The 1,144,456-nt window shown below is 36.5% G+C and overlaps 65 protein-coding genes and 4 long non-coding RNA genes across 139 annotated transcripts; 31 read left to right on the forward strand and 38 right to left on the reverse strand.

Moving 5' to 3' along the window:
• Positions 1-1,154: 1,154 nt before the first annotated feature.
• On the forward strand, positions 1,155-23,806 carry LOC123881180 (MLX-interacting protein). Of its 3 annotated transcripts, none has more exons than XM_045929816.1 (17): positions 1,155-1,603; positions 4,483-4,589; positions 6,144-6,217; positions 6,330-6,455; positions 7,057-7,207; positions 7,332-7,427; positions 7,519-7,692; positions 7,763-8,050; positions 8,625-8,989; positions 9,797-9,994; positions 10,328-10,517; positions 11,424-11,548; positions 12,794-12,988; positions 13,543-13,670; positions 13,986-14,109; positions 20,077-20,206; positions 20,646-23,806. In XM_045929816.1, exons 1-17 carry the CDS (start codon positions 1,311-1,313, stop codon positions 20,765-20,767), a joined length of 2,886 nt encoding a protein of 961 aa, XP_045785772.1. In that variant the 5' UTR covers positions 1,155-1,310; the 3' UTR covers positions 20,768-23,806. The 3 variants fall into 3 exon arrangements, with proteins under 3 accessions (XP_045785772.1, XP_045785773.1, XP_045785774.1); XM_045929817.1 differs by having other exon boundaries at positions 9,800-9,994; XM_045929818.1 differs by lacking the exon at positions 1,155-1,603 and adding an exon at positions 4,046-4,433 and having other exon boundaries at positions 4,521-4,589.
• A 549-nt stretch (positions 23,807-24,355) lies between these two features.
• On the reverse strand, positions 24,356-43,023 carry LOC123881179 (ATP-binding cassette sub-family C member 9-like). Of its 3 annotated transcripts, none has more exons than XM_045929813.1 (26): positions 42,800-43,023; positions 40,482-40,641; positions 39,802-40,177; positions 37,974-38,198; positions 37,548-37,877; positions 37,274-37,474; positions 36,893-37,193; positions 36,324-36,505; positions 35,921-36,230; positions 35,728-35,833; positions 34,668-34,819; positions 34,016-34,260; positions 33,398-33,613; positions 32,807-32,955; positions 32,259-32,378; positions 31,884-31,954; positions 31,055-31,179; positions 30,208-30,363; positions 29,761-29,982; positions 29,004-29,161; positions 27,962-28,157; positions 27,406-27,625; positions 26,746-26,870; positions 26,197-26,488; positions 25,683-25,885; positions 24,356-25,307 (listed from the first exon to the last, which is right to left on the reverse strand). In XM_045929813.1, exons 1-26 carry the CDS (start codon positions 42,969-42,971, stop codon positions 25,158-25,160), a joined length of 5,163 nt encoding a protein of 1,720 aa, XP_045785769.1. In that variant the 5' UTR covers positions 42,972-43,023; the 3' UTR covers positions 24,356-25,157. The 3 variants fall into 3 exon arrangements, with proteins under 3 accessions (XP_045785769.1, XP_045785770.1, XP_045785771.1); XM_045929814.1 differs by having other exon boundaries at positions 40,482-40,639; positions 42,487-42,900; XM_045929815.1 differs by lacking the exon at positions 42,800-43,023 and adding an exon at positions 42,203-42,411.
• Positions 43,024-44,134: 1,111 nt separating this feature from the next.
• LOC123880929 (cGMP-dependent protein kinase 1-like) lies at positions 44,135-52,392 on the reverse strand. Of its 2 annotated transcripts, XM_045929338.1 has the most exons (11): positions 52,253-52,392; positions 49,982-50,343; positions 49,150-49,433; positions 48,688-48,857; positions 48,117-48,355; positions 47,555-47,655; positions 46,946-47,162; positions 46,196-46,427; positions 45,940-46,038; positions 45,438-45,694; positions 44,135-44,495 (listed from the first exon to the last, which is right to left on the reverse strand). In XM_045929338.1, exons 1-11 carry the CDS (start codon positions 52,355-52,357, stop codon positions 44,336-44,338), a joined length of 2,226 nt encoding a protein of 741 aa, XP_045785294.1. In that variant the 5' UTR covers positions 52,358-52,392; the 3' UTR covers positions 44,135-44,335. The 2 variants fall into 2 exon arrangements, with proteins under 2 accessions (XP_045785294.1, XP_045785295.1); XM_045929339.1 differs by lacking the exons at positions 44,135-44,495; positions 45,438-45,694 and adding an exon at positions 45,711-45,830.
• Positions 52,393-52,983: 591 nt separating this feature from the next.
• On the reverse strand, positions 52,984-111,962 carry LOC123880930 (RNA binding protein fox-1 homolog 3). 10 transcript variants are annotated; one of them, XR_006799376.1, is made up of 15 exons: positions 111,641-111,962; positions 93,230-93,274; positions 73,921-74,175; positions 73,232-73,483; positions 72,590-72,643; positions 69,183-69,275; positions 67,394-67,448; positions 66,130-66,150; positions 64,798-64,942; positions 61,989-62,049; positions 61,377-61,397; positions 58,390-58,447; positions 58,275-58,331; positions 57,866-57,929; positions 52,984-57,774 (listed from the first exon to the last, which is right to left on the reverse strand). XR_006799376.1 is itself a non-coding variant. In XM_045929340.1 (14 exons), exons 1-14 carry the CDS (start codon positions 111,650-111,652, stop codon positions 57,730-57,732), a joined length of 1,296 nt encoding a protein of 431 aa, XP_045785296.1. In that variant the 5' UTR covers positions 111,653-111,962; the 3' UTR covers positions 52,984-57,729. The 10 variants fall into 10 exon arrangements, 7 of the variants coding, with proteins under 7 accessions (XP_045785296.1, XP_045785299.1, XP_045785301.1 ...); XR_006799378.1 differs by lacking the exon at positions 61,377-61,397; XR_006799377.1 differs by lacking the exon at positions 61,377-61,397 and having other exon boundaries at positions 58,390-58,465.
• A 39,003-nt stretch (positions 111,963-150,965) lies between these two features.
• On the reverse strand, positions 150,966-183,084 carry LOC123880928 (integrin beta-PS). Its single transcript, XM_045929336.1, has 17 exons — positions 182,860-183,084; positions 165,800-166,126; positions 165,124-165,297; positions 164,013-164,241; positions 163,296-163,380; positions 162,890-163,060; positions 162,257-162,364; positions 161,796-161,948; positions 161,111-161,233; positions 159,974-160,141; positions 159,466-159,702; positions 159,033-159,207; positions 158,789-158,895; positions 153,170-153,314; positions 152,439-152,572; positions 151,974-152,126; positions 150,966-151,361 (listed from the first exon to the last, which is right to left on the reverse strand). The coding sequence occupies exons 2-17, from the start codon at positions 166,089-166,091 to the stop codon at positions 151,296-151,298; spliced, it is 2,520 nt and encodes an 839-aa protein (XP_045785292.1). The 5' UTR covers positions 166,092-166,126; positions 182,860-183,084; the 3' UTR covers positions 150,966-151,295.
• Positions 183,085-184,248: 1,164 nt separating this feature from the next.
• Positions 184,249-193,940, reverse strand: LOC123880931 (integrin beta-PS-like). 2 transcript variants are annotated; one of them, XM_045929349.1, is made up of 9 exons: positions 193,810-193,940; positions 193,459-193,554; positions 191,487-191,833; positions 190,756-190,947; positions 188,650-188,753; positions 186,627-186,749; positions 185,534-185,707; positions 184,813-185,049; positions 184,249-184,571 (listed from the first exon to the last, which is right to left on the reverse strand). In XM_045929349.1, the coding sequence occupies exons 3-9, from the start codon at positions 191,776-191,778 to the stop codon at positions 184,428-184,430; spliced, it is 1,266 nt and encodes a 421-aa protein (XP_045785305.1). In that variant the 5' UTR covers positions 191,779-191,833; positions 193,459-193,554; positions 193,810-193,940; the 3' UTR covers positions 184,249-184,427. The 2 variants fall into 2 exon arrangements, 1 of the variants encoding a protein (XP_045785305.1); XR_006799379.1 differs by lacking the exons at positions 184,249-184,571; positions 184,813-185,049; positions 185,534-185,707; ... (2 more) ...; positions 190,756-190,947; positions 191,487-191,833 and adding an exon at positions 192,675-193,211 and having other exon boundaries at positions 193,810-193,900.
• A 1,486-nt stretch (positions 193,941-195,426) lies between these two features.
• On the forward strand, positions 195,427-218,165 carry LOC123881164 (kinesin heavy chain). 2 transcript variants are annotated; one of them, XM_045929786.1, is made up of 19 exons: positions 195,427-195,779; positions 196,402-196,573; positions 196,877-197,032; positions 197,350-197,493; positions 197,884-198,008; positions 198,089-198,342; positions 199,126-199,234; positions 199,330-199,464; positions 201,087-201,259; positions 203,285-203,474; positions 204,430-204,720; positions 205,107-205,268; positions 207,451-207,617; positions 208,084-208,185; positions 212,085-212,202; positions 212,800-213,027; positions 213,387-213,501; positions 214,176-214,289; positions 215,454-218,165. In XM_045929786.1, the coding sequence occupies exons 1-19, from the start codon at positions 195,633-195,635 to the stop codon at positions 215,462-215,464; spliced, it is 2,913 nt and encodes a 970-aa protein (XP_045785742.1). In that variant the 5' UTR covers positions 195,427-195,632; the 3' UTR covers positions 215,465-218,165. The 2 variants fall into 2 exon arrangements, with proteins under 2 accessions (XP_045785742.1, XP_045785743.1); XM_045929787.1 differs by having other exon boundaries at positions 195,429-195,779; positions 196,889-197,032.
• A 1,688-nt stretch (positions 218,166-219,853) lies between these two features.
• LOC123881165 (sorting nexin-29-like) lies at positions 219,854-229,544 on the reverse strand. Of its 2 annotated transcripts, XR_006799425.1 has the most exons (12): positions 229,389-229,544; positions 229,117-229,283; positions 228,079-228,206; positions 227,561-227,702; positions 226,943-227,046; positions 226,123-226,855; positions 224,857-224,980; positions 224,417-224,590; positions 224,193-224,333; positions 223,481-223,608; positions 221,404-223,123; positions 219,854-221,367 (listed from the first exon to the last, which is right to left on the reverse strand). XR_006799425.1 is itself a non-coding variant. In XM_045929788.1 (11 exons), the coding sequence occupies exons 1-11, from the start codon at positions 229,389-229,391 to the stop codon at positions 223,033-223,035; spliced, it is 1,935 nt and encodes a 644-aa protein (XP_045785744.1). In that variant the 5' UTR covers positions 229,392-229,544; the 3' UTR covers positions 219,854-223,032. The 2 variants fall into 2 exon arrangements, 1 of the variants encoding a protein (XP_045785744.1); XM_045929788.1 differs by having other exon boundaries at positions 219,854-223,123.
• A 260-nt stretch (positions 229,545-229,804) lies between these two features.
• LOC123880850 (cyclin-dependent kinase 11A) lies at positions 229,805-253,646 on the forward strand. Of its 2 annotated transcripts, XM_045929198.1 has the most exons (12): positions 229,805-230,117; positions 230,269-230,421; positions 230,573-231,279; positions 231,738-231,962; positions 232,677-232,893; positions 234,058-234,229; positions 234,883-235,065; positions 249,227-249,371; positions 249,899-250,020; positions 250,551-250,775; positions 251,322-251,540; positions 251,750-253,646. In XM_045929198.1, exons 1-12 carry the CDS (start codon positions 230,041-230,043, stop codon positions 251,954-251,956), a joined length of 2,652 nt encoding a protein of 883 aa, XP_045785154.1. In that variant the 5' UTR covers positions 229,805-230,040; the 3' UTR covers positions 251,957-253,646. The 2 variants fall into 2 exon arrangements, with proteins under 2 accessions (XP_045785154.1, XP_045785155.1); XM_045929199.1 differs by lacking the exon at positions 229,805-230,117 and having other exon boundaries at positions 230,334-230,421; positions 230,521-231,279.
• LOC123880862 (argininosuccinate lyase) lies at positions 252,458-259,243 on the reverse strand. The gene is made up of 8 exons (XM_045929216.1): positions 258,351-259,243; positions 257,679-257,876; positions 256,877-257,101; positions 256,351-256,451; positions 255,792-255,985; positions 255,270-255,613; positions 254,861-255,048; positions 252,458-254,316 (listed from the first exon to the last, which is right to left on the reverse strand). The coding sequence occupies exons 1-8, from the start codon at positions 258,354-258,356 to the stop codon at positions 254,148-254,150; spliced, it is 1,425 nt and encodes a 474-aa protein (XP_045785172.1). The 5' UTR covers positions 258,357-259,243; the 3' UTR covers positions 252,458-254,147.
• A 1,534-nt stretch (positions 259,244-260,777) lies between these two features.
• Positions 260,778-263,753, forward strand: LOC123880870 (tRNA methyltransferase 10 homolog A). Its single transcript, XM_045929235.1, has 4 exons — positions 260,778-261,624; positions 261,751-261,897; positions 262,153-262,258; positions 262,993-263,753. Exons 1-4 carry the CDS (start codon positions 261,112-261,114, stop codon positions 263,142-263,144), a joined length of 918 nt encoding a protein of 305 aa, XP_045785191.1. The 5' UTR covers positions 260,778-261,111; the 3' UTR covers positions 263,145-263,753.
• LOC123880867 (probable serine hydrolase) lies at positions 263,491-266,713 on the reverse strand. The gene is made up of 3 exons (XM_045929224.1): positions 266,046-266,713; positions 265,473-265,683; positions 263,491-264,900 (listed from the first exon to the last, which is right to left on the reverse strand). Exons 1-3 carry the CDS (start codon positions 266,148-266,150, stop codon positions 264,218-264,220), a joined length of 999 nt encoding a protein of 332 aa, XP_045785180.1. The 5' UTR covers positions 266,151-266,713; the 3' UTR covers positions 263,491-264,217.
• LOC123880888 lies at positions 264,704-270,454 on the forward strand. Its single transcript, XR_006799360.1, has 3 exons — positions 264,704-264,715; positions 269,357-269,360; positions 270,373-270,454. It is a non-coding gene; the product is annotated as an uncharacterized LOC123880888 (long non-coding RNA).
• LOC123880842 (probable chitinase 10) lies at positions 267,121-295,943 on the reverse strand. Its single transcript, XM_045929184.1, has 52 exons — positions 295,849-295,943; positions 295,701-295,765; positions 289,486-289,628; positions 288,429-288,531; positions 288,202-288,281; positions 287,842-287,891; positions 287,420-287,617; positions 286,861-287,061; positions 286,515-286,623; positions 286,215-286,395; positions 285,639-285,824; positions 285,420-285,539; positions 284,668-284,791; positions 284,101-284,278; positions 283,918-284,017; positions 283,749-283,830; positions 283,465-283,653; positions 283,113-283,375; positions 282,805-283,026; positions 282,354-282,555; positions 282,166-282,272; positions 281,573-281,792; positions 280,765-280,983; positions 280,178-280,342; positions 279,498-279,647; positions 278,789-278,965; positions 278,459-278,542; positions 277,791-277,979; positions 277,227-277,471; positions 276,626-276,848; positions 276,227-276,342; positions 275,823-276,000; positions 275,564-275,740; positions 275,236-275,447; positions 274,872-275,150; positions 274,600-274,797; positions 274,317-274,516; positions 273,949-274,239; positions 273,725-273,858; positions 273,442-273,653; positions 273,227-273,362; positions 272,999-273,141; positions 272,689-272,874; positions 272,325-272,616; positions 272,042-272,130; positions 271,808-271,957; positions 271,273-271,406; positions 270,027-270,160; positions 269,719-269,930; positions 269,037-269,312; positions 268,499-268,681; positions 267,121-268,197 (listed from the first exon to the last, which is right to left on the reverse strand). Exons 2-52 carry the CDS (start codon positions 295,722-295,724, stop codon positions 267,913-267,915), a joined length of 8,751 nt encoding a protein of 2,916 aa, XP_045785140.1. The 5' UTR covers positions 295,725-295,765; positions 295,849-295,943; the 3' UTR covers positions 267,121-267,912.
• A 3,777-nt stretch (positions 295,944-299,720) lies between these two features.
• Positions 299,721-311,609, forward strand: LOC123880863 (allantoinase-like). Its single transcript, XM_045929218.1, has 10 exons — positions 299,721-300,067; positions 304,209-304,360; positions 304,493-304,607; positions 304,975-305,121; positions 307,067-307,127; positions 307,395-307,488; positions 308,678-308,891; positions 309,498-309,627; positions 310,119-310,324; positions 311,160-311,609. The coding sequence occupies exons 1-10, from the start codon at positions 299,912-299,914 to the stop codon at positions 311,289-311,291; spliced, it is 1,407 nt and encodes a 468-aa protein (XP_045785174.1). The 5' UTR covers positions 299,721-299,911; the 3' UTR covers positions 311,292-311,609.
• Positions 311,610-314,560: 2,951 nt separating this feature from the next.
• Positions 314,561-321,659, forward strand: LOC123880858 (allantoinase-like). The gene is made up of 11 exons (XM_045929210.1): positions 314,561-314,716; positions 314,841-315,031; positions 316,318-316,469; positions 316,741-316,855; positions 317,301-317,447; positions 317,534-317,600; positions 318,684-318,777; positions 319,263-319,476; positions 319,891-320,020; positions 320,289-320,494; positions 321,386-321,659. Exons 1-11 carry the CDS (start codon positions 314,680-314,682, stop codon positions 321,527-321,529), a joined length of 1,497 nt encoding a protein of 498 aa, XP_045785166.1. The 5' UTR covers positions 314,561-314,679; the 3' UTR covers positions 321,530-321,659.
• A 647-nt stretch (positions 321,660-322,306) lies between these two features.
• On the forward strand, positions 322,307-336,725 carry LOC123880847 (nuclear pore complex protein Nup154). The gene is made up of 24 exons (XM_045929194.1): positions 322,307-322,512; positions 322,620-322,776; positions 323,225-323,458; positions 323,745-323,926; positions 324,210-324,481; positions 325,112-325,243; positions 325,535-325,659; positions 325,974-326,168; positions 326,396-326,538; positions 327,019-327,187; positions 327,568-327,923; positions 328,418-328,556; positions 328,802-328,916; positions 329,788-329,944; positions 330,329-330,415; positions 330,817-331,004; positions 331,756-331,879; positions 332,157-332,250; positions 332,813-332,993; positions 333,447-333,678; positions 334,105-334,339; positions 334,781-334,901; positions 335,486-335,666; positions 336,128-336,725. Exons 1-24 carry the CDS (start codon positions 322,378-322,380, stop codon positions 336,197-336,199), a joined length of 4,026 nt encoding a protein of 1,341 aa, XP_045785150.1. The 5' UTR covers positions 322,307-322,377; the 3' UTR covers positions 336,200-336,725.
• Positions 336,726-337,091: 366 nt separating this feature from the next.
• LOC123880849 (synaptogenesis protein syg-2-like) lies at positions 337,092-355,167 on the reverse strand. Of its 2 annotated transcripts, none has more exons than XM_045929197.1 (15): positions 354,600-355,167; positions 350,454-350,571; positions 346,569-346,759; positions 344,606-344,743; positions 344,072-344,275; positions 343,724-343,905; positions 343,097-343,247; positions 342,783-342,919; positions 342,078-342,237; positions 341,257-341,475; positions 340,849-341,030; positions 340,256-340,445; positions 339,659-339,841; positions 338,242-338,549; positions 337,092-337,962 (listed from the first exon to the last, which is right to left on the reverse strand). In XM_045929197.1, the coding sequence occupies exons 1-15, from the start codon at positions 354,670-354,672 to the stop codon at positions 337,597-337,599; spliced, it is 2,802 nt and encodes a 933-aa protein (XP_045785153.1). In that variant the 5' UTR covers positions 354,673-355,167; the 3' UTR covers positions 337,092-337,596. The 2 variants fall into 2 exon arrangements, with proteins under 2 accessions (XP_045785153.1, XP_045785152.1); XM_045929196.1 differs by having other exon boundaries at positions 346,569-346,762.
• A 745-nt stretch (positions 355,168-355,912) lies between these two features.
• LOC123880877 lies at positions 355,913-358,343 on the reverse strand. The gene is made up of 4 exons (XM_045929251.1): positions 358,132-358,343; positions 357,902-358,042; positions 357,071-357,308; positions 355,913-356,152 (listed from the first exon to the last, which is right to left on the reverse strand). The coding sequence occupies exons 1-4, from the start codon at positions 358,257-358,259 to the stop codon at positions 356,033-356,035; spliced, it is 627 nt and encodes a 208-aa protein (XP_045785207.1). The 5' UTR covers positions 358,260-358,343; the 3' UTR covers positions 355,913-356,032.
• A 1,888-nt stretch (positions 358,344-360,231) lies between these two features.
• On the reverse strand, positions 360,232-380,225 carry LOC123880851 (carboxypeptidase A2-like). Of its 2 annotated transcripts, none has more exons than XM_045929200.1 (9): positions 379,346-380,225; positions 375,463-375,657; positions 375,101-375,360; positions 374,183-374,392; positions 373,281-373,470; positions 372,746-372,896; positions 370,886-371,075; positions 361,850-361,996; positions 360,232-360,708 (listed from the first exon to the last, which is right to left on the reverse strand). In XM_045929200.1, the coding sequence occupies exons 1-9, from the start codon at positions 380,034-380,036 to the stop codon at positions 360,490-360,492; spliced, it is 2,253 nt and encodes a 750-aa protein (XP_045785156.1). In that variant the 5' UTR covers positions 380,037-380,225; the 3' UTR covers positions 360,232-360,489. The 2 variants fall into 2 exon arrangements, with proteins under 2 accessions (XP_045785156.1, XP_045785157.1); XM_045929201.1 differs by having other exon boundaries at positions 360,233-360,708; positions 379,358-380,225.
• LOC123880872 lies at positions 363,045-365,960 on the forward strand. Its single transcript, XM_045929242.1, has one exon. It carries the CDS (start codon positions 363,989-363,991, stop codon positions 364,844-364,846), a length of 858 nt encoding a protein of 285 aa, XP_045785198.1. The 5' UTR covers positions 363,045-363,988; the 3' UTR covers positions 364,847-365,960.
• Positions 380,226-386,837: 6,612 nt separating the features above from the next.
• Positions 386,838-410,719, forward strand: LOC123880844 (CAD protein). 2 transcript variants are annotated; one of them, XM_045929188.1, is made up of 23 exons: positions 386,838-387,029; positions 388,396-388,584; positions 391,815-391,972; positions 392,803-392,953; positions 393,482-393,545; positions 393,640-393,734; positions 394,063-394,240; positions 394,782-395,003; positions 395,702-395,820; positions 395,891-396,166; positions 396,241-396,375; positions 396,633-396,851; positions 397,062-397,180; positions 399,596-399,720; positions 401,023-401,164; positions 401,454-401,727; positions 401,902-402,218; positions 402,401-405,542; positions 406,332-406,436; positions 406,847-407,095; positions 407,507-409,255; positions 409,359-409,742; positions 410,418-410,719. In XM_045929188.1, exons 2-23 carry the CDS (start codon positions 388,420-388,422, stop codon positions 410,622-410,624), a joined length of 8,595 nt encoding a protein of 2,864 aa, XP_045785144.1. In that variant the 5' UTR covers positions 386,838-387,029; positions 388,396-388,419; the 3' UTR covers positions 410,625-410,719. The 2 variants fall into 2 exon arrangements, with proteins under 2 accessions (XP_045785144.1, XP_045785143.1); XM_045929187.1 differs by lacking the exons at positions 386,838-387,029; positions 388,396-388,584; positions 391,815-391,972; ... (8 more) ...; positions 396,633-396,851; positions 397,062-397,180 and adding an exon at positions 398,634-398,765 and having other exon boundaries at positions 399,595-399,720.
• A 150-nt stretch (positions 410,720-410,869) lies between these two features.
• LOC123880848 lies at positions 410,870-416,597 on the reverse strand. Its single transcript, XM_045929195.1, has 4 exons — positions 415,840-416,597; positions 413,958-414,247; positions 412,010-413,847; positions 410,870-411,432 (listed from the first exon to the last, which is right to left on the reverse strand). The coding sequence occupies exons 1-4, from the start codon at positions 416,163-416,165 to the stop codon at positions 410,959-410,961; spliced, it is 2,928 nt and encodes a 975-aa protein (XP_045785151.1). The 5' UTR covers positions 416,166-416,597; the 3' UTR covers positions 410,870-410,958.
• A 2,979-nt stretch (positions 416,598-419,576) lies between these two features.
• On the reverse strand, positions 419,577-427,036 carry LOC123880885. 3 transcript variants are annotated; one of them, XM_045929261.1, is made up of 4 exons: positions 426,946-427,036; positions 422,162-422,263; positions 421,139-421,292; positions 419,577-420,412 (listed from the first exon to the last, which is right to left on the reverse strand). In XM_045929261.1, exons 2-4 carry the CDS (start codon positions 422,202-422,204, stop codon positions 420,256-420,258), a joined length of 354 nt encoding a protein of 117 aa, XP_045785217.1. In that variant the 5' UTR covers positions 422,205-422,263; positions 426,946-427,036; the 3' UTR covers positions 419,577-420,255. The 3 variants fall into 3 exon arrangements, with proteins under 3 accessions (XP_045785217.1, XP_045785215.1, XP_045785218.1); XM_045929259.1 differs by lacking the exon at positions 426,946-427,036 and adding an exon at positions 426,649-426,924; XM_045929262.1 differs by lacking the exon at positions 426,946-427,036 and adding an exon at positions 426,649-426,920 and having other exon boundaries at positions 422,165-422,263.
• Positions 427,037-431,062: 4,026 nt separating this feature from the next.
• LOC123880878 (protein singles bar) lies at positions 431,063-441,324 on the reverse strand. The gene is made up of 4 exons (XM_045929252.1): positions 440,461-441,324; positions 438,501-438,683; positions 433,411-433,551; positions 431,063-431,275 (listed from the first exon to the last, which is right to left on the reverse strand). Exons 1-4 carry the CDS (start codon positions 440,602-440,604, stop codon positions 431,198-431,200), a joined length of 546 nt encoding a protein of 181 aa, XP_045785208.1. The 5' UTR covers positions 440,605-441,324; the 3' UTR covers positions 431,063-431,197.
• A 4,604-nt stretch (positions 441,325-445,928) lies between these two features.
• LOC123880881 lies at positions 445,929-453,585 on the reverse strand. Its single transcript, XM_045929256.1, has 5 exons — positions 453,442-453,585; positions 451,063-451,184; positions 447,630-447,818; positions 447,030-447,152; positions 445,929-446,074 (listed from the first exon to the last, which is right to left on the reverse strand). The coding sequence occupies exons 2-5, from the start codon at positions 451,174-451,176 to the stop codon at positions 446,000-446,002; spliced, it is 501 nt and encodes a 166-aa protein (XP_045785212.1). The 5' UTR covers positions 451,177-451,184; positions 453,442-453,585; the 3' UTR covers positions 445,929-445,999.
• Positions 446,082-462,502, forward strand: LOC123880889. The gene is made up of 3 exons (XR_006799361.1): positions 446,082-446,317; positions 448,388-448,391; positions 462,452-462,502. It is a non-coding gene; the product is annotated as an uncharacterized LOC123880889 (long non-coding RNA).
• LOC123880880 (CKLF-like MARVEL transmembrane domain-containing protein 4) lies at positions 455,003-492,705 on the reverse strand. The gene is made up of 4 exons (XM_045929255.1): positions 492,313-492,705; positions 458,594-458,752; positions 457,982-458,083; positions 455,003-457,383 (listed from the first exon to the last, which is right to left on the reverse strand). The coding sequence occupies exons 1-4, from the start codon at positions 492,466-492,468 to the stop codon at positions 457,288-457,290; spliced, it is 513 nt and encodes a 170-aa protein (XP_045785211.1). The 5' UTR covers positions 492,469-492,705; the 3' UTR covers positions 455,003-457,287.
• A 2,619-nt stretch (positions 492,706-495,324) lies between these two features.
• Positions 495,325-498,183, reverse strand: LOC123880884 (40S ribosomal protein S15Aa). The gene is made up of 3 exons (XM_045929258.1): positions 498,068-498,183; positions 497,571-497,868; positions 495,325-495,444 (listed from the first exon to the last, which is right to left on the reverse strand). Exons 2-3 carry the CDS (start codon positions 497,864-497,866, stop codon positions 495,351-495,353), a joined length of 390 nt encoding a protein of 129 aa, XP_045785214.1. The 5' UTR covers positions 497,867-497,868; positions 498,068-498,183; the 3' UTR covers positions 495,325-495,350.
• Positions 498,184-500,731: 2,548 nt separating this feature from the next.
• LOC123880846 (protein sidekick) lies at positions 500,732-598,995 on the forward strand. Of its 4 annotated transcripts, XM_045929189.1 has the most exons (30): positions 500,732-501,323; positions 569,611-569,706; positions 569,958-570,134; positions 570,449-570,674; positions 570,752-571,452; positions 571,540-571,635; positions 573,886-574,005; positions 575,042-575,197; positions 575,900-576,026; positions 576,995-577,290; positions 577,705-577,890; positions 578,801-578,824; positions 579,972-580,384; positions 580,639-580,861; positions 581,717-581,913; positions 582,790-582,999; positions 583,619-583,873; positions 584,104-584,332; positions 584,833-585,153; positions 585,595-585,775; positions 586,044-586,259; positions 587,057-587,253; positions 587,416-587,612; positions 588,109-588,348; positions 588,968-589,105; positions 589,317-589,524; positions 590,011-590,289; positions 591,624-591,944; positions 592,751-593,043; positions 594,983-598,995. In XM_045929189.1, exons 1-30 carry the CDS (start codon positions 501,245-501,247, stop codon positions 595,223-595,225), a joined length of 6,645 nt encoding a protein of 2,214 aa, XP_045785145.1. In that variant the 5' UTR covers positions 500,732-501,244; the 3' UTR covers positions 595,226-598,995. The 4 variants fall into 4 exon arrangements, with proteins under 4 accessions (XP_045785145.1, XP_045785146.1, XP_045785147.1 ...); XM_045929190.1 differs by lacking the exon at positions 578,801-578,824; XM_045929191.1 differs by lacking the exon at positions 571,540-571,635.
• A 1,490-nt stretch (positions 598,996-600,485) lies between these two features.
• LOC123880843 (nucleosome-remodeling factor subunit NURF301) lies at positions 600,486-618,038 on the reverse strand. Of its 2 annotated transcripts, none has more exons than XM_045929186.1 (18): positions 616,443-618,038; positions 615,779-616,061; positions 615,222-615,688; positions 614,653-614,874; positions 614,384-614,556; positions 614,118-614,315; positions 613,783-614,023; positions 611,848-613,640; positions 611,460-611,691; positions 609,480-610,552; positions 609,252-609,366; positions 608,803-608,969; positions 604,292-604,499; positions 603,455-603,924; positions 602,882-603,096; positions 602,425-602,592; positions 601,717-601,997; positions 600,486-601,115 (listed from the first exon to the last, which is right to left on the reverse strand). In XM_045929186.1, the coding sequence occupies exons 1-18, from the start codon at positions 617,461-617,463 to the stop codon at positions 600,910-600,912; spliced, it is 7,533 nt and encodes a 2,510-aa protein (XP_045785142.1). In that variant the 5' UTR covers positions 617,464-618,038; the 3' UTR covers positions 600,486-600,909. The 2 variants fall into 2 exon arrangements, with proteins under 2 accessions (XP_045785142.1, XP_045785141.1); XM_045929185.1 differs by having other exon boundaries at positions 614,653-614,880.
• A 7,820-nt stretch (positions 618,039-625,858) lies between these two features.
• On the forward strand, positions 625,859-628,001 carry LOC123880871. 5 transcript variants are annotated; one of them, XM_045929240.1, is made up of 4 exons: positions 625,859-626,021; positions 626,620-626,766; positions 627,239-627,461; positions 627,620-627,993. In XM_045929240.1, the coding sequence occupies exons 2-4, from the start codon at positions 626,623-626,625 to the stop codon at positions 627,964-627,966; spliced, it is 714 nt and encodes a 237-aa protein (XP_045785196.1). In that variant the 5' UTR covers positions 625,859-626,021; positions 626,620-626,622; the 3' UTR covers positions 627,967-627,993. The 5 variants fall into 5 exon arrangements, with proteins under 5 accessions (XP_045785196.1, XP_045785193.1, XP_045785195.1 ...); XM_045929237.1 differs by having other exon boundaries at positions 625,862-626,183; positions 627,620-628,001; XM_045929239.1 differs by having other exon boundaries at positions 625,862-626,153.
• Positions 628,002-629,360: 1,359 nt separating this feature from the next.
• LOC123880869 (UV excision repair protein RAD23 homolog A) lies at positions 629,361-630,714 on the forward strand. The gene has a single exon (XM_045929234.1). It carries the CDS (start codon positions 629,474-629,476, stop codon positions 630,443-630,445), a length of 972 nt encoding a protein of 323 aa, XP_045785190.1. The 5' UTR covers positions 629,361-629,473; the 3' UTR covers positions 630,446-630,714.
• Positions 630,715-634,217: 3,503 nt separating this feature from the next.
• Positions 634,218-643,984, reverse strand: LOC123880873 (cyclic AMP response element-binding protein B). 4 transcript variants are annotated; one of them, XM_045929244.1, is made up of 7 exons: positions 643,776-643,984; positions 643,292-643,453; positions 642,948-643,097; positions 642,140-642,302; positions 641,302-641,367; positions 636,399-636,518; positions 634,218-636,290 (listed from the first exon to the last, which is right to left on the reverse strand). In XM_045929244.1, exons 2-7 carry the CDS (start codon positions 643,436-643,438, stop codon positions 636,100-636,102), a joined length of 837 nt encoding a protein of 278 aa, XP_045785200.1. In that variant the 5' UTR covers positions 643,439-643,453; positions 643,776-643,984; the 3' UTR covers positions 634,218-636,099. The 4 variants fall into 4 exon arrangements, with proteins under 4 accessions (XP_045785200.1, XP_045785199.1, XP_045785202.1 ...); XM_045929243.1 differs by having other exon boundaries at positions 634,218-636,302; XM_045929246.1 differs by lacking the exon at positions 641,302-641,367 and having other exon boundaries at positions 643,776-643,976.
• Positions 643,985-644,979: 995 nt separating this feature from the next.
• LOC123880855 (actin-binding protein IPP) lies at positions 644,980-654,372 on the forward strand. 2 transcript variants are annotated; one of them, XM_045929206.1, is made up of 10 exons: positions 644,980-645,338; positions 646,179-646,323; positions 647,195-647,333; positions 647,543-647,708; positions 647,947-648,126; positions 650,498-650,661; positions 651,205-651,340; positions 651,565-651,775; positions 652,014-652,234; positions 652,344-654,372. In XM_045929206.1, exons 1-10 carry the CDS (start codon positions 645,180-645,182, stop codon positions 652,578-652,580), a joined length of 1,758 nt encoding a protein of 585 aa, XP_045785162.1. In that variant the 5' UTR covers positions 644,980-645,179; the 3' UTR covers positions 652,581-654,372. The 2 variants fall into 2 exon arrangements, with proteins under 2 accessions (XP_045785162.1, XP_045785163.1); XM_045929207.1 differs by having other exon boundaries at positions 644,980-645,335; positions 646,176-646,323.
• A 360-nt stretch (positions 654,373-654,732) lies between these two features.
• Positions 654,733-659,776, reverse strand: LOC123880865 (lanC-like protein 2). Of its 2 annotated transcripts, none has more exons than XM_045929220.1 (8): positions 659,507-659,776; positions 659,225-659,407; positions 658,925-659,082; positions 658,002-658,146; positions 657,372-657,512; positions 656,094-656,279; positions 655,394-655,540; positions 654,733-655,027 (listed from the first exon to the last, which is right to left on the reverse strand). In XM_045929220.1, the coding sequence occupies exons 1-8, from the start codon at positions 659,603-659,605 to the stop codon at positions 654,845-654,847; spliced, it is 1,242 nt and encodes a 413-aa protein (XP_045785176.1). In that variant the 5' UTR covers positions 659,606-659,776; the 3' UTR covers positions 654,733-654,844. The 2 variants fall into 2 exon arrangements, with proteins under 2 accessions (XP_045785176.1, XP_045785177.1); XM_045929221.1 differs by having other exon boundaries at positions 658,925-659,084; positions 659,211-659,407; positions 659,507-659,775.
• Positions 659,777-663,658: 3,882 nt separating this feature from the next.
• On the forward strand, positions 663,659-671,833 carry LOC123880866. Of its 2 annotated transcripts, none has more exons than XM_045929223.1 (6): positions 663,659-663,967; positions 664,056-664,290; positions 664,373-664,532; positions 664,655-664,765; positions 665,385-665,543; positions 671,224-671,833. In XM_045929223.1, the coding sequence occupies exons 1-6, from the start codon at positions 663,783-663,785 to the stop codon at positions 671,424-671,426; spliced, it is 1,053 nt and encodes a 350-aa protein (XP_045785179.1). In that variant the 5' UTR covers positions 663,659-663,782; the 3' UTR covers positions 671,427-671,833. The 2 variants fall into 2 exon arrangements, with proteins under 2 accessions (XP_045785179.1, XP_045785178.1); XM_045929222.1 differs by having other exon boundaries at positions 663,660-663,967; positions 671,221-671,833.
• Positions 671,448-674,712, reverse strand: LOC123880875 (lys-63-specific deubiquitinase BRCC36-like). The gene is made up of 6 exons (XM_045929248.1): positions 674,485-674,712; positions 673,753-673,963; positions 673,043-673,140; positions 672,707-672,817; positions 671,976-672,122; positions 671,448-671,657 (listed from the first exon to the last, which is right to left on the reverse strand). Exons 1-6 carry the CDS (start codon positions 674,584-674,586, stop codon positions 671,532-671,534), a joined length of 795 nt encoding a protein of 264 aa, XP_045785204.1. The 5' UTR covers positions 674,587-674,712; the 3' UTR covers positions 671,448-671,531.
• Positions 674,713-676,072: 1,360 nt separating this feature from the next.
• Positions 676,073-696,396, forward strand: LOC123880861 (4-aminobutyrate aminotransferase, mitochondrial). 3 transcript variants are annotated; one of them, XR_006799359.1, is made up of 10 exons: positions 676,228-676,543; positions 678,139-678,251; positions 678,679-678,846; positions 679,698-679,976; positions 680,472-680,632; positions 682,430-682,580; positions 683,373-683,530; positions 683,891-684,159; positions 684,501-684,974; positions 696,385-696,396. XR_006799359.1 is itself a non-coding variant. In XM_045929215.1 (9 exons), the coding sequence occupies exons 1-9, from the start codon at positions 676,141-676,143 to the stop codon at positions 684,617-684,619; spliced, it is 1,449 nt and encodes a 482-aa protein (XP_045785171.1). In that variant the 5' UTR covers positions 676,073-676,140; the 3' UTR covers positions 684,620-685,189. The 3 variants fall into 3 exon arrangements, 2 of the variants coding, with proteins under 2 accessions (XP_045785171.1, XP_045785170.1); XM_045929215.1 differs by lacking the exons at positions 676,228-676,543; positions 696,385-696,396 and adding an exon at positions 676,073-676,171 and having other exon boundaries at positions 684,501-685,189; XM_045929214.1 differs by lacking the exon at positions 696,385-696,396 and having other exon boundaries at positions 684,501-685,189.
• Positions 696,397-696,546: 150 nt separating this feature from the next.
• On the forward strand, positions 696,547-707,259 carry LOC123880868 (dnaJ homolog subfamily B member 6). 7 transcript variants are annotated; one of them, XM_045929231.1, is made up of 7 exons: positions 696,547-697,112; positions 699,213-699,306; positions 700,196-700,305; positions 701,815-701,952; positions 703,499-703,681; positions 704,642-704,891; positions 705,444-707,259. In XM_045929231.1, the coding sequence occupies exons 2-7, from the start codon at positions 699,242-699,244 to the stop codon at positions 705,541-705,543; spliced, it is 846 nt and encodes a 281-aa protein (XP_045785187.1). In that variant the 5' UTR covers positions 696,547-697,112; positions 699,213-699,241; the 3' UTR covers positions 705,544-707,259. The 7 variants fall into 7 exon arrangements, with proteins under 7 accessions (XP_045785187.1, XP_045785185.1, XP_045785183.1 ...); XM_045929229.1 differs by lacking the exon at positions 696,547-697,112 and adding an exon at positions 697,193-697,259 and having other exon boundaries at positions 701,815-701,916; XM_045929227.1 differs by lacking the exon at positions 696,547-697,112 and adding an exon at positions 697,194-697,259.
• Positions 707,260-708,559: 1,300 nt separating this feature from the next.
• Positions 708,560-713,095, forward strand: LOC123880887. Its single transcript, XM_045929264.1, has 5 exons — positions 708,560-708,789; positions 708,867-709,002; positions 710,095-710,180; positions 710,503-710,659; positions 712,817-713,095. The coding sequence occupies exons 1-5, from the start codon at positions 708,715-708,717 to the stop codon at positions 713,068-713,070; spliced, it is 708 nt and encodes a 235-aa protein (XP_045785220.1). The 5' UTR covers positions 708,560-708,714; the 3' UTR covers positions 713,071-713,095.
• Positions 713,096-714,002: 907 nt separating this feature from the next.
• Positions 714,003-715,134, reverse strand: LOC123880886. Its single transcript, XM_045929263.1, has 2 exons — positions 714,858-715,134; positions 714,003-714,227 (listed from the first exon to the last, which is right to left on the reverse strand). Exons 1-2 carry the CDS (start codon positions 715,047-715,049, stop codon positions 714,087-714,089), a joined length of 333 nt encoding a protein of 110 aa, XP_045785219.1. The 5' UTR covers positions 715,050-715,134; the 3' UTR covers positions 714,003-714,086.
• A 99-nt stretch (positions 715,135-715,233) lies between these two features.
• LOC123880890 lies at positions 715,234-715,402 on the forward strand. The gene is made up of 2 exons (XR_006799362.1): positions 715,234-715,278; positions 715,346-715,402. It is a non-coding gene; the product is annotated as an uncharacterized LOC123880890 (long non-coding RNA).
• A 985-nt stretch (positions 715,403-716,387) lies between these two features.
• LOC123880859 (hyccin) lies at positions 716,388-725,680 on the reverse strand. Of its 3 annotated transcripts, none has more exons than XM_045929213.1 (8): positions 725,624-725,680; positions 722,997-723,208; positions 722,186-722,351; positions 721,994-722,088; positions 721,577-721,794; positions 720,869-721,113; positions 720,071-720,187; positions 716,388-718,443 (listed from the first exon to the last, which is right to left on the reverse strand). In XM_045929213.1, exons 2-8 carry the CDS (start codon positions 723,192-723,194, stop codon positions 717,989-717,991), a joined length of 1,494 nt encoding a protein of 497 aa, XP_045785169.1. In that variant the 5' UTR covers positions 723,195-723,208; positions 725,624-725,680; the 3' UTR covers positions 716,388-717,988. The 3 variants fall into 3 exon arrangements, with proteins under 3 accessions (XP_045785169.1, XP_045785168.1, XP_045785167.1); XM_045929212.1 differs by lacking the exon at positions 725,624-725,680 and adding an exon at positions 723,570-723,774; XM_045929211.1 differs by lacking the exon at positions 725,624-725,680 and adding an exon at positions 723,517-723,774.
• A 744-nt stretch (positions 725,681-726,424) lies between these two features.
• Positions 726,425-731,436, forward strand: LOC123880864 (Golgi reassembly-stacking protein 2). The gene is made up of 5 exons (XM_045929219.1): positions 726,425-726,596; positions 726,672-726,956; positions 727,304-727,615; positions 728,221-728,509; positions 729,176-731,436. Exons 1-5 carry the CDS (start codon positions 726,534-726,536, stop codon positions 729,559-729,561), a joined length of 1,335 nt encoding a protein of 444 aa, XP_045785175.1. The 5' UTR covers positions 726,425-726,533; the 3' UTR covers positions 729,562-731,436.
• A 1,071-nt stretch (positions 731,437-732,507) lies between these two features.
• On the reverse strand, positions 732,508-751,575 carry LOC123880854 (sodium-coupled monocarboxylate transporter 1). Of its 2 annotated transcripts, none has more exons than XM_045929204.1 (14): positions 751,450-751,575; positions 750,665-750,992; positions 747,854-748,143; positions 747,509-747,674; positions 746,710-746,821; positions 742,484-742,551; positions 741,357-741,511; positions 737,973-738,216; positions 737,369-737,484; positions 736,072-736,171; positions 734,776-734,946; positions 733,909-734,060; positions 733,402-733,600; positions 732,508-733,010 (listed from the first exon to the last, which is right to left on the reverse strand). In XM_045929204.1, exons 2-14 carry the CDS (start codon positions 750,740-750,742, stop codon positions 732,732-732,734), a joined length of 2,130 nt encoding a protein of 709 aa, XP_045785160.1. In that variant the 5' UTR covers positions 750,743-750,992; positions 751,450-751,575; the 3' UTR covers positions 732,508-732,731. The 2 variants fall into 2 exon arrangements, with proteins under 2 accessions (XP_045785160.1, XP_045785159.1); XM_045929203.1 differs by lacking the exon at positions 751,450-751,575 and adding an exon at positions 751,075-751,224.
• LOC123880879 (proline-rich extensin-like protein EPR1) lies at positions 737,375-756,667 on the forward strand. 2 transcript variants are annotated; one of them, XM_045929254.1, is made up of 3 exons: positions 737,375-737,505; positions 755,298-755,726; positions 756,037-756,667. In XM_045929254.1, the coding sequence occupies exons 1-3, from the start codon at positions 737,494-737,496 to the stop codon at positions 756,124-756,126; spliced, it is 531 nt and encodes a 176-aa protein (XP_045785210.1). In that variant the 5' UTR covers positions 737,375-737,493; the 3' UTR covers positions 756,127-756,667. The 2 variants fall into 2 exon arrangements, with proteins under 2 accessions (XP_045785210.1, XP_045785209.1); XM_045929253.1 differs by lacking the exon at positions 737,375-737,505 and adding an exon at positions 753,872-754,077.
• Positions 756,668-761,033: 4,366 nt separating this feature from the next.
• On the forward strand, positions 761,034-766,844 carry LOC123880874. Its single transcript, XM_045929247.1, has 5 exons — positions 761,034-761,245; positions 762,327-762,554; positions 763,624-763,756; positions 764,025-764,185; positions 765,407-766,844. Exons 1-5 carry the CDS (start codon positions 761,144-761,146, stop codon positions 765,626-765,628), a joined length of 846 nt encoding a protein of 281 aa, XP_045785203.1. The 5' UTR covers positions 761,034-761,143; the 3' UTR covers positions 765,629-766,844.
• On the reverse strand, positions 766,782-767,447 carry LOC123880883 (NADH dehydrogenase [ubiquinone] 1 beta subcomplex subunit 11, mitochondrial). The gene has a single exon (XM_045929257.1). It carries the CDS (start codon positions 767,292-767,294, stop codon positions 766,854-766,856), a length of 441 nt encoding a protein of 146 aa, XP_045785213.1. The 5' UTR covers positions 767,295-767,447; the 3' UTR covers positions 766,782-766,853.
• A 2,539-nt stretch (positions 767,448-769,986) lies between these two features.
• LOC123880876 (vesicle transport protein SEC20) lies at positions 769,987-773,198 on the reverse strand. 2 transcript variants are annotated; one of them, XM_045929250.1, is made up of 5 exons: positions 772,806-773,198; positions 772,502-772,674; positions 771,995-772,152; positions 770,867-770,970; positions 769,987-770,254 (listed from the first exon to the last, which is right to left on the reverse strand). In XM_045929250.1, the coding sequence occupies exons 1-5, from the start codon at positions 772,920-772,922 to the stop codon at positions 770,090-770,092; spliced, it is 717 nt and encodes a 238-aa protein (XP_045785206.1). In that variant the 5' UTR covers positions 772,923-773,198; the 3' UTR covers positions 769,987-770,089. The 2 variants fall into 2 exon arrangements, with proteins under 2 accessions (XP_045785206.1, XP_045785205.1); XM_045929249.1 differs by having other exon boundaries at positions 772,788-773,196.
• A 1,185-nt stretch (positions 773,199-774,383) lies between these two features.
• LOC123880857 (RNA-splicing ligase RtcB homolog) lies at positions 774,384-777,663 on the forward strand. Its single transcript, XM_045929209.1, has 5 exons — positions 774,384-774,820; positions 775,297-775,427; positions 775,527-776,231; positions 776,676-776,840; positions 777,365-777,663. Exons 1-5 carry the CDS (start codon positions 774,529-774,531, stop codon positions 777,590-777,592), a joined length of 1,521 nt encoding a protein of 506 aa, XP_045785165.1. The 5' UTR covers positions 774,384-774,528; the 3' UTR covers positions 777,593-777,663.
• A 524-nt stretch (positions 777,664-778,187) lies between these two features.
• LOC123880856 (glycerol kinase-like) lies at positions 778,188-786,412 on the reverse strand. The gene is made up of 12 exons (XM_045929208.1): positions 786,219-786,412; positions 785,646-785,774; positions 785,057-785,186; positions 784,591-784,808; positions 782,618-782,830; positions 782,434-782,536; positions 782,029-782,136; positions 781,064-781,226; positions 780,269-780,470; positions 779,565-779,694; positions 779,091-779,183; positions 778,188-778,402 (listed from the first exon to the last, which is right to left on the reverse strand). The coding sequence occupies exons 1-12, from the start codon at positions 786,288-786,290 to the stop codon at positions 778,305-778,307; spliced, it is 1,659 nt and encodes a 552-aa protein (XP_045785164.1). The 5' UTR covers positions 786,291-786,412; the 3' UTR covers positions 778,188-778,304.
• A 3,237-nt stretch (positions 786,413-789,649) lies between these two features.
• LOC123880853 (sodium- and chloride-dependent GABA transporter ine-like) lies at positions 789,650-816,879 on the reverse strand. The gene is made up of 9 exons (XM_045929202.1): positions 816,338-816,879; positions 810,153-810,346; positions 800,713-800,847; positions 799,700-799,919; positions 799,068-799,564; positions 798,605-798,717; positions 792,544-792,823; positions 791,917-792,149; positions 789,650-791,036 (listed from the first exon to the last, which is right to left on the reverse strand). The coding sequence occupies exons 1-9, from the start codon at positions 816,739-816,741 to the stop codon at positions 790,926-790,928; spliced, it is 2,187 nt and encodes a 728-aa protein (XP_045785158.1). The 5' UTR covers positions 816,742-816,879; the 3' UTR covers positions 789,650-790,925.
• A 1,892-nt stretch (positions 816,880-818,771) lies between these two features.
• On the reverse strand, positions 818,772-933,730 carry LOC123880900. Of its 9 annotated transcripts, XM_045929284.1 has the most exons (137): positions 933,447-933,730; positions 920,100-920,161; positions 916,560-916,761; positions 916,094-916,198; positions 915,548-915,664; positions 914,750-914,881; positions 914,056-914,171; positions 913,596-913,845; positions 912,819-913,084; positions 912,010-912,739; positions 911,399-911,689; positions 910,517-911,059; positions 910,009-910,218; positions 909,216-909,509; positions 906,140-909,127; positions 905,388-906,053; positions 904,503-905,213; positions 903,955-904,146; positions 903,663-903,845; positions 903,370-903,501; positions 902,561-903,281; positions 901,924-902,099; positions 900,925-901,836; positions 900,698-900,835; positions 899,292-900,065; positions 898,412-898,555; positions 898,100-898,174; positions 897,356-897,433; positions 890,326-895,863; positions 889,884-890,099; positions 889,120-889,302; positions 888,838-889,038; positions 887,994-888,284; positions 886,543-887,694; positions 885,859-886,194; positions 884,199-885,458; positions 883,758-884,066; positions 882,970-883,284; positions 882,539-882,856; positions 882,141-882,452; positions 881,745-882,056; positions 881,320-881,631; positions 880,612-880,926; positions 880,222-880,536; positions 879,809-880,135; positions 879,415-879,723; positions 878,898-879,218; positions 878,259-878,573; positions 877,545-877,868; positions 876,949-877,263; positions 876,356-876,688; positions 875,962-876,261; positions 875,542-875,865; positions 874,475-875,413; positions 873,409-874,344; positions 872,912-873,223; positions 872,519-872,827; positions 872,126-872,440; positions 871,007-871,327; positions 870,616-870,927; positions 870,202-870,531; positions 869,781-870,089; positions 869,308-869,610; positions 868,592-869,224; positions 866,863-867,174; positions 866,438-866,773; positions 865,675-866,280; positions 864,885-865,511; positions 864,264-864,572; positions 863,842-864,168; positions 863,456-863,755; positions 863,066-863,371; positions 861,991-862,632; positions 861,590-861,904; positions 861,042-861,368; positions 860,661-860,954; positions 859,946-860,251; positions 859,210-859,842; positions 858,611-858,931; positions 857,945-858,268; positions 857,532-857,834; positions 857,143-857,451; positions 856,293-856,919; positions 855,794-856,105; positions 855,089-855,418; positions 854,701-854,997; positions 854,243-854,548; positions 853,503-854,141; positions 852,790-853,416; positions 852,398-852,706; positions 851,333-852,262; positions 850,902-851,216; positions 850,436-850,771; positions 849,733-850,032; positions 849,169-849,474; positions 847,934-848,563; positions 847,531-847,842; positions 847,108-847,440; positions 846,722-847,021; positions 846,336-846,638; positions 845,926-846,243; positions 845,189-845,509; positions 844,796-845,098; positions 844,382-844,714; positions 843,911-844,210; positions 843,522-843,827; positions 842,770-843,411; positions 841,904-842,533; positions 841,458-841,763; positions 840,257-840,553; positions 839,108-839,758; positions 838,711-839,019; positions 838,298-838,618; positions 837,889-838,194; positions 837,488-837,799; positions 837,087-837,401; positions 836,679-837,005; positions 835,963-836,586; positions 835,134-835,442; positions 834,720-835,022; positions 834,321-834,629; positions 833,728-834,042; positions 833,258-833,557; positions 832,683-833,162; positions 831,907-832,263; positions 831,587-831,790; positions 830,907-831,089; positions 830,020-830,208; positions 829,065-829,829; positions 825,602-825,799; positions 825,329-825,520; positions 822,809-824,911; positions 822,287-822,675; positions 821,258-821,440; positions 820,347-820,617; positions 819,604-819,848; positions 818,772-819,501 (listed from the first exon to the last, which is right to left on the reverse strand). In XM_045929284.1, exons 2-137 carry the CDS (start codon positions 920,154-920,156, stop codon positions 819,109-819,111), a joined length of 59,793 nt encoding a protein of 19,930 aa, XP_045785240.1. In that variant the 5' UTR covers positions 920,157-920,161; positions 933,447-933,730; the 3' UTR covers positions 818,772-819,108. The 9 variants fall into 9 exon arrangements, with proteins under 9 accessions (XP_045785240.1, XP_045785239.1, XP_045785238.1 ...); XM_045929283.1 differs by having other exon boundaries at positions 836,679-837,002; positions 910,517-911,689; XM_045929282.1 differs by having other exon boundaries at positions 910,517-911,689.
• Positions 933,731-970,259: 36,529 nt separating this feature from the next.
• LOC123881174 (transmembrane protein 11-B, mitochondrial) lies at positions 970,260-972,099 on the forward strand. Its single transcript, XM_045929803.1, has 3 exons — positions 970,260-970,402; positions 970,571-970,791; positions 971,449-972,099. Exons 1-3 carry the CDS (start codon positions 970,380-970,382, stop codon positions 971,727-971,729), a joined length of 525 nt encoding a protein of 174 aa, XP_045785759.1. The 5' UTR covers positions 970,260-970,379; the 3' UTR covers positions 971,730-972,099.
• A 91-nt stretch (positions 972,100-972,190) lies between these two features.
• Positions 972,191-976,847, reverse strand: LOC123881173 (dehydrogenase/reductase SDR family protein 7-like). Its single transcript, XM_045929802.1, has 5 exons — positions 976,605-976,847; positions 975,960-976,103; positions 974,828-975,044; positions 973,237-973,482; positions 972,191-972,463 (listed from the first exon to the last, which is right to left on the reverse strand). The coding sequence occupies exons 1-5, from the start codon at positions 976,755-976,757 to the stop codon at positions 972,273-972,275; spliced, it is 951 nt and encodes a 316-aa protein (XP_045785758.1). The 5' UTR covers positions 976,758-976,847; the 3' UTR covers positions 972,191-972,272.
• Positions 976,848-980,216: 3,369 nt separating this feature from the next.
• LOC123881172 (nipped-B protein) lies at positions 980,217-997,160 on the forward strand. 2 transcript variants are annotated; one of them, XM_045929800.1, is made up of 27 exons: positions 980,217-980,314; positions 980,671-980,786; positions 982,296-982,464; positions 982,621-983,231; positions 983,310-983,521; positions 983,641-983,872; positions 984,669-984,830; positions 985,517-985,704; positions 986,020-986,257; positions 986,515-986,759; positions 987,061-987,303; positions 987,466-987,684; positions 988,209-988,391; positions 988,673-989,425; positions 989,701-990,021; positions 990,098-990,236; positions 990,320-990,444; positions 990,949-991,183; positions 991,604-991,758; positions 992,078-992,342; positions 992,492-992,682; positions 993,005-993,198; positions 993,878-994,001; positions 994,084-994,230; positions 994,692-994,885; positions 995,634-995,808; positions 996,186-997,160. In XM_045929800.1, the coding sequence occupies exons 2-27, from the start codon at positions 980,720-980,722 to the stop codon at positions 996,348-996,350; spliced, it is 5,952 nt and encodes a 1,983-aa protein (XP_045785756.1). In that variant the 5' UTR covers positions 980,217-980,314; positions 980,671-980,719; the 3' UTR covers positions 996,351-997,160. The 2 variants fall into 2 exon arrangements, with proteins under 2 accessions (XP_045785756.1, XP_045785755.1); XM_045929799.1 differs by lacking the exons at positions 995,634-995,808; positions 996,186-997,160 and adding an exon at positions 994,911-995,064 and having other exon boundaries at positions 994,692-994,769.
• Positions 996,872-1,000,643, reverse strand: LOC123881175. 3 transcript variants are annotated; one of them, XM_045929804.1, is made up of 3 exons: positions 1,000,498-1,000,643; positions 998,646-998,838; positions 996,872-997,540 (listed from the first exon to the last, which is right to left on the reverse strand). In XM_045929804.1, the coding sequence occupies exons 1-3, from the start codon at positions 1,000,626-1,000,628 to the stop codon at positions 997,373-997,375; spliced, it is 492 nt and encodes a 163-aa protein (XP_045785760.1). In that variant the 5' UTR covers positions 1,000,629-1,000,643; the 3' UTR covers positions 996,872-997,372. The 3 variants fall into 3 exon arrangements, with proteins under 3 accessions (XP_045785760.1, XP_045785762.1, XP_045785761.1); XM_045929806.1 differs by lacking the exon at positions 1,000,498-1,000,643 and adding an exon at positions 1,000,331-1,000,491; XM_045929805.1 differs by lacking the exon at positions 1,000,498-1,000,643 and adding an exon at positions 1,000,320-1,000,491.
• Positions 1,000,644-1,001,780: 1,137 nt separating this feature from the next.
• LOC123879049 (cylicin-1-like) lies at positions 1,001,781-1,004,864 on the reverse strand. Its single transcript, XM_045926563.1, has 3 exons — positions 1,004,789-1,004,864; positions 1,004,360-1,004,473; positions 1,001,781-1,003,990 (listed from the first exon to the last, which is right to left on the reverse strand). Exons 1-3 carry the CDS (start codon positions 1,004,862-1,004,864, stop codon positions 1,002,114-1,002,116), a joined length of 2,067 nt encoding a protein of 688 aa, XP_045782519.1. The 3' UTR covers positions 1,001,781-1,002,113.
• Positions 1,004,865-1,006,294: 1,430 nt separating this feature from the next.
• LOC123879661 (VPS35 endosomal protein-sorting factor-like) lies at positions 1,006,295-1,019,189 on the reverse strand. Of its 2 annotated transcripts, none has more exons than XM_045927514.1 (18): positions 1,018,914-1,019,189; positions 1,018,437-1,018,524; positions 1,017,682-1,017,786; positions 1,016,691-1,016,832; positions 1,016,436-1,016,590; positions 1,015,965-1,016,137; positions 1,015,034-1,015,373; positions 1,014,292-1,014,467; positions 1,013,834-1,013,937; positions 1,013,183-1,013,364; positions 1,012,538-1,012,684; positions 1,011,905-1,012,074; positions 1,011,308-1,011,470; positions 1,010,522-1,010,693; positions 1,009,504-1,009,643; positions 1,007,672-1,007,840; positions 1,006,913-1,007,178; positions 1,006,295-1,006,541 (listed from the first exon to the last, which is right to left on the reverse strand). In XM_045927514.1, exons 1-18 carry the CDS (start codon positions 1,018,931-1,018,933, stop codon positions 1,006,464-1,006,466), a joined length of 2,790 nt encoding a protein of 929 aa, XP_045783470.1. In that variant the 5' UTR covers positions 1,018,934-1,019,189; the 3' UTR covers positions 1,006,295-1,006,463. The 2 variants fall into 2 exon arrangements, with proteins under 2 accessions (XP_045783470.1, XP_045783459.1); XM_045927503.1 differs by having other exon boundaries at positions 1,016,436-1,016,605.
• A 691-nt stretch (positions 1,019,190-1,019,880) lies between these two features.
• On the forward strand, positions 1,019,881-1,024,146 carry LOC123879719 (mpv17-like protein 2). The gene is made up of 4 exons (XM_045927623.1): positions 1,019,881-1,020,340; positions 1,020,434-1,020,576; positions 1,020,827-1,020,958; positions 1,021,661-1,024,146. The coding sequence occupies exons 1-4, from the start codon at positions 1,020,208-1,020,210 to the stop codon at positions 1,021,844-1,021,846; spliced, it is 594 nt and encodes a 197-aa protein (XP_045783579.1). The 5' UTR covers positions 1,019,881-1,020,207; the 3' UTR covers positions 1,021,847-1,024,146.
• Positions 1,024,147-1,025,290: 1,144 nt separating this feature from the next.
• Positions 1,025,291-1,047,145, forward strand: LOC123880924 (tectonin beta-propeller repeat-containing protein). Of its 3 annotated transcripts, none has more exons than XR_006799374.1 (7): positions 1,025,291-1,028,354; positions 1,028,731-1,028,927; positions 1,029,333-1,029,542; positions 1,030,122-1,030,208; positions 1,030,865-1,031,186; positions 1,031,852-1,033,357; positions 1,047,135-1,047,145. XR_006799374.1 is itself a non-coding variant. In XM_045929332.1 (6 exons), the coding sequence occupies exons 1-6, from the start codon at positions 1,025,549-1,025,551 to the stop codon at positions 1,032,022-1,032,024; spliced, it is 3,795 nt and encodes a 1,264-aa protein (XP_045785288.1). In that variant the 5' UTR covers positions 1,025,291-1,025,548; the 3' UTR covers positions 1,032,025-1,033,436. The 3 variants fall into 3 exon arrangements, 1 of the variants encoding a protein (XP_045785288.1); XR_006799373.1 differs by lacking the exon at positions 1,047,135-1,047,145 and adding an exon at positions 1,038,846-1,038,857; XM_045929332.1 differs by lacking the exon at positions 1,047,135-1,047,145 and having other exon boundaries at positions 1,031,852-1,033,436.
• On the reverse strand, positions 1,033,431-1,048,096 carry LOC123880922 (splicing factor 3B subunit 1). Its single transcript, XM_045929329.1, has 21 exons — positions 1,047,910-1,048,096; positions 1,047,155-1,047,423; positions 1,046,549-1,046,675; positions 1,045,772-1,045,851; positions 1,045,453-1,045,650; positions 1,044,867-1,045,059; positions 1,043,679-1,043,929; positions 1,043,099-1,043,288; positions 1,041,637-1,041,920; positions 1,041,017-1,041,220; positions 1,040,275-1,040,473; positions 1,039,606-1,039,764; positions 1,038,921-1,039,213; positions 1,038,673-1,038,831; positions 1,037,798-1,037,986; positions 1,036,987-1,037,169; positions 1,036,460-1,036,638; positions 1,035,820-1,036,065; positions 1,035,172-1,035,384; positions 1,034,687-1,034,903; positions 1,033,431-1,034,317 (listed from the first exon to the last, which is right to left on the reverse strand). Exons 1-21 carry the CDS (start codon positions 1,047,935-1,047,937, stop codon positions 1,034,159-1,034,161), a joined length of 4,020 nt encoding a protein of 1,339 aa, XP_045785285.1. The 5' UTR covers positions 1,047,938-1,048,096; the 3' UTR covers positions 1,033,431-1,034,158.
• A 1,029-nt stretch (positions 1,048,097-1,049,125) lies between these two features.
• Positions 1,049,126-1,065,428, forward strand: LOC123880923 (vigilin). The gene is made up of 17 exons (XM_045929330.1): positions 1,049,126-1,049,213; positions 1,049,289-1,049,355; positions 1,052,020-1,052,284; positions 1,053,973-1,054,188; positions 1,054,442-1,054,648; positions 1,054,985-1,055,200; positions 1,055,550-1,055,733; positions 1,056,928-1,057,058; positions 1,057,344-1,057,527; positions 1,057,685-1,058,641; positions 1,058,914-1,059,200; positions 1,059,643-1,059,888; positions 1,060,127-1,060,264; positions 1,060,676-1,060,770; positions 1,060,871-1,061,084; positions 1,061,666-1,061,878; positions 1,062,733-1,065,428. The coding sequence occupies exons 3-17, from the start codon at positions 1,052,066-1,052,068 to the stop codon at positions 1,063,021-1,063,023; spliced, it is 3,798 nt and encodes a 1,265-aa protein (XP_045785286.1). The 5' UTR covers positions 1,049,126-1,049,213; positions 1,049,289-1,049,355; positions 1,052,020-1,052,065; the 3' UTR covers positions 1,063,024-1,065,428.
• A 962-nt stretch (positions 1,065,429-1,066,390) lies between these two features.
• On the forward strand, positions 1,066,391-1,068,963 carry LOC123880926 (phosphatidylinositol N-acetylglucosaminyltransferase subunit P). Of its 2 annotated transcripts, XM_045929334.1 has the most exons (3): positions 1,066,391-1,066,547; positions 1,066,628-1,066,756; positions 1,068,307-1,068,963. In XM_045929334.1, the coding sequence occupies exon 3, from the start codon at positions 1,068,423-1,068,425 to the stop codon at positions 1,068,909-1,068,911; it is 489 nt and encodes a 162-aa protein (XP_045785290.1). In that variant the 5' UTR covers positions 1,066,391-1,066,547; positions 1,066,628-1,066,756; positions 1,068,307-1,068,422; the 3' UTR covers positions 1,068,912-1,068,963. The 2 variants fall into 2 exon arrangements, with proteins under 2 accessions (XP_045785290.1, XP_045785291.1); XM_045929335.1 differs by having other exon boundaries at positions 1,066,392-1,066,756.
• Positions 1,068,964-1,070,809: 1,846 nt separating this feature from the next.
• On the forward strand, positions 1,070,810-1,079,325 carry LOC123880927. The gene is made up of 2 exons (XR_006799375.1): positions 1,070,810-1,070,853; positions 1,079,291-1,079,325. It is a non-coding gene; the product is annotated as an uncharacterized LOC123880927 (long non-coding RNA).
• LOC123880925 (serine/threonine-protein phosphatase 2B catalytic subunit 2-like) lies at positions 1,071,543-1,074,664 on the reverse strand. The gene has a single exon (XM_045929333.1). It carries the CDS (start codon positions 1,074,319-1,074,321, stop codon positions 1,072,834-1,072,836), a length of 1,488 nt encoding a protein of 495 aa, XP_045785289.1. The 5' UTR covers positions 1,074,322-1,074,664; the 3' UTR covers positions 1,071,543-1,072,833.
• A 1,384-nt stretch (positions 1,079,326-1,080,709) lies between the features above and the next one.
• LOC123880422 (protein RER1) lies at positions 1,080,710-1,085,087 on the reverse strand. The gene is made up of 5 exons (XM_045928552.1): positions 1,084,810-1,085,087; positions 1,083,299-1,083,403; positions 1,082,462-1,082,558; positions 1,081,757-1,081,980; positions 1,080,710-1,080,895 (listed from the first exon to the last, which is right to left on the reverse strand). The coding sequence occupies exons 1-5, from the start codon at positions 1,084,888-1,084,890 to the stop codon at positions 1,080,812-1,080,814; spliced, it is 591 nt and encodes a 196-aa protein (XP_045784508.1). The 5' UTR covers positions 1,084,891-1,085,087; the 3' UTR covers positions 1,080,710-1,080,811.
• A 2,020-nt stretch (positions 1,085,088-1,087,107) lies between these two features.
• LOC123878758 (TOX high mobility group box family member 3-like) lies at positions 1,087,108-1,116,334 on the reverse strand. 6 transcript variants are annotated; one of them, XM_045926070.1, is made up of 14 exons: positions 1,116,188-1,116,334; positions 1,103,777-1,103,824; positions 1,102,435-1,102,563; positions 1,099,688-1,099,797; positions 1,099,212-1,099,428; positions 1,097,865-1,097,942; positions 1,097,582-1,097,715; positions 1,097,190-1,097,325; positions 1,096,791-1,096,871; positions 1,094,206-1,094,478; positions 1,093,299-1,093,520; positions 1,092,233-1,092,466; positions 1,090,902-1,091,020; positions 1,087,108-1,088,758 (listed from the first exon to the last, which is right to left on the reverse strand). In XM_045926070.1, exons 1-14 carry the CDS (start codon positions 1,116,251-1,116,253, stop codon positions 1,088,689-1,088,691), a joined length of 1,917 nt encoding a protein of 638 aa, XP_045782026.1. In that variant the 5' UTR covers positions 1,116,254-1,116,334; the 3' UTR covers positions 1,087,108-1,088,688. The 6 variants fall into 6 exon arrangements, with proteins under 6 accessions (XP_045782026.1, XP_045782018.1, XP_045782043.1 ...); XM_045926062.1 differs by having other exon boundaries at positions 1,103,750-1,103,824; XM_045926087.1 differs by lacking the exon at positions 1,116,188-1,116,334 and adding an exon at positions 1,112,616-1,112,958.
• Between the last annotated feature and the right edge of the window lie 28,122 nt (positions 1,116,335-1,144,456).

A 1,144,456-nucleotide genomic window follows, 5' to 3' on the forward strand; every position in this document is an offset into this window, starting at 1 on the left:
TTATAATACTTTTTAAACTAAATGATATTTTAATGACATTATAAAATAAAGATAACGGTATGAAAATTACTGCGAAAACAAAAGAAAGTAATCTTGTTGTTTGAAATTAAATAAACAATGAATAAGAACTTTGTGAGCTACATCATAATTCGTACCATAGAAAATATTTTTTTATGCTTGCAATCCATTAGACAGTGACACAATCCAATTTATAGACCTCTCGCTCGGCTCGTTTTTCCGCTTAGCATAATTGTATTAGAAATTGGACTTTATGCTAATGCAACAGAGTTTATTTTTGCAGGGAATTAAATCTGAAGTGCACAATCATGTTTAGGTAGCACATCTCTGATAATAGCTTTATAGATGATTTTTATTTCTTGTCTATGATTTGCACCAAGTCAAAGACAGTGTGACCAGTTAATTGTGACCAGTGAACAGTTAAGGGGCAAGCGACGGGTCTGCCTGCGAAATTCAAATTTTATTTGGTTTTTCGCAATTTGTAAACTAATACGACAAAGTAGGCTTAAAATTAGCTCTAGTATCGACTAATTTGTGAGTTACAATCGATACTAGAGCAAATTTTTTAAACTGGACCCTTTCAAGTAAAGATTTTTATATAAATAGGTGGGGATGATACTGTTATTGTCGCAAATGGAATTACATAAGCCTACTTTGTCGCATCAGTTTACAATTTGTAAAAACCAAATAAAGAATTTTGCGGGCAGACCCAGGATGTACCTATATATTTGCCAGGATGTGGAACGCCCTTCCGGCATCAGTTTTTTTTAATAATTCTTTACTCCTTAGATGTCTTTATCTAAACTGAACCATTGAAAGAACTTATTCGAATGATTTTCCCATTCCTATTATTTTCCCTTGGTCCACTTTTTAATCAGTGATGGTTTACAATTTTTTTTTCATTTGAGTAAATTTTAATACTTCATTTTTCAATTTTATTTTAGACACTTATTTTATTTTAAAATTAATTATTGCAGGTGATTGATTTTTTACAATCTTTGTGCAAATTAGATTTCCCATGTCTGAGATTTCCATTGAACAATCGCGCGCGAAGGTCACGTTTCTAAAGTTACCCGTGATCCTCCGTGATCACTGTAGGTATTTTACTTCTAGGTGCTTAATTTTATATAGTTTGGTAACACTACTTACAAAATATGTCAAAGAGATGGAAAAAAACAATGTGAGTGATAATGTGAAAATATGGAGTGTAAAAGTTGAAATACTGAAGAAAAATATAATTGAATGCATATTAGATAGAGATAGTGTATTTTTCGATCTTTGAAAATTAAATAATGACTCATGTCGAAAAACGTCAGACTCGCCCAGGTAAAGAGTCCATCCACTCAGGGCACTTTATGGTCTCACATTTTGAGGCTGAAGAACAGGATGAATATGATGACCTTGCTGTGCCTATCCCTGAAGAGGAGCAAAATGTTCAGAAGGAATCTGCAATTGCGACTTATATTTTGCCCGTGCCTACCGAGATATTTCAACGGTCTGATAAAGAAGACAGCAAACAACATCAACAACTTTCTATTGAAATCTCGCTTACTAAACTATTCAAATGTATGACTTTGGCGTATCGGTAAGTTCGAATTTAATGTTCTGTATTGCTACATATTTAATACTTAATTAATTTAATCTTAATTTCCAATTTCAAGTCTTGAATTATATGAATATACAACTTGTGTGATAAATAGAGCAATAATAAAAGAATAATCTGTTTCTATGTAACTTTTCAACAAGTAGCTTTTTATACATCACATAAAGTAATAGATTAATCTGACAGTTTTTTAAATCAAAAGCAATAGATTTTCTCAATCAACTTCTAACTTTAATTAAAAATAATAAGTATATCTTGTGGGTATGAGGAACATATTTTCTACGTGGTTTGGACACAAAGATAACAGGAGAGGTCATGAAAGCCTGTGCAAAAGACACAGGTCACATAATGTGATAACTTAGTCAGTAATATTTAGTTATAAACATATTTGTATATAAATTATTTTCATTATCACTGATTCCCCCACTTTATAGCTCTAGTTTCATTAGCAATAATGTTGACTTAATTAAATCTTTTATATCAAAATATTTATTTATAATATTACTTCAGTAATTATTTATTGATGACAATTTACTTATCATCTTTTGTTGACCCTGGTTTGAAACTGTTATAATCTGTAATCTGACTTCAAACAAGTTATTTAGTTCGAATTCTGTGTTATTTTGTAAAAGTATATTTGTCATTTTTTTTAATGTTAAGTTCATCAATGATTAAGTTTTATGACACTCATGAAGGCAAAAGTGATGTCCTTACACATGTTAATTTAAATCTTTTGTAGCAATACTCAAGAGACAGATTTTTTTGCTATAGAGAGTTTTCTATGGATAGAATAAAAAAAATTAGTTTCACTAGTCAATAATTTTTGAATATTCTTTTCAATATGTACATGAATTTTCTTTTACTAGTCATACAATTTCAAACACTGATAATAATAGGGTACCCAGTCAGTTTGGTATAAGACCAAACTTTCTTAAAGACAATGTAATCCAAGATTACCTTATGGCAACATGTGGTAAGCAATTAACAATTAAAAAACTGGGCAACTGGCCGGATTTGCACACAAAAGGTGCTTGTTGTATGGCTGTACAAGAATTTTACATCATACTAAAAAATTCAAAGTTTTCAGATTTTTTAAAATTTTGATTACTTTGATGGGTCTTGACAGACAGATAGATGATGAAGTAAGCCAATAAGGGTTCCTTTTTTCTCTAGAGATATGAAACCCTAAAAACTGAGGCATCTATTTCTTAGCTGCATCATTAAGTTTTTTTAAGCCGATAACAGATTAATATTATTCATATTAATACTAAATATTTGTTCTATACATCATATCTAAATAGCTATTAACATATTTATTCATAATAAAGTATGGCTGTTGTTATAAAGATAGTATCAACGTAAGAGCTTTAAGGTAAACCAACAAAATGAAACGAATGTGTACATTATAGGAAGTTTTTTATTATATTGAATGATATAATAAAAAGTTTTAATCTGTCTTGGAGATCCATAACATTTTTATTGTGGTAATTATAATCTTATTTATACTCAAATTATCTAAGCAATTGTATCATATTGCTGTAATAGATAGTATCTTCATATTGTAAGAAAAGTTGAGATAATTACCCTTTGAGCATGTACTTATAGCATAATAATATGTAATTAAATAGCTATATAGTATTACCGTAATACTTTTGCAAATCGGTAAGTTAAAAACCATCATGAAGTTCATTTTAATAGAGAAGCTGCTGAACAGAACTGTACTAGTCATCAAAATGAAATTTTACATGATGGTGAAAAAACTGAGACAACTTTTGCATTTTCAAGATATTTATTATTTAACTAATCCAGTTTTAACCCCCGACCCAAAAATAGGGGTGTTATAAGTTTGATATGTGTATCTGTGTATCTGTATGTGGCATCGTAGCTCCTAAAGTAATGAACCGATTTTAATTTAGTTTTTTTTTGTTTGAAAGGTGGCTTGATCGAGAGTGTTCTTAGCTATCATCCAAGAAAATCGGTTCAGATGTTTGAAAGTTATCAGCTCTTTTCTAGTTACTGTATGTAACCTTCACTTGTCGGGGGTGTAATAAATTTTTTATTTACACTTGTTCAAACAATTTTTTAGACTATTTTTACGCCCTTTGGGTCTGTTCAGAAAAAAAAATAACAGGGATTACTGGATCTGTGGTGAAAAGCAATGGTGCAGTCTAAGATGGAAGCGGGCGTCAGCATACTACCTAATGAAACAGTTTCATTAAAGCTATGATCAGTTTCTGTATGGCATAATAAAATTGCTTGGTGGTACAGTTTTGTGTTGCATATTTCTAGCCATGACTGAAGTCATCCCCCAGACAAGACTGAGATGTGTAGTCCACAGTTCTGTTCGGCAGTTCCTCAATCATAATAGTACCTATAGTCAATACTATTATAAATATATTCTTGATTAATTTAACATATAAGTAAAACTGGTTTATTCTGTTCTTATGTAAACCACATACATATACCCGTCTGAATATTTAGAGCGGTAGGAATTGAAGATAAGATAGAGTCAGACTTCTTTCTTATCAAATTGTTATTTATAATGTGCTTAATATCACCTATTGATAGCAACATAGATAACCAGTGTACTACTTGCTTGTTCAAACACATTGTCTCCCACAGTACAGTCTCGACTCTCCAGCTGTACTTTTACACAAAAAAAAATTTTTTTTTCTATATTTTATAATGGATAAATTAAATCAATTCAAAGCAAAAATGTTTCTTACAAGTTCAAGAACTTTTATAGTCAATTTAATTACAAAAGTGCTTTTAGCAAATATTAATTTGTGACAGTGAAATTTGAAAAAGTATGGTAAGTGTGCTAATTTACTATAACCTGTATTGTATTTTTTATTTATCAGACAAAAACTAACATCTCCAAAATGGAATCGTTTCAAAGGTATAAAACTCAGGTGGAAGGACAAAATAAGATTGAACAACGTCATATGGAGATGCTGGCACATGCAATGTGAGTTGAATTTTTTTAATCAATACAATCTCAATACATTTCTGTAATATACTGCTAATATTTTGATATATTATGTCTTAATAAGACATACCTATATATTTTAATGATTATTCTATCTTGTATATAAAATGAAGTATGTTGTAATGTACCGGTTCTATGATGTCACATGATTCATAAAAGATTTATTTGATTTAATGCACTGAATGCTCAGATTGTTTACACTAATGATATTGTTGGTACATTGCAATGGTAAATATGCATATAATTATGCTGAGCGCATATTTATCAGTATCCTATCTAGACATTGTGAATTGTTTTTATTTTATTATACAGGTGATTAATTTTGTTTTATTTCTAACATAGGGCCAGCATATACAGTTAGTATGCAGAAAAGTTTCGTCTTCTTGAGTACAACTCACTTTATACATAAAGTAAAAATCAATATACTCATATTAAAACAAAGAGTAAGCGCGGCGCGCTTGGTTGAGCCTAAGTTCGCCACGCGCCGTGGCCGTAATGCCGAAGTAATAAAGAATAAAGCTTAGTTGAATTGTAATCAAGAGATGTGCCGCGCATCTCCTCTGCCACTGCGTTGTGCTTGCACCTTTTATAAAAGGTGCAAGCGCAACCTTAAAAAACCTTAAGCCTTTATCCTTTTAGCAAGAGGGGGCAAGCTTAGCTGATTTTACCTTAAGATAAAGCCTTATACGGCTAACGGAAAATTTTGCATATATGTATTTAATACTAGATGACGCCCGCGACTTCAGGTTTTTTAAAATCCCATAGGAGTTTTTTGATCGGACAGAAAAACACACTTATATTATAATATTTATAATATTACCTAGTACGGATTATATTTAGTAGTAAGCATGTTTTAAAAATCCTAAAAATTTTCAATATAAAAATGTTTTTGGTTTTATATTAATATAAAACCAAAAACATTTTTTTATTGAAAATTTTTGTTAAAAACAGGTTTTTAATGTGAATTAACATTAAAAACCTGTTTCTTAAAACAGTGCTACAATATTGGGATTTGGTATTTTGTGGAGCCACAGTTATGGGGTCATCCAACTATTTTGATAAAGCCTGATAGTGAGTCTACATTACACAACCGATTAGGAGTTGCGATGAAACCCAATATTGATAACATGACTTATTGATTTTACTTATTGATAATAAGCAGAATTTGATGAATTTGTAGAACATGGTTTTTACTAAAGTTAAAAATTATTGGGACACTTACAATAATGCCAATACTTTTGAGAAACAACTGAAAATGAATATCTCATTTATAATAATTCTAAGTTCAGTACTTATTTATTTTTATTTTTAACATGGTTTGAATCCTCTAAAAAAAAGTAAATATTTGGATTTTGCAAACTAGATGATGTTATACAATAGTAATCCAAATAAAATGCTGTATTACGATAAGATTATTCAAAAAGGATGGTATTAATTAAAGCAGATACTTTAGAAAATATTCCTCTTTTTTACTTTATTTACAAATGTCCCACAGTATGTATATATGAAGTTATGTTTTATTATATTTTTCAGTCATAAAGAAACAAAATACATTAGTGTGCCAATTTGCATCCCCGTTGGATGTGGATACGCACGTCAAACCAGAGGTATGTTCATCAATGAACTGTCATTTAAATGTACATAATATGTATATTATGACCTATCCATATTTTGTTTTGGATAAAACACACAGGCAGTATAGCTATACTCATTTTTCAGACAACAATATTAGAAGGAAAATATTGGAAACGAAGAGCTGAAGCAGTAATAGCAGAATATAAAAAATGGCGCATGTTTCACATTATGAGGCTCCTAGGCAAGGGGGACACCTCCGTCCAAGACTCGGTAAGATTTAGTTCATGTATTTTTGGACTTTATACACTTTTATGGAAGTATTCAAATAGGTCCGGGCAATGACATACATACAATTGCGGTTCGCACTGATTCTAGTCCCGTTTCCCGCCCGGATTTCGCCTCGGTTAGATCGAAGCTTAAAGCCCGGCGCCCACTGGTATAGCACGGCAGGGGATCCTTCAGCACCCCTACATGTAAACGCACTGACGGTTACTGTGCCGACTGCCAAGCCTTAGGTGCGTCGCGATTCATGTCCTTAGGCATGGCGAGGCGTCCGTCCAAACTAATGATGAAGGTGGCGGGCGCCGCGGTCTTGTTCAGCATCATAAAGCGTCCCGGGGGATACCGAGGCGTTCCGAAGGCTGCCAAGACGGCATATCTAAGCTTTCTACAGTTTTTGTACCTACTACGATTACTATCATTGCAGCTTAAATGGCATAAAATTATGGTCTATTATTATTCATTACTTTAAAAAAACCCTTGCCGTGCCATGTCGCTAGTGGGCGCTGGGCCTAATAATAAAATTAGTCTATACTCGAGGCTTTACTTTTGATTGTATCGACGAATATGAAAGCTATAGAACAATTTTCAGATGTCGGACATGGACACGCTGGAGTCCCAGTGCAGCGACTTCGCGGGCACCATGCTCACGGACGAGGACTACCTCAACTTCATGAGTGACACGCTCTTCTCCACCATCACGAGCCACCAACCGTTCGCTTTCCCCGATTGCAGGGAGATCGGTATTGCTATTTACCAGTTACCTACTCCACTATCCACAAACTACTTGATCATATAAAACACTGAAAACTGCTCTTATCTTCTAATGTTGCTTCTTGACTTATACGAAGTTCCTTTTAATTTTAGCAAGAGGTGCAAGCTTAGCTGATTTTATTCAACCAAGCTTAGGTCCTCTGCAGCCAAATCTTGATGATTTTATGGACACATTGGAACCACTCCAAGGTAATTGAAATGAATATAATTTGTACCACATGTTTTAAAATAATTTATAGTGGACTATAGTAAATTACGCAGGGTTTTTTGTTTCGTTCAGATCTTCTATTGACTCCTCGCTTGCCGCCCGTGCCCGAAGAGACGACGATTCCTTCAGAAGATACTTTGTACAGGAGTGCAATGTCAGTAGATTCTTATAACACACAGAACTATATTGCTGGCAATCAAAATACTACAACAGTCACAATGCCTACCAGTCAGATGACTATTCATGGTATTTGCGCTAATTTAATTAAAATAAAGGTTATCAATGAGGGCATGAGTTCATATAAGGTGTCTTTCAGGTACTAGTAATAACACTCAAATAATGACGATGGCCGAGCAGTCTAAAAATGAGCAACTGCGGATGTACGACAGTAATCGTCTGTTCACTCAGACGGAGCTGTCCAATAATATGCTGGGCACGCAGGAGTTGTTGCCGTCGTACCCGCAAAATGCCTACGAGCAACAAACGGCGCAGGCCGAGCAGCTTCACGGCGCCGTGTACGCGGGCAAGGCGCCGCGCATGCAGTACGTCAACACGCAAAATAAAATAATCACTCCACAGGAAACATATTCTAAGTATAGCACCGGTTGGTATTTTTTTTCCTGTTAACGCACAGTTTAAAGTACTAGACAGGTTGCGCTATTTGGCATGTAGATACCTATTATGATGTAGAACACGGTAGAGAAAGGATTTTTAAAAATTCCATTCCCAATAAGGGGGTAAAATAGGGGTTGGAAAGTGTAGTCCACGCGGACTAAGACGCGGGCATAAGCCAGCATCCTAATTATATAAATGCGAGAGTTTCTAAGTTTATTACTCCCGCACGTCACGATAATTGAACCGATTGGCTGATTTTTGAATGGAGATGACTTTTACCCTGACGCCTGCTTACTATACACATAGGTTACTTTTATCCCAGAAAATCTCAGACGTTCCTTGGGATTTTTAAAAAGCCTGTATCCACGCTAATTCTTGGGCATCATCTAGTACCTACTATATAAATACACAAGTGTGTCCGCCAATTACTTTTTAAGGCTCTAATGATGAATCTTGACCACCTAGATATGGGTAAAATATCTCTTATTTCCATAAAACTTTTGAAGACAAACCCTAGTGTTTTGTAAACAACTGCTCTTATTAACATCGGTGGTTTTCCTCAGCGCTTCCCCCCTCGCAGACCGCGCCTGAAACGGTTTCCCTGCTGCAACAGCCTCTACAGAATTCAAAGTATGCAGTGGTGATCCAAGGACGGAGTGGGTACAGTCGGGAGAAACCTCGATCTCGACTGAGCCATTACTCGAATCAGTTGCCGGGCAACCATTATCAGAATTACTCGCAGCCCATACAGAGTCCCGGCCATGTGTCGCAGCAGAGCTTCGACGGGCGATCGGTGGTGCGTCAGTCGTCGCCCCAACTGCAGTACTTGCAGACAAGCCCTGTCGAGTATAAAGCGAAGTCCTCACCGACCACCGTGCGCTCGTTCAAACTGCCCTCGCCACCGCTGGTCCCTGTCACATCGCAACAGGTATAACGATCAAGATGATAAGTTTTCATTTGAGTAAAGGCCGAATATAGATAGTAAAGCAAAAAATTTAGCACCCTTCAGAGGTCAGATTATATTATACAGGGTGTAAGGGACGTACTAACGAAAAATGAAAACCAGTGATTCAGTACATGATTCTGAGTTTGTCAGCGTTGGAATTTTGCATGGGTCATTTCGTTATTTTACGACATATTTTTTTTTTGCATTCCTTTAACTAATTATAACATTTTATTTATTTACATAATCAAATATAAACATTTTACACCTTAGTAGATGAAAACTGAGACTGGTAGGTATTTGCAATTTGCAGCCCAAATAACCTGTAGACCTATTTGTATGTAATTACCTATGTAATCCATCCCAACTTGTTTTACAATAAAATTAATAAAATTACGTTACACAAAACAGCAATGTAAATCTAAACTTCTATAAGCGCGCGATCAACTTTTATCAAAAGTTCAAGGAGCGCCATGTCAACTACCTACAATTCGCTTTGGCGGACGATAGCGGGTGTTGATTGCGGAACGTTGTCGTCGTATTGCTTGCTATACATTGCGTGCTCAAAAATTACAACATTACATCGGTAACCGATCATTTATTTGTGATTTCATTAATAGGATGCAACCTATTCACGAAATCTTCGATGACCTTTACAAGACTATTTCTATTAGAATATAGGGTGTCCAAATAAAACCAGTTTTTTTATCACGTAAAAACTTGATGTGTCTGCTCGCTTTAATGTACGTAGATCGTGGCCCTAACTTGCTAATCTTTTTGAACGTCGGGTAGCAGGTGCAGGTGTCGGTGGGGGTTGTAAACGTAGCGAGCGGCGTGGGCGGCGTGAGCGCGGGTAGCGCGGCCGTGCGTAAGCTGGAGCAGTACCGCTCGCACAGCTTGCCGCTGGGCGCGCAGCTCGGCGCGGACTGGGCCGTGAGCGCGCCCACGCCCACGCACGCGCACGACGCGCCCAGTACGCACTCCGCGCGGGTAAGCGTGTTAACTTAGATAATATTGACCTTAATATTATTAAAAGCTTATTTACTCTAATTTTGAATAGAACTCTGTTACTCAATTAACTCATCAGTTATTTTCTTAGTTATTTTTAAATGCCAAGATCATCTGATGAGATATAGCTTATTTATGGATTTTACTGTTTTTACGCTCTAATGTATATCACAAAACGTTGTAAACACGTGCGCACTGCGTATTGAAAACACACTCTCTGTGCTATTATTAAAATGTACGCCTTAACTGTAATATTCCTCATGGCACACTTGTAACACGAATAACTATTATGAAAAAATGATTGGATTGATACAGGCGCGTGAGACGAATCCTGGGACGTTACGCATTCGGTCGCGGTCGACGTCAGGCGGCGCGGGAGCCGAGGGCGGCTCGGCGGGCGGCGCGGCGAGTGTGCGCCGCCCGCCGCCACTCACCAGCGTGGCGTCCGAGCCCACGCTGCCGCAGGCGAGCGTTATGCTCGCGCAGCTGCTGTCTGCGCAACATTGTTAGTCTCTTCTTTATTTCTTACCTTTATTATCGTTTTCATGTACCTAACAAGCCCTACTTCTTCCTGACCTTATCCCACGCTACGTGAGGTCGGCACAACATGTCTTCTTCTTCCACTCTCTTTTGTTATCCGTCAACGTATCAGCCATCTCTTTTATACGCATATCCTCTTTCACACAATCCATGCACCTTTTCTTTGGTCATCTTCTCCTCTTTTTTTTAATGTAACAAGCCCTATTTTTTTACTCTGATACAAGTTATCCCTTGACTGCTATCTCACTGACGGTAAGTGCTCATGCAGTCTAAAATGAAAGCGGGCTAACTTGGAAGGGATATTAATTATTATGGCCTATAATAATTAATTCGTATGGAAGTTCCAGTGCAACTTATGTGCTTTTTGAGATTAAAGTGATATTGAAATGGGCAGAAAGTGCAGCAAGCTCCGAAAAAACGCTCTGAAAAAAACGTATGTATCGGATCGGATAATGTGGAAAAGCTGTTCTGATGTAATCATTTGTCAAAGCCGCATTATAATCAATTCACAATTAGCATACATTAATACACAATGCATCATAATTGGTTGCAAGTTGATAACATATTAAAGTTGACTTATTATGACGGTACAATTCTTTCCTCATTTTTGGATTTCATAGTAAAACTAGGAATCCTTATAGTTTTGTCCAGTCTGTCTGTGTGTCACAGCCATTTTAACAATAAACTAGAGTTGAAATTCAGCACAGTTATAGCTAGTACCATCACATAATAAAGCTATTTGAAAATTTTGATAATGTTGACATTATCAATTTTTTAATCTTCGTTTCTTAGACCTCATTTACATGAAATTTTATTGTTCTGAGTTTTGATTTTCTTAATCTCCCGATAAAATAATCTGTTTGTATTCCAGCTCAGAGTTTGTACAAGTTGAACAGCAGCTTAGAGGAAGGCGTGGGTGTGAGCGATCCCACGAAGTCCCCGATCCTGAAGGGACAGCCGTCACCCATCGGTAGTGACATCATATCGCCACATCACGTGAGAATTTTTACTACATACTTTATCTTTTCGTTTATTTATTTACAGTAATACCACTTTGATGAGTTAAGCCCGATGTACCTGCGCAGAAAGTTTATTTTTAATGTTGCGAAAATATCTCAGACAATCATAGCGCGCGTCTATCCACTATTGGTTGCCTAAATTATTTTAGTCTATTTTACTCTTTTACTTAAACCAGTCAATTGTTTTGATATTTGTGTACAGCGAAATAAGCAGCTTTTGTTTAGAAATAAATAAAAGTTTTATTGGCTAGTGTATTAAACTAATACCTACTTCTCTTTTTATTGATAAGCATGAAATTGTTTTATCTTGGCGCGCCTCCCTCGCCGCGCCCCTGTCTGGCTAATGAAAGGCCACACAGATTTGACGTCGACTCAACTCGACTCGACTCACAGCAAAGCATGGCAATGTGAGAAAAGTTGTAGAAGAATTTCAAGCATATTGAAAAATTAATAATTAATCTTCATATTAAGCTCATCTATAGAGGTTATAATAGGCATGCGTCCGAGTATAAGCGCGTGTTATCATTTATTTGCTAAATTCTTATCCTAATCACATGGCGCGATATTGACAATTTGTCACATTATTTTCCTTGTCTATCACGCTCCCGACTTGTGCAATTTTTTGTCGCCGATGCCAGACTCCGTCCCCGTGGGCGTTATCTCTGATAATGCCGATGTTAACGATGAAAACGCCTGTTGCTATCTGTATGTCGGTGGGTTTTTGCTATTTACTTGAACAGATTGATAAGATCCCATACATACACGAGAAATGTCACATTAAATTATGAAATGTTTTTTGTTTGGAAGTTGAGTGTTTCCACAGGTCGCTATCGATTACTAAATGTTACTTAAAATAAATTCATAGATCATGAATTTTATGTGTTTTACTTATAAATTGGCAGTATCTATTATAGCAAATTTTTTAGATTGCTGGATTCGAACGCGCGTTTTTTTTTGCCACCTCAATATTTACACTCCAAGCGTCTGTAGTGGCATCTAGTAAGAGATTGTGCAAAGCATTTCGACAGGAGCTTTGAGCTCACACAATTTTATTTAACATGTACATACATACGCAAGTATTTTTATACTTTTTAAGGAGTGTCTAGATATTTCTTTGCAGCATACTCTAGACACTTTAATTAAATATTCCACACCTCAACACTAACCCCGCTGCAAAGGTCAGTTCGACTTAAGCCACAATGTAGAGTATTTGGGTCGGCAGTCGCGCGCGCAGTCGCTGTCGCCGCCGGGCTCGCCGGGTTCGGAGCGCGCGGGCTCGCCGCGGGACGGGCGCGAGGGACGCGAGGCGCGGCGCACGCACCTGCACGCGGAGCAGAAGCGCCGCTACAACATCAAGAACGGCTTCGACACGCTGCAGGCGCTCATCCCGCACCTCAACACTAACCCCGCTGCCAAGGTTACTTTTGATCCCTACTAACTAATCTGCGTGTTCAGTATAACAATATGATATTGAAGAATTCTCGGTATGTATGATATCTACGCGAATGATCGCATGGCGTGCCGCGTCCATGACGCAGCGCAGGCTGGTGAGTAGCACCAACAGTCAACACCCTTCTCAGCACATCGGCTAGTAGGCTGAACAGTTCTCTCTGGAGGTGCTGGGAAGGTGCACTATTCAGATTGATTAGTCAGGGGGTTTTTCTATTGATTTATAACAACAAGTTATAATAACCAATTTAAAAATGGCTGCCATGCAAATTTAAATTTAAAAAGTAGATACTTCTATTATATCTTGTACGATGGCACGGAACCCTTTGTGGGCAAGTCCAGTTCGCACTTGACCGATTTTTTTTCTATATAACTATATAGGCATGCGCTTCACTGCAATCACAACTTAATCGTAGGAAATGATGCACTAAATATGAGCGTAATGCGTATCATATAATCAAAACAGATGTTTCTTTAGTTTAGTGAATCTCTTGAAGGTGTTTGAGATTTTTTTTTCTCCAGATAAGTAAAGCTGCCATGTTACAAAAAGGAGCGGAATACATAAAGCAGTTGAAAGCGGAAAGGAATCAAATCAAAGAAGAAATGGAGAGCCTGCGGCAACAGATTGAATGCTTAAATAATTCCATATCGTAAGTAACTTTATAACTTCTTTACCTACTATTGGACTCGGCGATTTGAGTGTCTGCAAGATTTGTAATAAGTGCATGAAAAGCGGCCCGAAAAATAAAAGCAATGACCTTATTTCAAATTTTTAGACTTATTGCCTAGGTGTTAAGTTATATTTTAGAATAAATAGTTTTGTTTTCAATAAAAAAATTGAACTCTATATAATTCACAAAGAGAAAGGAGCCACCATATTTGCTCTATGTATCAGTTGTCCTGTTTAAAGTACGGTTTACCCTTCAATTAAGGACTTAAATATTTAGCTATAATGTTGTACTCAGCAACTGCCACTCGCTGCTGCCGGCGACGGGCGCGCCGGTATCGCGCGGGCGCGCGGGCCGCCTGCGCGAGATGTTCGCTGCGCACGTGGCCTCGCGCACCGCGCTCAACTGGAAGTATTGGCTCGTATCCTTTGACACATTTTATACGATTGAAATGTCGTTTCATGTGGTTTTTGAAGGCGTTTTAAAAGCATTGACATAATTTTCACGCAACACGACTATACATGCTGGGTGTAACCAGACCGCTAGCAAAAACGAAGACAGGTGATAAGTACCTCTTCCCCCCGGACCTTCAGAAGTAGTGGACGTGTCTCGTTTATTTTATTTTGCTCCAAATAAAGTGAAATTTTAAATAAAATTCAAAAATACAGTGAAATTGTACTAGGAGTGCATAAAACAAGGAGGAATCGTTAACGCATAATACTGGAGAATGGCGGACCACAAGTAAGTCGCCATTATTAGTGCTGCACAATACCAGCTCGTGCGCAAGTTGGCTGGCCCCGCCTTGTCATTTTTCGCCACACCCACTACAGATAGTGACTGACTCTGCCGGTGTATGTATACTACCCTAGTACATTTAAAATGACTACCACATTGGATCGATCGTTTTCGGACTCAGATATTCACGTAACGGGTACCCAATCGGTAATTACACCACCCAACTTCACATCTATGCGGAACAAAAGGAAAAGAGACGAAGATATTGCACAGGAGTTTAACAATTTTAAGGAGGAAGTGAGAAAAATGATCTCAACTCTAATGTCAAGTCAAGAGAATGAATTTAAGAAAAATGCAACTACCCTCAAAGAAATTCAACGAACAAATATCAACATCGAAAATTCGTTGGCATTTCTTTCTGCGCAGAACGAAGAGTTTAAGAAAAAAATAGAAAGCTTAGAAGGACAAATAAAAGAGGACAAAAAGTATATTACGATTTTGGAGAGTAAAATTGAAGAAGTGCAGAGAGATAGCCGTAAAACGAATTTAGAGCTGAAAAACGTACCTAAGAAAAATAATGAAAGTAAAGGGGACTTAATAGACATGGTAATGTGCCTATCCAACAACATTGACTGTAAAATCAATAAATCCGATATTAGAGACATATATAGAATTCGTTCAAAAAAAGAGGGTGTCCAAAATACACCAATTATTGTGGAAACGTCCTCTACCATATTAAAAACCGAGATTCTCAAAATGAGTAAGTCTTTCAATATCAAACACAAATCAAAACTATGTGCCAAGCATTTGGGGTTCCGTACTTCGGAAGACACCCCCATCTTCATTTCCGAGCAGCTTACGTCTAAAGCGGCCCGGCTATACTTTTTGGCGCGCGACCTTGTTAAGACGAAGGCTTATAAATTCTGTTGGACGGCCTACGGCAAAGTATATCTAAGAAAGGATGAGGGATCGCCTATAATACTAATTACGAATGAACCTCAAATCCACAGACTTCAGCAAGAAAAATGACTATATTCAGTCTTTAATAATTTTAGGTTGTCATTGTATATTGATTACGGCTTTTTATATAATTGTACTCGTTTTTTACAGCTTAGTTTACCTTCAGGTGGTGCATTTTACTTTTTCTTTAAACACACCATTGATATAGAATTAGTAGATATCATATTATCACTGATACACATCCAAACACATACACACGCTTGTGACGCAATATACACACTACACACACATTCAACCTCATTGCTTAATGTGATCACTCGTAAAATATACAAATTAGGGATTATAATAATTATTATTCGCTGCACTATGTCAATAACTAAATTTTATTGGGTAATTATCGTTATATCCTCAAGAATCAACTTAATCTACCGCCTTGTATTAAAAATCAGATTCCGCTATGAATTTTAATCCTCTTGTAACTTTGAACGAAATAGACCAGTCTATAGCTTCATTCTCACAACAATGTGATATTGGGGACCTCAACAAAATAAAAACTATTAACAAAAACGACTTAAAATTAGTTTCACAGAATATACGCAGTATTTACTCGAACCTAGATGATCTTCAAATTTCACTAGCTGAATTAAAGTTTCACATAGATATTTTAGTTCTGACGGAATGTCGACTAACGCCGCTAAAAACGGTTCCGTCCCTAACCGATTATAACTCATTCACTACTTCCTACCACCTTAATCAAAACGATGGTGTTGTTATCTTTGCTAGAAATACTCTTTTGGCTAGTACTAAGGAGGTAAAATTAGAGCATGCGTCGTGTTTGCAATTAGAAATTAACGATTATATTATTCTAGGAATTTACCGGTCACCATCAAATACTAATGCTATTAAGTTCATTAATTCACTTAGTGCTCACCTTGATACTATCAAATCACATAAAAATATTATAATTACGGGAGACATAAATATTAATCTCATACCTAAGCACAATGAGTCGAACAATGAATGTAGTAATAGGTTTAATTACCTAAACATGCTCTCTGTTTATGGTCTACTCCCAGGTCATTCACATCCAACTCGAGGTGGTAACTGCCTTGATCATTTTATATTAAAACTGGAAAAAGGGAATGTCTCTCCTTTCATAGCAGTTCTCAACACGTCGATTACTGATCACTGCATGATATTCCTATGCATATCTAAATTATATAGTAAACATAAATGTTCAAAGACAAAGCTTCTCGTAGACTATGACAAAGCTATAAAAATCCTTATGGAACAAAATTTAGAGACATTGCTTTACTCTGAAGATCCTAAATTAGTGGTTGAGGAACTCATAGGTAAATTAACTGAGTCACTGAAAGAGAGCTCGACCGTGATGTACCTCCCTAAAAATAAACGTACTATCAAACCTTGGATGACATCCGGTATCTTACGCTGTATAAGAAATAGGAATAATATGCAGAAAAAGTTAAGGGCCGATCCTGATAATGAAATTTTAAAAATTACCTTTAAACGGTATCGTACCTACTGCAATAACCTGATTAAAAAGTTAAAACGAAATTATGATAGACAGCAATTAGCTCTTTCTGTGATGAATAGCAAGGTACTTTGGAGCAAAATTAAATCTATAGCCAACTTAAACAAAACTAAAAACCAAAGTTTGACCCTATTAAATTTAAAACTCTCTCCAGACAACTCCGTTAATTATGTAAGCAACTACTTTGCCAGTGTGGGAAGGGTACTTGCTGAGGATATTATATTAAACGCCACCCAAACAGTAGACCCCTTAAAATTTGTTGATAGACAATTATCTTCAATAGTTCTTCTGGACACTGATCTACATGAAACTGTGAACATTATTATGAATCTTAAATCGAACAGTGCACCAGGATTGGACAATATTCCAACTAAGTTTCTTAAACTGGCCATACATATAATTGCACCAATAATTTGTCACTTAGCTAATCTCTGTTTCAAGTTAGGTGTATTTCCTTCAATTTTGAAACAGTCCATCGTTACACCAGTATTTAAAAGTGGAGATAGTAAGGATATTAATAATTACAGGCCAATTTCTGTTTTACCATCCATTGCGAAAGTCTTAGAAAAATTAATAAATTCAAGATTAATTAATTATTTGAATAAATTTAATATTCTCTCTAATTCCCAATATGGATTTAGACAAGGAAAATCCACAGAGGATGCAGTAATAGCGCTAACATCACTTATTTCAGAACACTTAGACAAAGGTAAAAAATGTTTAACCGTTTTCCTGGACATAAAAAAAGCATTTGATACTGTTTCTGTGCCTCTGCTTATACGGAAACTTGAAAAAATTGGCATTAGAGATAAAGCACTGTTATTACTCAAAGATTATCTGCATGATAGAACTCAGCGGGTCAAAATCGGGGATTATGTTAGCGATGACTCTAATTTGACATTTGGCGTCCCTCAAGGTAGTGTATTAGGACCAACTCTGTTTCTAATATACATAAATGACTTGTGTAATTTAAAACTTGACGGTGGCCATGTGTTCTCTTATGCAGATGATACTGCTATAGTGTTCTCAAGTACGTCATGGAACTCTGTTAGAAAGATGGTTGAATCAGGCCTTTCAAAAATCTCTCAATGGCTACAGTCTAACCTTTTAACGTTAAATACTGAAAAATCTAATTATATATGTTTTACAATCAATTCAAAAACTCAGCCTAGCAATGATTTCCAAGTTAAGATTCATAAATGTAATAATCTAAGTTCTGTAAACTGTAACTGTCCTGTCCTTAGTAAAGTAAGCACAATCAAATATCTTGGCATAATGTTAGATTGGCGACTCTCGTGGCATCCGCATGTCGAATTTGTAAATGGCAGAATCAGGAAACTTATCTGGATTTTTAAAACTCTGAGGCATGTGACGACGAAAAAATTGTTAACGCAGATTTATGTAACATTGGGTCAATCCATCTTGGGATACTGCATCCCAGTATGGGGTGCAGCTTCAAAAATAAAGTTTCTTGAAGTGGAACGAGGTCAAAGGTCCTTACTGAAAGTAATGTTTTTCAAACCATATAGATTTCCAACTTTAGACCTGTATAGACAAAGTGAATTGCTAACGGTTCGAAAATTGTATATATTATTCTCATTATTGAAAGTGCATAAAAATGTACCTTTTGACACTGACAAACTTAAAAAGACGAGAAGGAACAAGGTTTTATATTCAATTCCAAGTAAAACAAAATTTGCGTCACAGCAATTTAATAGGAAATCGAGTCATCTTTACAACATAGTTAATAATAAATTAAATATTTATCCATTACCATTTCATAATTGCAAAAAAGTTCTTGTTGAGTGGTTGCTTAAATTAAATTATCATGAAACCGAAGATCTGATGCAACAAGTGCATACTTAACAAAAAGTGCACGTACTTTCATGTCCAAAATTTAAATTCACATTTATTTATTTTTAAAGCACTGAGCTTTAAATCCCAAGCACTGTCACGTACCTACACACATCCATGCACACGGTCACACCCACACAAACACCCACCCAAACACACACACGCACGCACGCACACACACACACACACACACACACACACACACGCGCACACACACACACACACACACACACACACACACACACACACACACACACACACATCTTGTATTTAGCAGTAGATTTACTATTTAATTTTATATAACTGTAACTCTAAAATTACCTATTATTGCTTATTTTTTACTCTCATTTGTTTAATAATTAATTTGCTTATTACTTTTAGAAACTACTTATTTATTTCCATTGTAACAGAATATGCTATGGAAGAGCGGGGCCGCCCGCCACAAGTACTAGTTTAATACTAGTCACTTACTGGGACGGTCCCAATTTCTATGTTATATGTAAACTTGTTTTATACCGAAATAAATATTTTTGTATTTTTTGTTTTGTAAGTACTATGATTACTGATAAGATACCATAGTAAAACTACAAATTAAAAAAAACCTGCATTTCTTAAAAGTTCACAATATATTGCAAATTAAACATCTGACTGACGCTAGAGGTCAACGAACGTTCCGTTAATAGGTCACTCAAAGTCAATGCCGCGTCGTAGGTGGGGCATTGACCCGAGTTTTGCACGCTATACCACGCTATACAATGCGGGTTTGAAAAATACTAAATCACTAAAACTACAAATGGTTATTGGCATTGGATTGTGTTAATGTAGTATAATAATAACGCTTATTTTATGCTAGCGTTCTGGTTACATCCTGTATATAAATTATAACGAAAATTCAAAAATCTTGGACGCATATATTAACCGCATTACCACATAGCTGAATTTGTGTGCGTCCAACAAATGTATGCCGGGCGTCTACGTCGCGTTGAAAGTTGCGGTGGTCTTCCAACGAGTCAACTGTGGGTGTGACTCGATGGGGAAAAAAAATCGATAGATTCCCAACGAGTCGCACTGTTACAACGATTGGGTGTGACTTATTATAGGAACCCACCGTCTTAGGGAGAGTACACAGATACGCTTGTCAGATCTAGGTTGTATTGGGACTTTATTACCGTTTACCACACTGTTAGCTTGACGTATCACCTAATGACGTGACTTGTTTTTTGATTGAGAATAATATTAGGTAGCTGTCGCATATTTCACGGTGTAGTCCTTGACTCATTGCATCAGTTCAGCGTGGTGAGCGCAGCGCTGGTGGAGTCGTTCAGCGCGTGCGTGTCGTGCAGCAGCGCGGCAGACCTCGTGCGCACCACGCTGCTGTGGGCCGAGCAGCACTGCTCGCTCGTCGAGATGCGCCCAGGTATGTAGTTTTACAGGTCACTCTGCGTCATGATTTTTTATGACGGCATGAAATGAGATAATCCATACTAATATTATAAATGCGAAAGTGTGTCTGTCTGTCTGCTAGCTTTTCACGGCTCAGTTTAACCGATTTTGATGGGAAGAGAATTAGCTTACATCATACATGCAGGACATAGGCTACTATTAATCCTGGAAAATCGAAGAGTTCCAATGGGATTCTTAAAGGCCCATCCGTTTAAACGATTTATATGAAACTTAGTACAGAGGTAGCTTGCGTCCCGGAAATTGACACAGGCAACTTTTTATACCGGAAGAGCAGAGTTCCTACGGGATTTTTAAAAACCTAAATCCACGCGGAGGAAGTCGCGGATATCATCGAGTAATATAATGAGTAATAAGAGTAGATTAATATTAAGAATAACATCGTTCCTTTCCAGCGGTTTTAAATTCACTAAGGGTACTTTGCACCACGACGGACATACTCACGAGTCCGGAGCGGCTCGCAGACGAGGCGCGCGCCGCGGCCGCGTCCGCCGGGGTCAAGCGTGAGCCTACGTAACGCTGTCTGCCACCGCCCATCGCCTTACATCATACCACCCCATAACCAAGTGATACCACCCCGATACTTCACACATTATCTTGATTCCCCTCAAGAATCATTTCTAATAATAGTGCATTACTGTCCAGGCCGGAAATAGAGCAATTAACTGCTGAGTAATATTGAAAAGACGAGGCGAAGCCGAGAAGCGAGCTGAAGGGATTTTAAACTAAACGAGGCCGTAAATTGCAATTTCGGCCGATACTTGTATCGTACTTTTCTCTCATTTGCGAGGAAACAATAAGTAAATGAATTTAAGAAAAAAGCTACTTCGCAGTTGACTTTTTTTAATGAGGAGGCAATTTCCGAGCAAGTGTGAGAAAAATAAATTGCATCCACCGCGGTTCGAATTTCATTACATTTTTATTTTTATCGATCATGAAAACGGAATCAGAGTGTTACTTAAGCCTTATGCATACAACAGTTTATTGAACCGTACAAAACACTTTGTTCTTACCTTGTTTGAATATACTCGAGCATTGTCTCGACTATCTTGTAAAGCGTGTGTACTTTAATCTCCTTTATCTTGAATGTTTACAAGGTCGCATGTTTCCGTTTTCTATGTGTCCTGACGGTTCGTACTTTGTGTACCATTCAAAACAAATATGCCACTTTAAATGGGTTTTCTGTTTATCTAGTTATAATATATTTTATGGCTTAAAACAGTAAAGAGTTCTAGGGAGTAAAGTAAGAAAAATAATTGCAAGGTGCAAATTTTTCTAGATGTATAAAATACACTAAACGCCGTAACAAAAGTAAAGAAAAAGGTGTCAAAGCATTCGTATTGTGAATATTGTGTTGATTATAATAAAAAGAAATCTTAAGCTGTGTATTCACTAAGAAACAAATTGTTTTTTATGAACACTGGTTAAGAAATAAAACAAATTAATATGGTTCTGAAACAGCTGAAACTGTGGCGGCAATCACTATGGGTAATTTACTATGCTCACTTCAGTTTCGCAACCGATGCTTATGGGTATAGATTTTACCTTGACGGTTGTGTTGTTAAAAATATGTTTTTTTTTTTTAAAGATTATTAGCCATGCTAATCATGACTAATATTCCCCTTTCTCCTCCAACTAAGCGCAAAGCTGTGTTAGGAGTAGGTACGACAATAGTGCAACGGGTGGGTTTTGAACCGCCAACCTTTCGGAATACAGCCCGCTCCTCAATCGTTGAGTTATTGAGGCTAGCTCTGAAGTCATAAGATGGCGAAAACATTTTCCTTTATAATTTTCATTCCATATTTTGTTTTATTTTATTCCATACTTTATTCGCAAGTTGTTTGTCAGTGAATGCATGGCTGTAGCTGCCTGCCCGTTGTGGAGTGGAGCGGAGACCACGTGCTTCGGCCAATTGAGAGATGCCGTGCCAAAATTATCACGTCATCCCTCATCCCTTAATAATCTGATTCGTCTTGTCACATTGTTTAAATTGATCAGAATATTTAGAATTAACAGATATTTATCAGAATTAATAAAATTTCTTTATTAAAGTGAGTTTGATAAAATGGATATTTAACTCATTCGATATCTTTTGGCTGAATAAAAGATATTTATTCATAATAAAAGATATTATTCATTCAGATTTCAATCACCTTCCGATACTAAAAACGAATACTTCGGTGTTCAGATCGTGATTTAGATGTTGCGATAGCAATCACGCTCTTATTAGAATTTATATTACCGTTGGTTTGTTTTTTGATTTAATCTCTCTATAATCCTCTACTCGTCGTGACCTGTGTTCCCGCGCAAGTTTTTAGACCTCAATTGTTCGATAAAAATTGGAATATATTGTTTATTTCAAGTTTCAACTCAATCTGCTGACCTCATCCCCGCTCCGCTTTAATGGACAGGCAGTCTTAAAATCGAATATCGGGGTTAAGGGATATAGTTTTATATGATACAGTAAAAATTAAATGAATATTTTCAAGTGCCCTCTGATAAGGTATATTTACTTTGTACCTAAATCAAGTAATACTCAAGTTAAAGAGGCGTTATCACAGTGGCGGTGTAACAGGATTCAGTCCTAACGTAATGTGCAATTTATTGGTGTTCACAACTTTATCTTCTTAGTCAAGTTACGCACAAATCTTTTGATTATGATTTCGACGGGTTTTGGTGGAGCTTAAATATTCCATAGTCCAATTTTAACGTTCTAATGCTATACCACATTTCATTTGTAAATATGACAAGCTCAATTTTATGAACGAATTAACGAATCTTTATTTTGCAATTTTTGGAAATAGTTATGATGTAATATTATAGTAATGTGATTGTAAAAATGTAAATCTAATGAATAAACGTATATCAGTGGCTTAGTATAGTGCCTTTTATACAACTCTTGGTACTAGTTAATATACAACTTGTAATGTTTCTATTCTACCAAAGATTATAATGTTCAACCCGAATCATCACTTGCTAGAGACTTAACGTTCCATGTGATATTGTAGACCTGTTGTACGTACTCGTCAGCTGCGAGCCGTCCCGTTTTTGCACGTGAATACCAATGTAGTCAATAAGCAAAAAGAGAATTTATTTTATCGATTGTCGAAGTCGAGATTTATTTTAGTGTCTTAGCACACGGCAAGATTTTTACGTGAAGTCGAAGCGCGTCAGAGGCAACTACATCTTAGTTCTGTTCTGTTTAACAGTGCAGACACTCGCGATGGAATTCACAGCGCTGTTTAGGTGCGTTCGTAAAACGCGTGATAACCTCGCCGTGTGCAAAGGCCCTTAGAGTTACTGTAAGTATATTTACGAAAGTAAGGTACTTTAAGTAAATATTTTTATATTGTTTGTGTCGTGACGCAAATATTTTTATATAAACTGTATAAATCGGTGCCAACGTAAATCTTGTTGTAATTTGTTATGTAGTGATATAATTTTATGATGAATCGTTGAGTCTGGTAGCGTCGTCAGCACGCGCGCCCGCAAGCGAGCTTTAATGAGTTATTTGCAAATTGTTGTTCTATTGGAAATACAGTTTGGAATGAATTTTATTCAATGTATTGTTTTATTTATATTTTTAAATACATGTCCAATTCCACATTATATCATTGATATTTAAATATAAACCGGCTACACTCAGTAACGTCCATAAGGTTTATTAAAGAAGATCTTATTTACTATCCCGATGGATTCAAGTCGAAACTCTCGAAGATGTAAATCATAACATTTTGCGTTGAAATACTTGCTCGTATAGCCGTTTAATATTCAAATAGGTACAAAATATGAATATATTGTTTCATTAATATTACATACACACATGATCACCAACATACATGTTGGGGATTGTTTGTAAATTATTACGTTACAAAACAAAATGTATATGGCTTAATTTCAGTCTTTATATTAAAGCGATACATTTGTAAATAGTGATCGTTATACTTATTACGTAGCTGTATAAAATAAATAAGTACATACGATTTGATTAACAATTATTATTGAACGAGGAACAAAATATGACCATGTCAGCTAGTGACTCGAAATAATTGAGGACTTATTATTCGGTGCAGTTAAATTATAACAAAATATTCAAATTCTTTTCTAAACTATCATCAAAATTATGCAACTACGAATTTTTGCTAATTAAGCATTATGCTTCGGAAAACCTCGGACAGTTGGATTTCGGTATGATCACAGATACAGTTGTTTTACAAAAACTCAAAAGTTCCCATCGACAATTTTACACAGGCTCAAACACCACAAACGATATCTAGGTTTATGAGATTCATACTATAATCCAGCTTTCCGTTTTCCGAAATCGATAATTATATTAAGAGAAGATTACTAATACGAGGTAAAATGTAAATGTTACAATATTTATTACAATTAATACCTAAAACATTTATTGCCTAAAACATGACTACTTTTTCACAGTAGTCGATGCTCGTCATTAGTTATTCTAAGTGCTAATTAAGAGGAAACAGACTGCGACCGTTATCATCATATTCGAAGATCATCTCAGAGCGGTCATAGGGTACTTGGAAATGTGTGACCATCTACCCCCAGACGTGGTTTGTATATTATCTTAGGGTTTTCTTATCGAAGTCTCTCGGACTAGTCGTGTCTTTATGACTGATGTATGTCTGTCCATCCGAGATAGATGGACACAAACCGAGTCTATACCGCAGGGTGGATTAATGGCAAAGCATGTCAGTCAAGACCTTCAAGCAGTCTGTGTATGACCCCTCTTAGTCACATTTGACGCGGTTCTATTATATTCAAGAATTGAATGTGTGCAAAGGTATTAATTAATGGGAATAAATTCAAAGGTATTAACTTAATCGTCAATTAAAATGCTGAAATGTTGCGTCAGATCTAAGCCAAGAGGTATATTCGAGACTTGGTCAAGTGTGTCTTTGCGAGGCAGCAGCGACGAGGCGCGAGAGCAGCGACGCGGGCGCGGCGAGCAGCGCGTCCGCGCGGCCGCGCTCCGCCACGCGCCCGTCTTCCAGCACCACTAGACTGTCGTAGTCGCGGACCGACGACACTCGATGCTGTAAACAAATCAATAGTTTTTTAAATACCAAACTTACTCACTTGGTTACGTATCTGTGTACGTGTACGATAACCGTGGCGCGTCTGTCAACGGCTTTCGCGTTGTCTTATAAGAGGGAGAGAGACACGCAATAAAAATTTGTCGGCTTAATTTATGAACGTTATGAATTGAGCAGATAAGACTTGGATTTTGGGTATGAACTTAGTTTAATGTAGGTTTTGTTTTCTATTCAAGGAATGTTCTGGATTAAACGTAGGTACAAGTTCGCAAACTAACCCAACTTCTATGGATAAAACTATAAACTTTTCAAGCTGAAAAAACGGAAAAGTACTCTGGAACTCGAAGGGTAACTTTTGTAAGAAATGTCCCTTACCGCAACGGTGATGATGGTAGTGTTGGGCGCCACCGCAGCGATGGCGTGCAGCAGCGCTCGCTCTTGAGACGCATCGAGCGCGGCGCCCGGCTCGTCCAGCAGCAGCGCGGCCGCCGTGCGCGCGTGCAGCGCCGCCCGCGCCGCGCACACGCGCGCGCCCCTACTGCCCGACCAGCACCCGCGCCAACTGCCCAGGCTGCACTCTGTTCGCACACGAAATCGTCAAAATAGTATAGATTTTTAATATTATGAATGCGACACTATATCTTTTCAAAAGTGTAAACCTAAGTGGATGTAGATTGCGGGCATCATCTAGTAGGTACCAGTGATATACCTACCTACGTATTTGTCTAGTAGGTACAATACTACATATTACCTAAATGGACCATGGCGCCCAATCTCTACTTACATAGGGACAGGAGGATCTACATTTACCTACTCCGGGTTAGTACCTACCTACTGAGAATTTCGAGAACGAGTCTCGTCATTGTAAATCTATGGCCTTAGCCCTTACCTAAGCCCGCCGACTGAGCAGTCACATAGTCGAACAAGCCAACAGCCCTTAAACTTTGCCATATTTCCTCATCCGTGTGCACAGCAAGAGGGTCTAGATTCTCCCGCAGTGTTCCAGAGAACATGACCGCTTCTTGTGGCAAAACCACCACTCGATGCCTCAGCGCACGCAACGGCACACGCGTCACGTCCTGGTCGTCGATCAGCAGGCGACCGCTGTGGATGGTTGTTGCTCCGACGCAGGATAACACCAATGAAGACTTGCCACTCCCGCTTCTACCACAAATGGCGACCTGAGACAAAATATTAAAAAAAGTAAATAATAAGTAGGTAGTTGGATGTACATAACCACCTAGCCAAATGCGGATTGACGGACGTCATACATCTCAGCACACTATGAAGAATTCTCGGGCATGCAAATTTCTTCACGATGTTTTCCTTAGAAGCGTACCCGGAATCGAACCCCAGACCTCCCCGAATCATTAGGCCGGTCGGTCTTACCGGTTTTTACTTAGGTAGGAATTGCTTATTTAAGAGTTAGTAGCCTTACCTTTTGTCCAGGTTTGACTGTGAACGTGATATTCTTGAGCACTGTAGGTAATCCTGGTTGATGCTGTATGCTTACGTCTTGAAACTCAATTTTTCCGTTTCGTTGCCATCCTGAAGGAATTGGACCTGGAAAGTTTACTTCATTAAATAAGCCTCATAACTAACTAAATAAGTTTTGCAATGAAATCTCTATTTCGGAGTGGTGTGAGATGTAGTTTTATAAACGTGAGGTTTATTTCTTGGGTGGGTAAGTGGTTCAGTGGAAGGCTTTGGTCGCGGTCAATTACCATTAAATCGTTAATAGAATTGCTGGAGCAAGCAGCGACTCTATTCCACGCTCTTTTATCATTCAGATAAAATAGATTCTTCGATTGTGTAAAGGCTACAGAATTTTGTTTTATAGTACCTACTTACTTAAACTTTCCAGTATAGTCATACATACTGGCAAGCGACCGCATAGGTAGGTATACTTATTAGGCGTATGACCTGATGGGTATTTTAGATTAGGTATACTTTACCACATACCATTTTCCACCTTTGTTACCATCTAAGACTGTAGGTGTAGATCCACAGTTCGCTTAGGTATTTATTGTAGGTAGAAAGATCACGCCGTTATCTATCACTGCTGTAATAACTAATGATAAAACTACTCGTGACTTACAGTCATCTCTATAGTCCTCCTGCGGTATGCTGGTGTCGGCGAGCACACGCTGCACGGCCGCCAGCCGCAGGTCGAGGTCTGCGCGGCACTTGGCGAGGTGCGCGAGGTACACGGGCAGCAGCAGCGCGTACGTGCCCGCCAGCCCCGCACCCGCGCCGCCGCTGCCGCTGTACAACGCCACCGCTAGAGACACGAACACGCTCGCAGCTCCCACCAAATCCTGTGCAAGAATTTTATGTTAAGGCCGGCTCACAGAGAGGGAAAAAGTAATAATGAGCTATTGCGATAGTAACAGAGGCGTTTAATAAATTTCAAGCCGCAGCACTGAGCGAGCTCAATTTCAGCTGCTAATGGTATAAGTTGTAAAGTCTTATTGTAGCAATTCTACTAGGTAATTCTAAAAGGCACTTCTAAGGTAACTTTATAAAATTTCAGCTTTTATGAAACTTTTCAACATTATTCAATACTCCATAGCCGCTCTCGGACCAACAGCGCTGGATGTTTGCCGCTATATCTCGCAATTTAAACATAATGAACTTCACATCATCATGCGTACCAACGTCAACCCCAACCACCGGTTGGAGGAATTCAGTAGCAACAGAGCATTGTGGTTACGATCCAGACGACGGAAGAAAACCGCGCGCATCCGTGCCTGAAGTCGCCCCGCCCGGACTGTGCCCGCGCCCGCTAGCGTCTGCACCGCCAGGGAAACTGCCCGCGCTGCACTTTCAGCCTCGATATGTTGAAACTCCCTGTAACATATCGACATATGTTAGATAGGTATATTTATTAATGTCTGCCGTTTCAGAGTCACCCATACTTAGGCGTGTACAGATTTTTCGACAAGGTCAAGGCATATTTTGGTAGGCAAATGATACATACTGCTTTATCCACGGTTTATTAAAAATCTGTAGGTAGTTCGCAGTTTTACAAAATATCTCAGCACTCACCAAATTGTAGCGATGCAGTGTCTGATAGATTTCTAAAACGCACTAGCCATTTAGAAAATGTGATTTCCCTGAGATGTCTTCAAACATTTTAAGGTAAAGTAAACCATATTTACGGAAGTAGGTATTTAGTAGGACACAATTTATTGAAATTGATACTCAGGGTCAACCACATGTTGTAGATTGCGGTCACTAGGTACGCTCGCGCTAATATGAATTATTGAGTATTAAATGAATGCTTCACTACCCATAATAATTATTATAAATGCGGAAGTGTGTTTATTTATTGGCTTGTCCTTCAATCTCGTCGCAACGAGAAACGGATCGATGTGATTTTTTGCATAGCTATTGGCAGTTCTAGGCCTGGAACTTGAATTCCAGGAATGGTGAATGACAAAAGCTACTTTTTATACCGGAAAATCAAATTCAATTCAATTTCCCATTCATTAGAGCTCATTCATAAAATACTTAGCTCACGTCGGTTTTAAGAGGTCGGGCGGTCTGAAACCAGAGAGCACTTTAGAAATTAGGATCCCCATATATTGGACTAATGTAATACTTCCAGCACAAGCTCACCTAATTCACAGTTGGAACTAAGAAGGTAAAGGGAAATATCAACATGCACATTTTAAAGGGATTTATTGAGTTCACCTCGCATTATGTAAGTAGACAGACTGCAGAACAAGAAACACTATCACGGCGGGTACGATAGCGAGTAGAGTCCACGGTGAAGCGACCGCGTTCACCAGCATCGTCGCCCCGCAGAGTAAGGCAAGTTGTGCCCATCTGCTCATTGCCATTGGTAATTTCTGCAAGGAACATAATTTAGATTATTAGTAATCAAAATGTAATAGACTGCGAGTATATTATATTAGTAGGTACAATAGTGTCCTCGCGACTGAATTTCGGCTGTGACGATAAAACTCTATGGAGATTTAGACCTCCGAGCTATTATAGTGACAAGTGTGTGTGTAGGTACCTAAAAAAAGAGACGAGGGAATGTCTGGTGCATTCTGATAGTACGTTGGAATGGTAAGCCGACATGACCGGAAAGAGATGAAGCGACGACTTTAAGTGGTCTCCGAGGCAACCTGGAAATTGAACCCAGGAGCTCTTCATCCACAGTCGAACATGGTCTAATGGAACACTAAATCAACGAGGTAGTTGAGATTTTGACTTTAGTAATAGGTACCAAATAGGTATCAAAATATGTCTAAAAATCTTTTAAAAGTCAGACTGCTTATCTTCCTTTGAAATTTGGCATCTTCCTTGGCATCTTAAGGAATAACCGTGGCCAATTTGCGAAATTATATTTTTTTTAATTAGCACTGTTACAGCATAGGCCCCTGTGTATTGGAAGATTCGCATAGTGCCTGCTTCCTGGATACTTTGCTAGCTACAAAATCACCTTGTCTACGACGAGTGTATCGGAGGAAAACCGGTGTAGAGTGTCTCCGGCTGGTCGCGCAAGGTGGTGCTGCAGCGGAGCGTGGAGAGTGGCGTGCAACAAGCGCTCGTGCAGTGCGCGCCGCGAGGCCGCGCCCGCGCACGCGCTCGCCACTTGCGTGCACGCAGCCAAGCACGCGCCGCACAAACACCACAGCGCGTACACTTGTATCATGTCCCACATCTATAAAAGGAGGTACCTAATAACATTCGCATTTTGCACCTGCCTCAATAGCAAAACGACTTCCATTTTTTTTCATTCATTACTTATGCGCACTAAAACTCATCCTACCTTTCAGTTTTCAGTACCAGTTTTACCAGTAAGTATTTTCTATTCTAACTTATTAATTTCTAGTTTTATTTGATTTGACTGAACGCGCATCGGATGTGTCGGTGGTCTTTTCGTTACCCGTTGGTCAGAAAGCGTAGTCCGTGAGTTCTGCTCAGCCAGCAGCGAGAGCCAGTAGTCTGCTGCGAGCGCTATGCCTTGCGTCGCCGTCGCCGCCACCCAGAACACCGCACTCCACCAACTCCCGGCGCGGGCGTATTCCCACCATATCGTACTCTACAAATGATACTTTTTTTTTTGGGGAAAAAAATTCCTTACCCTAGTATGAGATTTTTAAATAGACGACATGATTCTTTAGACCAATTCTTACAATTCCTCTATTTCTAATAGTTTAAATGTTGGCATCGCTGACTGCCCCAAAATAACATCCTGTTTGATATTATGAGGACTGGCACGGCCGTAAAAAGTCAAACATGTCCGACTATAAGCCGGCCGCTCGCTGCCCGCTTGACAAGTGGCAAGTGGCAACCCTACTGCGTATAGCGTACTAACACCCCCGACAAGTGAAGGTTACAGTAATTAGAAAAGAGCTGATAACTTTCAAACGGCTGAACCGATTTTCTGAAACCACCTTTTAAACAAAAAAAACTTAAATCGGTTCATTAGTTTCGGACCTACGTTGCCACAGACAGATACACAGATACACACGTCAAACTTATAACACCCCTCTTTTTGGATCGGGGGTTAAAAAACGTAAAAAAACCATTACTTCTATTTCATAAATAATATAAGCGCGTATCTCATATGAATTAATATGTGTTTATTAAACTTAACTAAATACATAGGCTTTCGCAACGTTTTCTAAGGAAAAGCCCAAAACTTGTTCATTAACAGGTTTTAAATCAAGTCGAGACATTAGAACGTGCAAGTAGATACTGAGCTGACTATAATTAAAGTGGTATGTTACCTCGTTAAGAACTGGTTGTTCTTCTCTCGCGGCCGGGATGTCAGAAATGGGCACGGCGACCGCTTCTACGCCGTTTGAAGTTATTGAGGTGAATGTCGCATCGGGCGAAACTTCATCCACTTTACCTAAACAGATCAATAGGTACACATATCACTCCAGAAGATTAGGACGTTCTTTTGTAAATGCTTTTAGCATAATTACCCCATCGGTAGCGGTTAATAACTTACCACTACATCAGACAGAAACATAAGTTAAACCGAAACTAACTTATACCGAAATTTCGTTTTCTTAGCCTTGTGCGGAAGATCTGGGAAGTTGGGAATTAATGAAACCCCTACCATTATGTGATTAATGCTTGGGTTAATGGAAAGGAGTCACAATCGAAGAATACGACGCACAGAGAGCATAATACTAATAGTATCACGGTTTAATTATTAAGTAGTTCACGGTAAGAAGGTCCTATGCGCACTGCATAGCGCATTTCTACGCATTTTTGCGCGAATCGACTTGTTTACCTCTTAAGTCGGCCACGGAACAATAGAGTGGAATTGTACCTACTTAAATTTTTTTGCTGTGACAATCGTTTAAAAAATTAATGTAATCTGGTTGCAGTGGTTGTAGAGAAATCTCTAACCTAATTATTATTTTTCACAAGCAATATTTTTAGATTAATTATTTGATTTAAAAACTGAATGAGATAACTTCCATTTTTACTTAGGTATTTTCTGAAAAGATGTGGCTTTGATCATCGTTCTAGGATAACCCAACTGAGAATCGTACCTATTTTATGGGAATTACCTACTGATAGGTAAGTACAGTATGTTTTTACCATTACTTTGATCTTCTGCTGATGAATCAGAGTGAGTACTTAAGAATCGTCGCAAACTCCTCGGTGTCCACCTGAAACAATAAAAAATCCATACTTACCTAATACTTAATATTGTAAATACAAAAACGGGTTTGTCTGTCTGTCCGTTTTCACGCCCCATAGTTTAACCGATTTTCACGGGTAGGTATAGAGATAGCTTGCATTCGGCTAACGGCATTGGACAACCATATCACGGAAAATCAGTTTTCACAGGATTTATAAAAACACTCTGAATTATTGGCGGATGTAGAAAGTGAGTGATTGACAGAATATAATATGTACAGGAGAAAATAGGATTATAAATTAACGAATATAAGTACAGAGAAAAATACCCACCTGGTTAAAGTTCTATAATAAGGTCGCAGGCGGTTATTGTCTTGTCTCAACGGGCTATCCTCGCGATGTTGTTGATTAGGTTCAACAGCGCTTACGGCGCGCCTAATTTCGTGACGCCACCTATTTACAAAAAAAAATATCAAAATTGATTCATATATTTTGGCGGAGTAATCGCGTAACAAACACAAAAAATAATTTAAAAAAAAAGCGTCAAATTTTGAAGTTAGTTAAAAAAATAAACCTAGGTTTTATTTTTCATTACACGGAAAACTGCTACAATTTGTTTCTTGTTGTAAATAAATTTGAGTAGTAACAGTACAGTAGTCATTTATCGATATATTTTAGAGAACAAACTCAAATGATTAAACTCGAATGATGATGAAAATCCGCTATTATCCGAATACAAATATATAGGTGTAGATTAATTATTTATTATTAATTTCGGGAGTTACCTACCTAATTTAAATATTTGTATGGGTAGGATATGTATCTCCGCCAAATGTTATATTTTTACGATGCCATGTACTCAGTACTTAGATAACACTTACTTGAAACGGGGCAAAGTAGGAGGTGGTGAGGAAAATTGTCTTCCAAGCGAAGAGCGCACGCGACTCGGTGGCCGGCGCCAGGTGCCGCCCACACACGTCGGTACCTCGGCCAGCAGGTGAGCTCCAGTCACTTCACTGATGTCTAGTTGCTGGGATAAAACAATATAAGGTTATACCCATCATTAGCCATGACTCATGACGTCACAGGTACAATGCGGTCAAAGTGCAGGTACAATTCGAAAGGCATATCATTTTCTTACAAACTTATCTAACGTATTTTTTCACAATCCTCGGAGTATTTAGAATTAAGTATAATTCTATACTTCTACTAATATTCTTACGAGTACGTAATAATATTATGGATTTCAAAATGATTGATTTGGAACCTCTTTCAACACAGATATTGTATTTTTTGGCCAACTATGGAAGGATACGATTTTAGCTTAGACCGAGAACGCGTAGTACCTATTTAAAAAAGGTATCCATACCCAGGCAAAACAAGATCAGCGTGATTGTTTGCCAACTTGCTTGTTATTTCCATCTATCTTGAATAAATAAAACATTTCAGATAGGAACAAGTTGGGATCGCACCAAGGCATCATCAGACATATTCTGGAATTGCACGCGGCTCACAGCACGCAGCAGTTGCGAGCGCTCGCGCCCGGCGCCCCCCGGCGGGCCTGCGCCCCCGCGCGCCGCCGCCACTCGAGCTTCCTCAGCCAGCTGCGCCCACTGGGCCAGCGCGCCTTCACTGGTACTGTTCACACGCCCCACGCCGCTGACGCGACCGTCTTCCATCACTATTACCTGATAACACAACGAACAAAATGCATTTATTAGCTTCCAGTATTTTAGCAGCATGGAACCAGGATACACGAGATGATCTGAGTTCGTGTTTGTACGGGCTAATCTAAGATATTACTACCTACATACTGTACGGATTTTCATGACTTTCACTATGGAAAGACGGATTATTATATTATATCCGAAGAAGGAAACGAATATTTTGCGAAAATAAGCTACCGGTATGATGATCATGAATTACTTATAAATTAAGGAAAAAATCTCTAATCTAAGATTAGGAATTGGGGACCAAACCGTAATCTTAGATAAGGTATTGGTCTGCAATCACATCGCCACGCAACCTCTCAGATTCCGTGGCGTAGCGTTGTAAAAGGGTAAAATACACTCTAGTTAAAAAATTCGTACCGTATCGGCGTAGTGCAGCAATTCTAATCTATTGGTCGCTACCAAAACGGTGCGACCACTTCGAGCGGTGGGAAGTAGCGCCCTCGCGACCAAGTGTCGAGCAAGCACGGCATCTAGCGCGCCGAACGGCTCGTCCAGCACTATCAGCTTTGCCCTCGAATACAGCGCCCGAGCGACACAGACGCGCACCCTCTGACCGCCCGACAGCGGCGTCCCGTAGCTTCCTAGTTGCGTGTTATCGCCTTCTACAAAGTAAAATATTGGTATACACAGTTTGCAGTTTAACCATTAACACGGTTAAGGTAGGGTACCGTAGTCATGCTAGTTGCTAAAAACTTTGACTGTCATTATTTCGTGTATGGCAGTTGTTTCTAAAACCTGAAATCTCATATACCTACTGATTTTAAACTATGTAGGTGCCTCTTCAACGAGGTGTCTCTAAGGGTTTTTTTTCCCGCCTGTCGTTTTTCAGGTTCAGGATAACTGTATGAACTTCTTTTTTTAATGCCTCTCCGTAACAGATAATCATTTACTGTGCTAAAACATCTTAACGTAGAGTCGGACAGTTACATAGGGACTGGGTGAATTTATGAGGGTTTCTTTTTACTATGGAACCCTAAAAATGGATCCCAAGATCCATTGGCAACCTTACCCGGTAAAAGCTGCAGGTCTGGTCGCAAAGCCGTTGCGCGGAGTACTCGTGTGTATCTACTGCTACACCACGGGCTGTCCATCAGAATGTTTTCTTTTATTGTACCCTCTAGAAGCCAGGGCGGTTGACCAGCGTACCACATCGAGCAATTCCTGCATATTTTAATGAATGTAGAGACGGTAACCTAAATGTAATGTAACGGTAAATTTACTACTTAACCATTGAAAATTGTATGTAGGTAGCTCGAATTTTCAAAAAAACTTAGGTCTGTACCCACTTGTGTGCTTATAAGCAGATATCTATTATGAATTCAAAGTTAATTAAAAAGATACTACTACCGCTTATATCTACGGGAGCACCATTTCGTATAAATCTTAGTTATTAGAGTCGATTGAATAAAGAAAATAATAAGAATATTGGATTAACATATAAAATAAATGCCGCAGTAGAAACTTCGTTGCATATCTACTTTCTGTAAGAAATATGTAGTGAAAGTAAGTAGGTACCTACACATGATATTGATATGTATCGAGATCTTAGTGAAGTACTCGTAGGTATTATGTAACAAACATAAAAAAGTAAAAAGCAGACGTTGACCGCGGAATCTTGAAGTATAATATAGGATATAGTACTATAAAGTAGTTAGATTATACAGGGTGTTTGGTAATTAGTATATAAAGACGACACGTATCCATGCTACGTTATAATCTGATAAATACAATGCTGAAGTATAATGACGAAATAAAATTATAAAATTTTCATACAACATTTATAAAAAAACTTATGTCAAAGTTTTCATGACCTTACCGTGCCCTAACTTACTGAGATCGTTGGCCATCTCTAGATAGGCCAAGGCCAACGATCTCAGTGAGTTAGGGCACGTTAGAACCATGAAAGCTTGGACTTACTTTAAAAAAAAATTAAAATTTTGTAAGGAAATTTTTATAATTTTATTTCGTCATTTTACTTCAGCATTGTATTTATCAGATCAAAGTAGCATGGGTACGTGAAGTCATTATAATATACTAATTACCAAACACCCTGTATATCTTATAGTTACCTATTTACCGACGCGTCTCCACGCTCATGATGCATTTCGCCAAGAACTGCAGATAAAAAAGATGATTTTCCGGAACCAGAAGATCCGACCACCATTATTAATTTTCCTGAAGTAATTTAATTTAATTTATTAATAAGTGACGGTATATATTTTCTACTTTGCATGAAATTATGAGTTTAGCTATTAACTTTACCTGATGAAATGTCTAAATCATCAATTTCTAACCACGCATTTTCTTTTAGTCTCCAAGAAAATGCTGTGTTTCTAAATCTAATCAAATACTCTTGCTCTTGATCTCCATTGAATTTGCTTTCATCAGTAATGTGTTCATCACCATTAAGCTCGTCCTTTTCAGAAAGTGGATTTTCTTCCGCCATTGTATCAATAAAAGCATCATCGCATTCATCTAAAACATTCTTCGAGCATGTGACCTCGTTTACAACATCTCGCACATTATAAGACTCTGGAAGTTCCAAGAAATCTTTTATCCTTTTATTGCTGACCTGGAGAATATTTTCTTTCATTTACTGGTAGAGTCACGTCAAAAAATAAACATGCATAGAAATTGGATGTACACAATTAAGAAAGAGCCTTACCATAGCTTGTATGATCATCAGCACAGTCACCGGTAGGATCAACATTGGTATCGTTAACTGGTTAAAGAGGGCCAGTCCAGCGAACACGTTTACAACAGTCAAATTTTTGCCGTGGTCAAGAAAGTAATGTGTCGTGAAAGTTATAACAGTAACTAATATTGCCGATAAATGTGTTGTGAATGCTGAAATAATTATACATATTTAATGAGGTCGACAAGCAGTGATAGCCTAGCCGTTAAGATATTGGCCTTCAGTTCGGGAGGTCGGAGTTTTTTCTTTTTTTTTTTTCAACTTTTCCAAGTTATGTGCGTTTTAAGCATTTAAATATCATTTGTTATAACGGTGAAGGAAGACATCGCGAGGAAGCCTGCATAATTGAGAGTTCTCTATAATTTTCTCAAATAAGTGTGAAGTCTCTCAGTCTTGACCAGCGCGGTGGACTGTAGTCAAACCCTTCTCATACTGTGAGGAGACTCGTTCTCAGTAATGAGCTGGCGAAGGGGTGATGATAATGATAAAATGTAACTTTAAAATACTATGTGGTTGTATTTGCAATTAAAAGTACGTACTCAGTAAACTCCAGTAGGCAGAGTCTTTATTGAGAAGTTTTAATTCTACTTCTCGAAGTTGTAATATCTTCTCATTGAACAAGTCTTCCCACACGTACAGTTTTATAACATTCATTCCTTGTAAAATTTCGGATAATTTAGAAACCCTGTGGTCGGTACATTTCGACGTATCTTTGGAGTTGTCTGAAATTTTCTTTCCAATGTAGAATTGTAAGGGAGTTATAAACAAGAAGCTGGCGGCTGTGCCTATCACTGCGCTTGTACCCAATTTTGTGTAAAGCAAATACAAAATAAGAATTACCTGAAAGAGAACATAAAGAAATAATTAGGTATGTCAACATGATATAGAGACCTACTAAAAATATGAAAATATTTCCTTACCTTTAACGGTATTGCCCACGTGTAATGACAAATCCATACACACGACATAATGTTATACGTATCCTGTGATATCAAATTGATAAGGAGCCCGGACTGTGTGTTAGCTTCTTCGTCAGGGTTATGAAGCAGTGGCGACTTCTCATCTACATTTGCATCTGATGACCAAGATGCCAACCGCATACATTTATCATAGATCATGCTCTGAAATCAAATTTGAGGTTTGAAATTTTGATTTTGATATCAGTTGAACGAATAGGTAGATATAGATACTTACTTGTAATGCCATTTTAAGTCTGGTACCTTCCACTGTTATTAAATGAGTGGAATTTTGCGACAAAATTGCTTGAAAAATAAGTGCCAAAGTAACGATAAGCAGCATAACATATCCATTCGAGAGGAATTCTTCCAGACTAATTTCAGCATTGGTGTCGAATGCTGAATTTTGGTCTTGTATAAATTTTATAATAACGGCCAATCCTACCGCTGGTATAATGGAAATGAAATCCCCAAAAAGTTTTAAAAGTCCTCCTATGTAGAAGTTTGGCCATAACATATGAACGTAGCAGTGCCATATACTTGCGGCCGTTTCTTTATTTTTTGTCATCTAAAAGGCAATATAAAGTTAGTATGCTTGAAAGCCCCGAAACATGAAACATGAAATACCTATATTAGGTATAAAGCAAAAAATATTTTATCAAACCTTTTGTTTGTAGTATAATTTCTTTAGTTTTTCATAATATATTTTCGATCTCTCATTTTCGGGTATATCTCCCAAATCGTTATTAGGTGTAACATATCCTTTGTATAGTAAACAGTTCAACCAGAAGAAAGTTATCTTTGAAAAAAAGTGTGTTTCGTTGTAAGCGTAATAAGTATTTTTAGTTTCAGTCGTACTTTTTTGTCGAGATTGTAATCGTTTTGTAACCTGAAAAAGCAATAATTAAGCTTCACATTTATTTAATATACTAAGTAGATTATTTTGTACCTTTATGAACAAAATAAAAATGACAAAAACTCCTAGGGGTGAACTACGTTACACTAATGCCTACGCCCGCGGCTTCGCTCCCGTGAGTGAGGGAGAACTTGCATTTGTATAAGTATACTACTTATTTAGATTTTAGAACCTACTTTAAGTTAGTTATCTACCTAATTTAATTATTGTTTAAAAATATTTCAAAACTTATCGACTTATCGTGTTATTGCTGTAGTCTGGGAAGTGGAAGAAGAAAGGCGCCAGACAAACGTCTCGCCACTTAAGTAGGTATCTACCACACACACATAACGCGCGCCATCCGCACGGCGCGACAGCAGCGATCCCAACGCGAGAATTTTGCCGTTTACAATAATAGCGTCTGCATTTTAGGAACGCTCGCTAGTTTGTAAAATACCGAAGGTCAAATTGTTGACTTGTTTGAGACAACAATTTTCGTGAAATTGTAGATTGGACCCAGAACGAAGTCTGGTCACCTCAACTCTACGAAGTTTACATATTCTACCACTAGAGTGTAAATCGAAAAGGCTCCTGTTAAGCGCACTTAGAAAACTTGATACCCTTGGACTCTGAAACTCTAATTTGCTCCGAATTTTACAAAAATGCGTAGGCACTTTTGGGCCCTCCGCTATCGGTTCCGTGTAAATCTAATTTGGCGCACCATTTTGTAAAAGTCGTTTGAATCATCATTGAGTTTTATGACATACCTACCTACGAAAAAGACGAAGCATTTTAAAGTTCTTCGATGTTTTTCATCTACCGAGCGTTTGTAAAATGCCGCCAGCATTTGTAAACGGTGAAATATACACTACTAACTACTAAGTGCATGCTCGCGACAAATATTTCTGTTATAAATAATTGTACGGTGCGTATGCATTTCCGCCACGACCACGCGCGCGGCCGTCGCGTATGATTCAGTCTTTATAGCCGGCGTCGCGAGCGTCTGGGACTACTCGTCCTGCGTGAGCTAACACAAAGATCGCGTCACTAACATTTAAGGAGATTGACCTGTATAGACTATAGAGTGTATACATAGTAAGTTTTATTTACGTAGAATTTAAGGCAGTTTCAAAATTTTAACTGTAGTAATGGTACAAGTAGTTAGGTATATGGTAGGTAGTAAATAATTTTAGTGCCACCATTTCCGCTCCGTAGTACCTACCTACTAGTACTGCAGTAGTCATATACTCTGTAACTGGATACCTATATCTAGTTACTTACCTTACATTTTGCATACTAAACCTAAGTAGTACGTCGATGGAATCACAATAGTTTTACAAAACGTGAATAGGTGTAAGTAAAAGTGTGTACCTGTTACTTACCTACCTGTTATCGCGTTATCTGAGTACCTTAGGAAATCGTAACTTAGTACATATATACGTAAATAAGCATTAAATAAGTAGTTCCAGTCACCAGGTTCAATAGGTTAGCTAAATACGAAATTTTACTTAAATTAGCATACTTATGAATTTACGTTGTTCATGTGCATTTTAACATAAACTAACCCGATTTAACAATATAATTATTATGTACTTACTTCGTCATAAAAACAAAGGCAGTCGACTCCAGAGATGATCAAACAGAGAATCATTGCCACGCCCTGAACGTATACTTCGATAACGTTCAGCGTACCTCCAGGAAGTAAGTTGTTGTATAACACAGCTCCCGAACTAGCTGCTGATAGTAGCCAATATATAGCTAGGTAAAGGACGGGAGCTGATGAGCGTCTTGTCCACAGTGAGACGTGAAGGGCAGCAGATGCTAGCCAGGATAGAGGAGGCATGAGTGCAGCGACGAGTCTCACGGTATCCGCAGCGCGAACCGATGCAGCGGCCGCTCCGCAGCACCATGTCACTCCCAAGACAAGACTCGCGATGCCTCTGACGTTCTGACCTCGCCATCGGATGCCGTACCTAATAGACATGGTTAAAAAAATTACCAGTCTGATGATCCTGAACAAAATATACCTCTATGCAGCCGCAAAATATTATTTAGGTACTAAAGGATGCCTGTGACTTCGTCCGCGTGGATTTCAAATCCCGTGAAAACTCTTTGATTTTCCGGGAAAAGTTCGCATGTGTAACAAACAATAATCAGGATGCAAGCTATCTCGTTACCAAGTAAGTAGATTATGCTCGCAATTTTGTCCGTGAAGGTTTCTGCGATTTGTTTATCTTCTAAGCAAACTAAGGAAAAGTAAAGCATAGCTTTACCCACCAGTGCGCTCGTGAGGAGGAGCAGCTGCAGACGAGCGCGGCGGCAATGGCAGCGCAGTACAGGTTCAGGGAGTGCAAGGCGGCGGAGAGCGCGTGCGGTGCGCACGCGACGTCTCCGCGCGCGCACATTGCCTCCATCGCTGTCTTCGAAAATCGGGCCTCTTAAAACCGATTTAACAAATTATTTCACATTGTGCTTATATTGAATACCATTTGAGGCTGTGAGAGCCCGTGTGATCCTAACTGGATTTTTAAGATTTTCCTGTTAAAATTCCTATAGGTGAATGGTAAAGTCTAGCGCAGATACTGGATTAGGTAATTTCATCATTCTTTCCATAGTGTACAATATTATTATGTTGTACCTACTTAACTACTATATTGTATTTCATTGAACAGGAAATAAATTGATTAATTGCCATGTTAATTCATCAATAAATTATTCAATTTATCAAAAACATTAGGAGGAAAATTTCTTTATTGAGTCATGCTAAAACATCGGTCCGGGTTATTCCTATCATCTGGAATCTGGAGTCATCTTAAGATATTTTCGTTCATTTAATGTGTACCTAATATTAATAGTCATAAGATCTAAAATTCATTATACCTAATCTAATTATTTACTTATTTCAATTTTTAGGGTTCCGTACCTCAGAAAGAAAACGGAACCCGGAAAGGAAGAAGGAAAGGAAAGGAGACAAAGAATCACGTCGTTTGTTATTTTGATCGTCGTTGATCAAATTTTTGATATAAAGTAAATGTTTATTTCATAATTTCATTCAAGTGTAGGTAAACTAATAAAATTATAAAAAGTTTTTGTTAATGATGTAAATAAAAAGATATGGAAAACCTCAATAGCAAATAATGAATGAAAGGTAGGTATACACATCACTTTCGAAGAAGGTTAAGAATGATCTGATAAGGTGCAGATATGCTGCCATGTGTGGAATGTATCAAACATTTATGTGTATCAAGGTAACATCCACACAACATCCTCTCGATTGAACCATACGTTACTGTACCGGCGTTGCTTCATAACACAGGTAGCTCCCGTAATAACTAGGTACATTACTTAGTATGTGCCTATGTAGGTACCTACCTACCTTGATGATGTAGATATCATAAAATAGCTACCTACGCGTACCATAAATTCTATCGTTCAAAAATTTTTAGTGCGTTGTTTTAGGGTTCCGTACCACAAATGGAAAAAAGGAACCTTAGAGGGTCAGTTTGTTGTCTGTCTGTCCGCCTGCTGGTCTGTCAAGAAAACTTATAGGGTACCTACTTCCCGTTGACCTAGAATCATGAAATTTGGCAGATAGGTAGGTCTTATAACACAAGTAAAGGAAAATATCCAAAAAAATAATTTATTTTATCACATTAACTTGCAGTGTTCAACATAAAAGTGTTATACCTTATATGATGGTACGGAACGCTTCATGTGCGAGTCCGCCTCGCACTTGACCGGTTTTTTTATGTTTGTAGATACTAGATACTGTTTAGGTAATTTTTTTTTGGTATTTTCCAGATTTCATCACTCATAACGGCCATTCTACATACCTAATAATAATAATTGTCTTAAGGTGGGTTCCGTATTAATTTTACAAAGAAGTTAAGTAAGCACCTAGGTAAGTGTCATTTTATTGGATCAAAGTTACCTGCCTATCCAGTTATTGACTTGATTAGCATTTATTAACCACTAGCGATTCAATCTCTGTTTATTACCGTTACTGTTCCATGAATTTTCATTTGCTCTGCCTATGTGTAACTATAATTTTAAGATATCCAGATTTCAGACATGATTATGGGAACAAAACAAGATCCTACCCACAAACGCGGCTTCCGTAACACAAGTGACATCAACCGTAAAACTTTGTTTGTAAAACACACCTAGGTAACCTACCTACCTAACCACGGACTAGGTTTCATATACAGTTAGGGTTCCTATAGTGCTTTAAATAATTCAATTAATAAGTAGATAACTGAATTGTAAATACATAGAAAATCACCTTTTTATCAGTTGTCGCGGTCACAATAAAAGCAAAACATCCAAATGTTATTTATTCACTTATTAATTCAAAAGTTTGTAGGCATTTCACGTTTTAAGACCGCACGTCACTGTATATATTTAAATAATTTCGACTATTGTCCATTGTCTTCCGGTTATGTCTGATATAAGAATGGTATGAGGATCTTATATATTGATGTTATTATTCGTGTGATAAATTGACCGTGTCGGAAAAATCGTTCTGGCGGGACAAGTACGCGGGCGACGCGAGCCTTCGTCACACACTCGTGAAGAACTGAATATGTGTTATGTACCAATGCGACAGGCGACTGGCGAATGGCGATCGGAGTACAAATCGAATCGAGTTGGAACCTTGTGATTCGCGGCTGTCACATGCACGCCAGTGCAGTGGCGGCTCTCGACAGAATACTGGCAATGGACAGTGAACTGCGCAGTGTTCTGCAATTTGCAGTCACCACAGACCATGCGCCATTACCACAATTACACGGGCATTGTTACTCGCTCCTTTTTTGGGTCCCGTAGAAGGGTATCAAGGGGACGGAGGCGCAAGGTTAGTAAGCCTCAGCTGTCTGTCCATCCGCCTATCCGCGGGCTGTATGCATCTCGTGAACCGTAGTATAGAGTTGAAATTTTCACAGAATGTGTATTTCTATTGCCACTATAACAACAAATAATAAAAATTTCAACATGGCCATTAAGAAAATTTAAATAAATAGAGTGTTATTTTTTGTACGATGGTACGGAACCCTTCGTGTGCGAGTCCAATTCGCACTTGTCGTATTTTTGTTTCTAGTTTGATGCAATGCGTTTCTGGTTCACCGGCACAGAAGCGCAGCGGTCGAGGTCAACCTACTACCTACATTTCAGCTTATCGTGTTGAACATGCCCTGCTTTCTTATTAGCTGAGTCAAAACATTGTTTTACATTTAATCAGCTACTTAGATAGATGCATTTTCTTTATTTTTTTATTCAGATACAAGTTACAAATAGGTAGTTACAAGGCATTTGCCGGTTAGATACAAAAAAATCCGGAACCTTTTCTCTGATGTGCTTTTAGCTCTTATTTTTGTGAGGGTTAATCAACCATAATAATATTATGAATATTCGTTTAAATGCAGAATTATTTGAATGAGTTTCCAGAAATAATTTTAAGCTTTTTATGGAACACTATGCCATAATTTGTCTTCTATAACTCACATGATCACATTCATGGTTAGTTAAACTGTTTGAGCGTTCATTACACTACTTTCCAAAACAAAACCGATTAACAGCCGAAATTAATAATCAATCCTTCTATAATCTGTCGATAAGTTAATTAGCAGCGTTGTTCCTACTTGACCAAAATTGTATGGGGCAATAAATATTGTACATCGACTTTTATAAAGGGATGTCGGCTTTGTACTTGGAGCGTTGTCTCTGTCATTCATACCTATATGACGTTTTGTCGGTCTCAACGACGGAGACAACGTTCTACGAAACCGCTAGCTCTTTCTAAAGGTGGATGTACAATATTTCCAACCGGGTACTGTAACAACTTTGCTAAGTAATTTAACGAACTTTTCAAAATTCTCAATCTTCGCTAGGAATTCGTTTTTATTTTAGTATAAAGTGACAAAAAAATAGCCATATTAGAAATTCAATAATTTTATTGTCCTTTCTTCTACAAGTTTTTAATATCACGGTAGGTATTGCTTTAAAATACATAGAAATAAATGAATAGAATTAAGTGTGATGATTAGGTTTCTTAAAAAGGTTTAAAACGTGTCAGTATTAAATAATAATACTATAAATATAGGTATGATAGTAATGTGGGAGTACTAATAATATCTCTAAAAATTAATATCCCATCCAGAGGTCTCGTCAGGAGGTAATTTATCCTTCGGATATTTCTCGAAGTTGGATAGGTCGAGATCGCTTGCGACGGGTTGTATCAAAGGCGCCTTCATCTTGCCCTCCCGAAGACCTTCCCAGTCGAAGCCGAGGAACCATCTGTGTAAAAAAAAGACAAGGTAAATAAATTTTAAAGATACCAAACATTGACACTAACATTCATGTGAGTATTCGCTAAGGCAGACGGAATTAGTCGAGATGATGCTAAAATAAATGATAGAATGATGCTGGCTTCATTGTGTCATATCATCAGAATACATGATATTCTGGTAGAGTCATAACGCAAAAAAACTTGCGAGATATTGTACCTATTTCAACGCAGTTCATTTTCTCTTGCTAGCTCATTTTTTGCGCAATGGTATCGGCGAAGGTAATTATATGACTTTTATAAACTATAAGAATTTAGTTTTGTTGTACGGTGTACCATTCAAACACCGATCAACTAATGAAAACAGATGCGTGTATCTCTGTTGTATACCATGCTAAAGAAGAGAAACTTATTTATATGGTTTATATTCATGCACGCTCATTACGCGGCGGATATGTTTATGGCAAGAGCTTCCTTTTTTATGATAGCCAGTTATCGATGTTCAAAGACTTCGATCCAATAGCAAAGAATTTCACAATAGCATCTTGAAAAATTTGATTTTGATCTTTTTTTTTCACTCAATATAGGTTGGTTAATAATAACAAAGAATTTCAAAATCGAGTCGGTCCACTTTTTATAACTATCGAATATTATTTTTTTCTTATTTATACATACCTAGGTACTTACATGAACTTAGAAAAAAAATGTAGACGTAAAAGACAATCCTACTTAATATTATAAATGCGAATGGATGTATGTATGTCTGTTACTCTTTTACGCAAAAACTACTTGCATGGATTTGACTGAAATTCGGAATGGAGATAGATTAGGTATAGCCTGAATTAACACATAGGCTGCTTTTTATTCCGGAAAATCAATGAGTTCCCACGGGATTTTCGATAAATTTATATCCACGGGAACGAAGTCGCGGGCACCAGCTAGTATGTACATACTTATGATTCTTAATGTCCACAATTCCATTCTTCAGATATCCAAGCCGCTCTGCAGGCACGGTTCGGCAAAGCTTGCGGATGAGGAGCTGCGCAGACTTGGGCACGCGGGGGTGGAAGGTCACAGGCTCGATGCCGCGCAAGATGAGCGTGTACGTCTTCATGTGGTCTCCGCCGGCCGCGCGGAACGGGGGCTTGCCGACCAACAGCTCGTGGATGAACACGCCCAGCGCCCAGCAGTCTACTGCACGGTCGTGGCCCTGATGGAAATACAATTTTACTACAGAACTTTCAACGTATGTACCAAGAGCCTGTAAGCGATTTGGCGGTCGTGCTTGATAAAAGTGGAAAAGTTAACATGCCCAGCGGCCAGCAGTGTACTGCACGGTCGTGGCCCTGATATTATTACAATTTTATTAAATAACTTCCAATCTATGGATCACGAGCCCGTAGGGCTTTTAGGGTATTAATAATATCCAATATTTTATATCATTTTTATATTAACCTTGTTAAGCACAATTTCAGGCGCGACGTATTCAGGCGTACCCGCAAATGTCCAAGTTTTGCTATTCGTTGAAAGCCGTTTCGCAAAACCAAAATCAACCTGAAATAAACACAGATTATGATTTATACGAGTTTAGATATCAAAATATTCGAAAGAATAAATTTTCGCAAGCATTTTCAATAAATATCAATAAAGTTCTCTACGAGGTTCGTTTTCTAACATGTCACATGTTACTAAATAAAGACCATAAACCTACCAATTTGATATATCCTTGTTTATCCAGCATCAAATTCTCCGGCTTCAAGTCCCTGTATATGATATCCTTAGAGTGCAAATACTGAAACGCCTCCACGACGCAAGCAGACATAAAGCGCGCAACGTTTTCTGGAAAGTATCGCTGTTTCTGCAGAATAGTCCATACGTCTCCACCCAACACCGGCTCCATCAAGAAGTAGATGTATTTGTTGTCTTTGAAGGTACGATATAGCCTGTGAAGAATAAGATGATATGGTTCAATGGAATGGAGATCATCTACCTAGGTACTATAATATTGCGGATGAGCAGGTAGGGTCGTAGAGAGTGAATGACAGTAAGAGATTAAAAATAAACTAGTAAACTTTTTATTTTAAATCTCACATTTTATAAAAATGGACTATATTAGAAGTATATTCTAACAATTTATCGTTTTTGATTTTTACAAGAACATAAATGTATCTATATTGGCACCCTGTCTTGCAACTCCACTAATTGGACTCTATCCGGTTCCCCTACCCTATTTAATTATTTTAATCTGAAGGAGTTCAGGTGTTAGTGGGTCTACCATCCTTGCTGCCATTGGAACGCCACTCGAGCAGCGCTTCCTCTAAGTAAGGTAGGAGTAGGTACGACAATAATACGAATCGTCACGGCAGGAGTAACTAGTCCGACTAGTACCGTAGCGCGTAGTTCGTAAACCTTCAGATTTTAGACCGCTACGAAACCGTTGATTTTATACGAACGTACCTACCTGCAAATAAATCTGCTATTGCAAGCCATCATAATGTTTTTCTCGTTGAAAGCATGCTCTTGTTGCTGCTGCTGAACCATGTCAATTTTCTTGAGACATTTGAGAGCGAACGTCAGTGAAGGATCTCGTTTGTAATGTACAAGTTCGACTCGCCCGAATCCACCCACACCCATAGTGCCCACGATCTCTAGGTCCTTTAGCTCCACGAACTCAAACTCTATCACAAAATAATAGATACAAAGGTTTTGTATATACCTACATGATATAAGGTTGTAGGTATAAATAAGATCTTCTGCGGTTTCAGATTGTTTTAAACTATTCGGATATTTTTTTGATTTTGAATAGATACATAGGATTTTAAATTTTAGCTATATAATACATAGGTTATATCGGTGCAATAACTTCAAGTAATAACTTACAGTTCAAGTTATATTTAGATACCTATACATTAAAAGTCCCTCAGTCTTCAAAACTGCTAACAAACTTTCATTAGATATACCATTGGTACTTTATATTTCATGCTGAATGTCTACGGGAATATTTTATCGAGTGCTGAAGAAGTGCACTCTGATAAAATATTATACCTATTACAAATAAGTAAACCCTTACCACTTTTAACCACTGATGCTTTTTTCTGTTGTGATGGTCTTGAGTCAGAGTGCCTCACATTTTTAAGTTCTTCTAAGTTACCTAGCAGCTCAGTGAAATGACTGTAAAGAAACAATAAAGATTTGTTTTACGTGACGTAGAAATCGTCCATAGATTTACGTTTTTGTTTCTGTACCTACCTACCTACTAAGACTAAAATTTTGCGTTCTACGCTTGCATTCCTGTTTTCTATTGAATTCTGTGTTAATTTCAAAAGTAAAATTTTACTGACCAGGTGCGCCATTAAGTTGGGTTAAAAATGTTCTAATGGGATTCGGTATAAACATTAACCCCCATCCCCCGAAATCAATTTCTTTCATTTTAATTTCGCATATTAGAGGCAAACCAACACATCATGGGGTTTTCAGTAAGTAGTAAGTACTGAAAATATGATCGACGTCATCAGTGTTCCCTCGTCAAGCCGAATAATTAATTGGCTGATATTGCATTCGTCTTTTCGAGGTGCATGTAGCTCTTGCGGCGTTGTGGCTGTTATCTGCGATAAGCTTGTAGATATGCATACCTGCGTTCTAGAGTGAGACATTCTACACCTTTATGCAAGGCGGTAACTGTCGCTAGCCTGCGATCCTCGTGCAGCAGCGCCTGTTCGCCGAAGTAGTCTCCTCGGCCGAGAGACCCCACGCGACGCTCGCTTCCATCCTCCTCGCGTTTTGTCACCACCACTTCACCCCCACGGATTATATAGAATTTGTCCCCTCGGTCTCCTTGTCGAACCACCGCTGTTCCCTCCAAAAAGAACTCCTGGTAATGTTAAAATTTTATTAAATTTTAGTTTTAATTTCATTAACCAGATTAGAAACCAATATTTTAACATTGGACCACTCTAAGTCCACAGATATGTATGACTAACTAATGCTTGAGTGCACATTGGCTATCTAGCATGAAATTGAAATGCTCAAAATATGCTTCCGTTCGGACGCCCGCCCTGACCAGCTCCCACCGTCTTGATGGAAGCCTAAAACTCAGACGCTGAGCTGCTGAAAAAGAAGCGATCTTTCAGGCCGCGCGATTCTAGAGGCTTAGGGTCATTGTACGTCCTGCTTTACATATGTAGGTATGTTAAGAATACAAACCCTTTTTAAAAAGTCGGCAATCTTTGTTAATTCTATTGGATGAATGCCTTGGAGAAGGGGTACAGATGACAGGAATCGGACGTTGTCCTCCTGTTCCTGGCGCCCACTGCGCACCATAATTCTTTGAAATATACGTCGTTCCAGTGTCCATACTTTTGCCTCTGTTAAACCTACAAATTAATAATAAAAACTATGTGTATATTTTATTTATAGATAAGTGTTTAGGTAAAAGATAAGCTATTCAATAAAACATTGCTTCTCAAGGTAAATGTGACAATTTGCATGTTCCTGGTATTATAGGTCTATGCATTGGTCTATGGGTCATGCATAATTTATCTACCTGCTTATGATTTGGTAGGTACCTACGAGAAGTTACCTACTTACCTACCTACTAATTTGTTTATTAAAATTGTCTAATAGAGAAGAGGTAGGTACCTATACAAAACTTTAAGAAAAACTTACACCTTATGGAAGCAAATCTTTTCGCTTTATACAAAATTGCGAGTTCGCCAAATGCTTCTCCAGATCCGAAATTTTTGACAACTTGGCCTCCTTTTAGTACTTGAAATTGTCCGTGTGCAGAGACAAATAAGTGGCTTCCACTCTCTCCCTCGCGGATCAAGAGACTACCCGCAGGGAACTCTTGTGGACTCATGGCCTCTACCACTGCGAAAAGACGTTGCTCGTCCATTATGTTAGTCAAGAACTCATTAGCCATGATAGCTTTTTTTATTAGTTCTGCCGACCTGTAAAAATAAATCCTTATAGGCACCTAAGTAGGTACGTTGTTGTAAACCGAAATAAAGGCTATTTACCTATCTGCTCAAGTATATACTTTTCTAAAAAAAGAAAGCGCAAGAACTACTTTTTGTTAGGACTCAATCTCTCCTAATGTAGGTATAGCGAAGAAGCTCGCTCTAACCATGGCAGTCCTAATCGGTTTTAACTTGCGTCGTACCGGAACGCTAGTAGATAACCGTGTAAAAGATATATTTTTGACACGGTTACGGTTGCCCAAAAAAGGAGTGTAATGTTTTCAGGGTTTGTGTACATAATTATGTAAGTTGTTGTTCCACCATAACCCTATAATTTTTTTTTAAATATTCTAATTGGCATGGCAGAGCAATCGTTTTTTTTAATTACTACTTGAAGCCTTCCACACATTCTTCGCTAATTAAGTTTGAATTCAATTATTTAACCCAGTCGGGAATCGAATACACTAGACGATAGCGTAGACCAATGTACCTACCTACTAAGTATATAAATAAGGAGGTATGGACGTTTTTAAACTTACTTTTCATCTTTTACAAATTTTTCATACTGTAAGTCGCCACTAAATCGTCCAATTTCAGGAGGAGCATGTGGAGCAATAATGCCTCGCTTCCTTTGATTTCGCTTATCAGGATCAGTTTGGACCAAATCTGAAATGGTTTTCCGACCAGTACTGCTTTTCCGGTCGTTTAAATATCCTTCGCCTTCGGAGTCTCTGTAACTATGCCGTGATTTTTCACTTTGTATGCTCATGTAACTAGATTTTTTGCTAGATTCTCCTGGGTCAACTGATAATGTGATACTTTTTTTTTTGACTATCGTGACAATTCCATTTGTAATAGTGCCGTCAATCCTGGGTCCATCGGGAATAGTTTCTGGTAATTTCTGTAATATTTATTAGGTGTGAGCAATTTGTCTAAAATAAAATTTGTTGGTAACTAGGTGCTCTAACATTTCTTGATATTCCTATAGGGTTAGCGAAGAAAAAATTGTTTATTATTTACCTTTGTAACCGTAAATTACCTATTAAGTATTTCTTGTAAATAGTCTTATCAGTGCAAGGCTTAATCATTCTTACCATCTTCTTGGCAATTTCATTTTATCATAAAGTAATTTATCAGAATTAAATGATTTGATTTTTACCGATATACAAGCACCTTGTAAAGTTATTTACCCTAACTACTTAGATATTTTAAATATGTATCTAAGTATGTACCTATTTTTTTTAATATGTGTTTAAGTTACAAAGTGCCTAGGTAGGTACCTACCGAACTATTATCTGGGTTAAGCCCTGATGTCCTAAAGTCTAAACGGACGGGCTTAGGACGGGTACAGTAGCTACTACTTAAGTACCTATTGTCCCATTCCGAACGTGTTGGAGCTGTTGTAGCTACCTCCTTGACTTTATTTCATGTATTATCATCATGATCACCATCAAAAACTGATAAGACGTCCAATGCTGGACATAGGTCTCTTGTAAGGACTTCCACACGCCACGGTCTTGCGTCGCTGGACCAGCGGCTCCTTGCGACTCGCCTGATGTCGTCCGTCCACCTAGTGGGAGGTCTTCCAATGCTTTCCGGTGCGAGGTCGCCATTCCAGCACCTTGGGACCCCAACGTCTATCGGTTTTTCGAATTATGTGCCCTGACCATTTCTGATTTGATCACGTAGAGTAACTCGAAGCATAGTTCCCTCCATCGCTCGCTGAGTGATTCTGAGCATTCTTTTGAGGCACGTAATCCTATCCTCCATCAAAGCTTGTTTTGGACGATCATACACTTCCTTCTAGTTTGTTTCGCTGTTGTTGTGTTCCTTTCACAATGTGGCTAATCCAACCCCCTATTTACGGCGCGCGGTTGGTCGGTGATTTCTAGCAGCGCAAGCGTTCATGATTTACTTGAGTGCCTGGTTACGTAGTAGGTACCTACCTAATCTATCTATGTACATTGTACAATGTACATATATTACTTATAAGGTGGTAAGTAGATACCTACAGTTAAAAAAGTGCTACAGATCGTGTTGCAAAAGATGAATATGAGTTGAGCCCACGGTGTGGTTGAGCGGAGTGGCCCGGCCTGACCGACTGGTACTCCATATTCACCTACGACCTTTCTTACCCACTACTGTGCAGCGTTAACTTTTGTTACGCGGGAACTGTGCTTTGTAAGATGCAACTTTTCAAGGGCACTGTAGCTTGTAAAATGTAGGTACCTACCTACCTACTTATGTGACATTGTACCATGCAATGCAACTAGAACTCAGCTTAGCTTATTACCTACTAACATAGACCTAGCCGGCTAAGCATTCATTAGTTCTGGGTATTGTACTACCAAAACGATAAGGGTGAGCCCGCACTACGAATTTTCACCGCTCGATTTGATCCGCAAAATTCTGAGACATACGTACGTACCTACTTACATATGGAAATCGTATGGAGCCCTGCACGCAGTCGTGAAAAAAAATATGTAGCACGAACGGCTTCACACCTACAATTTCCATGTCACAGAATTCTATACGAAAAAATTTTGCAGCGCAGGTAGGGTTCAGCTTTTTCCCTTTCGAAAAAACTATCACTCTCAAGTGATTATTATGGCCAGTAGATTAGGAAGGTAGGTATACCCTAATGAGATTTGAGAATCACACCATGACGCATGACGACGTTGCGATTTCGATTGTCTTTTATTTTTATTACAGAAATATTCTCAGAATTGAGTCATTTCCTGCGTAGGTTTATTCAACAAATAATAATCAAGTTGTGATAATAATAATGCAAATGCAAGAATGATACTTACAGTAATAGTTCCTCTTCTTTCGTCGGTGTTACCTCGATCTTGTGAGCGGGTAGTAAGATTGAACCCTCCTTTCGACGACCATCTGAAGGGCCGACACAACACCATATTGATAGCTTAAAGCAGTCCTAATTTGTACATTACAATAATTATAACCATGAAGAAGCTTGACGCGACGCGAAGCAATCGCGTTATTCAGAAGACTGTTTCAAGCTGCGCACGCGCAGCCCTTATCGCTTCACTAGATAATCTTGCCATGCTGATTGTTTTAATTATTCCGTACTAAAGACGATTGTTTATTATCAAAGAACCTTGCAATCTTATCAGTGTAAATATTATCTTTCCACCAAATCAAAACTATTCACATTATAAAGCAATCATTATTTACCGATACTTCAAACCGTGTCGAATTCACTTACCTATAACATTTTATCGAATCTGACGATTTAGCTACGATCATTTCAGCCTATGTTTTCTAAGGGCCATAGCAAACACGATGCTGTTAGCATCAGCGATAGGCATCAATGCTGCATAGCATTTTGTCGGCCTGGATCGTGATATTGAAAATCGTTAGTTTTGGCGACTTTTTCGATGCCGCATCGCGTTTTACGGCTGTCTTCAATTGATCGCTGTATTTAAAATATGCAATAAAATATAAATCCTAATGTTCTTTTAACTACTTATGCAATAACTTGAATCACAAAAGGTTGCATATTCCTAAATGAAAACACAAATCAATTCATACTATAATTTATTAATAACGTAAATGAGTACACAATGCCAAAGGCTTTAAATGATTTACTTCATTCAACATTTTCCATTTAAAAAAAAATATATATATTTACAATAGTACAGATAAAATCAGCTCTGTATTATCTGATTAAATTTTCATACGAAAAAAAGAAGAAAAAAATCATTTCATTATTTACTTTATCACAAATCTCAAGAGAAAAGTCGCTGTGCACTCGGCTCGAAACATCTGACAATAACACGAAAAGAAAAAATTCGCCCAGCGGCGTTTGGGCTTCCGCGCTATATTAATGTGCATTGATTCTATAAAATGTGCCAAACGGAAGACATCCATTAGGTATAACAAACGTTATAGGTATTTAGGTTTAATAAAAAATTTTAAAACATTAAGTTTTAACATTATACGTACAACATACAGATACGGAAATTGAGCACGGTAATTAGTGTCTAAATACTGGTCTATGCAGGGTCGCGTGACGCTCGCGTTGCGACAGGCAGATCTGCGCACGACAGCCAGCGGACCAACCGCCCACAACAAACGATGGAAACGCTAACTCGAGTTAGCTCGCGGAGCTCCGGTTGATTCTACTCACTATCTTGATCGGACGTACCTATCTCGCCCTTGGTTATGTTTCGGTAACATAATGCCACATCATCAGCTCGAATAAACGAAGCACAAGTCATAAGTGCTTTCGTTAGGAATGCGCTACGTAAATCAATTAAATTTAGATTCGTAGACGTGCCCGTATAATTTACAGTATCGTACATCATGAGTTCGGCGGCACGGCTACGATCCCAACTATAAAGTTACCTGGACACGCGTTAACATTGACCCTGCTAATCTGAGTAAACTACGCTAACTGAAGTGTCGATGAGTGCAATTGACGAACAAGTGATACTTATTATCTCGCTACGTTAACAATATAACCCCTAAGGTCCAAATAAGTCGCACAACATGCGGCAGCGTCGCCGATAACACTATTTACAGCGTGGCGGTCGCGCGCGCGGCTCGACGGCAGCCACGCGCGTTTGTGCACAGCGGTATAGAATGAACGGTTCCGAATTGATTTAACATCTCATAAAAAACGAGAAACAATTGTTGATACAAAATACACAATATTATCCTTAATTTAACGATTATTATATTTATAATACATTGATTTTGATGAATTCTTTTCAAAACCTTATTGTAGCACACTAACCATTTTGTCAGATATGTCATTTAAATTCAGATTTTTCTCCGAGTAACAACAATTTGGCTTAGATTATGAAACACCTAAAATATTAATAATTCATTTCGTATATTCTGATTTATATTTTATATTCCAAGAAAATCACGTAAAAAATGAAACAATAACAAATGTAAAAATCAGCATTGATCTAGAGAGAAGGTAAAATCAAGTAGACGAGGCGATTTTAGGCTGGACAGGGACAGCCAGAGAGCTCGCTTATCTTAAATCTAATCTCGTCCTGCCTCGAGTTTGTTTCAGTGCTTGTCTAAAATGCGCTGCGTCTACTTGGCACAATATAGCAAAATAATAATTGATTACAAAAATGTTTGTGACATTGTCGATTTCAGCAAAATCATCAAAAAATCATCATAAAGAATCATCATAAAGAATCATCATAAAGAATCACATGTACTTCAGTTTATGTACTTAAAAAGAAACTTGCATTACAAAAAGCCTACAAAATCAATAATAAACTAGGAAAACTAATTATCCTAAAATGATACATTCACGCATGAGTATTTTAGCAATAAAGCACAAGTTTTGTTCGAAGCTGCAACATGACTATAGTTACGTATCCTAATAATAAAATTTAACCTAAAATAAAAAGCCAGTGGCACTACTAGGTGAGGGAAATACCAGATCGGCGATCAGAAAATATGACACAAAATAAAACCTTACGAGTTCTAAATCAGATATACGAATGTATCTCGTAACTATCAAGCACCTTTAAACCTATATTGATTGTGCGCAAAAAGACTAGAAATCCTAAAAATTGAAACATATGTTATGTCGCCCGCCCGGTGAATGTATAATTTCAAATATCTTTTGTAAATCAGAGTAACAAGCGAGCCAAACGTTTGCCTATATTTATACAAGTTAAAGCTATTGTAGACGGCACCGCGCTGTCTTACGAATTAACAACGAAGATAATAATATTAACACGGGCAACATGCGGTTATATTGATATGTCATGATGACGGTAAACCACGATACATGAAAATGTACGGGAAAAGAAAACCCTTGAAGACGGATCAGACGAAACAACGAAGGAGCTTGTTTCCTCCGGAACGGCAAAAACATCAAACAACACCATAAGCTGAAGTTGTTTCAGATCTTCTGTAACATATTTGAACACCAAAATATGTATATTCAGGCACCAACTATCTCTATATAACGAAATTAAAATTAAAACGAGCGTAATTACTAATTTGTTTTTGACCAAATTATATCAATAAACTACTCGCAGATTTTTTAAGTTTTTCCTAACTGAAAGACTATTAAATCTAATGAGAAGAAATAAATGACATGCAAAGCGCCGCGAACGTATGAATCGATGGGTTTTGTGCTTTGGTATAAACGTTGAGCGAATTCATAGATGTTACAATATTTTACAATCCTAATGCAAAAGTTAGATCTAAACATTACGATGTCTAAAGGGTTGGACCCGTACACATATTTGTTCCATAAAATGAAGGTATCATAGATAGACAGCAGTGTTAATTAGATACAGTAATTATAGTAGTATTAAAACATAATTACAAGGAGAAATCTCAGTGATATGTAAGAACTCCATGGAGTACTTTTCACTTAAACACTACATCTAAAGCGATATAACTATTTTTTCAATAAAATTACATTATAGAACTAACGACGATAAACAAGTCGATCCACTCTAAAGGACTCCAAAGTAAAATATCCTAAGGAGTCCAATCTATTATAGAAAGTGAACAGTGTGGATAGTATGAAATTTTAAATCTCACCAAAACATTGATAGAATTCGAACGTCAATAAACGTCAAATAACGACATAGTAAAATGAAATTCGAGAGTTTAACAATTTCGACCATCAAAAGGAGTACAATTGTACCTACTTTGAGTAAATGATTGTGACTTTGACTTTAAAATGGAATGGTCAGAATGGATGAATTTAATTAAAGTTAAAATTTAGTACCACCGATTTGAATATCACCAGGTTTCCGTTCTGAGTGCTAGCTGTAAATGTACCTATGGACGAACTTGAGCTAATTATAAAACAAAGCAATTAAGACCCATTTTACTTTGGCGCTAAAGTGTTTCGAATTTCGATGTTCGAATTCCATCAACGTTGGTGAAATGTCAAATCTCATACTAAGGCTACTTGACAGTGTTCAATTCATTGCGTTATGAAAACGGCCATCAATGGTAGAGCTTATTACTCGGACTTTGTCGTTCGCTGGTTTAATGCAATCTTTGCTATCTTCGCGATTGAAATTTGATTCATTTCAGTTTTGATTATTTCTTTCTCAAATTTTCTCAACCTGAATGAATGCGAGGATCGCAGTTTCAATCAACATATCTTACCTACCTTGGGGCTTGATATAGATAATAATTCGATAGCAAAAAATATCAAAATTTTATGTTGCTTTTGCAATCTACGAAAAAATGCGGCAGAAACATCTTGGAACTTTAAGCTTGCGACATTTTTACATGACTGCGTTTTATAAAAATGTCTTTTTAAAATAATCGTTTATTACTGTAGTTTGTAACGTTTGCGTAACATACCTCGTTATGCAACGTAATAGTGCCGAGTAATATTCAATTTAGATTTATGACTACGTGTAAATAACAACCAAATAAATGGCACCAATATCTGTTCGCACCACATTGTAAACGTTATTAAAATATACTACAAAACAGCTACCTATGTACTGAAATTAGATACGAGAATGAGTATTCCATACTAGAATACAAACAACTTTAACTTTAATTTTAGGGTTATACGTATACAATACAGATAAAATAAAAACAGTATCAAAAATAATATTTCACGATGAAAGAAATTTAGATGAAAACAGTTTTACTACACGCTCGATTAATTTCACGTAGTCGTGAAATGGGTCGCGGCATACATCTCTTTAGTAACAGTTCATTAAAAATTGAATTGCAGCGCACTACACACTTGGAAAGCCTATTCATAATGATCAGCAAAATTGAAAGTATGTAGTAAAATGTGTTCGAAATCAATATTTACAATTCACTATGATATGCAAGTGCAAAGCTCACTAAATATCGTTACATGAAAATATTCTATTGTCAATCGTATGAATGTAACAACTACGCTATAATACCGTACATTAATAATATGCAGGTATTAATTTTCACTCACGTGTATTAGTAAAATAGTAACTCTTACAAATATCTAAAAGAACGAATGCGCTTTCCGTTAGCTGCTCGCACTTGTATATATGCATCTCTCACAATTTACATTACCGTTCAACTTAATAAACTATTTCTGTTAGAAATTGTAATGACTTTGGTATTCATAAGTTCCGGGCCCGGGGGCTCGTCGCCGGCCTATCGACTGCTATCCAAGCTCACTTAAACAGTAATCGGCTAGCACTATTATTGATACCTATAATTATTTTTGTACGTTTACAAAGAGAGTTCATTGTCATGTTACGTAAAAATGACGAAGGTAGTTACATATTCGAGTAATAAAATTCTACTTTGTTCCACTGGCTTAGTACGGTGCGAACCTGTTGTATCCGCTTCTGTAGACGGCAGTCTGCAACAACGGACATGATAATGTAATTCTTCTCTATCAATCTAACGGAGATGTCCTACTGATAAATGAACACGTATACAAATATTCTTACCCCGTATCCCGTCACCGGACCTATTCCGTGGCCTAGATACGGATCTGCATACTCCCTGCCGTACCTAAAATAAGAAAATGATATTATCATCTGAAACATGAAGAACAGACGAACAAACTAGCAAACAGAGAGTTGTCGTCTCTCTGTTTGTTAGTTCCTTTCATGATTCTAGGTCAACGGGAAGTACCCTATAGGTTTTCTTGACAGACTCGACAGACAGACGGACAGGTGGACAGACGGACGGACGGACAGACAGACAGACAGACAACAAAGTAATCCTATAAGGGTTCCGTTTTTACTTTTGTGGTACGGAAGGAACCCTTAAAACGAAAATTTCTTGCGGCCAGAAAAACAGACCCTCCAAGAATGCGAGTTAATAAAAACGTGATAATTGTAAAACAGAACTCACGTGGCGGCTAAAGGCGTGAGAGCGGTGGGCGCGGGCTGCGCGCTGACGGCGGCGGCGGCGGCGCGCGCGGCGGCGCCGTAGTTGGCGGCCGCGGCCGCCGCCGCCGCGTGCTGCGCCGTGGTCAGCGGCGACTTGAGCAGCGGGGCAGCCGCCGCCGCCGCTGCGGCCGCCGCCTGCAACCACGCCGATTCCTAATACGACCTCTAATGTATCATTTGCTTGTGCGTATATTTATTTTTGCTCGGTGCACGTTGGCTACTATCACCTGAGGGTCTCACCACTCCAGCAGCCATAGCATCTAAAGCCGGGTCGTGATTGATTGTTTAAATGGTAAATGTCTTCTGCTAATAGACACCTACAAGGAAAACAATGTCCTATGGAACCTCAAGGTCTGTATAAATATTACCAAAAATATCCTCGTTACTTATACCTGGCCTAAAAAAGAAGCTCAAGCTTCTCTAAGGCAGCTATGAAAAGCTCAAATGCATCCGTTCTGATGCTCTAGTGTCTGGATGAATGTCTAGGCTGCTAAAATCAGGCGCTTGAGCTGCTGGAAAGAAGCAATAGCTCAGGCGATAGTAGCCAATGGGCTCGTCTAAATATTTAGTTGTGATTAATTTGTACTTCATGTAAATACGAAGGCCAGTCAATAGAACCGCCCACCAGAGTATTGATATTTTAATCTACACCAAAATATTATAAAACCATTTAAGGCCTGTTTCACAACCGCCCGATGCAACCGCCACATAAACTTTATCTAATGGATAAAGACATTTGTCAGATTCCCAATACACTTTACAATTCTCAATACAAAAACTGTCATAACGTCTTCGTTAAAGTTTATTAGGAGGCGGTGTAACAGGCCTTTAATCTCGTAATGTCTGCTTGAACAAGTGTAAATTAAAAATTTATAACACCCCCGACAAGTGAAGGTTACAGTAACTAGAAAAGACCTGATAACTTTCAAACGGCTGAACCGATTTTCTTGGACTATTCCGCGCCTACGATCCAAAGTACCTATCTGAGTTTTCCAAAACATCATTTTCAAATAAATAATTATGTATCAACGCAACGTCCACCTTGACAGCTTGACATTTGTCAATTGACATAATATTATGAACCTAACGGCCATCTAACCTTCTTTTCTGCAAGAAAACTAGAAAAGAGCTGATAACTTTTAAACGGCTGAACCAATTTTTTTGGATTATAGCTAAGAACACTCTCGATCAAGCCACCTTTCAAACAAAAAAAAAGTAAATTAAAATCGGTTCATTCGTTTAGGCGCTACGATGCCACAGACAGATACACAGACACACAGATACACACGTCAAACTTATAACACCCCTCTTTTTGGGTCGGGGGTTAAAAATAAACTTAACCAAGGTAGTGGGTAGTGGACACTATTTTTATTGATATAGAAAAAGTCTATACGACTATTTTTAATATGGAAAAGAATTATGATTAAAAAATAAAATGGTTTCGAGGAAGGTGACGAGACTCAGAACCATGCACTTCATTGTACCTACATGAACTAAAGAATCACATTTTGTCTGGTTTTAAGGAGTTTTCAAAGTGTATATTTTAGTGGAAATAATTTGAATTAATTTACAAAATCAATCATACAATACACTGGATCATTTGTGGCCTACAGTATGTATTCATTATGTACACAACAGCGATAAAAATAAACAATGAACTGGCCAAGACCGACGACACAGTTCACGACGAAAATCCAATCAGCAGAATTGGACAGATCTATGTAATGAAATCTATGGAATGTTCTTCGGCTCGAGGAACTTATGTTATAGAACTTAAAGGAAGTCTATATCACCTTAGATTGTATCTGAATTTTTTTTGTAGATATAGTTTGACTGATTCAGTGAAAATAATAATAAATTAGCTTTCGATTCGATTTGGAAAGGTCCAGCAGTGGACGCATACGGGCTGATGGAAAGGAATGGAATGGAAAAATTCGATTCGATTATTTATCTATATGTGTATGCACTGTGACATACAACATATCTTTTGATAAGGAATTTTAGCAATTTGTAAAATTTAACGATATTTACAATAAATATCTAATATAGTCGTATTTATGAATAATATGTTAGTAGGTATAAAAATAACGTAGGCACTAAAACTACAATATTTGAACAGTGAGCCCACAAAGGCAAACATTCATTAAAAGTTTAATATCTACAATTAATTGAAATACCTATCGACATGTAGGTACAGCTATTTTAGTATTATGAGTTTAATACAATATTGTGTTAAATTAAATTGATATAGTTTTGACTATGTTATCTAAGGATACGTTTTGGATGATACCTTACCGCGTTTAACTTTTTTAACGACGAACAGTCGATTTATCGAAAGTTATCGGTAAAGCAAAAACCGCTCAAAAAAATCGGTTATAAATAAACCAAAGTAAGACAAAAAAAAATATCACCGAATTTTATATACATTACCATGCAACGTTCTTGTAACACAAACCTACGCGTTAAATTATACATTTTTCTGCAACAAATTATACGTTTAAAAAAATATGAATCGTTAATTTTGATGCAGAAAAGTTATATTAGGTGCAGTAGTCGATGGGCATGCAATACACAATCGAAAATGAATAATGGCTGACACAAACTACGATGAAGTACTTGAGTAGTTCCAATTCACAATTACACCTACTCACTACTAAATACTTGGTGATTGTTAGTTTGTTTATAGAAAGACAAGAAATGTTCAGTGTTGTGGGCTCAATGTTCTACTTGGAGCATGATGTCGATTAGCGTCTCGTAAACTCACAGCTTGCGCATACGCCTAGAACTAAATCACCCACCACAATACTAACAGACAAGGATCAACTGAACAGAAAAGCACCATCGCGTTCATCTGTTATCACAACACATTGTGCACCCTGCGTTACGTGGACGAATCAACGGGACCATACTATAATAATAAAACGGCAACCAAAATCCCAGCACTCACTCCACAATGATTAAAAATGTATCAAACTTTACTAGCATGGTGGAATATGAATTAGAAAGCGATAGGTATGAATAATTTGGTCGCATATCGAGCGCGAGCTCTATCGCGCGACGTTACCTCGGCTGCGGGCTTCGCCGCCTGCAACAACACACGCACGGTCACCAGGCTTGGTATGAGATTTTATATCTCACTAACGTTTGCGTTGATAGAATCCATGCGTCGAAACTCTTCAGCGTTAAAGTAAAATAGAACTTGGCTTGGACACACTGACCGTGTCTTGATATTAACTATTTTGTTTCAAAGCTGTACAGTAGCCGTCAAGAAATATTGTACAGTAGCCGGCAAAAAAACGTTAAGACCCACAAAACGTCACATAGGAATGAGTAACAGAGACAACGCTCTACGAAATCGTATCTCTTTCTAAAGGTCAATGTACATGTTCATCTATCTACAACAAACGTTTCAAGTGGCAAACCTTGCAAAGTTAAAATCGGTGGTACTGAATTTTCGACCTTTAAACATATTTTTACTCTGATATTGTTTTATTTCGACCCTCGATTTCTATCAACGTTGGTGGGATTTTAAATCTCATACATACCACACTGGGCTCAGCGGAACACGGAACCGCTGTTCGCATCACATCTTAACAAATAATTCATTATTTTGTACTTAAACCTTTTGTATTTATTAGTACATAAGTCTTTTTAATGATATGTCAACGTCAATTACCTGGAGTCTGTAGTTGGAGTCAGCTGTAGCAGCTGCAGCTAAGAACGGGTCGTAATATACGCTGCGAATCAAAAAATAACTATGAGTAATACACTATACTAAGGATCTCCCTATACTAATGATCGCAATTCTAGACCTAGTAGTACAAAATAGAAATGTACTAAAAATAGGAACGATATAAGTACTTTAATCCTTTATATACTTTTACATTCAGAGCAGCATTGAATTTTTGGGGAAATTCAAATAATATATTGTGGTTAATCCTGTTGTATCGAATCTTTAAACGAAGTTAAAATGTCAGGTCTTAATATGAAACTATCCCTTTCATAATGGTCCCTGCGGAAAAAGATAGCACTACATACCTGTCATTTTAGTTTAGAGATTGTGTACAACAGAATTAGCAACGTTGCAGCTATTGCACACAATCTCTAAACTAAATTAACAGATTCAAAATCTAGTGCTATTTCTTTCCGTAGCGAGTATTATGAAAGGGATAACAATAAACTTAGGTCCATCATTTCATTTTAGTACCTATAGGTAGAGACTGTGTGCAATAGAATTAGCCACATTAAGTATATAGTGATTAATTTGCAGGGATTTCTTTAAGCCAAAACTTTCTTATCAACTGATTAACTGATTAAAATTCAGAAAACTGCTTATCAACTTATATTTAATTTTCCGTCTTTCACAAGAAACTAGGATTAATTACTGTTACACATTGATACTGATATATCAAACTACGTGACTAATGCAAATAGTGTAAGCTAATGTGCAAAATTTAGTAATAAGGAATTAATTAGTCTTGTATTTAAAAAAAAACTTTACAATAGAAAACTTCAGTATAACTACGACAAAGAAGTAAATTGAAGAGTCACATGCGTCGAAATATTCAAGACAATTTTATTATAAGAAGAAAATTTCTAATAGAGTAAGTTTCATTAACAAGATATGAAAATTCTATCGATAGTTAATTTTAGCAAGTAGGATTCCTTTAAGTAAAATTATCAAAATGTTATTCCTACATAAGCTGTACATCAATATCTACAGGAAGAAGAAAAATAACATTGGACTATTTACTGATTACAAGAAAGGTTACGCATTTTTCGCATATCTATCTAAAATATTCTGATTAAAGCGAATTAAAAAATTGAATATTATTTTATGAAATCAAGGAGAATAAAGGTGAAAAATGCATATCCTAGCATATTAATAACAATGTGGCAAATTCTGACGCACACAATCACTAAACTAAACAGGTCTTGACAGGTCTAAATGTAATTCTAATGCTATCCTTTTTGCATTAAGCATATGAAAAGGATAGGAATTGGCCCTTCATTTTAATTTAGTTTAGAGACTGTGTACAACAGAATTAGCCACAATAATAATTAATTAAAAATAACAATTAAAAATATGTTTAGTACTTATAAAAGTTAAAGGTTAGGTTCGTACCAATCTTATTAGTGGATAAGGACTTGGTCGCTTAATTACGGGATCGCAGGATAGGAAATATACCAAAGGATAAACTTCGCCTCCTGTTTAGATTAACCGAAATATGTATTTATCAAGTATATCAAGAAAGAGATATTTTCACAAAAAAATGTATGACACAAACGACTTAATAACCAACAATATTACACAATAACAATACTATTACAAAACAATAATGTCCTGTAGTAGCACATTTTTAGGATTCCGTACCTCAAAAGTAAATAAGGAGCCCGTATAGGATCACTTTGTTGTCTGTCTGTCCATCTGTCATGTCTGTCAAGAAATCCTATAGGGTACTTCCCGGTCACCTAGAATCATGAAATTAAGCAGGTAGGTAGGCCTTATATCACAGCAAAGGAAAACATTCACATTAACTTGCAGAGTTCTACATAAGTGTTAGGGTACATATATTTTGTACCATGGCACGGAACCCTTTTTGTAGTTGTTCTACTCGTGATAAGCATTGCTGAAGTTTTTTTGAGATTTTCATTTGACTAAAAATCTGCTTATAAAGTGCCAAAGATAGATCAAAATGTGACAGTTTTGGTTCATCATGATCAACCCATCGACGGCACACTACTGAGCACAGATCTCGTCTCAGAACGGCCCAGACCGGATTGGCTGACGTCGCATACCTTTGAGATCATTATGGCGAACTCTCAAGGATTCAGGTTTCCTCACGATGTTTGCATTTCACCATTAGAGCAAGTGATATTTAATTGCTTAAACAATGAAGTCAAAGTTATGGATAATCTATTCAAAATATACCCCATCGATTGACTGGATAAATTTCATAATAAGTTAACATACAGGAGGCATCAGAAATTCTAATGGAAGGATTTCAAGGATGATAAAGACAAAAAATACAGAAGCAATACTATGTACAAATTACATTTGCGATAAGTTTGCTTTTATACTCATATGTCCAGTAAAACATGTGCACTGTGCAGCCACCAAAAAATTCGTAATGCTATTAATTTTATTTGTTTTAATTCAAAGATTGTTACATCTTATTTTGTGATGCTTTGCAAATCCGTAATGGTTTACTTTTACGGAATTAAAAATTTAATCTTACATTTGAAGAATGGTCAGTTAGTGACGGCGGTTACACACGCTTGAATGAGGTGAAATATAATGGTAATTTAGAAGTTATCAACTGCATAAACACATAACATGGCAGTACTCCAATCGCATTATTAATATTTTTAGAAAGCCGCAAAATGTTGTGTTTATATAGTTGGTTATTTGCGTGTGAGGAGGCGGTGCGGCGGTGCGGGGGTGTGTGGTAGTGCGGCGCGGTGCGGTGCGTGTGAGTACTCACGGTGCGTATGCGTGCAACTGCGAGGCGAATGCGGCGGCGCGGGGCATCACGGCGGAGTGGAGGGGGTGGGGGTGCGCGGGCGCGGCGGGCGGGCGCGGTGAGCGGCCGCGCAGCACGGCCGCGCCGCGGAGCGCCGCCGCGGGGGCTACATGCAACACACAACGAGCTACTGGCATGCGGGTGCGGGGACGGGGTACCTGCGTCGCTGCGCAGCGCGCGGCGCCAGGACGAGCGGCGGCGCGGGCGTGGCGGCGGGCGCCGCGCCCAGCCACGGCCACGTCACGCCGGACACCCGCAGCCCTGCGCACACATCGCGCCTCTACATACCTACTCTCAGTTCGCTCTGACCGCTAGGCGCTTACCGTTCCTTTTACTGTTCAGCGTCCATCGTTCAGCAAGCCGTAAGAGCGAGATGCGCCGTACACCAGCGCCGAGGGGCCCACGATGCTATCGACCGCTTACGTACGAATGCGATACGGACACCGATCGCGAATACGATCGATACGTATTATTCTAGTAAGAATTTTAGTCAACTGTCTACAACTGTACCAAAACATGTTTTAAGTTACTGCATCTCCAATAAAAATTGAAATTCGTCAACTGTGGTAGTATTAATATTTATTATACATTTTACTGAGAAAGTATTGTGTAAATATGTATACCCGTCGATGTATCTGGACACTCATATTAACTCGCCTCGCGATCGGCTCCTGCGCATTTGTGACGTGACATTGCTCGATTTTCAATTAGTCATATCAGTAGAACGCATTCGGTCAACTTCGGTCAGTATAAAGAGCGACGTTTTGAAAATCCAATAAATAAATACCGGTTTAGAAGACCCGCTGATGCGCTTCACGCTTAATTAATTATATGCAAATCCAAAATGCGAATAAGTTATTGCCCAGTCATTAATCACAAATAAACAATAAATCTAATGTTACTATTTACTATGCACTAGAATGCAATTCAAAATAACTAATATAATCGAATATTCATTATTCACATCGAGTGTACCGGAGAGACAAGGCCATGCCACATTACAGCACGACTCGAATTACATCGCGGAAGTAAATGCTCACCACCGTGCGATCGATTAAACACATACCTACTCTCTGCTCTAAAGAAGCATGGCCGTTAGGGTAGATTTTTACAGATGCCTTGAAATAATTCGTGACATACAACATCTCATCGAGCAATATAGATCTAATTAACGATAGTCCCACCACATAAGTAAGAAAAGATCATGCTCGAATGGTTGTTATTATAATAATGTAAACGCGTAAGCTTCAGTCGACAGGTGATGGATCAGTCGAGAAAGGGAAAGGGTCTCACCTTCGGGCCACTGGACACACACTGAAACAAAACAATGGGAGACACATTACAATACTGCACTTCGGAATGTTATAAGGCTAAACAATGATAACGATCCTAGAAGACATTCCCCACTACGAAATGGAAAAATTGATAGTGCAAGACTGAAATCGCATTCATTCCAACAGAGTCGAAGAAATAGGAAACTTTTATAATAAAGTGAAAACTAAAAAGCTGACTAGTTTAGGTGTTATCCGGAGACAGGTGTTGGTCAGGCTACGGTGTTGCCGGAGACAGGCCGTTTGATTACACGAAAAAACATTTTCATGGAATTAGCGTCGCATTACGAGGGTTCGAAATAACAAAAAAACAATCCCAAAAGTAAGGATGTCGATTAATAATAATAATTATTATTGCTTAGCCGTTAACTGTAATATTATCAAAGAACAGTTAATATTTATTGACCTACGTAAAGCAAAACAAATAAGATCTCAGACAGCGAATTACATATTTCTTTAAAGTTTATGGACAAAGGTGAAAAGCTTTTCGTTATCCATAGGTACTAATCTTATAAATGCGAAACGATTTTGACGTATTGCATACAGATAGTCTGTATTGCATGAACATAGGCTACTTTTATCCCGGAAAATCAAACAGTTTCCACGGGATTTTTAAGGGCCCATCCCTTTCACCGATTTCAATGAAAGATACTATAGATTGTATACCGGAAACGAATATAGGAATTTTAACCCGAAAATAGAAGTTCCCGTTGGATTCTTAAATAGGTTTTTAAGAATCCAACGGACAAAGTTTAGTTATTTTATAAACCGTTTAGAGTATATTTTTTTACGTTTAAATTATACGTATAATAATTTCGAACCCTACCTATGATCAATAAACATTGCATATGCAAACTGTGCATGGGGCTGTCTCCGGCGGCCGACGAGGTCTCCTTCTCTAAGCATTCACCTAAGAACTAGCATTCCAACGTATCTAGCAACATGTAACACGTGGAAACATTAACATGGACAACACCGATGTGTATAAGCCAGGACCCTCACCCAGAGTGGGAACTGATCCGTTTCTAGCCAGAATATCTGGATGGGTTAAAAGAGAAAATCCTAAGATGCATTATATTATAAACACATACAATTTAATATTGTAACTAACTGTTCTGGGAAAAGTGGTGAATATTCTCACTATATGGACAGGTTGAGTGCAGTTTTATTTTTGATTTCCATAATCAAGGAATGCTTTATTATTATTTTTGAAAAATTTTGCTTACCGTTCGGAACTGCAGGCGGTTTTTTTGTCTGCACTCTCGCTGTAGCATTATTAACCTGAATCAGGAAGTAAGAAGTATATTAAAAAATGTAATTAAAATTAAATTTAAGAATCAGAAGCGATAAAAAATATTCTTTTTAATGAGACCTTCAAAAAATAATATACTTTAAATGTTACATCTTCAATGATCTTTAGTTACTGAGTACAATTAATTTTTTTATTTTTATAAACCTTACAAGAATATATATTTACTAACTATATAGAAATGCCAACATGGGGAATCGAACCCATTGAGAAATGACAATTAAGATAAAAAACTATTATTTTTAATTGAAATGATAAAAATATTGAAATGAGTAATAGAAAATGTCAATCAGTTATGCTTGAAAACCATATCTATGTTGAAAACTTATAAATATTATATAATAATAATAAAAATTAACTTCACCTGTTCACGCTTACGTCAAACGGAAATTGTTGTTTGCACCCTTTTTCAATACGAGTATCAAATTTCCAATGCATAAAATACTCATACGAAACATTGATTGTGAAAAGAAATGCTAATAAAACTATTATGTATTTAATAAATTATTTATCAAAAATGTATATAGTATTTCAGTAACGTGAAGCCTCCTGTAGTAAACACTGATCTTATCGTCATTACTCATTATAGAAAAATAATCACCAATGGCTACAAATTGTGAAATGGTTGGAATAGTTTTTTATTCCACTATAAGTTCAGTACAGCTCTGGACTGGAATTTGTATGTGGTGATAAGTGGTGCAGTTTAAGATGGAAGCGGACTAACTTGGAAGGGGTATGGCAGTTAACCCATACCCTTTATCGATTAATATACGACATCGTATCGGAACGCTAAATCGTTTGGCGCCACGGCTACCCGTAGGGTAATAACTGTCCAAAGTTGAAGCCTCCCACCAGACCCAACAAAAATTTTGAAATTATAAATTCTTAAATTGCCCCTGCTGATATAATCGAACCTGGAACCTCCCACTTATAAGACCACAGCGCCCGCTCCAGGGAGGGCGGCGAAAGGGAGGGTAGTTGAACATTCATGCCGAGAATTATTTAAATCTCTATTTCTCAGCATGATAGTACTAGGTACTCTTAGTTCTTCTAGAGAGCATAATTTTTTCTCTCCATTCATTTTGGGAACATAATTTGTGGGTTGTTAACATTGTTTCTGCATTTTATGCATTGTAAGTTTGAAATCGGATCGGATTGTTCTTTGAAATGAACACTGACTTGATTTCCGTTTGCAATAATTAAAGCTACGCGCAACGAGACGCACAGCAACGCTTCGCCTTGTATCCCCTTAGGCGTGTTTCATTCATTCACGATCAATACATTATTTTAAAGTTGATCTAATCAAGGTATTTACTAATCAAAGCACCTAACGGATTTGGACAAGCCCAGCGTTGCCGCGCGACCTCCCTCGATGTGCGCGAGCCTTAATAGAGAATAGTGTGCATGGTGTCTTACCTTAGCGACATCGGATGATAGGGACCGTTCTACATTCTCTGTGAGACTCTCTCATTCGATCGGCATATTAAATGACCGTCTAGAGAGTAAAGGGATAAAATAAATAAGGTTTGTATGTGGATTAGATGTTACAAGACGGGGGCATACTTAGTGCTAAATGCGGCCGGGCGCGGCCGGCATGGCATGGCAGTAACTACAGAGCAGACGAGCGCAGGTTGCGGTGGCGTGGGCGTAGGAGCGGGATGTTAAAGTTACAGTGCTACAGATGGTATTCATTGAGTCATGCACACCTCTATCTTTCTGCCCTCAACCACGGTGCCGTGAAGACGCTCTCGTGCTCGCTCCGCATCACCACTATTTGCGAATGTTACAAAACCGAATCCCTGCATGCAAGACAGACAAAACATGCATTAAAAACAGCGTCGCTCAAAAAACAACGTGCAACAAAAATTAACATTTATGCATTGCATATTTTTTATTGAATATTCTAGTGAAATAATCGATAGGATATTATTATTTTTCGATTTCGTTGATAGTTTGAGCGTAATCTAGCTGAATGGGTACACAGAAGCGTTTGTATTACAGTAAATTATACATAATGTCGCTTGACCTAGCAGTTCGATCTATTGGAAAGAGTTTGTATCACAGTGTAAAATATGAACAAATATCGTAAGGATTATTATAAAATCTAATATGAGAGTCACTACTTTTTTTTAATACTAGAGTTCTCATTGTAGAGTGTTAGCTGCAATTTGATCTAAAAAGTCATCGCTCATGCAGGGAAACTAAATGTATCTAAGTCAGCTAATTAGGACATAATTTGACACCTCATACTTTAACGTTCATTCGCCGAATGGACTGGTCTTTTATTTGCACGGCTCAAATAATTTTGGTATCACCCACAATTCCCTATTTTTTATTTTTATCATATTTTGTGCAATATCTGTACAGTGCTATAAACACAGCAGTTGAATAATAAAATTAAAAGCGATAATAAAGTTTGCCATAATTTATACAAGTGGTATTGGTAATTTTTAAAATTACCTCCATAAAACTTAAATTTTTTAAATTTATATAAACATAATAATATATATAAAAGTCATCTAAAACTTTAAAATTATTCGTGCTGAGGGTATGATAAACTACTATCAATACACGGTGATAACCCATAGATACAAAAAGCAGCTAGCACAGCACACAATACAGTGGAAGAGACGAGTCGTGAAGGTGGCAAACATGTTGCTGATTGTACGAAACGCTTACACTTATAAAAGCATGACAGCTCTATTATTTTTTTGATAAATTTAAACATTCTGAGTGCATTTATTTAATATAAACAATGATCGGGACGTAGAAATAGAAAGAAAGTGAAAAAAACAGGAAGACGAAGAATAAAGGAAAGTTGAAAAAGTAGAAAGTAGACAGGGGTCTTGCCGGGGCCGGGGTGGGGTTTCAGTCCGCGACGACGACGACACAGAACTCGATCCGATAGGCGAAGAAGACGCTAATGACATTCAAGACAAGCGAAACTAATTGATGCACCATTGTTGTTACTTCTATGAAGTATAACTTGCGTTATCAGTTGATTAATACGGTATAGGGTCAGCAAAGTTTACATGCCCAAAACTAATGAATCTGTTCCCTGGTTAGGAAGCGTATGACTTGAAAAGTAATATTACAATAAAACTGGCAGAAAAAATTACCAATCTAAACATCTGGATTATCTCAGAAAATCTCACCGACCAAGCTGCACTAACGTATGAGTTATGAAATTAAAATATCAACAATTTCTTAAACTAACTCATTGCAAGAAACACGTTTAAAAATACTTTACAGTAGATAGTAACAGGAAATCATAACAATGAATAGAGCGCGTGCCGTGTGGTCGGTTTTGACAAAATTAGTGATGAATAATAGAGCTGTCCTAATTTAAGTATGATTTAGAAAATCAGCTGTTATAGTGACGATGCATCATTCTCTAATACTGCATATCCCAATGTGAGGCATTGAAGAAAAAATAACTTGGAGCTATTATATCAAAAGAGAAAAATACGTTTTAGACATGAGCGAGCATGGACTACTGTAGGGGCGGTCACCAAACTGACACAAGGAAAGCAGTAAACACGAAAAAGCGGTCAATCCAATCAATTATTGTAAAAATCATTTTGAAAAGTATTTCTTGCTATGCCTTACTCGTACAGGGTTTACATTATGTGAGTTGTTTTTTGAGAATCATATAAATGTGAATAATTGTAAATGATGCCGTTAAGACATTTATACCTGTGACTTGCTTTTTAAACAATTATAAATCAACAATTTTGTATATTTAGGATTAGGAATAAAAAATACTTAGGTACTTGTATGCTATAAAAAGCATGTCACGAGTATATAGTAGTACGTTGTTTTTTTAATTGCAATAGTTTTATAGAAATTATTACGAAATGATAATATACAATGCAATTAGAAATACTGCACCAAACATTAAAATCAAGAATATGCTAAGAGAAAGAGTTTTGTTTTAATCACGAATATTATTAAAACTAAGCCCATTTACCTTTTTTTGTTAAACTAGAATAAGTTGATTAAATTGAAAATAAATAGAAAAGTTTAGATTTTTCAAAACTCGGTTGTTACTTTGGTTTGGGCAGCTGATATAAGTACTAAGATTAACTATGGATACTCCCTAGCTATTGCTGCTATTTTAAATATTTAAGAAGACTGCCAACCCAATTGGAGGATAAGCTAAGAAATTGCTGCTGGCAATAGCTATGAAGTGCTAATATATATTATGTGTACATTGTAGGAATGTCAATACCGTTTTATCTTTCATTATATCGACGCGTAGATTTAGGGATAATTTTTTAAAAGGTGTATTAAATGTTTCATACTTAAAATATTTTGCGAGCAAAATTTCACGTGAAATACAAAATCAAGAGTAAGGTATCTTCAAACTATATTTTGACATTCCTGCTTGTACTGCTACAAGAAGCAATAAAAAATCGGCCAAGTGCGAGTCAGACTCGCCCACCAAGAGTTCCGTAGCTTGGAAAGAAACATAAAAATAATTATTAGGTTAAATTAAATCTACCGTCTCAAAAACAAATCCATTTTATTTGGGATCGCAAAACTAAGTTTGTTTGTAAAAGTTTATTGTATAAGTTTTTAGATAAGAGGCTGCGGATGGACAGTATCTTTTTGACATTTCAATAAATAAAATCTTAGAAGCTTTGTTAAAGAGCTTAAAATAAATAAAATCAAATGCCTTAAGTGCAAATACCTTAAGTTAATACGATACACCATTTGATTTAGTAACCCCACTCATTTCAGCCTCTTTTGCTATTATAATTATTATAAACCAATAAACCAAATTTAACTCTATAGCATTAATACTATAATTACAGAAATAAGTAGGTATGACAGAAATACGGACGGACTTGACCGCATTATAAGGACTTTTTTTTACCATTTTGCCACGGAACTCTTAAAATGAGCAAAAATAAATTGACGCAAATCAGTAAAAGAATTTAGTTTAAAAAAATACTATAATCTAGATGAACTGAACCATTTACTTTATTGCTCCTTTACATCATTATAAAAAATACAATAATTTTAATCTTCAAAATAGCCAAGGTGAAATCATCAAGTGATTTCAAGTTGGCTACTTAAAATAGAGTTTGCGATTGGGAACCACTCTTACCTTCGAGCCGCGTTCATTGAAGATAATTTCTACATCAAGTATTGTGCCATATTGCTGAAATGTAAAACAATGTCTGTTAATACTCTTAAGGCTGAAACCAGAGAACTGGCGACTGTAACGCGACGCGACGACAACGGTCTAACACGGCTCCGCAAGGAACTCTATGAAACCGTTCACACTTTACACTACAAGTCACGTGATCAAGCCGCGCTCCTGCATCTGTCTACTTTTTGCAAATCCCTATATTGCAAATCTTACAAGCACATTTAAGCCACATTTCCATTTATGCAAGTGACTTGCACGTACGTTGCAGGTTGCACGTAAGTAAGTTTTGAACTTGTAAGTAAAACTCACTATTTTTGTCACTTTTATGCGAGTGTTATGCATGTGATAAGAAAACTGGCGTTTTAGAGCATAACCTTGCTTGCAAGTAAAATCTTGCATGGGGGATGCAAACTCTGGCAAAGATGTTTCTAATTCACGTAACTTGCACGCAAATGTGACACGAGGAACGGAAACAAGGCTGAAGTGATATGTCCTTCCTGCCGCGCAGTTGCCATCGCGCCGCGTTGCCATCGCGGGGTGTTTCAGACTTTATAGCAACAAAGAACCGTGCTGTGATTTATAGAAGTGGGTACGTACCCCAAACATGTTTCTAAGATCAGGATCTCTGAATCTGAATGGTATATTGGAGACGTGGAGCCGCTTCGGTTGCGAGGCCTGCGAGACGGGCACGAGCGTCTTGTCGGGCGGCGCGGGCGGCGCGGCGCCGGCGGCGACGGCCGCGCTTACGGCCGCGGCCGCCGCGTGCGCCGCCGCCGCCTGCTGCGCCACCGCCGCGGCCGCTGCCACGCTCACTGGTGTGCTCTCGTCGTTGGACTCCCCTTCGCTTTGCTGTCGAATGGAGAAGACAGGTGGTTTACATAAATTGATGATGCTATTTAACTAAATCCAAACTATATCATGTCCGCGACTTTGTCCACGTAAGTTTCAGTTCTTTAAAATCCCATGTGCCCATGGGATTTTAATGTGCCTCTTTGACTTTCCCGGCTAAAAATTATCCTGTTTTCGTCTCCGGGATGCAAGTTATCTCTGTACCAAATCACGATTTCATCCACGTTGATTTTGGGGTTCTTTAAGAATCCCGTGGAAACTGTTTGAATTATTGGGACAAAAAAGTCTGTCTGTCTGGTTACAAGCCATTTCTGTAGGCACCAAATTTTGTCAAAATCATGGATTAGAGGCATGCACTAAATTTTGGTTTCGTGCTACATCTAATTTCGGTGTCGAAATAATGCTATCACGTTCCGTATAAAAATACGAAAACTTACTGAGGTATTATTTTGATTTTCTATTGAGTTCTGTGTGTGTGGCTGTGACGGCGGCTGCGGTGAGAAGTTGTTCGGCGGCGGGAGGGGCGCCTGCGGGGGCGGGCCCTCGCTCTTGACGAGCGGGGGCTGCGGCGGCGCGGCAGGCCCGTTGTCCGCCTTCACGTTGAGCTCGCCGTTGGCCGCGAACTGCGCCGCGGCCGCCGCAGCCGCCGCCGCCGCAGGGAACGGGGCCGCCATCCCCGTGCCCACCATGTGCTGGAAAATTATAAAATAATACGTTATTATATTTTATTCAAGATAAGCTTCTTTACGACAGTCGGGGCTTGTAACAAGTAGTTATGAGGTCTCAGTTCGAGCGCGCTTGCCTAGAAAATGCCTATTCATTCTTATGTCATAGTATGTGGCAAGAAACACGTAGAAGTCGATTAGGGTTATAATTAAACTGCCACCATCATCTTAACTCATCGACAGCCCACTATTGAGCACGGGTCTTTTCTCAGAATGAGAAGTGTTCAGGCACCACCACCACGCTAGTCAAGTGCGAATTGGCAGATTTCACACACCTTTGAGAAGTTATGGAGAACTCTCAGACATGTAGGTTTGCTCACTTTGTTTTTCACCGTTAAAGGAAGTGTTATTTGTTTGCTCAAATTAGTGCATAAAATGCAAATAACTTCAAAAAGTTAGAGGTGCGTGTCCAGGATCGAACTTTCGACATCCTAAACCGACTTCTTGAAAAGTGACAGGCTATCACTTTTTTTAACTGCCATGCCCCTTCTACATTAGTTATTTAATTATTTATTTATTACTCAAAACTAAGCAATTTATGCTTTATGAAGGGCCTAAATTATCGGCATACTCGTACCAAGTTATCAACCTAATATGTATTACATTTTAAGAGCGGTCAGATGGGTCAAATGGTCCTCTAGTCTTATAGACCAGCTCTAACAAGCGTTAAAGTCAACAAGTTATTTATAATAAAAGTTTAGTATGATTAAAGTTACAGTTATAGTGCAAATTTTAAAACCCAAGCCACAGGGGCAAATAAACTTGATACATAGTGTATAGGTATTGTACTCGTTTATAAAAATTCTTCGCAATAGTAAATAAGTTAGTATGTACGCTCACTCCATTTCATTTCGTATCCTCTATGGATACCATATTAAATTGCACACGACCTTCATCCACAGACCATAACACGTATATTTCAGCTAACAACGTTAGGTACCTACCTACTACTATAAAAACCTTTACACAATTACTGTTACCTAAATCTATTCTTTATATTTTACCTATATAAATATTTCTATTATTTATCGCATTTTTGTTTTGTTGTTATATTTGTCTAGTTTGGTAAAGTAATGGTACGTAATGCTAAACATTGCGGCTTGCAGACATGGGTCCTAACTCCTAACTAACCCACTTTGATGGTGAGTTATGAGTTTAGACACCTACGAAGGCCGTTTACTTTCTCTCCGTGTCATAGAGAATTGATCAAATCGTTGGTACTTGGCGGTACCGGCTATTTCCACTACTATTACTATTAATACTAGAAGACAGTTAGTATCGTAACCACAAACTAAAAGTTTTATAAACTGATTTTTTCAGCCATCCTAGTAAGATACATAATATAGGTTGAGCTTTTGTAAAAACAAAAGATATGTCACTTAGCTGAACTACTCAAAAATATGCAAGCCCGGAACGATGACAAAATGGAACACAGTAGGCCTCCCATCCATTAACTGACTCAGGTCAACGTTGCTATTACAACCTCGCTTAAGAAAGGATTTTCATAAATTCCACACGAGTTACCGCTAGTTTACTAGCTGACCCGAGGTAAATATTAGCTATCATAAATACCTAATATTACTGTAAACATAAATTATGAATTTTTTATTTTCATACCTAGGCATAGGTTCGGTGCGCGATTCTAATTTGCACTTGGCCGGTTTTTTAACATGCATTAGAAAATCATCCGTGTGACCAATTACTGCTAATTTCATGCATCTGTGATTGTCTTTAATTAATAATAATATTGTGTGTCCATACAAATATTATAAATGCAGAAACTTTTTTCAAGGGCCATCTGTTTAATCGATTTTCATGAAAGTTACAGATATATAGTTTGCATTCCAGATATTTTTTATCCCGGACAGTCAGAGTTTCCTCGGGATAAAAAATCCCAAAAAAAATTCAATATAAAAGGAAAAGGTAATTTGACTGGCTGATCTATCAACGCACAGTGCACAGCTCAAACTACTGGATGAATTGGGCTGAAATTTGGCATGGAGCTATAATGACCTAACATCCGCTAAGAAAAGATTTTCGAAAATTCAACCCTTAGGGGTAAAAAGGGGGAAAATTTGTGTAGTCCACACAAACGAAGTCGCGGGCATAAGCTAGTATCATAAGATAATACGTGTAGATAGAAGCAAATGGCGCGCAGAAGCGTTGCGGAAACGAGAAAATTAGGAAGTGGTTATTGGTCACAATTGCGTTGAGCGTTCCTGACCGCGCCTGGCTCAGCCAAGCCACGACCTATAAAGCTTTGCAAACTCGTTGTTTTAAAACTAATCTAAGCTCAAACTCAGTTTAGACTGTTAAGGAGTAGAATGACCGTGGGCCGTGGTGCTAGTGGGAGAACTTTTGTACAAAAATAGAACATTACATACATAGCTATTGAATTTCAAAAACTAATTGGACAGAGTCAGTTTAAAGCTTGTGGTATCTTCTCGTCGAGAGTTTAGAGTTTTTGTTTTTTATTCGTGTTAAGAAATTTAACTTTGTGAAGTAGATTAGTAACACCTTAAAAATCCCTTAATTAATTGAACACCAAACAGATAAATTATGGCCTTTACTTGATAAATACTTCATTAAAGCTCATTTCTTGATATTTGCGTACAAACTTTGTAGAGACAGGTATGAACTTGTATTAGGTATACAAGTTCATAGCTGTCTCTACAAAGTTTGTACGCTTGCTTAAACTATAAACCTAATAACCTATAAAGTTCTTGGCGTCAAAGTAACTGCTACAGGATTTTTAATGAACCTACTTGTAGGTACCTACTATTCATAATTACCTTCGATTTCGAAAGCTTTTGTAACGAATTTACCATCAAAGCATTCCTTCAGCATTAAAGACAATTAATTATACCCAAAGAATAGGTAGGTACCTACGTATCAAAAGCGATCTTTTACGGTACACATTAGTGAATGTAAAAAATGCGTAGCAATGGAACATTAAGAATGTATAAGAAATTTTGACAATAGCAAGCAATATCCCAAACATAAAATGTATACATTTTCCATGAATAGCGAATTTTTAGTCTTATTGTGTTTCATTTACAATGGGTCGGCCGGGTGAAAAAGCGTCATTCTAAAGGTGGGTCCGCTTAGGGCAACGCAGTCAATAGTGGAGGGTGGGAGGGGGTAACGTTGAAGATATTAAATAATGGTCGCAGCGAGTCATCTACGTTGCACCCGCGGCCTTTCTTTACAAACCCCGACCCCCTGCTAAAAAATGTAATAGCTAAGCAGGCTTCGAACTTCCCATTTGGGCTTCAAATTAAATATTCAATACTTTCTAACAGGATAGATATACTTACATCATGAGCAAGATACGTCCTAGGTCACAATTTATAATTGATAATAATATTAGGTATAGCATTCAACGAATTTTATAAACTAAGTAGGAAGATACATATAAATATTAATAAAACATCTCATTCGAAAAAAAAACATTTAAATTTTTAATCTGTCCATCCTGCCAAATCTATACAATATAATAAAATTGTAGAAAAGTGGTGTCCGTACAATGAAAATATATAAAAAAAAGTAGCAGGGGTTGTTATTATATCGATGCCGAACCCGAAATTGTAATTAATTTTTTTTTGTCTGTTTGTGTGTGTGTTTGTGCACCCTAATATCAGAAACGGCTAATTCGATTTAGATACGGTTTTCACTTATATATTGTAGTAAGCTTCACTTAACATTTAGTGTTTATTTCATGTCAATCGGTTCATAAATAAAAAAGTTATGTCAATTTAAAGAATCACGGCGAACATTTTTGACAGTACCTCGCGCCTGAGCGTCCGTGGCTATATAAAGCGCGCTGAGAGCTATTCCACGCGAACGAAGTCGCGGGCACAGCTAGTTCTATAATAAATTATGATACATCTTCATATTAGTCTATTAGCAAATATAAATATAAAGTATACACTTAAAAAACATCAAGAGATCTAAGTCTGGAACGATCTTAAAATTTGTAATAAATATCCCGGGTATCTGCCAAGACATGCTGTGTTATTAAATTCGCAAAACTTAATAAACTGGTATGTAGAGTCTTAAATCCTTCAATATAAGAAGAATATAACCTGGCGCGCCGAGGGATAAATTTAGAAGAATTTCATGAACACAAGCTACAAATACACACACTTTACCTATATATTATACATGCCATATAAATAAAATAAAATATAGACATTGGAAATAAGATATGAATACATATTATAAATATGTCCATATGGACATTGGTACATTGGAGGAGGCAGGCTAACTGGAGAGGCTAGACTCTTAGAGAGTCCGCTCTTCAACGGGAACGAAGGGCTCTCTGTTTTTGAATTCTAAATGTTTACCAAGATACTTTATTCTATACTTACAAGTAATTAATGAGTCGTTACTTTATTTCCTTATTTTGTATTCGTAGATGACTTTATTGCATGCAACACGACGCGCGAGTGGCGCGAGTCTTGTTTAATTAATATACAAGAACAAATTCGTAATATCTATCACAGAGACGTTCTGTACCTAACGGCATTATAAAGTACTCATACATCCATTCTTAATATTACAAATTCGAAAGTGTCTGTCTGTCTGCAAGCTTTTCACGGTCTACCTGTTTAACTGTTACATACATAGGCATAACATAGGTTATTTTTTGTCGTCGCTTTGAAAAAACCTAAACCCATAAGTCGCGCGCATCATCTATTTGGTACAGAAATAGCTTGCATAAAAAGTATAAGATTTCTGGGATATTCAAAGGGGGTCTATAAAAAATTAAATCCACGCGGATGAAGTCGTAGGAAACATATAGTTAATAATAACAGGAGATGCTAATAAAATTGTAGAACATTAAAATTATAGTGGTCACTCAACTCCGTGGTATACGAGTAATAATAAGTATGCCAGTTATAAACAAGATGGTTCTGGATGTGGAGAAACGAAGATCACATGCGGCGCACCATCCAATACCGGCGGGTCATATCCGGCAAGCAGGGGCGGTCACGTAAACAAACAAACTTTTTATAGAGCGGCTCTGCGATTCGTAGAGCGTTCAACCATGCTGCTCTTGGCTTCTAAAAACAGATGTTTATTACGAGTAGTAACACTGTTTAAGGTACGGGGTTAAGGGGAACAGTTTATATCAATTCTTTGATAATATGTTGCCACTGTTGCTTCACTTGGAAAATATCTTTCGTCAAATCGTCAGTGAAGTTCTAACAGTGAAAAAGACTACTTAACAGGAGAGTAATAAAACTGAAACTGAGTATAAAATATTTTTAGCAACTCTTGATGTATTAATTGACGAAATAAAAGACGTTAATATTATTCTTATTGGTCGAATAAAAGCGGGTGAATATCTTCATCGAATGGCAACCCGCAAAAAATGACTTACGCACTGTTAGAACTTCACTGACGAAATGTAAGTGAGGTAGGTACCTAGATTGAGTATTTAATCTGTACGGTTGAAGTAAATAATAAAAATAATTAATTCATTACATAAATACAGTTGGTTGGTTTAATTATAATTAAGTTTACATAGATAACTAGTAAATAAATAATAGATAATACGATAGATAGTGTCAAAAGGTTGAAGTCTGTGTTGACCCCAGTCTTATCAAAGTCTAAAGACAAAGATATTTATTACATTCGCGGCAATAAGAATAATAACAGTGAATTAAACTATGTAAACAGTTTTAACTTCATTACTCGATGTTTTAAGTTATAATTAATACTCGTATGCAGCCATGAAAAGTCTAATACAAGTAAGTATCTACTTAAATAATCTTGATTTGAATATTTAACAACTAGTATTTGATATCAACTACTAACTTGAATTTTACTAAATATTATCAATTTAGTTTACTTTATTTACTTAATATTAGTATTGTACATACTATGTAACTTAACTAAGTAGGTCGGTATAACATGTATTGATATATGCGGTCTCGGATCATCATTATTTCAACCCACTGCCGGCCTACTACTGAGTACGATTCTCCTCATAGAATGGGGTTAAGGTTTAAGCCATAGTCCACTATGCTGATTAAATGCGGATTAGCAGATGCCGCAGATGCGGTCTAACGAATTTCCCAAATAGTCATAAATATTTAATTTTAATACATGTATAATATTTAATCTTATGTACCTATCTGGTTTTCTATACTTAGTCGGATATTTTGACCTTAAAAAGAAGCGTGGGTAGAACTTTCGTAGATGATAGGAATGTACGGCTGGTGTATGTCATCGCGCTTACAATTACATAATTATATCACGAACAATTAGACGTAATTGATCTTAACTGGACAAAGTGTGTAAAACGTTTTTGTAGAAGCCCGTTGGTTGGTACATTGTTGGTGTTATTTCAAACTTTAGCTTACACTATAGATACCCTAAGGCACCTACACGTTCTTAAAGTACGATGCCTATGGCTGAGATTCATAGAGCGCACTTTGACTTTGCTCAAACTTAAAACACTGTTAAAACGAGACAGCGTTATACTGCTGGCATAAATCTGTCTCGTTTTAACTGAAACTTAAATCTAAGCAAAGTCAAAGTGAGTTCTATACTTAGATTTCAACCTACATGTCAAGACGTTCGCATGCTTAGAACAAGTGTAAATTAAAAATTTATAACACCCCCGACGATCCAAAGTATCTGAGTTTTCCAAAACATCATTTTCAAATAAATAATTATGTATTTAGGCAACGTCCATCTTGACAGCTTGACATTTGTCTATTGACATAATATTATGAACCTAACGGTTATCTAACCTTCTTTTCTACAAGAAAACTAGAAAAGAGCTGCTAACTCTTAAACGGCTGAACCAATTTTTTTAGATTATAGCTAAGAACACTCTCGATCAAGCCACCTTTCGAACAAAAAAAACTAAATTAAAATCGGTTCATTCGTTTAGGCGCTACGATGCCACAGACAGATACACAGATACACAGATACACAGACACACAGATACACAGATACACACGTCAAACTTATAACACCCCTCTTTTTGGGTCGGGGGTTAATAAAAAGCACACGACCACGACCACCCCCCTGCACCATTTAAAACATGGTTGACTTGTAAAATAGCACCACGAGTATAAAATAAACAAGAAATAAACTTAAAATCATCGTCACATGTTATCAAAATATGTAGGTAGGTATGCAGAGTATCTATTTTAAATTTTAATTGACAAAACATCTAAAGGATGACGATGGCGAGACCTATTTAAATTTTGTTTTGTCGGGATGATACTGCTTTGATATTTTTCACACATGTAAGGTTGCCGTCGGATCCGTTTCGCTTGCTTGATCTAAATATTTGCTTCATAATAATTAAACTCATTTAGTATCTCAGTCAAACCTTTTTATGTTACCACAAATTCAGGGTTTCCGGAATTTTTCCTTTACTTGTGCTATAAGAACTACCTCTGTCAGTTTTCATGATTCTAGGTCAACGAGAAGTACCCTATCGGTTTTCTTGACAAACGACGGACAGACAGACAGACAAAGTGATCCTGTAAGGGTTTCTTTTTCCTTTTGAGGCACGGAGCGTAAAAAACAGCAAAAAACACACTAGTGTAGATAAACATACAAGTTTATTTCATTGTAAGTGCATTTTTGATTAGTATCTTTTGTACGTTTAAATATAAATGATTCAAGTGAAAAATAAAATACAATAAACTGCGTCCAATATGTAAAAAAAGGCGCAAATTGGGCAATTAATAGCCAAAGAGTATGTAATCACTACGTTGTAATAATAACCTTTCCTTTGCCACCAAAATCTTGAGAGAAGTATGGCGTAAGAAATGTTTATCTTTAATACGTACCTACCTACTCTTGTTCATTTAAGTATCTGTTCTCATGAACGAATTAAAAACGTCGTGTGATATACGGGCTTTATTATAGGCAAACTATAGGAAACGTTTGTAAACCCTCGCCTACGGCTGGGGGCTTACAAAGGTAGAGTCGTTTGCAAGAATCTGCTTACCGTTCATCCATGTATTATCACAATGTGCCTACTTATCATTTCAGGCTACGGTTTCATGAAATTAAAAATATTGAGACCTAGGTGACTTCAACTTGTTCAAATACTATTAAGTGTTTTTTTAGCTTTAGTCAACGTATAGTATAGTGGAAAGTTTTTTGACCAATAAAAAAATTAAACTATAATAATACCTACATGGTTTAACTGTAAACTTAGTTTCATAAAAATATTTATATTAGATTTACGTAACTACGTTATTATAACAGCGAAAAGAAAGTAGGTAGTAAAAGTAGGAATATAAGCCAGGTTTCATTAGACACTTAATAGCTATAAAACGCATCGAAAACAATACTTGGTAATGAGAAAAGTTTACGGCTACAGTGAGCTCTTAAAAGAAACTGCTTTCTCAAATATTGCCTGAGAAAATATTGGAAAATATAACAATTAAGTACTATCATAATATTTATGAGCATATTCTTGTAAACAATCATAGTTTTATTAACGCTAGCTTTTGTCTGGACTTGATCCGCGTGATAAATAATTTTTAGCCTACAGGGATAATGTAGCTTACCTATCAGTAACAGAATTTTTAGAATCAAATTAGTGTCGGTAATTATCCCCTACATCCAAACTCACAAACACTATAATAGTGTAGATAGTGCAGATCGGTACATTAATTAGGTATTCAAAGGTATAAAAAAATCACAAGGATATCAACTCAAAGACATAATATTACATAGGTACATTCAAATGTTCGACGTCAAATATATAACTCCACATATACACTCCACATATACACATATACACTAATAAATCCACATGTAGCTAAGTATTTATTAAGTACTAGCCACGAAATGATAACTTTAATTTCACATCACGTACACTACTCGTAACATCGATGCAGGCAGCAAGCGACGATATATCTACCTATTGGGCATTAATGTGGCTACTAATGGGCTGGCAACTAATGACTAATGGCAAAGAGTTTGTTTAATTTCATTTAAATAATTAGATAGTTGCTTACCGCGACTCTAAAACACCACTATTTAAAATAACTAGAATTTATTTTGGGCAAATATTTAAAAATTCCATGATACTTATTATAATTAAGTAGTGATTCAAAATGGTATTTGATATTTTGATCACTGTCATCTGATTAAATGAGGATTTTTTTCAAATTCAGGTTATTTTAAGTATTTCAGAGGACCCCTTTTTATTTGCGGATAAATAAATCTTGTGACGCAAATAAATTCGAATTGTGTCAGCGTCACGTATTCACACGTGGTAAATGTGCCAAGGAATGTATCGTAGCGCCTTGTCCTTTTTTACTTGTTGGTAGGGTTGCTAGACATTTTGGTTTACGCCACGTACTCGTATTAGGGCCCCGTACCTCAAAAGAGAAAAGATAAAAGCACTTTGTTGTCGGTCAGTCTGTTTGTTAATATCCTTCTTCCATGAATGCGAGATTTAACAGGTAGAAATTAAATATCAAATATTTAATTTTATTCTTACTTAGATCTACGGTCCTTTGAAGCTGTAAAAATCAAGCTTTAAGTCAAAGCAATAAAAAGTAGCAATTTTACCGCACTCGCAAATAATAAAAATCATAACCTTTCGGGTACTTCGTGTTGACATACAACCATGAAATGCAAGAAGCAAGGACTCACAGCTCAAGTAAAGGAAAATCTCAGAAAATCATTGATTTGTAATTAACCACAAAGAAATTGCAATTACAGACGTACATTTTTTGCAGTTGGAGATAATTTAAGCAACAAAATAATTAGACCGTAGGTATCCTTAATCTTCGGTGCCTTGTCCTTTTTCTTGTTCGTTTTTTTTTTATTTTGGATTCTCACACATATGTACAATATCTGGTGGGACTGTGTGGCAGACTAGATAGGAAGCAACATTGCGTTGTCACACCCACAAATGATACGAACTTTCTTTGCGAATGAACGCGAAGGCGAGTGGCGCAGCTATAATAAACCTATTTGCAATTAAAAATTAATCAACGATAACCAAACTTTTCAAATTGGTAGTTTGCTCGTAAGTCTGACAACCCTAATTGCAAGCCCGTCTTACATTCGTATTCGTAAGCCCTCAACAGAACGAGTGCGAAACAATGCTTAGATATGCATTTTTTATTTGTGCACTATGATTACGAAAACTCTTGTTGATATGTAAATGAAACAGTTAATGATGATAACAAACATGAAAGTGTTTCGCAGTCGCGAAATTGCTCTTTTCGTTTCATAAAATTGCTCGGAAAAGAGCGGCTGAAAGACGCTTGTGACGGATTTAGTATTCATATTCGCAGTCATATAATATGTCGCGCCTTGATTCCTCATAATTTCAGTAAAGCGAGAGTTTTTGTCAGTTTAGTTACATTTTGTCAGGCACGATGGGGATTCGTTTTCAGTGGAATATCTTGTAGCGAATATTATGTTAAGAATTAATATTCAACATTTCGCAGCAGCGTACGTGACTAGGGAGTATTTACAGAGCTTAGCAAAGCGCGCGGGCTCAGCCTCCACTACCCTTGTACGCGGGTGTCCGTTGTTTGGCCGGAGTAGGTATTTCAAATTGAATATCATTATGCCGACAAAGATTCGCCAAAGTAATGTTTGCCAAAGTAACATTTTCCCTAATTTGATTTCGCCGAATGATCATTAATAAGCCAGAATGTCAAACGTCAAAAAAATGTCCACAAATTGTGTTTTAGTTGATCACTTATTTAGCAATTTATATATTATATGGTCAGAAACAATTGCATGAATTTTTATTTCTTCGACAGCCCAAATTCTATATTTAGGTTCAAATATTACGGAAGAAGTAGAAAAATAAAATAAGTAGTAGGAAAAACAAAGAGGTAGTCAGCACAAGTTACAATATAAAAATTAGGGAATTTAAATAAGACATTGCTACCTGCCAAATTTCATGATTTGAAATTCTTTAATTTAGGTCTACGGGAAGTACCCTATAGGTTTGATTTCCTTGACGGGGACTTGTGTCTGCCAGACAGACAGACAGACACAACGAAGTGTTCGTATAAGGGTTGAATATTTCCTTTTAAGGTTCGAAACCTTAAAAATCGTGAAAGATTTCAGATCTAATAATGATAGGGTTAACATAATATGTATTTCGGTCTACCAACGGAGAAACTTCCTACACGGTTAGGCACTATTGTAAAGCATAATACATGGATGATTTACAGTGCTTTTGCTTAACTTTTTTATAGTATATAACATTAGTTGTGAACTTATATACTGAGTTACGTAACAGCTGAAAGTTGCAAGTTTGAAGAGAGTAGTACTTATATAATGTTAAGTTTAGTTCTCGCGAGCAAATCATTTGGGTCGTTTGAAAACTTTGAAATAAAAACTATTGCAGGGACCGCGCCGGATTCTTTGCTCACTAGTTAATCAGATGCTTGCTTCGCTCCTATAGTCATATAAAACCTAATAAAACCATTACCAATACTAGATGCGCTGATTGGAACAATAAAAAACAATCATCTACCTCGGCACTCGGTTCAGTAGAAATTGGTACGGACTAGAAACATAAATCATGATTTTGTAACAAAACAATTATTTATTATACCTACAAATGGTACCACGCATGATGGTAGGCATTTTGTCCCCTTTTACACATTAGGTTTTCGCATAAATGTATTATTAATGTGAGACCGACGTTGGAAACCATTTTCAAAGTTCCATAATATGCGGGTCTGCAGAGGCGTAATTGTGAGCACAATTGATAAATTAGTCCCTAGCACGTTAGCTGCCTGCATTGAATACCATATCCCTATTAACGTGAGGAATGTTGACACAATTGGACGTACAGTCCGCGCTCAACTAATCCAATGACGGGATGCTGATATTATGAAGCGAGTTCCTAATTGCAATTTTGGCGCGTGTGAAATACTGACCACCGTTAAGTATTCGGTCATTCCATTTCCCACAACGCGAACGCCAAAACACATTTTCTTGCTCTATATTATAGTATTTTACTGACAAGCGATTTGGTACAAGCTTCGTGTAGTCTGTACGTAAGTTGAGGGATAGAATCCTATTCTATAATAAAATGATATCCTAGAGATGTGAATTATATCAATACCAAGCGCTGTGCTGTGGTAATGTACTTAATTACTAATTAATTATTGTGCATCTACAAAGTTAAAATGTTACACTTTTCATTAGTCTACGTCAAGACTGAAGTACCTACCTACTTACTTTTAAGAGGGCTCTCTCCGTCACTCGTTTCATACAATCGTAGTTCCAATTTTATTTGAATATTAAGCAACCAAAGTCCATGAAATTTTGCAGACATATTCTAGAAACTAATATCTACGTCTGTGGTTTTCCAGATTTCTGTTAAAATATTCGGTTTCAAAGTTACGCGGTCTTAAAAATTTTCATACAAATCTTTGAGCCCCTGTAATTTTAAAACTACATATTTTTAGAAAAATCTAAAACACCACAGACACAGATATTAGTTTCTAGAATATGTCTGCAAAATTTCATGGACTTTGGTTGCTTAATATTCAAATGAAATTGGAACTACGATTGTATGAAACGAATGACGGAGAGAGCCCTGTTAACCGAAATTTAAATAACACGATAAAATTCTTAGATCGTTTCGTTTTCATATTGTTTGCATGAAGATAATACCTTGAAGTTAAGCTCTGTGAGCAATATAATGCAGCAAATGGGTATGTTAATGTCTCCATATTCGGAGTTATGTGCGTTTTAAGAAACTTATCGCTTGCTTTAGCGGTAAAGAAAAATATCGGAAAGAAACCTGCTTGCCTGAGAGTTTTTCATAATATTCTTAAAGGTGTGTGAAGTCTGCCAATACGCACTTGGCCAGCGTGGTGGACTAAGTCCTAAACCCTTCTCATTCTGAGAGGAGACCAGTACGCAGTAATGGACCGGCAGCGCGGCGATGGGTTCAGATTTGAGATGACGACCATTATATAGTCAAAACAATACTTTGTTACTAGTAATAAAACTTAGTCACAAGAATGTTTCAGACACACGTTGAACCAACTAGCCATCAACTAGTGCATGAAATAGCAGCTGTCACGCACATGTGTATTAAGAAACCCGATAATCATTTAATTATTTATTTATATTAAGTAATTAAAGTTGTGAATGAATAATAACTATCATTAGAGCGCTTTAGCGAATTAATAAAATAAAAGCCACGTCGCTGCACCACAGGCGCTCCGCTCGAGCGGGCCAATCTCTTTGAAACTGCTCTAGGGGTGCGTTACCTACTCTATTTTATGGATCGTCAGTCCCGTTAATTAAGTTTTTTATTACGTCGTCGTCGCCTACTCAGTCGCTACCTTTTTCTTAAATACAGAAAATATGAAAAACGAGACACCCGCGACTTCTATAGGGTTTTTGAAAATCCCGTGGGAAGTTTTTGGTCTTCCCGAATTTAAAAAGTCTATGCCCGTTCCAAGAGGCAAGCTTTCTTTGTACCAAACTTTTTCAAAATCGGTTAAGCAGATGGGCGATGAAAAGGTTAGACAGACAGACACACTTTCGTATTTATAAACTATTAGTAGTATAGAATATGGATACTTATACAGATGTAGCATATTATATAATACAACGAACATTATATTTCGGATTGTTCTTAAATCTGTATTATAATAAAAAGATAACATGTGTGAAAAGCCGCCTTTGCACCCTAGCACAATACTTATTGTTTTCATTTTGTTTAAAAAAATACGTCCTGATTTCGTTGCAATAAAGCTTTCTACGCTATTAATTAATTTTATTATAAAACGAATACTGAACTAAATACGATTAGGGAATAAAATATGACGTAAAATACGATAAACTACCTACCTCTCAATACTTACGTCTATACATTAATTAATTAAAATCTTCGTTGATCTAATTCTAACTTGAGAATCTCTGATTGGTTTCTGCGATATAATATGATTACATTACAATATACCTATAAATTCAAATAGGCTCTAGTCTCGCGGAACCACCAGATTCGAAAACTTTCTGGTCTGACTTCGAAGAAAACTTTCTGGTTGTATTTAGTGATTTGACAATCTTTGTACGACATCTAACTATTATTATTGATGTTTTAAGAATCTTTAAGTTAGGTACCTCTATCCAATAGCAATGAAACTTGCAGAAGTTAGTTCTGACAAGTCATTTGCAATTAAATACTCACAGCAAGTCAACTTCTGCAAGTTTTGTAAAGCTCACAGAAATTGACATTGATATATGACAATAATAGCCGACTTCTGCAAGTTTTTTTACTAGTGAACACTTTGCATAGTTAACATTAATTAGAATAGGCTGTCTGTCATCAGATTTCCAATGCATCACATAACAGTAATTAGAAGAAGACAATTTCTCTAACTGGTATGTAGTGTATCTCACGCAAATCACGGCGAAGTCACGGAATGCATGGACCATTAACCGACAATTTGCATTTCCCTATATCTCCTATAAATTGTAGCTATCAATCCATGTGAAACATCGCATAGAACTTAGGAATGATTTTATCGCATGTATTATTTATAATATCACGATGTTATTATATAAGCAATATACCAGCTAAACGGTATTTGCGAAATCACAATTAGTACTTTCATAGTGCCAGTAGGCCGTACTTACTAAGCGGATTCGAAGAAATAATATTCTCACATAGAACAGGTCTGTGTTGTCTAAACGCAAAGATAACCAACTCGATGTTGGCTTTCTCTTATTGCAAAAGTAGTTTTCAATCAGTTCAAGGCATACCTACTCCTCGGCCAAAACGTATAATTGTGTCAACGACTTATATTTGAAACAACCTTGCTGTATTCTAATTTATGTATTTACCGAGATTCCGATGAAACGCAATAATGCGGCCAATAGATGTAGTTTATAATCCTGGTCGACAGGCGCCGAACGCGTCCCTGGGCCCATCACCTACGGGTAATATCGATCTTATTTGAGCTTGATTAACTCGGACGTTGTCGACGTACTAATAATATCCCAACTCTGGCACTGATCCAGGAGAGGCCTTAATGGCACTTCGATACACGACAGGTTTTAAAGTTTACACATTTAATGTGTTCAGATTTTATATCATATCTCATCAGATTGATACATATATTGTAGCTAATTACCTTACCTAGAAAACAGACATACAAGTAACCTTTTAATACTGGCAACGCTATCTTAAATAATATGTAGGGGTACTAAATTATATTATTGTGGCAAAAAAAAAAAATCATCGATTACTTTAATCAAGGGAAAAAATATTATTTAAAAAGCTATGCATTTTGATAATGCTTTCAGAGTATTTAATAAATCCCAGATTTTTTAACAAGATAAGTAAGCAACTCTACAGCGATGATTTTACTTTAGAAACCCAGATCTCCCAATACATATCTAGATTCTAGAGATTCTTTACTTTTCATTGCCAATTTTTGTTTGGTGAATCAAAGCTAAGTGAAGGTTTAAAAGCATATTCCATTAGAGCATATTCTATAGGTCAGACTAAATCTTAACTCACTAAGTAATCAATATCATATAACGTGTTTTTAGGGTTCCGTACCTCAAGAGGAAAAACGGAACCCTTATAGGATCACTTTGTTGTCTGTCTGTCTGTCTGTCTGTCTGTCTGTCTGTCTGTCTGTCTGTCTGTCTGTCTGTCTGTCTGTCCGTCCGTCCGTCACTCAAGACAAACAAGTGGACCGATTTTAATGATTCTTGCACCAATAGACTCTGAATCTTTAATCTTCCGAGTGCTATTTCCAGTATTAAAGTAGGTTCTGACACACTGATAATAAAAAGAAAACTACTCAAAAAAAAAGTAAAACAGCCCATAAAATACTGTACCATGTTCTACAACAGCCAAATATAAAATAGTATTGTTTTTGTTTGAATTACTTTGGGGAATAATTGGACTATTCGCTTTGGAGAATGTCGAATAATAAATCGTTAACCGATTATTCACGATAACTATTCACGGCATCTCGAAATTATGCATTGTTTAAGCATTATTTATGGTCAATAACTGGAGAATCAAGCTACGCTCGGAGCTAAAAGTGTGCTTCCCAGACCCCCAAGCAATCGATTTCCCTCTATCCCGTGAAAATCGATAGAACCTACATCTATAGGCATATAGCCACTCTTATATGTGAGTACAAATAACGAAGTGGTTTGTTGAATGATTTTTTTCCACTTTGTCTCTATTCAAACTATGGAGTCGACTCCTATAGTTTAATAAAGAGCAATACAATCATGATTATGATAACGAGGGAGAATTATCGGCAAACTTGCATTTTAATAATTGTTTGATACAAGGTCTTATGTGAAATTAAACTGCCAAAGCCGCAAGCAACAATGAGTATTTACCCGACTGTACCAGAACAAGGATGATGTTTTTAATGAGGGGTATAATATTAGAGGTACCTAAAAGTTGTTTGGCGTCTTCTGTACCTACTCTGTAGTTATACTGTAGCACCTACAAACAGGTTGGTAGGTTTCAGTTTTGACAAAGAGATTGACGATAAAGAGCCAGTGTGGGCCAGACCTTCGTTATTTTATAAAAGCTGAAAGTTTCTCTGCGTATTGTCCCCAAACCAGGAAGGAACGATCAGGCACTATGAAGTTTGGATCATGATGGCATTGTGAGATATCAGGTAAAACAGGTGTAAAAAAAAGTGTAAAACTATATTTTCTTCGGAATAGTATTAGATACCCCCTGCTAGACACCCTTAAAGTTTACCATTTACAAGGTATAACAATATGTGCTTCTGTTTTGTTGTTATTGCGGCAGTAAAAATGCACCCTCTGTGAAAATTTCAACTCTACCAATTACAGGTCATGTGATACAGCCCGCTGACCACTGACAGACAGTCAGACGGACGCTCAGCAGCAGGAGGCTTAGCAATAAGGTCCCGTTGGCCCCCTTCGGGTAAACAACTCAAAAAAATTAGATAGACTCGATTCCTCGAATATCATCTCGGTCTAATTCGGTGCTAAAGTGTCGCAGGCGGAGATATGGTTGACAATCTTCAGTTTTTATTACCTATATTGTAATAAATATTACATATATTGTATATGTATTTGTATATCCTCGGCTAAGATACTTTTAGCACTGAATTTTAATTGTTTAGCAATTTTCTTAGTATTTTTTTTTAAGTTTTAAAATTCTGTTTTCGAAGGAATGCAAGAATACTTTACAAAATTAACATTTTTACACCGTGATGGCAAATGTCGATTTACGAAGAGGTTACATTTATATTCCACTGCCAACGGCCAACAAAAACACTAAACACGTGTGTTGACTCTCAACGAAACTGCTTGTCTTTCAGTCTTTTGAAAGCGATGATATGATATTCATAGTTTGCAAATGGTTTGCAACCATTGTAACTGTTATTACCACTATGAGCTCAAAGTACAAAGTACTCGTAATATGTGCGTAATCACAGCAGATTCGGTTTACGCTCTCAGTACGTAGGTAGGTACTACCTACGCTTCAAAAGTTTCAGTTGGTTGTGAATCCCAGGAGACGTACTGTGATGGTCCCGATTATAACACTAGCAACACGAAGTTTAAATTATGTTTATTTCAAACGAAGTCTATCAGCTATAATGATTTTTTTAAATATAGGATATTGTTATTGTCATTAGCCCTCTAAACATCGTCATCATCACGATCACCAGCCCACATCAGACTGGATGGGTTTCCTCCCAGAATGAGAAGGGTTTAGGTCATAGCCCGCCCCATTGGCCCTAATTCCAACGGCCAATCCTGTATAAGTATAATTTTATATTTATTTAAAACAATCACTCACACACTACATCAATTATTTGAACTGTAATCCTATGTAGATAGTTAAAGGCAATACGTACGATAATAATAATTATATTCCAAGTTTGGTTGTAAGAATAGCCTATTTATATGCAGCGCTAAATCAGAAAACATGACAACAGCAGATTCTACATTATACGACACTGGGCTTATATACTTCAGGGTTCAAATTAGCTTATGGGCATGATATGAGCAAGGTTGATTTGTATTCAAAACAGGTGCGCGTTTGAAGGTATCAGCACCACGCTCGTCATACAGAAAAGCGTGCCTCCGCACGACAGGATACATTAAAAATGTAAACTCAGGAATCCGATAGACTATATTATCATGATGCATGATTTTTTTTTGTTTGTAGATATTACTTAACAGAATTTCAAATACATAGTTTGAGAAGTAGGTATCATATTATATTATTATTATTTTTATTGAGATGTGAAAACGCGAGAACGAGTCGCGCGCTTGTACCGTACACTTAGGGCGTTTGTGCACTCATTCGTATTCGGTTTGTTTTCGTGATACGTGAAAATACGATTCAAAATGGTGGTAAATTGTGGACGCGTGTGCACTCATTCGATTCGTGATTTGATGGATACGTCCAAAATACGAACCGTATTTTAACGAATCACGAAAACGAATCGAGTACGAACGACTGCACAAACACATAGATTTATAATTGAAAGTTAAATAAGTAGTTAGTTATTTAGACAAATTGTGTGACACACGTGAGGTACATTCAGATAGTGCTGCATGTTATTTTATTATCACATTGTGCCTAAATTTAGAGTGATTTGTTAGAAGGCAAACTAAATGTTAATGAAAAAAATGGCCATGCGAATGTATTATTTAAGGTCTTTCCACTGATTTCAAAATGTTGCTTCCTAGTACTTAAAGTAAAGATAAGTAAGAAATACGGTGGTTAGTTTGCAGTCATGTGCATAGTTGCATTAGATTTGAAACCTGACCACTCCATAATTACTTACGCGTATTATTATAGAGGAAACTCAAAATGTTAGCTGGATGGAAAGGGCAAACGAAACAGTATTACAGTAACCTATATTGAAGGGCATACATAAATGCAAATGGTATGACTTGATTGTAGGTACTTACATAACGTTACAATACACATAAACTTGAACGTATACATACACAATGGCTATACACGTATCGCATTCACATGCTAATAGAATAAATTTGTAAATACCAGTAGGGTAGGTGTTCCTGTATCGATGACATTGCCGTTACTCACCTGCAATAAATAAAATTTCCGTAAGTAACGCCACACTACATTTACAACCAATTTATCTAAGCGGAACTGCAGACGACCGCTTTTTGTCTTAGATCAATTTAAACGGACAACGAATCAAATCAAATCATTTGTCAATTGCAAGTACCTATGTAAGAATGGAGTGCTCAGTAGTGAGCCGGTTATGTGCACAACAACACGCTGTGAGGTGTTTTTTCACTCTATGAGCGTTCTCCGTCTTTGAGCATAACATAATATACTTACCTATATAAATATATGTACTTAGTATACATATTATATATGTATTATGTTAAAATTATATCTTAAAATAGAAAGAAGAGGAGAGCCTCTCAATTACAAAAAAAAAATGTAAGCGAATTTTTCTCGAAGCTCGGATATTTTTCCGACAGATTAATGAATTCCATTCATCGTCTCAAAAGGCATATTGCATATTAATTATTTTATCTTAATTAAAATTTTGTATATTTCATAAGCTTACAAGATTTAATAGGTACTTATGTACCTACCTTCGCGTTGCTTGTAAGTACTGTATTGCTGTACGTATGTAGTGTAGTTAGTGCACCTAAACCTATGCGGATTAATGCTCGTTTAGTTGATACGTATTTAATTAATCAAATTCTCGAACATCTGGTATATATCACCACTAATATTATAAATGTGAAAGTGTGTTTGTTTGTTGGTTTGTCCTTCAATCACGTCGCAACGGAGCAACGGATTGATGGGATTTTTTGCATGGGTAGATATAGAACTTAAGATCCAGCGGAGAGTGGCATAGGTTACTTTTTATCCCGGAAAATCAAGAAGTTCTCACGGGATTTTCAAATAATAGAGTGCAGTTAAATAGGTACTAGCTGATCTGCCCCGGCTTCGTTTGAGAGGAATTTTTGAAAATCGGTGAGGAAGTGGAATTTCCAAAAATCCCGAAACACATCTTCATTTTGGCCCGGAAACTCAAATACCAATAATGTCATACATGCAACTTAAAAAAAACCGGTCTTTCACAAAAACTTTTATCCCGTATTTTAACCCCCTTAGGGATAAAATTTCCAAAAATCTGTGGGGGACTAAAAGGGCTGATGTAAGTAAAATGGAATGAGCCGCCTGCGCGCGGCAGAGTCGGGCAGTTGGTTGGCGCCTACCAACTCGGTTGGTCATGTACATAGTTTATAAGTAGATAAGCTCTGTTGTTGCTATGTAAATTAAATACATGATCTACGGTGAAGTCTGAGTTTAATTGAATCAGTAATAAGTGACCCAACAAATCCTTTCTTAAATCATAAATGGAATTTACTGTGTAAATTATTAGTTTCTAACAGCGCGTTGATATTTATAGATAAGTCAGTCAGTCAGAACAAGTCTTTTTATATTATGTATAGATAGATATGTATTTAAAATGCATATGAGTTAACAATGCACTTCACCGTACCAATGTTGCATTTGGGTAATCGTTGCGGTTCGACGGGGCAACGCGTCGGTCGCGAGCTGAAACCGGCTCTGGCAGCTGCCCAAATATTTTTCGTTTGCCCGTTCGAGACCGGGATAATTCGCCCTATTCACCTGTACGCTTAGTATGAGATTTTATCTCAGCAAAGTTGCTAGTACTCGAGCGTCGAAACACTTCACAGCGTTATAGTAAACTAGACCTTAACACAAACATGTTTTAAAGCTCAAGTAGAAATGTTGCGAAATTAAAATCAGTGGTATGGAATTTTTGACTTGAAACCAAGCATCTTTAGGTCCATTATAGTTTGACGTTATTGTGGTTCGACTCTCGGACTCTATCAACTTGCTGAGAAGTAAAATCTCATACTAAGCATACTGAATCGGAATACATTTATTTACATTGCACCATAGTTAGATAAAAGCAATAATAGCCTCTGAGGCCACTGAAATCGGTCGAATTGTTGGTCTTATAACGGCTTACAGTTTTCATTTATCAGACATAAATAATTAATAATATTATTATAGGACCGTGAGGTATATAGAGTTCCGTGATCCGTCGAATTAAATTATTATTGTTGTTCTTATAACAGCTTGCAAATTTTTACTATCAGACATAACTAGTAATTACAAAATTACTAGCGACCCGCCCCGGCTTTGTCCTGCACAAATCTTCAGAGGAACTATTGATTCCATTGTACATTGTTTTTATGTAAGTTTAACTATTCACGCAGTGCACGCCACGGATCAGATGAGACGATTTTTCCCCCGACTTAATTCACAGATCAAGAGTATCTTATATTATAAAATAGGTATATAAATACGACAAGTACTATATTTCATTAAATATTTATTTTATTCCAATGCGGACTGCCATCCATTGCCTCAAATAGGTATGAGATAACCTTTAGGGTCGGACATTACTACTATATTATTTCGAAATAGCATCTGATGCGGCAATAACCGTGATAACCGTTTCGAACTAGCTCATTCTAGAGATAATAATATTAAGTTAACAATAAAAAAATATGTTTCCATAAAAGTACCGTTATCAAACATAAAGTACCTTGACACATCTAGGCTCTAATTTCTTGATCATCTAAAGTTTTTTCCAGTTTTACACCATAAGCTACTTACCGATAGTAAACAAGAAATGAAGGTAAGGTTAAGACCCAAGATCGAAACCAGTTTTAAATGATGAACACTTTAAGATAAAATAAGTAAAGTAAGCAACTATTTAGTGTCCGTAAATGTGAACGTGAAACTTATTATTCTTTAATCTCTTTTGTAAGACGTTATATTTTTATCAACTAAAACTACATCTTCTAAGTGATCGGCTCGTACCTAATGTCTTTTCAATACCACGCAATGATTTTTAATTCTCTTTATTTTATTTTAGGATAGACAAAGACATTTAACCGTAGGTGACCCTCAAGTGCAAAATATAGGTGTGCTGGTAGATATCCAAAATTCGGTTCAAAATCTTTATGGTAATGGTGCTACTTCCAAATATATTAACGAAACATTATAAATCTTGATTCGCAGCCGGATATTAATACAGGTACCAGATGCATAAACCTCTTGAAAGATGAAGTACCGCACTACATAAACATTACTGTTCTAGTTTAATGCAAAGAGCAAAGAGATTTAATTCTTTCCGTCTTTATAACAGCGCCAAAATTAGCATCAGTATAATAAATGTACATTTTTATAAATGTACAAAACATTGTTTTTGTCAAAGAGTTTGCTTTGTGTGCAGTATTCATGATAATAGCTGAGTCTGCACTAAGTACATAATCGCAAGCATTTTCAATCTTTGTAATCAAAAGGATAAAGGGAATACGTACGAGTATTGTCGCATGGTGTAAGTAGGCCTACTTAATAAAAATAAATCATGAAATTAATAAATAGAAGCACGTGATACATAATAGTGGCTTAACTGGCTTTACCTCTCTACCGTGACTCTTCTCTTAAAAGTTTTTGTTTTTCATTTTACTGCTCTTTGACTTGACGGAAAAGAAGAATGAATTTAAGGATTTTTAAAGTAAAATATTAAAGATTTTATTAAACAACAAATATGATACAATAACCATCATTTCCTATGATGCTATTGTAGTATTGATGATTAGTAGGTCAGAATATGAAGCAATTCGCCTTCAATACGCTGAATAACTTGTATTGAGTATGAGTTTAAAAATTTCTGGGGTAGGTAAATACTCATGCCAACAACATTGACAGACGCTTGCGCACGATAAACCTGCCAACAGGTATTTACCAACTTGTTCGCCTTCAGGCACCACCTTTAATAACTACTACGAGGTACCGAATTATTGCGGATATAAATCAGCAATTATTATAATTGACTAGCATACTACCGCCGACCAACAGAATATTTGAGATTGCAGTAAGGTACCTACATTCCAATTGATAAAAGAGCACATGCAATAAAAAAACATGAATTCATTAAGTAAGTAGGTAGTAAATTAAAACGGATATCATTTGATTTAATCTTGTAATAAAAATAAATCATGAAATGTTATTATTTAAGTACTTAAATATTTAGAGGGAATTAAAATTAAAATATAGTTTAGTTAACCTGTGTTATATCAATATTAGGTTTATCATATTAGTTTAGTAGGGGCATTCCGCATTAGGGATTACAAAACATAAAATTACAAAATATCAGCAAGACGTACGTAAGATGGTTCGTGACGACGTAAGTCGTAGAGATAATAAGTAGGTACCTAAGTATGTACCTACTTAGTTTAAGAGTTTAGTTTTAGGATTTGTTTGTATAATTATATGTAGATTGTAAACCTACGAGAGCCACATAGTTGCACTAGACTAGTGACTCAGCTCTTGAAAAGAGGTTTTTTACTTTTATTTTCAATACCAAAACGAGTGTTATACTCGCAGCTATTATGAAATACATATTATTTAAATGTTTACGACAATTATATATACATAACAATAATTACAAACAAACATGAATTCACAGATAACACAAACAGAGAATAGTTTTTGATTTATGGTGCAAAATATCGGAAAATACATCCAAGTGCGGAACCCTTGGTGCGCGAGTGTGACTCGCACTTAGCCGGTTTTTTTTTTGCCGATCCAGGTCCTAACAAAGTTCATCTTGTAATCAGTGAATAGCGTGACCGCTATCATTGTAAACAACGCACAATGCTTTTATATTCAACGAACAAAGATTATAGCCAGGAAGACTGATCATAAAAACAAACCAATAAATAATTAGTGCTATCTTATTGTAATTACATAAACGTGTCTGAGACTAACTATTCTTGAACTTCTATAGAATTCATTGTTCTTTTCTTACCTGACGCGACGAGTACGAACCTTATATAGTTTTTACAATGTATGTCGGATTTATCAGGAGTTAAATAAAACATTACAATAATAATTAATGATCACAACTTTGCTTTAAATTATTCACGTTGAAAAAAGTTATGCAACTACTAAAAATAGGTTCATAAAAAATGGAAATTGTTGGTATAATCAGCTTTTATAAATAATTATGCCCATTATAATTAACTTTTTTCAGTTAAAGCAGCGTTAAAGTATAATTATTTATTATTTGCCCATAACAATGCTCAGCGTCTCTTTTGGAAAACTGAAGGTTGGCTCGACATTAAAAGATATACCTACTAATTAATAAAATAAAAGCGGCAAAATAATGCTAATTGTGTTTGCCTGATTAAAATGTACTAGAGGTTTGATCTTGGAGTGATGTAAAATTTTGAGTCAGCATGAAAAATATGAAAACTTGAATGCTAAACCTTCTTCCTATTTTGCCAAACGAAATACAGTCTTACATAAAATCATTACTTAATTTTTACTTAGAATGAAGCGGCTGGTGACTGGTGGTGAATTTTTAATAGCTTTCGAGTAAAGAAAAATATTGCCACAGGTATTTTCAATAGATAATAATCTATAGATTCTATAGATAAGATTGAGTTTTATAATTTTATATGTAGGTATCATTTGTGTAATAATTTTCCGATCGGAAAATGTACAAACACTCTTACTTTACTTGCTTATTAAAGAGATAACTGGCACCTATTGCAAAACATCCTTATTTTACCGGTTTAAAGGTAGAAAATAAACTTCATTTTCACGAAGTTATTCGATATTTGATACCTACTAGCTACTACCTGTCTACCCACTGAACTTTAAAGTTTTAACGATTTGCGTCACAGTCTCTGTAAAAACTTTCAACCAACTTTCAACAGTGTGGTTTGTCATCCCCTTGATGACGGTCTATAATTTTTTTTTCTGTATGGTACTTACGTATAATTTTCAAAATACCTACTGCTCATTAACAGGGCTCTCTCCGTCACTTACTCCATACAATCGTAGTTCCAATTTCATTAGAATATTAAGCAACCAAAGTCCATAAAATTTTGCAGACATATGCTAGAAACTAATATCTGTGCCTGTGATGTTTTAGATTTTTCTAAAAATATGTAGTTTTAAAATTACAAAGGCTCAAAGATTTGTATATGAATTTTTAAGACCGCGTAACTTTGAAACCGAATATTTCAACAGAAATCTGGAAAACCACAAGCATGGATATTAGTTTCTAGAATATGTCTGCAATATTTCATGGACTTTGGTTGCTTAATATTCAAATGAAATTGGAACTACGTTTGTGTGGAACGAGTGACGGAGACACCCCTCTTAAATGTTTTCCCTCTGTGAAAACTCTGACATCTCGATTCCCCTTATTGGCGCAAATAACTCTTAGCGAGTTCATGTAACCTTTAATACGCCCGTCAATCTTAGCTACTAGTACTAATATTAAAAGAGGTGAAAGTTAGCTTGTGAGTTGGTATGTAAGTAATCTCCGGAACTAATGATCCGATTCTGAAAATTTGTTAACTAATAGATAGTTATATTATACTCGACTTATATATTCTGTGCTCGAGTGCTTTATAGCTGTTATGACGTGAATGAAGTCGCGGGCAAACAAATACGCGAAACAAAAGCTTGTAAGTTTCCCCAAATAGGTAAGAAAGTATCCTAAATTACAGTTGCTTCGACTCGATAAAGTAAATCGATATTAATTTTATTCCAAAACACCACTATATAGATTAGGAATGCAAATGATACATAATGGTACTCGTGTCGCAGTCCGTCGTGATACGGCGGCGTTTAGTTCGGAATCTGCGACTGCTCTTGGATCGATGCCAATGTGTCCAAAGATTTTGGGAAGATAAATGGTGACATATACCATAAAACCCCACTCAACGTAACTAATATCAACGCGAACTATAGAATCCTTTTGTTAACTACTTAAATAATGAAGTAGGTGAAAATATATCTACCGATTTCAAAAAGTCAAGCCATCGCTCGACAGTTTCATTCATTATTGTTATACAGGTATATTGTGGAAGACTTGAAAAGTACCTTAGTAATCCTTGTAATGATCAAGTACTTTACAAAAAAAAATTAAAAAAAATGAATGTAGGTATACATTCATTTTTTTTACATTCTTAAACCTGTTAATAAGTAGGATTGTTTATCTTTAAAAAATTATTTACTATTTTCACCGTTGAAAGCTACTTTCACCGTGGTAGGTAGGTTTTATTAGCAATTTGCAACGGCACCAAACCGCAAGCCAAAATACTCAAGGAAGGAAGTAAACAGAACAAGTGGTTGATAAAACCGCATAAAGTATTAAATCGCCGCAAAAAATTTCAAGCGGTTGTCTCCTATTTATGAAGAAACCGTAGGTCGAGGCGCACAGCAGTGTACCAGGCCAAGTTCTGGTCGTTCGGTCGGTCGGTTCGTTTACACGAAACATTTCATGCTGTTTTTACACTCCTCATAAGCTTAGTCCGCGAATCTTGAAATAAACGTTAAGCTTGTGATTGGATGACGCCTGCAACGTCGACGTACATGGATTAGGTTGAAAGATTCCGTGGGAAAAGATTTTCCGGGGTAAAAAGTAGCCTTTGTCACTCCAGATTTTTAACTATATCACGTCAATTCGTCGCTTTGTTGCGGCGTTATTTAAGGACAAACAAACAAAACACTGCATAATATGGTCCATTTATTCACTTATCAAAATAATGAAGCATTTCCATACATAGAAAGTTGACATTTGGTAGGATGATGGCTAAAGAAAATTATCGGAAAATACTCAAAAGCTGCACAACTAGACTTCCGCCCACAAAAGTTACATAAAGAATTGTATGTGTCGAAAATATCGTCCTAAAGCTGTACGGTTCCATTTATTCGGTTTAGTCAAGATGTTACAAGTAGTTATAATTATTAATAGCAAAAGGTAGGAACATTGTGATATTTCTGGAGCATTATAAATTCATAACAAAGATAGTATACTATTTCAATTTTCAACGTCTTAACATGATGGAATCACCGCCGCTGATGAGTTGTTTACTAGCATGTCCGCATAGATCCGCTTTAAAACGTAATCCTACCTAATGGTTTGTCCATCAAACGGGAGCTCAGAGAACAAAATGAACATCGCAGAACTGACTCGCAAAATTTTACACAAAGAAAGTAGGTGGTTCGCTCATTTCACCGGGTGCCATTATGTAATGTCACGAACATCTAGGTTTGTTCAGTGGAAGGTGTTCCCGAACGAGATATTTTGCCATTATGTTATGAGCTGTAAGTAAATTCAAATTTTATGATAATATTATGCGTGCTCAGTCCCAGTTTTCCAATGAGTTTTCGCATGAATTTTAGCTTCATCCATTAAAAAGAAAAATAACATTTTCACCATTAATGAATTGCTATTTCCGCAACCTCCGTATCTTTGTTTTGTCATTATTATCATTTGTTTGATTATCATAAATCTTTTTAAAATATTAAAGCAGATGAAGCTGAATGAAGGGATTGAGGAACGAGTCTTCTGCCGTAGCCCTTTATAAAAACTTTATCACCTCTATCATTATTATCATCATCATCACCTACCCTATCTGTAAACTTTTCTGTAGTAAGTACTTATATACTACTTTCTTTTTACGTAGCTGTTAAAATATAAAATACTTAAATATCCACTTTATAACAGCTTATATTTTATCATGAAAGTACCTAAGCTATTGCGCCGAAAAAAGTGTTAAATGAGTCGGAACCAACACAATCAGCTTCTGGAAATTGTTTCGAGATAAATTTAATAAAAAGGGTCTGAAGCACTGAAGAATTTTACTGAACATAAAACATTTTCAGCGATAACGTGAACTTTTGTAAGTGAAACATTTATCTTAAATCGTATTCTTCGAGTTTAATTTTCACGAGTGACGAAGACTGTTGAAAGGAGAGTGGTGCTTTTGAGATATACCAATTTTCTTCTTTACTACGTTTTGCCGGTTTGCCTACGGCAACGTTTTACTACGTTTTGCCGGTTTGCGGGTTTTGGCTACGGTTTGCTTTTACCGGTGTAACTAAGTTTTACGGGGCGATAAACAGACTATTTGTCAAAGAGTGAAGTTAGCGCACTATTAGATGTTTTAACAATAAATCGTAGTCCAACCTCAAAAGACTGAAATGTTAGCCAAACCAGTAATGCCATAACGTAAAATCTCTTTGTAGTTCTCAAAATTCAACAACTCATGTTGAAGAATTTATGGCCCTGTTCCATTATACGATACACTCAGACTTCTAGAATTTTCTAATTCAAATACTATAAAAATATATATATATGACGAAAATCAAGTAATACACGTCACAAATATGCATATCGTAAACCCATAATTTGAAAAATTGTGATTTTCATTTTCAGCGTAATGTAAATACTGATATATAGGTAGACCGAAAAAAAATACTGTTTTGGGTTATTAGGATATTCGAGGAAAATTTTCAAAATATGTTTACTTACTTAAATATTTATGTAGGTACAGTAAGTAATTACAAGTATTTAAGCTTGCTTTACGAAACTGGTTGTACATTGTTGGTATAATATTTATATGTAGGCCGTAAATTAGGAAATGTTTAAAATAAAGAAAAAGAAAACTGCTTCTGGTCAAGATTTAAGCTATACGATTCATCACGGAAATGCAGCTACGTAGCCTAGACCATTTTTGGGACCGTCCCACGGAGACGTGCAGTATTTTTAATACTAACTAAAAAAAATTTTAGTAAGTAATAAATTTACCCACTGAAATGGACATACATACAAGTATACGCTGTAGTAGAAAAAGGTGTGTCATACAAATTTAATTATTTTCAATCTACGAATAACTATATCTAACCCTAGAAGCAATGCAAATGGGTTGGATAAAGATAGCATTTTATTGATAAAACAGATGAAAGATATTATATTACCTCGTCGATTAATGTTAGGCAATAGAGAGATTCTAAATAGCGGATAAGTAATTTCCTCGTTTCACCTTCAAAGTTTGTAATGAGAGAAATAAGTAAGTCGTTAATAGTCGTAACAAGAGCGGCAGTGTTACCAGCGTTAAATTAATTTATAACTTTCTCGAAGCTAACAATACAGTCGCCATTAAAACAGGTTGGGCCCGCCTATAAGGGGGTAGCCAGAGTAAAGGCGTTTGTGATGATCCTGATCATACCTACTGTCTACATTCTTGGTCCTTGCATCACGACTACCGATTTTGAGCAGATCATTTTGAAGTAAATAAGAGTGTCTCATGGAATTCTGCGTAAAATGCAGCCTACTTAATAAACAATCAAAGAAGGATCGTACAAATCGTACGTAGGTACAATGTATCAATGTAATCAATCAGTCCGCATTTTGTATCTGCCTGCTTTTTGTGTACAAAGGTACAACTGCAACAGTAGATAAGACTTTTATGATGATACTGATCATGCTACCTATATACCTTGGTTATCGCCATGTGACTACCGATTTTGACAAGATCATTTTGAAGTAAATGAGAGTGTCTGATAAAATTCAGTGTAAAATGTATCAATCTACTCAATCAACAATTATAGAAGATCGTACAAATCATACGAATAGTATGTCTTCTTCTTTTTCTTCGTCGTAACACTCTTGGCAGAGCGGTCGTGGTCATCGCGAAGCGACGTCTTTAAGGAAAAAAGGTACTCGTACAACTGAAACAGTAGGTAACTAAATCTTGTAACTGCTTCATATTACTGATTATGTTAAAGTCATTCCCGCAGAAGGATACAATGTGGAGCGGAAAGCCGAAGTTAATGATTTTCCGCACAGATCATTAAAAAGCGAGTGTCGGTTAGAAAGTGCATATAATAGTGGAGTATTAGAGCTTAACGTTCGTTCAACAGTGTAATTGAAGAATCTTACAACGTCACAATCACGCACGGTTTTAATATACCGAGCAATTAGACTATTAAATTGATGACTGAATTTATTCCGACTGTTTCAAATACAATGTAAGTATCGTACCTACTGTAAATTACGCATAAAGTATTATCAAAATTAATATTCACAGGTATCAGTTTATCACCATACTAGAGCACTATGTAACTCTCTGGTAATGTGAGAGTATTCATATAACTAGACAGAAAGAAAACTATTTTTAATGCCTAGCGATCCTCCAAAACACTGACGAAGTTACGGCCATTTTGTAGTATAAAATAAACACGCGCCGTGTAATTGGTCTCTGTGAGGAGAGCCAGACGTTGGCGCTGATGCCCCTTCGTAGTAACGATGTAGTTTTATTGAAAGAGCCAAACAGAATAAAATCACTACGAAAGTGCCGACGAGATAATCCTACTACTGTTGTGCTCCTAACTATTCATGGAAAATTTTAGTGGACGACCTTACCCTTTAGCAAAATACATATTTTAGAATTTACCTAGGTCCGAATATAATGAGTCAAGCCAATGAAAAGTTCCTGACTCGGCTAAATATTGTGCATACGAAAGTGACCACAACGCTGTTGTTCTGTCAGAGTCCATGCAGATTGTTAACACTATACCTAAATTATAATAACTGTAAACATTAACAAACACCAGGTAGGTATTACTTGTTGGTAAGGCTATTTTGAATATTAATAAATAATTAATTATTTAAGTTACGTAACTATATTTTAATAAATTACGAAAGATTATTTTAATTTATCATATTTTATTCTGCGTCTTCAAATACATGAAGAGTCCTCATTTATCATTCGGAGGTTTCATCGCAGAATCTCCTCAAAACCATTTCCTCACATAGCTACCTACCTGGTCAATACTTATTTTAGACCTTACAGTTCCCTACAAAATTTGGAGTTTCCAATCTTTAAGGTTTTTAGGGTTCCGTACCTCAAAAGGAAAAACGGAACCCTTATCAGGACCCTTATAGGATCACTTTGTTCTCCGTCTGTCGTGTCTGTCAAGATAACCTATAGGGTACTTCCCGTTGACCTAGGTCCTAGAATCACATCTAGAATCATGAAATTTGGCAGGTAGGTAGGTCTTATAGCACAAGTAAAGTGCCGGCCACACAGGCCGCGTATGCGTCGCGTAAGCGTAGACGTAGCGCGTACCATTGCGTTGTAATGCATGGAACTGTATGAGACATGGCATACCGCTCGCGTAGCGTGAACGTTCGCGTAGACGTAATAATGCGTGCAGTTATGTCTATGGATTCACGCGCGTCACTACGCGCGTGTCACGTGTACGTGCATGGTGTGAATCGACTTTTAAGAAATAAATCCGAAAACCATGAATTTGTGGTTACATCATTAAAAAAAAAATATATGTTTCAATTTTCAAAGTAAGATGACTATACCAAGTGGGGTAGGTATGATATGAAAGGGCTTTCTTTACTTGTATATTCTAAACCAGATTTTTACACATTTTTATGCATAATAGTTTTTGATTAAACGTGCAAAATGGCGGAAAAATTACCGAGTACGGAACCCTCGGTGCACGAGTCTGACTCGCACTTGCCCGGTTTTTTTTAATAAAACGTGCAAGCGATATTATTGATTTTACATCGGCTCTCGGCCATTATCCGCATCGCGAGTAGGTTAGCTAGGAGGTAGGTACTAGTTTCCTATCTAGTATCCACTACAAATAAAGGAAAAGGGAGCACCGCAAGAGTCAGACTACCTACACAGCGAGATAATGTAACCTGTAATACCTTTTAGCAATCTATGTACATAAAACATTTTACTCCCTTGAATTGCTTTTAGTTAATGCTTTATGATTGAGAACCGGGCTTGAAAACTCGTAATGCATGTTCATTTTTTTCCTATCTCTTTGATCTTGTCAACAACAATTCGTTTATAAATAAGTACCGGTTAACCATACAGTTTGAATTGACGATGGCATAAAACTAGTTTTGTTTGATTTTATCATAGTTCTAGGAGCATCCTAAATATGTATTAGGATTTCTTGGAAGTCCAATGAACAATGGCTATCGGCTACCTGCGTACAAAATTCAACAGTGCCAGGTGCCAGGTAGACGGTTTAACTAAAGTAATCGTGTCCGTGAACCCAAAATGCGGACAAAGGGTGGCATGTGAACAATTTGTTGTTACTACAGACCACAGCGTGTTCACCTTGGAGCCCTGAACGAGTTCCTCTTCCTATAAATAATCTTCCTTTCTTCTCATAATTAATAATTACTCTTTTTGAGGGTTCCGTACCTACCCAAAAAGGAAAAAAGGAACCCTTATAGGATCACTTTGTTGTCTGTCTGTCTGACCCGCGTCCGTCCGTCTGTCGTGTCTAAGAAAACCTATAGGGTAGTTACTTCCCGTTGACCTGGAATCATAAAAGACAGGTAGCAAGTAAAGGAAAAAATCAGAAAACTGTGAATTTGTGGTTACATAGAAAAAAAATGTGTTGATGAACAAATATAATTGGTGTTTTTAATTTTAAAAGTAAGATAGAGATAGCTATACAAAGTGGGGTATCATAATAATTATGAAAGGGCTTTGCCTGTAAATTCTAAAACAGATTTTTCATTCATTATTATGCATAGATAATAGTTTTTGATTTATCGTGCAAAATGTCGGAAAAACTACCCGAGTACGGAACCCTCGGTGTACGATTCTGAGTCGCACTTGGCCGGTTTTTTAATTTCCAAAATATATTCCCATAATTTCGAAAGTTTTGCACAAAAATTAGAGTTCCCACAGGATTTTTAAAATCCTACGACGAAATCGCAGGCATCATCTGCTTGGTACAGACACAGGGGCACATAAGTTTTCCTTTTAGGCAGCATTCTAAATACATGTAGGTACATTGTACATATTTTATTTATGGGATCAAATAGTAATTACTAAAATAAACTTTCACACCCTATACCTACCTCATAGTTAGGTACCTCATAAAATATTGACAGTAAGTGAACATAAGATTTCATTGGCCAGCCAGCGCTCCACAAAAGTAGGAAAGTTCATAGAAAAGGTATTAGGTAGGTTAGGTACCTACCTACCGACTTAGTTACCAGGTATTGGTTGTTCCTCTCAAAGGAAAAATGTTTTACTTTCGCTTTGATCTTTGTTTTTGCGTCAGTTAAAAGAAGCTGGGTAGGTAAATAATAAATATGTATATTCTCCTCTAATAAAATCTTTCTCTACTTTGTATAAAATAGGTAGATACTAACTATTATACTAAGTAAAGGTTTGTCTATCAAGTATTTTATCTAAACACATTTTTTATGGCTTGTGTGGTCAATAATAGATGTCGAAGAATCTATTGATATGGTAATCGATAACAAGTCATACCTATATTATCTGATAATAATTTAACAAAATCTCTTTTTATAGTGCCATGAAAATATTAAAATGCATGTAGGTAGGTATAGAATTTGTAATTTGATAACCAATTATTATTTATTAAGGATAAAAGGCTTTTTCACTTATAAATACTAGCCGATGCCTGCGACTTCATCCGCCTGGACTTATATTTTCGATAATCCCTTGGGAACTCTTTGATTTTCCAGGATAAAAGTTGTCTATGTCTCTCCAGGTCTTCAATTATATCCATGTAAAAAAATCTGGTCAATCCGTTGCTCCTTTGTTATACACCAACAAACAAACACACTTTCGCATTCATCATATAATATGGATATTGGACAGTGATTTTATTTTTATTATACTATTTATAGTAATTTATAAGCTTACATAAAATTTATAGTAAAATCTGCACAATATGTGATTAAGTAGGTAACTATTACGTAGAGCCAAATACCAATCAGTATATACATATAATATATTTAATTCGCCAATATTGGTAAGTAATTTTACCTTCAAAACACACGCCTTACGGGCAGGGCAGGCATAGTTCTATGATTTACTAGGAGTTAGGACTAGGCAAAAAAAAAAAAACATCATTCGTGAGTCGTGAGTGACGTAATAGGGTAGAGTATCGATATGAACAAATAAATAAATAACTTCGTACACGCTGTCCGAATAGCTTTATCTTTTTAGGACTGACCTAAAAGTAAACCAGTTCCATTTAATAAATAAAACAAAATTATTCCGCATAGAGATTTTTTCATAATATTTAGTTTTATTATGATTCCCCTCTGGCAACCAGCTAGCGACTTACAATACAAGGTAGGTAGGTAGATAGGCCGCTTTATGGCGACCAAGGCTATTGAGTATTTTTTTTATTTTACGCTATTATTATTTATCTAGTAATATAGATTTTTTAGATCCTCAAATCGATACAGTAACTGTATGTAGTTATAGTATGACAGGTCGTTGTTGGCGGTGCTCTTCAACCGATAGGCGGATAGGTAGGTACCTGCTGGACATACCTACCTACCCAGGACCTACTCGAACCTATCTAGTCTCTTGCATGGATTTCCATAGAACACTGTATACTATATGGTATTTTTTGATTTAGGGGGCTCTGTATTGTATGATAGGTAGGTATTTATTTTAACATTGGTTAGTAACTAGGTAGGTACTAAGTATGTAGTTACCAATAACTTAACTAGGTAACTTCCTACTTCCTTTATACCTAGTTAATAAAAGTTAAGACACCACTGCCTTTTTCTAAATTTTGAGAGGCATAAAAGTAGGGTGACAATTTAAACATAAAATTCACGGGAAGTTTCATAGACCTTGTTTCATTATCAACATAAGTACAAACCACTCAACGTAGGTATACACATATTATTAATATGTCACACGTAAAATCACGCCCCAGTAATTCTTTCAATACAAGAGGACGGCTGGGCACCCGAGGGCGACTAGGTACATATTTCGACCACCCAGTTAGCCACCTAGGCCATCTAACTACAATCAGCAATACATTATTGCCAATAAAGAGCTGTCCCTATTGTAATTTATCATTGTAAGTATGTATTAATGTAATGTAAGCTATACGATATTTTAACGTGCCCACGTATGTAAGTAGTAGCATCTACTACCTACCTATTACATTGGATTTGAAGAATTGGAGGGAAATTCTTAGAAATTAATACCAGTGCCACCTATTGAGTTAAATCTTTATCACCTTTATTATTTATGAAGTACAAAAAACACGAGGAACGTTGGTATGAATTGTCGTCAATCCTTTTATGCAATTAGTTACATTGCATATTATATGGATTCATAGTTGAGAAAACGATTATAATGTCAATACGAAGACCATTTGACACGCAGTGGGGAAAAATAACTGTCATTTTGTATGGCAATGCACATCGTTTCCAGCGTACTACTATATTACGCCTATTTTACTGGTGGTATATACTTAAATGTATATATTTAACCGACTTTAAAAAAAGGAGGAGGTTCTCAATTCGTCGGAATCTTTTTTCGTCCAGTAAACTAAAGAACTTGCTTTATTGGTTTTCTTATCTACTAAACATCCACCGATACGATCCTCTGTATTTCTTATCATCGTCCATGTGATGTACAATTTATATATAGGTAAACAAGCTTATGCCCGCGACTTCGTCCGCGTGGACTACACAAATTTTAAGCCCCTGTTTTATCCCTTTAGGGACAGAATTTTCAAAAATCCTTTTTTAGCGGATGTCTACGTCATAATATCTATCTAAATGCCAAATTTCAGCTTGATCCGCCCAGTAGTTTGAGGTATGCGTTAATAGGTCAGTCAGTCAGTTAGCTTTTCCCTTTATATTTGTATATAGAAGATATTAGCTGTTAAAGCTGAGTACTGGAGACGGGATAGCTAGAGGGTGGTTTATCCGGCCAATGATTTGCGAGCGAAGCGAGTCGATGCACGCATTTGCGCTTAATCACGCCATTTAACGCTTCGAATCGCTTCAACTTTGTCCATAGAATAAAACGGTCATGAACCTCGATCTTTTATGTAAATATTGCACATCAATCAACGACCTCCACATTAGATTTGTCTGGGTGGAGGCTAGGAACGTAGGTACGTTTCTATTAAAACTACTATTTTTCTATTATCATAATATTATGTAGATATACTACATACTATACTATTAATCCTTAAATACACTGTTAAATTGTCATTATTAATAATTAACGGGCCAAATTCCGAAATAATACGTTAAACATAAAAACATATTTTTTAAATAAGATTAGGTTTGTATGATCGAAATTTATATTATGTAGGTAAAGGTATAATTAAGTAGGACTAACTTACCTTAACTTAATTACTTACTCAAGCTAAAAAATACCTACCTACCTTCTTTTATATATTATGCTGATCCGTTAGCGTATTAATTAAGTAACCAGGTACGGAAGACGGTACGTTACATATTTAAATGTTATCCAAAAAAGTACTTACCTACCTACAAACCTATTGTTTGATTCGCATTTTTGCGCAATTGATATCTACCTACCTACCTTACGTGAGAGGTATTTACAATGAATAAAAACCACACGGAAGAAGCCGCGAACTAATGTCAGAGTATCTCGATAGGTAGGCACTAACCACGTTGATTTATTTAATAGTGCAAAAAGCTAGTCTACCTACTTACTTAAAATCTTTTATAGTAAGATTTGTAGAACGTCCCGGTTTTAAGTGATAAATTATGGTAGACCTACGCTTGGGGGATATTTTCGTACTGTTCCGTTTGCTGTTTGCTTTGCGAGGGGAGACGAAGATAAAAATACAATCGCAAGTAAAATCGAGATATTTTCAATCTTACGAATCATCAAACATGATATTTATCGCGAATTTATCTTAGATACAAATAGGAAAATGTAATGAATAACAATAATAATCTTATCCACTATTATTATTAAATAGTATTATTATTACAGTAACTTATTAGTGCTTATTACCAATCCCTCCCGATTATGTTGGTTAGTGCGTCTCTTTCGATCTCGCTTACATCCTCTCACAGGGAAAAGAATAGCAATAATGGATTCATTCACGGTTCAATGTCACAACAATGAATCGTCTGGAGTAGTTGCTAGTTGGCCAGCTGCCGATCGCAAATTAAAGCTGCTTATAGTTATTACTTACTATAATCTTTCCAAGTTAATGCAAGGTTAATGCACCCTATTGTAAACAACTACCTAGCAGACCAATTTTTTACAACATTGTAAGTAGGAGGTAGGCCGTACCTGTTAGTCGTTTAAGATTAATAAATAAGAATTAAATTACATTATTTAGAACAAATAAAGGACCAAACTTTCAAATGTGATTCAGCAGAGGTGTTCCTATTTATAGTTACTCACACTGTACAGTGCGTATTTAGCGAGTAGCGTAGCGGCTTGGTTTGGTAGTGACAGTGAACAACTTCACTCCATACAACAATCCATTGTTCTGTTAAAATTTGGGCAACTTTATGGTCTAATAGTGTTGACAATAACATAATATACCTACGTGTTATCGTTATTTTTCGTTGAGAGTAAGATATCTCGTAATGATTAATGCCATGCGCGTAGAATTTTATAGTACCTACCTATTTATCTGGGCTTTCTAACGTAACAATCACGAAGTTATCACAGTTATAAAGGGAAATCTGTTTAATTAGCACATAACACTCCATGGATATTATAGATAGATCAAAATACTTACAGGATAGTACATCCCCTGCGGCGGCAAAAAAAAGGCCCCTGAACCCCACAGCTTGCCGTTTATATTTACTTTGTTTTGCACAAGAATACACTCAACAAACGCCACTTAATTGGGCGTTGATTCCACACCACAACTTTTATAAACTCGAGGTAATCATGAGTATTTAATGTACTTAACAGAGAATAAAATGAAACAAAATTGTAAATTTTAGGTTATGTAGATATCTAGCGCGGAGGAACGCGCTATAGCACCGAAAGCGGTTAACGTCGATGTGCAACAACGGACGGGCACGCGTGGCGACTCAACGAACCCATACGATCCGCAATCTGTAGGAAAGAGACGGAGCGAAATTCCGAATGGAGTCGAATTCTTGATCCGAATATGCCATCTCTTTCTGTCATTTGTAACATAACAATACAAGTTATTGGCTATGGCTATGCCCGTTTATTTATTACCTATTAAAAATCAAAACGTTGCGTTGATATTATTAGCAGTCAGCACAAGTATTTTATGTGACATTAATTAGGCAACTTGCTATACTGTTCTGTACTGTACTGTTCTAATAACTTTTCATTGTCTTCATACATATTTAATAAAATATACTAGAGGTACCTACTTAATTCAATTCTTTTTTTACCAAAGACTGTTAGAGTTAGGTATAATATTAAATTAGGTCTGGTTAAAAAATCAATCATACTTAGTTTTAATAATTATATTGTATTTAATAATTATTTTTTTATTTATGTCGGTATTCAATATGTATCATTATGTTTATGTTAGCGTAATTACTGACTAATTACGAGTAGGTACCTACCTACCTATAGCAATAATTTTTTTTGTGCAGGGAATGAGCGAGAAGCGAAAGGCATAAACAGAGATGATTAAGAGGCTGAGCTCTGCTATAGACGTGTCTCTGTCTCTCTGTCGTTTTGCCGAGAGGGGCTGAGATCAATGAATCGCTCCCGGGCCCCCCGGTACGCGGCGTCATCCCCGTCATCCCAACTCGTGTGCTGCGCGCTCGGCGCTCCCTCATTTCGGATGTTTCAGACCAACATATTATTATTCCCGCTCACAAAAAATATTTCGTCTTAAATAAAATACTATAACGGCTTGGAATATCTAAATAATAATCTAAACAATATTACTTTGTAGTTTATTCTTCTCAACTTGTTGAAACCCTGAAATTGTCCACATGAAAAAATCCAGGGTTTAGGTAGAACAAATAAAATCCTGAGTGGCTAGGTAGTTTGATAGGAATAATTTTGGGTTTGAGATAAACTTTTTGCTACCTACTTAGGTACCTATAATACTACCTACCTAGGTAGGTAATGTATTATGCGTAGATAACAATGCTTACTGACAAACACTTAGTACGAAGGCAATTAAATAATGATTAATAATTCATATCTGTGTGGGCTCTTACTCATTTTCTAAACCATTAGTAGGTAATGCGCTAACAAAGCGTAAACAAATTAATTCAGTTTATTTATTCAACTACCTAAGGATGCAGAACCGTAGGGCCATTTTTAAAATGACCTGAAATGTGTTTTACTATTAATTATATTATTAATTGCTTTTTAACCCCCGACCCAAAAAGAGGGGTGTTATAAGTTTGACGTGTGTATCTGTGTATCTGTGTGTCTGTGTATCTGTGTATCTGTCTGTGGCATCGTAGCGCCTAAACGAATGAACCGATTTTAATTTACTTTTTTTTGTTTGAAAGGTGGATTGATCGAGAGTGTTCTTAGCTATAATCCAAAAAAATTGGTTCAGCCGTTTAAGAGTTATCAGCTCTTTTCTAGTTTTCTTGTAGAAAAGAAGGTTAGATAACCGTTAGGTTCTTAATATTAAGTCAATTGACAAATGTCAAGCTGTCAAGATGGACGTTGCCTAGATATACATTATTATTTATTTGAAAATGATGTTTCGGAAAATGTTTGGAAAACTCCAAGTTTTTGAAAGTTATCAGCTCTTTTCTAGTTACTGTAACCTTCACTGGTCGGGGGTGTTGAAAATTTTTAATTTACACTTGTGAATAAATGAAAAATATGCATAATGAGCAACGACAGAATTCTGAGGCGCTATAGCTAAGTGAGGCACCCGTTCCCTTTTTTTATATTTTAGGATTCCGTACCCGAAAGGCAAAAACGGGACCCTATTATTAAGACTCCGCTGTCCGTCCGTCCGCGTCCGTCCGTCTGTCTCTCAGCGGGCTGTATCTCGTGAACCGTAGTTGTCACAGAATATGTATTTCTATTACCGCTATAACAACAAATAATACGGAACCCTACATGTGCAAGTCTGACTCGCACTCGATCGATTTTTTTTTCGTAGAATGGATCCCCGAAGTATTCCGTAAAGGCAGTAAGTAATATAAAATATAAGCACGAGTGAAGTGAGCCCGTATTTTTCTCTAGTAAACGCACTTGCTTTTTCATGCTAGCAAAATTCTAATCCCAAGTGTAAAAATCCCTTTCGTAACATTCAATTCAGTTATCTCAGTTTTGCAGTAATAACAGTTATTTCTGTAAGTTCTGTTTATTCCCTTTCAATTTTCAGTTATGCTTTGAATTTGAACCTTTTTCATTTGATGCTACCACAATTTGGTTCATTGCCGACTAGATTTCATTTCACACCGTAAGGGTCAACACGTGCTGAGTGAGCGCCATCTAGTTACGGTTTTCTTGAAATGTAACCTCAGAATAAGTTTTAATAGTACGCCCTCTACCGAGTACCGAACACGATGAGTACACCACGATTATATACAAGGAACTAAAAGCTTCGAATCGCTATCCGCTGAAACAGACCAATCCTGTATGGTGCAACATGCACTATGTCATGTGCACCGCCCGCTCTCTCACTGCTAAACATGCAAGAAAAGCTAGCCACTAAGCAAGCAATACGTACCACCACCGCGCAATACTCTTTTGGTTCCTTGTACCTACGAGTATATCATGGACTTCCGCAAAGTAACGCCTGCTTCTGTACAATTTTTAACGTCATAACTCACGAGGATAGTTTACAGTAAATCGTAAAATACTGAAATTTACAGTGAGTACCTACCTACCACAATTTTATTGTTTGTATATAAAATCCGAACTTAATAATCTATATTATATACTGTATCTGTGTATCAAATTTCGTAAAAAAAAAAATGAAACGGATGATCCTTTAAAAAATCACCACGATTTAGGAATGCAATCCTTGCAGCATCAGGGTTGAGGAGTTGGGCCCTCGAGGTCAACGACAAAGTCTTTACACGATATATAGATTTCTAAATTCTATCAGCTTTGGTGGTCAGGTCTACGTGGTGTATCCTATGAAAGGGTTTTACCTGTACCTCTATTTTAAAACTATTTATTTTTACGCATAATAGTTTTTAATTTATTGTGCAAAATATCGGAAAAAATACCCCAGTACGGAATCCTCGGTGCTCGAGTCTGACTCGCACTTGGCCGGTTTTTATTGTTATTATTTTTAGAGAAGTTACGACAATACTTACAGGTGGATTTTGAACTTAGATCCTACCTACGACTTTATATCTACGACGTTTCGGAACATGTATGATCCTAATCACATTACTTCATTTCACAACTTGTAAAATACTTCATTCAATTTCAATTATTATTCTTACTTACAACTTAGATTATAATATTTAGGTTATTAATTTAATTTGTAAGTACGACTTACCCAGATGCATCGATTAATATAGTCCCATTCTTTATTCCACTCCAACAATAGTAGATATTTCACGGACATAATCTATATACATACTTAGAAACATTTCACATTTATTTCATTGTTTTATTTTTTATTTTAACGATTTCATAAAATAATCGAAATTAATATTTTTAATTAGGGTAATTTATAAATGCTTACATAATTGATAAGCCCTTTGAAAAAATTAAGTTCTAGGTTTTTTCGAATGTACCTACACTATAATATTAAAAAAGCAACAATTCAAAAAGTTTTTAATGTAAATATTGATTTTATACACACCTAATAGGTTTCATAAAAATTTGTAGTTACACATATAATATCCATATCCATACTAATATTATAAATGCGAAAGTGTGTTTGTCTGTCTGTCTGTCTGCTACGTTTTCACGGCCCAACCGCTGAACCGATTTTAATGTTTGGTACAGACTTGGAATACATTCCGGGGAAGGACATAGGCTACTTTTTATCCCGGAAAATCAGAGTTCCCATGGCATCTAAAAAAATCGAAATCCACGCGGGCGAAGCCGCGGGCATCCTCTAGTCATAAATATATCTATATTTATACTAGAACTAAACCGAATTGGATTGATTCCTCTTAACTGGATAATTTTGTAAGTAAGCACATGTATATTTTGGAAATTTAAAAAAAAAAGGCCAAGTGCGAGTCCGAGGGTTCCGTACCTACTCGGGTATTTTTTCTGACATTTTGCAAGATAAATCCATAATGTTATTCATAACAATAAATAAAAATCTGTTTTAGGCTATACACTATACAGGTAAAGTCCTTTCACATGATATCCCACTAGGTAGGTATCTAAGATACCTTACTTTAAAATTTGAAAATAATAATTATTTGTTCATGAACACATTTTGTTTTTTTTATGTAAGTAATCACAAATTCACGGATTTCGGATTTTTTTCCTTTACTTGTACTATAAGATTTACCTTCCTGCCATATTTCATAATTCTAGGTCAACGGGAAGTACCCTGTAGGTTTGCTTGACAGACCATGGTACGGAACCCTTCGTGTGCGAGTCCAACTCGCACTTGGATGATTTTTTCACCTGTTTCGGTTTCGCGAGATTTTATTATCAATCAATCGTATACCAAATACACCCTTGCAATAAATAATATATTTATTAGTTTAGTTTAGTTTTATTTGGTCCTCTTCTTATACGAATACATTGTGGTGTACAGCCAAATAATAAATATCTACCTAACATAATAATAATTATGGCATGCAATATTATATTAATACAAAAGACCGGTAGGTACGGAGTACGGACTACGGGTGCTACGGGCCCATTACCAGCGAACGTTTTTTACTTTTCGCATTTTCAGAATCTATGGTACCTACTTTTTATTTTATTCTAAACTCGAGACATTTGCTCGTATTTTTTAACCGCTACTCAATTTTGGTAATTAATCTAACTAAAAAAAATCTTGCATATAAATAAAAAGTATTACCTACTCTATTTTAATAGTATTTTTTTTTTTCTCTTTCGTTTGGCTTTACACAGATTAGCCAATGTCAAGTTTGTAGTTATTTACAAGTTAGGGAAAATATAATATAAGTATTAATGGACTTCGTCTGTGAGGGCGCTCAGCGACACGCGCGGCGCCCCTAGAGCGCTCCCAGTCAGTTCCACCACCAAAAAACCAGCCAAGTGCGAGTCAGACTCGCGCACTGAGGGTTCCGTACTCGGCTATTTTTCCCAACATTTTGCACGATAAATCGAAAACTGTTATGCACAAAAATAAGTAAAAATCTGTTTTAGAATATACAGGCAAAGCCCTTTCATATTTTCAAATTGAAACACATTTTAATTTTTTTTAAATGATGTAACCACAAAATCACGGTTTTCAGATTTATTCCTGTATTTGTGCTATAAGACCTACCTACCTTACAAATTTCATGATTCTAGGACAACGGGAAGTACCCTATAGGTTTCTTGACAGACAGAAAGACAGACAGACAGACAGACAATAAAGTGATCCTATAAGGGGAACCCTAAAAACACCAGTGAAACACAAAAAGCGGCCCTTTTTGTTCAACGAAAAAGAACTGTCGTGCAGTTCAACCGAATAGTGATAGGTATGCGTGTGAAGTCAGGGAAAAATGTTATTGTTTTATCTATGTGTTTATTATTTATTTATTTGTATGCGTTAACGCAAGCACTTTTATCAATACAGGCATTTATTTATTTAAATTTATTTTCATATAGGTATTATATATCTGCTTTATTTAGTAAAACTGTCGATCTTGAAAAACCCACTGAACAGAGGATTTGGTTCCTTTCTACTTATTTGCTGATGACATGTTTTTTCAATAGATTTAATGAAACTAGTAGATAGGTTAGATATACATATAAGTAAGTTATTAAACTATGAAATACCTACATTTAATATTCAATATTTTTACGTATTAAGTACTTTAAGCGATTTTTGTTCGGGAGGGCAAGAGTCAATTAACTGCTTTTGGCGGCTGCGACAGGCTTAAAAGTGAATTTTGCTTTGCACCGCCACAAAATGCGCTTTGAATTACGATGTAAAATTAATCACAAATGAATGATGCTGTACTGGAATTGTGCCAATTTTGTATTTACTGGAAGAGTTTGATAAATCCTGAATATCTGAAATTTATTATTAGCACGAACTTGGTCCGTCTAGACATGTTCAAGGTACGATGACTCGTCGTAATACAAGTGTAAATTAAAAAGGAGATCATTCTAGCTCCATACATTTTTGGGCCTTTTCTGAAAGTGCCGGCCAACGAAAAAAAATGGCACGGATCGTTAGAACTAGCCATTTGGAGTAATAGTTAATATGGCAGAAAAGTTGTAGGATTGCTCTGAACCAAGTTATACAAGGTCGAATATTCGTCATTTTCATACATTTTATTGATTTCTAAAAGTGCTGGGAAACATAAAATAATGTTAGATATTGCTAGAACTAATGATTTGAACCAATTGTCATTATGACCCGAAGGCTGTGGGGCCATTATATGTCGTGTTATACAAGTTATACAAAAAATTAATATACTTTGTATAATTAATTGCAACCGATTTTATGATTTTGTTACTGTTCTGATTGTTTTATACGAATTTGAATAGACGTACAATTATTTTGACTCCCACAAAGTGCTGGATCAGCTGCAATGTGGACAAAATTCGTTTATACATACCTGGATTGTATGCGGCCTTGTAATACTAGGTGATCTCATCCAGTCATCTCCCAAACTTCGGCCACTGGGAATTGGGATATCTCCGGCGAGCTCTGTGATGAATGCACCATTTGGTTATACACTGTTCACCATAGTAACTACGGGCTTGCTTCAGTCGATAGCTGCCCAAAGCAACCTGCCTCAATTCTTCTGTGAATCTAGGAAAGTTATTGAACGGAGGATGTTGGCTTCCATAGCCTGGAAATGCGCTCTTCTTCTATTATAATTACATATTGTTTGTGATATCAAGTTCTGCTGAACTGTTTTGCTCACTGGCCGTTCATGAATTACGTCAATAAAATCACGTGCATGCACTTTGTTGTCTATCAGAACATGATAGCCGTTCAGCAATGCTGACAAAATCCTGAAATAATCGATCATGTTACTTAATGTCCGGTTACAAATCCTGAATAACCCTAAGTAAACAAAATTCTCTTCCAAAGCGGTCGTTAATCATTTACATTATCCAGCAGCAAATGGTAAAAAGTCTAGATTTATTGGCTTCGTCAGTAGTTAGCTGGGTTTTTACTGATGTTTTGTTACTGGCATTTGTGCCACATAACCGCACACCTCAAGAAAGAAAGATTACCTCAATATTGTTTATGGTATCTCTAAAACCATGGACTAAGATAAAAATCCAGTAAAAATCTTCTATATCATTTAAGGTATCATTTAAAATCTAGGCATTGTAAGTTGCTGCAGCGTGTAGATTATTGTTCCATCACAACAAATATAAAGGCTTTTAGTGGTTTCGGAACTTGTGGTCAGGGTATGATTTTCACTGAAAAAAGTAATTAGTGCTTTTCTGAAGATATATGTACATGCCTGCATCTGTCTATACATGCCCTTTATAGATAGCCTTTCTTTCTTGAGGCATGCGGTTATGTGACACAAATGCTTGAAACAAAACATTTAAGTGAAACCCAGCTAATTACTGACCAAACCAATAAATCTAAGCTTGTTACCATTTGCCGCTGGATGGTGGAAGTGATGAACAATTGCTTTGAAAGAGATTTTCGTTTGCTCAGGATTGATCAGAGTGACCGGGCATTAAGTAACGTGATCGATTATTTCAGGATCGCGGTAACATCGCTAAACAGCTATCATGTTCTGAACGTGTACTACAGACGTGATTTCCTTGACAAAATCCATGAACTGGTCAATGCGCAAAACAGTTTAGCAGAACTTGTTATCACACACAATAATTATAATAGAAGAAGAGCTCATTTCCAGGCTATGGAAGCCGACATCCTCCATTCAATGACTTTCCTAGATTCACAGAAGAATCGACGCAGGTTGCTTTGGGCAGCTATCGACTGAAGCAAGCCCGTAGTTACTATGGTGAACAGTACGTATAACCAAATGGTGCATTCATCACAGAGCTCGCCGGAGATATCCCAGTGGCAGAAGTTTGGGAGTTGGCTGGATGAGATCACCTAGTATTACAAGGCCGCATAGAATCCAGGTATGTATAAACGAATTTTGTCCACATTGCAGCTGATCCAGCACTTCGTGGGAGTCAAAATAATTGTACGTGTATTCAAATTCGTATGAAACAATCAGAACAGTAACAAAATCATAAAATCGGTTACAATTAATTATACAAAGTATATTAATTTTTTGTATAACTTGTATAACACGACATATAATGGCCCCACAGCCTTCGGGTCATAATGACAATTGGTTCAAATCATTAGTTCTAGCAATATCTAACATTATTTTCTGTTTCCCAGCACTTTTAGAAATCAATAAAATGTATGAAAATGACGAATCTTCGACCTTGTATAACTTGGTTCAGAGCAATCCTACAACTTTTCTGCCATATTAACTATTACTCCAAATGGCTAGTTCTAACGATCCGTACCATTTTTTTTCGTTGGCCGGCACTTTCAGAAAAGGCCCAAAAATAATGATCTCCTTTATAACACCCCCGACGATCCAAAGTATTTGAGTTTTCCAAAACATCATTTTCAATTAAATAATTATGTATTTAGGCAACGTCCATCTTGACAGCTTGACATTTGTCTATTGACATAATATTATGAACCTAACGGTTATCTAACCTTCTTTTCTACAAGAAAACTAGAAAAGAGCTGCTAACTCTTAAACGGCTGAACCAATTTTTTTAGATTATAGCTAAGAACACTCTTGATCAAGCCACCTTTCAAACAAAAAAAACTAAATTAAAATCGGTTCATTCGTTTAGGCGCTACGATGCCACAGACAGATACACAGATACACAGACACACAGATACACACGTCAAACTTATAACACCCCTCTTTTTGGGTCGGGGGTTAAAAAGAGATGATGTTAAATGTAGTTGTTGCTAACCCGGCAATAGCCTTAAGCAAGGGGAGTTAAAATTCTTGAAACTAAGCGATTTTTTTAAGTGTTATGTACCTACGTTCTTGAATTTAGAAAAAAATAATAAAGCTAAATTTCATACCTATTTTATCGATTACCTATCATGAGACAGAATTATATGAGTATGGGCATTGCCCGAATAAATAAATCACAGGGAAAACTGTAGAGGGAAAACCAACTTCGCTTCCTTCGCTTATGCCCAAACCTATTTGTTTTCAGTAGCCACTTGGAACTAAGAAATATCCTAGTAAAACGTAAGGCCGTACGTAGAAAACCCCCCAAAATTATTACAGCAGATAAAATAATTCTTAGTGGAAGGGGTCACCCATCACGCTCCTCCATCCACAGTACTGGGGAAAACGATGCAAAAGGACAGAAAGATGACTATAATAGCTATCTAAATTAAACAAAAAAAAACCGGCCAAGTGCGAGTCATACTCGCGAACTGAAGGTTACGTACTCATAAATAAAAATCTGTTTTAGAATGTACAAGTAAAGCCTTTTCATATGATACCCCACTTGGTATAGTTATCTTACTTTGAAAATTGAAACACATTTAATTTTTTTTTTAATAATGTAAACACAAATTCGCGGTTTTCAGATTTATTCCTGTACTTGTGCTATAAGCATGCTATAAGACCTACTTACCTGCCTTTCATGATTCTAGGTCAACGGGAAGTACCCTATAGGTTTTTTTGACAGACACAACGGACGGACGGACGGACAGACAGACAGACAAACAGACAGACAACAAAGTGATCCTATAAGGGTTCCGTTTTTCCTTTTGAAATACGGAACCCTAGAAAACAATATTGGTCAAAAAATGACATGTCTCAAAAAACGTATGTTACTTATAAAAAGAAAAAAAATATATAATAGGTATATACCTATTATATTATTTTTTTCTTTTTCCCTAATGTAAGGAAAACGTAAAACGGAGTAAGTAGGTGGTTATAAAAAAGGAAAAGTTTTCTACGTGTTGAACGACAGCACGCCCTGTTTGTCACCATGTCGGAGGCTGTATTCGTTTGACGAATATTTTTGTCACTTGAGGTGACTTGAGTGCTAAAAATTACGAGTTGATGTTTATGAACTAGGTACGTTAAATGCAATAAACATTATGTAGACGTAAACAGTACATATTATGATTTATGATGCTATAAAATAAAATCAAAACTAAACTCACTTACCTACTCTTGTAAAGTTTTGTATGAGTAACATTATGGTAATTTTATGAAGTAGGAAAATTATTTCGAATTTTTTGGGTTTTTTTGGACAACTTTTAGTGGAACTTATCAGAATATCATAATTTTATTATTATTAATAGATAGGTAGATGTAAGTAGACAGAATAAAGAATCAGCAATACCTTCATGTAGGTACACAAGAGGTGACAAATTACAAAATAGTAAATTTTATGATATTGTACAAAAACCGGCCAAGTGCGAGTCAGACTCGCGCACCGACGTGGGTTCCGTACTCGGGAATTTATTCCGACATTTTGCAGGATAAATCAAAAACTATTATGCACAAAAATAAATAGAAATCTGTTTTAGAATGATGATGCCTTTCATATGATACCCCACTTGGTATAGTTATCTTACGGATTCGGATTTATTCCTTTACTATGAGACCTTCCTACCTGCCAAATTTCATGATTCTAGGTAAACGGGAGTCGGGAAGTACCCTATAGGTTTTCTTGACAGACACGACGGACGGACAGACAGACAGACAGACAACAAAGTAATCCTATAAGGGTTCCGTTTTTCTTTTTGAGGTACGGAACCCTAAAAAATAATCGGCCTTTCAGCAAAAAACACTTATCCGGAAAATCCTATTACCGTGGCTCGAATTTAAGTGTGGCGGCCATGCAATGGCGCTACAAAAATTAATTGCTACTGCGAGCCTCATCCAACTTGAAATGACCAGCTGATTGTGTACGAGCGTGATCGGGTTTCCGAATGTTCAATTATTGTCATGTATATCTATATGTTACACTTTTGTGCTCGTTCTACCTTTAATTATTACCTACAAGTGTAAAAACCCCTTTATTTAGTCCACACCGCGAATAAAACAAAATTTTAATAAAAAAAAAATGTTCCAAGCTGGAAAATTGTCGAGAAATACTGTGGTAGTAACTGGTTACTAACGTCCTACCTAATCATGATAAACCATAATTGAATAAACCATAGCTAATTTAGAAATAACGAATTCCCAAAAAAATCCAGTAAGGATCGAAACATACTATTTAAAATACCTACGTCGCTACGCCAGAAGGAATTTAAATCTAAGTAATTCAATAATGATGTGATAGGGCCTAACGTATTCTATTTTTACTTCTAAAGATAAAGAAATAATTCAGCCCATTTCGTTTTCCTTTCAAAGTGGTCAATCGAGAGTGCACTAATGGTAGGCGGAAACCTACCACCTGCCAGGTGAATTGTTAAGATGGGCGATAAGCGAATAATATTTATAATGACGTCGAATAAGTACCTAACCTAATAGTTTGTAGTCCATTGCCCTAAGTGCAAATAAAGGACGTCTGCCTGTTAAGGAGACACTCACACACACATTAAATTAATGGACAACGTCCATAATAAAAGATAGCTTAAAGATGAACGCTCATAATAATGTCACGTTAGCCAGTTCGAAAAATTACAAGCATCAATAGTGAATCCTTTACAAGTAGAATCTTCAGCGAAAGCTACAATGGAATACAAGTGGAATGGAGTACAGGCTCGGTAATTTTTTTGATAACAACGCTACAAATAAAGCTGTTGTGAGTTTTTGTTTTCATTAATTAAGTATAAAAGACTTAGCAATTGAAATTTTGAAAAGAGTATCTTACTATAGTTTTTTTCGGTAGGAAGGACATTTTGAACCAGTCGTAGATTCACTTGAGGATTCAAAAGCATTTTTTTAAAAGTTTATTTGAATAAAAAATCTTTTAATTTCTATTCATATTTTCACTTCTTAGGATTCAAACATATTGCTGTTATAACTTTAGTTTCAGTTTTGTATGTAAACTTATCTTTAAATTGATCAATGATGTTACCTATATAAGTACATATATGTATAGTAGGTACTATTTCAAAAAATATGTTCTGTGCCTAGATATTGTTATCTAAATTAATGTTAAGACACGGGGAAACGATTAGGTATAACATCGCGTGATAGAACTAAGCTTTGCGGGTGTAACGACACTATGTTAGTGAACGGTCTTTACCTACACTTTTGATGAGAAAATTGTTAAGTTTTCAAAGTTAATTTAACAAGCAAGAGCTTTCAGAAAAATATTTTGCTGTATGTACATACAGGAAGAAAGGAGGATGTTTTCATCGTCCTTTTCTTTAAGACTATATAATAGAAGCGTCACGAGTCGCGACGCGGCATGGACATCAACCATTCTGTTTGTCTAAGTACTGCCTTATTATAGCCACCCACTCGTGTTCACGTTTTGTGCGTAACTCTAACCTTGTTTGCAGAAGGTAATAGTCTTCTTCTGTCTTCATATTTGGTAAATAATCTTTTCTTTGCTAAAGCAACCTCTGATGGACGACGCGTACAAGGTGAAGTAGAGTCGAGTCTTTTTTACTTCGATATAATTTCGGCGAACTTGCCTTCGCCGTTACATGCCAAAATGAATAAAGCTTAGATTTTTTAAATTGTTACTAATTTGATTTTTTTTATTTATCTTTAATGCAGTGGTACAATTTGAACTAAATATCTAAGAATTCATTTTTTATAGTATATTAAACTAAATATTAAACATACGTGCAAGATGCAAGACTTATTATTAAGAATGGAATAGATATATTTTTTATTCAATTAAAGTTTTGAATTTGAAGTAGGTACTATTAAATATCAAGTAGTATTTTATAGCATCTACTTATATATGTATAGCTGTGCTGATGTGTCTGTAAAATACTATATGTCGGTCGCTCGAATGTTGAACTCAGAGGTGCAATTGCGTTACAAAAAGTAATTGCTACGGGCTACGGCGTAGCGTTTCTCGTGAAATAACAAACCAATATTTGGTCGCAATAATTGGACTTCAATTATTTATTTTGGTGTACCTACTTGGTTCACCTGTTTGAGTAATTTTACAGGTAAATACAGGTTTTTAGAACGTTACATTCTGTGTCCAGCTAATCTATTGGTAGGTAATAATAAAGTGTCCAATCGGAGGACAAACAAACCTCTTCAATATTTTTAGTTTTTATGAGAGGCTAGAGGCGTATCCAGTATTTATTTCATGATAGAACAATTAACTATATCTCAAACTTAATATTGCATAAATTGAATAAATCTGGACGTTCTTATAATAATGACGCTATCAAAAGCAAGATAGGTAAAATAAACAATTAACTACCTAATCTTTTTATTTTTAGAGGCAAAAGCTATGTTTTGACTTTTCTAACTTTACAAAAAAGCTGCCGAGTTTGCTGTCAAGTACCTAAGTTGTGTTCAATTTGAACTGGTTTGATTTTAAACAAACTGTAGGCCTTAGGCTTAGGTATAAAGTTTTAACAAACTAGACTTTAAACATTTAGCTGCTAAACTACTTTAAAATAGTTTCGAAAATATCTGGGCCTTTTTTTCTGGAACTTGACCTAGCTCTTAAAAGGCCTTGAACTGTCGTATAATGTAATTTTACTAGTTAATTTCGTCATTTTTGCACCTAGAATACCTGTTGACGACCCTGTGCAGTGTGCAGTTCCTGGCGCAGTTAAATAGGATTTCTAAATTGATTTTGATCTGATTCGTTCTGTTTGAAAACTTCAGCCGTAGTTACCTAGTCCTTTCTACTAGCAAAGATATTCTTACAAACGATTGACTATGTACATATTAAAGTACCAATAGGAACTCGGTTAAACGGATAGACATGTTATGGACAAATATTTAATCCCGACATATTAAGGTTATCATAAAAACAACGCAAGTCTCGAAATTCTATGTTTATTAAAGTTCTCTTAGGTACAATTCTCACTTAAAATTGAGTGCTTGAATCGCTCACTTTTATCGCGGAAAGGTCTTTCGGCGTGGTAGTTTTGTTACTAGGCAGACCGGCAGGCAAAAACCAGCTCCGAGGCTGAAGCAGCATTTCTACTGGTTACCAGAAAAATGGACGTACACAGTTAATTTGCATTTATTATATAACCTACTAGAGTATGGACATTGTGTACAGTCTTCATGAAAGTTTTTGTAACATTGGGTCAAGGTAGTATTTTGCTGAAATTGTTGAATGATTTGCGAAAGTCCAAGCTAAACGTAGCAGTTATAAGCACGCGAACTGTAATTGTTTGCTTTCAGAACGCTTCATTATTTCTATAGAAGTAAAGTATTTAGTTCTCGTATACAATAAAAATACGATTCCGTTTTTACGGTTCCGTATTCGAGGAGTGCCAAGAGAGTCCCTTTTACTAAGCCTCCGCTTTTGTTTCTCAGTGGACTGTAATCTCTTGAACCGTAATAGGTAGAAAGTAGAAATTTTCACAAAATATGTATATCTATTGCCGCTATAACAATAAATAGTAAAAATATCAAAGTGTAAATTACATTACAAAACGTAGAAAAAATGAAAAAAGATATACGCACAACCACATAAATAGTTGTACCTATTCATGCGATTTCAATTACTTACTTTTAGAGAAACATACGGCCGTTTTGTAAGTTGCGACCTAACTTTCCTAGAGATTGAAGTACCTAGGTTCAGGTGCAACGAAGCGAGTCTAGTGTTGTTGCTTGTTCTGGTACTACCTTGTACTTATTCCAGACAATACACGTATACCTAAACTCGGTTCTCGAAGCTATGAACTAACATTTGACATTATTTTCTAATATTATTAACAATTGTGTACCTAGTATGTAATTTCATTTATCTTTTTTATTTTAAGTAAGGTTATTTTAACTCTTTTTAGTAGTTATAGAATATATTTTTCGGTACGATTTTATCGATCACGAAACGAATAGATCTCATATTAAAATGGGTTAGAACTTATTCTGTTTTATTTACCTATTCAAAAACATAAAAATTTACCAAACAATATTAAAATGATTTCCTAAAATTGAAACGATGTTTAAAATTCTTGAATATATTTAATTTTATTTGTTGGTGCGCTCTTGTAAAGAATAGGTCCAGCAGTGAACGCGTATCGATTAATGAATTAGATTGGATTTTTTTAGGATATAAGTATAAATAATTAACTAGAATATTATTGTGTCGTTATTAATAATTAAAATCATAAGTTCGCTTTAAACATTATTATTTGAATTTGAATTTTTATCTAAAAACGCTGAAGTAGCGTTTATTTATTTATTGCCTGACGCATAAAAGTCGTTCTCGGTGAAGAGTAAGACAGAAGATATAAAGCCATCGACAGTAGAAGAGATAGCAATGTCAAAATAATATGACCCAATATTTTAAGCCTTCACTTTGGGGCGCAAATACTAACATACTTAATTTTTACATTTGTAACATAGTGGAAGATTAAAAATCGATTACTATGATAATAAATATTTAGAGTCAAATGATCTCAAAACTTCAGAAGTTTGTTTAATGACCAAGTCGACTTCATATTTTATAGCGTTCATTTTCCAATTGCAGGCGTGATAGAAGATAAAAACTTTTTTATATTACTTAATCGATATACATATAAGTTCAACGCTTTTCTTGCCACCCTGTTGTTAGATAAGCCCGCTCTACACTCGCATACCAGTAGCACTTTAATACTTACCACAAATCATGTCTCTACTGTCTTACTAGTATTTATTAAATGAACGAACGAACTTTTACATTTTTCATCATTATTGATCATTGATCATAATATACGTAAGTATCTGAAATGAAGTTTGAAAACTAGGACACATTATTAGTAAACATTTGCAGAGCGCTTTTTTTCTACTCTCATGCGTTTTTATCTTCTTTCTAACTTTACTAAGCATGAATTATACACGCTATGTAATTTTTATAAACGAAATAATATGTCTTATTTTACCATGTTTTTTTCCCGTCACTCTTCAGTTTTCTGTTGGTTTATTTTTTGTTGTTTCTGTCATTTTATTTTTATTATTTCTGTTATTTTATTTTTGCAAACATATTTTTAAAATAGGTAGTGAAAAAATAAATGAATGAGAGCATGACTATGGTATAATGTGCCAATATCAAGACACACGGTCGTGTGTCGAAGCCAAGTTAGTTTTACTCTATTATAAGTACCCGGACAGTTCTTAGGATTGGATGGATTTACCTAAGTATTTCATTACGAGCTGGTTGTAGTCTGTACTCCGTACAAGGCTGTACTTATTTGATGCCTGAATGAATTTGGTTTAACGAAACGCAATTTGCCTATCGTCAATCTTAACGATTCTAGTCTAGTTTCCGCCTCGCGTTAGTCAGTCCTTGATCACCTTGATCGTCGAAAATGGAGCTTGAATTATTTCTTTGTCTTGACGTAACGTAAATAAATAAAATACAAATAGAACTACCTTTTTTCAATTCAAAAATTATGTAATATTCTCTGCGCTCAAAATATATATTGCGCTCATTATGTAAAAAAAAAAAGATACTGCAATTAAAACACATGGGTAACATTATTGTAGAGCGCTATCTCTTCTAATCTCGAGCGTTTTGTATCTTCTGTCTTACTTATTTATTATTATAATTAGCGAGCGCGGATTTTATGCGTCATGTAGTATGAACTATGATTATAACTGTCTATGTTATTATGTATAATGTCTGATAATATTATATAATCGTGCCTTATGTAGGTACCTAAATTCAGAAAAGCATTCATGCTTTGTTTTATACCTAGTATTGTTTTAAATCATTAAGAGGAATTGCTACGCCGTAGTGCCTTGCTTTAGGGCGCTACGACGCACACTGAGTGCGCTACACGTTGATGTTTGTATCGTAACTTTATTTTATACGATTTTTCGCATAAATCGATATTTACCTGTAATTTGTTAATATGCTTGGGATTGTTAGTGTTGAAGTGGCCCGCATATATACCTACCTATATCCGAGGATCTAAAATTGCAATTATTTTATGGAAAAATATTATGTGGTCACCGATGAATATCAAAATAAATTCACCTGAAGATCGATTAAATATTTAAGTTATAAGTATCTTTATCTTCTTGTTATTTGCAGAAATTGATTACTCCAATCAATAATTTTAGCGCTGTGTAGCCTCTGCATAAAACTTGATATCTATTGTGGTGTTTTGTTTGACAGTTTTGTTCCTAATCGCTGTTCTCCGGCCGAAATTAATATAATGATAATAATCAATCTATCTGTAAACTGTCGATAAGTAACTCATCGAAAGATTACGGATATGATTGATTACTTATTATTTATTAATTTTGGCCGCTATTCGTTTAATTTAATGGATAAAAGTATAAATATGTAGTATGTCTTTACATACATTCCTGCTAGGTTTACTGTCGACAAAATCCATGCGTTACTTACGTTCTTGACACATTCATGGCGTCCCAAGAGCTGTCGTTGAAAAATGTGAATTCGACAGCAGCGACCTAAAAACATCCACAGTGTGCACCGCTTCTACCCTAACAAGATCGAATGCGAGTTATATTTTATGTACGGTGCCAATCAAAGCGGCCAATCTGCGGAGCTTAGGTAAAAATAAGTGATGCGAATGTTTCTACGGTAAACGGTTTTCCTTGTAGGTACGAATTCTCTTGAATTACTTACATCAATGACAGTAGGTGTATATTAAATTGTAAACTGGTAACATTTCCTACCGCAAAGTTTTGACGATTTCATTTTATACTATTACGTACTCCGTAGTGTCACAGTGCAAGACAGTTAATCTAGAATGGAACAAAAATTTGACAAAGATACACTAGCGAGGCTTCACCTATACTGACATTGACACTATTTAGTTGAAGGAAAAAGTTATTTCCTTCAGTTAAAGTTGTTGAAATTGAGATTACCGGTTGTAACGTTTAAAAAACATATAACTAGCTCTAGAATTTATTAAAAACTAGCCGATGCCCGCGACTTCGCCCGCGTGGATTTAGGTTTTCCGGGATAAAAAGTAGCCTATGTGCTAATCCAGGATATTATCTATCTCCATTCCAAATTTCAACCAAATCCGTCCAGTGGTTTTTGCGTGAAGGAGTAACAAACATACACACACACACACACACACACACACACACACACACACATACAAACTTTCGCCTTTATAATATTAGTGTGATTTGTATGCCTTTTTTTAACAACTATTTGGGCTTGTTGCGTTGTTCATTAAAGACGTGTACTTAGCTAAGGGGTCTTTCAAATATAATCTTCGTAGATGATCAAGCAGACGGACGTTTAATATGTTAAAACAGTAAAGAGGTGAACAAAAGAGATAGGTCACGTCTGACCTGAATTTTATCTGAAGCTAGTATGATACTCTCAAAATTGTTGTGCAAACTTTACCCTGTTAATTTTTTTTTATCGATAAAAAGCTACCTAAGCTACGGTTTCACTTGATAATTCTGTACTTATACCTATTCTAAATCCTTCGAATAAATGCACCCAATAATCGACTCTAGGACTAGGTCCGTGGCGTCGTAGATTGCTTATTAGGAAGGAATGCACGTAAATAAAATACCCCTGATAAAGTTATTTTTAATCCCCGACCCAAAAAGAGGGGTGTTATAAGTTTGACGTGTATCTGTGTATCTGTCTGCTGTCATCGTAGCTCCTAAACGAATGAACCGATTTCCATTTAGTTTTTTTTTTGTTTGAAAAGTGGCTTGATCGAGAGTGTTCTTAGCTATAATCGAAGAAAATCGATTCAGCCGTTTGAAAGTTATCAGTTCTTTTTAACCCCCGACCCAAAAAGAGGGGTGTTATAAGTTTGACGTGTGTATCTGTGTATCTGTGTGTCTGTGTATCTGTGTATCTGTCTGTGGCATCGTAGCGCCTAAACGAATGAACCGATTTTAATTTACTTTTTTTTGTTTGAAAGGTGGCTTGATCGAGAGTGTTCTTAGCTATAATCCAAAAAAATTGGTTCAGCCGTTTAAAAGTTATTAGCTATTTTCTAGTTTTCTTGTAGAAAAGAAGGTTAGATAACCCTTAGGTTCATAATATTCAAGTGTCAATTGACAAATGTCAAGCTGTCAAGATGGACGTTGCCTAGATATACATAATTATTTATTTGAAAATGATTGTCGGGGGTGTTGAAAATTTTTAATTTACACTTGTCTAGTTTTGTCCTAGAGGTTTTTGTGTCGGGGTTTTTTTTAATTTTGAGTTTGAGGTTAAAATGATTGCTTTTGACATTTCTGCTGATTTACAACGAATTTCAAAGTTCAGAGAAATTACGATAGCAAGGAATGTAACTAATAAAAATGTAATAGGTATTAAGTATGTTTTTTAAGAATTTTGTAAATTTTTATGTTATTTTCTTTTAATATTTTGAATAGTTAATTAAAGCTAGGTAAGTACAGAATAAATAGCAGTAGGTTACTTTCTCATACTCGTACCTTTCAAAGTTCGGCTCTATCTTTTTATTTTAATTTGGACGATGAAACGGTCCGTTTTTTACGTTCAATCTAAATTCCTATTTTGTTTCGGTACTTACGATAAAGTATAAAAATAATGTTTTGTTCGAAATGAATAGGAATCCGTCATTCAAAAGACAGTTCGCATCTTCTTATTTCTAACCCCCGACCCAAAAACGGGGGTGTTATAAGTTTGACGTGTGTATCTGTGTATCTGTCTGTGGCATCGTAGCTCCTAAACTAATGAACCGATTTCAATTTAGTTTTTTTGTTTGAAAGGTGGCTTGATCGAGAGTGTTCTTAGCTATAATCCAAGAAAATCGGTTCAGCCGTTTGAAAGTTATCAGCTCTTTTCTAGTTACTGTAACCTTCGCTTGTCGGGGGTGTTATAAATTTTTAATTTACACTTGTTAAATTTTAAAACATATTATTTCCTCCAATTATATCAGAAATCAGGTAACATACCTAGCGATACTAATGATTGAAATCCTTTATACCATCAAACAATAGCACCGAAAAGCAAATCGATATTAGGTATAGGTACATTCATTATTAATGCTTGCCTAAATTAAATTGCAACCGAAAATTAAACTATGTGACTATTAACCATTATTATAACGACCTAGAATCCTAAATTAATAAACTTCCACCCTTAGTTGATTTTGATTAGGTATAGTTTTGAAATAGCATTCAAGTTATAATATGATGTATGACTGACTAATTGGCATGGAACAGTTATTCCGAACAAAACTCGTATCCTATGAAGTACATAGTTTTGATTGAAGACTGGTCTTTCCGAACACTTTTGTGCGGAAAGGCCAGTCTTTGTGTAGTACTTACATAGATTTTATTTGTGTTGCCATAAAAGCGACGACTCGACGATTCTGGCTATTTAAACTTTGATAGATCATTGTAAAATAAAAGTGCATAATATACATAGATGAAGCACAATAGGTACATAAATAATTCATGCAATATACAAGTGTAAATTAAAAATTTATAACACCCTCGACAAGTGAAAGTTACAGTAACTAAAAAGCTGATAACTTTCAAACGGCTGAACCGACTTTCTTGGATAAGAACACTCTCGATCAAGCTCCTTACAAACAAAAAAAAAAACTAAATTAAAATCGGTTCATTCGTTTAGGCGCTACGATGCCACAGACAGATACACAGATACACACGTCAAACTTATAACACCCCTCTTTTTGGGTCGGGGGTTAAAAATACTCAAGAGAAATTGTACTTAGTATATGCGATATTCGTCATAAGCATAGCAGAGATTGAACAGAACTCAACAACAATCCATTGAAGTGCAGGCAATATTAAATTCCAGGAACACGTACATCTCCGTTTGAGTTTGTAACCACGTACATCTCCGTTTGAGTTTGTAACGTAGCTGAAACTCTATAATATAAATCTTTGAAATATTTGTAACTTATTTCAATTGTAAAACCTTACCTCGAAGTTTGCAATAATATAGATTTGAAGCTCCAATATTTTTTGAAGTGACTTCATTGATTTTTATGTTGCAGGATAATCTTACAGGTTAATACTATAAATATACTTAAATAAATAATTATTGGCGTCACTCAGAAAAGCAGGTATTATTTAATTATTTTTATCGAATTATTGGAATGTCCTCTCCAAAACCAACACAAAAAAAACACAAGTTTAATGTGCAAGGTTATCCGAGAGTTTTAATCTAAACAAACTAATGCCAAAATAAATAATTTAATTAGAGCGTGATTGCTATCACAACATCTAATTATCCAGTTCACAACCCAAATACCGAAAATATGCGATATCGCTCCGAATCTCAGAAGGAGACTGAACTAAAACCTTCAAAACACCCGTATTTATGCAAGTTCAATCTTGTTGGCCTCCTAGCAACAGATTGTATGACATCGAATGAGCGAAATATCGATTTTATCAAACTACCTGCATTAGATAAATTAATAATTTTATATTATTTTTGACAACTCAAATCAATTTTTAAAAATAACCTTACAGTTCGGCCGTCCTGAATTTAACACGTCCTCATGTTTCTAATTAATCTTGTCATGTCAGTCGCGGGCTTCCTTGCCCTAAGTCAAATCCAAATCATGGGCTATCCTGCCCTCCGTCAAATCATTAAAACCTACCCTTGAACTGCCGAACTCTCAGTATTAATATCCAGTCAACAATAAATCCAAACGACTAACTTCTCATTCGATGTATACAAAATCTGAACCACTTATTGCAAATTACCTTCCACTACACAAAAGACTAAATTCTTTAAAAAAAAAACTTAAAATTTTAATCACCAAATCAAACTCAATAAAAATTTTAATCAAATGTGGGTTGTTTACAAAAAGATACCAAAGCAAAATTAAGGCAACGTGAGACACATCCCGCTTCTGAATTATTGGCGTCACTCAGAAAAGCAGGTATTATTTAATTATTTTTATCGAATTATTGGAATGTCCTCTCCAAAACCAACACAAAAAAAACACAAGTTTAATGTGCAAGGTTATCCGAGAGTTTTAATCTAAACAAACTAATGCCAAAATAAATAATTTAATTAGAGCGTGATTGCTATCACAACATCTAATTATCCAGTTCACAACCCAAATACCGAAAATATGCGATATCGCTCCGAATCTCAGAAGGAGACTGAACTAAAACCTTCAAAACACCCGTATTTATGCAAGTTCAATCTTGTTGGCCTCCTAGCAACAGATTGTATGACATCGAATGAGCGAAATATCGATTTTATCAAACTACCTGCATTAGATAAATTAATAATTTTATATTATTTTTGACAACTCAAATCAATTTTTAAAAATAACCTTACATAAATATCATAGCAAAATTAAATAACACAAATTAAATAATAATATTAGCAGGCTGGAATAATAAAGTAGTGAATTTTTTAATATTCTAACTAAGTATACAATAATAATAGATATAAATAAAAATATTGTTGGCAACAACTCGTTCTCACGTTCGGTGTTGCTTGGTGTTGGTGGTTATGCTGTGGTCGTGACGTCAGAGCCCCCTCCATCGAGACGAAAAAGATGGCGCTAGGGCGAGGACGTGGCGTGCAACGACAAGCTTCAGTTGCTGTTTGCGTTCCAACCGATTCACATTGCATTATACGGGTTGATTTTACTATCTGAGACTTTAATTGTTTACATCAGAAGTGTGTAGTAACTTACGCTTTGAGGAAAAATCGGTCGAAACGCAAACGTACTTTTCTACCTAGAGGTCTTCAAGTGCCAGGACACCGTCGGCCGCGATGGAAACGTAATAAGGTATCTCGTAAAGATACCGAAACTGTGAGTACTTTGAATAATTATTAAAGATTAAGTGAATATGGTTTAAATTACTAAATCGTATTCTCAAACTTTTGTATAGTCAGGTGAGATAATTCGTTACTAAACTAAGTTGAAGGTATCAGCTAAAAGTCTGACACGATTTAATATTGCGTACAGTCTATAAGTGATCCTCGTGGGAATAGTGATCGGTAAACGCAATTGTCTTTTAGTTCCAAATTCAAAGGAATATGTTTTAAAATGGTTAATTTTTAGTTTGTTCGAATTTTATTTTGGAACTAAATGTTAAATTCACGTTTATCTCAACTTTTTTTTTCGAACAAAATATTATTTAAATTATAGTGGGTCAATTATTATAGTAGAATCAGTAATATACGTCCTTAGAAGATAATAATTTAAAAACGTGTGACTATTGAGCTTGTTATTTACATAGAAGTTTTTTATAATAAAAATATTAAACATGTGGGTAGTATACGTGACGAACAAGTTAAAATGTTATCGAAGAATGTCTTAGGTTAGTCAAACTTCACAAGCGAAATGTTAGCTCAGATATAAATCATGATAACCAATCCCGAACTCGTATACTGAAATGAAATGAAATTTATTTATTTGCTGAATATCAGTTGTTGAGTTAAAAATTATAACTAAGCAGCGACCTTCATATTCTACTTCATAAGCATGCAAATATTTAATACTCATCAGGAATAATCCGTACAAATAATCCTGATGAGACCAAAAAGTGAATTAATTTCTATGGTAACATGTCTCTTAATTAAATGTCAATATTAATATTATAATAATAAGTTATTATATTAATTGTAAGTAAATGTTACATAATAAAAAAAGTGTATAAAAAGTGTATATTTTTGATACATGTCACGAGGCGTTTAGAGATACCGGAAGTAGTTGTCCGCGCATATCAAAATCGTCAGTAAAGGGATTTCAGTTTAAAAACATTTATTTATCAATAAAGAGCATAACAGTCCTTTTAAATATCAGGAATTACAGCTATTTACATTTACAATGGTAGGTACTTACGCACATGATATCAAGTATCCATTTTAGTACTTCATATTATCTACATTGAATAATTGTGTGGGTAAGTAATAACATCCATACGTTTACAATACTAGTTTTTAGGGAAGTTTTCGTAATTGTTCTTCTTTTAAAGCATAATTGGGAGTGTATATATCCTGTTATTATTTTCCTGATAGGAATACAAGTTTGAAGCGCGTACGAGTGACTTATATTTAGAATTTTCGTATCTTTATAGAGGTAATTCTTTATTCTTTCTTTATTTGCATTCATGTCTTACATCATAAATAAAAAAATATCATAATATTACAACATGAAACCCCGTTGGGGCGTTGCAAAGTAAAACATATGTAAATAATCAAAGGTAATATTACAATTCTTATGAAATATGAAATATGAATAGCAAAAATTATGAATTAATTATATGGTCATTAAATAAAAATAAAATAAAAAGGTCACATATAAATAAAGACTATGGGAGTTTTCAAATTATGTCCTATTATAATTAATCAGACTTTAAAAAAAAAAGTACTTACAAATAAAAAGTGGTTAACAAAGTTATTACAATCTTTTTATATCGTATTATCGTATAATTGAGGTATATTCATTCAATAGTTCATGCACACTGTAGTAACATTTTTGGATTAGCCATTTTTTAGTTTTGTTTAAATATTGTTTCTTTTGTTTCATCTATTATTATTGCTATACAGGTTATTTAAATCAGTAAATATTTAAAAAAAGAGCCTTTGTTGCAGTTTTAAATAAGTACTGTACAGGTTTACCTTAGTGCTACCTAAGTAAATAATTAATTAGATAGATAATAACTTTAAATTATTACAGTAAAGATTATTTACATATGAAGTTTTAGTTTTATTTTTTTATATTCTGCGTGATCATCGACATAAGCATCCCCTTTTCGATATAATATTCAATATACAATAGAATAGAATAGAATAGACTAGACTAGAATAGAATATGATATAATATAAAAGAATAGAATATAATATAATAATTCAAGTAAACTTTTACAAATGCTTTTGAATCGTCAAAATAATTTACCATGCATTACAATATGATGTTTGACTAGAGCGTTATAATATTAGGGCGTACTTTTGGCATACAAGATGAATAATTTTACGTAAGGTTTCTATTTAAAGATAAAGCTGATTTTTTTTGTTGATACAAGGGTTTTTAGCAAAATTACAAAAAGGTAATAAAAAAAAAATGTGTTAACATTCCTTTTGATTCAATTGCGTTAAGCGAATTTATTTTTAGGTTATAGGTATGTACCTATTGGGTACTAGGGAGTAATAACTTGCTTGGACGGAATGTAACAGAGTGATCCGATTTGGTTTATCCCCGAGAAAAGTAATGTAATAGTAGTAGACTCGTATACACATTGACCTCTGAAAGCATTTTAGCTATTTTTTGTACATCCAAACAGAGAACCGTTTTGTATACATGTACAAGTCAATTAGATTGAACTAGAACGAAGGTAAAAGGATTGTACATTATATTTTAATAAAATAGACACAGACAGACTAGTAACGATGAAAGTAATATTTCTCTTCAGAGTTAGAACTAGTGCCTGTAGTTAGTCTGTTCAATTCAAAAGTTTTGTTGCATTTGTTGGGTACCTGCTTCAAAAACAAATAATAATTACGGATTGTGGTGTGTATAATATGATAATGAAGCTTTATTTAGTTTGTAAAGTTATAGTATATCATTAATAATGCAAATTAGAATAATATTAAAAAAAAATAACTATGATTTATGTTGGTAGTTAATACCTAATATTACAAATTTGGGTAAGAAATATTCTTGTCCGGATAGCTAAGTGGGTATTATTAACTTGAGAAATTTTCATTAAAAAGATTACAAGAAGAGGGTAGACAAATGCAACATTTTTATGCTCTCAGCTGCAATTCTGTGCTATAATCAGGACGGGCCGAAAATAATAAAGAGTGACAGTAAGAGTATATTGTGCGAATAGAAATATTAAATAGCATACAGTGGCAGTAGATGAATTCCCTGCGCGAATGGACAGATGAATGAGTTAAAAAGAAAGTCTTGGTTTTGGCAGTGGCATGCATCGGTGTCGCTCATAATCCATGACTCTCTGTTTATCATTTTTAATTAGCCTAATAATTATTTGAGATAGCGTAATTTAATATTTGCATATATGGAATATGAAATACCAATTATTATTATTGTTTGATACTAGAGTAATTCATGAATTAAAATAGTTTGTGGGTTATAAGATTATATTTGGTGACCAACCCTTGTAATTAATAATGCAGTGAACTAGTGAAATCATTAATATAACTGCAGTTAAGATATTGATTAGTTTAAAAAGTGATAGTTTTAGTATGATAATAATTATTTAAAGTTAACTTTGATAGCACCAGCTTTACAATCAAATGATCCGTTTATAATAATAAAGCATTGATAGTTAAAATAAAATGGATGAGATCAAATATGATTCTTATGAGATCAAATCACTTGTATTATGGTGAACTAGGCACCGGTGATCCCTTGCGTGGATGCGCGGTAGATAAAGATAGTGTGGTGATTGCATACGTGGATGAATAGTGTCGGAGCACTGTGTGGGTGCACGATGCTATGGCATTGAGTATGTGTTCAGAATTTAGTAAAGAATTTTGAGATTTAGTAAAGAGGTATGATCTGATTTTAATCGTGAGTGCTAATGCATTGCTTCTTTAAAGAATATTCATGGAGTATTAAAAACCGTGTTGGCAAGGCTACCCTGTGTATTATGTTGAGTAATCTATTTAAAATTAAGTATGTATAGCAACATAATTGATACAGCGAGCCGTGATAAAATTTTGGAAGATTAATTAGTTGGAATATTGTACCATGAATATAAAATATCACATTGGAATACGATGCTTAAACTTGAAGGCGAACTTGGTACGCTTAAGTGAGTGAAATGCTCTTTAAGTGCAAGTGGTCTTCAAGCGATCTTCTACGATGCTTGACCTTGATGGCGAACTTGGTACGCTTAAGTGAGTGAAATGCTCTTTAAGTGCAAGTGGTCTTCAAGTGGTCTTTTATAATGCTTGGAACTTGAAGGTGAACTTGGTACGCTTAAGTGAGCGAAATGCTCTTTAAGTGCAAGTGGTCTTCTAGTGGTCTTCTATAATGTTTGGAACTTGAAGGTGAACTTGGTACACTTAAGTGAGCGAAATGTTCTTTAAGTGCAAGTGGTCTTCAAGTGGTCTTCACCAACTTGGTACGCTTAAGTGAGCGAAATATTCTTTAAGTGCAAGTGGTCTTGACCAACTTGCTGCATTTAAGTGAGCGAAACGCTCTTTAAGTGCAGTTGGTTTTCAACTACGACAAATCTGGTCCCCTAAGTGTGGCAAAGTCCCTTTAGATGCGGTTGTTTTGTTCTTTAAATTGAAAGCTGTTGTTGTGATGAGTGATAACGAATGGACAATATTCCCGGATCTTACGAGTACATAGTGGAGGTCTCTTGTTAAGTTGCGAGCTGTCGTATGATTGTTAAGTGATAAGTGACAATGAATGGGCAATATTCCTTAGGAAGTTAGGAAGGATCCTTACAAGTAGGTAATGTGAATCAGGTGTTAACGGTTGTTTATTTTGCAGTAATTTTATCCCGACTCGTGGGGTGCCCGGGGCGGGCACCATGCAGCATGGCCGTGTTGGCAACAACTCGTTCTCACGTTCGGTGTTGCTTGGTGTTGGTGGTTATGCTGTGGTCGTGACGTCAGAGCCCCCTCCATCGAGACGAAAAAGATGGCGCTAGGGCGAGGACGTGGCGTGCAACGACAAGCTTCAGTTGCTGTTTGCGTTCCAACCGATTCACATTGCATTATACGGGTTGATTTTACTATCTGAGACTTTAATTGTTTACAATATTTAATTGTATCTCGATACCGCACGGGGAAGGCACGGGCAAGAGATAGCAATAGTTAAGGTAAGTATTTTGCGCAATATATAAACGTACTCTTACATTTTTAGGGAATCGTCCCAGGTCACACCCACTGACCAATCACAATTAAAGTGCGTCCTTTTCACTTCTATACAAGAGATAGCGCTCTATGTTAGTACGTCATAGAAGTTGATGCTAATAATATGTATATTGTTTACAGTTACCCGAGCATTGAAATTAGTTAAAAGGCCGTTTAAAATGAAATACAAGCAGGTTGCAGCGGAAGGCATAAATCTGTTTTTACAATAACTGTGTAGAACGCCCTTCCGCTGCGGCCTGGGCCGGTGAAAATGCCACAATCCACAATCGCCACAAGGTCAACTGAAAGCGATCTATGCACTTTATCACCATTGCGTTGTGCACGGTACTTTGCATTTTTGTAGAATGCAATTTGCTTTCTTTTTACATTTTAAACGGTTGTGTTTTTCACAACAAAACGGTGTTAGATTTAGTAAGGGCTATATTTATTCTGTGCTGATACATTTTTGGGTTTGGTATATAAATATAAAGTAGATCACCACAATTTTTTAAGGTAAGTAGTTACTTAAGTTATCACCATCATCTGATGATAATGATCACTTATTCTGAGAAGAAACCCGTGCTCAATTTCTCAGTTCAGTGCTACGGGTCTCCTCTCAGAATGAGAAGGGTTTAGCCATAGACCACCACGTTGGCCAAGTGCAGATTGGCAGACTTCACATACCTTTGAGAACAGTATGGAGAACTATCAGACATGCATGTTTTCTCACGATGTTAATTTCCTTCACCGTTGAAGCAAGTGATATTTAAAGGCTAAAAACACATACTACTCCAAAAAGTTAGAGATGCGTGCCCGGGATCGAACCCCCGCCTTCCAAATAGGAGGTTTTAATTTTTGTTACTTAACAATAATATTGTCACAAGTAGATATGGGTATCTCTGAATAGTAAATACTAGCCGATTCAGCCCGGCTTCGCTTAGGTAGTTAAAGTAGTTTGGGAATTCCGAAGACAACAGCGACGACGTCACGAGATAAAGCTAGTTTGAGGTATAACTACTCTTTGAATTCAAAATACAGAGCATATGGTCTAGTGGACCATAACTTTAAAACATATGAACCTGAGATGATATAATTCTGTAAGCAATACCTATCAATCGAAGAGGCTAAATTAAGTAGATGAAATATTTACTCATATTTTGAGAAAATTGAGAACGAGTATACATACGGTACAAACTTCCATTAAAAAAATTGTTTTATTTCATGTCTAATATTTCAGAAGGTTTGAACCACCATAACCTCCCTTAAACTACGGATCGTCTGTTTTGGTATAGTCTATTTAATCTGTCTTCAGGATGTAGGTACGTACCCTATAAATTTTTTGTCTATCAAAATCGGTTCATTGGTTGTACCTTGGAAAAATTACAGACAGACACACTTTTTCATTTGTAATATTAGTAATAACATGGATTAATTTCCATCATTGTCTAGTATGTAATATAAATGCGTAACAAAATTACTGCAGAAAAACGCTAATGTAAATAAAACATGAAAACAAATATGTAGTTGAAATCATACGAAGCGCGAGATAGAGGGCGTAGCGACACGGCCAAGTGGTTTTCATCTTTCAAGATCTCCGAGCTCGCAAATCGCAATTGTATATTTATACGATATGATATAATAATAACAACATTAAATCCGTGCCTCAAATTTTCCAAGAAAATGGTTCAATACTTATACTTATGAACATTGATTATATATTTACAGCAATGAATATAAAAAGCGTTGTTCCTCCTATAGCTTCCTGTTGTCCTTGAATAAAGAATAAATATTCTGATTATAATTTACATAGGTATTATTTGAAAACCTTTTCATTTGCTATCATTACAAGTTACAAACAAGCAGTTCCAATTTCAGGTAAGCCAATTAAACTAAATAATGGGCTATTAAATAATAATTGATTAAGTAACACTGTTGATTAAGTAAAATAAAATGAGAATAGATGATGCCTGCGATTTCGAACCTTTATTCAAAATCGGAAGGGATGGGCCGTGAAAACTAGCAGACAGATAAACAAACAGACATACTTTTTTTTGTTTCAGTATAACTTTTGTCCCGTTTGTTGTGGAGACCCTGGGGCCATGGAGTATTAGTGCTAAAAAAAATTTACGAGACATTTCACCGCATTTAACATAGCCTCATCGGGTGACAGAAGGGCTGACTCATTTTTTGCGCAACGGATCAGCCTGGCTGTCCAGCGTGGGAATGCAGCCAGTATTCTTGGCACCATTCCACGCGGGCATGATTGGTATAGTAATTAGATAAAGCTAGCTTTAAGTTTTATTGTAATATTTTCTATTACTTATTATGGAAATGTCGATTTCCATATTTTTATATCGCGTCTTAATTTTCGTAACGCCATCCATAGTGTGCCAACATACTCGTATACCTTGACTATTTCATGTCTTTAAGGTCGGTTCATGCGATAAGGTGGTTTAATCATAACTTCATGAGTCATCAGATAGAAATCACGACTTTATATGATCGCTATATTACAATGAAGCTCTTTAGTTCTTACGCGAACTTACCTACTCTACATTCCAAACAGGAATTGAAAGCCTAGATATGCTATTAGGTTTAGGTTCTAATTTAGCCTCTATCCTGTTCGCGGTAAGTGTTACACTGGATGCTTCGGTGTACTTGTCTATGCATGTAACAGGACACCATACGTGAGTCGCTTTCCGAGAAGTAAGTAAACGATGTTGTGATCCCCATTCGTACGTGGAATGAGCAATATCGTTGAATAAATACGTATGCAGATATGCACCTGTAAAATATTATGAAATATTTTTAGGGTTTCGTACCTCGAAAGGAAAAAAGGAACCCTTATAGGATTACTTCGTTGTCTGTCTGTCTGTCGTGTCTATCAATACCCACCAAGGGAGTTAAAAACTGTAGGGTACTTCTCGTTGACCTAGAATCATAAAAGGCAGGCATCATAAGCACCTACCAAACCAAACCTACCTACCAAATATCGTGAATTTGTGGTTGCATCACAAAAACATTGTGATAATGTAGATGTATCGTGCATGTGGGCAGGCGCAATGGAAAGTACTTCATCTAGGCTTCATCCTAACTATTTACTATGATAACCCACCTAAATCAAGAACAGAAGAAGCAGGCTCAGGTAATTTTATTTATTTTTTATTTATAAAAATAGCAAGCAAAGGAGCAGGCGGGTCCCCTGATGTGAAGTGATTACAGCCGCCCATAAACATTTGCAGCACCAGAGGAACCGCCGATGTGTTGCCGGCCTTTCAGGAATTTGTTGGTCCACCCCTTTAATTACCCTGTATTGTAATCCAGTGGAAACACCGTCCCGATGGGAGTTGATTCCACAGTTTGCATGTAATTTTGAAAAAACTATAACCTTTTTAAACGAGATGATATTATAAAATGTGTGCCTACTGCCTACGGTCTACCTATGAAACGAATTATGTAGACAAAATACATACATGTATATACTATGCATATGAGATACAAAATCCAATTAAAATTATGGACTGCAGTCCCTAGTTCCCGGTACAAAGGATATAACAGGATATAACATTCAATTCTAGGTAATGCGTTTGACAAATACGGTAGGCATTGCTACGTGAGTCGACACGTTGACAATCGACGTGAATCACGAATGCAATCCTGTTACGGTAGAACCATTGATGTCGAAACCACCCGGTAGAACAATACAATGCATCTGTCGCTTAGCACGGAATATGCCTCTACCAATATCGGTAATATGATCTTTATTATGCAAAGATTTACCGACGTGAAGGACAAAAGAATATGCTAATCCTAATCCATACCAATATTATAAATAAGAAAGTGTGTCTATATAACCAATTTGAATAAAATTTAGTACCTACAGCAATACATCCCGGAGATCCATCATAGGCTGAATTTTGTTCTGGAAAATCAAAGAGTTCCCGCGGGATTTCCAAAAACCTATATCCACGTGAACGAACTCGCGGGCATCGTCTAACTTTAATATAAATAGCTAATTAGCTAGGCACCTACTATAACCTATTCCATACCCACAAAGCCGTATTCACCGGCAAGCAATAAGTAGATGGAATAGTAGAGGCACAGTAGAGGCGGGTAGAGACCGATTAGAGGTGCAGGTTTACGTTTAATTACCGACTGCCCCGTTTCAGGTTAGCGCACTTCCATTTTAGCTAGGCTATATCATTACTCGCTATCAGGTGATATCGATATCAGTTGCCTCAAAATAAAATAAAACGTATAGATAATTTGAGATGCGATATTTCCACTAATCTACGATCAAGAGTTATAAACAAATTCCATGAAAACCGACAGCGTAGTTTTATTTGGTGAGTAGTTCTTTTGATGCATTCCGCAGATATTCATACTAATATTATAAAGGCGAAAGTTGTGTGTATGTGTGTGTGTGTGTGTGTGTGTATGTTTGTTACTCCTTCACGCAAAAACCACTGGACGGATTTGGCTGAGATTCGGAATGGTGATATAATAATATCCTGGATTAGCACATAGGCTACTTTTTATCCCGGAAAATCAAAGAGTTCCCACAAGATTTCGAAAAACCTAAATCCACGCGGACGAAGTCGCGGGCGTCAGCTAGTTATGTACGTATGTATCTATCTAGTGTATGGAAACATCAGTGGCAGATGATTCTGCTATTATGTAAAAAAAACAAATAGATAAATGTCAAAAGAGTTCTCCGCCCCTCCCTATATGTAGGTATGTTTGGAATTTGTTACCAAGACCAAAGCATGTGCGGTTTATTTGCAGTTTGAAAATCCAACGATGCGACAGCTGAAAAGTAAAAGTAAACAACTTTTTACACTACAATGGGTATATAGGTACTTTTTTGTTTGATGAGTTAAACATGTAAGGGGTACATTTCTATAGCAGGTTCATGTTCCAATCCTTAGACTGGATTGGAACACAAACCTGTCTTGTGTGTCTTCGCACATCACACAGTCAATGAACTTAATAATTCTGAACACTCTCTAGACTAGAAAATATTGATATGCTCCATGTGGAAAAGGTGGAACAGTTTTCGATTAGTCACATCTAAAAAGTCGTAGTGAATTATATTGAAAATACTAAATAATAATAAAATATAAATGTATTTTATGTACCTATGTGCTTATAAGTAACGCTAAATAGGTAGTTAGGTACGTAAATTAAAAATTCGCGCTCTACTACAACACAAGTTAGTCACAACTTTATGAAGACTTTCCGACTAAGTACATACCTAGTTTGAAAAGTGAGACAAGTTTAAAAGCTTAATGTAACCAGTGATTAAAAAGCGTTCCTGCAACCGGTCCAATGAATGAATATCTACATAAAGAGTTTTGAAAGAAAACTGTGTCTTACCTTAAGGAAATGTAGTGGTAGGTACGTAAGGGTTATCGTGGGCCGCGAGCATGTGTCGTGGGCAGGCAGGAGCAGGCTGGGCGGGCGGGCGTGCGCCGCGGCGGGCTCCCGAGGCGGCACTAGGGCAGCGTGCCGCCCTCGCCCCCGCTCGCATTCCTAGCTGTGATTAATCGCCGACCCACCTGCGGAGCCTTTGTATGCCGCTAATGTGTTCTTTCTATAAACAATCTTGAATATTATTAGTGAGAAACCGAAATAAATAACACATAACTAATGCTTATTTTCGTAAGTGATACAGTCTGTATCATTTCAAGAAGATTTCAAACATTCATACGCCGTGTTTTGACTTTGATAGACGTGATATCATATGTTAGAACTTTTATGTAACTTGTACAACTTTTAGTATTTTTACCCCCGATCCAAAAATAGGGGTTATAAGTTTGACGTGTGTATCTGTGTATCTGTCTGTGGCATCGTAGCTCATAAACGAATGAACCGATTTTAATTTAGTTTGTTTTTGTTTGAAAGGTGGCTTGATCGAGAGTGTTCTTAGCTATAATCGAAGAAAATCGGTTCTGCCGTTTGAAAGTTATCAGCTCTTTTCCAGTTTTATTATAGAGGTTTTTGTGTCGGGAGTTTTTTTAAATTTTGAGTTATCCTGGTAGTGTTATTAGAGATACCTATGTTTTCGAGTATATCTAATTGAATTGATACAAAAGTATCGTAATTTTCAATGAATATTCATTTTAAACTAATAACCTAAGTGTGAAGTTGAGTAAGTAGATCGCGGCTACCTACTCAATAAGTTTATCTTATTGTTGGTTGTCTTTTACTATGGATTCCTACCTTCTAATCTTTGTAATCAATTCAATATTAAACCAGAGTTACTTTATGAAAGATTAGCCGATGCCCGTGACTTTGTTCGCGTGGATTAAGGTTTTAAAAATCCCGTGGGAAACATTTTGGTTTTACGGCATTAAAAGTAGCTAATGTCCACTCCCTAGGCCTTTAACTATACCCATTAAAATCACGTCAATTCGTTGCTACGTTGCGACGTGATTGAAGGACAAACCAAGAAACAAACACACTTTCGCATAATTATGATAGGTATACGTGTAGTGATATCCACTGACAAAAAATCTCTTACCTCCTAACGAACAGAGACCAGAAAACGCCTTAATAAAAGAAAACATGTCTAATACAATTTATTTCTATCTAAATCCATTAAGTACAATTTACAAGTTTTTTATTTAAAGAAGAAAAGCATGTAATCGTTCCCTGACGTATCGTAGAGCGTCTACAGTCTACACACGGTTTTAGAAGAGAGCCACCCCTCTACTCTGTAGAAAATTCGGTCTTGTTGGTCTAATCTTTCATGTATAGTATCTACCAGCTTATATATTACCTCAGAATACCAGTTTTACCCCCGCAGGTATAATGACCCCAGGTTAGAAACCGTGAGTCTACACACTAGGAATTCTACCCATAATAGAAAGTTAATTTATTTGATCAAATCTTTCTTCAAACGAACCTGTCAATCGTTCGAAGTGAAGATGATGATGTACCTATTGTGAATTTTCCTACGCGTACGGCCACGTGCATTTTCTACATACGAAAATTTAATACTTACTTAATATTAATTGATATTTCAGTCCAATTTTTGTCTAGCTATAAAGTCACATATACCTAATGTGCTTAGTGGATTTAAACTCGGATAACTGTAGGCAATTTCGGTAAAAATATTTAGGAACTTTATTATCATGATGATCAAGCGGTCCGCGTCGCCGGCTCACTCCTGATCTCGGGTTTCCTCTTAGAATTAACATGTGGCCATACTCTACCCCGTTGGACGAGTGCGGTGTTGGCACACTTTACACACCTTTTGAGAACATTATGGAGAACTCTCAGGCATGGCGGTTTCCTCACGATGTTTCCTTCACCGTTAAACCAATGACATTTAATTGCTTAAAACGCTCGCATCATACTCCAAAAAGTTAGACGAGTACCCTGATGGAAGGGGTGACCCTCACATAAAGAAGGCCGCTACGTCTAAGTAACTACTAGCCTATCACCGCTTCAGGTAGGCACCTTAGTAGGTGGTAGGTAGTATCGTAGAATGATATTTTTTCAGTTTTGTATATCTATTCAGTAAATTAGCTGACTCGCAGTGTCTTCGCACCGGTAGACTATGTTCCATCAACTAGTTTCAAAGTAATAACAAATACGCAAACAAATTCGGTTTGAGACTTTGGAGTTTGTTTTATAATAATAAATATAGAGTTAAAAGGACCTATTAAGTATTCTGTGATAGAGCTATGGCCCGTACTTTAATTTATTCAAAAGATAACATCCTAAAGCCACCGTTAGAACCCGAAAACGACGAAGGGTTGCCAAACGGAAACTATCCACCACCACTACAGCATAAACAATTATTTCACTCAACAAGATTAAGTTGAAAACTAAAACCCGACTGCGATCGTCTTAATAAACGCTGAAATATTATAGTGAAATTGTTTTTCTGTAACTTGGTGTATTTTAATGTTGTAGTACATTTTATATTCATGAACTCAGAATTTTCTCCTCTTTCATTTGACACCCCACTCGATACAATAGCAAAAAAAAAAAATTTTGGAGACCCCCACTTTTTTCATGTAACAGCCGTTAGGTCAATTTTTTTCGTATAAAATGTAGCCTATATCACCCGGACCTATACGACGAATCGATTGACATCTCATTGATCAAAATCGGCCCAGTAGTTTAGGCGCTACGGTGGAACACACAGAATCTGGATACAAACATACACACACACATACATACATAGACTGCTAAAATCATAACCCTTCCTTTTGACTTTGTCGCAGTCGGGTTAATAATAGGTAGGTAAGGTTCCCATATTATAAATGGGAAAGCGTATTTGTTTATTGGTTTGTCCTTCAATCACGCTGCAACGGATCTACGTGATTTATAGCATGACACCTGGAGAGTGGCCGCAGACTCGGTACTTTTTCACCCGGCAAATCAAAGTATTGGCATGGAATAAAAAAATATTTAAAGCCGGTCAAGTGCGAATCAACTCGCACACAAAGGGTTCCGTACCATCGTACAAGGTATACCTACGAGTAACACTTTTATGTAGAACACTGCAAGTTAATGACGGACTGCACCATCTATATGTGAATAAAATATAATTTTTTCGTGAACATATTTTAATTTTTTTCCGCTGTAACCACAAATTCACGCTTTTCGAATTTCCCCTTAACTTGTGCTATAAGACCTACCTAACTGCCAAATTTCATGATTCTAGGTCAAAGGGAAGTACCCTATAGGTTTTCTTGACGTATGAATATGATGTAGTCATTTTGATCATATATGTATTAAAGAAATAAATAGTTCTAACTGATTGGAAACGCATAACGATAGAATGGGTAGTGCGGGCACGCCGCGAACAGAAACGAGACTGTAGCGACTGGTTGAAAAGGGAACCGCGCGGCTGGCTGCAGCACACCAGACAGGTAGCGAAAGATGCACGCCCCTGCGTACGGTCTGCCCATTGCAGACGCCTGCGCAACGTTTCACTAGAAGATGCGAAGCGCGGAGCCTCGTTCTAACGCTAGCTCCTCCAGACGCTAATCTTTCAGTGTGGACCTTCATTCAAATAAACCTTTACAAGTTCATTCGTTTGTACTGTGATTTAACATGTTTCTGTATAAGGTAAGTTGCAGTGTGAGGTAGGAAGTATTTATAAAATAAAAAGCTGTGATAATTATTTAAAAATTAATTTTATTAGCTATTAATAAAAGGCCACAACTGTTTTATAGAAACTAAAGGTATATATACAAATAGCAATCATATTTCAATATCACATAAATTAATATTAAAAATAAGGATAAAATTTATTTTAAGCACATGACTGTCCATCGATATTTGTAGGTAAATCATTAAAAAAAAAAACAAAATAGTCTATAAATAATATGATTCTTATAAAATTAAATTTGTTACTTAATACGCGAGATTATTATTGAAATAAATAACACTCCTTATATTTATCGATTAGTAATGGCACTAATTTTATAATATTAATAATATAAAAGGCACTAGACCTTAATTAAGCGGCAGTATCCATTTAATCATTATCATATTAATACATTTAAATACAATAATCCTTTATTCATGAAAAATGTAAATAAAATTATATTATAAAATTACCAAAACTATTGTTACGTTTCAAGATTAATTAAGAACCACAAAACATAGGTCATAAGTCTGTATTTTGTAACAATTACACCCAAAATCTGAAACCCAGGACCTCGTCATCCGCAGTCAAACACACTCATCACGAGACCAACGAGGCAATTGTGGGTGTGTGTTAAAATTTTATGCGTCACTGTAAATACTGTCAACGTGAACTTACTAATTTTACGGTTAAGTCCGCGATATTATATAATATTTCATAATTATTTGAAGATAAATAACGTTAACTACAGTTCAAATGAAACAAGGTTTAACAGACAAAATGTTGCGAAGTCTATTCAGCATTTTATTTAAATAATATATATGGAATATTTAAAAGAGTCTGCTATTAGGTCTTATAAAAACTTGGGGGCTATTCTCCGGGACGAGCCCAATGGGCGTCGCGCAAGGAACACCGATGTGTTCCTAAGAGATCTCGGAGCTTCCCAAAATGCACTGGAGGATGGCCACCGAAATCGTTTTAGTAGGCAAAATTCCTACATTACCAGTCTTTCCTAGTACGTCGGGTATCTTAAGATTTCCCCCTCCGTTAACAAAAAAAATATATTATAAAACTTGTTTCATTCGATATAGCGATCTAAACGAACACATAAGTACATTCGACAAACACACATACACACACACACGTAAGTACAAAAAGCGTACTATAAACAGATATAAAAAAATCCGAGATTTAAACCGTCCTCAATGACTTTTATGCTCAGAACTTGTATAAAATAATAGTCCCGAAGTCAAAACTTACTTCTTTTGAAGGCACATTAATATCAAGGCTCAATGTAAGGCCAAGGCACAATGGCGCAAAGACGAAGGGCCGCAACGCCTCTATTCTGTTATTTTTTCAAGTATGCAATTAACTGTTTAATTCCAATATGCGCCTCGTATATAGTATAGTATCTCCCTGTGGAGATAGGTCCACAGTTTGTATCGAATTTGGTGGCACGTCGAGACTATCGCCTCAATACTTTCTTTCGCCCGTAGAGATGGCGCTTTTGATTAAGGGCGAAAATCGTACTTTTGAAATGACAGTTGACACATAGAGTAAATATGGCGAATTCTTTTTTAAAACTTAAGCAATATGTACATACTTTGTGACGAACGCATTCGGAGGGGAATTTGTTTCATGCAATTCTATACATTACAGTAGATTTAGGATGGTTGAACCACTGAAGCGCAGAGGAAACGAAGGTTTCAACAGACCAATCACATTTACAAAAGATGATGTAATAAAATTTTGATGTAATTTATCAATAATTGATTGGTACACTGAACACGTTTCCGCTCCGCTTCGCTTCAGTTAACAAGCATCGTTAAAATTAAGTTTACAATAATTTAAAGGCTCGTTGCTGCTCTTCACCTCTGCGGTAATGTACCTTGAGCCTAAATCGGCGTCTAAAGTTCCTACATGAGAACATTTATATAAAATACAAGGCCTATTTTATATTGAAATGCATTTTATAACATTTACCGGAGTAATGAAAGAGCTGGCGTAATTAATAAACACAAAACAATTTTGATCAGAAATGTAATTACATTTCTGATCAAAATTGTTTTGTGTTTATTAATCCTACGATTTTGGCTCACTGAATACAAATCTGAACTCATTTAGAAGTAAAATGGTCTAAAACTAAACTGAATTCGAGTCCAAGGTTCATGATTTTGTTAGAAACGGTACAATAGTAAAGCAACAGCTTTCATTCAGTTTTTATTACAACTCCTGTAAAATTTTATTTCATGCAATTACACCGTTTTTTCGCCAGCTCTTTTATTTCTTTTCTATACTCTTATTTTACTTTAGTAGCATCTTCTTACATTATTCTGTAACCATCTACTGCCACAAGCATTTTCACAGATCTCTATTTTCCAGCGTATGTGGGGTTTTTGAAGGTAGATGTTGCTTGCTTGTAAATTGGGTTCTCGCCCTGAAAAGAAAACAATAATCTTTTAGTCCCGATTTTGTCGTCCCATACAATGAAATGATCCTTACATGAAACTGAGTAAATCAGCATTAAAAATAAATTTGGTCAATTTCATCGATCATCGACAACTCATGCTTGACCAAAAAATTTACTATGCTAAAATTGTGTTTACAAAAAAAGACCTAAAGGATCCTAAGACAGTTTTGATTTTTCCCATACTGTCCCAGTTAAAAAAAAAACACTGTATAGAATATAAGATGGCGTGTCTTCGTCCGCGTGTCGTAGTTCCAACTTCCAAACATCCAAATCAATTTTCATATTTATAGTATTTAGGATTTTGGGATTTCTTGTATGTTGTACGTCAGGTGGGCATAACAAACGAAAAAAGTTCGTAAAAATGTGAAGTAACATTTTTGATAGTATCTGTAGTGAAACTAAGGCTATATATATTCTATAGGATCTATAGAACGCACTTTGACTTTGCTCAGACTTAGACACTGTTAAAACGAGACAGTGTTATACCGCTGGCATAAATCTGTCTCGTTTTAAATGAAACTTAAATCTAAGCAAAGTTAAAGTGCGCTCTATATATTTCAACCTAAGATATATTCTCACCGTGTCCCACTTGGCCATCATGCGCTCTTTCTCGAAGCGCGCGAACTCGCGGCGGTCGTGGATGGTGGTGACCATCTTCCACAGCATGAGCAGCGCCAGCCCCACCAGCACGATGGCGGCGATCACGCCCAACACGATGCCCAGGATGAACACCTACGACCCAACAACAATAATATTACGCTATTCATTTTTGATTACCATAAAAAAAATCTTATTTATCAATCCTAGTTGTAAACAAGCGGCGATAGCTAGCCCTACGTTAACACATTCCAGATGTATCAAGACTTAAATATTAAACAAGATCCGCGATCTGTGTTTCCTACCAATTACAATCCGGGTATCTTTAAAACAAGAGTGAATATGCATCTTCTAGGTAAACACGTCCCATCTCAGGCCACTTTCCATCAGATGTGATTGTGGTCAAGCGCTTACCTATAATGAATAAAAACACTATTTATAAAATACCTTTCGCGGACACTCGTGTTCCTTTTGCGCTCTGATGTGTAAATGCTGGCTCTCGTTATAAGAGTACACATACACGTACAGGCAGTCCTCTTCGTCGTAGAAGCTGCACAAGTGTTCGTTCGACGTTTCGTTTGCTGTCAACAAATTCATTGGTCAGAGAGTGAAAGCGGAACATTACAATCCCGGGGAAGGACATAGGCTACTCTAAGTCCCGGAAAATCAAGGCCTTTCCAAGGGATTTATAAAAACTACTTGTTTAAACCATTTCGACGAAATTGGTACAGAGATAGATTGCACCACAGGGATGCACTCCCCGTGTGCATCCCTTTTGCAATGAATATTTATTAATCAAAAAACTTTCACGGAGTCTTGACCCATAAACCTAGGAGAGCCCGTATCTTAGGGGCCAGTACCCCAAAACGGCATATTTAATTTTACGGGAGCTCTCAAAATTAGTATAATATTGGATATCAAATTGTAATCCAAAAGGAATTGCTGCCTGCAAAAAGCATAAAATCACATCAAAGGTTGCCTGTAAGAGATTGCTATAGCAATAAGGCCGCCTTTGCAGTATCTAATATAGTTTCTTCTAATGTTTTCTGAATATATGTTTGTGTGTGCAATAAAGTTTTTCAAATTAAAAAAAAACCTAAATGATCCATTCTGCGGGTAGCAGTACACGAAGGTCGTTGTAAATCATCCACTGCGCAGGTTTAAGTTAGTCTGCTTACCTTCGATTTTGCCTTCAACAACTTCAGGGTACAAGGCGCAATCGCCACACTCGCGATCGGGCGCATCTGCGTTGTACTTGGGCCCACGCTTGTGCACCTCACATAGAACGCAAAGTTTGAAATCCTCGCACTTTCCTGGGCACGTCTAAAATATAAAACGCAATAATTAAAGTAACAGACAAAAATGTCTACTGCGTTAAACCGCTCACCTCCGACTTGCTTTATACATTTCTATACAAAGCAGTTAGGGAGTATCACGCGTCGCGGTCGCACTTCGTGGTGTTGTAGCTCAAACTTCAAAGTCTACATTTAAGGTTATTTAATAATTATTATTATTATAAGTATTATAACTGCTTTGCAGTTTGGCGAGATATAGTTTTAAGGAAGTTTTGTGCATTGTAGTTGTAGAGGCACTAGTAAATAGGCATTTTCGAGCTACGCCGTGTGAGCCGTAGTGAGTTTGGTTAGTTGCCTCTAGCCCGTTGTATTGTGTGGTAGTCTACAAGAATTGTAACTTTAAATAGTGAATTATAATATATATATTTTTTAGTGTTCATTTCTTTTGTTTTTATTACTACCCTGGTAGAGAACACGGCGCTACTATATATCCAGCAACATCAGTCGTACATTAAATATATGTACATTAAATATCTGTACAAATATACCTGTACATTGGTGACTCGGACTTTGAACTACCAGGGTAACGCGTGTTAATTTTACTAAAATAAAGTAACGTAACGTAAGCTAGGGCAACTCAAGTTAACACGTGTAAGGAAGTGAAAAACTAAAAAACTTTAAAAATGGCGCAACCTACGACAGTAGTGAAGGATGAAGACACGTATCTAGCGTCGATATCTATCACGTCGAAGATCCCGGAGTTTTGGACCGACCAACCTAGGGTCTGGTTTATCCAGCTGGAAGCAATACTGGCACCACAAAAACAAGGAGACGCATCCAGGTATAATATAGTGGTATCCAAGCTGGGTAAGGATGTCATACAACAAGTGACGGACATCCTCATCAATCCTCCGGAAGAGCGTAAGTACGAGGTACTTAAAGAAAGGTTGCTGAACATATATGAAGAGTCGGAGAACCGCCAGATACAGAAGCTCATCGGGGAGATGGAACTGGGTGATCAGAAACCCAGCCACCTCCTCCGGAAAATGCAGGATCTGGCCAGGGGTAAAATTAGTAATGATACCCTAAGCGTTTTATGGCAGAATCTGCTACCAGCAGCAGCACGAGGCGTTCTGGCTGCAACAGAAGCCAAAGATCTAGACAGACTAGCCGTGATTGCTGACAAAGTAATGGAAACTATGAAGTCCCAACCGATAGCAGAAGTGGCAGTTAAGGAGGCGGTACCCGGAACTTCGTCGATGGCAGCTGAAATAGCCAGGATCCATGCGAGGTTGGACCAGCTGGACAGGTCCAGAGACAGTTGGCGAGGCAGGCGAGGTCGCGGAAGGTTCCGTGGTCGTTCGCGTTCCCGAGGACGAGAGAACAGCAGGTCCAGACGTACCCCGGATAGCCCGGACTGGCTCTGCGTGCATCATTTTAAATATAGGCAGAGAGCTAATCGCTGTGAACAGCCGTGCACCTGGAATAAGCAGCAGGAAAACTAGTGGAGATGCAGGTGGAACCGGTGGGTACCTGCGTCGAATTAGGGAACCACCGTTTATGTATTACGGATAAAGACAATGGCATACGTTATTTAATAGACACAGGTGCGAACATTTCAGTGTTGCCTAAAAGTTATAAATCAGTGTGTGATAGTACAGTAAATAATAAATACAAACTTTATGCCGCGAATGGTAGTGAAATACAAACTTTCGGAACAAAGACTCTAGTGTTAAATTTAAGATTGCGTCGTGCGTTTAAGTGGACTTTTGTAATAGCCGACGTTAAACAACCCATTTTAGGAGCGGATTTTTTAGCTAAGTATAATTTGTTAGTAGACTTAAGAAACAGACGATTGTTAGATCAGGAGACTAACATGTATGTAATTTCCACTATAGTAAACTCGGAGCATTCATCTATTTTTACTATAGCCGAGTCGCATCCATGTTATTCTCTTCTAAGTAGGTTTCCGGAATTGACAATGCCAGCGACGTTCAAAGAACCACCACGTCACAGCGTAAGACACCACATCGAGACTTCAGGTCCTCCGGTGCATGCGCGCCCAAGGCCACTGCCGCCGGACCGATTTAAAAAGGTAAGAGAAGAATTTCGCCTTATGCAGGAAATGGGTATTTGCCGCCCGTCAAAGAGTGCGTGGGCGAGTCCTCTACACGTTGTACCTAAAAAAGATGGTAATATAAGGCCGTGTGGAGACTATAGAGCGCTGAATGCAATTACGAAGCCTGATAGATACCCAATTCCTCACATAAAGGATTTTACGTTTATTTTAGCCGATAAGAAAGTATTTAGCAGGATTGATATTAACCGAGCGTATCATTTTATTCCGATAGCAGAGGATGACGTGGAGAAAACAGCAATCATTACACCTTTTGGTTTATTTGAATGGCCATGTATGTCTTTCGGTTTAAGAAACGCAGCACAGACGTTTCAACGTTTCATGAATAATTATGTCTTACAGGATTTAGAGGCAAATTTCCAGCAAAATAACCCAGATTGCGCGAATTATAAAGCAGAATTTGTTTTTTCATATTTAGATGATTTAATAATAGCTAGCGAAAATAGTTCGCTTCACGAAAAACATTTAGAGACCGTTTTTGAAAGACTACAACAAGTTGGGTTAACTATTAATTTAGCAAAGTGTGCGTTTTCACAAGATAAAGTTGAGTTTTTGGGTCATGAGGTGTCAGCCAGTGGCTTAAGGCCGTTGCCAAACAAGGTCCAAGCCATTGTAGACTTTCCCAGACCGAAAACGGTAGAGGAACTTCGTAGATTTCTAGGCATGGTAAATTTCTATAGAAGTCATTTGCGTCAGGCAGCCGAATATCAAGCTGAATTAAATAAGTATCTTCACGGAGCAAAGAAACGTGACAAAAGTAGTATAGTGTGGACAGAAAGTGCTGTTCAAGCTTTCGAACAATGCAAGTTGAATTTACAGAACGCTGCTTTGTTAGCGTATCCGATAACAGGTCAAGTGCTTGCTATAATGGCAGACGCGTCAAATAGTTGTGTTGGAGGCACATTGCAACAAAGAGTAAATAACGAATGGGTTCCGTTAGGTTATTTTTCAAAAAAATTGACTGACACGCAACAAAAGTACAGTACCTACGACAGGGAGTTACTTTCGCTTTATTTGTCAGTGCAATATTTTAGGAACATGTTCGAAGGTAGAGATCTCGTTTTGTATACAGATCATAAGCCGTTAACGTTTGCGTTTAAAAAGCTAAGTAGTAGTAAAGAAACGCCGCGAAGGACCCGTCAGTTATTATTTATTAGTGAGTTCACGACGGATATACGCTATACAAAAGGCGAAGAGAACGCGCCCGCGGACGCGTTATCGCGCGTTGAAACAATTTCGTGCCCGTCTGTACTTGACTTCACAGAAGTGGCTATTGCGCAAGCGAACGACAAAGAGCTCACAGAATTGCTAGGAACAAAAAACGGTAATACGAGACTAATAAAAATTGACTTGCCGAGTGTAAATAAGCCGATTGTTTGTAACTTGCGAGGCGATAAGGCTAGGCCTTACTTACCAAAACAGTTTAGGCGTATCGCATACGAAGCAATACATAACATCAGCCATCCTGGCATTAGAACAACAAGGAAAATGGTAACTAATAATTATTTTTGGCCTGGGATGAATAAAGATATAGGTATTTGGGCTAGGTCGTGCATAGAGTGTCAAAAAGCAAAGGTTCACAGACACACTATGTCACCTTTAGGGCAATTTGCAAAAGTAGATAGAATGTGTCATTTACACATTGACATTACAGGTCCATTTACTATTTCAGAGGAAGGCTACAGGTATTGTCTTACAATGATCGATAGAGAAACAGGTTGGCCGGAAGCATTTCCAATTAAAGATATTTGTGCGAAGACAGTAGCCAAACTCGTGTATGAAGGATGGATTACTAGACATGGGTGTTTTATTAATTTGAGCTCAGATCAAGGAAAGCAATTTGAAAGCAGTCTCTTTAAACAGTTAATGAAATATTTAGGGGTTCATAAGTTTAGGACGACACCGTACCATCCACAAAGTAATGGCATGATCGAACGATGGCATCGTAGTTTTAAGGCCGCCTTAATGGCGAGATTAAAGGACAATAGATCATGGGTTGAAGAAATGCACACCATTATGATGGGACTACGTGCAGCACCACGCAGTGACACAGGGGTAAGTGCCGCGGAATTAACCTTTGGGCGAACTCTGAGGCTCCCTGGAGAATTTTTCGAACCATCGGATAGTAAGATAACGGACGGTGAGGAGTACCTAAAGCAGTTGAAACAGGTAATTAGTAATTTAAGACCGAAACCCGAGACACACAAAGACTCTCGGACTATTTTTGTGCACCCTGCCTTAAAAGACTGTAAAAAAGTTTTTGTTAGAAACGATGTAATGCGTAAGTGTCTACAACCACCATATGACGGTCCCTATGACGTCATAAAGCGGTTGGAAAAAGCATACTTAGTACAGTTACCCAATAGACAGGCCCTTATTTCTATTGACAGGTTGAAACCGGCTTTTGTCCTGGATATCGAAAATCCACGACAAACGTCGGGTGAAACGTCATGTAAGAAAAAATGTAGATTTAGTGACGATGACGTTTTGCCGACTCATACAATCCGTACTACTCGGAGTGGGAGAGTCAGCAAAACGCCCGTTAGGTATCAGTAGAATAATTCGAGTAGTAACTAGCAATCAAGCAAATGAGTATTATGAAATAAGTATTGTAAAATGGCCCCGATCCGCATATTATATTATTTTTTATTAGAAAACATAACTAAACCTTATTATTTGGAGTGTTAGAGTGGTTGACGATTGTTATAGTTTATTGGATAGTGTGTAAATGTAAAATGTAATGTAACCAACATTCGAAGTTTTGAGTGCAACGTAGGCTGGATGGCGCGGGCATAGCAACAATTGTAAGTGGACTTGCCACAGCGACCCCGTCGCCACCCGCTCAAGTTGTAGTGACTCATCTCAAGTATGATGTGTTAAGAGATGTACCATGCATCGAATCAAAGGAACACTTTAACTGGGTGACGTGTTTAAATTATGATTTGTTGGGTAAGCGGATCGGAAACATTGCTAGGGTTGTCGAAAAATAAAGAACGAATATTGTGAAATAAAATTAAGGTTGCGGGTATTTGTTTAATTTTTATTAAGATAAAAATTTGGGGTGGTGTGATGTAGAGGCACTAGTAAATAGGCATTTTCGAGCTACGCCGTGTGAGCCGTAGTGAGTTTGGTTAGTTGCCTCTAGCCCGTTGTATTGTGTGGTAGTCTACAAGAATTGTAACTTTAAATAGTGAATTATAATATATATATTTTTTAGTGTTCATTTCTTTTGTTTTTATTACTACCCTGGTAGAGAACACGGCGCTACTATATATCCAGCAACATCAGTCGTACATTAAATATATGTACATTAAATATCTGTACAAATATACCTGTACAGTAGTAAATAAAAATAAAGTTCTTACAGGACATTTGTCGCAGTACTTCCCAGAGTAGTGTCGATCATCGTCAACGTTACACACACACTCTCCGCACACACACTTGCCGTTCCCGCCGCAGACTTTGCCGTTTTCTGAAAATAAAAACAAAATTTAAAAAACCACGCAAATCCACCAAACTCTGAGAAATCGGTGTACATGTCAAAAATATTGATGACATAATGTATATTTATGCGTATTACTTCGGCGTAATATCACGTGCTATACATACCGGGGGATATACAAGGCTTCTGGTCCTTCAGACAGCGGCAGGCGGGCCCGGTGTACTGGGGCTTGCAGCTGCACTTGCCACAAACACACTCGCCGTGGTCCGGCCCCGAGCAGAGCTGGCCCTTGTTCATATCGCACGTGAAATTGTCGCACTCGCAGAACGGACCAGATATCACCTGTTACATAAATAATTTATCTCAAAAACGGATGCGTGTATCATACAAGAAGGAAAAATAAGTCCACCATCTTGAATTTGACTGAAAATGGATGTCGTTTTTGGAACAGCTCGAAAAACCTTGAACATGATACATATATTGATTCCTGGGTTCGGCTCGATATTATTATTAAATAGTCGGAAACTAAACTATGATGGCCCCCCATTTAGCATTAATAGGGCTCCGATTTCATCGAAGCAACCGGGCTAGCGCTGTCACCTTGAGGGTGTCCTCCATCTTGTTGCACTCGCAGACGCCGCAGATGCAGGTGCCGCGGTTGGAGCACAGCGGGCCGGACGTGGCGTTGGTGGGCCGACAGCCGCGCTCCTGCTCCAGCGACACGCCGCCGTGCGCGGAACACTCGCAGCTCTTGCCGAAGCGACCAGGCTTGCACACGCACACTCCGCACGCTGAGATGCCTTGACCACTGCACACTTCGAGACGGTCGTCGTACGCCTACAAATTGTAAAATACTCAATAATTACCCATGGCTACCAAGTTTAAAGAAGATTATAAGATGTTTAAATATAGAATAGTGAGCGTAGCGAGTGATTCAAAGACACGAGATGCGCCCTACTAGTTATTTGCACACGTCCTTAAAATATTATTGAATTGTTTTTCAAGTGCCTTAAATAATATAGTAAAAAAAAAATTGACTGCCACTTTTTTGGATATAACATTTTTTTATTGTTGGCTTTATGGTAAAAATAGAATTTGTAATACTTACATGATGTCCAGGGTGCTCGCAAGGGCAGTCGCACAGCATTTCAACTTCTACATTGAGGCTCTCAGACACACCGACAGGATAGATGGTGAAACTTTGCTTCCATTTGCTCGGATCTTTAGGGCACTCTTTCAAAGTGATCTCAGCAGTGAATTCAACCACATCACTGACCTATAATGTTCAATTGAGTTACAATTACACTTCAAAAAAATCGTTACTAATATTAAAAATGCGAGAGTATGTTTGTTGCTTGGTGACGGCAGATCAGAATACGGTTATCAGCACCCCTCCTTACGGGGCGACTAAGGGAATATAAGAGAGAACGGGCAGTAGCGTCCTCTACGCTACTACTGCCATCTACTGTGATCACCAAACCATCTGCCCAGCGTGATGATTATAGGCAAACCCTCCCATTGGGAGAGACCTTTAGTCCAGCAGTGGGCTGTTATAGACTATTGATGAGTGATGAGTTTGTTTGCCCTTTATTACGTCGCAACGCAGCATCGGGTTGACATGATTTTTTGCAAAGATAGTTAAAGACATGAGGAATGACATAACTTTTTAACCCAGAAAAACTTAACTCTTTATTCTTGGGAGAGGGCATGCAAATTTTCACGCTTTTATACTCAATCACTAAGAAACAGATGAATGGATTCGCGTGATTTCTCGCATATTTGACTTTTATCCCGGAAAAACAAAAAGTACCCATGTAATTTTTCTCAAAAACCTAAATCCACGTGAAGTCACATGCATCACCTACTATAACTTAACATTGATTCCTTAAACTGAATTCACAAGACTTTAACTAAAGCTATCGGTTGGATAATGTTCCCTGCGGAAAAAGAAAGCATGATAGTAGGGATGCGTCATTTCCTTACAAAGCGATGTGTCATTACCAGCGATTGTGCAATTGTAACCTTGAATGGAGATGATATATCGCGACTGATGGTCACTTTCAAGTTTCAACTAAATGCATGTGTACTTTTGTTAATATTCCCCTTTACACTTCAACTAACAAGAAGTACGACAATAGTACAATGAGTGAAGAGAATCAACGAACTTTCTTATCAAATTTCAATCCCTTTCTTGAACGTTGAGCTATTGGGGCTTCTAAGTAAAATTACGTTTAACCTAACCTACCTTAAGTCCATCACATTTGTTTGTCTGCACAACATTGTCCTTGCTGCCTAGACAGGATGAGTAGTACGATATTTGCAGCGCATCACTCGACGTATCTTTCATCTCCACTGTTGACGTGATTTTCTATAACAATACACATACATTACAAAAGGGCTCACAGAAATGTACAAAAACACGTATAAAAAATTAAGACTGGGAATCTGTTACAAACCATATTTCTAAAGAACTATTAACATGGTACATTTTGACATAAATAAAATATTGCCCAAGACACCGGCAATATTACCTCTCTGAACTGCCAAGCTTAGCCGTTTGGTTAAATAAGCGCTATCTGGCAGAGTCAATTTTGTGTCACAGGGCAGTATAATTTTTTGGTGTCCATGGACCATAATCAGTGACAAACGCAAGCACTGCAAAAACGTAGTCTAATAACTGTGCAAGGATGGAGAGGCCAAGATATCCTAATAATATTATAAATGTGAAAGTGTGGATGTTTGGATGTTTGTTACTCAATCACGCAAAAACTACTGGACGGATTTGGAATGAAGATAGATTATACCCTGGATTAACACATAGGCTACTTTTTATCCCGGAAAATCAAAGAGTTCCCGCGGGATTTTGAAAAACGTAAACCACGCGAACAAAGTCGCGGGCATCAGCTAGTTAAAATATATGAATGTCTAACATTATACTGCTCGCGCACGAGGTCCACCACGTTGTCGGAGTCGTCGCTGAGGATGCCGCTGCTGGAGCCCTCGATGTGCCTGCTGAGCTGCTCGTACACACTGATCTGCTCCGAGGTCACCGCGAATATCACGTTGATTGCGTGCTCTTTTACCTATAACATTACTTATTTAAGGTCATAGCTCAATTAATCAGTAAAGTCTACAATCATTTTCAAATAAAAATATTCACACATGACGAAATATTACATAACCTCCAAAAATAATTTTACGACGAAAAATTTACGGCACTATTTTATTTATCAATAGCGATATTGTGACTGATTCTGTTTTAGACATAATGTCTTTACTAAACTGGTCTACATACATTGTTATTACCTTCATACCACTCCCTGCGGAAAAGGATGCCATTAGATTTTAACCAATTAATTTAGTTTAGAGATTGTCTACAATAGATACATACCTTAAGATTAATCTGGGAAATGCTGGGGTAATCCTGAGTTGTTGAATAAGTGTATGAGTTGTCCTCCATATGGCATTCCCCGTCATTCGGCTGTACAATGCCTCCAAGCTACAAGTATAAATTAGTCGTATTTATAAGGATGACCTTATTATGTTGTTTTCAACAATGGACTGTAAAACAATATCTACGCATGACTTTAGAAGCTCCTTAGTTATTAAAAATTAGTTACAAAAATGAACACTTCTCGCAATAAGTTATTAAAACAGTCAAAGTCACATATAATGGAGAGCTACGTCTAAGTGCGGAAAAGAAACCCAGGTCAAGTGCAAGTCTTACTCGCACAGAGTTAAATATCATGGATACAAGAAATAACACTTTTCAACTTTTTTTTAATTTTCATGGCGGCCATTTTAATTTTTTTCCTATTTTTTGTTATAGCGGCAACAGAAATACACATTCTGTGAAAATTACAACTCTCTGCCTATAACAGTTCACGAGATACAGCCCACTGACACATGGACGGACGAACGGACAGCGGAGGCTTAGAAATAGGGTCTCATTCGCACCCTTTGGAAATGGAACCCTTAAAAAGTCACTTGAAGTTCTAAAAATGAAATTTCATAGTTTTCTTACCTTTCCGTCACCAGCATAGTGGAATCCCGCGTCGGTAGAAAATACAAGTAGTTTCCTGGCGTGCTCGCGCCAACCGATCTCGTTCTTGCAAACCACGGCTTGCATGATGGCATCGAAACCGCCTTCGGGTGCGTCCAAGTTACCCGACACCTCTGCGTGTGCTACTGCTTTCTAAAGATTGAACATATTTTTTTATAAGCTTTATACATACAATCGTTTTTGAGATCTCGTGTTTAATCAGTGACCTTTTGCTTTTATGTTTATAGAAGATATATAGGTGTTTGTTTTCCAAATATTAAAAAATTAACAATGAAACCATGATATGTGAAAAATTGGACACCTAAAACGCATATGAAATTGAATTCTAGAAAAACGATTGATTAATTACAATAATTAAATTTCTTACATCGAAAAAGTCAGTATCGTTGCTTAGCGACATCTGATTCTTGTAGCCATATGGCGCTGCGCACCCGTCGCATGGTGAAATCAAGCTAAAATAACAAAAATTAATTAATTGTATTCGACATTTTCCTGTTTACTAATGAAGAGTATCATGATACGAGGTATCCAAAGTAATATAATAATAACTTATTTACTAGAAACTAAATGTTGCCCATGATTTCATCTGCGTGGATTTAAGTTTTTTTAAAGAGAATTTATCGACTTTCCAGGACAAATAGCACCCTAAGTCCATCCCCGGGATGCAATCCAGCCTGTACCAAATTTTGTCAAAATTGGATCATGAAATTTGGCAGATAGGTAGCTCATATAGCACAAGTTAAGGGAAAAATTCGAAACCCGTGAAATTGTGGTTACATCGCAAAAATAATGTGTTCACAAAAAAATATTATACTAAATCGCATATAAATGGCGCAGTCCATCATTAACTTGCAGTGTTTTACATAAAAGTGTTAGGTATATATTTTAAGATGGTACGGAACAATTCATGTGCGATTCTAACTCGCACTTGACCAGTTTTTAATTTGAAAAATAAAATTATTATGGCACTATAGATTTAGTGCGCGTGAAACAAGTAGACTAATCCGAGCTTGAGGCGTATGCCAGTTTTGTTGTTTGCAACTTCAGATTTGACGGCTTGTATTGCGATTATAAGCTTACTTACTTTTTAGGCACAGTAGAAACATATGGCATGACGAGTTTGTCCACGAACGAACCAAAACCAATTCTAAAGTTAGAAGTGATGTTTCTCATTGTGCTTGAGAGCAGACTGCCAAGCGTACTGAGCTTCTCCTTGTCATTTTTCATCGATCTACTGAGGTCCATAAGGTAGTAGAGATCTACTGGATAGTCTTGCGCTTGCGCGTATGAGAACGACATCTTTTGCATCTGATCTGTAAAAAATAACAAAAAAAAATCAATATGTAATTTATTGGCCATAGCATACATACTTATTTGTAACATAAAACAGAATGCCCTGTTTGCAGGACTATAAGAAAAAATGTGATCCATATAACTATTAGTTACTAGGTGATGCTCGCGATTTCTTCGCATGGATTTAATTTTTTTTAATTCCTTGGGTACCCACTCATTGTTTTTCCGGAATAAAAGTAGCCTTTGACGAAAAAAAAAATTTTTTGGACGAAAGATACAGAGATAGCTTGCATCCCAAGGAAAGTCATAGGTTACTTTTTGTCCCAGAAAATTAAGTATTCTTACTAAACTTAAATCCAGGTAGACGCAGTTGCGGGCATCATCTACTTGGTATAGAGATAGCTTGAATCCTGGAGACAGAGTTGGACTACTTCTTATCTCAGAAAATCAAAGAGTTCCCAAAGGATTTCTAAAATTATAATTCGACGCGGACGAAGGTTCGGCCATTATCTAGTACTATAATAAAACAACCTTATTTATTTGGTACCCTAACAAGAGATACACTTTTTATTTGAAAATTATGCAAGGAAAACGACGATATATTTTATTACGAGGTCTGTCTGTCAAACCGTTTCTTGTCTTTTCACGTCTAAGCCGCAATAAAGGTTTTTGTTTGACATTACATTATTTAGCACGCATTCTGGAGATAGCATTGTCTGCTTTTTACCGCAATTAAAAAATCTCGGACCACAGGTCATTAGAAACGAGCAGATTTTGACAACTGACGAAAGTTTATTTGAACAAGAATATTTTAATCAGTGATTTTGATATGGAATCATAAACATAAAAACTGATGATGCCATTAAGACACCTGTGTGAATCATTGAACAATCAACACTTACTCATGCGCAACTGTAACTTCACTCTCTGCGGTTTGATTTGTACGAGGTTCTCGCCTCCTGCGGCTCCGTATGCTCCGCCTTTGACACCGCTACTGCTGCTACTGCTACTACTGCTGCTACTCATCGACTCTTCATAGTAGGAAGATTCCATTCCAATACCCATTCGACCCTTTGCTGCAATTTGAATGATAAATCACTTAATAAAGTAAAGATATTCGCGGCGTATGGTGGACTTTTTTGTTTCTGCGCATAGGTAGATAGTGTAGACATAGCGCCATACTCCTTGACCGAAGGATGCGTATTAACTTCGCCCAAGATGCGCTCACAAAAGCCGTGCTGCCGCGTAAAGCTAAACCTGACGCGCTACGTTGACGAGTCGGATTCAATTGTTAACTAGAAATTTCCCGCCTAAAATTGGGGTCCAACTGTAATACTAATGGGTCAATTTTGATTGAAATTATTAAGCTGGGCTATATGCTTTGAAACTGAAAAAGATTCGATTTCATAGGAAGTCTTATTTTAGCGCATGCAGAAACAAATAAATGTCTTATTTATAACATAACAATTTCACAGTAGTATATATAAGTGGTGACTCTCTTCTTCTCAGGACTCTACTCATATAAAGCCGTCGCGTCGTCAAACGCAAATTTTGTATTTACTGAAACGTGAAATTTACCTCTGGTTAATTCCCGATTGTACATAGGATCGATGGACTGCTGGTTGTCTGGATTGAATATGTAAGCTTCATCGCAGCCTGCGGTGCCGCCTTCCATCGAGGGGTTGAAACAGCGGGGTCCGTTGAAGTCATGGGCGAAGCACCATGCACATGACGGCGTTCGCGCACAGTCGCTACAAGTCGTCTTGCTCGAGCACGGGTTCTGGGCTAGCAACTGCTCGGCGCGTTGACCCAAACTAACAGCCAATAAGCTCATCCACACGCAAAACAGGAGGCTCGTTCGTCCGAACATTTTTTTTGTTTCTTTTCGATTTTAGATCAATTTATCTGTAACAAATTATACGGGATTTAGGAAGTTTAATAGTCAGAAACCTGGCTTAGCAATCTAATTACGTAGTAGAGTCACCTTATTGATAGTTTAAGGGCCAGCCAGTTTACGAGTAGAATTTAATGTTCGAATTCTTTTAACACCTACAGCTGATTGAATTGTGTGATTGCGTAAGAACAGGTATTTTATCACACTGTGACATTTTGCAGCTACGTAAGAATATTATTATCATTTGTAAAATTGATTATAATTCTTTGACCAGTCTTTCTTCTCATTAGCATCCTAATTCATTCATAATATACCTATGCCTTGAACGGAGCGTTCTCCTATATTTATCTAAAACGATACCGCATTTACAAAAAAGGGAGTGTTTTATGAACGTAAGAGCATCCAACTGGCCTCATCATTTGTGGTGCATTTTATGAATGAAAATCACGTCATATGGTCATTATTACTCATTAGAGTCCAAGAGAGTAAAAACTCTTAGGTTGCACCTGTAGGCGGGAGTTGGCGGCGCGCGCCCACGCTGAGCTATCGAGGTCGTGGTACAGACGCGGTATACAAACGTTACCTACTATCATTTTAAACAGACTGAATTTTACACACGAGTTGTGGTGGCTTCTGTCTAACTAAACGGGTCTGCCCGCGAAATTATACTAATTTTTAAACTGGACTCTTTTAAGTAAAGATTTTTATATAAACCTGTGGAGATGATACTGCCATTGGCGCTATTAGAATGCTACAAGCCTTCTTTGTCGTATTAGTTTACAAATTGCGAAAACCAAATTAAATTTGAATTTCGCGGTTAGATTTCTATATTACGCTCAAAGGAAGATGCATCGTATTGACGTAGAAAATAGGAATTTTTCTTTTCTTCTTTTTTGAATCTACTTCTTAATGTAAGATGTAGACTACAAGGATTTGTTTCTTCTAAAGCTTTATCGCGTTCCGTACCTAAAAAGGAAAAAAGGAATCCTCATAGGTTCACTACGTCTGACTGTCTTTTGTGTGTGCCAAAAAAAATCTATTATAGATGGCGCTGCCCGTCATTAACTTGCAGTGTTGCAATATCTTCTTTTTTTCCTTGTGTTAAAATATCTACGATAGTACGGAACCTCTTGTATTCGAGACCGACTTGCTCTTGACCGGTTTTTTTTATGTCAGTGGGTTTTCCGGTTTAGCCTTTTTTTTGATATCTGATCAAAAAAAAGGCATGGTAATACCACGTCCAGACAAACAACTTCAGATTGTTTACTCAAGTATTGTTTAGTGTTTATTACAACTTACAACTGGAATCATTTCTGAAATCTGTCTAGGAAATTAATGAAAGTATCTTGTTACCTTTATTTTGTTAGTATGGGCTTGGCCTGAATGATTCACCATCTTAACCAATAATGATTGAAGTGATTACGTCCGTTGTTCCGTGGTTCAAGATTCGATTTTAATTAACAAAAACAAATGTAAACAGAAATGTTGTATACCTACCTACTAACTGCTCTCAAAACTTGCAGCAAGACATCCACACTATAATACTAATATTACAGACACTGTTACAACTCTGTACTAACAACAGTGATTTTTAGCACATAGGTATGTCATGTTCGCATCATTGTCACATAAACCGAAGACTGGTAACATTTAATTGAATGTTTTCCTTCACCACATTACCGAATTTGGAGACGATTTTTGTGGCCTAACTGGTACTGTACAGCACGAAACACTATCACATACGTAGACACATAAACAAACACCACAAATGTCTCACTGATAAGCGGTCGAGTTGCAATACAACAGTTTGTTTTCCCGTTTTAATGGTACTCGAGTAGGCTATCCGTATTCTTTTTCGTATTTTTTGTGTCGAGTGCTCAGCGAGTCGCGCGACCTGCCCGCAGCGGATACACGCGTGACTAATTGTACAGAAAATAACTTCGTCAGCGGTGATACAACGGCGCCCGTCACCGCTCGTTCTTGGAACCAATACGTGCCAAATCGGAGTCAATATTACTATGAATTAACTCCATAGTGTACCATAACAACGGTTTCCCCAATCTAATGCATATCACCAAACAGATCGTAATTAAAAGACTGCCCTCCCAAAATAGATCTAAAAAGTTAAAAAAAACACACTTGAAAATGGTGCCATACAACTGCCATCATGACCTTTTAAAAATTATAGCCAGTATCAGTCGAGATGATGTAAGGATTCTAACTATACCCCATATATCAAGATTTGATTTTGAATAAAGAACATAGATACACCTTGAAAACATTACACTCCTTTTTTCTGATAGCCGTGTAAGAAGAACCTAAATTTCGTGGTCCTTGTACACGTTCCTGATTTGGAGTAATATCGAAATATTATGGCTAATGATTTGTTCAGGTTTTGACCAGGGGGGTGAAACTTCCATACATCTGTTGAATTAATATCTCTGTACCAAACATCAATACCTCACCAATATCAATATATCATAATATTAACTATGGATTATATTTAAAATTTGCATAAATCATAGAAATAAGTAACAGAGACGTAGCACAAAACCGGTGCTATTGTAGGTCATTGAAATTACGTCATGTCCATAATGAATGATTCAACTCGCAATCAGCGTTATGTTCCTCCATACTGCACATATTCACTTTTCAGTATATTAATGACGTTCTTATGGTCGTTTCTGCATCGTTCAGAAATCCTAGTATGTACCCTGACATTAGCTTTAATTTAATGTACGAGCTACGAGATGACTGCATGTTGTTACGAAGTGATGCGCTATTTATAGCAAAGGATATGCCTATCTACCTATTTTGCGACATTCCACCCCTAAAGTGTGAAGTACCTAGTAAATTGACCCCTAAAGTTTGTAGGTATGAAATTTTAATAAATTAACTCTCTTACAACAGTCACTTACTTATTAATTCGAAAAGGATAGTTTTCTGAATAACTACTATATTTTAAAACCTCATAATGATTTTGAAATACACTCTCAATGAGGTCTCGTTGGTGTGTTCAAACATTTAATAAAAATTATCAAATTGCACTCGCTTTCTATGTTTAGAGACGGTATCTATCTACCTACGTACCTATAACGTATCCCGAAAGATTTTTTCAATATATTATGGATTTTACGTATTGCACATCTATCATGATCAGATGAACTATATGTAACAGAAAATAAGACCTTTACTACGAAACCCTAAAAATCGAGGTTAAATAATTTATTTTGAAATTGATACAGTTATGCAACAGTTAAACGGCAATGGAATCATTAAGTTAACGCTGTAATATTACTATCACCATAAAATTAAATCAACTAACTATTGACATTCAAAAAGTGAAAAAATATTTAACTATACTTATTTTTATGCCATTCGTCACCTTATCTTAGTAGGTATTCAGGTTTACTGTTGATAAGGAAGATTATAGAGTAGGAAGGTAAAAAGCGCAGGTAAGAAGTAAATGCGTCCGATTATAACAGAACTTTGTCCTTTATCCGTGCAACCCGAGTCCAGTTGCCATATATACCGGCGATAACGGTGGAGGGTGCACGAAGGGTCGACGACCGCTCCCTTCTGCTTTAAAGGCGCGGCGCCATTGCATTATGGGCACATGCACATCCTTATATATTAAACATAGCATTAAACTTCAAACTTTCAGCGCGTGACACCAACCAAATGGTCTAGCTTCGCGATGTTTTATAGGTAACTAGATAATGCTTGCGACTTCGTCCGCGTTGATTTAGGTTTTGAAAAACCCGTACGAACTGTTTGATATTCCGGGATACATAGTAACCTATGTTTTAAAAATACCGTAGGAACTCTTTGATATTCCGGGATAAAAAGCCTATGTCCTTCCCCAGGATGTAAGCTAACTCTGTATTTTTCATCAAAATCGGTTAAAATCGGGTAAACACATAATTCTTCATTCTTAAGGCTATCGTTGTCAACGATCCCCCGTCGATTTCCTACGTATGATATTATTGTTCTTATCTCTATCTGCCCTGGTTCGTGCATTCTCGGTTCCTAGATCGGTACATTTGTGATAACCAAATTTCAAATTGCTGTGATTGGCTGAATTTACCATGTTCTTGCTGCGACAGTGAGTTTGAGCCACTAGCGGAACAATGTTAGCCGGTCAGAAATGATTGCAATTAGTCAACCTGTTTGACGTCCGTGTTCTGTTTTTGATTATAAAAAAGAAAAAATTGTTGTTGCAATCATCAATTTTAGCAAATAGTGAAAGAGAGTCGGCCAATCAGAGGTCACAACTACCGTCACACTTTCTGTCACACTATGGCAGTAGGCATACCGAGTAATGAAAACAATTTTTCATTCTGTCTAGGTCGAAGTAGGGTTGCCACCTGGCTCTTTTTGATTTACAGGCTACCACCATCAAAAATACGGGGTTTAGATTTGAAGAAATTTGAAAATTTGAAGTATTTGAAGAAATAGGCGGTGGGTCTCTCTGAAATGCATGGAAAGCCTATTTAGATATTTCAGTTTATTTGTAAGTTTTGTATTTTTTCTCTGTATGTTGCCGTGTCTTGATTGGTGAACTGTGTTTGCAATGTGGTTTTAAATAGACGCGTTTTACCTACCAATAAAACGCTTATTAATTTACTTACCTTACTCGATGCTTAAACAATATGAGATAGACGTCATTTGTCCCGCCTTAACGCATCTATCTCGCTCTATCATATAGCGCTGTCCCTCTCTTTCACCACCACCGCCTAGCAGTGCGAAGCGTGGCCCAAAGTGGCCGCGTTATTTTATTCATTGCGTTGAAAATCACCAGGCAGAATTCAAAGTTAAGCATCGAGTAAGGTAAGTAAATTAATAAGCGTTTTATTGGTAGGTAAAACGCGTCTATTAATTTGACTGTACCTTACTCGATGCTTAAACAATATGAGACGTGTTTGTTATCGCCTGGTGGTGGTGGTGATCTGCGCCATACAAAGATTTAACATCTTTGACGCCAATGTGACATATATATAAGACAACTGATATGTTGAGCAAATAATGCCATTTTCTTGCTAAGAAAAGAGAAAAGAAAAATTACGGGGTGTAAATCCTCATTAACAAACTATTCACATGATTGCGAATTAAGAATGAGTTTGCAAGTCGACATACAAAATAACAGAAAAGATATACGCGTGTATGTATTACATCAGGCAAACCATTATAAGCTAGGCAATAAATTTAGCAATTAAAATTATATGCGTGCCTGTATGTGTAATACTCAGTCAATAGGTAAGGCTGACCTCACAAACACTTGTAAATACATTCTTTGCATGTAAAGTCTACCTATTAATTAGACAGCATCAATATTAGGATAGTGATTAGTCATGAAAACAATTGCCATTGCAAGAGTGATTAAATATTTTAGACTCACTCTATGAGTCAATAACATAATATATACCACCAAAAACAATATAACTGGGTCAAAATACAGCTATTTCAACAACATTAGACAATTGACCCAATCGTTTCGAAAACATACTGAAATTATTACCGTCCTGCATGAAATCCTCGGACATCTGATATCTTAGATATCTATTAAGAACAATTTAATCACAATGAACAATCCTGGGTAAAAATAAGTAACTTAGTACATGCACAAAACATGCCATGGAGCGAATTTAAAATGGAAAGGTTCCTTTGTTTAAAATAACTATTTTCACTATGACCAGGAAAAATCTTCCCAGAACAGTCTAGTTTCTTTAGTTCCATGTCCTTTTCTTGGCTCATAGCTTTGCTATTTAGAAAAGTTCGTACAGTTCTCACCAGAACAGAAGAAAATTTTAATTTGAAACTCATAAATAAACAATTCATCATTGTTTAGGTATTTTCTTCATACTCTTTGTTTTATCATTCTACAAGAATTGGGATGATGCCACTGTCAAAAATAAATTATAGCAAATTAAGCTTTTGGTTCCTTGCATATCATGGACTTCCGCAAAATAACGCTTGCTTCTATAATACATGATAAAAAGTCGCTGATTTGACTAGCAGCCATCCTTCCTATTATTAGAATTAGAAGTTTATTTTAAACTAAGCATGAAAAAGCTATAAAGGAACACTCTACAACCTGCGTTGGGCGGCTGTAGCTAGGACACTTTGAACCAGACCAGGACTTGTAATGACTTATTGTTAGCCGAAATGTTGACTTCATTAATTAATGATGAAGGGATTAATGAGTTAATGCCCAGCTATGGTGATAAAACGTAGTTATTACAAACTGTCTTCTGGCACAATGCTTAGACATTCCAAGATCTATCTTGGCGCGCTCAATATTACCATGTTTTAAAGATTTTAACTTTGAAGCAAAAAAGGAACAAAAACCTTTTGGAGACGTCTCTCAACAAGCTTAAAGTTTCATAAAACGAAACTTACTGGAAATCCTATCACCATGTAAAGGATTATTTAAATGATAAGAAAGCTTAGGAATGCGTTTCTTAACAACTCCGATAGCTTGTAAAGCACTCACCCAAAATTTGACAATCGAAAAGTGACAAAGACAAGGTAGGTAAGTACTACTTTGAATAATTCTGTGACTTTGACATTTTATGACAAGAATGTTTAACTACGCTGACTTGAAGACAGTCAGCAATGCTCGTACAATTCACAAAAGATATGAAAAGAAATCGACCAAGCTCAATCATAAAAGTGGATATTTCACTGGTGAAAACAAAGAATATTCTCACAGTTTCAAATTATTGAAAGTTTTATGGTAATGTTACCCAAAAAGCCCCTATCGAGGATCAGGACATAGTTAGGGGCACGGTAAGCTGATTCGGTACGAAAATCCATTCCTTGCACAATAGTATCCGAACAAACTGTACAATAAAACTGTCTTAACCTGTTAATTTGACATCTTGGATTGGACTGAAATCGCTCCCGCGTCGGACATACCTTGCTCCTGGAACTTTTACGATCCAGACCTACACATGACTATTAAATCCAGCAACATCATAGAAGATGTCGTAGATTTTAGGATTACAGCCCACTTATAACATATACAAGGTAAGGTATTGTGTAAATGCTTCTTGTAGCATCCTTGCACACAGATCTAATTCACTCAGAATTAATAACCATGTTACAATTACGAATAACTATGAAATTAAATCACAACCCCTAAACAGATCTTAAGTTCTGATACATCAGGCTGGATCAAAGTTATTATTCGAAATATAGAAATTCGATAGATTTGAAATGAATTTTTGTCCGCTGAATTAGTTTCTGAACCAACAATTTTGAAAAATAAATGGGTTGTTTTATTTTAAAAGTATAACCATGCATCTTCTGCCACGAGCAGAGCATATGAAAATTTTTGTCATGTGACTTTGAACTGGAAAACGATTTTAACAGTTAACATTAAATTTTCCATGTAGGAAAGCTGTCTTGTTTAAGATTATAAATTTGCTACACCGGGCACGGCTAGGTGCGAATAAATCTAGCATTTCATTCTAAAGTCTTTCTCCGCCATACGAGTATGCGGTTAGCAAATGCTAATTCAGAGGAATGCCAAGTCTAGAAACATAGTCGGCATGACCGTTGTTTTGTTGCAAAACTGAAAATGTATTTAGACTATGATCCAGGATTGAAACGTACAAAATACTAAATAACTATTAAATGTCCCAACTTTGAAAGCATGTTTCTGAGAAGGAGCAATCTTAGCTTTAGGGGACATGACATGAAGCTACATGTCAATTATCAGTGTCAAATTCATTAAAACACTTTCTGACCAACAGAGTCGGTCACATATGGAATAAATTGCCCAAGGATGTAGTTATGACAAGCTCTGTTAACCAGTTCAAGAAAACATTAAACAAACATTCGGAAAACTCGAAGCACCTCTGATATAGACGAATCAGCGAAAGCTGCTTAGTCTATTATAAATAATAATAAATAATGATAATAGTAATCTGGTAGCCACGATGCCAGTTCCCAGAGAGGAGCAGATTGCGTCCTCTTCTGTCATAAGTCCATGCCAGACGAAAAAGCTGACCATGTACACAAAAGTATCACCTCATTTCCAAGGTGGAAATGAGGTGATACTTTTAAATAAACTCTAACATCCTGTTGACTTTTCCATCAAATGCATTGCTCTTAGCATACACGCATTTACATCAAAAATATATTGATTGATTGAAACTTACAATAACCGGAAATTTCTCCTGGAATGCATCGGTTTGGTCCAAGGCTCGACAAGAGAAGTCTGCCCATCAAGCACGAAAACGCGATGTCCATGCAACGTTGTTTGTGAGAGAATAAGCTGCAAAAGGCATGTAGATGGAAGAAAGGAGATTCTGATACCATCATCTCAAATCCTTCGCTTCATGCAGACCAATAATATGAGGGAAGGTGCAAAAACCTGCTATTCTTCAGAAAATACAGTCTTGAGAGCCGAAATAGTGGGTCACGTGGACGCAAGCCGCCACTGTTGGCGCAAACATACACTCGCACTCGCGTACTGCAGCGGGTGTCACTCACGTACGAAGTTCGCACGCTCATGTCAGTCACTGAACAAATCTACCTGATCAGTTGATCACTTGGCAAGCTCATATAAACCACAACGATATGACAAGTATAGATTCATTAGATTAGTTGTAAATAGTAAAAATATTATTATATAATTCAAACTATTTAACCCTTCTCATTTAGTGAAGACAGCCGTGCTCTGTAGTGAGCTGGTGGTGCGTTTATCATGATAATGAATTTAGGTTAACTTATCCATTGAATTAGCGTGTAATGATAGAATTAAGTTTTCTAAATAAAATTAATAAATTGCTTTGTTGGCTTTCCTTTCATGTTATTTATAGGCACCTTTACTTGGTCAGAAGTATGGCTCCTTTAGCTTGAGAGATGTGAATAACACAATGTTATAAACTTAATACTTGCTGCAATTAGCCAGCAGCAAGAGAGCGATAGCCAATTCAAGATGATTGCATTGCTCACTGTACACACTGTAGATGTCAATTTATGGCAATAGGACTGCGATGTTCGGATGACTCCCATTAAAAATATCGGGAGCTTGTAAAAAGCGGTATGCGGTACGCTTTATGAGATATAAGAATATATTTATATTTCTATGTGTAATTTCGGAGCTTTTACTCTTCCCAATTTGTTTGTTACGTGACGCAAGTGGCCTCTGAAATTTATATCAATATATTTGCATTCGGTATCGCTTAGAACCCATACCTTCGTTAATAAGGTCATACAAAAGACCATAAAATTATTTACGTCGTGACTGAAACGAGAGCAGCTGTGCTCCTAGCAACGACTACCCTGCAAGGGCAAGTAGGCATGAACCATTACAAACATATGCACGAGGTGTGCTAACCAGCCCGCGTAGTTCAACTGTGCCTACGAGGCGTAGCTAGATTTTTAATCGGCCAAAACATTAGGTCATAAGCCTGTACCTGTAAAATTGAGTTGACCAAGAAGAACCAAAGGAGGTTTCGAAGCAAAAACAGGTATAACGGAGCGTAAACCTTAGCATAAATATCGGTGGCGCCCAAGAGCGACTGATTGATATTCCACTGAGACCATAACAATGTCATGCACACTCCCGCGAGGAGTTGCTTACTTGACTTTTACACTGCGCCTGCGAGGCGTAGTTAGCTTATTAAATGGCCCATGCACTCCCACGAGGAGGCATTTAATTTCTAAGCTGCACCTGCGAGGTGGATCTAGGTTTTTTAAATGGCCTATGCACTCCCTTGAGGAGGCATTTAATTTCTAAGCTGCACCTGCGAGGTGGATCTAGGTTTTTAAAATGGCCTATGCACTCCCGCGAGGAGGCATTTAATTTCTAAGCTGCACCTGCGAGGTGGATCTAGGTTTTTTAAATGGCCTATGCACTCCTGCGAGGAGGCATTTAATTTCTAAGCTGCACCTGCGAGGTGGATCTAGGTTTTTCAAATGGCCCATGCACTCCCGCGAGGAGGCATTTAATTTTTAAGCTGCGCCTGCGAGGCGGAGTAAGATTCTTAAATGACCAAAAACACTGCCATGTATACTCCCACGAAGAGCCATTCTGTTTTCCAATAATTTTTAAGCTGCGCCTGCGAGGCGGAGCTAGATTCTTAAATGGCCAAAAACACTGCCATGTATTCTCCCACGAAGAGCCACTCTGTTTTCCAAAAATACGCCTGCGTGGCGAAGGTAGATTTATAAAAGGCCTTTTAACATTTCTTTGAGCCTTACACTTTCGCTTCTCTTAGGTAACTCTAATACCGTTGTTCTGAATATAACCATGAATAGAATTCAAATTCAAAATGTTTTTATTCAATTAGACTTATGCCAGTTCTTTTGAATCGTAAAAGGCATCTACCACGGATTCAGTTCATGAAAGCCGGTCAAATTATCAACATATCGTGAGAGATAATATATTTATCGTGGTAGGTGGGTAGGCACGAAAGTTTTACATCATTTAATAAGCTATAAAATTTGTTCACTTTCAATAGGCTCGATTAATCTGAAAACTGGTACCTGAACCTTTTCCTTTCAATGTAATCAATTATGTACTTTTAATCTGCAAGAATCTAAAAGTAAATGAAAACGGAAGCACCGGTACTACCGGATACCTTTTATATTAAATCATAAATAGCATTAGTTTTTTTTTTTTTTTTTTTTTTTTTTTTTTTAACCAATAAATATTTCAACATTTCTTTCCATAGAAATGATAGCATTTAAAAATACGAATGACGTGAATGTACACGACGTTGCGCGTTGCGCTGCACATTGTTCTTACCTACCCACAAGATTAAATACTATGTACCTACATTACCAATTTGGTATTATGCTGGTTTCTATAGTTTTATTTTTATTGTATAGCTATAATTAATTAACTCAGTGCCAGGTAAAACCAACTGTGGTTTTTATGGCGCTGAATGTAACAAAAATTGCAAATGTTTCAAAAACTACCTACCTTATGAAGTAGTTTTCCGTTCACAATGAATTGTTGGAAATTATATAGGATTCATTGACGGTAGCTTAATAAAATCGATATTTGACTCATGCGATGTCAAACTATCTGTTGAGTCATGTATTTAAATTAACAAACTACCTCTAAGATGACATTTTCATAAATAGCCAATGAATTTAGCTATGCAGTAAAATTTTGCTTAAGAAATAAAAGTATTTCTATACTCAAACATTTACAAGAATTAAATAAATTGAAAAACTCACGTGATCTGGTTTACAACCTCTATGAAATATTGTTAAGTAATTATACTCTTGCATGAGTATTATAATACTTTATCCAATGCAGGTAATTTTTTCTCCAGAGTGCTGCATTTTAGCAAGCACAACCGTTCTCGGCGGGAAACAAAACGCCAATGAATAAAATAACGCGGCCACTTTGGGCCACGCTTCGCACTGCTAGGCGGTGGTGGTGAAAGAGAGGGACAGCGCTATATGATAGAGCGAGATAGATGCGTTAAGGCGGGACAAATGACGTCTATCTCATATTGTTTAAGCATCGAGTAAGGTACAGTCAAATTAATAAAAGATTTATTTATTTAAATAGCTTTTAAAAACTCTTAGTGTTGTAAAGCAAAATGTTATACATTTCATGCATACAATATTTTCATTTCAACTTAAAATTACATTTAATTTGTAATTCCACCTTCACAGTATCAATACTATGGCCGTAGCCAGGAATCGATTGCGGGAGAGGTTTTATTAGGGCCGGAACTGAATCCTGTCATGAGGAAAAAAACATTCGCTCAACTTTATGGGCTAATTACCTGGTTAGTGGAATTTCGCCTTTCAATTTGACAGTGAGATAAAATACAACAATAAAAAAGCGCGAGCGCAGTGAGCGTAAGTGTTTTTGGTTCAATACAGAAAAAATTAAAGTGAAAGGGAAACGAGTGTAGCCATAGCAAGATTTTATTTTTAAAGCTTCCTATCCATACTAATATTACGAATACGACAGTATATCTATTTGCCTATCTATTTGTTACCCTTTCATGGCCCATCTTCTTTACCAAAATTTTGGTACTTACTATTCAGAGGTAACTTGCATCCCAGACATTTTTTTTAGGCGGCTTTTTAGCCCGGAAAATCCCCCACGGAATTTTTAAAAATCTAAATTCATGCAAACGAAATTGCGGGCTTTACACCAAGTAATAGAAATTCAAAGCGCGAGTGAACTGAGCGCGAAATGTTTGATATATTTCCAAAAAAAAATTGGTAAGCAAATGCAAGAAATAGTGTAAGTATTATTTTAGGCTTAGGTTTTTGACGGCTTCCCAGGCGCAGTCGCCATTTCAAAATTTCTGGTCTGGTGGGAGGCTTCGGTCATGGCTAGTTATATGGTTAGTATGGCCCTAACGGCCAAGAAATTAGTAACCAGTAAAATACGGGGCCTCTGGCAACCCTATTCGGAAAACACTGTCACATTCAAGTTAATGTCAAATATTTTGTTTTCAATTACAGAAAGCTGCATCAATCATTATTACAATATTTTCTTTGTTGTGATTGGCTGAATTTTTGAGTTTCAGCCAATAAACAGACTGTTTGCCAATTAAACGTCATAACAATATAAATGCCAGAAAGTTTAACCAAATAAAACAAACTTAATGAGAACCTAGTGAGAATGCAAACGGCACACAATTTATAATACATATTATGTTAGTCGTATATAATAGATATTATAGTAGTCGTTCACTTTGGTAATAGTCAGATTGTCATCAGTAAAATTGATATTGGTTGATGTATCGTAAATTATTGTTTCGGTGACAAATATTTTTATTATCTATTTATCTTTGAACAGAATAGAATAGAATGAAATGGAATGGAATACAATGATAAATTTTTATTCCTGTAAATTTTTAGCTAAACTTCAAAGTGTTTTTGGATGGTCAGAAAAATTTACCACTGGTTCGGAATGCCGTTCCTACGTTTTCTAGGGTTTCGTACCTCAAAATGAAAAACGGAACTCTTATAGGATCACTTTGTTGTCTATCTCTCTGTCTGTCGTGTGTGTCAATAAAACCTCTAGGGTACTTCCCGTTGACTCAAAACCATGAAATTTGGCAGGTAACCTAACTGCGTAATTTTGGGTAGTTTTTTTAATCGATAAAGAAAGTTTGCGACATTGTTCAATAAAATATTTGGATTCCAACTCCTCAATCCTAATGTTGCAGGGGACCTGACTACTAAAGCTAATGGGATTTAAAAAGTGTCGATTATTAATTGATATTGAAGGTATCTATACCAAGTAAACACTTTGTCGTTGACCTCAACCCTGATGCTGTAAGAAATTGCATTCCTAAATCCTGGTGATCCCTCGGGATTTGAAAAGGATCATCCGTTTAAATATTCTTACGTGATACAGAAACAAGTTGCATCCCGGGGACGGGCTATTACGGAGAGGCAACTTTTGTTCTGGGAAATGAAAGGATCGGGTTTTTAAAAACCTAAATCCACGCGAGTGAAGCTGCGGGCATTAGCTAGTTGTAAATATATTTAGAAGCTACTATAAGATAATAGATAAGGTACTTATTTCCTTATATTTTTATTGTATGGCAGCGCGCGGTTTTAAATTATAAATTGCACGTCCTGTCCTTTTCTGTAATACATTTTTTTCTCAATATCTACCGCTTTATCTCATAGCAAGAGTCCGTAAGACATAATACAGTGAAAATAGGTAAAATATACAATTTTTGCAGTTTCCACGTCAGTACCTGTTGAATTTTTCTAACAGTGTAAGCAGCAGAGCTGAGTTTACCATCAAGTGTTGATATGTGGGTGTTCCATAGAAGCTTTGCATCTAACATTATACCGAGAAACACGGGGTTTTCCTTTATTTTCAACATATGATTATTTATCAATGAATTTATGTCATTTAAGGTCCTGGTATTGGGCAGTGTGAATTCAACACACTTAGATTTCTTTGCATTTGGAAGTAAATTGTTAGCAATAAATCAGAGAGTGACCTGTGATATGGCATTACATATAGTATACATTGTCAAAAATTATAATATTAAAGCTGTGCGTATTGCGTGAGGAATAGGTTGCAAGAGAGTTGCAACTTGCAGGGTTTGATGCATGCGCTATTGCCAGCAAACATGAGACATATTTTTATCTACAGGCAACGTCTGAGTAGGTAACGCATACGTCTAACGCAAGTTGAAATGTACCAGTGTATTTAGTTAGACCTATCGACAAGTTTGGAGTTGGGTGCAGTCTAAATGTGGCCCGTGTGTTTAGACTGTCAGTTTCTGTCAGTTTCACGTGTCATCCCCCGCACTTCACCACCCCGCTTGCACAAATCGAGACAGCACGAAATTTTCAAGATTTCTGGGTGTAATTTCTGGTTTTCGTAGTTCCCACATAATTATAACAATATAAAATATATAACGATAATTTTTTTACTACATAATATTCATTAAATTTTCTAGGTCTGTGGTTTTTCCAAATTTCATTAAATTGCTTCGTTGTCTAGAAAAACGAGCACAAAGTTGGGCCTTTTTTTAAAGAAAAATACAAATCTTTGAGCCCCTGTAATTTTAAAACTACATATTTTTAGAAAAATCTAAAACACCACAGACACAGATATTAGTTTCTAGAATATGTCTGCAAAATTTCATGGACTTTGGTTGCTTAATATTCAAATGAAATGGGAACTACGATTGTATGGAGTAAGTGACGGAGAGAGCTCTGTTAACTGACAGCCTAAATTTTCATCGAAATAACTTGAAAACCGGTCAAGTGCGAGTCGGCCCCGCACACGAAGGGTTCCGTATCATTGTACAAGAAACAGTAGCACTTGATTTTTTTAATTTTCATGGCAGCCATTTTGAACTTTTTAGTATCTGTTGACATACATTCTATGAATATTTTAACTCTCTACCTATTACGGTTCACGAGATACAGCTCGCTGACAGACTGATAGACGGACGGATGGACGAATGCACGCGGAGGCTTAGTACTAGGGTCATGTTTGCCACCTTACGGGTACGACAACCTAAAAATGACGGACGACACTCTCTCTCTTCTTCTCTTCTTCTCTCTGGGCCGGTTTCCGCACTTAAACGTTTCCGTCTGTTGTGCGTGTGTTGCCCCTCCCCGCCGAAGTCTAAAAATGGCGGACAATTTCTACAAACTATCATCCTCCATAATTTCAACACATAACTAAACAAACAACTGTCTTTGTGATATTGTTATATACCAATTAGTGCTCAGAACCTGTCTGGCTTTTCTTCATTGCCACAACACGTTAGGGTTGTATAGCATGATAGCCACAACACAAATTCTTTCTGTGATTGCCACATGTCGTGTTTTCAATGAGTTTTGAGGTATGTTTTCGCTCATAAGCATAACATTTACAACAGAAAGTTCAGATCAAATTGTGACAAGTACCAATGGGGATTTACAGGCAAAACTGATCTCAGAGGGTGCCACAAGAGGTCCGGTAAATGTCAAATTAAAATTGTTTGTTTTGTTTGCTAGCTTTGCTAAGAATTGTTGATATTGATACATTATAAAATTGTATCATGCATTATTTGAAGATGTAGAAGCTGGAAGCTCATACAATTAAAATTATGGTGTTTGACAGCTCAGTATAGCAGGTTCCATAGATGATAATTACCTCTATGGCCGTAGTAAGTACAATAAAACTATTACTAGGCATCGTACTAATTTCTAGGTAATTACATAGAAATTTGTTACAAAAATTTAATTCTATGCACTGGATTGCCCATTCCAAACAAGAATATTTATGTGAGTTACAACTTTTGCTTATAACTTCATTGCCAGTGTTCACTGAAATGAAAAAATATACCTGGTATGGTCAGTGGGGTGCTTCAAGCACCCCACTGACCATACCAGGAATTAAAATTGTGTTAATTGGTCTTCTTGTTGACACTATGTTGACAGATCTTATCCCTAACATTTCGTTCAGAGTACACTAACATGATGCCCACTGCTATTATCAGCGAGATGGCGAAATTCAAGTTGCTTCAAAATCAGTTGGTTGGCAATAGCAAGGCCAGCATACTTATATATTAGTAGAGGTCAATGCCAGTGTTATATTATTAAGTGTGACATCTCCAAAGAACACAATTTCTGCTCAGAATAATCATTTTAAAGATTTTATTTCCATATTAACAATAACACTGGTTACACCATTAGTCACTTTTTGCAACTACATAAATGTAAGTGGACCTTGGTGTCTGTGAAGTTTGAATGTACATAAGAATATTTCATTTTTGGATTGATGATACCTACCTCAGTGATGCAGTGTACTTAAACATCTTATTTGTTTAGAAAACCATATATAAATCTCATTAAGTCTTTAAACAATTAATATACAAATATGTTATTCCATACATTTAGCCAAATGGCACAAAATTTCAAACAAAGTCCAAGAGCAATTACTTATAGTTGATTACAAAAATATAAATACTCTCTACAAAGATTTGAAAGTTAAAAGCTATACCTTTAATAGCTGAACGTTTATCGACAAGTCTGAGAAGTCCCGGGCGTGGTGGCTTTAATGAAATTACGAAATCAAAATGTAATAGGTACTTAAAATATTATTGATAGGTAGGTAGGTACTAGGTACCAACTATGTGTACACAAAATCTTATGTGACTCGAAAATGATTCATCTACATCATTAGGGCTGGGTTCAAGTCTGAACCTTGGAACTTTTCGATCCATACAAGGCAATTGAAATAAAATTATGCAGATTTAGCCTTTAGGTATGTTTTTTATTTACTTACCTAGTAAACTGTACACATAAGTACATGCCAGTCTAACAGTCCAACATCTCTATAGTAATGATACCGTAGTGAAGTTTTTTATAATAATACACTGTTTTCATATGTTCAAAACACCTGCATTACATTATTTTAGCTCACTAAATTATCTGTGCTAATTTTAAAGAATACACCACATAAACTGAGCCTCCGTTATTCCAAGTTATTTTTATTTTATCCTCTGACAGTGACATTTGTTATTTTTCATCTTATGTTGGCATTATTTGATTGAGTGGATTCCACAGAGTACTTTTTACATGGATGATTCCATAGAGTAAACTATTCATTCATAAAGCTATTATTCATTGCTCAGACTTGAAAGAAACGAAGACTTCGTCTGTAGTGGCGTTCGCTGGCGCGCGTGTTGTGACTTTTTGGAGTGTTTTTTTTGTTAAAAGTGACTGGAAAGCGCTCTAAGGAGGTGCCGTGCGTATGTCGGCGAGCGCCAGCACAGACTGGGTCCATACTTGTATAGTTTAGCTAACTTGTTACAAATAACTACAAACTTGACATTGGCTAATCATTGTAAAAGCCAGACGAGAGTGAAAAAAAAAAAAAAGAAACGAAAGAAAGGTAGACTTGCCATCTAACTATGATTTTTTTCGTGTATATGCATTATGCATCTAACAAGTTCACCTTTTGCCTGAGATTTACAAAGATTATGTTGGTAATCACTACATGTGGTATGATGTACCTATGGTGATTCCTTTATTTTTCGCTCTATTCCAAAATCTAAAATACACACAGTGGCGACGGGTAACTTTAAAATATGTTTATACTGTTACTGATTGCTGAACCTTGTGCCCAGATACTTAGATGAATTAAACACCCAGATTTCAATTCTACAATTTCGAGAGCAAGACTCCTTACGATTACTGGGTGGAGTGGAACATGGCTTAAGACAATATAATTTTCGTCTTGATAGACTTGGGAATATGCGCTTATGTTCATTTTTAGGCCAACATTAGTGTTGTGAAACTCTGCTGAGGTCATTGAGTATCTGGTTATAGGTCTCTTTATAGGTACTCATTATCGTTTGTCGATCGGGCATCTCTCTTGCAACCCCAACTTTCCACCAAATCGAAGGCTTAGTATCTACGTATGATGCAAAGTGAGTGGGTGTGAGTTAAATACTCTTCAATCATCACTCAATAATTTGCCACAGAGTGTGGTTGTGTGCTGCAGTGTTAGTAGAAATGAATAAGATAAGGTACGTCTATATTATTTGTGATAGGTAACTACCCATTTTCAGTCGGATAGATCGGTAGATATACAAAAAAATATAAATATTGTACCTACCCACAAATCAAAGGTGAAATCCGCAAACTACATCTAACTAAGTAAAATAATAAATAAATTTAAAAAAACCTTTATTTAAATCGATACAGTCAATTTTGCAGGCGAGCCTGGTGAACTCAGGTGAAACTCGGGCTGACAACTGCACTTGCCACAAACACACTCGCCATTGTCCAGCCCCGATATCACGTGTTATTCTTATTAGGGGATAAATTATAAGGCTTCTGGTTCTTCCTCTAGTTACAGGCGGGTCCGGTGAACCCGGGTCGGCAGCTGCACTTGCCACAAACACACTCGCCGTGGTCCGGCCCCGAGCAGAGCCGGCCCTTATTCATATCGCACGAGAAGTTGTCGCACTCGCAGAACTGACCCGATATCACCTGTATAAAGTGTAAACAATAGGTACTTGTATCTAAAAAAGTAATATTTGCTCCAATAAAATAACCAAAATAAAAATTCAAAAATAAATACGTAAGTTTTTTTATGGTTCCGCCATAAATTATCTACTAAGTATGTGCCGCGCTTTGTTAGCTAAACATTCGATGGCTAAGATCTATGATAGAGCATACTATAACTTTGCTCAGACTTTACAACAGAGCGCATTTCAGAGACAGGGCCCACCTGAAGTCGATCCTCCATTATATTGCACGCGCAAGCGCCACAGACGCAAGTGCCGCGGTCGGAGCACAGCGGGCCGGAAGTGGCGTTGGTCGGCCGGCAGCCGCTCTCAGGTTCCAATGGTACTTCGCCGTCCGTGTAGCACTCGCAATAATTGCCGAAGTAACCGGGCTTGCAAACACACACGCCACACTCTGAGATTCCGTGACCGTTGCAAACTTCGGGACGGCCATCGTACGCCTATAACAGGAAGAAAATTAAATTACCTACCCATCGCCGGCCCACTACTGAGAACCAAGTGCGGATTGGCACTTCAGAACAATGAAAATTTTCAGATATATAAGTTTCCTCACGATGTTTCTTTCACCATAAGCGGTGATAAGCGATAATCTAGTCTATAACTACTACTACTAGCTAGTAGCCACGTACCTACTTGACTAGAAATTACCTACACAGGAAAAAATATTGTACTTAAGAGGAAGTGCATACCTGCCAGCAACTTTTGTAACAAGTCATTGAAGAGAGATAAAATTGCTGCATTGTTATTTGTTACACCAATATACACATAGTTAAAGGGGTTTCATTTTCATTCTGAACATTTCACGAAGAAAGCCTAGGCAAGTATCACATTTCTCTATGGAATCGGTAGGTTGCCTGTGCGAAACCAGACAGGTCAACTCACAGAATACTATAACCCTATCGGGCGTCAATACAACATACTTACATGATGTCCAGGATGCTCGCAAGGGCAGTCACACCGCATTTCAACTTCTACATTGATGCTGTCAAACGCCCCGCTGGGGACGGGGTAAATGGCAAAACTTTGCTTCCATTTTCTTGGATCTTTGGGACACTCTTTCAAAGTGATCGCAGCGGTGAATTCAACCACATCATTTACCTACAAATAGGAAGGTATATAACTTACTATTTACCCATAGCTTAATATTAGCTAGGTATTAATATTAGGTAGGTAGCTTAATATACCTATTGGCATGCTTTGCAATGCGACTCTCGGGTAGGTTCTATGTTAGAAACCTTCATTCGGGTGATCGACGCGGTGAAAGCACAGACATACTGACAAATATAGCTTTTTATATACGTAAATGCTTTGAAATGTGACTCACACGAAAGAGAGTAGGTACGATCTGGTAGTTAGGTGAGTACCTGCTACGCCAGAAACCTTCACGCAACTGTCATTTCACTCCCTGATCAGTTGGGCGATTCAAGAACACTCTATTCGGTAAGTTATGGTCCGATAAAATGTATTTTTCAATGAAAAGTAGGTAACTAGGTACATCTTATCGAAAGATAACTTACCGAATCGAGTGTTCCTGAATCGTACGGCAGACCTAAGGCTTAATGCTTTTAAACACTAGCTGATGCCCGCAACTACGTCTGCGTGGATTCAGGTCGTTACAAATCACGGAAAAACTCGTTGATTTTACTACTGCAATAAATAATAATTATTTCATTAATACTTAGATAAACCTACATTCGTGTTTTAATACCCCTTCTTATTATACAACAGATGCATATATAATATTATAACTATTAACTATTAAGTACTGAGGATGCCCGCGACTTCACCCGCGTGGATTTCGAAGTTTTTAAATCCTATAGGAACTCTTTGATTTTCCGGGATAAAAAGTAGTCTATGTCCTTTTCCGAGATGTACCCCAAGTCTGTACCAAATTTCATCAGAATCAGTTCAGTGGTTGGGCCGTGAAAACGTAGGAGACAGACAGACAGACACACTTTCGCATTTATAATATTAGTTAAGTATAACATGGGTAGTGATTATTTTAATTTAAGCCTACCTTAAGTCCATCACATTTGTTTGTCTGCACAACAGTGTCCTTGCTGCCTAGACACGATGAGTAGTACGATATTTGCAGCGCATCACTCGACGTATCTTTCATCTCCACTGACGTGATTATTTTCTATATCAAAAAAGTTACGAAATTTTATTGAAAAATCTATAACATATTATTTGGGTGCTAGGCGCTTGCAAAATAATAATCTATTAGAATAATAATATATACCAAACATGTACCTATAATTATAGCCAGATACACGTGATTATTCGTGGGCCCGTGGCTCCCAAGATGATGACGCTAAGTCATATATAATACTGATCATTAATAATTGATTTTTTTTTTTTTTACGATCAAAACGATGATTAAATTTTTATTCAGAAAGTAATAATACAGATTTTCACAAATGTTAAAAATACTTAAATATAAAAATTATAAAACAAATATATCATCCAAATCACTGTAACGAGGCAGGGTGCCCAGAACGCTGGCTGCGTTACCTCGTTGAATGGCTAGACTAATATGCTGACCAAGGTAACTGCCAGATTTCCGGTCACCCGTGGACTCCACAAGACGGGATGACAGGTCCTTAAAAAAGGATCTGGCATCCTCGCCCCACGAACCCATGGTCTCCACTCCAAAAGGCACAAATATGAAATTATTTTCTATATTTTCATATTTGCGCCTCTTGGCCCTTTCTGCCTTAGTGGCTGCCGTTCCGGCCGCCACCTGTATGTCACCTGTATGTGAGACAGCGCCAGTGTATCAACACACGTGGCATGCCATACAAGCGACCTTCCTTGTTTCCACGGAACCAGAGTCATACCGTCTGGTCTCTTGCCATCGCTACGTGCCAAACCATTTGGTTCTAATACTGCAGGCACTTTAGCTGTGATAAGAGACCTACGTATGACTCCGTTCAGGGAAGCATGACGGGAGAAACGACCGGCACTTTTGGCACATGCAAGGCCATGGTTATAATTATTGAATTACATATTAATTTCTGGAACAGGGCATTATATTTTTTTATATGTCGATGGTACCATTCATCTATGGTCCGATGAGTATGGACCTTGTATGGACCCAGCAGAATCAAAATCAACATCAAAATATTTTGCTCCGCCCGCGAAATTCAAATTTAATTTGGTTTTTCGCAATTTGTAAACTAATACGACAAAGTATACTCATGGTATTCTCATTCCGACAATGGCAGTATCATCTTCACAGGTTTACATAAAAATCTTTACTTAAAAGATGAGTTTGACGAGTCGATACTATAGCTAATTTCTTAAACGTTCAAGTAATTTTTTTTATATAAACACGTGGAGATGATACTGCCATAGGCGCAATTAGAATGCCATAAGCCTACTTTGTTTTGTTTTCGTTGCTTGTAATTATTTACAAATTGCGAATAACCAAATAAAATTTAATTTCGCGGGCAGACCCGTCGTAGGACCTACTTGTAATTTCTTGTAAACTTTTGCTGCAGGCCAAATCCACGCTTTTTTATAATTTACAAAAATCTTCAATTGTATTGCTTTTTTCAGGAGCATAATTTCAATAGATTTTATAAACTTGTCTCAAATGCATTGTGCAACAAGTGTACCTAAATTTAAAATTTATAACACCCCCGACAACTGAAGGTTACAGTAACTTCCAAACAGCTGAACCGATTTTCGTGGATTATAGCTAAGAACACTCTCGATCAAGCCACCTTTCAAACAAAAACAAACTTAATTAAAATTGGTTCATTAGTTTAGGAGCTACGATGCCACAGACAGATACACAGATACACACATCAAACTTCACCCCTCTTTTTAGGTCGGGGGTTTAAAAATATAAGTAGTTTAGTCGAAGTCATCAAAATATGAATGTCTGACATTGTACTGCTCGCGCACGAGGTCCACCACGTTGTCGGAGTCGTCGCTGAGGATGCCGCTGCTGGAGCCCCCGATGGCCTGCTGAGCTGCTCGTACACGCTGATCTGTTCTAGAACAGTGGTCCAGTGCGTTACCTGGTGACTCACATTGTACTGCTCGCGTATGATGTTTAACATGTTGTCCAAGTCGTCGCCAACTGGCAATAAGTTTTGGGCTTGCGCATATGAGAACGACATTTTTAGCATCTGCTCTGTAAAAAAAAATTGCGAATGGGATCTATAATTTCCTAATTAATTTAGTTAATTAATAGTTATGTCTAATTTATATAAATTAATAATAATATGGGCTGAAATTTAGCATTATACCCTGGATTAACACATAGGCTGCTTTTTATCCCGGAAATTTAAAGAGTTCCCACGGGATTTTAGAAAACCTAAATCCACGCGGTCTAAGTCGTGGGCATCAGCTAGTCTTCTATACATATAATAAAATTGTAGAAAAGTGGTGTCTGTACAATGGAAATACATAAAATAAAAGTAGCAGGGGTTGTTATTATATCGATGCCGAACCCGAAATTGTAATTTTTTTTGTCTGTTTGTCTGTGTGTTTGTGCACGCTAATATCAGAAACGGCTTATTCGATTTAGATACGGTTTTCACTAATATATTTAAATGCATTCCCCAGCGTCAACAAAAAAAAAAAAATATATATTGTAGTAAGCTTCACTTAACATTTAGTGTTTATTTCATGTCAATCAGTTCATAAATAAAAAAGTTATGTCAATTTAAAGAATCACGGCGAACATTTTTAACGTACAGAGTACGTACTGTAACTACACGCCTCGCGCCTGAGCGTCCGTGGCTATATAAAGCGCGCTGAGAGCTATTCCACGCGAATGAAGTCGCGGGCACAGCTATCTCCAATAAATGTCTTCTGGAAGCTTATTATAAAAACGTAGGTACACAGTTACCAATAAATGATTTACTAATAAATAGTTACCAATAAATAGCTAACTTTACTTAGCTTGAGAATGAGAAGAGTCCACCAGGCTGGCCAAGTGCAGATTGGCAGACTTCAAACACCTTTGAGAACATTATGAAGAATCAGGCATGCAGGTTTCCTCACGATATTTCCCCTTCATCGTTTTAAAGCGGGTGATATATTTATACCTATTAATTAATTGCCCAAAACGCAAACTCCGAAAGTTAGAGGTGCCGTGCTCGGGATCGAATCCCCGACCTCCAGAATAGGGGGCGGACATCTTAACTACTAGGCTATCAGGCGCTATCACGGCATATAATATTATAGGTAGCACTGTAGCATAGGTAGTGTACACCGACGGATCCAAAACAAAAACTGGCACAGGAGCAGGGGCCTACTGCCAAGAACTAAACATGAGAATAAGTCACGCACTCGGTAAGGACAACTCTGTCTTCCAAGCAGAGTGTGTAGGCATTACAACTGCAGCCATAGCAATGGCAAACCGACAGGTAACAAATTTTAAGATAAACATTAACTCGGATAGCCAAGCTGTTCTCAAAGCTTTGGCTAGATTTTCGACAACCTCTGAACTCATACAAGACTGCCACAAGGCTCTGGAAACACTCGCCATGTCGAATGACATCACCCTACGGTGGGTCAAAGGACATGATGGGGACCAGGGAAACGAGGCAGCGGACGCTTTAGCACGCAGGGCTACGACGCTGAAGGTGACAGGGCCAGAGCCTATGGTACCCATACCCTTCAGTGAGTATAAAACTTGGTTACACGAACTAACACTTAAAGAGCATTCTCATCTATGGGCAAACGCAACTGACTGCAGGCAAGCCAAAGAGGCTTTCCCTAACATAGATATACGACAAACTAACAAACTACTCCGCCTGGACAAAGGTAAACTTAGGAAGGTGGTGGGACTCATAACAGGGCATAGCCCACTAAACAAACACCTTTTCGTTATAGGTGTTACCGACAGTCCTCTGTGCAGGGCCTGCATGGAGGTCGATGAAACACCGACGCACGTGCTCCTGGAGTGTGCAAGCGTGGCAGAACATCGAGAACGCCATCTGGGATCCCCAACCTCACTTCGTGAAGCCCTCGGCAACCTGGGCGGTCTACTTGGCTTCTGGAGCGAGCTTGGATGGCTGGAGTGAAGACTTCGGCGGGGAGGGGCAACGCACGCACAACAGACGGAAACGTTTAAGTGCGGAAACCAGCCCAGAGAGAAGAAGAAGAAGAAGATAGGTAGCACTCACTCATTCGCAACTGTAACGTCACTCTCTGCGGTCTGATTTGTAAGACGTTCTCGCCTTCTGCGGCTCCGTACGCTCCGCCTTTGACACCGCTACTGCTGTTACTGCTACTACTGCTGCTACTGCTACTATTGCTGCTACTCATCGACTCTTCGTAGTAGGAAGATTCCATTCCAGTACCCATTTGACCCTTTGCTGCAATTTTAACAATCAATCTTTTAACTATGTACTCAATAGATATAACAATTTGTATTGGATTTCAGTTTTTGCCGCGATTCCTTGCTAATTTAGTTGGCTTAGGTACTGCAATAACTCATTAGGTACCTAGTAGGTACTTCATTGCAAAAACCATCTACAATCTATGAACTCAGTTCTGAATAGGAAAAGCCGTCTTGACGATATAGATACACACCTCCTAAGAATTTGGAAGTAGGTATTGTATCGTCCGTACAAAAAGAGAATTCACTCTCCATTTTAACTCTGTGTCAACTGTCATGTCAAAAGTAAGGTTCACCCTATGGGTTCACCCATGGTTCACCTTTAAAATAAGGACTAAAATCGTACTTTTGACATGACAGTGAAAATGGCGAGTGAGATCTCATTTTGAACGCATAATACTACTAGTACTTACCTGCATTTACCCTATGAACTAAGTATGACGATAAGTACTATGTAAGATTTGCTACTAAACCTAGTAGATACAACTATATAACAGTAGATAAGATATTATTTACCTCTCGTTAATTCTCGGTTGTACATAGGATCGATTGACTGCTGGTTGTCTGGATTGAATACGTAAGATTCATCGCAGCCTGCGGTGCCGCCTTCGATCGAGGGGTTGAAACATCGGGGTCCGTTATAGTCCTGGGCGAAGCACCATGCACATGACGGCGTTTGCATACAATCGCTACAAATCTTCTTACTCGTACATGGGTTTTCAGCTAACACCTGCTCGGCTACTTCGCTCAAGCTAACAGCCAATAAGCTCATCCACACGTATAGCAGTAGACTCCTTCGTACTAACATTTTTACTTATGTAGGTATTTCTTTTTGTTTTTAAGATAAGTAAATACCTAGTTATCTGTAACAAGTAAACAAAATTAAGGATAAACTTGCCTATTAGTAGTTTTAGTAGTTCACTATCTGTTATTAAATCTATCACCTTTTAGATGATAGTTAAGTTTAAGAGAGCCAATAGACACCGCCTCCAGATTGGAATTTAATGTCTACATTTACCTACCTTTCCTCCAAAATTATTTTTACAAAGCTACAATACTTGGCTTAAAAGATTGAGAGATGACTGCATGTTGGTACGAAAATGATTCGTTACTTATAACAAAAGGTTATCATTGTTTATAATCAAGACAATAATTATAACTATGTTACTAGGTAATGCCCGTGACTTCACCCGCGTGGATTTAGGTTTATTAAAATCCCATGGCAACTCTTTGATTTAACGGACAAAAGTTGCCTTATCAATTTCCGGGATGCAAGCTACCATTGGACTAAAGTTCATACAAATCGGTAAAACGGATGGGCCTTTAAAAACCTCTCTCTTTGGTTTTCCGGGATAAAAAGCCTATGTCCTTCCCCGGGATGAAAGGTGACTCTGTACCAAATTTCATCAAAATCGTTTAAACTTTTGGGCCCTGAAAAACTAGCATACGGACAGATGCACGGACAGGTTATTTAGAAGAGTTCCTGTTTTCTTTTTGAGGTACGGAACCCTAAAAACGTTTATTTTGGAAGTTGTGCCATATATTATCGAGGCGCTTCCTCGCTTCCTCCAAGTTTGAGCATTAACGCCAGAAAAAATGCCTCAAGCAGTAGAAGGGCTGAAATAAACTGTGTGTGAGTGAGGACTACCACACTCACTCACACTGTTTGGGGATGACGGGTTTGGGATAAATAAGAACAAAAAATTAATTTATTCAGGTTTATATTATTAAATTATTTCTCCATGCCTAAAAATATAAAACTATGAAACAAACAGTTTACTTAGCATAGTATTACTATCATAATCATTGCTATTTTTTTTAAATAAGATACTTTAAAGTAGGACATTGCTTCACAATGCCCCCCTGAGCTATGATCGTGGGAGTAGGTAATTAGTAGAGAAGAGATTACTTATTTTCGGTTAGTTCCCGATTGACTGCTGGTTGAGTATTTGGGTTGATTAAGATGAAAGCTTGATCGCAGCCTGCGGTGCCGCCTTCCGTGGAGGGGTTGAAACATCGGGCTCCCTTGAAGTCATGGGCGAAGCACCACGCACATGGCGGCGTTCGCGCACAATCGCTATAAGTAGTCTTACTCGAGCATGGGGCTTGTGCTAGCACCTGCTCGGCGCGTTGACCCAAGCTAACAGCCATTAAGTTGTGCATTAAGCTCATCCATACGCATAATAGAAGGGTCATTCGTACTAACATTTTTATTTGTTTCTCTTAGTTTTAGATAAATATCTGTAACAAAGTAACTAAACTTACAAACTTACAAAGGGGAAGCTTAGTATGGTCAGAATCTGGCCTATAACCTACAGATGACTGTAAATTTTAAATGCGAGCCATTGTGCGCTTACTTTAGAGTTCAAACTGGAATTTAATGTTCGAATATTATGAGAAAACAAAAGCATTATTAATATCTACATATTGGCTAGCCTAGGTATGAAAATTCAAATCCATGATAAACTTACAACATAGGTATTATTACCTAGGTCCTAGGTATGTCACTCTGCTGTTTGTCTGCCGCACACCCGGCCAGTCCGTTTATCACGGATCTCACTCGAAGACGGAATTAGTTGCAGACCTGAAATTTTGATATTTAAATATTAATTTATTAAATATGTAGGTACCTACCTAGATCTTTTTTTAACTAGATAGGTACTTATCTAGTTAAGAAAAGATTATTGTAGGTACATAATAGATAAATGTGCGGAACCCTGCATATAGAGCGCAGCCCACTCCCACTTGGGCGGTTTATATCTCTTTCTGGAAATTATCTTATCTTTAAAGTTGAAAGTTCCTTAACCGAAATAATGTACTAAATTAATGGTAAATTTACCTTACTTCCAAAAATTATTTTGACACGCTACAAATCTTCGGGATATAATTGAGAGATGACCCCAGAGATGACTGCATGTTGTTAAGAAATTACGCGTTATTTATAACAAAAGGTTATCATTGTTTATCAAGAGTCAAAATAAACACAAATAGACGAAGAGCCAGCGCGTGCCACACCTTTTTTATTAAATAAAAGCTGAAAGTTTCTTTGCGTTTTGTCCCCAACACGGAGAGGAACGATCAGCGACTATAAAGTTTGGATGGTGGCTTTGGGAGATTACAGGTAATAAAGATGCAGAAAATCTTGGCAACCACCTGCCAGACGCCGACGTCTGGCAGGGGACTGCCAGTGCCACGACACTAAGTGTCTGGCAATGCTTGACGTGATGCCTATATTATTCCGAAGAAAATATTTAAAAAATTAGAGTTTATATTGACGTAAGATTTTTGTACACTTTATTACCTGTTATCTCCCAAAGCCACCATGATCCAAACTTCATAGTAGCTGATGGTTCCTTGCTGTGTTGGAAACAATACGAAGAGAAACTTTCAGCTCTTATAAAATAACGGAAATCTGGCACGTGCTGGCTCTCTCTCTAAAATAATAATAATAATCATACCTAAGCTACGTACTACCTACTTAAAGATGTTTTTCGGCACTACTCGTTAATTAATTATGTATACCTAAGTGTCGGTTCTAGCCCAGCCATGTACCGCCCGGCAATCAATACCTACCGCGATCAAAATTGAATACTACCTTCTTAGTTACTTAGTTACCTATATTTTCACCAGTGTCAATCAGAAATTAAATGAATGCTTACGCCTTCCATGGACCCGCGGGGTAGACGAGTAAAATTAGTACTTACTTATTTTTTAGGAAGAAAGTGCCTGTTAAAAAAAAATTGCACCTATAGTGCGCGACAGATCGAGAAGACAATCGGGGTGGGACGCACCGCACAGCCGCACATCCCCAGCGCTAATCCCAAGCTAATCCGGCGCGGGGTAGCGCAGGTGACGTGCAGGTGTGCGGGGCGTCCCCTTGCCTCATAGCCCGATCGCCATCTCGACCTATCGCGTACTGTAGGTACCTACTCTGTTCAATCATCTTTAAAAAAAATGTCGCAAGCCTATCTATGTAACGCAAGGAAAATATTTTACTTCGCATTTGCTTCTATGAGAGCCCCCCTGAAATAAAGATTTTTATAATTTTTAGGGTCCCGTTACTCTGTCCGTCTGTCGTCTGAAAACCTTATATAACTATGTGCTATGTTACATGGCTCTGGCAGACGGACGGACGGACGGACAAGTGCAAATTCACTCAAGTAGACCCAGAGACCCATCGATTTGATAGACCTCGGTTCGCTCGGTCATATACTACTACGGAGTGTAGTGTGTACTATATTTTTAAATAAACTAGAAGTCTGTTATAAAAGGCAATAATTATACAAAAAAATAAAATTATACAATAAAAAAATTGTAAGTGTTGAATGCACAAACCAGTAATTTGAATGCACGATGAATTTTAAAAAGTAAAATATGATGAGTGAATGCATGCAAATGCAAAACAATTTTGTGGAAGTTGGTAATAGATCGATTTTCGCTCCAATGTTGGCAGCAAGTTGATTTTTCAGCCAATAAAAACACAATTTCAGGTCTCTCTTCTATAAAAGAATATGGCCGACATTTTGATACCGCTGTCATGAAGATTTCCCAGTGACAAATTCTTAACTTTGTAGTTCTTCATGCACGGTTTTATGTTCCATTAGAGTTTTATTTTTTTAATTACGTAGACGGTGTTTAGTGTAAGCTACAGTTTTTACAAAAATGGCAGCTGATCGCGAAATAGCTGCTGAAGACAGCATAAGAGTCGTATGCCGATTTCGACCACTCAATGATTCTGAAGAAAGAGCTGGTTCTAAATTCATCGTGAAATTTCCTTCAGGACCGGACGATAATTGCATTTCCATAGGGGTAAGTGCAAATGTATGATTATACCCGCGTTTTATTCTTCTATCATCGCCCCAATTTAGACCATGATGACTAATACATTACGACTGGTGTTCACCTGCTACGAAATGGCCTTTCTTTTCTATTCCGCTTGGTTGATTATGATTACGATCATGTACATTTTAAGAATCTTTGTGTGTATTACTAAAATCGGGCATCCAATTTTGCTTAGTCGAAAATCAATACAAATACTTTCTCGACCTTGACCTGAGAATTCCTAGGATATATTTTGTATATTTTTGTTTACTTATTTTAAAAATAATAATGCACTTAAACCCATGAATGTTCGGTTTCTATTAAAACAAGAAAACACCTACCTTTTTAAAATATCTATTTTTAGAAATGTTTTTATTTTAAATTGGACACAAACTAATTTATTAAAAGCCTGTGTAAAATTCTACACCAAAAACTTTTAATAAATTAATTTATTAATTATTAAAAGTTCTACTACTACTACTCTTCATACATGCAGATACTCTAGCATTATTTATGAGAATTTAATTTTTCTGTACATAGTGCTATGATATTAAATTGATCTTTTTGAAAATAAAATTGTTGTGTATTTATGAGTGTAATTTTTTTTAAGGGTAAAGTATATTTGTTTGACAAAGTCTTCAAACCCAATGCAACCCAAGAAAAGGTTTATAATGAAGCAGCCAAAAGTATTGTATCAGATGTACTGGCTGGTTACAACGGAACCATATTTGCATACGGTCAGACCAGTTCAGGAAAAACACATACAATGGAAGGTGTCATAGGTGTGTATTTCAATAAATTTCTATATTATAAAAGTCAATTTTAATTATAATCCTGTAAATGAATAAATGTTTAAATGTAATATATTACTAGCTTCTGGATAAAGTAGCTTTCTAATTATAAAAGAATTATTTAAATTGATTCAGTAGTTTCAAAGTTCATCAATTTCAAACAAACAAGCAAATCTTCCCTCATCTTTATAATATTAGTTTAGACTATTTTTGTCATTTATCATTCTATAATTAACACAATTTTGCACAATCCTACTTAAATATAATAAACTGTTATTTGATATTTATATTTAGATAAAATTACAGGGGATCCTGGGAAACAGGGCATTATCCCACGAATAGTCAATGACATATTCAACCACATATATGCAATGGAAGAGAACCTTGAATTTCACATTAAAGTGTCATATTTTGAAATCTATATGGACAAAATCCGGGATCTGTTAGATGGTAAAAATGTTTTGTATATTGTATCTCTATTTAAGATTTTTTAGTGCTTTACTAAACAGCTCAAATAATGTATAGTAAAAGATGTTGACATTAATCATATTAAATAATTAATCAAGGAAATTTTAATCAAATTAATCGTCATCAATTGGAAGTGTTTTATATATACACTATTGACCCACCTCAGCTTCACAAGGTAGACGAACTATGCCACTATACATTGTTTTTGAGTAAATTTCACAATTTAGACAGAGCACACAGAAGTTCTTAGATGGGAGGATTTTTCAGACTTAATAGAACATCAAATAATATTTTTTTAGTTTCAAAAGTGAACCTCAGTGTTCATGAAGACAAAAACAGAGTCCCATTTGTAAAAGGTGCTACTGAAAGATTTGTGTCAAGTCCAGAGGAAGTGTTTGAAGTTATAGAGGAAGGAAAATCAAATAGGCATATTGCAGTAACAAGTGAGTATATTGCAATTCTAATTTTACCTAAATTGTTATTATTGAGAATATTATATCTAATAGCAAGTAGGAATTTTGTGTTTCAAATTTTATTGAGAAGTGTGGCAATAAAGTCAATTGTTGAATTTATAAGATAATTGATGTAATGATGATAACTATGCAAGATCAAAAGTAAAGCTACAAGTCTGAGAAGAATTTCACAATATCACTCAAAACTTATAAGAACTCTCAAAGCTGTTAAAGCAACTCATTCTCAAAATCTTCTATCATTCAACTAATCCTTCACATTGTGATAGAATATTTTAGTAACTTTAAATATACTTGAGTTTATCATATTATCATTTTGAGTTTATCATTATTATATTTTATCTAAATATAATATTTTTTCAGACATGAACGAACATTCATCTAGATCTCATTCAGTCTTCCTGATAAACGTTAAACAAGAAAATTTAGAAAATCAGAAGAAATTGTCTGGAAAATTGTATCTTGTGGACTTGGCTGGATCTGAAAAGGTGCAACTAGATAAGACACTTCAATGGTTACACAATTAAATCTGGCAAGTCTTTTATTTTATGTTTTGAATTTTTTTTAGGTTTCTAAAACTGGTGCTGAAGGTACTGTGCTTGATGAAGCCAAAAATATTAACAAGTCACTATCTGCCTTGGGTAACGTGATCTCTGCGTTAGCAGATGGCAACAAGTCCCACATCCCTTACAGAGATTCGAAACTGACACGTATCCTTCAAGAATCACTCGGAGGTAACGCCAGGACGACTATTGTCATTTGTTGTTCGCCAGCCTCATTTAACGAGAGTGAAACGAAAAGTACACTCGACTTTGGTAAAAGGTAATTGTTTTCAATTTTTATTTGTCAGCTTCACAATTAATTATTTATATTCCATTTGAGGACTAGTATGCTCCCTTATTGATCAACTTTATAATTTATGGTCAGCTTATTTGTTAATATTCATCTCTTTCATCTTAACAGTCATCTTTTTTGTCTTTTGATTTATTAGTCAGCTTTTGATTTAAACTTATAATTTATTGTATGCTCATTGGTCAACTTCATAGTTTATAGACAGCTTGTTGGTCAATTTCATGAATTATACATATTTCAATTTCATGGCTCATTGATCATAATCATGACTTATTTGGTCAACTTTATAATATTTTATGGTCAACACATTAGTCAATATTATGATTTACAGTCATTTCATTGGTCAACTTTGTGACATTATAGTCAGCTCATTGATCATAATCTATGATTTATTGTAAGTGCACTGGTCAACTTTATAATATATAATAGTCATATTATAGGCAATTAGAGAGCGGAGCTGGCATAATTCTTTTTTTTATGCTGCCTGTATATTATCAGAAATTTATCTGTTAGAAAATTTCTAGTGCATTCACTCTATAAGACTGATATAACACTTCATATCAATAACTAACGACTAATCTGGCAAAATTCTGGCTATGTCTAGTACAAAATGTATGAGCAGATAACCTTCTTTAGAATTTTTTCAAACAGATAATTTCTCATAATATGCAGCTGAATCTGCTGAGCTTAAAATGAATTGAACTGTATGGTTATTTTTGGGACAATTTCAATAACTTATGTGATACATCACAGGGCGAAAACAGTCAAGAATGTTGTATGTGTTAATGAAGAGCTCACAGCAGAGGAATGGAAACGTCGTTACGAAAGGGAAAAAGAGAAGGTGGCTAGGTTAAAAGGAAAGGTAAGGTATCTTGAAACAAGACAAAAATTGTTCTTAAACTTTATTAAAAAAACAATTATTTATTTTAAAAATGTTTTTTTTTAATATATAAAAAGGTTGAAAAACTTGAAGCAGAGGTTAATCGCTGGCGGTCTGGTGAGACAGTTCGCCCGGAGGAACAAGTTAACCTGGTTGAGATTGAAGCGGTCACTCCAATTACATCGTTTATTGAAGAGAAACCTCCGGTTGCGGTGAGTGCCAAAATATTCATATTCCACTAGATATTCTACAAATTGCCATTTAATTTTTGCAAGCTGTGTTAAAAACACACGTAAGGGCCATAGCAGACACAACAGCGATCAGCAATTTAGTTGGCTTTTCCACCAATGTTGAACTCAGTTCCAATTTGAGCTTATTGAATATTATGCTCTTACCTTCCCTGTTCTCTACTACAATATTTGTTATCTTGTCTTGTTTACTATAGCGTTTCCGTTCATTAAAATAGAGTCATCTTAATCACACATGAGTCAAGCATTCGAACCGTAGGTGGTGGCTAATACCTATTACTGGACGAAACCATAATACAAGCTATGACTTACTACACTTGTTCAGAATAATTTCGTTAGTCATAATATGTGGTTTTTAATAATTGTAAAGATGTAGCTAAAGGTGTCAACCATATGCTTAAAAGGCATAAAATAATTATTAAACAAAAAAGAATAATTCACATTTCCTAAAAAGTAGCTGTCCGACCGCTGACGATTAGCGAGAAACGATTGAGCTAAAAAGTACAAATGAGACCAGCAAAGAGAAGCAAGTGTGTAGTTGGGATAGCTTTGTTGCTATGAGGTGGGCTATGACGAGCGCGTGTGCGGGTGCAACGGGCGAATAATTGCTCGACATTCATTATTGAATCCCTGCGCAAACTGCGCGAGTGTTTTGACCGCCAAGAGAACATAGCTGAGAGAGTATTTCTTTGATAGTTTGTCGCCGCAGTTTGCATAGTCAGCGATCAATTATTATATCAATATATTTTATTGACATGGGACATACATCGGTTGTGCGTTTCTTAAACGAAAAAATAGTCGATGGCTAGTCGCTTCCTCGTGGGGGGTGGGACTGTTGCCTAATATTGCATTTGATTTTTATTAAAATTCTCAATACTTTTATAAACATCATCATCACACACCACCTGCAGTCTAATTTTCCTTATAGTTTCCAATCTTTAAGGTTGCCTGGTAGAGATCGCTAGTTAGCGATAGCCTGCCTTTTGTATCTTCCCTCTGTCTGTGTTTTTTATTCTTTAATGTAATCCTTCTTGTGGTTGTGCAAATAAAGTGTATTTATTATTATTATCATCCCTTATAGTTATTTACCCTATGCTAAAAAGAAATTAAATTAGATCAAGTAGATTGATGTTATTTTGAAATTAACAAGCTTCCATCGGTAAAATGACCAAAATTGACTGACATTTAACATTTCAGAAAAACCTGTAGACAGGTGCCCTTTTCAATAAACCACAAAGTGTATAGAATTAGCGTTGGGTCGATTAACGATTATGTACGAGCACAACCTATATTTTACCTTGTTACCTATATTTTTCTATGGCATGGTGTATTTTGGAATAAGATTCCCTTATTCAAAGGATACTGATAAGTCGACATAAACATTTTTACAATGTTTCCAGTATTTGTATCGAGAATTTCTAGGAACAAGATTTTGCATATAGGTGTTTTCTATAACAAATTTCAAAAGGGTTGCTGTTAAAATTAAAAAAATTAAAGTGTTATTTGTTGAGAATTTCAGATATAGCTGACAGCTAGCTACTTGTAAAGAAAGGACGATTATAAAGTTTCTCTTTTGTTATAATCAGCCCATACCAGTGGCTGTATCGAGTGCAGTGGAGGACGCGGCTTTGCAGGCCAAGCTGGAAGCTCTCTACCAACAACTGGACGACAAGGACGAGGAGATCAACCAGCACTCGCAGTTGGTGGAGAAGCTCAAGGAGCAAATGATGGAGCAAGAGGAACTCATCGCGTGTACGAGGTATGACCATTTTTAAAGGAATTTTAAGGAGCAAGAGGCTGCAAAAGATGAATTTTTGCATTTTTCTGTGCTGCTACCAACCTTTGCTGATGTCATTAGTATTCGTTTGATCTACCCGATGTGACCAAATCATTAGTGAAACACGCGATGGATGTGCCTCTTGCGGACTGCGGTTGAATAGGAATAGATTTTTTTAATTCAAATAAACTTTCTCAGTATTTTTGAATCGTCAAGTGATTTTTTTATTCAAATAAACTTTGCAATGCATTGTCCAGCGTATCTACCACTGATTCGGAATGTTAAGGCTGCACTTCCTGCTAGTATTCTCTATAGATAGTCTCTCATTATGTCTGTATGTTAGTATTATAGTCTCTCAATATGCGATCACCTTTTAGACCATGTTAGACGTCTGATATTGACTCTTTCCCCTCCAACTAAGCTTGAGTGGGAGTAATAGCGGCTGTTGCCCAACTACCCGACTAGCAATTAATATAGAAACTGAAAGAGCAATAGGTAGTACAATGGCATTGCATGTACAAAGTATGCCCTTGCCTCGCTATAAATCAATCTGATTCCAATACAATAATCCAATTTACGATTGAAGATATTATAAAGTATTTTTTATATAGGGAGTATATGTATAAGTATGTTTGTTTTAAGTTAGTTGGAAAGTAAAATTGCACCTTCAAAATATGTTAATCATTATTAAGATGGCAATCAGCACAGTTTTCTTTTGTGGGATATTAAGGCTGGATACATATTATTATAATCTGACGCCACTGCAGTTGTTGAGTTAAATCTAATTATGAACTTTCTGTGACCAGAAACGGACTTCGAAATTCGAATACGTACGGATACGTTCGAATTTAAATTTCGAATACATGACGTAATGTCAGGCAAAGTATGATTGTATCCTTAACTGGTTCATGTATAAACGTTATCTGTGGTAATTAAACAAAGAACTACATCCTCATTAAAACTATGAATCGAACGGAATGTTTCGATCGATTACGTTACCAAAATCGAAATCTAGTTCATGAGTACACACTCGTATATCCTACATGCTTCTGTGAATTACATGCTCTAAAACCGTCAAACAAAATGAATCCGAAATAATCACGTAACGTTTTTCGACAGTGATTAAGCTCTTACGCAATTATTTTGATGTAAAGATCTCTACGAAATATTGATCCAGTAATCTTTATGAAGTCTTAAATTTTGAAATTGAAATTATTATTAATATTAAAATTTTCTTCACAAATAAACCATACAAAAATTACAATTTAGAAAAACTTAACGATCAATTTATATGTCTTTATAACGTCAATGCTAAATATCTGGAAATGTTCGTGATCTGGGGGACTAGCTGGTAGGTACGGTACACACATCTAATTAGTTAGAATTAGAATGGAATATATAATGAGATTGAATGTAAAATCTTTGTATCATGATTATCGAAGTTCAATTATCTCGTACAACTACATTATTATATGACCTAGAGATTATATTATTACAGAATACTTAACAGTACCTAACAGGTACAGAAGACTAATTCCACAAAGGCGTTTAAATTAATATTGACTTTGTTAGGTAGTAATAAAGTACAATTCAGCTCATACAGCACTGCAACCTAAAGTGTAACCTCTATCGCATTTTCTCATCGATCCCTCTCTCCCTCCATTCGTTTTTCTCCCTTTCTTTTCCCGTCTCCCCCTCTCCTTTTCTCTCCTCCGCCTCTCTCCTCTCCCGTAGCTTGAGCTTCTTTTGACATTATTACTACTAGAGAAGCTAGACTCTCAGATGATAGTAAACAAAGTTCAGTATGCCATACATATCAAAAGATGAACTAGTAATTTCAATTGTGGGCTCGTTTTCTTGTAAAGGAGGTTCGTACTTGTTTTCTTTTGGCCTGTTGTTGGCAGACAATCCACAATGGTTACAAAGAATAGACAAGAAAAGCTTACGTTTTTGCTCTGGGGGATTAAAAAATAACCCAATGTAAAAAATAAAAATCTTATTCCTTAGACGCGACTACGAAGCCCTGCAAGGCGACATGAATCGTATCCAGCAAGAGAACGAAGCCGCTAAGGAGGAAGTCAAAGAGGTCCTGCAAGCGCTGGAAGAGCTCGCCGTTAACTACGACCAGAAGTCGCAGGAGGTTGATAGCAAGAGTCGGGAATGCGACCAGCTTTCTGAGGAGTTGCAGACAAAGCAGGTAACATATTTTATTGAAGAAATAGAAAGATTTTTTTGTGTGTTTTGGATCGTCAAAAGGATCTACCACCTGGTGTGCAATACCTCTCATACCGAGAACCACCAAGAAACCTGGCGGTTGCTCTTTTTAATATTAAATTAAGGATAATATTATGCCATATGGTGTGATTAATTGCAGTCCAACACAATGCTGGAGCCAGTCAAATCCTAGCTTTTTATGGTTCCATATCCGGAGGGGGTGGGACCCTGTTACTATGCCTCCGCTGTCCATCCATATGTCTGTCTGGCAGTGTCTGTGTGGCACGAGATGTATCTCGTGAGCCGTAATAGGTATTGAGTTTCACAGAATGTGTAATTCTGTTTTCCGCTATAACAATAAATAAAAAGAATTTCAAAACGGGGCCACCATGACAATTTAAAAAAAAAGTGTTATTTCCTGTACCATGGTACGGAACTCTTCGTGTGCGACTCCGACTCACACTTGACCGACTTTTCTATATTCTTAGTAGGTAATTTTATGATAATGTTATCAATATACTGGTTTTTTACCTATATTTGTTTTGATACCAAAAGCCATTCATTCAGAAATATTTGAGACATTGTGGCCTCGCTAAAGAAGTTAAGGAGCAAAATTTGTTCCTATGTAACTTTGTGTAGTACCTACATTGAATCGCTCCAATATAAATTGGCTTCATACAAACTTAAATGGCAAATTGGCAGACTTCACGCACCAGAACATTATGGAGAACTCTCAGGCATATAGGTTTCCTCACGATGTTTTCCTTCACCCTTAAAGCAAGGGATATTTAACTACTTAAAACGCACACAACTCCGAAAAGTTAGAGCGTGCCCGGGATCGAACCCTCAACCTCCGATTAGGAGGCGGGCGTCCTAATCACTAGGCTATCACAGCTTTATAGTCACATAGTTAAACACAATGTTACTTTGCGAAACAGAGCGCTTTGACGACCGCAACGGCCGAGCTGCAACAGCTTCGGGACCTGTCCGCTCACCAGCGCAAACGTATCGCCGAACTGCTGACCAACCTGCTTCGAGACCTGGCCGAGATCGGCGCGGCGGTGGGCGGCTCCGAACTGGACTTCAAGCTGAACGTGGACACTGTGGGCAAACTCGAGGAGGAGTTCACTGTCGCGCGCCTGCACATTAGCAAGATGAAGAGCGAGGTCAAGAACATCGTGCAGCGCTGCCACTCGCTGGAGTCCGCTAACATTGATGCCAACCAGAAGGTTAGTAGCTCATTAATTAGTCTTTAACTCCTTACTAACTACTGTGCGATCTGGCCAGATTGACCTGTGGGTTCTAACTAGGCTTCAAGCTGAACTTGGATAATAGGCTAACTCATTAACCAAGAATTAGGTCAAGAATTTGTAACATTGACACCAACCTAAGCTACCTAACCTAAGCTACCTAACCTAAGTTACTTGCTCATTACCCAATCCTCCATCAGCCAGTATGCGTCCTCTGTTGGATATAGGCTTCTTTCCAACATCTAACCCCATCAGTTAAAGCTGTGTGTTAATAGATCAGTCACTCGGGACACGTCTTTACATGTGTATAGATTTGTGAATTTGGTTTGGAAGTTATTGTGTCCACAAAATGTTTTGTATGACAGATCGAGGAATACGAGCGGACGCTTGGCGAATGCAGACTTCTGATCTCGCAACACGAGGCGCGCTGCGCGTCGCTGGCTGAGTCCATGCGCGAGGCGGAGAACAAGAAGCGCCAGCTCGAGGAGGCGGCCGACGCGCTGCGCGAGGAGTGTGCACGCTTACAGGTATGTCAATACATATTGCTCTAGCCATGCTGTACTGTTAAAGGCTGTAAGTCGTTTAGCGTCTTAATGATCATATTCGCGTGGCACGGCTATGCACATGCGTTGGGTGTATATGGCGTGTTATAAATAAGGTCATAAGTGCGAAAGGGTTTTGATGCAATAATTTCGCGGAATTGCTACTCGAATTCTGAAGCCGACCGTGCCATTTGGCGTCTTATTTCATGCAACAAGTTGAGTGTAAGCAATCGCTGGGTGAGTGCTGGCTTCTAATTTCGTAGCATAGCAGAGATAGTCTATGCTGACAGAGTGAACTAGAGAGAGGGAACTCTCTGTTCGATCCTGAGTAGGACGATATGTCAAATATTACACTATGACACGTGAAGTCGAAATGACGTCGTTTTATAGCCTACCCAGCTTTACATATAAGTAACATGTGACTGCCAGTGACGTCGAAACCTCGACGTTTTTTACAAGTTCCCTGTCGTGAACTGTGGTTCAGATTGGGTTAAAATTGTCCAGGTTAAAAAAAGGATTTTATCAAAATTACAATTATACCGTTTTATTCGCCAGGTGCTTATTTTAACTAGGCAGCCTGCTGGAAAATAGTGAGGAAAGGTGACTTTTATGAGAGAAGTAACATTTTTATCCACTATCTGCGCATATCGGCATAAAGGCCAATTTGTGCTGTTAAATGTTATCTTTAAAGTATTCAAACATGTACTCGTATTTAAAGTGTTTTGATATGTCGCATTTGTTGATCGTTTTTAACATGAATTGTATTTATTATTAACTTCGATTAATATATCTTTATATAGATACAGTTCATAATAAGTAACTAGTCATGGAGACAATCATAAAAGATAATTTTATCTATGGCGATAATGCGATGACTTGGAAAAGATCATACTTCCGATTTTATATAGAAAACATGCATTGGAAAATGTGGCACACATTTTTATTTATACTGTGTACAATATGCGTTTCTCATGACGAAAGGGGTAATTTAAGGTCATGTTAGAAAAAATCCTCAAAAGTGGCTATGGCATCACTACCAATATTATAAATACAAAAGTGGTTTGTTTGTTCTTCAATCAAGCCGCAAAGGAGTAACGGGTCCACGTGATTTTTTGCATGGACATAGTTAAAGTCCTGGAGAGTGAATAAGCTACTTTTTAACTCGGTAAATAAAAGACTTGTCCCGTGGGATTTTCAAAACCTAAATCCACGCGGACGTAGTCATGGTTTCTACATAAATACTTTAAATTTCTGTGGGCGAAATGCTTTTTTACATAGAATTCTTTTAATAAATATTCAAATATTATAATAACAAAACGCTTTGCGTGATTAAATAATATAAATCACCGATGTGAGTTCATTAACACATTTCAAGAGTTTCACGAATGATAAATGAATGTCGTGTTAACTTAGAAAGATTACATACTTTTTAATTCGTTAATTGGTCTTATTTACTAAAACATTTGTGTACATATTGTATCTAATTCACTGAATGAAAAATCACTACACATATTATAAATGAGAAAGTGCGTTTGTTCTTCAATCACGCCGCAATGGAGCAACGGATTGACCAGATTTTTTACATGAATATAGTTGAAAATCTGGAGAGTGACCGGCTACGTTTTATTCCGGAAAATCAAGAGTTCCACGGATTTTTGAAATTCTAAATCCACGCGGACTAAGTCGCGGGCATCAGCTAGTTATTGATAAACCAAACTGAAGATGAACAGAACTGAAATTGATTTTAAAACCTCAAGAAAACCTAGAGGGTACTTATCGTTGACCTAGAATCATGCAATTTGGCAGGTAGGTAGGTCCTATAGCACAAGTAAAGGAATAAATCTGAAAACCATTAATTTGTGGTTACATCATTGAAAAAAAAATTAAAATGCATTTAAATTTTTAATTTAAAAGTAAGATAACTATACCAAGTGGGGTATCGTATGAGAGGGCTTTACCTGTTCATTCTTAAACAGATTTTTATTTATTTTTATGCACAGTAGTTTTTGATTTATCGTGCAAAATGTCGAAAAAAATACCTCAGTGCGTGAGTCCGACTAGCGCTTGGCTGTTTTTTTTATATAGCAACTTCCTTTCGTTTGACTCAGTTTGGATATAATATGGGAGATTTAACATTTAAATAACGTTAACATTTCTGTGTACGCAGGCAGCAGAGCGCGTGCAGTTGGCAGCGGCCGAGCAGCGCGCGGACACGCAGGTACGAGCAGCGCTGGAGGCGCAGTTGGAGCAACTGCGCGCGTCGCACGCCACGCAGTTGGCGGCACTGCGCGACGAGCTTGCGGCCATGCAGCGGCAGCACCAGGAGCTCAAGGAGTTAGTAACATATTATGTACTTACATACATAAGGGAGGGTTCACATTTTTTCGATCGTAGTTTGGACGCAAGACATGTGATACGGCCTGTGAACAACATTAGTGCGCGAGAATCACTGTGGTGTTATCGGTAGGTCGCTATGGGCCGTAAAAGGCTAGCAGACAGACAGACAGGCGATACTTTCGCAATCATAATGATATACGCATGGATTACGAGGCTAATAATACAATTTATTGATGTGTTTTATGACAAAGTAGCGTGGAAAACTGGCTGAGCTTTCAGTCGCTTACAAGATGATTTAGTGAATTGTTATGTAATAAGTAACATTTTATGATTTGAAAAGAGCAACTGTTGAGTTTCTTACCAGCTCTTGGCAGTAGAAATTCCATTCCGAACCAGTAGTATTCTCTAGTTGTGGTACATGGAATAAATTAGATTTTATTTATTGTGTGTTGTTTGTCCGCAGTACGTACCAGGAGCTGACGCTGGCGCGACAACAGCTACAGGACGACTACGAGAAGCTGAAGCGCGAGGAGGCCGACAAGTCCGCCAAACTCAAGGAGCTCATGTTAGTGTCGCGCCCCGGCCTCGACAAGGCCGCCAAGGAAGCGGCCAACCAGCAAGTGCTGTTCAGGGATTACATTATATCCCCCAAAAGAGAGAAATTAGGATACAGATTCGCGACGGGCCTCGAAAAGGCTTCTAACGAGGAGAAGTCGCTCTCGGCAATCCCCAAGTCCCCCTCCCCCCGCCACACCTGCAACATCCACCCCCTCCAGTTACATCTACTTATTTCTGTCACCATGATCCTCCTCACTCATCGCTATCCACAGATTGTCGTTTTGGTTTGAGCTTGTCGGCCTGTTTTCTGTGATATCTTTGTGGATCTCCTGCCCACGCACTTGTTTGACGTTTATTTGTAGTGCCTTTCAAAGATAAGTTTTAATGTGGTATAGGCATTACTATTAAAACAACATTCATAGAGTAAAGTATAAACAACTGACCTGCACATTCAGTGATTTATCGAACTATTTGTTGGTAAGATAAGAAGTGAGGTGCGTGGGCTGCGATGTTTAGACCGCGGTGCTTTTGCTTCGTCAGTAGATCATTGGTTTTCCGCGCTGTATCAAAGTACAAATACCTATGCAAAGACATATTATCTTCTCTACAGACTATCTGACGCAACTCATAAGCTGAGATCTATGGACTGTACTTTGACTTTGCTCAGACTTTAAACTTAAAATGCGACGGACTTAACGTAAACCTCGTTTAGTCTTAAATCTGAGCAAAGTCGAAGCACGCTCTATAGATTTCAGACTTGGCTAAGACCTACTTACGTACTTTGACTTGGCTTAGACTTAAGACAGAGTTGAAACGAGACCAATTTTTGCAGAGATATGTCTGTCTCGTTTTAACTCTGTCATAAGTCTTAGCAAAGTCTATTGTACGCTCTGTAGATCTCAGGCTTAGTTTCGTAAACGAAAGTAAACAAAAATTTAAGTCCTATTCCTCAAGCAATAATTTTTTTTAAAATACAAGATCATTATTACTTATAAGCATACTGATCAAAGTATTTTCTATACCAAATTAAAAACTTGACTGTGCGGGAGATCCATGATTTAGTTCCAATCCATTAACGCTTTTCGATTTTACTGCATCTGTCGAGTACGAACTAGTTATACGTGGCAATAATACAAAGTAGTTTTAAAGATAATTCCTACTTGGTGGGTGCATGTAAAAACCTAATAACATCCTAGTGAAATGTTAATTGTTTTCGGATTGATATTTTATATTTTTTACGCGTTTTGAATGCTTCGCTTCGAAGTAATTCGGGGACTCTAGTCAACATATACACAAAGCGATGAGAGTCATTAATATTATTAGGAAATGTCTCGACAGCTACGACTGGATGTTTGATTTAAAAAAAAAATATATTCGACCACAAGTGAAATTATTAGTTTTTAAAATTTGTTCCTTAATGAAAACTGGCAAGGTTCACTTTATTAATGAATGTTTAAATGGGCTACGCTGCAAGACTCGCTCCGTCGCCCCTTCATTAAGCTCACCTTCTCGACCTTCGTTTCGCTACGGAGGTAGCCGCCTCCCCCTTTTGCTCCACTCGGCCTCCTAGGCTCGCTTCATTCAGGAGCTTCTTCGCGAGATCCTGGCTTCGCGCTTCACACAAAACACTCTATTGCTTAGAGTTGGAGTGATTAGATTTTGTTCTGGGCTACTTAAGAGATATTCCGGCTACCAAAAGTATTCTTGACACAGATTTTGTTCTGGGCTACTTAAGAGATATTCCGGCTACCGAAAGTATTCTTGACACTTCCATAAAAAAATTAACCTGAACCCTTTACGTTATGGAACAAGTTTTAAAAACATTTGACTGTACTTTTTTTAATATCGAACAACTGTAGCCGTCTAGACACTTCCATGCTTCTTCACGTAGTGAGACTAACCTCGAGCATGTTTATTGTTGTCTTGTCATATTAAAAGCATGATGTTATTTAAAATCTTAGGGAATATAATCTAGTCTACTTTATTTAGGTGTATTATCAGTATATTAATTAGGAAATTTTTTAGGTAAATGTAGTATCGTCTTACGATTGGGTACATGATCAAATGACTAATTGCTTTCATTTCTTGAATTTAATACAGAATTTTGATTCCTTCGAAATGAAAATTTTGAAATCAACGGAACTCATTTCTAAAAAGTAAATGATGACGTCAGAACCGTTTCGCCGTAATGAGTTTTAGTGTGGTATTTAGAGCAACATCAATGATTTTTTAAATAATACGAGTGGTGATAATCATGGCCATGTACTCTAATGTTGTTGTAAAATCAGTACCTGTTACTAGAAATATATTTCTTAAATAATGGTAAAGTCAGTAATATAGGTAGCTATTATGGACATCACTCACTGCCTTATTAAGTTACAAACGACTACTTAACGTTTATTTTTATATTTGAAGTTGTTATGATAACTAATTTTAATAAGCTCAAGTAGTTTGTTGTGTTGAAACTTGAAGTCATAATCACAGTCGTTCATTTTAAACTAGAGCACAAAATTTAAAATTAGAGGAATAAATAGTAATAAATATCTCTAAAAAAAAAGGGGATGTAATGTAGGAAACGTAGGAACATTGTAAATAGATTTGATTGTTTGTATAGAGAGTTGCCGCGGAAATATTTTTCTTAAATATTTTTGTATAATGTGTCGACCATGAGTTGTGAACTCGCTTACATTCGACGTGTCTAACCAACCATCATTAATTAGAGATGATTTTATTTACCTAAATCAATATCTTATTTTATAAATTAACGAGCAAATTGACTAATGACATAAAACCATGAAATAATGTGTGGTTTGCATAATAAAAAGCTCAGTGATAGTGGAACCAATGCATTTGTAAAGGGAACAGTTTTATGCGACATCATTCCAATGTTGGCATTTATTTTTTGACAAATATCACTAAATTATAAGGATTCATTCATAAAAGTAGCGCATGGTCATCCTTTTTTTTTCATTTCCGAGACATACATCACGCTATTCTTTTTTCATTGCATTTATTATTTCCCTAGTGTCCATGTCACTTCCTTAGTCTATACACTCTTAATGCCGAAGAGTGATTGTCACCTCAACCGGAGGTTGGGAGTCGTGCAAATAGATTTCTCTCAAGTATTATATTTAAATATTCATAACAATAAATCTATTTGGCACAAACTTTGGACTACCTGATTTCATGGGTGTTCACAATTAAACTAGAAACTGTCTTATTTTTTCTTCTGTTTCTAGTTTAAACCAACCCATGGTAGGAAGACCATATGATTATTTATGTTGTGATACAATAATGTTTACAAATAATTATTATTTATTCGTTGTAAGTACAAGTAGGTAAATGTAGTGCAAGGTCTTGTAATGGCTCGCTTTTTTTTTTTTTTTGAGTTGTCATTTTATTCCGCACGTATCCCATTCATATTCATTCTGCCGGGGGTTGGCATTCTTTATAAATATGGCCTTTGAAAGCGACGTAATATGGATGGGAGTGTGCCGGAAGATAGGTCACAAGCATTTTCAGGTAATTCCTAATACATACCGATTGGCCATTTAATTGTAATTTAAGTACTTATTTTTACATTTAAAGCAGTGTCTAGTAGCCTCTATAAAGTCAACATTCATCCTTACTTTGTGCTTTTTATGATTATTTGAAACTTGCTCAGATTTAGACTGGTTGTACTGCAGATCAACCTAGCCCGTCTAGGTATGAGCTAATCCTTATCGCCTTTCCATGTTTAATTAAAAGGTGGATCTCACAAACCACTCGAGAGTTGGCCACATTATGTTCTTATGATGCGCGTTGTGTGCAGGTGTAGATTCGCCTATAGCTCTTGCGTTTGCAAAATTTACTTTGTATAGTCAATTTTTGTTTTGATAATTTAAATTCCTTTTCATTCTCATGCAGCCAAAGTGTGGAGAGACGCGAGCAAGCCCGCGCCGACCTCAAAGGGCTGGAAGACACTGTGGCTAAAGAGTTGCAGACACTGCACAATCTGCGGAAGTTGTTCGTACAAGACCTGCAGGTTAGTTTGATACTTGACTATCCTTCAACATCACATTTCATTTCAGTCTGAAATAATTCACTAAACAGTTAACATCATTTCTTTGTGCAATGAAGTAACCTAACATCTGAGTAAAAGTTTTGTAAGGTTAAAAGGTTTTTCTGATTTTGATCTCCCTATTTTACATTATTCGTCGAAACTACATACGGTACAGGATATATGAATCATATCGATAAACCTTTGATTGTAACTTAAGGCTTGTTTTCATTAGTCGATAACCTGGTGGCATGCGACATATATCACGACATGCGAGAACACGCCGTGGGCGCTGATGAGAAATACAATTCATTAGAAAAACACTCCCGCTCTCCAATGCGTTCTCTGTAACAAAGAAATCCTACAATCCGAGCGAGCTTCATATGGCATTGGGTTCAGAAACTCGCTTCTTGAACGCGTTTTCTATCGACCAAAGAAAATAGGCATTTTGGTCTAAAGTGCAAGGAATACCGCCGTATTGAAATTATGGTGACGTTGCAATACGTTACCATGGTTTCCATATAGCGGGCTGTATGAAGATTCTAACTTGATATACACTGAGCTTACTTGGTTGTATTGTAGGCGAGGATAAAGAAATCTACAAATTCGGAGGACGGCGCCGAAGAGGAGGGCGGGTCCCTCGCGCAGAAGCAGAAGATCTCGTTCCTGGAGAACAACCTGGAGCAGCTGACGAAGGTGCACAAGCAGCTGGTGCGCGACAACGCCGACCTGCGCTGCGAGCTGCCCAAGCTCGAGAAGCGCCTGCGCGCCACCATGGAGCGCGTCAAGGCGCTCGAGACTGCGCTCAAGGTACGCCCACGAACTACAGTCCGGCAGAACTGCTTCGGCAGTTATTGCTTCACGTTAAGATTATAAATATAAGAATTAGGAACAACAGAGACTCGTGCTATCTCGCTCATAAATCGCGCGTACAAAACATGGTGCGTAGGAAACTACCTATAGCGGGCGGACAGGTGCTATGACTGGCTGATATATTTTCGCGCCATTCAAAATTAAGATTCCTGCTCAGGTGTAGTACGCGACAGTTCGAGATGGCCATCGGGGTGGGGACGCCCTGCACACCCGCGCTGACCCACACTAATCAATGGCGTGCTACACCATCCCTTCAACCAACAATTGTGTTACTAAGAATAAATTTACGTTCACAGGAGGCTAAGGAGGGAGCGATGCGCGATCGCAAGAGGTACCAGTTCGAGGTCGACAGAATCAAGGAGGCGGTGCGCGCGAAGAATCTTGCCCGAAGAGGCGTACAGGCACAAATCGGTAATATTACTTTAAATCAATTTAATATTCGAGTCATTCTGATTTTGCTTCTAATATTTTAAAACCTCTCTGCGACCTATACCTCATTGCTGAGGGTTGTATGTGACCCTTTCCATAAATTACAATGGTAAACGTTTCCTTGGGATAACAACGCGGTGCTTACCCATACACAACTCGACTATTATATATTATATATATAACGAGATTTTCACTAAGTTTTCCAGTTTTAAGTATCAGTGATAATAACCAGGGCTGACAGCTTAACATGCTCCCTAAGGCATGAATGACAAAGGTTTTCCTTCACTGTTAAATAAATGATATTGCTTATAAAATATGTATGGATAATATATAATAACATCTTATTACATAGCTTCTCTCTTTTCATTCTTCTCATTTCTATAGCTTATCTATTACATCATGTTTAGTACTCTGGACCCCCCCAAAAAAGAGACAGAAGTCTTAACCACTAAGCCATCGCCACTTCATTTTTCATTATTTAAAGCGGAATTTACATTACGAATTGCTAATTAAATAAATGCTATGAAACTAATTTCCTGCCACTAAATTCGTAATTTAAATTCGGCTTTATCTAAATACTTTTAAATATGACTAGGCAACATCCCTATCACCCCAATGTAACGTACATCGTTACATATCGAAATGACTGTTTTCAGCAAAACCCATCCGCGCGGGCGGCGGGCACCTAGTGGGCGCAGGCGGCGCGGGCGTGGTGCGGCCCGCACCTGCGCAGGACATCAAGCGGAAATCCATCATCGTCGGCGCACGCGGTATGTAACATTGTACTACTTGCTTGTGATACCTTCTCGACAGCCGAAGTCTGTTGGGGTAGGAGCCTCGAGGCCCAGACTCTCTGTTCCGGAGTGTTCTCTCAAGTAGCTTTGGATATTTGAAATATTTTTTTCAACAGTTTTCACAATAATCTGAGGCCGCTGCTATTAAGCATCAGCTTTGAGACAGTGGAGTCTTGGCATTTGGTGTGAAATAGGGGGGTTGATGGGAAGTCATATCCGGTATGGAGTATTGTATCAGATGGGTGGGATGTCATACCCGATGGGTGGGTGTCATATCCAATGGGTGGGGTGTCATATCCGATGGGTGGGGTATTAAATCCAATTGGTGGGTGTCATATTCGGTGGTTGATGGTGGTAGGGTGATGTGTCGGTCACTACTGATGCCTAGGTTTGTAGGCGCCATTGATGCGAGGCATAGAAGCCCACGGTCAAGGGCACCGATCCACTACTTGGAATTCACCTAGTACAAGCACTAGATGTCGCTACATTAGTTCCCAATCTCGTTAACAGAGTTTTTTTTCTCTACGACGCCACTATTACATCTACAAGTTCCGGATACAACGTTTTCACCAGCTGTGTTCCTGGGTACAGCAGTACTGTACACTGGAGTACAATACACATAAAATGATATTTTCTTTAATTACATGTATTTATTATATCTATACTAATAAATAAAATTGGAGTGTCTGTCTGTAATTTCGAAATAACCACCCCATATTAAGCTCATATGGTTATTTGAACGATACTAACACTGAATCACACGTTTTTAAAATTTTTGTCTGTCTGTCTGTCTGTCTGTCTGTCTGTTTGAAAAGGCTAATCTTTGGAACGGCTGAACCGATTTTGACGGGATTTTCACAGACAAGTAGAGGATTGACCTGGGTGTAACATAGGCTACTTTTTTAACCGACTTTCAAAAAGGGAGTTGTGTTTTTCTACCTATGTACACCGAAATCTCCGAGATTTCTGAACCGATTTGCGTCATTTCTTTTTTAATCGATAGAGGAACTTTGCGACATTGTTTCATAAAAAATTTGGAGTCCAACTCCTCAATCCTGATGCTGCAGGGGATCTGACCAATCCACGCGGGCGAAGCTGCGGGCATCAGCTAGTATTAATATAAAATGTTTTTTTTTTCAGATGAAAGTTGAAGAGATAGCCGTTACGTCATAGAGAATCTAAATGAAACTTCATAGATGTACCTAGAATAAGGCGGCAAAAATCATTCTCGGAAAATATATCCATATTATAATTCTACTTCTGTGTTTATCGAAAGCCTAATATAAGCTACAACAGAATAATAAAAAGTATCGTAGTTCTCTAGGCTTAACGTTTCGAGCTGTCTAATCTTAGCGTCATTAAGTGCACATGTATTTAAAAGATTATAGCTTCTAGCATTCGTCAGTCTGTGTCTATACTGATTCGCTATAATAAAAGAAAAACACTGAAAAAATGACGTAATTTTATAATGTATAGGCACAGTTTTACAGTTATGTACAGGTTAGGCAATTATGAAAAGTATTATTTTCTCTGTTCTTCGACCAGAAGCTGAATCTTTGGTGTCGCTTATCATATTAGATCAAATGAAATATTTTTATGAAATGACAAGTATTAAATTTAGTTTAAATTAAAGTGCTTTCTTGCATTTTGCGTTAAGATGGATATTTCTGATAGTTGTGTCTAACGGGAAGAAATGGCGTGACGTTAGAAGTGAAAGATACATAAAGTCGTCAGTACAAAAAATCACCGAGCCAGTTACCAAAACATTTGCGAAGAGACCGAGAAACGCCATTTCTTCTCTGTCGGATACCTGACCTTTACTAGATGCTATTCATCAGTATGTTAAGAATCGTTGTGAGTTATTTGCAAACTTGCATATGCTGCCGCACAAATTAAGAAAAAATAAAATAAAAAATGAAATAAAAATATCACTTTAACCCCATGGTTGTTGCATTGCAAGTGTGGTGGCAAATGCATACCAGAGTGCATCTTCAATGTTTAGTAATGTAAGCTTCTTTTAATATATATTTTTATATATTGTGATAAGAGTTGTTATGCCGACATGCGAGCATTTAATAAGTTAACGAAACAATAACTTTGATGTGAAGTAAGGTGTCATGTATGTTTACCCGGCCTAGCACCAAAGTTTGACAGCTACAAGTGATGATTGCAACCAGTTCCGATTGGCTGATAATGTACTGTACAGCTAATCCCTGTTATACACAATCTCTAAGCTTAACTAAAATGGCAGGTCTAAATATGTTGCTCTCCCTTTCATAATGCTCCTGACAGAAAAGGATAACCTTATATTTAGACTTGAAATTTTAATGAGATTGTATGCAATACAATTAGCTACATCATTGGCTAAAATGCAAAGTTGTAAGCAAGACTACCATAGATTCAGCCAATCATGACGATAGCGATTATCGCCATGTGGTAATCACAACCTCTGTGCTAGACTAGAAAATGTTTAAGAATTTCTCGGAATGTGTTTAAATAAATATTTTAACTTCTGCAACCTGGGTCAGCATTGGTCTTCCGAGCGTGTGTGCCTGGGCGACTTGCTGCAATTAGCAAGTTCACAGCTTCTAGGCACTGATTGCGCCAGATAGATTCGCGAAATTTTAGTGGGTGATTTTTATATTCGGAGTAGAATATGAAAATCTCTTTCAACTAAAAACAATAACTCTGGTTAAAATATAATAATATCTACCAATGCAAAAATTTACAATTTTTTTATAAATATAATATTTTATGATTTCAATCTACTCAGCGTCGCGTTGTTACATTAATCGTAGATTCATTCGTATCACCGTTATTTTAGACCTTCGTTAGTAATGCTCTATGTACACCTTAGCTTTTGAGCTGTGCTGTGATGTTTTATTTAGTGACCGAATTGCGCTTGCACAGTGGTAATTATAGTCACGTATTTATTAAATAAAGATTTATGTGAAGCTTTTGTCTAGTAGTACACATCCACTGCGTACGCACTGTTCAATTTTACCGAATGATGACAGATCCCTTGTGCTTATGAATTTTTATAATTTATACAATAAGTCTGATCAAGATGCACTCGATTTGGTTACAGTTCTCTATTTACTTTTAAGATGCATTAGCTTCTTAGTAGATCTGTAACTTATGTAAGTACTTATGGAATATTCACGTTAGACCGCAGTCCGGTGCGGACGCGTCCTCTGAGGAGTGATGGAACTCGACCGCGCGCTTCAGGAAACCAAAGATAAATCACAACGTTCACGTTTATTATCGAGAGATTATGATGATTGCCTACTGAAATTGTTACTATAAGCCCCGAATTACTCGACGGTTCCAGAGCTCCTTGATGTGTTGCAATACGTTATATCATATAGGTGTAAAGTGTAGTAAATTATTTCATACTTAATTTAGATACTCGATTTTAATATTTTTATTTATTGTGTTACTAAATTATCAACTTTTTTGTTCACTTCTGAAGTGGTATTTACGCTTTTTCTCTGTTTACAAATTTTTATATCATGATCAAATTATACATATTTTTCATTCGAAATTGGGAGTCTACAAAAATGCATTCCACGTGGAAGGCAGTTTTTTTGTATTTTGTATGAGTTACTTCCTCGTTATATTGTGTAGATAAAATGAGGCTATCCTCGGTTTCACTCGCCTGTTGCATAGATAGCTCAAAGTGGAGGTGGGACGCTCTCGGGCGGACCAGACCGACAGGCTTGCCTTTGCACCAAGTGATTTAGTTTGTATTGACATCTTTTGTATGATGTATTTAATATATGGAAAATTCTCAAAACGAGTGTTTTCTTGATTTTTATTTATTATAAAAATAAAATTATGAATTTAATTTGCTACAGCGTCTTTTAATATTTCTTCCTCTAGAAGCCTTGGCCTTATTATATTGATAGCAAGTTAAACATAAGGAACCTCACACTATACGTGGCCACGACCACGGCCAGTGGCCGAACCGTCTATGTAAAATATAACCGGTAACCCATTACGCATCGCGCTCCTAGCCGCAACGACTTGGTTGCAGCCAAATGCACGATGCATAGTAGATACGCCCACTGGCCGCGGTCATGTGCGAGGTCTCTTAGATACTCATTTTTCACTAAAAACAATTGAACCGATTTTGAGGCAATTTTTTAATGTCTAGAAGTAATATCTGTCTCGAGGCAGGACGTTATTTTGGAAGCAATCAGTAAGGCGACAATTAAACAACTAGAGACAGAGGAACTTGGTCTAAGGGAGTAAAAGCAGAGTCTCATGCCTAATTTCACCAAATAATAATTAATCATAATTTGTATTCTCTCCTTTTTGTCATCTGCCAAGAAGAGACTGCATTACAATAAGCGGGCATTAAATGCTTGGTCAAATTAGGCCTAAGGGCAAAACGGCCGAGATCTACGAAACATCAAAATTTTATTATTCTAGTAAGTATGACTTCTCTACATTATAAATACTATGTAGTCATAATAATGGCATTTTTGGGTCGCTCGCGCTGTAGCGGCCCGATATAGGTCAGTGGGTCGTACTTTGGAGATCGCTAGCCTCGTTTTTAGGGTTCCGTATCTCAAAAAGATTAGGCAGCAACCAGATGGGCAGACCAGCTTCGGGACCCCAACACACAATTGCAAGGCTAGCCTCCGATAGAAACCGATGGAAGCAATTGATCCGCACGAGGTTTTAAGAACACCAGGACCACGATCTTCAGAAAATAATTGAAGGGACGATTAGAGACTTCAAAAAGAAAAAAGGAACCTTTGATCCTGTCACTTTGTTGCCTGGTTATCTGTCAAAAAAAAAACCTATAGTGTACTTCTCGTTGACCTAGAGTCACTTTTGGCTGGTAGGTAGGCCTTATAGCACAAGTAAAGGGAAAAAATCGAAAACGGTGAATTTGTGGTTATATCACAAAAAAAAATGTGTTCACGATAAATTTGATTCACTAAATCGCATATAGATGGCGTAGACCATTATTAACTAGCACAGTTTTACGTAAAGGTTTTGGCTGTGTCTTGTACGATAGCACGGAACCCTTCATGTGCGAGTCCGACTCGCACTTGGCCGGTTTTTTAAAGAAAATAACTACTTTGATGGTTTTTTGAAAAACCTCATGCCACCTACGTCAGGAATCGCACCAGTGTCTCATAAGTCCTCTATGGTCTGGTCGCTGGACCCACCAAAATATATACTAGGATTAATAAGTTGATTCCCTCCGAGGCCGGATCATAGAAAAATGTGTGACGTCACCATAATTTAAATATGGCGATTGAAGATGAGTTTTTTAAATTGGTTGGAATACACTGAATTGAAACATTTATATATTTGGTAAACTTTTATTTGGAAATAAAATTGTTTTATATCAGTTACGTAAGGTACACTTTTTAAATAATAGGTATAAACTATACCTACATAAACCTTTGTGTTGTACACAATCAATTCTATACAATAGGTACATTATTTGACAAACTAAAGCTACGGATAAGGCTAAAGTTACAATAATGTGATATGAAAAGATACTGCTTAATGCTCATGTACTCAATTCACAACGATTTTCATTTCATAATGTTGTTAAAAAAATAGTCTTACTAAGAAAATTACTATATTATAAATATTAATAGAAATATAGGTTCTTATTTTTGTCCTGTTAATTTGTAAATAATTTATTTCTCAAGCAAATTCCAGGATCCATCACATAATACAAGATCTACCACATAGTCTTTAATTAAATTGAAATAACCAGCTACTGAACCTACATTACTAACATTTTTTTATATTCATCATACCTGCTCTTACAGAGTAAACGTAGGTATCTTCATTTTAATATACCTAGTTTTAGTTTTATTATTTAATTATTTTTTTATATTACAACTTGCATACATATATTATTTAATGTTTTAATAAAATAACAAGCGATTGAGTTTATTTAGATTGTCAAGGGGTTTGCTCGTAACCCACAGAGATTTTGAAAATTACTAACCATGTCCAATAATGTTCAGAATGAACATTTGATTAGGCTTTAGTCTCGTGAATCGCGTATGACTTATGGTAGATTAAAATTGCAAATTACGCTATTGTTTTCAAACTCCAGCTTAATTCAGCTAAAAATGTATTACGTAACAGTCTCTATAGAGCTATAAGATTTGCATCAGAGTACTTGCTAAATTCATACATGTATTTTATTACATAAGTAGGTCTGCATTTGATTTTTGAATTGAGTAACTAGTTAAAATTTGTATAGTAGGTAGGTACTAAAATTAGTACTTACCTACTATTATTAGTAGTATTAAAGCAATAGTAATAAAGAAATCGTCCAGAAGGCTGAGTAACAAGACATTCGGAAAGCAACCAAACCCACCTAGAATTTTACTGGAATTCATAGTCAAGATAGGGGCTTCTTTAGGGAACCATTCAGACGACATATGTTGTATTCTAACTTTATGTATGTAATGCATTAATTTTCAATATGACACATGCCATCTGAATGGTCTCCCAACGAAGCCCATATCTTGACTATGAATTCCACTGTTAACGACACTAGTGGAATGCTATCGGAGCATAATCTCTCATTAATTAATTTAAAAGTGCAGTTTAATTTAATATTGCAGTAAAGGTAAACAACGAATATTTACCAAATGAACTTAATAACTCGTTTCTTAATGTGTTCATGTTCTTATCTATCACACCATTATTTAGGGCCAAAGCAGACTAAATGCTTTAGTTGCTTCTTTTAAAAGTTTGATGCCGCGTTTGAACACTCCACTCTACAAATATACAGTTGTAGTGATCAAGTCGATTATAGGAAGCTCGATGCCGCGTCCGATCCACGCGCTATTTCAATCCAGCGATCGAACGCAGCAAGTCCTTACAACGCGACGCAAAATCATGCTGCTGGATGCATGGATAGATGCATGCATGGATGCTGTGCAGTAAAGTGAAATCCTCAGGATGTATTACATCTCGCGCGCCATATTCTTCTAGCCTACTACTATTTCTAGTAGCTACTAATATTTTTTCACCATCAATCAGCAACTCCATCTTTATTTAACATCTACTAGAATTTAGAAATACTTACTAAAAAATTAACCAAAATGGTAACTAAATTACATAAGTTTAATAATATGTAAGTATACTTACATAACGCATATCAATACAATACAATTCATCTTTACTACATATAGGACTTCCACAAGAAAGTAATAAATACAAACTTTATATACTTACGACTAATGATATCACAGGTTATTATTAAAATGAACGATTATAATATTCTTAATTCGAGAATGGAATTTACTATTTCGCTGTCACCGGTATAAGTTCTACAATCTAAAATATATTACTAAATACTTATCTATTTTTTACCGTTAATCTTTGAAATTTAGCCGGGTGTGCCCAAGCTCTACGAAATCACTGGCAGTGGCGTGCACTCCATAAAAAATATAGTATAGAACTGTACCTTATGGTCATTGACTTTTAAGTTTGAAGAATTTTCAGTTATTACTTCTCGTGTTATTAGACATTATTCCCTTTGGACTACTTTGATTTAGATTATGCACTTCACACATCTTATAATTCTTATGGTCCATAGTCCATACTACTTAATAAGTTAATTTTAAGTTTTGGATATGCTATACAATAGACTTCAACTAAATACGTGAGTAAAGCGCTGGTATATCCAAAACTTAAATATGAGAATAACTCACGATAGTTTGAACATTAAGTTAATTTTACATAATAATATTGTTTTTTTAAAGTATAAGTAATTAAAATACATATCGGCAATATGAATGCTTAGAGCTGCTAGGTTTTTATTGCAAAGGTATTAATATATCAAAATGGTCTCTAAACGTAAGCCTAAAGTTAATCGCTTAGCACTACCTATGCCGTTAGCTGCACATGTAACTGTACTGAAAATGCTAATAAAATCGTATCAAATATCAATACTCTCGTACGAGCCAAATATGTACGGACACTAGTTTTGACCTCACACCCGCATTTCTTTGACGCAGGCGACGCAATCGACGCTTGTTTTAACTTCCACAATATGACCTATTTCATATTCATTACAATCTGAACAATTAATAAATAAATAAATAAAACTCTCAAATGTAGCCTCCCCTGGTAGCCTATAACCTTAAAACATATCTTACCCTGATCTAAAGTGATCGCTATGTAATACGGAAAAACGTATCAAACTCAGAAGTATTTAAGAAAATGGTAACACACACGCATCTTACAATAAACACGTAACTGTACAGTACGCGTTCCCTTCTGGCGTGGTTAAAAATACACGCGAGCGCCATTTGCTGGTGTAACCAACTTAAAATATGTGCTAGTTGAGTAAACTTTCCTAAGAATATAAGAAGAGCATAGCAGGTCTTAACATTACAGCCACTGAAATGAAGTTATACAAGTACGCTGGAAGACGTGCCTTACAAAAAATGGCATTTAGTTATTTTCTTCACCAATACGAAGCGCCCGATCGAGTGTACCAAGAATTAAATTTAACAATATAATTCTCGTCAAATAGTCGTCATGTTAGCACAATGTTAAGAGATGTCTCATCGGTCTCATCACTAGGTAGTATTTAGTTTCGAGTACGCTCACATGACGCTCACTAGCGTTATTATTAAAACGCTGCTATTAGCGCCAAAATGCCGAACATCAAGTTGCTTCAAAAACACAGGTCCAGTGTGTAAATTAAGGAGGTCATTGATTACAGCGCATTAAACGTTGACACAGAATCGTTGGAGTGCTGACGAGTTAAAGTATGATTTGCGCCGTTCTCTTTGGTGGTAGATGATGTTCTGAAACAAACGATTTCTTATGATTTAAAAATCCTGCAAGTGTGAGTCAGACTCACCCACTAAGGGTTTTACGCTCCAACAGCTGTATTAAACTGCAAGTTAATGACGGACAGCGCCAACTATGATGTGATTTTTTACCTTTACTTGTGCTTGTGTTTTCATTGCTACCTGCCAAATTTCATGATCCTGTCTATCCAGGTCAACGGGAAGTAACACTATAGGTTTTCAATTTTGATTCGCTTTTCTTGACAGACTTGACAGACTCGACAGATAGACAACGAAGTGATCCTTTAAGGGTTTTTTTTTTCTCTTGAGGTACGGAACCCTAAAAATGCTGTATTATCAAGGATTCATTACCCGAAGAACGGCAGCAGCGTGACGAGCTGCGCGCGCGAGGTGCAGTTGCGCAGCTCGGGCAGCACCAGTAGTACATGCCGCAGGTAGGCCTGCAGCGCGGCGCGTCGCTGCTCCACCAGTCGCGCGTCCTGTCGGAACCAACCATATCCATATTCCGTACTGATATTATATGCATAAGTGTGTCTATCGAGATTTGCGTGTACAGGTGAATGTCATGGAGAGAGTATGTTCCCAATACCACCATCACAGAGAGAGACTAGTTTGACGCCTTTGATCTCGTGGTAAACGAGGATCACAACTACTCTTCGACATAGGGTTCTAACTCATAGCCTAGTTCATAGTCATAGTCGCTCCTACGTCCCGCAATTACCGTACGATCGCTGTATGTAATATCATATCCTTACTCCGTGCCACTATGTAGCAGAGAATGGGAATGTCCCCTGGGCCCTGAGTAATTCAAATGTGTGCAAAGGAGAAAGCTCGAATATCTGGGCCATATTATGCGCAACAATTCAAAATATTACCTGCCTACACATACAAGGCAGAAGTATATACAATAGAGTAACACAAATTGATCTGCATAATCGGATGTTTATGCCAGTGTCTGTGTAGTCTATACACATACGAATATGTGAGTAGTTAAGCTAAAAGCGATGGACAGACATGTATCACATCTTTTTATAAATGCTTTCTTTATACGTATTTCACTCACCCGTTTTCGCAGTGTTTTCTTTGGTGGAAACTTATAATTTGCAATGTCTGGGTGACATTTTTTTAACTGTGTGTGTAATTCATAGAATTTGGCGTATCTGTGATACACATTCCATTCTTCTTGGCCTATTTTCAGAAATATCTGTAATATAAAACGATAGGTCAATAGGATGTGTCAGTTTAAAAGGGCTGATTTAAATTAAAAATATTAATTTCAATTAATACCTGATAAACATGATAGGAATGTGTTTTTTTGCCGACTAAGAAAGCGCTAGGTATGTAGGCTTTTACATTAGATTCTGGCATTTCTACAATTTCTAAGCCCGAACTTTCTAAGTCTTGCAAGCGTTTTTGCAAGTGATGATTGAATTCCATAAGTTCAGCATGCATCTCTGCCACCTAAGGTTACAAATAGAAAACAAATACAGAATTAGTAGCAATTGGTGCTTTTCGTATGCATAATATAGGTAGACTGCATTTTGGATTCGTTTTCGTATCCAACAAAAAAATGTCGTTTTCGACAGCGCCCATCATGAATGAGATAGCGCTATTTTTAGATCTTCATCTTTATTAGTTAGATAGAAAATAGAATAGAATAGAAAAACCAAATTAGAACCAGTATTGCCAATAATAGTAAAAAAGTATGCCAAGTGTAAAAATATTACCTGCACTAACTTTCTTTCATACTGATTAATTTCATCCTCATGACCATGACTGCCTTTTAATGCAATGCCCATTTCTACAGCTGACATATAATTTCTTAGTTGATCTTTTAACCTGTCATTTTCTCTGAAAATAGTTATAAATTATATCAAAATCCCAGAATAATGTTTGGCATAATTCAATCCAATTTCTTTATTAATAAATAATTAACAACTAAATGATGCCAACGGTTTCGTACGCATATGGTTGGTTTTTATTAAATCCCACCAATACAAAGTTGCCTATATGTTAAATTAGTCACATACATTTACATTCCAAATTTCAGCCAAATAGGTTGTCACTGTGGTGTGAACTGTGAAGGAGTAACAATTATTTATAACTAGCCAATGCCCGCGACTTCGCCCGCGTGGATTTAGGTTTTATGAAATCCCGTGGGAACTCTTTGATTTTCCAGGATAAAAAGTAGCCTATGCGCTAATCCAGGATATTATCTATCTCCATTCCAAACTTCAGCCAAATCCGTCACGTAGATTTTGCGTGAAGGAGTAACATACATTCACACACACACACACACACACACACACACACACACACACACACACACACACACACCCAGACACAGACACACACAGACACACACACACACACACACACAAACTATCGCCTTTATAATATTATATTAAGTGTGATATTATGTAAGCAATCTTTCATATTATTCATACTGATGTTATACAAGTGTAAATTAAAAATTTTCAACACCCCCGACAAATCATTTTCAAATAAATAATTATGTATATCTAGGCAACGTCCATCTTTACAGCTTGACATTTGTCAATTGACACTTGAATATTATGAACCTAAGGGTTATCTAACCTTCTTTTCTACAAGAAAACTAGAAAATAGCTGATAACTTTTAAACGGCTGAACCAATTTTTTTGGATTATAGCTAAGAACACTCTCGATCAAGCCACCTTTCAAACAAAAAAAACTAAATTAAAATCGGTTCATTCGTTTAGGCGCTACGATGCCACAGACAGATACACAGATACACAAATACACACGTCAAACTTATAACACCCCTCTTTTTGGGTCGGGGGTTAAAAATATGTGAAAGTGTGTCTGTTTGCATTATTGAGCGACTTTTACGAGATTACACACAGAGTTAGCTTGCATTTATTTTTATCCAAGATTTAAACTAAGACCACGCGGACGTAATGGCTGGCATTCTAGTAATCTCTATTTACTTATCAAGTTTGATAATTACTTACTTGCTTAAATCTAATACAACTTTTTCTAATTTTTGTATTTTCTCTTTACTTGTATGTTCAAATTGATTATACATTAACTGTAGATTCATGAAATCTTTCTCCCTGTTTTCCAAAACGGAATTGAGACTCTTCTCGTCATGTTCGTCTTCCGTGAAACACAGCTCTAAGCAGGACGTGCTTCCGTCGATGCTGCCGGCCACCTCTTCACTGTCACTCTCGGATATCTTTATACAATTTACACTCAGATCTGACAAGTCATCTTTAACAATATTATTCTTATCGATACTGCTCTGTGAACTTGAAAATATTTCTTTGGCACTTTCCGACAATTTGGAAAGTATTTGCAAAGGGCTTTCGATGGATTTAACGCTGTCAGGAAAGAAGTGCCTTATTCCACTTTTACAATCAGAACTTGTCGGTTCGCTGACAGAAACAGATTTTGTTGCTACTTTCGCATCTGGAGAGTTAAGACAAGTTGCAGGTGCACTATTACAAGAATATTCACTAGAACTTTCTATGGGTTCGATTGATTTTCGTGGTTTGATTGCTTTCTTTTTCTCATCTTTGTCAAAAGATATAACTTGTCTGAGGGGCTTTCTTTTAGAATTAGTGGAAGTTTTGACTGGTGTTGGCAGTGGTATAACAAGCTCTGCTTTGTTTACATGGTTTGACTGTTGTGACTCGTTCAATTCTGCTCTGTCAATTGATAATGCAAACAAAACCGATGATAAGGCTACAAAATAAAATATTATGTAAATTAATAAACAAAGCATTAATTTTATAGTAAACTGAAATGTAGTGAATCGTTATGTAAAATTACCTGCTGCCAAACCGGGAAGCAGACTGGACTCTAGACTTCTGAGAAACGCTCCTTCGTCATAATATTCTACAAGTAATCCATGGGATATCCAACTTTGCAAATATCTGATGTTTGAAAAAAACAATATTAACTGCACAAAAGGTAGAACTTAAATGACTACAAATATAGTAAGTATGACTGGCTAAACCAACTTGTTTGTTAGAGTAAGTCAAACTAGTTTCAAACCTATCCAGGTTCGCGGTCCTTATTCAATGGCCCTCTGCACTTATAGCAGACTCCAAACAAAAAGTGAGTTTAGCTGATCATACAATTATATAATTACTAGCTGATGCCAGCGACTTCGTCCGCGTGGATTTACATTTTTCAAAATCCCGCAGGAACTCTTTGATTTTCCGGCTAAAAAGTACCCTATGTGTTAATCTAGGGTATATCTATCTCCATTCCAAATTTCATCCAAATCCGTCCGGTAGTTTTTGCGTGATTGAGTAACAAACATCCAAACATTCACACTCACATTTATAATATTATTAGGATTGGGATTATTACGATAATATTAGTATAAGGAATATCAGTCACAATAGTTTAAATGTTAAAATTAGTAACTAAAAGCGGGTATACCTTTCTAGTGACCTTTCATTTAGTGAGGCACGAAGGAAAGCTCTGAAGTATCCTAATGGTGTGTTGATATGGGTGAGGATTTTAAACCTCTCCTTTTCATGTTTGGTCAGGTGAAGACAACTGTAACTCCATAATGAATTACCTAAAATATATTAACAATAGTTACTAATCAAAGAAGCAATCCACATTGTGTGTGTATTTGCTTATAACTTTTGAACTTCTTAAGTGAGTTCAATGCAGTTTTAACTATCATCTATATTTCATGAGGAAGGGTTATAAAAGCTGGAACATTTTAACATTTCTTCTATAGATCAGGTAAGCCTATCTGTGTGAAGATGGGGCATGTCAACTACAACAGTAATTCCTATCTAATGAGGAATGACATTAGGCTTATTTCATGGTTGAAAAACTAAATGTTGTAAATATTGGGTACAGGTAAGGTGATTATAAGCATGAAAATAAAATGATTTATGAATTAAATACTTCTACCACATGATCAACTATAAGAAAGTACTTACCAATATTTACTATATTAAATGTGAAGCTAAGCCCAGCCGACACAAAGTTTTGTAAAGTTGAATTCGAGAGATTTGTCTTTAGTCCATGACTTAGGACTTTTTCCCATTTTTCACATAAATTTACAATCCTACAAATTAATAGGGAGAAAATAATTACTATAAAAAAGGAGCAATTAGGTACAAAATATCTAAGGAGTTCAAAGTTCATCAAGTAAAAAATATTTGTTTGGGATTCTTTTGTGCCAATATCTGCCACAGCGGAGATGGGTGGAGATATGTACAGCAAACTAATCAGACAATTTGTTTGATCATGTCACTTTTTTATGCATCATCATCTTCATCATCATCAACCGATATATGTACATTGCTGGAAATAGGTCTTGTGTAGGGACTTCCACAATCCACACACCAGTCTTGCGACTGCTATGAGCTAGAGATGTGCCATAACACACAGACAGAATGTCAGATAGATAGACAGACAGCAGAGTGACATTGATAGGGCTCCATTTTTACCCTTTGGGTATGGAACCCTATAAAATCGATTTATTGGCTATTGGAATTATTCGTACTAATATTATTGTGAAAGGCCATGTTTGTTTGTCTGTTACCTTTTTTTACAGTCTCTGTTTAACAGATTAGACAAAATTTGGTACGGGGTACACTTTTCATCTTGGAATAATAAGAATTTTCACAAGATTTAAAAAATCTTAAATCCATCCATCTATACTAATTACTAATATTATAAGAACGTTAAGTTTGTAAGTCTGTTTTTAGGAAGTAATATCTGGAACTATTGAACTAATTTTGAAAATTCTTTCACCAGTAGAAAGCTACATTATTCCTGAGTGACAAGGGCTATATTTTTTTTAAATTAGAAATCTCTGTGAAATTGTAATAAGCTACCCGTGCGAAGCCGGGGCGGGTCGCTAGTTGGGTATAATTAAATACCAACTTCAATAGGCATTGTCTTAAACTTTTGACAGTTAATATAATATGGGTTTTGGCTTTCATCATTAAGCTTACGATAAAGAATAATACCTGATATCATCTTCTGTAGCTAATTCAGATTTGCCACCAAAACGATTCTGGCAATTCTCAACACAAATTTGAAGTTCACGAAGTGCGATTTTACCGTTTTCTACTTGCTTCTTGACATCATCCTTGTTATCTATTGCGTTAGTTATAGAATTCAGTAGTTTATTATTCTGAAAAGAATTAAACATGAATATCAAGGTACCTACCTAAATAATTTAATTATGTTTTCTCGGTAAGTTTCGATTTGATCCATTAAATACAAAAGGAAAACCTACCATTATTCATCGGTAGTTCGTCTTTTATCTATAGTCAAAAATATTATAAATGAAAATAGATTGAATTAGAAACAAAATAGTATGTAGATATTTTAAGTATTTATTAAAAATTACTAAAATAAAATGTGTTTACTTGTCTTCAATCATCAATGATTTTTTGACATGACTTTTTGACACTTGACAGGTGTTTTCAAAGATAATATAAAAGGCCATAGAGATATAAATTCCTGGTCTGTGTAAAAAGACGGTAAAGGCCTTCTACACGATCGGAACAACTACCAACGGATGTCACCTTGGTTGAGTAGATGTTAAAATTACTAATATAAATATATCGAGCTGAACCTTAAATTACACTTTACCAACCGTAGTATTTCCGATTTCGATTGACTCTATGGATTGTGTGGTCTATAGTCAACTGTTTCCGGTTTGACTTGACAAAATAACAAAATGGCGTGTCAGCTTGTTCACAAAGTGTAGTATATTGAATAGATTTTTGTCTTACAAACTTTTGAAATAATTAGTGCGTGTTGTGTTTTTTTATTTAGTTTATACTCTTATGCATAAATTTCTATTATTTCAACTTTTAAACCATAAGTGTGTTCTTTTTGATACCGAACAGTGATTGGTGAAATTGTATAATTTTTACAATACCATGAGTAATTACGAAGATGATCAAAGTGAAGATGGTGAATTAGCTCGTAGTCCTGTTCAAGACGAAATGGATTTCAGGTAAATAATGTAGATAAATAAACCTAATTTCATTGATCAAGTAGAGATATTCCTTTATCGTTTACTCCTAACAGGCAGGTTATATTGATCCAGCTAGTGCGCATTGTTCGTACGTGATGTAGTAATTTTTTCGTGTTCTCGTCTGATTTAGCTTATCCGATGAAGATCGAGACAACGCGGATTCACTAGTTATCAAACCACCGCAAGCTGTAATTCGTTCTCATCGTGACAAAAGAGGTCACAAGCGAGCTGTGAAAGAAAGATATAAGGAAACTACTCGAAAGGAAAAGAAACACCTTTACAGGTCAGTTTGCTAACATTGATATTAATGCCCTTAGACTGTGTTGAAATAATGTGTTGCTATAAATATTATGGTTTATTAATATTAATTATGTTATTTAAGGTCTGAGTCATTGCTCTGGGGATGTACAAAAAAATTATTATTTTTTTAACAGGGAACGTGATAAGTCGGATAAATCGAAACGTGAGATTAGTAAAAATTTAGAACGTGAGGAAATGTCAAAAGATTATTATAGAGACAAACAATACTACCGAGAAAAAGAAGCGTATAGGGAAAAGGATGTCCGGGAGAAAGAAATGTATAGAGAGAGGGAAGTTAGGGATAAGGATGTATATAGAGAAAAAGATGTTTACAGAGAGAAGGATCCTTATAGGGAAAGAGAACACTACAGGGAACGAGAAATGTACAGAGATAATACTGCCTATAGAGAAAGCGGAAGACCTAAAGAAATTTATAGAGAAAAGGAAGTTTACAAAGAAAAAGATGTTCAAAGAGAACGTGAAATGTATGTAAGTCGTGATCGGCAGTATAAATATTCTGAACCTGAGAGAAAACGCATAGAAAATGATAGAATAGAAACTAGATTAAGATTATTGGCTGAAGAGGGTAGACCTAATCAGACTAATGAAAAAGAAAATAGGGATAAAACTTCTGGTGATAAGGAACTAGAAGATCTAAGAAGTAGGTTACTAAGTAAAAGGATATCTAAAGAGTTGCAAAGTCAGGAATCAAAAAAACCTACTGATTATGAAAATAAGGACACTAAGAAATCTGCACAAAATGAAAGGGAAAGAAATTCAGAACGGCATTCAACACTTGACAAACATCAACAAGAACGAAGGAAGAGACTATTAGAAGCAGGTGAGGTGTACAACTTAATTTACCTATAATGTATCTGGAACTATCACACCCCGGCTTCTCATGGGGGCAATTTACTGTCCCAAAAACATCTTCCCTGTCCTGACAATTACAAACTCAACAAAAAAATCAGGCTAATCAGTACAGCTGTTCTTAAGTGATGATCTTTCATACATAATATGGCACTTGATATTTAATTTTTATTTGTATAGATATGTGAACTTTAATTATATTGATTTCGAAAGATTGAAATACTTTTGATTTTATGGATTATAGGTTATATTGTACAATATTTTGCTTAAATATTTTTATACAGAAATATTGCTGCAAAATGTTTATCATTTTTATTGATTTGTGGACAAGGATTGTAGAGTTATAAGGAAGATTGTAGACTTATGATATTTTCATTTCATGCAGTTTAACATTTAGTTATATTTTATGATATAAAATTTCTTTATTAGAACGAGAAATGGTCAAAAGGAAACATGAATCCCGAGTAGAGCTTGAAGCTAGGCGAGAGGAGCGTCGGCGTCGTGGCAGGAAGCGATCTGTTTCTCCTCAGGAGGTGTCTACGAAAAAGAATAAAACACAGCACTCACCTAACTATGGTGAATCAGTTGTCACTGTGTCTGATGCGAGTGATGTAGAAATGAAGAGCGACTCTCCACACTCAGAACCTGAGGAAGGTTAGTCTTTCTATATCTATTATTATGTTTAATATGTAAAATTCATACTATCAGCTAAACTGGTGTCAAAACAAAAGCCAAGGGCTCTGGTGTCAAACTTAGGCTGTAAGATATACATAACTTAGAATTTCTTCAATACTGTGCAGGTTTTCTTATTTTCTCATGTTCTCAAGTTATTCCAAGAAAAAATTAAATTCTTTAAGGCTTTTTGTAAATCAGTTTGGGCAGTGAAATAAGCTCATAAGGCAACAAATAAAATGTGTTAAACATCATTTTGAAGAATTTTGAATATCTTGGACATAATACTTACAAAATTCCTATGCCTGTAATTGAAACATAAAACTAGTGTTAGGAGTAGGTACATGTATATTTATTAACACCAAAAACAGTAGGGTATAAGGTGAGATTTGAATCTACAACACTATGCCTGCCAACTCTTAGCCTTAACTTTGAAGAATGTGAGGAAGGTTCTGAAAGCCCACTGCATTATCATGCCAAGAAAAACCCCTATCATGTGTGATTGATGGGAAGATCTCATAATCCTCAACAATGAGGCAAATACGACGCAGAATGAGAACCTATAGTTATATTTTTCCTAGTCAATGGATTAATGAGGTCACCCTCTAATTTTATCATAAATCATTATTGTGATAAACATAACATAACTGTTTACATATGTAACATAACATAACATTAACATAACTGTTTGTATAGGTGAACATTCCAACACTGAGTCAGAGGAAGAGAGTACAGAGTCAGAGTCCGAATCGGATAGGGATTCTAAGTCAGAAGATGAGAACAGGGAAGAGATACTAGAGAAGGAAGAAGAAAAAGAGATTGTCCCTGAAAAGGTTAAGTCCAGGTCAAACTCAAAATCACCAGCTTCACCTAAATCAGATCATGGCAGCCCGTCATCTCATGAATCAGAGAGGTAACAAATTAAATCCCTACTAATATAATAAGTAAGCGGTAATAGCCTAGTCGTTTAGACGCCAGCCTCTTATTTGGTGGTCTGAGGTTTGATCCCAGGCACCACTTCTAACTTTTCCGAGTTATGTGCATTTTAATAGATTAAATATCACTCGCTTTAGCAATGAAGAAAAATGATGTGAAGAAATCTGCATGTCTGAGAGTTTCCATAATGTTCTAAAAGATGTGTGAAGTCTGCCAATTTATACTTGGTGGTCTATGGCCAAACCCTTCACACTTTGAGAGGGAGACTTGTGCTCAGTAGTGAGCCGGCAATAGGATGAAGAATATAATAAATGCCAAGGAGTGTCTATGATACCTTTTAACAGCTTAACCCCATGCCTCCTAGAAGATAGGACTTATCCAGAAAAAGTAGCACTTCCTGCAGGATTTAAAAAACCAGTCAATAGAGACTTATTTGCAGGGAAAAGCTAGTTATTAATTATGTGATTTATTTGCAAGATAACCATAACTTTAATACATTGATGATAATTAAGATGTATTAAAGTACTGTTGTTTATGTATTATTTCTTAAGTTCTCACATTATTTATTTAAAATATGTCTTGTCACAAAATCCATACTATTATAATATGCGTCTATCTATCTGTCCGTCTGCTTAACCGATTTTGACGATATTTGGTATGGAAATGGATTGCATCTTGGGGAAGGACATAAGCATTTTTATCCTGGAAAATCAAAATTCCCATTAGATTTTTAAAAACATTGCGGGCATCATCTATTTGGTGCAGATATGGTTTGCATCATGGAGATGGATATAGGTGACTTATTATCTCGGCGATCAAAGAGTTCACACAGGATTTTTGAAAAACCGAAAGTGACGTGTGAATAATAAAGAAAAAATGGTTGTTATTCTATAGCATCCAGTAAACAAAATGATAATATGCAATGTTATTGAAAACGGAAGTTATCGTTCTGTGTATTCTTCCAAGGATTTTCCTTTTAAGATCTTAATTACTTGGATACAGTGAATAATTTACTTTTTTGCAACTTGTAAGTTGCAAAAAGATCTATACAAGATATATTTATATGAGAGTCCACAAAAATCTACCCAAAAAATATAATGATAAGTGTTTTGTGGAGTAAATGTTGTACTAATGATTAAAGGTCGCATTCAAGATCCAAAAGTAGAAGTCGTTCACATTCGTTTTCACCACCACCACCTGGTGAAAATGGCAAAGTTAGTACAGAAGAAGAAAAGCCTCAGCAAGATGATGAGGAAATCAGGTTGAGAGAAGAGGCTATCAATGCTTTACCACCATACTTTCCAGCTCTACAGGTAAATTATATGGTTTGCATTCTATAGCAGTTTTATTACTAGTATGATTTGTGTAATAAAAAAAGGTTATCAACAGCAATTACCGACAGTATTGTGCAATAAATGTAATTTGAACATCAGACTTTTGTGTAAGTCTAAATAATATTTTGCTTTTGCAACATTATTACATATTATTATAAGTGTTTCCTACCCATTACAATCTGGTTATCTTTAAAACAAGAGTGATTAGACATTTCTAGGTAAACGCGTCTCATCTCAGGCGACATCATCACTTACCACTAGGTGTAATTGTGGTCAAGCGCTGGCCTAATTAATAAAGAATTAGAAAAAGAAATCAAATTCCCCCATTGCGCTAACTTTGTTGGGGCTAATCTCAGAAACTACTGTAGAGATTTCCATACAGTTTTCACCAATAAAAGGATTATCTAAGAAAGCAATTTATAAACATTTTGCGAAAATAAGTTACTTTCAAATTGGAAGTCCTATCTGAGAGCTACCGTGGCGTGTGCTGCGTAAATAGTTAAAACACAAAAATAATGTATAGGTTCCTCTCAAGCTACTCGTGCGAGGCCGGTCGCTAGTTGATCATAGTAAAGTCTTCACAAAAACACAAATGTTTCTTCTAAGGAATGCTAACCAAAATTATTTTATAGGGATGTCGATCTGTTGAGGAGTTTCAATGTCTCAACAGAATAGAGGAAGGCACATACGGAGTTGTTTACAGAGCTCGTGACAAAACAACAGAAGAGATTGTTGCTCTGAAAAGACTTAAAATGGAAAAGGAAAAGGAAGGATTTCCCATTACCTCGCTGAGGGAGATCAATACATTGCTTAAGGTAGGATCACAATCTGTTTTTTATTCATGTAAGCTCACTCGAGCCATCGTAATGCATCAGTGCTCACTTTTTGAAGGTACACTTTTTGCCACTATAATGTAAGCCGCTTTTATGAGCCGCGAGCTGCGAGGCACTCGATGGCTCTTGTGCGAAATTCACAATATTAATACGTTGTATTTTATTCCTACAGGCCCGGCACCTCTTACCTGAAGAGGGTTGTGCTAGAGGTGTGACCCATTGCAAGGGTTAACAACTTCGATACACGGGCGGGCCTAAGTATCTTATAAGGAATTTATTCCAGGGGGAAATAGTCACACTGTTCTTCTTCAACAATCTAAAATGATTATTAAAACGTAATTTTTTTTGCTTAATATACATATTATGAATATCGTAAGTTCTGAAATGGCAACAATGATAAACCACCAAACATTAGGAAGACCTACTCCAGTCATCGTGAATAAAGGTAAATCAGTGGTACTTAAGTCTTAGATAGAAAATTATCGAAAACAGTACAAAAAAATATTATTCTTTCAAGTTACTTTGGAAAGCATGTTTTGAATATCTGAAGATTTTTTTTATTTCAATTGAGACAGAGACAGAGAAAGAAAGATAAACTTTTTACTAAGATGTACTTATTATTAAAGCTGAGAAAAAATAACATGCGTTCAAACTAACTTACATTTTTTTTTAAAGTATACTCTTAAGCTGTTTCAACCTGTTCCAGTTAAAACCCATAACCTATTAAAAATTAGTTTTTACTAATAATTATTTTAACAAGTTTAAAGAGAAAAACTAGTACCAGCCCTTTAAATCTTCCCCTGTCAAACATTTGATGAAAATATAAATCATCTAAGGTTGTAATTTTAAGAGTGGTAATCAGGTTTCTTTTTTTAAGGTTCTGTACCTCAAAAGGAATCCTTATAGGGTCACTTCATTGTTGTCTGTCTGTCTGTCACATCTGTCAATTCGGGGAATCAACGCCTATAGGGTACTTCCCAGTGACCTAGAATCAGGAAAGGGAGGTAGCAATGTCTTGTAGCACAAGTAAAGCAAAAAATCCGAAAACTGTGAATTTGTGGTTACATAACAAAAAAAAAAAGGTCTAATCCCAACCAACTAATTAGTTTACTAAATCACATTTTTCTGGTTTGAGATTTCTTGTACGATTGTGCGGAACCCTTTGTGTGTGAATTCATCTCGCACTTGACCGATTTTTTACTTTATCCTGTGAGCTTAAACTGTACAAAACAATAATTGTTGGGTTTTAACTGATTTGCTGTATAAGACATTTGCACAGGGAATTTAAACTGTCTCAACTTTGGAAAAACTTCAAGAAAGCTGGATTTTGATATGATCCTAGATTATCGACGTTGATATTTTGTGTAGTATATCAATATCTATGTTCATACCAATATCCATCTTTTCCGAATTTTCCTAGAGTTGCATTATTAAAGTTGTCATTGAATTCTTCTAAAGTTAAATTTTCAATTCCATTTAATCGATAAACGAGTAGGTCAATTGAAATATTTATAATGAAATTAATTTCGTTTCAGGAATGTATACCTGCTAAAATTTATAATCATCTTCAAAGATTTCATAGTTTATTTCATAAGTAATTTGAGGTAAAACAATAAGTGGTAAACTTGTTGTCAAAAAATCTTGTACAAATTATGTCTAACAGCTTTTAAACCTATCTGCTTGCCAGGGAAGGATATAATTATTAGGTATTTTCGACTTAAGTGATTTTCAGTTCGGCGAGGGTTTCAGTGGCGACTGGTTCCTATATTCGTGAACATGTATCTGATCGACGACGCTGCATATCAGAAAGAGATTACCGCTGCATTGTTTCAACGTGTTTTCATAGCCGATACTCCAAGATAAATTTGCAGCAGGAATCAGGTGAAAGATTTCAATAGAAATAGAAGACACCCATCTGCTCCAAATTATTTTTTATTATTTAAGCCTGGTTTGACTTTGCTCGCGACTGTATCTTGGCACACATTGGCACAATGAATCGAACGTCTTTTTCTGCTGTGTAGTGTGGTCGACCAGCAGACTTATTCCGCATCTCCATAGCTATGATTTAGTTGTAAACATGTAACTGTAACTCCTAGTTTTTAGGGTTCCGTACGTCCGAATTAAAAATGGAACCCTTATAGGATCAGAAATTCAGACACATCATATGAATTTCTGTGACCTAAGCACGGACGCGTAACGTAAATACGTGAAAAGTGTTTATTACTGTGTATAAAGTTTATTAGTGTGTGCTTCCTTAAAGCAAACTATTAAGGTTCTATTAAATGACCACTAGCATACTAGATACTTAAATTTAAAAAATGATCTGTTCAGTTAGCATTATGGAACCAATATTAAAAACTAAAAACTTTTTTTAATCAAACGACTATTTGTGGCTAGGTAATTAAAAAAACCACTTATTTAATATCTAAAAGTAATAATGCGATGTTTCCCTCACGTAATGTTGCATTGCATCGTAGACTAATACATAATATTACCCATTACCAAATGCCCATCGTAGACATATTAGTGGAGTTTACCTGACGAGAGGCGACACTATCTCGTGTAGATGGACTCTGTTATGTTGCTCACGAATATCGAGAGATGTCGAAGAGCCGAGCCTTGCTGTCTTGCTGTCTGCAGCGGATTAGTTAGATGGGTCTGCGTGAAATACGATCGCACATTATGTATATGTATGCCGTAGGAAAATGCTATAAACAGGGAATTGGCCATATCCCTCAGAAATATGGTGAACCCCCGGGAGATGTTAAAACGACGACTCAATTAGACAATTTCAAATCGTAAAATATTTAGCATAGTTTAGTGACTAGTGAAATACCTGATAACATTAAGATAATAATACCCAATCGTACCTAAATGCCCGACCCCTGTGGCTAGGCACATGGATTTTTATGTTCTAATCCCAAAAGTCGGTCTGTCTGTCTGTTCGTTACATTTCATAAACTATGCTCAGTATTTTACGATATCTCTAGATTTGTTAATCGAAATCTCCTGGAGTTTCACCATATCCCTGAGGGATATGGCCAAATCTTAGTTTATGCCATTTCGTTGCGACATAGTATACAAGCAGTATTGATGTGCTGCGGTTTATGGAACTATATAGTACACACATCGGCTCAATTAGCGGAACAGAAAAAAGTAAGATAAAAAAATAATATCGTATAATAACTCAAGAAATAAATCTGGTTTGTCCACATAGTTTAGATATGCCTTTACTGAGCCAGCACTGTGAGACCGAGCATTATCAGATTACAAGAATAAAATCGTCAGCAATAAAGGGATTAAATAGCAAAACGTGTTCTAAAATGTCCCTGATATAATAATAATAACGTTTATTTCAGACCGTTATACATATTCCATATTTATGTGTTAGTAACATTATTTACTTAATCCTATATTAGTAGCTAAACCTAAATCTAAATCGATCTAAATCTAATAGATATACCGATCTGCAGTCATGTTTCCTCCATCGACTATCACTAAATCGGTATGATCTCTCAAACATCCCACACAATTGATCCGCCGCCCTATGCCACTGTATTATCAAAATTAGACTGAATTTAAAAATAAGTAACCTTAGTCATGTTGAACTTAGTAGTTTTAAAAAATAGTATAAGTAAAAATAGAGCTACTATGGCACAAACTACTTTGTACTTTCAAAAAACTTCGATAAAAAATGACGACCTCAAACCAGCTGTTATATTTGGCGGCCAATTTAAATACGTGTATGAGAGTAACGTTCACGTTAATTACGTTCGAAAAAAGGTGTGTAGCCCTAGTGTAACTTTTAAAGTTAACATAGGTAATTCTGTCATTTAATATGGATGAAAATGTTTTCTGTTGTTTTCACGTCCATACTAGAACAGCGATAATATACCTACACACCTCAAGTCGCACCTAAACAAATTTCACATCAAAAAAATTAAATTGTACATAGTTACAGAAACCGTTCACCTTCGGTGTTACAAGGCATGTCAGGTTCTACTGAGGCCGCCGCTATGAAAAAGTATATTATCACCTACCGTCAGGTAAGCTCCACGATATGAGGATTTTTCTACCAACCTTATCATCGCAAGTTGAACGGCGCAGAACCAATCTAAGAGACATTAAAATAGCGTGACTTGGGCAGGATTCTGGCACGAGCTTAGTTTGACAGAGACATTCAGTAATATTAGTTATTATTTTAGCCTACCTCTAATTTTTTTTTTTTTTTTTTTAATTATTATTATTATTTTTTATTTTATTTTTGTAATTTTTTAATATATTTTTTCCTTTCTTTTTTGTCTTTTTATATTTTTTCTCAATATTATGTATATGCAGGTAAATATATATATTTTTTTTCTTCAAATTAGTAAGTATAAATATACTTTTTTTTTTTTTTTTTTCTTCTTCAGAGGTCATCCCAAATGCGGGCAAAGGCCTCCCCCCTTTTCTTCCAGTAATCTCTGTTCGCTACCAGGCGCGTCCAGAGCACTCCAAGGCCGTCGAACTCCTCCAGCTCTGCGCGCCACCGCGTGCGGGGCCTGCCACGGCGCCGCGCTATGTAGCGTGGACACCAGACTGTGCTCTCCCGCGTCCACCTGTTGTCAGATTGTCGCATTACGTGACCAGCCCATTTCCATTTCAGTTTTCTCGCTTGTCTGATAACATCGATCAACTTAGTTCGGTTCCTTAGGCATTCGTTTCTTAATTTATCTACCAGCCTCACTCCGAGAATACTCCTTTCCATTTTCCTTTGTGCTATCTTTACTTTCTTGATCTCTTCTTTATTTAGTGCCCAGGTTTGTGCTCCATAACTCAAAATTGGCAGTATACATGTGTTAAATACTTTCGATTTAGTGGACAGTGATATTTTTTTGTTTTTAAAAATGTATTTTAAGCTCCAGTACCTTTTCCACGCATTCGAAATTCTTTTATTTAGTTCGTCGCCTTGGGTAGAGCTCTTGAACGATATCGTTTTTCCTAAATACGTAAAACTATCTACTGTTTCTAGGATATCATTCTCCAGACTTATAGAGGTCGAGCAACCTGTGTTGGACATGATCTTAGTTTTACTTTTATTCATTTTTAAACCGACTTTACCACAGTGTGTATTTAGTTCGTCTAACATTGCTTGTAGGTCTTCTTCGTTGGTGCTAAATAACGCTATGTCGTCTGCGAATCTTATATTGCTCATATATCTGCCATTAATCCTTATACCTTTTTGATGCCATTTTAGCTTTCGGAAGATGTTTTCCAGAACGCAGTTGAAAAATTTTGGCGATAAGCAGTCACCTTGCTTTATTCCTCTCTCTATTTTCAGTGATTGTCCTAACTGATCAAGTTGTATCCTTGCTGTGCTACGTTCATACATTTTTTTCAGTAGCCTTATATATTTATGCGGTATACCATCTCCCTCTAAGGCTTGCCATAGGTAACAGTGCTCTATTGAGTCGAAGGCTTTGGTAAAGTCAATGAAGGCGATGTAGAGCGGTTGTTTATACTCCTGGACCTTTTCTACCAGCTGTTGCATTGTATGTAGATGATCGTTCGTACTATAGCCCTTACGGAATCCCGCCTGCTCCACCGGTTGTTGTGAATCTAAGATTGGTGTTAAGCGTGACAGTAGTACTTTTGCGAAGATCTTGTAAATGTTGCTGGTCAGAGTTATGGGGCGATAGTTGTTGACGTCGTTAATACTTCCTTTTTTAAATAATAGTGTAATTGTAGAGTTCAGCCATTCATCAGGGACAGTTTCTTGCTCAAGGATATCATTAAAAAGATTCGTTAACACCGTACTCAGCTGATTAATGCCAATTTTTAACAGTTCACATGGTAATCCTTCAGGACCTCCTGACTTATGATTTTTTAAAGTGCTTATAGCTTTCTCTACCTCTCTTGTGAGGAAAGGAGGAATTTGGTCAGCGTCTCCAATTGATGGCATCAGGGCCGTTCTCTGGTCTTGTGACATTCGGCTTCTATAGAGTTCAGAGTAGAAGACAGTGGCTTCCCTTACTATGTCCTTTCGGGCCCGTAGAGCCTTATTGTTAGATTTGGTTCTTTGTTCCAGGAAGGGGATCCACTTTTTTCCCAAACTAAGATGCCTTTCTAGACGGGCTATTGAAATGTTGGTTTTCGTAAATATTTCTATATTACTATTCTCTTCTCTTCTCATATCTCTTCTGATAAGTTTTTTAACTGTTTTATTTAATAAGCGGAGCCGCTCATTTTCTATATCGGACCTGTTTGTAACTGAATTAAGTAGAGCCCTTTCATTTATTTTAAGGATAGTTTCTGGTGAAAAATTTGATGTTTTAGTGACAGAGTGAGTTAGGTGTTTTTTTGCTGATTCTTTTATGTAGTTTAAAATTTTAGTGTATTTTCCTTGAATGGTTAGGTTACTCTGAAATACATTTTCCTCTGACGCTTGCAGCTCTGCCTGGTATAGTTGGTTTTTGATTTTATTATTATACATATTAATTGATTTTTCATTGTTACAGAAGTCCCTTCTTGCTCTATTATTTATTTTCATTTTGCATCGAACTATCCGGTGATCGGTATAGAAATTGAATTTGTTTATTATCCCTACATCATGATATCTGGAAACTTGTCTAGCAATTACAAAGTCTATTTCTGATTTGGTGATAGAGTCTGGCGATAACCAGGTCCATTTTCGGTTAGCTCTTTTCTTAAAAAATGTATTTAGAATTTTCAGGTTATGTTCTATGCAAAAATCTATTAATCGTTGGCCATTCATATTTCTCTTATCAGTGGAGTATTGACCTATAACTGAGTGCTCGAATTCTTTCCTCTTCCCAATTCTCGCATTAAAGTCGCCTATGATCATCAAGTTAGCTTTATTTAAATCAAGTTCTTTCGCAATAGTCCCTAGTTTATCATAGAAGTTGTTACACTCTTCACTAGAAGCTTGTTCCGTAGGAGCATATACCTGGATTAATTCAAGGTTCTCCTTACTTGAAATTTTGAATGTTAGAGTTGCTATTCTCTCTGAGATTCCTCTAAACTGAACAATATTCTTTTTCCATCTTTTGTGAACACAGAAACCAACACCATAAAGTCCTTTCGTTTCACCAAAGTGGTAGAGTATATATTCTCCATATTCAGTGATATCTTCGCCAAATCTTCTAGTCTCACATAGTCCAATGATGTCCCAGTTTATTTCGGCTAGGGCCTGGTTTAGCTCAAGTAGTCTTTCTGTACTTTGTAGAGTTCTCGTATTAAGGGTTAAGATGTTTAAATAATTTCCTTTTATGTGTTTGTTACATATACTCTGAAGTTCGGGGGGGTGGTAGTCACTGACTCCCTCGGTGACCAGCCGTCGTGGGAGGTTACAGCGGTTACTTAGATAGTTTAGTGTGTTTTTGCTTGTTTGTGCGTTAGTAGAGTCGTGGGTCGTGTGTGAGGGTTTCGTTGATTGCTATTCATTCAGGTCATCTGAAACAATCGAGGGTGTTTGAGAGATATCCTCTCTTCTTTGAACGAAGTTCGTTAGACAGCTCTGTCCTCCTAATGTTATTTTATTTTTTTTGGCTATCCTGTGCTTAGTTATTGATTCAGAGCTTGTAGATGGATTTCCGTCTGGCTGGGGTGGCGAACTTTCAAGCTCTCTCTTTTTAGACTTTTGATTTTTCCTAAAGTCCTCTATTTTTTTGCTGCTGCTGCCGCCCTCTTTTATTATTATTTTATCGTATTTTAGATATGCCATCTTCCCTTCGCTCCTCTCCTTCTGCACCTGCTCTTGCAAAGATTTTCTTACTTCTAAAACATGGGGCGGAAAATCCTCTTTTATGTAGATGTTGGTATTTTTAAGCTTGCTTTTATTTTTAAGAATAGCTATTTTCTTTCCATATGTTGTAAACGTGATATTAATCGGTCTTGTTTTACCTTCCGTTGGTTTTCCCATTCGTCTGACCATTTCTAGGTCATTCTTATCATACTTTAATCCCATATTGTTGATAGTAGTTAAAACTTTTCCTTCCAAGGCTTCATATGAGTTTTCCCCCTCTTCTATCCCAAAAAATATCACATTTCTTGCTCTTATCTGTTTTTCCATTAGTGCAATCCTCTTCTCATGATTTTCATTTGTCTGTTTAATTAATAGTAGTAGTCAGTAATATTAGTAGCATCTTCAAAATAAATAGTTTTAATACATGGGGCACTGGTTCTATCAAAATAGGTTGGAATTAAAATGCGGTATTTTTAACCCCCGACCCAAAAAGAGGGGTGTTATAAGTTTGACGAGTGTATCTGTGTATCTGTCTGTGGCATCGTAGCTCCTAAACGAATGAACTGATTTTAATTTAGTTTTTTTTATTTGAAAGGTGGCTTGATCGAGAGTGTTTTAAGCTATAATCGAAGAAAATCGGTTCAGCCGTTTGAAAGTTATCAGCTTTTTTCTAGTTTTTTATAGAGGTTTTTATGTCGGGGGTTTTTAAATTTTGAGTTATTGCATAGTTGCATTGTGGCATAGTTGCCATGCAATAAAAACGGGACCCTGTTAATGGCACTCTGCTGTCTGTCTGACCGTCTGCTTGTCTGCCCGTGTGTCACAGGTCTCTAGCTCGTAGACTAAATGAGTTACACACCTGAATTATTTGGTGTAAAGCGTTGACCCAAAACCAAATATTGAATTAGAAATTTAATTAAATTCTTTTTCAGGGGGGTTCCCATACAAGAAGGAGTTAAAAAAAATAGTTTTCTGATCTTAGTATCTGGGGTAACATTGTTTAGGGTTCATTGAGTAGAGTACGAATATATTTTATATATTTATTTTATCTTGAAAAACAGGAAATAGAGGGGCCATCAAAATTGTCAGCTTTAGACCATTTTTGTGTCGGGGGCTATCTCAAAAAATAAACTAGTTAGGAATATGAAATTTCGGTGTATTATGTACCGTATATCGTATTTAAACAACCAATACTGAAAACAACGATTAATACAAGTGTAAATTAAAAATTTTCAACACCCCCGACAAGTGAAGGTTATAGTAACTAGAAAAGAGCTGATAACTTTTAAACGAGCTGAACCAATTTTTTTGGATTATTGCTAAGAACACTCTCGATCAAGCCACCTTTCAAACAAAAAAAAGTATATTAAAATCGGTTCATTCGTTTAGGCGCTACGATGCCACAGACAGATACACAGATACACACGTCAAACTTATAACACCCCTCTTTTTGGGTCGGGGGTTAAAAATAGGTAAGTTGTGACCAAAACAAACGAACATTTTTTGGGACTGTCTTTCACGGTTTATTGAGTGGAATAGGTCTTTATCTATGCCCTAATACAGTAAATATAATAAAATTATATTTATTTGGAAGTTATGACCCTGAAACATGTCTATTTTAAACCTATTATGGCAATTACGTGCGTAAATAAACCGCGCAAGAAACTACAAAATTACAAAGCTGGCCTTATGGCAAACTTTACTTGACTTAAGAAAAATTTCAAATGTGTTTAGTTTGCTAAAAAATATGGATTTTACACAAAAATAACATAATTAATACCAAACGTAGATTCGCGTTATTCACACATCACATATCACGCATCTCGCTCTTGAGTATGTCGTTTCATGGCAATAGTATGCTCTCACGCTCGGCTTGAAGGCACGGAAATCACTCTATTTGCTCACTCTATCTGACAATTTCACCATGGTAGAGTATCTTACTAATATTATAAAGAAAGTTGTTTGTTATTCCTTCACACCACAATGAATAATGATTAAACCGATTTGGCTGAAATTTTAAACGGGAGATAGCTTATACTTACCCTGAATTAACACATAGGCTACAATGTATCCTGAATTATATATTTATTTATATTAATATGGTTAGATTATTATTAATACTTAATTGTGTGATGTATAATTAGTATTTTAATTGGTCATATTATGCTAGTTCTTAAATGTGTAAAACCAAGTGGTTCCTAATAAATATAAGTTATTAAAATTCAAATGGTACCTTTTGCCAAATCAGAACTCACGATATTCATACTTTGAACTCTGCGCTCAAAAAAATTTAATAGGAAATGTCGGATGTTATAAGAAGTATGAACAAGGAATGTCTTTTTAACTTCTATAAATGTATATAAAGTTCATATTATATACATTTATATATCTGATGCCATGCATGCATGTTGTTTTATGAAATTGGCATTCTTATTAAGTTCTTAACTTTGTTTTATTTCCGACTAATGTAATTTTTAAGTCTTGCTTAGTGCTATAATATGACGATAATGTTAAGCTAGTAAAGATTTTTATTTTAAATATTTCAAAATGTCAAGAAATCATTTATTATTATATTCTAAGTAATCTCTGTTTTGTTGAGCCTTATATATTTAGAATTTTATTGTTCTGTTAAAATTTTATTATTGTCTTGTATCGTTATTGTTTATTGTATATGTTAGACTATTTTTGAATATATTTGAAGTAATGTTTTACTACCTAATGGTTGATAACACGAAAGCTTGTGTATTTGACAAAAACCTTGTATTTCATATTATGATATTTATAAGCTGATACACAAGCTACGAAATAATGTTGTATCCAATCGTTGATTGTTATGTACAATACCCGGCACGAAATATTGCACATCGAACTTTAGAAAGAGATGACGGTTTCGTAGAGCGTTGTCTTTGTCGTTGAGACCGACGAAACGTCACATAGGTATGAGTGACAAAGACGACGGTCTACGAAGCAGAAATCTCTTTATAAAGTTCGATGAGGAATATTTCCTGCCGGATGCTGTAGGTACTCTTACTATATCACGTTTGTTTACAAATTAAAAAATCTAGAGAATCATTAAAATTTTAACTTTTACATATGTATTAGCAAAATGAAAAAGTAATTTCAGGGCGACGGATAACTTATCATATCATGTTCTCAATCCCCATATTTATTATGAGTACCCTGACAGTAAGCTGCTCCAGCAGGCGTAGTAACACTCATTGAAAAAGCAACTGCTGAGTTTATTGCTCTCTTCTCGAACTGCTAAAAAAGTACTTATTAGATTGTAAAGCTATTTCATACCGAACCAAATTTCCGTCACACAGACAAGGTTTTTGGGGTTTCGTATCTCCAGAGATAATAAGATATAGAAAGAATAAGAATAATATGCCCTTATTACATCATTTAGTTGTCTGTCTGTCAAGGGAATAAAAACCTACTCGTATATAGTACATTTTTAAATCCCGGAGATCAAAATAACGTTTCGTGTGTTGCCTGTTTTTTACGGCTCTTTGATAGTGATGTGGTGCAATCGATACTTACCGATAAAATTAACCGATATCGATAATGAGATGAGACAACAAAATGTGTTGAAAATAATTCAGATTCAAATGAAATAATGGCTGATTGCAGTTGTACATACATACTATTGAATAATTCCTTAGGTGAACTATTTTTTGTATTTCTTGTTACTTACTTTATTCTTTAAGTCTTTCAAATAATATGTGTTCAGTGCTACTTTTTTTATCTCTTAATTGCATATTTCGTAGGTTTATTTTACTTACTGTGCACGAAATATTATTTTATTAACGATTTTTATCTGAACCGGAACCATGAGGACAACACTATTTTTGTTAAGCTGGTATCATTATTTTTAAGTTTGACATTTCTAATTGTCATTTTGGTCTCTGGGATAAAAAAATTGATTATAGGACCTCTAGCTAGCTAGAAGCTTGCTGCTCAGAGACGTACATAAGCTACTTTTTATCTCCAATATCTCTTTTAAACAAGAGTTCCTGCGAATTTTGAATAAAATAAACTAACGCGGATGAAGCCGCGGCATTATGTAGTGTGATATATCAAAATAAATGTTTATATTCATACATTTTACAATCTACCTATTTTACCAGTTCGATAATCAACTAACCGCCTTTTTAACGCGCCTGTGACGAATGACGCGTACTTTCGCTACTTTTCATTAACAATTGCTAAAACTAGGTATTTACTCATGGTCGGTAAGGTCTCACTTCCAAAATGCAACTCTGCATAAAATTCAAAAAGTATTTATGAGCGTAACAGCCCGTTCCCACTTGTCGGCTGTCGGATCGGATATTCCAGTGACAGAACATTTTGACACAAAATCGGTTTCAGACAAGTGTGAATAGCTGTCATATAAAATGTTTTGCCACTGGAACATCCAATTAAAATTCGGGCCCGACAGACGACAAATGGGAACCGGCTGTTATGGGTTTTGATTAATTCAGTCTAACATGTACAATACAATACACTTAATTAGATTGCTGTTATTAGTTTATCAAAAATTTATAGCTTCACTTTATCGTTCATATTTTAGAAACTATTTAATGAAATCATTTGTTACTATAATTCTAATAGGTCAGTTTTGAGCGTACCCAATAATTACAATATTATGTACATTTTCTAAATATTATGTATTCATTATATTTTATCATAGTGACAGTGGCATAATTATTATGCGTTGTTTCTATTAGAAGGGTCCTTGACTCATGATTAATAAATAATTTTTGTAGTAAAAATAAATTGTTCAGGAGTGTAATTCACAACAGTAATATTAACATTAAACAATAATTTAAAACAAAATAACAAGCAAAATCCTACTAATGAAGTTTTAAATGAATTTGAGGTATGATTTCATATCTCAAAATAAATAAATTAAATGAATAATCTTAAATTAATAAAAAAATTCCCTCTCGCTTTGCAACTAAGCGAAAGAGCGGGAGGACCATTAACTAATTATTATCAGTCACATTCATTATGGGGAAGGGTTTTTGATTTAAAATGATCTTGGTATAATCTCCTAGTAAGCAAATATAAATATATAATGCATACATATATACATAATATGTATATCATTCTTATTTTTTAATATTAACTTTGTTATAATTTGTTTTTTTTTACATTGGACAGTAATGGCAACTAGCAGTTTGATAATAAGTATAACCCAATTAAATCGATGATCAAGTAAAGTAAAAATAAGAAATTACTTAAAAATTCTCGATACAAGCGCTTGTAGAATTCCTATTTATAAAAAAATCAGTTAAAGGCTGTTAAATCTGGTATAATGCGTAAAAAATGAGATTCACTCGCCATTTTAACTTTGTGCCAACTGTGTCAAAAGTACGATTTTAGTCCTTATTTTAAAGGTGACATGACAGTTGACATGAGTTTAAATGGAGAGTGAGTTCTCGTTTTGGACTACATGGGGAGATATACCCTATTGTATTTTGATCATCAATATAAATGGATAAAGATAATAATTTAAACATGTGGGCTAAACAAGTTAATACTTCAATTTTGGCTTAATTTCAATGGCAGATTTAAGACATACGTACAAATTCACTCAAATTGGTATTTTTGGTGTTTCTTGCATACACCATTACAGGAATGTGCAATTTATTATGTAGTCAAATTGTTATTGCTTTTCATATTTTTTTAATATTCATAATTTGTTATAATTGATAATAGTCTATTTATGTTGTCACTAACTATAAATAAATGTTATTATTGATGTTTACTTTTGTATATTATCATTGTTCGTATCTTTTGATATATTGAAGTAACTTGTGAGGGACTCATATTGACTCCACATTCAATGATTACATTAATGTTGAGAGGCTAGCTGCACCCAGTCCCCGGTTTAAATTAACTGTCAACATTATGGTAACCTGATAGCTAAGTGTTTTGAAGACAATCTAGTTCAATGGTGTCTATATTCTTTTAGAACTGTAAGAATTTTGTATGTTCGCATTTTGTGCTGAAATCTACTTATATACATGTACGCTGAACCTGCTATTGCCTACCCGTTTTTGAAGCAACTTGAGTTTCGTCATTTTGGCGCTGATAGCAATAGTGAGCGTGAAGTGAGCATATTTGGAACTAAATGTTTAACATTTGTCGACATAGTGAATACCATTTGGCGGAGCATTTAATTCCCGGGATGCTCGGTGGGGCGCTACGTATCAGCACAAAAATAACTGTCATTTTATATGGCACATATCTTCCAGCGTACTTGTATATGTACATATCAGTGCGAATCACAGCCATATTGAGAAAAATTCGTCGTTGGATATCTGCTGATCGGTTTCACGAATGGTCAATTCCTCGTAGTACTAACGGGTCGCACATTCTATTTGCTTGTTGCAGGGACAACATCCGAACATAGTAACGGTGCGAGAGATCGTTGTCGGATCCAACATGGACAAGATATTCATTGTCATGGATTACGTCGAGCACGACCTCAAGAGTCTTATGGAAACTATGAGAGGAAAGAAACAAGTATTTCTACCAGGTACGTTCAAAAAATTATATTATTAGGACGCGGACGTTTTTCCAGACCATTGCAGTACACTGATATTACATAGTAGTTCGAGCGTCATATTATATTACGATATTTGAATGTTTACCTACTCATGCCAACAACATTATACCACCCAAAACACATTTTGTACACTACTTTTTATATTATTATTACGCTGTCGATTCCGGATTTCCGTTTTCAGTTTTTGTAGTGACATAATATTGTTATTGCCTGAATGAAACAAGTATAAATTTTCTGATGACGCAACGCAATGGGGTGCGTTGTCCTCACGTCACAAACTACTGCCTTGCCGTTGTTATAATCGTATAAAAATGGACGACGGACGTGTTTTACACGACACGATTTACAGTAACGATACGCAACGCTCGAACTCGTGTCGTATGTTCGTGACTAAATCACGTGAAGCAGTGGTCCTTTTAAAAATGCCCTTAAGTGAAGAAGTGCCCGAAGTTAGGAAATGTAGTCTGTTTTGACTTATAGCTAAATTATATTTTCAGGCGAGGTAAAATGTTTGATGACACAATTGCTGAAAGCTGTGCATCATTTGCACGACAACTGGATATTACACAGAGATCTCAAGACGAGTAATCTATTGCTATCCCACAAAGGAATTTTAAAGGTATTTGCTGAGATATCTATTAATAATAATAAAATGATTTATAAGCTTTTTCAGTACAATGCATAAGAAAATAAAATAAGTACAATGCATAAAAGGTTTCTTGAAAATCCTGTGATTTTCCGAAGTAAAAAGTAGCCTTTACATAAGTAGATCTTCAGGTAATTAGCTGTATCCATGCAAAAATTACGTCGTTTCGTTGCGGTGTGATTGAAAGACGAACCAACCAACAAACACACACTTTCGCTTTTATAATATGGGTAGTGAATAGTGATTGCTTTAATCTGTGTTGCGTTAAGTCTGGAGTCGACGTGACGCGCGCCAAATTGAGACGGAACGCATTGATTAGTATGATAAACAGTTCGATTCGGCGTACTGCGGTGCGTCTAATCGACACAGTTCTCAGTAAACATTATATAGGTGGCGAATTATTGCGATTCGGCTCGGTGAGCGTAGTGGACGACAGTCAGTACTTAGAAACTATGGAAGTTTTTACTTTTTAGTATGTGATATAAGAGTTTTCTTAATTATAGGTGGGAGATTTCGGTTTAGCTAGGGAGTACGGATCTCCGCTCCGTCAGTACACCCCGATAGTGGTGACGTTGTGGTACCGCGCCCCGGAACTGCTGCTGTGCTGCAAGGAATACTCAACGCCCATTGATATGTGGAGCGTTGGCTGCATTTTCGCTGAGTTCATCACTATGAACCCACTCTTTCCCGGAAAGTCTGAAGTTGATCAGCTGAATAGAATTTTCAAGGTAATTGAGCTATTTTGTTTTTTCCTAAAATATTGAATTCATAGTTGTATAACCTTCATCCTTCACAACCCATTTCATTCAGACTTCATTCTTATTTAATACTAGCTTTTTTGTTCGCGATTTCGTCCGCGATACATATGTAATTAATAGCCTATCTGGATAGTCAAATGGATAAGTGGATTTAATGGTGAAAGAATTATTAAAAAGTTTCAGAATGTATACACATGTTATTCTTTGATATCTATTAGTTTATTAAGTACATTAATTAAGTATTATATTATCAGCGTGCCGCCGTTCTTATTAGAATCGAACTTGGCGAGACACGCTATCGCGTGTCTTGATTTGTTGTTTAGTTATTTGTCGATGACTATTAGTATGTCACTAGCAGTTCGATCTCTTTAACTTCTAATCCTTAGGTTGCTTGGCAGAAATCGCTATTAAGCGATAAGGCTGCCTTTTGTCGCCTACTTCTTTCTTTTCTTTGTAGTCGTCGTAAATTCGTCTCTTTCGCGTTCACACACGGATACACGTAATTTTTTATTCCAGGACTTGGGTACTCCATCAGAGCTTCTATGGCCCGGCTACAAGGAGTTGCCAGCCGTACAAAAGATGACGTTTGCCGAACACCCCACCGGCGGAATGCGACAGCGCATCGGTTCCGACCTGCTGTCTGAAGCAGGCCACTCGCTGTTGCAAGGATTCCTCACCTACAACCCTGCCAGGCGGTTGACAGCTGAAGTTGCTCTAGAACATCCATATTTCAAGGTATGTGTCAACACCAGAAAATTTGCGTAAAATTCGTTACAATTGTTGTTTTTTCTTTGAAATAAATCAATAAGGCAGCATTTCTGTAATTTATTTCAGTAATCTCTCTCAAGTTGTATACAAAAAAAAATGAAAAATATCTAAGAAATTATTTAAAAGCTGTTATTCTCAACAAAGTTCTCTTGTTAATGGCTGGCCTCGCTTAACAGGAGCAACCGGTGGCCATCGAGCCCGCGATGTTCCCGACGTGGCCCGCCAAGTCGGAGGGCGGGCGCCGCACCACGCACAGCCCCAAGCCGCCGGCGGGCGGCGCAGCCTATGCTCAGTACGCGCGCGGAGACTCTGACGAGGCGCTCGGCTTCCACGTGCAGAGCCGCTCGCTCAACGTGGCTCCGGGATTCTCGCTTAAGTTTTAGCCCACCCTAAATACCGACGCTTATAGTACTAGCTACGAATAGTGTATAGTGCGCGCAAAATATAGTTCAGTCTAAAGTTGCAACATAGCGGATTGGGCATGTCATAGATACGAGCCCGTTTGAGATCTGTTTTTGCTCAATGTGCCGTCATACGCCTCGTATTCAGATTGGACTAATTGTTTTACGTGCACTGTACTGTATGACAACAATAAACAACTATTTAAAAATTCAAGAAATGTGTTGAATATCTATCGAAATGCGAGTTTTTACAGTCATTTGCGAGGTAAATCATCAAGCTTTTATGACTTATAACCGTCGTCTCGCTTTTACTGTCAAGATTGTACCAATTGTTTCAATTTTTAGCACTTGTAAATATTTCGAATTGCTAAACAGTGGAATATGATAGAAGTGATCAACCTCGATTCAAGTAGAAATGTAACGCCTCTTGAAAACTAATATACCTTCCTACATATTATAAAAAATATTTTTTTAATATTAGAATTTTAAATAATGTAAATAATATTATCGTTGAATGACTTTCTCTAGCAATGAAGTAAAAGAGCAAATCAAAATGTAAATTATTCTGACTTATGTGATTGCCAAGAACACGGTTATTTTTATAATACATATTGGGTATATTTCATTGAAATGTTCAAAACATCACGTTTTTGCCTTTGTTCATGTACCTATAAAAATACATATAAACTTAGGTCTGTTAGTAATATTTTTACCTGATTTTACACTAATTACTACTTGCAGCAAAAGTAGCTTTCAGATATTGGTCTGTTGTAAGTAGCGTATTTCTCGTCGTAGTAGTTCGTCTAACGCCGAGATGTAAAAAATATGTATTGTAAACAATTAATTTTTGCAATCCCATAAAATGTACCTATACATTTTGTATGTAAAATTAGTAGGATGTGAGAAGTGGCACTTAATTATCACTTATTTATGATATTAAGGCCATATTATATTATAAATATGTAAACATTAAATCATCAATAATAATTAAAATCATATTACATTCGATGTTAACACATCAAACTTAACATGATTTTATTATATACTTTGACAATAAGGCAACAAGCAAATTGTTTCCTCGTCAACTATATTCTTCGTTTCTTGTTTCGAGTTTTCCTTTACATTGAGATTTAAAAAAAATATAGCATCTTTTCTTAAAATAGACATTGTTTATCTTATTAATTGGCTATAGAACTTTAAAAATAGAAAAGTATAATATAAAAAAAAATCATCTATAGTATAGTACATTTTATTTTGAAAGTATGTATATTGTATACTAAATGTGGCTGATCAGCTAAGGTTATTTATCTTAAATAAAATAATGTACTTATAAGTTAGGAATTATAAAATAATATAATATATCCTTAATAAGTACTAAAAAAATTTAAATATAAAATAACAATATACATTGCAGACTGAAAACAGATAAATTTTTCATTTTCTATCTATGATAAAATCGCAAATAAATTGGTATTCAATGGTAAGTTTATTTGGAATACTTTACTACCTGAACATTTTGAAAAATTGTGTGTAACATTTTCAATAATTACTAAACTATTTTGTAATTAGTTACTATAGTAAAATTGTAAATATATCTTTAATGCGATAGTATATACTTCAAAAGGGTAAATTTAGTTATAAATAATATGGTACAATATATGTTTTGAAAAAGTTTGAGTGTTTTATTTTAAATGCATTTCACCTATCCCATAATACACAAAATTAATGTCATTATCATATAGTTGTTTTTGGCACTTGCGTACAATGAGTGGCGCAGGAGTCGTTCAAACAAATTACAAAAAATCAGTGCCTAAAGCCTCATTTACACGAGACCTTTTTTAACGTCCCTTAAAAAAGCGTCAAATAGAACAAAATGTATTCCCAAGTATATGTTCACACGTCAACGGTTTTTATGTGTGAACAGATACTTGGACGCTTTTTTAACGGACGTTAAAAAAGCTCTCGTGTAAATGCGGCCTAAAATCTTTCACACAGCTATGAATGTCAAAACGTGATTTCATACCATGTTTTCGTTGCTTTGATATCATGTTTTTTTTAATGAAGTCATACTTTTCTCGGGCACAGAAAAAAAATCCGAAAACTTTAGGTGTGAGTAGATCTTATGGAGGAAATTATGCCAAAACAAGTAGTTTATATAATAGCAAAATTTATTTTATTGCATCTTGTCACAAGTATCCTTGTAGTTTAGCAGCCAGTTTTGAAGTTGTTGTATCTGCGACAGCACAGCTTCCCTCGCTGTGCCGCCTTCGCTCGTGTATTGCTCAACACTTGCCTCCCACGAGAAGATCTTTCGCAGTTCTTCTTCTGAACCAAATTCAGGGCTAGAAAACGTTGCGCATGATTACATTCTAGCTTGATAATAATGTGACGATCATCGAAAAAGAGCAACCTTGTTTTCTTTGTGCTTCGAACTACGAAGGCAGGTACCCATTTATGTTTTGCAGCGGTATCGTACCTATACAGTAGGTATATTATACAATACAAACGGAATCTAGAGTATAGTATAAAGCAAAAACTTTCAAAAATTAACCAGGGATCGAACCCAAAACCACTTTGCAAGCGATGCTGTATCAGACAAAATACCTATATACGTAATATATCTACGTACGTACGTATTATACCTACCTACTATAAAGGTATATGATAAATGATAATGTACCTATCTTTGTTAAATAATTTAATTTGAGCATTGAAAAGCAGAGATAGCCGCCGGCGTCTTATTCGGGACGTTGATCGCGGACACGCACCTCTAACTTTTCGGAGTTAGCTGCGTTTTAGCTAATTATCACGTACTTTAACGATGAAGGAAAACAACTTGCATGAAAACAACGTGTGTGGTAGGTTACGGTCAAACCCTTCGCTCACCATATTTCGACATACTCTCGATGCGGCAAGTGTCTTATGTCTACGCCCAGTGCTGCAGCGCGGCGGAGCACAGAGCCGACCAGATGGTGCGCGCGGCGGAACGGCACCGCGCGCCGCACCAGCGCGTGCGCCAGGTCGGTGGCCAGCATGCCAGGCTCCAACAAACTTTCCGCCTTTTTGCCATTCACCTGATTGCACAGAATATATAAAATAAACTAGATGATGCCCCTGACTACGTTCGCGTGGATTAGAGTTTCTCAAAAGCCCGTGGGAACTCCTTGATTTGCAAGTTATCTCTGTGCCAAATATATGGCACCCCACGACGACGTCTTCAACGTGGATTTAGATTTTTTAAATTCCGCGGGTACCCGCGGGTTAATATTGGCTGCCGGGGCAGAATAACGCTTACCTTCATGGTAGACACTGTCCCAGACGTTACTTTTAAACAATCAAGCAGTCGATCATACGATCTAAAAAGTATCTCCTTATCGGACTGCAAGTCCTTGTTATAAGTGCTTGGCAAGCCTTTTAGAATGCAGCAGAACGAAAACGAATCGCCTAGTAAGAGACCAGCGGCACCACGCACAAGCTCCAAGCCATCTGGATTTCTTTTCTGAGGCATGAGACTTGAACCTGTAGAGAACTGATCTGAGTGCTCTACGATGCCAAACTCCTGTGAGCTATATATTATCAGATCTTCAGCCAGTCTACTGAGATGAATGCCGCATAGCGATGCCCAATTTAGAAATTCAACTAGAACAAAATTGAAAAATTAATCTTCGTCAAGTTGATAATTCAGTAGGTAAATTGATCGATTTCTCCAATCTTACCATATTTTGATAAGGGTTACATTTTTAGCTTATAAGGTTACGTCATCGGTCAGTTTATACAGATAGAATATTATTGGGGTTTGTCTAGTAAATAAAGTTACCAATATGATCTCGAGATCCAACAGCAAACATTGAGTTTGGCGTAACTTGTTTAAAGCCCATACTTTCAGCCAATTTCTTTCGATCAATAGGCAAAGCGCAACCGGCAATTGCGCCACTGCCGAGTGGACAAGATGAAAGTCGATTGATTTGTTCTTCTAATCTGCAAACGTCATCTCGAAACATCCAAGCGTAACTGAAAATACATAAAGTTTATAGAGAGAGATCCAGCGAGGGAGAGACCTTCGTTATTTCATAAAAGCTAAAAGTTTCTCTGCGCATTGTTATTAAACTTTAAGGGTGTCTGGCAGAGGGTTGCCACGGTCTAAGTGATCACAGTCTACACTTTATACCTACTTTGTCATTTTTTAAATGTTAGGTATCTCCCAAAGGCCCAAAGCCACCATGATTCAAACTTCTTAATCGCTGATCGTTATTTCCTGTGTTGGGAACAATACGCAGAGAAACTTTCAGTTTTTGTAAAATAACGAAAGTCTGGTTTTACTCCATTATAAATTAATATTAAAGTGTTTTAATCTTTAGAGTTGGTTTGTGCCATACCTCATTAAAAAGTGACTCCATCGAATTGGCTGAGCACGTTGTAAGTGAGTATACCCCGGTGCTATGATGTTTATCTCTTCTTGCGCTCGTTTCAACAGAACCTTTAAACAAAATGACAAATGGAATAACCAGATAAAAAGATTCTTCTATCAGCTGTACAATTCATTTTACGAATCTCTAGTTTTATTTCTGTCATCTATTTCCTGATTCCCGAATAAAATAAATCAGTAAGTAGGTCTTTGTTACATAGGTATGTGTAAGTATTAGGATCATATAAGTTTTCTATTTTTTAAGTAGGTAGGTACCTACTCGTATGTCAGAATTCTGATGAGGAGGCCTATGGCAAGCACCGCTAAATGTATTATAATAAAATAATTATTAAGTACGGTTTTTATAAAACTATTCCGGGCTTAGGCATCCAGGTACCTAGTTGTTTCATCGTTTACCATCAGGTGAGATCGCATCTAATGTCAAATAATATTGTCGTCTAAACTGAAGGAATGCGGAATTCATTTAAAATTCTTACAGATATGAGATGAATAACTTCGCTCCGCACTCTTTCTAGCGAGCTCATCATCCAGAGTTTGGTGTTGGTGGCGGATTGGTCGTTGCGGCTGCGTGCGGTGTGCAAGCGCAGCGCCGCCTCGCCGGCATGCTCGCGCAGCCTCCTCTCCACCACGGAATGAATATCCTCTTCAGGGTCCCTTAAACGCCCATTGATCGACAGCTCTTGCTCTATTTCTTGTTCGACCTTGGTAAATATAATTAAATTATGTTTAATGGGAAGATACAGATGACGCAGATGGGAAGATTTAGAATACAGGTGTTGTAGTAACTACACGTCCCATCGAACGCCGCTTTTTAGGGTTCCTACCCGAAGGGTGCCAATGGGAGCCTGTTACTAAGCCCTTGTTGTCCATCCGTCCGTCTGTATATCTGTCAGCGGACTAACCGTAATAGGTTACGGTTCATGTGATAAAACGAACATGAAAAGGGCTCTACCTAAATAGAGAGTTGAAATTTTCACAGTGTATATTTCTATTGCCGCTAAACAAAATAAAAATGGCTACCACGTTAAAAAAAAAAAAAAAAATAAGTTTATAATCTTGTCCGATGATACGGAACTTCGTGTGCGATTCCGACTCGCACTTGATCAGTTATTTCTTAATTTATTATTACAATAGTGGCGCATGAAGATTACGCGGCTCGGACACGTCCACATAAGAAAAATGTGTCGGGACTCGGGGACATGTTACCACCACTCGTCACTGCTAGGCCTAAGATGACCTTCACTTCATTAGCCTAGAGACTGGTCAAAAATGACTTACTATATCGAGCCCTTGTTGAATTGATTTATTATCATCTTCTGAAAGATGCCCACTTCGATATAATTCTGCGGCCCAGGCCTTACTGCCTCTGATGTCTTCGCGAAAAAGCCTCACGTCGACGCTCAGCGAATCATTTAAACGTCGCAACACCGCCGAAGGCTCTTCTTCAAAGCAACCTCCCCATAGCTGGTATCTTTCCTAAGCCATAAAGTAACGGTATTTATTCTGTAAACCTAACTAAATGTACATCCATACATACATAAAAATGGCTGAACCGATTTTGACGGAACTTTCGACAGCAGGTAGGGAATGGTTGAACGAGTGAATAGATGAGCACTAAATGTGTAGGTTTATCATTCACTAGCTGTCCGCCTAGTTATTTACTTTAGATTATTAGCTTTTAATTTTTTTTCCTTAACGCAACCTATTATGGTTCAATTTTTAATGGAAGTGTAAAGTATGCTTTTGGTAATCGGAGTACCTAATAATAATTGTTTTCACAGTTTTAAATTTTTACTTCTATCGGCTTTCGCTGCCGCCCTTCGCTGCCTGCCACCCTGGGGCCATGGCCCCTTTTATCCCTAGGGTAAATGCACCCTTGGGCACTAGGACGAAGGTGGGTAGTGTCATTTAGTAGGTACCTACTAATGAATGGGAACAGTAAGTACTTACATCCATATGACATAAACGAATATAATATTTAGGTAGAGTATGTAACTATTACAACTTATTTTCTTTGTGCCAACAAGGGGCCAATTAAATATTTTAATCACCAAGAATTCACTGAAACACTTTTGTTTAACTGTTTTTGCTTTACATATATGTGATTATTACTTCAATTCTGTAGGTAGGTATATACTTAAAATACTACGCAAGTGCTTGCTTCTACGTGTTTGTATTGATAACAGCCGGGCGGCTGGCCCAGGGGTGTGCGAGTTGTGGAACCGCAATCGGCGCCATCATAAGGGGGGCGCACCCGACTCAAAAATGCGCCTCCAGTGGTCTCTATTTTAAAATATACTGTGCTCGCTTCGCTTACACTTTTTTTAAATTATATACCTACTTAGTTGTTAATTGTGACTACAGCATTATATTTTCATTCTTTACAAGTAAATAGCGGGAGGTATCTAGATTTAATTTCGGGGAAACGCCAAAACGGATCAAAATGGGCAATATCTGAAAAAAATCGGGCTCGTTTCGCTCGTGCTTTTTGATAGTAATAATAATGTAGGTTACAACTCGCTTTCGTTATTAAATAACACTATTTTTTTCTTGTCTGTATAAATATCAAAACTTCACTCTTTATCAATAAGCCAGCAGGTAGGTAGGTATAGTTATATAGCTAGACTTGATTTCCACATTCCAACTCGTAGATAGGATAAATAACTGATTTCTCGCTCGCATTCAATTTTACGAAATTTTTATTCAACGTTGTTGGTTTCGTAAAAAACAATACGAGGAAAAAAGCAAATCGAGGGCCTGGGTGGAGTGAATGAGGGTGCCAAAATGCCTCGCACCGCGCCGCCGGCAAAACATTTGGGCCGGCCCTAAAATATGATAGGGATACGTGAGTGAGATGGTTCTCTTGTTGACCTTTCTTATCATTTTTATGAGTTGCACAAGGTCGAAGAAATAAAAATTACTATTAAAGTACCTACCTATCTACAGACACGACAAATAGGTAGGTAGGTAGGTTTAATTACTGTGTTGTGTTTTCACATAACTTCGCGACATATTCTGATAAATTAATACAGCATAAATATGTCTGCATCATATAGCTGTATTTCATCATCATCAGCCTGTGGACATCCACTGTTGGACATAGGCCTTCCCTAAAGAGCGCCACCACACCCGGTCCTCAGCCTTCCTCATCCAGCCACTTCCCGCCAGCCGCTTTATATCGTCGATCCATCGTGCTGGAGGCTGGATATAACTATATGTAGCTCTAGGTAAGTACCTATAGTATTTGAGCAGGTAAACTTGATAAGTTGCAAGTCCGTGGCCTATCAATGGATTTTATGATTCTTTTTCGATGTACAAATAGGAACGGCTTTCCTAATTTCTCGTTCAGATAAAATTAGATAAGACTTATGTACTCAATTTTCAACATTAACTTTTTCAAGATACTTATTCCCTAAACTTAGGAAAATCAGAATTTATTTGCTTGCAGCCTTTGTGCTACAACTGCGCCCCACTCAAGTGCCAAGAGAACTTTGTATTGAGTATGTGCTGTTGCCGCTACTCTGTGCTGTTGCTAAGTAAAAAACCGGCCAAGTGCGAGTTAGACTCTGATTCGCACTTGGCCGATTTTTTTTCCTATTTTTGTGTGAAATTCTTAATGCGGTTCACAGAATACATCTAGTTACTTGCCAAGTTTTAACAGTACAGTTCTTAAAGTTTCGGAAAAAAGTGGCTGTGACATACGGACAGAAAGACGGACAGACATAAGGGTTCCGATTTTTGCCATTTGGCTACGAAACCCTAAAAAGTAGGTACCTTGGATGGTACCTATAGTCCGACAAGGCTATTTTGGCACTTGAATGACATTGACGGGAGTAGTTGTAGAACAAAGGCTGCCAGCAAATAAAATCTTCTCAAGTTTAGGGGGGAATGTGTTGAAAATCGAGTACGTTTTTAGTTCTTATTTTAACTGAAAGAGAAATTGGGAAAGCCATCTCTGTTTCCAAATCGAAAAAGAATAATAGAAACCATTAATAGGCCATGGATTAGCAACCTATCATGTTTATCTGCTCAAATACTACATTCACGTATTGCTAAATAAAGCTATAAGATGCAGACATATTTATGCTTCAACTATAATCAGGATATATCGTGATGTTATGTACATAGAATGGCTTGAATTATTAAAAAAACATAGTGCGTTTCAGATTTTTTTACTTAGCAACACCACGTACATGGCGGCGTTAGTTCCAATTTTAGCAACGCGCCAAAAGCACAGTATCCTACTCTATGGTAATCACTATCATAGAGTAAATTAATCTATGATCACTATGGTATTAATATTCTGTGCTATGGTCACTTGTACGTCACTTGAATGACATCAAGTGACATGTGACGTTAGACGTATTTACCTGTAGTCTTTGGTATAATTACCTATATGGGTTGTTGGTTTTCATATGGTTTTCATGAAAAACGAGAAACCGGGTGAAAAGTTATTTTAATTCATATTACTAACTGAAAAAAAAAAGGTACTAAAGCCTTATAGTAATACTTGGAAACTTGTCTATAAAATCTTGTAGTATACAATTAAATATTTAAGTATTTAACAGGACCGAATAATCATTAATATTGTGATCACCTGTGGTGATCTCAACACATCGATGCCTCAATGTGGTGTGGTGTGGCTGTAATTTTGTTTTTAAATTCTAAACACAACAGTGCCAATGGACTATACTAAGGTACGTTCATAACAATGGAGAACTTAAATAACGCATCGATAGAGGAGAAGATTAATGATAGTAATTATCTTAATTTTCATTATACGCTATTCGACATAAAGATTGACCCCGGCTTAAAGGACGACGATGGAAATGAGTTGCCACGACCTTTCACGAAAAGTCAGATGCGAAAATGGTTGAAGAAAGTACGTTGGACAAATAGCAAAGCTGAGAAAAGAGCAAAAGAAAAGGAACGTGCAAAAGAGAGGAAGAGGGAGGCTCGTATAGCCAACATTGATCTAGGCCCGAACAGAAAGGCTTTAAAGAAAATGAAATTGGAGAAACCAAAACGAAATATAGGAATTATAATTGATCTCAGTTTTGAGAATTTGATGATAGAAAAAGACAGGTATAAAGTCATAAAGCAAATTTTAAGATGTTATTCTGTTAATAGGCGTTCAGAATCACCCCTCCAATTTTATGTTACTAGTTTTGGAGAAAAATCTAAAATAGATATGTCTAGACATAATGGTTATGAAAATTGGGATGTAAGTTAATGGCTGATAAATGTAATTTTATTGTTTATCACCCCATATGTAGATCTTTCATATAAATTAAATTAGATATATTAATACTTAAGTTATAATTAAATCAAGTATATTTGTTTATTTCAGATAGTCTTTCAAGAAACATCCTATCTAGAAACTTTTCCTAAGGAAAAACTGTTTTATTTATCAAGTGAATCTGATAATGTAATAGAATCTTTTGAAGAAGACACATACTACATAATTGGAGGATTGGTTGATCATAACCAGCATAAGGTAAAAAACACTGAATTTATTCTTAGTTAACTTAGTGATTACTAATTAATCTTTTCCTCTTTTCCAACTTTTAAAAGCTAATCTAACTAAATTAGCATGTGTTGGGATGTGAAAGGATCTGGGAACCCATTATGTTATCATCCCAAGAAAAACTACCATTCTGTTATAAATGGAACCTCACAACCCTCAGCAATGAAGAATATGACTCAAAGTGAGATATTAACTTGCAAATTACATTTATATTCTATCATTCAGGGTCTCTGTCATAAGATAGCAGTGGAACAAGGAATTCGACACGGCCAGCTTCCTTTGGGCAAATATGTCAACATGAAAACTAGAAAAGTTTTAACTATTGACCATGGTAAGTAAAGAAATTAGGATTCATAATAAATTCACATAGTAAAACAATTTATATTTCTTTAATTTGTTATGTCATTTGAAAAATATTATACTATATATATTTTAGGAGATAACAAATAAATTATAAATGATCTATACTTATATTAAAGTAAAACTGTAATTGAACTATTTTTGTACTTAATGTATTTTAAAACTATTTATATACTATTTATTTTAAAAAATTTATTAGAGGAACTAATTATTGATATAGAATCCAAAACAGTGTTTTTTAATTTATATCAGTCTATCTTTGTATGCATCCTGCTGAAACTACTGAAAGGATTGGAATGCAACTTTAGATACTTATAGCTAATACTGTGGGTTTGAATTTTAAGACAGTTTTTGTCCAGTAAAACAATAAATGATAAGGAAATAAAAAAATGTCTATACGACTTCATAATTTCATTAAAACTAAATTGTTTTTGACAATTCTTTTTTCTTTACAAAAATATTCTTCCACCTTTACAGTTAATATACTTGGTTTTAGTTAGTTAGTAGAATGGTAGATAGTTTATGGTGGTATATCTTCACCTCACTGATTGATTTAACCAAAATAATATATTATCCTGTATAATATTTACAAAATATACAGGGTTTGTTAAATACTAAGGCTTACTGAATAATTTCTTCATAAGTCTTTCACTGAATTGTAAACTATTTAATCATTTTGATAATAATGAACATAATCTCTTACAGTGTTCGAGATTGTCCTGAGGGTTTGTGAGGGAATGTCTTGGCAAGATGCCCTCATAAAAGTTCTACCATTGCGGAAAGGAGCACACATTTGTCATTCTGCAAGTAATAATTCCTCAAATGTTGATAGTTCATGTGACAGTGATACCCATTAATGTTACTGGTTTTGTTATACAAATCAATAAGTATTTGTTCCAAATGTGTATAAATATAATATTTATTTATAAACTTATAGATATTCATTTGTATTAAATACAAATAGAATAAAGCTCATTTCTCACTATGGGATATAAATTATATTATCTGGTCAAAATAGGCATTCTAGGTTACAATAATTCACATAGAGCTAAAAATTGGCACAAATGTTGGGAACACCAATATAAATGAATTCTGGAAGTCCCTATCAATCCCACATTTGCAAAAAAAAATATTCAAGGTTACACAGTTAGCTCACAAAAATGGAATAAGTGTAAACAATTTTTATAGATAATTTCATGATCCGGTAAACCTTACCGTTTAGCTGGAAAATGCAAAAATCCCCTTTTTTGTGAACTTTGTCCTTGAATAATTTTTATTTGCAAGGGTAGGGAATTTTCAGAACTCATTTATATGGTGTTCCCAACATTCGTACCAATTTTTAGGTCTATGCAACTTATAACCTTGAATGTCTATTTTGCCAGATTATAATACAATTTATGTATTAGTAGTGAGAAATGAGCTTTAGAAATATTTATTTTATAAGAAATAAAATTAATTGAATTTAACAAAACTGTATTCTAATTTTAGATAAAGTAGTCAGTCAATTTTATTTGAATTAGCTAGTACTACCTTAAACAGATTATTTAGCTGGTTTTGTGCTTCCTTTATATTTTAAAACATGGCATAACTTTTAAGATAAACATTTTAAATCCTGCTTTTGCATAAATATGGAAATTGTAATTTGCCACAAAAATCGTTAGCGTAAAGAAATTTAATCACATCTATCTCAAATACGATCAATCAATTAATACATAAGTACTTATAAGCTCAATACTTTGATATTGCTTTGCATGTACCAAAGATTGTAAAGTTTATATTGTTTAACAGCCAATTATCTAATTCTACTTATTATTTCATTATCAACCCAATCTTCGCGCCGGCAACTACCTTAGCACAGGATCACTCAGAATGAGAAGGGCTTAAGCCATAGTCCACCACGTTGGTCCTGTGTAGATGCTAATTATTTACATTACTTTAAAAAACTATGTTTCTTTAAAAAATGTAATATTATAGGTTCTATTAATTCAGGATTATTTAAATGCAAATGGTGAGTGGAGGGTATAAAGTGACACTCAAAATCGCTATTATTCTGCGCAAGAGTTTCGCGCATCTCAACAGAGTGTTCATCAGAAGCGTATGGTGAATCTATTCCTTTAAAATAAAGCGTTGGGCATTTTATCCGTTTCACCATAGTTTCTACAAGTTTCTTGTCTTCGGCACTGAATAATATATGCTTTAAGCGCGGATCTCTCGAAAAATAGTATTTGTTTGGTTCCCTTGAAGATTCTTTGGCTCCCCGATTTAATAAATACGGCACGCTTTCTTTAGCTACAGATTTAGTTGTACCTAAATGCCATATTTTAATAATTTCTTCCATTGTGTAACACGGCGGTTCACCTTTAAGATCTTGTAGAGCTTGTAGTTTTCTTAACATTTTCGAATAATGTGCTACAACTTGATTTAAATCGTAATCGTCATAAATGAGGCTATCGACTGCGATGTAGAAATCTATATCATCTGGGAAAACACTTGCAAAGCGCATGCCAGCAATTGACCCCATCGAGTGACACAATAGTGACACCTTATCCCATTTGAAATAATCCTTCAAATAAAGGATTAATCGCGGTAAGTCCCAGGGATAATACTGCATACCTGAAAAGAACAATCACTTTCTGTAATACAATATGTTTTAGTCCAATAGTAGTAACAAAGTTTAAATAAAGACAAATGATGCCCGCTACTGCGTCCGCGTCGATTTAGGTTTTTAAAAATCCTGTGGAAACTTATTTTCCGGGATAAAGATATAGTTATGTGCGTGTCCGAGATGTAAGCGATTTCTACCAAGTTTCATCAAAATCGGCTATACAGATGGACCTTTGAGAACCCTGTAGGAACTCTTCGGTTTTCCGGGATAAAAAGTAGTATATGTCCGTCCCTGGGATGCAAACTATCTCTACACCAAGATTCGTCAAAATCGGATGATCCGTAAAAAACTATAGCAGACAGATACTTTCGCATTTTTGTAATATGGATTGTATCTGTGAATCACAACCAACCAACCAACAGTTTCTTTTAACCTCAAACAATAATTTGATACATTTATTAACCAAATTAAGACCAAAAAAGGTTAACATGATAGGTAGGTACCTACTGGCACAAGTCGATTAAACTTCCATAACTGATCCCGTACGTGTATTTTTTTTAATTTAAAGAGGGAATCATACCTTCTGGTATCCAAGAGGAAAAGCCATGGCCGGGAAAGTCGAGAGCTAGTATCGGCCTTTTATCGCACAGCATCGGCGCGTAGGGGTCCCAGGTCCCTGCGTTGTCCTGCCAACCGTGCAGCGCCAGTATGGGCCGCTCGTGCTCGCTCCCCCATAACTTGGCAGCCAAGTGACCCCATTTCACAGGTATTCGTATTTCCTTGACAGGTGGCTGAAATCAAACAGGAATAACAAATTATGAATTATAGATAGGTAGGTTTATATAATTATGATGAGGAAAGATTTGTTTGTTTGTAATTAATAAACTCTGAAATATTGATAGATAGATTTAGATTAGATGATATTAGTATGGATTATATCTAGTCACACGATTACGTAATCCATAGATATATGAATACATATATTATTGCGTATACTTATATTATTGCATATACCTTTATTGCGGCTCGTATTTAAAAACAGTAAAATAAAAATAAAATCGATACTTAGTAGCTGTATGTTCTGCTATAACAAATAAAATAGGTATATGCATGCACTCTGTTTTTAATCTGTAAGAAATTGTGATAAACTTACCCCAGTGTGCAGTTTTTTTTTCTGAGTATATTCCAATATAGGTCTTATTTTGGTGTTGTTATGGTTTAACTTTAAAATGATTGGAGACAGCAATCTCTTTGCCATAATGTTGCGTCACTAGAGTTTAGGGATACCATTTATAACTGTAGGATATAAATATAACCGAGGTCGATTGTACGCAATCGCAAGGGTACGCTGCGATCAATGTTAATGTCACAATTCACAGCTGACTGACAAAACTGTCTGTAAGACCTGCCTACCTATGTTGCTAGTATTCTCACAAGACAAAATACATTTTTAGAACAAATCCACTAACTTTTCTCTGTATTTTTAATGCACTTTATGGACAGTCTATAAATATTATTATATTCATTTATCTATTCCGCGCACATTTTCACAGTTAACCTAAATAACCTGGCTCAGTGAGGCACGCTATGCGAGTAATTCCCACAAGGCCGTGCGCCGCTTATGTTTACCGATATAACATTACACTGCTAACTAGACTTTGGACTTGAACGTTTTTGCAAATCATCTTTACTCGTTATATTTAATACATATTTTCCCGAAATAGTAAAATCTTATTCTATTCTATAAGATAAAGGATATTTTATAACTGTTCTGTATAGCGAAGTGATGCCGATAGGTGTAGGAAACAAATAGCAATATTAATTGCCTGAGACAACACCCCCAAGTGTAATTTGACCGATAAGTACCATATTAGGTGTTTATTGGCTATTAATTACCTACTATTTAGTATTTACTAGCTATATATTTCTAGCAACATTGATCCAGGTAATTAAATAGGTTGCTTAAAATACCTAGGTACCTACCTCTTTGTTGTCAGCGTCTCAAACGGCATACTTACGAGGAGATATTTATTATGTTAAGGTTAAATTAAATTAAAAACGCCTGAGTTTTGTACAATTTCTTTTTAATGTCTTTGTTTATGTTGCAGCTTTGCGAATTTATGATTTTGCGATTGCATGGATTATTTTTTTTTACAATTAAGTACATGCAAATTAATTTTCCGTAAATTGAAATATATCACATTTATATCAATTAATGTCGGTACTTTAAAGATTTATTTAAATTTCACACAAAGTTTTATTATCCTTAGTAGGGAGCAAAGTAAAATTAATTAAGTATAAAAAATATTATCACTGTGTACAAGGGATAGTTTACTTATGTACCTACTTACTAATAAAAATAAAAATATACAATTGAGTAAACCAGTAGGTAGGTACGTAGGTCCTTAAATTACCTCTTAGTAATTATCAGAAAATTAAAATAATATTTGAGGACCTATCTATCTTAAAACTAAATAAGGAATGTTTTCCACATCAGATCATACTCGTACATGGGGTAACCGCAGAATATTTTTTGCTAGTAGTATTACATTGGAAAGACCCTGTAACTCATTCTACACTTTAATCTCTCGGTAACAGCCTGGTAATACTTACAGATCCCCAAATTGAGTATCAAAATAAACTAATCTACTATCTACTTACGCTAAAATTACTATTCCTAATATTTTCTACCTCCCTACTTGTATTTATAATATGAGCAAAGCTCGAGGTAGCAAACAGGTAGTAAGATCACAAAATCAGGTTTTTTCTTTTGTTTATCTATTCGTCTCTATTACAAGTATAGCTGTTTTAATTAATAATAATAAAACGTTTTACATCTAAATTATAATTTACAATGTGTGTGATCGCCTCGAATTGAAACCTGGCTTTCTATGAGTCCGGAAAGGCAGACTTGGACAAATATTATTGAAAACTGTCTTGGGATTTTACGTTACCTAGTTCGTACGTTACGTAAGTAGTGACGTAGGAAAATGTGTATTTATTAGATAGACAGTAGATAACTATATTGCACAGTCAAAGTCCTGAATATTTATATTTGGTTCGAGAAATCCTCTTCTGAGGGCATCAAGGAGGGGCCAAGGTCGGCAGGAGCATCTTCCGCGCCAGTCGTCTAAGTCGAGGGCCCACAAGCCGACTCCTCGCATACCCGAGCGGGACATCACCGCTGATACACTGAAGATGTCGTAAGGCCGCAAATACGACACCCATTGAGATCCATGCACTGCATAAGTACCCTCCATACTTGGTACCACATTCCAATCATCTGATTTCGCCTCTCTGCAAATCTGTGGTAATAATTTTATAAGTTTAGCAAAAATCGGTCATTCATAATTTTAGTTATCAGTTGTACACTAAAATAATAATCCATACTATGATATCCTTGTCCTTACTAACATTATAAATGTGAAAGTGTGTCTTTCAGTGTATTACCTTTTCAAGACACATCCACTTTTGACGAGATACGGAAATAATTTGAATGAAATTACAAAATCAAAAAGTTTCCACGAGATTTTTAAAAAACCTAGATCGTTTGAAGTCCCGGACATCATCTAATTTGTATACAATGGTTCAATTGGTCTGGCTTACCTCATAATAAGCTAAAAATCCAGGGATTCGTGTAAACGCGCCTGCTTTGCCTGGACCAACTATAGGTGCTCCAACACCAGTATTGAGATTACTTCTCAGAGTGTAAGAGCGGCCGTACGCAGGCAGACCCATCACGAGCTGACGAGCTGGTACTACGCTCGACCAAAAACCGATGATCGCTTGCTGTAAAACAAAGACAGTAGCTTATGAACAAAATTGTTCAAGTAAGTACAATGAACAATAATTTCCAATAATTTAGTTTAAAAAAAATGTAAAGATGAGCCACTATAGTCTTCGTCTACTCTTGTTTGGTGGTTTTTCGAAGTGCTGGATCAGCAATTCACTTTGCTTGTGTCAAGTAGCTAGAAGAAGGCACAAAAGCAAGAGAAGAACAATACACAGAAAAAATCTGAATATTATATTGTTCTTTAAATAGAAGGCTTATCGATGCTTTAGTCAATGTAGCTTCTGTTGTAAGTACGAGTAGTTTCAAGCAATAAAAAAAATTACAGGTATAGGAGGTGAACAAAATCGTTACCAAATTATCCGTTTTGTATGGTCCATTGTTTGTTAGCGGCAGAAGATAGGCAGTTTTTCTTGAATCAGAAGATTCATAATAATCGTTAGCTGCTATGATCATCCAGTCCAGCGTCGCAGTAAGTATTGGCGGGTCGTAGGCCAATGCTGCAACTTCTGGATTTGGAGCTACTACCGCTGATAACTCGTAATTATGACGACGTAATACCCTCGCCAGTTCAGTTATTAATATACTGAAATTATCTTTGTCGGATGAATCCTTGTATGTGCATGGTGCCTGTAAAAAGAAATTAATTCAAATTTTGTCGGTAAAGCGTGTAGCGTAGTGGTTTAAGACGTCGCGTCGGTCTGCTATTTTCAGGGCATTGAGGTTTGATTCCGGTAACGCAGGAGTTATGTGCGTTTTAAGCAATTAAATATTACTAATTAAATATTACTAATGTATATGAAACAATGTGACGAAACCTGTATGCCCGGGGGTTCTCCGTTATGTTCTCAAAAGTGTATAAAGTCTGCCAATCCGCACTTAGCCAGCGTGGTGGACTACTGGCCAAACTTCTCATTCTAAGTGGAGACTCGTGCTCTATAATAAGCTGGCGATGGGTTGATGATGATGATGATGATAATCTTTTTCGTTAAAAACACAAAGAAATATAAATAAAAATCGTAATGAAAATGCTGACCTCTTTGCATACGGGATATTGCCATGCTATCTGTACTCCGTCAAATTTCCACTTTTGTAAAAATTTCATGACAGATTTCACAAACGTTTTTCTCCTTTCAGGATCAGCTACAACTTGGCTCCATTTAGAATCTAATGAGTTTTCAATTCCACCTATTCCTATAATAACTTTGGCGCCCTTCAATTTGTAATCTGTTATTCTTCCATAGAAATCTGTAAACAGAGAGTTTAAGGAATAATGAAAATCATTATAGGTACATAGTATGTAATATTGTGACTAATAAGGGGTAGGCATAGCTGAAGCTTTACCATTGCTAATGTCCAGCTCTGGATTACCAGGAACTACTGTACTACTAGCGCTGTCCAGATGTGCCCATGCGTAAATAATGTGTGAGCAATGAGACGAGTCCATTTGCTCTGGTCCAAAACTGCCATTGTCTTTCCTGAAATAGTTAAAAATTCATACTACTGTTGTTAACTTTTCCAAAGCTGAGTAGCTTTTTTGTTTGAAATATAGACAGTGTGGCTAATTCTGTTGTACACCATCTCTTAATTAAACTAAATGGACAGGTCTAAATCCAATGTCATCCTTTTCCGCAAGGAGCATTATGAAAGTCAATAAATATCTGAATTCTTCAATTCTAAATAATCCTAGAAACATATAAAATGTTTCTACTTATGTCCGTTACAGACTTTGAAACAATACAACCGATGTATCTATCCCAAACCAGTTTTATTAGAAACTAGCTGACGCCCGCGACTTCGTCCGCGTGGATTTAGGTATTTCGAAATCCCGTGGGAACTCTTTGATTTTCCGGGATAAAAAGTAGCCTATGTGCTCACCCAGGATATTATCTATCTCCATTCCGAAATTCAGCCAAATCCGTCCAGTGGTTGTTGCGTGAAGAAGTAACAAACATACACACACACACACACACATACAAACTTTCGCCTTTATAATATTAGTGTGATATCACAATGCAAAGATAATGATTTTAGACCACTAGAACAATGCATCAGGTATTTTAATTCGGTTTTATTGAACAAGGACGTAGAGTTAGAAGTTGCAAAATATTTAGAAGTTTGAGACTATTCTGTTGGATATTGCTAAGGTAGAATAAATAAATTCAAGAAGATGCAGCATATAAATGATACATGTAGGTACAGTGATCATCAAGGTTTCGATCTTATTCGAGTTTAATTCACTCGTCGTTGTAAAACAATTTCATCTAGGTAGGTAATCATACAACAGCTTATCAAAGCTTATCTGCTCATATTTACAAATGATAGGTACGCTCTGTTGATAACTTACAATATGAGTATTTTTATCTACATAAAAAAACACAGATTTACTTTAGTGCCCATCTTACCAACCTTAGTTTCCAATTTCAAAATGTTACATTTCATCATCACGATTATCTTATAACCATATCAAATGGATGGATGTTTTTTGAGTTCGGTTTGATTCTCTTAAGAGTCCTATATAACATGATTATCAAGTTATTTAAAACTTAGGTACATATCTACTTCAGAATATACATATTCTGAATCTTACCTGTAATACGCCCAATTAGTAAAGTAGCACGCAATAATAGGCTTGTGTTCTGTTTCAATTTCGTTTTTCTCGTCCGTTATTCTTAGACTCGCCTTGCCCTTGCATCTAGATTTACTTGGAAAATCGCAGTGATTCTGCAATAATGAAAGAAATATTCTATAACGTGATAGTTAATTTATCTTGTTGACTCCGTTGTAAGATTAATTTTTAAACACCGGTGTCCCAAATTGTGGAGGCACCATAAATTATCTGGTGGATCAAAAATTATAATCAAAAATTTTAATGTAGGCCTAACTGGTATCGCTTAGGCTACGTTAGTGGCTCAACCGGTTCGAAATGCCAAGAGCCGGGAAGAAACTCAGCAGTTGCCCTTTTCAAATCATAAAAAGTTACAATAATATGTAACAATACAACTACACCGTCATATGGGCAACTGAAAACTCAGCCGGATACTTCCACGCAACTTTGTACTAATGAGTTCATCAATTGTATAATAGCCTCGACTTATCTGCAAATCGAACTCGTATAAAATTACCTGGCTCCAAACAAGCGGGGACGGGCATGTCAGCTCAATGTACTGTCCATTAATACACAAGTAATACTTGGCACAATCAGATTCATCCTCTTTAAACGTAACCCCAGAGCACGATCTCCCGTCTAATGAAGATCCATCAACAGGGATATTCTAGAAGAATATAATTTCCAAAGTTAAATTTTGCAATATTTTTTATGTGTTCCAAATAAGTGGCAGGAGGTAATAGGTACTTACGTCGTTATTACTGTCGACGTCAAAAAGAGCTGGTATATCTTCATCAGTCTCAGTAGTTGTGATCGCAACTGTGTCCGGCGGACTTTGAACTGCGGGAAAATTAAATCTGTATAAAACTTTATGGGGTACAATAGTTTAAGCATTATCATAATTTTCAGTTAAATTAAGCTTCTTTTGTTTGAAGTCGTTACGCTTATTTGCTTTAAGATATTGAGCTTTTTAGATTTCTATTAGATCAGTAGGTATATTTACATTTTTCTAATTCTAAGTTACAAATACTTACTTTCTTCCAAAGAACATAGCGGTGGTGCCTCCTGTCCTCTTAATACATGGTTAATAGTGGCTAGTAACGGAGATTTTCCGCAGCCACAATTCTGGCCATTGAAATCATCCAAATCGAGAGTCCATGCCATGACACCGCCAAGTTCCATCGCACGAACGTATTCAGCCTTGTGACGTACAATGAAGTCATCGTCAAACGAGACCCATTGATCGTTCAGAGTTGCGTATGGTCCCATTCGACCCCCTGGGTCGCGAACTACTCGCCATCCTTGAACTTTAATGCGTTCACAAATCTGAAGGTAGACACAACATTAGTAACTTAGAAAAAAAATGAGATTTTTTTTACGCGATATCAATTTTCATACCTCATAAAATGACAAGAATCCACGAGCTCTCGTCTCTTCTCCAGCTTCGCCGCCGGCGTAACTTGGTGCTCCTAAACCGTTGCCTGAATTTTCTTCCAAAGAGAAGGACTGTCCGTAGAATGGCACACCCAATATTAACTTGTGACGTGGAGTACCTTTACTCAGCCAGTAATTAACGGTGAAGTTCTGAAATATAATTAATAATCTGAATGAGTATTTATTAGCCTACAAGTGTAGTTAACAAATTGAATAAAATTATTAAAAAATATTTATAATTTATTCGCATTTGTTTGGATTAAAGAGGTTTTACCGCGTTAAGTGTTTTGTCGTCGTCTGTATCAGCGGCATACATAGGTGCTAAATGGCCTGTCTTCTTTTCCCATTGTCCGTGGTAATCATACGTCATCAAAGATATCCAATCTAGATTCCTAGCGAGGACTGGAATTTCATACGCTAAAAAACAATAAATTAATTAGTAGCTATCATATAAACTGAATCTATAAATACTAATTTTGTAATGACTTGAATAGTAAAGTACCTAAGTCTATGATACGTTTGCTTCCCGACACGGCAGCAGACAGAAGAAGGCCGCGAGGAACAAATGCGCTTCGTAGTTCTTTGACCAGTGCAGCAAAGCCTTGCTTGTCCGAGCTTGGCCCTTTTTCACATTCAGCCTTAAAACAGTTTACATATTAAAAGATGGTAATTCTTATTTGATTTTGTTCTTGCAGATGTCATAAACGTTTTACTCACTTGCCAGCATTTAGGGAATTGCCAATCGAGGTTTAATCCATCGAAGCCATACTGTCGGAGGAAGTCAGTCACATGCACAATGAACTTTCTTCTCGCGCCGGGATTGTTGACAAGTCGGGAATATTTACCGCCTGCGGAATCATTCCAGCCTCCCAAGCCGAGGAGTACTTTAACCCCATTGCTCTTCAGGGCTACCACTTTTTCGTAAAATTCTAAAAAACAATTCTTGTGTAGATAATTCTAGAAAAACGAACATAATTCGCAAAAATAACAAAAAACTTACTATTTTCGACATCAAGCCAGTTGTCGTGTGGTTTGATGACCAACCTAGAACTATCCAGTGCAGCAAAAGCGTATACGATGTGGGTACAGAGAGAGGGGTCAATGTCACTCGGAGTGTATTTGCCGGCGCTTGATCTGAAAAATGATAAAAAAAGATTTAATAATGAGCTCGGAAATAAAATAAAAAGTGAAAATCGTTACTCGCATGCCAAGTTTTGTACAAACCTGTACCAAGCCCAGTTCGTGTAGTAGCAAACAACTTTATATTCTTCATCTTCCTTTTCATCGTTCACAATAGCTGTGGTAGTTGGCTTCTTAGTAGTAGTGGGACGAGCAGCTGTGGCTGTTTGAGCCGGTTCGTAGTGTGCAGGCTTCACTTCAATGTCTTCAAGATCTTCGTCTATATTATTCTGTGGTTCAGGCAAAGGTTTCGGAGATTCAAGTTCTGAATCTATATTTGCATCTAATAAAGTATTTTTTATAGTGTTAAGGAGCGGATATTTTCCTTGATTGCACCTGAAAATTTTCAAATTATAATTTTTTTTCAATCCAATTACTTGACACGTGTTTACATAGGCAAATCGAAAATTTACCTGTTTTTGAAATCGTCAAGATCTATAGCCCAAACCATGCCTCCAGCAAGACCCAGGGATTTGATGAAATTCGCTTTCTTTTTAATTATGTCCACATCGTCAAATGAAACCCATTGATTTCCTTTGTAAGCAAAAGGACCCATGCGTTGATTCGGGTCTTTAATGACTGTCCATTTGCGATCATTGATTCGTTCACAAATCTAGGAAAAAATTGAAATATATATTTTATGTACATCAGCTATGTATGTAATACGGTCTATGTTGAAATTTCAATAACCTGTACCTCGTAATAGGACAAGAAACCATTGGCTCGTGTGTATTCACCAGCGTCACCTCCTGCTATAGCTGGCATATTCAAACCACTCGAAATACGATTGTTCCATGGAATACGAGTAGTGAAAGACTGTCCATAAAGTGGTATGCCCATAACTAACTTCGACGCAGGAGCGCCCTTCTCCATCCAGTAGTGCATAGTGTAATTCTAAAAGAAAAAGTAGACATAATATACTGTCGGTTTAGAAGAAATTACAAAAGAATATTGTGAATCACACTTACAGCATTAAAGTATGTATAATCATCTTCAGGGTGATAATAAAGTGGAGCAACGTGACCAGTCTTCTTGTCCCATTGGCCGTGATAATCATAAGTCATGACAGCAATCCAATCTAAATACTTCGCTAGCACTGGAACATCATAACCAGCGTCGATAACCATTTTACTGGGCGATACAGCAGAAGATAACAATAATCCTTTAGGCTTAAATGCGGCTGAAAGTTCTCGTACTAGGTTTGCAAAGCCTTCTTTGTCTGAGTCGGGACCCGCAGAACAATCTACCTACAATAACAAGCAACAGTTATTAATTTGAAATATCATATATAAATAAATAAAAAGGTTGAAAATTTATACTCTCATAGTTTACCTGCCAACATTTAGGATATTCCCAATCTAAATCTAGTCCATCGAAATTATAATTCTCTATGAACTGAAGAGTGTGCGCAACAAATTTAGCACGCGCTTGAGGATCATTGACTAAAATAGAGTATTTGTCTCCAACTGAGTCTTTCCATCCACCTATGGCGAGAGACACTTTTGTGCCATACTTTTTGTACTCTACAACCTTGTCGTAGAAATCTATAACAATATAAAAATTAATTATGGCAAGAAAAAAATGCAGTATAAAAATTAATTATGACAAGAAAAGAAAAAAAAAACAATTATGAAAAAATATATATCCAAAGTGTACATACGGTTTTCAATATCTGCCCAAGGATCGTGTGCTTGTATAAGACCATCTTTACCCAATACTGCGAAGCCATAAACAATGTGAGTACACAGTGAGGGATCCATATCCTCTGGAGTGAATTTACCCAGACCAGGTCGATACCAGGACCAATTTGTGTAGTAACATACTAGCTTGTATGGCGCTAAAAAGGAAAAAAATATCATTTATAAAAAAATCACTATCGTTTCTATAACTTTGATTTAAGTACAAATAATTTGACGTACTGTTTAGAAGTTCTGGCTTAGTACCAGGTTCCACTAAATCTGTGATTGGCTTAGACGGTGCGGGAAGAGCCTCGGTGTCTTCTGGTTCCATTTCTGCTGGTGGCAATGTCGTAGTTGTAGTAGTAACTTTTTGGACTTTGCATTGAGCGTTGGCGGGCCAGTCGCAAATTTGTTTTTCCTATCAGAAAGAAAAAAATCCATGTTTCAGTTCATCTAAATTATTTTCAGTAATACTTTCAATTTTATGTAATTGCTGATTCTGTCCAGTTGGTTGGTAGGTAATTAGGTCCAATGATAATTATTGTACCATAGATTTGTTACGTTCATACTATTGCACGCTATTTAAGTCATTCTCGCATTGTTTAGATTATACTAAATTAGTCCCTAGATATTAAAAATGTTACCTGGTTCCAATGTAAACCAGCACTGCATGCAAACTCTTCAAATTTCCCGAATAGACAGTGCAGGTAGCTAGTACAGTCATTTGGATCGTTGGCATACTGTCCGCTCTCACAGAATGCTGAAAATGATAAAATATAATTTTATACATTTATTTTAATATGCCTCTATAATTTACGGTCACTATGATTCTTCCACTGGTTCGGATATTCCGAATCTAGCCTATTCTTTCGAAAAGAGTTCGCGGAACTAATTTTTAAAAGCGAAACATCTATTTTTATAATTTGACAATCATTTTCTTCATATCTTCTTTAGATGGATGTAGTCTGTGGAGCTAATTTTTATGGATTGCATGCATCATGTTATTTCCATATCCCACTATATAGGATGATAATAAAACTTACTTGGTTGCTCATCATTGAGAATAGCACTTGGTTTAATGTCTGAAGTGGGAGAGGTGACTTGTCTCCTGTCGGTACAGGAGCTGGCCCTGGGGAAGTCACACTGCGAATGTTGCTGGTTCCACACGAGGCCCGGCGCGCAGCTCTGAGCGATGAGCGCGCCGTTGACGCAGACGTAGAATTTCTCGCAGCGAGGATGTGCATGGTATGTGCCGGTGGAGCAGCGCTGGTAACAACAATATACCCATATCATAAATACAAGTGTGTGTTTGTTTGTTAGTTTGTCCTCCAATTACACCGCAACGGAGCAACGTATCTCCGCAATTTTTGCATGGATATAGTTAAAGATGGAGAGTGATATAGGTATTTTAGCCAGGAAACGAGAGAGTATTTTGGCAACACACAATTAAGACTCTCTGCGGTGCCAAAATACTGTGAGGTGTGGTACAAAATACAAGGACAAACCAACGAATAAACATATTTTTGCATTAATAATATTGGGTATGGGTAGTGATATGCACAACAGACGGAAACGTTTTTAAGTGCGGAAACCAGTCCGGAGAGAAGAAAGATGGATAGTGATCTGAAGGTTATTGAAACTAACCGTTGGTGGGTGATATTGACTGGATTGCGTGGTGGGACTCTTGGTTGTCGTGCGAGCTGTGGAATAGGTGAAAGGTCTCCTTGTAGTCGTCCGAGCTGTTGAGTAGGTGAAAGGTTTCCTAGTTGTGGTCCTTGCTGTTGAGTAGGTGGTAGGTCTCTTCGTTGTAGTCCGAGCTGTTGTTGGTCTCTTTGTTGACGAAAACAGATTCTGGAATGGCCTTTTCGTAGTTTGTTGTGGACGTCTCACTGAAATGTAATTAGTGCAAGATTATACCAATAGTTTTCAATGCAAGATAGGCTTCCACTTAACAAATGGATGGATTGCATGAAAGAGGATATGCGTATAAAAGGGGTAGATGATACATTGATGGGTGACAGAAGAGAGTGGAAGAGGAAGACATGTTGTGCCGACCCCACGTAGCATGGGATAAGGTCTGGAAGAAGAGGATAGGCTTCCGCTTAACCATAATTATTATTTAGGCGTAAATGGGAAAGAATAGTTAGTTGCAAACGTCATTTAAGTATGTGTCGTAATGGGACTCATGTGACAAAATAAAACTCTTACCTTCACACATGGCGAATTGGACCCAGTCGCAGCGATTAGACCGCTTGTCCCAGTGTAGTCCTGGTGGACATAATTGCTTGCTCCAATGTCCACTTACACAGAGCAAGTAAGAGTCGCAAGTTGAAGCCGGAGCATGGACGTCGTTACCGCCGCACGCGTCACCTTCCGCTGGTCCATCACTTGCCACTGCTGGAAAATTTATTATTAACGATAAAATGTCGAGTAGGTATCTATCTATCGCGACAATACATTTTATCTTTGGTGGATATTGAAGCTTTAGCGATGAGGGGTTTATTTATCATAAATACTCAGTAGCAGCTCATAGTGAGGAACTTAGTTGTGTTACATCAAATATATAAATTGAGTTATAGCTCTGTGCCTCTGAGAGCGCGTTAAGCCGTCAGAGTCCTGCGCCTGATCTCTCTCCGTACGTGTTGAATTGCCGCGGCTGTCCCAACCGACTTGAGAGCAAGGGAATATAGAGTGTACCCATGTTTGCATGCACCTTATACCTAATATCTCCTGCGCAGTTGACTAGTCTCCGTTGAGATTGGCCGAAATTCAGTCGGGAAGAATACCATCACATTATTAAAGGGATAGAAAATGAGCTATAGTCAGTTTAGTTACATGAATAAATGCATCTATTCGTCAAATAGATTTCAACATACTTGTTGTAGTGGGAGGCTTCGTAGGTCTTGCCGGTGGTCGGGGTGGTTTGGTGGCAGCAGTAGTTGTAGGTTTCGGTACTGTACCTAAAAACAAGAAATTCATTAATAGTTTCATAGGTACTAATACATACAATGTATGTCATGTAAATTATATAAAATCATTGATGTAAGATGAATATACCATCGATACACATACCTACATCATAATGTATCTAAGGTTATTATTTAGAAATCAATGCAGTTTGAAATCAGAATCATATCAATCGACATTGCTAGACAACCAATCGACAAAAGATCGATTTAATTAAATATTAGGTGTAAAACTCGTACTTTCACACTTCGCATATCGAGGCCAATCGCAGTGCTTCTCCGCAGCGCTCCAGTGCAAGCCAGGAGCACAACGTTGTAAACGCCACAATGATCCATCACAGTGTAGATAGGAGTTGCAGTCGCCCGCCACTTCGTGGTAGTCTTGACCATTGCATGATTGACCCTCAGAAATATCACCTGGGAATTTTAAATGGTCAGTTTCTATTTTGATCGATATGCTTAGCTTTAGTTTGTTTGATGATTTGTAGCTTGGGTTTTACGACAATTTACTAAAATCAATAGTTATCCTTACATAGCGTCGCACTTATCAATGTGATAGAAGTAATCACATATATTCTACACTTCACTTACACTATTTGGTATTATATCCTTGCTCATTATCACAATTATCTTACTATCAGCAGTTACAAGATCATTTACCAGTTCATTTTCAAACTAAATAAATAAGTTATCTTTATTTGCAAAAAGAATGTTTACAAAATTTTGACCACTAGCTCTCAAAGAAGTAAGATCTGTGTCCTGGAAGCTCGTAATAGTAGAACCAAGAAAAGACATTATTATTTAGATATTAATATCATTTCGGAATAGTTCATATCGAAAATCATGTGTTTGCTCGTTTGCGTTTCGAAAATTACTGCTTCGCGGTATTTTAACCTAATATTAACTAATTTACGGTGTTTTCTACGGACTATAATATCTGATAATCTACCTTGGTTAGAAGCCGTGGTAGTTGGTCTAGAAGTAGTTGTAGTTGTAGATGTAGTTGTTGTTGGCCTAGTAGTAGTGGGTCTAGGTGGTGGTCGTGACGTCATAGGTGCCAATGTAGTGGTCGTTGTACTTGATGCACTACTCGAAGATACTAAAACAATAATATATAACAATAATACTAGACACATATCAAATTAATTCACTCACCAGTCGCTTAGTGTGAAAACTTGTGGCCGAGATCATACTAGGAAGAAGTATGAAATTACGTATAAAATTAACCCTATTACCCCATACAAAAGCTAGTGCTAAGTGTACTTATAAACGAAAGTAATTTTAGTAACACTAGCTAGCTGTGAGTTAAGTTAACATGAGTATCAAAGGTGGATCAAGAGTCAAGATCAAAGTCACTACTCTGTACCACATAAAATATTATAGGAAATGTAATCCTTCTATCAGCATTTAGATTTATTTTGTCATTCATCAAAACGGTGTAATTGCGAGAAATTAAATTTTACAGGAGGACTAACTAATAAAATGAATGGAAACGGTTGACTGCACCTTTCTACCTTTAATTTTACCATTTTGATCAAAGTCGCGAACTTTGGATTCAGCACTGTTTTAGGCGGTTTTGCTTAAAAACGAGTTAAGATTTAAATTTAGTTAACGAAATAGACAGCTTACCCGTGCATTTAGCAAAGCTGGGCCAGTCGCACCGGTTGGCCTTAGCCGACCAATGCAGACCGGGAGCACAACGATGCTTCCTCCAATGACCGACCTCGCACTGAAGGTAGCTCTCGCAGTCGCCTGGTGCTGATGCATACTCGCCGGCTTCGCAAGCATCTCCTTCTACATAAAAACGGAAGGACAGCAATTTAAACAGGGTAATTTATTTTGGTACATTCATCGAGTAAGTATTTTAGTTAATTTTCTAGCATAATAGTAATTGTTAACGTAAGGTTTTAGCTGGTAAGAGTCCGAAGATATCGAATCAATGGATGTTTCATTTTTGTAAATAAATGGGTAGGTATATGGCGAGAATAAAGCTGATTGCTTTCGTGATAACCTCTGCGGATGAATAGGCGTTTGCAGCACAAAGAAACCTTTTATATATTGAGGAAAAATTCGTTTTGAGCAGAGACTACGTTTGAGCAGTTAGGAGTAGATTACCTATTATATGCAAAATTATCTGAATTCACGTTAAATGGAGGAATACTAGACGTCTAGGAAGCACGGACATAAGTTTCCCCTCTTACGGAAAAAACCCTTACCGTCATCTATTTGTGGTAGCTCTGTTGTGGTTGTACTTGTAGTAGTTCTTCGAGTTGTCGTGGTAGGTCGTTTGGAAGTCGTAGTCATTGGAGTAGTTGTGGGTTGGGACCACCAAGTCTGGGACGTGCTTTGAGTTGTAGTTCCAGGATTCCAGCCCGGCCAAGTCGTTGATGTATGCTGTTCATGATGTACGTGATCTACTGCTCCGACTATTGATCCTTGAATAATAAATTTAATAATTTAGAAAAAAAAACATGAAAAAATAATATAACACACCGATGAGGTACTTAAGTTTTAAAACCTACTTTGTAACCTACCTACATTAAATACGAAAGAAACTTTCGACCAATCAGATTATTGAGAGATAGACTGATAATTGATTAATTTATAAGTAATGTATGTTATCAAGATTTAAGCTATTGTCAGATAAAATTATCACGTCATCTAAGACGTCTCCGCTCCGCTCCGCTTTGGTAGAACTACCCCTAATGTTGCTTTGCTGCTGATTTATTACTTCAGATGCAGATTCAGATTCAGATTCAATTGAAAGTCTAAATGGAACAAAGAACTCAAAAAAATTACTTATATAATCAGTCAAGTACTATTATTTTTATTTTTACGAGGTTTACTGACTGTGAACTTGTTTGAATCGTAACTGATGAGGATAGAACTGTTGTAAAGACGGATCTGAGAGATGATAGAAGGCTGTGTACAGTGTAGACAAGTGAATGTCCAGTGAGAACACGTGGTCAGTACTTTGCTGGACGCAGCAGACCGGGAAATTTGAGGAAGATACGTTGTATTTACCGTCAGATTCAGCAGGAGTGGTTGTGGGAGGAGCTGGTGTTATCGGCTCGGGTGGTCGCTCGCATGGGGAGGTTGGCGGTGGAGGTACGGAGCGGCCGAGCGCTCGACCCGCTGCCCGCAACAGAGGCCAGGGCTCATTGCAGCACCGATTGTTGAAGTCGTCCAGGTCGATCGCCCACCCTGCCACACCACCTAACCCTTGCCGTAGTGCCCATTCAACCTTGAAAGTGTATTTTGAATTAATGAGTGACCCTGTAAGTTGCTACTCCACACGTGAAAGCGCAGAATTGGACATCCCCCACTAGGTAGATAGACACACGAGTCGCAAAAAGGTGCTGGATGTAGGCGAAGCAAGATCGTGGCGTGTGGAAGTCCCTATAAGAAACTTATGTCCAGCTGTGGACTTTCACGTCTAACGACGACGAATATTTCTCGCCGCATGTATTTTCAAGATTAATTAGTAGATTCACAATTTTTTTGTCAACTTCTTATTATAACTCGTCTTTAAAAAAGAAGTATCTTTAATTATGCATATCTACTGAGGATTTTGATCGGACTAGGGAATTTTAAAGAAAATTTATTTTAACACCTACCTTTTCTGTTATAGATTTTGGGTCATCATATCCAACCCACTGATTATCTGAATACGCGTAAGGTCCAGCTTGGGCTTGACGGCCTGTCTTCCACCTTAGGTTTTTAACTGAAATAATAAGCGATTATTGGGTGAGTGCTCTTGATAAGGATAATTTACTATGGCGTCATATGAGTAGTATTTTAATACCTCTGTAACAAATTTCGTAGTAAGCTAACATTCCTGGTTGCTTGGTGAACTCGCCGGATTCACCGGGACCTGCGGCCGGAGACCCGGGACCGCTGGGTCCTTCCATATCGGCTAGTCGGTACGACTGACCATAGAACGCTAATCCAAGTAGCAACTTCTTAGGATCAGCACCTCCTCCTATTAAAGCCTTAACCGCATGTTCCTGTAAATTTTTTAACGATATGATAATATTTAAACAAAAGAAAAGAAACACTAAAGAAATATCTGAATAGAAAGAATATGATAGAAGCTTAATATGCAGGAAATATTTTATATTTGTTATAAAATGAACATAATAATTATGATTTATTTCTAGTTGCTTTTTGAAAGTTTTAGTTAGGTAAGTACATAATAATTCTGGTTTAGATGAAACTAATGGAACTTAGGTGTTTTATTAAAAAAATTGACTCACGACAGAGTAATAAGCCAATGCATCCCGCTTAAGAGGCGTAATTGGCGTATGATGAGCAGTAGTATTTTCCCACCCGCCATGGTAGTCGTATGTCATAGCAGTCATGAAATCAGCTGCACTGGATATAGCTGGTAAATCGTAGGCTGATTCGATGACTTCCTTATACCCCGAAAGTGCGACTCCTAATTCCATATTTACAGAATGTAATTTCTTTGATAATTCCTAAAAAAAAATAGGCCTTTAAAAAACCTTATCTTTAAAAATAAAAACTCCAAAAACCTAGATAACTTAAATAAAAAATGACGTACTTGTATGAATTTAGCAAAGTTCGGTTTATCAGATTTTGCACCCTTTTTGCAATTGCTCTGCCAACACACAGGGTAGTGCCAATCCAATTGCAGACCTTTGAAATTGTGCATGCTCAGGAAGCCAACTATTTTGTCTATAAACTTCGCACGTGAAGCGGGAGATGAAACCAAACGTGAGTATTTATCGCCTGCTGAGTCAGTCCATCCTCCAAGACCAAGTAATACTTTGACATCACTAAGGGACGTTACCCGCTCGTAAAGATCTGAAAACGAAGGAAAAAATAATTATGTTTTGATAATATTTTTTTGCAACTAAGTATGTTCGCAGAAATGTTTAGTAGAAGGTACTTACTGTTGGTAATATCAGCCCAAGGGTCAAATTCTTTGGCAATTAGATCGTTATAACCCAGAGAGGCATATGAATATACAACATGAGTGCAAAGTCTAGTGTCAATCTGTTCCGGAACAAACTTGCCATCGCCTCTTCTATAGAACGCCCAACTGGTCATATAGCACAGCACACGTTTATCATTGCTTTTATCTGTAATTTTATTCAAATCGAAATATATAAAAAGAAAAGTAAATTATTCACTGAACCGAGGTTCTTTCTAAAACAAGATTAGAATTTGAACTTACTTATTTTATTTTCAGCTTGATAGGCAGTAATTAATCTATCAGTCTCTTTATATTCAGAATCTTTGTGTACTATGCTGCTCCACTGTAAAAGATTGGTACGTTTTTATCAGAAATCTCACCGTTATTATTTTTATTTGCTCACAAATTCACTTCGAAATTATTTACTTACTTCGAAGTCCGATTCGTAAGCTTGAGCTAAGAAACGAGCAGCATCCTCGACAGTTATTCTAAGACTTTGTCCTGGAATACATTTCCCAACATCTTGGTGCCTGAAAAGATATTATTTATCAAACTGAAAAAATTTGTACTGCATAAAACAGAATGAAAATCGTGCTCGAATGGATTTTCTTACCCACAAAATCCTGTAGAAGGATCGTAAAGTCTTTCATCTTCACAAATCATTCTAAAACTAATGCCTCCCGTACAGAAGTGGAAGTGAGCGCACGATTCTTCATCAGAAGCTAAGTATGGTGTATTTGATTCACAAGATCCAATCTTTAGTGATGACTGATCAGTGAGAGTTGCTTCACCTGTAGCATAAAAAGTTATTAAAAGATTTTTAGGAGAATTACAGCCAGGAGAAAGAGTAAATGCATATTTAATATTATAACTCTATCTCTCCGTCTATCTATCCACTAGCCATACGTTTAACCGATTTTCATGTTTGTTACAGAGTTAGCTTACATCTTGGGGATGGGCATAGGGTACTTTTTAGCCTAGAAGATCAGAGTTTCCATGGAATTCTTGAAGGCCCATCTGTTAAACCGATTTTTATGTAATTTGCTACAGCTTACATCCCGGAAGCTGACATAGGCTACTTTTTAAAATCAAATATTTCCCAAATGATTTTTGAAAAACCTAAATCACGCAGACGTAGTTGCGGGCATCATCTGGTATTATAATAATGTCAGTATTTTACCATTTAGACTCGTGGATATCGCACTTAAAATAGGGAAAGGCGATCCACATAAGCCTCGGAAGTCATCCATATCGATAGCCCATGCTGCCGCACCCGCTAAACTGTTGCTTTTAATAAATTTCATCTAAAACAAAAAAATAAGATTAAAATAGATTTAATAGCTTGGTTAATGGTAACATTTTATAGATAGATCATAGAAGTTCCGTCAACATTTTTATGGAAATCTGACAAACAACAGATGCATCTAAATATTTGTTTCGCGAACGTATAGACTACATTTTTTCCATTGAGTTTGACAGGTTAATTTCAAATGAGAACCAAACTACGTTTGTATGGGAAAACGCTGGGAAGCACGCTAGGGTTACTATTCTCTTAAGAGGGCTCTCTCCGTCACTCGTTTCATACAATCGTAGTTCCAATTTCATTTGAATATTAAGCAACCAAAGTCCATGAAATTTTGCAGACATATTCTAGAAACCAATATCTATGTCTGTGGTTTTCCAGATTTCTGTTAAAATATTTGGTTTCAAAGTTACGCGGTCTTAAAAATTTACATACAAATCTTTGAGCTCCTGTAATTTTAAAACTACATATTTTTAGAAAAATCTAAAACACCTCAGACACAGATATTAGTTTCTAGAATATGTCTGAAAAATTTCATGGACTTTGGTTGCTTCATATTCAAATGAAATTGGAACTACGATTGTATGAAACGAGTGGAAACGAGTGACGGGGAGAGCCCTGTTAAATACCTTTTCCAATACAGTGGCCGGAGTGTCATAACTTATCCACTGGTTGTCAAAGACGGCATAAGCATTACCGTGTGCATCAATTGAACTGGCTCCCTTCCCTTCACGTTCAATCATACATATCTGAAAATTAAAAAAAAAAAAAGTTAAAGCCACACAAATTAATAATAATGATCTATCTTTTGATCGATCTCATATGAATCTATTGAATAAAATAGTCACCTCAAAGTAGGCTAACATTCCTTTCGTTTGTGTATACTGTCCCTCATCTCCCCAGCCGTCGACGGCAGCACCAGGGGAAGGTAAAGTTGAAGCCGATAACGTATAACTTCGTCCGAATAAAGGAATACCCAGAACCAGCTTGTCAGCAGCCATTCCATTACGTAGAACGTACTTCACCATGAACTCCTGTAATTATTATAGATATATACAAAACCGGCCAAGTGCGAGTCGGATTTGCAAAAGAATAACTATGTACGCACTATGCACCTGCTTTACATTTTTTAATTTGTATGGCGGCCATTATGAAATTTTTATCATTTGTTGCCATATACAAATATGCACTCTGTAAAAATTTTAACCACTCTACCTAGTACGGTCCACGAGATACAGACAGATGGATAGCGGAGGCTTAGTAATAGGATCACGTTGGCATCTTTGGGTAAGGAACCCTAAAAAACAATTCCCGACGATATCGATACCGGAAATTTCAATTGTCGTAAAGGAGATTTTTCCAAAAATGAGTTTGTACATACTATTATTTTCGTAAACTATCTAACAAAAAGAATTTTTTCTTACAACGTTATCAAATCGCTGATCGCGCGCAGGCGCTCCCGGGTCCCGATGCAAAGCACTGTGCTGAAGTGCTTTGGAAGGAGAATCTTCGCGTTTCACTTGATTCATGTCCCAAGCTTGAAGGATCGTGTAGTCTGTTGCTCCACTGACGGCACTCAGATCGTAGCCATCTTCTATTTGGTACCTAAACCATATTGTTTATCAAAAATTTGTGATGAGACAGTGAATTTGACTTGAAATGTTTCTTTCCAATAGTCTACTTTCAGAATTATCTATCTAACTCAGCCTTCACAATTTACATACCTGAAAGGTGGCAATACGGTAGATAGTAGAAATCCGTAGGATGAAAATTTTTCACGGAGTTCGTAAAGTAAGGTAGTTAAAAGTTCTTTTTCTCTTTCATCTCTGTCACCTGCGATAAATACAATAATTAATCTTTTAATTGCATGTTTTTTATTAATATTAGCTAAAATAGGTATTGCATTTTCTGGCAATAATATGTCTTCAGTTGTATCTGTTGCATCCCATTATATAACTTCGATTGTAATTAAAGATAGGTCTGTGTCGGACAAAAATCCCATAGTTATTGGTAGTAAAGATACTTAATAAAAAAAATTGCATAGTTTTGTAACAAGAGTATGAGGTGTACCTGCGTATACCCAATGAAGGTCAAGTCCATCGAAGTCGTGATCTTGCAGAAATTGGACGGCGCTATCGATAAACGAGTTCCGTCTGTATGGCTCTTGCACCATTTCACTAAACAAACGCTCAGTGCCTGCACCGCCTACACTCAGGATCACCCGAAGGCCTTGGATACGTCGTTTGAGCCCCGTAGCGATGCGATATCCACCTGAATTAGTTCGTAATTAGTCAATTTGCTGTCAAAATATCGGATAGCGGAATTGGTAATGATATCCTCAAGTAAAAAAACTGTTTCAAAATAAGCTTTCATTTATCTAAGCCATGTATCCAAATCCAACGAGCCCAAACATGGGTATGATGGGTACTTGGAGAGTTTTTATGGCCTGGCCACCTCTCGGCTCCATCGTGAGACGGTTGCCATCATCTAGGGCTAGAGTACCTAATTCTCAAGACAAATCTAACAAGCCTGGAGTTAAGAAGTTCCTTTGGCCACTTCACGCCTCCATCATGAGACCACTCCTATCGAACTACTCCTAACTTGTATCGGAATTAAAAAAATACATTACCTTTGACTACATCATAGTCTTCATTAGCTGGTATGACTGCGAAATTGTGGGGATCAAGTACGGCGAAAGCGTAGTGCAAATGTGTGCAAGACTTCGGTACCAGGCCGGCGGTAAACGCCAATGGTGGTGCGCGGTACGCCGCCCAAGACTCGACGTAGCATACCACCAGCCGTCGCGCGTACGGGTCATTCACCAGGGCTGCCAAAAGTACGAATTTTCAACCGACTCCAGCAAACCTTACAATTTCGTTTATCAATCCCACCAAATACAAAAAAAAATGTGTTCCTTCTTATTTATCATTATTCAAAGAGCAAGGCATTAGCAACCTATTTAATCTTTACTTTCCTATGTATAAAATATATTTACTAATAGTTTAAAACTGTTTTAGTGTTTAAAAGAACAAGAATTTGGTATAAACATACTTTGGAGATTCGCATTTCCCTGTTGCAGTTTCTCATCCGTCCTCGAGTCACTAAAAATAAACACAAGTGTAAATTAATTTATAACACCCCCAACAAGTGAAGGTTAACTAGAAAAGAGCTGATAACTTTCAAACGGCAGATGGATTATAGCTAATAATACTCTCGATCAAGCCACCTTTCAAACAAAAAAAAAACTTAATTAAAATCGGTTCATTAGTTTAGCAGCTACGAATTACGAAGCCACAGACATATACACAGATACACACATCAAACTCATAACACCCCTCTTTTTGGCAACTTAGCTGTGCTTTGATTCCTCCTACAAAACGTCTTGTCCAGACTTTTTAAATAGGTACTTACTTGTTATAGTGACTCGCTGCACCGTAGTATTTTTTAAATTCTTCAATGCTTTCATCATCCGTGGACGTCGTTTCTGCATCCTGGAATTTATAATTATGACATAGGTATATCTAACTAGGTAAATTTTCTTAGTGTAAGTGCGTGATACGAATCTTACTTCTTACAAATAGGTGTTTTAGTTTAGCTTGTTCTTTTATTACAAACAATATAAATACAAAGAAGAATACCTTCAAAAGTTTAGAAATAGATTCGCGATCTAAAACGGGGATCGGTCTCATTTCCACGGCATCCCTCAAGGGCAACCTCCCGCCTCCTTCTTCATAACCAGATCTGTGAAATTGAGATAAATTAGTATTTTGTTATTGAAGTTAAAACTTCTTTAGGCGTGTTGGGCGATTTGGTACTTGGAGTGCCGGTATTAATTTACAATAATATGAAATTGGAATTTTTGCTACTACAATTAATTTGAAGATCCAAAGACATTGTTATTTCATAGTTTTAAGTTTTCAGTTCTGTCGGCACTAATTTTTCAATGTTTTTTCTCCACTCTACACAAGAATGTTCACAAACAAGGATATTATGCTGCTTAAGTACCTTGTACTATTTCATACTCATATTGAAAGTTTAATTAAAATGCAAACAGATTAAATTTATTTGCCCATAAACACTGGCGTTTACATGGAATTTATATGGCACAATTCACAAAAGCTTCCAAATGATTAATAAACAGAAAAGATATCGTCTTTGTAAAGGATATAGTCCTATAGAACGTATGTCCAATTATGGCAGGCAGGTACGAAAAAAACTTGAATGTACCGATAAGTTATCGGTAGGTTCTTCGATTCTTTCTTATAAGATTTAATACATTTACTATATTACTAAATGATGCATGCGATTTCGTTCGCGTAGATTTAAGTTTTTGAAAATTTCGTGAGACCTCATTGGTTTTCTGGGATAAAGGTATCCTATGTCTGTCTTCAGAGTAGAAGTTATCTTTGTAAAAAATAGATAGTGTCCATTATTTCATATAGCTCTACGTGGATTTAGGTTTTTTAGAATTCCGTGGGATCTCTTTGATTTTTCGGTTAAAAAAATAACCTATTTCCGTCCTTGTGATGCAAATTATTTCTGTACCCAATTTCGTGAAAATGTGTTAAATGTATGGGTCGTGAAAAGCTAGCACTCAGACAGAAAGACACACTTTCGCATTTATAATTGGATTATAGACGAACTTTTCAATAAATTATAATAGATTTAAAACGTAATAATATGTTTAAAATTTACCTTAGTGGTATACTCTCCACCGAAGCTCGTATAGGAGGTGCAATGGGACCATGGTCTGGAACTGTTTCAACCGCACTCCGGGCAAAAGGACTCTCGTCGGGATAACGCGGTGATGCAGCTGAGGTTGTCCATAACGCCAGAAACTATAAAAAATTGGACCATAAAACATTGTGATAAAATGTCAGAATACCTTTGTGTTATTCCATAATATACAGCGATATGATCCTATGTCAATAATCAATATACAAAGGATTTAGTTTGTCATTAATTTATTATCTACTTTATTTTTATTTCTTGAACATTTACCCATGTTACATTTTACGTATTACTTCTAACTTATTTTTTCTGCTTTTTGCTAATTAAAATATTATTTTACATGTTTCACCCGATTTCACCTACCTATTGTGTTTTTTTTTCTTTTACTAGATACATTCACTCTACGCACTGTTAAATCACCCCCATCCTCAATACCAAAGGTTAACTGGAAGAGAATACCTTTTCGCCTGTGTAGATTCTATTTTTGTTGTGTGCAAGCAAACAAACGTTAAAAAGAGGAGTTTTAGCAGAAATAGTAAAAAATATAGGTATAAGGTACGAGAAGTACCTATTTAATATTGATAACAACGTTTAGGTTGATATACCTACCTAGCAGGCTTTGCCTAAATAATCAATTTATCGAACAAAGGCTTGGCGGTTGATGACCCTATAAAAAGCTCTGCTCTGTATTCAGCTATTAACAATACCAATAGGAATGGAATACATGAGGACATTTAATATAATCTAAAGACTTTATAAAAGTCCCGTTGTATATGCAAAGTATATAAAGACGGATTCATTCGTGCGCTAATCTTTTTAGGGTTCCGTACCTCAAAAAGAAAAGAGGAACCCTTATAGGATCACTTCGTTGCCTGTTTGTCACTCAAGACCCTTTTTCTTAGGTTAACGCATGGAGTTATTAAGTTTAAATTAATATGAAATACTCAAATATACAATCCTTTGGAGTTGTGAAAAAATCAAACTTCTAAGGCAACTCGATCAAATGATAGGGCCGTTTATTCCGCACATTTACACTCCCAGGGGAATCAAAATCTATAGGGTACCTACTTCCCTTTGACCTAGAATCATGAAATTTGGTAAGAAGCAATGTCATATGGCACAAGTAAAGGGAAAAATGCGAAAACCATAAATTTTGTAGTTATATCGCATTAAAATTCGCGATTACAAACTTATATTTGCAATTGGAGATAATTTAAGCGACATAATAATTACACATCCAAGGTACGGAACCCTTGGTGTATGAGTCCGGCTCGCACTTGGTTGTTTTTTTTTTGCTACAATCCTACTTAATTGATTGACGAGTCAGATTTTAGTCATTTTAGCGATGTTTTCGTACAGGTCTATTGTGAGTAAGAGCGTGGGCTGCGTCTTCGGTCACTGAACTAACAATTAAGTAAATATAAAACTATCTTTGCGTCATTTACATAACACGATAGAGTAAAGACCAAGACCAACACTTAAGTCTGGTTCACAAAAGTTTATTATTTATTCTCAAATTTCGAAGCACATGTCATTGACCATTCAAATCTATCAAAACAAAATTAAAACCATGCAGAAAACAGAAGGTAGATATAATTGTCACCCTTGTACCTACCTATGTGATTTTATTTCCATTAATCCATCCATACTAATATTATATACGAAAGTGTGACTGTCTGTCTGCTAGCTTTTCATGGCCCATCTACGAGTATATAACCGATTTTGATGAAATTCAATACAAAGATAGCTTTCGTCTCGGGGGAAGAACTTTTTATCCCGGAAAAACAAAGATGGAAATCCCACACGATTTATAAAAACTTGAATCCACATGGATGAATTCAAGGACATCATCTACTATTTGATACAGAAACAAGGGAGATTGTATCTCGGGGATGGCTCTATATAGGCTTCGTTTATCCCGGAAAATCAAACAGAGATTTTTGAAAACCTAAAACCATGCGCAGGCCATCTAGTTTAGGCCACATTAGGTCTGTCCAATTTCTTTCAATGTTTGAAGTCTTTACAGTTCATGATCGTCTTGGGGGCAGACTGAGATTCGAAATGTCTGAATTCCACAGGTTTGACTATAAATTGCCGCACTTTTCTCCGGCAGTAGATGCAAGGTAGATGCACATTAACAAGGTCAAGCTTTAAAAAAGAGACGAAATAAAAATGTCATATAAAAAAAAAATCTTTACAAGTATAGTGTGTAATGTATTTCATATACTAAACGGGACATAAAATATGTAATATTTATGTACTCAACGGAACATAAAATAGTTCAAAGCCTTCGGCGCCGCGCCGTTCCGATTAAAGCAATAAATTCGATTAATGTGGTACAAAAAATCTAATTTCGGTTTTTCACCCAACTTCGGGTCGTGATCCAATAAATAACTGGTAAACGAGCTAGTAGGTACGTTGACACGTCTCGTTCGGAAAACACGATTTGCATACAAGCACCATTGGCAGGTAGTCAAAGTCGTTTTGGGGTCATCGTCATCAGAACACGACCAGACCATGGTACCTATTTTTGGGTGACATCTTCCAAAGATTAGGACAAAAGATGTAATTTTATTCTTTTAAAAATCCCTTGGCAATTTATGAAATGGTTTTATATTGTAAATTTATGCAAATTAATTTAAAAATGCAATATGCGTATAAAATATTTTAAAATAAATATGACACTCTACCTCTAGCACCATGCTAAAGATAAGTGGAATGTGTTCATGACAAAGACATTTAATATAATATTATTATACAATACGTTCATTTGACTAACTTTACTTATCTCTCTCATCGATATTTTAGCAAGCTCTATACGATCATTATCATCATCGCTGGTTCACTACTGGGGATGGCTTTTCTCAGAAGAGTTTGATCATAATGTATCATGCTGGTGAAGTGCGGGTTGAAAGACTTCACACACCTTTGAAAACAGTATGGAAAACTCTCAGGCAAGCAGGTTTCCTGACGATGTTTTCCTTCACAGTTAAAAAAAGTGATAGTTACTGTAATTGCTTAGAACGAACATAACTCCAAAAAAGAAGAGTCCCGGCATCGAATGCAGATCCGCTTTTTAAAAGCACTAGGTATAATGTCTAGCTAATTATCCTATCATAATGTTCCATTAGTTGCTTATAAGTTCAAAGGGTGAAGCAGTTTGATCTACCACTCTTCCATACAATACCACTATAATAAAACTGTACCATCAATCCATCACCTAAACGCACACTGAATTAGGATTGTTCGTTACTAAACAATGCACGATAGAAGAATAGTTTTACCTCTAACTCTCTAAGCTTCATAACATTGAAAAAAAAATTGCAAATCAAAGCACGATTCGATCACATCTAGAGAATAAAATATAAGGTAATATCAGGGTTATTTACATTATATTATCTACTTACTACATTGCAACCACGAGATCATCTTAAAACCATTGTCATGCTTACTTATTAATACTTTGTAAGGACAAACAAAACAAACATTAAAAAATCCTTGTCCCAAGTGTCCTTGTTAAGTGCGTGAATTGAATACTCCGATATCATCAGAAAGCAACTTTACGCAAATCAAATAGCACTGGTAGTGAAGAGGGCTGGCTAATTTAATTTATTTTAGAGTTACTTGTGTGTACTACTGCGATAGGCAGTAGCCAGTTTTCCTCAATATTGAACTCCCTACTTACTATAAAAATGCGATACCTACTCTGTATATTTTCGTTGACTTGGCGCATTTGCCTATGCGTTTTTCTGTTTTAGAGGTATAATAGTAGGCAATGCAATACAATTGTCTTCTTTTTGTATCTTTAATAATAATTTATGAGTAGTAAAGGCGTTTCTAAAAATCAACAGTAGTTCCATGTCTCGATAAATCTACTTCCTAAAATTATATTTAAAATTTCTATGCATATGCAATTTAAATATATGATATGGCTATGTTCATATCGCTATAAAGTGTCTACGTTGGTAAGTCTTAAAATACTATTGTACAAAAATGGGAATGAGAATCCTATAATAACATTAATCTGTTTTGAATTATATTTATTATTCTTTATGTCCAATGATTCTCATATTACGATAATAAATAATACAAACACAATTTCGACCCACTCAATAAAATGTATTTGATATTTAAATAATAAAGAGCTTAAACTTTGGACTTTAAATTCGTATTGATTTATTATCCTGTACAAATAATATAATTATGATACCTACATGTCCTACTGGCCGACAAATGTTACGGTCGTACGAGCCAATATGCACCCATTTATGACGCGCATATAAAGTGAGCCATTATAACGTTCAAGAAGAGAAATTTTATAAATTTTTAATTATGGTGTTATAAAAATTGCACAAAATACGCAATTCTACAACGTATTAAAATAATCATTAAATGGGAACAGGTACTTACTGTGTTAAAAAAATTGACCGCATAATATAATAATTAATTGCTAACTCTATTAATATGACAATTTTAAACTCAAAAACCACAAAAACTCGTGGTGTAAACAGACGCTAAATTCGATTATTCTAAACAACAGCGCAAGAGTAAAGTCAGTAACTTAAACCGCGCTTAAAGTTTTTGTGGTAAAACCAATAATACTCATTTCATATTATTGGAATATTCGTACCTTGAATCGTCAAAGATATTTTGTTTGTAAATTTACAGTTCTTCGATGTCTGTAGCAGAAAAATAATAATGTGTTGACATTATTATAAAAATTCATTTATTATTGTTAATTCAAATCAATTTGTGAGAGCTATGATAAAAATTCATGTTACCGTCATTTCTTTAGACTGATTAATAATATTATAATTAATCAGGCATTTTACAACCTATCTAAGTATAATTAAGAAAAAACATAAGAGCATAAAAAAAGTATTATCATTATAGATTAGCTTTTTAAAAATGCTCTACCATTAGCCAGAAAAAATAGAAACGATTTCCGCATTCATTTGTAGATTTTGTTGACATTTTCAAAAACAGTTTGTAGACTGATTTAGGTGTAAATAACGAGATAGATTTTTCCTATCTTCTTTTTTTATTCAATCTTGTTTTATAGATCTTAATTTTACGAGCCAAATGCATTTTAATACATTATATGCAGAATCAGGCAGATAAAAGCGACAAGTTTTTTTACGACGATTTTATAAAATATCGCGTGGAGTCTGATTTACTATTTAGGTATAAGGTGGGTACTGACATTTAAAACTGACTGACATTTCGGCAATTAAACATAGACACGTAGGTACTAATTACGACAGTAACAAAGATTGAAGATTTTTAAAAGTAGGTTTATGTTGCTATGTACGACACAAAAACACGGATGTTAGGATATAACTTACATTCAATTTACAGAACACATGCGTATATCTATATACTTACATGAGAGTGTCTTTTTAGCTTTTACTAACTGAAAATTTTATAACTAAATAAGTGAGTTAATATAATGTAGTAAGTTATTTCCTATTTATAAAATAAAGTCTAATCTAATATGCCTAAATATGTATGCTACATAAAAATAAAATTAAGTCTCTATATCATGGTGTCTTTAAATTGATATCTACGCTTAATAATTTTTTGTTAATGTTTATATACAGGGCATACGAGATCCATTTTATTATAATAGTTATAGCTATTATAGCTTTATAGCTTACCATATTATATAATGTAGGCTTATATAGAGCCAAAGATTATACAGCAGTAATAAGTGTAAAATTCGATAATGTCAATAATTTTCGAGTATTATAAGTATTGCGGAATAAATTATAACAGACCGACCATTAATATCATTGTAGAATTAAGTGGTCATAGAAATTATTTGATTAAAATAAAAAATAAAGGTTTTCGTTTTTCTGTAAAGAATGCGGGGGACTTAAAAGACTTCAACGCGAGTGCAGCTGCGATCAATACGCGTATGTAAAAATTATTTTAAAATTTTAATAGATCCATTATTAATTTATTATTTTGAACATTTGATTTGAAAGCATTTTATAAAGATTAATTGATATATGTTTAAATGGATATCAAAATCCTGAAAATGGTACTTATTTTACTGAGTATACTATTTACCATAATTTCACCCTATTTTATAAATTAGTATTTTATATTACTGATGCAAGGTTAAATAATTGGGATTGAATTATACGGGAAAAAAACTTATTTTTCTAAGCACTTACCCAAAATATTAATTGGCACCCCATTACGGGGAAGCAATTTTTCAACAATGTTTCCTAATCGATATCTGAAAAATTTAAAAGGTTTTAATTTTTTTTAATTTAATTGTGTTTAAATTATGCGTAAAATTAATTATGCGTGATCACTTACATCTAAAGTATTTGTGGTGAAATGATAACCGCATTCGGGATGGTGAACTTGTAAATTTTCGTTTGGGTGATGCTTGCCCAGCGGCCGATTCTTCGTCGTGAGCAGAGTCCGACTGAGCGGGAAGCGGACGAGTTGCCTAGTGTTAATACCTCGGTGTCATCGAGCTTCGCATCTCGCATCTACGCGTATGTGTATTATGTATCAATGGAATTTTGGGACAGGTCCACCCCACACACACTTGTAAAAATTATTTCTACGTAGGCTATATGTAGATTCGTAGCTTGAGGTAGTTAAGGAATACGTAGTATCTCCGAGATCGTTTTCCCATAACTTAGACACGAGATAAAATTCAGAAATAATAAATCTTATATGATAAAACTGTAACAGAACGATTTCTTCAACCAGGTAGATACTTACATGAAATACATTATAAAAATTTCAATGGGAGGAAGTTATTTATAAATAATTATCAACATAGAGTCAGAAACAGTGTTTTATTTTTTTAATTTTTCTAAGTTTGTTCAGGCATCACGCTGAAACTACTTACTGTTCAAACGGATTTGAATATTTAGTGTATTAAGTATACATATTAATTCTCTCATTAGGATTTGGGATATTTTCATCCCGAAAAGAATAGAGTTTATTCTGAGTAGAGAATGAAAATTGTCGCCAATGTTACCTACTCTATGAATCCGTCAAATCTGAAAACAGAACTGTCGAAATCAGTCCAGTTTTCAGATTTCACAGGAAAGGTTTTACCATCAGGTTACGTTTGGAAGGAAGACGTAACCTTTGATTTCATTGAGCTCACCCCCTGGCAGAGCTCTGTCGCTTGCTCAACCCTCGCGGTGAAGCTATAGTGGCTAATAAAGGTAAAAGTTTGAGGGAATTCAACCTGTGTCTAGGGAAGTTTTCAGGAGTCAGTTTATATATAGGATAACATTTTCGTTATATAGGGAAACGATTGATTTTTCTGTTAGGTAGCCAGGAACGCAAGAAGATGCACCTATGAAGTAGGCACTGGAATTAAACTTAGCGTAATTTCAAAATAAATAGATACCTAGGTAGTATGTTTCGTTTAACAATTTTCATTTGCACTTTGGATAGCATGCAGGAAAAGCAAGCGAAGGATTATTTTACAACTGTTTAGACAATTTTTTTATTAATTCAAACTAGTTTTTATTATAAACAAAATTTATTATTGTACGTGATCAATATGTGTTCATATTTGTAAATTAAGTTTTTATTATAACAAATTGATATGCCAATTCGATTCATTCTAAGTCAAAACTTAATAGCCATCTTTTATGTTTGCACTTGTTTTGTCCTTATAGTTTTAAATGGAATTAATTCGTTGCACAAAACTGAATGTTATTAATTCGTGATTTTAGTCACAGCAATAAAACATTTTTGGTACCTACCTAACTACTACCTACTATAAAATTAAAATGTCATTTTTTGTTCGCAATTCTCATAGAAAATCTAATTATGTATTTTGATCCTTTCTCTATCCACGGACTCTTAATTATTACTTAAATCACTTATGTATAATGTATATCTACTTACATTTAATACAATAAATAATTAATGATTTTATTTATCACACTACTAAATTATTTTATTAATACATTAAAAAAAAAATGCTCATTAAGCTAAATAAAGCAGACAGATACGCCTATATTTCTATATATACTAGCGATCAACTGATGCTTTAAAGCAACTTCTTTTTGGTTAATGTGGCCCAGTCGCATACAAAGCACAGAAATGCATCATATTATTTATGTACAAGTACGCTGGAAGAAGTGCGCTTAATACAAAATGACATTTATTTTTTCTGCTGATTTTCTTTTTTCCACCGAGCGTACCAGGAATGAAAATTGGCACTTTGTCTTTCATCCTTGATTATAGAAGAGAGCTTTTTAATGATCTTCGTGTTGACACTATGTTGATAGATGCCTCATCATTAACATTTTAGTTTCTGGTACAGTCATATGACTCTCATTGCTGTCTACTGCTGCTGTTTATCATCACCAAGATGGCGATAATTAAGTTGGTTTAAAAACAGGTCCGTAATCACAGGTCCAGCGTATTTGTTCAACTTAGAGGTCAGTGATACATGCGCAGACGCAAAGCCCCACAATTACTATGCAGGTAGCGTTTCTTCCTTTCTTCCCGCCAATGTCACCGCATTGTTTGTTACCATACAGTGAGGTGTCGCCAACTAACAGTAAACTGACTAAGTGGACCCTGAAATATTGGCATTGCCCTTGTTTCGCACACAAAAATGACCTGAACTGGCGACGACCTAGCCTTCTTAAGGAAGTTATTGTTCTGACCTAAGCATATGTATGTTTCAGGGTCTATGACCCATAGCTAGACTACCTATTAGCATTCCAATATGAAGTGTTTGCTAACTTTATGGCCACTTTTGTAAGTAAAATGCGAGATTAAAACTCAGTGGCATAGCTACTACCTACCTCGTATATTGACGATGTTCTGCTTCAGGTAACTTCTTTGCACATTTCCGGTAGGTATGAGTCGACTTATTTTTACTCGTTTATGTTACTTTTTTGTTTTTAAAGGGGCGCTAATTTAATCAGATTTTTACGTTAAGATGCAATGAGTACGTAGGTACTTAATAATATATACCTGGCAAGTCATGACATAAATGAAAATAAATCATTTTTAGAAAAATATCCATTTTCATTTATGGATTGTGAATTATTGTGATTGTCAATTTGATTTGTAGTATTGACGGTGTGGACAAATTGCAGGGCGTACCTACAAACTAACAGTAGGTATAGGTGACTGCATGGCACGTACTTGACAAGAAAGATAGAGTCACATAAAGTTGAAGAGGTGAGGCACATAGCTTGGATAAGCGATTTTCATTGAAGATGATGCTGGAATAATGGCCTGCAGTAAACACGGCTCATTGCAATTTAAAAACGGCCTTGCTCCATAATTAACCCCCTGGAACCGTGGAAATCTCTACATGAGATCTTTACCAAGTAAGGGGCTGCTTGCGTTTTACAACCGAAATCGTTTTCTCATGCAGATACCGTCTACCGAAATGAGGCTAAAAGACATTTATGAAGCCCAGCCCAAAGACATGTAACTATACCAATGTTACATTTTTGTCTATAACAAACAAGCACATTTTGTTTTTTTCTATATTTCTTCCAACGTGAATATGCCGCGCCCACTATATTTGAATAGTTTTTTAAGTGGCTGACATTGCTAGATTATTTATCTGCCCTTTTCAAAATGTTAGCAGGAACCGGTGTAGTTAGTATTTACTAGAGCTAGGTATTCCGAGTTTGAGCGAGTATTGTGCATGTTTACAGTATGTATAACCTGAACGGGAGCTTCCCGCGTGTTTGAGTCAAGTTCAAGGTGAATCATTGGCATTTATTAGGCGATTCGTCAACAGAGGCATCGTGTTAAAAAACTGTGCATACAAGTGGGCCGATTTAATTATATTCAGAAATAAAACAATGAACGGGTCAATGTGCTTTTATTATAAAGATTAATGTTTCTAATTTCATCGATAATAACGTTTCTAGCTTTATTTAATGACATTAGGTTTTGAACAGGCTACTCATTTAAAATTATAGGTAGGTGTCTCGCTTGTAAATAAATCTATTCTTTGTTATTAATTCTTTGCCGGCTGTCTCCCACACGATACATGCCAATGAAATTGTAAATATAGGTAAATGGTTTATCTCAACGTAATTTGTATTTTATTTACAAATACCTACCTACAAAACTGCCCATCCTTAATAATAATATATTGAGTCTTGGGGAAGAGGAAATCGCTGAAAATCGACGTAGTTTTTGCCTTAAGTTAACTAAGTACACAAGTAGATTCATTAAAGTATTGTCAATTTACTTAAGTGCCCACACCGCTATTATCCCGTTATCAATTTGTTTACCAATAAAAATGAACGAAAGCAGTTAAAACGAGATAAATGTTTCAGTATATAACGTTATCACCCGATTCTCGTAGTTGACCAGCGTGTTTCAATTCGTGTAGTTGTGTTTGTGAGTGATTCAGTTAACGATGACGGGCGAGTGCCAATTGTTTTTAAGCAAGCGACTAGTTACTGAAACTAGAATCTTCGATGGAGGAGTTTTGGTCGACGACCGGGGAATTATTGTGGACATCCTAGACCGAAATGAAGCCGAAAAGCTGATAGCAAGCAAGAGTAAACTTAAAGTAAGCTGTAGCACAACCTACGCTGTTTTGCTTATAACACGTATTCACATATTCATATAGATAAGTATGTGTTATTATAGTTGTCTCTTTCCGCCGGCAATTCAGTTGGAACAACCTTGATAGGTCAGTAAGGGCGTCTGCCTGGAGTTTTTTTTGCAGGTGTGCTTGAGATATTTATTCGCGTATACTGACTTACGCAAAATAAAACTACTAAGTAACTAATTATGAATATTTTGTACAGGTAGGTTAATAAATTGTAAGATTTATAAAACAACAATTAATTATTTAACTAAGTAGGTACTATTAGGTAGCTCAATACTTTTCTAATTTTACTTTAGTTTCTAAAGTTATAAATTAATGCTTAGATTGTTTTTCACACAATCACAGAACAGAGATTATTTTACTCTCCGTTCGTTCGTGGTTCGTTCTAGCATTCGTTAATAGTTTCACTGACTATCTAATAATGAAACCTATTAAACTGCAACCGGTTTATGGTGTTCCGTTTGGTTGAATTTTAGGTTGACTTAGAATAACAACTAGGTTGAATTAAACTTTAGGTAATTATTTGTTGAATTTTATCTGGTTTCATTTGACCTCCAAGATCAATTTGCTCTAGCATATGCTTAAAAATCTTTGACTAAAAGGTTAGGCCCCTCGCCAAGTTCCTGCCAATCGAAATGAATCCCCTTCAGTAGGACAGTAAGTGGTTAAATAATTAATAGTGACAGAATAATGATGGCCCGTCCCGTCTACATTTTACAAATAATAAGTACCTAAGTAGGCACCTTATTACTTATTTCAGTAGGTAGGTTTATAGGTAATTTTGCATTTGAAAAGAAAATTGTTTATATGACAACCTACATTTACGGATCTTAAGAATGCCATTTACCTGCATTGTTTTCATTGGGTTAGAGCTTAAAATTGTATCATTTACGCCAGCATTATTATGCCTTTATTTTTGCAGGCGATTCGTCTTTGTTATCTTTAACTAATGCAAAAATTGGAACTGGTTCTTGAGGATTGTGTTTGGAGTAATTTTTATCAAGAGGTAAAATTTACATTAGGTGCGCTGACAGTTTTTTTAATTAAGTAAATAGGTATACTTAGTTAGTTTTGATAAAAGCTTGGTATATGATCCCTGTGGGTATTTCAATCCCAAAAAACAATTAAGTTCCTTCGAGATAAGAAATGAAAATTTTTGTCGTTGTTACTTTATAACTTCATCAAAAATGATCGATTTTGGCCATACTTTTTCTTTACAAAGTGTATATTAGGTCAATTAGGAGGTAGGCCCCATGTAAATTCGGTGCAGATCTGATGCATTGTTTCGGAGATGAAGGACGGAACTCCTAACGGGTATCAGCAAATCAATAGCGAATGAGAAGGGATTGGCCATAGTCCACCATGCGGGCCAAGTGTGGATTGGCAGACTTCACAGTTCACACACCGTTGAGAACATTATGGAGAACTCTCAGGCATGTATGTTTCCTCACGATGTTTTCCTTCACCGTTAAAACAAGTGATCTCAACATAACTCGGAAAAGTAAGAAGTGCGTGCCCGGACTCGAACCCTGGACCTACTGCACAGGAGTCTGACGTCTTAACCTATCTATCGCTATCATTTCATTATATGAATAATAAAAAAAAACGGTAAAAAGTTTTATTACTTAAACCATTCACTTTATAATTCAAAAATGTTTAGATACTATGTATTGTAATAATGTAATAAATAAACATTCACATATTTTGTGTATGGCATAGGCAAGCCCCACCCGTGCGAAGTTGGGGCGGATAGACAAGGCAGAAATAAAATCCGCTACTTTGAAAGATTATTCACAACTTTATGGTAATAAAATTTAAAATATGCTACGGTTTTATGTATCTTTTATCGTGTTGGACATTTTAGAAAATGTTTTTCTGCATCTTAGTATGCTAAATGACCCGCTCTGTCAAATAGGATATTTTTTTGTTTCTTTTATTCTAGCTTATTATAAATGTTACTAGGATATACACGTATCTACTATACGTAACGTAGGTTGAAATTCATCTAGTAAAATAATTTTTCTCAAAAGTAAGAACTTGCGTTCAAACAAATATTTTTTGTTTGCATCTACACAAACTAGGTAATAGCTATGTAAATCTATCTCAAACAGACTGGGACACTTTTGCAATTTATAAATTACTAGCTTAGCCCACGACTTCGTCTGCAAGAACTTAACAAATTTCATACCCCTATTTTACTCTCTTAGGGATCGAATTTGTAAAAATCCTTCTTAGCGGATGTCTACGCCATAACAGCTACTACATGCCTTTCACCGCGATCCGTCCAGTAGTTTAAAGTTGTGTGTTGATAAATCAGTCAGTCAGGCAGTAAGTCGCTTTTTCCTTTTATATATATTTAGACTTACCGCGACTTCGTCCGACTGGACTAAGCAAATTTCAAACCCCTATTTTATAACCCTTAGGTGTTGAATTTTCAAAAATCCTTTCTTAGCTCAGTCAATCGGTCAGTCAGTCAGTCGTCAGTCAGTCAGCTTTTCTTATTTAGATTTATGAAGATTAATTAAACAAAAGTTGACCTGGCCTAGCTTCACACGAGGAGCCTACCTTTTCCAAAGATAAATACCTAGGTATAATATATTGTGAATGTGTTGTAATAGGACCAAAATCAGCGATAACCGTGCGCAGACAGATATAGACAAAAATTGCAAAAAAAAAATGTTTTGGGGTCTATATCGGTAATAAACTTTCAAAATATACATATAAATTAATGTACAGAAATCATCTAGTTTCCGTTTTATTATGAGTATTGAGTATAGATTTGTATCTCAGGACTAATTAGCTACTTACTACTACTACTTGGGTGGTCCTGAAAAAGATGAAACTTTAGGACCATTTTAGGCACTTTGTTTGACATTGGTACCTCAGACTGTGGCTATGGGCTAGATTAGATATCATCATACATACTTACCTTGAACTTATCCTTCACTAATTCAATTTTTTATTGCTTCCTATTGAAAATAAAAACTAAATTAGAGAGGTAAGTACCTATATTGCAACTTTATAAATGTCGCTCGCTTTTAATGCATCTAAGAACGTCGATCAGTATGAAAAACTTCTACCCATTTGAGTGGGTAATAAATATGTATAGTGTCATAAAAACACTTTGTTATGTTATAATATATATTGCTATATTTTTTGTCAATCTGTTGATATTTATTTCTACAGTTTTGTTATCGAATTATTTATTTACGTTGAATGGTCGAGATTCATGCGAAACAGCCTGCACGAAATTAACAGGATGAAGAAAATACATTTAACGAAGTTTTAGGTATCTTTACAATACTTACCATAAAACTTGGTGTCAGGATTCTACTCGTAAGATTCATTTTGCAGATTAGGTAGGTATTAGGCAGGTACATTGAAAACTTTTTAATTATGTCACAGAACAAAATTGAGTACAAGCTGATTCCCACTTCTGTGAATTTGAATTTTACAAGTACCTAAATAGAAGTGCAGAAAAATCGAAACGCACCTTGGTTTAAGAATTAAAGAGATTTTTAAGTTTTTTTTTTCATATTAATTTATTAAGTTTTTTTCTAGCGATATGAGTATCAACAGGATTTGTAACAAGTGCTTCAAAAGCGGCCTGAAAAATAAAAACAAAAATAAAAGTTTGACCTTATTTCAAATTAGTATTTACAATCGTTATTAAACTTTTTTAACCCCCGACCCAAAAAGAGGGGTGTTATAAGTTTGACGTGTGTATCTGTGTATCTGTGTATCTGTTTGTGGCATCGTAGCGCCTAAACGAATGAACCGATTTTAATTTAGTTTTTTATGTTTGAAAGGTGGCTTGATCGAGAGTGTTCTTAGCTACTATCATCCAAGAAAATCGGTTCAGCCGTTTGAAAGTTATCAGCTTTTTACTAGTTACTGTAACCTTCACTTGTCGGGGGTGTTATAAATTTTTAATTTACACTTGTGTTCAAGTATTATAAACTGTTGTGATAGATGTGAGGACTCTGTAGGTATATAATAATATGTGTGCAAACCTGGCCATTTGAGCAACGACAGTTTGCTCGAGATTTTTCATCTAACCTACTCATTCTATATCCTATATCAATGGGTTTTTCCATAGGTGACAGATGGTGGAGAGTGGGCCTTAATAGCAGGGGTTGTCGATTCTCATGTGCACGTAAACGAGCCAGGCCGCACCGCCTGGGAGGGGTTCCGCACCGCCACCAATGCAGCTGCTGCTGGAGGCATCACTACCATCATCGACATGCCTTTGTAAATACATAACTTTTAAAATCTAATTAGGTATACATATAAATAAATGAGAAAACGACTGACTCATCACGAAATCTCTATTAACTACAATATTTTTAATTTAGTTAGGTAACGGACTATTTTTACTTCTAGGAACTCAATCCCGCCAACAACGACATTGGAAAATCTTAAAACTAAAGTAAATTCAGCTACTGGACATGTTTACGTCGATGTTGGATTTTGGGGTGGAGTAATAGTTGGAAACCAGGTAGGCAGTACTTTATGAAATTGCATGAAATTAGGTAATTAGTAGGTAATACTAACACATTTGCTTTAATTGCTTTAATGAGAATTAAAGCAAAAAAGAAATGAATAGAATTCAATTTTCTGTGTAAGAGTTTGTTCTGTTGATTTTATTTAGGTACCTAATTATTTTATTATCAACTTTAAGAGAAGTTCCGATTACTTTGCGACATTTTTGACCATCCCGCAATGTGCTTAGAGCCTTATGCTATGACGAGCGGTAAGCAGAAAAAATAATCGTATAGGTTCCTACTTTCCTACCTATTCTGCCTATAATTACGAAAATACCATTTCCTTCGGGCGCTGAAATAATTTATATTTTTCGATTTCAGGATTCTCTGCGAGAATTGGTCAAGGCTGGAGTGGTGGGATTCAAATGCTTCCTTTGTCCTAGCGGCGTCGATGAATTTCCTAATGTAGAAGCTGAAGATTTAGAGCTAGCCTTTAACGCACTTGAGGGTACTGGATCGGTTTTGGCAGTAAGCAAATTTATGAAAAACAATTATAATGGAAAGCCGAGCTATTTTTAGAAATTTCAGCAAGTACTTAGATATAGGTGCATTTTCAGGTATTCGTGCGCGAAGGGTGCCAATGCGCGATCCTGTTACTAAGCCTTAGCTGTCCATGTGTTTGTCTACCACCGGGATATACTTACTCGTATCTTATGAACCGTAATAGGTAGAGAGTTGAAATTTTCACGGTGTCATGGTAATTTCTATTGGCGCTTTAAAAACGAATAGTAAAAAAACCAAGATGGCGAATTTCAAAATGCATTTGCGCCTCGTTCATCCGATTCATCTTAATCTTTGTTCAGTTGTTGTCGACACTTGCGTGAAGGTTTCTGACCAAGCACTATCAACGTGCGTACAAGAAAGATGTAAAAAAAGTTACTTAAATATTTTTGTAGCTGTATCATTTTTTGATTACACTTGGCTTGGCCCGTGAATTCGTGTCCGCATGACATTATTAATTATAGCCTATAGCACTCGGGGATAATGCAGCTTGATAGTATCAGTGAAATAATTTTCAGAATCGAGTTGTAGAGTAACGAATCATTAGTTGCGGAGATTACCTCCCACATACAAACTCACTAGTAGGAGGTAAGTATTATACTTAGTATGTAGGTATAGATCGGATAGAATTATGCAAAACAATCCCGACAGCCAAAGTTTATATTTTGATTTTGAACACGGTTTTTAGGGTTCCGTACCTCAAAAGAAAAACGGAACCCTTATAGGATCACTTTGTTGCCTATTTGTCCGTCTGTCTGTCTGTCTGTCCGTCCGTCCGTCCGTCGTGTCTGTCAAGAAAACCTATAGGGTACTTCCCGTTGACCTAGAATCATGATTTGGCAGGTAGGTAGGTCTTATAGCACAAGTACAGGAATAAATCTGAAAACCGCGAATTTGTGGTTACATCATTTAAAAAAATTAAAATGTGTTTCAATTTTCAAAGTAAGATAACTATACCAAGTGGGGTATCATATGAAAGGGCTTTACGTATACATTATAAAAAAGATTTTTATTTATTTTTATGTATGATAGTTTTTGATTTATCGTGCAAAATGTTGGAAAAAATACCCGAGTATGGAACCCTCAGTGCACGAGTCTGACTCGCTCGGTTTTTTTACGTAGATGATCAGTGCCTCAAATCGATTCTAAATCAGATAGGTAACAAGATTATTTTGTATCAATTTTTCAAGTTGAATTATTACAAATTTATTCATGTACAGCTTTATGAATTCAGACATCAATAAATTGATTTCCTATCGTTTCTAGATCTTAATTCGGTGCCGTTTATTTTTGTCAAATAGAGACTGTACAATATACAGTAATAATTAATAAAGTCACCTTTATTAATTACTAGCTGATGCCCGCGACTTCGTTCGCGTGGATGTAGGTTTTTTAAAATTCCCGTGGGAACTCTTTGATTTTCCGGGATAAAAAGTAGCCTATGTGCTAATCCAGGCTATAATCTATCTCCATTCTAAATTTCAGCCCAATCCGTCCAGTAGTTTTTGCGTGAAGGAGTAACAAACATACACACACACACACACACACACACACACACACACACACACACACACACACACACACACACACACACACACACACACACACACACACACACACACACACACACCCACACACACACACACACACACACACACACACACACACACACACACACACACATACAAACTTTCTCCTTTATAATATTAGTGTGATGTGACGTGATGTGATTAGTATCGTGTTATAATATATCGTGCTACATCAGCATTGGTTTACGGTAACACGGTTTTTAGGAGCGTGCTTATTGAAGCTTACCTTACCTATACCTTAAATGCGTGTTCTGATCTGACACTCACTAAACAAGTTTTAGAACAAACCTTATGCCTAAATCATATTATTTCATTTCTTACAGTTTCACGCTGAACTTGATGACGATAATAATTCTTGTGGTGGAAAAAATATTAGCGAACAAGGTTAGTACCCAAGCTGGTGGACCTACTTATTAGATTCGAAATAAATAAACCTACAACCTACCTACTATCATTATGTAAAAATATTTTCTATTCTTGCGGGAATGCAATAGATCTCTTCTAAATCGCCAGAAATCCATTCCACTAAAACTGGTTTAAGTTACAAATTATTTATTACGAATGGGTTCAATGACTCCGCTCGCAGTCATAAATGTGTCATTCCTCTTAAGTGATAAATCTGATATGATAAAATATATACTTCATTTTTAGATCCTGAGGAATATAAGACGTATCTCGAGTCTCGGCCGCCTAGAATGGAACTAAATGCAATAACGCTTATTACCAGCTTTCTAGATAAAACAGAGTAAGTATGTTAATAATTCGTCATCATTATCTACCCATAGTGTGTGCTCACTACTGAACACGGGTCTCCTGTTAGAATGAGAAGAATTTGCCGTTTGGCCCAACGTGGTGGACTATTCCACCACGTTGGCTAAGTGATTGGTAGACTTCACTCACCTTTGAGAACATTATTGACTAGGCACTGTTTCCTCACGATGTTTTCCTTCGCTGTTAAGACGTGATATTTACAATAAATGCTAAAAACGCACTTACTAAATAACTCTAAACTAATAAAAAACTAATAAAAAAGTTAGAAGTGTGTGCCCGGGATTGAATTCCTGACCTCCCAAATGGGAGGCCAAGTTAACCACTAGGCTATCACTGATTCTTCTTCACGTATTTTATTTCAAGGAAGTGAAAAAAAGGAAGTGATGACTTGTACATACTCTTGTGGAAGATTTTTTTATTTAATAACATTTTAGTATAACATAATATGTATCAATATCCTACACATTCCTATACATTTCTTCTTAGCTCCATTTTTGTTTGCTGCTTAGATGTGCACATTAGGCGCTCGGTGAAGCGCCTGACTTGTATGTGCTGCAATAACACATCAAAACCACAGTTTAAAGAAAAACATAGACCTAGTCCGACGCCATTGGTCTCGTGGTAAATTGCGACCACGACGACACTTCAACATAGGACCCGGAGGACCTAGGAGGATAACTACGTAGGCCAGTTAAGGCCACCCCTTTGTTCCAGGACTTACCACACGATTGTTTTGTCTAGACGGCTTCGTCGAACCTCGTCTTTGGTCTCGTGGTAAATGACGACCACAACGACCCTTCAACATTACACAGGGTCTTAACTACATAGACCTGTCCGGGTCGCTCCTTCATCCCACAGTTTCCACACGATTGCTCTACCTATACCTACGGCTTCATCGAACCTCTGTATGTTCTACCTACCAAACATGATTCTAGATCAACGGGAAGTACGAGTAGGTACTTACCCTATACTTAGCTTTCTTGACAGACAGACATAACGAAGTGATCCTAAAAGGGCTCCTTTTATTCTTTTGAGATACGGAACCCTAAAAATAACAATAATAGATAGGTATATTTAGTATAAGTACCTAGTAAGTACATAATAGTAATATTTAGAAGTAAGCATTTAAGTAGTGGGGTACATAATTAAACATTATTTTTCAGTGTGCGTGTTCACGTAGTTCACGTGTCTTCGGCAACTGTAGTTCCACTGTTGGAGAAAGCTCGCACCTTACGCCTCGCTAAGGGTCACCCGGCATGGCGGGGTGGAGTCACCGCGGAGACCTGTCACCATTACCTCACACTAAGTGCTAGCGATGTTCCCAGAGGGCACAGCGAGTACAAGTGTGCCCCTCCGATACGGGATGCTGATAATAAGGTTATCTACGCTTATTAACTGAACAAGTAGGAGCTCCTTGGAGCCCTCGACGTGACTAGGTACCTACTATTAAAAAAGTTCGAGGCATTCCATGATATAAACGCACTACGCGAGCATATATATTAATCGCTATATGCACACGAACCAAGGAAGTAGCAACCCGTACCGTAATTCGTTGTAGGGACCCAGTTGTATCTACTTTTTGAGGTTTGTAGGTAGATTTTTAAAACTCCATTACTAGTTATCCCTTGACTGCAATCTCACCTGGTGGTAAGTGATGCGATGCAGTCTAATATGGAAGCGGGCTAACTTATAGAAGGTGTATATAGCAGTTAACCTCTTATCAGTTTCTACACAACATCGTACCAGACCGCTAAATCGCTTGGCGGCACAGCTTTTCTGGTTGGGTGGTAACAAGCCACGGCCGTAGCCTCCCACTGGGCCAGACCACCAATGACAATTTAGAAATAATAAATTTCCAAATCGCTGCTTTAATCGTATTTGGAACCTTCCATTTATAAAATCCGCGCGTTCAACTCTGCGCCAGGGAGATCATCGAAGATAATATCTATGCCTTTTGAATTCGTATTTTTTTTTTTGTTACAGGAGAAGTTATGGAAATATTTGCTAGATGATAAATTGGATTTGGTTGTATCGGATCATTCACCTTGTACGCCTGATCTTAAATGCAGTAACACCTTAGAAGCTTGGGGCGGCATTTCGTCGGTGCAATTCGGTATGACCCAATATTCTACCCAATGTTTCAATGTCACAAATTTCCCGTCGGAACTTTTTGATTTTCCGGGATATAAACTAACTCTGTACCAAACGTCAAATTTGGTTAAACTGTTGGGCCGTGAAAAGGTAGCAGACAGACAGACAGACACACGGACGGACGGACGGACTGACGGATTGACGGACGGACGGAGGGACGGACGGACAGACAGACACACTTTCGCATTTATAATATTAAGTATGGAAGTATGGATGTTTATACCTAACTACTTTCACCTTTATGCCAGTCATCATCATCATCAACAACTGAGAGAGGTCCACTGTTTGACATAGGTCTCTTGTAGGGACTTCCACACGCCACAGTCTGGCGCCGAATACCTCAATCTCTGAAATTCCTCATTACTTGAAAGCTAAAGTCTTATCCAAGTTTTTCTTTATGTATTGTAGATACTTAATGAAGAAGACTGCTAATTATTCACTTTACATTTTCAGGTCTTTCATTATTTTGGACACAAGCATCGAACAGAGGTTTGGACTTGAGATCAATAAGCAAATACTTGAGCGCTGGGCCCGCTAACTTGTGCGGCTTGCAAGACCGTAAAGGAGCTCTAAAGCCAGGTCTAGACGCAGACCTCGTGTATTTCGACCCTGATGAATCTTTTATTGTTTCACCTGATATTATTCGACATAAGAACAAGGTAGATAATTAAGGGTTCTAATATTCTTACTATATGTATACTCACATATGTATGTATATGTATATAGAGCACATATACTCTTACTAAGTAGAGATAACGATAACATTTCCCAGTTTTAAATGAATTATAGGAGAAAGAGACCAAATTATAATATAGAATGCTTGACATGGAATCCATATTTGGGCACCATCCAGAATTGTACCTTAGGTAGGTACCTATTTTTTATTCGGGTACAATCCCCTAAAATTCTCCCTTTCTTCGTAAAAATATTAACTTGCATTATGCACCTACCTACTTCTTATCGACAAAAACAAGTAGGTCCCAAAGGTTGCCATCGTCATTCAACTTGGCAATGCTTCGAGTCTGACGGGCATCTTTGGCCCAGGAACAACCAAGGGTGGCCCTTTTAAGTTGTTACGGATTACTTTTTTTTTATTTGATGGCTCTTTCCCCCTAGTTTATATTCTTTGAGAATTATGATAGGTGATCTATACTAATATTATAAATACGAAAGTGTCTTTCTCTCTGCTAGCTTTTCACGGCCCATCCGGACGAGGTAGGGTACAGAGATAGCTGCTTGCATCCCGGACGGATAAATAGCCCTACTTTTTGTCCAGCGAAATCAAACCAAGTGGATCATCTATTTGGTGATCATAATATACAGAGATAGCTTGCATCCCGGAGATAGATACCCATAGACTACTTTTTATCCCGGAAAATCCCAAAGAGTTTCCACAGGATACTTGAAAACCTAAATTCACGCTGACGAAGTCCTAATCGTGGGCGTTATCTATTTTTTTTAAGTAAAAACTTATGAAAATGTTTTCCATTTCAGCTGACGCCTTATATCGGAAAAGAATTGAAGGGTGTTGTGAAGAAAACTTATGTACGTGGCCAGTTAGTGTTTGGTGATGGAGACATTGTCGGTGAACCAAAGGGAAAATTATTAATAAGGGACTTTAATTAGATAGGTTCGTCATTGTTTTAGCCTGTTAGCACTGTCCACCGCTGGACTAACGAGTGCTAACACACCCGGTTTTGAGTCTTCCTCATGCAGCACTTGCCGCCAGCCTGTATAATATATTATGTCCTCTTTCCATCTTGCTTGAAGGCGCTCCACATACTTATCGTAGACACGGTCACCACTCTAAGAGTAGAACTTCAGCTTTGATTAGTGTACCTAAGTATAATGAAAACAAATACCTACTTATTATATTTATTGTAATAAATTCTATTAAGTATTACCTATCACAAAATAAATGATATGAATACGAGTTGTTTCTTTTTTTCTTTTTGAATTCCAGTTCCTGGTAGGTTAGTTATATATTCCGAATTTTAATTCAGATAGTTTCTTATGGTTAGGACCCATTGTTTCTGATTCTTATTCGTGCATTAGTTATAATCCAGCTCCACTCTTAGCTTATTAGTTAGAATGCTCTTTATGAGTAAATTAAAAGAACGAGTGTTCCAAACTCGCTTAGGTCTGAAATGAAGCCTAAAACAATCTCAACCGGGTAGGCACCTGCATATTCTTTATTATCACTATCAAAATATAATGTAACAACGTTTTTCAAAAATAAGTGTTTCAGTCCATAAAATGATAAAATTATCGTATGAGTAAGTAGTTATCCCATAATACTTATGTACCTATCTATTAGCTATACCTAGTCAAATCACATGGGATGCAATCAAACTTTTATCTGAAAGATTGTGATTTCTATCTAAACTAGATAGGTGATGTTTACATAGGTACCTACCTACCTTAGAGCATTACGATTCTTAACTTTTGTGGTTTTCCATATTTACTCAATGTTAGGTAAGTATATTGGGTAAATATGGAAATACCCTACAGTATAGTGCTTACCTATCTACTTACTATAAATTATTTATTTTTATTAATCTGAGAATGACGCAACAGGAAGTACACTAATTGGGTACTTATTAGGTACCTATATTTCAAAAGATTCAACAATTTCTGTTTGTGTAATTGAATCAAGATAGGCAATTTTCCTAATTGATTACTTTCATACTTGCACTGGAACACATTTGAATAAATTATATTTAATTGAGTGTTCAAGAAAATGCAATTTAGGTATGTGTCCCTACTACCATATTTTGTTTCCTTTCATTACTTTTAAAGCAGGTAGGTAAACATAGGGTACAAGTCTGTTATCGTCCCCGGTTACAATTGGGTCAGTTGGTAGTTACAAGCTTGCCTGGTTATATTATTTGGTACCTACCTGATAGTTTGACACCGAAGATTAAACCTAAGATAACCTTACATGCCTTAGTCCTTATCAAAACTGGACCAATGTAATTTATTGCACACTAGATGATGCCCGCAGCTTCGCCCGCGTGGATTGCTCAGATCCCCTGCAGCATTAGGATTGAGGAGTTGGAATCCAATTTTTTAATGGAACAATGTCCCAAAGTTCCTCTATCGATTAAAAAAAAACTACGCAAATCGATATAGAAATCTCGGAGATATCAAGTGCATAGGTGGAAAAACACAACTTCTCCATTTTTTAAAGTCGTTTAAAAAAGTAGCCTATGTTACTCCTTGGTTAATCCTCTACTAGTCTGTGCCGTCCCTAAAGTATTAATTTACAAATTGCGAAAAACCAAATTTAATTTGAATTTCGCGGGCAGACCCGTCTCATGCACCTTAAAAACTTCGCATTTCATAATATATATATTATATATAATATTTTAAGTATTATAATTTAAGTATTATATATAAAAATTATATATAATACTTAAATTCGAGTTGACAGATTTGTCTGATCTCAGCGCATAAAAGGTAGATAGGTCATCAGGCCATAACTATACGCTAACTAACTATACTAAATATAATGACTACCAATAAACCTGCTAACCTAATTTGGTAAAATGTACCTAGTATTATCTCTGAATAGATAATAATATTATTTATCATTTATCTTATTTATCTATTCAGTGGGTACTATGCATAATATGATGTTGTGACAAAATCAATAATGGATCTCTTACGTATGGCTAGTAGGTATGGCTACTGCAGGCTATACTTACAATGCGTTTTTTAACTGGGACAACCCACCAACCACCCATGGCCCCACCAGGCACCAACCTTGCGGTTATATGGGCTAAAACGCGGGAGGGCGCCCGTTCGGTACTTGTCTTTCACGGGGCGCCTTCTGGACTCCCTACAAATTATTTTCCTTTCACTTCCTTGTCCCCATCAAGTCACTCTCCCCTTTCTGGGACAGACGTCACAGATACGAGAGATTCTTGTTGCCGATCGTGGTGTCTCCTGTTACCCACTTCCTCTCCAGTATTTGCGTATCTGTCTTCAGTATCGCTATCGCTATCGCTCCCCTCCTCAATGCTCGTAGATTCCTCTTCGTCACTTCCTTCTCCCTCGTTTTCCTCCCCTCCGCGTCCTCCTCTCCGTCTTCGCTGCCGCACTTCCGAGCGGCTCCTCCGTTTGTGCCACGCGTGCGCGAACTCCCGCAGTCCTCGGAAGTTCACCTCCGAAGAGACCAGGTCCCGGTAGTACACCGGACCCACCTCCGCATACACCATCCCATCCAACATCTTGCTTCGGAGATCCTCATACAAACTGCAATCCCACAGGACGTGGTGCGCATCCTCGTCACTCTCGCCACATTCGCACAAACTACTCGCACACAGTCGAAACCCATGTAGGCGCCACCGGAGGCATCCGTGGCCCGTGAGAATCTTTAACTGGGACAGCATGAGGAAATCCGAAACTATAGGAGATACAGGGAAACTATCTGCGATGCGATGCAGTTTGATTTGTAAGTAGTTATATCCATGCCAAATTACAGCTTTTTAGCACTTAGGTACTAATAGTCTCCGGACTAAGAAGCGGATTGACGGGTACGGCGACATTATACCTTGTTTACTACGGAACCCTAAAAAGACGTCTATTACTTATTTATTTTAGTCATACCTATGTCGCCCAGTTCGCTGGTAAATATTATTTGAGTACCTACCTAATAAAAAAAATTGTTTAAGTATTAAACAGATCACCAAGTTCATCAGTATCAAGTTCGCGATAGGTCGGCACTCGCACAGCCCCCGCGCTAACCCGGTGCGGGATAGCGCGGGTGACGTGCTGGTGTGCGAAGCGTCCCTCCGCCCAATACTTCAATTGCCATCTCGACCTGTCGCGAACGATAGGTATACGTTACCGTGATTTACAAGATCTGCTTTACATGCTTTACACCTATTGTACCTACTCATTTAAATGCATTTAAATAGGCGGAAACATCACTCGTTGCGAGGCTGAGAGCCTTCAGTGAGATAAACAACGCGGTTAGGGACCAACGTCGACGTGAAAATCAGCGACAAATATGTCGTTATTTTATTTATTCATATTTATACTATTAGGTAGATTGTTTTTGTTTAAATATGAGTAATTATAAAGAATATTTTTGTGATTATTACACAAAATATTTTTTATAATTAGGACTGTGCTATTAATTATTATTAATAGCACTTATTTTTAATACAGAGACGGAAATTTCGTGTAGAGGGCTCCAGACAGAAAGGAGAGCAAGACAGTTATTTCTCAGTCGTAATGTGGTGACAGAATCATTAGAGTTCGACGGAGGTGTGCTAGTGGATGAAAATGGAAAAATTGCAGGAGTTTACACACGAGAGTCCATTAATAAGCTCCTATCCGCCGATGATGGTTCACTTGAGGTAAATATCTAGACCTTTCCAAACTTTTCACTATAATTTTGCAAAAAAAATATTTACTTAGGTACTTAAATAAACAATCAATTGCAATAAGTTATAATATTGTAAACTAAGCGAGCACGATTTTTGCCTACAAACTTTTAACTACCAAAATATTACTGTACATTCGAAAACGAAGACGAAAATATAATAAAATCATGGACCTTTGACTCCGTAATGGCATTTGTTTAAAAAAACTGCACTGTCTAAACGCTTCAAAATAGTTTCAGTTGACTATAGGAGGAAGAGAATAAATTATGTATATAGTTCCAACCTGGAACTTACAAGCTTATAGTATTTAAGTACCTAGGTAGGTAGGTACTTAGTGGTTCCAACTTTTCAAGGTTTCGTCTTTGTAATATTGGGCAGTGGTCCAATCTCAATGAGATCTCGTGCTCGATGGCTTAGTTCAATGGCTGTACCTACACTCTACAGTACAGCCCCCTATTAAGCTTATGCCTTATTTTAATCCAATTAGATACCTGCTTGTTACTACTTAGGCATCTACCGTAATTAAAAAATTCTTCAAAAATAATACTTTTATATGTTAATTAAATACATACCTACCTTATAGGAAGGTATAAAAACATTAAAATATTTGGGTATTGCTCGAGAAACAAATGAATGTTCAACCTAATTTTTTTGTTCGAAAGTAGTGGTTTAAAAAATTTAAACTGGTCTCGTGACGATCCACAAGACCAGTTTAAATCGCGACGGCAAATTGTTTATTCATTCTTAATTTTTTGGTCCCCATTATGCAATTTTATAAACAAATCCATAATACCTACTATAAAACCTGTTTTTATGTTGTGAAGAACGGTTTTAAATGTTTCGCCAAATCTATTATGCTGTGTTCACGCAATGTAGGCAGGTACACAGATTCCTGACCAGATTTTCCGATTTCCGAGGACTTTCACTATTTTGCATCCGAAGACTGAGCGCACACTTCCCACTGGCTATTATTGCCTTGGTCATAGCTAGCCTAGCTCCTCAACTCTCAAGCCATGGCGGCTAAAGGAGTTCAAGCTTCTCTGTTGCAGCCATGACATCTTCAAATGTTAAAGAAACGCCCGAGCAGCATTCAGTCGTCACGAAACTTAATTGGCTAGTGTTAATACTTAATAGGTACTGAAGACCGGTCAAATGCGAGTCGATCTCGCACGCGAAGGGTTATGGGTATGAATGACATCGCGGCCGCTGGCCACCCCGCAGGATGCACCTGCTCCTGGCTGATTTTTCCCTTATTTTAGGTGATAGACGGTGGCGACTGGGCACTAATGGCAGGTGGAGTAGACTCGCACGTACATGTTAACGAACCTGGTCGAACAACGTGGGAAGGGTATGTGACGGCCACCAGGGCGGCGGCTGCAGGAGGTTTCACCACAATCGTTGACATGCCTTTGTAAGTAGTTACAAGATTATTTTCATAAAGGACGTTCAAATTTCAATACATTCGTAGTATTCACGTGTATATTTTAAGATTTACACTAATAGAAAGCACACTACATAATACAAGGTAGGTACAGTAAAGGTTTTTTTTTAAATTATTTTAAGGTACGCCCACAGTATGTTCACAAAACACTAAAAAATTAATTATAATTAGATTTTAATTATAACACAAATTAATTAATAGGTAAGTAGTCAAAAAAAATAACACTATTAAATGTTTCTAGGAACTCAATTCCCCCGACAACAACGATTGAAAATCTTAAAATTAAAACTTCTGCAGCAAAAGAAGAGGCTTACGTAGATGTTGCATTCTGGGGAGGCGTCGTTCCTGGTAATGAGGTATGTTTCCTTTATATTTTACAATACCCCAAAGTCGTTCACCCGTTCAATCCGTCCGGTTTGGGTCAACGTTGCTTAACCAGTGCAATCGACTAACTCAACCTGTGACACAACAAGGCTTCTAAAACTAATCACTACCCGTGAAAACTAATCCTACTTTAAATCTCTCTCTCTACTAGCTTTTCAAGCCCTTCCACCATAGACTATATATAAATAAATGCCTTCCGCTAAACTTTGACATAACTGCTTTTTGCCCGAAAAGTCAGTTTCTACGAGATTTTTGAAAAACTTGAACTTGTGTGCTTGCGCGGTGGAAGCGTGGGTCGCGCCATCTAGTTTGTTGTAAATAATAATATAATTATGTATAATATAGAATGGTATGGTATGGTAGATATAGGAAATATATAGGTAAGGTATATAAACTTTATTTCATTTTTAATTTTAGGTGGAATTACAAAACCTGGTCAATGCTGGAGTGGTTGGTTTCAAAGGATTCTTAATAGACAGCGGAGTCTCTGAATTTCCTAACGTCGACACAAATGACTTAGATAAAATCTTCTCTACATTGAATGGAACAGACACTGTATTAGCTGTAAGATTTGACCTTGCTTTTTATAAATTATTCAGTCTAGAAGAAGCTAACGCGGCAAAAGTAAAGTTGTTATTTCGATTTTCTAGTTCCATGCCGAATATCCAATTACTAAAAACAATAATGGAAGCCAATGTGAAGGATGTGATTCTACTGGTCAGTATTACTCTTTGTTGCTTGTTTAGTTTTACTGATGTCTAAAACAGACGTATAGCGTATCTAATGGGCATATTGTTCTACAAATACAACTATCTATTTAACCTGAGATTTATTTTGAAGATAGGTAATTATTTTAAAATAAGTTGAGACAGTGACAAATTATTCACATCATCATCATCACCATGATCAACCCATCGCCGGCTCATTACAAAGCATGGGTTGACGGGTGTCCCCTCAGAGTGAGAAGGGTTTTGGCCATTGTCTGGCTTGGCCATACCACGCCGGCCAAGTGCGGATTGGCAGACAATCACATACCTACATACCTACTTAAAAATGATATTTTTTATTGACTGTAAATAACTAGTGGTTCGATCGGTGAAAAATTAAATAACTACCTAGGTAGTTTATTATAAGTTAGGTAAGTAGGTATTGTTTAAAATAATCTAGTGAAGGTCATGCCTCATTATCCACAAGCATGGGTTAGGTGTACAAAAGTAAGAAACTTTGTTTTTGATGATGACAGGTAGGTACCTACATACGTCTTAATATTTTACGCTTCATTATGTCCATATAATATGTATTTAATATACTATATTTATGTACTATCTATATGTACATTTTATTGAAAAATGTATCTAATTTTTCAGAAGCTATATAATAAAGCGTTAATACCCGAAATGACACGTAAACGAGTTTAACGACGCGACGTAAAGGTATAAACCTACAATACAATGTGTTGTGATTGTTTCAGACTTTGTTAGATACTGCAGTAGGTATTAGAGTTGGTAGACTGAAACGTTTTACAGTTGAGTTTACTTAGCTGACCTACCCCGGCTTCGCTCGGGTGAAAGGAAAAAAAATTGAGGGTCTATGAGAAAACCTTTACATGAAAAATCTCAGGGTTCTAGTTACCTACCTAGTTCTGAGTTTAAGCTTTTATAAAGTGCAGATTGATTGGTTACAAGTACTAATGAGTTTGTTTTGTTAGCAAGCCATTTGTATGATTACAGATTAGGTATGTACCTTATCATATAAACAGTTAATTAATTCGTAACTGATTATGCCCTATATATTTTACAGATCCACATTTGTACAGCACCTACCTAGCATCACGGCCTCCAGAAATGGAGTTGGAAGCTGTGTCATTACTAGCCAAATATATTCCTAAATATGAGTAAGATTTACTTTCTAATATTATTTTTTATAATTTCTTTCCTTTTGCCCCCACACGTCTTCCCCTTCTTCGAAATACTAATTGCTCTTTCCGTACTCTTTCCGTCCGCAATTTTAGATCCTCAAAGTCGATACCACGATGCAAAATAATATGGCGCCATCTAGTTTACAATTTCATGAATTAATAATACGACTGTTACAATATTTTTTTTTTACTAGCACCAAATATAAGAAACTATTGTGTTTATGGTATCGTTGACGACCGCCCGCGGCTTTTCTTTGCCGTGGGAATTTCCAAAAATCTTGCTTTATTCCTTGTCTACATTATAAAGGGAACCTCTTCGCAAAATTTCAGCTTTCTAGGTCAGGGCTGAGCGTTGATTTACGTCTTTGTATTTGCGCGCCCGTTGAATATCTGATTTGAAAACATGATTTATAATTACCAATATATTAATTACTCAATTAAATTTATTTCCTCAATTATAGTGTGCACGTACACGTAGTTCACGTGTCAGCAGCAGGTGTTGTACCGATATTGGAACAAGCTAGAGAACAAAGGATACTGTCAGGATCCACACGTTGGCGTGGTGGAGTCACAGCAGAAACTTGCCATCACTATCTTACTTTAAGCTCGGAACAAATCCCGCCTGGTCACTCCGAGTACAAATGCTCACCACCTATTAGAAATATTACAAACAAGGTAGGAAACACATGTAAATATACCTACATATTTTTCGCCTCAAAATAGACGGTTAAGTAGGTTTTTCTGGACAACTTCCACCGCGTCAAAATCCTTTCTTTTAGAGTGGCGGCAGAGAATACTCATAGTTTTCTGGGGTCTATGATAAAGCTTAGAGGACCAACATCCAAAAGCTCAAGTTTTTGGAATAGACTTCAAGTGGTTTGACCTATACATTGATAAAATATATGTCAGTCAGTCAGTTTCTGAGACCTGTGCTGAGAGCTGTGTGTGCTTCGCAGTTATAGTGAGTTAGTTACGCGGCAGATTACCGACTTAATTTTTTTTCTTTATTTATAGGTATACTTAAGTACACAATTTTCAAAATCTGTTCATAATAAGCTAATCTGATTCCTACTTCGATGGTTCATACAGATAAAGCTGTGGGAGTACATCAGAGATCGAAGGCTTGATTTAATAGCGTCAGACCATTCACCTTCCGTTGCTGATAAGAAAACGCCTGACTTTATGTCGGCCTGGGGTGGAATATCTTCTGTTCAGTTTGGTAATTTTTTATAATAAATTTATAATCAATATTAGGTAGCACAGAATTCGCACTGGGCCAGCGTGGCAGACTACGACCTAAAGCCGTCTGATTCTGAGAGGAAACATGTGGTCAGTAGTGGACCAGGGATGGGGTTGATCATGATGATGATGACGAAGTATATAATATCAACTTGCATTTTTATTGTATTCAACTCGTATAAATTAAGTAAGTAGTTACTTACCTACACTTACCTATACTTACGTATTTACTTTTATTTTTGATTCAGGTCTATCGTTGTTTTGGACAGAAGCAAAGGCTCGTGGGTATAGCTTGAGCGCAGTCAGCCACTTCCTATCTTCGGGGCCCGCACGTCTTGTTGGCTTAGGAAACCAGAAAGGATCATTGAAGCCGGGCCTCGATGCTGACCTTGTGTTCTTCGATCCGAACGCTTCGTTCATCGTCACGCCTGACATCATTGTGTACAAAAACAAGGTTACTTTTTGATTTTTATTTCAATTTATGTCATTTTAAGATTTCATGTTAAAACAAGGAATCTATAGGTAGGTATAGTTACGTCGAGAGCATGTGTATTTATGTGTCACAGTCATTATTGCAAGAGTATATTGATTGTAGAAGCGCCCATACATACTTAGCTATAGAAATCTGTTACCGCTACATAGAAGCATAAATAGTAAAAATTTCAAAATGGCTTCCATGAAAATAAAATAAAACAAAAAGAAGTGTTATTTCTTGTACGATTGTATGGAACCCTTCATGTGCGAGTCTGACTCGTACTTGACCTGTTTTTATTACAAAGTCTCTGAATCTTCAATACCTTCTTAAGGTAAGACCGCACTGGGCGGAACTGCGCTGCAGCGAAGCGACACGACACTATTTGGTGAAGTTCGGTATACCGCACTAGAACTGCAGGGGCGCTACAGTTTTGTCCGTTAGTTGGCCGGCAACCACTAAAGGCGATGGATGATATTGAGGACGTGATCATAGTGTCACTACTTTGCGAGGAAGAAGAAAGGCTAATGCAATCAAGAAAGTAAATCATAGAGCTCTGGATAACTAGTTACTAACTAATAAAATTAACTTTTCTTCGTTCATTTTACAAAACAAATTGCACGTCCGAGACGTTATGACTTGTATGAAATATGAGGTAAAGTGTCGCGGACGCGCTACTTACTGTAGCGCACCTAGCGGCAACGGAACTGCACGTCGCGACATCGTGCGTCAGTTTTGCTTAGTTGCCGCGTAGTGCGATGTCTAGTACATTTAATTCGAAACAATATTTTGAAGTGCAGTATCGCGTCGCTCCGCTGCCGTGCAGTTCCGCCCAGTGCGGTCTTACCTTTACGTGTTCGTTATCTCTTTCAGTTATGCCCATACATGTACCGTGTGTTAAATGGCAAGGTGATGCAGACGTACTTGAGAGGTCAGCTCATATACACAGATGGAGAAGTATTCGAGAATCCACGGGGCCAACTTTTAGTAAATGAGGATGGGCTGCGTAAATTATAAGTAATTTATGTTTAAATATAATTTTTGTTTGTAATGTGCATTAATTTAAGCTATCTAAATCCGCCATTATGTTAACTAGGTAGAAACCTAATAGGTAGTATTTAATTTATCCAATAAATTTAAAAGTTACTCTTGTCTTTTTATTATAGTTAATAAAATATGCGCGAACGTGCAAATTGAGTAGGTAATAATGGGTAGGTATACCTAAGTATTTGCTTCAAGTATGATAGAGTGCTTTATCCACAGGGCAATTCAGAACACATCGATTCGGAAAGTTATCATAAGTACGTTTCTATGTTGAATACTTCTTATCGTACGATAATTTACCGAATCGAAGTGTTCTGAATCGCCATGCAGGTCGACTAGTAGCCCGGAAACTCTTTCGACCTCGTAAGAGAGTAGTATATTCCTTGCTTTCGACGGCGACCGTTAGAATCTGTGATTTTTATAAAAGTTATGGTTGCCGTACATGTATGCGTATCCGTATCCGTATCCGTATATGGTTGCGTGCATGTAGCCTCAACACAACTGCAACATCTATACAAATCACAGATTCTAACGGTCGCCGTCGACTAAGTTGGCGGGCAAGTCAACCGTGCGTAATGGAATGACGTTAGCACAAAATATTAGTGTCACGACATTAATTTCGTGTAAACGTCTAATTTCACAATGCAATATGCATGCGTTACGAACGTATATTTTAAGAGAGCCTGGCTAGAATCCAGAGCCTAAAACCCGTTAAAAAAAAGTTTTGACTTTGACATATTGATTGAAAAAAATAACCTCTCAAGATTACCGTTTTTAAATTCATTTTCATATTTTAATGAATAAAATAATGGTCTAAATAGATGCCAAGTGTTTGTGATACAATAAGGCCTAGGCAACCTGACGCTCCCAAAATGCAACTCGAGTCTCTAGAACTCGCTGGGTGCACCCTTGACCGCTATATAAACGCCGACAATTCCCGCCCTTCGTTTCTTGAGGTTTGCTGTTTATGTATTTAAAAACATTCAAATTCTCCGCTATATATAAACTTAGAAAGACTGATGACGAAAATGTTTGTAAACTTTTGGATGGGAATTGTTTTTAGATAACAGGTATAGCAGCTCAAGGCACTCCAACATGCAGTGGTCTAAACGCAGGGGATTACAGAAACTTGGCTGCTCTACTGAACCACCCAAATTTATCTCAAATGAAAATTATAAACAAAGTTCCGTTACCACCTGAAATCATGGAGCATTTTGCACGTATCCTTTATAGTAATTTAAAAAAAAAAATAGTTTCTATACCTAAGCTTCCTTACCTCATTTTTATTTATAACTAGAATCTAGAGACTTCAACAGCATAAGTTTCAGTTTCGCAAATATCCCTCAGTAACTGAATTTCTGGGATAAAAAGTGCTCTATATTTGTCTCCGGGATGCAAGCTATATTATGTGAAACAAATAGATGATGATGACTTTGATGCAAGTTAGGTTATTTATAAATCCTGTGGGAACTCTGATTGTATGGGACAAAAAGTAAATTATGTCCTTCACCGGGATGCAAAGTACAAAATTTTGTAAAAATTGGATAAATGGATAGGCTGTATGAATTTAAAAAGTTAGCAGACAGACAGACTTTCACATTTATAATATTAGTATGGATTTAAATGAATAAGTCATAAGAAGTATGTTTCTTTAACCCATTATCTCAGATATGCAATGCCATTGTTTAATGGGAGCTTTTCCAGAAATAAGTCGTGTGTGGCTTGCCATAGATAGCAACATTTATGTCTGGGCCTTTGAACATGGTAGTGATGTTGCCTACTATGATGGTTTAAGTGAAACCATAGTCAGTGTGGGCCTGATCAAGCCCAAGTCAGGGGTTTTCCAGAATTTTGTAAAATATTTGCTAGTACTGACTACAACTGTTGAAATTGTAGTTCTAGGTAAGTTCTTGTATCTTGTTTTGATGGCTTATTAATTTTTGCCCATAGCTTTTGTTACCTTAGTTTGGCTTTCAAAACATTTAAAAGTCTTTATTTTCCAAGGATAACATGCTTGGATTACTCCTTGTGTAATCTTATTTGACACTGAGTATTGTCATAATCTGGTCAGCTATTTTAAAGATTAGCCTAGACAAACAAACAGAAGGAGCTTAAATAGAAAACACTGTGAGAAGTTATATATTTCAATGTGTCATAATGCTAAATTATAATTTGTATAATTTTTTAGGTGTCACATTTTCAAGTAATAAACAAGATGGCAGTGCTGAGTTCGAAGAAATCCATTTAGTGCCAGAGCCAGTATTTGTTTTACCCACAGATGGTGTTTCAATGTTGTGTGTGAAGGCAACTTCTAAAGGCAGAATATTTATGGGTGGTAAAGATGGCTGTCTTTATGAAATAACATATCAGGTAATTAAAAAATATTTTGAATAGTTGATATTAGGTATCAAACCAACAGCTGACAGTATTTTCTCCATAGAGCTCCTTTGTAGCCATCATGCTTAGCTCATATTAACTCTAGTAAAAAAGGGTTAAAGGAACTAAACTATTAAAATTATAAAATACTTGGGTTTAACTTAGGATTATTTTTAGGCAGCCTTGCACATCCCTGGTTCTTGGGTAAAAGGAAGTAGGAATCTGTTGTGTATGTTTCATGGATTGCCTATATAATTATTTTATTTTCTATTTTCAGGCCCAACTAGGATGGTTTGGTAAACATTGTAAGAAAGTAAACCACTCAACTAGTGCATTATCGTTCCTAGTGCCTTCTTTTCTTAATGCTGCTTTGTATGATGAAGATTCCATAGTTAAAATAGAAGTAGATAATACTCGCCATATTTTGTACACATTAAGTGAAAAGGGATGTATAGAGGTGTTTGACTTGGGTAGTGATGGTGAAAGTTTAACAAGAGTGGTGAGGTTAAGTCAAGGAAAAATTGTCTCCTCAGCAGTGGACATTGTAAAGTAAGCACCTAATATTTATGTAACTTGTATTTATGTAACCACCATGTGTATTATTCATAGATAAATAAACTGATCAAGTGTGTCTCACAACCTGTGTTAGGTTCTGTAGCCACGCTTGTTGCAAAAAAATTGCATTATTTCTTAAATGGTAGTTTTTCAAAAACTGTCTTAGAAGTCTAATAATGGTTTTAAAATAAAAGGACATGTTTGAAACTTGTTGGGAAGACACACTAGATGAAGAAGATCTTTATCTATACATTTGAGGGCATACACTAACTAAAATTCCAAGTCATTCTGTTCTGTTGTTAACATAATAAATTGCATCGCAAGCAAAAAAGGTATTTTTGGTGTGTATCATCATCAGCATCATCATTATCAACCGATAGATGTCTATTACTGGTCTCTTGTAGGGACTTCCACACGCCACGGTCTTACACCGCCTGAATACAGCGGCTTCGTCTCAGATGTTGTCAGTCCTCCTAGTGGGGGCTTCCAATGCTGCGCTTTTTGCCATTCCAGCGCCTTGGGACCCCAACGTCTATCAGTCTTTTCAGCATTGCCATCCGCTGAGCGATGTTGATTACTTTGGTGCATATGTTTTCTTGAAATATGTTTTGTTTTTGTTTGTAGAACATTAGAAGCAAGTAATTTCAAGCCTGTCATTGCAATATCGGCCGTGGAGGAAACAGAATCGTACCATCTAAACTTAGTGGCTGTCACACAAACTGGTGCAAGATTGTATTTTAGTGTTGGAAGCGGAGAGTAAGAACATGCTTTTAGAAAATATAACTATTATGCCGATTAAGGAAAAAAATTATGAAGTAGAATAGACAATAATAATAATCATACGAACTTTTAGATTACTAAAAAACTTTGGGACGTCTTTGTAGGAGCTCTAACTTACTGTTACCTGCAAATTGAATTTTTTAATTAAATTTTGTAGTTGTTTGCTTATATATCAATGTCATCTATTTCCCATATTCCCCCTATATGATTTCTTGGACAGGATCACATGTGAGTTAAGGTTTTCAGGTCAGTTTTTAAATTTTTCAGTGCAAATCAAAGCGGGCAAAGGCCTCAGTACCTGACGTTACTGCACGTTAGGCTGCCGCCAGGTTTTACGCCTAACGCTTCCGTGTTAAAACCAAAACAAGTTCACAGTGCTGTTTATGACAATGGTAAGTCCACAGTATCATGTTACCAAACTGAAAACAACACTAAGTATTTTTACAACATTTACTCTGGATACCGCGCGATACTAAAACCGAAGCCACATCTAATTCTAGCTTACAACCTAAAATATAGTACCACCAGGTACGAAATGCTGTGGGAAGACCTAAGCTTTCAGGAATCAGGGCTGAGTGCCTTTGAAGGTGTTCTCAAACTAGTAGAACGCTGCGCTATTATTTTTCCTAGGGCTGTCGATTAGACCTAACGCTGGCACATAGTATGACATTCTTTTCAGAAAATGTAATGTTTGTTTGTTTCACAGGTACACTTGTGATGGTGTGTTCGTCCGGTGGCGGTAGTGAGGCGGAGTCTCTGTGGTGTCTGTCGCGAGTTTTGCCCGGCGCGGGCTTCAGCGAGGCGCACACAGTGCTGGCGCTAGACGGGCCCGCATGGGCGCTTACTGCCCTACCGCCCACGCACCCTGCACATCTGTCCCCAGCTTTACTTGCTAAACGAGGTATGTCCATAGGTACGATTGTGATCATGTATTCGTCGGGTAGAGGCAGTGAAGCGGATTCTCTGTGGTGTGTGTATGTGTGTGCGTGTGCATGTGTGTGAGTGCGCACGTGCACCTTGCATTATCTATCGACGCATACTTTTAACTCCATAGTACATTGTTAGCGTGGCTCTGAAACCCCGGTCAAGAAAATCACTGCAAAAGCATGACTTAGTGTTTGTCGGCAGAGGTGTGGGCGTCGTCGCGCTGGGCAGTGGTGAGCGCCTGGGGCGCAGCGCTGCTGGCGGCGGGCGCGGCGCCCGACCTGCTGCGGGCGCTGCTTCGCGACTGCCACGGCCCTGACGCTCAACCTGTTAAGGACTTGTTCCAGGTACATTGATTATTGCCGCCACCTTTGGGATTGGTCTCCCAAGTACCAACTTGATACATTAGACTCGATAAGGCATTAGACGATGATAGGATCAAAGACTACAACTCGATTAAGGCGAGACCAACACATGGCCAAGATACGACCACAACAAGACCAAAACACGACGACGACAAGACCAAGACAGAGACACAAGCTATTTCTGCACATTTCGCCAAAAATGGTTCAACAGATTGGCAGTAGAAAACTAGCAAACAGACAGACAGATACACAAACGGACAGCTATTAGCATTTATAATGTATAGAAGTACCTATGGATGTACTAATTTTTTAATATTATACAAATGGCTTTATACAAATACTGTAAGATACTGGCCTTTAGAAAATATTTTTGTCCTTTGATGAAAACAAATTCTTGTTACAAAGTATAATAACAGTCGTCACTTTAATAAAAATTATGAAATTGTCCTTTGCTATTGCTAGCTCCACGGAGTCGATCAAGCGTGCGCATGCGCCCTATACTTGGCATGCGAGGACACGAGTGGGGACATGTCTATTAGCGAGTGGGCGGCGCGAGCTTTCCTGTTATACGGCAACCAGGTCACACCCTCACCGATGTTCCAGCAGACTTCGCAAATGGCTTCGTCTGTAGGTAAATACGTTTTTTTACATTCTATGTACATATAGCTACAGACCTTTTAAAAAGCCGTTTGAAAGGAATTAAATACACTCATGTTAGCTAAAACACCTTTGACACTATTATTTTGGTGCCTGATACAGTTGCTTGCAGATATTGTTCCTGCGGGATGATTCACTAACCCAGTGTTCAATGATAAATGATCGCCACCGAGCTCATTTGACATTTATTTTTAATCCATTGAAGGTTTTCTATGACAAATCATTTTTTTGCCACTCAATGAAGCAGCAATGTAGAACCAACCAGTGTCAATGAGCTCGGTGGCTATTATTCATCGTTGGACACTTAGTTAGCGAATCACCATGCAGAATTCACACTTTTAAACACAATTTTAGGTTCACCAAAATTCTTGCCGCGTCAAGTATCAACGCCGATGTCGGTGCGGCCACAAGATCAACTAAGGCAAGGGCAAATGAACCAATCCTACCAGTCTCACATCAACCAGACCATGGGCATGCAGAACCAGACATTCATGCCGCAAACACTGCAGCAGAACATGATGAGCCCCACCCCATTCAACCAGTCTTCCTACATGGGCAATGTTACACAACAGACAAGGGATAATTTCCCCTTACAAGCCGAGTACAGCGCCAAGCACAACGGTCTGTACATTTACGTTGGAAGAATTTTATGCCCGATTTGGAACTTGAAGTGCGTCACAAAATCTATGACGCCGGATAATAAAGAGTTTGTAAGTGGGTTTGGATTTAACTTTTTAGACTTTCACTTGGTATATTATTTTAATTCTTAGGCCCGGCGCCCACTAGCGGCACGGCACGGCAAGGGATTTTTCTAGTAATAAATAAGTTGTTCTTTTCAATAATAATGTTAGTAGGTACAAAAACAATGCCCGCGATAAGCTAAGGCACACTTGATATCCCTCAAGATAGCACCCGCGACCCGCGCACTTCATATTTAGGTTGATCTCGGGCCTCGGCATGTCTAAGGATGTCATAGCGTGGTTTAGGACCACGCTGCGACGTCAGTGAGCACTTACATGTAGGGTTCGGTATGTGCCGAAAGATCGTCTGTCGTGCTGTACCGCGAATGGATGCTAATTTACCACGTGTAATAAACTAAGCTGCCATACTTAGTTGACATGTAGCGATTGAATCATAATACAATTTTTTTTCTCAATCCATGGGCCGAATACAATTCACATTACATATTGAAATGCTTCCGTAGATGTCAAGCAAAGTGACGGGCGAAGATTGCGCATACATCGTAATGAAACTGCAAAGGGTAGCCGCGTTCGTACAGCGACTCATGGCCCCCCCGCATTCCGAGGAACAAGCTTCTTTACATGCTTTAAAACTATTTATCAGTAAGTTTCTAATGGGCATAAGCTAGTCTAGTTTATTTATAATATTAGTATGGATATAGATTTTCAATGAATAATATACATTTGATGGTTATTTATTTAAAACTTTCATGTACATGAAAGCAATTAATTTCATTTGCTTAGATTCTTCTCTGTATTATACAGAGAAGCAAAATATTCTAAGCAAATAAAGCTCAATTTGCGTATAGACTGTTTCAAATGTGTTCACCTATTCCTTACAATTGCAGCAATGGCAATAGAGATGCTGAGTCTTTGGAAAGTTCTTTGCGAGCATCAATTTCACGTGATAGCTGCAAGCCTTCCGCTTGAACAGCAAAGTGCATTGCAAGCGGCAAGTTTCAGGTAACTCTACAGTTTTCCTGATGTTTTTAACCCCCTACCCAAAAAGAGGGGTGTTATAAGTTTGACGTGTGTATCTGTGTGTCTGTGTATCTGTGTATCTGTCTGTGGCATCGTAGCGCCTAAACGAATGAACCGATTTTAATTTAGTTTTTTTTGTTTGAAAGGTGACTTGATCGAGAGTGTTCTTAGCTATAATCTAAAAAAATTGGTTCAGCCGTTTAAGAGTTATCAGCTCTTTTCTAGTTTTCTTGTAGAAAAGTAGGTTAGATAACCGTTAGGTTCATAATATTATGTCAATAGACAAATGTCAAGCTGTCAAGATGGATGTTGCCTAAATACATAATTATTTATTTGAAAATGATGTTTTGGAAAACTCAAATACTTTGGATCGTCGGGGGTGTTATAAATTTTTAATTTACACTTGTCATACAAGAAATTATGCCCCAATGCTCATATAAGAGACACCTCTCATGATTACACCCAGTTGACAATGACAGAAGGTTGGGTCAAGATGTGGTGTTTTAGAATAAAAAGTTTCAGTATCATCATGATCAACCCATCGCCGGCCCGCTGCTGAGAACATATTGTATCTTCTCAGAATCAGAAAGGCTTAGGCCACTGTCTACCACGCTGGCCAATTTTTTTGAGCCATTGCAAATGGCCAAATGCAGAGTGGCGGGCTTCACACACCTTTGAGAACACTATGGATAACTCGTACGCATTCAGGTTTCCTCAAGATGTTTTTCGTTCACTGTCGTGAACGGAGTCGTAAGTGGTCCAAGTTGTCCTAAATTAAATAAATTAATTCATTTCATTTCATATGGTAGACATAAAATGACCAATTTATTTTAACATGTGTATGTTATTTCAGAGAGTTGTTAGTTGGAGGACAAGAAGTTGCATCACTTCTCCTTGGGTCGCTTGTTGCTGGTTATTTGAGAGACAATGCCTCCATTGATGGAATATCACAAAAGCTAAGACAACTCTGTCCAACATTGTATAGGCAAGAAGATGCCACATGCTCTAAAGTTAGTCCTGATTAAATTAATAATAATTATGAAATAATCTACTATATCTAACTTCTACACTCAGGATTGGCCATTTCAAGCAAATTACAGCAATATGCTGAAGAGATATCCATTTTGAGATTCTTTTGCGTCACAGATATGTGGCAGGTTCTTTATTTTACAACTTGTTGAATTTGTAGTACTATGCATTTTAATTGGGAAGAGCACCGCCATTTTGTCTTGTACCGCCAGGTTGAAGGCATATTTCAATATAATTATTGTGTGTGATCTCTGTTTGTTGCTAATAAATTTGGTAGTCTCTCTTACTTCAAAAAAAAATATTTATCTATTTATTTAATAGAACTAAATATTGAATTGAAATACATTACATCACTTTTGTTTTAGGCAAACGAGTTATTGATTTTCGCAAAACAACAGAAAAATCCCGCAGAGCGTGAAGAGATGCTTCAACAAGCCTTGAAGCTTTGTAAGGTAACCTTCACTGCGTTATTTATGAATTTAATCAACAATTTTTATTGTTGTTTTTCCTTACCTTGAAGAAAAGGAAAACAAGTGGCAAAGGTGCACTATATGCGGCCCATACGACCTTGTTACCGCAAACCGTCCGGGTACGATCCTGGGAACGCACCTCTAAATTTTCGGAGTTATGTGCGTTTGAAACAATTACATATCACTTGTTTAACGGCGAAGGAAGACATCGCGAAGCAACCTGCATGCCTGAAAGTTCTCAATAGTGTGTGAAGTCTGCCAATCTGCACTTGGGCCGCGTGGTAGACCAAAGCCTTATTCTGAGAAGAGACCCGCGCCCAGTAACGCGCCGGCGATGGGTTGACGATGAACATGATGTTTGTAGTTTATGTAAACTTTTGTAGGATGTAGCACCAAATGTGAATCTCCCGCTGGTATGTTCCAAACTTGTATCAGCGGGCTTCTACACTGGCGTAGTGGAGCTCTGCGTTGCCTGTGCCAGTAAGCTGGACCCGCAGGATAAGGCCGTGTACTACTACAAGAACGATCAGCCCCCGCAGGACAGGGAGGGACACTTGATGTACTTAAGAAGGTACACAAGTTTTTAAATTATTATCTACTAGCTGATGCCTGCGATTTCGTCCGCGTGGATTTAGGTTTTTCAAAAATCCCCTGGTAACTCTTTGATTTTCCGGCATAAAAAGTAGCTAAGGGCCGTGAAAAGCTAGCAGTCAGACAGGCAGACACACTTTCGCATTTATAATATTGTTATGGATGATTGTTTCGACAATCATCAACGGACAATTTAATGATTTAAAGGAATTTTCTTCACTTGGACTGTGAGATCTTCCTTTCTTGCCAAATTTCATGATTCTAAATCAACATGAAGTGCCTTAACAGGTTTTGATTATTATTGGAATGAGTTGCGACGTTGTTGATCTTCATTTTATACTTTACTCGCATCATTTGTAAGTGCTCTTAGGTTGGAATCTATAGATAGCAATTTGGCTTTGCTCAGTTACGAGACAGATTTACGCCAGCGGTATAGCGCTATCTCGTTTTAACAATGACTTAAGTCTGAGCAAAGTCAAAGTGCGCTCTAAAGCCTTAGTCTAGTTCTTAAAGGAATCGTCCGTACCTTTCCGTACCACCAATCACGTACGTACGCATGCAAAGTGAGCGCGAGCTAGTTCAATTAATTATTATAGAACCCTCAGAAAATGGCAGGCAAATTATGCCCTGTATTGTATTGATTATATAGAAGCTTTTTCTTCTGAAAAATACCATCTCTGTAAACAAACATGTTTCTGAATTTGAGCTAAACAAGAATATCTGGTTTGTAGAAGGGAAATCTACCGCGAAGTGTGCGTGGCGTTAGATCGTCTGTACGAGCGCAGCAACGACGCAAACACCTCAACGCAGTCTGACGCGCACCTTACACTGTCGCCGGCTGACGCTAACTATCAGGTACTTAAAGATTATATTTATTACGATAGTCACTTTTAGAAGTAATGTGCACTATACTCTATCCGCGGAAAAAAGTTAGCATAGTGTTCTCTCTGTTAAGTAATCACATAGAAATGATAGAGACAAAAATCTCAGAGGACGTTAACCATTTTGAATCACCATCCAATCACAAACATGTTTTCAAAAAACATTCGAAAATGTTTTCAAAGATCATTCGAAATTCAATAAGGAAAGATAGTAAAAATATAGATACTATATACAAATAATATTGTTTCAGGGCAGAAAATTAGTTTGGGATTGTTTATGTCGAGATGATGAGCTGCTACACGTTGCAGTTTATGAGTGGCTCGTTTCCAAAAACTTAGGCTCAGGTAAAAACAATATACCTACATTTATTTTGGTCTTAACACTTTATTTTTCACCCAAAAAATCGTAAACGAACTGTAACTTTTAAGATACGTTTCCTTCCTGATACGAACCGCTAAGGTGTAGAATGATCTTAGGGCGTTCCTGCCACCTATAACCTAAATATCTTCAAAACGAGTGAATAGGCATCTTCTAGGCAAGCGTGCTCCAACCTTAAACATCATCTTTCTTTTTTAAGCATGATTGATGTCAAGTAAGCCTATCAAGCAATTTAAAAAAAATGTCCGACCGTATGTTTATATTCTATATGTTTTTTCAGTAGGTAAGTGCTAAAAATAAGAATGACTATCGATATGCAACACTGAATAATTGCGGCAACTGCTGTTGACATCATCCATAATGGCATTTTTGGACTGAAATGTTCAAATACCATTCACCTTTTTAGAACTTCAAAATCAGCCGCACAATGTGCAGCATATTGCATTATCTTATGTGTATATCAAACAGATTTTCAGACGGTCTGTTTTTTTCGGATTATAGCGAATTAAGCTTCTTTGTACTGTATAGAATTACTGTCGTTGAGCGGTGCTCCTCCGGCGTCGCTGCGCACGTACCTGTCGACGGCGGCGCGCCAAGCCTCCGCTCCGGCTTCCCTGCACTTACTGGACCTGTTGTGGAAGGTTCTGGAAAAGGCAGGAGACCCCTTGGCTGCTGCTCATGTGCTCGAAGGATTAGCTACCAAACCTGGGTAAGTTATTTTATTAGTAAACCAAGATTTTATAAAACTAAAGGCAAAGGATGTTCATATTTGAAAACATTCAGAAGATCTACTGCAGCTCGGACTTGGACGAAAGGTTCCGTTATTCCTACCATTGTACAAGATATAACATAATGTACAAGTGTACTTCTTAATTTATTTAATTTGATTTAATCTCTGTGCTGGTACATGTCTGCTATAATGTATGATGATTGTAGATACTAGCTAACGCCCGCGACTTTTAGGTTTTTCAAAATCCTGTAGGAACTTTTTGATTTTCCGGGATGAAAAAGTAGCCTAAGTGTTAATCCAGGGTATAATCTCTTTCCATTCCTCAGCCTAATCCGTTCAGTTGTTTTTGCGTGAAAGATTTTCAAACATACACACAAACTTTCGCCTTTATAATATTAGTGTGATGAATAGAGTTTTATTGGTGTGTGTCAGCACGGGCGCTACGCTGGCGCAGCGCATGGCGTGGGTGTCGGCGGGCGTGGTGTGCGTGCGCGGCGCGGGCGCGCGTGCGGCGGGCGGCGCCGAGCTACTGCGGCGGCTGGAGGAGGCGGCCGAGGTGGCGCGCGTGCAGGCCGCCGTGCGCGCCGCGCTGCGGGCCGCGCCGCGCCCTCCGCCGCCACACCTGCTGCAGCGCCTCGACGACGAGCTGCTCGAGATCACACAGGTATAACTTTTGGCACACAGTGAACGGCACACGAATGGAGCGGAACGGCGACATTCAATATAGAAGACGACACACAGTAGACGCTCGGCTAGTGGCCGCCATACAACAAGACGCGGCGAGCGTGGCGTGGGTGCGACAGAACATGTTGTACTAGTACAGTAAGGTTTTTTAACAGTCAAATAGAGAGCTGGACAGGAGCACGTTACGCCCGACGGGACACCAGCCTTATATTTAATTATAAACAAATGGTCAAGGAAACAGTGGAAAAGCTCATTGATATTGTTCCAGGCCATGTTTTTGGCCAAAAAAGCGAACAAACGTTTGACTAAATAAAAAAAATACATGTTCATGGTAGTCCTATGTTATTTTGAGTTGTATACATAAAAAGCGAGGTCCCACCTCTAAAATAATTCGTTACTTGAACAGTTGTATGAAGAATACGCAGACCGCTACAATCTATGGGAGTGTAAGCTCGCAATAGTGCAGTGCTCAGGGCACAACGACGCGCTGCTGGTGGAGAACATCTGGAGCAACATCCTCGCCGAGGCGGAGGCGGCCGCGCGCGCGCTGCCCACGCCCGACGAAAGGCTGGGCTCTGTTCTCAGCAAGTTGACCACTTTGGGGCGGGAATATGTTAACACTGGGCACTGCTTCCCGTTGTGTAAGTTCATTTATTAGCTTAGTAACTGATTCCCGCGTGGATTTAGATTTTTAAAAACCCCCAGGGAACTCTTCGATTTTCCCGGACAAAAGGTAACCTATATTTTCCCCCGGGATCCAAGCCCTCTCCTTCTCTTCGTCAAAATCGGTTAAACGAACGGTTACCTTTTGTTTCTCATGTCTATCGTATTTTATCCACACAGAAAAACAACGGAAAACAGTCACTTGTAATAATTTATTTCAGTATTCGTACAAGTCCGTAGATGACTGAATGCAGCAGCAGTAAGCGACGCACGTATCGCCGCGACAGTACTGATTTATATGCATTTCTATGAATTTTTTCATAGAAACTAGAAGTATCGCGTCGATGCTACTGCTGAAGCTGCAGATGCCTGCGGTCGGCTTCGGACTTGTACCTTAACAAAGTTTTATTTGCTTTCAGATTTTATCGTCCGGCAATTAGAAATAATGAGTTGTAAGCTACAAGCCGAAAAAAGCATGGTGTTTAGAACTATATTAAATATTGGGGTATCATTGGAGCAAGTCTTGGATATTTATATAAAGTGAGTAAACATTTAACTATTTTCTGTAGGCTTACTTAGTTTGTGCCACAAAATAGATCGATAAATCACCCACTGTGCAAGTTCAAGATCAGAGTTCTTTTCATCTGATGTCAACTATACCAAGGCTTGAAACTGAAAAGTAACTTGACTTGCAGTTTCTTCACTTGAGTTACAACATACATTCTAGACCTTATATTATGTACTAAATGATGCCCACGACTTCGTCCGCGTGTATTCCAGTTTTTTAAAAATCCCATGGGAACTCTTTGATTCTCTGGGATAAAAAGTTCCTTTTGTAAATTTTCCGAATGCAAGCTACCTCTGTACCAAATTTCATATAAATTCCTCAAACGGATGAGTCATTACGAATCCCGTAACAACTCTGATTTTCCGGGATTAAAAGTGGTCTATGCCCTTCCCCAGGATATAAGCTAACTCTATGCCTATGAAAATCGGTTCAACTGTTGAGCCGTGACAAGCTAGTAGACAGACAGACAGACAGATTAGTATGGATAGTATATAGTATAGGTAGTATAGTGGTAGATGCACAAAAAAAGGTTAGAAACCAATGTTTTTCTTGATAGATTGGTGAGCGTGAACGAGCGCGTGTGGCTCGGATGCGGGGACGAGTCCCACGTGTGCGCCGCCGCGGCGCTACTCCTGGACGCGGCGCGCACCGAGCTCGCGCCGCTGCCGCCCACGCCGCGCCGCCGCGCGCTCACGCGCTGCAAGGACCTGCACGAGGCCACGCTCTCCGCGTTGCAGGTGAGCCTCATCTTCCCTAACGACCGCCCGTACCTTTTTATATTTTATTTACATAGTTACACAAGTTAGCCCTTAACTGAAATCTCATCTAGTGGTAAGTGATGATACAGTCTAAGGAGAGCGAGCTAACCTGGAAGGGATATGGCAGTTTTCATTGAACCCATACTCCTGAGAACAGGAAAGTACCATACTGAAAACAGGCTGAGAACAAGTTCGTCCATACATCTACAGATAGCGCTCCAAGCGCAAACCTTGTGAAATTGAAATCAGTGGCACTGAAATTTTAACTTTGAATGAAGGACCTTTAGATCTATGACTCAGACGTTACTATGTTTCGGCACTCGAATTCTATCAACGTTGGTTAGATGTTAAATCTCGTACTACTCAGCACATTTACTATACGTCCTAACGTAAAGTCATGAATAGACTTCAATAATAACTTCCAAAATTATTTTTTTCAGAGTCGACCAAACACCCAACAACTTATTGACAAGTTGACAGTGGCGCAAGCGCATCTAGACCGTTTAGATTAATTTTATCTACGTAAAATTTTCGGTTTCGGACAATAATGGTGCTAATTATTATAAATAGTTTGCAAATCTCTCAACTACAATGAAACATTTAAAACAAAATGACTGAACTTTTAAGTCAGAGCAAAGTCAATGTAGTGTCCTTGTCTCAATGTTTCATGAGGAAAAGAATAGCACTACTTTTTAATTAGACCTTTGAATAATAAATTTTAGTTTAGAGGATGTGTATGTTGCGTTGCGGATTATTAGCACCATTATATCAGTTCATATTATAACATCCAATAGTACAATCATTTCTGTATTCTTTTCCATATCACTGTGGCTGTTGTTAAAATGGTTGCCACTTATATGGATTGTTTTTTTTATTTCCGAAGTGATAATCATTTTCTTAATAGGGATGTTGCCATGTCAAAAATAAATTATTTTTTAGTCAAGTTGAATGGGTCTTCCAAAATACGTATAGTGCGACAGGTCGAGATGGCAAACGGGGGCGGGAGGCGGGAGGGACGCCCCGCACAACCGCATTAGGTTAGCGCTGGGGCTGTGCGGGTGTGCGGGGCGTCACCACCCCGATTGCCATTTCGATCTGTCGCGTATTATAGAATCCACGCTCTTTTATTAGTTCTAAGTTTAATTAAACATTTTAATTATCAATTAAACTAAAAAAAGGCTCGTCAAATATTTATGACGTCACATTTTACTATTTCACACAAGCTTTAAGCCCGTGTTTTGACGTTTGATAGCGGTACTGATTTGATTAGTTGGCAACATCTCTATTTAAAACTGAAAAATGTAATAATTTTAATAAAATTGTATTGATAACCTCGTTAGTTAAAATCAATATATTAACGAAGTTTAAACTTTTCAATACAATGTTTAATTTTATCTATTTTGAAATCAGGTTTTTTAAATAAAAGCAATGTTGACATCAGTGAATTATTTATTAAATCTATTCCAGTACAATTACAAAAGTTCATTTCTTTTCAATTACCTAAATAACTTAAAACGATTTGTAAAATTACTATGTAATATTACATACACATGTGGCAGTGACTGATTAATTAATCGTTATTCCCTCAATTTAAGTGCTATATACATTCACAAAAATGATGTATTAGATACTTAAGTCCTAATAATTATGTGCATGTGATAAAAATAAATAATATGAAGCGATTCTGCTAGTCAGAATCAGTTGTGATTTCTATTTTTGTAAATAAAATATCATCGTGCCTACGATGCTTTTTATTTAAATCCATGCGTTTTTTACAGAGTATAAAACTACAAACTCTTACAATACAAAAATATTAAATATACGTATATTTACTTTGCAAGGATCCACATATTTGCAAGTCCTTCGAAAAATAAACAAGTTATTACACTAAATATTATCTAGTATTGCACTAAGGGGAATCATCAAAAGGATTTGTGTTTACCTGATGATCATCGTCCGGATAAGTATACACGCTGTGCTGTGTTCCACTAATACTCGGGAGTCCCACCGTATTCATTGGGGAAATAATAACGTTGTTGTACTTTGTCGGTTCTTTGTTAGTGGAATTATTGTGCCTTATAACCTGTGTGTAAGCAGGTGCTGATTTTGTCGGCATATCCCTGATCCTGCTTGCAGCTCGATAGGTGCCGAATTCGTCTGGCGGTGGCGGCAAAGAAAACCCATCAGAATTTTGTGTGATTTCCGATGTTTCGTCGCTTATTTCTTTGGCTGCTTTGTGACGCATTTTTCTAGGCATTGTATAAAATGTGTTCATCTGAAAAAGCAAAGGTTGTATTTTATATGGTTGTACACAACTGTGATTTAAAACGTTTAAAAATGTTGATTGTCTGTTTGGTGTAAACAAGCAACTATGTCTTGGTGTTGTTCTTAGACTTAAGTTTCAACTTAACGGTATAACGCTATCTAGTTTTAATAGTGATTTAATTCTGAGCAAAGTCAAAGTACGCTCTGTAGATTTCAACCACAGTCATTGACCAAGTGGGAATATGATGATTTTTTGTGGTGTCTGTTTTCTTAAGAGATATTTCCTTACCGGTTTCGGTACATTGTAGCTAGTTTCAGGCGGCAGATGCATAACCAAATGGTCACAAAGCATATCCATATCTCTCTTCCTGCTGATGTTCTGTAAGGAGTGCACGCGACAGCTGGCGCTGTGTCGCGACAGATCGTTGCACTTCGGCGCGTCGTGTTCGTGCAAGTAGCGCGCGGAATGGAACGAGCTAGTTCTTCTTACGTCGAAGTTCTTGGGTGGGTACTTCGTCATTGCTCGTCTGAAGGATTCTGTTCGTCTCACGTTGAATTCGCTACCATCGTCGCTATCGTGAAAGGTTTCACATGTATCTATAAAAAAAAAGTAAAATTAATGGCAACATGAAAGAAATGGTTATATACAATCATGGATCAAAAAACGACACAGCATTTTATACCCGAGGAGGGAACAAAGTAGAATTTGAATATTGGTCCACTTCAACCGTTTGGTAATGGAATGAAACTAATGCTTTATGAAGGACAATAAATAAGTGTACGTAAGTTAACAAGTAATAAGAAAATATTAAAATAACAAATAGCTCCTTTATTAAGGCCGGCCGTATATTATCAAAAATATCTCTCAGAAAAATCTAACGCGCGCCGAAAGGTTGCTTACTATCCTATGGATATGTGATTACCACTTCAGCCTGGATCTGGAAGAAGTGCCATGTCATACGAGATCGGTTAGTTACAAAATTTAATACTTTAATGTTCACGATTGGGCATTCGGTCCATGGTGGGCGGCAGTCCAATCGTGAGCACTAAAGTATTGTAAAAAAAGCTACTTTCTTACAAACTAGATGGCGCTGCTTTACGTTACATCAAGTAGCTAGACAGGTGTGTACAGAAGTGTATATTAAATTGAAAATTAAAAAGATATTTATAGAATTCGATGACAAATCGATTGGAGAAAATTTTAAAAATGAAACGGATGGGTTCCAATACAGCCACAAAGTTTGACATTTCAAGGATAATGTTTCCCATAATTTTAAGTTGGGCTGTTACTGTCCATAAATTGCAAGGGACCACAGTGGAAAAAGCTGTCGTATATTTAGGCAAAAGGCCAGCCTTACGTAGCCTTAAGTCCAGTAAAAAGCTTGCAGGGTGTAGGCTATTAGTGAACTGAGCCAAAAAAAGCTCTTTAATAATCCATATGACAGTAATATGTGATTTTGGCGAATTGATGGAATGGTCTAGGACCGCCACCGATCACCCACTTGTCGATGGCACGCATCCCCAGTATAAGTACCTACATACAGCGGTTTCGTAGAGCGTTGTCTCTGTCGTTGAGACCGACAAAACGTCACATGGAGCGACAGAGAACGCTCTACGAAGCCGAAATCTCTTTCTAAAGGTCGATTTACAATATTTCCTGCTGGCTATTGTACGCTCATCGCTCGTCGCCAATTCCGCATACTCACCGTCAGTATTAAAAGCGCAGAGGGGCGGGTCCTGCAGCGCGCGCGGGATGTCGGTGCGCGAGCCGCGCTCGTGCGCGCACAGCACCAGCCCGCACGCCGCCAGCGCCAGCAGCGCCACGCCGCCGCACAGTGACAGCGCCAGCGTGGTTATGTTCGTCACTGCGCTTATCGTCTCTGCTCCACCTTCCAAACGAACCACCAAAAAGTTATAAATATAGGTGCTCCCGGCTGTACTCTCGTGGTTAGTCGACGTAAGTTCGAGTTTAGAACTCATCCGGGTTCTTTTTTTTTATTTAGTCTCAACCGCGACACGTTACGAACTGAGTCCCAGGACCCCGGATAGGTTCGAAACTAGTCAGGCTTATGTCGACTAACCACGCGAGTACAGCCGCAAGCATTTATATTTATAATGGAAATCACTCACGACAGTTTCAACGCTAAAATAACCCAGAAGTTCATATGACGTTGATACAATGGGGATGTTACCAACTTATCAAATCAGCAACTCTATCAATATCTGTATTTCCTACCAATTACCTACAACCCGGGTATTGCCTAGAATAGGTAGTGGATAAAAAATAAATCTTGATGTCTTACCCGCATTTTCATCAATAATATCGTCTCTTTCGATTTCGACACTTTCGCTGTCACCTTTCTCGTTGAATGCAATAATAACGAATTTATAGTTCGCTTGCTTGGGTTCCTGAATCATGAACTTCGGCTCCTGATTTATAATGGACACGAGTTGTTCATCCGAGTCCAACGAATACACTGTGAATTTGAATTTCTGAAAACAAAATCATAATAGTTATTTATGCTACAAGAGCAGCATGAAGGAAATTACAGTCGAGGCGCAAATTTTAACACTCGAGTCGAAGACCCCTTCTTCGGCTCGGGTGTTAAAATTTGCGTTGTTAAGATAGCACATCTGCCTACTCAGTGATTATTAGACAGAGGGTCTTCCAGATAACGTTAAATCCACGTTCTTTGCTAGTTTAAAATGAAATAACCATTTTAAATTACCGAATAAACTAAAAAACGCGTCAAATCATTGTGACGTCATATGACAGTATTATAAGAAATTTTGATATAAGCTCGCATACTAAGCGTTAAGCGTAAGTTTGATAAAAAGATACTGATTTGACTAGTTAAACGCCGTATTTTGAAGTAAGCCATCGATATGTTCTCACCTGTTGCATTCCTCCGTCGTGTCCCTCTTCGCATGTAACCGTTATTTCCTTCAACACATTCTTGATTGCCTCGCAGTTGGTCGGCGTACGCGGAGCTGTTTCGTCTGTGACCATAAACGTGCACCTCTTCGGCTGAAGCTCGTTGTTTATTACACCGTTCAACCCCCAGCAGTATATTAGAGCTGTTTATGAAAAAAAATTACTATGTAAAATTTTTTGTATTGAAAGTTCTGAAATGTTTTGAAAGAGACCAAAGCCAGCCCCGAAATTATACTTCAATACAAGAGACAAATATACGATTCTAAAAGAAACTGATTCTAATTAACTTTTAGATCCAAGGTCTAATGTGTCAGGTTATAGGACTTACAGGTACAACTATTATTTTCGAAACTAATTCCAAGAGCTTACTGGTAGTTCCATTTGGCCTTTCGTATGAGAGGAAGGAGTCCTTTGTTTCTAGTGTGACAGAGTGGTTGCTTCGCAGCTTGCTGCCATTGACTTCGCTGATCAGTAACCATTGGTACACTGTGGGTTCAGGATTGGCTTTCACTTTGCAGGTTAGGTTCAGGCATTCGTTGTCTCCGACACCATATTCCACTACGGTTTCGTCTTCACAAAACGGGGGGTCTGAAATTGAAAAAATCTATTCATTGATCATACTAATAATTTATTAATGCCGAAGTGTATCTGTCTGTCTGTTACATTTTCAGTCCATATACGTAGGATACTTTTTATCACTGACGATCAGAGTTCCCACAGGATTCGTTTCTTTGTTTTTTTTTTTTTTATTAAAGATAGGTACAATAACACTTAAATCTAACACTACAATAACAATAACAATAGTTTAATTAATATAAAAATCAGGCCGTGTAAAATCGTGCCTAGAATACTGGCTGCATTTCCGCGCTGAACGGTCAGGCTCATCTTTGCACAAAAAATTAAAGCCAGGCTGGTCCATTGCGCGAAAGATGGGCCAACGCTTTTGTCACCAGAAAAGGCGGTGAAATGTCTCGTAATATTATTTTGTTTTGATAAGAGAGGCGTTATCCAAAATATTATAATATGTTATCCTTGTTGTGGATAATGCCAATGTCAATAATGAACAAGTATCGGCCAATCAGTGGTGATTGCGGTGAAACTAAGCCGAGAGTATCAGCTGGAAAACTGTCCAAAAAGAATTTTTAGCTGAGGAAAATTAGATGATAGAAAAGTAGATATAAAATTCTTACACGTGACATCAATGATGATAGGCTCGCTGTAGGTGGAGCCCACGTCGTTGGTGGCGGCGCACACATACTCGCCCGCGTCACTTTCGCTCACCGAAGTCAAGCTCAGCGTGGGCTGGATCGCTGCCTCGGTGTGTTGAGTGTTTTCGGCCATTACGTCGTCCTGTAAGTCGTGAGTTTGCTATACGTAGATCTCTTAGCGAGCTTTTTATCCAAACTAATATAATAAATGCGAGTGCGTCGTTCGTTCTGTTACTTATTAGCGCTACGAAATAGCGGTAGTTTTCGCGATTGAAATTCGCGTGTTCTTTATTTTTTCTGCATGTTTCTGTGTTTTCTATTATGTACTATGTTTGCATTATGGTCCCGAATAAAAGGATATTGTATATTTATTTCTCAGGGCCATCCTTTCAACCGATTAAAGCGAAATTTGGCACTTGAAGCAGGAGCCCTGGAGCAGGCATAGGCTACTCGGAAATCGAAGAGTATCCACGAGATTTTATAAAACAGTCCATGTGGCCGAGGTAACGGGCACCATCTACGTGTCATATAGATAGCTTCCACCCTTATGTGGATATAGGCTACTTTTTATCCCGGAAAATCTACGAGTTCAAAACCTAAATCCTCGCGGTCATCATCTGGGAAGGTACAGTTAGGGCCAATTTGGGCAATATATGTGTATATTTGGATAGGCAGGTCCAACATTACCTCATGGAACCAAATGAGCTGACTAATGGACGGATTCGCCTGGTAACTGCAGTTCATTGATACGTTGGAACCTTTGACGACTGCCAATGTGTAGTTGTCCAATGCTTCTTCCACGACGATTTGCAAAACTGGAGGATCTGAAAATGATATAAGTAGGCACAATGAATGTTGTCCAAAATTATATTTTCTGGGAAGATTCTATCTGTTGGTCCCATGGAACACGAACAGCGGAGGCTTATTAATGGGGTCCAGTTGGCATCCCTCGGGCAACGGGACCCTAAAAAGATTATTTGTGTAAAGGTGCAAAATCTTACATAGAACAGTAAGCGGCAGAGCGGCGGCGCAGACGAACTCCTCGGTGTCGCGCTTGTAGGCGGGCGCGCAGCACGTCACCAGCGACTCGTCGTGCTCGTGCGTGATGCTGAGCTGGATCTCGCTCACCACCAGCCGTTGAGACGATTCTATCTGTTGGTCACAGAACTCTAAATAAGGTCATCATCATCAATCCATCGCCGGCTCACTACCGAGCACGGGTCTACTCTCACAATGAAAAGGATTTGGCCATTGTTAAATAAGAATAGGGGTTACTTTGCATATTAAGTCAATGGGCTGCGAGGAGCTTATTAATAACATTGTAAGGTACAGCTCATATTAACCCCCCACTGCTAACCATGCAGGAAAAGCAAGCAAGACGCACCGCCACCACGCAACACGTTTAGACCGTAATCTTTCTTGCCGGGTGCTATACAGAAATGGTCCGAAAAAAATATCGAAAGCAACCTAAATTGAACCTCTGATTTTTTTGAAGCCTGAGACGAGTCCACAATGTTGTTTGTGAAGTCCGCCAATGCGCACTTGGTGAACTAGGCCTGTCTCATTCCGATAGGAGATCCGTGGTTAGTGGTGATAGGGAGCGGTGGGTTGAGAGATGATATTATTACCGTGGTGTTCTGCTCCAAGTTGACCAGCTGCGCGTCGTTCAGCCTCCACACGACCGGAGGCAGTGGCCTTGCGCCGAGCACCCGGCACTGCAGCGCGAGAGGCTCGTCGGCCCTCACGCGCCCCACCGACACCGAGTCGGCTCTACTGCCCGACACCCGCACCGACACCAGCTGCGGTGGTACTGTTTCAAACATTGTTGGGTAATTTATAATTTGGATTTAATTATAAGTTGTAATTTACCTCTAAAAGAAAAAAAAGGAATCCTTATAGGATCACTTCATTATGTCTGTTTCTCTGTCCGTCTGTCGTGTCTGTCAATAAAACCTATATAAAAACAAAATACTCACAGTACATGTCAATAGTGACGTCAATGGAGAGGGGCGGCGTGTTTTCGTTGTTCTTCGCGAAGCAAGTGAACACCCGGCCGTGGTCCTCGCGCAGCAGCGGGCCGTAGCGGAGGTCGCTGCGCACGCGCTGCTCGGACAGCGGTGTCGTCGCGTTTTTAAGTAACCGCTGGCCCGTCCACCAGGACAACGTCGGTTTAGGTTTGCCTAAGTTGAAAAAAAATTATAATTATGATAGTTTTCTTCTCTGTATGCGTCGTATTATTTTACTTAAGTATTTAGATGTTTAATTAAAGTTATGTTCACATTAACGAATTCGTACGATGATCCGGCAGAAGAATGATCTGTATTGCAGTGATCATCGCCCTTCTCATACAACATACTATTTTTCATTGGAAACAATGTAGTTAGAGTAATAATAATATAGTTATAAGTACAAATACTAAAAATAATGATAACTATCTTTGTACAAATTAAATTTATCAAATCTAAAAGTTTAGATAAACAATATTATGAGCAAATGTTCCTGTTCCTTACCTTCGAAAGCCACGCAGAAAAGGTAAATAGTATCACCGACGTAAAACGGTCCAACGTTCCTACTCGCGTTGGACCCCATGCTCGCCGTAGTGACGCGCGTGCCGTTTTCATATATCACCCAAAGTTTTTGTGGTGGTTCTACAAACAATATTAAAACATGTCACCATTTTGGGCACCTAAAATATGTAGGTAGGTACCTAAAACACTATGTTTACGTTGGTTGTATAAACGCCGCTGTTCATGATTAGAACTAACAGCCATGTTCAAAAACATTACTATGAGGTCTCATAGTTCGCTTGAACGCATACGGTACAGAATTTCGACATAATGAACGCATATACTTATACGATAAAGTAGCTCGCTAATAGGTGCATTAAAGCTATGCATAGTGCGATAAATATATGTATACGTAGGTATGTATGTATGCGTGGCTATGTAGGTATACGTTTGCCGATTTTTTTCTTCTATCAAATATTCTCCATAACATATAATAATAAAATCTTCATGAAACGAAGATATTTATCTATATCAGGAGATAAAGATTTTGAAACGTTTTTTATGCGATATCACCTTGACGATAATACAAAGATACAAATAGGTACCTACCTACAGGACACTGGAAATCAATTTGCATAGTCTCTTATAGTCTCTTAGGTAGCTACGATGAATCTATACAATGTAAGGGTTAAACATGCTAACTTTTACCAGTAGATAGCTCCGAGCCGAGGAAACTCCAAAAAATTGTTTTGTGGAGGAACCCTTCCACGGAACCAAAGCTAACTTAGAGAAGATAATATAATTAAATTACAAGATGATTCCCGTGGGCTACGACTTTCTCCTGTGAGAAGTCCTGTGAGAACTCTTTGATTTTCCGTGATAAAAAGTAGCCGATGTCCTTTCCCGGGATGCAAGCTATCTCTGTATCTGCACAAAATTGGTTATCCCACAGTTCCCACGGGATTCTCAAAGACCCATCCGTTAAACCGATTTATATGAGGTAGGTACAGAGTTAGCTCACATCCCGGGGACGAACATAGGTTACATTTATCCCGGAAAAAGAAGAAGTTCCCACGGGATTTTTAAAACTCTCTTTCCACGCAGACGAAGCTGCGGGCATCATCTAGTTTATAATATGAGTACCTAACTAGATATGGATTTGCCAAACTGATCCCCCTGAGGATCAAACCCTGACCAACAACATGCGCCAAGGGGGTGGTCAAACTTGCATTAAAAGATTTCCAGATCCTTAAAATATAATGTAAATGACGTAATATTTACATCACATAATTGTTCGTAAATTGAGTGAATTGTTCCGGCGCTGTCAGCTTCCTCATTAAGCCGCGGGCCAATTATTCGGAGCGCGCTATTTCACTAGAAAGGTAAACATTTACCATTCAACTTTCCACCGGAGCGCGGCAGTTTGCTGTAAACTATACCTAAAGATAACAAAATGTCAATATTTCTCTTTGTAGTTGTATTTTTGGTCTGGTGGGGGGCTTCGGCCGTGCTATTAAGCGTACAGGTACGATGCCGGCCGTGTAGGGGCCTTATGGGTTTAATGAAACTGCCATACCCCTTCCAAGGTATATTATACATAGAATATCATACAATTAAATATATGGAACGCTTTGTTTTTATATGGAACGGCTATTCCGAACAAATACTTATCGACTTATACCGACAAAAGCAAAAATCAGTTGCAACCCACCAAATCTATGATTAGGTTTGGTGTAAATCTAGTGTACAAAGAAGTCGTTGAATTGAACCATAATTGAAGTTTATTTTTTTCAAGCAAATATGTATACGCTTGTGTGTACAGTGTAGGTAACTATAAATAGTATGCCCTGCCCGTAGCGGCGCGGCGTTTACGCACCTTTGGGTAAAATTACACCTCGAGCATTAAAAAAATGGCGGCCCATTGCCAGTATTAATTTGAAAGCTAGTTACCTAAGTCGATACTTGCCTATAACTGTCAAATGTACGAAGGTCTTGCGTGTGGGGCTCGCAGCGAAATCCGCGTGGCACCGATACACCCCAGCATCCGCAGCACGAACTTTCAGGATCTGCAGCTTATCCAGGCCCTCGCTCTCCGAGGCGACGAGGCGGTACCGCTCGCCCGACGACATCACGCTGCCTGCGCCGCGAAGGTCGCGACTGCTGGTGCAAGCATGAATTACGGAACTCACAGTAAATGAAATTAATTTGAAGGAACCCTAGATTATACCCTCGACTTCATACTCGTGGATTTAGCTTTTTAAACCGTGGGAAGTCTTCGATTTTCCGGGATAAACAAACCTTTAACAGCTGTGTTCAGGATAAACCTAAGCAATATAAATTTTTCATATTTATGTAACAATATAATTAGCAAATTAGTTGGTGTCGTCTTCTTCACTTCGTCCACGTGAATTAAGGTTTTTCAAAACTCCGCGCCGTGAGAATTCTAAGATTTTACGGGACCAAAAGTAGCCTATGTCCTATAAGATATACCTACTCATCTCTGTAGTCTGTAGTTGTCTACTAAGTTTGTGCGCACAATACAAAAATCAAATTAGTAAGTGATAAAAGCAGACTAAGTTTATGGAAGTATTGATTTTTATCCACCCTAGGTGCAGATTCAATACATAAAATTTTAATAATAGGAATGTATAGGTAGCTGGTCCTTAGTTAGATATCATTTTCATAGCTTTGTGAATGCAAAATTCAGGATAAAAGCACTACACTTCGGGATAATAGGCGTGTTAGTCCTCTGTGACTGTGACCCGTTTCTGCGGACTTTTCATTGAGATAAGACACGTTTGTCATCAACAACAGAGGACTTTGCATTGACTTAATACCACGCATTTACATTCAAAATTGGTTAATTGTGAGAATTGATCTATTACTATAAATGCAATTCGTATCTATTATAAATGTGTAGGTAGGTGGATCTGTTTGTTACCTTTTCAACGGTCCACCCGTTAAACCGATTTTGATAAAATTTACTACAGAGATTATACAACTTGCATCCCGAAGACGGACATAGGCGACTTTTTATCCTGGTAAAAAAATACCACGGGATTTTTAGAAGCTTAAATACGTGCGGACGAAATCGTACGCAAGATCTAGTTGTGTGAACTGTGTATCAGAAGATCTAATGATGACTTAGTATGATAATAATATATATTTTACACATATTTTACACCTACCTATCTAATAATAATATAACCTACAAGTATAATAAGCATTAGTAGGTTTGTAGGTAGGGTCCGCCATATGTTTAAGGTCACAAATCATTTTTCAATTAGTTACGATTGGCAAGTAAATAAACGGCGATGTTACGAACTCGGTATGCCCATTCCAACTAGATATAGGCCTAGGTTAGCTGTAGGTTCATTTAGCTATTAATATTAAACAAAACAATAGAACTTTATTTCTAACCCCTGACCCAAAAAAGAGGGGTGTTATAAGTTTGACGTGTGTATCTGTCTGTGGCATCGTAGCTCCTAAACGAATGAACCGATTTTAATTTAGTTTTTTTTTGTTTGAATGGTGGCTTGATCGAGAGTGTATAATCGAAGAAAATCGGTTCAGCCGTTTGAAAGGTATCAGCTCTTTTCTAGTTTTCTTATAGAGGTTTTTGTGAAGGGGGTTTTTAAATTTTGAGTTATTGTGTATCAATTACAAACATTACAATTATCATGTACCTAGTTTAATAAAACATATCTATGCATATTAAGGATACCTACTTAGTAGATAAGTAGAGATGTGCTAGGATATGAAATGAATTTATTTCAGGTAGCACAGCATGTGCTACATCGACCTTCGTCCAAGATGTGCCATTTATAATATATCACGACTCTACCACCCGGTTCGAAAAGCAGATTTTACTAAGAGCCCGCAAGAAACTCAGCAGATGCTCTTTTTTCTGGTGGTGAGCGATCCAATCCGCTCAACACACCAAAGGCTGGCAGCTTCGGTGTGTAGTGCTTTAGATTTGGACGAGGCAAGATAATATTTGTAACTAGAGGACTTCGCCCCCGTGGATTTTGGTTTTTTAAAATCCTGCAGGAACTCTTTGATTTTCCGGCATAAAAAGTAGCCTATGTCCTTCCCCGGGATGTATCCCATGTCTGTACCCATTAAAATCGGTTCAGCGGTTGAGCCGTGAAAACGTAGCAGACAGACAGACACACTTTCGTATTTATAATATTAGTATAATTTGAATTGTACCTACCTATCTACTCAATAGGCCTGGTCGTAATTTTGGAATACTATAGGTTCATGGTACAATATAAATGTTCGCATACATTACAGCCAAAGGTCATTAATAACTTTGTTTATCCCGAAGTGTATCACCTACGGACGTTGCCTTAGTCATACCTACCTACTTAACTATGGATTCACAGATGCAGCTACAAAATTATCCAATATTACATAAAATACCCTTAAGGTAAAGGATGTACCCTTCCACGAGTTAAGGTATCAATAAGTACCTACCTACTAAGTACTAGGTACAAACTTACAAAGTACAGTCCAGTATATAATAAGTACAGGTAGTACCTATGTACTTAGGTATATTATTATTAGGAAATAAAACACTGATTGAAGGTTAATTACATTTAACTAAAGAGAATTCGGATCTGCACTCTGCAGAATAAAAGATCGACTCAACCGGATCTTCATCGTTAAAGAAAGGATGCTGCCTATTTTACTACCTAGTTATTGAGCCGAGAAAGTAAGGTACGAACTACGGAGGTCTTGATAAGTACAGTTTCTAAATTTCTAAGTTACGTAATGATTATTCTTCCAAAAACCCTATTTGTTTTTACCCGCTTAGCATTACTATGATATAACAGCGAAATTATAAATCAAATAGCTTTTTTTCGCGACTTCATCTAGCGTATAGCACTCAAGGACAATGTAGCTATTTAGGTACTTAACAGTGAAAGAATTTTCATAATCGTATCAATTCAAACTTACAAACTTTCCTTCTTTATAATATTAGTAGGTAGGTATAGACTCCGACCAGTTACTAGACTATACAATTGAAATAACTTTATTTTATGTAGAACAACTTGATAATAATTTATTGGGTAAAGCTAGGCTATGTCAGGACTCTACCACCAGTTTGGAAAGCAGGCAGATTCTACCAAGAAGAGCCGGCAAGAAACTAGTACTATAATGATTACTTAAAGAGAGTTGTAGAGAGGCCAATTACTCACACAATGAGCGACGGAAACTGCACGACAGAACGTCACACTAAACGCGCGCGCGTATACGTAAGTTTATTACAATACTAGCTGATCCACCCCGGCTTCGCTCGAGGGTTTTTTTAATCGGTGCGGCGATGTAATTTCCAAAAATCCTGAAACACCTTTCTCTTTATTTTTGACCGAATGTCTAAATGCCAACTTTCATGGGCATGAAAAATGACGGACTTTTTATAGCCTTGATTTTAGCCTTCTGTGTTGTGTTTGTTTCTGTGTTTTAGGGGTGAAAAAATCGTTTCTTAGCGAGTGCCTACGTTATATATTGTTATATATATTATTGTTTAAGGAATATATTGTCAAAATTTCAAGCTGTTAACCCTGGCGGTGTAGGCTGTGCGTTGATAGATCAGTTAGTCAGGACAAGACTTTTTACTATTAAGGACAAGTGTTTTTATTATCAAAGACAATTCATTTTACTTTCAAGGACAAGTTTTTTTATATCAAGGACAAGTCTTTTTATAGTTATTTAACAGCGCGCTAAGCTACTACACGAGCGCCTTCTACCAGTGATAGTACACATCTAGAATGCCACGTTGGATACGTTTCTGTCACGCCTCGTGTTGTTGCAACCTTAACTAAAAGTATAATAAAATAATCACCTATAAAAAGCCGTTGTCGAGCCGTTCCTGTACCAGGCCAAGATGTTCAGCCTGTCATCTTCTTTCTCCGCCGTGACGTTGCATGGTAACTCCACACTGTGTCCTAAAACCGCTTCAACTAAACGTCCGTAAAAAAACAAATTGAAAAATTATAACACTGGGCAGATACTGATTCTAGATCTAGATAAATACTTCGGTTAAGTATCTATAATTAATTACTTACCAATTATTTGGTCCTCTTATCTTCAATTTACCTACCTAACGAAGGATTAAAAATATCTAGCACCTATGACCCCTTTATAAGCTATGGAGCATGACTCTGCCACAGGTTAATGTTAGCTCTAATTTCTAGCTCTTAGGTAGGTATGCTATTACATTTTGACTTTCTAGGAATAATAGACTATCATATACCTACAGGTCACTAACTATAACCTCACTATATTCAAGGAAACGTAAACGTTAAGGTACCTACGACAGATTTGCAGATGAACATAAAATAGAAAGGTCGTGGTTACTATAGAATGGCTAGTGACATAAATGTGGTAGCTATTGTTAGATTTGTATTTTCATTCTGCGCAACAAAGGATAAGTGAAACCATCCCAAGTAACACAAAAGTTCTGCATATCAACTGAATCACTGTCCACGTTGGAAACTTTAGCTCCAAAACATGCTATATACAAGCTGAATAATAGCCGAATAATAGCATTCTCAGAAGATATAACTCTGATTTGGGCACAAATTATGCAGCAACTAGCTGATTAACTGCATTATATAAGCATTTAATAAGCATTAACAAAGGTAACATTCGGCCCAAGAGCTGAACATTGGCTGATAAAGAGAGTGTGTGTTGCCTATTATACAGCTCAAACAACTAATTAAGCACCCTGTTTACGCTTTTATGCAGTTAAAAGAGCACGGGCGGCGAAATTGTGAATAAATATTACTCCAAATATTCTTTAACATCACACTATCTCGTTTTATTTGTGCGCAAATCATCATACAATGTGACATTTCTATAATGGAAGTAAAAAGTTAATTCATTTTCGGTAAGTAGAACTTGTATTTCTTATTAGTGCTGGTTTGATGGGGAAAGCAAGTTTATTGTCAAATATCATATACTTTTAGACCAAAATTTTCACGCGCCCTCGTAATATAACTGTTTCCTTGGAAATCTTAATAAAAAATGGATTGTAATAATATAAAAATGCCAGCAATTTCTTTGAATTTGACGATAAGCTTTTTATGTATAACTTATTAAAAATCTTTTTCAAATCCGATAGATATTTTCATAGACAAAATAAGAATAAATAGTAAATAAATAATAAATATTGTAATTTAGAACATAGAAAATGGTGGGCAAGCAATGTGAACCGTAATAATGCCAAATAAATGCTTTAAGGGCTATAATAAGGTGCTAGGGATATATTAATCAGCAAAAGGCTGATACGAGTAGTTCTTGTGTCTAATAAGTCAGCCATAGATTGATGTACAGCTGAATAGTTGGTAACATTACGCAAATGCTCTACCGAATGAACAGCTGTATAATCTGTCAAGGGTTAGCTATTAGGGGTCCGTGATGAACGTTTTTACATGAGCGAATAAGTCAGTACTTATTAATTTATTTCTTTCTTTCTTTCGTTCTTTTATCTTTAGTTTATAATACTTATTATGACTTTATTTCTCAGGGTAATTCACAAGTGAACTTATTCGACATTTGCACTTTAAGTGCAAATGTATCCTGCTCTCAGCAAGAGCAACAAGCAACAGAGCACCTGGCACAAGTGATCAGCTCGAAAACCATGAAGACTCTGATGGATAATCAAGCTTTAATTTTAAATAAATACCATCTTTAAGCAATTTTTCCATTTCAATAATAAAATTTTCCAAATAAGCGTCTAATCTTTTCATTTTGCTCATTTCGAAATAAATGCCAAGGACAAAAGGTCTGAAAAAAGGATTCTTAAAAACGTTGCAAAGTATAGGCCAAAACTCGTTTTTAGAACTCTTAAAGAAAGAAGATAAACCGTATTTCACTAGTTCTTATTCTTTTTTCCACATTTTCTACAACAACCCTATAATTTACTAGGGTTCCGCACCTCAAAAGGAAAAACGGAACCCTTATAGGATCACTTTGTTGTCTGTCTCTTTGTCCATCTGTCTGTCTGTCTGTCTGTCGTGCCTATCAAGAAACCCTATAGGATACTTTCCGTTGACCTAGAATCATGTTTGGCAGGTAGGAAGGTCTTATAGCACAAGTAAAGGAATTAATCCGAAAACTGAATTTTTGCTTACATCATAAAAAAATTAAAATGTGTTCAAAACAAATATGTAATTACTTACCTAGTAGGTATTTTAAATTTTCAAAGTAAGATAACTTTACCAAGTGGGGTATCATATAAAAGGAGTTTACCTGTACATTCTGAAACAGATTAATATTTATTTTTATGCATAATAGTTTTTGATTTACCGTGCAAAATGTAGGAAAATATACCCGAGTACAGAACCCAAAGCGCGAGTCTGACTCGCACTTGTCCGGTTTTTATAACGCTGACAATATAAATGATATAGGTACAAGTACGGCGAGGCGCTGAAAAAGATTTTTTCAGGATCTTAAATAACTCCATTAGCAGAACAAATGACTACGGGTGTACAATTATTCAGCCCAAGTAAGGACAAAGGGTTACAAGTGAATAGCTTTTACCTGTTTGCTGTAATTTAACACCATATACGTCCACCCAAAGGGATCATGTGGGCTAGATAAGTGCAGATATAAGAGTGCGTATAACAGCTGATTAAAACTGTGAAAGTTCAACTATATGCAGCATGAAGCGTTAATAGAATTCACAGAGTAACTGATAGCTTTATAATAATTCACATATGCTCAGTTAAAATGCAAACATTTGAAAGATACACTTGTGACCTTTTATTCAGAAAATAGCTTAGTTTGAGTCCATAAAAATACTTTATTGTAGCTGACAGTACTGAAACTTGCTAAAAGCTGAATAACATGACCTGCGCACCTGATAGTAACGCTCGCAACATTACAGCGGTGTCTTCGTGGTACTTAGTAAAGTCAATGTACAGGAGAAAGCCTAAAAATAGGCTTTTACAGTAACGGTGGACTCTAATAAGTCTTCATAAACGCTTAAAGTACCGATGTGGACCTCATGTGACATCTTTTAATGCAGTTTTGTGTTACTTGGGATGCATGCAAAGCCGCAAGCAAAAGCGAGTTTACAAGTCAGTATTGCGTCGAAAGACATTGAATTTTGCGGTTCAATAAATACTAGGTACATCGATCACAATAATATTATAATTACTAGCCCAGATAGATGCAGATTATATTTCACTGAATAGAATTAATTACTTATCTTAATCAAAACCTAGATACGTAGGTATATAATTTTAGTTTCGTAAACTATTAAGTACTAGCTGATGCCCGCAGCTTCGCCCGCGTGGATTGGTCAGATCCCCTGCAGCATCAGTATTGAGGAGTTGGACTCCAATTTTTTTATGAAACAATGTCGCGAAGTTCCTCTATCGATTAAAAAAGAAATGACGCAAATCGGTTTAGAAATCTCGGAGATTTCGGTGTACATAGGCAGAAAAACACAACTCCCTTTTTGAAAGTCGGTCAAAAAAGTAGCCTGTGTTACTCCCTGGTCAATTCTCTACTTGTCTGTGAAAACCCCGTCAAAATCGGTCCAGCCGTTCCGAAGATTAGCCTTTTCAAACAGACAGACAGACAGACAGACAGACAGACAGACAAAAATTTTAAAAACGTGTGATTCAGTGTTGGTATCGTTCAAATAACCATATGAGCTTAATATGAGGTAGTTATTTCGAAATTACAGACAGACACTCCAATTTTATTTATTAGTATAGATTATTTGCGGCAGTTAACTGATTACCAACGGGCCTACCTTCATCTACATAACTACCTATTCTATCATACTTTATCTAAAAAAAACAGGACAGGCATCGGTAATTTAGTAATTTTCTTTAGGTTTGTAGGACCTATAGGACCTCTATTCAAAATGTGTTTTTCTTAGGATATCTAAATAGTACGAAGGTAAGTACCTAAGTCTTAAGTATATAGGTACCTACTTAAAATAAATAATGATATATTAAGCACGATTACTTACCTGTTAAAATATCTTGTGCACTAAAACTTTTAAGTAACACAGCCGCAACCGTCAACAAAAGTAAACAATACATTTTCACACGAGGGTAAAACTAAAATTAACGTATCCTTATAACTTAGTTTGCGACGCGCAAAATTGCACATAATATTATTAGGAGTCGAAATTGTCGCGATTCGGCGCGAGCATTGCTCGAGTGGGCGAGCAGCGGACACGCGGTTCAATTGGCGCGTTTGCTTGCAATAAACGGTGTCGTCGGTCCAGGGAGCGCAGGACTCCTACCGGCGAGCGCCTCCGGGCCGCTTCCGGAGCGCCCGGCCTCGTGACGTCACGCCCGCCCGCCGCGCCGCCGCCGCTCAAACACTGCCCGCCTGCTTCATCATTTACCTGCACACTTTTTAATAGGTGAGGTTGAAAAAATTGGGTTAACCCAGCTGGATTTACTTATTGCCCGTGCTTATTTAGCGATCCCTCGTTTCCGAATTCACTTATTCATCTGTTGACATATCCTGGTCCCAATCTTTTTAGTGTGTCCTATTTGACGAGAATTGGTGTACCATACCTAAGTAGCGTAATATTATGCCGGATTCAATATAAAATGTTAAATGATAAATGATAAGCCAAAACTGTTAGATCTGAATCAAAATGAACACGAGGCCGCGCGCGTATGCGTGTACGATTGATACAAAACTGATAGAGCACGTTATAATGTAGCGCACTGCTACTCCAACGCGCGTTTTGCAGTGTGAATATATTATATAAATTCATACAGTCCCTTTGTATTACAACTTCTAGGAACATTATGCGTTGGCGTCGTTTCGTGCTGTATAGTTGACGAATGTTGAAGCACACAGAAAGACTTTAATTTCTATGCCGTCATTAGGAAATATTCATACTAAAATATTCATCCATCCCCTGGCAAGGCTTAGTTCAAGCTCATACAGTAGGTATGCTGAATATGAAAGCCAGATAATTGGAATGGCCGTTTCTGCTGCACTTCATTAAAATACTTGTCGGGATCTCTCAATTTGTGAATCTTCTAAATTTTAATAGTGCATTATATATTTTTTACTTATACACTATTGTAACTTAATAGAAAAGTGGACTAACACTACATTTAAGCGCGAAGGAAAACATCGCGAGGAAAACTCTATACCTGAGATTTCTCTATAATGTTCTCAAAAGTGTGAAGTTTGTCAATCCGCACTTGGCCAGTGGGGTAGGCTATGGTCTAAAAAACCCTTCTCATTCTGTGAGGAGGAGCCGTGCTCAGCAGTAGTCTGGTGATGGGGTGATGATGATGATTCATATTTAGGTACTGACGAAATATAGGCCTTTGATGAAGTATTTTTTATTTGAAACTATTATTAATGGAGGTAGGCAACACTGCGTGGCTTAATTTGAATAACATACTTACTTAATAATAATTAAAAAACTTATTGCAACTGTTTTAATGATCGGACAAAATAAATTGCTAACACAGCTATCACTGCACTGCCCATAGTCCCAACTAAAAGTTTTTTAGTAGTCTTGTTTTGTGTCTCTTTTGATATGGCCTACAAAGGACAAAATATTTCGGGTTAAGTTTGTTGGAACTGTACATTGAATAATATAGGTAGGTTATAGGTAGGTACATTGGTAACAAATTATAGGTATCCGAAAAATAATGCTTCCGTTTGGAGAGCTATCGCTTTTTTCCTGACTTAATATGTACAAAATCTCCTAGAGGCTATGTGGTGAGCGGTGTGCTGGTAAATGGGAAGTCCCAGGTTCAATTCTCAGCAGGGGCAATTCCTGAATTTATAATTTCTACATAAATGTTCTTTGGTCTGCTGGGTCCACCTTTTCTGAAAAGCTGTGCCGCCAAGCCGTGCAATAATTGATAAGGGGTATGAGTTTAATAAAATCTGTCATATCCCTTCCAAGTTAGCCTGCTACTATCGTAGACTGCATCATCATTCATCACTTACCACCAGGTGAGATTGAAGTCAAAACTCATAAAAATTATCAGAATATGATTAATATTATTGTGTACCTCTCCAGTCCATGAAATTAATTGAGCTTCTAATCTAGTCTGCCAGTCTAATAATTAATTTGTGTGCTTTAAAATTATTGCTGTATCAGTAAAAATGGGTGACATTGTCATGATTTTAGAAAAGTGACAGATCTGGATTTTGTGAAACTTAACAATATAGCCATTTTAAATTATTTCTGTAATTTTTTTTTATATAAAAAATCTAGCATTGAAAATTTACAACTTACATCTGATAAAAAGATCTTGTTTTAAGATAGTTAGATTGATGTCTTCATGTTATAATATCTAAATATGGCAAAAAGAGTTTTTTTTTTGCAAAACTGACACTGTTCTACAATTATGACAACATCATCTCCTGATATTAATTAGGATAGCAGGTAGGTACCATTTCTATTACCTCATTTAGAATTCTGTGGTGGGCTTCCATGAAAAAACTCACCTTAAATTGAGTGTGCAACTCAATCTCCATTGAGTTCAATACATTTGTCATATGACTCAGTGTGGTAATGGCAATGTGTGATGCATATTTATCCTTGTATATCAAACAATCAGGAGATCGTTTCTTTTTTAACGCCAATGTATTAGTCACCATACTTAGGTAGATCCTGTACATATGCTGGGTGCTCTCTTCCAAAACCTCTATTATTTCAATGAGATTTAAATTAGGGCTTATTGTTCTGCAACGAGTTGTCACATTTATTTATATTTTAACCCTAGTCCTATATTAATATCTATCTGTCAGATACCTTTTCACTGCCCATCTTTAATTTAATATTGATGTAATTCTTATTTGGTAGATACCTACAGAGAAAGCCTGCATTGTGGAGATGGACTTTTTACTATGGATTTTATTAAAGAGTTACTTTTTATACTGGAAAATCATAGAATCCCCACAAAAAAACCTAAATCAATGTGGGCAAAATTTTTGATTTTATTTATTTATTTATTTAAACAACTTTATTGCACAAAAATGCAAAGACAATAATAAATGATACACTTATACAAATACAAAGGGCGACCTTATCACTAGAGTGATCTCTCCCAGGTAACCCGTATGTTTGAACATACAGAACTATAAGATTTATCTATTTAGTACAGAGATAACTTACATCTTAAGAGACAAATATAGGCTAGTCTAAATATATTTAAACTCGGAAAATCAAAGAGTGCCCATATAATTTTTAAAAACCTATATCTACGCAAACGAAGACACAGGGATCAAAATAGGTATTTTTATGCCATCATAAACTAAGACTAAGCTATTACTTACGTATGGTCAGTTTCCTCGTAAATCGGTAGATTTTTCACTTCCTCTAACAGCTTTAATCTAATATGTGGATCATCGACACCTAATTTTACCAAATCTTCATCCGTCAGTTCAATTAGTGTGCATTGCCCAATATTATGCTTTCTGGAGATAAAAAGCTATTTATTACTACGGCTCATGTAATTATTAAACTTTTATTATGTAAATCAAATAATTCCAGACTGTTTTCTAACCTAAATATATCGAGGTATTTTTCGGCGCCTAGACCTATTAGCACTGCGCTCATAGTAACATCAAAGCCATTGGGGTCGATAAGGTTTTTGGTAGGTAATTTGGAAACTAAATCTATTTCACCGTCCATAATTTATAGTTATTTTGAATATTTTCTAATTTCTCAGTAACGAAATAAAGAAAAATGCTAGTTTTTGTATTTTGTAAACAAACTAGTGTTTCCATTTACGATTTTGATTTTACCCTAGTTTCTGTACGAATTTGCCCTAAATTAAAATTCCGCTCGCATCCATACGTGATCTCAATGTAACCAACAGCTAGAGATGGTAGAGGGGAATCGCACATAAAACTGAAGGTTCAGCCAACTTAGCAACTTAAATGAAATAGTTCAATGATAAAATTAGTAAAAAGTCTCCGTTTTCTTCAGTCCACACTGGATGCTGCCGCATACGTAACTTATGCAGTCAGAGGATCTTTGTTTTCCACGTCCACGTAACTAAATCGCGTAGCTAGAGTACTCGGAACGGGGATGTATAGGAGATCCCTGATAAATAATTTAATTTGTAATTCAATAATATTAGGTTTTGGGTCATTTTTATTTATTTATTTTTATTTTTCATGTATCAAAATTGTAATTACAAAGTTATAATAAATTAAGTTACATTGGAAATGCTTATCTCTAAACAGAGATTTCTACCAGCTTCCCTTTCATCACAATTTTCAATTTTCTTCACCAAATTTCAAAAAAAAATTAGGATATATCACCTCTACTTATGTACCTATTTAGTCGATGTATGCCCGACTAATTAGTTACAGACCTAAAAATTTTTAGATCTGTAACTGGTTTCATCTACGAGCTAGTGACCTGTGACACACGAACAGCTGAGTGACATTAATAGGACTCCGTTTTAACATTTTGCCCACGGAACCCAAAAAATGCCCGAAGCCGTACCTAATATCAGTCTTTTCACCCTAAAATAGGGCGAAATCGCTAAAAGTGGAAACACTAAAATAAACCAACCAATTATAGACTAAGGAAAAAATTACTGTCAACTGATTATCAATGTCAAAATGATAACTAAATAACTGTCATCATAACAAAGATCTTTTGGCACTTGAATGACATTGACAGGAGGGCGTAGTTGTAGAACAAAATATTTCTATGCTGCAAATAAAATCTCCTCGATTTTAAAAAACATGTCGAAAATTTCAATATTGAAAACGCAAATTTTATCTTATTTTAACTGAATGAGAAATAGGGTAAGCCGTTCCTGTTCCCACGGCGAGAAAGAATAATAAAAATCATTGATAAGCCATGGACTTGCAACCTATCATGTTTACTTGTTCAAATACTACTATAATATAATATTTTGATAAGAATGCAGACACATTAATGCTACGCATCGATGATGCTACCTAATCATATCGTGTACCTAATTATATCGTGATCATATGGTGATCATCATTGACGAATAAAGATTCGATTTTGTCACACTGCACTGAGTAGAAACGGCTAACGGTACCTTGATACAGTAGATACGGGTAACTTTGATATACCATAGCTGGAAATTTTTCCCAAGGAAGGTATAGGTACTAAATAAAAATCGAAATCGATGGAATGCCATTGTAAAAGCTTGGTATGTTTTGTGGAATAAAGTATTCCCAGAGGTTCCTAAATAATGTACACTATAAAAAAAGGTAAATACGTAGCTGTATTTTTTTAATCGGTGCTACCGTAGGTACAATAATTTTGGGTAACATTGTAAATGAAACATTTAAAGTATAATCATGGATTTTCCTGTAAGTCGATATTCATCCGTGAGCCATCTGAATTTGATACGTAGTAGTAATTATACTATCCTTATAATAATAATCAATACCACTCACATCCCACTCACCCATGGGGCCCATGGGTGGGGAGGTGAGTGGCAGATTCCATGGCCCATGGCTATTTTAATGGACATGGCATGGGCTCAAATGCCAATAAACAGCACGGATTAAAGATTATGATAGCCATTAAGGGTTGATTTAAAACCACTTTCAAATTTACAAATATTTATTTTTAAGTTTATTAAAATTAACCTTCTTCCACTTGTATACCAATACATATTCAAATAAATGCAAATCCAGATATTAATAAATATAGGAGTTTTAATAAAATACACCTACCGATTATTGAATATCTGAATATTCATTAAATTCTATTAGGAACGTCTAAGCTAAACTATATTTACACATTAGAATTTAATTATCGTATTAATTGCTATAAGTATTCACTAAAATACAACCAAAATACAATCTTAAATACCTACATTTTCACAACGTACCTACCTACGTGGATTAAAATCGAAAATACAGTTTTATTTGAACCCGGGTGATAAATTATCTACAATAGCTCTAACAGCCTGCCAGGTTTCGCGCGCTGTGGACACTATTTGCGACCCTGGCAAAAGAAAGCCATAGGGTCCAAAAGAGTCCCGCAGATCGACGTGATAGGAGAACTTGATGCCAGCGCGCGCTTTTGCCCAATCATGAGACATTCCTGAGGCTGGTTGTCTGATTTCTGCTGCCGTTCCTACCTGTAAATAAACGAAGTAAGAAGTTAATTATTATAATTATGTACATAAAGATAAAGGTATAAAATACCTATTTATTACCTCGGTAGCTTGCAGTGTAGAAAACATAATAATATAATACTGCGCATTGCCATTGCATAAAATTAGATCTCGGCCGGGCTAGGGTCTAGTCACTGAGACCGGTCCCAGACAAAAGGGATTTGTTTTTGAGACGGTAACCAACGTAGCTAAGTATTTATGCTAGTAAGCTAAGTATATTTTAAGCTACGGATAAGGAACCCTCAGTGGGCAAGTCTAACTCGCACTAAGCTCGGTTTTTACATGCGAAATGCGCGCTAACTAAATAGACTATCAGTTACCGTGTTTTAGTACGCCTTTTTGACCGAGCGATTGTGGTACGCGAAGCTATAAATGGAACTGGGTAGGTTGGTACAAAGTCGACGTCTAGAAAACTGGCCTACAAAAACCGACCAAGTGTGAGTCGAACTCGCGCGCCGTGGGTTCCGCACCTACCTTGGAAAGATACGTGTAATTCTTTTGTTACTTATATAATTAAGTATCTCCAACAGCAAATTAAACTACCTACCTAAGTTTGTAATTTTATTTGATAATTTAAGAAGGTTCCAAATCCACCTTTAACTACAAATTAATGACAATTTAAGGACCCTGAATTAATATAAGTTAATATAAGGGGTTTTCTGGGGGGGAAAATATTGATGAACGATTTTTGGATTTTTTCTTTTCGTTGTGCTGTGAGACCTTGCTTCATGATTCTATAATTTATTCTTCATCGGGAAGTAGGTACCTAACCAAAGATTTTGATTTGTTTTCGAGTGTTAGATAAAATAAGTACTTAGGCGGCATAAATTACTGTATTTTTGATTGTTTTGGCTAGAAGCTCCAATGGACTGGAGACCTAAGTATTTTATACTTAGGTACGTCTTGAGACCTCCGAAGACACGGTCCTGAGAAAAGGATCTTGACGACAGACGCACTGACAACAAAGTGATCCTATAAGGGTTCCTTTTTTTTCTTTTGAAGTATCTACCTACCTTCAGAACCCTAAAAATGACATGTATCTAGGTATCTACCTATCAAGGTATAAATCGACCGAAAAAAAGTACGTGTTGGGTGAAAGCTTTACCTGGTAATTAGTTCCGTACAAGTCTGCCAGAGCGGCCGTGGCCAGCTTGCCCATCTCCAGCAACACGCCGTCATCGGCAAAGGACGCGAGCGAGTGAGAACTCGGCAAGAGCCACGCTTGCGAGTACGCATGCATGGTTAAATAAACCTGTAATTAAAAATAAGTACCCATCTAACTACGAATGTAGGGTATATAAAACCAAAGGGAAAGTAGTTATTCAGTACGATGCGATAGTATATTTTAATTAAAAATTACGCACCTGTATATCTACAGATTCTAGGATTTGATTATTTTATTATAACAATGAAAATATTTTACTATCACAAGTAGACAAAGATATGTATAAAAATTAAAAACTAACCTCGACCCAACCCATTTTATTTTTAATCCACGTTAAGTTACAGTAGGTAACATTCTAGGTAGGTACTTTATAGTCTAAAAACGCGAAAAAAAAGTAAGTAGAAAATTTCAGTCATAAGTACTTAAATGTCAAAAAGATTCGTGCACCTATTAGAACTCCCGAGACGGTCAAGCACGTAGATTTGTTTTGCTTGATCAAACTGATTGATGTGAGTTTCAAGCAAACGGCACTTCTCTCATACTTCTACACTGGCCGAACGTCGCGTCAAGCAAAAATATAAAATCGCGCATCAATCACGCGTCCAACACGTAAATAATATGCACTCAAACTGCAAGCATCAAACAAACTTTGTAAACGGTCAAAATGCTTGACTCTAGCAAAAATCTACGTGCTTGACGTGAAGCCGCAATGACCGTCTCGGGAGATCTTTGAATTTAGAGTATTCGGAATAAAAATGTATCTATCTACGCCGCTTTACGCTTAGTTGAAAGGGAAAGGGCATTCATCATGGTAACATGGTTTATGTTCTTAAAAATACCCTAAGTAGATTGTAATAGGTACCCTAAATAGTAATATAAGAGGTAAGTACAAGTACCTTTTTACACTACTAAGTACAGCGGTTTTAACATGCTTCAAATAACTGATTACCTACTATATAATATTCAAAAGTACCCAAATACTTGTCGAAAGCTTAGTAGAAAATCTTCGAAAGTAACAATGTGGGCAAATACCGTATTCTGTCACAATTTCCCGTACAATGTGCGGTCTACCTACCTCGGTTTCGAGCGAGTGATAAATTGCCTCGCCAGTGCTCTTCATAGATACATGTGTGGCGACTGCAACAATTTCTGAACGCAGCCGTCACTCACAACAACTGACGTTTCACACATCTGACACACACTGTCACACGGAGATACTTTTTTACCGCTCTTGGCATGTTGACTCATGCGAGATACATTTTCGGTCTAACTTTAGTAATTAGTAAAGCTAAATATAATTATTACTACATAAAACAGCAGTGTTATTATTGGACCTCGATGGGGGTCCACCGCCAAATTGGTGACCCGACGCGAAATGGACTACACTGCCGAAGGCCCTATTCATTGTACTCGTTGGCCTTTTTGCCCCGACGATGTCGCTGATGACTGATCGTGCCCCCGGGATTGCCCCGGCTCTTGCCCGCACAGCTACGCGGTCTGTGGAGTCGCTACTGATGAGTGGACCGGCGAGAGATGTCGCCCTCCGCTGCCAGTAACAACTAGTGACGAATGCTTCGCTACCTGCCTGGATACTTGCCTGGATAACAGCCGGCCATCTACTCTGCCTCGCTGCCGCAAATTCAGTGCATAAATAGTGTTGTGCTTTGTCTTGTGATCCCTGTTCCCATGTATATAACAAACTAACAAACCTTTGTTCTAGTGCTTAAGGTAATACCTAACATTTTATATTTTGTGTCTCTTACTATAAATACTAGGTTAAAAACTGTCTTGTGTACAAGACAACCTACTTACCTAGGTAACCTACTTACCTATAATGTACATAACTACTTACCTACTAGAAAATGTGTTTATTGTATATACTTACCTTAATAACTTTAATACTTACTATGAATATTAATTGTGCTTGTATATATTTCAATAACATTAATCTTTTTCATTTTTAGTACTAGATTTGTAGGCTAGGTGCTAGATTTATGTGTTTGTTGTAAAACCATACGGCTTGAACGCTTTTCTGTGTTTGTTTGTCTGTACCTATATATTCGGGGTTGTCATTTAACCATGGCCGACAAGGACATGGAGGAGAAGTTGAAAAAGCTTTCTGAAGAGAATGCTGCGCTGCAGGCCCGCCTCGGTGAGAAGTCTCAAGTATGTAAGGTGACGGCCAAGATTCCTCCTTTCTGGGCGCACAAACCAATCATATGGTTTGCAACAGTGGAGGCTCAGTTCGAGATAGCTGGTATTATCACCGATAGCACTAAATACAGCTACGTTTTAGGCCATTTAGATCAAAAGTATTCACAAGAGGTAGAGGACATAATAACAAACCCTCCCCCTATTGGTCAGAGGTATACCAGACTTAAAGATGAACTCATAAGACGGTTATCCATGTCGGAGGAGGAAAGAGTCCGGCAGCTAATCTCGGATGAGGAGCTTGGTGACCGAAAGCCATCTCAGTTTCTGAGACACCTACGCTCCTTAGCGGGATCAGCCTTGTCGGACGAAAACATCCTTCGCCAACTATGGATGAGGCGTCTCCCACAGCAAGTGCAGGTAGTAACTGCCTCACAGTTGGAACTACCCTTGGATAAGCTTGCGGAATTGGCAGACAGAGTGGTCGAGGTTACTAACCCGAAACAGGTGTCAGCTTGTGCTACCGCACAATCCGCACCATCTACCTCCACCTTAAACACCCTGATGGAAAAGGTGGAGGAGTTAACAAAACAAGTGGCAGCTTTGTCCTCCCATAGCCACTCACGTAGCCGCTCCCACAGTCGGGCCAAGCCGTTCACTAGACCGACCACCACTAGAGATGGTACACCAGTCCGACCTTGCTGGTACCACAAAAGGTTCGCATCTAAGGCAACGAAATGCACGAAGCCATGCAATTGGTCGGAAAACACCAACAACAGTCAGTAGAGGCGGCTACTGACTGTTCAACTGCCACCTCTAGCCGTCGACTATTTGTAACAGACAAGTCTTCCAATATCCGTTACCTTATTGACACTGGATCGGATTTGTGTTGTTACCCTCGACGCCTCATTAAAAGTATTTTGCATCCCGCTGATTATAACCTGAGCGCTGCAAACGGAAGTACCATAAAAACATACGGTACTATTCAGTTAGATTTAAACTTAGGATTAAGACGTTCCTTTAAATGGAATTTTATTATTGCAGATGTTGGCATACCAATAATTGGTTCTGATTTCTTGTGTCATTATAACTTGTTACCGGACTGTCGCAACAAACGTATCATAGATGGGAACACAAAACTGACTGTTTGTGCCGTTCTAGCACAAACAGAAGAAAACAGTATTAAAGCTGTGTCTTCTAGCAACACACCTTTCTCTGAGGTACTTGCTGAGTTCCCTGATATTACACGACCCCCTGGCTTACCCAGGTTTGTAAAGCACAACACAGTGCACTATATTAAAACAACAGAAGGTAATCCGGTATCTTGTCGACCGCGCCGTTTGGCACCCCAAAAACTCATTGCTGCCAAGCAGGAATTTGAGAGTATGGTGCAGTGCGGCACGGCTCGGCCTTCAAAAAGTTCATGGGCATCTCCTTTACATTTAACTACAAAAAAGGACAAAACTTGGCGTCCATGCGGCGATTATCGCGCCCTGAACGCCAGGACTGTCCCAGATAGGTACCCCATTAGGCATATCAACGATTTTACCAACAGCCTTGCTGGTTCTACTGTTTTTAGTACCCTGGACCTTGTCAAAGCTTATCACCAAATACCTGTCCATAAGGAAGACATTGCGAAGACAGCCATCGTTACCCCGTTTGGCCTCTTCGAATTTCCTTTTATGACTTTTGGTCTGCGAAATGCTGGACAAACTTTCCAGCGGTTCATCGATGAGGTCACACGGGGTCTCGATTTTTGTTTCCCATACATTGATGATGTTCTTGTTTTCTCCCCAGATGTGGAGACCCACAAAGAGCACCTCCGGGCTCTTTTTAAACGGTTCCAAGAGTATGGAGTAGTAATTAACCCATCCAAATGCATTCTTGGAGCAACAGAGGTTCTTTTTCTTGGATATATCATCAATGTTCAAGGCACCCGTCCCCCTCAGGACCGTGTTCAAAATTTACTTGATTTTCCACCACCTGAGACAGTGCAGGCTATGAGGAGGTTCCTTGGCATGCTAAACTTTTATCGCAGGTTTATTCCCCATGCTGCACAGTTTCAGGCACCATTAATCGACGCTCTTGTTTCAACCAACAGCAAAGGTTCTAAACCATTTCCATGGACACCTGAGCTGCTCAAAAAGTTTGAAGAGTGTAAGAAAAATCTGTGTGATGCAACGCTGCTTCAGCACCCCATAAGTGGTGCAGCTTTAGGCCTCTTTACTGATGCATCTAGTATGCACATCGGTTCCTGCTTACAACAGCTACTTGATGGAGAATGGGTTCCTCTCGCATTCTTTAGCAAGAAACTCACTCCAAAACAGTCAGACTGGCCAGCCTACTACAGGGAACTTTTGGCGGTGTACGAAAGTGTACAACATTTCCGTCATATCCTTGAGGTTCAGCACTGCACAATCTACACTGATCATAAGCCGTTGTTGTACGCTTTCGTACAACGTCGCGAAAAACTACCTCCCGCTCAACTTAATCAACTATCTTTTATTAGTCAATTTAGTACTGATATTAAATACATAAAAGGAGAAGATAACGTAGTGGCTGACGCTCTGTCACGAATTGACGCCCTCGGCCTTGAGCAAGAGTATGAAGCTCTTGCCAAAGCCCAGGACGATGACCAAGAGCTGCACAAACTCATGCTTTCTAATTCATCCAGCCTTAATTTGACAAAAGTCAAAATTCCTGGCACTGAGATAACCTTGGTTTGCGACGATTCAACCGGCAAATTTCGACCCTATGTACCTCCTAATTCTCGACGTATGATTTTTTCCAAACTGCACAATTTAAGCCATCCAAGCGCAAGAGCGACTATACGCCTTGTGTCTGATCGGTACGTGTGGCCATCAATCAAAAAAGATTGTCGAGAGTGGTCTCGCACTTGTGACGCTTGTCAGCGTAGCAAAGTGTCCAGACACAATTCCGCTCCACTCGGCAATTTCAGTACACCGACTGGTAGGTTCCTGCATGTCCACATGGACATAATTGGACCACTGCCTGTCTCGGAAGAATACCGATACTGCCTGACGGCAATCGACCGAGTAACCCGGTGGCCAGAAGTGTGGCCCATGCGCACGACCACCGCGGAGGAAGTTTCATCCACTTTCACCCGTGAATGGATATCCCGTTTTGGCGTGCCTTCGGTTATAACAACGGATCGGGGAACTCAATTTGAGTCCGATTTATTCCGCCGATTAATGCACAGTTTTGCCACAAAACGGATCCGCACTACGGCTTACCATCCTGCCGCTAATGGAATGATAGAACGCGTTCACCGGCAGCTAAAAGCCTCATTAATGTGCCACGGAGATTCATGGACGAAAGCTCTCCCTTTGGTTCTTTTAGGAATGCGTTCAGCTTTTAAACCAGATGTTAACTCTACTGCTGCAGAGCTAGTATATGGAGAAACACTCCGTCTCCCTGGAGAAATCGTGGTCGCTGCTCCAGACCAACCCAGGTCTCAGGATGTTGCCGATTTCGTATCGCAATTGCGACAGCACATGTCTAACATCCGGCCAGTGCCAGCATCGCGGCATTCGCAACGGAATGTCTTCCTGTTCAAGAATCTCGAAGTGTCATCACACGTTCTTTTGAGAGATGACGCTGTACGGCGCCCCTTACAGCCTCCCTATACCGGGCCATACAAGGTGCTGCAAAGATCATCGGATAAAAAAACAATCACTATTGACTTCAAAGGGAAACCTGTCGTAGTGACTATTGACAGAGTGAAGCCATACTTCCACGAAGAAGTACCACAGGAAGACCTCTCTACACCGGCACCTTCAGTAAACTACAGGACCCGTTCAGGACGTATGGTGCATTTTAAAAAACCATTTGACATGTAAAATTTTTATTTTTATTTTTTGTCGTGTGCCTATTTTTCTCCGTAGGGGGGTGGTGTGGCGACTGCAACAATTTCTGAACGCAGCCGTCACTCACAACAACTGACGTTTCACACATCTGACACACACTGTCACACGGAGATACTTTTTTACCGCTCTTGGCATGTTGACTCATGCGAGATACATTTTCGGTCTAACTTTAGTAATTAGTAAAGCTAAATATAATTATTACTACATAAAACAGCAGTGTTATTATTGGACCTCGATGTGGGTCCACCGCCAAACATGAATCTTGCTATTTTCTCTAGGTAGGTAGGGAGGCATATAGGTGTTAGGTTTACGAATTTTTGACTGAAGGCTCCTACATAAGTCACTAAACACAATATAGCATAAGTACGCACATCAGTGTTAATTACTAAGTAGGTATAGGTAGGTACATAATTTACAGAGTTAGTTGGTTCTATTTACATTAATTAAGCTTTAAAGAGTGCATATAGGCGTGTTACGCGATGTGTATTATACCTACACGGCGTCAAACTACGCTGCGTTAAGACTGGAGTACCTAGGCATGCCGCTGTGCCTAGGGCATACCTAATACGTTTTTCGCACTAAACTATTTTAATAGTAACTATCTAGGTAATAAAGAATCTACCTACCGTAAAGAGTAGTTGAACTAGACATTAATTGACCAATAACCAATTACCTACGTAAACTGCAAGCTGTGACTGCAAGTAAGTAATCGCGTGAACGTCAGCGCGACATCAACATAAAGACATTATTAATAAAATGTCGTCGTCGTTTATTATATTACTAGCTGTTGCCCGCAGCTTCGCCCGCGTGGATTGGTCAGATCCCCTGCAGCATCAGGATTGAGGAGTTGGACTCCAATTTTTTTGCGAAACAATGTCACAAAGTTCCTCTATCGATTAAAAAAAAAATTACGCAAATCGGTTCAGAAATCTCGGAGATATCGGTGTACATAGGAAGAAAAACACAACTCCCTTTTTGAAAGTCGGTTAAAAAGTAGCCTATGCTACTCCCTGATCAATCCTCTACTTGTCTGTGAAAACCCCGTCAAAATCGGTCCAGCCGTTCCAAAGATTAGCCTTTTCAAACAGACAAACAGACAGACAGACAGACAGACAGACAGACAAAAATTTTTAAAACGTGTGATTCAGTTAAGGTATCGTTCAAATAACCCTATGAGCTTAATATGAGGTAGTTATTTCGAAATTACAGACAGACACTCCAATTTTATTTATTAGTATAGAAGATGCCTACCTACTGCGATGAAAGAGCGGTGATAGCCGATGTGCTTAAAACTTCGGCCTCCAATTCGAATCGTCCGTGGTTCGATCCCGGGCACGCACCTCTTAATTTTTTGGAGTTAGGTGCGTTTTAAGCAGTTAAATATCCCTAATATTGTGAGGAGACCTGCATGCGTTAGAGTTAGGTGTGCATAGTCTGCTAATCCATACTTAGTCAGTATGGTGGATTATGGCTTCTCATTCTGAGAGGAGACCCGTGTTGTTGCTCAGTGGTGGGCCATTGATAGCTTGAATGGATGATGATTAGACAGTAGGTAATCAAAAAAAGCAGGTACGATACTAGAATTAGTTTAGGGAAACCCCAAAAACTCTTCTTCACATGTCATTAAAAAGCTATGTTGAAAATATTAAATAGTTAGATATATGCATTAAAAACTCATCTTTAAATCTGAAGTGAAAGATAACCATGTGAAAGCGTGTATAATTATTATTACTATTTTATAGCTCAACCCACTTATAAGGGTCGGGACGCACGGGCGGGCGGTTACATGACCGGTGGCTAAATAGCCGCCTCGATTTATCATACTTTAAATGTTGCATTTGGGCAAACATACTCGTATAGGCTGTTTGAATCGAGACACCTTTTTGACCGCACGCCGCACCCGCGGTCAAAAAACTGCTTGTGCGTTTCAACCCTAAGATAGTAAAATGAAGATACCTAATCATCATGACTGACTGAACACGCAATCTCATCTCGGGCCGAGAGTAGAAGTACTATTATACATATTAAACTTATTTTGTGGTGTAGGTTGCCTAAAGCTGCTACTTTTCTAGGTTCTAAAAGGTTCTTTTTTATTACCTACGTTGAATTAAGATACCTACATACAATCTATCTAAAGCTATGACGCACGTACTGTGAAAGCGCAATGACATGGTGTTTCTAACGCTAACCGCTAAAAATATTTTTGTTCACGGAATGTACCTATCAAAACTATTAGTAAAAGTAGGCGCGTTTATTACATCGTGAAGCATCAGCTAATGTATTAGTACTTAAGTGCAAATTAAAAATAAAGCCTGCCAAATTATCTAACTAAACACTTAAAAACTCATTACCTATCTACCTAATTAGCTAAATGGCTTTATTGTGCATATCATCTATATAACATACCTACTTATAATTATAAAAAGATTTTAACAGGCAAATCGGTAGGTACCAAGGTAGGTACCTCATGAACGTAATCAAAAGATACTTTGTAATTTCTAAGAGTCCATGAGTTCGAAGTCTTCGACATCGTTTATTAACTTTCTGCTCAGAAGATAGGTTTGAGTAGTATGGTGCACAAAATATGTGTGCGCAAGTCGCAAACACAGACCTGTATTCTTTATTTCTTTATTCTCGAAGTCGGATGGGACGGCAATCCGAAACGATCGGAGAGAGATCAGACGCAAGACCGACTGCTTTACGTGCTCTTCGAGGCACGGAGGTGAAGCGGTACCAACTTTCTAACTCCAGGCTGGGTAGAGGTACCTACTGAGAATTTCTTGACAGAAGCCCCCATACCCTACCTATATTTAGCCCAACCCGGGAATCGAACATCAGAAGTTCCGTACTTCGTCACCCGCAGTCGAACGTAGGTAGGTAGGTATGACCGTTAAGACCAATGTATGTTAAAAAGGTTAGGTAGATATAGCATAGGTACCTTTATTTGTCCCCTATGTTCCACCAAGAATTCGGAGACTGCTCGTGTCTCCGGCTCGCTGAAGGGATGAGGGCCGGCATAGTTGTCTGCACAAGGGTCGGTCGAGGAGTCCTTTTCGCCCCAGTGGTAATCCCAGTTGCGGTCCGCGTCCACTCCCACGCATTCCGTTCGGCCCCAGTTCCAGGGAAACCTTCGGAAAGTAGCATTTTGTGTTGGCATAGAGTATGAACATAATTTTATTTACACTTGCAGATCCATAGAAAGCGCAATTTCCAAACTAATGACGAAATTTTGCAAGTTCATGCAATAGGTAGGTACTTAGGTGTTTTTGTAAAATATGGAATTATTTTTTATAATCTTATGCACGCACGCAGCGTTTTGCACACAGTTTTTTATTTTGATTTCTGAACGGGCGCAATAACTTTGTAGTTAGCTTTTGTGACCTGTGGAATTTTGTACACAAACCAAAAACGGACAACGCAATCATTGCTTTCACAGGAAACTAGATAGCAGTAGGTATCTTAGTTAAATACGATGATAAGCCGAAAGCTTCGTCCGGTTTGAGCTCTTTACGCTTATAATCTTTTCTTTCACACTACTCTACATACTGTAACCTACATTTAAGTTTTTTAAACTGACTCGTCTTCTTTACATCCATATTTTGAGTATTAAAGTTGAGATCAACTATTCTGAATCATTACCAAAATATAAGTAGACAATTAATAATATGTTACAGACTACAGTGACTGGAAGGAATACCTAACTACTTCGACAAAAAAATTATATCTTCAGAAAAAGGGATATGGTATAAGAACGCTGCAGTGTGAGCCTGCAGTGCTACATAGAGAAGCTGCTATACCTACTCGAATGAAAAAAAAAATATATACATATAGGTACCTACTACCTAGTGTTTCGCACAGTCTTAGATCAGGGCATGTTTCAACCAACAAATTCGCTTTTCTTCTGGGAAAAACACCATATCCAAATTCTTATTGTGACCACAGACGGGTGCATCATTATTTTGTTAGTGAAATGCGTCCGATTTTAAACAGGTGAGAGTAGAGACCGTTCGATTGAATGATGATTGAATTTAAACAGATTACAAGTAGATATCTTACACATGTTTAAGCCAACCCAAACTCAGACGGAGCTTGCAATTTGTTCAGGTAGGCTGAGTAGGTAGGTAATTGTACGTATAAGGAACGGTACATACAGCAATGTATACAAATAAATACAAAATAAAATAAAAAATCGTGTTCTATAACTAGGTAGGTAGGTACCTACCTGCTATTTCGTCAGAGTGGAATTGGGTTCTGAAAATACTGAGGGAACTCTTTGAATTTCCGGCATAAAAGTATTCTATATCCGTCTCCAGGATATAAAATAACTCTGTACAAAATTTCCTCAAAATCGGTTCAGTAGTTCCATGAAGAAGAACGAAAGTGCAAAACATTGAGTAGGTATTGGGTACCTATTGATTTTTTGTAGGTATTTAAGAACATCATTTTTAACCGATTTCTTATAGTACAAAGATGATGAAATGAAATAATAAGAAATTAAATATAATATTTTATAAAATAAATATAAGTAGTATGTTGTTTAGAATGCAATGGCAGACGTGGATAAATGATTACAAAATGATTACACGTTGGAAAACTTACGAGTGCCTAGATAGATACTATGTTACTAACATTCACTGAGAAAACGATTGCATCATCTAATTAACTTGCATTCACAAGAATCTTACAATGTGACCTAGCAGGGTATACCTAGCACGTCATATTTTAGACGCGTGACTGTGCTACTTAGCAGCAGCATAGCGCTCAATTCACTTTAACAACAGTTTCACTGCTTACTAACCAGCCGACGTAGTAATCATCCGAGTGGTCGGGGCTCCGTGAACGGGTTTTCCTCCAGAGCCGGTCGTGAGTGTGCGAATGCTCGTAACCGTCCGGGTTTAACACCGGCATTATGTAGAAATCGGCGATATTGAGTATTTCTCGATCAGCTCCTATAAAAATACAAAATTGAGAGATGGATACAACAGCTAGGTATCTATTAGGTAACTGCCTATCTACTATTATTTGGAGGAAATTCATGAATGATGGATTAGGATGAAAGCAGCAACTGGTAAGGTGGTAGAGTAACCAACCGCGGTCAGAGCCTCTCACCCGACAAGACACTTTAAAAACTAAATAAATTCCCAAATTACCTCTGCTGGGAATCGAACACGGAACCCCCCGTTTATACGAGTAAAACCACACCGTTCAGCACTGCGCCTAGAATTTTCCGATCATACTTATACGCTTATTTCTAACACAAACCCAATTTATAGTTTAACAACGCCTCAAATACCAGGATAATAACTACTTCTACTAAAGTGAGAATGACATACCTAAGCCTTTTTCCCCTTCGACTAAATTGTGTAATATCCATGTAGTGACAGCAGGAGCTATCCACTCTTGAGCGTGTGCTCCGCCGTCCAACCAGACGGCTGGCTTCAAGTGGGATCGTAACTTCCATTTTTTCTTTTGTCCTTTGCTGATGGAACTTCTCGATTGAGTTTCATTTGATGGTACTGAGATCTATTTGATAAGAACACATCATTTAATTCTTTGCGTTCCTCTCGCCGTTTCTCGTTGAAAATTATGAAGGTTCTAAACATTGATAAAAGTATTTATCGTTTGGACGGCGTAAATTTTTGTAAATATAAATTTTTATTGATAAATTTTGATGTAAATATATATTATATATTTACATCAAAATAATATATATAATATATATATTATTTTTATATTATTAATTTATATATATATATATATATAAATATATATATATATATATATATATATATATATATATATATATATATATAATTAATATATAATTTTTATATATATTAATATTATATATTATATATATTATATATTAATATATACATTTTTTTTTACGTAGAGGAAACATTATATTACGCGATAAAAAAGTAAATAGCTTATATTCCTTGATAAAAGTTACCCATGCAGTCCAAATTCTAAAATTACGACGGTTCATTATTATTGTAAGTATATACTTTACTTATTTATAATTATACAATATATTATATTCATCTAATTTTTACGAATGATTTTTTTAGGCAAGTTTAACGGATAAAAAGCTTGCCCTCAAGAAAACAAAATGTTTCCGCAAAAGTTTTCTTAATCGACCTAAATCTACGCAGAAGTTGTCACGGGTAAAAATACCGGGTGAAGGAAAACTTGCTAAGACGAAAATAATAATGACTTTTTTTCTATTTCATACCTTGACTGCCACTAACGGAAGTCCTTCCGAAGTACGACCCAGAGGCAGAAGTTCAACGATATCAGCATATGAGTGCTGCAGGTATTCTAGATACCGCAATATGTCGGCATATCGATGATAGCGCCTCCATGTCAATGGATGACCATGCAGTTGTTCCAGTTCTATTCTCTGCTTCTTTGATAATTTAGGATTCTCATATGCAATAGCTTTCTGAAAGAAAGAACTTGATTTGCAAAAAAAAGTATTCGTCATCACCAACCCATCGCCGGCTTAGATACTACCATACTACTGAGTAGGGGTCTCCTATCAGAATGAGAAGGGTATAGCCATAGTCCGCCACGCTGGCCAAGTGCAGATTGGCAGTCTCCACGCACCTTTAAGAACATTATGGAGAACTGTCCTAACTACATTGCATTTTTCTCACAATTTTTTCCTTCACCAAGTTAACACAAGTGATACTTAATTGCTTTAAACTCACATAACTCCTAAAAGTTAGAGGTCGAACCCCAGACCTTCTGACTAGGATGCTGATGTGCACTAAGCTACAATTTAAACGAAAATTTCTTGTTTTATGTAAATGGTCTTCGGAAACGTGGTCCAGCCTCCAACAATTTGGATATAGTTGTATTTAACAGTTTTCCAGGTTTATCTCGATAAGAAAACCTTGGAACCTACTTGGATAACATGGTTTATCTGAAACGACTAATAATGAAAATGAGAAAAATGAAATGTTTTACATTCTGAATTTATCTACCTAAATAGATAGTTACCTACGTATATTATGTCTAAGTTTCTGTGGGCTGTGGGAATTCCGAGATAACACCAATCAATTTGAAAGATGCTAGTCTGCTGGGTACAGTATTACTATAATAACACTATATGAAAAAAAAACCGAAAATAATTAGTCATAAAAAATACCTGCAAATCCCAAATAACGACATCAAAGTCAATTTTATTAGATTTTAAATGATCTTTGACATCCATCAGTAAATCTGGTGGAACGAGAAGGTCTGTAGAACTGTTTAGAGATGGAGCTGTCCACCACATCAAGCCGGACCCTTCAGCATCTTCCTGCAGATCCAATAACGAATGCACTTTCCATTGCAAATCTGGATACGCTCGTATGAGTTGATAACCTTTATAGTTTTTCTTAAGTGACTTCTTTGCTGATTTTTTTACTATAAAACAAGGTAGTTAGGTAACAAGTAGATATATTTCAATTTCTAGCTATTAACATTTTATAATGTTACAAAAAAAACTATGTTTTTGTTTTTACTTACTCGTTTCGCTTGCCGTGTTTGTATCAGCAATTTCCTCAGAGTCGAGAAATGATTGGAACCAATTCTCTGTAGAAGTAGTAGGAGGGACAGGAGTGGTAGTTTTCGTTCGTAATTGGTCCCTTTCTTCAAACCATCCGCCGCTGAACCATGCACTTTTCGATCCAACTAACCAATGATACAGCCTGGAGAATATGCCTAAAACGAATAGGTAATGTCAACTATGAGTGTGAAAATCCCGTGGAAACTCTTTACTTTCCGGGATAAAAAGTCATCTAAGTATGTCCGTTTTCAGAATGCTGCTGTCTTATACCAAGTAAGTAGGTACCATTAAGATGCCCGCAACATCATCCATGTGCATTTTTTACCCGACTACGGCAAAACCGAAAGGAAGGGTTATGATTTTTTAAAGTTACGTTTTTTAAACTCTTTGTTTTTCGAGATCGAAGTTAGACTTTATCCTTTTCCTATGTTTAAGATGTACACGTTTTCGCATTTGTAATATTAGTATACTTATTATATGAATATAGATTATGAATTGTCAAACTCGGACCAGAAACGGAGGAAATATTTTACGGGTTTTTCAAGTTCAAGCTGAACCATTTTTCTACTTTTAGTTTTTTCTTATGAAATTAACAAAAGAATTCAATTCTAGGTGTCAATGAAAAGTGCATCAATAGATGTGTATAATTTATAAGTATTAAGTATATATGAGGCTTCTCTGTACCGTACAATGAATAAACTGGCAAACTAATAATGTTAAAGATTCTCTTGCACGGTGTATTGCATTTTGAGCAAATTTATGACTGAGCTTTGTACGTATCTAATTAAAAGGATGTCTATAGAATTACACAGGTATAAAAAGGTGAAACTTTATATGCCAGTAGAACAAGTTACTTTAAACGAGAGCCGGTTGAGGAACGCCGAGAGACATCTTGCGTAAACTACGATCATTTTCCTGTAGGGGAGTGGTTTTAAAGAAGTAGCATTACTTACAATAATAATTATATCTATAACTTATATTTATTGTGGTCGCTATGATTCAAAGCATACGTATGGATATAATCACGCTAATCATTATCCATATTATAAACGCGAAAGTTTGTATGTGTGTGTGCACGTGTGTGTATGTTTGTTACTCTTTCATGCAAAAACTAACTGGACGGATGTGGCTGGGATTGGAGATAGATTATACCCTTTTGTCGTGAGGAAAGTCCCTCATGGATACCACTGGCCACGGGGGAGCACAGTGGTTATGTCGGGCTTCTACCAACTAAAAACCTCACGAAGTTCCATCTCTGACGACGGAGCACAAGGGACCTCGTTACTCCATCAGCGGATGTCCGCCGTAGCAGACCCACCGCTAAGACACTACGTGCCCCCTAACATCGTTAGAGGGATGCCGGAACCACAGCACGCCAACCAACCCGAGGACCACGCTGTGAACGGCGAACTGCCCCGTGTCCATCATCTACAGGTCCTCCCGAGGGCTAGGGTTCGCGGGGAGGGCAATTCCCTCTCCACGTTCCCTATTCTCAACATCTCCCTCGCCCATCACTAAACTGGACAGGCGATAAACCTGTGGGGCAGCCAGTGATTGGATGTGTGATGAAACACTCACTCACTACCAACCACCCAACACAGCCACACCCCCCCGCTCGTAGGGCTATGCCCCATGGGTGCGTCTACTGCGCCCTCTGCTCGGGACACTCAGAGGGACGCGGACAACACCCCCTCCCTGCCAGGTCAATTAGCCAAGGCCAACAATATCTCATGAAGAGAAATTGTTAAGTCATGTTACACTGTCGCAGTCATGGTACACCGGCCCATGCGCTCACATAGGCTACTATTAATCCGAGAAATCAAAGTAATCCCATGGAATTTTGAAAAACCGAAATCGACGTGGACGAAGTCGCGGGGGTCAGCTAGTTTATTATAACAACATAGACGGTCATAGGCTACCTACATATTATCCCGGAAAAAGAAAGAGTTCTTTGGTATTTCTAAAAACCTAAATCCAGACGAACGAGGTCGCAGGCATCATATATAGTTTCGGAGAAACTTATAAGATACCTGTCCTGTACCGTTTATTGCTCTATGAAGTACGTAGGTAGGTAATAAATACCACAACGATCTGTGACTAAAGATATAGATACTTAACGTGTCTATAACTGCAGCTTAGCGTTGTTATAAAATATCTTCTGAGAAACTTTTCTACTTGTAGGTACTAATTACTCTTATTCCATCTCTCAAACCTGCAAGTTTTTCTCCAGGAAAGTTATTGAGATGTCCATAATCCATGTACTGCGAGGTATATCTACTCTGTTAATGTATATGCGAATATTGTAAATGCGAAAGTAGGTATTTATGTCTACTGCTACATTTCAGGGCCCATCCTTTTAACCTTTTGTCTACAAACAAATTGAGCCCTAGTTGTTCCAAATAAAGATTTATTTACTAAACCGATTTTGTTGAAAGTATAAACGCAGCTTGCATCCAGGGGACGGACTTAAGCTATTTTTTACTCCGGAAAATGAAACGGTTTCCACGGGATTTTTTAAAAACCTAAATCCACGCAGTCGTAATCGCGGTCATCTAGGTCTATTGTCTATGGTCTGTATAGAAAGTGGTTATTAGGTAGTTAGTTATCTAGCTAATTATAAAGAGCTAGGTAGGTGAGCTAATCATAAAGAGGATAACAAAATTTATTACAGTCATGGCTAAAACAAAAAGACACACGAGTTTAGCACGCGCATTATGGGATTCTGTATCCATCCATCCAACCATCCATCTTGCCTATAATAAAAGTGATAAAGCTGTAACTGAACGATACCTGTACCTACAATTTTTTTTTAATTGTAGATATAGAACTCAAAACAGATTTTTTTTGTGTCTATCTGTCTGTCTGCCTGTCTGCAACGCTTCACGCTGAAACTACGGAACGGATTTGAACACAACTTGGCAATACCTATAGCTAAGAGGTACTCCGAGTTAACATATAGATAAGGTTCATCCCGAAAATAAATAGGTTTTGTTTTCCGGGACACGAGATCAAATTTTTTGTTGATGAAATGCACAAACAATAGCTTTGATAGTTATAACACTATTTTCCTTTCTTAGCCTGTGTTTTAGCGGGGATAACTTTGTTCAATAATGTTTTTCTTTTTTGAAAGTAGGTAAAGTTGCAAATCGTGGCTAGTGACTATTATTATTTAAGTAAGTGTTATATTATGTTTGCTTTATTATGTATCGTGCTTCACAAAGGTATCTTTAAAAGATAACTGGCTACATGACTCTCATTAAACTAATTAGCAATAGGTAGATACGTAAATAGCTGACTTAATCTAAAATTCATATCTAAAAAATACTCTCACTGCACACAATATTTTACTAAATAATACTGGAACATAGCGTCGCTGCGCATGAAAATTCCGCTATGTGGAAAATCACAAGTTTTCAGGAGACTCTTTTCAACTTTTTTTTTGAAAAAAGTAAAATGCTTTAATCAAAATCACATACTTAGCTAAAAAGATTATCTCTTGAAGTAGCACACATGCTAAAGACCGGGGTTTCTACATGTACACACACATTGGTAACCAAACAAAATGATATCTAAAATGAAAATTCTAAAAACATACATAGCAGATTTTGCATGCGCAGCGAAGATATGTATCGATCGATACATACCTAGGCACTATTTAAATGTACCTATGATATGAGTGGTATTTATTTTAAATTGCTGTTAATTAATTGTGTTGTATCAAAATAAACATTTTGGTACTCACACACTCTTTTTAATAAATAAACAGTAAATAAGGAATGAGCTTTTTTAATACTACTTTCAGGTGAAAAAAATAATCGTGTTTTTGATATAAATTAAACCTACCTACAAACCAACCTGATTTCTCCTGCTTTTTCGATGCTTTCTTTATTTTGTTATTTTGAAAAAAATTTGGTATCCATCCTGGTTTTTTTTGTGAGCATGCCACTTTTTGTTTTGGCACTTTTGTTTTCGATGTGGAACGAACGCTTCGTGTCGTCGAGCGGCGCCGCGTGGTGGTCGTGCGCTGCCGCCTTGTCGTTGTCCGTGGTCGTGGGGATGTGGGCGGGCGTCGAGTGGTCGATGGCCGGGACTTCACCGGCTTCTTCGTGCTAAACCTCGAAACCTGACTCACACCATTCACCCACGATTGCTGTTCATCAACCTTAATGTACATTCCTTGTGGCATTAGCGTATGAGAGCTGGTAAATGTCTCAATAATCGGCGGTATTTTTGTCACATAAAAGTTCGTATGACTCGAAATATTAATAGTGGTTCTAATAACCTTATCATCACTTTTAGTAGTTTTCTTAGTAACATTTAATTTTGGAACTTTACGTCGGAGAAACACTTTGTCATGAGGTTTTGCTGCGACGGGTCGCGGCGGAGGCGTATTTTCATAGGACTCCACATATTCGTCCCAGAGCGTGAACGGGTCTGAGGACTCGGAGTCGGAAATATCGGTAGAGTGTGAAGGCGGGCGGAGTGCGACCGCCGCGCAAGCCAACAGCGCCAGCAGCGCCAGGCGACGCGCCATGTGGTGAGCGTGTTCGCATGGCGAGGTGCGCGCGCACTGTACCGGCGGACGGACTTGCCTCCGCCAGCGCAACCACCTTCCCTGCCACTGCCATAATGCGACGATCTCGCTTTCAACGCACGCACCCACTACGCCACTAGGTCAGCTCAGCCAGGCGAAATACAACTCTCCATCTAACAATAGGGATTCGAATAGGTATAGCTTCATTATCTTTTAGCGCTGGTACCTTTTGTGTATTCCATAGGTATATAAACATTATATATTTTGGAAGTTTTGATCGGAGGAAGCTTTACCTTAAGGAGGCTTTTATCCAAAACAGTATCATCATCATAATACTCATCATCGTCATCATTATCAATCGATAGATTCCGAATGAATTCAGCGGCGCCTTGCGACTCGTTTGATGTCGTCTGTCCACTTAGTGGAGAGTCTTCAAACGCTGCGCCTTCCGGAGCGAGGTTGCCATTCTAGCAGCTTGGGATCCTGATTCTATTATCAGTTTTTCGAGTTATTAGGTACTATATTGACACTTCAGCTTCGCAACCTGTTGAGCTATGCCGGTTACTCTGTCTCTCCTCATTCCTGATTAATTGATAACGAAGAGAAACTCCCATCATAGCTCTGTTCATCGCCCGCTCCATCATGATACAGAATCGGTCATTTCAAAATCCGCATAGGAGGAGTCTCTCCGTCACTCGCTTCACACAAACGTATAGAAAAAGAATAGGGTTCCTTTGAAATAGTGCAGATGAAAATGGCTATGGAGTAGCAAATTGATGCAGCAATTTCGACAACTCTTTTTAGAAAAGTTACCTAACTATAATAATATTTAAAAAAGGCCGTTTAAGATGAAGGGTTCCGGCAGTTACTTGATGCTTTCACGCACTTTTTGAAACAGAAAATAGGTTACAAAAGTATTTGTTGTACATGGGTTAACTTGTGTGACTAACACCTTTGTGAAAAGATGCTTATAGGTTTTTAGTTGTAATCACGCTATGGCGATTTTATTCATCGATATGGCGTTCATTAAAACATTATGAAAGTAAAAATAATTTTCCACGCGTTAACATAAAGCCCACTGGCCCATGGTTTTCGAGATGAGTTTTGCTTAACTTTCCCGTAGATTTCCAAAACGATTTTTACTCTTGTTGTTTCCCACGATGTCCACACGCTTTTTCTAAAGACCTAAGACATGTTCCTTAGAAGTAAACTTTATTTAATTATAATTATTATTAGAATTACAGATTTTCTCTGTTTTGTAACCTATTTGTAACGGAAACCACTTCAACTTTTTTGTTTTAGAACATCAAATCGTTGCTTGAGTGTTTTGGCTGTTTTTTGGCGGTGTCGACATTTTGATGTAACTAATAAGAGTTTACTAGAGAATCGAGAGACGTGACCGGAGAAACTCTTCAAGAAATAAAAAGTACCTAACTACACGGTATGCATCAAAAATCTCAAACTTCTGGAAATAGAAACTTTTTCTCTCTCCTGTGTTGCTAATTTCGACATGGTGTAAGAACTGCGTCGAAATATAAACATCGGTTCTTCGATTTACCAGCAGTGAAAAGTTTTAGCAACAAACGAATAGACAAACTTTCTTATTTAGTACGGATACGGATCGTAGCCTAGGTTTGTTGTTATTGTGTAGAGAAAATCAAAGCAATATAAATAAACAAATCGTAGTAAATAGGTACCTAGGTAACTTTGATGCGTGAAATGTGGGACACATTAAACGGTTGGTTAGATTTCTTCGACCAAGTTCATTCTGGATATTGATAGTTGATACGCTACAATAATATCTCGACACATTTTACGTATCACTGACTAATATTATGATAGTTTTTAAATATTTATGGTTTTGGATTCTCCACTTTATAATGATTTATTTTGAACTACATATTCTTTCACTATGGGCTATAATGCTTTTCCTCGACTCTACGTTCTCGTCCGCATTTTACGTCTACGTTGAATGTAAGGAATAAAATTGTGAGTAAAACAAGTAGATATAGTCCAATCTGTAGTTGCAATATGGTGATTTCAGCAGATGATCACTGATCAGGCAGGATGATTACCTAATTCTGTAATACCTACCACAGGGAAATTATGCCCACGCTTCTTTTGAAATAGGTAATTCATAGAAATCTTATAATTTCCAATGCCAAGACAGATTACTATTGAAAAGTTGCGTGACTGGTCAGCAGTAGGTACTAGGTACTTCTACTTCTATATCAGTACGTAGGCGTCTACTGTATTTTACTTCTCCATAAAATTAATGATTTCGCTTTATTATATACAGTTGTTAGATACCTAGGTAGGTAAGCGTAAACAAGTGCCTACCTACGACATAGGAGAGTTCAGTTTGATTTCCTCATGTTCCTATCTATTAATTTTAACCAGCCAATTACTTCAATTATGTAGGTAATGACATTTAAGTAGGTAGGTATAGTTTGTAATATACATATTTCAAATTAAACGAACCTCCATCAAGACACACTATTGGTTCACCGCTAGGTAGCAGTGACGAACGGGTTTATATAAAAGTTTTACCAATAGCCATCCAATAGCAGAGTAAACTACTTTCGGATTGGATCCTCAATTGATATCTGTCAAATATTAGGCTATACACGGTGTTTGGTAATTAATATAATATAATGACCACACGTACCCATGCTACTTTGATCTGATAAATGCATGCTGAAGTAAAATGACGAAATAAAATTATAAAAATTTCCATACATTTTTTTTTTATGTCCAAGTTTTCATGGCCCTAACGTGCCCTAACTCACTGAGATCGTTGGCCTTGGCCTATCTAAAGATGGCCAACGATTTCAGTGAGCTAGCACGTTAAGGTCATGAAAACTTTGACATAATTATTTTTTTAATTTTGTATGGAAATTTTTATAATTTTATTTCGTCATTATACTTAACAGCATTGTATTTATCCGATCATAGTAGCATGGGTACGTGTCGTCTTTATATGCTAATTACCAAACACCCTGTATAGCCTAATATTTGACAGATATCGATTGAGGATCCAATCCGAGAGTAGTTTACTCTGCTATTGGATGGCTATTGGTGAAAAACTTTTAGACTAAAACCCGTTCGTCACTGCTACCTAGCGGCGGTGCTTTTGCTTTAGATTGGTAGGTAGTTATAGCTATTAGCTACCTATACTATGCAAAAAAAAATCAACCAAGTGTGAGTTGTACTCGCGTAATGAGGATTCCGTACCTTGGTAGGATACGAGTACGTAATTATTTTGCTGTCTAAATTTTATCGGAACTACAGTTCCGATAAAATTTAAGTTTGTAATTACAAAGTTTTATTAATTAGTCATTTACATTTTTCAGTCAGACTTCATGAAGCTATTTGGATCAGTTATTTCTTCGAATAGTTAATGAAATATTTATTTAAATTACTTGCCAAATATTTATTGTAAGTGAGTATAATATTACTTATTAATTAGTTTTCATTTTATTTTTAAATATGTTGCAAAAATAAATACAATTACCTACATAAATAAAAAACCTGTGAATAACTATTTATTCATGTTCACAAATTCAACATAGGATTTTCCTGAGGATCGTACAGATTTGCCTTTTTGAAGCTATAATAATATGATATCCAAGGTACCTACCAAGGTACATTTCTCATTCCATGATGTTAATGCTTTGTTAAGTAAGTATTAACACTAGTAAGTATTAACATACACAACTTAATCTCAATAACCTACATATACAAGACACGTGGACAAGACACGTTAATTTTTACTGCAATGGCCTAATGTTAAAATAATTATGTTTAATTTTTAATAAGAACAATTATTTTGACTGCTTTCTAGTTTTGGTCTGATAATCACTTGAGTCAAGAGTCACAATACGTGTTTTTTAATATTAAACTAGTATGTACCTACCTAATCAGCAAAAATCTTAATAAAATCTTTAAAAAATCTATGCGAGCAGAAATCTTAACGCTTGCTTAACACGTTCCCTGCAGATTATGATGTCAAATGCCTCAAGTAATAACATCACGCTGTATGTAGTTATTATAGAGAGAGAGCCAGCGAGTGCCAGACCTTCGTTATTTTATAAAAGATGCAAGTTTCTCTGCGTATTATCCCCAACACACTGAGGAACGATCAGTAAATATGAAGTTTGGATCATGGTGGCTTTGGGAGATAACAGGTAAAAAATGACAAAAAAAATCTTACGTCAGAGTATAAAGTCTAATTTTTTTATATTTTCTTCGGAATAGTACCTATTAGAAATTACTTTAAGCATTGCCAGACACTTAGTGTCGTGGCAATACCTCCCTGCCAGAGGCCCTTTTAAAGTTTAAAAGGTCCATTAGGTACTTACTATGCGCTCATTAAGTACTTTATAGGGGCATCATTGAGCACTAGGTAAATACAGTGCAACCGTTTAGAGAAGAAATTAAATATTTTGGAACTAAAATGTTTTTTATAGAGCAACCCTAAAATCAATAATAATGTCAAACATCGATTGCTGTCAAAGATTAAAAAAATGTTTTGTTTTCCAAAACACAGTAGGTATACACGTCTAGTCGTGTATCTATTTTATCTAAAACTGTCCTAGTTATTTATATTAACGCGGAGTAATTAATAGCTGTACGCCAAGCTGGTTTGTATCCGTTCAGTAATTTCAGCGTAAAGCGTGCGACAGACAAAAACTTGAATCATACCAAATTAAGTTTTTCTTCATAAGTAAGTAGGTACTTATTAAGTGCAAATAGCGAAGTGGAATACATATTTGCGAATGCGAATTACCTTTTGGTATCCAAATGTTGACCTTTGGTACCTACAGAGATAGTTTGTGTCCCGGAAACGGACAAATATGCTAGGTAGGTAGGTACCTACTTTTTATTCAAAAACAAAGAGTTTCCACGGGATTTTTGAAAATCCAAATCCATTCGGCCATACAGTTTTGCAGACAGGCGAGCATTTCCTACCTAATCGATTGGTTTTAGTTACTGATGTGATAAATTTATTAGTATTATTACATCAGTAAAATACGCATACATAAGTGAAATAAACTGAAAATGTTTTAAAGTGGACATAAAAGTAATTTTACTCGTTTCCCAACGTAGGATAGTCTATAATAAATGTATAATATTTTAATTTTCATGGCATTTATTTATGCTTAATTATTAAAAAATATTCGTGAACTATGATAAGTATATTTTATTTTATGTTTGATATTAATATTTTAAAGTGCCAGTAACACTGTGTTGCTAACTAGTTGTTTTATGGGCTTAACGTAGAAACTAAACAACTACTGACTACTGTACCGTTAGATTGGCATAAATTTTAATAAAGTTTGCTTCATTATAAGTCACTTTCTTGGTTTAGAGCGTGCAAACGTCTTAATAACTTGTATTAAAGATTTTACTTCAGTCATAATTGCGAACCTAGAAAGGTTTCTAGCTTCATTTCCTTGCAATTATTTATTTCCTACAAATATCCTCTATTAGTACCCTAAAAGTTTATTTTATACAGACTAGAAGACTAATTTTGATGCAGATTTTAGAGATTTCAGACATCTCCAGAAACAGAATATGCCTACTTAGTACTTAGTAGGATAAAAGATATATACTCGTAAGTGCGTGAAACTTTTATGGCTGACAACCTGAGAAGCATATTCCTGAGAATATGGAAGATGATTGGTCTTAGTAGGTATGTAAATAAGCGGAATAAAATAGACTTTCAGTAAATTATATATTTATTTGTGGTGAAATGATATATGTAATTACAAATTCCATCATTAAACTCCAAGTCTTCCTCAAAAAACCCCTCAATCTAATAAAATATCTTGTTCACGAAATGCCATATAAAGTGGTTCGTGATCTTAGGAATGAAGGTTTAGGTTCAAGATATATACTGACTCGTAAGTTCCGGGCTGTGCATTTCATTTTACGTTAAGATCAATATTCGTATTTGCATTTGCCAATATCGGAGATCACATTTGCTAATGCGAATGTGATCTCCGATATTGAAAATCTAACATTCATTACATCACTAGTACCACCTAGTAGGTCTACCAAACCCTGTCTTCACAGTTATGATAATTTGACCCTGTTGTGGTAGGATTACCTAATTAAGGAGAGAAGCCGGAGTTCACATAGTGTCGTATTGTTAGAACATTAAAATCATGTGTGAAGTTCTATGAGAATCAGTTCAGTAAAAGTTATTGAAAAATACGTCGCAAGATTTGAATCAAGTATAACTTACATGCAATAGACAGGTATTGGTACCTTTGAAGCGTCAGTAATTGGGTAGGTTTATTGAATGCCTTCAGGCATATTATTAATTGTCACTTAACCTTTGCACCTTGAATGTAATTAAGTAGGTACGTACTGTCAGGTAGGTACAATACAGCACGGGTAATAAATTTAAAGAGATTCTTTGAAGCAATCAAATTTCACAATATAGGTACAGCTGCCGACTTCAAATACTATTATTGTAAGTAGGTACCTACTTACCTTAAGTAAAAAGTTCTGATATTTTTGAGTAGGTAAATTGGTTTGAAAGTACCTACCTAAGTACTTAATTTAAAAATTACTTAATGGAAATGTACTTTAGTAGGTAATTCAGCAAAGTGTATAACCTTTCGAATCCTGTAGAATTAAACGTAATTATTTACTTTAAATATTTTATAATTCATAATCAGTTAACATACGATAATTAGTAGGTAATGACTAATGAGGAACCATTAAAATTAAATCCGTAACATATATGCATAATGTGGTAATGCGGGGCGAAACACTACACATGCCTGTTTCGCCACAGGGCCAGTCATCGAGTTTCCGAGGGAGTGGCAGAGCGAGCGGTCGTGTTGCTTGTCTACGTAGTGCATACTGCTTCGTCCGCTCTAATAACCTAGCTACTTCGCACTCGCCCGTGATTGTCAAGTCGGGGCCAAGAGAGTTCACTGGCACTCGAAGACTCTAGCCGGGGTCATTGCCGCACGACCGGTAAGGTACCGTCCGTTCTACTCATTCCAAGACGTTGATATCGGCACTTGATTTTTATTCGAGCTTAGCGGTTAGCGTATTTATTTACGCGGAAAAATACTTACCTTAGAATCGTTATATGTTTTATATCCTCGTGAGTCGTGGTGCCCTCATTACACGTAAATAGAGCGTTATCTTTATTCTTTTCTTGGCACATTTTTTTAAAGGAAGTTAATAATAATAGAGAAAGAAAAAGAAAGGATTCGTACCTACTTAATTACATTTCAATGAATATCAGGAAAGGAAGGCATTTTTTATTTAATTTCCTCCCTACCTTGTACTTCAATTTGTGTGAATCCTCTCAATCGTCTGCCTAAACTTAATTACAAGGTACCTACCTAATTAAATTATGTATCATCAATCATCATAATCTTCATAATCCAACACATCGGCGCCAACCCGCTGTTGATCACCTCTCCTCTTAGTATGAAAAGTGTTTAGACTTTTGACCATAGTCCACGCTAACCAAATGTGGATTGGGAGACTTCACACCTTTGAGATCTTTATGTAGAACTTCCAGACCTATGCAAGTTTCCTAGCGATGTTTTCCTTCACCGTTAAAGCATTGGTACATACTTTCCCATCTTTAACAGTGAAGGAAAACATAATTTACCGTTAAATATTTAATTGCATAAAACTTCCTTATGAATGTTTGTCTGTAAGTGTAACATCGTAAGTTCAATATAATATTCATATAAGTAGGTACGGTTCATAGACGACTTATTTTTAGATGTTCTGAAATTTGTAACCTAGACCCATTTTGTGCGGTTATAGTTCTTAACAAAGTTCAAACGGTTGCCAATAGTTGCGATCTCACGTATGAGCGTGCTTCTCACACATAATAATTTCGATCTTGACCTAAAAAACATACTTACCTACCTACTTGAATAATTCGATTTGAAATCTTGGCTGAAAGACGTATCATCTAACTAAAGTACAGTAAATAACTTACCAAGATTGCAAATCGGTTTGAATTTTGCGTTGTGTAGATAGGTAGACCTCAGGTTATGTAGTATTTTTACTATTTTTTACCTACTAAAACTCGCTCGGTGGCCACTGGCCACCCTCAGCGTATATTGGGTTTTGGGAGGTTCCAAGATCTCTTACAAACACATCGGTGCCACCCTTGCCCATTTCCCATCGGACTCCTCCCGGTGGAAATAACCCCCTGTCTAGTGTCTACATACAACTCGCTGTGAGGAATGGCAGCTTGTGCCACAGGCTCTTATTACCATACTTACCTCTATTCTATCCAATTTACTCCCTCGTATTTATTATGATTATCTTTTTTAGTTAGCACATCCTAGGTTTTCTTTATTTATTTCAGCCAAGTCAACAATAAGGCCATAAGATGCTAATATCATGGAGCAGATTAATTTTTATACAAGTCTGTATGACCTATACAAGCCGGTTGGTTCTAGCACAGACTCACGATGCCCCGGATTCAGAGCCTGTAGTAATCCAACTTACGGAAACCACAAACCATGGAAGTCAACTTTCAGAAAAAGATCCGGAGGTAATTATGGAGGTAAGTAAGCAGAAACATAATAACAGTAATTGTTAAGTTGCTGCTTACGCCCGCTCTTCACTCACGTGCCAATCGCGGCGTGAAAACCGTAAACTTCACGGGCTTTCGAGTTTAGCGCCGAACCGCGCGCAATGTTAAGGGACTGTACCTACACAAAATTGCGATGCGACGCGATGCGAATTCGCAACGCAGAAAGTTGCGACAAGAATTGCTGCGATGCGATTTAACCAAGGTAACCATTCCTTCGAATTTGATGCGAATCAATTCGCAAGTTCTTGCGACGCAACGTACGAGCTGGCAGGTTTTTGCGATGCGACGTCGCATCGCAGTTTTGTGTACAAGCCCTAAAGTAGTTAGTTAGGTATACCCCGTGAACTACGCGAAACATCAAACATCCACCATCTACACAATTATTTCCAGCGTTTACGGACTTACCCTTAGCACCGCAATTCGCTCGCGAATGAAGAGCGGGCTTTAGCAAAAAGTGCAGTGTACATGTTAATTGTTATATGTACTTATGTATGTACTTATATACTTTACTACATCACAAAAAACATGTTAGGTATATTTGACTCGTATAATCTCTATTTACTTAAAATAAAATAGTTTCTGTCTGTGATTCCGAAACCACGGCCTTTTATTTACAGCTCTTACTTAAATTAAGTTATAGAAAACAATTTCTATAAGTTTTTTGGTCTGATGTCTGACTGAGTACAGATAAACAGGTAGGTTGTAGATTATGCAAGGATTGATCTGCTCGTAGATACCTAAGCTTCGGGGAAAACAAACATTTCCATTGCATTTTTCAAAAACCAGCCTAACACGCGCGTTCGGACTTGCCGATGAAGGTTCCATACCTTGGAAGGATATTTTTGATTAATTTTGTTGCTCCAATGATCTCCAACTCAAATATAAATTGGCAATCGCTAATGTAATATAAGTACTTAACTATTTTATGGTTTTCGGAGTTTTCCCTTTACTTGTACCTACTATTGAATTGATTCATGCATAATGATCTAAATAGTTGAAATTAGTATTAATTTCAATTTGCAACAACACCTCCACGCGTTCTTGAGAAATAGGATCTTGACAGATAGACAACGAAGTGATCCTTATAAGAATTCCTCTTTTGCCTTGGAAGTACCGATCTCTAAAAACGCAGATATAGTCGGGTGTAAAAACTAGTATAGTAACATACGAATAGGTAGATATGACGAGTACTCATTACTCGTTCCTACCGTCTTTGTGCGGATCGCTCCTTCCTTGCAAGATCGTTGAGTCAATTAGCTGGGTCAATTTAGGAAAAGACCCTTATAATTAGCTTTCAGCTCTGAACGCTAAGTGTCTCTCTCCCTTGCTTTCCTATTTAATAGAGACTGCTTACCTTTGCGGCCCTATCTTAAAATACTTGTTTCTAAAAATCATTCATGAAATTGTACCAATTCGGTACGTTTCCAAAAGTAGGGTAAATACCCACTTATAGGTAGGTACGAAGTCAAAGTCAAACTCAAAATCATTTATTCAAAATAGGTAGTAGGTATTTATTGTACACCTTGATATTCGGAATTGTTAGATTTGTAAGATGATTTAGTGGTGATAAATTAATTACATAAACTTAAAACTAAAGCTACGAGGGTTCCAAAAGCGCCCAAGTCTGAGAAGAGATCACAGCAAACAGCCGGATAACACGTACTAACATTTTTTGTGAAGCGAATGTGTAATCGCACCTTCATCCGCTGTTCTACCTCAAAGAGTTTGAAAGGCACTGGCAGCAATTAACAGGGCTCTCTCCGTCACTCGTTTCATACAATCGTAGTTCCAATTTCATTTGAATATTAAGCAACCAAAGTTAATGAAATTTTGCAGACATATTCTAGAAACTAATATCTGTGTCTGTGGTGTTTTAGATTTTTCTAAAAATATTACAGGGGCTCAAAGATTTGTATGAAAATTTTTAAGACCGCGTAACTTTGAAACCGAATATTTTAACAGAAATCTGGAAAACCACAGACATAGATATTAGTTTCTAGAATATGTCTGCAAAATTTCATGGACTTTGGTTGCTTAATATTCAAATGAAATCGGAACTACGATTGTATGAAACGAGTGACGGAGAGAGACCTCTTAAGTGAACCAGTCACTTCTAGTGAGGCAGTCTAAAGCGCTTCGGACGCGATATTCAGGAAGATGTACCTAAGTTCGAATCCTGCCAGTTCCGCAATTTTTCATATCATGTACCGAATTAAAAATTGTTTAGGATTAAGTAGGTACATTATAATAATTTTAGTAATCTCAGGGTTACACTGTACATTTTAATGCGCCACATGGCCACGGCGACGTCAGAGATACCAACTTTCCGTACGCTAGAATTTAGATAAAACAAACAATCACGTTTAAAATACTACGTAGATACTAGGTAACTAATTAATACATCATTTACATAATTTTATACCTCTACCAAAATAATGCTATGCAATCCTGCCATAGATACACAGATTTGCAACACTCCAATTTAAGCTCAACGACAAACCTGTCCTACTGTTAAAATGTCCTGATACTAAACAAAGGCACAGAAAGATCTCTCACAAAGACCTCTTCTCTTCATTATAACCGGTATTTCTTGAATCGTCTTATCACACACACCAGCTCGTATAAATATTCATACGAAATATGTGTAGACAGTAGGGGTTGTCAGCAAGGTCATTGTGTATTTAAGAATTTATAGTTAGATCCAGGACTGATTTAAAATAGGCAATTATTTTATCATATTAACAAAGAAATAAATCGCGCTTAATAAAGATGCCACCCAGTAAGTAGTAGATGATGGTGCAATCTACGTCCTACGCTGCATGATGGGCAGAATCAAGCCCCATAGTCCTAATAACCATTACTGCCGCCTGAAAATTGGATATGTTAAAAATTGTTTTAGCAATAAGGCCGCCCTTGCACTCTTTGTATGGTTTGTATTGTTTTCCTGTAATGTGTGTGTGCAATAAAGACTTCTAAAGAACCATCTAACTTCAGAACGCTTCTGCATTCCTTCGATAAGTTCAGGAGAGAAAAATAAAAATGCATTTTTTTACACGACGATTGCATCTTATGTGACGTCCGGATTAAAAGCAATAATTTAGCAAACTACTTAATTCTCTTACTAGTTTTTCGTTTATTTCTTAGTCTTTTCTCTCATTTTCTAACACATCGCTCTCGTCTCTTTGCAGAACTGCCGAAACATTAGCATAGTAGGCAATGACTTCATGCTGAATGGTGAACCTCTATGGACAAGGTCAGGTTCCCTTCATTATTTCAGACTACCTTCCGAATATTGGAGGGATCGTTTGAGGAAATTAAGAGCAGCTGGACTAAATGCTGTATCTACGTGAGTATTAAAATATTATTATTATATTAATATTGTTAAGAACAATATTCCATTTGTTTTTTTATGCATGCTCTATTTACTTTAAAATGTTTTTACATTTATGAATGCTTTAAAAATTGTAGGTAATCATAGGTATATTTTAACCTAGTAAACGCAAGTAAACTTTTCAATAAAAAATAAAATAACAATAAAAATTAGGTTAGTTTACAGTTCGCTCTACTGTAAATGGTATATCATTTAGTGACTAGATATGTGTGTCAGTGCTAATAAGTGTAATTTATGATATTAGACTTACCTACCTATCACATACGACGTATCTACTAATGTCGCGAGATGTAAACAAAATTTTTCTACCTTCTACTGGATATCTAAAATTATTTTCTTGAGGTGCAGATAACAGAATCCTAAAATAGAATCACTTAATTAAAAAAAAATCTAAAATTACTTTACATTTTTCTATTAATGTATTAAGTATTACAATTGCAAAAATGCCTAGGTACTTAGGGTCATAGTACACAATATGATGCTTTTAGTATAGGTGATCAGATCAGCGATTCTCCCCCGTAGCTGGTGGTATCCATGTCGGATTTTTCTCACGAGAAAAAAAGGGGTTCAATCGCTGTATTGAAATCGCGCGTGTTAGCAATTATTTAGATACTGTTTCGCGTTTTGACGATTTGCTGTGTTCAAATTAATCAGTGTATTGAAATCGTGCATTTTTCGTCTGTACGCAGCTTCGGCTAGCGAGCAGCTAGCGAGCGAAAAGCAACTAAAACGTTGATCGCTGATGCTTAGCATCATGTCTGCTATGCCCCCTATTTAAATTTTAGATACGTTGAATGGAGCAGTCATGAACCCGAAGAAGGGCGGTATCAGTTTGAGGGGGACAATGATATAGCTAGCTTTATAAAGATAGCTGCTGAAGAAGACTTATACGTGCTTTTGCGACCAGGACCGTATATATGTGCTGAAAGGGATTTGGTAAAATTATATTTTTCAACAACATGTACGATCATTATCAGTTACATCACTTACAACTTACAAGTTTCATAAGTCATAACTACAAAGAAAATTGAAAAAACTAGAATTCAGGAATGTCATTTCGGTTACTCTGGTTCTCCTACGGATCTCCTCATTTTTTTCGCAATCCTGCTATTTGCAAGACCGTAGCCGGTGGAAGTCCCTGCAAGAGAACCAGTCACCAGCTGTGGAGTGTGGACGTCTATCGGTTGACAATAATGAGGATGATGATGTTAAAGGGCATTAATAAATAACAATGAATAAAAAATAGTTTATTTACTCATAAAATAATATATAAAATATGATAGTAATTAATTAGGTACACCTACCAACTGCTATTATTGTTATTACCATGAAGTGCTTATTTGGTACCGATGGACTAAATCATAGATACGAGTAGGTGCGTGTTCAAGAACCCAAATACAGATTGGAATTAGGTATTATAACATCTTATAGCTAGATTCCTACTACCTATTTATTTGATTTCAGGGAGGTTTACCATATTGGTTATTAAGCAAATATCCAAACATACGATTGCGGTCAACAGATAGCGGTACGTAAATTTTTCAAAGGTACCTAACTACTTTATTTTAAGTTTTAATTAATACAATATTCAAAAAACCTGACTCAATTTTGCTTTGTTTTAGACTTCATGAAAGAAACAAATAAATGGATGGCAAAACTCTTTGAACATGTGGAGCCTTTGTTGTATGGGAACGGTGGCCCCATTATTTTAGTCCAGGTATATGATATTCCAGGTAGTAAGGGATTTAAAACATCCGTCTTTAGCGGCAACCGCTAGCCTCTAAAATCTTCTCTAGAATTATAATACGTCACTAAAAAAATATTACTAAAGCTAAATGACTGGATTTTTTAAAATTTCCTTCTAAAAAGAAAGATTTAGCGTCTTTTAGCGATTATTATTATCCATTTTATATTCCGAAAACGTAATAGGTTTTCTAACACAGTCAAGTCCTAGCTTTGGTGAACTCAGACAAATTACGATCTTGAATTTTTTCGTCGTGCCAGGAGCGTCATCTTATTCTGATAAATCAAATGCAGATTTTCAGGTAGAAAATGAATATGGTAGTTACGGTGCATCTAAGCCGTACATGGAAGCAGTTCGTGATATATTACAACAACAAGTGCAAACAAACGCTTTGCTGTACACCACTGATGGCCCATACCGGTCATACTTCTACGACGGATCAGTGCCTGGAACACTTACTACTATTGACTTCGGCCCTTGTATGTATATTTAAATTATTATGTTTATTCATCGCTAACAAAATATACGAAATAACGATAATATGATTATATATTTATGAAACTTCCACAGTTGAACATAGACCTTTGACAAAGAGTGTCACCACACCCGGTCCTCAACTTTACTCGTCTAACCACTTCTCGCCATGTTCTTTATATGGTCGGCCCATTTTGCTGGGCACTTCGTACTAAGCTTACTTGTTCGTGGTCTCCACTCTAAAACTTTCTGGCTCCAGCAGTCATTGCTCCTACGGCAAGCATGACCGGTCCACTGCGATCATGATTCGAGCAATATCAGTCAACTTGCTTCTCCTGCGGATCTCTTCATTTTGCATCTTATCCTTCAGAGAAACTTATATTTGTGGACGGGATGAACACTCTGATTAAGGACTTTCATCTTCAGTTGTTAAGGTATTGAGAATGAGAAGACCTGACTTAATTTTGCCACATGCTGCCTAACCAGCCGTATTCTTCTATTCTGACGTAACAATAAATTATTATTTATCAGCTGTTTCTCTTACAGCTAACAATGTAACACATATGTTCAAAGAACTTCGTGCATTTATGCCTGTTGGGCCATTAATGAATTCTGAGTACTATCCCGGATGGTTGACACATTGGAGTGAAAATTTACAACAAGTATCTACAGAACGAGTTGTATATACACTGCGCGATATGCTGGACAACAACATTAATTTTAACTTTTATATGTTCTTTGGAGGCACTAATTTCGAATTGACGTCTGGTATGTTTAATGTAAATAATATAGGTATTTTTAATGTGATGTACCGCCTGCTGCAGATAGTTATGATTCGTAAAATAGCTGGAAAAAGAGGGGTGGGAAGAAGGAAGAAGTCATGGCTACGTAACATAAGGGAGTAAACTGGGGTTAAAACAGTCTGAGAAAAGTCTGAGAACTATTCCGTCTAGCCATGGACAAGAAGTTTAAACAATTACCGACTACTGACCTTCAGTAATGGAGAGGCACATAAAGAAGAAGAGAAATTTGATGTACCTACAGCTTTTACTGCCTTAACTTATTAGTTATGGCAATAAAAAGTGTGTCCTATATTGCATACATTTTCAGAACTCACTCGCCATTGTAGCTGTATGTGTCAACTGTCGGTTTACCCTTGACATGACAGTTGACATATGGAGCAAAAATGGCCAGGAAGTTCTCAAAATGCATGCATTATAGGCCGTGAATACACCTGTAAGTTTTACTCACGTAAGTAGCTCACATGATTAATTTCGACAAAAATATTTAAACATCCTTGTAAGTAAATTTATTGTCAATTACCTAATTACGTAAACTACTTACGTGATCGTGAGTAAAACTTACAGGTGTAAACATCTGTTGTAATCGTCGCCATCTATGTATTTAAATAAATAAATAAACAATTTCACATAAAACAAATGAAAAAGGCCAATTTAATATTTCAGGTGCAAATTATGGATCTTTTTATCAACCAGATATCACATCCTATGACTACGACGCTCCTTTATCGGAGGCGGGTGATCCGACACCAAAATACAATGCCATTCGCGATACACTAGCTGAAGTAAGAATTATCTGAAATACATCCTACATTTTGTTGCAACTACCTATATTGATACGATACGCTTTTACAGTATGATTTAGTACCTACAAATATACCAGCGCCTAAACCATCTAATAAGGGAGCATACGGACAAATATCAGTTAGCCTAAAAGTAAGCCTTCTATCTGACAAAGGCCGTTTGGCGTTAGGAGTTAAATACAAAGATGTCGTTGGTCCAAATCTACCAACTTTTGAGGCATTGAAACAACGTGGAGGGCTTATACTATATGAAACAACACTCAATGAAACAGATGGCCTTTTAGAAATAAAAGGTCCCCGTGATTGGATTTTTGTCTTTATTGATAACGTAAGTAATTCTGTTTCTAAAGACTATATGTTCTAATATTTAATAAAATTATTCAACAAATCATTAATTTACAGCAACTACAAGGTGTTATTAATAGAATGCAGAAGTTGTACACACTTAGCATAAAAGCTAAACCAGGATCTATATTGTCGTTGCTGGTAGAGAATCAGGGACGAATTAATTTTGGAAAGAGACTCCACGATTTCAAAGTATGTATTTATGATGTTACAAAATTCTCATTTTTAGGGTTTTTAAATATTTATTCAAATTATTATAATCACAATATTCACAAATACTATCAACACTTAAATATAAAAATTACAGAACAAAAATGTCATCCAAATCACTGTAACGAGGCAGGGTGCCCAGAACGCTGGCTGCGTTACCTCGTTGAATGGCCAGACTAATATGCTGACCAATATTTTTTAAATTACTTAAATGTTTTAATTTTTAAATTGTGTTTTAGGGAATATTAAGCCCAGTTTCTCTTAATGGCAATGATTTGGACGGGACATGGTCTATTACTGGATATCCTTTAGACATCAAAAAGAATGACTTCTCCGCACTAAACTGTGACCATGAAGTAATAAATAGCGCTACCCCTGCTTTGTATGAGGGACAACTAGTTCTACCAGATGGAGAAGAACCTCAAGATACGTTTATTGATCCCACAGGCTGGGGGAAGGTAAACATTTTATTATGTTACTTACGATAGGTATTATAAAAATATATTTTTGGATATGAAACTATTTAATTCCATCCTCAGGTGTTTATATTTCAATGATTGGCTGCGAAACTCAATATAGTTCATTAAAAAATCGAGTTTAAAATTGAAATAAAAGTCATAATTTTTGAAAATGAAGTTTATCGTGTTTGAATTTTTTTTTTGTTTAAGGGCTACATTTATGTAAATGGATACAATCTTGGCCGATATTGGCCATCTGTGGGACCACAAGTGACGCTTTATGTACCAGGTGTTTGGCTAAAACCAGCTCCTGCTCAAAACTCAATTCAAATACTAGAATTATATAAAACTGCAGATCATCGTACATTAACGTTCCTCGATTATCCAATATTAAATAGAACTGGTAGCTTACAACAATATATATTTTTGTCTTAAAATATTATAACTACCTAGTCAAGTTACGTACCTATACAAATTTTAGTGAATAAAAACAACGATGGACAACGAATATAATATAGAATTTTTTTAGAAGTGGCATTTTTGAAAACACTTTTTGATTTCTACTTAGTATTGTTTTATTAAAAAAAAAAAAATTCAGTAAGAATAAAAGTGAGTTGGACATAGTTGCTGGGTTTTTATTTATAAGAAACTCCCTATACAAAATTGAAATAGAAAGCAGGGGAAAGATTAATATAAACTTTGATGCTTATATTTTAAAGTTAAAGTTAAACTTAAGTATCAAGACTCAAACCTCGTCAATAAAACTCGATTCTTTCTGAGATTTATATCTTTTCTATCAATTATTTATTCTATGTTTTTTGTTACATTTGTAAGAAACAAGTATTTAAATAATGAAGCAGAAACACGACTGCCTTGATGTTTAGTGCTGATATTGAATTTTTTCCAAAAAAAAAATATATAGCTATCACTTGGGAATACTCGGGATGATGTGATTATGAGACGGGTCTGCCCGCGATATTCAAATTTAATTTGATTTTTTTTTATAAAGCTGTACCTACATATATAATTTTATACTTACATATAACCTTTTAATAAAGAAATTAGTTAAAATAATGAGTTTGACAGGACTTACTCACAAATTAGTCGATACTATAGCTAATTTCTTAAACTGGACCCTTTCAAGTGAAGATTTTTATATAAACCTGTGAGGACGATACTGCCATTGGCGCAATTAGAATGCCATAAGCCTACTTTGTCGTATTAGTTTATAAATTGCGAAAAACCAAATTAATTTTGAATTTCGCGGGCAGACCCGTTTCATGCACCTTAAGAATTTTAACGATACCGCATCCCAACGTCCAAATCTGTTCAGGCATTTAAAATCTACGTTGGAATTAAGAAATTTACATAATATTATATGAGTCGGTATAACTATACACATGAATCCTGAAAACAATATAAGTACACTTTTTTATGCACTCATGTAAAAACATGAAGTAGGTATGAAGATAAAAAATTAATATTTATTTTAAATCGAGTAGAGTAGAAGTAGTTAACTAGTAGAAGCACCCTTAAGTTGAATAAAATCTTGAAACTAAAATTAGACCTACAGTAGGCGATTTACAGTAACAAAGGAACTTACCTACAACACCTACCTACCTAATTTCGCAGTATAAACGCCGCCAACAGCATGGTTTGCAATGTATTCACAGTTCACACACATGAATCCTATTTGAGTGAGAACAAAATACGAGTTCATGTAGATGGGAATGAGAGAGAAAATAAACTGGTTGGTAATATCTCATGTCGTGTGATAAGGTGCAATGGTTTGAGTCAGTGGAAGCAGGCGCCTAGCGGCTCTGCCTGTCTGTCGTAGCGAGGTTCGCGACAGCGACGGACCGTTTGTTTCACGTGCGACTCACCACGTGGCCGGCTAATTGTACCTAAAATTTTGTAAGTACCATACTAAGTACCATTTTTATAAGCAAAACAGCATAAAAAATATAAGTTTCACGTTGAGTTCATCGATTTTCCACTTAGATAACAACTTGTTGGTGTCAAATGCGTAGGAACCTTGTACAAAACCAAAGTTTATCAAATCAAGTAAGTAGGTATGTATATTCTATGTATGCAGGCCTCTACGTGTTTCATTTGGACACTTGGCAAATCCTGAAATGCTATCCTTTAACACTGATTTTTCGTAAATATTTATTATAACATCTTAATTCACTTACTTACCTACTAAGGTCAAGTATAATATCTTTGAACTTTTTTAACTTTACCCTTGATCCTGAAATCTAATGTTATGTTAAAATGATGCAGTACTTAACGTTTAGTTAGATCTCGCTGTATTCAATACTCTCCTACTTGTGTCGAAGAACATAATAGGTCAAGTTATTGAACTGAATTCAGACCTTGACCTTGAATCGAACCCGCGACATCTGACCTCTAGTAGTTTGAATGACCCACTCCCGAGCCTGTCAAGAACCTCAAAATTTTGTAACATGGACATAATTTAATATGCGAGTCTATTCCGATATTTCATTTTATAGTTATTGGCTGCAGTGTTTATTTTGGCGCGAGTATTTGTAAAGAATCTTCAAAAAATTACGGTCAACCAATAGATAACCATAACAAATAGATAATAACTAAAGTTTCGTTTGGCTTCTGTTTGTAATGAGTTGCTATTGCTGTAATAAACAAATAGCTATTTTTATCTACCTATCTATTTATATATTATGATATTTTACTTTAGAAAAAACTTTGTCTTATTTTACCTTAGCAAAAATGGATGACAACGAAGACTTGACCTGTGCAATCGGGCCCCCGTGTACTCTAGTGCTTGCAGATGGCACCGTCTTTCAAGGCAACAGTTTTGGAGCGCAAGTGCCCGTCGAAGGGGAAGTCGGTACGTATTGTGAACTACTACAGGAGCACTTCAAAAATGCAGTTACCTCGACTCCCACTTTCCTGCACCGTACCTCCTAAAGTAGCGTTACTCGTAGCATGCAATGCTGCTGGTGAATTCAAGTTTTAAACATTGATTAAGTTTTTTTAATTTAGTAGATTAAGTTTTATGATATACTTACCTAATAAGTATAAGAAGTATAATAGGTATAAGAAGGTCCCGTTATCGGAGTCTCGTATACCAGAGTATGTTAGTTTGTGTAGGTTTGTGGGTTTGTTGTACTTTTGAATTTGCTTAAAATATTCTAAAATTAAGGTTTGGATTAAATTGTAAGAAATCATAAATGTTCGGTAATAAGGAACCGGCTCTTAAACCATACATAAATCATCTGAAATCCTTTTACACCAATATAATTAATTCATTATAGCTATTGCATCGATGTATTTACCTATTATTATATAATAACACGGAGGTATAAATTATTTTACTAACTAATAACTAAATATATACAAAATATCATTAAGTAATCATTGTAATGTATAAAATATTTTTTGTCAACTGTATTAGTTTTCCTGTCTGTGACGTCAATTTTTAATGGTCGCGGACTGCATTCTTGAAGTGATCGTATAGTAAGTAATTTTTTCAGGATTGCGAATTTCCGTTAAAGTTCGTTCCGGTATTTTGAGGATTAGCTCGCACAAACATACAAATTATTAAAAAGCCGGCCAACTGCGAGTCAGACTCGCGCACCGAGGGTTCCGTACTTGGATATTGTTTCCGTCATTTTGCACGATAAATCAAAAACTATTGAGCATAGAAATAAATAAAAATCTGTTTTAGAATGTACAAGTAAAGCCCTTTCATGTGATACCCCACTTGGTATAGTTAGAAAATACTAATTGTTGGTTCATGAACACATTTTAATATTATTTTATATGGTGTAGCCACAAATTCACGGTATTCGGATTTTTTCATTTACTTGTAACTATAAGATCTACCTACCTGCCTAATTTCATGATTCTAGGTCAACGAGAAGTACCCTACAGGTTTTCTTGACAGACACGACAGACGGACAGATAGACAGACAGACAACAAAGTGATCTTATAAGGGATTTTTCCTTTTGAGGTACGGAACCCTAAAAAAAACACCTGTTGGCAGTCCCCACTAAATGTCAATCTTTTGAACCGACGCGACGTGGAACTCGAACCTGGAACTTAATTACCCGCAGGCCGTAGCCAAATAAGCACACCGAGGCAGTCCTTATTAATATTTTAACCAGTAGGATTTATTTATTTTTACAGTATTCCAAACGGGCATGGTAGGTTACCCAGAGTCATTGACCGACCCTTCCTACCATGCACAGCTGCTGGTTCTGACGTATCCTCTCATCGGCAACTACGGCGTGCCTGACGAAAACGACTTCGATGAACATGGTATACCGAGGTAATTTTTGAAGTAAAATCACGGAATTGATTAATTTAAAATGTGGATTAAATTTTCTATTTTAGAAACTTTATTCGTCCAAGGTAAAAAAAATACCGCAGCAGCAGTCTTTATAAATAAGTACACGGTTAATTCTTTTGTCCCACGTGTTTTATCAAAATTATGTTACTTTTAGAGATAATGTCACGAAATGTATTAAAATATTTTACAATACGTTTGCTTACTTCACCGCTATTAAAAGTAGGTTTAAAATTGACTTCTGAATTTGCAGCTTTTGCTAATTTTGCAGATGGTTTGAATCAAAGCGTATTTGGGCAGCTGGATTGATAGTAGGCCAAGTGAGCACACATGCTAGTCACTGGCGTGCGCGTCTTTCTTTGGGCAAGTGGTTGACCGCTCATGGGGTTCCTGGTCTCTGCAACATCGACACTCGGGCTCTAACGTACCGACTTCGAGAAGGTGTCACTTTGGGCAGAATAATACAAGGAACTCCTCCATTCGGAATCCTGCCACAAATACAGGATCCAAACTTAAGGAACTTAGTCGCTGAAGTTTCAATTAAGGTAGCTGCTGAATTTTAAATGAGTATAATTGTATGGTGATGTAACAGTTCTAACAATGATTTTTATGTCCTAAGGGCATAATCTAAAAACAATATTTAAATCCATTATCCATATAATTAATTATTATTAAACCAATATTTGAATTTCATAACTTATTCCTACAATTTTTTTTAGGAAACAAAAACATTTAATCCCGAAGGCGAAATTACAATAATGGCAATAGATTGTGGTTTGAAATACAATCAGATAAGATGTTTAATAAAAAGGAACGCCAAAGTTATATTAGTACCGTGGAATTATAAGTTCGACCCAAACTCTTATGACGGTTTGTTCATTAGCAATGGGCCTGGTGATCCAGAGGTTTGCAAAACAGTTGTGGAGAATTTAAGAGAAGTAGTAGAAAATAGTGCCATAATAAAACCTGTTTTCGGAATATGTCTCGGTCACCAACTTCTTGCGACAGCTGCAGGCTGTAAGACATACAAAACACGGTAAATCTACATTATTTTTTTGTGAGAGAAAACCTGCATAATATTTTCATCCTATTTTTCTGATATACGAAAAGGTATATTTATGACACCAAAGTACGTATTTGATACTTCCCTTCTTCTTTCTTCAAACATTCCAGGGATTTCTTGAAACCATTTTAATACTTCGTTCATTTCATTTTCAGTTACGGGAATCGTGGTCATAATTTGCCCTGTACACATAATGGCACAGGAAGATGTTTTATGACATCGCAGAATCATGGATTCGCTGTAGATGCTAATACATTGCCTGAGGATTGGGAGATTTTATTTACCAATGAAAACGATAAAACAAATGAAGGCATAATTCATAAATCACTTCCCTATTTCAGTGTACAGTTTCATCCAGAACACACAGCAGGCCCCACAGATCTTGAATTGCTTTTTGACGTGTTTATTGAAACCGTAAAATCATATAAGAAAAATAAACAGCCTGCTATTGGTAAAATAATTTGCGAGAAACTCAAGTACACTCCGACTTTACATGAAAAGCCCAAAAAAGTGTTGATCCTTGGTTCAGGTGGTCTATCTATTGGCCAAGCAGGAGAATTTGACTATTCTGGCTCTCAAGGAGTAAAAGCAATGCACGAAGAAAAAATTCAAACTGTTCTTATCAATCCAAACATCGCAACAGTACAAACGTCAAAAGGCTTGGCTGACAAAGTTTATTTTCTACCAATCACTCCTGCATACGTGGAACAAGTAATTAAAGCAGAGCGGCCCACAGGAATACTACTAACTTTTGGAGGACAAACGGCCTTAAATTGTGGAGTTGAATTAGAAAAGTCAAAAGTGTTTGAGAAATATAATGTTGCTGTTTTAGGCACCCCGGTGCAGTCTATAGTAGACACTGAAGATAGAAAACTATTTGCAGAAAAAATAAATGCTATTGGTGAAAAAGTAGCACCGAGTGCTGCTGTTTCTTCAGTTGAAGACGCCTTAATAGCTGCGAAACAAATTGGGTATCCAGTAATGGCACGTTCAGCATTTTCCCTTGGTGGACTTGGATCAGGGTTTGCTAATAATGAAGAAGAGCTTAAAGCACTTGCACATCAGGCACTATCACAATCTGAACAACTTATTATAGATAAGTCGTTAAAAGGGTGGAAAGAAGTTGAGTACGAGGTTGTAAGAGATGCCTATGATAATTGTATAACCGTATGTAACATGGAAAATGTAGATCCATTAGGTATCCATACAGGAGAATCAATTGTAGTGGCACCCAGTCAGACACTATCTAACAGAGAGTATTACTTATTACGAAATACCGCGATAAAAGTCATCAGACATTTTGGAATTGTAGGTGAATGTAACATACAATACGCCCTAAATCCGTATTCGGAGGAGTTCTATATAATAGAAGTGAATGCCAGATTATCCAGAAGTTCTGCATTAGCCAGCAAAGCTACCGGATATCCACTAGCTTATGTTGCTGCAAAATTAGCTCTCGGAATACCTTTACCAACAATTAAAAATTCTGTTACTGGTGTGACTACAGCATGCTTTGAGCCTAGTTTGGATTACTGTGTTGTTAAAATACCTAGGTGGGACTTGGCAAAATTCAACCGAGTAAGTACAAAAATTGGAAGTTCTATGAAAAGTGTAGGAGAAGTAATGGCTATTGGCAGAAACTTTGAAGAAGCATTCCAAAAAGCTTTAAGAATGGTGGATGAAAATGTCAATGGTTTTGATCCATACATAAAAAAAGTAAACGAAAATGAACTTAAAGAACCAACCGATAAACGAATGTTTGTCTTGGCAGCTGCTCTTAAAAATAATTATAGCGTCGAGAAACTATACGAACTGACTAAAATTGATCGTTGGTTTCTTGAAAAATTTAAAAATATTATAGAATATTATGAAACACTTGAATCCATTAGTTCTGGATCAATTTCACATAATATCTTAAAAGCTGCAAAACAGATTGGATTCTCAGATAAACAAATTGCTGCTGCTATAAAAAGCACAGAATTAGTCGTAAGGAAATTGCGAGAAGAATATAAAATTACCCCATTTGTCAAACAAATCGACACAGTAGCTGCAGAATGGCCAGCTTCAACAAACTATCTTTATCTTACATATAATGGCAGTACGCATGATATAGATTTTCCAGGTAATTTTACTATGGTTCTTGGATCAGGCGTATACAGAATTGGTAGTTCCGTGGAATTCGATTGGTGTGCTGTAGGATGTCTTAGAGAGTTAAAAAATCAAGAAAAAAAGACCATAATGGTTAATTACAATCCTGAAACGGTTAGTACAGATTATGATATGAGTGACAGACTATACTTTGAGGAAATTTCTTTTGAAGTTGTTATGGATATTTACAAATTAGAAAAACCTGATGGTGTCATATTGTGTATGGGAGGCCAGTTACCTAATAATATTGCTATGGATTTGCATAGGCAGCAAGCTACTATCCTTGGCACATCTCCTGACATGATAGATAATGCAGAAAACAGATTTAAATTTTCAAGAATGTTGGACCGAAAAGGAATTTTGCAACCAAGATGGAAAGAACTTACAGATCTTGAATCTGCTATTAATTTTTGTGAAGAAGTTGGATATCCATGTTTGGTCCGACCCTCATATGTGTTAAGTGGAGCCGCCATGAATGTTGCATTTTCAAACCAAGAATTAGAAACCTATTTAAAATCAGCAAGTCAAGTAAATAAAGAACATCCTGTTGTAATTTCAAAATATATACTAGATGCTAAAGAAATAGACGTCGATGTCGTTGCAGCTGATGGAGTTATACTATGTATGGCTGTCTCGGAACACGTAGAAAATGCAGGTGTTCACTCTGGTGATGCTACGTTGGTAACTCCACCACAAGACATTAATAATGAAACTCTGGATAAAATAAAAGAAATAGCAAGAGTAATAGCAGAGACGCTTGACGTTACTGGTCCATTTAATATGCAGCTTATTGCGAAGAACAATGAACTTAAAGTTATAGAATGTAATGTGAGGGTTTCCAGATCATTTCCATTTGTCTCTAAAACTTTGGACCACGATTTTGTTGCCATGGCAACCAAGGTTATTTTAGGTATTCCCGTTGAGCCTATCAACGTTATGGGCGGATGTGGTAAAGTTGGAGTTAAGGTGCCGCAGTTTTCGTTCTCACGGTTGTCTGGTGCCGATGTGACGCTTGGAGTTGAAATGGCGTCAACAGGCGAAGTTGCCTGTTTTGGAGAAAATCGTTATGAGGCTTACCTTAAATCTTTGATGAGTACTGGATTTAGGATTCCTAAGAAAGCTATTTTATTATCTGTAGGGACGTTTAAGGTACGCATAACCGAAGAATGATTTTTATTAAGTTTATATAATTAACTTTACAAGTGGCAGCGTGTGCCTTAATCCCACTTAATTAAAGCTTAAGTAGTCTATTCTTAAACCATTAAAAGATGATCTACTTATATCACAGATAAGGGAAGATATTTTTGAAGGATGCTTAATTGCATGTCGAGGTGCGTTTGTGTTAGTAGTTATAATAGCGCATATCAGTTGATTGCGCTAGATGGCAACTAGATCGGTGAGATTCACTTTGGAGTTTCACATTTGGGAGGAGGAGGGAAAAGGGAGCGAGAGAGGTTGTAGGGGGGAACCGGATTGGGAGTCTATTTTCGCAGTCCGCCTCCCTCTCCCAACCCCTTACCAAGTGGGGAGTATTCATGGATATAGAATACGAAAATGTTAAGACCTTCATTTATTAACCGACTAAAAAGAGAGGGCTTTTCAATTCCAATATTGTATGTAGGTACATAATAATATGTACCTGCGTCGGAGATTTCCTCGCCCCGATTTGTCCGATTTGAATGCTGTTTTTTTATAAATAGATCTTTTTAATAATTCATAAACTCACGCCGTGCAATATAAGGCTATTCCACTGAAGCTGAGCGGAGTGGAGAAGTGTTCAACAGATCAATCTGGTTTTTATTAGATAACATGATAATTTTATCACGTAATCTCTCAATAATTTAATTGGGCCTTGCTTCGCTCCACTTCAATGGAAATGCATCCTAATGAACTATTTAATTATTTTTTTAATTTAGTTGTATTTTTCTGTAATTTTAGCACAAAATGGAACTATTACCGAGTGTACGCATACTGCATAAACTGGGATATAAGCTTTACGCTAGTATGGGCACAGGAGATTTTTATACAGAACATGGTGTTGAGGTATGTACTTTGAAACAATAATATGTTCTTAACGCAATATTATTTTATTTATCATCATTATTGATCATCAACTCATCACCGGCCCACTACTGAGCACGGGTCTCCTCTCAGAATGAGAAAGATATATGCCATAGTCCGCCATGCTGGACAAGTACGGATTGGCAGACTTCACACTTTTGAGAACAGTATGTAGAATTCTTAGGCATGCAGGTTTCCTGATGGTGCTTTTCTTCACCAATTAAGCAAGTTATATTTAATTCCATAAAAAAGCACATAACTCCAAAAGTAAAAGTGTGTGGCCGGAGTCGAATCGCTGATCCCCCGAAAGGTGCCCTACACGTTATATCTTAACCACTAGACACCGCTTGTCATTTTTTTTAAATCTTAACAGTTGCTTATAATTATTACAGGTCGAGGGTGTACAATGGAAATTCGATCACATCGGAGATCTTGACGATGCAAGATCAGATGGAGAACTCATGCATTTAGCGGATTTCATAGCTCGACGAGAACTTGACCTAGTGATCAATTTGCCAATGCGAGGCGGAGCTCGTCGAGTTTCTTCTTTTAGCTCGCATGGATATCGAACTCGTCGGCTTGCTGTAGATTATGCTGTGCCATTGGTCACTGATGTCAAATGTGCCAAGCTTCTTGTACAGGTATTCATTTTGTTTATAGCTGACTATAGTGGCGTAATTTCATTAATGTGTTGATAATAATTATATTTAGTACTAGGTAGATAATATTTTTGAAATCCCTTCAAAACTCTTACGATTTTTTTTTTGGTAAAAAGTATCCTTGTGTCCTTTACTGGCATGCAAGCTGTCTCTGTACCAAATATGTAGATAATACCCACTTTTCAGTAAGGATTTAGGTTTTTTTTAAAAACTCGGGGAACTCTTTGATTAAAAGTAGCTTATGTCCTTTCTCCGGCATGCAAGTTATCTATGTACCTCAAAATCGTTTAAATGGGTGAATTGCTTGCAGACGAACAGACACACAGACACACTTTCGCATTAAAATTATTAACTATGGATTGATTATTATTTATTTGATCTGAACATTTTCAGGCATTGTCACGATGTGGTGGTGCTCCGCCAATGAAAACACATACTGATTGTATGACTTCCCGTAATATAATAAAACTGCCTGGCTTTATAGACGTTCATGTGCATGTTCGCGAGCCTGGAGCTACTTATAAAGAGGATTTCGCCTCTTGTACCGCCGCTGCTCTCGCTGGCGGTGTAACCATGATATGTGCTATGCCGAATACAAATCCTCCTGTGGTCGATCGGGCTTCATACGATTATGTTTCAACATTAGCTCGAGTAAGTGCTCGTTGTGACTACGCACTATTCGTAGGTGCTTCCACTACTAACTGCGAAACAGCTGCTGAACTAGCACCACACGCAGCAGCACTAAAAATGTACCTAAATGAAACTTTTACTACTCTAAAACTTGATGATATGACTGTGTGGCAAAGGCATCTTCAAAACTGGCCTAAGAAAATACCCATTTGTGCACACGCAGAGCGTGAAAAGACTGGAGCAATAATTCTTATGGCATCTTTGATCGATAGACCCATCCACATTTGCCACGTCGCTAGAAAAGAGGAAATTTTGATCATAAGGGCAGCTAAAGAGAGAGGTTTAAAAGTGACATGTGAGGTTTGTCCACAACATTTATTTTTAAGTACAGATGACATAGAAAAAATTGGCAAAGGACGAGCAGAAGTTCGTCCTGTTCTTTGTAGTCCTGAAGATCAAGCTGAATTGTGGAAAAATATGGATATAATAGATATTTTTGCTACCGATCACGCACCACACTCTGTAGAAGAAAAGGATTCAGAAAAACCTCCACCGGGTTATCCAGGTTTAGAAACAGTTTTACCACTTCTTTTGAACGCAGTACATCAAGGACGCCTTACTATGGATGACTTGATTAACAAATTTCACAAAAATCCACGCAAAATATTTAACTTGCCCGAACAATGGAATACGTACGTAGAAGTGGATATGGATTATGAATGGGTAATACCTCAAGCATTAGAATTCTCAAAGTCAAAATGGACTCCGTTTGCTGGTATGCGAGTTTGTGGTGCCATTCACCGAGTAACCTTACGTGGAGAAATAGCATATGTGGAAGGCCAAGTTTTAGTACCACCTGGCTTTGGTCAAAATGTTCGCGATTGGCCAGCCCCAAGAAAACAACCATTCACGGGGATTGAAAAGACTGAAAAAGAAACAAGCCGACCTAGTTCTTCTTTAGATATATACGGTTCTCTAGATCTGAGTAGATTGAGTGACTCGGATATAGAAAAAGTTGAACCAATGAAGGACGAAAATAAGCTGAACGTGCACTTTAATGAGGTGCCTGGTTTGAGGAGTGTATCACCTTTACCTCCTCAAACGACTACAAGGCAAAGGTGTGACAGTTCCTCTTATCCTCAAACAGTAATATCCCAACGCCAAAGGAGTGATTTATTTGGGAAAAGTATTTTGACAGTCGATACTTTTGGAAAAGAAACTTTAAATGATATTTTCAATCTAGCACAGTTTATGAAAACGAGCGTAAATAAAGGACGAGTTTTAGATGATATATTACGAGGCAAGGTTATGGCGTCAATATTTTATGAAGTGAGTACACGAACAAGCTGTAGTTTCGCAGCTGCTATGCAAAGGCTAGGCGGATCGGTAATACATACAGACGCCACTAGTTCGTCCGCTAAAAAGGGAGAAACACTTGAAGATAGTGTTACAATAATGGCTAGCTACGCAGACGTTGTTGTGTTGCGACATCCAGAACCCGGTGCTGTTACTGTAAGTATTAATATATTGAGGTTTAAAAATTGAAATGTTTAGTTATCATGACAATACTTACTTGGTGATTTAAACATATTATAAAATAATTTTAATATTTTAGCTTGCGTCACGTCATTGCCGAAAGCCTATTATTAATGCAGGAGATGGAGTAGGCGAACATCCTACGCAAGCACTGTTAGATGTTTTCACAATTAGGGAAGAAATTGGTACAGTCAATGGTCTTACCATAACTATGGTTGGAGACCTAAAAAATGGCCGAACAGTCCATTCATTAGCTCGGCTGCTGACGTTATACCAAGTGCAATTGCAGTATGTTAGTCCTCCGGGGCTTGGAATGCCCAAGCATATCATGGAGTACGTAGCTTACAAAGGTATCCCTCAAAAAGTTTTTGAACGTTTAGAAGACGTATTGGGGGATACGCATGTTCTTTACATGACAAGAATACAACGCGAAAGATTCGTTAGTCAAGAAGAATACGAAAAGGTAAAATTTTACATAGATTCTCAGTATAAATTATATTTATTTATTGATTAAAAGACAAATAGGTACGCATTTATAATATGGAATACATATTTTATTCAGAATCAATAATATTTTTTCATACAAATATAACATTTTATTTAATAGAAACACAATATGCATTCATAATGACACAGTATTCATCAATTATTATTCGTGGGTACCTACCTATTGTTTCTCTTACAATATTATTACAATATTATTGTTCAGTTGTCTCTCATTAGCAACAGCAAGTAACGTGACTACATCGACGTAACGTCATTAAAAATATCTACAGACTTAAATTATCTACAACAAACATCTATAATTGAAATAATTCTTATATCTAGTAATTAATCTAGGGATTTGAATACTGAACGTAAAATAGGTATAAAAAAGACTGGCTCGCCTTGGTTTCGCTCGGGTAGATTTTCCGAAAACTTTTATAAAAAAAAACTTATATGCTTTTCAAGTTTCTAGACTCAGAACGGGTTTTAGCTGTACCTTTGTTGATATGTCATTAGGTACATTATTATGTATTAATACATTTTAAAATAATTAAAATCAATTTTTTATTATTTTACGCTTGTCTCAACTTGTCATGATAAAATATCAAAAACTAATTTTCAATAATAACTACAATATGTTTAACTATTTTAGACGCGTGGTTTGTTAGTGGTCACTCCACAATTAATGACAAGGGCTCGACGTCGTATGATAGTCATGCATCCGCTTCCACGTGTTGATGAAATATCACCGGAATTTGATTCAGATCCACGGGCTGCTTACTTCAGACAAGCAGAATATGGTATGTACGTACGGATGGCATTACTTGCCATGGTGAGCGGAGTAAATCCGCTGACTTGATTATAAAATAACAGTCGATTCTTACAATAACAATCAATTGTATATTATGTGTTAAATTACATACTTACTTAATTGTTAAATAATAAAGTATTTTTTATAAACCGTGGCGTTTGATTGACTGTATATTTTTATTATAAATATTACTTACTACTTGACGGTTAAAAAGAGATTCCAAATTATCAAAATATTTCTCCGAAAACGTTTGTTTATAATAAGGCAATAACAAGCATAGATAACTTATTTAAAATATGAGTATCAACGTTAAACCCAGTAGGTAGTATGTCGAAAGAAAATACTGAACATATTCTGTCTGCAAAATAGGAAAATGAATTATTTATAACTTCGACTCCTCTGGACCATTAATATCCAGGTATTTCTTCATTTCTTGATTAAAATTATTTTCAAGATGTATATCGGCGAAATGAAACCTACCACCTTCAGAAGGAGAGTCTTGATTTATGATATGTTCACACTTTGGCCGGTGTTTCCGATTCAAGTTGGGCGGTAAGTTACGTTCGGTGTGAGCTTTTTCTCTCGGGGGTAGTCTATAGCCTCCCAAATTCACGAGTTTACGTTGACAATCGCTTAATTTATCACGAATGACATCTAAATACTCTTTTGCTGTTCCGTCTCCAGCGGGCTCTTCTCGCAAAAGGTAGCACAATCTTCTGGCTTGCTCCAGATAAATGACTGCTTGATTGAGAGCATCAAACTTTTCACTTGAACGTGCCATCGCTATGAAATGCGGTATGAAGAACTCTAGCACCAAACGCCGACGCTCTACTTCCATTTTTGCAGGTAATATAATCTGTAAAATGCAAAAGTAAACTTCATCACGGTTAATTATTTATTAGGGTTATTCAAGGGTCAGACCAACAAATTCCTGAAAGGCTGGCAACGCTATGCAGTTCCTATAGTACTTGCAAATGTTTATGGGCGACGCGGATGGTAACCGCTTAAGGGGCATGAGACGGGTCTGCCCGCGAAATTCAAATTTAATTTGGTTTTTCGCAATTTGTAAACTAATACGACAACGTAGGGTTATGGCATTTTAATTGCGCCAATGGTAGTATCATCCTCACAGGTTTATAACTAACTATAACTCACAAATTAGTCGATACTAGAGCTAATTTCTTAAACTGGACCCTTTTAAGTAAAGATTTTTATATAAACCTGTGAGGATGATACTGCCATTGTCGCAATTAAAATGCCATAAGCCTACGTTGTCGTATTAGTTTACAAATTGCGAAAAACCAAATTAAATTTGAATTTTGGGGGCAGACCCGTCACATCCACAGTATACCTTGTATGACGGTACGGAACCCTTCTTGTGCGAGTTCGACTCGCAGTTGACCGTTTTTTTATTAATAGTAATAGGTACTTACACTTTTATTAATTTCTCTTTCTCTTTTTTCAGTTTTTTTTTGTTTCTTGGTAGCTGTATTAGCCCGTCTTCTGTCTTTAATTTGTTTCAATTTTTCCTTTTTCCACTGATATTCTTTATCATAAGCTTTATCTTTATCATCATCATCATCACTATCAGAACTTTCATTATAATTGGACATAACAACAGGTATTTGTGGATTTAGTATTCGCCACGGATTCTTGCAAGTTAAAATGTCATAGAGTCTTTGGCAATTAAATTTTGGATAGAAATCTTTCTTTGTATACTTCAGTTTGTTAAGAGCATGTAATAAATGCATAACAGGTGTCTCCAGAATGTCAGCCAATTTTCTCTGTTGCTGTAATAGCAGGGGCTTAGGGATGTATTTGAATTCATTGCAATTTTCGATAAAATAATTTGGAAACCGTGACATTCCGAAAGGTTTGTAGAAACTTTTCAAAAAAGAGCGTAGAGACTCCCCAAGGCGATCTTCTGGCCAACTGGCATAATTATTTTCACATTGCCAGAACAAATGATTTTTTATGTGACTAGCATCAATTCCAATTTTTGAAGTTTCATTTTCCATAAAAGTTTTGTGTAAAGCTAAAGCAAATAAGTAACATCGCATATGAGAGTGAGCCAAGCAACTTTCTAAATAGCGTTCTGCTGCTGGAAACATAACCTTCCATTGTAACTTTTGATCCGGGTTGACCCCTCTTTTTGGCCTAAATCCTATCGGTACTAGTAAACAACCAAAACCAATCGCTTTGCTCACCATATATTGTGTGGGCCATTGATAACAGAAGTTGGTCCTCGGGTTTTTTACTATTTTTCTCTCTCGTATAATCCATTGATTGGCAGCATTTGGCCAAGCGGCTATTAGAGCAGGAAAAACTTCATAACTAACAGTCGAGCCACTCCTTGTTGCGTTACAATAAATACTAGCCCCCTGTGTTAGTGAATTTTTCACGGTATCTTGAGAAAATCCTAAACCAGTACCTAAATGTAGTATAAAGTTATCTACAAAATCATTCATAAAAGTTATAGAACTCAGATAATGATGAGTTTCGTATAGGTCTCTATTCAGCGATACTTTTGAACCCGCATCGTCGTTCTCTTCATCACTCCAGTCAACTGATCTAACGTTAACTGTTAACCAACTTTCATCTGGTAGGACTCCAGAAGTAGTCGCATAGTTTGTCTGTAAACTAAGTTCTACTTTCTTCGGTGTCGTCAAATTTGTTATAGTTGCATAACCATAATCAGACTCTGTTTCACTTGACTCCGTTTGACGACTGCTTGCATTTGATCGGTATCCCGAGGTCTCTGTATCTTCAGCTGCAATGTTATCTAAGGATATGTTACTTGTTTGCAAGATTGTGTGAGTACTGTCCAACTGAGACTTATTCATTGTTTCACTAGTGCGCCTCGTATTCTTTAAAATCGATTTTCTGGGTTTTATATCATGACCCACATTTTCTTTACTATCTAAATTAAATAAAACTTCTGTTCCTTGACATTTAATGCTGGCTAAAATTTCATTATTTGGAAATATATTATCATCGTTACTTTTCTTATTTATGTCGTCTAATGAAGCATTATCAAATTTTTCGAGATCTATATACCGGGAATTCTTTTTGTGTAGATTAGGTAGTTTTATTTTTATTTTTTGTATCACTTCTTCCTTGTCTGAGTATGGTGGATCATCCGAGGCATGTGATTCTTTTTCAGAATCAGTGTATACGCTATCGTCACAGCTAAATGTTGGTATAATCTTAGTTGGATTTTCTTTAGGAAGCGTGCTTTCTAAAATTTCTAGCTTCTTTAGTTTAATATATCCTAAAAATAGAAACACTATCTGTTAATAACTTAATCTATTAACCAGTCAAGCATTTAGAATTTAAGAAATATTCATTAAATAGAATTTATTCGGTAATAAAAATAGTTACCTGATTGCTTGCTATCTTCTATTCGAAGTTTGTAAAATGGTGCATCAAGTACTGCGCAATAATCAGAAGTATCACCAGGCTCACTTGCTTCTACGTTATCGTATATTATAAATAGTCGAGGAGCTACGATTGGTTCCGACTGATCAGAACGTCTTTGGTAAGTTATATGATCTTGCACACATTCTTGAATTTTATCCGCAAAGAAGACATGCTTATGATGTTGTACCATTGCTTCGTCCATTTGGTGCTGACGTTCGCTGATGGGATTGTTATTAATTTGTTGCACCTCCCTAGAAAATAATCTTTATTATAGAACCAGTAAGTTGCTATGAAATCTTTTAAAATATACAATTTTATTTTCTACACCAATGACATGTTTATTCGGTACCAAAACCAAATATCAATTTAAGCCTTATAGGATCACTTTCCGTCTGTCCGTCTGTCGTGTCTGTCGAGAAAACCTATAGGGTACCTACTTCCCGTTGACACAGATTCATGTGTGGCAGGTAACTAGGTAGGTCTTATAGCCCAAGTAAAGAAAAAATCCAAAAACCGTGAATTTGCGGTTAAATCACAAAAAAGAAGTAAAAATGTGTTCCCGAAAAAATTAATTTACAGTAAATTAATTTTTTTATGTGAATTAATTAAAAATTGATTCACATTAACTTGCAGTGTTCTAAGTGCATAAAAGTGTTAGACCCTACGTATATTCGTACGATGGTACGGAACTGTTCGTGTGCGAGTCTGACTCGTACTTGACCGGTTTTTATTTTCGTACCTAACAATTTATTTGAAGTTTATATCAAGCCTAAGTGCGCTAAGTAAATGACAAATCAGGAAATCAACTTTTTGGTAAACTTTAATAATAATTCAAAAATACGTTTAAAAAATCACATAATATACAGTACATTAGAGAAACTAATTAAAACATTTAAATCAATTCAGAATCTTTTAAAAATTGAGTGAATAAAAACATCAAATCCATCACCTATAGGTACCCAATCTTTGAAATAGTGTTCATATTACAAATGGTACATTATGTTCAAACTAATTGACCATATATAATGCAACATTATTTGCAATTTATTGTGATGTCATCAAATCTAGAATTATACGTACGTGCAAAATAAATTTTCTTGGTTTATTATCATAAAGAAATCACCGCTAACGAAGCTAGATAACAATATCAGTGTTCTTGAAATTTTATCAATACTTAATGCCTTTATTTCAATATCATATCCGCTAATTATTCTAATTATCTCTTAATTTAATTGTCAAATGTTTTCTTTTCAAAGCCCTGGACTTAGTAATATTGCGTATCTTGACCTTTTCCGACAAAGGATTACATGTGTTTTTCTTTTTTGTAAATGAATTATAAAGACTACTAGCTAGTGGAAAATTAATATAAACTGGTAAATACTTCACACAGAGATGAATGTATAAAAATCTAGTTGCACGTAAAATATATGGAAAAAATTATTTAACAATCTTGGATGGATACAATTCATAATATGGCAAATAAATTCCTCCAAAATCCAAAGATTTCTAAAATCTGGTTTTTGTTTTGCTGTACGTTTAATTATTTTAAGTTAGTACTTAGCACATTCCGATACTGTACTTAATTATTCTAGAATAACTCTGAACTGAACCTCTAGTAGTATCAATAAAAATGCACTAGATTCTAGAGACTAGAATGTCAATTAAAATATCTATTATTTTTCCTCTAATAAATATACATATACTCATACCTATTTACATTCATTGCTTTATTGATTTATCTATAAACATACAATATAAATTATTTGTTGTCAGAAACCCTAATCTATGTGCGTCAGTTTCTAAAATTGTTTTTAAAATTTAGTTAGGTAATTAGATAACGTACCTTTCATAGTTTTCAAAGAATTGCACGGACATAAGGATGTTGTTCAGTAAGAATGCATCACTGTCAGTAGCAAGTTGAGTTCGCATGGTATCCAAGGCGGCTTCGTCGTAGGAGCGCACTTGGGTAGGCGCAGGGTTTGGCACCGGTGCAAGGGCAGGCTGTGATAACATCGCCGATGGAGATAAGGGTGGATCCTTCACTGGAGCCCTTTTTTGGAGATTAGCATTCTTTTTTTTCTTTTCCTCTCTTTTCTGCTCTTTCCATTTTTCTCGTTCAAAAAACTTGTCAGGTTCTTTCTGAATTTTCTTTGATTTAGAATTGCCCATCGCGAAAGATTTAGATTTCAAATGAATATGCTTTAACTATTGAAACGAAATTACCACTGGATCCATGTTGAAATACATTTCTTATTAAAAAAACACCGCGATATCACTTGGGTACCGATTCCTTGAAGTTTAAAACAGTACTGATTAAAATATGTTCACAAAATCAATTCATAATTATTAATCTTATCACTGGTCGATGATTAATTTATTGATCGTCATCGGCACAATAGATTACCGTTGCATTATTTTTTAAATAAAAGGAGACCCCTTTACTAGAACTATTATTATGATTACCTAGACAACTTTAGGTTTGAGGAATGCGCTACTGACTGGTTCCAGTTCGGCCTACTCTTTACTCATTTTCACGCTATATGAAAATGTATGCAACGAAATCATAGCCGAAACGACATGGTTCAGCTAGGCAAGCATCAGGGTTTATTTTTTATAAGTCTGTAGAATCTTTGTACGAAGCAATCATTATTAAAATTCATAAAAAACCGACTTCAATTATATATATTATGTTTGTAGTTATTGAAGTCGGTTTTTTAAAAATTTAATTAGCAATTTTTAGTGGTCATGTTTATTGGTAAATATGCTATGCCTGGTTAAAATCCTACTGTTTACTCAACTATACCTACCTATTACACTGATCGTGAGTAATTTACTCTTGTTTCTCCACCTTCGAAGATATTCATCAGATCTTCACAAAATTGAAATGGGGGCCACCTCTAAAGATTGTAATTCTATTTTTATTTTAAATATTAAAATGCAACTACTACAGCCTTGAATTTTTATTACATAGGTTCCTATCGTATTACGAGTAGATAAGGGTCAAGGTATGATGTTTTTTATGACTTTTTCTAATATCAATAGTTTACATGATAAAAATGTATGTAATCTTTAAAATGAAGATAAAATTATTGTAATGTTAATACTTAAGAGTGCCTTAACCTATTGAAACTATTGATAGGTAACGTTCAGTTATAAACGATACCCATCGAAAAGTCAGCAGACCTGTGGGCCTGAACGTGCCCTGAACTTCAGTATAATTCATAAAAATATAAATAGATAGGAGCCTACTGTATTCAGTTAAGTACATTGATACATACTTCCAGTTACAATGATATTTATAAGTAGGTAAAGTTAAACATAAAATTAACTAAAGAAACAAAAGTGAATAGGTAGGTAAATAAATATCCAATTAATAAGATGTTGCAACAAAATGTAAACAATGCAACGATAACAAAATAAGAAGCAAACAAATCTTTGTCAATTATTTTTGTGTAGATGAGTTTCGGTTCTTTGGCAATTCTTCAGCCACACAAAAAATAATTGACTATTTCGTCGGTTAGCTAACAATACCGCTCAAAGTCAAAAGGTGGTTCCAACATTTGAGTGCCATTAAATGTAGCTTTTACTCGCGCTTCGATCTAGCTACCAGATTCAAGTAGGTATTTTGACTAATTAGCAGCCATTATTAAAAAAATTGACAGCATTTGACACAGCGTTTAGGCAACTTAATTGTAAAATACCGCACAAATCATCATTCTGATTTCGTTTTTCCCGGTTTAGAAGCTGTAACATTATAAGCTTACCAAAAAATAAAAACAGTTAAGTATCATCCAAAGCGACTACGAAGTGGGAACGTCAGTCGCGCGGCGGTCGCCTCCCACGATATTTCAGAGCCATGCCTACGCGATCAAGACGTACCTACCCTGCACGCGTAGATTTGCAGCGTGAACGTTCCTGCATCCCACGTTCTTGACGCGCAGGTTTGACCGTAACTTTATTCGTCTCTTCTCAAAAATTGTATTGTTTGCCAATCTAAATCTATACTTACTAATATTAAAAGAGGTAATGTTTGTAAGTTTGTTTGTAGAAAGTAATTTCTGGAACTACTAAACCGATTTTGAAAATTCTTTCACCAGTTGAAAGCTCCTATTCCTATAGCCGTATTATTATTTTAGAACCGGTGATAGATTGATAATGATGATATACATAGGTACATAACGCAACTACTCAACGCAAGCAGATTCACTTAGGTACCTACATCAGAAAGTTGTCCTTTATCCCGTGAAGCCTTCACCAGCAATACCTAACCGTGATCGTTACCTTTTTTGGGTTCCTACCCAGAGGGTGCCAACTGTCAACGGCATCCTATTTACTAAGCCTATGCTGTCCGTCCGTCAGTTTGTCAGTCAGCGGGCTGTATCTCGTGAAACGTAATAGGTAGAGAGTTGAAAATTTCACAGAATATGTAAATCTATTGCCGCTATAACAATAAATAAGAAATAGTTTAAATGGCCACCATTCATTTTTTTTTTTGGTTTTATTTCTTGTACAAAGATAAGGAACCCATCGTGTGCATACAGACAGACTTGAATTCCGTTTTTAGGGTTCCGTAGTTTTAATGACTTCCAGGTCTGTAATGCTTATACTTATAAATTATAATGGTACGAAAATACCTACTCAGTTTCCCTTTCCCTTAGTAGTTTTCCCTTTTCTAACCCAATTTTTGTATTTTTAACCCCCGACCCAAAAAGAGGGGTGTTATAAGTTTGACGTGTGTATCTGGGTATCTGTGTATCTGTCTGTGGCACCGTAGCGCCTAATCTAATGAACCGATTTTAATTTAGTTTTTTTTTTTGTTTGAAAGGTGGCTTGATCGAGAGTGTTCTTAGCTATAACCCAAGAAAATCGGTTCAGCCGTTTGAAAGTTACCAGCTCTTTTCTAGTTACTGTAACCTTCACTTGTCGGGGGTGTTATAAATTTTTAATTTACACTTGTTAAACTTTGAGGAGGAGATCTTTAAAAGCAATCGACACAATATTATTATCATTTTTTTATTACGCATTCTTAAATGTAGATTAATTACAAATTGACTAATTGTATACTTAATAAAAACAATAAATTGTAACTTTCAACAATAATTTATAAGGTCCCACATTCTTACTACTCAATAAATATTTTCTGTAGTCCAAACAACTTTTTGGTACTTGCAAGAGTAAGTATATACTTACACCTTTATTATATTACTGTTATGTTATTACATAATATATTATTTCTATATATTAGATATATAATATCTAATACTAGCGTTTGTGGAACTACCTACTCTGTCGTGTCAATTTAAAAATAATAAAAATTCTTTTCAGAAACTGATTTCCAAAAGTCATTAGAATGCAAAAAAATAATTTTTAATTCTACATAACAATTATGTTGAAGTCGGGCGAGAGTCACGCTTTGATTTCTAGTTTATTATTTTACCTACTCGTACCACACTGTACCTTCCACATGAGTAGGTGCTGTACTATTATGCATTCTGAGACTCGACTGACTTCAACTTAAGTGTAGAAAAAGAAAAAGAAAAAGGTATAAAATTAGTTATTTTTTACTTTATTTGGAAGACGGTTTTTGAAAACTTTAAAGTTAATTCAGTCAGACGACACCATAGTGTAGGTAGGTACCTACACAAAAACCCGATTATTATTACTACTCCAGGGACGACTGGTTTATATTCATATGAAGATGTGGGACATCGATGATGTGAGAGGCGGCCTTGGTGGGGTCCTTAGGTTCGTGTGGTTGTAGAGAAGCTAGATTCATGTGTGAGATACGTGAGAGTTCATATTATAAAGGCCTAAATATACAAATTAATGTTTGTCTGTCTGTACGTCTGTTCGTTGTCAATGTGTTCGGCTTCACTCGACCAGAATTTCTGGAAATGGAGCAGATTTACAACAAACGCACACACGTAACACATCGCACTGTCTGGGTAACTCATATTCTTTACATAATAAAATTATTAGGTATAGGCACCTATTAGGGTACCCGTAGATAGGTATGTTTAAGAATAGATAACACTCGTATTAATGTTGTAAAATAAAATGAGGTTTATAGATAGGTACTTTTGTATAACGTTTCAGCTGGTGAAACAAAATGTTTAAATTGTCGTTGTAAAACAATTCACTTCGGTCGATGCCTTGTTATGACTTACAAGACAAAAGATCTATAGGTACCTACCTACGCACAGTGCATCATTGACATAGCAAAAATGTTAATAATTCAATGAAGTCAATATAAAACTTTTTATGGCAAATGTCTTAGAGATTCGGCCGGAGCTGCACTGACGCTTGGTTCCTCCATATTGTTCGCTATGCTAACCACATCGAGATCGGCATTAGTGTTCTTTTTTCTATGGTTTTTCAACTTTTTCACTTCACCTATCTTCTTGTCCATCAGCCGCCTGAAAGCAAAGTGTCATGTAAGTACCTACACAGTGTAATAACACGGTCTTTAACTGCGCTTCAAATTATCGCCCATTAACGACGAGCAGATGAAACGCCGTAAGTGGGATCTATCCTGGGGAAGTGCAACAAAATCTACTTTTTAAGTAAAAGCCGAATGAGAGCAGCGATCAATCTAAAAAATTCTCTTAAAAAGCTTTTTATTTACCCAGCTACTCTCCTTTACAAGGAAACCGAAGTGCTTAATTCCGTCATGTTACCTATTTGCATTAAAGGTCGCTTAACGCTTGGTACAAGCAAATCCTACAATCTGCGGACATAGATGCAGTGTCCAAGCGAAGACTACCTAGTTAAATTCGACTTCCCAGGGCATTTATTTTTGCAAAGGTTTACAATCAATCGTGCAATCTCAAGAACTGCAGAAATTACTAAATCTTCGTGTCATTAAAGAAAAACTTACTTTTTTATTATTGGATTTCCCAGTTTCGATTCCCACGATATTCCCAGTATTAAGAATTGAATCAGGTCTTGTCAGGTTTACCCCGTTAAGTTAGTACCGCAAAGCGCTTTAGAGTTACGGTACACAATAATGTACCTCGTTGAATCGCACTGGGATGAGGAAGGTAACTACACTTACGAGTAACAAAAATGCCGTGCTACTTGCATATTTAACTGCACCGTCACTTTAAGTATGGTGGTCAGATGAAATGGTAGAAAATACTTACTGCTGGCGCCAATCGATGAGTACTCCTAAAACGAAGACCACGATAATGGCGATGAGGATTACAACTGTCACACCCAGAATTGTAGCCACGGTGAGAGCCGGGACCTCTTCTGCGATCACGGATACGCTCGGGTCGGCGGTTGACTCCACCATATCTACAAATACAACATAATTACGTTAAACTGCAAATTTTTCTAACGTACTGCACTTGTGTATACATACCTATACTGGTTTTTATAGTTTTATTACACTTTAAAAATATTATATTATATTAAAATTAACACAGTGCCCAGTAAAACTGACTGTGGTTTTGTGGCACTGCATGTAGCAGAAATAATTTCATGTACTTTGTTTAACTTAATTAATTAAAGTTAAATGAGAAGTGGCGAATGCTCGTGAGGCGTGTAACATCTACCCCCCAAAACGTCACTTCATGATGACCACGACCGCTCTGCCAAGAGTGTAACGACAAAGAAAAAGAAATGCTTGCTGTGAACGTGTACATAATTGGAAATATACTCGATTAAATGGCGGTTTCTTGGCTTTATTGGCTTTATTCTTCAGATATGGCTGATGCTACCATACTTAAGAGTAATTATTGGCACCTAAATGTTTTACGAAGGTACTTTTTTAATTTTGGTTAAAATTTTTAGTTGGTCTGTTAAAGTCAAAACCAGAAGCGCCTCCGTTTCAAGATTTAACTAGCCAATCTTTGGTCCAGGAAGGGTAGTCAAAGACCAAACCTTTACACTTGGCTAACGAATTTACACGGGCCCGGCGTCGGACTGCGCCTAAGAGAACTGGACTATGAGAATCGGGAAAGGGGGGCGAGCTTTCACGAATTTTCCGGGGACAAGGAATAAAAACTGCGTTCCATTTTAAGTAGTTACTTTTAATCAATAAAGTTTATTTATTTTCTTGTTGAAACCTTTACTCGTGGCAAAAGCCTTACCCATGACCGGATCAAATTACCTAGTATGTATTATTAGGAGTATCGTGAAAAATAAGAGTGAATTTAAGTAAGTACCTTCTTTGAACCGTGCGTTATTGTCTTCGAATGTGTCCATGTTTTGAGCTTATTTTCACAGAAGAGCCGAAAATTGAGTGTTATGATCCCATAAAGTATCTGAAACAAACGTAAAATAATACTTAGGTATCTTTATGGTGCATTGGGGTAATTTCGACAGGAATTTCTATGAGATAATCTAATGTCTTTGTTTCGGTTAATCATATAATCAACTTTTCTAATTCATGTTAGCTTTTGTTACTAAAAGCTGGAAGCACAGTCGAAGAACCCAAAGTCGTCGGAAAATTCTAATGATTTATGATTTACCTCTCTTTACATACTGAAAGATATTAAAAAAAAACTATCTACATTATACCGGTAATGTAGATAGTTTTTTTTTTTAATTTTTAGAGTGAATTATTGTAATTCGATACATTCATTCTAATTATACTTATTAGGAGTTCAAGCCCAGTCAACTAGAGGGTAAAAACCACTCGTACCCTACCTAGGTAAAGTAATCAAACGTTGATACGGTTGATACTTTTGGTAGGTAGGCACTTATATGATTTGAAATTATACTTATTTAATTTCGGATCTCGAAAAAATTTATTTTTGATTTTAGAAAATTGCCCCTTAGTAGGTATTTTTTCAATTTAGAAAAATGAAAAATATCTAATCTGATCTATCATAAAATATTAAGTGTTTTGATATCATTTTTGATAATCAACTCTTGAGATTCAATCGATTAAGTAGGTATATTTTATTATTGCAATTTTATTCATTTATACTCAAACGAATTCGAAACGAATTCGTTTGAGTATAAATGTCTCTTCTTAAACCTACAAAATATGTATATTTCATAGTTCATACTAACTATATAAACTTGAAACTAAACAGCAAATCGTACCTATACGCGATCAAAATAACAATAGGAAAGTCCTAACAGCTGTCACTTGAGAAGTACGGTTTCCTCGGAAAATACAAAGAAACAAAAGCTTTTTTTTACTTTACTTGAGTTTTATATCCTTTACTTAAGTTTTATTATTACAAAATCTAATGAAAAAATATATTATTAAATTTTTATTATACTGTCAGCTAAGAAGTTACAGTCACAATATACGGCGTAAAGATATTCCTATTCTTAGTTTGATGATTGTTCATATTCTCTCTCATTATACCTAATTATTGTTTTTATATAAAAAATTGTTGCTAGTCTAGAAAAAAATCAAATCTCCAATCAATCTTACCTACTTAATATGCGCATATAAAAATAAAATAAAAATTATTCTGAGAAATTGGGTGAAATGTTGTCGCAATGCAATTAAGATTTTCCGATAAAACTGATTCGATAGCTAAAGATTAATTATTATCGACATGAAGGCTACTATATAGACAATTAATTATTATTTTTAAATGGTAGCGACCACTTATCGGTTGATTTTTAAAGATTAGACTATGGTATTTCACTTCAGTGATGGTTAGGTGTTGTAGCATAGTATTTTATCAATTATTGGGCCGGCTAAGTATTGTTTATCGGAGTCGGTAACTATTGAGTGTACCTACTATTGTACTAGTGTTCGAAGTTTCGAACACTTCGGTCCTGATAGAAATAAGTTTATTGGGCATATCCTTTCAATGTTTATGTTTTAGCTTTTAAGTTTTCTGGTACTAAATAAATAATGATTTTCGTTTTATGATTAGTTATTGATTTGATTTAAAGTTATCTATTAGATATTAAGATTATCATCAGTGATAATATTTCTGCTATCGATCAATATCAATAATTTTAATTTCTTGTTTAATGTACCTATCTAACTATCGTCCACTTTACAGTGTACAATGACTTGTACGGCATATGTCAAAGAACTCTATAATATGGCCAACGTACCTATAGTTCATTCGATAAAAATGAGATAGTAAAATAATTACCCTTACATAAATACTTAGGATGTACCTACCTACCTACTCGCCGTTGATGTCAATGCTCATGAGTTCATGACATACATAGTCGCTATCGCAGAGACTCTGAGAGACCATAATACAATGTTCGAAATGACCTTAGCAGATTTTCTCAACAGGTGAGCCTTAAAATTAACATGAATAAGACGAAAATCGTGTCTAATGCTCATGTTCCGACCCACCCAGTAATTGTTGAGAGCTCTGGGACACACATCTAGCTTGGTAGGTCTAATTTCGAGTTTATCTGTTTAGTTTGGTTTCTAAATCCAATTCGGCTGAGCAGTATCCGAAGAACTTCGAGATGTCTTCTTGTCTTTAATTCCTCAGTGCATGAGGACCAAAGTTTTCGTGACCAAAGTGACTGTTGTCACTTGTCAGTGATTACATTTATGGATCCAGAACATGGTCGCCATAAGAAATGGGTGTCATAAGAAAGCTCAGATTTACTCATCGGGTAAAGGAGAGAGCTATGGTTGGAGTTTACCTAGCTAATCAAACCATTGAAGAATGATAAGATTCTTAAGAGAGTTTGGCTCCCACAGTAACCGACATACGAGTTGCCCAACAGTGGCAATGAGCAGAACATATAGTTTGAATAATCGATAGTTGTTGGGGTCTTACGGTGCTGGAATGGCGATCTTGCACCGGAAAGCACAGCGTTGGCTGATTGATCCCTTACTAGACAGATAGACCACATCAAACGAGTCGCAGGGAGCCACTAGATTCAGGCGGGCGAGGCGAGACCCAGGGTGTGGAAATCCCTATGAGGGACCACCGAGTACCGACCGACAGTGACAAAGACCGATAGAAGTCAAGCGCAGTGAACATCTGATGATGTTATTATGTTATGTTATGCTATGTGCATATTATGTTATTTCTGGCTAATGTAGTTTTAATATATATGATGATAAAAGAATTATTATAAGCGGTTTGGTAGTTTCAGAGTTTATCGATTACAAATAAACAAATCCGTCTTAAGCACCCTATACTTAGTATATAATTTATAATATTGAGTGACTAGGCACCTTCAGCATAGGTTGGTTGCTATTTATGTGTAGCCACATAACTATTAGTACGTCTACAAAATAAACGTTGATGATAAACGTGACATAGGTATATTGAATAATATACCTACTACCTACCTATCTACAAAACGTGCTGAAATTGTAACATTTTTACACGAAACAGATGTCCTAGTCCCTACTGCCTGCTTACCTACTGTAAACACACGAGGCAAAAAACTACTACAAGAATTAAAAGAGCGATATGAGCGACTTCATCATCATTATCAACCGATACAAGTCTAGTGCTTACATAGAGTAGTTTCAGATTTAGTAGGTATGCTGTGCTGCATAGGCCCTACTGGCCGCTACAGCGTCACTGAGAAGGTCTTCGTCTGGAGGTGAGCCCTAAGGCTTTAAAAAATAATTGGAGAGGTCGGGGGGCAACGGCAGGATGACGTTGGGATGGTGGTCACTTAAAGGGACTTCCACACTCCCGCCACGGTCTTACGCCATGCCACAGCTGTTCCCTGCGCCTGTCCACCTAGTCCTAATGGGGAATTTCCAACGCTCAGCTCTCTAGTGAGCGTAGAAATAAAAAATATCTACTTTTAATTCAGTGTTTATAGGAAACAAATATACTCGTAGGTATCTACCTACCTAAATGTTTTTGGTGGGTAGGATTAGGTTGTTATCAATTGTAAAGTCTAATAAGGATTAAAGACGATACGAGTTAAGAGTTACATTGAGGTGTAAGTAGGTCAAGTACGAAACAGCTCGAGTTTTGAAAGCCGCAATGGACGCTTGCACATTAACAATCTAAATGTAAACACTAGGTACCTGGCTCTACTGGTAATTAGATAAGGAAATCTGCACTGGAGTCCAGTGACTAGAAAGAGAATTTATCTAATTTTGTGATATTATAATTTTTTGATAAAATAACAGGTAAATACTTATATCTTATTCGCATCATGATAACATCATTGGACCTCGAATATTTTAAACCGAGTAATTTTCTGCAACCTTTCCTACAGCATTTTAGTAGGTAGGTTAGGTATATATAATATTATATCTTCCTACCTATCCCACCTACCAGGTAGATTTATCAATTGTAAGTATACGTTTTCAACTTTTGAAGTTTCCGTACCCGAAGGGTGCCAATGGAACCCTATTACTAATTCTCCGCTGTCCGTCCGTCCGTCCGTCCGTCTGTCTGTCATCGGGCTGTATCTCGTGAACTGTCATAGTAGAGAATTGAAATTTTCACCGAATGTATATTCTATTGGCGCTATAACAACAAATAATAAGAATTACAAAATAACCATCATGAAATTTTTTTAAAAAGTGTTATTTCCTGTACGTAGGATGGTATGGAACCCTTCGTGTGCGAGTCCGACTCGCACTTGACCGGTTATTTAATAGGTAGGTACCTACCTTATTCACAACAAGACGCACGATTTTCAGATATTGTTATTATCAACAGAAAACTGATTTGTTACGTAGTTACGTCAAATTGGTACAATCCGTACATTTCCACGAACTTACATTCAAACACGACGAAGACGGTACTCGTTCTAGAGGCTGGTCCTCCGTCCTTTCACTCAAAAAACTAGTATAAGAAACGAGATTTACTAGGCACTAAGTACTTTGGCATCAATTTGATATACCAATCTAACAAATCACAATTTTTATTTAAAGGCTCGTCGATTTTGAAAAAGAGCCTTCCGGCGCCAGTTGTAGGCGCATGCGCTGTGCACCAAAGCGCGGCTCTCACTGTTATGACGGCAACCAGCGAGATCTCAGACCACCTCACAATGAGGCACAATGGGCACAAAACCTTACCGTTGAACCAACAAATTGTCACCAAGTGACACACAACATCTAATTTGAATAACTACTTTATATTTTCTGTCGGATATTACCTACTAACACTACGGAAAGAATGTTTAACGGTTAATTCAAATTCAAATGCGCAATGAGGCCCCATGACTCATTTTGGAATGCACCAACTACCATACCATCGGATATACCTACAGACCTATCAACGTTAAAACGCCCCCTTGACGCGCTAATTGATAAGCCAGATTTTCCCAATATTTCTTTTATTTACCACAATCAAACACAATTAAACAACAATTTAATTCATAGAACTTGCTAAATATTTACCTACTAGGGTACACCTATCCCAAACTACGTCACTTGCAATCGCTTAATATTGTTAAGCAAAAGTGAACGTAAAATGAAGTGTTAGGTAATACTTACCTAGTTATTCGTTAATGTACGAGTAAAGTAGGTAACAATTAATCATAGAATCACTTTCTTACACACGAATAAAAAATGAACTTAGTAGACTGACTAAATAATAACTAAACCTCTTAATAATTTGCTTTAAAAAGTATTTTAAAGCCAACTTGTAGCAGCTCTTGGTCGGTATAATAAAACTAGGTCTAGAGGTTTAAATTGCTTGACTAACAAAATAATAATATATATATTAAAAAGAGTGTCAAAGGAAACAATAGCTATATATGAACATTAATCTTAATATAGTTAACTAATAATTTTATTAGACATTTATCTTTTGTTGGTATCATAAAGCATTAAATAAGATACCTATGTGGGTATTATACTTATTTAAATTCCAACGCCAAGCAAGAATACTGATAAGGCGATCGAAATAAATCGGTGCTTAAAACTTTTCCTTAATCCCCTGTAGGACATTCTAAAGATAAGAAAACGTAAATCATAAATCACTCGGCGAAAAATTAAACATTTGGAAGCACTTGATCATTCTTCATTTCAGCCTTCTTGATTCCAGTCACAGATTAAAAATATACTTACTTAGTATATCTCCAATTCCAAGCAGCTTCAATCATAGGAGCGAGGCAGCTGTTGAATTTCCAGACAGCTTGAAGTTGAAGGTCGAACATGCGGTTTTCGATTTTGAAACAGTTTTCAGAATATAAGCGCGACGCCTGGGTCAGGCCTCAATTTCGGCAAAGCAAAGCTAAAGAAGAGAGTAAGAAGAAAAGAAGAGGAAAGCGAAAAGTGAGAATTGCTACCGCTCAGAGTATGCATTCGGTTCGAATCACCACACGCTCAGTTGCAGGAAAGAGACGACTCTTGTGCTAGTTTTTCTGGGAGTGAATCTGCCGTGCATCAGGCAACTTCAATGGACATGAACGCAATAGTTAATGGCTTTCATGATAAAAGCACGCAAGAAGAACAAACCGTCAGGAAGAATGATTTCCCGCGCTACAAGAAATGCTTCCATAAGGATAGTCTGACAAAACGCGGAAAGTGCCTCCTAATATCTACATCAATACCATATTACACAGTAATTTTTATTTATCATACCGCCTGTGATACTAAGTTATACAATCAGAAAGTAAGTACATAATCGCCATTTATAGCAGTAGAAAAATATTCTGAGTTACGAGTAGGTACATTGTGTGTTGTAAGTGGAATAGCTGTTATATTAGACTCAGGGATAATGTAGTTATCTTTCAGTGAATTTTAGAAATCGGATAATAGTTCCGGTTACCCCTTGCATCCAACAAACTACCAAACTCTTTACCTCGTAATATAGTACCTATAGCGAAAATTGCTCGCTTATTAGAGGATTATCAAAATCTCATGAGTAGTTTGATAATTATAAGGAAAACGTTCAATAAACAACCAAAGTCTACGAAGACTGCCAGCACAAATGTTATCTCTCCTCGATTGCACGATCCCTAGCATGATGTCCTACTTTCGCGGCGGAAGCTGCGATCGGTGTTGAAAGTCACCTTGTTGTTAATCTAGTTGGTACACACAATCTTTATTACTGAATCCCAACAGAAATTGTAGGCCAGGTTTGTAAGGTTTTACTTTATGTTAAATGTACGATTGTCGATACCAACGGCTACTGTACCTAGTACGTATTTCTGATAAGATAACAACTTGCTCAATCCAAAGGACAATACCCTCCTGTAAAGGAATTGATTAAAAAATGAGTCAGTTAATAGGTATATCAGTTTTTTAGAAATTGACTCAGATATAGCTATTTGAACTGAATACCTAATTACTACGGCAAATGGCCTCTACTTGCTGTAAAAATAATACTTTAACTGAATAAAAAGTGAAGCTACAAAGCATATTTGTACAATCTTGAAAGGCACGAAGAGAGGTCTTGTGGCACTGGCACACCGCATAAGTAAAGGGAAAATCATTAACTTTAAAACCTGTGTGGAAATATTATATTATTATGCGATAAACATACCTAGCTCGCATTGACAGTAATAATATACCTAATATAATTTTCGCATTTAAGTTCTGAGTGTTTCAAAACCTAGTGCACATATTAGAGCTCTGATATAAAATTGTAGTGGTACTTCAGTTCAAACGGTCAGGCTCTATTGGACAATTTTTTACAATGCAAAATTTCATACTGTAAAAAATACTATAACGCCAACATACATTCAAAATCGACTACTTAATTACGTATGATAATGATATTTGGCATATATTATAGGTACGAGTTTTAAATGCGCCGTTTCGCTTTTTCAATTGATAATGATTATATTTATAGCGCATCATACCTAAGTATACATATTATCATATGTTAAATACTTTTTTGAAGCGGTGGTGTAACTCGAACTTGGGCCTTTTTTTGAGTTTATTCAGGTAATTTCTTACTTATGAGTTTATTTAAGGTGACGCCCGCCACATCATTCACATGGATCTAGTTTTTCTCATTCCGAGGAAACTCCTTGGTTTTTTTTTTTTGAGTTAAAAGTAGTCTATGTTCAACTCCGAGATGCAAGTTAACTCCGACAACTCGGTTAAATAATTGGGCCGTGAAAAGTTGACAGACGGACGGATGGACGGACAAACAGACAGACACACTTTCGCATTTAAAATATTAATGTGGATTGAGACTAGAAGGATATGCTATCGTGAAGAATTTATATGGAATCGTAATGCGCGACGCGAATGGCGTTGCCTCGTGCCAGGTACGAATTAATTACGCACCAACTCCAGCGCTACCAAACCAAATTAGAACTAAAAACCTAAGAAATGTAAAAATAACACTAATTTTATACATAGGTAAACGCATCGGGTAAACGCTCTCATAAAATAATTTAAAAAAAACCTCCAGTTTAAGACAGATTACGAAGAAAAGTACCTAAGTAGAAAGTAAAGTGAAATAGTAAAGTAGTATAGATAGATAGAACACTTTATTGCACACAAAAACACATGTAAAGGATCACAAGTCACAACACAGAAAGAAGAAAACAGAAAGAACAATTGTGTGCAAAGGCGGCCTTATTGCTTGGAACAATCTCTACCAGGCAACCTAAGTAGGTATGTATCTAAGCTGAAACGCGCCTGAATTCTTTGAAACGGGTATTTTTGGATATCAGTGTGCTCTTGTCTCCTAATATCCTTCGAAGGGGGGCAGTGAATTAAAGGTAGGCACATTTTTACAATAGACTTAAAATACCTAATTAATGTCATCTTTACAATTTGGTATGGGTGTAATATTAATTTCATATCTAAGTAGTTATACAAAAGTAGAATTATTAATGTGCGTCCATATCTAGCTGCTTGCTAGCGATATGGTAATGGTTATTTAATTTTGTAATTAAGTGTAGACGTACATGATTGTACAATTAGGTAACAATTTTTTAGATAACAGCTGTAACCAAAAGCGACGAAGTCATAATACATAATTTCTAATTAAAACATGTGTTTATATTATTTATTTTGAATTTGTTAGGATATAGCCTAAAAACTTTCCATTCTGAGAGGAGATCCATGCCCAAAAATGGGCCAGTTAAGGGTTGATGATGATGAATGAGTTAAATCTTAATCATAATAGTATTTTGAATAGATACTTAGGCAGGTAATATATAATATAATTATCATTATAAATAAATAAATAACACACACTTAAATTTTATATTTGGCAATTTTTATTAGTTAGGAATGACTTAATTACTTATAAAAATATTAAAGTTACTTAATTTAACTGACATAATATAGTAGGTATAGTAATTAATTAGTTATTTGGTTTATAAATAAAATAATATTATATAAATAAATTAATTATCTCTCATCGTAGTCCTTTATGATATTTATACGATAAATAGGCGTCCACACCATGTAGAATGCCGACGATCACGCCGATATACTGAAAAAAACAAAAACAATATTTATATCATTATGTCGAACGAGATACATAGTATTATATTATGTACTTCTAATAAAACCATTTAATTAACCCTACCAATTCTGACATATTTATATTTAACCCGTCCCACTGTCAATGGCCACACAGACTTACTTACCTACTCTCCTTTATGTTAGTGAGATATATCTACCTACTATGCAATCTACCCTCCTTCATTCGCAGAACCTCCAAACATATTATATACCTACATCGATGTTATATATTTTATTATTGACATGACAGACAGAACACATGCTCTGGACCAGGTATAGTGGAGTAAACGAAGCATTTTCGTCGGAACTCCTCAGAAACAGCTCTGATTTTGATGATTTTTTTTTTAAATTCTTGTTTTTTATACATTATTTAAAATCAGAAACGTTTTGAAGCGGGGAAATAATTTTTTTATCCATATGTGCGATATTTATACACGAAGTCCAGAAAAACGCTACCTTCTCTTTGAGAAGTTGTAGAGGAGGTCAAATGCTACAAATGACCCCTAAACACTTATGGGCAAAAACCGCCCGTTTTTGAGTTATTGATCGTTTTCAGAAAAATACGTATTTGTTTCTTTTAAAATTCATTAAAAAAAAAGTAAGGCATATTGCCGACTTTTTATTTAATTTCTAAGTACTAGACATCTCAATTAATAATTGTAAATACTAAAATAAAAATAATCTTTTTAGGTTCCCCGGTTAGGGATCCAAGACTGTACCAGTTTCATAATTTCTATTGGGTTACTTTGCCAAAAATGCTATTTTTTTTAAAGTTACAGAAATTTTTGGCCTCAAAATTATTTGCAAAGCTTCTACACATTTTCAGCTATCTAATGATGTACAAAACTTTAAAATAAGTTGAAAATTAGCTAAAAAAACGATAAAATAATAGCACAAGGGAGAAATTTCTTAACGCTTAAATTTTAAACAAATCGTTCCTATCGATCAATTGAGCTATCCCGTGGCCGATTTTATGATCAAACTTGACCAGATCACATATTCACAGTAAACTGTTACCTCTTTCTAAGTAGAGACTACCTCTAAACAAAGAAAAAACTATTTGTTTAAAATTTAAGTGTTAAGAAATTTCTTCCTTGTGCTATTATTTGATCGTTTTTTTTAGCTAATTTTCAACTTATTTTAAAGTTTTGTACATCATTAGATAGCTGAGAATATGTAGAAGCTTTGCAAATAATTTGCAGGCCAAAAATTTTTGTAACTTTAAAAAAAAATAGCATTTTTGGCAAAGTAACCCAACAGAAATTATGAAACTGGTACAGTCTTGGATCCCTAACCGGAGAACCTACAAAGATTATTTTTATTTTAGTATTCACAATTATTAATTGAGATATCTAATACTTAAAAATTAAATAAAAAGTCGGCAATATGCCTTACTTTTTTTTTAATGAATTTTAAAAGAAACAAATACGTATTTTTCTGAAAACGATCAATAACTCAAAAACGGGCGGTTTTTGCCCATAAGTGTTTGGGGGTCATTTGTAGAATTTAACCTCCTCTACAACTTCTCAAAGAGAAGGTAGCATTTTTCTGGACTTTGTGTATAAATATCGCACATATGGATAAAAAAATACTAAAAATTATTTCCCCGCTTCAAAACGTTTCTGATTTTAAATAATGTATAAAAAACAAGAATTTAAAAAAAAAAACATCAAAATCGGAGCTGTTTCTGAGGACTTCCTAAGATTGGCTATTTTACGGCTTTATTTACTCCACTAGTAATGATTTATCTAGTTGTACCGGATTATAGCAAAATAAACTTGCTTAGGTATGTTACTTTTTTGGTACCAATCTAGATGCGATGATGGCTCCATTGAACGTCTAGTAGTTCAAGATAGAGTAGAGAGCACCAGAGCACGTGGTAGATCGCCCAAGTGATGGATAGACCAAGTGAGAGCTGCGATGGACGTCCACCTAAATAAATGCACTAGGAAGGCAGCCATAAGACCGGAATGTAGACGCATTATTCACAGCACTGCAGTGATGACCACGAACGCTCTGTCTAGAATGTATGTATTGACAAAGGAGACGATCTAACGCCTCTATGTATATGATGATGAGAGATGATCATTGATCAATACTTACATATACTGCAGTCATCGCGGGATAGGCAGCATACATATTGACGAGAGCATACCGTGGATACAGATAGATGTTCACAGCAACGCCCATGTAAGACGATGCCGACAAATACATAAAGCAGGCAACAGCGTTGAATACCGTCTCCTGTAAACAATATAATTATTTTATTATCCATTAGTAGGTTAGTAGATACTCTACCTATATAAAATTCTTCTCCGATATTTACAACATTTTACTAAAGTAAAAATTACGATACATACGAGAATCGATTTGTTAAATCTCTGAGTTCTGCCGTGGTAATCGAGATGGCAATTTTGATGACGAGATTAGTAGGTACAGTACCTACACAGTAAAACGACCCTTATAGTTTTTTGAGAGGTATTACAAAAAATATTCACGACCATTCGATAAATGTAAGTAAATATTAAAAATATAAAATATTGAAATACTACAATAACACTTAAAGCTAGCTAGCCTTATCTAATTGCAATTACTATACAAATCATGCCCGGGTTTAGTGGTGCCAAGAATACTGGCTGCATTTCCGCGCTAGCCAGCCAGGCTGATCCGTTGCGCGAAAAAATAAGCCAGCCCTTCTTGAAAAATTGAAAAATCCAACTTTATGCCCGAGAGGGCATCAAGTCGGATCAAGGCAGGCTGTGGTAATCGAAAGATTACCACAGCGAAAAATAAGTTTGGTTCGGGTTAATGATTCAGAAAATAGAAATAAATCAATGTATGAAATTAATTAATTGATTAATTTCACGAAATTATCTGACAATTTCTATATTAGTCTAAATTGTCACAAGTAAGTATCTATTACTTGAAATATGCAAAATAATTGAAGAAAATGGAAATACGTGATATCATAATATTGTATTGTTAATAACGTGATTCGATAGAGCATGGATAGAGTCCTATAGATACTGCTAAAGTACCACTTGAAGATTTCTAAGATTACCTTGCGCTGACGTTATTAAGGTTATCATTATGCACACTTTAGATCCTTAGATAACAGAAATTTGTCCATTAAATTTAACTTAGTGGATTAATTTACTACCTAATTGTTTTATTATTTTCCAATTAAATTATAGATACCTACGCTATATTTTGTTTTCAAAGAAACATACCTAAATACCTACATATCCGTTATATTATTACTTTTGCACCAGAGCGAGGTAAAGAGTATTTAAACACCAATATTATTACTCACACTCAGCATGAAACATTTTAAGAGTAGGTATTTCATTTGATTTAGGGATGATTCACATTAGACCATTCCGGGCATAAGCCGATGATCACGTCCGACTTCTGTATTTTGAAGCAGCGCGTACGAAGCAGACACAAAGTAGATATGTATTTTATGGCACAGCTGATGATTGACGGTTTGAAATTTTATAATAAGAAGCAGAAGGACACAGCTCGATTTTGTCACGGTCTAATATGAATCATTGCTCAAAGCCTTTCTTTTATTTATAATCTTTTTCCATCAAACGATCATCGTGACGACAAATAACATCTGTAAAATACTGATACTGAGTTTTAACATGATTTTATGTCGTTATCAGAGAGTTTTGTACAATTCTAAGCAATTTTCTTTCTATCAACGATATAATTTACTAACGTGTTATGTATAAATAAGTAGAGACACATTTTTCTATGTTATAGTTTGATAAAGAATGTAAACTTAGTACATAGGTATGTCTTGTAAAACAGTTGTAAACAATTGTAAAATAAACAGTTTTTCTTTCTTTTCTTTCTTTCTTGTAACTTTTTTAAATAATTAAGTAGAGATAGGTACCTATTCAACCAAAATGAATTTCCTAGCAAATACCGTAGTTACATGAACAACTCGTAAGTTCTACTCTCCTAAGAACCATGAAGTATCTATAATATATATATTATATCGACACCTCCCACGTAAGTTGTTGTATCCCCAAAACTACAACTTTTCAGTAGAGCGTTTTAAAGATATAAATTGAAATTAAAGCTCCATTTTTCAATATATTTTTGTGAAATTCGGTATTTAGTTATAGTTTACAGTACTTTAACATATTCTGAAAGATAATTTATAGAAATACTTCACATTTCTGAGATTTTGTTCATACAACATTTTACGGCGTGTTTCATCTTTGTAAAATGTTGTATAAGATACTTACAACAAATTACGCTGGAAAAAACGGGTTGAGTGTCATCGTATGTGTTAAATACAACAGTGTACGTCGTTTAAAATTTAAAAAAAATGTAGTATGTGTAGTCCGAATCATCATTTCCAACCAATGGATGTCCACTACTGGACATAGGTCTCTTGTAGGGACTTCTATATGCCACGGTCTTGCACCACCTGAATCCAGTGGCTCCTTGTGACTCGTTTGATGTCGTCTGTGCACCTAGTGGGAGTCTGTCAACGCTGCGCCTACAGTGCGAGGTTCCAGCACCTTGGGACCTCAACGTCTACGGGTCCTTTGAATTATGTGCCCCGGCCATTTACACTTCAGCTTCGCAACCCATTTATGCCCGTTACTCTGATTTTCCTACCGATATCCACATTCCAGATTCGATCACGTAGAGAAACTTCAAATATAGCTCTCTAATTGCCCGCTTAGTGACTCTGAACTTTCTTATGAATTCCATTATAATATGTAACCATATTATCTCGGATCCATAATATGTCATCACTGGTAACACGCACTGTTCGAAGACTAATTTAGTTTCCATACGCTGCCCTGTTTCTTGAAATTGCACTTACCTACCTGGTCCAGGTACTTGTTCTAGGCTCACACTTTTCTATAATTTCGAGTGCAGAGCCCTCAACGATTACTGGGTGGGCCGAGACATAGGAATTAGACATAATTTTCGTCTTACTCATGTTCATTTTCAGGCCCATCTGTTGTGAAACTTTGCAAAGGTCATTGAGCTGTAAATGTAGAAACTCTGGGAAACCTAATAAAGTTTCCCAGAGTTTCTGCGATAGTGACTATGTCATCGACAAATCGAAGGTGAATTTCTTTTGATGTTAATGTCAAGTTCATTCCAATCCAAGCTTAAAGATAAGGACGTGTTCCAAACATGTTGGAAGACATGGTGTTTTCGTACAGGATTCTATTTCAGCATTTGTATGAACAGGCAGTTGTTTCAGCATCTCAATAGCGACCTTAATACAGCCCCAGTTTCCATCAAATCAAAAACTTTCTCATAGTTTACAAACGCTTAGCAAAGAGGCAGATTATTATAATAGCCTTCATTTATATTATGCATAACATGTCGCAGCTTATGAATGTGACCTATAGTGCTTAAGCTTTTTCAGAATCAAGCTTGTTAGGGATGCTGAAAGTCATCGAACTTATTATTGTGACGATTCATAATGACTTACGATAACAACAGCTTATAGACATGGCTTAGCAGCGAGATGAGTCTATGACTCTTCTTGAGTAATGTTTGTAACTTTATAATTTCGTTATGCAATGAACTAGATTATTTTAAATATAAGATTCACTAACCTTTTGTGCCCACATTGCAATAAATAAACCATAACTTATTATTTATTACGGCGTTATCGGGATTGAAAATCCCGTCATGGTGATTGGAAAATCGCTGAAAGACCTTAAGTACTGGTTTGCCACCCACTTTCAGGAATTCTACTGTGATTCTGATATCACCGAGCGAATTTTTATCCTTGAGTTGTTTGAGAGCCATACTTATCTCGTATAAACTGGCATCTGGGATATCTTGGGTATAGTGTCCCGTCAATTTAGCTCTGGGATCTTTAGCCAAATCTTCAACAAGTCTTTGTATTGTGGTGTCTAACTGTCCATAGAACTTCTCCACTTATTTCAAGAGCTCAAGTTTAGCTAAAATGAGGTGTTGTCAGTTTTTTGTCGTATCAGCAGGCCCTGTTTAGTAGACAGATCTTTCGTGAATACTTTTGAGTTCCTGTTCCGCTCTATGGTATCTTTAAAACGAAATTAAAGATCCATTAGTCACGTGTTTGTACAATAGAGATCTGCCAGTAGATAGGTGCATCTGCTGAAGACTACAGTATCATTTCTGGCCTTTTTCTGGCCATGAGCTTTAAAATCATAAAAAAATATTTGTTATTTTTGGACGATAGGCCGTAAAGAAATTGGACTTCACCACCTGGCAGGTTCTACCAACCTATTTATTGGAAAGGTAGGCTCTGAAATAATATATTGTAGTAGTGATTTTTTTGTTAATTATATGGTAACCTAGTGGTATGATGAGCCGATTAGTTATTTCATTTACTATCATAGGTTTACATCGCCATCAAACTAAATTTTAACATAGTTTTATTGTATACAATGTCGTATGTAAGAAAAAAAACAATGTCATAGCAACGTAAAATATAGCATGTAATCATACAACAAAATTTTGAGAAATAAATGCCGAAGTAAAATGTTGTATGTATCACTTAACACAAAATTTATTATAATTCTGCAACGTAAACGGTTGTATGTCATCATACATAACTGTTTTTGGGTGTCCTCAACGACGTAAATTGTTGTATGTAATCTATACAATAGTTTAGCTTGGCATCACTATTAAATTACTAAAATACGATAATAAAATAAAAAATGCAAACACAACCGTGACATATCAGTGTCTTGAGTTACAAACATTTCATTTGAAGTCCGGCGTGATCTGTTGTATCTGTTACATACGAGGCGCAAACGTGCGACTTCACCCCACATAAAACGTTGTAAAGGTCGATATGATATTTTACGTCGTCCTCGTTTGAAAAATACAACATTATACGCCTCATAAGTACTTTAAAAAACAACATTTTTAGAATTTTTTTTAATTGAACATATAAAATAGATGAAAATAGACATTGTTATGTAAAAAACGCAAAATGGCAATTTTGTGGCTTACAACAACTTACGTGGGAGGTGTCGATATATCTATATAATAATAGTCTACACCTAAAATCAGACCAGCGATTTTGAAGGAATCGATATACATTGGGTTTTGAACTATAGAAAGAGATTATTTTTAAAAGTTCATTTAGTAAATGAATTTTGACTAATAACTTAGTAAGTAGGTAGGTATTTCAATATTATTCTATCCGAACTTACAAAAATCGACTGACGTATTAAATGTTGTGAGTTCGATGACAGCACATAGCATGTGATGAGGAGTGCTGTGGTGAGAAGGCAGGCAGAAGCGGTGGTGAGGAAGCCGTGGAACGCGGAGCCCATGCTGCTAGCTTCCGAAAGCCCATACTTCACTAACAAGCTTTGACACAGACCGCCTAGCATCTGAAAAAAAAATCGTGTTCTTTACCTATCACACTAATATTATAAAGGCGAAAGTTTGTGTGTATGTGTGTGTGTGTGTGTGTGTGTGTGTGTGTGTGTGTGTGTGTGTGTGTGTGTGTGTGTGTGTGTGTGTGTGTGGCTGAAATTCAGAATGGAGATAGATAATACCCTGGATTAGCTAGCACATAGGCTACTTGTTATCCCGGAAAATCAAAGAGTTCCCACGGGATTTCGGAAAACCTAAATCCACGCGGACGAAGTCGCGGGCGTCAGCTAGTAGTAGTAATAAAAACTTTGTATGTACTTACTTACATCTAAAAGTAGCTCGACCCTCACCGATATTTTATTTAGTTAAGTATTCGAAATTCGAGTAAGTTCTACAAAACTCGTTCAATTTAAATGATTAGTGGAATGGAAGTTATAAATCCTTGGACTGGAATCTAAGTATATAACTAGTTTCGGAGTAACTGTAGTTTTGGCTAATTATGGACGAGTCCCCAGTGGGAATATATGTTATTCCATTAGTCACAAGACTCACAAATGTTGCTCAGTCTTAGAATAAATTTTGAACATTCTTATCGTATTTTGATTATCTATCTTTCGAATACCTACTTATTTGTTTTAAATCTTGCATTGTAACGTATTTTTTTAGTGTCAATTATTTATTTCTCCCTACCGATTCTTGTCGAAATCAGCACACGAATTTCGTGCCCGTAACAATAGGTACTAATCTTGCTTTACCTGCTCTCTCTCGAGGACATATGGATCTACTGTTTATCCTAATCCTAATTAATTAATATTATAAATGTGAAAGTGTGGATGTTTGGATGTTTGTTACTCAATCATGCAAAAACTACCGGACGGATTTTGCTGTTTGGAATGGAGATAGATTAACCTGGATTAACACATAGGCTACTTTTTACCCTGGAAAATCAGAGTTCCCGCGGGATTTCGAAAAACGTAAATCCACGCGGACGAAGTCGCGGGCATCAGCTGGTAAAATAATAAATTGATGTGCTATGTACCAACTGTATACAACTAATATAGGTAGACTAAGTCAAGTAGGTACCTATCTATAGGTAGTTAGGGTCTTCTTTGGAACTCTGAGATCGAACTATATCCTAAGTTCTAATGCTGCTGAAATAAAGTTCCCTATGATAATCAAACATTTAATTATTTATTGACTTTATGTTAATTTACTTGAGGTGAAACTTGAAATGGTATGTAACTATGTAGGTTCCTTAGTCCCTGAGGCTTGCTGATAATAGATTTATTGTTATGATTAGTACCAGCTCTTATCTAATTATTCATGCACATACCATTGTTAGTGAATAGATCACTCAAAAGATATCTTTTACTTTGTAAATAGGTACACAGTATCGAGTACCTATACCTGCTTATTTACCTTCCTATATTATGTTTAGTGTTTATCTACCTGTGATTAGTGAACTCATATTTCATGAAATATTCATCAAGACTTCACCAAGAATTAAATTATACTCGCAATGACTGTACAGATACTATATTTGAGCAAATAATGTACTTATTTACTATCGAAACATACGGCGAGCCGACGAGAGATCGACAATGGAGGGAATAGAGAAGACGGTCATTTCTAACATTTAGTAGGTAGGTAATTCATTCGTATGTAGATAAAGGAACAGTGGAAAGAATACTTAAACATAACATTTAATGTTATTGCACTCAGCAACTCTTTAGATGATAACAATGAACTGTTCTGTTCAGAATTTTCTAAATATACTTAGTAGGTACTTACGGCTTGAGCTAGTTTTATAACGCCGTGCTGTGAAGTCAAATACCCGAAGTTGATGCACTCGCAACATCTGCAGCAGCAGCACTTGATTCCTTTACCACCACCGCCCCCCGGAGCCACTCGCACTATAGTAGGTCCTCGAGTCATTGTTTACAAACAAAAATATTTTCGAAACTGAATTTCCGTTCGTGTGTTTGAATGAGACCGCGTCCATACACAAAATGAAATATTTGAAGTTTTTACCGAAACCGACGGGAAATTCAGGAGAGTTGAAACATTTCACCATTCATACATTAGTATTAGTCACGCAATATATTTAGGTGTTTGCGTCTGCGCATCCCGTAAAAAGTTCACTGAACCCACCCCTTAACCCAATTGTTAAACAATCTAATCACGCAAACTTTCATCTAAACTAGTGAACGTATCCAATAGATAGTTATTTTCTAAACTTTATCAGTATTTGCAATTCGTATCTTTGCATGAATTAATGAAAATCTTTATCGCACATCAAAAAATAAGTAACTATATAGTATTAACACAAAAATAGCAAGCATAGGCAGCCTTATTGCTGTGATATTTGTATCTATTGAATAAAAAAGGTTTATCCTTTCACGAAATAAAGAAACACGTCAGGCACGTCAGAACAATACCAGGATGAGATCCTAATTTGAGTCTGTCCGCGTCGCGCCTGCGGGCACGTGGTAAAAATAGTTCCCGCACGAGTGCGATGCGGAGGGTGACCTTCTATTTTAGGGTTAATATTTACCTACAGCTTGGTGACCTTTATATAGCACACAACCCATAGGCATAGTTAAGCTCGTTTTCATTAGGTAGGTAGGAACTAAAAATGCGAGGCGAGTGATATAAATTCAAACATCTATTTAGGGTTCCGCATCAAAATGGTAAAAAAGAACCCCTATGGTACGGTGGTACGAGTAAGTGCTCAAACATTCGCGCTTCCTGAACACGCTAATCGAAATGAGCTTGACAGTAGGTACTTAGACGCCTTGTTAGACGCCCTGCGCCACACCTGCGTGGCGCAGGGCATGAAACAGAGCGTTGATTTGGACACTTACTCGTTTATATACTTGTTCCTAAATTTTATAGTCGGGTTTGGAAAACGCATTCCACGGAGAATAGTCGGCAAGGAACTATCATCAACTTATCATTTATTAGTATTAGCTAAGACTTTTTTTAATCATTCGGGCATTTTATGCGAAACGAATGAATCATTGAGGATAATATGGAGGTTTGAATAAATTTCTACTATCTAATAATAATTGGCTGCACTGAAAAATAATTGAAACTACCTATGTATCAGAAAGTACCTATCTACTATTTAATTTGACCTCAACGGACGAACGGACCCACGGACAGCGGAGGTTGGCGTCCTTCAGATACGGAACCCTAAAATATCAAAATGGCCGCCATGAAAACTAAAAAAATTAAAGTATCACCGTCTTGTACGATGGTACGGAACCCATCGTGTGTGAGTCCGACTCATATTTTTTGCATATTATGCATCGGTACGTAATAGAAGTTGGTCTCTCTGTGCGTCATATTTTTCAATGAGAGTTCCCATTAATCAAATAATGGTAGGAGGGTTCTTGGGATTATAATGCGGTGGATTCCCAGCTCTTCCGCATAGACAACACTAAGGACCGTGCTAAGGATGCTTAGGTTTTTAGGGGGTCAACGTTGATTAAAAATCGCAATCGATTGATATGCGTTGTCAAAACTAGGCAACAGTGCCCCGCCAATTAGAATAGAATAGAGTGGAGTGGGATGGAGTGGAGTGGAGTAGAATAGAATAGAATAGAATATATTTTTATTCAAGTAAACTTTTACCAATGCTTTTGAATCGTCAAAATAATTTACCACTTAAATTACCAATTAAATTGGTATGTGCAATTTATGATATAAATATACTTACTTATCTTAATAAATTTTATTGAGATATCTAGGTCTTCAATGAAACAACAAATCTCATTAGAATTTTACTAAGCAAATATTACTAAATATAAAAAATAAATTATCAGAAAGTATCAACTTGCATTGTCTATCGACAGATGTTATAAATATTATATTAAGTATAAAAATCTTATTTTATATTTATTATAGTTTCTACAACAATACAACATTAAATAGGTGGGTACCTACTGCCTATATTACACTTTAGCCATACACCTAAATATTATAATAGGTAACCAACGTCTTATACTATCTAGGTATACCACTTACATGTGACCTAGATAAAAGCTTTATAGTAATATGGCAAAGGTAACGCTATGTTTAAATTCTTCAATTTAAAACAAAATATTGATAGGTATTTTTAATACAAAACATTTTAGTAAATAAAAATTCCTCACATTCACGACAAAAATCACGATCCTACGAGTGAGTAGACGTACATTCTTATTTTTTTTTTTATATAGACATGTCAATCACGTATAAATTATAATTAAAGGCTCAACATATTACATTCATATTATATTCGTCATAATAGTACTTAATTACGCATTTCATATTAACACTATCTGGGATTAGTCAACAAGTAAACAAGTAGGTACTTCCTATTCTTAGAAAGCTTTAGGTACTTAATAGAATACTACCTACCCACTTCTGTGACATGTACATAACCATTTCCACTAATGCATGATGAGCGTAATGAAAACATAAAAATTAAATACTTAGTATTATAGGTGTATGTATGTAGGTAGGTGTAACGCAAAGGTAACGTTATTTAGATCTTCATCTATGTACGTAAGTAGGTTGTCGTTACCACCAATATTTTAGGTATAGTAAACTACTGAACACTCAGAGAATGAAGTTAAGATATAGTAAGATACCTATCACACTATAATATTATAAAGGCGAAAGTATGTGTATATGTGTGTGTGTGTGTGTCTGTGTGTGTATGTTTGATACTCTTTCACGCAAAAACTACTAGACGGATTTGGCTGAAGTTTGGAATGGAGATAGACAATATCCTGGATTAGCACATAGGCTACTTTTTATCCCGGAAAATCAAAGAGTTCCCACGGGATTTCGAAAAACCTGAATCCACGCGGGCGTAGTCGCGGGCATCGGCTAGTTTAAAATATGTTAAAGTTAATCTTATACCGTTACAACCTATACGCAACGGTATATATGATCAGCGGAAAAGTTTGATAGATACGTAGAACCGCATTTAATGATATTATGACGTCTTACCGATTGCACATTTTTGAGAGATACACTGTAAATATGTATTTTGATATCGCTATAATTTAGGTATCATGCATTTTCGGTATCAATGGATGAGGGTACCTATAATATTTGGTTTCATTTGAATAACGCTACAGCTACAGTTTTGTCTCGATTCTCGACTGCGATCTAAGAAGGTTGATAGTTAACACCTATACTTACATGAATGAAACTACTTATCAGATATTTAGTTCATATCGTGTATTTTCGTTACCGAAATAAGATTGCGATCAAATAACGGCGTGAATGAAAGGATTGAGAATGGTTAATTTAACTGGTAAAATACCCTTAATTTTCTATCACTTTCAGTCTCTGATCGGTACAACTACCCAGCACCAAAAGTCACTCGCTGTTCAACGTTGCGCCCAACTATTGGTCATGATTGAATGAACTTTTTAGAAACGTTCGAGCATTTATGTATGACGGTAAGTTACAACTTACAACAACAGTGAAATAAATGGAGCGGAATAATTAAGTCGTAATAGTCCCAGTCGCAACGAAATCGATAAAATGCAAATATTTAAAATAGGCACGTAATTAATTAGCTTAGTACATAAAAGATACCTAATTAGTTTATGTAATAAAATCGATAGATTGCTAGTACGGCAAGTGAAATATCCAATGTTGCATAAAATAGAAAAGCTTACAAAAATAAGCTACATCCAAAGTTGTCCATTTTATTTCTATTCTAGTACAATATAAACTCGTTAATATAGAAAAATATCGAATTTTTATATTGAATTCATATCGTCGTCTTAGAGTGAAAACCTCGGGAATGCATTTTTGCTCAAATTTATTTTATTGCGTTTCTAGGAAGAAAACCTCGCAACGCACATCGATCTGACTAATTTGTTCATTCGATACTCGTAACGCCATCTATGACATTAAATGAGAAACTCGTAAATACTCGCTTCTAATTTTACAGCACGCAGTTTTTTCTTCCTCCTGAAAAGTTACTTCTTTTACACTTACGAGGTTTTCACTCTAAGCCGTCGGTCGATATGAGTAAAAGAGAACGGGTCCAAGAATAAAATTTTTATACGAATTCAATATTCGTATAGGTATCTACCAAATAAGTATAGATATAGATTAATCTCGTAAAAAAACAATTGTTCCAAAAAATATCATAGATATACCTACTGTAGGTAGGTAGGTAAGTATGTAAAAACGCATCGATTAAAATCTTCTTTCTATTTAGGGTTCCATGCCAAAATCGTACCGGAAATAGAACTTAGAGATTAGCTATGTTTATAATGAAAAAACACTTTTTAATTTTCATGACGCCCATTTTGATATTTTTTATTATTTGTTGTTATAGCGGCAATAGAAATGCACATTCTGTGAAAATTTCAACCCTCTACCTATTACGATTCAGGAGATTCAGCCCGCTGACAGACAGACGAACGGCCACGGACTGTGGGACAGCGGAGGCTTAGCAATAGGGTCCCGTTGGCACCCTTCGGGCATGGACCCCTAAAATGAATCTCTTATTCTACGGTACGGAGCAACTAAGTTCGTCCTTCCGTCTGTCACAATGTTCATTTCAGTAACTACTGACTTGTTTTCTATTATATAATATACTTATAATACATGCCCCTGAAACAATTATTGCAAATGAAACAATTCAAAAAATATTATCTATTTAAGTATTATTTGTTAGAGAAGGGGTCGAGATTTAAAAATCGAGTTACTAAATCAAGTGGTTTATTATAAAATTTATAATAAGTATGAAAGGGCTTCATTTAGAGATTCTCAAATACCTAGATTTTTTAACTTTTTTTAAGTCCCCTATATTGATATTGACTTATGATAAAAATATTACGTCCATCCCCGACGTTCGCAATGCGAGAAATCTAAAATGTGTAAAATATGTAGGAAATTTATTTAAAATTTTACCAATTCGAGTTAGTTATTTTGGAACTTTACAGAAAAAATTAAAGGAAGTCTACTACCAGTTCCTATCATATTTTTAGAAATCAGCACTAAACTTTTACAAACAAACTGTAGTAGTCGCAAAAAGGACGCGTTTTTGAGACGGAAAAACTACTATTTTAATCAAATAATTATTTTTGTATATATTTCTTTGCAGGCTACGGAACGCTTGCTGGGCGAGTCTAACTCTCACTTGGCCGGTTTTTCCCCCAGCTGATGGCAAATAAAATCAAATACTTTACTACAATTCTTATAAACTAAGGTATCATGTAGAAAAAATTTAAAATGCAATCTGACAAAAAACAAGTTTGTACAATTTAAAAAAATTAAAATGCTTCTCCTGTATTTATTAAAACGTAGAAGTTCAAATGCCTCGATAGGAACGATTCGCCAAGAAGGTACTTATCAAGTACAGAACCGCCATCACCAAACCCATTACCTGAAATGTGAAAAATTCAAAATAGCAAAACTCAAAAGGGTCTATCTAGATTTACATAATATATCAATCGACTAAGCATTTTCTCAATGTAATTTTGGAGCGTTTTTCTGGGTTTTATCAACAATAAATAGTTTTTTTTCTGGATTTTACCTACTCAATAAAAAATATTTACTGAAATGATTCTCCATTCTAAGTTTAACAGGTCTCTCTCCGTCACTTACTCCGTGCTTACTCCACACAATCGTAGCCCTATTCTCATTTGAATATCAAGCAATCAAAGTCCAAGAAACGCAGACATATTCTAGAAACAAATATCTGTGCCTGTGGTACGTATAATATGTATAATAATAATTAATATAAGATAGTTCCTATCTAATAATAGCTGGCTGTGAACCAACCAACCGAACAAAAACACCAAAGCGGCGAGATTGGAACCCACATCCACATCTCTCTAGCTACGGTCGTGTTGGTGCCTGATTCCACATACCTAGCCTGATAGCTACAGTTAACTAATTGGTAGGTAATTTGTACTAAAGGGTAAAACGGAGCTCTATTAATGTATGTCTGCTGTCCGTCTGTCTGTCCGCATGTCTTGGTTATTTAGCTCGTAGACGAAATTAGTTACAAACCTGATATTTTGGTATTGTACTCGAATTTGGCTGACCCAAATCCAAATATTGAATTAGAGGGAGGAATTTTCAGGAGGGCTCTCCTACATGAAAAAGGATCCAGAAAAAGATTTCTTACCCTAGCATGTGGGGTATCATTTTCTAGAGCTCATTGAGTAGAGTACGAATATTTACGAATTTATATACGAGTTTTTTAGCTTAAAAAGTAAGCTAATGGGGGCCGTCATAGTTATCAGTTTTGGACCAATTTAGTGACGGGGTCAATCTTAAAAACTAAAGTAGTATGATAAAAGTTATAAGATTAAATCTTAGAAGAATATTCTTACCGCTGCAGCTAAATAAGGCTCAAAGTCTCTTCGATAACTACTCTTTTGATGATTTACTTCTATCATTAGTGTAAGTCCTGCTGCTAGGTACATTACAAAGGCTATCCCGTGGTAAACGACCTCCTGAAAATACAAAAAAAAAAAAAAAATCGTAAGGTAAATAAAAGTAAGTTACAATGCGAATATTATCCGTCTAGCTAGATCAAGCATTAGTATAGCTTTCGCTTCTTTTTATTTGATGACAACCCTTTCCCTGAACAATAGTGGTAAGCGGCAATACAAGATGGTAGCAGCACAGCGGGCTCTCTTACCTACCTAACCATAGGCCTCTTATAATAGTCTTATAAGAGAATTCTAATAATAATAATGATCGATACTGTTGGATCAAACGGAGGATTAGAAGAAGGCAGTAAATAGGTAGTTCTTGTGAGGAGTCGTTGTGAGGAGGTTCCTCTGGAGCCTTGACCACCAAAAGCTTATCTACTCTGCTTCTAGTGAAACCAATTTAATCGTATATATCGCTGTTATTTTATTTTTGTAAACCTTTTTTATTTAAAATATGATTTGAATGATAAAAAAGAGAAAAAAATCGATACTCACATACATCGTTCTTGATATCATAGTAGCCGTTGATAGCGATATCAAACACGAAAGCAACAGGCAAAATGTGCCAATCAGGAACGCTACCGCCACTAGGAGGTAGAACAGTTCAGGTTTCTGGCCATTGTACCGCGTGTAGCCTGGCTCCAAGTAGTAGCCCACGACGCCCACACATGCTGCACCCAGCAACTGAAACGAAAGTACATAACATGTAAACAAAGTGACTAATAGCAATATAACTTGCAGAACTCACTCTGCAACAAATTGCGGAAGTTACTTTACAATGGAACTGAAATAAAGATTGACTTGCTGCGTGTTAAACAAAGACTTGCCAGAGCTAAGTATCTACCTACTTTTTGCAAGGTTTTTGCTAGTGGACATGACATTGATTAATAAAGCTCCGACTAGACGCTCCGTCTTGCCTGAGAGCTTAGGTACCTGCACACGCCAGTTTCTGCGTGTGGACGGCAAAACGGTATCCTGTGCAGTTCCGACAGCTGCTAAAGATTGGACTGCGCAGATCGGTTTTTCCTGTGCAGTTTTAACTGCGCAGACAAGACGGAGCGTGTAGCCGGAGCATTAGAACACGTGATATCACACGTGTAGAATTTTTGTTTTCCTGTAGCAAACGAAGCATTTTCCCCCGAAATTATCTGCCGTCTATGCAACCAGAGAAGGCATACCTATTGCCTCTTTTATTTTTGTTCCACGTGCTCTATCTTTAACTTTAAAAAATAGTGGGCGTTGCAGGTTTATAGGCAGGTTTAGGTTTTTTCGGTATAAAAATAAGAAATAATTATCATCTTCTTAAAAACTCTAATTTTACTATACAAACTTAATGTCTGATGAAAATATGTTCCTAATATTTTCCCTAGTCTTGAGCACGCCCACCTGAAAATCTTTTTTATGTAAAATCTCTGAGAACTAATTTATAATTTAACGAACAATAAAAGAATACCTACTCACTTATTAATTAAACAGTAAACTGAATGAGATTTATCACCAATGGTTCTTTGCTACGCAGTTTCAGTACCGCATTATCTATATGTAAGCTAGGTGCCTACCTACTCACTGTTCAGTGTTCAGACTTCAGTGCAACGCAGCAGCGTTACGAATGCGTAATAATTTACGATACGTAAGACGAAAATAGAGCAAATGTAGAGATCGAATTTGGATATTTGAGTGGAATATTCTTTTGAAAGTAGGTACCTATCATGATGATGGAACTCAGGCAGTAGGCACCTATCGATGTTTCATTTAATAAGTAGGTATTTTAGTAATTTCCTCGCAAAGAAACGGAAAGACTTAGGGGAAATAAAACTATTTAGGCATTTTAGGCAAATGTAAATACATAAGTATTATGTTCCAATGGTACTGTTATCACATAAAATATTTGTATCAGTGGTGGATTAACCCTGTAGCGCACGACCGACCCCTCCGATTCTAAGGGCCCTTAGAAATCTTAGAAAATCCCTTTTTAGTCAAATCTCAAATCAACAGGTAGGTATTTAGGTAAGTATCGTCCAGTTACATTTAGGTACTTGTACAGTCAAAGGCCGTAAGTCGTTCATATTCGCACGCGACGGTTATGCACTTCGGTTAGGTGTATGTGGCGTGTTTATAGAAAAAGTCATAAGTGCGACAGGTTTTTGATGCAATGGTTTTGCCGAATTGCTACTCGAATTCTGAGGCCGACCGTACATAAGATTTATCACAGAGTTACATTTATGGGGGCCCCCAGATTAAGTGGCGTCTTGGGCCTCAGAAAATCATGATCCGTCACTGTTAATATCCATAAATTGGCATATCTGTATGATAAAATTAATAAGTAGATTAGATACGGAGCGAAAATAAATTTGAATAATCCACTCGAAATATTTTAATTTACTTAATACAGATTAACATTAAATCAATGCCTTGCCGCTATTCTTTCCCGATTGTACCGTGATTCGTGTGTTTGTCTTTGTTCACAGTTTCACTCTTGGCCGCAAAAACTATGATGGTGACGCGAGCGCGGCGGTGACATCATTCTGTCATCACATTCAAGTACTTTAAAGTATAATCGCAAGGAATTATATATACCTACTCATTATATGTAGGTAAAGGACGTACGAGAATATACCTATTTTAATTAAACATTGTAGACTGTGTAAACTGTACCTACCTACTCAGAGTGAATTAAGTGTAGTGTACCCTGCTACTGATATCGATATGTATCAATTTATCTGCCATTCATCCTGACTCACTAAAGATGATAAACAGTCAGTAAACCACCATTATACCTAGGTACGTCTTAGTCATCATTTATCTATCATCCATTATCGTAATTTTGCTAAGAGGTTAAGCGATCACTGCAGAATATCACTTTAGAAAAGAGATGTATGTGTATTGTATAGTTAGAGATATCTATTTTGTCTAAGCGTTTTAGATGTCGCGTCGTAGACAATTTATTTAATAGATCGACTATGTATCGATTCTGACCACCCCTCAAAATGTTGCACGTGGACAAAAAGTAGCCCTGGCGGCCAGGTTCATCAGATCTACTGAGGTACAGCGTCATCTATCCTTTACACACGCTTCACCAAGAAGCGACGAGGTCGGTCGTACTCAGCCATTGAGAAGTAGACAAGACTGCTCTGCAAAAGACTGGATGTCCACTCTCTTTTGTAGAAAGTTTTTTAACACTCGAGAAAAGACAATTTTGTTTAAAGCGCTCGACTCTTTCCAAGTATTGTCCCTTGAGTTCATGAGTTCCTCCAAGCAGCGATTTTCTGCTTCAGGTCGTCGGTATGCTCTGTTAACTATAGGGCCATGTCAGACTGATCTAGCCTAATCCCAAGCCAGTTGAAGGCAATTCTAACCGAACGCACAAACCTTGACTTACAATGTTACGTGTCCTGCTGTGTGTGTGGCTGTGTTGCTGAGTACCAATGAGAGCTGTGGCTGGGCAGGGGTGATATCACGGAGTAAGGAAATACTCTGAGTGATAAGTACAGAGTAGATACAATTTTATTCTTCCAGGCCGGTTCCGCGCTGCTGCTGCGCTACAGCGTTTATCGGACCGATTCATAGTGGGCCGGACTCATATCGAAATCATAATTAAACACAGTCAAGTGTGAGTTGGACTCGCACAGGAAGGGCTACTCACCATCATACAAGAAATAACACTGTTTAACTTTTTTTGTGATGTTTAACCACAAATTCACGGTTTTCAGATTTTCGCCTTTACTTGTGCTAAAAGATAGTGGGAGCTGCCACATGATTCTAGGTCTACGGGGAGTAGCCTATGAGTTTCGATTCCCTTGACGAGTCTTGACAGAAACGACAGGCAGACAGACAACGAAGTGACATTATATTATAAGGATTTCTTTTTTCTCTGGTGATGATAAATCCTAAAAAATGTTTAGCTTTAGTAATAATAAAGTATGATTACCAGTTGCGCGAGTTTCAATAGCCCTGGGAAGGTGCCCAGATAACCGGTGTTAACGAACAATGTGCTGCCAGATGTCGTAGTGGTTGTCCTCGTGATTGTGACCGAGTGCGACATGACTGCAGCTGGAATGATAATATATTGTCTCATGAGGAGCTAGCGAATAAAATGATGTAATTACACTTCTGAGCAAAATACTTATGTTTTTACATCCAGACGTTTGTTACTATGACCACTGAATCAAAATCTGAACTTATTTCCAATGGAAAAAAGGTTTATATTTTCATCATTTCGCACCATTGATGTTAGAAGAGCCACCGCATCTTTACAATTATAGAAAACTAATTCAAAGCATTTCGAATTTGAGTGATAAAATTACTTTGGATAACCATATTCATCGATCGACTCATAATACAATAGAGACCCTTTGTAGCGCGTAGAAAGAGGACAAAATTTGTCTCTTTCTATGCTAATACGAGTCGATGGAAAAGGTCGTCCAAAGTCATATTATCACTCAAACTCGAAATCCTCCTATAATTCTAAAGGTGCGATTTGTAAAACCTTTTTTGATTAGGAGGTTCACGTGAATTTCATCTCTATGACGTCTCCTAAGTCAAGATCCTCGTCACACAGTTTCAAGGTCTGCCCACATCAATCGTGAAAAAGAACCAGTGGAAAGGGAAATGGTGTATCATCACCGAAAACGGCTTGCTAGGTCGACGTGTTGGCGACCGCAAGGTTTGTGTGCCGAGGTCGCCTGCACGGCTGCTGCCGCGAATAAATAAACTGCACATTTAATGGAAACACTTACTTCATTTCCCAAAATACAACAAAGAGCACAATGTTTCATAGGAATCGAAAAATATAAAAGTTCTTTGATGTACGCAGAAAAGTAGACAATAATAATATTTATCCTTATGCCTTAACTTAAAGCAATATAGTAAAATTGTATTTAATTTAAAAGATAAGGCTCTTGAATAATCTCTATTTTAATTTAGGGCAAATATGGCAACTTCGTGCTTAAAATAAACTATATAAAAAACTAGAAAATTGAAAAATAAACAGCTTTATGTAACGCTTTACTTCATAATAATTTCAAATGTTTGTGTAAAAAAATCCTTTTGCCAAATATAGGCGTAATTCCAAACTTGTTTCCGTCATCTGTGAAAACAGCACCCGCCAACGAGTTAGCGCTTCGATGAAGCTGAGTAGATAGAATAGGTTAGGTAGGTACCAACATACCGACCTAATTCACGGGTTTGAGGATAAAAACGTTCCATAAAATTGCGACATCGGAACAGGGAAAACGGCTATTTTGAGCTCGTTCACTTTATTACGTATTTTACGATACACCATGATGCAAACCTTTATAATTGCGATTACCAAAATAATAATTCATCATTATTATCAGCCCATCGCCGACTTAATAGTCAATACCGAGTGAGAAGGGCTTAGTCACAGAGTTTAGCATAGGCATAGTAGAATTCTTCACGATGTATTCGTTCACCGTTATAGCAAGTGATATTTTAAATGCTTAAAACGCACATAAGTAACGCATAAAAAATTAAGGGTTAAAACCCCCGACCTCTGGAATAGAAGTGGAGGCCGACGTCTGAAGTCTGAACCACTAGGTTATCATTGCTTTTTTAACCCCCGACCCAAAAAGAGGGGTGTTATAAGTTTGACGTGTGTATCTGTTTATCTGTGTATCTGCCTGTGGCATCGTAGCTCCTAAAGTGATGAACCGATTTTAATTTAATTTTTTTTGTTTGAAAGGTGGCTTGATCGAGAGTGTTCTTAGCTATAATCCAAGAAAATCGGTTCAGCCGTTTGAAAGTTATCAGCTCTTTTCTAGTTACTGTAACCTTCACTTGTCAGGGGTGTTATAAATTTTTAATTTACACTTGTTAACACGATAGCCTACCTACTTATATGCGTAAATCAAATTATTATTTTCTACTCCCGTGACGTAAATATAAATAAAGTGATATCTAACATGCTAGCATAATTGAATATGCAAGCATTAATTAAGCCGTATTCATTCGAAATCAAAAACCTATAGGCAGGCTAACCAACGACTATGTTCCTAGATCGCAATAACTAAAAATTTATATATAGAGTGATATAGGCATTGAAATAAAAACATAATTAACCTTAAATAGGAATAATTTCCACTGCTCTTAATTGCTCAATACATTTTTTTAAGAAAATCTCAACAATAATCGTATATACATAATAATATGTATTTCAAAACACCGTGACTCAGAGGCGTGTTTCAAATATAACTGTGAGTAATAAACTAATAAATAATCAGTAGGTATGTATACATATTACGCTGTCAATTTAGTGTAAAGGAGATATAAAGTGCTAAAACAAACTCACGATTTCTTATCTGCTACCAGCTGGTTGAAACGATTATAAATAAAAAGTAGGAACAGCACACTAACACGACTGGACGGTTACTCGCGACTTTACTCTGTGGAGCGGCTGCACCCACGTCTCAGCCCGAGGACCTGAGTCACTGGCGCATGCGAACGATTAACGTCAGACGTTTATAGGAATAACATCGAAGTGCAAGCTCTCTGAATTACTTTATATAAGTATTTAGGTGCACATCCTTCAGTTTTATTTGTTTTCCCCGAATTCCTATGAACCGAAAACAATACCTATTACCGTACCGAGTTGTAAATAAATATAATTAATCTAAAAACCGTTGCTAGTCATTGTTGGCGTCCTACTTGGGAGGTCTGAGATTCGATTCCGACCTTTTTGTTTTGGACCGTGTTTGTTTAATGCTGATTTATAAAAAACTGTGCTTAGTTTAAGAGGTATTTTTCAATAAAATTAATACCTAAATAAATAAAAAACCGGCCAAATGCGAATCAGATTCGCACACCGAGGGTTCCGTACTCGGGCATTTATTTCGACATTTCGCACGATAAATCAAAAATTGTTATGCATAAAAATCTGTTTTAGAATGTACCTACCTACAGGTAAAGCCCTTACATAATTATAATAATAGCCTAGTTACTTGGTATAGTTATCTTACTTTGAAAATTGAAAATACTAATTATTTGTTCATGAATACATTTTAATTATTTTTTGTGGTATAATACACAAATTCACGATTTTCGAATTTTTTCCTTTACTTGTGCTGTGAGACCTACCTACCTGTCAAATTTCATGATCTTGGTCATCGGGAAGTATCCTATAGGTTTTCGTGTCAGACACGACTGACGGACATGCAGACAGGACAGACAGACAACAAAGTGATCCTATAAGGGTTCCATTTTTGCATTTGAGGTACGGAACCTTAAAAAATAAAGTCGTCATCGAAAATTGAGCAAACAACGATGGTCTAAAAGTTGCAAACTTCGATGGTAAGTTGACGAAAATCAACATCGAGGAAAAGATTTTCGATGTCAACGTAACGAAGGCCGACGTCGAAGCAACAAAAGTCGATATAGAGAATAGAGGTAACGAAGGTCAACTTCAACGTAGCGAACGATGTCGAGGCAACGAAAATGGATAGTGGGAAAAGCATTTTCGATCTCGCCGTCAAAACACGAATTTCGATGTCAAAAACACGAAGATTTACTTTGAGGTAACGAAAGTTAACTTCAAGATACGGTATCGAGGTAACGAAGGTAGATGTCGAAAACACGATGGTTGACATCGAGATAACGATGTTCGGTGTCGAGGCAACGAAAGTCAATATCGACGACGCGAAAGTCAGCGTCGAAGTAATGTAAGTCGATGTTGAGGTACCTACCTATCTTAATTTTTGTAGTTTGGCTGTAAGAAATCGATATTAGGTAGTTTTTTCTTTTTTAGATAGGTTTTTACTTTTTGTGTGTATTAATTATTGGTCAAATATAATATACTTTAACTTCATTTCACATTTCAATATTGGGTTTGTACTTTTGAAGGAAATAAAGACAAATAAATGTTAACACGTGTTTATTAAACCTTTACATATTAGTTAAATTAAACTATTGTGTATAATATTATAATTTATAAATTATAACCTTTTACTCTCTGACATAAGGTACTTAGTACGAAATTCACTTACATACTCGTATTTCATAATTTAACAACAACTGCACAACTTTTATAGTTACTTAACTTTATAAAAAAGTCGTAAAGAATATAAAAATTACACAAAGTAGGTACCTACTTACGGTAAAAATCTTGTATGCACCTTTCTAATTAATGAAAAATCTTGACATATTAAACTTTCAATTTTCTTTTCAAAATAACATCGATATTTTTAAATAAACCACCTAACAACCGTTATAGTTGCCATTTTTAACAAACTTGTTTGGTCTTTAGACCATACTGTCATAATGGTTGATTTACTGATTGTTGTTGAATTGTCAACTTCTTGCAGTTACTTACGGTGTCCCTGTAGGTACTTACGGTGTTGTACTTATAATCGTTACATAATTTTTTTCGTGGCCTATTGCTGTTCAAAGATCAACACCTTAAGATGTCCGTGTATGGGCCACACTTTTGCCGAGATCTATAAAGCGTTCTTTGTCTTTGCTCAGTCTTTTGTTTGGTGCCTTGAGCTATGCTTGGCACTGTAACGTTATATCGTTATATCATTGGTACCTATAGTTTTAACTGAAACTTAAGTCTGAGCAAAGTCAAAGTACCGTTTATAACTAGATCGCAGCCTATTTATACATAATTCATAGTAATACCTACTGGGCCCCAATCTCTGTGATTGTCCAATTCTTTACGAAACTTTACTTTTACTTTTAAGAAAAATCATATCGATAACATTACTTATGAATTTTATTTGCTTTACTCATATCATACTTAACTGCCAATTTGCAGTGCACAAAGATGTGACTTAATTATATTTTTGTAGTTGGTAGTGCAAAGTATAAGGTGGATAGCTGTGGAATTTGCAGATGGCAGGTACCATCATAAATTAATGTTAATGATGTTATGCATCCAACAACAAAAACAGATACAAACGTAGTTTGATTCTCGTTTAACTTAATTAAATTTTAGACACGTTCTAGAAACAATATCTATGCCCGTTATCCACAGATTCCCATAAAAATGTGTAGATTTAAAATTACACAAGTTCAAAAATTTGTATGTGTACCTATCTGTATTTTATAGCCCGTGTCATCTAGAAGCTTTAGAAAATGTCCTTTACTTACAAAACTTGAGTTATCTTGTTAACGTGTTATGTCTGAGTTATCGATAGGTATCTTAGATACATAATATCATGGTGCGTAAAATTTATATTTCACATAGAGAAATGTTAAGTTTTAGATACAAAATGAAATTATTTAAACTAGACGAACAAAAATAATATAGAAAAGTTTGAAATTATACAGAGTTTTACAATTAGACTAGCTTTATTAACAAAAAATATGCAATAACTACCTACTTACAGGTATGATCCATCGTGCACTCACAATGGTTGACACAAATACCTAGGTACATAAAATTAGCAATAAACACCGAATGTCGTAATTAACTTAATAATACCTACAGTGAAAATTGAGATATTATCTTAATGTAATTATAATACATGCAAATGATACATCAGACCACAAACACATCCCATTTTCACTTAATGAATATAAATCTCAGTCACCTAATATTTGTTAAGTATATGGACAGTGGACACGTATAAATTTAATTCCATAATGGCTTACATCATGTCTCCTTCAAAATAATAATATAACAGCTATACGCATCATAACAGCTTATACTTGCTTTTGGAACTGCAGGTATGACTTACTACTTAATAACTCAATTCTTATACCGTCTAGGTAAAATAATACAAGCATTGTCCCTTTAAATAGTAGTATATAAAAAATACATATACAAATATAAAATACAAGCAAGAAAATCAATGCACATACCTACATAATTTAATGGAGGTAGAAACGATACATAGGAAATAATTTGACCCAAATAATGATAGAAAAAAAATACAGTGCCCATTCAATTTATGGCCGTTAAATTTTTACTTATCACCTATACAATACAATATAAAATAATATTAAACTTTGAAATATATTAGATTGTCTCTAAACGTAGGTTTAGGATAAAATTAATTTTGACAATATTCGTCGAAAATAAAATTATTTATTATAATTTGCATTCAACGACTGTACAAAAGATAAAGTTTTCGTGTAATAAAATTAAAAACAACAATTATTTATTGTTCTGACGATGAGCCAGTGCAGCCCAATTCTTTCACGCCGTGCCCGCCGGACTGCTGCTGGTCCTGTGCTCCTGGTACAGGAAGTAGGAGCTGGCTGCGTACGCCAGCGTGTTGAATATACCGAAAACCTGAAGCGAAAAAAGTTCATTATGTAGTTAAAAATATAGCCAAGCATAAGTTAAATCTATGACAGTAAATTAAAATTGCCTCGCTCAATTCTTTAAAATATTATAATTATTCATAATATATCTAAGAAGTGTGCACTGTGCACGGTTAGATGTATACTAATTGTGAAACTTATAACTAGGTATTATACTAATTGATGCGCACGCAGGTGAGACAATTTAGTTTTTTTTAATCCCATGGGAACTCTTTGATTTTTCAACATAAAATGTCTTTGTCCGTATCCCGGATGGTCGTTGATAATGTGTTAGTCAATCAGTTTCTCCTTTCCTACACGTAATTAACGAGTTTTATAGGTAACAGGGCACTGGCCATTATATTTTGAAGCATGCCAAAGGTGTCATTTTATCCAAAGATGCGTAAACACCTAGTGTCCCACCTATCTATGTAGTCCATATGTATTCCGTGCCATTACGCGCACGTGTGTCACACATAAGCGTTCTCAAGTTGTCTTGACTTTTTAAATTACGAATGTATGAATTTTATGTGGAGTTTTAAATTATCTTTGATACAAGCTTTGATATTGATAAACTTTATACTTACAGCAGCGGCGACATTGCGGCCATAGTTGCCATAAAGGGTTGTGAACATCACAATGAATGCGATGAAGTAGAACAGCGTCTCTATACTCGTGCTGATGAGTTCCTGTAAAAATTTAAAACAAAATTGAAAATAACGAATTGTTGTCCATTATCACAAACTGTTCAATTTGGTGTCCCATGACTGAAATGTGACTGATATATAATATACTAGGGTAGGTACTTGTAGAGAATGCGAGAGACCGAACTTGACTATAAATATTACTTATTATCTTAAGGTAAATTGTTCTAAAAATATATGCAAAGTTTAAAGCATGTTTATGACACTCGCAATGTGAAGTTTCCCGGATCACCGAATGGTTCCTACCTAGGTGTTGCTCAGGGCTTATTTCTAGGCTCTTTTAGGTTTTTGGTATAAATTACACTTATGTATCATCATCATCATGATCAACCCATTACCAGCCCATTATTGAACACGGGTCTAGTAAATATAAATAAAATAAATATTTTACTAAAAGGTCTAAATTTTGTAACCTGTCATTTAAGTTTTTTTTTGTAGCAATAAAGTATGTTATTACATAAATAATATTATAAATAATTTCAAAGTATAACTTACAGAGAGTACCCAGTTAATAGGTATCTTGAGCGCTTCTCTGATGCTGAGGAAATAGACGAAACTCCACATGAGAGTCGTAATGAATGACGTGACTGCAACAAAGACAAACCACGCGGATGCCCATGGTGTTCCTAACGCCATGCATAAAATGCCTAGAACCTGAAACGAAAGAGAAAATTTTATGATAAAAGATAAAATAATAAAACATTAAATACGCTTGTTGGTTATTAATTAGGTACACATAATTTATAAGTAGTTCCACTTAGTTCTTAAGTAAATGCAAATGCAACTACTGTTATTTAATTGAGCTACCACTCGATTTAAATATGGTAAACCACTGATGTACCTACGGGAAAGCTCAAATGAGTTTATGATTATCTACACCAAAATTTTGGAAATACATTTTTTTGAATAAATAAAACAAAATTAAAATTCAACCATTTCATTTTATTTGGTGACTTATTTAGAAACCGGGAAAGTGCATAGATTAAAAGTAGGTTGGTATGTTTACGTGACGTCATCAAATATTAGAGATGGCGGAATCCTATTTTCGCCCTTGTTTCTTCTGATCAGAACATTCAGGAATCACGATTTTGTTAGGTGCCTACCTAAAAGAACTCGAAATATTTAAAATTTGGTTTGCCAGATATAGCTCTTACGGCTTACCTAATAATTGAAATGCAAACCAAAACTACTACGTATGTTAAGTATAGGTGTGTAATGTTTGCTGTGTTACATACGCCTATGTATCACGTACACGTACGGTGTACCACCTTTTAAATTTATTGAAGTTAATATGGGTGATTTCTCTATAATTTAACTTCATGTGATATTGAAATAGACATATTTCGTCTAAAGTCTAGACAAAAAGGCACAAGTCTAGACCAATATTGATTATTCAGTTCCACGCACTTACCCTACTAGGTAGGTAAGTTGTTACTATAACTTCATGAACAGAGCGTGCTTTTTATTTCTTAGGTATCTAAGTTTATACCCGTTTACTATATTTTATTACATCAGTAGTCACAATCCACAGTCGAACCACTGCTAAACATGGGTCTCCTCTCGTCTACCCCGGCTAATTGCAGATTGTCAACGGGTTTGATTGCAGTGAAAAAAAAATAGTCCTCTTTTAAATCACGTGACAAAACTTTTGCGGGATAAAAAGTTGCCTATGTCAATTTCCGGGATGCAAGCTACGTCTGTACCAAATCCATACTAATATTATAAATGCGAGAAAGTGTGTCTGTCTGTCTGTCTGTCTGTCTGCTACGTTTTCACGGCCCAACCGCTGAACCGATTTTGATGAAATTTGGTACAGACATGGACTACATCCCGGGGAAGGACATAGGCTACTTTTTATCCCGGAAAATCAAAGAGTTCCTGCGGGATTTAAAAAACCGAAATCCAGGCGAGCGAAGCCGCGGGCATCCTCTAGTTTCATATGAATCGGTTAAGCGGATGAGCCTTTAAGAATCTTGTAGGAACTCTTTGATTTTTCGGGATAAAAAGTAGCCTATGTCCTTCCTTGGAATGTAAGGTAACTCTGTACCAAATTTCATCAAAATCGATTAAGCTTTTGGGTTGTGAAAAGCTAGCAGACAGACAATCAGACAGACAGACACACTTTCGCATTTATAATATTAGCGTGGAAGTGTGGATAGGTGGTAGGTAGGTACAAGCATGTTCATAAAATAAGGATGACTTCATTGTTTATCAAAGCAGCCAAAACAATTTATACAGACCCCTACAATTAAACTTATTGCTTATCACTTGAAACCTTGCTTGATTAGAGGATATGTGCAGACACAAAATGCACTTTTCAATGTAAATAAACTTTTAAAAATTAAGATGTAGTAGGTAAAGCAATATTTCAAGTAGGTACAAGTATTTGTACCCCAATTTGGACTTATATTTTTTTGTGGCTGACATAGGTCACCCACAAAAAAATATTAGGATAAATATTAGGATAGCCTAATATTGTCGAGATCGTCCTCGCCACAGAAAGAACTTGATGCTTAGATCGTCGTCAAGATGGATAATGTTATCTTTCGGTACGTTACTGAGTACCTACTAACTTACATATTCACAGTATTCTCTGGTAAATCACACTAATATTATAAAGGAGAAAGTTATTATAGCTAAGAACATTCTCGATCAAGCCACCTTTCAAGCAAAAAAAACTAAATTAAAATCAGTTCATTCGTTTAGGAGCTACGATGCCACAGACAGATACACAGATACAATTTGTCACTTACAACCAGTTATTGCAGTGCATTTTCTATAACTTAATAGGTCTTTAACAGAAATAACTAGCGGTAATATCTTGGTACCACTAGGGCAACGGTGTCCATCGAAGCCTTCTCTCCTCCTCCCCCGCCTCTGCACACACTGAACCGGTTTCATATCGCTTGCGCCCGCGCCGATACTGAGCTAGGCACGTATAGTTGTCGCAATACTACCAGTACCGAACAGGTGTTCTTTCAAAAAGAATCCTACAACTCTTCATGACAACAATATTTTAAGATACCCATCAGATCTTTAAGGATTTTTGTATGAAAAGAATATCTAGCTATGAAAAATAATAGCCTAGGTAAGAAATTCTGATATTCTTACCTTTGTGATGGTTGTGTTTAGGAGAGTGCGCGACATACTCGTACCTACCTACCTATCCACAGTAGAAGTTGTGTGGGAGATGGTCAAGCTCTATACCCCTATTCCTTCCTGTTTGAAAAAGGAATTACCCTACCTAGCTGTATGTTATGGCACGGGTAGGTACAAAACAAGACCGGTTGTTAAAAATAATTCCACGTGATATTTGCGACGGTAATACAAAATGGGGACAAAAATCGATGTCACGTGTGACGTGCCGTCTGTTGGTGAAAGTGGCGTAGGTACCAACCTACGCCGTCATGAATACGTATGGGACGCGTTGCCATACGATTTCTATCAATGGGATGGAAAACCTACGTTTTAACACGTTAAAGCATCGCTCTAAATAACAGAACGTGGCCGGATTTCCGATTCCAACTCCATGTAGCATATTGATAAGGTTCACGGATTCAACTGTGAAGATTGAAAGAAAGACGGAAAACACATTTATTTACAAAAAACTAGATGATGCTCGCGACTTCGTCCGCATAAATTTTGTTTTAATTAAAAATATCGTGGAAACTCTTTTTTTCCGGAATACAAAGTAGTACCTAGTACCTACCGTATACCTGTCTCCGAGATGCAAGCTATCACTGTATCTAATACAAATAGATGGTGCCTGCGACTTCTTCGGCGTGCTTTAAGTTTTTTTAATCCCGTGGGAACTCTGTTTTTTTTTCAGGACAAAAGGTAGCCTAAGTATGTCCTTTCCCTGGGTTGTTGTCAAAGGTAGTTTTGTCCTGCGACATTGTGGAAACCCTTTAATTTTCCTTCTACAGCAGCTCTTATGTGCACCTAGTGTTAAACATTTATGGAAAAATTGATATTGGTTGTGTAGTTGAGGCATCAAGGGGTTCAAAAGTTTAAAAATTACTTCACTGTTTGTTACTTAAAAACAGTAAGTAATCTCTAAACCCATATTTTGTTTCACTCCCTGGCGAGTGGTGCTGTTTTGGATATTCAAGCACCCATCGAAGACATAAAAGCATTTCGCGATTTGGTACACATCCGTGTTCCTATTGGCTAGATAAGTAGATTCCTACTATTAGGCTAATTGTGCTGATAAAACGTACCAAAATGTAACTTTTTTATTCATATTTATTAAGCAAGTATGAGTATTTATACGCCCATGGTAAGTACATATTTGAATTGATATTAACAGGGCTCTCTCCGTCACTCGCTTCCACTCGCTTCATACAATCGTAGTTCCAATTTCATTTGAATATTAAGCAACCAAAGTCCATGAAATTTTGCAGACATATTCTAGAAACTAATATCTATGTCTGTGGTTTTCCAGATTTCTGTTAAAATATTCGGTTTCAAAGTTACGCGGTCTTAAAAATTTACATACAATTCTTTGAGCCCCTGTAATTTTAAAACTACATATTTTTAGAAAAATCTAAAACACCACAGACACAGATATTAGTTTCTAGAATATGTCTGCAAAATTTCATGGACTTTGGTTGCTTAATATTCAAATGAAATTGGAACTACGATTGTGTGAAGCGAGTGGAAGCGAGTGACGGAGAGAGCCCTCTTAAACACCATCACAATTTCATAATTCAATTTGACACAATAGGTAGGTTACATTATACAATACAACTAACAAAATAAAGTTTACCCTTGACCCACATTGATTTATGTAGGTATCACACTACGATCGATAAAATTGTCGAAGTAACAAAGTGTTTTGTCGCTACTGATATTATTACGGTTCAAGTCTTCAAGGTAGTTTGATCACTGATCAGCTAGGTAAAATCCACGTTTTGTTGTTAGCAGATACGTTCTAAAGGCTAGAACTACGCTAAGGTTAGTAGTAACTCGTAGTAAGTACATACTAAAGAGACGTTAAAAGCACGCAAGTCGCAACCTTCGCTTGACTATTTAAAGAAATATCGACCGATCACAGGTCGATATTTCTTTGAATAAGAGTAACATTACATTATTTACAGTTCTCTACCGTGCCGACTCTTATTATTCTAAAAAGCTCAGCCATATTGTGACATCCTAAAACTTGTTACTTCGCGCCGTGCCCGTGAACTTAGCAGAGCATATGCCAGCAGATCAAAAATAAAAAGGAGTTCTCTTCGCATGCAGAAGAGTTCTATAGTTCCTGATACTTTTTAAAGATAGTTCTGGCGTTTTTGCTAAAAAAATCGCAGTTGAAATAATGCTCTGCTAACTTCCGGTAGCAGATCATTTTCGAGCAAAGCGAAAAAAAAAGAGTTCTCTGTACGCACGTATCTCAGTTCTATAGTTCCTCATACTTTATAATGATAGTTCTGGCATATAAACCTAAAAAAAGTCAAATGAAAAAATCAATAAATTTTCAAATTTAGTCATCATAAGTAATTTAAAAAAATTCTAGCAGCTAGAACTCAAATCTCAGAACCTAGAACTCTACGATTTCTTATAGCTCATTAACTAAGCTATAAAATAAAGCTATTAATTAGCCCAGAACTCACAAAGAAGTCCCAGCAGAGCATAGAAGAATAGTTATAAACAATAAATTTTCAAACTTCACACCAAAAGTTGTTAAAAAATTTCCAGCTGCTAGAACTCTCATCTCAGGGGCTAGAACTCCTCGATTTATTATAGATTATTAACATAGCTATAAAATAAAGCTATAAACTAGCCCAGAACTCTCAAAAACGTGCCAGCAGAGCATACCAGAAGAGTCATGATACACAAATTTTCAAACTTATTATCATAAGCCATGAAAAAAAATCCAGCTGATAGAACTCTGATCTCAGAGGCTAGAACTCCTCGATTTCATTAATATTATTGATAAAGCTATAAAAGAAAGCCATTAACTTGCCCAGAACTCTCAAAAAAGTGCCAGCAGAGCATACAAGAAGAGTCATAAACGATAAATTTTCAAACTTAAAAATCACAAGTTACTAAAAAATTTCCAGCTGCTAGAACTCTCATCTCAGGGGCTAGAACTCCTCGATTTCTTAAAGATTATTAACATACCTATTGAACAAAGCCATTAACTAGACAAGAACTCTCAAAAAAGTGCCAGCAGAGCATACAAGAAGAGTCATGATGCACTAATTTTCAAACTTATTATCATACGCCATGAAAAAAATTCCAGCTGCTAGAACTCTGATGTCAGAGGCTAGAACTCCTCGATTTCTTAAATGTTATTGACAAAGCTATAAAACGAAGCTATCAACTAAACCAGAACTCTCAAAAAAGTGCCAGCAGAGCATACAAGAAGAGTCATAAACGATAAATTTTCAAACTTAAAAATCACAAGTTACTAAAAAATTTCCAGCTGCTAGAACTCTGATGTCAGAGGCTAGAACTCCTCGATTTCTTAAATATTATTGACAAAGCTATAAAACAAAGCCATTAACTAGACCAGAACTCTCAAAAAAGTGCCAGCAGAGCATACAAGAAGAGTCATAAACGATAAATTTTCAAACTTAAAAATCACAAGTTACTAAAAAATTTCCAGCTGCTAGAACTCTCATCTCAGGGGCTAGAACTCCTCGATTTCTTAAAGATTATTAACATACCTATTGAACAAAGCCATTAACTAGACAAGAACTCTCAAAAAAGTGCCAGCAGAGCATACAAGAAGAGTCATGATGCACTAATTTTCAAACTTATTATCATACGCCATGAAAAAAATTCCAGCTGCTAGAACTCTGATGTCAGAGGCTAGAACTCCTCGATTTCTTAAATGTTATTGACAAAGCTATAAAACGAAGCCATCAACTAAACCAGAACTCTCAAAAAAGTGCCAGCAGAGCATACAAGAAAAGTCATAAACGATAAATTTTCAAACTTAAAAATCACAAGTTACTAAAAAATTTCCAGCTGCTAGAACTCTCATCTCAGGGGCTAAAACTCCTCGATTTATTATAGATTATTAACATACCTATTGAACAAAGCCATTAACTAGACCAGAACTCTCAAAAAAGTGCCAGCAGAGCATACAAGAACTGTCATAAACGATAAATTTTCAAACTTAAAAATCACAAGTTACTAAAAAATTTCCAGCTGCTAGAACTCTCATCTCAGGGGCTAGAACTCCTCGATTTCTTAAAGATTATTAACATACCTATTGAACAAAGCCATTAACTAGACAAGAACTCTCAAAAAAGTGCCAGCAGAGCATACAAGAAGAGTCATGATGCACTAATTTTCAAACTTATTATCATACGCCATGAAAAAAATTCCAGCTGCTAGAACTCTGATGTCAGAGGCTAGAACTCCTCGATTTCTTAAATATTATTGACAAAGCTATAAAACGAAGCCATCAACTAAACCAGAACTCTCAAAAAAGTGCCAGCAGAGCATACAAGAAGAGTCATAAACGATAAATTTTCAAACTTAAAAATCACAAGTTACTAAAAAAATTCCAGCTGCTAGAACTCTCATCTCAGGGGCTAGAACTCCTCGATTTCTTTAAGATTATTAACATACCTATAAAACAAAGCCATTAACTAGACCAGAACTCTCAAAAAAGTGCCAGCAGAGCATACAAGAACTGTCATAAACGATAAATTTTCAAACTTAAAAATCACAAGTTACTAAAAAATTTCCAGCTGCTAGAACTCTCATCTCAGGGGCTAGAACTCCTCGATTTCTTAAAGATTATTAACATACCTATTGAACACAGCCATTAACTAGACCAGAACTCTCAAAAAAGTGCCAGCAGAGCATACAAGAAGAGTCATAAACGATAAATTTTCAAACTTAAAAATCACAAGTTACTAAAAAATTTCCAGCTGCTAGAACTCTCATCTCAGGGGCTAGAACTCCTCGATTTCTTAAAGATTATTAACATACCTATTGAACAAAGCCATTAACTAGACAAGAACTCTCAAAAAAGTGCCAGCAGAGCATACAAGAAGAGTCATGATGCACTAATTTTCAAACTTATTATCATACGCCATGAAAAAAATTCCAGCTGCTAGAACTCTGATGTCAGAGGCTAGAACTCCTCGATTTCTTAAATGTTATTGACAAAGCTATAAAACGAAGCCATCAACTTAACCAGAACTCTCAAAAAAGTGCCAGCAGAGCATACAAGAACTGTCATAAACGATAAATTTTCAAACTTAAAAATCACAAGTTACTAAAAAAATTCCAGCTGCTAGAACTCTCATCTCAGGGGCTAGAACTCCTCGATTTCTTAAAGATTATTAACATACCTATTGAACAAAGCCATTAACTAAACCAGAACTCTCAAAAAAGTGCCAGCAGAGCATACAAGAAGAGTCATAAACGATAAATTTTCAAACTTAAAAATCACAAGTTACTAAAAAAATTCCAGCTGCTAGAACTCTCATCTCAGGGGCTAGAACTCCTCGATTTCTTTAAGATTATTAACATACCTATCAAACAAAGCCATTAACTTGTGATTTTCAAGTTTGAAAATTTATCCATTATGACTCTTCTTGTATGCTCTGCTGGCACTTTTTTGAGAGTTCTGGTCTAGTTAATGGCTTTGTTCAATAGGTATGTTAATAATCTTAAAGAAATCGAGGAGTTCTAGCCCCTGAGATGAGAGTTCTAGCAGCTGGAATTTTTTTAGTAACTTGTGATTTTTAAGTTTGAAAATTTATCGTTTATGACAGTTCTTGTATGCTCTGCTGGCACTTTTTTGAGAGTTCTGGTCTAGTTAATGGCTTTATTCAATAGGTATGTTAATAATCTTAAAGAAATCGAGGAGTTCTAGCCCCTGAGATGAGAGTTCTAGCAGCTGGAAATTTTTTAGTAACTTGTGATTTTTAAGTTTGAAAATTTATCGTTTATGACTCTTCTTGTATGCTCTGCTGGCACTTTTTTGAGAGTTCTGGTTTAGTTGATGGCTTCGTTTTATAGCTTTGTCAATAATATTTAAGAAATTGAGGAGTTCTAGCCTCTGAGATCAGAGTTCTAGCAGCTGGAATTTTTTTCATGGCGTATGATAATAAGTTTGAAAATTAGTGCATCATGACTCTTCTTGTATGCTCTGCTGGCACTTTTTTGAGAGTTCTGGTCTAGTTAATGTCTTTGTTTCATAGCTATGTTAATAATCTTTAAGAAATCGAGGAGTTCTAGCCCCTGAGATGAGAGTTCTAGCAGCTGGAATTTTTTTAGTAACTTGTGATTTTTAAGTTTGAAAATTTATCGTTTATGACAGTTCTTGTATGCTCTGCTGGCACTTTTTTGAGAGTTCTGGTCTAGTTATTGGCTTTGTTCAATAGGTATGTTAATAATCTTAAAGAAATCGAGGAGTTTTAGCCCCTGAGATGAGAGTTCTAGCAGCTGAAATTTTTTTAGTAACTTGTGATTTTTAAGTTTGAAAATTTATCGTTTATGACAGTTCTTGTATGCTCTGCTGGCACTTTTTTGAGAGTTCTGGTCTAGTTAATGGCTTTGTTCAATAGGTATGTTAATAATCTTAAAGAAATCGAGGAGTTCTAGCCCCTGAGATGAGAGTTCTAGCAGCTGGAATTTTTTTAGTAACTTGTGATTTTTAAGTTTGAAAATTTATCGTTTATGACTCTTCTTGTATGCTCTGCTGGCACTTTTTTGAGAATTCTGGGCAAGTTAATGGCTTTGTTTTATAGCTTTGTCAATAATATTTAAGAAATCGAAGAGTTCTAGCCTCTGAGATCAGAGTTCTAGTAGCTAGATTTTTTTTTATGGCGTATGATAATAAGTTTGAAAATTAGTGTATCATGACTTTTCTTGTATGCTCTGCTGGCACTTTTTTGAGAGTTCTGGTCTAGTTAATGTCTTTGTTTCATAGCTATGTTAATAATCTTTAAGAAATCGAGGAGTTCTAGCCCCTGAGATGAGAGTTCTAGCAGCTGGAATTTTTTTAGTAACTTGTGATTTTTAAGTTTGAAAATTTATCGTTTATGACAGTTCTTGTATGCTCTGCTGGCACTTTTTTGAGAGTTCTGGTCTAGTTAATGGCTTTGTTCAATAGGTATGTTAATAATCTTAAAGAAATCGAGGAGTTCTAGCCCCTGAGATGAGAGTTCTAGCAGCTGGAATTTTTTTAGTAACTTGTGATTTTTAAGTTTGAAAATTTATCGTTTATGACAGTTCTTGTATGCTCTGCTGGCACTTTTTTGAGAGTTCTGGTTTAGTTGATGGCTTCGTTTTATAGCTTTGTCAATAACATTTAAGAAATCGAGGAGTTCTAGCCTCTGACATCAGAGTTCTAGCAGCTGGAATTTTTTTCATGGCGTATGATAATAAGTTTGAAAATTAGTGCATCATGACTCTTCTTGTATGCTCTGCTGGCACTTTTTTGAGAGTTCTGGTTTAGTTGATGGCTTCGTTTTATAGCTTTGTCAATAACATTTAAGAAATCGAGGAGTTCTAGCCTCTGACATCAGAGTTCTAGCAGCTGGAATTTTTTTCATGGCGTATGATAATAAGTTTGAAAATTAGTGCATCATGACTCTTCTTGTATGCTCTGCTGGCACTTTTTTGAGAGTTCTGGTCTAGTTAATGGCTGTGTTCAATAGGTATGTTAATAATCTTTAAGAAATCGAGGAGTTCTAGCCCCTGAGATGAGAGTTCTAGCAGCTGGAAATTTTTTAGTAACTTGTGATTTTTAAGTTTGAAAATTTATCGTTTATGACAGTTCTTGTATGCTCTGCTGGCACTTTTTTGAGAGTTCTGGTCTAGTTAATGGCTTTGTTCAATAGGTATGTTAATAATCTTAAAGAAATCGAGGAGTTCTAGCCCCTGAGATGAGAGTTCTAGCAGCTGGAAATTTTTTAGTAACTTGTGATTTTTAAGTTTGAAAATTTATCGTTTATGACTCTTCTTGTATGCTCTGCTGGCACTTTTTTGAGAGTTCTGGTTTAGTTGATGGCTTCGTTTTATAATTTTGTCAATAATATTTGAAAAATCGAGGAGTTCTAGCCTCTGACATCAGAGTTCTAGCAGCTGGAATTTTTTTCATGGCGTATGATAATAAGTTTGAAAATTAGTGCATCATGACTCTTCTTGTATGCTCTGCTGGCACTTTTTTGAGAGTTCTGGTCTAGTTAATGGCTTTGTTTTATAGGTATGTTAATAATCTTAAAGAAATCGAGGAGTTCTAGCCCCTGAGATGAGAGTTCTAGCAGCTGGAAATTTTTTAGTAACTTGTGATTTTTAAGTTTGAAAATTTATCGTTTATGACAGTTCTTGTATGCTCTGCTGGCACTTTTTTGAGAGTTCTGGTCTAGATAATGGCTTTGTTCAATAGGTATGTTAATAATCTTAAAGAAATCGAGGAGTTCTAGCCCCTGAGATGAGAGTTCTAGCAGCTGGAAATTTTTTAGTAACTTGTGATTTTTAAGTTTGAAAATTTATCGTTTATGACTCTTCTTGTATGCTCTGCTGGCACTTTTTTGAGAGTTCTGGTTTAGTTGATGGCTTCGTTTTATAATTTTGTCAATAATATTTGAAAAATCGAGGAGTTCTAGCCTCTGACATCAGAGTTCTAGCAGCTGGAATTTTTTTCATGGCGTATGATAATAAGTTTGAAAATTAGTGCATCATGACTCTTCTTGTATGCTCTGCTGGCACTTTTTTGAGAGTTCTGGTCTAGTTAATGGCTTTGTTTTATAGGTATGTTAATAATCTTAAAGAAATCGAGGAGTTCTAGCCCCTGAGATGAGAGTTCTAGCAGCTGGAATTTTTTTAGTAACTTGTGATTTTTAAGTTTGAAAATTTATCGTTTATGACAGTTCTTGTATGCTCTGCTGGCACTTTTTTGAGAGTTCTGGTCTAGTTAATGGCTTTGTTCAATAGGTATGTTAATAATCTTTAAGAAATCGAGGAGTTCTAGCCCCTGAGATGAGAGTTCTAGCAGCTGGAATTTTTTTAGTAACTTGTGATTTTTAAGTTTGAAAATTTATCGTTTATGACAGTTCTTGTATGCTCTGCTGGCACTTTTTTGAGAGTTCTGGTTAAGTTGATGGCTTCGTTTTATAGCTTTGTCAATAACATTTAAGAAATCGAGGAGTTCTAGCCTCTGACATCAGAGTTCTAGCAGCTGGAATTTTTTTCATGGCGTATGATAATAAGTTTGAAAATTAGTGCATCATGACTCTTCTTGTATGCTCTGCTGGCACTTTTTTGAGAGTTCTGGTCTAGTTAATGGCTGTGTTCAATAGGTATGTTAATAATCTTTAAGAAATCGAGGAGTTCTAGCCCCTGAGATGAGAGTTCTAGCAGCTGGAAATTTTTTAGTAACTTGTGATTTTTAAGTTTGAAAATTTATCGTTTATGACAGTTCTTGTATGCTCTGCTGGCACTTTTTTGAGAGTTCTGGTCTAGTTAATGGCTTTGTTTTATAGGTATGTTAATAATCTTAAAGAAATCGAGGAGTTCTAGCCCCGGAGATGAGAGTTCTAGCAGCTGGAATTTTTTTAGTAACTTGTGATTTTTAAGTTTGAAAATTTATCGTTTATGACAGTTCTTGTATGCTCTGCTGGCACTTTTTTGAGAGTTCTGGTCTAGTTAATGGCTTTGTTCAATAGGTATTTTAATAATCTTTAAGAAATCGAGGAGTTCTAGCCCCTGAGATGAGAGTTCTAGCAGCTGGAATTTTTTTAGTAACTTGTGATTTTTAAGTTTGAAAATTTATCGTTTATGACAGTTCTTGTATGCTCTGCTGGCACTTTTTTGAGAGTTCTGGTTAAGTTGATGGCTTCGTTTTATAGCTTTGTCAATAACATTTAAGAAATCGAGGAGTTCTAGCCTCTGACATCAGAGTTCTAGCAGCTGGAATTTTTTTCATGGCGTATGATAATAAGTTTGAAAATTAGTGCATCATGACTCTTCTTGTATGCTCTGCTGGCACTTTTTTGAGAGTTCTTGTCTAGTTAATGGCTTTGTTCAATAGGTATGTTAATAATCTTTAAGAAATCGAGGAGTTCTAGCCCCTGAGATGAGAGTTCTAGCAGCTGGAAATTTTTTAGTAACTTGTGATTTTTAAGTTTGAAAATTTATCGTTTATGACTCTTCTTGTATGCTCTGCTGGCACTTTTTTGAGAGTTCTGGTTTAATTAATGGCTTCGTTTTATAGCTTTGTCAATAATATTTAAGAAATCGAGGAGTTCTAGCCTCTGACATCAGAGTTCTAGCAGCTGGAATTTTTTTCATGGCGTATGATAATAAGTTTGAAAATTAGTGCATCATGACTCTTCTTGTATGCTCTGCTGGCACTTTTTTGAGAGTTCTGGTCTAGTTAATGGCTTTGTTCAATAGGTATGTTAATAATCTTTAAGAAATCGAGGAGTTCTAGCCCCTGAGATGAGAGTTCTAGCAGCTGGAAATTTTTTAGTAACTTGTGATTTTTAAGTTTGAAAATTTATCGTTTATGACAGTTCTTGTATGCTCTGCTGGCACTTTTTTGAGAGTTCTGGTCTAGTTAATGGCTTTGTTCAATAGGTATGGTAATAATCTTAAAGAAATCGAGGAGTTCTAGCCCCTGAGATGAGAGTTCTAGCAGCTGGAAATTTTTTAGTAACTTGTGATTTTTAAGTTTGAAAATTTATCGTTTATGACTCTTCTTGTATGCTCTGCTGGCACTTTTTTGAGAGTTCTGGTTTAGTTGATGGCTTCGTTTTATAATTTTGTCAATAATATTTGAAAAATCGAGGAGTTCTAGCCTCTGACATCAGAGTTCTAGCAGCTGGAATTTTTTTCATGGCGTATGATAATAAGTTTGAAAATTAGTGCATCATGACTCTTCTTGTATGCTCTGCTGGCACTTTTTTGAGAGTTCTTGTCTAGTTAATGGCTTTGTTCAATAGGTATGTTAATAATCTTTAAGAAATCGAGGAGTTCTAGCCCCTGAGATGAGAGTTCTAGTAGCTGGAATTTTTTTAGTAACTTGTGATTTTTAAGTTTGAAAATTTATCGTTTATGACAGTTCTTGTATGCTCTGCTGGCACTTTTTTGAAAGTTCTGGTCTAGTTAATGGCTTTGTTTTATAGGTATGTTAATAATCTTAAAGAAATCGAGGAGTTCTAGCCCCTGAGATGAGAGTTCTAGCAGCTGGAATTTTTTTAGTAACTTGTGATTTTTAAGTTTGAAAATTTATCGTTTATGACAGTTCTTGTATGCTCTGCTGGCACTTTTTTGAGAGTTCTGGTCTAGTTAATGGCTTTGTTTTATAGGTATGTTAATAATCTTAAAGAAATCGAGGAGTTCTAGCCCCTGAGATGAGAGTTCTAGCAGCTGGAATTTTTTTAGTAACTTGTGATTTTTAAGTTTGAAAATTTATCGTTTATGACAGTTCTTGTATGCTCTGCTGGCACTTTTTTGAGAGTTCTGGTCTAGTTAATGGCTTTGTTCAATAGGTATGTTAATAATCTTAAAGAAATCGAGGAGTTTTAGCCCCTGAGATGAGAGTTCTAGCAGCTGGAAATTTTTTAGTAACTTGTGATTTTTAAGTTTGAAAATTTATCGTTTATGACTCTTCTTGTATGCTCTGCTGGCACTTTTTTGAGAGTTCTGGTCTAGTTGATGGCTTCGTTTTATAGCTTTGTCAATAATATTTAAGAAATTGAGGAGTTCTAGCCTCTGACATCAGAGTTCTAGCAGCTGGAATTTTTTTCATCGCGTATGATAATAAGTTCGAAAATTAGTGCATCATGACTCTTCTTGTATGCTCTGCTGGCACTTTTTTGAGAGTTCTGGTCTAGTTAATGGCTTTGTTTTATAGGTATGTTAATAATCTTAAAGAAATCGAGGAGTTCTAGCCCCTGAGATGAGAGTTCTAGCAGCTGGAATTTTTTTAGTAACTTGTGATTTTTAAGTTTGAAAATTTATCGTTTATGACAGTTCTTGTATGCTCTGCTGGCACTTTTTTGAGAGTTCTGGTCTAGTTAATGGCTTTGTTCAATAAGTATGTTAATAATCTTAAAGAAATCGAGGAGTTCTAGCCCCTGAGATGAGAGTTCTAGCAGCTGGAAATTTTTTAGTAACTTGTGATTTTTAAGTTTGAAAATTTATCGTTTATGACTCTTCTTGTATGCTCTGCTGGCACTTTTTTGAGAGTTCTGGTTTAGATGATGGCTTCGTTTTATAGCTTTGTCAATAACATTTAAGAAATCGAGGAGTTCTAGCCTCTGACATCAGAGTTCTAGCAGCTGGAATTTTTTTCATGGCGTATGATAATAAGTTTGAAAATTAGTGCATCATGACTCTTCTTGTATGCTCTGCTGGCACTTTTTTGAGAGTTCTTGTCTAGTTAATGGCTTTGTTCAATAGGTATGTTAATAATCTTTAAGAAATCGAGGAGTTCTAGCCCCTGAGATGAAAGTTCTAGCAGCTGGAAATTTTTTAGTAACTTGTGATTTTTAAGTTTGAAAATTTATCGTTCATGACTCTTCTTGTATGCTCTGCTGGCACTTTTTTGAGAGTTCTGGTCTAGTTAATGGCTTTGTTCAATAGGTATGTTAATAATCTTAAAGAAATCGAGGAGTTCTAGCCCCTGATATGAGAGTTCTAGCAGCTGGAATTTTTTTAGTAACTTGTGATTTTCAAGTTTGAAAATTTATCGTTTATGACTCTTCTTGTATGCTCTGCTGGCACTTTTTTGAGAGTTCTGGTTTAGTTGATGGCTTCGTTTTATAGCTTTGTCAATAATATTTAAGAAATCGAGGAGTTCTTGCCTCTGAGATCAGAGTTCTAGCAGCTGGAATTTTTTTCATGGCGTATGATAATAAGTTTGAAAATTAGTGCATCATGACTCTTCTTGTATGCTCTGCTGGCACTTTTTTGAGAGTTCTGGTCTAGTTAATGGCTTTGTTTTATAGGTATGTTAATAATCTTAAAGAAATCGAGGAGTTCTAGCCCCTGAGATGAGAGTTCTAGCAGCTGGAATTTTTTTAGTAACTTGTGATTTTTAAGTTTGAAAATTTATCGTTTATGACAGTTCTTGTATGCTCTGCTGGCACTTTTTTGAGAGTTCTGGTCTAGTTAATGGCTTTGTTTTATAGGTATGTTAATAATCTTAAAGAAATCGAGGAGTTCTAGCCCCTGAGATGAGAGTTCTAGCAGCTGGAATTTTTTTAGTAACTTGTGATTTTTAAGTTTGAAAATTTATCGTTTATGACAGTTCTTGTATGCTCTGCTGGCACTTTTTTGAAAGTTCTGGTCTAGTTAATGGCTTTGTTCAATAGGTATGTTAATAATCTTAAAGAAATCGAGGAGTTCTAGCCCCTGATATGAGAGTTCTAGCAGCTGGAAATTTTTTAGTAACTTGTGATTTTCAAGTTTGAAAATTTATCGTTTATGACTCTTCTTGTATGCTCTGCTGGCACTTTTTTGAGAGTTCTGGTTTAGTTGATGGCTTCGTTTTATAGCTTTGTCAATAATATTTAAGAAATCGAGGAGTTCTAGCCTCTGACATCAGAGTTCTAGCAGCTGGAATTTTTTTCATGGCGTATGATAATAAGTTTGAAAATTAGTGCATCATGACTCTTCTTGTATGCTCTGCTGGCACTTTTTTGAGAGTTCTTGTCTAGTTAATGGCTTTGTTCAATAGGTATGTTAATAATCTTTAAGAAATCGAGGAGTTCTAGCCCCTGAGATGAGAGTTCTAGCAGCTGGAAATTTTTTAGTAACTTGTGATTTTTAAGTTTGAAAATTTATCGTTTATGACAGTTCTTGTATGCTCTGCTGGCACTTTTTTGAGAGTTCTGGTCTAGTTAATGGCTTTGTTCAATAGGTATGTTAATAATCTTAAAGAAATCGAGGAGTTCTAGCCCCTGAGATGAGAGTTCTAGCAGCTGGAAATTTTTTAGTAACTTGTGATTTTTAAGTTTGAAAATTTATCGTTTATGACTCTTCTTGTATGCTCTGCTGGCACTTTTTTGAGAGTTCTGGTTTAGTTGATGGCTTCGTTTTATAGCTTTGTCAATAACATTTAAGAAATCGAGGAGTTCTAGCCTCTGACATCAGAGTTCTAGCAGCTGGAATTTTTTTCATGGCGTATGATAATAAGTTTGAAAATTAGTGCATCATGACTCTTCTTGTATGCTCTGCTGGCACTTTTTTGAGAGTTCTTGTCTAGTTAATGGCTTTGTTCAATAGGTATGTTAATAATCTTTAAGAAATCGAGGAGTTCTAGCCCCTGAGATGAGAGTTCTAGCAGCTGGAAATTTTTTAGTAACTTGTGATTTTTAAGTTTGAAAATTTATCGTTTATGACTCTTCTTGTATGCTCTGCTGGCACTTTTTTGAGAGTTCTGGGCAAGTTAATGGCTTTCTTTTATAGCTTTATCAATAATATTAATGAAATCGAGGAGTTCTAGCCTCTGACATCAGAGTTCTAGCAGCTGGAATTTTTTTCATGGCGTATGATAATAAGTTTGAAAATTAGTGCATCATGACTCTTCTTGTATGCTCTGCTGGCACTTTTTTGAGAGTTCTGGTCTAGTTAATGGCTGTGTTCAATAGGTATGTTAATAATCTTTAAGAAATCGAGGAGTTCTAGCCCCTGAGATGAGAGTTCTAGCAGCTGGAAATTTTTTAGTAACTTGTGATTTTTAAGTTTGAAAATTTATCGTTTATGACAGTTCTTGTATGCTCTGCTGGCACTTTTTTGAGAGTTCTGGTCTAGTTAATGGCTTTGTTTTATAGGTATGTTAATAATCTTAAAGAAATCGAGGAGTTCTAGCCCCTGAGATGAGAGTTCTAGCAGCTGGAAATTTTTTAGTAACTTGTGATTTTTAAGTTTGAAAATTTATCGTTTATGACTCTTCTTGTATGCTCTGCTGGCACTTTTTTGAGAGTTCTGGTCTAGTTAATGGCTTTGTTTTATAGCTTTGTCAATAATATTTAAGAAATCGAGGAGTTCTAGCCTCTGACATCAGAGTTCTAGCAGCTGGAATTTTTTTCATGGCGTATGATAATAAGTTTGAAAATTAGTGCATCATGACTCTTCTTGTATGCTCTGCTGGCACTTTTTTGAGAGTTCTTGTCTAGTTAATGGCTTTGTTTAATAGGTATGTTAATAATCTTAAAGAAATCGAGGAGTTCTAGCCCCTGAGATGAGAGTTCTAGCAGCTGGAATTTTTTTAGTAACTTGTGATTTTTAAGTTTGAAAATTTATCGTTTATGACTCTTCTTGTATGCTCTGCTGGCACTTTTTTGAGAGTTCTGGGCAAGTTAATGGCTTTCTTTTATAGCTTTATCAATAATATTAATGAAATCGAGGAGTTCTAGCTTCTGAGATCAGAGTTCTATCAGCTGGATTTTTTTTCATGGCTTATGATAATAAGTTTGAAAATTAGTGTATCATGACTCTTCTGGTATGCTCTGCTGGCACGTTTTTGAGAGTTCTGGGCTTGTTTATAGCTTTATTTTATAGCTATGTTAATAATCTATAATAAATCGAGGAGGTCTAGCCCCTGAGATGAGAGTTCTAGCAGCTGGAAATTTTTTAACAACTTTTGGTGTGAAGTTTGAAAATTTATTGTTTATAACTATTCTTCTATGCTCTGCTGGGACTTCTTTGTGAGTTCTGGGCTAATTAATAGCTTTATTTTATAGCTTAGTTAATGAGCTATAAGAAATCGTAGAGTTCTAGGTTCTGAGATTTGAGTTCTAGCTGCTAGAATTTTTTTAAATTACTTATGATGACTAAATTTGAAAATTTATTGATTTTTTCATTTGACTTTTTTTAGGTTTATATGCCAGAACTATCATTATAAAGTATGAGGAACTATAGAACTGAGATACGTGCGTACAGAGAACTCTTTTTTTTTCGCTTTGCTCGAAAATGATCTGCTACCGGAAGTTAGCAGAGCATTATTTCAACTGCGATTTTTTTAGCAAAAACGCCAGAACTATCTTTAAAAAGTATCAGGAACTATAGAACTCTTCTGCATGCGAAGAGAACTCCTTTTTATTTTTGATCTGCTGGCATATGCTCTGCTAAGTTCACGGGCACCTTCGCGCCAAGCTCAATGTAGGCCTGAGTGCCTAACTACATATATTATTTTCAGCATTAAATCCCTAAAAAGTGCACGAATTCAATCTGAGTGGATTTTTTTAATATTGGGAATTCTGATTTTTCAGTAGGTAGGTATAAAAGTAAGTTTTTTACCTTGCCCGCCTCCAGGATGCAAGCATGTCCTTTTGTTAAAGGTGAACCGTATTTTTGACATAACAGTTGACCCATAGAGTTAAAATGGTGCGTGAGAAGTCATTTTGAACGGACTATATCTAGGTACATTTTACAGAAAAAAATAGTCGTCAAAACTTTAACAAATAGCAAAGCAAAGCAATTTTATTACACATGTATATCGTTAATAACGCTCACTAATCGTAAAGTGAAGGCGTAAAGTGAAAATATTGTGAGGTAACATTTGGGTCAGTGGGTACGTTGCCGTTGTATTGGTCGACGACCGACGCACCCGAAAACACGTCGATTGCTCAGCAACCATACTTCCGTACGTTGCATTTGCTGTCGGCGCGTGCGTGTCAAACAGAGATTATATCATTGAGGATAATGTGAAAATCGTACTATTATTGATATCCGTAACTTATAACATAACTATGTATGTATTGAAATTATACGGAACTATAAAACCTAGCTACCTACTACCCTATGTTATGTCTATTTAGTACTTACTTTGCCAGTACAAATCATTCGCATGTTATGTTTACAATAAGCGAAACTCGAAATTTTGCCACATTATTCGTTCAAGTAACTAACTATTGTTTTTGGTATTCGTAAAAAATTACCTACCTTTTAAGGTATGCTAATTAGATTAAAGGTTTTAACAGCTACGCGTTTTAATACATAATTAAAATTATGTATGTTAGATTAGACACTTGTTTGTAGAGATATACAGACAAGGTAAGTACCTAGGTATTTTTTTATCATTTATCACGTAGATAGTTTTTAGTTCAACTAGGTAGGTAAGTACTTTACCTAGTTCTAAATTCTATCTAGGTATTTCGCAATAAAATAAGCAAATTGTGATAGAAAAAATAAGGTGAAAACATGCTAATGGATAGAGAAACTGTTACTACAGCGGAGTTACAGCAAATAGGGATTTTCATGTCAACGACCGTCTCGCGCCATCACTATGCGCATCCCGTTACCACACACCTTACTGCTTCCGCAAGCTCCCCATAATAATACACGCTTGAACTAGAAACTCTTAACTAGTTAACTTATAAATAAACTTAAATCGTGTGAAGAAATCACTTTTTTACGGTTTTATCAATGTCATGTTTACACATGACTAGTTCGTAAAGTAAGTTTATACATTCGAATAACTATAGAAAATATAGAATGTGATAAACAAGATCTAGAAGATGGGTGTTGTTGTTTTTAGGCCCATGCCTACACGGCATCCTACCGGAACGTGAAAAACGCCTTTGCCGTCTGCAGCAGAGGCAGAGCATATTATCAAGACAGACGTTTTAGATAAACTAATGCCCATATTCACAAATGTTACTATGAGGTCTCATAGTGCGGTCGAACGCATAGTGTAGGTTCCACCAATCAGATTACTGTGTCACATCAATTTGCAATGATCTGATTGGTGGAACCTACACTATGCGTTAGAGCGCACTGTGAGACCTCATAGTAATGATTGTGAATACGGCCGTTAGGTACTTTCTACGCAATCAAGCAAAACAATGGAACCCTTAATATACGATATGAATATTTGTATTGGTGCGCCCAAGGTCTTCACTCGTCACATGAAATATAAAGTCGTACCTAGATATCTTAAATAGAGCATTGGATTTAAAGTGCCAATTTATGGTCGTTCAGAGCGCACGCATGCAGAAATGACGCAATTCAACCTGGAAACCGAAATATTTTATAATATGATCACCATTCTAGTTTCGTTATTCCGAAAAGACCTCCGCATTGCCTCCTACTTGTATTTTACTCGCCTACATGACTTCCCATATGAAAATTATTATTCAGTATTAATTTAGCACTTTTATTACCATAAAACTTCTCGAATAACGTAGGCAGGTCAAACTGATACGCAGGAAAGATTACAATCGTAATAAAACTTGAAGCCATTCTTTCTTTTTATAGTCCTATTTTTAGATCGTGACTTTTCTTTTCATTTGATAGGTAGGTAGGTAGGTTGATAAAGAACGAAACGTAGGTATTTTTTTTAATAATATCCACCTATCCATGGTGTGGCGTGGGCTAGGTACCACTCCTCAACTACAACACATACCGCTTCCAATACAAGTAGGTTAAACATTAGTTTGTTCAAGGTATTTTTAATGAACAATGCATAAATTGTGTGAAAAACTCATCGCCGTAATGATGAGAAAGATGTCTTGGTGTCAAGTGCGACACAAGTGTATAACGGTAATCTGTTTGCATTGGCTTTAACAGGGCTCTCTCCGTCACTGGTTTCATACAATCGTAGTTCCAATTTCATTTGAATATTAAGGAACCAAAGTCCATGAAATTTTGCAGACATATTCTAGAAACTAATATCTGTGTCTGTGGTGTTTTAAATTTTTCTAAAAATATGTAGTTTTGAAATTACAGGGGCTCAAAGATTTGTATGAAAATTTTTAAGACCGCGTAACTTTGAAACCGAATATTTTAACAGAAATCTGGAAAACCACAGACATATATATTATTTTCTAGAATATGTCTGCAAAATTTCATGGACTTTGGTTGCTTAATATTCAAATGAAATTGGAACTACGATTGTATGAAACGAGTGACGGAGAGAGCCCTCTTAAATCGTTTGTACACAAATCTCCATTCTTATATTTTGTACTCATGTTCACGTAAATACTAGATGTAACATACCTTCCACGTAGGTACCTAATAATAACTTGATGTAATACCTATGTCTCCTTTCGGTAGGTTAGGAGTTCGACTCCAGGCTTCGTGCAGTGCCTTTCTAAGTAGGTGGTGATAAGTGCGTGCCCGGATTCGTTCCTCTGACCTCTCGAATAGGAGACGGACGTCTTCACCAATAGGGTATCACGGCTTATAATTATGATGGCTTATAATTACCTACGCTCAAACCCTGGGAACGGGAGGGGCCCTAATATGGAACGTAACGTGCGTTGATGGCCCCGTATCGTATCGTAATAGGTACCTAGTCGTAATGGAAAAATACACTGTAAAACACCACTAACAAGGTAAATTTTTTACAATATGTTGTTATAAAAAGTTATTCAACAATTTTATAAGCTGTGGTGGAGCACCATGAGAAAAACATAGCTAACATAATATCTAATACATACCTACTCGTAATATACCTAGTAATCTAGATACCGTGCGAGATGACACTTGACAGCCATCTTAGGTGTGCGCTAGAGTTGACCGTTACATTGTTGTTAATAGATAAGGAGACTAGATCCGATCGTCGATAAATTATTTACACTGACATCGCACGAGTTGCTAGGTGTAGGTAGGGTAATAGAGGCAGCGTTAATAAATCAATGGTAATAGGTATATCGTTTCAACGAGACGACGTGAATCGGGGATGGGAGAGTGACACTTGACAGTTGCCGTCCAAATCAAGGAATTCAACGATGCTGTTCCAACCACCCGCTGGAGCTGCGTCAGTCTGCAGTCAATTACTATTCAATTGTGACTGAATTTAAGTTTTTCTTGCTGCGACAATGAATTTAGACCAATAGCGAAAGAGTCAATCAGTTATGATTGCGATTTTTACACTGTAGCTGACATTTTACCGTAATCGAGCCCTTGCACTGTACTCCACGAACCGTCTAAGTCAACCGATACACCATTACTTAGCTTATTTGATCAATGTCTGTTTACTATGTTGTCTTGGCTGAAATAGGTAAAAATAAAACTCGGGCCTCACTGTCATTTGACTAGTGTGTCAATAACACTGTACCTAGGTAGATATCATTCGTCTTTATCCTCGATATGAAAATTTAAAGAATGATAATAATAAAGATTCGTACCAAGCCGCTATTTGGCTTTCAATGAAACTACTCAAGATAATTCCGCCTCTGGTTTAATAGGATAAATAGGTTTTAATAAGCAGCAATAGTGTTGGGAGTTAAAAGGCCAGTGGTGGCCTCTTGAACCTTTGTCATTAATGTATCCGTTCCTCCCGCTCTATTCCTTCAATTAATTTATCTCTCAAAGTCTCATTCTGTCAAGCGTCATTCATCATTTAAAAGTCATTTTAGTATAGATACGGTCTGCATAACATTTAAGGGTACCCTAGTATTAACAGTAGCTATGTAGATAGATAGGGTTTTATTCGGTAGAAACGTGTTCATTTTAATTATTTATATTTACTTACACAGCAATAATTTATGTATTAAGTTACAAGCTCTCACTAAAATAATCATCCGCAATCACAAACTTTCGAATTGATGTTATTAAATCTTAATCGCCCAGACGAAATAATTTCATTTTATTATCGCTTGATGTTTAAGTAATTGATAGCTTGTCTAATGTATTTAAAAAATTTAGACGATCAGCCTTTAGTCTATAGCAAGTAAAATTTGGATAATGTGCAATTAATTGCCTATTTTCCTGCAGTTTCCATGACCTGTTTTCTCATGTGTCGTTGAACTAGTAAAACAAAAAAAAGAGGAAGATGGCGTCTTTCAAAAATAGCCCATTTGTTGCTGAAGCAACGAACAAAAATACATATAAACGGTAGATTACGGCGAATAAAAAGCCGTGACACAATGTTGGCGTAACGATCATTCTTGTCCCGCACATCGTATTCTTACGTAGGTACTAGGTAGGTACGTGCGTTCTATGCGTTAATTTCGTGATATCTAAATTTATTGGGTAGTTCATTAGCACATTTCGGTACGAATGCTGCAGGTAATAATAAATAATTATCATCTAACAATATAGGTATTTTTATTCAAACCAAATGATGCCAAGTTGGCTCTAGTCTTATTTGTCTAAAAAACAAGTCGATATAAAACTTCTTTGATAAAGTAACAACCCATATTCTAGCACGAAATTTTCTAGAAAATCTTGGCTGTGTGTCTTAGATGGTACTAGAATTACAACATTATAATATTTTTTTTTTACTTTAGTTAATAATAATGATTCGTTTGCTCGTTTTGTTAATGGGTCTACCTAATTAGTAAGTACTAGTAACTAGAACAATTTTTGTTGAATAAGGAACGGACTCTACCAGATCATAATTCAATGAGAACGAAGATTTCTAAAATGATCACACAACTAAAATAAAATGTCCTGCGTGTGAAGTAGGTATGTAACCACCCTACAAAACTTTTTTGGTATTAGTAATTAAACGTAAGTACGTCGCCGGTGAATATCGGGCCCAATTTTTCTTGATTCACTTGACACTTCACTTTGTGTTTAGTGGTGTAAGTAGTGTTGTGGAATATGGTATTATACCGAAATATAGCCGAAATAATATTAAACTATGCCAAGAAAAAAGCGGCGGGTGGCCGATGGCGGCCGCTCCAACCGAAACAAGATGAATCCCTTGTCAGTAGGATCAGTAGGTAGGTAGTTACCTATATTTAATACAAGAAATTACAAGTATTTAATCACAACTCATATGAATTCTCTTCAACAGACTGTGTCGCAAATACGCAACACAATAGGTGTACTGCGGTTACTTATGTTACAACACAGCTCAGTTTTCGTAACTTGTGAAAACAATACTATCTAACAACTTCATTCTGAATGAAATCATAAAGGCATTGATTTAAAGATCTACGTAAATCAGTGAGGCAAGAAACCTAATGACGCCATTTACTTAATTACAATGGAATCGTAAATTCATCAAGGCATCTAGAGAGAGATGTTGTCATTATGATGTCATTGTGTTCTTGTTTTAGTGTCACTTTTGAGCAGGGTTTCTTAAATTAGGGTCCATGGATCCTTTAGGGGTCCGTAAATATGTGTTTGATAAATAAATTGACGATCATTAATTACGTTAACTAAAACTAAAGCTAATGGGGTTCCTAACGCGCCCTGGTCTGAGAAGATCAAACGGATATCTTAAGTAAGTAAATATCTTTGGTAGATACCTAGTAAAAGATTAATTTAAAACTTATAGCTATAGAAACAGTACCTACCTAATTAGTACTGGTAACCAAATAATATTAAGTATTAGTATAGATTCTTACAATTTAGGTACTCGTCGTCGCTCAGTAAAAGCCCTGTGGTAATATATTCTTAAACGACATTCTAAATTGTAATAGATTCAACATTAGGTACCTAACTACGTGTAATACAAAAACGTTCGTCGTAGATGGATATGAAAAGTAACGTGAAATGATGAGAAAACAACAGGTTGTCGCCCAAGCCGTTGGCGACATAGCCCAGGCAATAACGACATAGGGTTGACACCGTTTTTTTTAAATAGTATTTTCAGTTGTGGATCATTGACAAATTATAATACGTTAACGTTTAATTATTTTCTTGAAATCACACTTGGATGATTTTAAGTTTATATCTAGTATCTACCTACTTGTTGAATTCACGCGAGATTTTTCTCTGTTAACCTTCTTACTCGTAAGTCGTAAACATAATTATGTATATTATAGTATGGAAATGAGTTAATGAGATGATGATGAGTGGAAGAGAGGAAATGAAAATTACAAAAAGAATTACAATTTCAAGATTACAAACAGTCAAGGCTAAGTATTTATCATAAATAATAATAATCAAGTATAATCATAATACTATGACTGACAAATGACTACAATATACCTATTACCGATGGCAACCCTACATCGCCTGCATTGCCGGACCTATGTGTTAACGCCAGAACTACTTTCATTTCGACGACAGCTTTCACCCAACGCCGCTCTCATATTATAAAAGCTACGAGGAGGTACGACTGCAAAATTTAAATCCTTCCAAGTTCAAAGTCCTCCATAAAAGATTTAGGTACCACAAATTCATAGTGTTCGGAATTTGTCCTTTATTTTTTGCTATAGGTACCTACATGCTAAAGTCCGTGATTCTAGGTTAACGGGAACCACACTATAGGTGTTCTTGACAGACACGACAATAAAGTGATCCTATAAGGGTTCGTTTTTACCTTTTATTTATTTTATTTTATTTTGAGGTACGGAACCCTAAAAATAGTATTTTGGCACTGCACAAAATAATTGCCATGTTTTCGGAGATACAAATAATCGATTTATGGAGGATTATGTCCCTCAGGAGTGCAAGCTCGAATTGCCGAATAAAATCTTTTTTTCTAAGCCACGTTTCTTTTTTTCTGGGAAGAGTGTGGGTTTGCATTATGAAGATGAGTATTCTGAGTCGGTTAAAGTCTCTTTGGTAAAGATCAAAAAATACATATTTGGGCAAATAAATTGTGCTATGCTAATCTGTATTTAATACACTACTACGTTGCAGAATTGCCAGCTTTCGGTACGAATCAAGCAGACATTTTGCTAATGTGCTTAGAAAGTGGTCAGCTTTCTTTAGTTTCTCGATTTCATTATCCAAAACACTTGATTGGCTCTTGGTTTCATGCTCATATGCATAGATCTAAATTACACATGGAATTCGGAGCACCTCAGTTAATTTTATAACTTATAACGTCGATGATTTCAAAAAAATTGTTAGTTTTATTTCTTCAAATCTGTAAAGTATATTTAGTTTACAAAAATTAAATATACTCTCTATCAAATCTTTCAAAATATAAAAACCTCGATTATAAAAGATCAAGATTTTCTAGAAAGAAAACTCATTAAAATTGCAAGCGTCAACGATTAGAAGAAAATGATGGAATGAAATTTTATCAAAATATTACCGTGGTACCATTGTGCTTGATTGAACACAATAGTAGCTACATAACCAGGTCAACAGACCATGCGTCCGTTAATTTTTATAGCCATGATAGTAGAAAAATTAAAGTTATGTTTTTTTATAGTTGTAAGTCAGAGACAATGTAACCAGTAGGTACATTAAGTTGGTAGGTAGGTACCTACGTAATTTCAAAAACGCAACGATTACAATAATTACTAAGGTACCTAATGCTGACTTCGTAATTTTATCCTTATGGTATCATCGGTTGCATTAATTTTATCGTTCATTTATTATAGTGAACAAGTCCACAATCGTATCAATAAAAGTTGAACAATTTTATTTGTAAATAGCGACCCGCCGCGGCTTCGCACAGATAGCTTATTTATTCGTAGGGATCTCTAATTTTATGAAAATAAAATATAGCCTAGTCACGATGGAATAATGTAGCTTTCTACTGGTGAAAGAATTTTCAAAATCGGTTCAGCAGTTCCAAAGAATACTTCCTACAAACAAACTTACGAACTTTACCTCTTTATAGTATTAGTATAATTAGATATTTGGTAGGCAAATAGGTTTTAAAGCAAGAATAAAATTAGTTTCCAAACTGTACAGATTTATTATTTCCTCTTATATCGCTATGAAAAATGAACCAATGCTAAAGCAACCTAGATAACAAAGAGATAAACGTTTGCAGGAATTCACACGTGAGTCACTTGTATATATCGTGTTAATAACATTAATCTTTGAAAAACATATCTTTTGTTTAAGTCAAAGAAGATAGAGTGATAATAAGTTTACCCGGTAAGCCTAAGCGCAATCAGTGCGAAAATACTTTTTATATCGACAAAGCGTTGCAAAAGCCACGAGAAAGCTTTGTCACACAGATTGTGCTTCAGCTGCTGAGAGGCTGAACATAATATATATCTTAGTATAGGTAAGTGGTGATAGCTGTGACTGTGGTGATGGAAAGGTATCGGCCTCATTTTCGGGCAGTCGGTGAAAAAAAACATCGTGAGGAAACCTGCATACCTGAGGGTTCACCATAATGTTCTCAAAAGTGTGTGAACTCCGCCTACCCGCACTTGGCCATTGATTTGTGGTAGATTATGGCTAAATCCTTTCTCATTCTGAAAAAAAGTCCTGTGCTCAGTAGCGGGCTGGCGATGGGTTTATATCTTAGATGGAAATTATTATTATGAATTTCAGTTAGTGCTACGAAAATTATGTAACCTAAGTAACTTCAAACATAAAACAACATAACAGGGTGACTAAAAATAGATTAGAATTATTTTTTTGTGAAAAATATTTCGTACTGTTTAATCAGATAAAGAATCTAACACGTCAGCATATTCTTGTTCGGCCGAAGCTTTCGCCCCCTTCCATATTTCTCGACCCTATCGTTGACCGATAATGGTAGAGTTCGAACGTGCGCCACGCCAAGGACCTTTACACCACTGATGTAATCTGAATTCCTTAAGTCCGATATTACTCATCATTCTTTTGAGGTGCCCTTTAAACACGCATTACATCAGCTTAGTGTTGTTAATCACTAAAAATAAATATGTTGATAATAATCGTTTGGTGCAGAACTGGGTAGGTAAATGGCTTATCTCTTATACTTACGATACTTTTCTTATTTATATAAGAATAATATTTATTATTAAGTAAACTTTATAAAAAAAGGTAGAGATAAGCTGGTGTAAAAAGTTATTTTAGTTTAAATACGTGGTGTCTATTACAATATACGTAAGTAGGCACCATCATATTTAAATAGTACATAGAAGTAGATAAGACTTTGGTAGACACATATCTAAATCTATTCAATAATAATTTATACATAGCTCTCACTAAAATAATGAATCATCCGCAATAACAATCTTTCTTCTTTATTACTATGTATACCATATTTCAAGTTAGAGTTGGGTACATTTTCTTAGCTATGTTGTTGTTAGGCTGGAGGTTGAAAATCCATACGTTATTATTTTATTTACAACTTTCCTCTTTTCCATAGTAGATAGAAAAACCAAGGCCCCACTAAGTTTTGCAATGTCAAAGCTATGGTACCTCTACTAACCTACCGAAGTAAGCTCTTGTTTTCGACTCAGGCTTTCTGAGTGGGTGTCTGTATGAGAATAAGGTAATGTCAAGGGTCAATGATTTCCGACAATTATAACAGCATGACGAGACTAATTGACCAGTCAGTTCATAAGGTGAAAGGTAACTTCTGCATTAATAGAGTTCAACGTAAATTATTCATTCAAATGGTTCTATGGTCTTCGTTACTTGCATAGCGACTTGGTTAGAACACTTTCATCTTGCTCCGGGCTACGAATCCTTGGCAAATTCTTTTCGGCAGCATCCAGTTAGCCGCAAAAGTAGACGCGATTTTACTCCTTCTCTCACAATTTCATTATTATATTATTACATTTGGCAGTGAAGTTAGAAGGTATCAAGCAGTGCTTGTTAGCATTTAAACAGGGCAATAATAGAGATTTTCTTTATTGGTGTTTTTGTGGATTGTTTCGTGCGTAGACACGATACATTAGGAGTCAGGACAGAGTAAAAATTAACTTCATTAACGATTCATAGGTACCTAGGTATGTATGGTTTGAATTTGGTGTTACGCAATGATAATAATTATAAGTAATGTAGGTAATGCATTAATAATGAATTTGTTGCAATACTATAATTATGGATTCCTATTAATTTTTGTGTATTAATTCTAAGATATTATAATTTGCACACCAACTTATCACAGATTGTAGCTCGAAACAAAAATTATTTTAACTACTTATTATATGTACCTACCTATCTACAATTAGCAAATAAATAAATAATCAAGTAATTAATGCCGCTAAGCAAAAGGACAAAGACGAACTGAAAAATATATTAATTTTACTCAATACAAAATTTTATTATCCCAATACTATAATACTTATTTTAAATGCGAAAATGAGTGTCTGTCTGTCTGCTGGCTTTTTACGGTCCATCTATGTAAACATTTTTGACGAGGTACAGAGCTTGCATCCCAGGAAAGGACATAGAATTGAATTTTTGCTCTAGAATATCAGAGTTCTGTCGGGATTCAAAAAAAACTAAATCCACTCAAGAGTGGGCGAAGTGAGGCATCAGCATCTTATAATGATTACTTGCCTACAGAACAGAATAGGCACTTAGGTAACTTATGCAAAGAGTTTGAATCCTGGGTAGGAAAGTTATTAGTTAGACAGGTACCTACTTATAGAGCACGGGAGGGTCATAATGAGGTCCATTCGTTATTTTATAAAAGCTGAAAGTTCCTCTGCGCATTGTTCCCAGCACAGAAGGGAACGATTAGTGACAATGAAGTTTCAATTATGGTGGCTTTGGCAGATAACAGGTACCTACAAAGATGTATAAAATATTTCGTCAAAGATGAAGTCAATTTTTTTTTATATGTACTTGCCTTTTTTCTTCGGAATAGTATGTCCCTATTAGAAATCACGTCATACATTGCTAGACACTCGTATAGTGGCAACCCCCTGCCAGACACACATATTGTCTTCGGTTTTTAAATGTACATACCTAATAACTAGAAATGAATTCCCTCCAAACATTTACTATTTCCTGATACGTACCTACATCTTATATTTCTTTGTTCAAGGCGACATACAGTGAATAGATATTTTCAAGGCAAACACGTTCTAAGATTGCATCGTCACTTTCCATCATCAAATTAGTACGTAGCGTGCCTACCTGTTACTTTAACATGTCAATGAATATCGAGATTATTCAAAAGTTTTAACAATACTTACCCACAAAAATCCTCATTATTGTAAAATTATATTATATAAAATCGGCTGCTTGGCATAAAAAATACAAAAAATATGCGAAGAACACTGCGTAATCTCATGTAAGTTACCTCAAAAATACCTAACATATCAGTTCAAGGTCAAACCCACCGATTTTTTTTGTTAATCTCTACATTGTGATTCATTTAATTTTATAAAGCTATTATATCTACCTATATACCAGTCTTACCTAAGTTAGCTACATAAAATTAAGTGAACGAAAAAGACCTTTGGTGGAAAAAATTCGATGAAAGATTCTTTATCAACGGTGCCTATCTTGTTATCTAGTTATAAAATAGTGATATGGACCTAGAGAAAGGTAGGTGGTGCTCGCTGAGGATATAGAGAAACATACCTGTTTCTTACATATCACGACTATAAAAATGCAAAATTTGGTTGAAATGCATAATAATAATAATTAATAGGTAGTAAAAACTTTAGAGCAACAGACGCGACAGCAAAAAAAATGGCCATGAAGCTAGTCTCTATCATCTGATTATTATTTATTATCGCTGTCTATCGTAATGGCGGTCTGCAAAAATGAATTTTCGTATATCTACCGCCCTGTTGTCCTAATAAAAATAAAAATTGCATCTATAAGCATGGTAAATACCTATTTATAAAGAAGGCAAGTTAGTGAGTGCTAATTTTCTGTGTGTTGGTAGGTTAGGTAGTGAGTTCCATAAGTTCGTTACTAGCTTTCAAGCTTTCTTTCTTCAAGCCTCAGAGTCAGTATAGATAAGAGGATATAAACACAGTGTAGGAATCAATTAGTAAAGATTTTCAGACATATTTTATTATTATTACTTTTTCTCTTAATTAATAAGTAGATAGATAGGTACGTTGTCGAGATGCACAAATATCTCTCAAATTGATACTATTATATAACTATAAAGGAAAGATTTGTGGACCGCGGATGAAGTCGCGGACAAAAAAGTGAGTAAGTATGTACTAAAATATTTTGGAACCACTTACTGTCAATTAAATGCACAGCCTTCCTTAAAAGTCCGTAATGTAGGTATGCATACGTAATTCGAACCTATAATTGCAAGGATACGGTTAGAAACTAACAATGACATCACAGATTCTGTTGCGTGGGCGACCAAGATGCCTAATTCGATCTTACGTGTAGCGACCACATGTTGCTTTCGATGTCATTTTAGGGTTCCGTAGTAAACCAAGCGATCCTTATTATACTCGTAGTTTCATCTAGAGACCGTCGCGTCTGTTTGTCACAGACATTTTAAAAACGTACCATAAGTACAGAGAGATTTTATACTGCAAGAGCTGTAAAACTGTACAGTTTTAGCAAATTACCTATTGCCGCTACACAGCTTTTTGAAAAAAACCATCTTTTCAGAGTGAACATGAAAAGCGCGAGTCGAAAAAAGGTTTAACTCCTCCAGTGATACTTTGTTGAAAATAGGTACTTTAATAAGATTACATAGTTTTTGGAGAAAAAACTAGCATTTAATGTTTATAGTAAAAGGCCTACGGAACTCTACTTTATGCGTATTCTGACACGCACTTTTTGTAAGTTTCATTCTCACAGATGGTGAATATACAAGTTGAAAAATCTAAAAATATTTTATGTGGCCCTTCGAGCGGGGCATGCCAGTAAAACAGTAAAGTTATTACCACAAAATAAGATGGGTATTATAACTCTCAAGCTGTGGTGCAAAAGAGCAAAAGTTTAGATAGGTCGTTTCGGTAATATTTTCCCCTGCGAAAAGTCGAAGAAGTTTTAATTTTTATGCACTCTACTGATACTTACACTGCAAAAAAAAAAAATCAGAAGGAAACTAGAATGCAGGTACACAAATTCACTGTAATAACTTTTTTTTTAGGTTATTCTTCCTGTGCAGGCAGCTGGCTAAACATCACGGTTGCCTTCGTTAACGAAGACGTCTCTTCTAAAATCAATGGAAGACATGATATAGGTTGTGTGTGTTGTGTGTGGCACTAGGTAGCGTAAACAAACCGACTATAATGCGATACGTGACATTGGCAAGTCTTAAAACAACTTGCAAGTGCATTACCTACACACCATTGTTGACTGACGAAGGCATCGGTATCCGAGATGATTGGCTGCAATCAAGCCTACTGGCAAGTGATGATGTAGCCTAAGGTAGAGCGCGCTTGCCTAGAACTCCTAGAAGGTGCCTATTCTCTCTTGAATCTTGAAGGCCTTCTGATATTATAAGTGGATTGATTATTATTAATTCTTTTAATTAAGTCGTGCGTTCGCTCATAACTTTTAAACATCAAGTAGGTACCTACATCGATGCTTTTGAACTTCGGCAGGTAGGTATGACGATTTCAACTCGTTTAGGCAAGCATAGTAGGAATTCGCACACTTCTAGTTTGTACATAAAGGAAATAGGTACTTATTTCGCTAAGAGCCTTAACGAGAAGGTGATAGAGAGATAGATATCAAAATAAACTGCTAAACTAAATGATACTTAAATACAACTGGTAGGTAACTTTTTAAGTTATCACCTACCTACTTACTATCTAGTTACATTCTACTACTCATTGTAGGTACTAATTTGTAATGTTATAAGTGTCAAAACTTTCTTGAGATCTATGCAACGCGACGCAAGGAATTTTACTATGATGTAATTATTATTATAAAACGTACGCCTACCTAAGCATTTGTTACATATTAGTATACTACCTACAATGGTGTCATGATGGTAGTTGGTAGGTACTTACATCGTATACCTACAATACTCATTAATCATTACCGTATATGGTAAAGAGTAGCTACGGTAGTAAGGTAACTAGGTAGGTTCCTATATCAAGAGCTGCCTGCGTAGTTGCATAGTAGGTTAGGTATGAAGTTAAGGCGCCGATAAATATAAACGATAGCCTGTACCCAGTACCTAGGTATTTTATCGGCGCTTATTTTTTCCTGATACTTATAAATTACATTTTCCTTGGTGTAGGTAACAAATAACAACCAACGTCCGCTATCTTTAATAGCATGAGATCTGTTAAAGTTGCATGAGGCTCCTTAGCTTAGAAATTAGAATCCTTAAACGAATTGAACCTATCAAGGAGGTTAAAATAGATTATATCATCTTTGCTGAATACTCCTACTCCTTCTAAACAAATTGCCTCTTACTCATTTATACCTACGCCGTGGCTACAACCTTGTTTATATACCTACACCTTGCAACCTACTTAGGTACTGAAAGTTCGAGGAATAAGTATATTAAAGCTGAATATTAATTAAGTAAGCAAAACAATTCTTAGGCATGGGAATTGCCAAAGCTTATTAGCATTCGGTAATAATCAGTGGGTAAAATCATTTAACAATCAGAAATAGGTATCTACCAATTTAACTACAAAATAAAAATATATTAGACATGCAGACTAGTTACAAGGAAACAACGTAATTACACGTTTACTTAATAACTCTACGTACCTAATTAGCAATCGCGACTCGCGTTGGGTTCAAAAAGTTAGCAGGTCTATTAATAAAATTTAATAAAACAATGGGCAAGTACTCACCAACTGAATAATTTTCAGTATGCCAGGCGGGGTTTTAAAATACTCTACGTTGATTTTGATCCAATCCAGCGCTCCGCTTTGCTGCTGCTGCGGCGGCGCTTGTTGTGGAGCGGGCTTGTTGTGATCTACGGTCACTACTGTCTCGGGAGCCATCATCCTTTTCGAATAAAACGTTCGATTGGGACAGAAAGAGTTGTTTGTTGAATCACTTATAGCACTGTCACTTGAAACCTCAGCTCACTAGAACGCGAGAAACATTTTCGTCCGGCGGCGAGCGTAGTATAGTTCGTGCGGTGCGCAACTGAAGAATGACGGGAAACGTCAAACGTGAATGGGTATTGGGTTGGGTGGCGACCGTCCTCGGGTCGCTCGTCGCGCTAGTGTGCGCCGAGCGGCTTCGCTAGCAGCTGCTGCCCGGTACGCAGGGCTGCGAGTTGCGACACAGGATTTTCTTAAACTTATTTTCGTTTCAAAGGGTGGAGTTCATGTACAGGTTTAGCTACCTAGGTATATGTACACACTTACAAGGTCACAGATTGAGAACTATTTTGAGTTGCCTTCTAGACCGTTAACTGATCGATAAAATAATTTTCACCTCACTAGCTCGGTAAGGCTTTGTTGTCCTTTGGAATCTGAGTGGAAAAGTCAATTTTTAACCGACTTCAAAAAAGGGAAAAGGTTCTCTATTTGACTGTAGGTACCTATGTTTTTTATGTATGTTTGATTACGCGATTACTCCGCCAATATGACCTGATCTTGATAATTAGCATTTTTTTCGCTGTAGTGATATGAAAAGTTGTGTATTTCGTATAGGTATCTCCATAGTTTCGCACGACTGAAAATTTATTTGCGCTCGTGTGTCTTTGAATTCCTCGCTGCGCTCAGGATTCTTTTTTGAACCACTATCTTCGCTCGTGGTCCTTTAGGATCCTTCGCTTGCTCGAAATTCAATACTAACACTAGTGCCAAAATAACTACTTTACAGCCTTGAAAAACAAAAACTACTTATTAACTATTTTACAGCGATGGTTCTTATCCTAGCTTGTAGATATAAGTTGAATTATTTCAAGCAAGACATAGGTAGCATTTATTCTCCTAGAAAGGTAGCAGCCCTACAATTACCAAATACTTCGTGCAGTTACCAATCGCCTGATGACGGAATACTATGCACAAACATACTTGCAATTATTACAAACATAAAACAGGTAATTTTATCATCTTTATCGCCTTGTGGTGTAGTTACTGCTGGTACATTTTCAATTTTCTTTTCTTTTTCAAAAATTTTATCAATGTGTTCAATATTAATCGGTATAGAAACATATCGATTTGAAGTAAGTAAGCTTAATAAAAAATCGGCTGAGTGCGAGTCAGACTCGCGCACTGAGGGTTCCGTACTCAGGTATTTTTTCCAACATTTTGCACGATAAATCAAAAACTATTATGCATAAAAATAAATAAAAATCTGTTTTAGAATGTACAGGTAAAGCCCTTTCATATGATACCCGACTTGGTATAGTTATTTTACTTTGACAATTGAAACATATTTTAGTTTTTTTTTTTACATGATATAACCACAAATTCGCGCTTTTCAGATTTATTTCTGTATTTGTACTATAAGACCTACCTAACTGCCAAATTTCATGATTCTTGACAGGATTCGATAGGTTTCTTGACAGACACGACGGACAGACAGACAGACAACAAAGTGATCCTATAAGGGTTCCGTTTTTCCTTTTGAGGTACGGAACCCTAAAAAATAGATTATTCCCAGGCATTGGTATCCACTGAGCTTGGAAATGAATGCTAGGAAATATTTCATCCATCTATAATAATCTAAATAGACCTCTAGTTATTGGTATGTACCAAGGCCGGAGGTGTGCCCTACGTTACTTGCCTCTAGTCGTAAGCGATTGTGCAACAAATTGTCCAAATAGTTCGTCCATTTACATCACTACAAATATTTGCTAGTTAAACTGAAAGATTTGGGACACTGATGAAATTCATTTTACGGACATCATTTAGGTACCTAGTTATCATAAATGTATATACATACAATACCCTATAAAATATATTATGTACTAGACCAACCGTCATTATCAAAATTATTATTCTTAATTATTAAATTTAGTTATCATACCCACAATTATTTTTGACTTTTTGCAAAGAAAATTTTAAGAGACCCTTTTTCTTTTAGCCACCTTAAATCTTTATTTACTGAGATGACTAGGTGGACGACAATCTCAAGCGAGCTGCTTAACTGTATAGTATTACATACTTAAATACATCGATGCTTAAACATGTTTGGCTGAATACAAATGGCACAAGACCGTGTCCTAGAGAATTCTTCGGAAGAAACCAAAGTCCAGCCAAGCTCCGTGGACTTCTATCGATTGAAAGAGGACGATTAACCAAGCGTCAGATCCTTTTAAAAGATCAGTCACGCCTTCATTTATTGAATAGCATATATAACTACTCCTTTGCTATTCAATAAATAAAGGCGCTGAGAATATTCCGATTCCTATCCCAAAACAATCATCAAATCGATTCGTCAAAAAAACCACAAGATTGGTCATAAATAAAGGATAATTTTCTAAACAGTAGGTATAACTATAAAATACCACCTAAAAGTTCAATTATAAAAAAAGACTAACAACAGGCATACTAGATAATGCATGAAACTTGTTCTAACTGGAACTAATAGGAATGACAGACATACATGCAATATAGGATATTAAATAATGGGTATAAAGTTCAAGGTATTAAGCAAAAACAAATATATTAAGTATTCTGTAGAAATATTTGAAGGGACAAAAGCGTCAATACTAAAAGCAAACTGAATGTACTACGCGACAGCAACGTGCGACGGCAACACGCGATACTTGAAGCCAAAATGTCTATTGATTGAAGATGACTATTTTGTCTGGTCATCCTTCATAAAATATTTTATTTTAGTTACTAATATTTAATCAAATAATAATTATTTTTAAAGATGAATGAAAGAAAACCCAGACATACATTTTGAAATTTATTGATTATACTTAGAAAAAGAAACCTAATATCTTTCCTCCAAGATGTTTCCTTCTGGCTTCTTCATGATCCATGATGCCTCCACTTGTTGTTAAGACAAGGTATCTGAAAATAAAGAAACAATATACTATTAAAAAAATTGTACATACAATGTACATACATATTTATACACTAGCTTTGCTGCTTTTGGCTTTGCCTGAGATTTAGGTATGTAAAGGTTACATCTCAGTACTGATTTTCTCATATCTTTTGGGTATGCTCACAATTCACAAATAAACTCCAAAACTAATTATTTTCATAGAGAATTAAACAGTTTTGTAAAACTAAAATTAGTTATTTATCAACGTTTAACTCGATTTCTTGTTTATTAGATGACTAGCTGACACCCATGACTTTGTTCATGTGGATTTAGGTTTATAAAAATCCCATGGACACTCATTGATTTTCCAGGATAAAAAGTAACCTATAGCACTCTTGAAGTCTTTAATTTTCCGTTGCGACGAGATTTAAAGACAAACCAACAAACAAACACATTTATAATATTAAGTAGTGATGCCAGCAATTTCATTTTTTCTCAGTTCAGTTTTTAAAAATTCTGTGGAAACTTTAATTTTCTGGGATAAAAAGTAGCCTTTTCTGTCTATGAGATGCAAGCTATCTCAGTACCTGCGACTTCTATAAATTTTATTAAGGCACCATGTGACATGCGTAATCTTCTCTGTATAAATTAAGGTTTTTTAAAAATAGCATGGAAACTCATTTTCTGGGACAAAAGCAGCTAAGTCTTTGCCTGGCATGCAAGCTACCCAAATTTCATCTGAATCGTTAAACGGATGGGATGTGACGGAAGCTAACAGACAGACAAGACACGCTTATGCACTTATAATGCGTGGGTATTTTAATATTTATATATTATATACCTATATATACATAATATTATATAGCCATTAGGCATGTTATTTCTAATGGTGAAAATATTATTAAAAGTTCAGTAGTTTCAATTACAAACATAATAATTATATTTCCTCTTTATGATAATAATAAGTAGTACTATTATAAATGTAGGCAAAAGCATTAACAATGTTTGCTAAGGAGCAACATCAAAATGTACTCTTGACAATTTATTATTGCACAACATCTCAAATGACAACCAACAAGAACTATTTGGCGATCCGCGGTTGTTGTGCTAATATTGCATTCAAACATAGTTTTAATATACATATTATAAAGTATTAATAATAAAGGATTTTAAAGACCTGGCATTGAGAAGAAAAACCAATGTCCTATTTTTTCAGTGCAAGCTGTCAATAGCTAAAATATTACAATGAAAACTTTGCCTCAACCAAATTAGTAAATCGCAAAGATGCAACATTTAGTTAAAGAGTGTACTCTTGACCAGACCAGATGGCAAGTAAACATGTTTTAACTTTACTAAAGAATTCAACATACATACATAGAAATGGTAAAAGAACCTTGGTATTTCAATTTTTTGTGGACCATCAAAGCAAGTTATTGTAACAAGTATCAAGAACTATTTACTACATTAGTTTCATTTCATTTCTAGATAATCACAGAAGGAATGTAGGAAATCATATTATAAATACTAACAGACTGCACTGTGTTAAAAAAAAAAATAATAGTAAAAAATATTAATTGAATTCCATGGGGATAGTCTATTATTGTGATTGCACAAGTTATTAAGTAAAGAGTAGTAGAAAAGGAGGTATAATTTTAAAAGGTTATATTATCTTATCTGCTATACAGCATCCGCGAGAAAAGTAATATTTTTAATTATAAAAATTGGTCAAGTGTGAGTCAGACTCGCACACAATGGTTTCCATATCAAAAATAAATATATATATTTTTTGTGCTGTAAATACAAATTCAATGTTTTCGGATTTTTCCCTTTACTTGTGATTTAAGAAAATCATGAAATTTGGCAGGTAGGTAGGCTATCTGCCAAATTTCATGATCAACGGGAAGTACATTGTAGGTTTCTAGATAGACAGACAGACAAATAAGTGATCCTTTATGGGTTTTTTTTATTTCGAACCACGGAACTTTAAAAACTATCAAACCAATATGAAGATGGAGTTTTAGAGTCACTATAAAGGTACATATAATCAAACTATTTACCATCGGAGCCAACGACAAGCAGACAGATAAAGTATGCATGCTACAAAATGTTTAAATTAAGTAAGTATTTAATTTATTACGATATCAATGCTTACCCGAATTGCCGGGATGGAAGAAGGTTAGTCCACCTTTCAATATCATTAATGGGTACGTCAAATCGTGGAGAAATAACGCCACATTTATTTAACCTGCCTGTGAGGTTTACTACTATTTTGCCCGCTCTGTGGTCATCTACTATTTCGAATTCACCGATGTATCCATGCTTCATCATCACAGTCAGAAACTTGACAATCACTTTGGAACAGGGCCGGATAAGCACTTGTCTTTTGCCTCTTTTCTCGGCATTGTGTATGGATTTAAGAGCATCGCTCAAAACGTTCATACGCACCATGGCTGAAATATCACAAGATAAACATGAAATCAGTAAGTTGGAAAACTACACGAGTAGGTAGCTGTCAAAACTGTAAACAGGTTGTAAATAATTATTGTTCTTAGCTTTCAGAAAAATATTATTTCCTTAATAAAACAAAGACGACATTATCACATGATAACTTGTGTATTTCACTTAGAATTTAGCAAATTTCATGATTACCTAGGATTTAAAAACCCGCCTCGACAATCCGCAATGACAGGTTAGACCAAAAAGAAAAAGACAGTGTTGCCACCTCTTTAAACTGTATACTCGCCAGTCGCCATGACCGCGACGCCTTCGAAAAGTCGGCTCATGCGTAAAAAAAGTTAAAACCGCTAAAAATCAGTATAGAAAACCAATATAATTACCATGGCAGACGCTGTAACGACATTGACTTGCTTCGATAATAATTGTTTGTGATTGTTGTGGCTGTTTGATAGTTATTGCTTTGTGATATCTCACATATTTTGCATTATTTCTGCTCGTGTATAATATGTATTTACATTACAGTAGGTACAAACGTTTTAGGGTAAGATTTTTTTTAATAAAATCTTTATATTTGTATTCGGCAGGAAATAAAATATCTTGTAATTGTAAAATATAAATAATAAGAACATCAGGGAATTGACTTTTATAAGCAAATCAAGCCTCATTCTCAGAGATAAAAGATATATATATTGCCCGTCAGACATTTGTGACAAACAGCAAGCGTGTGGACGGGTATTTTCGTATGCTTGCCAACGCTTTGGAGTGTTCCGATTGGCAGGCAAGCCATTTGTGGAGTTTGCCAACGCTGTTTGTTGTTTGCCACAAGTGTGAAGCCCCAGCATTAGACCGTGATCTCCACTTTATGGCATTTTTTTTCAACAAGCCACTTTTCAAAAGTCGCTAAATGTTGTTTGTCGCTAAAAGTGAAAAAAGTCGCTCGTCTTTGAAATGTCGTCAAATCTAGCGACTTGCACAAGTTGCACACACTGGAATTAAGGAAAGATTTCCGATATTGACAATTTATTTAGTTCAGTTGGCAATGTTGGACCTAATGGCGGATTTGCACTTAGATGAGTAGCAAATGCAAATGTGACATAGTGAAATCAGCGTCTAAACTCTAAACCTATGAGATGTTATTGGAACATAATATATGTAATCTCATCACATCAAGAAAAACTTAAGAAACAAAAATAGTGTTCTATTTTTGTAGGACGTTTTTCTGTCATTCGATATTCGAGATTTGATGTTTCGTTCCACATGATTGTCGTAAAAAGTATGTCTTCTTGTAAACATTAATTTATAATTATTAATATAATAAAGATTGAGTTTGTGGGCGGAACAACATTTTATTATTACAATTTGACTAAACGGACACCCTCAGTTCTAAGTACAGTTGAAAATAATAACTGCACTGCAAGGCATCGTCAAGGTCTGCATCCGTACGTAGTTAGTCGACATTCCTCGAACACGTACGAAACGATTTGCTTCCTCTTTCCTAATTCGAACCGCTAGGATATGGAACGCCCTTCCGGCGTCAGTTTTCCCTTCTACCTATAATATGGGTACCTTCAAGTCAAGAGTGAACAGGCAACTTCTAGGCAAGCGCGCTCCATCTTTGGCTGCATCATCACTTGCTAGCAGGTCTGATTGCAGCCGAGCGCTAGTCTATATAATTTAAAAAAATAATAATAATGTAAATGAAGTTAAGTGATTAGAAACATTATTAATTATACATAACTCCGCCAAATTTGAACGGATTTTCACAATTCTTTTTTTTTACAAAGGTTCATGTCAGGTTAGTACCTAGTTACTATGTAAGTGAGCATTGGAGAAGATTTTTTGATGAATGATTTTGATGAAATAGAGGACGAAACTCCTTAATGGGTAACTGGAATCGATCGTGATCAGTATAATAGGTCTAGTAACAAGATAAAGTTAAAAACTAACACGTGACTTTAATCGTTTTAACAAACGCTAAAATATTATATTAAAGTGTTTTTCTGCTGCCTGGTATAATTTTATGTTGTAGTACATTTAAATTTATGAGCTCAAAATTTTCTCCTCTTTCATTTGACACCCCACTCGATACAATAGCAAAAAAAATATTCGAGACCCCCACTTTTTTTTATGTAATCTGTTAGATTAATTGTTTTCGTATGAAATATAGCATATATGTCATCCGGACCTTTACAACGAATCAATTGACATTTCAATCATCAAAATCGGCCCAACTGTTAGGCGCTACGGTGGAACACACAGAATCTGAATACAAACATACATACATAAATAGACTGCTAAAATTATAACTCTTCCTTTGGGTTTCGCCGCAGTCGGGTAAAATAGCCGTAATATCATACAAATATTATAATTAATACAAAAGTGAATTTGTTTATTTGTCCTTCCTTTACGCCCTAACTAAATAACCAATCGACTTGATATCGACTATATATTTTCAAAAACTTTTTAAATGGCATCCTGAAAATCCTTTACACCTTACCAGTGTTACCCGTCTCTACCGTTACATTCGGCATTGTGTAAATAGACCATAACACTTTTTCATTCTTGTTTGATTATTCTTGTTAGGTTGGTATAGTGTTAGTCTATACTCTATAGTATTAAGAACGAATGATTGAATGAATTTATAACCTGTAGGTCGATTCCGAGAAATCTGCATCAATCGTAATGCTGTGATTGGCTGATTTTTTGATATTCTTGTTGCAGCAATGTATTGTAGCCAATAGTGAGCGAGCATCAACCAATCAGAGGTGATTGCGATCGTGACATTGTAGCTGTCATTCTACCGCAATCGAGCAGCTGTGAAGCAATAGAAGCAAATGAGTGAACTGGTAGCGAAAACTCCTTTTGTTTGTATTTGTACGCGGCCATACGCGGCAGTTCTGCAAGCACGCGTTTCGCTCTCGTCCTTCAAATGAGTTCAAAGTGATTGTCAAATAAAGTTTTGGAAACTTTAAAAGTTTTTATAAAAACAGGAAACTAATTGTGAGTGAAGTGTTGATGGTTTGGTGTACCAAATTATATGTGTATACACGATTTTAAGTTAATAATCCATTACACATTGAAGAATGTGGGGCTATTTTATAGAACACAAAGTTGAGTGAACTCCTACCTTGTTCGTTGGAATTGAGCGAATCCCACAGGTGTTATTATAATGTTGTGACAAAACTTTATCCTAGCAACCCAAAACCAAATAATAATGACTTTAAAGTTACGAAGCCTTACAAGTTCCAGACAGGATGTGTTTAAAGGGAAGAGCACAGAAACAATCGTGACTGTGAAATTCTGAAATGCTGTTGTGGGAACATTTAAACGTGTAATGGAAGAATTGAAGAATTAGGACGGCTGATCAAGATGGTTTTGGATAAAAAGTGTGCAGTTTTTGTCATACTTCTGTTCATTATTCAAAATTCGTTGACAGCAGACTCTGGAAGTAAGTATACAGAGTTACTGTTTGCATATTTTGTGTGCAAGATAAATTATTGCAAATTAAATACAGCATATTGCCCTTTTGCTTTATAAATTCTTGTTAGGTTTGTCAAATGCTAGCTATTAAATGTATGTAACAGAGGACTAACAAAATCAATGAGTTAATTGCTGACTTTTCGATTTTGGTGAAACTTTCATTAAAAAAAATATACTGTTATCATTATGCATTTCTTCATTCTTCAAATTAAAAAATGCCAAATCCTTTCAGTAGTTTGAACATGATACGCGCACAGACAGACACAATTTTTTTTAACACTGTTTTTGCTTTATATTGGCAACTAGTTGACCCGCCTCAGCTTCCTCAGCTTCGCACGGGGAGCCTACCTATCCATATAGATAAAAATAAATATGGGTATGAATGTGTTATATCTATTAGAATCTAGCCTACTCCTACAAAGTTCCGAATGCAATGAAACATGTATTGTATGGCACTGAGAAATTTAGGTGTGTACCAATTTTTTTTTATTGAAATCTAATCTGTTAAATACTATGTAATAGGAAAGAAATGAAAATGTATTGTATGTTTTGTATTATGGCTAAGAGTCTACTTTTTACTAAGCGATTATATTGATCGCAATGGATTGGCTTTGGGGAGTTCCATCCTCTATTTCTGAAACTGTTTACCAAACTTATGATACCCACCTGACAATACAAACTTTGTAAAGAAAAAAAATCGTGAATGTCAGTTCAAATTTGACAGAGTATAGAGTAAAATCTAATCATTGGTCCTAGGCATGTCCTAGGTAAAATCAATAAAAAAGATCCTGTATCCCAAAGAATTCCTAAGTTTTTCTGGATGAATAAACTACCTTATTCCCTCTTACTTAGGGTAGTTTAGCTACCACTGTACCAAAAATTCAAATTGGTTCAGTAGTTTTAGTGATTTGTGTACGGACAGACAGATAGGTAGATTCTAAAAATGTTGTGGATGGTTGTGGTCTATATTGAAAATATGTATGTTTCGTCTGATATTTTTTTTTTAAATATATTTATTACTTTTTAGCTAATGCCCGCGACTTCGTTCGCGTGGATTTACGTTTTTCAAAACCCAGTGGGAACTCTTTGATTTTCCGGGATAAACAGTAGCCTATATCCTGGTTATAATCTATCTCCATGCCAAATTTCAGCCAAAGCCGTCCAGTAGTTTTTGCGTGATTGAGTAACAAACATCCACACTTTCACATAATATAATATTATTAGGATTATATAATATGCTAGATGTATAAATTAAAGCGTCGCGAATATGTTGCCTAGATAAACCACGTGCGGATGATGTTAAAACATAAAAAAAAAAAAAAATTCAGCCAACCTATTCAAGATGTATCCATCTATACAATATCTAGCATATATTCTCTATCACGATTAAATAACAGATGAGGGTACTGGGTAGATATTTCTAATACCAGATGTCATGTCCAGTTACAGTTTATTTATAAGTATAGATATAAATAATGCTCCCATAAAAAAATCTAAATATAAAGTTACACAAAAATTGACCAGGTATTTTTTTTTATAAGAATAGAATAGGTACGTTTCATACAATATCTTACCAAGGCTAATACATCTACTTGTATGTAACTCTAAGTATAAAGTTCTCTCACACAACTCAATCAAGAAAGCTAACAAAGTTCGCTAACTTAGAGTGGTGTTAAAATATTCAATATAAATTAACGCCTGTCCTCCACAATTTGCTTATGAATAGCGAGGGAGCTTCCTAGCAACTTAATGTGCCTCACTCTACTGGATGTAACTGAGATAATTGCAATAACTACTAAAGCCTGTTGCATATCATAGTTAACGAAACTTATCTCACGTCATAATATGTAATTTAATATGTAACGGGTCTATTGCTAACTTTGTTCTTGTCTTCAAACAAGTCGTAATCAAAAAGATTTATAAAATACGACTGCCCTGTCTAAAAACGAACTAATTTTTTTTTTTTTTTTTTTATTAAATTTATTGATTTTTTTGTTATAGTGTTACTCGGGATGATTAAGATTTGTAACGATACCCCATACATTTAAATTTGTTCAGGCATTTAGAAGTAACGACGGAATAAATAAACTCACATATATGTCATACATACTCATCCTTGGCCGGTTTTTAGGATTCCGTATCTCCAGAGAAAAAAAAAAGTGATCAAAGAATTATTATTATAGGATCACTTTGCTGTCTGTCTGTCTGTCGTCAAGACCCGTCATAGGAATCAAAACCTAAAGAGTACTTCCCGCTGACCTACAATCTTAAAATTAGGCAGGTAGCAATGTAGCATTAGTAGAGGGAAAAATCCGAATACTCTGAATTTGTGCTTACGTCATTACAAAAAACTTCTTATACGACGGAAGGTTTTGCCTGCGAACCTTAGACCGCCTTTTTTATTTTCTATTCCGATACAAGTTAGCCCTTGATTGCGATCTCACCTGCTGGTAAGTGATGATGTAATCTGAGATGGAAGTGGGTTAACATGGAAAGGGTATGACCATTTCATTAAAACCATAGCTCGGCGACATCGTACCGCAACGCTAAAACGCTTGGTGGCACGGTTTTGCCGGTAGGGTAGTAACTAGATCCCTATTAGTAATACTCATCATAATCGTAAATTTAGTAATTACTTTTACTTATTTAAGAAATATGCCTTCTTACCTAACTGAGTAAATAAGCATTTGGGGTTTTACTCATTAGGAATCGTGCCCGTGAACTTAGCAGAGCATATGCCAGCAGATCAAAAATAAAAAGGAGTTCCCTTCGCATGCAGAAGAGTTCTATAGTTCCTGATACTTTTTAAAGATAGTTCTGGCGTTTTTGCTAAAAAAATCGCAGTTGAAATAATGCTCTGCTAACTTCCGGTAGCAGATCATTTTCGAGCAAAGCGAAAAAAAAAGAGTTCTCTGTACGCACGTATCTCAGTTCTATAGTTCCTCATACTTTATAATGATAGTTCTGGCATATAAACCTAAAAAAAGTCAAATGAAAAAATCAATAAATTTTCAAATTTAGTCATCATAAGTAATTTAAAAAAATTCTAGCAGCTAGAACTCTAATCTCAGAACCTAGAACTCTACGATTTCTTATAGCTCATTAATTAAGCTATAAAATAAAGCTATTAATTAGCCCAGAACTCACAAAGAAGTCCCAGCAGAGCATAGAAGAATAGTTATAAACAATAAATTTTCAAACTTCCCACCAAAAGTTGTTAAAAAATTTCCAGCTGCTAGAACTCTCATCTCAGGGGCTAGAACTCCTCGATTTATTAAAGATTATTAACATAGCTATAAAATAAAGCTATAAACTAGCCCAGAACTCTCAAAAAAGTGCCAGCAGAGCATACAAGAAGAGTCATGATACACTAATTTTCAAACTTATTATCATAAGCCATGAAAAAAATTCCAGCTGAGAGAATTCTGATCTCAGAGGCTAGAACTCCTCGATTTCATAAATATTATTGACAAAGCTATTAAAGAAAGCCATTAACTTGCCCAGAACTCTCAAAAAAGTGCCAGCAGAGCATACCAGAAGAGTCATAAACGATAAATTTTCAAACTTAAAAATCACAAGTTACTAAAAAATTTCCAGCTGCTAGAACTCTCTTCTCAGAGGCTAGAACTCCTCGATCTCTTAAAGATTATTAACATAGCTATGAAACAAAGCCATTAACTAGCCCAGAACTCTCAAAAAAGTGCCAGCAGAGCATACAAGAAGAGTCATGATACACTAATTTTCAAACTTATTATCATACGCCATGAAAAAATTCCAGCTGCTAGAACTCTGATGTCAGAGGCTAGAACTCCTCGATTTCTTAAATATTATTAACAAAGCTATAAAACGAAGCCATCAACTAAACCAGAACTCTCAAAAAAGTGCCAGCAGAGCATACAAGAAGAGTCATAAACGATAAATTTTCAAACTAAAAAATCACAAGTTACTAAAAAATTTCCAGCTGCTAGAACTCTCATCTCAGGGGCTAGAACTCCTCGATTTCTTAAAGATTATTAACATACCTATTGAACAAAGCCATTAACTAGACCAGAACTCTCAAAAAAGTGCCAGCAGAGCATACAAGAAGAGTCATGATGCACTAATTTTCAAACTTATTATCATACGCCATGAAAAAAATTCCAGCTGCTAGAACTCTGATGTCAGAGGCTAGAACTCCTCGATTTCTTAAATATTATTGACAAAGCTATTAAAGAAAGCCATTAACTTGCCCAGAACTCTCAAAAAAGTGCCAGCAGAGCATACCAGAAGAGTCATAAACGATAAATTTTCAAACTTAAAAATCACAAGTTATTAAAAAATTTCCAGCTGCTAGAACTCTCATCTCAGGGGCTAGAACTCCTCGATTTCTTAAAGATTATTAACATACCTATTGAACAAAGCCATTAACTAGACCAGAACTCTCAAAAAAGTGCCAGCAGAGCATACAAGAAGAGTCATGATGCACTAATTTTCAAACTTATTATCATACGCCATGAAAAAAATTCCAGCTGCTAGAACTCTGATGTCAGAGGCTAGAACTCCTCGATTTCTTAAATAATATTGACAAAGCTATAAAACGAAGCCATCAACTAAACCAGAACTCTCAAAAAAGTGCCAGCAGAGCATACAAGAAGAGTCATAAACGATAAATTTTCAAACTTAAAAATCACAAGTTACTAAAAAATTTCCAGCTGCTAGAACTCTCATCTCAGGGGCTAGAACTTCTCGATTTCTTTAAGATTATTAACATACCTATTGAACAAAGCCATTAACTAGACCAGAACTCTCAAAAAAGTGCCAGCAGAGCATACAAGAAGAGTCATAAACGATAAATTTTCAAACTAAAAAATCAAAAGTTACTAAAAAATTTCCAGCTGCTAGAACTCTCATCTCAGGGGCTAGAACTCCTCGATTTCTTAAAGATTATTAACATACCTATTGAACAAAGCCATTAACTAGACCAGAACTCTCAAAAAAGTGCCAGCAGAGCATACAAGAAGAGTCATGATGCACTAATTTTCAAACTTATTATCATACGCCATGAAAAAAATTCCAGCTGCTAGAACTCTGATGTCAGAGGCTAGAACTCCTCGATTTCTTAAATATTATTGACAAAGCTATAAAACGAAGCCATCAACTAAACCAGAACTCTCAAAAAAGTGCCAGCAGAGCATACAAGAAGAGTCATAAACGATAAATTTTCAAACTTAAAAATCACAAGTTATTAAAAAATTTCCAGCTGCTAGAACTCTCATCTCAGGGGCTAGAACTCCTCGATTTCTTAAAGATTATTAACATACCTATTAAACAAAGCCATTAACTAGACCAGAACTCTCAAAAAAGTGCCAGCAGAGCATACAAGAAGAGTCATGATGCACTAATTTTCAAACTTATTATCATACGCCATGAAAAAAATTCCAGCTGCTAGAACTCTGATGTCAGAGGCTAGAACTCCTCGATTTCTTAAATATTATTGACAAAGCTATAAAACGAAGCCATCAACTAAACCAGAACTCTCAAAAAAGTGCCAGCAGAGCATACAAGAAGAGTCATAAACGATAAATTTTCAAACTTAAAAATCACAAGTTATTAAAAAATTTCCAGCTGCTAGAACTCTCATCTCAGGGGCTAGAACTCCTCGATTTCTTAAAGATTATTAACATACCTATTGAACAAAGCCATTAACTAGACCAGAACTCTCAAAAAAGTGCCAGCAGAGCATACAAGAAGAGTCATGATGCACTAATTTTCAAACTTATTATCATACGCCATGAAAAAAATTCCAGCTGCTAGAACTCTGATGTCAGAGGCTAGAACTCCTCGATTTCTTAAATATTATTGACAAAGCTATAAAACGAAGCCATCAACTAAACCAGAACTCTCAAAAAAGTGCCAGCAGAGCATACAAGAAGAGTCATAAACGATAAATTTTCAAACTTAAAAATCACAAGTTATTAAAAAATTTCCAGCTGCTAGAACTCTCATCTCAGGGGCTAGAACTCCTCGATTTCTTAAAGATTATTAACATACCTATTGAACAAAGCCATTAACTAGACCAGAACTCTCAAAAAAGTGCCAGCAGAGCATACAAGAAGAGTCATGATGCACTAATTTTCAAACTTATTATCATACGCCATGAAAAAAATTCCAGCTGCTAGAACTCTGATGTCAGAGGTTAGAACTCCTCGATTTCTTAAATAATATTGACAAAGCTATAAAACGAAGCCATCAACTAAACCAGAACTCTCAAAAAAGTGCCAGCAGAGCATACAAGAAGAGTCATAAACGATAAATTTTCAAACTTAAAAATCACAAGTTACTAAAAAATTTCCAGCTGCTAGAACTCTCATCTCAGGGGCTAGAACTTCTCGATTTCTTTAAGATTATTAACATACCTATTGAACAAAGCCATTAACTAGACCAGAACTCTCAAAAAAGTGCCAGCAGAGCATACAAGAAGAGTCATGATGCACTAATTTTCAAACTTATTATCATACGCCATGAAAAAAATTCCAGCTGCTAGAACTCTGATGTCAGAGGCTAGAACTCCTCGATTTCTTAAATATTATTGACAAAGCTATTAAAGAAAGCCATTAACTTGCCCAGAACTCTCAAAAAAGTGCCAGCAGAGCATACCAGAAGAGTCATAAACGATAAATTTTCAAACTTAAAAATCACAAGTTATTAAAAAATTTCCAGCTGCTAGAACTCTCATCTCAGGGGCTAGAACTCCTCGATTTCTTAAAGATTATTAACATACCTATTGAACAAAGCCATTAACTAGACCAGAACTCTCAAAAAAGTGCCAGCAGAGCATACAAGAAGAGTCATGATGCACTAATTTTCAAACTTATTATCATACGCCATGAAAAAAATTCCAGCTGCTAGAACTCTGATGTCAGAGGCTAGAACTCCTCGATTTCTTAAATAATATTGACAAAGCTATAAAACGAAGCCATCAACTAAACCAGAACTCTCAAAAAAGTGCCAGCAGAGCATACAAGAAGAGTCATAAACGATAAATTTTCAAACTTAAAAATCACAAGTTACTAAAAAATTTCCAGCTGCTAGAACTCTCATCTCAGGGGCTAGAACTTCTCGATTTCTTTAAGATTATTAACATACCTATTGAACAAAGCCATTAACTAGACCAGAACTCTCAAAAAAGTGCCAGCAGAGCATACAAGAAGAGTCATAAACGATAAATTTTCAAACTTAAAAATCACAAGTTATTAAAAAATTTCCAGCTGCTAGAACTCTCATCTCAGGGGCTAGAACTCCTCGATTTCTTAAAGATTATTAACATACCTATTGAACAAAGCCATTAACTAGACCAGAACTCTCAAAAAAGTGCCAGCAGAGCATACAAGAAGAGTCATGATGCACTAATTTTCAAACTTATTATCATACGCCATGAAAAAAATTCCAGCTGCTAGAACTCTGATGTCAGAGGTTAGAACTCCTCGATTTCTTAAATAATATTGACAAAGCTATAAAACGAAGCCATCAACTAAACCAGAACTCTCAAAAAAGTGCCAGCAGAGCATACAAGAAGAGTCATAAACGATAAATTTTCAAACTTAAAAATCACAAGTTACTAAAAAATTTCCAGCTGCTAGAACTCTCATCTCAGGGGCTAGAACTTCTCGATTTCTTTAAGATTATTAACATACCTATTGAACAAAGCCATTAACTAGACCAGAACTCTCAAAAAAGTGCCAGCAGAGCATACAAGAAGAGTCATGATGCACTAATTTTCAAACTTATTATCATACGCCATGAAAAAAATTCCAGCTGCTAGAACTCTGATGTCAGAGGCTAGAACTCCTCGATTTCTTAAATATTATTGACAAAGCTATAAAACGAAGCCATCAACTAAACCAGAACTCTCAAAAAAGTGGCAGCAGAGCATATAAGAAGAGTCATAAACGATAAATTTTCAAACTTAAAAATCACAAGTTACTAAAAAATTTCCAGCTGCTAGAACTCTCATCTCAGCGGCTAGAACTCCTCGATTTCTTAAAGATTATTAACATACCAATTGAACAAAGCCATTAACTAGACAAGAACTCTCAAAAAAGTGCCAGCAGAGCATACAAGAAGAGTCATGATGCACTAATTTTCAAACTTATTATCATACGCCATGAAAAAAATTCCAGCTGCTAGAACTCTGATGTCAGAGGCTAGAACTCCTCGATTTCTTAAATATTATTGACAAAGCTATAAAACGAAGCCATCAACTAAACCAGAACTCTCAAAAAAGTGCCAGCAGAGCATACAAGAAGAGTCATAAACGATAAATTTTCAAACTTAAAAATCACAAGTTATTAAAAAATTTCCAGCTGCTAGAACTCTCATCTCAGGGGCTAGAACTCCTCGATTTCTTAAAGATAATTAACATACCTATTGAACAAAGCCATTAACTAGACAAGAACTCTCAAAAAAGTGCCAGCAGAGCATACAAGAAGAGTCATGATGCACTAATTTTCAAACTTATTATCATACGCCATGAAAAAAATTCCAGCTGCTAGAACTCTGATGTCAGAGGCTAGAACTCCTCGATTTCTTAAATATTATTGACAAAGCTATAAAACGAAGCCATCAACTAAACCAGAACTCTCAAAAAAGTGCCAGCAGAGCATACAAGAAGAGTCATAAACGATAAATTTTCAAACTTAAAAATCACAAGTTACTAAAAAATTTCCAGCTGCTAGAACTCTCATCTCAGGGGCTAGAACTTCTCGATTTCTTTAAGATTATTAACATACCTATTGAACAAAGCCATTAACTAGACCAGAACTCTCAAAAAAGTGCCAGCAGAGCATACAAGAAGAGTCATGATGCACTAATTTTCAAACTTATTATCATACGCCATGAAAAAAATTCCAGCTGCTAGAACTCTGATGTCAGAGGCTAGAACTCTTCGATTTCTTAAATATTATTGACAAAGCTATAAAACGAAGCCATTTACTAGACCAGAACTCTCAAAAAAGTGCCAGCAGAGCATACAAGAAGAGTCATGATGCACTAATTTCCAAACTTATTATCCATACGCCATGAAAAAAATTATAGCTGCTAGAACTCTGATCTCAAAGGCTAGAACTCCTCGATTTCTTAAATATTATTAACAAAGCTATTAAACGAAGCCATCAACTAAACCAGAACTCTCAAAAAAGTGCCAGCAGAGCATACAAGAAGAGTCATAAACGATAAATTTTCAAACTTAAAAATCACAAGTTACTAAAAAATTTCCAGCTGCTAGAACTCTCATCTCAGGGGCTAGAACTTCTCGATTTCTTAAATATTATTGACAAAGCTATAAAACGAAGCCATCAACTAAACCAGAACTCTCAAAAAAGTGCCAGCAGAGCATACAAGAAGAGTCATAAACGATAAATTTTCAAACTTAAAAATCACAAGTTATTAAAAAATTTCCAGCTGCTAGAACTCTCATCTCAGGGGCTAGAACTCCTCGATTTCTTAAAGATAATTAACATACCTATTGAACAAAGCCATTAACTAGACAAGAACTCTCAAAAAAGTGCCAGCAGAGCATACAAGAAGAGTCATGATGCACTAATTTTCAAACTTATTATCATACGCCATGAAAAAAATTATAGCTGCTAGAACTCTGATCTCAGAGGCTAGAACTCCTCGATTTCTTAAAAATTATTAACAAAGCTATTAAACGAAGCCATCAACTAAACCAGAACTCTCAAAAAAGTGCCAGCAGAGCATACAAGAAGAGTCATAAACGATAAATTTTCAAACTAAAAAATCAAAAGTTACTAAAAAATTTCCAGCTGCTAGAACTCTCATCTCAGGGGCTAGAACTCCTCGATTTCTTAAAGATTATTAACATACCTATTGAACAAAGCCATTAACTAGACCAGAACTCTCAAAAAAGTGCCAGCAGAGCATACAAGAAGAGTCATGATGCACTAATTTTCAAACTTATTATCATACGCCATGAAAAAAATTCCAGCTGCTAGAACTCTGATGTCAGAGGCTAGAACTCCTCGATTTCTTAAATATTATTGACAAAGCTATAAAACGAAGCCATCAACTAAACCAGAACTCTCAAAAAAGTGCCAGCAGAGCATACAAGAAGAGTCATAAACGATAAATTTTCAAACTTAAAAATCACAAGTTATTAAAAAATTTCCAGCTGCTAGAACTCTCATCTCAGGGGCTAGAACTCCTCGATTTCTTAAAGATTATTAACATACCTATTGAACAAAGCCATTAACTAGACCAGAACTCTCAAAAAAGTGCCAGCAGAGCATACAAGAAGAGTCATAATGCACTAATTTTCAAACTTATTATCATACTCCATGAAAAAAATTCCAGCTGCTAGAACTCTGATGTCAGAGGCTAGAACTCCTCGATTTCTTAAATATTATTGACAAAGCTATAAAACGAAGCCATCAACTAAACCAGAACTCTCAAAAAAGTGCCAGCAGAGCATACAAGAAGAGTCATAAACGATAAATTTTCAAACTAAAAAATCAAAAGTTACTAAAAAATTTCCAGCTGCTAGAACTCTCATCTCAGGGGCTAGAACTCCTCGATTTCTTAAAGATTATTAACATACCTATTGAACAAAGCCATTAACTAGACCAGAACTCTCAAAAAAGTGCCAGCAGAGCATACAAGAAGAGTCATGATGCACTAATTTTCAAACTTATTATCATACGCCATGAAAAAAATTCCAGCTGCTAGAACTCTGATGTCAGAGGCTAGAACTCCTCGATTTCTTAAATATTATTGACAAAGCTATAAAACGAAGCCATCAACTAAACCAGAACTCTCAAAAAAGTGCCAGCAGAGCATACAAGAAGAGTCATAAACGATAAATTTTCAAACTTAAAAATCACAAGTTATTAAAAAATTTCCAGCTGCTAGAACTCTCATCTCAGGGGCTAGAACTCCTCGATTTCTTAAAGATAATTAACATACCTATTGAACAAAGCCATTAACTAGACAAGAACTCTCAAAAAAGTGCCAGCAGAGCATACAAGAAGAGTCATGATACACTAATTCTCAAACTTATTATCAAAAGCCATGAAAAAAATTCTAGCTGCTAGAACTCTCATCTCAGAGGCTAGAACTCCTCGATTTCTTAAATATTATTGACAAAGCTATAAAACAAAGCCATTAACTAGCCCAGAACTCTCAAAAAAGTGCCAGCAGAGCATACAAGAAGAGTCATAAACGATAAATTTTCAAACTAAAAAATCAAAAGTTACTAAAAAATTTCCAGCTGCTAGAACTCTCATCTCAGGGGCTAGAACTCCTTTATTTCTTAAAGATTATTAACATACCTATTGAACAAAGCCATTAACTAGACCAGAACTCTCAAAAAAGTGCCAGCAGAGCATACAAGAAGAGTCATGATGCACTAATTTTCAAACTTATTATCATACGCCATGAAAAAAATTCCAGCTGCTAGAACTCTGATGTCAGAGGCTAGAACTCCTCGATTTCTTAAATATTATTGACAAAGCTATAAAACGAAGCCATCAACTAAACCAGAACTCTCAAAAAAGTGCCAGCAGAGCATACAAGAAGAGTCATAAACGATAAATTTTCAAACTTAAAAATCACAAGTTATTAAAAAATTTCCAGCTGCTAGAACTCTCATCTCAGGGGCTAGAACTCCTCGATTTCTTTAAGATTATTAACATACCTATTGAACAAAGCCATTAACTAGACCAGAACTCTCAAAAAAGTGCCAGCAGAGCATACAAGAATAGTCATGATGCACTAATTTTCAAACTTATTATCATACGCCATGAATAAAATTCTAGCTGCTAGAACTCTCATCTCAGAGGCTAGAACTCCTCGATTTCTTAAATATTATTGACAAAGCTATAAAACAAAGCCATTAACTAGCCCAGAACTCTCAAAAAAGTGCCAGCAGAGCATACAAGAAGAGTCATAAACGATAAATTTTCAAACTAAAAAATCAAAAGTTACTAAAAAAATTCCAGCTGCTAGAACTCTCATCTCAGGGGCTAGAACTCCTTTATTTCTTAAAGATTATTAACATACCTATTGAACAAAGCCATTAACTAGACCAGAACTCTCAAAAAAGTGCCAGCAGAGCATACAAGAAGAGTCATGATGCACTAATTTTCAAACTTATTATCATACGCCATGAAAAAAATTCCAGCTGCTAGAACTCTGATGTCAGAGGCTAGAACTCCTCGATTTCTTAAATATTATTGACAAAGCTATAAAACGAAGCCATCAACTAAACCAGAACTCTCAAAAAAGTGGCAGCAGAGCATATAAGAAGAGTCATAAACGATAAATTTTCAAACTTAAAAATCACAAGTTACTAAAAAATTTCCAGCTGCTAGAACTCTCATCTCAGGGGCTAGAACTCCTCGATTTCTTAAAGATTATTAACATACCAATTGAACAAAGCCATTAACTAGACAAGAACTCTCAAAAAAGTGCCAGCAGAGCATACAAGAATAGTCATGATGCACTAATTTTCAAACTTATTATCATACGCCATGAAAAAAATTCCAGCTGCTAGAACTCTGATGTCAGAGGCTAGAACTCCTCGATTTCTTAAATATTATTGACAAAGCTATAAAACGAAGCCATCAACTAAACCAGAACTCTCAAAAAAGTGCCAGCAGAGCATACAAGAAGAGTCATAAACGATAAATTTTCAAACTTAAAAATCACAAGTTATTAAAAAATTTCCAGCTGCTAGAACTCTCATCTCAGGGGCTAGAACTCCTCGATTTCTTAAAGATAATTAACATACCTATTGAACAAAGCCATTAACTAGACAAGAACTCTCAAAAAAGTGCCAGCAGAGCATACAAGAAGAGTCATGATGCACTAATTTTCAAACTTATTATCATACGCCATGAAAAAATTCCAGCTGCTAGAACTCTGATGTCAGAGGCTAGAACTCCTCGATTTCTTAAATATTATTAACAAAGCTATAAAACGAAGCCATCAACTAAACCAGAACTCTCAAAAAAGTGCCAGCAGAGCATACAAAAAGAGTCATAAACGATAAATTTTCAAACTTAAAAATCACAAGTTACTAAAAAATTTCCAGCTGCTAGAACTCTCATCTCAGGGGCTAGAACTCCTCGATTTCTTTAAGATTATTAACATACCTATTGAACAAAGCCATTAACTAGACCAGAACTCTCAAAAAAGTGCCAGCAGAGCATACAAAAAGAGTCATGATGCACTAATTTTCAAACTTATTATCATACGCCATGAATAAAATTCCAGCTGCTAGAACTCTCATCTCAGGGGCTAGAACTCCTCGATTTCTTTAAGATTATTAACATACCTATAAAACAAAGCCATTAACTAGACCAGAACTCTCAAAAAAGTGGCAGTAGAGCATATAAGAAGAGTCATAAACGATAAATTTTCAAACTTAAAAGTCACAAGTTACTAAAAAAATTTCCAGCTGCTAGAACTCTCATCTCAGGGGCTAGAACTCCTCGATTTCTTTAAGATTATTAACATACCTATTGAACAAAGCCATTAACTAGACCAGAACTCTCAAAAAAGTGCCAGCAGAGCATACAAGAAGAGTCATGATGCACTAATTTTCAAACTTATTATCATACGCCATGAATAAAATTCCAGCTGCTAGAACTCTCATCTCAGGGGCTAGAACTCCTCGATTTCTTTAAGATTATTAACATACCTATAAAACAAAGCCATTAACTAGACCAGAACTCTCAAAAAAGTGGCAGTAGAGCATATAAGAAGAGTCATAAACGATAAATTTTCAAACTTAAAAGTCACAAGTTACTAAAAAAATTCCAGCTGCTAGAACTCTGATGTCAGAGGCTAGAACTCCTCGATTTCTTAAATATTATTGACAAAGCTATAAAGCGAAGCCATCAACTAAACCAGAACTCTCAAAAAAGTGCCAGCAGAGCATACAAGAAGAGTCATAAACGATAAATTTTCAAACTTAAAAATCACAAGTTACTAAAAAATTTCCAGCTGCTAGAACTCTCATCTCAGGGGCTAGAACTCCCCGATTTCTTTAATATTATTTACATGCATTTTAAACAAAGCCATTAACTAGACCAGAACTCTCAAAAAAGTGCCAGCAGAGCATACAAGAAAAGTCATGGTACACTAATTTTCAAACTTATTATCATAAGCCATGAAAAAAAAATCCAGCTGCTAGAACTCTAATCTCAGAGGCTAGAACTCCTCATTTTCCTAAAGATTATTGACAAAGCTATAAAATGTAATCTTAAACTAGCCCAGAACTTTCAGGAATCTCAGGCTATTTTTCCCGTTATTTACTAAAAAACTCCTTGCCATCTTTTGAAGACGCGTTTCAGTATTTATAATAATCTAATTGTTTTGCTATCTTCGCCCATCTTCGCTTAGAACCCATCTTAGCGAAGATGGGCGAAGAATAGAAATATATATTAATAAGAATAGAATTATCTGACATAATTAATTATCAGCACTATATCTTTCAAATTCAACAACTGACAATCAAAAAGTGTACAATGGTACCCTTTTTGAGTATTTGACTTTGAATTTGACTTCACCTTGACTTAGAGAAGGTCTTATGCTCCTTTTTACATCGGAAAAATATATGTTTTCAGTTAAAAAAAATTAGATAAATTGCTAAGTCTTATCAAACAGCATCGGACCAATACGATTTTTTGTAACATAGTACAACTATGACCTGGAAAGTTACATGGATACTTTTATCCCAGTGATCGTATACAAACAGTATGTGTAAATGATGTAAAGTCATCCGGATCAGCCTCATCAATGGGTGTTCCTCAAGGCTCTATCCTAGGTCCCTTCATGTTCTTGGTATATTTAAACGATCTACCATATTTTGTCCAAAATACTTGCGATGTTGTACTATTTACTGATGATACGTCTTTGATTTTTAAATAAGATAGAACTGAGAATAAGTTTGACGATGTGAATAGAGCCATATCGCAGGTCACTCACTGGTTTACTGTTAACAATTTGTTTTAAATGCAAAGAAAACCAAGTGTGTCGAATTCGCACTGCCGAACACTTTTTATCCCGAAAATACATAAAGATCCTGTGGGATGTCGAAAATCAATAACCATCATAATACTATCAATAACCATAATAATCAATAACCACTATCTCCGTTTTTATGACGATTAAAACGATACCAAATTATCATATTGAATAGTTGTCGTTTAATGTTTCCAGATGGCGCTGATCGTTATTGTTTCAAGCTAGCAGTTTGATTTCCTTAAGAGTGATATTAAGATCCATTGAAAAGAAGCGGATTTGCTTTCAGTGCATAAAGTACCTATATTCTTTCTCGGTTTTGTCTCGATATCTATACCTACGTTGTTTGACTGCTTTCCTTTATGGTTTTGTCTGATTTTCTTTGTGATTTGGCTTTGTCGATTTGATAGTTTTGATTTTATTAAAGTTGTTGGTGGACTAGATTGATCGTGAAAGGATTGTACTGATTGCACTTTGGATTGGATTTGTTGATTTGATTAGTTTATATTCTCTAGGTTGTTTGACTGTATTCGTTTTTGGTTTTTTTTTTATTTACATTGTGATTTGCCTTCATTTATTTGATAGTTTTAAGTTTAATTAAGTTATTGGACTGGATTAATCGTGAAAGGATTGTACTGATTGCACTTCGGATTGGATTTGTTGATTTGATTAGTTTATATTCTCTAGGTTGTTTGACTGTATTCGTTTTTGGTTTGTTTTTTATTTTCATTGTGATTTGGCTTTATTTATTTGATAGTTTTAAGTTTAATTAAGTTATTGGACTGGATTAATCGTGAAAGGATTGTCCTGATTGCACTCCGGATTGGATTTGTTGATTTGATTAGTTTATATTCTCTAAGTTGTTTGACTGTATTCGTTTTTGGTTTTTTTTTTTATTTTCATTGTGATTTGGCTTCATTTATTCGATAGTTTTAAGTTTAATTAAGTTATTGGACTAGATTGATCGTGAAAGGATTGTACTGATTGCACTTCGGATTGTATAAATATTCGGATGTATAAATATTTTAAACTTTTTACTTAGCCTATTCGTTTTTTGTTTATTTCTTACTTCCTGTAAATATGTAATTATAAGCAATTTAGTAAATAAGAAGCTTATCTAAGATGACCAAGCCGAAGAAAAATTATGATAAAATTGCATTGCAGCAAATTTTATCTGATCGAAATTACCGCACCATTGATGAGAGCGGGCGTCTTTTTCCACCTTCTCATGAGGTGTACAAAACAATTTCAGGTTTGATGGCCGATAAAGGGTCTGTTATTACGCCCAAACACATTCATACCATTATTAATAACAATCGTGGTGGCTTTAGAGACCTAATTTTGGAAAGTTTCGATATTCGACCGAGCGCGAGAGAATCAAGCATCTCGGCAAATGAGGATAAATGTTATAGTTATGAGAGATGTTCAGACCAAACCACTGATACCCTGAATAGTTTAACTTCGACTAATGTAAACTTGATAATTTCGCAAGAAAAATGGCAAACAATCAAACCACGCGAAAAAATTTACAATCAGCGCGTATACTGGAAATTGCGACAAGGATGGGCAGACGTGGTAGCTGAAGCTCTCTGGGTGCAGCACCATCTGGATTGTGTGTTCGTTTTTAAAAACCACAATGTTTATGTAAGCGCTATCGCCAAATTTTTTTTAACAATAGAAGGATTTTGCCGTGAATGCAATGCCAAAATTTATTGCACGGTATTAAAAGAGCCAGCAAAAGATGTTGATGTCGTACTACAATGTAACCTGAATGGTATCAGAGCAAAAGCCCACTCTCAAAATAAAAGAAGGCAGTTGAGAGGAGCGCGCCGCCTCGAAGTAGCAAATTGCCTAATTGATGGCCGTATGGATGCGGTCACATGGCGACGAAAAGAAGCTGGCCGCATTAAGAAATTTGGAGATAAGAATCCACCCATTCTACCTACTAACGAAGTCGTTCGAAAAGCCAAAGAACAGCGTCTTTTAAGTAAATACGGGTTGGAATTTGGCAACCCGGCATTAAATTTACTTAAAAGCGCTGAGCATGGCAGATTGCTCGGTTCTATACATCACATTGGGTTGTATAAATTTAATTGTATTTACTGGCTACGTGAGCAACTCCAAATCTATATTTCGCGCTGCCAAAAAGATCCCTGTGCAGTTTTGGCAATCGATGCAACGGGTGGTATCGCAAAGCGCGATACTTCACAAAAGTCGCACATTTTTCTATACCAGTGTGTGCTTGTGACAAAAGAAGGTAGCGTACCAACGTTTCAAATGGTTTCTGCCGATCAACGTTCAATCATTGTCGCTACTTTCTTAAGCCACATCCTCGCTGCGAACGCTCCGATTCCACCGATCGTCGTAACCGATTTCGGGTGGTCGTTGTTGATAGCGGTAGCGCAAATATTTGGGCAATGTTCCAATTTGAATGAGTATTTACAAAAATGCTACGACGCTCTTGTAAATGATTCGACGTCATTGCCATCCACATTCATGCGATTAGACGTATGCCATCTAGCATCAATGATTACTCGATGGCCTTGTTTGAGAGGGAAGGATAAGTCGTTGGTACGGCGATTTTTCAAACGGTGTATAGGAAAAGCTTGCCAAATTTCAAATATAGAAGAGTTATCCTACTTCATGGAGTCTGTTCTCGTTGTTGCACTTAGTAAGTGTATAGGTTCTGGGCCGGATAACAAAGTATTGCCCTCGGTCGATAGACTAAATTATTTAAATGAGAAAATAAAAGGGATTCCGATAAAAAATTATGATGATGATGATGACGAAGACTATGATGAAGCTGCGAACAAAAGTGACGAAGAAGCTGGAAATAAAAGCAATGAGGAATATACATTCATTTTGGAAGAAAAGGTGGCTAAACCAGGCAAACCAGGCTGGAAATCATGGCGCGATGAATTGTATGATGCGGCAGTTAAAATCGCTGATCAGTCATCGAAAGGTGATACGATCAACGCATGCTACAACACTGATTTCGCCAATAAGTTAAAAAGATACCTGCTTCCATACTCACCTCTCTGGACTGCAATCATGGTACCTGTTTTCGGAAGAGGCTCTGTGACCGCCACCTCCGCTGCAGTTGAGTCAGAATTTTCAGATTTAAAAAGTCGTGAATTTAGAGGTGAAATTCCAATGCGCGTAGATAGGTTTGTCATGCAACATCTCGAGCGAATTGAAAACAAAATAAAGGAGCGTAGTAAGGCATCGGACTGTAAGCCACAGCATACATTCCTTGAGCCTGGCGAGCTCTCATTTGACGTAACTGCAAATAATATATGCAGCACTCCAAACGAGAGTGTGGAAAACATCCAATCCAGTTTTGAGTTAAAAGAAGATTTACCACAACAATCTCCAGGGACACTGAGGAAAACTATGCGATGTGAAGCGGCACAGTTGCCCAGGGACGAAAACATTCCAGCTGATAACGATTGGAATGTTCAAGAGGAATGGCGAGGAATCAATAAAAACTCGAAACTGCAAGTTGAAAACGATGGCTCGCCAATAAAAAAACGGGCAAAACCAACATGTTTGGATGACTGTCCCGAGTGGGATTTTGTCAAAAATTCAAAAACTACGAATGCACCGATTCTTTTAAATGGAAACATAGCAGGATCTGTGCGTTTGCATGGTCTGTATTTAAATTTAACTTCAACATGTGCTTTTGATGCTATATTTCAGGCAATCCTTGGTGGGCTATTGGCAAATGAAGCCTACTTTGAAAATTTGGCAGCTTCTGATTGCCCTATAATTAATCTAGCGCAGAGTGTTAGTAATAAAAAAAAAATATTGCGAGAACATTATATTCAACGAGCAAAAATACTAACTGAAATATCCATTTTTCAAGATACGCTTACGACCTACACGAAGAAAATCCAGCGATTAGATGTGGAGTGCAACGCTGCACATTTAGCACAATTCTTGTTAGAAAAAGAACCTAGCTATGCATGCTGCATTGATTGTAACTGTGGATACAAGAACCAAAGAGAATACCCATTTATTTCTGTCAATGTAGATATTATACTCTGCCGCGGTCTCCATTTAATACAGGAAGCAATCGATGACTGCATAGCAGTGGAAAAGTCATGCTTCAACTGCAAAAAAGTAACAAAATGCCTAAATGAGTATGGGCCTCACATAATTATCGATACCACAGCTTATAGTGACCCTGGATATCCCAATAAAGAAAACATCGTTACCGCCACGTTAAACTCTATGAAAAGAACAATTAAAATGGGAGGAAAAACATATATGGCCACCGCTGTCGTAGACTTTAACCGAGAACTCAAACACTATACCACGTATGCCATATCAGGTCAGTTCTGGTACAAGTACGACGGCCTGTCAAAAAAACGGACAACAGCGACATCAAGAACGGTAATTACTCCACATGTTATACTATACACCGTATGCTAAAACAATAGACTCTTTCACAGGTAGATGCGATAAGAATAATCATTTTATTTAAAGCTTTTAAGTCATTTTTTTATTAAAAGCAGCCTAGTAGTAGACTATCACTAGGTACACAAAATGTACCATAATATACGCCAATACCAGTGTCAGATATTAAAATGTCTCATTTATAGACATAATAATAGCCTGAGCGCACTGGAAGTTCGTAGTTCGTGTTTTATCTAATAAAAAGATATAGGTACTCGTAGTAATTAAGGATAGCATAAAAGAACTAAAATTATTTTTTGTAAATAAAATCAAAATACAGAAAATCAGTTTAAAGAAAAAACAAGAAATTGGAACAACGGGGTAACAAAATTTATGACTTTTCTTGTATGCTCTGCTGGCACTTTTTTGAGAGTTCTGGTCTAGTTAATGGCTTCGTTTTATAGCTTTGTCAATAATATTTAAGAAATCGAGGAGTTCTAGCCTCTGACATCAGAGTTCTAGCAGCTGGAATTTTTTTCATGGCGTATGATAATAAGTTTGAAAATTAGTGCATCATGACTCTTCTTGTATGCTCTGCTGGCACTTTTTTGAGAGTTTTGGTCTACATAATGGCTTTGTTTTATAGGTATGTTAATAATCTTAAAGAAATCGAGGAGTTCTAGCCCCTGAGATGAGAGTTTTAGCAGCTGGAATTTTTTTAGTAACTTGTGATTTTTAAGTTTGAAAATTTATCGTTTATGACTCTTCATGTATGCTCTGCTGGCACTTTTTTGAGAGTTCTGTTCTAGTTAATGGCTTTGTTTATTAGGTATGTTAACAATCTTTAAGAAATCGAGGAGTTCTAGCCCCCGAGATGAGAGTTCTAGCACCTGGAAATTTTTTAGTAACTTGTGATTTTTAAGTTTGAAAATTTATCGTTTATGACTCTTCTTGTATGCTCTGCTGGCACTTTTTTGAGAGTTCTGGTTTAGTTGATGGCTTCGTTTTATAGCTTTGTCAATAATATCTAAGAAATCGAGGAGTTCTAGCCTCTGACATCAGAGTTCTAGCAGCTGGAATTTTTTCATGGCGTATGATAATAAGTTTGAAAATTAGTGCATCATGACTCTTCTTGTATGCTCTGCTGGCACTTTTTTGAGAGTTCTTGTCTAGTTAATGGCTTTGTTCAATAGGTATGTTAATAATCTTTAAGAAATCGAGGAGTTCTAGCCCCTGAGATGAGAGTTCTAGCAGCTGGAAATTTTTTAGTAACTTGTGACTTTTAAGTTTGAAAATTTATCGTTTATGACTCTTCTTGTATGCTCTGCTGGCACTTTTTTGAGAGTTCTGGTTTAGTTGATGGCTTCGTTTTATAGCTTTGTCAATAATATTTAAGAAATCGAGGAGTTCTAGCCTCTGACATCAGAGTTCTAGCAGCTGGAATTTTTTCATGGCGTATGATAATAAGTTTGAAAATTAGTGCATCATGACTCTTCTTGTATGCTCTGCTGGCACTTTTTTGAGAGTTCTTGTCTAGTTACTGGCTTTGTTCAATAGGTATGTTAATAATCTTTAAGAAATCGAGGAGTTCTAGCCCCTGAGATGAGAGTTCTAGCAGCTGGAAATTTTTTAGTAACTTGTGACTTTTAAGTTTGAAAATTTATCGTTTATGACTCTTCTTATATGCTCTGCTGCCACTTTTTTGAGAGTTCTGGTTTAGTTGATGGCTTCGTTTTATAGCTTTGTCAATAATATCTAAGAAATCGAGGAGTTCTAGCCTCTGATATCAGAGTTCTAGCAGCTGGAATTTTTTTCATGGCGTATGATAAAAAGTTTGAAAATTGTGCATCATGACTCTTCTTGTATGCTCTGCTGGCACTTTTTTGAGAGTTCGGGTCTAGTTAATGGCTTTGTTTAAAAGGTATGTTAATAATCTTAAAGAAATCGAGGAGTTCTAGCCCCTGAGATGAGAGTTTTAGCAGCTGGAATTTTTTTAGTAACTTGTGATTTTTAAGTTTGAAAATTTATCGTTTATGACTCTTCTTGTATGCTCTGCTGGCACTTTTTTGAGAGTTCTGGTTTAGTTGATGGTTTCGTTTTATAGCTTTGTCAATAATATCTAAGAAATCGAGGAGTTCTAGCCTCTGACATCAGAGTTCTAGCAGCTGGAACTTTTTTCATGGCGTATGATAATAAGTTTGAAAATTAGTGCATCATGACTCATCTTGTATGCTCTGCTGGCACTTTTTTGAGAGTTCTGTTCTAGTTAATGGCTTTGTTCAATAGGTATGTTAATAATCTTAAAGAAATCGAGGAGTTCACGCCCCTGAGATGAGAGTTCTAGCAGCTGGAAATTTTTTAATAACTTGTGACTTTTAAGTTTGAAAATTTATCGTTTATGACTCTTCTTATATGCTCTGCTGCCACTTTTTTGAGAGTTCTGGTTTAGTTGATGGTTTCGTTTTATAGCTTTGTCAATAATATTTAAGAAATCGAGGAGTTCTAGCCCCTGACATCAGAGTTCTAGCAGCTGGAACTTTTTTCATGGCGTATGATAATAAGTTTGAAAATTAGTGCATCATGACTCATCTTGTATGCTCTGCTGGCACTTTTTTGAGAGTTCTGTTCTAGTTAATGGCTTTGTTCAATAGGTATGTTAATAATCTTAAAGAAATCGAGGAGTTCACGCCCCTGAGATGAGAGTTCTAGCAGCTGGAAATTTTTTAGTAACTTGTGACTTTTAAGTTTGAAAATTTATCGTTTATGACTCTTCTTGTATGCTCTGCTGGCACTTTTTTGAGAGTTCTGGTCTAGTTAATGGCTTTGTTCAATAGGTATGTTAATAATCTTAAAGAAATCGAGGAGTTCTAGCCCCTGAGATGAGAGTTCTAGCAGCTGGAAAAATTTTTAGTAACTTGTGATTTTTAAGTTTGAAAATTTATCGTTTATGACTCTTCTTGTATGCTCTGCTGGCACTTTTTTGAGAGTTCTGGTTTAGTTGATGGCTTCGTTTTATAGCTTTGTTAATAATATTTAAGAAATCGAGGAGTTCTAGCCTCTGACATCAGAGTTCTAGCAGCTGGAATTTTTTCATGGCGTATGATAATAAGTTTGAAAATTAGTGCATCATGACTCTTCTTGTATGCTCTGCTGGCACTTTTTTGAGAGTTCTGGTCTAGTTAATGGCTTTGTTCAATAGGTATGTTAATAATCTTAAAGAAATCGAGGAGTTCTAGCCCCTGAGATGAGAGTTCTAGCAGCTGGAAATTTTTTAGTAACTTGTGATTTTTAAGTTTGAAAATTTATCGTTTATGACTCTTCTTATATGCTCTGCTGGCACTTTTTTGAGAGTTCTGGTTTAGTTGATGGCTTCGTTTTATAGCTTTGTCAATAATATTTAAGAAATCGAGAAGTTCTAGCCTCTGAGATCGGAGTTCTAGCAGCTGGAATTTTTTTCATGGCGTATGATAATAAGTTTGAAAATTAGTGTATCATGACTCTTCTTGTATGCTCTGCTGGCACTTTTTTGAGAATTCTGGTTTAGTTGATGGCTTTGTTCAATAGGTATGTTAATAATATTTAAGAAATCGAGGAGTTCTAGCCTCTGAGATCAGAGTTCTAGCAGTTATAATTTTTTTCATGGCGTATGATAATAAGTTTGAAAATTAGTGCATCATGACTCTTCTTGTATGCTCTGCTGGCACTTTTTTGAGAGTTCTTGTCTAGTTAATGGCTTTGTTCAATAGGTATGTTAATTATCTTTAAGAAATCGAGGAGTTCTAGCCCCTGAGATGAGAGTTCTAGCAGCTGGAAATTTTTTAATAACTTGTGATTTTTAAGTTTGAAAATTTATCGTTTATGACTCTTCTTGTATGCTCTGCTGGCACTTTTTTGAGAGTTCTGGTTTAGTTGATGGCTTCGTTTTATAGCTTTGTCAATAATATTTAAGAAATCGAGAAGTTCTAGCCCCTGAGATGAGAGTTCTAGCAGCTGGAAATTTTTTAGTAACTTGTGATTTTTAAGTTTGAAAATTTATCGTTTATGACTCTTCTTGTATGCTCTGCTGGCACTTTTTTGAGAGTTCTGGTTTAGTTGATGGCTTCGTTTAATAGCTTTGTTAATAATATTTAAGAAATCGAGGAGTTCTAGCCTTTGAGATCAGAGTTCTAGCAGCTATAATTTTTTTCATGGCGTATGGATAATAAGTTTGGAAATTAGTGCATCATGACTCTTCTTGTATGCTCTGCTGGCACTTTTTTGAGAGTTCTGGTCTAGTAAATGGCTTCGTTTTATAGCTTTGTCAATAATATTTAAGAAATCGAGGAGTTCTAGCCTCTGACATCAGAGTTCTAGCAGCTAGAATTTTTTTCATGGCGTATGATAATAAGTTTGAAAATTAGTGCATCATGACTCTTCTTGTATGCTCTGCTGGCACTTTTTTGAGAGTTCTGGTCTAGTTAATGGCTTTGTTCAATAGGTATGTTAATAATCTTAAAGAAATCGAGAAGTTCTAGCCCCTGAGATGAGAGTTCTAGCAGCTGGAAATTTTTTAGTAACTTGTGATTTTTAAGTTTGAAAATTTATCGTTTATGACTCTTCTTGTATGCTCTGCTGGCACTTTTTTGAGAGTTCTGGTTTAGTTGATGGCTTCGTTTTATAGCTTTGTCAATAATATTTAAGAAATCGAGGAGTTCTAGCCTCTGACATCAGAGTTCTAGCAGCTGGAATTTTTTTCATGGCGTATGATAATAAGTTTGAAAATTAGTGCATCATGACTCTTCTTGTATGCTCTGCTGGCACTTTTTTGAGAGTTCTTGTCTAGTTAATGGCTTTGTTCAATAGGTATGTTAATTATCTTTAAGAAATCGAGGAGTTCTAGCCCCTGAGATGAGAGTTCTAGCAGCTGGAAATTTTTTAATAACTTGTGATTTTTAAGTTTGAAAATTTATCGTTTATGACTCTTCTTGTATGCTCTGCTGGCACTTTTTTGAGAGTTCTGGTTTAGTTGATGGCTTCGTTTTATAGCTTTGTCAATAATATTTAAGAAATCGAGGAGTTCTAGCCTCTGACATCAGAGTTCTAGCAGCTGGAATTTTTTTCATGGCGTATGATAATAAGTTTGAAAATTAGTGCATCATGACTCTTCTTGTATGCTCTGCTGGCACTTTTTTGAGAGTTCTTGTCTAGTTAATGGCTTTGTTCAATTGGTATGTTAATAATCTTTAAGAAATCGAGGAGTTCTAGCCCCTGAGATGAGAGTTCTAGCAGCTGGAAATTTTTTAGTAACTTGTGATTTTTAAGTTTGAAAATTTATCGTTTATGACTCTTCTTATATGCTCTGCTGCCACTTTTTTGAGAGTTCTGGTTTAGTTGATGGCTTCGTTTTATAGCTTTGTCAATAATATTTAAGAAATCGAGGAGTTCTAGCCTCTGACATCAGAGTTCTAGCAGCTGGAATTTTTTTCATGGCGTATGATAATAAGTTTGAAAATTAGTGCATCATGACTCTTCTTGTATGCTCTGCTGGCACTTTTTTGAGAGTTCTGGTCTAGTTAATGGCTTTGTTCAATAGGTATGTTAATAATCTTAAAGAAATCGAGAAGTTCTAGCCCCTGAGATGAGAGTTCTAGCAGCTGGAAATTTTTTAGTAACTTGTGATTTTTAAGTTTGAAAATTTATCGTTTATGACTCTTCTTGTATGCTCTGCTGGCACTTTTTTGAGAGTTCTGGTTTAGTTGATGGCTTCGTTTTATAGCTTTGTCAATAATATTTAAGAAATCGAGGAGTTCTAGCCTCTGACATCAGAGTTCTAGCAGCTGGAATTTTTTTCATGGCGTATGATAATAAGTTTGAAAATTAGTGCATCATGACTATTCTTGTATGCTCTGCTGGCACTTTTTTGAGAGTTCTGGTCTAGGTAATGGCTTTGTTCAATAGGTATGTTAATAATCTTAAAGAAATCGAGAAGTTCTAGCCCCTGAGATGAGAGTTCTAGCAGCTGGAAATTTTTTAGTAACTTGTGATTTTTAAGTTTGAAAATTTATCGTTTATGACTCTTCTTGTATGCTCTGCTGGCACTTTTTTGAGAGTTCTGGTTTAGTTGATGGCTTCGTTTTATAGCTTTGTCAATAATATTTAAGAAATCGAGGAGTTCTAGCCTCTGACATCAGAGTTCTAGCAGCTGGAATTTTTTTCATGGCGTATGATAATAAGTTTGAAAATTAGTGCATCATGACTCTTCTTGTATGCTCTGCTGGCACTTTTTTGAGAGTTCTTGTCTAGTTAATGGCTTTGTTCAATAGGTATGTTAATTATCTTTAAGAAATCGAGGAGTTCTAGCCCCTGAGATGAGAGTTCTAGCAGCTGAAAATTTTTTAATAACTTGTGATTTTTAAGTTTGAAAATTTATCGTTTATGACTCTTCTTGTATGCTCTGCTGGCACTTTTTTGAGAGTTCTGGTTTAGTTGATGGCTTCGTTTTATAGCTTTGTCAATAATATTTAAGAAATCGAGGAGTTCTAGCCTCTGACATCAGAGTTCTAGCAGCTGGAATTTTTTTCATGGCGTATGATAATAAGTTTGAAAATTAGTGCATCATGACTCTTCTTGTATGCTCTGCTGGCACTTTTTTGAGAGTTCTTGTCTAGTTAATGGCTTTGTTCAATTGGTATGTTAATAATCTTTAAGAAATCGAGGAGTTCTAGCCCCTGAGATGAGAGTTCTAGCAGCTGGAAATTTTTTAATAACTTGTGATTTTTAAGTTTGAAAATTTATCGTTTATGACTCTTCTTATATGCTCTGCTGCCACTTTTTTGAGAGTTCTGGTTTAGTTGATGGCTTCGTTTTATAGCTTTGTCAATAATATTTAAGAAATCGAGGAGTTCTAGCCTCTGACATCAGAGTTCTAGCAGCTGGAATTTTTTTCATGGCGTATGATAATAAGTTTGAAAATTAGTGCATCATGACTCTTCTTGTATGCTCTGCTGGCACTTTTTTGAGAGTTCTGGTCTAGTTAATGGCTTTGTTCAATAGGTATGTTAATAATCTTAAAGAAATTGAGAAGTTCTAGCCCCTGAGATGAGAGTTCTAGCAGCTGGAAATTTTTTAGTAACTTGTGATTTTTAAGTTTGAAAATTTATCGTTTATGACTCTTCTTGTATGCTCTGCTGGCACTTTTTTGAGAGTTCTGGTTTAGTTGATGGCTTCGTTTTATAGCTTTGTCAATAATATTTAAGAAATCGAGGAGTTCTAGCCTCTGACATCAGAGTTCTAGCAGCTGGAATTTTTTTCATGGCGTATGATAATAAGTTTGAAAATTAGTGCATCATGACTCTTCTTGTATGCTCTGCTGGCACTTTTTTGAGAGTTCTGGTCTAGTTAATGGCTTTGTTCAATAGGTATGTTAATAATCTTAAAGAAATCGAGAAGTTCTAGCCCCTGAGATGAGAGTTCTAGCAGCTGGAAATTTTTTAGTAACTTGTGATTTTTAAGTTTGAAAATTTATCGTTTATGACTCTTCTTGTATGCTCTGCTGGCACTTTTTTGAGAGTTCTGGTTTAGTTGATGGCTTCGTTTTATAGCTTTGTCAATAATATTTAAGAAATCGAGGAGTTCTAGCCTCTGACATCAGAGTTCTAGCAGCTGGAATTTTTTCATGGCGTATGATAATAAGTTTGAAAATTAGTGCATCATGACTCTTCTTGTATGCTCTGCTGGCACTTTTTTGAGAGTTCTTGTCTAGTTAATGGCTTTGTTCAATAGGTATGTTAATTATCTTTAAGAAATCGAGGAGTTCTAGCCCCTGAGATGAGAGTTCTAGCAGCTGGAAATTTTTTAATAACTTGTGATTTTTAAGTTTGAAAATTTATCGTTTATGACTCTTCTTGTATGCTCTGCTGGCACTTTTTTGAGAGTTCTGGTTTAGTTGATGGCTTCGTTTTATAGCTTTGTCAATAATATTTAAGAAATCGAGGAGTTCTAGCCTCTGACATCAGAGTTCTAGCAGCTGGAATTTTTTTTCATGGCGTATGATAATAAGTTTGAAAATTAGTGCATCATGACTCTTCTTGTATGCTCTGCTGGCACTTTTTTGAGAGTTCTTGTCTAGTTAATGGCTTTGTTCAATTGGTATGTTAATAATCTTTAAGAAATCGAGGAGTTCTAGCCCCTGAGATGAGAGTTCTAGCAGCTGGAAATTTTTTAGTAACTTGTGATTTTTAAGTTTGAAAATTTATCGTTTATGACTCTTCTTATATGCTCTGCTGCCACTTTTTTGAGAGTTCTGGTTTAGTTGATGGCTTCGTTTTATAGCTTTGTCAATAATATTTAAGAAATCGAGGAGTTCTAGCCTCTGACATCAGAGTTCTAGCAGCTGGAATTTTTTTCATGGCGTATGATAATAAGTTTGAAAATTAGTGCATCATGACTCTTCTTGTATGCTCTGCTGGCACTTTTTTGAGAGTTCTGGTCTAGTTAATGGCTTTGTTCAATAGGTATGTTAATAATCTTTAAGAAATAAAGGAGTTCTAGCCCCTGAGATGAGAGTTCTAGCAGCTGGAATTTTTTTAGTAACTTTTGATTTTTTAGTTTGAAAATTTATCGTTTATGACTCTTCTTGCATGCTCTGCTGGCACTTTTTTGAGAGTTCTGGGCTAGTTAATGGCTTTGTTTTATAGCTTTGTCAATAATATTTAAGAAATCGAGGAGTTCTAGCCTCTGAGATGAGAGTTCTAGCAGCTAGAATTTTTTTCATGGCTTTTGATAATAAGTTTGAGAATTAGTGTATCATGACTCTTCTTGTATGCTCTGCTGGCACTTTTTTGAGAGTTCTGGGCTAGTTTATGCCTTTATTTCTTAGCTTTGTTTATAATCTGTAAGAAATCAAGGAGTTCTAGCCCCTGAGAAGAGAGTTCTAGCAGCTGGAAATTTTTTAGTAACTTGTGATTTTTAAGTTTGAAAATTTATCGTTTATGACTCTTCTTGTATGCTCTGCTGGCACTTTTTTGAGAATTCTGGTTTAGTTGATGGCTTCGTTTAATAGCTTTGTTAATAATATTTAAGAAATCGAGGAGTTCTAGCCTCTGAGATCAGAGTTCTAGCAGCTATAATTTTTTTCATGGCGTATGATAATAAGTTTGAAAATTAGTGCATCATGACTCTTCTTGTATGCTCTGCTGGCACTTTTTTGAGAGTTCTTGTCTAGTTAATGGCTTTGTTCAATAGGTATGTTAATTATCTTTAAGAAATCGAGGAGTTCTAGCCCCTGAGATGAGAGTTCTAGCAGCTGGAAATTTTTTAATAACTTGTGATTTTTAAGTTTGAAAATTTATCGTTTATGACTCTTCTTGTATGCTCTGCTGGCACTTTTTTGAGAGTTCTGGTTTAGTTGATGGCTTCGTTTTATAGCTTTGTCAATAATATTTAAGAAATCGAGAAGTTCTAGCCCCTGAGATGAGAGTTCTAGCAGCTGGAAATTTTTTAGTAACTTGTGATTTTTAAGTTTGAAAATTTATCGTTTATGACTCTTCTTGTATGCTCTGCTGGCACTTTTTTGAGAGTTCTGGTTTAGTTGATGGCTTCGTTTTATAGCTTTGTTAATAATATTTAGGAAATCGAGGAGTTCTAGCCTTTGAGATCAGAGTTCTAGCAGCTATAATTTTTTTCATGGCGTATGGATAATAAGTTTGGAAATTAGTGCATCATGACTCTTCTTGTATGCTCTGCTGGCACTTTTTTGAGAGTTCTGGTCTAGTAAATGGCTTCGTTTTATAGCTTTGTCAATAATATTTAAGAAATCGAGGAGTTCTAGCCTCTGACATCAGAGTTCTAGCAGCTGGAATTTTTTTCATGGCGTATGATAATAAGTTTGAAAATTAGTGCATCATGACTCTTCTTGTATGCTCTGCTGGCACTTTTTTGAGAGTTTTGGTCTAGTTAATGGCTTTGTTCAATAGGTATGTTAATAATCTTAAAGAAATCGAGAAGTTCTAGCCCCTGAGATGAGAGTTCTAGCAGCTGGAAATTTTTTAGTAACTTGTGATTTTTAAGTTTGAAAATTTATCGTTTATGACTCTTCTTGTATGCTCTGCTGGCACTTTTTTGAGAGTTCTGGTTTAGTAGATGGCTTCGTTTTATAGCTTTGTCAATAATATTTAAGAAATCGAGGAGTTCTAGCCTCTGACATCAGAGTTCTAGCAGCTGGAATTTTTTTCATGGCGTATGATAATAAGTTTGAAAATTAGTGCATCATGACTCTTCTTGTATGCTCTGCTGGCACTTTTTTGAGAGTTCTGGTCTAGTTAATGGCTTTGTTCAATAGGTATGTTAGTAATCTTAAAGAAATCGAGAAGTTCTAGCCCCTGAGATGAGAGTTCTAGCAGCTGGAAATTTTTTAGTAACTTGTGATTTTTAAGTTTGAAAATTTATCGTTTATGACTCTTCTTGTATGCTCTGCTGGCACTTTTTTGAGAGTTCTGGTTTAGTTGATGGCTTCGTTTTATAGCTTTGTCAATAATATTTAAGAAATCGAGGAGTTCTAGCCTCTGACATCAGAGTTCTAGCAGCTGGAATTTTTTCATGGCGTATGATAATAAGTTTGAAAATTAGTGCATCATGACTCTTCTTGTATGCTCTGCTGGCACTTTTTTGAGAGTTCTGGTCTAGTTAATGGCTTTGTTCAATAGGTATGTTAATAATCTTAAAGAAATCGAGAAGTTCTAGCCCCTGAGATGAGAGTTCTAGCAGCTGGAAATTTTTTAGTAACTTGTGATTTTTAAGTTTGAAAATTTATCGTTTATGACTCTTCTTGTATGCTCTGCTGGCACTTTTTTGAGAGTTTTGGTTTAGTTGATGGCTTCGTTTTATAGCTTTGTCAATAATATTTAAGAAATCGAGGAGTTCTAGCCTCTGACATCAGAGTTCTAGCAGCTGGAATTTTTTTCATGGCGTATGATAATAAGTTTGAAAATTAGTGCATCATGACTCTTCTTGTATGCTCTGCTGGCACTTTTTTGAGAGTTCTTGTCTAGTTAATGGCTTTGTTCAATAGGTATGTTAATAATCTTTAAGAAATCGAGGAGTTCTAGCCCCTGAGATGAGAGTTCTAGCAGCTGGAATTTTTTTAATAACTTGTGATTTTTAAGTTTGAAAATTTATCGTTTATGACTATTCTTGTATGCTCTGCTGGCACTTTTTTGAGAGTTCTGGTTTAGTTGATGGCTTCGTTTTATAGCTTTGTCAATAATATTTAAGAAATCGAGGAGTTCTAGCCTCTGACATCAGAGTTCTAGCAGCTGGAATTTTTTTCATGGCGTATGATAATAAGTTTGAAAATTAGTGCATCATGACTCTTCTTGTATGCTCTGCTGGCACTTTTTTGAGAGTTCTGGTCTAGTTAATGGCTTTGTTCAATAGGTATGTTAATAATCTTTAAGAAATCGAGGAGTTCTAGCCCCTGAGATGAGAGTTCTAGCAGCTGGAAATTTTTTAGTAACTTTTGATTTTTTAGTTTGAAAATTTATCGTTTATGACTCTTCTTGTATGCTCTGCTGGCACTTTTTTGAGAGTTCTGGTTTAGTTGATGGCTTCGTTTTATAGCTTTGTCAATAATATTTAAGAAATCGAGGAGTTCTAGCCTCTGACATCAGAGTTCTAGCAGCTGGAATTTTTTTCATGGCGTATGATAATAAGTTTGAAAATTAGTGCATCATGACTCTTCTTGTATGCTCTGCTGGCACTTTTTTGAGAGTTCTGGTCTAGTTAATGGCTTTGTTCAATAGGTATGTTAATAATCTTAAAGAAATCGAGAAGTTCTAGCCCCTGAGATGAGAGTTCTAGCAGCTGGAAATTTTTTAGTAACTTGTGATTTTTAAGTTTGAAAATTTATCGTTTATGACTCTTCTTGTATGCTCTGCTGGCACTTTTTTGAGAGTTCTGGTTTAGTTGATGGCTTCGTTTTATAGCTTTGTCAATAATATTTAAGAAATCGAGGAGTTCTAGCCTCTGACATCAGAGTTCTAGCAGCTGGAATTTTTTTCATGGCGTATGATAATAAGTTTGAAAATTAGTGCATCATGACTCTTCTTGTATGCTCTGCTGGCACTTTTTTGAGAGTTCTGGGCTAGTTAATGGCTTTGTTTCATAGCTATGTTAATAATCTTTAAGAGATCGAGGAGTTCTAGCCTCTGAGAAGAGAGTTCTAGCAGCTGGAAATTTTTTAGTAACTTGTGATTTTTAAGTTTGAAAATTTATCGTTTATGACTCTTCTGGTGTGCTCTGCTGGCACTTTTTTGAGAGTTCTGGCCAAGTTAATGGCTTTCTTTAATAGCTTTGTCAATAATATTTATGAAATCGAGGAGTTCTAGCCTCTGAGATCAGAGTTCTCTCAGCTGGAATTTTTTTCATGGCTTATGATAATAAGTTTGAAAATTAGTGTATCATGACTCTTCTTGTATGCTCTGCTGGCACTTTTTTGAGAGTTCTGGGCTAGTTTATAGCTTTATTTTATAGCTATGTTAATAATCTTTAATAAATCGAGGAGTTCTAGCCCCTGAGATGAGAGTTCTAGCAGCTGGAAATTTTTTAACAACTTTTGGTGTGAAGTTTGAAAATTTATTGTTTATAACTATTCTTCTATGCTCTGCTGGGACTTCTTTGTGAGTTCTGGGCTAATTAATAGCTTTATTTTATAGCTTAGTTAATGAGCTATAAGAAATCGTAGAGTTCTAGGTTCTGAGATTAGAGTTCTAGCTGCTAGAATTTTTTTAAATTACTTATGATGACTAAATTTGAAAATTTATTGATTTTTTCATTTGACTTTTTTTAGGTTTATATGCCAGAACTATCATTATAAAGTATGAGGAACTATAGAACTGAGATACGTGCGTACAGAGAACTCTTTTTTTTTCGCTTTGCTCGAAAATGATCTGCTACCGGAAGTTAGCAGAGCATTATTTCAACTGCGATTTTTTTAGCAAAAACGCCAGAACTATCTTTAAAAAGTATCAGGAACTATAGAACTCTTCTGCATGCGAAGGGAACTCCTTTTTATTTTTGATCTGCTGGCATATGCTCTGCTAAGTTCACGGGCACTTAGGAATCGTCGTTACCGGAATTAAGATAATTTGTGCGTTTATTAAATATCAAGTTAATCCAGCTGCCCCGCTTATTTTCTATATTTTTCGGGTGGATTTTTTCAGAGTAAATTAAATCGTGGAGAATGACTAGGATATAAATTTATATACAGTACTTACCTAAAATGAGGCAATTTAGGCGCTATGTGATAAAGTGACATACCCTGATCTCAAAACTACTCCTACTACTCAAAAAGCGATTAAATCTTTGAACAGAAGAATTAGGAACTAGGCTAAGTAGGTATACACTGCATTGAAAATAACTTTAAAACTATAATTTATGTGTTCTGAATATAACCCTTCCTTTTGGCTTTGCCGCAGTCGGGTAAAAATTAGGCTGTAAACCATAAATAGGTAGGTATTCTTCCTTTTAGGGTACCGTATTGTATCTCCAAAGAAAAACAAACCCCTTATAAGATCACTTCGTTGTCTGTCTATCTGTATGTCAAGCTCAAGACCTACCAAGTGAATAAAAACCTATAAGGACCTAGGTACTTCCCGTTGACCTAGAATCTAGATCATGAAATTCGGCGGGTAGCAATGTCTGATAGCAAATATAAACGGGAAAATCCGAAAACCCCGAATTTGTGGTTACAATTTATATCACAAAAGTATTATTTCTTGTGCGATGGTACGGAACCCTTCGTGTACGAGTGCGACTCGCACTTGACCGATTTTTACGGCTTAAGCCTTCAGTGTATTCTCTACTGTCTACCTTTTACAGGGTAAGCTATCTATAGGTAAGAGTATAACATAACCAAGACATGTCGACCACGGCCGCGCTTTACATTACTTCGTCCTAAACCGGCACTAGATGCCGAATGAGGTCGAGAAATGTAGAAATACTCTGTTACCTATTAATTGTCTAAATTACTCCTACTAACTCAAGAGGTCGAGAGTAGTGCTCCATTTGTCTTTGCTTCTTACGTGTCATTGAACTATCCGAATTATACTGCATTCCCAAACTGAAACATTTTAGGTACTTATAGTTTTAGGAATACTAGCTTACGCCTGCAACTTCGCTCATCATATTATAAGATTTGTAGCAGCACTTAGGAGTAATGTACCAAGCTATCTATCAGGGAAATAATTTTTGAAATCGGATGAAAAGTTTTGGAGATTACCTCCTAAATCCCAACTTACAAACTTTTTTTTAGGTACCTAAACATCAGAACTGAAAAAGTTTATAATGTGAGTGTTGATGGCATCAAAATAATACAATCTAAGTAGGTACAATAACACGCAAGGGTTCCGCTACAGTGTAATTCCCACCTCTGGGAACAAAGCCACTTTGACAGTCCATGCTCTACCCATTACGCACCGTTATAAGACTACATTCCGTGGAGAAATATTACCAGCAACTTTGACTTAACTAGGTATTTGTACCTATAATATGAGTGCTTAGATAATTATTTTTTAGAGAAGTAGGTAATTTCTGTCTGCTGTTTTACACTCGCGTAGAGTTATTTATGATGTTAACTGAAGTATCCTATGTCCATCCCCGGGATGCAAGTTACCGCTGTAGCAAATTTTGTCGAATCGCTTAAACGGATGGGCCGTGAAAAGCTAGCAAACAAATATATATATATAAATATATATATAATACAACAGTATAAATAATATTACTTTGGATTCGCTTTTAGATTTTACTCTCATAACTAAGTGTAAGTCAAATGCTGGAAGAGGTGTAGGTACTTATTAATGAACAACTATAAAATACCTGCCTTGTATATTAACTTCTACGCTATAAATTGCTTTATTAGAGAGGTGTTTGTAAAGCGCAAAACTCTCTTCGATCCAAAAAAAATTGCAAAATGTGTAAGTGAATACGGATTTCGGACTGGTCTAAAATTATTATCAAATCTACTGTACAGGTAGTTCATATAGTAAAAATAATAAATAACTAGCTCTTCAAAAGCCCCATACTTAACTAGCTTGAAAGGAGTAGTAAATCAAAATATATTTTGTAGCTTAGATCACTGAAGACACTATCCCTTTTCGTCGGTAGACTCCTTTGTGAGTGAATAACTCATTCAGGGGTTTCGAGGACGTGTACACGAGCGGCCTCACAGAAATGCATTCACAAGCACGCACGCAAAAGTGCAGCGAGCCCATATTGGTTACACTTACATATTTACCTATGCGCCGATAAACATTGTCTGCATATTGTATTCTTCGCTTTTATTATGAGTTTTTGGGTATAACTGCGTCAATCTTAGACATTTTATTTCATTTATTATTTTTTGATTATTGTAAAGTGTAAAATATTGCATGCCGTAAGGCTGTGCTATTGTAAGTTTAGAATAAGACTAGTGTAGGTAATCCAAATTTTCAATAAATTGATTGATTGATTGAAAGCTGCAAACCGCTTCATTTAGAATTTTTTACCGCGACTTCGTTCGCCTTTATAGCCTATAGCACTTGGGCATAATATTGATTTCTATCTACTCGTATCTGTGAATTAATTTTCGGAATCGGATCATTATAGTACCGGAGATTACCCTCTACTCCAAACTTACAAACTTTACCTCTTTATAATAATTAATTATAAAATAATAATATACTTGCTTAGTATTAGTGTAGTAAATTAGTGGTCGACCCAAAGCCGAAGTTCAGAGTTCCGAGTTGAGGGCCTTAGTGTCACTTTTTACGTAACAAAACGTGATACTGAAGGTTATTTAATTCGCCAAAACTGCATGGAGATATCAAATAACGGTCCATACTACAACCGTAATACAAACATACATAAAGGTATAAGACGCTAGTTTACTTGAAAAAATTGAAAGCTTTGAGCATTCACTGAAATCTGGATGCGATGGCTTTGATCTCTACAGTTTTACACCTACCTTAGTTGATGTGACGCGCGAAAGTTAATGTAAGAGTCGAGTAAGAGTTAGGAGGAATCTTTGTATAGGTATCTGAGCGCGAAAGCTACTCATTTATTTTTTATAGAGAGAGAATAATGAGAATATAGAGATCCAGGCCGCTATACATACTAAATTACAGAGCACACGGAACTCTCAAGTTAGATCTCTAGAGTCTAGACCGTTGTGCCATTGACCATGAGTGTCCCAGAACTACATTTGATAGGTAGGTACTTGAATGATTTTATTTTTCAATTGATGCCTACCAGTTACGCTTATGGCAGTTTCAGTGAGTTAAGTATGGTATAGAAATAAGTACATATCTAAATATACCTATTACCTACGTGGCAGCGCGATATTGTCGAAGCCCAAACTCTTTTCGGTCAAGACTTAACAAAATTCGATAATAAAAGATAATAATTGAAGATTCGATAGAGAAAGAAATATGAGAGAACGTTGAAAAGTTTATTAACTAAATATAAAACCATTTTCACTACCTACCCATATTATAAATGCGAAAGAGTGTTTGTTTGCTGGTTTGTCCTTCAATCACGTCACAACAGAGCAACGGCACGACGTGATTTTTTGAATGGCTATATTATGTAGTTAGTATATAGGGTTATAGGAGAGTGTCAGGTTACTTTTTATCCCGGGAAATCAAAGAGTTCTCACGGGATTTTAAAAACCTGAATTCACGCGGACGAAGTCGCGGGCATCAGCTTGTACATATTATGTCCATTCCGCGCGACCAACACGTTTGTGAAAAAAAAAAATACGTTAATCGGGTGGAGTAAACTTACGTGACTTAAGATTATTTACTAAAATGTGGATGAATGCTTTTTCGAGTTAAATAATGTACTTAAACCGGCACGATAACTTAAAGCTATATAATTACAGGCAAGTTGCAAATACTACGTAAATAGTACTTTTCAAGTAAGTACATTGTTACTATAATCTTATATATAAAAATCAATGTTTGTATGTTTGTGTTCTATAGGCGGCTAAATCGCTGATCAGATTGTTATGTAACTTTGGTAGGGTGTTCTGAGGGCGCCCGAGATGGTTCCTGCATCAAAAAAACTATATATATATATATATGAATTTAAAAAAATCATGTTTGTTTACGGCATTGCAACGCATGCCGGGTACAGCTAGTAGTATTATATAAGAAACATGTACACGAATGGACGGACAGGTAAAAATTCACCCAAGTAGATTCAGAGACCTCGTGTCACTCGGTCAAAAACTATTAATTCCAAAAAAAACATTCCGCTCTGAGCATATTGATACTTTTATGAGAGAAATAATACATAGTGGTAGAATAGAAATTTTTGAAAACTGGTTTCAGGAAAAGAGGAAGTTGTGTTGAAAAAAAAAATCAAATCAATAAACAACTATACGAATGCGATTGCTCTCTTGCGATTATTTCCAAACCACGCGGACGTAGTCGGGGGCATTATGCAGTTCGTCACATTTTGACAAAAGCTCTTTAAACAAAATTAGTTTTATAAAGTTATCCACCCTGAATGTATACAACATAGGGGCCTCTTGGGTAACTACACTATAGTCAAATCTAGGCCACACGCCTATTGGATATTAGCATAATTTCGGAAGTAAGTACAAAAGTGCATTTTTAGTGCGAAAGCCAGCGGCAACGGGAGCCAGCGGTAAACATGGTAATAAAGGCTCGAGTCTCGAAAGCTTTAAACACACTGAAGCTCTAAGAAGCAGCTGCAGGAGTTCACTTGTATGGGGTTATTAATATTAAAACGTGTTGCGGGCCGAGTAAATACTGGCAATGAGGTTCACCGTGCTAGGCTAGTATGGGCGCAATGCTCTTTAATCGACTAGCAAGACGACGACTGCGAACGATTTTGTAACATACTCACTTTATCACGTCGCATAGAGTTGGGCAACCATAAGCTTTTTAGGGTTCCGCACACGAAGGGTACCAACGGGACCTTATTACTAAGACTCCACATCCGTTGGTCCGTCCGTATGTCTGTATCTCAGTGAGCTGTATCTTGTGAATCATAATAGCTAGAGAGTTGAATTTTTCACATGAAAGTGTGTTGAAATGATGAATGAGTGATGATGATGTGTTGAGATGAATAAGTTGAAATGTGTGATTCTATTGCCGCTATAACAACAAATAATAAGAATTTCAAAATGACCGCTATAAAAAGCGTTAGGGTATTTCTTGTACGGTACGGGACCCTTCGTGTGCGAGTCGACTCGCACTTGACCAGTTTTTATTTATTTTATTAATAGATAAATTGTTGACCCTTTGAGATAAAGTTTCACTTTTCTTCTCGTAAGTTATTTTTATGTACTTAATTACAATTTAGATAATCTACCGAACTTTCAGTAGTTTCTTATTTATTTAGTAAGTAAGAAATTTACTGAATAAATAAGAATTGCATATTTTTTTTTGATTTAGATATGTAAATTGCGGTAGTGGGGCGCGTCATTTCAAAATAGACAATCTAGACCAAAGACTTACGAAGCGAAAATTGTACGTCTATGAGCTAGACTGTCATCGCGCAGCTCATAATCAGTTTTCCCATAATACTAGTCTCAATTTTCATATGAAAGTTGAAACGTTTTTCAGAAAATACAGCCAAGTTTTACCACTTCTAAGTTAACCCATTTCTAGCAGAATGTATCGTCACTTTCCATAAGGCCAATTATGTTAGAGTACATTGTAATTCGTAACTGACTACATTATTATGTAGTTTTCTATCTTGTCACAGTTTGTGAAATACAATCTGTGACAAGATTAATGTACTTACTCTTCTAACATTTCTAAACCCCGAAGCTCCATTTTGAGCAGCATAGGTTTGTACCCATTAAAGATTTACAAATCGAATTGAGTTCGTTTTTCTCATGTTTTCTTATTGTATGCGGGAGTCTGATGACATGAGGAAAAATTTGTGGTACCGGGTAAAAGTAACCCAAGCATCCCTACTTTATAATTCATGTTGCCCTAGAAACCGTTGCCTTATTTTAGACGTGATTGAATTAAAAAAACTGGTCGTGTTAGAGCTCAGAACAGGCGTAAGGTAGGGTTCCGTACATACTCAATACTCATGCCTAGCAAAACCAAATCTCTTTTGCCGTTAACCAAAAAGAAGAATAAATCAAAATGTTCTAGAATTTTTAAATACATATAGTAATTTAAAGGAGTTCGCTGCCGCTTTGCGCCGTATTACGTAAACAGTAGATTTTTTTTAAAAACTATTCAAGAAACCTACAATAAAATATTTTATTGCCTGTTCAACTAGATCACACTCGAGGGGAAAACCAATTTTTTTAACTCTTCCCTTTTGACCTTAAAAGTACGTAGTGGTAGGTAGTAGTCTGCCAATTCGCACTTGCCCAACTTATAAGAGGGACCCGTGCTCAGTAGTGAGCCGGCAATGGGTTGATCATGATAAAGAGTATTTTGTGATAAAAGGGAGAGTTGAAAGATATAAAGTTGCCTGATGATAATCTACAAAGTTGCGTAGGAGCAACCGTCTGAGCTTTCAGTTGCTCATAAGATGATACCATCTCAGTAAATTGTTACATTGATGTATTTTTTTTATGATTTGAAAAAAAAAAGAAACTGCTGATATTCTTGCTGGCTATTTTCAGTAGAATCTACTTTTCGAACTTGGTTCCAGCGCTGATAGAAGAGTCACAGACTCACATAAAATACACTAGTTGTCTTACATGAATAAAGAGGGGTCTCTCCGTCACTCGCTCGATACAAACGTAGTTCCAATTCCATTTGAATATTAAGCAACCAAAGTCCATGAAATTTTGCAGACATATTCTAGAAACTAATATCTATGCCTGTGGTTTTCCAGAACTTAATTTTGATTTTTAATTAAGTGTAAACGCGGAAATTTCTTTCATTGCTCCGAAATAAATTATTGACGTTTCTTACATTTATGTTCTCGCAAGACGGGTCGTGCCTTTTGGGATAAGTATTTACATTTTACGGCGCTCGTGCCAATGTTCCCAATACGTACGAGTAATCAGATATGTATTTACTTGGGTATATTTTAAACGTCTCAATACCAACCAAGTTGCGAACTAACTTCAATAATGGCTTACGAAGGACGGAAATTTATGAAATCCAATATTAATGTTGCTCACGATTTAGCTAAGAGAGAAACTTCGCTGTTATATTTTAAACTGACTCAACTTTTATTCCAACCAATCTACTTGAAACACAGTAGCTAAAATGTAAAATCATTGATGAAGGAGGAATGTGTTAGTAAAACCTTAGGTTAAACTTTTCAGTAAGTTCCTGTCGATCAAGTCTTGTAGAGGTTCTGAACAAGTGACACGAATAAAAGAATCGATTAATTTCTATTTTTAACTCTTGCTCGTGGCGCGCAGCCCGCTGGTCGCTGGCCTGGAACTCTGATAAACAAAGGACATCATACACACTGGACCCTGAGAGCCTTTTTATGTTTAAACCTAAAATTGTGTCGAGATCGTTGCGAAATATTTTAGAGATAAAAATCTGTCCTTATTGAATGCCGTATCCACATATTGGCGTCACTCAGAAAAGCAGGTATTATTTAAATATTTTTATCGAATTATTGGAATGTCCTCTCAAACCAACACAAAAAACATCAGGTTCAATGTGTAGAGGTTATCCGAGAGTTTTAATCTAAACAAACTAATGACAAAATAAATAATTTAATTAGAGCGTGATTGCTATCACAACATCTAATTATTCAGTTCACAATCCAAATACCGAAAAATGCGATATCGCTCCGAATCTCGGAAGGAGACTGAATTAAAACCTTCGAAACACCCGTATTTATGCAAGTTCAATCTTGTCGGCCTCCTAGTAACAGATTGTATGACATCGAATGAGCCAAATATCGATTTTATCAAACTACCTGCATTAGATAAATTAATAATTTTATATTATTTTTGACAACTCAAATCAATTTTTAAAAATAACCTTACAGTTCGGCCGTCCTGAATTTAACACGTCCTCGTGTTTCTAATCAATCTTGTCATGTCAGTCGCGGGCTTCCTTGCCCTAAGTCAAATCCAAATCATGGGCTATCCTGCCCTTCGTCAAATCATTAAAACCTACCCCTGAACTGCCGAACTCTCAGTTTTAATATCAAGTCAACAATAAATCCAAACGACTAACTTCTCATTCGATGTATACAAAATCTGAACCACTTATTGCAAATTACTTTCCAATTCACAAAAGACTAAATTATTAAAAAAAAACTAAAAATTTTAATCACCAAATCAAACTCAATAAAAATTTTAATCAAATGTGGGTTGTTTACAAAAAAATACCAAAGCGAAATTAAGACAACGTGAGACACGTCCCGCTTCTGAATTATTGGCGTCACTCAGAAAAGCAGGTATTATTTAAATATTTTTATCGAATTATTGGAATGTCCTCTCAAACCAACACAAAAAACATCAGGTTCAATGTGTAGAGGTTATCCGAGAGTTTTAATCTAAACAAACTAATGACAAAATAAATAATTTAATTAGAGCGTGATTGCTATCACAACATCTAATTATTCAGTTCACAATCCAAATACCGAAAAATGCGATATCGCTCCGAATCTCGGAAGGAGACTGAATTAAAACCTTCGAAACACCCGTATTTATGCAAGTTCAATCTTGTCGGCCTCCTAGTAACAGATTGTATGACATCGAATGAGCCAAATATCGATTTTATCAAACTACCTGCATTAGATAAATTAATAATTTTATATTATTTTTGACAACTCAAATCAATTTTTAAAAATAACCTTACACACATGTGATACAAAATTGTTTAAAATGATTTCAATTTTTATTGACCTGAAGAGAAATCGATCGGTCTATATGAAAATTACTTCTTCGGCAAAAGAGATTCTCCTATATTTTAATACTTTTCCGTCAAGTAGGTCCCCACTTTGCATTATTATTATAATCAAACTACTTCGGCCGCGTGGAATTTAAAATCCCCGTGGGAACTCTTTGATTTTCTGGAATAAAATGCCTATTTTACTCTCAAAAAATCACGTCGATTCGTCGTTCGTTGCGAGTTGCGAAGTTATTGAAGGACAAACCAACAAACACACTTTTGCATTTATAATATAGGTAAGTAGTGATGACTTACTGCTCTGCTTTTAATTACATTGTTGGGATGTTTCAACGTCTACATAAGTAAAATACTAATCTAATTAAACAATGAAGTTCCACATTTAGTTATTATTTCTACGCTAAGGCTTCCAAGTTATGAGGGGTCGTCGAAACTGGTTCGCCATCACAATCCTTTCTTGGATGCTTGTCAAGGGACTGTCAACTTAGTGTAACGGCCGGGGAATCTGAAGGAACTAGCTTGACCACCGATAACGGTATATCCTTGCATTCACTGCTATTTTAATTGTCAGTGAATTTTCCACTTTCCTAGATCATATGTTACATAGCTGCCTTCCAAGTTCCACCTATATAATAAGTCTGTAGACTAAGCCGGTCTATATTATCCATTCTGATAATTTTAAAATTTTTTGTCTGTTTATTTGTGCACGCATCACGCTGAAACTACTGATTGGATTCGTATGAAAAATGTCATACTTATAGTTACACTCCGGATTAACATTCCGCAAGACCGTGTTGAGTGAAAGTCTAGTACGAGAGACATGTCCAGCAGTGGACGTCTATCAGTTGACGATGTGATAAAGAATATTTACCGAAAAACAGTAGTTTTTTTCTGCTAAATATCGATATTAAGTTATTAGTTAAGTACTTCAGAAGTCCACAACTAGTCTAAAATATGTATGTTTATCAATACTTTACTTAAATTCGGTTTTGATTAAAATTTTCAATAAGTTAATTAAACTTAACAACAGTTACGTTTAGAATAATAATAAACAGACCCCGAATAAACAAAGAAAAGATGCTAAGGCGAAGAAGACATTAATTAAGTTAGTTGTCTGCGTAAAAAATAAATGTTTCGCTAGAAGAGAAATGAAATATTTAATTAAGTACCTACCTAAGTTGAACTTAAAGCACTTTTATGTAAGTGTAGTGTTTGTGACAAAATGCTTCTACATGAACTGTATTTACTTCTCTGTCGTATAAAATCTGTTGCTAGATGTTTTTCGGCTTAAAATTGAATCACAAGTTCAATTAAAAAAGTAGATGGGAAAGCATAATCAGTTAAAGAAAATTCAATGAGGAGATGTGCCTATCTTGGATCGTCACGGATTCTTTCAAGCTTATTGAGAAATGTTAGCTTGACTTGAAAATTCAACTAAAACGAATTGATATCGAATTCAAGGGAAACCAACTTCTAGTTCAAGAACCCCTTGGTCTAAAAGTTTTTACGCCCTTTTATGTCTCCTTTTTTTCTTTTAACTGCCATAAATTGTGCAACTGCTTACTAGTTGGTAGTCGTGACTTATAGGGTCAAGGTACCTACTATACCAATCGAGTTCATTCAATTGTAAGTTAAAACTATAAATATAAGCTCCATCGTTTAGTGTGAAGTTCCATTGTTGTAGTTGTAAATATACGCCGTTTTATTCGCCGATATTACCTACTGCCAACTGCTAAGGACCGGTTAGAGTGTGCAGTCATGCAGTACAATGATGGCCGGTTGGGAACCGACTGTATGTATTGTTTAAGTTTAGCAGTGGTTATTTTAGACTCAAAATGTAGTAAATATAGTTTGCTTAACATCTTTTTCAAAATAATTATGAACAGTAAACCAATTTTTAGTTAACTAGATATACAGATAAATGTTCACTGAATGAAATAAACATAAAGTAAAGTAAAATAAAAATAAAGCTACATTAATTAATTCTTAATTTCTTCTATATAATATTTATTTTATTTTAAAATAAACGCAGGAAAAAACGATATGACTGTATTATTTTATACGGTAGTTAGACTGTGGCTACGAGCCTCGTAACCATTTCATACTCGTATTTTTACCAGTGACAATCGTTGACCTGTGACACAATTTACGAATTTTATATATTTTTTAAAATTAACGAATACTATTACAAGTGTAAATTAAAAATTTATAACACCCCCGACGATCCAAAGTATTTGAGTTTTCCAAAACATCATTTTCAAATAAATAATTATGTATTTAGGCAACGTCCATCTTGACAGCTTGACATTTGTCTATTGACATAATATTATGAACCTAACGGTTATCTAACCTTCTTTTCTACAAGAAAACTAGAAAAGAGCTGATAACTCTTAAACGGCTGAACCAATTTTTTTAGATTATAGCTAAGAACACTCTCGATCAAGCCACCTTTCAAACAAAAAAAACTAAATTAAAATCGGTTCATTCGTTTAGGCGCTACGATGCCACAGACAGATACACAGATACACAGATACACAGATACACAGACACACAGATACACACGTCAAACTTATAACACCCCTCTTTTTGGGTCGGGGGTTAAAAAGGAGAATGATCATACACGGGCCACGCTTGTGTCAGAAGATAATTATTTTCATAATTTATGTTTTATTTTATAATTCAGTTTGGCATAAAAAATAAAGTGCTGACTATCCCGAGATTTTTTCCTCATTTTAAAAGTACTTCAATTGTTACTATACAGAAATCCAGTCTCCATTTTTATCGGTAAACATACCATAGTGATGTTATTTTACGAAATCGATGATCAAAATCGGTGGTGGTCGAGTTATAATCGATTAAAGACTTATTATTTTCATAGTAATATTAAAAAACATCGATATTTTTTTACAAACCATCTTGATCGAATCGAATCAACTCGATAAGTGCTAGTTGCAGGTCTATGGTTTTTGCTTTCTGTCAATTTCGATAATTGCAGTCTTGTACGTCGAGTTGAGAACTATATTTCCTTCGTATTAAGCTCCGTATATGCTATAACTTCATCATAAAAATATAGGTATAGGTAAATGCAATGACAAATGTACATCTTCAAATAGTGATTCAATGGGAATAACTATGTACTTGCACCATATAGGCAGCACTAAAATCGTCCTGGTGATATGTGGAAACTACTACCTACTTTACTTTACCTAATAAAACCTACTTACCAAACCTAACCTAACCTTTTACATAAAACTGTTTTTCTCAGAAACTGGGAGGAATAAATTAAAAATTCTTTTTTTATATGAAAGTAGGGATATCAAACTTTATTATATGTAAACTTTTATTGAGACACAAAAATATTTGTAAGTGGCCCAAACTCCATAGAGTGCTGGTCATTCTCTTTTACATGTTGTTTTTTAATGTAATCTTATGTTTCTATTGGCACGTATTTAAACGAGTGAAAATGAACACGAATAAGAGGTTTCAAGAAAACTGAATTTGAGATACTTGAAATACTGCAGAGTGCGAAAACTTGACGCCAAATACAAATATTGAAAACGATGATTTGAAAATACGAATTTGAGTTAGGGTCATTTTGCCCGTTCGCGTCCGACGCCCAATTCGCGTCCAAACGACGAACTACTGTTTTACAGCAGTGGAAAATAACGATACGAAGACACTTACGGAAACACGAGCGCTTCTATGGATGTTTGGACCTATGACAGTTACACACACACAAACAAAAAATCTATGCGCGCAATCCAACTTGAATGAAAAAATAACTAGTTTTGAGTGTGCAAACAACGAGTGTCGACGCGCGAAAGTATTAGAAATGAAATAGTGCGCAGCTGCACTTTTCACCGTAAGTATTTAATGGATTTATTTGAAATTTAGAATTCTTTGTTGTTCCTAGACCTTAATTATGAACCACACTATAGGGATAACGATGTTTGTGCTTAATTTTTTCTACTGGCAGTTTTATATAAGGCGGACGCGAACTGCTACATCAAATTTATAAAAATTTCACTTTGCGTCCGCTGTGGACGCAGATTACTCTAGCTTGTTCTGATTTAGATGTTTATTTAAATACAATAAAGTGGGAAAAACAATATAAATTTGCTATCAGTTTTAACATTATTTACATACAGAATATAATGGCCGATTTGCGTCCATATCATCAGAAATAGATAAAAAGATAATTAATATCAAAAACATTTGGACGCAAACTATACCTACATTAGAAACCCTATATAACATTTTGCGTCCAACTATTTATCACACGAAAATAATGGAAGTAAAAATAATTATACAATTTTTTGTAGGAAATATATTCTTTATGCCAACCTAACCTAAAAATATATACCTACCTTAAATTATACCATATACTATATATTATATTTTCAGTATATTGTTATTCGAATTTTGTTCCATTTTTTAGGGTTTCCTACCAAAATGGTAAAATATATCTAATCTTTATGTTGCGATTATCCGTATGTCTGTATGTCACAGTTCATTATTTCAGTAAATACCAATCATCCGTCGCCATCGACATGAAATTCATAGTCTTCTTTATCTTCTTCTACGTCAACCGATAGACGTCCACTACTGAACAAAGGTTTCTTGCATGGACTTCTACAGGTATCGGTCTTGCGCCGCCGGTACTACTTAAGACTTGCTTTTAAGATAAATTACATATTTACATAAGGTAACGTCCAAATCTGTTTTCAGACACTGCCGAAACTCATAAATTTCTTGGTGAATTAAATCCTGAAATTGACAACTCTGCAAGAAAACGTACAAAACAAATAGCAGCAGTATTGACTTCAAAAGAAGAAATTCAAAGAAGAAATATAAAATACAAAATCGAAAGCCACGTTCGTTTAAAAACAAATTGGAATCGACTTCTGAAGAAGAAGACCTAATACTTTTGGATAGCGAGGATTCAGCTGGAGAAGACTGCGAATATGATTGTTTAAGATGTGGCGAAAACTACTATAAAACTGAAAAAATTGAAGATTGGATTCAATGCATTTTTTGTCATAAATGGATGCATGAAAATTGTACGCCGTTTGAAAATACTTGCGACACATGTGGAATATTAAATAAATGATTTCATTAAAATCACAAGCTTTCCTTTACAGCTATAAAACCTATCTCCTCTATTTCCCCCTTCTGAACTAGTGGACGCCAATTGGTCCACAGGCGGACGCAATCTGGATTTCGTGGACGCAAAATGGGTAAATCACCTGTTTCAGCTATTTGTAGCTGTGTAGAATAAAACATCAGATGTGTTGTCCAAAACTGTGCATTAAACTTGACTAGACTATATAGGGACTACATTACATCCATTTTTAGTTCAAAACTACCACACGGACATTTTTTTTTTCATGTTCAAACTTGACAACTCTACTAAGTGGACGCAAACAGGCTAAATGACCCTACTTGTTCTTACAACGATCAATGTTCAATAAATGTATTTTCTTGTCAATTTTATAGCACACCTTACTTATATATTCAAAATTTTTGCATATATTTTTTATTTCAAGAGTGTTACATCACAAACGATATGTTTTAAATACTATGTTGGGCAATAAATTAAGGATTCACAAAAATAACTGAAACAACTGGTGTACAATCAACAGCACATCAAGTACGTAAACCCATCGCTTGATTAACAAAAAATACTTTTTTTTTAAAGAATATTAGCCATGCTAAATCATGACAATACGGGGAGTATTGTCATGATTTAGCATGGCTAATTTCCCCTCCAATTAAGCGTAGAGCTTGTACCAGGAGTGAGTACGACAATAGTGGAACGGGTGGGGTTTTTGAACCGCCGTCCTTTCGGAATTCAGTCCGCTCCTCAACCGTTGAGCTATCGAGCTACTTTACCTCAAAATCGTTGCGTTCGTTATTGTCTTAAGATTTTTTTTGGCAAATCCGCGGGAAAAGCTACACAAGACCGGTACGCGGACGAAGTTGCGGACAACGGCTAGTTTATTATATTATCATACTCAAAAGTTACATTATTCATTGTAGTATAGCTACAATAGTTTTATTGCTGGCCTGGTATTTGAAAATGAATTTTGGCGAACAACCGCGCGGTATTTCCATTAATTACTGACCAAAACGAGCTGAGTTTACACTTTTTACAAAGAGACCATGAGCCAATGTTATGATTTCCTGATTGTTTATTTACATTTCATTGGTCCAGTTAAAAGTTTGGATATTGTAGCCGATAAATTACAATTTTCTATGAATATAAAATTGAAATTCAGCTGACAATGATATCATAAATTGTATATAATATGACATACATAATATTATATGTATGTATCATAGTAAATCATACAACGTGATAATGTTACTGCACTAGCTGAAATAGTTAACGTTTTTCTTTTCAAATCAAATGCTTAATTTTTTATAAGTTATCTTAAGTTAGGTGCATCACAGAATTTATCCCTGACTAACTACATATAACACACATGCTACAGCTCAAAGTCTAGAAACTTGAGATTTTCAGAAGTATAGAAATTCCAACAAATTTTTTTTAAATACCTGAATTCACGGGGACTAATTTGCGACTAATAAATAAGGAGTGAATAATTGGAAGTAAAGATATCCAAAAATAAAAACGACCATTTGACGATATTTATCATTGTTGTATTTATGTGCTCGAGGGCGACGTACCACAACTTGCAAGGCTTCTTTGTGAAATTAAAATAAGGCATAAGGGCGGTTCCAGACTATCGGTATTTCTGCGCGTTTTACGCACGTTTTGGTATACGCGCTGACATGCGCGCTACATTTCGCGCTTCTCGCGTTCGTTCGGTTTATTACACATGCTCTTCCGTCGTATTCGTACGAGCCACTGAGTCAGTCAGTAGCAATTTGAATTACAAGCTAAATATTCGATCTTTTCCTTCTTTGTCGTGGGTTTCTTTTCCACACAAAACGTATACGTGAGACCACTGGTACGGATAACTCCAACCACTCAAGTTCACTCCAAAATCTGTGCTGAGTGTTGCTGGCAAGCCGATGTAGGGTTCTCATTGAACAGATACACCGGTGCATTTACGTATTATGTGTTCCGGTGTCTCGTCACTCTCCATGCATGCTTTGCATAGAGAGGGTTATCGGTGATACCTAGAGCTTACCAGTATACGAGCTTATAAACGCATCTACTCTGCGCTCGTAAGAGATCCGCATGTGGCAAAAGAATGGCGAACAATAACAAGATTATAGTAACGCGCAAAAAAACGCAAATCTGAAACCGTTCTAAGGGGACGAAAGGTTTCCCTGACCAGTATTTGTAGTAAGAGTACACGGCGGTCGTGGTCGGCTCGGATTACACGACCAGCTGCTGGTGAACCGCGGCAGGCTCGCAGTAGAAACCGTTTCAAACAAAAGCAATATTGGACCTGTTGTATAGTTACTGATACGTCTTATTTCTCAGTAACCACACGTCTTGTCTGCTTATCTCCGTGAAGTATAAAACCAAGTCGAAGTATGCATTTGTCCCTTTATTCGCGTATACACACCACAAATTGATTACCAAAAAACCTATAAATATGGCAATAATATGTCAAAATATTGTTCAGTATATATTATGTGATACGCGGCATTGCCATGCCGATTCGTAAATGTAGTGTGTTCATACATTTATTCATATTTGCAAATGCAAATTGATTGCACATTGAAAACAATCGCGCATTCCCTTGTAACTGGGCGATTTCTATACATTAAATATCTATATTTTGAAAATTTTAATCATTCGATATAGATTTTCATTTCTTCTCTATTAGTTACAGGTTCAATTTCAGTAAAAAAAATTGGTACTAAAACCTCTCAACGGGCTTATTATCATTCGAAACTTTTCACAAGGAAGTTTAAATGTATTGTAATTGTAATAATATCACATTCATATAAGATTCATATTTGAAGGTTTAAATTATCGTGAGTGATTTCCATTATAAGTATAGATTGTTATTACGAATGTTACGACTAGCTGATGCCCGCAGCTTCGCCCGCGTGGATTGGTCAGATCCCCTGCAGCATCAGGATTGAGGAGTTGGACTCCAAATTTTTTATGAAACAATGTCGCCAAGTTCCTCTATCGATTTAAAAAAAAATTACGCAAATCGGTTCAGAAATCTCGGAGATTTCGCTGTACATAGGTTGAAAAACACAACTCCCTTTTTGAAAGTCGGTTAAAAAAGTAGCCTATGTTACACCCTGGTCAATTCTCTACTTATCTGTGAAAACCCCGTCAAAATCGGTTCAGCAGTTCCGAAGATTAGCCTTTTCAAACAGACAGACAGACAGACAGACAGACAAAAATTTTAAAAACGTGTGATTCAGTGTTGGTATCGTTCAAATAACCATAATGAGCTTAATATGAGGTAGTTATTTCGAAATTACAGACAGACACTCCAATTTTATTTATTAGTATAGATATAGATAGTCGGGCTTACACCGTCGTCGACTAAATACGTAAGTATAGCCGTAACAAACTATACATTCATATTTATCTCTGGAATAGCTAAGCACATACGTGTGCGAAGCCAGTACGGGTCAACTAGTTATTAATACGTCTCACATCGATACCTCATCACGATTCAAAGGCAGGTGGAGTCGAAAATTCTCGGAAATAAAAATGGCCGTTTAAGCCTCTCGATTAGTATGTTAGTGGTCTAGCATCGGTCGAACGTGCCATAGTTGTGAGTCACGTAACGGAAACGCTCTCAACTTCGAAATTCATGACTACTGGATACATTTTACATAACATATTACGAAACATTAAACAAACTTCTCGGATGAAGGCTTTCTCGATTAATTTGTAGTTACTTCGTTGCTAGTGTGGAGTACGCACTTCATATTATTCTCATTGCAGGAATCTTCCTGATATCCGGCCAATTAAGCGTTCCGGTAGTAATGTAGGACAAGTAGATCTGTCTAAACGACCACCATGCATTTCTAGTTGACCGAGTGAAGTGAGGTCTCTGAGCCTTAGAAGTTCTGAATGAATGAACATAATTACTTATACATACAATACAAGTGTAAATTAAAAATTTATAACATCCCCGACGATCCAAAGTATTTGAGTTTTCCAAAAAATCATTTTCAAATAAATAATTATGTATTTAGGCAACGTCCATCTTGACAGCTTGACATTTGTCTATTGACATAATATTATGAACCTAACGGTTATCTAACCTTCTTTTCTACAAGAAAACTAGAAAAGAGCTGATAACTCTTAAACGGCTGAACCGATTTTTTTAGATTATAGCTAAGAACACTCTCGATCAAGCCACCTTTCAAACAAAAAAAACTAAATTAAAATCGGTTCATTCGTTTAGGCGCTACGATGCCACAGACAGATACACAGATACACAGACACACAGATACACAGATACACACGTCAAACTTATAACACCCCTCTTTTTGGGTCGGGGGTTAAAAACTGTAAATAACAATTCATTGTCTTTATCTTGTCGTAGTCCTACCGCCGTAGCCCTGTCTTTGTCTTTTCGTAGTCTTGTCTGTGTCGTTCAGACTTGTCTTTGCCTTCTCGTAGTACATACAGTCTTTGTTGTCTTGCATTCCTCTTTGCCAATAGGTATGAACTTACAGGATGCGAGGTTCCACGCAAGAACCACTAGTTCTAACTTAAATGCAACCCTACTTCCGAGTTCCTTTAACTATTCGTGAAAAAGAAAAATGTTTCGAATAACATTCGTAGAGCAAGGACTGTAGTATGTTTAATCTAACCTAGATCTGATTTGCTGCCAGTTTTAATATGGAACGATTGCATGTGCGACTACAGCAGCCTTAAGAATCAATAACTTACACCTACACACCCACGTTATAATTATTAAAACTCACAATTTTTCACAATGTGTTTGTTATTTTTGTTAGTTTGTCATTAAGGTTAGTACTATACTAACAGTAAGTACTTAGCACTGTTATCAGTTTGATACAAAATACAAATCAGTGAATCAAGCCGACCATCCATTCGACGATTTGAGTCGTGTTGCCTAACCCCTAGGACCTACCTCGTTCAAAATTATACGCTATCAAATTTGCGCCACACGACCTTCGTAATTGACATTTTACTTTACTCATTATTATTATTAAACTTTACAGCGCAAGCTGTAAAGTTGCTTAAATAAGCGTAGGGTATAAATTTAATGATTCTTATGAATTAAACCATTTATCAGCAAGCATCTGCGCACTGGGTCGTTGTTTAAATTAAACTTGGTTGAACGACTGTTTCTCCCTACAAAAAACCGGCCTATTGCGAGGCAGACTCGCGCACTGAAGGTTCCGTACTCGGGTATTTTTTCTTCAGATTTTTATTTATTTTTAATAAAAATAAATAAAAATCTGTTTTACAATGTACAGGTATATACAATACCCTTTCATATAATACCTCACTTGGTATAATTATCTGACTTTGAAAGTTGAAAATACTATTTATTTATTCATGAACACATTTTAATTTTTTTTGTGATGTACCTAACCACAAAATGGTTTTTAGATTTCCCTTTTACTTGTGCTATAAGACCTACCTACCTACCAAATTTGATGATTCTAGGTCAACGGGAAGTACCCTATAGGTTTTCTTGACCAACACGACAGACGGACAGACAGACAACAAAGTAATCCTATAAGGGTTCCGTTTTTCCTTTTGAAGTACGGAACCCTAAAAATGAAATAAAGTAACATCTCTAAAATAAGAAAATGGAAATAACTTTTTCTTAATCTAAGTTATAATTAAGTTATTATTGAGGTCTTTTCTGTATTATTCTTATAACAAGTGGATGAACTTAGATGAACAGCGATTCCATATATTTGGCTTTAGTCGCAGAACTTGAAACCTGAGTCCTAACTCGTAACCAAGTATAAAAACTTGCTTCGTAATGATCAGCTAAAATTTATTTTCTGAATTAACATTACTCAGTAGTCAATCTAAGATACTGACACAGTTGTAAACAAACAAAAAGGCCCGATAACCTTGCCCATTTAAAAACATTCTGCTTAGGTACCACACGCCGCATGAGATTCAAGCTTCAAGTTTTGTTGTGTTAGGTACAAGTTGACCCGCCCCAGCTTCGCACGGGCTTGCCTATTTCATAGCATAGACATATATTATGAATGTGTATATATATTATTACAGTTCTTCTAAATTATAACCTTCGTGAAATGAATGATAATAATGAAACCCATTTAGAATTGTATTTTTTTTTTAATTATATAGACTAACGCTTGGCTGCAATCAGACCTGCTAGCAAGTGATGACGCAGCCTAAGATAAAGCGCGCTTGCCTAGAAGTTGCCTATTCACTCTTGACTTGAAGGTACCCATATTATATATAGGTGGACGGGAAAAACTGATGCCGGAAGGGCGTTCCATATCCTAGCGGTTCGAATTAGGAAAGAGGAAGCAAATAGTTTCGTACGTGTTCGAGGAATTTCGACTACGCACGGGTGCAGACCTTGACGATGCTTGGTAGTACGATGGTGGAAAGGTGAAGGAGGAACCAGGTCAAAGAGTTCTTGTGCACACTCCGAAATATATCCTGTAGAATACCGATAGACTGGCAACTTTACGCCGACGATGCCGCGATGTTCTAAACTTTGGAGTTTAGTATTCATCAGTGTATTCAGTAGTTTTAAGCGAGAAGTGTGCACAAACACCCAGACAAACAAAAAAAACTGTTTTGGGTTCTATATCGTTAATAATTCTTCCTTCGATTTCAATTTTCAAAATGTTTTAATGTAGGTACAGAAATCGTCCTGCAAGGCTATTCTGTATCTTTGAAAGTTTTCGTTAGACATTGAGTCCAGTTAGAAATCCATGAAATTTAGGTCACGTGTTTTTCTATTCCGTATCGAATGCGTGGCTAACTAATTAAGAGTGTCTAACACTTGGCAGTTGGCCAACATTAACATAGTAGCGTATTTTATCGACTTTATATGGCCAAATTAAATATCTCTGCCTGACAGGTAGCGTAGTAGAAATGTAAGACTTTTTAAATTGTACGACTTCGACTAGTTTTTAATTATTATCTATGGAGATTTGACATTGACATTACATCAGTTTGAACTTTGACTTGAATTTAAACGGTTTTGTGTTTTGCATAGATTAGTGTTTTGTAGTACCTAACTTTGAATTATGACTATAGAATGATAGAATTACAGTATTCTTGAGTGCTTTTATTGTGTACCTACCTAATTATTCCTTCAGCACACAATTTGAACGAAATCATGAAGCATATTTTGTCTATTTAGATGTCTCCAAGAAGAAAAGTCTCTGTGCGCCAATTCGAACTCTTGGTCGAGTTTGCAGAGACCCATCGCGATATTGCGATGGGTCATCTCATTGGATCAAACATGGTTGGGACATCGTATTGAAGATAGATATCCCCATTGGGCGCTGATATGTACCCGTGGCATAAAAATGCAGAGCTGCTAGGATCTGCAATAAATATAAAATCCAATTTTTGTGTTAAATTAATCTCAATATTTTCTTCCTCAATATAAATATCAGAATTTTATTTTTATTTGTTATTTTATTTTGTACCAGAAAGTTGTAACAATTAAGAGACAAAGAAAGTAAAAGTGGACAGGGAAGCACTCTATAAGAGATCTCTACCAGTGACCCTTGGCAGTGCGAGAGGTTGTAAAGGGAGTAGAATAGGTACAAAGATAGAAAATAGGTACTTTAGTACCTACATGAGACACCTTAAGTTCAATGCGAACAGCTGTCCTTCGTCGAGCGGCTTGGAGGTGAGGCCCGAGTTCCTCTAACACCTGCTGGTAGCCAGCCTTGCTCAAACGAAAGTTCGCAATGAACTCTGTTTCTGGCAGCTCCATTGGGTTATACATATCGCGCAGCCTGCGCCTGTGGACCCGTAGCGCCTTTTGTTGGCGCTGCTCTTCAGCATGCCCCATCAATACGGCACGAGCCATATTTTTTTAAAATTATTATCTTGCTTACAAAATAACAATAATTTAACTCCGACGAACGAACCAACCTTACTTTATATTACTTACCTTTTTACAACTACTAGGTAAGTACCTAGGTACTAGGTATCAATTTTTTATTATAATATATTTTTCTGAAAAACCGAGCGGACTTCAGCCGATTTGTAATTAATAAAAATCCTTCGAAATTAAAACATCTCTACATTCGTTGAGATTGCTAAAAAATAATTACCTCTATAAAACGGACGGATTATAGTGGCGAGTCGCAAAACACTGGTCCCGACTAGTTGTTAAAACGATCGTAGCCACCTAATAAAGTTTCTAACTACAAACTGTCATTTTTGCTTAGTGAATAGAGTTTTAAAAACTATCGATACGAAAACATACGTGAAAAAGCATTTCCGGTTTCTATTCCATCCCATTAATGGCTATGATCGAGAGTCATTGTCTATGACGTCATCTTGGTTAAAAACTGACGTTAGCGAATAGAAAATTTGAGTTTGACATTTAATTATTAGAAATTTTCACGAAATTAGTGTGCCACTGAGATACAGCATAACCCTGCAGTTTATAGCTTTATTATTTGAGTGTAAGTTACCTGGACTTCGGTTACCACTATTACTTCCGCATCTGCTTTACCAGCGACAATCTACATAATACTACCACACCGTACGTTTCACATCCGGGGAATAAGGTAGGTACAGCTACCGAGTACCTTCACACTATATTGGTAAAAAAACCCCAAAAGTCTTTCATGAGTGCTAAAATTAGTAAGAAGTAACTATTTTTAGATTTTCTTGGTGAGTTTCTTTTTTTATTTATTATAGGCAAGCGCTTGACCACTATCACACCTGATGGAAAGTGTAATGTGGCCTAAGATTTGACGCGTTTACCTAGAAGATGCCTATTCACTCTTGCTTCTTAATTTGTATTTTTGTGTAATTTCATAATGATCAATGAATTACGACTAAGAGCGGTGAAACAGAAAATTTTCGTAGTTACTCCCGCCTTTTCACCTTCTGCTGGCATGGTACCTACCTTGTTCAGTGATAGTGAACTCACGAATTGCACGACTATGCTATTGTAGTGTAGTGAACTCAATAAATAATCGCTCCACCACCGGACTAACCTGTTGGCTGATAAGTTGATCGCAAGCGGCGAATCATTCCGATGATCGAACTCTAGGAATACATAGGCTTAGTTTTAGATCTAACAACAAATAATAAAATAATATGCGTAATACGTTTGTATGGGGAAGCGCATAAGAAAGCAACCTTAAGTCCCAAGTTTCCCTTTGTCTTTACTTAAAATATCTTAATAATGCCACGTAATACATATCCATTCACCTTAGCAAAGTACAGCGACTATATTTTACGTAGCGACAAAGCGAAGACGCCTTTGATTGAAACTTAGACAATGGAACTGGGACTTAAATACTTTAACAGTTTGTCGAGAGACTCGACTTGGACATTGGCACGTTGCCAAAGCCTCCGTTAGGAGAGTGAACCGCGTTCAGGTGGATAGCTAGCAAATTCAATCGCTATCTAGCTACTACTGATATGGAGCGATTTAACTTGCACCTAAAATATACCTAGCAGATCAAAACGTATTTACAGATACTTATAATAAAACTGTATCTGGACAATTTCTGACTTTTATTTGAAAAAAAATGTTGGAGGAGGCGTTATTATCGGTTCGGGCACAGTTTTACGATAATATATCGTAAATATCGTAATAAGTGTATTTCTTGATCTATAAATTACTTATACATAAAAGGGTTAATGTTTATTATTTACTTCTTAAATAAATGAATTTAGACGCTGAAAATGCATTAGTAGACCGTATAATATATACTAATTATTATCTTTATCAGATCTTGGTAGTGCCGAGTAATGATCTTTCTCTGATAATAATAAACGTCAAAAATAACGGATTTATGCTTTACGCCTATGATACCCTTTTTGCCAGTCAGCGATGACTTTCAAAAAGGGTTCCATAGTCTCGTGCCAATATAATATGTGTGTATAATTTATTTTTCCTTCATCGAATTAAAAGGTAAACCAGTCGCTTTTCGCAGAAACGCGTAAGCGACGCTTTATGCACGGGGCGTAGAATGCATATATATCAAGAATAAGAAATAACAACGGAACAATGATACAAATGAAATCTCGAACTTTAGATTCTCTAAAGCGCCCGAGAAAGCGCGTCACTAAGCTTTGCCCGAAAAGATTTCTGCAACTCTTCTCACCCCGGCAAAAAGAATCCATACTAATATTATATGCAAAGTGTGTCGACTCTTACCTTTTCACGGCCTTTCCACTTTGATCCCGAAGACGGACATATACCTAGGCCACTTTTTATCCCTACTGTTCCCTCCCCAGCCGTGCTCTGAGGGACCGCAGGTCGTAACAAAAAACCACGGTTTGTTCTAAAAAGCCGGGCCGGTTTATTAAACCCAAGGACGAACACACGTTGATAAATATTTTACATGAGTATATATTTGTTACATAGTCGACCAAGACCGCGACATATTGGTCGTACAGCGCCATCTATTATCTGGCTTGGTAAACAGTATAATTGGTCTTGAACATACCGCCCGCCAAGGACATTTAGTGAGAAATGTCCTTAATTAAATGTGTTAATATTATGTACTCGTAAATATGACTATGTTCTTGGTGGGTGGTCTTACATGGTTTGAAACTTGTGCTAAATGAACTATAAATGAACTAGGTTGAACTTTGAAATTACATAATGTTAAATGCACTAGTCTTAGATTTTGAACTAAATTAAACAATTATAAATGAACTAAATTGCGCTTTTAAACCATGCAACGGTTTGCTCTTACATTAAATTTTACAAATTTGATCTTATGAACTATAGATATTATCAAACTTGAGCTATACATAAACTTAAACTATAACAATTTCTTATTATCTAACTAACCTATACATAGGTACGGTGTTGATCTAGTAACAGTTTGACCTCAACGATGACTAATCGCATTTTGAATGAATTGCCACCTTTTCAGTATACTTACATTGGACTCCAAATAGTTAAGTATTATTAACCTTTGGTACAGCTATCAGTGGCCCTACGGATCTTACAAATACCGGTGTAAACGGCAGAGAGTCACTGAGATCTGAACTGTCTCCAGATATGGCTGTTTTAATGTATATTTTAAATTGTAAGCAACTTTTGTCCTCCTAAGTACTTGAAATATTGTTCTTAAATTCTTCAGTTCGTACTTTCTTCTTCAGTAAATATTTTAAAACTAAATGAGAGTTTGATCTCCTTCCGAATGAACTTTTAACTCTGTCGGCAACTGGATACCTAATGTGGATTTTGTGATCTGCACTGTGTATACTTATTTAAATGATTCACCGAACTTGTGAAATTTAATACTAGCTTCTGTTATGTGCTTCGCCATCGTGGGACTTGTACTGTAGTAAGTTGTTCTGCTTCTTCAAGGTAAGTATTCTTTTATTTTCTTTAAAATTATGCTAAAATTGTCTTTTGCTATTTTGCTATACCGAATATGCTTTTTTTTTTCTTTTGAATAAATATTTTTTCTGCTTTTATACTTAGTGCTATCCACTCTAGTGGCCTATATGATGTATACTAACTGATAATATTGATCTTTTTGTTTCAGGTCCAGACGTTGGCTTCAGTATTCACCGAGCATCTAGATTGATCTTCGCTTCGGATAAAGGTAAGTTCTAAATCCAATGATACTCTTTTTCCATTTTTATTTTGCCCTTGATCTTTAGTTTGTCCTTAATAATTTTTGTTGTTCTTTTGCTCTAGTTGTTCTTTTTGTTCTAGTTGTCCTTTTTTTTGTTCTAATATTCATTTTTGTTCTTCATGTCCTTTTTGATCTTGAGGCTAATTTTACTCTGTTTGTTCTTTTCCATTGTGTTCTGTTTGTGCTTACCCTTGTCTTGCTGTTGCTTGTCGTTTTCTTGTGTGTGGTTTTGTATGTTCTCTTGATCTTCTTTCTTTTGTATGCTTGTGAATAGATCTATTTTATTGATATTCCATTTTTCATCTTGCTCTTTTAAGGTTGTCTCATCGTTTCTTACGAATGCATGATGTGGTAAGTAGACAGTTCCATTATTTTCTCTGTCGTTTATGTTTACAGATTTTATGTGTCTTAATTGCGAATTTCTGTTGAGTACTTTTGTATGTTCTATTTGTTTCAGATCTAAATTCTTCGATAGCCTTTTGTGCGATAGTTGGGGTTTGGTTACGTTCAGGTGTCGTGTCCGATTGCGACCTTTATCTGTCCTATTTGGTGTACTTGATTTGAACTTTTGCTCTTTTTCTATCTGTTTTGAATTTTCAGTTTCAGTGACCTGAGCATGCATAACCGAAATTTCCGGAGTGTCCTCGTTGTTCTTGTTAAAACGTTCGTTAACTGTGCCAGACAGAATCCACCCTAATGTTGTTCTTTGTGCAATAAGGTTCCCATTACGGCTTTTCTTTATGCCTTCTTGTACTATTTGGCTATAAATATTAGCACCCAACAGCATATCAATTGCCTTAGGAGTGTCGAAATGGGGATCTGCTAGTTGTAAGTTCTTAAATTCTGTCCAGTCCAAGTTATGCACTTGACGTTCTGGTAAGAACGTTGTTATGTTCTTCAGCACGTAAGCTGTGACCTGTATGTTGTTGTCCTGGTTTGTCCTCGATCTTAATTTGATGGTAACTACATATTTTGATCTTATGGCTTTGTTTCCTCCTAGTCCAGTAATCATTCCGCTTACAGGAGTCTTCTTAAGACGCAACAGCTGGACTGCAGTCTCAGTTATAAAACTGGCCTGCGATCCTTGATCTAACAAAACTCTGAGGATATGATCCTTACCAGCTTCAGACTCGGTGTTTACTAATGCCGTAGGAAGTAAAACCTGGCCGCAACTGGAAATCCTTTGAGTTGAAAGACATGAAACTATTGGTGGAGTATTAGTTAAAGTGCTAGTACTCTCAACAGGTTTTTCTGCCGTTGAACTGGAAGCTGTGCTCTCGATCTCTTGATGCAAAAGGGAATGGTGACGCAATTTACAAATCCTGCAGGATCCAGGATTTCTGCACTGAGAAGATATGTGATTGCTGCCTAAACAGTTCACGCAAATTGAATTCTTGGCCACAAAGTCACGCCTTGTTGCGATATCTTCACCAGCAAACCTTTTACAAAAACACAATTTGTGTTGCTCTGAACAATACTCACAGCGCATAACTGAGGTATTTGTAGCTATAAAAGACTTTGGTTTTGAACTAGAACCACTGTTGTACTGTACTGAAGGTTTTCTAAAATCTACAAATTCTAAAGCGCGAAAACGGTTTTCCATAAAAGTTTTAAATTGTTCTAAGGTTGGCAATTGATTCGAATCGACTGAACTAGAAATATGTAGCTCCCACTGTTTCCGTGTTTCGGAATCGAGTTTGAAAGTAACAATATGAATTATGATAATATCCCATGTGCTAACATCAATGTCTATATTTTTTAAGGCATTCAAGCAGTCTATGGTGGTGTCTATAAGATCTTTTAGACCGGATGCTGACTCAGTGTTCATCTGTTTAATGCTAAACAAGCGCTTAAAGATCCATTTTGCTAAGTATTTTCTATTGTTGTACCTTTGTTCTAATAGAGACCAGCATCGACTGTAATTTGCACTAGTAATTGGTGTATGCCTTATTAATTGCTCTGCCTCACCCGTTATGTGAGATTTCAAATAATTTAACTTTTGTACATCGTCTAAATCAGTATTATTGTGAACTAGAGAAACGAATAAATCACGAAATGTTGTCCATTCTGAATAACTACCCGAAAATGTCGGAATAGTAATTTTTGGAAGCTTTACTAACGGGCTGACCTTATCACTATTTGTACTAGGACTTGACTGACATTCTGTTGACCTAAGTTGATTTAAAGTTCTTATTAACAGAGATTTATAATTGAAATAGTGATCTTTAGTAATATCATAAATTTCTTTTACAACATACTGTGTACTTGCTAAAATATCTGGTTGTGAAATTTCAAACAATTTAGCATGATTTGCTCTAAAAGATAACCAATCTGTTTCTAAACTTTCCGATCTAATTTCTACGTACTCTTTGCTTATTCTTTCTTTTGCACTTTTCTTAAAATTGGATAAATCCTTTTTAATTGAATTGTGTATATCTAACTGCACATTTATTAGGCCTTCCATTTTGTACTCAAATTAAATTAATTGATGATCTAATTAGTTAAAATTATTTATTGACCTATTAAATAATCATTGTCCTCATTTGAACTCAAACTAAAAGTGTTCTAAATAATTCATTTGTACTAATTTAAGTTAAGCAACTTCGAAAATAACCAAGTGAAAGCAAAGTTCTCGATTAAATTAACAAGTGTTCTATCAATCAAAATAATTCTATGTTCTATACCATCATGTAAATCACAAGTGTTTGATTGATCTAAAATTTCTATGTCCTAAATAATTTCAATGTTCTTTTATCTTGAAAAATTTACAAGTGTTTTACTGATCGAAAAATTCTATGTCCTAAGATATTTCTTGAAAATTTTACAAGTGTTTGAAACTTAAACAGTTCTAAATCGGACATAGGTTCCCCGTTCCCTCGTTTTTAGTGAAATTATTCTAAGTCCTAACTAGCATGCAATTTACTCTAAGTTAAAGTTAAGAGTTTACTAATATTTCTACAAGTTTCAAATTCTATGTTCTTATTAGCTTGAATTTTCTAAGTTATTGATACCAATGAAATAAAGTTCAATTTTGCTTGAAATATGAATCACTGACATAAAGTTTAATTTTGCTTGAAAAGTTGTCATAAAGTTTATACTCACGGTTTGACACTTCACTTGAACTATTTGCACTCACACGTCACGATGACAGCTGTCAGCTTGACTTTGACACCTGTCAAACTGGTCCTTGGTGGTCCATCCTTGGCGTACTAGGGTTGTCCTGCTCTGCACCACTCGTCTCGCTCGCTCTCGCTGGTCCGCGCTGCTGGCGCCCTCTGCCGGCGCCTGCCGCCGCTGCTGGATCCAAGTACTCTGGTGTCTGCAGCGATCCACTGCGAGTACGGTAAGTGGTCCACTAGTGGACCACTTGTTCTTCAAAAACATCCGGTTCTGGAGGAACAAAATGTTCCCGCTCCAGCCCGCCGTGCTCTGAGGGACCGCAGGTCGTAACAAAAAAACCACGGTTTGTTCTAAGAGGCCGGGCCGGTTTATTGAACCCAAGGACGAACACACGTTGATAAATATTTTACATGAGTATATATTTGTTACATAGTCGACCAAGACCGCGACATATTGGTCGTACAGCGCCATCTATTATCTGGCTTGGTAAACAGTATAATTGGTCTTGAACACCTACAAATTAAAGAGTTAGCACAGAATAAAAGAAAAATAAGTCCGTCCACGCGGACGAAGTCGAGAGCATTATCTAGAATAAATAGTAGATTTTAAGTTTAAAAAAAAAATTAATGCTGACTATAGTCAGAAGTCTTGGTTGGTTCTGGACAAGGCGTTTTAACGTTGAGTGTATACAATAATGGGCTGTGATAAGAACCAACGACAAAAACACCATGCATTGCTGTAGCTGCGGTTGATTGTACCTACCTTACCTAACCACGCGATTGAAAAGTGACCACGATTACAATTAGTACGAGTACCCTGCAGAAGTACCTAAAAATTGTATGTAAGAAAAATGGAGTAGAATAATGTTAATCTACTCCTCATCATCATCATCAGCCTGTGGATGTCCACAGTTGGACATAGGCTTCCCCTAAAGAGCGCCACCACACCCGGTCCTCAACCTTCGTCATCCAGCCACTTCCCGCCAGCCTCTTTATATCGTCGGTCCATTCAATTTATCGAGCTGGAGGGCGTCCCACACTACGCGCTTGCTTATACGCGATCTCCGGATCGGTCGGTTTAAAAACCAAAATCGGTTGATATGTTCATGTATGAGAAAAGTTCATAGTAATATTTGATACATATTTATTGATGATGCTAAATTACCTAAGTTACTAGGCTTCGTTAAAATGTTGAAGTTATCTATCTACTCGTATATCTGCAGTAAAAATTACCGCCCATAGTACCTAGGTAGTTACTTTGGCTTCATTTTAAGTAGGTTAGTTTAATCACATTTATTTATGTTGAAGTAGTACAGTCAGTATCTTATCGTTTTATCAACGTTGATTATATTATTAGCCGCCAAGCGTTAAACCATTCTGTGGCATCACTGTACACACAATGGGTGTTTTGTTTTCCATAGTCAAAAGTTACCACAAACCTAATTAAGGCCTCGCCGTACCTATACAAACTAAATAATTTAATAATTTGACATTTCTGTTATTTCTGTTATTTGTTATGTTGTTGTAAAAATATTTTATATTCCTATAAAAAGAAGAACCTCTGTTTTCTTTTAGGATTGATTCGTTAGCAGTTTCCACTAAGCGCGACAGCTTGCTAGATAACGCAAGGTCTCGTGAGATTTATGTGAATCGGTTAGTGTTGACTGTAGACGTGCCATCGCGCTGCCTCGGCCGCCGTTTGGATGCGCTTTTGCCTCAGTTAGTAGTAGTGAGGCACGAGGCAAAACCTTAAATGTATTGACATTAAATCTAGGTTTTAGTATCAAAGTCCTTGCTAATGTTACGTAGTACGTAATTGTTTAACTAGAGCTCTCCCTTCCAACTGAAACAATCTCAAGTACTTAACTACCTTATGTTCTTATTAATTACGTCAACAGTAATTCTGTTAGGAAAAACTGTAACAAAGATGTTTCCTATAATGTAACCCATAATGTAACCACAGTTACACGTGTTGCTAGTTACTTGTTAACTGGGCCGGCAGTCAATCAATAGCACGTAAAAACTAAACAAATAACGCTCTCCATACAAAACGTTGCCTTTATCTTCTAAATCTACACACGGTGTTACAATAAACGATGATAGTCGTATTTTTATTCACTACGTCTTATCGACCTTAACTAGGTATTAGGTCACCTACGCACGACGTACTTTGTACGAACTACGAGTATGTCACTACCCATTATTATAAACGCGAAAATGTGTTTGTTTGTTGGTTGGTTTGTTCAGTCACGCCACAACGGAGGAACGGATGACGTGAGTTTTTGTATGGATAGGTATAGACCTGAAAAGTGACAGAGGCTACTTTTTATCCTGGAAAATTAAAGGGTTCCAAGGAGATTTTTAAAACTTATATCTACGGTCTTAAAGGGTTCCAAGGAGATTTTTAAAACTTATATCTACGGTCTACTACAACAGCAATATTCAAATTAATAAAGTTAGTTACAGAATCAATCGATAAAAAACAAGCTATTACTGTACTATTTATGGATATGTCAAAAGCATTTGACTTAGTAAATCACCAAAAGCTTTTGAATAAATTAGAATGTTATGGATTCCGTGGCAAAATTCACGATTGGATAAAATCATTTCTAATTAATAGAAAACAAAAAACTGTGATATCAAAGCGGGTAAATAATACGATTAATACTTATGAATCAGTCTATGCAAATAATAACTTTGGGGTACCACAAGGAAGTGTCTTGGGACCTCTTTTGTTTCTTTTTTATATAAATGACCTCTCTACTTGTATAAAATATCCATCTATTTTATTTGCAGATGACACAACTGTTATTATACCATGCAAAGACAAAAAAGTATATGAATATGAAATAAACGAATCCTTAAATAAAACTATACAATGGTTAGAAAGCAATAACTTATCAGTAAATGTAAATAAAACTAAATATATGCAATTTAAAACAAAACGTCGGGAAATTAATCAACTAAAAATTATATATAATAATGAATTGATTGGCATGGATAATAACATGAAATTTTTAGGGATACGACTAGATCAACATTGTGACTGGACATACCATATTAATGACATTTGCAATAAAATTAACAGATTTATATACCCACTTCGACGTTTAAGACAAACTGTATCACTTGAAGCAGCATTTTCTGCATATCATGGGTACGAGGGGTGGCTGAAAAGTTCTGAGCCTAAGGCACTTGCATTCGTGCTAATTACTCATCCGGCGGGTCACTAGTTGAGCGACATCTACCCACTATATAAGAAAAGTTTCATGTCATTAGCTTCATTAAGCTTTGAGTAATTGAACCGTGAACATCAACATGTCTGAGTCATCGCTGCAGTTAACGAAATTGGAACATCGCGCCGTCATAAAATTCCTCGTAAAAAAGGGGAAAACAGCAAAAGAAATTTTTGAAGAAATGTCTAGTGTATACGGAGAATCTGGACCGTCGTCAGCCACGGTTAAACGATGGACACGCCTATTCCAACAAGGCCGAGAGACTCTGGAAGACGACCCCCGCTCGGGCCGGCCGAACACCGCAGTCACTGATGAAAACATCGAAAAAGTAAAAAAAATTGTACTGGACGATCGGCGAGTAAAATTGTGGCACATAGCAGAAGAGCTGAGCATCAGTAAGGAACGAGTTGGAGACATTATGCATAATCATTTGCATATGAATAAAGTCAGTGCGCGTTGGGTGCCTAAAATGCTCACGCCACTGGACAAGCAGCGACGAGTTGAAACTTCCGAAGAATTTATAGACCTGTGCAAGGACAATTTGGAGGAAATTTGCACTCGTATTGTCACCGTTGATGAAACGTGGATCCGACAATACGACCCGGAGTCGAAACAAGAGTCAATGCAATGGATAGAGAAGGGGGAAAAGCCGCCGAAGAAGTTCAAGGTGGAAAAATCGGCTTCCAAACTCATGGCCACCATTTTTTGGGATTGCGAAGGAGTTTTACTCATAGATTACCTCCAAAAAAAAACTACGATGAATGCAGAGTATTATGCAGGGCTTTTGAAAAAAGTTCGCGAAGCCATTGTTGAAAAAAGAAGAGGCAAAATCAGCAAAGGAATTTTGTTTCTGCAAGACAATGCGCCGGTTCACACAGCGCGCATTGCGAGGCAAGCCTTGCGAGAAACTGGATTCGATGAAGTGAACCACCCTCCCTATAGTCCAGATCTGGCCCCTAGCGACTATTTTCTATTTAAAAATTTGAAAAAGGACCTTCGGGGACGAAGATTTGGAGATGATGAAGAGATGAAGGCGGCCGTAAATGAACATTTTCAAGCTAAAGACGCGGCTTATTTTTTTTCAGGGATACAAGCCCTCTATAAAAGATGTCAAAAGTGCATTGAAGTCCATGGGGACTATATTGAAAAATAAATTTTATTTAGATTTTTATCTAGACTTTTAATGCCCTAGGCTCAGAACTTTTCAGCCACCCCTCGTATATTATGTCGAACCTTCGCTATGGTATTGTTATATGGGGGTCTTCAATTGACTTTAACAAACTTTTTATAGTGCAGAAGAAGTGTATCAGAAGTATCCTTCTTATGAAACCAACTGACTCATGCAGATTAATATTTAAAAAATATAAACTCCTCACATTGCCGTCTTTATACATATATGAAACGTCTGTGTTCGTACATAAGAATTTGGAGTATTTTGTCAAAAAATCCGATATAAACCAAAATAGTATTACAAGGAATCAAGATAGACTAATAATGCCACAATATAATCTTAGACAAACTCAAAAATCGCCTTACGCAATGAGCATTCAAATTTATAATAAATTATATTATAGATTAGATACAAATATAAAAAAGCTACCGACGACATTTTTTAAAAGGAAGCTCTTTCAGTGGTTGTGCGATAAATCGTTCTACTCTATTTCAGATTTCCTTAATTATATATCTTGGAAATCATAGTGCTTCATTTATTTTATACATATAATTAGTTTGTGGTAATTTTATATAATTCTAGTTTTAGTTTATTAGTTGTAATTTTATAGAATAAAATTTGATAGTATTATTATGTAAATAACATAGTAATAATCAACATTGAGTAATATACCCTACATTATTTGTTGTAATACAAATAAAAAATACCTGTAGAGTATATTATTAATATTTGCATACTGAAGTTTCAGTAAATATGCAGGGACTATTTTAGATTATAAGACCTTTGTTAACCACGCATATTTAGCAAATAAATAAATTTCATTTCATTACGCGGATGAAGTCGCGAGCATCAGCTAGTCGGTTTACCTATGTCCTATGGAGTTGGTCATCGAAAACTGTTTGAGCGGTAGTGATGTTTAAGATCCATGGCATTTAACAATTTAGAGATTACACAAATTAAAACAATGACATTAGCCACAAAGATTAACCTAACCATTTTCAAATTGGGTGTACCTATGCAGTACAAAATATCTAGTTGCCGACTGCCACCACGATTTAAATCGGCGGTCTTTATTTATGTTTCATTAACATAATCAAATTTACATTTACATCAATTCTTTGCATCCTTAAGTTTTGTCGACTTGTCTGGCTGCTGCACATTCCTCTAGTACTTACATAATATAATCATATACTTACCTATTCTGTAAAGACTAGGTAAAAAAGATGGCGGTGGCCTTAGATAACCATTGATAGTATCCATTAGATACAATTACGGTGTTTTATTACCAGATTACAGGGTAGAGCCTGACAAATTGTCAGGCAGGACCAGCAAACCCTTCTCAGCCCAAGGGAATGACCAAATCCCTATACCTGATTATATTTACCTACGTATTGTACGAGTATGTATGTTGCTATGAGTATATAAAATGAAGTAGGTCTACTTACTCAGACACACACCAAAAGAAACTTATTTGATATTCTACCTATTCTACCAATCTGGATAATCCACTTAGACAGTAATAGAGCTTAAGTAGAGGAATGTCGGGTAGACCGAGAGTCGATGCAATAAAGGATAGAAGCGAACAGATTAGGGGTTTCTTTCATAACATTAAGTGGCTATCAAGTTTATTAGAAGCTGTCCCCGATGAAGATAAACATACATTAAACCTACATTTCATTATTATGACTACCTAGGTATCCTATTTCTGTTACGTAAATCTTGACCTTAGCTAAGCCTAAGTTATTAATATTTTAATTATTACTTAATATACTATATGAAATATTAAATACCTTTGCCTTTGAATTTATCTGTTTGTAAAAACAACGTGAAACTAATAGTAGAGTCGACAGGGACTTACCAAAAACGCTCTTTTACTAAAACCTTGTATCTAAGCTTTTCAATTATATCCATCGTAAACCTATTTAATCATCAATTATTTTGCCCCAAATAAATGTTTTCTCTGGCGAGTCCAAAACAACGTCAAACTACATTCCTACAGTTAGGTAGAAATACCCAGGAGCATAAATTCGGTCAACAAGTAGTACATCGTTTTATTAATGGTACTGGTTAGTCAGATCGACTGAATTGAATGCGAAGACGCTTAATTGATCGCATTTCTGACTCTTTTCTTACGGTCCTCGGTGAATCACGCGATGTGTTAAGGTTGAGTGCAATAAAAACATAACATCATGCCCTAAGAATGTTGGCTATACAACTATATGATGCAGTTAAAAATATAGGTTTACTACTAATATAGCTAGATATTATATTTGTAGTTGTTAAGCTTAACAACGATCCTACTGACTGGTGGTTAAACTAAATAGGAACCGCTATCGAAATTTAGAGGTGTGGTATTATTATAAGTTTATTGGAAAAGAAAGAGGAGACCTGTGCAGCCATGCCGATAATCGCGGAGGTTGTAAATATAGAATAAGATCAAATTGTTTTCATAATAACTGAAAAGAGCTGATAACTTTCAAACGGCTGAACTGATTTTTTTGGATTATAGCTAAGAACACTCTCGATCAAGCCACCTTTAAAAAAAAACTATTAAAATCGGTTCGTTAGCTTAGGAGCTACGATGTCACATACAGATACACAGATACACACGTCAAACTTATAACACCCCTCTTTTTGGGTCGGGGGTTAAAAATATAATTAATCCATACGACAATCTATCCCTGAACTTCATAACTGCAAAAAAATTACACTGAACTATTAATAACAATGCCTTTCTTTTCAGCTCAAATGCAGCCGCCACGGTTTACAATGCAACCTTCATCTTCCAATAGCATAGTCAGAGAAGGCACAACAAAAATATTACAGTGTTCAGCAATAGGTAGCTATAATATATTATTATTAATTCATAATTTTTTGCGCAGAGGATCAGCCTGTCTGTTCAGCGCGGAATGCAGCCAGAACTCTTGACACCATTCTGCGCGAGCATGATTTGTACAGTAATAAGTTGAGGCTAGCTTTAAGTTTTGTAACCTTCAATTTTTTAAAAACTTCATTTAAGTAACTTAAATTCTTTGCTAAACAATATAAGTGTTTAACTAAAACGTTACTAAAGACTATAATTATTTTTAGGAATCCCGCAACCAATGTACAGATGGCTAAAAAACGGTATACCTTTAGGCGACTACTCTTCTGAATTATTTTTCAAAATCCACAATACTCAACGTCAGGACGCAGGTGCCTATCAATGTATCGCAAAAAATGATGTTGGTGCGATTTTCAGCGAGAAGAACAACATTGTCGTCGCTTGTAAGTTTCTTATACTTTCTAGTTCTATCATTAGATGTAATCATTGACTTTTGCACACTGTCTGTGTCAGTAGATTGTGAAGGATCTAACCTTATAGTAAGTACTATCACAAGACACATGTTAGCAAAATTGATTTCATTTGATTTCTAACATTACGCAATTGAACGCTGATAACAATTAATTAATTTTCAAAATTATAGAGACATAACTTTACCTATGTAATCAAAGATTTGTAAGAGCTTAAGTTGTCTTTATGCATGTCCTGATAAATTATAATTTTTACTTTACATTTTCTTGAATATTTATATTTACAGATATGGGAGTTTTTGAGAACACTATCGAGAAGGTAGTGAAGGTTGAATCTGGTAGAGCAGCTATTCTAGATTTCCCATACATAGAATCGGAACCACCACCAACGGTAATTTGGCTAGAAGAAAACAGTGTAAACGGTGTTTTACGATACGATCAGAAATACGCAAACACTGATAAACATCAACTAGTAATACTATGCGCTTCTCAAGATGACCAAAAAGCTTACAGGTGAGTGATTTGTGCCCTTATATTTTATTTTGTTTGACTTACTACTTACGTATAATATTCATTTTCAATATTTGTAGAGCGCGAGCAATAAATACTCAGTTAGGCAAAATGGAAAATAGTCCATACATCAGGTTAGACGTAATCGGTGACGACAACAAAGAAATAGCCCCAGAGATTATTATAAAGCCCCAAGACACTAAGATAATTAAAGGTCAGGAATATACAACTATTTATTGTATCGCAAACGCAAGGCCACTTCATGAGCTTGAAACGCTGTGGTTCAAAGACGGTGTATTGATCGACTTAGCAGGAATTACTTACGACTTAAACGATCAGTGGAATCGAACACTGAGTCTCATATCGGCCACTTTGAATCACACTGGACAATACACATGTCAAGCGAGATTAAAATCTGGTGGTTTCGCCACTGTGACTGCGTCAGCGGTGGTTACTGTTTTTGAAAAACCAGTGATGATGTCTTTGAAATCAGAAACGTTTGGTGAGTTCGGAAGTACGATCGTTTTAGAATGCAATGTACAAGGCATGCCGATACCGAGTATAACATGGTATAAAGATGCAAGAAAGATTGCTAGTGTCGGGGCCGATGCCGAGGACTCCGATAACGCCGATGTTGATGACGGCGGCGGCCGATACAGAGTGGAAGTGGATAGGTCACTCGTTATCAGTAACTTGAAGATGGAAGATATGGGCATATACCAATGTATCTCGAGCAATGAAGCTGGAGAGTCTTCTATATATACCTGGTTGAAAATTAAAAGTAAGTACTTTCTGACACGGTTAGCAACTAGGTACCTAATTAATTGATTTCATAAAATACATAATAATTGTTTACATTATTAAACAGCAAAGGAAAATATTCGCCTTCCGCGCAGTCACATGAAGTTAATAAGAATGAGGACTTCCGATAAAAAGGCAAAAACTTTCAAATTTGATACCGGCAGTAAGAAACTTATATATTGGTGTTATTCATGCACTGTTGAGCGTATTTGATCTCACACCACCCGAGTGTTTGCTTAGTTTTTTTTCTTCTATAAACCAGTCGCGTCATCGTTTACACCAATATTTGAACTTTTATTTTATCTTTCTTATCTGTTTTAAATCATTTGTTATTTGAATTATAATAAAATATTTTTAGTTGTACCTACATTAAGTATCCTCTACTCTACTACTAAAACATACTGTGTTCAATAAAGAGCTTAACTACTTAAGTTATATCACAGTAGCATTCAATTCGAGGCTCAATTTATGATAATATATTATGTTATTATTATTGTTTAATTAATATATATCTTTTAATACAACAACGCATGTATTTAATAATTATTTTGTCATTATAATTTAAAGCTTAACAGGGCTCTCTCCGTCACTCGCTTCATACAATCGTAGTTCCAATTTCATTTGAATATTAAGCAACCAAAGTCCATGAAATTTTGCAGACATATTCTAGAAACTAATATCTGTGTCTGTGGTGTTTTAGATTTTTCTAAAAATATGTAAGTAGTTTTAAAATTACAGGGGCTCAAAGATTTGTATGTAAATTTTTAAGACCGCGTAACTTTGAAACCAAATATTTTAACAGAAATCTGGAAAACCACAGACATAGATATTAGTTTTTAGAATATGTCTGCAAAATTTCATGGACTTTGGTTGCTTAATATTCAAATGAAATTGGAACTACGTTTGTATGAAGCGAGTGACGGAGAAACCCCTCATAAGAATAACATAAAACTTCTAGCTGCAGCTATTTTTCAATCCATCGGCCATAAATATAATACAATACTTATTTAGCACACGGCGGTGTCAAGTTAACTATGATACTCGTATACTATTGTAAAATCATATCAAGTAGCTTAGAAGCATGTGAAAAAGAAGTTATGCATTGTCGTTGCTTAGTAGATGTAATTTGAATTGGTTTAAAAAATATGTATCTACATTATAATATCATTGTTCGTATATTTTGTAGTATAGTCCGTACTTACGTTTTTTGCTGTAGATATTAATCTTATCACACTATCTAAAATCCATATTTTGTGCATGATGAAAGTTATCGGTGCGTTAAATTTTTTATCTGTAAATATAATTGGTTGTGGGTTATTAGTTATTGTAATATTTCCAAATTCATGAAGGAAAAACACAAAATACATTCTGGGTGATATATTTTTATTACTTTATTAAACAACTTTTTAGAGTATAAGGATTATTTTTCAGTAAAAAATTACGCGCTGAATTGAGAACTTCTACCTTTTTGGGAATTTGGTAAAACTAATCAGCGATCGTATATTGGTATTGCTTAGATCAAAAACTAAGTGATATTTGTAATGTATCGATAGTATGTTAGGTAGTGCATCATCTGGTCGCATGCCGTTTTAAAATATTTGTTCATTTTTATATAAGTTTGTGTATTATATACGAGCATAATTGATGTTACAATTTAAATATGTGGTAGGTATACAGTTTATGAATACTAACCGTCTAACTTATTCATAGAGCTACTCGATTCATTAGCTTGCATTGTTAAACCTGTTTGAAAAGGCTATATCTACAGTATGTGCCTATGATAGTTATAAATAGAGCTTTTAACAAGCATGTGTAAATCAATTATCATTTTTAGGGTTCCGTACCTCGATAGGAAAAAAGGAACCCTTACTTAAAATGATCACATCACTGTCCATCTGTCTATCTGTATGTTTTTCAAAACCCTTTTCTTAAGGAACACGCGGAGATCTCAAATTGAAATTAATATCAAAAAAATATTTATGTCTACGGTTCCTTGGAGCTGTGACAAAATCAAGCTTCTAAGTCAACGCAATCAAAAAATACTGTTATTTATGCCGTATATTTTGACACTCGCAACTATATCAAAACCTATACCAAGGCAAAAATCGTCAAATCATTCATTTGTAGTCATATCACATTCAAAAAAATGCACTACATTTGCAGTTGGAGATAACTTATGCAACAAAATAATTACACAAATATTCTTCCAGGGTACGGAACCCTCGGTGCGCGAGTCCAACTCGTACTTGACCAGTTTTTTAGAAGACTAAAAGTTAAAATCGCTTATGAATCGTGTAGGTTATAATAGTAATTAATATAAATAGTATTAGGAATTATTGGTTTTCCACTATAATAGTGCGTAGTGCACACTGTACAATGTAGTGCTCGTACTAAGTGCGCGTGTGGCTTGTAGCGACCCCGCCCATAATGCAGAGCGCGCCGGCCAACCTCACCGTGTTGGACGGGAAGGACGCCACCATCGTGTGCCGAGCCGTCGGCGCCCCAACGCCCAACGTTACCTGGTACTTCAACGGTACGATACAGTCCCCTTTGGACCACTATCACCATCTACCATTTTGATTTCTAACACCTCTATCATATTCCCATTGTAACAGTTACTACTTAAATATAAAAATTACAAAACAATAATGTCATCCAAATCACTGTAACGAGGTAGGGTATCCAGAACGCTGGCTGCGTTACCTCGTTGAATGGCCAGACCATGCTGACCAAGGTAACTGCCAGACCTCCGGTCACCCGTGGACTCCACAAGACGGGATGACGGGTCATGACAGTATTTTCGGGACAAGATTTTCGTTGCAATATTTTAGAAATCGATAACGAATAATATTTTTCTTCCAATTTTTCACATTCAACTTTAACGTAGATATTTTGTAAAGTTAGGAAGTAGATACGTTACAACCCTATTCCCTAAGGCCAATATCTCATTTGAACATCATGGCGACGCGACGCTATCAGTCGAGCCACCGTGATGACCGAACACCAGAGCCGACACCAGGGTGAGAACAATCACTTGACATCAACAGTGTACACGTGCAATTGACTCTGTCATGCACAAGCGTCAAATCAGTGTGCGGGCGTCCCTGGTAGCGCAACTTGTGGTCGAGTGAGTGAGATGCCAAATAGCTCTTAACGTAAATAAGTGGTTACGCTATCAGCGGATGATCCTGGCCGCCGCGACTAAATTGATTGCGCAACTAAGCGGACACCAGGTGAGGTATCTATCCTCCATAGAACTATTACATTTTGTTGGTAGCGCGACTGGTTGTGCCGCCACTGGTGTTCTAGTGAGATAGTGTCCTAAATGTACATGGATAGTACATAAATTTTAAACAATAAATTCTTCCAATTTTAAATATAAATGATAATATAAGATGATAATTTCGCTTGCATAAAACATGATTCATAAAATTTACATCAACTCATAAGTTTGAAATAACTGTACCTATTGTGCTAAAAATTCATAGTCCTCGTAAAGTTAAAAGCATACTAGTTATTTAAAAGTTTTTAGTGGATGTAAAATTAATTTTTGGCTCCGATAATTTCAGATTCTCTCATAATAAATTTATCCGGAAGATTACAAGCTTTGGAGGAGGGAGACTTGCTAATTACCAGCACAACTACAGTGGATAGTGGCAAATATACTTGTGTCCGAGCAAATGACGCCGGTAAAGTGTCTGGCGAGGCGTATCTTACAGTTCTTGGTGAGCAGGATATTTATAGATAAAATAAGCATAGCATAAATTGAAATTTAATATGCACATCATGTATAATACCAGGCTGGGCTCTCTTGGTCTACGGCGGCGCACCTCTTTGATGATTCTCGCGTTACTCTATCTCTTTTAGAAGAGAGAGGTGTTTATTAAACTTTAAACATAATAACTAATTTCTACTCTTGGTACCATGGTAACAAGAGTAGTTATTTATTAATCGTATTTACGGAATGAGGCTTCTGTTAAAGGCGCTATCAAGTATTTTGTGGTAAATACTTAATAATATAGAAATGAGAAATATTCTGCGATGACTTCTGCCCTTAAGCTCTTTAGGGTTGCTAGGCTCTGTAGGCTCTTTAGGCGTTTGATGCAAATCCGAGAAATCTCGAACTGAAGTGGCCTTAGTACTAAGTATTTGTACACACTTATAACCATAGTATTACTTGCACACAAGATCCGAATTTCATTTTCCGAAGCCGAGAATATCTCCAAATCGGAGCATTATTCACGGAGAGCATTATTTACTATATAACTTGTATGAACGATTGCGCACTGCTTCGATCCGAATAGTTATGCGAGCGGTGTTGGCGGCTACAACGTCGCAAAAGTTTTCTAGATTTGAGTTTTCTCGGAGTCGGGTCGAATGCAGTGTGTAGCCTAATATTATGTGACTAAATCAATTTTATTTTTTAGTGAGGACTCAAATAATTGCACCGCCCGTGGATACGAGAGTGTTATTAGGGCACACCGCAACATTACAGTGCAAAGTATCCAGTGATCCGAACGTCAAGTATAACATCGACTGGTTCCACAACAAACAGTAAGACCTATATTTAGTAGCCATAAGACAAGATCAAGATAAATCTTTACGCTCATGATTTTCACGCATCGATTCTCTAACTTTTGCTTTTAAGTTCAGGCCAACCACAATATTATGGTGAAAATCGAAAGTGTATTTTACAACAAAATAATATTAGACGGAATATCTATCATAACATTTGAACGACTATTTTATAGACAAAAATCGAAACGCTTCAATCCAATTTTGTGTATACCTAGATTATTATAAGGCCTACGTTGTACACGAAGCATGGCAATTCCACGACCAGGCAATTTATAAATGCGAAAGTGTGTCTTTCTATCTGTTTGTTACCTTTTCACGGCTCAATCACTGCACCGATCTGATGTTCCTTGCTTCTTGCCAAATTTTAATGATTCTTTGATTGACCGAGGTCAGTACGAAGTACTCTATAGGTTTTGATTTATTTGCGAGTGTCAAATTAAGTGGCATAAATGACCGTTTTTTCTGATTGTGTTGACTTAAGTTTGATTTTTAAACCTCCAAGGGACTTCATTATTTGTTGGCACCTTGATACTTTCACGGGTTCCTGATAAAAATGGCCTTGACAGACTGAAACAGACAGACGTACAACGAAGTTATCCTATATTACTTTTTAGGAATACAGATTCCAGAGAAAAAAGGAAACCTTATAGGATCACTTTATAATCTGTCTGTCAAGACCTTGACGGGTCTTCAATCAAAAACCTATAGGATAGGAACTTCCCGTTGACTTAGAATCATGAAATTTATCAGATAACAATGTCTTATAGTATTATTTACAAATAAATGGGAAAATCCGACAACCGAGATTTTTAGTTACATCATTAAAAAAGTAAGTGTTATTTCTTGTACGATGGTACGGAACACTTCGTGTGCGAGTCCGACTCGCACTTGACCTATTTTTTCCTTTTGAGATATTGAACCTTAACTGAAAGTGGTAATTTCAGGCCGATGACAGCCGGGTCCCGCGTGTGGGTGACTGGCGACGGCGCGCTGCAGGTGCAGGCTGTGCGCGCCAGCGACGCGGGCGAGTACACGTGCGTGGTGACGTCGCCGGGTGGCAACCACACGCGGCGCGCGCTGCTCGCCGTCATCGAGTTGCCCTTCGCGCCCACCAACGTGCGCGCCGAGCGGCTCGACGCGGCGCCGCAGCGCGCCGTCAACGTCTCCTGGACCCCCGGCTTCGACGGCAACTCGCCCGTGCAGAAGTACATAGTGCAGCGTCGCATCGTGCCCGAGTTTGGTTCGTAATTTTATTTATAACTAAATAAATGATCGACTTCGTTTGCATGGATTTAGTTTTTTTAATCCTGTAAGGAATCTTTGATTTTAATCCAATGAGAACTCTTTGATTTTCAGGACCAAAACTTGCATATCGGGAACGGACATAGGCTATTTTTGTCCCGAAATATTAAAGAGTTTCAACAGGATTTTTAAAAAACCTAATTCCACTTTGACGTAAATCATCATCATTTTTATCCCGGAAAATCGAGGAATTTTAGAGTTTCAAGAATCCTAAATCTGCCTAGATGAAGTCGCAGGCATCATGTAGCTAACTAATATAATAATAGAATTGAAAGTTAGGCCCCTTCAAACATTAGGTTAAGTAATTTAACTTTATATTATTTTTATGTTATAACGTTTTGCAATTTTTTAGGTCCCACACCTGACCCATTATTGAACTGGGTGACAGAGTCGATGAACGTATCAGCGAGTCAGCGTTGGGTGTTACTAACTAGCTTGAAAGCTGCCACATCCTACCAATTCCGAGTATCAGCGGTTAATACTGTGGGGGAGGGACCGCCTTCCGATCCAACGGAGGTTTTGACCTTGCCTCAAGAAGGTATGACGTCAAAACGTTTACAACATTAGTCAGTATAAATAAATATAGTCTATAAGGCTTAAAACGATAAACTATCTTAGTCATTTTCTTAATATTCATGAGTCAGGGTCATTTTAGACTTGCCACAGACACTGCCACGCGAGCGAAAATGACTGCAGGTAAAAAGTTGTATGGAAACGCGAGGTTCCATTCGCACTTAAAGGTCTATCCACACTTGCGCACACGTTTGAAAGTGCGCACAATGCGCATCATTAGAACATAATGACGTCAAAAATGATATACCGACACGTTCGCGATATTTTATTGGTTTATTAAATTTATTAAATAGTATTCTTGGCATGCTTACAGCAATGCCAAATCGCATACCGAGTCAGAGAAAGTGCATAGTTTATTGAATTTATAGATACTAATATTAAAAACTTCATGCACGTGCGCACAGAGACATTGACGTGTCCATAGGTGTTCGATGGGCTTTGTGTGCACGGTTCGTGCGCGTGCGCAAATATGGATCAATCTTAAGACAGTTTCCAATCGAATTCAATAAATTTTTGTGAGCGTGTGGTCAATATCTATGACATAGTGGCCTCAAACGCACTCGAGCGCAACGCGTTTAACGCGAACGATTTTATCGCTAAACGCAACTACGTTATTTGTAACTGCGACAACGCAACTTCAGACAACAGGTTGTTCACATAACTGCCTGACGATATTTTTGCAACTGTGGTCTATCTGAATAGACTCTTATTTGCTTTAAATGTATTTCAACACTTTTTTTAATTACTAATTAATTTTGTATTACTTATACTGAAGAGTACCTATATGAAATCACTATGTCCCATTCTCTAACAAACTCGTACTTCAGCCGCCCATCGCTCACAATACAATTATTTTTCTTTTTGTGATCAAGCAGCCAGCGACATAATATGCTGCCAAGGTATGCAGAAATGTAAAGACCAAATGGTATCTTGAAATCGTATTCATTAATTATTATTATTTACTGTACGACTACATTTTATTTCTGCTTTTCGAATATACGTTCAATCTTTGTCGATCCTCATGTCTCGTCATTGTTTATTTGGTCATCGGTATGTTGAACTTATAATAGGGTACATGACTTATGCAGTATAGCTCACTAAAATGGACATAAATACAAGTACGCTGGAAGAGGTGTGCCATACGAAATGATAGTTATTTTTTGTGCCGATTCAAAACACTTCACCGAGCTTACGGAGAGTTATATAAATCGTCATTTTCTGTCAAATGATTTACGTCTTGACACTATATTGACAGATGTCTTATCACTAATATTAATTAGTTCCTAGTATGCTCTCATGACGCTGATGCTGCTGTCAGCGCCAATATGGTGAAAATCAAGTTGCTTCAAAAACAGGTAATTAATTGCAGGCCCAGCGTACTTGTATTAGTGGAGGTCAGTGATATATACCTATAATCTACTTAGAGACTTAAGTGTAAAATAATTGATACCTAAAAGTGCAGAAATATTACTTAGTCTTTATATCAAAAATGTATTTTTTTTCCTAATATAAACTAATAGTCATGTACCCAATTTTATTTGCATGAACTATGGCTGCCTCAATGTATGTCGCGAATGCTACTTAAAATAACTGTGCTGATAATATTATGTTCTTTTGATAATAATTGTATTGATACCACGCCTGTTCTAGTTGGCAATGCAAAAATATCGAAATTGCATGACTCCGTTACATTCATAATTTTTAGTTTAGTGATAGAACAATAACCGGCACGTAGTGATGTCTGACGCGCTACGTGAACTTATTTGCAACCAGTAGGCCGATTCCGAAAAACCTGCATAAATCATTATTACAATCGCAATGGTTGTGATTGGCTGATTTATGATAGTCTTGTTGCAACAATTCATTGTAGCCAATAGTGAGCGAGCGTCAACCAATCAGAGGTGATTGCGATCGTAAGATTGTAGCTGTCATCTACCGCAATCGAGTCGCTGGTGCGAGACATTACTTCTGCTTGACAGGTCTCAACTTATGTGCCATCTGAGCAACATTATTGCAGGAATAATCACAAGTTGATTAATGTTTCAGCACCTTCTGGCCCGCCTATGGGCTTCATGGGTTCGGCGCGCTCGTCTTCCGAAATAATCACCCAGTGGCAGCCGCCTTTAGAGGAACATCGGAACGGGCATATCCTGGGATATGTTATACGATATCGTTTGAAAGGCTACGAGAATAGTCCATGGACTTATCAAAATATTACTAACGAGGCCCAAAGGAATTACCTCATACAAGATTTGATTACTTGGAAGGATTACAACGTGCAAATCGCAGCATATAACGACAAAGGCGTAGGCGTGTTCTCGGATAGTTACACAATAAAAACGAAAGAGGGCGTGCCCGAGGCGGCGCCCGACAGCGTCCGCTGCGAAGCCTCGAACTCCACTGCCATTCAAGTTTGGTGGACGCCGCCCAATCCGCAGAAAATTAATGGAATCAATCAGGTACGTGCAAATGTTGATATTATGCTTTATCACTTATTAGCTGATGCCCGCGCGACTTCGTCCGCGTGGATTTAGGATTTTAAACTCTTTAATTTTCTTTGATAGACAGATGGATATAGTTAAAGATCTGGAGAGTGCCAAAGGCTAATTTTTATACCAGATAATTTTATTCACTCCACAAAAAACACTTAGGACCAGTTACACAAGTTAAATACAGGGTTGTAGTTTTCAAAATTTATTTATTTTTTATTTAGGGCTATAAAATTCAAGCGTGGAAATGGGATGAGGCAACTAACGATAGTGTCGAACAGAGACTTGTCAGTGTTCCACCAAATCTCTTGGACCCTCTGACTGAACAAACGGCTATCATAAGCGGCCTTGAAAAGTTTACGGATTACAACATTTCTGTGTTGTGCTTTACCGAGCCCGGCGATGGACCTCGCAGTGACTTCGTGCTTGTGAGAACTAAAGAAGATAGTAAGTTTAAGATATTCTATTTATACTAGAGAAGTAGTTAAAAAGCAGCCATGAACATATTTTAATACAAAAGGGAAGCTGCCCCGTGACGTTGGCCGACAAGTGTTTGCATCATGTCTACACAATGTAAAACTTATACTTATACTATATACTTACGTTTTTCTCTATTATTTATGCCGCATTTTTGTAATCCCCTTTTTTTCGTGAGGAAAATCCGTCATGGATACCACCGGCCACAGGGGAGCACAGTGGTTATGCCGGACTCATACCGACTATAAACCTCAAAATTTTTGTAATCCCCTGTCTCTAGTTGATGTCACTAATTTACAAATAAACTAGCACATAATTAGGCAGTCAAAATTGAATTTTACTGCGATTGTTTTAGAGTATAATTTTGTATTTGCAAAAATTTGCTATAAGCTGTGATAGCCTAGTGGTTAGAACGTCCGCCTCCTAATCGGAGGTCGGGGGTTCGATCCCGGGCACGCACCACTAACTTTTCAGTTATGTGCGTTTTAAGCAATTAAATATCACTTGCTTTAACGGTGAAGGAAAACATCGTGAGGAAACCTGCATGCCTGAGAGTTCTCCATGTTCTCAAAGGTGTGTGAAGTCTGCCAATCCGCATTGGGCCAGCGTGGCAGACTATGGCCTAAACCCTTCTCATTCTGAGAGGAGACCCGTACTCAGTAGTGGGGCGGAAATGGGTTGATCATGATGATGATGATGAAAAATTTGCACGTAGTTGGTCTGAAAATTTTCATCCATGCCAAACTAAAGAAGTTTTCACTTCAAAAGTAATAAGCAATTATAACATTTAAAGAGCTAACATTTTTTATATCACACTTTTTTCAGTACCTGATGAGATCGTAAATTTGCAATTCGATGATATATCGGATAGGGCAGTGCGAGTGTCTTGGTCGCCGCCGAAAAAATCTAACGGCGTCCTTATAGGATACAAGTTAAAATACCAGATAAAGGACAACCCTGACACGTTCAAGGAAGAAGTTCTGCCGCCCAGTAATACCAGTATACGAGTCGAACATTTGCAGGTGAGTTTAGTGATAGATTAATTATTTCCAACAGCCTTTCTTTCTTTAAACTTCAATTGTTTCGCTATTCCTGACCCATAACGCACACAGTGACTACTCACACGAAACATTCCGCGCTGTCTTTACACCGACGCGACCTAAGTTTGATCTGCCTCATGATAATCTTACGGGATTTGAAATATGTAAATACCTAAATACTATGATAACCTAAATGTTTCAAATCTTAAGATTAAACCGTTTCTAAGATTTCACAGGTCCAAAATTTGCATAAAACGGGACTTACTGACTCTTCTAAATTATGATGCACTTCCGTGTACCTATATAAGCAAGTTGAAAGGTAGGATTATGTATGGTGGACAAAAGGTTTATACGTATTCTGCTGACCTTGGTGACCTAAAAACCGTCTAGGTAAATGACATCAATTCATTATACACCTTTCATTTATTGCGTGCGGTGTATTTTTTTGCTGTTCTATCTCTATAATACTGTCAACTCTCAACAATTCTCACAAAAAAACTACCGTTGGATAACATAAGCGTTCTTACCAGCTACTACGCAATTACCTACCTGATATGGAACTCTCGTTTTGCTTTCTCTTGAATACTTATTGGATTTTGTTTTCCATGGGGGAGTTGTCGCCACATTGTGACATAAGCGCGCCTTTACGCTCTGCCTTGGGCTTTTTCCTTTTAGATTGTATGTGAGAGACCGACAGACACATGGATACACGAGTGATCTGATAAGGGTTCCGTTTTTTTCATCTGAAGGCACGGATGCCCTAAAATGTTTTACTTTTGCTTGTTGTACACATAGGCGAGCACAGTCTGAAGGCACGGATGCCCTAAAATGTTTTACTTTTGCTTGTTGTACACATAGGCGAGCACACAGTACCAGTTCTGGGTGAGCGCTCTGACGGGCGTAGGCGAGGGTGCAGCGCGCTCTGCAGTCATCCAGTCGGGCGTGGAGCCAGTGCTGCCGCACGCGCCGCGCAACCTGGCGCTGTCCAACATCGCCGCGCACTCCGTGCTGCTGCAGTTCACGCCCGCCTTCGACGGCAACTCCTCCATCTCGCTGTGGACCGTGCAGGTGCGTAAGATGACGGCCGATATCTATAATCGGGCGTGGAGCCGGTAATGACGCTTGCACCGCGCAACCTGACACCGTGCTGCTGCAGTTCACGCCCGCCTTCGATCCACTTGGCAACGCCTCTATCGAGTTGTAAACGGTGTAGATTCGTAAAGCCTTATTATGTGTGACTTAAATAGTCTACTGCTAAACACTATAAGCCGTGCTATAACTGACTTGCTCAAGTCCAGATAGACTAGTATGCGTATACGTATACTTTATATTATTTTATAGCTTGTGTGACTTAAACCTGCGTGGCCCTTATCTTTGTACTATAAAAATGGAATACTTAAATTTAATTACTTTAAAGTAATTAAATTTACTTCTTACTGAACTTTAAAGTACTATTATTACTATTCTATTATTATATCAGAGTTAAATGACCAAGGCTTTAAACAGCGAAAACCCAGAGCTATGCAGTCAGGTCTATCAGGCCTCACAATACTTCAATGAAAAATATTGTACTTGTTGATTATTTTAATCATATTTAGGGAACCTGGATAAAATTTGTCATTACAGGATTCTAAGATATGAGGGTTGCTAAAATACTATTATAATAAAATACTGTTTTCATAATCAGGCTCAAACGGCACGCAACTCGTCTTGGGTGACCATCTATGAAGTCAACGCCCCCGACGCTCAGTCCATCCTCGTCACCGGCCTGGTTCCCTTCACAACTTACCGTCTGAGGTTGATCGCGAGCAATGTGGTGGGCTCGTCCCCTCCGTCGGAACCCTGCAAGGAGTTCCAGACGATCCAAGCCCCGCCGCGGCATCCGCCGAGAAACGTGACTGTCCGTGCAGTCAGCGCGAACAATCTCCGAGTCAGATGGATTGTAAGTAGCATTGAAGTACTAAGGGCCATATCAAAAGAATATTAAGAATAATATCCCCTCTCCCCTCCAACTAAGCGTAAAGCTTGTACTAGGAGTAGATACGACAACAGTGCTGTGTTTGGGCGTCTCTTATAAATAGTCCCTAAGTAAACTAAAGCTATGTATCAAAATTGGTAAACACGCGCGACTTATACGTGTAAACCTTTAATTTATACGCCATTTTATTACAGCCTTTACAGCAGAGTGAATGGTACGGTAACCCAAAAGGATACAATATAACTTACAAGCGAAGTGGAACAAATGATACTCTATACAGTATCATTGAAGACCACACAGCCAACTCGCACGTGCTGTCCAACTTGGAGGAATGGTCCGTGTACGAGATTACGATGACTGCTATCAACGAAGTCGGTACTTCTGCTGTGAGTCCAACGGCTACAGAAAGGACACGGGAAGCAGGTACGATACTTGGTTTCAATGAAGACTTCCTACTACTTGCTTCGTGGGCTCAGCTCAAAATAATGATGTCCTCCAATAGATGAAACTGGCACTCTAGCCTGCGTCAATCAGCTCCTCCAAGGCCCCGAGGATTTGCCGGTGTGCCTAATAGGCTATATCCTATTGAACGATTCAAATATAAATTTCTCACAGCACGATTCTTTTTAATTGTCAAAGCCTCACTGGCTTTGGTAAGGTATGATCGGTTATTGCAGGTTTTTTTAAATTAGCAATATTAATCATGACTGACATAATGCGTAAAGCTTATGCAAGGAGTGGGTACAACAATAGTGCAACGGTTTTGAACCGCCGAGCTCTCGGATTTCATTCTGCTCCTTATCCATTGAGCTATTGAGACTGTGAATATATAAAATAAAGATCGATTATCGATCATTATCGATTTTTAACAATAACGCCTAACTAGTAAACTATAGTATAGTAAATTAATTATTCCTTTTTAGTTCCGTCGAGTGGCCCGATAAACGTATCTGCAAATGCGACATCTTCAACTACCGTGGTTGTGCTATGGGGCGACATTCCTGTACAAGATCAGAACGGTCTCATCGAAGGTTACAAAGTGTGCTATGCTGCAGTGGTGCCCCCTCCTAGACCGGAACACAAGAAAGTTGAATGTCATCCCATACCCTCCAACCAAACTCATACAGTGACACTGACAGAGCTGAGGAAGTATGTGGTGTACCAGATACAAGTGTTGGGTTACACGAGGCTGGGAGACGGAGCGCTCAGTGATCCTCCTGTCACAGTCAGAACGTTTGAAGACAGTAAGTGATGAAATCTGTATCTATGGTATATCTATGATCGAATGGTAGAAACTTTGCAACACTATCCCCTACCATATGTCACAACTCACAACATGCTTGTTGAATTAAATTATAGCTTAATATTTTATATAACATATTGACCCATGCGCTTCACATGGGAGAGAAATTATTCCACTATACATTGTTTTCGTGTAACTTTAATTTCGCGAGCATTGAAACTTATTTTGTCACATATCATGTGTGACGTCGACGTAAAATGGATCTAAAGCTCCTTGATTTAAAGTCACAAATTCCTTAGCACCGGTTTTTTATTTCATTAGGTTTCCGCTGGCTGTAGATATATGACGAATTTGAGCTTTAAAACCATCCTACCAACATCGGTGAGATGTATAATCTTATGCTGATCCTACTGAATTAACTATAAATATTCATTTTATCTAGCCCCTGGCCCACCGTCCAACGTGTCATTCCCGGACGTGACATTTACGACGGCGCGGATCATATGGGATGTCCCTGAAGATCCGAATGGCGAGATTCTAGCCTACAAAGTTACATATCATCTGAATAGTTCAACGCAGCACATGTTTTCCAAGGAATTCCTGCCATCTGATAGAACCTTTAGGTAAGACATTATTACTTGTATAATAAAAAAAGCGTAAAGTCAGTCGGTTTTTTTCTGTACACACGCCAGAAATTTGCTTCTTTGCTATACCTATCTTCAGTACTTTCAGTGAATAAACCTATTATCCTCACAATTTTGCTAAAAATCTGTTTGTATTCGCGCCTTAAAAAGCTAAAGTTTAAGTTCGAAACTAATCAAGCATACTTTGTCAAACAAATGAGCTTGAGCCATCATATACATGAACTTGTATCTGTTTTGATGTTTACAGAGCAACGGAGCTGTCGTCAGAACAATACTACTTGTTCTCGGTGACGGCCCAAACGCGCGTGGGCTGGGGCGCGACGCTGCGCGCTCTCGTGCTGACGACCGTGAACCGCGCGGCGCCGGCGCCGCCCGCGCGCCCCAACGTGGCGCGCTCGCTGCTGCAGCCGCATCAGATCACCTTCTCCTGGACGCCCGGCGACGACGGATATGCGCCTCTCAGGTTTGTTCTCCACTAAACCTTAACCACTTCCCTGCAACTCAATTTTGTCGGCCTCCCTGGCGCAGTGGTAAGCGCTATGGTCTTATTAGTGGGAGGTCCCGGGTTCGACTCCCGGCAGGGTTCGGAATTTTATAATTTCTAAATTTCTGATCTGGTGGGAGGCTTCGGCCGTGGCTAGTTACCACCCTACTGGCAAAGCTGTACCACCATGCGATTTAGCGTTCCGGTACAATTCCGTGTAGAGTAAAGGAGTATGAAAACTGTCATACCCTTTCCAGGTTAGCTCGCTTCCATCTTAGACTGCATCATCACTTACCACCAGGTGAGATTGCAGTCAAGGGGTAACTTGTATCTGAATAAAAAACCTTAACCTAAACTTAACAACACAGGTTATGGGCGTCCGTAATTTGAAGCACTCTCTTATGGGTGTCAAAGCGTAACACCCGCGCCAATATCTATGTAGACTGTGTTGCGACTCGATTGTGTGGCAAGTGAAGATAATACTTGTATGTGTGATACAAGGATAGTTTGTCTTCCCTTTTTAAAATACAATGCATGAGCATTGCTTATCTTATCTTTGTATTCAACTAGCAGTTGTCGGTCAAGTAATAATAATAAATAATTGCGCCAAACAACCAAATTGCGCCAAACCCACATTCGTGTTTTAATACCTCTTATTATACAACAGTTGCATAACTAACTATTTAATATTGTTTATGCTACAAGTGCAGGCACAAAGTTTATGTATATTTAAGCCTTCTGGAATTTTCCATGTTCAAGTCCAACATTGTTTCCAGATATTACACCATACAACAAAAAGAAGACGGCGGGACATGGCAAACTTTGTCCGAAAGAGTTGATCCATTTTCCACGTCATATACAGTGGAAGGTCTGAAGCCGTACACCGCATACCAGTTTAGAATACGAGCGACAAACGACATTGGGCCTAGTCGCTACAGCAATGCCACAGAGACTGTTCGCACCTTGCCTGCAGGTAAAATTATATAGGATTAAATAATACCAGCGACTTCTTTCTTAACATCAATTATTTTGTTTTCGTTTCACTGTTTTTCTCTTCCGTAAATTCCCTACGCAAAAGAGTTTTGATACCTACATAAAGAAGTTTTGATTAAGTTAACATTGGTTAACTCTCCAGCGCCGAGTAAAGCTGTGGAGAACTTGCGAGTGGTGCCTATAACGCCGAGCAGCGTGCGCGTGCAGTGGACGCCGCTGGGCGAGCAGCACTGGAGCGGCGACGCGCGCACCGGCGGCTACTCCGTCTACTACCAGCCGCTCACCGACTTCCCGGCCTCGCTACACAACACCATGAAGCTGGAGGTGCCCGGCATCAAGGTCAGTATTGCACACAGTGGACGCCGTTGGGCGAGTAACACTGGAGCGCACAATGTTTCATTTGACTTTAAAAAAAACCCTCTTAACTGTTTACAGAATTAATCGATCAAGGGATGCATTTTAAATGAGCAAGTAGGACACCAATTTCGAATACTTTTTTTGTAAAAAATATTGAAATTTGAGTGACTTTTTCATGAAAAATAATTCCTAAAACTTAATCGCCCAAGATATTTTTTTTTTCATATAATAATTTATGACCGATCTGACTCATGTTTTCCAATTTTCGTTTTTGGAAAATCACCCCTGGAGACCTTATAAAGGGAACCTTTGTACAAAATTTCAACTTCCCAAGTTTTTCCCCTTTCTAACTCTGATATGGCGATGAAAGACTTTAGTGTTTCTCCCTTTTTCCTCCCACATGGCGATCGAAGGTCCAAGGGTTTGGTGAGGAGCGAGTTAGGGCTATTCTTGACTTAGATGTACTTATCGATTCCAGAGCTCGGAAGTGGTCCTGACGGAGCTGGCGCTGGACCGCAACTACGAGATCAGCGTGTGCGCGGTGAACTCGCAGGGCGCGGGCCCGGCCGGCGCGCCCGCCGTGGTGTGGGTGGGCGAGGCTGTGCCCACGGCGCCGCCGCAGGGCGTGACGGCGCGCGCGCTGTCGCCCACCGAAGTGGCGCTCGCCTGGCAGCCGCCGCACCTCGCGCAGCAGAACGGCGACCTGCTCGGCTACAAGGTATAAAGTTTAATTATACCTTAGTAATGGTTTCTCGGTAAACGCGTCCCATCTTAAGCCACATCTTCACTTTCTTTTGGTTCCTTGCATATCATCACTTTCCATCAGGTGTGATTGTGGTCAAGCGCTTGCAAATAATATGTAAAAAAATATGCTATAAACACACCCTTCACACACCAAGAATCTTAACTTAAAGAAATAACTTTCACGCGCACCTCGCCCGCAACGTACGTGACCCGCGTGCTCTATGGCGATTTCATACTAATGTATGTATCTCGATGGCCGCTGCGGCCTGGCCGCTAGTGCGCTATTGGGCTTAATGTTTAACATTGCGATTAAAAGACATCGATATGGATGTTAATTCCGAAGTTTTTCAAGGTATACAAATGACGTCCATTTTCAAATTCAAGATGGCCGACTTTGTTTTGTTAAAGATATGGACGTCATTACCAAAAGTTTTCGAGGTGCTGATTACGTAAATGACGTCCATTTTCAAATTTAAGGTGGCCGACAACACTAAAGAAGCTTGTTATAATAAATATGAACCAAAGAACTTCTTACGCATGTACGCAATGAATACACGTATGCATATTATTTTAAATCGAAAAATTTTTCATAGATATTCTACTTGATGACGGAGTCTCCTGAGGAGCCCGAGCCCGGGCGGCGTGCGGAAGAGGAGATCGAAGTGGTGCCTGCTACCTCCACATCGCATTCGCTCGTCTTCCTCGACAAGTTCACACAGTATCGAATCCAGGTATCTCTACCATTCTAAGATTGTAGTACATCTAGCGAAAAGTGTGAGTCAGACTCGCGCACCGAGCGTTCCATACTACAGTTGTATTTTTTCGACATTATGCACGATAAATGAAAAAGTATTATGCATAAAAATAAATAAGAAATCTGTTAGTATAATAGATAATAGGTGTTTATAGATTTATTTATTAATCAAATGTCTCGTATTGAAGGTGTTGGCCTTCAATCCAGCGGGCGACGGTCCGCGCTCGACGGCGGTGCTCGTGCGCACGCATCAGGGCCTGCCGTCCGCACCGCGCAACATCACCTTCAGCGACATCACCATGAACAGCCTCGTGGTGTCGTGGGAGCCGCCGCATCGCCGCAACGGCCTCATACACTCCTACCTCGTCACCTACGAGACTATAGAGCAAGATGAACGTGAGTTCTTTCTTCTCTCTGGGCTGGTTTCCGCACTTAAACGTTTCTGTAATGAACGTGAGCTAAATACGATGATAAATGTGAAGCCGATATTACGTTTGCGGATATAATATCGTCTCTTCATTCGTCGTCAAATAGATATGCAGAAAGCAGCGATATTGATGTTCCACTAGATGCAGCGCTTTTTAGGTAACAACATTTTTCAATAAACATCGGGTGTCCACACTCCTTCCAATCGTAATCCACTTTGGACGCAGTTCGTTTATAAAAATTGGAACTTGCGCGATAACTATAAATTATATTATTATTGATGTTTTCATATTTGCGTACATTTAATACATATATGTAGTCTATTCTCTTATCTACTTTTTAGAAATGGACTGCGTCTAAAGCGGATTGCGATTGACAGAAGTGTAGAAACCGCGATGTTTGTTGGAACATGTTGTTACTATGAAGCGCTGCATCTAACGTTATGGCGCGGCGCAGGGTTCAGCAAGCAGGTGAAGCAAAAGGTGTCGGAGCGGCAGCTGGCCGTGGGCGCGCTGGAGGAGGAGGTGGAGTATCGCTTCGTGGTGCGCGCGCTGACGGTGGGCGCGGGGCTGGCGGGCGAAGCGCGCGCGCGCACGGGCCCGCAGCCCGGCTCGCCCGCGCCGCCCGCCGCGCTGCGCCTGCGCGCCGACCCCGCCGCGCTGCACCTGCGCTGGACCAACGCCGCCTCGGGCAAGGGCCCGCTGCTCGGCTACTACTTCGAGGCGAGGAAGAAAGGTGCGTACCCGCTCATTTCTCTATACATATAAACAGATTTAGCCTGACTGACTGACGTTTCTATCAACGCACAACCTAAACCTTTGGGTTTTGCTAGTAGATTCCTTTTATTATCCACTAGCTGACGCCTGCGACTTCGTCCGCGTGGATTTAGGTTTTCGAAATCCCGTGGGAACTCTTTGATTTTCCGGGATTAAAAGTAGCTTATGGGCTAATCCAGGATATTATCTATCTCCATTCCGAATTTCAGCCAAATCCGTCTAGTGGTTTTGCGTAAGGAGTAACAAACGCACACACACACACACACACACACACACACACACACACACACACACACACACATACATACATACATGCATACATACAAACTTTCACCTTTATAATATTAGTGTAATGCACTCAATAAGAAAGAATTTTTGAAAATTCTACTCCTAACAGGGCTCAAATATGGGATAAAAATTGTTATTCAGACTTTTAGGATTTTTAGAAATACCATCCTCTCATCAATTTTCAAAAATTCAACTAGCTAAGCCAATATAGCCAATATGAGACAACTAATCTATCTGCATATACTTATACATAATAATATAATACTGTACCGTCAGTGACTGACAAATAACACCTACATAGCACATACTACATACTATAAAACGGTTACTAATGATAGGTAATGGGTACTTACCCAAAATCTCTCAATTACTGTCTTAATACCAAGTCTTATAATAATGTAATAAGTCATAAAAATCTTTTTAAATTTTATTGTAATGGCGCCGATTCTGTTGTCTTTCTCTAAATTTAGAGTATCTGCATCTTTTTCTTTTTAATATGTATTGCTAAAAGGATGGAACATGAATTTTACATTTAAAGATAGTGCATGCTACTAATTGCCTGCCTCTTGTTTGTAGGTTCGACAGCTCTAAATTAAATTTACAACTATCAAACTGTGTCTGTCCTTTTCATATTACATTAATCAGAAGAGGATGCGAATACTCTAAAATTTAATTGTGCTCAGAATCAGTACCATTACTTGACTAGAGATTTTTTTCCGTGCAGCTAAGGAAACGTGGCAAGCCTGTAAGTGTTGAGATATTTTTATTGATTCATGGGCACGCTTTGCAACCATACTTTATCTATTGAACTGTTGTTCTATAATTATATCATTTTCCAACCAATTCCGGCCAGCATCGTTATCTAATTTTTCACTATTTTTTTTTATAACGATTTCTATGTATTGCGCACTAGATGTGTCATTCTGGATTGTTTGAAATGGCCCTAGTGCGTTGTATACGTAGAGGTTGTGATTCGCTTGTTGCAATATTAAATAAATATTTCAGATGACACAAGGTGGGAGACTGTGACTCGAACAAGTAACGGGATTCTCGAGGAGTTTACGATATCATACCAAAGTCTACTGCCGTCGACCGCTTACTCGTTTCGGGTTATCGCATACAACATGTACGGGATCAGCAACCCGGCGTACAGCGACAAAACGATCGTGACGCCGTCGAAGCTCTACCTGGAGTATGGATACCTGCAGTACAGGCCTTTCTACCGCCGGACCTGGTTCATGGTGGCGCTGGCCGCGGCCTCCATCATCATCATCATTATGGTGATAGCGATACTGTGTGTGAAAAGCAAGAGCTACAAGTACAAAAGTGAGTTCTACCTTTGACAGTAAATTGGCTTGTTCTTGTTTTAATCATATTATATAGTGTAACTTTTCGAAGTTTTGTGTTTTAAGCAATTTAATATCGCTTTTTTTAACGGTGAAGGAAAACATCGTGAAGAAACCTGCATGTCTGAGTTTTCCATAATGTTCTCAAAGTAAATTAGCCTGTTCTTGTTTTAATCATATTATGTAGTCTAACTTTTGAAGTTGCAATTAAATATCGCTTGTTTTAACGGTGAAGGAAAACATCGTGAAGAAACCTGCATTTCTGAGTTTTCCATAATGTTCTCAAAGGTGTGTGAAATCTATAAATCTGCACTTGGCCAGTGTGGTGGTCTATGGTCTAAACCCTTCTAATTCTGAGAGAGAGGAGATCCATATATCCAGATCCAGAGCATATGATTGAAATTATGATTCAGATCCTTACAGGTAAACGCTCTCTTTGCTCTGGACAGCAGTGTAGAGGACGTGTCTGTGCGTAGGCAGTGTACATGCTAACTAAACAAAAAAACTAACAAAAGATTAACTTGCTCGTACTATGAAATCACTTACTATGAAATCCAGGTTTAAGTTCATTTAATTATTTTTTCAAACACCAACTGTATCAGTGTGTATAGATTTATGTAGAAAATTTCATCAGTTTCGTTTTCACTCTTTAGTGTAGTTAGAGCAAAGTCCAAATATTTACACTATCTAGAATATTTCAGCCTTCGCTCAGGATGGGCCACTAGTTTTAATTTTAAATGCTAACACTTAAGTGTGTTTACTAACGAAATGTTGGTCACGATTCAGAAGAAGCGCAAAAGACGCTGGAGGAGTCGCTGGCGGGCGAGACGGACGAGCGCGGCTCGCTGGCGCTGGACCTGTACCGCTCGCGGCAGAACTCCGTGGCGAGCGCGGGCGCGCTGGGCGCGGGCACGCTGCGCCGCAAGGGCGCGCCCGCGCTGGCCAAGTCGCCGCCGCGCCCCTCGCCCGCCTCCGTCGCCTACCACAGCGACGAGGAGAGCCTGCGCGGCTACGACGAGAACCCCGACGACTCCTCGCTCACCGAGAAGCCCTCCGAGATGAGCTCCTCCGACTCGCAGGTGATCACCATCAGAATTACCGTCGTCTGACTGCTTCCACACTCACTAAATACGTATTGTTTCTTTCCCTCCATACGGTCGATCGGATTCGTCCACGGTAACTATGCTGATTCAGATTTATCTATCGCAATTTATTTTTCATTCACGCTTCATGCCGGCTAGCACAGTTGAACAGAACCCTAAGTGTAAGTTTTCAAGTTAAGTTACGTGACGCCGGAACATATCCCTGCGTCGTATTCCCATTGCTGAGGGTCGTAACTCGTGACCCCTTTCCATTAATCACATAAGGGTAGGAGTTTCTTTGGGATAGTAATGCGGTGGATTGCCAGATCCATCTGCATATACAACTCTACTACGAAAACGAGATTTCGACTCTTGAGTTTTTACGGATTATCAGATATTAGTTATGTTAACTGGAACCGACGACTTACGTGCTCTTCGCGACATGGAGTAAACGAAAAGACCAAAGCCGATCACCCGTCCAGTTAGCGACTTGGGTCAATGTTGCTTAAGATGATCGCATCCAACGCATCGGCCACGTTATAATTACTTGAAAAGTTACACCAGGACCTCAGTAGACTTCTAAGATAGTGATGCGTTCACTTGTCGGTAAACTATCAAATCCACTACACAACCAATGGTCTTTCAGAAACATAGGCGTAACAGAAACAGAATCCATTAGCACATAATTATTATCCCCACTTAGCACGCCCCACTATTATACCTCTTGCGCTAAATATTTTTGTTATTCCGTTGAAAGTAAAAGTAATAGATCATCTTACATTTAGACTTTCAGACTCCACGAGTTACGCTTGTGTTTAAAAAGGCAGTAGGTATGAGCTTTTGCATTGGAATGATAGAATCCGAGTGTTGAAACACTTCAGCATTAAAGTACAATGGACCTAAACGCGTTGTTTTAACAATCAAGTTCGTACATCTACAGACAGCGCTCCCAACGGAAAACTGGTAAAATTAAACTTTGTGGTACTAAATTTCGACTTTAATTCAAAGATGTTTAGGTCCACTTTACTCTGACGTTATTGTCTTTCAACGCTCAAGTTCTGTCAACGATGTAAAATCTCATACTAAGCATACTGGATGCCCCGACAAGTGCTAACGCACGATATTATCAGTCTAAAATTATACAAAATTAACTGTAAATATAACATATTCACCTTAACTCTCATAAATGAAAATTATTATTTTTTGTAATCAGTATAAACTTTTTATTATGAGTAAACAGTGTATTAAAACTTTATTTTAACTTAGAATCTTTCATAGTGTAAATAACGTTTTAGAATAATCGCTAAATCTATACTGCGCTACTTTCAATTAGATCTTAAATAAGCAGAATTTAATTGGAAAGATAAAGACATTGTTTAGTACAAACAAACCAAAGCTTTTAGACTTCTATTGATTATTGAGTATACTAACATTTTGTTTAAAAGGAATATTTAATATTCATCGTCTAAATGATTTGGTTGAATTGTAGTATAGTTTCCTGATGCTTCCATTATAGTTGTCTAAATAAAGATTTACTAAAAAGTTAATTAAGATTTGTTCTTGTAACATTGCCCTTGTAGTAAGTAGGCAAGAGTGAGGCAGAATAAAAAATAGTTTTGAAGAGTTGTAATCGTGCATCCATAAGCATCGCGCCTGTTCACAAAGTGTACACACTTACGTGAATTTTGCGCGTCGCATCTTCAGAACAAAAACGTCTCATTTAAAATGATGAAAAGTCATTTCACAAACATAACTCGTTTTTCCATATTTTTTTTACGTTGAGACGTTCTCGTTCCGTAAGTGCAATATCTACTTAGAAATTGTATTTTTTTTGAAACCTACTAAGTTAAAAATAATTTTCGAAAACGCTCTTTCTGTCCCATTCAGTGTAAAAGGGGTAGATTGTATGAAAATAGTTGTGTTTTTGTGTGTATAGAATTCGGAGAGCGAGAACGAGAGTGTGCGATCGGAGCCGCACTCGTTCGTGAACCACTACGCGAACGTGAACGACACGCTGCGGCAGTCGTGGAAGCGGCAGCGGCCCGTGCGCAACTACTCCAGCTACACGGACTCGGAGCCCGAGGGCAGCGCCGTGGTGAGCCTCAACGGCGGCCAGATCGTCATGAGCAACATGGCGCGCTCGCGGGCGCCGCTGCCCGGCTTCTCCTCCTTCGTATGACACGAGCCGCCCGCCGCGGCGCCTGCGCACGTCGCGCACATGTAGCCTTACAGCCATCGCGAGTCTTGCTAGGATTACTATGAGATTTTATATCTCACCAAAGTGTATTAAATTCGAGCGCTGAAACTCGAAACACAATAGCGTCAGAGTAAAATGACCTGAGGGTTCATGATTTAAAATCGAGTTCAGTACCGCTGATTTGAATTACACGACGTTTCCGCTTGGATCGCTGTAGATCTATGGCTGATCTTTAGCTTTAAAACAAGGCCGTCAAGGACCATTTTACTTTGAGGCTTAAAATTATATCGTTAATGATAAAATCAAATGTTAAATTAAGGCTACTGAGACCAGACCGCGCTCTGCACGTCACGCGGGGCGCTTTTTCACTAAAACTATGACTATTTCGAATCTATGCATGGTGTAGGTATTTGTGAAACGCGCAACCATCTGCATCATGGCACACGCACTGCCAACTCATTCCCAATGCATTCGTTTATAGCACATTTCATCTGTACATATCAAATTAATTGTTGAATTTTATTTTAAGTCGACTTAAGTTATTGTTATAGAATTTACTATTTAAAGAGGTGGCTGGAAGATGGGTTCTCTTTAGGTTTCTAAAATTCAGTAGTAGGTATACCTACCAAGGCAATTTCTTTATAATTATTTCAATTCTGCACACAACTGTTGTAAATATAAAGTTTTGAAATAGAAACCCATAGACAAAATCACATCAGTCAACTGTACAAAGTTTCAATTCAATTGGATGAACGATGCTAGAACGCATAAAATATATATAACAAATGTTAATTTTTTTATATATTAGATGCCAAGTCTCCACCAGACTCAGCTCTGGTAGGTCACTTGCACTGTGTGTATTCTGTCACAGCAACTTAATATCTACAAGATTTTCTTTGCAAAATAACTTCAGTAATTTCTTGCAAAATGACTTCTGCAAGGTTCATTGCTAGTGGATGACAAAGTGTATAAAGAAAGTGTCTTAGTATTGAATCCTTCTTCCACTTAAATCTTCAATTAAGTATATTAGATTAAGATAGTTTGGTGACGAAACAACGTAAGTTTTTACATGAAACTACTGGTTTACGCCTTTATAATAATTACTAGGTCAATTTTTGTTAGGAATCGTGAAATGTAAATACGTTTAATCAACCTAATATGTAAATATACTTTTGGATCTCTTTAGATCAATGTAAGCTAAGCTTTTTTAAAATCTTATTCCTACAAGGCAGTTTTAGATATAATATATTTATGGAACAATATTAAGTAGGTACCTCATAAGTGTGCTGCTATTGTTTATACAATAAACTACTATTAGTTTTAGCATTTACATTGTAATAAAATAAATTATAATGAATACAATTTTGACATTTAACAGTATTATCATAAATATGTTTTATCATTCCACTTTAATATTATCACTAGTTATTGTAAGAATAATGTACTTATTATAATTAACCTTCTTTTCCACAAATGATTTGAAATTAAGTACATATTATGTATAGCATCTATAATGATAACTCGAGATTCGCTATAGTGGATATTGTCAATCAGTTGCTGATAAAATCAAACTGTGAGATAACATAAAAAAGTTTTCAGCAAAATACCAATAACAGTTAAAGCCAGAAATACCAATGCGAAATGTTTTCTATTAAATAAAGTTTGAATGGTTCACTGTGAATGGAATATCCAGGAAGAAAACACTTTATACACTTACTTTTTGTATACATACGCTTTTGCAATTTTTTTATATTAATTTCGTTGTCCCTTGTGGATGTATTTATGAAGTAAACTATAATTTTAATATTTTTAACTACCTACAGATTAAGAGATCGCTCATCGCATCTATAGAATATAGAAGCAAAAAATGTTAAAGTACCTATAAAGTGTTATTTAAAAACAAGAATATTTAAAAGTGAAAATCATCTGAAAATCTCCAGACAGGTTTGATAATAAACTAATCTCCAAATTGACAGGTCTAAAGTCACCTACTTTGAGTCGTGTTCTTTACTTTTTACAATACAATTTCCCTGCGGAGAACGTTTACGTGTGGTTTTACAGTGACGCTTTCGCCAGCGCGGTTGGTAAGCGTCGCGGGCCACGAGCTTCGCGTCTCTTAGATCGTTACATAGTCGCGCGGATGGCCCGCGCTGACGGCAATTCGGCCAACGCGCTTAGCACCCGCGCGGACGGTAAGCGTCACTGTAAAACCAGCCTACAGATATGTCATGTCAGGTTTGCACCCGCCAGTGTAAGTGACACTTTGAACGGGTGCAAACCTAGTTTTGTCGATGACCCTACACCCAAATTAGCACCATTGTGATTTAGTATGATACAAGCCAATTAATGCACTCTTCATTTAACCTACGAGTTCTGTATGTATTAATGAATAATGATTACTAAGTACGTATTAACTATTTGAAAGGAACTGTAAAGGTCAGAGCAGACTGAGTATAAGACTCCGCTTGAGTAAGGTTCCTGAGAATAATTTATTTATTTATTGAGACTGGAAGTTTGTGTACACCAAATGTGTTCCACATACATGACCAAGTGAGTCTACCATCAACTATTTTTGCAAATCAATTCAAGGATAAACTGATCTACTTCACTTTTTCGAATAATGAACACTAACATTCTCACAACTAACAGTTCAAGCTGAAGTTGAAACAAGCTGGCTTGCGCAGATCATAGACTAAGAATTAAATACTATGTTGTAGAAGTAATGGAAGGTTCACTTCCAATACTCAAAGCAAATACTTAGTTATCGCTATCCCACTTCTACTAACTAATTAGAGCGACACATCGGACCCCAGCGGGATAGCAATTAGTACATTTGCTTCAAGTGAGGTATTACGAGTAAGCTATCCGGCCCAGGAATATAAATAAATTCATGTTTAACCGGCTGAGATCTGTTTTTGCACAATGCGCAGTCTATGCCTCGTGTTCAGATTGGACTAGTAGTTTTACGCGCACTATGCGAAAGGAACTGTATGTGAATCAATCTGCGTCTGAAATATTGGTGGTAGGTAGGTACATTATATAGTCACAAAATAGATAATTTTATGGTATAGTGTTGCACTGTGATTAATTCTGTTGTTAAACTAAAATGCCAACTTAATATATTGCTATCCCTTTCACAATGCTCCCTGTCGAAATATACAGCACTATATTTAGATCAATTAAGTTCAGAGATTGTGGACAACAGAATGAGCCACATTTTGATAAAACTCCTTTAGTAGACACGAATATTATTTTTAAGTAAATTAAACTGTGTTTGATTTTATAACATTTTCGTAAGTAAGGAACTTACAACTGACTGATAGCTTTAGAATAATCTTCTCTTAATTGGTGTAAATAAATAATTATAATGTGGATATTACTTATAACTCTTAAAACCTTAAAGCGAATGCATTTTAGAGGATGCTTATCTGGCACAATTTTTAAAAATCTGTGATCTGTATTTTTTTTTTCAGTAGATAACATAACTATTTTATATTCTTAAGTAGTAACTATCGATTTAATTTTCAATGAAATGAGTGTTATTGGTTATTAACTTATTATTTTTTAAACAAATACTGTGTGCACCGATTGGGTTTATCAATTCCAATTTTACAATAAAAAAACAAACTGATGCATTTTTTTTTACACTGGTGCCATTAAACTAGCTACTTAATTTTTATAACCTTGTGTAATATTTTTATTACAATATTTTTAAATACAAAGATTAATTGACGAATAAATTATAACATTGATTTTTTTGTTTTATTTTCCTCTGATTTTCCTACTCTTAACATAAACCCCTTATTGCACAATCTGCGGACTGGGGGAACACGCGCCGATGTTTCTTCATGCGAAATATATAAATACTTTGTTGCATCACAAAACACAAATGGCAGGTTACAAAAAAGAAATCGTAAAATGTAGGTAGGTACAAAAAAATGTAGTAATATAAGAAATGTTTTAGTGAGACAACCATTTTAATTAAAACTGGTGAGAACAGTCCGGACAGTAGGTATTTCTTTTCCATTCCATTCATCAGCTGTATGCGTCCACTGCTGGACATAGGCCTTTCCAAGAGCGCGCCTCCAAACACGGTCCTCAGCTTTCCTCATCCACCCGCTCCCCGCCACCTTCAGGTCGGCGGCCTGGAAGTCGTCTCACACTGCGCTTACCGGGTACGCGGTCTCCACTCCAGAACGTCTGCGTCATCGGCCGCCGCGTCGGGTCTACGATAGACCTGACCTTGCCATTGCCACTTCAGCTTGCTAATGTCGGCCACTTTCGTTCTTTATCTTTTCAGTAGGTTATCAGATGCAAAATAGGAGCCTGAGCCTAAGCAATTCAAGCAGATAGCTTTTTCTTTAAAAAATTGCAAGAATCACCTGTGTGGTTGAGCGCATCTGGGCAGACCTACAAGTTTTTTGATGTGGTCAAACGGCAAAAGATCAGGCATTGAATGATAGGATATTTTTGTACATTTCTACAGAGCGATATGCAGTAGAAAAAGATTCAGATCGGAAACATCACACACTCTGTCCACAGATAAATGATATAGTATCTCTCTGGTATATAGTATGTAAGAAGCTCCGTCGCCCTTTCATTCAGCTTCACCTACTCAACCTTCGTTTCGCTAGTTTACATACACCAAGAGCAGCGGAAGACCGTAGGACAGACTGCGTGGAGTAGGGATGCAGATTTCATCTTGGTTTAGTTCTTATTCCGACTTTTGCATTTCTCTGAGATAGAACTTACCTCTAGTGAATACTGATGAAAGCCTGAGTTTAACGATTATTTATCGAAGACTGGTTCGGCATTTTACCATAGACTTGGTAAACCTTTTTTGGGTAGTTCTGGCTTTTACAATAACTAATTCATGTGTCTACAACATAACCATGTGCGACCAAATTCACTGAAATGTTGTAAATATATTTTAGAAACTAATACCTATGTAACCCCTTACACGAACTTTCAGCTTTTTATCAAACGGCTCACGATTTCCTATAGGTTCTCGGGCAATATCGTAGTTACCTACCCGTAAAAGCTTATATTTTGTCGTATTATTAGATTATTACTTATGTTTCGTGTAAGATTACAAATAATGTAAACTTACACAACTTTGTTATATTACTTACACGACAAAAGATCATGTAGACTATATTTTGGATGCTTATTCTATTATAAAAAGGCAGTTTGGATATTTTAAAGTTCTGTATAGGGTTGTAATTTGTGCAAAAACATTTAATATATTTATATTATTAAAGATTTATTTCTTACATACAATAATGTTTACTTAAACTAAACACTAAGTTAAAACTAAAGTTACTATGTCATAATATCTGCTAACACGATATCTTTTTCACAAACTATGTATAAATTGTATATCCTTCTGCGAACATATTCATTTGCCAAAGGAGTCAGCTTCAAAATAGATTACAAATGAAAAGCATTAATCACTAAAATACAATAAATACTTAACATGAAAGTTTAGCTGACTGAACTCAAAACTTCTTCGATCATTTTATACAAATTCTTTGAAAATTTCATCATAATCTTTACAATTTACAAGTGTTTACGAGATGTAACAATACAGCCGTATTCGAATGTCTTTTATCCAACCACAATCAACAGACGCGCTATCACTGTTCACAGACGCACTGGCACTGTTATCATTGAGTGGACTCAAATAACTTTTCCCGAAAGTATTTAATTTTTTGCGCAAAAAATGCCTCTAAGCCATCAGCACATCTAAAAAATTCTGAGTCTTTTGGATTAAAGTAACGACAATTGTCAAATATTTTAGTCATATCACCAATAAATTCACTTAATGTACTATAAGTCTGTTCATTCACCTTTCTTTCCACAGTCTGCAAGTCTGAAAAAACAAAACATAAGTTAGATACATGTGAAAAGTCGTTATCGTTGCCATGCGAATTGAACATCTTTCTCGACAAGTTTATAAGGCGGCGCGAGAGCCGCGAATGAAAATGTATTCGATACTGGTAGATATTAAACCATGGTTTGCCCTCTCTGGGGGACCTCAAGTCGTGTGCGTACCTCTAGCGGGGCCCTCGACCTAAACCAATATTTTTTACTGACGGGTTTACAAGAGCACTTAATAATAAATCATGGATGAAATCGATTTGTCCACGAAAAGAGGAGGGCCCCGCTGGAAGTTAATAGTATTAAAAGGCTAAATTTTAAACTAAAACAGACAGATGAAACTTTTTTTCACTGAAAGTTTTTTTTTTAAATAAAAATAGCGAGCAGACGAGCAGGCAGGTCTCATGATGTTAAGTGATCGCCGCCGCCAATGAACATTTGCAGCACCAGAGGAACCGTTGCCAACCTTTCAAGAATTTGTTATTCTGCCACTTGAATAACTCCATGTTGTAATCTTGTGGGAACACTGCCGATGGGAGTTGATTTCACAGTTTGCATTTGTTGTCAAAGAAAAAATAATAAAGCATACATACCCATGGGTTCTTTAATCACTTTGTAGTAGGTGGGAGCCTCTCTGGGGTCGACTGGCTCCATAAAGGGCCAAGCGTTTTTATGCAGCTGTATCTGTTTCACGAGCCTTTTGAGATTTTCGAAGTCTTTGGCGGTGAGCTCTTTCATATTCGCATAGTTCACAGAATTATTTTTCTGACAGTTCGGACAGATATATTCATCGATGTTGTCGGCCTCGGACTGCAGGATACCGACGCATCTGCCATGGAACCAATCTTGACATCGGTCGCAGCAGATGTAGAACCTAAACCAACAGTAATTCAGAGTTAACTACTGACGCGGCTCTTATAATGCACTGCGCACATCACGGAAACCATTCATCGATCATATCGTTTTTTATCTTACAAACGCTTATCAGGTATCCACCCGGCTTCGCTCAGGTGAAATCTAATTAATGAGTTTGGTTAAAAATATAGCAACAAGTCATCAAATCACGCAGTCAAGGATTATTTTTGAAGTGTTTGGGTAGGAATGCTCTGACACTGAGGTCACTGAGGTGAAGGCACCTGGCTTTATCGTACGAAAATGTATATTGCGCGCAAATGCACCAATATCGTTGTATGATAGATTGAGATGGCTAATATTTTTTTTTTGCAAGATAGGCTTGCAATTTTGTCAATCCTGAAGTAAGTAGCGAGCAAGGGAGCGTTCTAGTTTGGCGTGTCACGTACTGCGAGTTGTCGTAGGGCTGGCGGCACAGACAGTACAGCTCCTGCGTCTCGGCGGCGCGGCGGCACTCGGCGCACACGTACTCCTCCATGCTCTTGCTCATCTCCTCCGTCACGCCCACGCAGTCGCCGTGGAACCAGTTGCTGCAGTGCTCGCAGCCCACGTAGAACCTGCACACACGAGTCAGTGACTGCCCTGAACCAGCTCAAGTCACGCTGCGCCGTGTACAGAGCACACCCATGTGCGTCTATAGAACTTAAACAGTCTACATGAATCTATCTTTATTTTTTGAAGTAAAACTTCTTTAAGCACTTGAGAGACCCACGAGGGTAAGGACCGTAAGAATGTTAAAAGCGCCGGTTTTACATTGTAGCAAACATACTTTTGATAAGTAAAATATGAAATGATTCTTAGTTAAAATACATAATACGTATATTATGAATGAAGACTGTAACGTACTTGGTGTTATCGTAGGGAGTGCGACATATACAGAGCAACTTCTCCTTCTTCGCACTCTTCTTGTTGTTATTGGATTTGTTTTCGCGAGCAGACATGGAGGCGCTGCGGCGCTTGCCGCCCGCACCGCCGCCTGCGCCCGCGCCGCCGCCGCGCACCTCCTCCTGCTTGCTGCGCTCGGCGCGCGTGCGCAGCGCCAGCTCCGCGGACAGCTCCTTCTAACATGATGAAGTTGCAATGTAACTCGCACTCATCAATAGCAGCAAATGTAAAATATTTTTTCTAATAAGTACCTACTTGACAAAATGAGACGCTGAAGTAGATTTGCTAAGATAGTTTCTAAATTAGAAGTCGCCGATGCAAAAAAAAAGTTTCCGACGAATTGAGAACCTCCTCCTTTTTTGAAGCCGGTTAACAAGCTGTGTTACCGCGTTTTACAAATTTAGCCCTGATGCTTAAATTAAGAAACCAACGTACAGATAGATAGTTCTGAGACGCTTCCGTCACTTTTAAAAATGTATAAATATTGTACAGCCATCTCATTAGATAGTTTAATGAGTTTAGTATGATAAGTACCTGTATTTCGACACCGAGTTCCTTTTCGAGCAGGCCACGTTTCTTTATAATATCCTTCTTGAGCATCTCTTTATGTTTGAAGAGCAGCAACAGGCGGGAGTGCGCGGAGGGGGCGCGCGGCGCGGCGGGCGCGGGCGGCGCAGGCGCGGCGCGCGGTGGCGGGCGCGCGGGCGGCGCGGGCGGCGGCGCGGGCGCGGGCGGCGGCGCGGGCGCGGGCGGCGGCGAGGGCCCGCGCGCGCCGCGGGCGCGCTTGCGCGGGCTGGTCTCGACCCACTCGGCGTCGTCGTCGTGGCGCGAGGGCCCGCGGCGGCGCGGCGGCGGCGGCGAGGGCGAGCGCACCGCCACCGGCTGTATCTCCCTCTCCACTGGCACTTCGGGCTTCATTTGTTTTTCCTGGTACCTTTGCAATTGCAGCAATTTCTCCTCGATCTCGGGATTCAAGTTTTCCTGTTTCAGAGCGCTCTTGATAGCTGAAAGGCAAATTATAATTTCGAATCTTGTACTTTCGAACGTCTCGATTCGTCGACGATTTTTACGATAGGAATGCTGTATTTCAATCTGAATCATCTTTAATCAAAAAATATTTATAAGTACGTATTCATAATATATTTTACTTTTGGAACATATTTTACATTTGGAATTACTAATAGTAGAGTAATAATTCAGACGTTCGATCAGTTATACCTGATCAGTCGTACGTTGGTAAAATCATACGGAGCGTTATCCACCAGTCACCCGATTTTGAATTATGATTTTTCACAGAGAATATTATTTAAACTAGGTATAGTTTTAACTTTTAGTTAAGATACTTACCCGATTTCCCAATCGAATACTTACTTTGTTGTATGTAGTCAGGAGTGAGGACAAATTTTTTATTAAGATTTCCTTCGTGAACAGCATTTACTATATCAGTTTTTGTATTATTTTCAGGAATATCCTCAGGCTTAGAAGGAATGGCCTCTTTTTGGCTCACAGCTTCCGCTACATGATCTTCGCCATTCAATAAAGGCGGTCTTTGTATTTTTTTATCATCAGCTTTACCATCCTAAAAGGAAAAGTAATAACTAAATAATCAACAGTCACTAAATAATTTTTCAACAAAAAAAAAGAAGAAAAGATCCTAAAAGTAGAAAAAACTATAAAGAAACTACTGGTTTGTGGGAATATATAAGTACAATAAGAACTTAACAATAGCAACATTACATTATCTTACATAATATGTAACAGATTTAACATATTTTAATACAGATATTACTTAAATTATTTATCGATTGCCCATACACACCCCCACAAAGCAATGGCAAATATAATTAATATGTAACTAAAGATTAAAAAAAGTTACAGAAACAATAAAAGGTCTTGATTAAATGAAAGTCAAAAGCTATTTGAAAATTTTATTGAATAACAATTTTGCACTATCCATTTTTTATTTAAATGGTATTGATTATTTCATCTACACATAATACACTTATACAGGAGGTGTATGAGCAATTCCTTTATAGAAGACTTTACGTCTACTGATACATTTTGAAAAGTTTACAATGTCTTATTACAAATTACAGATTCATTTAATTTATTGTTCCAAACCCAAAATACATGTATAGCGATATATTTGTTTCTAGAAAAGTGTTTTCTGTAGGTTAAGATGCCGTTTAACTTGCTATAAAGTTTATTTATTTTATTATAACTGACGGCCGAATACTGAAACATATAATATTATGTACTTAATTTACGTTTAATACAAGTCTCGATAACTGTTTTGACATATTTTACATAAATAAAATACCAAACACAGACACCACATTTAAGTCGCTTTTAAGCATAGCGGGATATTTCTGTAATCGGCAGATGGCTGACAACTATGACTGACTTGTCCGAAACATAAATGTGTTTCGTTCTTTCTTTGCGTAAAGTCAATGTTAGGACTCTATAAAATGCTAGCTGGTATGTTATATTTAGGCTACATGCCAAAAAATAGCCTGAATATTTTTTTGCAATCTTTTACTTAGGTCGTTACAATGTTTATCGGTATGGCATCGGACCGGTATTGGCATACTCGGTACCGAAAGTCTCGGAACAAAAAGGTTCACCGGCTCCCGCGCGGTTCATAAGAGTTCAAAGAAGAGAGTAGTGAAGCATACTGAAACAGCGCATTTATCGCACTGCTGCACCTATCAAGCCCGGGACCAAGATTAACCCGTGATTAGTCGGTGCAGCATTTATTAAATTATTTATATTACTTCGACACTACTTGTATTTTGTTTGAGGATGTCATCCATAGGGACCATAGGTCACAATAAATGAATTTAATTTTTTAATTTTATATTTGATTCAGACTAAAAGAAGCTTCTTAAATTTAGTTAATAATATACATACATACAACTACTATAAAGTAACTATATATAAAGAGATTAAATAAATTATTATCACTATTAATTTGAAAAGTGTATATTATGTACATTCAAGTCTTTGGTTAAGAATTGCAAAGTTATAAATAAGTTTAGAAATTTCCATTCCTATAAATTAACTTCTTACATACTATTTAAAATATTTTGAGATAACTTGTATGGATTTAAGAATAATCCCCTTACATTCACTTTAACATAATCAGCAACAATATTGCACTCAGTAAACAGTAACAAAATAATAATTCAAAATTAATATGCTCTAAAATGCTGCTGTATTTGATGAAAAGAATGGAAATTTCAATCCATTGACTAAATTATTTTATATGCTTATACATTTTTTATAACAATATATTTTATCATGCAGTCTTATTGACACTATCTTAACTATTTATCAATTGTATGAATACTTGATGGGACATTTTAATAGGCAATTTATATGATCACAAAAATTAAAACAATGGCGCCTATTCGCTTCTAACAAATCTCTTAACTGTAGTAACTTGAGAGTGGGGAAAGTATTGATATCCTTGTCAAAATGATCCCCGTAGAATACAATTGCACTATTTTAATTAGAGCTTAACTTCAGAGATAATAATAATATAATACAAACGAATCAGCACCATTGATGATTTGCTTGTACACTTTTTTAAGTAAATTGAGAAGTCTAAAATCAATTCCTTTTTCCTCCAGAACATTGTAAAAAGGATAGCACTATTTAGACCACTATGTAGAAATTATCTACAGCCGCATTTGCTCCATTGTATATCTTAAATGAATTTAGAACTGTCTATTCTAAGGTAGTAATTTTAGATGGCTTTGAAATATACATGGGAACTATATGGGAATATACCACATACAAATCTATGACACATGTGAATCAGGCGAAATTTTGGGAGACAAAAGCTGAGATCTATAGAGTATACTTTGACTTCAAGACACAGTAAAAACGAGACAGATTTATGCATCTGACATATAAGTATGTCTGGGTTTAACTCTACGTCTGAGTAAAGTCAAAGTACGCTCTACAAATCTCAGCATTAGTGACGTTGCACCGATTGTTAATTGGTTCAAGGGTAGCCCCTATTGTTAATTGGTTTCTAGGGTAGTCCCCAAATAATAAAACTAAAACGTTAACAAAATATTGTTCGATTGCACGTATCGTAAGCCTAGCTAGTTACTTTACATTTTACTCAAATATTTTTTACAAATGTTATAATGCGCGCAAAACAAGTAGTCCAATGACCTTGCACAGGTCATAGACTAAAGATTAAATACAAAAGCCCGGCTGAGATCTGTTTTTGTACAATGTGCAGTCATATATGCCTCATGTTCAGATTGGATTACTTGTTTTGCTCGCATTATATATAGTACTCGCTGCACAACTAACAGCAAATGCAATAAAAAATGCACATAATGGTAGTTTATAAAACAGGTGCATAAAAATAGTTATTAAAACACCAGTGTGAGTTAAAAAACCGAGACGAGTATGCTAAGGAACTATTGAGCTAATTCTCTTCCCGCCATTTTACTATCGAACCGCGAGACATCGCAAAGGTCTGCACCTTCATATAGTTGAAATTCCACGGACTCTAGCGATTCGCTTCCTCGTTTCTAATACCACTACTAGAATATGGAATGTCCTTCCGGCTACCTTTTTGCCCGCTAGCTATAATATCAGTACTTTCGAAGAGTGAATAGGCATCTTCTAGGCAGGTACGCTCGACCTTAGGCTGCATCTTCATTGACTTGTATGATTGCAGTCAAGGCCCAGCCTATCTAAGTTTTAAGATAATGTCCTAACAACCCAGCAAGCTGGTTAGGCTCCAAGGTAGAAAAAAATTATGAGCCTCGTAGGGTGATACTTGTGAGAGATATGAGGACTTAAAGAATTTGTTAAAATATCCAATATTATGAGGACTTAAAGAATTTGTTAAAATATCCAATATATCAACCCGGGAAACTGCTGATCGCGAAAATGAACCCGTAGAAATTTCTAAGAACTCGAAGCACCGTTTGAAGTTTGTCAAGTAGCAAAGAAAACAAAAGAATCTATTTGGCACTAGATACCTCATTTATCATGACGTTATATAATTTATTGAACACGCAGTATATCAAAAAACGCAGGCGAGGTTAGACGCAGGGAGATGTGTTTAAATAACTAGTTATATGCTAATACATACTTTATCTAAACTCATATCTTAAAATCCAAACCATAAAATCTTAGTGACAGATTGTTGCAAGTTTCTCTTCAATCAGAAAATATAACACTTTCTATTCTAGAATATATGGTGAAGTCCAATTATTTATTAACAGTATAGTATAGAAACTATAGAATATATACATTTTCCCCCAGAATAAAACTTTTGTCAAACAAAATAATACAATTAATGCAAATAATGCAAATAATAAATTAATATCAAAATTATGGCCCATGGCCACAATTAAAATAATAATAAATACGTCGTCGTACGACGTCCCAAAATCCTACAAAAATAATGCACATGCTCAGCGCGCAGATTTCGAATACTCGCGCCCCCACATCATTACCCATATTATAAATACAAAAGTGTGCCTGTTTGTGGACTGTTCTTTCCCTATATCCATGCAAACCAGTGACAGCCTAGTTTTATCACGGAAAATCACAGTTTCCATTGATTTCTCAAGACTAAATTCATGCGAACGAAGTCGTGAATAAAATGTGTCTCAACTCTCAAGGTCCTATTTTTGAATTCATAATCAGGATTTTAAGATATGAGCGCAGAAAAAGTTTATTAAAACGAGGGGTACGCGGGCGCAGCTAAAAGTTCGGTTCAGTGTTCACCTCATTGACTCACCTCTAATATCTCACTAGATTACACTGGCTACACAGATTACAAAATGTTTTACATCATCAAACATCAGGCGGGTAGCCGAAGAGGCGGCCTAATAGAAATATATTACCTGTTGCTGGAGCACAGGCGGCGCTAGGGGCGCTAGCGGCGCGAGGGGCGCGAGGGGCGCGGGCGGCGCGCTGACCGCGGCGGGCGGCGGCGCGCTCGGCGACGGCTGCACGGCCAAATACATCTTCCGAGGACCCAGCATGCCTTGCTTGCCCGTCGATTCTTGTGCTGAAATATATGTTGTGTTGAAGTTTACATTATAATAACTTATTTCATGATTTTTTCGACAAAATCCAATTTGACCATAACCTCACTTGTGTGAAAGTGGAGCTGTATTTTCGTTTCCTTTCATTAGCTATTAGGTACTATTTTTTTTTGTTATTATTGTTTTAAGGAAAAGTCAATCAGTTAACTAATTAATTATTGCCCTGAGGCTTGAGAAAATGTACAATGTACAGATATCGAAGTATCGACGCCTCGACAGTTATAGCGAATATAAAATGAAGATACCTTTTAAAAGTTGTTGTTTTACTTGGTGCTGGACGAGCGCAAGCTGTTGTGGGGTGAGAGAATATCCATGGAGGCCTTGCAGCACGATACTCGGGCCACTGCTGGTTTGCATCACCTGAAATCGAGAGATCACTTATTTCGATTACAAAATAATATACCAAAATAAATATGAATCTAGTAACAATAATTACACTGATATGGGAAAGCATTTCAAGAAATTGTATTCACCTGCGCGGTTACTGTCTTGATGACGGTTCCCGGCGGTTGGCCCGCTAAAAGCCGCTTCTCCATAATTTGATCTTCGGTAAGTTGCTGCTGGGCGGGCGCGGGCGGCGGAGCGGGGCGCAAGGCGGGCGCGGGCGCGGGCACCGGAGCGGACGCGGGCGCGGGCGCAGGCGCGAGTGCGGGCACGGGCGCCGGCATCGGGCTCTGGCCAATGTGCGCCACGATCTGCGCCTGGTTGTTGCCCGTCGGCCGGATCAGCACCTGTTGCCCGTTGACGGTCGCGAGCTGGATCTTGCCGGCCGCGATCTGCTGCACGAGCGCCGGGTTGTTGACCACTATCTGCTGCGTGGCGGCGCGCAGGCGCGGCGGGGGCGCGCGCGGCGCGGGCGTGCGTTGCAGCAGCTGGCCCTGCACCAGCACGGTCTGCACGGGCGGCGCGCGCGCACCCGCCTGCACCACCACCTGCTGCGGCGGCTGCACCACCACCTGCGACGACTGCACGACCATTTGCTGAGCCGGCTGCACCACGATGTGCCGCCCGCTCGACACTATTGTTTGCGGAACCGTCGGAGTAGAGTTGCGGATCGTCTGACCCGACGCGGCGATGTCTGTATTATTCTTGTTGGGCGTATTATTTTTCTCAATAGTATTGGGCGGCGGAGGGTCGGGTTCGGCCTTGGCGGGGGCGGGCGACGCCGCCACCAGCTGCCCCGCGATGCCCTGCTGGCCCGGCATGACGACGTGCAGCTTCCCGTCGGGCATCTGTATCAGCTGTTGCCCAGCTAACAATCCTCTCACTGTAATTTCGCCGTTAGGCGCTCTGATAATTTGAACCTTCTGAGGCCCCTCTTTCTGAGGAGTTGCACCCGTTTTAGCGGCATCAGTCGACAAAACAGATTTACTAGAACCCCCGATTGGTTGACTTATCACTCTAGTGGTGCCATCTGCACCTTTAGTCATAATGATTCTTCTAGTTCCGATAACAGTTTTCTGCCCAGTGGGAGTAGATGCATTAGAGGTTAACAATGATGTTAGAGTACTTTTACCGGAAACTTGACCTGGCGTTTTAGACTTTTCTGTAACAAAAAAAAAAAACGTTTTAAAAACTCAGTGGTGTAGCGGTGCATCAGAAATCTAGCGTTTGGTTTGGTTAGTTTGGGAAGTGGAATGCTGCAAATGGTAAATAAGTACTATACAAGTCTCGGCCGAAATAGTAATTGCTATTTCGGCCGACCTCGTTTAGTTTAAAAGGACTTGAGAAGTTCTCGGCTTTGCCTCAGCCTTCCAATATTAGATACTTGGCCAGTAATTGCTTTATTTCAGGCCTGGAGTGTAACATACTATTACTGTCCCCACACCAGCAATTTCCAAGAGGACTGTAATAGAAATTGCTCGACAGTTTCATACCAATGGTGAGGTTCTTTAATTGAGTGTAGACTCTTCTCTTGAAATTGCTACTTTACTGAAGAAAGGATTTTATTACAGATTACTGTTATAAATTAGGTTTTTTAAGTACATGATTTCATTTTTATTATTTTAATTTTTTAATTAAGATATTTAATTTTTATCTTTTTTATACATTTTTTTATTTTATTGTTAATATATATATATTTACTTTCTTTTTACAATTTTTTTTTACTATATTGTATACAATATTCGTTTTAATGTGAATTTAAAGTTAAAACTGTCCCTTCAGTGAAAATCTTAGATTGTTTCCTCACAAATGGGAGAAAAGTACTATACAAGTTACCAACCAGCCTTGTTTAGTTTCAAAGGTTTAGTTTGTTTTCTCACAACTATATTGAAAAACGTCGTATGACACACGTAACAATGGTAAACCCTCGCCTGCGGTTTGGGCTTACATAGTCAGCTAGTTTGTAATAATCTACTACCGCCCTCGTATCACAATGTACTGTATTATTATATATGCCAACAGAAGCTGGTGGTGCGCCGCTCATCAGGCGAGAGTGTAATAAGACAAACCTTGCGACAGCTCGAGGGCTCTCTTCTGCTGGTGCGCCGCCCGCTGCTCACGCAGCTGCTGCTCCATCTTGTCCTTGAGCTCAGCGGCGAGCGGCGGCGCGGTGGCGGTGCTGCGCGGCGGCAGCTTGCCGGTGGACGTGCGCGTCACGGGCGTCGCCCGCTCCGCACGCTCGCCGTACTGCCGCACCTCCCACAGCTCCAACTTATCTTCGTCTACCCACTCCTCAGATACCTATCCATGGGTAAAATTATAATTTATAATGAAACTGTATATTATTCCTAAAATACATACATACATAAGGGCACTTTTATCTAACAAACAAGATAGCCGAAAAAGTTAAAATTGTGTTTAAATTCGATTTAATATTTAATTCTACACACAATATACCTGAGGTTCAGTGTTCTGTGGGGACTCAGCCCGTTTTCTCTTTCTTAATCCGCTTCGGATGGAGGTGACCTCGCGCACGGTCTTCGGCAACTCTAGTGGTATGACTACTTTCCTACGAAGATATTGCGTTCGTTCTGAAAACTGGCCCACGTGACGATGCTTTAATAATTCCAGTGAAACGATCTCCGTGTCTGTCGTCAGTTGATGTTTTCCGTCGGCCGTGGCGGCCTTAGCGGACATGTCGTCCCATCGCAGGCAGGCCCACATGATACGTAGCTGCAGAGCTGCACTAGCTAGCCACTGTAAGTTGACGGTACGATACAGCCAACATGTTTTAAAAAGAGGCCTAGCGCAAGGGTATGGCCATACGAGTTGATTGGGTTTAGCACTTTGGCTAAAACCGACTATAGGGCTGTGCCCTGCTTGTCTGCACAGTTTTTTCAATTCATGGTGAGGCAAAACCATTATTGTTTTCGCCTTGCTTTTAGTATGAAATGAGGAACAAAGAGGATATTTTACTGGGGTTCTTTTCTTCTTTTTTTCCACAGCCACTGTTTGAACTCGTTTCAGGTAAACCTTTCCACTTGGATTGTCTGCTGAGTAAATTCTAACGATTGCACTATCAGATTTTTCTTCCTTTATTTTGTCTTCTTTCTTTATATTTCTGGTTAATCCAAATCGCCTGTTAATAATAGCGCGATACTTCGGTTTATCAGATTCTTTTTCCGGTTTCAATGAACATTCATAAGAAGAATCTTTTCCTCTGCTGTTTATTGGAGTTCCACTAGAATTCGATGCACTTTTCGAAGATCTCCCGCGAGTTATCTTCAGTTTGGGTATGGGTGGTCGTCCTTCAGTGGCATTGCCTGTATCTTTTTCATCATGTTCATGGTCAGTAAGTTCTTTGAGTGGACCAATTTCGACTTCATTTTCTTCATTACCATTGCTCGTAATATCGATGTCCATTTCATTACCAACTGCAGGCACAGCGCATTCGTCGAGTGTGCTTTCAGTTTTGATGAGACCATCAATTTCATCCTTTTCCATTTTAAAGTTACATAAATCGCTATCTCCACTAGATTTTCTTTTAACGAAGCAGTCAGAGTTTTTGTTGTCACATTCTTGTGCACATGCTACTGCAGACAGTAAATCTGATACTATGTTTTCGCTGGAGGTGGTAGATTTATCTAGTAAATATTTTTCTAATATTGATATTTTGTTTTTTTCCTTTGTATTACTTAATAAAAATGAGTTATAATTGTTTGAACCATCTTTTATTAATGACAGTAACTGATTCAAAAGTTGCCCCTTTTCGATGCACATAGGTGAGTAGCACTCAACTTTAAAATCTGCGAGTGCATCAGACGACTCTGATCTGTTGCAACCGGCTGAGTAACATCTGTAATGCTTAGTTAAATTACTGAGATTCTGATACTTTTCTCTAACAGTGTCCACAAGTTTGGGAGCACAAGTTAAGCTTTTATTTTCGGTGGCTGCAACAGTGACGGAAGTTACTTCTGTGTCTGTATCCTCATTTTCTACATCTATATTTCTGTCTTCCTCACTTTTCACGTCTATTTCTTCTTTTTTTATATTATTCAACATATTGCCAAGCTTTTTCTCCTCCATGAATTTCAAATATGTCCGACGAGCTAGAAAATCATCCAATTTAGATTTTTTCCCTATCTTAGGATAGTGTCTTCTTGTTGAGGAACTCAATGCTTTTTCAACATCAATTTCTTCAAAATCTTCAGTTTCCTTTTCCAATTCCATATTCCTCATAGATGCTGGTACTGAAATGAAGTTTAAACAAATGTCATGTTTATTTATCAGCTTTTTGAATATAAGTTATAACTACACTGCACTCCTACTCTGTTTATTAAAATGGCATTATATAATAATCTTACTATCATCATCAAACACAAAAATACTTACACTTTGACATGACCTCCTTATCTGCATAATCAGTTGAAGTTAAATATTCATAAGTTTTAGGTTCCACAGCTAGTACTTTCATTATGTTCCCTTCTCTGACCCTGACTGTAATTTTTGCTGGACCATGACAAAGACCCAATTTTAAATTGGAATTGTGTTTCTTAAACTTCCTTGTTGCTGAATTCCATAACCAACCCCACTGGCCATGAATTCGATATTCTTCACCTTTTTGTTTCCAAACCTATAACAAGAAGCCACTTTTATAAAGACATTTTGTTCTTTAAGACATTTTATTTGAGTTGTGTGTAACAGTATAATGTATTTATAATATTTACTTGATGTCGAAGTCCTAAGGAATACTTGACAAAATTATAAGACATTCTATATCGCTCTTCCTCTTCGTCTCTCTCCTTTTTCTCTCTTTTATCCAATTTTTTCCGTTCTTCTCTTTCTGCAGCAGTGGTACGAATGAGGCGCACATGGCCCAGTTGCTCATGCCAAGCCGGCACCCATACAACATTTTTCACACATGCCTAGACAAAGAGTAGTTATGAGTAAACATTCAAAGAAAAAAATATTCACCAAATGGAAGAGTGCTTACTTGTAGCACACAAAGAGCGCGGGCAAAGTCCCGTGGCGCTTGGCAGAGTTGAACAGCTTGTACCCATGGTTTTCGTAGCAATGTCCAATTGGGATGCATAAACTGCTGAACTATATTGGATTCTAGTTGCAGCAATGTTTGTCTTAAGGTAGCCACAAGTAAAGGCTTTGTTGCTGTAAAATAAATACCACATGTGCATTTGTTATTTATTGTTCATATCCAAAAATAAACACTGACAGTTAAAAATGAATGAATGTATAAAAAATTACCGTTTAACAGGCCAACCCATTTAAAATCTTGCCCAGATGACAATGAAAATTTATGTGAAATATACCGCTTCTTGTCTCTTTCTTCATTTCTTTGGGGCTTATTCAATGCCAAAGGATTACTTGTATATTGATTGACATAAGTTTTAAATGTGTTTTCATTTCCTAATTTAAACAGATATGTTCCGTTAGATAGTTGATTTGATTTCAACCGCGTCAGCCGATCTGTAACTAATATTTAAAAAAATTAGTGTCCAAACAAAAATGCCACTCAAAGAATATAAATTTGAACATCTTTACTTAATTATTCATTTATATTGGCATGTCATTGGCAGAGCAGTCACAAGAGCACTTAACTCTAGCCTGAACGCAGAGCTCAAAAAATTACTAGACCAATGCCCAAATGCCTTATTTTATTTTATAAAAGTAGCTTTAATAAAAGCTATTATTTTGTACATAAATACATCAGTGATTTTTATGATTGTGTTATTAAATATACCTAATTAGATTATTAACAACTAAGAACACAGATTTACTGAGATACTGATAAATATAGAAATAAAACTCCTCACCATCTTCACTCTTCTTCTGTATCAAAGATTTTGTCTTAGAAGTGCAACTGTTTTTCACTTTTTTTGTTTCATTATCATCAGGTTTGTCATCATTGTCTTCTTTCACTGCTTCATCACTTGTTACAGTGACTTCATTTACAACATCTCCATCGGAGACTAATGAAAGTTCGGGATCATGTTTTTCACTTATTTTCATTTCATTATTTTGGCCATGATGTGTGTGCTGATCTTTTGCTTTTTTTTGCTTTACAATATTTGCATTCTCCACTTCTAAATATGATTTACGATTTCCTTTAACCTGGTCAGTCAACCTCTCTGTTATGTCCATTTGCCTAGCTATTTCTTGTTTCATTTCCAAAAGTTCCCTCACTAAAGGTGCTTCCATCTCACCCGCATCTAGTACTTCAAGAAGTTTTTGAAACTGCTGGCTAGTAGTGTAGTACCATACCTCTCCATTTTCAGCCTCTCTAAAAACAAAATAGTAATCAAACATTGTTTTAGTTTGTTAATAAATACTCCAAATGAAAGTGAAATCAACATTTCATTCAAACACTTACATAAATATACGTCTAGCAATAAACCAATACTTTCTGCCATGCCTGTCAAATCCAAGATGTTCATGACGACATAGTAAACCTTGCCTCTCTGCATCAGGTAGACAATCAGTTACACCAACTGTTTTGTGTTGCTTACATAAAGCACACTGCCAATCTTCTGATGGAACATCCACTAATGGTGGATCAACACATTCAAGATGGAAAACTGCAGGACATGTTTCACAGCACAGCAGATCTCCCAAGCGATGACATACTCTACAGTGATCATCATAATGTATAGGAACTGTAATGAAAAACATAAATGTTAAGGAAAGAAACGTCTGCTGTATGGATTGTCTCTTATCTCTGGGCAAAGTTAACAAGATTTAATCATATTGTTGTTACTAGATAATGCTGAGACTATGTCAGCGTGAGTTCAATTTTTCGACAATCCTGAGGGAACTCTTGTTTTCTGGGATAAAGGTATTCTAATGTCTATCTGTCTTCAAGATACAAGCTGTCTTTGTACCAAATAGATGAATCCTGACTTCATATTACATATATGAAGTCATGATTTATCTATTTTTTATGATTTATGATTTAGATTTTTAGGAATATGGACTAAAACCACATCTTTCACTAAGTGAGATTGCAGTAGGTAGTTTTTATATTTATTAGTACTTACCTTCACTTATAAGATCATCTCTTACTGGATTTGTAATTAAAAATTGATTACACAAGAATTGGAGAACTGCCACTCGATCCTCAACATTAGTAAACGGGTATTCACAGGAATTCAAGATTCTTGATATATTCGGATCAAATGATTTATCACTTTCTACATACACTCGCAAAACTTCAGGCCATGTCATAGTATCTAATAAAAAAAGAGTAATATTGACACTGTCTTTGTGATCTAAAGGGCCAAAATGAGTTTGCTGAGCATCTTCTTCTCTAAGTAGAGCTTTAAGCAACATAATGTGTACTTCTATGAGCAAGTTGCTCTGATCCTCACAGCTGACGGCTGCACAGAGGTCTTCCAATCTAAATGGTGATAATCTCACCAAATGCCTGAAATGGCGTAACACTTCATATATGCCTACTATTTGTAAAACTAAATTATGGGGAATAATTAAATCATCCGATGATGGAGGCAGCTCCAATGGGGGAATCTGGCGTTCTTCTTGGAGCCAAAGAGGGTCAGGACTTAGAGGTCTTAAGAGGTTACTGCTTGTTTTACGAGGAGTCCCTCCTGTGGAGCTATAACTGCTGATAGAAAAGTCACTATCACTTGCAGCACCATCTACAACAGAACCTTCTGTGCTTTCGCTGCCGCGATCTTCTTCGCCTTCCGATCTGTCGCTGTATTCATCACCGAAATCAGAACCATAGTGATATTCCGATTCATGATAATCGGCTGCTTGAGGATTATATCCTCTTCTGGAGTATGCGTTCGACAAGCCACCTCTTTTACTTTTATGGGATTTTCCACCTCTTTGTTTTCTCGTACTACGTTTACTTGTATCACTGCCTTGTGGCGACGATGCCCGAGATGCAGATGGTGTACTCGCAAGAGAACCAGACACATTTTGTGATTGTAAATATTTTGGTTTTTTCAATAAATGATATTGAAATTTCCTATTCTTTTCAAAACTACCCGATTTCGGGGGCCTCCCGCGTTTTTTTGCCCCCCTTCCCGTCATCATTATAAACAACTGTCACTTTTGCACAATTTTGCACGTGTATTGCAAGCACATTATTTGTTTACAAAAACAAAACGATGTTACTAATTGTATTTAGGTTTACCCCAAATCTAAAGCATTCATGATACAAGCCTCCTATCGAAGATGCTTCACGACCGATAAGCGGTACAGCGCACATTCACTGTAATTTTCACTGTTTTATGATAAAAAATAAGTTCGTTCATAATTCCAGTTAGCTGGCAGTTGAGGAATATTATCTAAGAAACAAGGCACCAAATCCTAATGACGCGAAACGTGAATAGATACATGCAATTCTGGAAACGCTTAATGCTTGCGTCCTATTGGTCGATTATCCGTCCGCCATGTCGTTTTTCGGACTTGGGGGTTATTGAATTTTCTCCCAATCGAACTTAAAATTGAAAAACCAAACATCACACAGACAATTTTTTTCGGAGATAAAAAAAAATGTTTCTTTCGATCTTAATTACAGCATACTTATTCGAATTAGTTAAAATACAACAAAAGTTGCAAACGACACTATCACAAAAGCAATCAGCAAGTATTGACAGATGGCGGCCATTTTTTCTTTTACGAAGCTAAACTAAGTCAAATGCCTATTTAAAATATAGTAATTCATATTTTTTTAATATAACTACCATTAAAACATATTCATTTATTTACATAAAATATTTTCTTAAGGTTTATTTGAAATAAAATTTAGGTTCTCCATTTCATTATAATAAAAGTTGTTTGCTCTGCCTACGGAACGGAACTACTATACCAGTAAATTATTATTCTATGATGATATTTTAGTGTACATTGCTTCCTCATATTGTATGAAATTTTTTTTCTTTCGCCAATCGCCATAATCATATAATGAAGTGATCCTTACATGAGATCATAATACAGTCGATTGCAAAAAATTAGTGAATTTCATTGATTTTTATGGACAACTCACGCTTGACTAGAAAATTGACCATACTAAAAACAAAAAAAAAAACGACCAAGTGCGAGTTGGACTCGCGCATCAAGGGTTCCGTACTCAAGATTTTTTTTCGACATTTTGTACGATAAATCAAAAACTAACTATTAAGTATAAAAATAAATAAAAATCTGTTAGAATGTACAGGTAAAACTTCATAAGATTCTTCATATGATACCCCACTTGGTATAGTTATCTTACTTTAAAAATTTAAACACATTTTAATTTTTTTTAGGGTTCCGTACCTCAAAAGGAAAAACGGAACCCTTATAGGATCACTTTGTTGTCTGTCTGTCTGCCTGTCTGTCTGTCCGTCCGTCGTGTCAACGTCTTATAATTCGATAGAGCCGGCTGCACGCACGAAAAAACATGACTCATGCGGCGTTACCTCGCTCTGAGGCGTTCCATGTAAGGCTTGAAGTGCAAGCGAGAGTGCGGAACGAGCGACAAAGAAGCACAATCGGCCTTTGTTGTCACGTTCAACTATCGTCAGTAAACCGACTTTACAGACAACCAATTTTTTTTCGTTTTCGTTTTTCCTTTTGAGGTACGGAACCCTAAAAAGACCTTAAGGTTTCCAAAACAGTTTCCCTTTATCTCCAACAGTTTTAGATTTCCCTACACTGTCCCAGTTGAAAAACAGCTGTAACCTCCGAGCAATAAAATATTCCATTCACAAAGTTACCCAAAATTGTGGGGTTACATAGAAAAAAGCTACGATTTACCTAGATTTAACCAATCTCCGCTATTAAACCAATGTTACCCATTTCTATAGTAATGCAGTTTTTGAGGCATTTTTGAATGTTTGGTAAGCAGTTGGCGTCACTGGATTACCATCTGTCACCAATAAATCTATGCCACAGAGAATCTATGAATGACCTATCTGACGTGTTTGTTTTTTAGGATTTTACTTGAGATTATGGGCATGGGAATAACATGCTGCCAAAGACCTTACACTACTAACTAGACTGTGCACCATGGCGAAAAAGCCGGTCCGCATGAGAGGGCTCCCGTTGGTAGTGTGTCCCTTTCTAATTAGGTGACCATGATAAAACAGAACACAGGACATATTGTTTTGTATACTCCGACTTTTAACTAGATGCAGTAAAATGACATTTCGTCTTTTACTAAACTCCAATAAATCTCCTATTTTGCACCTAAATAACTGAAAATATTATGTACGCATGTACTCGCTACACTGAGTCTATCTGTTTCTCACACAATATTAGGTTAGGTGAAATAGCAAGCAGGTTACACCGTTACCCACGTGCGCCGGCAACTTCGGTCGAGCTTATTGCGTACTCATAAGGGTCAGAAGTACTTTTTTCTTCTCTGTACAATAGGCATCATCTGACATACCGTTAATTTGACAACAACCTTACTAACTTTTCACTCCGTATTGAGTCCGTACAAAAAAGCTACATAATATTATTATTAAATGATTGATATGTCAAATGAACGTCATGCATATTCTAGACGAAAAAAAAGACTAAAATTGCAATAATTATTTAATGATTTGTTTTTACACATTGCATTTTCCTAATATAACCAGGAATAAAGTCGTCACATTTAAAATGCGCACTGCAAACAACAGACGATTTTGAGATTTTTCCAGGCACTGCATTTCCCCACATCAATTTCTGATTTTCATTCTTCGGAAACCTACAATACAAGAAATATGATGACTAACATAGATTAAGTTTCTGTTACTAACAAAACTTCGAGTCAACTTAAGTTAACATAACATAGTGTAACCTTGTTATGTAGGTACCTACCCAAAGGTGTATGCAGAGGTGAATATCACCCACATTACACCAGCTATGTTTAGGACCCGTAAGTAATAGTGGGCAAGTCAAGAGCTTCGCCGTTCGTTGGACAGTATTTCCAACTTCGAACTAAGATTTTTCTATATTAAAAACTAGCTGCCCGACCCAGCTTCGCCCGGGAATTTCGAATAATATTTTTTATAAAACCATCTCCTGATACTAACAAACACAATAAAAAATGAAATATCCAATTTGGTGCCGTCGATCGGAAGCTATGCGCGTACAAACATTTTAGAGATTCATTTTTATTATAATAGTAGATTATTAGTATAAATCTCCAATTTAAGTCAGTCGGGACGTATCTGCCTACTTCTACGAAACTAGAAAAATCTTTGATCCACATAATTCATGGTTAACCTAAAGAATATGATTGTTGTTTTTACTTACCTGTGGAAAGAAAAGCTGCTACCAGTATGGCTAGTATAAGATTTCACAGTTTTTAAAATACTAAACTCGAAAACGAGTTTTTTCATACATCTACAGCCAGCGACACAGGCGGAAACATTACGAACTAAAGTTGATCGAGCAAATGCGAGTATATCTTTTACTTTACCATACCAAATACCACATTAATACGTCACCATCGAGAATGGCAGCCGTTTTCGTCGACACGAATACCAATACCACATCAATACCAGCAAATCCGAAGCACGAGTTCATCGTTTGACACCAATTTGACACGCTAAAACTAGTAAATGACGTCATTTTCGCGTAAGTTTACGAGTCGGTGGTCGAATTGTAACTCACCAAAAAATACTCAGTGAGAGAAGCTTGAGAGCAGTGATAAATAAACAAAATGATGAAATTTTATAAGTCCCTGGGCCTTAATTTGCCCACGGGAGGCGAGGAGAATGATCAAGCAGACTGTGAAAGCTAACCGTCGTGGTTGTGTAACTAAATTTGACTCAGCGGCGTTATTTGTGATGTACCTACATAGTGCATCCGTCAAAGAAAGGTTCTAACATAGCCCAAACCACCAGCAAGTTGAAGTGGCAATGAACAATCCATGCCTGTCGTATTGGGCGGAGATTGGGTACAAGCACAGCGTACCTCAGGAACCTACCTAAGTGTAGTGTGGTATACCGTGTCATTGACTGGCGATATTACAGAGTAACGTTAAGTGACTGGATGAGGGCACAGGAAGCCTCAAGGCTGGGTGTGGTGAACCTCTTTGAAAAACCCTACATTTAGAAGTACCTACCTAGACGACAGACGTCCGTAGACTGAAATGATAATAAGTGCATCTCGAACGATCCATTTTGTGCAGCGATAGCCATCGGCTTGCAGAATGCATTTAATAATGCTAAATGATAAATGCTAATGGTAGAATAATTGTAATGTTAGAAGATTGACCACAAAGAGTACCTTCCATATCACCCTCACCATTGAGGCTAAGTTAAGAAAGTCTATGCATAATAGGTAGGTACGCTACCTACCTATATCTACATAATATTATTCTAAGCCTTATAGTAGGTACATAATACGTGTGACTCCAAGTATAAGCAGGTAGGTACTTAGGTGTTACTCTGTTTTTTCAATTCCTGAGTGATAAATTCATTAGTACTTGTCTCTTTATCAGAATATTTAGTTCTATTCTATTTAAATTTCTTCATTGCAGCTGTTTTTACCATCATTTACTTACCTGGAACATTTTGCCATGATTGGATTCACTTATAGAAAGTAGGTACTACCTATCATAATATCTGATAAATAAAATTAATCTATTAAAATTCCACCAGAATAGTTACCTAGGTAGGTACTTGTGCAAAGCCATAGTGAGTTGGCTTGTTGCACAGCTGGGTAGTTGTTTAAAAGTATTCACCTAGGTAGGTACCTAAACACTCAGTACATGTTCTTCAAACTTATTACCTCACAGAGGTGAAGTAGGTAGGTATACTTATACAATTGCAAACAGTACCTATAACACCTACCATTCCTTGCATCCATTGATGATGGAACCACGCCAGCTTGCATCCACTCAGACAAGCAAGTACCTACCTACCTAACATGGCATAAGCGTAGCATAAGTTAGTGAAATGTTGTGTTAAATGAACCTCCCTATGTAATTTTATGTAGCTTATATTAAATATTTTCTGAATCAATTTTTTTTTCAGGTTGCAGATCACCAGTATTATTACCAGATTATGATGCCTGCCTCCCTGATCCCAAGTACCTACCTAACTCAATTCAAGACTAACCCGAGGTCATCAATCTTGTAGAATACCTATACATATATTAAGAACTGTTTATGATGTAGGTGCTTAAATACATCTTATGTAACTTAATTATACAGGTGTATGGTACCTACTTATTTATGCACCTATTGGTAACTAATACCTAGGTATCTAAAAGTACCTAGGTATTAATATTATTTCAGGTGTAAGGCATAGATCTTTAAGTAATAGTCATTAAATCTTTATTGTTTTAATTTGTTTTATTTCATTTTAAAAATAAAAGTTCTTAGGGTTTAGATAAGTAACCATTTGCATAGTTAAAAGGTATCCTGGAATTTGCCTGCCTGGATAGCCTGAAATCTATGTTCAAAACTAAATTAAAGCGACAGGTTTCAATGCTATTCCTTTTGTAATGCTCCCTGCACTACGGAAAAGGACAGCACTAGATTTAGAACTTGTCATTCTAGTTTAAAGATTGCGTCTCACCCCAAGTCCCAACTGCTTGTGAAAGTCTCATCTAAATTGGTTCTGTCAATTCAAAGATTAGCACACCAAATTGATTACTTATAGCTTAACGATTACTACAGTAACATACAGACTTAAATTTTGTTTATTTGTATGGCTCAATATTTTGAAACATGCCGCCTCGATAGGACGTAAGTGGGGGTGGGATGGGCAAGAGGGAGGGGAGGGTAAGTCAATCCCTCTCCTTCCCAGATGGATTATTTTATTGAATTTTTTAATTTTGATACAATTGATATTGGTAAAACTTTTACCCTCGATAGGGTGAGGAGAAAAGGGGAAGGAGGTAAGTCATTCAAGAAGTGGTTATAAAAAAATAACAATGAAGACTGGCATGCCTGCCACAGCTCTCTAACCTAACCAATAACTCATTCAGTATATCAAATCTTTGAAATGAGCAACCGTCGAGTTTCTTGCTGGTTCTAGCTATAAAAACAATTTATTTAATTTTAAATTTTTATATTATTACAAAATTATACAGGAGTGTTACTGCACTGACAGCTTATGGGAGCTTATTCTGTAGAGTGTAGTCTTAATGCAGGAACACCACAATGCAGTCTTCTAGCAAAGTGGATTAGGCACTAATCCACAGGCTTTCAAGCTCAGGTTTCACTGAAAAAGGAATTATTGATCTTTACTTTTCTAAATTGCTAATTAGACAATTAGGTAAAATTCTTCTTATTTTACTATTTATCTACTAAGATAGATAGTAGTCTTAGTGTTATTTATAATATTTAATAACTACATGATGCCCTTTTAAGTTTTAAAAATCTAGTGCTAACTCTTTGATTTCCAGGATACCTAGTCTATGTAGTCCAGTATGACACCAAATACTCCATACCAAATAAATGATAATAATGACAACTTAATTTACACGGATTTATCCCATAGGAACTGTTTTATTTTCTGTAATAAAACATCAGCAATGTCCATCTCCGCGAAGAAGATCCGCCATACAAGAACTTTGTACCTTTCGTCAAAATTGGTTGAACAGGTGGGCTGTAAAAAGCTAGCAGACAGACAAACAGATACACTTTATTCTGACATACAGCTTAAACTCAATGTCCTGATTCTGCATATTTGTAAGTTACTAAGCATAAACATTTAAAAATTTATAACAGCCCTGACAAGTGAAGGTTACAAGTAACTAGAAAAGAGCTAATAAGTTTCAATTGGCTGAATATAACTAGTTATTTAAGTAGGTACAAAATAATAATGAAGTTATGATTTCACTATAGGTGGCTAGATACTCTTGAAACCTGACCACTTGCTTGCCTAATTCAAATCAAGGTATGTAGATAGTTATATCTCTAGTCTTTTCTAGTTACTGTAACCTTTACTTGTCGGGGGTGTTATAAATTTTTAATTTACACTTGTGATTTCACTATAGGTTGGGTCACTACTCACTTCCCTTATCCAAAACAAGAGATTGGTATGTAGATAGTTATATGTACCTATTAAGTACATACTAATCTAGTTACTAAGTGCTATTATTCTAAAAAAACCTATGTAGACGTGATATCAAGAGAGTAAACGTACATATAAAGCTGACATACGATATTATTCCTCATTGCATTTTATTTAAATAGTGCCTACACACCTAAATACAATATATATTATAATCACTAGTTCTTGAATAACTATTTAAATGAATTTCTGTATATTAAAATCCTTTCATTCGGTTTGCTTTTATTTATTTTCACTTTAACAGACAACAGAACGGTAACTTTTTTTAATCTGACGAAAATTTGGCTTTGGATACCAGTGTTTTAGTGATTTCAGAGTGAATATAGATGAATTACCATAGACAAACATACCATAGAGTGTGGCGGTGGGTGTCGCTTGACTGTCACTGTCACGCTGTTAATCATCTGTCAATAGCGTCAAAAAACGAAATAATATATGCCAAATTAGACAAAATGGCAGCGTATATCTGTCCCACTTTTTTGTCAATGTGTAAGTGAGACAAAAGTTGGACCTACGTTTCCACATGTTGGTATCGTCGTTCTGTTTAAAACGGACAGTTAGGTCCAGCTTGTACTATAAAATAATACGTTAACCTTGGCAGTCAGGAGTAGTCGATACTATTAACCATGTATGCGGTGTTCAATGTTGTACTAAGGGTACAGGATAAAACTCAGTTTTGCACCTGTCACACAACTTGAATTCACCATTTTTCATGAAAAACAAACAGGTTTATTATGAAAATGTACACAATCGCAAATCGAAGTACGAAAATCAACCAAACAACCAAGTAAACAAACCACCATATTGCATTTAGTATTACCAGTCCCAAACATTTAAGTACTACTTTTACTCAGTATTATTGGATTATTTTCTAAATACAACGAGATAATTATTATTCATATAAACTGTAGAAATATTAAAATTGAGTTTCAAAGTTTATGGATTGTTCGTTTTGGTAAATCATAAAAATACTAAATATAAAATTTTCTACCATTACTACCAAACCCAATAAATTAGTTGAGCTGGCAAGACGTCAGACAAGGACACACTACCCCCGGAAGCCTTCTCACCAGGACCGCTTTTAGATAGCTACCGATCATAATGGAAATAGCTACCCTAATGTAATGTAATAGATCTCATTTTAGCCTAACAAAAATTTTTGGTACACAGTCTAGTTAGTAAATGTAAGGTCTTTGCATGCTGCATGGTTTCTGAATTGACCTTGACGACTACTACCTATTCCTATATTTACAAAGTACCTACTCTGTGATCCCGTGGTGACTATAGTGATCATTAGGATTATATATCCCTATAACGTAGTGATTACATACTCTTTGTATATCTCCAGATTCCTGGTCTGTGGTGATCCCTGGCAGAAAGAAACACAAGGCCTTAAAAGACTGGTATCCAGGGCCGTAAAATAAATAAAAAAAGAAAAAAGAAAGAAACACAGGAAAGAAAATAAAAACGCATGGAGCTTAGAACTTAGAAGTATTTTTATTCATTCTCAATAATTATTTTATTTTGATACCTATTTTACGTAAAACTTTTACCGAAGAAAATCGAGTGTCCTGTTTCCGGCTGATACTGGTAAAGCAAAGTCAAAAAATGTATCACATGAAAAATTTAGTATCACAGGAACAATCATTAGTTCTGCCAAAATGCATGTATCGTTTAAGAAATCCCATTGAAGAGTGCTTAAAAGAAGAAATGGAAATAAATGTTTGTGACCAGGTTATCAAGTTTCTTAAGGTTTATTTTACATTATTTTGTTTAAAGTTAACTAATAATAGGTAGGTAGCTATAGTACCTACACCTGCTTTTGCAATCCTTGTGTACTTGAAAACTTGCCACTTGTAGTATACTAATATAAATTGTAAAATACACTATCGAAATCTTCTTCATATTACCCATCAGGTATAACAATTATACCATCTAAATGTCTTAGCATAATATGTGCCGAGGATAGTGAGACTACAGTAGAAGTAAAGTAAAGACTCTTCCAAACATATTTCATATAAGCAAAAAGTTGCATGAGCCTCACTCCACAAATTCAATACAGTACTATAGGATATGGCATACTGTTAGCATATGAATGGGGCAATATGGAATATCTAATGACTAGGATAGGGCATCAACAGATTTTACTGTCTAGATGTGTTTTAGTAACTTTGTTATCACTTTGTAGAAGATGCCCAATACTCAACTTATTGAACTGGAAGGACGGCAAGATAAATTGCTTGAAAAATTAGATAATCTCTACGAAAGAATTAAAAACATAAGTTCACTTTGTAATTTTAATATTGAGGAGAAAACGAAGAAAGACATCAATATTGTAAGTTGTTTTAAATTCATTATAGGCACATGCTTGACCACAATCACACCAGACGTAAAGAGATGATGCGGCCTAAGCTGGGTTGTGTTTACATAGAAGATGTCTATTCACACTTGTTTTAAAGATACCTGGATTGTAATTGGTAGGAAAAATATTCCAAACCTTAGCCATATGTATGAGTAATACCAGTTACCCATTAACGCTGTTGAAAAACGCGTTAATGGCCATTATCCATAGGTGTAGCCACTACCTAACGCGTTAATTTTATAACGGCATTCACATTGCCGTTTGGTGTTTGACAATTTTAACCCCAATTTAATTGGCATTAGACGTTAAATGTTCAAATGTAGCCACTCAGTTTAACGCGTTGGTTATCGCGACAATTATGGCGTTGTTGGGCATAAATGTTAACCACAATGGCCCAAGCATAACACAATATGTGTTATCATAATTCATGTGTTTTGTTTTTCAGATCTGTCCAGAAGAGATTGTTGTAGTTCTGAATTCCAATATACTTCCTTGGTTTTTGAACAAATTTTTGAAGGAAGTCCCATTCCTGAATGTTACGTGGCATGTTCATTCCTCTGTACCAACTGAGAAAATACCCATAATAGAAGCTTTTTTTAGAAAGTATCAAGATTTATATAGAGTGATACATGGTGCCAAGATTAATCTGAGATTGATTTTCAAATGTGGTATGTGGTAAATCTATTTAATCATTCAATTATCTATTTAAATTTTTAATGATTGATACAGTTACAATAATTAAGTATTTTAATATACCTATTTACTGTTTGCTAGAATAATACTACATTATTCTTATTTTTATGACTCAAAGATGTTTCTTTTTCAGAACCAACTACTCCAGAGTTAAAATTCTCATCTCTGAGCTTCCCAATACTTGGTGCAGTAAATATAATAAGATATTTGTGTCTTATGTATGATAATGTAGCACCTTACGACTATTGCAATCATGAAGTAGATGCCATGTTAGACTCTGCTTATCAACTTGAAACAGCATCAGAAAAAAGTAGAGCACTTCTTATTTCTAAAATATTTTCACAGTCAAAAGAATGGATTTACCAAGATAGGTTTTCAATTATTGATTTAGCTGTTTTCAATATTATTAACCAACTGCAGAATGGGTCTAAGTATGTCCCCAAAAAATGGTTTAACAATTGTGAGAAATTGATATTGTGAATTACTTAATAATGTAATTAAATCTTATTTATCAAAATATTATCTTTCTTTATTTTACCTGACTGCAGGACGATTATAAAATACAGTGTTAACTGGTCTAGTGCCAGCTCAGATTCTGCAATTAGTGAAGGTTCACTATTGAAAGCTTAAAGTGAAAAAAATAGCTACCTATTCTTTTCAGACTGCTCATTCTATTGATCAAACAATACGTAAAAAGAGTTCTTAGTCTTCGACTGCTTGGTCTAATAGATCGGAAGCTTAGCATTTATTCCGTTCTATAGTTAGTGCGATTATCAACCAATCCAAAAAAATCTGATATCTTATAATCTTCTTGATAGATTATGTTCTGTGTATGTATGTATATGTTATAAGACAATTCCGATATAGCCCGTGTCGACGAGTTATCTAACAGATGGATTTTTTCCGTATTGTTCGACGTTCGCACTAACGGTAACAGAACGATATAATAATATATTTATCGGAAACGCTTTCGATCTGTTAGACCGCTTTTTTCCGGATTGGTCAGTGGCCGATCAATCGAATAGTTCGAACATGCAAGCTTCATCCAAGGTTCTAACAGTCAACAAAAGTGGTCGTCACTCGTGTTACATCACTATGTGTATGACTAGTGTCATATTATGAGTAGTAGTGTGTGAATAAACGTATTTGATACTAATTACTTAGGTGTATTTTGATGGTTAGTTATTACTGTGGTTATTACGTACCTACACACCTTCTTACTGTTTTCTGCTATGGAGGTTAATAAAGCAGAGAAATTAGCTCTAGTATTGACTAATTTGTGAAACTTACTCGATACTAGAGCTAATTTCTTAAACTGCCCTTTCAAGTAAAGACTTTTATATACCTAAACCAGTGAGGATGATATGATACTGCCATTGGCGCAATTAAAATGCTATAAGCCTACCTACGTTGTCGTATTAGTTTTCAGATTGCGAAAATCCAAATTAAATTAGAATTTCGTAGCCAGGCCCGTCGCTTCCAACTTAACGATTTTATTGCAATACCTGGCTATACCACGCGATTTTTAGGGATCCAAACCTTAAAACGAAGACATCCCCTAGGATCGCTTCGTCTGTCTGTCTGTCAATTCCAGGGAATCAAAACGTGTCAAACAACAAAATCAAGCGATGGTGCGGAACCCTTAGTGTGCAAGTCCGAATCTGACTTGACCGGTTTTTAATAGCTCTCTAATATCGCTGGCTGTGAAACTGATAAAATAATCCATTCATTGGGTTGTTCCCGTTAGCGGTCACAGTGATACCTAATAAATTAATGTATATAGTAGGTTGATACCCGTGACTACGTTATCTATACCAAAGTTACCCGGTTTTCCTGTACTATACTATGACCCCTATATATTTAAGTACTCTGTGCTGTTTTAGTCTATGATTTTGACAAAAAGAGGTTATGTTTACTGAATAGTTGATAATTTTGTCGAGTCAGTTCAGATATTTGTGAATTCAAACACTTACCGATAAAAAGCAAGATGTTAGTTACATTAAAAACTTTACAACAACAAACATTTCAAATAGACATAGACCCAGAGGAGACGGTGAAAGCTTTGAAGCTGAAAATTGAAGTGGAAAAAGGTAAAGACTATGCGGCAGACCATCAGAAACTTATTTATGCGGGTAAAATTCTTCTTGATGACAATAAGTTATGCACCTACAATATAGATGAAAAGAAATTCATCGTTATCATGGTAACGAAACCTAAATCATCTGATAACCAACAAGCGTCATCGACCTCTGCGCCAGAAGCTGGAGAAAGTACGTCAACCGAAAGTGGTGACGCTAAAAACAAAGCCGCCGAAGAAACGCCGAAGCCTGCTCCGACTGCAGAACCCGAGCGCGCCGTCGAACCGTCTGTTACTTCTACCGATCTTGACTTTGAATCAACAGTCCAAAGCATTATGGATATGGGCTACAACAGACAACAAGTAGAACAGGCTCTGCGCGCATCCTTTAGTAACCGTGAAAGAGCAGTTGAATATCTTATCACAGGAATCCCTGAAGAGTTACTTCAAGAACAGGAAGTCGAAGAAAGTTCTGATGAAGATCCATTAGGTTTCCTACGTGATCAACCACAATTTCAACAAATGCGTGCTGTGATTCAGCAAAATCCAAATTTATTAAACACTGTATTACAACAAATTGGACAATCAAACCCAGCCCTCTTGCAAGCTATAAGTCAGCACCAACAAGCTTTTGTCAGAATGCTCAATGAACCTGTCAATGCTCCAGCCGCCGGAGCTGTTCCCGAAGAAGTTGCTGCAGACAGTCAAATAGCACAACCACCACAAAATGTCATTCAAGTTTCACCTCAAGATAAAGAAGCTATAGAAAGATTAAAAGCTCTTGGATTTCCCGAGCATATGGTAATACAAGCTTATTTTGCCTGTGAGAAGAATGAAAATCTTGCAGCAAATTTTCTACTGTCTCAAAACTTCGATGATTAAAATAGTCAGTGTAACAAAATAAAATCCTGTCAGCATATTTGCTACTGGTTCTAAATATTAAATAATTGAAGTAAATATACTGTTAGGTTTAATTTTCAATCTTTGAAAAATAATAACAAATTGCAGAACTTTGTTGAGAAATAAAAAGCCTATTAACCTTTTTAGTATGTCTTTCATATGTAAGTTGCACTAAAATTCACACAACTTGTCAATAATATGTAATGTTCAATTCTTTCAAATAAAACAGTTATTGTTATCATTTATGATAATATTCGTTTTTTGTTTGAATCAACTGTGTAGATTTTTTTGAATATCCTGTACCTAAGTACCTACTCCTCCCGGTGTAAAAATGTCAGTTACTTACTAAAGCCTGCAACTTTGTCCGCATGGATTTAGGTTTTTAAAATCTACTCTCTTTGATTTTTTGGAATAAAAAGCAGCCTATGCCAGTCTCCAGTTCTTATATTATATCTATGCAAAAAATCTCCTGGAAATGTTGCAATGGGATTGAAGGACACAGCAACAAATAAACACTTTCACATTAATTTATAACATAATGGTTAGTGATGTAATTGTACAAATTCTTATTTGTATCACATTCAGTTAAGAGAAGTTGTGGTCGCTGTGGTAACCAAGGAGTAAAATAGGCTACTTTTTTAACCGACTTTCAAAAATGGAGGAGTTGTGTTTTTCTACCTATGTACTCCTAGATTTCTGAACAGATTTGGTTAATCCTATACTTGTCTGAAAGTCCCGTCAAAATAGGTTCAGCCGTTCCGAAGATTAGCCCGTTCAAACAGAAAGACAAATAAAAATTTTAATAACATGTGATCCAGATCAAATAACCAAAATATGAGGTAGTTATTTCGAAATTGGAGGGACGTTTGGCGAAGTTGTAAGAACGCATATCAATCGATTGTGATTGTTAAGCAACGTTGACCCAAGTCGGTAACTGGAACTTTTCGTGTCCTTCCGGCCTCGGAGAGCACTTGAAACCGTACGGTTCGGTTATATTATCGCAAACATGAATAAAAACTGAATTAACCCAAGGGCCGAAATCTCGTTCTTTTCGTCGAGTTGTATGCGGAAGGATCTGGGAACCCACCATTATTATCCCAAGAGAACTCTTACCATTATAGGATTAATGGAAAGGGGTCACGACCCTCAGTAATGACTGAGGTATACGACTAGAGAAAGATTTCGAAGTTACAGACAGACACTTTAATTTTATTTATTAGTATAGATTATTTCATTAGAAAGCTATACTTATTTTATCCAGAAGTCACAGGCTATATTGATGGTATACTGCTAAAATCCAATAATTGCCATCGTTCTAGAAAGACTCAATACTAGGTTTTGGTTTTAAAGTCACAGCTCATTGGACCCACCCAGCACCACCTCGCCTAGAGGTTGGTATTCTTTGTATGGAGTACAATGAGTACCTATACTCCGGAACGCCCCGCCCGCTGGATGAAGAGTCACGGACGGCAAGTGGACCACACGGCGCTCGCTCACACGCTTGCCTTACTGTGCGTCCACACACTGCTCTACTCGCGCTATTAATCGCGACGCGCCTCACTAGCTCGCTGGCCCTTGCAACATGATGGACGTCGAAACTGTGGCAGCGTGCGCGCTATTGCATACTTACCGACAAAATAGGGAGCGATGGGCATGAACGAGGAACATGCGAGTAACGCGGCCACACTACGTCTCCGTTCCTCGCTTCTTCCCATGCCACACGGGCAGTGAGTGGACGAGGGTTACAATGTCCACGCGCGGGTTCTGAATGGATCGCGCTGTCTGCGAGTGGTTTACGCACGAGGACGTGCGTCGTCCCGCTCCCTCTCCACCTCCCTTCAATCTGAGCCTTTCTTTTGAACGTGTGGGTCGTATCATTTTGTTTTTCAAATGAATAAATAAAACCAGAATAATCGAAGATAATGTGACGCGAGGTTCACTAGCGACAACGCGGCGCCCACTCGTGGATCTTTTATCGACCAGTGGACCGCGTCGGTCTGACGAGGTGGAGGTGGTGATAAGATGTATTTTTCAATGAAATATACATCTACAGGGTCCAGTTTAAGAAATTAATTCTAGTATCGACTAATTTGTGAGATAAGTCGATACTAGAATTAATTTATTTCTTAAATTGGACCCTTTCAAGTAAAGATTTTTATATAAACCTGTGAGGATGATACTGCCACTGTCGCAAGTAAAATACCATAAGCCTACGTTGTCGTATTAGTTTACAAATTGCGAAAAACCAAATTAAATTGGAATTTCGCGGGCAGGCACGTCTCATGCCCCTTAAGCAGTCGTGCTAAAGAATTAGCTACCTGCCAAATTTCATGATTTTAGGTCAACGGAAAGTACTATAGGTTTTCTTGACAGACAGACTTACAAAAAAGCGATCCTATAAGGGTTCCGTTTTTCCTTTTGAGGTACAGAACCCTAAAAACTTTCAAAAGTGCAAAAGCACTTTTGAAAGTTTTGTTGTTGAATCTACCAGTTTTGGAATGACCTTCTTACCAGCTACTGGTGGCTCCACTATCTACTACCTAATTATTGTAATAGGAATAAGGATCTGCCGCTTTAGCCAACAGAGGCGCTGCATTTTGTCTGGTGTCTGTGTGAATTCAGAAAAACCGGCAAGTGCGAGTCAGACTCGCGCACCGAGGGTTCCGTACTCAGGTATTTTAACCCCACTTGGTATAGTTATCTTATATGCCATTTAACACGAGGCCAGGACTTCTGAAGTGAATTTAAAAGGACAAGGCGCCTGCCGAGCCTTTTCAACAAACGAGGTCTGTAATTGCTATTTCGGCCGACTGGTATAGTACTTTACTGCCACTTGCTCGTAAATTGCTTCATCACAGGAGGAGGAGGAATGTAAAAGAAGACTATAATGAGCTCTTTACTGGCGCATGCCAGCAATTTCCATCAAGAAAGTAATAGATATTGCTGAACAGTTTCATGCTGCTGACGAGGTTATAAAATAAGTTTCCTAGGATTTTTGGGTACACGATTTTATTTTACTGTTTTTAGGGTTCCGTACCCCAAAAGGAACCCTTATAGGAACCCTCACTTCATTGCCTATCTGTCAAGAAAAACCTATAGGTACCTACTTCCCGTTGACCTAGAATCATGAAAGGCAGGTAGGTAGGTCTTATAGCACAAGTACAGGAATAAATCTGAAAACCGCGAATTTGTGGTTACATCATTAAAAAAAATTAAAACATGTTTCAATTTTCAAAGTAAGATAACTATATCAAGTGGGATATCATATGAAAGGCCCTTACCTGTACATTCTAAAACAGATTTTTATTTATTTTTATGTATAAAAGTTTTTGATTTATCATGCAAAATGTTGGAAAAGTACCCGAGTACGGAACCCCCAGTGCGCGAGTCTGACTTGCACTTGGCCGGGTTTTTTAATATGTTTACGAAAAAATTATTTACTAAATCACATATAGATGACGCAGTCCGTCGCTAACTTGCAGTGGTTTGCATAAAAGTGTTTGTACGATGTCTGATGAATTAAAGTGCGGAACCCTTCGTGTGCGAGTCCGATTCCATTCGAGTTTTGTTAAACAATGAAGCAATTTCCGAGCAAGTGGGAGAAAAATCTCATACCGAGTTTACAGGTTTTTTTCATCTTGTTATGGTATGATCTTGATGACTTTCTAGATAAAAACGTAGCAAACGTTTTAGATTAAATTTAAAAATCTTATCGCGTGGCAAAAAAATCAGAAAATGAAAATAAACACCGTAATAATACATCAAAACAGTTAATATTATTAATATTTATAAATAGCATAAGTTAACATAAGAAGCTATGTTGGTATAAACTTTATTCATTTTAAATTGAAAGGCACTTTCCACAATGTCTTACATTAATTAATCTTACATCATTTGCCATGGCAGACATGTCTTAACATAATAAACAACTATTATGTCAGTTAACAACAACGCTGAAGTAAATGAAAATAAAACAATAATTATAACTATAACATTATCTATTCTACACATCAATCATGGCAAATGATTCATATATAAAAATCTTAATTTTATTTCTAAGAATCAATTAATTTTACCCTTTTACAAAATAATACACTTATTATCTTTACATTTTTTTTCGTGAACCGAAATGACGTTTAAAACAGTAATGTGTATAAGGATTCTTTCATAAATAGTAATCGGCATAATTGAGAATTAATTTAGGTGATATGCAACATCAGCTTCCGTTCACAAATACATAATATTATGTATATGTACAAAATAATTGAAACTTTTAAAATACACTATACATACATTCTATTCTATCTATACATAATATACACATCCGTCTTATTAAACTTTCATAAAGGGCTGAAAATGGTACTTTACTAAATCTGTACATAGCAATATTATTATTGCACAAATATCTAATCATTAACTTTGGCTTATCCATTAACACACCATGAAGCATGGTGAATATACTACTAAGAAACCTACGACACTTCTTTTATACAATCAGATTCAGTAAAATCTATCACTCTTTTCTCATCACAGAATGAGATTTTATTAATATGTTAATTTATTATTCCATGTGTACCGTAAAGTGAAATAGTTCATAAAAATTCTCAATTCTGTAAAAATGAAATTTTTAATATCGGGAACATTTTTTATTTAAATGGCACACAAGTCCAGTTTATAAAGCTGGATATAAATATGTAATATAGTTGGGTTAGTGGTAGGTAGGACTCATAGGAGTAAATTATACTTAGTTGTCGCTGACCACGAAATTGGTTCAACAATGTCAAAAATCATTATTATTGGGAATAGTGAAATAAAAGTAGGTATTAAAATAATTAACTTAAAATTCATTCAATAAATAAATAACAATTTCTGATATCATTAACTGTACATAAAATTAAATATGTAATTCCAATGCTTATAATAAATTATTATGATTACTCTTTTAACATCTGTAACCTGTGTGTTATTACTAGGTACTGAATAGATGCAACATTCTTTCAGTTTACGATTTCTCTGGTTTGGATTGTTTACTTGAAGTGTCTAAATGACCACAAGCGGTCGTTTCATATTAAAAATTAAACAATTTTTTACTAACTTTTAAAATTTGTTGCTTAATTCGTTTTTAATATGCGTATGGTAGCGTATTGTATTATTATAGCCGAGCGGCAACTATTAGAAAGTCGTTCGAAGGTGTTACTTGTCTTACGCTTACAACACATATTTCAGTATTCCTTCTTATTGGTATCGCAGCGAAGTTAAAAAACAATTAGATTATTTATGATCAAATGACCGCTTGAGTACAAACACTTCCTTGTTTAATTGCTTTTCTCTTCCAAAGAAAATATTCCGAATGGTAACACATTTTAAGACATTTCACATTTTGATAAATTGCATATTCAATACTATTATCAAGTGCTGATAGTGGTAGAGAATCTTTACTGAAAGTAAAGTAAATATAATATGGTAAAATTTTCTCCCAAAAGATTCGTTCAAAGTCAGCATTACATTTCAGTCGTCTGCACTGCACTGCACTTTAACCTGGACGAAACCAAGTACTCTGTATACAGTATTATCTTTTGTGTGCCTCTAAGCTCTTACCGGCAGGGCAGCGGCACACCTGGTTAGCCGGCTGGGCCTCATTCTGTTTTTTGCTGACAATACAGTTCTTTGAGAGATTTTAGTTCATCTATGAGAGCTTTGTTTTGATTTTCTAACACTGCAACTCTATTTTCCAGGCATTTGATATATTCTTTCTTCTTACGTCGACATTCTCTGGCAGCTTCTCGATTTTTAAGTAGTCGTAACTCTCGCTTCCTCGTCTGATCTTCTAAAATTGGCCCTGGAATTATAGTAGGATTTGCTCGTTTCGTCTAAGAGTACGGTTATATTTCAATAAGCCGGTAGAATGCAAAGCATCTATAAAGGATATAGTTACCCGGCACGTAGAACTGTCCGTCCTGATTGGCGTATTGCACGATGGCGCCGCCGCTGCCAGTGCCCGACACCGCCAGCGTGTGCAGGCCGCCCTCCGTCTGCAGCGCGCCGGCCGGAATCACTGTCAACAACCACGTTATTGTATCTCTGGAATCGTTTTAATTATTCTATATCTACTAATATTGTAAGAGGAAAGATCTATTTATTTGTAAACGATAAATTCCGAAACTACTGCACCGATTTTATTAATTCTTTTACTTTTATAAAGTTACTTATCCAGAAGTAACATAGGCTATAAATTATATACCGCGAACGAAGTCGCGGGCTTTTCTAGTAAGAAATAAAAATAGAAAGATTTTTGTTCAAATAAACTTTAGGTTAGGTACTTTTGAATAATTATTATCAAATGCAGTACCACAGATTCAGAATGCTTTTCCTAGAGAGAACAATTTGAGAAATTTATAATAGAATTATAATTTAACAGTATTAACCCAAGCTACTGTTAAGTTGTAAAAATAATGCTACTTATATTTAAAATACACAAGGGGCATTTCACGTCAAGCGGACAGCCAAAAAAAAGTGAGGTCGTGGATTTTGTTTATACTCTGGTCAGTTATACTTCTAGTAGACGTGGATATATACACACAATGTTTTTTTCCTATGATGCATTATTGCTGAGTTATGAGCTTTTAAAAATTTACTAAGAATGAAGTCCGTTATTTTTGGATGCTTATTATTTGTAACAATTCATTTGTAAAAAAAATTAAAAAGCATTTTTTATTATAGTTAAAAAGTTGAAATTTTTATTTTTTTTATCGAATTCTAAATTTAAATTTTTTAACGTATAGTAAACCGGAAGTGAACATTTCAAATCGATATTTGAGTAACTTGGCCAGAATAAAAATATTTTTTTTTTACCGTGAATTAAAGCTTACATGTACTTATTTTTCACCAAAAAAAATTGTAACGTGGAGTCTAATAGTTTAGGACTTAGAGCATATAGAATACATAGATATAACTATGAGCACTTTCTAAGCAGTCGGGTTTATGCACTAACATGCTAAAATACTACGCTATGAATAATTTATTCATTCATTCTAACATGAAATACCTATACAAAAATAAAAGATTTTTTAAATAAAATGTAATCTATACTAATAAATAAAATTGGAGTGTCTGTCTGTAATTTCGAAATAACTACCACATATTAAGCTCATATGGTTATTTAAACGATACCATAACTGAATCACACGTTTTTAAAAATTTTGTCTGTCTGAACGGGCTAATCTTCGGAACGGCTGAACCCATTCTGACGGGATTTTCACAGACAAGTAGAGGATTGGCCAGGGAGTAACATAGGCTACTTTTTAACCGACTTTCAACAATGGAGGAGTTGTGTTTTTCTACCTATGTACATTGATATCTCCGAGATTTCTGAACCGATTTGCGTAATTTTTTTTAATCGATAAAGGAACTTTGCGACATTGTTCCATAAAAAATTTGGATTTCAACTCCTCAATCCAGATGCTGCAGGGGCCCCATCACTAAAGCTGGTGGGATTTGGAAACTGTCGGTTATAAATTGATATGGAAGGTATCTATAACAGGTAAACACTTTGGCTTTGACCTCGAGGACCCAATTCCTCAACCCTGATGCTGTAAGGAATTGCATTCCTAAATCCTGGTGATCCCTCGGGATTTTTAAAGTATCATCCGTTTAAATGTTTTTACGTGGTAGAGAAACACGTTGTATCCCGGGGATGGGCTATTACGGATAGACCACTTTTGTCCTGGGAAATCAAAAGTTCCCACAAGATTTGTTCGCCCTGACTAAGCAACCAATCAACTTGATTTTTAGCATAAAGATACTTGAAAGGACGCAGAGTAACATAGGCTACTTTTTATCATGGCAAGTCAGAGTTCCCACGGGATTTTTAAAAATCTAAATCCACGCGGACGAAGTCGCGGGCATCAGCTAGTTACAAAATAAAACACTCCATTTTAATTAATACTGTTTCAATCTCAATTAATAAAACCACTCTAAGTCCTAAACTATTAGACTCCACGTTACAATTTTTTTTGGTGAAAAATAAGTACATGTAAGCTTTAATTCACGGTAAAAAAAAAATATTTTTATTCTGGCCAAGTTACTCAAATATCGATTTGAAATGTTCACTTCCGGTTTACTATACGTTAAAAAATTTAAATTTAGAATTCGATAAAAAAAATAAAAATTTCAACTTTTTAACTATAATAAACAATGCTTTTTACTTTTTTTTACAAATGAATTGTCACAAATAATAAGCATCCAAAAATAACGGACTTCATTCTTAGTAAATTTTTAAAAGCTCATAACTCAGCAATAAAGCATCATACGAAAAAAACATTGTGTGTATATATCCACGTCTACTAGAAGTATAACTGACCAGAGTATAAACAAAATCCACGACCTCACTTTTTTTTGGCTGTCCGCTTGACGTGAAATGCCCCACAATAGTTATGTGATGTGGATTGTCATTGTGAGTGAGTCAATAAACTAGCTCCTACTTCTTCGTAGTATAATAGTTAGTTACATTGCTTATGAATATCAACATTTTGTAACATTTTTTTTATTTGAAGAGCCATAGCTCGGCTATGGCTCTTCTCTTCTTGAAGGGACTTTCAGCAACGAGAAGATACGATGCAGAGAGCGAGAATAACAACTTTATAATTTGATTAAGTAGTCATAATAATTGTTTTTTATGGATCAACTCTAGTGGATTCAAGGTCAAGTCAGAGCTCACTCTCTTTCACTCTGGCTATGATATCTGCAAATCTTACGTACTTTAATTTTTAGACTTTACAGTTAAAATTAGGCAGGTTTGTATGAGTCTCTTAAATCTGAATCGTTTAAATACGACGTCCAATGCTTGACATCGGTCTCTTATAGGGACTTCCATACGCCGCGTTGTTGCGCCGCCTGGATCCAGCAGCTCCCAGACTCATTTCATGTTGTCCGTTAACCTAGTGAGGGTCTGCCAACACTGCCTTCTCTGGTGCGAGGTCAATTCCATCCCATTCCAAACCCAGTCTATCGATTCTTCGAGCTATGTGGCCCACCCATTGAAACTCCAAGCAATAGCTCTCTCCTTCGCCGGTTTAGTGACTTAGAGCTTTGTTATAAGGCCACAAAGCAACCAGTCTCAGATTCCTTCATCATGAATACATATGTATGTCATGATTGGCAACATGCACTATTGCTTTTGTCAACAGGCACTGAAGAATTTTGGATTTCTGTTGCACATATTCTCTTAACTAAAATGAGAGGTGTAATTGTATTGCTATCCTTTTCATGATGCTCGCTGCATGGAAAAAGGATTTGGAGCTGTCAATTTAGCTGAGCGAGATTTAAAGCTGTCAATTTAGCTGAGCTAGATTTAAAGCTGTCAATTTAGCTGAGCTAGATTTAAAGCTGTCAATTTAGCTGAGCTAGATTTAAAGCTGTCAATTTAGCTGAGCAAGATTTAAAGCTGTCAATTTAGTTGAGCTAGATTTAAAGCTGTCAATTTAGTTGAGCTAGATTTAGAACTGTCAATTTAGTTGAGATTGTGTATGAGTACAACAGAATTATCCATAAATTCAATGATAATTTCTTAGTAAGAACAAATTCAAAGAACACACTATGGATCTCAGTATTAATGCCGGCGGGTATTCCATTCTGATACATTTGAAATATCAAGAAAGTACACATTAATGTCTCTGTATCATTATCATTGTAATAGGGGTAAAAATAGCGTCAAAGTGATACTTAGGTACGTCAATTTAATAAAAAACGTTTTTGACAGTATCGAGTTATTTAGTCTTTTGATATAAAGATTGTGCTCGTACCTAATGTATTAATACTAGCGATCGCCTGCGGCGTCGTTCCCGTGGGAATGTCGAATAATCCAGTTTGTTTTCTTGTCTACATTATAAACGGAATCTCTTCATAAGCTTTCTAGATTCAATGGTTTGGGCTGGGCGTTGATGAGTCAATCAGTGAGTCAGGCCTTCTTTTCATTCAAAATCAGTTAAAAGAAAAAAATCCATTTTCATAAGAATTTTCAGTAGTTAAGTTTTTCTAATGAATGTCTATGTACTTGTTACCCGACTATTTATAATTGAGTAATAAATGACAAAAATACTCAAATCGTTCTTGGAAACTGGTTCGTATACTATAAAAATACATAACATAAATACATTTTATCTTCGGCGTATTATTCACAGGAGGTAGGTACGTTCACAAACATGACGTCACCGCGTGCTTACTTAGGCATTCGGTTACGTCATCGAGTCGCTGCACAAAAAATATAAATCCTAATGCTTTTGCAGAGTTCATTTTAAATTTAACTTTGCAAAAAGTACTAAGTTTAATATTATATCACATAAATCATAAACCATAATATACCTAAATGTAAGTTTTTTATCTGCAATCTGATGAATAATATAAATAATTGGTTTCAGACACATATCGTATATATAAATATCTAATTAATATAATAATATGACTTAAATACGGATGTTGTATAGTCATTTGCTAGACATCTCAAACTACCAATAAAGCCCAGATCCATGTTATAAGTACAGAGATGTTTGTGAAATAAAGATAGTGAAGTAAGCCAATTTGTTATTTAACAATGATATATTATATCCTCCTAAATAGGTAATGGCACCTATTTTTTTTTTACACAAATCTCTAAACTAGGTAAACTAAGCTTAAAAGTTGTAAAGTTAGGTTATCCTTTACCTGAGAAACAATTTGAAAACTAAATTTAGACTTTTTTAGTTTAGAGGCTTATGTACAACTAGGCACCAATGTAACTAACGATTGAAACAGGTTAGTGACACAATATGTTGCACACAAAAACGAAGTGTCATTCAACTAACCTGGCGCAAACGATAAAGGCGTCAGCGATACTTCACTTTCCAATCCTTTAGTTCCCATGCGATTTTCTGTAATTATTAGCAGGACTATGTACTTTTTGAAACTATACCTACTTCGTCGAAAAAATAACTGGGCTACTTAATAATTTCTTGGTACTCTTCACAATTTCAAAAATACATGAAACTTACCAGGTTAAATAGGAAACGATGCTTGCTTAAGAGAACAAGATGTATTTATGAACTGTTTGTATTGTACCAAACTGCATAAGATATACACATTAATTGAAGTGTCCAAATAAATAAATGTTTCCATACATATTAAGTAATTCTTTTATAGAACTTTTAAAGGAGTTTACACCTGTCAGAACAGTCATTAGTACATTAATTATTATTATAGTTCCTGCACTTATTTTTAAGTGCATATAATTTCATTTACCTGAGTTAACCCATGGGTATTAAAAAAAATAAAGACTTCTTTCTATACAACTGTTCATGATTTATAAAAAAATATAATATGTGTGAAGTAGAAGTATAAGCAATATTAGATGGTTCATATATTTTGCACTACTTGACTCATTGATTTCTGGTGTATAAGGGCACATTCTTTATATCACTTTTGATTGCAAGGTTGACTTAGAAATGTAACACTTTAATGCTTTTGAATTTTTTCAGTTGTTCAATCTCTTAGTTTTAAAATGCATAATTTGTATGTATTTACTCAAAAATGATCTACACCCAAATAGTTAGTTTCAAGAATTCAATTTGAATCAGAGGGTTGCATCCTTTTTGCGTAAATACCTCCAGTTAAAAGTATGATAATTTAATTAGCCACTTAGCATACCTGCAATTTCTGCACCACCAAGATCATTTAGAATTTTTCTATATGAAGGGCGACGAGTTAACATCTCTCTATATTTTCTTTTGGGGCTTTCATCATCACTACAACTATCGTCACTGCATGATTGTCCTTGTGCGCTCAATATGGTGTTTGGTTCAGGTTTAATCTAAAAAAAAAAAACTGTCAATTACTCATCTGCACTGAGTGCTCCAGCAAACATTTCTGTCAAACAAGCAACTGTCAACAAAAAACATAATTCATATGGTGCTGCTCTGATTTTACACATATCTCTAAACTAACAAAATTAGTAGGACAACATGATAGGATAGGATGATGATGATCCTTTTTTCTTCCAGAGGGAAAGGGTTAACCCTAGTTTTATTAAATCTGTCAATTTAGTTGTGTACAACCAAATTTACACCAATTTTAAACTAAAACATATTAATCAAACTAATTTATATGTATGGATGGATGTCTATGGATGGGCCTTTGAAAATCCTATAGGAACTCTGATTTTCCAGTATAAAAGTAGCCATTGTCCATTTCTAGTATGCAAGGTATTTCAGTACCTTTATAAAATGATGAAAAGTGAAAAGTAACAGACACTTTCGCATTTATAATGTTAGTATGGTTCACTAATAATGTTACTAAGTGATAAAACTAAAGTTGATTGATCTAAAGGACTACTCATCATCATTGGAATATTTTCTACTTTTAAGAATTAAAAGAAATAATAACCTATTCATAAAAAGAGACACAATTCTAATTCAGTAAATACATTAAAATAAAATCAAAACAAAAAATATCAAACCTGTAATGTCTGCAAAGTTCCCTGGGTAGTGTGTATAACTGAGCTTGGTTTACTAACCAATATAACATTTCCTTTGGGCAATTGCACTGGCTGAATATTAGATGCTGTTTGGATAACAGACTGTTGATTAGGTTGTATAACTGATTGCACCTGTAAACAAAACATGTGATAAAAAACTTTGAACTTGTTATCATAGTAAAAACATCCATTAAAAAAAATGTATCCATGCCTATATTTTCATTAATAAATGTATTACTGTCACAACGAACCTATGAATATAAACTAATTTTCTTATCAGTTTGCCTAAAGGTTACATGTTTACAATGTCAAATCAAAATAAACACCTGTGCGGAAGGCGCTTGTGTGGGCAGCGTGAGTTGCACGATGCTGGTGACGACGGCGTGCGGCGCGCTGCTGGAGCCCGCGCCCGACAGAGGGTCCGCGACGCCTGCTGCGCCAGACGTGCCGTTCTCCTCGACCATTCCGTCCATGCCCACTTCGCTTACCTAAAAGATTCAAGGTCACCATTCTGTGTATTCCTTGAACTTCTGGCACACTTAAAACTTGTAAAATTATGCGCCGATACTATTATCAGCTTTGAATACAGATACACTTGATATCGAGATATTCTAAAAGGGAATCATCGCGTCATAGTTAGGAAATTTTCCTATTGCGTCTATTAGCTCACACGCAACATATTTTTCCAAGTTTGGACTCATAAAGATTTCATTTGATAAAACAGTAGCGTATATAATATCCACATCTGAGAACCCAATGTAAGCGACCGTGACAGACCGCAAGCAAGATGTCTTCAGTACGAGCACTCACCAGTTACGTATTCCTCGTCACCGTATATGCTGCGTCCGGAGTGGGCGAACGGGACGGTACGTAGTAGCCACGTCAACTGCGAGAAGACTCGTCACTGGCGGAGACCTATGATCTTGTATGCGTCATAACAATATGGCCGAAAGGCGAAAATAAAAATTGGAGACGCATGCGCTCTTTACTTTCTCAAGGATTACTCTATTCTCTATGAAAATATTTGACAACAGGAAGTCGAAACCACAGAACTCATGGGTGGTCATTGGGTGGTTGTTGTGGTAGCCCAGCCAGCAGCCAGAAGTACTATAACAGTTTATATCTTCTAGAGTATAAAGCACACTTACTTTGCGACAAGGATTTTTTGGCGCGTGGCTAAAATCTGAACTAACGCCGCCATATTGTTAAATTGTCAGGCGGTTCCCTTGTACTTTGTGTAGCTAAGTAAAAAATTAGAAATTCACAAATTTTTTTTTAAATAAGGAATTCTAAATACCTGACATCACGATATATCCTGTTAATAGATGAAGCATAAATATGTCTTCATCTTAAAGCTATATTTAGCAACAGGCAAATATAGTATTTGATCAGGTAGACATGATAGATTGCAATTCCATGGCTTACTAATTGTTTTTATTTTTCTTTAAATTCGATGTGGCAATGGGGACGGCTTTCCCAAATTTCTCATTCTGTTAAAATATTATAAAACTTATTCGGTTTTTAACATTGATATTTTCAACATATTCTCTAAAATTGAGGAGATTTTATTTGCTGGCAGGCTTTGTTCTACTTTTTCTAATACACTACGCCCAACTACGCCTCCCTGTCAATGTCATAGCATTCAAATGCCAAAAGACCTAAAATGTCGTAGGTACGGGACAGGTCTGTGTTGGCGTTTGCCGACGCGCGTGCGGTGCCTTTTTGCAGTGTTTTTTTTTTTTTGTTAAAAGTGGCTGGTTTTTGCTGATGTTTTTGGTGATGGACTGACTGGGAACTGGGCCGTGCGTGTATCGGCGAGCGCCGGCACAGACAAGGTCCATACTTTTTTTTCTCTCGTCTGGCTTCACAAAAGCCCATACTTAGTTATATAGTTTCCCCATTTTCCCTAACTTGTTAATAACTACAAACTTGACATTGGCTAATCTTTGTAAAGCCAGACAAGAGAGGAAAAAAAAAAGAAAAAATTGTCAAATTATCAACTGTCAAGTGTGGTCAAGTGTCAACTTGTCATGTCATTTTTTTGGTGTTTTATTCTTTAAATTGAATAGAAAATAAATAAAAAATGTCAGCATTAAATAATATCTTTCAAATCGTATCAGTGTAAATAATTATCAAGAGGAAACTTTATTTTCTAAACCTATTATTACTTTCTTTCTAAAATATGAAACCTTTGGATACAATATAAGAACAACAATGTCTTCAAGCATTTATGAAAAAATTCATAATAAAGAAGGCTCCAGGCCTTATAAATGCTGCGAATACGCTAATAAAGTGTCTATAAATCTTAATCATTTTAGAAGAGATGGTCGATTTTGTGACATTGACTTGATATCTGGAAAAACTAAAGTGCGAGTGAGAATGACCTTTTTATATTACAAATTAGTAAATAATAACGTAACATTTTTGTAACTTCGATCATAGAACTGCTTTAGGTTTGACTGAATGTCGTTTGAACATCATAAAACTACAAGTCTTTTTTTGCTTACAAGACCTAGGTACATATTTATAAAAATCTGAGCCTTGGTGAAATTTTATTTTACTGGAAGTATTAAAAAATGGCAAAGCATTTTTATGGTCGATTATACATGCATTGGAAAGTAAAAAAATGTTATGGAAGTAGGCAGATGGTCTCTGTGAATAATCCCCTAACTAAGTCAAGTCAAAGTCAATTATTATGTTCTTGATAGTTAAAAACACAAAATCTGGTATATTTTTGCTTTGTATTATTTGTCATTTTATACAACAGAATTACCCTATTGCAAATAGCTTAAGTGGTACTTGTACAAATCAAATTTATGAAACTGTGTGAAGTACATGGTATAAAAAAGTAGTATTTTGTTATTGAAAATTCAGTTACAGAATTACTGCTGTTCTGTCTGAAATTTTAGTCAAATTTGTAGCTATGGGAAATTTCATGTGTAAGTATAAAGTTATTAATCAATATATATATATATATGTAAAATATATATATATATATATATATATATATATATATATATATATATATATATATAAAATATAGATTTATTTTTGCTTAGCTAAAAAAAAAGAAAAGAGTGACCTGAAAATCATGAAAACAAAAAATGTAAATAACAGATCTACTATTTAGGGGATTGTATGTAAGGGACCATCAATGTATTAACTTTAGTTTAAGTGTGTTATAAAATATATTAATATATTGGTACAATACAGGCACACAGAGTAGTACTGGCAGCCAGCTGTGAATATTTTGATGCAATGTTTAATGTGGGCTTAGAAGAGAGCCAAAAGGGTCGGGTAGTATTACCTAGTGTTCCTCCTGGCATTCTTCCTTTGATAATTGACTTTATATATACTGGTAAGTCATTATTAAAATAGATTATCATCAAACCATTACTGGGCACTTACTAGCCCACTACTAAGCATAGTTCTAGAGAAGAGTTTAGGCCATAGTTCACCATGCTTGCTTTTTTTATTAATTTTTGTGTACCTGGATTTTAACCTTGGACCCCCAAATAGGAGGCTGGGGGGCCACTCCACTATCAATGCATTATTAAAGTAATTAGTTTGTTAATAACTAGATAATATATACTATGGTGCTGGGGACTTAGTTTGTGTTGATTTAGATTTTTAAAAATCCTGTGGTAAATCTTTCAATTTCCTGGATAAAAGTAGTCTATGGTCTTATCCTGTATGCAATCTATCTCTATTTACTAATTAAAAGATGCATTTGCCCTGTCATTTATCTGCCCTACCCCTACAGTGTTTTATATGGGCTATACTAGATTTGTTTCGTCACGCCTTCATTCAGCTTCACATGCTCCACCATAGTTTCACTACAGAGATTGCCCGTTAACTTGGCTCGCCACTTTCACCTTTTGCTGCACTAGACCTCATGGGTTTGCTTCATTCAGGATTTCTTTTGCAAGCTTCTGGCTTTGAGCTTTACAGAAACACTAGCAGACTGTGTAGAGATGGAGTGCTCCGATTTTGTTCTGGATCACATTTGACCTCATCTAATATGCATTATTTATGAACTTATGGTAATTTTATCAAGTGAAGAGTTTTGACTGGAATTTTAGCCAAAAACTTTAATAACCAACTACTATATCCAAAAGTCCTTTTAAGTGTGTCTTTAAGTTAAAAGTGATTTTGGTTTTCACATAAATTTTGATTGTAACATCATTATATTATATTTCTATGAAGATCCAGTGCCCATTTATTTACAGGTGAAATTGTGATTGATAAGGCTACAGTACAACATTTGATGATAGCGGCTGATATGTTCCAACTTCGGGAACTGGTGATTGGTTGTGGAGAATTTTTAAAGAGAGAACTGCACCCTTCTAATGCACTAGGCATTTTTAGGTAATATTTTATTTTTCTTTATCAATACACACAGTCAATATTTCAATGATAGTCTTTGAGACTTTCAATGATTGTTGAATGTTATTTGTATTATGTATAGTAAAACATCAGTTAAAATATATGGATACAAATATTTTACAATTTATTTATTGGACCTACTTCATATTTGAATTCATATCTTTTCAAGATCTGTTTGTTCTTTATTAAAGGTTTGCAGAAAATCACAATTGTACTGAGCTTGCTGAAGAAGCATTGGCACATGCTCAAGCTCACTGGAATTTGGTAGCAAATGGTGAAGAATTATTAGAACTGCCCCTGCAACAACTGCTCACACTCTTATCTTCAGAGCAACTTAAGGTGGACAATGAAGCTCAGGTATTAAAATACAGCATTTTATTTTTTCTTTCTGTAATTTTCTTTAAGTACTAACATTAGATGATGATGACGTCTGTGACTTTGTCTGTGTGGATTTACGTTTTATAAAAATTTCAAAAGAACAATCGATTTTCTGGCCTATATCCACAAGATGCAAGCTCTCTGTACAACATAAATAATGCCCTTGACTTTGGTGACTTAGAATTAAATGCAGCTAAGACTTTACTAATTTACTTAGGTACTGTATCCAGCTTTAAAATGGCTTGAACATGATCCATCATCAAGAAGACGCCATTGTTTTGAAGTTCTAAGCCATGTGCGGTTGCCACTTATCTCGCCACAAGTGTTGGATGATACCATTAAAACTGTGCAAGATCCTTCTATAGCAGTGGCTTTGAAAACAGTCAGAGTGGATATGGTAATTTTTTCACTATTTCATCAAAAATAGGTTATGATACTTAAGTTTAATTTGTGGCAGAAATACATTTGCAAAAATTGACCATATCACGTTTGTTCTTCGATTACGGGTACGCACTACGCACTTCTAACTTTTAAAACTTCAGAGTTATGTGGGTTTTAATTAATTAAATATCACTACGGTGAAAGAAAACTTGTTGAGGAAACCTGCATGCCCGAGAGTTACGTTACCTCCATAACCTTTTCAAAGGTGTGTTAAGTCTGCCAATCTCCACTTGACCAATGTTGTAGACAATAGTCAAACTCTTCTCATTCCGCGAGGAGATCCGTGCTCACTAGTGAGCCAGCATGGGTTGATAATGACGAACCACATGTCAAGGTTGAGTCACACGCTGAGTTTAAGTTGATAAAATAAGTAAGTAATTTAAAAAATTTCAAAAACCCCCACTGCAGTTTGCACTGTATCTCTTACAGCCTGCACATTAAAGCGCACAAAATCCGCCATTTTGATTTTTTAAGAATTTTGTGACGCTCGCGCCATCAAGACGAATCTAATGAGTAATGACGTATCATTTATCAAAATCGGTTGAGCCGTTGCACTATGGGGCGGACGGGCTAATATCGCCTCGAAATTCAATTTTTCCAATAGTCTCACACAAACAAAACAACTATTGTTCCTGATTCCTAAAAGCCTATATTTATGAGTTCCGTAGACTTTTTTTTTACTAGTCTTTCTGTTAATTTATTATGACACCTCAAACTTGAGTGTTCATAGTCAACTATTTTGATACGTAATTTTAAGTGAAACTTAGAATATTATTAAAAAAATTTTTAGTCATGATTTTAAGGATTATTTAATTTTATTTGCTTTGTTAACAATCCATTTAAATAATTAAGAGCTAATTGTAATAAATTTCAAGTGGGAAATATATAAAATTAAATTGGGAATTAATGTCACCGAATTTAGTGCATATAAAATGTTTCGCTAGACTTTTAACAATTTGCGAATTTTGCCGAAGGTTGGATATAGTGGTATTCTTATTAGTTAATTAATGTACTTTAAGAAAATATAATAATTGGCTGCTTTAATTTGCCCCATTTTGAAAAATCAGCATTTTACTATGGAACGGCAGTATGAAAATATTAACATTTAATTTCCTGCGTAAATTGTTCCATTCTTAAAATTTAAGTTTTCTTATTTAAAGTTTTATTATATTTCTGAGTTATTATTCTGACACTAGCTAGCACCCAGAACTTCACTCGTAAATATTTTGAATTCAAATAAATAAGTACTTATTATATTAATGTGCGCTAGTTACATTATAAGCAAAAACATATCGTGAGAACGGTTTTTGTGGTGAACATGTAAATCATAACATTTGTTTTTCTTACAATTATCATAATTTTTGCATGTAACACATAGATAGATTACACGTAAATAAAAAAAGAAATGTCTCCGTCAAGGAAGCGGAAATTCCAACCATGGAAAATGCAAGAAGGTTGGTTTGCTAAATATGCATTGTGCTGCTAATATAACTGAAATTAAAGAAGAACTGACTAAAGAATTTTTCATTCTAAGCGGAAACCAATAGATTCAAACTTATTTGGTGACTACACAAGGGCTTTAGCAGAATTTCATGTACCTACAAGAATATGACTGATACTACATGCCTTCTTCTGTGCATAAAGTTCTAATTCACGGAGAAAATATTATAAAATAGTATTCTTTCTTACTAGTGAGACAGCTTTCAGAAGATGGCCAAGAAAGGAGAAACAGAGATTACAAATCTATCCACTTACATCATGCGAGAAAGTGCTCACGATCATCGACAAATGAGGATGTTGTATTTCTAGTATGAGTAGTTCTAAGGTAAATAAATTATGGAATTGGAAGAAGCAAAAGCATTTCTGCTAACAATTCAGGATTAAAAGGATGTTAGTTAATTTTTATTATTATAGCTTCAACAGGCATGCCATAATCGGCAACTAAATACATATCACGTTGTTTTTATTATTTTTTAAGTATTTTAATGCACGGTTTTTATTTTATGTATAAATAAACATGTATTTATAAATTATTTACGTAAATAGAACAAACGATATTATGAATATATTGCAATTAATTGCCAACTGTGTTTTTATTACGAAAATTTATATATTTCTGTTCCAAAAATTAAAAAAATCTTTACAAAATATAAAACTGTAATTATTCATCTAGTATCATATCAATTTTCATCTTAATATTCCTAATAGTTTAAAAGTTATTGAATTTCGAGGTGAAATCGACCCGTTCGCCCCAGTGTGCGTTGGGTTCAACCGATTTTGATAAATGATATCAAGCATTGCTCATGGCTTGTCGGTTTGGTTATTAGAAGTCGGGTCGCGGCGCGCTGGTGGCGCTGGCGGCGGAGCCCAGGGCGCGCGCGCGCCGCGTGCTGGTGGTGGCGGGCGGCTCGTGCCACGACGCCGCGCCGCATCCGCCGCACGCCGCCGATAACATTCTCTCCTCTGTACTCAAATTTGACTTGCACAAACGGTCAGTTCTTTATAATTTTTGGTTTCCTGATTTGCTAGGGGTTGGAATACTCTTCCGATATCATTTTATACTAAAATCCCGGTATCTTTTAAACAAGAGTGATAGGCACCTTATAGGCAAACGCAGGACGCGTTTCGCAGGACTTAGGCCACATCAACACTTCCCATCAGGTGTTCAAGCAGGTGCCTATTTTAGTAAATAAAAAGCACTTGGCTGCAATCGACCTGCTGGCAAGTGATGGTGGAACTTAAGGTGGAGCACGTTTGCAAGGAAGTAGTCTGTTCACTCTTGACTTGAAGGTACCTATATTAAAATTTAATAGAGGTTCACTCATTATTAAAAAAGTTAACGTTTACATTATTATTACATTATTAAAGTTTAGTTTTTAACTTTGAATATATTTGAATAATTTTTGTATAATTAATGATTATGGAATCTTTCGTTGTTTTAGTACTAGCAAAATGGTCAATTACCTGCCATAATAACATATTACTTTTTTTGCACACTCCAATGTAAGTAATAATTTGGAATTGTCTTTTTAAGAGAATGGGAAGAGCTAGCGCCAATGGGTATAGCAAGAATTCAACCTGGAGTTGCAATGTTGAGCGGGCGGGTGTACGCCGTCGGCGGAGAGCAAGGCAGTCAAATATTGGCTAATGGCGAAGTGTATGATCCACAGGTAAATACGTACTGTAATTATAATTTCAACATCTGATTGTTACTTTTCTCCTGTGACATCAGACGAACCTTTGATCTTGAATGACTTTTTTAACAGACATGGGATCGACGGGGATTTTTGTTATTTTATTTGTAATAGTGTACCCAAGGTCTCCACCGATATTAATCAGCTCTGTCGGAATTTTTGTAATTTGAAACGTTTATTTTGACTGGACTTTTTTTCAGACTGACAAATGGTCGAATATAGCGCCGATGAAAGAAGCGCGGTGCGAGTTCGGGCTGACGGCATGGAACGGCAACCTGTTCGCGTTCGGCGGCTGGGTAGGCTCGGACATGGGCTCCTCGGTCGAGGTGTACGACCCCGCGTCCGACGAGTGGACGCTCACCGGGCAGATGCCAGAGCCGCGCTTCGGAATGGGTGTTGTTCATTTTGAAGGTGGGTGCAGTCACGTCAAATGGTTGTACATAGTTCCGATGAAAGAAGCGCGGAGTGCGAGTTGGAGCGGAACGGCAACAGATAAACTTCGAAAATAAACTAGCATATGATTCAATCAGTACAAATGAGCCATTCTTCGGTGGCGGTAGGTTTAGTGACAGAATAGGTACTTTATAGTATCTTGTTAGTTGACAGTAGTGACTGTACGTTTTTTTCATTTTATATTTGACATTCGCAGGTCTAATATATGTGGTAGGCGGCTGCACGCACACGTGGCGGCATACGCGCGACCTGCTGTGCTACACGCCCGCGGCGCGCACGTGGCGCGCGCTGGCACCCATGCGCCACGCGCGCAGCCAGGCCGCCGCCGTGGTGCTGGGCGCGCACCTCTACGTCATCGGCGGCAACGCGCCGCGCCGCACCGTGCTCGCCTCCGTCGAGAGATACAGCTTTGACGACGTAAGCCTTTATTTCCATGAATGGTGCATACGCTCGGTTGATAGAGCGATACAAAACTGTGGTCTTACGCTATAATATTTTCAATAGAGTCGTTATCTGTGTGTGTCAGGACTCGTGGGAGGAGGTGGCGAGCCTGAAGGAGGCGCGTGCGGGCTGCGCGGCGGGCGCGGCCGACGACATGCTGCTGGCGGCCGGCGGCGACAGCGAGTGCGCGGGCGAGCGCGCCTTCTACCGCGCGCGCACCACGCTCGCCTCCGTCGAGATGTACGACGCGGCGCACGACGTGTGGCAGCCGGCGCCGCCGCTGCCGCACTCTCGCGCCGAGGCGGGCGCCGCGCTACTCTGACGAACCGACCGACTGACTACACGGTTTCTATACAGTTCGGCGAGAGCGAATGCGCGGGTGCGCTTCTACCTCACGTGCACCACACTCGCCTCCGTCGAGACATACGACGCGGCGCGTGACGTGTGGCTGCCGGCGCCGTCGCTGCCGCAATCGCGGGTCGCGCTGCTCTGACGGACCGACCGCCTGACTACACGGTATATGTGGCTCGGCGAGAGAGGACGCCTTTAACCGCGCGCTTACCACACTCGCTTCCGTCGAGATGTATGACGTTGCGGACACGCAAATAACATTACAGAGTTTGTCGGTCACATACACAGAGGTCACGTCTGTGCAATCTTATGCTGACATCATCAGCGTACCATGGTGGCCTCAGACAAAGAATCAACGTGGACTTGTCATCAAAATAACAATACCTTGTTGGAGCAAGCTGACAAACTAACGTTTGACCAGAGACGTCGACGCCTCGACGTTTTGTTAGAATTTCCCTGTCTAATACTATAATAACAGATGTCTATCTCATCAAGTCATCAGTAACATTATTATTCCAAGTACGCTCATCATGACGCTTTATGCTGATATTGCTTCAGAAACAGGTCGACAATCGTAAGTAGAAGTCAGTGAAATATTTGAATCAAAATATACTTTCAGCTAGACGTCACTATTCTCACGTCAAAGTTAGTTCTATTCTTTTTTCGTTTGAACGCATTATATCCTTGCGCAACTCTCTTGGAATAGCAAAATCATTTATTTTGCAAACATTTAAATACCTACCAATGATGAACAGTTAATAATTTGATGAGCAGTGCGTAACAACTTTCGACTTCTGCGCATTTTTATTATAATTCTGAAACGTATGTGATACAAGTAAGAAAAGTAATTTATTTATTGATAAATACACAATATGCAGCGATGCGGCGTTTGTCGCCAACGATGAAAAACACTAAAAACTTTACTATGCGAAATATTTTAATCGTTTTATTTAGTTAATCGCTTTTAATAATCAACTTACGTCCATTCTCAATGTTCGTAATCTGTAGATAGGTTACTTAGCAACATTGTTATTGGCCAAAAATTGTATGGTCTCTTTGAACAATAACAATATTGCTCGATAACTTATGTACTGGTTACAGATAGATTGAATATTGAAAACGGACGTTAAATTATAATAATCTTAGTTTAAGACGTAATGTACAAAAAATATATATAGGCAACACAAAATAATTGTAATTATTAAATCTAATTAATTAACCATTTTATATCAGACCAAGTTATATTAATATATCAATTGTACATTTTAAGTTAAATGAAAAAAAGTAAAAGTAAAATCATTGAAAAAGAGGTACAGGATGTTTGATCAAGAATAGAAAACTATGAAATGTCTGGCTCCATATTTGTATAAATGTATTTATTTTGATGTAGGTATCCAAATCAGTAGATGATTGACCAACCTAAAAGGTCTCAGTGTGGGTACATTTTCTGCATGGAAATTTTTGTAAAAATCATACCACTACTTTTAGACCTGTCAATTATTATCCTAGATTTGTATACCCAACCAAGGGTGCCAATAATGGGACATCTTTGATCTTAAATTTTTAAAATACATAGGCATGTTCTCACACTGTGAAAAATGATCTTAAATAAATAATCTGTTCTATGGAATTACTATAAGATAAGAATGTTTTTGTGGATAACTGGACCCCTAGTTAGCTTCTACTATCTGATAACTGACCAAGTTTTTGTATTGTACAACTCAAATAATGTATATATTATATAATAGAGAACGTTAATTGTATATTTGAGTATTATTTACAAAGCTTAACATCTTTTTCACAATCACCTTTGATTGGCAGACAATCACTGACTAGAACTGCATTCTTGCTGAAAGTGCGTTCTAGTCAAAAACTCGTTAAATTATAATTGCAATTATTGGAATGCGAATTTTGCAATTTTGATAATCACAATCCAGGCTAGTCCCCTGCTATGATTCGTTTATTCTGTTCATTGTTAGAATGGTAGTTCGATTGATCGAAAATCCATGGAATAACTGTTCTGGTTGACTGCTCAGTCTAACAGATCAGAATGTTTTATTCACATATTCACCAATACAGTTGTAATAAACTAAGTGGGCAGGTCTAAAAATAATACAATTCAATGCGAATGATAAAGATTTAATGCCTCTACTTAAATTGAGGTCTTAGCCAATTTTAACCATAATTTGATAGTCATTTTCACGAAGTCATTTAAAATATGTGAGATACCTTTTTTTACAAACAAAATGCTGGAAATTTTGACTGTAATGGATGTATTATATCTTCAGCCAAGTATATACGTCCTAGCAAGCCCTCGAATAATGAGGCTGGTCTGTCCGGGCGATGCAACTCTGTTCCTGGACGCTCCGCCACACACCACTCCATGAAGCAACAGGCTCTGTATAGGTGCTGTGGATTCTGAAAAACATGATAGTGTAAATGCCTGGGCGCCCTATGCGAGCAGAGGCCTATTGGAAAAGGCTCCGAGAGGGATTCGGAACTAGTCAAGCATATTCTGACAAGCACCAGAGTTTAGCCGTCATACTTTAAATAATGAATGGGATTGATGGGGACTTTCACAATTCATTTATATATTGGTGTTCCCAACATACGTACCATTTTTTAACTATAAGCGAATTATTGTATTCTTGACTGTCTATTTTGACCAGACTACTTTATAATTTATAAATTATAACCCATAGTGAAAAATGAGCTAATTGTAAACATAGTTTATGTCATATAACAGTTTGACAGGGTAAGACGTCCCTTTATAATGATAGTTACCTTAGTGGCTTGATAAAGTTGCAGGAATGAGTATGCATTGCCACTCACTCCATGACATAGGCTATAACCTTTTGTACATATTCCTCTTTGCCAGATCACGTCTCCACACTGAATGGCAGTTTCAAGATATTTTTCTTCCTTGAATACCTGAAAGTTGTAGTTTTTATGATAATTATAGTCCCATACCAAAATGGTAAAACAGGAACCCTTGTGGTACATTTATAACCCTTACAGTGCGACCGTCTATCTGTCACATCAGCTTATGCTATCTAACATGCTTCGGAATAATGCCCGCTCCCGGCCCGCCCACTGCTGTCGCATTGAGGCCACAACCTTAGACCAATCAGATTATAGTTAGATACTAGGCCTAAGAACCAGTGCAAAATACTGAACTACACCAAAACAAAATCCAGTTAAAAACAAGTTAAAATTAATTTGGTTCAGATTTTTTGAATCACATTATCCTATAATAAAATTACAAATCCCGGAAAATCAAAGAGTTCCCACGGGATTCCTAAAGACCCATCCGCTTAACCAATTTGTATGTTTGGTACCGAGGTAGCTTGTGTCCATGTTATTGACATAGACAACTTTTTATCCCGGAAACCAAACAGTTCCCACGGGATCTTCAAAACCTACATCCACGCGGACGAAGTTGCGGGCATCCTCTAGTAAATAATAATTAACAAACCTAAATTACCTGATAAGCTAATAAACACAGAGGCACAAATCCGGGCGCGCCGTGGCACCATTGCACTAATCTATCACCAGACGCACTTCCTAAGGAGGATGGGTAGTTGCCACCAGAAAATTTTTGATTTAGCAGCCAATCAACTGAAGGTTTGATATAATCTCGTACATCATTCGCATCGATGTATTCACGAGCCTGAAAACAGCCAAAATGGAATTTAACTGAACTACTTCTGTACATTGGAAAAAAATTTAACATTTTAATCTAAGGAAACATTACAATTAGCATACTTGATTTAATAGAATTAATCTTAGTTTTTATATAAAAACAGTTGAAACTCTTCCAGGATATGTAATGATTTTTTCCTCTTTAGCTCAATAATTTCATCAAGATTCAAGATTCTTTATTTCCCAGTAGAAATGTTTCACCTTACATAATTAGGCAGGCAAAATTAGTACAAAGTACAATTCATATTTAACCTATTATTTAAATTTCAAAAATTCATGTATTGTGTAGAAGCACCTTTCTATTAGCCACCTTTTAAGCCTTAATTGAAATAGGATTAATGAGTTTAGTTTAGTTTTTTTTGAGAATTAAGTTCTCTAAACGCTTTTGGTATTTGGTTTTATTGTGCAGTTTTTTAATAGAATGGCACTTATACAACCTGGCATTCTTTTTTTGTTGGATCCCTCAGTAGAACTTTACTTTTGTCTCCTAAATTTTCAAAAAAATGCAGATTCTTTTTTCAAATCTCAACCGATTTTGATAATTCTTATTTCTTAAAAAAGGCAATGCAGGTTTGTCCAAACTGATGAATAGTTTCGGAGATTAAAGACGGAACTCTTCAAGGATAGCAGAAAATCACGATTAGTATAATAGCTTAGTAAAAAGTAAACTTTTTGATACATAATTATTACAAAGTATACATTTTCATTTTTACCCTAACAGTAACGGTTTCGAGTTCAGTAAAAAATAATCTGGGTTTTAATAAACCCATGAGCAGCTTTTACGCAAATTTTCAACAGTCCAAGAAAGTGCTAAAATTCTTACCACTATTTACAGACTACATCTTCTCACAAAAATAAGGTTCTTGCATTAATAATTCTCAGATTTATAGTTAGCGATGAGATAAAAAATGAGGAGGGTCAGAGGTCCTTGTTGCTCAATAACAGTCCGTCAAAAATATGTCCAATTTACTCTGGCAGACAATGCAGACTATGACTAGCCAATGCCACTTCACAATTTTGTGGTTGACTGCATAATGTCTGCTAAAGAATCAAGACTAACCTGCAGTAGCATGTACAAAATCCCAGCTAAGCCATGCGCTGCCCCTAGATATATTTTTTCATGCCATTGCCACAAAAGTGGACTCTCAGATTTCTTTTGTTGTGCAAACTCTTTCCCAGATTTCAGGATAGAGGCAATAATCTGTAAATTAAAGCAAATAGTAACATACTAAACAGTGGAATCTCTTAACTCGAACCCTGTTAACTCAAAATCCTCTAAGCCAAAATAATTGATTATTCCCTTCTATTCAAGTACAAAAAATCCTATTACTCAAATTATTTAGAGATTAGAACTCAAACTGAATATGATTTCCCTGTGATGTACTATTCATACATTTATCACACCTCTCATGATTCTCTATCTTGAAGTATGATAATCTAAATCATTGAAAACTTCTTGCCTTAAGTCAAAGATTCCACAATTAAATTTTTTGAACCTCCACTGTATTAACATAATTATCTCAGAAACAGATCAACAACATAGTATGCCATGAACATGTCAGGACAAATAACCAACGCCCTGCAAGTTGTGTTAAGTGTTGGTAGTGTCTTACTTTTTCCATGCGAAAATACTAGGATTTTATTTGACTCAACATGTGTGTGCTGCATTGAACTATAAGATTAGAGTTACCTGTACAATATGAGAAGCAGGAATTAGGTCTTCTCCATTTCCACTGACATGTTTGTTAACAAAGAGTACAGCATAAAGGTATCCAGCCTTACCATACAGTAGTTCATCTGGTGAATTGTTTAACAGTGCTATAAGATCTGTTAATCTAAAAAAATAATGAAGTGTTATCCCAATTTTCTTTATAATTCAAACTTCATATATAAACTTTCTGTAACAAATCCATACTCATAAATGTGAAAGTTGTGTTTGTCTGTCTGATAGCTGTTCAGTCTGTTTAATCGATTTTGATGAAAGATACAGGCATAGCTTACATAACGGCAAAGAACATAGGCTACTTTTCATCCGAGCTGAGCGATACCGACCTGCACTGACCTGTCAGTATGGGAGACCAGCTTTTTATGTGAGCACCCTATGTTGATGTTACATTTTAAAAAAAATCTTATTAATCGGTTCAGAAAGCTCAGAGAAATTCGTGCAAGTGCATAAATAAAAAAACAGGCTGAATTGAGAATCTTCACCTTTTTTTGAAAGTTGGTTTTTTGGAAGTTGGAAAAACAATTTGAAATCAATGTTATCACACAACTACTATAACAAGCGAAGCCGATTCCATGATTAGTTCCATGTATTACTACTACCAAAGGTAATCGGGCATAATTGACCAGCTTTGCGGACATGAACCAACCTCTCTGTAAATATGTTTGATTCAAAATCTGTGGGGGAAAAGGTGATTGAAGAAAATTATTTGAATTTTTTTGTGATTCCTATGACACACAACAATGCAACCTATGACAGTGTAAATCAGAGCCGTATTTGAATATATACTGTTTTGCTTGTGTCCTCCGCCTTGGGTATGGTTTTCATACTAAAGTGCCCGGCTACCTTTTTACTGAAAAAACTATTATAATAATTCACACTATTTTCACCTTTGTGCTAAGTTTCCATACTGAGGCAGACTATCTGGGCGTCTATTCCCAAGCTTGTAAGAAATTACAGTAGCTATTGCCAATGGACCAGCATCACCACACAAGAAGCTTATACGTTTTCCTTTGATATTTTTAATTTCAACATATTCTAATGCCTTCTAAAAATTGCAGTTGTATTAAATCATTTTTAAAATTATTCAACTGTTTTAATTTTAAACAGAATAATATACTTCATATTTTTTTTAAATAAAATATATCTATACCTACCTATTATACAATATAAACATTAAAATACCATACCTGCAAAATATCTTGTTCTTCATTCTTACCTAATGACGACATCAAAAAAAATAATGCCAAGCCAGCAGAACCTGTATAAACTGTCCCATCATGGTGAAATATATCCTTCTTTGGCTTAGCTAATAAGTATGTCAATTTTTCACTTTTATAGTTTTGTAATTTTGTATAAAGTTCTTCCGAAATCTATAAATTAGTGGAGCACATTATTTCAAAATCACAGGCATGGGTTTATATTTCTAAAGTCGATACTATAGTAATATGTACTATTATTATTTAACTTACCGCGTCTCTCCTTTCGTTGAGGATATTGTATGCCGAAATAGGCGCAAAATCATCAAATTGATTTTCAAATGATTTACTAGACATTTTTATGATAGACATAGCCGCATAGGCACTTCAAACAAAACAAAATATAAAAATAATATTTACAATACTTTATTGTGAAATGAAAATGTACGGTTAATTCAAAGAAAATTGTACTTTCCCAATAAATCACATCAAAGCTATTGTATTTTTAAATTGTTTCCTATGTTTATTGATCCAAAGAGTAGGTACCTATGTAATTACTACGTTATGTTGATCTTTTTTTTTTTTTTTTTCATCTGGCTTTACACTGATTAGCCAATGTCAAGTTTGTAGTTAATTTCAAGGGGAAACTATATGTAAAAGTATGGACTTTGTCTGTGCCGGCGCCCGCCAACATACACGCGGCGCCCCTTTATAGCGCTTTCCAATCAGTTCCACCACCAATAAACACGATCAGAACACAAAAACCGGCCACTTCTAACAAAAAAACACTCCAAAAAGGCATAACACGCGCGCCAGCAAACGCCACCACAGACGAAGTCTTATGTTGATCTATCTTTCAGTGCCTGTCAGTGCCTGTGCTTGCCGGTCATGCATACATGCATCATACATGCATGCATCAATCAAGATGGATATCCCTTAATCAAATACTGGGAAATAATTTCCCACTTAGTCAGGACGAATATTTTCCATATTTTTTTTTTAATGACAACACCTGGGAGTGCCAACCATAGATAAAACTAATTTTGAATATATTTGTTAACTGATAAATGGCAACATTTGTCCAGAAGTTGAAATCCTGTCAGTATACGACAAGTCAAAGTCAAAAGTTGTGGTTTTTCTATAAAATATCGCATTCTCGTCAGTTTTTTTGAAACTTTGTGAAAAAAAAAATCTGGTAAGTGAGTTCACGTAATATTATAGTAAAATAGACATATTTTCTGAACTTTTCGCTGGAATATAACCTAGAAAACAATAAGTTTCATTGAAAATATTTCATGTTAAATTAGTGGGAAATAATTTCCCATTGTTTGTTCCGGATTTCAAAAATCTGATAACTATATAAAAATAAAAGTGTGCCCATTCATTGACCAAAACATGACTGTGCCTTTGTTGTCCTTTTTATGATTTATATTATTTTATTTTTAGCAACTTCAAAAAAATGATTGCCAAAAAGTATAAAGTACTAAACAAGAAGAATCTGGAAGCCGCTATTGAGAACCTAGCAGATATATCCGATTTGTCCGGATCAGATAGTGATGATGACCCATGTTATGCCAATAGTGTTGATTCTATTCCAATTAGCTACTTGAATCAACCTGACGATAGCATTATAGAACAGCGTCTAGAAGAAATTTTTGGCACAGAAGATGATTACGAGACTGTGGAAACTGAACCCATTGTACATACAACAGAATCATTATTGTCAGTTTTAAATGATCAATCTGACTCTGACAACACAACTAACACAGGTGGCATAGCTCAATCAGTTGATTTCAATTTTGATCAAGATACATATAATAGCCAACTTCAAGTACAAGAAAAAGACACTGAAAATCAAGGCAGTCCTGAGGCAGTATATCTTGAAATTCCAAAAGACGATAGTAGTAATAGTCCACTCCTGGAGCCAGTTATTTCTAATAGTCCACTCCTTGAGGCTGAAGCTACCACTGCTGTGTTAGATAACTATTTTCTAGACAACAATCTAATAAACGACTTTTTAGAGGATGATCAACAAGAGTCTCGCGCTCATAATGTAGTACTTAGGGACCGCTCCCAACCAAGAGAATGGAAAAACCAGGATTTAGCCCATGATATTCCTCCTTTTGAAAAGCGATTTGAACCCAGGACTAGGGACACCCACAAAACTACACCATTGAATGTTTTCGAAAGGTTTTTTCCAGATAAGGTTATACTAATTATAGTCGAACAAACAAATAGGTATGCTCGTCAAAAAAATAGCCATAACTGGATACCTGTCACTGATCAAGATATTAAGGCGTATTTAGGAATTTTGATCATGATGGGCTTAAACCCTCTACCAGACATGGAGTTGTACTGGTCGACAGATCCGTTTTATTACAACAAAGAAATCGCCCAGGTTTTTCCAATAGTTAGATTTAAAAAAATAACGGAAAACCTTCACTTGAACGACAATGCTACTGAACCACCAAGAGGCTCTTCTGCCTATGATAAATTATACAAAGTTAGACCTCTGCTCACTGAACTTAATAATGTATATCAGAATGAAGCTCACAACTCGGCGGTACAATCGATTGACGAGTGTATGGTCAAATTCAAAGGCCGTAGTTCGTTAAAGCAATACATGCCTAAAAAACCAGTCAAAAGAGGATTTAAAATTTGGGCAAGATGTGACGCAAAAACAGGATATTTATATCAATTCCAAGTATACACCGGAAAAGGCGACAGCACTGAAAATGAAGGCCTTGGCTATAATGTGGTAATGACGCTCTGTAATAATGTACCACGAAACACGTTACTCGCGTTCGATAATTTTTTTACGAGCTGTAATCTTTTAGAAGACCTATATGAAAAAAACATTTATGCAGTAGGAACAGTCAGAAGTAACAGAAAAGATCTTCCTGACATGATAAAGAAAAAACAACCAAAAGCATTGAGACTAGAGAAACATGATTTTGCAGCTGTCACAGCAGAGCCAATCACAGCCATCAAGTGGTGTGATACTAAAGAGGTAGCAGTTCTCTCCACAGCACATCAGCCACGAGATGTAATGTTCGTGAAACGAACACAGAAGGATGGCTCTAGAAAAGAAATTCTCTGTCCGAAAGCCATAGCTTCATATACCCTTAGTATGGGTGGGGTAGATTTATTTGATCATTTCAGGTCTTCCTACCCAATAAACCGCAAATCCAGAAAATTCTGGATGAGATTGTTATTTTTCTTATTTGATGCATCAATTATCAACGCGTTTATAACCTACACCTATACACATGTGGCAACGTTGCACGCTCATAGGGATTTCAGGTTGCGTTTAGCACGTTCATTGATAGACAATTACACAACTCGGAAAACAGAAGCACAAAAAGGAACAGTGTTTAAAAACAAGAAAGGCGGTATCTTCGGTGTCCCGGATGAAATCCGTTTATTGAATGTGGGCATACATTTACCAGAAGGAATCAGTACTTACAAAAGATGTAGATTCTGCAGCACAAAGAGACAAGAACAGAGGACCAAAATTCAATGTACTACATGTAAAGTAGCTTTGTGTGCCAAGAATTGCTTCAAAACTTTTCATACCTGTCCATCTCAATAGTCAATAATTGAAATATTATCAATGCTGTCTACTCAGTGAATGAACATCTGACACATGGCATCCAGATAAAGTTCATAATTCTTTTTTTTTAAATATTATATTATAAATATTTACTACCGATAAAATTACAAGTCTGAGGTACCTACTTCATGATTATGGAACTTTATGTGGTGCTGGTGATGGTGTCAAATGTCCAATCACTGAGCAAACAGAGCATTGAAATGAAACCATAATTTTGCATTTACTTTTATTTTTGTCATTAAACTATTAAAACCTTTACACTGTTTTATTTTAGAATTGCATGATATATATTTTTTATTTTTTATATAAAATAAAATGAAAAGCAAAGCAGGGTGAAGAACTAGTATATTAGCAGTAGTAAAATTCTTGAAACTATCTTAACCTACACTGAATAATGGGAAAATATTTCCCACTTGATAATATTTTGCAATGCCGTTACGAACAAAGGGAAATTATTTCCCACCGCAAAATCCCCTTTTCCCCCCACTTTTTCATATTATTTTCATGAGATTTGAAATCTACTCACAAAACCCCCCCTAGAACCGGTCTCAGTTTTTATGTATCTCTTAAAAAGTGTTCCATTTGATTAAGGGATATACAGACAGCTCTATGGCACAAACATATAGTCCGACAAGGCTCTCTTGGCGCGTGGCCAACACAAGAAACATGCTCGAAAGCACAGCTCTACCGGTTATATTATGTATGACTAGAACTCAGAGCCGTAAAACCAGTTAAAAAAGTTTAAAGTAAAAAAAATTGTCATTGTTGATTCGTGGTCTGTGTTGTTGATTTAGATAATCCGTATATAAATTCCATATAAATTCATAAAATTATATTTTTAAAATAACAATAATTGTTGTAAAACATAAAAATAAAAATTGCAGGTTCTGTAGATAAAAATAATTAAATAAATCAACAGGACAAAATAATATAAATATGAACAAAATGTTTTCTTCTATAAAATCGTATTTTATATGGAAATCGCCGAAAAGTATTGAAATCAAACAAAATACCTCATCATTGTTACTTATGATTTCTTTAAGTATTCTCGAGGATGTTTTCCTTTGGAAAAAAATGTGGCTGTCTTTGTTATTCTTTGTATGTTTTAATATTATTTTTATGTAAGTGTGTAAGTTAGTAACTGATTCATACCAGCTGTAATTTGCTTATGAGTACTAGTTTTCTTTCATCCAGTATCTGTTTTTATAGGATGTGCTGGTATCGACAATTGAATTTGTTACAACTTGTTATTGGATTTTCAATTATAATTGTGTGTATTGATGTATTTGAGACTTGGTTAAAGTATAAGCATCGTAATACATGTCTGAAACGCTTAGCTTCACATGACAATGAAAAAATTAAGGCAGCAACGTCCAAAATAAACAACTGGATTTGGAGACAGTGGATTGGTTTTGCTTATTTACGTAATAATAATCATACCAAAGTGAGTCTGTACATAAAGCTAATTGTTGAAAGTTAATTTGATTGATAAATTTACTCTTCATTAAGTTTAACCATTGTTTCAGGCATTTTTGCTTCTCCAAATTATAATGAGTTTGATTTTCTTCATTGGAAGGTATACTAGTGGATACACATTATTATATATGTCATTTACAATATTGTTTTTCTCGCATAAACTAATTCCTCCACTTATAAAGGGCTACAAAAGAGTTCAACAAAATGCAGGTAAGTTTAAAATTAAATTTTATTAAATCTTTTTTTTACTATTACTTAATATTTTGCAATGCAGTAGTGTAAAATTTTGAATCTTTGTCACCGCAGCAATATAACAAATAATTAATTTGTAGAATCTGAATTTGAATTGGAGGGCCTCATACCAGATGCATCTGATGAAAATTTAGATTTATTGACTATTGAACCAGATCAGCAGCCATTGTCAGATGATAGACAAAGTTTGGGTAAATGTTTTGTTTATTTATTACTAGATATGATATGTTTTATTTATTACTAGATGACCTATGTGACTTGGTCTGTGTGGAGTTAAGTTTTTAAAATCGCATGGATTGGATTTCCAGCATAAAAGTAGCCTATGTCCATCTTCAGGATGCAAGTTCTGCATACCAAATTTTGTCAAAAAGGTAACAGATATGCAGACACTTATTCCAAATTTATTATATTCAATGTGTATGGATGCGAGATTCCACTTGAGAGAAGCAGCAGTGGGTTAGCTAGTCTAGTATAGAAAATAAAGAAACTGCAAACAAATAAAAAGTAGGAAGTTTTCCTTCGCTGTTAAAGCAAGACATGATATTTAATTTCTTGAAATACACATACCTCCGAAAAGTTAAAGGTGTGTGCTTGGGATCGAACCCCGACCTCTTGAATAAGATTCAAATTTTAACCACTAGACTATCACAGCTATGGATAATAGATGGGATGGCAATAATAAAACAATAAATTAACATGCCCCATAGAATTGATGTTACTAGATAGTTTTTGTTGCTCCTGTAATATTTTGCTACTGTGACAAGTGTTTTTTTCTCCAAGTACACCATTTAATTACTTTATAACTTTTAGATTATTGGAAACCAGAAGAAATGGCATTAGAAGATGTCAGTGATAGTAGTTCAGATAATAGTAGTTCTCTAGCTAGAAATTTATCTATGGAAAAAATGCAGACACTTACAAAAGATGTAGAAGTTACAGACTCTAGTGAAGATGAATATATTCCAGAAGGTAAGTAGTATTGTATAATTCAATTGCAGTCAATTCACGTTATCGCGAATCGAACCGAATCAAAGCGTCAAATTCTTCACAATTAAAGCGAAGTTGTACGTGAATTCACGCGCGTTTGCATGCTTTTGCATTTACACAGGTCAATTTTAGATTCCGATTGACGAGTGACTTCGTGTTAGTTACTGTAATAGGCGCTTAGGTGGCTTAGGCTCCGAGGCTGGTCTAACGCAAATGATTGGTCAATCAGCGTTAATCTTGCTCAGACGCACATAATCCGTCGAATTCTCGCGTCTTGACTACTACTATGACTTGACCCATAGGCTTAAATATCATATTATTATAAAATTTGGATGATGTTTTTTTATTAGGCACCTTAAATCCTATTTCTGAGAGGGGATTGGCTATGGTTTGATCAGGATGATTTTTTTATTATTTGCTAGCACTTGTAACAAAGAAAATTTTTCACCACCCAATAGGTGAAAAATTTAAAATAAAATTTATTTAAAAACTAACAAAACAATAGAATTGAATTAATTCCTTACTTTTACTTCCAGCTGACAAAATATATATATATAAAATGGATATAGGGAAAACCTTCGGGCGCCAGCCAGCTGGATAGAAATCTCCACAGATAGACTTGCCGAGGCCTGGACTTTTAATCGCAAGTCAGAGATTCGGTCCACCTAGCCGTGCTCTCTATTCCGGGACGCCAAATGTCCTCAAGAAATAAATATTGGTGAATAAAAATCAAAGAATTTAAAATTTATTATTAAAAATTAATTTATTAAATTTCTAAAGTTTTATACAAATTTTATTTATTAAAGAGGAAAAAAAAATATGACAATTTATAATAGGTATCGCCCCTTTGTTCTTGTCTTAATTTTATATGTCATATATATAGATACAATGATCAAAAATAAACAAACTTATAGTACCTGGGCCACATGGCCACACACTAGGTTATAAAAAAATAAAGTCCAAATTATCACAAAATTTGTTAAAATAGAGAATAAGCTAGGCACATGTCGAATATCTAACTAATTCCACAGGCCGAAAACTGCATTCCATCACACCAATTCCGGGATGGAATCCGATATAAAACGTAACATGTACGATCCAAAATGAAATTTACGGGAAAATCCTCATGATAAATGCTCAAATGAGGCGTTAAATGATAACAATCTAGGATCAACGGCTGTAACAAGGAAATGTTAGGTTAAAATTTTCATTCATTTTCTTGTTGGAAAATTCAATGTTCTAATGGCGAAATTGGGTAGAAAAATGAACACTTACCGCTAAAAGCGCCGTGTCCTACCACTCTATAGCCCTCTGGCCCATAAATATGTATTATACTTATTTAGTTTAACTTTCACATTTTTAAAAATTAATAATTGACGAGCAAATGTTTGCGTGTCTATGTAGGAAGAAAAAGTGAACCTTCAAAATGGCCACCGAAAGATGCCAACTTCATTCGGTAAACGAGCTGTCAAAAATGTTACTAGTTTTTTTTTTTTCCAATATGAAAGAAGGTTTGACAGATCGTTGAATTACATTCCCAAACGTCACGCCTTAGAAACGTCATGGTGAAGTTTGGGACACTGACATATGACGTATAAAAGGTCTACAAACAGATTTCAGGTTATGTTAATAAAAATATGCGATCTAAATAAAGGATGTAACGGGACCGCTAAGGTACACGTTACAATTTCCCCTTTCTAGAGAAAAGAAAAAAAAAAACCTTTTTTTTTTCTTTACCCTAAACAATTCTATAAGACAAAACAAAGGGAACTACCAAACAAAAGGAAAGTTAAATATCTAAATTTATGTAAGCCAAAACAACCAAATAATCATTAATAAATACAGATTGAGAAGCAATCCATTAAAACAAAATTCCTAAACTAGAATTGCATAGTATTGGTATACTACTGTCCAAGACACTAGCATCAACGCTGTGAAATGGCAAACCAAACTAGCTAAGAAGGGAAGAAAACTTTCTAAAGAGTGTGTGATTAGGATTGGTATACTACTGACCAAGACACTAAGCATCAACGCCGTGAAATGGCAAACCAACCTAACACAACATAAGCCAAAATAAAAAGAGTCTAGAGTTAGTATGCAACTGATCAATCCACTGAGGCACCCTCGCCGCGTATTGACGAACTAACCTAGCTAAGGGGTTTTCGGAATGGTATGCAACCGAACAAAGCACTCAGGCACCCTCGCCGCGCATTGTCGAACCATCCAAAATAAAGATGCGCTACAAAAGAGCAACACCTAAAACATCGTCCTGCCTAAAGCAAGGACCTAGCGAACATGTCCACATGTGTGAGACAAGGCCAAGGATGAGTACTAAAGACCCACATAGAAAAAAATATATACATCTACTTGCCGATAAAACAGACACAAGCAGGAGGATAACATGGAGCATGTGCCAACCATGATCCCACAAAAGATCTGTACATATTTACAAAACTACCTGACTGACTATAGCAGAACAAGCAGGAGGATAATACGGGGCATGTGCTAAACCGTAATCCCTTAAAAGAAAACTATACATATTTACAACAAAATTAGGTAATACGGTGCAAACAAAGGCAAAACCGCAACCAAAAATGAGTTCTTCAAGAGCCTGGTAAAACGAAGCAACTGCATAACCGCTACCAAAAGATCTCTTATAAACAGAACTATAAAATCAAAAATATACAATATATACAAAAAGGAGAGGTAATGCGGAGCAACTGCATAGCCGCAACCTACAAATCGGTAGGACTGACAAAGGAGCCAAAAAAAATCCTACACAAAATAATAATGAGTCCTTATTGTGTTAGCTTCTGCTAGATTCTTTTCCTGTTAAAATTAATTTTAAGTTTTAATTTTGTCAAATTTTAAGAATATCTTTTATATGGTATCTACCTGTACTATTTTTTTTCCAAATCTTTTAATAAATATACATTATCTGAAATTTTCTTTATTATTTTACATTTAACAAATTTAGGGGCTAATTTTGCGGAAAAGAAAGAAGCAGCATTGGATTGCACAAAGTTGCGCCTCCAAACTGTGTCTCCAACACAATAAGAAATGCTTTTTCTTCCTTCATTGTAGTATTTGGCATTTCGTCTATATGACTTGGCCAGATTACTAACAGTTTTATCAAAAATATTACTCAAAGTAAGAAGTGCGTCCGAATAATCTGAACGACTACCAATAGTTAACTCTGAAGGGTCAGAGATAGAATAAAATTTATGTAAGGATCCATCAAGGAAAACTTCCCTACCAAACATAAGAAAATTAGGTGTGTATCCTGTAACTAAATTAATAGTGCCATTAATAGCTGCCTGAACATGGGGTAAATACCTATACCACGTTCTATGATCGTTCTCAACATAGCATGCTAGACAAGTCTCAATAGTCTTATTAAAACGTTCAACTGGGTTATTCTGAGGAGTATGTTATGAAATATTTTTGGAATATTATATTCTTTAGCAAAATTCAAATTTATTTAAGTTATTTGCAAGTCTAGAATCTTTTAATCTTTGATATTTATTTATCCAAAATGCTGAATGAATTTAAAATCTTTTGAAAGTAAAATAATAATATCATCTAGGTAACAGGACTTCGTTATCAAAATCTGGTCCAAACAAACGATCAGAAAGTCTGTGTAATTCGACGGTGCATTTGTCATACCAAATAACATCCTAACGAATACAAATAGACCACGACCTAAGACTACAAACGCTGTCTATTCTCTAGAAGATTCTTCTAACAAAATTTGGAAAAAGCCTAAAAAAAATAGATAAAATTAAGTAAAATAGATTTTCCATCGTCGTGCACCTATCATTTTCAAGAGAAAACTGGTCACAGCGACACCTATCAAGTTTTTGGCTCCGTTTCTTACAAAGAAATGGCCTTTTTAGGTAAAAGGTAGCATTTTCACTAGTAACACATAAATAATAGTAATATAAAAACCTCAAAATAAACTACGCTTATTAACTAGGCGAGCACACTTAAATTGCTATGCTAAGACAAACATCTTAGTATCTAGGCATACAATAAAAAAAAATAAGTTACAAGAATACAATACACCTTAAAATATTACAAAAAATACAAATTAAGACAAGAACGAGAACAATTAAAATATTTATTCACTAATACTATGAGAATCAACACAACTAGGTTCCCAAATAAAAATCAGTCCCTGTTCGGGGCTGCCAATTGTAACAAAGAAAATTTTTCACCACCCAATAGGTGAAAAATTTAAAATAAAATTTATTTAAAAACTAACAAAACAATAGAATTGAATTAATTCCTTACTTTTACTTCCAGCTGACAAAATATATATATATAAAATGGATATAGGGAAAACCTTCGGGCGCCAGCCAGCTGGATAGAAATCTCCACAGATAGACTTGCCGAGGCCTGGACTTTTAATCGCAAGTCAGAGATTCGGTCCACCTAGCCGTGCTCTCTATTCCGGGACGCCAAATGTCCTCAAGAAATAAATATTGGTGAATAAAAATCAAAGAATTTAAAATTTATTATTAAAAATTAATTTATTAAATTTCTAAAGTTTTATACAAATTTTATTTATTAAAGAGGAAAAAAAAATATGACAATTTATAATAGGTATCGCCCCTTTGTTCTTGTCTTAATTTTATATGTCATATATATAGATACAATGATCAAAAATAAACAAACTTATAGTACCTGGGCCACATGGCCACACACTAGGTTATAAAAAAATAAAGTCCAAATTATCACAAAATTTGTTAAAATAGAGAATAAGCTAGGCACATGTCGAATATCTAACTAATTCCACAGGCCGAAAACTGCATTCCATCACACCAATTCCGGGATGGAATCCGATATAAAACGTAACATGTACGATCCAAAATGAAATTTACGGGAAAATCCTCATGATAAATGCTCAAATGAGGCGTTAAATGATAACAATCTAGGATCAACGGCTGTAACAAGGAAATGTTAGGTTAAAATTTTCATTCATTTTCTTGTTGGAAAATTCAATGTTCTAATGGCGAAATTGGGTAGAAAAATGAACACTTACCGCTAAAAGCGCCGTGTCCTACCACTCTATAGCCCTCTGGCCCATAAATATGTATTATACTTATTTAGTTTAACTTTCACATTTTTAAAAATTAATAATTGACGAGCAAATGTTTGCGTGTCTATGTAGGAAGAAAAAGTGAACCTTCAAAATGGCCACCGAAAGATGCCAACTTCATTCGGTAAACGAGCTGTCAAAAATGTTACTAGTTTTTTTTTTTTCCAATATGAAAGAAGGTTTGACAGATCGTTGAATTACATTCCCAAACGTCACGCCTTAGAAACGTCATGGTGAAGTTTGGGACACTGACATATGACGTATAAAAGGTCTACAAACAGATTTCAGGTTATGTTAATAAAAATATGCGATCTAAATAAAGGATGTAACGGGACCGCTAAGGTACACGTTACACACTTTCTTTATTTTCTATACTATAGGTATAGCGCATAACTGAGTTGACTCGCGGTTCAGAAAAGGGGACAGTTATCACAAATATGAATTACTGAGCCATCGTGCCACGTTATCACACTCCTTCCACACCGTTCCACTACAGCAGGACCCTATTCAGTTATGCTTTATGCCTAGTTGCGTAGTGTCTAATCTTTTAATCGATTTCAGAACAGCAACCTGAACATTATCAGTCGTCTTTAGAGGTGCAACCATCGGGTACATGGAGCAATGCCGCCTTCAGTGTGCTGTCAAACATCAGGGGGGCAGTTGTTAACATGGTATACACTCCCCAGGATGAGAAGAAGAGGAAGAGAATGTCAAGTGTCGATTCATCAGATGGTTTTGAAATGATTGACAAAAATGAGTTGTAGTTGTTATAAAAAAAACCAATATGTACTTTAAATATTTTAAGCAATATGATTTTATTGCAACAAACCAGTTATTACAATGTTAGCTTACATATCATTGTACTTAATCTATACATTACAAGACATATTCTCTAACCTAGACATCAACTCCTGATGTTGCTTTTTCAGTGCCCTTAGACGGATGCTGTTTAATGCATTTCTTGCAACCAGTGCTTCTAACATGGGACGAGAAACCTAGGCAAATTAAGGAAAGCTTTAAAAAAAATTGTAATTACTGGGAAAAACTGATAATAAATGATGAAAAGACCAAAGGTAAAAATTAGGGGATTAAAAAATAGTTGTAAAAAAGTCAGATGTAACATATTGTAGATATTGTGCTCTGGATAAATATTTTGATCTTCAAAATGGTTTTTAATTTGTTTGGTTACTTTATTTAAAATTATTATTGCATTATCACTTGAAAAATGACCCACATATCTATTGATACCGTACCTACATATTGATATTGTTCAAAAACAATACATTATTGTTGCTATTTATGTTATTATTTACCTTTTCAACTATATGTCCAATTGCAATAGTCCTCACAGCAGAATTGTGCTGCTTGTTAATAATATCATCAGTTTCAATTTCCCCAGCTTCGTTTTTAAATGCTTCATCTTCCTCTTCCTTTAATATAGCTGGTAGCTGTGTCAAAATCTGTTTAACAATAATCATATTATTGAACTAGCTGACACTGGTGACTTCGTCCACGACTAATTTAGGAAAAAGCAATTTTATAGTATGAAAAATTTAGGAATGCAATTACTTATAGCATCAGGGTTGAGGAGTTGGGTGTTCGAGTTTAACAGTATTCTACTTGGTTTCTAAATCCCATCAGTTTTGGTGGTCAGGTCCCCTGCAGCATCAGGATTGAGGAGTTAGAATCCAGATTTTTTATGGGACAATGTTTGACAATTGGACAAACATTTGGCAAATTCGAAGCACTTCTGATATAGACATATCAGTGAAAGCTGCTTAAGTCTATTATAAATAGTAATAATGTCGCAAAGTATCTCTATCTATTAAAAAAAATTATGTGAATTGGTTCAGAAATCTCGGAGATTTCGTTGTACATAGATAAAAACAACTCTTCCTTTTTTGGAAGTTGGTTTAAAAAGTAATCTACTCCGTGGTTATCTCTACTTGTCGGGTCAAAATATATTCAGCAGTTCCAAAGATTAGCCTGTTCAAACTTCAAACAACAACTTCAGTCTTCAAGCTTGTGAAAATTTTAAACTTACCTGGAAGTTATTAGTGGTAAGGGAGTCATTGTTATTTGTTATCTCTAACTCTATTTCTCTTCTGCTCTGAGTTGAGCCTTCGTTGATAGATTGAAAACAAGTTATTTGTATCTAAAAATAATAAAACTTTTATTTACTTTAAAATATGTTCCTGGGACCAAAATTTGAATCCTAACAGATTTTCTATGTTCTAGTCACTTGAAAATATCAATTCAGTATGTTATATTTCTTTTTTTCAGCAGTTCATTATTTTTCAGTTTACAATTTAGTGATATTTGATCTCAATTCCTTTTGTTTATAATGTAGTTTGTTTGTATGTATCATAAAGTGTCTTACAGAAGGTGCCTTTGCTGTTTGATCTGTAAGGAATACTGCAAATATTATGCCAACAAAGCTAGAGTCCATTCTTTGATACATATACTGTGTAGCAAGATCTGTAACAAAAAATACTTATTTAAAGTCTGCCAACTTCCCAGCTTATAAAAACTATTACCAAAAACCAAACACAATGTACTTAAAAGTTTAAACAAGACACACGGTCGGTCGTGTGTCGAAGCAAAGTTTGAATAAGAATCTTATAAGATCGGCGATAGACGGCCAGTGTGTATTTTATTGTGGTCTACACAAGTACAGCTTGACCGATGGTTTGCGGGGTAAGATGCGGGTTGTGGGAGGTGTGACAGCAACATTAAATTCCTTGATTTTGTACCTTTTATATAAACTGTGAAACATTATGATATGATATTGACTAATTTTGATCAAATTTGGAAAATATAAGTATTTAAGTCTGACTATTCTAATTATTGCATCATACTAAAATTAACACGTAACTTCAATTTTACAATGCAAGCTTCTTCATTGATGCTCACAAAGGGGGGCACAAGCTCATCTAACATGTCCACAAGTGCACCATGAGCGTGACAATTGGGCACCTCAAGCAAAAGCTGAACACTCAAGGTGAGGTCTTCATGTCTTCGAAGCTCGTAACTGAGGTCTTCGCAAGCTCTGTTCACCAAGCATGAGGCAGTTTTACATATCTTACTTACCGACATGTGAGGGCCATACTGTAATGTGTGGATGGGAGTGGTACCAACCCACTACTCTAAGTGGCCGTCCTACTTCTGCCGCTAACTCTTCAGCTCGTAGTGTAGCCTGTACCAGCTGTTCTTCAGATATTTCAACCCTGTCAGGTTTTTTGTCCAGTCGCCGTAATATAACAGAGGATACTATTGATACTAATGTATTGTTATTATGCACCTGAAAGTTGAAACATTTATAAAACTAGCTATCCTGGGGTTCTGAAAATAATTAAAATCACTTAATGTATCGGTGATGGAAAATATGTAATGAAATCACATAATGTATTGTGAGGAAACCTGCATGCCTGAGAATTAATTCTCCATCATGTTCTCAAAGGTGTCTTTTAAGGTTCTGTAAAGTCTGCTAATCTGACTTTACAGAACCTTTAAATTGACTAGCCTGGTGGACATGGACCTTTTTCATTCTGAGAGGCTCAGCAGAGGCCAACTGTGGAATTGATGTCATAATAAAGATTAAAGTCTTCTTTAACTGGCGAGTCTTTTCATCAACCTAGTGGCAAATGGATATTGTCAAGTTATAACCATGACTGAAGCTTGAAAAGTGAATTAGCTAGAATTTAATATACTTTAGTCTGCTTGTAAGACAATAACCTATACTTTACCAGCAAGGGTACCCTACGTACCCTTGCTGGTCTTTTCCTAAAGGAAGTTTACGGTTTTTGACAGAATTTGTAATACCTCTCCAATCAACAATCCCATTATTTCTTCTTTTTCAGTCGAAAGAGCATGTTGAACACAAACAAGGGTCACATCTGTAGAGAGTAATACTTTTTGTAACATTTTGCTGATCACAATTTCAAGTAAATATATCAGCCGCTAGTTAGCTACACTTAACACTTTAAAGTATAAATAAATTCCATTAAAATTAGTGAGATGTTTGTTTATTTAGTTTTTTTTTTTCTCGTCTGGCTTTACAAAGATTAGCCAATGTCAAGTTTGTAGTTATTTTTTATTTTTTTTTCTCTCTCGTCAAAGATTACGCCAATGTCAAGTTTTTTGTAACAAGTTAATTAAAACATACAAGTATGGACCCCGTCTGTGCCGGCACGGCACTCGCCGCACCCCCTTAGAGCGCCTTTCAGTCAGTTTCAACAAAAAAAAAAAACACTCCAAAAAGGCAGAGCACGCCCGCCAGCCAACACCAACACAGACGAAGTCCAGTTTGTAGTTATTTACAAGTTAGGGAAACTCTGTGCCCTGTGGGGAAACTATATGAGTATGGACTTCGTCTGTGCTGGCGCTCGCCGAAATATGCACGGCGCCCCTTTAGAGCGCTTTCTAATCAGTTCCAGCATGGTTTCAGCACCAAAAAACACAAAAACCGACCACTTTTAACAACAAAAAAAAAACACTCCAAAAAGGAAGCGCACGCGCGCCAGCAAATGCTAACACAGACGAAGTCCTTGTTTAGAGTTAATAATACGTACCTAGTGACATAGATTTTTTTTATTTTTTTTTTATTGAAAATCTATATAATAAATAAAATTGGAGTGTCTGTCTGTAATTTCGAAATAACTACCTCATATTAAGCTCATATGGTTATTTGAACGATACCATAACTGAATCACACGTTTTTAAAATTTTTGTCTGTCTGTCTGTCTGTCTGTCTGTCTGTCTGTTTGAAAAGGCTAATCTTTGGAACGGCTGAACCGATTTTGACGGGACTTTCACAGGCAAGTAGAGGATTGACCAGGGCGTAAAATAGGCTACTTTTTTAACCGACTTTTAAAAAGGGAGTTGTGTTTTTCTACCTATGTACACCGAAATCTCCGAGATTTCTGAACCGATTTGCGTCATTTCTTTTTTAATCGATAGAGGAACTTTGCGACATTGTTTCATAAAAAATTTGGAGTCCAACTCCTCAATCCTGATGCTGCGGGGGATCTGACCAATCCACGCGGGCGAAGCTGCGGGCATCAGCTAGTATTACAATAAAACTTAAAGCTAGCCTTATCTAATTACTATACTTAAATCATGCCCGCGTGGAATGGTGCCAAGAATACTGGCTGCATTTCCGCGTTGGACAGCCAGGCTGATCCGTTGCGCAAAAAATGAGCCAGCCCTTCTGTCACCCGATGAGGCTATTAAACGCGGTGAAATGTCTCGTAAAAATTTCTTTGCACTAAGACTCCATGGCCCCATGACATAGATTATCTTTGAGGTATTCGTGGTCTCTCTCACAGGAAGTGGTGCTGAAGTGCCAACATACCATAACATACAATGACCTAAACAATGACAAACGTCTAATAGCAGCAGTCCAAGCATTTACCGCCGAATTCAAAGTGTTGTCAATCATTACCATAATAATTTTGGCTGATTAAAACAAAATTATTGATGCTTACGCTAATCAAACAGCGAATTAAAAGTTTTATATATATTTTACTTTTTTGTAATAACACCGAATTCAGATTACTGATACAAGCAAGGCATGGTACTAAGGCAAGGCCATCATTTTCAAGAGCGAAAATATCACAATTCGCACTGCGAATTACAATTATTTCACAGTACCTACACTTGTGAGTTGCGGTCGTGAGTTCGTGACTAGTGAACGTGATTCGATTCGTGTACTGAGAGTGCGCAAAGAGTATTAAAAAGTAAATTACAAAGGCAAGGCATCAAGCGAAAACTGCAACCTGAATTTAGACTTTAGTTAACGAGCTGTTTTAGGTGCTTTTAGAAATGTTGCGTGTTTTTAGAAAGCCTGTTACTAATAGCTTAAAATGCCAAGCTGAAAGACGTAAGTTCTTTTTATTTTATTTATTATTTTTACTGTCAATCATATGTTAGAAGGGTAGACTAAAACATGAAATGCTACCCTTTATTAATGCTTCAAAAGGTTTTAAATAAGTGCTGACATATTTATAACTACTTACCTAACTACTGATCCTTAATATTTTCCTATTCCTGTAATTAACTTGTAGGTACATTGTGGAAAATTTAATTGATTGAAATATTGATATAAAAATTGATTTGTTGATTGAATTGAAAATTGATTGATTGATTGAATTGATTGATTGATATAAAATATTTTTATATTGTTTTTTACAATTTTTACAATTACAATTTTTATATATAATTTATTATGCCTATGTAACATACTTATTGATTTAATAAAATTATAAATTAAAATTTACAAAACATACCCTTAGGCAGTGATATTGATATAGGTATTTACAATATTAACTTACCTACAGTATTAAATTAATTCTTTCCTGTACAATCATACTAAATAAATATATTTCTCATAGAGTGTAACTTTAGCTGAAGTCAGTAAAATAAAAAAATAAAACAACCAAGAGACAACCAGTTTAGAGTGTAGTTTTCCAAAACAACTTCCTGTGTACAGAATTCAATTCATAGTAAAATTCCACAATACCACTATGCTGTAGAGAAGTTCAGAGATCACAAGCTATCAAATGAACCCTAATATGACTTTGATGCTATTCATGCAACTCAAAACAGTGAAAGCTGAAGGAAACATCATTATAAAAATGTTATGAAAGGAGGGCCACTATCATCACAGTTGAAAGAATGATGCAGTAAAAGAACTATCCCTACAATCCCTTATGTATATTGTATTGTTAAGGTCTGAATAATAATCGTGACATTTTACTTCTGATAATAAATAAAGGCTTATTTTTAAAAACTGCGTTAATAATTCAATTTTTAAAGTTTTATTTCAGTAAATGTTATGATTATTTTATAATATAATATAAGTTAAGATATTAATATTAGGCCTTTAGTTCCCTAATATATGGTGCATTATCATCTCATCATCAACCCATAGCTGGCTCACAACTAGCACAGGGTTTCCTCTCGGAATGAGCAAGGTTTAAAGCTCATTGTTTAGGTCAGGTAATGGATACACATTTGCAAATACCTACTCTTAATTTGAATTAAACATTTTAGTATTTACTTATGATAACACACTTTTTTCTCATAATATTAAAAATGATCTATAGTTTTTACATACTCTTCTTCCTATTACATATACTAATTCTTTTACTGATATATTATCATGGGACTCTCCCCTCTGATACTGAACAGTACACTGTACACCACTGTATATTACAAAATCGAAACTATTTATTTGTCCTCAAATTGTTCTATTTATTTATTGTTAATTATTATTTATATTCCTCATATCACCTATTCTTCGCTAGATTAATCATTTTTTATACTTAATTACATATTTTTATGTTGAGTATTATTTTTTAGTCTTAGTAGGTATATTTTGATTAATTTATGGTAAACGTGGTGAAGTGAAATATATTTTATGGAATAAAATAGAAAGCGGTAACTAAGTAGGTACTAAGTGAGTATTAATTTCAGATTTAAAAGGCTTTTCAACAGTAGGACAAGCAGAGCCATGTAAACCAGAAATAAAAACCTCTGTCCCTGGGCCAAAAACAAGAGCATTACTTCAGGAACTGTCATGTTTACAGGTAGGTATTAAGGCGGCTTCGCCCGTAAAGTTTGCGCGCGTAGGCAGTGCGGTTAATCCATAATATATGATTTCGATCGAAGAACGGATGCGCGCCCGCAGCGCGGGTGTAGCGCTGCAGACGCGCGTTTTTATTTACATATACTTTAGATTTAAAAATGTTTGTTTTTGGTCACAGCTTACAAACTATTGTATAAATCGTTGTTTTCAGTATTTGTTGCTTAAATACATTATTGGTACATAATATACCGAAATTTCATATACCTACATATGTATTATATTTCTATTCTAAATTTCAGCCAAATCCGTCTAGTAGTTTTTGTGTGAAGGAGTAACAAACATACACACATACACACAAACTATCGTCTTGATAATATTAATGTGATGTTCAGGCACCTCATTAGATACTTATATCTTGATGGTTACAGCAAGCAGGTTCGGTTCAGTTGTTTGCTGATTACGACAAATGCATCGGCAATTATTTTGTTGATGCGGACGGAAACACATTTTTGGACTCATTCACGCAAATATCATCGATACCAATCGGATACAATCATCCAGCGTTGTTGAAAGCTTTTGAAGATAAACACAATCTTGTAAGTGAAATTAATTTCAATAAAAACCGGCCAGAACGAGTCAGACTCGTGTACTGTGGGTTCCGTACTACTCGGGCATTTTTTCCGACATTTTGCACGATAAATGAAAAATTATTTTGTATAAAAATAAATAAAAATCTGTTTTAGAATGTACCTACAGATAAAACCCTTTCATATTATATTATGATACCCCACTTGGGGTATCATATCATAATATGAAAGGGTTCTTCTAAATATCTTACTTAAAATACTAATTATTTGTTCATGAACACATTTTAATTTTTATTTTTTATGATGTAACTACGAATTCACGATTTTCGGATTTTTGCTTTTACTTGTGCTATATTTTCCTACCTGTCAAATTTCATGATTCTAGGTCTACGGGAAGTACCCTATATAGGTGCTATTGACAGACACGACAGATGAACAGTCACAGGCAGACAACAAAGTGATCCTATAAGGGTCCCGTTTTTCCTTTTGAGGTACAGAACCCAAAAATACTCATCTGTACCCATCAAGATCAACCCTTCACTGGCCCACTACTGAGCACAGGTTTCCTCTCGGAATGAGAAGGGTCCATAGTTCGCCATGCTGGCCAAGTGCGTAACGGCAGACTTTGAGAACATTATGGTGAACTGTCAGGCATGGAGGTTTCCTCACGAGTTTTTCACATACTTCCGGAAAGGGGCATGCCCGGGATCTCCAACCTCCAACCTTCCGAAAAGAAGGCCGGCTTGCTGACCACTAGGCTCTCACCGCTGTACCGATAACGGGTATATTATTTAGCTTTATTCCCTTCTGAAACTAATTACAACCGGATAAAATAATATACAGTTTATTTTGTTCACCAGAGATCGCTCGTCAATCGTCCTGCTCTCGGCGTGTTTCCGGCAGTGGATTGGCCTCAAAAACTAAGAGATGTCTTAATGGGAGTCGCGCCTCGGGGCCTTGACGCCGTTACGACAATGATGTGTGGCTCCTGTTCCAACGAAAATGCATACAAAAATGTATTCATGTGGTACCGTTTTAAGGAACGGGGAGAAAAGGCTGACTTTACGCCCGAGGAGATGGCGTCTTGTATGGCTAATCAGCCACCTGGCTCTCCCAACTTGTCCATTTTATCTTTTAAGGTAATTTGCCCTATTTGTATTGAAAAAAATGGCAGTCAGTGAGGAATGCCGACAGAAGTGAAACTATGAAAAATCATAGTGGTTTTTCTGAATTTTCATATTACATACAATCAAAATTTCGTAATTGTAAATGTTAATGTATACCTAAAAGGCATTAGGTATACATTAACATGAGTTTAATTTTTACATCCATCAGCACTTCGAGCATTACACATTAACAAATCGGTGACGCGACCTTGAAGTTTTTAAAAAATCGCCCAACGCGTCTAAAGTTTTCATTTTAAAAACTTTTTGTTACAATATAAACAAATGCCTTAATACGGCTTCAGTTTTCCCCGCCAGCTAAAATATTGGGACCTTGAAAAGAAGAGTGAATAGGTACCTTCTAGGTAGGCTCTACTTTAGGCTGCATCATCACTTACTATTTGGTGTGATTTTATTCAAGCGCGTACCTACATAGAAAAATGTTAGGGTACTTATTTTCATTATTTTCAGGGTAGTTTTCACGGTCGTACATTCGGTGCCTTGTCCACTACGAGATCGAAACCAATACACAAGCTGGACTGTCCCGCCTTTGATTGGCCAGTCGCCCCGTTCCCCAGATACAAATATCCGCTCAACCAATTTAAATCGGAAAATCAGGAGGAAGATAACAAGTAAGCTATGAACTAAAAGGTTACACTTCATACGTGCTTCTCCATACAAACGTATTAAGTACGCCTATTATTTTATTATAATAGAAATTTAATTTTTGATTGTTTGTTGTTCTACTTCTAAAATTAGGTAAGCCAATAATTATATTGCAGAGGAAATTATGGTTCTTTTGAAAGGTGTGATATTTAAAATATCTCTTATTTTTAGCTTTTTCGGGGCAACTTTGAACTTACTAACTTAAAATTTGTAAAAACAACAAATTGCAAAACTGACGGCTTTGAAGCAGACTTTATTTAACAATACTTTCAAATGTGTGTTTTGTTAAAAAATGAGTAAAGTTAAAGTAAACACAAAATCAATTTTAAAGAATAGAATAGATTTTTATTCAAGTAGACTTTTACAAGTGCTTTCGAATCGTCAAAATAATTTACCACTGGTTCGGAATGGCGTTCCTACCGAGAAGAACCAGCAAGAAACTCGGCGGTTGCTCTTTTGAATTCTTCAATTTACAATAATATTCCATACTATACAAGCAATTGCAGCCCCGCGCATTGCTGGAGCGAGTCAAATCCATGCTTTTTTATCATAATTACATAATCTTCGATTGCAAATGTTTAAAATATTTTGTTTATGTTGGAATAATATTGCATGCAGGTATATTGTAAGAATATTTATATAAACCATGTTATATATTATCTTTATATTCTGTTAAGCTTCCGTTATGCTCAGTGAAGTAAATACTAAATGACAATAATAAATAGTATATGTACATAGGTATATCAGTAGATAACAATGGTTGTCCTTTCTGCATGTCATAAATCATAATATATTACCTGCATTGAACAAACGTTCGAAGGTTATTATATGAAAATATTTGTTTTATTTAGAGGAGATGTGAATAATGCGATTCAATATTAATATTGGCTATCATTTAGGTATATCGTATCGTAGTGCCTAGTAACAGGTAACATTGCCCGGTATTAGGATTTAGGTAGGTTCGTAGCTATAATGTACGTTAGTATCTACCTAATTACTTAAATACCAAATGATGATAAGTACCTACTGTTGTCGCACTATTGGAATCTTAATTATTTGATAGCCTATCGCCTATCATATACTAATTACTTTTCTTCACTGGGTACTAGCTTTTACCCGCGATTTCATCCGCATGATAATACCTACATAGTCTATAGCCCCGTGACTCGGGGATAATGTGGCTTATCAGTGAAAGAATTTTAAGAATTGGGTCATTATTTCCGGAGATTCCCCCCCCCCCCCCTCCCCCCCCCCCTCATCTATGCGTACAAACTAACAAATACCTACCTACCTTACTTACCTACTCTTACATGTGATGTGTGGCACAATTTACGAAATAAAGGTTTTCTCTTTCTTTCTTACGCCCTGTAGCATTAAACTGTTGTACCACCCGCAACTTGCCTAACATAAAAGAAATCATCTCGTATTTTGTTACACCAGTCAAATGGGTCACTGTTGTGGATTAAATCACTCTTGTTAACCAATAAAGCGACTCGGTCCCCCAGTCGTGGCCTCGTATATAAGTACTCTACTAAGGTACTAGGCGTGTAACAAACATTAGGTATATTAGTGTATTCTTGTATTGGAGTTCCATTGAGAAATATCAGGCAGGATTTGAACCCGCATCTCTCTCGGAGATCGCCCTGTGAGCGACTTCGACCACTTAATCCGTTAGGCCTTAAATACTACTAGGTACTTACCAATGACGAGAAATTATTTGTCCACTCGTACCTTATATCTCCATATTGAGTTTGTTGTTGTAGATGTCTGGAGCAAGTAGCTGATGTGATAGAGAAGTATAAAAAGAAAGGATGTCCAGTCGCCGGAGTTGTCGTGGAACCTATTCAATCGGAAGGCGGCGACCATGAAGCGTCACCTGAATTTTTCCAAAAACTCCAACAGATTTGTCAAAATGTAAGTATCGAGTCATGATGTGGCTACTGGCTACCTATGTGCTGGAAGGGCATTCCTCACTCCACCGTATCAGAAACCTTGAGTAAAATCGTTTTGTTTGAGTAGAATGGGTGTCGAACACATAAGGATGCCAACGTTCATGGCTTCTTGGGGTTGATAGAATGCTGAAAGAACAAGATTGTGATGTTTCAGAGCACACACTACTCAAAGTAGGTATAACCGATAACAGACCGATAAATTGGCGACATCGCGTCGGTACTCCAAGCTGAGCAGATTTGCCTTCGTTAGTGATTGATCACCAATAATTTTTTGGGCGCGACGATCTATCAATCTTACTTGTTGTGTAATTTATAGCGTCATCTAGACATTATAATTGTTATTGAGGCGCTCGAATAACTTTCAAGGTACGGAACGTTCAGTTCGCGAGTCTCTGATTTAGCTGATTTTTTATAAGAGTGAATTGCTCAAAATTGCTGTCCGTCTGCTATCATTTCACAGCCCAACAGTTTAACCGATTTTTTATAAAATTTCGTACACAGTTAGCTTAGGCTACTTTTTATCCCGGAAAATCAAAGAGTTCCCATGGGATTCTTAAAGGTTCATCCGTTTAGCTGATTTATATTATATAATTCTACAGAGGTAGCTTGCATCCCAAAAATTTACATAGGCAACTTATTATCCCGGAAAATAGGAGTTCCCTGATGAAGTTGCGGGCATTGGATAGTTAGTAGATAAATGGAAGTAGGTATCGATTGTTCGGAATTATATCAGCCCCAATAACCATGTCGTCAGAGTGGCGCGGCGCTGATCGTGGACGAGGTGCAGACGGGCGGCGGGCCCACGGGCCGCATGTGGTGCCACGAGCACTTCGGCCTGCGCGCGCCGCCCGACATCGTCACCTTCAGCAAGAAGATGTTGACTGGCGGCTTTTATTTCAAAATCGAGAAAAAGTAAGTGAAGTCTCCGCTTTTTAGGGTAGGGGACGAGATAATATTGTGATTGTTTAAACTAAGAATATTCATATTGTGACCTGTTAAATGGAAAAATACGTGTTTTGTTGATTCAATATATTTTCAATGGATCAAAATCCATTTAATCCATTCATCCAAGTTCTTAATTTGTTATTACTTATTAGTCAAATGCTTAGTGAAGAAAAAAAACTAGGTAATAGTTATCTAGGTAATTATATTTGAAAAGAGCAATCGCCGAGTTTCTTGCTGGTTCTTCTCAGCAGCAAAAAATTACAACTATCACATCTCGTATAGTATGTCTATGTGTTTGTAAAGTACGTAAAACGATAATCTTTTCAGGCCCGCGCACCCATACAGGGTATTCAACACGTGGATGGGAGACCCAGGCAAATTAATTTTGTTGGAAAAAGTATTGGAAGTAATTAAGAATGAAAATCTACTTTCCTTGGTTAATGAAACTGGGAAAATCCTCAAGGACGGTTTGCACAAGTTGGAGAACGAATTTCCTCATGTGATCAACAGCGTGCGTGGACGTGGCACATTCTTAGCATTTAACTCTACCAGTACGGAATGCAGGGACAGAATTGTTGCGGATTTAAAGAAAAATGGTGAGTGGATTCTCGACCGACAAAAGCGTCAAAAAATGATGAAGGCTTAGCTTGCTCGAGTTTAAATTTTTGATCGCTGACTGCTCTCAAAATGTAGACGTATTATAACACCCCGAATCTCGAATACAGTCACTATGCCTTGAGGCAGGATCCTTATATTTTTAGTCGGTTGGAGTCCGACATAACCACTGTGCTCCCCCGTGGTCGGTGGTATCCATGACGGATTTTCCTCACGAGAACAAAAAAAGGATCATTATATGTATAGAAATAAATGGAGAAACCATTATTTATACTTAGTGCTGAAAATAACATGCAGTACCATTCTCGTTTGATATTTTCAGGTGTCTTGGGCGGAGCTTGTGGAGAGGACAGTGTTCGCCTCAGACCGGCCTTAGTGTTCGCGCCTAAGCATGCTGCAATATATCTAGACATTCTACGGAAAACTTTAAAAGGCATATAAGTATATGTAATATGTATATAATGTACGTTCACTTGTAGTACACCACAAACGCTTGGTCGCAAAAATCTAGGACAATTTACCATAAGTCTTTACCTAGATATTATAAGAATTGTTTGTGATATTATGATTAGTAATTGGTAACCAAAAAGTATTTTGAAGTATTAAAATTGAATTTGCCTAGTTTGAAAAAATAAATAGTTAGGTATACCTGTTTATCCGCACAAGATGCTCATTACAATGTGGTTATTTACATTTTGTTGTGATATACAGTATTATAGCACTTAAGATTTAATTTTATTACAATTTTTTTTTATTTTTCAAGTGCCATATCCAGTAAGCCATTTAGGTTGTAAATGTTTATTTACTATAACAGCATTTATTATACAATTATTTAAGTTCTTTTTTAGAATTGTGTAATAATGAGGTATTTTCCTATGTGATAATAATATAAATCGCATGCCTCAAATCAGTCTTCCAATAGTAATAATAGCAATTAATGTTAAAATAATTAGAATAATACTTTACTCTATATGCTATTCAATAAAGACACGCTTTTACATATTAAATGTATGGTTCTGGTTTTATTTTGTATTAGAAGATAGTCCTAACTCCACAAAATCATTCCTGAAAACGTTCTACTAAAATAAAAGCTGATGGCTGCATGCTCTAACTTAAACCTTGTGCTTGCATCACGTTTATCCATACTTCGATATTAATATAAATGAAAAGTGTGTCTGTTTGTCGTTTGCAAATTTTCCACAGCCCATCTGTTAAGCTGAAATTGAAATTAAAAGGCCCATCGGCTTATAAACCTATTGTGACGTTTGTTACAGAGATAGCTTTCCTGAGACAAGCTACTTTTGATCCCGGAAAATCAAAAGTTCCCATCGGATTTTTCAAATACCTAAATCCATGCGGATAAAGTCAGGGGCATATAATTTATATGTTTTAACGAGATGTGGCAGACCAGGTGTTCATTTAGGTATTATTGTTAACCGAATTCAATAAAATAGGGAGGTTCTCAACTCGTCGGAATCTTTTTAGAGGCTGTTCACTTGACATCGACTGAATAAAGTTACAGAAACTTTAATGTAATTTTGGGTAAGGTCTGACGAAATCACAAACACAATCTTTATGATAAATTATTATACTTTTATTTCATATTTAAATTTATTAACTTTTACATTTGTGTCAAATAAATGTTGTTCCTCTTACGTTAGTATATTTCCGAATGTCGTCGTTTTAAAACCACTCTTACAGGTAACCTCTCCACGTTTATTAGCCACTCCCCTTTTTATCTTATCGTTATCGGCCAATCCAAATTGTACAATGAATAAACTTAGTGACTAATATACAAATCATCAAGCTCGTTTAACAAATCATCTAAGTAATAAAGATGTTTTCATCTTATATATTGATTACAAATATTATCCTTTATTATGCTACAATTCATCAACTAAAAACTATAAGAATTTTATATACAGTACGTTTATCGATCAGATGTTGAACAACTTCAGCCAATCAATGACGCCTTCTAATATGATGTTATGATTTGTTATGATTTGAGTGGCGCCAACTATCTAATCAGTAACTTCTATACGTTTATAGATAATTAAGATGGGCCAAGCTTACAGCTCGGCCATCCTGTTTTAAGCGAGTCTCATCGCTTTTAAAAAAAAAATTAAAACTTAAGTAACATGTAAACTTCACAACCAAAATGACAAAGACTTAGTTCAACAAAACAAAAAAAAATTAAGATAGTAATTAATTAAATTAATATTCTTGCTAACCTTAACTAGAAGGAATATACAGTTTTATTGATACATTGGTATTGATTATGATTGCAACTTAATTTTAGAGCACTCGCAGCAACCCTTTCCATCCGATATAATTAGAAAATAGCAGATAAACTCAATTCAATTCCAAACTATTTACCCTCGCAACTTTACCTGCCAGTCTACAGTAGCACTCAAATTTAGCCTTTAATCTAAAATTCATTTTTCTGTTCTCTTCCGCTAATATTAAAATAAAAAGATGCAGACACTCTAAATTTATAAATAATTTTTCAAAAATCATAAAGATATCAAAAATTGCGAGACCAGTAGCAACTAAAGGAGGCCTCCATTTAATCAAAGAAGGTAGGTACATGCATAAAGTCCGAAGTATCAATTATAACTCACAAGCCAATATTTTACAGGAACACTCAATAGAGATTTGGGGATGAGCATGTAAAACTAATTACTAAAAACTACTTTAAAGGGTTTCAAGTATCTCAAAATAAATTGTTAAAAGTTCTGTTCCAACTAGACTCTCCTTCCCACTAAAGAATTATATAAGAAAACTGATGAACTATATTATATAAGTCAATTATACAAATTCAAAATATGTCTATTTGTTAGGAAAATACTATTAAAGTCCGTACATACACGCATCACTTTAAAGCTAAATCTCATAAATATGGTACACAAAACGAACATACCTATTATGCTACAATTACATAAAGCTAGGACTAATTATGGTATGTAAACTACCTAGCTCTACTACATAATGTACTTGCCGAAACTCATACTGGAGGAAAAATCTTTTACAAAGTTTAAAGTTTAATCAAACAGTGTCAAACACCATAGATATCTTAGCTAGATGTAGGTATAGTTTGTTAACGAATATAACGTGTTTTGACTTTTTATATTATTGTATAGTCACCATACCTTTAAAGATTATGTTTTCTTCTATATTTATATTTAGAATCGGGAGCGATTCTTAATATGAATATGTGTAAGTGAACTTCTTGTCCTTTTGATAAAATAAACTCTCTAAACTTAAAGTTAATCGCCGCCAGTTCTCGATTTAAATCACAAAACATTTTCATACACTTTCAACGCAATAGTTTTACGCACATATTTTCTTCTTCCCTTCTTATTGGAAAATCGCGGATTCCGAGCCTTGGCGCGTCTCTCTTCTACCGGGATACATATATGATTGTCCTTATTTCCCTCCAGATCCAAATTTTTAATGACCCTTATCCTAGGGTCTTTTCCCTCCAGATCCAAATTTTTAATGACCCTTATCCTAGGGTCCACCTCCTTCCTCCTATAGGACTTTTTGTCCATAGCCCGTAACCTCGGGGCTTTTCCATCCTTTCCTTCCTTGGGACTTTGTGTCCCTGACCCATACCTAGTTTTGGGTCATCCTTTCCCTCATTTGTTCATTTCCAACATCCTTGGATCCTGCAAACATAAAACACTTTGAGTAGACCGTTCATTTAATTTTGTTTCATAAGCATCCATCATAATACAATCCGACCTAAGAGAAGTAATTTTACTTGGTAACCTAGAAAACCTATTATCATTATTATAATTTAGTTTTCTCCAGTTCCGTACCCCTCGAAGGGTGCCTACGAGACCCTATTTTCTAAACCTCTGCTCTCCGTCCGTCTGTCCGTCTGCACGTGCGTCACGGCCCGAACCGCGAACGGCGTATCGTGAACCGTGATAGATAGAGAGTTGAAAGGAACGTGATTACGGATGTATGAAAATCCTATGCCTGGTTGCTTCCAATTCAAACTTTTTCTTTTAATGCAGATTACGCTTCCCATATTTCTTACAATTACCTATTGTTTTTTTTTCTAGCAAAATCCACATTCTGAAGTACTAATGGACAATGTTAAACAAACGCCAGGGTACAGTAGTTGCGTCACTTGTGCCTCTTAACCATATAATATCTACATGCAAAAAGAATCTTTGATTTATAATTTCACATGATACTTATATATTTTATTTTAGCCATAATATGCACCATATGGCGTACTTTGTCGTTTCGAGTAACATAAGCAGAACTACCAAATTCGACCCTGGGAACGACACAGTCGCGACTCGCCGCCGAATGATACCTATTAGTTTATCATTAATTCCTTTTCATAGAGAAAAGCGATATCAACATAATAGCAGGAAAAAAATGAAATAAATATTCCGTTCGATACATCTCTATTCTCTACGACATCAAAATCTCTATCACAAGCTGATCGATCATAAAGATTAGAAGAAAGTAGGTACCTTATACATTATTTTATATGTTAACCGTAATGACCCGCATCTGTTCGATTTCCCTTTATTCGTTTCGTAAAAGATTCATCCTCGTACGTCCATCATCATCATCATCGTCATCTACATCGTCATCATCATAAGGTCACTGTTGAACATAAACCTTCCCTAGTAAGCACCACACGTACTGTCCTCAGCCTTCCTCATTCAACCCCTGGTTCCTATTGATACAAACCACTAAACCCCCCCCCCATCAAATGTGTACCTATCTACATCCATCCATCATACCCAAATGCCGTGCTGGTTGATGTGATGAGCGACAAAGTGTTAACCTCTTCAATACGTCATGGAACTGTAGGAATAGCCATGGAAGACCTCCAAACCGAACGTTGATATTTTGTGTAAGTGGTCCCACGAGTCAAAAAAAATATTCTTGTCCATAAAGGAACAAGCCACGATATAGATTCTTCTATCGGAACTTAAATATTCCAATCACTGCATGTATTCCAACTAATCAGTTTGCTACTGTATATTTGAAGTTGATAATAAATAAAAATGTTAGCTTAATTAAATTCCTATGATAATTCGATTTTTGGTGCATCAACCAGCTTCACCTATTATGTAAAATTAAATATATATATTTTTTTTTAAATTACCGGCTGTACATTTTAAACTAACCTAAGCAAAATATACTTTCTTACTAATAACTTAATCTTAAAAATTTTCAAGAGGATCCTTCCGCCTCAAATTAACTCAATGATAAAAATGAACAGGAAACTTTAAATGTTGTAAAATCCAGCCAATGCTTCGTACCTTGCCTTATTAATCCAATAGGTACTTCTTTGGATTTTGTCAAAACAAAATACTTTTACTTGTTGAGTGTATAATAAATAAATAATGTAATAAATCAATTAACTGTTAAAGCTAATAACTTTTACAGAAAGCGAACCTCATGATATCTCTTATGAGTTTTAAGCGTAAAATTACCACGCCGAAAACAAAACATGAGCTGACAGTATTCTTATTTGATATACGTAATCCAGTAATACTATATCTATCTACATAATTCGTAAATATGTATGTATAGTTTGTAAGTTACTATTTCACTTTATGCTGTTTCAATGCTTTAAGTTATTATTTTTATCTTTGTCTCATTTTTTTAGTTTAGCCTCATTCTATTTTTAAACTTACTATTTCGCTATAATATTTACAAGTAACCTCATCGAAGACTACACGGTCTTCTGATAACCCAACAAGCATTTATCCAACAGCTATCGCTTTCACCCGAACGGAGGTTCCCTGAAAAATACTGAGATAACAATACCTAGTTGACACATGGATGTACAAGAGCGGCAACAAGCTATGACCTCCTCTAGTCATAACTATATCTTTATGATTGTAACATTTCAAACAGTGAAAGTATGTATAAACGATTTCGTCCATAGGACATGCGCTCTAAAGAATGTTAATATAATTATCAGCAACTAAAAGCTTGAAGAAACTAATAGGTACAACTTGTCTTTGAAGTATGAAAATATGCACATTTATCAAGTATACCAGTCCATCAAACATTAAAGTACGCATTTATAAAATGATAACTCACTTATTAATCAAGATAACTACCTGTTTATCAAACCTACCCTACCAAATATAAATAACTACTCACCAAATGTAATACTTTATAACTTAAGTAAAAATATGAAACAAATGTGCATCAACCACATACATACACTCTTCAAATTCATCCATTTATCAAAATGTTATATAACATAACCATTCACCAAATCCATTATATACTTAGTTCATTAAATCGTTTAGTCAAACTTTACTCCACTTGCCACGATTGCAAATTTTCCAAAATAATCAGCCGCAAACATTGCAGCTCATCTCACTTGATAATGCATCCCTCCCTCAGAAAAACAGGCATTAGGAATGTCTTTCCAAGACGCGCGAGAGACAGCCACCGTGGCTTTTCGCGAGATTTAATCCAAATTGAACTAATGCCTAAATAAATGATTTAATTAGAGGGCGATTGCTTTTGCAACCTCTAACCGTCCAATCAAACACCGAAAGTATTCAATAATCCGAGACGTAAATAAAAACCCGTCAGAACACCGTATTTATAAAAACAGAGACAAGAAAAAGATTCCTCCTCGCAATAGATCGCGTGACATCCAACAAGTGAATTATCGACTTTATTACACAACTTATCCTCAACATGTTTTACATCATTTCCTACAATTGAAATCTTTCTATTTTAAATACCCTAACTACAACTTCATAATCCAACCAAAAATCAAACTAGATTTATCCCTCGGTCCCACATCTTTAATGCTTTTTTTTTTCTGTTTGGGTAACTAAAACAAAAAAAAATATATACTCATGTTATAAAACGTTGTCAAAGCTTTCCTGAACGCGCTAAATAAGCAAAAACATAAAATCAGGCGAAATGCCAGACCAGCCGAAAACCCTTCAATGCTTAATCATCCTAAAAAAAAAATTATGATCAATATTCATATTATTATCATGAGATACTACCGGCGCTCCTAAGCGAAATTTATAAGGCACCGCATTTCGATTTTATCAAATAGACTGATCAATTTCGAGAGCACAACAAACGTGGTTTCCTGAGAGTTTTGTTAACTAAATGCATATCGAAACTGAACTATCGCGAAGCGAGTCAAGCGAGCGTGAATTTTTTTTTAAAATATATTTCTGGGATAATGTCATGCCACAAACGCGAGCGTAGTGCAAAGATATTTGCCTAAAATTTCTTGCGTACAACAAAGAAAATAGTATTTTGGTAGTAGGTACTTATTATCGCGCCCTGCCCTAAGGGCAGTACTGTAGGTATATTACCATTAAAAAAAAACTTACTCTAATTTTAATAGAACATTTGCCAGGAATTTAACCCGCCAAGCGATGTTATTCCAATAAAAACAAAATCATATTGCATTTAAATGCGGCAGTACACAGTTAATTGCGTGAATACAGGTAAAAAAAAAACCCCGCTGCCCATATACTATACCTACCTACTACTCGTAGTACTCAAATTATTGTGCCAGTATTAAAAGTAAATTAGCTGTTATCTAGCGTGGTAGACTACGGCCTAAACCCTTCTCATTCTGTGAGGAGACACTTGTTGCTCAGTAGTGGGCCGGCCATGGGTTGTTCATGGTGAGCTGTTATCAGCAAAGTTATGTTTGAAACTCAAACATTACGCGTTTCAAGTGGTAAAAATAGATAAATGAAAACATTTCTCCTCACTTTTGTAAAAAAAAACACTTATTTATGCACCCCGTATTTAAAACTATCTGACTACCTACCTACCATAATTTTAAATTTAGTTAAAGAATAACCAGATAAGATAAACCTACTTTTACACCCATTTTAGGATTTATATTTCTCAAAATGCTCAATTTATTAACCCTGGTCACTATTACTTTATTACAACGGATCACCTTCATTTTTATCAATTAACATTTTATATCCCCAATCACTCAGTAACCATTACAAGTAGAGGCGGATTATTTCACTGGCAGGCGTAAAACGAAAAGCTATTTCATGTAACTTTTTCTACCTTATCCCAAAGCGGTTTACAAAAAATAATAATTTCACAAAACAACATTCAAGATGCCCAATGAGTGCTGTGTGATAATATCGCGTCACTGTGTGCTAGAAAAAGGAAAACATCTATCTATACAATGAATGCAGCAAACGATTGAACCTAAATCCAGAAATTCACCTTCCGTAAAACAAAACCACTAGGTATGTGAAAATAAATCCCTATCGTAACTCTTAACCAAACTAATTCGGCACACGATTACAAGTGTGAAGATTGAAATACCACGTTCCGTGAGATATTCACCTGTGAAATCATTTAATGAGAAATAAAACCCCGGCAGGACATAGTAGATACATCCTGAAAACTATTTAAAAGTAACAATAACGCCCATCATTAAGTAAACCACACTTTTTATATTGTTTAACACTATGTTCACTATCTATTCCATTGTACCCACGATACAGGATAACCTAGTGCGGGTACCACCAGAAACAGGAAAATTGTACAAGACTGTATTTTGTAAATAAACATTTTTCATTTTTCATTGTAAAATAAGCCTTCTAAATACCTCAATGTTATTTAAACCACAATTTGAAGGTCGATCGCATTTGTATAACCAATATACAAGATGAATTATAAACATGTGGGTAATTCTAGGTATCATAACGTTATATAATTTCCATTCCAACTCGGAGCAAAGCTTTTTAACAAAATGATAACTAAATGTAGAACAAACAAAACGAAAACCCACACAAATAAAAATAAAAAAAAAAAAAATTACCATTAATAGCTATCAATAAAAATAAAATCATGGAAAGATCCTACCCGTTTATCCAGAAATCCTTTGATGCCATGACTAGGTACTTTGATATATTGAGGCCCAAATATTGGCCTTGTGCTCCAAAATGTCTGTGGTCTACTAGACCTCCACTTCTTTCTCGTTCCTCTGTATATTTCCACTTGTTTCTCTGAGTCGTGAGCGTGACAAGAAAATATTATATTTTCTTGATATCCCACTTCTGACCTTTTGGGTAAGGTCTGACGAAATCACAAACACAATCTTTATGATAAATTATTATACTTTTATTTCATATTTAAATTTATTAACTTTTACATTTGTGTCAAATAAATGTTGTTCCTCTTACGTTAGTATATTTCCGAATGTCGTCGTTTTAAAACCACTCTTACAGGTAACCTCTCCACGTTTATTAGCCACTCCCCTTTTTATCTTATCGTTATCGGCCAATCCAAATTGTACAATGAATAAACTTAGTGACTAATATACAAATCATCAAGCTCGTTTAACAAATCATCTAAGTAATAAAGATGTTTTCATCTTATATATTGATTACAAATATTATCCTTTATTATGCTACAATTCATCAACTAAAAACTATAAGAATTTTATATACAGTACGTTTATCGATCAGATGTTGAACAACTTCAGCCAATCAATGACGCCTTCTAATATGATGTTATGATTTGTTATGATTTGAGTGGCGCCAACTATCTAATCAGTAACTTCTATACGTTTATAGATAATTAAGATGGGCCAAGCTTACAGTAAGTACCTACCTATTTGGTATATCTAAGCGCTAAAAGAGAGCAACAAATTATGTCGTGACGTTAATATCCGTGATATATATTAAGAACATTGCTGGGGCAGATAATTACGGACACTTGTGTATTTTTCTATTAATAGTGAATCCAATTATAACTTTTTGCGTAAACACGCTTTCTCATAAGTTGTTTGGCTCTAGCACGGCTCTAGCTAACTGTGGGCGTATGAACAATTTGAACTCGGATGAGGAGTCATCATATTACCCATATATTACCAGTGTACCTACCTGTCATACCAAACTTGAAACTACCTACACGACTACCTACAGCAGTGTAGGCATATCTACCTACTATGTAGATAATATACAAAGTTTCTAAACGTTTGATGCCTTTAGCCAATAATCGAAATTTAGCTACCGTTAATGGAAATAACTGTATTCTTATCGTATCGTGGACTATTCTTTATAGTGATGTTTATCACTTTAGGTTGTGCGCTTATTCCGTTTATCCACCATAAACAGCCACCGTACTCCTAGTTTGTATAGTATATCTACTCGGAAACGTTTGGCTATCTATCCATTCCGGATTTAAAAAAAACTACCTATTCCGGGTAAAAAATATATATTCAAACTCCGTAAAGCCATCCCGTTTGGAGTGGATGGACCACGTATTACTTTATTCTATACTAGCTGATACCCGCGACTTCGTTCGCGTGGATGTAGGTTTTTTAAAATTCCCGTGGGAACTCTTTGATTTTCCGGGATGAAAAGTAGCCTGTGTGCTAATCCAGGGTATAATCTATTGCCATTCTAAATTTCAGCCCAATCCGTCCAGTAGTTTTTGCGTGAAGGAGTAACAAACATACACACACACACACACACACACACACACACACACGTACAAACTTTCTCCTTTATAATATTAGTGTGATGTACGTTTGCGAGTAGGTACACTAATCAATACCCTATCCGCGGAAAGAAGTTAGAAGTATAGCGCTCTCTGTAACGTAGGTACAAAAACAGAAAGAGCACTTATACCTACGAACTTCATTCCGCGGATGGGGTATTAGAGCCTAGAGGATGGATATAAACGAAATAAGCTAGATATTGTTGTTATGGTGAGATTTAAAACTAACGAATAAACGGAATAGAGGGTTTCCACATTATCCGATCCGATATCGGTATTGGACACCAGTAGCCAATATCCAACGTCCGATATCATGTGGGTATTGATTGCAGGTTTTACGGAATCGAGCTACTGGTAGTTCAAGAACTAGGTATAGATATTGGATACCTCTACACTCCCTAGTAATAGGTAAACCTCTAGTAGCCACTACCCCAACATTAAACATTACACCAATCCAATGTTACCCGTTTTGACCAGTTTTTACCAAAGAGAATAATAATTAGTTATATGGTTTTAAGGGTTCCGCACCTACACAAAGGGTAAAACCGAGCCGTATTTGTGTCACTAGACTATCTGTCTGTCTGTCTAACCGCGGGTCTCTATTTCGTAGGCTAAAATTTATAAACCTGAACTGTTGGCCCAGGCGATTTACGCAAAGAATAAAATCTCGAAATAAATAATGTAGTCAGTTTTGATTTCGAGCACATGTGTTTCGTATGGCCTTAGTATAAAATGAGTAACAAAGACTTGGGGTTTTCTTTCACACTCGGTTGTGAGTTGCGATGTCTATAGTCTGATTTTTAATTCCGTGGAATTCTAAAGTTTTTTAATGTTACCAGAGATGAAATAGTTCCCAGAAAATGATAGTAAAAAATTAAGGTAGAAATAGGCTATACCTACATTCTAAGGATTAAATTTATAAAAGCGTAAGCTTTTTTTAAATTATTTACTAATAGAGCACTATTTCAGTTTCAAGTGACACACTTTATTAAATATCAATGTCGAAACAATTAGGTAATGGGAGAAAAAAATCATCAGGTCAGAGCAAGGTAGGATGCTTGTAACAAACCTTTTAAGCATTTCCACTTTAAAAAAAATCACTAATATTAAGAATAGCTTATAGTTTTCTTTGTTGACAGGGATTTAGGATAATTTGGGGTAAAACCGATGGTAGCCCCGTTTTTCATACAAAAAACCCACCCAATGTCTAAAATGACATCTGTCAGAATTTCATACACCTAGGAACCCTAAAAGAACCAGATCCTACTCGCACTTGGCTAGTTTTAGTAGGCCAACTTTTTAATTGTGTGTAATCGGAAGGGAATTTTGTTTCTGATGCAATCTATGTCCAATTATTATTTGGTTGAACGATTTAGTTGGATTTATGATGTGCGGGTAGTCATAAGTTTCTATACATAGTGTTATACTCTGCGATTTTATATATATTTATATTTTCAGTATAGCTTTTTTTGTTGGGCACAGTTGTGATCTGTGCCCAACAATCCTCTGTGATAGTAATTTATTGCGAATATTACGAATTTTTATTTAGTTTTCTGTTTTAAAAGTGTTGAAGGTGTGTAGAAAGCCATTTATGGTCCATTGCTGTGTGATCAGTTGTAAGCATAGACGTACAATTTTCGCTTCGCTCAGTCGTAGCGAGCGCAAATTAAGAAACATAGCTGTTCATACGTAAGTGTGATTTGTTTTGTTGTTTTGCCCCTTTCGGTCAGACAAGTCACAAGTCCACCTTGATTCTTAGTCTGAGTTCAGTATTGTATTCATATTGTATTTTCCTTACTCCAACAAAGAGTATTAGGTAAAATATACGTTTGTACTCCTCAGTCTTTGGGTCAGTCAGGGTTACTTTAGTGAAGTCTGTGGCCTGTTCACAGTCTGCTGTTGGTCTGCTGTCTGAGTTTAGATGATTTTTACAGAAATAGACTAGATAGTGAAACAGTAAAACCGATTCCGAATTCTAAACCGAAAATTACATGCTACAAATACATTAAAAAAGGCGAAGATAATAAGAAATAAACCTCTCTCACTTGTTAATCATAATTGTAAAAAAAAACTTAGTTTGTTGATTTTGTTTGCTAGAATTTTCCACTTGAAATATTCTCAGTTTTTGCCAACAAAGGAGTGATTAGATTAGTGTTTTTAGTACCACTACCTATACTCGAACGGTCATTCATTATTCTCATTGAAAAAACAATCTTCCATTTCTTATATTCATGTGCACTAGAAATCTTTCAAATCAAGTACTTTTGTAATCATTATAAAAAGTGGTGGTACAAGTTGCAAGAAGTGTTGAGTTTTCCCAAGTTTTCTATTGTGTTACTAGGAGGTCGGCTAACATCTTTGCCATCCGCGATCACCTGTTTCTGCACTCCACGGATTGCCTAATTATTCCAATGTTCTAAAGGTTTGTACTATATAAATCTAGTAAAAGATGTCTTTATGATTTGCTTATTTAACATCGTATTACGAAATCACAAGTGTCCCAAGATGTCGATTATTATTATTGTCTCAATAACACATTTCAGTCTGCAGTGCATCATACTTGTGTTGTGTGGGTGTCAAATATTATTTTATAATTTCTACCGATCTACGTAATAATTCGTGATGATTCAGTCTATTTTTAAATATTTCAATATAAGGAAGTAGTAGGTGTCAAAAATGTTAGAACTCTATTTTTTAATTTTATTGAATACCAAAGTAGGCAAGGATACTTATAGAATATGAATGATAAGAAAAGTATGAAATAGACCTTGTAGTAAGACATTTAGGGCCTAGTTTTCAATCGCCAAATTAATAACTTTCATCTGTGGGTTCTATTATGATGCATTCATTTAATCACTCAAGGAACATACTACTCTTTAGAAATCACTGTATCAATGACAAAATATTATTTTGCAACATGGTTAAAATTGAGCCTGCGAGTAATGAATCAATGTGGAGAAAAAATGTCTTGGAAAATCATTTACTTACACTATAAATAAAAATTCTGAATGGTTTCATTTATGGACCTTGACATGTGACAAACTTATGTCAAACTATGTTTTCATTAACATCTCGAAAGGTGTTTTTAACAGTGATATTTGGTATCCACAAATTGTTTGGTAACTCTTCATGACTGAAATAAATATAGTAAAGGGACTGAATAAGCTGAATAAGATAGTGAGTTAGGTTAAAAAGAAAATACCATTTCATAATATCGCAAGTATGTTATAATGAAGTCATTTTAGAATCTTTTGTAAACTACCAGGACTTGACATTATTTACCTACCAGTGGCCCACTTTGACAGGGTTTATTTGTATATAAATGTTATGCTCAAAGACTTAGTAAATAAAAAGACAGTTGGGCAAAAAAATATGAGCGTTGTGGTCACTGCTTGATAAATTACTAAATAAAAATACAGTTCAGTAAAAAAACTGAGCATTGTGGTCACTGTAAAACATCCACATATACTTATGTCCCGAAATTTGTGTTATGGCTCTTATGAAATCGGTCATGCATACAGAATATTCATTATTATAAACAATATTCTGTACAACATACAAATAGATCAGCACTCCCACTTTTAGAAAAGTAATTATGAGTAGTGTTTAAGTAATTATAGCAGCTGATACCTTTAAATTGACAAGTCACAAGTTAGCAAACATATGTATGTTAAAAGTACATGATAGGTTCTCAAACTATTAGATTTAGAAGTAGGTGGGTGCAAAAAAAGTATTACAATTACAGAGTATGGGAACTCTCAGATTGATCCTGAATCATCAATATATAATGTCAAATATTAGGCTATGGTGACGTTAAATTATAGAAAAATAGGGCCATAGTAGGGTTATCTGCATCAAATGTACTAACATTTGACAACCCTTTGACATCTGCCAGGGACATCAACGCCTCAATGTTTTGTTAGAAGTTCCCTAATTGTCCTGAACAGTGACATAGGTGCTTTATCTTTTTTGTTTTCTGTCTTTTGGCCATTGAATTGGCCAAAAAAAATTCTCTATGATTGAAATCATGAAATGGACAGATTAATAGAGGTCAGTGTTTTTGACATAATAATTAGTCATCAAAAGACATTGTCAAAAAATTTTGCATGTTTGGGTAGGTAATATTTTAGTCTTTAATTTCAGGACACCTATAGGATTAAAAAAGAAATAATGTTGATAGTGAGTTCATAAAAATTCACATATAAAACATTTTAACTGTTTTAAACCTACATGATGCAAAACTAAAAAATTGTAGCAACTAGCAAAGGTATTGTCCTAATGATTTATCTTAATGTAAGTAATATTACAGACCCAATCATAGGCCCCAGCCTCTAATATCCATCCAAGAAGAATGAAAATCTTTCAATAGCTTAAAATATTTGCCTAATTTTGATGATAAATAAAATATTCTAATTATCCTACAATATTTTATTTATCTAGATAAAATTGTTGCCAGACCCAAAATATTATTTGTCTTTGTAAGGTTCCAAAAGTAAACTAAAGTATTTTTGATTGATTCCAGATTATACCATACCCCAAGAGGGATTAGAGATGGTGGACTACTACAGAATACTAGGTGTATCTCGGACAGCAACTGATGGTGAAATTAAAAAAGCGTAAGTGTTTAGTATCAGTTTGGCTAAGTATGTCAAGCGGTTTAGTTCCAGTCACTGATTCTTTCAATTAATAAATAAGACAAATGTTTTTAATAATAGGTGGACATTGTTACGTGAAAAGGATTTGACCTCACAGAATTAGTTTTTAGTGTTCCAACGGGTGTCCTGTTGGCAATATGCCTCACAAAAAGATGCCACAGTCCGTCTGTCAGTGGGCTGTATCTCGTAAACCCAAAACATAGACACATGACATGGTAGAGACATGAAATTTTTACAGTTTTATATTTTATTGTCGCTATAACAACAAATACTAAAAATTTCAATAATGCAGCCATGAAAATTAAAAAGTGTTATATCTGGTATTATGTTACGGAACCATATTCCTGTGAGAGTTCGATTTGCATTTGACTGATTTGTAGATACATGTAAGGGGAAAAATCTGAAAACCATGAATTTGTGGCCATATCACAAAAAAAATTAAAAAGTGTTCATGAACAAATAAATAATATTAGTATTTTCAACTTTCAAAGTAAGATTAATATACAGAGTGGGTTGAAAGGGTTTTACCTGTGCATTCTAAAACAGATTTTTATTTATTTTTTATGCATAATAGTTTTTGATTTATCACGGAACTTACATTAGTAGGAATCATTTCAATATGAAATTTTATTTTAAGTCTTTAAGATTGAAGGATTAATCAATTAATAATTTAAGGCCGATGATTTTTGACAGTCCTAGCAGAGACTACAGTGTATTTGGGTCAAATTACAAACACCAGTCTCAGTTTTTATCTAGTGCTTTGGTCTAGATACAAAGTTGAGTGTAAAATGTTCACTTTTCATTAAGTCTATAAATAAATAAATAAAATATTGTTGTATTTTATTCTCAGTTACAGAAAATTGGCGCTGAAATGGCATCCTGACAAGAATCCAGACAATGCAGATGAATCTAACAGGCGATTTAAAGAAATATCAGAAGCCTATGAAGTCCTATCAGATGGTAAGAACTGTACCTATCTACTTACAATTTTGAAAATAGTCATACAAATGGAGTTCTTATAATAATAATTTGGTACCTATATCATCCACTGGGCCTTATTTTGGCTATTTCGAAAATATTGATATATTGTAAATTGAATAAGTCATTTTATCTATGTTGTATTCCTCATTACTGAGGACTGTGATCTCTTTCCATTGATTGAGGCGTTTCTCAGAATAATATAATGCGGTGGGCAACTAGATCTTGAATTATATTAATGAACAATTTAAAAGGTTTAAACTGAATTTTTAAAATTTAAGAACACCTTGATACCATAGCGCAGTTCACAGCCAGCCAAATACATATTACTCCTCCCACCGTGGATGACTATATCACGGCGTTTATTCTTCACACTTCACATCACACTAATATTATAAAGCCGAAAGTTTGTATGTGTGTGTGTGTGTGTATGTATGTATGTATGTATGTTTGTTACTCTTTCACGCAAAAACTACTGGACGGATTTGGCTGAAAATCAGAATGGAGATAGATAATATCCTGGATTAGCTACTTTTTATCCCGGAAAACCAAAGAGTTCCCACGGGATTTCGAAAAACCTAAATCCACGTGGATGAAGTCGCGGGCGTCAGCTAGTGGTTCATATTTTAATAATGTTCTGTAGAATCATTATCATCATCAACCAATAGAAGCCCGCTGCTGGACATGGATTCTTTGGTCTTTTTCGAGGTCACGTGGCTTCTTGAAACATCTGAATGCTACCATTTTAGTTTGAGCGTGTGCTCAGTATTTAATGCGACCCGAGGATCACGTTAGTGTGTAGTGTAGCGTTCATTTATAGTAAGGCAAGGTTTATCTAGGATGTTAATTTTATAAGTGCTTCAAAATATATCTACATAGTTTATAATATTTATTTAAGATCTTTATTAACACAATATCTCGTAGAAGTAAAATATCCGATATTTATTGTGAATAACTTGCTTGTAATACAATATTGCAATATATTTATTATGAGTAATCCATAAAGGTGCAAAATCAGCACTGCTCAGGCAGCCAACTTTGCTTATCTCCTCTCTGCAGTTCTCAAAATATTGATCATATTTTATAAGCAGGCTTTGCCCAGACTATATTGACTGAAGAATAGTTTTCTTAAAGTTTTAAGATTATTGTAAGCAAGAAAAACATGGTTGAACCATTCAGTTACTACTCTGTGTAGAGGTTCTGGGCAACTGCCAGGGCAATCGACTTTACCTTGCGGACTTCGTTCATGAGCGAGGTACTTAATAAATCACAATAATAATAATTTTTAATATAGTTATGTAAGTAGTATACAAAAAAGATCAGTTTTAAATAAACCTATCAAATCATCTGATTAGTTTATTTCTTTCGCTAGAAAGAATAAAGTTTCTGTTGTCTAACCAGTGACAATACGAATTCATGAAATAATCGCCACTTCGCACGTTTTAACAAGAAGTTGGTAGATTTGTATAAATTGATTTTATTGTTGGGTAGAAAACAAGCGGAAATTATATGATGCACGGGGATCCTGTCACCACAGTCACAGATACTCAAGCAAGAACGGAGTTAATGGCCATCGACACTTTAGCTTCAAAGGTTTTTTTGGAGAGACACCATTCCACCGTTTTTTTGGTAGATTTCCATTTCAACTAGGGTTTTATTTATTTGGATATTGTCATTTTAACCCTTAACTAGGTATGTTCAAGAATTTGATTACTTGACCATTTTCCTTATTATACTTAGATAAAACTTTGCTATATTTCATAATTCTTTATTTAACTTCTCTGAAAATGTTAGGAGTAAGTTTGGAAAAATTCATACCTAGTGTTGGTTGATTGATTTGGAATAATTAATGGCATGAAATATAATGACAATATTCAATATAGTAATAATATAATACATAGTATCATGTTATATTATTATTAATTTTATTAACACAAATTCTTAATAGTTTTTAACAATGGAGTTTTTTGGCAGCTACCCAATTAAATTGCTATTAACAAACCAAAATTGTGTGAATTTTGTACTAATCATCTGTGCTGTTCCTGAAGGTCTAATGCCCTTTTTTAGGGTTCCGTACCCAAAGGATAAAAACGCAGCCCTATTAATGGCACTCTGCTGTCTGTCCATCTGTCTGCCTTCCCACATATCACAGGTCTCTAGCTCATAGATGAAATGAGTTACAAATCTCAAATTGTGGTATTTGGTGTATAGAATTTTGACCCAAAACCGATTATTGAATTAGAAATTCAATTAAAAATATTTTTAGGGAGGCTCATAAAAAAGGAGCAAGAAAATATTTTTTTTCTTACCCTAGCATATGGGGTATCATAATTATTGTCTAGAACTCTCTGAGTAGAGTACTAATATTTGGTCTATCTCCATATACCATATGTAGGTATGTATGTATGTGCTACCATAATGTTGTATGTACTATAATATTCTGTATTTAATGAATAAATACTGAAAACTAGAATTTATAATAATTATGGGGCCCGTCTCGTATCCCGATTGCTAAGTCGACCTGTATTAGTTTGTAAGCTGTGACCACAACAAAGGAAACTTGTTTTGAACAAAGAAAGCTTTTTCTAAGAAATGAAATATTTGATAGACCCAAAATAATAATTACGTTGTTCATAAAAATGTACGGAACCCTAAAAGAGAGAGGCTTGACTCGCACTTTTTGTTATTCGCAAATACCATGAATCAGTTGTAGGTACTAAATCGACTTGAAGTCATATTCTGCGTATAATGTTTATTTGGTTAAAATATTTTGCCATTAAAAAAAATTGTTTGACCTGTTTTAATAATTTTTCAACTAGATATTTATTTAAGGGCTGATTTTTCAATCATCACTAAATAAACTTTAACAGGCGACGGCCTTAAATAAGAAAGTGGATATCGATTTTAAATGTTTAGTAAAATATTTTAACTTTAGAAAAGTATCTACTTGCTTTAACGCTATAGTTATATAAAAAAAAACTTTAATGATTTTTTCAGATGTCTCGCAATCTTGTAGGTAATAAATATGCTTAAAACGCAATATTATGTTTACGGTAGGCACACACTGCATTCATTTCAGGCGTAGGAAATTATTTTCGTATTCCATGCTTCTTTCTCGCTATTTGTTGCAGCTGCTCAGAGAAGTTTAAAGAACTTTTTATTTTTTTTATTACAGAAAGAAAACGTCGCGTGTACGATCAGTATGGTAAAGAAGGTCTGAACAACAGCAGGGGGCGACATTCCGCGGCCGATGAAGACTACGACTTTGGCTACCACAGTTTTCCCTTCAAGTTCCGAGATCCAGAGGAGGTGTTCAGAGAGTTCTTTGGTGGCTCCCCTTTTGGCGACTTATTTGCTGGTAAAAATCTTAAATCGTTGGGCCGATCATATTCTATCCAATCAGAAATAAATAACAAAATAAAACTCAATTCTTTTATGATGCAATATGAATGGGTATTATTTTTCTGATGGCCGATACAGACAAGACATAAGTGTACTGACCTGCAAGCGGTTCCGTACTGGAACGTTTAGAGTGCGTTTCCACAACACGGTGCGAATATATAATTGCGAAATCAATAAAATCATTGTCAAAATATAAGGGCTCAAACCATAGAAATACAATGCTCAAGAATTGAAATAATAAGTTAGCATTGTAAGAATCTGTTAAAAAATAAAATAAAGTGGCTTCATATGCGGCCCGAAAAATAGGAGCCAGTGGTCCTTATTTCAAATTACTCAAATTCTTAGACTCTTTGCTTAGGTATTAAGTTTTATTGGAATAAATAGTTTTGTTCTTATTGAAATTTTTTTTTAGAATCTTTTTAAATTTATCGTCAATGACAAGAGGTCTTAAATATAAATATTTTGCAATCTTTACTAAACTTTATGTTGAAGTGTTTTAAGGTGTATATTATGTGTGCAAACCAGGCCAGTTGAGCTATAACATTTTGTTAGTGACCTGTCATCTACCTACTATGACAAATCTTTGGCTCAAACAATAAGGTTGTAGGTTAACCTCCTACTACTGACGCACCTACTCATAGCCAATGTTTTAACTTGGTTGAAGAGAAAAGAGAATATCCGTTATATTAAGACATGCCCTCCTATAATTAAGTAAATTATTTTGAAAATGGTTAGATGCAACACATTATGAAATGAAAGTAATTAAAACAGTCACGATGCACACTAAAACATATACGATAATAATAAAAATGAGAGTAAGTGATACCGGATAGTAATAATTATATTATCAAAGGTTTGAGTTAATCGGCACTAAGTTGATTGATTTAACATTAACGGATGGTATCGTGCACGACAGACATGAACGGGCACGGGGCGCGCGGCGGGCGGCGCGGCCACCCCGGCACGTCGCTCACGTCTTCGCTGTTCAGCCCGTTCGGCTTCGGCGTGCAGGGGCTGGACGACATCTTCGCGCACGCCGGCAACGGCAACTCCTTCACGTCCTTCTCCACCTTCAACAGCTCCGTGGCCGGCGCGGGCGGCGCCAACATGCGCAGCACCACCACCACCACGAGGATTGTCAACGGCAAGAAGATTACTACGAAAAAGTTAGTGCCATCCTGTACTAATTATACTTTTCAATATTCATCATATAACGAAAAATCAAAACTTATGTTTGGCGCCCTTTTTTAGCAACTTTTTTTTTTGTTTTGAGAGGTCCGTACTTTAAAAGGAGAAAAGGAACTCTTATACGATCACTTTGTTGTTCGTCTGTCCATCTGCCGTGTCTGTCAAGAAACCTAAATGGTAAAGTCCTGTTAACCTAGAATCATGAAATTTGGTAGGTAGGTTTAGGTCTTATAGCACAAGGGAAAAAATCCAAAACCGTGTAATTGTACATCACAAAAAAAATAAAATGTGTTCACAAAAAACTAATTTTTTCAATCACATTAACTTGCAGTATTCTACAATAAAAGTGTTAGGTACCTATGTATATCTTGTACGATGGTACGGAACTCTTCGTGTGCGAGCCCGTCTTGCACTCGACCAGTTTTTTACATAATTGTACATACGTCATACGTAGGCATAGGATCGAATACTTAACCTCCCTTTTTGAAGTCGTTACATTTAATTATAAATACATTTTTTCTTCTTTCCAGGGTCATGGAAAATGGTCGTGAGACTGTGATGTCTTATGAAAATGGGGTCCTGAAATCAAAGACTGTTAACGGCGTACCTCAATCTCTAACATACAGTTAAATAAATAACCTCTAACCAAACTCAATCCAAATGACAACTTTACTCAATATAATAATAATTTATTATGTGAGTAATATGTTCCAACTTATAATTTAATTTTGCTTATTTTAATTAATGTAGTTAAACTGGCACTGTAAATTTTAGTGGTTAAAAATTCTAAACAATACTTAATTTAGTCATAAGTCTCGCTTTTTTATTTTGGGATAAAGTGAGCCATTAATTGCAAAGGAACACTTTTTAAATATTTCGCTCGTCAGAACTGTTTGCCCGATTCTTGATCTCAATCTCTCGAACGAGCATTGTGTTAGTACTGACTGTTGATTTGATGCTCCTATTTTACAGTCAACTATAGTTAGCGTCAAATTGCTGGGTAGTTTTATTAATAATATAAACGTACGGGCGCCATTTATGAGTAATTTAATTAAATACCTGCTCGTCGTTTTCGTGGTTCTAAATTGATTATAATATTCATAAAGTATATATGATTTTATAAAATATAGATTAGTTGTTTGATTCCTGTTCTATTTTTTTTTTCTATTTTTACCGTCATTAGTGTAGCGCGCGTGCGTGGCATTCTTATAAATTAGTTTTATGAAGCTTTATTTTTGCTTCATATATTTTTATATGAATGATAGATAAAATTTTACAATGATGCCAAAAAAGGTATGTGGTTAATTTAGTTACAATTTTGTCGCTGACGACGTAAAACAAGCTACAATTTATAAGAAGTCAACTGCTCAGGGAACTCGAGTTCCACGCTGCCCACATAACGGGCCAGTCATAGCTTTTAGTCTATTATCACAATATTCTTTATGCCTTAGTATAATATATTAGTATAAAATAACTATGTATTTTTCTTTCGCCACTTAAAAATTGGTGTTAAAAACTTAATACACATGTGTTTTTGTTTAACGGCATTTATTTTATAGCGATTAAACACCATTAACATTAATGCTAATAATTCGATCGACAGCCTTTTGGAGTTAACTGCATAAAACCGCGTCCACGTTAAAAAATTTGCATCGTATATTGAACTTCTAGAGTCTACATGTAGTGTAAACATTTTCAAAACATACACAAAATGGTACGACTGACGATTCGACACAATCATTTTTTAACGGAAATTTAGCGGAACAGGACGCAAACAGGAATGCAAATTTTTATTACGGTGGACGTGGCTCAATAATTGTAACAATCATAACACATAAAACATGTATATATAAAATAATAAATTGATTTCTCGCATGAACAAAACTTTTTACTTTTACAATAATTTTCATAATAGGTACTATAAGACATCTGTATACCGTGTGATGTTTGTTCAAGGTTGACCTTAATATAACTGGTTGGTATTCCTTAATTCAGTAGCAAAGTATGATGATGATTGTCAAATATTAGTGATTAATTGTTATATTGCTATGCTAATTTAGGAGGTACTTAATATTACTTATGTCGCAAGAATTTACTTCTTTTATTATTTTTTAAAATTAACTGTCAGGTTTTAGACCCGCACTTAACAGGAGTCCTTGCTGTTAATACGAGTGCCATTGCTATCCTATCTAGATTCTTCCTTTTGACCATCATTGTGTTTCAAAAAAATTGTAAATAGATTTAATGATTAAAATTAAATTTCTTCTCCAATATTTTGTGTTATGCAAAATTATTGTCAGCAAGTAATGAGCACTGCGAGTTAAAATAAATAAACTTAATTTGTAATGTTGTGGTTTTATTTTTCAGTAGGTAAATATTATGTAGTTAGGTACCCCGAACGTTTGAGTTCGATAAGGCCTCATGAAACCATTTGGCGTTCAGGTCTAGAGGCATATTTACCCTAGTTATAAAATAAATCAATATTCTCTTCAAAATAATCTACTAATTAGTGAATAGCTACCTACGTGACTAGTGCCTACTATACATTTTCGTCAAATCCGTCAACTCCAAAGCGAGTGAACCCACTGGCCACCACGGAGCAGTTGGTAGAAGAATAGCTTCTTTTCGTCAAGACTGGTCCAAATAGCTAAACTTATCTAAGCTCGGAGTTACATACCAGACCATGTATTCTATTTAAAAGCTGATAAAGTAAATATTAGTGTCCGCAAGCGATATGTAATAATTTGAATATTTATGGCCTTAGGGAGCGATCAATAGCATCGACACGCGAGATCGTTGATTATGATAATAAACGGCAAATAGAATGTCTAATGTTTATATGTACTTACTACTTATACATAAAAAATTCTCAAAAATGTTTGTGGGTAGACGGTATAGATATCTATTTAGAATATTGAAAATTCTTTTTGCAACATTATGTAAAATATTGATTTACTACCTAAGTATAGTACGCGACAGGTTGAGATGGCAACCGGGGTGGGGACGCCCCGCACAGCCACTACGGGGACTGTGCGGGGTGTTCCCCTGCTTCATACCTTCCCATCCCATCATAATTCCCATCTCAACCTATCGCGTGTAAAATTAATAATTGACAGCTTTATTGATGTAAATATTAATCACGTAAGCTACTAACGTGAGTAAAACTTACAGGTATATTCGCGGCCTAAGGTAAAGTGACTCAAAACCAGTCACGGGCATATCTTCTATACATATAATAAAATTGTAGAAAAGTGGTGTCTGTTCAATGGAAATATATAAAAAAAAAGTAGCAGGGGTTGTTATTATATCGATGCCGAACCCGAAATTGTAATTAATATTTTTTTGTCTGTTTGTCTGTGTGTTTGTGCACGCTAATATTAGAAATGGCTTATTCGATTTAGATACGGTTTTCACTAATATATTGTAGTAAGCTTCACTTAAAATTTAGTATTTATTTCATGTCAATCGGTTCATAAATAAAAAAGTTATGTCAATCTAAAGAATCACGGCGAACATTTTTAACGTACAGAGTACGTACTATAACACGCCTCGCCCCTGAGCGTCCGTGGCTATATAAAGCGCGCTGAGAGCCGCGTCGCTGCCATAAGGAATGCTGCCCGAAAAGTCACTATTCCACGCGAACGAAGTCGCAGGCACAACTAGTGTTTTAATAATTTTGTGTTGTATGGCAGCGATATCATGATCCTCGCCTGACCGATACAACATTAATGGAAGTTGAAATAGATAGACCTACTCGCCTACGCATACCTACCTAACTTAAAAAAAATATTCGTAATAAAAATGGTGCTTGTATATAGTTGCTGCTTTTGGTTTTCGCTTCGACTTGCTGGCATATTAATAGGATTTTTCTCAGTTGTAAGATACAACTATATTCAGTACATCTATATCGTAAACACTAGGTAAACTTCTAAGCAATATGCGTCATTTTGCAGATTCAAGCTGTATTGGGAATAATAGCTTTCGCAATAGTTTATAAGCATCAACAAGATGTTAAAGAGCAATTATCACTGTGGATGAAAAACTTGAACCTCATTTATGTGAATGGATATTTGGAAAATTTTCAAGCAGGTACCTAGGTATACCTAACTAAAGTGTCTTAGACCCTGTGTACCTAGTAGACAGGTATAGGTAGACAACATTGATTTTGAAAGAGCCACCCCTAAGGGTAGACAGACAACTATGCTTATTATGTACTTACCTAATCATTTTGATTCTAATATGTCACATGCCTATTTAGCCAATTTAGAAGTACCTCTGCCTAGAATGAGCATATCGACGGCTTAGAGTGAAAACCTCGTAAGTGTAAAAGAAGTAACTTTTCAGGAGGAAGAAAAAACTGCGTGCTGTAAAATTAGAAGCGAGTATTTACGAGTTTCTCATTTAATGTGATAGATGGCGTTACGAGTATCGAATGAACAAATTAGTCAGATCAGGATGTGCGTTGCGAGGTGGTTGCGAGGTTTTCTTCCTAGAAACGCAATAAAATAAATTTGAGCAAAAATGCATTCCCGAGGTTTTCACTCTAAGACGACGATATTATATCATGATTATTTATAGGTACGTAGTTTCTACAAGTAAAAATTAGAATTTTAATTTCGCCAAATTAGTTAATTAGATAAAGACTATCTAATTAACTAAAGTCAACTGATTGACTAACTGGCTCACTGATTAGTCTGTTGACTAGGCTACGCTACGTTAGAAGACTCGCTCCATCGTCCCTTTACTCAGCTTCACCTAGTTGCTTCATAGGACCTCCTTCGGAGTTTACTGGCTTCGTGAATTATAGCGCTTTGCAAAAACTAGGGAGGTAGGAGTGATAGGACAGACAAGACTGCGTGGAGTCAGGGTGGTCACTAGATTTTGTTCTGGCTTCTACCAATAGTTTTTACTAATTAAAATGAATTATTGTAAGCAAAGGCTTTCTGTTGGAACTAATTTTTGTGACATACATACCTGTGTGATATACCTATAGGCATACTTACTGACTCGTTACTGCTGTAATTCCTCACGAGTGGCGTATCCCTAAAAATACGCGAACCACGTCCTGCGGTCGCTATTCAATTTACCTTGTAGCTATAGGTACCTATAACTTACTAATCATAATCACCAATCTAACTTGAGAGTTTGTACTTAGTTAAATATATTACGTTATTATTTCAGATCCTGAAAAGTACATTACTTATTCCATTGTCATTTTGAGCATCTATATATTTTTTTGTATCCTGTTTATTTATGGAGCCTATGTGGTAAGTAAAAACTCCAGCTCACACTTGACCGTTTTTTAACTCTACTGCAATTTGACTGATGATAAGTGATGATGCAGTCTTAGATGGAAGCAGGCTAACCGAAAAGGGTATCTATCTATGGCAGTTTTTATTAAAACTATTAGATACCTATAACGGAACGCTAAATCGCTTGGTGTCACAACTTTGCCGGTAAGGTATCCAGCCATGGACAAAGCCTCGGACTAGACCCAGACCTGACCAAATCTATCCAGATACCTAGGTGTTGAAGTATCAATGATGAATATAACATACCTAGTAGGTAATCAAGATATGTATATTGCAGTGCAACAATGCCGCGATGATTGGTTTCATCCTGATAGAGATGATACGTCTTATAACTCTGTCAATACTGGTAACAACGTGGCTGCTGGTTCTTAAACAGAACACCATGGATATAGGCCTAGTTATTGGAGCTAGCGTGGCGAGTGGTTTTACACTTTGTGAGTAACGGAATATTTTATTTAAATCGTTATTCATTAAGTTCAGTCTTTTAGGGGTTTGTAATTAAGTATAAACAAAAGGATTTAGTATTTTGCAAATGAGGTGAGACATTTCTACTGAAATATGGTAGGTATGATAACATCTCAAACAAACTGTTTCGGCAAATAAAGAAATTGAATTTTTGAACATTCGGCCGGTAGCCGGGGTTGAGACTGTAGCCAGGGTTGAGACGGTAGCCGGGGTTGAGACGGTAGCCGGGGTTGAGACGGTAGCCGGGGTTGAGACGGTAGCCGGGGTTGAGACGGTAGCCGGGGTTGAGACTGTAGCCGGGGTTGAGACGGTAGCCGGGGTTGAGACTGTAGCCGGGGTTGAGACTGTAGCCGGGGTTGAGACTGTAGCCGGGGTTGAGACTGTAGCCGGGGTTGAGACGGTAGCCGGGGTTGAGACGGTAGCCGGGGTTGAGACTGTAGCTGGGGTTGAAACTGTAGCCGTGGTTGAGACGGTAGCCGGGGTTGAGACTGTAGCCGGGGTTGAGACGGTAGCCGGGGTTGAGACTGTAGCCGGGGTTGAGACTGTAGCCGGGGTTGAGACTGTAGCCGGGGTTGAGACTGTAGCCGGGGTTGAGACGGTAGCCGGGGTTGAGACTGTAGCCGGGGTTGAGACGGTAGCCGGGGTTGAGACTGTAGCCGGGGTTGAGACTGTAGCCGGGGTTGAGACTGTAGCCGGGGTTGAGACTGTAGCCGGGGTTGAGACGGTAGCCGGGGTTGAGACGGTAGCCGGGGTTGAGACTGTAGCTGGGGTTGAAACTGTAGCCGTGGTTGAGACGGTAGCCGGGGTTGAGACTGTAGCCGGGGTTGAGACGGTAGCCGGGGTTGAGACTGTAGCCGGGGTTGAGACTGTAACCGGGGTTGAGACTGTAGCCGGGGTTGAGACGGTAGCCGGGGTTGAGACTGTAGCCGGGGTTGAGACGGTAGCCGGGGTTGAGACGTTAGCCGGGGTGGGGACACCCCGCACACCAGGAGCGGGTTAGCACGGGGGCTGTGCGGATGTACGGGGCTTCTCATTCCGGTTGCCATCTCAACCTGTCGCGCACTTACCTATGTAGTTGCTGAAGGACACGTTTGTCTACTTCTATTAGGTAGGTATACAGTCGTCAGTCGTATGCACATAAGAATTACTACCTATCTACTTCATTGCAATGTAAAAACGACTTATTATATAGGTAAACGTATAACTTTGTCATAAAAAACATTGATAACTTTTGACCATTTCATTAAAATATATCATTAAAATATATGTAGTATACCTACCTACCTAATACTTAAGATAGTGAAACACATATAAATCTAAACCTTTTGTGAATATTTTATCCGAAGTTTAAATAAACGTACTGTCATAACATGCACCATGCTCGCAAAATATAATAATTTAAGAAGGTTACTTTATAGAGCCTTTAGGCGTAGTCAGCAACAAAAGTTAGGTTTGCACCCGTCAGTACAAGCGACTACGGACGGATGCAAATCTAGCTTTGTACAGTTTCTGCTAAACTGTATTGAAATTATCTATTTTTAGGGTTCCGTACCTCAAAAGGAAAAACGGAACCCTTATAGGATCACTTTGTTGTCTGTCTTTCTGTATGTATGTCCGTCGTGTCTGTCAAGAAACCTATAGGGTACTTTCCGATGACCTAGAACCATGATACGGGAAAAAATCTGCTAAGCGCGAATTTGTGGTTATATTATGTAAAAAAAAATTAAAATGTGTTTCAATTTTCAAAGTAAGATAACTATACCAAGTAAGATATCATATGAAAGGGCTTTACCTGTACATTCTAAAACAGATTTTTATTTATTTTTCTGCATGATAGTTTTTCATATATCGTGCAAAATGTCTGAAAAAATACCCGAGTACGGAACCCTCGGTGCGCGAGTCTGACTCTCACTTGGCCGGTTTATCTGAACTTTAAACAGCTCTCCTGTAAAACTGAGTGCAATAATTGTGAACTAAGCCATCGATTTGAATAGGTATACAACATTGGCAAAGTAGCTATGTACATTATGTTGTAGATGTGGTTAATAAAAACTCCTAAAGCTGAGCAGAAGGATTTGCACTTTAAACCTGAAACATAATCTTTCCCCCTTTTCTTATCTTTTCAGTGGGCATGTTTTACTTGTGGGTATGTGCGGCCGCTCTGCCAATGCTCATTAACGAGATGGAGCGCGAAGAACAGAAAGCCAAGATTGATAAACTTGAACAACTTCTCGAATACAAGAAGCAGCGTTTCAACCCGTTACTATCCACATTTGATGACGACGATGAAGATTTATATAACAAACAATTGTTTGTTATACCACGAAACAATTTCTCAAAATCAATAGACGAAAGAAGAATGAATCATAAGTTATATTAAAAGTACCTAATCTACTCTCCATGTAGTAGAGTGATAGTCGATAGGTAGGTAATTATGATCGACTAGCTGTGCCCGCGACTTCGTTCGCGTGGAATAGTGACTTTTCGGGCAGCGTGATTCTTTAAATTGACATAACTTTTTTATTTAAGAACCGATTTACATGAAATAAACACTAAATGGTGAAGCTTACTACAATATATTAGTGAAAACCGTATCTAAGTCGAATAAGCCGTTTCTGATATTAGCGTGCACAAACACACAGACAAACAGACAAAAAAAACTAATTACAATTTCGGGTTCGGCATCGATATAATAACAACCCCTGCTACTTTTTTTTAAATATATTTCCATTGTACAGACACCACTTTTCTACAATTTTATCATAATATGTATAGATGTGCGCCATTATTCTTTTTTCACAGTTGTTAAGTAGGTAGGTATAGGTAGCTACTTATGGTCGTCAATGCATGATTAGGGAAGGGCATTATGGTAACTATGTATAAGCGTTAGTTCGAAGACCAAAATAATACCGGCACATAGCGAATGGCATACAATCTACAATCCTGTGGAATGCCGAGAGCGCATAGTCTATGTATGAATGAAAGCTGAGATTATTTGATGTTTGCAAGATTCTATACCAAATGGTAAAAAGGGGTTCCCCTTATCTATTGCGACTCTGTCATTGCTACACACCTGCTAATTACAGTAACTACTAATGTTATCGACTTAAATATTGAATAGTTATAGATTAATAGCTTCAATCAATACAGAATAACCTAGTCCAAAGCCAAATTGTTATACAACTCAGTTTCGGCTTTTCACTACGCCAATGGGTCAAAATCTCTCAATTGTACGGCATCGGTTACGACTTTGGAGTAGGTATAAAATAGGTATATTAGTCCGTAGGTACTTACAAAGAGAAAAACTGGTAATTTAAGCTAAGTACTTATTTATTTTAGAGTAGGTAGGTACTGGCGAAAAATTATTAGTAGCTAATTAATAGCAGATCTCAAAAATCACACATAAACCTCCATTTGGTAATTAAGACTACTTCCTCTGGCGCTCTTCAGGCGAATATTGACGAAGGTGGAACCCGGGCCACCCGCTGTTATGGTAGCGCTTCCCTCCGAGTGGTCCAAATCTCTGACGATTATACCCTGAACAAACAGGTTACAAATTAGGCAAGTAATAATATATACGAGTACATAGCTTATTTCCACGACGACATCCGCGTAGATTTACGTTTGCGGTGTTCCGTATCTGAAAAGTAAAAAGGAACCCTTCGGCATAGTAGGTATTACTTGGTTGCCCGTCTATCTGTCTGTCAAAGCCCCATTTCTCAGAAATCCATGGAGGTGATAAGTATTTTTTACCTCCTTTCAAATATTTAGGGCGAACAATCTTTTGGAGCTGCTAAAAATCAAATATCCAGGTCCACCGGTTTCGGCTGTGGGTTGTTAGTCAATCAATCACGGTACTGTTATACATAGATAGATTATTATTTATACTTAATTACGTACTAATGTTAGAATTATTATCCTTATAGTGTGCCTACCTAGTGAATTAATAATATTTTTTTAATTACTTACCTTACTTAATTATTTTTGACAAAACCTAGTGAATTGAGATGTCTTTCCGATTTCGTCAACAAAATGGTGATTTATTTGAAAATTTACTATAGAGATATTCTCCTATGATATCATAGATTGAATATCAATGATATCAAAGGAGATATTCTCCTATGACATCATTGTAAAAATAAATTATTAAGGTAGATCCTGCCTTACCCTGATTATCTGTTGTCCTGGATCAGAGTAGAAAATTTCCTTTACTCTCTTCTTAAATGGTATAGCCATGTAATTAGCTTTTTGTTGCCAAATCAGCCGCGTGTTGAAACTCGTGCCAACAATCAGGTCGTGGCCCCAACATGTCGATAACGATACGAGAACGACAAAACTCAAAAGCACAAAAAATTTCATTGTTTATATTTTTAAAACTACCTATGTGCAATCGCTGCTAATATTGAACACGAACTGTTCTGAGAGTCGGGGAAAACTGGACATTCAAACGTAAACAAGCTTTGTTTGCGACTTCGTCATAATTAAACAAACTGAGAATATAACATCTTAGCTCATTATGAGGTTACGAGGAGTACTGATAAAGGAACGCTTGATATTAATTTTATGAAGAGCTGGCGAACTAAACGGTGTAAGTAATTACTTACCTAAACTTGCTCGGAAATTGCTACTTTATTGAAGAAAGGAATTTATTACAGAGGACTGTAATCGGGTCTTTACTGTCCGCACGCCAGCAATTTCCAAGAGGCCTGTAAAAGCTGAACAGTTTCATACTGCTGACGAGGCTGTTTATTAACCCCCGACCCAAAAAGAGGGGTGTTATAAGTTTGACGTGTGTATCTGTGTATCTGTCTGTGGCATCGTAGCGCCTAAACGAATGAACCGATTTTAATTTAGTTTTTTTTGTTTGAAAGTTATCATCAAGGCTATCACTCTCGATCAGGCTTGATCGAGAGTGTTCTTAGCTATCATCCAAGAAAATTGGTTCAGCCGTTTGAAAGTTATCAGCTTTTTTCTAGTTACTGCAACCTTCACTTGTCGGGGGTGTTATAAATTTTTAATTTACACTTGTGTGTATTGTAACATAAAAATTAGGTTTTTTAGATACACGTTTTTATGAACAGTGTGCGCTTATTTTTAATCTTGTTTTTTACATTATTTATTTTTGTATGTTTTTTTTGATAGTTTTTTTTATTTTTATATACTTTTATTATTCTTTTTAAATATTTTTTTAATTATTAAGAAAAAGTTTTGTTCGCCAGCTCTTCCGTCATCATATTGTTGGCATAACGTCGCTATTATCACAAAACCGTGCAGATCGATTACTCGGATGATATTGTGAAATGGATGTTCAATGTAAATTACCTATGTAGATACAGATTACACACATTCTTCATTTCCTTTTAATTAAGATTTCCTAGAAAATGTGTGAAACAAGATCCATTTCTCGCATTTCTTGCCTATTTTACAAATTATTATATGATGTCTGCGAGTTCATCCGCGTGGATATAGTTTTGTTAAAATCTCACATTGTTCTTCCGGAATAAAAGGTAAAATCTATACCACTACACACTCCTTTAAATTTATCTATACCCATGCGAAAAATCATAGATGTATTGATGTGTTGCAGAGTGATTGAAGAACAAAGGCCTGAAAAATGGCATAACATCCAGCAGGAACCAACTGTTTGTTTTTGCAGGATGAAAAATAGTCAGGGTAGGAAGATAAAATATTTTGATAAACTTTTCAGAATTAACATGAATATATTAATAAATAATTTCCCTGGTAACAATAAACAAGAACAACAAAAATTTCATCGTACCTAACCGGCATTTCTACACAAGGCTATAGAACATCGATTTAATTTGCAATTTTCAGTAATATGTATGTCTATATTATTTTCTACTTTCTGCAAAACCTTATTTCACGAAATCACCTTCTGAGCTCTGGCGAGCTCGATTTTTGAATTCCTTGACGGTGTGTGGTTGCTACGTAGATTCTTCACATGACTCGCAAGAGCTCAAATAATATTTTTTAGTAGGTACTTAATTGAATTATTGAATAAATAGTTTGGGTTATAGATTGCCTCAGGCGTAGAGCTTATAGATCTGATATTGATAAATGTATTTATTTATTTATATTTATTGAACTTATAGAATGTACAGGGCATTTTTGTTACATTCAGCGCTACAAAAACCATAGTCGTAACCGCAGTAAACAAATATATTAATATATTAGAAGACTCAAATAAAGGACACGTCTTCAACGAAATAATTAACTTACGGCATAAGATGTAATAAATAAGGTTTGCAGTTCAGGTACATAATTATATATTATATTTTATTTTTGCTGATGTTTATACATTTTTTCATACTTTCATAATTAGATATGTGCTTAGACCACCTACCAATGTCAATATAGTGACTTAGTATACTAATACAATTTACAACGCCTCTTACTAAAAAAGCAAACATCCACCATATAAGTACAAAACAATATTTAAGGTTGCCACTGCTCGTTTTTTAAGGTTCTTCCCCAAACATGGAATACTTACTCATCTAAAATGTTACAGCTCCAAAACTATTTTACGGACAAAACTTCTTTTCATTGCATTAAAGTCAAAAATACTTTTGACTATAATAAAGGTTGGTCGAAAGTAGTTTCGTCTGAAATTCCGGTCTTCTTCGTTAGAATAAATTATAATTAATCCATATAAAATCAGGTCGAATGTAGCCCAAACACTATCGGTACACCGACTCCACAGTCTTGTCGGTAATTTTGTAAAGCGCGAAGTCCAAAGCAAGTTTCCTGGCGTTGCCAATTTACAATCACTCAGATCAGCTCCCGATTGTGTAAGAAAAACGTATTCATCGTCATTGTAATTGGTTGGCTGTGGAAAAATTTGAACAGCAAATTCAACCAAACAAGGGACATAATTAACACGATCGATCGATTACGATGAATACGTTCTTTCTTACACAATCGGGGGGCTGATCAGGAGACTCAGGGTTTAAAACCATTTTGTAACCGATATTATTCAGCTTAAAGCACTATCGCCCAATATTTTTTATTAGTAAAGCTATTCTTGCCCAATTTCCATAATTAGTACATTACAACCATAATTGCAGTAACTTTTGACAGGATAAGAGTTCTAACTGTAACACTACACAGACAAGACCTCATAGTTCATACATGTAAGATTGTTAGCATGCTACTTTGTGTAATCATAGTTTGAGTATTCCATACTCGGGGAGTTACGGTGACGCATTGCGGCTATGCTTGATTATTCCAAGCACTCATGTTTTAACTTTATAATACTTACTGTAACAGGCGGCATAATTTTACACCGAACTAACTTGCATGGCCGCGAATCGCGGCGTGGTCTCTATATCCAAAGAGTCAGTCGTCAACTGCGACCGTGAGTCAGAGTTTTCGGCGCTGTTGTGGGCTGAAGTCATAGAAATTTCGTCTTTGAGGCTGCCATTGCCGTCGAAAGTTTCTATTACGTTAGGTTTTTGTTGTGCATCGACCATGTCTCCACCACCGCTGAGGGAGTTCCATATTCCCTTCGATGAGTCTTTGACGGTAACTTTCTTGTCAGAGGAGGCCCCTGTTTTGTCTTTAGATTCTTTCTTTTTGCCGAGTACAGGAAATGAGCTCAGCTTCGGTTTAGAGTTGCGCACGCCGGCGCCTCGTTGTATAGGAGCAGCGTCCGATTCTGCCTCTTCTATGATCGAAGTGAGCAAGTCTGCCGAGTCCGTTGGCACTACTTGACCAGCTTGGATAGGAATGTCATCTATGAAAATATAACTTGTATTATTAAGTATAGAAATTTTTTATACCAAAAAACTTTTCCAAGTAAGTACTTTTGAATCGTCAAATGCACCTACCACTGCATTGGTTCAAAATGCATTTCCTAACGAGATGAACCAGCAAGAAACTCGGCATGGCATGCTACACAACTCGTTCACATATAATATTATAATGAGAAGTAAGGCTAAACATCTTTGGGTTTAAGTAAAGCATGGAGGAGTACTTTTTATGTAAGTCTTACCTACTTCTTAAGTTAGTCAATTTTTAAAACAAAATATTGAGACATTTAATTTTACTCAGCCTACATTAGAAATTATTCATAAATATTATGTGATTCAGTATTCTAATTATGTTCACATTTTTACCAATAAGTAATTTACAGAATAACGAATAATAGCGAAACAGCTACATAGTGAAAGGGGATCAATAATCCTATAATTTTTGGTAATGTTGAATTCTTTGTAGCGTACCTTTGACTAATACAAACAAAAATGGAGGATGGGGGGTACAAATTCACATTAATAATAACTTTGATTAAGTCATCATAAAAATTAGTTGTTTGTTGTATCTGCAAATAACAGAACATGGTTTACGATTTTGTTTTTATATTTGTAGACTAGCGCTTGACTGTAATCAGACCTCCTGGCAAGATGCAGCCTAAGGTGGAGCGCGCTTGCCTAGAAGATGCCTATTGACTCTTGATTTTAACATACTTAAATAATAAAAGTGGAGAGGAAAACTGATGCCGAACGGGCGTTTCATATCCTAGTTGTTCGAATTAGTAATGAGAAGGCATGGCACTTTGTACATGTCTGTGATATTTCGACTATGTACTGATAGAGACCTTGACGATGCCTGGGGGTACAATTTTTAGAAAGGTGTAGGAGGAACCAGGTGATTTTTTAAAAATATATCACACTAATCACACTAATATTATAAAGGCGAAAGTTTGTATGTGTGTGTGTGTGTGTGTGTGTATGTGTGTGTGTATGTTTGTTACTCCTTCACGCAAAAACTACTGGACGGATTTGGCTGAAATTTGGAATGAAGATAGATTATTATCTATCTTCATTCCAAAATTTTTTTCCAGGATATTTCCTGGATTAGCACATAGGCTACTTTTTATCCCGGAAAATCAAAGAGTTCCCACGGGATTTCGAAAAACCTTAATCCACGCGGGCGAAGTCGCGGGCATCGGCTAGTTTGATAGATAAGAACATAACGATTTACAAAAACTTGCAGCAAATCAATTTTTGCAAGTTTTGCAGAGATTGACATTGATATGACAAGTGACAACTGAGTTCTGTAAGTTTTATTATTAGTGGAAACTTAGCTTTATACCAGATAAGGACGACATTGCTGCTAATTTTATTGTACAAAATCTCAAACCTTAAAATGGTAAGTCTTAAATCAAACTCAAACCATTCATGTAGGACACTATACTCTTATACTATGTCTGTGACTACCACCGCTTCCAAGCAGAAAATGATAGATTTAGACCTGTCAATATCGTTTAAAGATTGTGTACAACAAAATCAACACCAGTCAATTTTTTTGTAAATAGGGTATTTTGTTTGTAATGCCCATAAGTAATTATATTCAATGCTCACCTGGTAACTTTTTAGTGCGGAATGATGCATTGGTTATCATTGATTTAGACATAGTTACTGTTGTGGTGGCAGGTGACAGCGCCACGCTGATACCCATGGGGCCATCACATGGTTGACCTGAAACAAGATTATTAGTATCAATAACAATATAAATACATAATCTATAGGTAGTTCTAAGGCCAATACTCTATTCGCAGAAATAAGTTAGTATGTTCTTTCTCTGTTACGTAATCTCAAACAAATGATAGAGACAAACATCTCAGTGGGCGTTAACCATTTTGAGTCACTAACTTCTTTTTGTGGTGTGAAATGTCCACTGGCAAGTAACTTCCGCAATTTCTTGTGGCTTCCACTTTAAACTTGCACTTGAAACTGTAAACTGGCCGAGCTCACCTTGATTATGTAACCCAAGAAGTAAAAATATAAAGATTTTTCATTCAAGTGCATCTATCACTGATTCGGAATGCCTTTCCTACCGAAAAGATCCAGAGCATTTAAACTCAGCAATTATTCTTTTCAAAGGTTCAATTTACAATATGTCCTGTACAAATGTTAATAAATTACACAATTTTTGTTTGTGTAATAAACTTTTAAATACTCTTTCCAAGAGCACTTTGACAGATTTTTTCCAAGATTTAAGCCCAAAATTGATTGCAAAATTTTCCTTATAAAATAAAGACACATAACTAACTACTAAATATTATTTGATAATGATTTTGATACCAATAAAATGTGTAAGTATGTGATTTTGAGAAAAAAATAGTGATATTCTAGAAAAAAATATGTAGAGATACTAACCAGATGGATTATTCTTCATTGAGTTAATGACAGCACTGGTGACCAGCATGACATCTGGAAGGAGCTCGTATTGCGCTCGCTTGTCTATATCCTTTATAGCTTGGAGAGCTAACGTGTAGAATTCATTAAACATTGCAAAATATGCACCCTCTATCATTTCTAGGAGAAAGTTTGAAGACACTGGTATCCTTGGAATTGATTTTGAACTTGAAGCAACTTTTTTATGGAATCCTTGTGTAACTATTCTGGAATATGAAATAGTAATATTGATATACATAACAACGTCACACAATAACTACTGTCTACAGTATATCTATGCAGTATTATAATTATGAAGTGTGTGTAGGTGAACTAGAAATCTTTATACAATAAAAACTAGATATTAGTTTCTAGAATGTCTGCAAAATTTCATGGACTTTGGTTGCTTAATATTCAAATGAAATTGGAACTACGTTTGTATGAAGCGAGTGAAGGAGAGACCCCTCTTAAATTCCATTACAAGCCATTCATTGCAATGTCACCCGGTATAATGTGATAAGATGGAAGTGGGCTTACTTGGCAGGATTATTGAACCTATACCCATTATCAATTTCTATTTGGCATCATACCGGGATGCTTAATTACTTGCCTTTGCAGACGCTTCTCACCAGAGTTATGTTAAGATAGTTAAGAATAAAATAAATAAAAAGAAGTTAAGTTAACTATTACCTGGATGAAGCAATACAAAAATGCCTTAATGCAAGCTTTGGCAAAAGACTCAGTTGGCGATTGTAAACAAAGAAGAGAGCTGCCATGACTTTCAGGCGGTTTTGTGCATTGATCACCTCCACCTGAGCGTGAGGGCCCCAGCTCACCAGCTTCGTGTTGCACTCTTCCCATCGCCTCAGAGCACTTTCCGTAAGAAATTGTGATCCTAAGGATAACGGCTGAAGAATAAAGTAAAATGATGTAGGTACCTACAGCTTCATACACTTAAGAGATACTTGTTGGATTTGATGATAATTCATGCACAGTTTGTTTTTCAAATAAATTATTACTTATGACGAGAACTTTAGTTTTCCTTTTTCTCATTTTTTTCTGTCCCAAACACAACAATATTGCGATTGTCATTTAAAAAGAAATTACCTCATGATATATAGATGCTTGAGCTAAAGAGGGTAATCTGAAGGAAACAACTTTTGGTTTGCCATTTTCATCAACAACTTCAAAGTTATACAGACCTGAAAAATTATATTATAATGTAATACCATGTATATACCATAATATGGTAATCAAATATATTCTAGGTACAAATACTTAAATTGATATTAGACATACCTATGAGTAAGGTTTCAATGCACCTGCATGATTTTGTAATGCTTTGAGCAACTGAACTTAAGTATCGATAGATTAAAGTTGGAACAAATTGCAGCGTGAATCTCTGGAGTTCTACTTCTTTTGAACGATAGAAACTAAATAGTTGTATACAAACATTTTCTAACATCTGCAATACCACAAAAACTTTTTTAAAGCATATTTATCCTAATTTGATTGTAAAGCTTGCAGAAAACAAATAACCTAATCTAAATATGAGACATATGAGTAGGTATGTGTTGCACATAAAATGTTGTTGTGCAATGTGTATGTTCAGATTAGACTTCTTGTTTTGAGATCACTGTAGACAATCTTACTAAATTGACTGGCCTAAAAATATTGCTATTTTCTTCTGCATGGAACATTGTAATAAAAAAGATTTGATTGAATTATCAATTTAGTTTACATTAGAGTTTATGTACAACAGTCAGGCATAACTTATCCTATTAAGTGTGAAACTCTATCCACGGAAAACATAGGCTAATTTGTGATTGGTTGGTCACTCAAAATGGTTAATGCCCAATAACTTTTTGTCTTTATCATTTGTGTGAGATTATGTAACAGAGAGAGCCCTATATTGAATACTCTTCATGGATAGAGTATAGGAATAGGCATGACAAATGACAATAGCATAATGGCTAGGGTTTTGTTTGAACTGTGAACCTTTTTTTAAATTTCAATCTGCTTGACTGTTGTTTGTTAACATGATGTTGACTTCTCAAAGTTTTTTAGGAACATTTCACAGCACTAATCTAACTTGTAAGCTTTTCTGTACCTGTTGATCAAGATCATCATCTTGGTTTTTTATGTTAGCAAATCCTTCCTTTTCATCTTCTCTGTATAAAAGATTAAATAGTGCTGTTGCTATCTCATGATTGTGTTCATGCTCAGCTGCAAAACTTTTTATTTCATTTTCTCTCAAGGCAGCATATTCGCTAAGCCATTCAGTAATTAAGTGTTTCCATTCTGCCATTGTATGTTAATAAACTAAAATAATTATAATTTGTTTAATGTTAGAGTAAAAGAAACCGAACTAAAAATATTGTAATACATTGTTGTTAAGCACAGTGATATTTATTTATTCTCCCTCATTAGTCATTACATTATTACCTCATTATTTCCATATCTTTTAAAAAAATTGTTTACAAAATAAAATAGGTAAGTAACAGAAACAACAGAAAACTAAAGTGATGGAAAAAACATTGAATAAAATGAATTAAAAATATGGTAAAGTGGGTCCCACTAGCAGCGAGAAGGGTTTATTTTATTAATATAATTTTAATTCAAGTAATAACCTTTTAGAAATAAAACTGTAAGCTGTGGTGACTGGTGGCTGTGATCTTAACACCTTCAAAATTTGTATTTATTCACGTTGGGTTGTTTAATACATTCTATTAAATTCACAAGCTCATAAAATTTTGTGTTTTAAATTAAAATTCATTGTTTGGCTGTAAATAATTTTGAATTTTATGAATTTTTGTCTTCACTTGAATTGAAGTGTCCTTGAAGTATATTATATACATCCTAGTCCTACCAAAGAGTTAACAGTATGTAATCACCAGTGTTGCCAGTGGCAGATAGTCAATTGTAACACGAGACATCTCAAAATGTAACATTTTCATGAGAAAAGTAACATTTCCTTATTTTTCGTGGAAAATAAAAGTAATAAGGTACACAGGTTAATATGGCACTTTAATATACAAAAATTTAAACAGTTTTCTTGTCCCATTAGTTAAGCTTAAAAAGAATCGTAATAATAATTGTTGATTGAATAAATTGACTGCTGATCCTGAAAAAGAAAAACAAATCAATATGTAAAATAATAATATACCAACGGATCTAAAAATGTCTTTGAATTGCTATAACTTATTTTGTTAGGTAATCAATTTATAATACAAGTGTAAATTAAAAATTTATATCACCCCAACAAGTGAAGGTTACATTAACTAGAAAAGAGCTGATAACTTTCAAACGGCTGAACCGATTTTCTTTGATTATAGCTAAGAACACTCTCCATCAAGGTGGCTACCTTTCAAACAAAAAAACTAAATTGAAATCGGTTCATTAGTTTGAGAGCTACGATGCCATAGACAGATACACAGATACACACGTCAAACTTATAACACCCCTCTTTTTGGATCGGGGGTCAAAAAGATTAAAATCGTCTTATATCGGGCGATCTGGCAACACAGGACTGTTGAGTTTGAGAGGCTACGCACTAGGTGGACTTTGTCTGTGTAGCGTTTCATGGCGCGCGTGTGGTGCCTTTTTGGAGCGTTTTTTTTTTTTGTTTAAAGTGGCTGGTTTTTATGTTTCACTGGCGTTTTTGGCGCTAGAACCATGCTGGAACTAACTGGGAAGCGCTCTAAAGGGGCGCCGTGCGTATGTCGGCGAGCGCCGGCACAGACGAAGTCCTTACTTATATAGTTTCCCTAACTTGAAAATATCTACAAACTTGACATTGGCTTATCTTTGTAAAGCCAGACGAGAGAATAAAAAAAAAACGCACTAGGTAGGTAGGTACGCAGTGAAGAAAATTACGCGGGAATTTCAAATTCGTTTTGTTAACTGAACAATACTAGGTAGGTACCTAACTACTTACCTTGGTCTCAGCAAAGAGATCGATACTTTCGATAGCAAAACTCAAATTTTAAGTTACGCCGGCCGGTATCTACTCAGCTCGCTCTCATTCCTGTAAAGAAAACCGAAGTTACCTACAACAATAACTAAGTAGTAAATCGCTAAATGAACTTCTGGAAACTAATGTGACTTAATAATAAGATGACAGTCAATACAAAAACGAACTGCTTTCAGTTGCAAATACTTGCAGACTTTGTTTTTGCATTACTGATTCCCTAATTAGTTAACTACGTACTTATTTACTTAAAACTACATTGTATACAACATTTACTTACCAAGCAAGTAGTGTTAGCAACACATATACACAGTCGATAAGAATAACGAACAAACCAATCACTTTCGAATTTTGACGAAATAAAGATACAATTTTTTTTTTTGTACTTAGACACATAACTGACAATATCACTACCCCGCAACGAATAACTTTATTATCCAAAACAAAGTTGAGTCACAGAGAAAAACAAACAAAACACTTTTTTAATCACAGAGTAATTACAAAACAAAGTGAACTTAGACCAATAACTTAGAGAAAGTGAAATAAACGAACAAATGGGTCAATTACGACAAACGAAAACTGTTTTGGATGCGTTCCGTTTCACGATTATTTTTGGTTTTCTGGGAAAAATTTGAATATTTTTATGAAGTCCTAAAAGTAACGTAAAGTAACATTTTGAGTCGTGTAACATGGAGGAAACATGAGGGGGTCAAAAGTAACGTAAAATGTTACAAAAGTAACATTCTGGCAACGCTGGTAATCACTACCATACTCCTATGCTTGAAGTCTTCACGTCTTGTTACTTGAAAACATCTCCTACTATAGTGCGTTTCATCGAATAGTACCTATGGCGTTATGTTGGCTCCCCTGTCTGTTGGGTGGTCATTGGTACCATATTGGTATGAGAAGACGCAGATTTTATTTATTTTCATTTCATTCATTCAGGAAAATCAAATGAAAATAAACAAAATCTGCGTCGTCTTATGCAATTATGGTGCCAAAGACTTGGATAGACAGGGGAGCCAACATACAAAATCTGCGTCGTCTTATGCAATTATGGTGCCAAAGACTTGGATAGACAGGGGAGCCAACATAACGCCAAAGGTACTATTCGATGAAACGCACAAAGAAGTTTCTTTTTTTTTTTTACTTTGAGAAAACATGTTTTTATTAGAAGACATGTTAGAATAACATTCCAAATTTTAAACAGTATTAACCTCTGCTGCCATATTATTAGAGTCCATTTTAGGATCGATAAAATTCAATTAAAATAAATATTATACTTTGAGAAAACATATCTATTTTTATTAGAAGACATGTTAGAATAACATTCCAAATTTTAAACAGTATTAGAATAAAATAGACATCCAGTGTGACACATAAATTAATACAAAAACCTTCTTTAACACCATGATTTAAACAGACAGGGGAGCCAACATAACGCCATAGGAACTATTCGCTGAAACGATCTATAATCACGGAAGTCACTTGCACATCACTACGTAATACTTGCGGGGCGCGGGTCAACCATAGAGTAATAATATAGTGTCAACTGCCACGTATGGAAGTTCATGTAAATGTCAAAGTCAAAACATTGACTTGTCATAAGATAAGACTCAAGTAAAATTTCAAAATACCTTAGAATTGTTACAGGTTTTCCTATAATAAATTAATCCAATGGGTTCATCACAAAGTTCTGAAGTGCCAGGAGGTGGTTCGGAGGGTTACCACGTATTGCGGGTTAGTTTTGCATCTAATCATCAGAAATATTGCATACCTAAAGTTGTTCTGAAGTAACACGTCAATGTTTTGCAGGTCCAAGAAGGTTCTCCAGGTCAGAAAGCTAATCTCGAACCATTTTTTGACTTCATAGTAGCAATTGAAAACACTAGACTAGACCAAGACAATGATACCCTAAAAACCCTTTTAAAACAGAATATTGATAAACAAATAAAAATGCTTATTTATAGCACAAAGACTCAATCCGTTAGGGAGGTGATGATTACACCCAGTGAAAACTGGGGAGGACAAGGCCTTCTTGGCGTCAGTATTCGATTTTGTTCTTATGAAGGTGCAAATGAAAATGTTTGGCATATATTGGTGAGTGTTTTTGCAAGTTATCTTTTTTAGTTATCCACCAATCTCTATGCACTAAGCACTGGATTGGATGCTAGACAAAAAGTTTTGACACATTACTACTTACTACATTATTACCTGATGGCTAGTGTTTGAGTTTGGCTACAGCTACCTAATAGAACCCAAGTTTTGTTCAGAATAGTGTTCTATATATTTTATTCAATGGTGTAGTATAAGAGCAAGCTGATATCTCAATGATAGCATGTTTTTAACTTTACCTTTAGATTGGCCTCATAGAAATATATTTTTAGTGGTAGAAAAACATGCATAATATTTAAATCCTAAAATTTATATGTGAACTGAAATTACAGGAAGTTCATCCATCATCACCTGCAGAACTGGGTGGTTTGAGGCCATTTTCTGATTACATAATTGGGGCAGACTCTATAATGCATGAAAGTGAAGATCTGTTTACTATAATTGAAGCACACGAGGGCAGAGCTTTGAAGCTTTATGTTTATAATATTAATGATGATGCTTGCCGTGAAGTTGTTATCACACCAAATCACAACTGGGGTGGTGAAGGAAGTCTCGGTTGTGGCATTGGCTATGGTTACTTGCATAGGATTCCTATAAGAAACAGCCAAGTTGCACCAAATCAAAATTACATTCCACCATCAATGGTATGTTGTTAATTTATATTATATATATGGTTGCTTAGCTTAAAATTTAATATTGTTATCGTCATGAAAGACTAGATCATGCCCACATATAGGATAAAAGTAATCTATGTCACTCTCCAGGTCCTTAACTATACCCATATGGAAAATTATGTGAATTCATTGATCTTTTGTTCTGTCATTAATGGATAAAGGTGAAAAATGGCATGTCATCCCACAGGAACTATTTGTTTTCCCGGGATCAAAATAGCATATATCAATCACTCTCCAGTCCCCAAGTCATTAACTATGACCATGCAAAAAAATCACATAATCTATTGTTCAGTCAAGAGATGATTGAAGAACAAACAAACACTCATTTATTTAACATAATATATCTAGTGATAATATAAATCAATAAATGACTTAGTTGTACTGCAGATCTGGAATTATGATAATTATTTGCTCTCCACCAAATCATACCTGGGTCACAATTTTTTGACATTTTTATCATATTCTACTTACAACATCAATTTGTTGACAATTTTTGAAAGTTATCTTATTCTGTGTCAATAAATGATACCATTGCACAGGAGACCAAATTACATTATATCAATTTTATTTTTAAGGTACCACAAAATATAATGCAGCAGAGTTTAGTGTCAGGAGTGGAAAACTTAAATAAAACAAACACAACACCACTTGTTAGCACAAATCAGAGCACTTTACCAACAGTTCAGGCTTCACAACCACAATTTTTGTCTGGAGTGCCTATGGTCAACCCTGGTGGTCATACTAACCCTGCTAGTGGTATTCAACCAAATATGACTGGACAAGTCAGCGTACCATCTGGGTTATCTCAACCACCAATGTCACAAACACAATCTGTGGTATCAAATATGGCTGCTTACTCTAGCAGTAAGTATTATATTGAATATAAAATAAAAATATTATATAAAAAGGGTTTATCTTTGCAACAAGAACTACTATGCAATATACTAGATGGTGCCCATGACATCCACGTTTGGCATTCATTGTTGAGGTTAGAATGCACTTGCTCTGCATAAGAACTTGTTTTAATTTGCAGACTAATTACCACGAATATGCTAGGGCAAAAAGGAATAAGTCTGAGTCAAAGTCATTTATTCAAAATAGGTACTACTGTACACTTTTTGATTGCTAATTGTTGGATTTGTAAGATAATGATATAATGGTGATAAAAATTAATTATGTAACCTTAAAACTAAAGGTTCAAGGGTTCCAAACGCGCTCAGCTAGGTAATTCGCAACTCAGTGTCTAACACTGAATGATAGCCACCAAGGTTGGTTGGTTCTGCATTGCTACTTTACTGTGTGATATTCAAATATTTTTAGTAGAAAATCTTCAATGGATTAAAAAACGAGCTTGGTGGCTATCGTTTAGTGGTAGACACTGAGTTAGCGAATCACCCTGCTGGCCTGCAAAGAATACTTATACTTATTGCATATGTTTTACTATAGTATGGACCTACCAGAACCACATGGTCACACTAGTGACCCTGCTCTTTAAACAAGAAATAAAAATATATTTTTTTTTCTTTCCAGACCTTGCTGATGCTACATTGACCAATTTAGGTAGTATACCCTCAGTTTCTAATATGCAGCCACCAGCCCCCTTACCAAATTTACCAGGTATTCCCATGAACCAGCCACAGCCCTATATACCAATGATGCCAAATTATAACCAACCCCTAATTCCTGCACCTGCCCCCATACAACAAACATCACCAAATTTAGTTCCCACTTTTGACATGAGTAGTTTTACCCAAGCACCTATCCAGCCTCCACCATTAAACAGTGGTTTGCCGGTAGTGACACCAGTGTCATTACCCGGAATGCCATCAATAACTGTAAGCGCCACACTGCCTGTTTCTACCATGCAAGAAATACATCAACAGCAAGTGCTACAACAGCAGGACCTGCTATCATAGAAGTGTTTGACACAGACTGTTATTGATAGAATGTGCTCCATCAAGTAAGTCCTGTAGAAGATAGTGATGTAATTTTGCAACAAAAAGTTCATTTTATTCATACAAAAACATCAGCCGAGGTACAAGGTTCTGAATGAATCAGGGAAATGTTAGGTATGACTGTAATCTGATAACTAGTATAAAATAATGCTGCATTTTAATTTGGATTAATGAATATAATATTATGTTTATTTAATAATGTACATAAAACTAATTTGCAATAAATACGAAATAGCCTTTTATATAATGTTGTATAGACTGATACAAATATTTCAATATAATATTATTAAGGCAACTACATACTTTATCGTTCAGACCTTTAAGATTTAAAATACGAATATGATTCATTTGACCCTACTTGCATTAGTTTTTTGCGGGACTTCTTTGTTGGTGCAGATAGTTACTAGTAAGAGATGCAACAGATATCCAATTAGATAATATTATTAAAACCGGGTTTTTTCTGGTTTTTTTTTTCGACATTTTATGCTCAGTAGTTTTGGAGACAGGAGGGGAATTCTATAAGGATTCCTTTTTTTTCAAACGTACGGAACCCTAACGATGAACTATATCCTCCACAAAGCCACCCAATAATATATTTCTTAATAGCGTATTTCTTTTAGTTTAGTAAAATCCAAGTTCTGGATGGATCTGGCTCGGCATCAGTTGCATCTCTGCTATTGTTAGTTTTAACTAGCTAGTTTGTGCATCTTGCAATCTACTTGCATCTGTTCTGTTTTAATCGATTGTTAATTTTGTATGGCATTTAGTATATAATATATAAAGTTAAAATTGAGTTTGTTATAAATTATCAATTATATTATCATCATATTGTATCTTGTATAAAATGAAACAAGATGCAATCAGCGACTATAGTCGAATTTTTAATTATACAAAGCAAATTAACATTTCCTGGGCCGCCTTTTGCCTAAAAATAAATGGTTTTGAGACAAATAGCGTCTGATAATAATATGAATCACTGATCTAGTACGTTAAGGATCTATAATAGATAGGATACAATTAGAATCGTTTGGACTCGTTAACTTTGACTTAACGTGCAACCCCATGGGTTCCATTCCCACCTTGGATAAATTTTTGTGTAATGAACACAGTTGACCTATGTAAGTTTGGATGTCAACTTTCCACGTAGGTACACCTATGTACGTATTGTATAAAAATTGTAAGTACATACTTTATGTACGTATTATATAAACATTGCGTGAGCTGCCTAAAAAGAGAGGCAGATTAGGAACTAAGAACTGCTTCATTGGTACAACTGATTTTGAGCACAACTAAATTTTAGAGTATTCGCGTCCTCATCTTACTAACGCAATATAAAAAGGACAAACACAGTTTGACAACTTTAAAAATTTAGAGCTGTCGGACCTCGTGACTTTAGCTGCCAGTCGCGAATCTATTGTTTAAATTTGTAGCGTGCACTAAAATTAAGATTCTTTAAATGTAAATTTCATGTTCTGTCCTTTTTTAGCATTATTAAGAAGAAAAAGAATCAGATACTCTAAAATTGGTATAGAGAAAGACAACAGAATCGGCGCCACTGAGTCATTCACAATGACGCAACAACCGTATTTAACTTGGATGAATGATTATTTAATCACTATTTTAAATATATGGCATCATTATTTTATAATTTGACAAACTTTATTATATTGCATATTGGCTCCTCTGTCAAAATGCTTTGTTTAATTGAAAATTCTACCATAGTTAGGTCAGGTATTATTATTGTAATTTACTTAAACGTACCTAATTGCGATGATTAGCCTTTCTTGTGTTGATGCGTATATTTAGCACGAAATAAAATATACTTACAATCAATGATTTTTTATTTTTTATTCAGCTTTAAATAACGAGTTTAAATAGCGTTTTAGTTATAGCTTATCGTACATTTTTAATACAATCATTATCGTCAATAGGAATGGTAAATTACCCAGGCTTATTAAAAGATTACCTAGATACATAAGATTATAAACAAGGCATTAAAGGTAGTAGGTATTTATATTATTAGTTCTTAATTAAAACTAAGCCGCTACCTAACTAACTAGCTAGCTAAGTAAAAAATAATTAGCATTTCTAGAGACGATATTTGACTCCATATTTCTAATCAGAATTCTCACAGAGAGAACTAATTTCAATTCGACTTAGTTAAATTGCTCAAAATATAAATAAGATAGACACACTTGTCTGTATGAATACCTAACTCACTTATTCGACCATTTTAAATAACGTAACTTAGTAAAAAAATATCCATATAAAATTACTTAATTATAACAAGGTAGGTTATAATAATAATTATTATATTATCCTAATACAAAGTTAGTTACTTAGTCCTAATTCCAATTTCTTAAATAATTGTCTACACATTTTGATACCTACATAATTAGGTATCGCTACTTTGGTCGCACATCTATCAGAACGAACTGTTAGCGAATTAACTTCTTTTGGTAATAGTCGAGTGAAGCGCAGATCAGATTCTCTCTCACGACGGATATATACACTTCTGGGTAGGTTCTTACTTCTTATGTTTTAAGACTATATATAGGGAGTATATAGAGGGTGACAAAGAGGGCGCTGCAAACATGTTTTTAATTTTTTACTATGGTATTGGTATACCATATTCCTGTAAAACTCATTGACCAATTTTAATACGGCTTTTGCATTACACATCACTTTCTATCAGGATTTTAGATATATTAGTACCGCTAGGGGGCGATGCAGTAATGGGTTTTAAGGTTCCTTACCTCAAAAGAAAAAAAGGAACCCTTGTTCCACTTTGTTAAGTATATCACTTTGTTGTCTGTCTGTCCGCCTGTCTGTCGAGAAAACCTATAGCCCCCATAGGGTACTTCCCGTTAATCTTAATTATGAAATTTGGCAGGTAGGTAGGTCTAGCACAAGTAAAGAAAACAATCCGATAACCGTGAATTTGTAGTTACATCACAAAAAAAATAATTAAATGTGTTCACGAAAAAATTGATTAGACATTTATGACGTAATCTTATAATAATCTGATTGGTCGCTCTACTCCACTTTGCTTTAGCGGATAGGCACCCTTATCGGCAAATACGACAGGTGGTTCTAAAACTTCTAACTTCAGGATGTGCGATAAGTTACACTCAACACGTCGAAGTGGAAGTGTTAGGGCTCAGCGGAGGGTCGAGCTTGAAGCTCGTGCGCTTGTACTCCTGGGGAGGAGGTTTCTCGGAGTCGAGGCCGAGGGCGTGGTTGTCGTGGCCGCGGGTGAGCGTATGCCCGTCGCTGTAGAACACGCCGCCCGCCAGCTCGGACAGGCGCCGCCTGCGCCGCGTGTCCTTGTCGTCGGCCATACTCGGGGGACGCACGCTCGAGCTCCTGCGCCGCTCGGAGCCCAACCTCGTTGGAACCCGCAACGCTTTCTACGATATAAGAGGTAGCACTTGAATTATTTAAATCAAAGAATTCCTCTGCTCAGTCCGTGGCCGGCTACGTTGAGCGTGCAAGCGGTGTAATTTCTGTTCCCGCTAATCGTCACCATTTCAGAGCGATCAAGAAAAGAAGTTCGCCGTCACCTGTATAAGATCGTGTGATGGTAAAACCGTACCAGCTTAGCTTAGCGCTATTCTTGTCGGTATTTCGCAGAAACAGACAGTTTTCCCGCGCTAGCTGGTCGTCGGGAGCGCAGGCCTGAGAGCCATGTTGACTCAATAAATCGGATGCTCAAGACCGACAAAACGTAGGAAAGCGGACTCCACCTAGGTGAAGCAACGCTAACATAAATATACATCTTACCTTGTGTAAATATCTCACCTTTAATTTAATTGGCAATGAGTTGAGGAAACTGACGACAGGCGGTGAAATGAGGTCAATAGGGACATCGGCAGGGTTGGTGACGCCGGTGATGAGCGAGACCACTAGTCCGATGAGCAGTGTGGCGACGCAGCCTAAGCTCGAGTACCACAGATACGACACTCGAAACAACCAGAACACAGCTTCGTCGTGGTTTTCTCTGTTTAAAAAGAGTATTCAGTTCAAGTCACCGATGTTTATTTTAGTTTTCAATTTATTGAGTTTAGTTAATTAAGATTTTTTTAAGAACAATATAGCGAGTAAACGAGCGGGCGGATCACCTGATATCAAGTGATTACCGCGGCCCATGAACATTTGCAGAACCAGAGGAACCGCCAATGCGTTGCCAACTTTCAGGAATTTGTTAGCCCGCCCCTTGAGTAACTCCATGTTGTAATCTAGCGGGAACATCGCCGACGGGTAAGATTTACCTACTCAAAGTGCGTATAACCACTGAAGTGTACTTACGTTGGATCTATGCTTAGGGATGTCATATTGAACGATGCCGGACAGGAGTCCACAGACGCTGGTAAGCGCACAGGGGTCACCTGCGCGAACTGCGCTCCGCCGCCCGCCACCACCACCAGCACCAAGCCCAGCACACCGCCTGCGACAGCTCCCTAAAATATTTAAATCTATAACCACACTTAATAATGCGAAAGTGTGTCTGTTTGTCTATCTTCTGCTAGCTTTTATGACCCACCCCTTTAATCGATTGTGACGTTTGAGTACCTACAGCTTGCATGCCGGGGCTACTTATCGTCTCGGCAAATTCCCACAAAGAGTTCCCACATTAAATAAATAAAAAATCTAAATCCGAACGGACTTTCAGGCATCATCTTAATCTTCTTGGAATAGAAGTATAGCTCTTATCCTGAAGATAGACATATACGAGTAGACAATACTTTTTATAAGGAAACTTTTTAAAACCTTAGTCAACGAGTATAAAGGCGCAGGCTTCATCTTCTAGTAAGTATGATATAAAAAGAAAAGTCCCGATTCACTGACCGACTCATAAACGCCCAGCCCAAACTATTAGACCTATGGAAAGCTGAAACTTTGGACAGGGTAGGTATGTGTAAAATTTTCTATGTAGGTATATACTGTCTATAACTATAACCCAAATGATACCCACGTAGGTATGTACGTACTTATTATTTGCATAGGTAGTTTACACATGCCTGTGTTATTAATTAGTATAAAAAAATATTCCGACGAATTGAGAACCTCCTCCTTTTTTTGGAAGTCGGTTAAAAATAGCTATCTAGGTAAGATCTTTGCTCCGAGCAACGTTTTTTGTGTTCTTTCCCTTTAAATGGAAAAAGTAAAACTTACCTTAGCGTTAGCCCAGGGGAAAAGCATACCAAGACTAAAAAGTCCTAGAGATACGCCACCAGCCATGCCATTGAAAGACAGCGCCAGTTGAAGGACTGGCCCAAGTCTCTCGACTGCAAACACAAGTGCGAAGGAAAGTGCACCGCAGCCGAGGCACACCCATTTCGCTATCTGAAATCACACTTAACACACTAATCACACTATAATATTATAAAGGCGAAAGTTTGTATGTGTGTGTGTGTGTATGTTTGTTACTCCTTCACGCAAAAACTACTGATTGGATTTGGCTGAAAATTGGAATGAAGATAGATAATACCTGGATTAGCACATAGGCTACTTTTTATCTCGGTAAATCAAAGAGTTCCCACGGGATTTTGAAAAACCTAAATCCACGCGGGGAAGTCGCGGGCATCGGCTAGTATTTCATAAATTCTTGAAGCATTTGAAAAACACTACTGAACTCTAGGCTTTTAAATAAAACTAAAGAAAGGGGTCTTGTTTAAGATGTGAATCCATAATGGTCCAAAGATAGAGTGCATCTCATGGAATGACCAAATTTTTGTCCCCGAAAATCAAAGAGTTCCCACGGTACTTTAAATCCACCTAGACTTAGTCGCAGATAGGTATCTACTCGTATTTGGTACGGAGATCCTACTTTGCATCTAGGAGACGGACGGCTACTTTTTGTCTCAGCGTTCCCAAAAAGGGTTTAAAAAAACGTAAATCCACGCGGATGAAGTCGCGGGCATCATCAACCTACAAATTATAGTAGGTAGGTATTGAATAAAATAAGGCTTTAGGGGCCTTTGCACACCACGTTTTTTAAACGCGCCGTTTGATGCGCGTTTTAGAAACGTGCGTCGACGGCGCGCTTGTATCCTACAGAGCAGTTTGTATCGATACACATGCGCATTAGCATCGCGTTTGTATCAATTCAAACGCGCGACACAAGCGCGTCTGTATCGCTACACACGCGCGTCTGTATAGATTCAAACGCGTGTTAGAATTTATACAGGTGTGCAATTTGCAAAGGTCTACAGGCTGCGTCTGACTCGCGTGCGTATCGTAACTGTATCGTTACAAACGCGCGTCAACGGTGCGTTTAAAAAACGTGGTGTGCAAAGGCTCTAAGGCCGGCCGTATATAATCGGCGCGCCGGAAGTCGTTCCATTTTGTTACCGCCAGATACAGTCGTTAGGTACTTCCGATGTACACAAAGAGTGCGCCAGAAAGTTTTCTGACAGAAGAATTCAGATAATATGCGGCCTTTGTATTAATTAAAAAAACATTTCTTACAGCTGCCCCTTTCTCTTCTGGTAAAGTGATGCCTAAAAGCCCCGTTGCTAAGTCTTGACACGCAACAGCTGCTAAAGAGTTGAGCGCAGACGCTACGGTTCTGAAAATTAATAAAGTAAGCTAATTACCTACTTTTGGTTAAAAATTAAAATACCTACTCTTTCGTCCAGGCTAATTTTGAAACTGCCAAACTGATGTTGATGGGACTTTCACAGACGGACGACATTGCAAGAAGTGATATTGCTTATTTATCTTCAAATTAAGTTGTACTTATAGAATTTCAGTTCCACGGGTTACAGTAATTCCGCGCAGACGACGCCGCGGACAACAAGTAGTAACAAATCTACCACTTTAGTTTATTTTTAACCCCCGACCCAAAAAGAGGGGTGTTATAAGTTTGACGTGTGTATCTGTGTATCTGTGTGTCTGTGTATCTGTGTATCTGTGTATCTGTCTGTGGCATCGTAGCGCCTAAACGAATGAACCGATTTTAATTTACTTTTTTTTGTTTGAAAGGTGGCTTGATCGAGAGTGTTCTTAGCTATAATCCAAAAAAATTGGTTCAGCCGTTTAAAAGTTATCAGCTATTTTCTAGTTTTCTTGTAGAAAAGAAGGTTAGATAACCCTTAGGTTCATAATATTCAAGTGTCAATTGACAAATGTCAAGCTGTCAAGATGGACTTTGCCTAAATATACATAATTATTTATTTGAAAATGATTTGTCGGGGGTGTTGAAAATTTTTAATTTACACTTGTGTTATATTGATTCAAAATGTAAAGTGTCAAAATATAACTCTAATTACATATGCTTCTATGTACCTACCTACTGTAGTCTATAAATTGAGAATTGAGATCCCAATAATAATTGAATCCGGTATGCAGGCTGGTCATTTCTAGTTAGGTCCTAAATATGGAATCAAGTTAAGTAGGTATCTAGCTTTTAAATTAGTTTCTGAGTTGAGCTCATGCGATTCGGTATATTTCGTTACCTAAATGTATTGTGCTTTATAGAGTGTTTAAATATATTTTTTTGGATTCGAAAAGATTTAAAAATATTTATCTTTCTCTGTATTTTGCAATAAAAGTAGGTAGGTAGGTACCTACCTACCTAAGTATATAGGGTAAGTAGTAAGTACGGGTTGTTTCAATCGAACTAACTATTACGAAATAATAATAAGGAGTAGTAAGAGTAGTACGGAGTAATAGTCGGGTGATAAAATATATTAGCGGAATCAGAAGTGTAGTTTAGTAAAGTGAAGTGTGAATAAGATTTGTTAGTAAAATCGATTGTTCTCACCCTAGGCTAGCCGCGAAGATGCCTGCGACGAAAAATCCGGGAACTCCACGATATTCACCCAGTTCTCCGACGACGTACAGTGGAAGAAGACGATCGGAGGCGTGTATGACGCCGGCCTGCGGTAGATGATCAGTGCGGTAAGTTATTTAATATTTTAAAATTCTGTAACTTAAGTAACTACCTACGTAGGTACCTTTTTCTCTTAAAACAGAAAAACATCCATAATTAACGTTCTTTTGGTATAGGTGTAAGGTGCCTACTATTCATACGGAAAAGGCCGAAACTGAGCTAGGATGCTGATTAGCAACACGTACCTAAAGTATTTATTATAGGCGGTGATAGCGTACTTAGTGGTTGAGACATCTACCTCCTAATTAGGAGGTCGGCCGTTTAACTGATAGGTAGGTACAGTCAACTTCTGAACATTCATAATACCTAGGTATCTTGAAGAGATTAATGTCGTCTGTCCAGCTATTTGCAAGAACCTTTTTTTGTTAACTCGACGCGCGTACTGGGAAAGACATCGGGCTATGTATAGGATTTCTAATTTTTTACCTATTAAACCATCTTGGTGTTCACCCCCAATCAAAGTAGGTATCTTTACCTGTATTGGATCGCATCCTGCGTAATGCGCGGCAAGAAGAGCTCCGGTGGTAAAGTTCACAGAATACACCGCCACCAGCCCGATAGCGGACACCCAGAGCGCAATGCGGGCCTGGGACACGCGCTCCACCGAGAGATACTTTTGCACAGATGCCTGGTTGGCGCAGAACATGCTGATCCAGTAAACTGTTCCACCCACCACCACTGACCAAAACGAATGCCGCACTGTCGGGTCCGGATTCATGCTATAACAGAAAACATCATTACAAAGTTATTTTAAAATACTTCGGAGGCTGTACTTAGGTGTAGGTATCGACAGCTTGTGCTGGGAGTCGATACGATTATAATAAATACTGTCTTAATATCTTCTATTGTTCTTGTAGACCGTAGTTTTTCTTTATTCGATGTCAATAGTTAATGGCCTTAATTGCTCGCACCTTGTGATAAATGCAGTCAGATAAAAGCGGGCTAACGTGGAAGAAGTAAAATGCCAGTTTTTCTACGGGAAATCATACCGGAGCGCTAAATCGTTAGCGGTAGATAATAATAATAATAATAATAATAATAACACATCCAACCTTAAGACCCTCGAGCCATCCAACATTAAGACCCTCTCTGAAGCTGAGTCATACCGGTATCTGGGCATGTCACAATCCCTAGGTGTAAAAGAGGCGGACATGAAACAGTCTGTTTGCGAGGCCTTTTTTGGCCGTCTGACAAAAATCTGTAAAAGTTATTTGTCAGGCGCCAATAAGGTCCGAGCTTATAACGGCTGGGTTATGCCCGTCCTCATGTACACCTTTGGCGTGCTCAGCTGGACTCAGACCGAACTTGACGCCCTGGACAGAAAAGTCCGCACGACTATGACTCTCTATCGCATGCACCATCCAAAATCGTCTGTGATGAGATTGTATATCCCCCGGAAGTGTGGAGGTCGAGGCGTATTAAGCGTCAAGACCATGCATAACCGGGAGATATCCAATCTCAGAACCTACTTTGAGACGATGAGGGGGTCCCCCATGCATAGAGAGGTCATAGAATGTGATAAAGGACTCACTCCACTATCCTTAGCCAAAACCGAGTGGCAGAAACCGGTGGTACTTAGCACCTCTGACCGGGAGACCGTGTGGAAGGAGAAGGAGTTGCACGGACGCTTTTTTAAAGCCCTTAATGAGCCACACGTAGATAAAAAAGCGTCCGTGCAATGGCTGCGCTTTGGTGACCTCTTCGGGGAAACCGAAGGGTTTGTCTGTGCGATACAAGATCAGGTGGTCAAGACGCGGAACTACCGAAAGTACATTCTGAAGGATGGCACTCAAGACATCTGTCGAGCTTGTCGCCATCCCGGTGAGTCGCTCAGACATGTGCTTTCGGGATGTTCGGCGCTTGCCAACACTGAGTATCTGCACAGACACAACCAAGCAGCCAAAATCCTTCACCAAGAGCTTGCTCTGAAGTACGGTCTCCTGGATGAGAGGTTGCCGTATTACAGGTACACACCGGTGCCGGTACTCGAGCGCGACGGAGTCCGGCTCTATTGGGACCGGTCCATCATCACGGACAGGACTATTCTAGCGAATAAGCCTGACATCGTGGTGGTGGACCGGGCACAGTCGAGGGTGTTTTTGGTGGACATCACCATTCCATATGACGAGAACCTCGTGAGAGCTGAGACGGAGAAAAAACGCAAGTATCTTGATCTGGCTCACGAGGTTTCCGACATGTGGCATGTGGGGTCCACCGAAATCATCCCAATCGTCATATCTGCAAACGGGTTGATCCCAGTCAGCCTCGCTCACCATCTGAGGCGACTGGGGTTCCGTGGCAGTTCGCTCGCAGCCAGGATGCAAAAAGCGGTCTTGCTAGACTCGGCTAGGATAGTCCGCCGCTTTCTCAACCTGTCGCCCTGACCCCCGGCCGTTTGGTCTCCCCTGCCGGGGCGTAATCCTCCGCCCGGTACAAATATTTATTTATGTAAATGTGTATGTAGGTTTATTTATTTTTATGTATGTAAGTATATTATATTCTCTTTGGCTTCTATATATATCTATTTTGTAACCGGGCGTGAGAGTAAGTTATATAATAATAATATTAAGCCATTTATTTCCCAAATCATTACAATTATTTTCTAAGTATAGGTGCTTTTTTTTACATTATTTTACAGACTAGTTTTATAATTATGTTATCTATAATATGTTATAATTCCAAGACACCAGGCCAGAGTCAATTTAAAAATTAATTTTCTAATTTGCACCTGCTGGGAATCGAAGGCCATAGCGCTCACCGCTGCGCCAAGGAGTGGGAGTGGGAGGTTTGGACCTTGGACCACCTTATCGGCAAAGACGTGTAACCCAGCAAATTAAAGTAGAAACCTATCGGGGACGTGGGTTTAATTAAACTGCCATACCTCTTTCAAGTTAGTCCAATCGTCACCAGGTAAGATCGCAGTCCAGAACTATATAAATTGTCAGTTGTCATAGAATAAAAAAATAAACAATCGGTCAAATGTGAATTGGACTTGCACACGAAGGGTTCCGTACCATCGTACAGAAATAACACTTAATTTTTTTAACATGGTGGTCATTTTAAAATTCTTATTATTTGTTGTTATAACGGCAACTGAAATATACATTCTGTAAAAAATTTGATCAACTCTCTACCTATTACGGTTCACGAGATGCAGCCCGCTGACTGACAGACGGACGGACAGCGGAATCTTAGTAATAAGGTCCCATTGGCACCCTCGGATACGGAACCCTAAAAAGTACACAGTGTCGTACTGTCGTGTCGCACTGCCAGCTGTGGTCGCGCGTTGTGTAGCAAGCCTTAAAGGTCATAGTGCAAGTCGTCCATCACGGAAGATTTTCCCAAGCATTGTTTCACTACACCGCATCGCCGCCGGTGGTGTAATTAGGTACATGGAATGCACTTTTCATAACGCAAGACGTTAGTACATACTACATACCTGCCTATCTCTACAACTTGAGCTGGTACTAAAAGAGAAGGTAGATATAAAATATTTCTCACAATCACACATTATTCTTTAATAATATAATTCGCATTTTTTTTTCGGTTTCGGTCCTCCTCGAAATCTTTAGGTATTTAAGTAGATAGGTAAGTAGGCACTTGCAAAATGATAAAACGAACGCAACGTTTTTGATATTTTTGGAGAATAGAAATGAATTGGTAATTTGTAACAGTTAAGACCGCAAAGCGGTTATATGTTTCGCGGTCTAAAATTTGATTTTACAACTTTACAACTTTTTTTTTGATATTATCCAATTGAGAGTTTCTTTGTCCATGTCGGCGCCTGCGGTGGCCCCTTTTTACCAAACAGTGAAAAGTGAACTCTGTATTAAACCGTCAAAAAAAAAGCAAAAATTACTCAAAAAAATGTAGCCTATCGGTGCGTCTTGCGTAATCCCAAACTGAATCCAAGCCGCCAATTCGCTCAGCGCCCAGCGCTAGAACCGCAGCGAGAGATCCAAGGAGCACCACTGACTGAAATGAGTCCGTCATGATCACCGCCTTCATGCCGCCCTGAAAAATAATAAATACTTAGGTACTCATACATTGAAAACGGTTGCTGGTTGAGGCACCTGATACCTATAGGGTGCGTGGCTGGCACGGAACGAGATAAAAAAGCTTTTGTTGAAATAAAGATGATCTCGCATACGTCTTAAAGCAGAAGTATTTCTGAATAATGAGCCTCCCAACTGAATTTCGCTCACAGCGGCCTATTTCTGTGAGGCAAACACAGATGAACTCTCCGTTCCCTTACTCTCATAGTCCGATTGGACAGCAATTCGACTTGACTGGAGAATGATTAGGCACAGGACCGCCGGCTTCAAGTACATAGGTACCTACTCTCCGAGAGGCACGAGGCTGAAACACCGCCGATTCCCTAACTCGGGCTGGTACCTATCTAATCAGCTACTAAAAACTTGTCAAAGACCCCGATACCTAATAATAATTTTTTGACCCAGGATTCGAACCCAATACCTATGTCATCCGCAGTCGAATATGCATAAACAGGCATAAACAATTTTATCATAGGTAGGTTAGGTCCTACTAAAAATGCGAAAGATTTCAGCAGAAAGAGTCAGCCGCATGAGGCGCTCGTGTGAAATTCGTATGATATCAGAAGAGATCGATGTAAAGATTTCTGCTGACGCGACCATGAATTCGCTTTTCAGTGCCTACTGCCTAGATATTAGGTATATATGCGTTGCGTACGCCTTTTGCGAGTCGTTTCGTGTCGTAGTTAGAGTCGTCATAGTCAGCATTTTAAAGTTTTGTCCATGTTTTGACACTGCCCCTTCATTTATTAATCTTAGTTTTTTTTTTATTGAAAATATTACAATAGAACTTAAAGCTAGCCTTATCTAATTACTAGACAAATCATGCCCGCGTGGATCTTAGTTAGATTTGGATTTAAAAAAATTGGATGCCTGTATGAAACGGCTAAATAAATAAAGTATATAAGCTAAGTATAGGTACAATATTACTTGCCTGGGAAGCGTAGAAAATGCACACGATGTAGACTACTGAGACTGCTAAATATGTGTTCAAGCCCGTTACTGGAAATCATCAAAATATGTTACGATTTAGTAAGATAAGATGCTATTGGTAAGTAGGTAGGTACGTAAATTACTAAAGTTGTACAAGATTCGTGTCAGGAACATTTAACTCTTTTAAAACAAACACTTGATATTTCAAATGCTTCCTACAACAGCTATGAATCCATCATAATTTTATCACACGCTAGAAAAAATATCATAATAAAACATAATTTTCAAATTGCATCAAAATAACTAGTAACAAAATGGCAAAGCTGGAGTGCTTGTTGACCTATGACTATTGCATGCACATGTTTAACTTTCTATTTAGGTATAAGTACGAGTAAGTATAGTGCGCGCAAAATAAGTAGTCCAGTCTGAACACGAGGCTGTGTGCATTGTACAAAAACAGAGCTCAGCCTACGTAATACGCATACAGCCAGGTTGCAACTTCAGATTGGATTGATTGTTTTGTCCGCACTACATTATAATGAAACTGTAACTGGATGATTTCTGTAGGTACATTTAATATATTTTGAAAATTTTAATCGAAGAAAACATTGTTATCGATATAGACCCGAAAACAATTTTTTTTCGGAATTATTGCCTGTCTCTCTGTACGCGCATCACGCGAAAACTACTGAACGGATTTAAATGAAATTTGGTCACAGTGGTAGCTGATACCCGGGGTGATATAATAAAAGGTAGTTTTCATACCGAAAAAAATTAGGGGTTCTTCGGGATACGGGATCAAATTTTTATCGATTTTACTCCATAACTCCGTTGAATCGATATTTACAACTCTTTTTTTTGTATAAAGGTTGTACTGTCAGCTTAATACCATGTAAGTTTGGTGAAGATGTGATGAACAGATTCGGAAATAGAGGATGGTACTCCTCAACGGGTAGCAGCAAAACGATCGCGATCAGTATAATAGCTTAGCAGAAAGTAGACTCCTAGTGATAAGTCATTTAGTAGGTAAGTATACCACATTCATACCCATACTTTGTCTGTGGAATAGGCAGGCTCCCCGTGCGAAGCCGGGGCAGGTCAACTAGTTAATATCTAAATTGAAAGTTTCTATATTATGTAGGTAAAGATTTTCCATTTTAGACCTACTTATTTAGAAGTTTTCATGGCATATCGACTCCTGCGTCGCGGGACGGCGATACACGAGACACATAGGTGTGACTTATGCAAACAGATAGGTATTTCTTTGTATAGAGTTAAAGTTAGAGTTAGAGTTTGTTAGAGAGAGAGAGAGAGATGTATGGAAAGCATACCTACACGCGACATATACTCATGTTATCATCGATTACGCGACAGTTCGCGCTTTGCAGGCGCGTAGCTCTAAGTATTTCCACTCGAAATGCATTATTTCAATGTTGTGATTAAACGTTTTTAAGTTTCTTATACAAATCTAGAATTCGATTAGCAGCCAGGCGTCATTGACGTATTCATCTTACTACGATTGATAGAAATCCCTGCTTAGATTTGTGGGATCTTGATTTGTTTACTAGGTAATAGGTAGGCAAGGTATGAATCAAACTGTTATGTAGGTAAAAAAATTTGGATCGATATTCGACAGTTTATTTCACCATAGCTATCTACCTACATTATAAATAAGGGATAGCTGTATTATTATTTGCAGTGACTTCATAGCCCCGTAACAACTGCCCAATTTTAGAACAATGGGCTCTTTAGAATACATAAATTCTTATGCAATGAAACCTAATAAAATTCGTATGCTCTATATCGCCTGTTTCGAAAATTTAAATGTCTTGCATGCATCTTGCATGTATTTATTTTATAGCTGGTATCGATGGTTGGTGTCTGTGAAAATTGGTACTAGCCTATGAGATAATTCCTATGTCAGTGTTATTATAGCGCTTATTATACCCACTTATGTATACCATATTTTTTCCTTGTAGGTAGATACATAATATCTAATATTGAATTACACGAAGAGAACAGAACTAAGCATGCAATGCAAAACTCCAAATCCAATTACGCACTTCTCTCAACCATTCCATAAATAATTTTCACCGAGCGAATTGAGTTTTGCATTTATGTATCTTTCCATGAGACTTACTTAGGCAAGGTATAATTTCGCGCTATTAAAATTAAAGAATTTTTTTGCCTTACTTTCTAATTCAGATGTTTGGGTCGTATTTTCTGTTCATTTTCTCTAGAAAAAGTTTTCTATATATAACTTTTTACTATGACAGTACCTATTCAGTAAATATGTGGTGATTTCTATCTAAGCTAAGTCGGTAGGTACCTATCTATCTAATTACTTAATTTCATTATCCAGCATATTTTCTGTAAAACTAAGCAAGAGACGGGCTCACTAATTTTATTATTTTTATTTTATTCGCGGACCCCTCCAGAGGTTAAATGCCCAAAAAAATCATATAGATAACTGGGGCTCTAGTTACTAGGCTGCCGGGGGCCGCCGCTATCTAAAACACGCTATATGGAACTTCCTTAGTCATGTTTACAAAAATACAGAACCCAAAAAACATGTTAATGCAAACCAAAAACAATAATAATTATTTTGAAAAAATTCGGCAAAATACGAGTCGGACTCGTGCACCGAGGGATATTTTTGGACAGTCGACTAAATTTTTTTAAACTGCATAATCGTGATGATAAGTATTCTATTCTGACTAGATAAGCAATCTTTTTGCTGGTAACTTTAAATGATTTGGTGATATGTAGTACGTATAGAGTCTTATGAAAATATTATGTGGAAGTGTAATATCTATAATAATAAAAAATAGGTAGGTACAGGACATTATAGGTAGAGAGCTGGTGTGAAATTTTGAAGAAGTGCTTGATAAATGATAAGAGATGAACTTTTGGTGACATAATTACCATAGCCATAGTAAGCCTTAGATAGACATACATAATAGTAGTACATTTATAGTTTTAAAAATCTCTTTATGACGTTTAAATAATATATGTAGGTTCGTTTAAATTTACCTGTAATTAAGGCTAAATGAAAAAATTTGCGACTCGAAAGCTTTTTTTAAACTATATCTGGATACCTAATTACACTAACTTTGTAGTTCAATATTTTGTGCTTTTTGGGTCTATAATCTAAATTAGTCATGAATTATAAACACGATTGTATACAATTTCTTCGATAAAGAAAGTGTCAATATAGGTACACTAGCTATAATTGTATACATAGTTTCTTACAAAATCAGCTAGAATGTACGACCCTGAATCGATACTAAGGGTTATTGGGAAATCAAATAATATATGTATGTGTACACAAGTGTGCTTAGAATGAAATATACATAAGTAGATGTATTTTTCGGCTAGTGTTGCGTCCGTATTATCCTTTTAATTAAAACAAACACCATGGAAGGATTGGTTATAAATATTTTAACAGTAATTGAATTATATTTTGTCGAATTACATTATAAGTCATTATAATTTGCTGCAATTGCTTGTATACAGTATGGCATATTATTGTAAATTGAATATTTACTTGAAAAGAGCAACCGCCGAGTTTTTTGCTGGTCCTTCTCGGTAGGAACGGCATTCCGAACCAGTGGTAGATTTTTTGACGATTCAAAAGCACTTGTAAAAGTCTAATTGAATAAAAACATTTTGAATTTGAATTTATTTACTTAATTGCAAAGTTTAATGTATTTTCTCAAAAATATACATAGGCATCTGCACCCAATCTTAATTAATTGTTACGTTTAAGTATTCACTAATTACGTGATAGATGCCTACGTTGTTGTCGTTACGACATCATACATTTTTACTTGTTTCTCCGTAGATAATCTTAGAGCATTTTTATCATGAAACAACGATCTCGCATATAAATAGACACATTACAATCTTTCTAAATACAATGTTTGATGAACGCAACCCATTTATTCGAAAACGATGCTATGTGAAGTAATAGTCTACTGAGTATTATGCCCATGTAAATTTTGTACATTAAGAACTCAGTTTGATTATTTATTAATAAACAATCGCTTATTTAATTAATATAATGCTATTTAGGTTCTTTAGATTTACCTACTGAATTATTTGGTTTAATCCTACGTGTTTGTTCGCTTAAATCCGAGTGTCTTCGGGTCATCTTTTTTATACTAGAACTAGAATTCCAGACATGAGCTTGCAAAAAAGATCGTAATGGATCATAACAATAGTTACCATCAGATAAGGCGAGCGCCGGTGCGTACACTGCCACTGCCGTATACAGTATCATTTGCATCATATAGAGAGAGCTCGCGTACACACGCATTGATTTGCAAAAGCGAACTTCCTGAAAACAAACACGGAGAACGTAAATATAGATATAGATATTATTTTAAAACTAATAATAATATAAATAATGATAAGAATAGATACCTATGAAAGTGAAGCGCTTTTCCAAAAATCAGATAGGTGCCTACTTTAATAGTTTATAGGTTTAATAAAGTTACGATCTATTTTCTATACTTAATATTATAAAGAGGAAACCTTTGTATTTTTGTATGTTTGTATTGAATAGGCTCAAAAACTACTGGACCGATTTCAAAATTTCTTTTACCATTACTTAGAGGGATTCTTCTGAATCCGTATAGGCTATATTTTATCCCGGAAAATAGATAGGATTTTTCGTGGTAGTGAAAATTGTAGAGTAAGGCGTCGAAAAAACTGCCGTACGTTATCGATTCTCGCGAACGCTGCCTAAATGGTTAGAGATGTATGGTTGACTTCTATAGAAAAGTTGTAGAACTCAATAATGCCTACAAAAAAGTCCGCGATAGTATAAACCAGACATTTATATTTTAGCCATTATAACCACTTTTCCATAGAATAAAAGTAAATGTCCACCCGTGCGAAGCCGGGGCGGGTCGCTAGTATATTTTAAAATTGTAGTGAAAAAATTAGGCGTATCATGCAATTTCAATCATTAATGTTTGATTAATACGTAGACTGTATGAATAAAATAAATGTTATACTTTACGAGATACTCATAACATGAAGTCAATCGAAGTCTCATAAATACTGGAAGGTACAGATGACTCGTTACAGGGACCACGAGCACAAAGGCCAAACAAATCATCCAAAATTGACCTCCAGCCATGTACATCTCTGCTGGGTTACCCAGTAACTCTATTGCAGTTATAAAACTGAAAAAAAATACATCATAATAAATAGGCATAAAATAAATAAAAACATATATAAATACTTATCTTAAATAATTTGAATCAACAAAAATTTTAAACATTATAGAAGGTTTATCATCTTAAAACAAAAAAATATTATTGGACAGCAAAAAAAAAGTCAAATTAGTAGCTGTAAAACGTACCTAGCTGCTAAGCTTAAAGCCATTGGAAAAGTTCCCATAGAGGAACCACCAAGTAGGAAGTCATCCCCAGTCATCTGTTTCTCTCCAAAATAACCATAAAATACCCCGATGGCACATGAAATAATAAGCATTGCTGCAAGCACACTATAATCTTCCCAATGAAATAGCTCAATATTCGTGTCATTTTGTGCTTCTATTAGCCCATCAGTTTCCGTTGTATTCGATGTTGATATAGTCGGCAAAGTCCGTATTGGGGATATCAAATTGAAACTCCAATATAAAAACAAAATCTGTAAATATTTAGTTTTTGTTTAGTCTCTAACATATTTTATTGTAGAGCTACGTCGATTTTAATCTAGAACGAATACTAATAGGGAGTATTAGGAAGTAGTTGGGACTAATAATGTAATTGGTGAGTGGGAGTAGCTCATTGAGTACAGCAAAATAATTAACACTGACTCGTCTACTACCATTTCAATTACGACGATTAAATGAAACAAATTGATGAATCAACTTGCATTTAAGCCGTTAAAAACGTTTTACTTAATGTTCTACCTATCTTTACAAGAACAGCTAACAAGGTTGTCCCTATAGGGTAAGTACAGATACTATGTTTAAAGATGCAAGAAGCAACTGATCATACAAATAAGTCACATGTCAAGTTTTTAGCTCTCTATAGGTATAACATTAGGGACCTACTCGTAGACACGCTTAATTCACTGGACTTTCATTTTGGACGATAAATATTATCATGAAAAGCATGTCTAATTTGTATTGCGTCTGAGCTAGGAATTAGTCATTAAGCTTGCTTGTTATTTCAGCCATGGCGATAACGAAACTAGACACCGAGCAGAAAAAACCGGTTTTGTTCTCTCCATAACCTCCCTATGGCGGTTGAGACCAGTATTTACCACATTTTAATGCCTGTTAAAAGTCAACTCAACATGGGACTCTGCATGGGAGAAATATACGCCTAGTCAACCAACATTCCAAACAATTAAGAAGACTATCCGTTGAAGTATTTTGTGTACTTTAATGTGACGTTCCATTTCAATAGATGTACCCTAACCCGTAGGTAGGTAGCTGTTCAAAACCTAATTTGCAAATAGTTTAAAAAAAGCAGCACCAATTTATCTACATATTTTTATTTTATTGAATTAACCCAAAACTATACGTTTTCGTTATTTAAACAATTACTTGGTTTGCGCGGCCAAAGATACGAGTGAGTTATTACAATAAAACTTAACTCTGGCGCGGCTAAAATCTTGTGCTGCTCGTATTATTGCAAGTTCACTATGAAACTATCAAGGTTATCGTAGGTTGCGTATGCGGGAAATTTTCGTGAACTTTCAGCAACCTACAAAATCCGTTACGATTTTTCTGTAGGAACTACCGACATTATTTCTCCTTAATTACTTATATTGTAAAGTTTATCAGCCTATTTGGTTTTTATTGTACTTATTTAATGAGAGAGGTCGTAGCTGGTAGTTGCGGAATAATACTTTTTAAAATTATTTAAATCTAAAGATCAAAGACTTTATTCATTAAAATACATGAGAGTTTTTTAAATCAGCTAAATTTTCTAGTACCTAGTCGAGACGACCTGAGAGTTCTTGAAAAACTTTGGGGAGGTGCTTGGTAAAAGCTGAAAGTTTGTGTGATGTTATTGATGTTTGTTCGTCTGCGTTTCCACGTGACTTCGCGGCAAATCTAGCATAGCAAACATCACAAAAAAAGGTAATATTTTTTTCAGCCCGATAATACGTCGTGTACATTAAATGTCAATCTGTCGCACGCTTTGCTGGAAGCTCTGAGGAATCGGTATAATATTTTTTTCCAAAACTTGCATGCACTTACAATGTTAGTTAGTACTAAATAGTTAAGGCTTGAAAGTTACAAGAAATTTAATACCATCAGAACTAGAGTCAGTTGTAAGAATCAATCCTTTAGATGTATTTATACTGTATATACATACACAGGATGTTCTGAAAGACGTCACGGTCCCGTTGGGAAGTTGTGGAAGTGGCAAAATGATATTAAATGACCCCTGAATACCTATGAGCGATGATTGACGTTAAATAAGTTTTCAGTAAAGAAGACATTCCAATTAGTGCTAAAAAAAATCCTTAAAGGTTTTGCGATTAGGGCTCTGAAACTACCAGTTTCATAATTTCATTTTCATATTGTGTATAAAAGTGCAATTATTGAGCTTCTTGACCTGCAGTCGCAGATTATCTCAAAAATATCTCTATAAGCTTAACTATCTAACAACACAACAATCTACACTGAGTTGAAAATCAGATGTAGAAATGAAAAAATGTGAGCATAATTCTTACGAATTTTCTTTTACCCCTGAAATTTTTAAAAATGGCTAGAGGTATTCAAAACTTAGAGGAAAGTTAACGGTTAGCTATCAAAATGTATTCTGGTCGTAGGTAATTTTAGGTGATTGATAAAAAAATGCCTGTTTTTGAGATAGCAGTGCGTTAACCAATTCGGGCAATTTTGACCTATTCTACCCTTCTAAACACTCGCGAGCAAACTATACCACAGAGTTTTAACGTTTTTAAAGCAACTCTTCAGAAATTCCTATGCCCTCACGAGTAGTGGCAGTTTTAGGCATAAAATGAACACAACATTTAAAAGAATAACAGCTGCTGCTGGTAAACTTATTCTTAACAGCTCTTATCTTTGAAAACGATCTATGTAACCTGTATGTTTTGTTTGACCGATGTTCCGCTAATTTTGCCGGTATGTGTAAAGAATTATTAAATGAAAATGACTGAAAAAAATATTCGATAACTGGCTTACCTTGCAAAGACTGTAAGTCCGCGAATACTTTGGCCCAATACTCATGGTTCGAACTGCATCAATTACACTACCACGCATACACTAGTATTTACAAAAATATTTAAGCGGGTTTGTGTCAAACCTACTGGACTTCCGATTTGTTTACATGACCTCAATGGTAGAGAGGATGTTTGAGTGTGATTGATTCCGGACTCTCGCATGGGTTGTACTGTGTCTGTAGCACTGTCTTATAATGTGCCGAACGTCCACACCAACAAATGGTAATTAAGACTTCATTCATCCGGAATAGTTAGCTAGTCGAACAGCAGAACCGGCGACCCGACGAGTTCTATATATTTGATACAAAGAGTTTTTATTTTATATCATTAGTTTATATTATAAATTCTTATTATTGTTATAAGTTTACAAACTCTAATTTCTCTACTCAATGAGTATTATTCAAGTCGATCGAATTATTTAATTTCTAAAGTTTGCTTTCTTCTCACGGGCACTCGAGATATTAATATTTTGTTTTGGCACATAGTTTTTAAAATGCCGATAAAAAGATCAATAAACAATACAATGTCGTTAATTATAAAAGCAATAAAATCTATTTTGATTCAACTCATCTGTAGCCGTAGGTAATAAGTAATAACATTTATTATTCAATTACAGCTTATCATGCGATAAGTATATTATAACACATTAAAAATATTTGTACTTGCCTATTAAATTTCTATGATAATCCAAGAATAAAAAAATAATAAGTAAATTCACAGGATCACAAACCAACGTTTCTGAAATACCTGTTAGATAAACTTCTTTTATTTATGCGTTTACATCCGCTTTACTATTCTGCGTTATACTTATAAACTGTTCGACGAAGTATATAATTTGCACCTACATCATACGTAGCTATTATGATTGGTCAAGCTTAGACTCAATGCAACTATAATAGGCTATCGCTGCACGCTTTTAAATTCTCATTACATAAAGAGTTTTTAAATAAAGAGTAGGTGCGTGACATTTTCCTACCTGCTTAAAAGATATAATACTTACTCCATTATGTTTATTAACTAATTTATCCTTTAATTTTAAAGCACGTTATTTTATTGATCACATTGAATAATTATATACTTTACCTTTTTTAACACCTTTATTTAATAGCGGAGTAGTCGTGGCTCCCGTGTAAAATCCAGAAAGAGCAGTAATCTAATAGGTAGGACTGGAATAATGTAGACAGTGCAGTGAGCAGTCCATTACAGTCCAGGTCTGAAATCATTTTGCTGGATAGGGCTAATGTACTTAAAGCTGCTGTTAAATTGTATATTTATAGGTACCTTAGTACATAGTTACTCTATTGTACTATTATCCAACTAGTTGACCTACCCGGCTTCGCCCCGGTAGACTCACTTATTCCATAAACAAATATGAATGTGTTTCAACACATTCATAGGTTTAGTTAAGTGCCAAATGTTTTAATGAAATTGAACTGTAACCATTAGGGAGCACTCATTCAAAATAATTTATTAATTTAACTGAAAATGTAGGTAATATGAACATGTTATTTATGTTTCTACTCTTTACAAAGCTAATACCTACGTATACTGTTCGCGATTGATTTGCAATTAATTGTTACCTGTTGAAGCGTTCCGTTTTCGTCTTTGAAACTATGCACCAGATCTTTCTAAATTTACTTGTGGAAAACCTGCCAGTGAAAAAAAAATCCTCCGATTTATAAAAATATATTAAGCTAATCTACAGAAATCTTTCAGGCACAGTTTTATTATAAGTAGGTAACTATCTTTAGATTGTTTGAATAATTTGACTGGCTTCAAATAAATCTGAATTCATTTTGGACTAGATGATGCTGCGTGGATTTAGGTTTTTCAAAATTGAGACTGATTAGACTTACTATAATTAGGACTGTGAAGACTCTTTCATGTCTCGAAATAAAAAGCAACGTACTAAAATTGTCTCCAAAATGCAAGCGATCTTCATACTGTCCTTTCACCGAAATCATTTAAATGGATGGGTTGTGAAAAGGTATCAGACAGACAGACAGACTTACGCATTTATTACAATTTATATGAACTCTTTCTTTTTCCGGGATAAAGTATCCTGCCCAAACCTAAAAATCTATCTTGCCCAAAATGCAAGTTATCGCCTTGTCAGATGTCAAAATCGGTTCAGCGGTTTAGGCATGAAAAAGTAATAAATAGACAGTTTTACTTTCGGATTTATAATCTTAGTATGGATTATAATTTAATCGTTTGGTAAAGTCTCGTGGTTTCGTATAGCAAAAGTTAGCAAAATATTTACCTAACATCGTTATCTTGGTGTATGAGGTACTTAAGTGAACAGGTAATAATATCAATGTCAAAATAATGAAAACAATAATAAATATGTAGGTATCTAGTTAAGTGGCGGATCTCGCTCTCTCTTTCTCTCAGTTAACACCGTGATATCCATCAAATACAAACTTTCAGCTTTTATCAAGCACCTCACCAAAATTTCCCACCAACTTTCCATCTATAATTTAGTAGTCGGTTTATATTTAAATCAATGGCATCTATAATAATATGTACCCACGTTGACTAGTTGACCGACTCTAGCTTCGCACAAAGTAGAGTCCTGTTCTGTCTAGTTCTTAGATCGAGAATTTTTTTTGATGATCTTTAATTCGTGAAGAATTTTTTCCAACACAGACACGGCAGGCTGACTTTATAGGAAATCGGTATTTAAATAGAGACCCTTTGGCCTGTCCTGGGTAGGTATCTAAAATCTATGAGGTACATATATAAATAATTATAAACTACCTAGGTATTTAACCACAATTTGAGAGAAACACTCATATGTATGAACTAAACTTAAATAAACGTATTTTCAACTGTATTTTTAGCAAACCTTTGAATATTTCGGCAGTTACTCTCAATATTGTTATAGTTTTAGATTTAATCATAGTTTGATGTTATATTAGGGTGTAACGATGGGGATATATTATATCAGCTTAAAAATTTGGATTAAAAAAACAATTTATTCATCTAGGAGTAAAAAAAAATACTTAGATAAGAATTTTTAGTTCAGTCGACAGATTTTATTGAAGTTTGACAAAAATTCACTTGACATACTTGTAATTATTGTACAATTAAAACACGTCCCGAAATTGTAGTGGTGACAAGGTTAGTACCCATCTTATAAGGTATCGTTGTATACCTACCATGCGTATGCACCTCTGTCCGCTATGTCGATGGTGATAGGGCGACGCTTGAGCACCATCATCAACTTGCGTAAGCCATAAGAGCCATTGAAAGTGCCCCCTCCCTGGATATTATGTAGAGCGTACATCTGTTATAAACACAGGTGCATCAACTCACTGGACATTACACTGTCTAAGACTGTCTAATCATATCGCTAGGATGTGTGACAAAACGGTAGGTGCTTGTGATGTGATTGTGATATACCTACCTAGAATATTTTTGACAAAGTGATATTCTGGTGATATCTATTACCCGCTCGTACTCGCACGCGAATCGTGACGCGATGTGCACGAAGGCGAACCCATCCATTTCCACCGCCCGCGATTGAGCGCGCGTGTAGAGTGGACATAAAATGTGATATTTATTGATAATCATGCTTAGGAAGGTACATAATTAATAAATAATTGCTTATAAGGGCCCGCGCAGACACATCGAATTTGGACGTACGATAAAAATCTTTTCTTGATCCTAGAATTAACAGGGCTCTCTCCGTCACTCGTTTCCACTCGTTTCATACAATCGTAGTTCCAATTTCATTTGAATATTAAGCAACCAAAGTCCATGAAATTTTGCAGACATATTCTAGAAACTAATATCTGTGTCTGTGGTGTTTTAGATTTTTCTAAAAATATGTAGTTTTAAAATTACAGGGGCTCAAAGATTTGTATGAATATTTTAAGACCGCGTAACTTTGAAACCGAATATTTTAACAGAAATCTGGAAAACCACAGACATAGATATTAGTTTCTAGAATATGTCTGCAAAATTTAATGGACTTTGGTTGCTTAATATTCAAATGAAATTGGAACTACGATTGTATGAAACGAGTGGAAACGAGTGACGGAGAGAGCCCTCTTAAGCATGTTCTCGATTTTTTAAATCTAAACTTTAAATTAATATATTTTATTCTAAACTGTTAATGACGGACTGCAAGTTTATAACGTTTTAACATAATATTATTAGACTTACTATAATTACTTAGATCTTAGTTGAAAATTGGATAAAGACACTACTCTTCTCTTCCGATCAGCTGGCCGGGGTTTTTGCGAATTTGTCTTAGTTTGAAAACGTGGAGAAAGTAAAGATTCTGAAAGCTTATTAATGGATATTTCTCAAAGACATATTATTACTGATACAGATTATTTCTACCAAGTCCGTGTTAAAAATTAAAAAAGTTTTAGCATTACTTTGGTAGTTATCTACAGTTAAAGTACTTATTAGTTATTGATAAAGGCTTTTATGCGCTTAGCCTTTATCATTTAATTTCGGCCACTAGATACCTACATAGTTATAAGATACCTATTTAGTTTTTTTAGATTTTAATTTATTTGTATTTAATTGATTTCGAATTCGATTCCTAGGTATAAATAATATTTTGTTCTATTTGTTTGCAGGTATGGAAATCATTAATTTTGGCGGCGATGGCGGCGTGCGTACTCGCACGGCCAGAGCCGCCTTCTTCATACGGGCCACCTTCAACTTCGTACGGAGTTCCTGCACCTCAGTATGGACCACCTCAGCAGCCAATTGTTCATAAACATGTATACGTACATGTGCCGCCGCCGGACAATGAGCCGCCGGCCTATCGCAAGCCTATCTACGTACCGCCGCCCCAAAAGCACTACAAGATTGTATTTATTAAGGCACCCACTCCACCTACCCCGATCGCTCCGGTGATCCCAGTGCAACCGCAGAACGAAGAGAAGACACTCGTGTATGTGTTAGTCAAGAAGCCTGAAGAGCAACCCGATATTGTTATTCCGACCCCCGCACCAACACAGCCGTCCAAACCAGAGGTCTACTTCATCAGATACAAGACGCAGGTAATTTTCTTGTACCTTCTTACACGACTGTAATGTTTTCAGGGTTCATTTATTTATTTATGTACACATGTAGGTTTCTTTATTCTACCATAACTTCTAACTGTCTAAACAGATTTGCATACCTATTGTATGGGCTCGTTAGAATCCTTACATCATCCAGAGCGACACTGGCTATAGTTTTTTGAAAAAAATATCAAAATGCACTTTGATTGAAAAATGGCGGCGTTTTTTTTTTTGAATGTGCAATGCAAGTGCAATGTCAAATACGTTAGATATGTGTATGTGTAACACATGTTTCATGTTTTTCTAGAAACAAGAGGGATACCCTGACGCAGCACCGCCCGCGCAACAGTATGGACCGCCAGTTTCTGCTCCCTCTTCGGAATATGGTGCACCTTAAAATGGATGATGATTTCAAACGTTACCCTGATTTCGTTCCCTACCGGAATTGTTGAGCAGTATACTTTATAATAGTACATTTTTATTCTTGAGGCCTTTGTACACTATTACCTACTCGAGGAGGCACAATAAGCTGTCGGTCCCACAACCAATGTGCTAGAGTTCTGACCTCAGATTTCTGCAACCCATCAATGAAAATATAGGTGGGTACTCAACTATTGATCAGGAATACAAAATACTTATATTTAGATCGCGAACGTCAAAATATAAGAAACTAATTACGTGATAAATCTGAATACAGAATTAGGAACTCTAAACTCTAAAGATAGAGCACTAAACTGTGGGATGTGGAAGCGACCCCCAGCAACTTTGTGAGTTGTATTTTTCTGGTTTTTTAGTCCCTATTATAGTGTGCGATGACCTTATAAGGGTAGGCCTAGTTTGTAGGTGTGTTGAAAAGAATCTGCGTATCTATTACAAACTGTAAAATCGTAATAAAAGGAGAATGAAAGCCTTATTTTTCTCTTAATATGTAGGTATATTTTTATTGTAAGTAGAATACAATAAAAATCCTAGGCGATTTTTTAGGAATGGATGGATCATGGAATTTTTATATTACATATTTGATCTGAGAACAAAAAACGCATCTTATAATGTCTTTTTGAGCTCTACTCATATTTATATCTCAGGAGTCTCTCAGAAACAAATATGTAGTAATTTTAATCTAAAAGGAGTCATTAAAACGGACCTTGAATTTAATAACCAATTGATGAGAAAATGAGATTGCTATTTATGTTAAGTACAAATTGAGCCTATTTGTATACAATTAATTCTTCTTGTACAGGCGCTATCTATTCATTGAATCAAGAAATAGTGCATAATGTGATCAGTTTTGGCCGCTGAAACAATTTTTAGGACCCGTGCAAACTTATCGGACGTGTTAATAATTTTTTGTCCTACATAGCATGATTTTTTAACTAAGATTTGCTAAACCCTTAAAACTTATAAAGAGTACAAAATAATAAGCAGACTAAAACAGATATTACTAATATCTAAAGTCCTATGCGATGAGTGTGCGCGGGCCGTTAACACTGCCGTTCTTTTAATAAGCTGGTATGTGCAAAAAATAATTTCTGAGTTATCGCCAAAAAACGTAGTAATTTTCAAAAACTAATGTTTCTTAAAAAGATTGCTACGTAGGACCAAGTTTTTTAGTTTGGTCCTAAGTAGCAATCTTTTTTAGAAACACTCGTTTCTGAAAATTTCCACTACATGATAAGGGGGTGTGATTTAACAAATGGGCGATTCAAAGTCAAAATCTAGTGCAACCTTGTATTTTTTATATTGCATCAAATTGATGTGTGTTTGTAAATATTATTTTATACTTTGTATTAAATATTTTTTCAGTGTTAACCGATTTTTGTTTTAACTGAAGAGATGAGTTTCAGCTTCAATTGGAGAAGTCGCTTCTCACTCTTTCTTTCAAAGGTGATCGCCCACCGCGACTTTTTGCAGCGATTTTTGTAAAAAGGTCGCGATACAGTATCTAAGTATACGTCGCTGGCCCGTGGCTGGTGCATTTCGACATACGCGCGGCTATGCCGCTGCAAAAAGTCCGTATAAATCTATACCTAAGAGTAAGAGCTGTAAGAGTATTACATAAGCTGTTAAACAGTAGGTACCTATGCAATAACAGTAGACACTTTACAGTCGTTCCTGCACTCAGCCTATGTTGACAAGTGGTCAGTGGAGAGGGTTGTTAGTGGAACGCTAAAAGTGAAACCTGTAAACCTCGGCGCTTGTAAATAAGATTAGAATGCAGTAAGTAGGTACCTAGGTAGTTACTTATTTATTATAAATAATAATTTTTGTTCACGTGACTAGTAATAGGTAAAAAGTACCTAGGTATCAAGGGCGGATCCAGCTTTGGCGCCAGGAGGGGGTCACATAGTCGTGGTCAAGTCAAGAACTTATAATTTAATTTTGATAACAATAGATTTTCATTTTTTGCGCAACGGATCAGCCTGGCTGTCCAACGCGGAAATGCAGCCAGTATTCTTGGCACCATTCCACGCGGGCATGATTTGTATAGTAATTAGATAAGGCTAGCTTTAAGTTTTATTGTAATATTTTCAATAAAAAAAAAAAAAAAAACCCAAAAAAAAAAAAAAAACAATAGATACTTACAAGTAAAAAGTAGGTACATAAGTCACGCAGCACTCTTTCAGTGAGTAGGTACCTACATATCTACCTATGGGGGGAGGGGGTATCCGGAGAAAAAAGTTGCTTAGTGGAATTTTACCTTTCAATTTGACCAAGATTGATTGAAGATTTGAACAAGATAGAATGCAACAAGAAATATGAGCGCGAGCGCAGCGAGCGTAATTTTTCTGTTACAGATAAAAAAGCGAGAGATGAACGAGCTCAGCCATAAAAAATGTTATGTTTTAAAGCACCTCACTCTACTTTTCTCATGAAAAATAAAGATTTTCTAGGGATATTCAAAAATGTAATCTCATGCGCATGAAGTTCCGGGTAACTACTACAAAAACAACTAATAACATAAAAGCGCGAGCGAAGCGAGCGCGAAATTTTTTTTGTATATTTTTGTATTTACGAAATAATATTAGCGAAAGTACTTTTCAGGGCTTATCTTTTTAGGTAAAATTTGGTACTATTCAGTGGTACCTTGCATTGTATACCTAGGTATTTTATCCCAAAAAAACTGAGTTTCCATGGGGTTTGAACGAAGTTCCGGTAATCAACTAACACAATATAAAAGCGCGAGCGAAGCGAGCGCAAATTTATTTGTAGATTTACAAAAAACTTGTAAATTCGAGAACTAACTAGTATATTATGCATTTTGAAAACAATTTCTTTTGGCTACGGCCATGTTAACAATAATAACATTTAAGTTAAAACACACGCACTGGAATAATGAGAAACTGATTACTTACCATTTCTTGTAATTAATGAATTTGCAGCAACAATTTTTAAGAATACTTATTTTATTTTTATTTTATTTTATTTATTACGGTATAGTTACATGGTACACTCATAAACACATTAGGTATAGGTAGAAAGAAATTTTAGTTTTTTAACTTAGAACTAACTATGTTATGATATTGTGTTGAAGTTTAGCTAGACGTTACGTACTAAGTAGTCGACAAGCGCGCGCAAGTGTGGCGCGGTAAAATTCAAATTTTCGATGCGTTCGTTCCCAAACGTTTGCCATCATACAAAGTTATTATATTATATAAAAATTAATTAAATATTGAAGTACATATGCAGATACATAAAATCTGTATGGTGGCAAAATATATAAATAAAATCATTATGTTCAATTAGTGGTCCACCTAAGTCCTGGAACCAGCTCAGGGGGGGGTCATGACCCCCATGACCCCCCCCCTGGATCCGCCGTTGCTAGGTATTAGGTATATTGGGAGTCTAAAAGCTAATTACACCTTACTAGGTAATTGAATGTAGGTAATAAAAAATTAAAATAATAATGAGCCAATACCTTCTTAATTACCTAGTAACTAAAAGAACAATAAAGTGCATAGATCCCTCATAATAAGTATTTTCAGGCATATCTAGATTTAATAAACTACGAAACCATTAGGTGCCTACCTACTCTTTTGTATTTATTTTATGAATGCTGGTTAAATTATTTTTAAATAACACTATCTCAATTCGTAACACATCGCCAGTTCACTACTGAGCACGGGTACAGACCTGCTCTCAGAATGAGAATGAAGGGCCTAAACTCTAGTTCTACCATACTCCACTACGCCAACTAAGTGCGGATTGGCAGACTTCATACACATTCGTGAAAATTATGGAGAACTCTCGGCATGCAAGTTTTCTTACGATGTTTTCCTTCAACGCAAGTGATGTTTAATTGCGTACATAGCTCCGAAAAGTTAGATGTAGGTAAGTACATATCCGGGATCGAACTCCGGACCGGCCGAACAGGAGGCCGAAGACGTAACTACTAGGCTATCACTGCTCATTTAAATGCCTTTCATAATAAAGGCCTAACTTTTATTGTTCTTTGTAGATTTTCTTTTTCTTACTTTAGATTGGTAAGTTAAATATCTAAGTTGTAAAAAGTGTCACGCAATGGTTGTATTGCAGGCATTGTAGGTAGAAATATTCTAAGAGTTGTCTTGGGTTTCCGTTATGAATTATGATGTAAGTCGACCACGTTCATACTTCAATATAGACATAACGAGAAGTGTCTCACGGAGGTCTCACGGCACCATTATGTCTTAGCAATTCAGCAGATAGGTAGCTACTCGTAGATATTTTCACTTTCACGTAGAGTGAGCTCTATGTCACGACTGTTTCCGGAATAGCCGCTACTTAACACAATACATTACGCCATTATAAATTCTGAATACACACACAAAGCAATTTGACCTGTTTGCTGATTCACATATCAAAATCAGTTAAATAACGCAGAACATATTTAAGTTTATGCAATTACGAAAACTTCCGTCATGGTTCTAGTCACTTCTCCATACAAACGTTTTATTTTGATTGTTCAAATATGAAGGACGGAAGCCGCTAAAAAAATTTTACGTGACATTTCGGTAAATAGCCTCATGGTAAAAGAAGGGCTGGCTTATTTTTGCGCAAAGGGCCAGCCTAGCTGTCCTATGCAGAAATGCAACCAGCATGCTTGGCACCATTCCACGCGGGCATGATTTAGGTACTTATACAGTAATTAGATGACGTTAGCTTTAAGTTTTATTGTAATATTTTCAAAAAAAAATTGAAATAATCTCTAGAAATCCTAAAGTGCATCATGAATGATGAAATATGAATTTCCGACTTTTGTTTTTCCAGATTAATCTTGGAACAGCTATGCGTTCCACAAATAGGTACAAATCTCAAATCAGCACGCTCGTCTATTTTAGTCACACTCGGTGCGAGACTTTCTATCAAGCAGTGCATAGTAATATTCGATTAGAAATACATTTATAAATAACGTGACAGCAAAATAAACTAGTACAATGTCTTTAACTGTTGGAGTGGAGACAAAAATCGATGCAGAACCATGTGTTGTGGCTTGGGATAGTAAACTATTCGTCGGTACAGACACCGGCTCAGTATTTGTGAGTTCCTGTACCTACCTATACTTACTTACGAAGTAAAATGTTCTTTTTATAAAGACTAGATGAGTACACTAGACTAGACGCGTGGATTTTGGTTAGAAACCAAAATTTCGTGGGAGCTCTTTAATTTTCCGGAATAATAAGTAGGTACCTTTATGACATAGGCTATGTCCGTCTCTAAAATGCAACTCTGTACATTTCATATAATGTCGGAATGAAGTCATATTGCGAATTTATCATGCGAACTATGGATAGTATGGAGATGAGGTAGATGCAAATTGCAAACAATCACGTACCTATATACAATTATTTTTAACAATAACTCAAAAAGTAGTAGGTACTTAAACAAGAACATCATCATGTCAAGTTCAAGAAATTTCTAGAACTTTTCATTAAAATCAGCTGCTGCTGTGGAAATTATGCAGTTAGGTAGATTAGATCCTTAGGCACATAGTAAAAGTACCTACATACCTGCTCCCAAAGTGCACATTTTTAACGGGAGGGCATTTCCAAAAACGAATTTATCATAGTTTCTTTAAAGACACTTAAAAATACTGACACTACCCACGAATGGGAGTTACAGACACTGATGGAGAATTTTTTCGTATCTAATGTGGAGCCTTGTCTTTTCCTAGATAATCTCCGCGAATACTTCTATCGAAAGGTTTCCACCTTCCCTCCTTTTCGCTCCACTCTGCTTTGCATGCTTGCTTCATTCTACCTAAATCTCTCGCGAGATTATGGCTTCGCGAAATACTTAGACAAAACGGGTGGAGTCCGGGCGATCAGTTCTCGGTTTTGGGCCATATTTCACTACGTTTTATAAGCCTAACAATTCTGTATCCATGTCTGTAATTTATTATTCGTGGATGGTGGTCGTGATCCAATAGACACTTTATTATTGCGTATGCCAAAAATGATAAACAAGGTACGACAAGTCCGTCCGTCCTTCGTCTGTCTATAACACCTACTTATTTTAGTAACTACTTATGCTACCAAGTGGGAAGCATAAGTAGGACTCACACTTGACCAGTGTTTTATTTATGACACAAGTATCTACTCATTTTAAAATTGATAACAGTCTTTCGAATCCAATCTTTCGCCGGGAGCTTCATGGAAGGCGCATGATGTGCAATTGTTTGCTTTGTCTGCCAATGACGGAAAAGTTTATACAGCTTCAAATGACGGCGGAATAAGAATATGGAATTCCGAAGGAGACAAAATATCAGAGTTGCCGGCTCCTGATGCTGATATAGAATCGATTCATATACATGGAAAATATGTGTACGCTGGTGATGAAGGAGGAAACGTAAGTTTATTTGATAAAACCATTAGCAAATTCATACAAGAGATCTTTAGGTATGAAAGTTTAATACTTAGTTGTTTGTTTATTAGTTTTGGCATGAATCAGACTGAAATCCTACTGCGCTTAACTTAGGTCCAACAAATCGGTAGGTACACTGATCTACCCACAGGCCACACCCTACACCCAAAATATGTAGGTACCTGAGTTACTACGCGGGCGATGCCGTGGAAAAAACTAAAAACCTAAAGGAACTTAGTACTTAGGTAGAGCTAAAATAATTGATTGAGTACTTACCTACCTATCTACGGTACTTACATACTTTTCTAATGCGCAAAATCTAAACCTGTATGAATGTACCGGTAAAGCCCTTTCATTATGAATACTAATACCTAATAATTAGGCCTACATAGAAAATACTAATAATAAATTTGTTCATGAGCACATTTTTTTTTATGTAGGCCTAACCACAAATTCACGGTTTTCGGATTTTTCCTGTGCTATAAGCCCTACCTACCTGCCTTTCATAATTATAGGTAATCGGGAAGTACCCTATATAGGTTTTCTTGACAGACACGATGACAGGCAGACATACAGACAACAAAGTGATCCTATAAGGGTTCCGTTTTTCTTTTTGAGGTACGGAACCCTAAAAAATGAGTTCTCACGCGCTATTTTAACTTTACAACAAATATCATGTCAAAAGTACGATTTTAACCCTTATCTCAAACACATTAAAAATGACCCATACAGAAAATGGGGCGTGAGAAATCATTGAGTACTACGGACTATGTACCCGCGACATCGACAGTCGTCCGCGTGGATTTAGTTTTTAAAAAACTCTGATTTCATCTGGGAACTTTTTGATTTTGTCCGTTTTGTCGGCAGTGGACCGTTGCTCTATTGCCGACTGCAATAGCTTGAGCTAAAATGCCTAGACATCCGCTAAGAAAGGATTTTTGAAAATTCAACCCCTAAGGAGCTAAAATAAGGGTTCGAAAGTGTAGTCCACGCGGGCGAAGTCGCGGGCGGGTCAGACACCTACAAAAACTTCTTTGTACCTATCTTGTTTCAGATTTATGTATTTGAAAACAACAATTTAATAGCTAAATACAATGTTCTAGAAGAAGTGAAAGATATTGCAATAAGTCCACCGTTTATGTTTACTGCGCGTGATCTTTACGTGACTGTAACAGAAATTAAGCCTGGTAGGTATATTGTAGCTGTTGTAGATGAAATGGAAATACCTATAAAGGGTTTACTTTGTCCTTTTGTGTAGACATAGGTACGGTCTACCTGTGACTGACACCTGCCACACCTCAGGCCGCATCGCACCGCTTAGCAAACATCCAGATTGATGATGGAACCAAGAAACCGTACTGTTTTCAGATTTTTATCGAGCGTCAAAATTTTCCGTGGTCTCTCGGGAAACTTAAGAAGAATGATTTAAGATAATAGAAGTTTTGTTGGTTACAGAAGAATCAAAAAGTCGTTTTGCAACCCGACATGTTATGGAAGGAAGAGCACCTTTGAGAATATCTGGATCGCGTCTCGTTGTCACAGCTAGAGGTGGCAATAACATACAGTTACACGAAATGGATGTGGATACCAAATTTAAAAAACTGCATGAAGTCAAGGTAATCTATAATAATGTACCGTGGTCATTGGTGGAGCATGGCTGGTGCTATATTCAGATAATAATGTGTTCGCTAAATCTAACAGACTGTAAAGGCCAAAGCCTACGGTATAAATCAAAATATCAGATAATGTACTTATTAGCGTAGCGGGCTGGAAATTGTAGTGCTAATTCTGTGTACTTTAGGGGAGGTTGGAGGCCACTAGGGGATGTTTTCCCCGCTATCAATTATTATTATAAGTATATATCAGTCAATCAGATGAACGAACCAAGGGTTCAGGAACTAGACGTTTACATCTCTGTATCAATATCATTCATCTCAGTGAACCACGGATTCAGCAATTAGGTAGATATTTACGTCATCATGAATTTTAGGATTGTGCATATTTTGTGTTCGTTAGATTTGTTTATAAAACAATGATACGGTGCCAGTTAACAATTATATTTACTTACCGATTTCATTATCATAGTCATAGTTCTGTTTTAAATCATTAGGAATGGCAATAGACATGCCATCTGTACATAATAGGTAGGTACCTACACATTTATAGTTAGTTATGTAAGCCAGATCGTTTAAATTAGAAATTATAAAATAATCAACTTTGCATAGAGTAAAAACAATAAAGGGCCCAGAATACTGCCTTGAGGTATACCGATCTTATTATCTCTAGTCTAACACTTTTTCTATTCAAATCAACTCAACAAGTTATTAATTTCTGGTATGTAAATGGCTTTTTACCAAGTATAGTAGATGTAGCCGACTTGAATTAGATGATGACCGCCACTTCTTGCGCGTGGATCCCTCGGAATTCGGGAACTCTTTGATTTTGCGAGATAAAAAGTAGCCTATGATCTTTAAGCCTCTCCAGATCTTTAACTTAGATATTAACCATGTTAAAAATCACGCCGATCCGTTGCTGCATGATTGAAGGACAAATCAACAAACAAATACTTTCGCATTTATAGTATGGATGGTATGATTAAACGTTAGTGTTCTTATTGTTTGCGTATCGTTTATCAGATGGAGTTGAAACCTTTTACAGTTGTTGTTGACACTTGCGTAAAGGCTTCTGACATATTACCTATACTTACCTACCATTAACGTACCTACCTGCGTAGTGGTGACTCCTAAAATTGAAAGAGGCATTTAAAGTTGAAACCCGTGCTCTTTATTTGTTAGTGGGTACCTATACAAAATTATACTTAGTTAATATTATTTCAGGTTAGTGACATGATAATAACAAGCATGTCAGTGAGCGATGGTGTCGTGTGGACCGGAGGTTGGGACGGCTGTGCAAGGAGATGGAAAATCGACGGGGATAAATTACAACCAGCTGGAGAAATAAACCTAGGCATCTGCATTAATGCTCTTGTGGCTGTCAATGGAGATAATGCTTATGCCCTTTTGACAGGTGGTAAAATTATTTACATAAAAACAGCCTAGGCCTCTAACTTTATTCTAGTGGGTATGTATTCTTAATAGGAATTATAAATTAACTGAACTGCTTAATATATTAAGATTGAATGGTTTCAGAGAATAGGTAACTAATAAATTAATAGAGTTTATAACTACTAGTCAAATCAGCGACTTTTTATCAAACGTCAAAACTCTAAAGGAAGCTGTAACGTCATAAGCATTTGAAAATTTAAAACGGTTAGGTTAAAACTAACAGTGGACGTGGATTTTACAACTTTTGGTAGACCCTTTGTTTAATAAATCCTAAAAAAGAATTTATTTTTGACATAGGCGCATCATCCCAATAATTGTAATCGCAGTATGTATTAAATAAAGCAAATATTTCTTACTTAGGAACTGAAGTTTTATTTTAATATTACCATATTAAAATAATGTGAGCAAAAAGGCCATTAATACTATTATTGCAGGCAAGGTGCAGAGTATCTACCTCACACTCTGCATTTAGCGGGTACGAGAGGGTTATTGTGGCTTAGTTCTAAAGGAGGGCCCCTATTGCAGATAACTCTGTTCGTTTTTTCGGTTAGGACAAGAAGCTAATCATTCTCTCTCCATGTAGAATTGAAGACAGACATTATTCATCAGCTTAACAAAAATATCAGTCTACATAGTGAGAATGACTACTCTTGTCTTAATACCACAGCTTGAAAATTCTCACATTACCTGGTCATCACTGGTAGGTTGACATACTACAACAAATCTTTTTGGCAGAAATGTGTATAGGCATTAAATATAAAATTTATCTTAATGTACAGGCCAGGTATACACAGAGCATAAAGTTTTATGTAATACTACCAACCAACTTGGTGAAAATATGTATTCTCTTTAGGTATACCCAATCCCATAAAAACACGAAAAATTCCTTTTCCATATTATAAAAGAACCTCTGTGCAAAATTTCAACTTTCTAGCCCCAAGTGATTGGGCTGGGCATCGATGAGTCCATTAGTGAGTTAGGAATTTATTTTTATATTTCATAATTTCAGAAAACTAGTTATTCCTTTTGCAGCTTTATTAAATTAAAGACTAAAATAAATAAACAAATTCAAATTGTATTCAAATTACATTCTTAAATTTACCTATCAAAGGAGGGTCAAACATGAAAATTCAACAAATACAGTACCTGTCATTTAACATGATTTACTAAAACATTGTAAATGTTTATCTACTCAACAGCATAATTAATTGTTTTGTAATTAAATGATAATTTCAACATCACACAGTTCCTCATCAGATGGCAGTTTCATAGACTGAGGATTAATATAGTTAGGATCAATCGGTTTGAGACCAGCTTTTTCTCGACGGTGCAGTTCTAAATAAGCCTCTCTTTGAGCCCAGTCTCTCATATGGACATCCGGAGCGTAGGCCCAAGCAAAACTACCAAATACTAGACACAAACTGACTGTAAAAAAGAACGACGCGTGATGTGCGCTAGTATCTTCTTCCTTGCTCTCGTAATCAAATCCATAGCTGACCCAATTTTTATCTTCTGGTGGACATTCGCTAGTTGTTGTACTATGTGTTGCTGTGTCGCTGTTCTTCTTCGAAGTCGAAATGCAGCGTTTCGTCTTGGATAGGTGGTTCCAAACAGTTCTTTGAATTATAGACATGTTGCGAAGTTTCATTAGGGCAGCCATTATTTGTAAATACTTGTTAACAATAGCTTTTCTAAAAAAACTACGTTAAACTTAGAAAAGCTTAAATTTTACAACTTTTTGTATTTTCTCTTTACACTATTTTGGCGATTACGAAACCATCCAAACCACAGAGTACAGACTACAGAGCAAAGAGAATATAATTACAGAGCAGCTGTATATCATTAGGTACCTATATAACAGTCCGACAAGGATCTTTTGTCGCGTGGTCAAAATCGGAACTAACGTCGCCATCTTGTAAAGTGTTACGTTGCTCCCTTGTTCGTGGTGTTGCTAAGTAAAGAAATTTGAAATTCAGTATTTTTTTAAAAATAATTGAAGCCATATAGTTATAACATCACGATATATCCTGATAATAGATGCAGCATATGTGTCTGCATCTTATAGCTATATTTAGCAATAGGCAAATACGGTATTTGAGCATGTAAACATAATAAGATGCAAATCCATGGCCTATTAGGTAGGTAGGTTTTTATTATTCATTTTCGATGTGGAAACAGGGATGGCTTCTATTGGCGTCACTCAGAAAAGCAGGTATTATTTAAATATTTTTATCGAATTATTGGAATGTCCTCTCCAAAACCAACACAAAAAAACACAAGTTTAATGTGTAAGGTTATCCGAGAGTTTTAATTTAAACAAACTAATGCCAAAATAAATAATTTAATTAGAGCGTGATTGCTATCACAACATCTAATTATTCAGTTCACAATCCAAATACCGAAAATATGCGATATCGCTCCGAATCTCAGAAGGAGACTGAACTAAAACCTTCGAAACACCCGTATTTATGCAAGTTCAATCTTGTTGGCCTCCTAGCAACAGATTGTATTACATCGAATAAGCCAAATATCGATTTTATCAAACTACCTGCATTAGGTAAATTAATAATTTTATATTATTTTTGACAACTCAAATCAATTTTTAAAAATAACCTTACAGTTCGGCCGTCCTGAATTTAACACGTCCTCGTGTTTCTAATCAATCTTGTCATGTCAGTCGCGGGCTTCCTTGCCCTAAGTCAAATCGAAATCATGGGCTATCCTGCCCTCCGTCAAATCATTAAAACCTACCCTTGAACTGCCGAACTCTCAGTTTTAATATCAAGTCAACAATAAATCCAAACGACTAACTTCTCATTCGATGTATACAAAATCTGAACCACTCATTGCAAATTACTTTCCAATTCACAAAAGACTAAATTATTAAAAAAAAACTAAAAATTTTAATCACCAAATCAAACTCAATAAAAATTTTAATCAAATGTGGGTTGTTTACAAAAAGATACCAAAGCGAAATTAAGACAACGTGAGACACATCCCACTTCTGAATTATTGGCGTCACTCAGAAAAGCAGGTATTATTTAAATATTTTTATCGAATTATTGGAATGTCCTCTCCAAAACCAACACAAAAAAACACAAGTTTAATGTGTAAGGTTATCCGAGAGTTTTAATTTAAACAAACTAATGCCAAAATAAATAATTTAATTAGAGCGTGATTGCTATCACAACATCTAATTATTCAGTTCACAATCCAAATACCGAAAATATGCGATATCGCTCCGAATCTCAGAAGGAGACTGAACTAAAACCTTCGAAACACCCGTATTTATGCAAGTTCAATCTTGTTGGCCTCCTAGCAACAGATTGTATGACATCGAATGAGCCAAATATCGATTTTATCAAACTACCTGCATTAGGTAAATTAATAATTTTATATTATTTTTGACAACTCAAATCAATTTTTAAAAATAACCTTACACTTCCCAATTTCTCTTCCAGTAAAAATTACATAAAAACTCGATTTTTAACATATTCCCTAAAATTGAGATTTTATTTGCTGGCAGCTTTTGTTTTACAACTCTGTCAATGTCATTCAAGTGCTAAAGAACAGTGCTGCCAACTCAAAGTTCAAATTATCGAAGAAGTCCGACCATGTCAAAAAACTGTGCGGAGTCGGACTCGTATACCAAGGGTTCCGTTCGATTCATTCGATCTTACAAGATATTTTAATTTTTATGTGCAACACTGAAAGTTAATGGCAACAATCTATATGTGATTTGGTCTATAATAAATTTTCATGAACACATTTTTTTTTTGTGATGTACCCATAGATTCTCTGTTTTCGGGTTTATTTCTTTACTTGTGCTATAAGACCCACCCACCTACCAAATTTCTTGATTCTAGGTCAACGGGAAGTACCTATCCTATAGGTTTTCATGACAGACACGACAGACGGACGGACAGACTGACAGACAGACGAACAAGCGGCGCGCGGCGTAAGAAGAATGAGAGTGTAAAACCACTCACTTTCTAAATTGGGAATTTCTTGATAAACTCCTAACTAACCCTAATTATATAAATCTAACTGGTATCTATCTCGTCATCAGCAGCCAGAGTTCCCACGAAATTTTAATTCAAATCTCAAACTTATCCGATCGCAGGTATCATCTATAGTACGCGACAGGTTGAGATGGCAATCGGGGTATGAGGCGGAGGGACGCCCTGCACACCGACACATCATCTGCACTCACCCGCAGTGGGTTAGAGGGGGGCTGCACGGGTGTGCGGGGCGTCCCCACTCCGGCTGCCATCTCAGCCTTTCGCGCACTATAAACTTTATAGGCACTATAGTTACGTTGTAATAAGGGCCATTAAATAATACATTCAATGATATAAGGTACCTATTTCACAGGGAAAGATGGGCATGTTTATTATAATCATTAGGTATTATATTATAGTAAATAATAACAAAATCAAAAATATTGTAACAAAATTAAAATAATCTCTTTTGAACAATGTATAAACAAACAGCCAAAAAGAATAAGAAAGCAAAAAACATTATCACTTTATCAGTAAACTCTCGTCGGCCATATTTCTTTAGTAATTTGCTTGATTGGGTGATGGTGCTTCCAGTGTTTTGAAGTTCTGCTTGTGTACCCTGCCATAAATAAATAAAAAATAAATTATTACTTTATTTACTTTTACTGAAACCAACTGCAAAAACCGGCCAAGTGCGAATCAAACTCGCGCACTGAGGGTTCCCTACTCAGGTATTTTTTCCAACATTTTGCACAATAAATCAAAATCTATTATATATAAAAATAAATAAAAATCTGTTTTAGAATGTACAGGTAAAGCCCTTTCATATGATACCCCACTTGATCTTACTTTGAAAATTGAAACATTTTAATTATTTTTTAATGATGTAACCACAAATTCGCGGTTTTCAGATTTATTCCTGTACTTGTGCTATAAGACCTACCTACCTGCCAAATTTCATGATTCTAGGTCAACGGGAAGTAGCCTATAGGTTTTCTTGACAGACATGACGGACGGACGGACAGACACAACGGACGGACGGACAGACAGATAGACAACAAAGTGATCCCATAAGGGTTCCATTTTTCTTTTTGAGGTACGGAACCCTAAAAATAACTATGTTCTCCTTACCAGGGTTTATATTTCTTTTTTTGTTGACTTTTCTATTGATGGCTTTATCGAACTTCTGTATGTTTAACATCAAATCCTTACTATGTGGTGGTGTACTCACCTGAACTGTAGAACTAGATGAAACTAAACTATCCAATGTATCTTGACTCCGCTGTGTAGTTGCTGCCAGCTGTCGACTAATGGAGAGTAATTGTTCGGTGACACCTGAAAGTCATTTTCTTTATAGAACTAATCCATACTAGTATTTGTATAACAGGGCAAAGCCCACTAAACAAACACCTTTTCGTTATAGGTGTTACCGACAGTCCTCTGTGCAGGGCTTGCATGGCGGTCCACACGTGCTCCTGGACTGCACGGGTGTGGCAGAACAACGAGAACGCCATTTGGGATCCCCAACCTCACTTCATGAAGCCGTCGGCAACCTACTCGGCTTCTGGAGCGAGCTTGGATGGCTGGAGAGAAGACTTCGGCGGGGAGGGGCAATGCACGCACAACAGATGGAATCGTTTAAGTGCGGAAACCAGCCCAGAGAGAAGAAGACTAGTATCGTAAATGCGAAAGTGTGTCTCTCAACTGCTAGCTTTTCACAGCCCAACAGTTTAACCAATTTTGATGAAAGGTAGTTACATTCCAGGGATGCACATGGCTACTTTTTATCTTGGAAAATCAAAGAGTTCCGCACATCCCTCTAACCAATTTATATTAAAAGTAGAGAGGTAGCTCGGTCCCGGAAATTGACAACTTATTATCCTGGAAAATAAAATAGCCGGCCTTAATTAATTATTAACATCAGAAAATAATTATGAAAAATTAGAGTCCAAAACTTGTTCTCTTAGTCAAGTTGAAATGGAAGGATCTGGGGACCAACTTCCTTATACATTACTATTCCAAGAAAACCCCAAGCAATATTAATGAAATCAAGTCAGAATCCTCGGCATTGAGGAATGTGATGCACAGTGAAACTTATACTTTGGAATTGCATAGAAGTATATTATGTTTTAAGGGTAGGTACATAACTTTTTTTATAGAATATTAGCCATGTTAATTATGACTAATATTCCTCTTTCCCCTCCAGCTAAGAGTGAAGCTTGAGTTAAGATTGGATACGACAATAGCGCAACAGCCACGGGTTTGAATGACTGACCTTTCGGATATTAGTCTGCTTTTTTATCTGTTTATTGAGGCTATCCAAATTAGAATATATTCCTGCAACAATCAAACAACAAACCTGTAGACATATTTAAAAGGCCATCGCTATCAACTTTTTTCTTTCTTTTCCTTATTACACTTTCTTCTCCATTCTCAGACTGGAGTAGCTGTTCTCTTTGAGCTTTCTCAATAGCAAACATGCTGCTTATATTGGCTTCTTTGAACTCTTTCAATAAACTGAAAATATGTGCCACTTGTTTATTACATACCTAGTCTACACATTATTACTAAATCATTATACAATTTTGCTGTATATGTATCCGTACTAATATTATAAATGCAAAAGTGTGTGTCTGTCTGTCTGTCTGCTACCTTTTCACGGCCCAACAGTTTAACCGATTTTGACGAAATTTGATACAGTTAGCTTATATCCTGGGGATGGACATAGGTTACTTTTTATCCAGGAAAATCAAAGAGTTCCCACAGGATTTCTAAATACCCACCCAACATAATAAATAAAATCAAAATGTATACAAAATTAGCAATGTGAAGCCCTGCTTCCTGGTTTTGCGCGCACTATACTTACCTAGCCAAGAGATGTCGTTGAGAGGACAATTCATCAATATATTTAACATCTCCTGAGGTATTAGCATATGCATGTACGTTTTCTATTTCTTCTCTTAATAATGTTAAAATTGACCTCCCTTTTTCATTTAATTCGTTTAAAGTTTCCATTGAATCTCTACACTCTAATATGTCCTAATAGTTATTGAAAATGAAAAACAAATGGCCCATAATTATTACAATCACTTAGCATACATAGTAAGAAATAATATTTAACTGCAAATGATTTTATTGTTTTATATTTTTACCTGAATTATAGCTTTCACCTGAAATTGATATTTAGCAACATTCTTAACGAAATTTTGATACAATAAATCGGCATTCTCTAATTTTGTTAATAAATTGTGACACAAATCAGAGTTAATGTCTATTTTTAAATTCATTGTTTCAAATTTTAATTACGACGATAGATTTAAGTAGAGGCTAGAGCAAGGAATATACAACTCTCAGAGTGATGAATATAATATTTATTCGATTCTCGAATATTATACTTGTTTTTTGTAATTATCTAATTTGTTTGTAATTATGTGTACTAGTACTGAGCATCAAACACCTGTAAAATGTACGAAACGAAATTACGAATGCGAATTTTTTAGGTAAACAATATAACCAATCAACATCACCAACATGCCAATCAACCGTCACGTCTAGCACAGAAATCATAGATAATAAACTAATTTGTCACGTCTGACGATTGTCTGGCGCATGTAGGTAGCTGGTAGTTGTGGTAGGTAGTCTATTTTATTTTTATTTATTTATCGGCCCTGGATATCACTCTTCTGTTGGATCTTATTGGTTCTAAGCCCAACACGGTGTATAAAAAGTAGGTACACTGTGGTGTTTGCCAAATGCTGATTTTTCCACTATGTTTCAAAGAGTATATTATAAACACTACGTTCTATGCTATGTTTTTTGTCGCAAGCATGTGGCGGAGCCATCATCTCTTTGAATCCCGTTTGTCTTTTTTGTAAATTCATTTTATGCAATTTTACGACCCTGGACGACACCAGGCTCCCGTTTGTCTCTTTGCCCGTTGCCATACCTATTTCACAACATAAAGCCCATTATTCTGTGCATAAATGTTTAAGATTAAATATTTATAGTTGCTCAAAAAGCCTAAACCTAGTTGGGGAGAAGCAAGGGAGAAGAAAGAAATTTTTGTCCTTATGTAGGTACTCTTACTTTTTGTACTCAACTATAAGTTTATCATCATCATGCTCAAAAAAGCTAGAACACAGAACCGTAAAATCAGTTAAAAATTAAAATCATGATCATCATTTTAACGTAATGGTTATATACTCTTTGTTCATTTTTTAGTCGGATTCCTGGTATAATCTGTGTTCGGGACTTCGTCTGTGTTGGTGTTGGCTGGCGGGCGTGCTCTGCCTTTTTGGAGTGTTTTTTTGTTGTTAATTAAAACTGACTGAAAAGCGCTCTATAGGGGGTGCCGTGCGTGTGTCGGCTAGCGCCAGCACAGACGGGGTCCATACCAAAGACTACAATTATATACTGGGTTCCCTAACGGTTCCCTAACTTGTTACAAATAACTACAAACTTGACATTGGCTAATCTTTGTAAAGCCAGACGAAAGAGCAAAAAAAAAATCTGTGTTCGAACTTCGTCTGTGTTGGTGTTAGCTGGCGGGCGTGCTCTGCCTTTTTGTAGTGTTTTTTTTGTTAAAACTAACTGGAAAGCGCTCTAAGGGGGTGCCGTGCGTATGTCGGCGAGCGCCGGCACAGACGGGGTCCATACTTGTATAGTTTCCGTAACTTGTTACAAATAACTACAAACTTGACATTGGCTAATCTTTGTAAAGCCAGACGAGAGAAGGAAAAAAAAAATTTGTGGTCGGATTACCGATTACTGGTCTGCGATTTTTAGCATCTTTAAAAGCATTTTCAAAGAGAGCATTTTGATTCATTGCATTGTACATTATTAATTAAAAGAACACAACCAGAAGACCAGAAGGTTGTTACTGTTGTACGAAAAATGGTTGTCAGGCAATACAATGAAGAATTGAAGTACTTGGAGAAGATAAACCCACATTGTTGGAAGATTAAAAAGGGCTTCCAACCCAATATGAATGTAGAAGGTGTATTCTATGTGAATAACACGCTGGAAAAACTTATGTTAGATGAATTAAGAAATTCTTGCCGACCAGGCATGACGGGAGGGTTTCTGCCAGGTGTTAAGCAAATAGCAAACGTAGCAGCATTGCCAGGCATTGTGGGCAAATCTGTCGGCTTACCGGATATACATTCAGGATATGGTTTTGCTATAGGTAAATGTTCAATAATAAAAATCCATTTCATTTTATAACATTAAGCCATCTAGCAGATGCCTGCAACTTCATCCATGTCCAAAATCAAACTATCTCTGTCAAATTGTAATTTGTATCCAGTGTGTGTATTTATTCATACATACACACATAATAGTTAGGATGAGACATCCACTCCCTGTTGTTCAAAATTTGTAAATCTGTGAACTTCCCAAAACTAATTTAGGGGTTGCAAAGAAATAGTAATAAAATTGGTAGCTTATGATGAATGAATTTTGTTTTATAAATTAAATATTGCATCACCAATTAAATAAGTGTAATGCTTGGATTTTAATTGCATCAATGTTCCCAATTATTACATCTTGATATTATATTTGAAACATCAAGCTTATTTTAGAAGTAAAATATGTAATCTTTATGTAAAAAATCTAGTTATGCTTATAAGTTTTGCTTTAATAAGATTCTTTTGGATTTGAAAGGCAACATGGCAGCATTTGATACATCAGATCCAACTTCAATTGTATCTCCGGGAGGAGTGGGTTTTGATATCAACTGTGGTGTAAGACTTCTGAGGACCAACTTACATGAAAAAGATGTACAACCAATTAAGGTAAATTTTGTTTAGGTGCATTGCTTTTAATTTATTATTATAAAATAGATAATAAGTATTTTTATGTATATACCTACCAATTTGTATTATTTGTTGTAGGAACAACTGGCTCAAAGCCTTTTTGATCATATACCTGTTGGTGTAGGTTCAAAAGGAATTATTCCTATGAATGCTAGGGATTTAGAAGAGGCTTTGGAAATGGGCATGGATTGGTCTTTGAGAGAAGGGTATGTGTGGGCAGAAGACAAGGAACATTGTGAAGAATATGGACGTATGCTGAATGCTGACCCATCCAAAGTCAGCCTGAGGGCAAAGAAAAGAGGATTGCCACAACTGGGTACCTTAGGTGCTGGCAATCATTATGCTGAAATACAAGTTGTTGATGAAATTTATGACAAATTTGCTGCTGGTAAAATGGGCCTTGAACGAACTGGTCAAGTAGTGGTAATGATCCACTCTGGTAGTCGAGGATTTGGACACCAAGTTGCTACAGATGCTCTGGTTCAAATGGAAAAAGCTATGAAAAGGGATCAAATTCTTGTCAATGACAGACAATTGGCCTGCGCAAGGATAAATTCTGCTGAAGGTCAAGATTATTTAAAATCTATGGCAGCAGCAGCCAACTTTGCATGGGTTAATCGCAGTTCCATGACATTCCTGACTCGCCAGGCATTTGCTAAGCAATTCAAAATGGCTCCCGATGACTTAGATATGCATGTGATCTATGATGTTTCACACAATATTGCTAAAATAGAAGAACATGTTGTTGATGGAAAATCTAAGACCTTACTCGTCCATAGAAAGGTAAAATATAAGATACTTTGAAATATTCTGTAAGTCAAAACCTATAGCTTGCCATTTAATCATGATGCCCACATCTATACTCATTATTCATATTATAAAATAAAAAAAATTAGGAATTCTCTCTGTATACATTACCAGCTGATCTGCCCAGCGATATGTCGGGAAAATGATAAAAACTAAATATGAAATGAAAATAACAACTCAATTTGATCATTTCACTAAACAAATCTAGTTATATAATCAAATACTGAACATTGTTTTTGAAATGTAATGAACCAAACTGACTGTCTTTCTTTGGCAATTTTTTATATGTATTTAAAAATTAATATTTGGATTTTGATGGAGGTAAAACCACTATCATTAAAGTTATAAATATATTGAAGCAATTCAGTTATGCTATTAAGTTTCTGGTCGTAAATTTAAGTACATTTTGTTTGGTAACAGGGTTCTACAAGGGCATTTCCTCCACATCATCCGTTAATTCCAGTTGATTACCAGCTAACTGGCCAGCCTGTGTTAATTGGAGGGTCGATGGGAACATGCAGCTATGTGCTCACTGGCACTCATCAGGGCATGACAGAAACGTTTGGATCTACCTGTCATGGAGCTGTGAGTACTCCATTAAATTGTTTAAATCCTCTGGGATTACCACGTTTTAGGAATGTAATTCCTTACAACATCAGGGTTGAGAAGTTGGGTCCTCAAGTTCAACAACAAAGTCTTTGCTTGCTAGATATCTCCAGTATCAATTTATAACCGACTAAATGCTATGAGTTTTGGTGGTCAGGTCCCCTGCAGCATCAGAATTAAAGAGTTGAAATCTAAATTTTATGCTCTTAAATATGAGGTAGTTATTTCGAAATTACAGATGGACACTTTAATTTTATTTATTAAAGTATAGACATAGATAATTAAATCAATGTAAACTAAATAACCAGAATTATCTATACCACTATAATAATATAAAAAGATGCGTTTTTTTGTAATTAATAAACTCTGAAACCTATAAACCAATTTTAATAATTCTCTCTTTTTTTAATATAAATTACAGACGACGTCGCAGGCAAAAGCTAGTATTTTTTAAATATGATTATTACTAGTATCTTGCTTTATTGATTTAAATTTATTTACAGGGTCGTGCTCTGTCACGTGCCAAATCCAGGCGTAACATTGACTACAAGGAAGTATTGGTTAAACTTGAAGAAATGGGCATTTCTATTAGAGTTGCTTCACCAAAGTTAGTTATGGAAGAAGCACCTGAGTCTTACAAGAATGTGACTGATGTAGTAAATACATGTCATGCTGCTGGAATCAGTAAAAAGACTGTTAAGTTACGACCAATTGCTGTAATCAAAGGCTAGTTTTAATAATTGTGTCCTGTATTAAATGTATAAGCATTTAACAATATAATGTTTGAGTTTTTTTACTGTAACAATGGTTTAATTTTAAGACAGGTCTCCATCACTTTCAAGTCGAGCGTCGGCACATTCTGTTCCAACTAACATTAAGGGCAATATATACTCAAGAGTAAGATTAACCATATAAACCACGTTTGGTTTAAAGTTATTTTGAAAAACCATTCAATTTTTTTTTTTTAAGTTTGTTTTGAAGCTGTTAGTTTTTCGATTTTGTTGTTTTTTACAGGGGTTATTTTTTGAATGAAGTTGCTCCCTTCAAAATCAGGGATAAATGATTAATAGGGTTCTTGGACTGTAGAAATAAAATGTGATGTTTTGTAAGTGACGCAATAATTATGTTAGAAATTTGGAGAAATCTAAATTTCTTTAAAATTATTTTCTTCAATAATGAATTCTAGTCCCATAAACTACCGCTATACAAAACATCACATCATTTTATTACAATAGTAACAATTAATAATACAGTAATCGGCGTAATACGTTTGTATGGGGCAAGTGTGTATGAAGTTACCTTAAAATAAAATTATAAACACAAGTTCAAATAAAACATTTTTATATTTTATGGTAACATTATGAACACAAAAATAATAATACTGTATTATTATGGCTGACTATCACTGCAGGTAATCTAATGACTACGTGGAACATTAATTTTCTACACCATCCTCAATTTATCTGCTAATATGACCAGTAGTGCAGTGCCGAGGAAGAATAGACCCGATGGTAACACTGCTGTTGTATAATCCACCTCAACTGTAACAAAGATTGAAGTTGTAATCTAAATATTTTTTTTCTTTCGTCTGGCTTTACACTGATTAGCCAATGTCAAGTTTGTAGTTATTTACAAGTTAGGGAAACTATATGTATAAGTATGGACTTCGTCTGTACCGGCGCCCGCCGACATACACGCGGCGCCCCTTTAGAGCGCTTCCCAGTCAGTTCCACCACCAATAAACACCAGCAGAACACAAAAACCGGTCACTTCTAACAAAAAACACTCCAAAAAGTCCGCGCCAGCAAACGCCGCCACAGACGAAGTCCTCTAAATTTGTTACTCATTGGGTCGAAACTCAAAGTTGTCAGCCTAAACTGCTGGGGTTAGGAACTGGAATTTTTGCAAAAATATCATGGATTTTTGGAAATTCTATTAAACTATGATGAAATTTGTTTGTATGAAAGTCCATGATTCTCCATCCATGAAAATTAGTATTTTGACTTCTGACTCAAAATAAGGAGCATGTTTCATGATTTTTGAAAATTCAACTTCTAAGGGGGATAAATAGGGGCTGAAAGTTTGTATGTTGTATTTATATTTATGCAAATTGGTATTTGGGTTTTGGTTGAATTTAAGAGAAATATTTCAGGAATTCACCAATTTTTGAAAATTCCACTCGAAGCCAGACTGGCTAAGCTAATTATATTTACATGATAATAATCTTACCGGGTTTGTACTGAGCTGTCTCTTTGTCTTCCGATGCCCACCCCAAACATCTATCCAGTGCTGCTTCCCAGCGAACTTTACGTATTTCTCGTTCTGTAATAATTGTTTTTTTTTTTTTTTTTTATCAAAATAATTTTTAGTTGGGTTTCATAAAATATTGTGACAGCTACTAATAAATCTTTACTATTACTACGTAACATTAGAAATGCGATAGTGTGCCTGTTTGACTTGTTATTTTCTCGTGACTCATCCGTTTAACCGATTTTGGTACAGAAATATCTTGCATTTCGGAGTATGGGCTACTTTTTGTTCTGAAAATTCAGAGTGCCCATGGGATTCTAAAAGCTTTCGTTTTGATGAAAGGTACAGAGATAGCCGGAGACGGACATAGGCTACTTATGCTATCCAGGAAATCAAAGAATTCTCTCAGGATTTTCATAAACCAAATCCACGTGAAATCGTTTTGTAAGATACCTTCACTTGAAATTCCAGGCAAAAATGTATCTGCTGGTGGGCTCGGCGTACTAACTGGCCACACTCGGAGAGCGCGGCCCGCCACTATAGCTGCTCCAAGAGCTGTACTTTCCATCATTAGAGGGCGAATCTGAAATTATATACTAGTTTTAAAGCTAAACAACTAATTATTATTATTAATGCAATAATTTGGTTCTGTGTAAATACCGAAAGCTGATTCAATTCTTACTAGGCGTTATGAAAAAAGAACTTTGATCAATCCTGTGGGTGATTTTAATAGATCTATTTGGTGGTACGAAGCTATAGACACGGTGGGGATGTCTGTGCCACCGCGCCATTGGTTTGTCAGTCAGCCTTTCGTTTCCGCGTAGTAAAATGAAGTATCGTATACTGAGCCTCGCCTCTGGGTGCCGAATATTATAGTGCGTGCAAAACTAGTCCATCCTGAAGTTTCAACATGGTGGTTTGGACTAGAGATTTAAAACAAGCCAGGCTGAGACTTGTTTCCGTAAAATGGGCGGTCATACACCTCTTGTTCAGATTGGATTACTTGTAATTGTGAACATTATAACTGCTTCATATAGGTAATATTTGTAAATCACATATATTTCTGGGTATGTCTGTATTCATTTAGGTCAGTGTATTAATGTCGACATGAAAGCGTGACCTCGTCAAACTAGTTAAGGATTAGCGTGGCGACTCACCACAGGAATGGCGAGCAGGTCGGCCTGCATCTGCATGAGCGCGGCGTTCTGCGCCATGCCGCCGTCGGCCAGCAGGCGGCGCAGCGGCGCGCAGTCGGCGGCCATCGCGTCGGCCACGGCGCGCGTCTGCTGGCACACCGCCTCCAGCGCCGCGCGCACCACGTGCTGGCGCCGCGTCCTGCTGCTCAGCCCGCACATCACGCTGCAGCATTCACAAACATTTACATACTTAATATTCGATCATCAAAGTACGAGATATTATGCAATTATTCTTATTGAAGAAAAAAATCAGGGTTTCGTAGCTCGAAACAAATAGTTATTCAGTAAAAACTGGTCAAGTGCGAATCGGTCTCGCACACGAAAATTTTTGCTGTGTGTTAGTACCTAAATTAATTTTTCGTGAATACATTATAATTTTTTTTTGTGATGTACTTAACTACAAATTTTCGACTTTCACGGTTTTCGAATTTTTCCCTATACTTGTGCTACAAGACCTACCTACTCGTACCTGCCAAATGTCATGTTTCTAGGTCAATGGAAAGTTCCCTGGAAACCTGTTAGGGTTGCTTTACTAAGAACTACTAATTTTGCCCGGGATCGAACCTCAAACCAGTAGGCTTTCATTGTTTTTTTAACCACTAGGCTATCACTATTCTAGGCAAGAGCGCTCCATCTTAGGCTGCATCATCACTTGCTAGCAGGTCTGATTGCAGCCAAGCGCTAGTCTGTTTAAAAAAAAAAATTACCCCTTTTATTGAATATAGTAGGTTTTATTTATAAAATTACAAACCTTACCCTCTGGCATCTTTTCTCCAGTGAGGTGAATACAATCCGTTAAATGCTGGCACGAAACAAATGCTTCCTTCATCAGTATCTGTCACTTGGGACGCTTGATTCTCCGCTTCTGAGACATCACTTATAATCCCCAGGCTATCTTGCAGCCACTGTAACGTGTCGCCTAGGTACAGATATTTTACTTATCAACAATCGAGTTATTGATTAAACAGAACAATATTGTGTCTAATTCTGTTGTACTCAATTTCTAAACTAAAATAACAGGCCTAAATGTATTGCTATCACTTTCATAATGCTCCCTGTGGAAAAAGGATAGCACTAGATAGAGCTGCCAATTTAGTTCAGTGCAAGATAATTAGCCACCATATAGATTTAACAATTATAGCTGATATTAATTGAATAGACTGACTTTTGCAAACACAGCACATTTTCATTTATTACTGACTTCAAGAAAGCAGGAGTAAAATTTCAATAGCTATTTTAATTTTTTGACAATATTACCACTGAGTACTTAATAAGTAAGTACCTTCAAGTATAGAAGAATCACTCTGCAAAGTTGTTAATAATAAATAGACTCTTGTTATGACGCAATAAAGTGCAATGCAGCTCGCACAGCGCTGCGTGCTTGAAAATAATAACTTACAAAATGAGTCTACTTCTATCGCATAGCTTTCTCTTATTCTCTCTCTCTCTCTCTCTCTGAAGGGTTAAGAGTTACACTACGCGAGTGACCTCGAAGGGGCGCGCTGCCGTAAAAATATTATGTAGGTATTTCTCGGATCACGTGACCAACTTCTTTTTTTCGGGAACAATTTCGATTTTTTTTCAAATATTAGAGATGAAGACCCAGTGAACATCTCCACTGATAAAATAGTAGCACACTAGCAATCAGTGCAAAATTTTAGTACCTGAACAGTTGTGTTTCAAATTAATGTGTACTAGTTGCAAAATAAAGTTTTACATACCTGCTATGGCAACTGATCCTTCTAATGCGTAGATTGGTGGAGAGTTAGGCCCAAGTTTGTAAGCTATTGTTGTAAGTAAACCATTCTGTGAGTGCACTATAGATTCACCTAAAAGATTTCAGTTTTTTGCATTATCAAAATCACACATATTAGTATTAGTAGCCAACTAATTATCCATTCTAATATTATAAATGCGAAAGTGTGTCTGTCTGTCTGTCTGCTACATTTTCACGGCCCAACAGTTTAACCGATTTTGACGAAATTTGGTACAGCGTTAGCTTATATCCCGGGGATGAACATAGGCTACTTTTTATCCTGGAAAATAAAAGAGTTCCCATGGGATCTTTAAAAACCGAAATCCACGCGGACGAAGTCGCGGGCATCGTCTAGTTGGAAATATTTTACCTGTGTTGTAAAGCATAAAACAACCTGTCCCGTAAGTGCATTTTACTTGGCCAAAATTCATGCAATTTTGACCAACTAGAGCTGCTTGCTGATCTCCCAAACACTAGAAGAAAGAAATCCTATTTAAAGTTTTAAGTAATTTTAAGTAAATATGAGTAGGTATTTTAATATATTATTTTCTTACCCCTGCAATTGGAGTGCCTAGTAGAGAACCCGTAGAAATATATCCATATATTTCAGCAGAACTTTTTATCTTTGGCAATATTTGCAAGGGAATATCAAAGAAACGTAAAAGCCCTTTGTCCCATTGCAAACTTTTTAGTGACATAAGTTGCGTTCGAGACGCATTTGTGACATCTGTAGCATGTATTCCACCTCTGCTTCCACCAGTAAGATTCTAAAATCAATATAATATTATAAGTATAGATTTAACCTTATATAGCTATACATGGCTATTATTATAAGTACTTATAGATTTAATTACTGCCATTACAAAAATTATTGATTGTAGTGTATTTGGTGTTGTGAAATGGTGGTTTTTATAAAAATTGTCTAAGAAATCTAATGCTGATTTTGAAATACCTATTTGATAAGATATCGCTTGAGGGGCTATACCAATTTTTTTTTGACCTATACTTTTTCAAAATTTTAACAATATGCCTCTGTATATATGTATCAGTGGCGAAATGTCCATGTAACCCGATTCCAATCGGCTTCCCTTTAAGAATTCGCATAATATAACGTAAGCACTCACTACGTACTTAGTGACAAATGTAGGGCAAAAGTTCGATTATTATCATGCAGGCTACCAGAGTGAATGATGCTACCGTACCAAAGACGCCTAAAAATTTATAGTGTCAGGCAAAAACTATCATCAATAGAAAATAGCTTCGATAACCCGTAACCATCCCGGCTTACTACTTAGCATTCCATCTCTTTCATTTCCCTATGAAGCGAACTAAGTCTGTCTCACTCTACGGGTCGCCAATATGGAACCACCAATTAAAGTGGCCCCGGAACGAATACGAATTCGTCTCTCTGACAGGTCAGATAAATATGGTTCATAAGCCGATGCTCACCGGCTTATCGTACCTCCAAATTAAAATTTTTATTTATACTACTATTTTAATATTTTGTTTTTAAGAGTGATTTAATACATTCGTTTACCTACGTGAAACATACATGCGTGCTTGAATTTAAAGTTTAGAGATTCTTTGATTTTGATATTATAATAAATTGGGGTTAGTGATTTTTAATAACTACCTAATAAGTGTAAGTTAACGGTGATTTAGTTTCAGTTTGTTTAGTGTAGGTATGTGTTAAACTAAAGACTAAAATGATTATAGTTTTCAATTCCGTGTGGGTTATGGGTCGTATTTAATAAAGCAAGCAAGCATGGATGTATTTCACAGCTACATTAAAAGATTTTTTCAAAGCCACAGAGGTTTTCAAAATGTCAGTGCTTTTTATATTATTAATGGTAAAATTGGGTCTTTAAGCACCATACGTCATCAGTGACGACGGTGCTGATATTCTGTTAGGTCAAAACTTTTTTTGCTCCGGCTTCCCTTTTTCAGATCTCCACCCTTCACCACTGATATGTATACCTGTTACAGGTTTCTATTATTGTAGAAAACTTCAACTTCACAGCTCCTACAGCTTATATTTAAAGAAATCAGCTGTAATACACAGACAGACAAACAGAATTATAGAAGGCCTGGAAGAAACTAAGGGAACAAAACCCTCAAAAGGAAAAACAAAGAAATATAGGCATCAATTTTATCTGTGGCTTGACTTAGCATGACTTAAATCCTGAATTTGTGGTTGATGCATAATATTTTTAACCCCCGACCCAAAAAGAGGGGTGTTATAAGTTTGATGTGTGTATCTGTGTATCTGTCTGTGGCACCGTAGCTCCTCAACTAAAGAACCGATTTTAATTTAGTTTTTATTATTTGGAAGGTGGCTTGATCGAGAGTGTTCTTAGCTATAATGCAAGAAAATTGGTTCAGCCGTTTGAAAGTTATCAGCTCTTTTCTAGTTATTACTGTAACCTTCACTTGTCGGGGGTTTTATAGATTTTAATTTACACTTGTTTTATTGTTAAAGCCAGTTGTGTGGGACCAGAGTTTATGACAAAATGCCAAAAAAGCTTACCCAAATCAACCAGGAATCCACTGTACCGGCCATGCACTCCCCATTAGAAACAGCATCTTTTATAGCTGTGACATTTTGTAGGAGCCATTTTAGCTTTACTGATGAGAAATATGTAGACAACGGAAGCCCACTGGTTTGAGTTACAGCATTAATACACTGTGCTCCTTTGGTTTTTAGAAGATCATCAACAATACTGGATGTTCTTACATCTAACCATACTAAAAACAATCAACATGTATATATGCAGGTAGTACTTAAAGAGTACCATTAAATGTTAGGTGATATCTTGCAGAGATGAGATAGAGAGACTTGTGATATCACATCCATTATTTACTCAAAATTGTGTTTTTCCAAGAATTTTAAGAAATTAGTACTAGCAAAATGGCACCTAAATATTTAACAAAAAGTAGGCATACTTAAATATTAATTAATTCTAAAAAACTCAATTTAAATGGTAAGTTCTTACCAATGGCACTATATAGAGGTTCTCCATTTGAAGAATTCCACACTACTGTAGTTTCTCTTTGGTTAGATATTCCAATACCCAGGACATCTTCTGGATTAATATCAAGTTTTTTTAAATTGTCAACTGTAACCTGTATGAGAATTTAAAATACTATTTAAGTATGTTTAACCTTATAATATACTAGATGCCTGTGACTTTATCCAGGTGGATGTTTTTTTTAGAAATCATGTGGGAACTCTTTTCTAGGATAAAAAGTACCATATGTGTTAAGTTAGGGTATAAGCTATCCAAACTGCCAATACAGTTGTATTTTTTAGACATTTCACATGATACATCAAAAACTATTATATATAAAAATGAATAAAAACCTGTTTTAGAATGTACAGGTAAATCCCTTTTATATGATACCCCACTTGGTATATTAATCTTACTTTGAAAGTTGAAAATACTAATTATTTGTTCATATTTTTCAATATTTTTTTGTGATGGTACTTCTGAATGCAGATGCCTACAAGTAAGTTTTTATTAACAAGCCTGGCAACCTCCGTATCATCAGTTCAGAAACCATTTTATTAATGTGATTACTTACTTCAATACATTCTAAGACAGCACTTAAAATTTCTAATGCATCTTGTTCCACCCATCCTTCTTGTGGACTAAAACGTTTCAAGGATACTTGGTGATACGTCAGTACCTCAGATGTGTTTGCAGCAAACACCTAAAATATATTAGGACTAATTACAATTTTAAAAACAGGCTTAAATTGTAACTTGCAAAAGCTTAAAAATAAAAAAAAATCTGTGGAAAATAATAAGATTATACTTAAATGGTTTTAAAGTCGATCTCTAGTCAGTGAGATATTTTTTTTAAGTAACTAGCATAGCTTTGCATCTGAAGAGCATGCTAGTTTTAAGCATTTGAAAGGCATGGCATGGCAAGGCATGCTTTAGAATGAACAATCACGCAAAAAGAACTGAAGGGGCTTCTAAATCACGATAGTTTCTTCTTCTTCCAAAAGCGCGTAAATAATTTAAAGTCAGGAAGTAATAGGAAAGGAATAATGAGTACTTCCTCTTTTTATTGTTAAGAAAGACTGAGAAAAAGTTGTTAATTTATTTACCTACCACTTATTATAACTAACAAAGTAGTAAAGCATTCCTACCAGAAATTTTACATTTGAAGTACCCTCGTCGATAGCACCAATTAAAGGGCCAAATTTCCCAAATTCACGCATACTTCATAGAAATATTCAAGGTACATATTCCAATTTCTTTATTTTAAAATTTTATTCACCAACATTTTTTAAACAAATAAGTCAAATCACAGACCCATAAAACACAGACATGACACAGACCAATACAGACCAAGTCAAATAACACAGATTAATAGAGGATACTCGTCAAATAACTTTTGAAATGAGTGCTTTTGAGTTTTGACAGGACTTCGTCTGTGATGGCGTTTGCTGGCGCGCGTGCTGTGCTTGTTTGGAGTGTTATTTTTTTGTTAAGAGTGGCTGGTTTTTGTGTTAGTTGGTGTTTTTTGGTGGTGGAACTGACTGGGAAGCGCTCCAAAGGGGCGCCGTGCGTATGTCGGCGGGCGCCGGCGCAGACGGAGTTCATACTTGTATAAATTCAATAACTTGAAATTATCACAAACTTGACATTGGCTAATCAGAGTAAAGCCAGATTTAAAGAAAAAAAAAAAAAGAAAAGAGTTTTGACATAAGGTGGAAGCGACTGGCCTGCCCGCGAAATTCAAATTTAATTTGGTTTTTCGCAATTTGTAAACTAATACGACAACTTTGGCTTATGGTAGTTAGGTTAGATTGATGCAGTTTATATGATTATTGATGATTATCAATTACATACCTACTATTCTCATAGAACTTTTTCTATCATTTTTTCTGGTTTCATACCTCAAAAAGAAAAAAAAGAACCCTTAAATAGGATCACTTTGTTGTCTGTCTGTCTGTCCGTCTGTTGGTCTGTTGTGTCAAACAATCAACAAGCAAGAAGCAAATTGGCAAGTGTGTGGGCGGGTGCATGCATCGGTTGCATGGCGGGTTTGCTGCAAGTTTGCTGCCAACGCTTGGGAGCTCTTGTCATTCGATCCGATTGGCTGCAAGCTAAAGCATAGCCAAAGTACTCAGCTGTTTGCCGATGCTTGTGACTGCTATACAATGTTGTTTGCCGCAAGCACCAAGCGGCTCCATGGGTATAATCTGTTAGCAACTGTCAAACAGAAATCGTCCGGATTCGTGGTCTGTGGAAATCGTTTTGAAAGAATTTTGAATTTTCTACGGTGGAAAGCAGTGGAAAGAAAGATCACTGACCTGACCACGAATGGAAAGATTTTGTAAATGTTTGTTGTGCAGATTTTATGAAAAAGTAAAAATATGCTGAAGAAAATACAATTAAATGAATATGTGAACAACAAAATTACAGACACGGTTGAATATGTGACTAATACAGATCCGGTCCATTTAATCAAGTCTTTAGAGGCATTTCGTAAAATAGTCAACGAAAAACTAACGCAAAAAATTACAGACAATGATAATATCGGTTAGTAAAACTTAAACTTAGGTGTGCAGTTCTTAATCATTAGCTTGTTATAGCTCCTTATGCCTCCTTCATCCATACTATTAAAAATGTGAGTGTCTGTCTGTCTGTCTGCTAGGTTTTTACGCCCCATCCGTTTGATCAATTTTGACTTTTACTACTAAGATATCTCACATCCCGGAGAAGGGCATAGGCTACTTCAGATCCCGGAAAATTAAAGAATTCCCATGAATTAAAGAATATCGTATTTAAATGCACATCGACGAAGTTGCGGGCATCATTTATTTTGTGCCAACAGCAATAGCACAATAGTTTATATCCCGGAGACAGACATTTTATCCTAAAAAATGAAAAAGTTATGATTTTTAAAAACCTAAATCCACATGGACGAAGTCGCCGGCATCAGTTTAAAATAAAACTCATTGATTCTTATTTTTGGAACAGGAGGTTCACTCGGTCAATACATTATTCATTATGAAAGTACTCATAAAACTTCAGTAAATATCTACGGTATACAAGAATGCATTGCAATATATTATAATATTACCATTACCATTTGCTTGATGATTTCTTTGCCCAGAAATAGTAGAAGACATAATGCACTAGAACCATTATTACGAGATTCTTATTTTGATTAATATACTTAATACTAGAATACAAAAAAATATCTTGAGATGATTAAAAAAAAAAAAATTGATTTTAATTTTATAATCTGGGTATATTAATTGCAGATGACTACAATATTGAAGAAGAAATAAATAGCAGTGACAATGAAGAAATTTCAGAAAATAGTGGCAGTCCGAAAAAGAGAAAGACATGATGGTTTCATTAACATAGTAAATATATAATTCTTTGTTTACTGCTAACCCCTGTAGTGTTGATATTAAAATATTATAATCAACTCACACATTGCTCAGTTTCAATAACAAGCAGCTACATTTTGTCAAACATCCCAATTTGTCCACACTATGTAGCTTTTTATTTATGGTAGGACAGTAATTGGCAATCATGTTTAAAATTGTTCAAGCAAGCATCAGGTATAGTATATAATATATCAAAGAAAAGCTTGTAGACAAGTAAAAGGTAAATAAATATCAAGTGTTAAGTGCTAGGTCTATCAAGTTTAATGGGTATATCAATCTATGTTTAGTTGGCACATCTAAAACTGATGTGGAAGAGGTACATTATCAATCCCATTTTGAAAACCCAATCCAAATCCAAGATTTTCAATGTTTTAAATTCTTACAGATTAATTATTTATTTGCTTTCAATGTTATGTACATTGTAAATACTAGATACTCGCGAGAACTCTGTGGGAACTCTTTGATTTTTCTGGATTAAAAATCCTTCCTCATGATGCAAGCTATCTCCGTTTCAAATTTCATTAAAATCGGTTAAAAGGATGGGCAGGGAATAGATAGCAGACAGACACACTCATTTTTTAACCTCCGACCCAAAAAGAGGGGTGTTATAAGTTTGACGTGTGTATCTGTCTGTGGCATCGTAGCTCCTAAACTAATGAACCGATTTTAATTTAGTTTATTGTTTGAAAGGTGGCTTGATCAAGAGTGTTCTTAGCTATAATCCAAGAAAATCGGTTCAGCCGTTTGAAAGTTATCAGCACTTTTCTAGTTACTGTAACCTTCACTTGTCGGAGGTGTTATAAATTTTATAATTTACACTTGTGTATTAATAGTGTTTCAGCTTGTTGCCACTTGTCGGCTGTCGGGCCCAAATTTTAATCAGATGTTCCAGTGGCAGTGACATTTTGATTCAAAATTGGTTTCAGACAAGTGTGAATAGCTTTATATAAAATGTTCAGCCACGGGAACATCTGATTGAAATCCGGGCCTTGCAGACGACAAGTGGAAACCAGCTCCTTAGTATGGATTTGGATTTCTAATATACAATTTGGTTTTAGGGTCACAATAATAATAATCTGGGAGTCCATATAGTGTGATCTTTTTGAAAAATAAGAATTGTTGGAATAAACTAAACACTAGTATAATAATATAATTAAATAAAACACTCAACCACATTTACTTTTGTATTTTCTCTTAAATATGTATCACATTTATTTTATTCTCAACTAAACATATTATTTACATTTTAGTCATTTCATACATTTCACATTTATAACTTGTACCAAAAGAGTTGTACTCAAGCTAACATTACTATAATTCTCATTTTTCCTAGGTCTGCCTTAGCAGTTAAATTTCAGTGTTGGTATTGCTTGTTAGAAACAATATCAAAATTAAAGTTCAGTACTTAATATACTTACTAGAACATAATAACTTAATTTTTTATTTAACTCCGTGTTGTATTTTAATAAGTTAAGCTGATTCTGAGCTCCCTGACTTTAATTAAGAATTGGTCATTCAAAATATCTCTCAATCTTATAACATAATATATGTAAGTATAATATATATCTATTAATAAAAGGTATTCGTTTGGAATGTGTTTGATCACAATAATAATAGTTAGTAGGTATTAAATTGGTCAGTAAGACATAGGTATTATTATATAAAGACTAGTTTTTCGTACCTTTGATGTTATTATAAATAAAATGGTGGTGGCTAAGTTTCATTCATACAACATCAAAGGCAAGTCCAGCAAATCCCTGGCACATATTCTTGTACCTACCTATGAGTAGTGTTTCAATTTAAGAATAAAGTAATACTAATGGAATGTTTTAAATTTAAAAATGAATGTTACCATTTCAATAATCACATGTGATGACATTATTTTCAATATACATACATAGGTATATAATATATATGTAAGTAAATAATATAAAGAATTTAATCCATTATTTAATCTATCAATTTAACCATCAAACAATATTAAATTTAACACATAATATTATGTTTTATCTATGACATTGAAAGTTTTTATTAGAACAAGATAGGCCCCTATTTATTTGCTTATCTAAAATTGATGGTTTGATAATTCACATGCTAGCCACTCATTTACTCATATCTTACTGCAGTCAACAGATCTGTTTGGAGTCCACTGAAGTACCTACCTATTTACCACTTTTGAGTGTTAAAACTATGTCACTGTTACAAGAGTTCACATTTATAATAATATGTATGTATGTAGTTTGGAGTTGAGCACAAGGCTTGTGAGTCATAGCGAATTCAAGATAATTTACTCGCACCTATATTATGATGAGCATATTATCAAGTTTTTGTCTTGTTTGTTTATTGTTATCATTTTATAAGTTGATAACACTCGTTATATTTCAATAGGTACAAGAGACCGATTATATCGATTCTTATTTAAATTAATTTGTATATGTAGATTGAAGACTAGTTGATCGTCACTTTGTCGTCGGGCGGTTCAGATTCTGAGCAGCATAGATCACAATCAGGAACACCGCAATCACACAAAGACGTTGGGCGTATTGAATTACGTAGTTTCTGAAACAAAATCATTTAAAGTATAATCAGCAAATCCAGATTCGTTAAACATGTCATAAATTATTGTTTGTAAATTGGTACTTAGTTAAGATAAAAGGCATATTCTTAGTAGGTATCTGTTGACCAAAATCTTAGTAGGTAGTAGAGTAATAGGATAAAATATAATAATTAGCTTTTTAATTTTAAGGTGCTGGAAAGCTGTATTCTATTGGGTAAGTAAGCTCTAATTAATTTTGGTTTTTGCATTGAGGCATAACTAGAAGTCTTTGTGTGAAGTGTATATTTTGTGCAATGAATAATAAATTAATTATTACCTACCTACTCAAAAATAATTCGGTAAACTCAAGTAAGTATTTTAATTAGGTATATCCTCTACTAGTTGCTGGAATTCGAATAGGTACCTATCAGACGTGACCCGCGGTATGCTGTAGTAGGTATAAAGGATCATCGTGTTATGGCCAGTTATAGCTAGTGCCGGTTGTCATGCTGTATGCGAGCAGCTTATAAAGTAAGTACCTACCTAAATAGAAAATATTTTGTACTTACCTAAATTAAATAATGCCCGCGATTTCCGCATGGGTTTAGGTTTTCAAAAATCCCGTCGGAACACTTAGATTTTCAAGAATAAATAATATGTACGAAATGTATGCCTGTATCATGCCTGCGAATTTTTCCACGTATATTTAGATTTTTTTAGAAATCCAATCGGAAATCTTTTATTTTTGACGACGAGAAATAGCATATATCACGGCCCCGGGATAAAAGCAATTTCTGTACTTGTCAAATTTCGACAAACTCGTGTAAACAGATGGACCGTTAAAAGCTAGCAGACAGATACACTTTCGCACTAATATATTATTAGTATGGGTTTATCACATACCTCTCTAAAACTAGATCCAGGGGATCTGACTATAACTATGACGGCATACACCGGTATGCACAATAGGGACACACTTGCAATGGTCCAGCCCAGCACTTGTGCCCATGCTGGGTACTGATATTGACGATAACTTGGAGGCATGTAGTCCACTAAGCTCGCAACCCAAAGCGCCAGTAACAGTGCCGGTGCCGCTATTAGCCAGCAGAAACGAAAATATAGCGACGGGCATTGTCCTGGAAAAAGTAATAGTTTTAATTATAATAGTATGTAGGCACCTATTTTTATGTTCACTAATTGTAATTCGTTTTACGTAGCTAGCTCTAGGTATATCCGCTTCCGCTGCTTCAGTTTAGTTCAATGAATGTCAGCGGATGCTTAAAACAATGCAATTGTTTTATTTTTATTAGTAATAATAGTGGCCATCCAAAAATTATGTGCTCAATCTATTAAAGAAGATAATTATAATAGGTAGGTTAGGTATAATAAGTACGCGTTACATATATTTTCTTTAAGTTGTGATATATGTTTAGATAGTAACCTTAAAACATCAGTAAGTTTTGTAAATATCTAATCGTTTAAAGGGATTTTTTTGATACTTATAGTCTAATAAATAAAATTGCTACGTACCAGTCATTTGCTTGATGTTCTTAGACAATCTGTCAACGCCATAAAACCACGCTATACCGACCATCTCAAAGAAAGCCAGATATGTAATGCTGAGAGAAGCAGCATAATAGTCCATTAGTTGAAAAATGTAAATGCCACTGTGTATTATATGTGGTAAACCAAATACAAGAGAAACAGCACAAACACACAACACCAACAGTTCATGGTACACGAGGCGCCTTCGTATCATATCCGGAAAACCATCTTGTATTGATGTTACCACTACTTCGACGATCGCGAACTGCAACAAGGTTGTACAGGTGTTTTACGTACAGATATTTGATGTATATATAGCGCCGTGTTCTCTACCAGGGTAGTAATAAAAACAAAAGAAATGAACACTAAAAAAAATATATATTATAATTCACAATTTTAAGTTACAATTTGTAAACGTCAACATGATACAACGGGCTAGATGCAACTAACGAATTACGCTACGTCGTTGCACGCGTAGCCTCTAAAATGATTACTCGCTAGTGCCTCTACATCACACCACCCCAAATTTTTATCTTAATAAAAATTAAACAAATACAAATTTCCGCAACCTTAATTTTATTTCACAATATTCGTTCTTTATTTTTCGACAACCCTAACAATGTTTCCGATCCGCTTACCCAACAAATCATAATTTAAACACGTCACCCAGTTAAAGTGTTCCTTTGATTCGATGCATGGTACATCTCTTAACACATTAATACTTGAGATGAGGTCACTAGAACTTGAGCGGGTGGCGACGGGGTCGCTGTGGCAAGTCCACTTACAATTGTTGCTATGCCCGCGCCATCCAGCCTACGTTGCACTCAACGCTTCGAATGTTGGTTACATTACATTTTACATTTACACACTATCCAATAAATTATAACAATCGTCAACCACTCTAACACTCTCAATAATAAGGTTTAGTTATGACTTCTAATAAAAAATAATACATGAATAAAATAAAAAATAATATATGCGGATCGGGGCCATTTTACAATACTTATTTCGTAATACTTATTGCTTAATTGCTAGTTGATACTCAAATTATTCTACTGATACCTAACGGGCGTTTTGCTGACTCTCCCACTCCGAGTAGTACGGATTGTATGAGTCGGCAAAACATCATCGTCACTAAATCTACATTTTTTCTTACATGTCGTTTCATCCGGCGTCTGTCGTGGATTTTTGATATCCAGGACAAAAGCCGGTTTTAACCTGTCAATTGAAATAAGTGCTTGTCTATTGGGTAACTGTACTAAGTATGCTTTTTCCAACCGCTTTATGACGTCATAGGGACCGTCATACGGTGGTTGTAGACACTTACGCATTACATCGTTTCTAACAAAAACTTTTTTACAGTCTTTTAAAGCAGGGTGCACAAAAATAGTTCGAGAGTCTCTCTGTGTCTCGGGTTTCGGTCTTAAATTACTAATTACCTGTTTCAACTGCTTTAGGTACTCCTCACCGTCCGTTATCTTACTATCCGATGGTTCGAAAAATTCTCCAGGGAGCCTCAGAGTTCGCCCAAAGGTTAATTCCGCGGCACTTACCCCTGTGTCACTGCGTGGTGCTGCACGTAGTCCCATCATAATGGTGTGCATTTCTTCAACCCACGATCTATTGTCCTTTAATCTCGCCATTAAGGCGGCCTTAAAACTACGATGCCATCGTTCGATCATGCCATTACTTTGTGGATGGTACGGTGTCGTCCTAAACTTATGAACCCCTAAATATTTCATTAACTGTCTAAAGAGACTGCTTTCAAATTGCTTTCCTTGATCTGAGCTCAAATTAATAAAACACCCATGTCTAGTAATCCATCCTTCATACACGAGTTTGGCTACTGTCTTCGCACAAATATCTTTAATTGGAAATGCTTCCGGCCAACCCGTTTCTCTATCTATCATTGTAAGACAATACCTGTAGCCTTCCTCTGAAATAGTGAATGGACCTGTAATGTCAATGTGTAAATGACACATTCTATCTACTTTTGCAAATTGCCCTAAAGGTGACATAGTGTGTCTGTGAACCTTTGCTTTTTGACACTCTATGCACGACCTAGCCCAAATACCTATATCTTTATTCATCCCAGGCCAAAAATAATTATTAGTTACCATTTTCCTTGTTGTTCTAATGCCTGGATGGCTGAGGTTATGTATTGTTTCGTATGCGATACGCCTAAACTGTTTTGGTAAGTAAGGCCTAGCCTTATCGCCTCGCAAGTTACAAACAATCGGCTTATTTACACTCGGCAAGTCAATTTTTATTAGTCTCGTATTACCGTTTTTTGTTCCTAACAATTCTGTGAGCTCTGTGTCGTTCGCTTGCGCAATAGCCACTTCTGTGAAGTCAAGTACAGACGGGCACGAAATTGTTTCAACGCGCGATAACGCGTCCGCGGGCGCGTTCTCTTCGCCTTTTGTATAGCGTATATCCGTCGTGAACTCACTAATAAATAATAACTGACGGGTCCTTCGCGGCGTTTCTTTACTACTACTTAGCTTTTTAAACGCAAACGTTAACGGCTTATGATCTGTATACAAAACGAGATCTCTACCTTCGAACATGTTCCTAAAATATTGCACTGACAAATAAAGCGAAAGTAACTCCCTGTCGTAGGTACTGTACTTTTGTTGCGTGTCAGTCAATTTTTTCGAAAAATAACCTAACGGAACCCATTCGTTATTTACTCTTTGTTGCAATGTGCCTCCAACGCAAGTATTTGACGCGTCTGCCATTATAGCAAGCACTTGACCTGTTATCGGATACGCTAACAAAGCAGCGTTCTGTAAATTCAACTTGCATTGTTCGAAAGCTTGAACAGCACTTTCTGTCCACACTATACTACTTTTGTCACGTTTCTTTGCTCCGTGAAGATACTTATTTAATTCAGCTTGATATTCGGCTGCCTGACGCAAATGACTTCTATAGAAATTTACCATGCCTAGAAATCTACGAAGTTCCTCTACCGTTTTCGGTCTGGGAAAGTCTACAATGGCTTGGACCTTGCTTGGCAACGGCCTTAAGCCACTGGCTGAGACCTCATGACCCAGAAACTCAACTTTATCCTGCAAAAACGCACACTTTGCTAAATTAACAGTTAGCCCAACTTGTTGTAATCTTTCAAAAACGGTCTCTAAATGTTTTTCGTGAAGCGAACTATTTTCGCTAGCTATTATTAAATCATCTAAGTATGAAAAAACAAATTCAGTTTTATAATTCGCGCAATCCGGGTTATTTTGCTGAAAATTTGCCTCTAAATCCTGTAAAACATAATTATTCATGAAACGTTGAAACGTTTGTGCTGCGTTTCTTAAACCGAAAGACATACATGGCCATTCAAACAAACCAAAAGGTGTAATGATTGCTGTTTTCTCCACGTCATCCTCTGTTATCGGAATAAAATGATACGCTCGGTTAATATCAATCCTACTAAATACTTTCTTATCGGCTAAAATAAACGTAAAATCCTTTATGTGAGGAATTGGGTATCTATCAGGCTTCGTAATTGCATTCAGCGCTCTATAGTCTCCACACGGCCTTATATTACCATCTTTTTTAGGTACAACGTGTAGAGGACTCGCCCACGCACTCTTTGACGGGCGGCAAATACCCATTTCCTGCATAAGGCGAAATTCTTCTCTTACCTTTTTAAATCGGTCCGGCGGCAGCGGCCTTGGGCGCGCATGCACCGGAGGTCCTGAAGTCTCGATGTGGTGTCTTACGCTGTGACGTGGTGGTTCTTTGAACGTCGCTGGCATTGTCAATTCTGGGAACCTACTTAGAAGAGAATAACATGGATGCGATTCGGCTATAGTAAAAATAGATGAATGCTCCGAGTTTACTATAGTGGAAATTACATACATGTTAGTCTCTTGATCTAACAATCGTCTATTTCTTAAGTCTACTAACAAATTATACTTAGCTAAAAAATCCGCACCTAAAATGGGTTGTTTAACGTCGGCTATTACAAAAGTCCACTTGAACGCACGACGCAATCTTAAATTTAACACTAGAGTCTTTGTTCCGAAAGTTTGTATTTCACTACCATTCGCGGCATAAAGTTTGTATTTATTATTCATTGCACTGTCACACACTGATTTATAACTTTTAGGCAACACTGAAATGTTCGCACCTGTGTCTATTAAATAACGTATGCCATTGTCTTTATCCGTAATACATAAACGGTGGTTCCCTAATTCGACGCAGGTACCCACCGGTTCCACCTGCATCTTCACTAGTTTTCCTGCTTCGTATTCCAGGTGCACGGCTGTTCGCAGCGATTAGCTCTCTGCCTATATTTAAAATGATGCACGCAGAGCCAGTCCGGGCTATCCGGGGTACGTCTGGACCTGCTGTCCTCTCGTCCTCGGGAACGCGAACGACCACGGAACCTTTCGCGACCTCGCCTGCCTCGCCAACTGTGTCTGGACCTGTCCAGCTGGTCCAACCTTGCATGTATCCTGGCTATTTCAGCTGCCATCGACGAATTTCCGGGTACCGTCTCCTTTGCTGCCACTTCTGCTATCGGTTGGGATTTCATAGTTTCCATTACTTTGTCAGCAATCACGGCTAGTCTGTCTAGATCTTTGGCTTCTGTCGCAGCCAGAACGCCTCGTGCTGCTGCTGGTAGCAGATTCTGCCATAAAACGCTTAGGGTATCATTACTAATTTTACCCCTGGCCAGATCCTGCATTTTCCGGAGGAGGTGGCTGGGTTTCTGATCACCCAGTTCCATCTCCCCGATGAGCTTCTGTATCTGGCGGTTCTCCGACTCTTCATATATGTTCAGCAACCTTTCTTTAAGTACCTCGTACTTACGCACCTCCGGAGGATTGATCAGGATGTCCGTCACCTGTTGTATGACATCCTTACCCAGCTTGGATACCACAATATTATACTTGGATGCGTCTCCTTGTTTTTGTGGTGCCAGTATTGCTTCCAGCTGGATAAACCAGACCCTAGGTTGGTCGGTCCAAAACTCCGGGATCTTCGACGTGAGAGATATCGACGCTAGATACGTGTCTTCGTCCTGCACTACTGTCGTAGGTTGCGCCATTTTTACAGTTTTTTAGTTTTTCACTTCCTACGTGTTAATTTGAGTTGCCCTAGCTTACGTTACTTTACTTTATTTTAATTAAGAAAATTAACACGCGCTACCCTGGTAGTTCAAAGTCCGAGTCACCAATGTACAGGTGTTTTACGTACAGATATTTGATGTATATATAGCGCCGTGTTCTCTACCAGGGTAGTAATAAAAACAAAAGAAATGAACACTAAAAAAAATATATATTATAATTCACAATTTTAAGTTACAATTTGTAAACGTCAACATGATACAACGGGCTAGATGCAACTAACGAATTACGCTACGTCGTTGCACGCGTAGCCTCTAAAATGATTACTCGCTAGTGCCTCTACAAAGGTTAATTTTACATATTATGCAATTGTTTGACAGAAATGTAATACCTATAACGTAATTTTGACGGCCATGAATTAAATCATAAATGAACCAGGATGTGGATAACTTTACTGTAGAAAAAGAATAATATCTACTGTTTGCCGCCAGGTACAACATCGTATTATTTTTGTCTAGAATTTGTTTATCCTCCTCGGTATTCTTCGTAATCAAGTTTATAGTGGACTTTTATCCTGAGTGAAAAGTTTGGCAGCCAGACTGCACATTCAGGCTTGCTGTACACGCTGCACAAGCTCACACCTTGTACTTATGAGTCGAGTAGTAGTTTATCAGCTATTGGTTTATATTGGTTTATCTCTAAGCACACCCGATACTTTTAGTATCGCGGGATTAGTAATTTTTCGACTGCATCGATGCTGCCTGGCGTTATGACGACTTTCTGAGTTCGATAGTCGCATTGAAATCGCGCGTTTCAGCGATTGTTTTGATGCTGCATCGTGTTTTGACGACTTAAATCGCTCGTTTTGGCTTTCAAACGCAGCATGGAAATTCCACATAACATTATACCTCATATGATATGTAATTAATAACGTATACAATAAATAAATAAAGAAAAGTAGGTACCTGACTATTCAAACCGAGACAGAGGAACATAAAAAAGAATAATACGGCCCAAAGCTGTGATGCTGGCATTTTTGCGATAGCCTGGGGATATACAACGAACAGTAATCCAGGACCTGAAAGAAATAGATAAATAGTATACTACCGCCAGATTCAAAAGTCAAAAGTCAAAATCATGTATTCAAAGTTATTTTTGTTTTGATGGTCGAAATTGTTAAAATTGTACGATATAGTGGTGATAATTAATTACGTAACTTAAAACTAAAGCTACGAGGGTTCCAAACGCGCCCAAGTCTGAGAAGAGCCCACAACAAATTCAGCCGGGTATTATTCTACGAATATAATATGACAATGAACGATCTTTATGTCTCACTCAATTTTGATAGCTATGTAAAGTTTAATGTAAGGTACTGAGATATCGATGATACCAAAATCCCATTTCTTGTATGTAGATAGGTATACTTACTATCAGCGATGACGTCTTTCACAGATGTGTTTTGCTCAAAGGCTATATTTCCAATAGTAGCAAAAGTAAATATGCCCACGATGAGACTAGTGACTGCGTTGATTAATGATACAGCCAGGGTGTCGTGCAGGAAGTTGTTGTCGAAGCGATTGTAAGAGGCAAACATTATCATTGACCCGAAGGCGATTCCGATGGAATTGAAGATTTGTGAGGCGGCGTTCACCCATGGCCTTGATTGTTTTAGAAGTTCCCAGTCAGGTTTGAAAAAAAATCTTAAGCCTTTATCAGCACCATCGAGTGTTAGTGATCGACCAAGGAATACTATAATCAGTAAGAACGGTAAGGTTGTAGTGATGTATCTAACTTTGGCTGAAGATTTAATACTTTTCCATAGTGCGAAGTAAACCAGAACCCAAGCACAAACTAAACAAGCCGCCAACTCCCACCGCATGCCACCAGGATATTCTATACCATCACTCATGCTTAAGACCTTTTTCCTGAAAGTATACGAATTCAAAATAAATATAAGGCACCGTATCTAATACTTTGTTATATACTTTGTTGTAGGTATAATACAGTAAGTGACCTTATAAGTTACAACTTTAAAACAAAACACTGTTAAAAATACTTACTCAAAAAATTGTTCAGTAGGTGTTTGAGAACCATTTGGTTTACTAATGTTAGTGTTATGGTTGGGGACCCAACATTGTGCCGTATTCCATCTGTTTGAACAGCTTGCCCATGGCACTTCTGATTTAAATGATGTGAAGAAGTAATAAATGGCCCATGCGATAATGACTGCGTAGTACGTGGACATTACAAAAGAGATCACCACGCTCGCTACGCCAGCTCCTGCAATTTAAACAGATCCCTTAGTTTGAAAAACTTAAGTACTTAGTCAGGCCCCAGAATGCCAGTTAGAAATTATTCATTCAGTTGATACTTTTTGTGCTTCTTCTATCACCTATGATCGCTCGTCTCATGAATACTGTATTTTACTTATCACTGTGTGACCTATACAAAATCACGACATACCTATATACGACTATGGCGCCTATATAGTATTAGCACGTCACGTGTTAGCATCGATAACGTTGTCACAACATCGTCCGCCGTGTTAATCGACCTTGTGTGGAGATGCCACTTCTCTCAGATTAACAGAATTCAGGTTAGTAACTACCTCCCTGACTAGAATTTGTCTGTCTTCGTTTCCAGCAGTGATAGAAGCAATAACCACTGTTTAGGCAAATAATTCAGACTTCAGGGCCCAAAAGTCGGTCACCAACGTGGGTCAACGTTGCTTAACAGTAGGTAGTTATTGATCGACATGCGTTGTCATAACTGGGCCACACGTTTCTTATCTTTTGCGGCGTACCCCTAGTAACTATAAAAATCTACAAGGTATTTATTTTATTCTTAGGTCCATGAAAGATTGGGTAGGTGCAGTCCGCGCAAAACAAGTGGTTCAATATGAACACGATGCGTACAATTGCGCACTATACAAAAAGAAAGATAGATAGCTTGACTTGTGTATTTAATGACCTGCGCAATCGCCATGTTGCAACTTCAGATTGAACTACTTGTTTTTCGCTCACCATATCAATATATCGTCCATGGACCTTGTCATTGCGTAATGAAAGTTTACCTTTGAATAGCGGGCAAATTTGTGAGAGCGCGCCGATAGGTCCATGAGCTGTGTATTGGCCTATAGCCAGTTCCATGAAGAGCATAGGCACGCCGCATACTAAGAGTATTATGAAGTAGGGTATCAGAAATGCTCCTGAAAAAAATGTTAGAAAAAAGAAGTTTATTATTGCCAACCGTACAAGGTTAATCTTAAATATCTTTGTGCCAACCTACAAGTCTCTCACGTTCAAGCGGTGATGCCCCCCTAGTGGTTAAGACGTCTGCCTCCTTCCATCCATTTAGGGCTTTGCCAGGGATTAGATCCTGGACACGCATCTGTTGTGTGTTGTGTGTTTTAAGCAAGCAAACTCGTGAGGAAACTTGCATGCCTGAGAGTTCTCTATAATGTTCTAAAAACCGGCCAAGTGCGAGTCAGACTCGCGCACTGAGGGTTCCGTACTCGGGTATTTTTCCAACATTTTGCACGTAAATCAAAAACTATTATGCATAAAAAATAAATAAAAATCTGTTTTAGAATGTACAGGTAAAGCCCTTTCATATCATACCTCACTTGGTATACCTAGTTATCTTACTTTGAAAATTGAAACACATTTTTTTTTTCTTATATGATGTAACCACAAATTTATTCCTGTACTTGTGCTATAAGACCTACCTATCTGCGTAATTTCATGATTCTAGGTCAACGGGAAGTGAAGAAAACCTATAGGGTTATAGGTTTTCTTGACAGACACGACGGACGGACGGACGGACGGATGGACGGACAGATGGACGGACAGACAGGCAGACAGACAACAAAGTGATCCTAACTATAAGGGTTCCGTTTTTCCTTTTGAGGTAAGTACGGAACCAAAAAATGATGTGAGAAATTTGCCGATCCGCACTTGGTCAGCGTGGTACACTAGGACCAAAACGCTTTTAATAATGAGACGAGACCCCTGCCCAATAGTGGGCCGACGATGGATGAAGACAACGATGAATAATAAATAGCTAAAATTTTGATACTAGAATATAGATTATCTATCTACCTAATACGGAAGCGAATAATCTCATCACAGTATGTAATATCACTCATTCTATAGTAGGTAGGTTACTTATGTAGAGCATTATGCAGTAAGGTAGATAAAATCAGCCCAGCCATCGTGCTGCGTTCTCAGTCATAGGTAGATATTATAGCAAATCCTAATAACTTAAAGCCATGATATAAGACGGTACAGAAGGTTTGCTCTGGCTGAATTTTATTTTATTTACTTACTAAAAAAAATTAAACGCTAAAGCTGACAATGTTTCGTGATTTATGTTTAGGAATTACAATAAATTAAAAACGTTGTTAAGTTTATTTCCTTATATTTATATTATATTCATTTATTTTGTGTTACCTTGCTATGACCACCTTCGTTTATGTATTTTAAAGAGATCGGTACACTGATATACCTCTCACACAATCTACCACCTGATAGGTGCATTTTCTACATTGGATTATTATGTTATATAAATTACTCAAAGGTTTTCTTGGCACGTTGCTGACCAATTCGATTATTCCTGGTCTATCCCTGTCCTTGATATCAATAAGTTGACCTGAAGGAATTGTCGTAATTAACCCAATCGTTAGCTCGAGACGACATTTAGGCGCTGCGTTCATAGCTAGTAGGCAGGTACAGTTTTACCTTTTTAATAGTCTAGGTACTTATGTCCACATAAGTACGATACCATCAACATTCTTCCTATGATCATCTCTATCATTAATTAGGTATGTACATTATCATTAAATATGTACCTACTTATCCTCCAATTTTCATCTTGGCTCGAGGCTTAATCCATCCTCGATAAATAATAATGCGAGTGAGAAAATGCAAATCTATAAGTACCTACCTACCATCTAGTTTTCATCTATCAGGTTGTAGGTATAATTTTTACGTGACAACGTCTTATAATTCGATAGAGCCGGCTGCACGCACGAAAAAACATGACTCATGCGGCGTTACCTCGCTCTGAGGCGTTCCATGTAAGGCTTGAAGTGCGAGAGCGCGAAACGAGCGACAAAGAAGCACAATAGCTATGTCCACACTGTGCCTTGTCATCTTCAACTTTCATCGTCATCTTTCTATTCAACTTTCGTGCCTTTTCACTTTAACTTTCGTCGTCATCTTTCTATTCAACTTTCGTTTCTTAATTATTTTTTTTATGTCGATTACTCAAAGACCCCTGGACCGATTTGGATATTATTATTTTTTTTGTTTGAAAGGGTATACTGTGCAGGTGGTCCCATATAAATTTGGTGAAGATCTGATGAATATCTTCGGAGATGGAGAACATAACTCCTCAATGGATTAGAGCAAATTGCTCGCGATCAGTGTAATAGCTTAGTAAACAGTAGGGTTTTAACTGGGCATAGCATAGCACAGTGGGGCCACTAAAAATTGTGAAATAAAAAAATTTCAAAAGAAAAATAAAACCGACTTCAAAACGTGTTTTTGGTTTTTGAAGTCGGTTTTATTTTTCTTTTGAAAATTTTTTTTGATCCCAAAGTTGTGGAAAGCTTCTGTAATCTTCAATAAACTTCAAAGTAATATTTTTTTCTTCTTCCGCCATCTTATTGTTGAACGCTTTGTGGCACAGAATTCCACCAGACGCGGGAAACGTGTTTCACAGCGCGCGCTGTGCTTTCAACTGTCAATAACGCATGCGTCAAGAGCATGCGTCGCGTGCGCTGTTGACTGCGCTGTGACGCATGCTCTTGATGAACGAAAAAAGGCACAGTGTGGACATAGCTAATCGGCCTTTGTTGTCACGTTCAACTATCGTCAGTAAACCGACTTTACAGACAACCAATTTTTTTGATTGTTGATAACTACTCATATTAATGGCATAGGTAGGTATCGCGTATTATTTAATCTAATCATTTGTATTTGTAATGAAAAGCATGAGTAACGCGAAAAGAAGTCATTGTTTCTTAATTTCGGAGTGCCAAATTGATTTGTCATGATATATTTTAGGTTATTTGATAACTAGATAATAATATAAAAATGATTGTTTTCTTATTGTTATTATTCATCTAATTTTATTTATTAATGGCTTCATTAGAATGGATTAGCAGTACCTAATAATATTAAGGTATTATAATCTACTAGGTGCCTATTTCTTAAATAAATAATATAACTTATTCATATGTATTATGAATAAGTAAAATTACAACACATAATTAAACCTTCGTGAAATGTTTGAACTGAATGATTGAAACCCGTATTGAATTGCATTGAGAAATTTAGATAAGTAGGTTACCTACAATTTATTTTACCGAAACCTTTTACTAAACCTTTACCCTATGGGAAGGCGATAAAATGCTCTATATCTTTATGTATTATGGTTAAAATCTACATTTAGAGTTTTGTACCTCAAAAGGAAAGCGGAACCCTTACGAGATCACATGTTGCATGTCTGTTTGTGTGTCAAAAAACCTATAGAGTACTTTCCGTTGACCTAGAATCTTAAAAGGCAGCTACCTGCCTACCTACCTACGTAGGTCTTATAGCATATGTAAAGAAAAAATTCGAAAACCGTGAATTTGTGGTTACATCACAAAAAATAAATGTGTTCAGTAACAAATAATAATATTTAAATTAGTATTTTCATTTTTCAAAATATGATAACTATACCAAGTTGGGTATCATATGAAAAAACTTTACCTGTTTTTGATTCATAAATCTAAGTCCAGACGGTAAGGTTGACAAATTGTCATAGAGGTCTAAGATCCCGCTATACAACGACCTTCACCGAGCTGGTTAGTGGATGAAACATATTTTATATTCAATTTAACATGTCAATAAATATAATGCATTGCGTATATCGAATTACCTGTTTATAGGTACCTGCCATCCGAGAGTTGTGACAGGCAAAAAATAGGCAACCTAACGTTTGCATATTCTATGGGCTTCATACCTTCGACTGGTATGAAAGTCTATTAACCAAACCGGTGAAATATTAAAAAAAAAATTAAAATTATTATTTCGCCATATCCTGGACTGAAATTTTTTAGGCAACCCATATGCAATATATTTATTTATAGTTAGGCATGTTAAATTGAATATAAAATATGTTTCATCCATTAACCAACTCGGTGGAGGTCTTTGTATGGCGGGATCCTATACTATCGGTCCACGTTGTCATTAAAATAAATAAAAAAACCATAAGATTTGTACAATAAATCATCAAGAATTAGGCCTAGGAGTGCAAAATAAACCAATGCCACGCCGTGCACGACTTCTTTGTGACATCAATGGTCTCATGAAGTAAGTAAATTAAATCTAATTTACTTACCGTTTGCGGACAATTCGTGTTAAATTATTTTTCACGAACAGAGTCCATTACGTATAGAGTAGTACGTATAAGTATATATCTATAGATATGTATAGAGAATATTCATAACTATGTACTTAAGCAAAAGTAAATAAGAACTAACCAAATAAATTGGTCACGAAGCTATTGGAAAAATAGGTGGGCGCAGGGTGTGTCTTGTTAACTAACTAGGCATGAGTGCTAAAAATGATTGTTATTGGAGATTAACATAACGTAGGTACTTAATAATAACATTTTGTGTAAACCATGGTGTAAACCATATTTTTATTGCGTAAACAACAAATTTTATATACAGAAACGCGACATACTTATATATATATTATATATGTATGTATTTTTAGGTGCCTACGTAGGTACCATGGAATTATTAAGATAATATGTTATTGCGCAATCTAATAACTGTACATAATATACCAACCTACCATATATCTTTTTGTATCAACGTTCATGCAAATAATGATTATTATTTATATATATATATATATATATATATATATATATATATGACGGAGTGAGAGGGTGTTATCAGGTTATCGTGGGCATATTTTCACTTTTTATTACTTTGTAGGCGCTTCTAATGATTATTAAGATTGAAGCATGATCTAACCACTAGTAAACCTGGGTAATAACCAAGCGGATACGTCAGGATAGCAACCTTTAGATTAACCGAGCTTTCGTGGGCGTACTAACGATATTCTTGGACTGTTAAGTGATATTGAACTACCTTCGACTACAACCATGATAACTCTCACTTACTGCTTGTCACAACTACCAGCGTAACTAGGTAAACCTAACCTAGCCTACCTAGACCGGCTCCTCCACCCCTACACCGGTCCCAAACCGACCATCTAACCTAATCACCACAATATCAACTCGTCTAACCAACAGTACCACTTTAGGTAACCACAATTCTACAGTACGACAGACTATGCCTACTGAGAAGTGTCCTCTGCAACAACCGGACGAATAATGCCCCGCTACGCACAGCGTGTCTGATTTTATAGTCCAACGACGACAGTGGGGAGATGACGTAATGCTCAGTGAGCAAAGTGTTGACAGCTAAAAGTCGGTACCGCCGACACACCAAAACTTACAATAACAACAACAATTAGTCATGTCTAAATCAACTCTGAGGGTATTTTAGTACTTGATGAACAAAGTAATGTTTAACTTTTGATTTGAATAGTTTGATTATTAGTAACTATTAACGCCTTTGCGCCGACACGGCCATACTGACAGGCGGTGCGCGCTCTGCACCTGCCTAACGATTGATGTTGATTCTGAAACTAAAATACATTCTCTTCTGAGTTTGGTATCTGTCAGCATCAAATGATGCTTAGTTATATTTGTAGTAAACCAGCACATCTTCAATGTTTCTGGTTTTTGAGCTTATTTAGTAACAAGTAAAATCTCGTTAGTATTTGTGTGTGTGTGTGCGTGTGCGTGTGTGTGTGTGTGTGTGTGTGCGTGCATGCGTCTGTGAGTGCGTGTGTGTCTGTGTTTCGTGGATAACTCGTGGATAGAACTCGTGGATTTCTCGTAGATAAACTCGTGGATTTCTCGTAGATAAACTCGTGGATTTCTCGTGGATTGTCTCGTAGATAAACTCGTGGATTTCTCGTAGATAAACTCGTGGATTTCTCGTGGATTGTCTCGTGGATAAACTCGTGGATTTCTCGTAGATAAACTCGTGGATTTCTCGTGGATTGTCTCGTAGATAAACTCGTGGATTTCTCGCAGATAAACTCGTGGGTTGTCTCGTAGATAAACTCGTGGATAGAACTTGTGTGTGTGTCTGTGTGTGCGTGTGTGTGTGTGTGTGTGTGTGTGTGTGTGTGCGTCTGTGTGTGTGTGGCTCGTGTAAAAGAGTCTCGTAGATAAACTCGTGGATTTCTCGTGGATTGTCTCGTAGATAAACTCGTGGATTTCTCGTAGATAAACTCGTGGATTTCTCGTAGATAAACTCGTGGATTTCTCGTAGATAAACTCGTGGATTGTCTCGTAGATAAACTCGTGGATAGAACTTGTGTGTGTGTGTATGTGCGTGTGTGCGTGTGTGTGTGTGTGTGTCTGTGTGTGTGTGGCTCGTGTAAAAGAGAAAACTTGCTATAATCAAAGGCTCGGCTTTTCCTGATTAACTTTTAGTAAAAGAGTTCATTACGTAACAAAGTACAACGCTAGTGCTAAACAACAAGTTCATTGTTGACATCGTACTGCTACAGCTACAATACGAAATTTTCTTTAATTCTATACAGCATGGTTGGATAAGAAATCAACTCTATCTCATTAGTGAAGACCATCCCAATAGTGAATAGTATCACGTGTCTTAGTCAGCAAAAGTGTCGTTACTATCACCTATATCGAGCAATAGTAACTCATACCACCTAAACCAAGTGACGAATGACGATAAACTAGTCGTTACTGTCACCTAAATCGAGCAATAGTAAGTAATGCTACCTAAATCGAGGTACGATAAACTTGTCGTTACTATCACCTAAATCGAGCAATAGCAACTCATGCCACCACCATCGAGTGACGGTAGTCGTTACTAGAAGTAGTAACTCATGCCACCTCCATCGAGTGACGGTAGTCGTTACTAAAAGTAGTAACTCATGCCACCTCCATCGAGTGACGATAGCTATGCACAAGGTTTTGGATAGTTGGGTTTTAGAATATGGTAACTCGGCGTTTTTATTCCGTCTCATTTTCCATGGTTGCTTCTTGAGTGAGTTGTTCCAGCGACTCTTCTCGAGAAGTGGATGATCCGGGATCCGTGTATACGTCTTCTGGCGCCGACACGGTTTCTTGACTACCAGGTTTACTTCATTTCGAGGTTCGATGACAAGGTGGTTTTGCGGCGGCATATCTGATGATCGACCTGGTGGATCAGCGGTCGATCCCACTTCTGATGACGGAGTGAGAGGGTGTTATCAGGTTATCGTGGGCATATTTTCACTTTTTATTACTTTGTAGGCGCTTCTAATGATTATTAAGATTGAAGCATGATCTAACCACTAGTAAACCTGGGTAATAACCAAGCGGATACGTCAGGATAGCAACCTTTAGATTAACCGAGCTTTCGTGGGCGTACTAACGATATTCTTGGACTGTTAAGTGATATTGAACTACCTTCGACTACAACCATGATAACTCTCACTTACTGCTTGTCACAACTACCAGCGTAACTAGGTAAACCTAACCTAGCCTACCTAGACCGGCTCCTCCACCCCTACACCGGTCCCAAACCGACCATCTAACCTAATCACCACAATATCAACTCGTCTAACCAACAGTACCACTTTAGGTAACCACAATTCTACAGTACGACAGACTATGCCTACTGAGAAGTGTCCTCTGCAACAACCGGACGAATAATGCCCCGCTACGCACAGCGTGTCTGATTTTATAGTCCAACGACGACAGTGGGGAGATGACGTAATGCTCAGTGAGCAAAGTGTTGACAGCTAAAAGTCGGTACCGCCGACACACCAAAACTTACAATAACAACAACAATTAGTCATGTCTAAATCAACTCTGAGGGTATTTTAGTACTTGATGAACAAAGTAATGTTTAACTTTTGATTTGAATAGTTTGATTATTAGTAACTATTAACGCCTTTGCGCCGACATATATATATATATATATATATATATATATATATATATATAATAAGGCACTCTGATTTATATATTTAATATAATATATTATAAAAAAACCCAATTACATTATACTAAATTCTTGACCTGAAAAAGTTTTAATAATCTATTCCGGTCTATTAAGACTTCTCTTTACCTATATAGACCTACCTAAAGAATATGAATGTCCTTTTTACTTTTCCTTGAATCTTATCTTTCTGTTTTTAACCCAAGACCCAAAAAGAGGGGTGTTATAAGTTTGACGTGTGTATCTGTGTATCTGTCTGTGGCATCGTAGCGCCTAAACAAATGAACCGATTTTAATTTAGTTTTTTTGTTTGAAAGGTGGCTTGATCGAGAGTGTTCTTAGCTATAATCCAAGAAAATCGGTTCAGCCGTTTGAAAGTTATCAGCTCTTTTCTAGTTACTGTAACTTTCACTTGTCGGGTGTGTTATAAATTTTTAATTTACACTTGTTATAATTGATTGTAGTAGCTTTGATGTTACCCAAAGAAGAATGCTGAAAATCAGCATCCTTCTTTGTTTGCGTGTGTTGGTTTTGCATTCTGGGTAATGCCACAGATGAAAAATGTTACATTTGTACAAGTGTTTTGTCTTTGTCACCATGATGAACGCAAACATTTACTTTCTTTCTGATATAAAATAATGCAACGACCGCATCTTATCAGGATAGCAATAAGTTGCACAGAATATTTTTTTTTATTATTATTTATTAGTCAGTCAGTAATACCTAATATCTAAATACATATATACATACGTAAAAGATAAAGCTGACTGACTGACTGAACTATCAACGTACAGCTCAAACTACTAGACGGATCGGGCCGACATCCTCTAAGAAATGATTTTTGAAAATCAACCCCTAAGGGGATAAAATAAGGGTTTGAAATTTGTGTAGTCCACGCGGACTAAGCGCAGGCATAAGGTAGTATGTATACTTATAATAAAACTGTCCGTCCGTTCGTTCCTCTGCCTGTCAGCAGGCTTTATCTCGCTTGTAGCATGTCTATTACACCAAATGATAAAAATTAAAAAATGGCCGCCATGAAGACTGAAAAAAATTAAAGTTTTATTTTTTGTACGATGGTACGAAATCCTCCGTGTGCGAGTCCGACTCGCACTTGACCGACTTTATACATTTTGGTCTCTCTGTTTGAGCGCACTTAGCTGAGACAGTTTTTCTTAGTGCTTTTCCAATACGGATTTCATTGATATCAATCATTCAAAACATTTCACGAGGAAAGTTAATAATAATTTATTGTATGTAGGTATATATTAAGTAATTATGCATTCATATTTCATATTTGTCTATGAAATAGGTATCCCCGTGCTAGGTATGAAATTGCTCCCGTGTGAAGCAAGGGCGGTTCAACTAGCTATCAGTAATGACAGAATTTATCTTCACATAATGAAAATGAGTTTTCTCACCTCCTCCGCTCTTGTAGCAAAGATAAGGGAAGCGCCACACATTGCCAAGGCCAACAGAGTAACCTACACAAGCCAGCACAAATTGTATCTTGTTAGCCCAGAATGGTCTTCTTGGTTTCAAGTGCACGGTCTCCGCATCTTCTTCCTCTTCGCCGCAATCACTCTCATGGGACGCCGTGTCTTCATCTGGAGGCCTGTCAAATGATTTACAAGAATAATACAACACTGATGAGCTGTTCAAAGATGCGGAATCTTGTTAGATGACTGTTCGATACCTAGTATCAAGTCTGGTACCTGGTCTAGTAGATCACTCTAAATATACAAAATCAAGATAACTTAAAATTTAAAAACCTCTATAAGAAAACTAGAAAAGAGCTGATAACTTTCAAACGGCTGAACTGATTTTCTTCGATTATAGCTAAGAACACTCTCGATCAAGCCACCTTTCAAACAAAAAAAACTAAATTAAAATCGGACCATTCTTTCAGGAGCTACATTGCCACAGACAGATACACACGTCAAACTTATACCACCCCTCTTTTTGGGTCGGGGGTTAAAAAGTCCTGACTCACTGAGTGATTCATCAACGCCCAGTTCAAACCCCAGAAGGCTGAAATCACGCTGAAATATACAGATATTCCCTTTATAATATTTTAGGTTATTGTTTTGGGCTCCATATTATCATAATAATGTTTCCTCCGATTAAAAAATGTATATAAGTATTTAAAATTTACCTAGCTACCGAAACGTTCAGTATTGAAACTGCTGTTCGAGGAACGTGGACAAACAAACTGACAGACAGACACAAAAAACATATTTTGAAATATTGATATTTCGGCCCAGTTTTAAAATCATCGTATTCTATATATAAGTAATAGTAGTTTATGAAACGGTTGCATAATACCTTATTGTAAAGATTTTTATACACTACTTTACCTAACCTCATATTATGTTATTAAAATCCAATCCATAAAATCTTGGTAACATATTTTGTTACTAGAGGATGCCCGAGACTTCGTCCGCGTGGATTTAGGTTTTTAAAGATCCCGTGGGAACTGTTTGATTTTCCGGGATAAAAAGTTGCCAATGTCAATTACAGGGACGCAAGCTACCGGTACCAAATAATATCATTTATATCATACGTCTTACGTAAACGGCCAATGGCGACGCGCTGATTGATCTTGATAAATATTGTTTATGGATTAAGACAAAATATGTTATAGTCCCTACAAAATGAGAACTCACTCGCCATTTGAACTTTAAGGTGCATGCGACGGGTTTGCCCGCGAAATTCAAATTTAATTTGGTTTTTCGCAATTTGTAAACTAATACGACAAAGTAGGCTTATGGCACTTTAATTGCGCCAATGGCAGTATCATCCTCACAGGTTTATATAAAAATCTTTACCTACTTGAAAGGGTCCAGTTTAAGAAATTACATAGTTATCGTATCGACAAATTTGTGAGTAACTCATGTCAAACTCATTATTTTATTAGATGAATAAGACAACCTTTCACAAACACTAGGTATCTCATTAAGATTTTTGTTGTTTATTTTGTACATTTCTCTTGCATGTTTTACATAACCTTCATACCCTCTAAAAATACTGTGGAAATATTTGTATATGAATTATGGGAGATTTTAGATGTTCACGTTGTTATATTTGTGTCAAGTGTGTTTACTTTGGTGCTATGAGATTAGTTGCGTATGCTAAATAGTTTTGATGAATATTTAAATCGTATTATTATGAAGAGAATAGGTAGGTATTTAAATACTACTTACTTAAACGCGTAAACTCAATCGATGTAACTGTATATTTTATAATAGACAAGTCTTTTTATATATGATTCCCGCAACTACGCTAGCGTCGAAAAGTTAGCTTAAAATCGATTACATTTGTACCAAACAGACGAACAAGCAAATAAACTAACAAACAAATAACAAAGGTTTTTAAATTTCAAGCCTCTAGCTCAACGGGAAATTAGTTGAATCGATGCAAACTTTTAACTGACTGATACAATAAATTTAAGAAAAACCCCGACAAAAATATTTAAAGAGTAAAAAATAATATGTATTTGGCCTTTAAGTAGTAATATTCCCAGGCTCATACCCATTATCAACTAGAAAAGATCTGGTATAATGTTCAAACGGCTGAACAGATTTTCTTGGGTCATGACTAAGAATTTTTTCGAACAAGTCGCCTTTCAAACAAAAAAAAAAATAAATCAAAATCGGTTCATTCGTTTAGATTAGACGCTACGATACACGGATACACACGTCAAACTTATAACAACCCTCTGTTTGCGTCGGGTATTAAAAACATACAGACAGACAAGAAAGCAAATTTTTGTTGCAGTCATTCAGTTCCCAATTATGTTTAAAATTTCAAGCCTCTTGGTCTTTGGAAAGTTACTTTTTTTTAAATTGATTGCAATAATATGTGTGCCGAATAGACAAACTAACAAGCCGAGCGACAAGAAAGCGAGCTAATAAAAATAAGGAATTTGGCGCCGACATTAAAAACTAACTTCAACATAAGTTTTGTTTTTGTTCATCGGTTTATAGTAAGTAAATTGATTTGAAGAAAGTAGGTACGTACTTACATAATTTAAAAATTATTTAATAAAGAAAATTTGACTTATTTATGTAAAAAAAAAAACAACTTCGATGAATACTGTTAATATAAGTGCTTTAAAATTCCATATGTAGGTACTTAACCACATCGCTGTTAAACAATAAAGCTGTTTGGATAAGAGCTGGTCCTAATAGTGATAAAAGTGAGGTCACAAAGAGCTTAAGAGATTTGCTGACGCGATCAACTCGCGACAGTTTTTTACTTTCACGGCTCAAAGAGATAATTAATGTCCATTGTGATTATGTACTAGCTTTTTATCCTTGAGAAAGAAGACAAAATTTTATTGCAAATATCAAACAGACACTCTAGTGCTCAGGGAGTAGTTTAAGGCATAGATATATGTGCTTAATGGCCCGAGCTGGCCCGCGGAGTGCTTATTTTAGCAGCCCTGAGGCTCCCCATTGTCCATAGGCTAACTTGAACTCCCTATACCATGTTTTGTGGTAAAGGGGTTTATTTACCATGTCAACTGGCTAAAATAAATACTTTAATTTAAATTATCAAAAATGTGTGCGACAAGTATGAGAGCATGATCAATCGGATCCACGTTGTGTGCGAGATACGCAAGAGAAGATGAATTAATGCAGTCTTATCAGACAAAACTGAAGGTCAAGATGACGCGATATCGGTTGAATTCCTTACGGTAAGCCACTAAAAACCGGCCAAGTGCGAGTCAGACTCGCACACTAATTGTTCCGTACTCGGGTATTTTTTCCAACATTTTGCACAATAAATCAAAAACTATTATACATTAAAATAAATAAATATCTGTTTTTAAAGGTAAAGCCCTTTCATATGATAGGTACCCAACTTGAAACACATTTTAATTTTTTTTAAATGATGTAACCACAAATTCACGGTTTTCAGATTTATTCCTGTACTTGTGCTATAAGACCTACCTACCTACCAAATTTCATAATTCGCTAGGTCAACGGGAAATACCCTACAGGTTTCTTGACAGACACACAACAAAGTGATCCTATAAGGGTTCCGTTTTTCCTTTTGAGGTACGGAATCCTAAAAATTGCCAAGTGCGAGTCACTAGGGCACCCAGAGTCCAGTACCTTGAAAGGAAACAATTATATAAATATCTGGAGATTTGGACTGTTTCAAAAATCCCTTTTGTTTCGCACCGCATTTATATTTGTTTGTAAACATTTTGTAAAGGGTTAGGTATTTCTGATTTTTAAAAACTGTGCCACTTTGCTCGACATCGTTTTATTTTTCCTGTACATACTAGATCGATTATGTTTCCTGTAATACATTATTATTTACATAAACTTCTATCAACGATGATTATTTGAAATAAATTATGCATTTTTTCAAACTTCGGAGATAAGGGTAAATGGTATTTTTATAGATATTTTTAATTATAAGTGAAAAACTAAACATCTAATTTACGAGCCTTTTCATACGATATGACCCCATGACATCGCATACTCACGTAAATTCCTACTGGGTAGTCCATGACAGGTGCTTATAATATTACATACAGTCATAGCTGCTGCTTGGACTGAAATAGGCAATCGAAATTTTACAGTACTTACTTAGATTTAACGAGATGAAATGGTTTAGTTAGCACATTTTAAATAAAAAACTCTAGTTACAGTTAGGGCCCGTACCTCAAACGGAAAAAAGGAACCCTTATAGGATCACTTCGTTGACTATGTTTCTGTTAGTCAAGAGTCTTCCCGTTGACCTAGATTAGAATCACGAAAGTCAAGTACCCAAAAAAAAAAAGTTAAATGTGTTCATGAACACATTTTAATTTTTTTCAAAGTACGATAACTATACCAAGTGGGGTATCTATGAAAGGGATTTACCTGTACATTCTAATACAGATTTGTTTTTATTTTTATGCATAATAGTTTTTGATTTATCGTGAAAAATGTCGGACCTGAGTACGGAACCCTGGATGAGCAAGTCTGACTCGCACTTGACCGCTTTTTTTCCTTTATTTTTGCTATAAGACCTACCTGCCTTTCCTATTCGATGGGTAACAGGAAATCAATGTCGTCTAGTTAAATAATATTATATTTTCATCAAATAGATGGATTAGCTAACAGCATGCTAACAGATATATAGGATAGAAATAGCTATTTTTTACCTGACTAAGAAAACAGGGGTTTAGAAATTAGCAGTTATGTGTGTTTATTGGTTCATTTCAAATCTACGTAGGTCATCGAGATATTGAAGATTACTTTGTACCCTTATCTGTATAGGTATTATGCCTTCAGCCTTATCAAATTTATTATAGTTACTTATACAATTTTTAACTTAGTGTAAGAAAGATACTTTGTATGTACTTTCTTACCTAAAGTGTAGCATGGTTAATTTTAAATAGATACCTAGGTATTATTCATTTTCAGTCGAAATAATATATGAATAATATAAGTAAACAATTAGGTAATTATTCAAATCACATCATTTATTTAAAACTAGCTGATGCCCGCAGCTTCGCCCGCGTGGATTTAGGTTTTTAAGACTACCGTAGGAACTTTTGATTTCCCAAGATAAACGTAGCTTCTCCGTAATAGCCCGTGCCCGGGATGCAACTTGTTCTGTACCACGTAAAAATATTTAAATGGGTGATCCTTTAAAAATCCCGAGGGATCACCATAATTTAGGAATGCAATTCTTTACAGTATCAGGGTGTAGGGTTGGATCCTAGAGATCAACGACAAAGTGTTTACTTGATATAATCGACAGTTTCTAAATCCCATCAGCTTTCCCCTGCAACATCAGGATTGAGGAGTTGGAATCCAAATTTTTTATGGAACAATGTCGCAAAGTTCCTTTATCGATTAAAAAGAAAATTACGCAAATCGGTTCCGAAATATCGGAGATATCGGTGTACATACTACATAGGTAGAAAAACACATTCTTTTTTTTGAATATTTTTTTTTGACAAACACCTTTTTAATATTGTTTCATATTAGGTATGAACTCTACAGTGTCAACGTCCTATATGGCTACGACCATAACTTTATACATATGTGAAGTTTTCTTCTCATTCTTGAGTACTTAGTAAAGATTTCTCGTAAAATGTTTTGATTACAATGAAACCCGTATTGAATTGCACTGAGGAATTCAGGCCCGTTTTTTATTGAAATCAAATCAAATCTCGGAAGTCTACCTTAAGTGATTAATTTTTTCCGAATCCCGTATGCTTTTTGTCTTATGTACATTATTATAACGATTGAACTCCTCAACTTAAATAATAACTTAAATTAGTAATCATGTTAGAATCAATCCGAAGCCCATACTTATTATACATATTATAGTACTGTTCTAAATATAGGTAGGTACTTAGGTATCTATATTATTGTATCAATGCGCTCTTTGCAAGTTAAATTATTTTTGTAGGTTATGCCGACACACTATGTTAGATGACACACATTCTTCTTAATTAGAATTGAATAAATAACTAAAAAGTTGCATTTTTGTATGGAGCATCGAGTAATAAAATAGTAACCATGCAGAAATGTTCTCAGTTGCAACAATTGAATAATGGTTATTTAGAGGATGTGACATCCGGAATGATACTTACGTAGGAGGACGTACTAGATGAAACAGTTCCGTGGGCGAGGTAGGAACTCGTCGGATGACCATTTTTCGGCCATCAGTACATCCCATTCCGATTGATGCAAGAGAACGGACCGAAGGAGCATAGGGATTTGTTCCGCTGTCAGAACCGTCCGGGTAAGCTGTCACCTGATCATATGGACGTAGACTTCGGGCGGACGCAGCACCAGAAGCGGCATTCACATCTCTGATTCTATGTGTATCAGTGAAACTTTTGACTTTGCGCATTTGTCCAGAGGGCATTAAAACAGGTGCTGGTGAACTTGGCTCGAGAAGTTTGAAGTGTTCCTGGTCTTCATCTCCAAAGTGACCCACGTGAATGGCCACACTAGGCAAGGCGGTTTCCGCCGAAGAATCGGCTTTACTCATGATATTACGTCACAAAGTCATAACGTTGTGATTGATGTAGCGATTATCACTGAAACGCGCTTGTATAAATCACCAACTTTAAGCGAGCGAGATCGGCAAAACAGGCCGACCAACTGGCTTGACTTGTCAATCGCGGCAATTGGTAAACAAAGTGTGATTCTGCTAGTACAGAGTGGGGAGGGCACTGGAAGGGAAGAGCAGAGGGGAGGTAAGAGGCCGCGCATGCGCTGTGTTGACCGCGATATGTAGCGCTGCGCCTGAGACGGCTATAGATACACACCAAACTACACTACAGCTATTGCGATTCAGTTATAGCTGTGGTTATAGATTACTTTACTCTATGATGTCTGTTTTAAGTAATGTCGCACTATTATTATATCATAATAAACTCAGACCAAGTAATAGCTCAACCCAACAGTCTATAAGTAAAGCCATGCATAACAGTACTAAGTATACACATTAATATAAAAAATGGGAAAGTGTGTCCGTCTGTCACAGTGGTTGCGTCACGAAATCTGCCAACTGTGCCGGTCAGAACATTCGCAGTGACTACAGAAGTCAAGGGAGCTATATATCTCCCCGGCAGCGGAGACGTTGACGAAGATTTTTTCTTATTTTCGTTTCAAAAATATAATACGTTAAAAGGAAAAGGCGACGGACTGACTGATCTGTCACGCACAGCTTAAACTACTGGAGGATGGATCTGGCTGAGCATGCAGATAGCTAGACGTCATAAAACGTAGACTAAGAAAAGATTTTTGATAACCTCTAAGGGGTAAAAAAGGGGTTCGGAATTTTGTAGTCCTCGTGGACAAAGTTGTAAGCATAAGGTACCTAATATTTTGTAAATTATATTACAGACTAGATGATACGCGCGAATTTGTCCGCGTGGATTTAGGTTTTCGAAAAATCCCGTGGGAACTCTTTGCTTTTCTGGGATGAAAAGTTGCCCATTCAATATCCGGCACGTAAGCTATCTCTAGCGTCCGTAGAAGTCATTGTCCGTTTCCGAGATGTAAGCTAACCCTCAACCATCACTTAAACTGTTGGGCCGTGCAAAGCTAGTAGACAGATAGACAGACAGACACACTTCCGCAATATGAATTATTTCTTGACTGCGTTCTCATCTCACGTGGTGGTACGATGTAGTCTAAGATGGAAACATACCTACTCGTATTAATATGGAAAGGCTCTTGCAGGCTGCAAATCTTTGATGGTAGGATTTGAGGATGAAATGCTCTCAGCCAAAGCCTTTGACCCGACCAGACTGGAGACAATTTATAAATGAGGTACTAGCAAATGCTCGCGACACCCGTCCGCGTGGATTTAGGTTTTTAAAAGTTCCGCGAAAACTTTAATTTTCCGGAATAAAAAGTAGGTACTTAGTCTATGTCACTCTCCAGTCCTTTAACTATACATACTTATATGCTAAAAATCACGTCGATCCGTTCCTGCATTGCGACAAGTTAATGTTGCATTTTTCTCCAGTTCCAACCTATGTTTAATAAGTATCGGAATTATGTATTTTTGGATCAGGTAGCACCACTTGTGCGGGTTGGATTTAAAAAATGTATATCTAGTTACTAGTAGGCAACATTGTTCAGAAACTGGATTCTCATCGCAAAACTTATTTTGGACTAACCCCTTGAAATTAAACCTACATTGAACCCGTTTCCACCAAATGGTAAGATGTGTGGAGCAATGAAAATGATAGGTGGGTATCAAATACATCCGATACATCCATAGCAACATAGCTTAGTCTTGTGGAAAAGCATGCCTAATCAAGAGCAAATCATAAAATTAAATTTTGAAAAGTGATATTTTAATACATACTCAAGACTAACAAATTCGCTTGATTGAAGATAAGCCGAAGCCAGTAGACCGCGTTCATGTACCTACGAGTACCATAAGAAAAAATATTATGTGACCTCGTTGTCAGTGCTCTACCCCCTCGGGCCTCGAAATTCCTAGGTGCTGCAATGTTTCGGCCTTTGACTCTTTTGCCTAAGCTAAATAATAAAACAATCTAATATATTTCAATATTTTATTTTATTAATAATTGCTTAAAAACTAAAGTCAATATTTATTTTACAAATTATGGTGATGTTGAATATTTAATAATTATCACAAAGTTCAGAGGAGGAGACAATTCTAAGTTAATCGAGATAAAAATAAAATTAAATAATCTAATTTAGGACGCCACGAGCGCGAACGAGGGAGGCGGCTAGGATGCCGCAGCGCTCGCAGGGCCCTCGCCCGGCGGTCCTCCGGCGGCGCGCACATTAAACCGAGTGAGTGAGAGAGAAAGAGCCGACACCGCCCGGCGCCGACGGAGGAGCGGGACGTAAGACTAGCTGGGATAACGGCCTAGCGCTGGAACAGCGGGTTGGGGAAGTCGGGCGGATGCGGCAGAGGCGCGGGTGCGGGGCGCGCGCGTCGCCACGCCACGAGCCAGCACGCTACCGCCGCCGCCACCGCCACCAGCGCCAGCAGCGCCGTCAGCGCCAGCGCCACGGCCAGTCCCGCCGCGGACACGCACACCTCGCTGCCGGTGCCGTTAGCGCCGCCTACGCCTGCAGCGTACACTCCAGACCCATCTCGCTGCGGGGCTGCTTGAGACAGATCTCGCCTATCGAGCGTGAGGATCTGATTTGACTCAACTGTCACCTCCTCTCGAAGCTGTCCCGCTAAGGGACCGTCTGTTTCGACTATTTCTCGTTTACGGCGTTTTCCAAACGCGTCGTATCCGCGACAGTTTACCTGAAAATAAATTAACATTTAATTAATCAGTAATTACCTACTAATTTTACTATTATAGATAATAATACATTCATAGTAGTTAGATTTTCGAAGAGTTCTTACCGGTTGACATTTTCCAAAACAGACACGTATATTACATTGGAATTTTATATTATCACTGCTGGGGAATTTAAAGGCATTGAAAGACGCTCGCAGTGCGCTTCCGTCTTCACTTCGTTCCCATTCACCAAAGATGGCCTTGTCGGTGGCACAACCATCTTCATCCGTAACTGTATATTCGTTTTCTATATTTGTTGAAACTTCACTTGTTTTTGCAATACAACTGCGGGCAAAGCCACCGTAGATGCCTAGAAAATAAATTAATGATATTACTTATACTTTTAAGGTATAGCAAATAATAAAAAAAGTCATGTAACCTTGAGGTGTGTTATTTTAGGATATTCATTAGGATACTAGAGCTGCTCCGGCCTACAACTTGGTCCGTGCGGAATAACCGATTCCTATGAAACTGAGATTTCGAAATAAAACCAAATCAAACAAGCATAATATCACACTTTGCAATGCCCTCTGCATGGGGAAGATGTGTTTAGTTCGCTTAAAAATATTGCAGAATAATAAGGCACTTAATACAAAACGTTTATTTGCGTAGTTAAAACATCACATATCTGACTTTTGAGTATGTCCTTCCCATCAGTGTAGATTGAATTAGCATGCTCTCGCGCACGATCACGTGCCGCCGAAGAAAGCCCTGTCTGATTTTTGGTATTTTTTTCAACAAATAATAAAAAAAAAAACCAGTCACTTAAGTAGGTATTATGATGCGCAATTCTATTTATTATACTTACTTGATGGTTGAACATCAACTTGCAGTACTAAATTTTCTCCAATTTCTGCGGAATTGACTTCACCGCCATTTTGGGAGACTATTCTCATCGAGCAGGTTGGTGGCGGTCCAGTATTTGCTATCGTGCCAGCAGTTGTCAGCATGGACACATTGAACGCTAAAGTCACGTTTTGTTCTCCGGTCTGATATATACATTTTATGTGGAAGGCTTTAGCATTCGATGTTACTAATTTCGGATGTTTTTGCATCACCAGTACGAAGCTCGCTAAACCCTGCAGGCATAATTTCTATTTAAGTACCGTTGCACATCAATAACATTTACAGAAAAATTAAGTGATGATGTGGATTTAGATTTTGAAACAGCCCGCGGGAATTCTCTCTTTTCCGTTATAATAATTGCGTAGCAAACATGCAATTTTGTTTTTAAAACACAGTCGAATTGAAAACCTCCCTTTTTTGAAGTCGGTAAAAAGTAGGTAGGCTTTGTCTGTCTCCAGGATGCAAGCTATTTATTACATAGATGATCCCGCTACTTCGTCCACGTGGATGTAGATTCTTTAGAATCCCGTGGGAACTCTGATTTTCCAGGACGAAAAGTAGCCTTTGTCCGTCCTTGGGATGCAAGCTATCTCTGTACCAAAATCGGTTAAACGGATGTGCCGTACAAAGTGAGCAGACAGACAAGACAAACATACTTTCACATTTATGTAGATATACAACACGCAACACGAATTTTGAAAATGTAAACGCAGCGCTGGATGTGCTGCCGCGCTGGGGCGGGGTAGTCCATCACCAGAAAGTGCTGGTGCAAGCTCAGCACCGCATCATTTAAATTACCGTTGCCAAATAATCAAAACGATTATACGATTAGTATTAAAGGTATAGTCGAAACTATGAGGTGTGTTAACTTACGTTTACGTGGACTAATCCACAATCACCGAAGAATACAGTAAAATCGACTGGTCTCTCTTGATTCTCTGTTGTATGTACAACGAGACGGCATCTTTCATCTTTGCTATAACCTTTGACGTAAAGTACTCCATTGAAATCCTTGATTTTAAGACTTACACTTACACCATTTGCCAGACAATGAACCTAAAAATACAAGATAACACATTATAATACATATTTCAAATCTAAATAAAATTTAACAGGTTGAAATTTAGCGGTTTAAAAAAAATTCAATCAATTTACAGATGATAGATATAGAGAGAGCCAGCGAGTGCCAGACCTTCGTTATTTTATAAAAACTCAAAGTTTCTCTGCGTATTGTTCCCAACACAGGGAAGATTGATCACGACTATGAATGTTTGGATCATGGCGGCTTGGGGAGATAACAGGTAAAAAAGTGTAAAAAAATCTTACGTCAATGTAATTTTTTTATATTTTCTTCGGAATATAGTTAGAAATTACGTCATGTACCTATTGCAAATCACTTAAAAGTCGTGGCTACCACCGGTTAGACTCCATAAAAGTTTAATAGTTTAAGCGTGTCTGGCAGGGGGATGCCATGATACTAAGTGTCTGGCAATGCATGACGTGATTTCTCTTCCAAAGAGAATATAAAAAATTACACTTTATACTTTGACGTAAGATTTTTTAACCTTTTTTTATCTGTTATCTCTCAAAACAACCATGATCCAAACTTCATAGTCGTTGATTATTCTTCCTTGTATTGGGGGCAATACGCAGAGAAACTTGCAGCTTTTATAAAATAACGAAGGTCTGGCCCTCGCGGGCTTTTAGTCCAATACTCGTATTGTTTAAACTTTAAAGAATGATTTGAATATTACAATATTCGATTTATCCGTTTTTGTTCAAGTGTGATAAATGTGTAATTGTTTTATGATAAATTAGTAAGGTGTATCGTGTATCATTATTTGACACATAATGCATATTATGTTTGAGGGATTTTACTCAAAGTTTTAGCATTCAGTTTACCTGCATATCTGGTAGCGGGAAGTCGGTGCGGTAGGTAATATTTGGTGTAGTTGTAGCATTGCAGTAAACTCTGGGATTGCCGATGTAGCCAGTGATACAAGTGCAGCGAGAGCGATGGTTAACAGCTTCACATGTCGCGAAGAGACCGCAGGGCTCCGCCTCGCAGGCGGGCACACATTTTTCATTGATACATCGTGAAGAAGTGTCGCAGTTGTCATCAGTGCGACAGCCACCGGGAGCGCACGTGTTGCCGCGCAGCGTGTATCCGCGCTGCGTGTCACACACGCATCGGCCTCTCGCATCAATCACGCGTCCTTCGTATTCCAAACAGGGTACGCATTCGCCAGTCTCGTCTACACCTTGACCTTGTATACATTTTGTACCCGGCGCTGAAATAATGTCAATAATAATGAATATCGTATGTGCGCATGTAAACATTAATTTGATTGTATAAATAATAGGTATGTACACTTTTAGGAATTATTTCACTAAATTATTAAATTATTTAAAAAAAAAACTCACGTTTATATGGCGTGCATTCTACAAGAGCATTTCCTCTGTAGCCTGGTAGACATTCGCATATCATGGTTCGAACTGGTAACGTATCGGCGACTTTACAGTCAGCATTGATTCCGCAGGGATTGGTCTCTAGGCAAGGATTAACGCATTTTGCAGATATGCACGCAGTTCCCGATGGACATTCTATGTCGGAAAAGCATCTCGGCTCCGTTTTATTGCAGCCACTTGAAGTACTTTCAAAACCAGGTGGGCAAACACAATACACTTCATGAAGGTGCACTCGGCACTCAGCAGGCTCATTACAGGTTGTGGAGGTACAAGGTTCAACACATTTCGAGTTAATGCAGGATTTGTCTGCCGTGCATTCGGTACTTGATCGACAGCCGATTGGTGAGCAAGCTACAGATGGGTTGCCTACAGTTCCAATTTGACAACGACATGAAGCACGATGTTCAACACCGTAACATTCCGCAGATTGTCCACAGACGTTTGGTTCAATACTACATGCAGGCACACAGCGGTTGTTAATACAGGTTTCGTCGTCTGCGCAGTGGCTATTAGCTTGACATTTTACGTCGTAACATCCTGTGCGAGGGTCGCCTATAAAGCCCGGTCTGCAGGCACAAACTGGTTTATGTTCTCTTATTTGACAATCAGTATTTGGTCCGCAATCGCAAGGATTCTTACAAACAGACGTTACACATGCGTTGCTAGAGGTGCAATCATTATCAATCTCGCAAGCTACTTCTTGAATTGGAGTAGATGGACGACAAATACCTTTTCCGCTGCTAACGTATCCAGGTGGACAGGAACAAAGCATTGTTCTAACAGGTAGTGTTGGTGATACTTCGCATTGAGCGGGTAAAGTACAAGGTTGTAATGCCGAACACGGATTAACACATTTAGCCGACAAGCACGCTAGTTTAGATGGACAGTCTGCGTCTGCATAACATTCAGCCGTAATTTGACGTCTACATTCTATATATGGGCTGCCTGTATGTCCTGGGTTACATTTACATACACCGATGTGATTTCGTACAAGGCATTCAGCGTTTTTACCACAAATATTTGCAGAAAGGCAGGGATTGATACACCTATGAGCATGGCATTGTTTGTCGAGTGGGCAATCGCCGTTAGATCTGCATTCAACAGCGTTACATCCAAAGTAAGCATCCCCTTCGAATCCAGAGCGACAACGGCAAAGTGGTTGTGACCTTTCTACAAAGCATTCTGCATTGGGTCCACATGTGCTATTTAACAGACAAGGGCTAACACAGTTGCCATTAACACATGCTTCATGTGATTCACATTCAGAATTTGAGCGGCATCCGACGATACGACAAACACGATACGGATTACCATCGAAACCATCCCGGCAAGCACAAACAGGTCTATGGTTTCGAATGAAACATTCTGCGTTGTCACCACAGTTACACGGGTTACGGCAGATCCTATTGACACATGATTCGTGGTCACTGCAGTCTTGATCGGTTGAACAACTAAGTGGCGGTAACTGGGCTAGTTTACATGTACCTTTTTCATCTGGTATGTAACCTTCAGGGCAACGGCATAGCAAAGTGCGGAACGGAATACTGTCAGAAACCGAGCATCGGGCGTTTGTACCGCATGGCTTAAGTTCTTCACAAGCATCACGGCATTCATCTCTAAGGCAAGCTTGACCGCTTGGACAGTCGCCATCCATCGTACATTCAGGTTCTCCAAATACTGTCGCTTTTTCACAGTGAGTCAAAGGATCTCCCATTGGAAGGGTAGCTGGACATTTACAGGATGCGGCATGGTTACGAGCAAAACAATTCGCGTTATAGGCACAAGGATTATGTCCTTCGAGCGAACAGGCATTGTGACATACTCCTTTAATACAGATACTGTCATCATTGCAGTCATTGTCGATTTCGCATTCAAATGCTTGACATTTGTTGTAAGGATTTCCATTAGTGCCTGAGGGACAGCGACATTGAGGCCTATGGTTTTCGCCAAAGCACTCGGCACTCACAGCACATGGAGCTTCTACTATACAAGGGTTGACGCATGCTCCATTGTAGCACATGTCGCTATTGGGGCATTCTGTATCTGATGTACAATCAACTGAAACAAGAATGGTGACGCATGAAATATACATATAAAATTTGAGCCTAGGCAAAAGTGAAAGTACAAGCTAAAGTAAAGTACCTAGCTAAATTCTGTGCTTAGAAGTGCAATATAAAATACATGAAATAGCAAAAAATACAGACGCTAAACGCACACAGGCAGAATAGAGCGGAGTTTTTTTTTGTAACAACTTAATTAAACTTAGTGTACAAAAATTCAAAGTGCATACTCGACACTTTGGTAGGTATAGATTAAAATTGGTATTCTGAAAACAAAACAAGGAGGACACGCAGCGCGTTTGACAAAGCGTAAAAAAAAGCTCAGTTTGAGTTGTTATCAAGAAAGAAGCAGCGCTTCGATCGCACTCTACTGTGCTCATGTGCGCTGTCCTTATTATTTTTTAAATAAACTTACGTTTAATACATCCAATGTATGGGTTTCCTGAGTGACTACGTTCACAGTAGCAAACTGGATGGTGTCTCACTACAGTACATTCAGCATTGGTGCCACAAGCACATGGATTGGCACATGCACCATTTATACACGCTTGAGATAATGGACAGTCAGAGTTAGCTTTGCAACCGACTGGTATAATGTCTTGTGATGCTGTAAAAACAATTAAATTATTAACTATATTAACTCTAGAAACCTGCTTTACTGAATCAGTATTTATCTGAAAATACTTACGCGGCGTGCATCGTATGTTTGCATTGCCAGAATATCCTATTGGACACGAACAATGTGGTGTATGATTTATGACGCGACATAGAGCGCCAGGACCGCAAGAATCAGTACATGGATTCACGCAGGTACGTTCGTTACAAGCTTGTTCCGGTCCGCAATCTTCATCTTTGTAACATTCCAGTATAGTAGGCTGTCTCGATTCTGTGACAAGAAAACAACTTCATTAAAGTTAACGTTCCATTTCAGTTGCTCTTGGATATAAACGTGTAAAATTAGGCTACTGGTATATTGCCTAATTTTTCACGTTTTTTTTTTTTTTTTTTTTCTTTAAATCTGGCTTTACTCTGATTAGCCAATGTCAAGTTTGTGATATTTTCAAGTTATTGAATTTAAACAAGTATGGACTCCGTCTGCGCCGGCGCCCGCCGACATACGCGTTGTAGTATGTGACCCACGGCACTTGAACACATATAATGTAATGCACATAGAATAAGTGAGTTCAGTATCATTAAAGCAAGCGAACCAACAACAAGTCTTTGATTGGGCCTCCAACGCTACATGGCGACCCTGCCAGTCGGTGTGCGCGCGCCTTCACCATGCGCGTGCACCGGCTGGGCAGCGTTTACGTTTGAGAGTTGAAAATTTGAAATTAATATTTATTTAAAGATAATACCGATATTTGAGAAATTAAAATTTGAATATTAAGAAGAGACAGAGATTTGAGGATTTAAAATTTGAATAATAAGAAGAGAGAGATTTTTATAGACAACACCAAATATTTCTAAATGGTCCATTGTATGGAATATGGCGGAGAAAGATCGACAGTGCAGAGACATAAAGCTATACATGGAATCATGAACATAATCAAGAAGATATATGTGTAAAGATAAAGTGTTTCGAGTTTCGATAAAGATAAGATGTTTCGAGTTTCGGTTTTCAATAATGGTGTTTTTTTTTAATGTGCAAGATAAATTTTGGACTAATACCTGAGTGAACATTTTAAATTAGAGACGAAATTAAGGTGTTTTAGAAATAATATTAATTGTAATTTTACGCTGTCCGGATATAAGTTTGGTTATTTACTTTTGTAACACAATTATTTTTCCTTCTTGTATTGACTGCATTTTTGACCTGACCGTTGACTTTATTTTCCGACTTTACTAAACTCTTTTAACTTTTGACTCTACTTACTAATTTTGAACCCGATATTATTTTGTTTTAGGTATCTCGCGATCTTATAGTTTAGGAATTTATTTGAGAAGTTATAAAATTAAGATTATAAATTGAAAATCGGTGATTTTCTTTGTGAGTAAATTTTCAGAAATTTTAGATTTCAGTTATTAAGCTTAATCTTATTTACAGTCTGTTTAAATTTAAAAGTGACTTATTTATGAAAGAAATATAGTTTTCATTTATTTTACAAAAATTCATATCTTAAATAGAAGAAAAGTACTTTTTTGATAGCAGTAAAATGTTCAGTTTAGTTTAGAGTAAAGGTAACACCTTACTTGGATTTTACGTTTTATTAAAAGCTGACTTTAAATAATAATCATTACTTGGGTATGATATTAGGTATCAAGAATTTCGTGATGCAATCAAATGTGAATATGACGCCGATGACCACAGTAAATAGGTCATATCAAATACAAAAGAAACGCTGATACGCACCTTTTCGTCTTGTATTACAATACTGTAATTGCAATTGAATTCAAAAACAATAGGTAGGTACCCGAGCAATGATAAAATGTATCTAAATGATAACTAAGCAACTTAATTGTTTTCAGATTTGTTTTGATTTCATAACTTAGCGATATTGTCGAGTATCTTTATGTGAAAGGTTTTGACAAATATAAATATGCGACGTATTGAACATCGTTGATGATGAATGATAGCAGGAGATATGCAAGGATATATTATGTCGATTTATAGACTCGTGACTCGTGACTACTTGAACACTATTTAGGAGTTCTCATGGATTTTACGTATTTTTTTTTTTTGCATAATGGATGCAAGGCGCATCGAAGGAATGTAATGATTTGTTTTAGATTTGAATTATGAGAATGGTTAACTTTTTTTTTGCAGAAGATGTAAGGGTTTGTTTTAATATGAAGTGTATTGAAAGAGTGTATGATTTGTTCAGGAATTGAATGATGAGAATGGTTAATTTTTTTGCAGAAGACGTTGGGGTTTGCTTTATTTAAAGAGAATGTAAGGTTTGGTTTGGTATGCATATGCGATTGGAATTAAAAGATAGGAAGAGATTATAAAGTATAATATAAATGTGAGGATAAGAAGTGATGTGAGTTACCGGCCCATCTCTTGATCATGTTGTACGCTAGTTCGTCTGCGTGAAAGACTGGAGCAAAAGGTACCAAAGTAATGAAAATAATATATAAATAAATGAAGTAATGGCATTTTGGGAATGGTATTATGGAAATGGAAATGATTTGGGAAAGGTGTAAAATATTTGTGAAAGGATATGGTATGAAAACTTTTGAAGATGGGTAGTGTTATTAGATAACACATGGCAAGAATTTTTTGTGAAAGGAATGGTAAAGTGTCAATAAGTTTATCGATTTTAGCTTTACTATTGTGGACGGATTGATCACCCGAACATCATGGTACAGTTAATAATCGTTACAACTAATTTTTTTTACAAGTTGTTGTGTTTGGAATGTATACTCGCCTTTTATCTCGATCATGCTGTACAGTAGTTGTCTGCGTGAGAGTAATTGTGCACAGGAGTATAAATAAATAATAAATGAAAATATGAAGTACAAGGTTAACCAAAAGTGGTTAAGAATATAAATGAAATATAATAATACCTAATATGATGAAAGGAGTTTATGCCATAATAATAATTATGTTGAGATTATGTTGAATATAATATAATGAACAATATGACTTATGTAATAGAAAATAGCGCGCGCACACGGATAGAGGAGAAATCGATTTCTAAACCGAAAAGGATTTTGACTGATTTGGATTGACTTATTAAATACCTCGGACTTGACAAATTTTATTAATTTTCTGCATTTTTTAAGACTATTTTTTTTTTCTTGTATTTTTCACTTTGTGTATTTTTTACGTTATGTCATTTTTATTGTGTTTAGGCTAAAAAAAAAAAAAAATGTTTTACTTAATTTTTTTTTTCAAGTGCCCTGGGAGGTGTAGTATGTGACCCACGGCACTTGAACACATATAATGTAATGCACATAGAATAAGTGAGTTCAGTATCATTAAAGCAAGCGAACCAACAACAAGTCTTTGATTGGGCCTCCAACGCTACAGCGTGGCGCCCCTTTAGAGCGCTTCCCATTCAGTTCCACCACCAAAAAACACCAACTAACACAAAAACCAGCCACTCTTAACAAAAAAAAACACTCCAAACAAGCACAGCACGCGCGCCAGCAAACGCCATCACAGACGAAGTCCTTTTTCACGTTTAATTATTTAAAGCGTATACCTGTATTGCATTCAATTCTTGGATTTCCAAAGTACCCTGGAGGACAACTGCAACGCGATACATGATCGGCGGTTTCACAGAGTGCATTGTGTCCACACGGCGCAGCTTTGCATGCGTCAATACACTTTCCACGGCGGCAAGTCTGGCTAGTAGCGCAATCCGAATCTGCAGAGCATTCAGCTTCTGGTGGCGATCGACATCCCGTGTCCGGTGCTGCGCGTCCCTCTTCGGGACACACGCAAGCGACTGCGCGAAGCGGCAATATGTCAACCGTTTTACAAATAAGACCAGTATCGCACGGATTACCCTGGCATAAATCGATACACCGGGCGTTAACACAGCCAAGTGGACGAGCGCAGTCAGCGTCGCTGGAACATTCATCTGTGAATTGTATGGTGGAACAGCCGCGAAGATATGGGTCTCCGTTGTAGCCGGGCGGGCACATGCATATCGGTCGATGAAGGCTGGCGGTGCAGATTGCTCCTGGTGCACAACTGTTTTCTGAACATACAGGTTGGCAGAATCTATTCAAACGGTTGCATATTTGAGTGTCATCGCAGTCTTCGTTGTAGTGACACACCGCAGAAATGCAAGCGCGACGCGCGTCTCCTTGCGTGCCCGCTGGGCAGCGACAAGTGGCCACGTGGGCGACAGTTTCGCAGACAGCGTCTCGACCGCACGGTCCTCCCTGAGTGCACGGGTCTCGGCAATACCCATTAATGCAGGCCTTATCGAATGGGCAGTTATCATCTGAGGTGCATTCGGCTGTAAAAACAAACAATTTTGTAATCAAGAGTTACATAATACCTATCAAAATTTAATTAAAAAGTTCATTTAGTAACGTAGGTACCTATACGTTCTATATTAATTTATGCGTTCAATACGAAACAGAACTATTATCGTCGTTAAATAGGACAGTCGTGGCGTCTAAATTATGTTTAACTTAAAAACTTACGTGTATAACAAGCACGGGAGGGGTCTCCAGCGGTGCCAGGCGGACAGCGACAGCGTGCGCGGTGCGCATTTGCCTCACAAAGCGCACCCGTGCCGCAAGCGCCTGCGCACGCGGAAACGCAGCGTCGGCCAATGCAAGCTTCTGCTGTGCCGCATTCTTCGTCGGATAAGCAAATTGGTCCAGGTGAACCTATATACAATCTTTGTATTAGCGCAATGTACAAATATAGACATTTTGTGGCTGTATGGGCAAGCCCAATTTAGAGAATTTAAAAAAGAGTTAAAAATATATCTGCCGCGCGCCAACCAAAATTTTCCTTAGTGTAAAGTTTGGAGATATTATGAGCGAAAAACTTAGAAAAATATTAAGTAGATATGTCTTCAAAATGCTGATAGGTATGATTTAAAAAATATTTTTATAAACCTACTTATTATATTATTATATAAAAAGTGAGTTACCACGGAGAAAATAACACAACTTGTATTAATTCAGTTTTCAGTATCTGTCTGTACAGACTGGCTTACGCTTAAGTAAGTGCAAAAAAGTTTTTGTCAGAGTGTGCCCAACTAGTTTCCCATATCATAATTTTTTACCAAATTTACTTGGGCAGAAAATACCTATGTATCAGATTATCTCTACCTCGCTCGATTACGAATACCTATGAACCTACCTACGGTACCGATAGTTAACATCTAACTGAGGATATAGGATCGTTCATTCAAGCTACTCATAGCTAGCTAGTTAGACTAGCGTTAGTCCCGGCTTAGATACGCCAGAGTCCGCATTAAGCTACTAGATCTTCTTGAAGCCACTGAATGGTTTTTGGCTCAGTCAGGCTATCTCTATGTTCGGTGTATGATGTAGATATTAAACTCTTAGGTACGTACTTGGCGTGCAAGCAACTTTGGCATCTCCTTGTAACGGTGGTACGCATGTACAGGATGCGCGGTGTGCGCTGGCATGACATTCGGCGGCTACCCCACAAGCGCCAGACGCACAAACATTCTTGCATTGACCCTCGAAGCATTGCTCCTCGTCACTACAATCTGAGTTCTCTTTACATTGTCCTCCTAATCAAAAACCATGCACATTTTAATTAACCAACTGGAAAATGGAATATATTATGATGTTCATTTTAAGCTTACTACGGGTTCTGAGCAGGTAGGTAGGTACCTGATGTGCACTTAACAAGAACTGACATTGAGAACATCAATTAACTTAATTAATAGGTACAGGAAATGTGTAACCTCTGCCAAACCCAAAAGGAGAATATTTATATAAAGTAATTTATGTACAAGTGTATAATACAAAATATAAACAATTGAAATTTTTTGGCTGCAGATAGGTTTCTTAAATGCTGAAGTGTAGTTCAACTCACGCTGTGCTAGAATATAATATTTGTGTCCTGTTGTACCGAAAAAAACAATATTAAGTACATATTAATAAAAATAAATTATTTTTGATGATGACATCGTTTAAAGAATTGTCTTATATATTATTTATTCATTCATTATTTATTTAAGAACGTTCATTTTAACATAAACTTGTAATAATATCCATAACTCACGTGGGTTGCATTGCACAGAGGCATCTCCGGTCAACGGCGGGGGACACTCGCATACTAAAGTTCGGAAGGGCAACGAATCTGCCACCCGACAAACAGCTCGAGTTCCACACGATGTTGAATCACATGGATTTCTGCAGTTTCCTTGTAAACAAGCTAATCCCGGGCCGCACTCTGCATCGTAAGAGCACTCGCTCTTTTCTTGCACTAAAATAATATTTTGCAGTGAGGTTAGGTAGGTAATAGGTGTATATACAATGCTTCGCAAATGTATATGTAAAAACTTATGTATTAACTTATGTAATACGAGTATTTCAGCTTACCTAGTTTACATTCAATCTTAGGGTCGCCCTGAGTACCACGTGGGCATTCACATATTGGAGCATGTCGGACGACATTACAAAGTGCTTCCGGCGCACAAGCACCAGGGCACGGATTTTGACACTTTTTCGCTCTGCAAGCTAACCACGTAGGGCAATCGTCGTCTATTGTACATTCATCTCTTTGGCAGCCAGTCCACGGGTCTCCTCGAGTTCCAGAATCACACTCGCATGACGCTATATGACCGCGTGCATAGCAATGGGCATCAGAACCACATCGTACGCGTAGACACACTTTTACACAAGAACCGCCTTCACAACTCTCGTCATCAGGGCAGTCATTGTTGCTGTGACATTGAACTGTAAAAGAGAGTTATTTGTTATCACTTGTATATTATTCAACTTCCTTACTAAATAAAATTAATATTATGCAAAAGTGTGCCGGTCCATCTGTCTGTCTGTTACCTTTTCACGACTTAACTGATTACACTCGCTTAACCAATTTTGATACAGAGATAACTTGCATCCTGGAGGCAGCCGTAGATTAATTTTTATCACAAATAATCAAAATCTTTTGGTTTGGTTGATAAAAACAACGGAATTTTTAAAACAAATCTAAGATGTCCAATGAAGTCGCGAGCGTTATCTAGATACCATAAAAATAAAAATAATTTTATCAACAATAACAATATTTGATTAAATACGACGATACGATTAATCTGATAGTTACGATAAACTGAACTTTTGTGCAATAATATGAAAAGATATATTTAATCTACCTGAATGACATCCTGTGTAAGCGTCACCTTCGTAACCAGGCAAACAAGTGCATCGTGCTCTATGTTGCTTCGCTATGCATCGCGCATTTAGGCCACAAATTGTAGGTCCACAGGCTGCCGTACATTTTGTATCAATACAAGCCGCGTTATCGGCACATTGTTCGTCGCGCAAACATTCTGGTATAGGTGGTGCTGGGGTAACTTCGGTAATACGTTCACAACGTACAAATGAATATCCAGTGTAACCCGCTGGGCAAGAACAAACGGCAGAATGTCTGACACCTGTGCATATAGCATTAATACCGCAGGCGTTGATGCATGGATCTGAGCATTTTCTGTTGATACATGATCGATCTCCGGGGCAGTCGTCATTCACAACGCACTCTGGGTAGGTACAGAACCCGTCGCGGCAAGTACCATGGGGTCCGCAAGGGTTAGGGTCGCAAGGATCAAACACTGTTGGAGTCGTAGGGGGTGTATCTAAAAATTAAGTAATAGTTTAATTATATATGATAAAAAATAACTAAATATATTTCATGTATCACTTAAACTGTCATAATATTGTATAATCTAACCTCTAACTCTGCAATTTTGGAATGGATCGCCAGTCATAGAAGGTGGGCACGAACATATCGGAGCATGATCAAATACTCGACACATTGCACCGTTTCCACATGCGCCAACACACGGATCGATGCATTTGTTCCGCACACAAGCTCGATCACGTGGACACTCCGAGCTTACAACACATTCGGGCCGACATCCAGTAGATGCAGCATTACCACTAGTGCCGCTTGGGCAAGAACATACTGCGTTATTGCCTGCTACTGTACATAACGCCCCGGGTCCGCAAGGTGATGGTGTACAAGGTGGCGCTGAAATCAAATGTATTTATTAATTCATTATTTGATAAACACTCGGTAACAACGCAAATAGGGCGTAATGCGCCAAGATTAACTTATGAATCCTGTTACTCTTTGTAGAAATTATTTGTTCTTTCTTTTTGCTTATAGCTTTAATTTTTATTTCTTCTTCGTATATTTACCTGATGGGATTATATCACATCGTTCGAATGCATTCCCTCTCGTTCCAGAAGGACATGAACATAGAGGAACGTGGTTCACAGTTTCACATTCTGCTCCAACACCACAGGTTCCTTGACATGGATCGCGACAGTGTGATCTCATACATGCGCGATTTGGAGAGCAGTCTGAATCAGCGACACATTCTGGACGGCATCCAGTGTATGGATCGCCGCGTAAGCCTGGCTCGCATTCACAAGAGGCACTAGTACCTCTCGTACGACATATTGCACCAGGTCCACATGGTGATGGATTGCATGGGTCATTTGGCGGTCTTACTGTAAATTTGTAAAAAGTGTGTTATAATTACAGTCACCTTACAAAATAAGCAAAGATTGTAGCAAGCTTATTCGCTAAAAACAAACGTGAAGAGGTCACTTTGAAAAAACGCGAATTCCTTAGTTTCGCAAGTAAAACCCATGCCTAAGTTTTAAAAGCGAAAACATAAGTTCATCGCAATCTAATTCATGTTTATATTTCCTAGCTTATTTTAAACTAGCAAAAATTTAAAACCATCAGTTTCTAAAAGCTAAACTTTCAGGTGAATCTGTCTTACAAGTATTTTCGATGTGTCGACATTCTATAAGAGGGTTGCCAGTAGTAGATGGGGGACAATCGCAGCGTGGTTCGTGTGCGAATGCTGTACACACAGCTCCTTGCCCACAAGCTCCAGGACAAGGATCAGCACAACGTCTGTTTAAGCACATGAGTTTCCAGTTGCAGTCACTAGACTTAAGACATTCAGGACGGCAAAATGGAGGAGTGCCTATGAAGTCTGCACGGCACCGACAAATGCTATCAATGCAATCAGCATTCGGACCGCAATCTGGACATGGTGATTTCGTCTCCGCTTCAATTCCATAAACTGCAGACACAAAAAGAATGAGTTAAAATTCATTAAATTTTTAAGGATCTCTATCTTATATGTATATCCCTTAGTAGAAAATTATATTACCTGGCAAACAACGTATGAATGGATCACCAGTGTAATGATTTGGACAGGTACAAATTGGGGAATGTGACTTGGTTCGACATTCAGCATGCGTTCCGCATGAACCCGGGCAAGGGTCTCTACACTTATTATTGCGGCATGCCAGAGTTTGTGAACAGTCTGAATCAACACGACATTCAGGGCGACAGCTCGGTGGCTCTTCGTACATAGCAGATCGGCAAGCACAATGAGCTACAGTACCAGCAGCTCGACAAATGCTATTTGGTCCACATGGATTTGGTGAACACGGATCAGTTACAGTTGGTGCTGAAATATAGAAATATTACACTTTGTCTTGCTTTCTCAACAGTCCATTTGAAATAATAAAGATAATTTTACACAACATTAATTAAAACTACTTTTGAAAGGAATACAAACCTATGACGCGCCGGCAAGTAATAAATGGATCCCCTTGTAGTGGTACTGGACATTCGCAAATTGCCAAGTGGTTATATACATTACATATTGCATTTAAACCGCAGGCATTTTTACAAGGATCAACGCATTTATAATTAACGCAGGCTAATTGTTTCTGGCACTCATTATCAGTTGTACATTCGGGCCGGCATTCCGTGTAAGCATTGCCGTGATATCCGAGGATACACGAACATGTTCCATTATCACATATTGCATTTATACCACAGAATTGAGTCGCACAGGTATCCAGCGGTGGCAAGTTAACTGTATCTGTTAAAAAAAGAGTAATTAAATAAGAGACTAATATGCTAGTATACTATTAGGTAAGTAATTATGGGTGTGTCCAGCGTGCCTACAATGAAACTAATATGGGTAAAGTCGTTAACTGTTAATGCAGCGGTTTGTACTAGTAAATAATAGTGACAGTTTGGACGATAAAACGCAATTACAGTTTGAAACCGTTAAACAGAATTTAAACCGTAATTGTACAAAAAAAAAAACTAAAACTAAAAAAAAACTGGCACGGTCATTTTGCTGATATGATATGGATTATCAAAATGCCTGGTTGCCTTTTGATTTTGTAAATATAATAATCAAAAGTATTTAATTATCATTATTATTGTATTGTAAAAAAATATGTGTTAGAATTAAATAAGTCATTTGAAAAGTTTAAAATCATGTAGATAGGAGGAATTTGCATCTTTTGTTTTGTGGTTAATATATTATACAAATGACTGGTTTCGGAAATAAGGGCTATTTTTATTTAAACTAAATTATATACCTAGCGTACCTTTAAGTATTTCATAGCACCCGACGAATGGATCTCCTCTGTAGCCAATCGCACAAGTACAAATAGCAAGGTGGTTCATTGCGCGACATTCCGTGTTACCACCACATGACCCCACACACGGATCGACGCATTGTTCGCGTACACACGCCTTATCTTTTGGACAGTCTTCATTAATTGTACATTCAGGAGAACACCGCGGAGGAACACCTTGGTAGCCTGGTTTACAACTGCACGAAGACGATCCACCTACGTCTCTACAAATAGCAAACGGACCACAAGGGTTTGGTTCACAAGGCGATGTGACCGGCGTTGGCAATATATGTACTTTTGTACATTTTGTAAATGGATCTCCTTCAAAACCTTGAAGACAAGTGCAGTATGGACTGTGACGGTGAACACGGCATTGAGCATTCTCTCCGCACGTTCCAATGCAAGGATCTACACATTTTTGCTTAATGCAGGCTTCAACAAGTGGACATTCTGAACTTGTTACGCATTCTGGTCTACAGTTTGGTGGGTTACCGATAAATTCTGGCAGGCAGGTGCATACAGCTTGTCCATTTACTGTTCTACATGTACTATATGGTCCACATGGTGATGGATTGCATGGATCTCTGGGTATTTCTGTTAAACAAAGTTTAGCTATTAAGTAAATTGTTGAAAAGTTAGCCATAGAAAAATAATTTATAACATCAAAGTGACAATGAAAATTTTACCTTCTCTTAAGGCGCAGTGATCATAAGGATTACCCATGTAGCCAATAACGCATGAACATTTAGCTACGTGATTAACTGTTTGGCATTCAGCATTTGTACCACAGTAGCCTATACAAGGATCTTTGCATTTATCGTTTATACAAGTTAAATGTTGTGAACAGTCAGAGTTCAGTAAACATTCTGGCCTGCACCCTTCGTAAGGGTTTCCGAAATATCCGCTTATGCACATACAACTTGCTGCATCATTTCGTTCTTGACAAATGGCGTTAGATCCGCATGGATTTGGCGAACATGGCTTGACTTGCGCCGTCGGTTTTTGTATGGCCACTAAAAATAGTAAATTGTTAAAATAGAGAATTAAGACAGTTTTTAAATTTTATATTAAACCAAAGTAACAAAAATTATTACCTTTAATAAGTTGACATTCATCAAAAGCATCGCCTTCGTAACCAGAACTACAGGAACACATTGGTGAATGACTAACTACGCGACATTCAGCGTTCAGTCCACAAGCACCGATACAAGGATCGGCGCACTTATTGTTTATACAAGATTTTTCGAAGGAACATTCACTATTAGTGATACATTCAGGTCGACAATATGGTGGGTTTCCAATAAAGCCCGTCAAGCATGTACAAGACGGCGTATCTCCAACTTCACGACATAGAGAGTTCGGTCCACATGGCGAAGGCGTGCAGGGTGATTTTGTTGAAGGAATTTCGTCTGTAAAAAAGAAATTGTACATTATTAAAATGACGTGAATATATTTCTTTTGCACGAAACCGTATTTTATATCACAATATACTTACATGGAATACTTAAACATCGCGTAAATGGATCCCCTGTAAGTCCATTTCGGCAATAGCATATAGGTTTATGATTATGAACTTTACATTCCGCGTTAACTCCACACGATCCTTGGCAAGGATTGACGCATTTCTGATTAGAACATGACAAGAGACTTGTGCAATCTGAATCAACTAAACACTCGGGCCGACAAGATGGCGGCATTCCAATGTAACCCAAAAGACAGGAACAGACAGCTTGATTCTGCTTTGTGCGACACTGGCTATTAGGGCCGCACGGAGATGGAACGCATGGATTTTTCTTCTCTTGCTCAACTGGAAACGAAAACGAAGATGTTAAAAAATACATTTTTTTAAAACTATCTACCTACTTACATATTTTTAATATCTACTTAATTTCTTACCTTCAAAAGGTGTGCACGCGAAGAAAGCATTTCCTATGGTGTTTTGTGGACAGCTACACATAGGTATGTGATTGTAAACGTCGCATATCGCATTTTGACCGCATAGATTTATGCATGGATTAAGGCATTTATTATTGATACATGCTAGATTCGATGAACAATCAGAATTATGGGTGCACTCAGGTCTACAACTTAAGTAAGGGTTCCCGAAAAAGTTTGTTTTACAAGTACAAACTCCATCATTACAATCCGTATTTGCACCACATGGGCTCGGATTACATTTATCGTATGCAGTCGGTACATGTTCTGAAATTTAAAAAAAAATGGTTAGCTTAGGTTATGAAATATCTGCATATGGAAAAATAGACCTGCATTCCTCGATTACTAATTAAAAGTACTTTGATCTTACCTATTTCTTCAATAGCGAAGCAACTTTCAAATGGATTTCCAGTATACCCTTCAATACAGCTACAAACAGCGGAATGTTGGTGAACTTGGCACATAGTTTGTAGACCACATGAACCGAGACAAGGGTCTCGACATTTACGATTTATACAGGCTGAACTATATGGACAGTCTGAGTTGACAGTGCATTCTGGTTTACAGTTGGGCGGAAGTCCAATAAAGTTCTCCAAACAAGTACACATCGGTATTTTATTTATGGTCTGACAAACTGAGTTCGGCCCACAAGGAGATGGTGTACATGGATTAACATCGGCAGATGGTATATCTGTAATAAACGTTGGTTTTAAGTATATAACCATCCAAACAATGTACCTACATATTCGAATGTGAAATTCAACGATTAAAATGTGATCTTACCTTCTATTAAAATGCATCGTGTAAACGGATCTCCTTCGTAGCCTGCTCGACAAGAGCAAATAGGTGCATGATTAATTACTTTACAGTTCGCGTTTTGTCCGCAAACGTCGATACATGGGTCAACACATTTTTGTCTTACACAACTCTTAGAATTTTCGCATTCTGAGTTTATAGTACATTCCGGACGACAATTTGGTGGGATTCCGATGTACTCAGGCAAACAAGAACAAGATGCAATACCGTTATTATCTTTGCAAACGCTATTGCTTCCACATGGATTAGGAACACAAGGCCTTTGTGGTTCGGGAGCTAGAACAAACATTTTTTTAGAAATACCTAAATAAATAGTTTATTTGATAGTGTAATACGAGAATATGATACTGCTAACTATACTTACTAGGTTCATTAATAATATTATGACAGTAAGCGTATGGGTTGCCTGTGTATCCTGGAGAACATTTACATATTGGCAAATGATTAATGACATCACAAATAGCAGTTGTACCACATACTCCTGGGCACGGATCTTCACATTTATTTCTTATACAGGCTTTGTTAAATGGACAGTCAGTATTCGTAACACATTCAGGTCTGCAGGATTCGTAAGGGTTACCAAAGTAACCAGACTCGCAGATGCAAGTGGCAGCGCCATTAGCTAAAACCTTGCATCGAGCGTTAATGCCGCAAGGTGCGGTATCACAGGGATCTCGCGGTTTGATCACTTGAAGTACTTGTTGGCATGTTGCAAATGGATCTCCTGAGTAGCCTTCCTTGCATGAACACATTACAATGTGATGTTGCACGGTACATATTGTGTTAAATCCGCACGAATTAGGGCATGGATCTGTGCATTTATAATTTATACATGTTTCACTAGATCGGCACTCTTCATTGACCGAACATTCTCGTTTACAATTAGGTGGATTTCCATCAAATGTAGGTTGGCAAGAGCAAATGTATGAATCACTATTAGGAGCTGATTTACAAATGCTGTTGGGTCCACATGGCGACGGGGCGCAAGGGTTGCTAAGTATTTCTTCCAGTTGAACTGTAACAATAATGAAGATTAATTTCTTACTTAAATTTTTAATTTTGAGGAGGAAGCGTTTTTTAGTGTTCCTTACCTCAAAAGGAAAATGGAACCCTTATAGGACCACTTTTTGTCAGTCTGTCTATCGTGTCTGTTAAGAAACCTATAGGGTACTTCTCGTTGAATCATAAGTTTTTCAAATAGGTAGCATAAGGTAGTAAAGGGAAAAATCCGAAACCCGTGAATTTGTCCTTAGATCATTAAAAAAAAAAAAATTTTATGCGATGGAACGAAACCGTTCGTGTGCGAGTACGACTCTCACTTGACCGGTTTTTTCCTGATGATAGGACTGGGGCTCGACTGATCGGCAGCCGCAACATCGAAGACCGGTCGGCAGCTCGAGTGCGATAGCCAGTCGGCTTTTCTCAATATTTCACACTGAGCTCATTGGGGGCATCGTCGATCCTCTTTTCAATTAAGCAAATAAATGTTTAAGAAATGTTTAAAAAAAATTACCATAACAATGCGTGAACGGAGATCCAGTGTACCTCGGTGGGCAGGAACAAATTGGATTGTGGTTGTTTACGTGACAAACAGCATTAGAAGCACATGATCCTGGGCAAGGATCTTGACATTTTCGATTAATGCATGCCAAGGATGGTGGACAGTCGGCACTTTGAATGCATTCGGGTCTGCAACTTGGTGGATTACCAACAAATCCTTGTACGCAGGAACAAGTTGCTTGGCCATTTAATTCTCTGCACACACTGTTTGGCCCACAAGGAGAAGGTTCGCAAGGTCGAACAATGGGATCTAAAATAAAATTAAAAATCTATAATACGAAATTATATTCTTCGTAACACAGGGTTGTAATTTAGATATAACATTTTATTTTCATTTTTTCTTTGTTTACTTCAGTTTTAACATTCTAATTTATATTGTATAGTATTGGAGTCAAATTATTTAATTAATGTAACTGGGCTTTGTCCGTTCTAATGAAATAAATAATTTCAATCCATTCTATTTCAATCATTCTAGGTAACCATAAAGTTAAGTTTCATTTTGTGTGTAAATAGAATGTTGCAATAACGATAAATTATTGGATAGAATCAGGCGTTACTTTGCGGAAGTTCATGTTTAGCAAGAAACAGTTAAAAATTATTTTGCTATAATCCGCCAACAGGATAAATCTGTATGGTCAAACATGCAGTTACAAGCTAAGCACCGCTTACCTCCCCAACCAAGCAATAAAGCCAAGTTCCCAAGCAAGCACTGCCACCACCATTCACATGCAACACCACACAAGACTTTTCCACTACTCTCGACGCACGTTTCGCCCCGACACCGGAGCATCCTCAGGAGATTTTGACTTTACAATGCTGTATTGTCAAGCTTGACAATACAGCATTGTAAAGTCAAAATCTCCTGAGGATGCTCCGGTGTCGGGGCGAAACGTGCGTCGAGAGTAGTGGAAAAGTCTTGTGTGGTGTTGCATGTGAATGGTGGTGGCAGTGCTTGCTTGGGAACTTGGCTTTATTGCTTGGTTGGGGAGGTAAGCGGTGCTTAGCTTGTAACTGCATGTTTGACCATACAGATTTATCCTGTTGGCGGATTATAGCAAAATAATTTTTAACTGTTTCTTGCTAAACGATAAATTACTTAATTTTTTGTAAAGTGTGTTATTATAGTATATTTTAGTTTATTATAGAGTACTTACTTTTAATTTGGAAACATTCAGTAAAAGCATTTCCAGTCATCCCACTAGGACAGCTGCATACAGCCACGTGGTTATATACATTACATTCAGCATTTCTTCCGCACATATCAATACACGGATCAATACATTTGTTTCGCACACATGTCTTGGATGTCGGGCAATCTGTGCTGAGCACACACTCAGGACGGCAACTAAAGTAAGGATCGCCGTGATACTCTGGAAGGCAGTTACATTCTCCGTTGTTGCTACAAATGGCGTTAGGTCCACATGGCGAGGGGTTGCATGGATTGATATCTTGAATGATTTCTGCAAGCAATTTGGTTAGTTATTTATCAGTAGTACATACAATATTATAGTAAACTTAATAGCTTAAAAATTTATAGGCACAATTTTTATCAAAGTACCTAATCATTTTATTTTTTAAATAATTACAAAAGAGACTGTACCTGTTTTTTTAACGGAACATGAAACAAATGGGTCTCCTTCGTATCCAGCGGGACATGAACACATGGGTACATGGTTAACAACATCGCACACGGCTGATGATGCGCAAGATCCTAGGCATGGATTTTGACACTTCATATTGATACATGCTTTATCATTGCTGCACTCGGTGTTGAGTACGCATTCAGGTTTACAATAAGGAGGGCTTCCAAAGAATCCGAGCAAGCATGTGCAAGAAGGAATTCCACCTATGTTGCGACATTCAGCGTTGAGACCACAAGGAGATGGTAAGCATGGATTTAATGGTTCAACTATAGATGGTTCCGTTTCGAGGATGTAGCAAACTGAAAACGGATCCCCTGTGTATCCTTCTTTACACGAGCAAATTGGATTATGTTTGATCACTCGGCACATCGTGTTCACGCCGCATCCTCTAGGACACGGATTAATACACTTGAAATTTTCACATAGTTTATCTAAGGAACATTCAGCAGCTGTAATACATTCCGGTCGGCAGTCTGGCGGCGATCCTTGGTATCCACTCAAACATGTACAGATAGCCAAATCATTTTGAACTCTACATTGACTATTTGGTCCACACGGAGAAGGATCGCAAGGGTCAACTTTTTCCACTGTAAATAGTGATTAAAACATATTAATGGCGAGGTCTTATAAATATTACACTATGCAGTGGATTTTTGGGGTACAAGTATACTACAGTCGAACTTCGGTTTGTTATACTTGTCTTGGTCCTCTTTGAAAGCATATATTATAACTATTAAGATATTTAACCGAATACAATTATTAAAGAATGATTTTATGTATGTAATTACAATCTACATAAAGTAAGTATAAAATATAGGATTACCTTGAGGTTTAAAAGTACAAATTTTGTACGGGTCACCATAGTGCTGTTCTGGACAGCTACAACTGGGTATGTGATTAACAACATTGCAGAAAGCATTTATTCCACACGTCCCCGGACAAGGATCCCGACATTTATTTTGTTGACAAGCTTTGTTAGATGGACAATCTGAATTTAATAAGCATTCTGGCTTGCAAGATACATAGGGATCACCGAAGTAGCCAGGTTGACATGTACAAGATCCTATGTCATTTTGTTCTCTACATTCAGCATTAGCACCACAAGGAGACGGTATACATGGCGTCGGTCTTTCTTGTGTTATTTGGGCAATGATAATATTGCAGTATACGAAGGGATCACCAGTGTACCCGCTTTGGCATAAGCATATTGGGGTGTGGCTGATGACTCTACATTCAGCATTTATACCACAGGAGCCAGGACAGGGGTCTTTACATTTTTTATTTATACATGCCATAGTTGTTTGACATTCGCTGTTACTAGTACATTCAGGACGACAATTAGGTGGTACACCTATGAATTCTGGCAAACATTTGCAATCTGCGCTCTCTCCATTTTCCGTACAAAGTGAGTTAGGTCCACATGGTGAAGGTAAACAAGGATTTATTTTGACTGTTGGTTGCGCAACTAAAAAAAAACTTAATATAAAATTGCCGTTCATAATTAACTTTAAATTGAATGAATAAATGAATTTATATCGATTACAAAACCACAAATTAAAATTAATAAATACTAACCAATGAGTTGACAGACTGAAAATGGATCTCCAGAAAAGCCAGACAAGCATGTACATATTGGGTTGTGATTAACAACTATGCAATGCGTGTTTCTACCACAAGCGCCTGGACAGGGATCTAAACATTTCTGGTTCGAACAAGCTTGATTCAGGGCACAATCGGAGCTCACAGTACATTCCGGGCGACAGTTTGGAGGACTACCAATATAGCCTTGAATACAAACACATACAGCATGCCCATTTACTTCTCTACACTGGCTGTAAGGCCCACATGGCGACGGTTCACATAGATTTTTATTTACAGGTTCTAGAAAGAGAAAAGAGCATTAGACGTTATGTTCGTTTGATATTTTTGATTGAATTAATTAATGTATAAAAATAACTTTATACCTATAAATTTAGTACAGTAGTGGAAAGGATCTCCTGTAGTTCCGGGTGCACAAGAGCACACGGGTATGTGGTTGATGACTTCACAGAGTGCGTCACTTCCGCAGGTTCCAATGCAAGGATCACTACATTTGTTTCGTATGCAAGCTTTGTTACGTTGACAATCGGAATTTAATACGCATTCCGGTTTGCATCCAAAGTAGGGGTCTCCATAATACTCCGACAAACAAGAGCAAACGCCGTTATTGCATACGGCGTTAGTTCCACAAGGAGATGGTGAGCAAGGGTCAATCAGTTCCACGTCTACAATAAAGCAGATAAATAAAGTTTTAGTGAGATTTATATTAGAATACACATTTGATAGTACCTGTCATAAATTAAAATAAAAGTAATCTTAATGCAAAAACAACGTAAGTTAGGTACGATGCACCTTTTGGATCAGTTCATAAATAAATAACTTCAAAGAATACCAACCTTTAATTACTAGATTGCAATTCGTGAATGGGTCACCGCTATAAGTCGGAAGACAGGAACAGATAGGCAGATGGTTGTTGACTATACATTGAGCATTGCTTCCACATGCCCCTGGACAAGGATCAGTGCACCGATTGTTTATGCAGGCTGTAATAGCGTTACATTCTGAATTGACAGTGCATTCAGGTCTGCAGCGAGGAGGTGTGCCCATATAATTTGGAAGACAGCTGCATCGAGGAAGGCCACCTCGTTCTTCGCACAACGAATTTGCTCCGCAAGGTGATGGCACGCAAGGATTTGAGACTTGCGCTGGCGGTGATATCGCAACGGGTTCTTGAAAATAAAGATGCAAGTTTAAAAATTATTGTCTTTAAGCGAATCAACTCCTTAAAAAAGAGAGAACTTGGTACTTACGAGGCATACAATAAGAAAACGGGTCTCCCGTGTAATGCTCTTGACATGAACACATTGGATTATGTCCAATGACTCTACAATTTGCGTTTCTTCCACATTGGCCTATACACGGATCGACGCACTTCCGATTGACACATGCCCTGTCGATCGCACATTCACTGTTAATTGTACATTCAGGGCGACAGTGAGGCGGAGTACCCATGTAGGTGTCGCTACAGCTGCACACTGCTTGGGAATTAACTTCGCGGCATTGGCTATTAGGCCCGCAAGGTGAAGGTGTGCATGGTGCCACTTTGACAATATCTGCAAATTAAATTAATGTGAAATAATTACATACCTATTTTAGAATAAAACATGGTAAAGTTTAACCTTCAATCAAATATTTTTTCTTACCTTCGACTTTATCTACACAGTATGAATAGGCGTCTCCGGTAAGCCCTGGTGGACAATGGCACGATGGCAAATGGTTTATCACTTGGCATATTGCATTCGGTGCACAAATGCCCGGGCAAGGATCTTTACATCTGTTTTGTATGCATGCTTGTGTTGGGCTGCAGTCAGTGTTAATGACACACTCCGGGCGACATCCTTCGTAGGGATCGCCGATGTAATTCTCAATACACCTACAAGAGCCAGCATCATTCCTTGCTGTGCATTCTGCATTAAGACCACAAGGTGAAGGTTCACATGGTGAATTATATTCTATAACAGAATCTGAAAATAAGTAAAATTAATTATTTATTACTGTATTATTAATTATTATTATTAATTATTTATTATTAATTTATTACTGTTAAGTAGGTACTTTTTTACTTACATAGTTATTTATTATAATAATTTTAATGATTATTATCAACAAATATCCGAATAGTTAACAAAATAGTAAAGGGGGTCAACTTTCTCCGTAACGCATTCAAATGCAATGAAAGACATGTAAATATAAGTAATGACCTCCAAGTTTAGTCGCCCTTATAGTTGCCCATTCGAGTAAATTTTCCACTCGAGCACCACTATTAATATAATCTTTTTAAAAAATGTACAAGAGTTAGATTAAGCGACATAATGCCACTTAACGTATTTTCTGACTTTGAATGTAATGAAAAATAAAACAAACAAGTGATATTTCTTACCTTTGATGGGACTACAAGAAACGAGTGGATCACCGGTTTGAGCATAAGGACACGCACATATTAATGCATGACTGATAATTTTACAATCCGCATTGTATCCACAACTTCCAGGGCAAGGATCTTTACATTTCTGGTTGATGCAGGCCTGGTTGCTCGGGCACTCAGAATTACTAATACATTCAGGGTGACAATTAGGTGGGGATCCCATATAATCAGTCTGGCAAGAGCACGATGGTGATTCGCCGATCACCCTGCATACAGAATATGGACCGCAAGGAGATGGTGTGCATGGATCGACAGGTACTAGAGGTACTGCAACTGTAAAGACCATACATACATCATGTTATTTAATCATGCAGGTATTATTCTAATTGATACATAAATATATAATGCGTGTAATGTACACTAACCGATTGGGTTGCAGCTTGTAAATGGATCTCCAGTAAACTGTGCAGGACACGAACAAATAGGGTTGTGGTTGACTACTTCACATCTTGCATTGTATCCACAGCTGCCTTTGCAGGGATTTATACATTTTTGGTTATTGCAAGCTTGATCTAATGGGCATTCAGCACTAATAGTGCATTCTGGTCGGCAGGAGGGTGGATTGCCAATATATGTTGGCAAACAAGAGCATACTGCTTGGTTATTGATAGCTCGACACTGGCTATTAGGTCCGCATGGACTAGGGTTACATGGTAGAACTTGCGTAACTGTAACAATTTAATAAATAAGTTATATAATAACTAGTAACATGCATAAAACAAATAGAACATAAAAAATCTGATTTCCTTACTTTCGAATTTGTAACATTCTCTGAAAGCATTTCCGGTCATTCCTTGAGGGCACGTGCACATAGGAATATGATTGTAAACATTACATTCAGCTGTTGCAGCACATGCTCCAGGACAAGGATTGACACATTTATTTCTTGAGCATACTTTGTCCGTCGGGCAATCCATATTTATTATGCATTCCGGTTTACATCCTTTATATGGATCGCCGTAGTATTCATTCATACATGTGCATATACCATTATTACATTCCGAATTAAATCCGCACGGTGATGGATTACACGGGTCTTGTAATGTCTCATCTAGTAAAAAAACGTAAGAAATTTTAGAATCAACAAGATATGAATAATAAGAATATTAATTTGTTTTTCCTCGTTCTAATATTTACCTCGAATGGGAATCACATAACAGTTTGTGAAAGGATCACCAGTATAACCCGGTGTACAACTGCATGCTGGATAATGACTAAATACTGTGCAAATTGCATTTCGACCGCAGCTACCCGGACACGGATCGCGACATTTCATATTTATACATGCCAAATTCGATATACAATCTTGGTTGATGGCACATTCCGGTCTACAATTCGGTGGGAGTCCTTGGAATTCCGGCATACAAGAACACGATGGTGATCCATTAACATCTCTACATATTGCGTTTTCACCGCAAGGATTAGGAATACAGGGATTCCTCTGTACTTCAGGAATAAACTGAATTGCCGCTAAAACGAAAGTAGATAAAATGAGCAATTAACAAAAATAGAAGACAAAAATTATATACTTTATAGTTAAAAGAAAGTATTTTAACTTACGTTGTTTGTAGCATCTGGTAAATGGATCGCCAGTGTAACCTGACTTACATGAACAAATAGGACTGTGAGTAAATACTTTACAATCGGTATTAGTTCCACAATGGCCAGGGCATGGATCTTCACACTTAAGATTAATGCAGGCTTTGTTGATTGGACATTCTGAGCTGACTGTGCATTCGGGCCGACAGCCAGGTGGAGATCCTATGTAATTAGGCATACATGAACATGCGCTTTGTCCATTAGCCGGATGACATATGCTGTTTGGTCCACAAGGATTTGGAATGCATGGAGTAACAGGTTCTTGACTTATTTCTGGAAATAAACATTATCGAAAGGTTATCAAATGTAACTATGCATAGAATACGTAGGTATTATATATGTATAATTTAATTAGTTCAAATACCTCTTAGCAGGTCGCATTTGCGGTATGGGTCTCCAGTGTAACCAGGGGAACAAGTGCAGACCGGTAAATGATTAACAGTATTACATGTAGCCATTGATCCACATGTACCAGGACAAGGATCTTGACATTTGTTTCGTATGCAACTCTTGTCTGGTGTGCAATCTGTGTTTACTGTACATTCAGGACGGCATCCTTCATATGGATTTCCAATATAATCTGGTAAGCAACTACAAGATCCCGCTGAATTGTGTTCTTTACATATTGCATTTGCACCGCAGGGTGATGGAACGCATGGGGATGTATGTTCAGCTATTGCAACTGGAGTTTGACAACTTGAAAATGGATCACCTTCGTATCCAGTGTCGCAGAAACATATTGGAGAATGACTGATTACTTTACAATTTGCATTTTGACCACAGGCACTAATGCATGGGTCTCTACATTTTTGATTGATACAAGCTTGACTGACTGGACACTCGGCATTGCTAGAACATTCCGGCCTACAATATGGTGGGGAACCGAAATAATTCGGCATACAAGCACACGATGGAGCACCATCTACTTCTCGACACAGAGCGTTAGCACCACATGGCGATGGTGTACAAGGCGTAGTATCTGTTTCTACCGGACCTGTTAGGGGAAAATCTTCATTAATTTGACAATACTTAATAACGTTGCAAGCAGGTAAATGTTGCATAGTTTTTTACAAAATGGACAATGATCTGTAGTATTACTAGTGAGCAAATTATTTATTGAAGTGAAAATTGCTTATCAAAGTTAGAAGAAGGCAAAACTCTCTGAAATATCTTTGGTAAATGAATCCTCGAGAGAATCGAACCTCGAAAAATCGTGAAGCCGGTGGCCTATGCCAGCGGCTTTGCAACATCGATGGCTGTCATGGCTACCAATTACTACGCGCACGGGAGACTTTAAACGGCGGCGTAGACCGCCGGTTTTACAACGTAGCAAAAAGTCTTCAGATAAATGAAAGAAACCGATATGGATGTCATTGCTGAGGTTTTTCGGGTTGATGATTACAAGAAATGACGTTCATTTTCATAACGAACTATCCGATTTTTTTTGAAGAAATCTGTTTGGGTGTAATTTCTGAAAGTTTTCGGGGTGCTGATAATGTAAATCATCAGCATCAGCTGGTATACGCAGCGAATACACGAAACGATTTTTAAGAAATTATAATAAATAATAATTTTATTCAATGGTTGTACTGTACTTACTGAATTGTAAACATCTAATAAATGGATCTCCGGTATATTTAGGTGGGCAGGTGCATATTGGATTATGTTTGACAACTACGCATTTTGCGTCTACACCACATGACCCTTTGCATGGGTCTATACATTTCTGGTTACTACACGCTTTGTTTTGTAGACAGTCTGAGCTGACTACACATTCAGGTCGACATAGAGGTGGACTTCCAATATACCCGGGAGTGCATGTGCACACCGCTTGTCCATTAATTTCTCGGCACTGGCTATTCGGTCCACAGGGAGACGGTGCACATGGGATGCTTATTAATGGAACTAAAACAAATTTCGTGTTTTAGAATACGATCATGTTATTATTACGTTGAAAAGAAACGGCCACTCTAAATATATAAAATAAAAAGATGACTGACTGACTGACACATATTATTAAAGGTTTCATTCAATAATATCTTGGCTATGTTAAAATAAACATTCTCAGAGAATCAAATAATTCTACTAGATATAATATGAGCTTGGTTGCGATAACTGGTGTTCACAGAGAATTTTAACGATAATATTGAATTTAAAACTAACCTCTTATAGTTTCACAGCCATAGAATGCATTACCAGTCATTCCTTGAGGACAACTGCACATGGGGATGTGGTTTATAACACTGCAGACAGCAGATGCAGAACATGCACCGGGGCATGGATCCATACATTTATTTTGTAGACAGGCCTTGTTTTTAGGGCAATCGGTGCTTAGAACACACTCTGGTCGGCATCCAATGTATGGATCTCCTTGGTGTTCTTTTATGCATAAGCACACCCCGTCGTTACAAATAGCATTAGCACCGCAGGGTGATGGATTACAATTGTCAATGGTATCTAATTCTGTAACAACGTAAAACTTATAATAAACAGCACCATAATTTATGTCTTGTTGTTAAAAATTAAGCAAAGTACGTTGAAAATAACAGTATTTTCAATTTATTTAGTTACTTCTTGAGAGGCAATATTCCCCTTTTTATCTCCAACTACGTGGATAGCTTCTAGTGAGCAATAACGAGTACAATATAGTGGCATTTGGATATGCTCCACATCACAGATTCTTTGAATATTATGTTTCGGAGTTAAATTTTAAATATAATTATATTCGATGAATTGTTTAATCTAAACTATGAAATAAAAAATTTAATTTGTTTATCCAGATAAGCCATATAAAATGAAAATGAAATGAAAAACACAATGAAATATTAACATTTTTGCATAAATAATATGTTAAATTTTTGCGTACCTGGTAAAGGTTTTGGGTTACAGACAGTAAAAGCATCTCCGGTGTAACCCTCAGGACAAGTACAAATAGGTGTGTGCCTTGATACGGAACATATTGCCGCTATTCCGCAAGAACCTTCACAAGGATCTTGACATTTCTGCTGAATACAGGCTCGCGATGGTACACATTCCGCATTGACTACACATTCTGGCCTACAGTTGGGTGGGCTACCCACAAAAGTAGGCATGCATGTGCAAGATGGTATTTGTCCAATTTCTTGACAAATAGAATTAGGTCCACAAGGCGATGGAACACAAGGATTTTTGTATGGTTCCAAAACTGCATTTGCTATTGGTGCTAAAATGTTAACAAAATACGAACATTACATTCCACGCAGAATTTCATTTTACATAAACAAGGAACAATAGGTCAGGCCGTGAATTCTTAACTTGGCTACTTAGTAAAAAAAATTGAATTCAAAACTTACGTGGCAAAGGATTACATCTCGTAAACGGATCACCGGTGTAAAGATTTTTGCAATTGCAGATGGGGTTATGATTTATAACTCTGCATTCGGCATTTAGCCCACATACATCGATACATGGATCGACACACCTTTGGTTTAGACAAGCTTTGTCACTTCTACATTCTGTACTTATGACACACTCTGGGTGACAACTTGGAGGCGAGCCCATATAATTTGGTTGGCATGAACAAACAGCTTGTTTATTAACTTCTTGACAACGGCTGTTAGGACCACATGGAGATGGCTGACAAACATTTACCGGTGTATCCAGTGTTTCTGTCGGCAATTTGAAATGATGATTCATAACATAATTAAATATTTAAAACACGTATATATACGTTTAGACAAACATTGTATGTGTATTTAATAAGTTAATTTTACGAAATACTTACGTTTAGGTAAACAGTATTGGAATGGATCTCCTGTAAATCCTCCTGTACACGAACATAAAGGCGCATGATTTACTACTTGACAAATAGCATTAGGCGCGCAAGCGCCAGGACAAGGATCTTCACATTTATTTTGCAAACATGCTTTGTTTGATGGGCAGTCAGAATTAATTTGACACTCAGGTCTGCAGCCTTCATAAGGATTTCCAAAAAAGTCAGGTAAGCAAGTACATGATCCAGCGCCATTGAATTCTTTGCATAAAGCATTAGCTCCACAGGGAGACGGCTGACAAGGCGATAGCACTTCCTGTATTATTTCTATTTTGTGACATTCAATAAATGGATTACCCGTGTGATCTGGTGCACATATACACGAAGGGGAATGACTTATTACGTGGCATTCCGCATTGGGACCGCATGAACTTTCACATGGATCAATACATTTTTCATTAATACAAGCACGGTGGGTAGGACATTCAGAATTACTTATACATTCTGGCTTACAATGTGGTGGTGAATTAACATATCCGGGTTGGCACGAACATGTAGGTGTGCCTGAATTTTCTAGGCATATAGAGTTAGGTCCACAAGGTGATGGCACACAGGCATTGATTTGCTCTGGTTTTGTTTCTTGGAAAATACATCTTGTGAAAGGATTGCCTGTGTATGATGCTGGGCAAGAACAAATTGGATTGTGATTGATAACTTGACATTTTGCACCAATGCCGCAAGCTCCCTGACATGGTTTGATACATTTCAAATTAGAACATGCCTCATCTGGTAAACAATCAGTACTAACGATACATTCTGGTCTACATGATGGTGGACTTCCTGTATAACCTACTAAACACGAACATACGGCTTGTCCATTTATATCACGACATTGACTGTTTGGTCCGCACGGGTTTGGTTGACATGGTTGTGGTTTTTCAACTGAAATAGAAAAAACTGATTTAATAAGACTACCTCTAAAAGAGCGTTCAATTAGTATTCTTCATATAACGTGCACTAACAAAAAATTACTTAAAACCAGAAAATAAGTTGTATGTATAAGTACTCAAATATTACCTTCTAGTGGCGAACAGTAAACAAAGGCATTTCCTGTCATTTCTATCGGACATCTGCACATTGGTACATGATTAATTACTTCACAGATGGCATTAGGGGCACAAACACCACTATTGCAAGGATTAACACACTTATTTTTGTAACACGCTTTGTTTTGCGCACAGTCTGAACTTAAAGTACATTCAGGACGACACTCGAAGTAAGGATCACCGTTATATTCTGGCAGACATGAACAGACCCCGTCATTACATTCTGCGTTTATACCACAGGGAGACGGATTACAAGGATCAATAATATCATGTACTATTTCTGCAAGAATAGAAAATAATATATTTAATTTATAAACTTTGATTCGGAATAATGGGCTAAAAATAAAAATCGAAACAACATACCTTGAGGTTTACATTCGGTAAATGCATCACCTATATAATTTTCGTAGCATGTGCAGACAGGTGTATGATTTTTGACGATACATTGAGCATTTATGCCACAAGATCCCGGACAAGGATCTTTACATTTTTGGTTGATACAAGCCAAATTACTAGGACATTCAGAATTTATAACACATTCCGGTCGACAATTTGGTGGTGCACCGATGTAGTTTGATTGACAAGTGCAGGAAGGAACGCCGTTGAATTCTCTACATTCACTAAATGGACCGCAAGGTGATGGCAGACAAGGGTTAGGCTGCTCTTCTGGAACATATACTGTTATTGGATAGCAGCGGCTAAATGGATCGCCCGTGAAATGCTCCAAACATGTGCAAATCGGACTGTGATTTATAACCAAACATTTGGAATTTTGTCCGCATTGTCCAACACAGGGGTTGATACACTTTTGGGAAACACATGCCTTATCTGAAGGACACTCAGCGCTGATAACACATTCTGGTCTACAGTTCGGTGGAGTACCCCTATATTCTTGCATGCAAGTACATATCGCTTGTTCACTGTGTGTTTTGCAAACACTATTTGGTCCACATGGCGACGGTATACACGGGGAAGTTTGTATATCAACTTCTGTAAAATAACAATAAATATATTAATAGGTACCAATAAAATTGCTGATTGAAGGTTTTATAAATTATGATAAAATGATGATTTACCTTGTTTTATTAAGGCACAATTTTGGAATGGATTTCCAGTATAACCGGAAATGCAAGAACATATCGGTGCATGATTGACTGTTTGACATACTGCGTTTGTGCCACAAGTACCAGGGCAAGGATCTTGGCATTTGTTTCGTTGACAAACTTTATTGGATGGACAATCAGTATTGACAGTACATTCAGGTCGACATCCCTCGTACGGATTACCGAAGTATCCGGTATTACATGTACAAGATCCTACATTATTACGTTCCTTGCAAATAGCGTTGCTACCACAGGGCGAAGGCGTGCATGGTGTTGGTCTTTCATAGACCGCAATATTTTGAACTTGACAAGATACGAATGGGTCACCCATGTATCCTTGAGGACATAAACAATTTGGAGTGTGACTAACGACTCTACATTGAGCCAGCGAACCGCAAGCGCCAATGCATGGGTCTTGACATTTGCTATTTATGCAAGCTAAATTGTTTGAGCATTCACTATTACTGGTGCATTCAGGACGACAGTTTGGCGGAGATCCAATAAATTCTGGCTTGCATGAGCAAGAAGGTGTATCCTTCGCGGATTGACAAACAGAGTTCGGTCCACAAGGGGAAGGCACACATGGATTTATCTGTGGTGGTACTTCTAGGGCTGAAATAGAAAATAGATTGCCAGTGATTAATATTGTATACAAATATTAAATATTTTAGAAAATTTAATATCTATTTTATGCAGTATGATAAAATACTTACGCCTGGGTATACATCTACTAAATGGATCTCCTGTGTGGTCTACTGCACACGAACAAATAGGATTGTGACTTACAACTTCGCACAAAGCGTTTACACCACACGCTCCGTTGCATGGGTTTATGCATTTATAATTATTACAAGCCTTATTTAATGGACATTCAGAGCTTGTGGTACATTCTTGCCTACATGTGGGTGGATTTCCTATGTAGCCTGGTATACAAGAACAAACTGCAACATTATTTATTTCACGGCATTGACTGTTGGGTCCACATGGAGATGGATTGCACGGGTTTGCTGGCAACGTTACTAAAATAAAAATTATAGATAGTATTTGTAAAGCGGATTAGTGTCTGTCGTATATTTTTATTTGATATCTAACTTTTCAGGCACGATATGTGAACAATTATAGGCATATTTATTAAACTTTAAACTGTTCATGTAATAATTACTATACCAACCTTGAACGGTATTACAGGATACAAAAGAGTTGCCTGAAAAGCCCGGTGGGCAACTGCACATCGGTACGTGATTGAAAACTTCACAAACAGCATTATAGCCACACATCTCTGGACACGGGTTAATACATTTTTTGCCAGTACAAATTTGATTTCGTGCACAATCCGAACTAACTGTACATTCTGGCCGGCACCCTATGTAAGGATCACCATGATATTCAGGCAGACACGAACATTCTCCATTATTACATTCTGTATTAGACCCACATGGAGACGGATTACATGGATCAATTTTAACATCTGCAATAAGTATGTTTTGTTTAGGTATATAAGAAGCATTGTTATATTATTCGTTTTCAAACACGTTCTGTATAAAATGAATATATCGTACCTTGTATAGGTTCTAACTCACAAGCTGAAAATGGGTCTCCTTTGTAGCCATCAAGACAAGTGCAAACTGCGATGTGTTTTATTACAAAGCACCTTGCATTTTTTCCACACGAACCGGGACAAGGATCAATACACTTTTCATTAGTACATGCTAGAGAACTGATACAGTCTTGATTTGTTGTGCATTCTGGCTTACAGGTTGGTGGACTGCCAAAGTACCCTGGGGAGCACGAACAAGCAGCTTGTCCACCTATGTTACGGCATAGAGCATTGAGACCGCATGGGCTTGGTACGCAAGGATCTCTAGTGTCTTCCAGTTGTGGCGATGGCACTGTTAAAATATTATTAAGATTATTGACTTTCAGTAAATGAATGGCGACGCATTTCTGTACACTGAATACAAATAAACAAAACTATCTTTTGAAAAGAAATTAGAAAGAAACAGAAAAGGTGTCATGTAGAATTGGGGAAATATTAGATTTTTTTTAATGTACCTATGTTTTGCTGGCAATCCTCCGACATGGTTAATGTTAGGAATTTGGATGATAAACAAATAATAATATTAATAACATATTGTTCAATATGAATATATTGTTCAGTATCAATTATAACTGAATATAATATTATTATTATTCGCATCTTCAAAGAAAACTGTTTAGAGTGCAATGGTTCGTATTTAACTTACAAATTATATTTATGTTTTTACCTGGTCTAACAAAGCATCTGGTGAACGGATCTCCCGTATGCCCAGGTAAACAGCTACAAATTGGATTATGATGGAGTACTCGACATTCTGCTTTTTGTCCACATGGCCCAGGACAAGGGTTCACGCATTTTTGATTTATACATGCTCTATCTGAAGCGCAATCTGAGCTTAGAGTGCATTCCGGCCTACAGGCTGGAGGCTCTCCAAGGAAATTAGGCAAACAACTACATGCTGCTTGGCCATTCACGACTCTGCATTGACTATTGGGGCCACATTGACTGGGATAACAAACGTTCACAGGTTCACCTTGCACTAAAAATTTACAAAATTATAAAAACATAAAAAAACTAATTTATCTAAAACAAACAAGTAACAGAAAATCACTTTGCTTTGGTTTAATTAAATAGTAATGATTTATTTTGTCAAGAAATTTTTGTTGGCTATCGCTGTTAGTGATGTACATATTTTCTGTATTTATTACAATAGCAAATGTACTTACAAAGTATAGCACTGCATTTTCGGAAGGCGTCCCCAGTGTGACCTGATAAGCATACACATGTAGGGGAATGGTTAACAGTTATACACTCTGCATTTATTCCACACGTTCCGGGACAAGGATCCTGACATTTATTGTTGATACAGGCTCTATTTCCTGGGCAATCAGAATCGGATACACATTCGGGGCGGCAACCTTCATAAGGATTTCCGAAGTAACCTTCGTTACAAGTGCAAGATCCCACCTTATTCTGTTCTTTGCAAAATGCGTTCGATCCGCATGGTGAAGGAGTGCATGGTCTCAAAATTTCAACAGCTGTTCTAATAATACATTGATTAAACGGATCGCCTTCATACCCTTGAGGACAGATGCACATGGCCGAGTGGCTAACGACCCTACATTCAGCGTTGGTCCCACAGGCGCTTATACACGGATCTTTACACTTTTGATTGATACAAGCTAAGTGAGGTGAACATTCACTATTGCTTATACACTCTGGTCTACAATACGGTGGTTGACCCTTGAAATCTGGCATACAAATACAAGATGGGTTTCCGTTGATTTCTTGGCATATAGAATTAGGTCCACATGGTGAGGGTTGGCAAGGGTTTATCGTCTCTGGCGGCAAACCTAAAATTAAATTTTAATTAGAAATGTAAGGGTATTAAAATATTCAGATGGGTAGGATAATGACACTGCCTACTCATATCTTACGAGTAAGATGCTTCTGCAATTAACTTGTTAAGTATACTTAGTTTATTCTTTATAGGTATTATTTCTGTCCTCGACTCAAAAAATATTTAGATTACTTTATGTTTGAATATTAAAAAGATATTTCAAAATAATAACTTACTTAGGATAACTGAACATTCTACAAAGGGGTCTCCCGATAAACCGTCTGGGCACGCACAGATTGGGTTGTGGTTAATAACTTCGCACGTCGCCCTTAGCCCACATGATCCAATACAAGGGTTTACACATTTTTGGTTCATACACGCTTGGTTTTGCGGACATTCCGCGCTAACAACACACTCTGGTCGACAAGCTGGTGGTACTCCCAAGTAAGAAGGTAAACAAGAACATACAGCTTGATTATTGATCTCTCGACATTGGCTATTTGGTCCACATATCGCTGAACTACAAGGATGTTCAGAAGCTGCAACTAAAAACAAAAAAGTAAGTTGTTGGCTTTCTATTTTACTTTAACAAAATATATAGTTAAGTCAGTAAAAGTACACATACCTCTGATAGGATTGCAAACTACAAATGCATTTCCGCTGAATCCATTATTGCAAGTGCACATAGGAATATGGTTTATAACTTGACAAACGGCGTTAATGCCGCAGGTGTCAATACAGGGATCAACGCATTTTTGTTGAACACAAGCTTTATTTTCATCGCAATCAGTACTAAATACACATTCAGGGCGACAATTATAATATGGATCACCATGATACTCTGGTAGACATTGGCACTGACCACTGATGCATTCAGCGTTCGATCCGCATCTTACGTTTGTACAAGCATCAACAAGGGTAGCTTCCACTAAAAAAAAAAAAAATTGTGTAAATATAAAACCATTAAGATAGCAAAGAATAAAAACATTTATCATTGGCGTCATAATTTTCATATAAAAGTAAAATTTGGTATCATACCTTCTAAGGGTTGCAGCCTACAGCTCGTAAATGGATCCCCAATATAGCCTTCAATGCAAGTGCAAATTGGTATGTGGTTAAGAACACTGCAAGAAGCTAAAATACCACACGACCCTGGACAAGGGTCTTTGCACTTGGAGTTAATACAAGCGCGGTCACTAGCGCAATCCGAGTGAATACTACATTCTGGTCGGCAGTTCGGAGGACTTCCGATAAAATTGATATGGCAAGAACACGACGGTGTATTTCCGATATTCCGACATTCTGCGTTTGGACCACATGGAGATGGTACGCATGGGTTTCTTACATCTGGAGTTGGCTCGACTAAAAAAATATACATTTTCAGTATTAATAAATAATCTAAAATTTTAATAGTTTTATTATCTTTATCATCATCGACGGGGAGAGCTATACTTGGAGTTCCTTTACGTGATCAAGTCATAAATGAGGAGATCCGTAGTAGAAGCAAAATTACCGACATACGATATCGTCGTATGCACATAGCTCAACGGATTGAAGTGGCAATGGGCTGGCACATAGTTCGAAAAACCGATAGTCATTGGTTTCTCAAGGTGCTAGAATGGCAAACTCGCACCGGAAAGCGGAGCCTTACATAGTCATAATAAAACTTAAATACTGAAATATAAATAAATAATAAGCACTTACAGATTATACGAGTGCATACAGTAAACGGATCTCCTGTAAACGACGTCTTGCAGGAACAAATGGGACTGTGGTTTATAATTTTACAATTTGTGTTGAGTCCACAAGGCTTTGGGCAAGGATTAATACATTTGTTGTTAACACAAGCCTTATCGTGTGGGCACTCCGAATTTACCACACATTCTGGTCGACAGTTCGGCGGAGTTCCTTCATAGCCCGATAAGCATGAGCAGATTGCTTGGCCATTACTCACTTTACACTGACTGTTAGGTCCACAAGGTGAGGGGTAACATACATCAGTTGATGACATCAATTGGACCGATTCTAAAATTATATTAACAACATGTTTTAAAAGTGGTAAAATTAAGACAATTAAACTACATTTGCTATAGAACTTCAAAAATATACACGACTGCTTCTCAATTATCATAAAAAATTTAAAGGCGAATACAGTCATTATGGTAATCAAAAATTAGTGAATAAACATTTTTGGTTTTAAAATAGAGGGATATGGTGGCCGAGTCTGACTCGCACTTCGCGGTTTTTTATTTATCCAATCAATATTATTCTGCAAGAAATATAGTTCATTTATTGGTACCAACCTTCATAAACACAGTATTTAAATGGATCTCCAGTGTAGCCAAATAAACATGTACATAACGGCGAGTGATTAACTACTTGGCAAATGGCATTAGTACCACAGCTACCAGGGCACGGATCTTTACATTTATTGCTAATGCAAGCCTTATTAGACTGACAGTCTGTGTTGATGAGACATTCTGGCCGGCAGCCTTCGTATGGATTGCCTATATAACCTTCTATGCAAGAACAAGATCCCGCGTTATTTCTTTCTTTGCAAATTGCATTTGATCCACATGGTGAGGGTGAACATGGAGTTGTTGTTACTTCAGCATACGCAACATCCCGATTACAGCCAAAGAAGGGATCACCTACGTATCCATGAGCACACAAACAAATTGGAGAATGGCTGACAACTTTACATTCTGCGTTTATGCCACACACTCCTTTACAAGGATTCACACATTTCATGTTAATACACGATAAGTGTGATGAGCATTCTTCGTTACTCGTGCATTCGGGTTTGCAATACGGAGGTTGACCATGATAGCCTTCTAAACATGTACATGAAGGTATTTCGTTGATATCCTTACATATTGAATTGGGGCCACAAGGAGAAGGTGTACATACGTTCAAAGGTTCCCGTTGTTTTTCAGCTGTAAATGTAACGTATAAAAATATAATGCTATGAATATACCTATAAAAATGGTATAGTTATTATATTATTAATAATTCATAATTTTAAGTGCAAATACATACGTAAAATGAAACATCTAGAAAATGGATCCCCAGTGTGCGAAGATGGGCAACTGCAGATAGGATTGTGATTTACTACTTTGCACTCTGCATTTACACCACATGCTCCAACACACGGATTTATACAATGCTGATTGCTGCACGCTTGATCTAATCTGCATTCTGCACTTATTATACACTCCGGACGGCAAGTGGGAGGTGTCCCAATAGTATTAGGGGCACAGGAGCACACAGGTTGCCCATTAACTTCTCTACACTGACTGTTCGAACCGCATGGTGAGGGGTAGCAGGGATTAACATGAGCGGGCTCTGAAAATTGAATAGATCTTTACTATTTATATGTAAACATTTGTGAGGTTTAGTATAGGTTCGCTTTTATAACACTACCGAAATAATTCTCAAAATTGCCGTTATATTAATTTGAGCAATGTGTAGAACAACATTCATTAAAAAGGTTAAGTTGCACGAAAGCAATTGGCTTTGCATGCCGCAGCCTACAACATAGGTAGTTACACTCATATAGCTACATTATATTGTAACATTTAGGTACGTTTAAAAAAAAACTGCTGAGCCTTGCCGATTTTTCTCAGCAGAATCTGCTTACTGAACCGGCGGTGGTAGAGTCATGACGTGGCATATGTGGCACAAGTTGTTCTACATTAAATAACATTATTTGAGTTTGAGTATGATGTATGCAACAAAACGTAATGTAACACACCTGCAATTGTTCGACATTCTAAGAATGCATTACCCGTAGTTCGATCGGGACAGCTACACATAGGTATATGATTAACTACATTGCATATAGCAGTAGATGCACATGTTCCTGGGCAAGGATCCGTGCATTTGTTATTGATGCAGGCTTTATTACGTTCACAATCAGAACTTTGTACACATTCAGGTCGACAGCCGCTGTATGGATCTCCGTGAAATTCTGGTAAACAGCGGCATTTGCCTTCATTGCATTCTGCGTTCGATCCGCAAGGTGAAGGGTTACACAAGTCGTGTTCAACTAAAACATTAATATAATAATTTAACACAAAATTTAAATTTAAGACCACACATCATTGTTAATATTAAAAATGTTTCCAAATAATACCTTTTATAGGCCTGGGGTTACATTGAATAAATGCATTTCCGATATAGTTTTCAATACAATTACATACTGCGACATGATTCATAGTATGGCATTCAGCATTAAGCCCGCACGAACCGGGACAAGGATCGTTGCATTTTTGATTAATACACGCTAAATTGCTTGCACAGTCTGCGTTAATAGTGCATTCTGGACGGCAGTTTGGAGGACTACCTTCAAAGTTCGGTTGACAAGAACAAGATGGTACACCGTTTCTGTTGAGGCATTGTGAATTTGGTCCACATGGCGATGGAACGCAAGGGTCTCTTATTACTGGAGTAAACACTGGAACTGAGTAAAAAATTCATAATTAATGATTAAAAATTAAAAGTAGTTAAACATGGAACATCTTAAACTAGTTCTATATCCTAAAATACTTTAGGTTAAGTACTGAATTTTGTTATAGAAACCTTAGGTAAGTGTGCTCTTGCGAATGAATTCATATGAAGTAATCTGTGATAAAAAAAACAAGGTCTGCGGCTAAGTCAGTAGGTAGTTATGAGATTTCTCACCTGTTATTTTATAGCAGCTTGAGAATGGGTCTCCGGTATATCTATCTTTGCACGTACAAATGGGACTGTGATTAATAATTCTGCAATCCGTATTTAGACCGCATGGCCCAGGACATGGTGATACACATTTATTATTTAAACATGACTTATCGGCAGGGCATTCTGTGCTCACAACGCATTCTGGCCTACAGTTAGGCGGCGAACCTCGATAATCGGGAAGACATGAACATACACTCTGGCCATTTGCAATTCTGCATTGACTATTAGGTCCACATGGCGATGGTTGACACAAATTTGTTGGAATATCTTCACGTTCTAAAATATGTACAAAATGTATGCAAATATTAATAAATTGTAAACAAAATTTTTTATATAATTCCTATGCTACCTTTAGGACTTACCTTGGAATGTACAGTGTCTGAATGGATCTCCTGTATACATAGGGCGACAGGTGCATAAAGGTGAGTGATTAACAACTTGACATTCAGCATTGACTGCACATGTACCCGGACAAGGATCAGTGCATTTATTTCTCGAGCAAGCTCTGTTGCTTGGACAATCCGAGTTGACTACGCATTCGGGTCGGCAACCTTCATAAGGATCACCGAAATAGCCAGGTATGCAAACACATGCACCAGCTCCTGAATTTTCCCTACATTCAGCATTGGATCCACATGGTGAAGGTGTGCATGGTGATAAAGATTCAGTGGGCACCAAAGCTTTTATAGTACACTGGAAAGCGGGATCCCCGCTATATCCGTCAGGACAAACGCACGTTGATGTATGGCTTACGACTCGACACTCCGCATTTGTTCCACAAGCTTGATTGCAAGGATTTTGACATTTCCTATTTATACAAGCCAATTGTTGTGAACATTCATTATTTGATATACATTCCGGCCGACAATTTGGAGGTGACCCAATAAACTCAGGCATACACTGACATGAAGGAGTTTCTGATGCGGTCGGTTGACAAACCGAGTTCGGCCCGCACGGTGACGGTTGGCATGGATTTGCTATTTCAACTGGTTCGATAGATATAGCTGCAAAATAAATTAATATTTAACCAACATTGATTATACATCCGTAATTGAAATGTGATATGGTTCTATTTTATATTCAATAACGTACTAATTGAAGATCACTAAAAGTAAAATTATTATTTAGACACATCATCGTCATTACCAACCCATCGCATTCTCAGCAGCATAGGTATCCTCTCAGAATGAGAAAGGTTTTGGCTATAGTCCGCCACGCTGGCCAAAATTCACACATGCCAGAATTGGCAAAATTCACACACCTTTGGAAACATTACCTATGCAGAGCTCTCGTGTCGATGTTTTCTTTCACCGTTAAAGCAAATACATACATACATACTACATTACATTTTTTATTGTGGTGTTTAGTTGGTGTACAATAAAGTGTATTTTTCATTTCATGGGGTGAACAGAGCAATTTTAGAAAGTTAGTACTTACGAATAAAGATACATCTTGTGAATGGGTCTCCGGTCATTTGCGTAGGACATGAACATATTGGATTATGATTGATAACTTGACATACTGCAGAAACACCGCAGGCACCATCACATGGATTAATACATTTTTGGTTGCTACACGCTTTGTTCAAAGGACAATCAGAGCTAGCAACACATTCTGGTCGACATGATGGAGGAGCACCAAGATAACCAGGAGTACATGAGCAGAGAGCCTGCCCGTTGTGTTCTTTACATTGGCTATACGGTCCACAAGGACTTGGCTGGCATGGATTTCGTGGAACGATGTCTGTAATAATATAATATAAGGGTTACATAAAAAGTGTTGAATATCTTATGTTGTTGCAATGCTGCTTATTGAGTAAATACATACCTCTAACTGGACTGCATTGCACAAATGCGTTTCCAGAATAATTTGGAGGACATATACAAATTGCCATGTGTTTCATGACTTCACATAGTGCATTAATACCGCAAGTATTGTTGCAAGGATTTACACACCGTTGCTTCACGCAAGCTTTATCCATTGGACACTCAGAGCTTATTGTGCATTCAGGGCGGCAACCAAAATATGGATCCCCATGATATTCAGATAAACATGTACATATCCCATTATCACAAATAGCATTGGGTCCGCATGGAGAAGGATTACACGGATTGATAGCAACTGGTTCTGAAAAACATTAGTGACGTTAAAAATAAAGAATTTAAAAATATATTTCAAAAAATTATAACACATTATTGATTTATTATTCTTACCACTTTCACGTTTTAAAGAACATCTTGTGAATGGATCACCAACATAGCCTTCAAAACAAGTACAGATTGACACGTGACTCTGAACTCTGCACTCTGCATTGATACCACACAAGCCTGGGCATGGATCTACACACTTTTCGTTTATACATGCTTTATCAGTTGAACAATCGGTATTGACAGTGCATTCTGGTCGACAATTTGGCGGGCTACCGCTATAATTAGGCGAACATGTGCAGGATGGTAAATTATTTATTTCCAAGCACTGTGAGAAGGGCCCACAGGGTGATGGCTGACACGGGTGTGTTGGAATAATTGGAGCTTCAACTACTGCAAGAAAACGGCAAAATGGTACATAGATATCATATCATTGAATTGAAACAGGAATATAAAATTAATTAAAAATATTTCACATAATTTCATACCTTCGAAGCACCGATTAAATGGATCTCCCGTATGATGTGGTACACAGGTACAAATCGGACTGTGATTGATGACTTTACATTCTGTATTGATTCCGCAGACGCCTTCACATGGGTTTTTACATTTCTGATTTATACAGGCCTGCTGTTGAGTGCACTCAGAACTAACGAGGCATTCCGGCTTGCAATTAGGAGGTGAGCCGATATACTCAGGTTGACATGTACACACAGCTTGACCATTCGATATCTTGCAAATACTATTCGGCCCACATGGCGAAGGTGTACACGGGTTTCTAGACTCTACCGGTATGTCTAAAAAAATTATATGTCTATTAGATATAAACTGATAAATATCGAAAAATGGAAATGTAACAAAAATAATTTTAAACATAATACAAGCGTCGAGAGGCGTTTAGCGCACGGCTGGCGTTAGAAATTCACAGACTTGCAGCTACTGCTCGGTGGAAATAGTATGTACTTAATATGAATATTATACAAAGAAATATAAAATTTTCTAGATACGAATTAAGTAAGCTATTTAAGATACTTACCGATTTCTTAACTAAAAATATTAAGTAGGTATCTAGTAGAAGTCAAAATTTAAAGTATCTTTTTATTACTGACCTTGTTTTTTTTCAGTGCATTCTTGATAGGGACTTCCAATAAGCCCTGGCAGACATTCGCAAGTTGGTTTGTGATTAATTACATTGCAAACTGCATTAAGGCCACATATGTTACCACATGGATTTTTACATTTACTTTGCATACATGCCTGATTAACGGGACAATCCGAATTGACTACACATTCAGGGCGACAACCTTCGTAGGGATTTCCAATATATTCAGAAATGCATATGCATGCACCGGCTCCATTGTACTCTTTGCACACCGCGTTGGGACCACAAGGCGAAGGAGAACATGGCGTAAGAGGCACATTAATTACGTTACATCCAATGAACGCATCTCCAGTATACCCCACGGGACATAGGCACTGAGGTGCATGGCTTAGTACTCTGCATTCCGCACCGAATCCACACGAACCAGGGCAAGGATCTTTACATTTTTGATTAATACAAGCCAACTCATTTGGACATTCACTATTAGATATACATTCAGGTCGACAACTTGGTGGACTTCCGAGAAATTCTTCAAGACATGCACATGATGGTGACCCTCCGACTTCTCTGCAGATGGAATTGGGGCCACATGGTGAGGGTTCACAAGGATTTACTTGGACTTGCGGTTCTATATCTAAAAAAGATGTATAGTTCACTTTAGTGGCTATTCTTTCTTTAAAAAATGTATCAGGTAGTTACCTAAATACTTGTCAAAAGTCGAGTTATTATGAAAACATAGTACCTACAGTAAAATATATTTAAATTATTTATACGCAATAAACAAATAAAATACTGACCTAGCTGAACACACCTATGGAAGGGATCACCAGTTAAACCGGATGGACATGAACAAATCGGGTTGTGGTTTATTACTTGACAGTAGGCGCCAATACCACAGTTTCCTTTACAAGGATCGACGCAACGTTGCCCTGAACATGCCCGGTCTAGAGAACATTCAGCGCTAGTTACACATTCAGGTCTACAAGTGGGAGGGGCTCCTTTATAGCCAGGAATACATGTGCAAATAGCCTGACCATTAATCTCTCTGCACTGGCTGTTAGGTCCACAGGGAGATGGGTTGCAAGGGTTTATTACTTCAATAGCCACACTTTGTCTGCATTCAAGAAAAGCATTTCCAGTATAACCTCGGGGGCAAGTGCACATTGGTACATGATTGTAAATGTTACATTCTGCTTGTTTTCCACAAGTATTAATGCACGGATCGATGCATTTATTCTTGGCACACGCTTTGTTTTGTGGGCAGTCAGTATTTATTAGGCACTCTGGTCTGCAACCAAAATATGGGTCACCCATATATCCAGATAGACAGATACATTCTCCGTTATTGCACTGAGCATTTGATCCACATGGTGAAGGATTGCACGGATCTGGTACGGAAAACACTGTAAAAAATCTAAATTAAATAAATGGATCATATTACTGATTCAATGAAAAGGCAAATAATAAAATATTTAAGTTTGTATGTATAACATCCTACGTCTACAGAAATTAGTTATGAACTTGAAAACATAAACGTGGCTAAATAGCAACAATATTCACCTTCAGTTACTTGTATCGGAACACATTGTGTGAAAGGATCACCACTATATTGCTCTACACAACTACATTGTGCGATGTGATTATATACTGTACATTGTGCATTGAGACCACACGCTCCAGAACATGGATTGTTACATTTTTCATTGATACATGCTTGATTGCTGGGACATTCGGAATTAATTGTACATTCAGGTCGACAATTGGGAGGATTACCAACATAACCTAATTGACACGCGCATGATGGTGAACCTCCAATATTCCGACATTCGGCATAAAGGCCACAGGGTGAAGACAAACATGGATTCTCTGATGGTATACTTATTGGTGGTTGAGAAACTGTAAGTTAAAATATTAGTTAATCATTAGGTATGTTAGAAATGACCCTAAATAACCTCCAACAATTCATTATGTTTTTGAGACGTTACCTTTCATCGGAAAACATTTTGTGAAAGGGTTTCCAGTCAGACCAGGCTTACAGACACAAATTGGACTATGATTAATAACGTTGCAGTTCGCGTTATCTCCACAGCTGTTTATGCAAGGGTCAGAACATTTTTGGTCTGTACACGCCAAATTTGGTGGGCATTCTGAGCTTACAATACATTCCGGCCGACAGTTCGGCGGTGACCCAATAAATGTGGGCAGACAAGAACATACTGCTTGATTTTTTATTTCTTTGCATTGACTATTGGCACCACACGGAGATGGGCTACACGGATTCTCATCGGCAACTTGAGCTGAAAGTTTATTAACTTAATTAAAATATGTAAGAAAATTTTTTTTTTTTTATTTATTTATTTATTATGAGGTACGCCCACAGCATGTTCACAAAACACTTAAAAAATACAATAGTATAGTCTTATTCAGTGTGACACACCACTTACGGGCACACACAACTTATGCGGGTAACACAATGTAATATACATGACCGATCGCAAAATATTAGTATATAATAAATATGGAAAAATTATATAGCTCCGAAGGATAATATTTCTAAATATTTATTATCAGTTTTTAATTATTAACTACGCAAATAAATGTGATTGAAATAACTACAAAATTAATAAAATTAATAACTGGCCGATTAATTTCTCAAAACAGAGACAGCCGCCGCAATACGTTTTTTAAAAGTAATCAAACCCTGCCGAAAAATGTCGACTTCCTCTTGAGCGCAGGTAAGCTCATTGTAGATACGGCTTAAGCGATTTAAGGCCGAGTTGCTACCCAAGTTAGTTTTATATACGCTAATCCTAAAAGTTTTCCTAGAAGGTGTTCTTTTAGACTTCTTTGGAATAATGAAGTAAAGAATTTGTAGTAGGTCGGGAGCATCTACTATACCATTTACAAGTTTATGCAAGAAGGACATGTCGGCAATACAGCGACGATCACTGAGAGAGAGCATGTGGAAGTGCTCAAGCCTAGCTTCATATCCAGAACGATAAGGACAGGTGCGATCTCGGTAGGCTAAAAATTTTGTAAAATTTCGCTGTACTTTCTCGATTCTTGCGACGTGAACTTTATACATAGGGTTCCATATTGAAGACGCGTACTCGAGCTTGTAAATATGGCGCTGATATAGTAAGGTATGTGACGTACGAGTAAGTATACTTTATAAACCCAGATTCAAGGCAAGTTCAAATTAGGAATTTATTCTAAATTGTCTTTGGGCTAGTCTGGTGGGAGACTTCAACTGTGGTTAACTACCTACCTACCCTACCGGTAAAGCCGTGCCATGAAGCGACTTAGCGTTTCGGTACGCCATTATCTAACTTATAATACGACTCCATTATTGTATGCCTGGATTACATCGACAGTGGCAGCGATGTAGACCAGCAGGAACTGTCGGAAGTTGAAGTAGAGCTCCTTCATCCAACCTCAGCCTCATTTACAACATGCCTTGCGTGTCGATGCTCGCGTGGCATGCAGTGTACTTTGCACCGCTTCGCGTCGCGAAAGCAGGTCTAAGAGAAAGGAGCCCGGACAGGACCGAAACTAGTCGGGCATAAATGCTCCAACAAAAACATGAGTTGAGCCGTTTTATATATATATTCATAATGAACATTACCAACGAGTCACGAGTCTTAAACGCTAAAACGGCTAATTCGTAATCAAATAATAGAATTTTAGTTCATTAAGTGTTTTAAATATACTCACGTTCTTGAACAATATTACAGTGACTGAATGGATTTCCGGTGTATCCTATCTGACATATACAGTTTGGCATGTGATTATTGACTTGGCATATAGCGTTGGTACCACAAGTACCCGGGCATGGATCTATGCATTTCATTCTTGAACAAGCTTTGTTTAGCGCACAGTCAGAATTTACTACACATTCAGGTCGACATCCTTCATACGGATTGCCAAAGTAGCCATCCAAGCATTGACAGGCTCCCACGCCGTTTTGCTCCCTACATATAGCATTCGATCCGCATGGGCTTGGGCTACAAGGCTTTAAGATTTCATTAGGTGCTGAGGCCATGGGATTGCATTGTGAAAATGGATCGCCAAAGTATCCATCCAGACATACGCACATAGGTGAGTGATTCACAACTCTACATTCAGAGTTTGAACCACAACTTCCCACACAAGGATCGGAACATTTTTGATTAAGACAGGCTAAATTATAGTCACACTCGTTGTTGCTTATACACTCTGGTCTACAATTTGGTGGAGATCCTTTGTAGCCTATTAAACATGCGCAGACTGGACCCTCTCCACTGATTCTACATGTCGAGTGCGGTCCGCACGGCGAAGGATCACACGGATCAATTTGTTGTCGTTCAACTAAAAAAAAATATTATATTAAACAACAATAACAACTGTAAATCACACTAAATTTTGATTACTAATATTTAGTTTTTACTTACCTAATATTGTGCATTTTATAAATGGATCTCCCGTAAATGATGGTGGACATGAACAAATTGGATTATGATTGATTACATCGCACACTGCGGCCAATCCGCAGGCGCCGATACAAGGGTTTATACATTTTTGATTTTGACAGGCCTCTTTTAAGGAGCATTCGAGGCTAACTATACACTCTGGCCTGCATGTTGGTGGACTACTGCGATATCCAGGTAAACACGAGCAAACTGCTTGTCCGTTAGATTGCTGGCACTGACTGTTTGGTCCACACGGAGATGGGTTACACGGATTGATGTTTGTAACTAAAAATAAAGATAAATGTTTAATAGGTATATAATATGCAATTATGAAAAATTCCAGCCCGATCCGTTCAGTAGATTGAGCTGTGCGTGGATCAGTTAATCAGTCAGACAATTTTAGCATTTTATATATTTAAGAAGAAGATAGGAAAAAAATCCAAAACTAGTATTACCTGTAACGCGTCGACATTCAATAAATGCATTACCACTCATACCCTTAGGACATGTACACATAGGAATATGATTGTTTACATCGCATACCGCATTTATTCCACAGGTACCAATACAAGGGTTTACACATTTATTGCGCTGGCATCCTTTATCTTGAGGACAATCTGTGTTATATACGCATTCAGGTCGACAACCAAGATAGGGGTCACCGTGATAGCCCGATAAACAAGAGCAGGCGCCATTTTGACAATTTGTGTTCGGCCCGCATGGGCTTGGCGAACATGGATCAAGTTGCGTTACTGGCGTAGTATCTGAAAATTTTATTTATGTTTCAAACGTTTCTTTTTCCTTTATCCCTTAAGCATAATTTTATTTATTTAAAGAACTACTATCAAAAAACAAGAATTATTATTGTGATTTTACCTTTAATTGGTTTAGGTCTACATTCACGGAATGGATCACCAGTAAATCCTTCTGAACACAAGCAAACTGGTACATGATTATTCACAAAACATTCTGCATATATTCCACATGCGCCTTCGCAAGGATTTCGGCATTTCTCATTGACACAAGCTTGGTTGCTAGGACAATCGGAATGTATAACGCACTCGGGCTTACAGAAAGGTGGCGAACCCATATACGATGGCAAACATGAACATGATGGCAAACCATTATTATTCCGACATTCTGCATAAAGACCACAAGGAGATGGAATACAGGGGTTTGTTGAAGCTGTCGTGATTGCAGATATATCTGAAAATGTTAACGTATAATGAAAAATAAATAAATAATATTAATTTAATTATGATAATATCAAGAACCAATAAAGAAACTCACGCATTATTTGTGTGCACGTAGTAAACGGATTTCCAGAATATCCTTGAAGGCAGGAACATACGGGGCTGTGATTTATTACTTTACACTCAGTGTTTTTCCCGCAGGGTTTAGGACAGGGATTAATACATCTGTTATTAATACAAGCCCTGTTTGATTTGCATTCTGCATTTACAACACATTCTGGTTTGCAGTTTGGAGGCGAACCAACATAATTGCTCAAACATGAGCATACTGGCTGTCCGTTTATTTCCTTACATACAGCGTTTGCTCCGCATGGTGATGGATTACAAACATTCAATGATAAATCATCACCTTAAAAATTTGATACTCTTTAGATTAAATAAACACAGCTCGTATTAAATAATTTAGAAGAATCGCTTTAACTACTTACCTCGCATAATAGAACACATAGACAACGGATTACCGATGTAGCCAGTTTTACAAGAGCATGTTGGCTTATGATTTGTGACATGACAGTCTGCATTGAATCCACATACTCCCGGACATGGATCAGTACATTTATTTCTGCTGCAAGCTAAAACCAGGGGGCAATCCGCGTCAACTAAGCATTCTGGCCTGCAACCTTGATACGGGTCACCGAAATAGTCCGAAATACATGTACATGATCCAGCATTCCCTTGTACTTTGCATACAGCATTTGCACCGCAAGGCGATGGTTCACAGGGATTTAAGTATTCAAATGTTTGTGGAGCTGAAATAGTATTACAACTTGTGAATGAACTTACCATTAATACTCAGTCACCGTAGTAGAAGCACTTCCTTGGTCCGAAGCGTTAGTCGAAGCTTACTGGGCTCGGCGACATTTAGTGACCTCTCTAATATGACGACGGCGGTTCTATTCTGCCGCCCATCCAAAAGCGGCCGTCTCAGCTAACGGCCTAAGCTTACTGTAAGTGCGTTGTTATCTCCGCGTGCTCCAATCATAAGCAAGGCATTAATTTCACAAAAACAAGTTATAAATATTATTACTTCCCTTCTGAAAGCACTTAAAAAATCTAAACAAGGCATTAATTTCATAAAAATAATTTGTAAATATTGTTACTTCCCTTCTGAAAGCACTTAAAAAATCTAAATGATTAAAAATAACTTGATTTCCAGTTCCGAATGTTTATGTTTAATTTTTAAGCGCATTAATAGATATTGCATTGATAATTTTGCCTACAAACTAATCGGCGGGCATGGTCGCCAAACAGCTTTAAAGCTAAAACATCGATGCAACTCTATTACAAATTAGTAAACTGTGTAAGGCGTGACCGTAAACATCTAAGCACACATTTTAAAGCATGAATTATCACGCTTTGCAAAGCTGATGGTTATAGGCATATTGTCCGTTTGCTATGATGTTCGCAATGTTAATATTTGTACTTGTACCTTTTAATACATTTTAAGTATAAATTATTTTACAGATTTACAAAAATCGTACACTTCACGAATATAGCTTTATTTATTGAAGATATATTATATTTATTATACAATAAATAAATCATACCTTGGGAACGTGAGCAACCCTGGAAAGGATCACCTTGCAAACCAGGTTCACATGCACAAGTGGCACGATGATCTACAGCAGAACATACTGCGCCAGGTCCGCAAGCCTGCGTGCAAGGATTTTTGCATCGTTGAGCTACACACGCCAGTGCCGCAGGACATTCAGCGCTTATAGTGCATTCCGGTCGACAATTGGGCGGAGAGCCGATATAATCAGATTGACAAGTGCAGGCTGGTGTGTCTCCTGTTTTTACACATATCGAATTAGGTCCGCAAGGTGAAGGCTGACAAGGATCTTCTGGCTCCGATGGAGGCGCTAAAATAAATAAATATGTTTAAAATTCAAATTCAGGTACCTTATTCTAAATGTGTCGTAAAGTTGTTTGTTTCCTACCTGGTAACGGGTAGCAATAACTAAAAGGATCGCCAGTTAATCCGTCAGTACATGTGCATATCGGAGAATGAGCTATAACTTGGCAGCGAGCTCCACGCCCACATGCGCCTTCGCAAGGGTCTCGACAGCGTCTATCGATACAGGCCATTTGTAGTTTACATTCGGAGCTCACGAGACATTCCGGTCGACAAGATGGAGGAGAACCTATATGACCATTTCTGCATGCACATGCAGCCGCACCATTAGAACTCACTGTGCATTCACTATACGGACCACAAGGCGATGGGCTGCAAGGTGACCTTGGCTTTTCTGTAAAAATACAATAAATAAATAATTTGTAAAAAAAACCTATATTTGCAATTAAATATTTTTACTAATGGAATATTGTTTCACCTTCTAAAATAATTTCTGTACAGAATGCGAATGGATCTCCCGACGTGTTAGGCGGGCAGGTGCATGATGGGATGTGGTTATTCACAGAGCAAGTTGCTCCAGTACCACATACTCCCGGACATGGATCAATACATCTTCCGCCTTGGCACGCACGAGTTGGTGAACATTCACCATTAGTACTACATTCTAAACGACATCCTGAGTATGGGTCACCAAAGAAACCAGGTGCACATGAACACGATCCTGATTCACATATAGCGTTACTCCCGCATGGCGATGGATTACAAGGATCTGAGGCTGGAGTCGGCGTAACTGAAAAGTAATTAAAATCATTAGCAATATTATTATAAATTATATATTAAAAGTGTATTATTGAACCTTGAATCAATTTAAAAACTTAAGCTAACAAATACTAACAACGCTGCAGTACAGACAATAAATAATGTGAAATCAAAACTTAAAAGTTACCGTTAACAGTTGAACTATTGTAATCTTACCTATTACTGCAGCACACTGAATAAATGGATCGCCCGAATAACCTATTGGACAACTGCAAATCGGTATATGGTCCTGGACTCTGCATTCTGCTTTGAAACCACAGGAACCTTCACAAGGATTCGTACATTTTTCTGCTATACATGCCTGGTGTGATGGGCAATCTGTATTAACAAGACATTCTGGACGACAATTTGGCGGAGCTCCGATATAGCCAATCATACAAGAACACGACGGGTTTTCGTTTATTGCACGGCATTCGCTATAAGAACCGCAAGGATTAGGCTGGCATGGTTCAATGGGTTTTTCGGTTTCGGAGTATTGAATTTCCCGGCATATTGTAAATGGATCGCCAGTGCTGCCTGCTGGACAGCTACACAAAGGACTGTGGTTTATAACTTGACAATGTGCACCCAATCCACAAGTGCCTCTGCAAGGGTCGGCACATTTAAATTTGTGACATGCCCGATCTGACGGACATTCACTACTCACAGTACATTCGGGACGACAATCAGGTGGAGCTCCTATATAATCTGGAAGACATTCACAAGACGCTAATTCGCCATTTTCTCGGCAGATACTATTAGGACCACAAGGTGAAGGTTGACACGGTCTTATTTCTTGTAATGGTTCAGTTTTTTCACAGCGCACAAATGGATTTCCCGAGTAGCCTTTAACGCAGGCACATGTTGGGACGTGATTTACGACCGTACACTCTGCAAAAGTTCCGCAGATTCCAGGGCAAGGATCTATGCATTTATTTCTTATGCAAGCTTTATCAGCAGAACAGTCCGAACTAAGAACACATTCAGGACGGCAGCTTTCATAGGGATTTCCTTGATATCCCGCAAGGCATGAGCATGCTCCAGCACCATCTCTTTGGCTACATACTGCATTTGCTCCACACGGAGATGGATCACAAGGCTGAATGACATTTTCTGCAATAAATAAAATAAGTATAAAATTCGATAGAGATTCATATCATTTTATTAATATATTTATTTATAATATTGTTGAGAGTCTGGCAGACATTTATTGTTATAAGTTAAAATATCTTTAAAAAATTACCTTCTAAAGGCACACACTGTAAGAAAGGATTTCCGGTATGTTTTTCTTTGCAAATACAGGAAACTGTATGGCTTACAATAATGCAATCGGCATTTATACCACAAGATCCAGGACATGGATCAATGCATTTGTTTCTAACGCAAGCTTGATTAGAAGGACAATCGGGATTAATAACACATTCTGGTCTACAATTTGGTGGTTGTCCGACGTAATCGTCTATGCATCTGCAGTTTGCTTTGCCGTTTCGTTCTATACATAAGGCGTTAGGACCACAGGGTGAAGGGTTGCAAGCGTCCACTGGCTCAGGAAGTGTTGCTACGACATCATAACAACTCTTGAATGGGTCCCCGGTCTGTCCTGGATTGCAGCTACATATGGGACTGTGATTAATTACTTCACATCGAGCTGACAGACCACAGGCATTGATACATGGGTTGATACACTTTTGATTGACACAAGCCTTAGTTGAAGGACATTCAGAACTAACAACACATTCCGGTCTACATGCCGGTGGAGAACCCTGGAATCCTTCAACGCAAGCACAAACAGCTGTGTTATCTGTAGTTCTGCAAATACTATTCGGTCCACACGGCGATGGGTGACATGGGTCTTTAGGTGGGGCTCTTTCTTTTTCCATCGGCTGGCAATGTATGAACGGATTTCCAGTATAATCAACAATACACGAACAACTTGGTATATGGTTAATGACATCACACTTTGCATTCTGTCCACAAACACCAGGGCAAGGATCGCGGCATTTATTTCTAAAACAAGCTTTGTCCCTAGGGCATTCTTGACTTCCAGTGCATTCAGGTCTACACGATTCATATGGATTACCACTGTAATTAGGTAAACAAGTGCAGAAGCCATTATCACATTTTGCATTCGGTCCACATGGAGATGGATTACATGGATCTGATGGAGTTTGTGTCGTAGGTGCTGTAAATAATACGAGCTATATTTAAAAAATCTTGTCAAATACTTTTAAATGAGAAAAATGGAATGCCTACGTCAATGTAATAAATTTTAAACATGTGAATTGTGCAAGTTAAATAAATGTAATATACCTTCGCTAATCGGTGAACATCTGGAGAAAGGATCTCCTGTAAATCCTTCATTACATACACACACGGCTACGTGATTTAAAACATGGCAGTTAGCCTCAACACCGCATGAACCTGGGCAGGGATCTTCACATTTTTGTCTAACACAAGCTAAAGAAGCGGGACATTCAGAATTAATTGTACATTCTGGGCGACACGATGGTGGAGATCCAATATAACTTGGCAAACAGGAGCATGCAGGTCCACTCGCTAGGAGTTGACAACGTGAATGCGGACCGCATGGAGAAGGAGTACACGATGGAGGTCGTTCAGTTGTTGGTGGTATTGCTGTAAACAAGGATGATTTAACGTATAAATATAAAAATAAATAATGCTACCTGAATATCTAAGTAAAATGTTCATTTATTTCATTTAAATACTTACTATAACATTGTGTGAAAGGATCTCCTGTCATTCCTCCAGGACATGTACATATTGGATTATGATTTTTAACAAGGCAATGTGCTCGAAGACCACATGTATTCGGACAAGGATCATCACACTTTTGATTGATACACGCTTTAGATGTGTCACATTCACTGTTCACAACACATTGAGGTCTACATGATGGAGGCGAACCGATATAGTTTGGAAGGCATGAGCATACAGCTTGCATATTAACCTGTCGGCATTGACTGTTCGGCCCGCATGGCGTAGGCTCACATGGGTTTCTTACTGGAGTGGCTGTGAAGGTATTAAAGTACGATTAATAATGATATGATAGAATCACACTAAATACAAAGATTTCATTGATTTAAATCACTTTCTAGTTACTTACGTTCAAGAAGTATCTCTCTACATTGGAAAAATGGATCTCCAGTATAGCCCACGGGACATGAACACACAGGAACATGTTTTTCGACAGTGCATTGAGCTAACTGACCACAAGTTCTAGGGCATGGATCTATACATTTGAATCGCGTGCAAGCTAAATTAAAGGCGCAGTCGTCATTACTTTCACATTCTCTTCGGCAGCCATTAACACTGTATGGATCACCTTCATAACCCTCGGAGCAGAAACAAGCACCTGCACCATTATATTCGCGGCATTCTGCATTAGGTCCACACGGAGATGGAGTACAAGGACTTGTGGTTGGGGTCATTTCGGTACCTGTTACAAAATAATCCATATATTACCTAACTGCAATTAGTTATTTTAAGATTTATTTCAAAGTAGATTCAACAGCCGTATTCGTAAAATACGGGGTTTTTTCATCGTTGCCGAATTGATCTTATTTGTTAAGTTTACACAAAAGTTTGCTATGGTATTTTCATAAAAACCCTATCTACGTAAATGTAGTCGCTTAGATAGTAGATACGAATGATCATTTACAAAAAATTTAACCATTTAAAATAAGTAGGAATACGAACTTGATATGACAATTTGAGTACAACTTCTAGAAGCATCTCCAGTGAAGCCTTGTTGACATGAGCACATTGGCTTATGATTCACGGTTAAACATAATGCATTTAATCCACAAGAGCCCTGGCAAGGATCTTTGCAGCGCTCATTTATACAAGCTGCATTACTGGGGCACTCAGGATCTATTGTACATTCTGGTCTGCAGTTTGGTACTCTTCCAATATAATTAGTTAGGCATGAGCATGCCGCCTGATCACCAATAACACGGCATTCGGAATTGGGCCCGCAAGGCGAGGGAACACAGGGGTTGGTTGGCGCAGTTTCTGTAATTATGAATATGTGATAAGCTTCTATAAATATATACAAAATGAATATACGTATAAAAAATAATTACGAGCGATTCAGAGGCATTATGAAATATGAGCCAGTGGTAAATTGTTTTGACGATTCAAAAGCAGTTGTAAAAGTTTATTTGAATAATAATCTATTCATATTACTTTGTTACATTTTTTTAACTAGGTAAGTATTGCCGATCGACGTCATTTCAAATCAATTTTTTGATTCAGTTAAAAGTCAATTTATTATATTACGTTATATTACTTACTTTCTTCAGGAATACATTTTGTGAAAGGATCTCCTGTAAAACCAGACGTACAACTGCAAATGGGGTTGTGTGTTACAACTTGACAGCGTGCATTAAAGCCACATGTATTTGGACACGGATCAACGCATTTTTTGTTAATACAAGCTTTGTCTTGTGGGCATTCTGAGCTAACTATGCATTCTGGCCGACATGAGGGCGGAGTTCCAATATAACCGATCTCACAAGTGCACACACTATGGCCATTCACTGCACGACAAAGGCTATTCGGTCCGCATGGTGACGGCTGGCAAGGATCTAGTTGTTTTTCCTCAATATCCGGCATAACTAAAACAGGAGAACCAAGAAAAAAATATTGTGACATCATTTTATGTGTATTTGCAGTTAACACTTAAATAAATTCTAAATTAAAATTCTTCAACCAGATAAGTAGGTATGTAGACAGTCTTTAAAGTTTTTATTTATTACACACTTATTACAAACGTTTACTGTAGATAATTCCAGTAAAAACCTATAAAAACCCCAACTCATAAAATTTGTCATGTTGAATTACCTATGGACATTCAAACAGTGCACAAATTAAGTTCTGGGAATGTTAGCCGATAATAATACTAGCTTCATCGGCTAATTCTAAAATTGTTTCACTATCAATTAATTGACCTTAATATTTTCATAAAGCACTGTACGTGAATGATTAAAATATATTTGTAAACTCACTTTGTAGGTCACATTTTGCAAGTGGATTTCCTGTATATCCAGAGAGACAAGTACACGTAGGAGAATGATTGACTGTTCTACATTCTGCATTAATACCACATGATCCTGGGCACGGGTCTTTGCATCTGTTGTTAGAGCAAGCCTTATTACGATCACAATCCGAGTTTGACACGCACTCCGGGCGACATCCCGTGTACGGATCTCCAAAATATTCTGGTAAGCAGGCGCAAGAACCAACTCCATTTCGTTCTTTACACAATGCATTCGCGCCACATGGTGATGGATTGCATGGGTTAGGCGGCGGTTCCGAAGCATCTGTTTAAAAATTTTACAAACATGTAAATTATAATATAATGTACTAAGTTTAATGCATACTAGTTTATAATAATTGCGAAAGTGTGTCTTGTCTATCTGTTACTTTTTCACGGCCCATCCAATCCTATCAATCGATCATAACCGATTTTTTCAAAAGGTACAGAAATGGCTTGCATCTCGGACATAGGCTACTTTTATCCTGGAAAATCGAAGACTTCTCACGGGATTTTTGAGAAACCCAAATCCATGAAGTCTTAGTCGCGGGTATCTAAACTAAATAACTAAGCATATACTAAATATATAAAAACTGTTCGCATGACTTACATTCAATGGCAGAGCATCCACTGAATGGGTCACCAGTATGACCCGGTAGACAGTTACACAATGCTACATGATTTGCTACGGTGCATTCCGCATTAAAGCCACATGAACCTGGGCAAGGATCTACACATTTTTCATTCTGGCATGCAAGATTACCGGGGCATTCAGCATTGATAGAACATTCTGGTCTACAATTTGGTGCGATACCAATGTAATTTGGTAAGCATGAACATGCAGGCGCTTCTCCAACTACTTTACATTGAGAATTTGGACCACATGGTGATGGTATGCATGGATTTCCTTTAGGTCCCATAAAGATAGGTTCTAAGAAAGAAAGTTCAATACATTAAGAATAAAAAGAAAATAGAAACAGTAAAGAAAAAGAAATTGATGAAAAATACAAAACATGCTAAGTTGAGTTGAGGATCGTAAAAAAAAACTTTTTAAGTTCAATATTTTTTTTTCTTTTTTATTATTCCAATTACATTCTTTTTTCCAAAAAATATTATTTTTATCTTACTTGGCTCTAATTGACAAACTACGAATGGGTCACCAGTAAATCCCGCTTTGCATGTACAAATAGGATTGTGGTTTATTGTTTGGCACCGGGCGTTAACTCCGCACGTTCCCACGCATGGATCCCTGCATTTTTGTTTTATGCATGCTTGATATTGTGGGCATTCTGTACTAATTACACATTCTGGTCTGCAAGTTGGCGGAGATCCTACATAACCTTCTTCGCAAGAACATACTCCATGTCCGTTTATCTCTTTACAAATACTATATGGTCCGCATGGTGATGGTACACAAGGATTGAAATCTTCAGGAGCTACAATTACATATAGAAATAAATTAGCATACATAATAATCATACAGAAACAGTTGTAATATATATTTATGCACATTATACTAACGCTTTCTTTGTGGATGACATGATATTACGGGATTTCCTTCGTAACCATCGATACATAGACAAACTGGCGTGTGATGTGCAACACTACATAAGGCATTTACTCCACACGCGCCTTGACAAGGATTTATACATTTATTATTTGAGCAAGCTTTGTCTGAAGAGCAATCGTTATTAGTGACGCACTCAGGCCGACAGCCCAGATATGGGTCTCCAAAGTAGCCTGGTAAACAAGTGCATGCTCCAGCATTATTTCTTTCAGTGCACTGAGAATTTGGCCCGCACGGCGATGGATTACAAGGATTTGTTTCATCTTCACTTGGTACTGTCACTGTGTATAAACCAAAAGAATTTATGTAGAATTATAATTTATTTTATCTACTATGAATGATAAAGAAATAGCAGCTTATGGCTTACCGATAAAATAGCAACCACTAAAAGGATCTCCCGTATAACTTTCGCGGCAGTGACATACAGCTTTATGTGCAATGACATTACAGTTAGCATTAGAACCGCAAGAGCCGTCACAAGGACTCATACATTTTTCACGAATGCATGCCAGATTACTTGGGCATTCTTCATCGTATATACATTCTGGCCGACAATGTGGTGCACGTCCGATATATCCAGCTTTACAAGAACAAGCTGGGGTCTCTCCTATAACTCGACATTGTGAATTTGGTCCACATGGCGAAGGAATACAAGGATTACCAGATGGTCTCGGCTCCGGTCCTAAAATTATATAAACAAGTTACGAACTATCCATGTTTAATGTAATATGTATTGTAAAATTAGTATGTTACTCACTTTCCTCAAACGCACAATTAATGAACGGATCGCCAACATAGTTACGTGGACAGCTACATAGAGCATTGTGATTGACAACTGTACATTTGGCGTTAACACCGCAAGCGCCAATACATGGATCTATACATTTCTGATTGATACAAGCCCTGTTCGGCATACAGTCACTGCTGACCATACATTCAGGACGACAGTTAGGAGGTGAGCCAGAATACTGGTCCTGGCAAGAACAAATAGCGTGCCCGTTATGTGCGCGGCATACACTGTATGGTCCACACGGAGAAGGTATGCATGGATCTGATTGTTTTTCAATCGGTCCTAAAAGTGTAAAATTTGACCATGTAAATCACTTGCTATTAATCTATTAATTAACATAAGTATAGTCACATAACTGCACATAATTTCAAGAACGACTAACTTCTTAATGGCAAATATAGAAAACAGCTTGTTATAACTCTTTCGTAAAAAATCATTGATAATAATAAATATCCAAGTTTAACTGAGCGAAGCGAGATCTTCGAGTCTACTTAGAGGAATTTACTACCGTTCAATTTTATTGTACGGTGTATTAATATTGTATAGGTGTAGTACATAAGTTCCCGCAGGAATTCAGGGACAACACGAATCACGCTGAAAGAACCCGGCTTCTACTTGAAACTTACTTAAAACGTTGGAGTTGTATTTGAAAATGAATGAAATCAAAAATCTTACTTATGTAACAAGAAGTAAAAGGATTTCCTTCATATCCCAAGTGGCACGCACAAGATGGCGCATGATTATTTACGCGACACTCTGCGTTCATTCCACAAACACCCGGACAGGGATTTTTACATTTGTTATTTATACAGGCTCTATCTTTAGGACAGTCTGAGTTTAATACACATTCTGGTCTACATTCAATATAAGGATCACCATAGTATTCAGGTAGACATGAACATGAGCCAATTCCGTGCCTTTCTTTACATACTGCATTGACACCACAAGGTGATCTGGTACATGGATTGTCCAATTGTTGTTCGATGGCTACAAGAAAACAACGTTAGTAAGTTTGCAAAAGTTAATGAACCGATTTAGTTAATTTTAAAATATACATAAAAGTTGTTTGATTTGCATATAACATAAATTGTTTAACTTACAAGGGGCAATCGAACATCCAGAAAAAGGATCACCAGTATAACCTTGATCGCATACACAAATCGGAATATGTTTTACTACGTTACACGTTGCACGAATACCGCAAGAACCAGGGCATGGATCACTACACCTCTCAGAGATACATGCTAGGTTTCCTGGACATTCAATATCCGTAACGCATTCTGGCCGACAATTTGGTGGACGACCGATGTAATTTCTTAAACAGGAACATACTGGATGTCCATTTATATCGTTGCATTGGGAATGTGGGCCGCATGGATTCGGCAGGCAATTATTTATGGGTGTCATTTGTTCTGGAAATTAATTATTTTTTATATACTTGTGATATTTCGTCTGTATATAATAATAATAAAATACGGTTGTTTTGAATTACTTACTGTCTTCCAAGAAGCATTTTACAAAGGGATCACCAGTGAAGTCATACAAACAGCTGCAGATTGGATTATGGTTCACGACTTGACATTGAGCGTTTATTCCACATGTGCCAGGGCATGGGTCTTGACATTTATTATGAATGCACGCTTTATTTGGTCGACAGTCAGCACTAACAATACATTCAGGTCGACAATTCGGGGGAGAACCAACACACATATCAAGACACGTACAAACCGCGTGATCATTAAACACACGACATTTACTGTAAGGGCCACAGGGTGAAGGGTGGCATGGATCGATTGGTCCCGTAATAGCTGTACAGGAAGAAAAGATATACAGATTGAACACAGAAAAAAATAAAGTACATATAAGAAAGAATAAGAAAAAGAGAAAGTCTTACATATGGTAGGAGTACATGCATGAAGAGCGTTTCCAGTATATCCCGGCAAGCAGTAACATGAAGGTGCATGATTGAAAACTCTACATTCTGCGTTTTTCCCGCAAGATCCTGGACATGGGTCTACGCATTTGTTATTAAAACAGGTTCTGCTAATAGCACAATCTGTATTCATAACGCATTCAGGCCTACAACCCAAATAAGGATCTCCATAAAAGTCATCTATACATGTACATGCACCGGCACCTTTTCTTTCTTTACAGAGGGCATTGGGTCCACAAGGTGATGGATTACAAGGTTGGTGGAAAACTTCTTTAGGAGCTGAAATGTTGTTTCAATAATAATTTTACGATATATACTACAACTTCATGCAGCAATACAAACTATCATGCACATAAGGTTGACAACAGACGTTAACGAAAAATTGAACTTACTTTCGAAAGGATTGCAACCAGAGAATGGGTCTCCAGAATAGCCGTCGTCACATGAGCATATTGGCTGATGATTTTGAACCACGCAGCGCGCATTAAATCCGCACGAACCTACGCACGGGTTTATGCAGCTACCACTTAGGCATGCAAGGGCAAGTGGACAGTCTTGGTTAATAAGACATTGTGGCCGACATGCCGGAGGCGCTCCCAAAGTGCCTGGCTCACAGGCGCAAACTGCTCGGCCAGCTTCGTCTCGACAGATAGAATGCGGACCACAGGGCGAAGGTAAACAGGGGTCAGGCGCTGGCAGTGAAACACCTGTGAATAACAAAGTTGATATTTTTACACATTGTCTGAAAATAAAAGTCTGTAACCCTAATTCTTGTAATTTTTTCACTTTATAATTTCCAATGTTTCCAATAATAATTAATTTTGACTCATTAGTTCAGTTATAGTGGGTGATGTTGTATATGTTTTTCAGTATTCTAAGGGGTTTAACTTAAGTTTAATTTAATCGGCCCTTCTCTTTTTACAATCGCACCGCACGTTACGTTTACTAATTTCACCCTCACCGCCTGAGCCGCATACGTACTTGATGACCAGTTATGCCAGATCATTCTTTCTGGTCAACAAATTCCTTAAAAACCGGGAACGTTTTGTGGTACCTCTGGTGCTTCCCATGTTCATGGTTGACAGTATCATATAAAGTAACTCGATTACAAATTTTTTCGTTGTTAGATTTAATTTAGTTGTAAATATTAGAGAAAATTAATAAATAAGTAGGTACTCACTTTTTTTGAAACACCGGATAAATGGATCTCCTTCAGGAAAACTTTCAGGGCACATGCAGATGGGATTATGACTGACAACGTGGCAAAGTGCGTCAAGGCCACAGCTTTGAATGCACGGGTCCTTGCATTTTTGGTTGATACAAGCTCTGTTAGTCGGGCAGTCCGAGTTCACCGCGCATTCAGGACGGCACGCTGGAGGAGTGCCGAGGTAACCGGCACGGCAAGAACAGGCTGCACGTTGGCTGACTACATGACATTCGCTGTTGGGACCGCAAGGTGAAGGCTGACAAGGATTGATAGGCGTCGCTGCTGTGAAAACAATCCAAAATTTAATTTCAACCGATATCGACGATATCACAACAAATAACTCAAATTATTTTACGACAGTTCATATAATTGCAAAAATATTTTAAGAATTCTCACTTAAGTAAGATCACTTACGTGGAGCATATTTTCTGCGACAAGAGGAAAATGGATCCCCTTCGTATCCTTTAAAACAAGTGCAAACAGGAACATGATTGGTAACAATACACTCTGCGTTAACGCCACATAAGTCTTTACATGGGTCTCGACAGTGATTCGACAGACAGGCTAAATTATTTGGACAATCGGAATTATGAGAACATTCAGGCCTGCATCCACCTGCATATGGATTTCCAATATTGGGAGGTATGCACGAACATCGCGCTGCGTTATTAACAACTGAACAAATCGTGTTCGCGCCACAAGGTGATGGATTGCACGGTGTAATAGAATCATCTCTGGACACTGCAATGCATCCTATAAAAGCGTCACCTTTGTATCCATCCAGACAGCTACATAAAGGAGTGTGATTTACAACATTACATTCAGCATTATTTCCACAGGCGTCATTGCATGGATCTACACATTTTTCATTAATGCATGCCCGATTTGATGGGCATTCTTGGCTAATAATACATTCCGGTCTGCAATATGGTGGTGATCCAGAGTAGTTTGGTTGACAAGAACATACTGGATGATTAGATTTTATTTCACAAACAGAATTAGGCCCACACGGTGATGGCAAACACGGATTTTTCTCATTCGGCTCATTATCTATATATGCTGTACACACTACAAAAGGATCTCCAGTTTCTTCTGGTCCACAGCTACATATTGGGTTATGATTTACTACAATGCAATTCGCTCCAACTCCACAACTTCCATGGCATGAATCTATACACCGTTGGTTGACACAAGTTTCTTGTTGAGGACAATCTGAATTACTAACACATTCTGGTTGACACATTGGTGGAACACCTCTGAAACCGGGCAGACAAGAGCACATGGCAAACCCTGATGGTGAAACTAGACAGCGACTATAAGCTCCACATGGCGAAGGATCACATGTGAATAAGGTAGGTGTTGTAGGGGGATTTTCTTGACATCTTACGTATGGATCACCCGTTTGGCCCGGTGAACAATAACAAATAGCGTGATGGTTGACAGTTTCACATAAGGCTTCAATTCCACAAACATTTTGACAAGGATTTTCACACCTATTATTTATGCACGCTAAATTAGAAGAACAATCACTGTTTATAACACATTCTGGTCTGCAGGACATGAATGGATTGCCGTAAAATCCTGGTAAACATTTACACGTTAAGGCATGATTCAAATCTTGACATATAGCATTGGCTCCACAACGTACATTGTCACATGTTTCTGGCGGAGTAGCTGAAATAGAAGTATTATTTTAGCAACAAAGTTATTACAAGACAAAAGCATAACCAATATAATTTATGCATAAAATAATAGGTCCGCCCGTTGTTTCCATACTTAAACGATCATAGATATGGAATGATGAAATTTGAAAGCATGTACCATGTCGAAATCACTGCGGTTATATCGCGATGGTTGTATTCTGTTTGATTTATCTTGCGGAGCCACACTTATTTATCAAAAACCTTTTAAAAAAATAAATAAAAAAAACTGCTATTAAACCCTGCGAAGTAGTACCTACTCAATGTATTATAATCATTATTATCATCATTTTTTCGGTAAGATAACAAATAGAAGGTCTATCATGATTATTCATAACACAAACATAAAAGTTATAAATAAAATTAATACTTACGTTGTTTTGTGAACTTGCAATGTTCGTACGGATTGCCTTCAAAACCATGTTTACATTGACAAATTGGATCGTGGTGATATACTTTACATTCAGCATTAAAACCACATGATCCAGGGCAAGGATCCACACATTTATTCTTTAAACAAAATTTATTAAATGCACAGTCTGAATTTAAAACGCATTCTGGTCTACATGCAGGATTGTTTATTGCGTTGGAGCCAGTACATAGATTACACACGGCAAACTTGTCTCCGAAAGTATCGCATGATGAATTTGGATCACATGGGTTGGGTGTACATGGTTGTAACGTCGAATTGTCGGGGACGATTATTATGGCTGAAAATTACAAAATATTGAAAATATGGTTTTATATTACGATAACTAAATGGATTTCTAATTATTATTTTAACGGAAACATATCTCGTAGGAAATGTATAAATGTTTCAGTAATTAGGTCCAGACTGACATGTGACAAACTAAAAAATGAATCGGCGTTTTCAGTAAATTCAGAATTATAGCAGAGTGACATTATTGTTCTTTGTGTAAGAAACCCTAAAAATGGCTACAACATGCATAAAATTTTATGTGAGGTCTCACTCTCTATTTTTCGTCTGATCTGGTTAAGCTGATCTGTAACCAACTGTTTATATATTTAAAGATCATTAATTTTAAAACAATACTTACGTCGATATATGCATTGGATCAAAGGATCTCCTATATATCCGTCCGGACATAAACATGACACAGTGTGGTCTGAACATAGGCAAACAGCATTTATTCCGCATATATTGCTTTGTGCACAAGGATCGATACATTTTCTATTAATACAGGCTTCGTTTGGTAAACAATCTGAGTTCATCAAGCATTCTGGCTTACATTCCTTAGTTGGATCACCATAAAAGTCAGGAGGGCAAGAGCATAAAGCCTCATCTTCAACATCTTGACAAATCGCATTGGTACCACACGGTGCACGATTACACGGCCTGTTAGTTTTAAGTTCTTCGGGAAGTAAACAACATATTAAAGGATTGCCTATTAATCCATCTTCACAAGTACAAACAGGATGATGAGACTCGACGTGACATCTTGCGTTTAAGCCGCATATACCAGGGCATGGATCACGGCACGTGTAACCAATACAAGACTTTTCTAATGCACATTCATCATCTATTTCACATTCCCGAGAGTGACAACCTTCTAAACTGTAAGGATCGCCAGTGCTTCCTTCACTGCAAGTGCATAATGCTTGTCCATCATAATTAATGTTACATACTGCTTGCGATCCGCAAGGATTTGGACTACAAGGGCTTTTTTGCGGTTGACAACGAATGTACGGATCTCCGACAAATCCAGTTTTACAGAAACACATTTCTCTGTTACTACTTACGTAGCAATCAGCATTTTCTCCACAGTTCCCTGGTTGGCAGAGTATAGACGGGGGTAAGTAAGTAGGATGATCACAAGACTTATAAGGATTTCCACGTGTGTTTTCGGGGCAGTAACATGCTGGTGTTCTATTTGGATCACATCGTGCCCCTATTCCACAAGTATTTGGCTCACATGGATTCCGCGGTTCGACACAACCTCGAACAGTATTTGGGCTTTCAACGTAACCGTGCAAGCAAGTACACTTGGAGAAGCCATTTGATAAAACTGTACATTGTGTATTTGGTCCGCAGGGTGAAGGATTACATGGGTTATTTGGCAAACGACAAGGTTGGCGAGGCGGATTTCCTTCATAATTAGGTAAGCAGAAACAAGCCGGCTTATTATCTATAATTCGACATCCAGTAAATGGTCCACACGGATTGGGTTCACATTCATTGCCTTCCGGAACTAAAAAAAAGAAATGATATATTTACTTAATTAAAAATCAGTTAATTTTTATTACTTTCTGACTAGGATTGAATAAGAGCACAGTAATAAAAAAAACTTCTGTGGTGTTACAAAATAATTTAACTCATAAGAATTTTATCTCTGTAATATGTAACACCACTCAGAACAGGTGCTCTTTTCAAAATCCTGTATATTTTAGAGTGAATATCTGAAGTGTAACGGATCTTAACCAACAAGTATCAGTGGATCTGAATCTCGAATATATCACTTCGGATATTCACCGTGAAATTTAAACTTACTGCAAGTCTTGAATGGATTGCCAGTCAATCCTTTAGGACAGAAACATATTGGATTGCCATTGTCAATTTCGCATAGAGCATTAATGCCGCACGGATTAGGAATACAAGGATTCCTTGGTGGTTCACAATTTAGCGCTGGGTTGCCAGTGTAACCTCCCAAACACTTGCACGAAGCACGGTGATTTTGGACGTCACATATTGCATTTGTTCCACACCTACACGGCGATTCACATTTACCGTTTATGCATGCTTCAGAACTGCTACACTCATTGTCTGATCTACAACCTTGCACTATGAAAAAAAATATAAAGATTATATATTATATAAAGATTAAGAGAAAGGTGAATATTACCATGCTTTTTCCGTCATGAGGATTATGCATTAACTTTTTATAGAGTCGTCTCCTACGAATGCTTTATTAATAAACTAGCGACCAGGCTTCACACGGTAGCTTATTACAAGTAGTAGAATACTAAAAAAAAATTCTACTACGGGTAGAAAATAAAATATAACTTATATTACTCAAGAATAATTTAGCTTTCTAGTGGTGAAAGAATTTTCAAAATCGATTCAGTAGTTCCAGAGATTCTCGCCCGGCTTCGTACGGATAGTTTATAACAATTTTTGCTGGGATCTCTTTTGAAAACAAAATATAGCCTATGCCGTCACTCAGAAATAATGTAGCTTTCTACTGGTGAAGGAATTTTCAAAATTGGTTACGTAGTTCCAGAGATTACTTACTACAAACAAACTTGCAAACTTTACCTCTTTATAATATTAGTATAGATTGTAGATTGGTAGAAGTAATAATTATTAATTTTAATTTAAAGCATTTAATACATACCTTGGTAACATTCTAAAAATGGGTTTCCAGTAAATCCTGCAAAACATTTGCATTGTATGCCGTGGTTTGAGGGAAAACACTCAGCGTTGTCTCCGCATTCATTAATAGCACATGGATTTATGCATACTCTATTCAATCTATCACATAATAGTTCTGGTGGACAATCTTCATTGTATTGACAAACTGAACGACTATCAACCACTAAAACAAAGTCTTTATCAATTCACTGAAACTTTTGAAGATGCAATTCTCGTATAAGTTCCATAACATAAAAGTGCTTACCTGGGACACATCCGACGTATCCATTGCCTTGATATCCTTCGACGCAACTACAATCTGAACCGTGGTTCGTATTTATACAGACAGCGTTAGGTACGCATGGATTGTGTATAGCACATGGATGTTGACATGCATTATTTATACAAGCCTCAGTTAACTGACAATCTTCGTTTCGAGTGCAACCAGCTGAATAAAAGTGAAAATTTTCATGTATTTTACAAAGTGCAGAAAAGTCAAAGATACGGGTGTATTGAAGTAGAGTAGTTACGAACACAATAAATTATATACAAAACAAAGTAACATACTATATATATTTAGAGTTATATATAATTACATATAACTCCTATTTTAAAATGATTTCTTTGGTCAGAAAAATACAATGTGCTTAACCTTTGTATTAATATTTTTTTTAATGTATGTAACACCAGTACCTATCTGTTTTTGTGGAGAGATTAGCTTATAAAATAGTTTTTTGTAATAATAAATATACGCAAATTACACATGGTGAATATTGCGTTACTTGTTAGCTGACCACCGCATTGCCAAGATGTAGATATAACTTAACTAAGGGCCTTATCACAATACCGCAAGTATAAGTATTAGTATAAGAGCAACGTCGCATCGCAACGACGTCGCACCTCAGTGTGATTTCCATGTATGTACTCGTAAATTCCCACGATGTGTCGTACGTTATCACGTATTGTGAAAAGGCCGTAAGTTACAACTATAATAATTACTCTACAAATTAATGTTTAGTAGTGTCTTACATGTTTTAGGTGAACATTTAACAGCGGGATCTCCATCATAACCAGCTGGACACGAGCACATAGGTCTTTGCTTAACAGGATGGCATTTAGCTCCAACACCACATACATTGTCAAATTCGCAAGGGTTTTGACACAGTCCCATAAAACAGGCCTCTGTTTCTATACAATCCCGATCAGAATGACAAGGTTCTGGTGCCTTAGGTGTTCCAGGTGATTCTAGTATATTACATGTTACATTCAGTATTAGTACGTTACATTGAAAGTTATAAAAATTAGTATATTTACAAAGTTTAATATTGAGTCCGAACAGTACTTCATTTGTCCGATAAAACAACCTTTACACTGGAAGTATTTTACAAAAAGGAACGCTTTTGAAACTAAACGGGTAAGCAAATATAAATAATAATTCTTAACTGGTACTTCAATATTATTACTAGCATACCTTTTTCACAGTTCTCCCCAGCAGGACCATCGCACGCACAAACAGCTTCATGGTTGAAAACTTTACAGGAAGCATTCTTTGTACAAGGGTTCCGAATTTCACATGGGTTTTGACATACTCCAATATAACAAAATGTGTCCGTCGAACAGTGAATGTCTAATTTACATTGGTTATTACTTTGAGAGTCAGTAACTGTGGTAATAGTTTCAGTTGAAGTCATATCATAGTTGGCTGTAGAATCTGTCCATGCGGGAATGTCTATGTCTTTTCTTCGAGACGAAAGATTTTCTAAAGAAGTACTTGTGTGTGCAGATATTGATGATGGATAGTAATCTTTGTTTTCGTACTCTTGACTAAAATTGAAAGGCGATTCTGATGTTATCGTAGAAATGAAGTTGGTAGATTTTGTAAAATCTTCGTTAGTTAGTATTTTTGAAGTTGAACTTTGTTCAGTTACTTTATCCCTTTCACTCGTATCATCAAAAGTATAAAAACCACTTGTTTGTGCAGTTGCCTTTACGTTATTACCAGATTCTGTAGTGCCTAATGCAGTGGTTTTCTGAGTACTTAAAATGGATTTATGCTTAGATACATCAGTAATAGTTGTTGTTTCAGAATATTGACTAAAATCATCATTTTTCGTAGTATCAGTGTTAATTGTTTTATAAATTTCAATATTATCAGTGTATGCAGTTGTCGATAAATTATTGTCTGTTGGGATGTTTGTTGTAGAAAAAGTCGCAAATTCATTGCCGTCAATATTTTCTGGATTAGTACCAGTTGTAAAAGTGGTTTCGGTTTGAGACAAAGAACTTTCATTAGCAAGGGTTGTTTGACCAATATCGTCGTCTTTTGTATTTTTATAAGTAGTAGTTAGCGATGGAAGCGTCGTCTTTATTTCAACATCTTGAATACTATTTTTCGTTGTAGGCAAAGTGGTTTCATGTGTGGAACCTGAATTGTATTCATTATTAGACGTTTTGTCTAAAATGTTCTCTGTGACAGCGTTTATAGTTTTATACAGTTCTGTTGTGCTTTTAGTTAATGATATATCAGTAATTGGTGTAACTGTTGTGAATTTTGCACTGGAAATTTCCATTGATATTTCGTTTTGTGTAACAAATATTGACTGCGTGGTAGAAATTGGCTTTTCAGGAGATGAACTTATATTATGAATATCAGTAGATTCGGATGACATTGCAGATTTAGTTCCGAGGTATTCCGTGCTATCTTCAGTTTTAGAAGATGTATTTTCTTTTAGTAAAATTGTGTCTTTTTCCGTAGACGTGGTACTCTTAAACTCCATATTAATTATAACGGCAGTGGGCCCTACAGTAGTTATTAATGAGTTTTCTTTGCCGAATTTAGTGTTTCCTATAACGCCTATATCGTAAGCATTTGTAGTTACAATAATATCAGTTTGTTTATCGTCTGCTTTATTCTTGTCATCAATCGATAATAAGTCAGGTGTATGTGTTTCGTAATGTGGGGTAACGTTATTAACTAACATAGATTCAGAAGTAAGTGAGATTTCCACATCAATATCAGTAGCGGTACTTTTAGAATTAGTATCTAGTGTGTATTTATTGGTCATATTAAGAATTTCTAAATTGTCAGAAACTACAGTAGTAGGTGTGAGTGTTGTGGGAGTTGTGAATGAATCATTTTTAATATCCAGTGAGTTAACTGTATAAACTTTTTCGTCCTGAGACATTGTAATATTCGTAGGATAAAATATGGTATCTGTCGTTGTTTTTTCTGTGCCTGGCGAAATTTGGTCGGGTTTTATTTTAGTAGAAATAATTTCTGGAGAGATTGTGGATGTTAACAAATAGACTATAGGCTGCTCTTCTGTATTTGCAGTAGTACTTTCAATCTCCTTATAAATATTGGAAAAAGTATTAGTTTCGGTTTTTGAATCATCTGTGCTTACAGAGGTAATGGTATAGTTTTGTGATATTTCTTTTTGTTCATCGAATTGAGTAGGCGTAGTATTAGTTATATTATTGAAAAATTCAATTGTTTCTTTTGGACTTTTCATTTCAACGGCTGTTGTAGGTTCTTCGTTCTCGATTTTTGTTCCACTATCAGTGGTCAAGGTTGAATGTATAGTCGACATCACGGAAGAAGATGGGATTTCATCATCATTAAGTAAAGATGTGGGAAAGAAATTAGATTTACTATCACTAGAGGTAAAACTTGTTGTTTCTTTTAATGATTTCGTATATCCTTCAGAAACAAATGTGTCTGAGATTGTAGTATAAACTTTTTCATCATTGAAACTTGTGAACGGCTCCTTTTCAGGTTTTAATATTTCATCGATTGATGTGTATAGATATTCATTATTAATGTTTGGTGTACTATATTGATCATCTGTCGTTCCACCGTCAGTGACATCAGATAAATTTTGACTAAAGACACTAGCAATATTATCCACGGTCGAAGCAGAAGAAGTTTCACTAGAGGTAAAACTTGTTGTTTCTTTTAATGGATTCGTATGTCCTTCAGAAACAAATGTGTCTGAGATTGTAGTATAAACTTTTTCGTCATTGAAACTTGTGAACGACTCCTTTTCTGTTTTTAAGATTTCATCGATTGATGTGTATAAATATTTATTTTCAATATTTGGTGTACTATATTGATCATCTGTCTTTCCACCGTCAGTGACACCAGTTGAATTTTGATTAAAAACGTTAGCAATATTATCCACTGACGAGGCAGAAGACGTGACTGTTGTTGTTTCAATACCTTCGTTTTGAAATATACTACTTTGTTCCATTATAGAATTAGTAGTGAAAATCGCTTCTGAATCTTTGATGTTGGTAGTAGAAAACAATGAATCTTGTTTTTCAGTAGATGATATATCACCTTCACCTGTTTTAGTTTCGCTATTTGTTTTAGAGTCTAAAATCGTAGTCAGTGTAGTTTTATACAATGGAATGACGTTTTCACTTGAAAGCACTGTTGTTGTTTTTTCAGTTTCATCTGATACATAAGAATCAGCAGAAGAAATTGTTGAAGCATTTGAAATAATTTGTGTGGCAATAGGAGTAGAAATTGTATGCATTTCAAATAAATCATTTTGATTTTCCAATGGTGTATGCTTAGTCGCAATTCCAACGTTTTCAGGCGTAGTGCTTATTTTTTGTAATGAAGTATTAGTTATTACATCTATATTATCTCTACTAGTAGTAGTTTCTCTATTATCAAACTTAGTGGGTACATTTTGGTAAGGTGGAGTAACATTGTCACGTATTGTAGATTCAGAATAAACAATAGTTCCATTTTTAATATATTCGATGTGTTTTTTTGTGTCTGTTAAAGTATTTTCTATTGTAGAAATCTGTGGGTTAATGGTAGTTACACTCGGTAAACTTTCTGTTGCAATAAGAATAGAAGTGCTGTTAGATTCTAATGATTCTCTTTTATCACCCAAGACTGTTTCTGTAGTGCCAATTATATTGTCGTATGGTTTTGTAGATACTTTTTCTAATGAATTTTTTTTCTCAATTTCTTTATTTACTAAATTTAATCCCTTGTGCGTTGATTTTTCTGTAGATATTTCAGTATGTAGATTTAGGTCAGCACTATCGACAGTTGTTTGTTCTATATGCAAATTAGTTGTATATATTTCTTTATTATCGTTTTGAAAGGAGAGTGTGGTTTCGATATTTTTATCAGTATGATAGCCTGATGAAGTTGTAGGAAGTTCAGAATTATGGCTTAGGATTGTTGGCGCAGTAAATATGTTAGGGGTGACGTCTTTGAAACTTTCTGTGACTGTATAAATTTCTTTGTTTAAGTTTGAATCGGATGGATTTACATCGGTTGTAGTTATTATTCCAGGAGAAAATAATTTTCCAGTACTCATATAATTTTTGATAGTTGTAGTTTCTGATATTGAACTGACATAAATATCAGTGTTTGTTATACTAGGTTTAGTTGGACCTTCATCTGTATACTGTACACTATTTGTAGGCAAGGATTCAGTATCAGTACTGAAAAACTGTGTTGCGTCTGTATTGGGTGTTATATTTAGTTTATTATCTATTTTCTCATTTGATTGCGTAGCACTTATTGTTGATGGGGTATCTGTATCCTTAGTTAGATCTGTTGTAGTTTTCAATCTTGATAATACTAATTCATTACTTTCCGTCGATGATGTGAGTATATCAAAATTTTTGTCACTTTCGTGAGTGTTTAATACCGCGTGTTCTTGTTCTTTTATAGGAATATTCAAAAAAACTTGTTTGGTTTCTTGTAATGTTGTTCGTACAGAATCCAATAAAGTGTAACCAGTAATATCACCAGAAGAAATAGTACTTTGCATTTCACGTGTAGTAGGATCTCGAAAGAATTTTGTAGTTCCATATAATGCTTCTTCTGGCTTGACACTCTCTGTGAAATAATTTAAGGTAGTAGTATACATTTCGTTTACAGTATCAAAACGGTCGGGTTCAATTTCTGTTGTTGTATATGTTGTTTCACTTATGTCACTTTTTAACGATGTTGGTGAAGTTGTAGCAGGCGTTTCAATATTTTTTGTGTTTTCTTTGATAGGTTCTGTGGGACGAGTTGCATGAATATTATGATTAGTGTCTGCACTTGATGTTTCTGATACACCTAAAGATATATCCTCTTCTACTCTTACTGTAGGCCAACTTTTTGTTACTGGATGTTCTTCAAACATCATACTATTTGTTGTTAAGTCTGATATTTGAGATTGAATATCCGAGGTATCCTCTTCTTTATTAACTGAAATAATATCATCTGGACTCCTGGGTGTATTTTCTGTTCGCATATTCAACGGTATGTTCGTAGTTTCTTTGGTTTCTATCGGTTCTGTAGTTTCTACAAGTTTTGTTGCGACGGTCATTTTAATTATACTATTCGTATAATTGTGTAAATTTCTTTGATTTTCTGGAGTTTTAGTGTTTTTATTTTCATTTACTTGTTTTCCACTAGTTTCTGTTCTTTTAAATGGTAATTGAGGTTTAAAAGTACTTTCACCGTGAATTGTACTACTACTCTGTAAAAGTTCATCATAGTCTAGTGTTGTCTGCAAATCTAGCTTATTATCTTTGTTGGATACTGTGAATATTTCCTTTTCATTCGAATCATTTAATAATATCGGAAGGTCAGTACCAAAACTTAATGTTGTTGATTTGATTGTACTGAATTCATTAGATAAATCTATAGTAGCACCAGACGTCATTGAATCTTTATTTGTTCTCTCTGTGTTATAAGTAACATCAGATGATTCTATTTCACCTATATTAACGAATTCATTGAAATTAGTAGTTTGTGAATCAATGTAATTAAAACGATCTGTAGAATAATTTTCTTTAGTAGTTTCTTCAGAAAATATTATATCCGTTTGCTCTAACGCACTTTCAGTTGTTGTGTCACTATTGTTGTCTTTATTTTCTTTACTGTCATATTGAGAAATAAAAGTCTTATTTTTTATCGTAGAAGTAGTTGTTTCAAATGTTTTGGAGTATGTTTCGGTTAGTGGGAATGCATTTAGAGGTCGATCATCTGTTAATGGGAAAGGAACATTTTGTTAATTTTGTGTACAACAATTAATTTAAAAATCATCGATGAAAAGCACTTAATAAAACTTTCAGTTGCACTATTTAAAGTCATCGAAAGCATACAATAATACAAGTAGTAAAACCCAATTTCAATTTAACAGATAAGAAAGACAGGAAAGGAAGAAAGAAATTGATTTAGGCTTAAGAAACGTTTTATTTATATTTAAAAAGGTATTTCATGGCATATTATATTTGCATAATTAGCGCTTGACTACAATCTCAACTGCTGGTAATTGATATTCAGTGACTGATTAGTGATAGTGATAATAATTATGAGAATGGTGAGAGTTGTGGTAACGGTGGCAATGGTGGTGGTGGTGGTCGTGATAGCGGTAATGGTGGTTGTAGTGGTGGTGGAGGTGGTAATGATGGTGGTTGTGGTGGTGGTGGTGCTGTTGGTGGTAAAGATTGTGGTGGTGATGATGGTGTGGTGATGGTGAAGGCGGTGGTTGTGATGACACATAGTCGTAAGAACGTACGATAAGAAGATTCTATCCGTAAGAGATTTTTATACGTGAAACTGTACGAAGAACTCTACAATAGTTTCCAAGCTTAGCGCTCAAAGGCGATCAACTAACCCGTGGAGGGACTCGGGTTTTATTTGAAAAAAAAAAAAAATTCTTACACGTAATAAATGTTATCCACTTATATTTCCGGAACATAAATTTTCACATTGTGCCAGCACTAGTGCTACACGTTCAGTTTAGATAAATAAAACCAAATTCAGCCGAAGTCGTCTTTTAGATTTTCTTTCTATTTTGTGGCATCTTACCAGAATGCAGCTAATTCACTTTGCAAGCCCAATGGCTACTTGGAACTTTATAATCACTATTTTTTTTTTGCAGTTAGCAGTTGAGATACGAATCAAAAGCAGAAATTAAGAAAGAAATCAATTATTCGTCTTCTTTTGTTCTACTTCGTAATCTTTAAGATAATAAGTTAAATAGGATTGAAGTACGTACCTATATCGTCTTAAGCCTAAAATAGTATGGTGTATGTTAAGGCCTAATTCTACAATAGATAAATAATAATCGATAAGATGCTGATGCTAAAATAATCTACGCAAGAGCATTTAAAATAGAATAAGTAGTTATATAATACCTTGTGTATCGGGTCTGCCGAGAGAACCAAACCAGTATTTTGTGGCGTTTTATCGGACAAAATTGTACGCTGTTCATAGCAATAACCAGTTAATTTGGAGTTAGATTTGCTATTCACATTTTAAGTAGGTACAGACTTGCTAGCTTTAAAGTAGAAGTCTGTGGCACACATCATATAGAAATGTGTAAGTAGAAACAGCTTAGATGAGATCCTGTATTTAATTTATATCATTAATAATATTATAAAAGTTAGCTATGTCACATTAGGCTTAATAATGTAGAGAAAGAATTTTAAGTAATAGCGACTATAATATTTTATGTCATACAAGTACTTACTTTCCATACAAGCTCCCGAAAATGGATCGCAGGGAACTCCAGGTCGGCAGTGGGCACAATTTGGAGATGGGTGATCACCTGTCAAGACAAGTAATAATTATTTAGCAATTGAAAGCACCGGTTAAGTGCGCAGTGGTGAGATTTTCAGCCGGGGCAATTTAGGAATATTTTGTACTGTGTGTTATAAATACATATAGCAGTTTAATTATATTTTCTCAACTAGGTTCATTATTGTGCACTTTGTTACGCCGGCTGACTTCCGTCATCAGTGAAACGTACCGCTCCTGTCAAGTAACGCCCTATACAGTATCCGGCATATTATATTTGCCACCTTCATTTCCTAACATCATCCGTGCGAAACGGACCTATATATTCCATTGTAATATACCAATTTATGTAAACTATTAATAAAACCATTTTTACAACCAAAAAATTAAGAACGGGTTAATCATATTCCATATTCCAATAAACACACTGGCCAAGTGTGGATTGGCGGACTTCACACACCTTTGAAAACATTATGGAGAATTCTCAGGCATGCAGGTTTCCTCACAATGTTTTCTTTTATTCACCGTTAAAGCAAGTGATATTTAAATGCTTAAAACGCACATAAATCCGACGTGCCCGGAAACGAACCCTCGACCTCCCAATTAGAAGGCGGATGTTTTAACCACTATACTGTGATTGGTTTTTGACATAAGAAATTTAATATACAATTATATATCATATATCTTTTTATATTACCTTGTACACAGATGCACCCGTCGCATTTTGAGTTGGGATATCTTGCACAGTCCGAAGAAGTTTGACATTGGCAAACTGTTTAAAACAAGAAAAAATTATAGGTGACGTTGACAACCTTTAAGCTTGTACGTTTTAATAGTTATAGTCTGTACACAGATGAGTAGATATAACTGGCCCGAGTAAGTTTTGCTGGTGTTGAAAAACATATTTTGGCGCCCCCCGGGCCCTCAATTCACATTTTCTTTCACAAAAGAAAGATTCTTTAGCTATAATCAGTTTTATCTTGAGAGGTGTATTACAAGTTATATTTACCTTTTGAACAAACAGGCTGATGATCTACTACAGCGCAATGTTGTCCGGACGCACACGGGCCGCCGCGTGCGCACGGGTCTGAGCAACGCCCACTCACGCACGCCAGCCCCACCGCGCACTGCTCATGCGCTCCACACTCTAACGCTGCGAAATCCAACTATATCACCAAGAGCTACTTATCAACTTAAACTTAGTAAAACATTAACTTTTACGTTTTCAAATATTAGGCTCAATAAACGAACTAAATTGTTTGTTTCTTTTTAAAAACATTTTTCAATAGCACATTAACGGTTATTTAATTTAAGACCTTTATTTCTGATATGGAAATGCTAATCTCAGTTTTGTGTTGCATTCGTTGCTAAAACCTTATTATCGCTAGTTTATACAAAGTGAATTCCGTAAATTACACGAATTCAATAAAAATTATGACAGTAAAAACAATATAGGTAAATATAGGTAATGGTGGTAAAAGTATACAGAACAAAGGCATATCATTAGCGACTTTGCAAACTGTCTCGTGGCAGTATTTTGCATTGTTCGAGTTATGTTATAGCATTGAAAGCGTTAAAGTTGACCCAAGCGCAACCACCACCAAAATGTTCAAGTGAGAGTTATATATCTAGTAAAAATGTATGTATTTACACAGATAAAAAATAACATGCTCGAATGTCTACCTGATTTAGAAGATCTAGAAGAATTCAACTGTTCAAGAAAAAATGATCATGCTAGAAACAAAAGATATAAAGAATATAGAAAGAGCCGGATGAAGTCATAGAGTATAGTATCGTATTTCCTGGAATATGAAGAAAAAAATTAATAAGATTGACGGCAATAAACTAATAGTACTGTAATACTTTAATTTTCTCTAGCGCAGAATTACCTTTAATGCAGCCATGTTTTTCGTCGTGTGTAAATCCATTTGGGCAAAACTTGCATACAGGGTGATGATCTTCAACTGAGCAAGGAGCGTCCCCACAAGCCTCCTTACATGGATCTTTACATTGGAAGTTTATGCAAGCTAAGTTTTGGGGGCATCCATTATCTCTTAAACATATAGATACAGTTGGATGACAATCTTCAACACAAATGCAGTAAGCCCGATGTTCTAAGACATCACATTGTTTTCCTTTATCACAAACCGGTTGCTTAGACGCTAAGCAAGGATTCACACATTTCGAGTCTCGACACGCTGCATTGGAGGGGCATTGCTCGTCTCGTGTACACTCTGCGTGTTCTGGTGCGCAAGTTAATTCTCCTCTGTCATTTAGTGCAAATCCATTACGGCACACACAAACAGGCGTATGATTTCGAACTTCACATTTTTGATTCCTACTACAATTCTGATAGCCCAAACATGGATTTCGACATTGATTTGTATTGAAATCACAGGCCAATTTCAATGGGCATGGCTTCGATTCTGAACAGTTGAATGTAATGTTGACTTCTGCAGTGGGCTTACAAGTTGGGTCAAGTCGACAGGATGAACGCGGCTGGCCCACGTAGCACTGTGGACACGAGCACTGCGCTCGGTGCATCACCGACACGCACAGGGCATCCTCTCCACACACACCACGTATAGTGCAAGGGTCGACGCAACGTAAGCTCAAACACGCTTTGTCCACTGGACAGTCTTTATCGCTCGTACATTCGATACCTAGGAAGATGTGAAAGAAGAAAGCAGAGTCGAAAGAGCTGTACCTTCAGCCACGAAGAGGAAACTTTCTCACGAGACAGTGCATGCTTTTTGAAATTGAGGGTTTATGATCAGAAGTATATAACGTAATATTATAATACAAGCAATATGTACATGAAGCCGAACAAAATGTTACTGACTGTATTCAAGCACGAACGGTGAGAATGCTTCCACTAATTCAAAATTAATTAATATGACCTAAAGCCTTTTGTACACATATGTAGTTAAAATATTACATATCTGTACAACTTTTGAGATACAGTATTTATAAAAGTTATATAAACAGGGTCTGTTGAGATGGAATAACTTAGGATATTTGTTTTAAAAATAATTGATGATAAAAAAATTAAGATGTGAAAATAAGTTTAATTAAGTACAAAAAAAAACAAATATCCTTTTCAGACGAGTAACTGAAAAAACCTAATCTCGTATTTACAGCACATCAACACTTTTGTTTATCTTTTATTTATTGGAGAATTAAGAGACTGAAAATATTTTCTTAGTCTTTGAAAATTACTTTTTGATGTAAACCTGTCTCGTGCATTTGTACATGTGTTAACTATGAGGTATACTTTAACTAATTATTTACTCACTGGTGTGACACTCGATATCAGCTTGTCCCTCTGTGCCAGGAATACAACGACATACAAATTCGGCCCCTTCTCTTAAGCATTCCCCGTTGGTTCCACATCCGGTTGTCCGACAGTCAACAACGCTTTTTTCCTGAGTACCTATAATTTTTTATTATTTAATTTATTTTATCAAACAGATAATGATAAATATTTATGTTTTTAATTATTTTTATATAACAAAAACTTACATTCTATATTAGGATCTCCATTCGGATAATTTCGAGGGCAGTAACATTGCGCTTCACTCTTGTGACCAATTCGACACTGAGCATTGCTACCACATGCTTTGTGGGCACATGGTGCCATAGCGCCACAAAAACATTGTTTTTGTGGATTGCCAGCACATCCTGGAGGGCATGTGCATTCATAGCTACCGTCGTCTAGATCACGACAACGAGCATTAATTCCACATGGATTTCGTAAGCAACTACCTGCTGCAGGTTTTGAGCATTCTATTTTTGGATTTCCTATGTAGTTTGGCGGGCAAGAACATTGAGGTACTCTGTTCTCAGGACGGCATATTGCATTGGCGCCGCAAGCATTGAAACATACATTTTTACACTTTCCTTCATTATTGCACGCTTCATCTGACTCACATTCGCTATTCTTTGTGCACTCGTATGGTTTACATTCGTTTCTAGGATCCCCTGAAAAACCACTAGGACAACTACAAATGGGCCGATGTCTGTTGGCCAAACAAATGGCATTTTTTCCGCAGGAACTTTCTCTACAGACTTCCACACATTTCTTTGATGAGCATGTCATATCATTACCACAATCTCTGTTATTGTTACAGCCAGGTATGCACGCTCCTTGTGCACATATTTGTCTTTCAGGACATCTATTCCTTGCGGAACAAAGTGTTCTGCATCCACCATCAACACATTTCTCACCACAACTACAATCTGAACTATCAGTACAAACTGAAACACAATATCCACTTTCGTCACATGGACAAAATCCATCACAGAGTTGTGGTTTCTTCTTGCACTCAACTAGTGGGTTTCCTGTATAATTACTCGCGCAGCTGCATAATGTACGATGATTCAATACTTTACACTCTGCACAAGTTCCACAAGCCAATACGTCATTACAGGGATCTACAAAAAATGTTTATTAGAAACAAAAATTGTACTTATAAAAATATTATCCTTAAGTATTATTATTATAATAATTTATTTTCTCACCTTTACATTGACCGTTTAAACATGCTTGATTAGATTCACAAGCATTGTCATCTCGACATCCTTGCTTGCATATCCTATTCTCGCAAATATGTCCCTCACTGCACGCGTCGTCGCTATTGCAGATAAGCCTACATATACCACGTATGCATTTTTCATTAGATAAACATATGTTGTCTCTAAAATAGAGTACAAAAAAGTATTATTTATAACACATATTTTAAATTTCGTTACGAAACTTTAGTTTTATTTTTAACCCCCGACCCAAAAAGAGGGGTGTTATAAGTTTGACGTGTGTATCTGTGTATCTGTGTGTCTGTGTATCTGTGTATCTGTGTATCTGTCTGTGGCATCGTAGCGCCTAAACGAATGAACCGATTTTAATTTACTTTTTTTTGTTTGAAAGGTGGCTTGATCGAGAGTGTTCTTAGCTATAATCCAAAAAAATTGGTTCAGCCGTTTAAAAGTTATCAGCTATTTTCTAGTTTTCTTGTAGAAAAGAAGGTTAGATAACCCTTAGGTTCATAATATTCAAGTGTCAATTGACAAATGTCAAGCTGTCAAGATGGACGTTGCCTAGATATACATTGTCGGGGGTGTTGAAAATTTTTAATTTACACTTGTTAAAGTGTTACACTACCTTCTACATGATGGGTAGCACGTATCTCCGTAGCAACTGAAACCGTCATCGCAGTCTTTGTTACTATCGCATGGTGATGGTTTTCTTTTACATACAACTTTTGGATCGCCAACTAAATATTGAGGACATCTACATACTGCACGGTGGTCTACTGTGATGCATAAAGAATTTGCACCACACGTCCCTGGCTCGACACAGGGATCTACACACTGTCCTGATATGCAAGCAAGATCACTCGGACAGTGAGAATTAGATCTGCAGCCAGTGATACAAAAATGACCGTCACAAACTTCATCATCTGAGCAATGTTCATCTGAAGTACATGCATATCGACAAACTCCTGAATTACATCGTTCTCCTTCTAAGCATTCTGACCCATCCGCACTACATACTGGACGGCATCGATCATCTTCACATCTCCAACCAGAAGTACAATCAGTGTGCTTTTCACAAAACAAAGATGGGGCTCGAACACATCCGACATTAGGTGTTGGATTTGCTATAAGGCCATCTGTACAAGAGCAAACAGCTTTCCGATCAACGACGGAACATAAAGCATTTGGGCCGCAAGGATTTACATCTTGGGTACAAGGATTTTTACAGAAGTTATTGTTACAAATTTCTTCTTGTCCACAATCATCATCACGTCTACATCCGTACCGACAACTGTTAGATAAACATATATGCCCGAGGAAGCAGTCGTTATCGACGCGACATGTTACTGGAAATTAAAGTATAAATTGAAATAACATATCATTGGAAACAAGATTAGATTGTATTGTTATATTTCGCATTTTGTGAAAACTTACGCATGCAAGTTCCTTGAGAACATCTCTCATTTAGAGCGCATTCTTCGTCTAAGTTACAGTGAGGTAAACATGCCGAATCTTTGCAAACGTAACCATCTTCACATTCTCCAGCAGAACCACATAACCTCGGAGCTGAAAACAAATTCGAAATTAAATGCTGATACCGTCAGCTTAGATCAACCTCCGGAAGACTCCATAAGAAGATCAGATAAAAAGGACGAAAAATATTAGGTAAGAAAGATATCTTGATTTGTATTTAAGAATAGTTACTATTTGATTATTATTTATCTTACTTCTAACACATTCGACGTCTTGATTTCCAGTGAAACTATAAGGGCAACTGCATTGTACAACATGGTTTTCAGTTTGGCAGATAGCATTAAGCCCACAGGTCTTCTCCATTTGACAAGGATTGATACATTGACCATTGTAACATTTTTCTTTTGATTCGCACTCTTCATCATTTATGCATAATCCTAAAAGAATACAATGTTATCTTAAGCGTAAGTTGAACGGTAGCATATAAATGCAATTTATATATACTATCATTTACTTATTTATATACTATTATTTTAAATGTAATACCTTTACAGACTCCCTTATGACAATATAATTCATCTGGGCAATCGCTTCTTTCAGTGCATGTTATTTCTTGAAGCCGACAGCCTTTTTCACTCGCCGCATTTCCAAAGTATCCTGCTTTACATTTACATTGCCCAGAATGTCTTGCTGCAATACACTCAGCGTTTGCTCCACATTTAATATTCTCACAAGCATCTGAAAGTTGATTAATTTTTACATAATTATGAAGCAAACTGTGTATTATCAGTAAGTATAACTCACGAAAATAACTTCAAGGATTAGTGAAGGTCTGCTAACTAAGGATTTAAACTTAAAGAGACAGCAAGCTACAAGCCTTTAAATACTAAATAGCAGCTGTTGTCTGAGCTGAAACTACAATAGTAATTGTAGTTTGGATGAAATAATTTGTTTTCCTGTCTGATGAAAATTCCGACATAAAAATAAGCCTCCTTTAAAAAACAACCTTTAAAAAACTCTATGTGAATGTATTTAAGAATCCAGTCAGAAAACTAGGAAGGGCGATCCTTATGTAAGTTTAATATTTTACTCACCTGTACATTTTCTAACACTGCCAGTAACTGTACAACGAGCAACAACTGGACAGTCTCTATTAAATCGACATTCCTCAGCTTTATGACAACCTTCTTCATATGGATTTCCAATAGTCCCAACAGGACATATGCACTTCGCATTACTCCGTGTGTTAATGCACTCAGCGCCCTGACCGCACAGTTGTGAATCGCACCAATTAATTTGTATGCATCCTTTAACTGGATCGCCAGTAAACCCAGGTTGACAATAGCATACCTGCTTATGTTTTTGGGATGAACAAATAGAGTTTTCTCCACAACTGTTATTACTTAAACAAGCAATTTTACACATATTATTGTCGCAGAATTTATCATCGTTGCATTCTATGTCACTGTCGCATTCCTTTTTTTTACATCCTTTTACCGGATCTCCGATAAAACCCTCTTTGCACAAACAAGTGGATTTATGAGAAAGACCTGAACAATATGCATTTCTTCCACAAGGTTGATTTTCACATAATTTAACACAATGAGATATGCCGTTTTGTCCAACGTCACACTGTTCATCATCAGCACAATCATTGTGTGAAATACATTTAACGTCCTTTATACAAAATCCGTTAGCACAAAAATGTGATTCTGGGCAAGTGTCATTTGAACTACAGGTAAGTCTACATGTTTCCTGAATACAGATTTGATCATCAAAGCAATCTCTTGAATTTAGACACACGGCTAAAATATAAAAAAAAAAACTTATAAATTCACAATCAGTGTAGAGTAATTAAATATATTAGAACGATTAAATTCCGAAAAGATAATGATAAGAATAATCTACCATATAGTAAAGTAAGAGTGAAATGTTCTTTCATAATAATATATTAAATAATTGATTGGTCTTAAACTTACCTAGGCATAAGTTTTCAACGCATTTAGTACCCGAAGAACATCTACTGTCATCATTACAGTATTGTATAGGTACACATCCAAGAACAGGATCACCCGTATATCCTGACATGCAAGAGCAATAGCCGACGTGGGCTTTTGATAAACAGTTGGTATTCTTACCACAAGCACGTGGTAAACTGCACGAGTTAATGCATATGTTATTAGAGCATGCTTCATCAGACGAGCAATCGGAATCTCTAACACATTCGAATTTCGTACATTTCTTATACGGATCACCTTGACTATCTGGCTCACATTCACATACTGGCTTATGTTTGGAGACCGTGCAAGCAGCGTTTGTGCCGCAAACTAATTTATCACATGGGTTAATACAACGATTATTATTACATTTTGTTTGCTCTGAACAGTCATTATCTGATAGACATTCTCCAGGCATTTTACAAGTGCCACTATTAACGTCCCTTATAGTTCCATTAACACAGTCGCACTTAAAAGAACCCATCGTATTGTCACATTGTGAATTCAAAGGACATGGATTATTGAGGCATTCATTTATATCCTCACATTTGTTTCCGATCAATTCGAATCCCGATGGGCAAACGCAAATTTTTTTGTGATTTTCTATTCTGCAGTTACCACCTTGGCATACGGAATCCTCACATTTATCTGCGAAATATATTATTACATATTACTTAATTGTAATTATTATTACTTACTTGAACATTTATGAAAAAATATTACGTTTTACTTACCAGAACATTTATTACTTTGGCGATTACAATATTTATCATTAGAACAGTCTAGGTTACTTATGCATTCTACTTTAAAGCAACCAATTTTTTTATCTAATGGATTTCCCAAATGCCCTTTTTCACAAATACATGTTGGTCTATGATTACTAACTTGGCATACGGCATTATTCCCACAGGCGTTAGTGCGGCAGGGGTTTAAACATTTTCCTCTAACACAAGCTAAAGAATCATCACACTGGCTATCCTGTCTACATTGATTTGGTAGCAAACAACCACTTTTATAAGGATCGCCGATTGCACCAGTAGGACAAATACACTTAAAAGATCCTTCGGTATCTATACATTGGGCTGATGGATGGCATGGATTATTAAGACATTCATCTAAATTCAAGCATTCGTTATTTATCATTTGAAACCCTGCAGCACATTTGCACTCTTTTGAAACACAAAGCTGATTGTTTGGGCAGTCAGAGTTGCTTTTACAACCCGGTATACATACTCCAGCACTACAGTGTTCGCCGTGTAAGCAGTTACTACTGGTGTGGCATATTTTATGACATTTATTATCATTACACGTTTCTCCCATTGCACAGTTTGAATTATCTTGACAGGGCACTTGACAAAGAAGACCAATACACATGTGATCTGGCGGGCACTGGGAAGTTCTAGTACAACTTGCTGGCTTTCGTATACATCCTTGTTGTGGTGTCGGAGATCCCTCAAATCCGTCGGGACATTCACATTTTGTGCTATGATTAATCCTCGAACATATAGCATTTGGACCACAAACCCTTGTTGCTAAACACGGATTCACACATTTATTATTAACACATGCTTCTTCAATTGGACAGTTTTCATTGGTTCTACAACCTATTAGACACTGACCTTGTATACATGCTTGCCCAATACTGCATTCAGAATGTTTACGACATTTAGTTACACAATAGTTTTTAACACATTCTTCCCCAGGATCACAATGACTGAAGTTCTTGCAAGCGGAAAAGCACTGGCCATCATGGCAAATATCTCCATCACAGTCAAATTCGTTGGCACATGATATTACTTTTTTCTTACATGATTTACCATCTAATGTTCTTTCATAATTATCGGGACATGAACAAACTGCTTTTCTATCAACAACATTACATATAGTATTCACATTGCAAGCTCCTTCGCATGGATTTATGCAACTTCCATTAACACAAACAGATTCAGCGAGACAGTCAATGTCACCTTTTGGACAGTCGTCTTGCTTTCTACAGCCATCTTTTATAGCATCTCCAATGAGACCAGGAGGACATTTACATACATAAGTTGATAAACGTGGTTCGCATATTGCGGTTTTATGACAAGGGTTAGGATTACATAGTTCAGTTTTTCTGCAACCGATTTCCGGTAACGGATCAGGCAAATATCCAGATAAGCATTGACACTTGAATTTGTGATTTTCTGCAATACATACGGAATTTTCTCCACAACTATTTTCCGTACACACATTTATACAATTGTGTGTCATACGATTACATAGTTCATGAGACTGACAGTCAATATTATATACACAAGGAACTGATTTACACCCTTTATCTAGATCATCTGGATTGCCTGTAAAAGGGCCTAATGGACATTGACACTTGGCTACGTGATTATTTGTAACGCAAACAGCATTTGGTCCACAAACAACTTGTTGACATGCCGGAACACACTTTTTAAAACTTCCTATATCTTTACATATATCGTTTTCTTTGCATTCAGCATCGTTAGTACATTCGTTTTTATCAACTATTGAACAACCATCCCGGTCGTTAGGATTTCCTATAAAACCTGCTAAACACTGGCATTGGCTTTTGTGATCTTTTGTTACACATCTTGAGTTTTGTGGACATGTAAATACGACACAACTATCAACACATTTCTTCACCCCGAGAACATCCTTTTGGCACGACATATTTCCATCACAATCGTTATCGTTTTCACAGTTTGGTGTTGTTGGTTGTTCACAAACAGAACTTATTGGATTCCACATAAACCCATCTTTACACTCACAGTGAGGAACATTATCTTCTATGTTGCAGATTTCATTGGGACTGCAGGTAATTGTAGAGCATAAATCGAGACATTTATTGGTTCCGTCTACTGAAAAGCAAATTTGTGGTGCTAAACAGTCACTGTCAAAGGTGCATTCTTGATTTGGTTCTCTTTGCTCCAAATGGCATCCTGACTTAACGTCACTAGGTTTCCCAGTGTATCCTTCAGCACAAACGCAATGAGCTTGATGATTAGTACTAACACAAAGAGAATTGGGTCCACATTGAATTTTCGTGCATGCATCTACACATTTACGCATAGTTTTTCCTAGTTGGAAACAAATTTCTGAATTCTTACAATCATTATCTGTAATGCATTTATTATCGAGGTTGCAACCTTGCATTAAATCATTTGGATTTCCAGTGTAACTTGGTAAACATACGCATCGTCCTTCCTCGCAGATAGAATTGGGACCACATTTAGTATATTGACAAATATCTATGCATTTAGAATTTTCACACATGAGTCCTTCAGGACACGTTGAATTGTTAGAGCAAGAGCAAACAGATCCGTCTATGCATTTAGCAATCGAAACCTGTGCGCATAATTCATATGGGTTTCCTATGTATTTGCTCTTGCATATACAACTATAGCTTCCTGGGGTATTAATGCAAATTGCATTTTCAGCACATGGTCTAGAGCTGCATTCATCTATATCGATACATTGTAAATTCGGATTACCCACGTAGCCTGGTGGACACAAACATTCAACGTGAGACTTGGTTTGTTGGCAAACTGCATTGGTTCCACAAGAAGCAGTCGCACAAGTTATTCGTTTTCGTGGCAGACATTTTATATAAGGATTTCCGGTATACCCTTTGTCACACTTGCATACATTAATCTGGCCATATACACAATGTGCATTTTCAGTACAGGTTGGTTCACAATTTGGAGGTGCAACAGCTGTGGAAGAAAATAAATGATGAATAGATATATTTTATTTTTCATAAAAATAAGTATACCTATTATTTGAAACTAGTCTATAACTTACGTGGCATACAGAGTAAGTCTGGATTTCCTACAAAATATGTATTACAAACACAATGACCACTGTTCTCATCACAATATGCGCCTATTCCACAAACAACTCCTTCACATCGCTGTCGGCATCGTCCAGCAATACATGTCAGTGGTTCATCGCATGGTAGTCCCGGTCCACAAATATCTCTTCTGCAAGCTCCACCAGGGAAAGGGTTCCCCACCATTCCTTCTGGGCAAACACATGTTGGTCCCGTTTTTGATATTATACATTGAGCAGCCGAGGCACAAGAGTAGTTGTCACATCCTTAAATTGAAATGAAAGCAATTAATTGGTTGATACTCTAAAATTGATTGCAGACGTACTCTAAGGACATTCAGAATAGGCCAAGGAGTCAACGGATTTTCGAAATATAGAAATATAATATAGAAACAAATTGCATTTATTTATTTTATTCATCCTTTACTTAATACTATAAAAGTGTGCTTGTCAGTTCGTCTGCTAGCTTTTCACGGCCCAACAGTATCACCGATTTTGATGAAAGGGACTGAGTTAGCTTACATTCCGGGGACGGACACAGGCTACTTTTATCCCGAAAAATCAAAAAGTTCTTGGGGATTTCTAAAGTCCCATCTGTTTAATTGACTTATATAACATTTGGTACAGAGGTGGCTTGCATCCGGGAAATTGACATAGGCACTTTTTATCCCCGAAGAATTCCCCCGAGATTTTTAAAAACCTAATTCCGCGCGGACGAAGTCGCGGGCACCATCTAGTATTCTTGGTAAACTTTTAAAATACTTGCCAGAGATGCATTTTCCTCCTTCGGGTTTTGTATATCCAGGATTGCATCGACACCAACCAGCGTGATTTTCAGTCTCACAAAACGCATTCGCTCCGCAGGAAATAGTTACGCATGGAGACACACAGGTACGATTTAAGCATGCGAGATTGTCGGGACATTGATTACTTTTACTACATAATTGTTTTTGTGATGCTCCTTCTTCCACAGTGCCTAAAATTTTACTTTATATTAAGCAAATAATATTACTTGATAATGTGGTGTTGATTTATGCTGTTATAATGGTACTGATATTTCTTTGTTACTAAGCGAGCGGTGAGCGAGTCAAGTCGTCGGTCCCAGTTATGTTCCTATGTGGAAGTATCAGGGAACCCACCGCATTAGTATCCTAAGAAATTGCCACTATAATATTATAGTTAAAGGGATCACGGCTCGTACTAATGAGGAACGCGATGCAGAAAGAAGTTTAATATATTTACTTAATATGTAAAAATATAAAAGTCATACTTACATCCTGTCTTGTATGGATCGCCGATCATATTTGGTGGACATGTACATTTGTAACCTCCCACCTTATCATGGCATATCGCACCATATGCACAAGGAGCACTATGGCATTCATTTCTATTTGTACAGCCCGTATATGGATCTCCTTCAAAACCAGGCATGCACATACACTTTGGAGGATCACTAGGCGTACATTTAGCATTAATACCACAAACAAATCTTTCACAGGGGCTTTTACATTTTTGCCCGTCAGTTACATCTAAATAAAACGGTGGAGGGCAAACACAATTTCCTGGTTGTACGCATTTTTCATTAACAAAACAGTCTGAATCACTAATGCACCTCTTTTGATTAAGGCTGCAATGTCCTGATATCAAATCCTTTCCATAACCGGGTGGACATTTACATGTATAAGATCCAATTATATTTATACATTCTGCTCCAAAACCACAAACTGGTTGACCAAAAGTGCATTCATTGATATCTTCACAAGATCCATCAACGCTTTGTATATAGCCGGCAGGGCAAGCACAATAACTAACTCCGTCTGAAATAATGATACATTCTGCTCCTTTTCCACATTTTCTGTCACTTGAACAGCCAGATAAAACGCAGTTCCCATCTACGAGCTTATATGGAGGTTGACATTGACAACCGATGTCATCACAAATTTCACATGAATTGTATGGATTACCGCTGTATTCTGCAGGGCATTTACATTCGTAGCTACCGGGTAAATTTTTACATATAGCATTTAACCCACAAGGAGTTCGTCCGAGGTGGGTGCACTCATTTATGTCTTCACAAATACCAGTTCCTTTATTGCGAGAAAACCCTTGTGAACAAATGCAAACGTTTTCACCTTCATTTAAAATACATTGCTCACCGTAGGGGCAAGGGTTTACATCGCTACACTCACTTGGTGTTTTGCTAATAATGCACCCATTTAAATAAGGATCTCCACTGAAGTTTCCGGGGCATTCGCATTGAAAATATCCTGGTAGATTTTTACACACAGCACCCATTGAACACGGACTTGTTTCACATTCATTGATATCTTGACATCCTATAGAAGATAAAGGATCTCCTGTAAAACCACTACGACATGTGCATTGGGCTACTTGATCGCTTAGTAGGCACTCCGAGTTACTTCCACAGTTTAGGTTTTCACATGGATCTGGAAAAAAGGAAAAGAATTACAATATGAAAGAATGCTTTTAAAGTATGCAATATGCATGTGATTTTAATCTTCCGCGTGGATTTTGGTTCCTAAAATATACCGATGAGGAACTCTTTGGTTTTCCGGGAAAAGCAGGTATGTAGGCACGTCTTCGGGATGCAAGTTATCTCCGTGCCAAAATACGTCAAACGGTTAAAAGCATGGTTATGTGGATAAGCCGTGAAAAGTAACAGACAGACACACTTTTGTGTTTATAGTATTACTATTGATTGATAAATCGAGAAAGATAATAAATCTGATTTTTATTAAAAACTTACGTCGGCATTCGTTTCCAATATTTGGTTCTGGACAAAGGCATTTTTTATTTTGGTCACAAAAAGCATTGCCAGGGCAATCTTTATCGTATTTACAAGTAAGAATTTCGGAACATTTAATAAAAGGTTCAGGATCTGGTAAGGTTCCCTCGGGGCATTCACAAGTGAAAGAACCTTGACGGTTTATACAGTTCGCTCCTGCTCCACATGAATTATCATCTAAACACTCATTGATATCAACGCATTCTTTGTAAGAGTCGCCAGTATAACCTTCGGGACAATTGCAAACGAAACTTCCTAAAGTATTTAAGCAATGTGCATTGATTCCACAACGTCCAGAAAATCCAAATGAATCATTACACTCGTCAATGTCAATACAACCAGCGGAGATGTCATTTGGATCAAACGTCCAGCCCGCTTCGCAAACACAGTAAGCTTCGGAACCGTCTGGTTTACAATAGGAATGCTCGCCACATTGCACATCTTCGCATGGTGCTCGGCATATCGTTTGAGGCGGGGATCCAATGTAACCAACGCTACATTCACATCTAAAACTGCCTGGTACATTAATACATAGTGCATTTTCTCCACATTTGTTGTTACTGCATTCGTCAACATCAATACAAGTAGAACCTTTGGCAACAAAACCATTTTTACAAAAACATTGTTCTTCTATGCACTCAGCATTATTCGTGCAGTCAAAATTAGAGTTACACAATGTATTGACATCCACCTGCAAAGTAATATGAAAATTTAGAACATGAACACATTTTAAAATTTGGAAGGTTTAAAACACCATATAAATTAATTACCTGTTCGCAAGCGATTTGAGGATTAGGTTTTGCTCTAAATCCTTGCGGACACTTGCAATTATATCCGGGGTCAGTGTTCTCACAAATGGCATGCATTCCGCAAGGATGTTCCAATGTTTCACATTCATTTACATCGCGACAACCATTGAGAGATTGTGCATCGCCTGTATACTCGGGTTTGCAATTGCACACGTAGCTGCCAATAGTATTTGTGCAGACGGCATGCTCGCCGCATACAGGGTGGCTACTGTTACATTCATCCACGTCTGGTATAAAAAATAACTCACGTCTTATTACATATACAATCTCTATAAAAGATATATGACATACGCACGCAGTAGGTACGCCGACAGCCACTACGAAGAAGTTACAGGCACACAGGAAATGATGATAGTGGTGATAGAAGGCTTGCCAAAATAGAAGATCCAGATCCAAACTAGCAAAAAAAGATTCGTAATAAACAGTGCAAGTCCTAAAACGATTGAACCTTTTCCAACCTAAGTTTCACAACTCTATGTTCGCTCCACAAAAGGTAATCTAATTCAGCAGAAAGCATCAGGGACGTCGGTTTCGAAAACTGAAAAGTTATTTTACATAGGTAGATATGGATTAGGTAAGTGTTATGACTTGTTAGATTAGTAAAAGCGTGAGGCTACCACGCGTCCTTTGCGGTAGTACCCAGCTCGTCCTCACGAGCAAAGTATTAAATAGTACACAGAAGCATTAGAAATTGAAAGGAGTGGTCACACCTACTCGCGCATTGACTAAAGACCTTACCGGTACACTCTCTGTCCGGATCGCCTTCAAATCCTGGTGGACAAAAGCAACGGTACGCGCCAGGTAGGTTTTCACAAAGCGCATCTCGGCCACAAGTAGCTCTTTTACAGCCGTCTTGGTCGTGACAGGAGACACGCGGGTCGCCTTCGTAGCCCGGTGGACAGCTGCACTCATAGCCGCCCTCGATGTTTCGGCAAATAGCACCAGGACCACAAGCATCTCCATTAATGCATTCATCCAAATCGACACACTGAAAAAGTATGCCAAAATAGTTTCATTATAACCTGGTACAAAACTAAAATACTTAATTATTAAAATGCAATAATTTGTGACTTTAAATCGGTAGGTATGCGGTAAATAATAATTAAATATTACTACGTGAATAGTGAAATATTCCTAGGTTAATGGAACAGATACTGGAACAAACTAATGGAATTTGGGATCCAAATAATTAACTTACGCCATCAAAAGGATTCCCTGTGTATCCCGCTTTACAAACACAAGTGTAGTTTCCTGGATAGTTTTGGCATATTGCGTTGACACCACAAGCGCCTGACCGTTGGCACTCATCGATATCTATAAAATGTTCAATTTCGTTCTGGTTAATTTACTAATATTACTTTAATTCAATTTAAAATACTTCGCTTTTTTCTCTTCAATAAGTCTTCCATTGATTAGGAAGTTTGATTTTGACTCAAAATTGGACTTGATTTAAAATTAATCTCATAATGTTGATATAGGAGGTAGAGGTAGTATACAATATCTAACTACATTAAAAAAAAACCTACATGAACATTGTACCTATCAACACAACATATTCAAAATAAGATTATTTTATACCAAATCCCGCCTGCGTGGGCTGTTTTTAAAAATCCCGTGGGGGCTTATACCCATTTCTGGGATGAAACTCAAATTATATTATCATGCCTGCGTATTTTTCCACGTGGATTTAGGTTTTTCAAAAATCCCGTGGGATCTCTTTCATTTTCTGGAACAAAAAGTAGCTTATGTCCGTTGTTAGGATGCAAGGTACTTCTTTACCAAACTTTCGTCAAAATCGTTTTACAGATGGGCCGTGAAAGGCTTGCAGACCCACAGACAGGCATATTTTTACATCTGAAATACTAGTATGGATAAATGCAAAAAAAAACAACCTCGACATTCCTCTTCTCCGTCTCCTTCAAACCCTCGATTACATTTGCAAATGAAGTGCGCAGGCAAATTGCAGCATTCAGCATTTTCTACGCACCGCGCAGCTATTGCTGGATCTTCGCATTCATTTATATCTAAACATAAAGAAATAAATAATGTAGGTATGTTTAAAAAATTTGTAGCAGGTTATATATGTAAACAAAACAGGAATTTCCTCCACTAAAAATCAACATTAAACTAAGTTAAATCCACAAAAAACTACCCATACCCATAGGTAAGCACGTTAACTTATTTATTAAAATAAAATTTTATTGCAAAACAGATAGGTACGGTACAGTGACGATAAAAAAGATAGAGTCACAAGATAGAATCGTTAGATATTCTTCGTATTTAAACATATTTTGATTATGATTGATATTAAATACTCAGTAATATTTACCGATAATTCGGACGATAACCAATATTCTTTTCATTAACCCCCGACCCAAAAAGAGGGGTGTTATAAGTTTGACGTGTGTATCTGTGTATCTGTGTGTCTGTGTATCTGTGTATCTGTCTGTGGCACCGTAGTGCCTAAACTAATGAACCGATTTTAATTTAGTTTTTTTTTGTTTGAAAGGTGGCTTGATCGAGAGTGTTCTTAGCTATAATCCAAGAAAATCGGTTCAGCCGTTTGAAAGTTATCAGCTCTTTTCTAGTTACTGTAACCTTCACTTGTCGGGGGTGTTATAAATTTTCAATTTACACTTGTGTACTACTATGTTACCATTAGTACATAAATAATAAAAATAAACACACACCTTTACATGAAAAGCCATCCCCTACATATCCAGGGAAGCAGGAACATTGAAAACTGCCTACAGTATTTGTGCAGTGAGCAAATACATCACATGGTCTGTTTTTGCATTCATTTACGTCTGAAAAAAACGAAACTCCATCTCCATTATCCCATACCACATGACGCTGAATCAAACATTGAATTATTATGTACTGGAATCAAATATTATGAATACAAACACAAATGGAAACAAGGGAGAATTAAACTAACACTATAAAACACCTAAACGATTATAAATTGCCTCTGATCAATGTAGTAGCTAATTCTAAAATGACACGTCTAAATGTATTGCTGTTCTTATCATAATGCTCCCTCCGGAGAAGGATATCACTAGAGACCTGTTAGTTTAGAGATTGTGCAACAAAATTAGCCACACTATACCTATAACTATTCTTCTACTTTATTTACCACAATGTTTCTACTGTAAATATTCAGATAATAATATTATTCTTAACTTAAATACTGAAAATTATGACACGTAATCAAAGAAAAATTAACGAAAGCTTACCGGGTTCTTGGCAGTTGCATCCACCGAAACCATCGTTACAATAACATACTCCGTTGAGGCAGGCGCCGTTTATACAGCGTGCTCCGTCATCTTTGGTACAATCATCTTAAAAATACAAGTTATTAAAGACTCCCTTATTAACATAGAAAGTTAATTTCGATTAATTTCATTTGTTTATTTAACTAACTGCCGAAATTAATATTAAATCTTAGATGCGTAATCTGTCAATATTGTCGTCTTAATTGTCAAAAAAGACCCATACAATTTTTGACAAATAACTACGTTGCTTTAACCTATTGATAGATTAAAAATAGGATTGATTTCTGCCGCTAATAAAGAAGAATTGCATTTACAAAACAAATTAACCATCCAAATGTAGAACTTGTAAAGAATTGTCTCATATTATTTTATGCTCTTTGAATTAGCTGAAAGTTAAGAGCAAAAGAGTTACTTTTAAATATATTACCTGAACATTTTAATTCTGTTCGAAGTTCGTCGGATGCCTTATAACAGTCCGGCACACCGTCGCATAATTTTGATAATTCATACAATTGTAATATATGTGTTGATTCGTTTGCTTGGCAACCGAAGTAACCATTTTCTAAATTTAAGAAGAATATTTCTCGTTTTATTCCTAAACCTATTCCATATTGGTTTTGCGTCGCTACCTGGAAACAAAAGTCTTAATTAATTTACTTCTGAAATTAAGAAATGCGGATTAGTGTCCCTTTTATGACGCATCTCTCAAGGACCAATTCCCCCTCTATCAGGGGGCACGGCAGTGCCCCCGCCAAGACGAGCCAAACGGCGGCCAGGGCGCTACGTAGTACCTTTTTCTCGAAGTGTTTCGCCATATTTTCGACCCGTCATAACTTCGGTCTGGATGACGCTAGAAAGCTGAAATTTTCAGTATAAGGTGTCCTCAGCAAATTTACCAAATATACTAAGTATCAAATATCTAGCTTTTATGGTTACAGATTTATTGATACCTAAAATACGCCGTTTTCGTCCCTCACTGATGATCATCACAATTCATAGTCTGTAATTCTAGGGTACTTCCAGAAGTCCTAGAAGGCTGAAATTTGGTATGTAGACTAGAAATTGCAAACAAACTACAGGAAAATTAAGAAATTGGCAATGCCCCCCCTCTACGACTCTTATGGGAAAAGCAAATCTGTAAATTCTGTCGGTAGAATGCTGATATTTTCAGGATAAGTTGTCCTTGGCAAATTGATTAAACGCATTGAGTATCAATTGTCTAGCTTTTATAGTTTCAGATTTAATGACAGTCAAAACTTCTAGTCTGTAATTCTAGGGTACTTCCCGAAGTCCTAGAAGACTGAAATTTGGTATGTAGACTAGAAATTGCATACAAACTACAAAAAAATTAAGAAATTGAAAATTTCACTCCTCTACGCCTCTGTATGGGGGAAGCAAATCTTTAAATTCTATCGCTAGAATGCTGATATTTTCAGGATAAGATGTCCTTGGCAGATTCATTAAACGTACTGAGTATCAACTGTCTAGCTTTTATAGTTTCAGATTTATCGACATTCAAAACCTCTAGTCACAAATTCTAGGGTACTTTCTGAAGTCCTAGAAGACTGAAATTTGGCATTAAGTAGGAATTTCAAGAATTATGAACAACAGATAAATTAAGAAATCGGGTCCCCCTTCATCCCCTCGTATATGAGATGCATATCTGTAAAATCTGTTGCTCGAATACTAAAGTTTACATGATAAGATGTCCGTGGCAGATTTATCAAACGTACCAAGTATCTGTGTTTCCTGAAGTCATAAAAGACTGAAATTTGGTATATCTGCTTCAAAATTGAGTTGCAAGATTCCACCCGAACAAACATACTTACATACGAGTACATTGCAAGTTGAATAAAAGCTTTTAAAAAAAGAGGTAATGATAGAGAGTGGGCCATGAAAATGATGTACCTGCAAGAAATAGATCCAAAAAAAATTTAGGGCACCTGCCAAAAAGAAATGAAATCCCACCAAAAACATTTCATGTAAAAAGTTAGCCAAGACTCACAAACAAGTTCATAATGTTTTCACTGTTAAAAAGTTATGAGATCTCTAGTAGAGCCAAGCCCCTAGCTGATCTTAGATTTGTGCTGGCCATGGGACCTACCCAAGGCCAAAGTAATATAGCTCTTAAATGTTCTTGACTATATCACATTTATAACAATAAATAACAAATCACTCTACTTACAAGCTCTGATTCTACAAACCCTATATCTTGGTAAAAAAAGTACGGCTTGGCCGTTTAATGTTCGTAAAACTATTACATGACATAACATATTAAACGTTAAAAGTTATTAAACGGCCAAGCCGTCTTTTTTTACCAAGATGTAGGGTTTGTAGAATCAGAGCTTGTAAATAGAGTGATTTGTTATTTATTGTTATAAATGTGATATAGTCAAGAACATTTAAGAGCTATATTACTTTGGACTTGGGTAGGTCCCATGGCCAGCACAAATCTAAGATCAGCTAGGGGCTTGGCTCTACTAGAGATCTCATAACTTTTTAACAGTGAAAACATTATGAACTTGTTTGTGAGTCTTGGCTAACTTTTTACATGAAATGTTTTTGGTGGGTCTATATATCTCTTTCTATAAGCATATTGTAACTGATCTGCGCTACTTATCAAAGCGATGATCAATCCAATGTGTTTCATAACTGATTCCCAAAAGTAAGATTAGTTGGCAGATCTCTAAAGCACAAATACGCGAATAGCGGAACTTTAATACCGAGCGTATTACAGATATCATCGAGCGGAACAGGGGCTCGAAAGTGTACACGAGAGATCTGCCTATTTATGAACCGACTACCTACTTGGGCCGTACTAAAGTCACTGAAGATATGCCGAATCGACTATTGGCATGTCCAAGGGCTGAAGTGCTTGTAAGAAAACAGTACCATGTAAGTTCGTATACAGGACCAGAATACCAGGCTAATCCAGTTGCAGCGAGGAGTGCGATAGGTATACGTACATCGCAGCGCATCACTCACCTTCAGTTTGTCAGACTCAGTTCAGACTTCAGTTTGACAGTTTGACCTTAATGCAATGCTCGGTATCAAAGTTACTCAGTGGGCGATAGAAAGAGCTATGCTCAGAGTTTCACTAAGTGATAGTATCAGAAATAAAGAGATCCGTAGAAAAACTAGACTCACCCGCATAACTCAACGGGTTGGAACCTATGAAGCAGAAGTGGTAATGAACGGAGCACATAGTTCGAAAAACTGATAGTCGTTGGGGTCCCATGGTATTGGAATAACGATCTCGCTCTAGAAATCACAGCGTTAGCAGAACCTCCACTAGGTGGACAGACGACATCGAACAAGTCGTAAGGAGCCGCTCGATACAGGCGGCGCAAAATCGCGGCGAGTGGAAGTCCCTACAAGACACCTTTGTCCAACAGTTAGATGTCTATCGATTACCGACGATGATGACGTCTATCTCTATTATATATTTCTGAGAAAAAGGCCAATGACATTCCGACATCAAACAGACGGACAGTAAAGTAGTAATGTATGTGTAAGAGTTCCATTTTCTCATTATGAAATACGGAACCCTACTATTTATATTTAATTTATGTGCGTTTACCTACACTTCAAGGGCTAAATAATTTTAAATATATTTCAAACGTGTCGTTACTAGATGGCTTTAACAGTCGCTTCAGTACTGAATGAAGATACATAATAATACTATCCATCTCTCGGCACTGGCAGCAAGTGAACGTGGTTTAGTGGTAAGGCGCTCCGGGCCCGATTCCCAGGGATATGCAGGTTCGAATCCTACCAGTTCCGCAATTTTTGATACGTAATTTTTTAATATATTAAATATTTACTGTAGGAACCCTACTAAATCATAAACCTCGTCCTTCCTTGCTAACCAAGGCATTTTTTTACAACAACAGCAGACAAAACGGCTAGTTATTTTATGACAAGCAAAATGTATTGAACTGAATTTGAAAATAATGTATGTACTTACATGCGTTGCTGTTACTAGGAGCGTCCAAACCACGAGCGGTAGGGTTTCTATGTACATGGTCTCTGAAACAAATAAAATAATTTATTTAGATATAACCTCTTTTAACTGACTTCTACGAACATTCAGAAGACGCAGAAACTAGTTTCATTTCAAATATCATTCGTATATTACAATGGAATCCTAATTAAAATTAATTGATGCGATTTATAGCAATGATAGCCTAGTGGTTATGACGTTGGCCTCTTATTCGGGGGGTCAAGGATTCGATTCTGGGAACGCACCTCTAACTTTTCGCCTTAACATATCACTTTTTTAAAGGTGAAGGAAAACATTGTGAGGCAATCTGCATGCCTGTGAGTATCTCTATAGTGTTCTCAAAGGTGAGTGAAGTCTCCTATCCGCACTTGGCCAGCGTAGTGGACTATGGCCAAACTGTTCTCATTCTGAGAGGTGACCCGTTCTCAGTAGTGAGCCGGTGATGGGCTGATGTAGATGAAAACGTTTTTTTTAATCGAAGTAAATGTTTCTCACGCAAACGAGCACTATTATTTCCGTTAAATTTTACTGAACTACAAAGGCGAAGGTTGAGCGCGAGGTCAGGTAACTGTGAGCGTGAGCTGGTCGGTTATTGGATTGGTCTGTGTGTTTGTGACATAATGTACCTTTTACTTACAAACATTTAACTGTATGGTCCATTTTTAACGGCATACGAGCTAATGTGCGGTCGAAATATAATAATAACATGTTAAGTACATTGTATTCCTTCAGGTATTTAAAGTCAACGCACGCTAATTGCGGTTAGGTACTTGATACGTCACAATTCACAAAGGTAGAGTATTAATAAATTAATAGAGTCGAAGAGTTCCAGCGATTGAAAGTTAGCGCGGGGGCTGTGCGGGTATGCGGGGCATCCCAACACTGATTGCCATCTCGACCTGTCGCGTACTATGGGTAGGTATATTAAAATGAACAGATTGTACTCGCTAACATTTACTATCTCATTATGTCATTCAATGCAACAGTAACATTATTTTCGCGTAAAATATGGAAAAAATCATCTAGAATATTATTTTAAAGTAAAAGCATTCTTCCTTGATACATCGAGAAAAATTTTAAGGGCTAGTTGCATATCAGGCGGCTAAAGTTACTTACTACACGGTTACTATAATTTAAAAAGACTAATCCTGACTGACTGGCTCATCTATCAACGCACGTCTTAAGTCGCTTTGGTAAGAAACTTAAACTTTGACAGAAGGTTCTTTTTATGACGAAATTAGGTGATTAACTTTTTAACTGACAAAATATGGTGCGGGCCGACTTTGCGTAAATAAATGTTTGGGTTACCTACGTAATACGTATATACGTCATATATCGATAGGTACATTAAAAGTAAGTAATTTAAAGTTTTCAATAAACCCCCACTGCAGTTTACACTGCATCTTTTTCAGCCCGCACATTAAAGCGCACAAAATCCGCCATTTTGATTTTTTAAAGAATATATGTACGCAATGACACACGCACCATCAAGACAAATGTAATGATGTATTTATCATTTACGATCATGGTTTATCAAAATCGGTTGAGCCGTTGAGTAGTTACGAGCAGACATAGTAACGCACATACATACATACAGGTCAAACACTAACCCTCCTTTTGGGTTTCGTCGCAGTTGGGTAGTAAGATATTTTAAACACAAGGTTTCATCAATTTTATGTCCCAAATTGTGAGTAAAATATTGAATTTTACGCAATGCTGCTAAGGCCACATAAGATTGATACCTACTCGAAAACCACTTAATAAAATATTGTCTCTAGACAAACATCCTTGACATCTTCAGAATGATTTTGTGATGAACAGTTTTATTTTAATTACTAGTTCATCCGCCCCAGCTTCGCACGGGGAGCCTACCTATAGGTACATAGACAAAATATGGGTATGAATGTGTTATAAGTACCTAATATAATCTACCTGCTTATAAACTACTAACTACTACTAGTACTTTTGAATCATCAAAATAAAATATCTTGTAGATGAATGACACTTAAATTGTTAATTTAAGTGTCATTCATCACTACATATCATATATCATAACAGGGCTCTCTCCGTCACTCGCTTCATACAATCGTAGTTCCAATTTCATTTGAATATTAAGCATTGGTTGCTGCACAGATATTAGTTTCTAGAATATGTCAGCAAAATTTCATGGACTTTGGTTGCTTAATATTCAAATGAAATTGGAACTACGATTGTATGAAACGAGTGACGGAAGGAGCCCTGTTAAGAACACGGAATTTGGAATCGGCTTACAACGTAATTACCACTAGTTCCGTTTATATGAAAGCAAAGCATTTTTAGAGGAGACAGCTACTTACCTACATGTAGCGTACCAAATATGTATTAGTTAGTAATTTTTTTAATGTTTAAAATGAGCTTAATTAATTTTACAGTTTATATCATGGGAACTCTTTGATTTTCGAGGATAAAAATACTGCGGTAGATATTGAGGTCTATGAATTGCAAGCTATCTCTGTAGCAAGTGGGCTAAATGATTCCCGCAAATTCGTCGAAATATTTATTACATCATGGACGGATTTTAAGCAAACATAGGTACAAGTTCGCGTGAACGTATCAAATCGGGCGTAAAGTCCGTGCGTTCGTATGAACTTGCTTGCGCCATTCACTTTCACGTGTTGTGTCGTTCGCAGGCACGCCGCTTGTACGGAAAGTAGGCTGCAAACAATGCCTATACGCCAGTTTCTCTCTTGAGAAATGATTGTTCATTACCGATTGTGTAGCCATCCTATGCATTGCAACCTTTTATCAACTTGCAGCGCTAAGCTCGCTACGCTTTAAGTTCACCGCTCAACTTACTATTAACAAAATAAATATCTTGTTTGTGATTTCAGAATAGCTACCCTTATAGGGTTCCGTACCCAAAGGGTAAAAACGGAGTTCTATTAATGCTACTAGTCTGTCTGTCTGTCTGTCTGTCTGTCCGCGTGTCACAGGTCTTGCTCTAAGACGAAATGAGTCATAAACCTGAAATTTAGGTAGGTATTATGTTAGAATGCTGACCAAAATTGAATGTTAAATTAGAAATTCAATTAAATAATATTCAGGGGGGCTCCAAAAAAATTACTCTAGCATGTGGGGTATCATTGTCTGGAACTCACTGAGCGGGATACGAATTAATTTTTTTTTAATCTTAAAAAGTGAAGAAATGGGGAGCCGTCACAGTTATCAATCTTAGACGATTTTTATGATGGTGTCTATCTCAAAAACTAAACTAGTAGAGATTATAAAATTTCTGTATGTCTGTCTGTGTCTGTGTATGTCTGTTCTGTATTTTATGTACTCGTAGCTTATACTGTATTTAAATAGCAAATACTGAAAACAACAATAATTCATAAAGTAGTTTGCAAGCTATAACCAAAACAAACCAACATTTTTTGGGTTTTAATAAATTATCGAGCCCAAAAAATTTTTTTTTTAAATTGTCTGTCTGTCTGTGCGCGCTTCACACTGAAACCTCTGAACGAATTTAAACGAAACTTAGCATAGAATAGAATAGAATAGAATAGATTTTTATTCAAATAAACTTTTACAAGTGCTTTTGAATCGTCAAATAATTTACCACCATACCATATGTACTTATATCTATATAGCTAATACTTCGGTCAATATATCTATACTTAGGATAGTTTTGCCTTAGTAAAAAGTAGTCCTTTAACCACGATTGATAAAATTAACATAATTATACAATACCTACAATCTACATACATTTTTATTTCTTCTTTATTCGATTCAGGTTCGATTTCAGACAGATTTGACTGTTTTGGGGAATTAAGTAGCGAATTAAGCTTGTTGTTCTTTGTATATCAAGAACTACCGCAAAGTAACGCTCGTTTCTATTCAAAAGCGTAATTTTACTGATATGAGAAGGTTTGGGGAGGTATCCTTAGGAGTCTACCTCACATTAATTACTATTATGTCAAGGTAAATATAAAACGGCCAATGACCACAGGTAGGTAAAGTACCTACCTACTTTTTCGTAACATAAGTAAAATAGGTAAGTGATTAGTGAATACATATATATATTTACTCTGAAGTACAAATCATACTTCATTATGTATGTCAAACTTAGTAAATTAAACAATAATAACATCATTAATGCTATAGAACTTACAAAAAATAAAAACTTTACATTAGGAAATAATTATGTACAAACAAATGTACATATTAAAATAAGAAGATTGTCAAAAATATTCAGTAATAATACATGTCGCAATGTATTAGACATGTCGGATTACAGGTGGTGCCGGATTAGACAGGGGCCGGATTACCGGGGGTCCACTGTACTACATTTCAGTTAAAGCTCTGCAGTCCAGAACAAAATTGATTTAATGTTTTCGATCTAAATCGATTACATTGAATGGTGACTATTAGGTACTTAAGTACATTTACCAACGGTATAGATAGTAACGCTAGCGGGGAAATAAGTACAACTGTACTAAATCATAGCGGAACTATGTTTTACTGAGAGTAGAGCTTTTTATTCGACGATGAATTAGCCCAAGGATTATTTCTAACTTTATGTACTGATTCATAAGCTCTTGACTTTACCATATTGAAATATACGGCGTAAAATTTTTTGTGAAACATTCTGAAAAATAGAATAAAGAAACCCGTATTGAATTGCACAAAGTTTAGAAATTGTTAGCTGCACCAAAAAATAAATCTATCACGAATATATTACAATAAGGAACAAATGAAGATCTACCTACGAATTAATTATATGTTATGTAGGTACATAGTTTAAAGTCTACTTTTACTAAGCTACTACTTATTACATTGCTCGAGAGTTACTTGCACTTATCAGTGGCTCTTCTACTAATAAATATTTGCACCCCGGAAACACTCATCAGATCTTCGCCAAATTAAATGGGATCTGACGATACACCCTTTCCGAAGAAAAAAGAAATGTCGGAATCAGTTCAAAATTTAATTAATCATCGTCAGAAAAATCGTATTTTAGGGATAAAAATATGCTAAGTAACTACTAAGATTTAAAATTATCATGGATTAATACATCTTCCGTGACAGTTATAAATTTATAAATAATGACCGCAGCCCGCGACATATCCGCGTAGATTTAGGATTTTCTAAATCCCGTTGGAACTTTTTATTTTCCGGGATAAAAGTAGCTTATGTCACTTTCCTTGTCTTTAACTGACCATGCAAAAAGCGCGTCGATCTATTGCTTCGTTGTGGCGTGACTAAACAAACACACTTTGCCATTTTAATATTATAATAATGAATAACAGTTTTATTGTAAGTCGAATAAATAGATTTTCTCAATACAATGAATAGGTATTAACTATTTATCAATAACTTTTGTTTCAAATATAATTTTCACTTTCAATAAGATGCCTTTTCACTAAACATATGTATTGTATTGTGATTTTTAACAACTTCAACTTCATTGTTTTGCAAATCGATTTCCGACTCATTGATTATTCCATTGGACAATAGATACGTTTTTATAGGTTCCGAAAATGACCACAACAATCTGTCAAATAAATCTCATTGATGTATTGAACGTAGACAGTCGAGACCCATCGTGCGTGTTCCTATGCCGATAGTATCTGGTTAATAAAGAAGAAAGCCGCTCGTGTGTAACTGAGTTCCGGTGACGGGGACGGCGACGTCGCGCCTTTGTCGCGACAGGAATAATTAAAAAGTCTTTATCTATTAACGCATAAATATTCTCATTAATAAAATAGCGAATTGCTTCAGTGTTAATAATTTCCAACTGATTTAACTTGATGAGTTAGTTATATACGATAACTAGCACTAGCACTTGGCTGCAATCAGATCTCCTGGTAAGTGACAAAGCAGTCTAAGATGAAACGCACTTCCTAGAAGATACTATGTTTACTAGTGGTTCGCCCCGAACTGAGACCTCGCGGTATCCCATAATTCCCATAAGATAATTTTAACTATACATACATTGTAATATGAAAATTTTTCAACTGAGAAAATATCGTATATTCATTCAAACTAGAGAATATTGTGTGTCTATCTATTTGACTGCTAGTTTTCACGGCTCATCCATTTAACCAATTTTGACGTTTGGTACGGAGATAGCTTGCATCCCGGGGAAGGATGTGGGCTAGGTAGGTACTTTTTGTCCCGTAAAGTCAAAAATTCCCATGGGATTTTCAAAAAATCTAAATACACATTTACGAAGTGGTGGGCATTATTTATTTTGTATACAGATAGCATCGCGGACACAGTGATATAGCCTACTTTTTCCGGAAACCCGAAGAGTTCTTAGTAGGCATGTTAAAATTAGCAACAATTTGTTTTCTATCAACTATTCATATTATTTGCAACTTAGCGTTAATTTCCGAGAGACACTCAATATTTTGGTGGAAATGGATCTTTCAAAAAGTCGTTACAAATGTGACAAAGTATGGCAATAGGTAGTTTAATTTGATTTAAAGTATGGGAAAACTGATTTAATTGATGTAATTGTAGAATATTTTGACTGTTATTATGTATCGTGATACCTACATAAAAAGCGAAATGTTTTGAAACAATGAAAAAGTTATTGTAAAAGAGGCTATAAAATTATAAAGGCATATTAGAAAACAATCAAGGGTAATCCTGCGAAGCCATGAACAGCGGTTCATCAATAGAAAAAGAATCATTTATATGAAATTTCTCACAGACATGGGAGATTGATGGCGTACGCGTGAGAGTATGGGACGGGCTTTGTACATTGGAATGGAATGACATAACGGGGCGTTGTCGTCGCTCGACTGCCCACCAACGCAACAGGTGCTCGTTCACTCAATAGTAGAGCCGTTGCCATCTGTATTCTGTGCTAATTCGCCGCTCCCTTGGATAATGATAGTTACCTACGTGTATCAAGTTTTATACCTGGTATAATTTCAACCACAAAAAGCCGTGACATGTGAAAGTGATCGTTATTTGTCAATTTACTGCATATTTCATTGAACCAAGGCGCTTACTTCGTAGTGGATATGTATAAATAATAACAACCAGTCAATTTATTAAATGAACGATGATCACTGAATAGTTGAAGAAGTTACCATTCTTATTCCAAATAAGGGGTTCAAATCAGTCGTTGTAGAGAACACAATAGTAAACCTATTATAATAATCTTGATATCGGTACTTATAAGAATAGTTGACATTCTTTTGACATTACATTATTTCACACATTCAAATTGTTACTAAACGGGCTTCTGATGCTTGGTTTTATTATTAGAAATGCTAAAGATTTTAAAAATATTCACACAAAAAAGCTTCTGTATTAACAGTTTAGTCAGGAGTATCGTGGAATACCTACTCTTCAATGGTTTGAAGGCCTAACTATGCAACACACATCTTGAGATTGAACGTATACAAAAAAGAATCAGCTTTGACATTTGGTTGCTAGTATTGGAAAAACCAGAAGAATTTTTTCATATAAGGAAATGCTATGCAGTCTTTGGAAAAACGTATAGAGCTCTTAGATCTTCTTGTTAAATCGACTGTCCTCTACTGTTAAGCAACTTTTTATCTAAGATTTCTTATCGATTATCCACGTAAACATGACGTAAACCCACCACTTTGTCCCCCGTTGCGCAGAACTGTCGTTGACGCTAATTCGCCTGTGTCAAAATTGTGTGCCCATATAATTATGTACCACAAGTACCATAGCTCTGTCATTGATATTCATTTTGACTTTTGGTAGGTAACTATTATAGATTTCGTTAAAAAAATATTCGTATTTTGAAGGTCTTGAATCTTACTGACTAAATACATTTATTTTTAACCCCCGACCCAAAAAGAGAGGTGTTATAAGTTTGACGTATGTATCTGTGTATCTGTCTGTGGCATCGTAGCTCCTACACTAATGAACCGATTTTAATTTAGTTTTTTTTATTTGAAAGGTGGCTTGATCGAGAGTGTTCTTAATCCAAGAAAATCGGTTCAGCCGTTTGAAAGATATCAGCTCTTTTCTAGTTACTGTAACGTTTCACTTATCGGGGGTGTTATAAATTTTTATTTTACTCTTGTTAGTTATTAATGTTGGTATTCATTCTTTGTTTTAATGTTTTCTTGTTACGAATTTTCGGAAATGTTGTGTTTACTTGTAAGTGGTCAATACATGTAGCAACGATATTCTTCAAAAATAAGTAATATTTTAAATTTATCAGTGTAAGTAACCGGAAACGAACCAACTTAATAAAATAAAATAGTAGAGTCGTAATACTAATTAGAAAATTTGGTGTATGTACAGTTATTATAGAAAGACAAATGTGAGAAATAGGTAGTTACCTAAGTAGGTGTAACAGAAGAGAAATCGTACAAAAATGAATGTTGTTGAAAAACAATAACAAAGATATAATCACTGCACCTACCTACCAGAGGAATAACTTCTCTAACGAACTAAGAATAATTGTGAGCATGTCGAAATGCTTAAGAAAACTTTTTTGATCTACAGTTGATTACAATTAACTTGTTTGTGGGAATGGCATGCAATAAGAACAAAGAGGCCTTGAAGCAAGCATTTGTTTAGCAGTAGGTACCACGCTTCAGTGAAACTACTATTAGGTATATATGCACCTACTTTAGGCCTTAATTGAAATTAAAAAAAAAACTCATTCCTATTATTACACAAAATAAACTCGGATCGCGACTTTCTGGTAAATTGTATGAAACCGAATAAGCTCCGTTTATATTATCACTACCACTCGTTTAGACTTTAAAGAAATGCTTGTTTTATAGACTACCATTAATGTTTAAACGGCCATAGATAGGCAAAGAAGTGTCAGCGTCAATCACACTTCACACTAATATTAAAAAGCCGAAAGTTTGTATGTGTGTGTGTGTGTGTGTATGTTTGTTACTCCTTTACGCAAAAACTACTGGACGGATTGGGCTAAAATTTAGAATGGAGATAGATTATACCCTGGATTAGTACATAGGCTACTTTTTATCCCGGAAAATCAAAGAGTTCCCACGGGAATTTTAAAAAACCTACATCCACGCGAACGAAGTCGCGGGCATCAGCTAGTAAATAATAATTAGGTACATCAATATGATTTTACTTTACTTAAAAGTGTGTATTATTGTACGTTTTAATCTTACTGATTCTTAAAATGCCTACCTATAGATTATTATACCTGCCTGCTTCGCTATTCATTATTTGCAATATTAAAAGTTCAGACATACGACACTCTTGATTTTTACATATCCTACCTATCATTTACAATGGTTAGTATTTTTGGCATCTCTAAAATGTTTCCTGAAAGATGCTCAGTAAGTAGAGCCGCTACATGCGGGCGGCAAAAAAAAATGGCAGCAATATTTGGCGGTTCTAAATAACAATAATTTAGAGAATCTCTACTATCTATACAAAAAATACTCAATGTGACAACAACCTCCGGACTGCGGTATGATCAATGATTCATAAATTTGAAGGCAAACACGCTTTCTATGCTACCTACGTCAGTAAACGTGTAATATCTATTAAAATATATACATTATTTGCGATTCTTAATTTTACCTATTTTTCTTTATTATTGATATTTTGAATTTTAATTTTAAATAAGTAATAGATTATAGAATATTATCATTAATGTCTAGCTATGTGAATAATAGATTAGATAGTAAATAATAGATTATTAAATAATTATTATTAATATTATAAAGATTTAAAACGTGTTATTTTGTAAGTTTGTACGTAGGTATAATCTCCGGTACTAACTACCCGGATCGTATAGGTATTTTCTGATCATAATTACGTTCATGTGTGAATTTTTATTCCGAAATTTCCGGGACTGAAATAGGGCTGGAATACCAGGATCCGGGAACGATTCCTCATAACGTAGACCACCAAGTTAAGTTTTTACTGTAATAAAGACAACATTATGTTTTGATAAAATTAAAATAATATGCCTGTACAAAGTCGCTTTTCTTCATACATTCAATTATCCGGATTTCCAATGCCTTACAACAACAATTAGTCCGGTTAATCGAGTCTCTACTGTATATAGATACCTACCGACGACGGGAATAAAAAAAGTTATTCACGCGAATTAAACCGCATTTGTCAGCTAGTGCTTAGGTATATAAATTGTTACAAGCAAATAGTAGAATTCCGCTATAATTACAAACGGCGTCGGTATTTTATTTTTACAAACGCTCACTAGGTAGATTGCAAAATGCTGAAGGCAAATTATAAAATGCCTCATCTTTTGACAATAATATGTCATAAAACTTAAGAGGGCTCTCTCCGTCACTCGTTTCCACTCGTTTCATACAATCGTAGTTCCAATTTCATTTGAATATCAAGCAACCTAAGTCCATGAAATTTTGCAGACATATTCTAGAAACTAATATCTATGTCTGTGGTTTTCCAGATTTCTGTTAAAATATTCGGTTTCAAAGTTACGCGGTCTTAAAATTTTCATACAAATCTTGGAGCCCCTGTAATTTTAAAACTACATATTTTTAGAAAAATCTAAAACACCACAGACACAGATATTAGTTTCTAGAATATGTCTGCAAAATTTCATGGACTTTGCTTGCTTAATATTCAAATGAAATTGGAACTACGATTGTATGAAACGAGTGGAAACGAGTGACGGAGAGAGTCCTGTTAATGACGATTCAAACCCCGTTTACAAAATGCTGAAGCAACTAAGACGCGAGGAACCGTAGCGGGTGCATGTTTGTCAAATGCCTTGAGAAAGAGCCTGTGGGGACCAGACCTTCATTAGTTCATAAAAGCTGAAAGTTCCTCTCCGCATTGTCTCCCCCAACACAAGAAGGAACGATTACCGACTATGAAGTTTGGATCATGGTGGATTTGGCAGATAACTGGTAACAGAGATGTATAAAATCTTTCGTCAAAGTATAGTCTTTTTTTATATATTTTCTTCTGAGTAATATTAGAAATCACACCGTCCATTGCAAGACACCCCCGTGGCATCCCCCTGCCAGATACCGAAGACAGGCCAGAAGTTGCCACGATACTAAGTTCATAGAGACTTTGTTGAGTTCCATTTGGTTTGGTTGAGTCTCCGCGACGCGCAGCGAGCTGAGCCCCTATAGAAAAGGAACCCGGATGGGTTCGAAACTACTCGGGCTTACATTGACGAAATACGTGAGTATAGTCGTTACATTGAATAGGTACTTATAAAGGTAGAGAATCCCTAATATGAAATAAAAGAAAAAAAATAACTCGTTACTGTAATGGGTTATTATTAATTTTACGCTCTACGAGATGCTTAGATATTCTCCCACGCCCGTAGCGCCCATCCAAGCTTTCATACTTACTAACATTTTCTAATATTTATTTAAACTTTACCTCACGTTAATAGTAATCTGGTTAGATAAAGCTTTTGACTACCAAATTCGCTTCCTTTTTTCGTATATACGCTTTTAACCTAACTTAAGAACCTACCTAGTTACTGAAGTGCAACGCGCGTAGCGTTAGCGCCGAGCAAAAAGTACAGCACAACCGGTAAAAATATAATACAATAATTAAAATATACAACGTAAGTAGGTATATTAAGACGACTAAACAGGTAGACACTCTGTGTAATATTTTATTTGTATGTTTTGCCTACTAATTGACGATATGGGTATATCTACAGGTATCTACCTACCAATTTGATTTATTAAGTCATATTTGCCAAGGGCATGTGGCTAATCGAAAATACTTAGTAACTTCTATTTTTGTTTGCAATACTAACTACCTAGGTAGGTACCTACGTTTAGGTATGCATGCGGGCAGAGCAACTCGTTGAACTGAGTGAATCTTAAAGAACTAGGTACTAATTAGGTAACACCTTGCTGCTAACAGCGGTTTTTTTATCGCAAATTACTGACATTTTAATTTTTTTAATTACTAATAAATACTTTGTAATTATTTTTTTTGTGATATAACTACGAATTCACGGTTTTCGAGTTTTCCCTTTACTTGTGCTATAACACATTGCTACCTGCCAAATTCATGATTCTAGGTCAACGGGAAGTAGGTATCCTATAAATTTCTGTTCCCATGTCGGGTATTGACAGACAGCCAGGCAACGAAATAATTCTATAAGGCCTCATTTTAGAGATAACGAACTCTAAAAAGCACCCGACGCAAGTAACGTATTTTCTGTGCAGTGGAAATGCGAATGGCGCCATCAATACACTCTGCAGTCTGCACGAACCGAATATAACTATGCTTTTCTTTGGCACATCCTACGCCTTCGACGCATACCTAATGATGCCATCCGCATGTTTAGTAGTTTGGAAATATGCCGCGCCGCCTGGGGTCGTCCTAATATGCGATCAGTTTAAAAATACAACACACTTGTTTTAAATGCTGCTTGATTGCCATGATATATAAACGAGTTATATCTATTTAGTATTTATTCATGTATATTATGTGTTGATTATGTATATTTTAGTAGTTTTTATTTCTGGAGGTGAGGCATTTAGCAGTGTCGTGACATCTTTTTATCTACTAAATAAACAAAAGAGTACTAAAAACTATTAATCAACAATAAATGAATTCCTAATCTTAAATAGCTAAATGATCTTACTACTAGGTATCGACTTAGTACAGAGAATCATTAAAATAATTTGATTACATCATGATTCTTTAGTATGTGTCTGCGGATGCCGCTAAGAAAATCGGTCTGCCTTTATATGGAGATGAAGGAGCAGGTCCAGTTTACATAAGTGGACCTCGAACGCCATCTAGTGAAACTGACCATCGTTTTGTAACACCTTTATATAAACTTAAGCGTGGGCCAATTACCTACTGCAATAACTTTCAAAGCGCTTTCTTATGCAATTCGTGTTTAAATCGTTTTACTTACAGCTTCCATAATGAAAGCTGTGACAATTGAATTGTCTACTACTATTACTGCTATCGACCACTTGTATTTAGGTAAATCAATAGTTTTATCTACTAAAGAGTTCTTTACGTTATTTTATAGATAAAATAGTCCGTTATAATATGATAGAGCCATATCGTCATTGAATATGCTAGTCTTGAATAAATTAGTTACTAACCAATTGGAAAAGTACCTACTTATTATCGCAAGCAAGAAGTAGGTAAGTACTGAGAGTCCAAATGTATTCCAATAAGAATTCAAAAAGTAAGTAAACGTAAAAATGTTAGTTGAGCGCGTCGTTAATATTTATGAAGTGAATGTACCATAGTGTTGGTTTGGAACAAATTTTATTGTAATGAAAGCTGAATGGAGAGTTTAAGAGATTGCGAGCGGTCGAGGGGTTGCGACACGGCCGGGCGAGTATGGATGCCAACCTTGAGATCATCGGTGAGTGTGGGAGCAGTAATGTGCGGGGCTCATTCCTCCCGGTGCAAGCGATCCGCCTTCCCTCGCAAGGCGAACAGCCGTTAGGTAACTCCGTGAAAGAACCCGCGTCCCGTTGACAGTGCTACTTTGTAGTGATACACTATCCGTCTGTATGACTAAAAACACACTATCACAACACTGCACCTATAGCACTCCAAAGGTGGAGCAAACTGACACTCGGAGAACGGAACGTAGCGACGCAGTTCGATTGGCACGCACGACCAGCGAAATGGTCGGAGTGGGACTGGTGGCGAGGCGGTGCGGAAGGCTGCTGCGCGCGCGCACTCGCCCCGGCCCCCTCGCCCCTCGGCTGCCGAGGCTCTCACTGGCCAGCTTTTGCGTGCCCGGACTCTACCAGTTAATAAAACTGCAAGGGTGATAAAAGCCAAAGTCAAACCGGCTGGTTACCTAAGCGGTGAACGAGAGACAGATTTTTTTTGTGGTTGTTTATTTCAAAGGACTTTTGATACTACTCTCTTCTTTTCCTCCAATTGAGGTAAAGAAAAATTCTACTGACGAGCCTTCGAACTCATAAACTGCATTATGGGTCTATTTAAATCTGTTGAGGGTCAACGACATTTAGGTGTGTACTTGCCGATTCAGAACTGCTCAACAAACAAACTAACACATATTATAAGTAAGTATAATTAATGTCTATGAACAATTAGGTACGATCTTTCAAATAAAACTGAAAATAAAAAGATTTTATCGCTAGGTACCAAGGTACCTAGTACCTACTGTGCGTCTATTAGCGTCCTCGCTGCGCAATGATGCAATTGAACCAAGTAAAGCCAAATCTACACCGTCATATTTCAACGTAGTGTACACGTTCAATTCTTAAAAGAGTAAAAGTAGAGAAGACAAAATTGCGGTCTGCGGAACATAGCCTTGAATCAAATTGAATTATTTAAAAAATACGTAACTTTTTCTTTTTGACCCTATCACTCTCACCGGTTTTAAACCCGTTGACATTGGCCGTATTCCCGTGACGGTGATAACGGTGAAAATCAAATGGCATCCCGTCCGTCTCGGAGACTCGACCTACAGGGACACCTCGGTTGAATGTGGCCTAAAACTAGTCTTGTTTATCTTACCCTAACATTTCTACAAAGCGCGAAGCCAGAAACTCGTAAACTCCTGAATTAAGCAAGCATAGAGGCCAAATGGAGAGGAAATGACGAGCGAAGCGAGCTGCTGACACCCGTAGCGAAACACAGGTCGAGTAAGTGAAGCTAAATGAATGGATGACAAAGCGAGTTTTTTAGCGTAGCCCATTCAAAAAACGGGACACGTTTTGGCCCCTCTGTCAAAGTGGATAACGCGCATAATTTTTAATTAACGCAAGCTCAGTCACGCAGCGGGCTATGATAAGTTTCTTTACGTTATCAAATCAGAAATGAGGAAATTCATAACAGAAACAAGAGTAACTGACGTAGCTCAGTGGTATGCGAAGCTGAAGTGGCAATAGGCAGTGCACATAGTTCGGAAAACCGATAGACGTTGGATCTCAAGGTGCTAGAATGGCGAGCTCACCGCGGAAAGCGCAGCGTTGGAAGACTTTCCACTAGGTTGCCAGACCAACACCGTGGCGTGTGGAAGTCTTTACAAGAGACGTATCTCTAGTAGTGGACGTCTATCGGCTGATGATGTTAATGATGATGAACAAATGAACACACAATCTAGTATAGTTTTATAAAATTAAAAACTTATATCTTTAATTCAAACATAAAAAAAGCAAAGTTAATGTTTCTACTTTTACCTCAATATGAACTAACCCTAAGCGCATTCGTTTTTCCCATCACCAATTACCAGTTCCAAAGGTCCATTGAAACTGTAATATAATGCAGCGATCAAACACAATCTGACTATCCATACCTACCTAATGATTATTTGGTGGTTATCAGATACCACACAGTATTATAAATGTTTTTTTTAATAATATATTTATAACATTACTCACATAAATTAGGTTAGTATTTTTACATTGCAGTCGCGCCCACACTGGTAGGTATTGACAGTATTCAAAAATATATTTTTTTGCTATTTTCTTCTGTAAGTTGGTTTTTTTTTTGTTATATTTCGAAATTACAGACGGACACTCCAATTTAATTTATTACTATAGATTTGCGTGGCGGCCGTTTTGGAATTCACCATTTTTATTTGATGTCATAGTTGGCAATAAGAATTACACATCCTGTGAAAATTTCAACTCTACCTACGAGTATTTACGGTTCATGAGATAAAGCCCGCCAACAGACAGACGGACGGACAGCGGAAGCTTAATAATAGGCTCTCTTTGGCACCCTTCGGGTACGGAACTCTACAATTCCACTTAACTGGCTTCAAAATCTGATATACCTTACATTTTTAATTTTTATATAGGTATGTTAGATTTGAATTTATTGTAAAAGTACAACTTACTTCATGTCAGTAACAAAAGGTACCTAGATATTACATTTGTTTGAAACAAATAGCTGTTGTTGATAAACTCTATTCAAATTGGGAACAGCATTAAAATCAAATTTTTTAATTTTTTAAATTAATTTAGGAGCTAACCACTATCTAACCACAAGATTTATTCGAGTATGGTAATGGTAGCACGTGAAATTGTAAATGTTACAATTATTGTAAGTGTAATTAAGATAAATATAACCGTAGGAAACTCGCCGTAATAAAAGTGCAAAAGCCGTCCTATATTATATTGAGGTAATCCGGGCCAGTTATAACATTGCATTGTGCGCCTTTTATCTGTTACTCCGTGCTATATTGCATGCGTTCCCGGTGTTCCATACATTAGACATCAACGCGCTCTCGACTTTCGCGTATCGGCTTAAAATATGTAAGCAATATTACTTTCACTGTAATTATTAAACTTGTTTTGACGGTTTTCTTTAAAATAATTAATTTTAATCATTACAATATATAATTAAACTCACACAAACACAATTCATTACAATATATAACAGAATAATACTAATAATTTTATTTTTATTTTTTTGGTTATCATTTAGAAATATTTTATTACATGAGTGCTTAAAATGATATTATAATCAAAATGAATCTATAAAATAAACTTAAACCTAAATTAAAACATAATAATTAATATTTAATCATTTTAATTACGACAATCTGTGAATAATGAACAGAAGATTAGATAGATAGGTACTTTATTTTGCCATTCAAGTTAATATGCTTTATCACAATAAAAATATTTATCAGATTAGACGTAGATGCGCAAGTTTGAAGCTTAGAGTAATTGTATTAGGAAAATCGGCCGTCCCCATCTTAATTGTCCAGATCAGGAATACTAAGCTATTCGTCATCAATAATAGGAAATCTAGATTTACAAGTTCACATAGAATCTAAACTACAAATTATATGCTTAAGTAGGTCATATTATAATGTTCTTTACTTTTATATAGGTACTAAAATATGTTATTAGCTTACCTAGTATTAAAGGAAATACTGATTTAAGTAGTATTTAGATATATAAAAAAGCCTGAAATTGCAAAAAAAAATCACCAGAGTCAAGACATTTAAATGTTCAGGATGCTCTATATTTGTATACATGGAGATATTACCTATAGGCAAACATCTTCATTGTTAATGTCGTTTGAGACTTTGAGTATTCCAATATAATATAATGTATTAACGTTATTATATAATACAACATAATAGGTACAACACCTACATAACATAATATTATAATGTTATGACTTCGACCGTCACATACGATTCCGAACCGGTATATTTTGATCGCTAAATAATGGCACTGAACCCGATAAATGCCCGGAGACCGGTCTTTCCAGGATGTTTCATGTCTTAGAAGCAGAACGACAAGATGGTAGAAATATAGTTTCTATTGGTATACCGTTATAATCATGAGAAAATATATTTTATTATTATTGAATTTGCCACGTTAAGTAGTTCATTTGTTGAAGCTTAAAACCTGATATCATAAATTATGGCGCCAGCACTCGCAGTAACAATATCCTGCTTCAGCCACATAGTCCTATTCGTCGTCGTATTGGCGGTGATAGCCTAGTGGTTTATATATTAATACTAGATGATGCCCGCAGCTTCGCCCGCGTGGATTGGTCAGATCCCCTGCAGCATCAGGATTGAGGAGTTGGAATTCAAATTTTTTATGGAACAATGTCGCAAAGTTCCTCTATCGATTAAAAAAATTACGCAAATCAGTTCAGAAATCTCGAAGATATCAGTGTACATAGGTAGAAAAACACAACTCCTCCATTTTTTTAAGTCGATTAAAAAGTAGCCTATGTTACTCCTTGGTTAATCTTCTACTTGTGTGTGAAAGTCCCGTCAAAATACGTTCAGCCATTCCGAAGATTAGCCCGTTCAAACAGACAGACACTACAATTTTATTTATTATTAGTATTAGTATTAGTATTAGTATTAGTATAGATTAGAGAACATAACCAACTTAACATGTTTAGTTTGGAGATTATTTCACACTTGCATAATTACGCTTAGTACACAATTATTGGATATAAAAAACAAATTAGACAATTTTTTAACTGTTTATTGCGGAGTTTTGTTTAAATTACTTTATCAAGACACACGGCCAGTGTGTCAATCCAAGTTCGAATAAGAAATTCATATTTCTTTTTCTTCTTTCAGGTGTATTGCCGAATCGCCACGTCGCGGTAGTGAACTGTGGTCACGTTGAATGGAAAATTCATGAAGATTGAAGACAAAATTGATTATTATGACTATGACTATGACTACTCTACATTTATTTAGGAGACAGACAACAGAATCGGCGCCACTGGCTACTTTTCATCCCGGAAAATCAAAGAGTTCCCACGGGGTTTTATACAAAATTAAATCCATGCGAACGAAGACGCAAGACATACCTACTTAAATATTATTAGAATGTTATGTTTGATAAACGCATAGAATAGAACCTAGATCGGTAACCTGGTGGAATAGTAATAATACTTACGTTAGTAAGTAATAATAAGTAGTTGTTTTCATGTTCACATACAAGTGGTGTTCCCATTTCGATATCTCAATTGTTAGAACGTCGAAGTCATTTTCCGTGGCGGCACGAAGCGCGGCATACGGCGCTTGCGTAGCGGTGACCAGATAACGGTCCCGAGGTACCGACACTCAGAGGGCCTACTCCTACTGTGACTAGGTACCTCTACGTACTCTTAAAAACAAAACCTTTCTAGCAGGTGCAGTACTATTTTTAGACTGTAACGGAATTGTGTATTTCATATAATATGTAAATACACATTTAGTCGAGACTATTATACAATTGATGAATTTCTTAGCGACAAAGTTGCGTGGAATCAATGCGAGAATGTGTCTGTCTGTCTGTCTGCTACGTTTTCACGGCACAACCGCTGAACCAATTTTAATGAAAGGTCTGTACCTTTCATTAAAATTGGTTCAGCGGTTATCTTATCTATTTGTTTTGCTTGCTGTTAGTTTGCTTATCTACATACCGGGGACGGACACAGGCTACTTTTTATCCCGGAAAAGCAAAGAGTTCCCACGGGATTTTAAAAAAACCTAAATCCATGCGGACGGAGTCGTGGACATCATCTAGTCATACATAATTTATTATATGAAAAATCACCCATGGTGGTAATTTTAGGGGTAACAGTTCGCTTTTAGTTATCGAACTTAACTTTGTTCAAATGTTTAACAGTATTTGAAGGATTCAAAGTGTGAGATAGTTTGCTCTGGCTGTAAGGCTTCGTGCAGGAACGGATGAAGTCGTCATTATCATGACCTGCGCCAGTGTCACGGTCGGCTTGCCATCGTAATCGCGTCCCGCCATCGCACAAGGTTGGAACTCATAATATAAGTTTTCACGTAACAGTAACTTAAACTCGTAATATAACACAAATCATGGTCGCGTTCATAAACACGGAACTTACATAGCATCGTAATTTGTTTGCTTATCTGGTAGGTATCTACCTACGTCCAAAAGCCATTGCCCTATAAGAAGTTACCCCAAAAATGTTGGGACGTACGAGTATCAAACAAGCGAAACATGTGAAAAGGCTTTAAAGTGCGGAATTTACAACACTATTAAATTTTAATTCAAGTAAAAATATCTGCTTAGTCAGAATTCGATACTTGACGCGTTTTAGCCGCTTTAAAACATTGAGTGTCCTAAAATATCTAAAAAACAGCAATAAGTAAATTGGTCAATAATGTTGTTAGCGTACACGTGTGACGTGCAACGGGCGGCGTTGGCATGACGTTTCATTATTCGTATAGTCCGTACAAAATGAGAACTCACTCACCATTTTTAACCCCCGACCCAAAAAGAGGGGTGTTATAAGTTTGACGTGTGTATCTGTGTATCTGTCTGTGGTTTCGTAGCTCCTAAACTAATGAACCGACTTTAATTTAGTTTTTTTTTTTGTTTGAAAGGTGGCTTGATCGAGAGTGTTCTTAGCTATTATCCAAGACAATCGGTTCAGCTGTTTCAAAGTTATTAGCTCTTTTCTAGTTACTGTGGAGGGTGTTATAATTTTTTAATTTACACTTGTAACTCTATAGGTCAATTTTCATGTCAAAAGTACAGGCACCTTTAAAATAAGTTGATAAATTAAATTAAAATGGTGAGTGAGATCTCATTTTATATGCATTATACCGTAATTATTATGGTATGACCATACATTAATTGATATTTTAAAAACAAAACAATCACACTAATATTATAAAGGCGAAAGTTTGTATGTGTGTGTGTGTGTGTGTATGTGTATGTTTGTTACTCCTTCACGCAAAAACTACTGGACGGATTTGGCTGAAATTTGGAATGGAGATAGATAATATCCTGGATTAGCACATAGGCTACTTTTTATCCCGGAAAATCAAAGAGTTCCCACGGGATTTCAAAAAACCTAAATCCACGCGGGCGAATTCGCGGGCATCGGCTAGTCTTTAATAATATTGTTAATTAAAATAAAATAAAAATATGATTGCACAATTAACTTTTCCGGTATTCGACCTTAAATATTTTATGGTACTTAATTAAAATTTGTCTGTGTCGGAAAATACTTAAAACCGACCGTCTAGCGCCTGCTCTTCCTCCGAACGTGTTGGATTTTGAAATGAAATTTAATTTAATTTAATCTAAAAAAATCTCTTTCGTTGGCTATACGACAAATCATTTTATTTCATTTCAGATTCAGTTATAATTATAAATAATATTAAGATTGACATTTAATTAAGAGACATGTTACAAAAAAAAAATTGATTCACTTACCTATATTAATCTCATCAGGATTATTTGTACGGATTATTCCTGATGAGTATTAAATATTTGCATGCTTATGAAGTAGAATATGAAGGTCGCTTATACTTAGTTATAATATTATTTTGAACATCAACTCATATGCAGCAAATAAATTTCATTTCATTAAGAAGTGTCATTATGTCAGCTTCGCTCTTAAGGTAGAATAAATGTCTGCTACAAAACAACTTTTGCAAATTAAGCTTCCATATAAGAAGCGAGGATATTTGTCGAAGATTTGGCGCAGGTAGTGGGTGTGATTTCGCCACACGAGTTGGGACTTTCTCTGCGTTCCGAGTTACGACATAATATGCAACTCGTCAACTGATACGTGCTATGATGCTAAATGCCGCATTTAGTTTTTCACAATTAAAATTTCAAGGCAGTCTTGTATACTGAGAACGCCTTTAGAAAACGTACCCGGAATAAACTTTTGTCATGTTATCCACCTTTGCGTTAAAATTGGACTATGTGAATCATACATAACTTGTGGAGGTGTAGAATTAAATAAGAAACTGGTATATTGTCTTTAGCTTAAAACGAATATTTAACTATGATGCAAAAGTAGAAATAACCTTATATAGTGTAATGATCACACCTACATGTTCACATTAATCACTTCTTAATTAAATACAAAAGTCGTTTATTATTTTAGTAATTAAGTAAAACATTTAATTAAAAGTGCCTATTTGGAATAAGGTTATTATTATTCATAAACATAATAACAGTTTTAACTTAAAATGAACACTAACTTCAATTTGCCCTTCCTAGTTAACTTCGTGAAAAAATGTGAAATGGTAATAATGTAACATAATTATGCCAGAGTAGGTATAAAGTATGAGGTTTATTTTTACAAAATTTTTGATGTTATAATATATACTTAATATTCATATATTCTTAAATGATAAATACTCAAGTAAAAAAATGTAAGGTCAACAGCAAAAGAAGTATAGAAAAAATCTGAGGAAGATTTTGCTAGTATAATAAAAACCTAGTCTACCGGATAAGACCCATTAATTAATAATAATTAGCAAATAATAATTAGCAAGTTTAGTTACCGTTCTATTCTTAAAGACCTAAGGCTCAGACTACGTAGCTACTGGTATTGACTAGAATTAGTTTACTCTGCTAGAAGTCATACGTAAAATCCGTCTTTAATATCTTTGCCAGAAACTAACTTACTGTGGCAATAATAACCGATGTGACAATAGGTATAATTCAGTGCCTTCAGTAAAAAAGGGATAAAAAATTATTTTCAGGAAAGAAAAAAAATAGTTTCGCAGTTGAAATAATAGCTTCTTTTGAATAACATCATCAAATTCTAAGTAGTGCTGCAGTGCTACTATAGCATCAGGTTCAGGATTTGGAACCTGGAGTGTAATGAAAAAAGTTATACGTACCTGGTAGCTGCAATATATTACGCAATCAGCAGACCGATAGTCCTTACGGCTTAGGAGGACAATAATTTCCACAGCATCAGGTTCAGGAGTTAGTACCTGGACTACAGACAAAGTTTATACCCAGTAGCCAATTCTATTCATGATCGGCAGGTTCTTCGTTCTCACCGTTTAGGTGGGCAATATCAATGTAGCATTAAATTGAGGAGTTAAAACCCGGAATTTATATTATATTGTATTTTCATGATATGTAATTAAGATAATGTGCAAAATTCCATGAGAATCAGTTTAGTAGATGTAATTGGACATGTAAAATTAAAACAAAACCACTACTAATGCGTTATCAATAGGTACCAAAGATCTCCAGGACCTTAAAACAATATTTAAGAGAGTAAGAACCTACACTAAGATGATGAAAAAACCGCATCAAAATCAGTGTAGTAATTATTTAGCAAAATGGTAATATAGTGAAAACTTGGCAGTCAGTGGGGAATGCCGATAGAAGTGGTAACTTAAAAATTTGGAATAACAGCAGTTTTTTTTTTTTCAAATTTTTGTTGTAGGTACTTAGTATCAAAAATTAAACATATAAATTGTAAATTAAAACCATTAATAGCTGTTACCGTTTCCCTAGCTTATAAGATCGTTTGTACATTTAAAGAATAAATGAAATAATTAAATCATTTGTTTAGTTTTTACATCCATCTGTCAGTAGCGTTTAAGTTTTTGAACATGATAAAATGAAAAAAAAATAAAGAAGTTTTCGCTACAAAAATTAATAACATTATTGCAGCAGCCCCTTGTTGTTTGTAGCTATAAAACATATCAGAAGTGATACGTATCAATGCAAAAAGCCGCAATAAAATCGGTATAGTAGTTTTTAGGGTAATAGTAACAAAAAAAAAGTATACACACATGGAACCTCCAACGCGAAACGCGCATTTACGTGTCCGCTCCGTCGTGGGTAATTAAGTAAAAAATTAACAATAAGGTATACTACTTAGGATGCAAGTACCAGTCTGCAAGATGGAGAGAGTATGTTTGGAGGTTTCTCTACGACTACGTGATCAAATCAAAAAATATGAGGACTACCGCATGAGAAGCAGAGTAACCGATATAGCTAAGCGGGTTGCAAAGCTGAAGTGCAGGGCAAATCATTCGAAAAACAGATAGACGGTCGGGTCCCAAGGTGCTTGAATGGCGACCTCGCACCGGAAAGCGCGGCGCGTTGGTAGATCACCCACTAGGTGGACGGACGACATCAAGCAAGTCGCAGGGAGCCGCTGTTTTCAGGCGGCGCAAGACCCTGGCGTGTGGAAGGTCTTATAAGAGACCTGTGTCCAGCTGTGAACTACCATCAGTTGATGGTGATGATGATGATGATAACGATGCAAATACTTAGGACTGTAAGTATTGCAAAAAATATTATCGATTGAGTAATAGGTAAGTTATGAACATCGTGGGCAGAGTCCTCGACGACAGTGACGCTGACGCCTGCGTAGGCCGCACCAGCCTGCTGCAAATAGGTAGGTAGGTAGGTAGGTACGTACCTGTTGACATATTATGTACAAAAAATATTGCCGCGTAGGCGAATGCGAGTCATGATCAGAAAGTTTCTTGGCGAATAATTGAAAGTTAATGTGGTCGATACGATGAATACTGTTACTTAACACAGATTACAACTTGTGCTTCTGACTAATCTGATAAAAACTTCATATATATAGGATATACAATTCGTACTTTTTACGTATCGAAATCACATAAAGTATCTACGATAGCGATAGCTGTAACTATTATACTAACTGAAACTAAATCAACTTAAATAACGGCAAAGTATTTTAAGGATACCGCTACTTACATAACATACGTCATATTGTAGGACAGTACTTATCGCATGCCAATGACATCATGACGACTATAACTTACTGTTACCTAGCCTGGGAAACGTGATCTGAATATAAAATATATGGTATGAACTCACAAAATCTGTCTTGTTACATGTATTAACCTATTTAATGTCACTAACTCTTTAGAAAGTGGAAAATAATACCTATTATAAACTTACGAGGAGATAGCTGCAAACTAACACGCACATTGTTGTAAATAACCTTCTTTGTATTTCACAAACATTACGAACATGGCCTTAAAAGGCAAATGGAAATTAAGCTGCAAAAGTTTTTGTTTCTCCTGCATAATTATTTAGCCGAAACAAAGAAATCGCGCAGGCTTCTTGGCATATCCCCCTGAATATTGTAAGAAGGCGGTATATCTCTACAAATGAATTGAAGCAAACGCATTGCCATTCCACGTATACCTACAACTTTGTTTCTTTTGCGGCTAACTTTGTATGCGTTTATTCGCTTGCAAGAGCAGGGTTTGGACGTAAAGCGAACGGTGACACAGCGCTAAAAATAGAGCTGAGTCTCAGGGCCAGGCGCAGCGATGCGGCCGGGCGCCGAAGCCAGACCTGTCCGCCACCCCCGTCCCTCGCGCGTGTCCCCGATCTTCCCGAAGCGCCATTTTGTTATCCCTCAAACCGTAGCGGACAACAACATCGGTCTAGGTGGCAAGGACATCATGGTCTACTTGGAAATTCCTTTGAAGGCTGAATGTTTCTAAAAGTTCATTGTACCTACTTGTGTCGGTATAGATACTTTAAAACGTAGATAAAATACGCATATCCCCAGTAAAAAATTCGCCTTGCTCACCATACCCTGTAGTGATTGCATAATATTAATAAAAGATGGACCGGTTTATATCGAGTATGGGCACGTTAAACTTTTACATTTCTTGCAAATGCCCTTGGATCCAGATTGTAAAGGTTGGCGCAGTTTTTTAAGGAAAGTAAAGATTAATAATATAAGCTTTTTATTTTAGCTGTTCAGTTTCGTTTAGATATGAAGTTCAGAAAATTTATAAAAAAAGAAAATGTATCTAAACTAGATGAGGTCCGCGACTTAGTCTGCGTGGGTTTAGGTTTTTTAAAATCCGGTAGGAACTCTAAGATTTTCCGGAATAAAAAGCTGCCTATGTCAATTTCCAGAGTGCAAGCTACCTCTGAACCCATATAAATCGGTTAAACGGATGGGTATTTAAGAACTCTTTGATTTTCCGGGATAAAAGTAGCCTATGTCCTTCCCCAGGATGTATACTAACTCTGTAACAAATTTCATCAAACTAAACTGTTGGCCCGTGAAAAACCAGCAGACAGACAGACAGACACATTTTTGCATTTATTATTAGTATATGGATTATGGAATTGTAGGTGGCCAGCTTTCGCCCAGTTGGTTTATTCACTTTTGCGTGTCTGAATATTTTATCTACCCAGTGAATTATACTAGTAGTATGTGTAAATTAAAAATTTATAACACCCCCATCAAGTGAAGGTTTACAGTAACTAGAAAAGAGATGATAACTTTCAAACGGCTGAACCGATTTTCTTGGATTAGGTATAGCTAAGAACACTCTCGATCAAGCCACCTTTCAAACTAAAAAAACTAAATTAAAATCGGTTCATTAGCTTAGGAGCTACGATGCCATAGACAGATACACAGATACACACGTCAAAATTATAAGACCCCTCTTTTTGGGTCAGGGGTTAAAAAGTGCGAAATTAACTTTCGCTTGCTAAAGCTTTGCTTTTACTGGAAAAGTCTAGGATTTACCGTAGTTACAGCTTTTACAGTAACATTTGGATATATGTAATTATGATCTTGAGTTGGTAAGTACTTTTATAGCCTCACCACAAAAGGCCCATAATTATAATCTTCAATTTAAATTCTTTATTTCTTTTAGAGAATAAAATTACTTTTCTTCTTGGAAGTTCGCTGCAGTAAAACTGGATTATTATATTTAGGTGCGTTTGGGGCTTGATTTATGAACATTCCCGAAATTTAACGTCTGAAGTTTAAACGAAAACTATTTAGGTTTTTATTTTTGACTCTATATTTTTAACTTGGTAAATGGGAGATGCTTAAATGTGCTTTTTAACTTAATAACAATTAGTGTAAATTAAAAATTTATTACACCCCCGACAAGTGAAGGTTACAGTAACTAGAAAAGAGCTGATAACTTTCAAACGGCTGAAGCGATTTTCTTGGATTATGGCTAAGAACACTCTCGATCAAGACCCCTTTCAAACAAAAAAAAAATTTAAATCGGTTCATTAGATTAGGAGCTACGATGTCACAGACAGATACACAGATACACACGTCAAACTTATAACACCCCTCTTTTTGTTTTTACTGTCAAACATATAGTTGAAGTATGATTTCGTGATATTTTAATTTAGCATAAAACTAGAACTTCCATCCTATACCTAGAACCTACCTACGTTATATACGTATACGTTGTATAAGAAAAAAAAATTGCTCGGCTTTATGGGGTTTAAAGTGGGTACCTACTTGGTTAGAGACAATCTCTAAACTAAATGTAATTGACCCGTTCTAGTAGGTTAATGTTATCATTTTCCGCAGGCAGCATTATGACAGGAATACATTTAGATTTAGACATGTCAATTTATTTTGGTTTAGAGATTGTGTGTAACAGAATTAGCCACAGTATGATATGAAGACTAGCTTAAGCTCCCGACGTCGTCCACGTATGGAGTACACAGATTTCAAACCCTTATATTATGGGGTAAACCCCATTAGCGGTTGAATTTTCAAAAATCCTATCATAGAGGATGTCTACGTCGTAATAGTTATCGACGAGCCAAACAGCCCGATACGTCCAGTAGTTTCGCAGCCACCATGAACAATTTGACAATTTGACAGATTCCAATTAAAAAACTGCCAAAATGTCAAATTTATTTATCTGATTTAAAGCCACATATGGACTTCGTCTGTGTTGGTGTTAGCTGGCGGGCGTGCTCTGCCTTTTTGGAGTGTTTTTTTGTTAAAACTGACTGGAAAGCGCTCTAAGGGGGTGCCGTGCGTATGTCGGCGAGCGCCAGCACAGACGGGGTCCATACTTGTATAGTTTAACTAACTTGTTACAAATAACTACCAACTTGACATTGGCTAATCTTTATAAAGCCAGACGAGAGAGAGAAAAAAAAGCCACATATCAAAGGATAAGAAACAGACCCTTAATATTTTTAATACCACTGAAATGTCAAGTTCTAAAGAAATCAAGAAATATAGCGACTCTACCAATCACAAAGGACACGGCCTCAAACCAAACGGCACAGGAAGATGATGTCACTGATTCGACTGGTTTTGCTTATTATTCGACCGGTGTTTAACTGAGAACCGAGAACATATTAGGCTGTTCTTTCAAAGTTTGTGCAATGCCTCTTATACCAAGCACTCAAATATGTATTATGAAGTATAAATAGCGACCAAACCAGGATAAACACTTTAATGTAGATACATATTTATTATTATTAATTTTTCACATAATTAACAACACTCGCCATAGTTTTACGCGGTAAAAGTGATATCTTAAACAGACCAATCGCGATATACCTATAGCGGAATACCTATGTCATATAGAGTAACTGAAATTCAATCTCTTGTCTCTCGGAGTCTATCAGAGGGTCGGCAGTTACCTCGGCCAGCATTTTAGTCTGGTTATTTGACGAGCTGTAACGCAGCCAGCCTTCTGGGCACTTTGTCTCGTTACAGTGGTTTAGATAATATTTTTGATAACCGAAATCTCCCGTCTCACGGAGTCCGGCTGGCTGGCAGTTACCTCGGTCAGAACATTAGTCTGACTTCTGGGTACCTTACCACGTTACAGTAGTTTAAAGACGATATTTTTGATATAGTAATTTTTAGGGTTCCGTACTACAAAAGGAAAAACGGAACCTTTATAGAATCACTTTGTTGTCTGTCTTTCTGTCTGTATACCTATTTGTCCGTCTGTCGTGTCTGTCAAGAAAAGCTATAGAGCACCTCCCGTTGACCTAGAATCATGAATTTTTGTAGGTAGGTAGGTCTAGCACAAAGTAAACGTGTTCAAGAACAAATAATTAGTATTTTCAATTTTCAAAGTAAGATAACTATACCGAATGGGGTATTGAAATTTATGTACTCTACACCATCTTTACACAGACAAAGTCGCGGGCATAAGCTAATCACATCACACTTCACATCACACTAATATTATAAAGGCGAAAGTTTGTATGTGTGTGTGTGTGTGTGTGTGTGTGTGTGTGTGTGTGTGTGTGTGTGTGTGTGTGTGTGTGTGTGTGTATGTTTGTTACTCCTTCACGCAAAAACTACTGCTTGGATTTGGCTGAAATTCAGAATGAAGATAGATAATATCCTGGATTAGCACATAGGCTAATTTTTATCCCGGAAAATCAAAGAGTTCCTATGGGATTTCGAAAAACCTTAATCACGCGGGCGAAGTCGCGGGCATCGGCTAGTTTTGTATATAGGTATCTAAATATCGTATGCGTAGGTACTAGGTATGTATGCAGTATACCCATCGTGCAAGTTGATTTCTTATTGTGTTTAATTCCCCTGCGCAGACAGGCTCGAAGATTCAGCATTGTATTAAAACAAAGTTACATTCCAGAGATCAATTCCAATGTACATTCAGTTCATTAATTAGCCTAAAGCTAATCTTTGTGAATCTTGTCTTTTAGTTTTATCGTTTAAAGGCTATTATTATATACTAGATTATGCCCGCGACTTCCTCCGCGTGGATTTAGGTTTTATAGAAATCCTGTGGGAACTCTTTAACTTTCCGGAATAAAAAGTTGCCTATGTCAGTTTCCGGGATGCAAGCTACCTCTGTACCAAATTTCATATAAATCGGTTAAACAGATGGGCCTTTAAGAAGCCCGTGGGAACTCTTTGATTTTCCAGGATAAAAAGTAGCCTCTGTCCTTCCCCGGGATATACCTAAACTAACTCTGTTATGAATTTTATCAAAATCGGTCAAACTGTTGGGCCGTGAAAATCTAGCAGACAGACAGACAGACACACTTTCGCATTTACGAATTAGTTAACTTTCCCGACTTCGCACATTAGAATACTTAGGTACCTACTTATTTACAAATATTTTTTACGTGAATGTTCTGAATTATAATATAATAAATAGATAGGTATAACACGTATTGAATTGCATTGAGACATTTAGGTATAATTTTTTTTGTGAAATTAAACCTGTTACTAGGGAAGAAATGAAAATGTATCTATTTTAAGTATTTTAAGATGACCGATCCATACTGGTACTCGTAGGTACCTAGCTCTAACCATCGATGGCTCTAACACACACCCGAACCCGAATCGTAGTTGCGAATTTTGCCAGCGAGGGCGCGTAGGATCTGCCTGAAAAATCCTTTCTACACTCGCAGTCTTCCAATTTTTAACTCCCGACCCAAAGATACACACGTCAAACTTATAACACCCCTCGTGTTATAAGTTTGACGTGTGTATCTGTGTATCTGTCTGTGGCATCGTAGCTCCTAAACGAATGAACCGATTTTAATTTAGTTTTTTTTGTTTGAAAGGTGGCTTGATCGAGAGTGTTCTTAGAGCTATAATCCAAAAAAATCGGTTCAGCCGTTTGAAAGTTATTTACTTTTTAGAGAGTTTGGTGTCGGGGGTTTTTAAATTTATAATTTATATTATTCACACAGTAGTCGCCACAACATAATCGACATCGGTCAGGGAAAAGGGGAAATCCAAAACCGCGAGGCGCGGAACCATCCATGCTATTGCTTCGTAAGATTCGCAGGCTTTAGCAAGCGAGTGAAGAGCTGATGGCAACATAAATCTTTCGGCAAACCAATGGATACTTTCTACAGGATTTAGTATCATTTCATAGAAAACATGCTAGAAAACCGTGTATTAATGCTGTACGGAGCTGTCATCATTGACGCTGTCCTTTCAGTGAGCTTTATATGATGTTGTTTCCGTCACTCGCTCGACAACGTAGTTATTCTCTCATTGGAATACTAACCAATCATACTCAATGGAATTTTGTAGAAACGTTCCGGGAACTAAAATCTATGCCTGTGGTTTTCCAGATTTCCGTTAAAATATTCGGTTTCAAAGTTACGCGGTCTTAAAAATTCACATACAAATCTAAGGCCCTGTAATTTTAAAACTACATATTTTTAGAATCTAAAACATCACAGGCATAGATATTAGTTTCTAGAATATGTCTGCAAAATTTCATGGACTTTGGTTGCTTAATATTCAAATGAAATTGGGACTACGGTTGTATGGACGGAGAGAGCCCTGTTAATATGATACAATCACGCTCAGAAGTATTGTTATGTAAGAGACAGGTCAGTAAAAATTCAAAGCAAATTCAGAGGAAAAATGTATCTAATCAAATATTAATATAATATGAGGTCTGCGAAAGAATGACATCATCCAAAAGACCTCGACTGATGACACAAGGCGTGATTCAATATTGGAACTAGTATATTGCCTTGCAAACCAAATCTATTAATGGAAAGGTTAACACCTAATGATTAATTATTTTTCATCATTAAATTTATCAAAAACTAGTAAATGCCGGCATGCGATGCTCATGCATGCAATGCAACTCTCTTGCTACCTAGGTCGTCGCTAATATTATGACAAACACATTCTCAACTACTTACAAGTGTATAAAGTTTGAATGAAAAATGTCGATTGAATGTAGGTGAGATACCAAAGATATTTAAGAATGTAATACATTAAGTAACGAATAGACGACAGACAGACAGAATTTAACATAAACTAAGTATAGATAATTTTTATACTGCTAAATGCAGTTGTGGATACACAATGTAACCACAACGCTGTCATTCTGTTCGATCCCAAACGAGGGAAGTCCGGGTCTTAGTAATTATAAATTTAATTGATAATTATGAATTAGAAATTAGCTGTCATAATATCTAAAAGCTACATGTAAATAAAATTAAAAAGTTTTTTTAGGTGTAGGTTAAGTTGTCCAGACTGCCACAAACTAGTTTATTGACTTTTGAACGAACCTCACTATTTTTCGGGATAAAAACTATCGTATAATATGTTAATCCAGAGTATTTATTAGCTACTAGCTGTGCCCGCGACTTCTTTCGCGTGGAATAGTGACTTTTCGGGCAGCATGTACGTTAAAAATGATCGCCGTGATTCTTTAAATTGACATAACTTTTTTATTTGTGAACAGATTGACATGAAATAAACACTAAATGTTAAGTGAAGCTTACTACAATATATTAGTGAAAACCGTATCTAAATCGAATAAGCCGTTTCTGATATTAGCGTGCACAAACACACAGACAAACAGACAAACAGACAAAAAAAATTAATTACAATTTCGGGTTCGGCATCGATATAATAACAACCCCTGCTACTTTTTTTTTATATATTTCCATTGTACAGACACCACTTTTCTACAATTTTATTATATGTAAAATAGATGTATCAAGTTGCATTTAAATCCGTTCAAGTTTCAGCGTGAAACATGCAGTAAACAAAAACTGTTTTGGGATTTATATCAATAATAATGCTTCTTCGGATTAAAGTTTTCAAAAGGTCCACAGATCCAGTTTCATTATAAGTAAAGCAGCATTTATAAGTCTAAAAACTTTTTTAAGCCTCAAAGACAAAGGAGAAGCAGAAAACAAAACCTAATTTGACGATTGTCTCTGTTTTGTCTCAAGGATAAAATGTTTTATTCATATCAACCTACTGATTGCGGATTTCGTATACCAATTCAATAACACTAACATTCGTTTACAGAATATGATTGGTTAGCTAGTAGGTACTGTAAGATATCGTAATGATACGTTGGAATTTTTTATTCTTCTAATTTGCGGAACACGTCGTTACTCGTTACGATCATCATCTTAAGAGGCCATAACCAAATAGATTAAAGGGGCATGAGACGGGTCTGCCCGCGAAATTCAAATTTAATTTGGTTTTTCCAATTTGTAAACTAATGAATGCTTATGCCATTTTGCAAAACATATACAAGATATTCAAATAAATATCAAAGTTGATCACCACCATCATGATCAACCCATCACTGGCTCACTACTGTCTCCTCTAATTAGAAGAGTGTGTCTAAGTGCGGATTGGTAGATATCACCTACTTGTAAAAGTCTACTTAAATAAAAATCTATTCTATTCTTTTCTATTCCATTCCATTCCATTCCACTCCACTCCACTCCACTCCACTCCACTCGACTCGACTCGACTCGACTCGACTCTACTCTACTCTTTGAAAACATTATAGAGCACTCTCAGGAGTGTAGGTTTCCTCACGATTTCATTCAACATTAAAGCAAGTAATATTTAATCGCTTAGAACGCATATAACTCCGAAAAGATAAAGGTGCGTGCCCGGGATCAATCCTGGGGCCCCTGACTAGTAGTCCAACGTCTTCACCACTACGCTATCACGCTTATTGTATTAAAGTTTTTAATTTATGGATTTCCAAAAGTTGCAAAATTTTTAATATGGCACCTTAATCTACGAGTAGGTAGTTAGTTACCTAACAATATGATATCATCAAATCTATCTTGACTTTTTTTTTTTAATTTAATAAAGCTAATCATCTTAACTCGTTTAAATAAAAGACCTTGGTCGATGAACCTTTGCCTAACCAACACAATAGACCAATCTATTTTCACCTTATATTGTGGCTAATTCTCTAAGGCTCATTCTAAACTAAATTGACAGGTTTTTGTTTAATTTACATAGTAGCGCTTGGCTGTAATCAGACCTGCTAGCAAGTGATGATTCAGCCTAAGATGGAGCGCGCTTGCCTAAATCTAGTGATTTCTTTTCTGCAGGGAACGTTATAAAAGGAATAGCAATGTATTTAGTCCTGTCATTTTAGTTTATTTTAGATTGTGTACAACAGATTTGGCCAAAAAAGTCAAGTGATAAGTTGATAACGTGTGTGGACTATTATTTAGTTTTTGCGGTCCGTTTGTTTAAGCATTTAGTGTGTCGTGTGATGTCTACAGAGTGTTGTTTAGACAGAGGTGTGGGCTTGGAACGAGCGACCCCGTGCTATATCCGTTGCTCGATCTGTTGAAACCGCGGCACGTCGTTTGCGCAACATATTATCTTTGGACGAACTGGTACCATTAACAGCTAAGTATATGTACAGAGTAGGTACTACTTACTATACGTCTTTACGTAGGTGTCTGACGGCGGAACAGCCTGCTGTTCGAAACCGGAGCTTCCGTATACAATATTATATATTTTTGCAGCTAAAACTTCAAGGTCGCGTCACCAACATGCTTATGTGCGGATAGATGTAAACGGAAAAAAGCGGCCAAGTGCGAGTCGGACTCGCATTAAAGGGTTCCGTACCATCGTATAACACTTTTTAATTTTTTCTGATGTGACTACCAGTTCACGGTTTTCGGATTTTTCCCTTTAGTACTCGTGCTATAAGATATTGCTACCTGCCAAACATGATTCTAGGTCAACGTGAAGTATATGGATGGGCCCTTCGAAGATAAAAAACGCGCTCAAAAAGTCAAGAGAAATTGCAAAAGTCTCTTGACTTTGTCAATGACGATGACGTAAGATTCAAGCGTATTTTTGCGGACGGAATTGTATGGGAAAGGCTAATCCATATAGGTACATCGATGGAAGTACCCTATAGGTTTTGTTTCCCTTGTCGGGGCTTGACAGACAGACAGATAGGCAAGGAGGTGATCCTTTAAGGGTTTCTTTTTTCTCTGGAGAAACAGTATCCTAAAAACTATACTAATAATTCATGGTTTTGAGGTTTTAATTTACAAAATGTATGAAATTTTAATTTTTGATACTAACTTAGGTACCTAACTATGATTAATTTGAAAATCCAAAAATAAACCATTGCTTTTTCATAGTTTAAAGCACATAAGTCTTGAACAATTCTGTCGGCAGACTGCCAATCTTTTTTACCTATAAAAAAAGTACCTACTGGTTAATTATTTCATTACAAAGGTTGCTTTATTAATTTTACCTGAATAAAATACCTAATAGGTATCTACGTCAGGACGTTAAAACTTTGAATAAGGTACCTACTAAATAATAGAAGACGACTTCAAGGTTGCGACATAGACGAAAACGAATAACATTACCGCGACAGAATAAAGGTCAACTGAAAATTGAAATTAAGAGCCCGCATGATTTTGCGGAATACAAGAATTTTATCTAATGTTCAGTAACGCTCAATTTACGTTGAAAGGGAATGGAATGGAACGGAAGCGTCAATTCGCCTAGCCATTCGGGAAGGCGTCGGAATTCCCGAGAATGCTCGCGCGTCCTCGCCTTGAGGCTATAGACATAAGACGCTTGACGCCGCACTACGACGCCAGCCTTCCACGCGATTCCTTGCGGATTCCACAGGCGACGCCAGGCGACGCAGAGGGCCGCTATGGGAATGCGCGAAAACGCGCGAGCTTTCCGCGGAAGACGCGCGACCATTTTCTACCCGAATGCGGCAAAGCCAAAAGGAAGGGTTCTGATTTATGTATGTATGTATGTATGTAATATGTGTGTATGTAGGCATGTTTGTATCCAGATTGTGTGTGTTCCACCGTAGCGCCTAAACTACTGGGCCGATTTTGATGAATGAGGTGTCAATTGATTCGTTGTAAAAGTCCGGGTTACATAGGTAGGCTACATTTTATACGAAAAAAATTAACCTCACGGATGTAACATCAAAAAAACTAAATCATTTATCCACTGCACTATGATGGCGCTATCCTGTCCGACAGCCAGCCACCTTTGATTGGGCGGACATTCCGATATTTGGTTTGGACTGATGCCCAGCCGTGAACGTCTATCGGTTGATCGGTTGATGAGAGAGATTTTTTGCTAAAGAACTAGACAAAACTATTAAATGTAGAAAGTTTCCCATAAACCGTCTGTATTGAAATAACTAGGCACCTACGAGTGTAAATGGAAATTTCAATCCAGCGACAGCTTGCACAACAATATTGTCTGTTATCTATTATTTTATTATTAGCATGTCTAAGATTATCGTGGTAGGTAGGTAATTATGTGGGGATATTATGTGTAGGTAAATACATACCTACTTCAAACTCATTACGATGCGGAAGGAATAACGTCTGTTGTCATGGTTACATTGTGCAGTGATGGCTCTGACACATCTGACACTATCTGCACTTCAATAGGCAAGTGACTAACATAGTACTAGCACAGTACTAGTAGGTACCAGAGTAGTTAATGATTCTATGGTCACTAAATTATTGATTTATTGATTTATTTATTGATTTGTTGATAAAGTACCTAATTAATAACAGCCAAAATTATTTAACGTTTAGTTCAACGCGTTCAGTAATTTCAGCGAGAGATGTGCTCAGACAGACAAGCAGACAAAAACTTTAAAAATATTGTTTTGGGCTCTTCATTTTATATCATATTGATAACAAAGCTCCCTCCGTTAATAACCAAATAAAGTTTTATTTTCGTAAAATGTACCAATGACTAGGTTTTAAAAGTGAACTTAGTCAAGATTCCTAATATATTTACTTTAAACTAGTTGGTGCCAACTTGATTTATGACATCAGCGACCTTCATAAAAGTCGTGAAAAAACCCACGAAGCCACCGGTCATCCTCCGATACCTAAGTCATCCTTATTAGCATTCATACCTAATTGTGTTATTTTGCTAGAAAAATAGCAGGATTTTATGACTCAAGATATTAAACTTTGCATAAGACCTATAATACTTCTATCGCTTTAGGGTATGCTTCTCCGACTACATAGAGGCACTCCGAAAAGTTAGAGGTTTCGATTTGGGTTTCGGTTTGGGTCAGAGATCTGGGATTGAACTCCGGACCCCCGACTAGGAGGCCAATGTCTTAACCACTAATTTATCACCGCTTTAACGCTTATAATTCGTAGCTTTCAGGGTCTCATTCGTAGGATTCGCCACATCATCTGGCAACGCTGGCAGTGATAATATTATCATGCAGCACGCAAGCGGTGACCGGACAGCCTCGACATTGTTCCAGTGGCTAAACAAGAATAATAATCAAGATGAACATCCGCCTAGTAAGTACCTACCTATCTAGTTCTTTGCGATATTCGACGCTCTTATCCAAAACCGCATAATTATATGTAAAAAAGTAGATATGTATATGTTACTGTGTAAATACTTAAAACTAGGACACTTGGTTAACATTTGTAGAGCGCCATCTCTTCTATACTCTCGTGCTTTTATATCTTCTGCCCTAGTCATCACTGAGCACGGTATACCTACCTAAATGTGACTTACAATCGCTACCCATATTATGTCATTACCCAAATTATAAATGCAAAAGTGTGTTTGTTTGTTGGTTTGTCCTTCGATCAACGGAGCAACGGATAGACGGGATTTTTACACAGGTATAGTTTAAGGCCTGGAGAGTGACATAGGCTACTTTTTATTCCGGAAAATACTAAGAAGTTCCTACAGGATTTTTAAAAACCTAAATTCACGTGGACGAAGTCGTAGGCATCAGCTGGTTACATACAAAAGCAAAAATAAAAAATACCTACTTTGTACGTGCTGATAAGTAATAACCCTTGCAATAAATTATTACCACATTACCCAGGAAAACAACTGTATCCAACTCGTTCTGTGGGTGTTGCACCTAGAATCTAAATGGGATATTTTTTAATTTACTTATTAGTAATACAAATATTTATGCGCATGACGCCATGTTGGTAATATCATGTAGGTATTTTCTTAGGAACTGTGGTCAAATAGCTTACTTAGGACCACGATTCAGGCATTTGCGGCTAATGACGTGTGCTTAAGATGCGATGACATCACTTTGTCACAGACTCGCAGCGCATCACGGCCGCCAAGCTTAATCCGTTTCTAGCAAAATTACACACGTTTCAAGTCCTATAAAAACATCAATACTTTACAAAGTATTAAAAATGCCCATATATTTCTTAGTAAGTTTTTACCTAGTTACATATTGTGCAGTAGATATTCATTTTTACTTTTAAAATAGTTCACAGCAAAATGCGGTCAAACAATAAAGTAGCGTAATACACGGTAATAATAGCTAGGGTACTTACTTAAAACTGATAAGGTTGGTTTCTGTTGTAATTTGGTTTTAAAAACTTCGCATAGTTATAATAAAATACCTGCACAGATACACTAGTTGACCCGCCCCGGCTTCGCCCGGGGAACCTACCTCCATATTCCATAGATTAAAATATATGGGTAGGTATAAAGTTGATTTCAAACTACGGAATATAATATTATATTTAAATATCGCTCACCCTACTTTTAAATGTCACTGTTCACACTTAGATGTATTATATTACATCCAAGTGTGAACAGTGACATTTAAAAGTAGAGTGAGCGATATTTAAATATTACTATATTATATTTCCGTAGTTTGAAGGCAACTTCAATGTGTTATACCTAATAGATTCTACCTACTTATAAACATTCCCCGTGAAATGTTCTGAATACAATGAAACCGATATTGAATTGCTCTGAGAAAAGGCGCGTAACAATTTTTTTTTTTTACTGGAATCAAACCTGTTACTAATAAGGAAGAAATGAAAATGTGTTGTATGCTATATGCTATGTATTATGGCTTATGGCTATTGAGTCTATTTTCTACTAAGCTATAGTATTGATCGCGATCGATTTACTGTTACCCGTTGAGGAGTTCCGTCCTTTATTTCCGAAACTGTTTATCAAATCTTCACCAAACTTACATGGTACCAACCTGATAGTACAAACTTTGTAAAAAAAGGAATCGTGAAAATTCGGTTCAAATTTGACGGAGTGACTCGTATGGAGTAAAAGTTTGATCCCGTATCCCGAAGAATCGCGTACAGACAGAGAGACAGGCAAAAAAAATGTTTAGGGATCGATAGTAATGTTTTCTCCAATTAAAATTTTCAAAATATATTAAAGGTACAGAAATCGTCCAGTTACAGTTTTAATATTAATATAGGTATGCCCAGTACCATTACAGTCATCAACAATATAAAGCTTTTGATTAAAGTTCAATAAAAACGTTTCCTATATTATTTGTTTGTGACATTATGACTTGTTACCTTATGTGTATCGAGAAATACTTGTCACAAGTATGTATGTATATAATGTAAGTATTATTATGACTTGTGGTTAGTCACAAGTCATAATAATAACAACAATATTGCATTAATTTTTAAATTAAATTCAAATCTTATCAATTATTATTGATGACGGTATTGTTATCGAATCAATAAACAAATACCTCTCTATATATATACAATAGTATATTACGTATACTATCAAACTAACGGGTTGTGGAATGGAATAAAAATAAATATCATTATGAGCTCGGAACTTAATTAACTTGGAACTAGATTAATTACAGCATTGATTTCGATAAAATCAGATAATGTTAGACCGGTAGACGCTTGGTAAAGAAGATTACGTACAAGTATCTAAGTAGATATATTATTTAGTAGGTAAGTACATGGTATATACAGCCTATGCAGTGCTGCTATTCATTGATGATATCAACAGGATATAGTCAAACATGCTGTAATGCAAAAACTGAGACGACCGACCAACATTATTATCAACAATGATATTATTATAATTATTTATGATCAATATTATTTTAATTCAGTAAGAAAATAATAAAAAATAAGGATTTACTTATAATATTCTTATCTTATATAAATTACAAGATTCGAATTATAGAAGGCATAAGGCATAAAAAATGAATTGCCTCATTGCATTGTAGATAGGTAGGTATGCTGTATGCTGTCAATTGTCGGTTAGTAATACAGTTTTGTGACGTTATGTTCACCTACACGAGTGGGTGAAGGACCTCGACCGCTATTTCGTGAGCCTGTCGTTTGTCGATTACCTACTTGGGAAAACAAAAGATTTTATTCTTGGCAGTCCTATTTACACATTAATATAGTTAAGTAGTTAGGTTTTTTTTAGTTTATTTATTAGTTTCATTAGTTTTAGGTATCTACCTAAAACATCAAAGAATAATTAAACTCATTATTGTCGTCAATCTATGACTTCTATGATATGTACTCAATATTACAAGGACAGCGCTATGAGTAAATCGAGCGGGACAAGGACAACACTTTAATAAAACTACTGCCTACCTACCTTGCCTTGCGGGTGTAGGAGGAGTGTATGTCGCTTCTCTATGTAGTAATAATATGTTAGTAGATACTAGATAGGTATTTTTTGGTATTAGGTATGTTAATGGGCGGCGGGTTCAACCGCCTGTCCATTTGAGCACTATTTAAGTAAATCCCTATTCTCTACCAACTTACCTATACATCTATAAAAAACAAACCAAATTGAAAAAATCCTCACAGGGATGTCATAAAATATTTATTTCATACAAAATAGAGTTGAGTAGGAAGGTACCTATTTATGTTTGTAAAGGTGACTACGACACAGGCGACCGAATTACTGGTATCTTTGTAGCGTAGATAAGTAGACGTACCGTGATGTTAACGTTAAAAGTAACGATTAAAATAAATATTGGTACCTATAGTTAACCAACATCCGTTAATAAAATCTCATCTAGATACCTACCATGCATAAAACTGGTAAAAGTAACAATACCTACTTATGAGTAAAGGAAGGTACCGGTAATTATACACCTACCTGTACTTATCTAAAACATAAAGTAACGATAAAAATAAAATGTTACTTAAATCATATTTGTGTTATCTTCAGTGAATTGTTTTGGTAACTTAATCTAACGCTAGCCGTCCCTGGTGCTTACCGCCAAATACCTAGCTATAGTAGTAGGTAAATACAATTTTTCATAAAAACCGACTTTAGTTATGCAAATGTAAGTAAAACCTACCTACTTAATTTTTTTTCTAATATTGAAATAGGTATGTTTTGCCATTCAAGATAAAAAAGATTCAGTGTTAGAAAATAGCGAAAAGATAAAACTGATAAATACTGAAAAGGTAAAAAATAATCTACCTAGGTACTGAAATCTAGTTTGATATCACAGACAGCAGAAAACTTTTTCTTTTTTTAAGAAACCATTTTGAGACCTGTTTACATCAAATACGGATAAGGAGTTCAACGCTCGTTTGTTTGAGCAGATGCCGCGTTACTGAAAAGAGACTTGACCGCGTTCAACGAAAATGTCTGCTTTGCATTGATTATGCAATAATTTTTTTTAGGAAGGCACTTAGCTATGTACGGTTGGCATCAGAATTCGAGTAGCAATTCCGTGAAACTATTGCATCAAAAACCTGTCGCACTTATGACCTATTTCTATAAACACGCCACACACAACTAACGCATGTGCATAACCGTGCCACACGAATATGATCATTAAGGTGCTAAACGACTTACGGCCTTTGACTGTACCTAGAGGTCCTCACTACGTTACGTACCTACTTAGCACTGTTATATATTCTCATGGACTTATAAAAAAGGGGGACTACTTGTTGCTCAGAAAGGATCGAAGCACTGCAATTGCGGCGGTGCTAGTATGTGTGAGTGAAATAAACAAAAGCAATGGCGGCCGATAGGCTTATTAATAGTGTGAATGTGTGCGTGAGCCCTTGTACCTACACGAGAGGCTAGCTCATTGGAGTGCTTCATGGTGGTGTCCAGCCCGTCTAGGTATATCCTACATGCGAAAGTGTATGTGTCTGTCTGTCTGCTAGCTTTTCTTGGCTCATCCCTTTAAGCGATTTTAACAAAAGCACAGAGATAACTTGCAGCCCGGGGAAAGATATAGACACAGATTAATAGGGATGACAAACTAAAACCTAAATATACCGCGAAGAAATCGGGGGCATCATAAGTGAATTTGGTACAGGGATAGCTTGTATGCCGGAGACAGATTTAGGTTACTTTTTATCCCGGAAAATCAAAGATTTCCCACGGGATTGTAAAGAAACGAAACTTACGCGGATCAAGGCTCGGACCTCATCTAGTACATTAGTTATATTATTATACTTTCTCATAACTATAAATATATATTAATATTACGTTTTCATATTTATTGATCAGAACTTTAAAGGTGCCCTTTATTGAATTAAATGCACCTCAACAAGTAAAACGGTTGAATAGAATCGTATTTTATCGAAGGTACAGTACAACACCTACCTACTTATTAAGAACTCGAGCCCTCCAGGCCGCATATTATTATATTACAAAAAAAGAATTAATCTCCATGGGACGCTACGGTGAGAAAATATAAATGGCTTTAGCTGCAGACCACTTGGTCGCTCAGTCCCGATTCAATATTACTGCCTTCCATAGATCCCGTTGATGTCTTTTGTATCGAAGAAATTAATATGGGTAGGTATCACCTATTTAAGTGTGAAAGTAATTTAGTAACAATTAAGTAATTAAATAATTACTATGCTGTTCTGTGAATTATAAATGTTAGGACCTTACTTTAATAAATTGAATATATTTTAACGGTACGGTCTTAAGTTAAAAATAAGCTAAGTAATAAAGTAAAGGTTTGAGTACGATTTTATAAATAAAAACACACTATAAGAAATAGCAAATTCAAATTAGTCTCGCATTATGATGTAGGTAGGTACCTATCATAATAATACTCGTATGTTGCTCGGTTAGACAAAAACTTTGTGTACATTCTTGCAACAGTCCATCTAATTTTAATAGCTTAGAGGAAGTGATTAAGATGTTAAAAGGCAATTTTAAAGCACCACATTTTAAGTGTTATTTTGCGTTAAACTTGTATCCTTTGTCTTAGTTTTTTCTGATCAACGCTGTTTGTATTGCGTAAGATATTCCTACATCAGGTATTCCACGAGAGGTCATAGTGTTCAGTGACCGTGGAGACCGGAGGGAACAAGGGGGGGGTGAGTGCTCAAATGACTCAACGACAATAGCACCTGACATGAGTTTAAACAAGCAAGGATATCAATAAATCGTGATCAAACCATGCAAACTTTTGTATCTTTTAACTTTTGAAAATATAGGGGTATTGTGACCTAAATTGTAACCAAAAAATTATATAATTATAAAAATAATACTCAGTATAATCCACCAATTAATTATAGAAATATAACCTACACATACTAAAAATTAGCACGTTAAGCTGACGGTCACGGTTAATACCACTAGAAACATTGAAATAATATTATGAAAATGTTTTATGTACGTTGAAATATTCCATGATATAAAGATACTCAGTTTACCTACTACCTACTGTTTTATCGAAGGTCAGATGACATTCGCATGTAAATAACAGTCTGTTAGCATGTCAAATCTCGACCTCATGTTGACCATGAAAATAAAATGACTAGGTATTTGTGGTACTAAACTTACTCTTATAAGTTGGAAGTTTTTATCCAGGTCCATCCATGTAGGAAAACCATCAATGTAGGAATTAAAATATTTCATAATATGAGCTTGAAAAGCAGTTCTAGGCAGTGAATATAGGAATTATATTCGTTAAAATCATTAATGAAATTTTAATTGCTATGATAGGAAATACTAATCGATGTGATTGTCCTGTTTCGTGCCGTTTGCACTACCGTTATAATACGTTTTATCGTTCACACTAGTACTTTTATGACAGAGTTCAAAGCCTCCCAAGACGCCATTTATCAAATGTTTTATGGTAAAATACTTCCTCTATAAATAACTGACTCAGACGAAAAGATACTTCGTAACTATTGGACCTACTTATCAAACTGTACCTGCCTAATAAGTAGATAATTATTTTTTTTGCTTCGTTTGTGTTTTACTTCCTTTATTTAAAGAAAACGTACCTATCTTTAAAAGCTGTAAGCCGTAAACGTACCAACCTGTATAAAGTAAAATATAAGCAGAAAAAAATCTCCTTATTTCAAGTAAATACATAGGTATTGAATCTAAAACATGATGGTCTAAGTTCGAGTACAATATCTTAGTAGTAGGTATATCTACATTAAATAAAATAAATTGTGGATCTCCATATAACTTACCTACAATAACATTACTTCTACATCTATAAATAGGAGAAAACATAGGGGCAAAAGCATTTGAAGAGTAGCGCGACACATCGCCACAAGGGACCTATTAAAGCATTGATTATATGCAAACGGGCCCGCCATCCATGGCATCGGTCAGGATATGGCTGCTTCCGTTTCAGGTACCCGCGACCAACCTAACGGTTACGTCCTTATTATAACGTAGGTACCTATGACTTAGTAAGACCTAACTATAAATCGGTATGATTCCCTTTTATAACATGAATTTATGTGTTTATTATATGTTTTATGTTAATTATTATATGTACCTAGGATTTTCATTGGTTCTGGGTTTTTGTGGGCTCTGCTCAGACCTGGGCGCGTTTGGAACCTTCTTAGCTTAAGTTTTAAGTTTACGTAGTTCATTCATATTATCATCTTGCAAAATAATCTAGCAATTCTGACTATCAGAAGGTGTACAATATAGTACCTACTTTGAATGAATGATTTTGAGTTTGAATTTGGGCTTCTGCGATTTGAGTCTTAACCTTACCAACTTTTAATAGATAGGCATAATCTACCTAGGCACTTAGGTAAACTAAACGTAAGATTCCTCGGCAATGGGTTTTTTATTAATTTACCTATAATTTACTCATCTTTCTTGTTGTAGTGGTTAGTAACGCAGAACCAAGCTCTCAGTCTAATGAGAAGAAAGAAGTATTATTCTAAGGGGTTCTAACCTGTATCGTGTTGCATGTAATTACTATAATAGGCAAGATTTCTAATGTTGCACAAAGGAATTATTTATACCTACTTACTCTAATAACGTCTAGCACGTTTTATGGGATGCCTTCGGGTTTTTACGTTTTGAATAAATAGATTACTATGATGCGTTTCGGACGTGGTACCTATTCAGATTCAAAATACAAAAATATAAACCAAGCAAAAAATGATTAGGTACTTTGAATAGATAATACCTTTATATATAGGTCTTCACATTGCCTACGATCTGCGATTGTCGATCTGTTTTTGAAGTACCTACCTACCTAACTTGATTTTCGCCATTTTGGCGCTGATGAAAGCAGTAAGTGTGATGCGTGCCTATCTATAAATACTTGGAACTAAATGTTACGTATGAGATTGTTTCAAGTCAATACGAAGAACATAATAAGAATTATTAAGTATTCATTATATCCACGGGCACACGTCTTACAGCAGCGTAGGTATTGTTTATGCCCATTTCAATGTTTGGAACGCATAAGTACTACAAACTAATTTTCAGACCAAACGAACGTCACGATGCGGCAGTTGGCACATTGGGATCTTTTTTTTTAATAAGTGATAGTTTTTGGTAGACTTTTTTATGTTACTGTGTCTACCATTAGGTACCTGAAAAATGCTCCTGATTGGCGCCAAAAAACCCTTCACTAAAAAATTCAGAATTACTCAACATGTTTATGCATCATACGGATACGCATTTTTAACTTTTAATCTTTAATCTAAAACGTAAGAGTACAATAAGATAGGAACTATATTATAAATCCATTACATGTAAGTAAATAGAATGAGGCTTCGGCCGTGAATTTAATGAAACAATACAGCGTGCCATTATCTCCAGCGATAGTCGATACGAGGCAAGAATAGAAGCATTCATGGGCTAGCTATTGTGCTATTTTACTTTAGGTCATAAACAAACATTGTTATTTTGTTGATATAAGATTTGAAGGGCCCTGGGCCGCGTTGGTAGGTACTTGCTAGAACTTCGTGATCGTGAGTGCGATGCGCGACGGGGAGGTGGGGATTAGGGTCACCAAAGAACTCGATTTTCTGAGACATCATGATCTTGTTCTTTTTCTGGCTGAAATCAATATTAATCAATCTAATCGTAATCGATCGATAGCAACGTTGTTATTTTGTCATGTATTGTTATTTTATTGTATTGTCTTATCGACATATTACAGATGGATTGATTATATTGATTTCAGCCGTCAATTATACATAGTAGGTAAATAATTTATCATCGGTCAATTTTTAAACTGAAACTCAAACTCTAAACTCAAAATCATTTATTCAAAGAGGTAGGTACTATTGTACACCTTTTGATGGTCGGAATTGTTAGATTTGTAAGATGATATAATGGTGATAATTAATTACGTAAACTTAAAACTAAAGCTACGAGGGTTCCAAACGCGTCCAAGTCTGAGAAGAGTTTAAATAAGTGTTAGCAACACTGGCTAAAATACTGTTTATTATCAACATAAGTCTTTAAATAAGTTTACAATCAAAACACTGATATACCTACATTAGAGGGATGGAAAACCTAAGTTACTTAACAATAAAATTAGGAGCAATTATTAGGTAGGTATATCAGCGGTAACCTACCTAAGGTAGTAAGTAAGGTAGTAAGGAAGTAGGTATTAAGTTTAATAGCTATAGATATCGGGACTTTCCCGGAAATCCCGGAAAATTGGCAGTAAGACAGAGCGCGGCGCGGGCGGGCGGCGGCGGCGTGTACCACGGCGCGCGGCCGCGCAGTGCCCGAGTTCAATAGCCGCACCCGCTCCATCGTATACTCCACAATTGGAATCATACTATTCAACTCGTACACCAGCCTCGCTTGAAAATATTTAAATGGAGTTTACTTGGATAGAAATAAAACGGTCCCTATCTACTACTTGTAGGCTTCCGAACTAAATAAATGGAAAACAAATTACTATAGGTATGAATACTTATCTACCTACTGCACTACCCATATTATAAAATGCGAAAGCGCGTTTGATTGTTCATGTGTTGGTTTATTGGTTTGTGCGACAATCGCGATTCTCGTCGTAACACTGGCCCTGCAATAATCGACGTGATTTTTTGCATGGGTAGGTATACCTACATAGTTAAAGACAGTGGCATAGGCTACTTTTAATCCCGGAAAATCAAAGAGTTCAATATAACCATAGAGAGTAGCTTTATAAAAGCTACCTTAACCTTAGCTTGGCAATTCGCAAAGTGATATCCTCTGCGTACCTCATTTAAACCAAGGATACAAATTAGATCTGCACATTTCAACTACCACCTTTTTTATCGTGAGGAAAATCGGTCTGGGTTAACTGGCTGTCATCTGAAAGCTTTCGTACATTCCAAATAGCATAATTAGCCGGGGCTCGACCGCGAAATGAGCGAGGTCGTTAATGAGTCCGTTTAACTTGCAACGATAATTTCCATAGTTGAAACTCGACTGCGTGAAAAAAAAAAATATAAAAGCGTGCGAACGTGCGCGATTTCACGCGAATACGTGCGCATTCGTCCAACTTAATTTAGAAGAATTTGATGCTTCGATTCGCTTCGACTCTGTGCTACTATGAATTGACCCTAAGAAAAAACACATGACACACTTTACTGCTAAGAAATTAGCGTAAGGTATCACGCAGAAAATTAGGTGAAATATTTTTATCAAATAATTGTAATATCCTCCCAAAACACGCGATGGGCACAGCTCACAACGCGTAGAGGTTATCGAGGGATTCACTGGAAAAATAACCAATTGCAAAATAAAAATGTAATTGCCCAGTTCGCGATCTAAACGCCGAAGCTATTCAATAATCGTTGAGTCTCGGACGGTCGTAAATACCGTCAAAACACCCATACAAATCTTATACAATTTCTATGAAGATGGGCTCCTTGCATCCTCCTCCTCGCATGGCATCAAATAAGTCATTATTGATTTTATTAAACCACCTTCAATAAATAAATTAATAATCTAAAATCAATTGCAATAATTCAAATACCCTTACAGATTAATTAGCAATGATAAGAATAAGAAACAAAGAAGCCAAATACAACAGTCCACTACCCTACTAAATAATCCTAATTTTTTTATTTTTACAACTGTTTAAACATATTTGGCAGGTGTTGAAATTGGAGTATCTAATATTAAATAGCCTGCTTACTTTGCGTAATGGGATAAGAGACTGTGGTAAATTTCTGTGAGGTTTCTTTCTACCCGACTACAGCAAAGCCAAAAGGAAGGGTTATATGATTTTAGCAGTCTATGTACTCGTATGTATGTTGGTTTGTATCTATGTGTGTTCCACCGTAGCGCCTAAATTACTGAGCCGATTTTGATGAATGAGGTGTCAATCAATTCTTAATTATGGCTCGTGTGACATAAATTTTTGTATTGCTATTATATCGAGTGTCCTGTATAACTTAGTATACTTTAAATTTATTATTGAAATAGCGACCAACGACCAGGCGGGTCCCCTGATGTAAACACGTAAATTACCACCGCCAATGAACATTTGCAGTACCAGAGGATCCGCCAATGCGTGGCCGGTCTTTCAGGAATTCGTTGATCCGACCCTTGTTTTAAACCATTCTGTGGGAATCATTGACATATACCTACTGGAACTTGGATGCATCATCCACCATTTCAAATACGAGCTTAATCCACACAGAACTTGCATTGCAAAAGTGCACAGTAAAATAATCAAATCAGTGATATCACTCATAAAAAGTAGGTACTTATAATGAAATCATTTTCGGCCATATGTGGAGTTAGCCTTATAAGAAAGAGCTTTGGTTAGATATTTTCCTACACACTTTTTAATCATTCTTAAAACACTTATGGCTATAATGTCAGTTGAGAGTGGGTAGTCGGGAAATCATATTAATGTTAGCCGAGTTGTGGGCGCCTATAAGGTCAGCCTTGCGCCCACACGCTCCTTATAAGATTCTCACTAAACACAACTATTAAAGTAATAAAAGCGCAAAAGACACACAATATTTAAGAAAATTGAACCCTAACACTATGATTTTAAGAAATCAAAAAGTTTAAACTTGATAGTTTATTTTACGTCGTCTTTTGGTTTGAAATTGTTTGCAACATTCACCTTTACCTAATCCGGCAAACGGATTTTAGAATGGGAGTAGTGGGCGAACTGTATGTGGAAGAAAATGTCTACATCGACAAAATTAATATTAAGTATTTTGAAAATTTTTGGATGATTTTTGATTAATATTAAAATTACTTAATTAGTAGGGGCATACTGTGCGTATATACCTATCTGACCTGGAGTAGGGAAGGGAAGCGCATCTCTTGCGTATTTCAGTCGAGCCTCGCTCTTTTAGGGTTCCGTACAGAATTATGTTTTGACTTTTGGTCACAGCCAACTATTTAATTTATGAATTGTTGTTTTGAGTATTTGTTGTTAAAATACAGTAGGATATGAAATAACTAATAGTTTTTGACATAGACCCCGTCACAAAAATGGCCTAAACTGGCAAATGGCCCTCATTTCTTTATTTTTTAAGTTAAATAAGTGACAATAAAAAATAAGTGGTAACCGTACTCCACTCAACGAGCTCTAACTAGACAATGATGATGAAAATAAATCCAGCTCCTTTTTCATGTGAGACCCCTAAATATAATTGAATTGAGTTTCTAATTCAGTTTTCGATTTTGGGCCAACGTACTTCACCAAATACCAAAATTTCAGGTTCGTAACTACTTATTTTTCGTCAGAGACCCGTGACACGACGACAGAGAGACAACAGTGACATTAATAGGGCACCTTTTTTACTCTTTGCGTACGAAACCTAGTATAGAAGGAAGCAAGCACTTCTGGGATAAGCAAAGTAGATACAGACACATGATAATATTATATACTAGCTGATCCGTCCGGCTTCGCTCTTGATTGCTGTTGTAAAAACAAAATCTAACCACAGTAGGTAAGTAGGTATCACAGATTACTAATTTAGCGCTATGAAAGCTAAGAATTTATTTTTCCATTTGTCTAGTCCCCGACCGGACCCTATGATCTCCCAACCCACCAAAACCTAACTCCTCGCTCCCCAACTAACTCAACGAACCCCCAACCTTACGACCACCCGACCTTTCCGACCCTTAATCTCCGTTCCCACACTCCTATCCCCCGACCCCCGTTTGACCGATCGACCGACCCTCCAGTCACACTCCAGTCCCATAAATTCCCATCCTCGACCCCTCAAACTCCCATCAACGACCCAGTCCGACGTGTAAAAGGTATAAATGTGTCTACTTTCTAGAACTTTTCGCTACTCGAGCATAAGCTTGGTGTCGAATGATCAGGCATGTTATGCTACATCCACTCGCGTTTGAAAAACAGCAAGCAAGAAGTGTAAATTAAAAAATTATAACACCCCGACAAGTGAAGGTTACAGTAATTAGAAAAGAGCTGATAGCTTTCAAACGGCTGAATCGATTTTCTTGGATTACATAGCTAAGAACACTCTCGAATCTCGATAAAGCCACCTTTCAAACAAAAAAAAACTAAAATAAAATCGGTTCATTAGTTTAGGAGCTACGATGCCACAAACAGATACACAGATACACACGTCAAACTTATAACACCCCTCTTTTTGGGTTAAAAAGCATGTATACTTACTACAGGCGTTTGTCGTTTTCGGGGTTACGTACCCGAAGGGTGCCAACGCAACGGGATTCGTCCCACAGTATGTCTTTCAGCGAGCAGTTTCTCATCCATACTAATATTATACTTACCTAACCTAGGCAACTTTTTAAAAGTCAAAGAGAAAAATCAAAGAGTTCCCACGGAATTTAAAAAACTAAATCCACGCGGACGAAGTCGTGGGCATCATCTAGTGAACTTATAATAAGCAGAGATGGCCGCAATGCAAAGTTCGAGTCCGACTCGCACTTGAATACACCAATTTTACGATATTGTTTTGTCCCTTTAATTGGCCACGACTATATTAAATGTATATCGCAGCGAAATGGCATAAACCGGGAGTTGGCCATATCTCTCAGGGATATGGCTAACTTTCTCAATTAAACTATTTTACTAGACAAATCTAGTGATATCATAGATTTCTTCTTCACGAAAATACTCTAGGGGTATTTTAGTCTAGTGAAACACTAATTGATAGTGATAATATTGCCCAAGAGAACCTAAATTGTCATTCAAAATCAGTAGGACCTTAATATGAACAATTGAAATCACTTTCACAATGCAATAAAGTGTTTGTAGCGATGATATTAAAAATTCATTTGATTTTGATTGTAATGAATAAGATACCTAACTATGTACCTACCTATTACTTTTTAAAAACGTGGTAAATAATAATTTTACTATATTTTTGTTGCGTACCTACCATGAAAATCATCGATTACCCGGAACATGTGATGTCACCTCACTAGAAAATTGCCATCTCGACCTGTCTGGTACAATACCAATCTTACCCGTCTCTACTAAACTTAAAGAATAAAATCGATAATTTTTACCGATTCAAATCAAAAGCACACCACTTATCAATTACTCTACAATCATGACATTTGTCTATAGCTAAGATGGCGGGTGATGAAAGTGACAGGTTTGTAAATAAACGAAAGTTCAGGTTTTATTACAAATTATATTAAATAGAGCTAATTTACAGTAAAGTATCCCAGTATATGCTTATATCATTGCTTTGTAATTAATTTTATAGTATTGCAATATCCTAATGCAGTATATTTAACATAACGTTCAATTCATTTTCCAGTGATCTTAAACCTTCCCAAGTAGTAATAGTTAGAGAAGTATACGACAGCGAAAATGCTCATATTAAGTTTGAAATGGAACTGGAAAGAGCACTTGAGGCTGGTGTGAGTGTTATTGTCATAGAACCTGAACCGCTTGGAGAAGAAACAGCTAGGTGGATATATGTAGGGAACCTCTTACATAAAGTCTCTGTGTATAGTGGATTGTGTAGTATTGCTTCGGGTGAGTTGGAAAATGTTTCATGTTCATAAGTACTGCTAGCTGGAAATCGAAAGACTTGTTTAATAAATGCACACATTAATGAAGTACATAATCAATTTTTAAACTTTAGTTTGTGCTAGTCAAGTATATTTCTCTAATTATGCAGTGAAATTAAATACTTAAGTACATTTTTTTTTTGAAAAGCAAATAGTTACTCAATTTTCAAATATTTGGTGGATTTCCAATTTCACCAATGTTTAGCTCGTATAGTAATTAATGATCGCAACACAAGTAGTCCAATGAAGTTGCAACATGGGGGATGTGCAGGTCATAGATCAAGGATCAAATAAACAATCCCAACAGAAATCTGTTTTTGTTCAATTAAGTCAAACACCTCATGTTCAGATTGGACAACTTGTTTTGCATGCACACTATATAATGATGACCTAGAAGTGTTTAAATATTAGGTTTTTAATTAATGTGGACAGTAGGTTCAATGGATCTGTTATAGGACAAAGGTAATGGCTGGTACCTCCTCTATAAGAAAAAGCTGAAAATTAATTTAAAAAGCGTTTTCTTAATTTCTTACCAAAGTCCCCTACAAAATCTTAGTACCTACTTTATTAAGTAGTTATACTTACTTAATAAAAGTAATCTAACTAATTATAAATGTTACAGGCTTGGCTTGGAGTTCATTAGCATGCACACCTTTTGGAGTAGTGTCAGTGTTATGTGCAGGTTGCTACACACTTTCATGGCAGTGGGACCCCTGTTGCAAATATCAAGAAGAAAAAGATCTACGGCACTTATCTAAACTGCCAATTTTAAGTGATTTGACCTCAGCATCTCCCGTTGTCCTAGTGCACACTGATAATAGAAGACAAGTCATTTTACATAATACTATATCATTAGCTGCAACTGCGATATGCTTATGGAGAATTTATAATATTTTTAAATAATACAGAAATATTTTATGCAGCATATTCCGTCTGATATGCTTGCATTAGGCAAAAATGGAAATAATATATTTTTATGAAATGAGTACAATCACAAATATATGCTTATTAGTGCTCTTTCTCTGTATAATAACTAATTTTTTGTAGGGAACAATGTAAATTTGTTACTATTATTTAAAAAATGTTATTAAAATTAAAATAGAATAGTAATTATGTACAAATATTTTCTTTTAAATTTAAGGAAGGATGCTTTTTAGATAGGACAGCAGGTTGTTGGATTCTGTTAAAAATAATCTTATAGCAGCATAATAACAGTGTGGACAATGGAGTGGATTATCACTGTTACTATGTAATAAAAGTTACATTTATAAAACTTGTTTTATTTAATAGTTAAATAGTTTTTTCTATACAATAAATATGTTATACAAAAAAGTAATGAAAGGAATGATATTATAGTACCTTTTTTATCCCATTATTTTTAAATAAATAAGCTAAATATGGCCACTTCAGAATTGAATAAATAACTTATACCCTTTTTAATTATAATTAATTTGTGATGTTAGCCCTTCGTGCCATTACCCAGAAATATAAAGAAGGCACTGAATGTCTCAAAAACACAGCCAGGTTTGGCAAAAATTGGCTAATTACCAATTCCTTATCTTTATTTACTACCATATCTAAAATCTTCATTGCAACATACTCCGGAGTGAAACCAGCTGCTGTACTTTTGTCCATTACTGAAAAATAATTATCAACATCAATCACTTATCAACATCAAACACTTAAATATAGAACTAAAATATTAAAACAGATCAAAATGCTTGGTACCAACTATATCTATTCTAAATTAACGGTTCATAAATCCCCATGGCTTAGGAGTGACATCATCAGAGTTGAAGAGTTGGGAGTACAATCATGAAGTCTGCTTGATTCTTACATTATTATCAATTCACTATAAACAGTTTCTGAATATCCATAACTTAGGTGGCCATATCCCTGCAGCATAAGAATTAAGGAATTGGATTCAGAAATTTTAATGGGGCCATCTAGCCTCTATTGAGTGAGAAGAATAATTTGCAAATCTGTACAGAAATTGGTGTACATGGTATAGAAAAAACCGGGCAAGTGCGAGTTAGACTCGCGCACTGAGTTACTGCCATTGTCGCAACTAGAATGCCATAAGCCTACTTTGTCGTATTAGTTTACAAATTGCGAAAAACCAAGTAAAATTTGAAATTCGCGGGCAGACCCGTCGCTTGCCCCTTTATGACACTTTTGTCTTCCGCGACCAATAGTCCCTAGTCTGCGCAGGCCGCAAGCGCGCACGTGAATTGTGTAACTGAACTAACTGTACAAGTTTCACTGCAGCATAATGTTAATAATTCTTTACATTAAAAAACCGAAAGACTGTAGCAGAAACCAGCAACTACCACCAACGTTTTATAATAATAAAAAATTATCATGCAATAACGTAAAGATTAAACACAAAGTATTTATTTTGTCTGCTTGCCTGCATGATTCTCCCCACTGCCATTGAGAGCATTCAATGAAACTGCTGTTTTTACATATCCCGGGCTAACAACAGACACGTCAATTTTATGTTGATACATTTCAGAACGCAAGGAATCTGCAAAGGCTTGAAGAGCATGTTTAGAAGCAGCATAGGCGGATCGATCTGGTATCGCAATCAATCCTTGTACAGAACTAACAAATACCACATGTCCACTTTTCTTTTCAACCATTCTGGGCAATACCGCTGAAAAAAAAGTTTTTAATGCAACAAATAAATTGTGACACTGATTCATCTGCAAAATTAACATGATTAGGGTAACACAGCTATTAGAACTCCATATTATTTTATACTAGCCGATGCCCGCGACTTCGCCCGCGTGGATTTAGGTTTTTTGAAATCCCGTGGGAACTCTTTGATTTTCCGGGATAAAAAGTAGCCTATGTGCTAATCCAGGATATTATCTATCTCCATTCCAAATTTCAGCCAAATCGGTCCAGTAGTTTTTGCGTGAAGGAGTAACAAACATACACACACACACACATCGCCTTTATAATATTAAGTGTGATGATAGTCATAATAATATAATTTACATAAAGTACTTTTTATTGGTTCTTAAATGTTGCAGTTATTAAACCGCAACATTTAAGAAATTTAAGAACCTATAAAAAGTAAGTACTTTATAGCATACTTTTATATCATTTTTAAATAATTAAGACTTTACAAGTGTGAATAACTGACTAAATAATAATTAGTTTACATTTAACTGGAGTGTTTAAGTACAGTGGATAGTATTTGATGTTTGCTTTAGAATTTCAGCACTGCCTCCTAAATAAATTAGCTACTTAGGCTTTATGGCATTAATTTTTTTGGCACTAAGTAAATATGTCAATCATAACGACTAACTTTCTTTTGAAGTCTTAACTACATTTCCCAACCAAATATTAAGCTGGTTGCAAACACATATAGATACTCAAGTTTTTGATTACCAATAAAAACAAATTGGATTGCACAAGTCAGGGTTTATTAACTTTACCATTTTAACAGAACTGACTAACCAATCCTGACTTATCTGCCGTCCTAACAAAGAGTGCAATAAGTCGAGTTTTTGGGCAAATTGACTTAAGACCATATCCGTAATCAGGAAAATGAGCTCTATATTTTCGCCTTAGACGTCTTTTTTGTATCTTCAGTAGTTTCGGTTCTGTTGGTTATCAAAATTGCAATATGTAATATTACGATTTGTAAGTAGCTAATCATAACCGCGAATATCTCGAAAGTAGTCGAAACCTAGTTATTGCTCTCTTCGTTAGGGTAATCAGGAAAATGAGCTCTATATTTTCGCCTTAGACGTCTTTTTTGTATCTTCAGTAGTTTCGGTTCTGTTGGTAATCAAAACTGCAATATGTAATATTACGATTTGTAAGTAGCTAATCATAACCGCGAATATCTCGAAAGTAGTCGAAACCTAGTTATTGCTCTCTTCGTTAGGACGGCAGTTATGTAGGCCACTGGCAGTTTTTTTGGTCACTTTAGGTCTGCTCAATAGGCAACTGGCTCAAAAATATTGAATTAAGTAAAACAAATATACCTTTAGTCAATCCCACAGAACCAAAATAGTTGGTATACATAATTTTTTTATCCACTTCCAATGTTGTGTGAAGGATTGAACCACGATGGGATACTCCACCATTGTTAATTAGGATGTCAATCTGGCCACAGGTATCATATATCTTTTTGACAAATGGTTCCAACTGCTCTAAATTCGATAAGTCTAGTTCGCACACTACTGGTTCCTCAGTTGAAGGCTGAAAATTAGAAAAGAAAAATTCAAAAACACATACTCAATTTTCATACTACCATTCTTTCAATAAAGGTTGCACCTTATCAAGTCTCGTTTCAGAACAAATTTTAAAAGCTAATAACTTCAATCCAATCCCATCCGTCAGCCTGTATGTATCCACTGCTGCACATAGGCCTTTCCAAAAGGCAAAGCCTAATAACTTGCGGTTATATAATTTGTGAAATAAAATAACCTCTTGGAGCTGCATAATTTTTATTATCAAACCACAACTTGTGGCCATCTAGACACTTCCATTTCTATATTCTTTATTTTTGTTTTTTATACAATTACAAGTTAGCCTTTGACTGCAATCTCATGCGGTGATAAGTGATAATGCTGCCTAAGTTGGTAGCGGGCTAACATGGAAGCATTATGGCAGTTTTATTAAATGCATACTCTATATTGGTTCTACACTGCATCATAATGTGTATCAGAACGCAAAATCACTTGGTGGCACGACTTTGCCAGTAAGGTGGTAATTAGCTACAACTGTAGCCTGCTACCATAACCAGGTCAGACCAGCAATTCTACAAATTATTATTAATTCTGAAACTGCCCCTGCTGTGAATTGAACTTGGGACCTTCCACTTATAAGAACACAGCGCTCACCACTGCGCCACGGAGGTCATCAGAGGTTAATTTTGTTATCTTAAATATTTGCACACTAATAATTTAGTAGAAAGTTAAGGACTGTAATCATAAATTTCCATCTTATTGTACCACTTTCTCGCAAATAAATTATCTTATCTTATCTTATTCACCACATCATAAAGTACACACACCACGAAATACAGTTCAGTGACAGACAGATGGACATCAGAGGCTTAGTAATAGGGTGCTTTTGGCACCTTTCAGGTACAAAACTCTAATAAGCACTTACAATTTTTTTAGATAAGAGATCTTCTTTAACTCTATCTAGCTCTGTTCTTCTCCTTGAAGCTAGAACTACTTTGCAGCCATATTCATAGAATACATGAGCCAAAGCCTCTCCAATTCCTGAACTAGCACCAGTAATGACTACAACCTGCAATATATTCTATGTATCAAGACTTTGTTAAGTTTAAAGTATGCACTAGATATTGTGCAGTTCTGCTAGTATCCACTAAGGCGAATCTGAGTTGTATCAGATTATAAGTATATTGCATGCAAAATAAGTAGTCCAATCTGAACACGAGGTGCACACTGCACACATTGTACAAAAACAGAACTCAACCAGGCTAGTGTATTTAAAATCTTTTTAGTCTATGACCTGCGCAGACTGCCATGTTGCAACTTCAGATTGAACTACTGGTTTTGGAGCCACTGTACAGGAAATTTTATTTATCTCTCTGTATACTCAATACAACAAATTTAAGAACAAAATATTATTTAGTTTTATGTTAAAAAGTTTATCTCTTCATGAGATAAATCAGTTTTTATTACTAACAATTTGTAATATGTATTAATCTAGGTCAGTAGCTTTCCAGAATGATTTATCAAAAGATTAAGAAATGTATAATTAACAAAAATTAATATGTTCCCTTACCTTTCCTTGTAAAGCATTTCTGCGTTTTCGATTTGTTACTTGAGAACATAAACGGTACATGATAAATCCAACTGACAGTGGCAAACCAATATACTTGAGATACCAGTTAAGTGACTTTGCATCACTTGCATTAATGAATTTAATCACAGACATTGTTAAGAAATAGGTACCCAAGCCCCAAGGTCTGTGTATTTATGAAAGTCAAACGATTTATATAAGCACACAAATTTATCTACTTATAGGTAGTTATTTAACAGCAGCTCTGGAAGAAGTCGTCTGAATAATAAGTTGATATCAGCAAAAATAAACAGTATTCCACAAAACAGAGTTTAAAACTGTAAAACCGGTTAAGAATAAAGGAGGATTAACTTGCTACAGAAAAAGCAGTCATAGTAAAAATCCGTACAGTTTAAAGCTTTATAAATATATAATTGATTTTATAATTTATTATTTTATTCTGATTAAAATCTTTTTTTTTTTTTAATTTACTTTACGGCCCTGGTTAAAATCTTTGCAGATTGAGCAACACAGATCAATAACAAACATACAAAGAGTCAAAGAGTATGTAATCACTACGTTAAAAGAGGCAGCACTTCCGTACAAATACGAAAATTATGAGTATGAAATGTGTTGCATGCTTCAATACCAACATTATATCACTCATACTCAGAGATGTGCTACCTAAACATGATTGTGCACTTCAGATTTAATTCCCTGCAAAAATAAACTCTGTTGCATTAGCATAAAGTCCAATTTTTAATACAATTATGCTAAGCGGAAAAACGAGCCGAGCGAGAGGTCTATAAATTGGATTGTGTCACTGTCTAATGGATTGCAAGCATAAAAAAATATTTTCTATGGTACGAATTATGATGTAGCTCACAAAGTTCTTATTCATTGTTTATTTAATTTCAAACAACAAGATTACTTTCTTTTGTTTTCGCAGTAATTTTCATACCGTTATCTTTATTTTATAATGTCATTAAAATATCATTTAGTTTAAAAAGTATTATAAATATTTTTTTAAATTAATAGGATGACAACACTGGGTGTCAAGCAAAACAATATGGCGAACATTCTGTACTATACCTACTATACAGAAGTAGTAAGGTAACCATAATTTGATTGTTTAATGGAAGTGTTTTTTTCTGTTTACGATAGATTTCCCAAAAATGAAGACTTAAGGCAAAAATGGATCGCTGTCGTTCCAGGAAATATCACCAAATAATCGGCAGTTTGCGGAATGCTTTTTAAAGCGGAAGATTTTGCTACGGCTTCGTGTGCACTGAATTTTTTTTAAAAAGAAACGCTGTACCATCAATTTTCCCAAAAGTATGCCTTGCTTACAAACTTCCTTAAGCACTGTTTAGGACCTAAACACATGCATCAGATTATACAAAATAATTTTACTTACCTATATTATAGGTACCCATACTTAACATGACTGGTACTTTTTCGCAGAACAAAAAAAAATTGAATTTCTCTACTTTTATAACTACAGCGCGGCAGACTATGGCCTAAACCTTTATCATTCTGAGAAGAGACCCGTGCTCAGTAGTGGGCGGCGATGGGTTATCATGATGATTCATCCTCTCCTATAATCCGTCAAATGTCTTACATTATCAAATCGTGTTGTCACCCTAATAGAAAGGGACACAATCCAATTTAGCGCTATCTCAATAGGCTCGTTTTTGGTGTCTCAGTGCACAATCTAGTTTAGGTAGCATGTCTCTGCTCATACTGACAGAAAGACAGTACTGCCAACATAGCCAAACAAGCAGCTCTGCTAGGGATGGTTCTTCCTAACTTTTTTTTTGAAATTGAATAGGTTTCAAATCTATACTACTAATAAATAAAATTGGAGTGTCTGTCTGTAATTTCGAAATAACTACCACATATTAAGGTCATATGGTTATTTGAACGATACCATAACTGAATCACACGTTTTTAAAATTTTTGTCTGTCTGTCCGTCTGTTTGAAAAGGCTAATCTTCGGAACGGCTGAACCGATTTTAACGGGATTTTCACATACAAGTAGAGGATTGACCAGGGTGTAACATAGGCTACTTTTTTAACCGACTTTCAAGAAGGGAGTTGTGTTTTCTACCTATGTACACCGAAATCTCCGAGATTTCTGAACCGATTTGCGTCATTTCTTTTTTAATCGATAGAGGAACTTTGCGACATTGTTTCATAAAAAATTTGGATTCCAACTCCTCAATCCTGATGCTGCAGGGGATCTGACCAATCCACGCGGGCGAAGCTGTGGGCATCAGCTAGTAAAAGAATAGAAACAGAAAATAAAAGAATAGAAACAGAAAATCGTTTATATATTTTATATTATTATAAGACTTCATTCAGTAACTAAGGTATTTATCACCTGCGATATAAACACAAACTTCAAATAAATATCATTTAGAATAATTAATGTAGTACTACATCAATTCAAATGAAATTAATTAATTTAACTAGTAAGAGCTCCAAACTGGCATATCTGAGCTTTAAGCACGATTCATGTTGTTACACCAGGATTCAAGGGAAAACATCTCAAACCTCCGTATCAGCATGTATAACCTTCTATCCCCATTACTCTTATTCACCGTTTACAGCTGTAAAGTTAAAATGGTATAATTTAATTTAAAAATAATAAACAAAATCTGCGTCTTCGCAAATATGGTGCCAATGAATTGGACAGACAGGGGAGCCAACATAACGCCATAGGAACTATTCGTTGAAACATAGACATACGAATTTTCGCTACGCGTTGAAACGTAGGTAGTATCTGCTTGGTATGTACGAATAGGTGTGCTCTGCTTGGTTGAATATAATATCTATAATCTATGATCGAAGGTAGTATTGAAGTCGGTTTTTTTTTTAAATTTTATTTCATAATTTTTAGTGGCCCCACTATAGTAAAATATTCTATGCCTAGTTAAAAAGTACTATTTACTAAGCTACACTGATCGCGAGCAATTTACTGTTATATATTGAGGAGAACTCTGTTCTCCATCTCCGAAGATATTCATCAAATCTTCACGAAATTTATATGGGACCACCTGGAAAGTATACCCTTTCAAACAAAAAAAAAAAATCCGCATCGGTCCAGATGGCTTCAAGTAATCGGAGAACATACATAAAAAACAAAGATTCCAACGTCCTCCTTTTTGAAGTCGATTAAAAAGTGAATAGATCCTATTATACCATTAGTGTCCGAACTTCGACCTCTCTCTCTAATTAGTTAGATAAAGAATTAGTACCTACAATTCAATTCAATAGTTCGATGATCAGAGTACTTTTGTATCATCTGGGTTGAGGGTTGGGACTTGGGGCTTGCAGTTCAGTCAAGAAGTCGTTGCTTTAAAAATCTTGGAGAAATCGGGGCATTTACGACAAAAGAAATGCGTTGAATTGCGCAGCTTCTCCTTTAAAAAGGAGGAGGTTCTCAATTCGTCAGAATCTTTTTTTTTTCAGAAGTCATTTATTTATGAATATTATTAAAGTTGCTACCTAAAAACAAAATACCACTCTACTAGTTTAATGTTACCCATCCGCACCAATGTTACTACTGTACAGTGTCAATTTTAATCTATGCCATGTTGTAAAAGTCATCATACTTAAAACAGGCAACACTGATTACAATTCCTTGATTGTCTGAATGTTAGGATTATGTTTGATTTGTCCTGGATATAAATAGTTATCATAATGTTTCAGTGAGTATTTGAAAATATATTAAAAGCGAATATTGATAGTAATCGTCTAAACAACTTTTTCTTCACTGTATTGGGAGTGTCGTACAGATGCGCTGACCTTCGTTTTGATGCACAACGCACAACAAAGCATCAAATTGACGGCTGCCCTATTTTCACAACAATCTTGGATTTATTAATTAACTATTTCGTGAAATGCAATTTTTGTGATAAACTGCACTCTAGCAAATGTGAAACTTTATTGTGCCAAGTGCCGCATATGTGGGAATTAAAATCATAATGGAAACGGCGGCTACGCAAACAACTTCTATTGGTGTATGTTACAGTACCACACCAAAGACTTTCTTTTTGACTTTTAGGACAGCATTATTAAACCTGGAAAAATAAATAATTGAAATTGTAGTCAAGATGAATGAGAGGGATATTCCAAGTGTCCCTATTACAACATTAGCAGGAGTAGCCAGTTTGACTGACTGTGAGTATTTGTACCAGTGACATTGTGGTGGGAGTAAATTACTTTACCGCCGTTCTTGTACTATTAAGTTTAAAGCTATTCCTACACTCTAAACTCATTTCTTATTATAAGTTAATGAATTTAGAATAAATAGGTATATTATTGTTTGAATTTATTTTTAAAGTAAATGTTCTTTATTTAACAAAATTTTAGGCTTTTAATTTTATTTATTATAACATACATACAATTACATTTATTATTTATTTATATAAATTGAATCAGATTATAGGTACGTTGTACTTGTTTCTTTTGAGAACTTTGAGAACTGGTAAAAATTTTGTATTTAGATATTTCTATACTTAAACAATTTTGCTAATAACTAATGGAACAGCTGTATTTCTTCTGCCATTTCTATAAAGAGCAGAACCTTAATGAATATTTACTTATATTCTGTTGGTGAATGAACAACTTCAATAAAGGAGCATTGTTTGACTTTATTAAGTATGTTATAGTGAACACATGAAATTGTTATTGTTTTTTGTCTGGCAACAAATGATTGCTCGCATCAACTAAATAAAATGTTGATTGGATTTCAATTAGTGGATGCGAGTAGTTTAATTTTAAATTTTTGTGTACTAAACTAAAAACTCTCTAAGAGTCTGTACTGAAATTTTATTATCTATACTAATATTATAAATATGAAACTAATAATACTAATAACAACCCATACCAAATGCGAAAAGTGTGTCTGTCTGTCTGCTAGCACACTGTCCATGTGTTTTACTGTTTTTGTAGAAATTTGGCACAGATTTAGCTTGCATCAGAAAAATCAAAGTATGTACAGAATTAAAAAAAAAACTAAATGGATGAACATCTAGTATTTATAGTTTTTGAAATGCATTTGTGTGTAGCTGCTTTGGGCAGTTACATTTTTGGGGCATTTGGACAATGCCCCAAAACTCTAGTTTTGCACTAATTAAATTCAACTTTGCTGATATAATATGAAATAAAGTACAAACAAAAATCTTTTACTAGTGGTAAGAAGTATCTGTTGGAAGTCAGCCCAAGTGTCATACAAATGTGTCCATGGTCCTTTTTTGTAGAATCTGTAGAAATTTTCAAAAAATGGAAATGTAAGTATACCTAATACTTACATTTCCATTTTTTGCTTGTACATATAATTGCTAAAATTAATCTACTTTCTGGCACTTGTCACACATATACTATAACAAACCCAAATATTTATCATATATAAAAGTACCTCATTTACAGAATTACTATCTGATGTCCAAAAGTGTATTAAGGTTTTTAAAAATCCCATGGGGACTCCTTGATTTTCCTTGATAAAAAGTAGCTTTAGTCTTTAAACTATACCTTTATAAAAAAATTATGTCAAACCATCGCTCTGTTGTGATATGATTGAAGGATAAACCAACACACATTTGTATTTAAAATATGGATAATGATAGTATTACATATTTTAATAGATTGGAGATAGCTTTAGTGACTAAATGAACATTCTTTTTACAGTATTACCAGTGCTTCCATTACCAACACCTCTACCATCAACACTGAATAATAAGTCTCAGCTATTTCATCCTCGTGTTGCCGAAGAAGCAGCCATACTGCTTGCAACTCGCGATGATAACTTGGTTTCCTTGTTATTACAGTCGCTTATGCAGACATCTGTGCAACATATGTAAGGTTTTTGAATTCTTAAGTAGTAACTATAGCATAACTTAACAACAACTATTTACTAAAAAAATGTCCAATCGAAGCAGTTTTCATTTACTGAAATGTCTCATTATTGAGCATAATTTTTTGTAATGCTTGAATAATAAATTTTTGGTTCCAGAGATTTAAAGGATGAAAGTATACCAAACGCAGTCAGCCCTGCCCCTCAGCAATCTACACCTGAACTATTGAAGGCAATCTTACATGTAAATCCCAATGTATTTGATCAACAGCAAAGAAACCATTGGGGTAACCATTTACATACATCCAAGTTCAATGGGATGTCACCATCTTCCACATATAATTACACATCGCACAATGCAGTCCATTCAAGTCCCTCACCACACGGACACATCGCAGCACATCATCATCAGCCGGCTTCCATTCCCAATCAGGAACTATTAGCTACCCCATGCCAATCCTCACCTCACGTCAATATGGGGTCACCCCCCTCACAAGCCAGGCCAGGAAACCAAATAAACATTACCGCCCAGAACAATGTTTCTCCTCCCTGGAATAACACTAACCAGTCCAACGTATACACAAGTGCCCTGTCAACTACATCTTGTTCCAATCCTCAGAATGGTGGATTTTATAGTTTAGTTCAAGACAATAGAAACTTTGGAACAAGTATACCTGAGGAAAAAGACCCACTATCTATGTCACCAACAAGTTTGAATGATCAACAAAAACAACATATTATGCAGTCACAAGAAAAAGTTTATGAACAAGGTATGCATTATTATCAAAATACGATATATTCTATGTTTCTTGGAAATAAATTAAAGTTATGTGTAATCATTATTTTAGATGGCAATGTGGTAACCGGTCAATCACCAGCTCAAGCGAGTGTAGCTCCTTCTCCCCTGCGTCAAGAGCCGCAAGTGCCGCAGCCCAGCATGGGCGCTCCGTACGCTCCTCCACCTGTCCTCCAAAACACTAATCAGGAGAAACAAGATCCTAGTAAAAGTACAACAGCTGTGAATAACAGATATCCAGTTGTTAAATTGGGACGCCTTTCTGTAAGTGTAAAAACAGTTTTTATAAATTTATGACATATCGACTGACATTGACATTATCTTCAAGTAGCATTACAGTCATTTGAATTGTTGTATTAATTGTTTTTAACATCTCTAAATAGGAGGGTATTTTGAAAAAACACGAGGCATCAAACGATGATAGGGCAAGGAAGAACAGCACAGCTGAATCTGATTCAGATGACAATCTGCCACTAAAGTCAAAATCAAATAATTCTGTGCCACCTGTAGACAAGGAGAAAGAAGCAATAGATATAGCAAGAGAAAAGAACTGGGAAGCAGTGAAAAGAAAACATGAGGAAGCTAGTAAAAAAGAAGAATCTGAAGCTACTATTGGTAAATATGGTTATTAGCTGATGCCCGTGACTTTGTCAGTGTGGATTTAGATTTTAAAATCCTGTGAGAGCCTATGTCACACTAATCTACTAATCCACTAATAATCCACAATAATAATCTAGAGTCTAATTATATCCATGCAAAACGGCACGCCACTCCGTTGTTCTATTCAATTGCGACGTGATTGAAGGACAAACCAACAAACAACCACACTTTTGCATTTAAGATATGGGTAGTGATTCCAATTTGATGGTCTTCTTGCCTCTTACGTGATATGAGTAGGTACATCTGCGTTGTGACGTTCATTAACATTATGAGAAAAGAAATAGAAAAGGTTTTTATTCAAATGAACTTTGACAAATGCTTTCGACTGCTGCACAAATGACGACTGCCGACATGCCGAATACCGACAAATGCACTTCCTACTGGTAAAAACCGGCGATTCAATTGCAGTAGAATGACTGCTACAATGTCACGATTGCAACAAGAATACCATGAATTCTAGCCACCAATCAAGTGAAGAAGACCATAAATTCAGTCAATCACAACGATTGCGATTGTAATAATGATTGATGCAGTTTTCCCACAATCAAGCAGCTGTATAGCAGTAGCTCCTTGCAAAAATTCAATTTACAATATGATTTATACAAGTAATTGCACTCCTGAACATTGCTGGAGAAAGTCAAATTCACGTTCTTTATCATTTACATAATCTTCAAATGTTTAATAATGTGCTTTTTTCAAGAGCATAGTTTAATAGTTTTTTTTAAATCTAAATTAAAAAAATTAATTTCAGTTCGTCCCAAGTTAAGAAAAGTCGAAAGAAGAATGGTACCAGTATTGGAAATGTTAACAGTTGATGAACTGATGGAGACAAATACGTATCAGCGGTTTAACAAATTAATTGAATCGGTATTTGAAACAATCGACGACGAAATTATAATAACAGATGAAATGGGTAAGTAACTTTTAAACAGATGACTTTTAGAAGTCCAATTTTGGCCAACTAATTAGGGATGAGTAAGATATTTTTCTAGACTAAACTAACTTGTACATGCAAGGGTCATATTGATACATAATATGTTAATTCTACCATGTACAAAACAGACTTGTTTAATAAGGCATTCTTTATGATGATAATACACTAATATTTTTAGCATACAAGTAGTATTTACTATTTAGGAATTTGCTGCTTAATAATGTTTATTCTTCCAAATCTTTAATATCTGGACATCTAATTAGATACCTACATTTGAGAAAACATTCAAAATATTTTCTTTTGGCATAATATTGTATATCAAATCTTTGAAAAGAGCAACCGCCGAGTTTCTTGCTGGTTCTTCTCGGTAGGAAAGGCATTCCGAACCAGTGGTAGATGCTTTTGACGATTCAAAAGAACTTGTAAAAGTCTAATTGAATAAAAATATTTTGAATTTGAATTTGAATTTGGGGATATATTCTGTGTTATTTTGGGTGTTTGAATATTGGACTTTGTTATAAATAATGCTTACCAAACAACTTAGGAAACTTAAACTTTTAATTTAAAATATGTTAACTCATACATTCTCACCTTATAATGTACAGAAACTGGTTGAGTGCTCTATGAACTGTTTCTGTAGAAAATACAAACCTGTTATATTCTAGAAGGGACAGATATTCCCGAAGAAATGTTGTTGCCTCGCTATCAACTCCAGGAGCTATGTTCAGAAGCAGCAAAGTTGAAAAACCTTGGTGCTATGGAAGCCATTCCAGCTGATAAATTAGTTCGATTGCTCAATATATTGGAGAAGAATATAAGGGCAGCCGAAAAAATGTCTCTTGTTGGAGATCCAGTAAGTATTTCAATATGTATTTATCAAATTTATACTCTTTTTTTATCTTTTTTTGCATAATGTTAACTCTATAAATGTTTTTTTTCAAATCTGTTAACAGTATACTATAGCTATAGAGCAATTATTAAGATTAAAAGTTTAACTCACTTCATGTCCACAAAAAATATAAAACTGATATAAGATGCTATACGATCGCAACTACGCCACACATACAACAGCGATGCTGATGGGTACCTGAATTGCCATCGCTATTGGTATATCATTTGTTTGCAGATTATATTTTTGTCAGTAAAACATTAACCATTGTTTTTGTAGGAGGACAGTGAAGAAATGCGGCAGATTTGGATAGAGTCGTCATTGGAACGAGTTATGTGTGCATCAGATGCGTGTCTGACTGCTTTGTATATAATGACCTCCCCTAGTATGCCGAAACGCATATTTTTAGAAGATGTAATAGATAGAATCATTATGTTTATAAAGTTCCAACTTAACAATACCATATACTGTGTATATGATCCAGTGTACAGTATCCAGAGCACTTCAAAAAAGAAAGGTAAGTTGTATTCATGTTTTACTGTAGTATAATTTATGTACTTGGTGATTTTCTTTAAAGTGGAAAAGTGTAACATTTTAAAAGTGCAGTACTTAGTTATACAATCTATCTCCATTCCAAATTTCAACCAAATCCGTCCAGTAGTTTTTGTATGAAAGAGTAACAAACTTACCTCCATCCATACATACAAAATTTCGCGCTTATAATATTAGTAGGAAGTAAGATACTGTCTCGTTCAATGACTGGGCTACTTCCAGTGGACGGTCGCAAGCGGCGCGGCGGAGGCGCGGGGCAGGCCAGCAAGCGCCACGGCAGCTCGACGCGCGCCGTGCGCGAGCTGTACACGCACGCGCACGAGTGCGTCACGCTGCTCGCCGAGCTGTTCGCCGCGCACCACCTCACCGACACCACCGTGCTGCACGCCTCCACCGTGGGTGTGTCGCCTTTCTTCGTGGAGAACATCAGCGAGCTGCAGCTGTCCGCCCTCAAGCTCGTCACCACGGTAAACATACATGTTATTCAATTAATCTTATAAGTGCTAACAGTACAAGAAATTACACACATTGGGCAAATATGGCTAGTGCGTTCTCAAAATTATAATTATTATTTCTTTTTTTGACCAATTATTGCTGTTTTTTGGGATATATTGTAATATATTATATCCTAAAAACACATTTAACAAAGGACACTTGGTTAAATATTTATATGTATAATCGTTCTACGTATCAAATTCTGAGTGAGCAATTTTTTATGTGTTCATTATTTAGTAGTTTATATTAATTAGTGGTGTTTATACTTCACAGATTTTTACAAAATACGAGCAACATCGGCGACTGTTGTTAGAGGATATTTTAGCGTCGATAGCACGAATACCTAGTTCAAAACACAACTTAAGGTCATTTCAACTGAGTTCGAACCAACACATTCAAATGTTAACTGCGCTCGTCCTCCAACTCGTGCAGTGCGTGGTGACGCTACCGGAGACTCTCTGCAAGTCGCAAGACAAGGATAAAGTCAAAGACCACGTTGAACCGGAGAGCAAAAAAGTAAGTTCTACTTTTCTAATATTCACCCTGGTTTACCCTTAAAATAAGGGCTAAAATACTCTTTTGACATGGCAGTTGACACAGAGCAAGACCTTTCTAGAATACACATAATATACTATAACCTATATATAACCTCTTTGCTTTATTTATTTTTTTTTTCAGCATATAGATAAAGATCTGTTAATTATATCTAAGTATGAAGCAGCGATCAGTGTAGGCGGAACATTTCTGACGTCATTCCTCAATAAGTGCAGAAGTCGGTCTGAGGAGGTGGACTTCAGACCTCTGTTTGAGAATTTTGTACATGATCTGTTGACTACAGTAAACAAACCGGAGTGGCCGGCCACTGAATTGCTGCTGAGTTTACTTGGGACAATGCTGGTAAGTTATCCTAATGCTAATGCTTTTTTATCCCGAAAAATCAAAGAGTTCCCATGGGATTCCTAAAGAGCCATCCGCTCAATTGATTTGTATGAAATATGGTACCGAGGTAGCTTGCGTCCATGTTATTGACATAGACAACTTTTTATCCCGGAAAATCAAAGAGTTCCCGCGGGATTTCGAAAAACGTAAGTCGCGGGCATCAGCTAGTAATATTATAAATTTGAAAGTGTGGATGTTTGGATGTTTGTTACTCAATCACGCAAAAACTACTGGATGGATTTGGCTGAAATTTAAAATGGAGATAGATTATTATCTGATTAAGTAATTTTTTAATCTAAGGGGCGGATCGACAAATTGCTTAAAGGCCGGCAACGCATTGGCAGTTCCTCTGGTGCTGCAAATGTTCTTGTGCGGCGGTAGTCACTTAACATCAGGTGGCTTGTCTGCTCGTTTGTTATATATCTTTTTTTACACAATTTTATACAATACAAATGTGTTTCATAAATGCTTGGTTGTTATAGGTAAAATATATGTCTGACAAGTCAATGGAGATGTCTGTGCGCGTGGCGTCCTTGGAGTACTTGGGGCTGGTGGCGTCGCGCCTGCGCAGGGACAGCGTCACCTCGCGCGCCAAGCTCGCCACCATGGACGCCGTGGTGCGCGACATTCGCGCCGAGGAGGAGAAGGACGGCTGCCAGCCGCAGGTAACAATATTCCGCAACATCCATACTTCCTTTGTCTGTTCGTCTGTCTATCTGTCTGCTAACTTTTCACTTCTGATTTTGTTGAAATTGATGCGCGTTCGAATACATACCTATAATTTTTGATATTACAGAAAATCTATAAAAATCACTGTTATTACATAAGTAATTTAAGTTTTTGGTTCTGTTGGCAGTCCCCATTGACTGCCAATTTTTTTATTCTTGTCTGTATAATGTTGTGTTTGGACTATACTATATCATTGCATCCGCGTCGTTTCTTACAGTCCATCACGTGCGGCCTGGACGAGGATGAAGAGAGAACAGAATTCCTTCAAAGAGTTTTACTCGACTACCTGGCTATCAATGGACAGAAGGACCAGGCATGGAACTGCGCGAGGCATTTCTACATCACGCAGTGGTATAGGGATATGGCAGTGCAGCCGAAAAGTTCTTCGCCCACCAAGAGGCCGAAGAATAAGGGTAAGAGGAAACAAAAGGACGAGAGTAGCGAAGAGGAATCCGAAGTCGACGACGATAGCGACAGTGGAATAAAAGAGTCGAAGTCGGACAGAAAACAAGCTTCTAGTGCGATCATGTCGGCCGAAAGATTCAAGACTATAGAGCGGCGGAAACATTTTTTCCTCGAAAAAATTAGACCATTCCGATATAAAGGAGGAACGCAAGTGCAAGTGATGCAATCGTACATAGACTACGGCGGGGCGGAGTTAATCTCGCAATACTTAGCGTCAAAGAGGTCGTTCTCGCAGAGTTTCGATAGGTATCTACGGAAAATCTTAGTTATTCTGTGTGAAAATACGATAGCTATACGAACGAAGGCCATGAAATGCTTGACGATGATCGTGGAGGCGGACCCCGCGGTGCTGGCGCGGCCCGACATGCAGATCGGCGTCAACCGCTCCTTCCTCGACCAGTCCACGGCCGTGCGCGAAGCGGCCGTGGACCTGGTGGGCAAGTTCGTGCTCAGCCGCCCCGACCTTATCGACAAGTACTACGGCATGCTCTCCAACCGGATATTGGTGAGTATTGCTTTATCTCCGAATTTAATACGAAATACAAGTAGGATTGTAGGTATTACCATGAGTTACGAGTCACAGTGTCAATATAATTTTGTACAATAAGTACCAGAAAACTTTTAATTTTTTTATTCACTGTAAAATTGAAGTCTAAAAATGTATAAGTTAAAAAACTTTCTTTACATAACTGTACTTTTACTACCTACTCATTTTCCAGAATCAGTTTTAGACAGTTTTGTTGTAATATTCGTATAGTTCAAGATCTTCTTAATTTTTAGGACACTGGTGTATCAGTGAGGAAAAGAGTGATCAAAATATTGAAAGACATTTGTATAGAGTGCCCAGAGTTCCCAAAAATACCGGAAATTTGTGTAAAAATGATAAGAAGAGTGAACGACGAAGAAGGTATTAGGAAGTTAGTCATGGAGGTTTTTCAAAATATGTGGTTTAGCCCTTGTTCGAATTCTTCGAGACACGGGGCTCTGGACATCACTGCGGCGACGGCCGACCCGCTCACGAGGAAGGTCCTGAACATCACGGACGTCGTCGTGTCCTCGAGGGACATGGGGCTGGAATGGTTTCAGCAACTGCTGATGAGTGTGAGTGCCTTGATCTATTTCACTAACCAATACTCTTTTGTTGGCTAATTAACGAATAAACATGTCTTTTTTCCAGTTGTTTAAACCTAAAGAAGATAAGGAAGATTCCACAAAAATTATTTATCAACCCCCTAAATCTCTATTGGTTGCTTGCCAACAAATCGTTGACTGCCTTATTGAACATTTACTCCAGTTGGAAGAAACCAATACAGATGGTAAACATTTTTTTACAGTAATACATTATGTCGAATATTTTTCTCTTAGTAAAAAAATACCAGTAATATATATTTTTTTTTAGGTACAGGATCATCACAACGTATTTTGGCATGCCTCGCCACATTACATTTGTTTGCAAAAATTAGGCCACAGTTGCTAGTTAATCATGCATTGACACTGCAACCATACCTCAGTTTAAAATGTCAAGTAAGTAACTCAATTTATATTTAACTTTGTTGATTGTCAATTTTCCCAGATATATTGTATACTTTGTAGGGCAAGTTTTAGGGTTCCGTACCCAAAAGATAAAAACAGAGCACGTCACTCTGCTGTCTGTCTTTCTGTCTGTCCGTTCGTTCGTCCGTCCGTCCGCCTGTCCGGGTCATGTCACAGGTCTCTAGCTCATAGATGAAATGAGTTACAAAACTGAAATATTGGTTAAAAATTATTGGTAAAATGTTGACCCGAACCCAAATAGAATTAAAAATACAATGAAATTACTTTTGTATACATGTTAAACCCAGAGACCGAAAACGCTCATTGAGCGAAAAAATAGCTCACAACGCGTTGTGGCAATCGCAGTGGCAATCGCACTATCATGTCATACGACCACAACGCGTTGTGGTAATTAACAAAAGCCACAATGCGTTCTGATGTATTGATGTTTCAAAAGTACCTGTGATGACGTATTTACGTATTTGTACCTGTTAGAATCAATATGAGCAACAAATAATGTCGACGGTGGCGTTGACGCTGGAGCTGGTGGTGCCGCTGATGGAGCACCCCAGCGAGGTGTTCCTGGCGCAGCTGGAGGAGGACGCCGTGAAGCTCATCCTGCAGCGCGGCCAACTCGTCATCGCCGCCTGCATCGCCTGCCTCGCCGCCATCGTCAACAAGCTCACGCACAACTACAAACTCATTAGGGACGTCTTCAACAAGTACCACGGTGAGTGTGTTAGCACTGTTAGCCAATCAGAGGTGATTGCAATCTGACACTTTAGTTCACTGTCAATCAATGTAGTTGTAATTTAATAGTTTTTCTCAGCTTAATTGTTATAAATTGTTATTGTTTCTGAGTTTAATGGATATAGGGTATTTTTATCTCAGAAAATCAAAAAGTTCCCACGGAATAAAAAAAAAAAGATACGTGCGCGGACGAAGTAGCGGGCATCATCTACTAAAAGATATTTACGATCTGCATAAATCATAAAATAGCGCTGGCAAGTCGTTTCAACATTTGTTCGCGGCATTTTCAGGGTCCCATACTCGAACTGATCTTGTCCGATGTTTTAACAATTGCTTTGGTTATCATTACATTTATACAGAATCATTTTAAGGAGTTTGTATATTGATATAATATTTTTAGGCATACTACTGCAATGGAAACACAGTTGGCAGCACAATCCTGATAAAACACGAGCATTGCACACGAGGCCTCATTTTCGGAGATCGCTTTTCATTGTAGGCCTTTTATTAAGATATTTTGATTTCACCGATAGCAAAGTAATTGAAGGATTAGCGGTTAGTATTAAAAATAATATTTACTGTTACTTATTATTAATTTATTTATTGTTAGAGATTTAGAAATAGTATATCAATGGTACTAATTCTTGTAAAACTAAATTGATATATCTAAAAGCAGTGCCATCCTTTTTGCACGCTACTTTGTGAAAAGGATAGCAGTAATGCTGTCCTTTAAGTAACCATTTAATTTATTATATAAATTATTTACTTACTTTTATTTACTCGGTATAATCGTTTTATGAATTAAATGTTAAAATTTTGTTTGTAATAAGTACAAATAGACAAGATAATACACAAGTTTTGCGTTTATTTGCAGAGTGATATAAAAGAGCAAGTGTACATGACGTTAATGTTTTTTGTGGGGTTGGAAGACGAGGATTTTGTGTCGCACACGCTCAAAGCTCTGGGCTCGGTGTGCGTCAGGCATTACGAGTTCATGTTACGGCCAGAGCTCAAAGAGTTTTACCACCAACTGCTCACATCGGAACTGGCGCCCATAGAAATGAAGGCTGACGTCCTTAGGAATATAGAAATGTACTTACAAGAAGAGGAACAAAGAATGATTAGACAAGATAGTGAATGTATGTATTAATGTTATCTTACCCTTCCGGCATCAGTTTTCCTTTCCACTGTTAATATAAGATGTTCAAGTCAAGAGGGAATAGGTTTCTTACGTCGTTTTCCTTCGCCATTAAAGCAAGTGATAATTAATCTCTTATGTTAATTTAAGGGTCAAAGCGATCAAAACACGAAAACTTAAAGGAGATGGGTGACGTTTCTTCGGGAATGGCATCTACAGTGATTCAGTTGTACCTGAAAGAGATCCTGGGCTCCTTCCTTCACCACAGCACGGTCGTGCGCTCGAGCGCGATGAAAGTGGTGCAGCTTGTATTGGCCCAAGGTCTCGTCCATCCTGTACAGGTTAGTTTCACATCTTCCCACATGAGTCATCATCAGTCATCCTTCTCGGTAGAAAGGACTTTTCACATGACGATTCAAAAACACTCGTAAAAGTTTATGTATATCGTCAAAACACAGGCTTAGTATGCGAGCTTCCCGTGAAATACTGGTTAGCGACATCACAAGAATTTGACATGATTTTTCACTTTGATCGATTGAAATGGTTATTATATATTTTAAGACTAACAAAGGACATGGATTTTACGTATTTTGGAAGACCCTCTATTTGATAATCACTGAGATATTTTTTTTGACTTAGGCAATGTATGTGTAATTTTTACAGATTGTTCCATATTTAATAAGTATGAGCACTGACACAGAAGTGTCGGTGTCGCACACGGCCGACAAACATCTCCAAGAAATAGATAAGAAATATCCAGGGTTCATTCATATGAAAGCGCAACTCGGAATTAAGCTGTCCTACCAGTTGCAGAAGATTTTACAAAGTAGTAAAAAGGGACTTATCAGAGGGTTTCGGTAAGTTGCCACATTTAAATCTCGTTGGTTTGTTACAACGCGAACAGACGACGACTCATTTGTTTTTATTATTTGTATCAAAAAATTACATTACCCAATATTTAAAATTAAAATAAAATACAAATCCACTCAAAACATAATGTACAAGACACCCTTAAACTTTTAAACTTTAAGGGCGTCTGGCAGGGGTTTGATTTCTAGTACTATTTCTAAGAAAATATTAGTAAAAAAAATAGACCTTACACTTTGATGTAAGATTTTTTACACCTTTATTACGTGTTATCTCCCAAAGCCTCCATGGTCCAAACTTCATAGTCGCCGATCGTTCCTCCCCGTGTTGGGGACAATACGCAGAGAAACTTTCAACTTATACAAAATGACGAAGGTCATTTATTTATTTTTACTTATAAAATGAATATCTTTTTTCTGCGACTTCGCCCGTAAAATTTAAAGCCTACTGTATTACTTGGCCATATCATTGAATAATCGTGCGTTTAGTAGCCTTATCTATTAATTGTTTGGGTCAAGCCATATCATGGTATGGTCCACAAACAGTGTAATATTACATGAAATGGTAGACTACAATATTATAATAATTATAATCAATTCTAAGATCTGGCCACAAGATCGATAAACTGAAGCATACCATTTGTTAAATTTATTTCACAACCTTTTCTAGGAAAAAGGACCAAGATGACTTGCCAACTGCCCTCAACGGTTTTTTATATTCTTTGCTACGTAATACAAGGCCGCAGAGGCGGGCTTTAGTTTTATCATTACTGAAGCAATTTGATGATGTCTCTGTAAGTTTTTACTCCTTTTTTTTCTCCAATATAATAATTCATAGAGTTGCATATCATTGCTCATTATTCGTTTTGTACACAGACCGCCCCGCTGGATCAAATGTTGTACCTGGCTGATAATTTAAGTTATTTTCCATATCAAGTTCAAGATGAACCCCTTTTTATAATTCACCATATTGATATTATAATTTCAACGTCGGGATCAAATTTACTGCAGCTTTTTCGTGAGGTGAGTGAACAATCGTTTAATACTTTGCCAACTATGTACTAATGAAATACGTGCAACTTTGGTGACATCAAAGTATTCAATATGAAATTACAGAATGAGATGAGTGGAGATGTTAGTAAAACCTTTTTTTGCCGATGAATGATCAATAATATGACTAAATTTATTACTTTTAACATACCAGTGGTACGCCTACTAGACTTTGACACATTTAAAATCCAAGAAATAAATGAAGTACTTGTTCATGTAAAAATGTTGGGAAAACGCGGTGTCGACCGCCACTAGTTAAGGTTCCATAAAATGATAAAACTACCTATCCTTACATTAATCCCTAACAATAAATTGATAATAATTAATTTATAGCTACATTTCTGTAGCCCTTACGCCCGGATTAGCCCCTTTTTGTTTGACACGTACTATATGGTATGACAAGTACTCAACAAGGAATACGATTGTGTGAACAGGGTCTAATAAAAACGGGAAACGAAGAGAAGGAGCCTCTAGACGAGGAAGAGGACGAGGAGGAGGCGGACGCGCTGGAGGCGCGCCTGCCGCCGCACACGCGCCCGCTGCGCGACGCCATGCGCCAGGCGCGCGGCTGTCTGCTGCTGCTCGTGCTCAAGCAGCACCTCAAGCAGCTCTACGGCTTCACTGACGCGTGAGTATCGCTCGACGAGGAGGAGGCGCGCCTGCCGCCGCACACGCGCCCGCTGCGCGACGCCATGCGCCAGGCGCGCGGCTGTCTGCTGCTGCTCGTGCTCAAGCAGCACCTCAAGCAGCTCTACGGCTTCACTGACGCGTGAGTATCGCTCGACGAGGAGGAGGCGCGCCTGCCGCCGCACACGCGCCCGCTGCGCGACGCCATGCGCCAGGCGCGCGGCTGTCTGCTGCTGCTCGAGCTCAAGCAGCACCTCAAGCAGCTCTACGGCTTCACTGACGCGTGAGTATCGCTCGACGAGGAGGAGGCGCGCCTGCCGCCGCACACGCGCCCGCTGCGCGACGCCATGCGCCAGGCGCGCGGCTGTCTGCTGCTGCTCGTGCTCAAGCAGCACCTCAAGCAGCTCTACGGCTTCACTGACGCGTGAGTATCGCTCGACGAGGAGGAGGCGCGCCTACCTCCGCACACGCCAGGCGTGCAATGCATACAAATACGACATTTGCACTCTTCCCTGAGTGTTTGATAGCCGATTTGGAAAAGCCCTGACGCGCTTTGGAATAGCTCTTCCTGAATCAATCGACTATTAGATTTTTTATTTTAGGTTCTATAGCTTATAATGGAAAAACGGAATTCTTATCCACTTTGGTGTTTGTTATCTTAACTCAGAAGTCAAGGACCCTTTTTCTCCCTTTCTTTCCTGATTATAACTAAATAGTAGGAAATAAACAGTTCTTTTTAAAAATTGCAGAAAAATAAATCAGTATTCACCGTCGGAGAGCGTCAAGGTGTACGAGAAAGCCGTGTCGCGGCGACACGCGCCCATCTTCGAGCCCAAAGCGACCATCGCGCAGCTGCAGCACGCCGACGACGACGAGGAGCTCGACGAGCGCGGCCGTCGGCGACTCGTCGAAGATTACCTCGAGGTAACTGTCGTAAACCGCGGTGATAGCCTAGTAATAACACGTCGTCGGGCCGCATTCGGGGGATCCGAGGCCTGATCTCATGCACTCACCTCTAATTGTGTGCGTTTTTTTTTTTCAATTAAATATTGCTTTAACGGTGAAGGAAAACATCGTGAGAAAAACCTGCATGCTTAAAAGCCTTCCATAATGTTCTCAAACATGTGTGAAGTTTGGCAATCCGCACTGGGCCAGCGTAGTAGCCTATGGTTAAACCCTTCTCATGCTGAGAGGAGACCCTTGTTTCAGTAATGGGTGGATGATGATGATCAATTGTCGTGATTGCCTTATTTTTTTGTTAATCCAGTGTACCTATTACAAGCAATATCATTTTATTACAGTTCAAACAATTGATGTTAAAATTCGACCCCGAAGAGGAGGAGGACGAAGAGACCCCGGGCGCCGGGACGAGCGCGGGCGCGGCGGCGGCGGCGGGCGCGGCGCCGAGTGCGGGGGCGGGAGCGGGCGCGGGCGCAGGTGCGGGCGCGGCCGCGGGCGCCACCTAGCCGCCGCCGCGCGCCGCGCCCGCCGCCCGCGCGCGCGATGGACTATAATGTGTCAGTGTGACGTGCAGCGACCGCTCGCCCGCGCCCGACCTCTCCGCCCGGCGCGTACCGTTCCGTTTGAGGAAGATCATTTTATTTTATACGTCGATTTAATTTATTATTCTCGGCTCCGGCCCGCGATTGGCGTCCCGGAGACTACCGTCGATCTTTGATTCTTATTTGAGAAACTCGATTTTGTTTTATATAAAAACTCTTGTGTAGATAATTTTTATGACGAATATAAAGTATATGTATCAATACCGACTTGAATCTTTCAAAAGCGTTCTTTCCGGATAGGGCTCCGGAGTTACCCGCGTTCGGGATCGCCGAAGTGACGAGTCGTAGTAGGTCAATTGTTTTGTGCGAATCTGTCACGATTGCGAGATATAAAGTGCATAATTTTTATACGTATTGGCGTCTTTGTAATATAGAATAAAAGATATATGTTGATATGGAGGGTACTGCAATAAAACTGCATTTCAAATAATAATAATAAGAAGATAGATTTATATTTTCTTTTATATTTCTACCCCACGCATATTCGTTCATTACAAATATCGGAGCAGAAAAGAAACTCAAATGCGGAGAAACCCCCTGTATTTTAAAAATACGTTCTTTAATTAATGTTTGTTTATTCCAATGTTCTAAATATTTTTTTAAATAAACACTAGGTATAATTTATTTATTTCAAAATTGTTTACAAATAATACAAATCCACCATAAGACTAGGAAAATAGTTAAGTGATTAAACAATTTTGTTATTAAAATCTAGTACATGTTGATTTATTTCAAAAAAATATTATTAATAATAATTAATATAATCTTGCCTTCAAACTGAAGCGTGATGCCGCTTACAACGCACTTCAGTTTGAAGGCTTCCTTATCGCGGACATGCTAAACACCCACTCGCGAATATTTCATCTAACCATAAAGGGCAATTTTAATTAGTTAAACGTACAAAAATTACATAGTTATTTTTTTTGTTAGGTAAATTTAGATTGCCTTTCCTCTGATATTGCGAATTTATTGCATAGGAAGAATATCAGAGTTTCAGAACTGGGCTTGACTTTTCCTTCTGCAATCAGTCTTTTCAAGTTGCGTATGCGCTGTTTGTGTGGATACTCCCTAGATCTCGACCTTGCTGCATTTTTCTGAAAATAAAATGATATTCGATAACGTAATATCATGCACATTGAAACAAGGAATAAATAGTCTAGTCAGTAGTCAGATTATATTAAAAACTAGATGACGCCCGTGACTTCGTTCGCGTGGACTTAGTTTTTAAAAATCCCGTGGGAACTCATTGATTTTCCGGGATAAAAAATTGTCTATGCCAATTTCCGGGATGCAAGAAAATTGGTACCTCTGTACCAATTTTCATCAAAATCGGTTAAACTGTTGGGCCGTGAAAAGGTATCAGACAGGCAGACAGACCACTTTCGCATTTATAATATTAAGTATGGTGATCTTATACATAAAATTAATCTTCATATTCTATGCGTTCGAACATCGTACATTAGATTGAGATGAGACTGTACAGATGTTGTTGGCACTTGCAGTGCCACTGACTCTTCAATGTGGAGCGCAAGTCGATGCATTGCAACGCATGCCGGGCATGATGGGGTGCTGGCCGAAGCACAAAAGCACTGCTTACCCCGCCAGTAAATAGGGTCACCTACTTAACGCCTACCCTGACTTTAACTGCCTCGTTGGTCTAGACTAGTCGTTAGCATGTTGGATTTGAGTGACGAAATCCTGGGTTTGATTACTGGGTGGAGCAAAAAAATATCGAGATATTGGGGTTTTCTGTAAAGGAATTCTCAGCACTGGCTCGGAGTTGGTCAGTCCTATTGGCCGACAATGCATTGGCGGTTTCTCTGGCGCTGCAAACGTTCGTGGGTGGCAGTAATCACTTAATATCAGGTGACCCGCCTGCTAATTTGCTCGCTATTTTGGCCGGGCATTGGCTAGTTTAAAATATACAACTGTCTGTGTATTCTAAACTTTTGAAATATAAAACCAGTAGATACCTATTAGGTATCTGTCAATGAAGACTTCCTATACCTAGTGCGCGCAAAACAAGTAGTCCAATCTTGAACTCGAGATATATGACTGCATTGTACAAAAACAGTTTTGAGACGCGCTTTTGCGCAGGTCAAAGACTAAAGAGTAAATAATATATTCTTTAGTCTTTGACCTGCGCAAACCGCCATGTTGCAACATTAGATTGGACTGCCTGTCTTGCGATCGCTGTACCTGTTCTTCATCTGAATTATCGGCTGTGGGCGGTTCGGCGCCAGAGTTGTCCCACATGACAGGATGCCACACACGACGGACAGGCTTGTCCTGGGGCGGCGCCGGCTGTGGTGGCTTCAGCGGCAGAGAGCGTACATCTACGTATTCCTCTTCTTCGAACATCTGTTCTGATTCTTTGCTCATTTCTGTTCGACTAAAGGCATACCTCTATATTTTATAACATCGACTTTTTAGGGTTCCGTACCCAAATAGTAAAAACGGTGCCCTATTAATGTCACTCTGCTGTGTCTGTCTGTCTGTCTGTCCGTCCGCGTGTCACAGGTCTCTGGTAGACGGATTAAGTTACAAACCTGAAATTTTGGTATTTGGAAACGTTGACAAAAAACCGAATATTAAATTAGAAATTCAATTAAATTAGTTTTAATGGAGGCTCCCAAGTACCATGCCTACATGAAAAAGGAGCCCGAAAAAAATTCTTACCCTAGATTATAAATACTAATATTAGAAAATAAGGAAATAGGGGGCCGTCCAAGTTGTCAGTTTAAGACCATTTTAGACCCGGGACTATCACCAAAACTAAACTAACTAGTTAGAAATATGAAATTCCGATATATTATGTTAGTACCTACCATGTATACTGTATTTAAACAACAAATACTGAAAACGACGACTTATAAAATATTTTGTAATCTGTGACCAAAACAAAAGTACGGAACCCCTGAGGAGCGAGTAAGTCGCACTTTGCCGGTTTTTTCACATTGAAAAAATGCATAGGTATATTTAAGTTCCAAGCAACAGTTGAAGCTTTATCAAAGCCGGCGTTTTGCTTTAGCTACAAAAATAAACACCACAATGCTCCGTATGAAACAACTACGCAATACAATTTTTTTATTGAATCTCTTGGCACTGTGACAAGATATAAAATATGGAGGTCGAGAAATCTGGTGAACTAACGGTTGAAGAACATATCTAGATTTTTTTTAGTGTTCCGTACGTATTAGGTAGGATTTGCGTCACAGGCGTTTTATTGAGCTAAAGTTTTACAAAACTCGAACACTGTCTTGGCTTTTTTTTATATCATTTTGGTTTTCGTCAATAGTGTAGTTAATAAGTTACTGAACTTTAGTTTATTGCTACTTACATCGGCTATAAGTATAATACTTACGTAGTCGATTTACTTACTTACAAAATCAAATTTCGAAAACGTTGTTGTATCCCTTAGCCCTTGCCTATCTACCTACTCTGCACGCGTTAAAATAGGTACTTATCAATTTTACATATGTACCTATATTATAAAAAGTAACTATGTAGAAATTGTCGTAGTAATCAAATAGATAAATAGTTATTCCTAGTCGTACATTTACTGAATAGTATTTTTATTAATTTATAATAAAATAATATCGTTTCTTTTTCTATTTCGATAAATATATTTTTATTTGTATTCAACTAGCTGATGCCCGCGACTTAGGTTTTTAAAAATCCACTAAGAACTCCGATTTTCCGGGATAAATTTTAATAAAAAAATAAGTAAAAGATTTTCAAACTTCAGATCCGAAAAGTATTTGTATCTGCGAATAGAAGTTTGTTAAAACATACAAAAATAAAATTAAATTCTCCTATTTAGTTACTTAAGTAGGTACGAGAAATAAAATTGATAAAATAAGTCTTACTTACAAATAAAATACAATGGAACACAAGTACTTTTCGTTTTACGTCTCTAAACTGCACTGCGGTAGCGGGTTTATTATGAAAACGTTTTATTATTAGGACGTATAACCAATCAAACAGTTTTATTTATAAATCGCAGAACAGTGAACTGGAGCATGGGAAGAATGAAACTGAAATTAATTACTTTCTCTCGTTTCTCGGCGACTCCGATTTGCCAGCGGCCACTCCTTTGTGACGTACCTGGCTTGGACAATTACCAGTAAAAATAAGAACATCACAACAGTATTGACATCTAGCACGCTGACCGAATTTCATGCCAACAATTTAAATCAGTGACGTTGACCTGTTTTGCTTAATACTATCTAGCTATAGTATACCCATAACCTAGAGATACCTACTTCATACAGTCGGTTAACGAGAGACGTTCAGACATATATATACTACGGGGTGGCAGGGGCGAGACGTGGGAGGAATAGAGAATCAATCGTTATGATATGTATCTAGCTACTCGTAATTATCTCAGCGTCCGCAAAATTCAAAGGCGTCGTCTAGTCTCACTATTTTATATACCTATTGATACCGGAGTTTTAATAATGTACTAAGCAAGGAATCCACCCTACAGTGGTTAACGAATTTTCTTTTAAATACTAGCTGACGCCCGCGTGGATTTAGGTTTTTCAAAATCTCAAATAGAAAAGTTTTTTCAAATAGAAAATCTTTGATTTCCGGGATAAAAAGTAGCCTATGTGTTAATCCAGGATATAATCTATCTTCATTCCGAATTTCAGCCAAATCTGTTCAGTACTTTTTACATAAAAGAGTAACAAACATACACAAACTTTCGCCTTTTAGTGTGATCCTTAAGATCGTTGATAGCTTAGGTATTGGTGATGTCGGCCTCTTAGTCGGGGCATCCGGAGTTCAAACTCGGACACGCACCTCTAACTTTTAGGAGTTATTTGCGTTTTAAGCAATTAAATATCACTTGCTTTAATGGTAAAGGAAAATATCGTGAGGAAACCTGCATGTCTGAGAGTTCTCCATAATGTTCTCAAAAGTCTGCAAATCCGCACTTGGCCAGCGTGGTAGACTATGGTCAAACCCTTCTCATTCTGAGAGGAGACCCGTGCTCAGTAGTGAGTCGGTGATGGGTTAATCATGATGATCCTTACGAGGAATAAAATGGTGATAGGTGGTGTTGGTTAAGACATAGCCTTTTGGCAGGGCGGAACGGCAGACTTCACACACCTTTATGAACATTGTGGAGAAGTGAGAACTCTCAGGCATGTAGGTTTCCCTACGATGTTTTAGAGATATGCAATTGCTTAAAATGCACAAGTTCGAAAAGCGATGCTTTTCCGATCGGATCCCGTCGAGTAGGAAGGAACTTTAATTTCTGCAATGATACGATCCTATAAATCAAGAATGATCTCAAAGATACTCAAGAAAATTTACAGATTATTTTATAAAAGTTTTTATTTCATTAAAATATTTAAAACTAGTTAACAATAAATTGCTTTAGTTGAGCATTTATATCAAAAACAACGATTCCTTACTATAGGTAATACATTGGAGTACCTAACTATTAAAAATATCGAGAAAAGTTTCACAAAACAGCTATCGTTACAACACTTGTTAGTTAGGTACCTATCTTACGTTAACTTATCTAGATAGCCTCTTTGATCTGTGAAATCAAGTTGATTATGCAATGAGCGTCTCACTTTGTTCAGGCTTCATTGGAAATCTGTACAACTGCCACGCTCTATTTATGCTTGATGTTGACTAACGACGTTGCCCAACCTACGCTCCCGCAACTACTTCGTCGAACGAAGCTTCGTGCTCTGATCTCGATAGCATAAATTCAGGGAGTGAAACACCCAAAGCTGCGCTGTATCGCGGCAGTGTTTCTGCCCAAAAGGCGCCTTTTGAGTCCACGCCTGCGAATTCTTCAGGTGGTGCTATATTTGAGACATCGACAGGATTACCCTCATACTCCTGAGATTTAGACCCTTCGCTTCTCTTAACTTTTTGCGCAGTTTTCGCTACTGGGTTAGCAGTAGCCTCAATTATGGTTGTCTGTGGCGCCTTTTTGCGCTTCAACTTTTTGCTATAATTTGTAGATGCTGCAAATGCCGCCGATTTCTGCGCTGGCGGGGAATTTGTGGTTACAGTTTGACTTTCAGCTCCTTCATTTGCGCCGTTTAGTGTTGCCGGTTTGGACGTAAATTCTTTGTGTTCCTGATATGCTAAATGGCTTTGTTTGGGTGCTGACTCGGATACAAACATACATTCTTCATTTTTCAAACCATTTTTATCAATACATTGATAACAAGTCATTCCATTCTTCGCAACCTTATTACATGCTGATCTGTCTTTCTTTTTAAATTCGGCCAATACGTTTTCCACGTCTTTTTTTGGTTCATTGTCGGTATAAAAGCCAGGTAAGGCCGCTTTATAATTATATGGTTTCGGTGTGACTTCTTCGGAACTCTCTTCACTACTCGCTGCGCGAAGAGCTTCGCTTTTTTTAGGTTGGGAAGAGTGGGTATAATAGGACTTGTATTTGTCATTGGGGCTGTCGGAGTTATCAGCCTGTTTATAGTTGCTGTAAGGTTTCTGATCTTCAGCAGAGTATTTCTGGGGAGCGCCATACTTATATTTATCACTGGTGCTGCCGGAGTCGTCTCCCTGTTTATAGCTGCTGTAAGGTTTATCATTTTCAGCACTAGTGAATTTTTGGGAAGCATTGTCGTCCTTCTTTGAATGGTGTTTTTCAGACTTTTTTGGAGAGTCAGACTTTTGTTCGGGCTCATCGGCGTCGTCGTTACTATCATATTTTCTTTCTTTCGAATATGCATATTTATTATTCTTTGGTTCTGCAACATAGGAACAGGATTCATAGTTTCCTCCAGTTTTAGGATCTTTACATGTCATACACGACATACCATCCTTTTTCACTTCATGACAATTTCCTGGATTTTGCTTAATTTCAGCAGCTTGTTTCTCCGATAATTCCTTTATCCTTTCATACTCTTTGTGATCGTATCCTGAATCATAGCTGTACGGATATTCGTATTCATCTTTAGAACCTTTTTTCTTTTTATATGGACTGCTATAGGGGCCTTCATCGAAAGCTTTTGGTCTGGATATGTATTCTGCTTTATAATTGTAAGGATCATCCTCTTCATCGTCTTCAGCTTTTTTCAAGTTTTCCCTGCTTCTTCCCCCAGTATAACGCCGAAAACGAGCCGACCCTGCAATATAAGGATTTTGCCTGTAATTTTGTTCACCTTCGATGTTTTCAGTTAAATCTTCTTTGCGATAATCTAAAGGATGCTTTACTTCAACATTAATATAAGGTTGAAAGTAAACAGCATCTGTAGGATTTTTTTTCAATGGTGCTAAATTATCTTTCTCTTCATTTTCTTCTGCCTTGTAAACTTTGTAATTGGGGTCATGTATGGTTCTTATATCATATCTCAAAGGACTACGTTGCTGCGTATTAGGTGCAATATCAAGGTTCGCTTGCTGCGGTGGCTGGTGTGCTACTAGCTTAGCCGGCCTGCCATATGGAAAAAAGCTTTGACTCGCAATGGGATTAGAACCAAAGTTATTTGAACTACTGACAACTGTATCGAATAACTGTGGATATTGATTTGAAGCCAACGATGCTACGCCTGTAAGCACATGAAGCAGTTATTAACAACTTACCGTGAAAACATAACCGTGAGTTTGCACTGACGAAACATTCAGGTACTACATAAAAACATGTTGAAAACTCTGTTTTCTGTTAATGTATCGAAATGCGGTTCCATTGTGATTTGTGATGTATTGGTGTCAAACAAGTTGTTTGATTTTTTATAATTTTTGAAAGAATTTATCCGATTTTCTACAGATCAAATGTAGAAACTGTAGTAAATTCAATAAAACTAGTAAAGATGCGATAATCACATACGATATTCTCTCAAACATTCACATGTTTAATGTTTTTTGGTGCAAACTCACGGTAAAAGCGTGCGCATTAAATACTATTAAAAATTGCTTACCCGAATCTTGATCATCAAAATAGGAATTGAATCCCAAAGACTTAAAGTATGCATCATGTTCTTCATCACTGGAAAATGCACTCCCGCACACAATCCATACTACGAACTGAAAAGTTAACAATTACTTTAGTAGGTATTATATAGAAGCGAACTTTATTTACCGTTTCTTATAATTTTAATATTCATACCAGGAAACCTAATCTAATCATTTTGAATGGGGTGCGAACCCAAAAAGTTCTCGTTAAGGGTTTATTGCTCTTGCGCTTTGTTGAGTTGTACTTCTGCTTTGCGTTAAAATGAAAGTAAAGTCAAGTTGTGACAATGACAAGGTTTTATAGGCGTCAATATTGCGAAGGTGAAAGACCGTGCAACAGAGTACGCGGCGCCACTCAAGCGTGTCTTGTCGTACGATGCCCGCTAAGCGCTTACCCCATCCCGTCAAACCGTCAACATAAGGTCTATCTATTATGTATCCCGTATCTTTCTTTATAGTCGTATTCCTCATTCCTGAGGGTCGTGACTGCTTTCCATTAATGATATAATTGCAGTTCTCTTGGCATAATAACGCGGTGGGTTCCCAGATCCTTCCACATACAACTCGATTAGAGAACGAGATTTCAAATCTTTACCGTTATTATCAGATTATGAGATGATAATAACCGGGACCGATGTATGATTGAACGTGGTTGGAAACGCAGAAAACGAAAACGCTAAATCTGGACTCCAAAATCAGCCACCCATCCACTTAAAGATCAACGTTCTTAACAATCGCAATCCATTATCCCTTCCATATAGAACACTGAAATAGTGAGACGCCTATTATCGCTATACAGCATATAAGATTAGATGAGCTTTCATGAAATCATTACAAACTTACAAAATTGTTAACAGCTCCGTAAGTACCTACCAATAACATACTTAGTGGAAGATAGCAACAATCAGTATTGGGTGGAAACTGAAAATAGTGACGATAACAATAGATAGATAACGGTCTAGCTTCCTAATTGATGCAGAAACTGCTGGGCTGTCTCGCCGCTACTCCGGAATGAATAGAAATAGCGTATTTCCACAAAATGTAAGTTAATTGTTGTATTACTACTCAGTACTCTGCGCTTAGAAATTGTAGAGCCTACATAAGAAAATATATATCATTAATTACTTACCATAACATGTTAAAATACATGTAAGTATGCCATCACTTATCACAATACTCGTAGATGTACCCAGTATAGTTCCTAAAACTTCTAGTAATCCTAACTTACATATTATTTCAGGAGGTAGGTAGGTACCTAATTTTATAACATAATTAATTCGTGGGCGCTTCAGGGTTAGAAAATTTAAAATCTACACTTATTAAAAACAAAATGGAGTTAGCCTACCTACCTGTTATAAGATGATTTCACTAATTAATTCTATTAAGTGTTTGTTACATTAAACTTAACCAACCGCGGTCACGGATTATTTTAATTTTTTGTTTGCAATGCAATAAACCTTTTGCGAAAATACTATAAAGTTTTAAATCGACATGGAACTAATAGAAATAGAAAGATTTTTTATTCAAATAAAATGTTACAATACAAGTGCTTTTGAATCGTCAAAAAATCTACTACGGCACTGGTTCGGAATGCCCTTTCCTACTGCAGAAGAATCAGCAAGAAACTCAGAAGATGCTTTTTTCTAGCAAAGTGTTAACTCGGAAATTGCCGCTGGCCTATAATGAACAAGGTTTACTTAAATGTCTCTCGTTTGTTTCATACTAAAAAGTAAACATCCTAAAGGACGTACCTAATTCTTTTAGGCTGTTTACTTAAGGCTTTAAGGCCGCCTGTTGTACTTATATCCATTGCATAAACATTGTTGTATTTAGTGTGCAAAGGCAGAAAGGCAAAACTAGGTAAAATGCGAATTGTGATTAGTAAAAATAAACAGTGGAACTTAAAATGATTATTCGAATGCGTTTATTTGTTTTCAAACAATAAACTGTGAGTATTTAAAATACAAAAGTTCGTAATATTGATATTTTTATACATGTATAATATTTCATGTCTTAGATAAATGGAATGAATAAATACCTAAATCATATCTTTAGTACCTAGGTAATTGCTTAACTCAAGTTAATTTTATCGAATAATCGCCGACACTCCACATTTTGGTCCTTTTCCAAGACGGATAATAGTGCCTTCTGCAACAAACGAAACCATTTTAACGAAGCCGATAAATAAAACTTCCTAAAGAGTAGAGCGTCTATGATCGTCTATGGTGCTGAGATTTCTTTCTTCTTTTTTCTTCCTTCATCATGTAAAGCTGCTAAATTGAGATAGTACTGGTTGCCAGTTAAGAGTCGATATGGAAAGGTCTGGATAGTTTTAGTTAAATTAAATAATGAATTCTAAGTTCAACTGCAGTTGTGATAACTCTTTACAAAAGACATGATGTTGGTCGTAATGCCCAAGTTTTTGGATTTCTCTTAAATTGAGAAAATACTTGGCCTGCGGACCCGTTGTCCTTTCCAACCTATATATTATATCTATATATTCATATTGACATACTCACGGCAAACCTATTATTGGAGTCCTGTATTTTTTGTGCTAGTGCCCACAGATTCGCTGCGAGATTTGTCATAGAGCCCTCTTGAAGTTTACCTCGTCTCACAATACGCCAAAACAGTTCCAATGCTAAATTGTATTGCTTTTTTGTTTCTTTGGCGTCGCCAAGGTTTTTTAAAACTACCAACAACTCCTGGCATATATTTGTGGCGTGGTTTTCTATAGCTTCTACGAACTCCTCTTCAGAACCATACAATTCGTCGTTCGATAGAACTAGATTGAAATAAAAAGGGGTAGATTAAATAATTTTAAAAACAGATGAAAAATACCAGGAGCGATACCCAGGGGAGAGGCAGATACGACTCTTGCTGGTTCCACAATTTTTGATATGTATTTAAAATTATATATCCTTGCTAAAACATTATTATTAAAAATTATTATAAGAGTAGAACATTTGACAACATGTACCTAAGACAAAAATATTGGGATGCCCTATTTTTTGGCAATTTATACGTCTTACGACGCGCTTGAAAGAAATTTAAAATCTATTGTTGGAATAATTGAAATTGCAATAAAAATTATTCAATAAATCAATTGTAATAAAACGAAAGAAATTGCATGCTTTAAAAATGAAACATGGATTCACATATAATATAGTCATACCATGAACAAGAGAGGCTACATTCTGCAGTAGCCACTACAGTACGACCAATAAACGTACAATGTTCTAAGGTCTGCTTTAGCCCGATAAAAAAATGGTACCTACCTCCATCTATGTGATAAGCATATGTTTCCTGTGTCATTTGACAAAGAAGGTCCAAGGTCCTAAGTAGTAAAGTATAATATAACGGATCAGTCTTCCTCCAATGTATTCTTTCCATAGTCTTTATGAAACCACTCAGTATGTAAGCCTTGCTGTTGCTGTCCATATTGTCCTAAACAAAGCAAATCTGAGAGTTAATTATATGTGACACAATCACAATTATAGGGGCATTTAGAAGTGCGCTAAGAACTTAACCCCTTAAGGCCACCCCCTTATTCACACCAATTCCGTACACGTGACACGTGCGTTGTGACGCGCGTAAACCCCTAACACACCGGGTAACGCATACGTCCACGCTTTACGCAAGCGCTCTGCCGTGTTTCATACAGTTTCATAAATTAAAACGCAATGGTACGCGCTACGTCTACGCTTACGCAACGCTTACGCAGCCTGTGTGAACGAGCTATTAAGGCTTAAATTCAATCACACTGTGCTTTTGACCATTGTGATTTAAAAAATTGTTCAACACCATCCATGACGATGATCTAACAATCCGACTTAACATTAATCCGCTATAATACAAAACGGATCCATTTTTTTAAATGACTAACCATTATGAAACGCATTTTACAAATCGATTGCGATAATATATTTATTAATTGAATGCGTCCCTAGAATTTGAAATACTAGAATCTAGATTATGAATTGGGGCCATTATTAATGTTGTAATGGCCCCAGACAAATACTAATTAATAAACGAACCACACTAATATACGAAACTATGATCAAAATAGGTCGAAGAAACAGCTTGACTAAAACTTGAGACGGCGACGACGCTTAGGGCAAAATCTAGTTAATAATAATAATGAAATGTTGAAAAGCTACTTCGAACGCCTGCCAGCCAGATTGCATTTAATTGATTGATACAGCAACACAATAATAATGCAGCCTAATTTAGAGACACAATAGAATAAATAGATGGTTATTTGTTATCGATTACGTTTACTACGCCACGAATTCTTGGTTTACAATATTCAGTATTCATTGTATTATTCACCACGACTCGCTTATAGAAAAAATCATTTCCGATTAATGTTGAAATTTTATGAGACAAAAAAATCAAGTAGGTAGGTAAATTAGGTATGCATTGAATAAAGGTTTGGTGCAAAAACTAAATGGTGGTACGGCTCCACTATTGGGATAATGTAAGTGATTCTACTTTGGTCTTTTACGATAATTTACATTCGGCAAATCAATTTGACACACTATTCGGGATACGGCGATTGTTTTGTGTTTGGTTAATTTTTAAAATTTAGCAAATCAACCTGCCGGCAGACGCGACATGCTGTGGCAGCGATTAGTCCACCTTGTTGTATTTTAGATATTCCGAAAAAACAAATGATTCCCGCGAGCTTTTTAAAAAACCTATGGTCGCGCCAACCGTGAATATGCGGTACGATACAGTTTCCACCGGCCAAATAACTCGCGATATCCCGAATCATTTACCGATCCCGATAGTGCAGCCGTATCATACCATAACAAATAGGACGGCGACGACATTTGATCTCAAAAGGGTTCAGTTTTTGCTTTTAGAGTACGGAACCCCGAAAATAGGAAAAGCAAGTAGGTAATGTTGACTCAATTTTTTATTTACATTAGGTAGGTAAGTCATTATGAAATACCGAGTAAAAGCATATAGCTAGTCACACAAGAAAAAGACCTCACAGGAAAAATACCTAACTAATAAAGGCATAGACGTGATTATAGAAACACACAAAACTAAACAAAAGTCACAAAGCAGGGGCATAAAAGAAGAGAAATATATAGGTACTTACCGGTAAAATTAAAAGAGTTGACAGGAAATTACTGAGTAGGCCGACTACTTTATCGTGAGTAGATTTATTTTGACCATCCTCTTGAATAAACTGTGGAATTTCAGGTATTAGACCCACTAAAGTTTTTAAATTCGCTTCAGCTGTAAGGTAAATAAAAAGCAATTATTTCATTAATTCATGAATACCTACTCCTTAAATTGGCAAGGAAATATTGATTTTTATCCATACTATGTACTTTTATAAATGTGAAAGTTTTCAAGTTTGTAACTCCTTCACACCATGATTTTTTCGAATATAAAACTAGCTTACAGTAAACGTCTACGAATTTCGCTTAATTTTTTTTTAGGTTGAACGTCAAAGCTTCTATTCAAATTCACTTTGGTCTACGATTGAACACGTTTTATTCACGTGAAAGCATGGGATGTTTTTTAGCTAAAATGCGAATTTTCGACCTTAAAAAAATTATTAATGATACTGAATTTTTTAAATGGTTAACGGCATTATACGCGCTAGTTTACGAGCATTTTAGGTGCACATCAACATTGTTGTATGCCAAATTTGCTGTAATTTACCAACAACACTATATTTTTCCTTGTTTATTTCTGTAAACCAATTTTTTTTGTAAAATAGGAAGCAAATAAATTGATTCAAACGACTGGAAGTTAAAAATTAATGACGTTTTATTAAGTGGAAAATGATAACATCAAAAGTTTTGTCCAGACAAATATTTAGGACAGAACGAAAATGTGTTCTTAATTATTTGCAAAGCAGCCAGCATATTCCATAGAAGTGTATATTTTGAACTTCAAGTAAAATATTCAGAATTTTTGATTGTTTGTTTTGCTAAATTAAATATCACGAGTACATACATAGCTATATTTATGACTGGGCAAAACTTAGGAATGATTTCATTTTATGACAAAGTTATAACAAGATGTTTTCTACATTTGCCATGAAGTAGGTAGTCGTTCTTAACTATTTATATGTACACCACTGTGTATGTAGGTGCAGCACTCACCCTGCCCGATGCAGCAGTTGAGCAGCGCCACCTGCCCGCCCAGCAGGTACAGCTGGGCCTTGGTGAGCGGGCACTGCAGCGACGGCACCGTCACGAAGCAGTACGCGGCGCACGCGCGCTGCAGCCAGCGCCCGCGCGACATGTCGGCACGCGCCGCTAGTGCGTTCACGGCCTGCGTGCAAGGCAAATAATGTTCTTTCTGTTTCGAATGCTCTCCCAACCGAATATGCAGTCTAGCCAAATTCGCAGAAGAAATAATTTCCTAGGTCGCTAGTGCCGCGTTGAAAAAGTTCACATCAGACGAAAAAACTCGTATGCCAGTAATCCGAGTACATACATTCTGATGACGACAAATCATAACAGAATTGACTAGGAATACGTCCTAAGCACGAATTTATTATAATTAAATTTTTAAAGGTGTCTGTCGACCTCTATCGGCAAGTATTCGGGGTCGTAGTAGACTGTCAGAATCCTCTTGTTTTATTCTACTACAGTTTCAGTTTACAGAGACTATTCATTTATTTTCATAAAAAAGTCGAGTTGAAATGGCGTTTACATTACATTGATGAGTTTTGTATATAGAGATCCCGGGTCAAAACCGAGTGTCTAATAATTTCTTTAAGATACCTACAAATAAAAGCCACAGTACTTCGATTAGCATTACTGCAATACATGGAAATTCAACTTAAATGAATTCTATTTTCATTTTTGTTAAGGATTGAAAAATGTGAAAAATACCAAGAAACTGTACTGCTACTCAGTAAAAAAATAAACCTCCGTACTCACATGAACCAGCGCTATAAGTACGGAATCTAGTTTGATGAAGGCAGATCGACACTCGACATAAAAGTTCAGCTGTTGCTCCAAATCATCATGGTAGGACACAGCATGTATAAACTTATTGATCAGTTCTGCACACACTTTACTCTCGTCTTCCACGGTCACCGCGCTGAAATAAAAAGTTGCTCGTAAAAACCGTTGTCAAAGAACAATGGGCAAAATAGTTATCATTGGGGCCACTTCCGAAACTATTATTACATCGATGCATAATATTTATGAACAAACGCTGTATTGAACACAATTCTCTATCTTACCTACTTATAATGACATCAACTCATTATTTATCTATAGATACATCTATAGATAAATAATGAGTGGATATCACTATAAACATAAGCACCAATATTGAATGCAATGCGCAGAGTGCGGGGTTCAGAGTTTAGATTACAGAGTGTGAAATAGGGAGATTCTTAAAAATAAATAATAAGTAACAGTTTTAATGGCAAAATGTCGGAAAAAAATACTCGAGTACGGAATACTCGGTGCGCGAGTCTGAACAGCTTTTTTTTTCGGCCGGTTTTCTTACTTACTGTAATTACTCACTTAATGGAATCATGTAGTATACAACATAGCCTCATCAGACTTGAAATTATAATGTGGTCCTCTATTTCAACTGAGTTGTATCTTTCGAAAAATATAGTAAGCACTATCTTTGCCATCATGGTACGAGCATTAGATGTCTGCACCAATTCCACCAGTGGCATGAAAGCATCCTGCAAGTATAAAACAAAATATTATATATATTTAAAAATTTATATATGTTCATCTGTCTGTCAGTTCTTCATCCCGTTCCATCGTTTATCCAGTTGAGTTGAATACAGTTGCTGTTGTTCTAATTTTTATGAATGAAATGATTCTATTGATTGATTATATATTATAATTAATATCATCATATTATCGGAACTTTAATGTAGTTTATGCAATTATGCATACAAACGCACTGATGTATTTTACTCGTACTTTAGGTACTATTACAACACTAGTGCGTTTTATTTTACGGTTTATACCTTTAAAGCAGTAGAGACAGCAGAGAAATGAAATAAAACATCATAAAAGAAAATATTGATAGTTATCAAACTAGCTTTTGTCGTAGTGTAAGTTAAATTTGTAAAAAAATCTCCTGATTAGCATATGGCATGTTTTAATTCGAACTAGTTAGTTTTATTTATTTCTCACCATGAGGAAGAGTTCTTCAACATCAGGTATGGACTTCAACATTCTCTTTGTGAGTGTTTGTATCTGCGAACTGTAGTCATCGGCCGGCTTGCCACATTTGATCATGTAGCGTATTGTACCACGCAGTATCATGTTGATATGCTGTGTCTGTAAACCAAATTAATTTAAGGCGCTTTTGCACTACTCCGATTATGCCAGAAATTACGGTTTGAAAAACTGGATTAGTTAAATCCAGACCTACATCTGCTATGTTTCAGCAGATCACCTTGGCATATAGATTAAAAATAACTAACAATTCCGGACGTATGTGCGGGATTCCATTCTTTCAATTTGTCATGTCATCAGTAAGAACAACTCTTATTAAATACATATTGGGACTATAAAACACCTCGATAAATATGGCGATTCAAAAACAGCTGTTTCATGTGCGGCCATTATATTGCCGCACTAGTGTTAATATGAATATTCCTGCACAGCTTTGTAGGCTAATAAATGTGGCGTATTTAAAAGTATTTTTTAGTTTTAATAGCGGTGACGTGAGAGCACTTTAAGCACAATACGAAATTTTACAAATTTAAAATTTCATCCAAAACGGTGGCACATAAATTCAGTGCGAAACTTTCTCAGTTGACAAAATAAACTTACCGATAACTGTGTGCATGCAAACTGTAACCAGGGCTCTAACACTTGAAGGAAATCGGCTGTTGATTTCATATTGGTTGCAATTTTCCACCAAGTTTGGCTTAGCGCTTCTGAAGACAGCTGGCAATAATTCTCTGCATGGCAAAGATGCTCTCCGACAGATGCCAGTATTTGGCTCAGTAACACTAGAATTATAAATGTTTCAACGATTTTCGGCAACGCTTTATTTTTAACCGACTTCCAAAAAAGGAGGTGGTTCTCAATTCGGCCTGTTTTTTATACCTACTTATCGTATTATTTTTTATTATATCATAAATTACATATTATAGTAGCTTACTTTAATCTCTCAAGCTTTCATGGCAAGAATTTTGTATAGTGGTCTCTCTGTTACGTAATCCCATAAAAATGACAGAGACAAGGGACTTCAACCATTTTTAGTCACCAACCAATCACAAACGAAACTACGTTGAATTATTTTATGAAAACTTATTTTTTGAAAATGTTTGTGATTTGTCGGTGACTCAAAATGGTTAACGCTCAGAGATTTCTTTCTGTCATTTGTAAGCGATTGCGTAAAAGCGCAAGAGAGCGCGCTATACTTAATTCTTTCCGTGGATAGTGTATATAAACTAAAGATGAGTAAATATAACTCACCCATATGATCACATTGATTGCGTATAATTTCCAAAATAGCTGGAGCTTTTTTGATAACACTTGTTGAATCAAAAGCAGACACACAGCAACAGAGTAACAATTCACTGAAAACAAAAACACATAATACTTATTTGTAAAACTAAATGAAATTGCAGTATTGATAATTATGATTTAATATTTTTATTTGGACATAATTAAAGCACTAACACCGTTTTTTATATTTTGCCTGTCTGTATGTTAATCCGGGTAATCTGCCGAGTTCATCTTTGAAATAATTAATCCGATTTTGTAGACTTTTACGGGCTTTGCAAGGAATGATAATATTAAATATAAGCTTTTCACCATCAAAATATTTACCTAAGTAATAATAACAACCTGCTCACTCAGAATATAATGAAGGTAGATACATAGTATATAGTTTTACAAGAGTTGCTCGTTTAGAAATGAAGAATACTTACCTATTTTCCGTGGTTTCACATTTTTGTAGCATTTCTTCCAAAAGTGAGAGTTTACATTTAGTATAATTCAATGTTCCATAGAGAAGCCACTCCACAGCAGGAATATAGAGACTCAGGTATTGGTCAGCTGTTAACAACTGTGTTCCAAATTTTTTCGCCATATTCGGGCAAAAAATCTGCGGATATAGGTACGCTACTATTACGCCAGATCTTTATCCTAAAGGGGCATTCCAAAGATACTTAAAGGTAACTCGTAGGGTGAAATGGTAATCAGGAAAAGATTTTCATTGTATATTTCATGAATATGTAGGTACTTTAGACAAGGGGTCGGCATTCTGCATGAGGCCCCCCCCATCCTTGCGGCCTGCGACTGTTTTGTGATTGGTCTTAGAATTCTGAATTATTTTGAAATCGTGACAAAATTGCAATGTAACATCCGCCACCGCGGAAACTAGCCTATTGAATATTATTTACAGATGAATAGGTATAGTTAAAAATCGAATCTAATGTCAAAAATACCAATGGCGCTTGCCTGTTAAAAGGTTGCCGACCCCTTCTTCGAACTTGTCCATGAAATCCATGAAAATGAGCTGACCCTGTACCAAATTTCGTCAGAATCGGTTAAACTGTTGGGCCGTGAAAAGGTAGCAGACAGACAGACAGACACACTTTCGCATTTATAATATTAGTATAGATATGGAAGTATGGAAGTATGGATATACAATTTATAGGCAAGACCTACTTGTTGATACTCTTCAAGGAATTCCTTTAAATTGTCATTGAAATAGCATTCACTCTCTTTTCCATATAGATTAGAGGCCATGTTGCATAAATATACCCTAACATAAATCGCAACCAGTGGGTTCCCAATCCCTCTTATCATCCTTGTCAGCCTCTCAATCGCTGGTTTTATTTCACTTTTGGAAATAAATGCATAACACTTGAGTAAAGACATCTCCATGTATAACCGTGGCAAGAGCTCTCTGATGGAAGCCATTTTGAACATCCAGTTTTGACATGTTTCTCTGGCTGACTCTGGGACACTATTCGAATCTATATCATGAAGTTTTAAATCCACATTCCTGAAATAAAATTATAAGTCTCTTCATCATCACCCCATCGCTGGCCAATCGCGGATTGGCAGACTTTACACACCTTTGATATAATGGAGAACTCTCAAACATGCAAGTTTCCTCACAGTGTTTTACTTCACTATCTATAATATCTATTGCAAGTGATACTTAAACGTTTTTCACACATGACTTGCAAAAGCAGTAATAGCAGTGGTCAAGGAATCGTCGGGTTTTTGTCGCGAGGTCTGGGGTCTGGGGAGGTGGGGTATGGGAGGCACACACCTTTAATTTTTCAGAGTTAAGTATATCAAGACTACAGTCTACACCACTAAAAAATGCTTCTAATGTTCTACACCGCATGGAGTTAATTTTTTTTTACTGGAAATCTAACTCCTTTTTCTATATAAAGACGTCAGCCCAGACTGGCAACAAACAATAGAAATATTGGTATTGATGCGGCTTAACGATTAGTCTAATATGAGTATACAAAAATATGCAGTACAAAAACTGAAAGGGCTGTTCAGTTTGAGTCTTTTACCGGTGAAATATTGAATTTACGGTGCATAAAAATCGAAATATATATTAACTTTAGGAACTCACCCAAAACTCTTTCTTTTGAGACGATCAAACACTAGAGCGCCAAAAGTTCCTAGTACATCACTAATCAGGACAAATTTGCTGGGATAAAACTGCATTACATTTATGTCAGATAGCAGCTTTGAGCACTGTATTGCAATTTTAAATGCTTTTACTCTTTGTTCTGAATCCCAGGCCTGTATTATAGAAAACAAGATAAAGTTAAACAGCACTAAAACCAGACTAGGTACTAGATAGATATAGTGAAGTTGTTTTTTTGTCGCTCGGTGTATTTTAACATTGTTCTATATTTTATATTTATGAACTTATAATTTTTTCCTCTTACATTTGATATCTCACTCGATATTTGATATCTCACTCAATACAATATCAAAAAAAATTTTTGGAGCAAATAGTAAAAACCTGAATCCATGCGGACGAAGTCCCAGGCATCAGCTAGTACTAAAATAAAAAGTAAAGTAAAATTAGACCTACCTTCTTAATTTCATCATCAAGCATATGAATTTTAGTAACGAATTCCTGCTGACTTAAGCCCATTGTCTTTCTTACAGACGATTCATCAAAATCATCAAGCTGCTCCAGCCTATGTTTAACTTTCTCATTTAGATTTGATACCTGTCTTAAAAGAGCTGAAAAGGAACTAACTTAAAAGAACCAATAAAAAAAAAAGCCGTTATTAGTAACATTATTAACATAACATAAAGAATTATTGTCTACTTAAGAACATACTTTTTTCACCACCTGGCAGAAAACTACTGACAATGGTTAATTTCTCTCCTGTGGTATATTTGTTCAAAATTGCTGTTCGTTTTCCATTCCAAACTTTAGGGTAATTGATAGCGTTCTCACACTTTTCATCTGGTCCTGTATCCTGCAATGATGAAAATATATGCATTACATAATATAATTTTTTTTTTATTAATCTTTGCATCTGACAACTGCCTAGGGCAGAGACAAATCTAGTGAATTAAGTCAAATTTTAAGATTCGCCCCAGGAGTTTTTTTGTGTAGACCAAAATTCAGTTTCTTGATAGTCACAGATGTTATGGAAAGCGCAGTAATTATCGATTTAAAGATTAGTAACACTATTAATATAAATAGCGAAAAGGAGAGGGGCCAGTACACCGCCCTGCGGCACGCTAGCAATGATTGGGATGTAAAAGAAGAGGTGTATGTCAATTTTGACAAGTTACTGACAAACAAGCAGGTAGCTGACGAAGTATCAGCTTCACAGGAAAAATAGATTTAAATATAGGTATATGTTAAGCAGGTTAAAATCTAGTGTTACAACTGTTGCTAAAATTGAGGATACTTGACTAGTCTGTTGTCCATATTACATCTGATAGATATCCTCACAGACCTTAACCAGGGCCGTCAAGGTGCTGTGGCCAGCCTTAAAACCAGACTGGTTAGGGCTAAGGACTAATCATTGTTTTTAAACGACTTCAAAAGAAGGAGGAGGTTTTTTTATTTTTCATCCAAAAAAGTTAAAGTAGATGATGGACTGTGCACTCTAATTTCATGATACTAGGTCCATTTCATTGACCTAGAATCATGAAATTGGAGTGTTGGAATGGAATAGATGTAATAACCATATAGGGTTTAAAATACAAAACCCCAAAACCCTATGAATTGACTTAACTTGAATTGACCGCTTAGTATAGTGGTTGTTATGGTAACTTGACCATCAAGACCAAAATGTATGTATTTCTTTACTTACATCATCCACATTCAGTTGTTCAAATCTCAGTAATGGATCCAATTCCTCAAATGGAGAACTCCATTTCTGAAGAGTCTCTATAAAACTTTTATTAGCACTGAGTTTCTGGAATCAAATATTATAATATTTAAGTTCTTAGATTAATAATTAATTAAAACATTCAATATTATTGTTGCAATAGCTTTGGAGAGTCCTCCTCTCCAACAGGTGGTTGGTCAAGTAGGTACCAGCAGCCATCTTTCATACATTACTGGTACAGTACTACCACTTTTGTGAGTCTCATGAGCAAAATTCGTTGTGTAGAAAAGCGCAATCTAAGTGTTACAATATTTTTATGATAGTATTCAGTGTAGGTAAATGGTAACTAGGTGTGTACCTAATCTTCTTGGAAATTTTCATATAATTTTCAGTTACATAAGTCATCAGTAAGTAATCGAAAGACGGTGCAATGAAAACTATCATTCCTCAATGATGTCAGAAATATAATACAAGAAAAATCTAAACTCCCAACCTGTTCGTCATAATATTATGCCTTCTAAAAATTCCACTGAAGAGTCCACCTTGGAGGGAATCTCGACAGTAACTCAGTTGGAAAAGAAGTTACACAAATACAAAATCACTCACAATACAAAATTAATGCAAAATGCAAACACATGTTGGATAAATGGACACTTAGGCCTTCAAATCTTCTTCTCTGCCTTCCTATGTTTTGAACTCCTTAACCTATACCTAGAATAAGTCATTCATTTACATACCACATTAAGAACTTCTACTTTCAATGGATGGTTGTTGATCTCCAAACTAGGATAGTCATGCCTATGTTTCTGTTTCATTACAGATGTCCTAAAAATAATATTAAGATTTTTGGTATGTAAGTCATAAAACGTTTTATAGCTCTGAACTTTTTAAATGTATAGTCCAAGAGCCATAGCATACCAGACCTACATCATCATTTTCACACTACAGGAGTCAAGAAGATTTGGCTACTACAAACCGAGATGCAGCAACTTTGATTTGACAGGTAGCAGATAGGCAACAGGTAGGATAGGAACATATAAAAAAAATTGCAGAGCAATTTTAAGTACCTTTACTACCTGCTATCTGTCATATCCACTGCGAAACAATGCTCTTGCCTCCTGAAGTGTAACTTTGCGAAGAAAAATTTTCAGCCTTTTAAATATTTACTATGACGTAAGTCTGGAGTTCATGGACTCTTACTCCAGTAGGTTTACCATTTATAATAAACGGGCATTATAATTAGCCCCGAATTAGGCTCAAAACACAGCTCAAAATTAAAAAGTAGGTACAGCTCCTGCAACTTATCTCATGTCTCCTAGTAACTTTAATCTATGATCTGTTGCTCTAATTCAGTAACAAGTAGGCAGGCCTTACAAATATTCTAGACCTGGCTTACTATCACGGGCCTATGAATAATTATAAAAAATTTATTAAATAATGCAGCAAAAGCAATTTTAATTTTTAATTGAATGAATTGAATTGAATTTGAAATTTTTGACATCGAAGATTGACAAGTTGACATTCCCTGCATTGTTGCCAACTGCTTGCCAAAAATTTTTTTTTTTCTCTCTCGTCTGGCTTTACAAAGATTAACCAATGTCAAGTTCGTAGTTATTTGTAACAAGTTAGTTAAACTATACAAGTATGGACCCCGTCTGTGCCGGCGCTCGCCGACACACGCATGGCACCCCCTTAGAGCGCTTTCCAGTCAGTTTTAATAAAAAAAAACACTCTCAAAAAGGCAGAGCACGCCCGCCAGCTAACACCAACACAGACGAAGTCTTGCCAAAAATTGTATCATATTAATGTCAAAAATCTTTTTTTTTTTCTTCTCCTCTGGCTTTACATAGATTAGCCAATGTCAGGTTTGTAGTTATAATTACAAGTTAGGGAAACTATATATTATGTATAAAATAATGAAAAATCGGGATTTGGAATTGGAATGTCAAAAATCATAAATGCTCTCAAATGCAAAATCAAAGACTAATGTCCGTGTACCCTTCGATCATAGATTTATAGTACAATACGTCCATGCGTGTACCCATGTATATTTGTACCCGTATATTCAAATGTATTTATTCTATGTACTCTGTGGCTTTTACGATTTGACAAAAATGACAAAACCATTAAAAAATTCGTTTGTGATTCGATTTCGGATTCGTGGTCTGTGATTCGATTGTAGAAATTAGAATGTACTATATAGTCTGAAAGAGAATAATGAATATTAATATTAGTTTAATGCAAAACTAATTATTGTCTAGACTAGTCCTAGTTGTACTAAGTAACAAAAGACCAATAAGAATACAAGAAATTATGCCTGATCTGAGTGTTCAAATTATTTATAATTATTCCTTAAAATACATTACACGTGTAACTTGCTGGCTGCTGGCACTCTTTCAAATAAAATAAAGCGGAACGCTGCGTTTATCCCAGAATAGTTGAATGTGTTTGTGGGATGTTATTACATAAGTGTTAAAAAGTGCAATAAACCGAGTTTCAAAGTGGAAAATGTCTGTCTGGAGTAAAAATGCTGCAGTAACGATTTTCAAGAAGTATCCTCTACTTCGGGGTATGGGCTCTTATGGTATCATTTGGCCCATTTCTAGCTTTATACAGCAAACTTTTGAGGGCAAAAGTTTCGGTAAGGTTCTAGCTATGATGACGAAAACGATAAATTACTATTTGATAACTAAAATGTTAGAGTGCTAAATGAATTCATTATCCTTGCCGACAGAATCAGAAAACAGATATGATTGGTGGAGATGTGCTCGTTATGGTCTGTATGGCTCCTGCTATGTGGCTCCAACAATTTACACCTGGTTTACTATTGCGAGTGTAGTGTGGCCTGGTACCACATTTAAAGTGGCACTTATAAAGGTAAACTTTTGAATTGTTATATATTTCATTACATATATCTCCTGTTATATTTGTAACATAAAATCTTCATTTAAATTTTCAAAAAAAAAAAAAAATGATACATAAATTATTTATAATTTTTTTAATGATATGGTTTACCTACACTTCATGGAAATCAAAAATTATTTAAAAATGATATAGGTACTTAATAAATAACATATATTTTAATTCAGTTAATAAAATATTTATACAGTTTATTATTCAATTTCAGACATTTGTTGAAACAATAACTTACACCCCATTTGCAATGTGCAGCTTTTATTTTGGCATGAGTTTATTGGAAAGAAAATCGTTTGATGAAGCTGTTACAGAAGTAAAAACAAAATTTTGGCCTACATATAAAGTAAGTTGGTGTACTAATATTTGTATGCATTCTCACAGGTATCTTATGTAGTACCCGCTTTGGTAAAATGCAACATATTTGTGTAGATTTAGATTTTTTAAAATTCCATTGTAATTCTGAGATTTCCTGGGATAAAAAGTATCCAAGTTCCATCTACAGGATGCAAGCTGTCTCTGCACCAAATAAATGATGCCCACAACTTTATCCACATAGAGTTAGGTTTTTTAGGATCCTGTGGGAACTTTTTAAATACTTAATAAAAATAATAAAAGAATTCCTATGCCCATTCCTAAGATGCCAAGGTGTTCCTGTACTAAATATCGTTAAAATCAGCCTTGAAAAAGTAGCAGACGGATAGACAGACACACTTTCGCATTTATCATATTAGCAGGTTTAGGGTTAATACCTTATTCCAATTTATCCAGCTGGGTATTCTTTTTTACTATAACCACTCCACGAAATCACTTAACTTATTAGAACTATCAAAGCTCTTAAGCCACTCATTCCCAAGCTTTCTTATCATTTAAATAATCCTTTACATTATAGTAGGAATTTTCAGTAAGATTACATTTAATTATAACTTTGAACTTGTTGAGAGACATCCCCAATATGTATTCTGGGAGCTTAAAATTACATACATCCCCTTTTCTACATACTATTAAAAATTGCCATCTTTCCTCAAATTGCTAAATATTATTTCAGGTTGGAGCTTCTGTTTGGCCTGCTGTTGCTATGTTCAATTTTTATTTCATAGCTCCAAAGAACAGGGTACCCTTTATCAGTATTTGTAGTCTCATATGGACTTGTTTTTTGGCTTATATGAAACACTTAGATGCGGAAAATATACCTTTAAAATTAAAAGACAAATCTGCCAGGTTAAATGCTTGAAACATGGCTATATGAATAATTTGATTAATTATTATTATTTTATAATCTATCACATAAGTGTTGTATGATTTGATACTAGAATATTAAAATATGAAGAGCATGAGCATATCCAGAATAAAGCACATTAATCAAGTTTGACCATAATAAGGTATTTTTATAACAAAAAAATACAGCTGGGATTGTTTATACAGAAAGCTAAAAACCCAATGCAAAATTAAAATATTGCAATAGTGAAAGAGTAATTGTGCAATATACCAAACAGGCATGACACCAAAATTGCCAAAATTGAAATGTTTTGTAATTTTGGAAAACTACGAAATGTGTAGTTTAAGCAAGGTGTTCTTAAATATTAGGACTTCCTTAATTTTAAGGGCCGATCAAATTATAAGGGTAAGTCTTGTATTACTTCTTGGCATTTTTATTTTTGGTGTTGTGCCATGTGCGTCTTAAGGCCTGGGATGGCTATTCCAATATGGAAAAATTAAAATTTAATTGTTTTTTTATTTGTAACAAAAATACTGTCTGCTTGTGCTAACATTCCATTCAGCTAAGCAAGATAATAATCATTTTCTCTAAAGTAATAACTAAATATTTTGGTTTACAACACATTTAACGCTTTTTATCTAGCTATGCTTATAAAGCTCTAGGTAATGATCTGTATAGATAAATAATATTTAATATTTGGTATTAATAACAACAGTATTATATAATTTATTTAGAGAGATTTGGTATGTGTTATATGATAAAAGCCAATAAAAAAATACATAGCTGAGGTATGAAATAAATAATTTCCAAAACCTTGTATTGATTGATAAAGATATCAATGCAAGTCTAGTTTGGTGCCTTTTATGTAATTTATTTTATTACTTGTGAAAATTGTGATACAGGTATTGAGTTAAAAACTTCTTAAATAAAGTCATAAGTGTACTGTATTGTAACATAATCTGAATTATTGCTTAAAAGTCAAGAAGCGAACCCAATGATTGAAAGGGTTTGAACCCTACCCATTACACTATTGGGCCTAATTGTATTGTACACAATCTCTAAACTGAAATGACAGATCAAAAGGTATTGCTATCCCTTTCATAATGATTCCTGCGAAAAAGGGTACCACTTTTATATCTGCCAATTCAGTTTAGGTATTGTATAAATTCTGTGTCTTCATTGTATATGTCGTGGCCAGATAGTAGATCTGCCCATTTCATGAAATAGTGGCATTTCATGAAATAATTAATAAGCACTGACATGGCTCATGGCCATGTCCAGGATTTATGTATTTCAGGAGGGGGTTTATTAATGCCTTAACCTGAATGCTTTGAACTTAGACAGGGTGAATAATGCACTCGCGCGCTCTTGTTTATTGTTGTAGTCTATCTTACTTTCAAATTGAAAGGTAAAGTTAGGATGATGCATATATGTCAAAAATAAATAATTTATTACGAATTAATAAATAGAGGGTCTTCCAAAATTTGTAAAATCACTTCCACTATTAGTTTTAAGTTTGCTAACCTTTTTAAATTATCAGTTTAACTAAAAAAAACTGCGTCAAACGTTTATTACGTCACATCTAAAGCTCCCTTTGCCTTACTAAGCGAGCATGTAAATGTTCCATAAAAAGTCGCTGAATTGACTAGTAGTCAGTCATCATCCCTCTACTTAGCCCTCAAATCGAGCAAAACTTTTTTTTTCGTGAAATGTTTTGATTAAGGCCCTGATAAAACCCCGCCCGAATTGATATTCCTAGCTACGGCCCTGTTAGTGCTTGTTCACTTTTCCATGAAATGCTACTATTTCATGAATTAGTCAAGCTCTTCATGAAATTGGTTTATGGTAAAACGATTTTTACGATAAACCTAATGCCCGTGACTTCGTTCACGTGGATATAGGTTTTTAAAAATCCCTTTTAAAATACCTATATATCCACTTTCCAAGGCGTTCCTTAAAAGTCTCATAGATGGCGCTGTGTATGCCCTTCCAAGTAGCAAAAGGATGCTACTTTTTGTTATGAAAAAATTAAAGAGTCCCCACGGGATAACCTAAATCCAAGCGAACGAAATTGACCGACTTTCCTTGTAAATTTTTAAGGAACGGGCCCTGGAAAGCTCCACATTGTGATTTTTGACATGCACTTATCTAGTTATTGATCTGTGGGACCATTCCACGTAGGCATAAATTAGTATGGTACCTACCTAGTTAGTTAATAAATTATTGTGATTTAGCTTATAGGTATATACCCATAATTATTACTACGAGGTATTATGTTGTTTTATTGTTAAAAAAAAGAAAGTTAAACTTATAAATTGAGGTTTTTTTCATTTCCTTTGTTAAGGCCATTGTGTCAGTGGCGGCTCATCCGAAGCCTGGAGCGACGTCACTAAAATGTTAGCTATGGTTCTATCATTTCTTTCGATCCCCTTCGTTTGATTTTATTTCCATTCTTGATACCCAGAAGATATATTTAGCAATACTCGGCAAAAGAGTCTGCCGAGTATTGCTAAATTCTAAGTTAGTGCCTAACGGTCAAAGGCGAAATTTACCTATTCAAAAAATAGTAGATAACTAGGTAACCTAACATAGTTACCTATTATTATTATTAATAATAATTTTCCTTCATAAAAATACAAAACCGGCCCATTGTAAATCATAACTCCACCACTGCGGGTTCAGCAGCTTTACCATTTTGGTACGGAATCCTAAAAAAGTAGGAGATACTAGTATGGAGATGGAGTTTAGCTCTAGCCTCTATATAATAGGCGATAGTGATCACAGACCCAGTAATCCGGAGATAGTGATCAAGAGATAACTATGTAATGTAGTGAACTGTGATCATGTGGAGTACCTATTACTTATTAGCGATGGATTAGTGGCTTTGTGTTGTGCCACACAAACTGGTCTGTGGTTAAAACTGTTACAGTGTTGTCAGTTTCCATATATATAAACTTAAAAAACTGGCAACCCAGGAAACGTTTTGCTATGCGGTACCTATGCATTGGAGGCTGGTGGATAATCCTCGTCCATTGTTTGAAAATATAGGTGGTGATCATACTGTAGTTATAGATACATACTCTTTGATTGTGTATTATATCGTCTGTGCCATGACATTTGAGTCTGTGTGATATGGTCCTTTTTTTTTTTTTTTTTTTTCCTTTAAATCTGGCTTTACTCTGATTAGCCAATGTCAAGTTTGTGATATTTTCAAGTTATTGAATTTATACAAGTATGGACTCCGTCTGCGCCGGCGCCCGCCGACATACGCGCGGCGCCCCTTTAGAGCGCTTCCCAGTCAGTTCCACCACCAAAAAACACCAACTAACACAAAAACCAGCCACTCTTAACAAAAAAAACACTCCAAACAAGCACAGCACGCGCGCCAGCAAACGCCATCACAGACGAAGTCGTGATATGGTCCTTGTATATAGGTAGTGATCTGTGTTTGGTCATGACCACAGAGTACGTCCTGACAGTTGAAAAAAAATTGACGTGAAAATTGAAATTGACTTTGTTAGAAGATTTAAAAAGAACCACATTAAAATCAGTTTTAAATATTATTTTAAAGAATTACCTAACCATTCATCTATGCAGTGTAGGTATTAAGAATACAATGTTTTTAGCACGGAATATACACAGAACGGGATATACTTAAAATAGTAAAACCCGATCAAAAATACTGTTTGTTGACCATCACTTATCACAGTTTTCAAAATGAGTAGCAATTCACTTTTATTTTCGATTAATAACGAAGGTAAAGTGTATGCTCTTTCTACAAGTGGATCATGTTGGAGAGAGTTTATGTATCTCGGTTTAGAATTTAAAACATTATCGGCTGTTCCACATTTCTTATGGGCAGTGGGCGGAGACCGCCAAATTTACTTGCACGTTCATGGATTAGAAATACCTATTCGAGTAAAAGAAGAATCTTATGAAAATGAGAGATGGCTACCATTGGAAGGCTTCAGTGGAAGACTTTTGCCTACAGATCGTTACCATTTTTCCTCACAAGATGGGACAAAAGACAGATCCATAGAATGTATTAGGCTGCCTTCTATGGCTTGGCAGTGGGAAGGCGATTGGCAACTCGAGCTTGCGTTGGACGGTCAGCCATTAGATCATGATGGTTGGACTTATGCAGTAGATTTTCCTGCACAATTTGGAGCAGTAAAACAGTGGAAGTCATGTGTTAGAAGAAGAAAATGGATAAGGTATAGAAAGTTTAGTGCAATGAATTCATGGTGTGCTATAGCCCCTCTTCATAAGGACCCTACCCAGGAACCATTTATAGATGTTAGCATTGGTGGTAATTCAATACCATATGCTGCTCCGGGCACTCTATCAGTGTGGGCCATCACAGCACAGGGCCGCGTCATGTACAGGGTCGGTGTCAGTACAACATCTCCAGAGGGTTTAAAATGGATTAATGTTAGCATTCCCCCAAACTGTGACATTAAACAAATTTCTGTGGGACCCACTGGTCTAGTATGGGCATTACTGTGGTCAGGCAGAGCTATAGTCAGAAAAGGCATAAACAAAGACTGTCCTACAGGAGAAGCTTGGCTGGAAGTTAAGTCACCGGCTGAAACCAAATTAACTGTTGTGTCTGTCGGCTTTAATGCAGTTTGGGCTGTCAGTTCTGATTCTAGAGTGTGGTTTAGAAAAAACATTGAAGGGAATGCTGCAGGGCATTCAGAAACTGCTGCTATGGGAAGTGGATGGTTAGAAATCAATGGTAATATGTTACATATTTCAGTTGGTATCAATGATCAAGTTTTTGCAATTGGAGAATCTAATAAAGGGGTGTACTGGCGTAGTGGAATAACACCTGCAGAACTCACAGGCAAAAGATGGAGGATGGTGCAAGCAAATATGCAGCTGAGTCGAACATCAAGCTCAGCTAGTATTATTTCATCTGCATCAAATCCTAAACATCACAGTCTTAGTTTATTGAATGAAAATACTGTAGAACTTAAAACTAACATTAATTTATGCAACTCCTGGGAAGAGTCACACTCTGCACCTATTGAAAACACTTTACCATTAAAGCCATCTAAGGAATTAAGACCTAAAAAAAATGTGAATGTAGAAAATATTGATTTAACTGGCAAGAGCTATGAAACCACACTGAAAAATCCACGAGCATGGAGCCCAGTGAGAAGTGTAGGCTCAGTAGTGGGGATGGAAGCACAGCCAGACAGTGATAGTAGTGTGTTTGATGTGGACTCTGGGATGTACTTTGATGAAGAAGTCAGTCAAACAGCCTGGGGCACATGCGACACCACCTGGACATTTATTGAAGCTGGTGCTTGTTCTATAGATGCAGTTCAAGTACCCCACTGGTTTTCAGATAGTAAAAATGCACATAACTCTGATATAACAGCTAAATGGCGATTCCAAATATTAGATTGTTTGAAAAACAGAAACACCTTTAATATAGATCTCAGCAACTTCGGATTGGCGATTGAAGAAAAGGGGTGGACGCGCAGTTGTGAAGCAAGACTCATTGGTGAAAACAACACTGGTGAAGATTGTATATTGTCACTGTATTGGCATGCTATTGAAAATGCTGGAACTTTGTCAGTATTTCAACCAGATGGGACCATAAAGTTTATATTAAATTTGGGAGAACTCACAAGTATAACATCATCTTCTGAACCGGGATGTCCAAGAATAACACTAACCATCCCTAGTCAAAGCCAAAGAATTATAAAAGTTCAATTTATTTCTGAAATGGAACAAGAAGAATGGTTTAGTGTTTTGATAGACATATCATCACAAATAAATGGTTTATCTGGAAAACCATCCAATAACTCAATATGGGCTGTAACAAGTTCTGGAGATGTGCTCAACTGGGATCCAGCAACTGCCCAATGCAGTGTAGACAAAAACGGCAGATATGTAAAAGAATTCCAAGTGTTTGGTAAAGATATAGTAAAAGGTTTCACCACAACACTGCACAACAATTTTCTCCCAGGAAGTGTTTTGAAAGTGACAGGTTGTCTGTTTGATGAAATTAATAGATTTCATATCAATTTGCAAGGCCCAGAGGTTCTTAAACAAAGACATAAAGTTGAAACAGAGGTGACTGAAATACCATTACACTTCAATGTTAGATTTGATGAATCCACAGTAGTATGCAACACAAAAAAATCTGGGCAGTGGGACTATGAAGAGCGACACCCATTACCATTAAAACCTGGCCAAGAATTTTCGATTAAAATTATATGTGATAGTCAGGAATTCATCATTAATATCAATGACTCTCATTTTTGCTCATTTAAACACAGATTAAGCCCTGAAAGTATTACATCTGTATTAATATTGGGTCCTCTAAAACTATATACTATGGAGTATTATTCTACAAGTGCTATTATTGGCCCAGACGAAATGATTTGGCGGACAATGGGAGGCTATTTAAGGAAAGTGGAAAGTTGCACAAATGGAGTTGTTTGGGGAATATCTCATGACCACAGAGTATGGGTCTACACTGGAGGATGGGGTGGTGGAATACTTAAAGGTGATTTCGAAATTATAATACCTAATAAGTAGTTACTTATAGGTTTTAAATTATCTATATTAAGACCTGAACAAGGAATAAGGCTTCAAGTATAACCTGGAATCGAAATAGAAAGATTTTTATTCAAATAAACTTTTTAGAAGTAGATACTTAAGTAAGTACTTTTGAATCGTCAAATGCATCTATCACTGCCTTTTTCCAGTTCAGAATGTCTCACTAAAGAGAACCAGCAAAAAACTAGGCAGTTGCTCTTTTAAAAGATTCAATTTACAATATTATGCCCTGTTTAAAAGTGTTTAAACTTGTGTAAATGCAAATCTAAAATTAGTTGCAGAATCAAATTACTCAAAATATATGATGTCAATCAATGTTACAGGACTTGGTGGAAGCGATGGTATTCACTCAATGACAGACACACAAACTTATTGTATATATGAAAACCAACGATGGAATCCTTTGTCCGGTTATACATCCACTGGACTTCCAACTGATCGCTATATGTGGAGTGATGTTACAGGCAAACACAAAAGAACTAGGGAACATACGAAACTACTGAGTCGTCATTGGCATTGGGTAAAAAAGATTTTTTTAAACTCTCCAATGTAGCATTGAAAGGTAGAATAACTACACTATTATATTTTACTAATATGCACCTACTTTTAGATAAGCAGACTAATTACAAGTGTAAATTAAAAATTTATAACACCCCTGACAAGTGAAGGTTACAGTAACTAGAAAAGAGCTGTTAACTTTCAAACGGCTGAACCGATTTTCTTGGATTATAGCTAAGAACACTCTCGATCAAGCCACCTTTCAAACAAAAGAAACTAAATTAAAATCGGTTCATTAGTGGAGCTACGATGCCACAGACAGATACACACGTCAAACTTATAACATCCCTCTTTTTGGGTTGAGGGTTAAAAACAAAAATTTAAAAGGTTCAAAAGTATCCAATACCCATATTGTAACTTATTTCAGATTTCAGAATGGATGGTTGACTACAATACACCAGGTGGTGTTGATAATGAGGGGTGGCAGTATGCAACTGATTTTCCTGCACCATATCATGGGAAGAAAGTTTTTACGGACTGTGTTCGCCGTAGAAGGTGGTACCGTAAAGCTCAGATAGTCACAGAGGGTCCGTGGGTTCGCGCTGGAAGTACAGCTCTACTAGATATATCATTATGGGTTAGTAGGTGTAGTTTGAAACAGTGCTATAAGATTGGTAGTAGAGATGTAGGATAGTAATTTTCCCAAGCTGGATTGTCACTTTCGCAAGCCTGGTTGTGCATTCGGAAATCTAGCTGATAATCCTAATCCTAATATTATAATTATGTGAAAGTTGGTTGTTTGTTACTCTATCACGTAAAAACTGCTGGACGGATTTGGCTGAAATTTGGAATGGAGATAGATTATACCCTGGATTAACACAAGGCTACTTTTTATCCCGGAAAATCAGAGTTCCCGCGGGATTTTGAAAAATGTAAATCCACGCGGACGAAGTCGCTGGCATCAGCTAGTATAATATAGGATAGTCACTTTGGCAAGCCAGGGTGTGCGTTCGGAAATCAGCTCTATTTGAGCTAGTATGAAAAAGTCCTGCTTTACTGTTTGTCTTAGACATTTTTAACAGATGAACCGATCTTAATGAAAATCAACACAAGTCATGCGCAATGTACAATTTTTTCTGGAAAACTGAAGGAAGCAAGCTGAAAGCAAAAATGGTGAGCTAGGAAAAAAGAATATAAAATTAATTTTTTATTACAGGGAAATGAAAAAACTGTTTCTGTATGGGCTATAACCTTAGCTGGCGAAGCGATATATAGAACTGGAGTCACAACTGCCACCCCAGCGGTAATAAGCTTTGTATTACTAACTAAAGTATACATTATGTTAAGTAATTTTTTTTGTGTAGCAAATAACTGTACATCAATAAATACCTCAGTTTTGTTGAATTCTATATTCTAGTGTTGCACCAAAAAATACTAACTGTCTCAAGTTTTAAAATTTAGTCGTCCTTTCATTCGCGAACTGGCTTCGCGCTTTTCAGAAACCCTAGAACCTTAAATCTAGGTCAGATTATTTTGATTATTATAAATTATTTAATCAAAAAAATTATAAAAAATATACAGGGTCAAAGTTCACGAAAATGGTTTTTTTTTGCATTTTCCAGCTACGGTCAGTTTTTTCATAAAATATGTCAGACAAAAATTGTAGACCATGGAATTGATTATAAAAATTGTTGTGCACTTTTTTTAATTTTATTGTGGTGTGACACCAATATTTTCCTTCTTTATAACTTTTCACGCCAATTTTAGATTTAGCTGAAAAGTTTTCTAAATGACAAAGACCTACCGGCAATCAATTCAGCTTTCCGGTACGATACCGTGTACATTCCAGTGGTATGGGTATCAACAAATTGCCATAATGATATCGGTATACGAATAAACTGGCCCATGAGGGTAAAAAGATCATTGATAAAGTATATAAAAATTGACTCTTGTTTTTAGGGTCTTCATTGGGAACACATAAATAGCCCCCACACTCTCGTGTCAATCAGCACATGCAATAATGTAATTTGGGCCGTTGGTCGTAAAGGAGAAATTTATTACCGAGAAGGCGTTTCCAACGAAAACCCAGGAGGATCAAACTGGAAGTTAATAGAATCCCCAAAGAGCACATTCACATTTAATCCTAAGGCTGGAACTGGAATTAAATTAGTATCGCTGACAAACAATGCCGCTTGGGTTGTACTTATGAATGGGGGCGTTGCTGTGAGAATGGAAGTTTCATTACACCAGCAGGAGGGCAAACAGTGGAAATATTTAACAGGTGCAAAATATTTTTGTTTCTAATGTTACGAATTCGTGGCCGTTTTCTTGGGTCACTGCAAACGCAGTGAATTACCGACTTACGTCTTGAAAAAGACGTACATAAGTACCACCAGGCCGGGGTCACTTGGTCACGTAACCCGAGATTACCTTTTATAATTTCTTAATCTCTGGTCTGGTCTGGTGAGAAGCTTTGGCCGTGGTGTTTAATCGACCAATCAGATTTTTAAAAGATGAAATTTTTCACATCATCTATTAATAAAATCTGATTAGACGACTGAACACATGTCTCAGCTCCGCTTAGGTGGATACCGGACCTTAGATTGTGTACAAGAGAATTAGCCACAATCTCTAGCTAGTCATCCGCATTTCTGTGTGCGTTCCTTGTGGGTTGTCTTGTTTTGCGATCAACTTTAAGGTTTTTTAACCCGCGACCCAAAAAGAGGGGTGTTATAAGTTTAACGTGTGTATCTGTCTGTGGCATCGTAGCTCCGAAACTAATGAACCGATTTTAATTTAGTTTTTTTTTTGATCGAGAGTGTTCTGAGCTATCATCTAAGAAAATCGGTTCAGCCGTTTGAAAGTTATCAGCTCTTTTCTAGTTATTGTGACTTTCACTTGTCGGGGGTGTTATAAATTTTTAATTTACACTTGTTATTTTTTTAGATTGTGAGTTACCATTCAAGCATGTGTCTTGCATGGATCAGGAAGTGTGGGCTGTTCGGAACGACGGCACGCTCCACCGAAGGGTTGGGGTTACGTCGTACAACGCGACTGGAATCGCCTGGCAGCAAGTTCACTGTGGACCCATCGTTCATGTTACCGCTAGAGGATGCTAAAGGCCTGGCCCGACACAAAGCGTTACGGCAGCTGCAGGGATAAACGTTTGTCTTACGAAAGCTGATAGTGAATTTTTAGAAACCTTGCAGGTTTGGAAAATGTCACTTGTTGTTTTTATAACGTCACCTGTGTTTTGATAGTAGATTTATTTATTAATATATTTTTACTTAAAAAATGTGAAGGATTTATATTCATTACATATAGCCTAACAATACAACAGGCCTAAATATGTAATCTATCTAATTGCAATAAAGTGAATAGAATCGTGTAATATGTATAAAGTTATTACAAAAAACATTTTATTTAACTGGGTCGAAATGTCAACAAGTCAAAATCAAATGAATCGTGGTATGTACCCCTTATCTACATTACAATAACATGTCGTTAAACCACGAAATAAGCCTAAAATCATTAATTAGTAAAATTATTCTGTAAACATAATATTTTTATTTTAAAAAAATATTATGGTGTAGGTAGTTCGGTTTAAAATTTTATATTTTCTGCAATGTGAATCTGCAGTAAATATTGAAAATATTAAGTATCAAATACGTTTATTTCTAGTTCATCATGATCCAAAATTTTTAAGCCGCTCTTTCCCACTATCAGCTTTCACGAGACAGACTCTAGGAAACGCGCGCGTACGCGTGTATGGTTTGTTATAATGAGCTATAAAGTACGTTACACTGCATATCGAATACAATAACGAGGATCTCATTCGCACTTCATGGTTCCTTTAATGAGAACTAAGAGCCGCTTTGGACTCTTTTGCGGCGCGCATTTCGTTTTGTTTGTCCAAGCCTAAATATTTAATACTTAATTACTATATTTCTGATATTGAAGCTCATTTCATTGCTTACAATGTTACAAGTATTAGACATTATATGACGTGAATTGTATTTTTTTAAGGTTGTAGCTAATTCTGTGATAGATACACAATCTCTTAAACTAAAATGATGGGTCTAATATGTTAATGCTCCCTAAAGAAAAGGATAGAAACAGATTTAGACATATTTAATTTAGTATATAGATTATGTACAACAGAATTAGCCACATTATTTACGAATTTTTTGATACTCATTTTTAATTCCAACATTCCTTTTAACTTTAAAAGTGAAACTTAAAAAACTTGTATGACAAGCAATTTTCCAAAAGTATCCAAAGTTTTTAAGATTTATTATTAATTATTATCATTATAGAACTAAGTTAAATCTTACTTATATTTTTATGTAAAAGCTGGCGGCGCCAATTGCTGAACTCTCAATTTAAAATCTAGTCATATAATTTATGTTTTTAATAAAGTTCCTTTACAAGTTTATAATTATTTATTAGTAGGTATCACGTACGATTCTTTGTGATGTAAGTGGTTTTAATTAGCTTGGTATTATTCTAAAATAAATGATTGTACTCTCGATTTGTTCTTCGTATTTATTTATCCAATTTAAGCAAATTAGAATTAATAGAAGCTCTTACTTAAAATATGTACATATTTTTTAAATTGAAGACAAGTAAAATAATAAACTGCTTGATATCCATGATTGATATCAAACTGAATACTGTGCCATGCAAAGTCTCTCCACTCTCCACTATAATAGAAATTATGACACGATAAATTGCGCAATGTCTTGAGTTATTTTTACCTGACGCAAATGCAATTACTATATTTGCGCGGATTTCCCTACAATTGTGCGCATCGATGTGAAAATTACGTGCATCGCGTTACTCAGCTCACATACGCACAATAATGCGTGCTGTGCAAGTGCTTAGACTATTTATATTTCGCACCCCTAGATTTAAACTGTTTCAATTCAAAAACCTTGCCTTTTGTTGTAACGTCTTATTTATACGTAAAAACTGTAGTACCTACTACCTAGCAATATTTAAAGCACAGTAATTTCTTCAATCATTTTTTTATAACACGCACACATCTGTAAATTATAAAAAAGTTATTTTTTTGTCTTACTTTCTGAAAAGTATTTTTTGAGTTAAAACAGTTTTGCGTGCAATCTAGTAATAAATAAATGAGGGAGAAGAGCAATTATCTGTTTGCTGTATTATATAATATGCACTATATTAATTTATATTGAATCAAACAATTTTCTAGTTTCACACGTACTGTTTGTATTAAATTACGCGTTACAACAAATAATCTAATTCATATCTAACAAAGTGATTGTTTGGGTCATTGTGTATCCTGGGGTAGCCGGCGACCAACGCATCTTGTCCTCCGATGTACAACGTGTTATATATTTTCCAATAAACGTCGCGCACTTTCCTCGCTGGGTGGAACAAGCCCTGGAAAGAAAATAACAAAGTTACAAAACTAAAGGCTGCCTACTTTGAAATTAAATGAAGAATTAACAATATAAAAAGATGGTCAAATTTTTATGTAAAATGTAGTGTATAAATAATACTTTCATTTTTTAGATAGGTGATTTTTCAATAAGTTAAGTCTTTGACTGCAATCTCATCAATTCTATCTCGATTCAAAATTGACTGGATTGATATCAACTTTAGAGAGAAACAAAGAGAAAGAGATAGAGACAGAAGTTAGGAGTCATCGAGTGCGTGAGTTGCGTCATACCAAAATTCGCTATTTATGAAATGGCTTCGCGATGTGACCATTCTGTATCAGGAAGACGCCATGTATTCCGTGGATCGTACCTGCAAGGCGTACTGCAGTATCTTGACGGGTCCGAGCGCGACGCGCATGCCTTCGACGGCGTCCATGAAGGCCTGCACGAGATGCGGCGACGTCTCGAAGATGTTGGGCCACACGTGGTTGAGCAGGTGCACGAGCGCGTCCTCGCAGCCGAAACCGTACACGCCTAGCGCCATGTGCTTGATGGCTGCGCACGCAGTTTGTCGGTGGACGAGATCCCTATTCAATTTCATTATATTGTAATTTTTTATTGTAAACCGGATGGTTCGGGGTCCATTCCCCAAAAGGAACCCTTATAGGAACACTTTGTTGCCTGTCTGTCTGTCAAGAAAACCTATAGGGTACTTCCCGTTGACCTAGAATCCTGAAATTTGGCAGGGGTCTTATAGCACAAATAAAGGAAAAGTAAAATGTGAGGTAATAGTTGCAGGCATCATCTAGTAGTTTGGTATATCAATCTCTAAAAAAATAACAAGGATAGTTTTACCTGTCCATAAGAGCATCTTCAAGCAAGGGGCAGACCGCATAAATGTAGTCTTTGCCCATTTCTCCAATATACTCAAACAAGAATGACAAGGACTTGAGAACTCCATTTTGCACGTTCAACTCTGGCACTCTGTATTCATTCATAAGAGCTGGCAACACTGTAAACGGGGAACAGGTTTCTGCTACTATAGCAATGGCGACGGTGGTGCATACCCTGCAACAAACGATAACGGTCAAATAACGCTGAAGTAAGGTAATGATACCATATTTAAATTAATAGTGATGTGACAAGGTTCAGTTGTGTTATCATGAATGAGTCAACGAACCAGTTCCTATACTTCTCTATGTTAAACTGGGGTCACACAATTTTTATATAGTATGCACGACTATGTATGTATAATACGTATAAGTACAAAGAAAATACATCCATACTCACTACAAATAACTGTTTCCACCACACATCACACAAAGGTTTACCTAGAGTAGGAGTCAAACCCGTGACCCATGATTTTGAATTTAATTACCAACAACTAGACTAATGAGTGCCATGCTGATAGTAACAGTACTGATTCATATCAGTCTTTTCGTCCCAACACAATTTTTTTTTTTTTGGAGAAAGGCTGGCGGCCTAGGAAACATCAATTTATACCTGTTTTGTCGCTCTTGTACTTTTAGATTGTTGAGCAAGGTAGCCAGCACGTCGTGCGGGCCGATCGCCTTGGCAATATAACCGAACGTGTTGACCGTTGCTCTTCTGATGGCTTTCTTGTGCGCTTTCAGCAACTCCAGCAGCTCAAAGCATATCCTCATCCATTCCCTCGCCGAGACAAACTCGGGCCCTCTGTCTGCAATACGTCCGACTAGATCGATGCAATTCTCTTGCACTTTTTCATGTCTGCAAAAGGTCATAAGAATAAATTAATAATGAAAATGAATGTACATAAATATGATGATGATGATGATGATGATAATATGAATGGAAAGGGGTTCCAACCCTCATCAATGAGGCAATGATGCAGAGATAGAATATGTGATAAGTCCGATACAAAAGATTTCAATGACAAAGTATATTTGTACTAGCCGATGCCCGCGACTTCGCCCGCGTGGATTTAGATTTTTCGAAATCCCGTGGGAACTCTTTGATTTTCCGGGATAAAAAGTAGCCTATGTGCTAATTTCAGCCAAATCCGTCCAGTAGTTTTTGCGTGAAGGAGTAACAAACATACACACACACACACACACACACACATACAAACTTTCGCCTTTATAATATTAGTGTGATAAAATACCTGTTTTTCAAAATAGGTGTTAATCTGGGCAGGAGGTCTTTGATGGGCGGCGTCATCTTCGTCATACCGATGACGTTGACGATAGCCTTCAGAGCGCCTAGGATAGAGCCCAGCACCTCGGGGTACTCTTCACCCAGGTATTCATACAGTACCACTCCAAGATGACCCATGAGTTTTTCCTGTTGATAAAAATTTGTGTTTAAGGCTGGCTGCATATTATCAGAAATTATCTTCAAGAAACCTTTCTAGTGTGCCAGAACTACAACCTGATAGATCTTTTTGATTTTAAAAGTACCTACCCTGTTTTTTCTAAGTATTTTGTTCTAGTTTATGGCTTTTGGTAGAAAGCTCTCAAAAGGATAGCTATCCGCATATCAAATTTCAGCCTGATTTGTCCAGAAGTTTGAGCTGTGCAATGTGCTTGGATAGATTAGTCAGTTAGTTAGTCAGCTTTTCCTTTTATATATTTATGGATCCATGATAGTCTCATAAAAAAAAATTGTTGGATTGTGAGTAGTGCATCTTACCTCCTGACAAGTTTTCATGACAACAGCAATGCGAGAAATGAGATCGGCAGCCTGTTGACGGACCTTGGCAGATTTGTTGTTCATGCGCCATAGAATGATACCGCAGATCTGAGGTAGGTACGGCTTCACTCGCTTACCCAACTGATTCACTATTGTGCCGAACCCGTTTAGCATTACAACATCCTGTGGGAAGAACGAAAAATAATATATTATCAATACCACAATTTGTACTTTGTTTTGATAATTTTGTGTTTATTTAAAAATCAAGAAACTTTTAAAATCACTGTTGATCCATCAATTATTCCTGATTAGTGTCCGACCACCCCTTAGGCTTTGGCTAGCTTCAGCCAAAAAAAACACTTTCGGCTTCGCCCAAAACGGGCCAAAGATCTGGCCGAAGTGGAAGATTTCTAGCAAGCGCCGAAATTAAACGATCTGTTACGAATGATGGGTGTTACCAGGGGGCGGGGGTCATAGCGCGTTGCGTTGGCCAGCCAAATCTCAAAGAAATATTAAACTTTCAACTTCAACCAATGGTTGTATAGACTTTGGTTTCAGCTTCGGCCAGAAATCCGGACATTAATCCTAGCAAATATCTGTAATCCGTAGCCTTAATATAAGACTACATTCAGAATTCGAGCGCTGAAACATTCTAACGACCAAGTAAGATGAATCAGTCTTGATTTTAAGCTTACGTACGTCGAAACCGTTTGGACATCTGGATCCAGCTCTCTAAGCGGAAATGCAAATTCCAACAACTGTATTAAGTTATATATTCAAGCACATAGAATGACAAGGTTTCAACTCTCACCTCAGTAGTCTGTTCTTGAAATGCATAGAGGATGCCGTCAATCAAAGCTTCTTCAAGCTTGGAGTCAATGTCCGCTGCGCCCAGGTTGGCGAGAATCTTCTCAATGGATTCCATGACCATTTTTCTATACTGTTCATTGTCGTCTTTAAGGTCGTCTACAATTCTGTTTATTATTTCTGATGCACCAACCTAGATGTAATAAATTGAGTTAAAAATGAATTTAAAAAAAAATGTATTCGACGAAAAGATACGCCAGAAAAAGCACTAGACCACAGTTCACGACTAGACTGCGCTATCTTGACATTTAACAGTAAGTAACGATGAAGTCTGATGCGGTTAGGGTGCAGAAAAACTATAATTAGTTTTTCTGCACATATGCTCATACGAGATGCACACGAGTTTATATTCTGATAAAATTCTTATATGAAACTGCTGTTACTATGAAAGGAGAATGGCAGTTTAACTAACCCATAACCTGTATAATTTTTTACATTGCATTATAACGTAACCGCTTTGCGGTACATTTGTAACTAGGGAGGTAACTAGATTGATGCTACCCAAAAGACCAATCTGAAGCCAATTTAGAAATTATAGATTTCCAAATCAGCCCATCCGGGAATCAGTGCTTGCAGAGAGGTCATCAAAATGGTTAAGTTGTAAATCTTATATATAATTTTTTACATTGCATTATAACGTAACCGCTTTGCGGTACACTTATAACTAGGGAGGTAACTAGATTAATGCTACCCAAAAGACCAATCTGAAGCCAATTTAGAAATTATAGATTTCCAAATCAGCCCATCCGGGAATCAGTGCTTGCAGAGAGGTCATCAAAATGGTTAAGTCGTAAATCTTATATTTTTACAAATACAAACCTTGTTGGCTATTTCGACTGTAGTGTCGACAAGTTGTCGATAATTGCGACGGTCAAGGGCCATACGATGGTTCCAAAAATGTTTGAAAAAGTGTGGAAGAATCTCATCCATTATGTACTGAGGCTCCACACCATCGGTACCACAACATTGCTTGACGACCTGAAAAACACCAGATTAATTATTTAGTTGCCCAACCATAGTTGAATTTTTAACTATACAAAGCATTTTGAATTGATTTTAGTACATACTTTCAGCACAATCTTTTTCATTTCCTCATCGGGCGACTGGAACTCACGAATCAGGATAAGCATCACCTCACGCGTGTAATAGTTCGCATACTCGGCGTCCATCAGAGGGATGAGGTAACCGATGGCTTTGAGGAAGGCGGCTAGACCTTTACCACGATGGGTCCTGATACCCTTCCACAGGGGTTTGAGCACAGAGTCGAAGGACTCGATACCGTAGGGCGTGGCCGCTTCGGCGAGGGCTGCGCTTGCTAAGGCGGTAATTGTACGCACTTTCTGCTGCTCATCCACTAACCCTGTAAAAAAAAATGTTACATTTTGTGAATAATTATTATTATTACATATTTTCAAAATATAAATTAACACCAGAGGAACCGCCAATGCGTTTTATGTGTGACTATGCGTGAACATAATAATGTGCAGATATATAGCTTAGTGTATGTGCACTTACTTGTACCATTATAATTATTGAGGTAGCTTATGCTCGCGACTTCATCCGCGTGGATTACTCAAATTTCAAATCCTATTTTACGCCCTTAAGGGTTGAATTTTAAAAATCCTTTCTTAGCGGTTGTATACATCATAATAGCTATCTGCAAATTTCAGCCCAACCCATCCATTAGTTCGAGCTGTGCATTAATAGATCAGTCACCTTTTCCTTTTACATATTAGGATAAAAAAAACATACCATGTTCAATAATCTCCACAAGTGACTTCAGATGTGGTAATATAGCACACCCCATCAGAATAGCAATCTGTTGCACAATTTTAATACCAGTGTGCCGAGCTTGCCACGACTTCTTCGATCTGCACACAGCTTTCAAGAATGGCAGCAGAGACGGGATGCCTAAAACATTTACATAATTAAATTGGACATATTTTTTGAAAAACATACCATCTAACACATCTAAATTGAGATAGCTATTTTAAAAAACTTCTCAATATCCATTTCGAAATTTTTATTTAGATATCCTAATTATTTCGACTCGCCACAAGGCTCGCTTTAATGAATGATCAATTTTGGAGTATTCCTAAAAAACCAGTGAGGGCCTAGTGGTTAAGACACCGGCCTCCTGTACCAGGCGTTGGTGATTTGATTCCCGCAAGCACATCTTTTCAGAGTATGTTTTAAACGAATAAATATCACTTTTTTAGTTGTAAAGAAAAACAACGTGAGGAAACTTCATGCACGAGAGTTCTCCATGTTCTCGAAGGTGTGTAAAGTGTGCGAATCCCCACTCGTCCAGCATGGCAGGCTATGCCCTAATCCCTTTTCATTCTGAGATGAGACTCGTTCTCAGTATGATGTTGGTTGATCAATGATGAGTTGAGATGATGATGATGATGATGATATTACCTAAGGCGGATGCAACGACAGCGAAAGCCCTGGCAGTAGTGTTACGAACGTATTCATCAATATTATCAATATCCGGCCTCATGGTGGAGATCATAGTGGCGAGGCCGGCAGCTTTGGCCAGATTCGATATGATCTCACGACCTTCCACGCGAGCGTAGTAGTCTTCATCAATAAGTAAAGGTTCTATCACTACCAAAATCTGTGAACAAAGACATATTATTATTGGAAATTACTAGCGTAATGCCTGGCATGACTTGCAATGCCATGTTGTATAACACAATTTTTTTAATATGCGAAAGTGTCTGTCACAAATTCCTTGTCACCTTTTCAAATTGCAAAATTGATCTTTGACATAGAGGTGCCTGCATCCTGGGAGTGGGCATAGGAAACTTTTTATCCCGAAAAATCAAGTTACCACAGGATTCTAACGCAGACAACTTGTGGACATCAGCTGGTCCATACTTCTATACTAACATTAAAATGCTAGTGTGTTTGTCTTCTAGGTTGTTGGGGCCAACCAAGGCCCATCCGTTTGACCAATTTTGACGAAGTACAGGAAAAGTTTGCATTGTAGGATAGACATAGTTATGTGTATTTTGTATTGTGTAAGAGTGTTTTGTATGTATTGTGTAAGAGTTCCCACAGGATTCTTTAAAAAAAATCGTAGGGATGAAGTCGTGGGTATTATCTAGTATTCTATAAACTAGCCTTTTTTAAGTAACGAAGTTTTCATGTTTCTTACCTTATGCACGTAGGGACGAACCAAATCGTCTAATTTGTACAGAATTCTGTCAATCACTTTAACAAGCAAATGTCGCTCCTGGTCCTCAAGCGTAGGGCTCATCAATAGAGGCAGGATTTGGTTGAAAAGCGGCCCCGCGCCGAAGTCGCGAGCCTTGTCTGTGATCTGCCTGAGTGCTGCTTTGCACATTGGTGGAGTTCCATTCTGAAATCACGTAACAAGTTTAACGGCGCATATGCAAAATTTTGGATGCTTTTTATTTGAAAATTATAAACACAATAGCTTCAATGTTTTACTATGCCCTTTTTAGGTCTTTTATCTAAATTCCTCTTGATATAGCAACACGATTATTTAAAATTTCATCAATAGAAAAAACTTTTTAGTTTTAATCGGAAACTAAATATTAACTATTTTGTTTCCACTTGCTCAGAAATAGCTTCATTATTATGATCATTTAGCTGATTATAGCAAATTAAGTATATTTTCCTTGAGAGCCATATATCATAGACTTCCACATCATGTTTCATGAGAAATATATGGCCTTCTATGGCTGCTAATTTAGTTCAATGACCGGCAGTCGTTCAGGAAATGCTGGTGTCGCCAAGTGTGTCCACACTCACTTTGATCTTCAGCAAGAGCTTCATGATCTTGCGCTCCTTGAGCTCATCCGGCGAGAGCGCGTCCTCGTCCACGTCGACGAGCAGTTTGTCGAAGTACTGCGCGTCCTCGGGCTTCATGAAGGGCAGCTGCTGCGCGCCCTTGGGCTGCGGCTCCAGCAGGCGCGCCGCCGCCGCCGCGCTGCCGCCCACTTCCTCCGTCTGCATGAAAAAGCCGATTGGGGTACCCGCCAAAGGCGTGGGCGTGGCGGTCAGCTTACGCGCCGGCGTCCGAATCGGAACATAACCTGGGCGACAACATCTACCGTTAGTACATTCAGGCGCGTCGGGTACAAACGCTAACAATTTATGTAACACATCGCGGACTTCAAACCACAGGGGCGTGTAAACAAATGCGAATTTTTCTTTTAATGCTATTCAATTTCAAAAAATGAAATAGTTTTTGATGTACATATGATTAAAATCATATTATCCAAAGAATTTAGTTTTTTTGTACGTAATGAAAAGGGTAGGTACTGCAGATACGCCTCTAGGGCTTGAAGCAGGCGATATCAGGATGTGTCCACATTACATAACATGTTATAAAACTTTTGTTGCATAACACATCCACATTGTTTTCGTTGCTCTAATACATAAGTCGCTTTGTGACATAAGTGTGCTCCCATCTCAATAAATGTTATATAAAAATGTCATGCAACTTTTCAGAAACTATGACTGATTAATTTTGTATTGTTTAAGACCTGTATGCATGAAAATCTATATGATCTTCATAATTGAAGGAACAACTAAAGAGAGAGATTTTACATGAAAATGTAAAATGAAAATCATCAAACACTGATTCAAAAGATCTGATTTTTCAGTCTTGAAGTAGGTCGCAATCATTTTCAGTATTAATATCAAAAGCTAAAATAATAAGATATTATAATGTTTCAGTTTCAGTAAAATTACAAATAAATTCAACTGTTCTTTTTTTAGGTATAAAATGTCAACCCGATAGCTATGTTATATAATTATATAACATAATATATCGTTCAAACTACTGAAACATAAAATACAATGTTTTATAACATGATATGTTATATAGTGTGGATACACCCGTAAGCATGCAAGCAATCTTTTAGGTGCGCGAAACAGCAACGAGGTAATTAAGTACAATGTGGCTTTCTATCCGACGGCATGGGCAATAAAACCTTATTGTCATCATTCATCTGAAAGAAAAATTTTATTATTAAAAAATTGATTCTCTGATCTTATTTATAATTTATAAACACATGTATCGCATTTGACACCGTTAGATCATTGAAGTTTCCGAGAGTAAGGCGTTGGCGTTTTATACATGTGTCCTGAAACTAAAGTTGTGATTGATTACTGATGTGATCACCTTTACCTTTTTATAACTTATATCAATTTGAAAATAAAAATAATATAAATAAAATTGTTATAACTCAAATGGATATGCACTCACCTGCAGGGGGAGGCAAAACCTTGTACCCGGCTGGGAACATGGCATCTAGCTCTTCATCAGTGTAGGGTCTGTTGCGTTCGTCTATCTCTTTTTCCCAGCGGTAAGCTTGCAGCTGTTCCGGCGTCATGGCCGCGATGTGCCCCGGGGTGGGCGTGGCCATGGCCATAGCCTTAACGCCCACCGGTGTTGACTGCAACAAGATTTTCTCATTAGCGTTCCATTCAAATATGAATTCTTTTTCTTCATTGAACATTTTGTGAAAATAAGCTACCGGTATGATGATAATACGTGACTTAAATCGGAAACAATCATCACATCCGAGAGCTTTGGTGGGGAATAGAATAGATATATTTCTTTCAAATAACTTTTACAAGTGCTTTTGAATCGTCAAAATAATTTACATCTGGTTTGGGACCAAGAACTTTCGGCGGCTCGCCCTGCTGTAAGTATATATCTCGGATCAAGTAAGATAAGTGAGCTCGGCATGCTTCTAGAGTCTAGCTAGACCCACCAGTTTAAGCTGTGTCGTCAGACGGTATCAGTATTAGAAATTCATTAAATAGATGTTTGTTATACTCACGCCACCAGGAGTAAAGACGGGCGTGTGTGGCGTGGGCGTGCCATGCGATGGTGTGGCGTGCGATGGCGTGGCGTGCGACGGCGTAGCGTGCGACGGCGTGGGCGTGGCGGGCACCGGCGTGGCACCGGGCGTCTCGTCCCAACGCGAGCGGCGCTTGGTGCCGGGCGTGGGCGTCTCTTGGATAGTGTCGACGCCGGCGCCTCGATCAGTGCGCGGCGTCTCGGCCCATCCACTCGCGTGCCCGGGCGTTTCTGTTCAATCATAATCCATATAGTTCTTGCGATTTACGAGCACGCTTGAATTTTACTTGTGGTTACGTGGTCTAGAAGCACGTTAGGGTGCTGGCATAAAGGACCAGGTTTTCGGCAATGACAAACCTAGGTATAAGATAACATATGGCTATTTTATTTTTTTGACGAAATTTTGTAGACATTGATTGCATCCTGGAGATGGAATAGGCTACTTTTTATCCTGGAAAATCAATCAATTTTGTGAAAAATACTTCACTGTATAGTTTATCAATTATTAAGGAATTCCAAGTAAAGAAAGTGGTGGAAGCCTTGTGGTTAGTACCCAATATCAGGCCGAGTATTCGGGAGGTCCAGGGTTCGATTCTGAGCATGCTTGTTTAACCTTTCACAGTTATGTGTGTTTGGATCAATTGATATTATTCGTAATCCTGCATGCCTGAGAGTTCTCCATAATGTTCTCAAAGGTATGTGAAGTCTGCTGATCATCACTTGGCCAGCACAGTGGAGTGTGGCCTACATCCTTCTCACTCTGAGAGGAGACCCAGCAAGACCCAGTTGTGATGATGATAATGAAGAAATTTCAAAGTTTGTCTTGTTCCATTCAAGCCTGGCCCAATCCAAAAACTCTCACGGCCGTATTCATAATCATTATATGTTATGACTATGAGGTCTCACAATGCGTTTGAACGCATAGTGCAGGTTCCACCAATCAGATCATTGTAAATTGATGTACAGTAATCTCATTGGTGGAACCTACACTATGGGTTTGAGTGCACTACGAGACCTCATAGTACCATTTGTGAATACGGGTGTCAGAAAGAAGTTAGATCACTTCAAAAATTATTATGCATTGATTTATCCCATATCTGATAATTAAACTTCAAACTAAAGCGACAAACTAAGAATTCTAAACGCATCCAGGTCTATAAGATCTTACCTCTGTCGGTTTTGGGCGTCTCATCCCAGCGATTGCGGCGCGAGGCGTGCTGCGCGGGCGTGTCGCGGCCCGGCGTGGCGTGGCCGGGCGTGAGATGCGCGGGCGTGGCGTCCCACACGCGCGCCGACGGCGTGGCGCCCGGCGTGTCCCCGCCGCGCCCGCCCGCACCCGGCGTCTCCTCCCATGCGCCGCGCTGTGTACACAAACACTGTTTCAGCACAGAATACTAACTACGTAAAGCAACGACACACTCTCACACCGCCAATTTATTGTCGGCACTGACGCTCTGGCGTTTCACAGACAGACAACAAAGTGATTAAAGTCAAAGTCTTTATTCAAAGTATGTACAATCGTACTACTTTTGATGGTCGAAATTGTTAAATTTGTACAATATAGTGGTGATAATTAATTACGTAACTTAAAACTAAAGCTACGAGGGTTCCAAAGGGTTCCGTTTTTCTTTTTGAGGTACAGAACCCTTAAAAAACGAATTATGTATCTAAAATCTGCCATTAAATACTCTTTGGTACCATTTAGCATGTGTGCTTAAATCTAATTATTTTTGGGATGAATAGAAATAATTTACCTCATTTTCCCATGACGGTGTAGTCTGGGAGCTTGGTGTTACTGAAAGAACTGGTTTCTTCACTGAAGGTGTATCTTCTGAACTTTGATCCCAGCGACCTTTGCGTTTAGCAGAAGCCGGCTTTAAACTCTCTCCATTTGATTGTGCCACTGGTTTTAGAGTACCCTCTCGGGCTCTCTCTAATAGTTTTTTTCTCAACTGAAAAAATATAATAAAACTTAGCCTTATACAACTTACTTAACTTTAGAAATAAACTAAGCCTGTAAGAATGTAGCACTGATATCCTATAAAAACATATAAATCTGGTCACAATACTTACTTCAGTCTCTTCAGCTCTGAGGTATTGCTCTTTCATAATTTCTGTATAGGTCCTAGAGCCAACATCTGGAGTTTTCCCACCTGCAATATTTGTGAATAAGTTAGAGCTCAAATGAATTAATAACAATCCATACTTAATAATATAAATGCGAAAGTGTCTCTGTCTGCTACCTTTTCACGGCCCAACAGTTTAACCGATTCTGACGAAGTTTAGTACAGAGTTAGCTTATATCCCGGGAATAGACAAGGCTATTTTTTCTGCCAGAAAATCAATGAGTTCCCACGGGATTCCTAAAGACCCATCCGCTTAACCGATTTCTATGAAAGGTACCGAGGCAGCTTGCGATCATGTAATTGATCATGCAACTTTTTATCGCGGAAAATGAAACAGTTCTCACGGGATCATTAAAAACCGCGGACGAAGTCGCGGGCGTCCTCTAGTAATAAACAACTATGAAAATAAGGTCAACAATTTTAATATGCAGATCTGCAAGAAAATTAATAACTTACTGATTTTTTTTAGAATGTAACTACTATAATTTGTGAAAGTAATTTAAACAACTTGTTGGAAAAAAGGCGATGTTCCATTAGTGTGGACGCTGTTCACAATTATACATTTGATGATAAGCACTCTAGCAAAAGTCTGTAGCAAGTCCGTGGACAGTAGGCAATCGCCTCTATAGGTCAAGCCCACTTTCCAGATGCCACATTATATTAGTGTTTGTTCATAGACCTAGTTGCATGTTAAAAATGTGTCTCTTCCATTAGTTAAACTCACCTTCTGCAAATGGGTCTGAGCGTTCAGGAGATATAATCATCCGACGCCTCTTCTGACGATATTCATCTTCTCTATCTGCAATTGTAGGCCTTCTTTTGTCTGCAAATGGGTCATAATCTTTGTCACTCTGAAAAAAATAATCATATGAGCAATATAATTCATGAGATGCATAGGCCACTGTTAGTGTTAAATTTATTTTAATTTTTATAGCAGAAATACATCTATTAAAAAAACACCTAATCCAACACTACATGTTTAATCAAATCAAAGAAGACTAGTATTTTCTATGACCAACTCAATAAAAATACAGCTTCGTCGGCCAACCTTTAACTAAAAAGTAGTTAACAGCAAAAAATATTTTTTGATTTGAGGTTGAAAGGTGGGTGTGAAACCACTCATGTTTCTGAAAAAGAATGCTATTTTGAACCAAAGTTTCAGTTAATTTTTAGTATTTATATTGCATTGTTTTTATGTAGCATTATTTTTTAGAAACAATAGTTTTCGAAAATTCCTGTTTTTTGGTGATAACTCAAAATTGTTTTTTTAGTTAACAGATTTTTACTTAAAGGATGGCTGAATGTACGAGGTACATTATTTTATGCATACCTGTGCTATATCATTAAGTAATGATGCTGGTGCAGTGTAACCAGGTCTCTTTTGTGATATTGGGACATTCTCCACATCTTCATCCTCAACTTCATCATTGGCAGCAATAGATGTCACATAGCCATCATATCTGGATTTCCCTTTTTGTGTTGCATTATCATAAATGTCACTATCATAGTATGAATCACCAAGCGAAACACCTTTTCCTGAACCATTTTCAGGCAATTCACTTTTCTTTGACTGTATTTCTCGTATCTGTGCCTCTATGGCTACAATAACAAATCACACAATTTATTAGGTATTTTTAATAAATTTAATTGTATGCATACATACAGAAAAAGCCTTTTGATAAGTTAGATATACTTATAAAAAGACTTGTTCTGACCGACTGATTGACCTATAAACACACAGCTTAACCTGGGGTTAGAAACTTCAAATTTAGACAGTAGGTGCTTTTTAAGATGTAGACACTCAATAAGGAAAGATTTTTGGAAATTCCAGCCTTAAGATCAGATAGGCTGATCATGATGATCAGTCCATCATCGGTAGTAGGGCTGATAGGTAGGTTGATACGTCCAATTATTTATACTTCGAGTTACAAAATATTACATTAGCGCACATATTGAAACACTAAAACACACATCAATGACCAGATTAGAATATCATCACTTTTTCAAATTAATGATAAATAATTAAACGCCACAGGGGTATAAGATGGCCGTAAATGTAAATCTTTTAGAATCAAAATGGGTTACCTTCATGAGTCCTGGGTATTTTATCCATTGTTAATCTAACATGGACCGAACAGTAATGCAAGTCTCAGTGAACCACAAATCACATTAAGTTTTAACACATCTGCACATAACATACAAGAAAATTACTAACCACGCAAATCAAAATCATTACAAATCCAGCGTAGGGCAAAGAGTATGTAATCACTGGCGTAGGGATGCACATGCACGATTGACGATACTTGTCTATTCGTATTTAACTAGTATTGATACTTTGGATCGATCAGGATCGCAACTATACGATACGGATTACGGATAGTAGTGCCTACTAGGATTATATTATCAATCCTCCAAATATCTGATCATATCCGTTGTATTGCTGAATTGTAATACTAATAATAATGATCCATTTGTTCCAATACCGTATGTTTGTTTGTATCGATCTAAAATCACAGTCTAAAACATCAAACTATCGTTTCACTATTTCGATCGGATCAGGTGCATCCCTAATCCAACGTTGCCAGCACATAGAGATTCTATATTTTATGGTTGGTCTAAGGCAGTCGTAATTTAATTCTAAACGGGTAATGGAGTAATGGCAAAGGCAATGGCAAACACCGACCAGAAACAAAAGATGGCAAACACACAAAAAAACAGAGTTGATGCAATGCGTGCCAACCTTCTGCTAACCTTCGGCCCATGGACGACTGGCCAACATAGTATGTTTAGTGGCAGCGCCACATGCATAAAATAGTACTCTAGTAAAAAGTACTCTGTGGCCACATGCTTGCAACAAAGGAGCATAAATATTACAGCACTGCGACAAACAGCAAACAATAAGCACTGGCAAGATGCTGGCAAGCGCGTTGACCGGTGGACCAAGTGGACGGGGTGTTTACGTATGCTTGCTACCGCTTGGGAAAGCTAGCTCCTGGAAAATACAGGTTGACACCGTAACAGGGTGGGGATGCCCTGCACACCCGCACAGACACCGCACAGTCCCCGCGCTAACCCAGTGCAGAATAGCGTGGATACTGTGCAGGTATGCGGGGCGTCGGGACATCCCCCAATTGCCATGTTGACCTGTCGTGAACTATCCTTCGGGAATGTACAATGAGGTGTTTGCCGATGCTTAATTATTATCGTTTGTCACAAGCATTTGGCGCCGCCAATAGATAACAATCTATGACTATGATTTGGGAAGTAGTTGGCAGCACTGGACACAAGTCCAGATTTTAATTTTCGTACTCTGTGTTGGTGTCTGACGTCCTTCTGACATCAGTCTCTGTGTCGGTGCTCTGTGTTCTCCTTGCTTTCGGCAGCATAGGGTACGTTGGTGACTGTGAAAATTTATATTGTTATTTTTGATATATTAGTAAAAATATTTCGTTTTCTTTTAATAGGAGAAAGAAAAATCGATCCTGGCGTCTTAAGGATATATTACCAGATTGATTAGCTACAGTACATAAGGTATGTAATGATACATTTTATGAAGACAAGTTCCACGTCAAATGTGTTGGAAGAAGGTGACACGTATTAACACAGGCCAGAATGCCGATCATTCTAAATATCTTTATTTGTGTAGCCACGGAAGTGGAAACTTTAGAACTGCATTTAGAGAAAATAGAAATGAATTAATTTACATAAGTTCCTAAGCCACTTGGCTCACATTTTTCTATCTAACCATGTACTCTCACACATTTTTATCTTCTGTCCTGCGAATCACTGAGCACAAATGAATATACACTTGTAATATGCATATCATATTCATTTGTGTAATGAATTAATGTAGTCCTATAGTATAAATTATAATGTATCAGTATATAATTGGCTCTTTATGACCACCAAAATGTACAGCAACTCTAATAGCTTTTTCAGTTACAGTTATTAATTAACAAAAACAATGTTTATGCAATATGTTATACAACCCCCAAAGAAGTAACAGTTTGTTAATATTAATTGTTTCAATTCTATCTTAAAAAGGGTAAAATGGCAAGTTCCAAAGTCCAGATTGTAGTACATACATCATGGTAAAAAATTAGGGTTCTATACTCAGAGCATGCTGAACTGTATGTCAAGTGCTACCATTATAATGTCTTGTTTTCATCATTCAATTAATTATTTATTATTTTAGAGTGCCATCTAGATTATTTTGTTTTAGAAGTGATTGAACAATATTTAAGCAAATAAATAATTACATGTATTCCAAAATATGGAACCCTCTTTGCATGACTTTGACTTGCACAATACATCTGTCTGGTTTTTTAACTTATTTATCACGTTTGTAGTTTATGTAGAGGTTGATTGACTGGTAATATTAAACCTTTTGCTTTATCCTGTAGGTGTATTAATCAATAAATATCTTTTATATAATTTATTCAATGTAGAAGACTACATAATATAATATATGTTATAGTTCAAAGCCAAAATGTCCGCACATCATGATTGACCTAGGTAGTTCTCAGAATGCCAAGTTGCTTGATTATGTTCAAATGACAGCTACAGTGTGATGATGTTACCTCTGATTGACTGGAACTCTCTGGCTAAAATACTAAAACACCATAAATTCAACCAATCACAACAATAGTCTAAAGTAAAAATTTGGGCTTGTACCTGAGGAAACTTTTGTCTCTGCTGAATCTAGAATTAAGTACTCGAATTTCTAGTCCAAAGCCAAATTGGTGGCCAAATGAAATGGAGTATCAGCTTTGGCCAACGTAATCTTGAATTAAGTGTTGTATATGTATAGACTTTGATTTAGACTTTGAATAAATAATAAATTATGAGATTTTGATGTTAAGTATGTATTGCTAATAAAATAATATCACAATTTAGTAGTGTAGTGTAAATTCTCCCAATTTGAGAACAATGAAAGCTAGTGTTCAAAATTTTGTTTTTGACCTAATCAATATGACCTTAATATTTTTTTAACTGCTTATTTTCCCATATATTTTGCCCCATGTTTTCTCCCCATAGTGTCAGGTGCAGTACAGTTTACTTCACTCATCTTTTAATCCATTTCATTTCATATAAACTTCTATTATGACCAACCATACATTTCATGTAATAATCATAACTCATTATAAAAATACCAGTTATATTTTACTGAGCAGTTGACCTGACCCCAATGTATGCTTGATAATGATTTACAAATTATCATAGTAACTCAGTGACTATCATAATTAAGTTATTATTATTTCATATTGATTGTGTAACACAATATTTCAACTTTTACATAAGTATTTTAAAAATACCACCTGTGCAAATTAAATAATGGCAGTTGTTAAAACATGGCATGCAACATATGTTATGGCTGAATTACATTTAGACGATAGCCATAATATGAATTTGTTGGTACATGAATGACTACCTCAATATTAACCTTCTTCAAAATGACAGCCATGATGGTTGACCCACTATCTTTTACGTGAATTTTAGCTATTAGGGTCCCATACCCAAAGGGTAAAAACGGCAGGTAGGCAGGTCTTATAGCACAAGTAAAGGAATAAATCCGAAAACCGTAAATTTGTGGTTACATCATTTAAAAAAAAATGTGTTTCAATTTTCAGAGTAATATAACTATACCAAGTGGGGTATCTTATGAAAGGGTTTTACCTGCATATTCTAAAACAGATTTTTATTTATTTTTATGCATAGTAGTTTTTGATTTATAGTGCATAATGTTGGAAAAAATACCCAAGTACGGAACCCTCAGTGCACGAGTCTGACTCGCACTTGGCCGGTTTTTAACTATGGCACTTGTCCAAAGACAGGCATGCAACAAACTCATTGTTCAATGAGAGTTTTACACCACCATTTAGCGCCACTTAGCCGAGAGGTTCACCGGCCAATAAGAGTTCTTATAATTTGACACTGCTGTCAAAACATGTACATACCTATTTGAAACGCCCTTCTTGGACCTCACAACTCAGTGATATCATCTTGTGTCTGCCATTTCTGAAAATCCTAATTAGACTAATTAGACCCTAATTGGTTGCTGGCCGAATTCTATAAATCATAATGATAATGACTGGTAATGTCGGATTTACATTGAAATGTAAATTCGCCATTATTAATTAACAATTAATTATTATGTACATACTTATACATTATTATTTAATTCAATGTACTTAGTACTGTAACGACTTGGCGCGGACAAGGACTGCTGGAGAAGACGAACATGATGCATCAGCAATCCATGATGGTTGGAGATATGATTCCTGTACACTCTGAAATACCCGTGCATTCCGAGGAGATGAATAATGTTGGGTACGACAACAGTAACTCGTACGCCTATGACGACCTGTTTCCTGCGCTGCCACACGCGCAGGCGCCTGTGCAGCGCAACATTCAGCAGGTCACCAACAAGTTGCGCGTCGGCTCTTCGCTCCATACCCAGGTTAGTAATTATTAAAATATAATGCATTCAAAGTAAAAATGGGAAAATCAATGATCTCTCCTTCAACTGTCACTGTCACTTGAGCATTACAGTTTTCAAGGAAAATACTTTGCATAACTTTACTTATCTATTTTTACTATATTTTTTAACAATATGTTGTGTATGGTTAGATCTTGGACTGTATTAAATGTGTTTAGTATAGTTTATGGGGCTTTGACATAAAAAATATTTTCCTGCAGAAATGACTCTGTTTTAATGTTAAAAAATTGAAAAATATTTGTCCTGTATGCCATGTGACGTCACTAATTACCTTCCGTACAGCGTGACGTTAATGTTAAAAATCATGATTTTTATTTACATAATTATTCTTTTTAATAATGAACTCTAGCCCCATAAATACCGCTATACAAAACATCACATTTAATACTAGGTAGAGTCAAGACCCTATTAAAATATGTTTCAAAGATTAATTTAGATTTAGAGTGCACTTTATTGCAGCTATATAGAGAGGCATATTCGCCAAGCGAATAATCTCTTAAAATAAAGATTAAAAAAAAAAAGCTGAATGACGTCACAATGTGGCGGCAAGTGATTCTTAGTTTGAACGCATTATAAAGACAAACTACACGCAATACAAAGTCTTTATTTGTTTAAAGATTCACCACCTTCACATGTCGACCTGGACATAGCAGGTCGAGGTAGCCTATCTCTGTACTAAACAAATAATTTCCGCGACTTCGTCTGCGTCTATATAGTTCTTATAAAATCCTGTGGTAAACTCTGAGTTTCCGGAGTAAAAGTAGCATAAGTTTATCATTCCCTGGGATGCAAGCGTCTCTGTGCCTTTAGTCAAAATCGGCTAAACAGCTAGCAGACAGACACACTTTCGATTTATAATATTAGTATAGATAGGTAACTATTAATAGTTACGCAAGCAATACCGATAATAAAAATGCCACGCCACGTGCTTTCGCTGACACGTTTATGTGTTGCTGATTAATGATTTATAAATTCGAATTGTTATTTTAGTCATAATTCGTAGGTTTTGGAATTTAAACCTTATTTTGATGATGAGCATGATTTATTTTTAATTACCAATTATCCACAGCCTGATAACATGGATCTAGCTTCACTTTTACAGATAGACGGTGTGTTTAGATATTATTTGGAGATAAGCCGCTTAGTGCCAAAGTAATTGGGTTGATTTTGATATAGCTGAAAAAACTAAGTTAACTATTTGCAATCTGCGCTAATCTTATAGAGAGATTAGGTTTGCATTTAAGGGGTAATATGTGGAACTTATGAAGTGATTCTGCTTTTACTGATAGATTATCCCCGAGTGCTTTTAGGCTATAATCATTATTATATCACTCGGACGAAGTCGCGGGCAAAAGCTAGGTATTATATAAATTAAAAAATAAAATAACAATTTTTTAAAAAAGTTTAAGAATAAAATCAACTTCAGTAGACTTAAGTAATGTAATTTATCAGTTACCTTGACAAAACTTATTTTTTGCATTACAACATAATTATGATGATCTACTAGGGTTATCGCTTTTGTCCGATTTAAAAACGAAAAGATAAGAAATTAATGCAATAAATACAAATGCTATTAAAGTTTATATGTCATGTTTATGGACGAATGTTATATGAATCTTATCGCTACTCTAATATTATGTGAATTTCAGGTTTTCCATGTGCCATATGAAGAGAGAAAACTGGACAACGCCAACACTTTCGGCGAGGGCGAATCTTTGAGAACTTGCCAATCCATTACTAAGGATACTGGGGCCCATATCGAGATTTCTACCAGTAAGGATGGCAGCTTGACTTTCCTTATTACGGGAAAGCATAGCGCTGTCCTTGATGCTCGAAGGCTTATTCTGACGCATTTCCAGCAACAGGTATAAGAGTTTATAGAGAGGCATCTCGATAGCAGCTGTGCTAACAAATAGTAACAATTTTTTAAAGAATTATCAATGTGCCATTTATTTAGTTGCATTTTTAAGTATCACTAAAATGAATTAATCTACAATCATTATTGACTTTCATAGCTGTCATGAAGAGCTCTTTCTAAAAAAGTCTATATAATTTTAATAGTTCTGTCTATCCAAGATAGGTATAAGTAAATTTTCTTACTAAGTATTTGTATTTTAGGCCAGCAAACAAATCTCGATTCCTAAAGAGCACCATCGTTGGATTTTGGGCAAGCAAGGACAAAAGTTGAAAGATCTAGAGAAAGTTACTGCAACAAAGATAAGCGTACCCAGCATCGCTGATAACAGTGAAACTGTGACGATAACTGGCACTAAAGAAGGAATTGAGAAAGCTGAACATGAAATTAGAGTTTGCTCTGAGGAACAGGTATGACGTCATTTAACACTAAGGACCTGCGCAGACGAAGGACTATTGCCCTCGTAGGACAAAAGTCCGTTATCTTTACTACGATTTTTCGCCATACTATTAATCCATAATGAGGGTTAGGAATGAAATGCAATTCTTAAATGATTAATTTTCTGCAGACAATAGTCCATCTTCTGTGTAGGCCTTAACTTTCGAGACTTCTTAACTGTAATTACCTTGGGGGGTTTTTTTTTGATCCTACCTTAGTTTCCCCCAAGATTAATAGATGCGTAGGGCAGTCGTTGCATATCCCTATTATTTACTTTTGAATTCATAAACACAGAGCAATTATTTTAGTCGCGCAAGGCACTGGAACGCATCACCGTGCCCAAGATCTACCACCCGTTCATCCAAGGGCCGTTCGGCGAGCGCGCGGCGGCGCTGAGCGCGGAGACGGGCGCGCGCATCCACATCCCGCCCGCGTCCACCATGAGCGACGAGATCGTCGTGGCGGGCGAGAAGACCGGCGTGCTGGCCGCCAAGGCGCAGATCGAGCAGATCTACGAGGAAATGGTGAGGACCGAATTACCAGTATTTTTTAGGGTTCCGTACCTCAAGAAGAAAAAATTACCCCTATAGGATCACGTCTGCCCTAGAATCCTGCATTCAGGTTATTACCTATAATCATGTAGGTAGTTTTTCTTAGAAAACTATAAGTCAAAAACGGGCTATTTTCGCACTTAGGTAAGTATTTGGAAGTCATTTGCTAACATTTGTCCTCCCGTAACATCTCAAAGTGATAGTGATGTTTTGTCGAATATTCTTGTATATAATATATCAGAATAGAATGTAGTTTTATTCAAGTAAACTTTTACAAGTGCTTTTGAATCGTCAAAATAATTTTCCATATTTTGTATACCAGGCTAAAAAATGCTCAACGGTGCGAGTCGAAGTCCCGAAATCTCAACATAAGTACGTGATTGGTGCCCGTGGGACTACGATCCAAGAGATTCTAAAGGAAACCGGCGTGTCTGTAGAGATGCCGCCACCAGACTCGCCGACCGGCACTATCACTCTTCATGGCCCGCACAATAAAATTGGTTTGGGTAAGTACATATTATACACTAGCTTTTTCACGCGACTTCATCCGCGTGATACTATTTATAACCTGTACTCGGAGATAATGTAGCTATATATATCGGCGCAATAATGAGACACGTAATTCATAGATCGAATGACGAGTAGAATCCTCAATGACGCATCGTACGTCGTCGACGTTTCCGAACCCCACCGCCACGATAGTATTTAAAAAGCGAAGCGGTCCAGCGGAGCGGCATTCTATTATCGACAGTCGAAGTGATAACACGTTGAATTTGTCTACCTTTTTAATTTATTCGGTTTAGTTTGACAGTTAATTGTAACTTTGGTTTAAATGTTGAGTTTCTTAACTTCTTTCAAATTTGTTCGTTTAAGTTTGACGGTTAAATGTAATTTCGGTTAAAATATTGTAAATCGAATCTTATTGTAAATCAAATCTTTGAAAAGAGCAACCGCTGAGTTTCTTGCTGGTTCTTCTCGGCAGGAAAGGCGTTCCGAACCAGTGGTAGATTCATTTGATGATTCAAAAGTATTTGTAAAGGTTTATTTGGATAAAAGTAATATTAAAGATGATTAAAAGTTTGATAATAAACTGTGATGAATAATAACAATGGCGCGAGTTTTATTGGAGCTAGTTCTCCTACTCTTACATATATCAATGAAAGAATTTTCAAAATCGGATCAGTTCTAAAGATTTCAGAGACCTACATTGAAACTTACAACAAGTTACAATACAATATTAGTGTAGAAAACATAGAATAGTACAAACAAACTACTGTCACAGCCTAAAGAGATGCATCATACTCAGCCTAGTTAACGGAGATGTCTATACAGCAATTCTATGAGGTCACAGACATGAGATGAGGAAACTTTATACCGACTGCAACTGGTAAAAGTCGGTATAACATACTTCAATTATTTTTCTTAGCAGTGAATCAGTTATTTGGGTGTATAGTGTCGATAGAATTTTCAATAGTATGTGTATGGCTAAGCCCTCTTTGTGGTTTTCTGTTAGTCCATGGAATTGTCAGTCTTGTATAGCATACTAATTTGCCTACAAACATCCAGGGCATCTTCCCACTGTATGTATTTACGCTGTGTTGCTATGCTGTAGAGTGGAGGATGTTGCATGGATCTGAGGATGGTTTCGCATCTGATCTTTTCACTGAAATTCTAAATTACAGCTTATTTGTACTTTACAGCACTATCAAAGGTGTGTGAAAAAGCGAACTCTGTGAAAACTGCAACTGTTGACGCCCCAACATGGATACATAAGTATATTATTGGCAAAAATGGATCTAATATTAAGAAGATTACCCAGGACCTCTCCAAGGTAAACTGTACACTTAGAAATTGTATGACAACAGTATTATATTACTACTAGATGATGACTTTAGTGTGGATTTAGGTTTTTGAAAATCTCATTTGAACTCTTTGATTTTCAAGGACAAAAAGTAGCTTATGTCCTTCCCCGAGATGCATGTTATCTCTGCACTAAATTTTGTCAACATCAGTTAAACAGATGGGCTGTGAAAAGTTGACACACAGACATACACACTGGCATTTATAACGTTGTATGTGAGTATGGATTGTTGAAAATAATAGAAGTTATTTTTAGGTACATGTTGACATTACTCATTCGGAGGACAAAGTTAAAATTGATGGACCACCAGAAGAAGTGGAAAGAGCTCAAGTGCAACTGGATGACTTTGTTAAAAATTTACTTGCTACCCTGACTTATGTTGAACTCACTGTGGATCCTAAATTCTTTAAGCACATTATTGGCAAAAGTGGATCAAACAGTAAGCAATTATATTATATAATAATAATAATAATATAGCCTTTATTTACTGAAACATACAATCATTAGGTACATTTTATCTTAATAAGTACTAGATTATTTGTTTATAAGCAATTATATTAGTATTTTTTTTTAATATTTAATCTTTAACTTTCCAGTTAACAGACTGAAGGATGAGACTGGTGTAGTTATAAATATAATCGAAAATGAAGGCAATAATGTTATAAGAATTGAAGGCAGCCATCAAGGTGTAGCTGATGCTGAAAGAGAATTAAGAGAAATGGTACTGAAACTCGAAAATGAAAGAACGAAAGAAGTGTTCGTCGACCACAGATATATTAAGTCGTTAATAGGTGTTAGAGGTGATAAAATAAAGGAGATTCGTGAAAAGTTTGAGCGGGTACTCATTACTTTACCAGATCAGGGTCAGAAAAGAAGTCCAATCAAACTCCGAGGACCCCAGGAGGATATCGAAAAGTGTGAAAAATATCTTCACAAGCTCATGAAAGAGATCGCCGAATCGTCGTACGTTCAGGAGGTGCCTATTTTCAAGCAATTCCATAAATTTATTATCGGCAAGGGTGGTGCTAATCTGAGAAAGATTCGCGACGAGACGCAGACGGTGATCGACCTGCCGGCGGAGGGCGACGACAGCGACGTGATCACGGTGCGCGGCAAGCGCGAGAACGTGGAGGAGGCCGTGAAGCGCATCCAGCAGATCCACAACGAGAAGGCCAACGTGGTGACGGAGGAGGTGACCATCGCGCCCAAGTACTACAACTCGCTGATCGGCGCGGGCGGCAAGCTCATCCACTCCATCATGGAGGAGTGCGGCGGCGTGCTCATCAAGTTCCCGGCCGCCGACAGCGCCAGCGACAAGGTGGTGATCAAGGGGCCCGGCGACGACGTGGAGAAGGCGCGCCTGCAGCTGCTGGCGCACGCCAGCGAGCGCGCGCTCACCTCGCACTCGGCCACCGTGCGCGCGCCCGCCGAGCACCACAAGTTCCTCATCGGCAAGAGCGGCGCCAACATCAAGAAGATCCGCGAGCAAACCGGCGCGCGCATCGTCTTTCCCACCGAGAAGGACGAGGACAAGGAAGCCATTTTCATAATGGGTAACTTCATTTACGTATTTATTTAAGGTGTGGCTTAATCGTGATCTCGTAATGGAAGACATTGGTATCGCAACAACTTTTGTCTGGGGGAGACAGCTTCAGTTACCACCTTAACAGCAAAGACGTGCCACTGACCGAATTAGCATTTTGTATAAAATACTGAGTGGAAATCGATAGCATGTTTTTGGGTTGAAATATCTTGGGGATGCAAATGATCGAAAGTATTTCTCGGATGCGAAGGGAACAACAGATCTGACGAGCAATGTGTGCAGGTCGGTCGGAGCAAGTGGAAGCGGCACGCGCGGCGCTGGAGGCGGCGGTGGCGGAGATCAGCAACGTGGCGGAGGGCGAGATGGCCGTGGAGCCGCGCCACCACCGGCACTTCGTGGCGCGCCGCGGCGAGGTGCTGCGCCGCATCGCCGACGACTGCGGCGGCGTGCAGATCTCCTTCCCGCGCCAGGGCGTCAGCAGCGACCGCGTCGTGCTCAAGGGGCCCAAGGACTGCATCGAGGCGGCCAAGGCGCGCATCAACGAGATCATCGAGGACCTCGAGGCCAAGGTACCACCATGCTACTATTTTAAAAATATAATCCTAGTTTTTCCCTTGACTTTATCTGTGTTGATTAGGGTTTAGGGATTTAGGAGCAACCACCTGCTCTTAAAGTTTAATAAATTGTTAAAGTTTAAGAAGGTTATCTGGCAGGGGTTTGTCACGATACTAAGTGTCTGGCAATGCATGACGTGATTTCTAATGTTATTTCGAAAAATCAAAAAAAAAAAAATAGACTCGACACTGACAAAAGATTTTATACGTCTTACCAGTTCTTTGCCAAAGCCACCATGGTACAAACTTCGTAGTCGCTGATTGTTTCTCCCTGTGTTGGGGAGAATGCGCCGAGAAACTTTCAGCTTTTATAAAATAACGAAAGTCTGGCCCACCCAGGTTCTTTCTCTATATGGGCTCGATTAAATTTTGATTTACACGTGGTTTTTTTATCTAGGTGACAATCGAGTGCGTCATTCCACAAAGGCACCATCGCACGGTGATGGGGGCTCGCGGCGCCAAAGTCAAGGACATCACGGCCGAGTTTGATGTACAAATTAAGTTCCCGGAGCGAGATGCGACTGAGGGAGCAGACATTCCTGTGAAAAATGAGGAGAGCGCTGAGCCAGGCGTCAATGACATCATAAGAATAACTGGCCGCCCCGAAAACTGTGAAGCCGCTAAAAAAGCTTTACTTGACCAAGTAAGTGACATTTACTTTGGTGTAACTCGTGCCAATGAAGAAAAGAAATGAAAATGGAGGTGTTAATCATTCCTTCCCACTTCATAATATACCTGTGTGTGTGTACAGTAAGTAAATGAGACGGAATGGTTAACGCCTTATGTAGACATTAAAAAAAAACTACAGCAATAACACAATAGTCTTATCCTAAATTGGTAAAAAATAATGATGTACTTTAACATCTTTTATATTTTCCTAGGTTCCCATAACGATAGATGTAGAAATTCCGAACGACCTGCACCGATTGCTTGCCGGCCAAAAGAGAAGGGAGTTGATGCAGACCTACGATGTCCACATCTTGATGCCGCCCAACGAGGATAACAGTGATATTGTGAAGGTATATTTCAAAGCAACGTCTAGTATAGTGCTTGCGGCGCCTTAGTGATTCGCGCTAACGAATCGCATTCGAAAAAATAACGTGTAATCGCTAATTATATTTTAGTTATTCGCGCTGATGATCCGCTTTCGGCAAAATCACGAGTAATTGCTATTCTGTTCCATCACTAGTATCATTGAATCCTTGGCTAGTTGGGGATCCAAAGGGATAAAATTTTTAAACTTACAACTACGACAGAAGAATCATTGCATCATCCTTTCATTCAGCTTCACCTACTCGACCTTTGTTTCGCCATGGATGTGTAATTGATATCTTTTTATCATTATTAAAAAACAAATAAGGGTGAATGAGATGACAACCCTTGATGCTTAAATGATAACCTTTCTAATTATGTTTTTACGTATCTCTTAGGTAACCGGCACACCAACAAATGTTGAGAAAGCAAAAGAAGCGCTTACTGAGAAAATTGGCGAAATGGAGAAAGAGAAAGAAGACAGATTACTCAGGTAAAAAAAACAATATCTTATTACATCATGTTTTATAACACCTTAGTACTTAACCGCCAAAAAGATTTATGGGGACTAAAGAATGATAATTTGTCATCAGATCCTTTGAGTTGAAATTCCAAGTGGACCCAGAGTACCATCCTCTCGTTATTGGCAAAGGAGGCTTAGTGATTAAGAAGATTCGCACTGACTATGGAGTACAAATCAACCTGCCGAAGCGCGGAAGCCCCAATGATGACATCATCACCATACAAGGCTATGAAGACAAGGCAGTGCAAGCCAAAGAAGCCATCATGGCTATTGTTCACCAACTTGTAAGTAAATTATTTAATTTTTCTCATTTATATAAAGCTAAGAAACTATAAGTTAAGGTGTAAAGATTTTATTGAATTTTGGTAAAAATGAAAGTATTTAAGTGTCAAAATAACATGTTGTTACAAAAATAAATGTTAATGTTTATGTTTGAAAAAGATTCAAGATGAAATAAATTGATAAAGAAATAGATTTGAGTGCTTAAATCAGCCTACTGATGGGAGGGTCTGGGGTTCGATCCGGGAGGGCACACCCTCTTCCGTTTCGGAGTTACGTGCTGGTTTAGCAGTGAAGGAAACCATCATCAGGAAAGTTCTACACAATGTTCCTAAAAAGTGTGAATGTTTATCCCCAGGATGCAAGCCTGCACTAAACTTCATCAAAATCGGTTAAACAGATGGGCTGTGAAAAGTTGCAGACACACACTTTCTCATTTATACTGTCTGCCACAGTAGGTTGTGTTCAGGTTTAACTATTGTACTATCTGTTATTTACCCACAATTTTGCAAAGTAAAAATAATTATGATTATAATATTTGTACGTTAGTATGTTAGTATGGATGTCATTGTTAATGTTTGAACAGGATAATCAATATCGAGAGGAAGTGGACATCGACCCGCGCGTCCACAGGCGGCTCATAGGCCTCGGCGGCAAGAACATCAAGCGTATCATGGACGAGTATAAAGTGGACATCCGCTTCCCCAAGCAGGGAGACGACAGCGTCGTCATCATCGCCGGCGACGAAGACAACGTGCTCGATGCTAAGGATCATCTCTTGAACTTAGCCGAGGAATATGTGAGTACAATATAGAGTTTCCTGTCATCACAGGAGGCTTATAAGTAGGGTTGCCATACATCATATATGCACAGGGACTATATTTATTTCGATTTATGACAATTTCTACAAAATACGGAAATGGCCCAGAAACACTGGGAATGGAAGAAAAGTAGCTGAGTTTTTTGCAAACAGCATTTTGATCAGAAATCATGCATATTTGCAATTGCTGCTCACAAATGTGAAAAGAACATTTTGTTTGAGGATCGCTAAATAAAACAGGTTGTCAGTAGAGACTATTGAATCCATATTGATTGTCATTATGTTTCAAGTTATCTTATAAGTCATAGTATGACACAAAGGCTTCTTGTCAAAAAGTCATCTCAATAAAATCTGCTTTTCAAACTGTCATATCATAAACGTGCTGCACAGCACATGCTGTCCTACATGAAATAGACAAATTAATTTCATTTCAATGTACCGCAAATGACTTCAACTTTATGGGTTAAAGGCTAGAGCGCATTACTTAAAATATTATCTCGTGAGCAACTACGATAACTTGTCCCCGGACGCTAAGTCGGCACCCTTGCAAATCACACTTGAATAAACCCTAAGTCTCAAGGAATAAAGCAAATAATGCAATGGTGCTAACATGACGGCGGGGACCAAATTATAGCGAATGGGTGGTATGCCGCTCTAGTGCGACATGCACCATACAAAATGTCTGAAATAATATTTTGACGCTTTGTGCCGCGCTGTGCAGTGCAGCGCCGCTGTAATGCGGTACGGCCTTAAAAGGACATTGTTATTATTATATGATATCGGGGAGACCTAGTATGCCTTTGATGGCTCTTAACAAATATATTTTGTAATAGATGCAGGACGTCGCGGACCGGTACCAGCGCCCTGCAGCTCCGTCGCTCGGCGACTTCGGTGACGTGCTGAGCGGCGAGAGCGCGACTACTGGGAGCGGCAACGGGGGCAGCGGCGGCGGCGCGCCGTCCACCGGCTTCGTGGTGAAGGGCGGGCCGTGGGAGCAGCGCGCGCCCGACACTGCGTCCACGCACGAGTTCCCCACCATGCCCGGCGCGCCGCGCGCCCCCGTCGCTGCGCCCGCCCCCGCGCCCGCGCCCGCGCCCTCCGTCGCCTGGGGCCCGCGCCGCTAGGCCTCGCGTCCACACACTCCACATCACCACCATAATAAACCCATAATAACGCACTATTATATTATGAAGGCTCGAACGCGTTGTATTTACCCTATTCAAATACTAACAGGCACGTTTGTGTGCGTCCTGCTAACTTCAATCGCAAATCGCGTTTTATTTTGTGTGTAGTTAGCGGGACAAGTCGTACGTGTTAGTCCCTATATATTGTAGGCCGTTTCTTTAGCTAAATGTTCTAAGCGATTGATCTCATTCAAAACTGTCCTGTGACAAGCGATCGGCGCTGTCAACATGATAGTTTTGTATGGGATGACTGCTGCAACTCTTGTGTGATCAACTGCTGTTAAAAGCTTACATTCTAAGTCCGTGCCGCGATTGCGGCCCATTCAGGTCTTCACATGGCAATTTTCTCGTGTGTATCATGTTTTTTTTGCATGCACTCACATGTTTAATTTGCAATTACTGAAAAGTCGTTATATGTAAAAGCACTAAGGGATGATTCACATAATGGGTCTCAATTTGATTTAATGATTTGAAGATTTAAATAATTCTTTTAATATCGTTAAATTGGAGTCCTTGCTTGATTTGAGTACAATTTTGTATATTTTGTATGCTTTCGTTGAATTTTTTTATTTTATATTGGTATGGTGCTAATTCAGAACAAAAAGTTTTTTGAATTGTTTTGATTGCATCTAATCAAGCATTTTGCTTGTTGTATCGAGGTGAAAAATTTTGCACGGCTGCAAAATTATTGCCCTCTCGTGCTTTATAATTCCTCGTTACGCTGATTTCCTTTTTGAAACAACAGGCAGGTGCTTTGTCAAAGAAAGACCAGAAGTGTTGACTTGGAATATACCTGTTTTCTATAATGTCGATAAATTCATACGAATTTTTGAATACATAGTTATACTGATCTCACTGCATCCAGTTATTTTAATAATATATTTCGTCCAATCAAAGTAGATCATGGCAAATGTGAATCATTCCCCAAATATTTTCACTCCTTGAATACAAGAATTGCTTTGTGAAAATTGTTATTTTTATACAACTCTAACTTTTTGCTTCTGATTCTTCTTGTGCCTATGTTTATTGAGGAAACATTGTTTCACTTTCATTGCGACATATTTATTAGGTTTTCATAGTATATTAGTGCAGCAAATTACGAAGCGCGAACAACACATTTGACTATAAAATGATTGTGTTTGTTCGAACAGCCTACAATAACTACATACAAGTATACATTTTTCAAGTACATAATTACACTTATATCTTCGATATCTACGACGGGAATGAAACAGCATCTATATATTATTTACTATTTTATTTTTATTAGTAATACTTCAAGTATTTTGTTATTTTTTTAATTGTTTTTAGTTTTTATGACATTCGGAGGGCTTGTGATTATAATGCATTATACACTTTACATAATATACCATTAAGGGACCTCGCGCAATATGCGTCCACGACCACGGTCAGTGGCTGCAGCGTCCAGGTAAAGTATCAACCCCACTATGCATCGCGCCTGCAACTACCATTTTGGTTCCAACCAACTGATGCGGAGATTACGACCCTTTACCTGGACGCTGCGGCTACTGGCCGTGGTCGTGGCCGCGTAGTGCGCGAAGACCCTAATGTAATTTTTAAGTCTGTTCGGTAAAATGAACGGTGGTTGTTCTGCTAGAAAGGACGCAGCCGTTATTACATTTTTGTGGAGTTAGTTTCACATTATTTACTATACTGTTATCTACAGAAGTAGACATTTTATGGATTTATTTTTTGTCCGTTCATAAGTTACATAAAATTATGGTTAAAAATTGTATAACTTTTAATAGAAACTTTAGTGCCGAATTACGCCATACGATTTAATATATTATTATAATGTAACAAACTATCATTTATATTTAAAGCTGCAAAGCTGCAAGTGTCTAAAGTGCGTAGAGTAATATGTAATACTTTTGATACATTTATGCATAATTAATATAATGAATTAATGAATGGTAATATAATATATTGTTTATCAAAAATATTTTAAAGTAAATATGTTATGGTTAAAGTTTGGAGGTGCAAGTGAAACTACTTATATAATGTAATTTTGCTGTCGAATGTACCTATTTTTAGCAAAAGACTTTTTATTATTGATTCAAGTATCAAGATTTATCGCTTCGATGTATTATTCCGTGGAGTAAAGGATTGACAGGTCAAAATTTATGTTGTTGGCTAGGACTGAAATCAAAACTTATGTAAAAAGACCAAACTTGTACTAAGCTTTTAATTTTCTGACACTATAGGTAGTATTAATTCAAATGCCATTTTACTCCACGAAATGGATCTACTTAAATATATAATTAAATTAAATCAAATAGGTCTAGGCAAGCTATATTATGTTGTACTTCGATTTATTACAATATGAATAAACTTGTTATATACCTACCTATTATTAATATAATCAGGTTTTCTTTCAAATTTTGATCATAACATTTTCTTTAAAATGTTACATTGTACTTATCTTGTTTAAAATTGAAATGAAATAATTTTTTCATAATATTTTTTTTAATTTAATTTTTTTAAGTGTTGCCTATAACGCAGTAAATAAATCATAATTATTAAGACGAGAATGAATATTTTTACAAAGTAATTTGTACATAGTGAATTGTGTTTGAAATATTAATAAAATCTTTTACAAGACGTTGCTTTTGTTTTTCTTGTGCAGTTATCACAGACACAAAGAGAGAAGTTAAATAACTAAATAAATTAGGTTTGTACAATAGATTATTATAGGAAGATGTGTGAACTGTGAAGATCAGAAATTATAATTAAATTTTAATTTAAACTAAATTAAACTTTAGAACTAAACTTTAGAACGAAAACTGACGAAATGTGCCAACAGATCCTGACATGCCATGTAAGGGAAAGTACCATAGGTACATTAAAAGAGTATGTAATCACTAGGTACAGTGTGATGTGACATGGATGTGACCAACTTGTCTGTTCAGGTGGAAAAATAGGAACTAGAGCCGTGTCAGCCCGCAGCCGCCATTTTAAAATCCACGCGGTCGTAGTCGCGGGCATCAGCTAGTATTGCTGCTGCTGACTCTAGCGCCATTTTGGAGAATTTTTTATCTATATAATTACTGTAAGCTGGGCTAGATATTTTTTTTACTGTTTCAAGTTTTCTTGCTTAATTATTATAATATGTGCTGCTCCTTGCCTCTACACTCCATACCTAATGTTATTTGTCTGTGTTTCTGACACTGTTAGCTCCACTGATATATAATATGATAGTTAATTTAAAAGAGTCATGTCCAGGGCCGTAAAATAAATTAAAAAAAAAAACTCATGATACCTCAGACAACATTGTTGTATCTTTCAGATGAAAGCAAAGAGTAGGTAACCTGTGTAATAACTTATAACTTTGAAATGTAATGCCTGAAATGACGAGTTTTAAGGTTTACATAAGTTTAAAAAGTACATTTGTTCAACAATTTATTTCTTTAATTAAGAATGGAAGAGGAACCGCAGAAAAAACTGTTAGCAGTGGATGCTTATACACTATAATTATTATTTTAATTTAATCTTCGAAAACTGTTAACGCAAAAAATAATTTCAGAATACTAACAATCCCTTTTAATAACAATCAACAAGCTTTATTAGTATCAGAGGTTTTAAATGTTGATAAGGAATTCAAAGGAAGTGGAATTCAAAGAATAATTAGCGCTCAAGAAAATAATCTGCTTGTGTAAGTTTGGTTTCAGTTATTTTTCAACTTATACATACTTATATTATTTTTTAACAAATATTAATAAATAATATTCAACCTAAACGGTGGCTTCACGTTATACCACGCACCGGCCGGCACGGTATCCAAATGGAGCACAAGTCCTCCTTTGCCACAAATTGCCCTCCTGAAATTCCTCTAAGTTTTGCTAAGTACTAATCTGTTTTCCTCAGCAACCCTAGCCAGGCCATTAATTTGGTTCTCTAAACAACTTGAGGGCCTGGTTCACGCACTAAGGAACTTAATTGAAGCCAACAGCAATCCATTGCGCTGTGATATAAAAAAAAAACCTGCCAAGTGCGAGTCAGACTTGCGCACCGAGGGTTCCGTACTACAGAAGTATTTTTCGACATTTTGCACAATAAATCAAAAAATATGCAAAAAAATAAATAAAAATCTGTTTTAGAATGTACATGTAAAGCCCTTTCATATGATACCTACTGCACTCTTATTTTGAAAGTTGAAAATACTAATTTGTTCATGACCACATTTTAATTTTTTGTAATGTAATCACAAATTCACGGTTTTCAGATTTTTCTCCTTATTGTGTGCTATAAGACCTGCCCTACCTGCCAAATTTTATGATTCTAGGTCAATGGAAAGTCCATTATAGCTTTCTTAACAGACACGACAGACAGTGAAGTGATCCTATAAGGGTTCACTTTTTCCTTTTGAGCTATGAAACCCTAAAAAAATCTGGTAACCTGGTACTCACCTAGGTTCTATACAGTGTCACAGTTCACAACAGTTATGGAACTTAGAACAAACCTGTGACAACTTTCAGTGATGTTCAGTGGGTTATAGACTGAAATAACATTTTCAACAATTGTCAATAATACCATTAAATAAAAAATAAATAGATTTTTATTTCAGTTTTCCCAGATAAAAAGTAGCCTATGTCACTCACCATCTTTAAACACCATCTATGCAGAAAATCACTTCAAAGTGTGGCTAGACACACCAACAAACACACTTTCACATTTTTATAATATGAGTAGTGCCCTAATATTATAATAATTATATTGTGGACTAGCTGATGCCCGCAGCTTCGCCCGCGTGGATTGGTCAGATCCCCTGCAGCATCAGGATTGAGGAGTTGGAATCCAAATTTTTTTATGAAACAATGTCGCAAAGTTCCTCTATCGATTAAAAAAGAAATTACGCAAATTGGTTCAGAAATCTCGGAGATTTCGGTGTACATAGGTAGAAAAACACAACTCCCTCCTTGAAAGTCGGTTAAAAAAGTAGCCTATGTTACACCCTGGTCAATCCTTTACTTGTATGTGAAAATCCCGTTAAAATCGGTTCAGCCGTTCCGAAGATTAGCCTTTTCAAACACAGACAGACAGACAGACAAAAATTTTAAAAACGTGTGATTTAGTTATGGTATTGTTCAAATAACCATATGACCTTAATATGTGGTAGTTATTTCGAGATTACAGACAGACACTCCAATTTTATTTATTAGTATTAGTATAGATGCCTATTACTAGATTGTATTTTTTTTTCAGAACTTTTGTGGGAGCAGATTATAAGAAATTAAGAGTGACTATTAATGCATTATTAAACAATGTACTATTGATAGTAAAAACTATACAAAAGTTTTCTAGTGTATAAAACTTGAATCATGCCTGAGCACACTCCAGCCCCGACACCTTCAAGGTCTTTGTATGGTTTCTTTATGTTTGTATTTAGTAAAATAATTTTAGCCATATATTGTATTTGGGCTATTACTCCTGATTACTATCTTCATTACCTAAATATATATTACTATCCTCAGAAATATTGGTCTACTGCAGTGCCCATCCAATGTTTAGTGGCATTAACAATTTTTGCATTTCTTGTTTATCCTAGTTCAAATTTAATGTTAACAACTAATATTGATAGTATTAAAACTATTCAAGATTCTTTTAGTCAGTTCAACAATGAAATGTTTGAAACCCATTACAAGACATTAAATAATGTGTGTATATGTAAAGATCATGATAAATGTATGAAGCATAACTACATAGCCACTCCAAAAGAGTTGAAAGAAAATACTGTACCACAGTTAAAAGAATATAACATAAGTTTTATATCTAGAAAATTATATCTGCCTACAAATAGAAGACTTTAAATCATTTATTGTAAAATTTGCAGCAAAATAAATAAAATATTTACTTAATTTATTTTGTTTATCATTTCAATATACCTAGCCCTATTCAAGCAATGTTGCATAATACAAGCTATGCTCCTGTTTATCTGGCAGTATAACTGAGCACTCAAACTGAAATTGGAACCTGCCTCTCTCATTGTTTTACGGGATAAAAAGTAGCCTATGTCAAAATTACGTCGATCCGTTGCTCTGTTACGGCGTGATTGAAAGACAAACAAACACCTTTCGCATTTATAATGAGTAGTGATTCTGTGCTATCAGCTATGATTAAGTAGTTACCTACCTAACTACATTGCAAAGTAATTTAGGAGAAATATTCTATCCATTATCATGCAAAGATGATCTATCGTTTCTACCGGACAGATATTTAAATTATGTTCTAGTTATTTAACTAAGTACTTAATACTTATGTAATGATGAAGCCATAATGCCGCTCTTCATTGTAGCGCGTTAGCTCTCGAACGGCGTGAAACAACCATCCCTGGTTTCGCGATGCTCATGGGCTAAGGGCTTTCACGCCACAATTTGCACGTGAGTGACGAGCGGGCTTATTAGCCCTAATTCACACGAGCGTTATAAAAGCGTTGTTGTGTGAACAGATACCTACTTGGGAATGCGTTTGTTCTATTTGAACGCTTTTTTAACGGATGTTAAAAAAGCTCTCGTATGAATGAGGCTTTAGATCTACGGAGAGCTTTTTGAAATAGGAATTAACGTCAAAGCAACTGTTTAATTTAAAACATCTGCAACGGTAGGAACATTACCTACCTAGTCTAAAAAAGCTTGAGCCTATTCTAAGACTATAGGTATCAATTACTTATTTAAGTAAATTATCATTATGGGTAGAATGCAGTCCTCATAATAATATTATATTGAACAAGTTTGAATACTAAACAGCCACTGGCGCCTTCGCTGTTATGTAAACTTAAACAAAACGATCTCATCTATTTCTTTGAATGCGTTCAAGATACAGTTACATCGTCAAGGTCTTGCTTTTGTAACCGTGATAAATAAAATAGGTTCCTACCTACCTAACTGTAATAGGCATGACTATTGCAATTCCATAATAATAGGTACCTACTTCAATAAAATACTAGCTGTAAATAAAGTTCGGGTTAAGCTAGAGCTAGGTATCTACATCTACCTACCTAGTACAGGCTGCCTTCAGAGATCTGGTAGAATATAAAGATTAGTATGGTGAACTGAAATTAAGACTGGTTAGATAGAGGTTCAAGCCACCTTTCAAACAAAAAAACAAAATTAAAATCGGTTCATTAGTTTCGGACCTACGATGCCACAGACAGATACACCGATACACACATCAAACTTATAACACCCGTCTTTTTGGGTCGGTTTTAAAAAAATAAAGAAATCGAGGCCGTCAAAGTTGTCCGTTTTAGACTCTGAGCAATAAGATCAACCTCCTCGGAACAATAGTTTTAGACCATTTTTAGGGTTTTTAGGATTCCGTACCTCCAAAGGAACTCTTATAAAATAACTTCTTCTGTCTGTCAAGAAACCTATAGGTTACTTTCCGTTGACCTAGAATTATGAAATTTGGCAGGTACTCGTAGGTACCTACTGTAGGTACTGTATGTCTTAGAGCACACGTAAAGGGAAAAATCCGAAAACCGTGAATTTGTGGTTAGGTACAAATTAAACCGTGTTCATGAACTAATAATAACAAGTATTTTCAACTTTCAAAGTAATTTCATATGAATGGGTTTTATTTGTAAATTCTAAAACCATTGACTTATATATTACTTTATACAAATTTTTATTTACTTTTACCCGACTACGGTAAAGCCAAAAGGAAGGGTACCTTATGATTTTAGCAGTCTATGTATCACTTTGCGTGTTCCACCGTAGCGTCTAAATTACTGGGCCGATTTTAATGAATGAGGTGTCGATCAATATAGTTATGGTCCAGACGACATGGCTACATTTTATACGAAATAATTGACCTGATTACATCCACAAAAGGGGGGGTCTCCAAATTTTTTTTGCTTGCTTTTGCTTGGATACCTAGTCAGTGCTGTTCTTAAATGAAATACATAGTTTATATTATATATTTACCTACCTACTTCCTCCTAAATGATTATTATGATTAAATGCAAATAAAAAATTCAATCCTAATATCTCAACCTTCTAGGATTTTACAGGATCAAAAGAATTAAGACTTCCTAATATTTATTAGCAGGTAGGTACTTACAGTATGAATCCTGAGAAAGTATTAATTAATGATAATTTACTATTATTATTAAATATTTTACACTAAGTAATTGGTATGAAAAAAAGAAAATCTTTTCGAGTTGAAGATATAGTATTTAATATTGTTGTTTAGTGCAAAGTGCAATTAACCTCATATTTTATATAAAATGGCACAACTGATATTAGTAAGTAGCTTAAAAAGTAAGTAAGTATATAAGTATTGTAAATCTTTTAGATATTTTTAACTTTTTAAACTTGTAAAGGTATATAAATATAACTTATTGACATTAAAATAAATTTCATAATGTTACAACTTGGGTATATTTTTGATGTCTCTTAATAGGATATAATCTAGGAGTGACTTATTAAAACTATGATAAATAGAGCTCAATGTTAATATATTTTATAAGGATAAAACAACACATCCCATGGTTAGTATAAAATAAAATTAAATATATTGTTAGTTTTTTATATAGGTAAAATTTATTTAAAAGTACAGAACATATGAAGGACTACACACTGATTGAGATAAAATACTTAGAACTGACTTTGAAAATGATGTAAGCCACTTTTAGTATTCACAATGAACTTATTGCATTGTTTAATAATTATTTATTATTTGGCAGACCAAAAGAGATTTTCCAACAGTGCGTAGGTCATTAAACCTTAATAATATATGTTTATTATGTGAAATTTGGAATAGAAGCTGTAAGAAAATCTGCAATTAGACTAGCCGCTACACCTTATATACGGAAACATTTATAACTAAGAAGTTTATGAATGTGATGTTCCAGCATACAAGTTTAGTTGCATGCAGGCAACAAGGGCCAGCATACACCCAAATATAAATTATTTTAAGTATAGTTCATAGATAGTAATTTAATATATTTTGTACAATAAAATACAATTAAGTACAACTTGTAGCAAAGATATTAAAGAGAATAATATTTTCTCAAGTGTTAAAGCTGCAATAACGTGTGTGTACGCGCGGGGCATATTTACACAGCACACACGCATGGCAACTACCCACCAGGTGCTGCACACTATAGTACATAATTAATTTTATTACTAAATAGAATATAAAGACACGCCCAAGCTGAGAACTTCACCACTTATTTTACACATTTCAATGCATGATTAGCCAATGAACATGCAGGTACTCACTAGCAGATCGCTATTAAATAATACATTGATCAACGCTTAATATCACAGCTAATTATGCTTTGAAAATTATAGACATGTCTAATTTTCACTAATGTAGATAACAATGTAGAGTATAAGTAGACAATCTGAATAAATTTACATTACAATATCATGTCTTTTCATATGAAAAATTTAAAATTACATTACCAAAAATTAAACAGTGCAGCGCATTATAAATAAATGTGCATACCTTAATATTTAATTGACTAAATAAATTTGTTGCCTGCAGATCTGATAATTATTTAAATATCGAGAGGTAATATCTTAAGAGAAATTTTAATTTTAACTATTGAAAAAAAGTTAGATCCAAATTTTATAATATTTAGTATCTATAATGACAATTCCCTTCAAATCCACCTAGTTATTACGAACGTGAAATATCATTCCAAAAGCTGAGTCCCCATCACACATATTTCACTATCACTAATTGTGGGCCAAAAAGGATCGAAGAGAAACATCAGCGAGCACTTCACGAGTGGGCATTGCTGTTGACGTGGGGCTTCTTCTCCTGCGCGTCCGGCGTGCGCTGCCCGTCGCGGCGCGGCGGCATGCGCTCGTTGATGGCGTCCAGGCCCTTCGCCTCGGCGAACGACGTGATCTTGTGGTTCGGCGAGAATCCCTGCAGGGCGTTCTTCAGAGAGGTCTTGCCGCCGGACAGTGCGCCCAGAGGCAAGGCACCCGTGGGAGTGAGCCCTTTCAGCTGCAACACAGACTCACTCTCTTCACGAAGCACTGAAAACACGTGTGCCATTTTTCCAATCGCTCGAATTTTGTTTCTTATAACTTCTTTCCTGAGATTGGCTTCCTCCAATGCATCATCGCCTTCCGACATCAGCTCATCGTCAGAGCAAATATTTAACACGTTGACCAACATTTCTGTGACTTTCTCGCCTACAAATGGCAGAGACCAGGTAAACACATCCATGAAGTTGGGCAGCCAGTAGGGGTGTGGAGAACAGTTGAACTGCCTGATGTTCATGACATTGTTCTCATACTTTAATACTGCAGCCTTATTATTGTAGACATCCAAATAATTAGGTGCAGAGAAAATGGTGATGAGACTTGGGAAGCCAGTAGTTTGGCTTTTGCGATACATTCGATACCCTGCATCTTGAGCTTCATGGGCACGTATGATTGATAAAAGATTGTTTCTCTGTAGGAAGTCACAGCAAGCAGCATAGCTGTAAAAATAAGAACATCCTCTGACAGAGTTGTGCGAGAAGTGCTCTGTATTCTTTTCATTTCCAAAATCTTCCAGAGGATCAGACCACAGCAGATCACACATGGCTCCAAACGCAGGTGGTTCTTTGAATCTATCTAGTTTACGAATGTCATCTAAGCTGCTTATCTCGGGAGACAGTCCTCCGTGTACACATAGGAACTGCTGGTTCATGAGAGCAGCTAGAGGTAAGCAATCAAAGGCGTCCATACACGAGTCATACACTTTTTCTGAATATTTGATTTTGCATTCTTGTTTGAAAGTAAAATATTCAGTTAAATGTCGGCATTCATGATTACCGCGTAATAAAAATAATGTTTTCGGATAACACAATTTTAAAGCCCAAAGGTAAAGAACACATTCTATACTGAAGTAACCTCTGTCGACGTAGTCTCCTAAGAATAAATACTTGGTGCACGAGGGAGAGCCTCCCACTTCGAACAACTTCATCAGGTCATAAAACTGACCGTGGACATCTCCGCACACGGTCACCGGTGAATCAATTTCAATCATCGTTTTTTCGGAACGTAATAGGGTGGCACCATCTTGGATGATTCGCAAGGCAGCATTTTCTTCGATTCGGCCTTCTAATATAAAATGTTGCTTGAGTACCTCTGGCAAAGGTTTCCCAGTTTTTTCATCAAACACTTCCGACACTGTTAGCTTGTGGCTGGGAGGGAAAGCGACACTTTGAATCATACGCTGCGTAGTCGACACCTTATCATTGCTCCCGGACATATTTGTTCATTGACGAACGCGGCCAAAATCCATACACGCCACTATTTTCAAAATGGCAGAATAGAAATATTATATAGAATGAAGAATCCCGATTTCACGACAGAGAAACTACTGCGCACTGGAAAACAATGCGCAAACATCTGGCGAGTGGTCAATAAAATAAACAGGGATATCGAGCGCGTTTTATTACTTTTGAACATATCATTTTAATAGGTAACACTGGTAACACTGGAGATAACATCAACCGTTGCCAGCATTACCCTCACTTTCCGCTTTTCCAACTAAAAGTAGGGAAATATTTTCCAAGGTTGGCAAAGAGTATCTAAATTATAATTAATTATATTTATTATTAAATAAACTTAAAGCAATAATTTGTAATTTTTCTAGTGCCTCAAAATATCCCACAATGAGTCCAATAATTATAATGGCATGGTAACATAGTTATTTAAAATTATAATAATTTGAAAATCTAATACGCCTTACAAAATATTCAAATTGAGCACTATGATAAGTTTACAAACGAATGAACAACATTGTCTCACGGCAAGCTCACGGCCATGCAATTGCACAGACTAAATTAGAAATCTATTAATAATTAGGCACTAGTACAGTAAGATGTACAGGACCGTCCCATCCATATAGGCGAATTAGGCGACGACCTAGGGCGCTCGAATTCAGCAGGTGACGTGGCGAAAGTAGGAACGGGCACAGAATACTTACCTACTTAATATAATAGTACCTGTCTACGTTCCATGTACAGCAAGATCACTCCGCAAACGTTTAAATAATAATAGCGGTTCTTGTTAAGAGTTAAGATGCAATAAAGAGTAATTCAGCTAGTATATTCTGCATAGATACTTAGGAAATTCCAAAAAATTCACGCTCGCTTCGCTCACGCTTTATCTGTTTAGCACACATTGGATTTTTATTTTTCACATTCTAGTCAAATGTCTTTCAAGCAGTGCCATTCCAATAAAAGGCTAGGATGGGCGCTTTTGCTTGGGCAGGCGTTCCCAATGTGCTAACAATAAAAGTTACATTTTTGATAGCATGCATGCAGCACCTATAGTGCAGAATTCAGATAAAAACAGAAGTGTGCTCATGGTGTATAATGCGTTCAAAGTAAGAACAGGATGAACTTTCTGTCATATTGTGACGCCGCGCCGTAGCTAGGAATAATATACTTTTCATGTAGTTACTACCTAGTTAATAACAAAATCTGAAAATTATTAAAAGTATGCCTATGTCACGCATTATTACCTTTTATAAAGCTTGCACACTGATGCACCAGTTCAGGCCCACACAGGCACTTGCTCGTGCGGGTTAGTTTTGTGCTGGCGCCATCTATTTTATTATGATGTTTTGACTTTTGACGATGACAACACTCGCGTCATCTGTTGCGAATTGGAGCAGACTTTTCACAGCATTGACCAATCAGACGTTTCGTATTACAATTTGCTCAATGCAAATGGCGACATGTCGTGTTTTACCGGTTTTATCATCTCCTCATTCTAATTTCTAAAAATAATTGATACTTTCTTTAATACTAGCTGATCTAACCGCCTGCGCTGAAATATGATACACTAATATGCAGAGTGATATAATATAGCCTCTGTTACTTCTATGTTATCAAGTAGCTTTCTAATGGTGAAAGCATTATTAAAATCGGTTCAGTAGTTTCAGTGTTAATAGATTAAAAACACACAAACAACTCTTTATAATATTAAGTACCTACCTACGACTTATGAGTTCCAATAAATCCGTTTGCGATCTAAGTAGGTAAGTAGTGGTAGTCAAACAACGGTGAACGGGGTAGATAGGTACACATGTAAATTCAAACAAATGCTACTCGCGTAAACCGATAGAGCTTGTTGCAATGTTGACTCAAGTTTCAAGTCGGTAACTGGGAAGGTGATCGAGCTTTGGAGACCCGTCTGTGCCTGAGAGCTCGCTAAAACCTACGTTTCTTGTTTATCCTTAGTCGGTTATTTGTCGATGTGGCCTATCACTTCTATAAGTTACCTACGATGTATTGCCCAGAAATATTTTTTTTGATGGCGCGAAAATTTTTCAGCCAATCATAGCGCGCGTTCGCAGGCAAGCATTACTTTTGGTCCCGAAAAACCGAAGAGATCCCATGGGAATTAAAAATATCTAAATTCACATGGACAAAATTGCGGGCTACTTGGTTGGTAAATAATCGGTAGGTACCTACAGTTACCTTGGTTCCTAGAGAAATACCTGCATAACACCTATTATACAGACAACCTACTTTTTATCCCGGAAAATCTGACCTCGCAGTAGGTTTTAAAAACCAAAAATCACGCGCACAACATCTACTCCTTCATAATCATAATTTAATAACGACTTTTAGGTTTGAAATAGAAATACCTAACTACATACTGTGGTTCGAATAATATTGAACATTGGTTGGAGTGAGGGGCGCTTGGCGGTAGGCCGTAAAACCGTGAACTCAATGTAATTAATTTATGTTCAGAATACTTATAATACAAAAACCCTTCTAAGTCCGGATATTGTGACGGGCAACTACGGAACCCTACACTGCACATGGCCCGACACGCAATTGACCGGTTTATAAATTTTAATTCGACACATCTCTTGTTTACATATTTTCAGCTACGGATATATAATAGTATCAAGTTGCTTAATACCTACGTTAAACACCAAATACCTACTTATTAGCAATAGGCGCACGAACCTCGTTTTATCACACGTCACCCCGTCACCCAAACGATAGGTAGGTATTATTTTTATCGTTAGCGACTATTTTTAACTCTAGGGTAATAATTGCTTTGTAGTTTGTACAGTGCCGGTTAAATATACCTAGGTACCTACCTACAAATTCATTTTCTCTAGTTAACTAGTTATGTAATTTGATACCTGCTAAGTGCTAAGTATTATGAAAATGTTATAAAGTTCACTTTTTATTTTATAAATTATATACTAGATGATGCTCGCGACTTCGTCCGCATAAGTTTCGGTTTTTTAAAAACCCTGTAGAAACTCTTTTGATTTTCTGGGATAAAAGTAGTCTATATCCGTGATTCGAGCTAACTCTGTACCAAATAGATGATGCCCGCGATTGCGTCGCGACGTGAATTTAGGTATTTAGGTACCTATTTAAAATCCGGTGGGAACTCATTAATTTTCCCGAGATGAACGCTATCTCTATACCAAATTTCGCATAATCAGTTATACGGTATACGGATGGGCCGTAAAAAGCTAGCAGACGACAGACACACTAACTGTATTATATTTTACGAGAGGATGCCCGCGACTTCGTCCGCGTTGATTTCGGTTTTTAAAATCCCGTAGGAACTCTTTGATTTTCCGGGATAAAAAGTAGCTTATGTCCTTCCCCGGGATGTATCCAATGTCTGTACCAAACATTAAAATCGGTTCAGCGGTGGGGCCGTGAAAACGTAGCAGACAGACACACTTTCGCATTTTTAATATTAGTATGGATCGTATGGATAACGGCATTCCAAACCAGAGTTTGATTACTAATCGACTTCCAAAAAGGAGGTGATTCTTTTAACGATTCAAAAACACTTGTAAAAATTTATTTTAATGAAAATCTATAGCTATAGGTACCTATGTGATGTCTAATTCGTATAGAGGCCCAGTCGGCTTGAGAAAACACCGCATTACGCAAATTAGGCTAGCTAAGAAGAATTAGTAAACGTCTTATCAACATTGACTTAGTAGTACCTACCTACCTAATTACCTACATAGGTAGTTTAGTTTGTCTTCACTGATTACTCTCCATCCTGGACCATTCTTTAGACACCGTACCATGATATACCTAGGTAGGTAGGTACTTATTAATTAAGTACATATTGTTCATCTGGCATTCTCCAGTTTGAAGGTTTAGGAGGATGCCGAGTTCATATATTATTCGTCTACCTATAGGTAGGTACAGAATTATATTATCTAATAACTAGCTGATGCCCGCAGCTTCGCCCGCGTGGATTGGTCAGATCCCCTGCAGCATCAGGATTGAGGAGTTGGAATCCATATTTTTTATGAAACAATGTCGCAAAGTTCCTCTATCGATTAAAAAAGAAATGACGCAAATCGGTTCAGAAATCTCGGAGATTTCGGTGTACATAGGTAGAAAAAAACAACTCCGATTAGTTACTTACTCCCATATTGAAAGTCGATTAAAAAAGTAGCCTGTGTTACTTCCTGGTCAATTCTCTACTTGTCTGTGAAAATCCCGTCAAAATCGGTTCAGCCGTTCCGAAGATTAGCCTTTTCAAACAGACAGACAGACAAAAATTTTAAAAACGTGTGATTCAGTTATAGTATCGTTCAAATAACCATATGACCTTAATATGGGTAGTTATTTCGAAATTACAGACAGACACTCCAATTTTATTTATTATATATAGTTATACCAACCTACCTCATTAGCTATCTATCGTATTAAGTTGAAAGTGTGCGGTATTGCCTGTAATCATTCAGTTATCGTTTCGTGTTATAAAACGTAGGTATAAGTATTACACGACAATTTTCAAGCTGAAATGAACACCTAATTTTACCGCATACATAAGTAGGTCAATATTGAGTTACCTAGTACGATTAACCTATTTCAAGTGACCTTATAAAGTATGTTTATCATACTTAGAGTAGAGTATATTAATTTTGAACCCTGGTCTATTCTGTTTGCAAGTATCTCATGCATATTATATCACACACTTGCTTTTTAACTTACCTAGGTATTTTAAGTATTACGGTAGTACTTACCTACTAGTTACCTATTACATCTTCAGTAATCTAAGGTTGCCTACATCTTAGCCACGGAAGGAGACTGTCTTTTTACCCGACTGCGGAAAAGCCAAATGGAAGGGTTATGATTTTAGCAGTCTATGTATGTATGTTTGTATCCAAATTCTATGTGTTCCACTGTAGCGCATAAAGTACTGGGCCGATTATGATGAATGAGGTGCCAATTGATTTATTGTAAGGGTCCGGGTGACAGGCTATATTGTATACGAAAAAAATTGATACATCAAAAAAAGTGAGAGTCTCCAAAAAAAGTGAATTTTAAAAACCATTATCATATAATGGTAGTGTTTCCGCTATTTACTATAACTAACACATAGAAAGAAAAAATCATAATCGATTACGTGGTCCGCCAGTGCGGCGCGCGGGGCGATGGCAGACAAGGGTTTACTGAGAGCTGCTGCGGACCCCGAATACACATGTTACGGAGCCCTAAGGGGTCCATGGACCCCACTTTAAGAAACCCTGGCCTAGTGGTTAAAACAAGGGGAAGGGAGGGCAAGTTGGTAATAGCGGGCAATACGAATCATTGTCATCTTTTTCTATTTGCTCGGTACATAAACCTTGCTAGCACATGGAAACTCGTGGTGCAGTGGGGGTTTACAGATCAGTCTGAATCCGACTGCTGCTGGAGTCATATACCTACTAGTCACAGACGAAAATCAAAAAATACACACAAAAATAAAGGTGGGTTTCTGTTTTGTTTCATAAGTTGTGTAAATAGAGGCATTTAGGTTGTTTTCGTTAGGTATTTTTTCAACACAGTATAACAATTTCAACAATTTTTTTAATTCATCAAGTAGGTACCTATCCCATCGGGCACGACGAGTAATATAGCCCTATTCATCTTATCTTATTTGATTAACATTTACGTGAAATTCTTTCATTTTTTTAAAGGCACGGAACTCTTAGTGCGCGAGTCTGATTCATAGGTTTTATTTACTTTTCAGCACCTACGGATCATTAAAAGCGGGTATAAAATTAAACTGGAAAATTGCACAATAATTGTTTATTTCTAGATGTGGACAGGACCAGCCTTTTTTAGAAACATAATAGAATAAATCAAGTTTTAATCCCAGCCGGTAAAAAACTTTAAAATTATAATATAGTAAAGCTTATTATGATTCGATCCCTAATGATATTATACCTAACTATCTGTTGAGCTCATAGCTGTTATCAATTTAATATTTTAAAAATGAAGTTATATCTAACTTCATTTTTTATCCTATCGGATAGTTAGGCATTGGGTCATAACAACGAAAAACATTGTAGATAGGATTTAGGATCGTAGTAACAAATATTTGGATGGGACAAAGATGGGAGAAATGGTAATTTTTCTATGCATCTTACATTAAAATATATTTTTATAATAATTAATTAATTAAGACTAACTTATTCTATATATTCTATGTTTTCTTCAGCTTATTCACAATCTATTGATAAATTTAGGTAGTTAAACATTAATTAATAAAATCTGTTCATAAAATTATAAAGTAGGTACTAAACATAGTTGGCAAACAACCAACAAAAAATTAATTTTTATCATTACATTATTTGATACAATAAATAAAAAATAAAAAACATTATGATAGAAACTGTATTTCTAAAAATATTTCCATACAACAGTTTTCATACTTCTTTGATAGTTCAAGGTAGTGTGTGAGCAGGTTGGCGTACACTGTCAGTTTACAGTCACACTGGGGTCCACAGTCCTATACTTGGGTTTGTTGTGAGTGAATGGTAAATATCTGTATTTAATCATATGCTGAAAAATAAAATACATATGTTATTAAAAACCGGCCAAGTGCGAGTCGAACTCGCGCACCGAGGGTTCCGTACTTGAGTATTTTTTTCTACATTTTGCATGATAAATCAAAAACTGTTATGCATTCGAAAATTTAAACACATTTTAATTTTTTTAATGATGTAACCACAAATTCACGGTTTTCGGATTTATTCCCTTACTTATGCTATAAGACTAATCTACCTGCCAAATTTTATGATTCTAGATCAACAGGAAGTACCCTATAGGTTTTCTTGACAGACACCACGGACGAACGGACGGACGGACGGACGGACGGACGGACGGACGGACAGACAACAAAGTGATCCTATAAGGGTTTTGGTTTTCTTTTTGAGGTACGGAACCTTAAAAACGATTGCATATGATTGAAAAAATAACAACTATGTAGGGTAATTTTCCTTAACAACATTGTTTAAATTATTGAGAGTGGTATGGCCTACTTGTGAGCAATATATCAATTGATTTTGCTACTGAAACAACTGACCTAATACTGTAACTAGATGGGTGTTCAACTTAGGCTTGAATCAACCTTTTCCTTTTCCTTAGGGCCGCAGAGAGTATAATATTACTAATACAAAAGTGTGCGTCTGTCTGTCTGCTAGCTTTTGACGCCCCATCTGTTTAATAGATTTTGATGGGAATAAAAATAGCGCCTGGGAAACATAAATCAGCATAGGATTTTTTAAAAACCGAATCTTACGTGGACGAAATCGCGGGCATCATCTAGTAACTATATAAAATTCGCCATTATAATAGGTAGCAAGAAAACCATACCATTACTTTATTACTAGAAAAGGTCCGTAATTTAGTTATATTACTGACCTTAATTTGTCTCTTCATTGTTATACAAAACAATGTAATAAAATACATCACTAATATAGGCCAGAACACTGGAATATTGAATGCATCAATGAATGTACAGAAGAAACCAATTATGGTGCTTTTTGTGACTGAGAGCCAAAACTTAAATTCTGGCAATCTTCGAATGAATGGTCGAAATTCTTCCGTGGCTCTCGTGGGTAGTGCAGGACCATTATCATCATCCCCTATAAAAAGATTTAAAAAAAATATGATACCAAAAAAAAAATAAAAGATTGGCCCAAATTGACTAATTATTTACTGTCAGTGAAGTTCTGTGTGAAATTAAGAGTGTGTATGTGTGTATTAAGTCATTCTTGGCGGGTTTTAACATTTTAATGCCATTTGATGAAGATAATTGCTTACAAATATTTATACAGTTTTACTACTCTTCTGTAAAGTAGGCTTTTTGACTTATACACTATTGTAATGCCATTCGATGAAGATAAGGGTTACTCACGAATATTTTATACAGTTTTAAAGTAAACTTTTTTGGCTTACGCACTTTCAGAACTTCACTGACGTAATGTATATTTTCTATGTAATTTTTTCTGAATAAAGTTAATGTTGCGATAAATCAAACTCTTATTACTAAAGTCACTCTTAGCGTTAAGAGATGTTTCTGTATTCTATACTGTTATTTTATCATATTATACTATGTTGACTTACCATCAAAGTCCATAGCAGGGTCTATTTTTGGTGTAAGGAATGCAATAAACAAGTTTAAATGGTAAATTCCTAGTGCATATGTAACTATATACCAGCCCTGAAATTTAAAAAAAAATCATTAAAAATACTTATTTTGAGTCAGTTATAAATAAATAGTTTATTTCAAGTAACAGGCTTATCATAAATGGAATAACTCAAATTATAATCTTTAATAATAACAACTAAACTTATGTGAGTCACTAATGTTTGCTAGTTGTTACAACTGAAACCCTGCACCAGCGGTTCAAATAACAGTCAAGCCTGCTATCATGTTCATGGCTCTATTGGTGCTGGCCCTCACTTGGGGCATCAGGGATGCACATCACAGCGTACAGAACATAGCTTAGCTAGTCAGCTTTCGCTGATTTCGTCTGCAGTATTATGCAATTTATAGAGTATAACTAGAGACTTCATTCACATGGATTCATTTTTGGAAATTCTGTGTGAGCTCTGTGATTTTACGGGATAAAAAGTTGCCTATGTCAGTTTCGGGGGATGTAAGCTAACTCTGTAACAAATTTCATAAAAGTTGGCTAACCAGTTGGAACCAAAGCTAGCAGACAGACATACAAACACACTTTCGTATTTAAAATATTAGTATGGATGTTATTTCTGAATAAAGTAGCTTTCTAATGGTGAAAGATTTATAAAAATCAGTTCAGTAATATATAGTTTCAGAGTTTATCTATTACAAATAAACAAATCTTTCCTCTTTATAATATTAGGTATAGATATATAGATATATTCTATTCACATGATATATACTGCAACTTTTCTTTCTTTATATTATGAACTTACTTGCTTTAAAAATATTCGGAGGATGAATATAGCTAAAAGTACTATACTGGCTGCCCATCGACTCTTTATATGTGGTGTCCATTTATCTAAAAGTCCTTGATATATCTGTAAAAGGAAAAACAATATCTAAATAATATAATTGACTCGCTGGTTCCTGCAGCTTTATCAGCATGGCTGATTACTGGTGTATCCTACCATAGCTGTGAGCCATTGTCTCAACAAAACAAATAGTATGGAAATAGACCTCTATCGTTCAGAAGTTATATGACCACATGAACAAACCAACCAATACCCTACCCAACATCACTGAAACAATTCCACTGGACAACTTTTCATATTATCAACATAATGATCAACCCATTGCTGGCGGACTATGGTCTACACCAGGGGTTCCCAACCTTTTTTGTCTACTGCCCACTTAAAGAATAAATTATTTTTTAACGCCCCCCTTTTTAAACATACTTAAAAACCGCTAAGTACTTATAACTGATTATTGAAACGCAAATTTATAGTATTCGGACAGAGTATCTTTTATTGAAAATAAAACAAACATAATCAATTCTTATATAAAAACTAATGTGAAGGTTGAATCTGATGCTGTTCAATAAGTTTGTTGATATCAGGTTCCAATTTACTCAAAAACAGCCGCAAGTCGCCACGTTCGGTAACACGCAAACAATTTCTCTTTTTAGTAAGCAGCGTTGCCACGGCACTAAATCCACGTTCACACAAATATGACGATGGGAATGCTATCAAAAATCGTTGAACAATTGACCACAATCCAGGGTACAATTGCGGGATCGGTTTTTGTAGCCAAAATTCTTGATATCCATTTTTGAACTTGATTTTTATTTCTTTGTTTGTTGTCAATTCTATAAGTTCTTCTTCCGGCTGAGGCTCAGTCGGTGTCTAAGAGTCTTCCTAGCTAGGTAGATGAAATTATAAATCGACCCCAAAGCCCTACACAATGCCCCCTTTTTTTTCTGGGTCTCTTACCGCCCCCCTTTAGGCCTGCAGCGCCCACAAGGGGGCGTTATCGCCCACGTTGGGAAAGACTGGTCTACACCCTTCTCATTCTGAGAGAGGAGATCTGTTCTCCATTGGCTCGGTTCATTCAGGATCTCCATTGCGCGCTTCTAGCTTAACTCATTAAAACTACATTCTAGAAGCAGGACAGACAACACTGGGCGTAGTCAAGGTGCTCAGATTTCGTTCTGGGCCATATTATAAGGTCTTATCTTGTACATATATAATTTTCTATCGAGTTTTTTTTACATTCCTGGTGGTATGTCACATCAAGTAATATTTTTAGGTATCGGGGGTTTCGCCTAAACTTCCTAGAGGCCCTCGCATCTTCCTATCAAGGTGGCACGATTCAAAACCCTACCCATTTAAATTCATAATTAGAGGTTGGTTTTTTAATTATAAGTAACTTCCTACAGTATCTACCTTCACAAAATCATAATACTTTAAAAATATATAATATATAAAGCATAAAAGCATTAACTTACTTGTGAAATACGTATCCATCCTTGAGAAATAAAACCTCTTCTGCTAGATTCACAGGCTAGATTATCATTTCCGTCCATCATTGTTGGTGCCTTTTTTAATGATTTTTTTTAACTATTAACTATATGACATGAATAACAAATACAATGTAGACACGTTGAAGTAAATTTTTACTTTATTTCATTTATATTTCAAAAAACACTTAGAACTTTATAAAATCAGCAATCTTGTCAAATGTCATCCATCCTCAGCATATTATTATGATTGCCAGAAAAGAAAAAAAATAGAAAATCTCTGAGAAAAGCTTACACGTGTCAAGTTGTCAACGTCAGTCATGGCCCGCACCTGTGGGTATAATAGTTATCTGTGGCCCGCACCACTATATCTATGGCGGATGGCCCGCACAGGAGTCTGATGGTTTGTAGTGCGTTTCATCCGAAGCGAAAATAATTTTAAAACGGATGGATGAAACCATAGACGTACAATTATTGTACGTCTATGGTTTCATCCATCCGTTGGACGTATTATAAAATACGTCAATGGTTTCATCCATAGACGTACAATTTTCGCTTCGGTTTCATCGGATAGTACCTATGGCGTTATGTTGGCTCCTCTGTCTGTTGGGTGGTCGTTGGCACCATATTGGCATGAGAAGACGCAGATTTTGTTTATTTTCATTTCATTCATTCAGGAAAATCAAATGAAAATTAACAAAATCTGCGTCTTCTTATGCAAATCTGGTGCCAACTGCCAATGACTTGGACAGACAGGGGAGCCAACATAACGCCATAGGTAGGTACTATTCGATGAAACGCACTATAGCCACAATCATGGTCACGGTGGCCACGATCGTATACTAGTTGGTACTCTGTGGTGTGGCCACTCTTGATTTTTTACCGATGCGATAGCGGAAGTAGGTGCCGCTCATTGCTAGCATAATCTATGATCTATGTTGCTAGCGTTGGTTATCCTATCCTTTTTTTTTCTCGTCTGGCTTTTATCCTATCCTATACATAAGTGTACAGTGGGCACGGGTAACTTTAGAGTCAAACATTGTATGTAAGTCGATGGCCCAGTAGAAATAAGTTGCACAAAAATCCATAGTTACTTAATATTATAAATGAATCGGTCCATGTTAAAAGGGCGCCAGTCCAGATACCCTAATTTTCAGAAAAGAGGAAAAAACTTTGGCCTTAAAAATTAATCAAAGGAACTTTTCTTTTTTTATATTTTGGTACATAAATATGCTTTAACCCTATAGTTTCCTGTATTTTTTTTACTTTTATATAAATATATAATATAGTTTTTTAGTTATACCTGTTTTAAGTTGGTGGACTAACGCCTTTTTAACATCTAATAGAGATTTTCATGGAATAAAAACAAACTTTTAGAAAATTATTCCGTTTAATGAACTAAAATATTAAGAAACCAAAAGAAAAAGAAAAAAAATCATATTTTAATAAAAAATCTGTCAAATCATTGTCAATATCATGACTGCACTCTACAGTAGGACGTCCCAAGATATCTTGATAAAATTGTTTGTATTCCTGAGGCGGTGAGGCACATAGGTCAAGACCTTTGTTAGGTCTACATGTTTAATGCTTTTTAGCGGCACAAAACCCTGTTCATAAGCTCTTCTAGATGGAAAGTTATCAGGAATATGATTTTTGCGGCCTAAGTCGAAATTGTGAGGCATCAGTCACTGGACTGACGCCGTTTTTACATGGAAACTTAAATCGGGGCAGAAGTTTTTGCTTGTATTTATGTGGACTGAAGTCTTTTTGTTGAAAAACCGATTTGAATAGATGGATTGGGGAATTATCTAACGAATGGCATCACTAACTCAATTCATAGAAAATGGTGACTGACGCCCTTTTAACATGGACCGATTCAAATGCGAAAGTGTGTGTCTGCTACCTTTTCGCGGCCCAACAGTTTAACAGATTCTGACGAAATTTGGTAGAGTTAGCTTATATTCCGGGGACGGACCTACGCCACTTTTTATCTCGGAAAATCAGAGTTCCCACGGGATTCCTAAAGATCCATCCGCTCAACCGATTTGTATGAAATTTGGTACCGAGGTAGCTTGCGTCCATGTTATTGACATAGACAACTTGTTATCCCGGAAAACCAAACAGTTCCCACGGGATCTTCAAAAACCTATATCCACGCGGATGAAGTCACGGGCATCCTCTAGTGATACACAAATCTACAGCAATTAATTTATATTTTGTATTGTAAACTTAGTTTCAATTTCTACCCAGGTAACTCAGAGGGTAAATAAATCTAAAAACAAGCCATTACTGCTTAGGAAATTTAATGAAATAATTGTTCTAGTTACATTTTTTACACATTTATTTTACAATACATAAAGATATTTCGCTTCAGAAGTATCTAAGTAGTCTACTGGGAATACTTATGGATTACGTGAAGTAATTATAACATAATTATTTTACCTTAACTACCACTAATACTATTATTGCAAGGGTTTATTTACACTTGTAAGTTATTCATACGCTAGTATCATTGTTTTGAATTTAAACGAAATTTTGGTCCAGCTATATCCTATGCTAAGCACAACTTCTAAAGGAATAAGTTGATATTGCCGTTATGAATACATTTGAGTTAACATAGGAATAAACAGTGTAGGAAATATTTATATTGTTACCTACATCTACTAGTAGAGTTTAGACTCATAATTACTACACATTATATTTTTTCATTGAAGGCAGGAGTCCCTCGGTATGCATGATCAGAACACATACACGCAACGTACAAACGCAAAAGTGGAATAAAATACAGTGAGCTGGGTTGTATGGTCCACACTACTACGTCATACTAGCACTGTTTAACATACCTGCGTTTATGCGTTACGTTTGTACGCACTAAGGAACCCACCTTCAACACGCTTAATGACGCGTTTAATAAAATAAAAAAAAATTACGTCCGATAGTTTCGCAAAGTCTACTACTATAAAAATAGTGAGCCAGGTTGTCTGGTGCGCACTACGTAATATCATTTTAGAATTTAGAACTTACGTTTAGCGCACGTATGTCTGACGTTTATACGCACCAAGCAACCTACCATTATCACGCTTAATGACGCGCGTAGTAAAAAAAAATTACATCTGATAGCTCTTTCGAAAAATAACGTAATAGTTAAAAGTTTACTAGTTTACTTCTTATACATAATTATTATTAAAACTAATATCATTAATAGTTTTTTAAGGCGAAACATAGTGTAATATTATCAAATCTACACAGATCTTGACTGTTTTAAACTAAACTGACATTAAAATATTATATTTTAATATTTTGTTCCTGTTCTAAACAAAATCCAGTTAAAAATCACTTACTTAAATATTATTTGTATAAAAATTAAAATGCAAAGTAATAACTTTTCAATCTTAAGTCAAAATTACTGAATATAAAATATTCCTAATTTCAAACGTAACAATTTAAATACAGATAAACCAAACTTGTAGAAATTGGGAGAAGATTACTTGGTTATTGAATACTGTTAACACATATCCATTCTTTTTATCTTTTGTCCAAGTGATATACTGTACAGTTTTCTTAATACCATTCACAACTGTCCATGTGTTTTTATTTGGCAAGGCACTCCAATATTTTATATATTAAAAAAATATTAGTACGAAAATAAAGATATTTAGTCATTGGAACAAAGTAATTCGTCTCCCCGAAGATGATCTTATTACAGTATGTGATCATAATTATATAACTTGTATTATAACATTGAGTTAATAAATAACGATAACAAGGCAAATTATTATGCTAAGATTTTTTACATATACCAAAGATTTTCACAATTCAATCAATTACCGTAATCGTACAATTATCGTAATTTGATATGTTACCATTTTATTTAACTGCAGAGAAGTTTTGCATTTGATTATTTGTATTCGAGGCTACCCATGAGCTGAATACGTCTCTGAAACAATATAATAAAATTATAAATAAATCTTTTTTTGATCATGACAGCAATCTCACGTAGATCACCTCATGTTTAGACAGTAATAATATATTAATTATTGCTTTCACGTTGCATCTTAATAAAATGCTATCTTGCTTGGTGGCATGACTTGGTCGAAGGGGTGGTAACGCGTCCCCACTCCGGTTGCCATCTCAACCTGTCGCGCACTATCACACTAATATTATAAAGGCGAAAGTTTGTGTGTGTGTGTGTGTGTGTGTGTGTGTGTGTGTGTGTGTGTGTGTTACTCCTTCACGCAAAAACTACTGGCCGGATTTGGCTGAAATTTAGAATGAAGATAGATAATATCCTGGATTAGCACATAGGCTACTTTTTATCCCGGAAAATCAAAGAGTTCCCACGGGATTTCGAAAAACCTTAATCCACGCGGGCGAAGTCGCGAGCATCGGCTAGTAATTTATAAGACTTAGGGTCAGTGCACACTGAGCAGCAAAATGCTTGAGTATACTCAACCATGCTCTGTGCCGTTGAGCAAGAGTAAAAAATCCGCCGTATAAAGCCGGCGATTGCAGAGGACGTGCAAGCATCCACACTATCACTTTAGGTACAGCTTCAGTGTGTAAAGTTACAGTCTTATTCATAAAAATTTGTAGAAGCTTTATTAGCTTGTTATAAGCAAAGTTCTCAAAAACATGATTCATAAACGTTCAATAGTGCTAAAAGTGTTCAATAACGGCTCCATAACTTATAACAGGCTGAACCCTACTATAAACCTTTATTAAAGAACAAGATGGCCGCCGTCTTGTCTTAACAGCTGATAATTTGTTTGATATGCAAGATTGAAGTGAGGTTATTTTGTTTTGGTTGATTCTAGTGTCATTGCATTGTAATTATTATTTGTACGTTATTTATTCTGGATTCGAGAGGCTGTGGTAATTAACCAGAGTTGCAAGTTTTAACTGTCATAAAATGTTAGGGACGTCGTGTAGTAGGTACCTAAAAGTTTCTACCTAATTTCGAAGTTTCTTTTCATGTAATCATTCTTTTACATAGGTATGTGATTTCTTCTAACGTAAGAAATATGGCGGTGATGCAGCTCAGTACCTAACTACATAAACCGAGAAGGATTTGGGTAAAAAAAAAGGGCTGGCTCATTTTTTGCGCAACGGATCAGCCTGGCTGTCAAGCGTGGAAATGCAGCCAGTATTCTTGGCACCATTCCACACGGGCATGATTTGTATAGTAATTAGATAAGGCTAGCTTTAAGTTTTATTGTAATACTAGCTGATACCCGCGACTTCGTTCGCGTGGATGTAGGTTTTTTGAATTCCCTTGGGAACTCTTTGATTTTCCGGGATAAAAAGTAGCCTATGTGCTAATCCAGGGTATAATCTATCTCCATTCTAAATTTCAGCCCAATCCGTTCAGTAGTTTTTGCGTGAAGGAGTAACAAACACACACACACACACACACACACACACACATACAAACTTTCGGCTTTATAATATTAGTGTGATTTTCAATTTAAAAAAAAAAAGGATTTTATTCCATGAATGTCCAGGTACTGTATCTAAATTCTAATACATACTTTTACCTAATACATCTTTTTTTTTTAAATAGTATAATAAAATCTAACGCTAATTTCTAAATTCCTTCCTGTTTCCATTTTTATAATTAAATAAATCGGAACAAAACTCCGAACGATAATACCTAACTATCCTCCAGAACTCAGACAATCGACCGAAATTCGAAAACAAATGTCACACCTGCGTCACTTTTCTGTGTAGAGCCCAGTTTTTTTGCAATTTTGTCTATGAATTCATCAGAACGACAACATAACAAAGCGAAACTAGCCTATAGCGAGAATTTAGTTGTGAGAGGTTTATTGAACCTTTATGAATAAAGAAAGTTATGAAACGTTTAATAGGCCTAATGAGCATTTTAGTTAATGAACGTTTTAAACCTATATTAAGGGATTTTTATGAATAAGACTGTGTGTTAAGCGCCCATTCAAGTTCTTCACTTACATGTTCCTCTGAGTAGTTTTATATGCGATTTGTTTGGCATTTAAGTATTTAAGTCTGCTAAGGAAAAATTGATTAAAAGCATTTAGATAAAAATAGATCCATAATTTGTATACCTGCAATGACTGACCACACATTCATTGGAACAATATTCATCCTCCCATTCACTGTTGGCTATGGCAGGGTTGGTGCAGCCCTGACGGATACATGATGGTGTACTTCGATTTTCGTTTTGCTGAAAGTTTTTAACATTACAAAATTTTGAAATGATAATTCCTACATCTATCTATGTATGTAGTCACAATAATTATTGTCAGTTTGTAATGTAAGACCGACTGCACTTTGGATGAGTTTTCGTACAGACGTCCCGACCGACCTCCAGAATCAATCCAAACTTGTTGGGGTTTTTAAATACACTTTCGTGCAATGAATGTGTGAAACCGGCCAAGAGCGAGTCAGACTCGCGCACCGAGAGTTCCGTACTACAGTCGTATTTTTTCGACATTTTGCACAATAAATCAAAAACTATTATGCATATATATAATAAAACAAAAATCTGATTAGACTGTACAGGTAAAGCCCTTTTATGGTACCCCACTTGGTATAGTAGTCTTACTTTGAAAGTTGAAAATAGTAATTATATTAATTAATTATTTGTTCATTAGTACATTTTAATTTATTTTTTTGTGATGTAACCAGAATCACGGTTTTCGAATTTTCCCTCTTATGTGTGCTATAAGACCTACTTACCTGCCAAATTTCATGATTCTAGGTCAACGGGAAGTACCCTATAGGTTTCTTGCGGTTTTTTCTTTATTGCTCTAGTAATTGGTAACATTTGTCGGTTTTCTTTAATAATAAAAAAAATTAAATCAAGCAAAATAATTGGTTGCCAGTGGTACAAGTTTAGTAAATAATTCCAGTAAGTCTACTAATTCTGAGTTTTGGTATTAGTACAGATTTTTGAAAAGGATATTATAAAAGGATGGTGCAGCTCATGGGGTTCAAACTGTAAATGATTAATTTTACTCTGTTCCATGACCGCTGAGTTGAGGTTTATAATAGAGATTCAGTGAACAAAATGATGTAATAATTACACTCAAAATACTTTTGTCCTTAATCCAGACATTTTTGGTTCACTGAAATACTGAATGCTGAATGAATCTGTACTCATTTCCGAGCAAAATGGCCTAATGCTGTGTTAAAATTGGGTTCAATGTTTGTGAATTCAATCACTAAATACAAACCTAAACTTATTTCCAAACAAAAACCACCTAAAACTGTATCCAAAGTTTGTGATTTCGATCAAAATGGTGATTATACAGTAGTTTTTTGCTCCTCCTGTACAATTTATTTCATGCAATTACATCATTTTATTCACCAGCTCTCCTATCTACTAATACATAATACTTTTTCATCGATAATACGAAAAAGAGTTTATAGGTACCTCTGGCGATTTATGTGGCATTCCTGAATTACCATTGCTATTGGAAGTGGAATGTTCACTGTTTAAAGTTGGGTTCGGGGGCTGCTGTTGGGGTGGTTGGTTCTGCTGCTGCTGTGGGTGCAGCAGGGGCTGTTGCGGCTGCTGTTGGTGCTGCAACTGCTGCTGCTGCTGCGGTTGCTGCTGATGTTGATGTTGCTGCTGCTGATACTGCTGCACTTGATGAGCTTGTTGCATCTAACAAATATTTAGTGTTTTAAATTTATTTCATACTAGACACTTCGCCCGCGCGGGCGTATTATTTTTTATAAATCCAGTGGAAACTCCTTGATTTTCCAGGATAATGTCTATGTCCGTCCCACAGATAAAGTCTATCTCTTATTGAATATATTATCTTCTTATATCGTCAAAATCAGTTGAACGTATGGGCCGTGAAAAGCTAAAGACAGACAAACCAACAAACTTATAATATCAACATTATATAGTATTTGTATGGATTTTGGTAGTATGCTCAGGACCTCTCTGATCTTGTCACCCGGTCACCTTTTTACTACTGCTCTGCAAGACGTTGAGTGAGTTCTTTGTCCTTGTGTCGTCGACATTCTGTCTACATTTACTAATCGTTTATCACGGCCTGTTTTATATCAATTACAACCTGCGCATTTTTAACAAAGTGTGAATGGGCATCTTCTAGACAAATGCGTCCTTAGGCTACATCATCACCTTCCATCCTGTATGATTGTGGTCAAGCATATGCCTACTGTCTATAGTGAAAAAATATATCAGTTCTATATAATATACATACCTACTTAAACGATTTTTAATCAAATAAACTTTAACAAGTGTTTTTTTCGTCAGTTGAATCTAACACTGGTTCATCATAAAAAAAACTGTAAAAACTATATTTTTAAAGCAAGCAAAAAGTTCGATTGTCAAGTGGTGATATGTACGAGAGTTACAAAGCATGTTGCCGATTCTCATTAGTTGGAATATACATTATTATAAATTTCATCTGACTTAACACATGTGGCAGTGCATGTTGCAAATGTGTTTCTGCCATTATTTGTACCTGTTGTGAGTGATGATACTGCATGGCATGCACAGATTGCACAGGAGGCGATTGGGATTGCACTTGTCTGTATCCTGGTGGTGAGAGCCCAGAGTTTGCAGCATAGTTTGGAGATTGGGGTGGCTGATAGTTTCTCGGAGATTGCGCCATGTTGGGCTGACATGCCTGTGGACTTGCTGTGGTGTTTACTTGATACCCTTGAGGAGACTGGCCTGGCACACCCTACAAAAGCATAGAAATTAGACTCTGGTATATTTTTATCATCACACCCCATAGTCGTACATGCTGATCAAGTGTGGTACTTGCAGTGTGCCTATGACCTAACCCCTTCTCATTCTGAAAGATCACTACCTTGTAGTGAGCCGGCGAAAGACTGTGGTGATAATAGTTTAATCATAGTTTGCATCTAAACTCTTACGTACTAACCTGCAAGGGTTACAGTATTTTTATTTTATTTGATTACAAGTTAGCCCTTGACTGCGTTTTCATATGGTGGTAAGTGATAATGCAGTCTATGGAGTTAACTTGGAAGGAGTATGGAAGTTTTGTTAACCTACACCTCTTAGCAGTCAAACTATTTATTTTACTAGTATAGAAAAGCTGTGATAGCCTAGTAGATAGATAGGATGTCCGCCTCCTAGTCAGGATTTGATCCTGGGCACGCACCTCTAACTTTCAGAGTTATGTGCATTTAAAGTATGTAATGTAATTAAATATATAACATCATGAGGAAACCTGCATGCCTGAGAGTTCTCCATAAAGTTCTCAAAAGTATGTGAAGTCTGCCAATCTGCACTTGGCTAGCGTGATAGACTATGGCCAAACCCTTCTCAGAGGATACCTATGTTCTGTAGTGAGCTGGCGATGGGTTGATCATGATAGCTATAGAAAAATACAAAGAACCTACTTGATACGTCTGAGAATTGTGCCCGATGTTTCCCTGATAGTTTTGTGGTGGCTGCTGATTGTTGGGAGGGTAGCTTTGAGACGGTGCTCCTGCGTAGGAAGGCTGTGATTGACCTCCTGGGAATGTCTGAGGTGAATATCCCTGCGGTGTTGAGTTTGGGACATAACTTTGGGGCGAGTGCCCATTTCCATAAGCTTGGCCTTGATAATAATTTCCATAGTTCGCATTAGTATTTCCGTGATTATACATTACTTGATTTTCTTGCTCTCCCCCCTAAAGAAAAATAAAAATCTTTTGTTAAATATTTTATACTAGTATAAATAAACTCAATCTGCATTCATTTTTATATTTTTAGGGTCCTGTACCTCCAAAGGAAAAATATCTGTCTGTCAGTCAAGAAACCTATAAGGTACTTTTCATTGACCTAGAATGTTTATTTCATCAGAAACATTTATAGGTTTTTTTAGAATTCTTTGTGACAATATTTTTCACTATGGGTCCATAAAGGTAACTTATCCCCCAAATTGTAATGTATACCCACATTTACTTTTTTTAAATTGGTTATTGTTACTTTATGCTATATATTTTAATATTGTATTGCATATTAGATAATGTGTATCCATATCCTGGGCCACATTATCGAATTTCAGATACCTACAACTTTTTTACCACCACACTCTGTTTTTTGATGAAAAATCACTGTAAAACCCTGACATATTCTTGTCATAACATGGTGGTCTAAAGCTTTAATTAATTATTTTCTATGATGGTTTTTTTCAGAAAATAGATACCTAGATACATAATGGTTGTGGCTGTGAAAGTAATCATACAAAATTTGATCCTGTGACCAATGGTATGGATTCACAACCTCTAATATAATATAATATCAAAATATATGGTAAAAACAATAAATTGAGTGAATACGGGTTTTGAATGCTGATAAAAAGTTACCCTTAAACAGATGGGATGAGAAAAGGTAGCAAACAAACAGACACTTTAGCATTTAAAATATTGGTGTGGATAAAGTACATAATATGTAATAAGAATTACTCGCCCACGGCCGATATTAATCAATCTATCTGTAAACATTTACTAACAACATTGTTACTTATTAAAAATTTAGTATTTTTTGACAATTACGTTGAGAAGTACCTACATAACGACAAATTACCATAGTTAATTTCGGCCGAAGTATTACATATATAGTGATTCCATGGGACTAGGAATCAGCTTAGCTTGTTGTATGATTCTATGCTATCCTATTTAAAAACAAAATATGATAATAATTTAATAAACATGGTCCATTGCTTTTAAAATAAAATCGAAAGCTTACCGGTGAGTATGTCTGACTTATATTTTAAACAAGACCACTATTTTATACTATTTAAACCGAAGTTTTGTTTTATTTTGCAATAAAATGATTAAGTATTTAAAATGCGAACACAATGTTTAATATTAACACGGAGACCAAATTATTATTATTTTAAATACGAACACGGAACAACACAAAGCTCGAACCACTCGGCACTCTGTGAACCAAGTATCGACGCGACGCCAGACGCAAAAGTCAATGACTTTACCTCCCTCCAGTTGCCATCTTTAAAATTAAGGCGTCCCTGCGCAACTAGCTGCGCAAGTGTGCTTACTGCTTACGGCCATATTATCTACATTCTACAGACTGTACCAATCTCTGACCAATCTTTTTTATTTGTAATCTCGATTCAGGTTGGCAGTCTTATAGGTAGGTTTTTCGGTTTGTAACGCGAGTCGGGGAGTCGGCAGCCGGTTTGTTGGCTTTTCTGTAGGTGACAATATTAAGGGCCCTCCCCGATCGGAACCAACCACCAACAGAGGTCACCTAGGTTGAGTTGATTCTAAATCAACCGTGTAGACGAAGGTTAATGTCAATTTTTGTTGGTCAAATAAGCGAGATATTGTTCATCCAAGGTCCTTGGACATACATAACATACCTAATATGCAACCTTTTCATTTTACATTATATTATATTTACTGTAGGTACCTACTCGTATTTTGCTCATAACTTAGTACGCGACAGGTTGAAATGGCAATCGGGGAGGAACGTCCCGCACACCCCCCGCGCTAATCCCGATTGCTATCTCAACCTGTCGCGAATTATAGTATTGTCGTGAAAGTTTCAATTTAAAATCGTGCAGTACCTACGCGATTTTAAAAACGCCGCCGTTGTTAACGCGCGAAAATTACGCAAATTTAATAGAAAGTACCGTCGCGATGATACTTTCGCAAATATATAATAAGGGTTTCAAGCTTTTAAACCAAGTCTACACTTTTCTACAATATCTGAAAAAATTATCTAAGTATGGCGAGACATTTCCTTAACGTTTACTTATTAAAAATATTATACTTATGTCCTATTATCCTAGCCTAGGTATTTTGGTATAATATCAAATTTGACCTTATCTGGGTGTACTTATAGCAGGTGTGCACTGTGCCCACATCAGATACACATTATAATATGTAAAATGTGTTTTTGTTACTTTTTAAGACCAATTTTTTAAGAAGGAAAATAAGTACAATTGTACTATTGAACTGTGAAATCCACTTACCTTAGATACTAAACTCGCTCGATACGCTGCTAGTGCTTTTAAGTATTCTTTTTTGGCAACTTCTGTTTTCTGTTTGTAAACCTGAGGGGAAAAATATTTGAAACAGGTATGAAACATTTGATAAAATAGATTAGGTGCTCAAATACTTATTTCTATAATCATCCCCCATAATAATTATAAAAGAAAATCAATACAATATGTTTTATGTGAACCTGATTTAACCAAAATCAGAATAAAGTACAGCACATTCAAACGAACTGTTATTAATTTCTTTAGAAAATTGGTTGAATAGCAGTTCGATGAACTTTGAACCAAAATAATCATAATCTTTAAAAGGAATTTAAAATAAAACCTCTAGTTCAACTAAATTTTTACTCCAAATAAACCAGAAGCACTTACACTTTTATGTTCTGAATCTAAGCCATCCCACATTGATGCTACGATTTTAGAGACTTCTCCAAAACTTGCATTCGGATTTTGTCCTTTTATTGCTGCTTGCGTGTCACGGAAAAATAGGGCATATGCTGACACAGGTCTGGAAAAGGGCATCAAGAAAATTCCATTATCATACAAAGTCAAAATATGTTATGATAAAACCCATTTTCAGTTTAACTTTTACCTAGTAAACTGAGTAAGTGTGAACTGTACTGTAACATTATGAAATGTAGGAACTTTGGTCAAAAGTATTTTTTTATTAGCATTGTAAATAGACAGATGCTTTGAATTATATTATTACGTACATAATTATGACTAATACATTTGACCAAAGCTTATCTTTACTTAATTCATACTTTTGTGGTTCATTTGGATCCCGTTTTTTCTTTTTTTTCTGAACTTTAGGTTTCTTTTGCATCTGTCCACGGCTCATTCCATTGTCCATCGGTTCTGGGGATGACCTCTTCACTCCCATATTGCTAACACCCATCTATGCAACAATATAATTGGATATATTAATTTCATTAATTTTAAAGTAATTCTTCATGACAATAGTTCATTGGCAATACATATCTATAGACCACGATTATAGTTAGTATTCATAGAAGTAAGTACATTAACTATAAATTTTGCCTATACCTGATGAATCGTAGTTTGTTGCTGCCGGCTCGCTGAGCAATAATGGATCGGCAGAAGGCTTTCCGCATCACCAGGCAACTACCAACAAACAACGAGTTTAAAACAATAATTTATGAATAATTTTAAAAATATCAATGAAACTACAAAAACATGAAGAAATGTATATGCCAATGAACTTTTTATAGCAAAAAAGGAACAGAAAAATTAAAGTGATGAGTATACCTACTAAGAATAAAAATTTTATAAAGGAGTAGTGTGGTACAAGTTCAACAATTCATAGGTACTTGGTATAAACTTTTGATTAAGTACAATAATATCAAACATATTTTGTTTGGGATAAGTATCATAAGCAAACATAATTTCCTAATAAATTATAATTTGGTTTTCAGTTTTATAACATTGATTCAAAATCAAGTACATATTATAAAAATGCTAATTTATGTAAGCCTAGTTATTGTTGATTTTATTTTATTTATTTATTTTTATTTGTACCCAGAAAGTTGTTACAATAAAGAGAATAAGAAAGTAAAAGTGAACAGAGAAGCACTTATCTCTATAAGGTGTTTTTATTTTTTCATACTATAATAATACCTAGATTTTTAATTATTTAAAGAATAACTCAAAATTTAAAAAACCCCCAACACAAAAATCTCTATAAGAAAACTAGAAGCTGAGCTGATAACTTTCAAATGGCTGAACCGATTTTCTTCGATTATAGCTAAGAACCCGACCAAGCCACCTTTCAAACAAAAAAAAAAACTAAATTAAAATCGGTTCATTCGTTTAGGAGCTACGATGCCACAGAACACATGTCAAACAGCCCTCTTTTTGGGTTGGGGGTTAAAAATTAACACCAAGAATTAATTAGTCCACTAATTAAATTAGGAATAATAAATAAATGAACAAATGCACTTTTATTGTTCACCACAGAGAACAAAAGCAGTGGATACAGTAATAACTAATTAAGCAGGTTAGGTAGATGGTATAATTCACATCTATTATTTCATTTACCTTTTCAAATAATTATTCATAAATTATAGGAATGGTACCTATTAAACTAAAAACATTTTATTCACAAGGTTGTAACATAATAAAATTAATTTAGTTAATAATATCTATTGAAACTAGAAGCTATAGGACAAGTACTGAGAGGGCTTGTGGGGTAATGTATGGGTTGCAGGAGGATGATAGCAACATCAACATAGCGACAAATCAAGGAATTCATCCATTATTTTTATGCCAACTGTCACCCCTCTGCAACGTGCACCTTTCCTGACAAGCTGTCTCTGTGAAACAGTTTACCAGCAATTAAAGAAAGCTGTTTAATAAAGTAATGTACATATTCACCTGAGAATGATGGGATGGTACACTATCATCTGAATCATCACTCGTAGTGCCTGGGGGTGATGCTCTTTGAGGAGAGCCATAGACTGGGCCAGGTTGGGTGGGAGTGCTCGGTGTAGGAGGTCCGCTCATCACTTGTGTAGGTTGTAGCATAAGCAGTTGCTGTTGTCCACCAGGCTGCTGTTGGATCATATAATTGCCTGCCGGGGCTGCTGCGTTACTGAAAGGAAATTAATTTTCAAACATCACAAATTACAATTTGTGTACTTAATGAAAATGGTCATTAATGATAATGAAGTAGATTGTATTATAGAAAACTGTTATATTTGGTTTTTGTTGATTAAATCACTTATTTTTGAATGCAATTACAATTTACTAGTTTTAAGGTTGTGGCTTTGGTATTTATTCTAACTAAATGAGGAAAACAAAAATAAAGAAAAAGTCTTTGTACTCATACTTAAATAAATAACTAAATATACCTGTGCAATGTGACTGGTGTGTGCGGTTCTTGTAAATATAAAGGTTGTTGATAAGACGGTGCTCCACCTGGCGGAGCTAATCCGTCTTGTGCAGGATTCATCATACCAACCTACGATGAAGAAACAAAACCGCTCAAAATGTTATCATTTAAAAACCTTTAAAAACCCCTAAAATACCTAATTATTTATTAACGATTAGGTAACATTATGATCCTCCTACATTATTTAGGTAAGTATACAATTTTTGAATTCTGTGTTTTTCTTTAATGCTTCTTTCTTCTTCATTTGAATTTTGACCAATAATAATATTTTTCAATTTGTTTAATGTTTTTCACTTCGCATTCGCTTCCCGTTATAGTAGATAGGCAATAGATACTGTGTTTGCTGTTTGACTTTTTTTTTTTCTCGTCTGGCTTTACAAAGATTAGCCAATGTCAAGTTTGTAGTTATTTGTAACAAGTTAGGGAAACTATACAAGTATGGACCCCGTTTGTGCCGGTGCTCGCCGACATGCACGGAATCCCCTTAGAGCGCTTTCCAGTTAGTTTTAACGAAAAAAACACTCCAAAAAGGCAGAGCACGCCCGCCAGCTAACACCAACACCAACACAGACGAAGTCCCTGTTTGACTTTGACAGTCAAAGTCCAAATAACCATAACCAACCCATAGTCGTAGTACCAACTTAAAGAAAACATCAGCTGTTATCAAAATATGTACAGTGGTCATGGGTAACTTTAGAAACGTGTCAAACATTGTGAATTTTAAAGGTTTAGAGAAATGTAGGTAACTCAAGCTACAATAATAGAGCGAAATGTTGTTATAAAACCTCTAAAAGTAAGTTATCCGATCAAAAGCAAGCATGTTGAATAGTTCTTTAACATTAGATAAATGGCCATGAAATGGCTAAAAAAGGGTCATCTTATTTCTATTCGTCATAAGTTAAATAAACTAGGTAATTATTTTTTATTAGACGAACAGATTGAAAAAATCTAGGTGAAGATTGGCCTAATGCGCCTATCCACATAAAATATGTAGGTTATATTGTAATTAACAAGTAGGCACAGGGTAAAGCAATGAAGAATTTGTACCATGCATCTGCATCGTATAGTTTCCCTTTCATTTCCGTTTGTTCCAATATATACAATTTTACTTACCTATATTATCTTATATTAAAGCAGGTACAAAGGAATAATTTTCGATGTATGAATGTGTTTAACAGTAATAAGAATTTTATAAAGACCAATTCAACAGTATTTAACAGTAATTTTGTGTAACAGTAATTTGAGTAAATGATCTGATATTTGAGTCATATATCTAAAAACTATGTAACTAACTACCTAAATCTACTGTTATGATCTATCTACCTACTTCTAAAAATATTCATTATTCTACTGATTTCATTATTCATTTCGATATTGTGTGAAAAACCTAATTTTAAGTTATTTTGTATTGTATTACAAAGTTATGAGGTGTATCAAAATCGGTTCAAGCGTTTAGTCTTGGAAAAGAACAAAGAACACATCGCGGGAAATAAGGAGCGACTGATTAACCAATCGTGTGCAGCTCCTCTTCTCCCTTTATGGCCCCACTACCCCACTATTGTGTGTGTATTTGTGTGTGTGTGTCTGTATGTGTGACGGTGTGTGTGTGTGTGTGTGTGTGTGTGTTGGGTGTATAGATATATGTATAATTCTCAGAGTAAAGTCACGGGTAACAGCTATTGATGTACTTACTATCAATAAAATTTTATGATTGTACCAGAAACATTACGGGATCGCAACATTAAATTTTATTTTTAAAATAGCTCTTAGAGTGATCTAAAATAGCTACGAGACCTGAGTCTCTTAACGGAATTCATTCAAAGGCAATTCCATTTCAATAAAAGCAATCTAAAAAGTGGGGCAGATGATAGAAGACTCGTTTCGTAATAGAACTCCCTACAAAAATATAGATAAGATTTGGAAGTGAATTTGAATTTCTTCTAAAGATAAAGTAGGTAGCTTCCGTATTTTCTTTATATATAGTATCACGTATCTAAAGTAAAGATAGTTACCATACCTAAACAATGGAACAAAGAATTTTCTGCTAATAAAATATTAATAAAATCAAATTTTCAAGATCAAAATATAATAAAATAAGTGACACAGATTTAAATTAGCAATAACTTTGTACAAAATATGAACTTAATTTTACGGTCCCAACTTAACCAATTTTCTTTAAAAGGTACGTACCCCCCCATGGGTCGGACCACAAATTCACGGTTTTCGGATTTTTTTCCTCTATAGGTTTTCTTGACAGGCACAACAGACGGACAGACAGACAGATAACGAAGTGATTCTATAAGCCTTATAAGGGTTCTTTCCTTTTGAGGTACGGAATCCGGAAAACCAGATACCAACGTTCAAAAAACGTCTTCAGCCCTATAACCACCTATAACATAACTTGTCGCTTGTACGCGTTTTTCCGAACGTTGAAGTTACCCGCAATTCGCTTACCTTTTATAATTACTACTAAAGGATGCCCGCGGCATCGCTCGCGAGGATTTCGGTTTTTAAATCCTGTAGGAACTCTTCGATTTTCCGGAATAAAGAGTAGCCTATGCCCTTCCCCGGGATGTACCTCAAGTCTGTACCAAATTTCATTTAAATCGGTTCAGCGATTGGGCGGTGATAACGTAGCAGACAGACAGACATTATTTATAATATAAGTATAGAGTATGGATGAGCTAGATAATGTATTATACGAACCTGTGGCGCTGAATGATGTAGTTGAGTATACTGTATGTGAGGGTTCTGGCTCCCGCCAGTCGTCGCATGCTGCCCGTGCATTAGTGGAATGTCAAATTCTTCGTCTCCAAAAGATGGCGTATGAAAAGTCTAAAACAAAATGCTTAATTTATCATTTTGTTTCAGTCGTTGGATTTCCCTTTTAACCCACTTAACAAACTAGGAGGTTCTCAATTCGTCGGAATCTTTTTTTATTTTTTAAATAGGTATGTTCCCCGATTATTCGAAGACGCCTGGACCGATTTGGATTTTTTTGTTTGAAGGGGTATACTTCCCAGGTGGTCTCATATAAATTTAGTGAAGATCTGATGAATAACTTCGGAGATGGCGAACAGAACTCCTCAATGGATAAGAGTAAATTGCTCGCGATCAGTGTAATAGCCTTCTAAACAGTAGGTGTTTAACTAGGCATAGCATATTTTAATAGAGTGGGTACTAAAAAGTGTGACATAAAAATATTCCAAAAAAAAAATAACCAAATTCAATAACCACAAACACTAAAAACTAAAAAAATATTTTATTTATTACTGAATATATTATGCATACAAGAGTTAATGTAGTTCTATAATAACATTTTTTCGAGTCGGTGAAAGAAGTAATAGTTCTCTAAAACTAGGAACCGATTTTAATCAAGCTTCTTAATCCAGAAATAACATCTAGATTCTAGGCTTTATACTTAACAATTTATGTTTATAATTTATATGTATACATAATTATGTTTCACCCAAGCAAAGGCGGGCAGATCAGCCAGTTTATTATAAACGGATAGGTACGATGTGATGCTTAACAATTTTTCGTAGACATTATATTATATTTAAAAAAAAATACCTATCTTATCGCTGAAATATTAAGGGTATCTAAAGAAGAAATACGAAAGGCAGGCAGGCTGAATTTTTATTTTATTTAAGTAGTAGGTAGGTATTTTTTCATACGAAACAAGTGTAAATTAAAAATTTATAACACCCCCGACAAGTGAAGATTACAGTAACTAGAAAAGAGCTGATAACTTTCAAACGACTGAACCGATTTTCTTGGATTATAGCTAAGAACACTCTCGATCAAGCCACCTTTTTAAACAAAATAATCTAAATTAAAATCGGTTCATTAGTTTAGGGGCTACGATGCCACAGACAGATACACAGATACACACGTCAAACTTGTAACACCCCTCTTTTTGGGTCGGGGGTTAAAAACAGATTCTAAAGATACTCGTACCTAATCGGAAAGTATCTAGTGACGAATGATTAGGTGCGTGAAATAATAGTTTCATACTAACCTGATCATTCATAGCGTACACACTTGCCTTAGTATCGCGAGTCGCAGATAGAGGCGATTCAAGGCTTTCTGGACGCTGAAAAGACACAAAATATCATGTTACATCGATCTATGCTAATAATATGTAAACAGGTAAATATTTTGAACGTATGTAGGGGATGGGGGGATATCCCTGGAACATTATTGATCCGATTCTGAAAATTATTATACTGATAGATAGATAGCTACATTATTCCCGAGTACTATATAGGCTGTAAACTATATATCACACGGAGCATCGTATAAAAATGAATGTACCTAAAGTTCGCGACAGGTCGACATGGCAATCGGAGTATTATGAAGTGCGGAGGATGCTCCGTACAACCGCATAGTAACCGCCCTATTCCGGACAAGGTTAGCGCGGCTTTACGGGGCGTTCCCACCCTCATTGCCATAAAGACCTTTCGCTAAAGAGGTTGAGAAAAATTCTTATTTTTGCTAATCTCTAAGCTAATTAGTTTATAGCAATTTATAGGCTAGGGCATTATCTAGGCTGGGGCTAGATAATGCCATAGCCTATAAATTGAACAAAATGGCTTTCAGTTAAGCTATACTAATATTATAAAGAGGAAACCTTTGTATTTTTGTATGTTTGTATTGAATAGGCTCAAAAACTACTGGACCGATTTCAAAATTTCTTTTACCATTACTTAGAGGGATTCTTCCGAATCCGTATAGGCTATATTTTATCAGGGAAAATAGAAAAAATAAATGTCCACCCGTGCAAAGCCGGGGCGGGTCGCTAGTTATACATATACTTTAAAAAATGAATATATGCTTAAAAATATACCTAATCTAGCTAATGCCCGGCCTGCATTGCAATGTGACTGACTCAAGCGCCTAAGCTTTCTATTTAGCATTGATTCTGTCAAAATTTTCCTCAAGTCTCAATAACCACTGCACTATACAAAGTTTAACTCAATCGAATGAAAGATGCGTGCGCGATGATGCAATCTAAGATGGAAGAAGGCTAACCTGGAAGAGGTATGGCAGTTTTTATTAAACCGGATTCCTTTGGTTTTTACATGGTATCGTACCGGAACACTAAATCGCTTGGCGGTATGGCTTTGCCGGTACCATGGTAACTAGCCACGGCCGAAGCCTCCCACCAGACCAGATCAGAGAAAATTATAAAATTCCGAATTTCTCCTGCCGGGAATCGAACCCGTTACCTCCCACTAATAATACCACAGCACTTACCTCTGAGCCTGGGAGGTCGTCAGTTTATCGGAATTTCAAGTAAGTATCTATCTAACAACTTAATTGACTCCCTAACAAGTAACGGATTGTAAAAATTACTTAGGTAGGTATACTATTCCACAGCTAAGTTAACGAAGTTGTCCTGTAATTGAACATAATCACGATGGGAGATCAACCTCTAGGTAAACGGTTGATTCATCTCGATGTGAATTTATTACGTTGTAGGGCGATGGATACTTATTTCCTGGCAATGGCCGGGTACTAGAGTACAAAGCAACCGTGATCGCCACACAACCAGCTCGTTAACTTTCCGACATGATAGTTAAGTTCAATTTTGTTAAATTGTATTTTAAAATATTTTAGTCCGTAACTTTGTTGGGACTAACTACATAGTTTTTTTTTTGCAAAACTTCGTTGACCGTGGATCTTTATACAAGGTGTACCCAGAACGCTAGCAAAAACTAAGGTAGGTGATAGTACTGATGATTACTAGCTACCACAAAAAAAAACATGAATTAAAAAAAAACCAGTATTTTTTAAAAGTTCACAGTATATTGCAAATAAAAGATTTGATTGACGCTAGAGGTCAACGAACGTTACGTAAATAGGCCACTCGGAGTCAATGCCGCGTCGTAGGTGGGGCATTGACCCGAGGTTTGCATGCTATGCATTGTCGGTTTGAAACATACTAAAACAGAAAACTACAAGGTAAGGCAATTGGTATTGGATTGTGTTTAGGTAGTTAATTTAAATAATATTAAAATAAAATAAAATAAATAAATTAAATTAAATTTTTACTACCGTTTTGGTTACACCTTGTGTATTGGAAGAATTACTTTCTAGTTTTACCTAGGTAAAGTCGCGGGTATCAGCTAGCTTATGATGTGACAGTTTTCGCAATAATTAAGAATGTGTGCTGTAACAGATTCGGAAAAGCCCTGATTTAAAAATTTTAGTAGTAGGTATCTACTGGGTTCAAATCTAAGTCAGTAGTTAGAATCTTTTTGTTTTTAAATCACGTCGATCAGTTGCAACGTTATTGAACGACAAATCAACAAACAAACACACTTTCGCATAATGGGTAGTGATATGGGTAATGGGTAGTTATTTGTAACGCCATCAAGATTATTTCGTATCTGAGGCGGTCGAATAATAATTAAACTAAATAAATAATAATGTAATTATTATTAGTATCCTTCTTGGTAAGGGACCATTGATGCGCGAGCCTGAATCGCGCTTGGCCGGTTTTTTAAAATTCATTGCTACTCTAACGGCCGAAATTAATATAATCAATCTATCTGTAATCTGTCGATAAGTTACGTACGTGTACGCTATGTTGTTACTCGTCAAAAGCCTTTTTGACAAATAACAGCGTTGCTAATTAACTTATGGACAAGATAAAGATAGATAGAGCATTAATTTTGGCCGTTAGTATCGTGATGCGGACGCCCCGCACACCGGCACAGGCCCCACGCTAGCCCGGTGCGGGATAACGCAGGGTGACGTGCGGGTGTTTGGGTTCCCCCGCCTGATACCTCGATTGCCATCTCGACCTGTCGCGTAGAATACTTATTTCTTATTTGGTAAAAATACATTTTATAAGTAACAACTAACAACGTGACTTGACCGCGAAGTTTATTTCCCTATTTTTCACGAGACCGTGGAATTTTCCCAAAATAATTTGTTGAAAACTTATTAACAAAGTACACTGTATTTTAAATAAGATAAGTACAAACAAAACAACAATACATAATTACAAAGTGATCGAAGTTCAAGAATACATAATTATTAATTACAATATTAATAATCACACTCTTGAAGTTCTGTAGGGGACATAAACTATAAGCAGGTAGGTATAGGTGCTATTATTACCTATGTGTATAGAGTATCTTTTTACCCGCAAAGTCATAAGGAAGCTTTTAGCCGTCTATGTATGTATTGTAGGTTTGTATTTATGTGTGTTCCACCGTAGCGCCTTAACTACTGAACCGATTTTGATGAATGAGGTGTCAATCGATTCGTTATTCTGAGATGATCCGGGTGACATAGGCTACATTTTATATGAAAAGTCGACCAGACGGATGTTACATCCAAAATAGTGTTGGTCTCCAAAAAAATTTTTTTTTTGCTATTGTATCGAGTGGGATATCAAATGAAAGAGAAAAAAAATCTGAGTTCATAAATTTAATATAAACAGTGTAACGTTACATTACACCGAGCGACAGAAAAACAATTTTATACAATATCTATCGCTATCTATCGGCAGTTCGCGGGTAGTAGTCAGGTTTTTTTTGAAAGTGAAAAGTTCTTTAGGCGCGTTCGACGATTTTGGGATGGGTAAAAACTTCAAGATTCCGTCACCCACATGCTACATGTTAATAGTAGTCGGAGTGAAGATATAGTTGTAAAAACTAAAGTTATGGTAGGTCATGGTTTTAATTTACAAATTATGTATGACATTTTAATTTTTGGTAAGTAGGTACTAGTACGAGATAGGTAGGTACTAGAGTTAATAATTTGAAAATGCAAAAAAACACTGTTATATTTTCATAGTTTTATGTTGTCACTTCTATCGGCTATTCCTCACTAACTATATATACCAATTTTTTATATACATATACGTAAGTATTGCGCTATTATAGTCTTGATAAAATCATCAAACATTACGTAAATTGAACTTTAATGAGACCTTTATAATAAAGCTTAAAAGGTTTTATGAAAATAAATTAGCATCGATGCTCCAAAAATCGATTGATCAATATTGTAGTGCCTTGACTTGAAGTTGGTCTCATTCCCCGACCGGTTTGTGTCCCACTCGGCGCACCGGCTGCTGCGGTCCCAATAGCTCTTTATACGTTGCACACTATCGACCGTAAGTGAAAGGACACGACGATAATTGCCCTGTGTTATTCGATTTTGTAATAATATTATGTTGTACTCGAATAAATCATTTCATAATTTATCGTATAATACTTATATTATAACTGTAAATCATTTGAAAGTTTATTACCAAAGTCTGCAATCGTTTGAAATCTCTGTGCCGAACAGATTTCATTTCACATAGGTACCTACCTATTTTTAACCCCCGACCCAAAAAGAGGGGTGTTATAAGTTTGACGTGTGTATCTGTGTATCTGTCTGTGGCATCGTAGCTCCTAAACTAATGAACCGATTTTAAGTTAGTTTTTTTTTGTTTGAAAGGTGGCTTGATCGAGAGTGTTCTTAGCTATAAACCAAGAAAATCGGTTCAGCCGTTTGAAAGTTATCAGCTCTTTTCTAGTTACTGTAATCTTCACTTATGTGGGGTGTTATGAATTTTTAATTTACACTTGTATCTTAAGTTTTATCTTTTATTATGATGTTGGTAAAAATGGATACCTGTTTAAAAACGATTAGTAGTTAATCGATTAAGAAAAATGTTAATTGCCGTCATTACAAAATGCATAAAATGTGATTGATATTTATAAAATTCACATTAGGTACATATTATATACATATATACATATAATATACCTAATGTGTAGTCTATTATTTTGTCTATGTAGTATAATATAATTAATTAATTATATCATATTAAAATATGCGCTTATCCATACCAAAATATTATACATATATGCAAAAGTGTGTCTGTCTGTCTGTCTGTCTGCTAGCTTTTCACGACTTTAACAGTTTAACCAATTTTCACGGGTACAGAGTTAGCTCGCATCCCGAGAATGGACATAGGCTACTTTTTATCCTGGAAAATCAAAGAGTTCCCACGGGATTCTCTAAGGCCCATCCGTTTGATCGATTTATATGAAACTTGGTACAGAGGTAGCTTGTGTCCTGGAAATTGATACATGCGACTTTTTATCCCCAAAAAGCAAACAGTTCCCACAGAACTTTTAAAAACATAAATCCACGCGGACGAAGTCGCGGGCATCATCTAGTTATTTATGACTTCTTGCAGCGTCCCGCGTTCGGAGGTTATCTGTAACTGCCTGTAAGAGACTGCTTTAGCAATAAGGCCGCCTTTTGTAAAGTTTCCTCTGTTTCCTGTATTGTTTTCCTGTATTATTTAAAAAAAATCATCATCCTAAAATTAAGTTTTTACCAAATCTCTGTCTATTGAATAAATTGGACCGGAAAAGATTTCGTAAAATAATAATTAACAGAGGTTTATTACGCAGGCTGAATAGGAAGTTAGTGGGCACCATCTAATAGGTAGGTAACTTATAAAATAAGAAAAGAATTCCAATAAATCTTTTCAGTCAATTATAATGTGCCGTCCATAACGATAGTATGTTTCTAATATGTTTTTAGAGCGTGGAAAGTAGAAAGTTTTAAAAAGTAGGCGACTTTAATAAACATACCTCAGAAGGTATCTATTTGCCTAAATTATTATAATATTTTATGCCTAACATTCACGGTAAAGTTCGTAGAAGAATATTATGGGCACCTACAGGAGGGGAATACAGTAGGTAGGTAACAAGGTAGAAAAATATGACAACTATTAAAAGGTCTGTGTATACGGGAAAAATTGCAGGACAAGATTATAAAAAATCGACTTGAATTTATAGAAATAGGCAGTGGGCAGTTGGCCCACTGCACAGGTCTCCTCTCAGAAAGAGAAGGGTTCAGGCCATAGTCCACCATGCTGGGCAATACGGATTGGCACACCACACACACTATTAAGAACAATACGGAGAACTCCAGGAAAAGTTTACTCGTGTGCTCCAGGCATGCAATTTTCATCATGATGTTGTCCTTCACTGTTTAAGCCAATGATAATAATATATGCGCATTCTTGAGAGTTTAGTTGAAGTTATATGTATATATTAGGTAGGAAGGTAAATCCTATCTTTTTTAGTTGTAAATCATATCTACTAATTATATAAATCCGAAAGCGTGTCTGATTGTTTGTTCTGTTGTAACTACGTAGCAGATTTTAAGTAAAGGCTCACAATAAATATATCTATAAATGGCACCCCAGAGAGAACTGAAAACAAATCCCGTGGAAAATAAAAACCTTTATTTTTCACACGATTTTTAATAACCTTCAATCCACGTAAATAAAGTCGTGAACAGCAGTCCCTACCTACTATCCATACTTCTAAACTTATAAATGCGAAAGTGTGTCTGTCTGTCTGTCTGTTTGCTACCGACTTTCACCGCCCAACACTTTAACCGATTCTGACGAAAGGTACAGGATCAGCTTATATCCCGGGGACGGACATGGGTACTTTTAATCCCGGAAAATCAAAGAGTTCCCATGGGATTCCTAAAGACCCATCCGCTTAACCGATTTGTATGATTGGTACCGAGATAGCTTACGTCCCTGTAATTGACATAGGCAACTTTTTATCCCGGAAAATGAAACAGTTCCCACGGGATCTTAAAAAACCTAAATCCACGCGGACTAAGTCGCGGGCATCCTCTAGTTATAAATAATTGTACATAGTCTTTTTTAAACCATCAGATTTATGGTTCATTATTCATATTATAAATTGCTATAATAAGTCATAAAAATAATACAATGTACCTATTTAGTATTTACCAACATAGCGTTTGAATATTGTAAGAGAGCGCGGCACCATTATTAATGCCGGTTATGGTAGAGAATTCTTTAGGAGGACATAATTGCCGGTCGGTGACCCCGTTTAGTTCCTCCCACTAAAATAGCGTTAAATCAATTGATGTTATTACAATTGGAACGCATCTCTCATCGTAACCTGCTTATATTTTGTAGGGGAGTCTTAACCGTCTAATAGTAGATATCTTTCTATTAATAAGAAAAGTGAGCAGGTGAATTTAGTTTTTTTTTGGAACGATCGACAAAAAAGTAGAGTCATAACAAAATTGGAATGTTGATTGTACCCTGTGATTTGTTTGATAAAATCACTTAAGTAGGTATGTTATGGACTACTAATATGAATATATTATTTATGTATACCTACTTTATTAATCTGTGAATGTAATGTAAAGGTGGTAAGTTGGGTTATACATTAACATACTAGCTGATGCTCGCGAAATCGTTCGCGTGGATATAGATTTTAAAAAATTCCGTCGGAACTCTTTGATTTTCCGGGATAAAAAGTAGCCTATGTGTTAATCCATGGTATAATCTACCTCCATTCTAAATTACATCCAAATCCGTACTGCAGTTTTTGCGCTAAAGAGTAACAAACACACACACACATACCCAAAAAATTTCGCCATAATATTAGTGTGATTGAAGTACAAGTAGGTAGGTAGGTAGGTAGGTAGGTAGTGAACCCCAATTTAATATTTTAGAATTCAATTCAGATTTTATCCAACTTTTCCCACAAAAGTAGAAACACTATTAAATAGGAATAAAATAGTATTCAAACCATGGATCTATGAATCAGCTTAGCTTATCAAAACTTATTTAGGTTATGCTTCTTAGAATAATAATGTTGCAGGGTTCATTTTTAAGAGGGGTCTGTCCGTCACTCGCTTCATACAAACGTAGTTCCAATTTCATTTGAATATTAAGCAACCAAAGTCCATGAAATTTTTAAGACATATTCTAGAAACTAATATCTATGTCTGTGGTTTTCCAGATTTCTGTTAAAATATTCGGTTTCAAAGTTACGCGGTCTTAAAAATTTACATACAAATCTTTGAGCCCCTGTAATTTTAAAACTACATATTTTTAGAAAAATCTAAAACACCTAGGTCCTTATCTGTCACATATGATATTGGCCTTTTATCGAACTGGCCCCTTTGATCTCAAATAACTAGGGCGTTTGGTTTTGAAAATTCATTACTAGGCTTGTATATTTGCGTTTCTAATTTAGTGATTTATTTATTTTCGCTCCATTTCATTTTGTTTTGATTTGTTCTGTTCACAAAATGGAAAATTTAAAATATTAAAAATCATAAAGTGCTGACGATATACGATATGCATAATATATATAATAGTACTAACCCCTATAATATACGTAGACGTATAATATACGTACGTATATATATATGTAGTAGGTATAATAGTACGGGACTTTCAAAGGGTTCCTATAGAATTTCCAAAATTCAAATCTACACGGGAGGATCCGCGGGAAAACGCACTCGTAAGTCGTAGTTATAAAACGTATCGTATTCGTAAGTCATTTAATGGGAAATTACTAAAACACGTCTTATCTTAATATCAGATAACTTACGTCCCACTTTGTCAGCTGATAGTAAATTATCAACTGTATTGTGTATGTACACAGTATATTTATCATGTTATTTACATTTATTTTCTACATTTATTATTTCAAATAGTTCAGTATGAATGTTTTTAATATTTTACCTAAGTACCTAACGTAGGTACATTTATTAAAATAAAACAGTCACTTTCGGAAAACTGATAGGTACCTACATTAATTAAACGTCTAATAAATAAATTACCATATTCAAAGAGGTCTCGCTCAAGTAAATATTTTTTCTCGACTCTCGGTTTATCTGAAATACCTAATTAAGTGCATTTATGGTTTCAAAATTTAACTAGGTACGGAACTCTAAAAATACCTAGTAGAGCGCTTAAATTTCATGTTTGATAATAAGTATATTAACGTAGGTACAATATATTGCAGCAGAGATACTTACAAGCTAAACAAATAGTTAATAGAAAGTTAAATACACACCATACAGTTCGTTAAAGATGTTACATATCTCATCCGCTGTAGAATAATAAATTCCAGACTTTAATTAAATACGTTCCGGTTCCATGTAAGATTTAATTAATCTATCGAAGAAGTAAACTTATTACAATTACAGTTTTAATTACACTGAAGTTTAGTAAGCCACAATGTTGTATAATCGACGTCTTAGTCCTTAGGTCACGGATAGACACAGTTTTTAGTGTTTTTGTAAGTTAAACTGCACTGTTAGGATTTGAATCGAGTTAAATCGAGAGCGATTACTTGGAACTGTGTGTGATGATACGCTAGACACACGTGCGGACCGCGCGGGAAGACTGCGTGGCGGTCGGTAGTCGTGGCGAGCGTTTCGGTGGGGCGCCGATAGTACCCACGGCGGCCGAGCCACGCCGACAGCGCTGCTGTCTCCTCTAACCAGAGCCTTCGAAACCGGCACCACTCAAATCTGTGGACCGATCTTTTGAACGGGTGTTCCCGATGCCTTATAGGGCTTGAAGCCGAGCTAATACAATCTGAGGCTCAGGTTAATTTAAAACGAAAATCCCTAACGACTTTGAGGCTATTATGTTGAGTACCCTGCGGTCTAGATAGGTATAAATTTTTGTAAATAGTTTCTAAATTATTATATTGCTTATTGTTTTTATATGACAGGTAGGACGTATATTATACCTGTATCTATATTAACAGGTAAACCGAAAACTTCAAATAACAATATCTGATGTGGCTCTACCGCGTCTACATCACCTGTACTTACTGCATATACAACCTGATACTCACTCTGACTGAACTGATTCAAATCTTAGCTTATCTGAGTCTTAAAAGAGTGCTTGTAAATAAGAACTGAGTTTTTATTATTTACACTAACCCAAACCTTTATAAAATTTTATAAATTTTTTTGACAATTTGGGCAGCAGCCAGGAAAAGGATCAATGCATTTAAAATGTGGTGATGAAGAAGGATTTTTCGGATTGAAATGAAAAGCAACAAATCGATTTTATAGCAACTTCTTCGGCAGTTACAGGATTTCCAGTTACTTTGGTCACATTGCTCGACGCCTTCACAGTAACTTAAAATCCGTACTAATATTATAAATGCGAAAGTATGTCTGCCTGTCTGTCTATCTGTCTGTCTGCTATATTTTCACGGCCCAACCACTGAACCGATTTTAATGTTTGGTATAGACTTGGGATACTTCCCGAGGAAGGACATAGGCTACTTTTTATCCCGGAAAATCAAAGAGTTCCTACGGGATTTAAAAAAAACCGAAATCCACGCTGGCAAAGCCGCGGGCATCTTCTAGTTATTAATAAGGTAAAGAGCAGAAGACTACGCGGCCTATTACCCAGCCATTATATGCATTGGTTGCCAGGTTAAGTTGCTCACTGGCCCTTTTCTTACAACCGCAATGAGAAAAGCCGAGGGTCGACAAGAGTGGAGGGTTATAGTTAACAATGCGACGAAGGCACTTTTAAATCCGTAAAACCCGTAAAAACTTTACATCAATCTAGCTCAGAAATCGAACTTGTAGGTACTTTCGAAAATAAAACAGAAGTGATTTTATTGGGTAATCAGCTTGTTGTGAGAAATGTATGTTGTAAAACACCTAGCCCCTGAAGAACAGTAATAAAAAGGAAGAGATAGATATAATAGATATTAGTTTCTAGAATATGTCTGCAAAATTTCATGGACTTTGGTTGCTTAACTACGACTACACTGGAACTACGATTGTATGAAACGAGTGACGGAGAGAGCCCTCTCTTAAAAACCTAAATCCGCGTGGACGAAGTTGAGACCATGTTCTAGTTATATGTACATAATTAAACGTTATTATGTAAACGCTTATACACCTTTGTGTTTTGTAAACGTTCACAGCTATCCTAATATAATTTAACTAACTACTATTTTTCGATATCCTTGTTTCTAGTGTTCCGTTATTACTCGAAATTAAAAAATCTGTTTCTCACAGTCGTTTCGTTTACGTATTACCATGGTATAATGCTGAAAAACACTTAATTTATATGTATCAACTAGCGTATACCCGCGATATCGTCCGCATGGACTAGAAAAATTTCAAACCTCTATTTTACCCCCTTAGGGGGTTGAGTTTCAAAAATCCTTTTTAGCGGATGTAGCTATCTGCAATCTGCATGCCAAAATTCAGTCCGATCCGTTCAGTAGTTTGAGCAGTGCGTTGATAGATCAGTCAGTCAGTCAGTCAGCTTTTGTGTTTTTATATAATCGGCCAAGTGCGAATAAGGCTGCGCACCGAGGGTTCCGTACTCGGGTATTTTTTCCGACATTTTGCAGGATTAATCAAAAACTATTATGCATAAAAATAAATAAAAATTTGTTTTAGAATGTACAGGTAAAGCTCTTTCATATGATACCCCACTTGGTTTACTTATATTACTTTGAAAATTTAAGCACATTTTTATTTCGTGATGTAACTTCGTGATTTCTTCCTTTATTTGTGCTAAAAGACCTACGTACCTGCCAAATTTCATGATTATAGGTCAACGGGAAGTAGCTTATGGGTTTTCTTGACAGACACGACAGATGGATAGACAGACAGACAGACAACAAAGTGATCCTACCAAAGGGTTCCGTTTTTCCTTTTGAGGTACGGAACCCATTTAGAGGATAATAAGAACGTAAAATGCTCCTACAAAATAATTAGTAAATGTATGAGGACCAAAATATTATCGACACACTTGTACACATTATTTTGGCTGTTGGTTGAGTGATGTTTTTAACCCCCGACCCAAAAAGAGGGGTGTTATAAGTTTGACGTGTGTATCTGTGTGTCTGTGTATCTGTGTATCTGTCTGTGGCATCGTAGCGCCTAAACGAATGAACCGATTTTAATTTACTTTTTTTTGTTTGAAAGGTGGCTTGATCGAGAGTGTTCTTAGCTATAATCCAAAAATATTGGTTCAGCCGTTTAAAAGTTATCAGCTCTTTTCTAGTTTTCTTGTAGAAAAGAAGGTTAGATAATTAGGTTCATAATATTCAAGTGTCAATTGACAAATGTCAAGCTGTCAAGATGGACGTTGCCTAGATAATATAATTATTTATTTGAAAATGATGTTTTGAAAAACTCAGATACTTTGGATCGTAGGCGTGGAATAGTCCAAGAAAATCGGTTCAGCCGTTTGAAAGTTATCAGCTCTTTTCTAGTTACTGTAACCTTCACTTGTCGGGGGTGTTGAAAATTTTTAATTTACACTTGTATTTTTAGGGTTCCGTACGTCCGAACGTAGGTAACAACAGAACCTTTATAGGATCACTCGTGTGTCTACCCTATCTGGCGTCTTCTGTCACAACCATTTTGCTCCGAATCTATAAGAACGAAGGCTATACTATTTTAAAATAAACAGTTTTAAATTTATTTAAGAAAACAGACGAAAATTGGCAATTCCCTCTAACTTATCTCCAAAACTAGTGCTAAGATTTTGAAAAAAAATATAAAAAATGTTTATTTATTATATTTATGATTAGGAAATCAAACATTTAAGCCTCAGAAAAGTTAATGAAATAAACTTTTTACCTTAGCTTACCTTGTACATATTGTAGATTTTATAGGTTCTGTCACGATCGTCCGTGGCGACTTGAGTGGATTCCATGGTGACTCATCAATTATACAGAGCACTAGTATCCAACCTAAACTGTCCATTTACTATGTCTTTATTTTAACAGTAATTGTATCTAATTATAACCTTCCTAAGGCTTTAAAATTTTATACATTCAAGAATGAAAATTAATCGCGTAAAACTAATTTAATATTTAGTTACTTATAGCTTAGCTTCGAATACCTATACCATTATAAGTTAGTAGATAAGTAAGAACAGGCATATATTTCTATATGATTGGCAAAATTGAAATGAACTTAAATTACTTTTAACTTTAACTTTAATATTATTACTGGCTAGATTATTCAAAAAGTGTGACTATAAAACAATTTATTATTTAGGACCTTCTTAAAATTACTATTAAATATTAATACATTTCCAACGCAAAATAGTTGTTTGTTTATACTTAAATGACAATTATAGAAAAACTTGTATCGATGGGAAGCGGTGTACAATCGGCGTATAGTAATTACGGTATTTATCAATGGAGCTGGTACGCGTAAGCGAGGTGCGGGCACGTGTCCGGCGGGCACGCGGGCCTGTCGCGGCGGGGCACGCTTCGGCGGCGGAATCCGCGAGGGAGCACCCGCCGGAAACCGAGGTGTACCGGCGCTCCTCGAGCACAGAGAAGTGGCGGCCCGCGGCGCGCCCGCCCCGCGCACCCCGCACCCTGCAGCCCCCACACCCGCATGCACTCTGAAGCCTCCACCGCCGCTCACCCCGCATTCTATGCTCGCCTTAATCGCGAATTAAGGTTCCAGAAATGTTTTCTGTTGAGTTTAGAACTTAATTTGATGGCATTCATCACTTTAGTGCTTGTAATCAGGTACATGACAAAATACATCGCTGTAAAAACAATGTCTGTAAAGATAAGTTAGTATAAATACTCGGGAAACGTGAATTTGAACCTACGCTCTTTAGTATGAGGATTACAAATGGAGCGCGTCTAAAATTATTCTATAATTATTTTTAAATAAATTCTATCTCTTAATTTTAACATTCAAAACTAGGTGCCTGGAATAAGATACATGACAAAATACATCGCTGTAAAAACAATGTCTGTGAAGATAAGTTAATATATTTAGGAAACATGAATTTGAACCTACGCTCTTTAGTATGAGGATTACAAATCGAGCGCATTTAAAATTATCTTGTAGTAATGATTTTTAATGTTCTTACTTGTTATTAAATACTTACGTAAAAATACATTAATATAATGCTTTGCGTGTCCATTGGGTTCTTTAATAAACGGTTTAATACTATCAGTGGAACATTTCACGAAAAAAGTTTGTGAAATACATGTCATATTAATTAGTCGATAGAATGGGTCAAGACAACTCGCGCGAAGACGGGATGAGTTAGCTAGTTCTATCTTAATAAATAATAGATTTACGTCATATTATGATAAAACATCACATGCTTGGGTTGGAAAAACGGGAAAAATGTAATGTTTTATTCATTGGTTTATTTGTAGCAACTACCGCGTAGCGTTGTAGCAACCTCGTAGCATAGAATTTGAGTCTACGGAAATTTGCAAAAAAATAATAAATAATAGCTAGGGATGATTTTTCTATTTTAATAAACTTTAACCAATTAATGAATTTGAGATTTTATCAGATTTCTAATACAAAAACTGTCAAACCTCTATATTCCCCAAAAAAAGTTTATTTGGCGTTTGAAAAATCAGCCCCTTTACTAATTAATTTTTTGTAGAACTCAACTCTACGATACAATAACGCTACGACGTTGCTACAACGCAACGCTACGCGGTATTCAATTGCTACAAATTATTATAGACCAATGAAAAAAAAAAATATTTTATTTTATATGGAAAATAATTTACTAATATGAAAATTAATTGTCGGTATTTTAGATAGTTTGCGGAGCCTCTATACGCACCACCATTTCTACAATTTTCATATTACTCTACCCCATCAACCATTGTATTTACTATGATGTCGTCCTATATTTACCTTATTAAATCAACCTCGTATTTAACCTCATTCTTGTCATCATTCGCTCTATCGTATCTCCTGACCTTTTTAGGCTATATTTTTGGTTTGCACTAGGCAGCGGAGTGATGGCGGATGGCTCTTTTACTATATTTTTACCCGACTGCGCAATGCAAAAAAGTGGCTATGTGTTTACCTGTCTATATACGTTTGTTTGTGTCTTTGTGGCGCTCTAGTGTATTTTGAGTGGAAAGCGGAAATCGCGGCGGACGAGGCGGATGCCACGAGCGGATCGCGACACCGCGACCTCGCGGTACCTGTTTACGATTCTCGTTCGCCAAAGGTGGACGAAGCGACGCGACGGTCTCATTTTCTTGTATTTCGACGAATAAAAACGATGTCTTTTTTTAAGGATGTTTTTTCTTCTTCATTATAATATTGTTAAAATCTCCGTAAAAACAGTTTTCTTAAAATTCGAGTGTTTCAACTTTTCGGGACATTAAGTATATTATGCCCACGGTGTACATTTTAACATTTAACAGATAGTACACTGCTGTGGTAAAGCTTTCATACAGTCTTTTTGGATCTTCTTGGTCTTACAATAAAACTCTAGACGCAGTTTCTTCTTCGTCGTAAAGTACCTACTCTAAGCAGAGCGATCGTGGTCATCAAAGAAGTGACTTTCTTTGAGGGTAGATTTTATACGCCACTTCTCCCTGTTGGTCGACAGCCTGGTAGACCGTACACTCGTGCAAAGGACTGCCCACAGCAGACTTAATTTGGTTGGTCTATGTGTGACCTTCTTCGTCCTCTGGTCCACTTTGCCTTGCACGACAAGATGCTCGATGGAGTCACCGAGGAATATCCGACTTCTGTATTAACGCCGGCAAACGTTGTTTTATGCAGAGTTCTTGCAATATGAGCACGTGTGTTGTATGGAATTAACGTGTTTAAACCACAACTAAAGTTTTTGTTGTAGGCACACCTGCAGTTTCGGTTAAACAAGAAAGCCCCAAAGTCCAAAAAAAAAAAAATTGGTACTAACGATGATTATGGATAAATGCAATAAAAAACTTGTTAGATTACACAATTGACAAGTATAAAAGCAAATTACAGGTGTTGAAGCAAATCCCCGCATTCAACAAAGTGGCGATAAAAAGCGAGTTGACGCGTTCATTCATTGTACACGCCTGACTCCGTCGAGCTCACAGCGTGTTGCTTTCGGCTGCCGAGTACCACACGCATTCTTTGACAGTTGATAAGCTCGTTTGCCTTCAAATTGCTGAATGAATACTCCAATTGCATACCATATTGAGGAAATGCCTACCATTATTGTGTGCGGTTATAGCTCGAAGCCTTTTGCCACTTGAAAGCGTCGCATATATTAAACGTATACCTATTTATATTATACGAGTATATTATATGATCGTTACGAGTCGTAGTTATAAGATTGCAATTTTAACGATTTTTATTTTTCATTAGGCTGTACTTTGGACAAGGATTCGAAGGAATAAATAGTACTTGCTAAATCAGTTTAAGGTTAATTTCAGTCTCCTTCAGACTATGATGATAGGGAAGACATGGCTAGAAACATCCGAAAGTAGACTGGAATAGCCAAAGTAGTTTTTCAGCTTTACTGTTTAGCGACAGACACTGGACAGGCCAGTATAATTTATGTATCTATAGATAACGTTATAATGAGTAGTGATAGCCTAATGATTAAGATGTCGCGTCGGCCTCCTAGTCGGGCGGGCTGGAGTTTCACCCCGGGCACACACCTCTAATTTTTCGGAGTTATGTGCGTTTAAAGCCATAGGGTCTTGAACTGTAGTAATAAAATGATGTGATGTTTTGCCTAGCGGTAGTTTTCTTTGTTTTTAACATAATTTATTTTAATTTTATAGACAATATTAGCCATGCTAATCATGACTAATAATCCCCTTTCCCCTCCAATTAAGCGTAAAGCTTGTGTCAGGAGTGAGTACGACAATAATGTAACGGGTGGGATTTGAACCGGCGACCTTTCGGAATTCAGTTACCGTTATTCAGGAACCGTAGCGCTATAGAGACTCACTTAATGTCACGCTGCACGGAAGACGATCAATGACGTAACAAGGTGATAAACGACAAGAAAAATCTGCCTACCTGAGAGTTCTCCATCATGTTCTCAAAATCATGTGAAGTCTGCCAATTTCCACTTGGTCAGCGTGGTAGATTATTACCAAACCCTTCTCATATTGAGAGGAGACGCGTGCTCAGTAGTGAGCCAGCGAGAGTTCATGATGGTGATGGATAATGTGTAACAGCCACAATGGAGAGGCACGATTGATAAATACTGGACAAATTCCTTGATAGAACTGAAAAAACAGTCCAGTTTTGTAAATGTTAATGAAAAGACGTGGTATTTGTTTTCATTGAGACTGAACACAAACACGGTAGTGGCGCACGAGTGCAGCGGGCTCTCGGGCTGTCGGCTGATGGCGGGGTCACTTAAAGTTAGTGTCGGCTCGTAAACGTATCGGGCGGGGGCTACCGCGCGCCCCGCGGCGACCGCACTCGACACGCCGCACGTCGCCGACGCTGAATCGCACCCATTCACACTATGGCGTAGCGTGGACATACCTTCAACAATATTTATTATTTTACTCTCCTTACTCATACGAAGCGATTCGCTTCCTCTTTTCTAAACGTACTGCTGAAACGATGCCCTTGCGGCTCCCGTTTTCTCCGCTAGCTGTAATATTGGTACATTCACAAGTGTAAATTAAAAATTTATTAACACCCCCGACAAGTAAGGGTTACAAGTAACTAGAAAAGAGCTGATAACTTTCAAACGGCTGAAGCGATTTTATTGAATTATAAGAACACTCTCGATCAAGCCACCCTTCAAATAAAAAAAAAACTAAATTAAAATCGGTTCATTAGTTTAGGAACTACCATGCCACAGATGTCAAACTTATAACACCCCTTTTTTTTAGGTCGGGGGTTAAAAAGAGTTAATATGTAGATAGCTGCTACTCATCACTTGCTATTTGTATGATTGCAGGCAAACGCAAACCTCTATAATCAAAAAATCTAGTGGGTGCCATATTGGTATCTTATAACTTTAATAGCTTTACTAGCACTCGGAAGAAGATAGACAAATCTATTGGTAGAAGGACCATCTAAATCGGTCCGTGTGTTTAGTCTCTAAAACGTCACAAAGGAACAAAAAAGAAACCTAAGACAATATAAGTACCTATAGACTCCTAAACACATAACCACTCCATTACGTTGCGTAGTCGGGTAAAAAGATCTTCTTTTTAGGCACTGCAGTCTTCGTCGTTTACTGGGCTTGCTTATCAATCTGCCTCTACTCCTCTCTTACAATCATGTAAACTAAGGATACTTACACAATACAACTTGGTTGGTGGAATTTTCAGTAAATATTCCAATTTGTACGCATTTTCATTTTCTTCGATATTAATCGAGGTATTTACGAAAGAAGTTAATATAATAAACAAATCGTTGTTATTTTAAAGCTCGACTCTTATAGGCTTCTAGTAGTTACACCGAGTGATGGCTTCTAGAACCAGGATAAACGAGTATAATGTCGTGTATAAGGTATATTTAGCAGACATATTCTGTGCGAGAGTGCGAGATCTATTAAATGCAATGATCAGATAAACACCGCTGTTTAACACCTTTGTGTGGACTTAATTAATTTACTAAGCTAAAATCTAAATTACCCAAATGGGGCTCTGAAAAAGATTTTTTTTTTTTAATTTGTTTAATAAAGCTACAGACCACATACATTTAATGGAGGTTCCAAAAACTAATAACAAACCACCTGAGAAGTTCAAGAAAATACTTTCGCAAATACGGTGGCGTGTCCACAACAGGCTCCCCTGGGAAAGGCGGCGGCGCTCCGACAACAGACAGCGGGTGTCAGCCGCCACGTGCTACCCAAGGCCACTCGCTTAGTGTCAAGGTCATTGCCACTCCAGCTACACGCGGCACCCACGCTTCTGCTGTCACCACAAATAGTGCGACCCACTCGCAACAACCTGTGCCCCGCGACAACTACACCACGCTCCGATCGACTCGCTCCGCAAGACAAGCCGGATTCGATTTCTCTCATAATCGCCCATAATCGAGTGTGAAACATAAGTGATGAATCAGACTCAATAGCAGCTGTAATGGTTTAGAAGTTTGCGTCTCTCCCTGCCAAGAGTCGTTACTTCGAAGACGAGCTGGATATGATGTCCTTATTCACACTTCGATACTAACATATAAATGCGAAAGTGTTGTCTATCTGTCTGCTAATTTTTCACAGCCCATCCGTTTAACCGATTTTGATGAAATTTAGTATAAAGTTAGCTTACGTTCCGGGAACGGACATAGGCTACTTTTTCCTCGGAAAATCAGTCGTCTCACAGGATTTTCAACACTTAAATCGACTAAGTCTTTCATAACCGCCTATATTCGTCTGTGAAACACAAATATGAATCGTTGGTTGGTTGCCATGATAGGTTGGTGATAAAAATAGTGCGTAAGTACATAATATATAAGGACAGAGGACATCAGACAAGTCGAAGGAGGCTGCTGGATCCAGGCGGTGCAAAACCGTGGATGATGATAACGATATTCTTACCAAGTATCCTTATCAAGTGTGGCTACTCCGAAGACAAGCTGCATTCGATTTTTTACATAATCGACTATTTCGATTATGAAACACAAGTACTTACCTACATAATGCACCAGATAAGTTAGACAAGTCAGTGATTAGAAAAGCCTGGATCATTACCAAGCTTCGCAGGTACGAATCCGAGTCTCAAGAAAACTAGCAAGACATGGAAGGTTGCATAAGGAAATTCGGCCAAGGAACTGAGTTGCTACGCTTTAGTGCGCAAAATTTGAACTCATCTGCCAACTATACAAATTCAATATCAATCGAGAGCAGGAGGCATAAGAAAGGAAATCAGATGACTGTAGGTATTGCTCGAATTTTCAACTTAGAAACTCTGACCCTTGTAGGATTTTCCTTAGGCAACAATACCTTTTCTTGTTCCTTACGATTTCTTTTCTTGATTGGTATGGAATTAGTTTGCTTATTATTGGTGAAAAAATCGAAAAAAGACGGTTATTCTAACTTAAATTAAAGATAACCTTGCCATGAAATGATTTAATTAGGCAACCCATATGAGGAATTTTGGGTCATGAACTTATGATTCATCAAAAACACCTTTCATCTGATGACCAGATGCGTGAAGGTTCTAAATCAGGACCTTACAACAATTAGGTATAATCTAAATATAAGTAGACCTGAAGTGAATCGGATACCACGAAACAATAATGGTCTATTGCCATAAAGTCAGTTTATTAAATAGGTACTAGATTTTAAGGAGTTATGGAGTCACACCGATAAAAACTACCATTCTCTATTCCGGACGATCCCTTTTATTTTTCGGGATAAAAACTATTCTATATATGTTTAATGTTTATATTATTGACCCGGAGTATTAAATATGCTAAGTTGCGTTCAAATCCATTCGGCAGTTAGAAATCTTCTTGCAGTTTTATTATAAGAATTACTATTTTTTTGTAAACCAGTATAATTTTTAATACTACATATAATGTAAAAGATGTAGGTATGCTTATTTTCTATTTTATTACGATTGCAACAAATTAAGTGTTCTTCGTAACTCAATCTAATTTCATTCGCACTTGGCCGAGAAACTTTAACAACTTTTGTATACTTATTCAAACTTTGCTGGTTTTGGCTGCTTTCCAGAACATGGTTGGGTAACAAATTTTTGAGTAAAATGAGTTTGATAATTCTTATCGCAATATCATAAAAAATCACAGACATTGTTTTAACTCGTATTTCAACTAGGTATTTTAGTAAAGTATTCTAGAAAAACCGATAGACGCTGGGGTCTCAAGGTGCTAGAATGGTGACCTCACACTGGTAAGCGCAGCGTTGAAAGATCCCCCCATTAGGTGGACAGACCAAGCGATACCAAGCGGCAGGGAGCTGCTGGAGTCAGAGAATGCCAGACCGTTTCGTGTGGAAGTCCCAACAAGAGACCTATAGGTATGTATGTCCAGCGGTAGACGTCTATTGATTGATAATGATGACGATAATGATTTTAGTAATTAATTGGGTTGAAAGATACGAATGATAGAGACTGAAGACGATGAAATGGTCAGGATAGTCCAATTGATGCATCTCGATATTATGCTTCGAAAACAAACCCATACTAATATTATAAATGCGAAAGTGTGTCTGTCTGTTACGTTTTCACGGCTCAACCGCAGAACCGATATTAATGAAATTTGGTACAGACTTGGGATACATCCCGGGGTAGGACATAGGGCTACTTTTTATCTCGGAAAATCAAAGAGTTCCTACGGGATTAAAAAAAACCGAAATCGACGCGGACGAAGCCGCGGGCATCCCCTAGTATTATTATATATAATACTGGCCGAATTCTCCTTGTTGTCTGGATGTTTTTAAAACCGGTCGCTTCTATGAATAAAAATCGTAGTTCAAATATAAAACCGCCCAAGTGCGAGTTGGGTCTCGCTCTTTTATATTTCCATACATGATTATGAAAATCATGTTTTGGGTGTATGAAATACAATATTTTTTTCCGAGCTAGAACATCGCAATAAACCACGAAAGAAAAACTCAAAAAATGTTTGTTTGTTTTGGTCATAGCTAATAAACTATTTTAGAAATCGTTGTTTTCAGTATTTGTTGTTAAGTTGCATTTAAGTGCATTAGTATAATGTACATTTTTAAATTTATTTAAAACGTCGACGTCATCTGATGATGAATCATTAACAAAACACCACTTGATGTATTAAAATTAGCAGAAAACGCAATGAAAACCTTTTGCCTGAAAAATTGTGAAAAAAGTATTACATTATGAACCGTAGGTACGAGAAGTTTATTCAATGGAAAAAATAAAATTGCAGAATCATTCTCCGAGAGTGTTTATTTTAGCATATTTTTATGTGAAATATTCAACATACTTTACTTACTAATGCGAAAGTGTGTCTGTTTGTCTGCTACCTTTTCACGGCCTAGCAGTTTAACCGATTCTGACGAAATTAGGTACTTATATTAGGGTTAGCTTATATCCCGGAGACGGACATAGGCTTCTTTTTATCCCGGAAAATCAAAGAGTTCTCACGGGATTTCTAAAAACCCATCCGCTTAACCGATTTGTATGAAATTTGGTACCGAGGTAGCTTGTGTCCCTGTAATTGACATAGGCATTTTATCCCGGAATATCAAACAGTTCCCACGGGATCTTTGAAAACCTAAATACCACGCGGACCAAGTCGCGGGCATCCTCTGGTAAAAAATAAAATAAAACTGTTTTGTGCTTAGTATCGATTGTACCTTCCCTAAGGCTTCCTCTGATTAAAATTTTGAAAATATATTTAATATAGGTACAGAAATCGTCTAGTTACTATGCCATTCTAAGTATAGATTGATGTATTGATGTATCACGTAGGTGGGTATTGAAAATTAAAGTCTCGGCACTATTTTAAACCCTCGTCTGCGGCTCGGCTATTAAGATACGCCTTGACTGTAATTTTCATGATACTCCACTTGCAACATAAATACCTATTATAAATCCCGTAAATAGTAAGTAAAAGTTTTCATATTTCATTTTTCTCTGGACTGGCAGTGGGAAATTGTGATCTTTGCAATGCGATTGAGTTTAATGTTATTCTCGGCGACGTCGAGCGCTTTCAATTTAATTATTTGGGGGTATAATAGCGATGCCGACATCGTCAGTATAGATATAATAATACCTATTATCTACTAACTTTAGCTCAAAAGACACAACTTTTTCATTTTATCAAATTGTTATAGGTATTCTCTTGGTAAAGGCAAACACTTACGTGTAGCTTTGAACCAGGGATTTTAACATACACATTGAAATTGTAGAAAGGTTCTGTAGTTACTCAATTCAATAAAATTTTCTTTGCATGCTTCGATAATGTCATTCTAAGAAATCCAAACGCGATATAGATAATATAATAAAATAAAATTGCTATGCGAATTCGTGAGAAAATTTAAATAAATGACTTTTCTGTTTGCACATAAAAAGAAATATATTGCGGCACAATGAATGTTGGGGGTGGAGAGTGGGGACAGTCGTGAGGCGGACGAGAGACGGTGCCGGGGAGGGGGCGAGCGGGGGCGGGCGGGGAGCGCGGGGGTGACCCACTTTAACGGGACAAGTAATATTACTTTTTACTTTTAGGTAACTATTTCATGTTTTTATTGTGATAATAACATGTTTTGTACACTCATAAAAATTTCCAATTTCATCAAAATGCTATCCAAAACTAATAATGTATGTCTGACATTGCAGTTTATTAGTATCTACCTACTTATTTCTAATAGAGTTAACGAACTTGTTCGTAGGTAATATTGACCATTATAATGCAGCAGCAGCAGAGTGCAGAAGCAAGTAAGTAGGTACCTACGAGTACAGCCTATATGTTTCTATATTATGTTCAATTTTATAATACGTACCAGTTTATTGGCTACTTTTGTTTTAAAAGCAAAAAAAAGTTATAACGTTAATTTTGCACTTTTTTAATAATTTACACACATTATGACAGTGTGACTAGCGAAACTTACGCTGATTTTATTTCAGTAGGTTGTTATTCAGCTTTTAAGTCTATAAACGAACGAGTGTGGTTATAGACGCGGCTGTCTTGTATAGAATGTTTATGTATGCGCAGCCCCCATTCCCATATTTTGTATAGGGAGGCGTGTTATTTGTTTGAATTAATTAAGTTTTCCATCGCGTTTTTGTTACGCCATAATAATTTATATTATTATTTTGAATTTGCATTACCATTTAAACTATGTGAACACAAAAATACAACTAACAGATGATGCCTACGACTTCGTCGCGTAGATTTAGATATTTTTAAATTCCCGTGGGATTTTCCGAATTTTCCGGGATAAAAGGCGTTTAAAAAAAACTAAAAATTATGTCGCTCCGTTGCTCTTTTGCAGGCTTGATTGAAGAACAAACCAACAAACAAACACACTTTCGCTTGTATAATATTAGTAGGTATAGTAAGTAGGGTTGGTATCTATATCTTGAGAGATTTTGGGTGATTAAATTTTGACAAATTCAATTGGGTAGAAAGTTTTAGTTTTTAATTAATTTATTATTATTATAACTGAATTATGGGCTATATTTATAAAAAGGGAACTTTTCGGAGAGTCACTCTATCTAATTGAGAAAATTGTTATCCGTAATAGGCAGATGGAGAGGGCTTTTTTTTTAATGTCGTACGACGGTCGTACACGATCATGTTTACAGCGGACTTGAAGCGGCGCGGTGGCGTCCAGTCAATTGATAGCTATACACCGTCAAGTGTAAGAAGCCACTGCAAGATCCCCTGCGGACTAATTGATCAAGTCGTCAATTCGAATAAATACGAAATCTTTACGTATATATCTACACTAATATTATAAAGAGGCAAGGTTTTGATGTGCGAGATAATTTTGGAAAAAGAATTTTGGAAAAATTCTTATTTCCAAAATTCTTTCACTGATATAATAGCTACACTAGCAGTTGTCCGCGACTTCGTTCGCGTATAATTACTAATATTCCATGAGATTAAGAAAAATTTTCCACTGTAAAAAGCCTCAGTCTCACTATAAGAGTTCTGTTATTTTTGAAGTGAAAACTTAGGTGCGTTTGGTTTGCCGATTTTGAGATGGGTAAAAACTTCAAGGTTGCGTCACCGACATGCAGAATGGATTTCCGATCGAGATTTCGGTCCAAAACTAAGCTAACGGTTTTAATTTAGAAATTACGAAATTTAATTTTTGGCACTAAGTAGGTAGTTAGTTACAACTAATTTGAAAATACAAAAAAAAAAACAGGTATTTCATAGAGTTATCACCTACTATCGGCAGTCCCCACTACCCACTGACTGCCAATTTGGTTTTTTTTATTCGTTGACTACTTAGTCCTATAGTACATACATATTACGATCTCACCTAGCGCGAAGTGATGATGATGAAACATGTCGCAGTCTAACCTAATAGGCAACATTGTCATTTTTTTTACATCTAAATTGTAACCCTTTATCAAATTAATCTATTATTTTCTTATTCACCGTTCATCTTGTAAAATACAGCTTTAGTTAAAGAAAAATGTATGTATGGTATAAGGAGTAGGTACGATTATGAATAATGGAAACATATCTTGAAAGATAGGAGGAAGAGTAAGGGTAGATAACGGGTAGCGAGTAGGTATTAATTTAAATGTATAATGGCAGGGTCGTATCCATTTATTCTAAGAATACTTTCAAGATATCAAAAGAAAAAATACATAAGTTAACATGTAAATTTTTAATGACAGATTAGTATAGAAATAGAGATAGTTATAAAAAGTCAATTAAGTATATAATATTGTGCAGTCCTACAGTTATTTATTAATAAATAAGTATAATAAATATGATGACTTTATATAGTGAAGATGGAATGAGAACTAGAATTTACTAAAGAAAGATTTTTGGAAATTCCACCGCAGGGGTTAGGTAGGTAGAGGATGAAAGTGTTTCCATGAGAGTCAGTCATTTTTTAAGTGTTTGAACTTCGGTTAAAAATGAAGAAATACGTGTTTCACAATTTTTGGAAGTTTTACCCTCAAGGGGGTTAAATAGGGGTTGACTGCGCTTGCTGATACGCGGTCTCCACTCCAGAACACGTCTGCCCCAGCGGCCATCATTTCTGCGGCAGACATGGCCTGGCCACTGCCACTTCAGCTGGCTAATTCGTTGAACTATGTCGGTCACTCAGGTTCTCCTTCAGATTTCCTGGTTACGGGCGTTATCCCTCAGAGTCAGGTATTATTAAAAAACCGGCCAAGTGCGAGTCAGACGCGCGCTCCGTTCTGTTATGCGAGGGTTCCGTACTCGGGTATTTTTTCCGACATGTTGTACGATATATCAAAAACTATTATGTGTAAAAATAAATAAAATCTGTTTTAGAATCTACAAGTCAAGCGCTTTCATATGATACCCCACTTGGTATAGTTATTTTAATTTGAAATATTTTTTTTGTGATGTTACCACAAATTCACGGTTTTCGGATTGTTTACTTTACTTGTGCTATAAGATCTACCTACCTGCCAAATTTCATGATTCTAGGTCAACGGGAAGTACTCTATAGGTTTTCTCGACTGACATGACAGACGGACAGACAGACAGATGGATGGACAGACGGACAGACAGACAGATGGATGGACAGACGGACAGACAGACAGATGGAAAGACAGACAGACAGATAACAAAGTGATCCTATAAGGGTTCCGTTTTTGAGGTATGGAACCCTAAAAATGGTCAAGTGTATGTCACAATTACAACACGGATAAAATAATGTTCCGTATCCATGATTGACTTTTCGGGCAGTAATACTACTGTCCAGAAAAGTACGTATGGAATTTCATTTCTGGACAGTAGATATTATTACATTATACCTGTCCAAGAAAGTAAGTTTGAATTATTTGCAATAATGTTTATTCCTCACAACTGTTCAGAACTGTTACTATTAAGTTTGAATTTGGAATAATCTTTCTGCCTGAATATCTTGTATATTTTTATAATATTCATATTTTTTTTCTTTAGATCAAATGATTTGAATTCGGAACTCTACTGAATAGCGCTTTCAGCACACAGCACGGTTATCCGTATCGGATTTATTACAGCGCTCCGAGGAGGCTGCGAGGTGCTGCGAGCGTTGTAAGCGTCATTTGGATCAAAAAATTAAAAAAGTTAGATTTTTGTCTTCATATTATTAAAAGGCCTGACTGTTCGTTTTAAATTATTTATTAAACAAGTTACCTACTAGACAAAATGAGTTCAAGTGACGATAGTATAGAATTAGATTACACACCTCCCAATTGAGAGAGGAGGCCGAATTAGCAAAATATATATTTTTTAAATAATTTACTTGTTTCATTTTTTATAAAAGCACTATACATGCCTCGTCCGGGAGTGCTTTTCTGGCCTCGTGTTATAGACGTCCTCGTTAGGGCTCGGCCGTCCGAAGAAGTGGGGTACCTGTCATATGAAAGGGCTTTACCTGTACATTCTAAAACAGATTTTTATTTATTGTGCAAAATGTCGGAAAAAATACCTGAATACGGAACCCTCGGTGCACGAATCTGACTCGCACTTGGCCGGTTTTTTTTTAATCTTACAGTAAACTAAAAGCTAGCCTTATCAAATCATGCCCGCGTGGAATGGTACCAAAAATACTGGCTGTATTTCCGCGCTGGACAACCAGGCTGATCCTTTACCTAAAAAGTAAGTCAGCCCTTCTGTTATCAGATGAGGTTATTAACCGCGGTATATAGCGTTATTTTTTTAGCACTAAGACTAAATAATAACTAAGTTGTAAAAAAAGTTTATGGGTAGCCAAAAAGTATTTTCACCCAGTTCAGTGTAACAGCGGGAGCAGTTTCTGTGCTCCCGTGGCAGCACATCTCGCCTGTACGAGATTCAACTAGTCTACTTACTCCCGGAAATATCCCCATAGGCAATATTATAATGAACACTTAGACATATACATGTGATGTTTTAAGAACGAAACGAAGACGAGTGCTCGTTTATAAGCGTGATTTAACAACTCCAGCATATTGATTTTTACGTCGCCGTGGGCCACCCCCGCCCCGCGGGAAGAGTTGTGCACGGGGGTAATGCTAAAATGCTTGTTCCCCTATTTGAGAGTACATACTGGTGGGACGTTCAACTGCGCCCTCCGCTGAACGATGTTTTCCTGAAATATTAAGTTTAAAACCCCCAAATCCATACTAATATTATAAATGCGGAAGTGTGTCTGTCTATCCGTCTGTTTACTAACTTTTCATAACGACAAAGTCAAAGTCAAAGTCAAAATCATTCAGACACTTCTGTTAAACCAATTTTGACAAAGGTAGATAATTAGCTTGCATCCCAGGGATGGGCATACCCTACAGCAGCAGCCTAGCATCCAAAACCGATATCTGGGGTTCCTTGCGATCATAGTTAAATAAAAATTGCCCAAGTACGAGTCGGACTCGCACAGGAAGGGTTCCATACCATCGTACATGAAAAAACACTTTTTTTTTTCATGGTGGTCATATTGAAATTCTTATCCCTGATTGTTACAATAACAATAGAAACACACATTCTGTGACAATTCAACTCTCTACCTATTACGGTTCACGAAATATAGCCCGCTGACAGACAGACTGACGGACGGACGGACGGATAGCGGAGTCTTATAGGGTCCCGTTGATACCCTTTTGTTGCGGAACCCCAAAAAGAAAACAGCTGTCAAAATTTTAAAATTTCGACACCTTTTTAAAATTTTGTCCGTGTAATCATAAAATTTTTCTGAAACTATTTCGATTTTTTTGCCACAGCATCAAATTCTTTCAAAATCGTCAAAAAAGCAATACCTAATACCTATTATTATTTTTCATTTTTTTTTAAATCTATTGCAGTCGTTCTAGTGATTTCCTAGATTGCGTTTTATGATTAAATATTTCATATTTATCGATAAAGTAAAACTAAAACTTTACAAAACACCATGTGCAAGACCTCAAATAAAATGTATATTTTAAAAAAAACATAGTTATTGTATGGAAAATGTGGAAAAACTGGTTAGCTGTAGTTGCATGTCCCCGCGAGTTTGTTCAGCCCCACCCGCGCACTTTTCAGTGGGCCGCCCGCACCCTTCGCTGCACCCCATGTGTTATTCTCCTCCGTCCCGCGCCGGGACGCTCCTTCATTTTACTCCAATTTACAACTGAAAAAATTCAAACAAACATTTCCTAAATTAAATCTCTATTCAAGATTGAAATTAATGTTGAAAATGTTTCATTACCAAAGCTTTTTCGTCGTTTTTCGTTGTTCCAAAGGTAGAATGCCCTGCTGGACATCTCTTGTAAGGATTTTTACACCCCGCGACTTTGTGCCGTCTGAAACCAACAGGTTCCTGCGACTCGTTTGGTGCCATCTCTCTATTTAGTGGAGGGCCTGCCAAACTGTGCTTTTTGTTGTGGCGTCGTCGCTACTCTTGCTCCTTAGAACCCCAATGTCCATCGACCCTTCGAGCAACCAACTTTGGTACTAACTTGCACCCGCCCATAGTTACTTGTTCTGGCGGGGGCAACCTAGCTTTGTTGCTGACTGTACTGTCTTCCTTCTGTTTGCTCAACATGTTTTCCTCCCTGACATATCCGTTAAGGGTGAAACTACATCTGGTTGCGGATGGCTGAAGGTGGCTGGCGAAATCGTATTCCGTTTTATTAGTGTACAGTGTTGGTGCACCTACGAAACCTTGGGAGGACTTGGCTATTTTTACGAATGCCAATTGCCATTGATGTTGATAATTTAGATCATCATAATGTGATTCGTAATATTTTATACGTTTTCGGAGGAAAAACAGAATACATCTACTTTCAAACTTAGGTACCTAATAAAATAGCGGGAGGGAGCCACCCCAATTTTACTGCGATTGAAAAGGAAAGCTTTTAAGAGCTTTTTGTTTTGTAATTAATGTTTTTTTTTGGTTAATGTTTGAGATTATTTTTTATTTTCTGGTTTTTGTTAATTATATTTAATAACTAGCTGATTCCCGCGACTTCGTTCGCGTGGATGTAGGTTTTTTAAAAATCCCGTGGTAACTCTTTGATTTGCCGGGATAAAAAGTAGCCTATGCGCTAATCCAGGGTATAATCTATCTCCATTCTAAATTTCAGCCCAATCCGTCCAGTAGTTTTTGCGTGAAGGAGTAACAAACACACACACACACACACACACACACATACAAACTTTCGCCTTTATAATATTAGTGTGATATATCGCTTGCATAAATATATTGCTTTTACTAAATTTATTGAGTTCAAAAGAGACCATGGAGCAGCAGAGCTCGAATCTAAATTCAGGACTGAATGAAAAAGCGGCATCTGTTATGATGACACAGACTTTAACTTGGAGCTAAAAAAACAGTTTTAAGTTAACGTTTATATGTATCTTTTTGTTACTGTTACATTATCATTATAAGTTGCGGCATAAAATAAATATATTAGCAGACCGAGCTCAGTTACATGGCCAGTTAGTCAGTTAAAAAAGGTCCAGCGCCAATCTATAGATTGCTGTTCTAGTAAACAACTCTAAAGCTTTATTTTGATTAACTAAATAATGATAGGCGATATAAATAATATTGTAAATAATAAAAATAAATAATAAATAATATTTTTATATATTTCAAATATCACAATGCTTGAGAAAATATATCAAATTGTGCCTACTTATTCAGAAGATTTCCTTTTATTCGTTTAAATATCAAATATGGCTTTACAAAGGGAATAACTATTCATAACTTGTTGAGGGATTCGATTTTTATCGAAGCTTTATTTGATCACATATTCTGATATGAAAACAGGTATTCAAACCTTTTTTATACCCATGTTACAGGCACAGCTTAAGATATAGACGTTTTTTAAAAGCTTGGAATATAGGTAGGTATAGGTATTTCTTTTTATGTTAGATGCCCACCGTTAAAAATTTATTTCTTTTGTGATTTTTTATTTCTATAGTTTTGTTTAATACAATTATTTGAGTTTCATAGTACCTGTATTAATACTTGCCACACATATTTCAAACCCCTATTTTTTTTTCAAACCCCTGGCGTTGAATTTTCAAAAATCCTTCACTATCTGTCTGCCAAACAGCCCGATCCGTCCGAGTAGTTTGAGCTGGCCAGGAAGTCAGTCACATTTTCCTTTCATTATAGGTACCTATTACAGAATTAGATGATACCCGCAGCTTCACCCGTGTGGTTTTAGGTTATTAAAAATCCCGTGGGAACTTTTGATTATCCAGCTGTCATAAGTAGCCTATCCCTAGAAGCCCGCCCCCAGGATGCAAGGTATCTCTGTACTGAATTTCGCAAGAACATTAAAACGGATGATCCTTTAAAAATCCCGTGAGATCACCAGGATTGAGGAATATAATTCCTTACAGCATCAGGGTTGAGAAGTTGAGTCCTCGAGGTCGACGACAAAGTCTTTACTTGGTATAGGTACTTACCTGCAATATCAATTATAACCGACAATTTCTAAATCCCATCAGCTTTGGTGGTCAGGTCCTCTGTCGCAAAATTGCTCTATCGATTAAAAAAAAATTACGCAAATCGGTTCAGAAATCTTGAAGATTTCGGTGTACATAGGTTGAAAAACACAACTCCTCCATTTTTGAAAGTCGGTTAAAAAGTATTCTAAAGTAGCTCCTTGGTTAATCATATACTTGTCTGTGAAAGTTCCGTCAAAATCGATTCAGCCGTTCCGAAGATTAGCCCGTTCAAACAGACAGACAGACAAAACATTTAAAAACGTGTGATTCAGTTATGGTACACTTCAAATAACTGTAGTTATTTCGAAATTACAAACAGACACTACAATTTTATATAAAAAAATTAAAAGTATAGAGTATAGATACCAAGGCATTCTATAGAATAAATCATCATCATCATCATCATCATCGCGTGCCTTCTTCGAAACGAAGTTTGGCGATCATCATCCGAAAAGCTTCTCTATTAAAAGCCGCCTCTTTCAACTTCGGGTAACTAAGCCCTGTCCACCCCCTTATATCGTCCAACCATTTACGTCTTTGGCGACCTTGAGCTCTTTTGCCTGCAATTCTCCCTTCCAAAACTAATCTTGGGAATGAGAATTGTCCTCCTCTCTGTAAATGCCCAAAGAAAGCGAGCTTCCTTCGCATGATGGTGGACATGAGTTCTCTCTCTTTGTGGACCAATTCCAGTACCTTAGTGTTCGGTGTAAAACTGTTCCAGGTTATCTTGAGCATTTTCCTGTAGATCCACATTTCGAAAGCTTGTAGGCGGTTAGTTGCTTCCTTTTTGAGAACCCAAGTTTCACAACCATACAAGAGGGTGGACCACACATAGCACTTTACAAGGCGGCATCTCAGCTCAAGCTGTATTTTGTTGCTGCAGAGGATTTTGGACATCTTGTGGAACATGGTTTTGGCTTGGCTAATACGGCACTTTATTTCTTGTAGGTGATCCAGATCCGAAGTGAAATACCTACCCAGGTACTTCATTTTCGGGACCACATCCACGCTCTGGCCCCTCAATTCCAGACGGAAGGGACTTTCAGGCCTCTTCGAAATCAACATTGCCTTCGTTTTACTGACATTAATTGATAAGCCCTTAGCTTCTCCCGCTCTTGATACTTCGGTAAGCAGCTGTTGCAGTCCGGTGGCAGAATTAGCAATCAGTACTGTATCGTCAGCATATCGGATGTTGTTTACGCATACTCCGTTTATATTAATTCCTTGTTGGATAGAACTTAGTAAATCTGTTAAGATCTCTTCAGAGTACAGATTGAAGAGTAATGGAGATAGTATACAGCCCTGTCGGACACCTCTGGTTATTGGCCGCCAGTCCGAGAGAATAGAATAAATACCATTGCATAAAATATTCGGTAAGTATTACATGGAATGACTAAATATTCTATACAATGACTAAATTATACGCATTGCCAGTAATCTATTTTTTGCATTTTCGACAATATTTACAGTCAGTCGGTCACAGTAATTTCGGAGATAAGAGCGGGAGGAATAGTCAATTTTCGTCTATTTTCATAGATAACTTTAAACCATCCATTTTAAAATTATGAACAAATATACTCATATAACTACTTACCCACCAACAACTCAATTGAGCCAGTAGATTCTGAGTAAATTGGCTGACAGAATGACAGGCACACGAATGATATTTACTACTTATAAGGGTTTCGTTTCGTTTTTCATTCGCACCAAGCAACGTAATCTTAAAAACCTATTCCATTCATAGCATATTTTACTAAAAATGTTTCTCAAGTAAACTGAAGGAGTGGTGTGCTGATTGATTTTCAACGACACATAATGTAATAGTTAATACGATAACATATTTTGATATTTTGATATATAAGTTAAATAACAAAACCCAAATAGAATATCATCATGATCATCATGATCAACCCATTTCCGCCCCACTACTGAGTACGGGTCTCCTCTCAGAATGAGAAGGGTTTAGGCCATAGTCCGCCACGCTGGCCCAATGCGGATTGGCAGACTTCACACACCTTTAAGAACATGGAGAACTCTCAGGCATGCAGGTTTCCTCACGATGTTTTCCTTCACCGTTAAAGCAAGTGATATTTAATTGCTTAAAACGCACATAACTGAAAAGTTAGTGGTGCGTGCCCGGGATCGAACCCCCGACCTCCGATTAGTAGGCGGACGTTCTAACCACTAGGCTATCACAGCTTATAAATAGAATATATAGGTCTCATTTCCAAAACCGAATACAAATAATAATAACAACGTTTCCTTTCACCATGAATCTCACAAGGGCCATCTAAAGAAAAGGGTTTAAATTGTTTCTCGATGTTAATAAATTTTAAACAGATAAACCTGTACATCTCGAGCTCACGGCTTAAAAAACGAGTAACGCGAGTGTAGAATCCAGACGAAAAAAGTAGTCGCGCAACATTTCACAAGGCACAACGGCCCGCTGCACGCATTGTGTGCCTAACAATATACTGCCAGGACGGCACACAATAACCTACAACCTTCCTTTATGTAGCCTAATCTAATTATATTCGCGGATATTGCATTCAATATCAGTTAATTATACTCTCTGAACGGAGTCTGTTATTACTTATTTATTCAACAGCAACTAAGCTCGATAATCTAAAAGAGAAAATTTCTACTTTATATCCACGTGTATCTTTTCGGAGTTGTGTGCGTTTTAAGCAATTAAACAGCACTTGCTTTAACAGTGAAAGAAAATATCGCCAGGAAATGTATGCCTGAAAGTCCTTCGCAATGTTCTCAAAGGTGTGTGAAGTCTGCTAATCCGCACTCGGTCAGCGTGGTGGACTGTGGCTAAAACTGTCGCTGAGAAGAGACCCATGCTTAGTAGTGAGTCGACGGTTAGTTGATTATGATGATACGCATGTGTCTACTGATAGGTTTTTCAATCTGCAACCTTCCCTTATATGAAATACACGAATATTACATGAAATTCGCGAATATTGAATTCAATTTCAGCTTTATTTAACTGAAATTGAAATAGTTTAGTATATGGACGGAGCTATGTTTGTTTACCGACCATTTCTCGGATTCATATCATCTATGAGATATATCATCACTGGAAAAACGCATTGTTCGAAGACTTGCATCTTGAAGATGAATATCTCTCATAACTCCTCAATGAATAAGAGTGAATTGCTCGCGATCAGTGTAGTGGCTTATTAAACAGTAGTTTGTTAACTAGGCATAGCATATTTTAATACATGACCACTTATAAAAACTGTAAAATCATGTTTTTTAAATAAATCAAATTTGCCGAGATAAGAAATATCTTAAAAGTCGGCTCCAAAATGCAAGTTTACTCTGAACCAAACATCAAAATCGGTTAAACGGATTGATTTTTTAAAATCCTGTGGAAGCTCATTGATTTTCCAGGGTCAAAAGTAGTCTATATGTCCTTTCGCGGGGTGCAAGCTTTCTCTGTATCAAATTTCGTCGAAATTGGTTAAGCGGATGAGGCGTGTAAAGGCGTGTAAAGCCAGACAGACGCATTATCGCATTTATAATACCTACCTACTACCTACCTATTATTAAGTATCCAAATATTTGATGAAAATCGATATCAGCTTTCACTATTAATAACTTTTATCCAAACAAAATGTTTCCAAAGCAAATAAAAAATGGCTAAGGTTTAAATTGTTACAAAACGTGAGCCCTACAGTCCCACAGGGAGGGGTCGCAAACAGGTTATGACCCCGACAAGTGACTTGCCCGAAGCGTTGAATTCAACCACAATAAAAGACCTTTCAGCCCTTGACGTCTGTCCCCTAATGCTTCATGTTATTACAGGGCAGGGGAAACCAGGTAGGTCTTCTTAAACTGGCTGCCGCCGTTGACTCTTTCTGTCTCGAACTAGGATGAGATTGAAAATATGTGACATTCAAATGCAGGTGTTTTTTGATAAAAACTCTATGAAAGTCATTAAAATAGATAGGTACTGCAGTACTAGATATAAAAAGGTACACGGATACATTGATTTATTTTTCGGCCGTAATGTGTGTAGTTCTAAGACTGCGTATTCTGTTAATTAGATACCTATTTTAGTCTCTTTTTTTCTGTAAAAGTTATTGATGATTAGAGATTCTAGATCTTATAGGTTCATACAGGATTACGGCAATACATTAGGAAGTGAACTGTGCTCAAAACTAAGTAGGTATCTCTCAAAATATAATTATATACATAAAGAAGGTACATAATGTAAGTTAACGTTTTAAGAAATCAAAAATACAGACTAGTCCTGAAAATAAATAAAAACGAATACTTGAGTCAATCGCAATATATTAATGTCGTTGTCTTGGTCCGTAATAAATTGTTGGCTGCACGGCCATAATAATATGAAAAGCTACCGGTCCTTTTATTCGTGTATCGCGTATAACAATACCGCGATTTGTTTAGATGATACTTTTTTCCACGCATAAGCAAACGAATACATTTCCACTATTACCACATAATACTCCATTGTTCTTCCGTTGGTTGATGTTTCTCCAACATTTTCAAATCTTGAACGCTATTTAGTGATACACATAGGTACTTAGCTATCAAAGCATGATACAAGTTGTATATGTTGTAAGTAATTAAATGTCTGACTTGTGATTTTAGAGATTGCTCCTTTTTTAACGTTTTCGTTAAAAATTTATGAGCCCTTTAAAATACAAGACAACAAAGGTTATAATTGATAATAAATGAGACCTTATCGCCATCGTGGTTTCAAACTGGACGTGATGCTAGACATGGTCCCCTAAAGCAATCTTCCCATTCGACTGGCATCTGCTTTTTATTTCCAGATTATTATGACTCATTTGCAGTGGACGTCCACAGGCTGATGATGATGATGATGATGATGATGATGATGATGACTCATTTGATATCTGTCCACTAGAGTGAGCCCGCACTGCGAAATTTCACCGCACTCGCGAAAAAATATGCACGAACGGCTCCATACATGTTACAGAATTCTGCGAAAAAAATCGCGCGATGAATTTTCGCAGTGCGGGTTTACTCTAAGTCGGGGAACTATTAGTAGTGCGAATATCGGTGCTGAGCCGCCATTCCAGCACCTCTGGACCCCAACCGTGATGAGAATGTGCCTACATAATATCCGCTCAATGAGCATTGAATTAATAAATATGTAGGTATTAATTTCCTTTAAGCAAGTGTTCGAGCTTTTTTAACATGACATTAAGTAATCCTAACTAAATTAAATGTAGGTGCCTATACAATGTAAGTGTATACCTAATTTGGGAAAGTGATTCAATTCAATCTACGGACAATTTTATATAAAAAAATAACAATCGCAACAATGCGATTACTTTTTGCCCCAAAATCGGTGCGCTGAGCAGGGAAACCCCATAACTATCTCAATCACGATATTTGTGCAGCTATTTGGAGTGAAGAGCGTGTAAAAATTCCGATGCCTAGCGAGGGCCGTACACGGCAATTCGAACACTATACACGCGCCATCTGGTGGCCATCACGAATCAAGGAAAATAAACTATTTGTGAAAATAAACAAACGCGTGCATTAAAAATAGATGGACTTCTGTTTAATTTAAATAAAATTTGACAACCTCACTACCGTAGTTCAAAAGTTCTTAGTTTAGAATATAAAAATTGTATTATTTTGCAATCTTCGAAGCTTTGAAATGCAGTTTAATGCAATTACAAGCTTTGTTCCCAGTGGATGGCAGATATCTGGCATAGCGGTGTTAGCAACACTGGCTAAAATACTGTTTATTATCAGCAACACTGACCAAATTACTATTTTTATATAACTTTTGTGTAATGAAACAAGTGTAGCCACGTCAATACACCTTTTTAAATATGTTATTATACCTTTGTCAATATACGTTTCATGACAAGACGTATATTGACAAAGGCAATTATTATTGTCCGGAAGTAGTTGGAGTTTTCTTCGAGAGTCGGGCCAGCCCGTTCAGTCAGTGTATTTTTGTACTCCAATCGAGAAAGTGTGAAGTGGAATATTGTCAAGTGTTAAAGTGTTAAAGTGGCAAATTGTAAAGACAAGTGGTAAAGTATAAGAAATACAGCATTAATTATGAGTAAGTTATGTTTTATTTCACTACTATTAATAATAATAAAATTAAAATCCTGAGATCACAAAATGTAGGTATCTGTTGGCGCGATCTGATTTAGCGCCAACATTTCAGAAGTGGGTAGAATTAACGCAAAATCCACTAAGATATACAACATTTAAACTTTAAAATTTCTTTTTATCAAAATAAAATAAAATGAAACACACATTTTGTGATTATTTCATTTTGTGATACTAGTTACCAACAAATAAGAACCGTAAACTAGTCATTTATTTTTAAAATACCCATATTTTGTGAAATTGAAATTGATGTTAGTCACGTGACAAATAAAATACCGCATGCTATTCGTTTTTGTTTCAAGTTTTTCTTCAAGGCAAATCCTTGATATAATCGACTTCTTGTGGGTATTGCATAAACATTAAAATTAAGTAGTTATAGTATATAGTTAATAAATTAATAATTCTCAGTAGTTTCTCTGAGTGACTTACTCGTACGTCCTCACGGTGATAGTCAAGGAGAATATAGTCGCGTAATGATCAGAAAAATATCAATATCTGTATTTATAATTCATAATTGAATAAAACTAATATGTTCCACATGCATAGAACCTCATATTTTTTCGAACTTTTACTGCCTCCCGTATCTGGTATGGCTTACAGTGAACCCTCCCGAACAAGATGGTGTCTACGTCTCAGTCCACCGAGATGATGCGGCATCGCGGAAGGAGGCGAAACGCTCCAGGATCTCGGTGGCCACGCCAGCCGGCGCTCACGCAGCCGTTGCTCGGGCAGCCGCGCCAGCCGGCGCTCACGAAGCTGGCGCTCGGGCAGCCGGTGCCCACACAGCCGGTGCTCGCAGCCGGCGTCCACACAGCCGGCGCTCGTAGCCGCGCCAGCCGGTGCTCACGCAGTCGACGCTCAGGCAGGCGCGCCAGCCGGCGCCCGTGCAGCCGGCGCCCACACAGGCGGTGCTTGCAGCCGCGCCAGCCGGCGCTCACGCAGCCGGCGCTCACGCAGCTGGCGCTCGGGCAGCCGCATCGCCGGCGCCCACGCAGCCGGCGCTCGCAGCCGGCGTCCGCACAGCCGGCGCTCGCAGCCGCGCCAGCCGGTGCTCACGCAGTCGACGCTCGGGCAGGCGCGCCAGTCGGCGCCCGTGCAGCCGGCGCCCACACAGGTGGTGCTTGCAGCCGCGCCAGCCGGCGCTCACGCAGCCGGCGCTCACGCGGCCGGCGCTCGGGCAGCCGCACCAGCCGGCGCCCTTGCAGCCGGCGCCAACACAGCCGGCGCTCGCAGCCGCCGCCGGCCGGCGCTCACGCAGTCGACGCTCGGGCAAGCCGTGCCAGCCGGCGCCCATGCAGCCGGTGCTCGCGCAGCAGCGACAGCCGGCGCCCACACAGCCAGCGCTCGGGTGGCCGCGGTGGCTGGCGCTCACGCAGCCACTGCTCGGGCGGCCGCGCCAGCCGGCACTCACGTAGCCGGCAGTTGGGCAGCCGTGCCAGACGGTGCCCGTGCAGCCGGCGATCGCAAAAATGAGTCTTTTCTTTTCGAGTATTTTTACGAAACGTTTAGATGCCTTGAAACCTAGGATACGCTCAGATTCTCATCTAGTGGGTGAGAATGGCAAGCTAAATTGTTAACTGCGTTACTTTCTGACGAAAATTACGATCGGATGCCATGATAACCGATGATAGCTAACCTTTCCCAATTTGGGGATTCGCTGGAGACATTCTACTAGGGTAAAATTGCTTTAATAAATATTTGTCATATGGATTATGACACAAACCGAAGTAAACCATTAAAAGCGCAGTCCTCAGTTAAAACTATAAATATGCAATCTAAACAGGGCCTGAAGAGCTCTCGTAGTTGTAACTATAAGCTCGAGGGTCACAAACAGACGGCTCGAGGGGCTTGACAGAGCCTTAGTCCAATTTAAAAAAAAAAAAAAAAAAAACAAATATGTCACGAACTTTGTGTGAGTGTGTGGCAAGTGTGACGTTGCCACGGAACCAAGCAGTACTAGTTCAAGCTACTAGCTTATTTTTTATTATTTCTCTTGCATTCATGTTTTACGAGTAAATCATAATATATATATATATAATGTTACAACATGAAGCCCCGTCGGGGCGTTCCACAGTATAACATTGGTAATTATAATATGTTACAAGTATTATTTATTATTTATTATTATTTATTATTCTATTAAGTGTTAACATTTATGAAAATCATAAAGTATGAATAACAATTAGTAAATAATCATAAAGTATGACTGACAATTAGTAAGGAACAAGAAATAAATAAATGAAAATAAAATATGACTTATAAATAAACGTTATAGGAGCGGTCATATCGTTAATCAATCTTAAAAGAACTTAAGTATAAAGAAAAGTGCATACATACAAAATCACTATCGTATTATACCCGGTTAGTCAAAGAAAAAAATAACGGTTATGATAGTTTCAATAATTAATAATCACTTATCGTTTTTTTTATATTAACATCATAAGGCTGTCAGAATAAATCAAATTTCGTTCAAGGCCTTCATTGATTTTGGCAGCGAATGTTGCATAATTAGATATTACGATTTAAATAAAATCCGTAGTAACTAATATACTGACAAAGATTTGAGAATACTGTGGTACACACAGTAAAATAGTTATATTTGCACCCGTCCAGTGTCGCGTAACACACACAAAAGCATACATATAGCACACGTAAATATTGAAGTTACAACTACTAAGGACGCCCACATATTATGTAAGCAAAACCAGTTTAGTCAATGCGCATCACGTTGCGTTGGTTAAGTTAGAAAGAATTCTTAATAATTAGAGCAATGAGGATAATATTAATCACTCTATGGATTTAAGGTATCGTCATTCGGGCTAACACGCTTTGCACTTGTGGTGTAACAGGTAGGCCCACGGTTAGAGGTTATGAGTTCAAATCTCTCTTGTACATTGTCTTTGATGTTTTGTTATTTGTAGTTTAAAAAACAAAAATGCTAATATCAGCATCGATAAAATGTCTCAAAAAAAAAAAATCAATAGAACAACTGTTAACAAATTAATAGAAAGGGAGTTAGCTTCCGTAATGGAATTGAGATCCCTGTTCTCTTCAGTAAAGCTAATAAAAGTGCCATATGATACAAGTTAATCGAACAGTTACAGTTATAGACATATTTCTTTCTTTTGTACTTTTTATTATTTGAATAATTACATAGGTCTAAAGACCTAAAAACAAAATCAATTCTTATACATATTAAACTTATTATAAACTAAAAGTAAGAAGATAAAAAAAAGGGGTGTCCGTACTCTTCGATAATATTTATAAATAATTGCTTATGCAGTTTTGCAATACATATGAGTTTTATTGAAATGGATGAGCTTTACATTTTATTAACAATATTAACTAAATGAGCCATTGTGTTATGAATTAACATGATTAAATGAATGAATTAATGAATTAAATAAATAAAATCTCTATTGTTTCTAATGTTACACCTAAAAATTAGTTTGAGCTTCTGATGACCAAACTAAGCTTTATTTAACACTGATGCACTATCTATAACTAGAATTAAAAAAAAAAAAAATGTAAATGTAGGCTTAACCTTTTTATAACTCTAGTTTTTATTTTTTTTTAATCTTAAAATAAATTGATCTTTTTTTGTCAGCCCTAGCACATACTACGATCTATTTGCAAATATTCAAACACCAGTCTCAGTTTTAATTATCCAGTGCTTTGGTCTACAACAATTAGTGTAAAATGTTATTTTTAATTAAGTCTTTAATTAAATAAATAAATAAAAATAAAATAAATAAATAAACCCGTGTTATAGGTAACAGTGCTCTCGCCTTACAGACTAGAACTAGAACAATACAGAAATTACACAGATAATTTAATTCAAGATTGGGTGACGTTAGACTGTGTACATTTTAATACACATATCTACATATATGCAAACTAGATCACTTTTCTGGGGAGCCCCTCTCTCTGTTAGTATGAGATATGA

Source organism: Maniola jurtina, chromosome 3 (genome assembly GCF_905333055.1).
Source record: "Maniola jurtina chromosome 3, ilManJurt1.1, whole genome shotgun sequence".
NCBI classification, from domain to species: Eukaryota; Metazoa; Arthropoda; class Insecta; order Lepidoptera; family Nymphalidae; genus Maniola; species Maniola jurtina.

Bases quoted from the DNA above. Each gene is read 5' to 3' on its own strand.
- LOC123880858 (XM_045929210.1), top strand. From the start codon at position 314,680: ATGTCGTTATTTTATTTATTCATATTTATACTATTAG. The intron at 314,717-314,840 runs GTAGATTGTTTT...TTTTTAATACAG, and splicing joins ATTCATATTTATACTATTAG to AGACGGAAATTTCGTGTAGA. The intron at 317,601-318,683 runs GTCAGTATTACT...TATATTTTACAG, and splicing joins TGAAGGATGTGATTCTACTG to ATCCACATTTGTACAGCACC.
- LOC123880876 (XM_045929249.1), bottom strand. From the start codon at position 772,922: ATGAATTTAAAAATAGACATTAACTCTGATTTGTGTCACAATTTATTA. The intron at 772,153-772,501 runs GTAAGTATAGTG...ACATATTTTCAG, and splicing joins CAACGACATCTCTTGGCTAG to TTTATTGAAAGAGTTCAAAG. The intron at 770,255-770,866 runs GTGAGTACACCA...TATTTATGGCAG, and splicing joins CATCTAGTTCTACAGTTCAG to GGTACACAAGCAGAACTTCA.
- LOC123880871 (XM_045929237.1), top strand. From the start codon at position 626,040: ATGTATCACATGAAAAATTTAGTATCACAGGAACAATCATTAGTTCTG. The intron at 626,184-626,619 runs GTTTATTTTACA...ATCACTTTGTAG, and splicing joins AGGTTATCAAGTTTCTTAAG to AAGATGCCCAATACTCAACT. The intron at 627,462-627,619 runs GTATGTGGTAAA...TTTCTTTTTCAG, and splicing joins GAGATTGATTTTCAAATGTG to AACCAACTACTCCAGAGTTA.
- LOC123880880 (XM_045929255.1), bottom strand. From the start codon at position 492,468: ATGATGGCTCCCGAGACAGTAGTGACCGTAGATCACAACAAGCCCGCT. The intron at 458,753-492,312 runs GTGAGTACTTGC...CTTTCGTTTCAG, and splicing joins TACTGAAAATTATTCAGTTG to GTTCTAGGCATTTTATGCAT. The intron at 458,084-458,593 runs GTAAGTTATACT...AAATTTTTACAG, and splicing joins CTATTAACTGGGTACTCTCT to GAACTCATCAGCACGAGTAT.
- LOC123880859 (XM_045929213.1), bottom strand. From the start codon at position 723,194: ATGGCAGAATGGAAACACTTAATTACTGAATGGCTTAGCGAATATGCT. The intron at 722,089-722,185 runs GTATGTCTAATA...ATAATTTTTCAG, and splicing joins CATTGAAACCTTACTCATAG to GTCTGTATAACTTTGAAGTT. The intron at 721,114-721,576 runs GTAATAGTTAAC...TTCATATTCCAG, and splicing joins TTTTGTATTGCTTCATCCAG to AATAGTTACACAAGGATTCC.
- LOC123880879 (XM_045929253.1), top strand. The intron at 755,727-756,036 runs GTAATTTTCTTG...ATGTTTTTCTAG, and splicing joins TCATCAGATACAAGACGCAG to AAACAAGAGGGATACCCTGA.
- LOC123881175 (XM_045929804.1), bottom strand. From the start codon at position 1,000,628: ATGAAATTCGGTCAGCGTGCTAGATGTCAATACTGTTGTGATGTTCTT. The intron at 998,839-1,000,497 runs GTAATTAATTTC...GTATGCCTTTAG, and splicing joins TCGCCGAGAAACGAGAGAAA to TCGAACAGAAATGAGCAAAG. The intron at 997,541-998,645 runs GTACAGCGATCG...TTTTATTTTCAG, and splicing joins ATAATTCAGATGAAGAACAG to AAAAATGCAGCAAGGTCGAG.
- LOC123880862 (XM_045929216.1), bottom strand. The intron at 255,986-256,350 runs GTATGGCACAAA...ATGTATTTTCAG, and splicing joins TGGAGTCACTTTTTAATGAG to TTACGCTTGGATGTTTCGAG. The intron at 255,049-255,269 runs GTAAGCGTTATT...CTGTGCAATCAG, and splicing joins GGACAGTGTCTACCATGAAG to GTGAATGGCAAAAAGGCGGA.
- LOC123880868 (XM_045929227.1), top strand. From the start codon at position 697,196: ATGTCGATTATTATTATTGTCTCAATAACACATTTCAGTCTGCAGTGC. The intron at 699,307-700,195 runs GTAAGTGTTTAG...TTTTATTCTCAG, and splicing joins GATGGTGAAATTAAAAAAGC to TTACAGAAAATTGGCGCTGA. The intron at 703,682-704,641 runs GTAAAAATCTTA...CGTGCACGACAG, and splicing joins TTTTGGCGACTTATTTGCTG to ACATGAACGGGCACGGGGCG.
- LOC123880842 (XM_045929184.1), bottom strand. From the start codon at position 295,724: ATGGGGTGCCAATTAATATTTTGG. The intron at 289,629-295,700 runs GTAAGTGCTTAG...AATTTTTTATAG, and splicing joins GGTGCCAATTAATATTTTGG to TTTCTGGCGTTATGGACAAC. The intron at 276,849-277,226 runs GTTAGTTTCAAT...TGTTGTTACCAG, and splicing joins GTCAATATCACCCACCAACG to CGCTGCTCCACCGGCACATA.
- LOC123880844 (XM_045929188.1), top strand. From the start codon at position 388,420: ATGCTAATATCATGGAGCAGATTAATTTTTATACAAGTCTGTATGACC. The intron at 392,954-393,481 runs GTAAAATTATAT...ATTTGATTTCAG, and splicing joins TATGTGCTGAAAGGGATTTG to GGAGGTTTACCATATTGGTT. The intron at 401,728-401,901 runs GTAGCTGCTGAA...AATTTTTTTTAG, and splicing joins TCGCTGAAGTTTCAATTAAG to GAAACAAAAACATTTAATCC.
- LOC123879049 (XM_045926563.1), bottom strand. From the start codon at position 1,004,864: ATGAGGAATACGACTATAAAGAAAGATACGGGATACATAATAGATAGA. The intron at 1,004,474-1,004,788 runs GTAAGCGCTTAG...AGTAATTGTTAA, and splicing joins TGACGGTTTGACGGGATGGG to CTTTTCAGTTCGTAGTATGG. The intron at 1,003,991-1,004,359 runs GTAAGCAATTTT...ATGTGCTTACAG, and splicing joins TTTTGATGATCAAGATTCGG to GCGTAGCATCGTTGGCTTCA.
- LOC123880849 (XM_045929196.1), bottom strand. From the start codon at position 354,672: ATGTATTGTTTACTTTTGTTGACGGTTGCGGCTGTGTTACTTAAAAGT. The intron at 344,276-344,605 runs GTAAGGAACAGG...TTTTCAACTTAG, and splicing joins TTTCTGCGTGGCTTTCGAAG to GCAAACCTAAACCGACGTTG. The intron at 342,920-343,096 runs GTAAGATTTTGC...TATCATTTTCAG, and splicing joins TCTGCCGCTTACTGTTCTAT to ATCCTCCAGTTTTGCAAATC.
- LOC123880870 (XM_045929235.1), top strand. From the start codon at position 261,112: ATGGAGAACTTAAATAACGCATCGATAGAGGAGAAGATTAATGATAGT. The intron at 261,625-261,750 runs GTAAGTTAATGG...TGTTTATTTCAG, and splicing joins ATGGTTATGAAAATTGGGAT to ATAGTCTTTCAAGAAACATC. The intron at 262,259-262,992 runs GTAAGTAAAGAA...AATCTCTTACAG, and splicing joins AGTTTTAACTATTGACCATG to TGTTCGAGATTGTCCTGAGG.
- LOC123880877 (XM_045929251.1), bottom strand. From the start codon at position 358,259: ATGGACGGTGAAATAGATTTAGTTTCCAAATTACCTACCAAAAACCTT. The intron at 358,043-358,131 runs GTTAGAAAACAG...TTTTATCTCCAG, and splicing joins AAATACCTCGATATATTTAG to AAAGCATAATATTGGGCAAT. The intron at 356,153-357,070 runs GTGAGTTTTTTC...TGTCCTTTGTAG, and splicing joins AGTTGCACACTCAATTTAAG to GCCATATCAAAAGAGACACA.
- LOC123881180 (XM_045929816.1), top strand. From the start codon at position 1,311: ATGACTCATGTCGAAAAACGTCAGACTCGCCCAGGTAAAGAGTCCATC. The intron at 6,218-6,329 runs GTATGTTCATCA...CTCATTTTTCAG, and splicing joins ATACGCACGTCAAACCAGAG to ACAACAATATTAGAAGGAAA. The intron at 20,207-20,645 runs GTATGTAGTTTT...GTTCCTTTCCAG, and splicing joins GCTCGTCGAGATGCGCCCAG to CGGTTTTAAATTCACTAAGG.
- LOC123880863 (XM_045929218.1), top strand. From the start codon at position 299,912: ATGACGGGCGAGTGCCAATTGTTTTTAAGCAAGCGACTAGTTACTGAA. The intron at 304,361-304,492 runs GTAAATACATAA...TTTTACTTCTAG, and splicing joins ACCATCATCGACATGCCTTT to GAACTCAATCCCGCCAACAA. The intron at 308,892-309,497 runs GTTATCTACGCT...TTTTTGTTACAG, and splicing joins TACGGGATGCTGATAATAAG to GAGAAGTTATGGAAATATTT.
- LOC123880929 (XM_045929338.1), bottom strand. From the start codon at position 52,357: ATGGTGTTGTGTCGGCCCTTCAGATGGTCGTCGAAAGGAGGGTTCAAT. The intron at 50,344-52,252 runs GTAAGTATCATT...TAAATATTACAG, and splicing joins AAAGAAGAGGAACTATTACT to AAATTACCAGAAACTATTCC. The intron at 46,039-46,195 runs GTAGGTTTATGG...TGTTTATTTCAG, and splicing joins AACAAGGATATATCAAATTG to GTTGATTTTGGTTTTGCGAA.
- LOC123880874 (XM_045929247.1), top strand. From the start codon at position 761,144: ATGTCTTTAACTGTTGGAGTGGAGACAAAAATCGATGCAGAACCATGT. The intron at 761,246-762,326 runs GTGAGTTCCTGT...AATTGATAACAG, and splicing joins CAGACACCGGCTCAGTATTT to TCTTTCGAATCCAATCTTTC. The intron at 764,186-765,406 runs GTAATCTATAAT...ATATTATTTCAG, and splicing joins AAAAACTGCATGAAGTCAAG to GTTAGTGACATGATAATAAC.
- LOC123880926 (XM_045929334.1), top strand. From the start codon at position 1,068,423: ATGCCTGAGCACACTCCAGCCCCGACACCTTCAAGGTCTTTGTATGGT.
- LOC123880846 (XM_045929189.1), top strand. From the start codon at position 501,245: ATGGTTTTGGATAAAAAGTGTGCAGTTTTTGTCATACTTCTGTTCATT. The intron at 570,675-570,751 runs GTGAGTGATTTG...CAATATTTGTAG, and splicing joins GATGACCAAAAAGCTTACAG to AGCGCGAGCAATAAATACTC. The intron at 593,044-594,982 runs GTGATCACCATC...TTGTGTGTATAG, and splicing joins TGAGCTCCTCCGACTCGCAG to AATTCGGAGAGCGAGAACGA.
- LOC123880864 (XM_045929219.1), top strand. From the start codon at position 726,534: ATGGGTTCATCACAAAGTTCTGAAGTGCCAGGAGGTGGTTCGGAGGGT. The intron at 726,597-726,671 runs GTTAGTTTTGCA...AATGTTTTGCAG, and splicing joins AGGGTTACCACGTATTGCGG to GTCCAAGAAGGTTCTCCAGG. The intron at 728,510-729,175 runs GTAAGTATTATA...TTTTCTTTCCAG, and splicing joins TATGGCTGCTTACTCTAGCA to ACCTTGCTGATGCTACATTG.
- LOC123881164 (XM_045929786.1), top strand. From the start codon at position 195,633: ATGGCAGCTGATCGCGAAATAGCTGCTGAAGACAGCATAAGAGTCGTA. The intron at 196,574-196,876 runs GTGTGTATTTCA...ATTTATATTTAG, and splicing joins TACAATGGAAGGTGTCATAG to ATAAAATTACAGGGGATCCT. The intron at 201,260-203,284 runs GTATGACCATTT...CTTATTCCTTAG, and splicing joins GAACTCATCGCGTGTACGAG to ACGCGACTACGAAGCCCTGC.
- LOC123880922 (XM_045929329.1), bottom strand. From the start codon at position 1,047,937: ATGGATAAAATACCCAGGACTCATGAAG. The intron at 1,037,987-1,038,672 runs GTTTGTATTTGT...TATTACATCTAG, and splicing joins CAGTCGAAATAGCCAACAAG to GTTGGTGCATCAGAAATAAT. The intron at 1,036,639-1,036,986 runs GTAAGATGCACT...TTTTATCAACAG, and splicing joins TCATGAAAACTTGTCAGGAG to GAAAAACTCATGGGTCATCT.
- LOC123880850 (XM_045929198.1), top strand. From the start codon at position 230,041: ATGAGTAATTACGAAGATGATCAAAGTGAAGATGGTGAATTAGCTCGT. The intron at 230,422-230,572 runs GTCAGTTTGCTA...TTTTTTTAACAG, and splicing joins GAAAAGAAACACCTTTACAG to GGAACGTGATAAGTCGGATA. The intron at 231,280-231,737 runs GTGAGGTGTACA...TTTCTTTATTAG, and splicing joins GAAGAGACTATTAGAAGCAG to AACGAGAAATGGTCAAAAGG.
- LOC123880884 (XM_045929258.1), bottom strand. From the start codon at position 497,866: ATGGTGCGTATGAACGTTTTGAGCGATGCTCTTAAATCCATACACAAT. The intron at 495,445-497,570 runs GTAAGCATTGAT...CTTTATTTTCAG, and splicing joins CTTCCATCCCGGCAATTCGG to ATACCTTGTCTTAACAACAA.
- LOC123880925 (XM_045929333.1), bottom strand. From the start codon at position 1,074,321: ATGTCCGGGAGCAATGATAAGGTGTCGACTACGCAGCGTATGATTCAA.
- LOC123881173 (XM_045929802.1), bottom strand. From the start codon at position 976,757: ATGTCTGTGATTAAATTCATTAATGCAAGTGATGCAAAGTCACTTAAC. The intron at 975,045-975,959 runs GTAAGTGCTTAT...TCTAATTTTCAG, and splicing joins ATCTCTTATCTAAAAAAATT to CCTTCAACTGAGGAACCAGT. The intron at 972,464-973,236 runs GCAAGCAGACAA...ATTATTTTTCAG, and splicing joins CAGTGGGGAGAATCATGCAG to TAATGGACAAAAGTACAGCA.
- LOC123880886 (XM_045929263.1), bottom strand. From the start codon at position 715,049: ATGAAATTTTTTGTGCTTTTGAGTTTTGTCGTTCTCGTATCGTTATCG. The intron at 714,228-714,857 runs GTAAGGCAGGAT...CTGTTTGTTCAG, and splicing joins CAGGACAACAGATAATCAGG to GGTATAATCGTCAGAGATTT.
- LOC123880885 (XM_045929261.1), bottom strand. From the start codon at position 422,204: ATGGACACATTCGAAGACAATAACGCACGGTTCAAAGAAGGTA. The intron at 421,293-422,161 runs CTTACTTAAATT...TTGTATTTGTAG, and splicing joins CGCACGGTTCAAAGAAGGTA to ATATGGTGGAGTCAACCGCC. The intron at 420,413-421,138 runs GTAAGTATTTTC...CTTTGCTTTCAG, and splicing joins CTCATCGATTGGCGCCAGCA to GCGGCTGATGGACAAGAAGA.
- LOC123879661 (XM_045927503.1), bottom strand. From the start codon at position 1,018,933: ATGCCCGTTTATTATAAATG. The intron at 1,016,606-1,016,690 runs GTATGTTCTTAA...GGTTCTTTTAAG, and splicing joins TCTGCCAGGTGGTGAAAAAA to TTAGTTCCTTTTCAGCTCTT. The intron at 1,007,179-1,007,671 runs GTAGGTACCATT...ATTTCAATCTAG, and splicing joins TGCTTATCACATAGATGGAG to TTCTATCGAACGACGAATTG.
- LOC123880931 (XM_045929349.1), bottom strand. From the start codon at position 191,778: ATGTTAGTACGAAGGAGTCTACTGCTATACGTGTGGATGAGCTTATTG. The intron at 186,750-188,649 runs GTGAGTCACCAG...TTTTTGATATAG, and splicing joins TCATACGCGAGCAGTACAAT to AAAATAATCACGTCAGTGGA. The intron at 184,572-184,812 runs GTGGGCCCTGTC...CACTTTATACAG, and splicing joins TAATGGAGGATCGACTTCAG to GTGATATCGGGTCAGTTCTG.
- LOC123880861 (XM_045929214.1), top strand. From the start codon at position 676,486: ATGTTGCGTGTTTTTAGAAAGCCTGTTACTAATAGCTTAAAATGCCAA. The intron at 678,847-679,697 runs GTAAGTGAAATT...TTTGTTCACCAG, and splicing joins TTGAAGATAAACACAATCTT to AGATCGCTCGTCAATCGTCC. The intron at 684,160-684,500 runs GTGAGTGGATTC...TGATATTTTCAG, and splicing joins TGCGGATTTAAAGAAAAATG to GTGTCTTGGGCGGAGCTTGT.
- LOC123880872 (XM_045929242.1), top strand. From the start codon at position 363,989: ATGGCCGACAAGGACATGGAGGAGAAGTTGAAAAAGCTTTCTGAAGAG.
- LOC123880923 (XM_045929330.1), top strand. From the start codon at position 1,052,066: ATGATGCATCAGCAATCCATGATGGTTGGAGATATGATTCCTGTACAC. The intron at 1,057,528-1,057,684 runs GTAAGCAATTAT...TTAACTTTCCAG, and splicing joins TGGCAAAAGTGGATCAAACA to TTAACAGACTGAAGGATGAG. The intron at 1,059,889-1,060,126 runs GTAAGTGACATT...ATATTTTCCTAG, and splicing joins AAAAAGCTTTACTTGACCAA to GTTCCCATAACGATAGATGT.
- LOC123880866 (XM_045929222.1), top strand. From the start codon at position 663,783: ATGAACAAAATGTTTTCTTCTATAAAATCGTATTTTATATGGAAATCG. The intron at 664,766-665,384 runs GTAAATGTTTTG...TATAACTTTTAG, and splicing joins AGATGATAGACAAAGTTTGG to ATTATTGGAAACCAGAAGAA. The intron at 665,544-671,220 runs GTAAGTAGTATT...TTTAATCGATTT, and splicing joins AGATGAATATATTCCAGAAG to CAGAACAGCAACCTGAACAT.
- LOC123880867 (XM_045929224.1), bottom strand. From the start codon at position 266,150: ATGGCAAAGAGATTGCTGTCTCCAATCATTTTAAAGTTAAACCATAAC. The intron at 265,684-266,045 runs GTAAGTTTATCA...GTTTGATTTCAG, and splicing joins AAAAAAAACTGCACACTGGG to CCACCTGTCAAGGAAATACG. The intron at 264,901-265,472 runs GTATGATTCCCT...TGTTCTTTTCAG, and splicing joins TTCCTCTTGGATACCAGAAG to GTATGCAGTATTATCCCTGG.
- LOC123880843 (XM_045929185.1), bottom strand. From the start codon at position 617,463: ATGATGACGGGAAGGGGGGCAAAAAAACGCGGGAGGCCCCCGAAATCG. The intron at 614,557-614,652 runs GTAATTTTTTAT...TTTATTTTACAG, and splicing joins ATGGGTTGGCCTGTTAAACG to CAACAAAGCCTTTACTTGTG. The intron at 603,097-603,454 runs GTACTTATCATA...TCATCATGTTAG, and splicing joins AACTCGGTGTCGAAATACAG to AAGGAGCTGTCCGCGGAGCT.
- LOC123880422 (XM_045928552.1), bottom strand. From the start codon at position 1,084,890: ATGATGGACGGAAATGATAATCTAGCCTGTGAATCTAGCAGAAGAGGT. The intron at 1,082,559-1,083,298 runs GTAAGTTCATAA...TTTAAATTTCAG, and splicing joins TCCGAATATTTTTAAAGCAA to GGCTGGTATATAGTTACATA. The intron at 1,080,896-1,081,756 runs GTCAGTAATATA...TTTATTTTTCAG, and splicing joins CAATGAAGAGACAAATTAAG to CATATGATTAAATACAGATA.
- LOC123880856 (XM_045929208.1), bottom strand. From the start codon at position 786,290: ATGCGTGAATTTGGGAAATTTGGCCCTTTAATTGGTGCTATCGACGAG. The intron at 782,137-782,433 runs GTAAAATATTTC...GAAATCTTTTAG, and splicing joins TTTTATGCTTTACAACACAG to GTGAATCTATAGTGCACTCA. The intron at 778,403-779,090 runs GTAAGATTATTA...TCTTTGTTACAG, and splicing joins GACAGCTCAGTACAAACCCG to TTGAGGTGGATTATACAACA.
- LOC123880930 (XM_045929340.1), bottom strand. The intron at 69,276-72,589 runs GTAAGAGTGGTT...TCTTGCATGCAG, and splicing joins TCAATGAACGCGGCTCGAAG to GGATTCGGTTTTGTAACATT. The intron at 62,050-64,797 runs GTGAGTACTCAC...TTTGATTCGCAG, and splicing joins CAGTTGCACGCATACGCACC to CGTATATTACGACCCGTTCT.
- LOC123881172 (XM_045929800.1), top strand. From the start codon at position 980,720: ATGAATGAGAGGGATATTCCAAGTGTCCCTATTACAACATTAGCAGGA. The intron at 983,232-983,309 runs GTATGCATTATT...TCATTATTTTAG, and splicing joins AGAAAAAGTTTATGAACAAG to ATGGCAATGTGGTAACCGGT. The intron at 983,522-983,640 runs GTAAGTGTAAAA...ATCTCTAAATAG, and splicing joins TTAAATTGGGACGCCTTTCT to GAGGGTATTTTGAAAAAACA.
- LOC123880851 (XM_045929200.1), bottom strand. From the start codon at position 380,036: ATGGCGCGTCGCCTGGCGCTGCTGGCGCTGTTGGCTTGCGCGGCGGTC. The intron at 372,897-373,280 runs GTATGTCATTCT...GTATTTTTATAG, and splicing joins CGAAGGGGAAAAAGGCTTAG to GAGCTGATCGAGAAATACTC. The intron at 360,709-361,849 runs GTAAAGCTTTCA...GTTTATTTACAG, and splicing joins TGTACGGAACTAATTACCAG to GTAGGAACGGCAGCAGAAAT.
- LOC123880853 (XM_045929202.1), bottom strand. From the start codon at position 816,741: ATGAGTAAAGCCGATTCTTCGGCGGAAACCGCCTTGCCTAGTGTGGCC. The intron at 799,920-800,712 runs GTAAACTTTCAT...TTTAAATTGCAG, and splicing joins AATTTGCCCGCTATTCAAAG to GAGCTGGCGTAGCGAGCGTG. The intron at 792,824-798,604 runs GTACCTACTTTT...ACCTTGTTGCAG, and splicing joins GTCTCGGTTTGAATAGTCAG to TTCGCGATCGTCGAAGTAGT.
- LOC123880869 (XM_045929234.1), top strand. From the start codon at position 629,474: ATGTTAGTTACATTAAAAACTTTACAACAACAAACATTTCAAATAGAC.
- LOC123881174 (XM_045929803.1), top strand. From the start codon at position 970,380: ATGGCGGGTGATGAAAGTGACAG. The intron at 970,403-970,570 runs GTTTGTAAATAA...TTCATTTTCCAG, and splicing joins GCGGGTGATGAAAGTGACAG to TGATCTTAAACCTTCCCAAG. The intron at 970,792-971,448 runs GTGAGTTGGAAA...TAAATGTTACAG, and splicing joins ATTGTGTAGTATTGCTTCGG to GCTTGGCTTGGAGTTCATTA.
- LOC123878758 (XM_045926062.1), bottom strand. From the start codon at position 1,116,253: ATGGAATCCACTCAAGTCGCCACGGACGATCGTGACAGAACCTATAAA. The intron at 1,097,326-1,097,581 runs GTATGAATTAAG...GCCCTTTTCCAG, and splicing joins GATCCAAATGAACCACAAAA to ACCTGTGTCAGCATATGCCC. The intron at 1,096,872-1,097,189 runs GTAAGTGCTTCT...TTTTCCCCTCAG, and splicing joins TAGATTCAGAACATAAAAGT to GTTTACAAACAGAAAACAGA.
- LOC123880887 (XM_045929264.1), top strand. From the start codon at position 708,715: ATGGTGCTTGTATATAGTTGCTGCTTTTGGTTTTCGCTTCGACTTGCT. The intron at 708,790-708,866 runs GTAAGATACAAC...GTCATTTTGCAG, and splicing joins TAATAGGATTTTTCTCAGTT to ATTCAAGCTGTATTGGGAAT. The intron at 709,003-710,094 runs GTACCTAGGTAT...TTATTATTTCAG, and splicing joins TTTGGAAAATTTTCAAGCAG to ATCCTGAAAAGTACATTACT.
- LOC123881165 (XM_045929788.1), bottom strand. The intron at 227,047-227,560 runs GTATACCCGCTT...TTCAAACATCAG, and splicing joins AATGAAAGGTCACTAGAAAG to ATATTTGCAAAGTTGGATAT. The intron at 223,124-223,480 runs GTAATGAATCCT...CGTTTGTTTCAG, and splicing joins ACGCTGCTGCCGTTCTTCGG to AACATCATCTACCACCAAAG.
- LOC123880848 (XM_045929195.1), bottom strand. From the start codon at position 416,165: ATGGGCAATTCTAAATCAAAGAAAATTCAGAAAGAACCTGACAAGTTT. The intron at 414,248-415,839 runs GTACGTTATCTA...ATTATTTTCTAG, and splicing joins TTCTTTGAAAACTATGAAAG to GGAGGTGCAACAAATTAATA. The intron at 411,433-412,009 runs GTAAGTACCTAT...TGCATTTTACAG, and splicing joins AAAGAGAAATTAATAAAAGT to ATTATATTACCTGCAAAAAT.
- LOC123880865 (XM_045929220.1), bottom strand. From the start codon at position 659,605: ATGTCTATCATAAAAATGTCTAGTAAATCATTTGAAAATCAATTTGAT. The intron at 659,408-659,506 runs GTAAGTTAAATA...ACTAATTTATAG, and splicing joins TCAACGAAAGGAGAGACGCG to ATTTCGGAAGAACTTTATAC. The intron at 657,513-658,001 runs GTAACTCTAATC...TTTAATTTACAG, and splicing joins CTGCTTCTCATATTGTACAG to ATTATTGCCTCTATCCTGAA.
- LOC123880878 (XM_045929252.1), bottom strand. From the start codon at position 440,604: ATGACTCGAGGACCTACTATAGTGCGAGTGGCTCCGGGGGGCGGTGGT. The intron at 438,684-440,460 runs GTAAGTACCTAC...TTTTTTTTTCAG, and splicing joins TTATAAAACTAGCTCAAGCC to ATGCTAGGCGGTCTGTGTCA. The intron at 431,276-433,410 runs GTAAGTATTGAT...TGTTTTTTTCAG, and splicing joins CCGCGATGACTGCAGTATAT to TATATCGGCGTGATCGTCGG.
- LOC123880873 (XM_045929243.1), bottom strand. From the start codon at position 643,438: ATGGACGGAATGGTCGAGGAGAACGGCACGTCTGGCGCAGCAGGCGTC. The intron at 636,519-641,301 runs GTTAGTTGAATG...GGTTGTTGACAG, and splicing joins GCCTTTATCGTTTGCGCCAG to TGATTCCGGCCGGCGCGCTG. The intron at 636,303-636,398 runs GTAACTATATCC...CTATAATTCCAG, and splicing joins CGGACAGTTCTACGTGCCGG to GGCCAATTTTAGAAGATCAG.
- LOC123880900 (XM_045929282.1), bottom strand. From the start codon at position 920,156: ATGTACATAGAAACCCTACCGCTCGTGGTTTGGACGCTCCTAGTAACA. The intron at 889,303-889,883 runs GTAAGACACTAC...ACTTTTATTCAG, and splicing joins TAAATGTTCACCTAAAACAT to CTGGTTGCACTCGAAACGAA. The intron at 882,453-882,538 runs GTAAGACTTTCT...CTTCCTGTACAG, and splicing joins TGCATGTACTCCTACCATAT to CTATTACGGGACCAATCGAT.
- LOC123880928 (XM_045929336.1), bottom strand. From the start codon at position 166,091: ATGTTCGGACGAACGAGCCTCCTGTTTTGCGTGTGGATGAGCTTATTG. The intron at 158,896-159,032 runs GTATGTATAGCA...TTTTATTTTCAG, and splicing joins GAAGCCTTGTATATCCCCCG to AAAACGGCAAAGTCTGCGGC. The intron at 152,127-152,438 runs GTATTTTATAAA...GTTGGGTCGTAG, and splicing joins AACACGAGTGTCCGCGAAAG to GTGTTCATCCTGGGCATCGT.
- LOC123880875 (XM_045929248.1), bottom strand. From the start codon at position 674,586: ATGTTACAAAAAGTATTACTCTCTACAGATGTGACCCTTGTTTGTGTT. The intron at 673,141-673,752 runs GTAAGTAAGATA...TTTTTGTTACAG, and splicing joins AGTATGGCCCTCACATGTCG to ATCTTGCTACACAGTATATG. The intron at 671,658-671,975 runs GTAAATAATAAC...TAATTTGCCTAG, and splicing joins TTGGACATATAGTTGAAAAG to GTTTCTCGTCCCATGTTAGA.
- LOC123880854 (XM_045929204.1), bottom strand. From the start codon at position 750,742: ATGCGTGGTAGTGTAATTGATGCAGTTCGAACCATGAGTATTGGGCCA. The intron at 747,675-747,853 runs GTACGTTTTACA...ATTTTTTTTCAG, and splicing joins GCTTTAAGCTTAGCAGCTAG to TTTTATAACTGCAATAGAGT. The intron at 741,512-742,483 runs GCAAGTAATATT...ATTATTTTTCAG, and splicing joins GCATTTTCTACGCTTCCCAG to GGCGGCATGAAGGCGGTGAT.
- LOC123880855 (XM_045929206.1), top strand. From the start codon at position 645,180: ATGTCTTCAAGCATTTATGAAAAAATTCATAATAAAGAAGGCTCCAGG. The intron at 648,127-650,497 runs GTAATTTTTTCA...TTTGGTTATTAG, and splicing joins AAACAGTCAGAGTGGATATG to AAGTCGGGTCGCGGCGCGCT. The intron at 650,662-651,204 runs GTCAGTTCTTTA...TGTCTTTTTAAG, and splicing joins AAATTTGACTTGCACAAACG to AGAATGGGAAGAGCTAGCGC.
- LOC123880857 (XM_045929209.1), top strand. From the start codon at position 774,529: ATGGTTGTCAGGCAATACAATGAAGAATTGAAGTACTTGGAGAAGATA. The intron at 774,821-775,296 runs GTAAATGTTCAA...TGGATTTGAAAG, and splicing joins AGGATATGGTTTTGCTATAG to GCAACATGGCAGCATTTGAT. The intron at 776,232-776,675 runs GTAAAATATAAG...GTTTGGTAACAG, and splicing joins CCTTACTCGTCCATAGAAAG to GGTTCTACAAGGGCATTTCC.
- LOC123880883 (XM_045929257.1), bottom strand. From the start codon at position 767,294: ATGGCTGCCCTAATGAAACTTCGCAACATGTCTATAATTCAAAGAACT.
- LOC123880924 (XM_045929332.1), top strand. From the start codon at position 1,025,549: ATGAGTAGCAATTCACTTTTATTTTCGATTAATAACGAAGGTAAAGTG. The intron at 1,028,928-1,029,332 runs GTAAAAAAGATT...AACTTATTTCAG, and splicing joins TGAGTCGTCATTGGCATTGG to ATTTCAGAATGGATGGTTGA. The intron at 1,029,543-1,030,121 runs GTTAGTAGGTGT...TTTTTATTACAG, and splicing joins TACTAGATATATCATTATGG to GGAAATGAAAAAACTGTTTC.
- LOC123881179 (XM_045929813.1), bottom strand. From the start codon at position 42,971: ATGGTCTGTGGTGACTGCAAATTGCAGAACACTGCGCAGTTCACTGTC. The intron at 28,158-29,003 runs GTGAACTCAATA...GATATGTTACAG, and splicing joins GTCTACTTACATAATGCGAG to GGAGTTTCAACATATCGAGG. The intron at 25,886-26,196 runs GTAAGGGCTAAG...GTGTGCGAACAG, and splicing joins TGCTCAGTCGGCGGGCTTAG to AGTGCAGCCTGGGCAGTTGG.
- LOC123880847 (XM_045929194.1), top strand. From the start codon at position 322,378: ATGCCAAGTGTTTGTGATACAATAAGGCCTAGGCAACCTGACGCTCCC. The intron at 334,340-334,780 runs GTAAGTTCATTT...ATTTGCTTTCAG, and splicing joins TGGGCACTGCTTCCCGTTGT to ATTTTATCGTCCGGCAATTA. The intron at 334,902-335,485 runs GTGAGTAAACAT...TTTTCTTGATAG, and splicing joins GTCTTGGATATTTATATAAA to ATTGGTGAGCGTGAACGAGC.
- LOC123879719 (XM_045927623.1), top strand. From the start codon at position 1,020,208: ATGTCTGTCTGGAGTAAAAATGCTGCAGTAACGATTTTCAAGAAGTAT. The intron at 1,020,577-1,020,826 runs GTAAACTTTTGA...ATTCAATTTCAG, and splicing joins TTAAAGTGGCACTTATAAAG to ACATTTGTTGAAACAATAAC. The intron at 1,020,959-1,021,660 runs GTAAGTTGGTGT...ATATTATTTCAG, and splicing joins AATTTTGGCCTACATATAAA to GTTGGAGCTTCTGTTTGGCC.
- LOC123880881 (XM_045929256.1), bottom strand. From the start codon at position 451,176: ATGTCGCACTCGGTCACAATCACGAGGACAACCACTACGACATCTGGC. The intron at 447,819-451,062 runs GTAATCATACTT...CTTTCGTTTCAG, and splicing joins TATTGAAACTCGCGCAACTG to TTGCTGGGTGCAGCATGTGT. The intron at 446,075-447,029 runs GTAAGAATATTC...TTCACATTTCAG, and splicing joins AGCCTTATTTAGCTGCAGCG to GTAATGGGTTTGGTGATGGC.